Source organism: Lepeophtheirus salmonis, chromosome 14 (genome assembly GCF_016086655.4).
Source record: "Lepeophtheirus salmonis chromosome 14, UVic_Lsal_1.4, whole genome shotgun sequence".
In the NCBI taxonomy this organism is placed as follows: Eukaryota; Metazoa; Arthropoda; class Copepoda; order Siphonostomatoida; family Caligidae; genus Lepeophtheirus; species Lepeophtheirus salmonis.
The window spans coordinates 24239092-25265795 of record NC_052144.2 but is presented as its reverse complement, the minus strand read 5'-3'; the positions used below and the strand labels follow the sequence as shown (position 1 = coordinate 25265795).

Genomic DNA, 1026704 nt, shown 5'->3' with positions numbered 1-1026704 from the left:
AAGTTGAATTTATCCGCCGCCGCTTCCCTGAGCATCAAGGTTCTTCTAATATCCCAAAATACACCCTCGCCCATAGGTTGTGCAGGTGAAGTGCTGGGCCTCGAGGTAGTTTTTGACTCACCGCTATCGATTTACTCAGCACCAAAGAACCCTTCTAATATGTTATAATACACCCCGGTCCAAGGGTTGGCCATACCAAATCCGTTTTAATATGTTCATGTTTAACGTTTTAGTAAAAATGAAATACAAATCTTGTAATCCTACATAAAAACATTTATAAATTATATCAATTTTTAAACACGGCAGTGAGCTCAGAGTCTTATATTGGAATACTTGTGATTTAAAAAGTTAATGTAGATATTATTATATTAATATAAATATAGACTGGCCGTGACCATAATGATTAGAAACACATATTGAGCAAGTTTTCATTTGGGCAAGGTTTCTTTCAGCGACATTTTCATATCGTAAATATTATGAAATAAATTACGTCATTATTTGATGTCACTCACTCATTCAGTGTTCAAATTCAAATTAGAGAAGTTTGACAATATGAATAAGGTTCTTATCGGATTTCGTCTCAACTCCTTAGGCTTATTTGGTTGAGATGAATTTACAAAACATATTGAGTGGGATGGCATTTAAACACTTCGACTATGGGTCCTCTTGGTATGATCTTTAAAAAGGTTGTGCATTCTCTCATCATTTTTTGTTGTTTAAAGTTTTGACAATAAACCTTTAATTAATGAGCCTTTTTTGACTGATTCCAAACTTTATTACATGTATTTTGTTCTTTTTAGGAGAAGGCTTCACGAGTTACGATCTTTTTGGGTGCTCCTTCATGGATGTTTCCCCGTACAAAGACAAGTCTTGTAAGGACAGGTATGGACGACTTGATTATGTTTTTTCATCATACAGAGCATCAAACCTTCTTAAAGATTTTAAAGTCCTTAAATGCTACATTTCGATCACAACCCAGTGTCTACATCATTTGGTTACCCATCTGGACCCCGTAAAATCACGTTGGAAATTGAACGTGTCCCTGTTGGACTCAAAGGAGATTCGTAAGGAAATTTCTGAAATGATAGAAAAGAATAGCGTTAAATTGTCTCAACAACCTTATCACATCCTGGGATGCTCTAAGGAATATTGAAATGCAGTCAAGAAATATATTTATACAAAGAGGGATAGAAGCTGCAAAGTTATGAAAAAAATTTAAAGAGTCAAATTGAAAAAAATCGACGACAAATCCCCTAGGCGATCCCAGAAATGGAGAAAATTATTGAATATGAAAATAGGGGAGCTATGATCAGAATGAGACAGGAACTGGCCGAATTAAATTTAAAAGGGAAAACGTCCTGTAAGTATTTAGAGGACACTCTTCGTGGGAAAAGTTTTCATCCCTTAAATTATCTTCAGGTGAACTTACTGAGGATTCAATAAAAATTTCTAGGAAGCTTGCTACTTTTATCTGAAATTGTATGGTTTCCACGATTGTTTACCAAAAAAAACTGTGCAGTTTCTGTCTATATTGGAGATTGCTGAAAGAAACAAAAAGGTGGATGCCACTTCTGTCCTATACCAGGGTCCCTAAAAATGAAAGTATATTCGAAAACTTTGACTCAACTATTAATAGATAAGAAATTTTAAAGTTCGTCCGGGGCTATAACATGAATTACAAGTCTCCAGTACTATCAGGATTAACCTCGAGTTTTTTTTAAAATTTTCGACGAGAAACTGGCGCCAATGAACAAGTTTTTAGGGGCATTAGGTTACATACCAGATTTTATTAGTGATGATGATATTAAAAATTATCGTCCAATTTCTCTACTCAACACATCGTATAAGATTCTTACGGGCATACTTAACCAGAGGGTGGTTAAGATCCTTCCTCTTATTATATCCCCAGCACAGAAAGGCTTCATGAAGTCTCGGAGTCCAGAAGACATTCCTGGTCTCTTCAGGACGCTATGGATTATTAAGTGCGCACTAAAATAAAATACACTGCACTTCTGATGGATTTCGAAAGTGCCTTTGACACATTGTCTCATAAGTTCATAATAGAGCAACTTTTTAGGTTTAGCTTCCCTATTGGTTTCGTAAAAATGGTTTCAGCAATTCTGCGAAGTACTTCGTCAAAGATTGATTTACCACGAGCGAGTAGCTCCATGAAATTTTGATCGGAAGGCCAGCTCGGCAGGGTGATCTACTCACCATCCCTCTTCTTATGCTTATGAATGATTCGAGTATTGAAGGTCTAAAAATGAGAAACATGTCGTTAAAATGTTTGCTGTATGCAGGCGACCTTACTGTATTTCTTACAGGGTGTGAAAATGGCTTACTGAAATCTATTAATTCTTTCATGGAGGTGCTCCAGATTTTCTGGAAGAAGTCAGGACTTAGGATTAATCTTGGGAAGACATAAATTTTGTCGAACTTTGAAGAATTCCTGAGGCCACAACTTGGAAACTTTGCGTTCGTTACGTTAACCTCATTGAAGTTGCTTTGTCCAACTATGAGGCTAGAAGCAAGAACGAAAATAAAATAATGAATATGCTCTAAAGAAGTATCATGATTTAGAGGATCACTCCCCTTTCTAGGTACGAAGCAATGTTAGCATGGAACATTTACGTCCTTCCAAAAGTTTTTTATCTAATGAGGTACGTCCCATTCTTGGTCGAACTGTGTGATGAAGTATATATATAAGATTAGGAACGATCTAGTTTGGAAGCTTTCGAGGGCGTACATAGCAAGATAGCAAGTGCTTCACCTTCACGGCCCTAACGAGCCATTAAATTTTAACCTGAGAAGTAGAGATGAGTACGCCAAGGAGGTCGACTTATATTCAGCGAGTCAAATCCTCTGCCAGCGAGAAGTGGATTTGAAGGACTTTATACTATTATGGAGGGCTCGAAAGAGTTTCTCACAGCCTGGGGACCATGTGTCAAATGGGTCTCCGATTCCATTCTTCTTCGCTGTTAGATGTCTGAGAAAATCAGATAATTAGAAGATTCAACAGTACGAGACGTACTAACCCCGAAGTCCTCGTGAGGAGAAGAATGGAAAGGCTTGGTGTAGACTCGAATGCGAGTCCGCACATGATATGCCAAAATACTTTTTGCGACACAAAGCAAAAATGGTTTAGATATAGATTAGCAACATCGACTATCTTTACCAACAAGAGTCGAGATACTCCTGAGGAGCGAATGTGTCATTTTTGTGGAACTGTAATCGAGACTTCCTTCCACCTCTTTAATTTTTGAACTTGTATCGCCCCTGTGGTGAGAGTAGTTGTCTCCATTACAAGAAGAGGTTGAGTCCTTCCGACTGGCTTGTCTCGACGTCAGTAAATATGGAGGAGGCTCTAAAGATAGAGTTTATCCTAGGCAAAGTTCAGGATATAATATATGCGGCAAAAGTAAACGATCAACCCGTGCCAGTAGGGATTGGAAAATTAGTCAAAAGACTATAAGTGGAGCTTGACTCTTTTAATAAAAACGATGGATCCAATGCTATTAAACAATAGGGCTCTATAACCAGTTCATCTAGGAAAGAAGGAGGGAGGATATTTGCTTTTAATCTCTTTTATATGTATTTTGTATTATTATTATAATTTTACAATTATCCTTAGGAGCACGTGGGAGAAACCTTAAGAACGTTGTATTTTTATTTGATCAACTAGTTGTTGTTTTTTCACTGTTTATTTATTGTATTTTTGTAGCTAAAGATGTCTTTGGGCACTAATTTTAAACTACAATGTGTATTTATATTTTTTATTAAATGTAATTACCCAATTTATTATGATGTATTCTTATATATTATATAAGGAGGTGGGGGGTAAGACATCTTTAAAAAAAAAAGTAAACTCGGAAAAAATAAATAATACATAAATAAAAATGTCACAAGGTAACAAGCTTTGCTTAAGACCTCCTTATCTCTGGCCAAATCTTTGAGGGATCAAAATATTAAATAGATGGATGATTTATGTTATTTTTAGAAAATATTCATATAATTTTGGTCATGACAAGCAGAATAGGGCATTCAAGGGCTGAGAATAAGACATAGGTAAAGCCAGGAAAAATATAGAAAATCACTTCTAAAAAGATAAATCCAGACCTTAATGAATCGGGACCCAGATAAAAGAATCTGGTCAAAAAAATTAATACATGACTCGAATGTTGAGAGGAAATTAAGTTTCTCACAACTCGGTTCCAAGATTAATACTCTCTTAAATATAATTTAAATTTGACAAGTACATATATGGTATAATATATGGATATTGTTCCTCTGAAATGTATACATATGTGAATATTTTATAACTAATATTCATTGCTGAAAAAAATGGATCTTTTTCCATTCAAGTTTTATACTTTGTAATATCATGATTACATCTATCTAGTGTTTACAGATTAACAATAACTGATTTAAATTCCACGAATCAATGTTTACATCTCAATCAAATTGGTGCTCATTACTTCTGAAAGATGTACAGACGGCATCCTTCGGCAAAATTGCCTGATAAACAATTATAAAAGTTGTATGTACTCAGCGTTTGTGATATTTTACAGATGTCTATGAGCTATGGTTGTAGTATACCTGATGTTTCTCCCTCCAAATGTATATTATAGTCAGAGAATGTTAAGAAGAGTATTAAATTCATGGCACCCAGGCTGTTAGTTCAAAAACATATTAGATACTGCATTTTGTTATCAGCTTACAACAATTCTGCTTCCCCCTCCCCCACTTAAAAGTATTCTGAGCTTTGATTGCTTAACATTAAATTAGCTCTAAGTGAGTTGTGAATAGGTCCCGTTAATTAATAAATAATAATTCACCAGTTGGGAGGCAATAGCCAATTACCAATTTTGAACTCTCTTAATCATTAATTCTAGTTGTAATAATGGCTTCCAGACGGTGAAGAAAGGGCTAGCACCCGCTGCAGATATAGTCTTCTGTCATAGCATCCTATTGCTGGCTGACAGTGGCTTTGAGGGCCTCGGTGTTTGGATGACACAAGGTTAATAGAAATACAAGGTTAGACCATCATGTAATCGGGCTTGGTTGAATTTTCAATTTAATGTATCGTACCGACTGCTGGGCAAGATAGGCAGATTTTGACAAAACACACAACCACTCATAATCTATGACAGCACTATTGCCATAATGTTCAATTTAATGGATCGTACCGACTGCTCGGCAAGAAAAAAAGATTTTGAGAAAACTTGCAACCACTAATTCACTATGACGTCAATATTAATAAGCGTGGTGGAAGTGAAACATCAGTTGTACACGCGTTATGGTATAACCTTTTATTTGTATTAAACATGGGATGAATGACACTGCAGGCCTTCCCGTCGACATGTACCCAAAAGGTTTAGTAGAGGGGGTTGTCATCAGGGCTGGAATGGGGCCAAAAGTGTTAAAAAAAAGAGTCAATAGAACTGGAAAAACACATTTACAAGAGTCATGAAACGGGTGAGATGGGGTTCTTTCATTGCTGGTGCCGAAAGTGGCCTTTCCACCATCACATGGCCCTTTACACCCACTTTTTTTTATAGATCTCTTGACAATCTCATATGAAACTCTGAAATATCTTTTATGGGCAGTCATGGACTTGATGGAATTGATCTAGGTTGTTTTTGTAACTCCTCCTATTTTACAGAGCCCCTCTTCCTCACACTTTGGACTTGCTGACGGCGTAGACAGTGATCCAGGAGACGCCCAACTGCTTGGAATGAGCGAGTTGAAATTTGTCAATCATGCTCAAGTGTGATTTTCTCAACTTTTATCAATGCTAGAGAGCTCAGATTTGATCTGTTTTGTAACTAATTGTTTATACTTTAATATATCGAAACATGAATTAATTTCAATCACTCAAACTTTACTAATTATTAAATTATTATGTATTCATATTTTAATGGACCATCCTGTATGAATTGAACCTTTATTTGTATTTGATCAACAGACTGACATGTAAAATTTAAAAACATAGAAAAACTCTTTTAAAACGTCCTAATTCGTTGCTTAAAAAAAGAAAAAAAGAAGAATCCATTAATGATGAAAATAATAAGAAGAAAAACCCAAGCTATGACATGCTCTAGAACAAATAACCGATCTCATATAATTAAACCTATAATCGTAAATCTCTCTACAAAAAATAAAAGATTACATATAAGTAGTATTTAGAATTTACTTAGGTATTTACAACTACACATGACTATGTATGTATAATTTATATACATACAAATATTCTTTTCCCTAAAGAATTCTAAAAGGAATATAGCGAATAGAAAACTTTAGTTTTTCCGGAAGACAAATGGATTTATAATGAATGGAAGAAGAAGAAAATTTGAGTAGATAAGAAACTAAGGGTTCAACTCACAATCCTTCTGTAGTCCTTCTGGTAACCGTGAAGAGAAGCATAAACAATAGTGGACATTTTACACCACAATTCTTTTTCAATCTTAAAAAAAATACTAGTGTTTAAATAATAGTTACTTTCTATGGAAGGAAATCTCCTGATCTCTTATACAGAGATGAATATTGAAGATTCTTTTTTCAATGTATGTTTTTATTACAAATAAACTTTGAATTCAAGATCATATTTAAATTTATTAACAACAAGGAAGCCTATTAATCTATAAAGCATATCCTGATAACCCTTTCTACTTGATCTGAATATTTTTTTAAAGCCAAAAGGCATATCTGGAATGTTGAAGAATTTATTAAAAAATATGAAGGAGTCCTTCCACGCCAATATGCTCAAAATGTAACCACATATCTACGTAATGAATAATCATTTTAATCACTTAGAAGTTTTAGTAATAGATATTTTTTCATAAATTTATTTTATTTTTAATTGTTATACTTTTAAAAATGATTACATTGTGCTATGAAACAATCAAATTTTTTACTACGATAAGGAAATTATTAGACAAAAACGCCAAAATGGTCATTTCTCACTCAATATAATTTTGAAAAAGCCCATTTTACTGAGTGAGAAATCTCCAATTTCAAATATTTATGAACCGCAATGTTCCAAAATAATTGCAGCAAATCTTTAGTTATTATCTTCCAACATTTGTCTGTTTTGTAAGAATTTATAATTTTTTTGTATAAATACAAACAACAACTATATAGTGTTTTTGAAGGATACCTATATTTTCAAATAAAGGTCTGACTGTCAGATATCAAGTGATGTATTTTTACATTATTTTTATACATTCTCTCTGGAGTAAAAACATCCATTCTCATATTTATAGAAAGATCATTCGAATTCTAAGCAACATAGTTAAGGGTATAATAACAATGGTTTTATAATATGTAAACTTAAGGTTTTGTACTATATTCATACCACTTATCTCTATCTCCTGAACAAAGACCTCCAAAAGCTTTAAATCTTTATATTAGAGAAAGATCCAAAAAAACTTTAATTGCCTTCAACTTAAGAATATAAGTTTGATAGAGAAAGACAAATGTCATATTAAGAATCAAGCGCTCAAATTCTTCTAAGTTATATTTAAGTCGATATTGATACATAAAAAGTACGTATCTATATATTAAATGTGAAGGTCTGTGTTTATGTATGTGTGAATTGATCACGGCCGAACCAATGCATGGATTTTTCTGAAATTTTTTATGTAGCTTCTTATGGTAACAATTTTTTTGAGCTTCAAGACCCTGGCAACTTTTAAATAGTCGCTTTTATCACTTTACCTGTACAACCTGAGGAACGGGATATATTTTGGATATTATAAGGGTCCTTTGATAGGCAGGGAAGCGGCAATGAAATAATTTAATCTACCTAAGGGACCATCAGCCCACAAATCGTGTGCAAGGGTGTATTTTAGCATATTATAAAGGGTTCTTGGGCTTAGAAAAGGGCATCAGAGAAATTTACATTTTCTCTGGACTAGCAGTTCAACTGTACAACAGGTAGGCTGGGGTATATTCGGAGGATTCCTTGGTGTCTAGAATCGCGGTAGAGTTTAAACTGTATTTGTTATATTCGTATATACTCAAACTCATAAAAAACCAACATGAGAATAATTCTAACAAATTTATGGCCGTTATTTTTTGTTTTATTTGTTTTTCAAATTTAATTTGAATTAATAATTATTATTAAATGAGATCTCAATCAAAGGGGGTACTTATTACTGCTGAGAGATGTACAATCGGCATTCTTCGACAAAAGCACCTGACAGAATACAATAAAAGTGCGATATTTTACAGATGCCTATGGGGAATGATTGTAGAGTATCTCATTATTCTACCTTCAAAATTATATTACGAGCAAAAATTTTTGACAGGGTTAATAAGTAAATATTATCAAGGGCTTAACCTCTCACACATAAAAGTGTATCAGCTGACAATTTTACTACTCCAGTTCCCCCTTTATCAGTATTCTGAACTGTGATTGATTGCCATTGAATAGCTCTTATTCAGTTCTGAAAAATTCCCATCAATTATTAATTAATAATTCACTACTTAATGGATTTGATAATATAGAAGATCCTTTACCTGATACCGATTACTTTAATTGATTATGCTGTCATGGTTCATGTTAGATACAAGAGAAAGTCATAGTGCTTTAATTAATGAGATGTGATCTCCTCCAGCTTCGGATCGATTACGAGTACCACTCCCCCGCCTGTAATACTTCATAAGAGACAAACTCAGAAGCTCCTCCTCCAGATAATGATACATTTACATTCATGACCTTCCAAAGTACTAATTGTCGAAATATCTCGAAAAAGTCGAGATCCCTCTCTTCCGACTCCCATAATATATTTCCTATTTTAAAGTGGCAATAATTGATTTTAAGCTACTCACTGTCGTTGTCTCCAATTTCGAGATAGAAAAAGAAAATATGACGTGCATGCAAACTTATACAATATACTCGTTAATTTTAATACTTTGGAATATTACGACTAGGCTTCCACTCAAACATGAGACGGAATTGATTTCAAGGAGAACAAAAAACAAATGGTTGTTTTAACTTCAAGACAATATCTGAAAACCCAAAAATATTTCATATCATTGCAATAATTCAGATTTTGTGGAGTTCCAAAATACTGTCTAGGAGGATCCCATATCAAGCAAATAAGTTATCGAAGTTCCTCCAGGTCTAGTTTATGTTCCATCAAAACAACTCTTAACCAAGTCTGAATATAGGTAGAGGTATCTGCAAAGACTATATTGCACGAGAAGGAATATGTTCAAACAAATACTAACAAGATTTGTCAAAAAAGGATCCAAAAATTATTTTTTTTCGAAAAAATTCAAAAACAAATAGTTATTTACGAAAATTATCACAAATTTAATTTTTTTGGGAAAAAAATTCAAAAATTAAGTTTCAAATATTCAATTTAAAAAAAAAAATTCATAACAATTCACAAAAAAATTGAATTTCTTTCAAAAAGTTCAAAAAATCTATATCTATTCACAAAAATTTGAAAAATTTTTTTTTATTGAAATTTCAAATTTTAAAATTTTTTCAAAAATTTCAAAAATGCACAGCTATTAAAATTAAATTAAATTTTTGGATTTTTTTTTTAATAAAAAATTGAATTTAAAAAAAAATCCAAAAATCTATTCACAAAAAATTAAATCTTTAATTTTTGATAAAAAAAATTGTTGAATTAATTTTTTGGGATATTTAGGACTTGAGGTCCAAAAAGTTTTTATATATTGTATCTTTCCAATTTTACTGAAAATGGAAACATGAGAAAATAATCTAAATAATTTGAATAATAAAATTATTATTATTTAATAATAAATGTAGAAATTATTCATAATTTAATATGAATAAATTCGAATTTAGCCTATTAAATTCATAACAATGAAAATGTAAATAGATAAATAGACGGCTGACAATGAAAACCATGGATATTTATTTTTGTAAATGGTTTAAAAATGAATAAGAGAAAATGGATTTACCTACATAAATATATTCTACTTTTGGGGTAATGTGGAAAATATATATATTTGTATAAGCGAGCACATCTTGAGTACAAATCTGGATTATGTAATATATTCCATTATTTAACTATTTAATCATTTTTACTTCTTTTTTCATATATTTTTCCACACATAAACTAAGTGAATAAATACAAACACGGAGGTTCCATTTCAATCAAAGTGGAGTCTCTTCTGACAAGGTAAAAATAAATTTATAAAAATGATGATTATCCAGAGTGAGGCTTTCTTTAAAAAAAAATAACTAAACTAGTATTATGATTGCATTGCAGATCAAATTTTGATAAAATATATTTCGTAAATCATAATTCCTATGTACCGGATGCTCCATTGAAATCTGAACACTTACAAATTCAATAATTAAATAAGGCTGAGTGATTGAAATTAATTTATATTTCGGTATATTAAAGCATACAAAATTAGTTACAAAATATAATAATCCTGAGCCCTCTAGCTTACACATAAGTCGAGAAAAGGACACTTGAACGGGATCATTTAAATTTCCATTTGCAAACTCCAAGCAGTTGGGGCTCACTAGGACCAACGTCTACCCCGTCAGCAAGTCCAAAACGTAGGAGAGGAAGGAAGACTTTTCAAAAAGACAAAACTGGAGCCGGATGAACGAAAGAAAACAGCAAAAGCCATTCTCCTCATGTCTTTGAGGGCCCATGAAAGAGATATCAGGATTTCATACTAGATCGTCCAGAGAGCTATCAAAAAAGTTGGTGGAAAGAGCCTTGTCATTGTGGAGGTGCCACTTTTTACACCAGCAATGAAAGAAACCCATCTCCTTATTTCCAAGATTCTTTTGAGTTCTTTTGAACTCTTTTTTGATACTTTAATTTCCCCTGAAGTCCTGATTCCAACCTCTCGACTACAACTATCGTATGTATATCAAGGTGAAGGCCTGCAGTGTCCATCATTTAAACACCGAGGCCCTCAAAGCCACTGTCAGCCAGCAATTGGATTTTATAACAGAGGACTATATCCGCAGCGTGTGCCAGGCATTCCGTTGCCACTTAGAAGCTATCATTCCCGCTAAGGGCAGCACTCTTAATGATTAAGGGAGCTTAGACGCTCACCTATTTATATTTTATTGTAATTCTATTGTTAATTAATAAATTATATCTTGTTGAACTTTAAAATTCAAAGTGTTCAGATTTTAATGGACCACTTGCTATGCATTTATACCAGGTATAGAACGAGACCATATATTAAAAAATTAGAAATGAGTTGGAATGTATCTAAGTCGATCTATATGAGGATGACATTACTCCAGTGGTGGAAAGGAATTGTTTAAGACAACTGTCAAGAAGAATTTAACTAATTTTGTCATATTTTGACAATTTTTCAATTATTTCAGGACTTCAAATTAATGTTGAAAAAATATATATTGTCCCTGAAGGTCGGTTGTTTCCTTTAAATAATTTTGGTGAATGCAAAGTTTTAGATGAAGTGAAAATATTGGGAATTGAGTGAGAGAGCGATGCCCCTTTGCAAAAGTTAAGCTTCCAGTGTCGAAATTGGTGACAAACTGGTGAGCTTCAATTTTGAGTAAAACAATTGATTTGTATAATAATAAATTAATAGCAAATGTAATACCAGGCTTTCAAAAAGTTTTGGAACATGACTTTAGTTGCGTTTTAAGAGGTCACGATTAATTTTATAGACAAATTGTATTAACAAAAAAGAACAGCTGATTGTTTACCTTTTGAACGCTTTATTGATCAAGTTTCTAGGATAAATATTAACGAAAATGAAGAAAAAAAAAGAAAGAAGTGGCTCGTTTAGTCCTCGTCGAATTAAGCAATTATGATATTGTAAAGACACTGAATGTCTACAAAAACACAGTCTACAAAACAGGTCAACATCGGAGAAGACATCAGTGATTGTCATAGAAGGGGAAGGCATATCAAATTAAATCCTGAAACGGTAAAAAAAGTTTTTTTGAAAAATCCGAAAATGATGCTGACGGACTCAACGAAGAAGCGGTCGTTGATACATTCCTCGGAGTACAATTCTGTTAAAAAAGATGGTAGCAAGTCTATCCGACATATTGAACGACCCTTGCTCACTCAACAAAAAGAACAATTACGATTTGATTGGTGCAAAAAGCTTTAAAACGACCTGAGTTATCGCCGAAACCGAATTTTGTCCTTCCCGGTCAAGAAGACATTTAAAGTGGATCCCATGTACAATAGGCTAAATGATTGGGTCGTATGTTTTGAAGAAGTAACCTACCACCGTGAAGTGTATCCAAACATCCGACCTCAGCAATGATGGTTGGCATTCTTTCATCTGAAGGTCACAAAATGAACCCAATTTGGCTCCTGATTCCATACAGGTTGCCTAGCAAGGATTACATACTTATTTTGCAAACAAAAGCGCTTCCCTATGTTTCCAAGATCACATAGCAATCAAAGAAAGCCGTTTATTGCTTTAATGGGATGGTGCTCCAGCATATTCGGCAAAAATTGTGGAGGATTGTATTGCCAAAAAAAATGAAGCTCTGGCGAAGGACTTTTGCCAACACAGAGCCCCGACCTGAATCCCCTTGACTGGTGGTGAATTGAAAGCAAGGCCTGCAGTCAGCACCATAGCAGTATTGAGTCCCTAAAGTTGAGAAAGAGTGGCAATCAATCTCAAAGCACCACGTTTCAACGTGTACAAAGCGTTTGGGGGTTGTGTGGAGCGTGTGATTGAGGCCAAAGATGCTCAAATGCCTAAATAATGTTCTCTAATATGTAATAATCAAGTTTCAATCAAAAAAATCTCTGGAATTTCATTTAAATACACTAGGTGTAATGAATTGTTCAACGTTTATTATGTCCCAAAAATTTCTGACAGTCCTTTATATGTGACTACAACTATCCTTTCTTTAACTTCAAACGTGTTAAGGGAAGATGAATCATGATCAAAGCAATTGTTTGATCACATCCATCTTGATTAGTGTCCTAAATATATCTTGTAGACAATTGAGAGGAGGACAGGTTCTTTTGTCTAATATTCAGTCCAAAATTTAAATAAAGATTTATCCAAACATTATGGTTAAGTCACATTTAGAACAGAGTAATGATGTTGCTGGGTCTCTTGTTCATAATTTTTTATTATTATCCATCAAATAATATAATTGTTAATTTCTTTAGTGAAAGGGCAACTGCTCATAGCATAGAATTGTAAAGTACAATACATTCATTTGATTTTAAAAGTACAGTAAAATTTGGAAGATCCAGAAGAGTTGGAAAATATTGACATTTTCCCAAATTCCTAACACACAATGACGTTAATAAGAACTTTATCTTCAATGCTAAAAGATTTATCTTAGCCCTTTGTAGATTATCAAACTTACACCTGGTACCTTGGTGTCTTAAACTGGATTTATAATTTTTGAATCGTTAGAGATGCGAATCGTAACATCAATGAAGTATGTTAAAGCTCTAGACCAGGGATGTCCAACTTTTTAGTATAATGGGCTGCATTGCCACTAGAAATACTTTAGTGGGAATAATAACCTCGGATTAAGAATGATACAAAACTACATCTTATTATCAAATTTATAATTGTCCAACAATTTGGGAATATTACGTAATTGGTTAACTACCTATGTCTTTTTATATCATATAAATCTTTTTTTCACATAAAAAAGGCAAATTGAGATAGTATTAATAGTAAAAAGTATTCAAACATCAATACTTTTTCTGAATGATCAATTAATTAATCACGATATACTATTTATAAATAGAAGTCTTACATTAGCTTAATATAATGTCAATCACTTATAATATCTAATGTTAATGTTCAACTACTTGTTTTTACAAAATATTTACTGGAGATTGACATATTTAATTGACGTACAATCATACACTGAGAATATATATATTTAAATGATCAGAATTAAAAAGTTGTACTGACTACTAAAATAACAAAGATTAGGACAAGTATGAATTAAAGTAAAAAAGGTAGCTATTTACTACGTCATTTTAGAAAAGTTGATCAAAACGTATACAACGTTCATAGTTGATCATTTTTTTAATAGACTAACCTACCATTACTTCCTTTCAGATACATATACAAGTAGTCCCCTGAGGTATGAAGCCACATTAAAAATGAGCATTTGAGCATTATAACACTTAATAGAATATTTATAAATGGAACTTTTAAACTAACTTAAAATCATGCGATTCTCTCATAATCTCTACATGTAGAACTACGTGTTGTACAATTTTTTTTGAGTGAACGTATATATAGTTTAACTAATGGGTTTGTATGTATTTCAAAAAAATTTATTCTTGTATATAATCCGTTCATCTAGCAAATACTTATTATTTATTAAAATATTTTCTACTAAGCTATAACCATAAGTCTTTTACAAAACATGCTATGGAAAGATATCATCATTCATTAATGATACGTATGGTTGAAAATGTGTATTAATCAACTCATTCCTAAAACATTTCCTTTAGAAAGAATAACATTAAGTGCTCAAAGTTGATAATTTCATAGTGAGATGTAAATGAACAGATGCTAATAGATAGAAAAGAAGTATTAATTATTACCACTTTCGGATAAATAACAATTTTTCTTTTAGCTTGAATTATAATTCGTTTATAATATTAATTATATTCAACTTTTGGTTTAGTAACTCACTTTTTTTGTCTATGTTAGAGTTGAGGACACATGTACATCCCTCCAACCATAAACGACTAAACTAAACGAGGACTCAAGGTTAAAATATTCGAATACAAATAAGATTCTGGCTGTTAACAATAAATTTTACCAAATGTATTGACACATGTATTTCCAGCCTGATTTTTGATGATAAATGTATCAATTAGTCGAAAAAATCAGGTGATGTTATTTTTTATAATTTAGCTGTTTTTGAACCGATTTTTATTAATATGGTAAATAATAGAATACATAACTAATATTGATTGTAAACGCGAAATATTTCGCGTAGATGTGAGTATTATGTATATTTGGTTTGGTTATTAAGAACAAATATGCATGTAATTAAATTGAAAAACATTTTGATACAATCATTGCTCTAATAATTATAATATTATACTTATCGATGAACAAAAGCTTGTTTTATTAAACTTTGTCTTACGTAAGCTTCCCCATTTGTCACCGTCAATTATATTATATATTGTAACTAGGAAAGGTGACAACCTTTGACTTTTTGTTTTTAAAGTACAAAGATTGTTATTTAGGATATCTCAATCACATATACTCCACTTATTTCTCAATGAAGAATTATTATCCTTTGTCTAAAATGCAACACTTATTAAAAATTACAAAAATGTTTATATTTAAAAAAATATCAAGGGACAGATTATTTACATTATCAATCAATAAACCCGCCTTTTGCCTTTATGATCAGTTCAAGCTTGGTATGGAACTTTGCTCAGGAGTTCTTTACAAAGTTCCGTTATAGGTTAGCTCAAGCATTGATGATGACGCCCTACAATTGGTCTTTTGATGTGTATCGGACTTCCAAAAGCTTCCCCTGGATGTGCCCAAAAATACCAAAGTCCAGGGAAGAATAGTCAGGGCAGTGGAGAGGCCAAGAGTTTTGATTTTCAAGCTTGTTGTGGAATATTTTAGTCTGTGTCACACGCTTTACTCGATCCAATGGCTTCACACCCAAACAAAGAGTTCTCTTGTTGATAATAAAGTAGTTGTTTGATTAAATCTTGATTAATGCCTTAAACAGATCTTGTAGACAATTGAGAGGAGGGTATATGGGCTAAGCAATAAAAAAAAATCCTTGATTCACTTCTGGTTGCTCCCTTTATTTTTGCTCTAATTTTCTGTTGTTGACAGAAGTACATTGTACCTACCTAGATATGTATATATATTTTGAGTATGTTAAAACCCCCTAATGTCATTGGCATATATTTTCTTTGAACTTACACATAACCCATAAATCCTTCTCCATCTCTCTTTCTAACATAAATGTATATATTAGTTTTATTACTCCACTTAGGACAGGACGTAAAAACTCCTACCATTATTCTTGGACCAAGTGCAGGGGTTTTTGGAATAAAAGAACTGACATTCAAAGACTGTAAATTTGTATGCATGTACTCACATATTAAAGTTAAGATGGGCCAAAAAAAATCAAGATCATAAAATAATTGAAATTGAATTCTACCCCCATTTGGGTACTGGAAGTTTTAAAATACCAAAAATGGATTTTTGAAGAAGAGGGCTTCAAAGGACCATTAAAATTTGACTTGTTGGCAGTTTTGAATCAGTTTTTTCTGCCATACAAGGTACTAAAAAGTTTAACATGACTATTAAATTATCATCATGTATACACGTTAGATCTACATGGAATGTGATAATGCAGTTTGAAAAATGGGGATTATATTGTGTCCCTTTTTTAAGAAGCTACACGTCAGAATTAATAAATAGTATCGAATATCAGAAGTTTCTAAAGAGGATATGGAAAATAAGGTGTTAAAGGAAAATAGCCACGCTCAGCGTATATGTAAGGTTGATTCCTTCAGTGCTTTATTTAGAAACTGTCTTGCCCGGATTGGCCAATTGGGTGATCAATACTGAATAAGAGTGGCTACAGAAGTTGTTTCACTGAAGTTATATTCAGGCTCTAAAAAGGCCAAGGAGACAACTTGGGGGAGGACCAGTTCAGTTTCGTCATGTTCTGCCTTAAATATACAGGATGATTATGATTGATTTATCCTGTAATCAAGAAAAAGAATGGCTTCCTGTCATGTCTAATAATAAAATCTAGTTATACATTATGATGGGAACAGATTTATCAAATTCTCTTCTGTTTGACGTTTCTCCTTCCAGGGCTGCCTCCCAAAGAATCTTGTGGAAATCTTCAACGACCTATGACTTGCCTTTTATTGGGGACATTTTTCGTCAGTTTTAAAAAAGAAGGTGTTCTTTGGACATGTTGATAGCCCTATTAGTTTCCAGGTTTGGGTTCTTTCCAAAGAAATTTTAATAAGCTATGATATGATTAGAATACAAAAGTAAAGGGTCAAGTCTGGAGAATTGTATTAATGTCTGCTAAGGGCAGCTAAGTTATATAAATCCCCTGTAAAATAAAATAAAAAAAATCAGAAGAAACGTCTCGTATCTTTGTTAGGTCCGAAACTATTCACATCACCCTCGTATATAGGAATTACACTCAGAATTTTATCAAGATAATTTAACAATCCATAATTATAAAAAAAATATATAGAATAAACCTATATCCTACTCCAATTTTTTATATTTGTTTATAATATTTGCAACGCATTTTGTTTTTTTATTATTCAAGAGTTAAGAGGCATGAAATTTTATTTGTTCGTTTTCAAAACTCCAATTGGACCACAAAAATAGATAAAAAGAGAAACTTATGACGTAAGAAGATCCTATTTATATTCAGAAATCTTTTTTAAAATATATATTTCTTGAAAGTAGAAATTATATGTACATATGTTCAGACATAAAATGTATTTTATATTTTGTTAAATAGCTGTGAACCCCTACCTCTCTTCTAATTGAATTAGTTAAGTAAATACATCAAGCAAAAGTAAGCTATACGTATACGTACAATGTGAATATATAGAGATAGAAAACCAACCATCTGTATATATTTTATACATCCGTTGACTCTTCAAAGAAGTAGATAATATCAAGACATAATAGCATAAAAACTCCTTCTCAGCTCCATATTCCTTCATCTTTTGTTTGTCTAACTCAGTTAGGTTTGTTTTGTTATACATCCTTTTTTTATTCTATGGTAAAATTTATTGTCCATGCTCTCAAACAAAAAGGAAATAAAAATAAAACGGTGAATATATATATATATATTTGTATCAAGGAAAAAATCCATTAGTTAGATTAGATGAAATAAAAATATCAATAATTCAGAGAACTTTACAATAAAAACGTGGACAAAAGCACATCTGGTCATGATGCTTTTAAAAAAATGAGTTATTTAATAAGAGATACAAGGCCTGTTAGATTTCAAAAAAAAGAAAAAGAAATACAAGGGATATAAATTATACAAATGAATCAATTTCTCCTTTACTTTAATTTGAAATGACTTTTTCAAATTGTTGACTCGGTTTTTTCCATGGCTTTAGGCTAATTGACTTTGTATATATATATATATTTAAGTATTTAAATTTTAATACAAAAATTACGATGGAATCCTTTCTAATTAACTGATTATGTTATTCATCTATGTAAATTGATCTCGGAACCAACACGAGTACATGTTGTGTAGATATACACAGCCCTCCAATAGTGAACTAGGTGAACTATTGTACGGCCTGAAATTATAAGAATGCGTCTTATATCTTTTGAATCTACATTTTGTTGCCAATACTTTTCAGAACGCTCCTGAATAATTAGATCCGACTTTATACAATTTTTATCCATCTGGATAATGCCTTGTTCAGGATTTCTTCGTAGACAGTTTATCGAGTTAAATCGAGGTTTAGTGAATTTAATAAACCGTTAGGCAAAAAAAGTTGCTCCTTTGTTTTTCCTTTTGATTTCTTGGATTCTTTTTTTTTTAATGTGAGTACTGCAACAACACCCCAAAATTAAAATAGTAAAAAATTTATTTTGCATTGTAGTACACGCAACTTCATCAAGAACAAATAATATTTTATATAAATTTTTTGAAAAATACAAATGAAACGTCTTTATTATTAGAAACCCCAAACTCATAAAATCATATCATAAAGAAAATGACATTTTGCCGGCTAAAAATATATCAAGACGACCATAAGCTAACACGTGCACTTCATTACTTTGTTTTGAAGCTTTATAAGTTCATTATTAATTACAAAAATGAAAGGGATGCACAAAGTAGGTAAGTTTGAAAAGCCTGGATGCAGTTTAATTGACACAGAGGGAATCAATTCATATATATTAATTAAAAAATATAATTAACTCTCCTCCCCTTAAATCTAATTGTTGAATTAATAATTAAATATTGTTGATTGGTATAAAATTAATTAGCTCTAAAAATATGAACCTGATTAAAATTTTTTGGGAATATAATATCAAATAACCGTCAATTATAATATTATTAGTCAGTTAGGATTCTAGCTTCTTCATACAAATAAAATTGAATTAATGAGAAATCGATATTTGTATCTTAAATGAATTTGAAATATGATGAATTATTATTATACATATATGTATATACAGGGGTGACCATAGGTTTTAAATCTTTTTAAAATTTATATATTGAGTAATACATTGATCGTATAGAAAAAAGCTTTAACTAAATATTTTAGAAAATGTATTAAACTTTATTCAATATTTTATAAGCTATTCAATAAAAGTGCCTCTTTTATCGATTACCTCCCTTAGACGTGATTGAAATGCTTCACATGCTGCACGTACTCTAGATATGGGAAGTTTCGCCCATTCCATCTGAATTGAGGCACGGATATCTTCCAAATTTAAATATTGAAAAGTTTATACCTACGACTTGAGATAATCCTACACAAAGTAGTCGAGGGGGCTAAGATCTGGACTCGAAGGGGGCCGCATAGATTTCTCCCAAAAAGGAATATTTGCTTTAAGCCAATCTTGGTATTGGACGCTGGTATGTATTGGAGCTCCATCTTGCTGAAAGGTCACCTTAATCGTTTTAGATGAATTTGCTTTAACTTATGGAAGGACCACAGGCTCCAAAACATATGAAATGTAGTCACCCGTCTTCATACGGAGGCCCCCGGAATAAAAATCGAAGGAAGCTCATCTCCTTTACTTGAAATCCCTTCCCAAACCAAAAAGGATCGACTATTAACCTGTTTCGGAATTCTTCTTTGGTATAAGGTTACAACTTTTCGTGATGAGACCATGATTCGGTCGTTTTGACCGTTGAGTTTTTGATCCAGGTCCTTTTTCTTCTCATCCGAAAAGACATTATTTCCTCTCCACGTCCAAAGTTCTAATAAGGTTTTACTTCTTTGAATCCATTTCATCCGTGCATCTTCTGTGAGATTCTGACCGAAACGAAACTTCAGAGTAGGTTCTTATGAATAATATATTTTATCGAAGTCCTTGACACGTGGATGTCCTTAGCCATTTTTGACTTTGATCTGTTGGCATTTCTGTACATTTTTAATTAAACTTTCTGGACGTTATTCGGCTACTGAACGAATCTTGGGGGTCCACTTCTTGGTTTATTATCAACTTTTATAGTCTCTTGAATATTTTTAACGTTTGTTTTAACAGAACTGAAACTGATTGAAGGTCTCTAAATCTGATAAATTTGAGGTAATGATTTGCCAGCACGATGAAGACTTTCTACTAATTTTCTTAGACGTCGAGGGAAGGCCTAGAATCCGCTTCAGAATTAGTTCTCTGTCATAGCGTCCCTCTGACAGCGGCTTTGATTGACTCGGTACTTGGATGAGAGCCACTGCAAGCCTTCCCCTCGACATGCACAGAATAAGGTTGGCATCAGGGCTATAGGGGCATTAAGTTTGAAAAAAGAACTCAAAAGAACTATCCAAACATCACCTCCAAATAGTCTTGCTACAGAGGAGATGGGTTTCTTTCATTGCTGGTGTCAAAAGTGACCTCTCCACCTCTCGCAAGGCTCTTTCCACCCACTTTTTTTGATAGGTCTTTGAAAAGTTTAGTGTGAACCCCCGAGATCTCTTCCTTTGGCCCCATGGACTTGAGGGGATTCGCCTGAGATGTTTTCTTTAACTCCTCCAGGTCCACTTTGGCCTTTTTGAGAAAACCATTTAAGTTATTTGCAATGCACATCATAAAACTATAAATTCAGAAAATGGCTTCCTGGCATCTCGCTCAAGGACATTTTCCTTCAAATGAGAACCCCAATTATTAAATTTTTCTTAACCACTTTCTGAAATATAAGTAATTTTTATAGCATATAAACAAAATTTCTTTCTTTTTTTGACAAAAACTAACTTCAGGTACGAAAAAGCTCTTCCAGAAAATGTTTATTTAATGTTATTTTACGTTTGGAAATGATAGAGACAATGAATAAAATAAATGATGAAAATAGTCCTTAAGCTCAAAGTTAAACAATAACTGTGAGGTTCTTGTAGTCTCTAAATCTCCTAGATTTATTTGCTGTTTTTTAAGGATGACTCATGATGGTCCTCTTGCTATAAGTTCTCCTGCTTTTCGAGTAATCTCTTCCACAATTTTCATATTTTCTAGTGTTGGAACAGTATCTGCATTATATACAAACAAGGCAAGACCCACCAATTCATCAAACAGATACTATTGATGGTTCTAAATTACATTTTTACAGTAGGGGGGGGGGGATAATATTTCATGAGAATGAGTAAATTAAATTTCAGCACAACTTTTCAAATTCGAGAGGATCTTTGAGGGTCACTGAAAAAAAAAAAAAAAATCTACTAAACTCCTCCTCTCAACCCTAAAAAGTTACTTTTTCACCCATGAATGTGTATTTTTTAAATTTATTTCCTAAGTAATATGAAGAAACTCGCAAATGTCATAATCATTAAAACCTTCATTTGTTAAAGCAATAGTTATACATATAACATTTGAAGTTTAAAAAGTACGGTTCTAAGTTAATTTAAAAGGTCTCATGTCACAAAAAGGTTGATTTCTGCTATTTTGTTATTTTAATGTGTGTACTAGGGTGTTCAATTTTTAGATTGACATGTTAATTCGATCTTCTGTTGTATTTAACGAAAAAGCAATGCATGTAAAGTTTCAGTCTTCAAAGGACGTTTGAAAATAACTTTTTAACGCCGTTCTTTATTTATAAAGGGATTGAGAAGGTTGACTTTTGAAGTTATATGGCTGAATTTCAGAAAGTTGGATTTCAAAAGTTTAATTAAAGTTCGTTTTCTCAAGTGATTCATACAAATATAGTCCTTTTTTCTATTTTGAAGAAATACAAATTGTGGCCCAACGAAAAACTTCTGATGCTCAAACGATGAAAACTACTTAGCACTTAAACTAACCGTTTGTATGCTAAAAATAAGAAAAATTATAGGTGTTTTAGTATCGTCTTCCTATTTCCAGGAAGCAATATTTAGTACATGATATTACACTTACTAAAAGAATAAACTATAGGGTCATTTCCATCGATGATAGCTGAAACTTATTTATTTTAGGTGGACCCTCCCTCCACGTTTGAATTCAACCGATGGACGCCCAGTTTACCGATATCTCAGATTTGAAAGTTATTTTCAAGGTATCCACAACATTTGCAAATATATTTCTCATGACTATTCTATATGTAACTCCTTATAAATATGTACATATTTCGTCTAAAATTGGAATAGTTGATACTGTCTAGCCCCAGGTAGGTCTGGTACGAAGCATTTTTAAATGCAAGATTTTATCTGAAACGAATTAACTTTGTAATTTTTCATAAGTATTGCAAGTTTATTTCCATGGCAGGAAAAGGAGATATGTGGCCAAGGAAATTAGTAGATTTTAATATAGATATTAAATGCAATAAATACAGGATCAAATATTTAAAAGGATAAAAAAATGCAAATTTGATTTCATGGAAAATGATGTATTACCCTTCAATTAATGTTCCTAATTCTAGGGGACAAAATATATATTTGTGTATGATTTATGGGAATTCGCACAGATGCTTTTATTTTTACACATATTTAGCTTATTTTTTTATATCTTAGCAATATTTTTTTATATGAAGGTGAAGGGGGTACAGGCATATTGAAAATAACTTTCTCTTTGATTTATCGCAATGTTCTTCTTTGTTTTATTCTATGTAGTTGTAGTTCTGTTAAATGTTGAGTTTAAAAAAACATATTTTTATATCTATAGTTTGATTTGGAGCATTTTTTTAAATCAAAATGTATCATTTTTGTCCTTTATCAATCACAGACGTGGAACAAAGTCCTAATATTGCAAGTCCAAGCCGAGTCTTTGGTTTCAAGTCACCAATATTTTTATCGAGTTATCAGATTTTTTGAGCTCATTTTACTCCATATCATATATTTGCGTCGTCTGTTGTCTTTTATCGAATACAATATGAAGTCGTTATATTAAAATCAAAAGTAATGTTCACAAGCGAGCCAACCCCCAACTTATAAGTAGTAAAATATATTTTGGTACTTTCAGACTGTAATTGAGTTGTTTCCGTATAAATTGTGCTTAAAAGAGTACCCATGAAAAAAAAATTGAAATGGTTTTGAGAAAATGCGTTAAAAAGTAATTTCAAGTCCAATACTGTATGAAGCTTGGAAGTTCGACTCCAAGTCAAGTTTCCGGGAGTCCTTGATTTTACAAGTTTTTAAAATAAAGATTAGTCCTTCAGAGTTGACTTAATAAATCTATGTATTCGATAAACTTTTTTATTTATATTTTATTACTTTTGAAAAGAGGACATATTATATAATCATCCATTGACGTCATAACTTTTACAACTCATGAAGAGAGACGAAAAAAAAGAAGGACTTGTCTATTGTTAATCCTTCAGAGCCCCTCATCCTCTCTTTCTTTCTCCCCTTGCTTTCTCTTTAAAGAGAAGAGCTCTGTTCTGCTTTCTTTTCTATTATTTTCAACTGACACAAACCTGTTGAAATTTTACGTATGTGGAGATTTCATATCCAGATCCTTTTTGTGGTATTGCAAAAGTCCATTCCGGGACATGGGGCAGATGTTTTTCCAGCTTTAATGCCCAAAGTGATACCAACACGAGAGGAGTCCTATTTGTGTACACCTATTCGCTTATCAGAGGATGAGACATACTTCATCATTGGATTTAAGCCTAATGCATCCCAACATACGGCGCATCATATGTTGATCTATGGCTGTACAGAGCCTGGTTCAACTAATGAAGTATGGAACTGTGGAGAAATGTCGACGACGACTGATTCTGCCTTTGAAGCCTCTGCCTCACCCTGTGAAACAGAGCCTCAAATTATTTATGCGTGGGCAAAAGGAGCACCACAGCTGGAACTACCACCAGAAGTTGGATTTAAGTCAGCTATTTTAATCTTCCATTCTAAGGAGTGTTTCTTAATTAATCCCTCCCCGTCTTATTTAGGGTTGGAAAAGGTACAACCATCAAGTTCCTAGTTCTTCAAGTCCACTATGCTCATTTGGATATGATACTCCCATCTGGGGATGACTCTGGAGTTTATATCAAGTTCACGGATAAATATCAACCTAAGGAAGCGGGCGTTCTTCTCCTAGGAACTGGAGGATTCGCTCCAGCTCATTCCACTACTTTTTTCGAAACTTCATGTGAGGTTCGAGACGATCGAGAAATTCACCCTTTTGCGTTTAGAACCCATACTCATGGATTAGGTAAAGATACTCATTCAATTTGTGATAATCCTGGTTTGGACTTTACAATATACGATTTCCATCATTAGGAAGAATTGTATCTGGATGGAAAGTATCACCTTATCAAAACTGGACCTGGTCATTGATTGGTAAAAGGAGCCCACAGGATCCCCAAATGTTTTACTCTGTTGAAGACAAAAATTTAATCATAACTGCGGATGATATTGTTGCTGCAAGATGTACGATGGTAAGTAATGTGTTTGCGGGTGGATTCATGTTATGATGATGGTTTTTGCAATATTTTTGCTCCTTTACTAAATATTACTTTTGAAGTTTTTCTAGCAAATTTGGAGTAGGATCTTTTAATACAACTTCACATATTTTGACTTTTATTTTATAAGACGTAGAGTGAAAAAATTGGAGTATTCTATTAAAAATATGTCTTTAAAACTAATCTTAGATGAAAAGAGAAAACAAAATTGCAAAAAGCCTTAGCAAGGTAGGAATCCACCTTTTAGTTATGTTGAGATGCATTGACCAAACCAAATTACAAAAACCATCTTCCCAGGTAAATGATCGAGATTGGGAAGTTCACGTTGGAGCTACAAACGAGGATGAAATGTGTAACTTTTACATCATGTACTGGATAAAAGGCAATGGAGGTCCAGTTCGACCCAACAGCTGCTTTTCTCAAGGCCCTCCACATTGGTCATGGAGAGGATGGGAGTTTGGACCTCGATTGAAGAACATACCTGATTTAGAGGCTTCCCAGATCTAAGTTGATTTTGGTATCTACTAGTAGAATAGTGGAAATCCCAATGCAACATGTGACTTTTTTTGTAGCAAAGGAATATGAGAATGAAAAAAAAAAGAAATTAATTTAAATGAAGTATTCAAAATTAGAAAATATATAATTATAATTTTTGTTATAAAGCATTTAATCTATAAAAAAGTTGTATGAATAATTGGATATCTTTGGCAAAAAACCTCCCAAAATGATCCCTCAAAGAATGAAAAGTTAAACAGAAATGTATATATATATGGTTGTATTCTGAAATAAAACGCAGAAATCAAATATAAATTTAGTAAAAATATATATAAATTAAGGATGAAAAGGCGACACTAGGTAAAACACTGATTATAATTAAAGCAAGTTATAAATTAATATAACTATGCAATATGCATCAAATAAGAATATAACAAACTAATTCGGTATGTAGGTCATGAATACAAAAGCAAGCTAGAATGATTTTTCTCAAAATGGAGAATAATACGAAGAATTATGATTCTTACTTTGGAAGCGTCTCAAATCGTAATTAAAATTACAAAAATTCATAGTCACATAAAAAAAATAATCGATAATATTTGAAAGGCCATGTCGGTACCACATTAATTACACCTAATTAATTAATAGTAAACATTGTTGTTATATCAATTCATCCTATAAATTGAATACGAACCCTATAATTGACTGAAATAAGTCTATGAAATATTGGTCTGAATGTACAGGGCTGAACATATCAAGTGGTGCACTTAATTTAAATTTTAATTAATAGTAAATTTATTTGTCGATTGTCTTCAAACTTGGTGGAAGATAGGTTTTGTAACTCAAGATTTCTTATGTAAAGTTTGGACTCAATTAAAAACAAACCAAATGAGAACGAGTAAAATGGAGTAACAAAGGAAATATATTTTGTAACTTCTCTCACGCGGCATGTCCCCCATGGTCATAACCAAAGTGATCGGCCCAGTTTCAGTGAGACATGCCTTCATGACTGAATTAAAGTTGTGCTAAGTACTATTTTCAGATGCTTTTATAAAATTAATGCTCTAACAAAACCTCTCATTTAAATTTTATATTTTAAAAATTGAAAATAATAAAATGTGTACCCCTACATAAAATCAACCCTGTGTATATGATTTACAAAAGTTAAATTGGGCATTCTTCCTTTTCTTCATTTTTATTCAAGATTGTTTTTGTTTTAACTCACCTCATAAATGCAATATTAAATATAAGAAAACATTACTCGGCTAAAAAAACATGTTATGAGATGTTTTAAATACATTAAAACTCCATAGGATGTCATGGATAGTGATAATAAATTATCAAGCTTTTTGTGATTCAAAGGAATCGATAATCCTTATAGAATTTTTAAAGAAATTATCAATCCAAATAAGTTTGATATTTCAGTTCTTATTTCTTTTTAACTTAATTTTAAGCGTAATAATTGCAAAGCATGAAGAGTATCTATTATCTACTAATTCAGAGGTCGGCATCCCCGGCCCACAAGTGAATTTCGACCGTCCATCCATCTTATTAAAACTTTTACAGATGGAATTTTTTTAAAAGAATTATTGTTAAAGGTAGCAGAGGTTGTTTGTCCAGAAAAAAAAAAAAAAATTCTGCTGTCAGTTTGTCGTCAAGAACAGTAACAAGGCTAATTGAAGATCTGATAGCAAATGTCAGAAGTGGTTTAATAGTATTTTGAATAATCCGGAGCATCTTCCATTGCAATTGATGACTCAACAGATTTGAAGGATAATTGCCAGCTAGCAGTTTTTGTAAGAGGTGTTACAACAACATTTGATATTGTGGAAGAATTTCTTCAATTTTTTTTTAATACTAAGATAAAATATTTTTTTAAAGATATATAGTATATTAAATAAACAAATAATAACGATTCTTGAATTCGATAGGAAATATTGTCACAGTTTAGAGATCGTTTAGCTGGGAATGTATTTTCTACAAGTCCTTGAAATATTTCGTGATCGGAAGTTACGCCCTGTGCAGTTTCGCTCTGCAGAAGTTTCGCCCTCATACATATATTATAGTATAAATGTATCTTCCATATATAATTTATGGTCTTCCTTTACTTCAACTTGAAGTCCTTTGTAATTAATTATGAAATTATGGCATTTGAGTAATTAATATGAAATCATTGTTGTTTCTTATTATAATGAATTCGAACCGGGTTTTTTTTACTGGTGTGCTTAAAATGAGGGAAAAGAGGAAGAAGGAACACAAATAAATAATTTTGAATGAACATAGAAATAGTAAGTGTTGCTACAAGGAGGACTTTAATTTTAATTGTTCTTAGGTTTTTACTCAAGAAGTTGTTACACTTTTTAACATATACTGTGAGTATTTGTAATACTTTATTGCTTGTTAATAACTTCTTGGCATGAAATGTTTAAAATAAATAGGATGAGATTTGCAACGATCAGAATCCCTTTGACTTATCCCTGGTAAGAAATATAAAATATTCAATTTCTAATATTTTGAAGCTAAATCAAGGTATTTCAGCTTTTTTAGTCCTCATATCGCAAGACGGACTAAGATCAGGATCGACCGTAGCCATTATCTTCCAATGGCCATTGAATAACGTAACAGAGACGTTTTTGACTATACCGCAAGGGATTTTATATATTAATATATGGTCCTGCTTGGGGAAAACTCCATAAACCTGTCAAGGAGAGTAGGGAAAGGGTTTTTACGATGTTAACCAGAATTATTCATTCTATATACAAGTAAGACTAAGATTTTGTACTAGGACGAATAATACTTCGTTAGCGTATAAATATAAAATCGCATATTTTATATATATGTATATTTTTTTGCATAATCTTTGAAAATGACTGGATCGAAAGAGGGGGATCATGGAACCCCTCTTTCAGTATACCGATCTCCCTGAGGATAGTTATTTCTATTACAACAATCTTTTGATTGAATGGCTGTTGCTACAGGGACGACTTACATTTTACATGCTCTTGAGTCTTTTATTGCTTAAGAATACAAAAAGCGTGCGAGGAGAAAAGAAGAATTACTTATGGCATCATTGATTAAATAATATACATCTTCTTCTATCAATCATGAACGTTATCATTCCATTATTCAATATTAATATAATAATATTAGATGGGGATAGTCGATAGAGAACTGAATAAAATGCCTAAAATAACGTCGCCTTCTGTCTGGATTTCTGAAAATGGAGGCCTAGGAATTTGGAAAATACTTACCGGATGAGAAACAGATGGTTTGTCGGATTTGTCGATATAAATGTGCCTTTAGTCCCCTGTCTAGAATTACACGCCACTCATTATCCTCATCTCATAACTAGAGTATGGATATTCATCTATAAAATCAATTTAACAATGAATACATCAAGTCAGACTTTAACTCTGATTTCACAAGGATGCTTATTGTATGTAATATAACCTTATCCATTGCTAATCATCTACGTTCAAAAAATTTATGGAGAAATACAAGGGTAAACATATCCCTTCCACAGGAACCATCATTAAATTAATGGAGGATGTTGTTACTGATGTCATTTATAGAAATACATATAAAATGTTTTGAGTCATCCACACCAAATGACGCAAGTTATCAGTAAAAAGTATTTACGAATATCGAAATGGAACTCTGAATTTTGTACTATCTCACAGTAAGTATTCAATTTTTTTAAATCTAACCATAAAATATGATTCTATTTTAGCTAAACATATCAAGAATTATGATACACAACTCAGTAAAGGGCAAAAACAACTGCTTAAATGGTCACAACAACGGGGTAGTAGCTTTGGATGGTTTGCAACAAGTTTGTCTGAGACTACTTACTTCGTTTTAAGACTTGGGTATGATAATTAGGTTTTCCAATATTACATAGTCATTAAATATTACTTTTTTATCCCTTAAGGCTTAGCTATGGTTGATGGGCTCCAAGAAATGGTGTTCAGAAAACTCATAAAAGGCAAAAATAACTGTTTAAATGGTCACAGCAACGAGGGTAGTTACATTGGGTGTTGCATTATAATTAACAATTGTGTATATCCTTCATGATAATAGTATGTTGTTATATAAGCATACCTTAATAACGGGGTGAAAATATTTTTGATGCTCTTAATAAGGAGTAATATCGCCGGACATTACTACATAATTAGCTTTTGCTCTAAATCTTTAAGATGAATTTATTTCTAACATTTTTTTATTAATATATTTATTGTCTAATTTTATGATTTTGACATTTACTTTATTATTAATAATTAGTTAGATCTCATCGGTAGAGATATATCTATCCTGTGCACAATTGTATATAGCAACTTCCACATGAAGAAGAGGGGTGATTATCTTTTTGATTAAACTCCACGTCTCACTTGTGTATTGCAACCTAAAGTTATGACATATTTAACTGAATTCCGATGTTAGAACAAGAAAAAATTATCTGGATCAATCTATTATTTCAATATTCTTTATTTATAATTTATTATTATTAATAGTTATATGATTTTAATTGTTTAATTTTGTATATTTAACTTAAATGTTTAATGGTTTATTTTTTAGTATGTAGATTATATTTCATTAAAGCCTTCTTTTTTAAACTTTGAGCTTCAAATATATTTCAAATACTCTACTTTGTCGTTTCATTAGCTATTATTCTGAGAATAAGGTTCATAATGAATTACAATTTCATGGAGTGTGACGTTTTCAAATCTACTGTAACGGATAAAAACGTCGAAGTCAATTATACGTAGTATATCTTCATTAAACATTTTGCTAATAAATACATTCGTTATACCCTCAAAAATCATAATAAAGCAGGCAGATGATAATCACATCAGTATTTTAAACAATGATACCATATGTCTTTTTTCCCCCCTCCTCCTCGCACGCGTTTTTCTCTACAATATTATCAACTATACGTAGAAATTGTACTACCAGATCTGTTGTAGAGTCCGTGTGGACCAGTCCGAGTCATTGATCTGATCACTGATGGCGATTTGTTGGTTCACTAAGAAGTTTACAATGCAATTCCTGGTGCCAGATCCATTTTGCTCCTTATTGGTAGAGGTCCTTCCCGAAAAGCCTCCCATCAGCAAGCTTCTGCGCGATTTGATAAATTAAGACTTCATCTCATGATTATTTATTTGTTGATAGAGTTTATTCATCTTTTCCCTCATCAGAAGTATAATGGTTTTTAAAGAAGTCGGTTCGAACTCTTTATAAAAAAGTGCTACATTGATGTTTGATATGTTCTACTTTAAAATATATTAAAATTGAATTAAATGCTCTACTTTTACACAAATGAACGCAGAAATGATTTACAAATGACTTCAATGTGGGGAGGATAGACTCATTTAGATCTTATATTATATTATAATACATTTATCCTATGATATATGTATGAGGGGAAACTTCCCAGGGCAGAACTTCCAAGGGCGAAACTGCCCGGGGCGTAACATCCTAGAACCGAAATATTTGACTGTCTTAACTTTTAGCTCGAGGGTGGCATTTTCATCACAAAAGAAAAATATTCTTGGATGCTGTAGAAAAACAGATACAGTACACATGTGATTAATTCCCTCTTCAATTGCCATAGTTAATGTTAAAGCCTTATGAGACCCCATTATGAGTACCATCACCTCTTGAGCATCCATAACTGTTCCATCACCCACTGTCAATGCCTGTTTGAGAACGCTCTCCATATTTCCTCCCAAGAAACGGGAGTTAGCCAGAATAGTATCCTCTTCAAGTGTTTTGACTCTGATCCTTTGATCCTTAATACTAAGGAAGAATCAGGTTCATTAAAAGCAATGCGCCCATCTGGCCAAATACCACCAATAAATAAATAACTGCACCCTACTTTTTTATTATTTTCTTCATAGATATCACATTCTTTTTCCAAATCCTCGGCGTTTCCATTGAGTAGGTGAACGCTGTGATGCACAATATCAATATGTATAAAAAGGGTATCTTGCATGTAACTATGATAGCTCTTTGGATGATCCTTGTGTAAATTTATGTACTCATCCATGTTGAAAGTTACAACGTCTTTGAAGGACACTTGTCCATCCTGGTGGCATTTTACTAATCTTTTTTACATTCTGAGAGGGGTTCCACCAGTTGGTAGTCCAAGGCAAAATGGCGCTCTTGAGTAGGATTATGATCTCAAATACGTCTAACCACAAGCTTGGCGGCCCATTCTCCGACATCCTTATCATTTGGAAGGATTAAAAGTCTCATTATTGTCTCAGGCAAACTTCTGCAATTGTAAACAATTTACAAGAATTTGTTCAATTGATTTCTATGAAAGACACTAGCACTGGAGTATATATTTTCGATACATAATGAAATAGATTACCAACATGAATCTGGATTTAACAAAGCTTTCTGGAATAATGAAAAATGGAGCATCAGCAATGGTTGGAGAAAAAAAAAGTATTTTCATTATTCATCAAGCAGCGTTTTGTGCAAAATAACTGAATTTAAAAGACATCATGACTGGTGGGGTCGTAAAAGTAGTGAATTTTATATTGTGAAGAGGACTGAATCATTGTCAATTTCAAGAATTTTTAAAACAAAGCGAAGCAGAGTGTAGCACCCTAAAATATTTTACAAATGTTGATGGTTATCCCCGGGAAAATGCTCGTACGAGTAAATGAATTGAGATAAAAGTTTATATGTGTTTAGCAAGGAATGAACCAAATATTTTTCACTTTCAAGATACACAGTGCCTAGGCAAATTAGCTTTTTTTAGTAGACATCACGACCCACAATAGCACTTTGGATCTCGAACTTCAAGGAAAGAAAAAGATTGCATTTGTAATATCTTGGTGATCTTATTACTGCTTTTGAGAGAAAACTTAAACTTTGTGAATCACATCTCCAAGAAGGACACTACTCTCATTTCCCCAAGTCTCCAAAATCACAAAGAGTGATATAATCACAGACATCTTATTGAGCTCTATTAATGATTTGAAAAAAGAGTTTTCCTCTCCTTTTTTTTTGACTGACTTTTGCAATTATAAAATTCTATTTAAATTATTTGGTACTCCTTACGAAACAAATGTGGTGCAAGTGCCAGAAAAATACAATTTTGGAATTAATTGACTTACTATGATATAATGAATCTTTGAAATAGAAATTTCATTTCAAATCCATTAGTTACTTTTACAAGAAATAAACATTACCAACTGGAAATAATAAACATATTATGAATAACGCAAAACTGATGATGTCTTTGATTGGAAGCACATATGTTTGTTAACAATTTCCTTTCAAAATGAAGTACACTTAAAGTAATTTGAGAACAAGATTGTGTGACGACCACCTAAATGAAGTTTTGTTCCTGTATTTGACAAATATTTCACCTGATATAGAAAAAAATATCACAAAATAAGCAGAAACAAGTGTCTCATTAAATATTTAGTATTTCTCCTACTTTCCTTTTATTTTTAGTACAATATAGATTTTTCTTTTAAATGGTGTTTATATTTCATTTCTTTATTATAATTCCTCTAGTAAAAAATAAGTGTATTGCTTAAATAAAATTATATTGAATCTTTGTATTCGCTAAGCCCCCAGTAAATCAATTATACCTTTATTCAATAACATGGTGTTCCACCATGACTCTGAAGCGAAAGCTATTTGGCCCCTACTCTCCAAAAGGTTGACGACCCCTGTTCTAGTCGATTGAGCTCTACTTGATAGGTTTTGCCTTTTAAAGTTGAGGTTTGTTCTTGTACAACTAAAGTATCCATTACTTCCTTTTGACAAGACTCGTTTTCGTCTAAAAAAAGTATTTTTACTTTATGGATTGCAAGATTAACAAATTGTTCTTGGTAATATCAGAGGGAAGCAATTCCATTGAAAGCAATATGACTATGAGTACAATTTCATTACAATTTATTCTACATTCAGAAGATGCAACTATTGAATGAAGAAGAAACATCCCATGAAATCTCAGCTCACATGTTGTTTAGGTGATTTACTGTGCCACAATGTAAGAAAAAACTTGTTCAATTTGATTAATTCTAATATATGTACCTATTGATGGAATTTATGATATCTTTAGTCTGTTCAATAACAATTCTTCTAACATCAAAATAGCATTTGTTTAGAATATAACAAGATTTCTTGAACACAAATTTCAAAGTTTAACCAGAAGTAATGCAATTGTTATGATGAGTACACGTCCTAGAAATTTTGTCATGAAGATCTATTTTAGAGTTTGTTATTTGGTTCATTTTTTTTTTTTTCAATAACTTTTATTTTCTTTTGAGATGTTTCTTCTTCATCTATGCTGATTTCTTGTCTTTTCTTCACACGTTCATCAAGTCCAGACGTATTTCACCTTTAGCCATTAAAATTTTCCCACAATAATTGCATTTACCCTGCAGTCATTTTCTATTTTATTAAAAATTATCTCTGATTTTGCTACAATTAGTAATGCACACATCCACAAAGTCCGACATTTAGTTTAGAACTGAGGGTCAAGGTGATAAAAATAATAAAATCAGCATTGTACGGGTTGAACTTGTATTTTATCACTATGTGCATAAGATTAAAGTCAGCGTGTAGAAACTTATTTTTTATTACAAATTCCGGATAGCTACAAAAATAGAGTCGATAAATTTCTTGGGAATTGCCATAAAAATATCAGGAAGGTATGGAATGGGAATATTAAAAAATAAACATAAAATCAACATTTAAACCCTGATAACTTGAAGAATGTTTTGGAGGAGAGAAAGAATAATGGTCATGAGGTTTCATTAGATCAGGTACAATCAGGTGTGACAAGAGAGGAATAAAAAAAGAATTTAAACAAGGAAATTTGGTAGAATTACTCCGATTTCAATCCCCAATTCTACTCTGAGGCCAAGAAGGACTTGCATTTATATCTCCTCAACAAATCCTCAGGGTCTTTTATGGGTACACGCGAATGTTGAATCAGGTTTAGCATATAATTGAATCTATTTAGGAAAGAATGTTCACATTTCAGAAATTAAATAATATCCCCAACCGCTAAGGAAAAGAAAATGCATCCTTCACATTACCAATTTCAAAAAATAAAATAAAAATATGGGCAAGCTAAAAAAATGCACCAGATTTTCATCACTGTCCAAATGACATCGTCGAACATAGTTTACAAATAGTTATGTTAAAAAAGGATATTTTATCCTGATTTTAAAGAAATAACTAAAGGAATTAAAATTATTCTTTAAAAACTAAACCGACTTTTTGTTTTACAAGTCATTAAAGGAATATGCTTCCCGTCAACACAAAAGCAAGCAAGAATGATTTTTCTCAAAATTGAGTGCGGAATACAATTTGTATTCTTCTACAAATGATTGCCATTTTCTATTAACAAATTATTAATAATAACCCTTTGGGGCACCAAAAATTAAGCATAAGGCCGTCAAATATGAAAGAATGATAAATTGATGGATTTTGTTTGAAAGACCATATGAGGGCCAATATATGTATATTCAATCAAATTTTTAAACTATTATTATCTTAACTTATCCCAAAATTGAGTACAAAGGCCATAATTGACTCAAATATGTCTTTAGAAAAATGGGTGGTATGTTTATATGAAGTACAAAAATAAATTGGGATCTTCTCCTCATCTTGTTTTTTTGTTCAAGATTGTTCTTATATTGATGGACCCCATATATAAGTTTCAAAATTTCAACACAGATTATACTTTTTAATTGTTTACAAATGTAATAATAGAATATACATATATGTAAATTTTAGATTTGTAAAGAAGCAGTGGGTTATTCCCAACAACACGAGCCCTAAAAAGTTGTTCAAATTTTTTGTTGGTGTCTTTTATATTGAAGTGAAGTTTTAGATATGTTGTCATCATAATTATTGCTATATGGACTATATGGACAGTACTTATAGCTGAAGTTAGAGCTTAGACTTTACGTTTGTTCACTTCCTGCTTGATGGTGAAACTGAACAGATAAATTATAAAAACAAAATTTGTTCTAAGCTGAAGTTAGAGCTTAGGAAAATTATCATAATAGATTGAAGAAAAAAAAGCAATTAGAAATATGTTTGGATACTTCTGCACACACCTGCTCTTAATAAACACATTATTTGGCTTAATTAACAATCAATTTATTTAGAAAATTCAAGGAACAACTGCAGTTGGGGCCGGTCATAAGGATTGAAAGTTCTAAGGACCTGCAGCACAAGTCCATAGATTTGACTGGACCGAATATTTTGGGACCAATACAATACTAAACTCATATCACTATAAACTATTGTGTTCATTAAATGTACATACATTATAATTTTAAAAATAGGGAGAAATAATTATGAAGAGCATTAATATTTTGCAGGTTACCAAATATATATATTTTTTTTAATTTACGCTTACATGAATTTTGACACTTTCCACATTTCTATTCATACCTATTCTTTATCTAGAGTCTCTTAGTATGAACGATATGAGCTAGAATTAAATGGGATAATCATATAATCTTTTATTTTTCTGTATCATCATAACATTCGGTGTGAGGAAATTTGATTTATCCTCATGCACTAAATATAAAAGCAAAAATAAAACGTAAATCACTCAGAACTTTTCAAGATGTAAGGCTTTTAAGCAAAAAGAAAGATATTACCTGAGCCCTCTCTTGTAAGTACAAATAAAACAAAAGTAGGGATTAGAAGGTATAAAAACAGGTAGATGCCTTATCCTTTGATAAGCCTTAAGCACAATCAAAATAAGTAAAAGTTGTTCAAGGTCTCACAAATTATAATGATTAGAGATAGTGTATTGGACAATTTGTCTGAACAATTTCCTCACGCCTCCATAGTCACTATGGAGGACATGTATGTCGACGACCTTCTTAAAGGAGCAAATAATGAAAAGAAGGTTGAGTAACTTGTTGAAGACTTAATTAAATTAAATGAACTTGGCGGTTTTGGATTTAGGAAATGGCAGACTAATTGTACAAAGACTTTGCCTCATTTGAGTGATTTTTTTTAAGAATATGGACATAAATCTTTAGCTATGAAGGAGAAACAAACTCTCAGATATGTTTGAGATCCCAAAAATGATGAGGTTCAATTGGATGTCGAAATTAATGAAGAAAATACTGTACCAACTAAACGAAATCTGTTGGCCGAGTCATCCAAATATCTTTACCCCAAATTTTTTACTCACCTGTGCTATTTATAACAAAGATTCCTTTGCAGAGGGATTGAAAAATAAAAGTGGATTGGGATTCGTCATTGCCTGAGAAAATTGTAAAGGAATGGAATGTATGGAGAAATCAGTTACATTTACTAAATGAAATATAATTTCCTAGGTGTGTTGTTGATGGGTTAGGGTATGATACTTCTGTTGAATTGTGTGTATTTTGTGATGCCTCTCAGAAGGGATAGACTACGTTGCTTTATTTACGTATTGCAAGAGAAGATGGGTCAATATTCATAAATTTCTTAACTAGTAGAACAAGGGTGAAACCTTTAAATGTCTTTAAGTCTATTCCACGAATGAAAGTAGAAGCTGTTGTCATAGCTTCAGAACTGGTTTTTCCTTTGGGTATATTACTCCCTTACAAGTAAACTCTCTACGCGGTTGGACGGACTCCATGATAGTTTTGCACTGGGTTAAATTGGACCCTTATTGATGGAAGACCTACATTCCCAATAGGGTTCAAAATATTGGGAGAGCGTTAATCCAAACTGTTGGGGAAATGTTTATGGACATGAAAATCCATCTGATATTGCTAGCCGAGGCGTACTTCCCAAAGAATTGGACGAAGGGACCCACGTGGTTATCACTGCCTTCACATTAATAGGAAACTTTTTGGGGAGTGGTAAGCCAGGATGACAGTATTGAATTAGACACAGAGCAAAAGAAGGTGGTGTTCAATACTATTTTAAGGAATGAACCGTATCGTCTCGATAAACTAATTAGGAGTGTTCCTAATTGGAATAAAATGATGAGAATTACTGCTTGGATTATACGTTTTATTTTTTGTTTTAAAGGAAAAAAAAGAACGTTTTTATTGAAGCATTGTCTTTTGAGTGAAAATAAGTATCTTCTATTTGTTTGATACGTCGTGAACAGATTTGTTATATGGGAGATATTATCAAGAAGCTCCAAGCAGATGAAAAGTTGGATATTAGATGCAAGCTTGCTTCTTTAAGCCCTTATTAGGATATGGACAACTTAATGATCAAGGTTGGTGGAAGATTGGGGATGTTGTGTTTTAATCAAATGCAGAAAAACATCTTATAGTTCTATCAAAAGAATCATTGCTTGCGTCAACGATTGTTGCTTCTGAGCATATTCGATTATTAAATGCCTGATCGCAGTGTGTTTTATCAATTATAAGGAAACAAGTATTTGATTATTCATGAGGCGAGTTAGCACAATATCAATTTCGTAAATGTATAACTTGCCAGAGAACATTGGTGAAACCGAGGGCTCAGAAAAATAAAAATTTATGTAAGGCTCCCTTTTTGAAATATGGTTACCCGGGCTGTTCATTTGAAGTTGGTTAAAAGTCTTTCAACTATGCACATCCTATTAGCATTGAGGCGATTTACTTGTAGACGAGGGATTCTACATACTATATGGTCATGGAAAAACTTCGATGGTACATTTAGAGCTATTTGCAAGTTTCAATAAAAAAATTGAGACTAGATATTAGTGTGATGCCAAGGCAATGGTTTTTGGTGGAAGGTTATACCTCCTAGAGCTCCAAATCAAGGAGTGAAACTCGTATAAAATTCACAAATACTCTTTTGAGTTGTCATTTAATACAGGTAAGTCTGAATTATGAGGAAATGGAGACAGCACTAGTACCCCCATGACCCCGCGACCCCCACAGATTGAGGCTGTTATGAACATTAGACCCCTAACTTTATGAACAGATGCTAGCGAGATAGCTATTACGCCCTCGATGATAATAACTGTTTTTAATGTGATGGACCTTCCAGAAGAATTGGTTGATATGTCGTATGCACCCCATTCGAGATGGAGAAAGTTGGGTGCTGTTTTTCAGAGAGTTAAGGATCGATAAAAGAGATAATATGTATTAGATCAGCAAAGGAGATTTAAATCGAAAATTAAATCAAGAAATCTGTCTGTTGGACATATTGTGCTTATTGCAGATGAGAATGGGTTTCATAATTGGTCTATCGTTTCTGTTCAGAAGACAATATTGGGATCGGATAGTTTGATAAGATGTGGTGAAGTAAGAACATTAGATGGAATAAGACTACATCGTCCTTATAAACTTGCATTAATTACACCACCTTTTCTGATGAAAACAATTAGTTTGTCATCAGAGGGGTGAGGGGGAGGGGTATTTTAGGGAGATAATGTATTCCCCCATTCAAAGAGGGTTGCGTTTGTTTATTTATTAATGTTCCGTGTACGCCTTCCATATTTTGTTTATAATCATCAAAGGTGAAAATCCAATCTGGAATGGGCATGATAAAGCAAAAGGAAACCGAAAATCAACATGGCAACCCAACAACTCCAACGTCAATCCCCAATTCTACTCTAAGTACAACAAGAACTTACATTTATATCTTCTCAACAAATCCTCAGGTTTACGATCTGTCTTTTATGAGCACACACGTACGTTCAATGAGGGTTTGAATATAATTGAATTTATTTAGGAAAGGATGTTCACTACTCAGGAATTAAAAATAATAATGACAACTGCTAAGGAAAATAAAATTCGTTCTTTTGACTACAATGGCTCCAAGTTATAAATATATTATATTGCAGCCGACCCAATGTGTACTCTTGGGTGTAGGGATATACAAATTTGGATAGTAAACTAATTATATTCGATAAATTACTGATAATCCGGAAATCTCAGACTAATCAGGCTCTTTTTACTCTAAGTATCATAAATTCACATAGGCAGATATGGTTTGAGCCTACCTCTAGCATTAACTACATTCAATTAATATTTAAAATTATAAAAAAAGAAGAGAAATTCGTTAGTGTATGAAAATTACTAGGAACTTAATTAAAAGAAATTAATTTAAAAAATAAGTTATTTTTTTATGACAAGGATAGAGTCTAAAACATAATCCAATTTTAAAATTGATATACTTTAAATGAATATTTGCAGGAAAAATTTACTAATTAATGTAAAAAGATAAAAAGTTTTTAATTGATACTGACTAATAGCAATTAACTACAATAACAAAAGTTATTGAATATTTTCAATTTTATATTCTTTTAATGAGTACTGGATATGTTGATCACAAGTCTTTCATAGATTTTTTTGCTATGAATTTGGTTATTGAACAGTTTAAATTTGATTTTTTGAGTATTTTTATCCTTTTTATGGATTTAATCCACATTTTGAGAACGAAAAAGTAATCATCCTGACAAATAAATGTATTCTTTGCAAAATTGTATAGTTGTTTAAAAAATGTACTTATATTTTATATCCAATAATTCAATTCTTAGAAAATGCAATTTACATTTTTTTTAAACAATCATAATTTTAAGGGGTTTTATTTGAAATATTCACAACACTTTGGTTTTTAAATTGTTTTTAGCAAAAAAAAAAAATTATTTAAAGCATGAATAATTAGAATTTAATTTGCATTTTGGTATTTAGAGGTTATGTGAAATATTATAAACTCCCGTGATAGTTAATTATTTTTTATTAAAAAGAAAATAAATAAATTTACTTGTCAATAAGTAAACAATGGAGTTTTTAAGGGGTATATTGTTATACCTTTCATTTATTAATAAAATCAAAAACAATTTAATACAAATACTCTTTTGTGAATTAAACCCGTATTATTTACGTTTCAAATTAATTCATTTTATGTAAAACAATTAAAAACCCAAGGAATTATTCAAACTAAGCCCATAAAAGTTGTGGCTTTTAACTTTTAAATTGTATTTTCTTAAGATTGAATGATATCATAGTTATGGAATTTATGCGCATATTTGAAATCCACATAATAATTATCAAGAAATGAAATAATTCTTTTGTGGGTTACAGATTTTTTTCTGACTCAAAAGTTAATTTCTACATATAAAACTCTAAAAATACATGAAATTATGTAAAATTGGTAGATTAATACTTCCATTCATTTTGTTATTTAATTGAAGGACATACAACTACATAAAATATGCATAAAAACAACATATTATGAAAGTGACAGACTAAACACAGCATTGTTCCATTGTTGTCATTTTATGAGGGAACGTAGTTTTGGAGTAGTTAATTTTCTTTGTTCAATAGTTTAAGCCCGATACTAGTAGATTGAAAAGGAATACAAGTTCATCACTTTTAAAATTTTCAATTATCATATTAGGACACGTTTATCTTCTTTTTTTTTTAAAGAAGGTTCCCTTAACCCTTTCGGGATTATAAGGTCCCTGATGATATTTTTATCCAACTTTTTGATATTTTTTTACTCAATGGGATATACAAAACAATTTTTTCATTAATTTTCAAAGATTGTATACCTAGGTTTCGAAATATTTTTGGGAACACCGGTGTCCCTATTGTCCTGAAGGGTAAAAAGATGAAAGATGTAAAGTATTTTTCATTCTTATAATTATTTCTTGAAACATACCTAAACATTTTCTTTTTTTTAAATAAAAAAAAGTAAATTTTCTATTATTATCATAAATAAATAACTATACTTTTTAAGCATGATAATCACAATAACCATTCCTTTACTTTTGTTCAGAAGCAAAAATAAAAACACCTGGCATAATTTTTTATTTTAATATGAGTTTTATTCTATATTTTTTTATTGTTGGAATTTCTACATTTCACTCTCGTCAAAAAAAATTGTTGGTAGTTTGAGTATAATAGATTGAGGAATGCATTTTCGTTGTGATGAATGACTTGTTTGTAAACTTTGCATTCGGCTTCTGTATTTAGCCAACTGATTTTGCTAAAATAATTAACAACAAAAATATCCAAGAGATAAAAAAAGCCTCAAGTCATAACAATAATAACATTTGTTACAAACTTTTTATCATTATAAAGTAATTAATAAATATTGTTACCCCTAACGTATTTACCCTCCAGGACAATAGGGGCACTCACGCCCCTTTATTTAAAACATAAAAATAAAAAATAAAAAATTACGTATGAACTTGAAATTTTTACAGTAGTTTAAATAGATATATTGCAATATAAAAAATGTAATATAATTTCTAAATTAGCAAAAACTGTCTAATTATAAATAATTTAACTTGATCGTACAAATTATCAAAATTTATCAGAACTGAAATCTGTTTAGATAAGATATTTATTTAAAAAAGATAAATATGACTATAAAGTAAGTGAAAGAACAGTTAAAGATGGTCATTTTTAAGTAAAAAAGACCATTTTTGAATGATTATAAGAAAAGTTGAAGGCAATTAAATTAGTGTCACGCCCATTTCCCTATTGTGCCGAAAGGGTTGGTCTGATGGAAGTGCAATGATAAAGGTAAAAGTAAACATTATAGTATTACAATTACTACATCTGGTCCGGGAATCGTCTTTGAAGTAAATATCATAATGTATGTATATTGTTTTCTCTAGGGGGAGCGAACCTATTCACATTATTCAAGAAAGTAATTTACCCCGAGCGCCTTCTCCATTAATCTTCGTCGCTCCATAGATGGAAAATGGGTTTGTAATTTTGTTTAACACACTCAATCATTTGCTATATTGGTTCTTAGAACATTTGCCTAAAACTCTTTTGCCAAAAGCCACTTTGTAGAATGCAATTTTGTCAAATGAACAAAACATTGCCAAATAGTGATGTAAATTGTATGGTCTTTTTGATGGCTCTTTTGTGAATTGATAATTTGAAGAATGAATTTTAAGTTCCTTAGCATTTGTCATTATTATTTCTTCATTGAGTAGTGAACTTCCTTTCCTAAATAGATTCAATTATATTCAAAAATTGATTGAACGTTCGTTTGTAGTCATAAAAGAGGGAGAGTAACTTTGAGGTTTTTGTTGCTGAGGTTTAATTGTAAGTCGTTGTTGGACTCTAAGTAGAATTGGGATCGACATCAGTTCTTGTGACTGTCGTCTTTTATTGCCTTCTCCCCTCCTCCCTTGTAACAGCTGATTGTGGCTTATCTCCACCAAAACATTTCTCAAATAGTTTGGGTTGCCATGTTGATTTTATTTTTCCTTTTTAAGAGGCTTATTATACAAACAATTTTCATCCCTTTGCCCAAAAGAAATGATCAATATATTTGTTGATTATTCATGTTGCATAATTATTGTAATCCATTAATGTTAGTTCAATTTTAAATCATAAAATGTTTAACTATTTACCTCGAATTGTAATGATTAAGTGTTGATTAAATCAATATTGTTTAACTTTATTATGAAGTTGCTTTAGCAGTCCACTTAAACTCTAATTAGAACCATTGTAAAGATTATCGCACAAATAAATCACGGTATTACCTCACTTACAAATATATATCCAGTGTATTTATTATCAGCTTAACGTTTTGTCACGTACTTAACTATATGTACCTTTTTTTTCATACTAATTTGATAATTAATATAGGTTGAGCGATTGAATTAATTCATATTTCGACATAGTAAAGTATAAACAATTAGTTACAAAGTAACTACAAACATGAGTTCTCTAGCTTACGTACAAAAGGAGAAAATGACATTTGAACGTGATTGACGAATTTCCATTACTGCACTCCATTCAGTTGGGCGTCTCTAGGACCCCACCTACTCTTTTAGCATGTCTGAAACGTTAGAAAGGAAGAACGGTTCCCTCAATAAGGCCAAACTGGACCTGGAAGAGTTAAAGAAAACAGCCCAGGCCAATTCCCTAAAGTCCATGAGGGAAAAACATTGAGACATTATCGACTCTAGACCCCTAATTAAAACAAACCCCGTACCCTATTCATTTTATCTATGGACTTTTTAAAGTCCAAAAATAGGATTCTTTCGAATGTGATCTTTTTTTAATGAAAAAAAAACAATTATTTTTTTTATCCAACCAAATTCTAGTCATTATCGTCAATAATGTAGATCCTTTAATCTCTAAAATAAAAAGAGTAATTTTTTCTCTATATTTACATGATAATCTATTTTTTGAGAGCAGGATCAAAAAATGTGGACAGAAATGTTGTTGAACTCGATTGCTTTGTCGTCCATAATCTATATTAAAAAAGGTTTCTTCAATTACTTCTTTTTTTCATTTTGAAAAAGAGCCTGAATCTGAACTACCCTTCAGAAAAATTTAAAATAAATAAATAATTTTTTATAGTTAAAAACGTTTTAAAGCTAACTAAGTTAAAAGTTGGGAGCAAAGAGGATGTCGCATTGTGCTATGATTCTTAGGTGGAAAATGAAATCATATGACCTAAGCACTCGTATATTAAAAAAATTTAAAAAACGAAAATTGACACGGTAATCCTTGAAATTTGTTGAGTATTTTATTGGAGAAAAGCTCTGCTGTCGTTATGTTTTATTATAATAGCTATTAACAGCTCTAGAATGAAGAAAATAAACGCAAATCCAACTATTTAAAAAAAAGGCTTTATTCATATTGTTGATGTCTTGTACGAAAGATTTAAAGCAATAAAAAATCTTAGGAAAAACTGTCTTACGAAAAACATAAATAAACATTCTAGTGTAAAATTAGACTACCTTACCCAGACCTAACAACAATAGGAGTATCAATTGAAACAGAAAAAGGATAAAATAATGTAACACTAGTGTAAAACTCTTCAATTTATGACGTTAATCTCTCTTCAAAAAATTATCATACCGCGGCACGATCCTTTTCAACGTAGTATAGTATCAAAGGGAATCTTAAATAAGATGAGTAATCAAATCAAGGGCATAGTTCCATACTACCTACCAAGTTTGGAACCTTTAGGGGGGAAAAGGCATATTTCGAAGGGGCTGATATTATTGCCCTCATATCTTGCCTGTACATTTTTAGCCAGCTTTGAAGAGATGAGAGCCTTGGTATTTAAAATAACAAAATGTATTGCTCGACTTTCTTGGGATGATTTTCGCAATGAGACCCCAAATAAAATTATCCTTATTATTTCCCTAATATTGTGCATTGTCATATCCATGTTCAATGACAAGAACTCTTGAAGTATTGTGACAAAAGTGCATTCAGCGAAGGAGTGTTGAACACTATTAAAGAGCCTCCCACTATCTTTGGAAGGACTATTAAAAAGTGACAACCAATGGAAATTTGAAAATGTGAAGTGGAAAAAATATCATACTTGTTTTAGGTCATATTATTTACAACTCTATTCATAGAATACTACTTTCCTTTAATCTCAACCCCTGCTAAAGCAATAATTTTAACCTTCATAGCTCTTTAACTAATGGCATAATCATAAAATAAGATTGTTGAACATTACTCAAGGAAAAGAAAAAAGCTATGAACAACCTAAGCCAAGAAATATAAATCAAATGTGCATTATTATTATTATTTTTTTAAACATCTTACGACAAAAAAACAACAACAACAATATCTCAATTTGTATTTATGTATTGCCTGTTTGAGTGTGCGTATCTTCAACAGTTCATAAATAATTCGATAAGTTTGTTTATTGATTGTTTCTCTTGTGAAGAAATTTATCTCACAAATGTGTGATGTTTCGGCGTGTTTGTTTTTTTTGCTTTATTTTTGAGTGGTCTGGCTTTTTGCTAAATTTAAAATTTCCCAATTTTTTTAGACTTTATAGTTCTGTTTTTCCTTTAGTCTAAAAAAGTGTAAACGTCGCTTTTCTTCTCCAGCATCTGAAAAATAAAAGAGTTTATATTATTTAAACATTATTGTTTCCATTTTTATTATTATGGGGGTAATCTCGGAAGAGAATTTATTCGATCAAATTCATAAGAAGATGAGCTATCCATGAATTGCAATAAGTGGCAAACAAAGTATAAAAGATGCGTCAAAGAATATCAATTTATAGTTGCTTCAGACAGGCTCTTCGATTTGTGGATGTCATTAATGCTGCAATTTTTTTGGCTGTTTCAAGGAAGATAAAATATTTGGCATGAATCCAAAAACACTCCCTTTATCACACAATTTTCTAGTTACACGATCGAGTCGATTTGAGAAATAGTGCTCTGGATCTGAAGAGGGTGTACAAGACTCTGATTCTGACAGTGAACAGTTGTGACACTATCTTAAAAATGATGATTCAAATTAGACGAGAATCAAAATTTTGAAAAATTGAAGCTCTAAACACAATAGGGAGAGTACAAAATGAGTCATAGACAGCAAGATGGCTATCATGGAAAAGTTATGGACCATGTTCCCTTTAAGTGCCCACTATAGAATAAAGCTGCTCATTTAAAGTTTAAAGTACGTAAGTCTGCAATATGGAAAAAACTTGAAAATGATTGCAAGTTCCTTTACATATACCAAAGTCACACAAAGGAATAAAGTGATTAATAGTTTACTTGCGACACAAGAACCAATCTTTGGAAATATGATCTCCAAGATTGTTAATATAAAAAATAGGGACAATATATCAGAGCTTAAATTCAAGGAACTTGACCAAAGAAGGGAAAAAAGTACTCTCTCCTCAAGACAGTTGCAAAATAACAATACCACTCTCCACTCCTCAGGCCTGTATGAGCTACGCAAAAATCTTCTTACTCTATCTGAGAAATGTTTCACGCATTGAGTTGGGTCAGGAACACTGGAGGTATTGGGATACCTATCAAATAATCCTAAATGTACTTCTGCAGTTCAGAAAGAGAGACATCTTCACACCTTCTGTGAGTGTCCAGTTATTAAACTTATTTGCTCCACTCTTGCAGAGATGATAAAGGAACACTTCGGAGACTTAGCGAACAGAAAGCTTAGATCTTAATTATTTCATTAATATAATCTCTCAATACTGAATACTTTCAAATCGCAGTCTATAACTAAATAATTTATCTTGATCAATTTAAATGGGAGGAATTCATAATTAGTTTATGCTCCCAGCTGCATGAATCATAATTAAAACTATTAAGATTTTTATATGAAAGTGTACTTTTACAAAATACCTTTGAGCGAAATTACCTTTGGTAAATTTTCTTTGAACTAAAAATTAATTTCTTGTGTTTTTACATACACATAACAATTTTTTACCTTAATCATATCATAGGTATATGTAAATATATTTTCAGATATTTAACAAAGCATAAAATAATATAATATGAAATTGTAAGGAGGATTTGCGTTAAATTGACATAGATAAGCATCTTCACCTAAAAAGAATTAAACTTTCCAACAATCAATTTATTTTATAAAACAATCACACTAAGAAAACGTTTATATCTCCGAACAATTGTTTTTAAACAAGTCATATATCACGTTAAATTTGACAATGTCAATAGCATGATCCCAGTAATCACCAACCATCCTTACATAATTTCAAAGAAAACACACAACTTTTTAGCTGCAGAGGACATAACTATTCCTCTTAAGTTTTCCATATAATTGGTTCACCACATTCCAATTTATTGGAAATAAGAGATTTGGAGCTCCTTTCTGAGCTTTTGTTTTGTAAGCAAGCCGAATACAATTGTTCTGTTTAAGGTATTAACGTTTCCCCCTCCTTATAAAGAGAAACAAATTCACGAAAGAAAGGAAACCAAAGGGCAATCGACAAAATCATGCAAATTATCGTTAAAAAACTTTCCACAATCGTTACAGAAATCATAGAAAACAATACCGTTTGTCGAATTCTGGAATGCAAGCCTAAATTTTTTGCATTCATTTTGTCTCACAATATCCACTGATGATGTAGAATCAAAATACAGGATCCCCGTACCATATAATTCTTTGTTCAGCTGCCCAAGTCTGGGAAATAGACTCCAAAAACTGTTATTACTTCTGAGCATAATCCAAGAATATATACTAAAAATAAACACAGTCGATCTCCATTCGAGATCTGGTTGATTGTATATCAGTTAAAAATTTTACTTATATTTTGCGTAAAACTCGGCTCAAGAGTAGCAGTCCACCACCAAGATGTTTTCTGAGTCTTTTAAGAGTCGGAATATAGGTCTTGTGAAAGAAACACAAGGCAATTTGCTTTATAAGTTCTTGACATCCTTACATAGGACTAAATGAATGATAAACGTATTATAAAAGTCAATGTGTAACCGAATTTGAATTAGAATCTACTTGACTTTCATACTCAATGATGTCTAATAAGGAGATCAAATTGACCGGAGTGTGGAAGTATAGAGAAACACAATTAAGATTGTTTGATGCTGCAAATAAAATATGTGAAGTATATATTAATGGAGAATAGTAGAAACGGCAGAGATGTCTAATGACTAGTCTAAATGGTTCAGTATCAAAAGGTGTTATTGCAGATACAAAGTCAAGTGGAGTCAATAAATATGGATGAAGAAGAATTAAATGCCGTAGGATATCGTGGAACAAAAACCAAGAAAGATTGTGTAGACCAATGTACAAGATGTGGCAAGAGAGGCCACTATGCAAGTGTATACAAGTCTCTAAAAGAAAACTCTATTTCGATCACCAACTCTATTTAAAAATTTGAACTGAATAAATTACCCACCGATGCATTTAATGTCCATGGAAATTACTAAAAAATATAATAGCTTCATATGACAGTGGTGCAATTGTATCTGTCGCTGGGTCAAGAGTTCAAAGTAAATATCGATTTCAACCCAATTAAAAGAGTATGTTTTAGAACAGGGTTTCCTAAACTTTTTCAGGCTAACACCCCTTTGTCTTCAATATAAACTTCTAGATCCCACCCTAAACAAATATAAGTATTCCTTCCAAAATGAAAATAATAGGATGGGTGTATTAGGGCGTTCTACCAAATATGATTGTGGAAAAACAATAAAATATATTTTCACCTTATTTCATAATACTGGATGAAGGTCAGATACTTTTTTTTAACAAACAATCTTGGAATGATATTTTGAACTTTGGACTATCTATTGTCGTTTTCTCCAATTTCAAGATAGAAAGACAAAGTATGATCTGCGAGCAAACATATACAATGTACACATCCTTCTTGATTAAAAATAATTCTTGCTCTACTTCTTGTCTACGTCTTGAAGCTATGTGCCTCTAAATAAAAAGCACCTATTTTTCACTTTAAATAAAGATAATTCGAGTTATAAGTATGATGTAGACATTTTAAAAAAGGTTTTAGAATTTTTTAACATTCAGCTTTAAAATATATAAGAATTATTTATCCCTATCTTCAACACTGAGGGCTTAAAATAACTTTGAACTAATAATTTGATTGGCCATTTGGACAGACATTTATGTGGAGACTTTACCTTATTGACTTGATTGAGATTGTAAACGCAAACACTGTCAAGATAATCGTCATAAGCTCAGTTTATATGTCATTTTAAGAAAATTTTGTACCGTGTAGATTTAAAGGTTTCATCACTGATGCCGCCTCGTATTGTCTCAAAAAAAGAGAAGATCTTCTAACAAATTTCCCAAAATTTATTCACATTCCATGTTGAATCCCCAAATGGAGTGAAAGTTTTGTAAACATTTAATTGTCAACACGTAAATATTAACAATATTTTTTAATGGTTTGTTAATATTTTGCCTCATTTCTGTTTTTTTAGATTTGGTGACAAAGTTATCCATTCATCCTTTTTTATCATTAATGTAATGAGTACACTTCCAGTAATGATGGGTTTGATGTTCTCTAATTAACTAACAATATATTTTGTCTTGCATAAATTTACAGAATATAATATACATATATATATTTATTTATACGGAAGTTTTATATCAATAATATATACAACAATCCCTCTTCCTTCATGTGTAAATAAATGAATAATTTAAGTTAAAGTTATATTCTAAGCCAACGTTTCCCAAAGTGGGCGATACTATCCCTTTTAGGGGGTAATGCAAAAGGGGGGATGGGGAGAAGGTAGAGCAAAAAAGCGGGGATAACATATAATTACATACAACAAACAAATTGATATACAAAATTTAAAAAATGTGATTACAAGGTAGCAGCAATGAATATATTGAAAATTATACATTTGATAGGATAGAAGTACGTTATATTGAGATCGTATTATTGTACTTCATAATTGATGCCTTTATATTTTATCCAGTCCTCAGTATACTTTTACTTTCTAATTCAAACACACTACTTAGAATAAATACTTACTTATACTTTAGTTACAAACGTGGAATTTCAAAAAGTAAGATCCATAAACTAAACTCCAAATTATCTACCCTAAAACATCAAGCAAGTACTTACAGGACATCCAGTAATTATGAAACTGTATGAAGATATTTTTTCCATAAATAACACTATCCAACAAAGCCACACTTATTTTTATGCACAAGAGCAGCATATGCTCAACTTAGTACAATTTGATCCCCTGATTCCAAATATGGCATTATTTTTGCTCTCATAGCCTCGTGCCCTTCAGAAAAAGACCATACATTTTTTTTTTTGCTATAGCAACTACACCTGAAGAATATTTAATAACAAATACTACTTTGTAGTTTCCTTTTAATTTAATTACCACAGTTGCTTATTTGAACAAAGTTAGAAAGGAGATATTTTATTGAAATTTATCTCAAATTTCAAGAAACAAAAATTTCAAATATGATTATTAAAAATGGTAAAAAATCATGAAAAGATAAGTCCAAGAACCATTTACTTTGATTTTTTGATTCCAATATTTCATGTAATAACTATTAATAGTTGAAAGATTTGTTTCTATTTTTTCATGAAAATACAAAAAAACAAAAAAAAACAGTTGATAGCTTCCTTATTCAAGGAGAAGAATATTATTTTTTTTTTTTTTTTTTGCTGAACCCGTCACATCATTGTTTAACTTACAATCAATAAGAAGACAGAAATATCTTTAAAAACAAATCAAGGGTATTTTTCATAAATTTCCCTAAAAACTTTCTTTCTTTCAGAATAACAATTTATTTTTAAATAAATCCTAAAGTTGAAATTTTTTGGGGAAAAAAAAGGAAAATTAAATTTCAAATATTAAATTTTTTGTAAAACCCTTTCAAGAATACAATTTGATATTGAAAACTTTTTTAAAAATCTACACCTATTCAAAAGTAATTGGATTTTTTTTGTAACACAACTTAATCTTGAGTTGAAGTTGAGTTAACTGAGGCAAATTTGAGCAACGTTATTCATATATTTATAACGATCCCAAGGACCGATGGTCTTAAAGACATGTCCGAAAGACTGACAGCCCTAAGGAACGATAAGACTGGACTGGGCCAAATAAATAAAGACCGACACAACACTAGTTTGTAGGTGATTAACTCATCCCAACCTTTGTCATGTTTACACTCTGACTATGTTGCGCTAAAATTCCACATTTTATATGCAAATTAATATAATATTGTATTGTAAAACGTATTTCAATTTCACATAATACAAACACATAAAAAACGAAGTAATTTACCTGAATTCACAAATGTCCCTTCTAACTACTGCGTTCAGTCACTTTTGAATAATTTGCAAATAGAAAACAAATTCAAACCAGATTATTTTGTCGTACATGAACAACTCCCTGGAGGGAGACAACTTGAAAAAAAAGTAAAGGAAGCGTGTAAAGATAGGTTTGATTATCTTACCACTGTCTCCCATACTGCTAAACATGATATTTCAATTACAATTCTAAAAACAAATTCAATAATCTAGACTACCAACTCAAACGTCTATGAGTTATGTTAATTGATTCCATTCACCAATGTCTAAACATGATTGGTATCATTATGCACGTGATATTATGTTACTAATTAAAATTTAAACTGTATAATATAGTAAATTGCCTTTCTTTCTACTTTTGTCCTTCTATTGTGTTCTGAACGCAGATTAATAATTATTAACTAAGCTGTAAATAATTTCGATGTAAATTAATTATGGTGTACCAACTGATGTTGGCATTTTTTCTTTTTTGCTGGAATAGTTTTGGATACAGCACACATAACATCAATGAAAGTACGAGGTGGTACATTGAAATCTAAACACTATAATTAATTAAGGTTGAGTGATTGAAATGAATTCATATTTCAATATATTAAAGCTTAAACAATTATTTACAAAAGAAAACAAACCTGAGCTCTCTAGCTTGCGTACAAGTTGAGATACATCATCCATAATGGCCCATCCAACACCAGAGAGCAATTAAAAAAAGTGGGCGAAAAGATCCTTGTGAGGGTGGAGAGGCCCTTTTGACACTAGCAATAAAATAACCCATCTCCTCTATTGCAAGACTCTTTTTATTGAGTTTTTTCTTCTTCTTCTTTTTTTTGAACTCTTTATTGACACTTTTGGCCCCCTTACAGACCTGATGCCTGCAGTGTCTTTCAGCCAAACACCGAGGACTTCAAAACCACTATCAGTTAGCACTAGGACGTCATGGTAGATGACTACATCTTTTGCGGCTTCCGTCACCTGTAAGCCATCATTTCCACCTAGGTCTCAGACACACATCTATTTATAGTATTAATTTTGTTGAAATTCTATGGTTAATTAATAAAGTATATCTTGTTCAATTTTAAAGTTCAAAGTGGTGGACCACTCGATAGTTGAAAAATAGGGTTATCTTATTGTGTACTTAAAAAATTATTGCTTTATTTTAATTCCCCCTCCATCTCAATCTGTTCTAATAGAATAAAATATGTTCGACTGAAAAAAATTATAACATATGAGTGACATTCAGTGGTGACCCTTTCCTCTCGAATTTTTGATTGATATTTTTAAACACAGATGAAACATAAAATAAAATAAAACTAAACTAATACCGAGAAGAGTGTACCATATAATGATTCGTTTTGTAAATAAAATACTTTCTAGAAAAAAAAAACAATATAAAATAATCTAATTGATGGGTTATGTTCAGTGGCCTACAGACATTATGCAAAAAGAAAAAAAAAACTATAATAATTTTGTAAAATAGGGTGGTTTGTTTTTCAACTTTTTGAAAGTTTCATTACAGCTAGTTCGGAAAAGTTAAGGACAAAAGTTATTTATTTCTTCAATGGATTTAACATTAATTCGTACAAATTAATTATGATACAGATTATTCTAACTTATAAAAACATAAGTATAGTTTTTTTTCTAAAGCTACCTTATGGAGCAAAGAGAGAGAATAACAAAAAAATCTTATTTTCACGGAAATTGACCGTTTAATTCAATTTTAACAAATAAAGCAAGAAATAAAAATCTAAGTCATCCTATTTAAAGATTATACCTACAAAAAAATGATGTAATTTGAATGCATTTCTGTTATTTTTTCTTTTTGATGTGTCAAATAAATTATGAGTGAGTTTTAAATTAAACTTAGATTTTTATTTCTTGTTTTGTGTGTTAAAATTGAATTAAATGGTCAATTTCCGTGAAAAAGTCATAAAAAGGTCACTAAGGCGATGGTAATTAATTTTATTTTTTTTCGTTGAATTTTATATGATTTAAACGTAATTACAATTTTTTATATTTATCAGTCCAATAGTTGGGTTACAATATTTCTAAATAAAAAAAAAAGAGTCATGAGCTAAATTTCAATCAACTTCAATTAACGTTATTTTGAACATATAAATATCATTTTTGTTGAAGCAGTTATAAAATATATTTTATTGTAAATTTAGTAAGCACAATTTACTGTTTTTGTAAAAAAAGCTTTAATTTGAAGTATTTAGAAAGTATTTAAGAAAACACTCTGTTTTTTCGTTCAAAATGTAAATTTTCAATAATTAAGGGCCGTTGAGCTCCCTCTAAAGATTTTTCAAAATTCTTCTAACTTTTCTTAAATGTTTTGTATACAATTAGGAACCATTTTTCAACCTAAGCCATTTACTTTTCTAAAAAAGTTGATTTTATTATCACCTAATGCCAACTTTTCCAGACTAGCCGTTGTCTAAATTTGAAAAAACGTATATTTTTCATACATACAAATTTTACTTTACTATTGAAGAAGGATCTATGACTGAAGTGCGGAAAGAAGGAAAACAAAATGACATCGATAGAGTTCCATGAATCTAAAAAATCCATGGGACGAACAAGGAGTTCTAAAGTTTTGATTTTTAAGAACCACCCTAATATTCACTCATATATTATTCAATTACAAGTATTTGACAATGCTTTACAAGCGATAATTATCTATCTTTTAACTATTTCTGCACCTACAAGAAAATGGGGAATAGAGCAGGGTAACCTTTTAAGCAATATTTAAGTACATACCATTCAATACATTTATTGATTACTTGTGAGGGTGTAATGCATTTGTTATTTTTAGCTGTAAGATAATACTTTTTACGAGTCCTTGGAGAATTAAACATTGAATTCTTTTTCATAAGTATTTTCTTTTTGCAAATGTGCATACTACAGGATGAGGGACATTTTAGAAGTACCTTCCAACATATAATAGAAAACCTATCAAAATATATATATTTGTACATATTACATCTATAAGGCATACAATTTCTTTGAATACATTACAGGGTGAGGACACAAAATTTTAAATCAGTTTTACTTCTCCATACATTTATTTTGTGCCATTTTTATGGCAAACTTTTGAAGCAAAAGTTGGTAATTTAACAATTTTCTACACTTTTTATTAAATATGTTCTTCTATATAATTATGGCTTTAATACGGATAACCCAAAACACAGCTGGGCTTTGATTAAGTCCAGGGACAAGTTGTTCCACTCCTCCTTGATCACGGCATTCAGGGCATCGATATTCGTGTGAGAAGTATTGTTCATCTTGCCCTCCAAGACGCAAAAAACACCAAAGTCCAAGGGGGTCACGTCAGGTGAGGACGAAGGATAGAAGTCTGCCAGTCAGAAGGCAGCTATGTTCTCCCTACAGAAATGATGCACCTTCTTGGACGTGTGTTCCGAGGCGACGTCTAGGGTAGACACATAGTTGTCCCAAGGAAACGTGCTCTTCAACCATGGCAAGAGATGTTATCTTGGACCTTGTGATAGACGTCCGTGTTGACTTTTTCGTTGGCATTGAAGAAGTAGGGAGGTATCTGGCTACCGTCGGACACCAAAACACCGAGCACCATGACCTTAGCTGGATATTTGGTACGTAAGATTCGCTCGACCTTAGGTCTTGATTCAGCCAAGAAGATATCATATCTCTTTTCCAGAACAGCATCCACTTTTGTCGACTGTTGCCCGAAAGATGGCGCACTCTTTGCCGTTTAGCCTGTTGTTCGGAAATTTTTGATTGCACAAAAAGATAACACACATTAAATTGTAGCTGTTTGTCAGTTCTTTCGAATAATACAAAGTACAAAATTATGAGAGTTTTAGAACTGAGGCTAGATAGCCTCGAAGAGGATTATAGTTTTTAAGTCCTCACCCTGTATAATTAATAAGTAAGTAGATACAATTGATTTATTTTGTAAGTCTGAGTAAAGTAATCAATGAAAATTTTCGAATAATAAATCACACTTTGAACTAATACCTAAGATTGCTTATCCTGAGCATTTTTAACGTGTTAGTTTTGTTGCACACAGCTATCTCAGCTGTGTTTTTATTTTATTTTTTTATAAGGTCAGTTCCTTATGGCTATCAAATAAGTAAATAAGTACTAGGAGAAGAAACTGCGTTTATTTGAAAGAGGTTTTTTTGTGGTAGACAGAAAAGGCACCTGTATATATCAATATCAATTTCACCAGCATTGGTAAATATCCTTTAATTAATGACACAATTGAATATTAACTGTCATCTCATTCTCATATGCCGGGAGTAAAATTGATTTGTCCTTTAGAAACTCGGATGGCGATTATGATGAAGAGAGTCTTCTTCCAGGTTATCAGCTGGAATGAATGTCCTGTTATGCTCAAAGTTTGGAACTCGAGTCAGGATGAATTCAATGTATCTATTAGTGTTGGGGTTCGGTCTGGAAATCCTAGACCGGTTTTTGTGGGAACGAATTAGTTCGGTCCAACAAAAAGCTCGGTTTGGTTCTGTATCATATAAAAACTCGGTTTAGATCGGTCCAAAGGGAAAGTTCGGTCTAGATCGGTCCAAAAGAAAAATTCGTTCTAGTTCGGTCCCAAAAAAATCGGTCTAGACCAATTTTACAGATAAATTGTTCACAACATGACATCATATGTTTCTTTCAAGTACAATGACCTTAAATGAAGTTTAAACAGAGATAGCTCAGATTAATTTTGATCCCGCTGTCTTTTATATGTATAAAGCATTTGTTCTAGAACTCATTGTGTACTTTTTTAGTTTTTTTTGGAAAAAAATGAATGACAGTTGATCTAAAAAAAATGGTATCTCATAGTATATGAGACCAAAAAAATTGTTCCATAAATTGAGACCGAATCAAAATCGGTCTACAAAGTGAGACCAAAAAAAATCGGTCCACGATCCGGACCGAAAAATCGGTCCAAATCGGCCAAGAAAAAATCACGTAAGACGGAACCGAAAAAAAAATTCGGTGCTGGACCGAGTCTCAACACTAGTATCTATGATGCAGAACTCAACTACTACCTACATATTCTATAAATTTCAATAGATTTACAATATACGAAATTTTTTCTTAATTAATTAGATATTATCTTAAATATTTTGGTGTCGTTTATTTTAACCATTGAAAAAAAAGCTAAATACGAATATTTTAAATAAGTGGATAGTGTAAAGTCATTCAATTAATAATAATTGTGTGATTTATAAAAATCATGAATTCATTAATATTCCAAAAAAGAATATCAAACATAATCATTTATAGTAAAATTGAGTGAAAGTTCAAAAACTACATGTATATTGCATATACGTAAGTAAAACACCGTAGAATAGTAATTAAAAATCGTTAATAAGGATGTAAATATATATTTTTATATTTTTAATTTTTATTATAACATAAATATTAATTTAACTAATATTATAGATAAAAAATGATAGATTTTACAATATAAGTATGAACTTTATGATAAAAAATCATTTAATAATTACAAGGTGAATGCTTAGTTTTATCAATAATACTTATCTATTTCTGTTTTCCCAGTATAATATGTATTTTACTATATATATTATTTAATGAAATCTATTGTATTACTAAATAAAAGAAATAATATTATTACCCGGTAATGCATAATAACCCCGTGAGAGATCATGTCAAAAATATTGTAAATTTGAATGACTACTCATTGACTGACAGCAATGATTTTTAACTATGGTGTAATAAATTCACTTACTCCCTAATACGTTTACATTTTTAAAATAGTGAGGAATAGTTAGGGATGTTAAAGTTTGTTTAAATCTTCCTGAGTGCAAATTAAAAAGAATAGTATATGTTGGCAATTTTGATGGGGGACAAATCTATTGACAGATATTTTTATAAAGACTATAGTGTTCCTTGCTTGCTAATATGTTTGAATGTTAAAAATATGGAGAAATATGACTACAAAAATTTTGTAGGTAACCAACTTTTACTTTTCTGAAAATGTATACTCATTAGAATTTTGACAATTTTCATACCCCTAAGAATAATTCATAATACCATTAATATCTTGTAAGGTAAAAACATATTACTGGAATCAACTTAAAATCTATATCGGAATGGACGTTGCTGCTTCCCAATTTTACAAGAATGGAAAGTACGATTTAAATTTCAAAAATCATGAATCCAATGAAGCCTTACTTGGCTTACTTCCAATGCACTTGGTAAAATGTACAACGGTTTAATCAAGGATTCGCCAATCATTTTCATTGAAAATCCCTACGATCAAAATGATTGGTATGGATGGACTTCATTGACATCTCAAACTGACATTCAGATTGTCGGAGATGATCTCATAGTCACTAACCCCAAGCGTATTCAAATAGCTGCTCACAATAAATCTTGCTACTGCCTCCTCTTGAAAGTAAATCAAATTAGATGAGGTGCTGAATATATTCAGGCCCACAATTTTGCCAAGAGTAACAGCTGGAGTACCCTGGTATCTCAGAGATCCAGTGAAACTGAGGATTGTTTTGTTGCTAATCTCGTCTTTGGTCTTTGCACTGGTGAAATCAAAACTGGAGCTCCAAGCAGATCAGAATGTTTATATTTATATTTTCAATTGTTCCAAATTAAAGAGGAGTTGGGATCCAACGCTGAATATATTGGAGACAAGCTCAGAAAGCCCTTTTAATTATCTAAAAGAGGGGTCGGGTAACTTTTTTTAGAGTTACCCACAAAAAAAAACTTGTAATAAAATAAGTTGAACCCAAACTAGTCAGGGCCGTCTGCAGGATAATATATATATTTTTTCTTTGGGAGGAGAGGGGGCTTTGGTTATTGATTTTTTTTTTTTTAATTTAAAAATTAAATTGTTGCATAAAATACCCGCCCGAATGACCTTTTTTTAGAAAATAACCCCTCAAAAAAAAAATCATTTGCCCATAATTTTTTTTTCTCGAAAAATAAAAAAATCCTTGATTGGGAGTGAGGGGTAGAATCCCTCTAGTCCCCTCGCTAGTGCCATGATTTTTATTTCATTTTCGCTTTTGCAAGAACAACAAGATTTTTTTTTTGCAAGATACATCACAGAACTCTTATCTTGCTCCATGTTAGAACTCTATTGGAAAGGTAAAGGCGTCATTAGAAAAATGATAAGAAATAATCATGTGGTGTCAGAAGCAAAACGTCGTAAATCGCTATTTTATGTGAATGAGAAAATTGCATATGAAGTTTAAATCGCACTTTATGAATACATTTTTATCTCTCTACAAGTCTAGTTTCAAATTAACTGAGACTTCATAAAACAATGCTCTAAACAATGTTTTGTGTATATTGTTGTGAAAGTTAATATGGATGATATTTCACTTGTTATTGGTCTAAGAATTAAGATTTGATTTTTATTCATTATAATTTATGTTTAAATGACTGTTTGAAATATATGTATATTAAATTATCAGTGTACTTGGTTGGAGAAGTGATTCCATTAAAAGTTTTGACAAATTTAATGAAATATATATAAATATGATGAATGTCGTTTTATTATAAGTGTTACTAATAGAGTCAAATGGGAAGAGTCCTGACGATCAAGGTGCGTTCATTCTACACACATATGTTAATTAAGTAAGTGGATAAACCAAAATAATGAATTTTCTATTTCTTCAATAAAATTAATTATTTTGGTTAAGCCACTTAAATTTTTTTGGTTCTGACCCAAATATATGTCTTATTTATTCAATATTCTCCACATTTCCTAGAACTGCAATGATAATAAATGTTTTTCCATTATATAAGAATTGTTTTTCTACGTTTGAAATTAGAAATATAAAAGATAAGGACTCAATATAAAATATTTATGTATTTCCTGATTCTTCAACATGCAAAAAATGTTCTTATAAAAATGAAGGGAAATCGTGCCATTAAAATTAGGAATTTGCTTTCAAATTCATTTCCATTGCATCATTGAACCTTCCTTTCAAATAAAGGAAGAAAATAAGGCCAAAAATGTGTACGTTAATTGGCAAATAATTTCTCCAACTGCTATAATTTTCAAAAGCATTCAAAAACTAAAATTGAAGATATTAGTAGGTAGAAGATGGTAGAAGAAGAGATCTGGAGAAACTTTTAGGAAAGACTAAGCCCCTCGAATTAGCTCATTGTACCGTCCACCCTGTACAGGATTGTAATTAATCAGCGGGGGTACCAATATTGTTTTTCAGTGGTAGTAATCATCGATCTTTTAATGGTGAGTCATCCATAGTCACTCGAGCCACCCCTCCTGCCCAATAAAAAACCATGACTACGACAGTGCTATGCAAGGATTTGTGGAAAATTGAGTAGGATGTAATTATATACGCAGTGAAGCACAATAATCAAGAACTCCTGTCGTATAGAGCGACGTAGCTAAGCGGCTAATCGGGAGAATATATTTTCTTGAACTCAATGTATATAGGTACCATACTTGGTTGCTTCTAAACTCTTGAACTTCAAAGACAATCCCTATATCAGATGGAGTTATTCTATTGGTATAATGTTTACTTATAGTTAATCAGTACATCTCCATAATCAAAAAAGACTTATCTTTAAAAAAAAACAACTTCTGACGTGAACTAAAACAGCGTTCTCGAGACATTCCAATTTTCAACTCCCTTTCGATTGATGAGAAATCCAAAATGTAGAAAATGTTTACAATCATTTTTTTTCAAAGTGGCTATAGAATCCCTCCCCTTATAGGCTATATTCGCTAATAGAGTTATTTGATTTGCTTATCCAGCCTGGACCTACCGTTTTTCCTCTCGTATTGTATTATCTACCTATATTTTGATTAAATTTTCAAGGTTACTTCACATTGAAATGAGTTATAAAAAAATAATTTAGTTACATTATAAAATTAAATATGATATCTATATTAATAAACCGAGCTTAGTCTATCTTTTTTTCTTTCTGTATAAATTTATTTCAGTAATACAGTCCTTTTTGGATCTAAGAAATAACAATGTAGTCATATTAATGAAATTTAGCAGGTGTCTTGCACGTGGTATTTAGCGTGTATGCAGGGTCCACTGTATATAGTGCTCTATAAAAGCACAAGAGGTGCAAGAAATCCTCACATGTATAAAGGCTAATGGGTCAATAGTGAAAGTATTCTCGGACAAGAGGATTTTCACAGTTGATTAATTCCACAACAGCCAAGCCTACCGCTGGCTTGCAGAAACAAAAGAAAAGTTCCGAGGGGTTTACCACACTAAATATCCGGTTCAACTGATGGTCCTCAGACTTGTGGTCTCTAATGGATTTAAGATGCCTCCGTTCTTTTACAAGGCTGGAGAGAAAATCGGGCAGGAGGCCTATTATAAGGTGCTTGGGTACCCCATCTAGCCATGGCTAAAGACTAATTACTCGGAGGTTCTGTGTAGATAAATTGGCTCGATTCTGATCCATAGAGAAATGCCCTCCTTGCTCACAAGATTTGATTCTACTGGACTTATCTATATGGGACACTTTGGAGTGGGAAATCAAGAGGACCTCACAACCAAATATAGACTCACTGAAGTCCTCCATGATGGCTGCATGAGACAACTTGTCAGAGGAGTTTTTCGTCAACTCCTACATGCCTGCAGGCGATGTGTAAAGGATTTGATTGATAATGAAGGTGGCCATATTGAGTGAAAAAAGTTTTGCAAAAACCTTTTGTTCATGTTTTGTTTAAATTATTTTTTTCCGTATTATTGAAAATATAAAATTATTGATGTATTTCTAAATCCATCTCTAGAGTCCACGTTTTCCTGCTCTAACCTGTAGGAAATTGTCAGATCATACTATTATTTTTCTGATATCTATTTATTAAACAAATACGTCTGAGTTTGCTAATGACTAATGAAGAGTGACTCTGATCATTTTTTATCTACTATACAAGAAACGTTTGTCTCTTAGAGTACGTCTAATAATTCTAGGCAATGCCGGGTACTACTTTTGTGTCAGTTCTTTATTTAGAACTGTAGTTCAGTCCAGTCCCACATGTCGGTTATTTAAGAAGGTAAAATCGATATCTCCTGACGTCAATCAGGGTTTTTTTTTTTTAAATATTTCGTTATAAATAAATTGTAATATTAAGTAAAACAATTAAAAGGTTTTTTTTTTTTATATTGAAAAAGTAAATATTATTTACAAGATATGTGCAATGCTTTTAATACATATATCATATATATATATATTCTTTGACTAAATAAACCCTTGACATTTCTAAGAAAAATTTCATTATTCGAAGGTCTTAAAGACCAGTCCCAAGGATTAACAGTCTTAAGGACCGGTCCTAAGACTCGACTGGGCTGAATAAATAAGTACTCACACAACACTACTCAAGAAGAAATTAGTAGATGAATATATTTTAACTTGCGTTCAATGTTTATTTTTCACATTATTATATAATGGCATGTGATAAAGTTATTATTAATGTACTAATTTTAATAAGTAATGACGAGATGCATGTAGATTAATGTTAAAAATGATACAAGATGAAGGCCATTAAAAACGAAAACACGAAAGATGAGTCTTTCTACTCAATTCACGGAGAGGAGTCTTTACCGGGAGTCACATCACCTTGGATTTTTTTAACAAATCAATTGTGACTCCAAAGAAATGCCAATCATTAATTACTATATATTTTTACATAAAAAATTATTTATTATTTATGCTAATTCTCATAGAAAAGAGGTAATTTAAATTAAAGGAAATAAAATGTATTAAAGTAACTTGTAGAAAGTATTTAAAATATCAGTAAAAATGTCCTATTTATAAAGAACTTTCACGGAAGACTTAACCTGAAACACTACTATATTGTTGTTAAAAAGGTACACGGTATAAATAAAAGATACTACAGATAAAACAACTAAAACTAACAAACTAGAATCAAGAGTCCTTCAGTAGCCCCACGAGAGTCTGAGTCTTGAACTAAAAACATGTAATAAAATAATCTAAAATTACTGATTTCAGAGTCTTAAAATAATAAAATTGTTTACCCCATAAGCTGGTTTTAGCCGGCCAACCGACATGAAATCCATGCGGTGTCCAAAATCAATTCTGAACACTCTTGCAACCCATTCCGTGACCTCGAACGGTTCCATATATGTCAGTGTTAAAGTTGGTCTTATTGACTAATTTAAAAAAACAAAAACATTTTGCTTCCTTTAACCACACCAACGCTTGTGGTTCCGGTTGAATCTTGTGGATAGAGTGTTTAATGTCCTTAAACTTCCAGAAGAAGTATAGTTACAAGAATATTAAAACTCCCTTCTTCTTCTTATCTACGTATGAAGGGGGGAAGAAGAAAAGGAAAAAGTTTTTCTTTCTCCAGTTGAAAGACGCAGTCAGCATTCTTATATTTAACACTTATGTCAATTAAATACATTTAATTCTAAACCCATTTATATATTTGAATTTTTAACCTCAAAACAATTTCTAAAACTTAGTTATAATTAATATTATCAGCGAAATTATATTTTTAAAGATAGATTAAATGTACAAGACTAGACGTTTTATGATAAATTTGACAACAATACCAATGTAATTTTATATAGAAAAGATTCCCTTTTTTTTATCAATAAATAGTTCAATTTACTCATTCCATAATTGGAATAAAGTTCGATCAATGTGATTTTATTTACCTTAAGAATTACAGAGGCCTTTTGCAGTCAGAAGGATTTGAGAACTCCACTAAAGACGACGACAGTCAAGGAGTTGTACCCAACAAATGGAACAAGCGCAAAAATGTAGTTCCCTTTTACCCTTCTTTGATCTTAGGGCAAGAAGGGCAAAAGGGAGGGCCTCCAGCCACAACTCTCCTTCCCTCACCATCTTCGACGACAGAGAAGTTTTCAATGTTTGGTGAAGTCTCTCGAAAGACCATTAGCCTGCAGATGATAAGCAGCACAAACATGATGTCCCAAATGCTTCCGACGCTCTCATGTTAATTGGCCTGAGTAAATAGAAAACAGAACACCGAACCTCAAAAACCATCCCGAGAAGAAAGTTTTAACTACTTTGTCTTCTACTGTATCTCTTATAGGGAGGACTTCTATCCACCTCGTAGCTCTATCCATCACTACAAAAGGTGGATGTATCCCCTAGACAAGGGTAGAGATCCTACTAGGTCTACATGTATGACACCGAATCTTGGAGGGCCGCATTGAAAAGGTGTCGATCCGAAATGTATGTATTGCTGCTTTGCATTTTTGACACCCCATGCAGCTCTCCGTCCATGTTTTTACATTCATTCTAAGATCAGGCCACGGAAGCTTCCCTGAATCTTCGTGTGGGGAAGTGCCTTGTCTTAAAATCCTATCTTCTTAGATCCAAAGAGGATTGATCCTTTATGACAAATTCTAAAAAAGAAAAGGAGTGGTTTGGCCTTTATGGAGCCCACGAGTCCTGATAACGAAGTATGATTTCCCAAACTTGTGAACAATCTCACAATGGAACTCTGAAATAAAAAAACAAATATTCGTGACTGCATCAAGGTCCATGATGGGTTATTTCACTCCAACGCTGAACTCAACGACTTATGATCTGATTAGATGCCGAATTCAACAACTTCGAGCTACCAACAGAAATTAGAAACTGCTCCTCTAACTGAAGGGAGTTCCCTGTCAAAAGATTTTTTTTTTTGCTGAGCTGGAGTCAAAGCATTGGACCAAAACGCTAGTAGTGTCCATGCACTACCTGCCCAATGATCAAGGGAAGCACCCATTCCTGTCAAGGATGCATCCGTTGTAAGTGATAGAGGAGTGTCTTCTTGTCGAAAAACTAAAAGAGCACATCGAAAAAGGGTATCTTTAATTGCTTGAAGGGCCCTTTGTTGCATTTCCTTCCACTGGAATTCGGCGTGTTTACGCAATAGGGGATGTAGGTCCTCGTATAGTATAAGCTGTGCATAGAACTGAACCATACCCAAAAAGGCTTGGAGTTCCCTACGCAATTTTGGAGGGTCGACCATTGAATAACCTTGACTCTACTCACTCGTGAGCTGTGCAATTACTTTCTCTCCTATGTGATGTCCTAGGAAAAATATTTGCACTTCTCAAGCAAGAGAGGGAGACCTTTTTCTTGGAGTTTAGACAATACCATGAAGAGGAGTGCCCAGTGCTCTTCCGCTGACTTGGACTCAATGATAATATCATCCAGGTACACGAAAACTCCATGCATGTTCCGGAACCAGGATTCCATAAAACGTTTGAAGGATTGAGCTGCATTTTTAATAATATTAATCGCAACTCCTTATAAAATATCTTAAATAAAACCTTTATTCATCCAATTTTCATATTGCCTTGTTTTTTTTTAATTAGCTATTCTGTTTTTCCATTTCATATTTAATGGGGATTCATATATTATGAATGAGTTGATTAATTATTTCATTCCCCATACGTATAAATATAAGATATGGAGCCCCTTTCTTCTCATCTTATTCTACAGAGTGCAACAGGGAAATTTTCCGCGATCAAGAAGCAACACCAAAACCTTAATAACTTTTTATTAGAAAAGTGAATGAAAAAACTTTAAGCAATCAATCTCGGCAAGAATTATTCAATATGGCCGCCTCTAGCCTCAATCACAGTCTCCACACGAGGTTGGACCTTGGCGTAGGTTCCCACAATATAATCGCCAGCCAATTTTTTCTTAATGCTGCCTTGAGTTCTTACACATTTCTGTGTGATGCCTTCCCAACCTTTCTCTCTATGACAATCCACACACAGAAGTCGAAGGGATTGAGATCAGGACTGGAAGAGGCCCAGAAGATCTTTTCTCAGAAGTCAGCAAAGTGCTCCTTGCAGAAGATGTGTCCTCAAGGCCGTATGGCGGGGTGCACCGTCTTGGGTCCGCACATAGTTATTCCCAGGATAGATACCCTTCAGCCAGGACAAGATTTTCCAGCTCAGGACCTTGTAGTAGGCCTCAGCCTCGATTTTCTCATCGGGCTTGAAGAAGAAGGGATCATTTTTCTTCCCATCAGATGCCACTACTCCCAAGCTTATTATTTGGGACGGATGTTTTTGTCGTGAAGGTGCCCTAGACTCCCTAGGTGATGCTGCAATAAATCTGTCATTTTTTTGGTTCAAAACCTGGTCGACTGTGAAGACTTTGCTTTTTTTATTCATATTAACTCATGTTTCGTTTAATTTCGATCAAATTATACAAGAAAATAACACATGTATCTAAACATAGCATGAAATGTTACCTGAAATCGCAAAAAATATCATTTTTATGATGCAGAAAATTTCTTTATCGCACTCTGTACATAAAAAATAAAATTTTAATGTTTATGAATGCGAGCAAAATATAAAAATAAATTTTGTTTATGAATTTAAATATTATAATGAATTATACTTTATTTTTGGATATTCATATTAATTGGGTTGATGTTGTACTAGTCCTGATTTATTTGGTCCAGTCCATTTTTAGGACTGGTCCGATCAGTCGTTGGGACCGGTCCTTTGGAATATCAGTACTAGAGCTGATTTAAGAAAATAAATAAATAAAAGTTGAGTGACTTCATCAAAGATTGAAATTTATAAGCTTTAGGACTGATATTCAGGACTGAACTGGACCGGACCGAGACTGAACTGGAGGAGAAAACAGTCTTCAGTCTTAAATAAGGACTGTCAAAATACTAATGTGGTTACACTAATATATTTTCTACGCGTAGTACTTCCAAAAGAGATGTGGGTAACCTAAAAACTCCCCGCAGTTCCTCCCAATTGCCTCCTATATTCTACCCTTAAATGCTTCAAATTGATACAGAATCATGGAGTTTCAAAAAATTCAACAATTAAACTCGATACATATCTGACTAAAAATAGAGTATCAAATCAATATTGATACTCATCCAGACCTTAGAGAAACAAATACTCTTGTGTAAATGAAAACTTATGCTTCAAATAAGTTTCATTGGCAGAAAACAACAAATTTAATAATTGAACCTGAGTCCGGATAGTTACTGAAAATTATTTAATGTTTGTCAACTTGGTCAACCTAACAATAATACTTATTATTCTTCATTCAAGAATTTTTTTAAAAATGAGAACATTTTCGAAAAATAAAAATATATTTTGCTTGGTGCAGTTACCAAAATACAGATTACTCTTTCATTATCATATTTTGAAAGAGTAATACCAATATTAATACATTCTAAAACTTATTTATTATTTTCTTTGGTTTATCCAAAATTTGACGACACTCTCTTGCGGCATCCATGAATTACTAAAATGTTCTATTGTTACAAAAAATACACTAAAGGACATGATGATATCATAGTCCATCAAAAAGAAAGTTTTAGCATTAATTCAACTCTGATTTCTTAATTACTCTTTTTATCTCATCTCCTTCAAACTTGAAGTTATTTATTAGATGAAAGAGAGTCAATATATACGTTATAATTCGAAGTATGATGATGATATACTTCGACAATATTCATAAGTATGTTGGTTCAAAATATGGGAGGTTTAAAAAAAATTATGGAAGTAAAAAATAGATTGTTTAGCTTAACACTCCATCTGTTTTGTAATGTAAATATATATCTATATTTATGAAGAAAACTTTATCTAAATGTATGTGTGAATCTTTGAACCAAATGATGGTTTTTTTGATCAAAGATATAACAATGTAGTCAATGTAGATGTTGCAGTCGTTTAATAGTCGATGAGATTTTTATAAGAGCGCATGGAAAAGGCAAGAGCAAGACAGATGTTATTACTGAATTAAGCCCCTTTTTTAATATCAGATGGTCATTGCTGTCTATTACCAGTAGTAAGTAAATAAATATCATAGTTTTACTTATTGCTCGGGTGTAGAATTTCAACGAATATTTAAAATAAAAAAAACACTAAATAAACTAAACCAAAAAAAAAAAAAAAACATCCAAAAATCACGACAAATATTAGTTAAAATTTCTTAAAACCCTTTATATATATATTTCTTTGATAACGTGAAGTCGATTGGAGGTACTGTATTCCCTCTTATGCAAAATTCAATGACTCACATCCTAATATAAAAGTTCATTGAGCGAGAGACAAAGCCGGCGGAAGCTCATAAGATGATACCTATCAACTCATCTTCCCGAATAGACTGATACAATGTTATTATTTGGCTGGCAATAACTGCTTTACTGTTAAGAAATGTACATAAATTTTAGGACCCTTGTTATAGTAGAATTTCCATTTTTCTTCTTTGAATAATCTAAAAGAACCATACCTCTGACAATATTTTCTTCCCCAATCGACAACCTTTTTAGACTGATGGGTACACAAATTTTAAGGATGCAGAGGGAACGAGAGTCTTCAAACGCATGAAGAGTGTTATAGAGTTTTTGGACAGTCCTTACAGGACCTAGCATAGTTAAGAAAATCTGTGGAGAGATTGAATAATAAATTTGCATTCAAGTATCAGATTTTTTTCCAAAATTAATATAAATATTATAGAATATGTCTTTACTTGATATTTCTATTATAAATAGGCAAATGTACAAATTGAGAATTGAGTGAACTCTTTCTTTAAATAAAAGACTAATTTGATATCAGGGCAAATAACTCCGAAACTAAATCCCTCGTGAACAACCCTCCCCCTCTCTTTACTCAAAAGCTCCTACATAAAAAAAAATATAAAATCCAAATGTATAATATACATTTTTTGCGAATAATTTGTTGAATAAATTGTTATATTGTGTTATTTGTCATTTTTAGTTTGTCTGATTGTCTACATATAACTTCTATTAAAATTTATATTTATTTTTTGATTATAAGTTATCGTTGTTTTAATTTAACTATGCTTATTTAACCGAATATCTCAAATATACATTATATCACATTAATTTATCAATTTGCTAGTAATATATTGCCATAAGTAAAGTGATACTCAGTAGTATTGAATTTCTCATCGTATAATGTACCATATTTGCGACTTTAATCTGTAGAAATGCAAGAGAGTCCAAAGTTAATAGATTAATAATATTTAAATATGAAAGTTATTTTATAATTTTCACGAAATTTCTAGAAAAAATTTAGAGAAAATCAATTACTGTTATAATGAGGAAAGCCTTCTACATTTAAAACTAATAAATAATATCTTGTTGAATTTTAAAATTCATAGTCTTCAGATTTTAATGGACCACTCTGTATCTGAAGTGTGTTTTTATATATAATGTAAAAAATATCGTTTCTCTGACGGGTTGTCACTCTCAAACGTTTGTATTCTTTTTTCCATAACTACTAAATTCTATTGTAAATATAGGAGGAGGGGGAATTGTCATTTCAATTTTTTTAGATGCATATGCACAAGTAGTTACTCTGTTTCTCACAAAGGAGGTACTTGTTATATCTGACCCAATTTTTGTATATTTCCCTCCTTTTTTTCTAAGCCTTTAGATCTATATAATTTATAATATTGTACAATATCCTGTATTTTATCCTCTCTTAGGTGATATGTTAGCTTTACATCCTCATAAAATGTATTAATTTACACTTTTCCTAGTATGTAATAGTGAGTTGATGAGATTTACTTCATATCTTAATTAGATCATCCCCTTTATTCAAAAAGAAAAAAAAATCTTATTTGAGGGAGGGGGAATAAGGAGCATTTCATCAACATTAAAGTACTTGCTAATTCATTTTGCTTAATGATAGCAATGAAATATGATTTTTATAAAGTATAACCATTTTTATTACCTATTCATAGATCTAATATCGATTTTCTATACTTCTTTATGGCTTTTTTTTATATTCATAGTTTCTTTTTAATGGCCTGTGTTCTCTCTCAAAAAAAAAAAATTAAGTTAAAACATATTTGATTCTATGTTAAACATGTATAAGGTATTGCAGATAAATTGGGAATGTTTTAAATTGCCATATCTAAGCTTTTCTTTAAATTTTGAACTAAAAATGGCTTTCAAGTGACTAATTGAATTCTTTCTTTCATAAGATACATTGTTTATAGGCTTTTAAAGGCTATGGCCATAAGATCTGATCGTTAACCAAAGCTTTTGGTTTACATGTAACACAATGGGCATCTAAAGTCATTGTGCACGTCGATAAGAAACAGTTTGTAATGGAAGCAGAAATTAATCGGCAAAATACAGGAATCATTGCTTGTGATCCGACGGAAGTTCCACTAGTTTTGAAGTCCAATAATCCGACTGGAGTCAAGATTTTTGGATCTGTGGCCAGCGATGGTTCTATTATGTTATAACATTTCATTAAGGCTGGACATAAAATCAATACAGCTGAATACATGAATATCATTCTTGATTACTATCTGTGGCGCTTCCTTCAACAGCAGGTCAAAAAACGCTGCAAAATCATTGTTAGCTCTCTGAAGGCTAGGATCACAAAAATCTCCAGGATAATCCCTGCTGATCATGTAATTTACGCTACAGTATGATTCAGGCCAAGGATTGCAAAGGTTATTGAAGGCTGAGGAGGTCACATCAAATAAGTCAAAACACACGATCACTAGCAACTACATACTTCACAATTTGTCATTAGATTTCAACAATTAATAAACATGCTATAAATATTACAATTTGCACAGAAAATATGACAATTTTTCTCTCAAGCCCCCACACTGATGATAATTTCAAATCATTTTGCTTTTGGCTCAGTAACTGGGTACCCACCTTTGGTATCATACAATAATTCTGAATTGACGAAATTTAATCATATTACCTAATTGGAATTGGATTCATTTCGGAAAATAACATTTTTTTAAACCTTTACAAAATTGACAATTACTGATTTTTAATCAAGAAATCATTTACAATTATAAAATAAAACATGTTGTTTATTTAATGATGAATATTTTGTATTAATACAATCCTCTAAAATCTCTTAATAAAAATTAATTTATAGATAAACAAAAAAATGACCGATTATTAAATATTGAAGTTCAGTGGATGGACTATAAGGGGACGCCACCTGTCAGTTATAATTTTCAAAACTGTGTAAATCAAAATTTTAAATTAGTACTGTCAATATGAAACAAAAAATATAACTTTTTGTTTATTAAAAAGGAAATTTTGTTGTCACACACTGTAAATATAATATTTGTAAAATGAATAATAAGTAGACTTAGAATTTGTGAGCAATTCTCAAACGCTCAAAAAATTGTGCCCTTTGACTTTTTGGAGGAAAAAAGGCTCATTGTGCCATTTTTTTTCTTTGCTCTTTTTTCTAAACTGTTGTGAAATTTTTATAGGAAATGTGTGTTGTAATTAGATTTCGCAACAGTTTTGATGATTCTTTGAGGATATTTTTGTAAGGAAAATCCATTTTCAAAAACTCTTCTTTATTAGGCTTTCTTTTGGAGGTAAAAATAGGTATTTAACGTAATCAGGGCTACAATTACATGATGGGATATGTTAAGGAATCCAGATTCCCACAACAACCATTTAGAGGAAGGATAAATTTGGCACAAAATAGCCTGTTTAATAATCCCCCGTTGAATGTTGCAACATAGGATTTTGCTCCAAATTGCGAAATCCTGGTCTTCCCTTTATACAAAAAGTTGCATGTATAATCAGTGGTGATGATATGCCTCCGACCATCAAGTCTCTCGAAGATCACGTCACACACTTCAGATTTGCTTCAACTACTGGTGTGGACGTAGAACGGTCTTTTAGTAGTAATAATACTGATCGAAGGCAATAATTAACGGGAAAAAATCCCTCTCAAATCCTGCTTTGTCAATATAATCTATGAATAAATTATGATCAATATAAAATAACAATGATTACTTGAATATTTCTATATTTTTTTATTTAAATAAAAATGCCTCAATTTTGTTATTTTGGGATCTCATTTTTCAAAATTATAGCATTATTTTTTTCTCATTTTGGCTCAAAAAATTGCTCCAAAACTTTAAGTCTAGTAATAAATAGCTGAGTTACGGTATGATTATATTTGGTATAAATTTATTTAATAAAAGTTGAATATATGTAATCGAAACAAACCAAGTAAATGAGAAAAAAGTGAAAAATATTTTATATAGTTAATAAATAACGAGGTTTTCCTTTCCCTTTTTTGAAAATTTTGTCTCCATGAGGAGAGACATTGACTTGCTTTTAAAAAAGGAGGAGGAAGAGTAAAATGTGTATTTGATTTTTTATTTATTCATCATTTCTCATTGATGTCTTATTGAATATTTATTACTAGATTATCTTTCATTCGTAAATAATAATTTGTAAAGGATATGGAACCAAAAGTTTTTGTATCCTGTACTTTGTATGTAAAATATTCTTAACCTTTATTTAGACAGAAAATAATTTATAAAAAATTAAAATTATCTAAAATTTTCTGGGGAAGATGCATTTATAAAAATATCATTAAACAGTATAGTTTAAAATGTCTTCACCAGATTAAGGGCTTCAAACATAAAATATTAATCTATCTAAATTAAAAACATTAGCATCTAGAATCAATAAAATACAAACATAAAATATTAATAGCAAATTTGCTTTCAAACCAACAAATAGTTCGTTTTTTGGGTTTTTTTTTTTTTTTTTTGCTCCTTCTAAAAAGTTTGAGTATCTTCTGCAAAGTTCGAAAATGTCTTGATGCGTTTGATATATATTATTTATCTAATATGAAAGCTCATGAGCAGTGCAGTAAATAATGGAAAATGAAGTACGAATACTTTTCACATTGGTATCCAACCTTGGATTTAGATTATTTTAAAAAGAAATTATTATTTCTTTTTAGACCGTGTAAGAGTTAAATAATTCTCCAATAACGGATAATCTCTTGGTGTCTTCCTCATCCATAGCTGAATAACTGAGCATTCAATATTTATCGATTAAATTAAGAGATTTTCATCTTCGTCTATTGGACATTTATTTATATTTTTGTTTTAAAATAGACCGACTTCAATATTTGTGTAAGTGGGTTTTTGTAGTTTCACTTTTTATTAAATTAGTTCTTAACTTTCATAATCAATATAAAATTAATTTTAAGGCTCGTAATTTACTAGAAAATATTACATTACTCTTCTATTCTAGATTTATGGGAGTCGAAAATTGCAACATACCATAAGTTAACGTATAACATCCTTTTAATTTGTAGAAAATATTATACTTGTCCTAAAATTAAACAATTGTCAAACGAAGTCGCATGTCATGTTTCCTAGCATCTATAATGGATTGACTCTAATTATGTATATGAACTTAGTTTTATTGCCATTTTTGAGAAAAAGGTGAACACTAATTGTGCTATAATTCATATATACAAATATTTTATAGTATCAATTACTGTTGTTTATAGATTTAGAAAAATATTTTAGAATAATTTAATATTAACTTACATTATTTTTGCTAAATTTACACGACGATAGCTTGTTTAAGCATAAAAATTACACTGCTGATACTCTTGAGTACAGAGAAATCGTATAGTTAATACTTTTTTTATAAAAATTATATGATCTTAGTCGTATACAGGGTCGTGCACTAGAATTAAAGGAAACTTTGACCTGATCCACATCCTGTATGAGTTCATCCCCACCAAGATTTTCCTTTTCATACAAAAGATTAGGCGACTAATAAGATAAATCTTTATTTTTTTTAATTTTTACTCAGGTTTTGAGATGGAGAAACAAGATAATGACAACAAGATAAACATAATGTAGTAGGAGTATTTTGCTAATTTGAAAATTTCACAATTATTTGAATGTAAATAACTCCAGAGTTAATTATGCTAGATTCATATAGTTGATGCCATTTGATCTCTTGTTATTCCACATTGGTGCAATTAGTTTAGATTAGGTAATTGGAACTAATTCTGGGACAATTTATAGAAGATTAAATTTTTTCTTTATTAAGTAAATGGTAAGGATCGTTTTTTCAACATAAATTCAAACTAATGCAAATATTGACAAGCAAGAGTTGAAAAAGGATCAAATGTCAGCAATACCAACGGTTTCAAATTGTACGACAAGGTCTAATACAGTTTTGAAATTTTGATTTGTTTTCACTAATCGTTTATTGCTTGAAAAAGTGCATCACAAAGAAGAATATTAATTTAGGCCAGAAAATACAAATGTTTTTTTTGTATTTATTCAAAACTTGTGAATATTCAAAATATCAATTAATGCTAAAACCATAATTTGACTTTGAAATCAATATTTTCAACTCTGGGAACGTTTATACAAGTTTAATATTTTTCTTTATTTATTAAAATGATCACTCCCTGGAAGAATTTAGGCCTATGAATATCATATTGACAATTTATATGCTATTATCATCTATTAAATAGAACCAAAAATTGTCATTTTGCATTTTTTTCTGGATCTGATTAAGGTTCAAATATTTCCCAACTGCGGTGCACGACCTAAATAATATTTTCTTTAAAATGTGTTCTCTATCTACTACAAAAGACAATAATCAGAATACAAAATTATAATCAAAAAATTTTGAATCAAGAAAAATAAAAACGTTTGTATTAACGTTTTCCCCCTCCAAATTAAGAGAAAAAATTCAAGTAAAAAGGAAACCAAACGGTACTCGACAAAAGCATGCAAAATATTGTTAAACATCTTTCCACAATCTTCACAGGGATCATTAAAAAATAAAACAGTCTGTCGAAATCTGGAATTGAGACGTAATTTTTTTTGTTTCGACAACTCTATACTAAGAATTCTAGAGTGTACTAGTCCAAAACTCCGGCAGTTTCAATTTTCTTACGAAATTTTGACATATCTTCTTGGATAACATCAGCATATAAAGGGGAAATTCTCATCTTTAAGTGGATGCAAATGATATCTTGAGATTTTGAAAGGGGGAATCCGATATTTTCCATGATTTAAGAGGGAGCTTAAGGTGGGTTTCAGGTCATGAGCAGTAATTATTTTACCATTTATTGCTTCCATTTCTAAGTCCCTTAGAAAGAATGCATATTCCGTACTCTATAGCACATACCTTACCAACACGTATGACTGTTTTGTGAGAAACACTCGTCAAGAAAAATAATTTTTACAACAAAGACTTATTTTAAATTTTATAAAATGTGTGTTTGTTTTTCTTCAAATCTTTAGTAAAATATTAGCTACAATGTAATTGTTTATTTTTCTTAAATTAAATTAGGGCTGGTTTTAGGACAAGAGTTTGACCTGGGGGAAAGACTTATGTCTTTCGTATTTTTTTCTCATTAATTTTCTCATTGATAGAAAATAAAATGAGGTACTCTATATGACTACATTGTGGAGTTTTTTTTCCAGAAAATACTCTCTATTGCCCATTTGAAATTATGTCCATATTTTATTTGAAAAAAATATTTCTATCTATATTGAAATTAAATTTTTTATAAAAAATCATATTTTTTTTTCTTTTTTATGGACTATTTATAGAGATTTCTTCTTAGTCTATATATTTTTTTCAATTTTTACATTATTATATCTAACGCAGGATTCTCATTCAAAAGTTAGGCTGGAACCGACCTTAATTTTGAGAAATACAATTTTGAGAAATACAATTAACACCTAAATTTTGAGAAATACAATTAACACCTAAATTTTGAGATAAACCCATTATTACTGCCTCATTTTGTATTTGTTTCTATAATAATTAAATATATATTAAAAATCATTTTATCAATTAATTTATAAACATTAACATTGGATCACTTTCGTCATCAAAATATTCCACAAACAAGCAAGTTTTTTTAAAGTAACTCAACAAGTATATAGTTTAGTAATATATTTTTTTTCGTAATTTCTGGCAAGTTTTCGTTTAACAAATCCAGATAAACATATTTTTTAAATATGGGCTCCCGTTAGTTAATCATAAATATTATGAAATTTATGTATTTTAAATTTTTATATTTAAAATAATATTTTTTTATATATAATATATTCTCTATTGAAATGTTTTTCATTATTTTTATTTGTGGCGTCGCTAAACTCTTTTCGTAGGGGCTCAAACTCTCTTAAAAGTTTCTGAAGCCTCAAAAATTTTTATTATATGTTTCTATATGTAATAAAAACAAACTAATTGAAATAAGTGATTGCATGAGGGTGTTTATATTTTTAGGTGCAAGCCTCCTCAAATGGTGAAGATGAGCAATACTCCTGCTTATCATTATCACCAAAAGTATGCCAGCTGTTTTTTATAGCCCATGGGTCTTGCTTAATTATGTTTTGTAACCCGATCTGACCTGAAAAAAAAAAAAAAGTTATAAGCAATCTAGAATTAAAGGAAACTGATTTAAATAAATAATTAAATATAGGATTTTCGGCTGGTGTAAAACCCAGAAAAGCCCCAAGAAAACATGTGATCTGAATGAAAAAAACTCAAAGTATGTATCTACTTTTTATATGGGCTTAGGGTGCTTATTTTCTGGTATTTTTATGAACAAGCTTCTTTTTTCTTTTTGGCAATAAACGTTATTTTATAGTTGTTGTTTTTTTACTTACATAAATCTACTGATGCGTTTATACTTGTATTCAAGGGTTCAATTTTATATTGTTCTCTATAGTACTTTGTTTGCGTATACACTCACAATGCTTTATGAACCTACATAGGCTTGAATGCTTTCATAACAATAAGATGTAATAAAAGCAACAAACATTAGATTAATTTGTGGTGAATATACCTAAAGAAAGAAACACTGACCCAGGCAAATATTTTTATGAGTAAGAATATCTGAATGGGTTAATGTAATGAGAAAAAAAGAGCAAGTAGAATTAGTGAAAAAGATACAGCCTCTGAATACAGGGGAAAAAAAATACTTTTCATGCTATCTTGAGTAAAGGAAATGAAATCTCCATAAATTAGAGATGTATTCAAAATAAATAGGGAAATTCAATAATCATTCTCATTTCAATGCTTCTTTTTTCATATCCTTATGTAAATTTATATAAAAGGACTTGTCAATATTTGAGTGATAAAGAGTTTTCCGATTGCAAAATGTAATATATATTCATAGTTTTTGACAATATAGTAAGTAGCATATTAAAGGTGTGGACACAAAACTTGCAATAACATGACTAAATTACAAAATGCGTGATTTTTAATAAATTTGGTCAATTTGTGATATGTACAAATAGTATATATATTAAGCTAATTTTAAATTTAATATATTCTTCGGCACAACCAATAACAGCCTTGACACGACGACGAAAAGATTCTCGATGAATGCCGTGTCCATAGTGTACAACACTACAATGATTGCAATTGGAGGCGAACTTTTACTGCTCCAACAGTTTTACCGAGTGGTCCATTAAAATCTGAAAACTTGGAATTTTAAACTTCAACAAGATATATTTTTTTAATTAGCAATAGAATTTCAACAAAATTAATACAATAAATAGATTTGTGTCTGAGCTCTCTTTATGATTGATTTTGGATATATTCCTCTGGCAGAACGTCCCAGTGCTGGACGATAATGGCTTTGAGGACCTCAGTGTTTCGTCGATGGAGACAAATGGTCTTCCACCTTCGACATCAGGGCTGTATGGGGGGGCAAAGTTATCAAAAAAGAGTTCAAAAGAACTCGAAAGACTCATTAGAAGTGGATTTCTTTCATTATAGGTCAAAAGTTGCTTCTCCATACTCACAAGGCTCTTTCCACCCACTTTTTTGATGGCTCTCTATACAGTCCTAAGCGAAACCCTGAGATCTCTTGCGTCGGCCCTCATGGACTTGAGGGGATTGGCCAAGGCTGTTTTTTTAACTCCATTTGTTGAACTTTTTCCTCCTCAACGTTTTGGACTTGTAGACTGCGGATATGAAGGTCCTGGAGACATCTAGCTTCTTAAAGTGCGCTAAAGGAAATTTGTCGATCACATTCAAGAGTCTTGACTTGTACATAAGCTAAGAGAGGCCATGTTTATGCTTTAATATATCGAAATATGATATATTATATCGCTCAACCTTAATTACTTATTCAATAATTAAGTGTTCAGATTTCAATGGATACACTCGAAGACATGGGCTAAACCAATGAGTTCTATTAAGAGCTCATTGGGTTAACCAAACCTTGTTTGTTTGTTTTTTAAATATCGCTTGGTTACCTAATTAAATGGCACAGCAAGTTTTGTGTCACCATTATTATTATTTTTTTGATCAGCTGCGTTTGTTTAGTAAACATTTTACAACTTCCTTACTCTTTATTATTGAATGGGGTTATATGTAGAAAGTTGTTGGAACCTACACATCCATAATTATTTTTTTGGGATAACAAATATTATCCTACAATATATATTTAATGTCATAATTTTTAAAAACTTTCTTGAAGTACACACCTATATAATGAATATCAGAGGGATGTTATATAGCTACTTACCTAATAGGTTTTGTGACCGTCAATATAGATGTTCCGTGTATATGTATGTATAATAATATATTAATATGAGCCATTCTGGATCAATGTTACTAGAAAAAGGTTAGGCAACAAGGCAAGCACAGCAGATTCATTAAATAAATCTCTTTCTATTTCTGGAGACGTCATTGGGGCGAGCCTTGGTTATTGACTATTCATTCTAATACATAAATTTAAAAAGTAAAAATTAAAATAAAATTTCATAGTATCATTATCATAGTAGTGGATATTTGTCAAAACCTAAGAGGCGTTTCATACCATCGATTCCTGAAAGACCTTCCAATAAGGAAGGCTTGTATTTTGGCTTCTTGAAGAATAGACAAATTCAATACTAATGAACCCAGAATTTGTGCTCAACATTTTGATCCTTTGTGTTTCATATATTGTATAAATGAACTTTGTAATTAATAAAATATAGCCTTATTTCAGAGAGTTATGAAGGTTTATTTAGAGTGATATAGCTTAATAATATAATGCATAAAAAATTATGAATGAGGGATTATCTAAATTGATAATAATTAAACTTTAAATACTAAATTGTTCAAGCCTTCTGGCTTTAGCATTAGCTTCTTGCACTCTTAAATTATAGTTGAGTGATTTAATTCTAATGAATGTTCGCACTTTAGAAAAAAACACAAGCACTTCTTCTGATGACAAAAATCCTGATTAAAAAGCTTACAGTAATTATTTTGTTTTCTTTTGGGACCATTAAACCCCCCCTTTGAGAGGTGCATTAACCAGAAAGCAAGCAATGCTTCATCACGATGTACTTGCGAGGAAATGGTACCAAGTACTGGATATTTTTCATTAAATTTTTTTGCAATATACCCAGCTACATAGCTCAGTCCTTGAACATTGCAATCCCACTTTACATTCTCAGAAATTTCAAATAATTTTGATACCTGACATGATTTTATAAGCTCAAAATCATTCAAAATTTCCTATGAATCAATCTGGGACTTCAGCTCATCCATATGTTCATCGATGGACTCTGGCGTTATCCCAACACTTTCAAATATCTTGGCAGTAAAACAAGGACCATTATCATTTTCTTCTTCCATTTTTACTGAAGAACATAAAACTGTGCGTGTTTTCCAACTAATAAATTTTTTATCCTTGATTGAACTTCGACTGGTGCTGGATGGGAATTATCAACGGATATACCACGAATTCTGAAAAATAGTTAAACCTCCATTATTACTTATTATTAGTATTAAAAATTAAGTTATTTCATACAAAATAATTAATTAAATAGAGGAAAATTGAGTAAATTAAGAAATATTTTACTTTAAGTATGTACGTGTTAAAGTAAATTCGTCTTAAATTACCGACTAAAGAAATTCTTGATTTAATCTGGCAGTCAAAATATAATTAAGAGGACCATTTTCCACTAAGTCAGTATATAAGGATTTTAAAGATTTGATTGACATTAGTGTGCCTTTTTGCCATGGAAGATAACTATTTAAGTATCCATAACCTGACTTACTAATAATTTTTATAGAATGAATGAGAACTTCCATTTTGTCTAATACGAATTGCTGTTCTTCCCAATGTATTCCAAACCCACATGACATTTCCTTCTTATCGAATCTTCTACGGGAATTTAAAATATTGAACTAAGAGTCAAATGCAAGAATTAATTCTTCTTTTAGTTTCGCGTCTTCTTTATCAATTTTCATTAATTTAAAAGATATCGCTTTAGCAGTTGTTCTTGATAGTAATTGAGCTGCATATGAAACGCGCTTTCTAGCATTTCCCTTGCAATTTAAATGAATGTCACTGAGTTTATGTGCTATCTTAAAATAATTGCCATCTTGAATTGGAACTTTTTTAAATCCGACTTCTCAAGCTTAGCTGAACGTGTGCCATCCCTTGAAAATGTAAAAAATCCTTTATCTAGCAGATGATCACGAGCTCTCTTCAATAAATGGTATTAATACATTACATTTCTCATGTTTCTTAGTCTTCAGATACCTGTTTTCCTTACGCAAATTTGAAATATCATTTTCTGCTTTTAAAAGTATTTTCTTAAGGTAATCATTTTCTGTTATATATATTGAATGAGGCTGTATAATGTTACACTGAATGCTGGTATCATTAGGAGATACTTCTTTTGAATTATCTAGGGTAGCTTTTTGATTCAAATCTTCAGACTCTGGTGTCTTATTTGACAGAATGATATAATCCATAAGTCCCAGGACCTCATTTTTCCTTATTCCATCGGCAACTCTGTTAACTCTATCTTTTTTTTGGGTTTATATAGTCTTTTTGGACAGGTTGGAATAACATTAGGTTCCAAAAAAGGTTTTAGTTTGAGTTCTCAAAAGTTCATTCCTCAAGTTTCTTTTGAAACACAAAGGATCAAAATGATGAGCACAAATTCTGGCTTCATCAGTATTGAATTCGTCTTTTCTTCGACAAGCTAAAATCCAAGCCTTCCTTCTTGCAAGGTATTTCGGGAATCAGTGGTATGAAACGCCTCTTGGATTATGACAAATAGCCACTGAAGAGACTCTTGTAGTTTTACTTTTAGTTACCTAATTAAATTAAATATATAAATAATCTTAATAATTTATTCAATTTAAAAACTTACTTGGGGTATTATATTTAGTAAAATATCGGTTATGAAATATCGAGCTACTATGATAATAACAACTATTATTTAAATTTTTACTTTTTAAATTTATGTAGTAGAATGAATAGCCAATAACTAAGGCTCGTCCCAATGACGTCACCAGAAATAAAAAGAGAGGAGATTTATTTAATAAATCCCCTGTGCTTGCCCAGCCATTCTCTTGTTGCCTAACCTTGTTCTAGTAACATTGTTCTGGATTCTCCTCATGTAAAATAAAGTGTCTCATAATAAATATGTCTCATTATCCTCATATATCATATGGCACATTCGATAATCCAGAACCAACCTTAGGGAATATAATTGAAGAACTTAAAAGTAAGAAGTTTGACTTTATAAAATCAACCTCACTTATAAACCAAATGGATCAACTTTCCATTAAGAAAAGACTTGGGAATCTTTCTTAACCCCTTTACCTCTTACTTGCTAGAAAAGAATCACCACAAAAGAGGCATCAGGATGTGTCCAAGTAATCAAAAACCGATCGCTCACATAAAGGAGACAGCATATATTATTTTGTGGAGCTACAGAGCACTAAAAGAAATATACAAAAAAGTAGCAGATAATGTGGCGAATAATTTTGGAGTACATATTGGCATACTTAACTGGAAACCAAGAAGGGAAAAAACACTGGAAATCAAATACGCGAAACGATCATCAAACGACACCATCTAAAAAGATATATTACGAATCGTGTATATGTCAATCAAACTAGTAAAAAAAAAAATGGCCCGAATTTTATCATTTTAATAGTTTTTATTGATGTTATTTATATCCGTATTTTACATTATGTGAACATGTTGTTCTAATGAAGTCATTTTAACCTAACCTTCGTTTTGTTTATATATATCCTTATGACACCAATATTATGTTTTATGGAAGATTATAATTGAACGCCTAAAAGTATGAATAAAATCTAGCCTTTTGGCCAAGAAAAAAAGTTATAAAATAAATGTTTAGACAATATCAATTAGTTAAAATAATAGTGTTCCTATAAGTCAGTGGTTCCCAACCTATGGGTCGTGACCCCGAACGGGGTCTCTAATCAATTTTGAACCGAGCGTCAATATTATATAAAACACGGTAAAAAATGAAGACAGTTAAATGAATAAATTTATTAAATAAAATGAAGACAGTTATATAAATTCATACAATGAAAATAAATTTAACAGTTCCTTAAGTCACTCAACACAACGTTTGAGACGGTTTGTTTTGGTTGTGCCACCGCTGTCGCTCCTCCCATCAGGTTGTTGTCGCACTTGCAGTGACACGTTGTTGGCTTTATTCGAGTGATTCTTAACCCTTTAGAAATGAGTGTAAGAAAGAGAAGATACAGCGATGATTTCTTGAAGTGGGGATTCAATGACATATTTAATACAGGTGTGGAAAGACCACACCGTGAAGTATGTTTGGAAGTTCTTGCCCATGAATCTATGAAACCAGCTAAACTTCAAAGACATCTCGAAACTAAGCACCCCGCTTTGAAAGATAAAAGTATTGATTTTTTTAAAGCAAAAGTCGATGGCATCAAAAGTCGCCGCCTTGATAGCAGTGGATTATTTCAAAACAAAAATTTAGCCGCAATTGAAGCTTCAAACACAGCTGCATTAAAACTAACACAAGCTAAAAAACCAAACACATTAGCTGAGAATCTAATTTTTCCATGCACCAAAGATATTCTGCGTCTCATGATCGGTCCTGAAGCAGTAACTAAATTATCGCCTCTATCCGTGTCAAACAATACAGTAACACGAAGGATAACAGATATGTCCGAGGATATTTTATGACAAATTATTCAAGAATTAAAAGAAACTCCTACTGGGCTGTTCAGCATACAACTTGATGAAACTACTAATGTGACAAACTTTGCACAACTTCTTGTGTATGTTCATTATTATAAAAATAAAAAAAAATAAAGGAAGATCTCTTTTTTTTTGTAAGCCTCTGCAAATGTTAACTACAGCTGCTGATATTTTTGATTTAATTGATGATTTCTTCGAAGAACATTCAATCGAATGGGTGAAATTGTGTGGAGTTTGTACTGAGGGGACACCTGCAATGCTCGGTTCGGTTGTAAGTCTGGCCTCCAAGCGTTAGTTAAAAAGGTGAGTGCAGAAGTAATTGAGACTCACTGCATGATTCATCGACAAGTTTTAGCTACCAAGACGTAGCCTGAACCATTCAAAGAAAAGTGCTTAACCGAGTGATTAAATCCGCAAATGTCGTTAAATCAAGGTCACTTGCAACACGGCTCTTCAGAATTTTATATGAAGATTTGTGTTCAACCCATGAAGTACTATTGTTTTACACAGAGGTAAGGTGGCTCTCGAAAGGAAAGGCGTTGAAGAGATTTTTTGAATTGAGAGGAGAGCTGCAAATATTTCTTGATTCTCAAAATGCAACCGAATATGAATCATTGTTTACGGATTAATTTACGTTGTGCAAATTGGCATACATGGTCGATATTTTTGCGATATTTAATAGTATTCATACAGGATTACAGGGTAAAGATAATACAATAATATCTTTTTCTTAAAATATATCGTCTTTCAAAATGAAATAGGAACTCTGGGCCAACAAAATTAATCAAAAGAAATTATACTTGTTCCCGACACTTGCACAACTTGTTGAAGAAGCGGCAAATGAAATGGACATCGAAGCCTTGTATGGGTTGATACAAGAATATTTGAAAAATCTTACTTTTCAAATAAGAAAATATTTTCCTGAAGAATGTTCCAAATGTTTCCCCCTTACAATCAACCCTTTTAATGCCAGTGTATCTGATGTCCCTGAAGCAGCAGAGGAAGAGCTCATCAACTTAAAAACAGATTTGAAGCTAAATCATGGTTTGGTGAACTGCAATTACAAGATTTTTGGGCAAATCCAGTAATATCAGAAATCGCAATAAGGAATTTATTGCCGTTCCCAACAACTTACTTATGTGAAACAGCATTCTCCCAACTTCTCATCCTTAAAAACAAGTACCGAAATAAATTATATGTGGAAGACGACTTGAGGTGTGCTATATCGACAACAGAGCCCAGGATGGAATTGCTAGCTGGCTAAAAAACTACAATACCAGCCGTTTCATTAAGGTCAGTTCATAAATATACTTTACATAACGGTGTGAAATTTGTTTGTTCGAATAATTTGGAATTAATTAATGTTTTGTAGGAGCTTTGAAATTTTTCATGAATAAGTTTTAAATTAATCATATATTTACGGAATGTACAGTTACTTCACGAATAAATCGCAATATATGACAGTTTGTTATAGAAAAAATAAATGTGTATAAGATATTTTAAGGATTGGGGTCGCTTCCTGATTGCTTCTTCTAATATGGGTCACTATATTTGAAAAATTCCTCAAAATTTACATTTTATTGGTAATAATTTTTACTTTGATCGCGCTCCGATATGCTCAAAAAGATTAAATTATAGTTATTTTGGAATGGAGGAGCCAAAAAATAAAAGCTTTTTGTTTAAGAACCTCACATGATATCGCTCAGGATTAGTATATTTTTTGTGTCATAAATTTCGGACGTAGTTTTTACACATATTGAAAATAACTATTTTACAAATATTTATCCAATTGTTAAGGACTATGGCGCAGGCCTGCACTGATAGAATACATATGAGCTGGGGATTTTCACTCGACCACTCAGGATTAGATTGATCTGAATTTATGTGTTAGGAACAGTCTTCCCCTCCGAGGATCATGTATTCTTCCCCTATATTTTTTCACTCTAGTTTCCAATTGTGGAAATTATTAGGTATAACTTTGTATGATACAACATCTTTAAATAAATGGGGGATGGACGTTGTTTTCTTCTATTAGTTTTTTTTACAAAGCGATGGAGAGTTGCCTATTGCAGCAAAATAAAACTCTCCCTGAATGATAATTTTGCTTACTCAATATACTTATCATTTATAAATTGAAAGTTGTATTTGAAAAGAAAAGTAACCATGATTTTTTTAAATAAATATACAACGTATGTTGCGCCCATAACAACATACTGTCACACCACTTTGCCGATAATATATTTTTTAGTTTTCCCCATTAATATTTATGAGGGAAGACTAATTAAAAATTAGAGCAAAAATGTTAAGAATTGGACTTGATTGGCAGGCTTTTGATTAAATAAATATCTGATAAAAGCTAGAGTACCTAGATATAACTTTTTTTATTCGCAGGGTTTTTTTTGTAGGAAGATTTTGTCCTTGGGGGATATTGTAGAACTGTGTATCCTTTTACCATAGCCAAATTTTTCTAAGAAAAAGACTTCTATTAATAAGCTAAGATAAGTATTAATTTATAATGATTTATTTTATTTACTTATAACATTAATCAGAACATGGATTTGATTTCTTAATGCATGTGCATGTCTAATTAATCCATTAATTTGATTAATTAGCTTGATTAAGCAATGTCAAGACGTGATTAATTTTATTCATGTTTGGTGAACAAATCAAGTGGATTAAAAAGTGTATTTTTATATAAACACTTCTATATCTACATATATTGAATAAATATTGAAGTCATTTCATACAGAAGAATGGGAAAAGAGAGAGGAAATATTTTTACAAAATTGAATTTATTTCCAAGAGCATTCAATTCTTACTCACTAAGATAAAAAGCCGAGTTAGATTAGATGTATATGAAAAACGATCTAAAATATAAGAGTCAAAATGAAAATTAACAATATTGATGACCTGTCACATTCCAGACCGCAATATGTACCGCAAGATAATATTAGAAATAAAAAGATTTAACAGAAAAACATTTGGAACACATTGAAATAAAAGATGCAATTGTCAAAAATATTAAGCTAAATCTATTCCCTGACCCGTTTGGCTTTACTTTCGAATTTAAAAAAAAATTCGTTGGCCTCTTGACTCCTTTTCTACTCTCTTTTTTATGAGAGCCTCTTGGGTTTTTTCCTATATTTGCATTGAACGGACAAATCGTCCTGATATCAAAAGCTAACAAGGGTCTGGATACCTGAAAGTTAACCATGCAAGACTCTATATTATATAAATAATATATGATTGTTCTTCTAAGATAAACTAAGGAAAGTTTTACATTCATTGCTTATTGCTCTACAATTTCTATTAGAGATATATTTAAATTATTCTACTCTACAACGCGATTTTTAAGGTTATTTTTTATGCAAACTGAATAAAAATTAAACTAGGGTAATTGGTACTCCCACATTTATTAGGAGGCACTTCCTGAAGTGCATGGAATAATTAAAGCTTTAGAAATAATAATAAGACAAAAACTCCATCTCCACCGAAAGTAAAGTACATCGTTACATTTTGTGAATTTATGTCTTTTCATGATGTTGTTAATATTTGAATACCAGAGGGACCCCCGCAACTCGAATTGGACTTGATTCCATATTTTGGAGAATTACCACTCAACAAGATCTCACAATCAAAGACTCAAGACTTGACTTGGACTTGATAGCATAGAGACTCGAAAGTTAGTTTATACTGAACTTACAAAAAGCCTAAACTCTATGGAACTTATATTATAATTATGGACTTAAATTGTGCTCAAAAGAAATTTGATCAAAATATTCCAGGAATTGGGCTAACATTATAAGGACTTTACTTTCGACTATGACTCAAGGAGTGTCTATTTGAGTAACATTTGTTTCCAAATCGTCTAAACTATTTAGACTCATAATATTTGCAAACAATTGTATCTTCCAGGATCGTATGTTTTGCCTTAAAATAATATCCTGTATTACAAGAAAAAAAATATCTAATGTAAGTCGCATTTATCCTCTTTTCCAGGATTATAAGATACTAATATTCTTATTTAATCTCTGATAAATATTGTAATTATAACCAAATTCCAATAAATCAGATTGTTTTGGCCCTGGATTTGAAATTATTTCCATTGAATTTACAAAAATTATAATTTAAAATGTGTAGTTTTTCAAAACATGTATGTATTTGTATTCATTTATAGCCATTATATGCCTCTATAATATAATTTTAGGTGTCCGAGTTCATTTCATTAATAATTTTAGTCTTCCATTATATACGAATAAATAGTTGTAAATAAAGTTTTGTAATATTTGATGAATTGTTATTAACTTAAAAAAAGGGATCCTAATCATGTATAAATTTTCCCTAATGGCAAATTTGGAGTTTCAAAAAATGATTTTTGTCCTCCAAATATCTTACAAATGAATAGTTGATACGTAATCTGGTATAATGTATTCTTTTTTTACACAAATTTACTGACTTTGCACATCCAGACTGTTAGGAAACCTGCATAAATTAATTGCAGTATATATTGGTTGAAATTGAGGATCGCATTTTTGAAAGATTGGGAGTATTAAAAGTACATAGTCTTATAATTTGAAATAAATAATTTATCAATCTTATAGATTAAGATAAACTTTTATTTTAGATAATACGATATTTATTATAATACACTTTATTATATTCTATATTAAATTGATTTAGTTGTTTGCTTGAAAAAGATAATTGTTCAATAATTGATATTAATAAACTAAAGTATTTTGGTTCTATTTTGACAGTAAATAGTGGTGACGTTTGGTTTCGATTTACAAAATTAAATACAATGGAGTTGAATGTAAATATAAGGAATATTAATTCAAAATGTTCCAACTTTTTTTATAGAACTAAATTGATTTAGACTAAATATACAATAAAACTATTTATTTACATCTCAAAATAAATAAAATTATTCACAAATTTAATAATAATAAAAAAATCAATATTTGCTTTATTAACAACTATAATTAATTATAAAACATAAATATAAACAAATACGAGGTGTGTTCAAAAATTAAGAGAACTTTTCAAATTTTGCGGCCTAGGTACATTTGGTATGCTCTTTTTTTCTTTTCTTTTTTTGATGTTGGTATACTCGCGACAAAAATATATTTACTGTTTCAGCCATATAATATAGTTATTTTGTTTGTGAGAGGCCTAACGGTTCAAAGTATATTGTGTATTCGTATTGCATTTTGCTATTCAAAAACATAAAGGAAAGAATTTGGATCAAATTTTATGTAAAAAATAAAAGAAAGTGCTCCAAAACACTTGATATGTTGACAATGGCATATTGTGAAACTATTCTGAGTAAAAAAAAATGTTTACATGTGGTAACATCTTCCAAGATGGCAGGGAAGATACCAATGACTCGCTTTGGACGCCCCAGCACGTCCAGAACAGATAAAAACGTTGAAGAATTGACGAAAATTGTTTTTGAAAACCGTCGAATCACTATCAGAGAAGTTGCTGAGGACATTGACAAAATCGGTTCGTTAGTGTGATAAAATTTTTAGAACGTTTTGGGTATGAAACGAGTGTCCGCGAAGTTTGTTTGAAAATAGCTTAATTTTGAGCAAAATAATTGTTGGATATTTTAAGCAAAAACAACATCACAATTCACCATATTCATTGGATTTGACCCAATGTGAAATTTTCTTGGCCCCAAAACTGAAGAGACATATGAAAGGATATTGATTTGCAATGATTCTGTAGGTAAAGCCTGCATCGATTCTTCAGAATTCAAGGCTATGCAGAAAAGTTATTATGAGAAGTGTTTCAGGGATTGGAAAAAACGTTGGTACAAGTGTAGTGTATCTGAGGGAGATTACTTAGAAGGGGCGAATATAAATAAAGATGAAGAAGTAAATATTGTTTCCTAAGAAAATAAAAAGGCCCTTTACTTTTTGAACAAACATTACACTTTTATAATGGGTTCTTATTTTTGAATGCAGGTGGTAGACAACAAAAAACCTTCAAACAAGAATAATCTTCTAATTGCTTTTATACAGACTGAGAACGTTAGAAATAAGATTGTTCCTGTTCAGCCTCATCAAACATATATATTAGACATTCCTAATCTTAAATTCTCAATACCAAAAAGATTAACATTATTAAGATAAATAAAATGAGTTTTTCCCAATTGTATTGACGTTTAAGGAATTGATTTAGTTTCAAAAAAGTCCATAATTAATAGTGTAACAGATTCATTATCATTTTTGGCGTATTTAATCCTCGAATAATAATCTCTACGTTCAGTTTGGACATGATGCAAGTGTTCCTTAATACTGTCATTGATATTAAATATCCGATCAACCAAAGGGTTAGTTTGTATAATGGGTTATTAGATAGATTTCTAGTCAATTTATAATGTTTATATTTGAACCCATTCTTTAAATAATGATTATATAGTCTTTGAACTGTAGATTTCCCATTAGCTCAAAGGAAAAAAAAAGTTTTCAGACAAACTCTTGATACACTAACTTGGAATTTAATTCAGAGCAGCAAAATGTCCAAACACATAGCCTTCATGAATCAATGGAAAAATGGAAGACATTTATAAGGCTTGATCTTGCCCAAAACAAACGTCCTCGTAGCTAAACCAAGGAGTTTTATTTCCATAAGTATCCAGAGGTCCAAGAAGACAAGAATAACAATTTTCTAGGAATCTTTGAATTACTTGTCCTTCTATTTTTTTAGTATTATCATTTTAATTTTCAGTTATATTTATGCACGCCTCCCAATATAGCTTTCTGAAGGGTAAGCTTATGGAAAACATTCCCTTCTCTGTATAGTCCTTCCTAGAAGAATCGAGTATTCCCACAGTAATTGCTCTAGATTTTGTCAGAACCTTTGATACACTATCTCATGAATTCATCAATCGTAAGCTATATCAGCAAGGATTAGGCGATTGTATTATTGAAATGGTCACAGTAATATTAGCGGGTTCCCGTACCGTTGTGAGGTATATAAATCATGTGACATTTTTGAGAATAGAAGTTGAGTAAAATAGGGGACCCTGTATCTACATTACTGTTCAAGATAGGAATTAACAGGTTCCTTCAAGATAAGTATTGATCAGAATGACCAAATCGTTGGTTTGTTGGTGAATCCAGTACATCCAACATACCAACGACTTAACTTTGTTCTTGGTTGGGAGCAATTTCGAAACAAAAAAGTCAATTGGAAGAAATAGGAACCTACTCAAAAAGTATTCTTTAACTTCCGGATTATATATTAATCCAGGAAAAACAGAGATTTTGTGGAATCATAGAAAAAGGATTGCCAATTTTCTGTAACACAACAAACATCAAACTTTTTGAAATATGGGTGGGGTGGGGGATGGTTGCCGAAATAATTATGAGGAAATGATAAGGAAATTTAATCAAGAAACATCTTTCTTTACAAATTTCAACCTGAAAATATGGGACTAAATAGCTGGCTGGAACTTTTAGGTGGTCCCAAACGTGGTTCATCTTCCTATATATATCCGCTTTAAAGAGTTCATTTCTCAAATTGAAAAACGGAAGGGATATCTCATATGATAGGCTTAAACGTCCACTGAATAATAGAAGACTGTCTGGGATGGGCGTCTCAGAAATATGAAAGGTTCTAAACTTTTATTTGGTGAGAAATATGAAGAATAGCGAAAAACCCTGGGATTTTATTTCCAATGACTTCCTGAAAGAGGGAAAAGTTCTTACATATGGGTTACCCTTATGCTAGTTTTTAAAATGATCATGAGAATCTTGCTTTAAATTCTAACCCTTTCGGCACAATAAGGACATGAGCGTCCCAACAATTTAATTGGGTATAACATTATATTATAAGCATTTAAAAACGATATTTTTTACTTTAATATGACCACCTATTTCTGTTCTGAAACAAGCATCTTATTTAAACTGTTTTTAGTTTTGTTAATTTCTGAAAACTTGTCCAATCAATTTAAATTATAAATACTAATTTAAAAGTTTTATTACATTTTTTATATTGCATTATATCTATTTATTCTACTGTAAAAATTTTGAGTTCAACGTTTTTTTTTATTATTACTTTTATTTTTTAAACAAAAGGACGTGGGTGTCCCTATTGTCCTGAACGGTAACATACGTTCGGGGTAACCATAGTTATTAATTACGTTATACTTTTCTTTGTCTTTTGAAAAGTAGTAAAAATTTGTCATATTAACAATATATCATATTAGTATAGTCAAACAAAAGTTCACTATTATTGTTTACTATTAATTTTTTTTGCATATACTAAATTGGAAACTAAAATTTGCAAGGACATTAGGCTCATAAAAAGTATGCTTAATAAATTACGTAAATTCCAAATAACGAATATCTAGCAGCAATGTAATGTTTTACACAATTTATAATTTTAATAATAGTGGAAATTGAAGTTAAATAAATAGTTTATTTGCATTTCGTTCAAATGTAATCTCTCCGTATTTTTATAATAATAAATGTTTTGATGGATATTTCTATATAAATATAATTAAATAAAAAGCAAATGCTTCTATTTCAAGCATAATAAATCATAAAACTATTTTATTACTAGGATGTTTTTTATAAACCATATATATATAAAAAAAACTATGTCAAGATTCTAGGACAATTTACAAAAAGTACATATCTTTGCAAAAATGTTAAGCAAATAGATATATCTACAATTGAGTACTATAATTCATGTAACATTACTAAGTATTTATGACTTCCACTCATGTCGCTCTGATTTGAAAAGAATAAATCCTTAGTTATTTGCATCGAATTGAAATTATTGAGGAATATGTTTCAATGGTTCCTCAAGTCCTAACCTTAATTTGTGAGATTATAGTTGTACTAACTAAATTTCATCCTGTTTGATGGAAGGACCTCCAGGTGTTAGTATCCTCCGATCGTTTTCAGTCAAGCAATATCAAACTTACCTATTTATTTATTGATTGAAAATTCATATGTAATTATGACATACTTTTCTTATTTTATAATAGTAAATACTAACCTTTTCAAATACCTTTTTTTCGCATAAAGTACTAATGGAACAAGAATGCCTCTCCCTACAGCTCTCCTAAAGTTAATCCCCTGGTATTTTTAACGGAGCATGGCTAAGATAGACATTTATAGGTAAATAGCATGAAATTTATAATGGACGTGTGCACCAAGATCCCAAGGGAGGACTTCGTGAATGCCTGTCTCAGTGATTGGTCCCGCTGGGAGGACATCGTGGCTGATAAAAATAATTTAGTTAGTTATTTCTTAACAATCCATATTGATAAATATCCTAAGACATTTTCAAGGTTTATCATTTTTTTTAACGGTAGATATGTAAAGTTTTGTAAAATGATTAAGACCCCGTCCATAGCGATCACACTTTTGTACATCTATAAAAAAAATATTGTGTGAGTGCTTTAGTAAATGTTTCAATTTGTGATAGTTATAATAAATTTTATTGAATCTAAATTTAACTGACAAAGACAATAATTCGGTGAACTTTTCTTTAAAGGCTAATATTCTCAATGGTGACAAAAAAAAACCCAAAAATTTCTAAAATTGCAAAGAAAAAATTTAATTTATTAAAATACCTCCAATCACTCAACATATCAAACATGGGTAAAGACAAAAATAAGACATAACAACATTTGAAATCATCTTTTTTTTTCTCCCCACCCCCTTAGTTTTACATTTTAAGAGTTAATCATATTTAATTGAAAGAATACTCAAAATTAAACAAGATTAATTCTGTTACATTTTCTGTCTAGTAATACCTGTTACGTTATTCCAATTCCAATATCTTAGCAGGATTTAAAAATACAAGTTAATGACTATTGCAGTGAATTATTTTTTTTGTTTAAATCGACTAACAATTTAATAGCAGCAATTTGAGTCCTATTCCTGAATGTATATACAGCTTATATTGTAAATATTATTCTTCAACAAATATGGAATGTTAATTGAAATACAAATGTAATTATCTATGTATTGCATGTAGTACAAAATACTTACACAGTTGATACAAAACCTATGGTTCCATAATCAAAAAGTGATTTTTTAATATCTTTATTTAAATAGCAAATATTTCCTAATAATTATTGTACATAAAACTTTATATTGAAGTTGCATTTGAATAAATACAAACTAGTTTAAAATTCCTTCATCAAAATAAGGCTTACAAATATAAATAATGATAGATTCAATTTATAAACATTAGTTTCTAAACGGTACAAGAACCAAATACCCATAAAATATTAACTGAATACAAATCAAATTAAACAAAACAATAAGAGATTTTTCAATTTTATTCCAATACCAGTAAACACAGAAATAAATAAGTAACATTCAAACAAGCCACTATAAGCACTCAAAATATGTGAAGGAAATTATTTTTTGGATAACAACTAACTCGATTGTAATTTGGATTTAAAAAAAAAAATATTATTAACAAGTTTCAAAAATAGTTTCTTATAAAAAATAATTTTGGTTTCTTAATGTCAATGTTGTATATACACCACATTAATAAACTTCATTGTCGAAACAATTATTTTGTAATGAGAATACTAAACTGGTATGATGAAATCAATAAATTTATATACAAAATGCATCATTTTGTGGCACTTTTTCTTACAAATTGAAAATTGTCGTTTGATGAAAAAAATTGAATAAAAATTAAAAAATGATAGATTTTTCAGTGAAACAAATAAATTTATCTGTCAAATATATATTTAAACGAATTTCTAGACAAATTTCTAAAAACCTTTATTTATCAAAATGTCCAATATCTCCTTTGACATCTATTTTTTTGCAGCTGAAAAAAATTAATGTGCAATTTTCCCACATTTTTTATTTAACCTAAGACTGTTTTCGATTTATATCTCAAATCCCTATTAAGTCTGCTTCAGCTCCAAAAAACAATTTTAATGTTCCGCGCGAAGAATAAGCCTCCCTTCTATGACCCCCTCCTCCTACCCCCAAAAATAGGTACCCTCGTCTTAGCCTTACCAGATTCAAAAGAGGCATCGATGCAAAGTTTCAGCTTACTAGTTACAACGGTGTAGACACCCATAAAAGAAACAAAGACACTCACAGTATGTATATGTTGCAGTCCGTTAATATGCAAAATAATTAGTTTATGAGCATAAAATCTGAACAAGGCCGTGAATGTGCAAAATAACTTGGTAAGGTGCATAATAACTGAACAAGATCATTAATGTGATATAAAACTGAAAAATATCTTTAATGTGCAAAATCATTGAAATAATAAATTTCAGATTATCTTCCGAGAACCTTTCCAGAGACACCCATTGTTACTCGGCCCATCTGATATGCAAAATGTTGACAAGGCTTGATTTACAGTAAGCATCCTTAGTCAATTCATGTATTACAATCAGGGAAGCAATCCACTGTATCCCCGGCCCACGGGTCGTCTTGCGTACCAGGGCAAACAACAAACAGTTTGGAATCCACCACCATTTCATATAATATAATCAGAGACGACATCCACTATATCTCTTGTAGAGATGCAAGTCCACGGGTTGTTTTGTATGCCAACGCGACTAGTAAATGGTTTGGTTGTCTTGCTTGCCAGCAAGACAACAAACGGGTTGGAATCCACTGCCAATTAATGTAATATCATGAGAGAGGCCATCCAGTATAGCCCCAGATGATATACAAGCCCACGGATTATGTTGCATGCCAACACGACTAACAAACGGGTTGGAACCCACTGCCAACTCATGTAATATCATAAGAGACGCCCTCCACTATAGCACCAGTTGATATCTCATTTAAATGATTTCGGACGTTAATGATCTTTTTAAGTTATCATGCGCATTAACAGCCTTGTTCAGTTATTATACACATTAACTAGTTATTTTGCATATTACCATATTTCTTACTGCAACATATATACTATATATATATATATAGATTAGTTTGATTTTTTTAAGTTCAAATATAGATACGCACATATGAAAGCATTTGGGATAAATGAAACTTTTTTATTACTATTTTTTTAAAATAAAATAAACAAACTCGGAAATGAAAAAAATTTATTATATATTAATTTTCCTGATCAAAGTTACATTATAACATTTAATCAAACATAAATTATCAAGAACTATTCACAAAAAAAAAAAAAAGTTAACGAACACCCAAATATGATACCAAGTATTTTTTTCATTGTCTACTGCCCATAGAAACCACAAAATATATTTGCTGACATGTACATTAATTAACAAACGTATAATTTATTCATAGACACATACACAATCCGATAAAAAAAATTTATATAATCTAAACGTCCTTATTTTTATTGTTTCTGGCAACTTTTCAGCTAAAAAGGAAAAGAAAAAGACCCAAATTAATTGGTAGTTAGCTAATTCAAGGAGTACGTTGTTTATATGAAGCGAGCGTTATTTTTCCTCTCTTGCATGTTTGGGCCAAAATTATATGTTGCAAAGTTGTATTATTTACATAAAATAACTCAAAAAAATAGTAGTAGGTCATAATATACTTTATTGAACAATTTTCTCTAAATATTTAAATAATTCTATAATAATAATTATTATTTTAATTTATTTTGTAAAATTTTCGTCTTGAACTTGATTTTCTTTTCTTAGTTTTATGAATTGCCCTATTATATCCATTATTAATTTTTTTCAATAAAAATATTAAACATAGTACCAGAAATTTTTGAAATAAAACAGTCTAAATCATTGTCACAAATATTACACATAAATTTAATATTATCAAAAAACTCACAGTTTTCATGTAATTTCAAATAGTTTCTACCATAGATACAAATATATTCTTTTGATTAGCGCAATATTTTTGAATTCAAAAATATTGCACTGGCGTCAGTATTTTGTGTAATTGCTTCATATGGATACCAGGAAACGATATAAAAAAAAAAAAAATAGAACCTAAAGGATATATAAGCCCTCCTCGATTATTGTGATAGTTGCTCTACCGCTCCTTCGATATGGTTGATGTCTTGATAAATAAGAAGGGCAGTTTTGGAACCAACAAGGAATGACGTCATCTTTTAATCTTCTGAATTTTGAACCTTTTCGCTTCTTTATTCGGAAACTATTAACTATCAGAATCGTGGAGGTTATAAGCAGCCATCGTCTTGAAAAACGTCCTCAAAGTGTTGAGTGCCCGGGATATTTTTTTATGAAACTTTGTACATCACTTTTACTCCAACAAACGTCCTCACAATTTTCCCACTGGCTTGCCCTTCTTGCACATTCTGTCAAGAAATTGATAGGACTCTCTGATCATTCTTTACATAGTCTGCATGAGTCCTCATAGACTAATCCCATTTTTTAATATGCGTTTTCATTGGAATGTGGCCAGAAACAAAGCTCACAAATTTTTTGAGAGATTTTCTAGTATGAAATTGTAATTTCCATCCATGATTAGGACTTGTAAAGAACCGTTTCGTTTGACCGCATTTTGGATCAATCTGCCATTCCTGCTATTTGGCGGTTACTAATTTATACCTCCAACGTTGTCTGCAGAACTTCTATATGTGATTGATAAGTCATTTGGCACCCCACTTTAGCCAGGGATCCACAAATTCGTTTCTAGTGTTGTCGTCATTTTATACGTATGGGTCGTTTTGAAATTCCAATCTCTTCCAAAAGACATAATTATTATTCTCTGAAGGACCCTCTTTTCCTATCCAAATAGTAATAGTTGTCATACTGTTAATGTGAAAAATGACAGGGGACTTAAAGTATTAATCCATATCATTTAGGTCACGTATTGCTTGATAAATACCTTCCAACTCAGCCTGAAAAACAGTATTAAACTAGCTAAGATTTCCGTATCTGTCGAATAAACATTCGCCTCATATGAAAATGTGTCATCCATGAAAACATTCAGATCCAAAAGTGTCTCATTTTGCTCATATTCAAACGAAGGCAGAAAATAAGCTCTAAAAAATATATTTTCTATGCGGACACTAAATTTGCTGAGGCATATTCTTAATTATTTTTGGAGTATTTCTACCGCTCCTTTAGATCTGGAGTGGGGCATCATCCGTAGTTCTTAGTCTTCCCCTAAGTGAATTCATTTTTATGCTTAAATGGAGTGGTTCCATTAAGAACATATCATCCATGGCTTTTGTAGAAGAATACTTATTTGCTCGACACATCAAAAGACATACAAGCTTATTAATTCTCCCGATTCTTTGGATAAAAAGGTCTACCTCAATAACTCGGGGTGCCCATATTCCTGCTTCATAACAAATAATAGGTTCCAGGCAGGCATTCCGAATTCATTGAATATAATAAGGCCGTAAGCCCTACTTTTGTCCAATCAAAACCCTGACGGGAAATATAACTTTTTTGGCTTATTGTATAATATATTCAACAAGGGCCACCCATCTAACTCTAAAGTCTATAATAACTCCAAGATATTTGCATTTCTCTACCCATTCTATTGTTCTCACAAAACAAGGCTATTGACAAATGGAATTAGCAGATAAAGTAAGACATATGACTTGTTCTATGACTCCTCGGGGTAGATATGTTTTTAATAGAGCGCCAATGGGTTTTGTTGCGACTGGAGATGCATATTGCTTACGTGGAGATGAAATTTAGGATAATTTACCAGACACATTTAGAGTGGTCGATGATGTTTTAATAGTATCAAGGGATTTAGAAGATCCCGTTTGTAAACCAAGAAGGATTTTTGAAAAATACCGAGAAGAAAATTACTTTATATCCTGAAAAATTTATATTTATACTACCTAAAGTAAAATTTCTTTAAATATTACGTATCTAAAGAAGGCACGGAAGTTGATCCTGATAAATTGTGTGCAATAAGTAAATTTCCGAATCCAAAAAATAGGAGGGATCTTAGGAGTTTCTTGGATTTAGTGAATCAACTAAGTCCATTTTCATCAAAGATAAGTGAATCAGCGGGACCTATAAGATAATTATCATCAAACGTGGAATTTAAATGGACTTCTAACCATACCTTATCCATGGATAAATTGAAAGAAATGTTGACTTCACCACCCGTATTAGCACCATTCGATCCGAAATTAGAAACACACGTCGAGGCAGATGCATAAAAAATAAATGGTTTAGGATATGATTTAAGTCAAAAGCATTAAGAGGCATGGAAGTTAATATAATGTGCGATTTTTGTTAAGTGCAGAGACAAGATATGCCATGATCGAATTGGAGTGGGGATTTTGTGGGTAATTAAGAAGTGCCATATATTTTTGGCTGGATTACCTACATTTACAGTTATAACTGATCATAAACCTCTTATCCCTATTTTAAATAGTTACACTAGATATGGTTGAAAATACGAGATTGATCCGTTATAAATTTAAATTATCTATGTATCAATTTAGGGCAGAATGGAGGAAAGGAAAAGATTATGAAATCCCAGGCGCATTATCAAGGGTACCTGTGTCATTTCCAGAAGTTAATGCAAATATTGAAGAAGAAGTTCGTTATCATATAGACGAAGTAATACGGATTGTATTGATTAGAATGAGCCAATCAGAAGAAGAACAGAAAATAATTGATCCATTAGTAGAAAATATTCTTGGGGAGTCTTTAAAAGACCAAGAGTATATCGACCTAGTAAATGCAATTGAAAATAATGTCATTAGAGATGGAGTGAAACATTACATGAAAATTTTACCTGAATTGAGCCCTGAAGGAGGCCTTGTTTTATATAATAATCGTTTGATAATTCCAAAAGGTAAACGGAAAGAGATTTTGGAAAAGCTTTATTATTCACATCAAGGAATAGAATGGACAAAGAGACAAAACGGTTTATTGGCCGAGAATGAATATGGAAATTCAAGAAATGGTAGTTATGTAGGAAAGGTTACCATCTTTACCAAAGGAATCACTTTTGTGTGATCGGAATCCAATAAGACCGTTCAAAATTGTATCTGCTGACCTGTTTGAGAGTAAAGGTAAATATTATATTGTTTATGGTGGTAGACTTTTCGGTTACCCATATATAGAAGAATTTAAGAGAGTTCCTAATTCTAAAGATGTAATTGTAGTGGTGAGGAAGCTATTTTCGGAGACTGGAATTCCCACCATGTTGAGGATGGATCAAGGTACACACTTTAATTCTAAAGCATTTAAGGAGTTTTTGAAGAGATGGAGCATAACATGGGGACAATCATCTCCTCATTATCCTCAAAGTAACGGCCACACTGAAAGCATATTCAAGTCAATGAAGGCACTATTAGAAAAAGTAAATGGAAATTATGGGTGAGAAGAGTTTTTTCTTGGCTTACTTGAGTTTAGAAATACCCCGAAGATTGATGGAAAATCACCTAATGAAATGATATTTAGTCATCAAGTATGATCTAGCATGCCACAACATTGGAGAAGTTATGATACAACGGTCCGGACTTAATCAGTGGATGAGGAGAGACGTCGAGAAAAAGGAAATCAATTATTACAATTTAAATACAAGAGACTTAACTGAGTTAGATGTGGGAACTAATTTAATTGAACAATGTAGATGTAGGTCAAGTTCTAGAAAAAGGAGTCAATAGAAGCTATCGCGTCCGATTAGAGTCCTGGAAAATATTGTGGAGAAACTGGAGATTTTTGAGAGTGAAATATGGAGTCCGTGAACCTAAGAATATGATCGACATTCATAAATGCAAAGAATTACGAAGATCGCTGAGAGTTGAAAAGAATTCGAAGTAAGAAGGTAGGGCTTTAGTAGTTTTGGAAACGAGTTAGAACGTTGCTCTCTCTAGCACTAAGTACACGGCCAGGAGAATCAGTATTCAGTATTATTTAGAGTGTTATAACTTATAATGTAGTTTGTAAATAATATAATAATCAGTCGTCACCATTATTGGATTCTTCTAAATATAACAACCCTCACAAGGATCTTTCCACCGACTTTTCATAGTTCTCTGGATAGTCTGGTGTGAAACCTCGAGGTCTTTTACAGTGGAGGAGGATCATGGATTGGAGTGGATGGGCTGCGCTGTATTCTTTAACTCCTGCAGGTCCTGTTTGCCCTTTTTCCTCTTCAGGGTACGTTTCAGACTTGCTGACGTGTAAGACGGGAATCTTGGTGATGCCCAACTGCTTGGAGTGCGGGAATAAAAATTCGTTGATTACGTTCAGGTGTCATTTTTTCGACTTGTACGTAAGCTAAAGAACTGAGGTTTTTTTGTAGCTAATTGTTAATGCTTTAATGTATCAAAATAGGAATACATTTCAATCACTCTACCTTAATGAATTATTTTATTATTTAGTTGTCAGCTTTATATGGACCACCCGGTGTCTTATTTCTTAATGAAAATCAGTTATTACATCCGCCAACAAAGTACAAGGAAGTTATCATTTTGCCTCTGTTTGTTTGTTTGTCTGCTGTTAACCAGGATTATGGCATAATTTACGGATCAATTTTGATCTAATTTGGTATGAAGATTATTCGTGATCGCAGAAAGAGAACATTACATTTTGAGAGGTAAGAGTAGCACAAAACGTTACAAATATATTATTGTCCATAACTTTTGAAGATATTGAGGTACAGAGGTCAAATTAGTGTCATTATCCAGGTTTAACTTAATGTCACAAAAAAAAAAAAAAAAATCTAGTGTAAATGACCTGGCCGGAGGTATTACAATAAGTGTATTTTTTAAGAGATTTCACAAATAGTAAAGTAATTAAAATCAGGACATCATTTGGAGGGTTCAATCTCTCTTTGAAGTTTTGTAAAAATTTACTTTTTCACAAATTGCAACAGTATATCTAAAATAATAAGGAAATTAATTTGGAAAAGTATTTGATTATTTAAAAAATAAGATACAAAGGATAGAAAAATAAATAAGCTTAGAAAAGGTTTTAATCTACGAAAAAGAAAAAAAACACCCTAAAGATTAGAAAACTAGTTATTTTTATAGTCCTATAAAACCTCAAAAATTTTATTTATTTTATTTAAGTGTAAGAGATACACGACGGATTGATGTCTATGCAGCAGCATATTACTAAAATAATACCTTGATAACTATTGGCAGCTTCTAACTATAAGGGATGGATTTTTCAAGTCGAAGAATGATTTAACACTGTGCAATGTAGATATTTTGTTGCTAAGAGAACAACTCTAGTTTGCAATTTACTTAAAATAAGAACAATATTTTTTTATTTAAACCGATATGATGTTGCTCATATCTAGATAAGAATGTACCTACTTACATATATTTATAGTTGAACAAATTTATAAAAAAAATATATAAATATTTCTCAATATAGGTATACTCTTACATGTCATTACACATCTAATATTGACAGATATGTGTAATGTACATATTTATGTATGGGTATACAAGTATATGAAGGTATGTTTGCACTGAAAAGTAACTATGTACATTGTATACCTATTTGTAATTTACTTAGTTTATGCCATCTACTTATTATACTCAAATAAAAATCAATATATAACGAAGTTAAATTATAGATCTTTGAGCAATAAATATTTATTTCATTTGATCTCTACGAAATAGAAAACACTCAAATAAATTACGCAATAAATCAAATATTGCTCGTCTTCCACTTTTCTTCTTCGTTTTTTTCCCTACAACCATATCCATATAATTTTTTAGGTATGTAGTATTATACCTAATCATAAATATACGTTTTTGGATATGTTTGTACATACTCAAGAATGTATGCTATAGTTAAGAACCTTTATTATATTTGATTCCTTATTCTATTAAGGTTCATAATAATGGCTAATAAAAATAATTTATCGATAGAAATGAACGATAATTCGTCAAAGAATGCAAATGTAATTCACACTCATTTCTGATAAATATCATTCTAGCTTGCTTTTGGGCTGACGGGCCACATGTATATATTATACATCCATATGTTAAGTGACATTTATTCTAAGGATCCAAATTGTATTTATTTACATACTAACTATACATATTTAAATCATATTACCACCACAGTTTCGGATAGGCATTACCCACCACCCCCACCCCCTCCTGCAAACCCATCCTATGTATATGGTGCCTCATTGGACATACAAATGTTTATAAATGCTGTTTTTGAGGATATGGGGTAGTTTTAGGATAAAAATATAAATGAAACGCACGATTGAATACTCTTATGGACCACCTGATAGTATTAAATACAGATATTAAGTCTTTCTTTTATTTATTTTTAAAACGATTTAATGAAGTTAAATCAATATTTTTGTGGAAATTTGTCCATTTTAAGCCTTCAACATGGCGTCTCCTTCAATTAAGATGCAATTTATGACGTTAGTGAGATCATTTTGTTCTTTCAACATCCTTAGTATGTTGCGTTACTTTTTATTTCTTTTTCACAATACCTCGATTGAAAAGGGGGAAAAAAAAGAAAAAAAAAAAGGTGTTATAATCGATAATATCGTATTTAAGAATGAACCAGTAAAAAAAACGAGATGATATAAAAATGCAGATAAATGAGGAATTTATGTTGAAAATACAACTATTTTGTTAAATTTCAAAACAACCCATAAAAGCATTATAGAGCCAATACGTAGCTTTCTAGAGACCATTAAAATACCATCCTCTATCACTTATGAAATAGAATATAAGATGAAAAATTACTATTTATAAAAAATAAATAAACTGTAAATTATTCTTTTAATATTACTTAGTAGGGTTCATTTGTTGAATTCGAATATATTTTTAAAAGTTGTTATGGACTTGAATTGATTAAGGATAGGTAAGTAAATCTTTATAGTATGAAAATTACTCCATATGACAAAAGTATGGTTTTTGATGTCAACACACATAAATCTAAGGATATGAATATTGGCTAAATTGAGAAAATGAGTTATACGAGTGCATTCACAACGTTGTAAATCTGCTTTTGTCCTTGTTTTTGTGAGAAGTTGGGAATATAGTAGGAACATAATATTAATGATACTAATTATAAGTATTACTGGGTTCTTTTGATATGAAGTGTAATCCACATATGAGGACAAAAGGTTCAGGATACAAGTCAGAAACATCTTGATTTTGCTAATTGACAGCTTTGTGCCATAATTAAGACTTTTCTGGATTTTGTTTAGGAAAAGATGAGAATTGAACATATTCCCAGCCATGGCCTGATAGACTACCAACATCCCAACAACATCTACTACTTTGATACTTTCCTTTCAAACTGTAGTGCTCACATTTCATTATCGTTTTTAACTCATAATTATCAATTATTATTATTCACCATTGTTTTTAGTTTGACCTGTGTGTTATTTCCAAGTTACTAGCGCAGCCCATCCACTAAAAATCCATGCCAGACGTTAAGAAATCCCTATTTGACTTGCATTGTAATCCTGGAGCCGGATCTATTTCTTCATTCTTTTCCCGCCTACACACCTGTTTATTGTTCGGAAGGGAAAAAAAAAAAAAAGAAAATTATATCTGATGAAATTTGAGACATTTGAAAAGGAGGACTTACAATGGAATTTGACTTCACTCAATATCTCTACGATAGTGGGTCTACATATAATGCGTGTCAGTTGTCGATATCTACTTTATTCAGTCATCCATTTCATCCATACTCCTCCTCATTTACTCTGTATTTCGGTGCATCAGAAATCCATATTTTCGCTATTAAAATGAAGGACATTCATCTCCCGGATTAGGTTCACATCTAACAACCTTATCATTGCTCTTTTATTTCAAAAATTGGAGTCCTCAGTCCCTCTTTTCGGGATTTGTATCAAGAATCTACATTTTAGTTCTTGATACGACAATATCTTCATTCTCTTGAATAAATTCAAAAATATGGAGGGTGCTCCAGCTCGCAGCAAATCATATAATGCTAAGTCTCAAATACTAAAGAGGATGACTCTCCAATAGTGGACTGCAGTAAAGAACAAAGAAGACTGTCTTATTTCACTCAAAACCATTAGGGAAACTAAATGGAAGGCTTATTCTGTGATAACTTTTTAGCCTTGACATCATCAATTCTATCATTAATCCAAGACCAAATACAGTCAATGTATATTTATTTGAATTACTAATTTGTATTGACTGTCATTTGTTAGGATGGCTATCAATTATCATAAGCCTTCTTTATCAAATAGAAGATACTAGATAGAGAATCCTTTGCGAATATGCGGATTTGAATTTAAGGAATTTTTTTGTTTCTTTGTCACTCTCGGTACTAAAGAACAAGTCATTGTGATAAAGTGGAACATAATTACTTATATTGATCATAAATAATTAATTACAAACATTCTTTCAGTCTCATTCCACTCTTAACATATAATGAGTGTCTTAAGTGATAAGGAGACATAAATAAACAAAAACACCTACTATATACAAGGATTACTTGAAGCAAACAATTTTTAGGATTAAATGGTCTTCAAAACTTTCCAAATATGTATTGTTATATAATGGTTTCAATGAAACTCAAGTATCTTGAAACAAATAACTTTTTTTAAATAGAACCGACAACAAATTTAAGATTCTGAATTTCATTTAGCAATTGGACCATGCAATATTGATTTTTCTCTTGTCTTATGTATATTGCTGTTGTTTTCATTGATTCAATTTTTCCACTAAAATTTAAATGCAACTTTGGTGGTGTAGTCTTTATAATTATGATAGTCCTTGAAGGAGTGTCATCAGCTATAGCTCTATAAAACTTTCCATCAATAAACTTGATGCGTCCAGAAGAACATCCCTCATCACTGATAATTGTAACTCTTCTATGTTCTGAAGGAAGAGACTTAAGGGATGTGCTTATAGAATAGGATATTTTCTATTTATATATAAACTCCAAAAAATTTTATAAGCATAGAATGCATGGCATACAACAAGAACTATCGAGTACAATTCTTCTATATATGTGGATAGGGACCACTGTTTTCCCATAGCGTACATGTTACTTAAAACTACATTAAGTATCTTTTATGTTTTGTTTTTGATATAATTTTCAACTGTTCAAATATATTTAGAATTGTTGTACATTACTAAGCTTTAATTCAATTATGTTTCCGAAATAACAAAGAGTTTCAATTTTCTCAGATTGACATGAATGCTTGAATTGGTCTTCGCTACTAGTTGGGTCATGATGTCATAATATTAACTTTAAATTACCAAATATTTGAAGAGATTGATAAATTTGAGGCACCGCTCCAATAATAAAGCAAAAAAGCAGACTATCTCTGTTTGTTATAAGATGAGTATCAGACGGCAAAAATCTACAATTGATTATTTAACAATATATATCTGATAAGAATTTTATTTTATTTATTTCAAAATAAGTTACTTCTTCTAAAAGTTGACGATTCTTTTGATTTTGAAATCTGTAGAGATTACAGGAAAAAATATTAACAGTCCAAAATGACCCATGAAAGATTGTATTAGCTTTACCTTACTAATTTTTTTAAACAGTAATTGTCGTAGCTAGACTGGTTTTGAGTAGTTTTACTTAAACAATCTTAAATATGGATGGAGATCTGCATCTTTCTTTAAGATACGGCAGGAGAATAGCTGGTATTTTTACTATGAGAGCCTCAATTTGTTCGTTCAAATTTTTAGTCTTCTTGTATATAGTGTTTCAAACATATCGTAACTTTTTATACTTTCCTAATCTTTCGTATAAGTATAATATTTTTTATGATATCTTGGTATAGCCTTGTTAAAGTATGCAGGAGAGTTTCATTTGACATTAAATATTATCATCCTTTACATGCCCGGAGAAACCTAATCTACACTTCGGAGAACAAAATGTAGCGGGCATTGTCGTCAATTATTAGGTATACTGAATTCCAATCCAATAATAATTATATACAAACTTTTAATTCATTTAAGAGCCTATTCTTCTTTTACACTAGTAGCTATTAGCTAGAAAGTATTAATATTTTTAGTAGGGAGCAAATATCAGTTGTGAATCGCCCTTTTCAAATGTCCCATTTCAAATTGTGTGTAAGCACTTCAGTGAACCACCCTTTAATTATTTTTTTTGTTAGTAAAGTTTGCATAGAGGATATTAATATGTACTTTATAAATATTTTTTTTGATAAATTATTATTTTATATTATACTAGGACGTACCCGTATGATATATTTTATTTTGAATTATTTTATTATGCACATACTTAGACAAACTCGCTAATACTCCTCCTAATTCCGTTTTTTAATTTGTATTTAATATGTCCCATTTTAGTTTTTTTTTTTTTTTAATTTTTTAGTGCATTTTCGAAACTAGAACACAGACCTTAAAAATTTTTTGAGACACGGGGAATCGATCTTTTTTTATGAAAATAATCAACTTATTAGCCCAGGAATTTGGTTTGACCCAAATGAAACGTATCCTTTGGTACGTAACTCAGAATTCTGAACAACTTTTATTTTATGTCTTAAGGCCTGTATCTGTCCCCGTTTTTGAAATAAATACACTGGTTATGCTGTTTTTTTAGCGAACATACATACAACCATAATATATTAGATATTATTATATGTTCGTTCATGGATTACTTAACACTTACATAAATTATTCCCTTTTAGAATAACGCAACCTCTACTATAACAATTAATTTATTAGTATTTATTTATTTCTAGTAGGGATAATCAAAGCCTATTAAAGTTGACTTATATTTAGTGTTATAAAATTAGTTTGAAAGAAATTCTTTTTTTGATTCAATATGTTAATTATTTTAAACCCTCGAGGAAAAGCTTATTAGGATCGACAAAATTCAAAAATTAAGTATAACAATCAAACTGTTGATAAAATTGATTCTAAAATATCAAATTAATCTGTATTTGCAAGGCTATTTAAATAAATATGCTTTAAAATCAATAATAATTACATTATGCAGGTTTAAAAAATATAATATTATAGCCGCTTTGGAAAAGAGCCAAGTCTGGATCAAAGCAAAATTTTCTTTCCTCTCAAAGAAATACTTTAATCTAGATTTATTTATACAATTTGATATATAAAGAATAAATTCATTACAAATTACAGAAAATATCTTTCCTATCATTTCAACAATTACATAATAATTACAATTTATAGAAATTTACACATTATACTAAACACATCTCAAATTCAATGGCTTCAACATTCCACAATTATCACATTTGTCATACAAAAACATTTATTCATCAATATTTGAAACATAATAAATGGTGATTCATCCAGATAATCAAATTCATTTAAGAAAATCATAGAATGAAGATTCAAAATCAGTCACTTTTATTCAGGACTATAATCATCCTTCATCTAGACATTCATTCATTATGTCTCGATTTCATATATCCATTAACTCATGCATCCTTATTTCAAGCTCCATAAACCCAAGATGACTCGTTGCAGACCCGTAGTGAGTAAAGGATTCTAAGAGGTGGACTTTCGACGGTATCTTTGAAGCAGACCCTCACAAAATAAAATCCTTGCGGCCAGTACTTCACATGTACTTCTTCATAGATGAACACCGATCCCGAATTTTGGATCCTACTCTCAAGATTTTATTTCAACTTTTGAACTATGTGGACTTTTCTTATAAGATCAATTCAAAAATATATTACATCCATGAAATATTGTCGTGGCCTTATCTCAAATTGACAGTAGAGCGTTTTTGGGGAAGTTAAGACTTTCGTGTATACAATGCACACTTTTTCTGAAGACCAAGAGGCTAACAAAGACAAAATAAGGTCATATTTGGAATCAAGGGATCAAACTCTATTCAACTGAGCATATACCATGTTTTTTAGTATTTTTGCTGTTGGACAGTGTAATTAAGTTTGCCGGACTGAACCGCAACTATAAACCCATTTTGTAATTTCAATCAGAAACACAATTTTTTAACACTTTCACTTATTAGAGATAAAAACTGATTTGTTTATTTCTTCTATTTTTCTAGAGATGATTCCAAGTTCATCAAGAGACGTTCTTCTATAATAAAATTTTAAATATGAATAAAGAACTGTCACTATTGCAGTTAGTATGAAATAGGTAAAATCCTTTCAGTTTCTTCATGATATCTGTTCTTATCTGAGGTTTAATAAAAAGTATTCACCTCATATACAAAAATATTCTAGAACGGAATAATGTCAGGGGAAAAATGGCAAGAAAAAAAAAGGAAAAGTTTCTAAATGGAAATAAGGGCAAGATTCTTTTAAACTGATATAATATCTATCACCAATATAATATATAATAAGAGAAAAGAAAAATAAACAAGCACGACAGTGGTTCCCAATGGAAGGAGTGCTAATTACTTAATTCTCCGTTATTAATTACAATATCATTAGACATGATGGACTATTCATATTGGACAAGACTCTTGGATTGACGGACAAGCATTTGCAAAATACTAGGGAAGAGCAGCGATTTCCACTTCGTTATGACCCAAGATGTGTCAGAAGAAGAGATGGTTGGCTGTGGAGTGACAAACCACTAAGAGGATTCGGGCAGGTTGTCAAAGGTCGAGTTGGAGAGTGCGAGGAAAAATGTAAAGCTCAGTACTTTTGGAGCAATCTGAAATTGCAATAGAACGATGGTCTTCGTCTCTTGTCCAAAGAGAACGAAACGGCAGTTCCATCCTTCACATTGGTTGTTAGTTCTCGGGCAGTCAGTGATAGTGGCACGATGGACGTTCCAGAGTGCAGGAGGAAATAAATCACTTTGCTCGTTACCCCGCTCCGAATGATGTCAGAGGTGTATTGCGGCATATTCCTCCGCGCTTTCCTCCCGCATTCTGGAACGTCCATCGTGCAACTATTTCTGACTGCCCGAGAACTAACAACCAGTGTGAAGGATGGAACTTCCGTTTCTTTCATCTCGTTGGACACCACCACCCATCAATTTGGAAATCCATACAGGTATTTCAAAAGGAAGAATCGACAGTTTCCAATACCCTTGTTCAAGAAGCGATTGGTCAACTTCCTAAAAAAAAAAAAAACCCGTAAAAGGATATACATTGAGCAACAGCAGAGGCTGGGCATAAGACTATATCTCAGTTCCTGTCAGGTGTTGGTTACGATATCCGATTTGATGTCTAAAACAAGGGAAGGCTTTCTTAATAAAAATTCCAATAAAAGTACAATTAATTAAGTTTATGTTCAAGTGTATTTTGTTTATTAATAAAGTGGTTTCATTATCCTGTATCTTGTGTTGAACTCGAGATATTTTTTTTTTTTTTTGGGTGAAAAGTGATGGAAAACAACACTCTTTCCTTAGACCTTTTTAAGTTATTCATCATTCTATGAATATAATAGAAATTTATTCCATATTTTATTTTTTTTAAAAGCCCTACTAAAAAAATATGCATCTTTAAAGATTTTTGTTTAATTTTTTATTTCTTGAGTGATCTTATATTTTATGGGGCTGTACATGCCAACACATAACAAAATTATCTTATTGTATACGATTTCAATATCTTATAATGACCCCGACATAAATAATCCTATATTTGAAATATTTAAATTCCAAGCTTTTCTTAAACATCCCCTCATAGTTTCAACTCTTGAATCTATTCAATTGTTATATATGGATTGATAAGAAGGAAGGAGTCGACTCTTCTCTTTTGAGGCTTAGCTTAGTTTGGTATTCTTCTTCGGATAAAGTTTCAATCTGCCATCATTCCCATAGAAATTGAAATTCAAGCATCTCATTTTGAGGATTCGGATTCTTTCTTTTTACTAATTCTTAGAGAACATGGAAGTATTTCTGTCTTTAATTAATGAAGATCGATCTAAGCATTTGAAAAACACTTCTAAATTAAAAATGTGTCGCTTCATTTATCCAATTGTATGTGTGTATTATATTTGATATGTTTCAACATTAAAATAATAACTAATATATCATATTCATGCTGTGATAATCCTAAGTAAACATATTTATTTTATGATTTTTTTATTGATTTTTTCCCATGGAATAAAATCTAAATTACTTGAAAGTTACGCATTTTTTAAACATCCATAAGCCAAAAATAACGATTGAAATTACTAATTTGATGATAAATATGTTATTCATAAAACGAACTTTTTAAGGACCTTTGAAAAAATATTAGTGTATTTATGATCACCAGAAGTGGAATAATACCCACCATTATCAAAAGAAATAAAAAAGATTGTATTTCTCTGTAATTGAAAGCTAGTTAAATAGAAACAACAGTTTCACAAATGCCAAACTTTTAAAATAAAATATAGTTTTAATTTAAGGCATCTGAAATCTTTGAGGATCTGAAACCTTCCTATAAAGTTGGCTCTAAATGTACGTACCTAAATTAACCAAATTAGATAATTACATGAGTGCCGAATACATTTTTTAGCGCCTTTTCATTGTCATAAAATATGTATTTACATTTATTCAATATATAAATTAATTGATGGAATTAAACATTGACAAAGGAATTTACATTAATATTTGTTTTACAAGTGAGTGAAGTTGGAGCTGGACTCTCATTCTAAATTGAAATGAATGGATACATAGAGTAATAATATTCATATTCTCTGATAAATATCACTGAAGACCATTATTATTTATTACAAACGTAGTTACATAGTCAAATGTCATTGTATCATACTAGAAAAATACACTTAAAACTTCGTTGAGAGAGACTATAACTCACTTTTTATGGTTCTCATACTTGGCTTGATACATTGGAAGTATGAATTCACAGTCCTAGATAAACAACTTCAGCAAACGTGAACGATGAATTTATCGATGAAATCATTGAACTTCAGCAGAGCCAGCTTCAACGGCAACTTTTCAGAACAACAACACTGTCAACGTTTTGGAGTCAGGAAATCGTACCATAGCCTCTAATTATAAGGAAAGACCTGGATATACTCATACCGTTTGTAACAAGATATTTTTTTTTTTTGAGAAATCCTTTTCGAGGATGGTGGACATAAAAACAAAGAAAATAAACAGACTCTGTTGCGAACACAAATGAGAGTGGCCCTTGCCAAGGTGAAACCACACATTTCTGAACTTGTGTCTGAAAGGGAACAGCAAAAGACGCATTAATTTGCAACTAATATTCAATGATTTAGTTTTTTCGTGAAGTTCATGTTTTGTTGGTCTTGTTCTTTGAAAATAGTGGTTCATTTTGTGCACTCATAAAATATATACCTATGTTCTTTGAAGAAGTCATATTTTATTTTTCCAATTATGAAGGGGTTCGGTGAATGCACTGATGGAGCTTGAAGGGTTCAGTACCTCCAATAAGGTTAAGAACTACTATTCTAGAATATGTAAGTTAATTATTATGATAAGTTTAGTATTTTTTATACAAACTATAACGTCGTATTTGAAAATGACGCGTAAAGGAAATCATAGTAGACGAAGAATACTCTGAGTACTTATTTCAAATCTATCTTACTCAATTTTTTTATTATATATGAAAAGGATTTTTTTTTAAATAAACCCTTTTAATATATTTCACTTTAAGATTAGATTATCTTTTTTGCATAATTGTAATATTATTTTCTTGTATAAAAATGAATTAATCAATTTGACTCCAAATGAAATTATTGGCTTGTAATGGTTATATGCATTACATAAAGGGGAAATTATATTATGTCGTTTTTAAATATATCCAAGGAAGAATTGATTTCCTTAGTAAATTCAGGAAATAATTTTCAATTATCTGATGACACTGACGATGAATCTTGTATACTCATAGAACTTCATGATGATGTGTTTAGTGATGAAAAGTAATATTAGAAGAAACGGAACACTTGTGCAAGACTTAAAATTATTTATGAAAGGAGATGCTAAGAATTTCAAGCATCATTTACCAACAAAATCTTTAATAAATAAATCGATAATAAAAATAATCACTTTGTGTTATTTTTACGTTTTTATTTATAAGAAAAATATATAAAATAATATAAAATGTATCTCTTTCCGATTTTCATATTGGTGTTAGAAAAATTGTTCAAAAATAAGAAATTGAGGTTAGTGTATAATATTTCGAACATATTTTATCTTTTCTGGAAAAAATGACCAAATATAAGAAACAATCACATCGATAGATGGGAGTAGACAATTTTTGCACTGCGGTCCGTGCACCTAGATGTTTATCTTTAGTTTAATTGTACCGGGGGCAATTTTGATCCTTAGATATTAAAATATATAAAAATTATTATTCAAAAATGGTTAAATTTTAGTTTAATATCTTTTTTAGCATTCAGTCGTGTGTTTTATTTATACTTTTTGTCCAAAAACTATTCAAAATCATTATAAAAGGCATTTTTGAAAAACTTTAAGGCCAATGAGGCAGAATATAGTACATATTTATATCGTAAAAAATTATTTTTGAGCTTTTTTTCATCTCAAAAGATGGGACAAAATGCGGAAACATATCAAAATTCAAAAAAATGTATTTTTGAATATATCTAATGCTACGTGCTCGATAATTTGGTTTCATGAATGATTTTTATATATGAGTATATTATGGAAAAGAAACAACTCATTCATTACATATAATTACTTTTCTACCTCTTCTCAATTTGTTGCTAGGTTATGTACCTTTCATTTTTTGAGAATTGGTTGTCCAATTTTTATCTATTTAAAATCAAATGACAAAGAAGCAATTGATACTTTAAGAGCAAATCTTTTAAAATGGTGTCCTTTGAAATCACTTATACAATTCAAGAAGCAAGAAAATGGATTATTCAACTACAGAACTGATAAAATGGTTTATTAAAAAAAAATATTTTTATATAATTATAAATATACACTTACGAACAATGATGCCGAATGGAGTCATATTTAAAAATATAAACATAAAAAAAATTAATTTGATTTCATTTAGAAACCCCAAAAGACTCGATCTTAAAATAGAAAGTTCTTTAAACAGCATTTTAATAATTCGGCCACTAAAGGGTTAATATTACAAACCCTTTTTTTTTTGCGACAAACAAATCTTCATAAATGTTATACTTAGTGTCAATGTATAATTTATTAACTTTTATGTTCTATTGATGACCTTTAAAACGCTTTGTAATCTCCCATGAATATTTTTTTGATTGATGTCAATACATAAAACAGAATGACGTATTCAAAATATATCTCCTGGAAAATAAATAAAAATAATATTAATCCTATATTTCACCCTTAATATCAATATATTGGTATTAATAGGATTATTGAATTGAGTCTACAAAAGGATTTTTTTTCAAGTTTTAATCAGTATATTTTTTAAGAGCTGTTTAAATTAAAATGTATATAATTCTATTTTATTTATAAAAAAGATTTATAGGGTTAGTAGATACTATGTAATTTTACTACAATCGTTTGGTGTTTTTTTTTTTTGTATATCTTTTATTTCAAGTCGTTTATTATAAATAGATTTGTTAAGACGTTGATGAGGCAATAGAAGGGGGAAATCGACAAACAATAATCTCTGAAATTCTTCTGAATTAATTAGAAAAATTATATTCTATTGGAAAGAGAGATGTATAAATTAAACTTTTTATATCTCTACAACGTGATAAACTTTTCAACTAGTGATGCCGTTCTCAGGACTCGTATTGTTCTTGAGATTGTTTGCAAAATTCGTTTCTGATATTCATCAAATAACTTTTTATTAAATTGACAGAATGCATTTTGGACAATGATAATAAGCCCCCTTACTTATTAAGAACGTAAGTACTTATATATTTAGTAATATTGAACTTTTTCCTCTAAATATAATTTTGTTAAATATGATGTACTTAATTGATTTAATGAAATCAATTCAATATTGCTTGTAAAATAGGTCTCTTTTGTAAGTGAAACTATACTTGTTTTTGCTTTAAATAAAATATTTTCAATTACATCAAATTATTTTTCTTACAAAACCATAAATATATGATAAACTTTTAGCCTTCAAATTAAATTTTATCAGAGTTAAAACTTTTAAACTTTTGCCATCAATTGGCTGTTTTTCTTGTTGTTTACTGATTTTCTCCTTCTCAAAAGTTGTTTCAAATCTATAAAAAGAAAAATCAAATTTAAAATTTTCAAAAACTAACAGGAGATTCGTAATACTACAATTGAATATGGAATTTAAAATAATTTAGGAAAAGTTAAATTTTGATGACTTATGTTATTAAAATCAAAACATGTTCTATGCATATATCATTCTGGAGACTGTGCTGTTAAAACAAGTTTTTAATTCTATCTAAGGAAGCCTTATAAAGAAAACTACAGTAAACTTAGTCGACGAGGTGGCTCCAACGTCTTGGATTCCTTGCAAAGGAAAATGTTATCGAGGGGTAGATAAAACTCTTCCGAAGCCCCTTCATAAGTCAAAAGGAGAAAATGGTTCTGCTACAGGATGGCGACCTCTTCATTATTCCTCATAAATCTTGAAAGAGATAAAAATTGCTCCTTTGTGGCTCAGAGAAGAAAACCTCTTCATTTATTTAACGAATGTCTGTAAGCAAGCCATCTGGTATGGATGATCATAGGGATCTTGGAGGCTTCTTCTCAATAACCGATTTTGGAAAGTGATTAGATGATGGTCTTATCACCTTCCTATAAAAACTTAAACAAAATCGAAGTAATCAATTCATTATCTTCCCCACACATTCAAATAAGAACATCTTTCCCACAAATCTCGATATGTTGGCAGGAAGAAAAAAAAAATCATCTTTTGGAGAAGTTTGGGAAAAGGGAACCTTTGTTTTGTCCACTGATAGAATCAATGATCAACCTGTAAAAATATGAATCCAATAGTGTTATAATAACAAAACTAATAAGCTCAATCAGCAATTTTGATCGGTATTGAAATTAAAGGCATATTAAAGTCTCTCCAGTCAAGAAGAACGTAGTACTTAGGGGGACTATTTAATGAAATAAAAAAGCCGGTCAACAAATCATAATAAATTTGTCAAAAATAAAAGTTCTCTAATCTCAACAGTTGCTACCTATAATAAATATTATTACTAGGAATATCCTTTTCTACAGCTTCAATGTTGTACAATATATAAGTTATAGTAAAGAAAAACTAAATAATCTTTATTATCAGTTTTAAGACAAATCGTTTAATTAACTTAATTTGATCTAATATATATAGATGGATAACATTTTGGTAGAGATAATTTTAAAAATAGGGTAAGGTGTCAAAATTGTTTTGTTTTTTAAATGATTAAACATGCTCAAAAGTTTTTTTTTGATGAATGAAGGAGTTAGAAAAAAGCTTCAAAAATATAAATAGCAATAGGCTATTTATATTTTTTAAGATATAGTTTACTTTTTTGAATTTATTTGTATACCCAGAATCCCTTTTTTTCTACAACTCTAATCATTAAATATGATTCCCACATCAAAAAAGGGTCAAATCCATTAATTTGTCTCAAATTTGATACTATGAAATTATAACATTCTTACATTCAAGCTCAACTTATACCTTGAATGCAATGGGTTAATAAAGTTATCCTACGTTTATAAATATTTCAGTATTTATTTATCAACTTTGACAAATTTCAATGAAAAATATTCCTTAACATTAAAAAAAAGGAGTTGTTTAGTTTTCGGGAAACTATTCAATCACCTGCACCAAAATTAAACAATATAAATTGTAGGTGGGATAGCAAAACGTGATATTGATATTTTTTTTTTTTTTGCAAAAAACTTGTCTATATGTTTTGTTAACATGGTTATTTTTTTGCCTATTATTGAAAATATAAAATTATTTATGTATTTCGAAATCCATCTCTCGGGTCCCCATTTTGGTGCTCTACCCTGTATACATTAGAATGTACTGTAATGACAAAAGTTGGAAATGGGAAAAAAATCATTTGGAATTCTTATTATTTACCATAAAAATAAAAATGTATTTGATGTACGATTTTCCCTCCCCTTCCCCCTAATCTACTAAATATTTAAAATTTTGCCTTACCAAATATTTTAAAACTATTTGACAGTCTGCTTTTTTGCACAAAAATAACCTTTTATTTGTGTACTTGTCAAATTACGATAACCACCAATCATAGCTCATTATATTTGAATACTATTGAATCTTCCGGGATCCTATAAGTTTGACTTAAAATAATATCCTGCAATACAAGAAGAAAATATCTTATGTAATCTGCATTTATCCTCTCTTCCAGGATTAAAACATAATATTCTTATCTTATCTTTGATGAAATTGGAAAGGGGAAAAACTAAAAACCTATTAAAACTTTCTTACCCACAATTATCACGTTGAATTTTAAGACACAGAATTACTCAGTAGTTCATGATGTTAGAGAGATGCTACTTAATTGATCCTCTCTTACATGTTTCCTCTAGATATTTTGCAATAAGATTACATAGACTGAGAAACTTATAAATCAAAAGGTACACCAGTTCAGCCTCATCAAACAAATATATATTGGAGGTTCCTAATCCTTAATTCTTAATAGCAAAAAGATTAACTTTATAAAGAGAAATACATTGATTTTATTTTTCAATTGTATTGACGTGTAAGGAATTGATTTAGCTCAAGAAAAATCCATAATTAATAGTGAAGACGACTCTCGATGTTTTTTTTTTTGTATTCAACCCTTGAATTGCAATATCAACGTTCATTTTGGACATGGTGCAAGTGTTCCTTAATACTTTCATCGATATTCTATGTCCAATCAACTGAAGGGTTAGTTTGTAGAGATTCTTTGAATAACAAGGCAAATTATTGAGAATGATCATAACAAATATGACAAACTTCGCTGCACAGTCCCATTATACGTAATTTGGGACACGTACTTTTCTAATGACGCATGTACGTTGAACGACTGCAATATTTATCGCATTGTTGATCAAAACATGATTGTTTCTATTTATTATATACATACAATTCTAAAGACTTGGGGAAACCTATGCTCGTCATAGTTTTGGTTTTCTATAAAAAAGTTAAAGAGTATATTTTTGTTGTTGTTTTCGTAGAAAAATATTTTGGTGACATTTGATCCCCGCTCCCTGTACAATTCTAAAGACTTGGGAAACGTATGCTTTGAGATAATTAGGATATGTAACTCTTCCTGGTACTAACAACTCTCCGTCCACTAATTTGGAATTTAATCTTTTGATCTTCCTTATCCAGGGTAACAAAATGTCCTAACGCATAGGCTTCATGACTCAATGGAGAAATTGAAGACATTTCCAAGCATGATATTGCCTATAAAAAACGTCTTCGTGGCTAAAACAATTAGTTTTATTTCCAAAGGTCCCAGAAAACAAGAACAACCATTTTTAAGGAACCCTTTAATTCCTTATCCTTCTTCCACATCCACAGTGCGAAATGTTACATTTCCATGTTCTCAGAGACATTGATAACATATAAAGATGAAAACGGGGATCTTATGATAATATTAATATAACTAATCAACAGAATGATGGCGTTCAAGAATTGAGGAATATTATAAAGTAAGAACTATATTTGAGATAAGCCAATTAAGAAACTTATCATCCAAACGTCAATATGAATTATTTCCTATAGTACAATTGCATCCTTTGTCATATTTGAGAGGTTATATCGGCTTCACTGATGCATTAAACTTGATTAAATATCCATTTAAATTAAACCAAAGATTCTCAGCTAACATGTCCTGTTTTTGTGAATTTTTGAGGAAAATTTATAAAATTCATCCTTACAAAAATATCCTTTTCTGTCTTATGAAACAAAAATAGCTAGAAATATAAAAATCACCTTTTTTTCCCTATTATTTCTTTTACACTATCATTTCTTGTTATCATCACACATATTTGAATGAATTTAGTTAATTATATCGTTTAAAAACGTATTCACAAACAGCCTAAATGATATGATGCTTAAATATACTAATTTGTAAAATAGGGGGCAAATTCATAGAAACTACTGAAAGTGAATTATTTTAAATAAGTACTGAGACTCGGTCCACCACCGATTTTTTTTATCAGTTCGGACTTAAGTGATTTTTTATGGATCGATGTGGACCAATTTTTTCGGTCCGGATTTTTTCGGTCTTACTTTATGGACCTTTTTTTCAATTTGCCCTACGGACAGAAAAAGAAAACCAAACCATGCTAAGCTTCATTAGAGAGTAGAATCGACTTCTACCCTGGATGAGAACTGGAAATCGATCTATCCATTTATATCAATGAATATATTCAAGGGTTGAAACTATAAAAGGGTCCATTTACTTTCAGATTCAGATAAAATGCTATGTTTGTGACATATAAAATAAAGATATATTAATTATACACTATTATAATATTAAATTATAACCATATAATTTAAATATATAGCAGTTTGAAAATTGCCAAGGCCTAAGATTCATTAAGACCGGAAGAAGTGGATTTCTATGTTCTCCAAGAGTTATGATCAAAGGGTTATGGAGGGAATCGGAGGAAACTAGTTATAACTTAATTATCGAATCCTGAATTCCATATTCCACGAGAGAAGAAGGGATAAAAATTCATACAAGCTATCTCTGTTTAAACTTCGTATGACGTCATTGTACTTGAAAATACATATGATGTCATATTAAAAACAATTTATCTGTAGAATCGGTCTAGACCAATTTTTTTGGACCGATCTAGACCGAATTTTTTAAAATATAACAATTTCAGACCCGTTTAGAATTTTCAGACTAAATCCCAACACTAATTCCAGATAGTTTAAGATATTCATGCATTTTCAAAAAATGGAACCTACAATCACTCATATTTATTAATGAAAACAAATGGAAACTATGCATTAATGGATTAAATATAAACGGAGTGGAGTGCAATCGGTCCAAAGTTTATTTTATCTTTTCAATCTTTCAAAATCTAAGTTTTTCTTTTGATCACTGTACCTCCCGAGTTCGTTGTATTGATCCATCAAAGTCTCAAAGTTACATTTACCTACACTTTTGAATTAGTTTTGATTTTGACTTACCCAAATGTAGGTTTCGATACGTCAAAGACTTTTCCATAACCAAAGTATTGTCTTTTCTTTAACACAACACTATTTGAAACCTTATAAAATCTAGTAGCAGGTGTGAAATGTTTGTTTATCTATTATTTACGATTTTATGTGTGGCTTTTTTGATGTTAGAGATAAATTAATTAGTTGATAACAAATTTTTGGCTAATGGAAAAGAAGATTTTATGAGTTCTTTTTTTAACAAATGTTTGTACATGGTATGAGAAAAAAATATTATTTCTTTTAGTTAATAATGTAATATATTATTAATTATTGAAATATATATTAATGTATGTACATAAATGTGAGGGGCATTCACTAAATTATTGCTTTATTAATATATAGTATATAATTTTTATTTTATGGAGTATTAATCCAAATGGGATCTAGTGACGCATAATTGGCACAAGTATTTTATTTTTTCTAGAATGTTTGCACATTTTATGTTGTGTTAAGTAGGAGAAATATGATATTAACAGATAAAGTAATGTATGTTTATTGTCAAAAGAAACTAACCAAAATGTCTCAGAAATCTTTAAAAATACTGGGACACATAAATATATAATAGCTAACCTAAATACATAAACTTTTTTTTATAAAATGATTACCATAAAATACTAAAAAAATCACAATCCTCATATGATGATCCTGTGTGTTCCAGAATCAATTGTCAATAAAGTATTGGGTAAAACAGTATTCTTCCGTAGAACCAGGTAAAATATTATGAAAGAAATTAAATAGAGTGAAATAGCTCAATGGAAAATCTACAGGGAACTTACATATGTTTGATTTATCCTGTAATCCAGAAAAATAATGGCGTTCCTTCAATAATGATATTAAAATCCATTCATATTTTCTGATTTGAACAGATTAATCAAATTCTCTTCTGTTTGACATTTCTCCTTCCTGGGCTACCTCACATAGAATTTTATGGAAATCTTCTACGATATATGACTCGGCTTCAACTATTGACATTATTTGTCAGTTTTCAAAAAATAAAGTTTTCTTTGGAGCTCTTGATAGCTCAATAAGTCTCTAGGTTGATACTTTTTCCAAAGAAAATTTAACGATCCATAATGTGATTAAAATACAAGAAGGAGGGGTTATGTTTGGATAATTTTAGATTTCTAGAGGTAAGGGCACCTAAGAGTTAGTCTTCTTTGGAGCTCTTTATGACTTGCTGCAAATATTGGAAAATGGAGTACTTCACTTTTTTTCAAGGGGATAAGAAATTTAAGGCTCTGTTCCAAATTTCGACAGGCTGTACTTATTTCAACTTTAGATCAATGATAACTTTGATTTACAATCTATTCATTTATATATAAATATAATTTGATAAATATAAACGATGTTTTATTAAGGACTATAACATTTTTATTAACTTGACTAAAAGTTTTTTTCTCTCAAATAGATGTAGATTTAAATATATTGTTAATCATAAAAAAAAACTTGTATGAATCTTGACATATCATTATGAAATATTATACTAGTAGTGATACAATATATTTTTTAAATATATCTCCTAATTCATCGATACAAAATACGCACGAAAAAAGTTATTTGGTTTATAGAAGCCAGAAAGGAACTTTCCATTTCTTAGAGTAGTTAATTACTAAATTTATTGGGAGATAGAAAAAAATTCTTTTTCTTTATTGTTGATGTATAATTAGATAAAGTTTCTGTTGAGTTTTCTTGGGTCTGTGGAAATTCTATTAAATTTTTCTACAGTTTTGCTAATAAAACATAATATATTTTGAGAAGAGTGAAGCTTTTTTTTCACCATATTGCTTTTGAATTTTTCTTTATAATCCTTTAAATAAGCCTGTTAGTTGAAATGGGAAATGAATAGATCCCAAAAATATAAGGTATTTCCTTACATGATGTTACAGTTGTTATATCATTTTTTTAATTATTTCATCCATTTTTCAAGTGATAATACCAGTTATTAAGCTAATAATTCATGTATGGATAAAAGACATCTAGAAAATATAGAATCTTATAATAAAATTATCATAACAAAATGTGTTTCAGTTTTCAACAGGACATAATGTTGTTATTCTTGTAGTAAAAACATTAAATTCTTGTTTGTAGTATGAATATTTCTTTGAAATATCGTTAGTGCTCTGCTTAGAGCATGTCCACCGTAAACTTCCACAAGCATTTGATGGGCTTGGGAAGCGTTTTTCTTCCATTGGTAACAGAAAATCAATGAAGTCCTTACATCATAGTCTGTAGGCACAAAATTAGACAATTTTACGAGAGAAAAAAGTGCGTTGTTGAATGAAACTATACAAAGAATGAATTACTTTTTTTTGGACACATGTCAAAATAAGCATTTATATTTTTGGGCCGGTTTATAATGTCGAACTGGCGACACTTATGGACCAATAGCCGAAAGTCTTATTTCATAGGTGCATATAATGGTATTTTTAATATATACAGGTTGGGGGGGGGGAACAGAACGTGGACTGTTTATTAATACTAATTTTTTCATTACTATGAAAAGGTTAAGGGATTATTTTTTAATATTCAGTTTCCGCCGTTCTTTTTACATAAACAAACTATTCTAATCATTTAGTCATTTGATTATCATGAGCAAGTAACAAGAAAAAATGTAGCACATCTCCGATCTCCTAAAGGCTGGAGTTGATATGTTGAAGATTACGGAAATTGTTATATGGTCTAAGAGCTTGGTTTTTAAGCTGAATTTAAAAAGTGATAGAAAGTTCTTGTTAATTTTGGTTAAAAGATGATCCCATTAAGTCGATGAATCACCTCGCCAACGATTTCTCTGTGGCTCCTAGAACCATAAGGAAGGCTATAAGACACAACTTAGGATTATTTTACTTCACAAGGATCTCATTCCATCTTCTGACAGAGGCCTATGAAGGCCATGAGGCTAGAGAGGTGCAAGGAAATCCTCACATGTGGGGAAATGGGTCAATTGTTAAAAAATTTGGAACAACAAGATTTTCACAGTTAATCAATTCCACAACCACCGGAAATACTGCTGGCTCGAGGAAACTAAGGGGTTTACCACACCAAATATCCGCCTCCAAAAAATGTTCCTCGGCGTTTAGGCCTCTGATTGAAAGATATTAGTTCATTTTCATGGCTGGACGGAAAATTAAGTGCTGAGATACACCATCTTGCCATGGGTGAAGATTAACTACTCGAAAGGTAACTAGGTGTGGACTCATGACAGTTCCCCCTCTCAAACGTCTGCCAATGTCAAAAGTAATTGCTTAATTCTGGTCCAAAGAGATATGGCCCCCTTCCTCGCGAGATTTGAACCCACTGAACTTTTCTAAATGAGGCACTTTGGAGAAGGAAATCAAATCCAATTGAAAATATAAAGTTACTGATGTATTTCTAAATCCGTCCCTCGCGCCCACTTTTTGTTGTCCTACACTTTATATTTTTGAATGTCATATAATTTCTTATGGTTTGTCAATATGTACTAAGTAATAGATTACATTCTTGAATTTTTTAATTTTTTGGACTAATTAAACTTTAAAAAGAGTCTGTTTCCTAGACTAGGGATATAAACGTTGCTTGATTTGCTTGAAAAAAGCAAGAACGTCCATCATCGATAAGTAAAGATTGTTATTTTGGTTATTAGTCCACTCATTTTTATGTAATATTGCTCACAATTTTTAATATGATGGAAAGTTATTTAAAAAAATATATATATATATAAAATCTAGAAAATTTCAACTATCGTTGAATAAATTCGAACCAGTTATTAGGTTTTAGATTATATTCAAAATGTATAATCTATTTTATTGTTCAAGTTAATTTAATATTTATATGCTTATTATCAATTTTATATTTAATTCTAAATCGCATATTTTAAAAAACCGTACAAATATGAAAAATTTGTCGACAAAAGCAAAAAAAAAAACCAACACATATCTTTTATAAGATGATAACAATCAATTTTATACTAAAACACTGATTAATGCCAATTATGGATGATGTTTAATAGTATATTCATCAGAAAATATCTAGTTTTATACTTATTTATTGGAAAGTAAAACTGTGATTAAACAAGATTATTTAAAAGAAAATTGATTAGAATTATCAACAACCATGTATAAAAAATAAAATTAAAAATTAAAATCCGTTAACTAATGTCATAAGTCACAGTTTATATTTAAAAAAATATAATATGGAGTAACTAATCAGAGTGTATCTCTTCTTTTTTTCAACAAATCCCTCCTATTTTGTTCAACTCATATAGGAACTAAAAATTCTGCATAATTATTCCAGGTCTTTAGAATAACATGGCTAAGAAAAATGTGTATATTCTTCCTTTTTACATAAATAACACATTGTTTCAGGGGGATTTTTCAATTTGCTCTTATTAAATTTATTCAAAAATTTCTAGTTTAGCATAATAGATAACTGTCTTACTCATTACTGGCTTAAATAAAACGAAATGCACCTATGAATTAAAGCTTAAATATAGGCGTATAGATTTAGTATTTCCACAATTCTGATTTGTTTATAAGGTAATTTATATAAATGATATCCTATTATGATATTTGTATTATACTAATAATTTGTTAAGAATAATTTTAGGATTTTAAACGTGCTATTAATTCAATTTCTTTTTGATGTAGTTCTCATTCCTAAGCAGTATGTACAAATATTATTATTATTATTGACAGTATCTAATTTTACATAATATTAGTGATCTATAAATAATTTTACCATTTTAAGGTTGTACAGGGTGATCAAGCTATCGGAACCGCGATAATGATTATTTTTTTGTTTACAATTTTCTCTCCAACCAGTTATCAAATTAAAAATTTGATACCCAGATTATGAAAGCTTGAAAGATTCTGATTCGATTTTTGTTTTAATACCCAATAGGCTTACCTTAATTAATAATTATGGCAAACATAAACAAACAAACTTTCTAACTGAATATAACACAATCCCTACACATATCTCATATGGGCTAGAGAAAAAACAATAATAAGAAAAATGATTACCAAAAATCACAGGTTTTTTTTTTTTTTTTTTTTGTATATATAAGCACATAAAAGTCCGAAATAACGACAATTGTCGAAAAAATTGGCTATAACGTCGAGTTTTTTCTTCATTACACCTTCCAAATTTGTTGGTATGGGTTTCTTATTCCATCTGCAAGAATATATTATAACCTACACTTTACTAATGATGGCCTCCACCTTAAAAACCTTGAGAAGATTTAGGCCACTACTCAATCAGTTTTTGACGTTGGGACTGGTTTTTTTTTTTCCTTTTAATTTTACTTCACACATTCTTACCAAAGGATTCACCCTATTACACTCGTAGCAAATATGTGCTACCATTTCTATTTTCTCGCCACAGAATGTGCAATTCATACTCTCATCCTCGTTATTCGTATAAATTGATAAAGTAGCGATTCTGTAGCGTTGCCATTTTTGCATTGATGAAGTAAAAGGGTTTTTAAATAGCGTTTTTGTATCGAAGTCAACCCTCAGGATAGTAGTTCAGCTCTTATTCGTTTATTTGATTGACTCCAAAGCTATGAGAAAACGAGTTAGGTGGTCCAAAACGCTTAGTTCCTTTGTAATTGAGGGCAAGTGAAGTAGTCCTCTTGTGAGTTATATAGTTTGAAAGGTCAACTCCTCGTTTATTCTAAAGCCTGAGTTCTCTAGCTGTGGTAATATTGAGGAGTGAATAGTATTCATTCCTTCTTTCCAGTCTTGGGTTGTAGTTCACTAGTTCTTTATGGCCTAGGGGCTTGCTAACTTGTAAAAAGGATTTTGACATTTCCAGTACTAACTAAGTGTATGTGTCACTTTAAAAAGATCTAAGGCCCTTTGAATATGTTTTCCTTGAAGGGGACTAACACCTCAACTGCTTTGATAATTGTGCTTAACATTTTATCCCCGTTTTCGTCGAATACTTCATTAATTAGCTTGTAGTCTTTAATTCCGGCTACTACTTCTCTTTCCTTTTTATGTTTGCCATTACATTTAGTTTTGAAACAATTTCCTATAGTATCTAACCTTTCAATTGTTTCATGAACATTTCTGATCTCGTGTGTGTGTAGATGTTCTTTATAAGTTCACGCACCGTTGAACCTAGGGGACTGAAATTTGCATGGGTTCCTCTTTTAAGCTCAGACTTGCTAAGACGAAGGTGCCGCTTTTTTTTTTGGGGGCTTATGCTGTGCCCAAAACACAAAAATCGTTTTTGCAGCTCATGGAGACTAAATATGGGTTTGAGTTATTTATCAAAAAGAGATTGGCGTTTCAAACAACAACTATACGAATAACTACGTTTTCTAAATTTATTCAAAATCAAAAAGTTATAGGCATAAAAAGAAATTGATGAAATTACAATTTCGTTTATTTCAGGTGCAAAAAATTAACTTCCAATTGAATATGAGATTAGTAAATAGTATAAAGTTTGTAGAAATTTGTCTGGAGATTGGCTTGCATATAAATTTGCCAAATAAAAATTGATGTTTAACTGAAATATCTGTCATTTTCTGAATAATTTTTCATTTTTTCTCTCTTATTCCTCCTATTTTTTTTTTTTTTTTATAAAACGTCAACTTTCAATATTTTTGAAAGAAATGCCACAAAACGATACATTTTGGACATAAAATTTGAGACTCTATTTTTAAGTAAAATATTTTCAATTTTCGGAACATTTTGTTACATAATTTTTGCAATATTTACAAAAAATCACCAGTTATCGAGGGTTATTTTTCGACAACATTATTCTTCATAACTTTTTTGTTTTTGCAAGTAACGAAAAAAATATTGGTAAGTTTGTGTTTTTTTTTTAATTAATTATTAACTATTTTTTGCAAAATTAATGCATTTTTTTTTGTAAAATTTTTTTGCAATTTACTTCGCAAATTTCGATTTGGGAATTTTTTGAAGTAAATAAAAAATGTACTTCTCATCTAGAAATTTTTTTAGATGCATATATGTTGGGATCTTATTTCAAGTTTATAACGTATTATTTTTTTATATTCATAATAATACTACTAAGGTGACAATAATAGGAACTAATAAGATTTTTTTTTTTGGGGGGGGGAAGGGGATTTGGAAGTTGCTATGATGAGACGTTGCAAATTACCTTACTTAACCACATTGATATAGTCTGAAAAATCCAAGAAATATAAAATTAGAGTTATCAGGATCTTTTTCGACAACAACGAAACATTAATATTATAATTATTAGTGAATAGAAGTATTTTCTGAATATATTTTTTAATTTTCTCAGTTAATTTGACCATTTTCAATGTGATTTCCCTATCCATTTTGATACATCTGGGTAAAATAGATTGACTTTTGGGATATCTTCAAGATCCGTTAGTGATTCTTAATCCTCCATTGTGATCTTGAAAAAAACAAAAAAAAAAACCACACTCACTCACGTTATCTGATTTTCTTGTTGCCCTTTTGGGTTTTTTCACTACTTTTTACTATATTCGATTTTATTATAGCAAATGTCAACTCTGCGTCTTTCTTCAACACCTCTATAACGATTCCGAAAGCGCGAGCAGGACTTCGCCGTATGGTCCATTGACAAATCCCGGAATTGCTTCTGGTAATTTAGTCCTTTGGTCTACAGCAGCTTCGGTAGCTTTGTGGTTTGACTGTACCCCACACACACAAAAAAAAAAAAAATCCATCACATTGAGATCTGCCGAGTTAAAAGGCAAAAACTCCGGTAAGATGATATCGTCATCAAAATTGTCCATGAGTCATGAGTACTATGAAACTCAACCTGCATTACTGTTGCCTCAAAATCATTTTTAGAGGCCTCAAATTCCCTCTTAACCTTGCGAACCAACAACTCACTAAGTCCCAGGGTTCGAGCAATTGCTATTTTGTCGCTCCCGGCGCAGATTCCAAGGATAGCTTTGTGCCTTTTCCAAATTTTTGGGACAACAAATTTGTCAATTGATTAAAAAATTTTCCCCACATGCTGCAGGTTTGAAAATTATATATCACCAAATTTAGCTGCTTAAGTACCCTCGTTTGCCCAAGGGAGTACGCTAAAAAAGGTGGCATATATATCCTGTGCATCCTGTATTTCAGTTATGACTACTTGGATAAAATGTCAGACACTCTGATTATATCTACTTACAGATTGAATAACAGTCAAGGTATCTTATTCATCCTTCTAGATTTTAAGTATAACATAATAATAGGAATTCCCCTTTATACACATAATCAAGTACTTTTATTTCTATTCAGTATTACATATTTACTACGAAGAGCAACAAGATACATTAAACTGTATAACTATAATCTGAAGATGTGAATTTGTAAATGAAGCAACAAACGGACAAAAAATCATTCATTAGTTTACTACAAGTAATAAAGTCAGAACAGTTGAATCCGTATCATGGAAGAGACAGAGTTAAATCAAAGATAAATGGTGTGGGAGAATGATATTGTAAGAATAAGGTTGAAAACATAATTTCATGAAAATTATGATATCAGATTGATGATGACCTTCATTAAACTTCATTCACTGGAAGATCTCATTAACGAATAGTTAAATAGAAGATATCTTTGTACATATATCTATATACTATAGGCGAATGATGTACATTATTAATGGTTGCTCTATTTTCAATCACTACTTCTATCGAACTAACAGTGACTACTAAAGTTTTCTTCTTAGGGAAACTACAAATTTTCTATAAAATATAATAATAAAATAATATTTACATACAATAAAAATGACAGTTTCGTTATTACTCCTCAAATAAGTATCTATTGTATTCAAAAATAAAAGTACTACTACATATTGACACTTTATTTTTGCAAATGTCATATATACTTATTATATAAATATAGTTTTTTACTCTACATAAAACATTTTCTTATAGATTTTCGATTCCTTGTAAAATTGACACTCTAAATATTAAAATCAATAATTAAAAAAGCAAAATAGAAACCTTTTTAGAAACATTTCAAAATAAAGTTATAAATAGTCTATTATTATAGAACGCACATTTATCTGAATTAATTTCAGTATCCAATTTTCATTCATTATTGATTTTGTAAGTAGGGAGGTTCTTAATGAATGAAAATGAGCAAATTAAATTTTAGGCCCACTTATCGGATGCAAAATGATTTTTTAAGCACTTTGAAAAAAAAAATCCAGCAAAAACCCCATTTCATATTACAATATATTAAACTCTGACTGATTGAGTCTATACTTTTCTTTTAAAAGAAGAAATATTTACCATTGGAAGTGAATTGCTCAATATTAACAATTTCATATAATATAACAACTTTGGGCATGATTCAGAATGGTTGATCAGTTCCAGTTGATTTGTATATCTTTCAACTTCTAGGAGAAAGATAATAATACAAAAAGAAAAAAAAGATACTTCCTATGTCGATCACCATCATGGACCTTTGAAATTGTATTTTTTTGATGCTCTCATTATTTTGTCTAAGAAATTATTTAATACATTTCTGAGCTTTTTTTGGTTAGATATGATCAATTTTCTGATCTTATCAAAATCTTCAAATCCAAAGACATATATTATCTGTTGATGGAATCATTCGGTTAGCTTGAGTAGAGCTAATTACTTATACAATTATGTTTTAATTAATTGAAAGACTGGCTGGGAAATATCTAGGATATCTCAAGGATTTATTGCTTTCAAATCAAGACAAACTTACTGTATTTAAGGTAATAAGTTTTTGTCTCAAACATTATTGGATGAAGCTAATCGGAGGACAGTAGAGTGGTTCTTCAAAATGAAAAATAAGGATTATATTCCAATGTATAACTTGAGAAAATGAACTTTAATGAAGCTTCTGAAATTCAACCACAAAAATGTATATAAGATAAAAACTTCCAAAGTTGAGCAACATAGCTTTAAAATTAAAATTTCTGAATCCCTTTACAAATAGTGAATGTTGTTAAAAATAGTCATTTTCATAATGGCTATAGAAGTAAAAAAAAAAAGACGCCATTGAAGACTGATACTTTATAAACATAATTTTCTCGTTAAAATATAACAGGACATTGAATTAACAAGTCACACTAAAAATTGGATACCCCAGTACACACGCTAAAATACAAATTCAGAAGAAGTTGACCTTTTTGTCAGCTTTGATCCTTTTTATATACTAAAAACTGTACTTTATATATTTAAAATGTTATATAACTATTGGATTATGTATAAAAAGGCTTTAATTATGACGACATTCGCAAGTGTCTTCTTATTACTTTGAAAAAATATAAAAAAAATACACATTCCTTCCTGAAAAAGTAAGTTTGTGGGGTAAGGGGAGGTGTAAGTCCGCAATCTTTTTTTAAACACCACCCCTATTGTAAGTATTCAGATTTCAATGGACCACCCTGTATAACTTTCCAACCAATCATTGTGTTGCTCTCCTTTTTTTATTAGCATACACACCATAAACTACTTTATACCTAGATAATATTTTTCAATAATTATAGGCGTTTTAGAAAATAAAAAGAACATTCTTCAAATTATCAGCCAGAAAAATATCTTGCATGTGTCAAAGTCATATTTTATGCAATTCTAGTAAAAGTAACTTAAATTTTCCCCTACTCATGATTTTGGAGCCGAAAGTAATGCCTAGGCCTATAAGTTTTACTAAACTCCTTTTGTAATTGAATGCCCTCACATACAATCTCTAAAAAACCAAGGTTAATAGAAATACAAGGTTAGACCATCATGTACTCGGGCTTGCTAGAATTTTTAATCTGATATATTGTACCAAAATCCACATTGTTTCAACAATTCTCACTAATAGTAGAAATTATACAAGTATTTATTAAATTTTTTCTAAAAACTAGGTTAATGAAAATACAAAATATGTTTATTTATTTTTTTAAGATTGAATAACAAATATGTATCCAATTCAAATATTTCTTCTTGCATCAATAGACTAATGATACTGGCGATATGTCAATTAATTAACAGGCATTTGGAATTGTTTTTATAAAATAATGATCCTACTTGAGTCATAAAGTTTACCTCAGAAATGTTTCTAACTGTTCTAAACAATTATTACCTGTAATGGGTTAATGGTTCTACCTTAAAAGTATCTTTATTGCAGTTTATAATTGAGGCAAAAAACATTTATTAACTATATTTTTATTTTTTGTTTAATCATCATATCTTTTAATGAATTCTTATATATTATTTTTGTAAGGAGATAGAATGGAGAATCTTAAAGCAGCTTTTTTTATCTTTGTAAAAGTAATTTAAGCAAGATATCATGTTTTTATCTTTATATAACTGTATCATTTTTCATTATAATATACATATATGTCCTCAGTTATTTTTTTTTTTTTGATTAAAGTATTAAATGAACTATAAAAAATCAACTTTAAAAAGTCGACAATCTTCTTTAAAGTTCGAACTCGCCCGAAATATTTATTAAAAAAAAATGATTCAAATCTAATAATCAAAAATAGTAACATTTGAATCATGTGAAAATTTTAGTATAACTCAAGACAATACTAAAAACTACAGGTGACCCTTTCTTATTCAAAGAAATGTTGATGTATATGAAAGGAGAAACTGCATTTTATCTCAGATAAACACGGAATTCAAAAATTTGAACTCAACCGACCATCTAAATTTTGAGACAAATCTAACCTTAATATTTGTTTAATTATATTAAGTTGATCTTATCTAGTTGTACACAATTTTTGTTATTATTATTTTATTTTAATATTGCTTTAATGGGTTAGATGGAGTTGGACTGATAAAGTATAAGTAAACATTACAGTATTACATTCACTCAATCTAAACTAGGATTTTTTTTGGTAAAATCCATAAACATAAAGTATGTTTCTTTCTCTAGGAATCACCTGGGCGTGAAAGTACACACATTGAGTTCAAGAAAATAACTTCTCCCAAGCGTTTCTTCATGAGCTACGGCGATTCCATATTATTTTTAATTTTAAATATGATAATTAAAACTTGAGGTTTTGCGAGGACATTCATTTTACAAAATCATCTGAAAATAGTGGTGGGCACAACTTTTATTCATTGTGTGAGCCCTCATTTCTAATATTTGCCTCAACCAAAAAAAATTGGTGAGAAATCACATCAGACAAGGCGTTGCATTTCCTGTGTTGGGAGGGGAGTTTTTGTGGATAAAAAGAAGATGGGAAAAGCGTGTACTACCTGTGCGTATAGTAGGGGCAGGAAAAAAATCGTGCACAGACACATTGCCGGAATCCTTTTTGCAAAAAAAAACCATTTTGCCGAATGACCACTTTGCCGAATGCCAGTTCACCGAATGTCCACTTTGGCTAATTATATAATAAATATATTTGTTGATGATTCATCCTCCAATACTATGGAACTATGATTCCCATTCATGCTACTCCAAAATTAAAAGATAGTATGTTTAATTCTTTGTCCCAAATTGCAATAATTAAGTGTTTATAAATTGATTGCCTTAATTATGAGGATACTTCAAAAGTTGGTTCGAACTTCAATTGTAACCGTTTTATCAAAAATCATGGCAAAAACCCAATAAATAAATAAGTGATTTAGAAAGAGGAAATATGTTTAAAGAAGAGAGGGAGTTGAGTGTGGATTAAGAGATATATCAACTAAAGAGATATTCCTATTTCCAGTCTAGTTTATAATGCTAAATCCAACATTTCCCCCTTTTTAATCATTATAGTCTATCTGAACTGACTCACTTCACATATATCTTTATAAAGTATTCACATATATTATGGTAAACAGCTTACGAAATAAAAACATTACTCTTTTATTGGTTAATTATTTTTACTGCTCCTTAGTCCAGGGCCTCTCAAACTGTTGGAGAACCCCAAAAAAGTGTTGAGCATCCCTAGGGGAAGGGATATTAAATATTCAAAATTGTTATTCATTTAAGTACTTAGTTATTCTAAACGAAATTCAGTATTATTTCTCTACATTTCTAGAGAACCAATAGCTGTTGAAACTACATTATTCCAACAAATAATATATTTACATAATATATTTAACATAAATAATGCATAACAATGAATAAATCTTAAAACGTATGAAAATTCCAAGCTATGTTTCAAATATTCCATCTTTTCGTCTGGATTATAATTAAGAGTAATGTTGTAGATCCTTCTATTTATACTTGAATATTTTTTGGATATCGGCATTATTTAACTCCTGGCACACTTTTTTCTGCATGCTAAGCTCTCTTCCTCCTTAAGAGCGTCTATTACTTTCCATATGTTGGGATGAATACTACTAACAGAGCTTTTTAAAGCTTTTTGAAATCCTTTTACACTATTATTCGTTCAAATCGTCAAAGCTTGAGTCCTTTCGCACATATTCCAAATTTCAATAGGAAATTATTGTTGTACTCACCGTCGGGGTTCTCTTCAACTTTGTTCTTCAATATGTTTTCAAAGTAAGAAACATCTTGAGGTATATCATCGTCGTTGGGGAGTTTTATAAACCTATCAATTACATTGATAACTGGGAGGAATTCTAAGGCTGTAAAGTAATTGACTTTATTATTAAAATTTGAATCGGTAAGGTATCTAACTTTTAAGTCCACATCCACAAGATGCCGATACAAATTTTTGGCCTTATGAAAAAGAAAACAAGTGATGTTAGAAGTCGGGGAAAGTTTCCCTGAATGCATTTAATATTGTCTTTTCAAAATCAACCATTCATGTTTGTGGACTCAATATTGGTTGTATGTTTATGGACATTTGTATCTTGTTATTGAAAAAAATTAATTGTATAAATAGCTGAATAAATAGAAAATCTATAATTTTTTAGTTATTTTTGTATGCCGTCAATAATTACTTCATGAGTTTTTACTTGCAAAACTTATTCCTCTAATTAAAAATTTAAAAAATCACATGGTCATTTTTTATATCGTGATGGATATATTTAACATTCTTTTATAACTAAGAAAAGTTAAAAATAGTTAAATACCAGTTATAAATAAGAATCTGAATCAAAAATTAAACATTATTTTCCTGATGTCAGTTTCAGAAAAAACACCCAATTCTCTGATTCTGATTAATGATCCCATCACTACTATGAATGATTAAGAAGTTATGAGGGTCTAAAAAAAGTTAGTTTTCATCATTTTTCAGCCTAAAATGGAATTATGTTGAGTTCAAACCCAGATACAGCATCATCAAAAACATTTTTATAATCGTAAGAAACCCTTATACATCAGTTTTATTCAGCGTACATCAATTTGGTGATTGTTTTTGGTGGTAAGAAATGACTCTGAACGATATAAGTCCCAAGTTACAATAATATCCCAAAAAAAATCGGAAACCCGATGATCCAAATAAAAACTGAGATCAGTTTTGGGTACTGCACTCACTCAATTATATTTTTGGGTTTATTTCATTACTAGAAATTTTTTCTATCAATTATATTTTAAATGTTTCATATGAAAATTAATAGTTCAACAAAAAAAAAAAACCTTTTTAAACGGCAAATCTTTTTAACTTCACTTTTATTTCATATTAATATATGTCTTTGAATCTGACAGGTGATAATACTGTTGCATAGTGTATTTCGATGAAGTTTTTTTTACAGTAATAGTAATTGTGATTTATTACCAATCTTATACGATACTACATATATTAACTTTTTCTAATAAATTAATTATTGTAATCAATTCTCATACTCATAGAAAGAAGTTAATTTACTAGAAATTAAATTAAAACAATTAAAAAAAAAAACCAATTGGTAAAATATGTATTATATACAATATTTCATAATATCAATTCAAATGTTGTGTTTAGCAGAATTTATGTAGAAGTTACTATTAAAAATTATGATATTTTTTTTATCAAAGGAATTATCGCTGCAAAATTTATTTATGTAGTGTCTTTAATTGGTGTTACTTTTAAAAGGTTAAAGTCCAAAAAAGTAATATTTATACTAATAATGTATTTCAATTCATAAAAAGATTAATTTTATAACAAAGAAAAAAAATATATAATAAGCACGGAATCACAGTTAATTTATTTCAATAAACATGTTTAAAGTTTTGTTTTTCTTTGTTTTGAAGTTTTCCCTCGGTAAACTTTCTGCTTGTAAAAACAATGTGGTATTTTGGCGAGAAGTTTATTCCTTTATTATTCTCAACTTAAGTCTATCTTTATTTTCGACGGCAAATTATGAGAGCATTCGCATCAGTATACATAAAATGATACTTTCTAACCAAGTTTAACTCTGATGAAGGTGATATTAGATATTTTCTCTATTGTGAGCTTTAAACAACAGTGAAATCAAATATATGTTGATTGAAAAAGAAAAATTTCTCAAATAAAGGAAAAGAATAGTCATCTATAAATTTATTTATGAAAGGACCACGGCACCGTGCCAAAATATACACATACCTTAGTATTATATATCCTAATATTATAGTATATTTTATTCATTTATTTCAAAGCAAATATTTGGAAAAAAAATACATTATTTTTCCCATTGTCCTAATATTACAAAAATGAAAATTGACATATTAAAATGATGATTGTATTATCATATCCATAATATTTAGGATTGAATTGTTAGATCAAGGAAAACAAATGTTATGTATAGATAAGTACGATCTTGCTAATTCAATGCGGAACAATATCTTGATGTCGTAATGATATTGCCATATGTACCTACGTTAATGTGTAGCGGAGAGGAAAAGAAGAAATATGTAGCTCTTATCTCCTCCGTTAGAGGACACTGGAATAGTCAATATTATTATATTCTAAAAGAAAGAAGACATAAAGTAATCTTCATATTCATGTACTATGTTAAGTTTCGATTGACACACTACGATCAGTGGTGAAATCAATGAGATGTGTGACTTCATTATAATATTTGACAATTGTAGTTATGCCCATTTCTGAAATGTCCACACGATACGTGTGCAAAACAGTCCCCGAAAAGAAAATTCCCCTTGCCAATATAATAAGTTGTGATCACCTGTGACTAAAAAAGAAAGTAAATACATATACCTCTATTTCTAAAAGAAGATTAGAAATACTCCAAACTTAACCAAGTCAAATACACACCTAATTATTCAGTTACTAATCAACATAATCCCGCATTTATATGGTACCCGTGCACTAACCTATCATGCCTACAAGTAACTCTAGCTTCCAAGCTTAAATAGATAATATTTTTTAGCTCTCAACCTTCACATTAGTGATGTCCAAATTATGCAAATAAGATTGGTTTACATTTTTTTTTAAGTTCCTACCTGTATTTGCATTTTTAGGTAGAAAATGTGTATTAGTACAATCGTTCATAACGTTAAGGAGTTTATTCTGCAAATGCCTGACAACAAGAAGGGGCCCATCGATGAGTCCAAGAAGCTTATTGAGAATTACTCTCTTGCCCAAGACCTCGTTTTACAAAGTCAAATTTCAAGGTCGTAAAGGAGAACGTCCCTTAGCTCCAAATAAGATTGCCTCCTTTCTTTCATTAACAATGTCCGTGAGAGCCTGAACATCCCAAGTTTGCTCACAAGCTGAATTCTCTAGAATATCACAGCAATCGAGAATATGAGTAATATTTGTTAAGTGCTCTCTGGTGAGAATGTGTCTGGTGTGAAGGAAAAACCCCAACATCATATCAAGCTTCAACTGCACCCCCATGACAGTCGTGGACTGTGAAAGAGGCTTTAGAATTTTCAAGGACCTTCTCACTAACAGAGGACCACCTCAGAGATCAGTGGAATAAGGGCTTATAAGAATACAAAAATTATAATTTGATATAAATATTTCAAACAAAAACAAACCCTTTTTTTCTGGATTTATTTGCATATCTGGTCTTTTTCTGCTTTTTTATTTGGATTTTGGTTTTTTTTTCCTGCCTTTTTATTTGCGGAGCACCAATTCTATGCATTATTTTGATATAATTACATTTCTCCTACTCCGACTTCAACACTATGCATACGCCTTCTATGGAAATATCCACAATAAATGAAAGACAGAATAGAACCTGGGAAACTATAAATACAACTATTCCCCACCGAAGATCCACTTGGACTTATTGACATATATTTTTTAGGTAATAATTCCTTACACATACAAATCTCATAATTTTGAATGGTATCTACTACATAAATTATGTTGAAGAGGAAATTTGAATTGATATTATCAATAATTTTGATATGTTTTTCCAAATTCTTTTTTTTAAGTAAATAAACTCTTTTGTATCAGTATCAACATAGATAATAATTAATCATCAAGACATTAACTTTTATTCTATAAATACAGCGTACAAAAATGATCAAGCAGGGCCACACAGAGTTGGAGGGTATGTACTAAATTAAAACGAACTAATAAGCCTTAAGTTTGTTTGGACAGATAATTTATTGTGACATCACAGGAAACACTTTATACTTAATAGTAGTCCTTACAACAAACTAAATTGCCTTAAATTTATATTACTTTTGATAAGTATAATGTAAGGATGTTTATGTAAGAAGGAGGAACATGTTTATAATCTTTTCTTTCTTTCTTTTAGTGGCAACTGAGTTAACAGATTGACTTGCTATGAAAAAATAGACATAGGGTGTTATATACATTAAAGGTTAACTTTCACTTTCAATTATACATTCACTTAAGCTAACATCTTTTATAATATTTATCAATATGGAAGACAAATACATCAAATTTATGCTTAAAAAAGTGTCTGAAAGAAATAATATAGATGAAATCAGAAAGAAATAAACATCAATCTTACCGTCAAACCTATTTTTGTGGGATATAATGATTACCTAGATTTATAAGAATTAAAGAAGAAGGTTTCTTGCTGTTCCGAGAATTATAAATGATACCCCTAAAATATGTATAACATGACTGTGAACACGGGCCACTTCGAAACTGCTCACATTAAACAAGTTAATACCCACAAATGACTTGCAATCATTTACAATTATTAAATATTAAGTAGCACTGAGAAGGACAACGTTCAAACACTTTACATGATAAAAAATATCAAAAATAAAATCAAAGAAAATAAACTTGTTGTTATAGTAGCAAATGTTTAAGTTATACATATACAAATATATCCTTGGTTGCTTTTGTTTAGTTGTGATGGCCTTAAAATAATGTTTGCATTCACTCAACCGATATTAAAAGTAAATATTAACTTTCAATGAAACTGTTGTTGATTAAATCAAATATGTACTACATAATATAATTTATATTAAAATATTATTGATTTGTTATGAACTGCAAGAGAGACAATTTTCCAAAACATTTTCGCAGAATACATGGACAGTGTAAATATTGGCAGAAGGACATTAAAAAATTGAATCAATCATGTAACATAGATTTAAAAAAAAACAACCAAAAATGGAATGGTAACCTTATATAATTTAAATAATTTTTGAAAGGATAACACTTTAGCTTTCATGACGTTTCATTAAATTAACAATTAATAGTTATGAGAGGAAAGAAATACACACAAATCCCACTCCGTAATTAGCAAGAATATTGGTAGAAATTACTCCGATATCGATCCTCTATTTTTCTCTGAGACAAGGAATTATACTTATTACTCTGCAACCAATCGTAAGTGTGCACACGCGCACTTAGTTACGTTATATGAAAAATTTCAGAGTCTATACATAATCCTTCTCAGTTGGCCTGAAGATGAATATGGCAGACTTACAATATACAATACAACAAAATCACACATTTTGAAGCACCAAAAAGGGTCATACCTTTAAGATGAATATATTGGGAAAGTTTAAACGTATTTCATTTGATAGCTGAAAGTCTGAACTTTAATTAAAAAAAAAAGAATACTCAACAACCTTCTATATCTTTTGTAAGTTTGAGATAATGCTATCACGATATTTAAAGGATAAAGCTTATTTTTGAATTTATCTTACAAGAAAAGTCCATATGTTTGTATGCAATAGCTTAGAAGTAAAGAAAATTGGAGGTAAAAGGAGCAAAGAGAGAGAGAGAGAGAGAAAGTAGGCAGTAGAACCTAAAAAGTGAGAAATGAAATCCCTCTTCAGAGTAGGTTCCCGCATTCGGTATCGGTGCTCATCAATGGAGAAGTCTGCATATGCAGGAAGTAATCCCTGGGAACGAAATATCTTCTAAAATTCCCCTGGAAACTACGTTTTGGTTTTGTGAGGATCTTCTATAAGGACTCGCTTGAATGTCCGTCTTTTGGAATCCCTCACTCACTACGTGTCTTCAATGAGTCATTTTGTGTCTATGGATCTGGAAATAAGGATGCATGAGCATTATAACTCAAATTAGTTCATTTTAGAGTCAATGATAAATCTATTTTCTTAGTTTAATTTTGGATCCGTGTTTGTTGGATGGAGGTGTACTGGGGAAATTGTAACGTAATTTTTTTTTTTTCATATAACATTAGTAACAAATCATGAAAGTTTGTTGTTCAAAACAAAAAACATACTATGCCAAAATAATAATTATAAAATTAAAAAAACATAAATTTGTTAATATAAAAATTTGAAATATTAAATGTTTAATTTAAATGTGGATACTGCCACAGAAGGAGGAAAAGATAAAAGAAAACCCTGAAAATAAGTAACGCAGTATCATTAAGATAATCACCAAATTAAGGTACAATGAATAAAACTGATTTTTAAGGGTTTTTCATAATTATAAAAGGTTTTTATTGTTTCTATGTCTTGTTCTGAAGTCGAGGTATTTCCATTTTTAGGCTGAAAAATTGATGGAAAATGATGTAGTTTTTGAGTGTTCTGGGGTTGTACAAGCAGAGATGTAATAATCTATTAATAATGTAACCTGTAATAAATAAAAATAATTAATATAAATATCTCAATAAGACAATATCAATATTATACCACTCTTCATAAAAGTACAAATAAAGTAATTACTAATTATATTTGAAATATTGAAGATCCCAACTCATCGGGAATGGATCTCTTTATTGTTGTAATCCAAGAATCGTCTTCCCAATAAAGAAGTAGACTCTGCTCTTTTATGAAACTTGGTATTCTTCCTCGTATGAATTTTCATCCCGTCGTCCCCTGTGTGAAATGGTCAACATTATTAAGAGAATGTTGCATAGTTGCTTGTAGACCCTCATAAAAAATAGGAACACTCAAAAAATCTAAATCAAACCAAGCTCCTTGACTATAACATGTAATATTTTTATATAGTATAAGCTATGATATTCAGGGTATTTGAAGGCCTTAAAAATGTTAATTTAAAATACAAACAATGTTAAATAAGCCTTAAGGTAGCAAATGAGAATGTCCTCACGTTTATAAACTAAACGTGTAGAAAATTGTGAACAAATTAGTTCAATAGCTTTATCATAAAATGAAATTACTTTCATAATTGCTGAATGATTGACTAAGAAACCATAAATGGTGTATAAATATGTCAAATTAAGTATGTATGTATATATTTTTATATGAAAGAATCATTATCATGAAAGGAATCAACTATGAACACCCAATAATTTGCCATCTCATAGCAAATATATCAACATTTGATCTTTCAAAATGGGAGCAACATGAATGGGGATATTATATTGCTTCGTAATTTACCAGGGATAAAAAAAAGTATTATTACTTTTTTCTTCGAAATTGTTGAGGACAAAGTATACTAAATCTGCATAAAAATTGGCGAATTAAAAAGTCATAAGGGTTTTTTACATTAATTTTGAGAATAAAATTAACTTAGTCAGGATTATTCGATTTATATCATATATGCGCCGTTATGTTAGATAACTTTAGTCCGTTTTAAAGGCAATTTTTTATAATTCAATGATTGAAGAAGTCTTCGTCCCTATTGGTACAAAACTTGACCAGTTCATTTTTACAAGCCTCTCTTGATGTCAGTTTGCACAATTTCTAGAATCTTACAAATGCTTGAAAAGGTAATAATAGTTTGGTGCCAAGGGTGCGATATAACTTCCCATTCAAGCTCTCTAAACTTCTGGCGCGTCGTTAAAGATGGTATTGCCTGGCATTGTCCTGCCTCAATCTTGTCATTTATGGACAATATAAGTCCGAATTAAGGGTTTTGTCCGATCGGAGCTGCGCATAGTGGATAATCCCTTTCCAATCCCTCCAAATACAAAACATAACCTTCTTGTCCGTTAATTTGGGTTTGGTAATCGTTTGAGCCGCTTCACTGTTCTTTGAACACGATCTTTGTCGGTCGTTGTTCTCAAATGTGAGCCATTTTTGCTCGCCAGTCACTATACGCTTCAAAAATGTATCGAATTCATTGCGTTTCAGCAAAGAGTCGCAAACATCAATTCGATCCAAAAGGTTATTTTGCGATAATTCGGATGGCACTCAAATGTCTAGCTTTTTCTTAAGACTAACCCTATGTAAATGGTTCCAAACGTTTTCCTGGCTATATTTCAGTTTCAGGGAAAAGTATAACTCCTCTCATGCCGGTCCAACTCGACGATTTCCATTATATTACCAATATTTTCGATGATTGGCCTACCAAAGTGTGCGTCTATATTACAAGAACGGAATCGTTAGAACCGCCGTTTTTGATACTGTATTGGATCCATAAAAAGAAAAAAAGGCCGCCTTTTCACCTTGGTTATAGTGATAAAGAAAAATATATCGATTTTTTTTCCTTCTAATTTGGAACCCTTGTAACACACTACTGGCTTTACCAAACACAAAACTATAAAAAAAACCTTTTTAAGTGAAAGTTTAACCTTTAAGCATACTTAAAGCTTTCTTAATCCAATTTATTTATCGTGAGAGAAATCTCACTAAACACATCTAGTGAAAAACGCTTAGATTTTACTTAACCTAATATGTAATCCTTTCGTATTGTCCCTATCTACTCTAAAGTAAACAAAATAACTACAACATGAGTGCCATTTGTTTCATGTGATATTCAAGTAAATTGGATTCAACGCATAAAATACAGGCTATTTAATTAATTATAAATAAATTTAAGCATAGGAACTTGTGCCTTTAAATAGGTAGGTTTCTACATAGGTATATTATGAATGGTTATCAATTTACATGAAAAAAAAAATGAAATTAACTATTAATTAAAGCCAGTTCCACCTGACGCTTTTAGTCAAATTAAACATTCTACATCAATACTTACTTTTTTTTGTGAGACTGGAGAAAAGAAAAGACATGCATTTAGGATTACTCAAATTCATGTATATGTACAAACAAACAAATCATTTTTAAGCCTCTTTGCACATTGCTTTTATTTGTGGTTAGTGAACTGGGTGAAAAATAAACCGTTTCTATTACTGGACAAACAGTTGAACGATGTTAATCATTATGTCATTCAAATTTTGTATCATTTTTCTAACTATTCTATTCATTTTGCAAGAATTAATATTAGTTAAAATGCTAAAAACATTTGTATGAATACCAAACCTGGAGAAAAAATATAATGCTTATTTTAAAATAGTCTTAACAACATGAGTTTAGGGTTTTAAAAAAAAATATTTTTTTGTATTATTATATTAAAACTTTAAACTTTTATTAATGATAAAAAATTATAGAAAAAGTTTTAATGAAATTGTGTGCAATATGTATAATAATAGCTTTTACAACTTCACTCCTGCATTAAAAAAAAAAATCCAAGAAATCTAAATGAAAAACAAGGGAACTACTTTTAAGCAAGACAGTTTATTAAATTAATAAATGCATAAATATACGAATATATCCTAAACAAGGCATAAAGATACATTATCGTATAAAATCAAATTTAATGTTACGGTACTGGAAATAAATTGCAGATTCAACCTCATAGAAAAAAATTCTGCGTCATAGGTTTTTTTTCATAAATACCTGAAGGGAAGGGCAATATATTACCCTGTACGGACGAGCTTGTGTGTTTCATAAAATTCCTTATTAGCTTCAACAGAAAAACGGCTACAGTATAGGATACTTTTCGATAGTTTGGAAGTAAGGACGAAATGTGAAACACAATCATGGCTATTGTTGTACCAAGAACGAGACGAGTGAATTCGAGACGCTCTGTCCAATATATAACGCCATCGACAAACTTTTAAAAGAGACATTTTTTGTATAACTTGAAGAAAGATTCTTTCTTAACTTTTTACTCTTGAAAAAAGTAGAAGATTATTAACGCAGCTATTACAAAGGCTCATCATATTTTGTTTGCAAGACGTGATTACTCGGATTATAATATCTTAGGTGATTTATCCGTTCTGAAACTTCACCTACATGTTTTAAAACAGATAGTTCTTTTATTAACAAAACATATAATTCCTTTTTTTTGACAAGTTTTTGCATTATACATGAATTTTTGTTTATTATATCACTTTGATTAATTTTAATTGTTTTTTTATTTAAGTAAGCATAAATATATTGGTTTCAATCATTCATTGGTTCTCACACTTAAATTATAATATAGAAAGGCCTTGTTGGCCACGGGAAAAAATGTAGATACATTGTAATTAGACAACTTTTTAAAGATATAAGGGGGTATCTGTCCCAGTTCACTATCAGAGGGTGAATAGAATTATCATTGCAGACACAGAATCTATGAGTTCTTCTTATTTCATATAGTACTCCTTCTATATAATTAGTTCATGACGTTAAATCAATGGCATTTGGAACCTCACTTAATTTCTCATAATATTTAATATGAATATTTCTAAAGCTTCAATTCATAATATTTATTTAGTTTGCAAAATATTGTTCCAAGAATTAAGTCAGTTCAAGAATGCAACGGAAAAAGTGCAGGAATTTACCCTATTAAGACCAAAGTGTATATTGTTCTCATTGTTATTAAAATAGGTATAAATATTGAAAATCTCAGTAAATATTTAATTTATTTGAACTTTTGCTATTGCCAACGATGCTTATCTTGATCTAGATAATACATTATTTTAGATATAAAGTACTTTTCATGAAAATATTTGTAGCTACAGGGTTCCTGAGATAAATCCGGACAAAATTCAAGAGTGTAATTCTAGAGAGAGATGTAAGCAATAAAACAACAATGATTTATTTTGACATTTATGTATTATTTTATTCAATGTGACTTCCCTAAACGGTAATCACTTTCTCGGTCCTGAAGCTCGTGCAGGTATTCTCGACATCTGCAGCCAAGATCATCGCCCCCTCCTTCTTCATGGTTGCCTTCAGGCTGTCCACGTTGTTGTGGTGCTTTTACCAGATCTCCTTCTCCAACTTTCCATAGAAGAAGTATCCAACGGATTACAATCGGGAGAGTTAGAGGGCCAAGTCTTGGGGGCAGAAATCGTAAAAGGTAGATGAACTCTTGGCTGACCATGGACATGTTGCCCCACGTAGGGCTCGGGGACGTTTGCCTGCACCCACGGAAGCACAGTTGACCTCCAGCACTCCAACTAAAAAGTAGAATTTACCTTTTCTCCCTTCTTGAAGAAGAATGGTGGCATGACCTTCCCTGTGTTGGTGATGAAACGCAAGACCATGATGAAGCTGTAGTTCTTGAACTTGTACACATAGGGGACATTATCCTTGGACGTGGATATCCATCTGTCATTTTGAGAGTTCCTTTTGCGTTCAATAGTGAATACTTTCTCATCTGAGAAAATGATGTTATGACCTGCATTGGACGTCTTGAGCCCAGGAGCAGAGTCTTGTAGTGTGACGACCTGACCTCCTTCTTTTTCTCAGTCAACAGATGATATATATTATACACAAGACTGCATCTTTTTAATTGAGACACTCGGATGTGAACTCTATGCAAGGATACTAGTGTTATTATCAATTGAATTTTGTCCGGATTTATCTAGGCAACCCTGTATATCCATAAGAGGAAGTTCAAAAATGGCGTGCCTCCCATTTTGAACTTTATGTAACTAAATTTTTTAATGTAATTGTATCTCATACAGTACATTAAAAGAATAGCAAGAAAATATGTGTACACATTTTGAGACTTGTAAATCTTTTTTTTCTTTTAAAAGTATCATCTCCATATAAGGAAGTCTTTTTTTTAAATATTGTTATTTGGACAAGAATGAAAGAGTCTCCTTTTTATTTATTTTTCTGCCATACTTTTTTTATGTTAATACTTAGTTGTTAAGTCATAATCAGAGAGTGTATGTACAAATTTTGAGACTTATAGATTCATTTCATGTCTCAAAAATTATCAGTTAAATAGAGAGAGGTGTTCCAATTGGGAATTTTTTTCAAAGTTTCGGGATTAAATGGATATACACCAATTTATATTATATATATTTGTATTTTCAAATGTCAAATGCAAGTTTGTATAATATACGTACCCCAATATTTATATCAATGCTAACTCATACAACAAATTTGCTATGCATGAATTAAGAAAATTATGTGAAAAGGAAAACTTATTGAATTATGATAAAAATATATTATTATCGTTGCCACATATGTATATGCATATCTTCAATCTTGACAATAAAAAAAAATCGTTTTTTTGATAAAAAGATAGAACATTGTATAGTTTATTAAATTAATTATTTTTAATTTGACAAGCATACATAAATTCAATATTTGTATTGCTAAAAAAATATATTTGAAAGGAGCTAACAAATTGATTTGTCGATCAATCAAATATTGCAAAATAAAAAATAAATTAGTATATTACGCCCTTTGATAATAGAATCACTTTTTAACACCAAATTATTACCTAACAGTGGATATACACTCCCAGAGACGAAAATGTCCTCGTTAAGTCTTGTTTGAATCATATTTTACTCCACTTTTTATTTAAATTCTTAATTTTTCATCTACTAGTGCGTCTAATTTACATTTTTGAGTGATGGTACTTGATCAATTTCCATGCTACTAACGAATTCTGGAATGAATTATGTAAACTTAAAAGAATTTTTTTACCGTATTCTTAATATTTAGCTATCCGAACGACAAATATGAAAAAAATTGAATATTTATTTTTCTAATAGATCAATTAGACTATGAAACAAAAGTCAAGTCTTGGAACACCCACCTGATAAAACCATATGTATTAATGTTATTATGCCATAAAATAAGACAAAAATGATCTTGAAATTTTTAAATTGCGGTAGGCTTGGTTTTTAAAGCATTTTATAGAAATCCCGTCTTTAGAGTATAATTTCGATTCAAACCCATATTTTGAAATGAAATAACTATGCTCAAAGATAAAAATTAGATGTAATGTTAATTCATAAATACATTCTAGCATTCGAAAGATCAAGTATTGATGAAGTTATCTTAAATACAGGTTTCATAAAACGGGACTAATAATATAATAATGTTTGTTGTGGGTCCTTAATTCGGATTTATATTTTTTGTCGATGCCCATATGTAGGTCGGTGATACGAAAAACCATTAATTTTTTTAATTTTACTTGCTTTGTATTTTTTTATAAAAATGGTTCAAATTATATTTCATTTAAAAAAAAAAAGAAGACATTTATGTTGACTTTTATTTCATACTAAACCATCTATTTTTGGATGATCTTCTTTTTATAAGTTCCTTGTCAGCTACTCAAGCTTCCGTGTTATCATATCAGAGTTTGAGAACTACTGAGTTCGAGTATAACTTTCATCTTTAATTTTTTTGCCATCTTTTTTGTTCTGATAGTAAATTTTATATTTACCATCTGAAGCAACTCTCTTTAAATTATTATGATATGTATTACACAAAAGCATTCTAGCCATATAATACTTAAGGAACGCATTTAGTAGAGTCGGAGGAAGAAAATATACTTATTGTGATACTGAATTAAAGCTTTTGTTAACAACAGCCGCCTAATGTATTATTTTGAGGGGAGAAAATGAATTACTACTATTAAGAAGAGAACTTTCTACATTTGGAATAATAATAGTGTAGAAAAATATTGTAAAAATATATATGAACATTTTTTTATAATGTATTATTTTAAATAAATAACAACTAAAAGAGAACTCTTTTCACAGAAAGACTTGGTAACACATCGATGACCTATTTAAGAGGAAAAAGAGTGATACCATTAACCGTTTTTCCTTTTCTACCATAAAAAAAGTTATTTTTCTTTATGTTTTGCCCATCCTTAAATGTATGATCATAGATTTAAAAATATGGTTAGACGACATTTTTGGAATTTTTTTTCACGTTCTAAATTAGTGTGTCGAAGCTTTTTGTAGCACTTTAATTATTTTACCTAAGCTGTATATTCAAGAACACGTCTGCCTCATAATTCTAAGTTTTTCTTTCTCCATTATTATGATCTTCCAAGCTCAAAAATTCTCCTGAAGCTATGTGATTTTTGTTTTTGTTTGTAAGAGTAAAAATGACATCATAAAATAAATTTCAAAGCACTTTAAAAAATTGAGAAAATAAATTCAATTCCATGTATATCGTATACTAATTAATAACTCTCTTACAATCTCCAATCTTTGGGTGATTTTAAGATGAGTTTTATATATGTATCTACATAAAATGATTTCATATTTATGTTATTTGCATAAATTTATAATTTTGAGTATACAGATGACAATATAATTATTTGAATACAAACTTAAGAATCACACAAACACTAAGGACAATTCAAATCCTTTATACTCTTCCAGAACTCAAATTAGTTGTAAAACGGTTATGTGGTAGAATTAATTTCAGCAATGAGCTATCTTTTTTATGATGGGATTGGTACAAATCTTGGAGCCTTAAAGCTTTTAGCATAGAGAGGATAATAAGGTATTAAAATTATATGTGTGATCAGAGTTTTGGGTAGCAACCAAGATATTGTGAGAAACATTTATCCAGCATACTTCGGAGCATAGCAATAATTTTCTATATTTATATATGCATTACAGACGTGTAGGAACCAAGGGCAAACTTAGGGCTCCCCGAAAGTAGGTATCCCGTACTATTTTTTTTTTTTTTTTACTACCAAATTAAAAAAGATATAATAAGTAAAAGGTAACATGTAACACTTAAGTTTTATTAATATATACAAGGGGTAAGCAACCTTTGAGACATTTGACTTCAACATTTCTAATCAGTGAGTGTGTCACTATCAACAATAATGGTAAAAAACACACACAAACTGCAGGAATATGTTCTAATTTGGAATTTTATTTTGCATGGATTTTGTGCCTAACAAATGTAACTATTATGATTATTTTTGTATTACTACTTATATCTTAGCCATACATTCTAACATTACACTACAATTTGTATTGCTATTATTATTGTAGGCCTAGGCATATATATCAAAACAAACAGGCTCATCATTTTATATCAACAAGCAACAGCTTAACAGTCTGAGCTGAGGCTATATCCCACAATTAATCTTGCCTGCCAGTCAGTGTGATCCCTGCCCTTGCTTTTCTTGGCTGAGCTTTCTTATTTGGGTTCATAGTTTGACACTTTCAATTGTAAACATGACTCGTAATTGTCAGTCGTCAAACGGCTGCGGATAGGCCTGAGCACACTTTCAATGTTCGAAAACATCTGTTCACACAAGTAAGTGTGATTCAAACACTGAGAGGAGGGTCAATGCTATGTTCTCTTGACAGCCGAACTTTGCTGGAGCAGACACCCAGCATTGCAGGCTCCGTGCTGTTATACAGGGATCGATTCCAATTGCTTTTGGAGCTCTGCTAACTCTGTTAACAACAGTGATGAGCTCTTCAGCTCTATAAACTGTATTTCCACGTCCTGTACACCCATCCAGTCGATCAGAGCTGCGTCCAGGTTCTTTCCATCAAATCTATCAAGCTTGATGAAGAATGAAAATATCGGACCGTACTGTCTGAAATCCCCAAAGCGGGCCGTGAACTCCGCCTCTGACTCACGCACACATTCGGTTATTTCAGCTGGTCCAACATGGTTCGAGCCAGTGAATATGCCTCAGCGTGCCAGCAGGGCACGTGTGCTGACCACTGATATATACAAATAATGGCAGGAATGTAATATATTCACAAAGGTCCATATTTTGTTGACTTGAGACTTTACTTGACTTTAAACAATTTTTAACAAGTTTTCTCTCTATCATTTCGATATTTCAGAGTATTTTAAACATTCTTTATGCTAATTATCTGTTGGACAAAAGTACGACGTTATTATATAACATTTGAAATAAGTAACATACGATTAAATGCTATATTTAATTCTAAGTACTTTAATTAGACGTATACATAAAATGTCGTCTAAAAACAACATTACATTTCAAATGAAATATTCCTGAAATAATACTTGTATTTAATCAACAAAAGTATCTTATTTTATATTTCTTTTTTAATAGAGCTATTCCTCAAAAACGTCATCAACTTTTTTGTGCATTGAATACTTAAAAATAAATTCAGAAATTTTAAATCTCAAAATAAGATTTTTACAATATTCATAAGATCTTCATTAAGGAGATAAAAAAATAAAAAACATTACCATAAGGCAGTACTTCAAAAGAGTAGAATACAAACTAGAGGTGAATTTATAATTTATAAATTCAGGATTTTCAATGAAATAGCTTTGAATAGAGGAAGATTGTGGAACCCAAGATGGTGAACCCTCACACACATCGGGCAAATACCAGAAGTTCTGCCCTGACAATATGGCTGGGTTTTTGCCCAAGGACATGAACCCATCATCTTTGCCGGATTTGAACCCATTGGACGTTCTGGATGCCATTGTGGAGGAATGTAAAAACTTGTGCGAGAAGTTCATCATAAACTCCAGCAAGGCTTTCCTCCGCCGTGTGGAGGCTGTGATTGCTGCTAAGGGCGGCCATATTGAGTGAACATGTTCACAAAGGTTGTGTCTCAAAGTTTTGTTTAAAAAAAATCAAAATTATTGACATTTTTCTAAAATCAGTCATTCAGTCCACGTTTTGTTTCCGAACCCTGCCAATATATATATATAATACAAATACTGTGACGATCCCATATATATATTTAAGTCATTTTTGATATTCCCATATTTTGATATTGTTTACCTTTTTTCTATTCACTCGTTCATTTTCTGAAAAAAGTTTCCGTTTGTCGTTCATTTTGGAAGTGTAAAAAAAGAAAATAATGAAGGAATAAAGTTTTGTGGAAAAGATAAAAACTATTGGTCCAACAAATTGGCTGCAAATCCAGTAAAGTTAGAGGTTGTGAATATAAATGTACTAGAGAAAGTACTTAGTATTGGTCGGAGTTATTCCACCTCCATGAACTTTTTTTTTTTTAAAGTTAGATATGTACGAGTACTCCCCTTTTTAAATTTTTTAATGAAATACTAGGGCACTAGTTACACACGCTCGTTGCCATACCTCATATAAAGTCACATTCATATTTTTTTAAACTTTATATATGTGTTCCAGTAACACAAAAGCAAGCTAGAATGGATTTTCTCAAAATTGAGTGGGATATTCATTCACAAATTATTGTTCACGTTTTAAATATATATACTTTACTTTTCTTTCTAATATGATGAGCTGGCCTGTATGATATTAATCCCTGATAATATGGCATTTCTGTAAACATAAATGATTATAGTTAACAAAGAGGAAACTTTTCTGTAACTTTACTTTTTAAGAGATTCGGGCTGCCTTGCTTAAAACAAATCAGTCTTTTACTCAGTCTGTTAAATATGATTGGAAGTAAAGGAACAAAACTAATCTATGACACTATTTAATAATTTTGAGACCTAATTTGTTACGCCCTACTGCAGTCCTACCATCACTGCACTGTTGATACTTAATTTTAATTGGGGGTACTAAAAAATTACTACATAACATTTATAAGTGTCATCTGTTTGATTTTACACTACATTTATCATCGTTTCTTAAATAAAAGTCTTTATAAGTATTTACTAATACAAATAAGAAATGAATTGGTGTTCAGAAAGTGGAACTCTAATCTAACCTAGAAGAAAGATTTCATATACAAAAATTCCATAGCCCAGATAATTGCAAATGGTTACAAAGTAATTAATCATTGTACACACAAAATTAGATCCATAATTTTTCAATATATATTTATTTTATTTTAGGGACCCTGAAAAAATAATTATTATGTAACCATAATCAATAAAATTTTTTTTAAAAAGAATGACAAAATGAACGCCTTTCATTTTTTCGTTCCGTCTCCAAGCTTGGACATCTCACATAAATTACAAATTAGTTCAAAAATTATTTTGAGCCAAGTATTTATCGATCATGTAATATTAAGAATTATCCTTAGAAATACTTCAGTATGTTTGTATTCATATTTTAAATTTATCTATTTAAAAACAAGTTATTCAAAATTACTACAAGTGGAACAACAAGTCTGAAACATAACACTCTCTATATCAGATTAAAAAAATACAAATACTCAATCTTTCACACTTTATCCCAATTTAAAAATAAATATCTGTATAAATTTAAAAACATCAGCAAACAAATTTCTTTTTGAATTTAAAATACCCATTATTTAAATGCAAATAAAATTTGTGTTACTTAAAAAATAAATAAAATTTGTTAAAAATAAAATAAAAAATGGGACACAATGAGAAAGGAAAAAATGGATCTACCTCTGCACACAATAGCAACACGCTAACTCTCGAGGAACACTATAGGGAATTAAGGGGGATGAAGACCTCGATAAATTCATAACGATCATGGTATGGATTGCAAGGTAGAAGTGCTTCTCGGGGAACGAGTCCACGGACTTTGCTATTGACTTTCTGGGGGCCCAAGAGCCCTATCAAAACACTAAGAGATGAGGAAAATGATTGCACAAATGAGTGGAAGGGGATGGAAGATTAGTTATTGTTATACTTCCCAGAAGTATCTATCAAGAACTTTAACCCCTGCGATTATGACAAACGTTCAGAGGAGTCATACCTAGAATGTTCTAGGAGGATATTAAAATTAATAGTGACACACCCAGAGGTAATAGTTTGCACTAAACGGGACGTGTACACCTGATAATTTAATAATACTAGCAAACTTAGTCTGGGATATATTGAAAGATTATACGATTGCGAAGTTCCCTAAACATATGCGAGATTCTGCTGGAAAAAAAGATCACTGAAATATACTTTTCACTTAATCTCAATTGGGATGATACTTCATTGATTAATATCCATGATTAGAATAACGCCACTGAACTTTTTATCACAATTAAATATTCAAAATGAATGAAAAATATATGAAACTTATTGAATGTAAAAATAAAAATATGTTTAAATAAAATCAAATGAACCTTAGAAATTAAGGAAATAATAAATAAAAGATAATATTTTTAATAGTTTAATTGACAGTTTTCATTGTCCCAAATTATAAATTGGTAAAATAGAGGGTCTTATTTGTCATAAATGAACAAATAAAGTATATTTAGTAATTATATATTTCACATTTGGTATCAAATAATTAGATTTGAGTAATAAAAATGAAGGGAAAAATTAAAATAACTACGCGTAATATGCGGTACCAAAAGATAATATTTATTTATTGAAATCATGTTTGGAACTTAAATACTCATAACATGAGGCAAGTTAGAGGACGGTTGTCAAAAATACTTTGACAAAATATGTTTTATCTACAATACTTAATAAAATAGAAATCTTATAACTGGATTCAAATGGATCATTTTCAAGAAACAACATCAAAATTTCTTTTTTTTCGACATTTTACATATTTTCAAAAAGCGGCATGAAGGACCATTTTTTTGTACATTTAATGGTTATTTGCTTGTTTAGAGGAATAAAATGCAGAATAAAAAATATCTTGCGAAACCAAATTCCCAACTTTTGTCATGAGTGTACACCCTAAAAGTCTTCATACTCAAATCAACAAATAAATAATTATTTAGATGAAATATACTAAAAAAATATTATGAAAACTCGATACAAATATTTAAGAATTTTGACTAGTAAACAAATACTTTCTTCTATCTCTGTTAATAAGTCAAGTGACAATGTATAGTTAAAAAAGTATTTGATAAGTATGTAAAGAAAAATTTACACAGTAAAAACTTTTTTAAGAGTTTGTGATTTTTTAAAAATTGAACGAAAAACTTTATTTAACCCTTTACCATCGATTGAAACAAATATTCTTCATAGCTTTAGTTGGATTGAGTTAGACGTGTCAAATTTTAACATAACAACCCTTTATATGTCGGCTATTGTTTGAATCTATTTAAAGGATACACTTTCAAACGCCTAATAACAGCTCAATATTCGTGTTTCTCCATTTTCACAAAAACACTCATATCACCTGACTCAAACGATTGTTATATAACAACTGTGCGTCCAAAATGGCTGAAAATTTGTTGAATAACTGTCAATAGATGCTAAAAGGAAGTGATTTACTTTATTTACTAGTGCTGCCATCTACACGTACAGGTCAATTAACTTTTCAGAGCACCCTGATATTACTCATTTAATTATCATTCCTTGTGACAATTTAAATTATATAGACTTTTATTTGATATTTTTAATATTCAATTTGAACTTGTACAAGCAAATTATACAACATCCTCATTTTATCATTTCTAGTAATTATATACTATCTCGGGATACATTTGTTTCCGGATGAACTTTCCTTGTTATAAACTTTTCTTGGGATGAAGTCGTCTTTTGGGTGAAAAAAGGGGAGTAAACTTTTCTCTGACCTTTTAATTATGTATTGTACAGTACATTTAAAAAGTGTGTTTTTCATAACAATATCTTTTCCCTCTAGTGATTATAGTTAATTTAATTTCCATAAATTAATGCAACTTTATTAATTTAATTAAGATATAAGACAAAGGTTTTTATGGAACAAAATTACTACGAATGAAACAATTTACCCTATCTAAGTAATTAATTATAGCAATATTTGTATCATTCTCTAAAAGCAAATGCCGTTTATTTAAGTAAGTATTGTATACCGGTATGAATTGAAAGTTGTAAGATATTTTTGTCCTCAAAACAGAGATGTTTACATAAGTGTACACTTAAGGTGATTTAAGTTTCTCATGAGTATGACTAGATTTTTTTTTGTTTTTGTTTGTTCCAGTCAAAAATATTTAAGTCATCTTAATCAAGTCTATAGGAGTGGAGGGTCAAAAAGAGCAATTAACAATTAAGCAAATTATAGTTGTAATTTATATATTGAGACAATTATTTTAAATTTAATTTATTTTAAACGTAGGAATTTTTAAAAAATCATAATTTTGTCTTTTATAAAAATTTTTTTTATTAAAGATAACTTTTTAAAGAATTAAAAAAAAAGTCATTAAAGGAATGCCTTGTAGTGAAAACAAGGTGATGAAAAAAAATTCCAGTCTAAATTTATTAATAATTTTCAGAAAAATTGATGTTATTTCATAAAAATGCATCATCCCCTATGCCTTTGATCAAGTGGCAAAAGTGCTTGATGACATAATATTAGCCTATCTATAAAGGGAGTAGAAGAAATAAAGAAATACTGCAAAATATAACATTAAAAAACGTACAAAAAATAAGACTTTTATTATTAGAAAATGAACAACTGTTGGTAATTATGTTTTTTAAGAAGGCAGCTGGTTTTTAATTCGGGTTTTTTATTCAGTAATACCACATGTAATGCTCCCTCCTTTTTCTCGAGCTCTCTTGAAAATCCAGCTCCTGGCTGAAGGTATAATCACAAATGATCAAATGCCCATTCAAAATTATGAGGGTTATTTATTTTCGGGGAAGTATTTTGATTCTTTTTAATCATGTATGATCTAATATAATTATTCATTTCATCAAATAAATGATTGGTGTTGTTTATTACAATACAATCATTTACATATATATCAAAAAATAATCCAGATATAAGTGATGAAAATAGTTCTGGAAATGCATGAATTTTTAAGCATGCAAGGGTTACAATTCTTCTTCAAGAGGGATATGTTATCTAAGCCCTCCTCCAAAATATTTAATATATTTGCGGATACCCTTGTCACTGAAGCTAAAAATGTTTTGTGTTGGTAAGGGGGTATTTTGGTTAAATAAATATTGTTTTAGTACTACATCACCAAAAAAAAAAGGTGGGAAATCCCTTCTATATATAATGTAGAAGGAAAGGAAGTGCGGCCTCTATGTGCTTCATATTTGGAGAGGTTTTCTATACTTTTGGCAAATTACAGATAAATAAATACAGGAAAAATTTGTCATTTGTAAATAAGTTGGCAATTTTGTCTGATGTCTAAGGGTAATCATATTTAAACTTGTTCCTCTACACCATGATAGTCGATACAAACCGCTACTGGTACTATGATTCAAATTGTTATTAAATTCAAGAAAATTATGGTTTAAAAAAAAATATTATTGTGTCAATACAGTTTTTTCTTATGTTCAATTGAGCAGACACATCTGTTTGCTCAATTTATATATTCTTTTATTCTCATTTATCCCTGTATCCTTTTTACAATTAGATGTACAACATACTGTACATATGTTTTGGGTAAAGGTGCATACAATTGATTTTCGAATATAACCGTAATTTGATGGTAAAAAGAATCCAAAGAACTACATACCATCAGGATTTATGAGTTACATTTGGTATGAATTTTTTTTTTTGTAAAATTCTACGAAACGGACTTCTCAAATTACACTGAAAAAATCATTGACCATAGAAAAAAATCCTGTTAAAGGGATAAAAATGAGATAGTTTAATAGTTTTTAATTCAATCACCAATCCTTAATTTACTGTAATATTCATTAACAAAATAAAAAAATGCAATTTGAGGTCTGGTGTAAAAATAAACGTTATTTTCAAATTTCTAAACCAATTTTCAAATTTAATTGAAGCACATATCCACTACGTTTCTATTGTTAGTTTTTTATTGTTGCTATATTAGAAATAGCAGAGTATACCAAAATATCTATCTTCATCTATCAAAAAAAAAAATAAAAAAAATGATTGAGTTTGTCAACATAAGTTGTAGATATATGTACCAACATAATCCAAAAATAAATTCAGGAGTGAAGAGAATTTTTTTCGAAATAGGAAAATATTAGTTTTATTTAATTAGAGTGTAATATTCGACTTTGGTATGATTTAACATTCATCATAGAACTTAATTTATTCCGTTAGAATGTATACCCAATTATCGATCCGGTATAGTCATTATATCGTGATTGGGTCCATGTATTGCGTTCGATTGTCGTTCTTTTTTCCAGAAATGTGAGATCTAGAACGATATAAATACCCTCTGGGTATGAAAATACAATACGGGGATCAAGAGTTATCTTAAATAGGAGTAAAAATCCTCTTAAGGGGTGGGAGGTTTTTCTATTTGCCTTTGTGTAGAAGTGCGAGTAAGGCATTGATAAAAGATGGAGAATGTATTTGGAGTTTCCAGCCTTTTGTCAACTAGAATGACGACATCTGGGTAGAAAATAATTTTGATTTAATTTAAGATTTTTACTGTTTTGCCAATAGAAGATATTGAGCTAACTTTAAATGTAATTTGTGAACTAATGTTAAGAAACAATCGTTTAAACAAATTTAATTTAAAAAATAAATTAAATACATACGAGTTTATTAAAGCTGTTGTAAAGGGAATGTCTTCAATTTGGAGTAAAGATTGTCTTATTTGTCGTAGGAGCTTTTAACACCCATAAAGCTCCTACGTAGGCTCCCTTTCTGACCATGGTATAATCGTATGTGTAAGTTAATAAAGATCAAAGTATTTAATTGTAAACTACACTTATTAAACTCTATATTATAACCGTCTTGTACAACAAATAGAATAAGACTAAAGAAGAGGAAGTGAAAGAGGTACTACTTCTATACTTGCATATTAACTTGATCATTCCAACCATGACGTATTCAAAGTGCAAATGCTCGTGGGGAGCAATTCAGGGACTGACTTAGGTTTCTTGGGTAGAGTTGATTGTTGCATATCGCTAGTGTGGTCTGTTTTATTGTCCTTGTATCTTTCAGGGAATCCATGCTCTTTTTTACTATTATCCTGTGATGGAACTGGGGCTACCTTCTTCTCTTGAGAAGAATAGAGTCTGTTTAGTATGTTTGTGCAGGAATTATAAGTTTTCTAAGCTCTGAGTTCCCTTTTCATTACTAGAGCATAGTCTCATGTAGGTGTGACTATCTTCTGACATTAAAATATTGGGAGAGCTAGAATCATAACGATTATGATATTCAAAAAGTAAAATGTTTTGAGCTTCCCCGGACACAGTTAGCGAAGAGGGGCATACTTTATCAGCAAATGGCTTTTTAGGAGAAACATTGAAATTCTGGGGTTGAGTTGGTAGTCTCTTGTCCGTGGCAGAATCAATTTTATTTCCTTAATAATTTTCGGGGAATCTACGCTCAAAGGGACAGGGATACTCTGGCTGATTTTCCAGCTGTTCCTGAGTTCTGATTTAATATTTTATTCTTTATCAAACTTGATCCACATCTCATTAAAATAACCACACATTTAATTGTCAAGATTAATAACTTTACGGAACAACGTCTACCATGTACCTCGGGGGAATACCTATTATATTTGATGACGGCAAGCAAAGTAGAATACCTTTATCTCCAGTTTTTCTAAAATTACATTCTCTGCATCTTTATTAATAACCTCTGGTTCATCCTGTAATACAAAATACTATGACTAGAATGTAGTCAGTGATAGTCCATATTTTTAACATTAAGTTGTAGAGTTCCAGTGGAACTTTTTACAAAAAAAAACAAAAAAACACCTAGAAGTTTCACTTCTTCATACTGTGGAGTATTAGAGACAAGTACTGAAAAAAATTAACTTGGTAAAGGACATCCAAGTTTGTGAAAAAAATTTGGCAAATTATTTTAGAAGTAATTTATTTAGCACTGGCACAAGTTATGTCGAGGAAATAAAAAAATTGTATGTTTTGCAATCAAAATAGTAGAATATACCAACATCAAGTTTTGAGTAGTTTGACTGAAAACAAAGACATAATATTTGAAGAATTTTTGAAATATGTAGTTCAACAAAAAAGCACATGTTGCGGCTATATTCATGGTTAAAAAAAGTTTTTTGTTTATTTATTTGTTTAGACCTTGGAAAATAAAAGTAATATCAGTTTAGATATGTTTAAAGAAAATATCAAATTGGAAAAGGTTTACCCAGTTATGTATAAGTAATATGGCCGATTTTTTAGGAATAAATCTTGAAAAAAATACACACAAGCTGACGTATATGATTAGAGTCAATGGTCAATATAATTCATAATTGATTAAAGGAGAAGCTGATTAGACTAAACAAGAAAATGTATGGACTATCAAGGACCAGGGCTCTGTTTTTCGTTGACAAGGATTTGTTACATTGGAAAGCTGTTTAAAACATTATCATGAAATATAAAAAATTAGCGCTTTGTATTTGAATTATGTTAGAAGAAAAAAAAAGTTTGACAATCCATAACTATGAAAAAGAAAAGAAAAGTTGTTTAATAGATAGATTTGTGTCAATTTGGTGGTATATTCAAATTACTCGAAAAAGTTGGGATACCCGATTTTTTATAAATTGCATTGTGCCTCTATTTTGGTATATGAAACATCATTCCTCCCCAAGAAGTATTACTTCTTGATATAATCTATTGCATCATATTACCATATATGAGATAGCGACTTTTGATATTATACCGAGGGGCCCATTAAATTCTGAACACTTTAAATTTTAAACTTCAACAAGATATAATTAATAATAGAATTTCAACAAAAATTAATACAATAAATATAATTGCGTTTGAGCTCTCTTAATAATTAATGTAGCCAACCTTAGCCGCAATGATGGCTTCCAGGAGGTAGTGGAAGTTCTGGCAAAAGTGTGGAAAGAACTCAAAATACTCATTCAAAACACACTCAAAAGAGTTTTGCATCGGAGGAGATGGTTTTTTTTTATATTGCTGGTTTCAAAAGTGGCCTTTCAAAACTGACAAGGCTCTATTCAACCACCTTTTAATAGTTCTCTGAAGAGTCGTTCAAGTGTCATTTTCTCGACTTGTATGTAAGCTAGAGAGCTCAAATTTGTTTTATTTCGTAACTAATTGTTAAAGCTTTAATATATCGAAATATGAATTAATTTCAATCACTGAATAATCTTAATTTATTATTGAATAAGTAAGTGTGCAGATTTCATTAGACCACACAGTAATAGATCATAATTAATTTATAGTGTTATTAATTAGATAATTATATGACCTGATATGTGTACTTCTCGAAAAGTAATAACTTGAAGTGGATTTACATAAAGATGTCTTTCGGATCTCAAATAAACTTTACAGTAGATTTACATTCATGGCATTGCATTTTCATTGTTGATGGGAAATAAAAAATAGTGTTTACGTAATTAAAAGTAACAGATTTGGTATCATGAGTTTATTTTGAAAGGAATCATTGACCAGTTGCACCTGACGCATAGTCATGATCTCAGTCAAGGCTCGAAGAAACTTTACTAATCTAAAGAATCGAATGCTTCAAAAGGAAGCACATAAAAAGGTGTTTATTATGTCATTTGGTAAAATCTCAGAGGTCAAATTATAAGAGCTAGAAAGAAGCATGCAGCGAAATTAAATGTGCCAAAATACCTAAAATGTTCCAATCTTTATTAAAATAGACGAGAAAAAACATATATTGCTTAAAACTCTGTATATACCTAATTTATTCTACTTCTCTGGAATGTTTTATATTTAAAAACATATACAAATAAGGCAATGACCACAAAATCTCTTACTTAATTAATAATTTATTTTTAACCTACGCTTTCATAAAGGGTACATAAATTTTTATCAGCTATTTCAGAATAAAAATTAGAAGCTAAGTTTAAAAAAATTATATTTCTTTTATTAGAATACAAAAATACTAAATGTAAGCTCATTGTAAACATGATTACAATTATAGAGGCAAAAAACTCTACTCATTTATGAGGTCCAGTATTTTTCCTTGAATGAATTTTCATCCTGCCGTTCCTTGTGAAATACGGAATCCCGTATTTTCCTTCGATTCACTCTTAGTCCTAACTCTTGGAAAACATATAAGTCCACTTTTTCCGGTCTGAATAATTGAAGAATGCTCGTTGTACTTAGCAACTGTCAAATTGAAAGTACATTTAATTATTATATTTGTCTCTCTTGGAATGTTTCAATTGTTTAAATGTGTTGTTTTTCATATATTTCGGGTTTATCGTAATAACTTCAAATTGTAATTAACATATGTTATTTTATATTTCCCATCCATGTAGTAATACTTGTACTTGAATCTGAAAGTGAATGGGGATTGCATCATAGTCTCAACCCTTCAATATATTCATTCTGAAATATAGATGAATAGATTTCGACTCAAGGAAGAAATTTACTCTACTCTTGTATGAAGCTTATCTTGGTTTGATTCTCTTCTTAGGATAAATTTAAATCCCATCATGATCACATTTATATATTAAAAATCAACTGTCTCTTGTTGAGGATAAAGTATCCAGGATTTCTTCTTTTGTTCTAATTTTTAAAGAACATACAAGTCTTCCCTCTTTAATGAATGAAGATTGATTGATGCAAATAAAAATTATAACCAAATTGAAAATTAGTCCCTCCATTTACTTTAATCTTTTTGTGTGTTATTTTAATTATATGCATAATGCTCATATATAATATTCATTATTATATTTACATATGCCTCATCTAGTGTCTTCAAGAGGGGGTATGACTTGTCATTTACGAAATCGACATATCCATTTTATCTCTACTTGATAATTTTATTTTTTTAAACTAGTCTGAATCGGGTTCAACATAATTCTATATTTTATATACCTAGAAAAAATAATTTTTTATACTAATAGGTGGAATTGATTAATTATATTGATTAGCTATGATATTTCTTATAATTATGAATGTTTATGAATAAGTTATATGAATCAGAAGAAGAATGTCGTTTTTTATTAATTTTTTAGCCTAAATAAGGAAAAATATCTAGTTGAGAACATGATATTAATTCAATTAAATACTTTTATAATAAGAAAAAGTCACATTTAAAATAGTTTTATTAATCACTCTGAAGGATTATAGTCCTGAATTACTATAACTCCATATATGTCAGAATTCCCAAGACGGAAAGAAAAGCTGAGATCAGTTTTGAATTCTGCACTCAAAGATAAATTCCATTATTGGTGTCCATTCATTTGAACAAAATTTGGGTTCTATAATATGGGATTTTTTGATTAATTTCTAGGCCCCTTTTGGTTTTCTTCAAATATCAAAAGTCCATTACAATTATCTGTACTTGAAAATAAAATGATTTCCTAGTTTACTAAAAAAAGAAACCGAAAATTAACGTGGTCACCACGACAATTTGAGGTTTTATTAAATAAGTTGAAGCAGCTATGAGGTGAGAGAAAAAAACAACCAAATCCTTCCCCGTAATGTATCTTCGTCCGCCAGATAAAACCCATATTTTTATTGTTATTTAAGCCATAGTACACGAAAATGACGATTAAAATTTTCAATTATGGTAGGTATACAGCTTATTTTTAAATCACGTTTTTAACTATAATTTCGATACATACCTATATTTCGAAATGAAATACTTATATAGAATAAAATTAAAGGAAGTAACAATTGATAAAAAAAGATAATAGGTAAAATCATACAAAAATCAAGTAAAATGAACGGTCTTATTGAGAATTTGAGATTTTTTGAATGAATTGGAATTTGTTGAATTCAAAATATCCTTTTTGAGCTTGCAAAATGGCGGGTCCTTCAATTATGATACAATTTATGAAATCAGTGGAAATTTTATATAATTTACCTCACCGCCTTTTTTTTTAAAAGAAATGAACCTATTTCCTCTACTCCTTTTTTATACAAAAAGTCCTGTGATTACATTTATAATCGAATATGAATCATAAAATATTAATGATAAGTGTTGTAGAAGAATACATTTTTACCCTGAGTTAATTAGGTTTCAAGTCCATTTCTCGAGTTGTTGTTGGTTACATATTTTTTTATTTATGTATGCCAAAGTTACATTATAAGTATATTATTTGTTCTGAAATATTAAATTATGGATTATAAGGAATATATGTATTTACAAGATATATTGAAAAGGATTTTATGTGCATATATTTTCTAATGTGCCATTAATCATTTTCGCTTTGAATAAATAGATGAAAATGTATTTTAATAAAAAGGAAAATGAATTTTGAAGGAGAATAATTGTTAGTTTTTGTACATTTAGGTATGGAGGGGGGGGGGTACATATGGGGATTAATATAATTTTATATACGAGTATAGGACAGCAATTTTATCAGTAATTATAATCAAGAGTTTGTGTAATGTTCTATTTGGCGCAGTACATCGGAATGCCTAAGTTACAAGGTTTAATTTTGACTAACTTGTTATTGTAACATATTTCTGATTACCTATTGAACTCGTTCAGCAAGACCTTTAGAACTTTTCGTTTGTCATTATTCTTAATTTTGGTTTAATCAAAAAAAAAAATTGCAATATGACTCTTTTCTCAAACATCAAAATTTGAGATATTGTAATTTTGTTTTATAACTAAACCAGTGGCAACAAGTCTTGCAATGTTTTTTTTCTTTCTTCTTATTTTACATACTCAACAATGAAGTATAATATCATATATGTAGAATGCTAAGTGTAGATTAAGATGATTGAGTTGTCCCCAAAATTAGAAATCCTTGTCATAATCAATGGAACCTAATCTGGTACTGCAACAAGATAAGTAGAACACAAATACAAAATCTTAGGAAATTTGATACTTGAAGAAAAAATGTTTGAATGCCATTAATCATTTTCGCTTTGAATAAATAGATGAAAATGTATTTTAATAAAAAGGAAATGTTATTTTCATTGATTTTTTGTCATTATAATTCCTTCATGTCGAAATATGGCACTGAATCGTATTTATACCCTAAAAACGTTAACTTTAAAGGCAAATCTTTTGAGGTAGAAAATTTTAATGGTCATATTTGTGTTCTACAGCTTAAATAATAGTAATTAATGTGGTTTTTAGCCTGCGGGCGCTCCATGACCTTCATTTTGTTGTATAGTGTTATCCTTTTAATTTAATATAAATTTAAATTAAGATTGTCAATATTGTATTTTTATTCTAACAAGAGAAATAACCACATAAAGATTTTGCAGCCCTTCCCTATTAATAAATCATCGACAAAATCAGATGGCTCTTTCTATAGTACTACAATAACGTCAGTTCAACACATATACCGAAAGAATTACTTGTACAATGTACATGCGTCAAATTTTACTGCCTATTGCGTAAGTATTCATTTTTTTTATTTCGGATAAGTATTACTGATTGATGAATTTGCATTCACAAGGTATGCTTTGTTCACTAGTAGCATTAGATATACCCTTTGATTATGCTAGAATATATATAGGCTCACTGGTTACGTAATGAACTCATGTTAAATTATTTAACTCCCGCTTCCCTGAGCATCAAAGAAACATCCTCATATCCCAAAATACACACTGGCTCTCAGGTTGTACAGAGAAGTACCAGGACAAAATACAATTTAACATCTATTTGTTCATTAAAACCATTGGGGCATATAAAATAGCTATCATGGACGCCAAAGTGAGAAGGAAAAGAGAATATTTGAAGTAATATGCGTAACCATGTCCATAAATCAAATGGTTTAATGTTTTGTTCTTATTTTAAAAAATGTATACGTCACACAAACCAAATTTAGTAAATTTCAATATTCAGCTTGTACTTCTGCAGCAAAAATATAGCTGATTTTTGGCCTGCCTCCAGTCCTTACCTTAAACCCCTGGACTTTGCAGTTTGTGCGTCTTGGAGAAGATTCAACATAACCTCATTTAAAGAGAGAAGATACCTCCAAAATTTGTCTTGATATTTCGATACTTATTTCGGCAGGTATCTTGTTTCTATGAAATAGGTTATTTTGAACAGCAGAAAGTAACAGTAACTAGGTTTATACTTTTTTTTATAAACTCACACAATTAGATAATTTTGGGTGGTATTTGCTTCAAATGCATATTATAGTTACTCAAATGCTTCATGTTTTTTAACTCTAAACAACATTTTGTTATACAAAAAATTGTTTTTTCACTTAACATTTTCTTCTAATTCCAATATATCCGAAACCCCTGAGGCCAATACCCTAACTTTTTCAGTTTTGATGTACGCAGAAAAAAATGTTCAATTGCTAGCAGCCATTCGAGGCTGAAATTACTCCGATGTCAATAAATAGAAATGAAAATTCCAATTAGATTTTTCTATGTTATATATCTTTGATTATTTAATTAACAAATGCATTTTAAAATTCAATTTTGTACTATTTTAGACATAAGGTTTAAATCTGTTGAACTTAAACTTGTACAACAATTTGAAAAGTGGTAGAGAGAAGCTTTGTTTTTCAAAAATACTACCAATATTCTTAAATTTCATACTAACGTTCCTTGTTTGAAAGTGGTTTAACAATTAAAAAATTGTCATTACCCCTGATAAAATTATAAATATAATGTATTTACCAATAGTTTCTAAATAATCATTAACAGATGACAACATGAAAATAAGTACAAATGACCAGCTAGCATTAAAGATCTCAAGGGAAAGAGTGGACGGTCTTTATTTTTTATTGTGGTCTTTATTGAGATGTTTAATTTTTAACTTTTTATTTGGTCTCGATTTTGATGTTCTTAAGAGGAATTCACATGATCCTTCAAGGGGTTCTGTAGGATTTTTGTTTATATAAAAACTTGACAGAAATGATTTAGTTGCAGTATAAAAATTAACAAGGATATGAATTATTTTGAGGACAAATGTATATATTTATATGCATGTGGAAAACACTGGAATATATATGAGTGAACATTCCTCACAAAATATCGGTGTTAAAATCATAATTATTAAAAACAACTCAGATCCATTAAAAAGACAAGATATGCTAAATTTTAACCATAGTTTTGCACAGAATCCGGACTACCGCTACAATATTTTTATGTATTGGAACATTCACTTATCTTTGCATGTTATAAAATTTATACTTACATAAGTTATAAATTTATCAAGGTTTGAGATTTTTAACTTATTTTATGTTGTATGGAGTACATTTGAATTATTTCACTTCTTCAGCTGTGAATTTTACTTGGATAAACTATTGAAAAAAGGGGACAAAGAAGTCAATTTAGAAGAAAATTTTATAAAAGCTTTTGAAAGTTTGTTTATTCTTCAAAATCTATGAAAATCATTCAGTGAGGAGAACAATTAGCACAAGAGCCTATACATATTGTATCTCTCTCCTAATCTCCGAAAGCTTTTTTGTTAAAAAAATAGAATAGTGCGTTGTTTTTTTTATAAATTTATGTTGTAAAATTGGATTTAAGCATTCCAAAATGTGTCTTAAAGAATTTTACGTCTAACAATACACATTAAAATGTTTTTGGATAGTGTATACATCTATCGTCACAACTCCCGTAAATTGAAGTCTAAGGATCCCTAAGTGGATCATGGATCTAGAAGAATATAAACTACGACTAAAAAATAGACTCAGGATATCTTACGACGCAGTTCTATTCTGAAGAGGTATTTAATGGAGACAAAATCAATTAAATTTTAATGGTTCTGTAAACATTTTTTATTTTATTGTGTTGGTTCAGTCAAGTCTGTGTTCTTCAAAAAATATAGTCATTAAGTTTCTTTATTTTACAACTTTGTATAACAAATAAGGAACTAAAAAGTTAAACTAACCCCGTAAACACTATTTCTACCTTCGAGCAGTCGAATACCAAAACATGTCCCTTCAAACGTTAATTTTTCAGTTTAAGTTTCAAATTTGTAACAAGTACTTTGTGTGTTTGCGTTAGAAATGAAATTGATCACATGACCAGAAAAAGTTCCTTAATTAAAAAATTTATCAAGTAACTTCACAATTATTTTCACCTGTTTCGGCAAATAAAAAAAAATAAAAAAAACTGTCATCATTTTTTTAATCTGGATCAATAAATTCTTCAAGTTTTCGAATTTTGTCTTGTTCAGAGATCCTTATAGTCCTGGTCCACTTACATCAATGTCAAGCGGGCCAGACTGTGGCCAAACCATAATAGACTGCCAGGAATGTGTTGCTGTGTGGGATTGCTATTATGAGCTGCTCCCTAATGGTAGATATAAAGTGAATATTTTCCATCTTTGTATATACTAACATATTAAGACAAACCTATCATAATATTCGATTATATTCCCATGTGGTGTTATGCATTTTTTAAGAGAGGCATTTCATTTGGCGTAGATTACCATCGAAGTGCCTAATAAGAGGAAAAGTAGACGTAAATGGGCTTATTTTTCACACCCAAGTGTAAAAGAGTATATAACATAGGCGTACAACTTTGGTTATAATAAAGAAAACCATTCACTGCATAAGCGAGGGAAAGGATAAAGATTTCAGACAGTTCATCTGACCTGTTGCCTTACACAATGCAACCTGGGTGTCTAAGCTGCTTTATGCTATAAAAATCGATCTGCTCAGTTCAAGAATTACTTAAGTATTTGTGACTTGAGAGTAATAGAAACTTAATCGCTTTGTAGGCTTGTTTATTTTTGTTTTCATTTCTTGGTGGTTTAAGCTCCACTTCCTTCAGCAAGACATTTGAATGATCTCATAATTTCAATAACTTGATCAGTTATATAAAAATCTATAAACTGAACTGAAGAACTCGAACCATTAGCATTATTTTTGATCAAGTTAGAAATGACAACATAACATAAATGGCAATGCAATTATTCACTTGAGAAGTGTTTAAAAATTGACAAATGGTCTACAAATTTAATATACAGGGTGTCCACGATAAATTGGAACTACTTTAAACTTCATCCAGATCCATAATGTGGATATTCGGGGTTAAATCATACTAATATAAAAGGTTGCGTGAAGAATACACTATAACTTCTACCACAATTGTTTTGACAACAAACAATAGTCATCATGGAACAAGCAAGGAGAGACGCCATCCTCGAATTGGCTGGCGCGGGACACAAGCCCTCTGCTATCTACAAGCTTCTTAACTATCCCAAAACCACGGTGTACTGGGTCTTCAATGCCTGGGAGGTTGAGGGGAAGGTCTGCCGCAAGGCCCACAACATGAGAAGTTACCGAATCCGCACTCCCGCTTCCTTGAAGGCCTCCGGAAGTCCATCAAGGGTTCGCCGGGGACTTTCTTGTCCAGGTTGGCCAAGAACCGTGGAGTGAGCAAGCAGCTGGTCTCCAAGGCTGTGAATGAGGACCTCGGGTACAGGTCATACCGAATGGCCAAACAACACATCCTCACGGCATCCATGAATGCCACCAGGCTCACTAACGGTAAGCGTCTCCTCAATGACCTGAAGAGCCATGGAGGAAGAATCATCTTCTTCTCCAACGAGAAGAACTGGACTGTCGACAGAACCTACAACGTCCAGAATGACAGGTGGCTGGCCAAGGAGAGAGAAGAGGTGCCTGCGGTCTTCACCACAAAGTTCCTGGCCTCCGTGATGACCCTGGGTGTCATCTGCAGCACCGGTGAGGTGATGCCTCCTTTCTTCTTCAATCCCAAGGAAAGTGTTAACGCGATAAGGTACTGCGAAGTCATGGAGGAGTTAGTCATCCCCTGGATGAAGGATACGGCCGCTGGGAGGGAGTTCATATTCCAACAAGACTCAGCGCCCGTACACATCGCTATGAGGACCACTAACCTCTTCAACTCCCACGTCATCACTTTCTGGGATCGCAACACCTTGCCCTCCAACTCACCCGGCCTCAATCCGTGTGATTACTACTGGTAGGGGAAGTTGGAGAGGGAAGTGTGCAAGGTCAGCCACAAGAGCATCGCGGCCCTGAAGGGCTCCATTACGAGGGAGTGGAATGCTGTCGATTCCGCGGAAGTCATCAGGGCATGCAAATCCTTTAGGGGCATGATGGAGAAGATGGTGGCTACAGAGGGAGGACATGTTGAATAAATTTATTGCTTAATATCATGTTTAACTTTTTCATATTAACAAATACATTCCAAATTCCATTTTTATTAAGCAGGTTGAATTTTAAGATAGTTCCAATTTATCGTGTATGTAAAGTTGTTTCCAATTTAATTATATTTATAAATTTATATAAAGATGAAAACACTGTCCAACAGAAAAACAAAAACAATATATGCTCTATTTAATAGAATTCAATCTCTTGATTCCAAATATGGCCTTATTTTTTCTCTCATAGCCTCGTGGCTTTCAGAAAAAGGCCATACATTTTTTTGTTATTTTGATTATTTTTAAGGTTCAAAGCAGTTTTAATTGACAACGATATAGTGTTTTTGGAGAGGCTCTTTTAAAAAAAATTAAAGATCATACTTTCAGTTATCAAATACAATAATTTTTAGACTTCTTGTATCAATTCGTCTTGAAGCTATGAGCCTTTGAAAAAATGCACTTATATTCCACTTTAAACAAAGATAATTCGAGTTAAAAGTAGGATGCAGACATTTTAAAAATGGTTTAAGAATTTTTTAACATTCGGTTTAAAAATATAAAAATATAATTTATCCCTATCCTCAACAATGAGGGCTTAAAACTGCTTTGAACCTTAAAAATAACAAAAAATATATGGCCTTATTCTAAAAACCACGAGGCTATGAGAGAACAAATAAGGCGATACTTGGAATCAGGGGATCAAATTGTACTAAGTTAAGCATACGTTGTTCTAGTGCATAAAAAAAAGTGTGATTTTGTTGGATAGTGTAATTAGTAAAAATGAAAATAACTAAAGACGAAATACTATTATTATTTTTCTTCTTCCTTTCTCAACTGAAGTTTTATAATGCTTTCCTAATTTAATAGACAGTCTAGGCGCGATCACATATTGCTTGATTTAAGGAAGTGACCAAAAAATTAGTGAACAAGATAATATATTTTTGATTGCATAAATATGTTACTCTTCAACATGTTTTTTTTTCATTTATAAAACCCAGAATGAAAAAGTTTTTATTTATACACTTTTAGAAATTGCTATTTGCTAGAGGAAAACGTTGTTGTATATATAAATGACAGTAATACATTAAAGGGCAATGATTCAATTTTTTAATGACTTCTTTTTTGAGCTGGAATATTTCATAAATTTAAAAAAATACTTCTTATTTCTTTGAATCTACATTTATAGCAAATTTTTAATATGCACTTGAAAATTAAATACTATTATAGGTAATCCTTTTTCTATTTTCTTAATGCTTTATGAAGAATTCATTTTTAAGTTTAACGATTTTTGATTTTTTTTTCAAGTTTCACTTATTTAATTTACTATTTTGCTTGTAAGCGTTCAATTGTATTTCTTTTTGATATATTGGATTCTACCATTTTTATCGTTTATATTATTAAAAAAATAATTTAAATCTTGTTAAAGTCCCAAACTCATGCTGTACAGATTATTTTAAAATAAGGAGATTCTCTTTGTCTTGTATTTATACAAATATTTTTGACATTTTAATTCATGTTTCCGATTGTAAAATTTATTGATATGATACAATTTTTAATGACCTAATTATTACAATCGTAAAAATATTTTTAATGTAATTAGAAGCTTTTTATTTTTGACCCAGTCACTAATCTCGCCATAAAAATGATATTTCTGCCTCCAGAACCCCTTGTACACATTGGCAACATAGTTATTTTTCATAATCCTCCACTGCTGGTTAACGGAGGTCTTCAAGGCATCATTATTCGGATGGCAGATCGCAAGGCAATTAGCTTATTATTAAAATTCCAGTTAAAGGAAATTGAACATAAAAAGTAGTGGACACTTAACTCGAGCATCATGGACGATCCCAAAGTTGATAAAGGAATTGTAAACGTAATTCTAGACGTATCCCTAATACTGCTATATGAAGGGAATGCGTTTCTACTTGTGCAATCAATGTTACATAGAATAAAAGTTTTGTGCAGAAGAAGAGGATTGTTGGGTTATAAAAATGTGGAATAGAGAGGAACCCTGGTATATTATTCTCAGTGACTTCCTGAAAAAGAGACAAGTCTTTCTTATGGGTAACCCCTATGCTAGTTTTAAAAATGTTCTTAGGAATCTTGCATATACTCCAAACGAATGCGGTATCTGTGTAAAGTGTGCAAAGATGTTACTACGAAGTTTGAGTTGTCCCTCGGTTGGGAATTGCTCATACCGAGAACGCTTAAATTTCGCGGAAGTGGGAACCGTCTCCACCGATATTGCTGCGGACGTTCGATGGTCAACCCCTCTAATTGATAAAATGGCTGAACAGTAATTTAAATCAAGGTTATGCCATTTTAAGGGAGTCGAAAGGCCTCTGGTGCAGTTCAAGATAAAATCCTCGATAGTTTCTACGTCAGAGATCAGAAGATGTTTCAAAAAATCAACTATAGCTCCTTTTTGTGACTATTTGGAAAGGAGAAACATCAACAAAGGAACATATAACAGCATCAAAGTAACAAAAAGAAAATACTTGACATCTTCTGAGAAATGGTTCAAATACCGATTACTCTCAGGAACGTTGGAGGTTGGGGCAAAAAAATTTAATTACCAGAGAAGATTTTGCCCGTTTTGTAATGAAGCAAGAGAGACGACTAACCATCTCTTCTGGAGCTGCAGGCTTTTAAGTGTAACATATGAGCGGACCTCATTTGGATTTCTAGATATTTTTGGAGTTTCCAAATTGAAGGCGTTTTTTCTCCAGTTGATGCCAAAATCCCCAATATCATCACAGAGGCCAATATTTGGTCTTGTTGACTGTCCTGATGCTGTTGTCAACCTTGCCAAAGTATACCAATCGATCACTTTGCATGTTGTAGACAGGGTCAACGGTAAAGATCATAACATCAATGAAAAAAATTATCCGGTTACTGTTGTGCTTCAGATCATTCAAAAGTTGTTGACGGAGCTGAATACAGAATTCCTTTTTATGTTGGGACAGGAAGTGCCTCTCAATTCTTCTAAGCAACATTCCAGCCGTTTGGATGGCCTTGACCGCACTAGACCGATGCACCTTTTTCTTCTTGGTGTACTCTGACATCTTTATCATTAGTTTGACATTAAGGCCCCCATGAGGATTTTAGGGTTCAATTTGGTGGGTCTTCCACTCTTGGGGTAGTCCTTAAGGTTGTACCCATTAGCCAAACGATTTCCAACCGGACATACTGTGGCTTTGCTGACATTTAAGGGCTTCATGATGTCTGAGGTGGTACTCCCGGGGCAGATTAAATTCCTTATGATGGCTCTTCTTGCCTCTATCGCGGCATATACATAAGTTCTCATTACAAAAAGGTACATTAAACAAATGCTTAGAATCTAAGATATTCAAAAATAACCTGAACTTTAAGATTTAATCAATAACACCTATTCAAAACTTTATTTTTAGAAGTTCTCATTACTTTTTCTACACCTGGTATGGCTGCAGAATATGCCAACCAAATCTTGAGGCCTTGAAGGACTCGCAATGGGTAGTGGTATGCAATATTAGAGGCTTACATCAGTGCACCCGTAGCAAATTCCTGCGCCACCTGTAAGCCGTTACTGCTCTCTCTGGTAATCATTTTTAAGATTAACTTTCCATAATATTATTATTTTAAATTATAATTATAAAATTATTTTAGAGTTGAAACGTATAAAGAATTATACAGGATTGTTTAACTTGTGCATTTTAGTCATTAAATTTTTAAATGACTTGGTATATAAACATGAAGTGTTACTTTTTGACGCGACAAACTCAAACTAACTACGAGTAATTGAAACCAAAACCAAATGTGCTACAACTTCCTCAGTTTCCTCTTTTTATTAATATGTAAGGAGGCGAGATAATATAATGATGGCTTTACAAATAAATATCTTTGATACGGTTATTTAAAAAAAAATCGTTGTGTAAGACGGCTTTTTGGTTCGATTTGACGTTTCATAAAGAATAACTAGTTTACAAATTTTTGGGATGGATACATCACCAATAATTATTAAAAAGCACTTACTTATTAAGTATATATTAAATAACCACTCTAAAGAAGTATCAAATATTACATTAATAAAAAAAAAAAAAATAAAACATAAATTTTATCTTTGAAATAAATCTTTAGTGTTAAAAAAGTATTAAATAACTATTATATTCAATGATGAATGAAAAAAAATGTTATAGAAATATATATTTTAAAGATTGAATAGATAAAACTATCTGGATTTTTTTTTTTTTGTTTGGATGCATTTTTGAAGGATTTCGTAACTTTTTAATATGTATATATTCTTTTACAAATGAATTCATGTAAAAGTTTTTGAATTTAGTTTACTTTTGAATTAAACTTTATTCCCTTTAAATATATGATATTTTGGGAAAATAACAGATTAATGTTTTTAGAAAAGAAAATTATCATGTAATTGAAAAAGGCATGCATTTAATATACATAAAACAGTGATTCTGAAAATTAATAAATCAAAATTTCTAAATAGATTCATTATTAAAAACTTAATCTTTGTCAGAATATTATACAAAAAGCTAGTAAAATTTTCTAACAATAATTTTACTTTTTGGAGTAGTCTTTAAAAATGTAAAACAAAACATATCCATCTCAATAATTCTCGTATTATAGGTGTAAAACCCTTGGTGTAGAATTCCTGTTGTGTACTTGAAAGCCACACTGAGATTTATTATATAGTTATATCAGAATATATACTATAAATATGTTATTACCTTATTTGTACATTCTTCATAAATACATAAATTAACTGTTTCATTTGATCGGATCCGATATTTTTCTGCAATTATAATACTACTTTTTCAACTTGAACAGATCCCCAACCCATGGAAAGGTTTTTTTTCTTCTTTATTTCGCCCCTTTTTCAGTTAGTAACAACCTTCAAAATACAAATGTCAATATTTCATGACAATCTGCTATTAAATTTGTTAGTTAGTGAAATTAGTGTGACGCTACTTTTATTTTGTCCAAAACAATGGGTCAAAAACAATTTCATGTTTTAATTTAAAATTGCTTTTGAATTGTAAAAAATAATGTTAAAAATAAACAATGGCTTGAAAAGTGTTCCTTGGACTCCATTCCATTAAGTATATAAAAAAACAATAAAAAGTAAAATAAAAATAAATAATAATAATTTAAGAAAGGCCAATTCAGAACGAAATGTGCATAATTACGATTCAGAGCCATATATTGACGAGAAATTACTATATATTCATATAAAAACAATTTTTGTACGAAAAATAAATTATTTTTTGAATTATATTCAATACATTTATTACAAAATTCTCTAATCATACAAAAATTAAGTAAAATGAAAGATCATATTAAAAAAAAAAATTAATTTTGATTGATTTTTTTTTCAGGTTAACTTTTAGTTTTCTTTTATAATATATATTTCATAAATAAGCGATAAAGACATAGTGTAAAAATTTTTCAAATTTATTATACATAAGAAAATGAATAGTTAAAAGAAAAAAATCAATCAAAATTCAATTTTTTTGACGGAAAATTGTTTTAAATTAAGGTTTATTCTTTAATTTTAACTGTAATATAAACTAATTGAAAAATATATCCAAAACATAATAGCTTTTAAGCATGATTTTTCTACTTACTTAATTTTTTATTATTATTAAAGACTTTTTAAATGATCTACATATATGCAAGATAAATTAATAATATTTTATATTTCGAATAGTCAAATGGTTTTTTTTAATATTGTTATATCCTTTAATTTTCATACATTTTGACTTCAAAATATGACTTTGCATCAAAATTATACTATAAAAATATGATTTTTTAATTTACCAATTCTAACCTCCATACATGGGCCTGTCCTTCAGTTTATGTTGGAATTAATGACGGCAGTGAAAATGTTTTACTTTATCAGGGTTCAATTTTTTTTGGTGACAGTTTCACATTGAAGGGCATAATAAAATTTGAAAATGAGTAATTTAGGAACGCTGATGGAATAATGATAGATGATGAGCTGGAGATTTCAGACTGTTTCAATCCGTGCTTTGCATCAATATGTCAATGTTGCCCATTCTCTCCCTGAAACACTAAAATACAACACTGTGCAGTCCGACATCTCTCTACACGTGTTTTTCACTGAGAGTGAGGATTTCAAAGAATTATTCGAACTTCATTCGTCCTCATCTCCTACATCTGATGTCATATGTCCCTACGTTCAAACAAAAAATTGCTCACTCCCTGTCTTTTTCTTCAACAATGAAATTTGAGTAAAAAAGTCTGAGCTATCATGTTCCAATGGACGGAAAATTGCATACATCATTCCAATTTAAAAAAAAAGGGATAAACTAAAACTATCGTCTGATATCCCTAACTATTCATGTCAGGGAAGCTAATGGAAAGACTTATTAATAAAAGTGATTGATGATGTCTGGAAACAAATGGTTTATTATGCAATTCTCAATATACTTTTGGAAAATACATATTATGTAACAAATGTATTATCGTTTTAGTACGTCGTTAAAAAGAGAGTTGATTTGGTTATGGTATGTGTGGTCTTTTTTTTTATTTAAGCAGAGCGTTCGACAAGGTTCCTCTGCAGAAACTTCTATTTAAACTTAATGGAGTAGTGATTAGAAGGCGTTTCTTGTTGTGGATTAAGCTATGGCTGCAACACTGGACTCAAAGAATCGTAATAGGCTCTCCAGTTACTTCCTTTGTTTCTCTGGGGAGTGTATTGTCCTTACTATTTTGGCAATCTATATTAACGATTAAGCTCTTACCCTTCAAAATGTCGAATATCTCTATGCCGATGACACCAAGATAATCTCTTTTAATGAAGACTAAGCCAGTGAAGTGTGTTCATTTCATTTCATGGAGCAAAATTTGGAAGCAAACTATCAATTTAGAAAAAAGCTGTGCAGTTTTGTTCAGAAGAAACCCCCTATTTTTCAACAAACTCAAAATAGTACATCAATAAATTGGCTTCGGAATCTTGATATCTTGTGAATTATAATTCTCAAAGCACATACAAAAAGTAATCAAGACACCTAACAAAGTATAAGGAGTCATCAAAAATAATTTCAAAATACCCTCCCCAGATACTTTGACCAAGTTCTATTACCTATCTTGATGTATGGATCCGAACTGTGGAACCTTACACAATCTTACCTAATCAATACAATTGAGAAAGTTCCGAGGAAATTTGTACGACTAATGTACAATTGGGACTACAGCGAAGAGAATCTCAGAAAGGTTGGTCTAATAACCCTATATGCTCTTAGGACTACTAGGCACATTTTAAAATTTCATTGTTTATATCATGGAATGTTTTGTGTCAACATGCCTGATTGGATCTCAAATAATGGTAATTCTACCTACATGACTAGAAGAGCTCTTCAATGTCCAATTGAGCCTCCGAAAATCAATGAATGCTCAACTGAGCAGAACTTTTTCTTTAGGGTATTGAAATAGTCTTCCCCTGCATATTAGAAATTGAAAAGTGTTTGATAGACTTTATTAAAAATATATTTTAGAAAATTATTCTATTATTTTATAGATTGTTTTCCATATTTTATTCAGTTTTAAAATTTTTATAAGCTGAATTTATACAGATTTATTTCTATACTTTCCAATTCTATAATAAATTTTACTAGTCATTCAATTAGTTGAAAAAAATAAAAATAAGACTAATTCAGTTGCAATAAATGGAGTTGGAATATGAATGTCTTTGTTCTAAAAATTTTTGGCCTCCATAGAAATATTTTTATTATCTTATTAAATTGAGTAATTTCAAATTCAGCACTTTTGTTTATCAATGGTATTCGTATTTGATGTAATTCAAAGGAATTTGTTAATTAGTTGGTCGTATGATTTTTTTCTCTTTGAAAGGTTAGATTCTAATTTAGTCACATTAAAAAATTCGACCTCATAATTTTCAAAATCAAGCAAAACGGCAAAAAAAAAAAATAAAAAAAAATGGCACATTGAAGTAATTACATTTTTGAGTAAAATTTTATTTTTCAAAAAACTAAAATTCCTTCTCCAAATCACTTTTCAATCGAGGATTTTTGCGTATTTTATGTACCTTAATATATTTTTGTTTTATATATTGGAATGTGCTTCCAAAATGTACATACAATTCAACTATATCCTCACTAAACCTCTTAAACCCTATGAAAAGAGGAAACTCTGATTTAAAGCCATATGTGTATATATATTATTATATGAATAGCATTCAATTTAAGCCACTACAACAATATGATACATATGCTCTTCATAAATTAATATCATTATTTATTATGTCAATGATATCCTTGTTCGAAAAAGCAGTAAAGAAAAACATATTTTAACGTATGGTACCCTGTAAGCCTAAAAGAATACAAGAAAAAATTACAGAATTATATAGCTATATACATATGAGCATGTTCGTATATTCCTTCATCGATGTTTGTTATAAGAAAATTCGAAATAATACGAGTATTATAACAATATGAATGCAAGAAAAGTCATAAAAATAGATTTATGATAAAAGAAAAACACATTTGCTTCAAAACCTTATAAAAATACATGTTAGAGAACATTATCTATACACATGATATTGATGTGTAAGTACATATATTTCAATTAAGATATACATACTTATCAAAAGCGAGATCATTTTAGAGAAGCTATAGCTCATAAATATGTACATAAAAAAATTATTTGAAAGTTTTTCACCGAGTAGTTGCATTGTATCTAAATTGAACATAATTTGTCGTAATTGGACTAATTATGTATATAATGGCATTTACTAAGGATTTTTTCTAGGAAAAAAAAAGTACTACACTCTTTGGATTAACTCTAGCTACACACGCTCATTACACCTTATCTAAAGTCAAATTTATTATTTATAAAATTATATATATCTTCTTTTTTTATGATGAACTTTAGCTACACACGGTTGTTATTAAAAAATTGTTCGATTTGATTGTTTTTTGTTAAAAAAAATACTGTAAAAATTATATAGATACATACAAACTTTGTTTTCTTAAAATAAATATGTATACATGAATATAATTATTTTATTCTCCTTCTATTAATGTGTTTTTTATTTGAAAAAAAAGTGATAACTTGAGGGAGAAGATATCTACAGATCGATATTACTTTTAGTCAGTAAAATAAGATTATAAATAGATACAGTAACAATTTTAAACGACTCAAAGGAAGAAGATTTGTATCTCGTGTAAAATAAAACGGGCATTGGACCCAGATCTGAAGTACCGGGTACGGTATAGGTAAACTTGTGCTATCCAAGAAGATCAGAGATCAAAGGCTTGAACCAGTTTAGAGTTCCCGAACTTTTACTGGTAATAAAAAAGATCCAAGCGATTTTCCATATCTTAAAAAGGTTGTAGTATTGCTTAATACTTAATCCTAGTTATAAAAAGAAGATTTTATCAATATTGAATATACATTTTATTTATCTTGACGACGTAATCTCAAGCATTGTTACTTTTTTGTATCACACAACTTTTTCCACAAAAAAATAAAACAAAAAAAAAAGCAAAAAATAGGCCTAAAAATTATTTGGAAGTTAGCCCATTTTTTTACAGTTTAAAAGGAGCTAATTTTAACTTAGCTATTCAACGTTCAGAATACTGATTAGTAGAAAAGAAGCAAAATAAATCAACAGATAATTACAGAAAACACACTATATTTTTGTGTTACCATGGAAATAGTGTTCTCACAAACACAAAAATGCTCACTGTATTAAGTTGTCAACAGTTGAAATTTCAAACTCATTTTTCTCTAATCAGTGTTCTTAACATTAATTGGTAGGTTCTTATTAAGCTGTTAATATTTATCGACTATTATTCAATAATATTTTCATAGCAGAAAGAGTTGTCCAACTACCAACTGAGTATAATTTTTCTCTATTTTTTTCAGAGGAGAGTTTGCGATATAAAATAAAGGTAATGACGTGTCCAATGTTATTATAACAATAATTATATTAATGAATAATAATTATGTTGTAATATTCATAACATTGGATTGTGTATTGTTTCGGCATGAGTATTCATTAAAAATGTAAGCTGAATCACCTATTTAATAGTTCTGAACTTTGGGTGAAAAATATCAGTCTAATTTTGGTTGCAGATCTTGATGGAAAAGTTCGGGTTCCCCAAATTTACCCGAGTATTTAGTTCTAAAGATCCAAACTGATCTGGATGTAAGAGAATGTGGATGAGTCCTATCTTTAATTTTGTCTGAATGAGAAATTTTATCAATCTGAATATAACAATTCCAGCATCGTTTTTAAAATATTGCATGGGTAATCAGAGTATCATCCATCACACAATCAGTCTGTGTGATCAGTCTCTTCCTAACCAAGACAAGCCATTAAAAAACGTAATAATTTGACCGGATTCGTAAATGTCAATTGCTGCTATTCTAAATCCATTTACTAAAAGTGATACAGTTAAGAAGTGCAAAGAAATATTAAACATTGGAAAATATGAAATAAATATACACATACATCGATTGGTGCATAGGCCATTCAGATATTTCAAGAAACGAATTTGTAGACTATCTTACAAAGAGTGGTACTGAAAGTCAAAATCGTTTTTTGTGTTGGAGTGCCTCCTTACTACATTAAGAAGGCTGTGGTTGACTTCTTCTTCTAAATTTGGTGCAACAGATACAGGGAAAATCAAAGAATGAAACATACACAATACATGTTGTAGAAACCAAAAAAAAAAAAACAATGTCAAACTTTTGGTTCAAAACATGAACTTACTTCCTCCAGCCTAAAAAGGTCATTGGCAAGTTTTGGAAAAATACAATATTTCCAAGGAAGAACCACAAACGGTAGACCACCTTATTAACAGATGTACATCGCTCTCATATGAGAGATACTAAGCCATGGAAGAGGAGATGAAGATCTTCGTATTCTTAAATTTATTAAATGTACAAAAATGAAACAAATTATTGATAATAACTATAAATTCATTAGGACTGAAGATCAATTTCTGCTCTAGTAGCAGATATACCCCCCTTTGAGTGGTAGTGTTCTTTGCTGTATGTATGCATAGTGTTGTAATGTATGCATATTTGTACTTTTTTATAATGGTATGTATGTATAACGGTAAACAGCTATAAATTCTTAACTAACTAAGAACGGAGTCTCAGACACACAACAATCTAAATCCATTTACTAAATAATTTTACAAAAATGCATTTGAGCCATTTGTATAGTAAATTTATATTAAGTATCGGTTCTCTCCATAAAATAAGGTTTTCAAGAGAAATTAAGTGAAGATAAATAGATATACCAACTGTTGTTAAAATATCTCGCTAGTTCAATTCTCAAGTAGATTAAAATTAATATATATTTACATAATAAAATAAAGGATTTTGGGGGATTTATCTATAGAAGAAACTTACTGAAAATGTGCATCTTTAAATAGATATAGAATGACCATTTGTTTGTATAAAATAAACAATTGCATGAATTTACAATAAAACATCTTTCAATAAGAAATAGTATCTTTTCCATGTTCCATTACTATGGATATATAAATATTATGTATCTTTATTTGTTTTTCTAAAATAAAGGGTCGTAAATAAATGGGAAGTTTTACACATTCACCTAAAATTACTTTTGTAAACAATTTAAATATATATGTTCAATATAATTTTAGAAACAAGGAAGTACAAATTTCAGGCGTAGGGAGACTAGGGAATCATGGGCATAATCCCATATAGTCATATAGAAATAATTGAACTTTTTGGATCTATATATTTAGGACTGTTTTCTAGTATTTTCTAAAATTAACAAACCGTATTCAGAATGAGGTCTCAAAAAATAAAATGTTCTTTGAGGATGTCTAGCGTCAGTTCTAAAAGTTTAACAATTTTGTGCTCAACTCTTTCATTTGAAAGAGCTGACAAAAAGCTGCAAATTGATGTATATTTTGGTTTTGTGGGATCAAAAATCACCTAGCAACAAGCAAAACGGAAGACATTGTGTGATCTCCTCCATGTACAAGCCGATCTCGGACAAGAAGATCTTGACTGGACAGAAGAAATGATAGTTTCTTTGCTGAATCTGGAGCTCAGGTCGAGGAAACCTTCAGAACCAAACATCAAGGTCAGGTCATGGTCCTAGACGTCGGGGCGTCCGACCGCAGCAAGATTCCTCTCCATTTCTTCAATGGCAATGAGAAAGCCTACACGGACGTCTACCTCAAGGTCTTCAGGTACCATGTATTGCCGTGGTTGAAGAACACGTTCCCCATGAACAACTATGTGTTTAACCAAGACGGCGCCCTGGTCATACACCACCATGAAGTTGCAGTATTTCTGCAGGGAGGCCATGGCTGGCTTCTGGCCGGCGTACTTCGGGACTTTGTCCTTACCCGAAGTGAACCCCTAGGAATTCGTTGTTTCATGCGTCTAAGAAGGCAAAACAAATCAGACTTCTTACCCAGTTGTCGATACCCTGAAGACCGTCATCACGGAAGAGTGGAAAAGAGTGTCCTTGGACTTTGTTAAGGCCTACAGTATTTGTCCCCATATTGAAGCTATCATTCAGAATGGAGAGGGACATGTACAATAAAAAGTGTAGAAAACTGTTAAATTACCAACTTTTATTTCAAATGTTTACCATAAAAATGGCACAAAATAAAAATATGAAGAAGTGAAAAAGGCTTTTAAAATTTTCTAATTTTTGAGTCCTCACCCTGTGTGAACTCTATAGGAAATGTGAACATCAAAGATTCAGTGTGAAATTAAAAAAAAAAAAAGGCTAAAAAGTTCCCATCCTTGAGCGATGAAAAGGAATAATTTATGAATATATACATAAAATAATAGATGTGCTATAAAGAAGTCTATCTATATGTTGTTTTTTCCATTGATATTTAACTCCTGGGCCATTAAAACAGTACTTAAATGATGGTCGGACTCGACGATTTCCATTATTTTACTTTTAAATCTTAAGGTAAATAAAAGCACTTAGATCTAACTTTATTTCAATTATGGAATGAATGGAATTATTTATTGATAAAAAAGGTATCTATGTTCCATAAAATTACATTGGTATTGTTATCAAATTTATCATTAAAAAATATAATTTCACAAATAATATTAATTATAAGTAGGTTTGTATATGTTGTTCTGAGGTTAAAAATTTAAATATATAAATGGTTTTATAATAAAATGTAATTACTTGACAACAGTGCTAAATGTAAGAATACATTTCAACGGGAAAAAAGAAACAATTTTTCCTTTTTCATATGTAGGTAAGAAGAAGAAGAAGGAAGTCTTAATATTCTTGTGACTACATATTCACATTTTGACAATTAGCCTGCCAGAACGTGAGCATCTTTGACATCCAAATTACCAAAACAGAAGCAACAAACCGAGATTACCATTAAAATTGATTATTACAGTATCAAGACCATAAATACTATTCACATTTTGAGCTGGGTAGCTTGTGTTTTTGCTTTTATTAAAGTGAAACTATAAACTATGATGTATTTTATTTTTGGTGTTGTTCATCCTTGACGCACACTCTAACAATACTGAGTCAAACAATTAGAAAACTCCCTAAGAAGTTTTTTAGGGCAAAATTTTTATGTTGTTGGGGTATCTCCGTACCACCGTCAAGAGGTTTTGTGAATCCTGGGATCAATTGAGTTTCAAGAAGGAAGAAAAATAACGCTTGTCAATTACCAGCTTTTGCAACTCTATTTATATATCTCATAACAATTATATGAAATAGATGAAAAGGATGGTACATTTAGAATACTACTAATTTGTTCCCTCTATGCAAAATCTGAATTTGAACAACAATAAATTAAGTATATTTTGAATACTACTAAGGTTTTACTCTACCTATGGTCACGAAATTATCAAAGATATTATGGCCAACTATATGAAAAGGTTATTCAATTCTGAATTAGATATTCGAAACCCCATTAAAGGTGTTTTTCCAAACATAGCGACATAGTTTGTAATTTTCCTCATTAATATTGCAGGACCACTTATCTTACAAGAATTTTAATTTTAGAAATTGTAGATTTGTTTATATAGAGCACAAGGATGGTATGGCTGGTCTGACCCTGTCATTTCAAAAAATATATATTTCATTTTTTTTAAGAAGAATATAGCTTAAATAATTGGCAAACTTTGGTCAATTTCTGATTATTCTTAACCTTTCTAAATAATTATTGTTCAATTTATTTAAGTAACAAAAAAAGTTAATTTATTCTATTTTATGTGGTTGTACAAAATATAAATATAAATTTTTTATTATTTTTCTATATATTTAAAAAGATGAGAGTCCATAAAGGATTTTAATAAAAGTAAGCAAAGTTTCAAATTTTCTAGTAATAAAGAGAAATTGCATAAATATGTTACCCTAATTTTGTGCATGTTGTATTTTTTGCACAAACCACGTAATTTTACGCAAGTTTACAGTTTCATTTTGAAGAAAAAATAATATTCTTAATTACTAAAAGTATTCGTAATACTTTTTTTAAACGACTCATTTTTCTAAGATGGCTCCTTAAAAAACAAAGAAATAAAACAAGCTAAAAATTGTTCATTATGTTTTTATTAAAAAAAACCCATAACATTGCAATAAATTGTAAACATGATATTTAAAGAATAGGGTGAAAAGTCTTTGGCTCAACAAAGAAAAAAACTTCTTTTTGTATTCAAAATTGGCTTTATTCATCAATATCATCCTCATCAAGAGCAACAATATAATTCCAGCACCTCTCCAACATTTCAATGCCATTTTTAAAACACTTTTTATTTTGCTTCAGAAAAGTCGTCATTTTCATGCTATATACCTCTTGAGTTAAATTCCAATTAAAGCAATAATTTAATTTCCCTTAAGGCCTAAAAATTTACTAAATGTAAATAAAAAACGATGCAATATACATATATACTCGTATATACAGGGTCGACAAGGTAAATCCAGAATAACTTTAACGGCTAATTATGAGACTTCTATAGGTTACGTGATAAAAATTTTAATACTTGCAAAAAGGTAAATGTGCTAGCTATCGAATTTAATAATAAGGTTTTTTGAGTATCTCGTCGTTAAAGCATTCAAAAAGTCAGGAGAATTTCCATCATTGAAACTCGCCGTGTGGGAAATTCTGCTCAGGAGATAATTTTCTTCTTCAAATATCCAAAATCAACAGTTTATGATGTTACTAAGGCCGTTGATTAGAAGGGAAAGACTGAGAGAGCAGTTCATTCAACAAGATCTGATAAAATTCAGACTTATAGGTTCATAGCTGGCTTGAAACGGTCAATTGGCACTCATCCAAGCAATCTAATTGCTAAGCTGCCCAGGGACCGTAACGTGAGCAAAGTGACTATCAAAAATTATATCAGGATTGACCTGGATTACTTGTCGAGGGAAAAAGCCTGAAAGAATCTGCTAACAGAGTACAATCAAGCAGACACAGTCAGCAAAGGTAAAATTCTTATTAACCCAATCAAGAACAAAGGTGGTTAAGTGCGTTTTTATTTGGACAAAAAAATTTTCACCATTGACGCCATCTATATCCGTAGAAACGATAGATGGATCTGTTGGGACCTTGATGAGGGCCAAACAGTCATGAAAACAAAGAATCCGGCTTTGGGTTATGGTCCTGGCGTCCATCAGCACGGAAGGACAATTTATGCCCCCCCACTTTTTCCAAAAGGGGCAGAAGGTGACCAAGGAGGTCTAAAAGGACGTGAACATTCCATGGATGAATGAAGTCACTGATGGGAAGCCATATACATTCCAGGTAGACTCAGCACCTACTGATAAGGCCAAGATTGTCCAAGAGTCATTAGGGCAAAATGAGGCTTTTTAGCGTCTATTCTATTGGCCAGCCAACATCCCAGACTTCAATCCATTTGATTTTTACTTGTGGAGCAGGGTGGAGATGATCGCCTGCAAGAATAATCATACTTCAATTGTGGCTTTGAAGGCCTCCATTTTCAACACAATGAAGGAACTGAATCCACGCGTGGTAGCAAGGGCACTCAAGACATTCATGCGCCGTATAGAGAACGAAGGTTTGCATTATGAATAATCATTTTACATTTGATGCGGCGTTTAAATGAATAAAAAAATAGTCTTTCCATCTCTTATACAAGTAAATTATCATATTTAAATTATCATATTTATCATAATTAGACGTTAAAGTTATTTTGGATTTACCTTGTCTACCCTATATATTAGTGTTGAGAGTTAGTCAGAGAGCATTTTTTTTTGGTCGGTCTTAACTCCTTTTTTTTAGAACGAATTTGGACCAATGTTTTGTTCCTGAGCACGATCATAGGGCGTAGTGAAAAATTTAATCATTTTCAAATTATGCACTAATGTGTTCGAACTCAATATAGAGGGTGACAATTAAATATTGTTAGTCTCCAATTTCCCACTCTTTGTCATTTACTGCTTAATCTGTTTTCGTTAATCCAAAATGGTAGAAATAAATTGTTCTTGCAGTACTGTTTACAATACATTCTCTTTAACAAATTATTTGAAAAAGTTGTGTCAATTGTTGCAAGTTGCTGCTGAAAAAAGTAAAAATTTCCTTCCATATTTACATCTTCCATATCTATATCTCCACCTTTTGAGATCAGGGTAGCTTCTGTAACTAAGTTACTTGGTGGTTCGACCCAGCTAGCTGTTGTTAGGAACTTGGGGTTAGTAAAATGTCCGTTCAAAGATGGTGGGCCCCTCAAGCGAGAAGAGAGCAAGGAAGACAAGCCAATTTCAGGTAGTCCCCCTTCAATTTCACCAATTGCCAAGCAAGTCGTCTCATTGAGTCTTCGGAAAAGACGCCAATACACGAGAAAACTAGTGGTTAGCCTGAATGCAAAGGCTTACAAGAAATCTGTTGATGCTAAGGCCTACATGTAGGCTTCCAAGCCCCTGTTGACAGATCAAATGAAGAAAAAGAGGATTGCCAAGGGTAAGCCTGGATGGAATTTGGATGACTGGAAACGTTTTGTTTGGTCAGATGAAAGTTTTTTTTCAAATCATGTGCTCAAAAAAGTGCCAAAACGATCGTGTATGGGCAAAGAATAAGGATGATGTTCCGTACGTTCAAAATGTGAAGCACCCTATAAAAATCATGGCTCGGGGAGCTGTTGGGGCTCTGGGAGTAACTGATCTTGATGTACTGGACTGCAAGAAGAAGATTGGAAGTTTCTACTATCAGACCAAGGTTCTTGAGAAGTTTGTTCTCCCTTCCATGACTCGTTTGAGCTCCAGGGGAACCATTCTGACCTGAAAAATTGGAGCACTTAATTTCAATTTTTACGCAAAATTTGATGCAAATTCTTTGGTCCATGTTTTTGAATAGCAAAAAATCACCGTATATGCAAAATACTTCTAACTGATATACTTCTCACTAACAAAATAAACATATTATATAGCTAAAAAACATACAAAAATTAAAAAATTGACCACCCTAAATGTTCCTTTCCTGCAAATTTTGAAAAGTCATATTACTTTTAGAACACAACTTGTATACAGATTTTTTTCCCGGTTATGCCTATATTTTAAATGAGACAAATTTATTTTTGTAATACCGATACAGACCAAATTTTTCTTTGAGCCGGAGCTTAAACGAACTTCTTGAAAGAACCAAATGCGTTTTGTCATAACGGTCTCACACCGGTCCACAATTTTCAGACCGAAATCTAACACGAGTAAATATGTAAAATACAATACACATTAATACTTATGCACTTTTGCTTAATACTTTAACCTTTTTACAACATCTTATGTGTGTATGAAGGAAAAGGATTAGTTTTTTTATGTGATGTCTTTATTGTGAGGCTATGAACCACAATGAGAATGTCTGTCAAACAAATCAAACTATGCACTTTATACAAATGTAACAGCATTCATAACTTTAAGCCACGACATAGTCGTTTGTATTTTTCTCTAAATATTATGTATGTATTGTAAAACAAAAATCGGGGGCTCTAAAAACCGTTACATTAAGTTGACATCAACTTAAATATGAAGATTTAACAATACATTTTAGAATGAAATACAAAAAAAAAAATGACATTCTAGCTGTTATATTTAAAGATCTTTTAAAATCAGTTTTACATCTTACTCAATACGGATTTTTGAAAGGAATGCTAATGTAAAGTATACCTTATATTTTACAAACTTTAGAGTCTAACAATAATGTTGTTTTGAAAAAAGTTTTTGATTCCTTGTCACATAAATTTAATATACACACTTTTTATAAGAAAACATTTATGATTTCATTAGCAAAATGGATGGTGCTACTTTGGCTAGATCTCAGGCTATTGTGGAATATGGAAATCAAAGTACAGCCTTTGATAATAGATGTGGAGTTAAACAAGGATATCCATGCTTAGATGTACTTTTTATTTATTGTATTGATAACTTCATTAAATGATTTGACATGAATTATGGCATAGTTGGTTTCTCTAGTCTTCATACCCACCCAAAGTACCTTTGTAATACAGAAGATTTAACAATGATCTTCTCAGGAAGTCCACTCCTAAAATTAAATCTCTGGAGTATCCAATAACTTTTTTTACAGAATTTTAATTAAATTCAGGTCTCAAGAACAACCCAGAGAAAACTGAAATACAGTGTGATCATCGGAACAGCATCGTCCAATTTTAAAAGTTTTAAGAACATAAAAATATTAAGATTCTGGATTAGAGGTAGCTGTGTTTAAAAGATCCTGGAGGACATTCTACCAAAATTTAAAAAAATACGTCAATTTTTTTCATCTTTAATGTTGAATTTTGGGGTCAGAATAAAAGTAGTTCATCTTGTTCGTGTAACGCCATTCGACAAAAAAGTTTCGGAGTAGGCTTTGGAATGATCTTTTCTTATGGTCAATAAAAAGAAAACAATTTATCAACAAGGACCTCATAATTTTCGCAAGTATAGTAGTTTATCAGTTTTGGATTTCAGTGACTTAGGGGAATATATCAATTAGTTTTGGATCCAAAATGCATGGATGGAAGAAGAATTATTGAGTGTCTATCTTGCAATAAGTTCTGGTGGTAAATACTCTGAACAACTTTACTTCTGACTTAAAAAAGTTATACAGAACCTATCTTAGTACTCAGGGAAGATGAAGAAAATCATGTATTGTGCTGATAACAACATTCAACGCTTTGAAAGGACTTTAGTTTGGGAATTTCATACCAACAAAGTAATTAGTTTAACATAATTTTGCAACAGCTGGACTAGATTTTGTTGCTGAAACTATTCATTCAATGTTGTACATTAACAGGATGGATTTAAGCCTTACAAAAGTATTTTTGGATTGTATAAGCATGTTACAAGGCCTATCATTCTCTTTTGAATGCGTTTGGTAACAATTTCAACTTTGGTCCTTTTATCAATTATTTGAAGTGAAGAAACTTTCATCTTCGGACAGCTTTTGCTATTAAAACTGTAAAAAAACGTTATTCTGTCCTTCTAGGACATGTGGTTAAAATATTGCAACTCTCCGGCACACACAAAGTGAGGTCGTAGTTTTTTTCCGGATAAAAATATCAAATCTTGCTTTGACCCCACCGAAGATGAGTGTATTGATCATTTATTATATGATTGTAAATCTTTAAAGGCTTTTTATGAACAATAATTTTAAATTTTGTATATTCAAAAAAGCGAAGTTATTCCTTTTTTCGTTGGAAAGCAAGACAATATAATCAATACAAAACCAAAAAATATATTGTACGCAAATAATGTTTTCTCCTATTTTAGCATCTCAGATATTGTATCAATAGCCAAGTTTCAAATAATAATTTTAAAGAAAACAACTTAATTATTTACTCTAATAGTATGTTTTAGTTGTTTTTTTGTTATTTTATATTATTATTTCTAGTATCAGTTTATTTTATGTCTTATCATTCATTTTATTGATTGCTTCTTTTATTTAATGAAATAAATATATGCCTTAGGAAAAAGACAACAAAAAAAAACACATTGTCATCCTTACCTCATTTGACTTAAACGTTTTACCAAAATGTTTAATGATATCGACTGTGTCAAAATATAAAATTATTGTATGAAGCTAGAGCTAAATATGATAAGTTTTATCATATTTTACCTCTCCCCTTTTTTTATTTTTTTTTAGCTGACAAACTGAAGATTGTGTTTTCTCTTTCTAAGCTATTATTATTATTTAATTCCTGAGGAGTGAACTTCCTTTTCTGATAAATATATTTCTACAATTAAATGCAAAACCGGATTGAATATTTGTGATTGCTCATAAAAGACGTAGAGTAATCTAGAGGATTTGAAGGGAGTTATAATTTTAAGTCCTTGTTGGATTCAGATTAGAATTGAGGATCGACCTTGTTTATTTCCTTTTCTCCCTCTTTATAACTGATCTAATGAAACTTAATTATAGCTAAGGTACTCATGTTTTATGCAAAAAATTATTCGAATACTTCACTCATTTTCGTTTTTTCTAACACTCCCCAAAAGATACAGATTTTCAAAACTAATTATAGAAATTGGAATACTAAAATTTCAACCTAAAGATCTGATTATTTTATGGCTGTTGAATGGATATATTGGAAGAAAGAAGTATGCATTTGCAACGATATATTTATTTATTGGATACCTTCAAACCTTCCATGCTATGATTGTAAATTTATGCTAAGTAGTTATTTAGTTTTAAATAATAGCTATAAAAAAACCAAGAAAAAAAAAATATTATGTTCTATATGTTATTAGATTTCCAAAAAAATACCAATATCCTACCACAAGAATTCTGAATTTTTGATGAACTTTGGAGCTTCAGAAGGTTTGTGATAAATTATCCATAGATGGCTATAAAGTAGGTCCTAGAAAGCGGGTATTCTTTTTTCTAGTTGGTAATTTGAATGTAATTTTATATTTTCAAAATTTTTATCATTATTATTTAATTATTGGAAACAAAATATGCTAGTATAAAGTAATAACTATTATTCCACGTGTTCACGAAGGATGGACAATAATTATAAGGATTCTCTCAGAAGAATTTAAGATCGAAATTCAAGTAATTCTAATCTGTTGACTTTTCTATTTAGTATACAGACTAGGATTTAAGTTAACTTCCTTCTTCTCACGGTTGCTTGTATTTGATCTAATAAAATTTCATGAAAGCTAAGCAAGACATAATCTATGAGTCACTAGTTGTCGTCCATGTTTGTTTTAATTCTGTTATTTTTTTCATAAATAATCAAAATGCAATAGCTCTATACATTTTCTCACACTTAATAACTTGTGTAATATTGATCTAACAAAACTTAAAAGACTGCAATTCTATCAATCCAGACCTGATTAATTTTGTCAGCCCTAAGATCGTTCCTTTAGTCTTTGAGGGTAACTACAACAAGTTGAAGTTTCTTTAGTTTAAAAGAAAAGGTGTGAGCTAGAACGTAATAATATTCAAATACCATTCCTTTTACTTATTATTCATTCTTTTCTTCGTTTGATGCTCTCCAACCCTAGCTAGAAGTGAAGTGGCTTGTACCGTACTACGGAAGGACAGACTCATCGGTCCTTAGGACTGATGACATATGAGAAAGACCTGACCGATAAAAAAAACATTGAAGGAGGGGTGAGATGTGTTGAAAATGCAGTCCTACAAGACTAGCTATACACCCTAAATATCGACTATCAAAAGAGAAAGAAAATATTTGAAAAACACATGGTAGCTAGCCTTTTGTATTTTTCTTATTGCCAATGTTTGATGATATTTTATAGAGTGGTTATTAATTATATTATTCATTGAATTGTTAATCACCGATTATAAAATTACACAAATTAATTTTTAACGAAGGTCCTTGATTTAAAACAATTATTTTTTAAATCAAAATCCTATGTAATACATGTGTAAAGTTTATAATATGTATATTTAGTTTCCTACTAGAGTCAACTTATTAAAATTAATATATACAGTTGAAAGGAAAACAACACGGTCAATGTTATTTCAACAAAGTCAGGCAACAAGAAAACCACAGGGCAAAAACAGCATATTTATTAATTAACGCTCTCCCTCTTTCTATATCTGATGATCCTTCTATTACCTAAAAAATAAACAATGTAGCTTTAAAGTTATTATAGAAACGGTTGGTGGACATTACAGACATTTAACCTAATTCAACCTTATAATGATGAATTTATTTAATTTGAATATATCTAGTATTAAATAACTCCTTATTAAATATCCCTTTTAAATCCTTCATGTATTTTGGTACATTGGTATATTTTACTAAAGTATTGCTAAGGGATATTATGTATCAATACGTCTACATACAAAATTAGGTAAATATAATTATATATATTTGTAGTTATCAACTGAAGCACTAGTTGACACTTTCCCAGATCAATATAATTTAGCATATTATTTAAATTTCCAAAAACATGATCGTTACTCCAATCCTGATTGCAATTTTTTTTTTCAAATAATATTTCTATTTTGAAGTTAATTACTTCTTGCGACTAGTCTCATGAAAAGTATCTTTATTTTGTAATTCAATATGATCTTTGAATTCAAACGTGTACATTAACATATCTAAATTTGCTTCCTTTTATTTAGTCTTCCATATTTTTTTTTTTATCTTTTATGAATTACCAGATTTTTTTCCCATTAATTCCAAACTTTGTGGCTTTATCAATTATCATACATATTTTAATTTCTACAAATTATTTTAAAATATTAATATTATTTTATTAAGATGATATAAAGGAAAGAAACTCTTTGATTTAGAGCTGATAACTTTCATATCTCGAATGTGTATTTATTTTGGGTTGTGGGATAAAGATCTTTATTGTTACTTTGATGTAGAAAAAGAAGATTTTTTTCTTTAAAATATCATCAATATTAGAGATAGTTAGATAATCTTTATGTTTACATTTGGTTTTATCCTCAGGGGTGTTGAGTAATTCAAACCATTGCTACTTTATTGTATCAAAATAACAGGCATTACATATTAAGACTTTAGTAGATTATCCAAAATATGTATAAGTTTATTATAGTACGTATAAAATTATATACACATCCATTTCAATGAAGATTTTTATAGAATTTATATTATATCCACAAGAGGTAAATATATGAGATTTTCAATGCGCAATATTTCTATCTTCCTAATGCTTTATATGAATTCATTTCGAACAAACTAAGAAAAGGACTAATAGTTTGATAATCATAAAAGGGAGAGAAGCGAGATCTTTTTATTCGGAAACAAAATATATAATTGTGAAATTTAATCAAACTTACTGAAAAGGATAACATGAAAGCATTTTGAAAGGACGAGATTTCTAAAAAAAAAGAGTCTATTTTATGCACAAATACTTAAGTTGTTATATATATATATATTTCTGGCCTTTTTTATGAAAGAACAAATATTTACTAACGAAAAAGTATATATTGGGCTTCAAAATATTCTCGATGAAGATAAATACACTTTTGCATACGTTTGAACCAGTTTTCGAAGCATTTTTTCTATTCTGATTGAGGTAACTCCCAGACATAGTTATTAAATCCATCAGTGGCTTCTTCTGACGATAAAAACAGGGCTATAAGGGATGACCCATCAAAATATTTGTTTGAGCCAATGTGTGATCACTTGCATTGGCATGATGAAAATTATTTCCCTATGCTTTTGATTTTTTTCGGATTTCTTGGAAAACTTCCGGTAGATAAAGGGTCGTATACCATTAAAAAATTAACTTTTTTAAGTTGTTCCAATGTCATTTAAGCTACGTGACCTATCAAACCGAAAAAAAAAATCATTTGCTTTGATGTTTTTCTTGTATAAACAACTTTTGTTGGATAGTGGTCATTTTGAAATACCCATACATTCGATTGCTATTTTGTTTCAGGCTGATCTGCATATTTTGTCACTTGTGTTAATATTACAGAGAGCTTTTGATGCACTTCTAACAAAGTTTTTCTGAATTTTCTGCCAGCAATAGCCACTAGCTTTCTTTTAATCTTTTGCCAGAATACGTACGTGTAATCTAACTCTAACAAATCTGCTTTATATGCAATATCCTATAAATACTGGATACTGATCCCAAAAAGATATTCAATCTTCTGGTAAGTCACATGATGATGATCTTTTTCATTAGCTAATTGATGTATTCTGACACAACACCCAATTTTGAACGACCTTCACATATTTCTTTGTTATTCCTTATACCAATTTTTTATTGTACTGTAGGGTGGTATATGATCGTCATATAAGAAGTTAAGTTCATCGATCCACTGTTGCCTTGATAACCCACGTCGTCAAAAAAAATTAAAAACAATAGTACGGATATGTTACCGAGTAAAATCCATTTTTTTACTGGAACGAATATTTCAAATTATTATAAAATGCTCAAATAACATGTAAATAACAAAACGTTTTTATAAAGTTGAAACTACCAAGCTATCAATTAGGTACAACAGATGGATCTTACAATTTATATTTTCTTCTTTGAGGGCAGAAATAAAAGTAGCAATCTACGTACTGTTAGATTAAAACAAATGTATAAACTACAATTGTATCAATTTATTTTAATAAATCTTTTATATTGCTAGTTATACAATATAATACATTTAATTGAGAACAATACAATTTTCTTATATTAAATCATCACAAATTAGCATTTTTTGACAAAACAATAGAACAAATTTTGCTGATTTATTTATTTAGTAAAATTATTGTTACTACTTAAAAAGAATGTTTGAAAAAGGCTTATTATTCATTATAGATTCTCAGAACAAGAAAATACCAATTTAGTTTTATGTTAAACTATAATGTATAATTTATGAATTTGCAACGTAAACAAATTACTTGAAAATAAATTGTTAATCACGGAAAAATATATAATTTGACGAAGATATATTATTTAAATTATAGTTATTATTTTAAAGACATAAATTATATGTTTGCTACTACTCTGAAAAACCACCATCAAGTAAAAGTATATTTTGTAGCTTTTCCTTCTATCTTATTGTAGAATTTTTTAAATTTTGTATCTTAACAAATTGGTATCTATTGTTTCAATAAATAACAAAGTAAGTAACATTTTAAAGACGTAGACGGAGAATTGTAACTAATTATTTATCTCGAATATCTAGAAATAAATATTATATAGCTTTAACTGTGACTGCATTACTTATTATTGACTTCTCAAAAGCACTTTTCTGTATGGCCTTGAGCTCTTCCAGCGAAGCAGTATTTATCTCCTCAATCGTTGCAAATCTCCTTCCTTTCATAGATCTCTTCAGTTTTGGAAACAATAAAAAGTTACATAGGGGAAAATCAGGTGGATATGGGGGCTGAGGCAGGATTGTGATGTTATTTTGGGCCAAAAATCAAAATTGAGTAGTTTAGGAACAAACATTGCTGACACTCGTCTCCTGCCCAAAACGTTCGAAAAAATATATGGTAATAGCTATCCAATGTGGCAATATCTTCCACAACTTCTCTGAGAGTGATTCGATATTTTTCAAAAACAATTTTCTTCACTGCTTGTATATTTTCATCTTTTGTTGACTGACTTGTGCGTCCATAGGGAGGCTCGTCATTTTCATCGCCTGGACCATCTTGGAGGAATTTGTATCCCTTGTAAACATTTTCACCGTGTGCCATTCTCAACATTTCGAGTGTTTTGGAGCACTTAATTTCATTTTTACATCAAATTAATGCAATTTATTGATCCATGTTTTCAAGTGTAAAAAATCGCGGAACACGGATAATTCTTCGAACCGCTATAGTTTTCACAAAAAACTAAAAAAATTACATGGCTGAAAATGTAAATATATGCTTGTTGCAAGGCACTAACATAAAAAAGAGGAGCATACCAAATATAAGTTTGCTGAAAAATTTAAAAATCACCTTTCTTTTTGGAAACATTTCGAATTATTTTTTTTCTTTATATGGGCTTTATTTAACAAAAATATATAACAAACAAACATAATATCATGGAAAAAATAAAATATAGAGAGAATACGAGAATAAAACTCATAAATAAATATTCTAGTTTAAAAAAATTCCACCTCAATTAAAGCCCACCTCCCAGTTGTACTCCTTTGGAACATAAGACACCAAAAAATATGCAATCATTGATATAGGTAAAACAAACACATATTTATTAAAATTACTTTCAAAATACAGATACAACCGAGTAACATATACAACTTTAAACAAAAAAAGAACCAAAGAACAATCATAATAATAATATCAAAATATGATGCTCCTCTCATGCTTTCCTGAATCTATCTATTATAGTCTTTAGTTTATGATGATATCTAACCGACAAAGAAGGAAAATATCGAACCAAATCCGAGACTAAATCCCAATCTAAGGAATTTCCCATAGGAATACGCAAGTAAAAAGTAGCATATCATGCTGCAGATGCAATAATTATCTTCTTAATATCCCCTAATCGTGGTTCATTACTAGATGTAAGTCGAATTGCTATAAGAGCTTTATAACTTATTAATGCATAAGTTACCGCACGAATTTCTGGCCTGGAATTTCTTTGTATATAAACCCCGAACAAAATATGGGCTTTCATATGGTTTGAAGACAAACCCTCCAAACCCAACAACTTAGTAATATGCGTTAATAAATACAGCAGCTCCGATATCGCTTGACACTCCACGAAAGCATGTAAGACTGAATTGTATATCCTCCCACAATCCTTGCAAGGTGTACAGAAGAAAATACATCCTGTTGAAACATAATTGTATAATTTGCTTGCATTGTGTTTTGATGGACTAACCATTGTCATTGTTATGAAGTTCTACAGAACTCAATTTGAGGAGCCTCAAAATGAATGAATGGCGACTCCACGTGCAGAGCTCTTCTTTATCTTTCAAGCTTGTTTCTTTGAATGCCTCACACGAGTGTTTTTTCTGTCTAGAATGACTAAGTTCTCAGAACAGTTTTCCATTTTTAAAATGGCGGAAAGTGAGATATATAAAAATCGCTTGAACATGAATGATAACGCCATATGAAAAAGAAAGCATTATCTCATTTTAAAGAAACATATCAATAAAAAAAAAAAAAAAAACAATATCAATTTTAATTCGTTTTGATACTTTTTATTTTTAATAGAAGTGGGTTGTATGAAGGGTCATTTTAACAATTTAAAATTCAGATCAGTTTTTTTTAGTTTCCAAATGGACAATCTAGATATATTATGGAAAAAAAAATGAAATCGACCTTATGAGCAAGGTAAGTTCGCCTATTTTAGGCGACGTCATCCCTTTTTTTACACTTGACACATAATTATCAATATGTCAGCTTCTATAATGGGTAAATACACAATATTAAAACTTTTTTTGTTGTATTTTTAGAGGTAGAATGCTTAAATTATATTTTAGGACAACAATTTGGCAAAAAGGTATAATTTAGTGGCCAATTTTGAGGCATATTTTGTTATAAAAGTTACCAGTATTTTATTAATATATGATCCTAATCTGCTAGAATCTTGATAACTGTAATATTTGTTAATCATGAACATGATTAATATTAAATCTAACCCAGTTTCCATTATTAATATCCTTAACACTAAACAAATAAATTATGCTGTGAGTCCCATAAATGATTCAATCCAATCAAAACCCTATATACCACCGAAGTTGATCACAAATATACCACGTTATTGCAACAATGTCATTTTGAGAAAAGGTAATAAAGTCATGTTACCACTTCAATGGCTTCTGGTTTTTCTGCAGCTGTAGAATCCCAACTTTTCAGCTTACACATTACCTCTGTTGCTTCAGAAATACCATCCGAAATGGTAATGAGGTATATCTCATTGGGTTTTTGGTGACTTTGTTGACCTTATACAGTCAAGATGTTGCTATCATATCCTTGGATGAGTTAATCGTTGGTGCTGGAGGTCTTACCTAATAAACTATTTAAAAAAAAAAAAAGCATTATTAAAAATTCAATTAATTACCTCATGTCCTGAAGTTACTGGACCAACATGATCTTTCATTTTTCTAACATGATATCAACAAATCCTTGGATATTTTCTTAATCTTGATGTTTTTGGTGCATTCAGTCTCTCTATGATCAAATGTCTTCATTATTGCCATGTCACTCTTCTCATTTAGTTCTGCAGTAGGAGAGGTTAACATGAAAAAAAAACACGATTAGATTTAAATTAGATTACAATTTCGGAAGATATGTGCACAATACTGTCTGTTTGAAATTTCAACAAAGTTAATGAATTACTTTGTAAAGTTATATATGAAAATGGTTAGTGTGCTACTATATTGAAATTATTCTCCAAGAATATTCTGTATCCAATAAAAAAAAATATATTTCTGGTGTATATTCTCTAAGAGATCCTTGAAATATGAGAAACAGTCGCGTACAGTCCAAGACTGGTAATCAAATTGAGTGAATTGCTTGTCTTTGAAGTAAAAAACCCGAATTCCTTTCTCCTCTAAAAGTTGATCAAACACATTTGACAATGATACTGGTTTTCAATTTTGTATATTTTATGACAATATTAGAATTTATACCAAAGAATTCTAAATTTGATTGTACGAGGATTTGAGCTTTTGAAAAAATTTGGTCTTTGAGTCTGTCAAATTTTCGTATCTACATCGTTTAGCGGTATATTTTCTCTGAGATGAGTGTGATGAAAAATAAGTATCGAACTAGACTGACACATGATCACTTATATTAAACATGTAGTAAGGATTGCCACAACCTGTCTGGATGCAAATTCACGAGAAAATTATAGTAATTAGAGTAATAATATGTATTAATAAAAATATTCAGACATCTATGAATTTTATTACTTAACATAAAAAAATCCACAGATATAACCAGATTCACAACTAAATTTTACAAGCATTTTCCACAATTAACCTTATACCTTCGAAAACAATTCATCAGTGTGTTTTTTTGGCCCAAGAATCTCAAACAATCGAAAGAGGGGACATATAATTTTAATACCAAAAAAAGGAAAGGACCAGACAAATATTAAAAATTGGAGGTCATTTACACTCCTCGAAACTGAGTATCAAATTTATTCGGTTTGTATAACAGAAAGATTAAATCCGATTTTAATTAACAAGCTTCCAAAAACAAAGTTCGAGTTCCGTCCTGGTCATCAAATAGAAGGAAGATGTTGCCTAGATTTTGACAGAGCGTACGATACAGTTGAGCGTTTGGGACGCCTCCAAGTAATTCATAACTTCTTTTATCAGTATTGGTGTGACCGATGTAAAAAAGATCAAAGTATGATCACATACTATGCTTAATAAGCCGAAGTCAAAGTGTATCAAACTTGGAAGACTAAAAATGAGAATCATTGTACAAGCCTACACTGGACATGCCCCTTTTCTAGCCCACCTAAGCAAGTGGAAGGACATAAGCAAAACGTGCAATGTCTGTATGGAAGAATTTCAATGTACAGACCATCTCATCAATAGATACCCTGCCCTATCTTACGAGAGATATCAAGCCTTGAATGAGGAAAACGAAAAAAAATCGTATTTTAAAATTTATGAAATGTAAAAAAAATAAAAGATATTATTGAACAAAATTTTAATGTAAACTAGGTTTTAGAATCTGCTGTGGTAGCACAAATACCCCGTTGTGTAGTATTTATGTATGACAAGTAGTAATAAATATTTAACTAACTAACAGTTGAGCATTCCTTCAATATTGATGAATTAATAAGAATTAATTTCCCTTCGGTCTTCTGAGCGGCTTTGAAACACTTGGAGAACGAATAGGAATCGATCATTGATATTAAAAAGAGTCCGAATATCAGGCTACAGCAGTGTGTGAGACAAGAGGATCCTGCAAGTCTAATGCTGAGATTAGAGGTGCAAACATTGGGGAGGAAAAGTAGCGAACTTGTTTTTTGCAGATGATGTAATTATAATTCTTAGTGGTTGCAACATTGACTCTCAAGCTTCTTGCCTGGGAGAAGCGTTGGAAATATTATGAGAAATATCTGGTTTAAGGGTGAATGTATCTAAATATCAGATGCTTACGAATATGACAACGATTCCTCAAAATGTATGTTCCTTCAATTTAGTGTAAGAAGCAACAATCCTGGGAAATACCATCTCCATCAAAAACGATACGGTAAAGTCCCAAAGGAATATAAACAACAACATTAGGAAATACATTGATGAGGCGTTAATTTATAGACTCAACCTTCTTGAGAGAATAAAATGTTAGAATCATGTCCTAATTCCCAAAGTAAACCACATCCTGAGATGTACACCATATGAAGTGACATTATGTCGTACTTGGAGGAAGAAAAGAATTGATTTCGTTCGGCTCCTAAAAACTGTTGGGACGAGCTGTTTCTTCACTCCCATGATCCATGAAGGGTTGGGAATGCTTGACTTAAAATTACAGTGGCATCTCGTTTTATTATCTTGGGAGAGGAGGGTCCAATATGTAGGGTTCCCATAGAAGAGGGCGATTCTAGAAGCTGAAGGTAAAAATAATATAGATTGATTACAGTGGTCGCCTATGAGGAAAATGAATAGCGTTCCGATTTAATCGCTAGCTTTTGACTTAGGGTCCCCAGCCAAAGGAAAGGAACTGATTACCATTTATCTACCTGAAAAAATGAAAAATAATTTGGGGTTTGTCAAAGTGGAATAATACTTTAAAGCTAGAGGAGTTCCTCCTCTATTGGTGATGCTGAAAAATCAACTCCAACAATACACATTCAATCGACTTGGGAAGACGACACAGACTAATTTAAGGAGGCTGTGAAGGAAACAGAAAGAGAACATGACTTCATTAAGCGTGTTTGGGATCCTATCCTCACACCAAAGAAGATGTACTTGAAAAATGGTATCTCGTCTCGGGTCTTTTTCACATAAGGGCTAATCAAGGACGAGTAGACAATCTGCAAGGGATCTAATATAAGAAAAACTATATCGCATAATTTCAGGAAATGCTGCTCTCTGAAGTATATACAATAAGCCAGGTTCTTGAGTACAAATTGGGTAGGAAGCCATCACACCACAAACTCCTGTATGGCATGTGGGAGCTAGCGATCTCGAGCAAGTGGTCTCGAAGATTGTAACTAAATTGAAGCGTTTATTATCTATAGCACAATCTCATAGAGTTTATCCAAGGAGGAGTTTAGCTCCTCTGGCTGCTCTAAACGACTTTGTTTGGACAAAGTTGTCGACGGGAGAGAAGAAGATAGAGTGAGAGGAAGAGAATAATTAATAGAAATCATCTTTACTTTTATGAAGGCTAGGTTTCTAGTTGCATTGGATGATAAATTTCGACTTGTAAAAAGCAAACTTGTACCAATTTCAGGCTGTACTACTCAAAAAAACATTTCTAAAATGTGTGTAGAAGAGTAGAAATATAATCAAAGCTTACCAGTTCAAATTTAATGCATTGTTATACAAAAAGACGCAAAGGACATATATCAAATTATAGATGTTCATAACTATAGACATACTAACCTTTATATAACTTAATTTGAATTATTTTATGTGAAAATCCTTGAAACAATCAGGATAGAGTCCAACGTTGCATTGTTGACAATAATATTTACTTATTTTGAGACATTTTGCACATCGCCCCTGATTTTCTTTGACAATCCAGTGGCCTATTTTTTCATAGCAAATATCAAAATTTACTTTTTGTTTTGTGTGTTGAAAACATAATAATGATCCTTAGTGATTTGAATCTTTTATAGTATACTTCAACTATTTCTCTCCTAAATCCTGGAAAATCTACTTTTTTTGTCTTTTGTCTAGGGGCTGCAAACAGTGTAGTAGATAAGCACTATTGACCAATGCATCTACACAAAATCTGTAAAGAGGCCACCATCACTTTTTTGTTCGTAGATTAATCATATACTTGTTCAAATTTTGGTCGAATTTGTCAACTCTCCCCATATATTTATTTTAAGCTGAAATTGTGTTAGGCTGTTCTATGTTGAATCTACCTCCTTTTTCTTTGATGTACCGACGTGCCATTTTTAGGGGGTTCCTTTCCATATAATGTTGAAGCAACAGTAACGACATTATTATCTCTCCATCCAACAAGAATGACGTTAGACTTTCTTTCGTTTACTACAAAAGAACTTCCTCTAACTCTTTTTCTTCAAATCATCGACTGTGATCAAGGGTGTATTGCGAATTCTGTTAGGTCGAGTTGTTACAACTTTAACTATTTCAGAAGTTATCCATTACTACATGGTAGTTCGATTGGGAAATTTTTGCCAACTGAGACATAAGTTTCATCACAACAGATCCTCCAAGTCCAATATATATGTTAAAATAACTGTCTCTTCCTGCATACAGGCAAAATTGTATGACGTAACCAATTGGTGTCACTGCAACACATAATTTATATCCCAATTTGAATTGTTTGTTTTGGATGTACTGTTTACAGCTATGACAGCCATAATAAGGTATCATTGATTCATCTATACTTAAAAAGATCAGTAACAATTGAATTCCTCACATCAGAACAGATTTCCCGATACGTATGTAGATCGTCTAGGGCATGGAACATATCCACTGAGAAGCAATACGGTAATAAATGATTTCAACTAATCAGGCTCAATTCTAAAATTGTGATTTCCTTTTTGAGCAGCATATCTATTGAATTCCTTGCAAATATGCTCAACTATATCATCTGTCATGACCAATTAAAATAATGTAGTTGGAGAATCACGAGCATTTCGAGAAGGAGCAGGATGGGGCCATGAGTTTAAAGTTATTTCATTTTGTATGTCGCGTTGCGGCCACTCATTTACATCAAATCCTTTATCTATTTTCTTCTTTTTTGCCTTGAGTTCAAGGGTACACATGGCTTTTTTTTTGGGGGGGATAACCTTTCCGTTTTATGAGAAAATCTTCATTACCTAAGTTCTCCTCATCTTGTTCTTCGTCATCACAAATGGCTCCCTTCTTATAATCTTTCACCCAGAGAGACGCTTGTGCCAAGAGTTGATTACTTCATAGGTTGTTTATGTTTGGATCCTCTTTGTCACCCGAATCAATATCACTGTTACTATTATTGGTTGCTATTGGTGGCTGGATGAAGATATTACTCACCCTTACAGCTATGACCACATTTTGTTTTTATGTTCGATATCGAAATCTCATTCTTCAAGTTCATCCAAATATTCAAGAACCTCAGACAAATTTAGGTTTTTATTTGTCCATAATAATAAGAATGTGATGAAAACAAATGCTGTAATATACTCGTAAGTAATAGAGCTATTTTAATGATGAATGAGAATCAATTTCATAAAAAATAAAAAAGAGATTAAATACATCCTACTATTATGACCACAAAGTACTTTCCCACGACTTTTTTCCTCTAAAACTTCACTATGAACGTAGACATAAAAATTAAATTATGAATAAAACCCTGTTACCACTCTTGTTACCACTTTCAACTTCAACTGACGCTCAAAAACATCGAATTTTTGAGCTTATACTGTTTGTATTTAGAAAATTTATTTTTTCAAGAGACAATATAGATAATAATTAATAATTTATATGAGTTTTTATATTGAAAATTAACATTTATCATATTTCAAAAATCAATTGAGCTTGGTAAAAAGAATTTTTCGTTTCCAATAAACATTTGTAAATATCAATTACAGAATATTAGACTTTTTAGATCAAAAAACACATTTATTGGGATTTGAATATCATATAATTACATATCAATCTGACATTTAAAGTTATATGTATTAAAAAAGTACGCATAAAACCGATAAAAAGGATGTCAATTTAAACTGACAGTGGGAAGATATGGGTTAATATCTTGAAGCTGTAAGTCGAAGCCCGATACTCTTAAATTGATAAAGGGATCTGATGTATCATTTAGAAATTTTTTATGAGGAGACAACAAAGATACAAGCTAAAAATGACATTGAGTGTAAAAATTATGAAAAAGCTCAAAAACTGTGTGATGAAAAAGACAAGTTACCAATTTAAAAAAGTACCAAAAAGACTTATGTTTTTAGAAAAGTTGAAAGTAGAAGGCAATTTTTTCACAAAAAATGATACAATAGATGTTTACAGAAAATATAGTGAAAAAGCTAAAAAAAAGAAGCAAAATAAATTAAAAATAGAAGATTCGTTTGCAAGAGAATCTTTGATATTCTTTTCTAAAATTGACCCCCTCTTCAGAATACAAGTGACTATCCCCCTAGTACACTTTTTACTCAGGCACGGCTAAAATGTATTCCTTGTTGTGGAGTACCTTCTTAGAAATTTGAAGGTAGTATGTTTATTAAGTAATATTTTCTTGGAAAATATGCACTTTTGGACAAAGTTTTGCATTTGTTTCGATCTTATGTTATAAATAAATGTAAAATAGTGCCCCCTTTACGAGGTATAACATAACATGACGCGTTAGTTTTTATAGGGGGAAACTATATGGAGTGGGGACCCAAAAATTCTTGGGGCATGACCAAATTGCAAAATATGTAATTTTTATAGAATCAAGGAAAGGCATTTTAAAAAAATAAAAAAATGTGATATGTTTAAAATGTCGACTATATGACCAGTACATTGGGACTTTTTTATCTCACTAGGTAGCCGCCATGAAGGTACTGTAGATGCACTTTACGTGAATGATCGAACCATTTCAGTGGGTTGCCTATTTTTGTTCGTGGTCCTGTTAGGCAGGCACGTTCCATTACGTAAAGGAATTAGTCCACATAAAACTTCCATGGTTCCCGTTGGCGTCAACTGCATGGCCCTGATGATTCCTAAAAGACCTAGTCTTTATATTTTGCGAAGTTCAGTTTTCATTGAATGGCTAGATTGGAGTTATTCTGTGAAAATAATCGCTCCATAACTAACTACTGATCTAGCATAAGTTTCATAAATCCATCTAGAATTGAGTAGGCTGAGCCCCCAGGCCAGGCCCATGAATGCCTTCTAGGAAACAGGCTTCTCTTCGCCTTTGCCATGACATATTTTAGATGTTCATTCCACTTTAATTCATCATCTATGACGAGCCTAAAGTACTTGAAGGTTTTAACCCTCTGTATCTCATTCCTGTTCATTTAAAGGGTATAATTGTAACCTTTTCTTCTTTTGGTAAATAACATACACTTAGTTTTGTTACAACTGAAAATAGTTTATCTGCTTTCAACCCATCGTGAGAGCTTATCAAAAGCTCCTGCATCAATTATGTTTGTGTTTGACGATCATCCCCTCTAGCTCATAGTGCCCGGTAATCCACATATGTAATCTTATATATTGGTATTTTTATCAGATCAACTGCTTCTTCAAAAGAAAGTTTCAAGGCTAATGTGGAGATGATCCCAAATTGTGGACATTCTTTAGTTGGTATTGCTGATGCGCTCTCGCCACCAAGCTTGGCAAAAATAAAAGTTTTAAAATAAATTGTTTTTTTAAAAGATTACTATAACAGCGAGTTGTTGCTCGTACCTTCATTAGCCTGAATATGTCTTTAGGACCTTCAAGTGTCCTTATGGTTGAAATTGGGGTGGGAGAGTGTAATGAAAAAATGTCATCCAAAGCATTTACTATCCTGTGCAAATTTTTATTTTTAGCAATTTGAAGATAAAATATCTAAGTCTAATTTAACTTAGTTTCCTCATTAATTACTGAGAGTAAAACTGAGGATTTCTTGTGGCGTGTATATAAGTAATTTTTGTACACATAATATAATCGAGTTTCTACATTCGAGTAATTCCGGTTTATATCCATTAGAGTATCCATTGTCTACTTATTGTAAAAATTACCATCAAATGTTTGCTATAATTTTTAATGAGATTTCAGTATATATCAATTTAAAAGACCTGTAATAGTATTTAAATAAATTGTTAGCATATCACAAGCAAATGATTTGAATGATATATGTATACTAAATTTTGTAACTATATTTATTTTTTCCTTAAATAATAATAAAAAAGATAACTTGGATTCTCTAAGCTTTAATGACCTTTTTTTGAGAATGAATAAAAATAAAGGTGCAATGAAAATTCAATAAGAGCTATTTTTATTATAAAAAATTACATTGAGGGTCATTTGAGTGTAGTTAAAAATGCAAATAGATCTGTGTACTACTAAAAAGAAATATATCACTATATAGGAAATTGTCTTTGATTTATTTATAAATATAAAGTATTGTATTCAAGGTCCAGATCTTTTAATCATGATTCAAATTAACTCCTAGAGAAGAATGAAGATTACGGGACAAATGTGATTTTATTATAGGAATATATTTAAAAGTTTGGATCAATGTATTTGAGGCTCCAGACTCTCCTTACAATGAACTTAATTTAACGAAATTATTAATAAAAAGCTCGATTATGTTTTTTACCCAAAGGGCAGATGCTGATCTCTCTAAAAGATAATAAAAGAGAACAATTATTTAAGTTCAAAACTTTCGACAAACTTTGTCAAAGACAAGAAAATTATTTTTTTTTAATTGGGGAAGACCTTTATTGATTTTTAGAAGCTCATACGGCATCATGGAAAAATAGAGATGATTTTATGCAGACATAAGGACCAATGGTGTCCTTCCGCCTATACAGAAATTAAGTAGATTAATAATGAGGCGGAATATATTTTTACCATCTGTTTATGAACATCTTTTTTTTACGTCGTCAGTGAACTAAGTTAAAATGTTACATTCAATATTAAGTTTGTCAATTTTCTAACTATTTCATACATATTACACTTGTAAATATCAATTAAACTAATTAAATATAATTAGTTTTTTATATTAATTATAATAAGAAGATTAAATTTCTAATTATTACTGTAAAAACAATATAATTTTATTTTTGCTGAAAATCTCTAAAAATATAATTTTTTTAACGAATTTTAGGTTCAAAAAATGTTTTAATTAATTTTAATGAAGTTGAGTCTGATATTTTAAATAACCGTTAATATTACATTAGTAGCACGGCATTTATCTTAAATGAAAGAAAAGGTAATAGGAAATTCACTTCACCTATATGAAAAATAGTAAGATGTACGAGTAGTTCGTCAAAAAAAATACATTTTTACTACAACAAAGAATTGCAATAATTTTAAAGAATGTTTAAGGGGTAAATTAAAAAGTTCGTTGATAAATTCTATTTTAAACAGATTTGAAGCAATTTTATCAATTTTGGGATTTAAAAAATCCCAGTTTACTTACGAAGGGACAAAAATAGTTTAAAAGAATTGACAATTGTCAAATGAATAAAAGAAAAAAAACTATAATAAAAATACAAAAGCCTTATTTACATAATTGTTTAATGTTAAAATAATTTATTAATATGAAATCTGTATGAAAATAAAATTTACTGTTAATCAAAAAATTAGCTTTAATAATTAGAAAAAGAAAAAGGTGAGGAAAAAAACACAACTTATAAGCATTGTTTCTCTAATAAAAGTTTATTAATGATACAAAGTTCTAAAAAGAAGAGAAAAAATAGAAAAAGTTATTTTATTTTTTTACCTCAAACAGTGTCAAAAAGAAATAACAATTTCATTGGCTAATTTTTCTAAGCTTTATACAAGTTTAGAAGCACTAAATTTCCCCTCCGAGTGAAAAAGAGTTAATAAGCTAAAATCCTTTTACTATAATTTTTTTGTGTGTGTATTTTATATTATTTATATGCATATCTTATGTATATATTTCATGAATATAATTGAATTTAAGATAGTGTGCTATATTGTCATATTTTTAATAGAGTATTATTTGTTTTTAAATTGTCTTTGTATTCTTATTCAAATAATTTTAATTAGCTCCTACTTAATTTTCAATTTATGATTTGTTAAGACAAAACAATTTTTTTTTTAATGTTTATCTATATTTAAAATGAACGTATTTGATATATATAATTCAAATCCTTTGAGTTTGATACACTAACAAACAAACGGATATGCAAGAGGCTATATTTTGTTGAAATAATATTACCATTCTTTTAGAAGGATAAATACTGATTGTTCATAAAATTTCATAACGAATGCTTGATAGAAATTTTATTCCGTCAAAAGTTTATCAATATAACAAAAAAGCTATAGTCAAATATATGTGGATGATAATAAAACAAAATTATGTATTTTTCTATAAAAATGTAAAATTCTAAAACTTTGGGACCATTGACTTTTATTTATTCATGTAAATGTTTCCAAGATTGTCAGTATTGAAACTTTAACTGCTCATTTTTTTTAAATGTCACAGTAAACAGATATCACTATATTATCAAGATTTTCATCTAGGATAATTTCTTTAAAGTATATTAAAATGCCTATGCACCATTTGTCAGCTGATGGATAACAAAGTACTAATGAACACATTACATATATTTTTCAATCATGTGATATGTGTATGTTAAGTAATTACATTTTACGCATGAATTTCCTGTATTAATATACACGTAAGATCTTTATAAAAAGATTATCACTTATCACTCTAACAGGTAACAGATAAAAAACTTAACATAGTATTGTTGATTATGTTAAGTTTTTGAATACTATGAAATAGAAAAAGAGGAGTTTTCTTATTATTATTTTTAAGTTTTTTCCAACTAGCAAGAATGAACTAACTACCAAGAAACTCTAAAGCATCATATTCTACTGATTTCATAATTGCTATTCACAAATATATTTTATATTGCCAGACAACACTAGTCAATATTGTTCTATATTTTAGAAGCGAAAATTAGCTAACTGCAATGTTCTACTAATCTATTGATAAGGGGGGAAGGGGGCTACTATTTTGCAAAGTTTGATTTTGTCAGCTGGAGCCCATAAAAATATAGACTGAAGTTTGGTTTTGTTTCAAAAATGTAACTTTTTTTTTTGATTGATCAACATTAGCCCCTGGATATGCCCTCCGAAGTTTTGCAGCTTCTCAAATCTATTTCAAATACAGTTGATTTCTGGGGTTATACTTTCCTTTTGATATATTTCCCTGTCTCAAACCAACGGTGTCTGCAGGATTAAGGTTGTGGGGGGAGGGAGTCTACAGACTCGCCAACCAACTCCCTGAGACGCCATGCAACCCCTTAATTACCTTTAGCTATTATATGGAAATAGTCAAATCACTGTTTGAGAAAATTGAATTTGTCTTAACAGATCAGACCGCTCACAAATTTAATGTGGATTATTTGGTTGATAATTGTTTAATCTCTGCACACAACCCAGTTCACTTTTTTTGCAATATTCACCCGACTTTTATGCTTAATCGCTTGGTAGAAGTTAAACATATTCCAATTTATTTTACAATATGACAACATCAAGTGTCGGGGAATAAGCCTTAGAATGTTTGACTTGCTTAATGAACCTAGTCTCGTGATCAAATAGCTTGGAAAGTAAGATCCTTTATCGTTTAAAAAATCTATATTATCAGTTTTAAACAAATATAATTATGACAATATTTTATTTCCATAGCTAAATGTACTAGTTTACAACAACATTTTTAGTAAACTGTATCATCTCTTCTATTTTAGTAAAGCAAAATTTATCTGAATGTGAGCATATGAGTATACAAGGGCTGCCCATTACTTACTGTTGGTTTTGCAAATTGACATAGCCTTGGTGATTACTAGGATTGATCTGCCTTTTTTGGTGATATAATTCAAAAGCAGGAACCAAGATGAACTTTTTTATATCTCAAATAGATCTCAAGTTTAGTGAGTCAAAGCCTAAGGGGAAGTTATGCACCGGGGCACGTTAATTGAGTTTTTTAAGATCAAAATAAATGATATAGTGATAGATTGGATGTACCAATACAAATACTTTGGTGTTATAATTGATCCACAACCGGGAAAGGAGTCTTTTTTGTTTTATCATATCTTCAAAAAAAAACAAAAAAAAAACATTTATATTTTTATAAATAATTGTTTATGCTTTAATATATCCAAATATGAATTAATTTCAAGCATTTATTCTTCATTAATATATATTTTGTAATTTTTCACATTTCAATGGAACATCCGGTAGTTTGAAAATATAAAGTATTCTGTGTCAACATTTTTTGGTTATATTTATTTTTGACAGCAAAAGCACGTTCCTCACTACTTCAACGCATGTTAGTGACTGATTATATTTCCAAGAAAACTTTAGAAATTCTCTTCTAGAATAAAAACAAACCTACACCGTTACTACTTATACACCCTGATATTATAAAAAAGGAAGATATATAGCTGCAACCTGTACTTTGTCAGTGCAAATCCCTTCGAACAATTAAAGAAACATTAAAAAAATGAGTTATAGGTTTTTTAAAAACTCTGAATTTGAAATTAGAATATGAAAATTTATATTTCATTAAAAAAAAAAAAACACAATCTAGACATAATGTAAGTAACTTTATGTTTTATGTTTTTATTTTTGATCATTATCTGATATGCAAGGCTGGTTTTAAGAGGAATATAATGGGGCAGTGCCAAATGTAATTGTTTTACATATAAAAATGAATACTAAAAATAAATTTTTAAAAAACCTATAAAAAGTTGTTGTTTCATAAGTTAAATAAAAAATCGTTATTCAATGAAATATGAACCTCATTTACAAAAATCGAAAGATAAATCATTCATCTTTGGTCAGGGCACACTAAAACTAAGACTTAGTTAATTTTAAAGTGAGTCCTCATAGGTCGTGTTGTGCGTGTCCTTATTTATTCAGTCCAGCACAGTCTTACTACTAATCCTATCAGTTGTTGGGACAATTCCTTAAAACTGTCGGTCTTTTGGACTCTCAGTGCGGGAACTGATTTAAAAAAGAAGAAATTAAGTTGAGTGGCGTTATCGAAGACCAAACTTTATCCGTTTAAGGACTGAAATGGACCTGACTGAGACTAAACTGGATGAGACTGCATTCTTTTTTTCTAAATAAGGATTGATATAAAAAAAAAATCTCCAAAATGTAGGCTTTTAAGCGAAAAGTAAATTTAAAAAGGCATCACTTCAACAAGTAAACACAAAAAAAATGACCAAGTAGGGCCTCAATTTTTATAAAACGGTAGCAGCTATAAAATAGTATGGAGTTACTTCTTCCCTCTGATCCTCCATAAGAGAATAATTAAGAATTTCAATATAAAATTCGACCTTTCATCCACTTTGAATATCCTTCAAAGTGCTCATTGTCTGATTTAATGGAAATTTTTCCCCAACTACATCAATAATATGAAATTCACGTTTTGTCCTTAACATTAAAGGGGTGCAATAATTAAATTTCAACTATCTGCAGTTCTCCAATTTTGTAATGAAAAAGGGAAAAATTTGACGTGTGGTAAAAATTGTAGATCTTTGTACGGATCAAGTAAAGAATTTGATGACTTCAGATACAGAATGTTTTAGGATTTGTGGCACAAGTATGATTATGTGATTCTTTCATTATCACTACATCAGACCATTTTACTTTTATGTGACATATATTCAAGTTCATTATTCATTAATGTCATACGTAATTTTTTATTCAACTCTTGATTTGAAATAGTTTTTAAAAACAAAGACATAAATATTTTTAGAAAAATGTTATGCTAATAAAATATGTTTCAACAGCCTATCTTTAAATTAGATATAATTATATTAAATGAAAAGATAATCAATAGATGTTTTGATATAAGGTAAAATAAATCATCGAAATGTTCTTGGGGCACAATTGATCGACAGACAAACCGAACTGCAGCACCAAAGACGAACTTATCAGACGGTCCAAGAAGGAATTCCAGTATTTGCCAAGGTAATATGTAGCAAAGGTCTGCTCACGCTTTCGGCCAAGTGTAGAGACTTTAATAAAGTGACTGGAAGCGATTTTATTGAATGAAATAAAACAGAATCAGTCAAGTTTTTAGAATAGGGTATTACTTTTTTCCATTTAGTAGATGGTTGTAGAAAAAATTGAATTTGAAAAAAAAAATCTTTTTGTGGCACAAATAGTTTGGGCACCCTGTATAATCGATAGCGTACATATATAGTAGTATGGACTCAATTATTGCTATCGAATTAGTAATTATTTTTATCCTATCAAATGTAGTTATTGATACTTTCTAATTTGAATTTTTTGAGTGGTTTGCAATTAATTTATGTTTCAGATAACTTTTAACAAAGAAAAAAGAATCAATAATCTGGAAAATTTATATATTTATTCTTTAATTTTATAGATTTCAAAAAATTATTTAAATTTGATAAGGTATCATTCAATTTTGAAATAAAAAAAATCAGTATGCAAATCTTTTTTTATTATTTTTTTTGTTCGGAGATGATTACGCCTCAAGTCTTTATCGTTTTTAAGTTAAGGAGATTCGTTTGAAGTTTAATTTTTAAAGTATAACTGGTCTTTCATTTATAAAATATTATTTGCTTCTTTATGTTCCTAAGGTATATTGTTTGGATTTGTAACTTTGAGGCAGAAATAGCAAACCAACATCTAGAAGATAAAGTATTATGTTGTTAATTTCTGTAATTCAAATTTACTATACCAATGGGCACATTAAAATCCCAACACTTTGAATTTTAAATTTCAACAAGATATAATTGATTAACTAACAATAGAGTTTCAACAAAATTAATATTATAATTTGATGTAAGTCTCAACTCTTAATCGTTAATATAGCCGCTCTAAGTAGCATTGATGGCTTCCAGGTGGCAGTGGAAGGCCTGGCACCTTCTAGCAGTATAGTCCTCTCTCATAGCGTCCCAGTTCTAGTTGACAGTGGTATTGAAGGCCTTGGTATTTAGATTAGAGACATTGCAGGACTTCCCCTCGACGTGCAACCAAAAGGTGTAGTCGTGGGCGTTGGCTTCAGGGCTTTAAAGGCCCAAAATTGGCCTCTCTACTCCCAAAAAGCTCTTTCTACCCACTATTTTTATATCTCTCTGGTCAGTCTGGTGGAAACCCCAATATCTCTTGCAAGGGCCATCATGGAGTTGAGGGTATTAGCCTAGGCTGTTTTCTTTAACTCTTCCTGGACCAATTTGGCATTTTTGACAGAGTCCTTCTTCCTCTCCACAGTTTTGAATATCCTGGAGACGCCCAACTGCTTGAAGTGTGCAAATGGAAATTCGTCAATCCCGTTGCACTGTCATTTTTTCGACTTGTATGCCAGGGGTAGAGCTCGTGTTTGGTTGTGTCTTAATACTTCTAAATTAGTCTTAATAGTCCTTCTAAATTAGCTAATTCAATCTTAAATCCCCAGTAATTAAAAAAATAATCCATTTTTGTGTTCAGTGGTAAAAAAATAATGATATTATTAATTTTATTTTCTTGAAAAGTACAGCTTTGCCCAAAAAGTATGCAACCTAGCTAAAATATAAATAATGTCGTCGATATTACACCAATAAATTACTTAAATTTAAAAATTGTTTTGACAGTATTTAAAATACATAAATATATTTGCACAAAAAAAGGAGTAAAAACAAAAAAAAAGTTTTTACAAAAAAAGGAGAATTAGATTATGTCTTTACTTAAAATCTATTATAATTTATATTTATTCAAGTTCCAATGTAAAAAAAATATATATATCCTTTTAAAAATAAATTAAAAACAGTATACCTCAAAGTTTTAAATATTTCCATTAGACTCTCCCTTTTTCGGTTAAATATTTTTTTCCACGGATAAAAGAACCTTATCTATTATATTAAGCAATAAATATTTAGAGGCGGGAATGTTAATCTAATTCTTATATGTTTCACATACAAAATATAAGTAGCAGTGTGTTATTTATTGATTAGATGTAACTAATCAAATTCACTTTTTAGTATTGAAATTCTGAACTTTTCTTGCCCGCTATAATAATATTGATTACTTTTTCAAATTAATTGAAGAATTTAATTAATTGTATTTAATTTTGAAGCATTTTCACAATATTTTACATTGCCCATATATTAAATATTATATATGAAGAAAAATAATGTTAAACTGAAATAATCAATCAAATCGATTTTTTTTATTCGACAAATCTTTTCAAGTTGCAATTTAAGGTTTATTGTGTAGTTCTACCTACTATATAAAGCAATTGAAAAACGAGTGAAAAAATATTAATCTCAAAATAAGATCCTTTACTTGATTTTTGTATGGTTAGACACATTTTGTAGAAATTCTCTTTCGATAACTGGAATGTTTTTTATCAATTGTTATTACTTTAATTTTCATATATATTTATGGGATTTTAAAAAAAAGCTTCAGAGGTCAAACTTACGACAATTGAAAAGTTAAAAGATCCTATTCGTTTTCCATGGTTTAAATAATAAGGATAAATATGAATTTTAGCTAGCGAGCGAGAGTTTCAAAAACTGAATTTTGTTGTAAGATGTTATAAGAAAAATGACAAAGATATATACATATAAATATATATGATTGAAAATTTCTTCTGGCTTTTAATGTTCCCTATATACAGAAGGAAAAAATGAAATTGACTGAATTAAAATTATATTTTGTGATAGCTCTGAATCCATAGAAGTATCAAAAATCAAAATTATACAAACTCTCCTTTGTTAAATGAATTAACCAAATTTCTTGTATTATACCTAAAGGAACTTAGAAACGTATCAAACCAAAAGCAAATATTAGAAAGTTATATTCAGTGAAACTACTACTTTTTTATGTCCTTTTTCTTATAAAATGATATAGGTAAATAAATTTAAATGTTTGAAAAAAAAACCAAAAAAAAAACAACTTTAAGTTTTATCTGCGAGAGATTTAAAAAGAAAAACAAAATAGAAAAATTATTCTAAGAAGGAAATTTATTTGGTCGTGCTTTTTATAGCGAAACTCCATATCAGGAGTTTTTTTAATGTCGATGCTTTAAACTTTACCGTTAAATTAATAATAAGTAGTTACATCAGGAAATAGTGAGTCGATTTATTCTCTTGCGCCGAGTGACCTATAATGTCATACTCATTCTCACGAACGGTACTTAATTAAAGGGCAACGACTTGGTGAGCCTCTTGGACTGATGATTGTGGTTGATACTCATAACTAAAGAGTATCAAAATCATTTTCTCAAGGATTATTAGAGAAAAAGACTGGAGTCAGATGTTGTTTCAGTCTGAGAATTCCTTCGACTCCCTAGTTCATTATTATTTTAGGTAAAAAATATAACCTACATCTTGTCGTGAAATGTTTCTTCCAAATATGAGTAAAATAACCCAAGGATTTAATTTAACTCCTTCGAAGAAATAATTAAAGTCTGGCTTGGATTTTAATTGTCTACTATTTCTCTGGTTCGATTTTACATCTACCAACATTCCGTAATAGTATGAAAAAATAATTTTTTTAACATGAGACTGTCGAGTAAACTATTTTACCATTTCTTGGAAATAGTTCTTAGTGCCCTTGCAATCCAAGGACAATAGCCGAGATGAATGGATTTTAAATGACATAATTCAAGCTCACTCTACTAATCTTTTCGATCTCTTTAATGTGTGGCTTAGTTTGTAGCCACAAATGAGTCTCAGTGCTACTCCAAATCCTGGAAGTGCTCCTTTAGACTAGAACACCTAGTTTATGCCTTATAAGCACATAATATGAATTGTTACTACTACATTGAAATAGATTTCATCAGATATGTGGAAAATAATTTATCCAGCAAGGAGCTACGAATAATAGATCCCAAATAACCTTTATCAAAATTTTAACCCCCATTTAATCCACTTGTTTCGTATTTAATTTTGATTTTTTGTTCTAATTGGGAATTATATCCTATTTAGTGAGAAGATCATGTTTACGAATCATGCCTATTTTCACTTTATTATTGTTCGATACAATGTTGTGAAATATTAATTTTATAAAAAAATAAAATGTATTTTGTTAATTTGTGCCTAATGTTATAAATTATATTTATGAAGAAGTTGTAAATGTTCTTTTAATGAAATTATAATAATAATTATATACTTTTTTTATTATCCAAAAATGCTTTCTGATGTATTGTTGTATTTTTAAATATGTGAAATAAATATCAAATAGTAAGTAGTTTTTATTTAAAAAAAATATTATATCAAATATCCAATCAATATTCCTAGGGAGCAAAAGAACAAATAATAAGGGTTTCTTCTTGGTAATAGAATATATCAAAGATTTCAGACTTTATCACGATGCCTTCATGATTTATGAGGCCTGGGAATAACGACTTAATAAGATCTCTTGTTGAATTCTATTCTACGTTTCAAGAAATCTCTAGTCTCTCTTTGATGGTGAGGGCATATAATTTAATAGTCGTTATATTTCATAGTCAATATAATAGCAATGAATTGAAAATATTTTGTTTTTGATTGAATTGTTTAAATGATATGGTCGCATTTCATGAGCTATTATAGAATAAGGTTTCTATTTCTAATTTGATTCATGCAACTCATCTGAGACATAAGTTTTTTTCGTTCTTCACCACGAGGAATCATATAAGGAAATAGAAGTAATCCTCTTTGGTATTGATTCATATGCTTCAACTACAATGTCGAAGAACCTCAATGGGTTTGAATGTGTCACCCCTCTAGTAAAAGAGCAGAAAAGAGAAGAGGGACTTGAGATTTGAATTCCGTGCAATGGATACGTTCGAAAGTTTTCGGAGTTGTTGGATGAAAAGGAGTGTGGACCTATTTCAGAAGGCAAATGTCTTCGACTTTATTACCTGAAATATTAATTCCTTGAATCCCAAAACACTGAGTAGATGACGAAGATGATTGAAGTTTCTTATGAAATGAGGTCATTAGTATTGTTCTGATCTGAATATAAATTATTAAAACCTCCCTGAAAGAATCACACATAAAATAAAATCGATAAATAAAACATTGAGCCTGACTGAAAAAATCTTCGATATGAAAGGTGGAAACTGTATATCTCTTGTAATAGGTCACGAGCAAAATTACTATTACATATTATCCGTAAGGTTATGTGACTCACTGTCGCTTGGGTGCTGGTGTCAAATAAGATTATATCAACTTTTGTGTGGCCCCACTGGATGAATAAGTTAATAGTTATTAATTATTATAAGTTTCACTTATTACATTTATAGTTAATAGTTATACAAGAAATTTGCAATTTTGCAAATTTCAATATTGTGCTATTCGTAACTTAGAAGTTATTATAATTTATAATTATGCCTTCGTCTTCTGTTGTTTCTGAGTGCTCGAGGGGAGGATCATTGCAATTCTCTTCAAATGAAAGTATGTGTCTAAAATGGCGGATAGCTTTGAGATGAGAAGAGATTAATTTTTCAATATGGAGCCATCACCATACTCTCCGTAATGTTAAAAACACTTCAAGCCAGAATATTTCCAAGTGACAAGGCAAATTCTAGCTTACTTGGGAGAAAAATCATATCGGCATTTGAAACGAAATGTAGTCCCATCCCCTTTTCCTTGGTCAAAAGTAAGAAAAATTGGTTCCAAAACTGAGGCAAAGTGACGAATAGATGAATTCGATCAAATCCATTTCAATCCAAATTGTAATCAATAACAACTAGAGACAGACATGAGACATTTTTTATTTCTTCACAAGAGTAGATTCTTGAAACTAACTACTTGGGTTGTCCAACTCACCTATGGAAGAACGTCAAGGAATACTTTAAATTTAATTATCACTTTTACAACATCACTTTCATAACGTCTCAAATTCATTATACAATTGCCAGAAATTTGGGTTATCTAGTTTTGAAAAATCATGTGTCCAGATCTTGATAAGTAATTACAAGAATCATGTAAATAATTTATTTTGATTTTTTTGGCAAGTATTCAAGTCATAAAAGAAAAAGATAAAGGGTTCAATTATAGAATAAAAATAGTCCAAACTGTAGTTACGTATGGAACAAGCTATAAATATTTCTACTCTTTTAGGATTAATATTTTTGTTCTATACAAATTTCTATAGGAAGTCAAAACAATTGAATTTACATAAACATCCAAGTGGAAAAAATACTAATCTTAATCGGGTTTCAATTAAGATAAATTAAATATTTTTGATACAGCACAAAAACATTATTTTTAAGCAGAAGCTTAATCTAAAATATGTCTATTATAAGTACCAAATTTATAAAGTACATTTACCAAATAGTACATTTTCGCAAGCAAAATATCTTCAATTAAGTGCTAAACTATGTTATTTGGTTTGAAATGTATTATAAAGTTTACGTTTAAAGGATATATAACTACTTTATTGAACTAAGAGATGATACAGTTTACTATAAATTTGTTCTACACTGGTATATGTAGCTATAAAATAAAATAGTGTTATCATTTAATTTTTGAAACGTTAATAGTATAGATTGCACTCCATTGCAGTTAATAGTCTATGTAGCGTGGGATTGTTACTGAAGAATATTGACGTTTGGGGAGAAAAATGTATATCAAATTTTTTATCTATTTTTATTCCCAAAAAGTGTTTAAGTCATTTGTATATTTTGACACTTGAAATACTTTTGACAATGGGTTAAACATATTTATATTACACTATAAAACAAAAATTCCAACCTGTGAACAGCTACCGGATAAAACCCACATATGTTATTGGCTTCAATAACAAAAATCAATATGGGCTTTAGCCGATGGACAAAAATACTATTGCATAGTTTTTTTACATTTATCTAAGACATACAAAGCCAGTCGATTTAGCAAGTTATTTTTAATAATGAATTTATATATAAAATATTTTAGCTTATTATTAACGTAGCATAAATGTCTATTTATGTTGACTAAAATTTGTTTTTTTTTACTAGATTTCTCTAGGAACAAACCCTCATGATATATTGAAAATATATGATAAAATTGAAATAAAATCATCACATAGAAGAATAACTCAATCACGAAAGGGACTTCATGTGAGTATATTTACAAGTAATGTAGTATAAATCAAAAGAAATACAAAAAAAAAAAAATAGTAATAATATATAGCAGTTCAACCAAGAATAATCACATATATTGGTGTCAATAAATCATATACATAGAGACAAAATTTTAACTCTCGTACTATATTAAGTTATGGAGTTTTATATTTTTTCTGTGTTGTTCTTTTATATATTGATATCAGTGTACAGGAAATGAGGATTGATCATTTGAAACAACCGAGTCTTGACCAAAGCTATATATATATATATTAAAAAAAAAAAAAAGGACATCTGGCATACATTTGTTATTCCAATAAGACAGTCACAGTATTAAAAATGAGTGAAATAAATGTCTAATTTATAATAACAATAAAAAAAACAATCTCTATACGTATGACTTTAAAACGAAATTCATGTAAAACAGTTTTTGCTACATTTCTGTGGAGTGTAATTTCTTCTAAATTGGACCTTGCAATCATGTTTTGCAATAGATTTGGATCCAATTCTGAACAGAAAAGCCATGTCGTAAGAACCATTTTTTTCTGCTTGGTTGAGCCCTCTCCTTAGAGACTGAGTGAGTCTTTTACACATTATCGTCCCTATTACATCAAGTTGTTTGCAGTCACGAAAAACATGGGCAAGTTTTTTTTTTGTTGCACTCTTTGCACGGCGTCTCTTTGTATATGTAGTACACTCAAAAAGTCACCTGGTTTCTCAAGTAAGACTGTTTACGAGTAAGATACAGATGGAAGAATGACTTCACATATTATTTTTAGTACATTCTATGGCTCACTCCTCAATGGTTTCTTAGCGGAAGTGGTTTTTCTCTTGGCTTGAAGACTCTTAGGGATGAATTCTGTTGCACACGCACAACTGGATGACTCATTTTATCTTTCGTAATAACATCATTTATGATGATAAGACTCAGCTCCTCTCTGATCTTATTGACAAGACCTATTTTGAACTCATTGTTTCAAAATAATGAGAATTTCAAGTCAGAGTCCCGAATCCGGGAAGTCAGACACTTGGATAAGTATATTTATGTTAATCTGGATGAACACTAGGCTTAAAAGATAAAAAAAACACTCTAATATTCTGCAAAGTGGTCAATATACTAAAGTATATGAACAATATACCTAAGCAATATAGTTTTGATTTTCATAAAAATGGAAGGTTAAAAAACAAACATCAAAACTAAACATTTTCCTTTCGATAATTTTTTTGTAAAGTTATCTTAAAACATTACGCAAGAATAATTAATTCCCTCTTTACTTTATTCTCTTCTTCATTGTCACTTATTCCGTCAACTGCCCCTCTTTCTCATTAATGTGAAACATTCTTATTGCTGTTTCCATGAAAGCTTCTCTGCCAACATATTATGAGCTTCTTCTAGTAGAAGACGATATCAATGAGCATGATAAACCCTTGCCAAGAATAGTGGCGCCATACTATGTCCTTCACCACTCTTAACATGTATAAAATCATTTGGCAAAAGTAAAAAAACATGAAATGAAAACTCTCAGTCTCATTCTTACACCGACAATTTCTGCCGAACAGATCTTCTCATTAGCTACAATTTGTCAAATAATTTTTTTGTTCTAAATTCAGGGAAATGCTCTTAAACTTTGGATTTCACTTTGTCAGCCATATCAAGGAAGAACTGTTAAAAATCACAAAAACTAATTTGAAATGTGTTCGTTTATCAGACTTGAGGGTTATAACGAAAAGTTATTATACTTAATATATCTTAAATAAAATAGTCCAACTTGAAGAAAAACATATTTAATTTAGCATTGGAAAAATGTTAAGTGACTACAACTAATAACCAAGAAAATAAATGCAATTACATAGATAGACTTGACACATCTAACGGATATTATGAAATAGAACTTACTATGAAGTAAAAATGTATCTACTAAATATTATTTTAGTTGTTTCTGGAGAAAAGAGAAGTTCGATGAATTTGTGCACTATCCATGCAAATTCCATTAGTTTCCAAACATAGATTATTCGTAAATAAATACGGACTATTCGGCCCCACACTAACAGGAGTCTTATTTTTTTTAAATTAATAATAGTTCCGATGGGATAATATAATTTCAGTGGCCTACACAGCTAATAAATGAGAAAAATAAAGGGTTAAAAATACCCCCAAGTTTCCAAAGATAAAAAAAAGTAAACAAAAACGGAATATACTTCGCCAGACTGAAAGGAGCCTTAATAAACTTTCATGAATTTATCATGAAATATTTCTTTTTCATAATAGAAAAAAAGAAGGAAGGGCTCGGGAATTGCACTAAATTTAGACAAGACCGAGTCTACGGCCTGCATGACATTTAACAATATTAAGAATTATAAGAAAATAAATTTGAAGATTTTATAATAGAAATTGTTTTAAAGCTGTTTTCAAAATATCTAATTTATTTTTATTATAAAAATAATAAAATTGAAAACCTTACACGAAGGTTATCAAATATATCGGCTGGAAACATGAAATATAAACACTTGTATTATATTGATTAGAGAAGGTCTGTGTGAGAAAATTAGAACCGTCTGTAATTGTGAAGGGAACCATGTATCTCAAGTACTTACCGCATTTAAAATTATTTTATAGCGGACAAAAAATGTAAATGCACCGAGATTCAAGGCTTAGGGCAACAGTTCTTCTTTTTGTGAGTTAATCTCCAACAGATGAGTCAAGGCTGACGAGATTGACTTATAGAACTACATTAAGAATAGGCCATCTAACAACAAAACCTTGGAGATGATATAAGCCATAACATTGTGGGACTCCCTGAGGGTTACAGGCTCACGGCAGGCAAATACATCACCGTTTTCAAGCTCCCCTTGGTCCAAGTGAATTTCCCTGACGGCAATGTAGTTTTCAGCAAGATGGGCCCCCACTCACGTAGCCAAAATGACTCAGATCTTCTTATCTATCAACATCGATTTCTGAGACAAGATAATATGGCCAGCATACAGTCCAGATGTTAATCTACTCGACTTTTCTTTATGGTCGCACATTGAAAAGTTGACCTGTAACATCTGTCACTCAAACGTTGAAGCCATGAAGGCCTCCATTGAGGAATAGTGGTCTGCCATGGATCCAAACTTCATTCACAATGTTTGCAACTCTTTTCACAAGAGTTTTGTCGCCGTCTGTGAGGCCAATGGCGGCTGAATAGAAAAAATAGATTTGACATTGCCTATGTATAAGAAAAAGATTAATAAAATTATTCTTAATCATTTCGTTTCTTAAATCCGTGAATTCCTCATCCAATCCTGTTGTATTCTCCAAGAGAGGACTGTGTCCTCTGTTGAAGGATCTGATTATTATCATACAAAAGCTTCCAAACTCTATCAACAGGATTTTTCTCACTCATACTCCTCACGACTCGACTGTTATTAATCCTTTCTTGTAGGTATCTCCTCTTTATCTAAATTATTCTCATTCATTCGTATAAACATTTGTACAAATGTTTATTTATATGTATAATTAAAAAATGGCAGACTATTTATTTTTCCAAGTGTGTAAGTTTCAGGTTAACACCCTGTATGCCCAACCGTTTGGACCCTGGGGGATATATTTAAACTATTTAAAAAAAAAATTCTATTTTAAATTCGCATATCCGAATGTGTCTTTTTAATTATTCATTATTTTATAAATTCCAAACCTACAATGTTTTGACTTGGCCTAATTAAAATCAATAGGATTGCTCCTTATTTGTGAAAAAAACAACTATGGAATTAGGATTATATGTCCAAAAAAAATGAATTTATATTCAGATCCTCTCAAATAAATATTCCATATAAATACTAAAATATTTAATTTGTGTAGAAATATATGTGTGAAATTATAACCTAATCAAGTTGGACTGTAAGAATGTGTACTCAAAAAAGTATTTTTTTCCAAGTTTAAAAAAATACTGACTCGTATCTCGACTTGATCTCAATGTATTTTTTTTTTAGTAGAACATTGAATTAAGTGACTTTAGGATAATACAAATAAGTGTGAGTTATTAACAACAACTGTCTGATGAGTTGACATGGATCTATTCAGTCAGGGCGTTATGACTCAAATTAAAATCATACATGTAGTGCATCACAATAAAAACAATCTTGAACAAAAATCAAGAAAATGAGAAAAATCCCTTATTTTTACTTTATATTTAAATGTTGCAACTCTTATACTAAAAATTGTACAAGTTCCATCCAAAAAATGAGTGGAATAATATTAAATGCAAGATTTACAGCACTTAGCATAAGGATAATGTAATAACTAAATGTTCCATGGATGATCGAAATACATATTAATAGTATCATTTTCGGACTATAAAATGGGATCACTACAAAACGGAAACAAAGTCATTGGAGATGCATATTTTTACAATAAATCCTTTTTAAATTTTATATTAAATATTTTTTAATAATATAAGCAATGATATTCTTGGGCACTATTCATTATGAATAAGTTATAAGGATCTATAGAAGAGTCTCGGTTTTCATCATTTCTCAGCCTGAAAATAGAAATATATAGAGTTCAGAACAAAATATAGAATCAATAAGTTCATTTTTTAATGATAAAAAAACACTTTTAGATAGGTTTTATTATTCCTACTTTAAATTGGGGTATTGTTTCATGGGTAAAAAATTACTATGAACGATAATAGTCCAGAATTACTATAACCCTTTAACCCCCGGCTCGACCATTTGGTATAGGACAATTTGAGTCTCTTTATTCTTCGATTTATGCATAGAAATATATTTTTTTATTTCAATGCAGAAAAAATCATGCACGTTCTTTAGAATACACTACTACTATGAATCAACATCAGAACGGTTTGGCAGAGGGGAAAAAAACAAACCCTGTACGGTCTATAAAAAAAAAACATATGTGGATTTTTCAGAATTCAGATAACATAGGGAAAAACTGAGATGAGTTTTGGATTCTGCGCGAATAGAGAAATTTGAATATTGTCTTCAATTCATTTTTACAAAATTTCCCCCCTTAATTGTTCCCCTGCGTTATTTAGTGCTTACAGATTTGTAGTTATAAGCATTAATATATATATTAATAGGTAATAATTAGAATGCCAATTTTTGTAATTAACTAATAAATTTTAAGACGGAGAGATTAAAACTTGTACAATTTGGTTATATAAGTTGTAACTTGTACACCACATCATATTATAGATACAGGCCAATATTTCATTAACATATTTGAGAAAATTATAGACATTGTATTCAAATTTGTGGAATGAGTTAATTCTCCAAGGTTTGTAGCGATAGTTTAGAACCTTTATTTGATTTGTGATACTTCATTTGATTTCCATATGTGTTCTGTTCAAATCATTCTTTTATTTGTTTTTTGTTTAATTTAAGTGCAGTTCGTGGTATTTCCAAAGTGTTAAGAAGAACACAATAATTGTAGATATCAATTGATGCTTATTTGTGGAAGATTACAAATGTAATCCAAACTCTATTATGAGAAAAATCATTCAAGAAATATTTGTTTGAACTAGTCACATTTTTTCCTTGGTTTACCAAACTAAAATATAAAAAAATTTGCTTTTTACAACTTGAATAGTTTAAGAAATAAGAGTTAAAAAAAATATTTACCAAATCTTTTAAGTGTCAAAATATGTCTGTAAAGCTTTTTTTTATGGAAAAACCTTTTTAAATCTAATGGAAATGTATTTTTTTTATATTGTGGTCTGAATTTCTGAAAGGTGGATTAAGTCGATGTGGTAACAGTTATTTTTCTGTTTTATATGCCAGAAAGTTTTATTGGAAGAACATTTTATTGGTAAATTAATTCTTTAAAATGAAGAATTTTCATTGTCATAATTATTTATGAAAACATATTTCATAGATGCATATCTTATATTTTTTAAATTTAAATAAATATATTTAGAAAAATATTTAAGCAATTTTATTATTCAGCTCGTCTTCTTAAAATTAGGATAAATTAGTTAATTTCTTCCACTTGAAAACATAACTAAATTTCTATATTTTATTAAAAAGCTCTTTGTCGTAGTTTGAATTTGTAATTATACATTCAAATGATAAGGAAATACATTCATTTATTCATAAAATGATATAGGTCCCTCAAATCAAACATGCTAGTTTTCTAGATGAAGCCCTCTATAAAAATGAAGGATAATCAATCATATGTATAAATAATTTAAGATAAACAGGTTGATAATAAAGAACAATAGAATATTCTTTTCGAGAAGAAAAGGATATTCCTAAATTGTGACACCGAACGTTAAAATATTGACAACAAAGGAACACAAATCCTCAGTGCACTTTCTGTTAAACTTTCTATCTTTTTTACCAAACAACCTTTGTTATGATTTACCCAAGCTAGACGCCAGTTTCGGCTTAAAGGTATAAACCGAGAGGAAACAATGTATGACTACGTCTACTTATCATTGGACGATCTAATAGGTTTTTAAGTGGTACCCCTGATAGAAAATGCTCCGAAAGGCCAATATTCTACAATTAAAGGTTATCTTCTTGACATAAATAACCCTTCAGACAGCGAGAAATTCGAGGCTTTTCGTAATATTGGAGAATTGGGCGAGTGTACACCATCGGGATTAGTGGACGAAATTAGAAATATCCGGAATTAAACGATTTTTTTTAAGCCAGAGTGTATTACTTTATAGCACTCCGTTTCCAATCCGACTATAACTAGAGTAGTCTGATTTCACAGATCCATATAAACTAAGACATGTCGTAGATCGTTTGTATACATAGTGGAAAATACAACTAACGACATCTTCCTATACAGTGAGTTCTATAAGTGAGACTGACAAAGTACTTGGAAAATCCCTAAACACTCTGGAAACTCCCTGTCAAAGATTCCCTCCTTTCCGCTTACTTACAATTTAAGATAAAAAATCTTGGAAATACTTCCTTCTCGATACAGGCGCAGAAATCAGTGTGATTCCTGCTACTAAGTCAATGTATAAAAATACCATCCTTCTTTCTGAAAGGGCACTAACGGTTCCTCCATTCCAGCATACAAACATGTTCACCTAACACTTTACATAAACAATTGTGCTTTCCCTTGGACATTAATTATCAAAGTAAAAGTATCTCAATCTCTCGTTGGAGCAGACACTCTATATGCTTTTGACCTCCTCCACAAAGTTTATAAATTCTTTCTAGTTAACCCGATGCTGCAAGTTGTACTTAAAATAGCCAAAATTGATTTTCACAATAAAATGATCAATGATCAAGTGATATATTATACTTGAAAATCCAAATTGGGGCAAATATAAATTAATTCATCAAATAAAGGTTCTTAACTCTACTGAAAATCTTTGGTATTAAAGATCATTCCATAAATTTGATTCCGAAGACTATAATTTACTAAATTATATTTATGAATTATTTGTTGTATCCATAAAATACGAGTATATAAAGTAATAAAAATGTATTTGGACTTCCTCCTTTTCTTAATTTTGGTATAAGATACTTTTTATGGTTACCCACTAGTTGTTTACGTTATAGTAGGGTAGAAAAAAAAGTTTTTATAGATATAAAAACGAAATTTTTGAATTATGTCTGGCTTTTCCTTATTGGATTTCAAATTTAGAACGACGAAGGAATCATTTGTATGCTAAGGACGTCGGACGCTCAGTGTTTCAGTTATGCATTCCCTAATTATTGAGGAGGGGGCACCTGTTTATAAAGTAATCAATAATTACTTTAACATGTAATTCTCATTATTAATACGAACAGTTACGGTAGTTTCCAATAGAGGTAAGAAGAAGTGGCGCATTGTGAAACGTCCTGAGGCGTCATCAAACTCAGGATGCGTGTATAAACTAATGTAAAATAGTGGCATAGTAGATCATACTATGTACAAATCTATAGGGTGTTCGTGCATTCACTTTGCTTTACGATTCAAGTTGACGTGACTACATTTTTTAGGTACATCTTGAGTTTGATGAAGCTTCAAAACGATTCACACCGCAACACTTTTCCTGACGTCGTATTGTAAACCAACCTTAATACTGAAGATTTTTTGGTAAATGCATAACTGAAACACTGAGCGTCCGACGTCCTTAGCATACAAATGATTCCTTCGTCGTTCTAAATTTGAAATCCAATCAGGAAAATCCAGACATAATTCAAAAATTTCGTTTTTATATCTATAAAAACTTTTTTTCTACCCTACTATAACGTAAATAACTAGTGGGTAAACATAAAAAGTATCTTATACCAAAATTAAGAAAAGCACAAAGTCCTAATATTTTTTTTTTACTTTGTATAGTCGTATATTATGGATACAACCAATAATAACAGATTTGGAAAATAAAAAACCCTGTTCAGGTTTCAACTACAAAAATTCTCGCGATTGTATAACGTAATATTTTTACAACTACACCTATGTCGTGTTTTGCTTAATCCCCGCTCATATATGATGTCATAAACTACATATATGTGAAAAATGAATGAATGAAGGTGGAAAGATAAAATCATAAAGGATCAAATTTAATTTTTTTTTTTTCAAAACTTGAATTTAAGCATGTCTGATTTTAAGTGAACAAATTAATGAATTTATATTTAAGTTTATCAAATATGTTCACACTTAGAATTTAAAAAAGATGAAATAACGTTTATTTTTTAAAATTATTTTGTGAAAAACTATTCAAAATGTAATAAATTTAAGTAGTAGACAAAATGACTGGTAAATTATTAAGGTATTCATATTATTTGGGACTGTTGGAGGGTTATAAGATATTACTTTAATGTTTTTCCACCTTTTTTAATGTTTTATACCAAATCTAAAGGATATTTTTGATTGTTTCAGGAAATATCATATGGCGTTTTGTTTAAAAAAGAGGTTTTGTGATTTAAGAAAGGTTACATAATTAATTACAAAAGTCAACAAATATGAAAATTGTTGCAGCGATGGTAAAGAGGAAGATAATAAAGATTTATGACGGTGGCGAGGAGGGAGCTCCAAGAGAAAGCCTCGAATGATTCCATGTATTTGTGTAGTGTATGTGTAGTCAAAGGTGTTGGCATCAGGACTGTAGAGGGGGCAAAAGTATAAAAAAGGAGTTTCAATTAACTCGAAAGAGTCTTGGAACGGATGAGATGTGTTTCTTTTATTGCTTGTGTCAAAAGTGGCCTCTCCATCCTCAAAAGACTCTTACCGCCCACTATTGGATAGCTCTCTGGACTGTCTGGTGTGAAACTCCGAGATCTCTTGCATGGGCCCTCCTGGAATTGAGCAGATTGGCCTTGGCTGTTTTCTTTGATAACTCGTGGTTCAGTTTGGTCTTTTTGACAAAACCTTTCTTCCTCTCCAACATTTTGGACTTGCTGATGACGTAGAAATTGGTTCTGGAGACGCTCAACTCCTTCGAGTGTACGAATATAAATTTTTAAATCAATTTCAGGTGTTATTTATCGACTTGTACGTAAAATAAAAGGGGGGAGATTTGTTTTGTATTGTAACTTATTGTTTATTTATTTATTCGGACCAGCGACAATAAAGGACGACTTATTTTATAAAATATAAAAATTATCGTTCTTAGTGATGAATTTATAATACAAATATTAACATATGCAGGACAAAAACATAAAAAAACGTGACAGTGCAGAGGAAAAAAACAAAACAAGTGTCACATAAAAAAAAAATTTACTAAAAATCGTTTGAGGTACCCCGATTTCCCTGGCGAAAGCAAAAAGGTATTTTGTTCTAAAGAATAATAGATCTATCTGTAAAGAAACTATACTTAAAAATGTCAATCTTTCGTTTTGGTAGGTAGATGGTGTTTTGAGTGGAGAGTCTTGTTTTGCGGAACAGATAGTCTTTATTTAGTATCCAGGTTGGGGTTAATCTTTTTGCTTAAAATTTGGTATAGTGTAATCATATCTTTAATTGTATGTCTATGAGACAAAGTGATGAGGCCGAGTCTTTTTATTTTGTTTTTGTAGTTCTCGTTATCTCCCAATGAAAGAAAAAACGACACAAACCTGGCTTGCACCTTTTCTAAGGAATCAATCAAGTACTTTTCTTTTTTTTTAGTAAAATCGGGAGGACATAAAGTTCATATAGTTATGCCATAAACAAAGGGTCACGAGTTTTGAAGCTTCTTTTAATAATTCCCAGGTTTACGATTAGCCTTCTTTATAATGTATTGAATATGACTCTTAAATTTCAAATCACGAGAGATGATGGTTCCTAAGTCCAAGTAATAATCTGCCACCTTATGACTTGGGTGGATGAACTCTTTTTTGGAGAAAGGAAGCAGGACACATTTATTAATATTTATTGGCATACTTCAAGTTACACTCCAGGTAATAAATTTGGTATAGACATCGTCGACAGAGTTTAAATCAGAACAAATAATCTTCGTATCCTCCACGTATTTATTTATTTGTTTTGTTTCGACTAGTGGCTAAAAAAATCCGATATTGTCGACTCATGATAAAGCATAATAAAACAATAGGATAAAGTATAATAAAACAATATGCTAACATCTAATGAAATAATATGGTAAAATGAAATGTTTTAATGTGGTGTGAAGTTTAAGTAGATGTGGATTAAAATTCTCATAAAACCGTAAAGTGAAGACTTTCTTCTCACTTCTTCGGGGAGACTGTTCCATATCCATATAGTTCGATTAAAAAAGCTATGTTGGAGATAATTAGTATTTGCCGATGGCTGAACTAAGTCAAAATTGGAAGACGACCTAGTGTTGTACACCTTACTACATACTTAGGGCTTGATATTACAATGTGTAAGTCGATTAATAACTTTAAACATCATCACCACGTCCTGAAACTTACTCTTCTTTTCAAGCAACAAGAACCCGACTAGATGTAGAATATATCGCCGCATACCATCTTAATAAAGCGTTTCTGTACATTTTCAGGAGCTTCGATTTCCTTTCTATACATTGGATTCCACAACTGAGAAGCGTAGTTTAAAATAGGCATAACATTTGCTTCATAAAACTTCTTCAACAGCTTCATATTTCTGGTTTAAAAACTCCTTTTCATAAGCCCAAGCACTCTGCTTTTCCAACAATATCATAAATGTGAGTGCTGAGTTTTATATTAGAAGATGTCATCCATCCAAGATCAACAGAGCGCCCTGAAATATCATAAAAGCTCTTTTCAAGATTTACAGGAATTCTGTAAGGGTCGGTCTACCTCAGAAATTCTCTGAGGAGGTCATGTTTGCCCTCCTCTTCAGAGTGGTAAACAAGCTTTGTGTCGTAAGCATGTATATTTTGGATCTGAGGTTGTCACATAGGTCCTTAATATAGACCGAAAAGAGGGTAGGTCCAAGGACACTACCCTGACGTACCGAGGATGGGACACCTATTGAAGTTAGTTGATCCAATGCCGTTTATCAGAGCTCGCTATTCTCAATTTCTGACCCAAGATGAAATCCACTGCAATAGTTCACCTCCAATCCCAATGCAATATAGTTTGTGTTCGAGCCCACCATGCAGCACCAATTTGTCAGTGAGTTTATGTTTTAATATATCAAAATATAAATTAATTTCAATTATTCAACCTACATTAATTATTAAATAAGTAAATATGATACGCATCATTGAACAAATTGTGCACTTTTTTGCAAGAATATTTTATATCTGTGTCTAAAAATTTTGGAGAAAATAATATTGATTTTTGTACACGCATAAATATCTATATTATTATCACACAACAGATATTATATACAAATACAGACATCCCCCACTCCCCTTTCTTCTCTGTCATTCATCGTTAGGGTAGATCCATAATAATAACTCATACAAAAATATTATAAACCACGATAATAATTTCCAAAATATGTTTCTAACCCAGAAACTAATGAAAGACCATCCAAAAAAAAAAATAGAGACAAAAAGTACCACATCACTCAATGAGTCCCCGGTATAACACATACCCATATGCAACATGATTGACATACTCACGTTTTTTTTTTTAAATTTGTACTAATCTTCAATCAGTATGTGTCAAAATTTCATTTCATTCTCATTGTTAGTTTAGAGATGATAGTCGTTTTATAACCGCAGTTTTGTAATTTTCAAGAGAATTGAATTTTGTCTGTTGATTAAATACTATTTAATACTGTAATATTAAATATTGCAAAAGACAGTCAGTGGATTGATAAGCATTATGGGAGCTGTAGACTAGGAAAATCAATTATCAATGACTGGTGTGTCTTAAAAGTACCGAGAATACTCTGGTCACCAAAGTCTTGTGTTGCTTCGTAAATCATAACCATGGCAACAAAATTGTATAAAAAAAACTGTAACATGAAGTTACAGGGAACAGCTAACACCGTGAAAATGTGAAAAGCCTTTATAATTTTATTTGAAAATTTGGGCATGCGTAACCTGACTTAAAAATGGGTGCTGTTTTTTGCTTTTTGGAGCTGTTCTCAGAATATAAAATGATGTATTGCATAGTTATAGAACAATGGATCATAATACTTTGTATGTGGTAATGTAATAAAAATATATAACTGATATCTTAGGCTAAGTCTTTAGTACTTTTCATCAAAAGTACATTTCTCTTGCTCTTCTTTTAATATAAAAGCTGCAACACGATACGCATTCTCTTTTAATTGATTATATGGATAAAATACATACATCAAATATTTGATGATAATCCGTAAGGACATTCTGGTTCTTATGTACACAAATATAATATGAGAAATGAATTAGTCTTAGAGCTTTGCCAATGGAAGTTGTCTTGACTAATGTGTTTATACAATATTCTCTACTCTTGTTGGCTCTAATCGTCTTACCAGATAATGTTTCAGATTAGCTTTACTCATTCTTCATAAGGAGAAAATCTATCCCTTCAAATGGTATTATTAGTATATATATTATATATTTATAAAGTAATAATCATCTCATGGGATTTCTGATTGTTACTGTTGCTTTTAGGTGGCTGTCATTTTATTGTTTGGAATTAAGTTTCCGGTAGAAAAAGTTTTGTTTCTCCGCTATGGTTAGTTTATTAATGTATGCACAGAGTGGTCCAGATAAATTGGGAAAATCTTTCAATATTTTTATTACTATTTCGAAGTTCCATTTAATAAGATCCAACTTTTTTAAATAACTTTGTTCACAAAGCACCGGAAGCTTTGGCAGACCCAGGCTATCTCGTACATTTGCCGGTGTTCTGGTTTTGCACTTTTAATTTACATTTACTGGATGGATGGAGTAGCCCAAGGAAGAAATTACACCTTCTATTTATCTGGACCACCCTGCACAATCAAACTTATATGAATGTTAGGGTATTTGGTGTACAAGACGTCGCCAGAAAAAGTTTATAAATCAAAAATCAACTTTAAACAAGTAGGAAAGTTGAGAAAAGTTTTAATATGTGACATTTATAACAGATGATTTTTCTCAAGCATAAAAAAACAAAGGTTAACAAATTTACGTCATAATTCTACAATGTAGTGACAGTTATTTTGGGACAAAATTGAATCCTTTTTGTCAACTTTTGTTTGAGAAATTGGCTAAAGTCTGACTTTGATGAATACTTGTGAAAGTAATTTTATTAAGGAACCTTGTTTTTGTGTTTGAAAATATGGCGAAATAGATTTTTGCGTTATTTTTTTTTTTTTTTTTTCATGTTTTCAATAAAGTTTTTTTAAAACCTCATTATTTGAGATTAAAATCAATCTTCCAAAAAAACAAAAAACGAAAGGATAAAAGTGGAGACAATAATACTTACTATTTTTAGAATTTCTTTGGAAAACAAGTTCCCCATTTCTCTTTCAATAGTAGGTGATTATTAGGGACTATAATTCCCCAGGAAAGTGTCCATAAGCAAGATTTCAGAATCCCATCTCTCAGTTTATTAATGCAAGGAAATATATACTGTAAAATTAAAGTAATCTAATTTAAGTTTTAAGAAGAGAATATACATCTTAAACGGATCGTGATAGATCCAAAAATAGTTAATACTTCTCCAAATCCAAACATGTATTAAATGCAAATGTCTGTGTGTGTGTTGGAGAGGGGGGGGGGAGTTCTGGAATTACGGCCAAAAAAATGGATAAATTTTTCTGAAAATTTTTATATAGGTTCTGTACAACTCAAGTGATAGCTCTGGTAAAACTTTTTTGCCCTTCAAGGGCATGGCGGTCTTAAAATATAATTATTTTAAAAATGATATTTTGACTAACAAATGACTATTTCATTTGAAACAAAAAATAAACATCGTGAAATTTTAAGAATGATTCTTACTACATATTGGTATGCATCTTTTCATGCTTTTTAAAAAGTAGATTTAGAGAAGAGATAAATAAATAAAGGATTTTTGACAAAAATAAGAAAGTTGAGCTAATGATAGTTTAACTTGAATATTTTTTTTCTTTTCGTCAACTTATAATCCTTTAAAAAAAAAAAAAGAGTTGAGAATTAATTTTAATATTGAAATGTCCGGACAATGCTAGACAAAACTACTCCATCTTCATATAAAAAAAGGGTGCAAAGATACATACTAGCATCAACATGCTCCGAGAATAATTCTTGAAATTTTACAGTTTTTGTTTTATATTAAGCCAAGCTCACGCATACAAGACGTCTCCAAACGATGGCCTACCGATTTTGCCATTCCAGAAATCTTGACCATCGAAATTTTCAATGTATTTATATTTGTCTTAGGGCAGTGTACCGATGGTCCTGCAAGAGTCGCATGAGTGTCTTGCTACACCCCCTTCATCATCGCACGACGTGTCACTGACTAGCAAAAATATGTCCTGCGATAGTTGCACATCCATTGCGGCACTTGTGGGTGACCATCGTACGCAAGTCCCGCGACTTAGCGATTCTGTTGCAACACCCTTCACGACGACAAAATGTCGTGAGACGGATCGAATTTTTTTGAACGCTTCAAAAAATCATTAGGCCTTGCAACCTCCAAAAATCGTTTGTAAATCGTACAACAATCGCACAACATTTGTGACAACCTCCGATTTTTCCATTTTTTTGCGTTGCAACGCCGCCCACTTAAGGCAAAATCGGCTATGTGTGATCGCCGCTTTATGCAGAAGAATTCCAAATTTATTTTAGATTCTTTATCTCCCGTGCAAAGAGACAAACCTACTCTGGTTTTAATTAATTATTCATTTATTGTTTTGTTCAAGGTGTTTTACGGTGCTTCATGTATAGTTAATGCATTTTCTTGACATAAATTATTAAATAACTTATGTTTTGTGAATTTTCAATATGTTACCAACATTTTAATAATAAATTACGTATACTAAACTTATACTTATATTTTTAAATAATTAATTACACATTTATGAAAAACATTTTAAGTATCAAACACCAAGAAATCCTTGGGAAAGAGGATCCAAAAATCCAGAGAAATAAACCTTTCTGATTATTATCTAACATGAGCTTGAACTGAAATAAGACCAAAGCCTTTTTTACTGATGTCCAAATCATGTTGTTCCTTGATAACATTGGTTCTTAGTAAGGACACTTTAAGTCAACCTTGGTTTACGAAAACTGACATGCAACGATTTATGATCATTGCTTTCCATAATACTGCATGAGTCTATAAACTGTTTTCATAGACGTTATTGAACCATGTTGAAAACAAAGATTGGTTTACGATTTGTGTAAAAGTTATTGAGCTGGACCACAATTGCTATCTGGTTTCTCTGTTTCATTCTATGAGTAAGGATGATATTTTTAGAGAGTATGAGGAGAAAGCTGATACTATTATTGAATTAGGATTCTTATTAACATCAATTGCCTGTTATAAGACCTTAGGCGAAGAAATGAATTACTGTTACACGCTGTCTACATTTAAAATAGCATAAGTGCAAGAAAAATATTTAAGTTTATATTTAAGCGTATATATTTATTTACATATCTGAAAGATAAGCGGGATTTATTCATTACAAAAGATAAATCTTAATACCACGACTACCTACTTACGAATGGTCCAAAAAACTGTTGTCATTTTTTTTTTATATAACTTGACTGTGTTTCTTCGAATTAAAAACACATTTCTAGACATATTTGAAGATATTGTTATTGTACAAAATATACAAATTTTTATTTTGTAGCTTTAAAAATGAACAGAATTGAGCTGTCGTAAACATAGAAATAAGGATGGTATTGTTATAAAATTTGTTGTTTTATTTTGCTCTAAAATGACTGGTTTTAGAGTAATGACACCATACAAAAAATGCTCTTTAATGGAAAATACCAGAAGACAAATATTGTACCCCTATATGTGAGTAAAAAAGTGATTTCAAATGTGTTTATGTTAGTATTTTTTTATACTTCAAAATTGTGAAAAAACTATTTACTACGTATAAACCCCAACATGATTCACTGATATACAAGTTTTATAAGGTATTTGCTCATATTCTATGACCATTGTTTCTTGGACTACCCGTGGGATTAAATGATATTTCCTCTCATGAAAAAAAATAAATAAATTATATTTTGAGGACACAATGCAATACGGTTAATAATGATAGAGTTTTGTTTTCTTCTATGCTTCATATTTGTGTTTAGTTTGATATTAAATGGGTTTATGTTGGGCCATTAAACATTTTCATCTTCAATATCAGGTCCAAATGTGAGAAAGTAGTTGAGTTTTTCGATAAAAAGAAATAATATAATCTCTAAATCTCACTCTTACAAAGAAAAGGAAAAAAATAATAAAATGTATGATTGCCTCATTCAAAGAGTTTATCGCGTTAATTATGATTGTAAATACAATTATTTTTTCGTCACTGGTCCATTACTTTTTTTATATTTTTATAAGTTTGAGGCAAAATTTAACAGAAATACAATTTAAAAAATGTCTTATTTATTTCGAAACTTAATATTTATTTCAAAAGATTGGACATGTATAATATGGAACCAATCATTTGTGTGATTTTTTTTTTCATTTTGTAAGGGGTTTTACATGTGGATGAAAATCACATTAGTATTCTATTATTGAATAAAAGGAACCCCACCTTATATAATATATTATTCTTTATTGATATATATTGATCACTTGAGTGTAATTATCTCTGTATATCTGAAATGCTTAGAAAAATAAGTTACTTAAAAATTAAGTTTAGTTCTATTTACCTATTTAAAAATGAGTTTTGCAAGACTTTTCTTTCATATTCATAATTTATTGTCAGATAGTTTTTTTATATTTTGAGTTCTAGGAAAAATCATTTTTAAATACGATTGAATTTATTTTTTCAAACTGTCCACATTTATAAAGCTTAGTATTGTTAATTAAAATATAACAATAATGTCATTTATAAAATATTTTAGTTGGAAAATTGGTATTGGAACTTTATATAAATATTTAGACATCGAGAAAAAATTAACTCCTATTTAAAAATAGTATTAGCAACATGAGTTTAAGGTTTTTCACAGGATTTCATATGTTATTCTTATAGTTAAAAAAATAATTTTTAATTTTGATACAAAGTTCTATCAAATATTTATTACTTTAAGCTAATTTTCGGACATAAAATTAGTACCCATCTGTTTTTGATGAGGCTGTCTGTATTATATAAAATAAAAGCCATAATAAAATAATTTTGAAAAATGTAAAAACCCTCCTGACTTCCGAAATTGCAAGGCACAACCTTATTTCTTACATTAAAATGAAGAAGAAGAATCTAAAGAAAAACAAAAAAGAAACGACTTTTAAACAAAATAGTTATTTAAATTCGCTAAATCTGCTTTAAAAATTACTAAACATGCGAATAGTTTTTAAACTTTGCTTTATCATGAAGAATAAAGAATTGCATATAATCATATTCAAGATGTCAAAATAATACAAACAGTATAAGCGATAAAAAGTAGAGTCAAAGGAATAAAAAGCATGCTTGTACAGGGTGTTCCAGATAAATTGGGAAACTCTTTAAAGCCTTATAACAAACAAGGTAAATGGGGTAGAACCATATTTTTCCATTATTTGAAAGTTACATTTAATGGCATTCAATTATTTGTAATGAAATCTGTCTTCATTAATAAACCTCGTGCGGATAATGCTTTGCCATTGTGCGTGTAATGGACTTTTCAGGGCCTCCACAGGCGAATGATACATAGTATGAGACCCATGCTCTACCCTTCTCCAGTTCACTTATTTCAATATACAAAATAAATAAGTTAAATACAAAAATATTGCCCTAATATACTATATATTAAACTATCACATTTTTAAATGGATTGATAATATTTATTATACATTCAATTAAAACCAAGTTCTTGAGATCACTATTTACATATATATATATATACATTAAAAAACATTCATAAATATTTTTAGGGTTTTTTGACATTGATTAATAGGTTTATTGCAATTTACATTTAATAACAATAAAAGCACAAATATATTCCACTTAATATTTGCACTTCTTCCTTTTTTTTTTTTAGTATCATGTTCTTTCTATTATATATTTATTTGAAATTCAAATAAATCAAATTAAGAATTAAGTGTTCATTTTCTAATTAATCATTCAATAATTATAATAAAAAAGACAAAAAGTTCCTTTTCTCCCCCTTTAATTGATTATGATTAAACGTTATAAAGTGATGTAACTGTTGGTATAGGGTCTCATAAAATATCTTGTGACTATTTCATTGGCGATAAAACAATGAATAAAGAACAAATTCCTATAATTGGAAGTAAAAAGAGCCATCAACACTCAAACCCATATATAAATATACTATAGTAAATTGAAAAATTAAATCTGTCACGTAAATGTTTGGCTGTTAGTATTGTTAAATATTAAATATGCTATAGAACTTGAAAAGTGTTATTTAAAACCGTACAGATTTCTTACTATTTTGTTAGGTTGAAACTTATACCGATGTTAATGAAGAAATATATGTATATTTTTTGAAATAAGAGTCTACTGTTCAAATTCTGGAACATTGACAGTAAGAAGGGATTCAAAGCAGGGGACATGCATCTCAAAATAAAGGATCAACGCTCATAACCTTTGGCTCAAAGTGGTTTAGGAATGATGCATACACCTGAGCCTAATATCTTTGATGTAAGTTCCCAAAGTTGTCATGCTCCACCTTATTTAGTACTGACATTAGGTCTGAAAGGAACCAGGACTAATCTCTCTATATCGGAGGCTGATAAAATGGAGTACACAGAAAATATTTACCATTGACTTCATTTCAATATTAAGGCAAATAATCGTAAGAAAATTGAGATGAATGGATTTGAAGTGAGAAAAATATCTGATTACAAAAGAAAAAATTTCAATTAAAAACATTTGTAATCTATCCTATTTGGAATTAGCAGATGATATTGAAGACTTGGTTTCCTTGTAGATGCCGATATGATGTAGAGGATCTTAATTATAGATTCACTTTGCATTGGAAACATTGGTGAAACCTATGCCAGAAGAAATAAATTGGGAGGGATAGTCAGAAAAAACATTGAAAATAAGTAATACCGGGCGGTCCGTTGAAATCTGAACACTTACTAATTCAATAATTAATTTAGGTTGAGTGATTGAAATTAATTCATATTTTGATATATTAAAGCATAAACAATAAATTACAAAAAATAAGATAGAACTTGAGCTCTGAAACTTACGTAGAAGTCGAAAAAAGGACACTTAAACGTAATCGACGAATTTCCATTCGTGTACTCCAAGCAATTGGGCGTCTCCAGGACCACCGTCTACGCCGTCAGCAAGTCCGGAACGGTGAAGAGGAAGAAGGGGTCTGCCAAATAGGCCAAACTGGAGCAGGAGGAGTCAAAGAAAACAGCTCAGACCAATACCAGCAATTCTGTGAGAGCCTATGCAAGAGATCCCTGGTTTTCAAACCAGACTTTCCCTTGATATAAAAAGTATGTGAAAAGAGCCTTGTGAGGGTGGAGAGGCCACTTATGACACTATTAATGAAATAAAGCCATCTCTTCCGTTGCAAGACATTTTTGAATTAATCTTTTTAAACTCTTTTTTGAAACTTTTTGATCCCCCCCTACACCCCTGATGCCAACCCCCTCAATAGCACTTTTTTGGGTACATATCAAGGAGAAGGCCTATAATGTTCTTCATCGGATGCCAGGCCCTCCACGGCCGCCTGAAAGCGATCATTGGCGCTAATAGCGGTTACATTAATAATTAAAAGAGCTCAGATATACATACATATATTTATAGAATTAATTTTGTTGAAATTCTATACTTAATTAAAAAATTATGTCTTATTGAAGTTTAAAATTCAAAGTGTTGAGATTTTAACGGACCACTCAGTATAAATAACATTCTATTTTGCATCAAATATCTATTGATAAAATAGCTCCAGATATAAGTCAATTTTGGAAAGTAGAAGAATATAGCTTTGAAACAAAAAAATGGATGTTCTTTGAGCGAACAAAAGATCTTAATAACATTTTCTTTCATCTACAAAAAGGTTTTAGAACAGAATAATATATATGTCTTTAGCAATAAAATGAAATGATTTTTTTGAGGATGAAGGGGGAGCTTGGCTATAAGTAAATTTAATTATGCTGAATCAAAGTTTAGTCCAAATTTCACAGTTGATTAAAAAAATTTTAATGAAGACTTGTGATCTTTGACCTTATTGAAGAAGATACATAGTGACATTCAGAACGAATTATTGTTTTATTTACTACATCATGGCGAAGTAAAACAACCACTAACTAAGTATGTGGTCCGTCAACAAAAAGCAAGCTATAAGGATTTTTCTCATAATTTACTATTTAGTTTTCGATGAATTATTGTAAATTTCTATTACTAAACTATTCTTGTTAATTCTTTGGAGACGTTGCTTATTGCACTTAAAGTATCCAAAATGGATTGTCACAATAAATGATAAATAGATATATTTCATTGAAAAGGTTGTATCAGGACAAATGTAAGTTTCTAAAATCAAATAAGGGCTCTAAACTTGTATACGAAGCCTATAATTGACTCAATTATGTCTATGAAATATTAGACTGTATTTATATATGGTTGTTAAAAAATATATTATGACTTAATATTCCTTTTAATTGGTCAACATTGAGAACTTTCTAAATTGGACAAATAATATATTTGACATAGATCTAAAGTTGTAATTGAATTTAATTGACATACTTTTTAGATGGTGCTTTTATAAGGTTGTTATTGTTGCATATATTGAAAAATGTATTGTCAGGTATTTTTTCAAAACAAGGATTTTCCTCAATTTTTATGGAGAACGAATAAAGAATCAGAGAATATTGTTTTTGTTAACACAAGTATTTGGAATTGCATGTTCAGCAAATTCTACAATCTGGCAGTGTAATGGAATACTAAATGCTATAAAAAAGATCATCAAATTGCAACAAAAGCTATGGTAGAAGATTTGTATTTAAATTGGCTACTTAATTATTTTTTATCTCATCAATTTCTTAGAATAAGGAAAAAATGAGGATATTATACTAATTCAGACGAATATCTCCGATACAAAATCTAATATTTTTTGTTATGCGTCGTGCCAAAGATGTACATTAAGTAGTCATGTTGTTTTTGCAAATTCAAACTAAATAAAAAGTGCAGGTTAAGTTTTTAACTCTTCTTTACTCGAGTAAAACCTCTATAGAAATTAGTACCTCAAAAATAATATATTAGCTGCTAAAAATGATGGAATTTTTTTTGCATATCATGCCTATTCGTATAAAAAATCCGTTTGCTCAGATCGACTGAATGATTGTATGGCACTGAATTAATTCTAACTCCATTTGGTAAAGGATTTTTATTGGGAATAATGTTGAGTTTATTCAAGAAATAATAAGATAATTTACCAGTCCTTGAAAATGGAGGCATTCATGTGAAATAAGTTTTCGTGAACCAAATTGGTTGAGTAAAAAGTATAAATTTCGACCAAATATTTTTTGTTTGGTAGATGAAGTTTAGAAGGGTAATTCAGTTGATGTGTAGAGGAATGTTTTCTCATCATTTGTTGGAGATATGATAACATTATTGATTGCTTATTACAAAGATTTTTATGACGGTCTAAATTGAAAAAAATTATGTGTTGTATGTTGAAATACCTATAGTGGGTAGTATATTAAAAAAAAATCGAAAATGCACTCTAAAGGAATTTGAAAACGCAGGGAAATTTATTTTTACAACATCAACAAAGTAGGTATATGGCATCTGAAATGGAAGATTAGAAAAATATACCTTCACCAAAAGATCCTTTAGTATCTTTAAATCCTTACTGCAATTGAGTCAAAAACCTATTACAAGGAGAAGAAAAACATTGTTATATCAATTATGTGACTGAAAAGGCCTAATATCCTATCTTAATCATGGGTAGCAATACTAATGATTAATTTCAAGCATTTAAGACTGCTCCATGCCTGATCAAATAGCATATTGGCTGCACTTCACAACGTTTTTGGACTATTCATCCTAGAACAGTGTAACAACTAAATTCGACAATTGTTTCAAATGACAAAAATACTTGCTATACCTCAATCTCAAATATGGAAAGGTTTGTCCATTTCTAGAGCAGATATTGGTGTGCCCCATTTTTTCAAACTTCAGATGAATACTCTGTCTATTCAAGGTTTATTATAAAATAGATCAAAAGCTTCTACTAAAGATATATGTCTCTTTCCCAAAGTTATATGTAGTGACAATGGGAAGAATTTTGTGGCTACTTTGAGAATTATGCAGAAGTTTTTACAAAACGATAAGTACTTTTTTTCGAAACGAGCTACAGAACAGGGGTTCGAATGGAAATTTAGTGAACCATGAGCACTTAACCAGGGTTGAGCTTGAGAATCTATGCTTAAGTTAACATATACTTTATTTAATCGACAATTTTGATGAGCACGCTTGAGCCCCAATCAGATAAATACAGCTTTAATATAGATTAAAAATTCTATAAACAGCAAACCACTAACTAGATTATCTACTAATGTAAAATAATTTTTTTTTCAATCGGATTTAATGTGATGGATTTCCAAGATAAGATGGTTGAAGATAGTGCATGTCATGAATCTTGATTGAGGATGTGAAACACATTTTCGAAAAGAATAAGGGATCTTTGGAAGAAATAATACATTTTGCTCTTCAGAAGAAAGTCAAATGATAGACAATGAAGGAAAATCTCGCCATTGATGATAATGTTGTGGTTTTAGATTAAAGTCAAGTACAGGAACAGCCAAAATGATAAATTATAGATGTGTTTCCCCAAAGAAGATAACGTGGTTATAAGGAAGAATGTCTAAAAGTGCTTTTTCTTAACGCCCTGTTTTAATAATTGCCAAAATAGTCAAATAAAAACTTATTGGTGTTTTATGGTAGAGAGGACAGATTTCTGAACTAAGTATTTAATATTCCTTATTTTCCAATATATTGTTTTGTCCTTGATATGAAAAGTTAATTATTGTTGTTAATAGTACGGCTATGGTTGTTCTTGCATGTATATTTTTATCAATGCCTTTTCGTTTGTAGCAGAATGAACAGTTCATGTTTTGCTGCCCAGTTCTGTACATCACAGTTTGTAAGCCTAAGGCCTCAATACCAAGATTTGTTTCATACTTTTCTCTAGACTATAATGAATAATCATTTTTTTTGTACAAATTAATTAATATTACAGACTTCCATTTCTACCTTTTTTTTTTTTTTTCATTGATGTTTCTCTTATAAAAATAATTAATTGAAGTAAACAGTCATAGTTTAGTAGAGCTTGACTCATAGATACCTTCCTTTTCTCTGAAGATTATGATTTTTAAAGCAACGACTATGATCTACAGCTTGAATTGCAGAAACAATATTCTTAGCAGTTTTTAAAAACCATAAGGTATATAGTAATATACAATTAAATTACCATACTTTTTTACATTTATTTCATAAACTATTGGTTCTCCGATTTGAATATCTTTTGTATTGATGATAATGTTAATATATAGTGGGATAATTTATGTCAGTATAAAACACTTAAAATAGTTGTAGAACTATTATACTTAAAAAGAAGAGAAAAAAATATAATTAATGTATATGGACTTCAAAGACAATTCCTAAGTTAGATGGAGAAAATGTAATACTAAAATGTTTAGTTAAACTTAATAAATGCAACTATATTCAACCAATTGAAATAATATTTTCAAATAGTTATTAACTTTAACTGAAAACTTTAAATATTTTAAGACATGGAATTTCGAGCAAAAACTTGAGACTTTAATCAATACTTTATATATACCTTTTTTTTTTTTTTGAATCTACAGTTTACATAAATTTTACTAAAAGGACATCATCCCACCTCCGTTAATTTGATAATTATAACTTCTGAAGCAAAGATACCATTTGTACAATTTTTATGTTGAAATGCAGTCGTGGTAGAATTTGCATGATATCAACAATCTTCCTTAGTCAACTTTTTTTTCTAAGGTGACATAAATAAAGTAAGAGTTATTATAATACTAGGCAATCTAACGGAAATAACTACTTTAGATTAATTAAACATGATATTATTAATAGGTAAAATTGTATTTAGTTAATATTTTATTGTATTGATATTAAAAAGCACTTTTTAAACACTTGACCCCCACCTATATTCTCTAAGTCGTTTTAACGAACAGAATAAAGACAACTTGGATATAAAAAGGGACAAAAGGCTATATTTTTTGTATAATGGTTATAATTTTGCACCATTTCCAAAATTAAAATATATTATCGCTATTAATGATTAAAGTAATGCAGTTGACTATGCGAATAAATTATATTATAAAGTGTAAAACCATTTAATAAATGACAAATCAAATATTATAAAAAAATGAGTCAAGTCAGCATTGAATTGTTTGACTTAAAAGAATTACCCTATATATATTATATAATTATGATCATGACAAGATTATAATTTATATACATGTTATGCCTTTTTTATTAAATGCCGACATAAGATGTTGGCTAACTCTTTAATTATATAACTTGTTTTCCTACTTCATAAAGAGTGTTAATAATATTCTTGCTTTATAAAAATACTCATCTTGTTATACTGTCGTCTCCTCAAATTTTTTTTTATTAGTACCTCAAAGTTTTGTTTATATATAATATGGTGTCAAGAAGGTAAACTATTATCCATATAACATACATAAGTATAATATATATATATGAGTTTAGGTATTTTGTTAAAAATTTTATTTTAGTTCATGTCAACACTGCGGTGAACATATCATATGATTTAGCGTTGGAGCACCAAGGTATTAATGACTTGTATAAACAATAATTTATTATATAAGCTTTTCGATTGAAAATAAAATTATCTGGATTATAATAACAATCAAGCACAAGACAAGGTGGATATAATAGGAAACATTTTGACTCGTCTAGACCGGTAACACTGGCGCTAGTCTTGAATAAGATGATAGAAAACACAATAAACATGTAACTAAAACTTAGGGTCACTTTCTAAGAAAATAAAGCGTGTTTTAGTAATGTGTGTCACTGTCCCGTTTCCGAAAAGATAGGCTAGCTCGGTTTTGGAGACTTGCTAAACTTGACATGATAATCAGTACTCTATAGCAAAGAAGTTGATATCAATAAAATTTATATAATGATACATAAGACAGTGTTTTTTTATTTTTGATCAATATCGTTTGTTATTTTTTTTACTAAACATATTGTAAATCCTAGGCAAACCACTCATTTAGGTGCAGTTGGCCTTTTTCAGGCAACAATTAATGAAAATGTAGAGGAAAAGCTATTGAGGTATCCAAACTTTCAGTTTCTCTATGATGAACCACCAAAAACTAGTAGTACAAAGCTTTGAAGACAAGCCTTGGGCAGGTCAACATGAAAAGCTGAACAGAATGGAAAAAATTATCACTGCAAAGTCTAAAGGAAAATGTCTTCAATCCTTGTGTAAACTTTTATAACGGTTCACAGGCAAATAATATATAGTCATTAAAGATACAAAATATCATTATTTAAAAAAAAAAGAATGTTTTCATACCTTCAAGAAACAGAAAGAGCAGAGACTAACGGAGAAACAGAGCAAGATTAAAGTTCTGCTTTGAGGTAAGGAAACTGAAAGTGGAAGACTGGAAACGTTTCTTGTGCACATAAAAGAGGCAATAAGTTCTCTTACGCCTCAAATGTGGAGCTGTACAAGATAAAATTTTCCATCAATAGAAGTGATGAAACCTCCACCAAAGATCATGGTGTCGGGAATGATGTCAAACCAAGGCCTCTCTGAGTTGCATTTCGTGTATAAAATAGCAGAAAGAATCTCCAACTTGGCAAAAAAAAAAAAATCAGAAGCATGGGAATAGCAATTGTTCAATAGGATAATGCAAGAACTCATACGTCTAAACTATACACAAAATGTATTGAAAGTAATTTGTTCACCCTCTGGGGTTGGGATGTATGTTCAGACAATTCACATGAACTGTCACTGATCGAAAATGAGAGAGAAAAAAAATAAAAAATATGACGCTTTGCAAAAAATTAAGTACGAAAAGGTTGTAAATTTTTATTTTCATCATGTCCTATCGTATAAAATAATGTATTTGTCTCAAAGGCACCAAGACCAATTTTTGAAAGTAATAAAACAGATAAGTAAATTTATTATATTTAATTTTCTAGTGAAGCACCTTTTATATACTTCTACATAAATATGTATTTAAGATCTAGTGTTTGAGTAATAAAAACCTAATAGTACATGTTTTTATATTGGCATTTAAAAAACTCTCAATAAAGACTAATATACTTCTGCAACGAAGATAGTGATTACATTGAGCTTATGAACTCTGCAGTTGTACTCGATAAAATAAGACAAAAAACTATTTGAAGGACCATATTTTAATTCAAATAGTGTTTTGTTCACGCCTATACCAAGCTCAGATTTAGCCGAAGAAGAAGTAGTTGAGCAAATCACAACAAACAAGAAAAACCGAGACAATGTTTGAAAGAAAGCCAAACAGTACAAAAGCAAGAACAACATCTGGTTCATACTGGTTCTGGTTTCATCTACTTTTTGTGGAAAAGTATAATGCCCTCAGCTGATCAGAACTGAGGTAGTACACCCTCATAGACATTTATTATATAATGAAGACAAAACTCACTCTCGGAACCTTGTTTTCCTCCTGACAATTACTTGTCAATGGGGAGGATGCTCGAATGGCTTTTTGAAATTAACAAAGATTTACCATATTTTCCTTTCACCTGATTTCATTACTTGACTCTTGTATTATCCTAAGCAGCTGACTGTATATACTATTAACTCAAAAAAGTATAACATTTGATACTTATTTTTATGTAATTTATATAAGTCAAGTACATCTATTGATTGTATGTAATATCTATTAAAAAATAAATATTACATTCTCCATAACAATTTCTAAAAAATTAATCCGCCCATAATAATTTACTGTTGACAATTAGAAAATGCAAAAAAGAAAAAAAAGCTTCCATATTTTATAAAAATAAATTATTTCCCCTTGTTATTAGAGTAGATTAAAGAGCTCGATGTGAGGAGTTTATGAGTGACGCTCTTCCTTTCTCTCTTCGATAGTTATGAAATCAGCCATACACTCTATTTACTTTTCAGGTACTCCATTTTTCCAAAAGGAAAGGAAACCTAGTGGATCGACAAAGGAACTCTTGAAGAACTAAATCAACAGACTTGTGGGTTTATGAGTGATCTGACACTTTTATTTCCCATTCCCATTGGTCACCTACTTCGTGGAAAGACCTCAAGAGGCTATGGGCTGTGCGGATACTTCTATCCAATGTGGAGAGACTCTGAGTTGAACAGGTATCCCCTCATAGAAAATCTTAGTGGCTGAGTGGGTATAAAATACTTTATAAAACTCGATTTATTCAAAGCGTGCCATAAAATTCTAGTGAAGTTCAAAAGACTGGTATTATTAATTCCATGGGCGGCCTCTTAGAGCATATTCAAAAATTGTTTGGGCTAACAAATGCAGCCCTGTCGTTTCACGGTTTCTATTTTTCTATGCTACTTTGGATATATTTTAAGTATTTACAGTGTTGTCGAAGCTTCAATCAACTACATCCTGGCTTTTGGAGGGAAAGTGTGGAGGACTTAACCTGGCTTGAACTTGCTTGGTCATAACATATTATCCATCGGTTCTCGGTTCTTCTTCACTAAATCATGGACCCAGGGATATTTGTAATGACAAAAGAATAAAGCCAGAGCTTATACTAGACCCTCATAATCAAAGCTTTTTGACCAAAACTCTAGTCGATATAGTTCAATCCATATTGACATTTTGAAATCGTTTCTTCTTCCTAAATGTTTCCTATTTTAACTAATAGTTCTTGACAGAGCATCTAATTAATAATTGACAGTTCTTTGTTGTTTTGGTGTCTACATTTAGTAGACATTTAGTTCATTCTGACTCGGGAGCAGAATTTATGGAACATTATGATATCCCTTGGGACAACTCCTTGTAGCTTACAATTTAGTCACAACTTTCTACCATCTGGAATCGAATATAATCGTTAAATGTTTCGATCAAACTTTTTCTTGGATAGAGGTCTCATTTTAAGAACTTAATTGCCTCCCATCCTGATGAAATGCTTTTGTTTCATGCATCACGTGTTGGGGTGGGCTCCAAGACTTATCTTGTCGTTAGCAGGATCTCAAGATAGTTCTAACAATAGGTACCTATCTGAAATACTCATGGGCATAAAGCATGCACCCTTTTGAATCCTCCCAATGCATCTTTGGAGAGTGGAGTCTGCAATCACATCCCTGTGGCAAACTTTTTACGTATTTATTAAAAACTAGCCGATTCAGCCTAATTTGTTACTAACCTACCTTGGATCCTTCCATGTTATATCTAAGCAGAGTCAGATTTTCAAATTGGATATGAGGCACCGACCATTGCACAGACTCAGTTTCAATCGGTCGTTTTTCAATAGCATATGAAATCTAAGACAACCTCTCAAATTTTATAACAAGTAACGTAGCACTTTTTTGCTATAATCTGCATCTAATGGTCTTATACGTACATATTTTATTATAGTCTTGGAGTTCTACTTATTTTTTTATCATTATTGATGTGTTGACATTATCCTTATTTTCTCATTTTTGTACATACTATATTTAATGACTCATTTACGTTTTGGGATATTATATTATTTTATTGTAATCCCTGAAACTCTGATCATAGGGCGAGTATTGTAGGATTTAGTGTTTGAGTTATCAAAAACTAATAGTTCATGTTTCTATACTAGTGAATAAAATAATTATCAATAAAGTTATTATAGTTTAAACTGTCTCGAGTAAAGTTCCTTCATGTATATAATCACTGAACTGTTTAACGAAATAATTAAATTATGAAAGCAGAAACTTAAATATTTTGTTATATATAATAAGTGCACTTTTACTTAAGAATTGGATTACTGAGCATTGCAGTGTATTTGTCCATCCAGGGATTAACCACGTCCAAGTGGACCTCTTTTTTCAGCCTCTGCTTGGGCTTGAAGAAGTAAGGTTAAATGATGTAACTCTCACTTCTTATGAAACCCAGGACCATCTCAGTGTCTGTGTTCTTCATCATGAACACCATAGGGGCTTCAGAAGGTTCTTTGCATATACTTCTGTTATTCTGACTCCTTCTCTTTTTACCATCAGTGACGTGCACGGAAAACTGCCCTGGCGAAAATTGCTGGTGGAAGAATGGCAAGGAGAAAATTGCCTGTATTTTTATCAAACTTCATGATGAATAACAGCACATTATAAATTCACTCAATATTATATATGACAAATATCTAAACATATTTGTTTGTTCCATCCCCCAAGGGAGTACCTCCAAGTGTGAGTAATATTATTGTAATAGAATTTCATTGCATTTTTTGAAATTAAATCCAATCTTCTAATAAATAGATTGAGAGGATTGGTAAGGGGGGGATGATAGCTTATGAGTCATTACCAAAAGTGATTTCCTTTGAATGGTGTTTAATATTTTCCCTGCACTTTTCTTTGCAGTGATTGCATGTCCTCATACTAGACACAAATAGGAGATGATAGGTATAATTATAGCTTCATACAACCAGAGAAACTTGTTTGAGGTCAGTCCCTATTTTTGTCCTAGGATTGCCTTGGCCATATTCCATATACGACAACACTTGGAGGCTACTTTTTTTTTTTTTTTTTTTTTTCAAATGTTCTGTCCAAGTAAGTCCTTGATCAAGAGTAACACTTAGGTGCTTTATATGTGTGGTATATTTCATCACTTTGGCATCCATTTTTAATTGTGAAAAGTATTCTGATCTAAATTTACCAGTTTTATAAAAGACTAGAGCGCTTGATTTTGATGGGTTAGAGGAAAGATCATTTTCTTTTCCCCTCATTCAATAGCAGTATTGATTGCCCTTTTCATTACATTGATAAAGGTGTGGGCATGTTTTCCACTAATTAAAAGGAGAATGTCGTCTAAGTAGCCAACGACCTTGATTGCTCCTTTTTTAAATTTATTAAGTAAGGTATCCAAAATCAAATTCCGAACGACCGGCGATAGAAAACCCCCTTGAGGGTTCCCATGGGTTAGATTTACACTAACTTCTTCTCCTCTAAGCTATGCTGTGACCATTCAAGGACATAGTAGATTTATATACAAGGATCTGATACACTCTGGAATACCAAGTTTTTCCATTGCTGCATCAGATGAATAAAATTGTTTATAATCAAATGAACTTGTGCATTCAAAACTGACAGCAAGTGTGGGTTGTTGTTGATAGATGGATTTTTCAATGGTATGGGTCACATGTGAAAGGGCCGTCTCAAAGTTGGAAAGAGTTATTGGTCTGAAGGATATTGTCAGGTTGTAATCTTTTTACCTGGTTTTGGTAGAAAACTTACTTTCATTGTTTTCTCAGTGATGAGGATGGTTTTATAAAGTTCTGAGATTTAGGCAACGATGCTATCTCAAGTTGTTGTAGTACAACTGGTTACAGTTCATGACGTCCCGAGCTTTTGGACGGATTCTCTGACCTTGTTGTTATCTAAGAAGCTTATGTTAAACCATTTACTTCCATGGATGTTCTAGAAGAGTTATTGAGTCTACATTGCAGTAAATGAGTTTCTATGAGTATTTTAGTGATTCGGCAGGTGATTGTGCGTAACCCTGATGAGTTTTAAGAACACTAATAGAGCCGTACGTCATTTTTCCTAAGCGCTGAACTATAAAAATTCTTTGCAATAAGGTATTCATCTCTGTGGGAACTAGGATGACTCTTTGGTTCAATTTTTCTGGCAAGGTGTTTGGTTCACTAGGGAAATGATTCGCTTTGATACTTTTTTTTTTGGACACCCAATATATAATATTGATAGCCTTGTTAAGCTATTCAGCGCACTCATCTATTACATTTGGGTTTGAATCTACAGCCGAGAATTATGTTAATTCTATGTGGTGCCTGAAGATGTTCCAGCTAGATTTTCTACCCTTTCTTGATTGGTCTGCAATTGACATGTATTTGCTGAAGCAAAAAACTATACATCTATGGTCAGCCATTGATGGTCTAATATCTATGGGCCACCCTGTTATCTCTAATTTGTTCAAGGCATGTGGATTCACGATTGTGATGCCGATGGTTGAACTGGGTCGTTCCCTTCGTTTATAAAAGTGAGATTGTTCTTCAATGATGTTTTCCAGAAACTCTTCTCTGGTGTCAGTTTCTCTACTAACCCACATTTGATTTTGGGTATTTGAGTCCATAGCTAAGAGAAGTGTTTTTGTTTTTGATCATAATGCTTAATGAGACGTACCAATACTTAATTCTCAATAGCAAATAATTGGTTAAATTAAGCAACAGACATTATTGTTATTATTCCATATATTTTCAAAAATATCGTGGAATTATCTTTGTCTGAAAATTCTAGAGCAAACCATGCTTACAAATGATTAGCAGACCCTTAACAAGCCCTCGGATGGGACGCAGGGGAGTAGTGGATTGTAAAATCCACTACAAGCGAGACTTTTCCTTGTGCCATTCCTGAGCTAATATACTAGCAACTAATTATTACTATTTCTATGTGGTTTTTTGTAGCTTGATCCATCTTCTGCTGCACTTTCCAAGAACTAGTCTATTTTGGATTGCTTTTTTGAACTCTTCCCAGTTGGGTTTTTAACTTCCGTTGTTGGCGTCTTTGGGTGGCGATTGACTTTTTCCGTACTTGGCTTGAACTGTTGCCTGTTCTCTGGGTCCATCATCTTCGTTTAGAGCCTTAGTTCCTCCACAATTGGCATCAGTGGATCCATCAACATCCACTGATTGGTTGCAACCACTATCAATATCAATTTCTTAACTCACTTCAGTATTATCTTTGTATTAGCAGGAGTATAATCTTTTATGTTGTTGTCACAAATTGTTTTTGATTTATTATCATCTACTTGATTTGGTTTTGTGGTGTCCCACTCTAATTTTTCTTCCTCTTGTTGGATAATGGGTGCTTGTCTTGGGTCTTTCCTGCTGAAACTATTCTGATAATGAAGTCTATCAATTACAGGGCTTCAAATTCCAGTGGATGTACACATATGTAGATTACCTTACTAAAGTTAGTAATTTCAGATTTTACAAGTTCCACCTTACCTTTAATTTGATGAATATTGCACTGGTGTGCTTTAATGCGTACAAGAACATATTCTCCAATGTTACCAATTACCCCAAAAACGAATCCCGTGAGTTATTTTTCTCTTTACTGAATTCCCACATGCGCACAAATAGTAGTCCATCGGATTCAGATTTACTGAAGATAGAGCCCAAATTTCCTTTGATCAAAATCCCCCTTTACTCGAATTTTCTTTTTTAAAGTTGGATTGAGTGGATTTCGATGTTTGTCATGGAGTGTATCTTGTGTCCATAATCAGTTCCTATCCCCATAGGAGTTGTTGAGCACAAGAAAAATATTGTAGACAAAATTAATTTTGTATTAGATGCTATCCATTTCACCATGGGGATTTGACTGTTTTCCATAATTTATTATTACAATTACTGTCCCAATCATGGTTGATTGAGAATATTTTGACTTTCCCCTACATCTAACATATTGTGCCACATACTTTGGATTCGTTGGGGATATACTTGGTAGTATTATAGTTGTCTGTAGTAAATATTTTATATAGGTATAAGATGAAAAGTAAATAATCTACTCGTACACTTTTTCCATCGGCAAACATTTTAATATAACTTTGACATTTATTAACATAAAATAAGAATCAAGGCAAATTATTAAAGCTCTTGAGTCAAAAATACATTCTTTTTTATTTTATTGTAAATAAATGAAAAAATAGGTAAGTTATCGTTGTTTCCAAAATTGTCTAAGTGATTTACTGCAACAGTTTATAATGTATTTAATACAAGCTGACTGTTTAAAGAAAGTACGAACTTAAATATATTCATACAACTTTTAAACCTTGAATGGTAAAACTTTAATATTTCGAAAAGGGATATATATAATTAATCAAAGTGATTAATAATAGTTAAATGTTAAAACAATGAGTTATGTTACATATTTTTCAAAATTATGCATGTTTTAAATTTATCAAATGACTAAATCAAGTTGGTTAAATATCCTAAATTATGTTTATACTTAAAGAGAGGATTTAAAATACTGGGTGAAAAATAAAATCTTACAAATTTTATACATCAAAACTTTGAGGTTGTAAATCAATTACATATTTTGTAAATTCATCGACTTATTTAGTATTTATTTAATATCAGGTGTTAGCAAACTTTTATATTTTATTAAATTGATCTTAAAATTGCATCAGTGTGGGACTCAAAACTCTAGGTCACAACATTATTTTGTGTGGGTCACACTCATGTTAAGTTTTCAAAGCAAATCGTAGTGACCATCCAGACAGTTTATAATCTTTTTCTTTTTCAAATTCCAATAGGATAGTAGTTAGTGTTGTGTTGGTACAGCCAAGTCCAGTCTTAAGGTCGTTCCTATCGGTCCTTGGGACAGGTCCTTAACTATTTGTCCTTGGAATTTTTCATAAACATGTCGATGGTTTATTAAATATAAATAAGATACTTGAAATATGTATATAAAGATTATGGCACATATCTTTCAAAAAATATGACTTTTTTCATTATAATATTTAACATGTTATATTATTAATTAGTTTAATATATAATAAATAAATAATTAAAAAAATGGAAAAACACACTCATTGAGGTCACGAGGGATTGATTTTACCTTCTTTAAGGACCAACAAACAAGAATGGACTAAAAGGGACCAGACAGGACTGCGGTCCTTGGTCCTAAACAACGACTGACACAACACTAATGATTCTCCTACCCACACACGGACTAAATCATCCAACCATTTATGTAAACAAAACATCAATTAATGGGACTAGTAAAGTGGCCACACAATAGCACAGAAGCTAATCCAGAGGCGTCTGACGCATTATATTTAGAGGGGGGGCGGATTGGTTTTGGATTTTTTTATTTATTAAATTTTTTTTCACAAAAAATATTTTAAATTTTAAGTTTTTTGAAAAAAAGTATCTATAAAAAGTTTTTCGAAAAAAATTTCAAAAGTTCACATCTATTTGCAAAAAATTAATATTTTTGATAAAAATATCAAAAATCCATAGCAATTCTTCAAAAATTAAATCTTTCTGAAAAAATTTCAAATAATACATTTTGGAATTTTTTTTTTTTAGAAATCCCAGTGGTTCACAAAAAATTCAAATATTAAATATTTTGGAGAAAACCTACAAAAATCCATAGCTATTCTAAGAAAATTGAATTTTTTGATAAAAAAATTGAAACATTCAAATTTTCAATAAAAAAAATTAAAACATTCAAATGGAATACAATCTCTATACCCCATCCCCTTTTTTTATCTTATTGATTATTTCTTCCGGTTGTATTTTGTAAAGAGGGTATGTAGAGAACATCTTGAAGGCAGTTGTTGATCAGGAGGGGGTTAAAATGGATTCAGATCATGCCAATCAGTCCTGTGATTATTTTTGTAATCGTATTACGACCATAGCAATGGTGACAAAGTTGTACAAAAGAATAACTGAAGATAGTTTTGTGGTAAGTAATATTTTTGTCATTTATGTTATTTGTTAGAAATATATGAAACATTCAAGATAAATGTGCAAATTTTTAGTTTAACCCTGTACATCAATTTTTAATTTAAAATATATTTATCTACAAAAATAAAGGATATTTATAAAAAGGAAACAAAGATTTAGAGCAAGGTCATAAACATATTAAAAGAAAGGGTTTTTATCAACACTGAAAATCGGAATGAAAAAAGTATTCCATAAAATATTATAGACACCAAGGGAATTAAAATTTATATAACCGCCTGTCATTCGCCTTTCAGCACGAGTTTTTACCCTAGATACTCGTATATGAACTTAATGGTGTCAAATAAGAATTATATACACTTTTAAGGTGGTAAAATAATATTTTCCGTAAATTATAAAATTGGTCCCGAAATCTTAAGCTTTAAATGACCTTTGTAAAGCAGACGTGGTAGGAGAAAACAAATTTGAAAGTTCATTTTTCTTTTACCCTTAATTTATAGCATTGATTCAGATAGTCCACGAGCATGCCACGAAAGATTTTACCTCATAAGGTACAGAAGATTTGAGCCCCTGATTTACTTATGTGGCCTAGAACATTACATTTTTATTTGTCAGCCTGACCCCCCTTGCTGCAGGGTCTACCTCCAGACGCTTTATTTAAACCAAAAGGAAATGGGACATAACATTATATTTATGAGAAGGAGTGATGTTAACCGTTTGTCCTCTTTTTTTATTTAAAATAAACTTTGTAGTTAAGTGATTTTTAAGGAAAGTGATAGTTTTGCTGAAGGGTCCATCAAGAGCAGAAGAGTTCGCAGATTGGGAAAAATTATACTTGTGAGAGTGATGTTGAAGGTGATAAGTTAGATCAAATGGAAATAAGAAAGAATATACTTGTATGACTGAAGAAAATGACGTAGGAAACTCAATCAGAAAATAGATCCATTACAAGTTAACTATAAAGCTAGTTATTTAAAAAAGTTAAATCCAGAGCCAGATCATAAAAATCCGTTTTGGAGTAAAATTTTACATTGAATGGAACGATGATAATGGAATTTCTGGAGAGGGATTTTCTCCTGGCATTCTCCATTATGAAAAGTTATTTTATGGTTTGGGAATTCAAGATTATGATATCAACCGCATTAATGACTATAAAAGTGCATAGGATTTATAATACTTAGTATGCAAATCCAAATAAATGTTCTCTTAAAGCTCAACAGCTTCAAAGATCTACAAAATACTGATCAAGGAATATCATTCAGTGTGAGAGGACTAAAAAGAATGATGATGTTACAGGAAACTGTCGAAATAACCGTTAAAAATAGATTCGAGGTTGATGTTGTTAAACTGAAGGAAATCATTAAAATATAACGATCACTTTGAGGGAAAGTAGGAGAGATACACCACACATAAGATAAGCTCAGGCCTTTAAAATTATATTGTCCAAAACCAACCACATAATTATCCCAGTTACAGGAAAAAAAGTGGGATTAGTTTTCAAATTGCAATGTTTTAAATTTCTTGAATTTGGACATAAAAGAAGTAATTGAAAGGTGGAGAAAAGTACTTCGTACGATGAGTTTGAGGAAAACTTAAGAAAAAAATTATAACTGCGGGTATGGAAAGAAAGTAATATGACCAGTACTGTGGATGGGTATGCCCCTGTCTCTGAGGAAGATGAACCGGAGTGCACTGACGAGAATGTTGATGAGATCTCAATAAATTCAGAAAGGTCTTAATGTAGAGAGTAATGCTGCACAAACACATTCAGATCTACAGGATATGCTGTCTGAAAGAAACGAAATTGGTATGAATGATGGAGAAGATATTGAGCAGGAACAAGAAGAAGTATGTATTTGATTCCACATCTTAGGCTGCAAATACCATTTGCCTCAGAGATGACTGGAGAATTGTATTGAAAAAACGGAAAGAAGTACTGAAGAAGCCTACGCCTAGTCCTACAACCCTGAATAAGAAGATTCCAAGAAGGACTTCAAATTCCGGGGGAAAAGTCGGAGGAGCAGAGATCAAAGGAAAATGACAATACTAAAGATGTAACAGAGATTAGAGAGATGAATAATCCAGGGAACCTGATACTGATCTATAAATAAATTATGAACGATTTTAAATTTTACTCATACTCACTAACTAACCCTAAAATGCCGTATCTCACCACTTTTAATGTGAACTCCATCGCAATTCCTGTCATTAATAAAGACTGACAATAGTGGGAACTCAATATTTTAGGACAAAAGACAATTCTTTAGTCATTCTACAGTCGAAAAAAAGATATTAGGAACTATTTCTCTGACGTAATCTGAAAATATTCATATCTGAAAGACAGTATTAATACAATGGGGGACCTCAATTTAAGCAGAGAGGAATGTGAGGAATAGGGATAAGAAAGAAGACTTCGAATAAGAATACAATCACGAGCAGACTAGACTATATTCTCGATTCATCGAAGATAATAGGGAAATTACACGAATTCTGAACATTTCCAACCCACGTATCAGACCACTCCTCTGTATTTGCATCCTTCACTGCACTATCAATACCCAAGAAATCCCTCTAGAAATTAAATACATGACTCTTTGACTCGGTTGAAACCTGCCAAAAAGTTAAAATAAAAGTAAAATACTTTTCAGATGCAATGGAGGAAGGAATTTATTCCCCCTTTTACACGTTAGAAAAGCTCAAGTCTAAATGTAAGACTTTTTACATAGGTTTGGCCAAAGAGTAAGCATGTAAAAACTGATGGAAACGTAGGAAATTCTGAAACATTTAGGTGCCGAGTCGGTTGTTGAAGTTAACGAATCATTCATAAAGATAATAGAATACAAAACATGTGAGTGTTAGTTAGATGTAAGTCAAAACTTGTGGGAGAAAATATAAATTGCAGGAATTCGAAGGGTGTCGATAAAGTTTATAAAACACTGTGTAACTGAAAATGTAGTAAGATTGGGATTTTTATAATGTCCTGATAAAGCGTGATGAACATATTGTTTTAATTAAGGGGGAGAAAGAGTTGTACTTTTTGGAGGGTTTGACATAATTTTCTCAGACATAAATTTGTTGTCTGTCTTTGTTGTCATGTTCTTATAGAGGAGGAAAAAGATAATTTTTAAGGTTCTTCGGGGTACTTGGGGGAGTCTGACCTCAAGTTTACGATCGATTTTTTATGATGTCCTGGCATAGAACTATACATTTGGGTAAGTTTTTTCTATTTACCTTATGTTTCAAATAAACCATAAATTCATCGTTTCTTTGGGATTTTTTTTTTTTTTTTTTTTTTGGGGGGGAAGGGTATAGAAATTTTTTGTCAGTTTTTGTTTTTTATGATCCAAGTTTTGTCCATGTAGCTTTTAGTTCAAATAAACTGTGTGAAGGCTATTTTTAGCGGCCTTGGTGGCCAAAGGGATGCCAAACTGCATAAAAAATGTAGTAAGCTTAAAGGTCGTCATATTGGGAAGTAAATAAAGTTTTCACCCAAAAACATTTAGGTTATTTCATGTTTTGTTTTATTTAAACAACCACCAATTTTTGGATTATTTAATTATTGGATTTATAATTTTTTGACTTGTTAGTAATTTTTTTGGCTTTATTATGCAGTTGATTTTGTAAGTAAAAACTCATGAAGTAACTATTGACGGCATACAAATATAGATAAATAATTGTAGATTTTTTATTTATTCAGCTATTTATAAAATTAAATTTTTTCATGAATACAGTACAAAAGTCCATAACCATATATAGTTTTTAAATCTTTTAATAATCAGTAAATTAATTCATGAAACATACTTTTGAGCGTTTTTATAGTAATTTGTAAAAATTATTTTTTTTGTCTTTTCTCTTTATCATATTTTTCTGGGATTCGTTTGTTTTTGATGTTGTATATATTATGTATGTTTGATATTAATGTTTGAGCAGAGATCAATAGTCCAGATTTGTCAGATTGTACAAAAGGGGCCACATTATTAACTGAATTTTTTTTTGAAAAACTTTCTGGAACAGTCAAAGATGCAGGATGTATTATTACGGCTTCTACCCTTTTAAGATTATACATTCAAAAAATCCATCAGTGGAGGTTAAAAGACTTGTTATAATGATTTTAAATGTCTGTGGTCCTTCATATAAAGATTCCTTCACATGAAACACGGATTGAACAATTTTTATTTTTAATAAATCAAGCAAACCAGCATCTCAGCTCTGAAGAAAGAAATGAAAAAATCGGTTTTATTTAATACAAATTTCTGCTTTGCATATCCAGAAAATGTCCCTATACGTGCCTTGTTTGATTCAAACCAGTTGACATCATCTTAGAAGATCGTAAAAAAAGACGAAAAGGTCATGTCAAAAAAAAATTCCTAAAAAAGAATTTATAAATAGGCGTCTAACTAGTTACATAGATCTAATAAATTTGAATACTTGACATCTTCTAATATTTGAAACAACAAAAAATGAATTTTTAAAATGTGCACAAGATGAAAATTTAGCTCTACCGATATTCCGTGTGATTTTCAAAACTTTGAAAGATATATAGGATCAACAACGAAGGAATCCTAGAAAGCATATGATAAAGAGAGAAGACACAAAAATATAATTGTTATAAATCACTCAACATCAAAATAGAATATAAATTTTCATAAGTCTGATTTCATGAATTAATTTACTCATTATTCAAAGATTTAAAAACTATGTGTATTTATTGCCAATTGTATCTTGTTCTTGAAAAAAATTATTGGATAAATAGCTGAATAATTAGAGAATCCATAATTATTTAATTATATTTGTATGCCGTCAATAGTTACTTCATTAGTTTTTACTTAAAAACCGACTACATAATAAAGTCAAAAAAACTACTAACAAATTAAAAAAAAATATATATATAAAATAAGTTTTTCTTTTATTACGCATTAATCATAATAAGATTTTTTTTGTTTTTAATTTGACCTCATTTTGAAAAACTTCCGAAACGCTGTAACTTTGATTGGATGGAGGGTAACGGTTTTTGATGGCACAGAAAAAATAATTTAGGAAGTCATTACCAACACCTAAACACATCTCATATTTCATGATAATTTTGAATTTGGTCAACTTTCAAAAATAGGGAAGACTCTACTTTGCAAACACCTAAAAAAAACATGATTAGAGTTCAAATGCATGGCTCTTAGTATTGACCTATGTTTACGATGGATAGTATGCCCACTTAAAGGTTACTGATGTTTGGTTCTGTTATGAAGGCTATTTGAGATTGGCTGAGTTTTAACCCATTACTTCCCGAGTGTAGAAATCGTTTGAATTTTTAGATGTAATTTTGTAAAGTAGCTTTGATTAGTACGTATATTAATATTCAAATTCATTTTTTCATTCAAAGTGTCACTTGTGCTGTTGGTGGGCACGTAAATATATGCACGCTTGGGAAGATCTCCTACAAAAATATTTATACTTATAGGTTAAAATGAGGGTATGATAATAAATAGGGTTATGACTAATTTTGGATTTTTTTTTCCAAGTTAGCTTTATTACGATAAATATAATAACAAAATATTGAGTATGGTAATATTTTTCAAAACAATTAGCACACAAACCCACGTCTAACTTTTGCATCTATGTATGTATCTTGACGAACATACATTTCGTTTATTTGTTTTGACAATTTGATGCCCTACATTATCGTAAAGTACATAAAAAATATTCGTTTTATGCTATAAGCTTGGCAAAATGATAATGTGGATATTTTCACCACGATTGCTTACCTAGAATTTTGTACAATCTCGTGTAAAACCAATTTTTAAAATATTTTGATTCTTCTTTGAATTTCAAATTATACTATTATTTCTATAAGAAAGCCATGCTTGAATAACTTTCACATTTCAAAACCAATACCATAGTGTTTTTTTGAAGAAATAAGGCTGATTTACTTCCTGATTTGTTCTTCGTACTCTGGAATATTGATTGCACTTTTCAATTAGATCTTTTTTAATAAAATTGTTTTCAATATAAACTGCTCTGCACGTCCTTTCAAACAATGATTACTTTATCATTATCTCTAAAAGTGCACTTCGCTTCCTTTCTTTTCATTTTCATTGATTCCCTTTTTGATGGGATGGGAATTGAGTCTATTGGATCTAACAGTACCTAGTAATCTCAAGTTGTCCATGAAGTCAAAACTAATATAAAGGTTATCCATGATCTTCTTACAACCTTTGAATATTTGTTCTTTTTTAATTAGTTCATAAACAAATCCCTCCTTTGTCCCAATTCATAACAATTTTATTGTGTTTTGCTCCTTCATAATTAATGCAATGAAGAAGCTCGCCGGAAGATGAAGCTAAAACTTCAGTCTTATACCCAAATAGTGTTGACTTTGATATGGCGTATTTTTTCATACTGTGGGGTCGAACTTACTTGACCATTGATTCATCCACACAAATATATTCAGAGGTTTCTACATATTTTTTCCGTTTATGGTTTCAAAGAGCATTGAAACTTTCCAAAAGGGATCGTAGAGATTCGGATAGTTGTTGTTGGCAAAATGTGTTATAGAAGAATTTTGAATTTTATATGGTTGAATTTTACTTTGGATTGCGATATTTGGACAGGGACTGTTTTCTCATAACATTTTTAATTCGTTTTAGCTTTCGAATATCAGTTGAAAGATTGTTTCTCGTTCTATTTGTCTACAAATTGAATAAATAACATCTGATATACATTTATACATGTACTTGTAATTTTTTTTTTTTACATACATGGGTTTAGTTTAATCTAAATTGGGCTTTTCATTTTCGTTTAAGTCATCTTGATGATGAGTACAAAGCTCAGTAGCGGAGTTAAAACAATCCTTTTCCAAGACAATTGGGATCTTCTTCAATTGTTTCTCCGTTATCCCTATTTTCATCGGTTTGCTCATAAAGATCTTCGAGTGGAATTACATAAACACATGTAGATTTATCTGGAGGATCCTCCTCCAAAAGCGAAAGAATTTGTTGACGATTGAAATTTTAATTTCTATAATTATTAGGTATCAATGTTAATTCATTGATGTTATGGTTTCTTTAGATAAACTTCAAAATCAAAACGTTTGCAAACGTAGGTAGGAAAAATAACATATTCATGAGCTTCATTCCCAAACGTACATATATGTATGTGCTAAATTTAGACATTATTTAATAATAATTGTTATATAATAAAACTGTAGCAAAAATAATTCAAGTATTAGGCACATATCAATACCTAATTTTAAAACATTAAAATCAATAATAAGGTGTATCCCTTTTCTTTTTAAAGCTTAGAATGTTCGACCTTGCTCCAGAAAGATCCATAATGCAAAGATTTAGAAACTATGGACCACTTATTGCTCACAAAAAAACAGACAAAAAGTAATATTTTTTGTTGAGGTGGTCATCATGTTTACTTACAATTAAAGAGCCTGATGCTAAAAACATAATTTAAAAAAAAGTTAATTTTAACGTACATAAATGTACGTGTAGGAAGTAATGGGTTAATTTAGAGTTAGTTGCTTTGGAGTGTTGATATAAATGAAGCTAATCATTTTGTTGTCTTTTGTTTGGGTTTATCCAATAATAGGGGTTCGGCAGCCATTATAACTTTTTGAAGAAATAGCTGAATTTTTTCCAAAGTCTTTCACACCTGCTGCTTGATTTAGCAGATCTTCTCCTGGTTCATCTGGCATCCTGTGGTCCTCAGTAGTAGTTTCACTAACACAGCCAGTTTCTTTGGGCTTTGGAGTATCTTTACAATTATTTTTATTAGTACCGGCATCGAGATATAATATTACCATTTTCCTCTGTGCAACTACTTTCACTATCATAAAAAATGGTAGTTTTTTTGTGTTGATTCGACTTATCGATACGGAGCTCACAATTTAGATCTTGGTCTATCACCTTTTCCACAGATTCCTCACTTTCTTAAGTTAGGGGGGGCGTTCCGAGGGTCCTGAAGGCGTACATTTCCTGGGGAAGCAACTTTTATGTGTTATTTTAGATTTAGTCAGTTCGATCTTACCTCTAACACAAAAGGATTTACTTTGATATTCAATGATTTGAGCAAGTATCTCATCACCAATGTTTCATGCGGCAACCTTCATATTTAGGTAACAGTTTTGTGGAAGATTCTGTGGTGGATAAGGGATGGATATAGTCTGTGTCCAGTATTTTTATTCTACTCAACAAAGGAGATGTGATTTTTCTAACAAAGGTGATTTCTGTGGCCTCTTTGGCAATTTCTGCATAAAGAAATTTACGCTTTGGCTTCGATTGCAGAACCTTTTGTTTCTCAGCAGACTCTTGCTTTGAGTTTTGAGGCCTTTTGGATGGAGGAGTTTCGTTCGAATGACCCTACCTCTCTCGTTTATTACTTCGAGGGCCTTGATTTTTAGTTACCCTCACTTGTTGTATGTGATTGTCTCCTATTTCAGGTTGACGTCATTTTCATTTGGCTGTGGTATATTGCTTTGCTTTGGTATGTTATTATTATACTTTTCACTTTCCTCCATTATTAAAAGGTGAGTGACAAAGGGGCATGAATGTTCTGCTCAATTAGAGAGTCTGCTTCTTATTACAAGAAAGGCCCCTATTATATTCCAGAGGAAAAAGAAAAGAAAAGTGACCTAGCTAGATCAATGTATTGGTGGATGAAGATCTTGAAGTCCAATGCTGGTTCAGAAAAGGAAGAATGTGCAAAATGACACTTTTTATTTTTATAAAAATTTTAAAATGAACTTTAACCCCATTTAAAAGGAATTAAACTCCAAGACACATCCGTAACGTGTTGATAGTATATACGTAGGAAGTTAAATTTTCATAAATAAGTTTCTAAATTGCCTTTAATTTTTATGAAAACTTTAAACCATGGGTAAACTGACAAGAATGGGTAAAATAATGAGAAAATATAAGAAAAATTAATAACAAACAATAAATCTCATACATTATTACCATGTATGACTCGATTTAATGGAAGAAATGTAATTTCATTTATTCCTTTCAAATAAATCATTTATCCCTAAACTCTATTTTATTATAGAATATAAATATTTATTATTAAGCCTAATTGAAAAAAAATATATATATATTTTTATCTGTGACTAATCACAGAGGTTGGGATTGGGATTGAGTCCGTGTTTAAAGACTTGAGTTCAAATTCACAGACTGAAGAACATAATCGACTTGATACTATTGCTTTCAAAAATTATCATAAGTGATTTAATTTATGGAGTGGAAACAATGTAGAAACTCTTCAAAGTAGCTTTTATTGGAGATACCTTAAATTCAGTATAAAAAATTAGTAAAATTTTAATATACTCCTCCAGAACTGTCTGTTGTCTATTATTTTCGATTTATTATAACTACTTCATACTAAACTTCAGGAGTGGCATAAGACTTAAATCAATCCAAGATTATTAAGGACTTTTATTTTATAAAAGTATTTTAAGACTTTACAGGACATTTGACTAAAGATTTGAATCGAGACTTGATCAAAATTTCTTAGATCTCTATTTTGACTTAAAATATACTACTATTGACTATATGTGCCATACTTATGAAATAGTCAGTTTTATCATTGATAAAGTTGAATAGCTTTAAATGAATTGGGTATGTGCATTTTTTAAGGAATATGTTTTGCACAATAAAAACAGTAACGCTATCATATAGCTAAAGTCTAAAATAAAACTTTCTGATTCTATTGGAGTGGCCCAACTCCTTTTTATATATTTTTTTGAACCTTTTTGTTTGCTTATTTTTGTGAATATTTTTTTGGCGTAATGATGCGGATTGTACTGGTTTCAAAACTAATTTAATATATTACTGCTTATCCCGGTACCACTATTAGCCTGGTATACAGAACAACGCTAGTGTGGTCCATAAATTTATCAGGGGGTAGAGCCAATATATAGTATTGCAATATCTTATGTAGTGTGGATTCCATCAGTTTCATTTTATTATATTATGTACCATGTTAAAATGAATATGTACATAATCATTTTAACTCCCTGTTAGTCAACCGATTTAAAGAAACAACAACTTCATATTCAATTAATCATCAATACTCTTTACGAATATGCTCCATAATATTCATGAAATCGGATTGCAGAAGGGTCCATTAAAATCTAAACACTTTGAACTTTTAAACTTCAACAAAAAATAGTTAATTAATTAACTCTAGAATTTTAATAAAATTAATACTATAAATAGATGTGCGTCTGAGCTCTTTTAATCATTAATGTAACCTTCCATTAGCGGCAATGATGGTTTTCAGGCGGGGTGGAAGGCCTGGTACCTATTGCAGATGTCGTACTCTGTCATCGCGTCCCATCGCCGACTGACCATGGCTTTTAGGGCCTCGGTGTTTGGATGACGGATACTGCAGCCCTAGCCCTCGGCATACACTTAATAGTTGTATTTGAAGGGCTTTAGGGGCTCCAAAAGTGTCAAAAAACAATTGCCCTTCTTCCTCTCCATCGGTGGTCCCCGAGAAGCACAACTGTTTGGAGTGCGCAAATGGAAAATCGTCGATCATGTTCAAGTGTCAGTGTCTTGACTTTTACGTAGGCTAGAGAGCTCAGTTTTGTTATGTAACTAATTATGTATGGTTTAATACATTAAAATTCCAATTTTATTTCAATAACTCAGACTTAATTAATTATTGAATTAGTATGTGCTCATATTTCAAAGGACTAGCGGTATACATATTTTATTATTTATTTATCTTGGTAATTCCTTGTGTAGGATTTTACACGAATATTTAACAATTTATAATCGAGGTTTAGTGTATTCAATTAACTGTTTTGCATAAAAGTATTTGATTGTTTTTCCTTTTTATTTCTGGAATTCCTTCTTTTTAATTTTTATGTAAGGATTGAGGCTTACAACCATAACTATACAACTATAATATTGTAGTTATTATTTTATATAAAACATACAACTTTAACAAGAATGGGTGGGTACTTATTCGAGGATAACAAATTATATCTTGATGAAACAACAAACTCATTTTATGGAGATTATTTGGAAATAAAAATTTAGTTTTTCTCGATGTTTGATATTCAAACAAGTGTTTTTAGTATTTTAATTGATATTTACGAGTGCAAAATAAAACGAATAGTTATAAAATCATATCATATTTTTGTTACGTAATTATTATAATCGTGAAACGGTTTATAATTAAATTTAATACTTTTTTTTTAGCCAGTTTACTAACTACGTTATGATAAAGATGTTCACAAATGGAGGGTTAAGAACCTTTTAATAGCCCTTCTATTTTCTTGCAAATAACCTTTCAATGAATGATATACTATTTAGGGTATATATCTACTTTTTGGTCAGTAAAAACGTAAGTAAAAGATTTAATTTTATCAAAACTTTGTACCTACTTATCATTTTAATTTAAGGAACAGGCGTACTAACTTTCTGTCCAAAGTAATCATTTTTTCTTCATTATTTTTTAACATAGAGGAACTCTTGTAAAAACTTACTCATATAAAGACATTTCTTCAAATACAATTCATTATTTATTTATCTCGATAAAAACATACAGAAAAGAGTTATATATTCCGGGAGGGTTGAAGGAAAAAAATAATTAAATTTCTTAATAAGTTAATGAAATATTGCAAAATTAGGATTGGTCCTATGTATGAGACTACATGTGTTAATGCCACATTAATTGGTTCTTTATTTGTGCCATATACTCCTGTTCATAAGAAAGCAATCATATTTAAAAAAAAAAATCAAATATTTTAACTTTTGTAATGACATAAAAAAAGTAATAAAAAACGAGATCAATTTGGTTTTAGAAGATCTAGCAAATTTAACAGACACTTAATTTGACGATAACAACGACGTCTTTGGTCATCTAGATAAGGAAAAATCCATCCTTATCTTGATTCAGATGAAGAAATTGAAGCAATAAACCTTCTTTTAGAGGATATTACATTGAAAGTACCTCAAAAATTTAATTTTACAACAAATCTGTTTTTTAAGACAAGTCTTTGTAATGTAATTTGGAAAGAAAAATTCCATTCAAAGGCTTTATTGTCGTTCAAAATATAATACCGCTTAATATTCTTTTTATACTTTTTTTTTTCGATGCGCATATTGATCTTCTTGTAAATTGTACAGTTGCGAAATTAACTGCGGTTTAGTGATTGAAATAGATTTAAGCAACTTAAGTAAATATATTGGAACTTGCATATTATTTTTCTACAAATATTTATTCACCAAATACTATAGACTAATGGAACAAAAGTATTGACATTTAAATTATTCAAGAAACCATGTTACTCAACAAATTTGAAAAAAAAATAGGTGATATTTTCTTTTTTCTGATATCTTAAATTATAAATCTAAAGAATGTATTGTACAAAAAACACCCAGTAATTAATATTATCATGAAAAAATTAAAAATTTCTTCACTGTTAATAATGCGTATTTGTTCAGAAAGAAGTTTGTTTGACCAAATCTAGATTTTTGTAAAACAATATCTACGTTTTAAGTAAACATGTTTGAATTTCAATTGTATAGACAGAATGATAGAAATTTATCACTAAATATTGATAAAAATTATAGAAAATAATATGCAATAATGTATAAAGTGAATTTATACTTTAAATATATTTACTGTAGCATTGGGGTACCGAAATAATATCAGAAAACATTTGTGGAGCTACATAATTGTTTGTTAAATTTGTTTTATAGAATTGTTAGAATTATCTAATCAAACATAAATGCAAGAATACAAAAAAACAACTAAACGTTCTGTACAACAATAAATCCATTTTGGTAGAAAAATTATAAAAATTCAAATCTTCAAATTTTGAAAAGGTTTGAGAAATTTTCTACTGATGGCCAAATCTTCGCGTAGTGAACTCTATTGAGTTCCTTCTATATGTGTAAATATTCTGAAAATTACTCAAAGAGATTTAAAATTGTATTTGTTGTCTAATATTTTTTGTTCTCCAAAAAAGTTTATTTTTTTAACAAACTTTATAATGCAAAATATATACTGACCTATCAATCAGTAGTAACAAATACAAACTCTGGCATGTAGTTTTATTTCTTAACAATTATCTACTTAAAATTTAAAGTAAAACATTTCATTGTGTCAGTTAATTTCAAAGAATATTTCAAATACTAAAAATAATACCTTGAATGCTTTTAAAATAACTGTATAAAAATCAGAGCTGTTATCATCGGGATAAGGGGCTAAACAACTCGGTCATTTTTCAAAAGTAGTATTTAGCGGCTTATTAATGGTAAATCATCCATATTTACTACAGAAAGTCCTACAATAACAATATCATTATATAAATTGATAGATTGAGTATTTAAGTTATCGATAAAAATAACTAATGTAAATCGTACATACATATATCATTAGCATATAAGTCATTCGACGTTATTTTAGGTTTTTTAAAAAAGATTTTTGCGTGTTTCCCAATTTTTTACGCATCATCACTGAAACACAAATCTTTTTTTTTTTTTATAATTAAACAAAATAGACAATATCAACTATTGTATATATAAAATCATAATACAATGATTTAATCTACTTTTTATAACACATTGATATCAAATGAACTTTATTACATCTTTAAATTTCCCAAGATGATAGGTAAACTCTGATAATTTGCTGAAATCCTGTGAATTAATAGCGAAATAAAATCTCAATAATAATCCCAAATGTGTCTGAATCCAATATTGCTATCATGAAAATAAGGCTGGGGTTGAGCCTGAGGTTTTCATTCAATATTAGAACGATGGGTAATCTATCAAGAACGATGAAGACTTTGTTAATTCAAAGACAAAAAAAATATTGTTTATGAGGTTTGGTTATACGTAACCACTGGGTTTCAATCTTATTGACGAAAAACCCCATAGAAAAAAGACTTATAGAAACTAGTCCTACCGAAATGTTCCCTCTTTTGTCAATATCTATGTCATAAAAAAAATCTTAATCATAGAATGATTCAATCTAAATACTTAAAATTAAATGTAACTTTGGAGGGTAATGATTGAGCTACAAACTACAAATCGGTGTCACTTGAAGTAATTAATGTGATCTGAAATTCAAGACGGTGTTTTTTTTTTTTTTTTTTTTTTTTGAGGCTTTGTTTCAAACATCGATCTCCAATACTAATTTTTTAGACTTCCGCTAAAAACTTCAACAAAATTGAACTAATCAATTCAATGTTCTATTTATTTTCAACTCCGCACATTCAAATAAGACCATGATTCCTACAGTCCTCGATAAATTGAACTTCATCTTAGAAGTTGTGGGAAAAAGGAATCCTTGTTTTCTCTAAGGAAAGACACAGTAATCAACCTGTTTCATAGTCCTTGCCCCTTCTTACGGACTGAAATATTAGTTAGTTTTTTATAACTATTATCTGCAACTAAACAAGTACCCATCATATTGTTTGTTTTTTATTTTAAAGAAACGATGTTCATTCGTGTGTTTTAAGCTATTTTGTTTTGTTATGTTCAAAAGTACCATGCCGTCAGAAAGTATTGGAATATGACTTCAATTGTGTTTTAAGAGTTTTGTTTAATTTTATACAAAAGTCGCCTAAACAAAAATGAACGGCTGGTTGTTTACTTTTTGAACGCTATATTTACCTAATCTCTAGAATAAATATTAACGAAAACGGAGCAAAAAAGCAAGAAGTGTCTCATTTAGTACGTGCTGGATTTAGTGATTCTGATATTGTAAAGACTGAAGAATATATCTGAAGAACCACCAATTGGAGGGTCAAGACAAAGGTCAACAATGCTAAAGACATCTGTAGTTGTCATATCAGTGGAAAGCCGATCAAATTAAAGCCTGAAACGGCTAAAAAAGCTTTATGAATAATCATAAAGATGACGATGACGGACTTGGCAAAAAAGCGGTCGGTTGGCCGTTCCACGGAAGTCAATTCCGCCAAAAATACTAGAGACAGGTCTCTTCCACATATTGAACGACCTTTGCTCAGTCAAAAACAACAATTACGATTTGATCGGTTCAAAAAGCTTTACAATGACCTGAGGTATCACAGAAACCAAATTTTAATTTTCTAAAATGAAGTTCTGGCCGAATGACATATGGCCATCGCAGAGCCCCGACCAGAATCCCCTTGATTACAACGTCTGGTGGCAAATTGGAAATGAGGCCTTTGGACAACGTCACGGTAGAATTGAGTCCCTAAAGCAATCAGTTGAGAAAGAGGGGCAATCAGTTTCGAAGCACTACATTGTCAACTTGCGAAAAGCGTCCTGGGTTGCATAGAGCTTGTGATTGAGGCTGAAGGTGCTCTTTTTCATAAGTAATGTTCTGTAATAAGTAATAAACAAGTTCCAATAAAAAAAAAAAAATTATCTTAAACTCATTTAAAGCCGCTAGGTTTAATTCATTGTTCAACGTTCATTATGTTCCGGAACTTTCTGACGGTCCGATATGTCATTAAAGAAGTGGTGAAAAAAATGTTATACAAAATATTTGAAATAATTCTTAAACTAAAAATATAACATTCAAATCCAGTTCTAATTTTTTTGAAAGTGTTAGAGAAATTGGGGACTGTTGCATGTAGCAGGATAAATTTAACTCTTTGAACAAATTTGTTTATTTCTTCCTTGATACAAAAATAACGACTTGGCACAAGTTAAATTAAAAAAACCAATTTTTTTTTCTAAAACGAATAATTTCAAATTTAAAAAAGAAAATGTCACATTTACCCCTGGCCTTTACCTTTTTGCTGTAAAACTTTATCTTGATAATGAAATATTCAATATTAACTGGAAAGTCAACGTTTTATGGATATAACATATATATATTTCAACAAATTTGTATTCTTCAACTAATTTTCTTCCATTTCTTTTAATAAATTATTTTTAGGCTTACAGAAGCCCTGTTATTCCTAGTTATAGATTGATAAAATTTACTGTTAAAATAAAAAAAACTTAGGGTGTCCCTGATTTAATATTATTTTGCCATTTTATGCTATATTGAACATAAATTACGATATGAAAAAAAACATCATTTATTTTTTTACTTTTATTTAGGACAATTTTTGATAACGTAATTATACTAATATCTTTGCTACTAGGATTTAATATTGAAGAGAGTGTTTGAGCCACTAATCTTCAATGAAATACCTAATTTGTTAATCTTTATTTGAGAAACTCATCCTTTTAATATAATTTGAGGTTTGTAGTCGATATTAAAGATTAAGAACCTCTTTTGACTATTGTTTACTTTGACTCACAACTTGAAAAACTAAAAATAATACTAAAGTATTGACTGTTTTCGTCCCTCTTTTCCTAATACCTTCCAATGAATCCTTATACTTCATCATTTGCCCTAATGTTTGATTCCTTAATTTTAAGCAAGTAATAAGTATTTCTTGAAGGAGCTGTGAGGATGTTTCTGCATTCATAATTTCCTTGATGTCCTCCTCAATTTTGTATCATTCGTTATATTAGATTTTTATTTGTGATGTAAAGTTTTTTTTTTGCACTCCTGTATGATATAAATTACAAGTAACTGCCAACATTAAGAAAGGAATGAATTAAAAAAACAACAACAACATAGAGGTAGAAAACAAATGGGACGGTCCAGAAGTTGATTTTTGAGATCCTTCATTTCAAGAAGCGAATGGAGATACTTAAGATCGTATTGGGGAAAAACCCTTTTCCTAATCATCCCTTTGATGTGATCTGTTCTTTACTATAAACTTAAATTAAATTTTTATTACTTTCGAGTCATTGATCTTTGCTTAATCAAAGAAAAATAATATGGAATATAGTTTATGATTATTGAGCTTTTAGATTTACCTATTTATGCAGAGTACTCAAAGTAATTTAATGAACATTTGCAATAGGGATAAAACATTTGGAGATTTTGGTTTGATGTCCATAACTTTCATCTCAATGTGTTATACACAGGTTTTAATTTATCAATGTATAATCCATTTTTTTTAAATAAAAAAACATCAGGATCAAGATAACAGTGATTCAACAATTTATTAATGTTTTTAAAGATGAATTTTTTTCACAACTGTTTTAATTATTTGTTTATGCAAAATGTATGCCCACTATATTTATTTAAATATCGATAATATAAGAAACCCCCAATACAATTGAAACATCTTTCTTCAAATCTTGATGATGATGAGGTAGGACGAGGACTTGAGGAAGGAAGCTGATTGAATTATGGAGTGCTTGAGGTAAGAAACAGATTTAAGGTTGATAGAGGACTCGAGGTAAGAAACGGATTCAAGATTGAAGGAGAGTATAAGGTATTAAGATAACTTGAGGTAAAAAAGATTGATGCAGGTAGAGTGCTTGAAGAGTGCTCCATAAGTCCTGTAATAAATCTTTTTCTCACAATTGATCAGAGTAGCTATATTTCTGTTTTGATATTATTCACTTTCTTCTCTTAAAATACCTTCTTCACATAAATAATTTTCAGGAATCAAAATTGTTAATTCCTTAGATGAAATGATATTCTTTATTAGGCTTAACAATTAAATTTTTTCACTCTTAGACCACTCATTCATTCTTACAATTCCAGGATGATCAGATGAAACATGAATCGGGATATTCTTTTATCTTAAAAAGTATTCAGATATTTTTTTTCCAATTGAACCATTTTACTCCATCTAGTTTTGCACACATAACATATATGGCAAATGTCACTCCGCCTTCTCATGGTTCCTATTTGTGGGCATGCTGTCTTCCACTACTTTATAAGTTTATTTTTGAACAATGTCTTTCATACCCAAAATCCTGGGATTATTGAACATATTTCTAGTATAGCATGCATTTACTCCAATCACTTTGAAAACCAACAGCTTTGAAGTCTGAATGATAACATAACCTTCCAGGATTAAAAACGCCAAGCTCATCATGAGGTTTTCAATTAATATCTTGATATTTTCCCGTCATTTGATGGATTCTCAATAGATCTATCTGTCCTCAAACTAAGGTCATTTTCCAGAGAATGAGTATGTAAACAACCCAGGGTATATTTGGACAGTCCCATCAAGAAAGAAAAAGTGATTTGTCACACATGCTTGAGATGCTTTACTTCAATAATGAGCTTCATTCTCTCATCTTTTTCGTCCATTAAAGAAAAATGTCATAGCCCACACATTTCTAGAGAATCCATGTAAATTGTCCCCCACTTTCAAGGAATGATCCCTACTAAATGTAACTTCTTGGAGAGAAAACCAATTGGAGCATGGCCCTCTCTTTTTACAGGATTATTTGGCCTTAATTTACAATTACATTTCATTTCGCAAATAGTTTCAACATAATTTATAAGTTATAATGTTTGGAAATTATCTTAATAATAATAATGTTGTCTAATCGTTTAATGGTGCATAGTGCAGAAGTAAGTCATAATGTTAATTAATAATAAGGTTCTTCTTAGAATAAAGCTAGACCGGATCAACTCGCTTTATTTTTATGACCACATCGTTTTAATCAATATTAACAAATATCTATGAATATGACCAATTATATTCAAAGGGTCATAGTGAGGTCAATTAGAGTCACATTAATTAGTGGAACGCTCTAAATTATTCTGGATTATAATATCCCATCCCTCAATTTTGAACATAAATCCCATATTTGGCTGTTAATATTTATCTAGTAAATAAATATAAAGGGAATTTCTCAATAACTTGATTTTTACTCAAGCGTCATTTCTAGTTGACTCACCACATTTGAAGTCGCCGCCAATTCTATCGTTACTCCTTGTGACTTGTGTGGCCCATAATATAAAATGTAAATTTGTGTCTTTCCTGCCTAAATGGGTGTACGTTATTCTTTACACTTTTTATCAATTTTTCAAGCAATGAAAAAATGGATTTCAACATGATATCATAATATTTTAAACCATAATTTTAATTTTAATGTTTCTTTGCAAAGAAATTGGTCTCTTCTGAAATAAAATATCACTTTTTCTATAAAAAATATCTTTATTTCATGTTAATATTCCTTTTCTTTTTAAAAACATCATCCTTTAAAGTTCAATGTTAGTTTCCAAAATAGGTTTCCACTTCAAATTCATAGTCACCATTTGTATGTTTGAAGAATTTTGTGACATAGAAGGGTGAGAAAGTATGAATTCGGGTTCGTGTCTAGTCTATTGATTGAGACATGAGAACCTTGAAATAATTGGTGTGTCAGTCTTATTTATTTGTTAAAGTCCAGTTTTAAGACCAGTCTTTGGAATTTTCACTAAAAAATGTCCATGTTGTATTAAGCCAAATAAGATATATGTGATTTAAAAAAATATTTTAGGAAAAAATATGTATATTTTTATAAATAATGAAATATAAAACGATAAATATATTTTTACATAGTTCATTAATAAATTCTATTATATAATAGACTAAGAAAAAAAGAAAAGAAAAAAACCCTCAAGAACGTGACGAAAGACCAATTTGACTTTTTTTAAGGAATGACAATTAAGATTGGACTAGGCCACCGTCTTTGGTCAAAAAAAAAGAACTGACACAACACTACTTGAAATAGAAAGTACTTTTATTTAGTAAGAAGTGAGATATTAAAGATGTGAAAACTTAGTAACTGAGAGATAAACAAGTAAAATATTTTGTCTGACTGAACAAATGGTTCTTTTCTTGACTAATTTATGACGATAAGGAGTGTGAATAAACAATACTAATGTAGATTAAATTAATACTTTGAACTAGTATAATACAACAAATGAAAATTGTACTTTTATAAAAAAAAAGTAATCAAATGTTTATTTTCTTGACAAGATAATATAAAAGACAAGACGGAATTTATTGAGCATTATAAATATGAAATGACATGAGACAAACTGAAAAATTGCTCACAAAATATATATTCTGGATAATCCCATTTTGTTTCAATTTATAGTACATACAATTGAAAATTTGTTTTTATTTACTTTTAAGCCACTTTTTTGTTAAGAATATAGAGTTTTATTGTATTTTATGCCGTATATTCCATAACGATTCCTTCATTATTGGACCTCCATATACTTATAACTCAGAAGATGATTTCTTTTCTAAATAACAACACACAAATACATAGATAAAAGTTATAATAATAGTACTAAATAAAAGAGAGGTTGAAACCAAGCGGAATAAAAGTACTCGATATCATTTCTCCTTTATATATTCTCTACATCTAACAATATTCCCCCTCGTCATTAGAAAGGAGGGACTTCCAAAGGGGGGAGAATGGAAAAAAACGCGAAGGAAAATCAGTTGAGTTTCATACGGTTTATAATTAACTTGTTTCATTCTCGTTTATACTCAGTTTATCAAATTTATAGCAAGAATAATAGAATAATAAGAAGATTATAGACTCCGTATAATTATTCAATTAATTTTGTTTTCAATAGGTAAGTGTTTTTGGGTTTCTGTTTTAAATGTTGACCTTATCCTCTTTAATGAAATTTATATAAATATAATTCAATCCTAATTAGTCGTAAAAAATAAGGAAAAATCATTTGAATTAAGAATTAAGTAAATAGTGTAACAAAAATTGATCATAATAATTTATGTAAATCCTCAACAAAATAGACAACATTTATTAGAAAATTATATATTAACAAATAATATAGCTGGTATTTATAATCTCTTAATTTATTAATCGTGTCTACTTAAAGTCTTAATTGTCTCGAGTAAGTACCAGAAAAAAATAAATCATATATTTGTCAAAGTTTGTGATGTACAATTTTTTATGGATGTGAATTAAAAACAATTTTAGAACCGAGCAAATAAATTATAATTCATTTAAAGTTTACGAAAAGAACAAAAACTTTTTGTTTCTTGTTACAATTATTTATATATATATAATTATAAATAAATGATTTAAATACATAAAGGAATATTATTTATAAATTGGGGAAATCAACGAAAATCAATTAAAAGTTAGACATAAAACGTTGGACTGTTTTTTTTTTTTTTTAAATAAGAATTTTAATTACATATTTAAAAAAAAATTATATGAATCTATTAATTAAGTTTAGAGTTTTGCATCACATTTTTTTGTAGATTAGCTGGCCAAATATTTTTGTTTTTGGAATGATAGACAATCTGATATCGTTTGATAACAAATACATAATAAAACTTTAATTTTTGAAATTGTTATTGTCTATATAATTTTGAAAATACTGAGTCGAATACTTTTATAAAACTAACCTGGAAATTATTCATATTAACTATTTTGGTCATTTTTGTATAAAAATTCAATTAAATTTCGCAAAATTTATGCGAAAATCTAAGTTTAAGAAATTTTATTTCTATGAAAACAAAAGATTGTATTTCATTTTTGACTACTACTTTCCAAATTATAATTAAAGTTGGGTTTCTTCATTTTGTATGTAAATATATTCATTTTCCTAATTGTGTTTTGAAATATAATTCTATTTTTATGAACATGGATTTATATCCAATAAGTATTCAACCGAAATAACTTTTTATTTTCATATCCTTTAATCTTAACTCTTTTTCGACCGACCAAAGTATTTGATTTTTCCATTTAATTCCTTGCTTGAAGAAAAATTTCTTGTTTCCAACCTTTTTAAAATAGAATATTGTTTTCAATGGTAATAATTCCGAATCGAAGCTTTTTTATAGATATTTGATTGATATGTTTTTGAAATAAAATAGACAGTTAAAAAGTAAATCTTCTTTTTAGATCGCCCGTTTTTTCAGTATTTCAACAATGAAAAGGGAATTTTCTTTTCTTAAGCTGTTGTCATGATTTCTTAATTCTAGGAACTAGCTTCGTAAAAGATGGGGCCAGAAAATAACAAGAAATAACTCTTCTTTGCTAATGAAGAAGTGTCTACATATGAGAAACTAATTAAACTTGACATTTTGTAAATGGGAAAAAATTAAATATATAGAAAAATACTCAAACTTACAAGTAATGATTATTTATGGTACATAACATTAACAGTTATGCTACAAGAATTTTAAAAAAAAGGTTCAAAAAAATATCGAAACATAAAATGGATAAATTCAAATATAATTTGTGAGGGTAATTGAAAATTTATATTCAAAACAATATGGATAATTTGATTGGTGACTTATGATAAATCGCAAAAGATGTGAAATTAATAACGCAGACGTTTGCTGCTATGACTATATTAGTAAAATTTATTGCTTCCACAATGTCTTTGCAGAAGACAACAATATCATTGAACGCCACATAAATGTTGAAGAAATAAAATTTTCCCAATAACGTTAAAATATAGCATTTGGCTCCTCCGGATTTGCCCATGAATTTTATAACAAATTCAAACTTATAAGCTCCAAATTTTGATTTGTTTTTATGAAAAGGATAATTCATCTGGCTTCTTCTTTAGTTCTTCATCTGATTGAAATATTGTTTTAATTCTAAACCCCAATTAATATTTAAATATCTGGATAAATTGAGTCCATAACAGCGCAAAAATATATAATTTTCTTGTTACGTTCTTGCAAATAGATTTTAACAGCATCGACAATCAAAAAGTGAATGCCCTGCTTACTAAACCACAATATATTTTGTATGCCATAAGGTCAAGGAAAGAGACAGACACTGGGGAATTGTAAATATTAAAAAGCTGGACGCGAGTGTTTTAAAATATTCATAATTGTATATTTTTATAGGGTGTTCATTATGACACAATCGAAAATGGTTTGTTTATTATTGTTTTTTGTGTTTTGTTCTTTATTTTTTCTAGTTTGTTTATTAAAATTTGAAAATATATCAATGTTAAATAAAAACCAAGTGAAAAAAAAAAAAAAAAAATATTTGTTTGTTGTCATAAAAGACAGAGACTAAGCTGAGGATTTGTTGCAGAGTAATTTTTAGCAATTTCTTTGTTTATTTCCTTCTTTTCCTCCCCCTAGTCACAACAGCTGATCTAATAAAATCTCATGACAACTAAGCTACTCTCATCCAAAATATTATTTAAATGGTCCAGATTACCATGTTGATTTTTGTTTTCTTAATTTTTAATATGTGCAAGAGACTCCCAATTAGATGAACTGTATATGCCTATCTTATATAAAATACAACTAGGACTTAAAGATATATTCATTTAATAGACGGTAATGTTTTATTCATAAATTTTCTTCATCTTATATAAAAAACTATTCGTTTTTATTCTTTTAAAATTTATATGTTGATGTTTCCAATATGACGGAAATCAACAATGCTGTCGTCATGTTAAATTTATTTAACTATAATAATAACTTTCACATAAATAAGTGAACACAGTTCCCTTAAGCATTAATATAATAATTTGATTTCTTATATTTTTTTCATTTTCTAAACAACGAAAAAGATAGTTTTGTTTAGATTTAAGAAATGTTTTACTTTTTCACCATAAGACTTGTGTTTACTTTTCAAAAAGCTAACCTGAGACTAGTCCATTTATAACAATTTTTTTGTAATTTTGAGCTGCTATTGGCTAAAAATAGACATTTGGGTAAAAAACGATGACTGACAAAATTTTGAAAAAGATTTAAAGGTAAAACAACACTCTTAAATGTTTGAAAATTGACTTTTTTTTCGAAAATTTTGTCGTCTTCCTTTGATATCTTCCATCCACCAGCAGATATGATAAACTGTATATCATAAATATTGTATAAATGTAAATTATCTATAAAAAACAAATTAATTACTATGTACTTCAATTAATTTTTGGGATTTTAAACGAAATAGAAGTGAAACTTATTTTTACCCTAGTATTCAGAGCTTGCATTATCAATTTAAATTTTTAAGATGAAATAGCCATCTACCATATCTTTATGGAGAAAAATACACACTATTATCAGAACAACTTTCATTAAGGGTTTTTTATTAGCTCCTTTTGTTACAGTAAGTCATCCAATTTCTTTAAAAAATACGAAAATAATTTTTATAAAATCTTCAATTTTTTTTTTTTTTAAATGAAACAAAAATTGAGAAAATTAAATATTTTAAAAAAGAAAAGGAGCTTTGTTAATTTTGAATGAGTTTCAAACTGTCTTCTCTAATTTATGTTTTTTTTTTTAAATTAGGAAATATCTTTCGATGGTCCTGAACAGTAGTTCAGGACTATCGAAAGATGTTATATCAACTGTTTCTGCTCTTCATCATTAGTAATTAAGAAATTTGATTCTTTTATGAGAGCAACTCCCCTTTCAGCCGAGTCAATAGTATTTGTTAAGTTTTTAATGATTTAATATGCCTCATTATTTCTAGAATGCTATGTGTCAGGGTCAGCTTGAAGGAAATTTATCAGAATTTTTATTGAAATATGTTTTGCAAATGAGAGTATCCCAATATATTTTTAGTTTACATTTATTCGTTTTGGAATATTTTATGTATTAATGGACCTTTCTGTATTTACAATTGTCTCAGCCATAGTTCATTTTTCATGAGATAATACTTTTGGGCAAAAAAATAGCAAGGCTATATTTTGTATCTTTAAATACGAAAGATGCCTTTGATATATATATATTTATTTTTTTATTTTTTTGAGCTTTTGAAGTTGCTGGATGTGCATTTTCAAAAAATTTGAGTTTAACATAAATTCAAGATCTTGGAAAGGAGAAGGTTTAACATCAAGAGCTGTGAACCAAGCTAGACATCTATTTTTACAATAAAAATAGTAATATTACGAATTCCAGCAATTTCATTGGCAGTGAGTTTGAATTGATCTTAAATATATAAATCTTGATAGAGTACAATGGCTTACTCACCCACCGAGCATGGTACATAGCTCCTGGTTCAATAATACGTATACCTCGAGGAGGATTACCTCCAACAAAATGATAACGTCTTCTAACAAACTTTTTATAATCGTTTCTTACTTGAAAAAATTGAAGTTTCATCTTCACAACGTTAAATATGTTATTTTTCATATCGAAAAATTACTTTTAAATTATTGGTCATAACCGATTAGTTTTTTTTTTAAATCTTTTATTTTGTTTAAATATAACTATAAATACAAAATGAAATAGTTTTACGATTAACAGGACATATGCAAAATTACTTTTAAAATCAATGTCATACTTATTTTTTTATAAACCAATACCAACCTTAAATGAACGATCAATGTCCGTCTCTTAATATTATGTAGTTTTATTTTAAAGACTTGACTGTTTAAGTAAAGAATAAAGATAAATAATGCAGACTCTGAGTAATAATTGGGAAGGACTCAAAAATCAGAAAATTTTAAAAGCTGTTTGAACTTCTACATATTTTTATTTTGTGCTATTTTTATGCCAAACTTTTGAAACAAAAGTTAGTAATTCTACAATTTTCTACACTTTTTGTTTAGTTTGTTCCTCTATATTCTGAATGATAGCTTCAATAGGGGGACAAATAGAATCACAGATCACCTTGATATAATCCGAGGACTAGTTGTTCCACTCCTCTGTGATCACAGCTTTCAGAGCATCGACATTCGGGTGAGAAGTCGTGTTTGTCTTTTTTCCAAGATGCAGAAAAAAACAAAGTCCTCTTTCACGTCAGGGGAGCAAGAAGACAAGGACTCTGCTGACCAAAAGACAGTCATTTTCTTCTTGCAGAAATATTACACAATATTGTCTGTGGTAAAGACATATTTGTCCCTGGGGAACGTGCTTTTCAACCATGACACGGTAAATGAAGATCTTGTAGTAGACGTCCGTGTTGACTTTCTTGTTGCCCTTGAATAAGTAGGAAGGCATCTTGCTAGTGTCGGATGCCAAGACGCCGAGGACCATGATCTGAGCTGGATGTTTGGGGCTGAAGACTAACTCAACCTGAACTTTTGATTCAGCCAAGAAGCAATCCTTTTTCATGTTCAGAACATTGTCCACTGTGAAGATCTTCTTGTCGGAGTAAATCTGTTGCATGGAGGAGATTGCACACTCTCTGCCGTTTTCCTTGTAGCTCGGACATTTTTGATTTTTAGAACTGAGGCTAGATGGCCTCAAAAGGTATTCTAATTTTTGAGTCCCCATCCTGAATTGTAAAAAAATATCTTTCAATTATATTCCTTTTAAAATCAAAGAAACTAATTTAAGAACAAAATAATATATATATTTTTTAAAGATAAATTACTGATAAAAATGTTATAAAATAAATTTTATACTGATTTCTTTTTGTTGGAAGATAATAAAAGAAAAACACAAAATTATTGAAAAAATGTTAATTTTCAACATTTTAAGGTTGTTGAGCAACCTTTAAAATTTTTCAAATTTCGTCATAATCGTTTTTTACGCAAATGTCTATTTTTAGCCTTTGACAGCGCAACATTTTTGAAAAGGTTCAAAATGGACCAGTCTTCCGTAGATATACTTTTATATATAAATCCAAAAACATATAAATGTTTTCCTTAATTTCTTGGAATCAACATAAGCAAGTAATACAAATAATTCCTTATTGTATTTACCAAAATATCGACAAAGCAAAAAAAAAAAAATAAAGTCTTTCTCGAACTTACTTAATTTTACTCTATGAAAAAACTGAGTAAAGTAAAAATGCACTTTAAGAAAATAGTATGTATTCATTACTGTATTGTCAAATTGGCTAATTATTTTTCTATTGATACAAAAACCTACCTATGCCATTAATCCTTGTAATTAAAAACATAAAAAAAAATACTTTTCATGACTTTATGCGTTGTTTTTCCCCGAGTAAATGCCTCGAAAAACAGAATTATTTTGTTTCCAAGTCATCAATCAAATGATCTAGGTGTTTTTTTATTATTTTTTTAACATAATGTATATTGCCTTTACCCTTAAAAGAAAATGGATAAATATTCTTTTTGAAGCTCAGAAATAACTCTTGGATTTTGTACTTACACATATTCTCACAATTTTTTATGTTTTCCCTAATAAAAAGTATCGATAATGGAAACGCAATAGAAAAACAACTCAAACTACAAATACAATTTGTTAGATTTTGTACTACGCATACTTACATGTAGTAAAAATGAAACATATCCCAAGGCTACACAATATTGTAGGAATTTCAAAGCAATTGTTTTGATACATAACTAGTAAATTGTCAACAATTTTATAGGTAGAAGTTTTTTTTTATTTATTCTTGAGTGAAAGTACGATACCAAACTTTATTAAAGTGTGTGCCACGGCATATTGGGATGCTCCAATGTTTCTTTCAGAGGTTCTGCCAAAAAAAAAAATAGGTATTTTGTGGTATAATAAAAAAAAATATTTAAAATCATATACGAAATGTGTTTTTAAAGTAATGAGACTTTTCAAATTTTGCAGGCAACCTGAATTTGGAATATTCGATTTTTTTAATATAAGTACACTTGTTACAAACATAAACTCAATTTTTCAGCTGTATAATATATTTAGCTTGTTTGTGGGAGGTATAACGATCAGAAGTATTTTCCGTGTACGGCAATATTTTTTTGCTATTGAAAAACATCAAAGAATTTGTATCAGATTTTGTGTAAAAAATGAAATATAGTGCTCCAAAACTTTTGAAATATTGAGAGTTCTGAGTAAAAAAATGCTCACAAGCTGTACAAACTCTTCCAAGATGTTTAGGAAGATGCCAATTACAATGCTCGCTCTGGTACGTCAACAACAGATGAAAACGTTGAAGCAATGAAGGAATTTGTTTTTGAAAACCGTCAAATCACTATCAGAGAAGTTTCTGAGGATATTGTCATATCAATTGGCTTATGCCATAAAATTTGTTCGACCGTTTTGGGCATCATACGAGTGTCAGCAAAGTTTTTCCAAACCTGCTTTATTTTGACATACAGAATAGTTGTATTAGCATCGCTCACAATCTGTTGACAGACGTTTTTTGGACAAAACAAACCACAATCATACCTCAGCCATTATATTACTTTTTCTTTAAGATTGAGATCTGCAACGATTGAGGAGATAAAAAGAGCATCGCTAGAAGAGTTCAAGGCTATACTGAAAAGTGTATATGAAGAAGTGTGCTGCAGATTGTAAAAAGCGTTGGCACAATTGTATTATCTGAGGGGGATTTGAAAGGAACAACATAAATATTGATGAATAAATATTTATTTTCCACTCTAAAAATATAATGTCACTTTACTTTTTGAGTACACCTCGTATTTGAATACAAAAATATACTTTTTCAACTTACAATAAAGGATAAAATTTTAAATTCATTTTAAATAAATATATATTTAAAATTAATCGCAAAAATCCGTCTAAAGTATTCATTGTCAATAATATTTTTGTATTAATTAACTGCGAAAATACATTTGATCACAAAATGAGCAAGGAACACGAAATAATATCACGGATCGTTTTCTAAAAAAAAAAAAAAACGAACAAAAACGGGACATGATTGTATATGAAATGGGCCACAACATTTATTTAAGTTATGCAGGTCTTGCTGTTGGGTTATTGTGTTCTTGTACTGCTTGCAGGTTCAACCAAGATTATAAAGCACCTAGTGAAAACCAAAGTTTTTTAAGGTCAAAGTAATAATTATTCTTATTTGCAGTTTGTAATACTGGATGGTCTATCGTAATTAGAACAATTACTCATTCAATAATTAATGAAGTTGATTGAGTACAATTATTTCATATTTTAAAGCACAAACAATTGGTTACAAAACAAAACCAGTTGGAGCTCTCTAGCTTACGTATAAGTCGAGAAAATGACACTTGAACGTGATCAACGAATTCCATTCGTGTACTCCAAGAAGTTGGGTGTCTCCAGGACCACCGTCTACAATGTCAGCAAGTCTGTAACGTTGGAGAGGAAGAAAAACTCTGTCAAAAAGGCATAACTGGATCATGAGGAGTTTAAGAAAACAGCCCAGGGTAATCTTTCTAAGTCCATGAGGGCACATGCAAAAGATCTCGGCATTTCACTTTAGACTGCGCAGAGAGAGATCAAGAAGTGGGTGAAAAGAGCCTTGTTAGGGTAGTAAATTTTGACACCAGGAATAAAAGAAACCGATCATCTTCGTAGTAAAACTCTTTTGAATGTGTATTTTGAGTTCTTTTGAACTCTTAATGGCATTTTTGGCTCCCTATAGCCCTGATATCAACCCCCACGACTACATATTTTTGGTGCATGTCAAGCGGAAGGCCCGAATTGGGGTAATAATAGTTTACTAAACAGGTTAGAACATTAATCTCTCTAGCACTAGGTACTGGAGAAGGGAATCATTATTAATATGGGATTAACCATGACGTTGTTTATTTAATGTATAGATGAATTATTAGTTAATGATATTATATATTATAATTGTGTAAAGAAGATAAAAATCAGTCGTTACAACTTTGGATTATTAACTAAACATACCCATCATCCAAATACCGAGGCCTTTAAAACCCCTATCAGCCGACGCTGAGACACCATGACGTAGGACTACATCCTCAGACACACATCATTCTATGTTATTAATAATCTTCAACTTATATTAATAATTAATAAATGACATATATCTTATTGGAGTTTAAAATTATAAGTGCTCAGATTTTAATGAATCACTCGATATGCAAGACATACGAAAAGACTTGCATTTAAGCTATGTGATTTCATTTTTTATCATATTTTAAACTGGAATACCTTGAGATTTTATGCCCTAATTAAAAATAGTTCAAAATGTTGCCCTAGAAAGCCCTTTTGAGACAAGATGATATTTTTCATCCTCCTTAAAGTCAATTTTGGAAGTCCCAAATTATATGAACTGGTTGTATTAAAAATTTCAAAAGAAAAAGTTTTCTTCAGATTTTGCCAAGAGATTCTTCACTACTGAAAAGTCAAATTACGGTGTCACAGTGATTTGACAATGTCAGAATACAATTTTGACTTTTTTATAAATATTTATTGGAAGAAAGACTTGAGAGTCAAGTTTATGCAATTTATAATTCTTAATAATAAAAAAAAGTCGTTTTGAACATATATTTTAAATATTGAGTAGTTTTGTGTAACTTACAGATTTTTCAAATAATTCCACTCGAAATGAACAACTGAGATAAAAAGTTGTAAATTTCAAATACTATGTGTTATAGAGTTTTGATTTTTAAGATTGTCAAAGACTACATTAACACGAAAAAAAAAAAAAAATGAAGACTAAATGACAATGTTCATATAGTTTTACACTTGAATAAAAAAGTATTAACTGCTATATTTTCTCTGTTTTCAAGTGTAAATACGACTTGAACTGATGCAATTATAAAATAATTTTCAGCATATGGAAAATTTTATATTTTGATCTAATAAGTGACCCATATAAAAACCCATTGGCGTTAATTTTTCTTAAGTAAGTGCTAATCAATGCATTGTGGAAAAGTCAAAAATAGGAATTATTGATAGAAGTAATATTTTATAATTTGTTCGTGTCCTAATTACTAGGGCTGTAACAGTACCTGTATTGTATCATGATACGATATATAAGTATTGAACAATATTTTTATGATATATCGATACTTTACAAGCCAAATTTATCTACAAAGATTGTAAATTAAAGTGTCTTATGATACAATGCCCAATGATTTCTTATCGTATGAATTTAATTATCCTCTGTTGATATAATTTTGATAGTAGATTAATAATGAATAAAGATAATTGGCCCTGCGGTCATATAAACTAACTGGAAATGTATTGCATCAAATTGGGATTAATGTGGAAGTTGAAAAAAGGTTAGAACTGTGGTTCAAGACATTTAATTTGTGATGATTTGAATGGATTATTCCTACAGAGCATTCATAAATTTACATCAGTTTCCACTTATCGTTCCGTTTTCTTGGAATTCATATTTTCCCATTTGGATATCCCTGCAAGTCGGAATACCCCTTTTCATTTTCTCTTCAACTTCCACACAGCCTTGTGCCTCTCTCGGTGGATCTCATTTCCTTACATGCAAGGATCCTTCATGATGCAGATGCCCCTTGGCATCAAAGTCTCTGATAATTACTGCTCACATCTCGAATCATTGCTCAAGAATATTACAAAAATTGGATTTTCACAAAAGTTAATTAATTAAAGATAATCCATAAATGTTTTCCATAAGATTTTATTGAAGAAAAATAGTTAAAATATAACAAATAATAATAAAATTGTTTCAGTATTGATTAGAAAAATAATTAATAAATAAATTATAGCGTTAGCTTCCCTACTTATCATTTTTTCATTATTGTATTTTTTTTATCTTCTTGATTCCTATTTTCTATATATCAAAAAATTGACTGCGAATGCTGTATAATGTTTCAAGGTGTGAGAGGTTTTTATGGAGTCCCATTTCTAATTATTCTAAGTCCTATCCCTTATACTATTTTTGCGAAGGTTAGTTTGCTTTTTACGGATTCTTAGTAATCATGCACCGCGTTAATGAAAAATTAATAACCAACATAGAAAAATGTTCCCACTCTGATAAAAAATATAACATTGATTTGAAATAATTTATCTTTTATTTATGATATTGTTGAGCAGATGGATTTGTATAGGAGGGCTGTGTAACTTTTTCCCTTTCGTTTACATTCCTCCTGAATTATTAACATTTCCAGAAATGAATAGTAATTTCGGAGAAGAGCTCTCTTTATATCGAAACATTCCTCATTCTCAAGCCTTTCAGCCTTCATTACTGAGATAATATAATCCGGCACACATGAACAGGGGACAATCATACATGAAGGAATTTGCTCTTACTATCCTATCATTAGCCTATTATCGCTTTTATTACCTAAAAAATAAGATTTATTAATAATTAATCAGGTTTTTTTTAAAATAGATATCCAGTATCTACTTAATAATGGCTTAAAAAACGCCCTCTTGTTTTTAAATGTACTCTGAAATCCGAAAAATTTCAAAAAATTCCCCATGGAGCTTTCAATAGTTAATAGATAGGAGATTCATTGATCCCTTATATTATTGAATTAGTCTCAGACAATTCGCAATTATTGGTTCTTCGCTTTTTTACATATGGTCCAGTTTGAGTATTTTATCCAGACTTTTAATAGATGTCGATACAAAAGCGTCTATAGAATTTTAATCAAAAGGGTGTGTCATCAGAAATATAAAAAATAAAGAGTAAAGCAGGTGTGTAATGATTTATTAATAGTCAGATTATTTGTGACCTACGGTCTCATGTAAATTATTTGATTTTCTATTATAAATATAATCGAAACTATTGTTGTAATGTATTGTTGATAATACAAATTAACTTATTAATAATGGAGTAATTAGCGTGTTCCTCAACTATAGCTGGTCAATAAATAATGACGTCACATAAAAATGATATATGTTGTTACTTATTTTCAATAACTCCTTATAATAACCGATTTTAATTTGTATTTCTATGAATATCAATACCTATATATAGCAATGTTAAAAATGTTGTTGGGGTGGAATTTATTTCATTCTCTACGGGAGAGAAGAAATTTATAAGTAATACTCAAGTAATAGGAATATTGTTAGGTATAAAAGTGTCATTTTTTAATGTATTATATTTTTTAAAATTTGTTAACATGCTTAACTATTTCAACTACTATAGTTTGACATAATTTCATGAATCTGAGATGAACCATTTATGACATATTGTAAGTCAAAAAATCATACTATAGAAATAAAGTAGGGAAGAAAATGAAATAGTAATTTCTGTCGAAAATTTCAGATTACTATATTGCTTTTGATTAATTTTAGGAAATTGTGGCATACCTGAAATCAGAAGAAAAGGCAACATCAAATAACGTTTTTATTGCCTTCAAATATGATATAAATACCTTTTGACATCCTTACTAATCAATTTTTTTACATTAATCTGTGAATATTTTATTTAAATTATGATAAAATAAATGAAAATGACCTTTAGATTGCCAGTAAATATATATTTGTTGAATAATGAATGATAAACTTTTGTTTACCTTCTTTCTTTTTTTCTTACAATGTTAATAACTACCTCAGGAACAATGAGAGCTTCTTATTTTTCCTCTTTCAGTAAGTAAAATTCAGAAATGTAAAATTTGATAATGAATTGAAAATATTGATAAAAAATGTTACTTTTATAATTGTTAATGGGAGTAGGTCAAAAGATGTTTATTTTCTTACATGTAAAATAATATATATTCTTCAGACTTCTTTTATTAAACATATGCAAATTGATATTATTCTCATTTTCGAAGGTATAAACCAGAGATTCCCAATTTTTTATACCATAGACAACTTGTTGATTTTTTGTTTTTAGTATGCTTTCTATTAAATTTTTTTTAAATTGTTAACTTTAAATGTTTTTTTGCAAATTACACAGTGATTATGTCTATCATAGTGTTTTTTTTTATATTGTAAAATTGAAAAAAAAAAAAAAAATGAAAAGAAAAAGAATTTTAATATTAAAAAAAAAAGTCCAATTACATTTTACATTAAAATAAAATCAATGATAAAATAGAAATATATAAAGATTTCATCATAAATGGGATCAGTAAGTTGGATGTTTTTTTAATAATTTGGGATTAAACCAGACATATTTGTAGTCAAATATTGACAAACACATTTTATGAATTGTAATGATTACTTATTTTTCGTAAGAACATAAGTATATGCGGTAAAAACCCTTCCACGATTTATGAAGATAAAAAAGTTATCAATATCTTTGCTGCAATTGTCCATAAAGCAGAATAAATTAGATGGATTTAATTTTGAAGTCAAACTGCTGATATCCCTCTCTGAGCTGAACTCTAAGTTATTTTTCACAACATATTTTGAACAGTTCTTCTTTTATCAGGACATTTGTTTCTTCGATTTCATCTTATGGGTGAATAATCCATGATAGTATGTCTAAAGTTTACATATTTAGCCTTCATCAATTAGTTTTTCCAAGAATGGTCACCACATAGCACATCACAAATTAAATACTTTTATTTAGCGTTATCAATATGTACACATTACTAATCAGAATATTAATATAGGTATTATTACCAAAATTTAAGTTATGTATAATTTCAAACCCTGTTAAAATATGAAGACCCCAAATCTGTATTTTGCTAACCTAGAATTCTGACAACTCTATATTGATCTTCATGAAACAACTATGGGAACTAGTGGTCTAAACTAACTATACATAAATTAGTTGGATTTTAGAAATTGCCTATATCTACCTATAAAGCCAAGGAACACCTTTATCTCTTCGTTTCATTCTTTTTGATATCAATGTTTTTTGCTATGCTATCAAATACACTTACTAATAGTTACACTTATGACGATAATATGTGATACATGTGGATTAAGAATAACATTTTTGAAATACAGGTATGCCATCAATTCAATGCATAAAGGATATATATGTTTGTGCTTTAAAAATTGATAACATTTTCAAAAGTAGTTATAAATATATTATTATATTTAAAAAATAAAATATATAGTAGCTTTCATTTTGTACCACTTTAAATGTTATAACATTTATCTCTGGGAAGCTAATTTGGAAACAAGGATATTATATCTTGAATTTTCTTGTGTATTGAAAACCGTTTACAACAAGGTTATTCATTACTTTTGGCACAGGCATAGCCAAGGTCCAAGATAAAAGTAATTTTTATATTAAGTTAATTTCTGCCTTGGAGAATGGGAATAATATCTTTTTCCATAATTCTGAAGAAATAAGTAACATTTGATGAGGTCTAATCTTTTCCTTGTAATATTACGAAAGATTTTTTTTTGTGTTTTTACCATACCTTTCTCCAAATGGTTAATTTTTCCAGTGAAAATAAGCCCAAAAACCAAAAAAAAAGAGAAAATAGCTAATTAATTGAATAAAAAAATGAATGTATTTATAATGGGTTATTTTCAATTATACATTAAAAACATTTTTGTATAAAACACAGAATAGCACGAATATTTTATAATAGGATACAAAATTTAAAAAAATTAGTAGATCTAATACTAAATTATAATATCTATCCTAAGGAGTCACCGACGTACATTGTTACATATATTTTGAAATATACTTCTATAATATAAAAAATAAATTATTTGTAATATCTAATTTAAAATAATTTCAGTGTTTATAACAAATGTAATGTTTTCAACGTTATCGATGGATTAAAGAAAGATAGAGAATAGAAAAAAAAAAGTAAACAATTATTTACATATTAAAAAATTCCCATTTAGTGAGTTATTGTGAAAATTTTATATTACATTTGAATGGTAAATATGAAAGTTAACCCTCTTTCGAAAAAATGAAGATGGTATTGCCTGTTTTTTTATATCGGGAACGGATTTGTAGATTTTGCAAAAAATTTGGAATCAATTTCAAGACTGTTGCCATATTAAAAATAGTTTTAGGGCTACTGGAAACTTTAAAATAGGTAGGAAGAATGATTTTCCTACTAAAATAGCCATAAAATTCTGTTTTCAAAATTGAAAATATATATGTTAACTGAAACTTAATAATCATCATTGTATAAAAAAAGATAATGCCTATAAAGCTCATTTATCAGTAGTATCTCTTATCAACTTTCGTAATTATGTAGAGAGGATACTGATAACTGAATTTTATGGGCATTTGAGTTGTAATAGTATTTGTAAGATAAACATATATCAGCGGAATTTGTCTAATTATTTTGGTAGAGCCATAAATTTATATTATGTTACCATTATGAGGCATATGTTTAATGTTGATATTCTTAGTAATGAAAATGAGGTGTATATTTTAGCTCAACTGAGTTGGCAAACTGAAGAGGGAATTTTTTTTTCCTATGCTGTTGTCATTGTTATTTAGTTCCTGAGGAAGGGAACTTCTTTTTTCTACTACATACAAGGAATCATTGATATAAACGAACCCGGATTGAACATTTGCATATGCTCATAAAACTCTGAGGATTTGTTGTAAAGTTGTAATTTTAAGTCTTTGTAGGACTTAAAAATTGAATTAAAAAGTAGAATTGAGGATGGATTTTTGAATAATTGTGTTTTATGTTCTTGTTTATTTCCATCACAGACGTTTGTAACTGATCTAATAAAACGTCATGACCGCTCTCATCCAAAATATTCTTCATATTGTATGAATTATCAGTTAGATTTTAGGTTTCTATTTATAACATCCACAAAATACTCCCAATAAGCATAAATAATTATACATTTCGCTAATTATTACTATGTTCAGTATTATATTGAAGAAATGTTTCTCACTAGGTAGTTAACAGATTACTTTTAGCTAGGTTGTAGGGAGCTGATCAAAAATATTGATATAATATCTTATGATCACAAAATCATATATCCCTGTATTATATATTTCATGATATGAAATTAATACAAGATTTGTAAGGATCATGTCATAGAAAGATATCTCATATATTCTCTCCGACAACTGTATTGATATTAATTTTGAATCTTACAGTGTCTAAGGATTTGTATTTATGTGATTCTTAAGTTTATATTTAAATACCTAATTATAGTTCATTTTATATATATATATATATAAGCTAATAACTTAAATTTTAGGCTCAAATCACCTAAAAAGTCCAAAAAAGACCAATGGATAAGGGATAGTAATAATGGGATTTCCTCTTCTGCTACCTAAAAAAAGTATCTCACTTAAATAGAGTAAAATAATAATTACCATAATACGAAATGATAATTGTTCCAATAACTCACGCGATATGGAAAACAAAAGAAAAAATAATTATTGATTTGCTAATATTACATTAAATGTTAATATGTACAATAAACTATAATTATATATCGAATCTTAAATCTTTTTTGTTCTTTTTACCAACTTTAACGAATGAATAAATGACAACAAAAAAACACAATGTTTGCATATATTTGGATCCTCAACACAAGGCTGACCCATTTAAAAAAATTAAAAAAATGACAAAAACTCAGTTATATTTATACTTCTATTAAATAATATTAGCAAAATTTTGACGTTAATTATTAAATATATATATATTTTATCGGGCTAACACTTTTTCATAAAATTGTAATTTAAGAATGATTGGTTCAGTAAATTATTTGCATTAGCTATGAAAAATCAATTCGAACTTTTTTATCTTTTTTGTTACTAGGAAATATTTTATACAGAATAAATTATGTTTAACTAATATATTAGCTCTGATAGTTTGAAGAATATTTGGAAGATGAGCAGCTTAGTTGTCGTGACGTTCAATTAAATTAGCAGTTAGCAACTATGAAATGAATTAAATCAACACAAGTCCCACTCTGTATTTACATTTACATTACATATTGATAGAGGTGGGAATTGATCTGAAGTCGATCCTCAATTCTACTGTGAGTCACACAAGGAGTTACACTTATAACTCTCCAACAAATCCATTTTTAATTAGTATATAATAAATTAGTGTTTGATTTTAGTATTGTTCGAACTTGAAATTTTCTTTTAAAATCAATCAAATGGATAGTAAATTACTCAAGACACTCTTTTCTTGTTTGCGTTGACGCATTATTAAGGAAATATCATAATCCAAAAGTAGAAAGTGTTAAAAACTCGATAAAAGCCGAATTTAACAATTATCCCATCACAAACTCGACTTGACACATAATTCAAAAACTCTAGATCGAAAATTTTAACTCCAATACAACACTAATAATTATACTCCTATATAAAATGTTTCCTAACATTTTTTTGTTTGCATTCTACACACATCTCCCAACTTTCTTTATCCTCTAATTTATCTCGTGAACTCCCCCAAAGAAAACACAAAAAAATTTGTTAAAAGACAATTGCAAGCATTCATATATAAGTATTATTCTTGTAAATGCAGTGAAGCAGAATAACATATACTTATATATGTAGTTCTTTTAACTACCTTCAAAAGAGAGATTAATAAAACAAAAATAAGTCCCTTTCTTCTAGCTACTTTCATAAGATTCTGACCATAGGAAGTGGTCAATCTGATCCGTTCGTATAATCTTTTTTTTATTAAAGAAATAAAAGGAAGTGGAGATATCATTTTCAATCAATGACTTTACAAACGAAACGCCATACATACACAAAGAGCTTTCATATCCCTTTACGGCTCTTCAAAAAAAAAAAAGAAAAAAAAAAAAGAAGAAGATCTGTAGACGAAACACAAGTTTTATATTGAATTATATATATATTCACAACTTTATTGTAATGTTCTGTATACATACAATACAATATGTATATATACATACTACAGAAAGATATGAGACAATTAGATTATCATGGATTTAGTAGAAATATATATAAATATTCACCTTTATTACCTAGTTTACAAAAACCCAAATCCACATATTTTGTACATGAAATACATTTGCCAATAAACCGTTTTATCAGGATAATATTTGTAGACGGCACATAATTAGAAAGGATCTTGGGGTTTGAGTCAAATATGAGTGATGTTTGAATATATTCGTCGTGTCAACATAAAAAACAAAATGGTACAAAAATGTATCTTGATGAACGTAAATAAATTCAATTCCCTTTAAATTAAAGATAAAATTCATGTCTTTATTGATAAATATACATTTATATTGAGATTATACCTATTATTTATTAGTTTTTCCACAAATTGGGTTTTATTGTAACCGTCAAATGTTGTGAATGTACTTGTAGATAGATAAAATTGTAAGAGTGGGTTAAGAGCTTAGAAAGGAAATAAGTTTGAATTATAAATTTAAAAGATAAAAAAATGATTAGATATTTATTCTTTTCTATGAGTTAAATTACTATGTACGTTAAACATTAGTTCGACTGGAACACTGACAGATGAGTGGCGCTACAAGAATTAAATTATACACATGATATTACCTGTCGAACAATTAGTTTGTGGGATATAGTAGAGTGGGGAAAGCAACTTTTTTTATTATTACAAACAATGAATAAAAAATAATTTCGTGTGTTAATGAAGTATTGATTTTTGATGAAGAAAATACTGTTGAAGATTAGGTTTGGCTTCAATAACATGATTTAAACTCCTTACTCACAAAATCAACTGCTGAAAAATTGTTTCATAAATTTAGACAAGGCAAAATGAGAGTCAAAGGCAATGCAGGTATTGAATATCCGAAAGAGGGAGTTAAAATACCACAACAAATTTTTTGATGATCCTAAAGTGAAGTTAATCAACATAGCTGAGACTATATACATTTATTTGAAAGGAACGTCTAGGACATATTGTGTATTCTGATATGGACAAGCAAAAGAAGTGTGCAAAGTGAAAGCCAATCAAGCTTACATTTACGATCGATCAAAAGTAACAATATATTTATGATTCAAAGCAATTTTTAGCAAAATTCAACGGTAATGAATACAATATTTAATACGACTTGGGATGAAACATTGTTGAATTACTACACTCCGCATTCCAATCGATAGTCAGTCGAGTTAACTGCAAGTGTTGAAAAACGTATCATTCACCTGGCAATGTTATAACATCAGCATTCTAAAATACAGAAGTCATAATGTGTTTTAACCTTGTAGATATGATAAATATATTTCAGTCCAGAGTATGTGTGCAGAAAGTATTTTAATTAATTAATTTGGTGCTAGTATACGTGCAAGTTAAAGTGCTAAATATACATATTATATATATAAATTAACAGTACTTGGACAATTTCAACTAACTTCTAGGTACTGAGGTTTAGTTTCACCCATTCGACTTAAATTTAAACTAGAATAGAATAATACCACTTTATATAAGTGGTCTTATATTTCAGCTCAAATTTACTTTAAGTTGAGTTGGTGCAATCGGGCTCATACTACAATTTCATAAATAATATTTACTATTATTTGAATAATTTAATTTACATCAAAACAATCAAATATAAACTACATTATTAGAAAAATATTGTTTTTTCAAAAAATTGTTTATCGGAGTTAAAATCAGTTTGTATAGAATATCTTGGGAAAAAGTTGTCAAAAATGATTTTCTTTTCCCATCAGACATCAACTTCATAGTATATGCACAACTGTTATATCAATTCTTTGGCTATTGTTTTTTATGATATTCGAGAAAGAAGACCTATTTCAACTTGACTATAAACAATTTGGGTAGTATATATCCCAGTAAAATGGTAAATTACTCAATCTCACTTATTATTAATTGCCAATTAACGTATTATTATTTTTCTTTATCAATTTTTCGGTATGATGAAATTCGATTAGTATTTGGATCAATCATTATTTTGTAATTTGATGCTAACTTAGCTATATTTATGAATTTATATTACATATATAAAGGGTTGATTTTATCTAGTGGTTCACAAATTATTTTTTTCAATTTTTCACCTGAACATTTTAAACGAGAGGTCTTGTAGGAACATTAATTTCACTAAGTCATCTGAAAATACTGCTTGTCACAATTTTCATTCATTATGTGAGTCCTCCTCATCCACTAAACGAGCCTTAAATCCTTCGCAAACCATTACTATGTAGTCAGACTCGGGCTATTCAACTTGGATGAGCGGGATTTTTCCTTTTTCTTCTTTCCTTTCCTTCTCTTGCCTCTAGCTTCCATCCCATTCCATGAATAGTGATGAACTTCCATTGTATTATGGACCTTTAAAAAGAAGCGAAAAATCTACATGGCAACCCGGAAAATGTTAAGAATGTTTTGGAGAAGGTCAGCTACAATTAGGTACGTCAAGGAAAGAGAGAGAGAAATAAATAAAAAAAAGTCAATTTGCTAGATTTACTCCAATTTGGTCCCCAATTCTACTCTGAGTCCAACAAGGATTTACAATTATAACTCTGCAACAAATCCTGAGGGTTACACTCCGTCTTTTATGTGTACATAAGAATATTCAATCTGGTTTTGAATATAATTGAATCTATGGGAGAAAGGAAGTTTACTACTCAGGTATTAAATAATAATGGCAACTGCGAAGGAAAAGAAAAGTCATTCTTAAGATTACCAATTCAAAAAAAAAAAAAAAAAAAAAAAACAGACGAGCTAAAAATTCACAAGATTTACATCTTGAACCATTCAAATCGATAATTTTAAATTTAAAACATCAAATTTCCTTTTTTTCGACATTTTACAGATTTTCAAATCAGAACGTGTCCATGAGGGATCATGTTTTTGTTTGATCGTTATTTTTTCGTTTAGGCGAATAAAATACAAAAATAAAAAATACCGGTGGTAACAAATTTCCAATTTCTGTCATTTTGGTAAAGTTTATTATATATATATATAAGCTATCTGTGTTTTGAAAAGTTTTTATTTTTTGAAAGACAATTTTCTCTCCAACCAGTTATTGCAAATTGATCCCCTTACAAATACTGGAATTCCTTCTCGATCCGACTAATAAATTAGTCTTAGGTGTTGCTGGAAATTTGGTTAGTTTGTCGTTTGTTCGCACACCCCGCAAAAAACATCGATCAATTTCAGATTCGGCGAGTTTCGAGGCCAAAATGAAGAAGTCATCAAAATTTTCATGGAGTCATTTGATATTTTTTTTTAAAGATGTGGCAGGAACACGAGTCCTTCTCCCACATGTTAGGGCTCCCATTATCCACCATGATGATCCCAGGCTTCGCCTTTGTCTCTAGCACGTCCAGGTAGACACATGTTGTCACTCCCGGTGTAGATTTAAGTAGGGCTCCGTGCCTTTTGCAAATATTTGGGATATGGAATTCGTAAATTGATTTTATTTTTTTCCAACTGGTGCAAGTTTGAACGAGCTATCTAACAAAAAAATTAGTAACCTAAGTCCCTGCATTTGTCCGAGAGAGAGCACCAACAGTCTCAACATATGTATATAGCTTGTGCACCCTGTATATATACATGTAGTGAGTACCTCAATATTATATATTTTGTAACGTAGTTTGAGAATATTATTTTACTTTATGTATTATACAAATATTTTTAAAGACTTAAAAAAAATATAAAAAATATCTCAAAGTTGATCGATAGACGCACACCTTCTTACAAACCGTAATCGAAGGAAAATCATGGCACAACTAAAGTACATAGGTAGTAAAGAAATTAGAAATTTTAAACAATTTTCATAAATATATTAAATTTATTCTAGTGCCAGTAACTTTTACTTTGATTATATCTTAGAAGTAAAAAACAAACATATTAGACTCACAATATACATATTCTTTGTGAATTTATTTTTATAATATTAAGGACATTATTACTTTTTCAAGACAATAAAGTTTAAGCGAGTAATTTTCTGATGTAAGGATATTTCTTTGTCGTCAAAAATTATATTGAATTAAATATATTGTGAATGAAACTATATAAATATGTGGTACTGTCTATATACTTTCATATATACATATAAAGTCAGATTTTAAATTTATCTGAAATTATTCAAAAAATCATAACCTATTTCCTATTTATTTAAATTTTTATTCTTTAGGATATCTGTCATATTTAAAAACAAAAAAGCATATAAATGTAGAAATAATGAATAGACCCACTTTAAAAGGACCATAAATACTTAAACCATTTCATACTTGTTTTTTGTTTTATTTTTTTTGAAAATATAATTTAATATTTAAATTGAAAATCATAGAAACTTCATTAATTAGTTTTACAAGCATTTAAATTGAATATAATTTGTACTAGTTATGTGGTTTTAAAAAGAACGGCCATTGTCTCAAATCCTTAAAAATTTTGGTCTCTGTACCAAGACCAAAGCAATTGGATTAAAAATTTTCAGGGATATATGGGTCCAAAACTTTGACGTTCTGTCCGGTCAAGTCGCAAATATTAGGAATATTTTCGAATATCAAATCAAGTCATTATATATGAGCCAATGACGTCATCATCAATATATTGTCTACAATAAAAAATACTTTAATTAGATATAAATTAATATTAATTATAAGCTTTTACACTTAAATGTACTTCAAATTCTACTGAACTGATTTAATGGCACATTAATTTAACATCTGAATAAACTATTCACTTTGAGGTCACACAACCTAACTATTATAACCATTATTGTTTTGATTCAATGAATTATTTTATTTTATTGGGTAGGTGAGACATAGTAAACTATAGATAAAAAAAGGTTTATTAAGAGATACTCTTCTCAAATACAGGCAAATTATTACGCACTACGAAGGAACTGGCAATATAGGTAAAAAATACTCCTTTTAAAAAAACTTGGTATCCTTCTATTTGATTTATTAATAGGTCCTTCCTCCATACACACTAATAAATGAAATATTGAATTTAAAGTTAGATTTGAGAGGAGAAGAAGGATATCTTATATCAAAAATTAGCTCTTTCTTCGAAAAAAATTGAATAATGTTTTAATATTGCTTTTGGAGCACACCAAAATAAATGAAGTTTTCGGACAAAAAATTTCACCTTTCCACAGCTCCATGATGAGTTACTTAAATCACAAATGATAATTTTCAATATACAATAGGATAAGTCTCCGTATTTATTATTCATCACAAAAATTAATTATTCTCCTTTACAATTGTTATTTATTGCAAGAATTATTTATTTGGAAGGCTCTATTATCGAGGTTGTGTATTTAGTGTCTATCCACATGTTAAGTAATATATGCTTTAATATTAGTAAAAATGATATATTTTGTAAGTTGTTCTACAATTTATTTAAGACGTCTTTTAATAATGGAGAACTTTAACGTCCATGGACAGGTTCAATTTTAGGTTTTTTATGTACTAATAAAAACCAAAATATTTTCCCGTAGTAAAATAAACTATTTTTTCCCTAGGTATCGATCCATCAAAGTCTTGGTCTCGGGTAAGATGCTCTTGATTATAAAATAAAAATAATTTATAAAATAAAAAACATAATATTTAAGCTAATGCAGTTGGTTCCTCATGTTTAAGCGGCATAAATATGTAGATTAATTATTGCCCCACTGAATTAATAACTACTGATGTACAAAAAGAAATGTTTATTGCAATAATATTCTTATATAAATTATTTATTTATTGATATCTGCATTATATATATACTTATATATTTTTGCAATACCAAAAAAACACGCATTCAAGTAAGAAAAACTAATGTTTGTCCCAGTTTTTATGTACTCTTATCTATAAATTATATAAGTAAAAGATAATTAATGACAATATGTTAAATCTTATCTCAAATTGTTTGCAAAAAACAAAAAACTAATTTAATAAAGGCTCTAATTACAATGCACACTCAATACGTCAGAACGAAAATTATATCTAGATATATAGATACTGTAAGTCCCCGTATAACGCACTTTCAAACACTACGGATTCCGTATAATACTTATAATATGGTACATTCTCGTCGCAACGCGTTTTTTTTAATAATATGTTAAGCAAAAAGATCGAAACGCTTTATTGATTTATTTTGAAAATTAACATAGTTAGGATTATCCGATTTAGATGGTTCGAAACGCTTTTCTGGCTAATTTTCATTTCTTTGGCAATGGAGTGAGTACTCATATCCCGTTCCAGCTTGGCGATTTCCATTATTTTATTGACATTTTCTACCTCCATATTACTAGAACGTACCGTTGTAACCGTTACTTTGCTTTTGCATTCAATATTGTATTGTGTCCATAAAAAGCACTTCTTTTTTTTTTGGGCCGCCTGCTCCGACTTTTTATTTTGGTTGTAGTTATTCTAAAGAATATATCGAACTTTCAACTTTTTTACTTCAATTTTGGAACGTTGTCACAAACAACGGCTTCACAAAACACAAAACTGTAATGAACTAATTTTAAGTGTACGCTTAACCTTAGAGCAGCATACTTTAAGCTTTTTTAAATTCAATTTACTCATTGTGAGATATAGTTCACTAAGATATCTAGGAAAAGTGCAAAAAACTTTTTACTTAGCATAATATAATGATATGAAATTATAAAAAAAATATGCTGAGGTAAAAAAGTTTTTTTGTAGTTGCATAATAGAATTGTATAATTTTGCATTGCAGAGGCGATGATTTGATGTCTAAACTGAAAAGTTTTGGTTAACTTATTTATTATACAAACATGCAGTTAAAAAGGTTAATGAATAAATATTTGTTAAGTTCCGATTATTAAAAGGTAGTATTGAAAATATTTAAAAAAAAGTTTTTAGATTAAAAATCAAGTTAATGCCTTAATAATATTAAAGTTTATAATTATTTTACAAGTATCGTGTATATCAAGCATTATTTTAAATAATTTATGATTAATAAAATGTAAAATTATAAAAACAATCAAAGGGAAAATAGTAGAAAGTGGACTTTAGAAAAACAATTTCTACTATTTTACGGGTTTTGTTTTTAAAAGTTCCGTACAACACAGATTTTTCTTGTGCACAAAAACTGCGGTATCCCCTGACAATTGACTTAAATAACCATAAATAGAAAATGTTATTTGTTTTTTTATGTGTTACATATGTCTTTTTAAACTTTTCATTAGATACTTACTATATTGAAAAAAAAACCAAGAGAAATAATTTGGTTTGAAAAAGTCATAATACCCTTAAATATTTCACTCCAGTTTGTATTTAAATAATAAATCACCATTTAACTTTTTGAATTAATTGAAAAAAAAAACTGTCTATGCTTTCAAAAAGTGTTGTAAAATTCATTAGGATTTCGTCTTTGTCAATATAATCATTCAAGATGTTCAAATATTTTATAAAGTAAGTATACGACGTAAAATACTTTTTATTTTATTTTATAGTAAGTTTATTTAATTTTATTAAAATATTAATGCATTTTTATCCATGGCTTGAATTTCTTTATATGTTCACTCCACTAATTGGTAGTCAAAAATTTATTCTGTCAATTAATAATATTATTGAAGTTTTTTCAATCAGTCAAAATGTATGATTGAGACTTTTGAAGTGTTTGCTACAAATTTGTATTTTTGTAAACAACTGAATAATTTCATCCACAATTTGCTTCTCTATAATTAAAATATATATTTGGATCTTTCAAAACTGTTCGGAAGAGGTAAAATAATAATATTGTACTCTCTAAAATGTATTTTATAGCTAAAAATGTGTAAAATCCTAGTGAGCATGAATGAAAAAAAACCAGTTTGGCATATTTGATTGATGATATATCTGCTGAAAGAGACCACTTTAAAAATGATCGTGCCCCTTCTTCTCTTGTACGTTTGAACTTTCAAAAATGGGAGAAATCATTCTACAAAAGCATGAATATCCTGCATGTTTCTTATATATACTTTATAAATAAATTCAATTTTACGAGGATTTTTACATCCTTAGTTATAGTTATCAAATATAAGAATTACCAGATAGAACATTAAATGTAATAATAAGAGTAATAAAAAAATATTTTATATTCTCTTTAGGATAAGCTAACAATGAACACAAAAGTGATTACTCAACTTTAAAATTTAAGCGAAATAAGATATTAAAACAGCAAATTGTTTTTTTTAGTCAAATGATTCCTTTACAATATTTCAAATTAGAAATAGTATTTTTAAATTAGAGTCACGCAGTTTTTTCGTACTTTTTTATGATGATATTTAGAATACTGGAAGTAAGTAAAAAAACAAAAAAAATCAGGATTGAACTTGTCTTATCTGGTTCCAACTTATAAGGCAAATATGTTCAATGGATTGTGTTTCATATGCACGTCCATTAATATGGAGATAATTTAGTTTTAACCCCTGTCTACTGTAAATTTTGGTGAGTAGTTTAAATTTGACTATTGCTTGTTTAATAATACTATACTCAAATACTAATAACCAAAACTACTTCTATCAAAAAAGTTCGTATATTTTTTGAGTTACAATCTATAATTTTAATATTAGCGTTGTGGTGTGATTTTATACACATGCTACTTCAGGAATTAAAATGTTTGAACCAAAAACCAAACATTTCTTTACGATAATCATACCAGTAACATATTAAAAATTCATCAACATCGGTTAACGTATAAAAGTAGTTAATTTTTTTGATTTATGGTTATGTAAAGGGTAGCACTTTTAAACGTTTTCAATTTTATCTGGCGGCTCATTTCATAACCCCACAAACCGATTTTAATACACGTACACAGTAAAAGTAATTCCAGTACTCTTCTATTAAATAATTAGAATTGACAGTGAAGGGATGTCGTATAGCTTGTGAAAAATTATTCACTTATACTTAATGTGTATATGGTGGATACTCGACCACTCCTAGAGAAGGAAGTAAAAGTTTATTGCGTATATAAAGTTTTGGACTAAGTGGCATAGAGTATGTGCAATAGTATAATGTTTTTTTATGTATTGCTTGAGTTAAGTTGTGGTAATCTTCCACTCTGTATAAAAAACATAAATGTACACATAGAGTTTGTTATATAATAGCGAAAACTGTCGCTATTCCTTGGTGAAACTGTAAGTGCTTACTTGAGTGTCTTTAAGAAGTGCTAAGTGCTGACCCAAGTTATTAATTAGTGATTTTTATCATTTAAGTAGTGAAATTAGGACTTTTTTCCTTCCTCAGAAAGAGGATTCATTCATTTTTTTTCTTCAATTTCTCTCTTTCTACTTTAAGCTTTTAACACCTGAGAATCTTTAATAACCCTTTTATCCTTATACGAGGATAAAAAAGATCAACAATTTCAAAGTAGAAAGCAAAAAAAAGTTAAAAATATCGGCATTTAATACCTTTAAAAGAGTAAATGAGAATACAATAAATGAATTGATTTCCATGTTTGTCGACATGGAGAATTCCTTTCCTGAACCAAATTCGGATGATTTAAAAGATAAAAGAGTTAGATAACTTCAAATTATGTGTTTGAGTAAATTGTGACCGGTGTCATATACCTCAAATTATGTTAAGTTAATTTTAGATTTTCTAGGGTGCGTCAACAATGTCAAAGATATTTTACATTTGGTCACGATCGTCCTAATTGCACTGGAAAAAGAGTACAGATCTTCGAATATGAGTCTGTTCTCAACGTAAAAGTTAGAAATAGTTTGAAAATCAATTCTGATTCAAATTCACATTGCTTCTCTCCAAAACCATCTAGACGAGTCGATGAATATAATAATAAAGTTCCATACATTAATACAAACGAAACTCCTGAAGAACTCAACCAAAAATATTCTGAAAAAACAAAAACAAAAAAGATTATTTCAAAAACTATTAAAGTAACTATCTTTAGCTAACATAAATGTACTAAGTATATGTTGGGTTGAAAAGCATTTCCTGAATGAAATGTATGTTTATAATCATTTAATTTATATAATTTGTATTAAAAGTATCCTAACTTATCAAGTCGAACTTGAATCCAAAAGCTTTATTCCGATGTCTAGAAGGAAATCTCATAAAATGACAAGACAAATATTCAAGTGCTCTTTTTGACATCATTGGTGTAAACGTCCCTAAGAACGATGATTCAGTCTTCTTCGAAGATTGATTGATACCAATCATTTCAAGCAGACCTATAATCCTGGTTGGAGATTTCAACTTTAAGCTCAATGTGTGTAGATATTTTAAACAAATTTTGTAAATGAATCTTCCCGTGTTACTAGAGCAATAAAGGCTATAAATGCCTTCGTTTGGATTCTTCTATTTTTCGAAGATCTATGAGCGGATTTATTCATACCTTCTATACAAAAGACAAACATTCTATAAAAATATCTTTGTGTATTGATTTGTTCTTGATAAGGATTCTCCAAAGAATTTTTTTTACAATGTCGTTGAACTACATTAATCTGATCTTACACGTATTTGCTTCGAAATATTCCCAAAACTAAGAGAAACAAAAAATAAATGCCAATGGAAAGTCATTTAACATTGTTAAATGACCCTGACAACCATTGAGGAAATTATTCATATTATCCAGAGTACATATAACTCTACTGATCCACACACGAATATATTGACACTAGTAAAAGGCATGAACTTAAAAATCAAAAACCTATAAACCCTCTATGACCCAAATTATGTTAGAATTAAATTTTTAATTTTTTCTTGCATATATGAAGTATATTCTGTATAATTAACCCATATTTAGCATAAAAATAAAATATTTTAATATAAACGTGTATTTAATTGATATGTCCCAAATTTGGTACAACAGGCACTCAAATAGGTATGATAATAAGGTCAAATATGTCACATGGGGCATACAAACGCAAAATGTCATAAAATGTATTTATTAGTAAATAATACTTAAAATAATGACTACATTAACCCATGACTCATGGGATTCATAGCACAAAATTGTTTGAGAGGATGAGGAGCAATCAAAATACATGCACACCTATTAATTTTTAGATGTAACTGAAATACCACGCTTATTTTTGCGCAATAAACAGTTTCTGAGTTGTTCCAAACGTGTACTTTACTGGTATTATAAGTTTCTAACAGATGTATTCATATTATTTGCTATATAAGTAGTTTTCCAAATGTGCCAAATTTGGACCATTGGTTCATAAAGGGTTGAGAAGAAAGGAGCTCTGAAAGGCAGAAAAATCCAACGTGAGATTTCTGGACTCGAGGGAATCATGAAGAGTGAATCAAGCCCGATAAATAAAGATATATGTAAAACTAAACTGTTGGACAAATATACTTTTCAAATTGATCCCAATTCAGAATGGAAGCTATTGTTGACTTATCTAATTCACAGCTCCGATGTCTTGAAGAGGATAAAAGAAAGAACAAAACTAAAAATTATTACGGTGAAATAGATGATAATCGAAAATACGTCTGCCAAGAAATTAACAAATATTTTACCCAAATTAACAAATCATTGGATTATATTATCAACGCTATGTGTGCAAGGTGCAGAAATGATGGACAGTATTATTGTGAGGAATGGAGATGCGCATCTGAAAAATCGGTTCCGGTTTCTGTGAATGATATTGCTTCTTTAAAGTAGCATCATACGGAAAAAGAAATCCAGGATGCAATAAATACGAATATAAAATTTAATAGTTCACACGGTAATCTGGTTTTACTTTTGAATTTTATAAAATAAATGATAAATTTTTTAATGCCCATTGTTATTTTTTTATTTAAACTTTCCGCATTTCACCTCAGTAGGACGCATTATTCTCATTCCTAACCAAATATCCAGGATTTTTTTTTTAAATTTACGCCCTTTGACTATGGAAAACTGCCTATAAAAAATAATTTCATGCGTTTTAATCAAAAAGTTGTATAAAGTTTTGAAGCAGATATAAAATCCAGTCCAATATGGGGTTTATGAAAAACAAATTAATGGACAACATTCATTTTACGTTGCAAACCTGTTTAGAATCCTGCAACAATGTTTCTCTAATGATTGTTGATTTTTCTAAAGCTTTTTTTACAGTATAAACTCTCTCAAAAATTCATAATTGGAACATTATTTAAAATAGGATCGTTGATAATATCGCCAGGATGTCTGGAGCTCATCTAGTCAAATAAGAAACAATAGTTCAGTATGCAAACGAATCAACTATATTTGATATTGTATTATTGTGAGGAATATAGATGTGCTCCTGAAAAATTTAGGACTTATTGAAGAAGTATGGGCACGATAGAAAATCTCAAATGATTTATTTTGGTTTAGGAATGATTGTGTTTAAAAAATTAAGAAGAAATCTTCAGAATGGTTAAGCGGGCTTGTAGTGTATTTTTTTTTTTTTCTACTTCAACATTCAATCTTACACCCTTGAAAAAAATTCAGGGTTGGAACACGTTTAAAATTCTAATTGATTCATCTGATACGAGTAACTCCCTGTGATGAAGAAATTACCCTGAAGAGGTCTTAGAAGGATTCTAAAAATGTTGTCTACTTACTCAGAAAGGATGCAAAGACTAATAGGGGGAGGTTCTTTGACATTTTGTACTATTTTGAAAAGTCTCTTATGTGTGAATTTTCTACCATAGGATCTCTCAGTGATATGAAGATCCGGACGGGTGGAGTCAATTTTGCTGGCAAAACAACAAATTCAAAAAAGCTCATAAAAAAATGGCCTTCGAACGATACAAATTACCTTTGAGGAGTTATGTACTAGTTTCAAGACTTGAATTACCATTACGTCTTCGATTATATTTACTGAGTACGTCAGATCTTAGCAAATCTAATCAAAACCCTTTTTGAAATACTTGGAGAGAAAGGCAATGAATTACCCTGTAAGGAAGAGCTTGACTTTCTAAAAAATCTTACCATATTCATCACAAAAAATGCCTATAGTATTAAATACTTTCTGGTACTTTAAAATTTAAGATTTCGTTTTTTTTACTGAGATAAACGACAATGTAGCTCTTTTTTAGACCTAAAACTGAACGACCGATCTTTTTCCTTTTAAATGCTAGACACTCCGGCGGACTTTTGAAGGAGCATTTTGATTTTAAAACTTGAAGAAACAAGTTTTCTTAGCCTTTAATCTGCAAAAAAGGATATTATTATTAATGGAGATATTTTAAAAGGTCATCAAAAAAAATATACCTCCTCCGATTATTCCGGTTTTTTATTCATTGTAAAACTTCGGATACATATTGAAGACGGATTGTGGTTTGATAAACAAACTCTAACATTTATTATTTTTGACAAACTTGTATTATATTTTTGTGTGATATATAAACTTTTGTTTATTTTAAAGGTAAAGCTCATCAGGATAATTGTCTTTCTCGTTGTCTGTTTTGGACGAACAGTCGAGGTTGGTTTGTACTTGGGATTCATCTAGATACCCCTCCACTTGCTCCTGTCCCAGAAGAACTAGGACTCGTCCTGTACAAACAGGCGGGACTCCAAAAACTACTTCCTGTTGTCCTGGAAGAACTTAGTCAGAGCCATACAGCACTTCACTCGCTCATCCTTTTTTGCCTGAGAGAGAGAATGGTGAACCCGCCTTCTGAGGTGGTATTTGAAGGGGATATTGTCTGTTAAGATTCTTTTTTTTTTCTTAGCCATAAGGATTGCAATTTCATTTAACATTTAACAATTCAAAATCACAATAGGTTTCATAAACAAATCAAAATCACAATAGGTTTCGAAAACAATTAAAATCATGAGTTAAAAAAAACCTAGTTAGATAAATCAAGATTATTATAAAACGTTTAAAATAACAATGGTGAAGGACTAAAAATCAAGATAATTTGGTTAAAGCATTTTAGTACAATTTAACAATGGGTATAATTCCAGCAATATTATTTTCTTTGACAGTTCGTAATATATAGATAACATATTGTGCCTTGGCTATAATTGCATCGATTTTTTCGTAGTTCGAAATAGATAAAAAGTTTCGTTTATGTGGTAGGCATTTAAAATTTTCTACTAAGAGTTTTTGAATTATAAGTGTAAGCTAAGAAATTACAATCCCACAGAAAAGGGTCGGTATTTTCAGTTGTTGTGTCATAGAAGAAACAATTAGATCTGCTGTCTTCTTTAATGTATTTGCCAACTCTATATTTGAACCACTTCTTGGGCGGTGTCGACAATTTATTTTTATTGCATTAATACTTTGTTTGGGAAGTCCTTTCAATATCCCGACGACTTCGATAAGAGATAAAAGGAGTAAGAGTTTTGCTGTATGAATATTTTCTTAGTCTTGCAGTAGTGAGCATGTTTATTTTAATTCTAAAAGGAAATACGAGTGTATTTATTCCTAAAACTGATTCATAAATTAAAAAACAATTTTGTTTACCAAAGAATTCAACGCGGGGACATCAGCTGCAATTTCCGAATCACGATTTGATGTACATTTCTTGTTAAATGAGTCTTTATAGGCATCTCCCACTGCAAGGAAAAGTTAACTTTTTTAAATACATTCACTTATCCATCACAAAAGTCTTTGATTCTGGGCAAGAACTGTCCAAGCTTTAAAAGTGTTTTGAAAGGCTATGCTGGTGAATTTTGGGATAACTCTTCTCTTTTGTCAAATATACTATAATCAATATCATTATTCAAATTTATTAATATTAATATGTGGGATGTTAAGACATCCTAACATAAAAGTTGACATCAGTAGTTGTTACAAAAGGCATTATAAGGCTCTGCGAACAAATTGAATACTTTTTAAGTATTATATTTTATTCATGTAAACTCGTAATTTTAAATATTATTGGGTAAAACAATATTGAATTTTGTAGATCAGGGATGATATATATTTATAAATTATTACCGAAAGAGGCATATTACATACATAGTAAGACATATTCTATGGGTTCTTTTATATTTATCGTTTGGATACATAAATAATAAGAACACATAAAAAATATTATTTGAAACTTTGATATAATTCCAAAAGTATTAAAGTAACTCTTGCATAAATTGGATACTTAGATATATTATACATTAGGATTTAAATCTAAAGTGAGGAAAAAGTAAGAATATATTTTTCCTTTTGTGGTGTATACTCACCTAAAGGCAGAATATAAATATTAAATGACGTCATGAGGAATGTTGTAGACCTTAAAAGGCGATTTTAAACCATGCATTAAAAGATTAAAAAAATATAGGTATGTTGATAACCCATGCACATTTGTAAGAAAACACCATTCTTATTTGCATTTTGTGTTTTGTTTTTTTACTCTTGTTTTTTAAACCCTAAAAACTTTGAATATTCTTGTGATATGTAAGCTTATAGGTCAAACAATTGTAGTAGGTATTAGAAAATTGTTTGGTCAGAAGGGTGACTATCAAAAGTACAAAGGGGAGGACTAAAAACTTTGTAATTATTTTTTTACGCAACAAAATATGCATGATTTAATGGTTTACCAAGGTAAATATAGGTTTCATTTGACAAAAAAGTAAATAAATCATTATATCCTATGTTATTTCCTCTAGTTATTATGTAAACAGCCAAAGTTATTAATATTTTGATGACTTATTAAGACAAACCCGTCAGTTCAATTACACAAATATTAATCAATAACAAGTCATACTACAGTGTTCATTTATACTTAATCAGTGAAATCCCATCTGACCCATTAAAGGAACAATTAACAAAATTTTAATAGCATATTTATCAATTTACAAAGTATTTTGTACAAACTATGTTCTTTCCCCGAAAATTGAAATCTTTATTAGAATAAAATCGACAATAAATTCATCATTATATGTATTTCAATTATTCACTTGTAGATTGTGTGAGTATCAAGTACGATTGATGTTTTTTTCTAACTGAAGATGCAATTAAAAATATGGACAGGGTTTTTTTTTTATGTTTTCACGAACAAAGTTATACAACTATCATCTGAGTATGCCTAAAAACTTAAACTTCTAAGAATTGATTTCTTAGGTCATCAGAATACTAGGAAAGATGTAAAAATATTCGGAACATGTGGTATATAACAATGCTTCCAACATAAAGACGAATTCAAAAATAATTTGTTATGAATATGATATATTTAAAAATGAGGTTACAACTAGGTTGCAGCCGACGTATAAAACGAAAAAATATATAAATAATATTAAGGTATCATTAACGTTCATATTATTCTTTGTGGGTTCAACAATAATTTATCCCAAAGCGTTTTAATATAACCTATAAAAAATCAACAGATGTCAAATACAAAATGCATAATAAATACATTTTTTTGTTCATAAGAACATTCTTACATTTATAGATGTGATAGAAAATTTTTAAAATTGATTTGTAATAGCCACACCATTTAATTATCAACTACATTTTACCACAAAAAAAAAAAAAAGTATTTGTTATCCACCATCAAATTATACGGATCTATAGGTTGTAGAAAATATAACCTAAAACGAGAGCAAAAACTTTTTGAAGTTGCAATTACCACAGTATTGTTATATGTTCCAAAGCTTTTATCATTTTTCTTTCATTTTTAAGAAGGTAACATCTATGGATAATATGTTTGTACTCATGAATGGCAGAGAGAAATCGAGGGTACTGATTGACTCAAAGTAGAATCGACGACTATGTCTATGTCCTTGATTGATACAAAGTGGTATTTGTGTGTTTTCCCTTCCTCACTCTCTCATTAAAGTATATAAGTTTATAAGTAATCTAATTGAGCGTCATCGCAGCTAAACTGCTCTACTACCAAACGTTCTTCAAATTGTCAAAGTTAACAGTTAGTTTTCTTTTCGCAACGGAATTATATGTAACATTTTATATTTTCTGATGTCAAGTCACAAAAAAGAGTCCATTTATTTTTATCTTTTCCAATTCCTTTGAACTTCAAAGTCATATACATACATATATAGTTGAATAAAACCTCTCCCGAGCGTTTTCTTTCCTTTTAGAGGCAAGGACGGGCCTAATTCACAGCACAAATTAATTAGTGGACTGTAATTCCAATTTTATTAAAGGCGACCACATGCCACCTTCAAAGACACACAACGACCCAGTAATATATATATAGGAGCGTAACTCGCGCGTGTACATTATAAGAAAAAATGACAACAACAATCAAAAGGAGGCATATTAAAAAAAGGAATATAAATGATACAGGGAAACACCAATATAACGAACCCATTGTTACGACTTTGCTATCCAATGGTAAAAGCATGATTCTTTTTTCTTTTTTTTTTACAAATCCATAGACTCAAGAAAAGAGAAAAAATGACTGATGTCCTTAAAATCAATAAAAATCCAAAATTCTTATTAAATAAAGCCCTTGTCAGATTTTAAAGCCCATATATAATAATTTAGGGAGAATATTGGGGGAATGAGTAACTATCTTTTGTGGATTTTTTTTTTCATCTTCCTTTTAAAATCCTTCGAACATTTCATGTTCTTAAATATTGATTTCATATGTCATATATAAAGTATAACTTTCAATAAGAAATTTTGACATATTTTCAATATGTCAGAATTTAATATTTATCTATTTATGTACATATAATGTAAACATAATAGTACTTATACATATATTTTCAGACCTGCTTTGGATGATGAGTAGGATGAAAGATAACATGTCATTTAGTTTTAATCATATATGAAGATAGATGGGAAATCATGGATTCTACACAAGCTTACAATATGAATAAAAACTAAATATAGGTCGATTTTAATCTAAAAATAATTCTGACAAGGCATTTTATTAAATTTTCTCTATTGGTAGTTTCCTTTTTACCACAACTTGTGTTACAAAGTTGATTTTTGGAGTGCACAGTTTATTTTGAAAACTAAATCTCATATAAATTTTCAAGTAGAATCTTTTTGAAGGTGTGGAGAGCTAAAAGCAAAAAATCTTGAACGAAATCAAAGGACAGGAGAAATGTTTCTTTTTTTTTCATAAAATATTTTCTTTGTATTACAATTTCTTGAGATGAGTCGAAGTATGAAATAATATTTTTAACGTTTAGCACATTTCATTTGTGATACTTTGTTTAGCTCCTATATCCGTTTGGAAGTTTAAACAATCATTTTTTTATTGGGGTTGTTCATTTTATATGCGCAAATAACATAAGAAATAAATGAAGGAAAAAGGATAATTAAAAAAACAAAAAACATTTAGTTTATAATTATCCCTTTCCTAAAAAAACAACTTACCTAATCATTATACACATATTACAAAGCAAAAACAAATTAAACATAATCGAACATCATACAGAATTTGAAAGAAACGTAGAAGCATACTACAAGAACCAAAATAATAGCAAATAAATAAAACCTAAAAAACAGTTCACCATTGAAAGTACTAATAGTCTTCAGGGTAATCTTTTTAAAAGCTTTTGTTTGACCGTACAATCAACTATAAAGAGTCCAAATATTTTAATACTTAATAACATCAGCACGACCGATTTCTTATTTTTTAATGTGACAATGAATTTTTTCTATATAAAGAAGTAATCATTAAAATTTGTTGATATAAATTGACATTAACTCACATTAAAAAAAATGAGAAGTCTATTTTAGGTTGTTTTGTGTTAACAAACCAAAGATTTCTTTCATCAAGTGTACTTGTTTGCTTTGAATCAAAACCATATTTCCATCATTAACTCTTAAAATTTGGAAAGTATACATTTCCATATAAAAGATGAGCTAATACTTTATTTTATTTACATTTAATCTATTTTCTCAAGTTCAGAATGAAATAAATTAATATTGATTTTTTAAACACCAGGAATTTTTTTTAAATAGTTTTGTTGGATATTACTTTTGCTTACATTTTTTCATTATGCTTCAAAATGAGCATTAATCTTGAATATGCAGTAGAAAAATCAAAAAACTTTATTTTAATTTTTGTATTACTCGACATAAAAGAAAACACAAAATAATTTTGAAGCCCCTAGCATAAGAATGTTGTAAAATAGTAATAACATTTTGTATATATTACATATCAATGTTCTTAATACATAATTATATAAACATTTATTTGATTATATTTTTGCGTATACTCAGGAAGCCATATATTTTTACAGTTGTTGGCAACCCCAGGGATGCAAGGGGATTGACTTGACCAGTCAACAAATTATTAATAATTTATTGATTCCTAACCGTTGTTTGAGTATTCAAAATAAGGTTCTTTTTTTTAGTTGACAATGTGGATGTAGATCAACAAAATATATTTTTATTAAAGATGAGCTTTTTTGTCTAATTGAAACTTTGACATAAAAAAATATTTATTTATATATTGTATAATTATAACGTGCTAAATATAAAGAAAGCTCTGATGAACTCATTCTAAGTTTTTGAGTTAATAAATAGGCAAAGTTAAATGCTTTAACACAAGGATGACAGACATAAATCTTAAAAATCAATGGGAGAGGGGATTTTGCCTTATTTGTTGTAGAAAATATTTAAACTTTGATGTCAAAAGTAGTTTTATGAATAATTTTGTATGAGTGTTGCTTACTTGTAGAAATTATATTCTTTTTTTGGGCGGTGTAGCTCTAATAGAAACTCTTTAATTGAAAAAGAAAAAAAAACTATATAAAAAATATTTTTTGGTCTCCAGTTCCCTTCTGCTAGAAAAATAAACAGATATTCTCTGCATAAGCCTTGTTTTTTTTTATCTTTCTGTACTTGAACCAATATAAAAAAGAATCCCTCAAACTACTCCCCACACTACAGATAAAATATTCAAGCTCAAAAAATAATAAATATTTTTGTATTGAGTGATTCGAAAATTGTTATTTGGGCTGCATGTGGCTTTCTAATTCAATGGTTCATTTATAATTACCCATATTGTTTTTGTTAGAGGCGATAAAAAACTGTATCAACAAAATATGAGGCCTTTAAAACAATTTTTGCCAAACTACATTGACAACCAATACGTTTCCGGATTGAAAACTAATGTTTATTTCATTATATATCTAACTCTAAAGTCATATTACTTTTCATACTTAACATATAATTTCAACAACTGTTGGCCACAATGAAATTTTTTGAAAGTGTGGTAAGCTTACTAAAACGAAAAAAAAAAAAAATCTTTCCAAAGTTTTCCCTTTGTTTTATTATTGAGAAGAAGAAGCGGAGAAATACATAACATTTTTTTCTGTCGAACTCAATATTTTTTCAGGAAGTGGACGTTTTTTCCCCTTAGAACTGTTATTAAAATTTATTTTGGTTTCACATTGAACAATATGGAAATTTCTCTGACTATTTAGATGCACTCAAAAGGGATGGAAGTTTGAATCTATAACTTTAAACATCTATAATCCTTATAAAATAGTTTACTTCCACTAAAATAAAGACATTTTTATACAAAAACTATTTATTTAACATAATTTTCTCATCTTTATGCAGCGGAATTCCTTAGTACAGAGAATTAAAAACGGGACACGCTTAAGCTATTCTGGATTTACCCACGAATACAATTTTTTCCCCTCTCCAAATTTTCAATTCTGTTCTGTAATGAGATAATTGGGAAGTTTCTGAAATATACATCGACCATATCGAGAAAGTCTGTAGAATCCTAAAGAGATGTAGAAACAACAAATTAACATTAAATTTATCGTAATTTGTATTTGCAGAAAATAAATTAAAATATTATGATTATATTCTATCCAAAAAGAATTGAAATGCATCCAAGAAAATGGAACGCTATTAAATATTTTGTATAGCCATCAACTATATAGAAATTATCTATATTTACTTCTATAACAGATCATAAACCCCTTATTCCGATTTTAAACTGTTACACAATAGATTTAGTAGAAAATGCAAGATTGAGCTAGCAAAAACATAAATGATCTATATATCAGTTTAGGACAGATATGAGGAAAAGAAATAATCATGAGATCCCGGACGCACTATCAAAGGCTCCTGTGTCATCTCCAGAAATAATATTAAAGAAGAAGTTGGTCATAATAGAGATGAAGTCATAAGGATTGCAATAATTAGAATGAGTCAATCGGAAGAAGAAGAGCAAATAATTGATCCATTAGTGAAAAATATTCGAGAAGAGTCATTAAGAGATCAAGAATAAATGCCCTTGAGAAAATATAATAGGGGATGGAGTAAAAACTTACAAAAAAATTAACTGAAGGAGGCCTCGTGTTATATAGAAATCGATCTGTAATTCCAAAAAGTAAACGGAAAGGGATTATGGAAAAGCTTCATTATTAACATCAAGGAATATAAAACAAAAAAGAGAAAAGCCAGACAAACAGTTTATTGGTCGAAAATGAATATAGAAATCCAAGACGTTGTACAGTCATTTAGGAAATGTATAAAAATGTCACCATATCTGTAAGTTGATCGACTTTCCTAAATGCGAAGAATTACAAAGTTGTAGATATTTCAAAAGAATTTGAAAAGAAGTTTATGTATTTGCCGCGTGCGGTCATCAATCTTCAGTGCTCAAAGAAAGAAATTTTTTAATGTGGTTTAAGTGCTTTTATTTTGAATTTCTTTTGTGACAGTGTGTTCATAAGGACTCATTTCATCTGTTTCGGATCTTGTCCTATTATCTTATTATTAAATAAAAAGGTAATTAGGATCCATAGGATCCATTGCGTCATTTCATACGTCTTCAAAAAGGTGAGAGAAAAAGTTCTTTTAATTGATCTATACTATAAAGAATCACGCTAAGAATGTCAGGGCGCCCGCCTGATATACCACCTGAAGGGGAAGGGGACGCCTGTCATACTTTATTGAAGAGCTGTGAGAGAAGGAAATAATTTGAAGGATAATGAAAAGAAGACTATTGACTGGGAAGGAAGATATAAATGGGAGGTATTTGTTGTTCTATTTGAAGATGATGCAGATAAACCCTTTCGTTTAGAAGGATTAAAATACATTGATGTTTATGTTATGGCGATGCTCTTTGGATTCAAAGATTACGATTTTGCCAGCGAATCTGAAATTTGTGTTAAATCAAGCCGGATTTTTTACAACATTTCCAATTGGTATAAGAGGAAGGCTTGAAGACCTTAAGAAAGTGCACTCTTATAGAGTTAAAAACATGGAGGGAACCTTTGTAAATGTAAATATCAAATTAAAAGGAATTGACAAAATTAATGTTAGTACAAAAAGAAGGGCTATCATCACAATCTTTAACGCCTTTGAAAGGGTTGATGAAGCTAAAGGAGTGGAATGGTTTAAAAACTTGGAAAAGTAATAGAGCATTACCCAAAGAAGAATCCAGCCAATGAAGAAGCTGAGCGCAAATTCAAAGATTATAAAGACGTATGGAGAGACAATGATTACGTTGTAGAAATTATTACTGACCCTGCTATCATACCACATATAGTTCCATTGCAAGGATGCCTTGTTAAGTTGAAATTTAAAGGAGCTAAATTGCAGTGTCAAAACTGTTTTGGTCTTGGGCATACAAAACATGGCTGTAACAACGCCAAGTTAAATGTTCAAGAGTATACTAATGTGCTAAAACAAGCTATTGTTAAGTTCATTACCTATTCCAGATGAAGAAATTCCTCAAGAGAAGATTATTTCTGAGGCAACAGTTGTATTAGAATCAAGAGAAGACTCATCATGTCTCGAAGAAGTAGTACAAACGTATATTGAAAACTCTGATTAGGTCCATGAAATGACATGCGAGGAAGATATAAGTGGAGAAATCGAGGAAGGCCCTAAAAAAGGATCTATTTGTGTAGAAAACCGTCCTTTAATTGAGGAAAATAAAATGGTTCCCTCTGAGGTACCAAAAATAATATGCGAGGAGGATAATAGTGGAGAAACCAAGGAGGACCCTAAAAAGGATAAACTTATGAAGAAAAGGGTCCTTTACTTAATGAAAATAACATTGTTCCCTCTGAGATAATGTTAGAGAATATTGCTTCCATTGACTCCTCCTCAGCGAATATAATTGAAGAAATTATAGCACATTCGTGTGTTCAAAAGGAAGACAGAAGAAAAAATTCAGAGGAAAATAATAAGGACTCATTAACCATTGCATGCAACCCAAAAAAAAAAAAAAAAAAAACCGCAACTAAATAGGGTTTGGTTTCAAAAAGATCTACAAAATTAATTTTTCCTTATTTTCATAAAAAATAATAACGTATTTTAAAAAGATAACCAAAATCGATGATTTCTTCAAGCTCCCTATTTCTAGGAATCAAAGTATTAATATGGGAATCGGTAAAATACTGTCACCAAAAATAGGGGGGAAAGAGATCGACATTCTCTTATGAAAAGTCTACTCAAGGGAAAACCGGATATTATCTGCCTCCAAGATGTGAGGTTCCCTACTTCCAAGTCTTAATCACTCAAGTGCCAGTTTTGTATTCCTAAAAACTATCACCATTTTTTCACAGGAGATGGGGAACATCGGGGAATACTTACTTTGGTCTCCAAGGCCATCAATAATCCCAAGTGCGTAGATGAATTCTCTAGTGGGGGTGGGGGGGGATGGAATAAAATATTTATTTCAACAGTAAGTGGGGGTTTTTCTATTTAGTCAAAGCATATGGATCGAATATCAAATGCTTTGCCTTCTTTCAGACAATCATTAACGTCTGCAAGAATGACTTTTTATCCTCTCCTGTTAATTGGCGATCTTAAGGTAGATCTATATAAATCAAATTTTCGGTAACCTAATCTTCAAATATTGACCAAACTTATCCTGGAACTTGACTTATGTTATATCATTAGATTTTCTAACCCATGGTATAGTGTGTCTTGGAGAAGTGGGAAGAAGTCCTCACGGATCGATTTAGCTCTTGCTTCTTCTTGTATCCGGTCAAAAACAACCAATGCACTCTACCGCCCTCATCATGGATCTCATCATAAAATGATTGAAATGGATATTCAACAATATCATTCAAGGAAACGTTTTAAGACCCCAAGGTGGGTAATGATAGATAACATTTTTATCATTGAACTAAAGTCAAATTTGACTCATCGTTTTAACTTTACTTTTAATCCAGCAAAAATAGCTAATGTGTTGACCTCTACTGTTAAATTCACAACAATACGATTTATTAGAAGAAAAAGGAAGAGAGCTGGATAATTTGAAAAGGATCTTGAAGATGTTTTGAATAACGGATCTCTCTTTTTACGCTCAATTATAGCAGATACTGGCAATTTATATCGTACTTCGGAGATTGTTGAGATGGAGTTTAAGGAAAAAATTGTTTCAGAAACAAACGCTTCTAAAAGATTAAAAAAATTGTTCCCAAAAGGCCGATCAACTATCTTAATCAAGAAAATCATTGACGAGGCCCAAACTATCACTGACACACAGGAAATTTTGAAACTATTTCATAGGCGCTTCCAAAAGCTTGTTTGGGGTGAAAGAGCGAATTTTCCTCGTTCTAAGTTAGGAAAACATTCAATCTTCACAAAAAATGTTATATCAAGTTACATAACAAAGCATTTTAAGGATGGAAAAGTTTCTGGTCCAGATGCCATTGGTGGGAAGATTTTTACCCAATGTGTAGATGAGGTTGTTCCCTATTTAGTTGAACTGGGGAAGTGTATAGAAATTCGGAGAAAGCTTCCACAATCCATAACAAGAGGCCGGATAGTTATGATCCCAAAAAAGGGGGTGGCTACCGATATCAACAATTGGACACCAATCACGGTGCTTAATGAGAGCTATCGCATTCTTTCAGGTGTTCTTGCCAGTAGAATAGAACCCATTTTGAACTCCAAACTTGGCAAAGAACAAAAATGCTTCCTAATAGGCAGGAAAATTTCAGACATTTCAAGAAATATACAGTCTGCTGTGGAAATTATAAGTAAAAAAGGAAGTTTTGGTGCAATTATAGCTGTAGACTTTAGCAAAGCAGTTGATTCTGTCCTACACAATTATATTTTCAATGCAGTTAAAGGACTTCTTCCAAAAGAATAATTTAATCCTATTGTAGCGCTTCTATTCAATGGAACATCAACTATTTCGATAGGGAGGGAGAAAGCGACCCAATTACCTTAAGAAAGAGCTGCCGTCAAGGTTGTCCTTCAGTCCCCCTATTAATCGTCGCTGCACTAATAGATCTTGGAGATTCCATTTGAAAGAAATTCAAGGGGTTTGGGGTTTATTTTGGGACCTCAAGACATATAATTGATATGTATGCCGACGACGTCTCATTGATATTAGAAGCTAACTCTGAGACTCAATTAACTAGACGAACTGAAGTAATTCTGAACTATTTCAAGAAGTATGAAATGAGGTACGCTTTGAAAATCAACTATAAAAAGACGGTTGTTCTTCCTATTGGTAAATAGAACCCAAGTAAGGCTATTCAAATAGCCAGCTGTTCAATTAAGGACATAGTGGAGATATTGGGAATGGTATGGGATTCAAAAGGTGCCTCTTAATCAAACTGGACATTCCTAAAAAAGTATGTGTGTTCTTCCATTTACCAATGGAGAAGTTTCAATCTTGAAAAGAAGATTGACCTATATAATTTCTTAATTATTCCTAATATCCTATATAAGGCAATATCTATTCCCCTAGCTTGCTGAGAGAGCAATTGAAGAAGGAGACTCCTGGCTTAATATGTTTTTTGTACGATCTATTTACCCTCAATCAAACGACCTAGATGTCGTATGGGTGGAGAAATATCTCTGCTCTCAAGAATACTACCTAAAGTCTATCAAAAAGTTCTAATTGACCTTTCAAGTTATCCAGAGACTGAGTGGTAAGCTACTGTTTCCTCACACCCGATGTACTCATGGGTTATGCTGGGAATAGATTTTATAAATGATCACTTGGTGGAATTATCTCTATCTTTAGTGGTAGTACATAGGATTATTAGGAAAGGTACACCATCATTTTCATCCACTTCCACCATTGATGTGGTGCGACAGAATTCTAAAAAGAATTTCTATTTTAAAAACTTCGTGGAACCAAAACAGTTAGGATGGTTAGCCTTATCGAGGGGCATTATCTCCTTTCACGATTTGAGCAACGACTCAATGTTCAATTGTGGGAAAAATTATTATCCGCTAAAGAGAGCTGCAGACAATCACATGATGCCCATTCCATGGCATTTAAGAATGTCTGTTGCATTAAATTAGAAGGAGGAAGCTGACAAAATTTGCGACAAGTTTTGAAAAATATTGAACCTGCCCATGTCGTGGAAGAAGAGAATCATGGGTTCGATTTTAAAAGTAAAAGATGGAAAGCGATTCACTTCGCAACTTGAAATATCGTCAGGATGTATATTCTTCAATGCTCCTTGCAAGGACTGTGGACAATTGTTTAATATAGTTATTCATGCTTTTGCTGACTGTCCTTCACTACATACACTGAGAAAATTCATTTTGCTTAACATAGCAGGAATAAGTGATAAATTCATGACTGCTATTATTTTATTCGAGCTCACTTCAAATATGTCGAGTGCCCCTATAAAAACTCGTGCCATAGAGGTGGCTCTCTCGAGCTGTAAAAGTGGGATAGCAGAGAAGCTGACAGAAGGCGTTCTTATCCAAAATGAAGAATTTAGAGCTATTTTTATTTCAACTGCTGCAAGATACTTAGTCTTTGCCATTAAAATTCCAGATTCTTCTAATCTAACGTGGAAGTACACGGGAGATTTGATACGCTACTACCCATATGGTTCGAAAGACAATATGAACGTTTATTCGCCATCTAATACACATTCACAGACGGCTTAAAAAGTTTAGTGTATCCAATGCTTAATTGCTGTCTTTTTGTCTCCATCTTACGTTTTTTTTAGTTTTATGATTTTGATAATTTTTATTCATTTGTTTTCTACCTGATCAATTTACTTATTTTATTGAAGATTTTTATTAAATGTGATAAACTACTACAGAGTATTTTAATTATCGTTTGACTCACCGTGCTAATTAACTGTTGTAATGACTTTAGTTTAGGGCTTTAATTGTAAACTAAAACGTGTATTTCTATATGTTTTTATATATGTAACTTCTCTAAACGAATAAAGTCTTCATGTGAAAGAAAAAAAAAAGAACAAAAGAATTTGAACTAATGGGAGAGATGGTGTTGATATCAAGTAGAGATATCAATATGTATGTATATAAATATAACGTAGGCTGTGAATATATATTAGTTATCCAAAAAAAGAAATCAGTCTGCTCTAAGTGCTTAATATATATTCATTACATATAATTGAAACATAACACAGATATAATGGAATACAAACTTATCTCTGTTTGGTTTGGATTATCATAAATGTATATGTGTGTATTTATTAAATAGATTATATACATTTTCTAACATTATTAAAAAACTTCAAATAATGGCTTTCACATTTAAAATGACTAGAGATGTGTGAACTAACTAAATTGTGGCCATCTCTACAGTTTAGCCAGATTGCTATTAGAAAAATTCCGTTACAAGTAGCAAGTAAAGTGTCAAAAAGTCGATTTATTGTAACATTATATGAATTTATTTATTCGGCTAAATCTGAAAATATCGTCCTAATAAAATAATAATTTTATAAAAAAGTACTGATAAATTACTTAACATTATAATTTAAAAACTATTTCTTACCATTATTAATTCCTACAAAATAAACAAATGCTTTGGATTTTTACATAAAACTCTTTACTTAAAATTTGTCAAATAAATGTTACGAGCAATGTGGAAAATCAAGCATTATGCAAAATTCCCGGCAATGAACAGAATTCCCGTTGGAGCGGGCAATGTCAAAAATTCCCGGGCAATACATATAATTTTCAATACAGTTGTCAATGGTCATTTTAACTTAATTTTAGATAGTCTGGTGAAATGATTTAGATAATTTGATAGTTAAACAATTCATTCCTAGGCATTTTGATTATGATACAATTTCATTGCAAGCAATTTGATACCCTAGTTTATTTTAATAAAAAATTTATATTGTATTCACTCAATCAAACTATTGCATAATAAGAAAGTATCAAAAGATACTCAATTATATTTTGCAAAATATACCTTGGACAAAAGGTTGTGCAAGTGGATAGCTGGTCCCTGAAGGGTGATCAAAATCTATCGCCACCACTATTTTAAGTATCAAGGACCCCTTCTAATATCCTATGATTTACCTCAACCCACGGGTTGTACAAGTGATCCCCTGGTCCAAAAGGGGGATCATTACCCAATGCCACCTCATCCCTGAGCATCACAGACCCCTTTTAATATCCTATTATACAATCCCACCCACGGGTTGTGCAAAAAACAAAAAACAAAAAAACACAAGGTCCAAAAAGGAGATCAACACACACACACTGCTTCCCTGAGTATTAATATCCTATAAGACTCACCAGACCATGGGTTGTGCAAGTAAACTGTTGGTCAAAAAGGTGGGTCATTGGCCACCACCATCGCTTCATTGAGCATTAAGGACCCCGTCGAATAGTCTATAACAGACCTCGACCCATGGTTCATGCAAGGGAACATCTGCATATAAAGTACAGTGGGTCAAGGTCAAAGTTCCAAGTATCAACCGTGGTAAAACAGATCCCCACTTCGTCTTGGCTGTTGTGATTAATGTAGCAGAGAATAGATAAAATAGATTAGAGACAAAAAATGATGTCTTGAAATAGCTGAATGTATGAAAGCAGTTTGAGTCTTGCAAGGAGTCATTCCTCAGTGTTGATCCCTGCCCTAGAGGGAACTATATTGTAAAATTTATTTAATAAAATGTTCCCGAAATTGAAAGTACAGTTCTGTACTGATAGAAAATTAAATTTTATGTACAAAATGTATCACATTGTGCCATTTCTTTTTAAAGATTGAAAATTGGCATTTGATGAAAAAAAAAAAAAAATTGTCCAATGAGTAGCTCGAATATTATAAAATAGGATCAACAAATCCAATGTACATTTTTATTTGATTTTTAATTATTGTTGTAGTCATCCTGATATACTTACATTTTATCACATTCATTCAAATTGCTCACATTTTTGGCTTAGATTTTAGTATTAAAAACAACTGAACCCTCCAGTTGCAGAGGAGCCGCATGGCGGTCATAAAACACAACCAAAGTTACACATACCTAAACAGAGCCCACTAAGTAAAATACAAAAAAAAAAGTTGAATCCCTTGTGTTGTGAGAATAAAGAAGGTTCTTGATGATCAATGAAGTGGTGGTGGTCATTTAATGACCTAAATTCACTTGCACAAACCATGGGCTGGGGGTATTTTATAGGATATTGAAAGGGGTCCTTGACGCTCAAGGAAGCGGTGGCATTGGGTAATTATACACCTCTTAAACTAGCGGGTCTTTTGCACATCCCGAGGTGAAGTGTATTATGGGGTAGTAAAATACATCCTTGATGCTCAAGAAAGTGCTGAGTTTTGGAACAGGGGTTCACATACACCACGTGTGGACCGAGGTGAACAATAAAATATTAGAAAGGGGTCCTTGATATTCAAAATAAGGGCGGCGACGGATTTTGATGCAACTGCAAAACTTTTTAGCCGGGAATATTTTGGCAAATTAAATGTAGTCTCTTGGGACAATTTCTTATTATACTATAGTTTTATTGTCTGAATAAAATTTAAATTTCAATAAGAATGAAGTAGATCAAGGATGTCTAGCCTTTTAATATAATTGACTGCACTGCCACTTTGAAATATTATAATGGTCCGCAGAACCTTTTTAGTTAAATTTCTTGAAAAATGGCTATATAAAATAAAAACAATATATTTTAATTTTATACCAAATATAAAAAAAGACAAATATATTTTTTGAAGCCCAAACTGCTTAGAAAAGCTTAACTGGCAACCCTGTTAGAGTCTAAAAAAATAAGAGATACAGGCAAATGTTTGTACGTATTATGAGCGTTTTATGCGTTTTGATGATATTGCAACAATTTTGATATAAAATACTACTTGAAGTGATAGTGGCTAGTAGACTCCATCTAAACATATGGCAGCCCACAATATTGCCTGCGATCTACAAGTTGGGCATCCCTGCACTAGAGTATCAAATTGATTGCAATAAAATTGTATCTTAATCAAATCCTAAATGATCAAATTGCTTGCAATGAATAGTTTAGTATTCAAATTACACATATTTGTTTTGCCTGAAAATGTAAATGCAGTTAAAATTATTATTGACAACTCTATTGGAAAGTTTATAGATTGCCCGGACATTTTTCATATTACCCGCTCTAATGGGATTTTACAAAATGCCCGATTTTCTATATTGCCCGTAACATATATATTTCAAATATTTATTTTAGTTGACAATGAATAATACTAATGTATTGCTTAAATTAGTGGTCATACGATGATATTATTTTTGTTGCAGATAACATGAAAATAGTAATTCATTATTTTATAACAAAAAATCGATTAATTATAGATCAATCATGAAAAACATCAACTGATATTTCAGGGTATCAAGTTAATATGGATAATTATAAATTAGTATGAATAAATAGGAGAAATCTACCAATTTGGAAAAATTTATTTATGCCTCTACGTAAGCAGAAACTTTCAAAATAAGATATTATAATTAAAAATTATTGTTAAAACTTTTTTTTTTCATATATGTGATCTGTCAACATCAAAACAACCAAATATATTTATTCTCAAAATTGAGTGTGGATTACAATTGTATTATCCTCAATTTATATGAAAAAATCATTTGCATTATCCCTCTGATGGTGCCTCAAATTGTACTCAACGTAGTCGAAATAGATTGCCCTTCTAAAATTGTAAGAATTGGAAATATTTTATTGAAAACGCCATTAGGATCAATGTAAGGTTTAAGAACTAAAATTTTGGTTAACTCATCCCAAAAGTCTTCATACAAAGACTAAAACTGATTCAAGTATATACATATATGAAATATTGGCCTGTATGAATGTTTGAATGAGGCAAAATAATAAATTTGGATTTTCCCCTTTTCTAGATTTTTGTTCAAGATTGTTTTGATGTTGACGTACAAGATATGTTTAATGTACATATTAAAAGAAAAGTTGTATTTGTACTATTAAATCATAAAAGGAGTAAAATTCTTGTACATATATACATACAACTACTTAAGATTTACATAATTTAGAAACACAAATATTCCTTTTCAAACATCCCTATCAAAAAAACATATATATATTTTCCTATTTATTTTTCTCCAGGTTCATAAATCATTTGAACTCTAAATAAAAGCCTGGATTTTACAAAATAAGTAAAAAAAATTGGGAGGAAAAGTTATGTTATGGTTGAGTGGAAATTTTTTATACAATGGCTATAACTTGCTTTTTCATTTTGTAGTCACTTTATTCTGGGTGGACATTCTGGAAAATATAGTTAAACAACAATAGTTATACATTTAGTTGTTTGAAATTTTAGCAATACACAGAAGTGAACATGCACATTAAAAACTAGATGCAACTATTAAGAAACAAGACTTAAATTAATTACCTAAATAAGAACAAAATCTAAAAACTGTTTTAACTCTTGTTGTTTCTATAGAAGTGTTTTGTAATATAACTATGGCGTCTCAAGGAATATAGTACTCTGTAGAAAAAAATGAATATATATTTGGCCTATGTATTTGTTTCTTTTGAAGAGTGGATGTGTTTCCTTGAGTGTTGAAAAAAGTGACGTAAACCATTTCAAATAGTAATTTTTATATCGTTTTGATCATTTTATCGTCTTAAAAAAGTATTTAGAATCCAAAATTTTATCTCTTTAGTGGAGTTAAAACTTCAAATCCATCCCGAGAGGATCGTAAGTAACGTTTTTTCTCACTTATGTCTATATTTCTCCCACTCTCAAAAGAGAGTATTTTACACTGTTTGTGAGTAAGTCTATAGATAGATTGTGTACTACTGACGAAAATCATTTGTATAGTGTGGATATTAAATAAAAGAAAACGAAACTTAACATGGGAACCCTAACAATTTGAAAAATATTATGAAGGGGATAAGCGACAATCAACTGCTCAATTCTACTCCAAGTCTAACTAGGACTTATTTTTATAACCATGCAGGAAATCTGCCATGTTACTCTCTGTCTTATGTGAGCTTAAGGACTGGATATATAAATTCACTGGGTTAGAAACTCCAAATTTGGACCCTTTTAAGGTTTTAAGGTTAACAGGGACATTTGTGCGTGTATAGGACCTTTAAATAATTTCTCATTAATGTCTGCAGAGGAAAGGTTCATATATAGAAAACTAACGGGAACTCTTGAAGTGGGCGTTACATTTAATAGAGGCACGCGAGGGGAGTCCCTTTTATACGAAATATAAGAGAGGATATAGATTTTTTTCAGGGATTTTTCGATATTTAATAATGCTTAAATATAAGTTAAAATTTCACCGGAGAATTCCTTCAACTCGAGAAGGATGATTTTTTAATCTTTTTTAATGGCATGATCAATCCATTTTTTTTTTTTTGCAAAAACTCAGTACGTGTTATATATATGATAAGAATACAATAGAAAATTGGCACTAATGGATTAGTAAATATTGAAAACATTATTTTATTGTTATTTCATTTTAGATTATTTTATGAATGATTATAACAATTGTTATTATGCCGTAACTTTGGAGCTTTTATTTTGTTTTTTAACTACCTATCTACAGTTTTCAATTTTTAAAAAGCTATAGTAACATGATGTATTTTGAAATAAAATTAATACCACAAATAAGGACCCAAAAAATAGTATATTCTTTATAAGACTATTTATTGACTGTACATCTTTTATATGGGGATAGAAACTTCTTGTTTTGCTCTGTATAAACTATACACCTCAAAGTTTTGGCTATAATCTATCCCTATATGACATAAATATTTTTTTAATGAATAAGTTTTGACAATTTTTGCAAAAAAAAAACCCACTTAATTTACAGATGGCTAGGTACTTTAGCAGAAAAAAAGTAGTTTAAGTCGAGTAAAATGCCCAAGGTAGTCAAGTTAGTGCATCAGGTACTTATTAGTTAATATGACTCAGATAAACAGAAAATATAACTTAAAAATGTACATATATTAGATCATCAAACACTAACAATGATTCAATAAAATTGTTTGGTGATTGTAGGATATATATATTTTTTTGTATCTCTCAATGATAATAAATCAAAGCGAATAAATTCCTTTAGCATATTGTTAATCATTACAGAAAACCAAACTGCACTTCTGCCCTTAAAAATTTTGTCCATTTAGGCTCTTTTTGTTAATATTAACAAAATTTAAACTATTTATTTTATCATTACTTAAAGTATAAGCTTTCTTGTCTAGAAATGTATAAGTTCAATAGACATAATTAATGATGAGGTCAATAGTTCAATTTTTGGAATAGTTTCTTGGGGTGGAAATTATGCTTATAAATAATATTAGGATATAATTATTATTATCAGAATAGTGTTTTTTTTTATTTTCAAAGCTGTTATGATTAGTTTTTAATCCTTAAAGAGTGAACTTATGTGTATAAAGTAATCACGAATACATAAAAGACGAAAATTAACTCTGATTATTTGTTGTGGAGCCATAAATATCAGTCCTGGTTAGACTCAGAGAAGAATTGAGGATAAACATCAAAGTAATTTTTCCTATATTATTGTAAGAAAGGTTTGTGGTCATTTTATTCATGTCATAGTTGTTCCAAGCTAATTTAATGGAACGTCACGACAATTAAGCTGTTCTTTTCTCAAATTGTCTGTGTAACAACATTAATTTTCAAGGTTTTCTTAGCATATTGGCAAATCACATATGTTTAACTATTGTAAATAGCCTAGTGTCACTTTAGGCAATTTTTGGCTTTACTATTTATATTTATTTTATAAATGAAATATGACCTTCCTTCTATACATTTGTATACATATATAATAGAGTTAGAAAATTGTTGTATGTCTTCTATATTTTTTTTTTTAAATACGTGTATTTATTTTTTCTCTATTTTTCAAAAACAAAAGGGATTTCAATAAAATGAGATATTCGACATTAAAAAGTTAGTACATTTTTTATCAATTAAGTCTTATCGTGATACATCACAGTGAATATTTTATGTATTTAGATTATATTTAAATGACCATAAAAAATATATATAATACACTTTATTGCAATAGGAACTCTAAAAATGATTTCTTTTTTGTAATGATACCTAAATTAAGTTAATTCTTATCCCTTTACTGTAAAATAAAATATATCTCAAAAATATGTAGAGATTTAATTTTTTTTGACTTGACAGATGATTTTAGCTAATACATATATTAATACTAGCAAATATAAAATTTAGCTATTTATTATATACCTAATTGAGAAACATCTAAAATAAATTTATTCGGGCAATTAGGATCTGGATAAGCTAGATTTACAATTTAACTCCTTCAGCGTGGCCATTTTTAAATAATTGTCTAGTTATAGTATCATATTGTACTTTATTGATTATGGATGTAACTTTGTGATTAAAAGTAGTTTCTAAGATAAATGAAACCTTTTAGCGTTTTTCTTTATCAGAACAAAAAACAAAACAAAACATGAGCTTCCTCACTGAAGATATTTTGTATTGGAAGGTTATTTCAATAATAAATTTGGATAGTTGGCAATCGTTGATCAAGTTTATATCACTCAATGATTAAATGTATTCTAATGAAGTTTCTAAATGTCCATGGAAGACAAGAAATATGGCGTTCTTTTTTCCTTATCGGGAACAAATGAAGCGTCACTAAAGAAACCCCGTTTATAATAGTCCCCATAACCTGGAAGTCCTCTAGAAATTAGGTTATAGTACATACTTCCCGCCTCGAGCATGGCTCCTAATAATTGTCAAAAAATAAGTAAGCTCAACGTAGAGCTTGGGAGAATTAATAATCTTGAGCTCAATGTTAGCACCGCAGTCGTTCATAGAGAAGGACATGTACATTATGTAAATGGACTTCAAAGCAGATTCCTAGGTCAGATGGAGTCAACGTAAAGTTATAATAATTTCTTTTACTTAATCAGTACAACTCCCTTTGTCCAATTAAAGGAACATGGAATAACACATAAAACATCAAATAAGCAAGGGCCTTCTAACACCTATGCCTTTATATTGATACTTACTTGTGAGAACCACTATGAAGGGATCTGTGCTATGATGCGAAATATGATGGTCCCTAACATTTAAATTATAATTTTAGACAGTTTGTAAGGAGAAATCCTAAATGAAGAATACATCAAAATCAGTTTATTAAGATTTGAATAACTATGCTATGAGATGTGATTTAGAACTTAAGGGGAGAAGGGCATTTTCCAAACAATATAATCATTCCCATAATTAGAGGCACCGATGAAAGAACTGTTACTTAGGTGACTTTTCATTAGAGAATCATTACTTCTTGTGGGTGGTAACATTGCCTGAGGGAGATGCCAATTAAAATATGTCATCATAGAAAACATCCTACAAATTCTCATACTGATGATTTGAATTTATAATATCTCTTAATTGACAAACTACAAACCTTCCTCTTCATTGTCCTCCAATTCATCATCATTTAATATAAATATATTTATATCGCAAACAGAAGAGGCAAAGGGGGGAACAAGCAATGATTGACTCTAAAAAAAATTCTGATCATATTTGTAATTATATTTTGTAACACTTAAAATGATATTTGCAATTTTCAAAACATTTTATAACATAATTTTTGAATTATTTGTAAAAAGAAACTAGTTAGCGAGGGATATTTTTTCGAGAACAATATTCTTCATTACTTTTTTGATTTTAAAAGTACGAAAAAAAAGACTTGTTAGGATTCTTTACAATGTGAATAAATGCTGTTGACTATTCGTATACAAAATTAGTGGAAAAATATTTTTTTTGCAAATTTCAATTTGACAATTTTTCGACAAAAATGAAAGATGGACTTATCATCTACAAGATTTTTAACATGCATATATGTTGGTTTTTATTTGAATTTTATATTATTTTTATTTATAAAATCAACAGAATTCATGTATATTATTTATTAATTGCCTGCACCGAAGGGTTCTAAACGTCCAGAATAAATAACATAGACCACACACATAGTCAATGTGATTTCCCGTTCTCTTCTTGGCCCGAACAATACCGAGTAATCCTCTTCTAGTATATTATGTATATTAAAAAAAGGAAACTGAAGAAAGTAATAATAAAAATAGGGAAACTCAACTTCTTATCTGTTTCATATATGTATTAGATTTTCATTATTATTTTTCTGTCATGTTTTCTTCTCAAGTGTTCTTAAAAATATTAGATAAAAATGATCCATTCTGATGTTTCAAAAGAATAAATCAATAGATATTAAAAAATAATAATAATAATTCTTTCAAATAGAGACGCTATATTTCAAAAGATTTTTCTTATGTAAGTGTTTTATTTAGGAAAGAATTATTAAAGTTTTTTATTTTTATTTAGAAAGATACTCGTAAAAATAATTTGTTTGGAGCATTAATATCATTTTTTTTTTTTTTCAAAAATTTAATTCCACATTTCATATATTTAAATTAGAGTCCAGCTTATTGAAAGCAATACGATTTTTTATACGCTCCAGTGTGTTTCTTATTAAATAATTATTTGTTTTACTTATTTCTCTGTTCCCTTCATTTTTTTTTTTTTTTGTGCATTATTCAATTATAAGATCAGTTCTATTATATAAAGTTTAATTATAAACTATGCCAAATTTTAATATTTAATAATTATAATGAGAGATTTTTTTGTGGAATAAGTCCTTATCTACTATAACATGGTCAATTTATGTTTTATAATTCAGTACGTTCCAGATAATCTTTGATAATAGAGTTCCAACCTTTCCCGATTTTCGCGGGATCATATAAGGGGGCTTATTCTATACATACAAGAGAAAAGTTATTTTTTGGAGCTCAAGGAGAATAAATAAGGGGTTGAGTTATATACCAAAAAGTGATTGACGTCATAAAAAACAACTATACGAATAATTACATTTTTTAAATTTATTCCCAATTAAAAATGTATGGGCAAAAAAAAAAAAAATCGGTAAAAATGGCACTTTCGTGTTTTTTTGTGCAAATTTTTTTTCCAAGGGGATATTGTATTTGTAAAAGAAATACAGTTTGTAGAAATTTGTCTGCAAATTCGTTTGCATAATAATTTGACACATAAAAATTAGTTCTTAATCTACTTAAATCTAAGTTAAAATAATAATTATTTAACTAATGTAATTTCCGTAAAATATATATACTGAGTTAATTTTTCTAGTGATATCTTAACAAAAAGGTAAATAATGTTTTTGTGTGTAATTCTTCGGATTATTGGTAAAGATGGAATAACCACATTGTCATCATGTTAATCAGTTTGAAAGTAATTGAAACCCAAGATTTTGTTAATAAAATATTCCTAATCTATATCAATAGTTTGTTGTAACCTCCCGTTTACACCTTAAACCAAGCTTCTCACTTAGTAGACGAATTTTTATGAGCTATTATTTTGGTTTGGGATCACAGATACGATCAAATTTGACAAGGTAAACATAGATTGAAAACCAGCTGCGCAACACAAATGTAACTACCATAGCTTTACACTACAAAAAGTCTATTTAGTTTCACTACCTACTTATTATTGGTTTCTTTAAGGAAGTCTATCTTTCTTCTATTGTACATAGAATACTAAAAATAGAAATTTTTTGTTTCTATTATAAATATCTATTAATCTTTGTAACAAAATCTGCTTAACAAATTTACGTTTTGTAATAAGAAAAATAGTTTTTTCATCTCATATGACGTGAAGATCAATTTCCTATATACAACTATGTATATGTATCAAAAATATTTATGTTCTATTTTGGGTAATAAATTAAAGCAGTTTACAGTCTTTTTTTATAAAGGTGCTAAGGGAATCGAACGAGATTTTTGACTTCGAGAGAAAAAAAGATGGAATGTTGTTGGTGTTCGTTTGCTCGTTCCTTCATTTTTTATCCGTATATACATAATCTATTTGATGAGAGATATATGTGCACTATATATAAATGGTAAATAAAAGGTTTTTTTTATAGTTGAGAATTGTTTATTAAATGTTTGGGCCCTTGTTTTTTGTATTTGATATTTATATATTTTCTTTGAGATTAGTAATTGTATAAAAAAAGATTATTAGAAGAAAATACATGATATAACTTTTTTACCTCTTTGTTTTCACATTTCTCTTTGTTTATTTTTTGTCAGCCATTTCCGTAGCCAGGGACAACACAACCGTTGACAATTAAGGCTGTAGTTCTACATTACAAAAAAATTAGAGAAAAAAACAACTTAATATTTCTAGGTGTTGAATTTTTCACTTTCTATGGATCATCATTGCAAAAAGCAATAAAAAGCTACACACCGTTATTACAAAAATGTTATTTCGCAAAAAAAAAAAAAAATAATACTTTTGCCCTCAAAATCAGTTTTTATTTAAGTTTTGAAAGAATAAAAGTTGTCGGAGATTATTGATTTATTTCACCATAATTGTCCTTATATTCGATAGACAATTCTTATGGAAATTTTGTAGTTGAAGCTTGTTAGATGTTCAAGAAAGAGGGCATTTGTGCCCGATATCCCTTGTTTGTTACAATAATATAAATTTGGTCTGTTTTGAATAATTATGATAAGATTGAGATCTCCAGTTCAATATGCTAAGCTGCTAATACTCTAACAATGGAATAAATAAACATTCATCTGTTGATAGAAATGTGATATATTCATAAATATTATTTGATTATTGGAAGATTGAAATCAAAAAAATGATTAATTTTGGAATATCTTCTTCTTTTTCATGACAATTGTATCCATATAAAATAAGATAAATAGTAGTAATTTGATCATTCTCAGCCAATTATGTTCTTAAATAGTAGGGAAATTTTCAGCTAAATAAAATATATCTAGGGCTATTTTATAACTTCAGCTAAAAAAATCGATTATATTTCCTTCTTCACAGCAAGTTTTTACTTTTTTTCCAAATGGTCTGGATTTTTGTGTAGCGAGAAATGCTTAAAAAATGCCTATAGTAAGTGTTTTTATGTTGGTGGGTTGAAGAACTTCTGAAAAAGCTTTCAAAATAAAATTTTAAGGAGAAGAAGTGAGTTCAAGATATACAAGATTGTAAAATAAAAAGGCCATTGGGGGTATCATTCCAAGCATTCTTAAAAATGTTCCAAAACTCCTTTTTACTTGTGTGGGCATTTTTACCTTTTACCAAACTTTTTTGTTTAGGTTTTCCCACTCTAGCTTTATTGGGTTCAAATCAGGAGATTGAGTAGGTCATTTCATAATAGATCAGATGTGAGAGGCTTCTTTTTTTCCAGGAAGTATTTGCAGAGCTTGGATGTATGTTTCGGGTTTATACATGTTTTAAAACGGATAGTCTTTTATATACAAACTCTAACATGTAGTATTTTTGAAATGGTTTTATTAATTTTTTCGTGATAGATACATTTGTTCATTCTATCCCCTTGATTCAATTTAATGGTCTCTTTTTTTTTTTTGTTAGTGAACGTATGTATATATGTGTCTATTAATATAGTAATTTCATTTTCATTTTACTATTAAATTGAAATATAAATAAGCCTTGTTGCCCAAGGAAAAAAAAAATGAAGCAGTAGAAAACTGTTGTGTGATATATATCCTGCTCGAAAATATTTTTTAACTCATCTATTCTTTACGGTCTAAAAAATGTAATATATTTTTAACCATCAAATATATTATTTAAAAAAAACATTTTTAATTTGTTCACTTATTCTGATTGTATCAATTATCATATAAAAGAACATAATATCGGTGTCATTAAACCCCCTCAGATAAGTACTGGCCTATAGATTTGAATAAAAATAAAGGAGGGTTTAACAAATCAAAGAGCCTATACTTTTGTAAAGGGCTCTATCATAATATATTTAAATGAATATACGTTTTTAGGCATATGACTAAAAAATGGTACCCTCCAACTAATTTATTTTAGAAAATTTTAGAATCCTTTCTACTCTGTATCAGACTATAGGAACTATTCAAAGTCTGGCACATCTTTTCAGTTAATACAAGGCGCTTGTATCGCAGCAAAAACCTCAAAAACTTTAAACGATAATTATGAGTGAAAATATTATGAATTGTGAAAAATACTATTTCAAGGCAAAGCTTATATTACAGGAAAATGATTTCACCGAGTTATTTTTTTGATATATAGATAGAAATTCCAACTTCCTCTTTGTGCTTGAAGCCTGTCAAGTTTTTCTTCGATTGAGGGCGCTCTATTCAACCACAAATAAAAACACAAATGCATTATATTTACTTTCGAAAACCAGACAAATTGCTGTATTGTTTTGAAAAAAATGCAGTACATATATTTGATATTCCTCTTGTGAGGACTTTGTTTTCTTCTATTTTTTTTTTAGTCTTAATAACTGGAAATAACTGTAAAAAGTTATGTTTTTACGAGGTTTGACTATATATGAAATTAAACAGAATATATATAATAACAGGAAAAATATATTAATTAAGAGTTAAAACTGTGAGTTATTTATTTAAATATTATAAATAAATTATTTTTATCTTCTACAAAATATTTGCAACAAAATTCTATGCACTTTATTTGTATAATTAATGGGATAATTATACAAAAAAAAATCTTTAAATAATAACATTCATGAATATCCAATCAAGGTTGCCTTTAAAAGGTGCCAAATACATTCCTTGTTAAAAGAAAAGTATTCTAAGATTACGATTAAAAAATTCTTTAGATAATTTATGCCAACCAATTTCTTATGCTTTTCCTTAGTATAAAAAAAGTTGCCCACAGCTAAAAGCTTCATATATACATAAAGAACACATTTATGTCGTTGATTATTTTTTTAAGGAACAAAAAAAACCTTGAGGGTTTGAAATGTTACTCTTTAAAAAAAGAAAAGTAGAATATTGTAAACGTATTATTTAAGAAGGACAAAAATAATATTCTTTATTAAAAACTACTGTCAAATATTATTACTTTCAACATGGAGCTTTTTTCTTTCTTTTTATGAATCATAAAGCTTCAAAAAGCCTTGATAAAGGCTACTTCTTGAAATAACCCTCTATCTTGTTTGTAATGTTGAGTGACAGAAAAGAAAAAGATCTAAAAAGCATAATGTGTCCTCATTTTTTGTAAAGATATTTTGACTCCTAAAATGTTGTTTTTTATCTATTAAATGGATTTTTTTTTAAATATGTATATACTATTAGATATATAAAAAAATTCTTGTAGATTCATTTTTCTAGAAATCAAGCATTTTGAAGGATGAACGAACCGTCATTTTATTTTATTTTAGAGATAACAATTTATCTCTTAAAACAAAAGTTTAATCTAATTTTAAATGGAATCCATTCTATGAGTTTTCTTTATAGTTACTTGCCCAACTATGCTTTAAAGCATGTAATATTTTTTCCCTAACAACCTTAAACAATGTTTCTCTCAAGCGAAAATCCTTATTTTTTCCTTATTGAGTATATCACATCTAAGTATTGATTAAATACGTGCGAGTGTGCTCATAAAAAGGGGAGAGTAACACTTGCACGTATTTACTCAATACTTAGATGTGATTTACTCAATAAGGAAAAAATAAGGATTGGAACAGTGCTTTAGTTGTTTTTTTTTATACAATAAAAGTTATTTTTTTCTTAACAATTCACCTGAACCTGTTAAAGTTTATAGGATAAGCCACAATTTCGATGTAATTTGTTTTCTCCTTTTGGAATTTTGGTAATCCTTCTTAATATTAATCCATTTAGTACTCAAGATGTAAAGTTTCATCATTGAGAAATAAGTATTTAAGATCAGTATTACTTTATTGATAAATAAGTTATTTATTATGGTAGTATAAAATTTGAGGCAAACGTCTTATTAAACATAAAGCTCAGGTAGAATAATAAAAAGTTAGATAAAGTACATTAGATAGGGATTCCTTGGTTTAAAAATAAGTTTGAACTATTTAATTTGTACCTTACTCATTGGTGTTTTTTTTACATCAGCTAAGTTAATTAAGTTGATTGAATGATTGGCGAAAAAAAATGTCCAAAAAAGAAGAGAAAAAACAAACACTCTTTTGGAATGTTTTTTTCCCTCGTTAATACTGTGATTGTCCTCTCGTTTCTAACCGTTCTATCTTCTCTAATGCATGTTTTAACTGCTCACATTTAGATTAGACCATATTCCCAAGTTGTGGTCTCTCTGATGAAATATTTTATAAACTCTGGTGAAATATTTACGTTATTAATAAATTTGGGTCCTTAAGAATACAAGAATATGAAACAATGACATAAATAAGTTACTCAGGAGTAACAATGAATCCTTTTTAAAAGTCTACTTGCTTAATTAGTATTGCTACTGCTGCTAAATATGCAAGGTTTTTATTAATAGTTCCTGAAATGATGGGAGTTACTTAGAAAATGGCAACGGATATAATAAAAGACTGCCAGTCATCTTTTCATTAGCATTTTAAAGCTGTGAAATACACTTCAATGTGTTATTGGACTTTTAAATCTCGTTAAGATATGTAGTGTTCTTCTTTGGACTAATTAGATTAATTGTTTTAGTGACACAAACTCGACTTATATATAGGTCAAGTTTAAGTTAGCCTAAATTCAATTTTATCATTATTTCATACTTTATGGTTAAGTTTAGTTGGTTAAACCACTGCTAAGTATTTAAAACTTCTCTTTTTAACATATTATAATTTGATACGGTACATTTTTATAATTATATAAATTTATGGTAATACAGGTTCCCAAGAAAATAGTACTTTTAAACGAGAATATTTATATGTATATTTTCTTTAAGCGTAATTATTCATCTATTTATATATACATTTAGTTTTATTTCAAAATGTTTACACCACAGTTTTTTTCAAATTTCAAAGTGACTACCAGTTGTTCTTGTCACTGGCCAAAGCCACTGGGGATACAAATTTGGCCTCAATAGAGGTAAGTGAAAATTGGTTATCCGAGTTTCTTGCCAATAGGGACAAGGTCTTCTAGGAAAAGTCCATTATGAAGTTGGATTCTTGTAGGCAACAAATCATCGAAAAAACCGAGGCATACTTGGTTTAAATCGGATGATTACAACATTTCTTATAAAGCATTGTCTCAACTCTTATATTGGTCTATATTCGTTCATTGGTGATGTCAACGAATCACGAACCTGGTTTTGAAATTTTATTTTCTTTAGCAATCGTTTTACATAAGCATATAATATTTTTTTACATTGTTAGTTTAATAAATTTGTGTCAATATTAACAATTCATCTGTTTTAGTATTCTGTGGTTTTCTTTCCATACTTACTTATTTGATCGAAAGATTATATCCATGGTTTGGATTATTAATCATATATCAGGTTCGGGGAAAAGTAATTTCGTTTTTCCCGCCCCCTTTTTTTAACTAAGTATACTTTGTTCATTATTGGTCATATTAGATCATACGACAAGGTATTGTAAAGGTGTGAGTATATATTAAAAACACTAATTGGACAGTATTTTTCTTGCCACAATCTTTGATGACGCAACAGAAGCTCTGGGAGCTTGGATGATACATTGTATGCATCCACCCTACATTCCAAACCTGGGACCAAGTGACTACCACCTGTTCCTGTCTATGGGCAAATGCACTTGGGTTACAAATTTAGTCTAAAAAAGAGACCTGTGGAAATTGTTTGTCCGGGTTTTTTTTCCAATAGGAACAAGGGTTTTTACAAAAATGACATTATGGTTTGGATTCTTATAGGTAACAAGTTATCAAATAAAACGAGGCATACTTGGCTTAAATTGGATGATTGTAACACTTTTTATAAACCATTGAAATAAAGCAAAAGATATGAAATTACTTTTTCTCAAACATATTATTTATATGTTAATTTTTTTTTATCGAATATAAATCTACAAATTAATTTAGATTACATCAAAAAAAATTAAAGAACTACTGATTTATAAAAGGCACAAACTTTCATTAGTCGTTGAATCATAAATCAAAAAATATTTGGTATGGATAAATATATTATGGTTTGACAATTAATAATCATATAAAGTCATACGTTGATTAGTAGTAGAGAGTCGTTAATTTAATCTACTGAGTGTTTGTGATATTAAGACTTGTCTAAACTAATGCCTGTTCTAAAAAGATATAATCTATTGAAATCTCTGCAAAGTTTGTAAAACCTTCTTAAAAAAATACATTTGTTAACAAAGAAAATACAATAGATGAAATCTTGAGTGAAGGGTAAACGGTAAATTTATGTTAGGCCAACATAAAATGTCCATTTCTAAATTTATATATTTTGAAATATATAATTTGAAAATAAAAAATTAGGAAATATATCTTACCCTTGAATTTATTTCATATAATACATACACTTTTATAATTAGAGTGCTGAAAGTACATCCACGTTTATAAAATTAGTTTCTGAGATTGCTTAGCAGTAAATAACGAAAGGCGAATCAAATGTATTTTTAATTAATTATTACATTTTTGGAATAATATTTTCTCTGCTTTTAACAAAATTAATAAAATGTACGAGATATTAATTTTTTTATCTGGGGCACAAGGTTGGTATATCAAATATAAAGAACAACGAATCTATTTATTATTTTATATATGAATTTTACATTTGATTATTTAAACATAGTTAAATGTGTAATATTTTAACATATATGAGGCTTCGATATAGAAACTAATTTATGTATTGCTCTTAACTCTGGAATTGAAATAGATTGCTTTTGTGAAAAAGCTGATTGGATCTTATTTGAACTTGAGGACGTCTATTATATATTTATGTAAACAAACATAATTTGAGCAACATTTAGGATGCTATATATTAAATATAAGTATTTGACACGACCAAATGTTGTCTACACATCACTTTTCTATAGGCATGTACTTCCACAGAAATTTTTTCCTTTGGACATTAGCCCAAAATGAATATGCTTTTTACGTCAAGTCACAATGAATATGCTTTTTACGTCAAGTCACAATGAATAGACAGTAGCATCAAACTGAAGGTTTATTAGTACAAACCATACTGTTTAGTTCCGTTGTTCGTTCATTGGTGATGTCAGTGACAATCTTCAAATAATAACAGTATGATTTAGCGACATATTTATTTTAACAGTTCATAAATCTTTATTTGACATATATAGGTCAACATAGTTTTAATCAGTTTTAATATTATTTGAATAATCCCGTAGTTTTTGCAAAATAAATCTCGCGTTGTTGTTGTATAATTCATCAAAGCAGTATTTATATTCAAATAAAAGCTTCGTTTTTAGAACGGATTTTTGAATATTTACAATACCCTTTGATGGAAGTGCAAATCTTAGATGATCCCTAAATTTGAATTTTGTTGTACACTTTTTCAATTATTTGCATTTTTCAATTTTCGAGATTACAGGAATGCTTTTTAAAATTGTCCTATTTTTTCAAAGCCTTGTATTGCATAAAATAACTGTCTGAGAGGTTATGTTTTTAATTATAATTTTTTCCAAAAATACATGTTAACAAAATTTTGAATTTTCATAGCAACATATAATTTTTGCAAAAAATGTAAAAATATTAAAGAGAACAGACTATAACTCTATTACAAGCTGGGCACACTTCCTAGTCAATCCAGAAGATTCTGTAGATTAATCAGAAAACTGTTTACAGGTGCAAAAAGCAATTTGAGGAAGTAATTGAGTCTGATAGGAGGACAGGAAGTATAATAACCACAACTATGAGAATTCCAAGGTTGATCAAGGCTGTCCGTCTAAAAATTTGGTGAAATCCACGAATATTTAATCAAAAGCTGACCAAGGATCACAATGTAAGCAGATCCTCTATGAACAACATTGTTAAAGATGACATTGGGGTCAAAAATTACAAAACTCAGTATTGTCATTGTTTGTCAAAGGGAACCATTACAAAGGGAAAGGATAGAAACAAAGTTTTGCTCAACGGGCATGCAGTACATAGAAGTTGAAATTGATTTATTGTGACGAAAAGTTATGTACTGTACGTTGGAAATTCAACAAGAAAAATGACAGAGTCTTTGGCAAAGACATATGAGAACATTGATTCCAGCCAAAAATTTGCCTACAAAAGTGCAAAGTCAATAATGGTTTGGGGCGCTGTGGCTTCAAATGCTGCAAAACCTACTATATCCCGGATTCCTGATGTGGTAAAATTAATCAAAATTTTATTTAGGCTATTTGAAGACAAAAGTGAAGCCCTGGATTGACACTACATTTCCACGTCGTTTGCTTCACTCAGGATTCAGCTCAAGCATATGGTGCCCACGTAGTTCACTGGTGTAAAAACTAATTGTAACATTTTGGAAAAAAGTCTATGTTGTCTTCCTCTTCATCTGATTTAAATTCCCTGGAAATTTCCATTTAGTGAATGTTGGAGAGGGAGGTCAATGCTTATCCTTCAAGAAATAAGGATTCTCTTATGACAACCCTTGAGAACAAAGGGAGCCAAGTTTAAGATGATGTAGTAGGTGCTAGCTGTAATGCAGTTTGGAAGAGACTGGTTGCTGTAAAAAAAGACCAAAGGGGTCCAAATTGAATAAATTTATATTTTTAATGGTTAAATTAAATGTTTCAAAAGATTTCAATAAAATTGGACTTGAAGTTTTTGATTTAGAGCCAATTATTTATGTGGCAATTTTAAAAAGCCACCCTGTACACTTTTTTAAAGGTAAATATTCACCAGAGTTGGGAACTTGTACTTGAGTTGCAATTGAGTCTTATTAAACAGCTAATTCAGACGGTAATCAGAGTTCTTGAAGGTAAAATATTCAACTTTGAATAACAAGACTCAAAGCTTGAGATTCACAGAAATATCCTTCATCTTAATTTATTAATACGATTTGCTAATATAATGATAGCAATTATGTTCTCATCACAAAGGAACATGACCTTCATTGGACGTCCAAGTGAGACATGAGTGTTTAAATACCCATAGATATTTCTGCCATCTTGCATTTATTATTGTCTATTTTTAATTTGTAAATTGATTTGTTTATTACGACAATATGTGAGCCATCTTCCAGATATTGATAATTGTTTGGTATTTTTGATTTGATTATGCCTTATCATTAAACATACATTTATAATCATGCAATTTTAATAGTATGTTCAACATAGTAACAAAGATAATTACAATATACGTACACACACAATCACTTCCTCAAATGTTAATTTATCTAGAACCACCACGAGAATATGAGCTCAAAAATGTGCCAAAACGTCAATTTGACGTCCCAATTAGTATATACACTTATATTTAATAAATAAATTTAAGTATCGTATATTTATAATTGATTATAGTAAAGGTATTGAGTAAATAAAATGACCTCAAGTTGCTTCAGGGTAGTTGCATTTATTATATCATAAATTTAGAACTTACATTGTCTAAAAACTTAAGCATTATGTTAAACTAACAAAAATATAAAAGTAATAAAATTTCAGCTACCTTCAATTGGTTTAATGATACATTAATTTGAAAGGAAATACAGGCGTCATTTTGATTATCATGAGATTTTAAATGTAGGGTAGTCTTTTCTTAACACATTAATAAATTGTACTATACAAATATTAACATGACTATAATAGCAAAAAATATTGATATAGAGTTGTGTTTAAGGGAGGCAAAAAATTATTACTTTGTAAAATTATCGTCCTATCAGTTGTGTTTAGGATTTATTGTCAATAAAAACTAGCTGATAAAATTAAGCAGAGTAATTTTTGACGTTCTCACTCACTAAAGCATCCAGATGTTTTTTTCCTGGAACTGTTATTATTATTTTTTCATACTTAAAGTATAAAGTGTAGCCCCGAGTGTATATGCTCATTACTAACGGAGAGGGGTGTTGATGAGCTATTGGACTCAGAAAGAGCAGATTCATAAATGCATATGTCCTCGCTGGTTACGTGTTTCCTTTCTCAAATAGCTGATTGTAGCCAATCTGATGAAACGTCATGACAGCAGCTAGCCTACTCTCCTCCAAATATTATTCAAAATCTCAGAGTTTGCTATGTTGATTTTCGTTGTTTTTTAAGTTACATATTAAATATGATTACATTTTACAACTCTAATAATGATGCCTATGGTTTTTAATATTGACTAAATTTTTTAGGAGTAAAATATGAATATTCGTATTAATTATTCTTCTCTATGGGATTTTTATGCTCACTGCAATTTACTGAGTGGTACATTAAAATCTGAACTCGTTTAGTTTTAAACTTCAATAAGATACTATTTATTAATTAACAATATAATTTCAAAAAAAATAATAGTATAAAAAGATGTATTTCTTAATCATTTATTTTGCCACTGTTATCGGCATAACAATGGCTTCAATACGGCAGCAGAAGGCATGGAACCTGTTAAAGATATAGTCTTCTGGTATGGTGTCCCAGTGCTTGCTGACAGTGGGTTTGGGGGCCTCGGTATTTGGATAACAGAAACTGTAGGCCTTCCCTGGACCTGCAACCAATAGATGGAGTCTAGGGGATTAGAATTAGGGCTATAGGGGTACCAAAAGTGTCAAAAAAGAGTTGAAAAGAGTCCTCTACACCCTTACCAGGCTCTTTCCACCTACTTTTGGATATTTTTCTGGACTTGCATGGGCTCTGATTTTTTCTGGACTTCCATTCTTTTACTCATCCGGATCTATTAGAACCTTTTTGACAGACTCTTTCTTTTTCTCCAAGGTTTTGGACTTGCTCTCCCCTGAAGGGTCTTGGAGACATATGAGTGCTTGGAGTGCACCAATGGAACTTCGTCAATCATGTTCATGTCTCTTTTTTCGACTTGTACGTAAGCTAAAGAGCTCAAGTTTGTTCTGTTTTGTGATTGATAGTTTATACCTGTCCAATATGTCGAAATATGAATTAATTTGAATCACTCAACCTGAATTAGTTTATGAGTAGTAAGTGTTCAGATTTCCATGTACCGCCCAGTACACAATGTTCACATCCCTATGACTAATCAGATCTGACGTGATAATTCTTATGTACAACTTGGATTCGACTAGCACTTAAATCTAAGTGAATTGTAACTTACTTTAGAGTCAACTCTGACAGGCGTCAAAGTTGTCTTGTGAACAGATCTATTGTATACAATACCAATTGATAAAAAGATGGTCCATTTAACCCTGTTATCTTTATCTAGTTATAAAGAAACTTGCGCATTTATGAAAATATATGTATATGAAATCTTTATGAAAAATATATCTTTATTATTTTACGAATAAACGGTTTATCAAAAGTGACAGTTACCTACATAATATTATAAAAATAATTAAACAACAATACGAATCTATTACAGTCATTAGTGTATAATTATCTCCTTCCATTACTTTTTGTGACATATTCGATCCTCTTAAATAGGATCAATGCATAGATATTTATGCATATAATTGCTTATGTAAATGAACCAACCATAGGAGGGAATTCAATTATAAGTATGGGGTTTAAATACCCATTATATGTTCAACATTTATAACCACAATAATTTATCGTTTCTTAATTTAATTTTTAGCAAATGTATTACAGCTATTTGGTACGTTTAAGAAAATACGGGCTCAAAACATAGTTATATGTATATATATTTTAGAAACAAAAAAGAACAATGCTGTAGTTCAATTCATTTTTTTGTGGAATGCCTTCAATAAAATTGAGTGACATAGCATTGTGGACTCAAGTCTATCATGATAGTAATGTTAGCTTCAAAACGAGTCTTTTTGGACCTCACTTCCCCCCAAAATTGCAACTATGAAGAATGTTTTCCTAACTTTACCAAATATCAGGAAAACTATCGCTGTGAAAAAGGACAGTGTCTTAGAGACAAGAAAAGTCATTAAAATAACTTTTTTTTTGTAAAATCCAAATGCAAAATTTTCATAGGGTTTTTCAACACCCCCAAATCAAAAGGTTATAATTTGAACATTTATATTATTAAGTCACCAAAAAAAACAAGAAAAAAAACTATAAATTCCCAAATTTAGTTGTAAAAAATTTACTATTATTTATAAATGGATGGAGTCAAAATCGACCTAATTCATTATGAAGTTCAATAAATGGAGACATGATCTTTGTTTTTTTCTCCTGATTAAGGATTGATTAGTTAAATATACAAGAACAGGGTACATCGAATCCATATATATACAAAGAAGTAAATTAAGTGTAGAAATCTAGTAGATATAAATCTTTGATAATCATAATTAATGGTATTCTATCATGCTCGTTTATGTGATATATCAAAATAAAAAACTATCTTAATAAAAAAATTTGAATAAAATAAAATCCTTCTAAATTTTTTTACAAACAGGCCAATATTGTAATGATATATTTTAGACAAATATGGATATTGTATTCAAATTTGTAGACAAGTGAAAATACCTCAGAATTTTAGCTTCATTTAATTTAGCACACTTATTAGGGTGATGAATTGCATTTTATACATAACAAATTTAAAATTAATTTAGTAACCGAATGTATTATGAAATACATTAAAATTTAAAGATAGAATTATTTATAAAATTTCTAATTCTTTTGACAATGCTTGCCTCTAGCCAAATACCTACTTATTTAATATTGTAACCCCTTTGATACCTCAAATAATCTCAGATATGTTTACTATCACTTCAATAATAAGATGAACACATGTAAACCCTATTAGAAACAGATGTAACGTAGCCGGTAGCAACACACATGTAGCCGTTGTGAGTCCTAAAATCGATATGTTTCAAAATAATTTAAATGTTTGTAAAGTATATTTTACAAAAATTAATGAAAGATGTTGTAGTCTGTACTGGTATCTGTGTTAGAAGATGTGGCGTCAAAAACATGTCCAACAATAGATTAATTGCAGTCCCATTTCTCAAGGAATAAAAGAAAATCATCCTAGCTTGCCATAGTTTTGATAGACTACATATACATTACTGTTCGATGGAATAAATTTTGTTTAACTTAACAAGATCATGCATTTTCAAAATAAATGTACTTGCTTCGAGGCCCAAATAAGTTATTGGCATTTCTATTGTCAGCTCTTTGTATCTTACAATCAACTAAGTAATGGGGAAAGTTAGGAATGGGGTCCTTTACAACTTCCTTCATTTTACAAAGGCTGTATATTAGGTTGGGTCGGCCGTAATTTTCAGTTTTACGAATATCAAAAAACGGAATGTTTATTGACTCTATTTTTTGCGTAGATTTCTAATATGCTATGTTCAAAAAGATGGTATCAACCCCAAGTTACATTAATTTCACTTTAAAAATTAGAGAAGGTGCGTTTTTTTTTCTTCTAAATTTTCTAGTCCTGTATTTCTGTATGTAATTTATATTTATTAATATTGTATATGTATTGTCCTTTATGTGAAGAATTCAAATATGAAGAAATTTTAGTTGTTAATTATTTTAAGCTAGTTATTTATACATTTAAAAATAAATATATATTTTATTACTATTTTGTTTGGAAAATACTTAGAAACATTTTTCTTTCATTTATTAATCTTATAATGCATACCCGTTGATACTTTATTTTAGTAGATTGTTCATTTAGATCCTAAATATCTTATAAGTGAAAATAAATATGACAATCCAAAATCATATTAAATTCAAAAAAAAAAAAAAAATGAATCAAATAATGAAAATATTTAAACTACTAACTTTAAATAGAGGTCTTGCTTGGGGTCATTCATTCTTTGACATTTGTCTCCTTCTCAGTCTTAATTGCTCATTATCTCTTTTCTTTGAGAAAGACTGTGAAGAAACTGCTAAGACCATTTTAAAAACTCTCACAACATTGTGTATGACATGGCTATTAAATACTTACATTTAAATATTCAAAAGTTGTTAAGGAGAAGGTATGAGGTAGCTCTGACACTCCTTCTGACAAGGTGATCAAGTAAATGAGGCTAGAGGCCCCACAGTTTAAACCAAGTATTTTTTTTATCCTGACAGATAAGCTATCTGGTTGACCTTTTAGTTCACGCTCCCCGTTGATCTCCGGGATTTTTTTACCCTATGATTATCTCCTTTTGGTCATCAGAGCAAACCAGAGCTTGTAGGTTAATTTTACTTTGAGCTTATGAAGCAAATCTATTCATTGTTGACATCTCCAGTTATCTATCACACCTCTTTTTTTGGGACTTAAAACAATTAAGTTGAAATATAACGTACCTTGGCCCTTTTATCCAACAGTGCTTCACCTTAGTATTGAACTTATATGGATAATACACACCAATTATAGAACTCAACAATGAGTCTCAAATTTGTGAATATTAAGAGTCTGTTAGTAGTGGTGAGATAGCAGCTGAGGTAAACAGGCTTGATCTTCAAGGAATTCATCTTTTCAAGAAACACTCTTTCTCTAATAGCATACACTATCATAGTAGTGCTGATCTGTAGACAAATCTTGAATAGCCTCATCACATAGTTGGAGTAGAGGTTACACAATAGTGATTCTGGGAAAGCTGATATCCAAGCCTGTAAACGAGTCTAGCAGTTTTTCTATTTTTCTAGATATATGGATGAGTGGAAATTTTAAAAGTCAACGAAACCTCAAAAGCTCAACTTTTTATATTATTAATAAAACCATGACTGTTTAAATACAAACTTTGCAATATGTGCATAGAACAAGTAATTACTTCTAAGCTAAATAACGGCACTACAGTTTCTTGCTAGATAATACCCATGAACGACTGTTCACTTCCCATTACTTCAATCCCCCCATTAGTCAAGTCGATTCTTCCATCAAAGAGAATACAAGAGATCAGCCCCTCCTCGCTACACGTCTCTCATCTTTTTTATCAACTTCTCATTCGCTCTTATGTTTGTAAATGATTATTCTTGGGTGATCCTCTCTAATGACTCCAGTGTCAACAAGTGCAGCAGTTGCTATTACTGTTGTTGATCTAAGCCGATTACCATAACTTATACTAGCTAGGGGTATGTTTGAAATTACTTTATAATTTCTACGTACATTTGGTGATGCCCCAGAATTACGAACATAATCATGTACCAATTCAGTATTCTCTTCTTCCATCCCTTTGTCCTCCGCCGATATAAATTTTTTGCTGCTCATTTCAGACACTTTCTTTAATCTTTCCAGAAAATATTTAAAAGCTAAAATAAACTACCAAATTGGTTCAATTATGACTATTATATCTAAAACAAGTAGAGCATCCTCAAATCTTAAACTTACTTAACTTAATGTTAAGTTATTATTAAAACTTCTTTATATTTGACATTTTCACATAAAAGAAAATCAATATTCATTTTGTAAATATGAGTAACTATGAATTACGTAAAGAAAGGCTGTAATGGAAAATATAGAAAAAAAGAAATTTAGGCGAAAAAACACATTACAAAACACAACCGATTTTTAATTTTGAAAAAAAATGAACGACCCGGCTTATTGTATATATTTTTCAAGTATCCACAAGTAAGGACGTTATTTTCAATAAGTAAGATATTTTTAAATGGGTGAAGGAAATTAGCTTTTAAAAAAAAGTATTGGTAAAACTGTATCCAACGTAGAACAGGAAATATAAAGTTTTGCAGAGAAAAAATTGTTATTATAACCATAGTAGTTAGAGTTTTATATCTAAAAATTTACATGTATATACATAAACAAGGAATTTAAAAATCTAGAAGCAATAGTGAAAATGATTTCATTTTTGTATCGATGTAAAATAAAATATAAGCATTTTGTCACAATTTTTTTTTACAAAAAAGCAAAAATTGTGTAAACTTTTAATCATGAGTTAACTTATGCAAATTTAAAAAAACTCCTCAAGGCCGTTTTTTACATTGATGATGAAATGTACTCTAACATTGTTCTAAGTACAAAAAATTTAAATACAACTCTATCTTTATTAAAACTTTCAAAAACTTTTCTGTCATTCTAAATTTTTTGTTGTGTATATACTGATGCCTTAAATTATTTTCATTAAGAACAGAATCCCATTTGTTTTGTTTAGCAAAAAGAATGGATGATTATGTAATTTTTAAAAAAACAATGTCATTTGTTAATTTAAATATAAGCACAAATAGATACACTTCATAAAGTATTTTTTTTTGTCTAAGTGTATTTTTCAATTATTTAATTAATTCAATTATCTTTGAAATATTTACTTTTAGACCTTTGTTAGTTAACATACTTTTTATAACGGGGTTACATAAAATAAAATATGTTTATTTACATTGTCAAGCAGTTGAAAGATTATAATGATTATATCATTTTAATATTTTATTAACTATTCCATCCATTTAGAACTTGTAAATATCAATTAAAATGCTAAAAATATACATGAAGGAAAAATAAATTGAGTTTGGGGTTTCACCAAGATTTAAATATTATTCTTATAGTAAAAGGCTTACATTTTTATTATTAATAAAAATTCATAGGAAATATTCATTACTTTATGCAAATTTTAGAATCAAATCAGTTTTTGAATAGGTTTCGTATTTCCTATAAAATAATAGCTTCAGTATTATATTTGTGTGGGAACTATTGTAGGCCTCAGTTCATTGAAAAATAAGAATTAAAAAAATGTGAACAAATACAAAAGGAAGGACCTATGATAATAACTGATTAATTAATTAACTAAACCTCCACAATAAATTGCTGAATGTCAAAAAAATGTTAAACAAGTCATTATTTAAATATATATGGAATGGTGTATAATCTTATATCATTTATCAGGAGCATATTGAAATGAATTGCTGATTTAAAAGAATAAATAACACATATTAAAATTTTGAGGTATATAACATGTCAGTTTACTAACAGATGGTAAATAAGCTCATGATAATTGCTCAGAAACTAAAATAGATGTTCGAAAAATATGTTAAATATTCATAGAAAAATTGTAAATCATAATGAGTACAAAAATGTATATCTTTATATTGTCGGAAATTTATTTTCCCTTATGAAATAAAGATTAATCAAACCTTTAGACATCTGTATCTAATTGTATTCAGACTATGTCATATCACTTTAAAAAGTATTAGTAACCACAACCCTTCCAGTACTAAAATCAAATTTCAAAATATTATTAATTCATCTTCTTAATATTTTGTTTATTCGATTCAAAAATAGAATGCCTTGTGTCTTAAAAGACAATCATTTGAAAGTGTTATAATTCAAAAATTAGGCTCAGAACCGTTATACTCTCAAAAAATGATATAATTTGCTTTACAAGACCAGTTTTTGCCTCATTTAAATATTTGTATAAATTGATTTATTCCATAGGTCTTTGATAGTGAGAAGTTTGTTTTTTAAATTTGGAAACAGAGCCTAAGTTTTTGTCGCAGAAAAAACTTTCTGTGATTACTCCATGATATTTTTTTTAGATCCCGTATGAATATTTTAAGGAGCCAGAAGTAGTGTTTTCTTATTAAAAATACAAAGGCTGTTTGGTAATCCAAGTTAAATTTTTATTGTTTTATAAATTCGCTAACCAAAATATATTATTCTTAAATGAGCGATTTCACATAGTCTCATCATTTTAAAAGTCAATCACCTAAAAAAATGAATAAAACACCATCTTTTTAGGGAAAATTAACCTTATTTTCTGTTACAAATTGTAGTATATTTTCCATTTTGAAATCTATTGGAAACGGTTTCCTTCATATTTTCTTTAAAATTTGGTGATTGTTTTGCATAACTAAATCTTCAAAATGTCTTTACTCTAGGTTCATAATGTAATTTGTTTTGTCTTTCTGGATTTCTCTTCATTAACATCATTACACACTTATTTTATTTTAAATTAATTAAAAAAATTAAATTTTTTAGTACAAGGTGGACAAAGTAAATCTGAAATAACTTTAACGTCTAATTATGAGTATTGGAGATATTTTGTGATAAAATATTTAATATTTGTACCCAGACTAAATGTATTAGGCGTCGAATTTAATAATAGACTTTTTGAGTATCTTGTCGGTCAGGCATGGAAATAGTCAGGAGAATTTCCTTCTTCAAATATCCTATATCAACAGTTTATGAAGTGATTAAGGCCTTTGATGAGGAGGGAAAGACTGCGAGAGCAGCTCATTCAACAAGATCTTATAAAATCCAAACTAAAAGGCTCATAACTGGCTTGAAACAATCAATTGACATTCATCAAGACACACCAATTGGTAGGTTGGCCAAAGACTGCAACGTGAGTAAAGAAATAATCAGAAATGCCCTCAGGATTGATATGCATATCTTGCTTAGGGCCAAAGCCTCAAAGCATCTGCTAACAGAGCAGAATAAGGTCGACAGAATGAGCAAAGGCAAAATTCTTATTAACCAAATGAAGAGAAAAGTGGTTACGTGCGGTTTTTTTCGGGCGAGAAAATCTTCACCATTTACGTCAAGCAGAATCTTAAAAACGATACCCTGATGAGGTCCAACCAGTCATGAAAACAAAGAATACGGCTTCAGTTATGGTCATGGCGGTCATCAGCACGTAGGAATAAGTTATGCCCTCCCACTTCTTTCAAAAGGACAAGAAGGTGACCAAGGAGATCTACAAAGACGTTCTCAAGGACATGGGCATCCCATGGATGAATGAAGTTACTAATAGGAACCCATATATACTCCAAAAAGACTTATCACCTGCTCATAAGGCCAAGATTGCCCAAGAGCTCTTAGTACAAAATGTGCCAGATCTTGGACCTCCATTTTATTGGCCAGCCAAAAGACCGGACCGAAATTCTTGTGGTGTTTACCTGTGGGGTAGGGTAGAGAGGATCACCTGGAATAATAATTATGCCTCAGTTGAAGCCTTGAAGACCTCCATCGTCAATACAATGAAGGACATGAATCTGGACGAGGTAGCAAAGACATGCAAGACATTCAGCTGCCGTGTACAGATTGGGATCGAGAACGAAGGCTTTCATTATGAATAATCATTATTTTAAATTTAATATGGCTTTCAAATATATAAAAAGTTATTTTTTTCTATCTCTTATACAAGTCTCATAATTAGCCGTTTAAGTTATTCCAGATTTACCACCTTTATTTACCGTTTTGCCAAATTTTTTTATATTTAAATATTACATATATGTTTTGGGTAAGTTCTTTGAATCATAAAACTTCTGAAATTGATTTGATAAGAAATTTTAAGTATTTCCTTGTGATTCTGTTTTTTTTTTTTTTTTTTACTTTTTCTGTAATTGGTATTTAATGTAATTTTATTTTAGAAAGTATTTATTAGTAAAATTCAAATAGTAGTGAATGATACATCTTTGACTTATTTTTAAATATATTTTTGTTAAAAGGATGTTCTTTTATGGTGTCTAATAAACTTTTTATAATCCAACAAATAAATTATACAATATTTCGAGAAAAAAAAACAAAATAAAACTAGGTAAACAAATTTGCAAACAAGACAAAAAGTATTAATTATTACTCTTTTATTATAACTTACATTTATAAAATTCCAGTGCAAAAAAAAATAATTAAATATCGAAAAAGTTTCTAAAAAATGTTTCTATTTTGTAGAAACATACGTAGGTTTACATTTTTTTTTTTTTTGCTATTGTACGTTTTACCATATATTATATTCATTTATTTTACTGAATACTTTCACAAAACATATAATAAGTTGTATTGATTATGTTTTCGCAATAATCTGATTTAAACACTCCTACCAATTTAGTTACTATTTTACATATGAAAATTAGGTAATTGTAGACATGACAATCAATGATACAAGAGCTTTTTTTTACTTATTAACTCCGCTAATGAAGTTATGTTTTCCCTCTGTCTGTCAGTTTTTGTTATTACTAAGATTACTTCATAAGTTAAAGACCTATTTTTATCAAACATGGTACGAATATTATCTATGGTCACCAAAAGAGGTTATTTAATATTGAGAGGTCAAGGTAAACTACAAAATGCATCATGGACCATAACATAGGAACCGATTAAGGGCAAAGATTTTGCTCCTGAGTGTCTATTCTAGTTGGTAGTTTGTTTTAATAGCCGAGAATAGTGATGCTATCTTACATTTATTAGCAGCTTGTATGCCTGCTTATTTTTTTGTTACGATAACTTAGTACAATTGCGCCATTTTCCACAAATTGATGTGTGTTTTTTTTTTTTTTTAATCTTTCATTCCCTTAAGTGATATTTTGATAATATAGTAATATTGGTCAAACGTCAACTGGGAAGAGAAAATTTTAACCCATTCAAATAGACGTGCAAAAAAAAAAAACCCTTAATACTATTATTTTTTTCCACATTCTATATTTTTTTAATTTATCATATTTTGGTTATTTCAGGTTTTTTTTTACAGATTTAAAATAATTTACGAACCTATAATGAACTTGAATGGGCACTCATTAGAGTGCAATCCTCCTCTTAAAATAAAATGGAGTTATGGATCTAAATTTCTTCTAAAATTCCGATCGATTATGCATTTTTTAATTTTTGTGTTATCTTGACCTCTCAAAATTTAATGGCCTCTTATTTGACCATATATAATCTTCGTACGTAGTTTGATAAAAATTAATCTGTAACTTTTTTCGTAATCAAAAACAAACAAACAGGCGCAAAAAATAGCCTCTCTTCAAATTCGTAATGGAGGTAATAACAATATGTGGTTTGTCAAACAAAAAGCAAGCGAGTATGATTTTTCTCAAAATTGAGTGTGGATTACATTGATATTCTTCCACGAATTATAAGCGAGTTTAAATTAAATAAACTTTGGGTGCGTCAAAAATTGCACTTAAAGTGCCAAAAAATGATTGTTTTGGGACAATCTAACTCATTAAAATATCTTAAAATTTAAGAATTTATTATGACAAAGAATAACAAACGATTTTTTGCCAAAAGAAATTGACGTCATAGGAAAGAAACAAACACAAAACTTAATATAAAAGTTTGAACAAGTTAGTGAAGTAATTTGCAAATTAGTGTGATAGGTTTTGTGAGAACTGGGGTTTAGGTTAAGTTGAGTTCCTTAAAAGGTTTGCCGCTAATTTTCTAGGCAAAGTATGAATGAGTTATTGTGCTGTGTTATAAGATAAAATTTTAGTAACTAAAAAAGGAAGAATAATATAGTCTCATAGATTTAGAGTGTTTCTAGACATGTGCACGCTTCACACATACTGTGATAGTAATGAACAGAAACCCAATGATAGGCTTATAAAAGTTAAGAACTGAGATTGATTTACAAATAGGAATTAGGGAGTCTGTAACAGATTCCAGTAGTAAGAGACCGATGAGAAGGTGCCCTTTTATAAATAAGAATCATGCAGAGATGAGTAAGGGTGGAAGGGATAGTAGGTATCGTGTCCTAATATAAGAAAAATTAAAGGTAAATAATAATAAAAACGAGTTGAATATTAGTAGGGGGACAACAATAGCAGGTAGTTTTAGTAAGAGAGTGTTTTTAATTATACTGGATTAAGTAGGTAAAAGATAATCTAATGATGATATTCAATTTTTACTTTAATTATGGCGTGACCCTCTTTTAATTTTAAGGAGTGATACGATATTTTATATAAATATACAATATATCTCTTTTTAATAAATTAAAGGCTCTTAACTATAGGTGAAAGTTTGGGCTTAAATCATCCTATATTTTTGAATACAATGCCTATCATTGACTCAAATTTGTTTATAAAAAACAGGCCTCTTTGTATTATATATGAGTAAAAAAATAAATATGGATTTTCTCCTTATCTTGATTTTTGTTTAAGATAACGTACACCATATGTAGATTGAAAAAAAAAAAAAAATGCAAATATTGATATTAATAATACTGTAGTAATACATACGGTTATACTAATTGTGAAGGATAAAAGCCATTAACAAATTTTATAGATTTAAAAAAAAAGTATTTTCGTAGGAATCCAACGTTTGGATTTTTTTCTTTAAAAAAAAAGAGTATTTTATTTCAAATATAGCAAAAACTGATGATATATAACGAAATATGTATACAAAACTAAATAAAAATCTAATGTAAAACTAAAATAATGAAAGCTTCCTTTTTTTTTTCATTTATGCAAAATATTTATTTGTTAACTAAGGGCTATTTATTCAAATTTCTATTATAACTTAAGGTACAAAATAATAATCTGAGTTACATTTTAGATGACTAGTTTCTTAAATTATCCTCTATTTGTTTCTACAAAATACGATGACCTTAAAGTTTTCTTAATTTTAATTTTAAGAGTAATTTGCAATTTATCCAGACGATGAATTAAACTTTTTATTTATAGAAACAATTACAAATAAGTAGAAAGAAAATAAAATATGTCATTCAGTCTGATTTTTTCTTTGATTTCTTGATGTCTCACCATTAATATATTGAAAATTGCCATCAGAGTCTAAAAACTATTAATAGTAAACGTAAATAAAATTTCAAAATGGTAACAATTTACAATCACAACTCTAGAGAACTTGACATTTTAATTGCTCAACAAACATCCGTTCTTAAAAAACCATTAATATATAGTTTGTTAAAACATATGGTTTTTCGTTATGTACAATAATGTGCAAATATTTTGCTACATCCAAAGCTGTCACTAATATTAAATTTATATTGGATATGCTTTTTGCATACACTTACGGACAAAGAAATCTACTTATACTTTTAATTTTTATTTATCCATACAAGCAAAAATTATGCCCCAGTTTAAATTTATTTCTAAATAAAACTATTCTTAAGAAAAGTTAAAAAGTTATTTTGTATAAAATTCGAAAAATCGCAAAACACCGATATTGCAGTACTTCTTTTTAAGCAATATTTTTAGTTGTTTAATCTTTCTTTCAAAATACATTAATAATTTTTGCTATAAACAAGTTTTATGACTCTGGTTCATTAACTTTTATTCTGTGTAAGCATTGAATTACAAAATCTATATATATTTTTAAGAAAAATTGAAAGATATTTAAAAAAACTAAAAACAATATTTTTATTACTACCGCCTTAAGATATTTAAACCCCTCAGATTTTAGATCAAGTAGCCACTCAGTTATAAGATATTAAGCGCACACTAATAAGTGAGACCTCCACAGGCATACATACTTTGCTTAATTATTAAAGATAGTTTTTGTAAAATTTAATTTTAATTTAAGTTGTTCATTTGAAGTGATATCATGTGTTAGGACGTTTTTTATGCTTGAAAAAATTTTAAATTGTTAAAAACACACAAATTAGTATCATATATACAACTCTATAATAAAAAAAGTCTTAACTTCTATCAGTTAAGCCACACACAAACATATTCAAATTATCTCTTAATACTATAATTATGTCAAGGACGTTATTTTATTTATTAGTATAGGAAATCTCTTTAATACAACAGGAAGGATCACTTATAAGTTCAAAATTGACAATATAATCAGAAAAAATAATCTCAAGAAATTTGATACATCAAAAATGTTACCGAAATTGCATTAAAAAAAAACATCAGTTTAGCTCCACCGGACTATTTTTGGTAAGGATAATATTAACCAGAGATTGAATAATAAAAAAATTTCAAATGATTTAAATATGCATGGAGTTAAAATTTTATTATACAGATATTGCAACAAATATTCAAATTTCAAAAAGCAATATAAGTTTAATTTTTCTTTTATGACGATAAAACATAATTTTTTTGTATATACAGTTTTAAATATCATATCAGATAATTGAAATCCCCCACTGCCCATAAACTGAATAATTTGAAATCCAGTATTTTAATACAGGGTTATTTTTTCTTTAAATAACTTTTTATTAAAGGATTTTATAAGAATAACTATTTTCTAGAAATAGATGCCAAATTAAATAAATAATATATTTATGACGATAATTCTTAATGAGTTATTAATAGAATCATTTATAATTGGCGTCTGTGATTAGATCTGAAGAATGTTGATTTTTTTTAAATTTATCTAGTTACAATTACTCGATCTGAACAAATTACACTTATTAAAAATTCTCGCATAACACTAAATTATATGACAGCAATTTAATTTTTCTTGGATCATTATGTGCGGAGATATTTGTGTTCACATAATTTTGTAAATTTCAACTTATGAAAATTAATGGAAAAAATCGTTTTGTTGAAGAAATTAACTGATTTTCATCAATCGCACCAACAAAAGCTCAAAAGATCCATTGAAAATAGTTTAAAGTTATAAAATATTCTGTCAGTCCATTTTTCATGGTATATTTGTGACGGCAAATCACAAATGAGGAGGAAAGTAAGGCAAACTTACTTTCTTCACTACTCTAACTGATGATAGCAACTTACTTTATTTCTAAGAAAATATTAAAATTTCATATCCAAAATGAAATCACACTTATCTTGCAACTAAATCTACAGCATGATTACAATACATTATTATAAAGGAAGTTATTTTGCTATATCTTGTATATGGTTAGGTATCAAATACTTAGTACAGGATGAGGACTCAAAAATTAGAAAATTTAAAAGCCATTTTTACTTCTACATATTTTTATTTTGTGATATTTTTATGGCAAAATTTTGAAGCAAAAGTTGGTAATTAACTAATTTTCTACACTTTTTATTAATTATACCCCCTCCATTCAGAATGATGGCTTCAATGCGTAGACGAACTGAAGCACAGCCGACAATGGGGAAGTCCGAGGACAAATTGTTCCACTCCTCCTTGATCAAGGCCTTCAGGGTATCGAAATTCGGGTGATAAGTCTTGTTCATCTTTCCTTCTAATACACACCCAACAGTGAAGTCCAGGGGGTTCACTTCGGGTGAGGACGAAGTCAATAAATCTGCCAGCCAGAAGACAGCCACGTTCTCGCTGCAGAAATGCTTTTTTGGATGTGTGTGCTCTTCCACCATGACAAGATATGGTACAGGAGGACCTTTTAGTAGACGTCCGTGTTAACTTTCTTGTTGGCCTTGTAGAAGTAAGGAGGTATCTTATTTCTGTCGCCGACGCCAAGGAACATAACCTGAGCTGAATGTTTGGTCCTGAAGTTTCACTTGACATGAGCTATTGATTCAGCCAAGAAGTACTCATTTCTCTTGTTCAAAACAGCGCCCACTGTGAAGATTTTATTGTCGGAGAAAGACTTCTGTGCAGAGGATATCACACAACCTCTATACGTTTGCTTGTTGCTCAGACATTTTGATTGTACAAAACAAAACAAGCATCAAATTCTTGCTTTTTGTCAGTTCTTTCAAATGGTGGATTTTAACTTTCCAGTCCTCACTCTTTAGCCTTTAAAAATAACTATTTTTATGGGTTTTAAAAAATGACACATTAAAAAATTATCCCTCAATTATTCAGGAGAACATCGAGACAACCTTATTTTTTTAGATAACATTCAACCATTTAAAGATAAAGATTAAACTTTTTTTATTCTTACATTTGTCATTATAAGTGACGTCAATTTTAGTCCTAATTGTAGAAAGCCAGACATTTTACATAAATTTATCATGAAATCTCTTCTCTTCTTAACACTTCTTATTAAAATTCAATTTGCAGAGTAGTTAGTTGATTAAAAGAACTCTTTAAGGTATTATTTTAATTTAAAAATATCATTGTTTTACAAATTGTTTGATTAAATAAATTAGTATAATTTGATGGATGATTAAGAAATCTGTTATTACGTCCTTATATTAGCAAAAAGTACTTCCTTATATATAATAAAAATAATTAAGACTAGATTTGATCGATTTATTTTATATTATATATCGTGTGCGTGTTTAAGTGATAACTATAGAAAATATGTTAAACAAAATCAAAGTCTTTTGTCATAAAATTGTAACAATGAATGGACAATGGAGACAAAATGAGCTAATTTTGGAATGTATTGAAGGCCTTGTGTGGTTTTTTTAGAGGGTGACAATTATTAATGTCAAATTTGATTAAATCTTTGAAAAAAAATGAATTTGTTTTTAAATTTTTGGAAAATATTATATAATATTTAGTTGTTGGAGACATTTTGAAAAAAAATAAAATATCAGCGTTATTTGAAAAAAAGAAATTTTTTTTCTGGCATAATTTCAAATACAGAAAATTGATAAAATTTTATAATAGTATCATCAGCAAGAAATAGTTGACAAAATACCCTATCCTTTCGACAAATTTGAGAAGCTTTTAGTCAGAGCATTGTAGCGGTTAGTCTGGATTTGTTCCCTTTTTTTTGTACCCATTTTTAGAGAGCAATAAAATCTTTTGGAACCCTACTGTAGATGCAAATATATTCAATTATAATCATTTAGACCAATGTGACTTAAAAAAAAAATCTCTTTCCATCCAAAATATACATTAATGTAATTTGTCAAAACAATTTAATAACAATATTCCTTTATTTTACATTTTAACAACTTGATAAATGTGACAACCAACAAGAAATATTATGATATATAAATAAATATGTATATAACTACGTTCTCTTATCTCTTTAATGGTTAGATAACATTTTTATTTTTTTACAATATGATACATTTGTATATTTATTAATACAAGTTTTTAGTTTCTAGACAATCTATTAAAAAAAATTCTTAATAAACATGATTTAAACTTATAGCAATATCATATGCAATTAAATATAAATTATGACTTGTAATTTAGATAATACTTATTTAGATAAAATATAATTTTAACTCTTAGTAAAGATCGGATGAGACATTACGGAAATAAGTTCATTGAAGGTCGAGGTAGCAAATTAAATAAATTGTTAAAGTCTTACATATTTCTAAGGAATGACAATCTTTTTATCTTTCATTTAACTAATGAATGTTTTGAAGAAGTTTTTTCTTTTTCTTTTAGATGGGAGTATGTAGGTGATATCCTGACATAGGTTTCAAAATATTTATTTTATTAATTAGTAGTGGTAGTACCGGAATTGTTTTGAGTAGTTAGGCGTCAGCTAAAATATAAATTTTGTTTTAATACTACAGAAGATAACTCCACAAGAAATCCTGGTTGTTACTCTCCATGTTCCATGAGCAAATAACTACTTAATACTTATATCCAATCATATGTTTTCTGTCTTCAAGAATAAAAGAATAATATTAAGAGTTTGAGAAAAAAAACATTTAAATAATGGGATATGAATATCATGAATACTTTATTAGCCTATTGAGCACTCACAAAATTCCTTTGAACATAGCTGCCATAATGTTTAATTAAAATCTTATTGCAGGATATGAGAATTAAAGTGCTTGACTATTTGGAGTTCAAATTCAATCTGAAAATATTTAGTTCTCTTATGGAATATAAGAACTATATATATATATATACACTTGATTCGAAGAAATAATCAATGCAGATGTTATGACGCCAAAATGTATGTGCTATCAAACATATATATATATGTATATAGAAAACGGGAAATGGAAGTAAAAGATACTCTTGTTATTGAAATATGAGTATTATTTTAGGAATACTCAATTTGAAATGTAATGTTGATTAGACCATTTCCAATGCATACGTCAAACTATAATGCCTACGATTAAATATAGCATTTAATCGTATGTTGCATATTTCAAATGTCATTTAATAATGTTGTATTTTCTTTCAGCACTTGACATATACGCACATGAATTATAATATACATAAGAGGCCAAAAACAAAAAGAAACAGTGCTCTTGTTATACAAGCACACGCCTGCAATATTTCTCAAATAGGACTATGCTAATATTTCTGATGTCAAAAATATTTAAATTATATACATCAGGGAACATTATTTACAGTGCACCCAGTATAAATATTCATTGCTATATTTATAGGGCTGCAAAAGTTCATAATTATGACTAGATTGTTATTTTTTAGCCCAAATTATGTTTATAATATACATCGTGGAGCACCATGCAGGTTGGTCCAGATAAATTGGGAAACACCTTTAAAGACGTTTAATGAACAAAAAAGAAGGGGTAGAACCTTTATTTTATTATTATTTGAAAGCTACTTTTAGTGACGTTTACCTGTTTATAATGAGGCCCGCCTACCTTGATAACCTCGGCCACACCGCGCCAAAAGCTCTTTCAGACCCTGGCGACTTTGCGCGGATCTAGTCTTACTACAATACTGGTTCTGGTATTGTACTTTTAATTTACATTCCCTGGATAGATGGAGTAGTCCTAGGAAGAATTGACACCTTCCAATAAAACATTGGACTCACACACAAGGCCAGAATAGTGCAGGATGTCATTTCCACAAAATGTTCTATCTTATTAAGCCCAAATTTTGGCAGCCCAGATCTGAACCCATGTGATTTATATATATGAAGGAGAGTTAAGCATGAGGCCTGTTCCAAGTATCATTAGTTTGTGGAAGCCTTGAAGAAGTCCATTACCAGTACGATTGTAAAGCTATATCTGGACGGGGTTGATCTGGCCTGCCAAAGCTTCCAGTGCCATTTGGCCGATGTTATCGAGAAAGGTGGATTTCATTTTATTAAATCAAATATCATTAAATGTTGCTTTCAGATAATAAAAATATATGGTTCTAACCTATCTAGTTTGTTCATTATAAGCCTTTAAAGATTTTCCCAATTTATCTGGACTACCCTTTATGCAGTTCACCCGGTGACTCGTCTTCATATGTATATACTTACAGACATACATACTTTACTTTTTTAAGTAGATAGTACATTATAAATTAAATGTATTTTTTAAATTGAAATTTAGATTTTAATTTACAAAATTGCTCATATATCTCATTACATATAAATTAAATTCATTTTTAATAATATTATTTTCTAATATATTCTTTTAGCATGATATAATATTTTTAACATTTAGCCTCCAATTTATATATCAACTTGTGACAAAGGTTGTAGAACCCGACATCCTCACCGAATAAGTTATATTCCAAAAAGGAGTTGTTCTTGGCAAATGTTATCTATGTTTGAAAAATGAAGACGAAATTCAGTGTGTAAAGTAGTAGGGTAAAAAGAAGATTTACATGAGTTTCTACCCTAATGCGTGCAACTTGACAAACCTAGAGGGGAAAGTATGTAAAGAAATTGATGTCTTCTGTTTTTATTTGCCGCTTCTCTAAAAAGAAGATCAATAATTAAAAGGAAATAAATCAAAACAAAAGCACGTGAACTTAGAGACTCTTAAAATCTGTATCATCCCAAATGTAAGGTTAGGTAGCAGCCTTTATGGTTTTTTTTTTTTCTGAATTGAAATTAAATATGCTATAAAAAAATAGGATGCCACAGAATGGTGAAGGAGCACTCCTTTAGTACCTGAAGCAGGGCCATAAGCCAACTTGAGGCCGAGAAAAGGCAAGTTGACGCTCGAAACCTTAGCGTTTTGGTCCGAACAATTTGAAGTTGATAGAACTTTTTGCCTCAAGAACAAGGGTGGACGTTTAAGGGAAAAAAACTTTCACGTTTTGAAAAAATAAACATCACCAAACGTTTTGAAAAAAGGCCATTCCTTGAGGAAATTAGTGACGAAGTTGACGTCAAATGGTCTTCCAGTGTTAAACGAGACTTTCTATAAGCACATAAAACGAATTGCTGAAGGTCTTGCCGCAGAGGCCAAAATTATTCTATGTTGAGACCATACTCAAGAAGTGTATCAACACTGCGATGCAAAGCAGCCGAGAAAACAGAAAACGGACTTGACTTCGATAGAAAATCTATGACCAAAATTGTCCAAAATAAGATCAACAAATCATCGCCTGCAACCAATGAAGAAACTCTCGTACAAAATGTAAAATTTGCCTGTTAGCAAATTTCAGTTGAGACTTTAAATAATTTAATTACTTGTTTGCCCGAATGCATTCAATATATATGCACCTTATATTGGAAAATAAAATTATGGCACAATGCTAAATTTGTTTAGCATTTATGTGTGTTTGAAAAAAAGGACATCAGTTTTTTGACAAATTGTAAAATATATATATGAAGTATATAAAAAATTTCGTTTTTTTTGGAATTGTGGGTTGAAAATACAAGGTTTGAAAAGCAGATAAACCATATTTCTCTATTACACAGATATTGATGTGAAATATCTTGTAAGGAATTATTTTTAATTACAGTAAATTTAGAATTTGCAGTAATTTTGGGAAGTTTCAAATTTCAAAACTGTGTTACATTGTATGGTACGATTTAAAACCATTCGTATCCATGGTGTGTGTTTTTTTGTGTATGTATCACTTCTTTTACATAGTGATTATGTAATAAAAAAAATCAATGAAGAACCTTGCTGTTTTTTTGAATTTTTCATATAATAAAAAATGAAAACTCGTTAATGATCCTTCCGCAGGCTCACCTACGGAAACCTTGTTACGAATTTTACTTCCTCTAAATATAGCTTTTATTATCGAAGAGTATTAACGTAAGGAGATGAAGGAATAATGATGAATTATTAAGTTTTTAGTTTTAAAAGTTATGATTTGGAAATGAGTAATTGTTGGCTTTGAAAATTTAGGATATGTATAATATGCATATGGCATGTAATATCTCTAAAATCCTTATGATTAATTAACATGGCTCCTATTCAATTAGATATAATTTTTTTTGTTGTAATTACATATTAAGCTAAAATAAATAATATGAAGATATAGTAGAATTCGAATTTTTCGGATCTTATTTCACAACGAGGACAATTGAGCATTCATAGTAGTCATATTATGAAACTAATTAACAAATATATCAAATGATCTGATTTTTTTTTACCAACTTAGTAATATTTTGATTAAATATACATAATTTAAAAAAATATCAAATTTAGTCGTGTTTTGATTAATTAAACATTTTTAGATGCAAATATAATTATTAAAATATCCATATCAGTAAAATAAGGAAAAAAATCCCTCAAAATAATGGTTTATATTAAAAAATAATTATTTACATTTATTAACTAGTTACTAAATTCACCTTTACATATAATATACAGTGTCCATTCATTTGAGCAACATTAATTTTAGTAAGGGTTATCTTAGCAACATTTATTTAAATGATTATTTATTTAGTGGAGCTTCTTTTCAGTGACATTTTCATTTATTCAACATTATTAGATAAACTACGGTATTATTAAACAAAATGGCTCAGCAGAGCGGTGTTCAAAATCACTCTCTGAAATAAATGTTGCTCAAATATACATACTAATTATTATTATTATGGTTTTTCAGTTTTCTTGTTGAATAAAACGGATTTAACTTCATTCATATTGTCAATAGACTAATCAGTCATAAAAAGTTATTATTACTCGGAAATATATTCATTTATAGGCGTACATTTATTTTGGATAAATTAACTTCAGCGAGTGTCATCTTAGCAAGACTCATATGAGGGAGTATTTATTTTCTTTACAGGTTCGTTTATTTCAGGGACATTTTCATATAGCAAACCAAGATTAGTTATAGACTGTAGGGACTATTTATACTTTATTTTGTACTTTAAGAATGCTGAATATTTATTTACTCCACGTAGCTAACAGAGGAATAAAGGAGCACCCAAAAACATCATTCTCAACTCCCCTGAAACCTTTTACTAAAAATTAAAAAAAATACATATAATTTTGAACAAATTCAAAAATGGGTTATGAATCAAAGATTTACTATCATAACATTTGACAACAAAAACGATCAGAGAGTGTATATCCTCTTTTAAAGATCCTATTCCTCATGTAAATATCGATATAAGTTTTTGTACGCCTTCCCACTCATTAAGTTTTGTAAATTTATTCATCCACAGAAGCATTCATAGTTGAAACGAAATCTTTAAAAGCTTCAGTTGGTCCTACTAGATTTATTTTATTTTATTTTAAATGCAACTCTTGTTTTTTATGACGTTAAATAATGATATGATTTATTTTTTTATTGTTTACTATATGAAAATGTTGCTGAAAAGAATCTCACTGAAATAAATGTTGCTGAGATGACATTCTGTGAAATGAACGTTGCTCAAATGAATAAACATGATATACATATACAAATATTGTCCATCTCCACTAACGAAGGTAATAAAATCAACTTAGATACCTTCAATTATTATATATTTTGAGTCATGGTAATTTGTATAGGATTTCTAAAACTCATTACTTCATTTATATATATCTGATAACATTTGAAAGTACTACATATGTTGTTTTTTTTTCAAATTTAAAACTCAATTTGTCATTATTGCATTGCATTTGGGTTCGAAAACAACATCAAAATTTAATTGATCTAGATCTAGAGGATGTACCTACACACTGTCAACCCATCAAATATTTTTCTCATTTTGAAATCATTTTGTTGATTGTTATAGTCAAAAAATGCGTAAAACCTAAGTCCATATACGAGTCTTTACATTTTTGAAACTAAAAACCAGTATTTTTCGATTACATATTCCTCAATGTCAAGTTCATTTAACTATAATTCCAAGCTTATATTTATAACCACAACAAATATTTTAGTACTTAGATAGAATAGTTATTCCAAGGGATCAGAGTAGAGATTCATTTATAGGAAATATACTCTTAATTCCAAATTTTTGAGTATCCAGATCAAACCTTTTGATTTTAATGGGGGTATGACTAAACAATTGAACTATGAAATACAATTGCTTTTTATATTTTTTATTTATAATATTATACTTTAATACATGGCAGATGTACTCTGACTGCCATGAAAATATTTATAAACTTCTTGCTCAACCTTTCTATTTGCAATTGACTTTTATTTAACTATTTATAAAAATATTTGTAAACATAATTTTATAAAAAAATTTTAATACATGTATCGACCACAAAAAAACAAAATACTTTGGTTGTTTTCACGGACTGTTTAGTTTATAAACAGTTTTATTATTGGCAACTACCCATTGAATCTTACAATAAATATATATTATGCACAAATATTTCGTTATTTTGAATCAAAATAAATTCCTATTTTTGCACGAGAGAATTTAAATCAAAATAAATATTGCTTTTTAAATTAGACCCTTTAAAAAGCAAATAATAATATTGAAAATAATTTATTACTATTTATAAAGGACTTGCCGAGGCTTCTTTGACTTAGTCCTAGATAAATACAAACTTTTTTGTCCTATAAATTTTTTTACAAAGTCTTAATACATTATTGATTGATATACGATATCTGAGGTACTATAAACCTTTATTAATGATGAATATAATTAAATTATGTACATACATTAGTCCTCTACAAAAAAATGTTCTTTCTGCTTTAAATTACAAAATTTGAGTTATGAGAGCTATGTTTGTTCATTTTCAATTTATTCTCAACAGTATGTATAAAACTACATTGCTCATATTATAACTGTAATAATTTCGTATTTAGAAAATAATTTATTTCTAATTAAAACATTTGTATATATTTTATAGAAACCTTTTATGATTCCGCCTCCTTTAAAACAATTATAAAAATGTCCAGATGGGACATATTTATTCTGAAGCACATACATTAAATACTATAAAATATAATTATTTGATACGTTATTTCGAATACAATAATTTCCTACAGAAAATTTCCATTAATATTAATACTCAACTAGACACTTTAGAAGAAAAAATCTACTCCTGAAATTAAAAAGTAAATAATTTTTACTTCAATTGAGTCATTTATGAGTAACATAAATCCACCAAAATCTTAATTTATAATTTTTTTTACAAACATTTTTTTCTATTTTCTCTTGATTACATCGTTAAAATTATAAAAAACTTTTTTGGAGTTTTCCTACAATTTCAAAATAACAAGATTTTTTTTTTTTAAATTTATACATTTAATCTTAAAAATTACCAAAAATTTAGTATTTAAAATTAATAAAACCAAAAATTTGGTACATAAAAACCAATAAAACATTGCATGATTATCATGTTAATCTAGTTAGATAGTAATGTTTATCAGAATAATAATTTAGAGCAAAATATATTTACTTTTAATATATTAACCATATTATCTGAATAATTGTGTTAAAATAAAATATTTGTATACCAAATTAAGTCAACAAAACTTAGAAAAATATACATTAAAATATTTCAAAGATCAACTAAAATCTATAAAAGGAGAAAAATGTTTCAAAAGTTAAAATCGAAAATAGTCAAAAACTAAATTTTGAATTAAAAAAACAAATTAAAAATAATATTTTCACTTTTTCTATATTTTTATTCGTATCATTAAAGAACATCTAATTAATAGTATAATTAATCATAAAATATAATTAACTAAAAACTTGATTAAATTGTAATAGATGGTTATTCCATGCATGTTGTATGCATATTTGATAATTTCGACGTACATTTGATTCGTAAAATAAAAGGGCTTTCAAACTTAGTAAGGTGATAAAATGTGGTTCGTACAGTAATACTATAGTGTCAACTCACACTAAATATATTATGTATAAAGATTGATAAAATAATCGCTCTTAAAATTTTTATTATTATACTTATATTACTCACTCATAATAATTTATCCAAAAAATCACACTGTTGAAACAGTTTAATTTGGCAGTTAATCAATTATAAACAATCCATCATTTCAATATTTTTTATGGTAACTGCTTGTATAGATATATTTATAAGTTTTTCATATTTACAAATGTTTTAATAGTATTATGTAGAATAAGGCGTGTCGTTATTTTTGTTTAGGGGGGTAACACTCCTTTTAGAAATTGATAAAGGAGTAGTGTTATAAAATTGATCAATACTGTTAAAAAAGATTATGCAAAACTTCAATTTCTTCTTCTTTTTTTTTTTTTTTAATTTCTTATGTTTAAAAGATTCCTATAATATATAAATTTATTTGTGTAACAAGCAGAATCAAGAATAATAAAGGTTTAAGCCCAAACATATTAGAAAAAAAAAAAATTCTCTTTTTTTTTTAGTGTAATACCCGTATTTTTACGAACGAGCAGTATTTTATTACTTTTAAACAACAATTAGTTTTAATGGGGCCCTTGTCCAATGCCTCGCACTTTTACGTAAAAATATAGGAGCTCTGGATTTTATATTAATGTAAGGTCCCACTAATGTAAAAAAAAAAACCCAGCCCCGACGACAGCTCTATTCATGATAATCAAGCCAAATAAACTTATTCGTACGTTTTTGGCATTATGAATATTAACAATAGCTTATCTATGTAAGATATAATTTCTTTAATTCCAATAACCTATCAATATATCCGATTTATATAATAAATAAATAAATATTTAAATTAACGATGAGTTAATACCCTATATACTTGTTAGTCATATTAGAAATTAAGGATACATGTTCTTCAATTTTTTTTTTATAAAATAAAAATTCTTAAAATATTATTTATTTTTACTTTCTTCTGATACTTCAAATATATATTTTTTTAAAACTTTGTCTTAACCTTGCTATACTTAGAGAAGTATATAAAAATATGATAATTCTATATCAAGTATGATTAAAACACACATAACAAAAAATGAACAAGTCAAATCAGATTTTTCAAATTTGATGTAAGAGAGAAATTTTTTGTATCGAATATTCTAAAAATTAGGGACAATCTACGGGTGACAATAACAAAACCAATCCAAGAGGAGGAGAAATTGTAACTATTCCTATGTTCTTCATGTTGTCCCATCTATTATATTATAAAAAATGTTTATAAATTGAAAACTAAAGGTGTTTATAAAAATGAAAAATCCTGCAAATGGAATATTAGAAATGAGTTTTTAAAAGTATAAAAAATGTTATTTTCTATTTATTTAAAAACTATACAAATATATAATTCATAAAGTATTTTTTATAAAATATAACAAATTTTTGGTTTTTGGTACTTTGTCTTCAACTATTTTCCCTCAGAATTTTTGTTTTAAACCATTTTCCCTTTGAGCATCTTGCCTCATGGATAAATGAGGTTCATACATTGATATATTATATTTTAGCTTGAAATGTATGTTCCGTTTGAGTTTGATAACAAATGTGATGTTTATAAGAATAAAACGCATTGAATATTTGTTTTTGTGGGAATGAGATGGAATTATGCTTTTACATCATATTATGCATGTTCATCCATCCATAAGTCTTTTTTAGTATTTTTCTATGATGTCCGTCATATTTAAAGGTATTTATTTAATAACGGATAAGTGATTATCATTTATTCCATTTGAACCTACTATTGTAGAGAAGAATTAAAAAATATATTTTGAAACTTTGATATTTAATTGCAGAATTTATAATTAACTTAAATCGTTTCTGAAGTTACTTCCCAAAAAATTGGATTCAAGATATATATATATATATATAATACACTAAAAATTGAAATAGAATATGGAGTAAAAATATTACAGAAATATGATATTTTAGTATGTTGGTTGAATATAAACCACCGGGAAGTAAGGAAAGGACTTTAAATTGTGGACAAAGAATTGAAACTCAATACCAAATATTTTCCTTTCCCGATGAATGTACCTGTAGCAATCGTTACAATCATTATTTTATTCAAATAGCGTATGAAGTGATAAATATCCCTCCAATACCCCCGAAACAATTTTGAAAAAGGTATTTAACAAATATTTTGCTTAAAAGGAAAAAAATGAGGACTAATTTTGTAGGATGCAAATAAAAATGTATAATTGTATTTTTTTCTTCTCTTTCTCAGTATCGTATGGTGTAATATATATATAGGCCTTTGGAAGCATTTCTAAATAAATATTTCGTTAAGATAAGGAAACACCAAAATCTACATTAAAGAAGGAAGCTGTTCTAAAAAAAAAAAAGATCCATATCCACATAAAAATGACAACTTTCTTCTTTCTGTCTTTGGGGCAATCATAGCCTTAAGGTATATGAATATAAAAAGTATTCAATCTAACGATAAAAGTAATAGTGGAATTAGCTAAATATACATATCTAGTGTAATTACCGTGAAGGAAAAAGTAAATAAGGTATTAAGTTTTTTAAGTGAAATGAAGTCAATCAAATTATTTTGTCTTTTGTTTTAATATATATGTAGGGCGTGAGTGATTGAAATTAATTCATACTTCGATATATGAAAGCATAAGCAATTAGTTACATAACGTAACAAACTTGGGCTCTCTAGCTTACGTGCAAGTCGAGAAAAGGACTCTTGAACGTGATTGATGAATTTCCATTCGCACACTCCAAGCAGTTGGGCATCTCCTAGACCCCACCATCAACGTCTTCAACAAGTCTCCAAAACTTTTGAGTAGTAGACAGGCTCTGTCAAAAAGGGCAAACTGGATCCTGAAAAGTTAAACAAAACAGCCAAGACCAATCCCCTCAACCCCATGTGAACTAATGCAAGATATATCGGGGTTTCACTCCAGACTGTTCTGAAATCTATTAAAAAGTTGTTGGAACCAGCCTTGTGATGGTGGATAGGCCACTTTTGACACCAATAATGAAAGATACACATAACTTTCTTTGCAACACACTTTTAATGATTCCTTTAAGTTCTTTTGAACTCTTTTTGAGACTTTTGGCCAACCTATAGCCCTGAATCCAATTCCCTCGACGATACCTTTTAGTTTATGTCGAGGGTAAAGCCTGTAGTTACGGCCATCCAAACACTGAGGACCTTAAATCCACTATCGGATAGGACATCTTTACATAGAATTACACCCGGAGTGGGTGCAGGTCTTCTTCCGCCACCTGGAAGCCATCATTGCCGCTATGGTTGGCTACAATTGTGATTAAGAGAGCTCAAAACTTTAAATTTAAAGTTAAGGGAGGGAAGTCCGCGGGGTCCTATCAAAATATATTTATTTTTCATGAATTTCCATTGTCAAGACGCAACTTCCCCAATGGTAAAATCTTTGTTTTTGTTTTAAAATCTCCATTTTTGTTTGGACGATACCCATTTATATACAGTGCTCCTAGGCAAATCGTACCATTTTTGTAATAAAACTAAAATCAACTTCATTAATGACAATATGGCAATAGTATCACGAGTATTTTTGTATTATAATCATAGCTTCTAATATGAACAAGGACTTCTGAAAATGTCCTCCTTCTGAGACCATCACGGCCTCTAGTCTGGTCCTAATACAAAGTATCAGTCTCAATTGAATTTGAAATAAAGGACGTAATTTACTCATTAGTTAAGTCAATCTATATTTGGAGATGATTATATTAACAAAGCACATTGTGATTAAAGACTTTGGCCTTTACAGACGTAAATGTGACACTTTACGCGTTTTTAAACAATTAATATTTCATATTTAATGACCAATTATTAAAATATAAAATTGTCTATAGGGCATAACTCAATTTAAATCATCTCTATTTTATTACAATGACATATTATATACCTTATATTTTAATTATTTACTCTTACTTAAATTTAATGCAAAAATGAGAAAAAGTTGTGTTTTATTTTAAATTATAACTGACATTTTGAAAAGTCTAATGCTCATCTGCATTAATCAAGCAACTTTTTTATGTCTCTTTGTCTATAGATTATTCATTTTCGTTTGTGCATTTAATATTTTATCTGCGGGACTACTCTATCTAAGCAATAACATTTTTCTGAACGCTATAAAAAGTATAATTACTAAATAAACAGCTTCCCTTTTTTTATATATCAATAAAAATCTTAAACTATTTATAATTGTTTACTGAAAGTCCGTTGCTTGAATTTTATTTATACATTACGAGTTAATAAGCAATATATTTTAGCATTTCATCATGTTGTCATTTACGCCATAAAGTGGATAAATTGTTGAACAATATATAATTATATAAACTCATTCAATGTTATAACAGAATTTATTAATGTAACTCCAAAAACAAAGTTCATAATGGAATATATTCATTTTATTTTTACTGTCAATTTTTCTGGGTGCTATGAAACTATTAAACTCTTTGGCATTTTTTTCTCTTACATAATGGAAATGACAAAAATAGACTCATACTTAGCACAATTACTCACAAACTAATAGAAAAAATTGTCTTAAAATATTGACAGTTATCTTTTGAAGGTTGTTTCTAACTGAAAACGAGGTAAATTTAAAAAAATAACACATCTACCGGGCGTGCAGAATTATTTACCGATTTTTGTTCAGAACATATGGCGGACAATAATGACATTTGAATGACTTGAGAAACAATTTATTCATATATTTTTAGAATAATAAAATAGTTTGTGATCAAATTTAATCAATGTAGCCACCATTTGACTCCATGACACTGGTCAGGCGACGTCTGAAGCTTCCACAGACTTGCTGGATGTAATCTGCGTCCATGGAGAACCAGGCCTGGTTGACAGCAGCCTTTAAGGCATTTATGTTCTTGTGTCGTTTTTTGCAGGCCTTGGTCTCCACGTGCGCCTAGATAGGGAAGTCTAGTGGGTTCAGATCTGGGCTCTGAGGGGGCCAGTTGTCCTTGGCTAAAAGTTAATTTTGTCCTTGAGCCACTCCTGAGCTTTCTTGGAAGCGTGGGAGGGTGCTCCATCTTGTTGAAAAACCCAAGGAGAGTTGCCGACTATGGATTTGATCCACGGAAGGACCTTGGACGCCAGAATCTTCACATAATCCTCCGCTGTTAATCTGCGCCAGTGGGGAACCATACCGGCTTCATGGTCTTCCCGTTGGATCTCCAAACATCTCAAAAGCTCACAACACGGTCATTTTGCCTGTTGAAAACAGGATCGACCGTAAAAGTTTTCTCATCTGAAAAAATGATGATGCGTCCAGATGAGCTCTTGATATCATTCAAGATTTTCTTGGCACGCTCAAGTCTGACTTCTCGCTGACGTTCAGTTAGCAGAGGGCGTTCAGTACGCCTCAGGGACTTTCTTCCAGCCCTTTTCAATGCCCTTGAAACAGTTGATGTCGTCGTTCTCATCTTTCTGCCCATGTCGGCAATGGACCTGTTGGGAGTCCTTTTGAACACTGCTTTTACTTCCCTTGTTGAGACAGTGGGCTTCCTACCAGCCCCAGGGGAATGCTTGAGATCACCCCCAGCCTCCAAGCGCTTGGAAACATTGTAAATTGTCTTCAACGAGGCCCCAACCTGTCCCTTAATGTTGTTATGAGGCACTCCCGCTCGGAGGAGAGCTGCAATTTCGATCCTCTTTGTTTCCTGATTGGACATGGTCTCACGTGTGGAAGTTGTTACGCTCTCACAGGAAGGATTTTTGTTTATTTTAACAGTAAAAATACGAAACAATCAGATTGGTTGCCACAAAACCTCTTAAAAAGTATATTTACATCATCGGTAAATAATTTTACACGGCCTGGTATGTGTGAAGCCCGGTTTTTTACGCCATGTGCTACATAATTATTTTACTTGTAAAAATAAAGGAAGTATCATGTTTTTAATTTTGTCTATATGTATACTATATATTTTGAACAATTTGTAATTAAAAGAAACATGAAGAAATTAATCATCCAAATCATTTCAACTTGAAATGTTTTTGATTAATGGATCAATCAATAGTTGTACTTGTTTTTGTAAAGAACTCGGAGGAAGAGAAAAGCAAAACTAATATTGTTTCTTTCAACAAAGAGTAGAAGTTAAATTGCGCATAAAATGTTTAAGGAGGGGGGAGATAAATAAATAAATTGTAATACAAAAAAAAAAAAAAGAATGTCATAATCAGGCGATATGTTGTGATTAATACTAATGTGAGGTGAAGCAGATAGGGAAGGGGAGAAGCTCTTATTTTAGATTGTAAAGGGGTAAAACACTTACATATTTCTAAAAATTTCTTATTACAAAGCATATATATAAAGTCTTATAATTTATGGATTGTCAACACAAAAGCATGATAGAATGATTTATCTCAAAACTAAGTATGGATTACTATTTTATTCTTCAACTAATTATCGTTCATTGCTTTAAACATATTATTCAAATCAACTAAGTGACATGTTTCAATTACCTATATGTAATGAATTTATCTCAAGGTCTTAGCGCAGACTGATCTCTTTATTATATCGTTTTATATATATTTATATATAACAACATATTTTATTTTTACATATTGAGCAACTCCAGGTGCGTTTGCAGCTGAATGGGCTGTAGTCCCAAATAAAAGATTTTTTCTTTTTATTAGAAAATTTAAAATTTGAAGTTTTTTTTCATTAATTTTTAAATAAAAATAAATTTTTTAATTCTTTTTTCTAAAAAGTTTTATTTTATAATTTTTTTCCCAAAATTAATTTTGGCAAGATAACAATGAATTTATTAACATTTTTATGGAAAAATGTTAATAAATTTAGTTTAAATACTAATAATGTATACGAGTACATATAAATATATTAATAAAAATACATGGTAATATTTTTCCGTTTACAGGATCGTAACCTTATAGGAATTCAATTTTATATTTTTTTAAAAGTGATTTAAAAAAAAATATTATTTAGGTATTTATGAATAAAAAACTGTAAACCGAAATATTTATCAAATATTAGTTTTTATCAGAAAATTCAAAATATCCAACTTTTATAATTTGGGGCATCAAACAAAATTGGAATGAAGTTTTGTCTACTTTTAGGAAGAGTCGTCAATCTATATACACTGGTATTTTAACTTTTTTATTTCTCTTTTTAGAGGAAAGTTTGCGATGTGTAATAAAAATATAAATTTTATATTAACTCATTAAAATGTAAAATGAATACAACTACCAATTTATAGTGTTGGACCAATTAAATCACAGTGGACTCTTTGAGAAATAGTCTCTACGATAAAAATAAAATGGACTATTCATAATGATCTCAGTGGTATAAAAAAATAATGCATAAGATAAATCTACTTAAAGCTATTGATTTTCTATTTTTTATAAATTATCTTGTAAATGGGATATTTTTATCTTGAAATAAATGAAATGCATAATCAAATTATGTTACTATTGAGAAAGTATATGGTATATATATATATATAGCTTAAAGGGAAATTTAATTTCTATAAAAAATACCTCCTTGAATTGTTATTCAATAAATGAATAAAATACAAAAGTTGTATTTTTTTCCCGTTCACAAACTTTATAGCTTTTTGAAATTTATTTTAAGGCCTTGTATGTATATTGTAAGATAATTTTTTTATATGTATTGACATAAAGTATTAGTGTTTATTACACTATCCTGTTGTCAGGTTAATATTTGTTCCAATACATAATGACCTTTTTTGTTGGAAACAATAAAAAAACTAACTTTGACAAACTTTTTTTATATACTGGTACACTTACTTCATCTGACTTAAGAATTGTCTTTAAAGTCTTTAAACAATAAGAATATTTCCTTTCCTAGGATACACCAAGACGTGAATCTCCGTACATTGAGTACAAGAAAATGATTTATCCGGACTGAGTTACCCATTAAACTACGCCTTTCCCTAACCTATGGGCTTTTCAAGCCATTTGGTAATTTTTAGTCAAAATAGCTCTCTTATACAAAAAAAAGATTTTTGTTAAAACATTTTATAGAATTCTATTCATCAGTTATAAATATTGTACATACTGTTTTTACTAATTTATAAAGTCTAATAATTACTCAATAATTGTCGATTTTTTTTGTTTATCAAAAATAATGTTTCACCTTTTTGTTCCATAACTATCAGTTGTTCATCTAGGTTTAGATTTTAATATTTTATGTTTTATAAAGAAGGGGGGAAAAACTTCGAAACTCGAAAAGCTCCAACCTTACCAAAAATGGCCTGCAGTAGAAAAAGTCTATATGGGGGGGGTATTAATCCAAAAACAAAAAAGTTTAATGTAATATAAAACACAATTAATTTAATTTAATTGACAAGCATAATACTTTTATAATTAAACAATATTGTACATACAGTCTTGCATTTTAAAGTGGAAATAAATTAATGGGTTCATTGTTTATAAATAAACAATTTACAAGATATACACATTTTTATATTAAACATAACTTTACAGTTAATGGCAAGTGTGAAAATAAATATCAGATATAAATTTATTCAAAAGTTAGAATTAATACTCTGCGATTTATTCAAATGTAATAGCTTAGAAATTGTGTACTATTCGACTTAATTTCATAAATGAATCTTTTAAATGATTTTTAACTCATTTTTAAACCATTACCAAAATATATAAGTAAAAGTGATTATAGTATTATAATATTACTTGAACAATTATTGATTCCTGGAAAATACATTGATTACAATATTCAACAAATTTAGGTCCGGGAAAGCACATTTACTATTCTCATATAATACGTACAACACCGAAATGACTATTAAAACCTACAACAAACGCTGGCCTATCATCTCTTTTAAACAAAAAATAAATTACTAATTCAAATTCAAAGCCATACTTTGATGTCAAATAACTATACAGATAAAAATCAAAATTAAAAACAATGGAAATTTTAAAAATTACAATATATTTCTTGTTCAAATCATAAGTTTAATGATTAATAATTTTAAACCGTGTAGAAACTTGATATTTACACAGACACGATTTTTGGGGTCACCAATTTGCTAATGTGGGTGTTCATATTTAGGGAGTTCACGAAACTATACATAAACGAAATTTGATACTTTTATAAAATTATTTAAATTTTTATTTTTCTGGGATGTGCTACATGGCTGCCTTTTTTGGTAAAATTGATTTAATGAAGCAGAAATTGAAAAATTGGGATTTCCCCAAATTCCCAGCTTATCATAGACACACGTACAAGACAATAATGACGTTTTGATCCACGTTCAACAATTCAAAACCCCTCATGTTTTAACTTTCAATATTCTCATACCAGTGACGTATTACTAGAAATGTGAAAATAAATCCACGCAGAATATCCTAAAAATGAAATTATTCGGAGAGGCTTCATGTGAGCTGGTATACTGTTTGGTTTTTCAAAATATTTGGGAATGACTAAGTTGTTATAATTTTGGTGTTTTATTCTACAGTAGCTTTTTTTTATTTGTTTGAGTGGATCGCTACAACAAGGAAGTGAAAACTCATTCCTCATAAAATGTGTATATTGTGTTATATTTTCATATGGGAATATTAAAATTCATGCATGATTTCAAACTCCTATTAAACTTCAAAACATATAATATGATAAATAACACTGGGGAACAATTAGGGGGAGGGGGATTTTGTACAAATGAATTCAAGACAATAATCGAGTTTATCTATGAGTGGAGAGTCCGTAATTGATCTTCATACATCTGAATTCTGAAATATTTGGGATTATAGTAATTTGGAAATTTTAGCATCAGAGTCATTTTACCCTTAAACAATGTCCAAATTAAAAGTAGGAGCAATACAACTTATGTAAAAGCGTTGTTATGAGAAACAAATTTTATATTGATTCTATATCTTGTTCTAAACTTGATATATTTCCATTTTTAGGCTGAAAAATGATGAAAAATGACACTCGTCTGTAGACCCTTATAACTTATTCATAATACATAGTAATGAGAAATATCATACTTAAATTATAGAAAAATATTCCTTATATCACTTAAAAAATATGTATCTTCAATGATTTCTGTTGTATTTTGTAGTGATCCTACTTTTATGGGAGTGTACTAGAAAATAGTCAACATTATCATCATATTTTTCCCGTATTGAATTTCAATTTCATGACGTCACGCTCTTTTAAGGAAAATCGAGACAATTGAAGGAAGATTCTTCTACCTTCATCATCTATCCCAAGGGATGTTTGAATTTTGATTCCGAATTCCATGAAGGATGACAGGAGGAGAATTTATCCGAAAAAAACTACGAGGCATTCAAGATTTCAGGAACACTTTCAAAAAGACTTGATCTTATTTCTTTAGCTGTCTCAACAGCAGGAATAACTATTTTTTTGCAGAGTTTCTCTAGCTCTATTTGCCTTTCTCTTTCTGGAGGGGGGAGTATGTTCGATGAAAGGGTAATTATTTTCAGTATGTGGTTCCTGCTTTATCGTTGATTTTATTTCTTTTTCAGTAATTATTACTTGAATCCGTTCCTTCAAGCTTAGATTTTCATCATCCTAATCGGAATATTCTTCATCAATTTCATCTACAAATTCCGTAAACAGTCAGTGTTTTCCTTTAAAAAAAAACAATAAGTTCCAATAAATCAATGGCGAGAGGTTAATTTTTTAACTATCGAATTTCAAAATGAAGTAAAAATTCGAGCGACAGATTAATAGTGGTTAATTAATCAACCTATCGCCTGGAATGTTTTATTTTGGGAATTGTTTTAATGAAAAAAATGACTCTGAACGATAATAGTCCATAGTTACTATAATCCCAGATATTGCAGAATTAAGAAGACGGAGAGAAAAACTGAGATCAGTCTTGGATTCTGTTCCACTAGATAAATTCCATAATTAGCTTGAATTGATTTCTACAAAACGAGTGTTCACGGTGTAATATATAATTTATTTTTTAAAAGTAATGTGTCCTTTATGATAATTAAGCAAGAATGGCAATACCTTTAAAATAAAAAGTAAATCAATATCTGAAAATTGTCAAAATCCTCAGAAGGTTTCATTTAACAAAAGTATTTTGATAACTTGTAAAATGTGTCTTTTCTGAATAATTATTCCTCCCTATTTTAAAGATTCAAAGGTATTTGCGAGTATAGAGCATTTTATTTTATAGTGTGATTTTTATCAGCAGATATGTCGTCCCTCAAGTTTACCAACCAATACTTTTTTTTTACTTGTGATAACTTTTATAAGTTTAGCTTTTGATGTGATCGATGCTTAAATGAAAGTTTTCTTTTTCACTTCTCTATTTAGCACTCATATCGTTATGTAAATATAGACAGAAATGAAGTAAGCAAATACCCTATAGATTAGAAATAAGATCACAAAAGCTTTTAAAAGTGTTTGAATATTGATAAACTTTACAAAACCTCTTATTTGTTGAAAGACAATCAAAATACGGGGAAAAAATTGAAAGTCTTTTAATAAAGAGTTTCTTGCAATTTGTTTCTCTTTGTTTAAAAAAAAAGGTGAAAGTCTTTCATCTTAGCAAGTCAATATTTATTATTCGATGGATAATAGTGCAACAAAATGAAGTTATTTTTGGCCATTTTTTCTTTACCTTTTTAGGTAAAGGTAAAAGAAAGATATTGAATGTAGATTATTATGTGTTGAATCATAAAGAAATATCTGATAACTTTATTTCACATTAATCGAATTTTGTACCCCAAATATATGATAGATACGATGTACTTTTCTTGTTCCAGGATAAATGGAAACTGCAATAAAAAACTTGCAGCATCTGCCTAACTTTACATTCCCGCAAAAAACCATTTATGTACATAAACACACATATACTTATACGCAACAGATGTATATAAATCATGTCATACTTTTAAGATTATGCATATGCTACATACATATGCCTTGCATGAGCTGTTTGTCTATATAAAATGTATTTTACATGCATAAGTAGGTATATCTACATACTTTTTAAAGTCATAAGCATATGAATATTTCAAGTCATATTTTTTTATCTGCTTAATAACTCTCTTCTTCATTTTTAAGTACTTACATACATACGAGGTATGTATGTATATGAGCAAGCATTTTCACCATAGTAAGAAAAATAAATAATTTTTGGGGGTTTTAATGGTTCTTTTTTGAATATTATGTTGTAAATTGGATAGTGTGGTTAAAGGGTTAGAAAGGTCGTTAAAAGGTATTGACTAAAGTTTATATTAACATGTTTGTATTAACTTAATAGTTCTGTCATACAAGGATGGCCCATTAAAATCTGAATACTTACTAATTCAATAATTAATTAAGGTTGAAAAATAGAAATTAAATCATATTTCGATACGTTAAGGCATACACAATTAGTCACAAAAGAAAACAACCCTGAGCTCTTTAACATACGTAGAAGTTGAGAAAATAAAACTTGAACGGGATTGACAGATTTCCATTCACGCACTTCAAGCATTTGGGCATCTCAAAGACTCCAAACTATGTCGTCAGCAACTCCGAAACGTTAGAAAGGAAGAAGGGCTCTATCAAAAAAGCCAAACTGGACCCTAAGAAGTTAAAGAAAATAGCCGATGCCAATCTCCTCAAGTCCATGAGGGACCATACAACAGATCCCGAGGATTCACGCCATACTGTCCGGGGACCTGTTAAAAACTGTGCTGAACGAACCTTGTGATGATAAAGAAGCCACTTTTTACAAAGGCAATGAAAGAATCCCATTTTCCCCTTTGCAAGACTCTTTGAATGAGCTTTGATTGAGTCTCTAAAATTCTTTTTTTATACTTTTGGCCCCGTACAGCTCTGATGCCCACCCCATCGACTACACCTTCTGAGTGCATGTCGAGGGGAAAGCTTAAAGTGCCCATCATCAAAAAACACAGACCCTGAAAGGTACTATCAGCTAGCACTGGGAGCCCATTACAGTAGACGGCATCCCCAGCGGGGGCTAGTCCTTCTGCCACCACTTGGAAGCAATGAATACCGCTAAAGGCACCTACATTAATTATTAAAAGAGCTCAGACATATTTTTATTTATAGTACGAGTTTTGTTTAAATTCTTTAGGAAATAACATCAAAATTGAATATTATATACCGTTATATACTTCGTCAGTCAGTCATGGGAAAACATCCCTAATAAAAGAAGAAGAAAGTGTTATTTTTTTTTCAGAACAACACACTGTGTCATAAGTTATCAAAATAATGGCAAAACTAAATTAATTGAACTTCGTATTGTTTCTACATCCACCTAACTCTCCAGATTTGGATCCTAGCGACTACTGGCTGTTCTCAGACCAAAAAAAAAAAAAAAAAAAAAATAGCTCACACGTAAGAAATTTCGCTCCAATTAAGAGGTTATTGCATAAACTTTTAGGCAAAAGATAAAGCATTTTATAAAAGTTGCTTTCAAATATGAAAGTTGCGCTGGAATGACTTTATTGCACATGATGGAGATTTTGTTGAATAAAGCCAATTTTTGTCGCAAATAAGCGTGTTTTCTTAGATAAGCCAAGAGCTTTTCAACCCATATGTTATGCTATGTACAAATTGCAATGTTTCTACATGTAGGAAAAGTGTTTTTATTTATTGTTTCATTATACATTCGTCTTGACACTACTTCGTCTTCAGTACCCTCCATACAACCATTTGGAACAAAATCAGACTCATTATTTAAAATAGTTAACTCAAGTTTTATATTATAAGAGAAAAAAATGCAAAAAAATTTATAGTTTCATAGCACCCAGAAAAATTGACAGTAAAAATAAAATGAATATATTCCATTATGAACTTTGATTTTGGAGTTACATTAATAAGTTTTGATATAATATTGAATGAGTTTATATAATTATATATTGTTCAACAATTTATCCACTTTATGACGTAAATGACAGCATGATGAGATGCTAAAATATCTTGCTTATTAACTCGTAATGTATAAATAATATTCAAGCAATGGACTTTTAGTAAACAGTTATAAATAGTTATCAAAATTTCAATTATAATTTAAAATAAAACACGACTTTTTCTCATTATTTGATTAAATTTAAGCAAGAGTAAATAATTAAATAAATAGATTGTTTGCATATTTGAGTTTAAGTATTATCAATATATGTAAAGTAGTAAAAGGCTACTACATTTAATAAAAATTACCTTTTAAATACTGATTATTCTATTAAAATAAGTAAAAAGTTAAGATAAATATATATTGAATTTGAGTCAGACGGTTATAATTTTGTTCTCATTATATATAAAAAGATAAGCATTAAAAAATATGTATGTAACTCGTAAATCTTTTTGCCTATATTTATTTTTAAAATATAGGAGTGTTTTTTGGGTAAATATATTTTCTTTTCTTGTAATGTTCATTACTATTAATGTTATCTATGTCTTCTTAAGTAATGGTGTCTTATAAACCCTCATTACCTGTTGTAAAGATGTCCATTGTACCTACATTTATCTTTCTCATCATGATTCATAACTTACTAGAAATCACATAACTCCAACAAATTTCAACTTTATTATTATTTTTTTATATTTTCTAAAACTATTTTAAGTTTTAACAAAAAAAATAATATAAATTATTTTTTACGTTATGTCTTCATTCTGGAAGTTGTACATCTCATAAGATACGTAAAATACCAAAGTTTATACCAAAGAATAAAAACATTAGTTCCTGTACTTACAATATTTAAAAAAAAAATTAATTCAAGCATTCGATAAAGTTACATTCTAAACTTATTGAAAATGTAAATTTTTTTCAAATATATATCTATAAAATGTCTCCGACTTTAACACTCGGAACCGGTGGTAGAATTTTACTTTGAGAGTCTATCATTATTTATTTTAAACCTCCCGTTGGACAATTTTATTTTTTCTGACACTCATGAACTTTTCTTAATTAATTTTTTTGAAATAAAATAATGTATTTTTGATCTTTTTAGATTCCTTTTTGATATTATGTTTATTGCCGTACTTTAAAAAGTAAAATTTTATCTATTTTTGAATAAGCCCTTCTTGAAAAATAAATTTTTATTTTTTTCAAATAACCTTCGTTCCAATATCCCTACGTAAAGAATCAGAAATTTCGAACTAATTTCCCATTTTTTAGGCTCTACTATCCCCCCAGCCCTTTAGCAATAGCCTTCCCAGATTTAACTACTACTTAAATTCATATACAGGGTCATTCAGGTAAATCCGGATCATCTTTGACTACATCCTAAAAAATAAACAGAGCATTTAACTCGGTCATTTTAATTTTGAAGTGAGAGACAGAGCGTTAGCTTTAAGCTAATTGAGCAACTTTTAATTAAAAACAAGTATCCACGATAGAAGATACCAGTATGAATACCATCATCGAATTGGCTTACGCGGGACACAGCCCAGTGTGCATCAAAAAGATGCACGGATATCCAAAGAGCACAGTCTATGACGTCCAAAACCGCTGGAAGGAATGGGGCATATAAGAGAAAAGCCCCCAAGTCCTGGAGTGATAAAAAAGGAAGTTTCAGATTCCTTGTAGGCCTGAAAGGGCTTGTGAAGGAATTTTCTTGGACTCTGATTGACGTTGTTACTAAAAAGCGCCAAGTAAGCCATGCAACAGTCTTCAGACCTATAAATACTGCCCTGAGGATAAGGTCATATCGTTTCTACAAAAGACATATGCTTACAGACAAATTGAATGCCAATTGGGATGCCTATTGAAGATAATTGCTGAACGTTTATAATTCCCATAGTAACTGATGTTCGGATGAGAAACAATGGAGTGTCAACATACCCCACATCATCCAGAAAGACAAATGGTTGGTCATAGAGAAATTTAATGTCCCTCACGTCTTTAAAAGGCCTCCATCATCAAGTAATGGGACAAATCCTCTACCATGGACCTTGTATAGTTCTCAAAGTCTTTAATATCCTCGTATCGAGCGAATGATTGGTGCAGATGGTAAACAAATTGAATAAATGTTTTCTTTTGTATTATTATAACTTTTAAATAAAACTTCAAATCTATAATTGATTCCCATATTGATCCAGATGGAGATAAATGTGTTCTGGATTTAGCTCAACGATCATGTATGTATATAGATTCTAGTGAAAACTTTTTTTTACAATATACTTATTCAAAAATAAAATTCTTAAATCATGGATGTTTGACCATTCAACCAACCAAGTTGTTTTGAAACCAAAAAGTATTGTTCTCTTATTTTCACAAAGGATTTATGTTTTAATAATAAAAATACAATCATCAACACAATTTGAAAAAAAGGACAAATATAATCAAATAATTACTGTAACACAACAAAAACATGACATCATCAAATACATAAGACCTGCTTCAAATTGTTATTATGTTTTCATTCATAAAATTTATTTATTTTTATAATTAAGTTTTTGTTTAAAGATATACTTACATCATAGAAAGAAATGTTTTATAGTAATGCATTACTTATTAGAATTAAAGTATTTTTTGGTTAGACATAACAATATCTTGAATAAAAGGAAAAGTTATTGAGTTAAGAGTGGTTTGAAATAGAGTACTCTGGGGAAATAGTTGACAAAAAAAAAAAAAAAAATGAGAAACCAAAAAGTTTTCAGTTTCTCTCGATAAAAAAGAATAGTTGTTAAACTATGAATGCATTGGAAAGACCCTGCACAGGATGATAAATTGACGTACAGTAAAATAAATAAATATGTGCGTTGTATATAATTACATTCCAACATGCCCTTTATGGATCGACCTTGCTTAATGAAAAGGTGCACGCTAGAAATAATTCCTTTGAGTTTACTATGCGAGTGTTCGATACTCGGCGCACTCCTAGAGAAGGAAATGTACATACATTATCAGAAGTGTATAAAATATGCCCTAAAGAACAAGCGCTGTTTGTTCTACTTGGTAGTTTGAATTATGCTACGTAGCTTTTATCATTATTTTATCATTCTTTAAGACAAAATATCCAAGTATAAATTAATAACTAATAGATTTGCTCATGAAAGACCGAGATTAACAATGAGAATTGTCCGGGAGCTATAAGTGTAAGTTTTGTTGGACTTCGAGTAGAATTCAGCATCGACATAGGAGTAGTTCCAGCTTTGATGTACATGTTCATGAGGAGTGGGATTTGTATTTATTTCCAATTCGTCTCAGAGCTGATTGGAGATGATATAATACAACATCATGACAGCTAAGCCCTTCTCCCTCCAAACATTCTTCAAATTGTCAGGAATACCATGTTAATTTTCGGTTTATTAAATTATGTATATACACTACAAAAATAACTCCTAGGTCAAATGCAGTAATTGTAATGCAGTAATGGTAACTTATACTTAATCAAATATTAGAGTGAAGGCAAAAAAAAAACGGATGAGGAGTAGGAGGAAGATTCAAAAGTTTATTTTTGTATATAAAGGGGTTTTCAACAGGAACGCTCACATTTTACGTTGATAGGTTTCGAAAACGACGTCATATTTGTTATTGTTTCTTTGACAGCTGTGCTCAAAAATAATTCTACTTTTATCATGGAGCAGTACACACTTGAGCAACGCTTGCAAATTATTAAAATTTATTACAAAAATGGTGAGTCTTTGATCCAAACTTTAAGAGCGTTAACTCCAATTTATGGTCAACGTAATGGACATACAAAATCAATAATTCAACGTTTGGTGAAAGAAATTGAGTCCACATACACGCTACATAATGTTCCTGTGCCAGTGAGACAAAGAAATGCACAAAGTGTAAAAAAATATTGCTGCCGCAAGCGCATCAATTCAAGATGTCCCAAATTTGTCTCTTACGCGCCGTTCTCAATCGTTGGGCATCTCTGTGACATCGTTGTGGGGAATTTTGCGAAAAAATCTTCGCCTACACTCGTATAAGATCAAGTTGACACAAGAACTGAAGCTGCTTGAACACTTCAAAACGTCGGGAATTCTTAAAATGGGCTGAAGGAAAATTCGAAAATGATCCTGATTTTCAACGATCTTTAGCGATGAGGTACATTTTTGGCTCAATGGCTTTGTTAACAAGCAAAATTGGGCCGAATAAAACCCACGCGTGATTTATGACGTGCCATTACATCCCCAAAAAATTACCGTTTGGTGGGGATTGCATGCTGGCGGTGTCATTTAGGCCGTACTTTTTCGTCGACGATGACAATCGCCACGTTACTGTGAATGGAAATAACCGATTTTTTTGGGCTGAATTGGAAGATATGGACTTGGACGATATGTGCCACTTTACACACAGCAAATGTTACAATCGATTTATTGAAGAGTAAGTTTGGTGAGCGTCTTATCTCCAGAAATAGACCAGTCAATTAGCTGCCTCGCTCGTGCGGTTTAACGCCTCTAGACTATTTTCTTTAGGGGTCACGTGAAAGCCTTGGTCTACACCAATAACTCGTCGACGTTAAAAGAGCTCAGAACAAATATTCAACGCGAAATTGCTGCAGTTTCAGCCAATTTATGCGGAAAAGTAGTCGAAAACTGGGTTCAACGATTGGACTTCGTAAAACGTGCAAGTGGTGGTCATTCAAACGACATCGAATTTTATTCATAAATTAACTTGATTTTATTTTAACGGCAAATAAAGAAATCGTCGATATCTCAAACCGTTTTCGTTTTATTTAAAAAAAAGTGTGAGCGCTGTTAATGAAAAACCCTTTATAAGGTAGTGCTTCTTTATTATATGAAATGTCTGAAAATGAATTTGAAAAAAATAGCGATTTAAACTTCAAATAACATACCAACATATATAAATCTGTCTGGATTAGAAGTCCATCTCTTCTTCTGATCAAAAATTTGCCAAATCGAATTCTTAAAAAAAATGCAAAAAATTGTTTGCACTAATTTTGCCAAAAAGTAGTTAATATAATTTATTAGCATTGTAAAGGGAAACACAAGCCTAACATGTTTTCGTACTTGCCAAAACAAATAGATATGACAAATAATGTCAAGGACAAAATAACTCTCGATAACTTGCTCATTTTTGCAAATATTGAAAAAATTATCTAATAAAATGGTCTAAAATTTGAAAATACTATATTTTAATGTTCAAATCAATAATTTAATGTCCAAAATGTACCATTTTGTGGTTTCTTTGCAAAAATTAAAAATTGGAAAAATTATTCGAAAATGTGAGATACATATTTTAGTTAAACATTAATTTCTATTTGAAAAATTAAATGCAAAATATTTTCAGACACAGTTCTACAAACTTTATTTTCTCAAATCAAATATTTTATTTTTTTCTTGCATCTTTCTGGACCTGACTAAAAACGAATGTGCAATTTCCACTGATTTCTTACTTTGCCCATTACTTTTTGATTTTGAATAAATTTAGAACACGTTTTTTTAGTATAGTTGTTTTTTAAGACGTCAGTCATTCTTTCTTTATTAATTTAGCACCTTATTTAGTCTCCTTGACCTCTATAAAACAACTTTTTTGTTTTAAGTGTAGAACAAATAGAGAAAATCAGCACTCCCAACTTAACCTGACCATGCTCAAAAGAGGGACATATATAAAGTTTCAGAATCTTAGGCCAAACAGTGTGGGCACCTATAAAGACACATATACATTGAATTTTATACATAATCGTAGATGTAATATCTTTACATATTCTTACACAAGGAATCTAAGATAAATATAGATTTATTTTTAATCCACATTCCAACATTTTTTTATAAATTGTTAATTTGTCATTTTGAAAAAGTTCAAAAATGTGAACAATCTACAGTTTACGATTTTAAGACAATCAAAAAAGAGAAAATCATGATGTCACCTCCTAGATTTGATCCACTCTTTCCCTATACTATTTCAACTGAACTAATATGATAAAATCATGTTCAACAATGATCTAAATAGTACCAATAAATGGTTCTCCAGATACACCAGACTATTTCAATCCAATTATAAATATTGATTGGCATATAATATAGTTGTTGATATAATTATTGAGCCAAAAAACGAACAAATTAATATGTTTTGTATAAATATGTTTCTTGTTTATGCCTCTTACAATATGAGATACTTCCAGAATGATGACCTAACATGAAAACACCCTATAATAAGCTTCATCATTTCTTTTTCTACGTGCTGAAATATACACTAATTTTGAGACCCTTTTATTAAGTGTGTTTAATAGATTATCATTAGCATTTATAGGATAAAAAAGTCGGACTACTGACTATTCATAGATGAAAGAATGAGTCATCTTGATTATTTATAATAAAGCTATGATCTCACTTCTTGCCCATTTATTTATTATTTTTATATCTTTCCCCTCTCACCGATTTCCCTTTTGGATACATAAATCTTGTGTCACGTTGATTATTGTCGGACTAAATTTAATCCGACTAGTCAAGGAAATTAATTAAGATATCATTTTATTCAATTCTCTTTTTTGTGGAATACAATAATAATTGTCTAGATATATAGGTTTTATTTTCACCTAAGTAATCCTTCTCAAAATAAATTATAAATTACAGTATGAAAACAAAATTGATAGCAAAGTAATTTAATTTTAACTAATTTTGCATATATATACTGAGTATTTTTATGAAAATAACCAGTTAAAATATTTCATAGCTAATAACAAAGTTATTAAATTATATTTTATATTCATTATTTAAATTAGATTTATATTCTTTATTTAAATTAGTTTTATATTTCATTGTTTTTTGACCTTTTCAAACTGGCTGAATCATACTCAAATAGTCGAAAGAATAATCAAAGTTATATCTGGAGCATGAAATGAAATAGTCGGATATAGCGCTTGAAATTGATACGTTTGGAAAAGATTCACGTCAAGGAAAATGTTGCCACGACTTTGTACCATAGGAGATTTCAATATAAACAAGAAATAATTAAAGTATTTTGTGTGTAAATATTATTTATTATAGCTTCAACGAAAATAACGAAGTGTCAGAGATTGAGATATAATTCATTTGTTTGTTTAAGCAAGAATGTATTATTATATGTAAAGTTATACTATAAAGTGTAATTAATATAAAACATTAATTGTGATGTTGCACAATAGAAAAGCGTAATATAGACAGAATAACCACAAAACACCACATTCTAATTATATAAACATAATTTATCCAAACAAATAATATTTGATAAGCATTTCTCCAAAATAGCAATCAAAATTTCAAAAATTCATCTTCAAAATTAACTTCACTGGCTTTGAGATTTCATTGTGATATGTTTATTAAATAAAAATTAATTAATCTATCAAATTTAGGTCATCAGACCTCCTGACATTTTTGCGTAAGCACTTTATATATATTTACTATTAAAGGAGTTCAAGGGAAATTGAAACACACCGTTTTTCTCGAATAAAAGACTAGGTAGACTCTTAATGAACATTGAAGATGTCTAACTTGATGTTTACTCCAGAGTAGAAATATCTAAAAGATTAATAACTTTTTCATCAGGTATTCTAAGAACGTTTGAGTAATGAACATGTATTTTATTGTAAGAATTATTTTTGTTAGGTTGCTTGTAATTTTTTGGGGCAATTTAATGGACTTTTATTTTTCTTTTAAAACTATTTCCTTTTTGAGATAGATACAATTTTATCAAGGTTGATAGGAAAGAAACAGATAAAACAAAGGATTCAGAAGTCATTTTTTTATATAATTTAACTTTTTTTATTACATTCAAAATTATTGTTTTCCGGTAAATTTCATATATTACTTTTGCAACAAAAAACATACAAGTTGGAGTGGATAAAACTCTATCCTAGGATTAAAATTTGCACTTCCAAAAGGTATTTTCCTTTTTTAAGAAAATTGATTGAAACCTTCGTTATTTACATTCAAATCCTAAAGCAAGTACTTCACTAAAATGTTTAGCCACCCAATATTAATACAGATACTTTACGAATATAAAACTTAATATTGCAATTAAAATACAAATAAAATAAATTGCCTTTTAAGCATAATTAAATTTGGATCAATCAAACTGTTTCTAAAATATTACAATAGGTCAAATAATAAACTTAATTATATTTAATTTCTGAAGAGTTTCACATAACCTTACATTGTCTGATTATTAAATATTATTTTAAAGTGAAACTCAAAAAATCAATAAAATGAGCTTTTTTTACAGCAACTTTTTCAAACTGTTATAAAAGGTGGTTTTTTTTTTTTTTGCTTTTGCTATACATAATGTACAACAATTTAAAAAATATATTTGCTTCCAAATAAGTCCCTTCATTTTTCATAATTTTTGAATGACTAGACACATTTTGTAGGAATTCTATTTAATAGAGTTTTTATTAAAAAAACTTCAGTCAGATGCTGAAATATTGTTAATCAATTGTTACTATCTCTTATTTCCATTTTTATAGTTAATCTAAAAATGGAAATGAGAGATAATTTAAAAAAAGAATTCATTGCGCTTCAAAGATTTAATGGTAATTTTCGTGTTCTATGGCTCAAATAACAATGTTAAATGTGGGTTTTGGAGGGTAGGAAAAAATGCTGTTATAATAGTCGTTTCTATTTTAGTCGACACGACAGTTGAAGCAAATCTCGGACAATTGAGCAAAAAACACAATACTTTCAACTGTCCGTTGTCTCCCTATATATATATATAGGTACATATAATCCTTATCCATCTAAATAAATAGTCTTCTAACATCACGATTTAAATTGATTTTTTACTTTGATTATGAGTAATGACATTAAATAAAAGGATAAAATTTGGTGTAGATCAATATGCTAATAATGTTCACAGCTCATTTAGTACATAATGTAAAAACCTACTCTACTATAAAGTTATTTATCCTTTTATAAAATTTGGGGTTATATATAAACATATATAAATTATTTGAATACCATAAGAATATGTGATGTGGAAGGTTAAATGTTGATAAATTAAAAAAAATGTTTCAAAAGTAAGTGTCACATTTGTGACATAAACTTGTAATTATAAAATATGATATAATTATAATTTTAAATGAAACTTTTATGATCTGATAACTTGGCATTAATTTATGGATTAAGGCCTTCGTTATATTACAAAAGTAAATATAACTAAAATAAGTCAAGTAATTGCTTAGGAGATCATGCATTTTTAGGTATAAGTTGGATGCTTTAAAACCTCATTCATGGTTTTCATGTCAGTGACGTTCTATGCTTGTTTTTGATCTATATATTTACTCTTTTCGACCTTATAATAAGATCATTAGTTAAAAATGAGAAAAATGTGATGTATGTTATGAATGAAATGACAAATAATGAAATTGAAAACATAAAATATCAAAGTATTGGAATGCCTAGTCATTTTAGTAATTACTTAATTGTTTCAATAAACAATCTCCTAAAGTTATATTGTTTCATCAATATAATTCATAATTTGTCAATATTAGCGATTACAATCAAAACAAAGACAGCTTATTTAAAGTTTTTAAGAGGTTCATCAAGTCATAAGAATGGACGTAATATCAATTTATAAAAGAATCAACCGAACTTGAGTGAAACATAAAGTCACAGTATCAGCCATGACAATGAAGTGATCAGTATCCGAACAAACTATTCAAAGAGCTGTGAAAAATCTTATAATTAAGTCCGTAGCTCTAGGAATCAAGCTCCTTTTCACTGATATCGTGAAAGCCCGACATTTTGAACGGAAAAGTAATCTCTTATCTTGGATGAAAAAAACAAACAAACACACTTAATGATATTGAGCGTTATTGAAGAAAAACATTACTGTGGATGGCCATATCAACTGCTAAAATTACCAATATATTGCTAGTTCTAAAGCTGAAGTTATGGCTCTACAAAAAAAAAAAATCTAGCCTCTTCCATGGAGCTCCAGGTGATATTCATGCAGGGAAATGCAATGCCTCTACACTTTTTTAACCACAAGATAAAGGTGAATTTCTGGATGAAGGATAAGGCTCAGGGGAAGGCATTCCTCCTTCAACATGATTAAACACGTTATCATTCAGCCAAGATGACGAAGTTTTTTGTTTTTGAAAGATCCCTTGACAATTATGAAAACATGACTTAAATGAAACATTATTAATATACAGTCACAGTAAGGACTTCACATTTACGAGTTAGTATGACAATCCAATGAGCCCTTGAATGTACTTATCCTATGACATTTTTTAATGTACACAAAAAACTTCAAACATATCCTATTGTAACCCATGGATACAACAAATTATGAGTATCTTTGACAAAAATGAAGTATAACCATTGTGGGTATTCTTATCTGATTTTGAAGAGAAAAAAAACAAAGAGAATGCCCTAACATTAGGTAAGCTGAATCATAACAAAAAATTGTTTTCTGGATTGCAATTCTTCACCACAAATGGAATTAATTATAGATTAATTTCTGAAAATTATTAAATAATATTTCCATAATTAAGAAAATGGTCGAATTCCAAACTTATTTTGAGTCATTTTTTTTAGACAAACAGCCTTTTACACCAAAAACTACTTCTCAGAGTACACTCCAGCAGTATAGATGATTATTTCAAACTTAAATATTTTATCGTCTCGACGAAATAATATATAGATGAGACAAAATTCAACTAAAAAACGACAAGACAAATTTAACTAAACTTTATTAACACCATAATGTATCTACCGGATAGATTATGGAAAATACCTGGTAATAAAATAAGTTTTTTTCAACTTTTGTTGTACATTGCATTTAAAGCTAAAAAAAAGTATTATTTTTTTAATTTGCACATTTAAAAAAATAATAATAATGCAAAACAAATTATGCACTATCCATAATGTAAATAAATAAATATTTTTAGAAACGTCAAAAATCATATTTTGAAATTTAATGATTAAAATAATATTATGTCAATACTTTTATTGAATTCATTTTTTTTTAAATTTAACAAGTAAAATAAATAAACTATTTTGATGTACATATTTAGGAGGGGGAAAAAAAAATATTTTGTAGAAAATCATTATTTGATGACTTTATCTACCTACAAATCACATTTTACAGACTTATTATCAAAAAGTTGTAATATTTTTCATATTTGCAAATGGAACATAACCTTGTCTTACTTTTGTAAAAAAAATTATAAAATTTTATTTGTGTCAAGTTTCGTTTATTTTCTTTTTCTTGTCAATTTTAATTGAATAAAGGGAATAAAAATCATTAAGTAATGTGGCCTGAATTGGTATGTCCATTGATTTTGAACTCATCTATATATGTGCATAGACTTTGTTTGAACAAGAATTAAGCTAATGAACTAAACACTATAAATATGTAACTGAACAGTTTGATATTTTACTTTTTTTGAATTTCGATAACGGGTACTGTGATCAAGTTGTCATAAGGTATTAAAATGACATATGCAAAATTACATTGGCCTACGTCATCTTTAGGTCGCACACCTCGATCAAATTTTGAAAAAAGATACTTATTTATAGCAACAAGACATTTTTTAGTCCTTTTCACGAAATAGTTTTGATATACATTTTCATATCCTATAAAAATATTAAAACAATTTTTATTTTCTACAATTGTCTAATTGAGCCAAAAAGGATAAAAAAGTTGGAAAACTTTGATTTGCGTATATAGCGCGCAAATTTTTTTTAAATTTTTAGAAAGTAAACATTAAATTTTTCTAATGTTATTTTATCTTTATGCTCCATTGGGTAGCTGTAGAAAAAAACTAAAGAAATATTTTTTAAAGGTTAGAATAATGTATATCATCATTGATTAATGTAAAATAAGGAATAATGCTCAATTTTAATCTTAAATGACGATGTAAATAACTTTTGTTTCCTTTCATACTTTGAACTAGATGTGCTATCTAAAGATGACATTGTAAGGTAATTAAATTTTGCATGGAATATTTTCTTACCCCATGAAAAAAAAAATCGTACTCACAGTAAATGAAATTCGTAAAAAATTGAATAACAAACGTGCATTAGTTATAATTATATTTATAATTACAGCAACAATTAATTATTTCTTATATTTTTTTAGGAAATTTTTGTTTTTCGTTTACCAAAAACACATACTCTTACAAATAATAGCATCAAACGGTATGTATAAATTAATTATTAATAAGAAGTATGTTTAATATAGTTTTTTAAGTTTTAAAACCTGACATATAGCCTAGATATTGTATGTATATAAAGCAAAAAATAAAAAAAAGCTTAGACAAGATGAAATATTTACATAAAAAGGTACATACATACCTTTATTAAGTCAGGAATGCTAAAAATTTGGGTTTTTCTTTTTCTAACTTCAAATACAAAATGTTTTTTTATCGAAAAAGTATTTTATTTATATATGAATGTATAAAAAATCCTTTTAAAAAACTTTGGAAAGGAAAAACAATATTTATTTTTGCATTATTTTGTGCTGTTTTAATTATCAAGAAATCTGGTTTTTATAGAAAATAAAAAGTAATGGGTTTTTTAATTATGTGATTAATTGATTGTACTCAAAGATTCAAATAAAAAGAAAAATGCTCAAATTGAAGAAATTATTGAGTTTTGAGAGCTTCAAAGATAAATTAATAGTACATGTGCAAACTAAAATATATATATTATCCGCATGGTGGTGTGATAGTCTGAGGCTTGGAAGTACTATATAATTTTTTCCCAGCTTGATGTTGAAAAAGATGGGGCATTATTAGAAATTTTTCCACTGCAGTCTCTATGTGAATACAATGCACATATTTTTTTATACATAATATTATTATGCAGGGAGTTCTATAACTTTGCCCTAAGACAGTGCCACTCTCTGTCACTTCGTTTATAAACGAATATAAGAAAATAAAGCTCGTCCCTCATTAAAAACAGTCTTTTTCATGTATAAGGTTGGCTTTTTACGGATCCTGTTCTCCAAAATAGATCATACTCCAAAATCAATCATTTAAATAGAGAATAGATGGTGGCTAAAAGTTGTTGTTCAAAAGCTAGGAAAATGAGTGTCACGGCCTTTATATTGGACGTGATAGAAGGAGCATCATCTTGTTGAATGGTATAAATATTTTCACCTAATTGGGAATTAGCCCAGAGCTAGACACCTTAATCCAAAGTTGTTTCTCACATAATTAATATTTTTAATTTTGAGCCCCAAAAGCCCAAAGATAATGACTGCCTTAAAAGAATGTCAAATTATGCACTATACCATCACTAAACTCAGATTTTTCTTGAAAAATCATATCCTCTTTTGTTCATAATCCGATCATTTTGTGATTTGAATATGACTCCACAGATAATTTTACCCTCCCGAAAAACAATAATCGGAGATATACCAGACTTCAACAGACTGAGGGTTATTGCTTCTCTTGACTCTTTTTTTTTTTTTTTGCGTAGATAAATTATGAGCATAAAATGTCTGAAGCAAACATTGTTAAAATTGATCAATTATTTATTAGAAAAAAATTTACAATGATATCTCTAAATTTAAATGAGTTATGTAAGTTTAATTTTAATTTTTACATTATTTAGGGTACACCCTATATATATAAAAATCAAACAATTCTCTGAAGAAATGAATCCCATTTTTATATTAAACTCTTCTTCTAATAGATTGAATGTGATATGATTGTATAACTTCGTATTTTCGTATTTACATGCTAAGTTTTCTTAAAAGGAAATTTAATGAAAACCCATGTTTATGTACCGTAATTGTATGTACCGTAATCAATACAAACTCAACTTAAATTTGGATTAGAAAGTTTTAACGTTCCTGTTTTTAGCTGATTGAAGTTTAAGTTGTTCTATTGTACAATCGGACCATAGTGTCTTTCTTGTAAGAAACCACTTTAAAAAAATATCAACAAAGCAATTGACATTTTTTAAATTCTTTATATCTAATCTTTGAAAGGAATGAGACTTTAGCAAAGAGCAAAAAGAAGGTAGGATTAAAAGTTAAGTAACTCTTTGTTAAAATCAGTAGCTTGTTTGATATTAACTTTGAGGATAAACAAACTAAAAAAAAATTAATATATTCTTATATAATTTATTGATTAGTTAATTATTTCGTGGCAATTTTTGTTTAAAATTAACGGAATTAAAAAAACTTAACTAATTTAAAATTCATGCAGGACATCAAATCTAATAGGATCAATTTCGGCTCTCCAGCATATTTATTCATGGCAATATTTGCGTTCAAAGAATTTTTCAAATTTCAAATTGTGAAAATGAGTTTTAAAAAAAAGAAGTTTTTAAGTAGATTAAGTAATAAAACAATTCACTTATTTTAATAAATTGTAAAATAAAAACTCATAAGTAAAATTGTAATTAGTTTAATTTTATAAAATAATATATCAAACTATTTGTTGGTAATATTTATTTTCCACGGCAAACACACATTAATTACTACTCCAACGCATAATAGCTTTAGAACTTTAGAATCTCACCTCTAGAATTAAAAATCTTCACTTTGCAAAAAAAAAAAGTTATGTTGTCGCCCTTATAGTAGAATTTGATTCCCTTTTTCCAAATATTGTCTTAGTTTTTTTTTAATTATGCTCTTGGCCTTCAAAAAAATACTATAAAGTTTTTGGAATCGAGTGGTCGAGTAAAATGTGAACACAATTAATATTAAAATTTATTAATTAAAATAGAATTCCAACAAAATTAATACTATAAATTGATGTGTGTCTGAGCTCTCTCAATCATTGATGAAGCCTCACTTAGCCGTAATTATGGGTTTCAGAGGTCGGCGGAAGGCCTGCCATCTGCTAGAGATGTAGTTCTCTGTCATGGACTCCCTGTTCCGGCTGAATTTGGAATTTAGGGCCTAGATGTTTTGATTCTAGTGTCTGCAGGCCTTACCATCTACATGCACCCAAAAGGTGTAGTGGAGAGGGTTGGCATTAGAGCTGGAGGATGGCCATAAGTGTCAAAAAGAGAATAAAAGACTAATTCAAAATAGTCCTACTATGGAGGCTTCTTTCATTGTTGGTTTCAAAAGTGGCATCTTAACCCTCACAAGGGGCATTCCACCAACTTTTTTTATAGGTCTCTGGACAGTCTGGTGGGAAACCCTGATATATCTTACATGGGCCTTCATGGACTTGAGGGGATTAGACTTGGCTATTTTTTTAACTTCTCCTGGTCCATTTTGGCATTATTAACAGAGCCCTTCTTCTCTCGAACGGTTTGGACTTGCTGACGGCGTAGATTGTGGTCCTGGAGAAGTCCAACTGATTGGAGTGCACGAATGGAAATTCGTCGATCACGTTCAAGTGTCATTTTCCCCCTTGTACGTTAGCTAAACAGCTCAGGTTTGTTTTGTTATGTAACTAATTCTGTATGCTTTAATACATTGAAATAATATTTCATTTCAATCACTCAACCTTAATTAATTTTTGAGTTGGTAAATGTTCAAATTACAATTTACCACCCAGTATTACTGTCTGTTTCTAAGATTCAAAGATTTTTCAAGCGTTTGGTGTTGTCAATAGGGATAAATGATAAAAATAAATAATTAAAAGCCTAATTTTTGAAGACTTAAACTATTTTTATAATGTCTTTTTCATATTTTGATACTAGTTATCTCTGTTTAAATGTAAAATTGATGTGTTTTTTTCTTAGGGTTATAGCTTCAAGAACAACAAAACCAGAAAGTGCAAAATTATTTCATTTGATAGCAGAAGGTCTGAAATTTTAAATGTATAAAAATAATTTCTTCAAAAATGCTCTATCCCTTTGTTAGATTGAGATCCGGCCATCACAATATTTTAAGGGTTAAGTTCCTTTTTTAATTTATCTAATAATATAGTCCAATTATAAGTAGTTTGTAGCATGAAAACGAAAGAGCGAGAGTTGAGAGGGTACAAGTAAAATAAAGTAATTTACTCTTGGGATTAAAATTCCGAATCAGCAATTGTTTTTTTATCATTGAAACTCTATGTAAAAAATACCACTACCATCGAACAATGAAGGATAAAATTAATGACTCAACTGCTACTAGAATTGGATTGGAAAGATGAAGGATCCGTTCCGATGATGCCATTTGATATAAGTCAGGAACATCCAATAACTTCTATTTAATAATATCTCACAACCAAAGAAATTCATACATCCTGAATGTATTTGGATTAAAACACCAGGAGAATAAATTTGAGTTAACTCTTTATTTAAACAAAGGATTATGAACTCACAAAGAAGATTCGTCAAAGACTTCGGACTCCAAAGGCTCAAACTGAAACACTATAATATATATTCTAATATTGAGATAAAATTGTAGTTAAGGTTATAACTAATTAAAGAAATACCTGCATAAGTAAATAAAACCTTACATTATATTTGACTCTTTCACCACAAATATAATACTAAATTCATCGTTTCCTCTAATTAATAATATTTGTTTATTTTTTTCTATTAAAAATAAATTATATTTGATTAAATTCATTTTATTTTTTAATTAAAAATAAGTTACATTTTAATAAATCCGCATCTTTATTCGCAATAAAAAAATAAATACATCCAATTTAAAAAAAATATTGCTTCAAGTTAGTAGGCATACAGATGAAAGGCTTTAATACATTATTTAATTAAGGAGACTTGAGTTCTAAAGATAAATACATATACTTTATACATTTACTATCTACAAATAAATATTAAGAAAATGTCTCAAATAATTTTTAAAACCATTGAGAACAACATTTTGTCATTGAAACAAATATATATTAATTGGTTTAAGAAATAATGACTATTTGAAATCCTAAAAATGCATCCAGATTATCTCGCATTGAAGGATGTAATTAAATGGAGAGTTCTATAGACAATAAGTTTTGATTCCAGCATCTCTCCTCACACTCAAGTAGTACATAACTACTTGATCTGGTATTACAATGTGTTTGTTAATAAATCTTTTACTTATTAACCAGATGTGGTTAATAAATAGAGATGTTTACCAAAAAAAAGTGACTGAATACTGGCCTTACCAAATTTATCCTTTTCGATCTGCAGAGATGGAATTTAATGTTTTGAATAATTTTGTATGGAAAGTTGGATTATATGAAAAAAAGATATAATTTCATAGTGATTATGTACAAATATGCATCCTTCAATTTTTCTTTTGATTATAATCATGGCTTTTGTCTGCTTGCAGATCATTACGATACCCGACGGCCAAAAAAATTCCACATAATTACAAAATTATCCTTGAAACAAAAAGTTAAAAATTTAGACTCATGCTTTAATTTTGGGATAGTTACATATCTATTAACACATCTTTTGTGAGCAACATTGTGTAAAGGTTTTGACTTGTGAAGATGCCATGGCCCAATTGGAGTCCCTCCATGTTTGCCACCATTAGAAAGACCGTGGAGATTGAGTAATTCATAATTCCATTTAGAATACACTGATTTCATTTTTTTTTTTTTAATAAAAATACTTATACTCATATTTTATAAAAAAATCGCACATGTGCAAAAAGAACTAAGAAAACATTATTGCAAAATCTAAATAATGGCGCCCAAGATGGATGATTTTAGCAATTTTTTTATTAGAAATTTAGCCTATTTATATTCATTAAATTTGTATATTAATAGATGTATCATTTTGTTTTAACTATACCATTCATTTTGCAAAATAAAATAAAAAATGGCTATTTTCAATATTCTTAACAAGAGGAGTTTTGGATCAACAAGATATAGTTTGTTAATTGAAATGTGAATACTTAAATTTTACTTTTTGATATGATTTTAAAAATATGCATCATTTTAATGAAGTTTGTGTTTTACAGTAATAGTTACAATTTTACATTTTTTTGTTACCCTTATACTTCTAAGTTCTCTCATTAAAAAATAAAAGAATAATCCATGAAATCAAAAGAAAAAACAACTTTTTAAGGAAATCATTAATAATAATCACTAAACCTCTATTAAGAATTGCAAAATGTATGAATAAAGCTTGAACAAGGTATAATCGAAATAAATATTTGTATATTATGAAATTGACTATTTTAGAAACATACTGAAAAGTATTGGTCATAAAATTTACATTAAAAGAAATAAGAAGCGGTGTGTATAATAGCCCAGTTCACCATCAGAAAGTTTATAACCTTGTGATAAAATTTTAAATTAATGATTGTTCACTTGACGGTCATGGATTCAATTACAAAAATCAAAACTTTGAAGTTTAAGGATGTGGATTTGTATATTTCTTAAATGCAGATACTCTAGAGATGCAAATACGTGTAGTCATTACATTATTACTTGTGTAAAAAAAGCCATCTCTCTTTCTACATTTAACAATAATCCTGAAAATGAGAAATCATTCGATGAATATATTTTGAAAACTTTTTAACACTTTATCAAATTGAATAGGTTCTTATATGTTTTACATACTTACAAAATGTTTGTACAATATATTTAGGCAGATAATAGTTGTATGTTCTATACAAATAAGCAAATCAAATATAATTTTTATTGTTGTAAATATAAATGAAGCTTTCTTCTATTTCAAATACTCATATTTTAAAGTACATTTTTAAAAAATATTTAATGAGATGAAAAAAAATCCAATATATTTACTTGTTTATGAGAATTTATAAGAATTACTACTATAAAAAAATAAAAATATGGACGTGTTCATTCATAGAATCAAAAACTGTCAAAAGGATAACAATATTAACAATTAAAAAAAAATATTGTATTACCCCCCTCCCCCACCTCCATTATCTTTTTAGAATCCACGAAAGTATAAAACTTTATATGTATGGTTTTCTAACCCTATGCACATATAAGAAAATTTTGAGGGAACATTCAACAACTTTTTTTATTCTCTAACAACTTTTTTGATTTCTTAGAAGAAAATACTTATTATTAATAATAATTCGTTAATATGTTGTTGTACATAATCTATAGAAAGTAAAATTGGGCTAATATTTACATTATTTATACTCCTTTTTCTCTTTTTCTGTTGTAAATTTTAGCTATATAATTTAGTGTTGTCAAAAGAGAAGGATTCTTTGCGTGTGAGAAAATTGCACAAATAATTATTTCAAGATGATCCATAACCCGATAATCAAAAATAAAGGGGCGTTTTGATTGTGTCATAGAGCAATCGACTGATAATTTAGTGTTTCAAAGTCTATACAATAAGTAGGAATGGGATTTTAGTTAAAAAAATCAACGGTTGTATGATTGAAAAATGAAAAATGGTTTATCTTATTTTGTTCCTTTTGGAAATTGTCTTCATGCTTTGTTAGATCGCCTGTGTAAAAATATCTCCCTAAAAATACAAATTAAATAATTATCAATTTCTTTTTTTTATAAATAATGATAAAAATCATTTTTAAATATATTTGTAATATTTTACCTGCAGAAATTATATTTGATAAGTATTACGTTATCAAAAAAGTATCATCCCTACTGATAAGATCCATCATAAACCTACGCCTTCAGCATTAGCAATTTCCTTTTCAGCTTTTCTAATAGGTCGTTGTCAAGCAAGGGGTACATAAAGAGATATTTTATCTCATTCTAAGCACGAAAAGAAAATCTGATTCAACCATAAAGGATAAAATGGCTCTCACCTTGTTACATCGGACTTCTGGAGCATAAAATAGAGCAGAATGCTTATGGATATATTTTTCAAAATCTCGAAAAATATATGTTAAATATAAATGTGTTTTATCGCAAGAGTAACTTTATTTGAAAATGCCTACACTGGACACTTTGCACGTACAAATAAAATGACTGGTTTCAGAATATAGGAGTGAAAAACAATAGTTGGATTGCTCAAATTTTTCATCAAAATATTTCCTTCTATGTAAAAATTTAAAGACTTCAAGCAATTGTTACGAGGGGGGGAGAAAATTGAAGCTTTTTGACAAAAATATACAACGTCAGACATCCTAATAAAGCATAAATAAACACGGCAAAGCTATTTGTGTCGTGTAATATCCCTTTAAATGTCCTGCATCATCCCGATTTCTCCAAGTATATTAAAAAATAAACTGGAAAGGCCACTCCAGGTCGATGGGTCGTTAACAACATGGTTAAGGAAGTATGCCAAGGAGTTTTGAATCGAATAAAAGAAGAAGTGGAAGAAAATGATATTTTTGTTGCACTGGATGAGACAAAAAATGATCAAGGGAGGTCAGTTATGGCAAATAGGATAGCGCTTTAGACGGACATTCTTGTGGGAGACCTTATCTTATTGATCTGATCGATATTGAGATTGCAAACACAAACAATGTAAGGAACATCATCATAAGCTCAGTTTATAAGTTATTGGGAGAAGATTTTTTCCTGTGTATACTTAAAGATTTCATCACTGATACCGCCTCGTATTGTCTCAAAGAAGGAGAAGATCTTCGAACGAACTTCCAAGAATTGATTCACATTACTTTTGTTGCTCATGGATTACATACGGTTGCAGATATAGTTCAACCAAATTTCATCTAACGAACAAACTTATTTCCAATGTGAAGAAGATATTTTTGAATTTTCGAAGAGGAAAGCGAGTATTTACTGCTTCATACGGAATTCCCCTCAATTCCATAACAATATAGAGATCTTGGTTAAAAGCAGTAGAGTACTAATACCATCACTTTGATGTCTTCAGATAACATTTAAACAGCCGAAATGAATATTTAGCAGCAACCAGAAAGCACAAAAAGTAATTGATAATGATTATATACGAGAAGAAATCGTATTTATACAGGATTTTTTTGTCAAATACCTTTGGCAATAACTACGCAAGAGGAAAAATTGCCTTTTCTTACCAGCTTGACCATTTTAAAAAATCTGACTCAAGATTTGAAGGAAGAGCCGTTCAAGACCAAGTTAAAAGAAATGCTTAAAAAGAACCCTGGTTACACAAAACAAAAAGAACTCTCAACAAGTGACAACCTTGTATACAAAAATATTGTCAATTTTGATGCTGAGAGAGTCTTTAGTATGATGAATATCATCAATGCGAAAAGGAGGTCCAAACTAAGTACTAAGAAATTTAGGGAATTGTTGATCACCACATGGAATGAATGTTTTGTTAACATTTAATTGTCAACACGTAAATTATGAGAATATTTTATAAATATTTGTTACCTTATTGCCTCATTTCTATTCTTTAGATTTCAAGCAAAAATTATCTATTCATTATTTATGGTCACTAACCCTATATGGACCATTGTCCTTTCATAAATACGCCAACAAAATCGTTCATATAACTTATATTTATAGTCTAATGTTTATTTATCCCTAAAAAAATTGCTCAAAAGATGCTATACCACAATTAAAAATATAATTTGGTATAATAATATAGCTTGAAGTACAATTTAGAACAAAAATACATCAGACTATTTACATTTTTAAATTCAACTCCAACAAAGAATTAAAAGAAAACCACATGTCTTTATAAGGCTTAGAAAGAATGATTACACTCCCTGTAATGATGGGTTTGATGTTACCTAATTAACTAACAATATATTTTGTCTTGCATAAATTCACAGAACATAAAATACATTTGTACATAGTTATTTATACGGAAGTTATATATTAATAATATACAACAATCCCTCTTCCTTCAAGTGTAAATAATTTAATATACTTAAAGTTATCTTCTAAACGATACACTTTTTATTGGGCTGGTATCGATATATCCTTTGAACTTTTGATCCAGAGACAGATACAATTGTCATATTACATTTCTAAAGTAATTTCCATGGACATTCAATACAAAGATGGATAATTTATTCAGTTTCATTTTTCTAAAGAGTAGATGAGCGAAATAGAGTTTTCTTTTAGACACCTTCATTATCAAGCATAGAGGCTTCTCTGACCACATCTTGTGCATTATAAGATTTTGCAGGGAAAACTTTCCTATTCTTGTGAGAAAATTGGAAAACACACTGTCTACACAATCTTTCTTCGCTTTTGTTCCACGATCTCCTACGGATTTGAATTCTTCTTCTTCGATATATATTGACTCCTCTTGACTTTTTATTTGCATTAACACCCTTTGATACTAAATTATTTAGAATATTTTGATAATTTTTTCTCGTTTCTACTATTCTTCATTAATATATACTTCATATATTTTATTCGCAGTATCAAACAATCTTATTGTGCTTTTCTATGCTTTGAACTCCGGTCAATTTGTTCTCCTTATTATACATAACCATTGAACGTTCTTTCAAATAGGAGTTATACTTTTATCTCAGGTCTAACAATGATTTGATATGCTTTTTAAGCACTACCAACTGTGCGATGTAATGATGAGTTTAATTTTCTCTTATTATATTTGGTCATACGGATACTAAAGAAATTGTGTGTGAGCTTTGAAGTGTTCAAGATGTATCATATTCCATATTTGCACTACATTACGAATGCAAACTTATAAGTGGAATTGATATCTGTGATAAAGACTATTTATTAGTGAATCGTGCATTATAAGCATTAATGACAATAAATGGCTTTTCAAGGGAATGTATAATAGACATTTATATATATTAATAATATACAAGACGTCCTCAGGAGGATCTCTATTTTAGGGGCTACCACACTACCATTTCATCATATGATACTCCACTTCTTCCTCGTGAAATATAAGTATTTTGACCAAATTTAAGACTGTTTCTCCATAGACTTATATTGTTGTGACAGAGTTGTTTTTATAAAAATGGTGTTATCCCCACGTATTGATGAACATCTACAGCCTCATGCCAAAAATTAATACATTTTGTATTTATTACAATTTATCATATCCACCTAGTATATTTATATTCACAAGCTAATTTTTGATATTATGACAATTAATACTATTTATATCAAACAATAAATTATAAATAACATTAAGATATTTTCTTGATAATTTTACTTTTGATAGAATAGTACCAAGTTAGAGTTAAATTTTGGTGAAGGAAAGCTTTAAAATATGACCGAAATGTAAAAAATGTATCTCTCATATATTCCGGGACTGTGGAACACTACGGGACATTATAGAGAATGTGAAGAAGGGTGTAGGGGAGAAAATAGGAAGAAACCCTGATCTTCTATACGGCTTCAAAGGAATCAATGAGGAAATATGTTAGGTGTCGAAGATTATATGCAAGCTCCAGACTCTTATCTTCACCAAAAATAACGGAGGTGGCTCTTGGGGAGTTTCAATTAACACTAATAAAGCTGGACTTTTAATTCCTTTTATTGCAACGGGAATGGTGTGGCCGATATTTTTGGTTTTATGTTGTATATCACTTTATTTGTTTAGATTTTTTTAACACTATATGTGCTAGTAATTATCTTCACTACAAACAAATACCTATTCTTCTTTTTTTTTCTTCCATCCAACTTAGCTACCTGTAGTTATTTAGTTAACCACTACAGTACATGGTTCTATTTAGCAAGTAGGAACAAGGATCTGGATTTTATTGGTTAATTATTGTTGTGTTTTTATTTTAATGTTACTGATTGCCTTGGGGGCGGAGGAGAGGTGAGGGGAGAAAAATAGGGATGTTAATTAATTATTACGAGTAACTCATTAGTCATACTCAACTCTGAATCATAGCTCGTTCATTTAAATTATTTATATTTGACCTTTAGGTCATCCCTAAAAATTTGTGAAGATTGATTGTAATGAGGAAAAAAGAAGACAAATGTTAACAATATCTTTGTATACTTACACACATATTATTGTATTTTTTTAGAAAATTTAGTTTTAATTCAATACATAAAAAGTGGTATTTAGAAACAAAGTTGTGTTGATAAAAAAAATGTAAACTAAAGTCAGTCATTATTATCAACAAGAGTTTAAAATTTTACCCCTATCGAATTAAGTTAATGTGGTATCAAAAATAGAAATCAGGTTTTTACTGAAGTTCAACATATGCTAGAACGAGAAAGTTGAGAAGATGGGGTCAGACGGGATTGAAGGATTCATATTTTTGGGAATATCCGAAATGAAAACAATAACATTGAACAATTATACTGAGAGGCTGCCGACCTATCTCATAAAGAAAAGCTTAAAATGAATACAATTGATGGCTTGTCTAAATCAAGATAACAATGTTTTATCCTTTTAAACAAAAGAATAAAAATATATCAAATTTAACAAAAACAGGAGATAGGACTGAAGTTAATTATAGTATCTTTACAATTGCATTGATTGTACATTATTAAATACATGTGCAAGATGTAGTGTTCAAAATTCATTGAAAGTCAACAGAACATCAAGGAAATAAAAAATGCAATAAACTATCAAGAAAAGCTAAATAAGGTAGAAGAACTATCTGGCTTAACTTTTGAATTTGATAATAAATACGTGAATCAAATAGTTTCCATTTTTGAAAGATTTTATGATCTGGATAATTCCATAACATTATACTAACAGGAACATTGTTTTGATTTAACAAAAAAAAAAAAAAATTATCCAAATTATCTTAAAAATCTGGGTCCACTCACAATGCAGAACTCTTTTTAAAATACGTTTTCTTATGTTCTTGCCAACAGATGGGTTTAAATAAAAAATGGTTTTGGTCAAAAATAAAATAATGGACTCTACCTCACATGTATATTATACAGAGTCTGTATAGAAAAGGTTTTGTTGATTATATTATCTGTATTGGGGGTGTTACTTTACTGAGAACCCGTAGGTTGATTCATTGTGAAAATAAAGAAAGTTGCTTTTTAACTAAAGATGTGTTCTGCAATACTCTATATCCTATGATTTGGCCACTTTAATATATGATATTTATGAAAATGAGAACATTATAGGTTTGAAATCTTTTACTTTTAAAGGCTTAAATTGTTACTTGCACACCACTACGAACAATGTAAGTGGATTATTAGTGTTTTTTCTACTATGAAAGCATTCTCTAAGAGAACTAATCCATAAATAAATACAGAAGAAACAGAGGTTCGAATTCCTCTCTGCACTCTGTTGAAGAAATAATTCTCCATTTTTAAGACATCACCCGAAATAAAGTTCCTGGGCTCATAGGTTGAGGAGAATAACATTGAAATTTCAAAAATATATTGTATCTAAACTAAGGAAGGGCACTATTTTTTCAAATCCTTCCCCTAAATATGTGGGATAAAATAATAGGTTGGAATACATATGTAAATATATCCAAAGGTAAATCCATCTTTTACGTGTAACTTTTTTTGATACATATACTTTGGGCTGTATTTTGGAAGTTTATAGCTCCATTTTTGTAATGGATTTATGATGTATTTTTAACGATAAAAAAAAACTTATCGCTTAATCTACTTCATAAATCCAGTAAATATGGTTGCCTTCCAATCATTGATATTTAGTGTGTTTGGAGGGCCCTTAATCTTTGTTGGATCGGACAACTTTGGCGCAATAGTCATTTATGGAGTGATCAACTAAGACAACTTCTAAAGTAACGTCGTACTGAGTATTCAATGGAACCTTGTGGTGGACTGGAAAAGATTCTGAAGTTGTTATGTCAGTATTCTTTAAGAAGATTTTTTTTTATATGAAGGCTCGAAATAAGTTATATCTAGTTAGATCTAAGCTTCATAAGGATGATTTTTCAATATTTCCTTAACGGGAAGAAAATTGAAAATACATGCTAATTTAGTAAAACCCAAAACGTTATATATACCATGAGAATACATGGGGAGGTTAACACTAATGGATTAGTAACTATTGCAAAGCATTATATTCGTGTTTCATTATGTATTTATTTAAAATTATTCAATGAACTATTTTTGCAACGAATGTTATGATCCCGTAACCTCCGAGCTTTTGTTTTATTTTTTATATGTATATCTTTCATTGTCATTTTTTACATAGTTAAAGTTGTTTAGTGTCATGATATATTTTGAAATGAAATGAATGCCACAAATAAAGGCCAAGAAAACCAAAAACAAATAATGCATTTATATAATATTCAATATAAAAGTTTTTCCGTGAAAATAAAATTACCAATCAAATTAATGATTATAAAGACCATAATTCTTTTATAAAACAATATCCCTTTTCTTTCTTGTCTCACAAAAAGTTTCTCTTATGTCTAAAAGGTCTCCCTGCAAAAAACTATTGATATTACTATTTTGTTTAATCAATTTGACAGCAATACTCTATTAAAGAAGAAACACCTTAATGAAATTACTTTTATTATAGTAAGTACCAAGGACCATATGAAGCAATACATATGTGTATTTATGTGTCCTTCCTATATACAACTATTCATTAAATGTCTAATAAATTTACTTTTATTTAAAAAAAAAAAAAAGATGTTCAATAAGAATGACTATAAATTAATTAATATATAATTCACAAATTAAATGATTCATTCATAAATGATTTTGTTATTTTTATTCAAATTTTTTTCTTAAATAACTATATAAAGAAGCGATTAATTAGTTGATTTAATTGCCAAGAAATTGATTGATACAAAAGTAAGAAAGTATTCTTTATATGTTGATTATACCTCGTAGTTAGTCCAAATATATATTATGTAAAGGTTTTTAGAGGGGTATTAAATAACTTATTTAAATTGTTGGATGATTTTTCTCAAAAAAAAAAAAAAAAACTTTATTCAAGACATTTGTCAACTCAGGATTATAGAAAATAAACTATTTTCTATAAATTTTTTAAAATAGACTAAATGATTTATATAACGAAAAGTTGTCTCTTACAGAAAGTTGTAACGATTCATTTAAAAAAAGTTACATGTAGTAATCTATAATTGTAAGATAATATCTGAACTGTAAATGTTTCAATAACATTCAATATCCACATATTTTTGGAGAATAACTAAAAAAATAACTACAATTGAGCTATTAATTAATTAGAATGACTGACTTTGTACATTGTAGGTCTAGAAAATTTACTTTACTTGAATGATAATTTTTAGCTCAAAATTACAAATTATAATTAGCAAGAATTATGTACAGTTTACATCAATCGAATAATACTGCAAAAAAAAAGAAGCCAAATTCTGTTTTCAAGTTCATTATTTTAGCAATAACAACTTCATTTAAGAAATAACATGGAAATTACTAATATATTCATCACACCTCACTAAAGGATCAAGAAACATAATTTTTAAAAAATATCAAAGTTTTGGTATACGTGTTCATAGCTAATAACATTAATTAACTTATAAATTGTTTTCAGATCAAAAAAGTTAATATTTAAATTTGACAACTTTAAAATATCTCCAATATTTTAATTTATCATAACTTTTATCATCACAATAGAAAAAAAACTCTTACAATTGGAACTCATATACATTAAACAAGTTATTTAAAAGTAAATAAAGGGAAATTTACTTCCCGCTTATGCATTAAATATGTATATAAAAAAAGTATGATATCATTAATACTTTATTTATGCAAATCAGTCAGAACTTTCAATAAATCATTCATAAATATATGATTCAATCAATTGAAACTATCAAATATAATTTTTCCTTTCAAAGATTTTTTTATATTTTGAACAATGGGTGTAAAATAATAGCAATTGGTAAGAATTACAAATAAATCAAGTCCATTAATTTATTTTAATTACGATAGTAATCAACGTGGTAGTCACGAATCTATAATTGTATTTTTCTTTTCAAATCTGGAGGCCGTAGTTCCTCTTCCTGGTCATGCCAGAGCAATTAAGGAATTTGGTCTTTACATGAAGGCATACTTCAGGGGGTTGATGGACTTTCCTGCCTTTTCCTGGATAGTGCTTTATGTCCTCCCTAACCTTAAACAGTATTTATACATTGTAAATTGTCTTCCTCAAGAAACCAATCTGCTCCCAGATGGCCACTTGGGGCAATCCTGGACGGCTGATCCCTGCAATATCACTCCTCTTCCCCTACTATGTGATCATGGTGGCTACTAGAACAATATTTTACCTACAAATCCATCCGATGAGTCGAGACACGTTATTCCAGAAAGCACATTGAGACACTTTGAATTTCAAACTTCAAAAAGATATAATTTATTAATTAACTATAGAATTTAAACAAAATTACTACTGTAAATGTATGTATTTGAGCTCTTTTAATCATTAATGTAGTCGCCCTTAGAGGCATTGATGGGTTCCATGCAGCCACACAAAGCCTGTCGCCCGAAGCTGATGTAGTCGTTTGTTATGGCGTCTCAATGCTGGCTAATAGTTGCCTTGAGGGTATATGGGCTTGGATGAAGGATACGAAAGGCCTTCCCATCGACATTTACCTAAACTGTGTAGTCGAAGGGGTCAGTATCAGGACTTTATGGGGCCAAAAGCGTCAACAAATAATTCAAAAGACTTATTCTAAACTCACCCAAAAGAGTCTCGCAACGCAGAAGATGGGCTTCTTTTATTGCTAGTGTCAAAAGTGACATCTCCACCCTCACAAGGCTCTTTCCACCTACAAAAAACAACTACAAAACTATTAAATTTTGTAAAATTAGTAAATTAATCTCGAGTAATTTCTTCCCTATATGGAACATTTAAAAATATAGAGATGATGTTATGCTCTATCATGACAGTTACAGTCTTTGATAAGATGTTTTGTGATGAAAAGCAAAATAAAAGCACATATATATTGATAAAAAAGGTTTAAATAGTGAAATGATATACTTTAAAAAATTTAAAGTCATTTTCATGGTAATTGAGATAAGATAAAGCGTTGCTGATAGGGCAAATAAACAAAAAACACATATATAAAAAAAGACCCAAGTTAGGAATCTAATATTTAATGAAATAGATGAAAATACCATTACAAACTCTTTATGTGTGTTTTGAGGTTAACAACGAAACAAAAAAAAGGTTTTTAAAAAAATGTGTAAATATATATATATATTTTAAAACGTTTTGTCATTTATTATAACATTTTTTCATAAAGAACAAAATGTATGTGTCAACTCTGGAATATAAAGATAAAGAAAATAATTGATTTTTGGTTATATTGTTTCAAAATGAAATTGTGAAAGAAGAGTTTGAAGTGAAATAAAATTTTTAATGTTATTAATTTCAGGCGTACTGTTATCTTTCCTATGTGTCCATGAAACTATAATTTCCTTTCACACACACTGGGGAACTTATCCATCTAATGGTCTGCCAATTTTTTAAATTACAAATACTATAAGAAAATGGTGAAAACTATTTTCAATATCTAGAAACTTTGTTACTTTTTTCATCTATTAATTTATTTTCCGATGAAAGTTCATCAGATTCAATGATCCATAGATTGTATACCGTGTAAATTGAAACAACATTGTTCAAGTTAGGATTTTGTACATTCCATTATGCTTAACATAGCTATTTAATCAGTCAATTTCATTACCAATTCTATTTATTTTTCATAATACTATATTCAAAAATAAGAGTTTTTTATACTGTACTTACATGTAAATCTACCTTTGAATTTTTTTTAATAAGACAGAGAACTTATCACTTATGACTAATTTTTATCAAAAAGGTAAAAAGTTCCAATTCCTATACACTATTTTATAGAATTTCACTCCGTGCAATATTATTATCACTTATACCCCATCAACTTTTTAGTTAAAATGTTTGATTCTATTTATAACTTAATAGCTTCATTTACGAGTATATAGTTAAAATATTTTCATTGAACATATATTTTATAGTAAAATATGATGAATGTACAAGAAATGCTATATAAATGAAATTATGATTTCATGTAAATCACAACATTAGTTCTATCATAATTCCATCACTTTACTTCTTTATAATTTTTTTAAAGATTTAAAAGTGTTGAAACAATAGATGACTAAAGTTTTAATAAATCAAAAGATACTAACCTTGAAAAATTAAATGTCAAATGCTAACGGTATGGTTAACTTTTTTTTCATTAAAAAAATCAAAAGTTATTTGACACATTTTCAATAAGATAATTACTGGTACAATCGCTCTTACACACACAAAAAAGTTCAATTAATGAGTGTATTGACTTTAATGTATTTTTAAGTCAAATGAACTAGTCGTAAATATAAAATGTCTACTAATATTGTTGCAAGTCAATCTGACCAATATGTGCTGCTATCTGTTTTGTCCAATCCAAATTTGATTTAATTTCAGGACAATTGACAAAGATATTTAAGAATGTTTATTTTTCAAATCAACAATCATAAATTACTTTGAGTTTCAAGACCTATAAAATATACCGGGCCATCTGTTATTATTTACTTATCTATATTATATTAACTTTGAGAGGTTCAAAGTTATTCTTTTAAAATTTTCCTATGATAAATTTTTTAGAACACATAATTATCTGTGGATTGCTAAGAAAAACATTGTCCTAGTCGCCACCATGAGTACCGAGTAGGAAAAGAGGATTGAGAAAGCAGCGCTCCTCTGCGCTGAATTGACCAAGTAGGTGATCGGGAAGAAGACTGGGCCTTGAGTAAAACGCTTTACCATTTCTCCATGCAGGGAATACATTATAAACTCTCTGTTTACATATGTGTTCAACAATATTGCTCATAGAAAAATTGTCAAGAAATGACGCTTAACCTCTCAAAACATGCATAATAATGATGAGTAAATAATAACAGTTTGCCCAGTCTTAATCTCTTACTTAGTCAAAGTAATGTAAAAACCGGACCATAGGTTCAAACTCCAAGCCAGTTTTTGTTTTTAAACCATTTTTTTTAAAGTTAATTAATTTGGGTTTTTTTGGGGGTGAATTCAAAATGGTAAATAATATATTATATATTAATTTTGAGACAACACAGTGCATTTTCACATTTGAATTGCGTCAGCATTAAAACAATTTAATTACAAAAAATCGAGAGAAGTTATTCACATGACCTTGTATTCTGGTGTCTACTAACGGTAATTTAAGCACGATACGTGTAGATAAATTAATTTAAGGCTTAATTATTTGAGTAGGGCTACGCTGTTCCCTACAATAAGAAATAAAGAGAAAATCCCAAATTTTTTTTGAAATTCGTAGATACATGCAGTTTCATATTTCATAGATATATTCAAATATCCAAGAATTTTAGCTATAGTTTAGAATTTTAATTTGATTTGTGATACTTAATTTGACACTGATAGAATCGCCATAGCTCAATTACAACGCGCTTGGGAGAGATTAGTCAACTGAACTCAATGTGTGTTCGATCCCAGGTGATTCCTAAAGAAAGAAATATATAATACTTTATGGATGTACATGGATTTGGCAAAAAGATTCCTAGGTTAGATGGAATAATTGTAATATTTTATGTTTACTTATACTTAATTAGTGCAACTCCATCTAACCAATTAAAGGAACATTAAAAAAAAAAAATGAAATAACATTTTTCAAGTAAAATCCATCAATTTTTCATTTACTTATTAAGACTGATTTTGACTACCTTAAGTCTAATTTGCAGAGTTTCTTGAGGGTTGATAAAAATTGAAAAAGTCCACTTTTTAAAGTAACTATTAACATTTTGATGCATGCGTTAATCATACTTTCTTTAAAAATTATTGAATGACTGAAAAGATATCAAAAGACAAGTATCAAATATCATATGTAAAACAATATCTTATTAATAGTTGAACTAATAAATAATAAAATTATAATAAATGTACTCGACTCAAATAGTGAGTTGACTTTCAAATTTGAAAAAAACTAAATTAAATATTGAATGACTACTGGAAAATAAAATAAATAGCTTAAGGGGCTCAAAATTTTGAAAATGGCCTATTGTTTCTTTCACAACCATTGTGATAACTGTTCACATTTCATCCTGTTTTGTGTTATAACTTTTAAAAGATGACTTATTTTACTCTATGAAATATTGTGGTTATTTTTGGTGGAAAAAAAAAATTATTGTGAACTATAGTGCTAAACTGTCGGGGAAAAAAATTGTAAGTTTTAATTTTTTTGCGACCAATGTTTTAATGTTTTCCCTTTAAAATATCAAGACTTTTTGTTTCATTTTTTTTATTTTGTAAAATTATTATTATTTTTAAAGTAATATTTAGTTCTTTTTGAAAACATAACATATAAAAATATTTAGAGGTAGTCCAACGGCTTTAAAAATTGATAATATTGATTAATATATTTTTCTTTTCAATTTTGGTCTAGTTTTTTCTTATTTTTCATTTCAAATAATATTTTCTTTTTGGTTGCCAAACTGACTTTATAATCAAACTGAGCCAATTCAACAGCCTATTGAGATTACTACCATCAATGCTTAAAACCATTTAAAATGCTTTTCTTGAATTTCAACTATTGATTTTGACATAGTTATGTAGTGATTTCATCTAATCCAAATTACTAAATGGAGATTTTGAGACTGTAGGAGCAGATAACTATGCCTTTAAACATATTTGTATATTGTATATAAAAATATGCTTTAATGCTTGTTTCTATTTAAAAATTAATTTAAACTACAAAATAAATAACCAAATTTTTTATCTATGCAATACATTAGACAATCAACATTTTGGAGTACTGTACCACCTAGAAACATTATAACAACTTCAAAATATTATTTATCTCTTGGAAGATTTTGATTAAAGATGTTCGTTGACAAAAATTACTATTTCTTGTCGTATGTCTTCAGTGTCAAATGCCAAATCACTATTGACAATTCCAGGGTCATAATTTGTTGCGTCTATTGTTTACCACCTTTTGGTAATATTTTAAATAGTAGAGGGTTTTTATAGAGGCCCAAAGCATCCATAAAAACTAACCGAATTAATTACTCCAAAATATGATTGCTGAATGCAAATGGTAGGCATTTTTTCTAATAAAACACAAGTCACAACTTTTCAACCAGTTTTTGAGGTAGTTGTATCAAAACATATGCCTTTATTATTGTCGGTTAATCCATAATCATAAACTACTTCTAAAAATGCAAAAACTTGTGATTCACTTGTTCAAGATAGAGGCTGGGGAACACAAAGGAATTAAGAACATCTTTTTACATAATTTATTATTGGGAGGCAATCCATCATATCTCTACCAATTAGAATCGGCATCATTTTGTCATCTTAAGAAAGTAACAAAGGAACGTTATATTGAAATTTTTTGTTATTATCACTTAATTTCTTTGGCCTATGAGAGCGGTCTGAAAGGCTTCCAACCTGGATGCAAAGATTGCAGTCCTCGTAAATAAAAGCTATTCACATCTTTTTAACATTTGTTCACAATTATTCACCAATGTTTCAGAGATTTTGGACGCTCTGTTGTTATGTAAGAGTCGTTTGAGTGAGTTAACGTGATTTTTTTTTGTGTGAACATGAACAAAATCAATAATCATCGAACTGTCATTAAATATTTTTTGATTGAAATGGCTGAAACTTTCATTATTAATCTGTTATCAAATACTAAATAGATGTCACTAGCTTCTATTTACGAGTGCTACCATCTTCACTTTGAGGTCAGACACCTATCAGATTTCCCTTGTATGTTCTCTTTCCTTACTGCGAATAGCACTTTGCTTAAGAGAAACTCATTCACGTTTTGCGACCATACTCTTAACTGACAATATAAAACAGCACTCCTATACCTATGTATATGTTCAAATTATGTCTGTGGTAACTTAATTGTATTGTACGGAAACTTCAAAGTATTGCAATATAAACATTTATCAACAATTTTGAATAATGATCATAATACGAGGATACCGATTGGATTTAAATAGTGTACAAAAGTTATACAGATGTGCAATTTAGAAATTATGCTTCTTAACGGGCGCTCTGAAATTCGGATACAAAATCGATGGATTCCAAATTATGAATCGATAAATCTTAAGAAAAGCATCTCTTGTAGGAGTGAAGTATAAAAACATTGTACGCAACACGTTTTATATCCATTATTTTTCTTTTCAACTATTTTGCATTGTAGATCATATTATTATTACTTTTTATCAAAACAACATAAATATATATATATATATTTAAATGTTCCTTTAAGTGGTTAGATGGAGTTGCACTGATTATGTATAAGTAAACATTATAGTATTACAATTACTCCATCTAATCTAGGAATCTTATTTGGTGAAATCAATCTACATATAGTAAATTTCTTTTTCTAGGAATCACCACGGCGCGAACGTACATATTTCTTTGATTAAATTAAGCACTTATTTACAGCAAATATAGATGATAAAATGCTGTATTGTGAATTGTTTTCAAAACTTTGAGGTCGTTGTGATATATCTAAACATTGTTGAATTTCATTCATATTTTCAATTTTTAACATTTCAATAAAAAGAACAATAAGAAACCCCCTAATACACATGTACTTATTTATTTACGAGTTAGAATAACGGAGTACAAAAGCATTTAATTAAAGTTTTTTTGTGTGGGGAGTCAAGGGATATTATTATTCCTTAGAATGCTTATTTTGTTTTAGAAAGAATTCTCATTTGAAAAAATCAACAAGGCAAACTCTTTTGTTCTCATAATGAAACTTTATTATGCATTTGCATTTTACTTTGTAAAAAAAGTAATTTAGAGGCTCATAAATATATATCAGATAAGAACATTGCAAAAATATGCCAATACTTTTTTGCATCAATTTTTATAAGAAAAATGAGTTGAGTTGAAATTGTGAAGGATATTTTGCATAATGTCATTAGGTTAGGATATTTTTTTCCCAAAATGCATATATTCTTTAAGTTTGTAGGTATATTAATTACTTAAGACTTTTCTCATATATAGAATGACATCTATAGTCATTTACCTAAATGAAAGATCTTTTTGCTATAGTCAAAATTGTGCAATGTTGAGTTTAAGGAAATTTAATATCGAATGCATTCGTACGTTAATAATTTCATTATATAAAAATCTTACATATTTTTTATCGATACTTTTAATATAATATTATAAAAAAGAGTATGCATACATTTTTATTTGTATATAGGCAAAAAAAATTCCTAGAAATAATAAGATGGTCAATATACCTATATAAATGTATACAGAGTGCAACAGGAATGAAACAAGGCAAAGGGTTTTGGATCTTCTCGACGCGGATGTTGATCCAAAAAGAATTTCAAAGATTGTCAGGGTGACCCGTGAGGACAGTCTGGAGCGTCAGGGTGGCAAAAGAGAAAGGGAAAGGAGTCAAAAGGAAGGCAGGAAGTGGAGAAAATGGTTTGAAGTGAGATGAAACATTTATCAAGTCCCTGATGCCAAAGATCAAGGAATATCCAACAACATCATTGCGTTGCTTAACAGACGAGTTCAACGTGGACTAGATCACAAGCAGGAGGCTTGTTCATGATGACTTTGGCCTTAGAACATTTCATAGGACTCCAATATATCTCCTAACCGACAAGATGAGGGCCTTAAGGCTTGAATGATGCAAAAAAGTCCTTAATTACTTTAAGAGTAATCCGTCGACTGTAAAGATCTTTTCACAAAAGAAGATCTTGACAGGCGACCAGGTTTTGAACCACAGTAATAGCAAATTTATAGCTAATCATCTGAGGAAGTCTAGGGTACCTTCAGGACAAAACATCCGTCTAAACAATGCACTTGGGAGTCCTGAAGGTACCCTAGACTTCCTCAGATGATCTGCTATAAATCTGCTATTACTGTGGTTCAAAACCTGGTCGACTGTCAAGATCTTCTTTTTTTACAATTTCAATCAAAAAATCGGGATTGAGGCCTACAACAAGGCCCTGAGGTAAAAAAATCTTGACCTGGCTGAAGGCTAACTATCCTCAGAACAATTATGTGTGGACCCAAGACGGTGCTCTCAGCCATACGACCTTAAAGTCACAGAACTTCTGCAGGGAACACTTTGCTGACTTCTGGGACCAGACCTTCTGGCCCTTCTTACAGTGCTGATCACAATCCCTTCGTCTTTAGTGTGTGGAGCGTCATAGAGAGCAAGGTTGGGAAGAGTTCACACAGAAATGTGCAAGAGCTCAAGGGCCAGCCTCAAGAAACAATGAGCCAACATGTCCTCCGATTATATTGTGGCAACCTGCGCCAAGTTCCTACCTCGTGGTGATGCTTTGATGGAAGCTGGAGGCAGCCATACGGAATAAGTCTGGCGAAGAGTGATTGCTAAAAGTTTTTCCAATAAGATTCTTCATTATACTTTTATAATAAAAAGTTATTTCGATTTTGGTTTTACTTCTTCAATGTAGAAAATTTCCCTGGCGCACTCTGTACGACGAGGAATCAACAAAAAATAGTATTCCTGTTCTTTTGGAAACGTTACTTCGTTTATCTTTCAAAATGAATAAATTATGAAATAGCCATGACATATCTAGTGAGATGGGTGAAAGGAAAGCTGACAACAAAATACAAAATCTGACTCTCTATGGCATTGTTTGAAAAGAATAAGGATCTGGTTATTCGTTTGCTATTAGATAAAAAGAACACAAATAATTTGTATTATATTTGCCGCAAAAATATATAAATTGGCAGCAATATTAATTTGTTTATAAATGGAACTAAAAAGATTTGTGATAAAATATTGACTTGTTGACTAGTGTTATTTATTAGACTATTTAAATCTTATACGAATCTTTAAAAATGGACATTGAACTAACTTTCAATAAAAGATTAATATTTTTTTTTGTCCAAAATTAACACAATATGTTTATAGTGGGAAAAAGTTACTTTAGATAAAGCAATGCCATTATTTTCAACTTTTTGTACCTATATTAAAATGCAGTAACAATTTCAAATATTAAAAAACAACTCTAGTGAAAGCAAACTTAAGTATAATATTTGGTTTTTATTTATAACATCTCTAAGTAGCACTCAAAATATTTGTAAAAAGACGTTTTGAAAAAGTAGATGTAATGCACTTTTTGTATCTTAAAAGGTACTTACACACAGTCTACGTGATTCTCAAGACCATTAAGGAGTTAAACTAAAAGAAAAAAGAACGAAAAATGTACGGGTATTTAGCCTCTTTACCAAAAATCAAATGAAAGTAAGAAATCATGTGTAGAATTGAAATAATGCATTTCTATTATTGAGTAAAAAGAAAAATTTGCTAAAAAGGAAGGATAAGCAGTCGAGATTATTTTTATTTTCACTAAAACAAACGTACATATTTTTATTGTTAACTGTATAAAGCGACTCAAACTCGGAGAAACACGAATATCAAAGTTTTAAAAAGTCCTCTGAAACCTCGTTGACTTTGAAAATGATACACGATTGATGAGTTAAAATATATTTTATTATTTTAAAAGAAGTAGTTAAATATTTTTATGTAAGTTTAAATAATAGTAGATGATATTTTAGGACACAATTTATAATAAATGAATTTGAAATAGAACAATTAATTGTTGTTTAATTGAATAGGATCACCCTCAGAATTGATCACAAATTGTAAACTGGAAATAAAGCCTTTATTAAATCTTTCTTGTTTAAGTGGGGCATGTTCCAGCTTCAGGAATTTCAAGTAGCTATGCGATGTTTGTTTACTTCCCTTCTCAGCTCAGACCACAACTAGAAATCACACGGCTTAAGGTCAGGGGATTAGGAAGACCACTCATCAGCTTTGATAACAACGCGAAACAGGCTGTCGAGGTAATACAGAACAGTTTTGGAAATATCACAAGGTACTGAGTCTTCAATCCACATGAACGTTGTATGTGGAGGGTATGTGGTTTCTACCAATGGAATCACAACATCCTTAATATTGTCTAAGTACACAAAGGAGGTCAACTTTAGACCGTTGTCAAAAATGTGAGCCCGACATGATATTCCCGTCATTAGTGATGTAGCCAAAGACCATTATCTTGGACGGGAACTTGGTCTTCATCCCAGGTGGAACATTATCTCTGTTCTCTGAGAAGCCAGTGGTCATTCTTTGCATGTTAGGAAGCGTCAAAGGGGAAGTTTGGCCTATCACTGAAGAGCTTTAGGATGCCTACATTTGATTTAGTAATTTGGGCGAGTTTCTATCCTCTTTGCTACCTGACGTAGGACTTCAATACAAAGTCGTCCTCGATTACTCTGGCCACCTTCCTCCTACTGATAGACCTTTTCCAAGCTTGAGCAGCCTTTGAGATGCCAGGATTTGCTTTGATGGACCTCTTAATCCCAGGCAAGAAGTGGCCAGTCCACTTTTTGAAACCCCCATGAGGAATGGGGAAGCTTCTTACCCACCTTCAGTTGTTTGCAGACGTCATAAACTATATTCCTAGCATATTTTTGATTTCATTTTTACTTTAGCATCGTTACCGGCTTCAAACAATTCTACAATGACTTTACGTTTGTCATCTTGCTGCTTCATATTGAAACTGTACATATTAAATAAGTTAATTAAAGTTGTCGTCTATGGACAGTATTTTCAGTTAAAGTTAGTACTGAGCAAGATAAATGCACTATATTAATAAAAAAAAAAAACAATTGTAGAAATTTCCGGATACTTCTGCCCATCTCTGTACATACAAGCCAACCATAATTTTTTCCTTTTGATTGGCTAGCTTATTGCAGTATTTTATTTAATAAAACAATTTAGTATATATATATTTTTTCTGAAAGATGTTAATAAAACCATAAAAAAAACGAATTCGATGTTAAATGTACATTTTTGAAAAACACTTGACTGAAAAAAAGACTCTCAATATATGCATACATAAATATATGTAAAGAACGTTGAATATTTTAATCCTTTGAGGTTTTAAATAAATCTGGAAAAAATTCCACACTTGTCCCAAACCATGAATAAAATATAAACTACAGATCGATTGAGATGTCAAAGATTAAGAGTTTTTATAGCTACAATACATTTATGCAAATACCATAAATTCTTTATATAAACTTTTATATTTATGCTGTAGATTAGTTTTATGTAGACTCTACCAATGATTACTTGCATTCAAATTTCAATTGTGTCGACTTCATTTTTATAACTAAATATCAATTGTTTTGAAATATGTGACACATACCCTATCAGATTATACAATCAAATCAAATTTAACTTATTTACAGCGACAAATTAAACTAATAGATTTTTCTCAAACAGTTATAAAATATATTGTTATAACTATTATGATAATAATAATAATTCCCCACTCGTCATAAGATGCAATTTTTAATAAATACCAAAAATATTAGTAAGAGTCTGCAATTTCTACCCCAGCCAATACACCAATTCCATTCATTATTCTCCAATCTTTCAAAACCAACCTCTAGAAAGAGTAACATCTACAACAAATAAAAAAATATTGATCCCATAGCCAAAAATTAAGTCATTTTGCATCAATTTCAAAAAATAAATAACATCGAAAGAATAAATGGACAATATACTTATTTCCAACAACTTTCTATTTGAGCTTAAAACGATGAGTAATTTATAAGAGCCCTTAACACAGGATTTTTATTTTAAACTCAGTATGACTTTAAAACCAAAATATTTTTGTTTCATTTATTTTGGCCTGGGGGAATAAATTTTATTGTAACCTAAAGTTACCATATTTTATATGAATAAAGAAGAACGAGAACCAACCAGTCTCCCTGTTAGTTAAGTTGTACATTTAATATGATTTTCAATATAAATTTATTGAATAGATTATAATTATGTTGAAATATAGCTTTTTTTTGCTGCACAAAAAAAAATTTGAAAACATAAAGTAGTCAGTGTAACGTACTTATGAGTGAAAAATATTAGAAACTAATAAATGAAAAGTAAATGTGTGTGGATAATTCATGTTTTCTATTTATTTATTTGTTACTATTCTAATTTATTGATTTAGGTCGGTTCAACTACTGGTGATGCGACGCTAATGTGGATTTCATACTTTAAATATATATTCCAAATTTCATTAGAGTGAGATTAGAACAAATCAAAATACTAAATACTCACATACGATAATTTTTAATTGCTTAAATACTAAATATTTTTTTATAAACGTAATTTAACTCGTAGATTCAAGGATAAACGGTGACCTAATTTTAAATCATTATCATCATTAAAAATTCATTTTGTAATGAACAAATTTAGGGATTCTCTAGGATTACATTGATTAAGTTAGTTTTTATTAGGAAATTCACACTCATTTCATAAGTACTTTAATAGGATTATCATTTCCCAAAAGCTTTAAACAGTTTATAAGCCTTTTGAATTTATGATAATTAAATAAAACACAAAAGATCTTAATTTATGATATAAGATGAAAGTTTAAAAAATGGTATTATTTAGTTTTAAATGAAGTAGTATATATTACATTAAAACACAGATACTTATTGGGTGGCAAATGAAGTTGATTCCAACCGACCATTATATCATCAATCAAAAGAAATATCTTAATAAAAAAGAAGGCAAAACTTATTAATTTATGTATATCTCATATCAAATGGATTTTCCTTTCAATTGACATATTATACATACAGGATAGCAGAAACACATTAAATCTACCTAAATCCACCCTTTATGCCAAGGAATGGATATCATTAGAATGAATCAACCATTTTATTTAATATCATATCATTTTTATTCACTATTCAGCAACTTTCTTTTATGGTAGGTTGAATTGTGAGGACCATCCCAACAAAAGTAGTGCTCGGGATCTAAAATACGATTAAACAAAAACTAACTTGCTTCATTTATTATTATTTGATTGTATTGACATTTTTCTTTTCTTTTGTGGTGTTCTCACTATGAGGAAGTGAAATCGATAGGAATTTTAGAGTGAGTGTCATATATTTTTCGATGTTATGATTTCCAGTGGTCCATTCTTAATTTGATATGTGTATGTTCTTTTTATAATTATGAGTGATTCTCATTTTTTTGTTGAAAAACCAAAGAAATATTAAATTTTGTACTTATAAAATTATCTCTATAAAAATATAAGTACTCATGATGTTGGAATAATTTGTTAATCATATTGTTTTATAATATTTTTGATATTTTATTCTGTATTAATTTATTTTCTGAACAAATAAAATATTCCTAAATATACATAACTTCTCTAAAAAACTCTTTAATATAGATAAAAATGATGAAAAAGTGAAATTAGATATGTATATTTTTACAGAGTTTTGACAAAGAATAAATAAATGTCTGAACGTGATTTTTTTCAATATGCTGGAACTCTATTTATATAATCCTTTTCTTCCTTGGCTTCAAATCTACCAACAATAATATGAGTAAAAAAGTATGTGTGAATGATTTAAAAATAGGTGGAGTTTTATCTAGTTGTTTTATTCTACAATGAAATGTTCGTACTGGGACAAAAAAATTTGCGAATATATAAATATACAAAATTTCAATATGAGAAGAAAAAGAACAGGAGAATAAATACATTTAGGATAAATTATATCAAAAATAAGATCTTGGATATACATGATCTTTTAACGTAATTGAACCAAGGAAATGTGCTATCAATGATATTCAAAAAGCATGTTTATAAATATATATTCCATATGTCTAACAACCATATGTGAGTTATTAAATGATTTTTGTAGGAAAATAGAAGATTTAGCTAACCCAAAAATTAAAATTAATATCTATAGTTCATATTGAAAAATTACAATCGCTGTCCTATGGCTTTTTTTCATTGACGTCAAATATTGTATTTTAAATAAAAATTAACCCACTTTTGAAATTATATCCCTCAATTGCCGAAGTCCAAGATAGACACACGGAAATATGGATGCCAAATATATAAAATTTAAATGCATTTTGTACCATTTAAAAAAAAAAGAAGTAATGTTTCTCCAATAAATATTCAAAACACAGGGCAATATTCTTTTGAATCATAATTTGATAATATCAAACAAAAAATCACTGCATGAATAATTATTGTTACTAGATTTATCAATAAAACAAAACTCAAAATTTAGTTTTGATAGTTCCTTGCTCTCTAATTTTTTGTAAATCTTAATTGGTTTATTATATACATAGATATATTATTAGTTTATTGTCTAAACGTTTTGAAAATAATTTTTTCTCTTATATTATTATCATTATTTTTTATTTTTGTTAACACATATTACATCAGTCAAAAATTATAAAAGTGTGTAATCCAAAACAGAAAACATACAACGTCCAAATGATAACGCTAAAAATGAAAACACAAATAAGTCAATTGAAAAATTTGAAAATAACAAGAATGAAGGTGGAAAAGAAAAACCGGTAGATAACTAATCAGTTTAAGAAGTGAGATTCTCGAGCGAGTTTTGACAAGTAAACGTTAATAAACACTCTGTAATAGTATATTCATAATGTCTATAATATGATTACTATTTGCCTTCGATGAAAATACTTTTTTCATGGGTGTGTTTAAACTCTACTTTTATTGCCTTTTTGTTTAAGAATGTATGTGTTCTTTTTTTGGTAATAAATAATTGATTGTATACATATTTACAGTGCTTATAATCTACTTCTATATAATAAATGGGTTACTAGTAAAATTAAAATAATTTTCTCATTTGTCTATATAAGAAAAATTGCACATGTTTCATTTTACACTCTATACCTTGGTTTCAGTACATAATTTGAGCTGTGTATGAACTATTTTGGTAGTTGCTAGTTGAAAAGTGAATTCCAAAGGTGGTATAATTGTTCTTTAATTTTTGAGGAGATAATATCATACTATGACGTAACTATATGTACTCATGAATTACGGAGGGTAATACTGAGGACTTGTTGGTAAATTATATGTGTACATTCTTTTTAGACATATTGAGTATAGACCAAAATAGTAATACCTAACTTTGTTCTTGCTAGATACAGAGTACGATTTTTGTATCCATCCTTACTGTCATAGATTTTTATAGCTAATTGAAATAAAATTTACAATGCGCCAAAAATTATTCGTATTATCAGTGTTAATTTTACCTTTCTTTTCTTTTTACATACCGACTATGTGTAAAACTTACATCTCTATACATACATATATATTTATACCTTCTAAAAAATATGTAGATTATCTATAGAGGTGCCCAGAAGTATTTACACTACACTTTAAAGTTTCATAATTTTATATATTTCTTTATTAAGCATAGTTTTTTTACAATAATAATTTGTAGCAGCTATTTGAGGACATTTTGTTACTCGATGTGCCCACCATTTGATTCAATTACAGAGTACAGGCGGCGATGGAAGGTGAAAAGGTGGTCATGTTTTGTTTAATGAAGCACTTTAGGGAAACAATACTGTTATGGGGAGTCTCTTTGACCTTGCTCTTCAGCTCAGACCACAAATAGTAGTCACAGGGGCTGCAATCTGGTCTGTTAGAAGGTCACTCGTCCGGCTTGACGACTCTGTCAAAATGCTTTTCCAAGAATGCAATTACAATAGTACTTTTTTTTTTTTGCCTCAGTCAAAAAATAGTTCCATAATCGTGAAAAACAAAGTCTTTGTTGCAATCCACGCAGGACGAGACAACGATCAAACTGATTAAATATGAATAATTTGAATCCCTGTATTAGGGAATTTGCAGCTGGGAGGCCGTTCGTTTGGCAAAAAAACTCTGCTTCATACCATACCACAATGAAAACTGTAGAACTGGTAGTTATTATCATATTTTTTTGGACATTATTGGACCCCATTTTTGGTCTTCAATATCACCGGATCTCAACCCCATGGACTTTTTTCTGTATGCCGCATTTGAGCGACACACCAACATAACCTTCTTCAGTCCGATCTGTTGTCTACAATCTCGGAAGAATTTCAGAATCTGCCAACGGAGACTGTCAAAAAGACTTGCACCCCTTTCCAAAGTCGATTCAATACCTTTTTTGTCGATTATATTGAGCAATCATAAAAAAATAGTGAGGTCTCATTTGGCATTGTTTTTTTTTGTTAAAATTGGATCATTTGTTTAACTGAAAATCTATTTTTTTTAAACGTTGTTTATTAAATAGACGCTCTATCTACTTTGTAGATAGCGAGTGGATAAACTCACATAGATATTGGACAAAAACGAGCAAATTTCTATAAACCAATATTAGGGAATCAAATATTGACTTCAAAGGTGTAAATAACTAAATTGTTAATTTATTTATTCATATTTTTCCAAGATAGGTTAATTAAAAATTTTGATATAACATTAAATATTCTGTAACAAATTTCAAAAAGTTTATTATTTTCAGTTACCTAATGATTTAATAATGAAGAAAAAAAACATAATAAATGACTTAATTCCTAGATTACACATAGTTCTTTATTATTTAAGTCAAGATTTTATTTAAAACTATCTGACATATTTTTTTTTTTTTTAATTGTTCTCATTTCTTCTTCGAAGAAAAAAAATTGACTTTTTTTGTTCATTTCTCTGAGAGCCTCAAATAAAGTTAGAATCCTTTTTCACTTAATACTCACAAACTTCCGTACCAATGTAAAAATAATCACTTACATCGAAGATATCGTTTTCTTCCAACACAAAAATAAATAAATAGAAAATGAAATATTCGAACTAATAATCAAATCATAGGACAAACTTGTTCGATTTAATCTAATGTATTTAAAATGCAGCATTAGTTAAATTATACAATCAGTACGGAACAAAATTAATTAGTTTAAAAATAAAAGTAAAAGAGCATTAAAAAGTTAGGAAAGTGGAATAAAATGCATTATTATTTTAAACAAAATAATACACTTAATTTGATCCAATAAAGGTATATACAATAGGGTGATGCAGTTTCCCCCAAAATTAAAATCCTTGTCAGAATCAGCGGAACCTAATTTGGTACTGCATCTAGATAAGTAGAACCCAAACACGATATTTTAGCAAATTTGGGTAACCTCTAGCACAGTTGCAATATAAAAATACGTATTGAACAAAAAGAAATTTTACGTTTTTTAAAAACATGTTTAAAAACAAAATATTATTATGAACAAAAAAGAAATTGATGTGGCATATTTTTTTTGGGTGAGTCTAATTTTGTTGATTGTAAATTAATCGGTCCTAGAAATTTCAATATAATAGACATTATTAAACTTCAGTATAGAAAATTTAAAAAAAGAACACCATTCTCCTTTATTTTTTATCCTTTTAATATCATATAAATTTCGAATGTTAATAATTGTATTTACATTCTTACAAGAAAAATAACCATATTTAGAGTGATGCAGTTCCCCCCTCCCCCCCAAACAACAACAACATAAAACATCGTTAAAATCAGATGGCCCTTTTTATATAGTACTGCAATACTGTCAGTTGAACACATATATAGACACAGTTACAAGTATATGCGTCACATTTTACACCATAGTGCGTAAGTTATTCATTGTTTTGTTTGAAGTAGGAATTACTGATTGATGAATTTGCATTCACAGGGCATGCTTTGTTCATTAGTAGAATTGGTAAATATTTGAGTGTTGGGTTAAACTAGTCTTTAACGTAAGTCATTATTATGTTGTGATATAAAAGATAGATCTCAATTATCCATTTCTGGACGGTAAGAGGAGAGAAGATATCCTTCAGCTTTGCAAGACGTTGCCCACAGATATTTCTAATGGATGGGATTGTAAGGAACTGGTAATGCTGTTAGTTCTCAACATAAGTGAGGGAAAGGATAAAGGTTTCGACAGATTATCTGACCTGGTGCCTTATACAAAGCAAGGTGGATGTCGAAGCTTCTTTATGCTATAAAGATCGATCTGCTCAGCAAAAATATAGTTCAAGAAGGGGACTGGATTAGTGGCAGGACAACAGAAGAAACTCAATTGCAGTTTTTTAGTTTTGGTTGAGTGTTTTGGTGATTTACAACTCCACTTCCTTCAAGAGAACCTTTGAATGATCTCATACCAGTCAATAACTTGATCAGTTATATGAAGATCCATAATACTTCTGCAGATGCATCAATCATGGCATTCTCGGCACATTTGTGGTACCTAATAGAAGAGCTCTTACCAATAACATCATTTTTGATCAAATTAGAAATTCCATCAAAACAAACATGGTATCGAAATTACTTATTTTTGAACAGAAACTCTTCAGCAAGAGGCATGACTCAAGATATTACCTTCCAAAACAAAGAAACAGAAAGCAAGAAAAAAGTAGATGGTGATTAAAAATTGATAGATGATCAATGTATTTCTTGTGTGAAGTACTTACTAGTTTAATTATTATAATAAATTTATATTATTATGTGATGAGGATAATTAGTAAAAAAGAAAATAACTAATAAGGAAAAACTATTAATATTTTTTTCTTCTTTTCTCAGCTGAAGTTTAATAATGTCTTCTTTATTTAATTAACTGTCTAGGAAGAATCAGTTATTACTTGATACAATCAAGGGAAGTGAAGTGACAAAAAAAATTATAGAACAAAATAATATTGATTTGATTATGAAAATATTTTTTTTTTTCTTGTTTTTTATAAAACCTATAATAAAAAAGTTTTATTTCATAAACGTTTAGACATTACAAATGTACTAGAGGTAAACGTTAACCAAATGTTGTATTTCTAATTACCTAACTGCAGTACAGAAATTATGGTCTGCTGATTTTGATAATGTTGAGGTAATTGCATCACCCTAATATTCACTCATAGTTAAACATTTCTTAATTATATATATATATATATACCTATGAAATTACTAGTATTTAAAAATTCTACATTTTTATATTTTATACCTTATCATAAATTCACCTCCTTTTTAAAAGCTATAATTTAGCATATAAACAACCCTTCATATATTTTACATTGTCTAACTATACTCATGATGATTAAATGGTTCAATGTATATCTGGACTTTGACTAAAACAATGATATATTTATGTACAATAAATCAAATGAGAGAACCTTCAATTCCATAAATAGAATGAATAATCAAAAAACACATATTATCTCAATTGGTAATGGTTGAAATATGCTAAATTTTTAAATTATAAGTTATATTGTATAATTAAATTTTTTTTTAAATTATATTCGACTCTTAGGAGGCATGTCCACCTTAGAGGAAGAATCTGAGCCTCCCTACACAAGAGAGTGCTCCACTGAATTAAAGGATAACCCACTACAAACTTTTGAGGAGGATGCCACAATAGACGAAACTTTAAATAAATAAAAAAACCAAGGTAATTTGTCCTTTATTCGAAAATTAGATGGCTCTCTATCCCTGAGTACGATAAAATCCTTGAATGTGGCTGAAATCACCATCAACAAACTGTGATTGCCTTACTATAATATTTCAAATCTCAGTTCCAATACGGGACCAAGCAGAGCCATTATAGGGATATCAAACTCTTTAGACACTAATTTAAAGTTCAGTAGCCTTATTGTACCTTTAACATAGAAACATAAATCAACTAAACAAGATATTTTGGTGGACATTATTGGATTCAAAAGTATAAAACCATCACGAATTATAGCACTAAGATGTCTGGGTAAAGAAATCCTTACTTCCCTTGAAAATTATAAAGAAAAATTAAAATTGATTTGATCGATGCGATCTGAAATTCACCAAAAAGTCTTCAAGAGCATTCAGATTTTAAGAACAAGGATACAGGAGCCGGTAGCTTTCTGTTTGAAGGCATTTGGGGATCCTAAAAAAATTCCACTTGTCTACCTTTTAGGAATGACTTCATTACATTATAGTTTAACATAGGGGAAAAACAACACTCCCATTGCTTCAAGTTTGGTTACACATTCTCTAGATGGGAGAACAATAAAACATATATTAAAGATTATCAAGAAATCCTCAAAAATGCAAGTGTCCATAAAAAGACACTTCATTAAGGAGATTAATTAAAAGGAGGATCCGGAAATTTCACAAAGGAAGGGAAAGAAGAAAACTCGAAGAAAGAGGGTGAAAAAAAGTTATGTCCAAGGAGACAGACGACTCCAACCACCCAGGAAAAGCTGGAGGAAATTATAAAAAGGAAACCAATCCTTAAGTAAATCATCAAGTTTTAAGTAAAGTAGCTGAACCAGGTGTTACGGAAACCCTAAACGTTCCCTCCAAAGAAGCCATGTATACCATTATGAAGGTTAAAACCAATACTAATGAGAAAAATAGAGTTTAGTAATGAGTAATAGAAACCAAATTTGCTATAGACAATTGACAAGAAGAGTCACATTTACCTTTAAAATTGACAGAAAATTATTCAATTGAAATGGGTGATCAAATTTTTTTAAATTAATTACCTTGTGAACTACCACGTAATGCCGCACACTCATAAACACCAATGTGGAAAAGGATAAACAAAACCTATTAGTCATGAAATGAAAGCACTCGATTCGAAATTCCATAGAAATATTCATGAATACATATCAAACATTGCATCAAACATCCCATTCTAGTAATAAGGTTAAAAAAAACACAATAGAAGAAAGAAAATCACATTGAATTTTTTTCCCCCAGTTTTATTTTTTGATTAATTAAGTTATGAGTTTAAACATCTGTCTTTAGATGTTGTTAAATACTATACAATACAAGGGTCTAATCACGGGTGTTAGAAAATACTAGGACGGGCCAAATTATTTTTTCAGTAGATTTTTTTTTGGTTTATTAATGGTGAGTTATCCATAGTCAACCAAAGTTACAAAATTAAATATAATTAAGTCCATTATTTGATCAATTGTAATAAGTCATTGATATTTTAGAGAGCAAGAGGATTACCCAAAATTTCAATATTGATTTGGTAATATAATCCGACTTAATTATATTCATTTTTGGAACTTTATTAAGCGCATCTTCCAATCTTATATTGCGATTGCATTAAATAATCAATAGGATAGTAAGAAAACCAAACTTTTTAAATTCTGTGATATAAGATCTACTCAGACTTTTTTTGCTATAATAGAAAGCATTTGAATTTTTTTTTTTAAAGCCAGCATATTTTTAGAATTTTATGGAAAAGGAATAACGATTTAAAAGGTTTTTTTTGTTAACTCCTATAACTGATTAGTTATATTTGGAACACATATATTTCATTTTTCTTTGTTTTCTAAAAGTCCATGCCTTTACCTGAGATCTATGTACATATTTGTTCCAACATATCCGTTTATGTTTATTCAGTCTAAAACTTTAATATAGGTACGTATATTTACATTTTCGTATTGCTTTGTACACGAAATGAACAAGTTAAAACAACGTCATGCAATCAGCAAAGAAATGGTTTGTTTATATTCACTCATTTTGGATTATGTTACTTTTTTTATTGTTTGTAAAGTAAAGGCAATTTAAAAGACAAAGTAAACACTTTTTCATTACTTAATTTTAAAATTTTCTACTCTATTTTGTTAAAAGTTATTTTTTATGCTTAAATTATTAAAAAAAACTTGGTAGTTGGTAGTTTATTGATAAAATAACATTAAAGAAAATTTGAACATTAATTAAATTATTTTGAAAAAAGTACTCTAAATTTGCAATATTTTTATAATTTTATAGAATGTCTATTTAAATCAATTTGTTTATATTTTTGGGGATGAACAATTTGGATTACTCATCTTCAATTTTTTAGAAACTAGTAGGCACAAATTAATTATTATGAAATATTCCATCTAATATTTTACATTATTGAATTCCCAAATGTAAAATACATTCTTAAAAAAAGCATTCAATTAGTTTACTCATGCTTATAAACACCAACTAAGATCAAAAAAGTTTAACACTGGTAAATTACGTATAGTGTGATTACTCAAAAATTAAAATCATTTTCGACGCTGACAAGCCTCAGTTCTAGAAGTCTGACAAATTGGTAAGATATGCCATTCAAAAGAACTGACAAGAAGCTACAATTTGATTTTTGCTTTGTTTTTGTGCAATCAAAAAAGTCCGAGCAACTAGCAAAGTGGCAGAGCGTGTGCGATATCCTCTGCGCACAAGTCAACAAGTAGACGCTGTTCTGAACAGGAGAAATGATCGCTTCTTGCCTGAATCAAGACCTCATGTCAAGGAAACCTTCAGAATCATGAACCCAGATCAGGTCCGGGGTCTAGTCGTCGTTGCATCCGATGGCAGCAAGATGTATCCCTACTTCTGCATGGCCTACGAGAAAGTAACAGAGACGTATACTTTAAGGTCCTCAGGTACCATGTTTTGCTATTGCTGAAGAGCATTTTCCTCATGGACAACAATGAGTTTACCAAATATGGCGCCCAGCAGACAACGTCCAAGAAGGTGCAGCATTTCTGCAGAGAGAACATGTCTGTCTTCTGTCTGCCAGGTTTTTGGCATTCGTCCTCACCCGACGTGAACCCCCTAGAATCCCTGTTATGGTTTGTCTTGAAAGGCATTATGAACAAGACTTATCACCCGAATGTTAGTACCCTGAAGGTCTTGATCAATGAGGAGTATAACAACTTGTCGTCAGACTTCATCAAGGCCAATTGTGCTTCCGTTCATCCCCATATTGAAGCTATCATTAAGGATGGAGGGGATATGTTGGTTAAAATGTATAGAAAATTGTTAAATTCCTATTTTTGCTTCATGGTTTGCCATAAAAATACCACAAAAAAAAATATGGAGAAGTGAAAATGGCTTTTAAATTTTTTAAATTTTGAGTCCTACCCCTATATAACTTCCCAAAATTAGGGTGGCTAAACGTCCAGGTGTAGTATTTGATTTAAAATTTGAAGAAAAGCTCAATTTTTCAATTGAATATAAGAATAATATAATTAAAGATCTTATTTTTTTCAAATATGTCGTTATATTATGTTAGTTTAAACAAAAAGAGCATTGCACTAAGGTTCTTGAAAGGGTTAACTTTGTTGCAAAAGTGGGTGGAAATAACTGTAGACCTTTTGTTGTATGCTTAAAAATTAAGTAAGTAGTTTTTGGCTTTCTCAAGTTTTTTCATTCTTATAAAACTCAAGAATGAGGTAATAATAAATGAAATGCATCATCTTAAAATATAGGATAATTGAAATATAAACCAGATGATGTTGAAGTAATTAATATCTATTATTTTTTTTCAGGTAAGAGGAAACAAGAACCTCATGACAAAATAGTATAAAATTTCAAAAGAGCGGATTAAATAAATAGGTATATCTATTTTCAAAGCATTTGCATCTAAGATATAAAGAAATAAATATCTTTTTAAAGCATGTAAAATAGAAAATTTTATTATCTTCCAGGGCTAGGTATGTGGAGAATAAGAATTTTACTATCCTCATTGTCCAATTCCGTTTCATAAATCATTCTACCTACTTCCTAGGTATATATTTGACAAATTTATCCTTTTTTTTTTGCTTTATTTGATTCATTAAGATCTTTTTTGAGTAGAGGTAAGGCAATATCTAGATATTGATTAAAGCTTTAGTCCTAATCAAATAAATAGCACTGAAAAAATGTGCCTTCCTATGTACTGACATAGTTCCAGGTTTGAGCTCGTGTACTCTTTTTATATACATTTATTCACACGTTCATTTTTGAAGAAAAAAAAATATGTTCAGACGTGCATTTCTTTCCGTTCATATTGTTAAACAGAGTGACGAACATGTTATTAATTCCTGTCCAAATTTAGTTGCCTATGTTAAGCTAAATTTATACAAAAAGGGATCACTATCGCAACTTAATTTGAACTATGGGTTTCTGGTAGAATATGAATTTAGAGAACAATAAAAAGGAAGTGAAGAAATAAACTCTCTTCAAATATTGTTCATTTTATTGTATTCAAGCACTAAGTCGTTCAAAATAAACGGAGAATACGAACTATATCCAAGTATCCATGGTACATACTTGTAGATATGTAATGTTCTATCCTAATTAAATTATAAGAAAACAATAACTTTAGCTCTTTTTTTTTGTAGAAGAAATTAATCTTCAATACATTATCTTTTTATAGTTATCAAAAGCTAATATTCTGATGGATATCACTGCTTAACATAACATCACATACATAGCGCTAGAAAATTATGTCTTACAGTCATTTTGCCTCATTTATATGTCACTTTTATCAATTAATGAGATTTATGCGCAGGGTTTTTATCTTCCTTTTATTGGTCAGATGAAGTTGCAATGATTAAGCATAGATTAACATTGTAGTATAACATTTACTCCCTCTAACCTAAGAATTGTCTTTGAAGTCCATATGCACTAAGTGTTGTTTTCTTCTCTAGGAACAACTTAGACGCAAACCTACGCATATACAGTTCATGATAATTATTTGTCCCAAGAGCCGTTGTCCATTGAGTTAACTCGTTTTTGTTTATTTTATGTTTAAAATTCGTATTCCATTGGAATTTTTTTAACAAAAATATGTTATGTGTGTTACAAAAAAACGCTTAAAATAGTTTTTTTTTCTTTTAGAAAAGTGATAGAATCAGACCCAAAATTTACATGCATACACTATGTAATCAATTTGAACGAAGGACAAAATCGGTAATAACATTAGTTTAATAAGAAAAAAATATATATACAAATACGGTAACGATTTGAATGGAAGAAGTGCAAATCACTTCTCCATTTAGTATTTATCATTAGACATGATGAACTATTCTTATAAGGAAAAACTCATGGAATGACAATAAGAATAATATGAGAAAGGAGCATAATTCCATGACTAATCCAACATAAAACAAATATTTAATGCATTTTATATAAATAAGTATTATATATTTTGATTTTAAAAATTCAGAGGGAACATTAATTTCAACCAAAAATAAGCAATAACGACGCATAAACTTTATTTATTTATATATTAAGGCAAAATATCCTGGAGGCAGCAAAATGTTCTTACATACATAACACAAAAAGTTTTTTACATCATTCTTATCTTATACATTGCCTACAAACATTTCAATACTCCACACGATCATCTAAATACTGAGTTTTTGAAAGATATTTTATTCATACACATTTAATTCTTATCATTAACACTTTCTTTCCCAATGATGCCATATGGCATCATCAACTTCAAATTCGATTTTTGGCGTATTGAATATTCGGATGGGTATTGTTTGCATTCTCTTAGGTAGATGACATTGCAATAGTGACATTTTGCATCAATTTTGTTGTAAGGGGTGTGCTATGCTTCTTTCATAGCTGATCACTTGCATATGAAGTGATCTTGAGGGACACTGCTCTGCTTACAACCGCATATAACTAACAAGGTATACATAATATTTGTATATTTATTTATTATAATTGAATGTAAACATCTTATATGTGTTACTAGAAATTAAAGGGTTGCTCCAAATATCAATCTTCTGTGGTCTAGATTTTTTTTAAAGTAGCATGACTCCATATGGCATCAATGGGATTTTATAATGATTTTCAGTAAAATCCTATTTTTTACAATAGTTATGGGAATTCTTTTAAAACTAGTTATAAATCTTCATAAATTTGCTTTTATCACTAATTCCTTGTATTTTTTGCCACATAATCGATCTGGACAACTGATAAGTTTTCTTCATCTAAACAATCATGACAATATAAAACCCAGAGAAGATTACCACTATAATAAACTTATCAAAGTTAGACCATTCATTGACTCTCTCAACAATAAATTTGGTAAATTGAACAAGAAGAACGTAATTCAGTGGACGAAATGATGATACACTTCTAGGAACTTCACTTATTGAAGCAAAATATGAGAAATAAACCTCATCAATTCAATTTTTTTGCTAGATGTTGTACAAGTGGTATCCTATATTACTTTGAAGTATATGTAGGAAAATTAACCGCAGTGTCTCATAGTACGCAGTTGGAGATAGATGGAGCTATTGTCACAAGGCTGGTTAGTAAACTTCCAAAGAATCAAAACTTCCAGCTTTACACTGATAATTGGTTCTAATCTCACATTATACTCTGTGCTCTTAAAGAGATTGAAATTTATGGTACATGGACAGTAAGAAGTAATGGATTACCTGGCTGTAGTTTGGAAAGTGATGCTATGCTAAAGAAAGATGGTAGAAGAAGCTGTGACAAAAAACAATATACCGTCATCGAATGCTATGGCAATAAGCCTGTAACTGTTGCATCCGCTTATGTGGGTAATAATCAAGGATCTACTGTTAAACTATGGTCAGTAGCTGAAAAAAAAGCATAAAGGTGTTCCTGTCCTTGCAATCGTGAAAGAATGCAATAAGAACATGGGTGGTGTTCACCTGAATGAAATGCTTGTGGCTGTGTACAGAATAAAAATAGGTGTGAAAAGATTATATTTCTGAATATTATACCATTTTGTGGATACAGCAAAAATCAATTCTTGGCTACTGTACTTCATGAAATTCCAAAAATGGAATAATCTTTCCATATGTATATTGTACATCAATATAACACTTTCTACAAAGGGAATTAAAATAAATTTACTATTTTACATTTGAATTATATTATTTGGAACTAAACTAATGTTTTATTTTGCCTTTCAATTTTGCCATAGAATTTTCCCCATGGTGCCACTTGGAATCACTACCATTTCCTTTGATATGTTCCTAATGATGTCATATGGAATCCTTCTTTTTTTTGTGCTCTAAACTAAAAATTTAATTTTGAAATGTTCTTATATGTGTTCTATTATGACATTCCAATAAGATTTCGTTGTTATTTTTTTTTTTCACTAACAAATTTATTTGGGAAAGAAAGGGTTAAAATGCTGAACAAAAACCTATAACATAATATTTCAAAAAACTACTAACTAAATGGAATGTTAATTTGTACATTAAAAAATAGTACAAATATGAATCAACTTGTGGCTAAATAACTGTAAAAACTCCAACGCAAAGAAAATATAAATTAGCTATCTACTAGCATATAGACAAACCAACATGTTAGCCATGACTCACTTATATTTTCTACATGTCCCTTTTCAGAGCTCTATACAGAAATAGTCTGGATTTGAATAGTTGTCATAATATAGTGTTAATTTGTCAAATGGAACTAAATGTATCTTTGAACGAAGAAATTTTTATGACAATGATTAAACGAAAACTGATGTAATGAAGTTTTTCATATTGTTTGATCTTATTTGTACAATGAGGTTTAAGGAGCTTCTTGTAATATACTAATAATCTGCTGGAGTCATTTTATATTAAAACTATTTTCTTGTTCAGGGAGAACACCTGTTTAACCTAATGTTACTTCCCCGAGAATCCTTACTGATAATGACCAATTAGTTAAATCTCAACTATAAAAATAAATATAAATATTTAATACATTCATTTTTATTTGATACAAAAGGGTCAAAATTTCTTCCAATGAATTGAAGCCAAGATTCTTTAAATGCAAAGTACAAAACTTATATATATATTTTTTAATTTTCTGGATTGTCGGGTTTCATAAGAATGTGAGATTATAGTAATTCTGTACTATTATCGTTCAAAGTCAATTTTCACCATTAAGACAATTACAAGTACAATGAATAAAAACTGTTGAAAAGGGGTTTTTTATGATTATAAAAGTGCTATTATTGTTTCTATATCTTGTTCTAAACATGATATATTTCCATTTTTAGACTAAAAAAACCGATATTTTTATTTAGACACTTATAACATATTCATCATTTAAAGTGATATTTAATATGGTGGCTTATATTATGGAAAAATATTTCATTTGTTTAAAAAAAAAGAACTATTAAAATATATGCATGTCCAAGGATTTTTGTTCGAATTTGTAGATTCTGAGTGATCCTATTTTTTATGTAGGTACACCAAATATATACAACATTATGATAATATTGCTTACAGTTTCAATGTCATCATAATGACGTCATACGCGTATTAAATAATATCACAATTTTGTGATAGTTATAAATTATATTTGCAATATTATAATTCCCTACTCGTTTGAAAAGAACGCTCCGTTTGTCCTTAAATATCAAAATTCAGATGGGGCTGTAATTTTCAGGGTCTGTCCGTGGTTCAACACTTACTCCTTGTCTTTTAAATCCTCAAAATATTGGATTTTTTCCATACAGCTATTTTTAAAGCATTCTGCAATTCAAATAGTGTAGTTTTTTTTGGACATTATCTTATTTCTATGAGGTTTTTTTTCGTTTTTTGAAATAGATACTATAAAAATTGTGTATTAATTTATTCAAATATAAATGTATATACATATATTTTTATACCGTTAATAGCATTTTTGGCAATCTGCAAATTACATAATGATTATAACATTATTATTACAATGAAAGTAAAGCTTTCAGAATAAAGAATGTGAATAAGGGGATTTAGTACCCGATATCAAGATATAAATGTACATTAAAAATGAACTGAAAGAAAATTATACACTGTGGTTAAAAGATAAGACTTTATGCTCGGATATCTATCAATATAACAAATATGTTATTTATAAAATTGTAAGTATAAGTTTATCAAATCAATGTATCTTCCTCATGTGATTTTGTAATCTTTTTACTGACCTCACAAATCACAAGATGCAGCATAAGCCGAAATAACATAGTCTTGAGAACCTAGAATTAATGTATTTAATAAATTAATTGAGCAAATTTCCGAAAAGAATCGGAAGAAACTTCATAAAATGACTTATTTAGTCAAAGTCAATTTCTATAAAAAATGGACCTAAAACTTGTATAAAATACTCTTTAATACCAAATAAAAACAGTTATACTTTAATTATTAAAAAAAAATAACAAGTAATTGCCGAAGAATCCCAATGAAATTGATAATTTGTTTAAATTAATTTTGCTTTGGATTGATTAGGAACAAAAAAAAGTAAAATAATTCATTCGGGAAAACTATTTCAACTTTTCTAATTTAATATGATTAGGAACTGATGTATTTAGGGATATATTTTTGATGGACAGTAAAGTGTTTAGTAATTTTATATGTATGCTTCACTTTGTAAACTTCCAAATACATGTTAGTGTTTCATAGTTTTTGTAATATTTTTACTCATTGTAGCCGAGACTCTGAAATCTGGTCCAAATATGATAAGAATTCTCTCTATTATATATATTTTTGTCCAGTATAATTCCTTTAAAAGTCTTAAATATATATATATGTATACATACCCACTAATGGGTCTAATAAAATTTAGTAAAATAAAAAAGTTTGCTGGAAAAAAATTAAATATGAAACTCAAAAATGTTGTCTTAATTTGATCAAACTTGATAGTAACTTAAAATATTCAAATGGTTTAAACAAAAATACAAAATTAATATAAATAAAGCAAGAATTATATAGATAGTTGTCGAAAAGTTATTTTTTAATGTAATAAAAAACAATGTAACAACGAGTGAGCGCAGCTAATAGTTATTTTTTATATTTAAATTAAATAATAATGAGCGAAAAAATATTCAAAAATAAACAAAAGCTGTTTAGTAAAGCTCAGCGCGTCATACTAAAAAAATAAATAAAGGGACAGTAAATATAAAATCAAAGCAAAATGAATTGAATCCTAATGACTCCAAGTAAAGAGCAGTATTTTATTAAGTCTCAATCATTTTACAAATATTATCATAAAATGAAAAAAAAAAAAAAATCCTCATGCTGTCCTCCAAACTATTTTTAAACCAACCCCTATGGGATATGAAAAACTTATGTTTACAAATATAAATTTAAAAGTATTTAATATCTAAAAGTTATTAAAATAGCTTTATTTATGGGATAATGAGCATCTTTAGTAAACAACACAAATTCAAAGGAATTGTGTTTCGTTGGGATAACCTAGTTTTAATATTAAAGTATTGAAGCACCCCGTTATCTCTGAAAAAATGAGTTTTTATTCTAATAAAAATTTATAGTTTAGGCCATCAACCTGGTCGAGATCAGCAATGCGGACGTTTCATGGAAATGCTCAATATAAAATACTAATGTATGTATTATAGCATATACATGTTGTAACAATGAAATCCGGCGCTTCCGATTTTCAGATTTTTCCAGGATATATCATAGACAATTCAGCAATTTTTTTTTTACTGTGAAATATACATATAAATATGTTACTTAGTAGTCACAACACCGCCATGGATTCAAGAACAGAAGATTTCAAACAATATTACATGTTCAGAGAAGCATAACCTTTTACCCTGGTACAAAGATCTGTATACTAGCATTGCTGAGTTCTCATATAAAACTGATATCAACAGTATAACGTTTGCAAAAAGACTGTGCCCCCGGCCACTCCTCAAAATCTGCTCAGAATTGGTTCATTTTGTCTGCAAAAACTTGGAGTCGAAGGTCAAAAGATAAATTCACACCAACAATACAGTATGTCCAAAATTAATGGTGGTTTTTAAAAAAATCATGAAAAACCTATACAACTGACTTTTTTGGCAAAAAACTTTATTTACTTCCCAATAACAATTAAAGTCGGATGAGTTAGGAGGTTGAATAACCTTGGATCCCCAGTTGTAGCAGCGCTCTAGGAACCTTTAAGCTTAATACATTTTTTATGCGTTTTGGCATCCCTTCATACAGATTATTCAAAGTATCTGGAGAAATTTTCTCCCAAGCTTTTGTCAGTTTTTTTTAATTCATCCTCTGAAGTTGCTGGCGTATTTTCATTGAGCTCCCTCATGACCAAGGCTCACAAATTTTCAATGGGAGACAAATCAGAACGGTTGGCAGGAATCCAAGTTGTCTGAACACCACTTTTGTGCATTTTTGGAGTGGTTAGCAGGGGCACAATCCTGCTGGAAAAAGGCTCTCGAATTAAAATGAGATCCAGTTTCTTCAGTACGATACAAAACGGAATCAGACACTAGCTGAGAATCTCTGATACGTAGTACTCGGCCGTCACAGTTTGGTTTCGTGGAATCAGGTGTAGATCTGACATAGCCTGGTGGCTGATAACGGCCCAAGCATGAATTTTCACAGGAAGTTTCACAGTTGGAGTGGGTTGCACATCTCCCTTATCTCTTGCCCAAACCGGATCTGTTTGGGGATTTGGGGTATGAAATATTTCATTTCGACTTTCATCACTCACATATCCAGTCATCTGCAGTCCAGTGTTTCCACTCACGGCCGAATTGAAGCCTGGCCTTCCTTTGGTTTTCTGAAAGTTTGAGGTACAGACGAGGTTTGTATGGCAATGCATTCAAAGAGTGCCTAATGTAGTTGTGGAGAGATGACTTTGGATATTGGATAGCCCTTTGAAGTCAGTCCTGCCACAAGTTTCCATGTGGATTTCCTCTTTTTTGGTCAAAGATTTTGAAATCACCAGTTTGGGAACTTTGCTAATTTTTTTCTTCCTTCCTCGACCCTTCTGATTTGCAAGGGTTTGTCCATCCTTCCTTATCTTACACCAATTATCAATGATCCTGAGAAGAATCTACAGCCTTTGGTCTCCAAAGTGTGCGTTCTCACCATATTGGATATTGAATTTCAACTAACATCCTGTGGTGTATTCTGAGCCCTTTTCTACTAATTGTATTATGCAATCATAGAAAATTATTGGATCAGAAAAAATCAATATTGCCTAATGATTGCCAAATTTCTTTTTATTCTGACCAAAAATATTTTTTTTAAACTATAAAACGGATATTTTTAATCCCACCATAAATTTTTGGAAATACTATATATCACCGATCAGCTTAATTGACCTGGAATGCAAGAATTGAGATTGGTTTATTGTTTTCAGGGCCTACACATGGTTCAAGACCTGAATTGAGGTTGTTATTGAGCCCAACGAAGGCTTGTTTAGAAGAAAATTTATTACAAATGATTATATTCCTTTTTTTTAAATAAATTATAAACAATGGCCACTTTATATTAACTTAAAGTAGATTAATCAAAAGCTCCTCCATTGCGTTTTTATACCCTGTATCTATACTTCCAAAAAATTATAATATTTATTTTTGGACATAGTTAAATTACTAAGTCGTTTCTTTTTTTTTTTTTTTTTTTTTTTTTTTTTTTGTAAAAATGAATAATATTAATATATTAAAAAAGAAGCCTACATATAGACTTGTGACTTCGATAGTTTATATACGGATATGTGTGTACAATATAGAAATGAGAGAATGTTTATTTGTTAGGCACATAGATAGATAGGAGTTTAAAACTACTGAAGCACAAAATTATATAATTAGCCATATATATATATATATATATGTATAGAAAATCAAATACAAACATAAGTATACAGCATCTAGGATAAAGATGTACAAATGTGTGCTCATCTTTACAAAAAAAAAAAACTTGATTGAATTTCTAGATCAAATTAATTAAATTCTCTTCATTTGGGGGAGAATTACAAATTTAATTATAAGCCTTTTTATAAAACCAATATATATTTATAAAATATACTTAACTAAAATTTGTTAAGAAAAGTAATTTTTTTAATAATTGTGGGATTTATTATGGTAAAAAGCATTTTAACATAATGAAATGCATGGGCTTTTCTTACTTATAGAATTATGCAAAATATATTTGCACTAATACTTAGCTTAAAGTGATAAAAATGTAATAGAAAAAGAGTGTTGAATAAAGGGACTATTATCATTATTGTTATATAACCTCTTCTTGAAAATGTCTGATGCAAAAATTAAACGGTAATGAAACACATTACATGGCTTCGGTAGACCCATTAATGAGAAAACATTTTTAAGATTTATGGACGATGTTATTAGCTGTTAGCTAATGCTAAGCTTTATAACAAAAGACCATTTAGAAATATTATTTCCGAGGTATATATTGAGAAAAATATTTTGCGACTCCACATATAAACTATTTTAAATGATGTAGGCCCGACACTGACTATTTGAAATTGGAATTGACTTCAAGTAAACAACCCCAGTTCTATACTACGGGATCATTCCATATCCAAACGGCCAACAAGTTAATGTTTCACTCAATCAACTAAGAATTTGTTGAAAATAACGTAACTTGTAGATTTTTAAATGCAAAATCATGCTTCATTTTTTTGCAATAAACTGATTGGTTCCTCACTCCTTGTTTTTCCTTTATCTACATATACAGGATAGATCTTATCTAATGGTACACATTTTATTTTTTTTCAATTTTTCAAGAGTAAAATTTAAGTGATAGGTTTTGTGAGAAAATTTATTGTACAAAATCATCTGAAAATAGTGGTCTGTAAAACTTTTATTCAATATGTAAGCCCTCAGCTGTAATAATTACCTGAATACGAGTCCTAAATCCATTGAAGACCTTGACTATGTAGTCAAACTCGAGCTTGGTACACTTCTTCTTGATGGAAGCCTCTAGAGACTCGACTATCCAGTGAGGAGAAGCACATGCCCTCTTCTCCAGAAATGTCTAGATAAAGTAGTACTAAGGGTTCGCGTATGAAAGAAAAGGCGGCTCCATGTTGAAGTCCCAAAATTCTAGAAAGTGGTCAACCAGGAAGGCCTGAGTCTAAGCGGGGTGATGACACGCAGCTCTGTTTTGAGTGAACCCAAAGTTTTCCTCGAACTTTTTTCTGTACCAAAGTAGCACTTTTCTGTTTTATCCAGAAGTTTGACGTAAGCATTTACATCGAGCTGCTCCTTCATTCTCACACAAAAAAAGGGGAGGGCAGACTCCATAACGTCCAAGAATATGGATCCAGCTGGATGTTTTGGCATGAAAAATTTTCTTATTGAAGCTGATACATTGTCCGGATGTTTGGTTGGGATATAGCGGCTGTTCTGTTTATTCACATTGAAAAAAAATTCATCAGATTAGAAAAAAATATTACCCTAATTTTTGTTGGCCTCGAGAAAATTTAGAATCTTCTTTACTCTTTCAAACTGTCTCTTTTAGTTCTTTTCAATGATAAGTTGTCGCGTTGTCCTCATAGAGAGGTGGGAAATGATTAAATTTTATGAGGAATGTATGTGCACGCAAGCGTATTACATTTTTTACTCGTCAACGGAGACTCTAAAAGTCTAAAACCAGTCAATTCTTCTTTGTTTTGTACTGAACAGTCTATGTTTTAATAAGCGACTGTTAAAAGCAGGTTAATCTATGAACCTACGTTGTACGTAATGGTTTCCCTAGCCCCTTTTTTGGGGGTGGGGCTTGAGCTCCTTGTCTTTGGTGTTATCACACATAGAATCCAAAATTATCCAACAGATCAGACTGAAATTTAGCAAATAGACGTATAAAATAACCAAATATGTTCCAATGATGTCTTTATGGACCTCTCAGGTCGTAAAAAGCCTCTTTTGAACAAAAAACCCGCTCATTTTCCTTCTATTTATCTATATGTATCTCCTTCTCTTTTCTTCTACTTCATTAACTTTCGACATACTTCTCTCTGTCTCTTGCCTTCTTTCTTTAATCCTTGTTTTTAATCCCCTCTATTCGTCCGTGCAGCACGGGCACCTTCTGCATATATATATATATTAAATAGCTTTAATTATATTAGTAATTATTGTTGATAATTTTTGGGGATGAACCCCCAAAATGAGGAAAATTAGCAACATACCTGGTAGTAGTTATATAATAATTTGTATAAGGACTGGCTGAGAATGGCTGAAACACGCTTAATAGAGCTTTTCATGTTTTGAAATTATTGCATAGGATCTAAATAGGGCCGCTTAGTGCATGAGACACTTAAATAGGGCAACCATTGGCCAAGGTATATCATATGTATAATTTACTTTTATATACATATGTCAAAAAATACTTTTCCTCAGTATTTATTACAATCGCATTCACAAAAGTTAAAAAAAAATAATAACGGAATTGTAATACCTTCTTAATAGCATACATATGTAAATAACAATTGTACATTGAATCTTATAATTTATTCAAAGGATATCATTTGTATATTGTAGACCAAGATGAATTCATTAAGATATTCCTCCCTCCCTCCCCTTCCAAATATTGGATTTACGGAGGATCAAAAATGAAAAAATTTTTTTTCATTTATATGTGGCTCTTGAGGGTAAAGTATTCCAAATATTTCCAATTTCATTTTGGCCTATATTTTACATTTAAATAAGGAAAATTGTAAATATATCTCCATTTTCATAGATATTTATTAAAATTTCTGTTCATGGTTATGGAACCCTTTTTTTTATGGTAATGTATGATAAAAATCTACTTTACTAGTCGGTTTTGTAGTATGATATCATACTTTTTAAGAGAAAAAACCCTAAAGTTAAAAATATAAAGTTATATACCGAAATGACTTTAAAAATAAATTGCAAATAACTTTTTGGGGGCAAAAATAAATCTATATTCAAATGAATTTGCTGTCTTTTTGTTGACTTACACTCATTTTCAACTTGCTTGAACACCTATTTATATTCTTTAACATTATTAAAATATTATATAATTATAATTACAAAAGCAAAAACTAATGTTTTTGTATACAAAAAATGTCAAGAACTGTATACACTGTACATTAGACTGTCCTGTTTCTAGATTAATATTTTTTCTAGTGCAACTATATCTTTTTTGATTAGAGAAAATCAAAAAAATTACCTTGAGAAAGTTTGAAGGTAAACAGTTTTTATGTTTTATCGAATAGTTGTTGAACAAAAACGAAAAACGTTATCTATTATAAAAAAGATAAACTGCTAATCATTGAGCACGTCTTAGGTTATTTATGCCAAGGTCCATTAAAATCTGAATACTTTGAATTTTAAATTTTAACAAGATATAATCTATTAATAACAATAGAAATTCAACATAATTAATATATAAATAGGTAAGTGTCTGAGCTCTCTTTATTATTCATGAAGCTGCCCTTAACGGCAATGATGGCTTCCAAACAGTACCGGAAGGCCTCACACCCTCTGCAGATGCAGTCCTATGTTATTGTGTTCCAATGATGGCTGACTGTGTCTTTGAGATCCTGCATGTTTGAATGAGAGACAATGCTGGCCTCCCCCTAGATATGCACCCAAAAGTTGTACTCGAGGGGTTTCACATCAGGGATGAAGGGAGGCCAAAAGTGTCAAACAAGTGTTCAAAGGAACTCATATAAAAGAGACTTGAAGGGAGGAGATTGTTTTCTTTCATTAGATAGCTCTCTAGGCAATATGATGTGAAAACCCCAGATCTCTTATGGACTTGAGGGCACTGGCCTGTGCAGTTTTCTTTAACTCCTCCAGGTCTGCTTTGACCTTTTTGACATAGCCTTTTACTACGTTTTTGACTTACTCACGGCTAAGATAGTGGTCCCAGAAACATCCAACTGCTTGGAGGGGTTGAATGGAAATTTGTCAATTACGTTCAATGGTAATTTTGGTTTTGATTGGTTTAGCTTTATTACTAATTGCTTATGCTTTAATCTATCGAAATATGAATTAATTTGAACGACTCAAACTTAATTAATTATTGAATTAGTGGGTATTCAGATTTCAATGGTCTACCTAGTATACTTAAGAAAAATGTGCTTATTATTTTTTTTTCTGATAAAGAAATTAACAAAATATATAAAAATACAATTTTTGATTCAAAGTGCCACGTTTGGAAGATTACAAAAGGCCTAAAAGTTTCAAATTTCCGACCAAAAATACTTTTTTTTTTTTGCTTTTAATTAAAATTGGATGTATCACACCTAAAAGAACTAAGAAGCCGCAAAATTTGCTAAAGCTTAGGTTTTGAACGTCCAAATAAGAGGAGATAAATAAATATTAACCTGAAAATAAGACACTCAACTCTTCATATACAGGGTCTAACAAATAAATCAGGGAAAGTTTCACTTTATCCATGTGAATAACGTGTGCATTGCATTCGAGTTAACGGGAATTAAGAAAGGTTAAAAGTCTTTCCAACCATACGGTTCTGATTTTGCTGAGAAAATTTCAAAAACAGCCAAAGAAAAGATGCAAAAGTGACTATTACAGAATTAGCTCAATCTAGGGCGATCATCTACTCTACTGAGTACACTTATACGATCTTCTCTAGCGCCTGAATGACGCAGCTGACAATACTACGAGGCTCCAAAAACTCCAAAGCGATAATTTAAGGACCCTCACATTCCTCGACGGCCTGAATAAGTCAATTAAGGTTAATCTAACGAAGCCCATATCGAGGTCGGCCTAGGACCGCTCTGTGTGCAATATGACGGTGGATAGAACAGTCAAGAACATGAGGGGCACGTTCTATGTCGAAGGCCTGCTTACCTCCTCTGCCACCAAAGTAAAAAGCGCCTTGAACGCTTCATTCATATTTTGAGACTGTTGTAGTTTGGCCAAATTTTTCTTCTTAGATTTTTCTGAAGCAAAAATTTTTTTTTCGTCGACACTCACGCCAACTGGTAGAATGTAATAGTCCTTTGTGTGGCGTATCTTGATCCATTCATGCACTTCAGAGCATCATATATGGCTGTTCTGGGTACCCGGTGAAGCCGATTATAGCCCTAGCTCGAGCTATTTTGGCAATTGTCGTTTCATGGTTGTTGTTGATATTTTTGTGGCAAAATTGGAACCAAGTGGGTGCTAATACTATCTGCCTATATTTTATGACTATTATTCGTTATTCATCATCCTAAAGTTTATATTTTCCCGGGTTTATCTTTCAGTACCGGTGCATTGTAGTGATATAGTCCTGAAGATCATTTTTTTTCTCGAAACCAATACTTTTTTTAAAACATTGGTCTCAACATCTCAAGTTTTGGGTTCGTTGTCAGGACTAAAAGACCAAACAAACTTATTTAAATTCTGCAATGTTTAAAATGATAGATGCATTATTTTTATCAACTCTTAATGGATTGACCTTACCTTAGTTACATGAAAGGTTGTTTTGAACACAAGATTAGTGTATACTGCATGTATTATTCTTTTTTAATACTACATATGAAGAATATACCCTCTATTTGACAACAAAAATAATATCAAAACTATATATTGCCAAAAATGTTTTTCTTAAAAATATATATCGTTTATTTTTTTAAATTAGAAAGTATTGAGGGTATTAAATAAAATAATAGACTTTTATTTGATTTTTGCTTATGTCATCATTTTCAAAGTGTCACTTCATAAATGATATATATATATACTAGTATATATATATATATATAAATAATCAATTATTCTTGCATGAAAAGGCTTTATTAGTCGTGTTTTTTTTAATTTGTAAAGAAAATGTAATTTTCTTTACTCATTATAAATCACCTGATAGGGACTTCCTCATAACAAATCGTATTTTTCCTTTATTTCTTAGCATAAATAAAGTATTGGTTACTATACTTGGAAGCTAATCAAAAAGAAAATAAGCTTTTTGTAGTAAGGAAAAAAAAAGTATATTACAGTATTAAAATTCAAGTGCAGTTTTTTTTTTTTTTTTTTTTGCATATTGCGTTTGCGTTGATTGTTTGAAATCAAAAATTTTGAGTTTATGGTAAAAATTAAGAATTATTTTTTATTCGTCGTAACTTACAGATTATTACTAAATCAAATATTTCTTAAATTGGATTTGTATTTTTTTCAAAAAACGCTTGGTTTTAGCAATTTTGAGATGCCGCAATACACTTCTAACACTGTACATTTATAAACAACAAATGTTCTTCTTTCATCCATACAGTGATTAATTATATATTTATAATGCATCCATAAAGTATTTGAAAAACTCTTACATAGAGTATGGTATGACGTTACAGAATTACAGGTTGCATTTCAATTCCAATTCACAATTACAAAAAAAAATGACCTTTTTACTTACAAATACTTTCAAGAATTTTTATAAAATATATCAATTTCTAACCAAAACCTCAGAAATCACATTTTTTAAAATACAAATATTTTTCTTTGAAATAAAAAAGCCATATTTTTGTTGACAGATTTATACATCTAATTTCAGAGAGTCAGAAAGCTTAGAACACATGTTAATCTAATAAGTTATAAGATTAAATATTGTAGGGGGTATTATTCATGTTGTACTAGAATAGTTTTTCCCTGCGTTGGCTTGGCCATTAGGAATATTAAAATTAATTAAGAACACTTTTGTTTAATATTAAACACAAAATAAAGTGCGTACAGTTTTTAGAGTTATTCTCACTGTATCCTGGTGTTGCCATGTATCTTTGCACCCACCTAATATTCCACAATTCAGCTTTCAAGTTTTTCAAGTGAAGTACTGGGCCTCAAGGCAGTTTAAAAGCACTTCTCCTGCATTTCTAAGCACCAAAAACACCTCTACCCACGTGTTGTACATATGAGCTGCCGGTCTCTGAGAGAAATGAAATTCTTCCACTGCCGCTTCCCTGAACATCAAAGAACCCTTGTCATATCCAAAATAAACCCCGGCCTCAGGTTGTACAGGTGACGTCCTAAAAAAATTTACGACCAGCAGGGCTTGAAGGATAAAAAAATTATACGAGCACCGTTTTTGGAGCTTCAAGAACGTACATGAAAAATTTCAGTAAAAATCCATTGACGTGTTTGGGTGGGATTGAAGGACAACAAACACACAAACATATCCATTTGATATATAGATAAGATGAAATAATTTAGATACAAATGGAAAAACTGAATGACAGTATATTATTCCTATGTGATTAAGATGTTGGACTCTTATCGTTTCTTTTTGTGTGTTTATTTAACGATTTTTGAAGTGTTTTACAGGTAAGTAAATATGTTTATTCAGAAAGGAAAGCAAAAGTAGACTAAAGCACTTGAAGGATGTCAATTGTCGGAAAAAGTTCTTCAACAATCCTTAATATGTCCTCAAGTATTGAACAACCTATGGGAACAAGAAGTAATTGTGTCAATGAACCACAAAGAGTTCGTTTTTTGTTCCATTTAACCATATTAATAAATATTCCACTTGCATTGTAAGTGTGGAACATAATAAAGATACAAAATAGAAACTCATGACATGATTATAAGGTCTTTGATTTTATTAGACAATATGAAACTCTATTATGTTGGTTGTTTATTAGCAGCATGAAACAATGCCTCATGTTGTAGCATGTTCTATCTCTAAAACATCACTTCACTGTATTTTGTCATTATTTGTACGAACACAATCATTTTTGTTTAACAATATACAGCTTCAGACAATGACATATACCTTTTATATGATAATGAGTAAAAATCTCATTAATCAAGTCATTTGTATTACAATTTTATTTGATATGAGGCCCCTGTGAATTCTTTTCTCACAATATAAAGTATCGTGAAAAAAAAAGAAGCATAAAATGTTATGAAATATAATTTACTATATATTTTTTTTCTTTCTTTTGGTGATACAACAGAAGTACATGGGAGGATACGACGCTAGGTGGAAAAGACCTCTATTTTTGAGGACACAATGAAGAAATCAATAGCAAAACAAAGAAAAATGTCTTGCTTCCATGAAACTTTTAAAACTTTTTAAGCCTTTTCTAGAGAATCACGATACTTCATTGAATGGTCAGCATATTTCAATTACTTCCCAAAATGAAATGATGGAAAGCAATGCCAAATAAACTATAGGCGTAATATTGAATGCAATTAAAACATCCCAATTTTATGCAATAATGTTAGATGAAGTAGGATATGATAATTCTTAACATTTAACCATATGTGTCTGATATTTTTTTGATGTTTTTGTAGAGAAAAGCTTCTTAGCTCTTATAGAAGTGTAATCATTTGATACAAAGTGTATTGAAAATGAGTAACACCGGCAAATAGAAAAATATAATGTTGAAAGTCTAATATTTGTGGCACAAGCAATTTGAGAGTACTGTAGTGATGAGTGGGTCTCTTGGAGGTGTGCATGCACATTTTAGAAAATATTATTCGGAGACCGTCTTTGTCAATTATTACGACTATAAACTGAGCTTATTACTCTGTCATGATAGCAAAGCTATTTAGCCGCCATTGATCATTTTAATGCCTTGGAATGCATGCATTCTTTTTCTCAAAATCTCTTAAATATTATCACAAATTTGTGGATATCCAATAAAAGTTAGGATTAAGAAGGTTTGAAACTTGTACAGATTTCAAACACACTCAATAAAGCTGATTTTGATACATTGCCAGTTATTTTAAAATGTTTATCGTATATTTGATCCCCAATTGATCATGGTATTTGAAGCAAACTAAGCAAGTTTCCAACTATTGATTCTCTAATTATGTTCAAGTTGATTCTTTTTACAACCAAAGGGGTTGAAAGCCATAAGCTTACCATAAGAAACCATAAGCTTATACAGAAGGAAACTTAAGATCTAGAACAAACATTTATCTCAAAAGATGCAGTATGTGACATATAAAAGGGAAAACGAGGGGAAGAATTTTTTTTTAGAGCTCTACAAAAAGACTCGAAATCTATGCCAGATTTTCAGTATTAAAGACAATGGTACAAAGGCTAGGAAGAAGCAGTGTATAATGGAAGAATATGTTTCAGAAACATATTTAGACATTATTACAGAATCGACCTAAACTAAAGCATTTAAGGACGCTATCCTTTTCCTTTGCCTAAATAAAACGATGATGGCACTCAAAAAAAGACTTTGTAGTCTACATATAGGATTATTAAAAGGTAATAAAGCCTGTAGTAATGCAAGTGATTTTTTTAATGAAATTTACTCGACGGAAATGCCAATCCCTATACCGTAGGTTTAAGAATAGAGAAGCTACTCGTAGCAAAAATCTTTTTCATTCGAAAGTCTGAAAACAAATCTATTTCAAAAAATAAGATAGAAATATACAATTTGATTGATTTAGAAATGTTTCCCACTCTGAAAAAAATTATCCAAGTATTTCTAACTGCACCTGTAAGTAGTCGGTCCTGCAAAAGTACATTCGTCGTTTTAAGTAGGCTACATTTATGGCTTTGACAATCGATCAATTAAACACGAATTAACATCCTTCCTGTCATGTATTGTACATAGAAAGAGATGGACTTAATCATTTGGAGACAAATAAAGTGATTGATAGATTTTCCAGATTAAAAACCAGAGACATTCTTGGACATTTCAACCATACAGTGTTTAGTTTTTTAATTCAACTTTTTTATGGAAAACATGTTTTATATAAATTTATTTTAAAAATAAACCTACTTAATAAAGAATGTATATAAGGGTGATGATAGTTTTATGGTTGAACCTCCCCCCTAATGATGAAAGCTAACAACATACCCCTAATGGAGATTATGTATTGAATATTTAAAAACTTCATCTTGACGAATTAAACTAATTAACTACAAGGGTTGTAAGAATAAAGCTTTCCATTTATTATGATAATGAATAGTTTCAAATAAATTGAGGGGTGTACCAAAGGGAACAAGTGCATGGAAAATAAACAAAAAGTAATAAATAAAGCAGGAGATAAAAGCAAAAACAATAAAAAAAATAATCAAACAGGTCAAGCCTGCTTATCAAGAATAGCAGTAAGTATAAAAACATGTTCAAAACTAAATCATTTTTTAGCAAAATTAGCTTGAGATTTTAACAAAATTTAATAACTTATTATTATAGTTAAACGATTATAATTAGAAATTTTATAAGAATTTATATTAGACAATAATTAAAGTAAAAAAATAGTGATTATTTCTTTCGTTGAGGTTCTGAGTGGCGTATAAAATATCAGTTTATATTACATATGTACTAAGTAGCCCAAATCGTGAATTGAAACAGTATTATTTGAGAAAAGCCAACTGTTCCAATTTTCTGGGTTCTACACTGGGTTTTAAATAAGACTTCCTATTGGAATTTTGTCTCACAACGTTTCCTTTCCATAAAATCATTTGAATTGCCACTAAAGATGGAGACAATTTCTCCAAATTATTATTTATATGAAACAATCGATTGAGCCAGCTTGATAATAATCCGATGATATTGTTTGCCAACCAAGGAATAGCTCTTGCAGCTATTCCCCCTAGAGTAGATTGCTGAATTAATATATTTATCCAGAAACATCAAGTTCGAAAAAGAGGCACTGTTTTTGTCCCATCCAATCCCAAGAATCACAGCACAATCTGCAATTTGAGAATCTTTATAGGGATTCCATTTACCAATAGGAAGAGTTGTGGTTTTTTTATTGTAGATTTTTAAACTGGATGCCCCTTCATACTTTTTGAAGTAGCCCATTACATTATCAATCCATTTAGTTATTTGTATTTCAGAATTAGCCTCTATCATTAATGTGACATAATCTGTGTACATAATAATGACATGTTTTGAGTTCCCAAAATCTACTCCAAAACCCATTAATTTCTTTAAAATAAAACCCTCAAGATTGTTTAGCGCAGCAACGAATAGTAAAGGTGCTGAAGGACAGCTTTTCCGATAATTTTTTTTATGAAAGATATAGGAAAACTTTTCCTATCACTTTCATAAAGATAACTGATGTTCTATTGAAGAGAAGAGCTTTGACAGGATTAAAATATTTATAATGAAGGAGTTTTTTACTGCTTTCATGATATGACCATGTAGAATTGAATCAAATGCCACGCTGACGTCAACAGCAATTATAACTCCAAAATTTTCCCTTTTCTGTACAATCTCAATGGTAGTTTGTACATTTCTTGAAATGTCAGAAATTTTTCTTACCTTGAGAAAGCCTTTTTGATCCCTTACTATTTTGGAATTTAAAATTAGTTCAATTTTAGTTCCAAGAACACCAGAAAGAATTCTGTATTTCATATTGAACACTGTAATCGTTCTCTAATGATTAATGTCCATTGCCACACCTTTCTTAGGGATAAGAGCAATCCGGCATTTGCTAAATTATTTTGAAAGTTTCTCAAGGATTTCAATGAACTTTCCCAGTTGGACCAAGTATGAAACTCCTTCATCAATGCATTGGATAAAAATCCTTCCACCCATGCTATCGGGTTCAGACGCTTTATTACCACTAAAATGCTTTGTTATGTATTTGGAAATACGATTTTCCGTAAAAATCGCATGTGTTCCTGATTAAGATCGAGGAAAATTAGCTCTATCACCACAAACAAGCCTTTGGAAGCGCGTATGGAAGAGTTTTAAAATTTCTTGTGGGTAAGTGATTCTTAGGGCACTTTCAATAATTTTCTTGATTACAGTCGTCGATCAATCTTTTTGGACCAAATTTTTAAGTATTTTTGATGGGTTAGTTTACAAAATGTTTTTTATTTTTTTATTTTTGTATACGAAATATGTTTGCAGTATCATTTGTAATTGTGCATAAAATAGAGAACCATTATCTAAAACATCTTCAAACTCCTTTTCGAACATTGATTTTTCCTCTTTTTTTAAAATTATATTGTAAGGTGGTAGATCTAACCGTGTAAAAAATAAATCAGCGATCTTTTTTGGACTGAAAGAAGGGTTAAAATTATAAATAAAATGTGTTTGTAGTATTTTGATAAAATTATCGTCAGCCATTGCCCATTTGAGTAATCTAAACTTTTTCTTTTTCCGACTATGTTCAATATCGACGTCGATCATTTTATGATTCGATTGAAGATGAGGGCGTTAGCCTACCTTTTTTATCTTCTTGAATTATCAAGAGGAATCAAGCGCCAAATCGATCCGTGATGATTTTTTCTACTTCTCCAGGGCATAGTGTCTTCTGGACTAAGAATTCTGATGACATCATGTAACCTTAGCTCTATAATGAGTTTAGACAGAACTTGAAGATTTGGGTAGTGAGCCTTGAGTTATACATATCTACATTCAGATCACCAATTATCAAGAGAGGCTAAATATCGTTTTTGCTCGTGTTGATAATGGCCTAAAAGAAGGCAGAACACGTACCATTAGGTCCATCAACAATTAATAAATAAAATTCCCCATTTATTGTTGGGATGAATATTATATGCCAGTCACTTCAGCTTGATAATTTCTTTACACACTTGGGATTATCGATTGACTTCGAGACTATAGAACTCCCCCCCCCTCTCCCCCCTGACGTCTCCTGTTTACTATGAAGAAGTAATTGTAAACCAGTAAATTGTGAACCAGATGTAGAATAAGGGGACTTTATGTCTTAAGGGCAAATACCATCTGCCCTTTCTTAGAGCAGGCTTTTCATCTATGAATTTCTGTAATGTTTATTTTTCCACCTCTCGTATTTAGTGAAATTATTTTATTTACTCCTATATTCATTTTCTGATCTGTAGAAATCGACCATTTGTAAAAATCATCTATTCATGATTGATATTTAAAAGGCAATATCAAAATATAAATATAAAAACTAAATTATAAAGAAAAACCCCATATTTTTAGAATTTTATTTGGTCCTTTCTGCTGTGAAAGACCCGAATTTGTAGACGATCTTTTAGAAACCGAACCTGACCTTGTCCTTGAAAGTAGAATGATTTATTTATCGGTTTAGCAGCGTGTTTTTTGACTTGCAATAATTAAAAGTGGAACTCTCGTCTTTTGCAGAAGACTTTACCACTTTGTCCTCTGTTTGTACACAAAATGACTCATCACCTATCTCAACTGTGTTTGCTGAGGAGGAGTCAAGGGCATCAGTTGCTATTTTTTTCAGTTTACATATCTTCATGATTTGATCGTCTATTAAGGTCCACATCAATATCGTCAATAATATTTTCTACTCCAGTCTTGTGAAGGATTTTATCAGAAGTTTTAATAGCTGATCAAACTACATTGAGGATAAATGATTGAATCTCACATGATTCTGTCGTATCAACAGTGACAGAGATACTTGATTCTTGAAGAACTTCTTTCTATAATCAAATAGATGGATTTGACGGAGAGTCAGTTTCTCTACTATCATTAAAAATAATTGAGCAATAGTTTGCCTTAATATGTTGGCATATTCCTGGATATTCAATCTGGAATTATTACAAACATGTTTTGTATGTCCAAGACCAAGGAAATTTTGAATAGAATCCAACTTGATTCATTCCAAACTTTCACTTCCGTTATTTCATGTTCTTATAAACTGAACACAATAGTTATATAGTATATATCAACATGTTTAAGTCCTACAACACATAAAGACTTATATTCAGTATCTTCAAACATGATGACAAAGATCTCTCATTTAAACCATTTGTCCCAGTCAAGAGTTTTCATTTCATTAATCTTCCAGCCCCTTCCTTTTTTTACTGCTCTCGAATAAACTATCATTTTTCCCTCCCTTCTGTCTGGGCAGGTGGTTTATCAAGCGGGAGCTCAGCCATCCTGGATATTTAATCAAAAAAGATCAATAGACCGAACTTCTTTCTCACATTTAAGATGACTTATGATGAGATAAAATTTATCAAATCTGTGTATCTAGACAGAAAATAATATCTGAACGATGTCCTCAAGATCTCGAAAAAGACCAAATGAGTCCTTAGAAACACACTTACACACAACAAATAATGTAAAAATAACTTAACACCACTTAAATAAAAATATTTCACACAGCTATGAAGTGTAGATAACAACACACAGTAGATATATAAAAATAACCCATTAATTATCATGAACATAGGATTTAAATCAGTATAAAACAACTTTTAATTCATTGATTTTTACACAAACATAATGATTTTATGAAACAAAAAAAACAATTTGAAAGAACACTATCCCTTTTATTCCATATAGTAATACATTTACTATTGCAAAAAAATTGAATCTATATTATTTAGGGCAATAAAAATCAAGAGAGAAAATAATTACTTTAATATTCAGAAAATTGGCAGATGGGGTTTTTATATTTGCTTTTACTACATCCATAAAATGTTATATTTCATTTATTTTACTATATTTTCTTCAGTTTAATTTTATTCAAACAAAAATTGGTCTTTTTTATTGGACTGAATGTGTAGTCTGTAAGTTAAACAACTTGAAGAAAAAATGATTATTGTTCTGCTAATGTAATCTCATCAAATTGGTCAAAATGGACCATTGCTTAAAATAAAATAAAATAAAAATTGGCAATTGGAATTTTTGTTTATTTTACATAATACTATCTATATTTACTTGTAAAATTTTATTTAACAAAAACGAATTAAATTTAAAACCCAATAATTATGCGAAGCATTATTAAATAAAAAGCCCTCCGAAAAAAAAATTATTTTTTTTATCACAAAAGACTAACATAACATTTTTCCCAACTTAAGTAGTTCTGTAGCTTTTGAAAACGTTCGTGGTTTGTAAGGTAGACCTCAAAATGCAAGGTTTTATATTTAATTGTTTGGACCTTTTATTATAAAATTTTCCTATACAGAATATTTTAAACTTTTTACTTATACTTAATGGTGCCCTTTGCTTTTAGTGTTTTGTCGTATATTAAGGAATTAACTGGAAAAAATCCATTTTCCAATTTTTTCAAATAACATAAAGTTAAAATACCAACCATGTTTGTAATCATAAATAAATTTTATTCGTATACCAATACCTTCAATAATTTAATAGTTTCAACATTCAATCATGTTTAACCTCAATCACCTTATTCAATATTTATTGTATTACAAAGTATTGTAAAGTTTTACTTTACATACAATTATGTTTTGCAATGGGAAATTATTAACTGGAATATGCAAAGTGAAGATAGCTTCTGTCAGAGGGACATCAATATCAAGAGGGGTTATATACCCCCTCCATAACGTTTTTAACCAACATGTAAGGAGTGAATGGTATATATGTTGATTGGAGAGTTATCCGCCTTTCTCCAAATTAATAGTAAAAAAGTTGGAAAATTTTATAAATACAATATACAATATTGGTACGTTTAGATCCATAGTTTAGTTCTTAATTAAATCTTTACATACATGGTCAAATTATATAAAGGGAATTCAGTCATTTCCATTTGCTATTAATCATACCAAAAGAGTCATATAACATCTACATAAGTAAAAAGGTTATTTTGTGTCTATCAAAGATTTTATCTCAAGGGGGGTGTACTTGGAAAGTTTTGACTTAATAGGTTTTGTCAACGTTTTTTTTTCTTTTTGTTCTAGAACGTTTTGTTCGATATTTATATAGAGAGAGTGTTGACTGTATTTGGACAATTTACGAGTCATAAGTTATAATGGTATTTTTTTTTTATCATCTCTTTAAATTTAATCTGATACTTTTATTATCAACGTATTTTTTTATGAGACATCATGGAAATATCTCTCCTTTATCATTGACTCATTAATCCAATTGTCCAATAAGGATATTTTTTTATCTTATTGCCACGAAACTTTTATACGTAACGATCAAGATGACTACTTTTAAAAAGTGTTTAATTCTAATGGAACAAATGAATATATAAAAATATATTATTTCAGCTATTGAGAGTCTATATATCAAAATTTTGTCAACCTGTGTTTTGTGAAACAGTAGCATTGTGATAAACTACCTTGGATGTGACATAAATTGGTTTACATTTAGAAACATAAAGAAACTGATTAAAAACTCTGTTTGTTTTTTTATTCTGAAGTTTTTTTACAACTAATTTAATATGTTGTAACTCCAAAAAGTTAAAAAAATACTTATTAAAAGGGTAACTTCAAAAATCTTGAACGTGGAAATGTTTCAATAGAGTTACTTCTTATATTTCAATTCCATGATTAAACTGAATCTTCTATAACATATTTTTTGGATTGAAGTTAATCTTCCATTACTTATTCTTTAAACGCTAATACAATAACTTTCTTTGTGTTTTTCGTCATAACAACACAAAAAATGATATCATGACCATACTTAAAATGATTTTTTTTCAACAATGTTTTTACTCCACTTAATGATTATAAAAAAGAAAATATTCAATAGATAAAACAAGGAAATTTGTTATATCAAAATATTAATACATTTATTAATTTTAAATTAATTTGCCTTTTTATTACCTCCTTATTAATATTAAATTATTTCTAAATTATAAACCTTTATAAAAGAAATATTTGTATTTAAAACAATAATATTTAAAACTTAATACTACTCATAAAAGCATTATAACAACTACTTCCTTTGTACTTCTTATATATATTTACATATAATTACCCTGAGGGTCCTTTATATTAAAGTGCGTTCGATGGAATATATTTATTCATTTGTCGGTGTAATTCGACAATGAGTCTTGTGCTTCGCGAATCCTCGGGTTTATAGCATTATAACTAGCGGAAGTTAATATCGAGATAGTTTTCATATTTTTCCTTGTCATTGTCCCTATTTTCTGTCAGCTGTTGAGCAATACATACATTATAATTACATACAGTAGTACTAATTACATTTTCCTCATTTGAACTCGAATTCTCGTTATTCAGAATACAGGATAACATTAACAGCAATGTGTTTGGAATGAAGTTATATAAATTCTAAGATAATTTTTAGAGCTGGACAGCAAACGGAAAGTGAAAAATATTATATATTTGTCCACAGTCTTTACAATATATTTATACAATAAAATTTATAATCTATGAAATATCTGAAATTATGATGTGAACATCCAGCCATCATAAATTCCTTTCGAGGGACACATAATTCCCCATGTTTGAGGAAGACCTAAGTTCCATAACAAACGCTTAAGATATGCATAAGTAGATTTCGAAAATTCATAATTAAATTTCATATGTAAAGGAGAAGAAGGAAGGTGACGCTTTGCTGATTTCTGTAATGGGTAGTATAATATTTTAGTTTTAATAATCGAGTTGTAGTCCAAATTATTTAATGTATGTAAGAACGTCGTCGTTAATGAAAATAGTTTTCATCTCTATCAGGTGGGTTGATAGGTTTCTAAAGATTGGCGGCTTCTTGTTTGTATTTTGACAGATGAAATATAATTTTGCTATTCAAATCACAAAGAGGCGATTAAGTGAATATAATTTTTTGTGCAGCCACTCAGTCCATGGAAAGCCTTGCCACTGCATCATTGAAAAAATCTGTACCAAACATATATATGTTAGATACTGATGAATCTCTTCCATTTCAAATTATGCCCGTAAGATATCTTGATATACTTTTAGTGAACTATTTGAGAGTAGTACTGTGCCTCTTCCTGCCGGAACTGATGTTGCTTCAAGGTAGGGGCAAATCTCTTATCGAATAAGGTGTTGAAACAACTTTCTTCTTCCAATAAGATAAATTAGCCTAGTAAAGCTGCGCCCCATACATGATTTGAGAAATAAATTTGAGATTTTTTAAGTCTATTCTTTCATAAAAATAATATTTTCTCAACTGTTGACACCAATTGTGGGATTTAGAGTTTAGCTTCACAAAATGAAAAAGAAAAGGTTGATTTATCTCCCATTCTATTACCAATACATTTATGTACTCATCCACTTTGCATACTCTTATTATAAAGAATATTTGCAGGGCACCCCTGAAGAATAGGGAGAATGGAACTTTTTTCCAAATTGATTTTTATCCCGGAAAATAAAGAAAATTGATAAAAATAGGAAAGTAGAATCTTTATTATTTTCATTAATTTCACTTTACCATCAATGTAAGGTCATCTTCATAAATATCAATAAAATGTCTTTAACTTCCATGGGAATCACCAAATCTTCCATATTACGGAATAAATTATTTAGAACAGTCAAATACTTCTAATGACAAATAAATGTCTGATTACCAATTTCGGGGATTAGAGAAATCCTACTTCGAGTAATATCTAAAGAAAGCTACCTCTTCTTTTTCATCTCAAATCCTAATCTAAGTAAGGATTTGAGAAATATACTCAGAACATAGTTAAATATTTTTCTTTTTATATTTCAGGTTAAGAAGCCTTTTAATCTGTGCAAAACATTTTAGTTTGGTCAATTATATTATCGTATGTAACATAGTACAAGATGTCAATTTGTTTGTTATTGAACATCTACTCCTAACAGCAGACTAACAATGATCATGAAAAACTTTGGTAATTGATTTCGAATTTCATGATAGACAATTCTTTTCGGATGATTTTTTTAAAATCTTCTATAAAGATTTCTATCGTCTTCCAATTTCCTTTTCATCTCATCTCATGTATTATTCATAGTTTACAAAGTTAGATTAGGGACCAATTCGTTATTTCACCTCCGTCTTCCTACAATTACTTAAATCTTTTCTCGTTCTCCATGATAAAATTATGAATACTGTCTGAAATAGTTTTATTGACAACTTTGAACAATATTTTATTTTTAATTGTACTAAATAAATAAGTCCTAAAATTCTAAGGCCATCATTTTATTGTCGGAAAAGTGTTTGATTGGTAAATGATCTTTTAGTATGAGAGCATATGCATGAATATATCAAAACAAGATAGATCCCTTGTTATTGCATCTTATTCCTCCAAAAAAAACCTATTGTTATAATAATTTTTTATTACGTAAACAAAATCTATTTCATCAATTATTTTTATGAACATAGCATTATTAAGATTTACATATGGTATTTGATCAATATCATCATTGAGGCTTATATTAAAATTGAAGGAAATAAATTATTAATAATTGAGGGAAAGAAGTAAAATTAATTTACATTAGGCCCAAAAGCGTTTCAACTATTCAATTCAAAAACATTTAATGATATTTTGATTTTGAAAAAAAAAGACTTCTTCTCACAAGAGTTTTCAAATAACGTGGAACAGTAATGAGGTTTAAAAATATTAATATTTGAGCAAGTAATACATTATTGATTTCTAATAGGCGTATTTGTTTTTATTAAGTCAAGAATTAACAGAGACTTTACAAAAAGAGGTTATACAGTTTAAATTATTTATTACCTAAATGTTTGGTAGAAGGAAAAAAAGTTTGCTTCCTTTATTTCCTTTACACTTTTATGTATTAAGGATATTTTTAATTGGGTAAATACATAATGTTCTTCCACGTATAGTTGAGCTTTAAAATAATTTTATTAATCATTAGTTGATGCTTGAAGTTCTTCAATCAAGAGAGGCGTAAATATTTGCAACCAGAAAAATAACTTTTCTTGTTATATATTTGTGTACATAATTATATTATATACATGTATAAAAACCTATATATTTGCAAGATGTCAATTTGATAAATGTTTCTTCCCTGGTAGGAGAAAAATAATTGCAAATTTCAAGGGGAAAAAATACAACAAAAAGATCGTTAACTTTTCCCACAACAGAATAAATATATGTTTTTCCCCAAATTTTACAAATAATAATACTTCATTATTAGCATTGTTTTTTTGTTAATTTTTTTTTCAACACTTGAACTGTTTGTCTGTGTATTTGTTCATTTTAGTGCAAGAAAAAAATAAAATTTAGGATAAAAAAAATATGAAATACTTTTTTGATTTAACTATGTTAAAGTATAATATGTTCGTACTATACTTTATTAATAAGAAGTTTATTAAAAGATATGTGCCTTGGTTATATTACATATCTGATATATCTTATTTGTTTTAAAAAAACCATCGGCCTTTTTATGAAAAGTTCCCTGAACTAACAGTTAAGGACAGGTCCCATAAACCGACAGTCATAAGGACCGATAGTACTGGTCCTAACATTGGACCAGACCATATAAATAAGGACCAACACAACATTATTGTAAGGAATAAAATATTAAAGTATACCTATATGTTTTGGAGAAAGGACCTCAAGAACTTAATATTAGTTAATATAGATGGTTTTTTTTAAATAGCAAGATTTTTCCCCAGAGAAAATTATAAGTTGGATTTATTTTAAATTAAATATTTTGTATTAAATGTACATTGTATATACATAAACTGACAATAATCTAGGAGTAACATTATCCTATATTCCAATGCTTAATTGTATCTTGCCCTTAGCATTTCAATTATAGATAAATTTTCTGTAACACTTCTCAATATTCTTATTCATTACTTTTTCGGTTTGAGGTTATTTAGGTATACTAAGAACTCTAAGGAGGGTTCAAAAAATCTTTCCATATTTTATTAATTATCTTACAGGCTTTGCGTGGATTGATCCTCTTTTGAGCTCTATACAATGCTGAAAGAGGGAACTTTTTTTACTAATAATTAAACAAACCTATTTTTAACTCAGGTAATATGTATATCAAACTTGGCTTTAAAATATATGTATGCATATTTAGTGCACAAAAAGTAATTCATTATATAACATTTTAAGCAGATATCTACATTTTGATTTAAAATCTAAAAAAAAGAAATAGTCTTAGTAATTTTTTTTTTTCATCATGATTAATTATCACTAAAAAAATATAGTATTTTTTGATAAATTAATTTTTATATACATATTAATTAAGTAATATACTATGGCATATATTTTTCCAACTTTTGATTCTAAACTCCTTATTAGACAACCGGGCCGTGCAAAATTATTTACCGATTTTTGTTCAGAACATATCGCGGACAATACTGACATTTGAATGACTTTAGAAACAATTTATTCATATATTTTTAGAATAATAAAATAGTTTGCGATCAAATTTAATCCATGTAGCCACCATTTGACTCAATGACACTGGTCAGGCGACGTCTGAAGCTGCCACATGACTTGGTGGATGTAATCGGCGTCCATGGAGGCCCAGGCCTTGTTGACAGCAGCCTTTAAGGCATTTATGTTCTTTTTGCCACAAAACCTCTTAAAAAGTATATTTACATCATCGGTAAATAATTTTTCACGGCCCGGTATTACATTTATGGTGATATTTTATTTTATTTACACCACAAGGTTTATTTGTGTATATTGATAAAAAAGGAATGTTGGCAGAGTTTTAACTTTTAAAAACTAATTTTCAGATATCTCAATCCATTTCAATGAAGTTTTTGGTAAAAAAAAATCAGTTGTTATTATGTAATAAGGTGAAAATCCTATAAATTTTTTGGAATTAGGAGTCTTTACGGTCTCAAATTTTTTCTTGTGGTCAAAAAATAACATTCACAATTTAAAGTATTTTTTAAAAATATTTAAAGGAAACAGAATGTTTATTCGTTACTTCTTGGTTTCTTAAGTAATTTTCCTAAATATATCAATCAAAATGTTTCACTGAGATCCCCCCTAACGAACTTACAGATTTGCAAAAAGATCCAATTCATTTAACAAGAACCTTAGTTTATTCAAAAATAAACTCTTTTTAAGGTCATTTATATTTATGCATTACAGTTTGTTTTATGAATATCAAATTTATTTGCATAAAATTGCTATAAAATATGTTCGATAAATTTTTAGTTTTATTTGTTGCAAACTATAATCATTGTTGAAAAAAGAATTTACCTATATATTTATTCGTTACTTCTTGGTTTCTTAAGTAATTTTCCTAAATAAATCAATCAAAACGTTTCACTGAGATCCCCTAACGAACTAACAGATTTGCAAAAAGATCCAATTAATTTAACAATAACTGTTTTGAACAGAAAAAACAAAATTATCACAAAAAATTATAAAATATATATTCAATAACAATTTTATGTAAATAAATTTGACATATATTTTTTTAAACGCTGGTATTTTTTAAAACTTTAAGGGCGTGGACCTATCCTTATATATTTATTTCAACGGTTCAAAATTTACAAATTAAATTTTAAGACGTAAAAAAATATTTTGATACCTTAAAACCATCCATTTCGATATTTAAAATTAAAATCCACCCTATTATACAACCAATGTTATGATATTACACTTGGAAAAAAATGTGAATATTTTCATCCCAATACGCTTATCGGAAAATCTTTTTGTTCAAAAACAAAATAAGATATCACCTTAAAAACAGTTATAAATAAGACAAAACATAGAAATAGAATATTAATTAAGAAGCTTATATACTTGTAAAATTACAACACTTTTACGATACGGATAATTTTATTTTTTTGATTCCACAGTATTATAATCAATACTATTTTCATAGGCCAACCGACAAAATATTTGTACTTTTATCAATTACACAAATAAGCAAAATTAAGTTTCATACTTAGTCCTATTAGTACTTGAAGCTTTAATCACGAATCTGTAACTCTTTTTATTTTTGTTTTTTTTGGTGTCAATTCTTGTCTTCAAAATAAATAAAAAATCTATTATTCACATACAAATAAACTTATTCTTTACAAACTTTTATATCGATTTTAAATATGGATATATTTCCAATCCTGAAAAAATGAATATTGTTTTTACATAATTCAAAGAATTATGTCTTTACCTACCGGGAATAATAATTGTTAAGCATTTTTGATGTATTTTGATAAGTTTTAGTTAACAATGATTATAGGATTGGGCATGTATGAAATTATTTATCTCTTGAGTTAGTTATGGGACAAATATTTTTGTACTTTTGCTATTTAAAAAAAATAAAAACTGTTTGATTTTTAAATTAATACAAATATGTCTTTAAAATGATCTTCTTCAAATGTTGATGTGTGAAGTCATTTAAAATTATGTACGTAAGTTATCATCATGGTCATTTCTGCAAAAATATATATACTTTATGTATATGGGCTTTACACAAGATTCCTGGATTAGATGGAGTAAATTTAATACGACAATGTTTAGTTATACTTAATCAATGCAATTTTATCTAACCAATCTTAAGGAACATTAAATAAAAATATTATTCTGCAGAAGGAGCAAAATATTTTACGGAAAATGGTACAGTTTAATGTACATATTATATTTGTAGAATACTATCATTTGATTATAGTTGTTGTTTTTGTAAATAAATGTACAAGTTTTTTTTGTCTTCTAATATTCTTTCAACATGGAAGAGTGATATATGTACAACGTAAATAAAAATATTTCCCCTTTTTACACAAAGGTTGAGGTTTTGTTATTTTTGTATATAATATATATACAGGTATTATACTTACTCTTAGCTATGTTATGCTTATATAGCACAAAAGTAGTTGCAAAAATAGAAAAACAAGAGTCTAAAACATATAAAATCTATTCGTATTTTGTTCGTCCACATGTATAAATTTAAATCATATTTTGACGTGATATTTTTTTTAAATTACTTTCCTGTCAATTTTTTTATTAACTTATTTACAAACTACAAAAAATAATATTTAAGTTCCTCTGTTCTATAATTTTTATAATTATTTAAATATAATAATCAGAGTCCATTTTTTTTTTTCTTAAAAGATCATTCTTTAATGTAAAAATAACTATTTTTAAATTTAAAAAACGCCATGTTAAATATATTCTTTTAACCAGTATCAATTTATTCTGGTGCTCAATTAATGACAATACAAGGACATTAAAAGTATCTAAGTAGATAGAAAAATATGAAGAATATATAAATTTTCCAAGAACAATAAAACGACACAAAAAAAAAGAAACAAAATAAGTAAAAACTCTAGCTCATTAAAATTTTTAAATAATTTCTTGCAATGTTTAAAATACATGCACCAATTTCCATTTTCTTTGCTTTGATTGCATGCACACAGTACTGTAATTTTATAACTACTTCATGTAGGTGTACGTTATTTTTTGATATTAGAACAAAAAATCCTGTCGCTTTATTGGCCTTCAAAAAACCACTTTTTTATATACTATATATATATATGAGTTCAATGAAATTCAATATAATAATTTATAATCATGGTGAAATCTCTGTTTAATAACCAACATCATATAAAAAAATATTACCCAATACTAATTATCCGATTTTAATAAAAACCAATGCCTAATTAAAGCTGACATAAAAATATATATAATTAATTTAATCGTCTTTGGCGTTAAAACAACCTCGATTAAGCCTCAGAAACGGAACCATGTCTTGATCATAGTCTTTTTAGACAGATTCTGAGGTAGGAAGCCAAAAACTAGGTACAACAATGTCAAAGAAAAAAAATATATACTTAAACTAAGTCATCATTTTCTTTCCAGTGTGGCATTGAAAAGAATTATATTCACTTAATGACTCTTGGAGTTCCTTCCTGACTCTATAGAGAAAGGACTTAAGATCCAAGTTTAAGAAGTTTCCAATCTCAACATTGTTATGTTCGCCACGGATCGCAACAAAGACACTTTGCCTTTTCCACGAAAGTGGAAAGATACTTAGTTGATTAATGCCATTTTTTTAAATGCCACCTAATTCTCCTTGTTAAAAAAAACAAAAAACGTCGTACCTGTACATGTGTCAAAGGTTGTTGCTATACAACGGCTGCACTGTGTATTTATAATAAAACGTACATATACAATAACTACAAAAAATGTTTTTGTAGTTATTGTCACTGTTATTTAAATTGAACTTTTTTAATTTAATTAAAAGAAAATTTGTAGTAATTAGTTATAAGTTAGTAGTATAAATGCATTCACTTATCTATGAGTCAAACTTTCTTGAGAAAAATAAATAAATTAATTAAGAAGATTTCAAACCTATTGTTGAATGCAGAGTTGCAGGCAAAATTGTAAACAATGCCCATTTATTCGAGTGTTCATTCATAAATTGTAGGCGTATTAAGATCTATGTTTTTGTATGTGTGCTTCAATTACATTTATAAGATGTATTACCAACACATAAATGTATTATTGTACATACATTTAATGATTATTTTTATTACTATCACAAAGGTAAATAATAAATATACCTATATTTATAATTGGAGCCCTCGAGGCTCAAATCATATTCAAATGTTAGTTTCGTTCTACAAATTCTTTAATATTTTAAAAAGAATGTATTTTCGTTCTTTTTGTGAGATTTATTATATCTATTAAAATAACTATTCTTTCTTTTTTGTTTCTAATTACATAAATCTTAATGTTACAAAATTATTTTTTAGTGTTTCCATATGATAGATTTATTAAATTTCATATGCTCAATTAAAATGTATGCACATTATTTTAGATACATGAATAAATTTACATTTTGATTAATATATCACTTTTTACAACACTCGAATGCTTTCAAGCAGTTTGTTGCATCAATATAAATCCCTTCCATTTAAATGTCCTCATTTTGTTGTAAAAACCAGGGTTATCATAATTTTAAATGACAAAAACATCAAGATTGGAAGAAAATCCGTTTAAAGACATATTTCTATTAATTTAAAAATATTTTTTTTTAAATAGCATAAATCAAATATTTTATCTCATAACTAGCTCAACAGAAAAATAATTTCATAAATTCACAATTCCTATGTGAAGCCTTAAATTATAGTTAACTAAAACTAATTAAAATACATCCAAATGAAAAAAAAATATGATTCCCAGTAGGAAAAGAAACTGCTCTTTGAATGATGTCAAAAAATGATATTCATTTTTTCAGCATTGGAAATATATCCATATAAAAGTTTGTAGAGAATAAGTTTAATTGTATGTGAATAACATATCTTTTTTAATTTTCAAGACTACATAAAATACAATTTTTATATGAGACATATTTTTTTCGTATAAAGGAGAGAGTTTGATGAACAAGTAAATAAATCTATTTTAGAAAGTCAATGACGATCAAATTATGGTGAGCTTTGGATATCTTAATTAAATTATGAATAGAGATGTATCGATACCAAAATTTCATCCAATTCTTAAACCACCTTTATGTACAATCCCAATACCTATTCCTTATTTTCTGTCAGGGAATTCCAAAAACACATAACAAAAGGATTTACTTTTTTTTAAATTAATATTAATTAATACTTTTTATTAATTTGGGATAGGTAAGAAATTATACAGGGTGTCCACGATAAATTGGAACTATCTTAAAATTCAATCCGCTTGATAAAAATGGAATTTGGAGTGTATTTGTTAATATGAAAAAGTTAGACATGATATTAAACAATAAATTTATTCAACATGTCCTCCCTCAACAGCCACCATCTTCTCCATCCTGCCTCTAAAGGATTTGCATGCCCTGATGACTTCCGCGGAATCGGCAACATTCAACTCCCTCGTAATGGAGCCCTTCAGGGCCGCGATGCTCTTGTGGCTGACCTTGCACACCTCCCTCTCCAACTTCCCCTACCAGTAGTAATCACACGGATTGAGGCCGGGTGAGTTGGAGGGCCAGTTGTTGCGATCCCAAAAAGTGATGTCGTGGGAGTTGAAGAGGTTAGTGGTCCTCATGGCGATGTGTGCGGGCGCTGAGTCTCGTTGGAATATGAACTCCCTCCCAGCGGCTGTATCCTTCATCCAGTGGATGACTAACTCCTCCATGACTTTGCAGTACCTTATCGCGTTAACCCTTTCCTTGGGATTGAAGAAGACAGGAGGCATCACCTCACCGGTGCTGCAGATGACACCCAGGGTAATCACGGAGGCCGGGAACTTTGTGGTGAAGACCGCAGGGACCTCTTCTCTCTCCTTGGCAAGCCACCTGTCATTCTGGATGTTTTAGCTTCTGTTGACAGTCCAGTTATTCTCGTCGGAGAAGAAGATGATTTTCCTCCATGGCTCTTCAGGTCATTGAGGAGACGCTTACCGTTGGTGAGCCTGGTGGCCTTCATGGATGCCGTGAGGATGTGTTGTTTGGCCATTCGGTATGACCTGTACCCGAGAACCTCATTCACAGCCTTGGAGACCAGCTGCATGCTCACTCTACGGTTCTTGGCCAACCTGGACAAGGAAGTCCCCGACGAAGCCTTGATGGACTTCCGGAGGCCTTCAAGGAAGCTGGGAGTGCGGATTCGGTCACTTCTCATGTTGTGGGCTTTGCGGCAGACGTTTGCCTCAACCTCCCAGGCATTGAATACCCGGTACACCGTGGTCTTGGGGTAGTTAAGAAGCTTGTATATAGCAGAGGGTTTGTGTCCCACGCGAGCCAATTCGAGGATGGCGTCTCTCCTTGCTTGTTCCATGATGACTATTGTTTGTTGTCAAAACAATTGTGATGGAAGTTATAGTGTATTGCTCACGCAACCTTTCATATTTGTATGATTTAACCCCAAATATCCACAAAATGGATCTGGATGAAGTTTAAAGTAGTTCCAATTTATCGTGGACACCCTGTACATATCATAATAATGATCATAACTAATTGTAAATAATTTGAAACTTAAACTTAAAAAGTAATTCCTCTACGTACTCAGAAGTCAATTTATTCCTTGTTGGTTCTTTTAGACAGGACAAGGACTAAAAAATTAGAATCCTCTTCGAGGCCGTCTAGCCCCAGTTCTAAAAATCGGACTATTTTATATTTTGCGCCATTCAAACCAATTATCAAAAAGCTACAATTTAATTTTTGTTTTGTTTTTGTACAATCAAAAATGTACAAGCAACAAACAAAAGGGCAGAGGGTATGGTGATCTCCTCCATTAACAAGATTTACTCCAAAAGGAAGATCTTCACAGTAGACGCTTTTTTAACAGGGGAAATAATTGCTTCTTGGCTGAAGCAAGAACTCAGGTCGAGGGAAACTTGAGAACCAAACATACAGCTCAGGTCATGGTCCAGGCGTTGTGGCGTCCAACGGTAGGAAGATGCCTCCCTACTTCTTGTAGGCCATCGAGAAAGTCAACACGGACGTCTACGTCAATGTCCTCAAGTACCATATCTTGCTATGGTTGAATAGCACGTTATCCAGGTACAACTATGTGTTTACCCAAGACGATGTCCTGGTAAATACGTCCAAGAAGTTGCAACATCTCTACAGGGAGAATATGGTTTCCCTTTGACCGGCAGTCTTCTTGCCTTTGTCCTCACCATCGGGAACACACTGGACTAAACGATTTGGTACGTCTTGGAGGGAAAGACTAACAAGACTTATCACCCCAATGTCGATGCCACGAAGGCCGAGATCACAGAGGTGTAGAATAACTTATTTTTGGACTTCATCAAGCCCAGCCGTACTTATGTTCGTCCCGTATTGAAGCCATCATTCAGAATGGAGGGGAACATATTGAATAAAAAATGTAGAAAATTAGTTAATTACTAATTTTTCCTTCAAAAGTTTCTCATAAAAATGGCACAAAAAAAAATGTGGAAGTAAAAATGGCTTTTAAAATTTTCTAATTTTCGAGACCTCACCCTTTATTGCTTGCACTACTGAATAGTGTTTCACTTTTAATTGATGAAGATGGATAAGTATTTACAGTAAGTATTTTTAGCACTTCTTTGTTTATGTGAAATATGTCCTATATAAGTCACAATTGTTAACCTAAAGTATACTGAATAATAAATACTAATCTATATAAATTTAACCAAAATTCAATTTTATCGAAAAATTTGTAAATTTACATACAATTTGCGCTTCTAAAAATAAAAAACGATATTTTTTATGTCCGTATGGATATACAAAAGCTTTTGCCTGGGATAATAGACGACTGGTTCTTGCTCAGATTTGGTAAAGCTAGATTATGATGTAGGGTTCTCAATTTTTTTTTGAAATTGTGAGATAATTGAAGATTCTATATCAATATACTACATAAAAACATAGAAAAACTTTTTGCAGAGAGGAAAATTGTCTGAATCTCACGCCAAATGCGTGAGAATTGACAAACTTGATATTCGAACCTACTATCATAATATATTTGTTTATTTTTTTACACATAACTGACCAACTTAGCGAGTCATTCTTTGAAAGTCACACAAATATATTGAAAGCCATATATACTGGGACTCAAGTTTTAATTTATCTTTACGTAAGATGTGTCCTTTCGAATGATTTTCATTCATAATTGAATATTATGATGCATCTTTGAAATGCTGTAATGTTATCGTCATCGTTAGTCGGTATTGACTTTGCATACCGTTTATATGATACTTTCACGCCAAAATATAGATCATATATTTATTTTAATAGCTTTAATGGGCATCTTTCAAAAAAAATTAAGGGCGTTTCAGTCTTTTCCAACTTAAAATAACAATAATAAACGATATTTCCGGCCTAGGACATGTTATGGCCAAATTTTGTTATTCAGGTCTATTATTATTACACTTCTGATATTTTAAAATAAAAATGGAGGGAAAATATTTTCTGGGGTCCTTTCCCAATAAATTAAGTTACTCTTTGATCATTTTTTTTATCCTTTATTGTTCAACAATATAATAAAATTAGAAAACAATATTTATTTTTTTACTAGATAATGTATATGAATCTAAAGATATTGGTAGAATGAGCAGTATTGAGCGGATTCTTTTAATTAAGAATTCCAATTTTTGCCAATTGAAATGTATTGGGAGACTTCCATTTTTGTTAATGTATCATATTTAAAACTTTATGCTAAAAAATATGTACTCACTTATGGAAATATTAAGTAGGAAGCTTAACAAATTTGTATTTACTTTACATTGTGTTTTTATGTAACTACATTTTCTTCTAAGTAATTTCTTGATTTTTCTTTTAGTATGAAACAGGCTACTATATTTCATTTAATTTACTGCTTTAGAAGTTAACTGTAGGTACTTAAATACTAAAATATATTTCTTCATCCAGTTTTAATTATATAATGTCTGGAGTTTCTCAGTTATTTATTAAGTAAATTTAGAAATACAAAAAAAGTAAGTTTGTCTGTAATTAAATTAGATAACTTTGATAAATTATATACTGTCATTTAACTAACTCTGGCAACGAAGTTATCTTTTTTCTTGGGTTGGTTTGTAGGAAAGTATGATAACAAAAAAAGTAAGAGATCGATTTTAGGAAAACTATATAGGAAGATTGTATATGTTGACAGTAAGAGGTATTACATTTTTAGAGGTCAAGATTACCCAAGACTTTTCTTTAAAAGCAGGATGGTGGAAAAAATTTCAAATCCATTTTTCTGAAACTCTGTTGAAAAGTTATATATGGATGTGCCCGGTAGACGGTTTAGAGGATAAGGTGAAAAAAATTGTAAAAAATGCATAATCGACCAAAAATTTTGTACATTTTGTAGATGAAGACCTTGTCTTAGAGTCGTTTTTTGAGATTCAAAATTGATATCATTGTGTATGTCTGGAAGTTATTCAGTGTCATTGTAACTCTAAAAATTGTCCTGCTACTCTCTGCGTATTAAAGACTAGGAGTAGCCTCCCCACAATATTTTCAGTAATCCAATATAAGCTTGAAGCCCAATCTTATCAAGGGTAGTTCAATCCTCGTCATATCTAGTAATATCTTCCAAATTAGTCATTTTCAATATGATTTGTTCAAAATTTGTACTGAGGAATACACAAAATTTTGTAAGGATGTCCTTAGAATGGACTATGGCATATATTTTGTGTCAAGGAGTAATTGTTTTGATGTAAAGATTATAATTATTTACCTTGTTTCTATTTTTGTCTAATAACGACAATTTAATATTACCCTTCTTTGTAAAGAAAATAATGTCTTCTTCATATGAGGATGAGTCAAGTATTCATCTTTATCTGAAACATCCTCTTTAAACTCAGGATCTCGTGATTGTCCTTCATTGAGGATCCTTTTGCAAGTTAGTTTTGAGTAGAGTTCATGTACAAACATATTGCGTTTCAAATATATTTTTGCTCTAAATCTACTGATTCTACAATAAGAGTACTCTTATTCTCATTCTAAAATAATCATATTTGGTTTCTACAAGGATTTCCTACATATAGAAAAGATTTTCTTAAATTATTTACAAAATAAAATATCCTTTATATTCATATTTTTTAGAAACCTTGCTTATAATTTGTAGTTTGTATTTTCAAAACTTGTTATCATTATACTTTCATTCTTGAGGGAAGATCGTGTAAGTATAAAGCAATCACAAGTTGAAGATTCCGTCCTTCCTTAAAAATCCAACATGATCCTACAAAAACAAAAGTTATGGAGATGTCCTGATCATGCTATAAAAGCATGACTGCAGAGAAGTTGGCAGTAGAGGAGCCTATCAGAGTAAAAAAATCGGATTTATTCTTAATGCAGCCGCAGCCCGATATTCTACCTTCTACTTAAGGATTCCAAGGGTGTATCAGTCATCATAGAACTATGCTGCAGACATATAAAAATAATAAAGACTTAAAATTCTTGCACGTTTAATGCACAATTCTAAAAAATTTAAAAAGTATTCCTGATCTACAGAATAATTATTGCTTTATCCATTTATTTTAATGTTATGTAACTACTGCTAATTATTTTTATGAAGATTTTACCTATTTTTTGTTGCTTTGTTTTGTTTATATATTTATATTCAAATTTTAAAGCAGAAACGTTTTGTTGAAAATGAATTGATTACTAATATCATATTTTTGAACCTTACCATTATACCCTTATGTATGACATATGATTATATGTACGACTATCATTATAAACAAGCACATATATATTTTTTTAAATAATCTTTCCTACTGAGACATAAAAAAAAAATACAATTTCATTTTACTCCCTACATATTCCTATTGTATAGAACTTCTTTCCAGGTCATTCTTTTCAATTTACTATAATTTAGTTTTTCTAAAATTAACTGATGAATAATGAGATATAGTTTAAAATTAAAATTATTTTCTTATAAACTAAAAATGTAATATTCTAGGCCAAAGAGTAGGTCATTTTGGAATATTTTACAATTAATTTGTTTATATTAGAATAGCTTCTCAAAGCATTTTTGACCCTATCATGTATAGATTTGCTAGTTTAATTTTTATTTATAAGTATCTTTGTATATCTTAATATCCATAATAGACCTAAAAATTAATTGTGTAATTTTTGAAAAAAAATTGAAAAAAGTAATGGTTCACTAAAATACATCAGACAAGTTATTTTCTTGTCGTTTTCTAATTAGATCAATATTTAGTTATATATTTAAAATATTTATTGATAAAATCGTATAACTGGGTCACTGCTCCATTTTTTAATGTGGGCATACACCATAAAATTGTTTCTTTTAAATATACATTTAAAAAAAAAATATTTTTTAACTGTAAAGGCTCATAACCTTTTACCCTGTTGCATGCCCCCCTGTAAAGATATATTGTAATATTGTATTCATGGATTAGTTATACAAAAAATGATGTTCACTACAATGGATAGATGAAAATCGATATTTGTAATAAATTAATTTCAAAAATTGAGATATTTTAAAACTAATTATAAACTTATTTAGTTGTAAGCTCTAATCTTTTTCTTACGTGCATCTTATTTTGTTAGTTGGCTACGGGGATAGTGAGTATTATTTTATTATTTTGTGTGTATTATTATTATTTGAAGAAAAAACAGCTAGCTATGTTTGTATCTACTCATAAAATAAACATTTTAAAGGTGACGATTTGGTAGGGATGTAAGTCCTTGTTGAACTTAGAGTAAAGAATTCAGGATCATAATCGTAGTAGTTCTTGCATTTGTCCTTGTTAGATTCGGTGGGGGATTTTTGTTTATTTCCTTCCTCTTATAGTTTCAAGTAAATAATATTATAAATTATCATGATAGCTTTTCTCTCAAACATTTTGCCCATTGATAGGGTAACCCAAATATTTTTCGGCTTTGTAATTTTTAAATGACAAAAGTGCGTTGAATTTACAAGTCTAAAAATAGCTATTATACAGTACATAACCCATTGATCTAATAATATACTGGGTTTGTTTGTAAATTACTGATATATTAATCAGATATCCTTTAAATACATCAAAGAAAATGTTAATTCAATAAATGTGTTTGAAAAAAATTTGATTTCTATTATATGTATATTTGGAATATCAAATACATTAGTGAAAGAAAGTATTTAATCCTTTGTCAATTTTGTACGTTTACCCGGAGACGAAGAAAATAAAGTTTTTTTAATTTTACTTGGTAGATTTATATTAACAGTAACAATATGGAGGAAGAAAAATGCTGTGTATAACCACAAGAGTACCTTACATACTGTCAAGGGTGGGGGTGGAAATATATGGTTTTGGGTGTGTTTTTCTGCTAAGGAGAAAGACTTCACTGCTTTCAAGGGAAAATGAGCTGGGACATATACTAAGAAATCTTTGACCAAATTTTAATTTCTTCAGAGAAGAGTTTGCTTGACAATTTAGAAAAAAAATCAAAACCTAATCGTTATTATTTAAAAGATTATTATCTATGCAACAATAAAATGACAATATTTTGCTTTTAACTCAAAAGGGACAGTTTTTTGATGAATATGTTTACTTTTTCAGGTTTGTAAATAGGAAAGATCTAATAGAAGCCCCTCCATCTAAAATGCAACACTTTTTTAAATGGTGCGCCTTTTTCCCATTTGTTATATTTCAATGTTCACCCTAATAATGTATTGCAAACGATTTTCTAAAGAAACGTTCACAAAAAAAAAAAAAAAAAAAATCAACAGAGAAATAAGTGTGTCATAACCAAAACCTAGAGCAATGTAGAGTTGCAATTCTAATGCTATCAACTTCTGAAAAATAACTATAAGAAATATCTAATGTGCTGTGCTGTAACCGCTTTACTATGTACCAGGGTACTGCGAGAGGCTCTCCAAAAGTTTGCGCAAGGTCCAAATAAAGGCCAAGTAGGTCAAAAGAATTGTTTGAGAGGATTATAGATTCCAATTAAGGCAGTAAAGGCAAAGTGACCACCCTCATTGCTCTTGCTAATGAATTTGACAGCAGCCAAAAAAACAAGTAAATGCGATATGGGTCAATTGTATGACAATATTAAAGCTGTTAAGAATTACCAATACATATTTTAAACTAATTTATAATCTGGGAATATTTTTCTTTTGATGGAAATATCATTCGCGAACACTCTGTACAAGTATATCTTAAATAAATAGTCTAGAACTATTAAATATACCACACAAAATTCATGTCCAAAATGATGGGTACATGTTTTCATGATGTATGTTACTTATTATGACAAAAAGATACAGTCCCACGTCCTATTTTACAACATTTTAGTAGGCCATTTCCCTAATCATCAAATTAACCACTCAGACATGATTTCCATTAGCTTATATTATTTATTTCCATATTACACTTTGGAGATTTACGATTAATCAATAGGATTTTTTTTAACAGGTTGCTTTGATTTTGGTCTTAACAACAAGACATATATCGATAACTATATAATTAATAATGAGTATCATATACCTTTATCTCTTTTTATTTTCCATATTTACTTTTAAAATATTATATCATCAGATCTTTACTCATAATACAAAATATAGGTATATGTGTGTGCAAGGAAAATATTGAAATAAAAATAAACCTACTCAGCAAAAAAAAACAAAAAAAAACGATGATTCATCCAGTTCCAACAGTTTAAGAATGTTAACTACACTAAGAATAATTACCTACTCAGAAATATAAATCAAATTATGAGTAATTACATCCATACCTAAATATAATATATAGGTATGAAAGTATGTTAGTATACAATGTTATTTAGGTTTTGATATACATATATACCCATGCATAATATGTTGAGTAAATTACATACACAGTGCAGATAAATTTGATTGCCAAAAAGAGTCATTTATCAAGGAGCGTCTCAATATTATGACACTCGTTTGGAAAATGTAATGGGAGAAACACAAAAGAATATTTTTTTCAATAATTTATAGATGTAGGAGTTCGACTTGTTTATTCATCATAGTACCTTGTATTCTATATTTCTTTTTATTTTCGTATAAAGGAATGATCATTTTCACTGAGTTAAAAAAAAAAAAAATCTTAACATTGGTGACCCTGACGTGATATAATGCCTGATGTATCCCATTCTGATGGTCAAGACCAAAATCAAAAGATGAACTGCATAGATTTTTGGGCATGGCACAATATTGCTCTCAGTTCATCGAAAGATTTGCTCAATGGACAGTTCATTTGTACCCCCTGTTAAAGAAGAATGTATAGTTTAATTGGAATACAGAACATGAACACACCTTTCAATGTATTAAAAAAAGTTTGTCTAAAAGTACTCAACTTGCATTCAGAGATAGTCTTTAACCCTGACGACTGATGCATCTGATACAGGGATAGGATCTGTTGTCGAGCAAAAGGTAAATGGACACTGGCAACCTTTAGCTTTTTGGTCTCGGGCATGTGATAAAGTGTTAGAGCAAGCATCACACATTTTCCATGGGCTTTGGATGGACAAGTTTTTAAAGTTTTCATGGACCACAAACCTTTAGTCACTACAATTGCCATTTCCGATCCTCTTGGGCACCAAGACAGTTCTGTTCTTTTGCATTCATAGCAGAATTCAAAGAAACGTTAAGGGGGATTTTATTTTTTTATACTTGGCCTAATTTTCGAGTGGACGTCAGAAACTTCACTAGAGAGTGTTTCGCGTGTCAGAAAACCAAACCTTTCAGGACATCAAAACCAGCGTCGTCTTTCGATCCTCTATTTGAAAGACTTTTCTTTATTCACGTAAACATAATCGGTCCATACCCACTAATTCAGGGCCAGTGCTATGCCCTAACTATTATGGATCGTTTCACAAGGTGGACAGAAGTGATACCTATTCCAGATATAATCTCCAAGACAATAGTCAATAATTTTTTGAGTGGTTGGATTTCGAGGTTTGTACTTTGGAGTTCCAGAAACCATTGTGTCTGACCAGGAACACAGTTCACAAGCTCATTATGGATGGGTGTATGTAGGACACTTGGGATTACAAGCAAGAACACAACCTCGTATCATCCAGAGTCCAACGGACTTATAGAACTTTTCCACAGACCATTTAAGACCGGGCTAGTAGCACAAATGCTGAAAGAAAAATAAGACTGGATCAATGCACTACCTGTAGTTTTATGGAGATTGAGGAACTCCGTACCAATAGACTTGGGTTCTAAATATTCACCTTTTCAATTACTCACAGGCCGCTCAGGATCCATGGCCTTTAATTTCTTTAACCGTCCACCTTTACTTCTGGCAACCTCGACGTCGAAATATTTTCTTTAAAAATATTGAGAAAATAACACACGTTCCTCAAAAACAATTTAATAAAGGAACCATTAACAAACAATTCAATAAAACGAATTCGTTTTTGTTAAAATAAACCTATGAAATAGTCTCTTTCTCCAACTTTATTGGGCCCGTTTAAGGTGATTGAGTGGCACGATCGTTACTATAAATTGGACTTTGGATCAAGAACTGACAATGTCTAAATGGATAGACTTCGACCTACATTTAGAGTTCCAAGTATCCTTCCAGCGTGTCCGACTATAAGAAACACAAGATCTACAACTTGAGAATGATCTATTTGTTTATTAATCAATGTTTTTATGATGCCTTTTATTGTGTATTACTAACTAGACGATCACTTTACTCACTTTATCGTCTACAGGGAGTAGTGTAGTAGTTCGACTTGTTTAGATGATATTAATTATTCATCATAGTACCTTGTATTCTATTTTCCTTTTTATTTTCGTATAAAGGAATAATCATTTTCACTGAGTTAAAGTAAAGATATTTAAATCTATTTATAATAGATATTTAATACATAAGCCTAATCACTTGAATGGCTGTTGAAAAAAGTGTTCAGTGGATAATTCTTGGAATTTTCATTAATAGTTTGATTTATTAAAATCTTAAGTTCATAGTATTTTTTTCCGTTATTATTTCTTACTTAAATATGTTGGATGAAACCTAATTTTTGATATTTACTATTTAAATCAAGTTATTAATTTAATAAATCTGGCTTCTTTGATTAATAAAAATTTTATAATTGTTTGTTATATACACATAAATCTCTTGATTTGTTAAACAAAGTCATAATTTTATTAATATAAATTAAATACTTATCGAATAAATAATTTTATTATTCCCCGCTTACAAATTATAAACTATTCTTCAGACTATTTTGGACACTTTTGGGATACTGTTTATCAAACAGTAAATAAGGACAGTTTAAATGGTTTTTTGCCTGACGGATTCTTTAGACACAGCATAAATATTGTAAAGTATTTTTACTTATATTGGTTCAGGAATATTTTGTATTTGATTAATCCTTCTTTAGTTAACATCAGTTTTTTACCTAGTTAAAAGTTATTTTTTTAGTAAATTTGAATACATGTTACACAGATGGAATTTGCTGAAAATTCCACTATTTAAATTTGTTATAATTTCCTAAATATCAACAATTTCCTCCAATTCGAAATCGTAAATATCCAGCAAAATTATTTAAATTTTAAACTTGTATGAGTTAATGACAAGGAGAAAAAATACTTATTTCATAAAAATTAATATATACCTCATTTGATAAGGACATCGACAATTTATAATTTATAAATATTATTATGCTTGAAACATTATAATTGGTTGGGGAAAGTGTAATTTGGTATTTTTTGCTTTGTAAGTTGTGTTACAATCATCTGATTTCAGCCAAGTTGATTCTATTTTGTTTGATAATTTGTTGCCAAAAAAAAAATTTCGTAGATGCCCTTGTCCCTATTGCTAAAAACTCAGACAACCAATTTTCACAAGCCTATTTAGAGGCCTAGTTTATCTCCAAGCGCGATGTCCGTAGACAGGAACAGGTGGCCACATAATGCCAGGTCCGGACTATAGGAATTGATGTATAAGAACTTCCCTTCTGAGCTCCAGGAGTAGCTGACATGGTATCAAAGATGTATGTGGCATGGTGTAGCCTTGATAATTTCTTATTGTATCCTATTCAACAATGCCGGCTGCTTCTGTTCGATCATTAGCTTCAAACGGTAGATTTGCTCAAAGTAAAGGGCAGAATTGAGAGGAGAAAGATTTCTCGTACCTTTGTTGTGTAACACGAACCAAATCTTTTTGGAGGCTGTAGAGGAATTTCAGGTATTAAAAATGATATATATATACTGTTCGAAAAACATTTGTAGTATACACTTACACCTTTATAACAGCTTATCGTATGATCCTATGTGATCAATAATGAACAAGATAGTCCAAGTTAAAAACAAGGGGGATTACTAAATCTATTTTTCATCAACTTAATAACTTCACATTTAATAAAATCTTAATTAAAATATTTATTAATTTTAATTAATTTGAGTTACGAAAATTTTACCATTAATTTTAATTAGGTTTAGTGTGGTGTATATAATGACATGAAATAAGAAAAGCAAAAGAACTACATAAAAGCAAACCTTGAATAAAAATTTCCGTGCATAAATTTTATTGTAAACAGATTAAAAACAATTTTATGAAATTTGGGATTCAGAAAATCCCAGTTCATTAAGCACAGGCTAAGTAGCACACACTCTTTCTTTAGATTATAAGACAAAAGCCATCTTGTAGACAATAATCTCGGTAGGACTAGTCCAAAACAAAATCTTCCAAGAAATAAAGACTATGTACAAAAAAAAAAAATGCCCACAAACAAATATTTATCCAATCTTTTAATATTAATACTTAATTTTTTTCCAGCTCTTGCGAAACATAAATAATGGTGATTGAACATTGAGACTTACAAATCTTAAATACAATCAAAAACGAATAAAATACAATAGTTAATTCAATTTGTTTTATTAGGGACTTTGAATTAAACAATTCTGACTTATAAACTTTCTTTTCTCAGGAGAAAGGTTGTCTTAGAATTTTATGTACATGGGGAATATGTCAACAAGAGATTTTTTCCACCATAAAATTTTATTCGGACAAGCACACATATATTTTTTATAATCTGCAGTGATTATTATTTATTTTTTTAGCAATTTTTTTTTTCAATTGAACATCTTCCTGCTACAATAAATGCCTTCGTACTTTACTATTGTGATTTTTTTCAATTACTAACTATTGTAAATCCGCTTGTAGAAGGAAATAAAGCTGATAAATCCATAGCTAAATAATTAGATTGGAATTGTTAATGTTTTGGAGGCACCCTAGTCCGAACTATTAAAAAGAGACCAGCCCAAGAGTAAATAACACTGAAGCAACTGAAAACTTCAGAGAGCTAATGATATATTTTATACAGAGAATTATGAGTTCACAACAAATTTTAACACAGATTCAATTTGAAATATGCCAGAAAAATAAAAATAATATTTTTTTTTTTTCAATATTGATAAAGGGTTTTCACTTTTTGTATAATTTGTTTTCATTTTTTAATAAATAATTGGTAAAACTTTTTGTAATTCTCATATTCTTATTAAATTTTGATGTAATACATAACGTCATATGTACAATGCCTAGAATAAATTTATTTGTAAAATTGTTAAAAAATATCACTGAGTAAAATAATTATTAATCAAAAAAAATATCATGTTAATAGAGTATATTAAACAAAATAATTTTTTATTTTTTTGTATATTAATTAAGAAATAGTAATCATTTATAAGTTTAATATTTTTACCATTTCTTGAATATGAATTTATTTTTCCTCAATTTACTTCATATTCTACAATCTAATTGGTTAATCTATTGTTGTTATTTTGTATAATTATGAGGTCAAATCAATTATTTCTTCATAATTAACCTTAATAAAATATCATGTTGAATATGAATTACATTAATCATTGACAAGTTGTGTCTTATTTTTGCAAGAAAATAAATTCATAATAAAATTTAGACATTCATATAAAAAACGGATTGTGAATACATTTTGCATTTGACAATTACTTGTTATAATAAATTATTAGAAAAAAATGTTCAAACAAAGTTTTTCATAATCATTTATATTTATAGCTAACTAACTTCAAAAACTAACAAAATTTCAAATGAATATTATTGTGATAAAACTAGAATATGTATGTATATCATCACAACCTCTCTACCTTTATCGATATTTGTTTAGCTTTATTTATGTTTAATAAAGTAATCAAGAAAATGTTGAATACAGTCTATGGTTCATGTTATATTCAATTGTTTGTGTCATATATAAAAAGTTTATTTACATATTTATAACATAAAACAAATATGCATTTTTAAATTATTCATGCATTGTGCGGTTAAATTAGGAAAAAATGGAAGGAAGTTTTCAAAATCTAATTATAATTATGAAAAACAAAACTATTAGTGTTTTTTCCTTAGAATATTACATTTATAGGAAATAACTTATTTGATTGAATGAACGAATATATATAATATAAAAGTTTATTTTCCATTAATATCCATAACTATTTTCCTCCGTATTTTCAAACTCTTAAAGAATAATAGGATACTTTAAATTTAAAGCTAGACCTACCTCAGCTGTTAATCTAACGATATTTAATATAAATTGACTTATTATTACCCGGGAGAACACTCATTTTGTTCAAATGAATTCAAGCCAAAAATGAAAATTATCTTTGAGTGAAGAATCCAAAACGGGCTTTTCTCTCAGTCATCTGAATTTAGAGTCATATTATACCTTTAAAACAATCCTTAAATTACAAGATGGATTAATAAAACTTATGAAAAAGTTTTTTATTGAATCTGTATCTTATACCTTGATGCAAAATATAGTTCCATTTTTAGGCTAAAAAATGACAAAAAACTACAATTCTCTATAGACCCTTATAACTTATACCTAATACGTAGTGATGAGGAATATTATACAGTGTATTCAAAAATTTATGGTGGTTTTTTAAAAAAAATCATGAAATAGCCTAAACAAGTGAATCTTTTTTGGCGAAAAATATTATTTACTTCCCAATAAAACGACCTTTAATCTTAATACAATTTTTATGCGTTTTGGCATCCCTTCATACAGATTATTCAAAGTATCTGGATAAATTTTGTCCCAAGCTGATGTCAATTTTTATTTAATTCACCTCTGAAGTTGCTGGCGCATTTTCGTTGAGTTCCCTCTGGACCAAGGGTCACAAATTTTCAATGGGAGACAAATGAAGACTGTTGGCAGGAATCCAAATTGTCTGAACACCACTTTTGTGCCTTTTTGGAGTGGCGAGCAGGTGCACCATCCTGCCGGAAAACAGTTCTTGATGTGTCAGACAACATTTTCCTCTTCAAATGAGGTCCAGTTTCTTCAGTATGATACAAAACGGAATCAGAGACTTGCTGAGAATCTCTGTAAATATATAGAAAATATCGAAATGAAAATAACAGTAAAATTTGATTAAATAAGCATTAATAAAAAAAAGTATGTTTCAGGGTGGGGATGAAAATTAAAAAAAATATTTTTTTCTAGAATGCTCAAAACATGCATTTGTATCCTAAAATTGGGCTAAAATTGAATTTTATTTTAACATCCTTCCCTGTTGTTATGAGAAATTTAGGAAGTGGTGGCGATAAAATGTATTTTATATAAAGTTTTTTAGAATTTTATAAAATTTGAGATAACTAATATCCCATTTCATTAAAATTGTTATTTTTTTTTCCAATAACGAACTTTTTTTTTTTTTTTTTTTTTTTTTTTTTAAATACAAACATACGAATTTATGTTTATCACATTAAAAAAAGCAAAATAAAAAAAACAACTCTAATTTATTATCGAAATGGAACTAAGTAATGCTATATCCTCATAATTCATGGTCGTTTAAAAGTCTTGTTAGAATGTTATACATACATATTTTTCTACATATTTCTTGTATTTCCTCCTAACATTTGTTCTTAATCTACAATCTAATTCTACCTTTATTTTGTCATAAAATGCATCTGTTTCAGTTCTCAAAACTTTTTTAATAAGTAGGCAAAACTCATCATGGGAAAGGAATAAAAATAGAAGTGTTTATGCATAAAGAAGGAACACTTATGTCATCATCCAATGATGAGAGGTGGAAGGATTAATCAAAGGGTTATGTCACAGTATTTTTTATTTATTTTGTAGAAATATTCTCATTTTTCTTCATGAAAAGTCTTTTTTCATTCATAAGAATGAATTTGATTGAAGTTTGACATGAATTTATTGATGATATTAAATTTATGAAATGAAGCCTTTTTCATAAAATTTTCTAAATATTAATATATATACAATTTCATGGTCTAATTGTAAGACTAATCTCAAGCAGAGCTTTTGGAAGCTGTAAAGAAAAATGTTATCTATATCTATGATGCTGTTTCGGACTATATGTAAGCTTCTCTATGAGAAAGGATTTGATTTTTTTTGGGGGGGGTTAAGCGTCAAGCTGTACCAAGCCTCTAAACTAGGTCAATGAAATTAAAGAATAGAGAATTTATACTGAGAACATTTGGGTGGCCAATGAATATTTCAGAATACTAAAGCTACCAGAAACTTAGATTTAAACAACACTAATATCTACCTGAGGAATCTTGAATGGTCGTAAATTAACCTCTCAACTACAATGCAGATTACATTTATTTTTATGAACCATGGTAAGATTATGGGAAGTTGTAACAACTCGGTCAACTACGCATATGAAAGTCCTAGAAACCACACGCTATACATGGGTAGTTTTTCTTTTTTGTGTTTGCTATGAGAAGGAGTTCGCCCGCACACAAAAAAACACATTACTTTGGACTTCTAAGCTTCAAAGCATATTACGAAAACTTTTTTTTTATTTGAACTATTTCAGTAGTTGCCTCGTTGCTTTAAGTATCAAAATGTGGACAGCTTTGGGATTTAGCCAGAGATATAGTAAAATACTCTCTGAACCGGTACCTCATTTCAAAAATAAATAAACTATTGATGTTATTTTAAGATCTTTCTGAAGATTTATAGCAGTATCAAAAATTTTATTTCTGTATTTTTTATTTTAAATTTTTCAATCTTTGTACATATGAAAAAATGTTTTTTTATAATTGCTAGGGGTTTTTTCATTACTGTTAAGTGAATGCTTCATACTTTTTAGAATTTTCTAAAATCAAAACATAATAAGTGAATGAAAGATTTGGTATCTCTGGTAATCTAATTTTAAACTAAATGATAAAATGAAAACAAAAAATATTGGGAAACTATCATTTGCAAAATTTGTTTAAAATCACCCCAAACTTTTTTAAATGTTTGAGCATAACGAACATTTCCTTCAAGTTGACCATGAAACTTGTAATTTCATATATGACGGGCGTGTTCAATCATTAACAACTTCATACGTGTTAATGATTTGGCAGAAAAAGGGTTTGTTCTCATAAAATAATTCAACTCCTGGATTACTAATGATGAAGAGTAGAAACAATATTAATTACATGTAGTTCATCGAATGAGATTTTCCGACTTAAAAAAAAAAAGTATATTAAGTAGAGAAGAATGTTAAAAATTGTTTCAATATTAACGACATTCCTTTTATTTAAACAATATTTAATTTTATTAATTTTTTGTTGCATTTAAAAAAAAAAAAGATTATTTAAGAAAATATATTTTTGATATTTTTAAAGAAATTTGATGACTTCTGTAACGAAAGGAGCATAAAAAAGCTTATAATGAAAATTAAAGTCGTTCTTTTGCTATTTTTTATTTTTTACCATACAGATTTGGCAATATTACTGTTTGATTAAAGAATATAGATAGATAATGAGTTATAGGGTAAAAAATAATCTTCACTCTTATTCTCTTTTAAATCAAAGAAATTAATTTTGGGAGGGTAATGTTTATTAAAGGTATAAAATACATTTGATCATATCTGCTTGTTTTAAGAAGATATGAAAATTGAAAGACAATTTTTTGAAATTTTCCAAGGTGTTTTTGATCTATGTTGTTGTTGTTTTTTTCAATAAAAACTTGGTATTTCAAGGAAAAATATAGTATAAGATATTTTTCCAGTAAGGAGCAGAATAGGAATCTAATTGACTTTAAAAACACTAAACCTAGTAACTATATGCTATCAGTGTTCAAATACTGAACAAAAAACTTTTAACAGTAGGAAGTATTTGTATAAGTTAACCTAGATAACATTTCTATACTAAAAGAAAAGAGAAATATCTAGTAATTATTTTCTAACTAATGGCTAAATAATGCCGACAAAATATTTAATTGGCAATAAATATGAATATAGAAAAATTGATTAATCGTCACATTCGGAGCTAAATTGCACATTACCAAGTGCATCAAATTAGAAAGCAATGAATTCAAAATATAGAATGGGTCTAAATTCATTTTTGAGCATATTAATCAGTCTGTGAAAGTAATATTTAGATATTTTCCCCCAAAGGTTAAAATAATATATTACTTTTGGTATCAATTTCATACCAAAGTTATTTTCCTACATTATATATTAATAGTATTGTATAATTGAAATAAGAATTTGATTTAATCCAAAATATATATATAACTTGATTTATGATCCTTTCATAAAACATTTCAGCATTTAAGGTACAGATACTTTACCTATAATAAATTTGAGTTAGAAAAAATTATCCTTATTTTATACATTTCCCTGATTTTATATACTAACAATACCTCAATGAATGTGTCATGTAGACCCTTCAATCTCGTTCTAGCTGCTTTTTGACTTCCAAAACTAATATCTCACTGAATATTTAACCGATTAAAAATTATTTTTAAAAACAATATTTCTATTTTGTGTTTTTTTCTTGTCCTATGGTTTGAATGGAACAAGGCACGTTTAAGGATATTTTCTTGATGTACAAATCAGTCTTAAATCAGACTTATTTTTACCTTCAGAGTTGAGATGCTGGTTTGCTTCATTTATTGAAATAAAAATTGCTTGTATCTATATTTGTTGTGAGATAACCTTTTATAGGAAGGAAAGTGGGACTATAGACATTTAAGATCATTATAAAAAGTCTTTGAGTACTCCATTGGTGGATCTTTGAATGTATAATCCTCAAAAGGTACAATCAGTGACAATTAATCCATCTTGTACTGTTCCAGGATCCTTTTGAAGAAAAATTTCAGGTACATACACTGAACCTTTTGTACAATCTGACATATCTGGATTAATTACTGTCGATCTCTGCTCAAACATTTATACAAATATTCATCTATGTCTGGTACACTTCCTTTATACCCACAAATGTAATATTGTCTATTGTAAAATAAAAATTTGAGACCTCAAACAGATTTGACTTTTTTGTTTCAAATTTTATAGTATCCAAATATATTTTTTAAAAGTCAGTTCATTCATATGAAGTAAACAAATAAAAAAAACAAAGGAGACCAGAAAAAAAATGATCAAGAGAAAAGTCACAAAATTTTTATTGTTACAATTCACTAAAGATCAAAATTGAATAAAAACTTTAAAAGTCATATTTCATGAAATAACTTACTGAGTATTCAAAGATTTAAAAACTATGTAATTTTATGCACATTTTTATCTTGTTCTTGAAAATATTTCTAAATATAAATTGCTCAGTAAATAGAAAATCCATAATGATTTATCAATATTTGTATGCCGTCAAAAGTTACTTCCTGAGTTTTAATTTACAAAGCCGACTACATAATAAAGTCAAAAAAATTACTAACAAATTCAAAGAAATTATAAAATATTTTTTTCTTTTCATATGCCTTAATTAAATCAAGATTTTTTCTTTTTTTAATTTGATTTCATTTTGAAGTACTTCCGGTACACTGGAACTTTGACCGGATGGAGGGTAACGGCTGATGGCACATATATATTTTTTTTGGAGGTCATTACCAACACCTAAACACATCTCGTGATCCATGATAATTTTGAATTTGGTCAACTTTATAAAAAAATGAACACTCTAATATATATAAATATACATATAGTGTTTGTTTTGTTTTTGAAATTCGATCTAGTAGAGTTTATTTTTTAATATTCCAGTTGGAATATTTTAATAAGAAAACAGAACAAAATCATAAATAAACCTTTTTTCTTTTTCATTTCGTTCCTCAAATATGCAAATTTTATTTCCAACTATGATATGATTTTCTCATATTCATCGAGGACAAAGATAATTACAATCTATGAGTTTCAGCATTCCTAAATGGTTTTTTGGGGACGTATAGTATGTTATGTTAATCTAGGAACTGGTAGTTGAATAATATAATTCAACGTATTACGATTACAATTTTCCTACAAGATACCTACATACAAGGGTGGGCGTGTCAAGAGGATAATAAGTTAGTTGATATTATTCTCTTGAATATTAAAATATGCTAACTAGGTAACTATATTTATGTCTACATACTATGTTTATGTTAAAATAACCGCCTTCAAAATTTATTTTATTATGATTTTTTGTTTTGTGATAGTGTTGAGACTCGGCTTCATATCGATTTTTTTTCGATGCAATCTTAAATGATAAATGATTTTGACCAATATTTGGATCGAAAATCAGTCTCAGACCACTGTTTGAAATTTACTAATTTCTTAACCTGTTAAATGAAAATGTTAAAAGTCTTACATTTCAATTAGTATTTGTTAAACTTCACATTGTATAATGAAAGTGATTTGTTTAAACCGATGTCATCAACAATTCATAAGCCCTCCATTACTTTCCTGAAGATTTCAGAAAACTCATTCAAAAAAGTGCTTGTTTTATGGTCCACAAACTATTTTTTACTCATTTTTCATGGAAGTTCCTTATTTATCTTCATCATTTTATTGATATTTTTTAATTTTGGTCAATTGCAAATATTTAAGTAGTTATAAAAAAATTTATGTTATAAACAATAGGTTTTTCCTGACTGAGGTTTTGTGAAAAAGTCGTAGAAAGTATTGAATTATAGCTAGAGATTAGATCATTGTAGACAACAAGGATAAATTATGTTTCAAATATATTATTAACTCAAAATATACTAATTTTTCAAACTTAGTGCTCTTACTTTTGCACTTAATTTTTAAAAGAAGATTTATTTTAGTTGCTTTTTATTTCAAACCCTAAGACGACACAATCTTGATCAAACTTATTTTAAGAACCAGATTAGATTAGGACAAAAAAACCGATTATAACTCTATTTGACCGATTCATAATTAATATAGACATAACTTCAACACAAATAATTGCACTTCCATATTTACTTATATTTAGCTACACACAAGCTTTTTAGGATGTACAGCAAATACAATTAAACTTCTCCACAAAATTAAAGATAAAAACTTATCATCTTATATAAATACATATGTGTTCATCAAAAATTAACTTATTTCAGAGTCAGATAATATTACCAACTCATGGCAAAAATCTTTTACTTATCTGTAAATTCTAATATTTAATTTCTAAAACCATTCCATACAGTAATTCCAAAAACTAGGCTTTTATGGTTAAATGACGTTATTTTTTTACAAGTATGTTTTAGACTTGAGATAGTTATTAAGGTTAAAAATAAACTCATTTTAAACAATGCTTTTTTCAAAGATGAGTTTACGTTATATTATCCATGATATCAGAAAAGCACTTTCAGAAATAAATTTGATGTGAAAAAAATCATCTTCAGAATTGGTTAAAATAAATATTGTGCACTATGTATTGTGTAAAAACATTTATTTACTGATGAAATCTCAAGGAAATGATATACTTTCAAACTTCAAGTGTGGAACGATACCCAATTTTTACAAATCATTTCCTTGCTGATGCTTCTTTCCTATTCCACTTACTTCTGATAAATAGGGTTTTTTTAAAGAAAGAGATGTTTCGGTAGGCAGCTCTAATATTTTTTTTTTCTTCGAAATCACTGATAAATTTTTCTCCTAGAAACATAAATTCGTTGCAAGAAAAAACTGAATGTTTCTTTGAATTTTTTTTATTTTTAATGGCATCAAACTACTCGGAAGTTAGAAGCAATTTATATAACCACAATCACACTAGTTTTAAATTAGATTGAACCAAAATGGCAATACAAGCTTCATAATCTACCCTATAAATTGTATCTCCAGGAGTAATCTCCAGGAGGAGAAAAAAAATTCAAATCCAATCAATATTTTTCTTAAACTATACCTTTTTTTTATTGGCAAATAAAAATCAATTATTCACGCCTTTGGTTTTAAACAAATGAAAACTAAAACTTAATTCTTCCACGAACAAAACCCTTAAAAAGGATCAAATTTTGAAATTTACATTATATTTTCTCATAATTGGATGGCCCTACATTGAATACTCAACCTCCATTTGAAATATACATAATATTATGCAGAAAAGGTTACTTCCATTTGAATAACTGATTATTATTGTATGACATTTATATAAGTACTTGTACAATTAAGGTAGTGATTCTCTTCAATAAAACTTTGAGACTACACTTTATCAAGTATTTAAGAATCTTAGAAACTAGCTATAACTAAATTATTTCTCTACACAGATAAATTTTGCATTAATACTCCTGCGGTACTTGAAACCCCCAGTTTCTTTTTAAATATGTTTTTATCATAATTTTTTGCCTTATAAATATTTGAAAAAAAATTGTATATGATCGATTAGAAAAAATGTTTGGATTACTTATCATTAAACAAGTATACTTTGATCTGGAATATACTGTAATTTATTTTTTAAATAGTTTTAATTTGTTATTTTGTGTTACAGTGCTTAAAAATCCAAAAAAAGTTTTCATAATTGGATTTTTTAAAAGTAAATAGAGATTTATGGTAATTATTGAGAAAGTCTGTGTTATAATTGAAAAAAACTTTTTTCATAATATATTGACTCTTTAATTTAATTCCTGTATATCTTTAACACAATAAATAAAAGTGAAAACTATGTATGTTAAACATAAGTCGGAAATATTCTATTTATAAACTATTTAAAAAAAATGTTTTTCGTCAAATTAAGCGTCTCAAACTCTCAAGAAGTTATATTTTGTAATAAAAAGTTTTATTTTCTATTTTTCGTTTTGCACAAAAATTCCAAAACTTTTTTTTTTTGCTAATTTGTTGTTGGAAAAAAAAAACCACATTACCAAAAATAATTAGAATCGATTCTGTGTCATTAAAGCAATACATTATTTTCTTCTAAAACAATTGCCAAAAACAACATAATGAGTTCAGAATTCCATATGATACTTATAATTGTATTGAGTCAACAAAAAAAAACAATATTGGATAAATATGACTAAAATTAGAAATTTCTAGTTATATTTTTTTTACTTCATAATTATACATATATCAATATTTGATAGACATATCTTGGTGAATTTATAATTGACAAAATGTTAGTGTAAGTCTTGCGCCTTGATTTGATTTATCTGATTCATTTCATATTTTTGTTTTTATTCAAATGATGCATTAAAAACAAAACATCTTTTTTGAGTACGCCCCATAGCATTTCTTAAATATTTATTACGTCTTATCCAGATATGAAGAGCCAACAATTATGCCAATTTATGGAGCGGGCTATGACTCACAAGCTCATTGCTTGTATTAAATGCGTTATTTTTCAATATATTTAACTTAATGATGAGATGTGAGTCCAATTTGATACAAAATGTGGGGGTAAGAATAAGTAGTATCTGTGTTTATAACTGTATAATTTTCAAGAGCAACTACTCTAGCAGATTGTTCAAAATAGGTTATAAATACATGATGTGTACGGGGACTTTTGAATACTAAAACCGGTAAATGAGAGTAATTATTTTTTAAATCCACTTGACTTTTCTTTTCTTTTTTTTTTTTTATTCATTATTAATCATTTAAAATAATTTATGCCTGACAATATACTTGTAAAATATAATCTTAACCGGGTATTTAATTTATTTTTAATGTTGTATATTTTCAACAATCGGAACATGACCATTATTTATTCAACAACATTTTTAATTGCAAGCTTGTATATCAAGTAGTAGCCACAAAAAATTGAAATCCAAGTATGAAATCAAATACTTACCTTTGCATAAAAGGGAGCTCTATACAAAATTATACACTTTGATATTATAAATATATAAGGATAGTATGCACAAACTCATCTACAACTACAAAGGCACTTGTTTACCTCAATACATAGTTGTTGTTTTTCATATTATTATCATAATATTAAAAAAAACGCAATATTACGAGAATACTATACAGCACTATAATGGTAAGAATATTTCCAAAAACCGCGTTATGCTAAATTTGCGGTATTTGAAACTTTGTTTTGCAGAGACCTTCTGTAGATATAGACGATAACTAGTGGAAAAATTAAGTATTCAAACTATTATGTTTGTGGAAAATTCAAAACTGGCTTGATTTTGTGCTCAAAAGGCTTCATGCCTCCGTTGTCCCGAAATATCCTTGTTTTTTCATTTATTTATTTTGATTTTTCAGACACTTTTTGGTTGAATGAATATGAGAGAGGGTACATGCTATTTTCGAATCCTGGTTATATTTGTCTCTATTCCTGTTCTTTCGGGTAAGTACACAATTGCACTTATTTTTCTCTTAAAACTTTTTTCATTATATTTATATTTTACCAAAAGTTATTTTTTTAATATATGTATTTAGTTGATCAAAATGGTATATATGTATTAAAACGATTTTTATGAATGAATGATTATTAGTTTCGTATTAACTTTTTTTCCCTTCTGGCTTAAAATACGAGTATATGCTTTGAAAATCAAACAAACTTTTAATGATATATCATTTGGAATATCAGTTAGTTATTTAATATATAATTTGATTTACTCGAAGCTTACTTTACCAATGTGTACCTATTTTAAATGTATTAAATTAATTATAAATACAAAGTGGTCCATTAAAATCAAAACACTTACTAATTCAATAACTTATTAATATTGAGTAATTGAAATTAATTCATATTTTGATATATTAAATCATAAACAATTACTTACATGATAAAACAATCTTGAGCTCTTTAGCTTACGAAAAAGTTTTATCTTTTTGAAGTTTAGAATTGAAAGAGTTTGATTTCAATAGACCACTCGGTTAAAAAGTCAACAGAAATGTGACTTAAAAATAATAGCTACTTAGTAAAACAGCAAATCAGATTGATAAAACGAAGAAAAAAAAATTATATAGCCTTTGATATACCCTTTCATCAAAATATTTTCTTATAATATTAATATACAACAACTTCGTAAACAAACACGAATATCCATAAAAAGCATTTTTTTAACAATTATTTATATATCTGCTCCAGAAGAACCTGTTATTTTATAATTCCGAAAATAATTATAAGAGTTATTATGTTAGGAGACATCTCCACATTGTTTGCTTTTAACCGATAAAAGGGTGGGTGTGCTTTGCAGTATTGTACTAAATTTTTTTGAACATATTTAATAATTTAGCTATTAAAAAAGATGAACAATCTTTTACAAGTTTTTTTTAAATTCCCTAAACTGAATTTTTCTCAATAGTAGAAAATCGCAATGCCCATCAAAATACATTTAATCTTTATATCTGTTAAAAACTAACTAAAAATGAAAAATTGCAAAAATGATCAACATACGTTCTGACCAGGTGTACCAAAAAAAGTAATTTGAGAATTGAATTCAGGATAAGAAAATAATGGTTTCTTTTCTATAAGTGTTGTATATTATCGGGCTTGCAAGCATTCCACTATATTGGCATTTCGTTCAATTTTATCAATGAGTACCAGATAGTCGTCAAGGAGAAGTTAAAGTCAAACTACCCAAAGGGAAACTATGTGTTTCAGTAGAACTCCCTCTCAACAAAAAAGCTAAGAATTAATTATTTTTTGTGGCTGAATGATGAGCCTTGGCTACGTTATTCAGACTCATTGATCTGGTCAAGTTCATATGTTTCAGTCAAGGTTAAGTAATAGAAAATGTCATGTTCGATAACAGCCTTCAAAAAGTTTCCTATCAGCATCCCCCCACCCTTAAGCCACTGCCACAAAATAGGTCTCCTAAGTATTTGTCTTTGCTTTATCGGCCCTTTAAATCATACTAAAAAAGTATATAAAGTTTAATTTCTATAACTTTTTGTAAGTATTATTTAAACGAAACTAAAATCTAATTTTTAGCGTTCAACCTTTAAAAAAAATCCGTTACGTTTGTTGAACGCACGTTCCATGGAACGCTGTTTAATTTTGAGTCTTTTCACAAACCTGTATATAATCATGTATACAACAGTACTCTGACCAGCCCAGTTAATTTGTATTGCAGATATATTCCATCGATCCTATTTAGACAGAAGGTTTTACATTTTTTCTTCAATTTAATAAGCTCTTTCTTTTGAAATGTTATTTTTTTAATGAAAAATGAATCGATAAGTCTCAAAATTTTCACAGGTATTATCTGACTATTTGTAAACCATTAAATATTAACATGCAAAAAGGTGTCCCTAAAAATATTACCGAAAAAACCCTTTTAATTGTTGTCCAACTAAAAAGAAATTTGATAAAACTTCCCTAATTTCGAAATGACATTTAAAAAAAAAATAGATTTACGAGTCTCAAAATTTGTACATATATTTCCTGGTTATTCTCTCATATATCGTATTATATAAAAAACCACTATGTCTGAAAGAAAAAAGTCAAAAATGTCGTTACACCACGTTCAAAATGTGAGGCGCAATTTTGTTCTTGGTCCTATGAATATAGCTACAAATACTTATCTTAAAAGTACTTCATATCTAAAAAATAGTATAATAAGCTATTATGTCAATCATCATGAGCGTCCTTGGTAATAACAAAAAGTTCAAATAAATTAAATATTTATGGAAATATTACAAGTTTAAACTTATATAAATAGCCATATAGAAAAATCTACACTTCGTTCTTAATGGAATTAAAGACAGACAGGGTTATGTAATAACTTTTTAAACTTATTGTATGTAAATGTTAGATTTTAGTAATAAATGATCCCAAAATAAAAAACTTCACTTCAGGAAATTTTGAAATGATCTAATCCAAAAATGCATTGTCAAATCCTGACTAGGAAAAGTATTATATTAAAATATTTATATATATATTGTATATTGGCAGAAAATTTAAAGAATATCATTTATACATTACTCTATAAAAAAGTCAATATTTAATCATTTTAATGATTAAATAAATTAAAATATATCGTTACTCTTTTATTAAGTATAAGTAAGTGATGGATAGTATAATAATTGACTTCTCAACAAATATTTTAGTTGATTTATATTATCCAAATATTTTAATATATTTAATTAAATAAATATATAGTGATACATCATTATTATGTATTAATTATACTGACGTAACACAAAAACATTTTTCTAAATGTTTTGGGATTGAGTTAATTTTTTATACCTTAAATGACCAATAATAATAAGCTTTAAATTACAATTAAAATTGGAGATTTTTCAATGAGATGTTACTTATTATCTAGTTTAGCAAATATTCTCCAATATTTTTTCAATAACATTTGCTATTGTGTGAGAAAAACAAATATTTGTTTATTGTTGTTTTAGAACTATCAACTATTTTTCCCAAATAAACATGCAACTTTTGTTTTTACAAAAACCACTATTTCTTAAAGAAAATGAAATTTGATAAAAATAAATTTTTCTTATTTGAGTTTTTTAAACATTTAGATAAAATAAAAACTTAAAAAAGTTAGAAAATTAAATTAACTTTTTTTTTAAAATATAATATCAGCAGACGTTGAATGTATTCTGTGGACCATAGCTCCCAAAAATGATCATAATGATCATATACTTATAACGACCCTTCTAGTCTATATCCTTGCCCAAAAAGAGTCAACCATCGCCAAATTCGAATGTCACGAAACTTCCAATACACAAAACTACATAATCGGGTGAAGGAAGAAGAAATAAATAATTTAGCACTTTTTTTGTGAAAACAGTTCCTATGGTAATCTTTAGTCATCAAATTAATTACTACTAAAACAATAAGGAGGTTCTTTTCCGGGGAACATCCGGATATATCGATCTGAGTCCACTCATAGTTCAATTTAGCTCATATGGGCATTGCCTTATCCATCGTGTTCAGAAACCTTTTCTCTTTAGAAAAGATTATTGCCCCTTGCACTATAGATATTATTTCATTTAATGGCGGTATCAGTTATTTTGCAGATGTCCTTTAACGTCCAAATATGTTTCTTCATCATTCCTTGGTTCACATACACATTCGTCCTTCTATATCTTTTATGGAATCGTTGTATACTTCTTTAATAACTGAGGATACATTTAATCAAGATAAGTATTACTGGAATGAAATGTAGAGTGAGAAACAAAGAGACTTTTAATCCTTCAACTGCATCTCTTCCATTGAAACTCCTTCCAATGTCTACTCTATTTCGGTTACTAATATTCTTAGAAAACTCTTTAATTGCTTCAAGTCCTTAAATGTCATTGATATACATAACAAACAAACAACTCAAATATATGACACTTGAGTCAATTTATATGGCTGTATTATTGCTGCAATTCTAGACACTCCATCTTTTCTTTCAATGCCATTATTATTTGTGAGTCCCTTCTATCATTAGAAAAAAGTAGATGACAGTCCTTGTACATAAATTTAATGGGGTCCTCTTTTCTAGGTATCTTATCAGCAAAGCCGTAAAACATATTCAACTCTCCTATTACCTACATATATACATAAATAGTTCATGAAGTCTCTTACGTGATGAATATGTTAATAAATTATTGGCGATCTTATAACTTTATTAAAGTGTTATTGGAAAAAAGGATTTCTTTTAACATATTTTTAAAGGTAGTGAGTAGCGAGTCATTATCTGAATTACTAAATGACTTGTCATTATATTTAAATATCCCTCGATCGTGGGGATTTAGGATCTCCACACCAATATTTAATGAATAAATTACGGATTACACTAAATACTTATAATGTAGCAAAACTGTATATAAGAACAACTATTTCGGTACTCATTGACACTTAATAATAGATTATATTCCTTGACAATTGTAAATCAAATTAATATGACGTTAACAACTAAAATTATTTTGTTATTTATGAATTGTAAATAATGGTGCAATACAAATAGGTATGTATTTATTTATGTGCTTCATTGATTTAAGTTAGACTTTTATTTTGTCATAATTGTTCAGCCTTAAAATATATTGGATAATTGATTAATTTACAAACAAATTTTGTTGTGAGTTAAAATTTGAAATTCAACTCTAAATTGGTTTTCTAGGCTTTTGGAGTCAAGGTCAAATTTGTCAAAAAAGTTAAAAATTCAAAAGATCATATCTCCTAAACTATTGATCCAAATGTAAAAAAATTTCCCAGAAGTTAGTTTCTACCTACAAACATCAATTTTGTCAAGTTTCATCAAAGTCGGAGAAGGTGGAATTACAAATTATGTTGTTTTTTTTCGGTGATTTAAGATAGAATGACCCTTAATGTTCATGTAAACAAATTGTATATTACTTATCTTCGTAGCTATAAATCAACGGTTTTTCGATTGCAGTGATCTTATTATATATATATATCTTGATAAAATGGTCATACTCAATCTATTCAAGAATCTTTACCAATAATTATAAAGGATATGTGTTTCTAAAAAATTTTATTCCTTAAAACATGCTAAAAAATTACTAGGTTAAAATGACCCATAAAAAAATCTTTGTACAAAAGTTATTTTTGGATAAAATTATATTTTATAAAGTGATTATTTTTTAACTTTGCTTAAGCTTGAGGTCTTATTAAGGACAGTAAAAAAACGATTTCTCACAAATATCAATAGAATGTATTTTTTTGTAAATTAAATTTGAAAGTTTTGTTCCCTAAGACGACACATTGGTTAAAACAAAAGAATATTCCAAAAAATTAATAACTATATCAATAGTTTCATATAATGTTTGAAAAAAAAATCAGGCAAGAAATCTTTAAATTGTTAAAGAATATTCTAACAAATTAATTACAATATCAATAGTTTCATATAATGTTTGAAGAAAAAAAAATCAGGCAAGAAATCTTTAACTTGTTTTGAATTTATTTAATTGATTAAGAATATACATTACAAGGATTTTCAAAATACAGGTCTTAAAGTGTAAAAAGTTTGTCAAAAATTTCCCCCCTTAAAGATAAGATAAATGGATTCTCAAATTGTTAATACATACAAAGCTTTGAAATATCTTGTAAGGAAAAAAGGTCATTGTTGGACTTTTTGTAATGAGAGAATGAAAAACACTCTATATATTTTTTTGAACAGTCACAGCTTAACCCTAGATAAAAACGAGTCTTTTGTTATGTTAAAATAATTATTTTTAATAATGAAAATGTGTTCAATACATTCTACTCTATTAAATGTCAATTGTTATTACGTGACAGCCAAACATTTAATCGATCATTTCCTTATATAGCCATATTTTAATACTGCAAAAGCACTGCATTCTACTCCTGGAATAATTAGCAATTTATTGATTATATCATGTTTTTTACAATTTTAAATAACTCATTCGTATACTCATAAATTTGGTCCCTTTGACTTTGCTATGGACGAAAATACTCGCCGTAATATTTACACTTTTTAAGAGTAAAACGAGTGTTTTCCCCATACAAAATAAGAGCAAGAATACATACGTGCATTTAAACAAAGGAATACGGGTTTCCCTTTGGCTTAATGGAAAGAACATGTTAAAAAACTTCGGCTGTGCACGTGTTAATAAATAGTTTTTGTATTATGTAAATGAAGTAGTTTCAAAAAAATACATGCAGAAAAGAAGGTAAAAATATGCATATGAAATAATGAAAGTTATTATTATGCATACTACATGAACTAAATAATACCGCATTGTTCCTATGTTTTGTAATATATTTTTTTATAAGTTTATAATATACACATAAAAAGAGGTATTCCTTATATTATACCGTCTCAAAGTTTCATTATACTAATTTAAATTTACAAATCAGTTTATTGATATTTATTGACTACATAATAGCTAAGTAAATTAATATTCTGTAGCCTCTTCCCATTTCTTTCAAAAATACATTATTCTGTGTAAGTAATTGTTTATAATAGAAAGTAGCAAAGCTAGAGGAAAGACCGTCGTACTTTGTACCAAAAATAGGGATCTACAAATAATTTATACATATGTTTACAAAAAAAAAAAAAAATTTAATTACCTATGCAGTAAATTTTTCATCTTTTGGAAGGCCCTAACATCCAAAATTTGGGAGTGGTCTCCTTCTATCTAGATGAACTCCCTGAATTTTAAATTTCAGCAATATATAATATATTAATTAGCAATAGAAATCAAATAAAATTAATACCATAAATAGATGTGTATGTCTGAGCACTCTCATCTATTTAATGTAGTCGTCTTTAATTGCAATGATGGCTTTCAGGTGGATGTGGAAGGACTGGCACCCGCTGCAGACATATTCCTTTTCCATGGCGTCCCAGTGCTGGTTGATGGTGATAAAGGGCACTGCAAACCTTCCTCTTGACATGCATCTATAAAGTGTAGTCAAGGGGGTTGACATCAAGGCTGTAGGGCACCAAAAGTGTCAAACATATATCAAAAGAATTAAAAAGATTCACCCGAAAAGTGTCCTTTGACGGAGGAGATAGGTTTTTTTCATAGGTTGTTTAAAAAGTGGACTTTCCAACCTCACAAGGCCCTTTTCCACTTTTTTTAATAACTATTTGTACGGTCTGGTGGGAAACCCTGAGATATCCTGCGTGTTCCCTCAGGAACTTGAGGGGTTTGGCCTGGACTGTGTTCTTTAACTCCTCCTGGTCCAAATTGGCCTTTTTACGGAGCCCTTCTTCCTCTTCAACATTTCGGATTTGCTGACGGCGTAGACAGTGGTCCTGGAGACCCCCAACTTCTTGGAGTTGGCGAATAGAAATTCTTCGATCACGTTTAAGTGTCATTTTCTTTGTCTTGTATTGTACCAAATTGCTTATGCTTAAATTATCGAAATATGAATTAATTTCAAATACTTAACCTTCTTTCACAATTGAATTAGTGAGTGCTCAGATTTCAATTAACCACCTGGTATCAAATGTTGGGATGTATGTACAGGGTGCGACTTCTATTTAACAACAAACACAGGGTTTGTTATATGGATTTTCTGATAAACTTATCATTTCATTTCTAAAAAAAAATGCTAAAGGAATACTGAATTAAAAACCCTGTATTATTATTTACTATAATTGCCTTTGGTATCAATAAATACCTTAACTCATCCTCGAAAACGGGGTCAGGTCTTGATGACAGTCTCTTTTTGTAGATTCCGTAATTCATCTAGGATTCTGAACACCAGCATGAATTTTGTGTTGTAAAAAGATCCTTTCGTGTTTTGCTGAAATTGACCACACAATGAAGTCCATGAAATAGAATTTTGGTGAGCTTGGATGCCAAACAATGGGTCGTCCAACAAAGTAAAAAAAAATAATAACAATCAGGTTAACGTTTTTTTTGTTTTGTTTCTTGCAGTCTAGCATTTAGCAGAGCAATAATCACTCCAGACTCTTCCAAGTCCTTCCAGACTCTCTATAGAACGAACCTCTCAAGATTTAACAAGTTCGTCATTTCAAAACTATCATGTTCACTTTTCCTTTCCCACGATTGTACTATAAATACTTCATTGATCGATACTATTTTTTTTTAACTGACACAAAACATTTCTGGCTATCCGCAAAAACAAAAAACAATGTCTTACCTGCGTATTTACAGCTGTTACAGGCGCTAGTACCCGTAGTTAAACAATGGGAGCACGTTGTATATATTAAGTCAAAAAAATATTTGGCATTTGCTCCATTTCTTGATTTTTGTTCAAGATACACCATAAATTAATATACCACTTGTGAATATCAAAGATCATACTTTAAAAACGATGATTCAAGTTTTTAGTCATTTCTTGTGAATTGTTTTTTTATCATTATTAAAACCTCTAATATATGTAAAAACAAAGTACACATAAACAATTTATTATTTTGAAATATAGTTTTATTCATTGTTTGGTTGTTTTAAGTCAAAAATCTTTTAATTTTCTTCTCTTGATTTTGCAATTTATTGTAGAGTAAATTTCTATCGAGATGCCACTCATTTTACATAAATAAATGCTTTCAGTATTAAATATTTTCTTTTGTTTTTTTACCAAAACTTATTTGGTTTATATATAATACAGAGCATACAAAAATAAATCAATTTGAGCAGCTGCGTATCATGTAAATAAATAAATTTTCACTTCTTACCCTGGTGTATAATTTTAACTAATATTATAAAAATAAATCTTTTAAAAAAAAAATTCTAAAACTAAAACAAAAACAACTTTACAATAATGACAAATGTTTTCATGATTCACATCCTGATTTGATAATTTTTATTGCAAGAGAGACATAGCAAATAAAAGCTGCCAAGATGATACCTCTTAACTCGTCTTCCCGAATAGACTGATATGTTTTTCGATTACCTCGGAATTATATTATTCTTCTTTGAAATTCCAAAAACAATCAGAACTTTGACAAATTTTTATTTCCCATTCGTCAAACAAATTAGATTGAAGGATACAAAATATTTCAGATGGAGTTTCATTTATTAAGTATAGGTAAAGAGTATAGTATTATATTTACTCCATCCGAACTAAGAAATGTCTTTTAATTCCAGTTACATAAAGTGTGTTTCCTTCACTAAGAACGACTGAGACGTAAACCTACGCACGTTGAGTTCAAGAGAAGAACTTATCTCAATCGCATTGCCCATTGAGCTAATTCGTTTAATTAGATACAAAATATTTAAGAATGGAGATAGCGGACAATTGAAAAACCCATGAAGAGTATTGTTGTACAGCTTTCCACTGTCCTTTTGGTTCTTAACATATTTAATACGATCAGTGAAGATTTCTATGTGCAGGTTAAACTTTTTATCATTGTTATCTCTACTATGCAGCTCCCAGAGTCCATTCACAGCTGTTTATGGGATCCATATTAACACAGGCATAGCATTAGATATATAATTGTAATTTGAAGAAATTAATATTTGGAAATCTTATTCTACCATTGTTAGATCATAAATTGTTCAAATATTTCGTATGATTGCATGATTTTCTAAAATTTCTAAAGAGTAACTTTGTATTTATACTTTTCGAACTATATCAATTATTGAGTCATATCGTAAATCAGGGGCTAAATTTCTTGAAGACTCCACAAAATTTTGATGTAAATTTTCAGGAAAATACGAGATAGTTGTATGGGATTTAGGCCTAATCATGACCTTAACATAAATCTTATAAAAAAACACTGGATCCTCTTCTAAAATAGAGATTTCAGCTAGTTGCAGGCTTTTTGTGGCCCTTATTGAAATGTAGGGTATCACCAATGTTCTATAGATGTCAACCGTTTTATGAAGGTTTCATCTTTTCCAGAAATAAATTTTTAATTTTTGCTCAAGTGAAATTCTGTAAGGAAAGGGTTTTTTTGGGTATTTATAAATCAATAAATATATTGATTTATATTTTCCCCAAATTGCTTTAATCATTCAACCATCTTGGTCTCATTTACTCTTTTGAAAGAATTGATTAGTGTCATAATCAATTTCTTCTTTTATCAGCATTAACCTTTAATTTTTTTCAATTTCAAAAGATTGAACAGTCCATATTTTCATTGTCCATGGGCTTTTAGGTAATTAATTCGACCCTAAACGTCTATAAGGAATCTAGTCGTATAACATAGTTTACATTTATCCACAGGAAAAATGAGATTAATAATAAGATCAATTAGGAATTGCAACAAATACGTGGTATATCAACATAAAATAGTGTCGAACAAAAATGAAGAAAAGTAAAACCTTATTGTATCACTTTACTTCTAAATACTTTATAAATAGACTTGGATCAAATTTATAATTTTTGATATTTAAATTAAGTAGTTTATATTTCAATTTATACAAAAGAGAAATTTTCTTTGTACAAATTTGAGCTAAAGATGGGATTTAATTAAATATGTATATCTCAGGAACGGTGAATTTAGCTAACTGAAATATCTATATTCTTAAAAAATATAAATATATTATTGTACTCAAAGTTATTCCATTTTCAGTGACTTTTTGCTCCTATTTTCTTCAATTTGATAGGGAATACCCCATATATGCTAGTATATTATGAAAATCAGTTATTTATCTTAAATAATCTAATTTTCTACATAATGGGGAGTCCATTGAAATATGAAATCTGACTAATTCATTAAGCTTGAATGATTGGGATTAATTTATATTAAAGCATAAACGAATAGTAACAAATCAAAACAAACATAAGCTTACTAGCTTACGTACAAGTAGAGAAATGAAACTTGAACGTGATCGACGAATTTCCATTTGCACACTCCAACCAGTTGAATGTTTCTAGGTTCACCGCCACCTTCCTTTTCAAGTCTGAAACATTGGATAGAAAGAAAGGTGCTTTCAAAAATGGTCAAACTAGACCAGAAAGAGTTAAAGAAAACAGGACAGGCCTCAAATTCATGGGCCCATGCAAGAGATCCAAGGTGTTCGCACCAGACTGTCCAGACAGCTCTAAAAAAAAGATGGCGGAAAGAGCATTGTGAGGGTGGAGAGGCCACTTTTCAAACCAGCAAAGAAACTAATCCCCTCCGTTGCAAGACAATTTTGAATTAGTCTGTTGAACTGATTTTTGACCCTTTTGGCCCCTTCAACACTTATGCCAACCCCTCTGACTACACCCATTAGGTGCATGTCCAGGGGAAAAACCTGCAGTGTCCTTCAACCAAACACCGAGATCCTAAATGGGACAGTCAGCCAGCACTGGGACTATATCGGCAGCGGGTACCAGGTTCTGCAAACGTCTGGAAGCCATCATTCTCCCTAATGATGGCTGTATTAATTATTAAGAGTCTCAAACACACGTATAGTATTCATATTTTTGAGATACTGTTGTTAATAAATAAATTATATCTTGTTGAATTTATTGTTCAAAGTGGTCGTATTTTAAAGTACATCTTGGTATTACAAAAAAAGTTTTCAAACAATTTATAAAAATTTACCAAAAAAGTTATTGCGGTTTAATTTATTAAGGTAATAATATAATTCTTTTTTTGTGAAAGTATTGAATGTAACGAATAATATGTGAAATATATGCATACTTATTATAGGCTAATAAAATGGATTTTTTTCTTAAAAGATGTATGATTATTGAACTATATTCAATATACTTATACACGCTTTATAAACATGTTATTGCAAAATAAAATGCGACTACATATTTAAAATCTTTTAATGCTCTATACATAGAGTTATAGTTGGCTATTTGTTGCTAAATAAAAAGGTCTTAAATATGCAAATATATATTTTAAGATGATATAAAAAAGTTTGATATGAAAAACTATATTTTTATTTTTATTTCTAGGTTCAAATCATGGACACAATTAATGTTATTTTCTAATGACCCTTATAAACTAAATAATCATAAATTATACTGAATTTTCTACCAGTTTTTCAAAATATTCCTCGTAGATTTGGTCACCTCAAATCGGCTGAGTTTGTATTAAAAATTTAAAAAATATTTATTCACTATTGATAATATTTAAACCCTTAAATAATGGTTTTTAATATTGTAAAATAACCAACATTGTACATATGTGTCCGATTATCCAAGTTATTGAAATTAAATTTGTCCAAATGATCATATGTAATTACATTTTTGGGGTTTATAATAACATCAACTCCTGAATCTTGAAGGAGGCTCCATTAAGGAATTATATTATTAATTGACTTGATTAAGTGAAATATCCTTTCTCTTGCATACAAAATCTTGATATTTTCTAAAAGTCTTTGAAAAATAATATTGATTCAGTTTAAGAACATCTAGTGAGTAAAAATTAAGATGTACGTACGTTTATATTATTACTTGATTTTTTTTAAATCTAAAATGATCAGATTGTTGCTTTAATTTAGCTAAAAATGAAGAATTTAGAAGTAAGGAAATTTGTTCTTTCCAAACCCTTTTGTAAAGGCCATATTTCATTTTTTTTCTAATCGTAAAATAGTTATTAAAAATAAAATAAATAATTGAGTTAAATCAAATTAATGTCTAAGGAATTAAAATATTTTTTTTTGAATAAATTATTATGTTATTAAAAATATAATAAATCGTTTCATTCCTTAAGACATTCATTAGACGAATGTTATAATTAAATTTCCTTTTTCATTTCAAAGCTAATATAATCTAAAAAATAGCTGATCACAAAGTTAGAAGAGAATAAAAGAGTGTCTGCTCAATTTTTAGATTATTCCTTTGTAAATCCCTACTTCATGATATATTTTTATAGATAATTTAGTTATAACTCATGAAAGATTTTCTACGATGAAAATAACAACTAATTGCTACAACTGAAAAAAAAAAAAAAATAATTAAGGTTTTAATTTAATTGCTCTAGTCTAAACAGCTATATAAAAAACTTTTATGTTCAAACTTGATATGCTCAAATAAAAATCATAGAACCAAAAATGAGAAGACACTTAAAACTTTTTTACTTTAAAGAGATATAAAAAAACTTATGAAATTTTTTTAAGGACTGCGCTAGGAGTCATAAAATAAGTGTGCGTGTATATTTACAGTTAAAATGTTACATCTAATACAATCTTATTTTATTCATTATTAATTATTAAAAGTTTTGATTATATCATTATTTGGCAATTTTACAAAATATTTATTATAAAATAATGTATCTCATTTTGTGAATAAAGTTTTTTACTACGTTATGGTTCTATTTCATGTTAGAAAGTATCAAGAAAACACTTTTTTTTTAATTTAAGTACAATTTTTGGAATGGTATTGTCACTTTGGATGTGAAAAAGTTGCATTTGGGTTTCAAAATATGCCATTTTCAGATGTATTGTAATAAATTAAAATATGTTTCAAATATTGTAATTTTATAGTTGCATTGGTATTATAATCTGGGGGATAAAATATAGTTTTTTTCAATAATATAATATGTCTGACAAACGTTCAAAGTATATTCTCTTTCAAATGACGTTAAGTAATCAATAAGATTTGAGCAACTTTTCTTTTTTTATATTTTATAAATTAAGAGCTTATTTTCTTGATCCAGTAGATGAAGAAAATGTTTGTGCCTAATCCCTCTCCAGATACTTAAGATTTTGAAACAAAATTGCAGTAATTGGTATGTAAGAATGAGGTCAAAATATTTGGGCTATACCTTCAAAATTATGACAGTAAAAGACATTAAAGTTTTTAAATGTCTTAAGGGATCCATAATGCTAAATTTTTTACTCTGCTATCAATAAATAAAATATACCTGAATCCAAATTTTAATATTTAAAGATTATAAAATTTAATATTTAAAGATTATAAAATTTAATATTTAAAAATTATAAAATTTAATAGTTAAAGATTACAAAATTTAATATTTAAATTATATATTGGGCATTATTTTAAAAGAAATGAAATTTTATGATCCATAAAATTTCATTTCTTTTAAAATTTTCTTTAACTAGTAAAATGGAGTTGTACCGATTGAGTATAAGTAAATAGGTACTACATTTACTCATTTGCCCGAGGAATTTTCTTTGAGCTCAATAAATGTAATGTATATTCTTTTCTAGGTATGATCGTGAACCGAACCTGGGCACATTAAATACATTTTCATACATTTTTGCATTTTCAATAACGAATGTTAATTACTCAAGTGTTTCACGCAACCTTGCCATTAAATTGAAGGCTGATTTACTTGATCCAACAAGCGTTGCATCTCAGACACCGAAAATTTAAAAAAAAAATCAATATTGCTTTTTGTTGGTAGATTTATACCTAAACAACCATAAAAACATAATATCAGGCTCATGTTTAAAAAATGAGAAGATATAACACGTCCGTAGAAGGCCTCTTTTGATCTAAATTTCACTTTTTTTACATACTAAAACTACCAGTACCATATCAAAATTGGTTTAAGATACCTAATATTTTGAAATAGCTTGTGTTTTATTCTCTAGCAGAAAAGGCACTAGTAGAATAAAACAATCTTACCTTAAAAACGAGGCATGCTGGTATATCAGTACAATAAGGCAGACCGAAAGGCACAAAGATAGGAAATCATATGTGGCTGGTTATACTTCAATTTTATGTTTGAAAATCAACATATACCAAATTTAAGAGAGATGGTAAACATTTTTAGCTGCTAACAAGGAATAAAAAAATTGGCCAATCCTAGGTGCCCATTTTTAGATTTCTGATTTTTTTTTTATCTTATGTTTTTCTTAGTTAATGGTATTTTTTTACTAATTTTATTGAGAAATAAACTTATAGAACGTTGTATTGTTAATTAATGAGTTATTTTCTAGACTCTTTATTCATTGTATAGATTTTAGGTGTACTTTTGCATCAATACATTATTTGGGCACTAATTTTAAACTATAATGTTTATTTCTTTTTTTTAGGAAATGCAATTACCCAATTTCTTATGATATATTTAAATATATATTGTAAAAAAAAGGTATTTAAATATTAAATTTTCTCATTATTTCAATCATGGATTACTTAACATCTGGATAAACTATTTATTTTAAAAATGACACAACATCTCTATGATAACTACAATTACTTTCATTCAATAATTTGCATAGAAAGTGATTATTGTTCTAAGAGTGAAATGCCTTCAACTTTTATGGTTCCCTGTTGCCACACTGGTAAAGCATCTGGTCAAAACCTCAAAAATAATGAAATGATAACTTCTTTACATGAATTTCCAACATCCAACATAAAAATTAGCTAAACTAATTTATTAGATAATGATAAAATATACTTTTTATTTATTCCAGTAATATCTGATGAGTCTTTATATAGAATTATAATTGTTTATTCTGTTAGTCTGTTGATAGTTCTAAAAGAAGTTGTTTGATCCTTAAATTTTAAACATGAAGATTTTGAAACAAAAATTAAATGGATAAATGGCGTATCTTAAGGAAAAATGGCATACCTTCTTTAGGTTTAAAAACAGAAGGGGCAATTAAACAAAATACTATAATCATGTCAACACCTGCGGGGATGTGTAAATGGAAAAGCGACTTATTTAATCGCTCATAGTTAAGGGTGCAAAAGATTTTGGGAGAAGATGGCATATATAATTTGTCGGAGCTCAAACAAAAAGGAAATACATATAAATTGTGTCCCTAAGAAAATATAAGTAGATTAGATGGAAGATGAAGCTTCTACATTTATTTTCAGAATGAGATATTTGTGAAAAAATATAACTCATTCAAAATATTATTATGCTTTACATGTCCTCAATGGCTTTATTTTAAGTTTTTTGACTAAGTTATTATGTTTTGTCCTACATCTAGCCCAATATTTCCCATGTCAGTAAATCCGGCCATTTTTTACTTTTTTGTCCATAATATACAAAAAAAAAAAAACAATATTACGATCAAAACTTTGTATTAGTACAAAATGAAAAAATAAGAGAAATGTCTGTTCAATCTAACAAAATAAAATTCAACATTCAAGCAAAAATAATGAAGTTAAAATCTATGAACTGATTTACCATTAGGTATCAATATTATAATAAATTTGATCATGAACTCCTCATCACTGATGTCGAAAAATAAATGAAATATCAACTCAACGATTGCTTGTATCAAAATATTGAAAATATGTACTAGTAAAGGTTCCTAGGTTCTTAATTCATAATATAAGCATAATTTCCTGAGATTAAAGGTATATATTTAAGCAAATATCCTTTATGTATATATGTACACTTTAAAGGTCAGGACGAGGCATCCTTAGATAATAAATTCTTTGAAAATGAACCACAAACATATATTCATCATAGAAATCAAATCAGAAACACTTTTAATCAATTAGAAAAGAGAGATAAAATCAATTTGACTATAGGTGAAAGATGAAGTACTTAAGATAAAATCAAGTTCATCGAGAGACGCTATTCTCAATGTCATATATTCCCTCAAAAATACTTCCTTCGATTAGGTTTATTAAGAGGCACTTCCTCCATGCTCCAATTCTGAACAAAAAAAAGAATTTTTTTTGACAGAATTGAATGATAATAAACTTGATAATTGCTTTCTGAGTACTTTTTCAAGTTACCCCACAGAAAAATCCAAAATATTTCACCAGACAATCTACAATTTCATGATAAATTATTTTGATCAAAAATGAGGGTTGTCAATGGACGAGGGGATAAATTCCTGTCTCTGCGTTAATGATTAATCACTTTGTAACAAGAATTAATTCTTCTCTTTACAATTGTTATTTAATGGAAGAATGATTCACTATTCCTTTTTATTTCACCTATAAGAGGTTGCGTGGCTAGTGTTTGGACACCTGTTTAGTAATTTATATTTTAATATACCACACTTTTTACGATATATTGCACAAAAAATTCGAAAAAATCAAGTTTAATTATTACTAAATTATTAAATGTTTCATTGGTATCTGGCTTATAAGAATATAAAAAGGATAAATCAATTACTTTTTGTCTTCTTTTTTTTGACGTATCGCCTTCAAAATATGTCTAAGCTCCGTAATTTCAACCAATGGGAAATATTTTTTATAATAAATAAATATTTATAAATATGTTAATCTATTCTATTCTCTGGAGTATAACCTTGTACTCCTATTTGAGAATCAGTTATATGGACAACTTAACCTGGATTTACAAATGTTTATAAAACTTAAAATAAAAGTGTGAAAATGAAGCCGATCTTATGTCACTTGTTTCATTCCTTGTAATGTTGTTTTTAAAGGCATTTGATATATAATTATAGTTTTTTTAATATATATTTCTTGGGTATACCCAAGTTATGACTTAGTTAACTATCAAGAATTGAGTACAAATAAAAAAAATATATCAAACTCGTCATATAATATCGAGGAGTATTTTTTTAATGACATTGTTTTTAATAATTGTAAAATTGCATATCTTGGTTTGAGTTCAAAAGTGACTATGATACTCTTTAATAATTGAAGTATTGTACTTAGCAAAATAGTTTTGTAAATATGTATTTTTTTTTTAACAAGAAAGAATTGATTATATATAGGTATTATATTTGTTAGTAATAGAATATATGTATCTATATGTTATTGGAATTAAAAAAACTTCAAAATAAAGTGTCACATACAAAAATGAGTTATTGATATTCTTCATATTGACAAAAAGGTACAAACAATATGTTTACTTGGATTGATTCTAACGAAAATGGTTATCATCAAAGCTGTTTTTATCAGTACGTGGTACCCAAAATAAAAGATAAAATTATATCCGCAAATATATTTTTGATAAAAATGTGAGGCATTGGGCAAGTCCCCTGTACCCCATCTCCCTCCAGCTGTATTAATTGTTGTCGAAAAGCAAAACAATGCTAAATATTTACAGAAATACGACTATTTACATCAAGTCAGAAAATATTCGTTTTCGAATTAACTCAGAGTTAAAACTTATCACTCTAGATTTTTTAATAATATTTTATAGAAATCTACTTATAGACATGGTACAAAATAACCCAAAAAATATTACAAATCTATTTGTTTCCAATATTTTCTGATATAATAAAAGTCATCATTTTAGTAAAATTAAAACATACAAAAATTCAATCAAGTGTCAGCGGATAAAAATATTAACGTAGTGTTTTTCAACAGTTGGTATCAATTTTATATTAGCAACCATTTATTGATTACCCAAAAAGTTGTTTTACCCCTCCCTTGAGAAAAAAAATAGCCCTTCTATGTATAAATACACAAATATTTAATCCATTTTTTCAAAAATTTTATAAGATAATTCAATCTTTTTTATTAATATTTACAATTCTTACCAAAAACTAAAGACATCCATCACTAAATATATTTAATGCAAAGTTGTTATTTTTTTTAATGACAAATTATCATATGATAATTGATCGTACATATATAAAATATATATGAAATAAACAAATACTAGCGTGGAAAAATAAAAATAAATGATTGAAAGAGATTGGACATGTTTTACATATCAATAAATTGTTTTTGCTTAGAGAGATATGATTTTGATTAATTAAACGGATTTTGGCTAGAAGTTAAATTAATTATACATAAGTAATTGGTTTAAAATAAAGATTTTTTTTAAAGACGTCAAATTAACTAAAATCCATCCAAAAATTAATAGTAATGTGTTCGTTTGGTATTTCAAAGTCGATATAATGAGAAAAAATTGAATAAGATTCTTTTTACTTTGTTGATGAGAGAATTCATGTAAATAATGTAATTTAGTATCATTACTCATTACTTTACTTTTAATATAACGCAACTCTCTGTTATCACCATTACTGTTTTGATTCAATAATTTATTTTTTTATATTATCATTAAGTTATACATCAAAATATAATTTGTATAAACAGTGATTATTCTTCATAGACGTTAAATATGCCTTCAATTTGCATGGTTCCTTGTTATAACACTGGTAAAGCATCTGTTGTAAAGCTCAAAAATAAGAAAATAAAAACATCCAGCATCAAGCATGGAAATTCTAAAAAAAGGGAAATTAGCATTACCATTTATTTCACACCTGGTAAAGAATATAATTATTCTTGCAATATCTGATAAGTATTTGTATACAATAATTATTGTTAATATAGATGGTAAATCTGTGTATAGTTTAAAAAGTTGTTTGCCGTTTTCATTTCAAAAATGAAAATTTGAAACATAAACTAGAGATGCACAAATTGATAACTAAAAAGACGTATCTTAAAAAAAATGCTATATTCTCTTTATGATGAAAACTGAAGTGACAATTAGACAAAGGACTCGTAAAATCTCAATGGCTTTGGTTAGGCGTAAATGGAAAAGTGATGAAATATCATAAACCGTGCAAAAGTTTTTAAGAGAAGAGGACATTTTTGTTCCTATGTCATACAAAAATAAGACCTATATTGTGTACTTACAAAAATAAGAGTAGATTAGATGGAAGATAAAACTTACATTAAGCTACAGAATGAGATATTTGTGGAAGAATAATATGCGTTCAAAATATTATTATGTTATCTATGTGCTCAACGCTTTTTTTTTTTTTTTTTTTTTTTTTTTTGTCAATCTCTTGAACAAGTTATTATGTCTTGCCCTACGTCTTGCCAAATTTTTTCAATGGTCTGTATATAAGCTTTTTTTTTCTTTCATTTTGTCCATAATTTCCAATATTTTTTCCAATATTATGATGAAAAACTTTGTATTAGTACAAAATAAAAAAATAAGAGAAACGTTTGTCTAATCTAGAACAATAAAAACTCATTATCCAAGCGAAAAATAGTAAAGTTAATAACTATGAACTGAACTACTTGCATATTAAAGGAATTTAAAAAAATGATTAAGGCCAATTGTACAAAGTTTTATAATCCCCCCCCCAATCTAACATGGCGTTAGAAATCATAGCTATTTAAAGTGTCTGCAAGAAAGCCAAATTGTTGGTCCCCCGCTGTCTAATTTGTTGCTTAAACGCTTCCTTCGATTAGATTGTAAACCGTCGGAAGATGTTCTGAAAAAATCAAAAAAAATATATGACAATCCTGTCATGGATTCAAAAGAAAAGTGGTTCCGCTTTTTTGTGGCTACTTCAACCCTATTTACAGATAAATTGAGAGTCGAAGATACAGAGAGACGTCAAGACATCTGTTTTGGGATTGCCCAAAAGTGGATAACATTGTGTACATAAACACTGAGTTTTTGAGGAAATCCTACAATTAATAAATAAAGTTTGGGGATTGGCTGGTAATGTCACCACCTAAACATTGATTTCACTTCAAAATAGAATGCTTAATAACAAAGGAAGAACTCTTGCATACCTACTAGTCTGGACAGACTTCTCTTGAGATCCCACAAAGTTCTGGAGAACTTTCATATGAATAGAATTGGAATTGTCTTGAAGTTTTGTTTTCGAATTAAAAAGTTTAGCGGATTTTCGAAAGATGTTATTATATTTTTTCGTTGACCCATGCTTCTTTTTTTTGTTTGAGCAATACATAACAAATGATTGTCACTATTGTGATATTAATTAATTAGTATTATTTTTTGATGAAGTTGCTACGTATTTTTTGGAATCTGTAGATATATGAAATTAATCAACAGAGAATAAAGTAAATATGTAATTTAAAAAAGACAACAAGGCATTGGGCAGATGGGATTGGAGGAAAGATATTTACGACATACAGGGAAGAGATTGTCCTGTACCTTTATAAAATGGGGAACTTTAGGGAAAAGAAGGGATATCTGCCAGAACCTATTACTAAAGGACAAATTGTTCTGATCCCCAATAAGGGAGATGGATTAAACCTTAATAAGTTGAAACCTATTACTGTACTAAATGATGCATCGAGAATACTTTCAAAATCATTCAATTCCCTTTTTCCCTCTCACATTTTGAGATCAATTAAAAAACTACTCACAAACCGATTTTTTACCCCGGTGAGAGCACTGCTAGCTATGGGATAATCGACAATAACTCAAAACCGACATGAAAAAATATCTATATATATATTATTCGGTTTTACTTTTGGAAATATTAAACATCTATAAGATCTTTATACTGATGATGTGATTGTGATGATAGAACGAACTCAGAAATTCAATTACAAAAAAGAATGAAAATTGTAGTATCTTATTTTACAATGTTCGAAAAAAAATTAGGATTGAATCAATCAAAGACTAATATTTGCCCGATTGCCTCATGGCATCCATGTGTTCTGTTTCCTTTCTCCAAAAAAGAGTTCATCTGCCCAAGACTTAAGGTGGTAGATAATAACTCAGACTTAGCAATTTACATCTCTTTTGATATGAAATTTAGGAGGCATATACAATAGGGTGCCCCGTGAATTATTTTTTTAATTTTTTTTTTGACAAAGAGGCATCAGAATTTGCGTAATTTTACACAAATTAGAAAATAGTAAATAATAAGAAATTGTGTATCATTTGGAGGGCTCTACCGCTCTTCACAGATTTAAACCGCATGTTTAAAATAATACAAACATGAATTTTGAGGGTTTTGAGCTATGAAAAACATAAAATTTAAACGTGAAATTTCGTAAATAGTTTTTTTTTTTAAAGTAATATATTGTTCTTTTTGTCGTGGATTATAGATTTACTTTGATTATACTATTTTTCTATATTTTGGATCATTGATTGTGATAACAAAATAACTCTCAAAATTGATTTTTTGTATTATTTTAGACTTACAGTTTAAATCTGTGAAGATGTAAATTTTTAAAAAACTTTGAAGAGAGGTAGAGCCTTCCAAATGATGCATAACTTTTTTTTATTTACTATTTTCTAATTTTTGTAAAATTAAACAAATTTTGATACCTCTTGTGTTTGTATAGCTCAAACAAATACATTAAAGGACACCCTAATATACACTAAATTATAATAAGGCCAATCGAAACTACATAATTATTAACATAAGCTTCAAAACTCAGGACCATTCGTTTATGGTAAAACTTTATCAGCTTTATGTCCTCCCAATTTTAATGTATGGATCTAAGTTTTGAGTCCTTCACGAAACTCAAGTCATCTGAAAAGGTACAAGCCAGGTTTGTGCCATTTTTTCCGTCATTGGTGATAACGGGATCTATGAATGCAAAATCAAAAACTAGGCTTCATAGCTTTGTCCCATATACGTGCTTTTAAAGATTCTAATTACACTCCACCGAATTTTAATCAAAAATATTAACCTACTTCCTCCACCATGGATACTCAATAAAGACTACATATCTCTTCCAGAAAACGAGATGCTCAATTCTCAAAGCACACCAAAACCAAAGATTGGCATCTATAAGCATAGTTTCTTTTACAGATCAACAAGTCTTTGGAATACAATAACTTTTTGCTTTCGCCAGGGAAGTGACGGTGACCCCAGGCCATTTTTAGTTAATCCTTTTATTGCAAAGTATCTGAATACTAGGAACAGATCTTATAAATGGATGTATCGAAGACTTTTCCCCTTGGCTTGCTACAGTACAAAGAGTTCTTTAGAAAGCGACTCTAATTTACCATGAGGGAACTACTCATTGCAAAAAAACAACAACTAGATATTTGATTTTTCAAAATCCTGACAACAGGAATTTAAATCATATATGAAACCTTTATATATGAATTTACATGACCCTGTAATTTTTGGAATGGGATGCTCTCTAAAATATCAGATATCAATACATTATATTTTGTATTCACTCTGGGGTTTTTTTTTTACCGGGCAGTTTACTTTTCCTCTCATTAGACATGTCAAGTTACAAAATGTGCTCGTTCCTTGGCATTTGAAAATGAATTTTTCTATTTTAAAAGAAGACACTGCATTCTCAATGTGTGATGAATGAATCAGGGAATTAAATATGATAGTAATTGTATGGATAAGATTATTTCATCGACTTCCCAAAGAGCTAATGAAGAAAATTCACAGTTCCACTTCAAATAGCCACATGTTGAGACATGTTTTTCAGCTCTCCATGTAAAAATTGTGGTAAATTATTCAACACCATTAGACACGCTTTTTCTAAATGTCCTGATTTACATACGAGGTGAGTTCAAAAAGTAAGTTGACTTTGTATTTTTAGGGGGAAAATATTAATTTATGCATCAATATCATATCGTGCCCTTCAAGGTAATCCCCTCAGATACAATACACTTGCGCGAACGCTTTTTCCAATCCTGGAAGCACTGTTCATATCCCATTTTCGGTATGGCTTTTCAGCGATACAGTCCTTATACTCAATCGTTGCAAATATATGTTGTTTCATAAGTCTCTTCAGTTTTGCCAATATTTATACTTATATCTGCAAAATATTTATGTGCTTATGCTACTGAAGGATTTGAGATTTTTGATTAAGTCTTTTTTTTCCCTTAAGCTTAGGCCTTTATAGTTGCACTTTTTTATTCAAAGCCAATCTATTTTTATCTTCAGCATTGTATATTGAATTTTGATCACATTTAATCAAGCAGTTACTTTGAAAATAATAATGATTTTTTAACTAAATTCCTTCATTTTGTTTCATAGTTTTTAATATTATGTAAAATATAATAGATTTTCTTAATTTCAATCGTATTATTATTTATTTTGACAAAGATTAGAACAATAATTTGATTGGTACATTTATTAATTTCCTTTGTTAAGCTAGACTTAGCTTTAACGGTGAATAATATTTGAATAACATAAAAAGCGGTACATATTTCTTTGTAATGAAATAAAATCATGCAATATCAAACAAATTAAACCTGTGATATGTATGACGCTAACAGATCAATCGTACATAGTCTGAAAATATATGACTTGATTAAGAGAGATAAAACAATCTTTCCTTGTATAGAAGATTTGCTTCAACAGATGAAATATATTTTGTTATAATATATGTATGTATATATTGAAAACTGTACATAACAATTGAGTATATGAAAAAAGCATTTATGTAGAAATATGTATTAGGGAAAGATCAAACGAATATATTAAAAATACATACAAATATATATGGAAATATCATATTGAGGTGAACATATTCTAAAAACTTGTCCTCTAAAATCTTACCAAGTAAGAACCTAAAAAGAAAGATAGTTTAAATTTACATTTTTCCTTGTAGAATATTTTTATTAACTTATTCAGGTCTTTTTTTTAAATTGTATTTCTCTACTATTGAATCCCTTAACTTGGTCTACTTTTGTACACTGCATGCACGTTCTTGAACAATTTTCCATATGTTTTAACTGTTTGTAATGCATTTATTTAAGTAATAGTACATACACTGAATAAACAATTAATTCAAAGCCTTTTTCCCTACTAAAATACAGTTTATGTATTATTCTGCTCAATTAAATGAAAATACTTTTGTACATGAATATAAAAAAATTGAGACCCTATGTGATTTGAGCTGAAAGTGTACTAAACATGTTCCCTAGGGTTTTTAAAACTATTACATTTTATTTTATGATTCATGGAGACTTATAAACTAGTTTTTTTTTTTTAACGAATATTAATCTCCTTATCAATTCATTTTGTAACAAGTATGTTTTATCACTTTGTTCAAATCTCTGTTTTCAACAATTATAAAAGAAGTGGATCGATCACAACCCAAAAAAATAAATTAGAAAGGGAGCCGCAGCTAATCAACTTGATCAGATCGATCCGAGTCCTCATAAAAGATGTATTTTATCTAGTCTTGAGCAAAGTGAGTGATAATGTATACATCAATTTATTCAATTGGTTCATTGATACCAATAATATAATATGGGATAACTACAGATGGACAATTTATAGTTTTATATCGCCCAAACATCGATTTTATTGTTAGAGTGGTTGACACCTCAGGGAAGTACACAAACTATGAATTGAGAGAAAATAAGGTTGACTATACCTAATGGTCAATTCAAATCTGAATACTTACTAATTATATAATGATTGAAGGTTGATTGATTGAAATTAACTCATATTTCGATATATTAAAGCATAAACCATTAGTTGTATAACCAAGCAAACCTAAGCTCTGTTGCTTATGTACAAGTCGATAAATGAACCTTGAACGTGAATTTCCAGCTTGTACTCCAAGTAGTTGAGCGCCTTAAGGACTACTGTCTAGGCTGTTGGCAATTTCAAACCTTGGAGAGAAATAAGGTATCTTCAAAAAGGACAAACTGGACAAGTAAGGGTTAAAGAAAACACCCACGCCAATCCCCTCAAGTTCATGAGGAAGAGTCTTATGAGGGTAGAGATACACCATTTTTTACACCTTCGATGACAGAAACCCATTTCCTCTTTTGCAAGACTTTTTTGAATGAGTCTTTTTAACTCTTTTTGGACACTTTTGCCCCCTATAGCAAAGATGCCAACCCCTTCGGCTTTACCTTTTTGTTACATCTCAAGGGAAAGGCCTGCAGTGTCTATCATCTAAACACCAATGCCCTCAAAGCCACTACCATCCAGTATTGGAACGCAATGACAGAGGAATACATCTGCAGCGAGTTTTAAGTCTTTTGCCACCGCCTGGAAACTATAATACATTTAAAGGCGGCCCCATGAATGATTAAAGGGGATCAGACATACATCTATTACTCGTATTAATTTTGTCGAAATTCTATTATCAATTAATAAATTATATTTGGTGGTAGTTTAAAATTCAAAGTGTTCAGATTTTAGTGGACCACTTTGTATATTTAAAATAACTCGGAGTTATATTCAAGTCCATTTTTTTAATCAGAGCCATCATGCAACAAGTATAAGTCCATATAGTTTGAAGCACGAGTCTAACCTTGTGTACAACAGTCGGTAAGCAAATATTAAGTAAAATATATATTGGAAAATGAATGGTTAATTTTGAAAGTAGTCGAGTTAGATTCGATACAAAATTTGAGAGTCCTTTGCTTTAGAAATACAAATTATCGACTATGAATAAATTATTAACCATTTACCTAATATGTTCAATACAATTTACTTTTATATCCATTTTAGCACATAAATAACGAAGTTCTTACGTAAAAGTAGATATCTTCGTTAAAAATTAAAACTTCAGCGCAAGAACAACATCTCACGTTATTAAAATTTACAACAAAATACATATGTAAAACCAAAACTAAATTAAGTAAATACGACATAAACAATGATGCTAAAATAATTGATAAAAAAATTTTAACTTACAAAAATTGGAAATATAGATTTTCTTAAAATTATTTTTAGAGCCTCTAAACGATTTTAATATTTAAATACATTTGATGCAATGATGTTACTGCGTGTATTTTTTTCATAAAATTCAATGTTTATTAAATTGATATTAATTGACTGTATACTTTAGAGTGATTGATAAAAAATAAAATAATAATCAAATAAATAAAACTTCCGAAATAAAACATTGCAAACTGTTTTCCATCTCAAATACATATTAATTTATTGTTTCTATTCATGTAAGGGCAGAAATAAACAATGAGTTCAAATTTCTACAAAGCAGTATCTTTTGTGAAGAAAGTTACCCCATCCTTAAAAAAACAAATATTCCAAAATTCCCATTCATAATTGATATTACATATTTTCCCCCAAAATTTATATGTAAACAAATGGACAGTAGAAGGAACTAATATACAACATATGAAGAAGCAAATAAACATATCATTAATTTCTAATTAGTAACTAACATACACATAAAAAAATTCAGAAATAATCATTGTATTCTGTAATTAAATATACATCTATGTAAAAGTATAATATACTATTCTCATTCTCCGGGGTTCCCTCTTCAATCCCTCTATATTAAGAAGTGGTAAATGAGTTTATGTACGTAGATTAATCAATTTCTATTTGAGTGTATTACTCTTCGGAATAATTATTTATCTATTGTGGAATGAGGAGAATGTTTATCTTCTATGAACACTTTTTTTTAAGATTGTAATAACATGTTGCAACAAAAAGAGGGGAGAAAATACAATGTAAAACTATGACACTCTATATATATTAACCACTAGCTGAATTCAACAAATTTATTCGTTTAATATTAGATAAGCACAATAAATTTTGGAGAACTATTTTATTTAAATGTCAATAAATAAATTAACTCTGTAAATTAAGTTTTAAAAAAAAAATTAAACATGCCAAACCCTAATGCTTAAGCTTTATTTCATGATAAAACTTAATTTTGATTTATTTTTCTTGCATTTCTTACGTGGCATGTATTAATCAATTTCTATAAAATTGATTAATATACTCTTATAATATAAGGAATTGTTAATGAACCCTTGCAAGTTTAGGCTACAATCTTTTGTTATATGGCAAAAGTGTATGTATAAAATATATAGAATATAGCAAATAATGACTCGAAGACGCCTCAAGTAATCCTTGGTTAATTAAGTAAAAATTAAGCCCAAGACATAGTCCCAAAGGGGTTATAAACCAAAAAAGATCCATTGGAGTATATACGTTCTCCAAAAGATAAATGTCTATAAATTAAATTTCTTCATATAGGTTTTAGGAGCTTTTCCAAAGCGGTGCTCTCAGGGAATGTACATGGTTTCAAAAAATATTTTATTATATTGAAATGATGTTTTGGTAACTAAGTTTAGTCATTACATTTTTGAGATATACAGTTTTAAATGGACTAAATATTTTAGCCCTCTGTTAGTGAACAGGAGTAAAACGTTAGCCCCCTCCCCAAAAAAAAAACAAAAAAACAACAACATAACATTAATACATGATACAAAGTCGACATAAGTCAAAATTATGTAAATTATTGAAATTTGTTCAACTTCTATTTTACAATTGTATATATAAATTAAAATGTGAAAAATACTTAAAGGAGTTCAAGGCATACAGAAAAAATACATTTTTATAATAATTATCAATAAAATTCTTCTGGAGTCTCAACAAAATCTAATTTGTTATGATTATAGTTAACACATTCAATGCCATTTTTTATTTAAGAAATGTTCAATACATACTCATCATTTTGAATAAGATTTGATTTAATATAAAAAAACAAATAAAATATATCATTTGTAAAGCGTACACTTAATGTTAAATAGAAAAAAAAATAGAGTTACAAAATTGAGTTACAAATGAATCAAACCATCGCATCGACGGGACACTAGAGTGCCGTATTCTTAGTCCTTCGTCCTGGTATGATTTTTCATTATATTTAATATATTTTTAAATAATTAGAAATGTCTAAAATTTATAAAAAAACATTTTATCAAAGGACTTTATATTCGTCATATTTCATTTTTTGGAATTCGATAAAATAACATTCTAACTATAATATGCTATTCATGGTTCAATAATTTAAATATTTTATTAATTTTTTAATATTTGTATTGTATAAGGAGTTTGTTGAAAATTTTGCCCTGTTTTGATGAAAAATGCAAATGTTATGGCAGTTTAAAATTGTTGGGACACAGGTGACCTTCTGGGTTTGAAGGGGAATTTTTTTCTCTTTTTATTAGATTTTAAAATTTGTTCAGGATGAGACATGTATCTTTGGTTTTTGTGCTTTTGGATTATTCATATTAAAGTACTCTTTATTTGTAGACATAGTAGCAAGTAATACATAGCAACATTTTTATAAATACTATGTTATTGAATGTAGAGTTGTCCATAAAAAAAAAAAAAAAAAAGAATTTGATATTTTACCTTTTTTACAGAGCTATTACTAAGCAAATTTATAACATTTTTGATGAAGTAGACAGTGTTGATGAAAAATATATTGTCAATTTATTACATGAATCAAATCTTAAGTTATAGGTGATGAATAGATTACCACAGTAACAAATGGAAAAGATGATTCATTGACTTCTGAAGCCAACATTCCCGTCGTTATTATGATACTTTGAAATTTTCAATCTGATGATAATTTCAAAGATGATTACAGTAATAAAACATATAAATTAAGACCACTGATAGGTTATCTGAACGGAAGGTTCACAAAATTTTTGTCCTACAGTTGTTAAGCTAGACAACAAAGGCATAGGGGAGTGAATCTCATAAATGCAAGAAATTTTTTCATACCACTAAGATTCAGTCATCAACACAATTTTATCTAAGAATTTTCTTTGATATTCTAGATATAGTATGCTATATCGTTTATAACATTAAATATCCAAATAAATTATCGCTTCTTTACTTCAAAGTTGTAATTGGCAAGAGTCTAATTAAATATTATGAAGGGCGTAAGAGGGCAACCCAATCGTTTAGATCAAGAAAAAGAAAAAATGTATCTTTTATAATGGAAAATCATAGTGGACATTTACTGAAGTTTGATCAAAAAAGAAAAAAATGTGCTCATTGTGCAAGAAAAAATATATAAAATCGAACTTTGGCCATTTGTATGGTTTTTAATCTTGCTTTATATGAGATAGAAATTGCTTCATTATGTTTCACATGTAAAGTAGTTATTATATTAATTTTAATCAATTTTTCATAGTAGAACTATTACTTAATTGATTATATATAAAAAGTATATCAAAATAATTAAAAAATGTTTAGAATTCATTTTTATAACGTAACTTTAGTATTTTGTTTATTCATAATAAAAAATTACCATTCACAACCAGAGGGACACCAGTGTCCCTCTGGCAATTCTGGCAAACCTATTGAAGTTTTAAAAAAATTAATTTTCTAATTAGTTCTTATATGATCAAATAGATCAAGAAATAACCATAATTATCTTTGATTTTCTTTTCCAATCCTTGTGGGTGTTAATGGGGTAAAAATTGCAAAATATGCGATTACTTTCAAAATTTACTAACGACGGATTAAGTGATATTATGGAGTGAAAATTGGAAGAAGAAGAAAAAGTAGTAGGCAATCTAAAATATATATGTATCATAAAAAATAGATAATTTGTTTATCTCGCGACTGTCACACGTCAAAATGTTTTGAAGTACAGGACTAATTATTTTCTACAAACTTTTAATATTATTAACTTTAATTCTCTAATATTTTAATAAGAAGATGTTCTTCTTTTCTTTTGTTTTAATATGTAGCTATTTATTCTTTTAAACATAATATTTGAAACATAACAGTTGATAAAAATTTTGTACTATGTTATACACTTAAGAAAAAAGCATAACATAAATAAAAGCAATCATTATTATTCAATATATGAAAAGTTGAGTTTTCCGTATTATCATTATTTTCCCGTCTTACCGTTTTTGCAAATATGTACAATGTACATATGTTTGGCGATAACAGAAAAGTAAGTTGGTTTTTTTTATTAAACAGAGAAAAATGCATTATGAGTTTTTTACTTCAATGAAAAACCGAAGAGGATTTTTTAAAGAGTCAAATCCAATATTAAACCACTGAAAAGCTGTCTAATAAGTTATCAATATGATAAATATTTGTTTTAATTTTTACATGAACTTATTATAATCAAGTTCAGTCAATTTGATAGTGCGGTATTTGAACTTTAAATCGAATTTTGATATCATCATTATAACCAATTTCAGTTGCTGAGGTATGTTCTTAACCAGCTAATAATCCCTTACTTGTTTTCTTTATTATCAAAACGTGAATACTTATGCTCTCTTCTTTAAAAATCATTTTCACTTCATGACATCTCAGTATCTTTTATGATCAGTGTTACCAAATAACCAATTTTTATAAGGTTCGAATAACCTTAAAAACCACAGTTCCTTAGGACTTAATCCCTTTTTAAATTAATATATAATTATAGTACTCATATCAATGGATATGTTTATCATACTGTTGCAGTATTTAGAAAAAATATCCCAGCTTGCTTTTATGTTATCGCCACACAATAATACAAAAAGAATTGCAAATGAATACTTTTGATTTGTTATTAAATCATTAAATTTAAGAAAATGTGCTGCATTCAAATATTATCTATTAACTTAAACATTTTAAATGTCTATTATTAACCCCGTCCTTGTTCTTGTCCTCAAATGACCTTGGTGGTCATTTTTTTTTTTTTGTAAAATTAGCTACTACTTTTTTTATTAGACACAATTTTTTCTGATTTATTTTATAAAACTAGACTATAAAGTTGTTTTTTCTTCAAAAAAGGTTATCAAGGCTAAGTTCATCCAAATTTGTATTTTTTGTTGTTGTTGTTTTAAGTAAAAAAACGTATTTGCGAATTTTGGTTTTTATCAATAGCCGCTCATTGGCTGTGATACGCAGATGAACAGACAGATAGGCAAAAAAGATAAATTTAATATTAATATTTTATCATTGTTTAAGATACATAAAAAATGATTTATCATAAAGATTTTTTTAAATCTTTTGATATTAGTTAAACTTAACTGATTTTTTTAATTTTACTAACAAGCTGTAGTATGCGGATGATATTAAAACAAGATTACGTTTTCTTCCATAAATCATTGGAAAATTTCAAAACTTAAGGGCCGTTGAGCTACCTCTAAATATTCATAGAAATTGTTTAATACAGTTGAAGCACCCACAAATGTCTATCAACGAAATAATCTAGTTCCGACGTTGTAATGATTGAGCCCATAGTCCGAATGCAGTATAATATACAGATAACTTTCGTGATGAATATGTTCCTTAGGAAATGTGAAGTGCTCCCAATGTTTACTTTAATCCTTCATTAGTGAACTGGGATTTTCTGTACCACAAATTATAAAATTAATACCAATCAATTAAAATTAATTTTAACGCTAGAATTTTTATTTTGCTTCGAAACATCATAAAGAATAAATACAACTCTTTGTTAAGGTAAAAATGTATTTTCTTTGAATTATTCGCAAATTTTGCAATTTTGAGAAAAGTTTTATGAAATTGACATAATTTGTTTGCTTTTAAGTAGGTATTTCTGCTTTGTCTATTAGCGATTTTTTTTCAATTAGATGTATTCGTGTTACTATAAATGTAATACGAACTGATATGATGTATATCAAATTCCACATCATTAAAGGTAGTGAGTATGTTTTTAGTAGCAAAAATGAATAAAAAGTCATTAATATTTCCCATAATTTTTTAAATTAAATAAAATTATAATTTTATTACTATAATAATCACAAGTTATATCTTATGGCTATAAAATCTAATGTTGTTAAGATTAATTAGTGTTGATAATTTGAATCTTTGTCAATTGTGTGTCATGTGATAAAATTTGCTTAATATTGGCTTATTAACAAGGCCGAAAAAGGATATTAAATAACGGAGGGTTAAAAAAATTATAAAGTGGAAATAGAAATTTTTTTGAGGTATTTTTATATGGAATATCTTCCACTATGTCTTAAATATGGCATTTTTTATATGGAATATCTTCCACTATGTCTTAAATATGGCATTTTTTATCTGTAATGTCAGTTAAAACTATTTTATAGCATTAGATTTTATGTGTAATATTTATTGGATATTAAATTAAACATTCTTTCTTCTAAATAAGGTTCATAACTAGCGAATAAATATAAGTAATATATGGAAATAGATTTAAAAAATGTTGAGAATCACAAATTCCATTTAATTCTAAAATTAAACAAAAATATCTATATATTCAAAAATTAATAAAAAAAGATTTAAGAATGCTTGTTTTTCATAAGAAATTGAATTAATTTTGAAAAAATTACACTCAAAATGTAAATTCAGAAAATGAGTCACATGTCAGTTCATGTTCTTAATGCACTGTAGATAATACATCACGGATAAGTAGTTATTCCTTGATAGTACTTCCGAAGCCTAAACAAACTAGGTATTTAAGTGTATCAAGTAACTCATTCTTTTTTATCAAAGGTTCTAAAGCATAGAATAATTCTACTAATCTTTATTAGAAGGATATATATATTTGTAGTACTTAATACCTACATTATATAAGATACTCTTGCAATTATCTGTAAGGTCTATAAACACACAAATTGTAGAAAAAGTATTTAACCAAATATTATTAATGGTGGTATAAATTTTATTGCTACCAATATTGAAAAAATAATAAAATAACCATTAAAGATGTTTAAACTAAAAGTGTTGGAAAATGTATTCAAAAGTTATCTGATAAAAAAATAAATGAAAATAAAGTTTAATTTTTTACATGTTCTTTTACAAAAATGAATCGAGATAAGATATTCTCTTTGTTGAAATATGTAAATCCGAAAAGGTTTAACATAATGTTTTTGCACAAAATAAACCCAACTTTATTGAAGAAAAAATTGTTGCATGACACATCAAGAATTGCTCCAGTAAGTCACTCACAAAAAGCATCAGAATGATATTCAAACGACTTGCATTCCTTTTGGTGCAAAGGAACATACCCCGCTTGTAGTAACTTATATTTAACTAAAAGTATATGAGCTTTAATACATATGAAGGCCAATGTAAATTTGGTTGTGACATCTGAAAATCAAATAAAGAGGGAATTGAAAAAAAAAATTGTATAATCGGTATAAACGGATGACAAAACGATTTTAAAGATGTATTAAGGTAAAAAGTTGTCATAATGAGACATTTAAACGTATTTCCTTAAAAAAACAAAATAGTCATTTTACATAGTTTTTTAAAAACTACGAATAATTTATTGACATCTTACTTAATAAAATAAAGTTGCACTCCTAGGTAATTATAGTAACATTAACTCTTGCTTCCTTCAGTCTAAAAGGATGTTCCGTTAAGGGAATTAGTGAATTTTATTAAGTGACCATGAGATAAAATTTGAGTATTCAGTGAGTTGAAACAATATTAATGACTTGAGCGAAATATTTGTTTTTTTCCAAAAAACCTTGCTAATTGTTGGAAAAAGTCTTAAAAAGGTAACATTGATTCAACTTAAGAACCATCTAGTGAGTAAAAAATAATTAATCTCCCTGGTTAATCAAATCTTTTTTTTTTTTTGTTAAGCTGTTATTATTGTTATTTTATTCTTGAGGAGAGAACCTCTAAGTATTGAGTGAGTGTAATAGTGCTCATAAAAAACGAAGAGTAACGCCAATGATTTATCTTCCATATTATTAAAGCAAAATGTATATGCTTGTCGACGCCTAATAACTCCGGGCAATGCAGGTTACTACCACTAGTACTTTAATAATAATTCAACTTCTGCTTGGCTTAATCGAGTGAATTGTTGTCGTACTTATTTCACATATTGCTAATATGCCAATTTTGTAATTGAGATATGTAATAATACAAGTCATAGGTAACTTGTAAATATATTTTTAGAACTGTGTTCACACAATTTGAGCACTCTAACACTACTCAAGTAAATTTTTAACAATCATGTTAGACCTATTCTCAACTTCAACATTTAAAACATTGGTTGACCTCATTTAAGAACAGTCATTTTTTGGTAAGATTTTTTCATAACCTGCTAGAACTATATACGATGCATTAATCCACCATATTATATTAATACACCATACCTCCTTTTAATACATCTACCATAAGTAAATCAAAATATATCATCCAAAAATATGCACGTATAAATTAGTTTTTATACTTAAAATACATATTTACAAAATATTTATGCCTATTGCTTTGTGCAATTCATATTGTAACAAGAAAATTAAAAAATAGCTACAATTAATGTATTTTTTTGGATACATTTACTAAAATTTAGAACATAAGTAGAGTCAAACCCCTAGCTATTAAATTTATATTGGCAATGTATCGTTTTTGTAATAATTACCCCTGTAGCTAGTATATTCATGGTTAACACGTTCTCTTAAATATGCACTATTCATTCCAACATGGGATCCAATTATAATTAGTATGATTAACTTTCTGCAGATAAATCATGAGCTTATAAATAAAATGCATGTACAAACATACAGGGTGAGTCTGATAATCATTTTATATCTTTTAAAAGTATAAATATTCATAACAATGTAATCATTAATTACTTAAACAAATTTTAGCCATATAAATTCTTTGAGCCACAAGTTTTGAGCACATCTCATATCAAATTCAGAAAAATGATTAAAAAACATAACATTCATCATTATACTTTGTCTATTCCAATTAACTACACAGCTATGTGATTATATTAATTGTTAAAATATTTTGTTAACCCTACATTATATCCATTTCAAAACCAAAAGCTAATACTTTCCTATGCCGTTTAGCCACTTCAACATTACTTTAAAATATTTTAGCAATATAGGCATACCTTTATTTGCACCAATAGCCAAGTGGAGTACTTATTAATAATAAGTTTTATATTTGTGAATTCATAATCTAAAATAGTAGTTGAGGGAACAAAAATATTTTTGTAGACAGTATAAATAAATAAATTATTATTAAAATAAATATATTATATATATAAGTATAATGATGAATGTTTTGTTTTTTAATCATTTTTCTGAATTTGATATGAGATGTGCTCAAAACTTGTGGCTCAAAGAATTTATATGGTATATACATAATCTTTACATCTCCCTTTTTTATATTCAATGTCCTTGGAGTAGATGAAAATTATAAAAAATAGAAAAAGTTTATGAACCCTAAATAATTAATTATATAACTTTTTAATCAATCAGAAAACTAATGAAGTACTATCCCCAAAAATTGGATACAGAAAATAAAATGTTAATTTCATACAGATAAGATATTGCATCGTTCAATGGCTTCATTGAATATAGAGGCTTCTGTGTTTCAAGCAGAGATTTTCGCCCTAACATAAGGTGTAGAAGCTCTTTTCAAGTACAAAAAAAAACACGTAACAATATAATAATCAGATAATAATTTGCTGCAATCTTTAATCCGCTTATTACTAGTAAAGATGGTTTAAAATTTAAAGAAACCATCAAAAGGAATGAGTGAGAAAAATATACATCTAGAATGTTGAAAAGGAGATTTTGACATTACCATCTTGCGAAGGGGGGTACTGAGACCTAAAGCCAGTTTATTATTGGGATGCCTCCAAACTACACAAAGAAGGTAATTCATGACTTCTTTTATCAATATTGGTATGACCGATATTAAAAAAATCAAAGTATGAAACATACACATACTATTTGTACTTTTCGTAGTTTCAAATTTATAAAATGTAAAAAAATAAAAAATATTATTGAACAAAATTTTAATGTAAACTAGGTTTTAGAATCTGCTGTAGTAAAACAAGTACTAAGTTGTGAGGTCGTGGTCCTTGCCTTATATTTGTACAATTTATTTGATGTTTAATAAATATTTAACTAAGATATTACATGGATATTTCATAACTTGCCGTTGATAAACACCACAGAAAAGTAATTGACGCTTAAACACCGATGCTGAATGTATCAACACATAGTCAATAGTCTTTATTGTTTGTATCTAACAACAAGTGTTCGGGGGGAAGTGAGAAGATAAATTCAATTGGTTTACATTAGATAGTGTTAGAAACATAAGATTTTGTATTTTTTAGAAAGTTCAAGCTCGTTTAAAAATTATTATTTTGAGTACGCATGAAATAAGGACATCAGATAAGAGAAAATACACGATATTTTACAGTTTTCTTCAATAAAGGCTACAACGCAAGCCAGGTGGCGGAAAATGAGGATAATATTTATAGCCTGATACCGGTATATCCAATAACACACAATTTTGTTTCGTCAATTCTGTTTTTGTAATTTTGATCTCAAAGATGCACCACACTCTACAAGGTAATAATGGTTTGTCGAAATAAGGAAAAAATAATGTAAATCGTCGAATCCGACCGTCATATAAGCACTGTTTTGATTAATGCTAGTGGGGTATAAATTTAACAAAATATCCATTAAAAATAATGGGTTTTTTTATGACACCTAATATATGTATGTGTATATATATTTATATTAATAATTATATTACGGTATTTATAGTTTTTTGGGCTAAAGCCTTCTCCTCTCAAAAAAAAAGATTAAAAAAAATTGAAGAAAGTTAGCAACGACCTTCAGTTATGTTTATAGTAATGAGTCAATGAAGTCATTCTTCCCCACAATCTTACCAATCTCACTATTAGGTATTCAATATGTGGGAGTATTCAGCACTTAGCAAAATTTATTTCAAGTTCATTTCATAGGTCATTGTTCAGAGCACTGAAAACATTTCATCATACAAAGTAGACAAACACACGGATTAAAGTTTATATCCAGTCTGAAATATCAAGTCAGACTCGAACACGAAAAAATGAAACAAAGTCTGAACTAATACATTTTATTTGGGTAACCAGCCCCAACAAATTTGCTCAACCAGCATGACTAAACTCATACATTATTCGAATTTATTTGGGTTGACTCGAGTTGTAAATCAATACATTTACATAGTTAGCTTCAGCGATAAGACGCTTAAAAAAGTGGAAATGAGTATTAATCATTGTTGTTTGACTTGCTGATACCTACATAATCCACTTTTTATTCACTTACATATAGTGGTTGTTAATGTGAATAACCGTTAATAATATAAAAACTTTTTTTTATTGACTCTCTTTTTAATGAGGTTAACACAAATTTTGCCCCATATTATATTGAATCTTGAATAAACTGTCCATTTAAATCTGAAGACTTACTAATCTATTAATTAATGAAGGTAACATGATTAAAATTAATGAATATATCCATATATCAAAGCATAAGCAATTAGTAACAAAACACATCAAACTTGAACTCTCTAGCTTACGTACCTACAAGCATAGAAAATGAGACTTTAACGTGATCAAGCAAGCCACCGGGCTTCTTCAGGACCCACGTCTACGCCATCAGCAAGCCCAAACTGTTGAAGAAGAAGGGTTCTGTCAAAAAGGTCAAGCTAGAACCGTGGATTTAAAGAAAACAGGTCAGGCCAATCTCCTCAAGTCCATGATGGTCCAAGCAAGAGATCTTGGTGTTTCAGAGCAGACTGTCTAGAGAGCTGTTTCATCTCCACTGTCCTTCCTCCGCAGCCTGGTAGCCATCATCGCTGCTAACTACGGCTATACTAATGATTAAGAGAGCTCAGAGACACATCTATTTCTAGTATTAATTTTGTTGAAATTCCATTGTTAACTAATAAATTATATCTTGTTGATGTTTAAAATTCAAAGTGTTTAGATTTAAGTGTTCCACATTAGTATCTATCTAGTAGATTCATGATGGATTTGCACAATAATTTGTTTTATGGTGTATTTCTTCGGAAACTAATTTTTCTTACAATTTGATCAAAAATGTACACCTATTGTTTACTTCTTCAAATGTCTTATTTTCATATATATAAAAGTATAAAAAGGGTTTTGATTAGTCCAGTGAGACAATTTCTATATATATATAGTAGTTTAGTTCTAATTCCTTTTATGTACATATGTATTTTTATTGGTTGAGTTCTCATTATTTTTTAAACAACAGAACATTCAAAGTATACAATATACATAATATAAAATTAAAAATAGTAAACGTACATAATTAATTTAAATGATGCACTCATATAAACAAACTGCACTTGTCATGTGTGTGTTTTTTTCTTTTGTGCGTGGGGCATTATATTTAAAAGAAACAATTAGGTATATCAAATATTTCTTTGTGGCACTTTTTCAATACAATTTCAATGCAGAAATTGTATTTAATTAATATGCATGTAACAACAAAGCCTCAATGCATTTTAAAAAAACTATATCATTTATCGATATTTGTGCCTACATATTACCTTAAATATCCTTGATTTATCAAACATTTCTCAAACTATTCAGGCTTAATTTCAAGTCTCTACTTTCAATTATTTAAAACTGGCTTATTTTCTTTTGTAAGAACATTGGCAGCCAGGTAAATCTACTAGGTTTGAAAGTTGGAAAAAATACAAATAACTTTCTTGTGATAGTCCATAAATGAGGATATGTGACCCTTGTTTAAACTGCAACTTAATTTCTGCGTTACAGCTTATTCTGATTTTTTTTTTTTCTATTTCATCGTGTTGGTTTATCAACCATAGTCAAAACACCGTTTAACCAAGTTTTAAAATCTGCATCATCAACATTTGAATGATGGATGTAGACCAAAACGTCATCATCCTTGGTGTGTATCTGTGGGAAGGAGAAAACAAGGAGTTTTCTCCTTCATCAAATCAATTTTACCATGAAAGGCTGGCACATCATATATAAAATAGAAATTTTTATAATTTGATTAAATGTTATTAATATTTATGCATAAATATGTAGAATATAAATATAACAATAATATATAAGTAAGTTGTTGAAAAATAAGAATGCCTTTGTCTTTTTTAATTTTTCGTCAACATAGAGTTAGAAAATAAATTTTAGTTTTGAAAACGATATAATTTTAATCATTTTTCAATGACTATCATTATCAATATAAAAAATAACACATCACCATATAATTTATAAATTTATTACTCAACAACCACTTAAATGCAATCCAACTGACCACTCCGTCGTTTTACATAGTGTTCATTTCATAAGGAAATTATGATTAAATAATAAATCACTATTCCCAATGAGCTAATTAATTAAGATACATATATCTAGATACTATATAAAAGCGAATGCAAACTTTTCTCTTCTTTTCAATTAATCAAAAAAAAAAAAGTTGCAATATTTATCAGTGTTCATATATCATTTTCTGATTAAAGCTTTCTTCAATGTGTGCACTATCTAGGTATTTGTGTATTTGCAGTATGTGTTTTATATGTATAAATACATATATTATAAAAAAATAAAATATGTCTGACTTGTATAAAACAAATATTTAAAAATATACTAACTATTAGTACGGAAATTATCAAATTATGTTCTCATTATACAGTAGCCAATAGTTTTATTCTATTTTTACAATAATTTACAAATATTTGCATTTGTAGAAAAGAATCAATGAATTGACAACTTAATTAAGTACATTTATTATTATTATTCATATTCTTGAAAAAAAAATGTTATTTGTAAAATGTCAATTTCCAATCATTTATATTCGTACGTTGTATGCGCCCTATTCAATGTCATATTTTCCGTATCTATTTATCTCTCAATTTTTCTTCTTTCAAAAAGAAAAAGAAAAGAAATATATTTATCAGTTGATAATAGTAATTTTTTTAGTATACAGTAGGGGGTATCACGGGAGCACAAAATTGAATTATCACGCATTCTGATCCCTCAAAAGTTGCGAATGGTAAATAGAAATCCGTGTATCCGTATCTTTGGTTATATCCATAAACCTTACAGGAAGCCTCTGAAACTAGTTTCACTGCCCTTGAAATGATTTGATTCATAGTTTATTTTATTAGGAGTTATGAATTGCTATGGGAGTCATATTAATTTTTTTGCATTCAAGACTTTGTTCAATGCAAATTTACGAACTTCTGAATCTTCATCTACCAACACTGCTAACAATATATTTTCATGATGAGCCAAGAAATAATTTCGGGATAAAATTTTTTGTACAATAGCGGGCAGATACTTGATAGTGAAATTGCAAGCTGAAAATGCTTCAAACATCGTAGCAATTCGTTTGACATTTAATTGCAAACCACATTGGAGTGTAATAATTTAAGATAAATGCTACCAATTTTAAGAAGTTTTTGCTCGGCTTTTTATTTGATATATAATATCACAAAATGCAATTAGCTTGGGTAAGACATCTAGCCTCGTGCTCGTGTTCCTGGTGATTTAAGAGGTAAGTGGGAACCAGGAGGAATTTTTCCGACTGAATTGCTAAAACATTGTCGTAAAGGTAGCGTTGTTCATTACTAAAATCTGCCCAAATATCTTCATTATTTTTTTTAAATTTTCCTACAACAGACCTGAAATTGACGACTAACTTTTTTGTAAATCTTCATTTACTGATTTTGCAATTGAGCCACTATAAATACTAGGTCTTTCCTGACCACTATCAATTTATTTGAATGCCTCCTTCAACGTCAATTCATTCATGTGAAGTTGACACACCAGCCATTGAAGGCGTCTTTAGAGGGAAAGTTCAAGCCTCCTTACAATGCCAGACCAACATTCCCACATTTGTGTTGCAACCATCACATATGATAGCAACTATGGATTCTAAGCTTTCATGATCTTCTAGAACCGATAGTATTTTTTGGTAGGAGGCTGCCATTGCTTCTCTCTTGATGTTCAACAATTTTTTCCATTTTGGTAAGGTCGATCTTGACATCAAAACCAATGCATTTGATTTTAATTGATTCTTCTTTTGAAGATTTTGCATGAATTTTCCTGTATTTCTGTCTTTTCCTTTTAACTTTTTGCCTATCTAGTATATTTGAAGGCGCAATTAATTTCATGTCTTCTAAAAGAGAATTACATAAAGCAGCTACTGCTGTAATTGACAACCGAAATCTGTCCGCCATTATTGCAAGATTAGGGTAACTCCCCTTATAATGGTCAGATTTTTAGAATTGCCTCACAGATTCTTCTTCTAACTCCAAGTTCTCATCAGCATTTTCAGGCATAGGGAAATCTTCCACATCTGAAAAATTCGTTAAGGACTGATTAAAAGAATTTTGGTCATTAGCCGTTTCTCTTCGTTATTTTCACGCTCAATTTGGCATTCTCTCCCGCTGTGCCACTCTTGAAGGGGGATCTTTCTTTGGCACTTGCATTTGTCTCTTGGAATTTTATTATCGTATCGTTGACATGAAGCGATAACAAACATTTCCTCACATTCATTAACGAATTTTTGACCGAAGGGTTATCAGTTTTCAACCCATTTTTAGAAATCCTGTCAACTTTTTTGTCTATTTTTTGAATTTTACCAGCATCAAAGTTTTTGTTCATTGCAGGAATGCTGAATTGCTCCCATATTGACAAAACTAAATCAGTAGTTGTTAAATAAGCCTCTCTTCTAAACGATTTACCTGAACGACTTTGATTTAAGTCTTGCTTTACAATTAAAACGGATTTATAAACATCCTCTATTAATGGGAGAATTTCAGGTTTAGGCTGACCAAAAAGGAAATGCATAGTTAAACTTCTTGTAGCCATTGTTGCTTCTGTTTGAATACTACTTTGTGAAAAATCACTTGCATTGCATTTATAATTAAGTACTCTTTAACAATGGTTCGATTTGAAGTTGTTTTATAAAAGAAACATGTTAATAAGTCTATTTTTCTAAATACAACGAGGTAATAATATAGAATGGTAAATTTTGATTTTTTTTGTTCCAAATTTACTATGTACTTTACAAATATTTAGCATTTATGCTATCCATACATTATTATATACTAACTTATATAGAATAAAAAAAATAATATATTGGCAGAATTTTCTCCTTTCATAAGTAAAATTTATCTTTTTCGTCTATTTTTGCTATAAATCCGAGGGCGCGTAACGTTTATCTCGCTGTAGAAGTAAGGGATTTAACTTGAGCAATAAATTAAATATGGTGCAATATCATTTTTTAGAGTACATAAAGCTTTTTTTATAATTAAGAAAAAAAAAGTTTATTTCATAATTTTTTTTTACTTTCTTACAGAAACCTTTCCGAACAAAAAGGGGAGGGGGGTTAAAATTTTTCTCCGGTATTTTTTTATTAGTAAAACGGATTTTTATTTACCATTCGCAACTTTTGAGGGACCAGAATGTGTGATAGCTCAATTTTGTCCTCCCATGATACCCCCTTGTATACAGATACCAAAGTATTGACACATCTAAAACTGTACTATATCAAATTTGTATTAATACAAGTACTTGAAATGCTATTATGCTATAAAAAAATAGCCAAAGGATGATCTAACCCTCTTTCCACCCCAAAAAAAGTCACAAAATTTATAAGCTAAATCTTTCCCCCTCCCTACTTTTAAAAAAAACCTTGGGACACCCCTAGATAATAATTAATTCAACTTCTTATAGTTCTAGTTAAACTATTTTGTAAACTGCGCGCTTCTTTGAACTAAACTCATTTTCTTCTAATTTTTACCCCTTAATGACTCCTTAGTTAGTTACCTTAGATTTTATACACCCAAAAACAATAAACTACATTTTAGTATGCTTATAAACCTGATTGTCATTATAAAATTTATCTTGTGGTTGCTGTGATAGTATCTTTTAAAATAAATTATTCTTTTATTTTGCTATTTAAAATCAAAGTTTGCTAAGTTTCTTTCGTTAGCAACTTCATTAAAAACTTATTCACTAACGAAGGGTTAAGAAAATGTAATTAGAGGACAACTAATCTACTTTTAGGGTATTAATAACTAGTGAGTAGCAGGATAATGTACACCCTAAAAAAACTTTAGAGCAATTATTACGTACCTCCAAGAACCTTAATTGACTAATTAATTTAAATAAATGAAATTACCCGAATAAAATGAAAAAAAATCAGGTATAAATATTTTATAACTGGAGATAGGAATTGTTTAAGAGTGCGAGAAAAAGACAGGAGCGAAAAATATAGTATTATTGTACTAAGACCCTTGTTAATATCAGATGACTATTATATGATTTTGGGGTGATAGAATGAATTATTAGCATAAAAAACAGAACATTTGAAATATCACTAGTCCTGTGAAAATCTTATAATTATATTTAAATTCAAAAATAATTATTTATGATGTCTTTTTAAATCAATTTACACCAAATATAGGCGAGAATTCTTTTTTTAGATCTAGATATTAACACCTCATGGCTTATTAAATATTGCCCCCAAAGAGCACGCGCATCACCCGTTTTTCCTTCTCTAATCGCTATAAGGAGTTTTTCTCCTTATTTACTTATAACAAATCTTTTTGTTAACTGTCGATATTAAATTAATCTTTTTGATTATAACTATTCAAATTTATTAACATTGAATTAGCTGTTATTAAGCTGCAAACAGTAGTATTACTAGGATTCAAGCTTCAGGTACAGCTTTTTTTTGTATTGTAATGTTTCTACTTTAACTATTTTGGAAGAGCCTACAAAAATATCCAAAGGTTAAAATAATCCTTATGTAAATTATTGAAAATTGGAAAACTAGCAACTGATTTGAAGTATTTTTTTCTTTATATAGTTCAAATGGAAAGGTTGCAAGATACAAAAAAAAAAAGATTATATGAGAAGAATGCTCAGTATTTCTTTTTATTTTATAAAATGCTTATATAAAAATTTGATTGTGTTTTAATTTCTAGTAATAATGAAGTTTTTTAATTCCAAAAAAATTTGTTTAAATTAAAAAAAACAAGAATGTATTTACAAAATACTTCCTTAATAGATAAAAAAAAACTTGCGAAGGTCAAACCTTATTTTTTTCCCTTTCATTTCTCCCTTTAAGGAAATGTTATTTATTTAAAGAGAAAAAATAAGCTAGGTTTATGTATGTACATTGTACAAACATGTGTCCATAAAAAATCAATTACCTGGGGGATTGAACCTACCTGTCGGCCTGTCATCATAATCAATTGCATATAATAATTATATTTTAACCAATATGAACGCTTACATTATATTTACTCATAATAAATATTGATGGTTTTATATTACAACTATTAAATATTTCATGTTGAAAATCAACTTTATTGTTCATACATGTATATAACCCTATAATACTTATCTTATACATAAATGAGGTGACCTAGTTAGACTTTGTATAATATAGGTATATTTGAAAGAATATATGCATATGATAAAATCAAGGGTAAGGGAATTTATGGGGATATTTATTATGATAATAACAAAATCAAGTAAAAAGGGGGGGGGGGGAGGTACCTTAGAAACCAAAAAATTAATATGTGAATGTTCTTCTACTCACAAAGTACAATAATTTTTTTGTCGTCATTTAGTTGTGAACATCCAACAACAAAAACATCTTATACTAATTACAACCATAGCCATTTTGGAGAGGGAATTCTTATTTTTAAGACTATGTTTTAAAATCTAGTCATTAAATATAAAAAACCATATTATATTATAGAAAGTTTGATAAAATAGTCAAAATATAACATAATTACAAAATATACATATTTAAACAACATTACCAAAACTCTAATAACGTCATATATTAACCAGTGGATTATACCTATATGTTCTTCTTACACGCTACATGGTGACCTGCTGAACTGGACACATCTTTTGGATACTAAAAATTTCAATTTTTTCAGTAAGAATATATCTTCTTTGAATGATAACTCAAGGAAGGTTGAATGTCTTATCACAAAGTTTAGTGATCAAGTCAATGACGAAGAGTAGTGACAGGATCTAGTTCAGTATTTCCAACTCTGTGATCAAACATAAGAAATCTCATATATTTGTTGTGACGAGGGAATGACAGGAATATGAGACTTTAGTATTAAAAGTACAGACTCCTTAAAATATCTCGCCCATGCCCTCCACATGAAAACGCTTTAATGCCTCTGTCATGTGTTTATCTTTAAAAAAATTTATAGAATAACTTTATCATGCTAAGATGTAGAGTAAAAAAATTAATCACTTTAGTGGTTATTCACACTCATTTTTAAAATTATTATGGTTTACAGAGATCAATTTTATTTTTGGAGACTTGATATGAAAAGGAGAAAAAGTAGAGGGCTTAATGGATCCCCTTACCTCACACCTCTTTCCAATCTTATTTTCGGCACATCCTTTATATCTATAGTCGACTCAGCACAACATAATTTATTAATCACTGCATAGCAAAAAGCCTCAGGAAAGTTTTTCCTTGCGACTTTTTCCATGATGAAGCAATACTCTGTTGAGTGGAAAGTCTTCTCGAAATACAACATATAATTGTTTTTAACCTGCCTCACTATTGATCGCAAAGACATGGTTAACTCCTCCATTTGGCGTCTGGAACGAAACCAAATTTGGATGTGATGAATATTTTTTTCCAAAATTCGTTTTATTCTTTCAAATGGACAGGCAGAATAAATTTTGTTTTAATCAGTTTCCAATTTTTACACTTCTTTTATACCTTCCTACTTCGGATGCAGTATGATCAACATGCATTTTTACTCACAGGGCCTTTTCCGAAGAAATCATCATTGTAAAGTTCCGTCAAGAACCCAACTAGTTCTGGGAAATGTCTATAAAACTCTGCTGTAAATCATGAGGCACCAGGGCCTTTATCAGTATTGAGCTATTTTTTCTTTTTTTTTTTTAACTTCCAGATTTCTGATGGCGTAAAAATCTTTCGGTCCTCATCTAAAAAGTATCATTCAAAAGCTAAAATTTATTTTCCTGTGTTCATATGGGATGTAAATTGATCATGATAAAACTTTTCAATATATTCAAATTTCTCCTTTATATTTAGATCGCCAATATTCAATATCTTGATCTCACTTATAAGATCATAAAAATTTGTTTTCACCATATTTTTTAGAAGATTTTAATTTCAAGAAATTATACATTTTTTTTAATTTCTTGCTCGTACTTGTGCTTCTTGGGTAATTAAATCCGGTTAGCCTCTCTATTTCAAAAAAAAAAAATCACTATTTTCGTGGTTATTCAAATCTAATCCTTAAATTTGATATAATTTCAGAGACTTTTTAAAACTCAAGGCACCAAAATACATATACATACCCCTTAAATTGATCTGGAATATTTTTTAATTAATTGTGATTATAATTTGACTTTTTATGTTGGTATGCTGAAAAACCCCCAAAGAATTACACGTAACGACTTGAAGGAAAAGGGAGGATTAAATGAACAATAGTCCAAAAGTTGGAGAAAATGATACTTTTGCAAGATAGTATATAATTTTGGGTCATTTTTTTGAAGGTTAAACGATGCAATAAAGATATCATTGTGGTAATGTTAGAATAACTCACAAATTTAAGAAACCAGAAACAGTTGATGAGAAAATTATGTGCCCTAAATACCTCTAATTATTTTGATTTTTTTTTTGTGAAAAAAGAAGATTAATATTCTCGTGAAAGCAATATTGATTTTTCAAGATAAATGGTTGGAACCCTCATGGCTCAATTATTCGTAATTATATTGCTCTGCTCTCAAGTAAACATTTTAGACATTAGTTATTTTCATTTACCATAAAACTTTGGGATTCTATTCATTTCATGAAAACATCAGCTATTGATCAAAATATTTTTGGATTAATGAACTATTTACAATATTACCAAGTTTAGTGTTAAGTGTCATGAGCGTTGAGTCAATTCCAAGTCATTCTAACACTACGTCATTTTACGTGAATGTATATACAACCAAAAAGGGGGAGGATTAAAACCTCCCTTTTTGAACATACATACCATATGTATGTATGTTTATTTAATATTTGTAATATTTAGTAAAAAATGTTTTTAACATACTATTGATTGACAACTAAAATTTGTATTTGGCTTTGAGAGGTAAGTACAAATTTAGCCTTAGAAGGAATAAAAATATTATATAAACATGTATACTTTTGTTTTGTTTTAAAGACCTTATGTCTTTTGTATAATTATAAATACGTCACCTTATCGATTAAATAGGCCTCTTTCAAGAAATCAAAACAAAGAAGAAAAAACACATTATGAATTAAAATATCTTGAAATCCAACACAACAAATAGTTGTCTAGAGGAATATTTAAAAAATATTATGTACTTATTTCTACATTTTAGATAGTTTTTAATATTGTTTAGACTATAATTTATAAATTCGAGATATGAGTCGACTGATATTCCAATATACGATAAGATATCAAATTAATTGTTATGGAATTTTTCATTCACTAGCCATATGTAACCCACCGCTAGTAAACGGGGATATTATATACCCAATGTAAAATGTTTTTACTTCTTTGTATCTACATTTTATCGCCAATACTCTTCAATAATATCATGAAAAATTAAAACTGATGATTTGCAATTCTTTTTTTATTTTGATAGTCTTTTGTTAAGGACTTATTTGTATATTTAGCAATTTTTCATCAAAGTTTAAGTAATGTATTGAAGTTTTTTCTGAAAACTAGTTCCCTTGTTTTTCCTTTTGATTATGGACTGAAACGCACAAAGGTAGCTACAAAATTATATTATTGTAGGTATTATTTTACATAATACACGCAACCTAATAAGCAACTAATGGGTACTATTTGATTCAAAAAATTGGTGAGAAGTAATGGTTATTTAATATAATTTTTTATCAAAAATAAAAATTTAATGTTTTTACTATAAACAATGTATATCTTGTTGAAACAACAAATCCATATTGTGAAGGGTATTTTAAAATAAGGATTTATTTTTTCTCAATGTCCAATATTTATACAATTATTTTTGTCATTTTATTTTTATATATGTGTAAAATGGATGGAATAGTTAAAAAAATTAAATAATGCAATTATTATGAACTGTTTATCAAGTAAATAAATACGCTCTATTTTTTGGAGTTTGTTTTTACACACTTCACTAATAGCGTTATAGTTAGGATGTTCACTAACAAAGGGTTAAAACGTTATACAAAGTTTATTCGAATTTACTGAAATAGCCCATAATTTAATTAATAATATTCATTTTTAATTTAATCCATATAATACAACTAGCGATAATACTCAGCATAGCCCAGAGTTATTAGGGGGGCCAAACAGACAAATTTTGCCTAAGAAATATAAAAGAAAATAAGTACCCATGAAATCATCAGTGTTACACAACGTTTTTTTTTTAAACCCACTCATACGTAGTAACTCCATACATAGATATTCTCCCCTCAAAAATAAAATAACATTAATAACCCATAAAAAATAATATTACGTTAGGATTGATGAGCCAGGAAGTACTTTAGCCTATGATATTTCATTATTTTGACTATATTGTTATTTCTTAACTGAAAAATATGCATACGAGGTATGTTTAGAAAGTAAGGCAACTTTTTTTTTTTTTTTTTGAGAAAAATTTATATTTTAATTCATCAATGTGAAAAATATATCTTTCAAAATAATTCCCCTCAAATACAGTACACTTAGGTTAAGGCTTCTTTAAATCCTGGAAGTACTTTTCGGTATAGCTCTTCATGCAGTGCAGTCTTTATCTCCTCAATCGATACAAATCTCAGTCCTATCATAGTTTTCTTAAGTTTTGGGAACAAGAAAAAGTCACCTGGGCCAAATACAGTAAAAATGGTGACTGAGGCTTGATTGTGTTGTTGTTTTTTGCCAAAAAAAAAAAATGCGAGGGTATTTTTGTCAAAATGTTGCAGTTTTGGATCAAACTTAGCAAGCACTCGTTATTACGCCGAAAATGTTCAAAAAAATTTATAGCAATAGCCGATCGATATGTCAATATCCTCAGCAACCTCTCCAATAGTAATTTGACGTTTTCCAAAACAAACTTTTTCACGGAGTCAACGTTTTTCTCTATTGTTGACGTGTTTGGGGGTCCAGCGCTAGGATCGTTATTGGCATCTCCCCCGCTATCTTGGAAAAGTTTGTATCACTTTTAAACTTCTTTTTTTTTACTCGGAACAGTTTCACCGTATCCCAATGTCAACATTTCAAATGTTTTGGAGCACTTAATTTTATTTTTTACACAAATTTAATGCAAATTATTTAATCCATGTTTTTCAATTTTCAAAATATCCCCGAACACGCAAAATACTTCTAAACGTTATGCATTTCACAAACAGGCTATACGTATTATATAGCTGAAACAGTAAATATATGTTCGTGACGAGTGTACTAACATAAAATAATCAACCATACCAAATGTACCTTGTCCACGAAATTGGAGAAATCTTCTTACTTTTTTTTTGGAGCTGTGATATACGCTCGATGCTACAGGCCAAACACTTAAGATATTTAGTAATATGACTGAATTTTTATTTTTAGATCAAAAATATTTATATGATATTCATTAGAGATCACTGTATAGAGTGCATACAAAAATGTGTATGATTAATATGACTAAATTGCTATATTACAGTTTATTCAATGTACCCCTGCAGAAACACTTGACATTTCATCTAAAATGTCTGTGAGATTTAATTAATATGACTGCATTGTTATTTCTTTGATCAAAAATGACTGTTTTCCATTCAAACATACAGATAAACTTTATTTTATAATTTAGATATACAATAAGAAATTTTTTACCTAACATAATTTTGTTAAAAAGTTATGATGAAATGTCTTCAAAGCTATACTGACTATATACTGAGAATTTTTTTAATTATCAGTAGTTTATATATATATATGAATTTTTGAAGAGTAAATGAACTTTTTTGCAGAGTTTATTAAGAATAATTGAACTAGTTATTTTTTTAATAAATTAATAACCTATCTAAACTTATTTAACTCATTTTTTTTTATCGGAAGAGTAATCATATAAATTGTGAAATGATATGTACTGTATTTTTGATACTTTCGAATTAAAAAATTTCTACTCTAAAATAATTTATCTGTATTTGGTAAACTTTTGTGAACATCAACATTCTTTTTTTTTTATCCTTCTATTCACCCTTGAACTTAAGATAACTTTTCAGTTATTTCTTTTGAGAAAATTGCTTTGACTAACAAACTCCAGTCTAGGAATGAATTAAACTTCTATTTCGAGGTATTACTGTAAATTATTTAAGATATGTGGCATTATATAAGTTATACGTCAAATTAAAAAAAAAAGGTGTTAGTTAAATAACATTTTTTACTCCATCAGAGTCAATCCGAGGGGAATATTATTTCTCTGGTTGGGATTGCCAATTAATTATTAATAAAAGAAAAACGAACAAATGTGAGGTGATATTATACCCCTTTTGTCAAGTTTTATCTTTTCTTAAACATTTGTTCATCTTGTTACCTTAAGTACTTCTTTTTTAATGGTTTATTCTTATGGATACATATTCACTATAATGTCTTTCATTAATAATTTTAATTATTTCAAATTTTGTGCGAGAAATATTTATATGAAATCATTTTGTAAAATCCCTCGGATATTTATTTGTACTTGTAAATTTGGAAGGGCTAATAAATTTTAATGTAAAATTAAGATCAAGAAATGATTGTAAACGGATATCCCTTTGTATCCATATAATCTGTAACAAAGAAGAAGTTATAAACTGAAAGCTCTTTTTAAAAGATTTGAAAGTATATTAATGTTTGTAGAGGCTCTTTTTTTTAAATAAATATTAGTAATAATAACTAATCCGGGTATCCTAAACAAATATTTTCTTTTCTGATTCAAACATAAATTTGACTAAAAATGTCGCTAATTTCTCTATAGAAAATCATGTTTGGTTGTAAGTAACCCTTTTGAGATTTCATCAAACTATAGTCCCTAAACTTTATCTACGTAGTCTAATGTATATATTGTATGTACACACAATATATATATGAAAAAATACGTAAAAAATAAGAAAATAAATATATTTCTACATTTCACAAAAAAAATTCTTAGGTTTTATTCTATTAAAGTACATAGATAAAATATTTTATTCATTTTTTCTTTTGGGTTAGACATAAAGAGGCTTCTCTGAAGAGCAGTGAAAAAATAGAAATTAAATCTCTTACAAAACAAATAATAAAAAGTATATCCTACGTTGAAATATTTTGAAAAGATTTTCATTTTATTAAACTCATATTTCACTCAAATATGGCAAGTATTTATGTATACCTACTTTATTTTAGATACAGAGAAAAGAAGATTGTGAGTTTATTCAGAACGTTAAAAGGAGCTTTTTATTTTACAGAATGCCCCTTTGTGGTAATAATTTATACTAATGTACATATCAAGAGTGTCACTGAATAAAAGACGGTAAAAGGAAGAATGTTATAATTAAAAACCTTTTTTCTTTTTTTTCAATATATTTTATAAATATTTATTTGGTTATCTTGAATACAATCCCACAAAAAGTGCCTAATCATATAAAAATCAAGTAAAATTAAGTGTTTTAGTTATAAGCTAATATTTTATTTGCATATTTTTTCTATTTTTTCAATTATAACTAAAACTAAAGAATACTAATTGAAAGAAGTAATTAATATTTTAGAAAGAGGAAAAGTTCAGAAATTGGATATAAATAAGTTAATTAGATCACTTACATTAAATCAATAATTGCCAAACAAATACATTCTGATTAATTATTATGAAGGGCGTAAGAGGATAGCCAATCGTCTAGACCAACAAAAAGTAAAGATGTATTCGTTATAACGAACAATCATAGTGGACATTTTCTGGATTTTAAAAAAAAAAAAAAGATGTGCTTACTATGCAAGCAAGGAATATAGAAAATCGAACTTTGGTCATTTGTATGGCTTGTAATCTTGATTTATGCTTGGTAAGAGATTAAAATTATGGCATTACGTTTCACATGTAAAGCAGTGATTATATTAATAGTAATTATTTTTTCATAGTAGATTTATTACTTGTTTTAATCAGAAATAAAAGTTATGTAAAAATAATCAATAAATATTAAGAATTTGACTCCAAAGTGTAACTTTAGCATTTTGTTTAAATATAATAAAAAATTACCCTTCACACCCAGAGGGGCATCAGTGTCCCATCAAATTCTGGCCAAACTATTAAAGTTATTAAATAAATTAATTCTAATTAGTTCTAATATGATTGACTATAATTATCTTTGATTTTCTTTTCAATTCCTTGTGGGTCTGAAAGGGTTAAAGAAAAACGAGTAGTTATAATAAAAAAATGGTAAGGAAAGAGAATGTGATTCTAAATTTAATTTATAAAACTAGAATTCTGCAGCTCAAAACAAACCAAAAAAGTAAAGAAAAATTGATTATCATTTGAATTAATGACCAAATAAATAAAAAATGTCCAATCCAGAGGACCTACAAGTATGGATCGATCCTTCGTGTCATTAATATTAACCATTGCTTTAAAAATATAATTTTCGCTAATTTCCTCATCAATTGTCCAATCTTAACTTTACACTTGAACTTAAATGGGTTATGGAAGTGGGATATTAAATATGAAACAAGCAACTTAGTTACATTAGAAGTAGAAACAGAAATAGTTGAATTGTCATTCAATATTTTGCTTGAATATATGCAATGAACAATTATATTGTTACATCGGCGTGCTGCATGTCTAAAGATCAAAAACATTTTTTTATGTGATTTGTGAAATGACAAAGTCCACATGTACTGTTTTGAAAGTGGCAAACGTCATCATCTCCATTTTTGAGGATCAAGGATAATGAATGAAAGTTTTTAGTCATTTATGAAAAAAAAAACTCAAGATGAAACAGCTCGAAGTTTGTTTTTGAGAACTTGACGCACAACCAATGGCCGCTTTTTTACTAATGTATGTACATAAATATAGTTATTTAGCTGTGGTTTGATAAAATACTTTTTATGACACTATTGATATTATGAATTATTCCACGTGCCCTGTCAAAAGAAAATCTTTGTTGTCGTTAATTTTTCGCGCAATGCTAATGTGATATTGAATTTATTAAAGAAGACAAATAGAATTATCAGATTATTATATATCCTATTTTGACAAATGTGTTTTTTTTATTTCTTGCTTTCTAAGGTTTTTTCACAAATGCATCCATCATTAATTCATGAAGCTAGAAAAAAAATGTTTTTTCTTTAATCAATCATATTAAATATATTTGCGCATCCGTCAATGTTGAAATAATATTAAACTTAATTTGCTTCAAGACAATGCAACTTTTCCATTAACAAAATCATAGTACAGCATTGATGTTTACTTTTTGAAAACATGAAAATCGACAAAGAATCATATTGATTTGATTCATTCATAATTGAGTAATAACATGGTGAACGGAATTTTCACTTACTCTATCACTAATCAAAAAATAACATAACTCAATCAATTTTAAAGATATTTATTGGATCTAATATTTAATTTGTAGATTCATTAAAGTTAAAACAATATTAAAAAATGGAAAACCTGCTAACTTCTATAACCTCTTTAAAGATGCCCCTGAAGTGAATTAATGGCCTTTAGAGATCCATTATGCTCAAATCCTGTTTTATATATGCGATTAGACTTCTCTTAATGGAATGATGTTGTGATTGAGTATATGGATTTTGACAAAGTAACTAATTAAATTAAGACTGTAGCTATTAGGAAGCCATAAATCTTTGGTAACAAGATTTTAGACATTTGAGACATATCATCGGAATTTTTTACAGATTGCCAGGCCTTATTTTAGCATGAGCTCGGCCTGTAGCAAAAATATACATATGTGCAGGTCCTTTTTTAGTTAAGACCTAATATTTTTATGGTTTTTCTAATAAATTATGTCTATATATCATTTCATGAATTTTTTTTACCGTATAATGTTTCCTTTAATTTTTAAAATGACTTTTTTTATGGTAATTTTATAAAAATTTATTCTTTTCATATATTATATGTTTATATTTTTAGAATATTATATACGCCCACTCCCCTGAAATCAGCCCTACATATGGCATCTTATAATATTTTGGAAATTTATCTTTTTTATACCGGCTCTTACTGTTGTTTCATCATATCTCAAACCCTTCCTCCCTCATTGACCATAATTACTGGACCCATGGTCTCATCCAACATATTTTGTGTGTGATAATATACTGTCCTCAGTCCAATACTTAAAGTTTTAGCAAATATTGGTATTATCTAAATATATCTTGCTGTTAAACAGGGTTTTGTAATGGCCCATCTTATTTTCTTATTCACAGAAATTAAATCATTTGACTGGGTGGGCCATTGAAATCTACACACTTACTAAGGCAATTAGAAATTAAGGTTGAGTGATTGAAATTAATTAAAATTTATAAGTGTATATTATGTTTAAGTCGAGAAAATGACACTTAAACGTGATCGAACAATTTCCATTCAGCCACTCACAGGCTGTTGGGCGTCTCCAGGACCACTTTCTACGCCGTTAACAAGTCCAAAACGTAAGCAACGTGGAAGAGATTTGTCAAAAAGGTCAAACTGGACCCGGAAAAGGGATAGACAACAGCCCAGGCCAATCCCCTCAAGTCCATGACGGCCAAAACAAGATATTTCGGTTTTTCACACCAGATAGTCCAGAGAGTTATCAAAAAGTGGGTAGACATAGCCTTGTGATGGTGGACAGGCTACTTTTGTTACTAGCCATGAAAAAACCTATCTCCTCCGTTGCAAGTCTCTTTCGAGTTATTTTGTACTCTTTTTGGACACTGTTGACCACCCCTCCCTACAGCCCTGATGCCATCCCCCTCCACTACGCCTTTTTGGGTGGATTCGAGGGGAAGGCCTGCAGTATCCGTCATACAAACACTGAGGCCCTGAAAGTCACTATCAGTCAGCACTGGAACCCAATTACAAAGGAAGAAATCCCCGGCCTCTGGAAGTCATCCTTGCCGCAAAGGGTGGTTACATAAATTGTTAAATTCTGTTGTTAATTAATAAATTATATCATGTTGAAGTATAATATGTGTTCAGATTTTAATGGAACGTTTGGAATGTCCTCTTACAACTCAAAAAGCAGGCTCCTAGAACACTTAGCTATGTCCATAATCCTAATCACATCAGCTTTAGCATCTTGGAGATCAAAGAGGCACTGTCATTTTGCTTCTCATGATAAAATAAACATTAATTAATAGTCCACGTTATGGTGTCCTACCCTGTACATACTCCAAATTTTTGGAAAAACTCTGATAATATTTTTTTTGTGTTCAGCGTTTGTCTTGAATCTCTTTTATTGATAAATGTAGCAATTACAAATTAAATATCAAAATTACAATGTTTTTGGTTCAAAAAATTGTTCCATTAAGTAAGTATCATAAATAAAAAATTTCATTTCAAGGTGGGCTCCCAAATTGACAAACATCACGATAAATTATTAAACGTGTCTCTTAAATCTGATTTTACGTTTTATTTAAATTTATCTCTAGTCTATAATTATTTAATTATAACTACAAAAAATTATGAAATACCAACAACAAATGATATGAATAAATATAAATATGTACAACCTTTATTCCATTAATAACACATGTCCCCCGATGTTTATTATAATTGTGTTTACCTAGGTAATATATTATAAATGGAACAACTCCAATATTTATCACATTCATCCCCTTCTCGTTAATATCTTAAATAATCTGCAGATCTTCGATTTCTTTTTGATATTCTAAACACCTGAATATATGTTTACTCAGATTCCGTACTTCTATTTTTTTTCATTTACCACTTGAGATCTTCCAATATCTTTTGTTTGTATTTAATCAATTCATGAATCTAATTTTTCTGTAGAATCATAGAAAGATTTATCGAACTTTGGCCATGCGGTGCTAAATACTTTCAAGAGACAGTTTTGATATCCCCTTCCGGAAGAAGTAAAATAAGATACTCTGGGTTTGTAGAGATGAGATCTACTTTGTCAAAGAAAGGTTCTTACTTACTTTGACGCATATGTCTCTTCATATAAAGTTTCCCTGGTCTAGTAACCTAGACGGAATTGTTGAGCCTATTGCTGAGAGCCTTTCATTAAAAAAAATATTTAATGTGGTGTATGTAATACAGAACGTATTGAATGGAAAACATCTGTATTACTTAATCCTTACAACTTTGACTTAACCCTCAAGTCATTAACATAAGGGAAACACTTTTCCAATTGATACCATTGTATCTTTCAACTTGTAAGAATGATAAGGAGTTGTTCTACTTATCGCAATTCATTTTATTGTAAAAATTGCTTAACTCTTTAGACATGAGCGATATTCCATGGTCACTTTGAATGCATAATGGCATTCCAAACAGTGAAAATAATTCGCCAAAATTAATTAATGTAGATAATATCATGTATCAACATGGAAATACAAACAGGAAGGGTGAATATTCATCTATGATTATCAAAAATTTGTATTATTCTTGAGTGTTTTGTCTTGAACATAAAGGAGACGGTTCTTGATCAGTGATTACCAAAAAGTGTTTAACTATCACGAAATGAAACCACTTACGCATAGTTATAGGCGATATCCGATATTATAGGCTTATATTTCTATAGATGAATGTCTTATTTCATTTTTATATAAAGTTGGTGAAAAGTGCTAGCGGTCTATTTTTTTTTATTTAAAGCTGCTCTGTAATGTTTTCTGAAACGGCAGTATTCAATAACGGACGTAATCCATCGGGATCCATCTGAATATATTGTTTTTCTATTCAACATCCTAAAAGATTTATTTTTGAAATATCATATGTACAGTTCGTGCAGTGCTAAATACTTTATAGAAACAGTTTTTCTATCACTAGAAATATGTACAACAGCGTAAAATATTAAAAATATATTTATGAAATGGCAAAGGACCAAATCTATCGATTATATGACATTACGACCTGTTTAATATTGAAACGACCCTATTCAAAATATGTTTCAAATAATTATGAATCTTCAAACTTTAACTTTTCAAAAAATCATGTTTGTAGGTTAAAAAAATGCCAGAATAAATCAAATTTGGAAAGCACAATAGTTACTAACGTATCTAATTTCATTTCAATGTTAATGGGTAAAAATTACACACATTAATATTTAAGCATACAATTTTAATTAAACGAAATACCATATTTACATCACTATCTCAACATTTAAGATTTATAATTTTGTCAATTGTTAAAATAAAAAATTGTTATTTTTTGACGTATTAGCTATGATTTTATGTAAATCTTTATAATAAAATAAACAATGGAGGATTTTTTTTGTAACTTTTTAAAAACTTAAAAAGAGTATAAAAATATTATATTTTTAATAGAAATAAAAATTTAGTATAAGTTTTGAAATAAATTAAACAAATTATTGGAATTTTTCGTGGTAAATACAACAAATAATTAATCTTATAAGTCTTGGTCAAATGAAAAAAAATATTTTTGGCTTATGTATCCAATCTATTAGAAAAACTGAAAATCATTTTATACTTGAAATGTGAACAATTGGTTAGACATTTATGAGTACTTAAATATATTTCCAGGTTCACTTCTTGAGGACAAAAAAAATGCACAAGAGTTCCAAGAGGATATCAAAATAGATACATCATACTCTATGCAAAAACATTGGAACTTTTGGAAAAAAAACTTAGCTCTTCCATACATTTCTAATGAAACAAAGAGTCTTGTCCTTGGTACTCTAGGACAAACTACTTATTTAAACTGCATCGTGGGAAACATTGGGGATCGAGAGGTAAGAGCTATATACAAGTAACTATATTTTGGGATATTTGTAATTATCAAACTTTTACAGAAATTTGTTTTTTCTTTTTTGGGCTGAAAGAAACTTTTTTCAAGTGAAAAACGTTTCATAGAAGTAGTTTAACGAAAAAAAAAAAAGATTTTTGGAACTTTCTTTTTTTCTAATTAATAATTACCTATTAAGCATGGGTTTTTTTTCTGCAAAAGTATTCCAAAATCTTCTCAAACTTACCAACAGGGTTGTTTCATATGTAAAAATTTAATATATTTTAGTTTCAAACATTATATTAAAAGATTGTTGTTTTTGGTATGTTGCATATGTGTAACAAAAAGCATTTAAGGGTTAAAAAACAGGTTTTAAATAATTTGTGTATATAGATTTAAGTTCAATTCAATTGAACCCACATCCCCAATCTATTTTTGTGGTCGTTGATTCTTTCATAGAACTGTTTCCATAAACTAGAAATAAGTTATCTTGTACAGTAACACTGCAAAGTTTGTCTTTGTGTACTTAAGCTATTGGCTATTTATAATAACGTCGACTCTTACTTCCTTCAAACTAATACCAAATTCCAAAACAAGGAAATTATTGCATTTTATAATATAATCATGAAATACAATTTGACTGAATTGAGTTGTTCTTTTGCAAATAATTTTGTTATTTAATGTAAAAAAGTTTATAAAAAGTAATATGGATTCAACATTAGAGCCATCCAACGAATAAAAAAATAACCTACATATATCCGTCTGTATTAAATCAGCATAGCCATTTTCGATCCAAGGAACAATAATATAGTCATATTAATGAAATTTTACTTGTAGCAAGTATTTAGAAAATAATAGTACATTACGTAAAAAAAAAAATAGTTTAAACTTAGGAACAAGTATGTATAGGTAAAATTCAGGCAAGTGACACTCTAGAGGCTTAATTACTCACTGGATCATGACCTTATATTAGATATATTTCTTAAAATGTTTGTGCATAGGTCGAACTATTAATTACTTCGGGCAGCGCCAAGTACTACCGCTAAGATAATATTTAATATCATGAACCTAAAACCTTGAGCGTACAGTGGTACTTAGGCGATTCATCAATTCTTGTCATTGTTGATTAAGTTGTCAAATTTGTCAAAATAACTACAAATTGTAATCTTGGAAGGTATTTTGTTTGTTTTTCTTTTGTTTAAGGGATTGGAAGGCTTTTATAGATTCAAGACTCTTGTTTTAGATGATTTGTAATATTTTTGTTAACTTTAATTTAACATCAATTAGGAACCCACGCAACATTAGTAATCATACTAGGTTACAAAAATAATTGTTCAATTTAGTTCAATTACTCATATCTTAAGGATTTTTTTTTTGTTATTATTTTCTTATAATATTTGTATCTGTAAATATAAACAAACTTTCTTTTAAGTAACTCAGTTGTTTTGTTAAAATAATTAAAATTATGATTATATAACGAAAATGCATATTTTTAAATAAACTTTATTTATTTGTCTTTAAGCACTCATGTAATGTCATAAATAAGTAATTTCTTTTTTCTTCAAGTATCCTTTCTTTAAAAAGAAGGAAAATTCTCAACTGTAAATCAAAACACTTAAATGAAATGGAACGGTAAATGTTAAACTCATCATAATAAGATTATTGAATTATTCATAGAAAATACATAAATTTTAAGCCTTGATTTAGAAACTACAAATATTTTTTATCCGTGTGTATTTTATTGTTCATTGCGTGTTCTTGCTCCTTCTGGTACGATATTTACTCATATATTTTTTTCATAATAACATAAGTTTTTTTTTGTTTTTTTCTCAAAAATTAAATGAGTAATTCTGAGTTGCTTATTGTTTTGGCTTTTTTTATCGGGGTTTTGTGAAAAAGAATAGTAACTATTTGCTTATTATTGATCTGAGAAAATGAAAAGGGAATTAAGATAGATATGTAAAAAATATGACCTACACCACTTGCAATAATTTTTGGATTTGTAGGGATGTAAATATTCTTTTAATTTCCGTAAGCGTAGAAAAACTACACCTAACAAAATATTATTACAAATATTTTAAATTTGAGATACAACATAACTATTTGCTGATAGGTTTTATTATAAGCTATTGACATCCTTGCTTGTTGACACATTATAGTTTAAAAAATTCAGTAGAATAGTTAATCAACACATCTTGTTTTGACCAAGATATGATTTTTTTTAAATTATGGCCACCGCAATATAGCCAATATTCACATACCTGGCAATCGGAGCAGTGTTTTCAATTTTTCAAAGATGTTACTTATTATAAGTTTTTAATGTTGAGGAGAGTGACTACTTGTACTCGTTATTATGAAAAATTAAGAGTAACAATATTTTTGTCTGGAGTTATAAATGTAAGTTTAATTTAAAAACGACATCAAAGTAATTCCTGCGTATGTCCTTTTTAGATTCTGAATTGCTTTTTATTTTATTTTCTTCCTCTCATAGATGCCTACATATAACCTAACAAAAACATCTTAACAGTTAGGCTGTTCTTCTCTCACAAATTTAGGGTTATTATGTCATGTTTCGGTTCATTTTCTTTTAACATACCACCAAAAAAAAGTAATTTCGTATTTACTATACATTTATTCAACTATATATATATTTTTCGTTATTGGTCACATCAGATCATACGATGAATTGTTGTAAAGTTGTAACTATAAACTACAAACGATTTTGTACAATATTACGCTTGACCTGTTCCGTCGTGAATTATTGTGCGTCGAGTATGGAGGTTTCAAAGAAATAAATTCACCATATTTTACATTTTTTAGTATCTGAATGGGAAAAACTCGTCTAAAACGACCAAGAAAATTTGCTTTGCTTCTGGGACCAGTATTCTTTCGGTTCGTTGTGCACAGCTGTTGTTCGAAAGATTTTTTTTCCCCAGCACAATTCTTTCTCTTATATGAAGAACTCGACCTTTTGAAGCTGGCAAATGATCAGAAGTGGCCAGTATTGGCGAATAAGAGACAACAAGACATCATCATGACAACGCCAGGATGTACACATCTTTGATGACTTGACAGTAGCTCTGGAAGATCGGATAAGAAGTTTTTGGGCATCCAGTCTACAGTCCATACCTGGCATCAAGTGAATACTATCAATTATTCTTAATGGCCAACGCGCTTTGGGTTACAAATTTGGCCTCAAAAGAGGCCTGTGAAAATTGGTTGTCCAAGTTTTCTGCCAATAAGCATAAGCATTTCTACGAATAGGGAAGGTATTATGAAGTTGGATTCTCTTGGCAACAAGTAAAAAAAAGAAAAGAAAAGGGCTTACTTGGCTTCATTTGGATGATTCTAATACTCCTTATACAGCATTGCAAATAATCGAAAGATACGATATATCTTTTTCCCCAACCTGTCATAAGCTAATAAGGCTATAATCACCGCTTAATATGTGGCAATTGTTACACGCAATTACAAAAGAATTTTCGCTCCATTTCATTCTGCAACAATACATTAAACTTATTGACTCAAAAAATAAATCAACAACAGGCAAAGTATGGTTGTTCCTCATTACTGATTAAAGTATGCATTTCATAAATAACAGAGTGTTCTGGTGTTACACCCCTAATTTACTGAGAAATTAAAAAATTATATCTTTAAGAAAAAAATCCCATAGAAACATATTCCAATGTTTATTATATTTACATTTATACGTATCCTATTAAACATGCAATAGTTTATTTAGACATATGATATCCCTTTTTCTCAATCTCACATTTGCACAAAAGGATAACAGCATTATTTTATTAACTATATATGATTTTATGATACACTTTTGTAGTCATTCTTTATTGGTTGATAAAATTCTTCACTGTACATTCATAAAATAAAATAATGGTCAAATGTGGGGAATTTTGGCAAGGAAAGATATGATTTTTTCTAAAGGTGTCTTTAGGTTAAAAGTGATTTAGGATATAGCAGAAAGAGATGTCACATGGGCTAAGTTGGCTTTTCAAAATACCGAGCAAGTTTTTACGGGCTAGAACTTTCGTGGAATAAAACCTATTAGTGATGTATTAGTTTTGACTTATACATTTATTTAAAAAAGCAAGTAAAATTTCATTACAAATACCCTTTTAGCTGACAAAAACATGAAGATAGAGACACTTATTAGGGGTTTATTTTTTTATGTTTACAAAAATAAATGCCACAGAGTCCAGTTAAACAGTTCAATAATACCGGAATGGATTAAGGAATAAATGCGTGCACGCACACTGCTACGTTAATCCTGTCACGAATTGGAATATGGAGAATGTAATGAACATGATATTTACAATTGACATACAAATACATCACAAATCAAAATTCATTGAAATGTTATTTCTTCATCTGTAAGACCTCGTAACTCAGTTACACGCCCTATGTTTCGTTTCTGAGTAGAAATACTATCAATGACTCTACATCCTAAATTATCCTAAAAATAATTTATACAAACATGTAAAAAATCAGCTTATTTTTTAAGAAACAAAATGTGTTTAATGACGTCACACTCTACTGTCAAAAGGACGTGCATTATGTAAAGCGTTAGTAGATATATAGATCTATATAGAAGAATTAATAATGCAACCCCTTGTCGCTAATGTCTTCTGTGTACTTAACGCTACAAAATAAATTATTTTTATCCACAATAAGTGAAAATTGGATTATCATTGATTTTGCTACTCAAAATAAGGTTTAATCAAATGTCTGAAAAAAAAGTTGACAACATTATTGATTTTTTGTACAAAAATCTGTAATATGCATAATTATAGTATAAATTTTGCGGTGTAAGTTTTTAATGTAAAAAAAGAGAAAGGGATGTTAAAACTTTTTCAACCAAAAAATTATAATTGTGAAATTAAGACATCAATATTGTTTTACTTCTTTTTAAATTTAAATTTGACAGTAAAAGTCAAGAATTAATTAAAACTTTGCTCTTATACTCTGAAGAAATATAGCTTTTTTTTCCTTTCTAAGAAGAGGCATTTTTTCATATGAAAGGAAATACATACAAAGAAATTCTGCTTTACAGATAGCACTCTGTTTCTTTGTTCTCCAGAAAAAGTTTATTTATTTTCTTTTTTTGTAGTTCTTACCATAATTATGCCATGAACATTAGAACTACAACGTAAAATAAATGTATATAATCAAGGTGTAAAAATAAAGATTTTATATTAACTGTCTAAGCATTAATACATGAAAACATTGTCTTAGAATGAATACTATAACAATTATTTAAGATTATATATTTTGCTGTCATAGTTCCAGGAAGAGGGATTACGAGATAAACCTAGCAAAAGGAAAAGGAATCTATATTTACTTTAATTCGAAGAATAATACTCTAACAAAAAATATAAATTTACTAGAAAAATATTTCTTTCATATAACAGAATCTCAAATTACAAGCAACTATCAAAAATTGTTGTCTGATTTCATTACATAATCTTTTTTTTTTTTCTTACTGATATATAGGTTTATATATTTGATACGTGTAATTTTCCAATGCAGTATAAGTCCAAAGAGTTTGCTAAATAGGTACGAGTCCCATCTCATGTCTCTGTAAGTTAATCCTAGTAAACTCTAAATTATTTTCTAAATAAATATGCATTCTCGATTAATTCTGCAAAGAAAAGGGGAAATCCTTTTTTATTAAAATTTTTTTCTTTCAAAATTTATTATGTCAAATACAGAACAAAAAACCTATAGCAGATTTTGGCACCTCTTTTTACATGTTTTTGCATTTTTAAAACATTTTTTCCCCAATCCCTAGTTGTCATAGTCTACAACATGGCTTCTCAGCCTGGGGAACATGTACACCTAGGGTTACACTTAAGGTTTCAGTAAAATATAAAAAGAAAATATGTTTTTCATTTTTATTTTTCCAATGTAACATATATATCATATAAATATATAACAGTTCGTTAAATATTGATTTTAAAAGTCAGACTCTGCAGAGCAATATCAAAATTAATCCTCCAATTGATAAACTACAAATCAAAAACAAAGTTAGGGATCTAATTAAAACGATTAAAATATCAATTATCTCCGTTGATTTTATGTTATATTGTATTAAGTATTTCATATAGATAGCTAATTAGTCTTGAGGAGAAAAAAGATATTAATCGTTATAATACACAAAAGAATAATAAAAATTGAATGGTTATATTTTATTTTTTTATTTTTTTTTATTTAATTTAGAGGTACGTAGTTATGTATCAAAATAGTAAAGGATACAAGGCAAGATAAAGTTTTGTGAGCCTGGATCTAAACAATAAAGTCTTAATTTGATTTATGATACTTTTTTCTTAAATTGTAGTTGGTATTTTTGTGCTAACTTTGAATCATCTTAAGTGATTACGTATATTTGTAGAATGTAGAATATTTACTAATTCTAAAGTAAAGTACCTTCAAAATCCGTACTTTAAGCATGCCCTTAAGTGTAATTAGAATATCTTATCTATTTAATACGATAAATTTTTATGATGAAACTATATAAAAATAAATTTGATTCCTTATAAAAGAAATACATAATTCTCTAATCCAGAACGAATAAATTAATCACTTCTCATATTAAATCCTTATTTTTTATAAATATTTTGATTTGTTACTAATTATTTCTTCTTTTCTTTTTTTAAAATGAAATTGCCTTGAAATGCAAGCGACTCAATGTCAATTAGATAATGTATATTTTTTTTAAATTGATAAAGATGTGGAAATTTTATTTTGGATGTTTACCTTTACTAAGCATAATACTCGTTCCCATCCTCTTTATAATTGTTAATATTTAGAACTGTGTCAAGTTGAGTCTTTTTTTAAGGATTTGTACTGCAACTTTAATATTTTGAAAGCTTTATGAATATTCAGTGTATTTCTCATTTGATTTCAAAATGGCAATATTGTCAGTTTCATAGTTTAAATTTTTTTTTTATAACATGTTTGTCTTTTGGTATCAAAGACTTACTCTAAACAGTATTATTGTGTCAATAGATATTTTTACTTATTACAATTTACAAGTAATAAATGTGTAATTAAATTTGTGAAAACAAAAAATAATGGCAAAACATTAATAAGTAACAATTTTAACAAAATAAATTATACTGAAATCGAGTTTAAACAACCAAGTTAAAAATTTAAAAAAATTAACTATCTTTAGTTGAATAGAATCTGTAAACCATCGATTATATTCTACTCTTATACCAGCAAAAACCAATTCAATTTTATATATTTTTTTACCAATGCAATAGAATATTTCAAAGCAATCTAGTAAATAATATTTTTTAATTACAGGACATTAAAAGTTGAATATAAATCAACTGGAACCAATTAATCATTCTGAATGATGCTCAAAGTGTTATATTTTATGAAATTGTTAATATTGAGTGATTTACTTGCAATGATAAATATGGCTTTCTTTAAAGAAAAACATAGGCTGAATAAGTTAGAATTCATTATGTTGTACTATGGAATGGAGTTTCTGACCATACCTATGTAAATTGTACACCTTCACTCATTATTAATCTGGATCCCATCAATGAAATAAATTTATATATAGCTATGTCAATCCCAAAATATCATAAATATACATTAGAAATATTAAAAATACTCGTTATAATATTGGCATGTTTGATGCCCTTCAGTAATATTGAATTATTTTCTACAAAATTTATATTTCATTTCTTCTTTTAGTTCATAAACAGTTTCCCTTATTAACCGTTGTCCAACTATGTGCACATTTAATTTTGGCACTCCGCATAAAAGTAATTTTTATTACTTTAGAAACAAGCCTTAAAATATAGGAATAATACTCAAACGATCAGAAACACTGTACTGACCTTCAAATAAGTATCTCAAGCAATTCATTGAACTACAATTTTATTTCTTCAAAAATTGAAAAATATTGATCATATTCCTATGTATCACTTAAGAAAAGGAACTTTAATCAAACCTTTCAAATGCAGCAACATTTTTTTTTAAATTTGAAACTTCGGAAATATAGCAACACTACTTTAAAATTGAAACTTCTGAATCTCTTTACCAGTAAAGAATTGGCTGTAGAGGTAATAAAACTCCCATTGAAGACTGAAACTTTAAAGATATAATTTTTTCATAAAACTACAATAGAAGTTTGAATTAACAAACAACTTTAAATTGGGACATCTTACTTCACATGCTAAAATAATTGGAAAAAAATGACATTTTTTTTGCCTTCTACTTTTTATATGACCCTAAAACTATACTCTATAAACTTAAAATATTATATTACTATTGCTTTAAGTACAAAAGGGCTTTAATGATCATGTCATTTGCGAGTTTTTACTTATTACTTTGAAAATAGAATTAAAAAACATGTGTTAGCGGCGGATTTTTTTTCACCCCACAAAAATACTATTAAGATATGTAGTCACTAGAAAACATGGGCTTAAATTGAATTTTTTTCATTTTCATAAATTAACACCATCCCCCACCTTAATATCAGCGATTGGCAAATTTTTTACCTTGTGCACCACTAGAAGAAATATCAAGATCACTATTATTTAAGAATTTAAGGAGTATGCAAAATTTTGGATGATCTTTTAAAAAAAAAGACTTATTTGTTAAATTTTTTTTTCAAAACTATATTTGTGGTTGACTTTTTTTATGAAACTCCCTATTTAAGCCTCTGTGTACCACTGAAGAGAATTGAGTGCATTACAGTTTGAGAACCACTGTTCTATACCAATGCAAATAAAAAATTAGTAACTCTTTGGTTTGATAAAACACTATCAAAATTTACGATTTAACCACTATATCTATTATTTTTAAATTGAATAATATTAAATATATATATAATTTATTAGGTGTCATGGCTAAGGACAAGAGATCTTCGTATTCTTACGATCGGAAAAATTCGTTACACCGAAGATCCACGCTTCCAACCCCTTCATACGGAAGGAAATGACTTATGGGCTTTGAAAATACGAAATGCGAGTTTTGAAGATCAGGGTATTTATGAATGCCAGGTTTCATATCACGGAGATACAGAGAAGAAACTAAAATGGCCGGTTCGGCTTAGGATTTTAGGTACGAAACTATAATTATGTATATTGTATACCTATAACCTACCTATAATGAGAACTCAAATATGAGCAATTTAGTTTATAAAAATGTAAAATATATGGTTAGTTTCTTTTCATGTAACATGTTACTTTAAGTGTTCAATAACTGTGTAGAAAATTATTATTGAGTGCCTCATATTTCGAAGAGATAATTATTACTTTCATATTAACACACTTGTATACCAATTAGCTCAATAAATATCTATATATATATTTATGTAGTAGAAACGTTCATTCATAGGAACTACTATATTTTGCTTTCATTTAGACATGGGCCATATCAAGCGTATTCAAGGTCATATTTTTCTTTCCTCAAATTTATATTTCCATTTTTTAGTTATTGCTAGGTATGCTGAACTTTGTAGCAGTGTATACCCATAGTTTACTATTCTAAAGAAAATAAATTAGACCTTATTACTTATAAATTTGCAATTCTTGAGACTACTATCAGATATAGGAATCTATATTTATTTTAAAATAAGGTTAAGTCAATTATAAAGGATTACGAAAAATTATCAATTTTCTTTCTTTTTTTGACAAATTATTTAGTAATTTATTATTTTTCAAAACTTATAGATTCTCATGCTGTTATTCCTGGGAATCAAGAGCGACATGTCAAGGCAAGGAGTCGTCTCCTTCTCCGATGCTTTATAGAGAAAAGCTCCGGGCCTCCCAGTTTTATTTATTGGTATCATAATGGAAATGTGATGAATTACTCGGATCGTCAAGGAGTCACAATCCGTACATTATCTGAGAGTGAGTCAACCCTACCATCGCCCTCGCTAAGATCTTCTTCTTCCGCATCAAGAAAGAGGAATTTGAAAAGAAAGAGAAATAATCATCCAGCATCTGTTTTAACTATAAATAGAGTTACGGCCAAGGACTCTGGCAACTATACATGTTCCCCGTCAAATGCCAAAAATCATACAGTACAAGTCCACATTGTTCAAGGTGATATAAGGGTTTTTATACACTTTTAAATGATCTCCCAACTCATTCAAATTTTCTTACAATTTCAGTACAATTGGCAATGCAAAGAGAAACAGGCTCTAAACTTACACCAATCAAAGCAGTCGAACATGCCACGGACAACACTTCCTCAAGTTATTCAACAAGAAAAATAGACCTATCTTTGGCATTATATGTACATTTGATATATGTCACACTTTTGTTAACATAAATATTTTTCCTGAAAGATTTTATATACATAAATAATATATTGATATAATATTTGAATTGAAAGGTCTCGTGTTATATATGAAGAATATAAACAAAAAAACTGTATTTGTAAGTATAATATCAACAATCTATTTGAGGGAGTAAAAAGGAATTTTTATAGGATAAAAAAACGAATAAATCAGTTAAATATTTACAAGTTGAGATTGTGTTATCATAGTGTCTACCCAGACTTACTTACAGAAAATGAATGATCCTCATCAAAAATAAAAACAAAATTTTAAGTAGAAGAACAAGGGTTTTAGTTGAACAGCTGTAAAAGATATATCTCTCAGTTAAGACGTTGCAAAGGTATATAATGGAAGGGATTGACAAAATTTAAGTTTTACAAAAGTAAAATCTACAGTGCTTCAATTATTATCCGAAACAATAGCAGTTATACTAGAAGTCAGGGGCGTTGCTAGCTTCCGTCATTGAGAGGTAGGCCCAAAAATTATCAATATCGTTATATAATTACTTATGTAAATGGATATTTTACATATAAAACTTCTTACATCTAAATGCTACTGATAGTAGAGATAAGTTAATTAATTAACCGCCTACTAAAGAGTTAGGGGTATTTTTAGAATTAATCTAAAATATAATTTTCCTATTTAACTCATAAATAGATATCCTAAAAAAATTCTACATTCCCTAAATAATTATTGCCTTTCATGGGTTAAAATACATTTTTAAGCCACTAAATTATTGTTTCTTTGCTTCGTCATGTGTGTAGTTATTATGTAATGTTTAGATGTACGCAGTTTTAAAGTCATATTGAGTAAGGGATACTCTATACATGGAATTTATATACTTTTTTTTTCTTCTTTTTTGACCAACTCATAGATATTTTTTGAACCATACAATTAGTAAATAATTATTAAATAAAAAAGAAAATTGAAGTAAAACATTCGAACAATGAATCAATATTTTTTTTTCAAATGATATCAAATAAATGAATGAACCCAAGAAATAATTTTATTTCTTAAGAAATTGATTACTTATTCTTTTAATTCAATTTCCTGTTTCATTTCTTAAATATTCTACTTTACAAAGTAGATTTTAGCTGATCTAGTGCTAACCTGATACCGTTGTCAAAAATGTGATCCGACATGACATTGCCGTCACACGTCATCAACCCAAGCACCCATTATCTTGGACGGGAACTTGATCTTAATCACAAGAGGAACATTAAGAAAGAGTTCTTCTCATTTGGATTTTCTGGTTTGTAGGCAGCGTCCAAGGTGAAGTTTGACTCATCTAGTTGAATAGATTCATGATGCTTGTACTTGATTTACAAATTTGGCGGAGTTTTTTGCCTCTAGGTACCTGATGTCCTTCATCTTCGTAGTAGCAGGTGATGCCTTCCCCTGATGTAGGACGTCAAACCAAAGTCATCCTTGATGTCTGGATACTTTTGCCTACTCCTGTATACCGGGTATAGAGTATTTTTGGTAGACACACTTATATATTTATGTTTCACCCATTATCAATACCCAAATTTGTTGGAAAATTTGCCTTATTCCTTATTTAGACCGTGAAATATGCTACTTCAATTTCCCATACTTAAAGTATGTAAATGTATTTCTATCAAAATATCAATTTCCTCTCAAAAATTGACATCAAAATAAATGAGCCATGTAGAAAAAAATAAAAATGTAGTTGATTAGGTATATTAAATAGTAAAAAAAGAGTTCAAAGTAATATATATGAATATGAAAAATTTAATGAAGGTAGAAGACTGATAAAGTTTGATTTTATTTTATTTTATACCGAAGGTACAAAAAAGTTATTCTTTAGTATATCTACATATATTTATCAATACGAAAAAGATTGATGAACTGGAAAAAATAACAAACAAAAATAAGTCAATATTTGTCTTTATTGACTTATTTCTTTTAATATGAAAAAATACACAAGGTAATTTTGTTTTTCTATTAGTGTTTCTTAAAAATAATGTAGTATCTTTTATGGAATGAAATATTTGAATAAACTGGTTAAAAACTTTCTCAAAAACCTTTATTTTTTTATTCATTTAATAAATGTAGATTATATTGGTCCATTTTTTACAAAGAAGCAATTTCTTTAAAAATTTAAATTATAAACAATTTAAATTTTTAATCTTTTTCTAAATAAATATGAATTGCATGTAATTAAAATAAGTTCCTTATAATTTACACTTTATCAAAAAGTAAGTTAGAATGTAATCTCAATCTATTAGCGTGTTGCCTACAAATTGTAGAAAAATATGAGACCGGTGAATTTATTTCCTGTCTTTTCATTCCTAGTACCTTCATTCCCATTAAATTCATTCCCTGTAAAATTTATGCCCCGACATTTCATTTCCACTTTGAAGGGAAATATTTAGGGAGGTCATACACTTGATGTTTCTAAACTAGTTCGTAGTTTTTGTATAGGGCTGTTAAGGGAGTATCAGCTTGATCCTACGAATTATGATGATTGTGGTCAGATTTTATTCATAGCTGAGATTGAAGCAGGGGAGATTAAGTGATCCTGGAGAAGGGGGTGAGGGGCTAAGCAACTTCCTTATTGGTTACGTGGATTTGAATTATCTAAAGGGAAGATAAAGTAGGATTACGAAATGGAGGATTGTGGATTGATGAGAAGGAGTAGGAGTCAGTAATTATAGACGATGAAGAAGAAGAGGAGTAATGACTGGATTTAATTATATTTCCCAAAGTATAAATAACATCCACTGATCGGAATTCCATTCCTACTCCCTATTACAGATAAATCATGATGTCACTTCTAATCCTTAAACACCACAAATCATTAATATCCATTTCCGATCCATCACTAGTCATCACTCACATCCAGCCCTCCCTCTATAGCCCTACAAAAAACTACTTACTAGTTTAGAAACATAAACTCTATGATGCTACTAAAATTCCCATTTCAAAGTGGGAATGAAATGTCCGGGTATGAATTTTACAAGGGATGAATTTTACTGGGAATGAAATTACTAGGAATAAAAAGACCGAGAATGAATTTACTCGGAATAGAATAACATAGTACCATAAAAATGATCACTCCCTTAAAGCGACATATATATTAGGAAAATATGTTGTTGACCTGTTTATTCTTGAACTACATATCATAAATGACGAAATGCATAGGTATTTTAAAAAGACAGTCTTTTTGGGCGGTGAAGGATTTAAACTAAGTGTATAACATTTTGACAATAGGGGAAATGCTTTTATAATCAAAAATTAAGTTATACTGGACATAATTTATCATATTATAAGTAAACACATAGTAAAGTCCCCAGAACCTCCAAAAAAAGTTGAAGCTAGTGATATTTTGAAGAATAATATTGAGACGTATTTCCGCTCACTACATCCATTCATGTAGATTTACTCGCATGTATCCTTGTACTAAATATATAGCTCTGATAAGCATATTATCAAAATATATTCAAAGTACTTTAAATCTCTTATTTAATATTCCTAATTAATTAAAAACTTCCTTGAAGATCTTACATATCCTGAAATAGTGTAAACTTTTAATCAAATTAAAACTCATCCATGCTTTCTGAAAGGAGAACTTCAAAAACAATCTGTATGTAGTGAGAGGGGGAAAAGCTTCAATTTGATAAATGAATTAAGGGGTTGAAAGTATATGCGTAGATAATAGATATTCAGAATTTAAATATAAATATGTTAAAACAAAATAATTCTTATTTAAAATGAAGAAATAAATTACTTCAGAAAAATAATGAAATGAAAATTGACTTTGAATTTATAAAGTTTTTACACGTCTTACTTGAGTTGTTATATCTTTTAGGAAATACAAAAGATATGTAATTAAAAGTTTTTTAATAATAAGGGACCATGAAGCCATTCATAAGAAGTTTGATAAATAAATACTTTTTTTCCCCGTCTTTGTATTAAAAGAGAGACAAGTATTGACCGTTTCAACTGTCCCTAATGACTTGTTCCTCAAGAAATAAAGTTAATAAAGGAAATTTAAATGTGAGACAATATAATGACTTTTAGTTAGATGTTGCAAATGATTAAGTTAGTCTCATGATAAAACGATGCTATTATTCTCAGTGATGCAGAAGACATTACTTATTGTGAGGAATCTCTAGATCTGATGACTATTGAGGAAGAAATAACTCTACTACGACAACAACAATAACAACAAGAGAATCTGGAACAAGTGAAACCAAGACTCAAAGGACGGACAGTCCTTTATCTGTTTCTTGGTCTGATGAGTTTGAAAAATAAAATTTTATGCCAGTATACAATACATAATGTTTTCATTTTTGTACCATCCATAAAATCTATTTATCCTATTAATAATCTTTAATTAATTATTATTATTATTGCTAGTTCAATCAAATGCCTATTTCTTATTTACAGTGCTTTGTGAGAAAACTTAAGGTTATCTTATTATATTTTCCCTTTTCTGAGTGAATTACTTATCACTTTCAGTTATCACTCGGCTAGATATCAGAATCAATGATTTGTCCGTATGTAAAAATAAAAGAAACCGAAAGTGAACGTAATAATCCTGACAATTTAAAAAATGTTTGGAAGGAGAGCAGCTTTGCTAGCATTACGTTTAATTAGGTCAGCTACAAGCGGCTGTGATAGGAAAGGAAATAAATACAAATCCCGATCCGTATATAGCAAGGACATCTAGCCTGGAACTGATGTCAATCTTAAATTCCACTCCGAGTTCAGAAAGGACACATGATTATAACTCCGGACAAACCCCCCTTGTTCCCCTCCGTCTTTCAAAAAAGCACACGCAGTAGTTATTACTTTATATATGGATATTCTGTCTTCAAGATTCAAATAAATATGATAATAGCCTCTTGAGATTGCCAACTAGAAAAAAGCCGCTCCCGCTTTTTAGGAAATATTAATACACCTTTGAGTATTCTGTACATGCACACTCTTTTTTTTTTTTTTTTTTTTTTTGTGCCCAGTAATTTTGTACTAAGTGCATTTTACCTTAAAACCATTTTGTATCAAGGATATTTCGCCTAAATATATATATATAAATAAAGTTTTTACGTCGTTATTACTTATTTTTGTTTAAAAACAAAAAAATGCAATAACATCCATTAAATGTTGTATTTTTTTCTGTTGGAATTATGATTTTGCCTCATATTATGCTAATTTGTCAATCCATGAGTATTTTCCGTACGAATAATCTAACATGTCCAATAAAAATTACAATTATACAAGTGATTTGCAATTCTTTGTTTCGAATCGTTGCCGTGTTTATTATTATTTTTATATTAAACTAGTTGTATAATTATCTTTTCTCTTGTTCGAATTCATTACATAGTGAAGTATTGTTGGTGCAGGCATTGAAATTTTGGGGGATGATTCCATCATTTTTTCAAAAGAAAACAACCATTTAATGCGTTTTTTAGTAATACAAAGAATATATTTGGATTAGAAAATTCCAAAGGAACATCAATTTTAACCAAAAATTAAAAAAATTACCGTTTATTTATATTTTAAGACGAAATATCCTTGACAAAAAATGGCTTGAAGGCGAAACGGTCAAGCAAAATGTCCTGAGGAAAAAAAAATTATGGAAAAATTACCGAGTGCCCTTTCTTTTACCCATAGAATTAAAATTAAATAATTTTTACTAATTTTTCAACTTATTTTTTTTTGCTAGCAGGAGTATCTGGCATTGCTCTGAATTATTTGTTAAACTACAATGCAAAATTTTTGACCATCCTTGTTGCACAAATTGATTTCATGATCAATTGGATAAATTTCACTTTTATATATTCATTAATAATTGTTTCTGCGTTTTTATTTAATAATATTATTAAAAGTTATCATAATTTATTTTTAAATGTTTAAAATAAAATTCTACAAATTTATTAAAAATTGAAAACACTGATACTAAAGGACTTTTTTTTTAAAAGTATTTTTGTATTTTATTGAGATATATAAACCCTTTATACAATCAACTCTTTGACCATAACTTTTTGGTTAAATATATAACGCTGAGTTTTAGCTACCCACGCTCGTTCCTAAGTTGTTATGCTTAGATCAAGTAGTCACACAGTTTTAAGAAATTAAGCACAAACTAAGAAATAAGTCCTCCACATAGACATAGACAAACTTTGTTTTATTAATATAAATTATCAGAATAACAATTAATCAATATAGTTGTTTCTTTATTCTCTTAGACATTAATTACATTGTTATTTTAATTAAACTTTTTCTTTCTTTTTAAAAACTTATTCAACTAATAGGAAGATGGAAAATAATTCTAAATAGGTCCAATAAAAAGTGTACATTCCATAGATGGAGTATTCCTTGGATTGAGTTATGGAGTTACTAGAGCAAATATGTGACATAGATGTTTTGTTGATTTTAAATATTAAAAATTGAACTTTAGAAGTTTCTCCCATTAATCATTGGCCTTTAATTGAGATAAGTCAATGAAAGTTGGAAAAATGATTTGTATTAACATTTAAGATACTATAAAAGACGGTACCGATAAACCTACCAATTATAAATAGTTGAAGAATGATCGAAAATCGGTCAAAGTTATTATTTGTATTAACGATATTTTATTCAATCAAAATAAACAACACTTTTTCCTATTAAAAGAAAATGGAAAATTAAGAGTTATGGATTTCATCACTTAAGTATTTCACAAGTCGGAATGTGCATTTTGTAGAGTGCAAGGAGAAAGTAAGAGCGTTCATTCGGTTCTTTGTTATTATCAGCTGCTTGTTGTAGGACTTTGGAGGTAGAAAATGTGTTACTGCTATAGAAAGGAGAACCTCTGCACTTAAACTAACATTAGTGCAGTTTTTAGCAAACAGTTTGTTTGGATTTGTTGTTAGAGCTTGTTAGACTGAAGGATTCATCAGTCAATACAAATTCAAAAAAAGTTGTTAATACAAAGGTAATCTATTAAAAAATGAACAAAAAAGAATTTAAGAATAATTTGCTTTTACCTTTCAAATAATAAAGCTGTTATTTTTCTCGATATTTTGCTCATGCTTATCAATAGAATATTAATGATGCCAAGGAGTGTATCTGGAGTGGGGGGTAAGGAAAGCTCACACTAGTTGTCATAACAACAACAAAAAATGAAGAAGTACGATGGAAAGTTTAAATCTTAAATATTAATTTGTGGTATCACTTTAATTATGTTATGCTTAATAAATGCATAATTTATTTTCTATATATACGTTATAATATATAAATAAGCTTATGTATATTAGTTTATTAGATTATTGGAAATATATATTTTTGGTTAAATAAAGTTTTTGTTTTAAGAATACCAATAAATATAATGATTATTTATCGATAATCCTGTAATATTTTTTTTTTTGAGCGTAATCCAGAAATGGGTTTGTTACAATTCCAATATTGACGTCTATGAGGTTTCTGTTGAATATGAATGGAGTTTAATTCATCAGTAAGAAATTTTTCAAGTATATTCGAGCTGTCACTCCAGGCTCAAACTTTGAATGATTCATTGTTATTTGTATATGTAAACAACTTGTTAATTAAAAATCCGATATTTGTTTTGAAACTCCCAATTATATTGACTTTTTCTAATGTACACGTTGAGTTGTAAAAAATGTTGTATTACAGAGTTGAGTTCAAGGAAATAAACAAAATAACAGTTGTTTCTAGTAGTTTGATCCTATAAAGCTCATATAGTCGGAAAAAACTCAGAGGTAATAAAGATGCCACCAATACTTGACCTATTGTGTTGTATATTGAAGACCTTAACAATATCATTCTTATTTTTTTTTTCATATTTTATGGGGAAAATAAAATTTTCAAATCAAACGGCATATATTGTGAAGCAGTTGCAATAAGTATGCATCTTAACTCCATAATAACAATTTGTTAGTTTAAGGTAAAATTTTTTACAATGTAAGACTTCGAGTTGAAAATGCCAAACCCGATTGTTTTTGCCTTCACCGAAGAATATTTCTTACTTAGTAATAGCCAATTGATAATCTGTTCATGAGATCTTCTAAATTTTATGAAACAAATTTTATACACATGTAATAATCCAATCATCTCGTAGGACTCCTGGAAAACTGGAAAAAGAGGATAAAATTTCCTTAAGATGAATAAAGGATAGTAAAAAGTTTACTGTTCAATTACAATCTCAAAATAATTAAATTTTGTATGACCTACAAAGATGGTGGTAAAGTATTTTTATGACACTCTACATGCGTTCATGGGTTGTCCCGCTTTATGTATTTTAAAATGCTTGGTAATGTTAAATATACAAGGATGACAACATGATAACACTAATATTACCGAGTGTATTGTTTTGTCAGGCATTTCAAAAAATAAAAGATTAGTCTCAATGAAAACCAAGGCTTCAGATTTTGCTTTTAGTACCTTTAAATCCTTAAGAGCAAGCAGAATAACAAAAAATGATATGCTTCATCATTAGGAGTTGAGAGCAATTGTTATTGCTGTAGAAGTAAGATATTTTAAAAATTTAGGATTTTTTCCCAGTTGGTTTCCTTTCAAGATTATTTTCTGTAATTGCAGTTTTTAATGTTCTGTGTTGTCTCTTCCCCATCCAATTTTATTGTAGATGATAAATAGTTGAATGAACCTTGTTCAAATCTTTGAAAGTGTCTTTGATATGTTTCTGATCCAAATTGTGAAACCTAGGTCTGGAAGGGATTCACTCTGTCTCATTAATGTCTACCAACATATTATTTTGTTACTTATTTATTTAAGTAACATTCTATTATAAAACTGAATCATTAAAAAAAAGGAAAAATATCCTCAATGAAGTGCCGGTTTTACCTTATTTAAAGACCAACAAGTGGGACCGTACTGGACTGGACCGTGGTCCTCAGTCCTTAATAAGGACCAATACAACATAATTTATACAACTTGAAACACTTAAGTATATCAGAAAATATAAAGAAATTAAATACTCAAAGAAATGAATTAAATTTACACCTAATATTATTTCAATCTTGAAATTCGTTGGAAAAACTTCTCTGCTCTTCAACAGAACTTAATATTTGGTGTGCCCTCTAGGTTTTCAACATAACTACACATATATGATCCTTCATTCAGTGCTTTTTTCCTCCCTCTGGATTTTAATCCTAGCCAAGGGAGTGTGGTATCTCTCCAAAGTGATCCGCTTCAACTCATCATGTTTGCGGTTAGGCAAATTACAACTATTGTATGCTCCTAGACTCGTGTTTTTCAAATATTTAATCTTCTTTTCTAATATGATCTCATATAACTATAATTCTATGATATTTGAGACTCTGTCAAAATTTATATTACAATTATAATTAAATATAATATGATCTATAATTATGGAGCTTTGTATCAAAAGAACTCTCGATGACTATAAATTATTCACAATGAAGTGAAACAAATCAGTTTTACCATTTTTATTCCGATATTAAAGCTGTCTATCTACCATAGTGTTCTTTATTATTAATTATTATCTCATCATCACTTCTAGAAGTCTTTATGGATAGGTATTCATGATATAATTGTATTATCATTCTATAATTATAAGTGTCACAAGTTATCCCAGTTATTGAGAAAAGGGTTCATTAGTTCAGGAACTTATGTTTTATTTGGATCCAGATGTAAAGAAGTAATTCATAGAATGCATAAAGTTCTACGGAGAAGTGCTCCGCTCTTCAATAAATAAAGGACCAACAATTTAGATTCAGAGTTATCTTGTACCTATTTCCTTAGTCTTCTTTGTAATATTATTTTCATCAACATACAAATTACTCCTTAATTAATTGATATATCTACATTGTACATATATATTCTAATTATCATTATTCTGTATGTATTTATATTATTTGAAAGAAAACTTTATTTATGCTACATATTATGTTGTAGAACTTTTCAATAAATATTTACTTGGTATATTTGACTTTTATTGTTGTTTATCAATTCAAGGAACTTTAAATATGAAAGTCCAAAATTAGTCAAAAAAATTATTTTGATATTTAAATTTAGAATATATATATTGACAAAGAATTTGTCTGAAACAACAAAGTAACAATCTCAATTTGCTCCAAGGCATCTTTTATCAACTTGAACGAAAGGAGAAACCAGAGCTACATTCAAATACACAAGTTCCGACATCAAATTGAATTTGTTTCTTTAGCATACATATTTGCTTAGTTTTGATAATCTTGAGGATTTTTTAAAATAATTTAGATGTGAAATCAAATGTGGGGACTTGAGCTCAAGTTTATATTTTCAAGACTTGTGACTCGACTTCATTACACAATAAACTTGACATTGACGCAAAAGCTAAGAAGACTCAATACTCGATTTGTACTCGAAAGTCATTTCAATTATATAAGATAGTGTTAATTTAATTTTCGAGGACTCAACTCGATGAAAATAAAAAAGACCTTGGACTTGTGTGCAAAGGCTTGAGACTCGACTTGGACTTGCAGCATAACGACTTCTTCTCACTATTGCCTAATTCACGTGATGTAATAAAGAAAACTTTATTGCCCATATGCATCACTTTCCTTTTTCTTTAAACACACTCGACTATCTTAAGCCTTTACAAAAAAAAGAGACGGACATTGTCCATTTGGCAATGAGGTATAGCTCTACTTTGTCTCTTACCCCACCAAAAATAGACATATTTTTTAAATTGTTCCTCTATAAAAATACATTGATCTGGAATATCTTGTTAATTTTTCTTTTTAAAAAACATTTTTTAATATAACGATCTGAATATCCTCCTATTCCAATCAAAGAATAAGATCAAAAAATGCTTAATAATAAGGTTTCGTTACACTAAAATGTAAATCTTAATATAATTTTAATTTTTTTCCTTTAAATCTGCAGAATTAATTATTTATTTACAGATAATACTGTTTGAGTAATGTTTAATCACTGATGGAAAAGTAAAAATTCAAGTCTTGTAAATTTAGATTTTACAAATTTACTGCGCCTACTCTGTATGAAATAATAATTTCTTAAGCTTGAAAAATATTTTTTTTTTTTTGTAATTACTTTAATGCTTATTTAATTATATGTAAATGACACGAGGAACAAAAGCCACTTAAATTAATTAACCCTTGTTTACTAATGCACTAACTATCTTGAAGGGCCATAAAACCTGATTTTTTTTTTTTAATGCATTTTTAGTGAAACGTACAATACTTTTCCAAACTTATAATACGCATTTGCATAATCCATTGTTTCTATTAAAAACCTTGAAGCCCACGGTAGTTTTTGAGCATACATAGAATGAATGAACTATTAAGAATTTAAACACTTTGCGAATATTTCTGATAAATTTAATTTAAATTACACCTTTTATTTATAATTAAAATATTTCACCATAGAACCGACGATGCGGAAATTTGTATTATAAATACATAAATAAAAAGAAATCAATCCAACAGTTTTTGTGTTTACACATACACAGTTTATAAACAAAAAAGTCTTGTTTATTTTTGCAAACATTGTATCTGAAGTAAGACCCAGTATACAATCAAAATGATGTCAGCTGACGTTTGCTTGCTTGAGGTTATTTGATCTAGAAATGTAGAAGAGAGATGTCAAAGGCAACGAGTCGTATCCAAATTCGTCCTTCTGAAATAGCAAAGATTTTTGGCATTTCTGACCGATCAATTTGAATAATCCGAGCTGATTAATAGGCTGTTAAATATCCAGATGGTATACTCAGAAGATGATAGGAGTCAGGAGGATCAAATACAAATACAATACGATCCAACATTCTCAATGTACTCAACGGGGAAATAGTTAAAATTACGCCTCAGGCAGAAGCTTCAAACATTTTTTCGAGACATGTTTTGCCAAATACGATGGACAATTTGAATGTTGAATATTTAATATTGCATTTTTGGATAACTTGAATAAAAATCTGTCCTACCGTTTCCAGTTTACCCGTAATTACGCTCAGAAATTATTAAGCACAACTTTTTTTATATAAACCCCATATATAAATTTGTACATGCATGAAGAAAATCTACTCTCAAACTTATTTTTATCGATGTTTATTCATATCATGTAGATATAACTAATAAACTTAAAATAATATTGGACTTTATGTTTCATCTCCTTTGAGGCTTTTTTGATAAAGAAACATTATCATATAATTTAATTTAAGTCCATATTTTCTGCTTTTCAGTGTATCACTCAATCTTTCCTACAAAAAATAGGTGGAAAAGTCTTAAAATCAAGAAATAATCTGTTACTTAGTACATAATTACACAAGTCAACATAAAAATATTCTAAATTGCATATTTGACGGTATTTTTAGTCATAACGTGTTGATCTTGAAGGCAAACTTTTGATTTTTGTGTATTAAATGCGATGTGGAGATTTTTAACATAAATTTCTTATTATTTTAAACTTTGACATACTAAGTGATAAGATATTCAAAAATGTGCAAACCTAAAGCAAATAAAATTATTTGCTTTAGGTTTAATTATACTATTAAATATGTGTTTGTATTTAATGTCAAATCCAGAAAAAAATGTGTTAAAACGAAAAACAAAAAAAAAGATTATCTATTATTATGAGGGATTGATTGTTTAGAAAAAAAAATAATGAAAACGACACTCTTATTAAGACACCTTACTACTTATTTTTCCATCATATTATAATGAATAAACTATCTTATACTCGTAGAATTAGATTCCATATTTTATTTAAAAAAAGATTTATTCTAAAAATATGCATATCTCCAAAGATTCTTGTTCGGTTGTGTATGTTTGAAGTATTTTTATGAGGGTTTACAAGCAAACAAGGCACATTATTTTAATATTACTTATGATTTCAATATCTTATAACGACGTCACACCTTGTAATAAATAATAATTACTACTATATTTTAAAGGACAAGGCAACATAACTTACATGTGTGGCAATCAGGCTTCTGAATTAATAGAACTAAAAAGCTTCCAAGGCCAATATTCTTCTTTTTTTCAGGAAATTTATGGGATATTTGTAGTCTTTTAATCGTCAATCGGAGTAGTGATAAAGATGTTTAATAATACTCCTTGTTCTTAACTTATGATAAATACTCACTTATATATTTCTTACCATTAATGAAAAAGGAATAGTTCATTCGAATATGAGGATATTTTGAACGTTTAATTGACTCAAATGGCAATTTGTTTTGAAATCTGGAAGCACATTCACTTGTAATATTTATTGTCACTCATACTCGTATATATATGTTACTCATGTCGTAATCCATAATCATAACTCATGTGCATTAGCTGTTTAGGTATGGGACGTGATGGGAGTCAGCGTCTTGAATGCATGAATTGCACTGCATATTTGGGCAATTATATTCTTGCATCGGTAAAACTGAAGGAAGATCTGTAAAAACTGCATGGAAATGGGAAATAAACAACACAAAACTTGCTGAATTCAAGGAGAACAGAGCCAGATTTGATGAAAAGACTACTTTGCCTATTTTTGGCTTTGTACCCATCGACACACCAATCCTTTCATTTGACACTATCAGCAGTAGAATAAGCAATATGAGCAAGAACAGATTGATTCAAGTAGTTGTAGATGTGATTTCAAGCCCTGCAAAATTCAGCGTCCAACTCGATGATACCACTGACATTGTGTGCGCTTTATAAAATAAGACATGATAAAGGCAGATTTTTTTAGTTTGTAAGCCTCTTACAACAACCAAGGTGAATAAACATGTAGATTACTTCTTTAGAGACAACAATCTTTCATAGAATATAGTTTCTGCAGTTTTTTTCAGACAGAGCTCTAACCCCGCTGGAACAACACTTTGGTTTTGGAGCTCTAGTAAAATCCAATACACCACATATCATCGTTACCCACTTTATTTTGCCAACGAATGCATTTCAGAATAAAGTGGATAACGAAAATGTTGTATTCCATTTTACTAGAGCTCCAAAATCAAAGTGTTGTTCCAGCGGGGCAAAGAGCTCTGTCTGAAAAAAACTGCAGCACTATATTCTATGAAAATTGTTGTCTCTAAATAAGTAACTACATGCGAAATAGTGCTTGAAGAGCATCTTCAAAAACTGAAAAAAATGGGCTTTATCATGTCTTAGGTTTTTGTACCATTGTAACATTCTGTGGAAATCGAAGGAAATGTGCACAATTGTGTTTTTTCCATACATGCTTTCAAGCAGTATACTTCGAAAACTAGTTGAATCACTTTGTTACATGGCAGATATTCCGATGCTCTCAATCATTTCATTCGACAAATGCAGGGTGGTGGAGTCAACATCATTCAAGCAGAAGATTACCTGGAGGCATGCAAACAGAGCTATCTTTATTGAAACGACGAACAGATAAGAATAACTTTGCAAACTTTACCTTGTTGAACAACTTTTTAATAATATCGAAGATGTGGCTGGAATTGGAGACATTTCTGTACCTCGAGAGCTGAAGCAAGCAATTTCCATGCACTAAGAATAGCCAGCAAAGTCTTTGTAGGTCTACCACGGGGCCATATCCAGCATGGGTCAGACAGCCTTTCACGTTAGTGCTGCGACAAGAGACGTGGACGATGAATATTTCGATGAAATCATTGAACTTCAGCTGAGCCAGCTTCAACAGCAACTCTTACGAACGACAATACTGTCAACGTTTTGGCGTCAGCAAATCGTACCATACCCATCTATTGCAAGGAAAGCCCTGGAGATATTCATACCGTTTGTAACAACATTTCTTTGTGATAAATCCTTTACGAGGATGTTCGAAATAAAAAAGAAAAAATTGCGAAAAATATTTGAAATTAGCACTTGCTAAGGCGAAGTCACACATTTCTGGACTTGTGTCTGAAATCCAACAGCAAAAGACACATTTATTTGTATCAAATATTTGTTGAGATATGTTTTGAGTGAAATTCATCTTTTGTTTGTTTTGTTCTTTGAGCTCAGTACATTTGATTGCAACTCATGCATGGGTCATTTTGTGCAGTAATAAAATATATACCTATGTTCTGAAGAAATCCTATTTTATTTTTACCATCACGAAGAGGTTCGGTGAATCTACTGATGAAGCTTGCAGGATTCAGTACCTCCAATAAGATTAAGAACCACTGATCTAGAGGGACCGTCAGTCCCCTTTTTTCGAAAAAATCCTCTTTTTACATTCTGTCCAGAGCTTCCAGAGCCTTTTGCTGTTTTAATATCCTATAGATTCCTCCAATATCTCCATGATAGTTGGTTATTATCTACGTCTTCTAATTCTAGCCTATGATCATTAGAATATCTCTAAGTCCTAGTCACTTTCTTTTATCATCTAGGAAGGCAAATTATCAATTTTTCAAAAGCATGCTACTTATAAAAGCTACTAAAAGTATGATAATTATAATTTATTTTTTAAATTATGGAATATTTATCTATGTGTTAAACATAGATATGTTTTTTACGATAAAAGAAGCCATTATTATATAAGAGTATCAAGAAAGGTGAGGATTTGCACTCAAGACTCGTGAGTCTATATTTGTAGGTTTGCAACTCTATTTGATCACAAAATCAAAAACTCAAGATTTGGATTTTAGAATTGTAAGATTTTTGTTTCAACTCGTATTTGAAAAAAAATGCAAGAACTACAACTTGACTCAATTAAAATATTCAAAAACTTGACATTCGACTTGGACTTGCAGTATATCAATATTACATTAGATTGGGAAAAAGTAATTTCGTATTTCGCGTCCTTTTTTTTAATAAAAATATCTTATTCATCATTGGGCACATAGGATCATACGGTATAGTGTTGTAAAAATGTGAGTGTATACTACAAACGCTTTTGGACAGTATTGTGCTTGGTTAGTTCAGTCGGTCGTAAATTATCGTGCTTCCGTATGGAGGTATCAAAGGAATATATTAGCCATATACTATATATTTACTACCTCAAAGGGAAAAAAGTGTCGAAAGCAGACCAAGAAAATTTGCAATGTATACGGGCCAATATTCTTTCGGTTCTTGTTGCACAGCAGTGGCTCGAGCGATTCTTTCTAGCCCAATTATTCCCTTTACAGTAAGCAAATCGACCGTTAGAAGCTGGTGATCGAGCAGAAACCACCTAGATGGTTGAATAGGAGATAATAATACATCATCAAGACAGCACCAGGCCGCACACATATTTAATGACGCGCCAGAAGCTCCGATGGGAAGCTCTTATGCATCCAGCCTACATTCCAGACCTGGCATAAAGTGATTACCACCTTCTCCTGTTTATTGACAACAAGCTTTGGGGTACAAATTTGCCCTCAATAGAAGTCTGTGAAAATTGGTAGACTGAGTTGTTTGCCAATAGGAAGAATGGTTTCAACCAAATGGGAATTTTGAAGTTAGATTCTCATTGGCAACAAGTTATCAAAGAGAACAGGGGATACTTGGCTTAATTCGGATAATTGTAACACTTCTTATAAAACATTGAAATAAAGCGAAAACTACGAAATTACTTTTTTCCCCACCTATTATATTAAAAAAAAGATGTGACAAATTTATAACTATTCTATAAATATATTTTTTTTTATGAAGTAGTATATGTATATTTAGATTTTGATAAAATATGAGAAACATATGTAGTGATAAAGATATGCACCTGAACATATTCAAACATGTACTCCATGTATTTCTTGTTAAATAACACCTTAGCAGAGCGTTTTCACTGACATCATAAATCGTATCATAATTAAAGGGAATTTGCCTATTTGTCTAATATTTTTACTTATAAAATGGAAGATTTTCCAATAAATCTTGATTAAACTTAATCTTATTACTTTAAGAATAAAATACCCCTTCATCGAAGACTTCTTGATGACACTGATAAATACTGTTATTTGAGATCCTTCAAAGTAATATTTAGTAAAATTTATAGATTTTTACAATTGTTATTCTTTTTGATAGGGGGACAATGCCTTTATTGCTTTTTGAAGGCCAGAGTTTTCCAAGAAAAATATTCCATTTCAAAATTGTTACGTCGAGGATAAGTAAACACAAAACATTGAAAAATATCTAGAACGACCAAGAAAATAAAAGAGAGACGTGGAGGAAATCATATATATCTTTAGTGCATGTTGCAACTTATATAAGCTAATCGTACAAATTTCTTTTCTTTTTTTTAATCACAACATTATTCATAATAATTACCAACCATTAACTGATAACATAATTTTCTTTTGAAATTACATACTTATTATTTATTTATATTTTAAGAATTATTGCATTAATGTATAATAATTATTCATTCAAATCTTTGGTTGAAACTTGTACAATTTCCAAATAAAAGTTACAATTTGTACAAAATTATATGAAGTACACAACATATATATGGAAGTATATTGTAGAAGAATAAACATGTCACACTTTCTTGACATTGACGTTTACATCAGGATAGTTATAGTAAAAGTTATATGGAGAGTTTTTATAACTTTTATAACAAACTTCTTAGCGGGAGGACCATTGAAATCTGAACACTTACTGATTAAAAAATTCATAATGGTTGAGTGATTAAAATTAATTCATATTTCGATATATTAAAAAATAAACAATTAGTTAAAAAAAACAGAGCTCTTTAGTTTAAGTTAAACTTGAGAAAATTAGGCTTGAACGTGATCGACAAATTTCCATTTGCACACTCCAAGCAGTTGATTGTCTCTAGGGTCACCGTCTACACCGTCAGCAAGTCCAAACGTTGGAGAGGAGGAAGGGATCTGTTAAAAAGACCAAATTGGACCCAGAGGAGTTAAAGAAAACAGTCCAAGTCCATCCCCTTAAGTATATGAGGGCCCATGCAAGACATCTCCAGATTTCAGACCACATTGTCCAGATATCTATCCAAAAAGTGATTGGAAAGACCCCTGTGAGGGTGGAGAGGCCACTTTTGAGACCAAAAATAAAAAAAGACCATCACATCCGTTGCAAGACTCTTTTGTACCAGTTTTAAATGAGTCTTTTGAACTCTTTTTTGTCACTTTTGCCTCCTCCTCCCCGACATACCTTATGTCTGCAGTGTCAGTCATCCTAATACCAATGCCTTCCAACCCCCTTTCAGCAAGGACTGGAACGCTATGAGAGAGGACTATATCTGCAGGCCTTCAGCTTCCACCTGGAAGCCATCATTGCCGCCAAGCGGCAAAATTAATTATTAAGAGAGCTCAGGCACATATCTATTTATAGTATTAATTTTGTTAAAATTATTTGGTAAATTAATAAATTATATTTATTTATATTGTTGAGCTTTACAATTTAAATGGTTGATGAGATTTTAATGTACCGCCCGGTAAATAATAATGATAAAATATTAAAAGAAGAGGGGGGGGGAGTTCTATCAGATCAAGGAATTTAAAATACACTAAAGATACTCATTTATTTATAAAATTATTAATATTTTATTGTATACTAAATCTTCAAGTACTCTAAATATGGGTTTCCCAAAGTGGGTCTTACTTGTCCTCCTGGGGACACTGCTTTGATACCGAGGGCGGTAATGCAAAAAGGGGGGATGGGGGCGAATTGACAATAAAGTGGTGATTACATATTTGTACGAAAACAAATGAATTGATTTACTAAATTGAAAAAAAAGTGACTATGGAGACTGTTTGATGTACAATAATGGCTACTAGAGCACCCTCTGTCCAATCAATTTGCAAAAACTCACAAGATCTCAAATTGTAAAAACAAAAAAAAAAGTTGGAATTTCTGTTCAATAATTCAAATTATTCTGTCGCAGTCGAATAAATAAAATATAGGAAATATTATCACACTAAAATCAATTCATTTCTAAAACACTGAAGAGTCATTAGAGGAAGAATTTATTTTAATTGAAAACACATTGAGCCAAGTTCAAGAAATCATATCTTGATTTTTAGTTACAATAAAATCTTTAACTTCTATTTGTATTATGGAACAAGGTGAGGAGATTTTTTTTTTCAGCCTCATATTTGGTATTAAGAGTTTTCCATCTAGAAGCTTTGCTTCTTCCCATTCAAAGAAACAAACTTAAAACTAACGAATGGTGATCTACGTTTTCTTCTTGTAATGAGAAATGGTATTTCAATATCTCTATGAAATGTAACATCAGTATTATTATTTGAATTAAGTAATTCAATTTTGTCTTTATCTTTTGAACATAAAAGCATATCTGATAAGATATGTTCAATCTGACTTGACAATAAATTCATAGTTAACAACTCCACACGAGCAAGTATGAAATCCAAATCAGACCTTAAGACCGTCATTATTAGAACTGTTTCAAAAAGAAAAAATACAGTTGTATGATGGCATCAAGCACCGAACCATATAAGTTGTTAGGGCTGATATTCCAGAGGCGAAATTCCAAAATTTTCTTTAGGAATACAGTCAGTCGTTATGATACGTTGGAATAATAAGGAGCGTACGTATACTGACGTATATTGCCAAAAAATTGCATGACAAGATATTCCATAACAATCAACTAATTTTACTTGAGTTCTTATTTTTGCAAGTTTTGAAAATCAGTTAATTGCTTCCATTTCTAATATACAAAAATGATTTTTTTCATTCAATTTTCTAATTTAAAATTAAAAACCTTCATTTGTTCGATTTGACCAAATCAAACAATTCGAATCAAATTTATTCTGGAAAAATCAAAATTTATAAAATCGTTGTTGAATCACCAATTACTATTTATTTTATCAATTAATGGTCCACAATTATAAATAAATTAAGTTGCTGATTGAATTATAAAAAAATTTCATTTATATTTTATATCTGCTGTTTCAATGTGTAATTAAAGGGCTACACTTGCAGTGTTATTATAAAAATAATAACCATATTTTTAATGTAGGTACAAAGTTTATGAAACAGTTTGCATTTATTTGATTTTCAAATAAATTACCAGGCAAAAAATATACTATTTAGTAAACATTTATGAATTTGCCAAATTAGTTACATATTATATTATTAATATTTTTTTCACTCTAAAAATCAATATAAGGGTATATTGCAGATTCAAATAATTTTAAAACTTAAAATAAAGTATTATCTTATCTAATTCAATAATAAAATATGGGTTTGTATAATACTTACTGACTTCCTCGCATGACGTTAAAATGTATCTATTCAAAACAGTAATATATTTATATACAAAATTGGGTATAATAATGAATATCTAAATTCAAAGACGGAATTTACACACTTACAAAAATTAGTAATGCCAATTTTCAATAGTGAACCAAAAGACAAAAGGTTTTTTTTTAAATTTCTATTGTATTTCTTTTATATATTAAAGTAAATAAATTTTATTCAATAATTATAACATTTTATTTATTATTTTGATAACACGACCTTTATATTAATTTGACAATGCAGGTTTCTTTTATAGTGTAAAGATTTTGTCAGACCATTGAGATCTAGATTAAATGGCTTCCACTGTATGCTTAAAAATCATTTAGCAGGATTTCACATAAATTGATGTTTTGAATTATTCTCACTTCCCGTATAGTGAGGTATATTCCCCTAATATAAAGTTATTTTATATTATTGTAATAAGTTATAAAAAAAAAATATTGTGGTCAACAATATTTTTTGATAAGATTGTTGAGTTCATTCAAGGAATGCCTATATATTTATATAAAAGAAGTGTATTATTTTACATAAGGGAGAGGAAAAAGTGTCCCGTAAATATTTTATGAGATACCTAGACGTATAACGTTTAGTATTGCATATTATACAAATTTGCAATTAAAAAGGTTGCTGAATGAATATGGGTTAATTTCTGATTATTAAATTTTGCAACATTGAAATGAACGGATTAAAAATCAATTAAATCAATGATTAAGATTGAATTTTACAATTGTTTAATAAGTATTTTGTATGGCATACATTATTTTATTTTATAAATAATGAATAAAAAAAATTTATTGTCCAAATCATACTTTAAAAAATGGAAAGGAAAAATAATAAAAAGTGTTCTTTGAAAATAATTGCTCCTATTTACGGGTTTTTGTAATATACATTTCCCTGTAAACGCGGATTTTTCTGATCTCAAAAAAGCAAAAACGTGGTACCTCCTGTACTTATATCTTCTTAAATCTAAAGTTTACGATATTGGCGATTGATTAATTAATCCGAGATTTTTTATAATAATTTTCAAATCTCATTTTATTTCTTTACAAAACTACTTATTTTATTTGTTATTTCCTTGTCCAAATAATTCTTGGTTTTAATGAGTTAATATAATGGATGGAAATAAATATTTGATTATCAATACTACGCTGACATAGAGTTGTAAAAAATCCCCATATATTTTTTTAGAGGGCAATCTAAGGAGTGATTATTTCCTTTCCACAGCTGTTAGCATTATTCTATAATTTCTAAGGAGAGAACATCTAAGTTTAAAGTAACCCCTTGCGTGTATTCTCATGAATGATTAAGAGTAACACTAAGGTTATGTTTTGAAGGAAAAAAAACATGGAAATTAAAATTTTAAAAAATTGTTTGATTTTTCAAAGTTGTTATCATTTTTGCTGAAGATAGAATGCCTAAATGCAAAGTAATCACTAATACAAGAAAGTCAAAGAATAACAGATAAGATTTTGGGGAATTAATAAGAGTCAGTCCTTGTTGGATTCAGTGCATTGACATCGGAGTAATAGTCCCGAATTAATAGCCCTAGATAGCTCAAAGATTAATTTTATACTTGACTTCAATTCATTGTTGAAATTTTTGTTTTCCCCAGAGTTATTTTTTTAACTGGTAAGTCCCTTTTTGTATTTAAGAACTCTTTACTAGAGGCTTACAAAACATGTTATAGAAAGCGGGAGCGTTTTTTTCTAGTTTGTAATCTCAACAGGGATTATTATCTTCCATTAAATCTTTCAATCTTGAAGAAAAAACATATAATTATCATGTACTTGAAGGACAAAGTATGCAGGTTGTCTCGGTAGTTATAATCTTAAGTCCTTGTTGGACTCCGAATAGAATTGAAAAATAATTCCAGCATCTAAGTCTTTCCTACATGTATACGGAATGGAATTTGTATTTAAATGCATCCTCTTATAGCCGTTCTAGTTAATATAATATATTTAAAAAAACATTATTCAAATTGCCAGGGTTATCTTGTAAATGTTCTTTTTATTTTTTTAACAAATAACAACAGAGTAGTATATTTATTACAACTCTTATTATACATCTTCCCCAAAGATAATTAATATAACTCTTTGTAGTATTAACCTAATCCTCACCTCTCTTCTGGATTTAAGAAAGGAGTGGCATCCTAAATTATTTACATACATATATACTTAGGCGATATGAACAGCTTTTACATCTTTATATTTTTAGAACTAAACCATGGAAAATAAAAAGGTTTTCTGGAAATGTTGAGATTTTATAAATAAATGAAAGGAAATACATGCAAATATTTGTATATCTCCAGAAATTAGGTCAATTTTTGGTGGGGCAACGGGACAAGTAGAACTATGGCTCATTGTGCAATGGACTCTTCCTATTGCCCGTACCGTTTTTCGTGGAGTCTTTAAGGCAAAAGAGTAGAGATGCAATAAAGAAAGGATGGTTTCTTTGATCTATCAACCGGTTGGCTAATTTTTACTCTGTCTTATCATTTGATTGGCGTACAAAATCAAAGACTGGATAGAAAATTAAATATGAAGATCTGTTTGAGAAAAAAAAAGGAGGGGATAGAAAATTAAATAAAGATCCATGCGAGGCAATGGTGGGCAAATATCTTTATACTGCAAGTTCGAGTCGAGTCTCAAGTCTTTGCTTACGAATTTAAGTTGTTGAATACTTTTATCGAGTCCAGCTCTAGTCCTGAAAAATAAAAGATACTTTATAAGAATACATGAAGTTATATCCAGCAAAATAATTGAAATGACCTTCGAATCCAAGGTGAGTAGTGAATTTTAACTTTTGAGTCCAAGTAACGATTTGATTTTTTTATTGTGTGATCAAGCCATGTATCAAGTCTAGAAAATAGAGAATTGAGTCAAAGTGTCTGGTTTGAGTTGTACAGTATTAAAAAAATCCATAAGACTTTCAAATATGAGGAAAACTAAATGCAATGAATCAAATTAAATTTGATATCGGAGCATGAAAACTTGAACTTTTTGGTTTTTCATTTAGTTGAAGAGGTTGAAGGGATACCTTGGAGTAGCTTGAGATTGCATTCTGATGTTTCAGAGGTTTCTATTTGCCTGTATATATTTTAAACTTTTAATATCGAAAGAAATGTTATTTTGGAACTGGTATATCTATGTATAAAGAATCTTGAGTAGAACAATAATTCATCATGTTTAATGAACAAAAATTGAACTACCGATTGTTGTGGAAGAAGTGGGGGTATAATTTTGACCGCATCTGCTAGATATGTGGTCTTATCGCTGAAAATTCCAAACATAGGATCGTATATATGGTCGACAGTATCAGAAGTGATCAAGTTTATTCCATCTATGGGTTCCAACAAAGGAAGAGTTTTTAGCAGAATTATCAAGAATTTTATGAAAAAACTTGAAATAGTATCATATTTTATTGTTTTAATTTTATGTATTGCACATAATTTGGATATCTTAGTTCGTTTTAGTGACTTTGTTCTGGATATATATTTATAGTAGGTATGGTTCAACTGCGGGCACTCAATTTAAACTACAATGTTTTTTATGTATCTGTACGTAATTGCCCTGGACTTTATGATTATTATATTTATACTATCCTTTTTGGTTATATATATATATATAAAGGAACCGAATAATAAGGAAAAAAATTGAACTATTTTATATTTTCCTAGATATTTAAATCATTACATATTGAATATAGTTCTACATGTAATTCTTGTAATTTTTGGATGATAAAATAAATAACCCCACTAAAAGTTAAATGTACCTTGTAATTTTTTTTTTTTTAAACTGTTATCATTTAAATTCTTATTGTCACTCTCAATCTTAGGTTAAAAAATAGTCTTATCAATTTCTAATCAAATATCTGAAGAACTGTTGGAATCCTCATTATCACATTCCTGATGCACTTCATCTTCTTAAATTATGAAATTGTATGCATAGTATAGAAATCAAAAATAAAGAACGGTTCAACCCTTGCTAATATTATAATATCAAAACAAGTGATCGAAACACCTTCAATAATTTTAATTGTAATCAACTACAACCCATGGATTCTAAAATAAATAATTAAATTTCTAACGGAATGAAAATAAAAAATATACTAGTTAAATAAATAAAATTCAATGAATTTCAATATAAAAGAATAAATTTAAAAGTACCATCTGGATATCATCATATATGCATTAAATATTCACATTCCATGAAGAAAAATATAATCGTAAAATTGATAAGAAGTATGATTCAAGAGTAAAAATTCAAAATTACTTAGAAATTTACAATAAATGTTTAAAACATCTATAGGTGATTCCATTGTAGAAGAAATCACAGGGCTCTGTTAAACATAGTATTTAAATTTCTGTAAATTATATGAAGATAAATTATGGATAGATTTTGGCGTTTGTTGTAGTTGCCTTTTTTAGCTAGAAAACAGTTATTCCTCAATAAAATTATCGTAACTAACCCTCCCTCCCCCCATCATTATTATAAATATTCATATCAATGATAATGATGGGGGGTTAATTATGGTGATAGACTTTTGTGAAAAGAGATGTTGGTCACTTTCCTGAAATGCTCCTCAAAATTACTGTCATGCAAAAAACACTATTTAAGTTGATCATTCGTCACTAAGAGACAAAGAGTAATTCATAAATGGGCTATATTCATATCCTCTTGAAAGATCTTGATCCAAAATAAAATGAGCTCATCCCTTTTTTTTTTCAGTCAGTCAGTCCTAGAGACAGTAAAGAGTTAAACTTCTTTGACATTACCATTTAAATGATATGAGCTGTATGCATTAATTGAGATAAGAGCCTGTCGAAACTCATCTAGCAATCGTTCCGAAGAAACAGAAAAAGCGAGGCAAGGATATTAAATTAAAAACACTTGATGTATGTATAAAAAGAGCGAGTTTTGAATATCTACTATAATATAGTATTATGGTTGAAAAAAGCTACATGCTAAAAATCATAGTGTATTTATTCCAAAAACGGTGACTGACACATACTTTAATTACAAAATAAAACTTGTGTAGAAATCTTAGTTATTTACCAAATACCTTGTTTGGTACTGATCCGACCAAATTTCTTGGCTTTTGAGGGAAAGTTTGCTTTTTTCGCAAATAAGTAGATGTTTTTTGATAAAACAAGACCGATTCCCCGAGTCTCAAAGTTTTTTAAGGAATGGGTTGAAAATTTGAAAATGCACCAAAAAATAATTTAAAATTTGACAAACGGAAAAAAGGGAGCACTTAACATATATTGAATACGAATTTAAAAAGGGAATGAGGAAGAGAAATAGCGAGTTAGTCTAAGTATGTAACTTCATTATGGTTGAAGAAGGAACATATTTCTAATTATTATGTGTTCCATCAACAAGTTTGCTCTCAATTCTTGAGTTATTTAATACATTTATAAAATAATTCGAAATAAAATATATAACTTCCTAGAATTTAAATGGAAAAATATTATTATTTTTCGATTAAGAAGTTTCATAATTAATTTTGTGTGTAAATTCAATTGGGCATTGTTTACTTGTTAGTAATTTACTTACGCATCCAAGGATAGTTAGTCATAATACGTGTATTGTAGTCTATTAATGATACTTTTCTATGTTTTCTAGTTTGCTTATGCCCTATTGCTTTCTACCTACAACATTATATTATCTGATGATAACAATATACTACGCCAACAGCGAGAGTTGACTTGAGGGGATCTCAGTTCCAATACATGGATTTTACACCCGTGTCTCAATTCCTTAATAATTGATTAAGGTTCAGCTACTGATGTATGTTTAATACAACCTGGAAGACAACGTAATGCAATCTTACCAATTTCGAACTGTGTATATTATTGATCAAGGAAGTAATAGAAGGACTCATTTTGTTGGTTCATATATATGTAGGTAGGTAGCTGCTACACTCTTTATGATCTACTTGTTATTATAAAATGTATTGATGTAAATTGTTTGTATTTTATAGCTGGCTCATTTTTTTGGGGGAAAGGGGAGGGAATTGGTAAACTGATGAATACATTTTCTTTAGTTGTTGTCATTACTTCCTTTTCTACTACATTCAATTATATTTATAACCTGACTGAATATTCGTGTGTGCTCATAAATACGGAGAGTAACCTTGAAAATTTGTTGCAGAGTTGTAATTGATTGTCCATGTTGGACTCAGAGTAGAATTGAGGATTGACATAAGCGTAAATCGTTGTTTATTTCCTCACAGTGGATTGTAGCTGATCTAATGAAACGTCAGGACAGCTTTAGATGCTCTCCTCCAAAACATTCTACAAATTCTGTTATGTGGATTTTTGCTTCTTTTTTTTTTTTTAAGATGCCCAAAATACACAGAATTTTCATCACTAAATATATTTTTGTTCCTTTTCACATTTTTCCTCGTATATAATTAAACCTTTGTTTATTATGAACTAGCGGTTATACCCGGCATTACCCTGAGTTATTAGGTTTCGACGATCAGACACGTTTTGCTATATTAATACTATACTTTATTAATATGAAAGATAAGAGATACTGTTTGTTTTTCAAGAGAATACTCACACGTAGTTACTCAAAATATATGTATTATCTCCACCAAAGAACGAGAGAATAATGATAAGAACTTGAAAAATTTATTTCACGGACGTAGTGATGTTCTTAATTATGCGTTTTGACTGCATATCTGTTTAATTTATGTTATTAGTATTATTATTTACCAAAATTGTATATGAAATCAAGTTTTAAAAGGAGAATATATACTTATACAATAAATTCAGTGAACCCACTTTAAGGTGTTAAATACACCTTCAAAAATGACTTACTGTTAGGTAGGACGTATTGCAGACACCAAAAGAATTTGCCCATGGCCCTCTTCTTCTATTGTCCAGAAAGGTTTATGTATGAGGTAAAAAAAATTCTTGGGAAATAATCTGGTGTTTTTTTTTGTTATAAATAAGAAAGTTTTACCTATTTAAAAAAATGACTGTGTATTCTGTAATATAATCCTAAAACAAACATTGTCACTTTTAGACCACGATAAACGTAGTGTGTATCTGTATTTAGTAAGAAAATAGACAAAAAAAGATATAAATCACTTCAAATATGCTAAAAGTTAGCAAATATGTTATTTTTAATTACATAAGTAGTTAAGGCGGGTTACCACGTCTATACTGCATGTAGATGTATACGTATTAATATATTTGATATAGGGAAAAGAGTTGCTCTCCAGGAGACTTCTTTTAATCAACTAACAAGATTTAATATATACCATATATACATATACAATTTAGGTTATACCTAAATTATAAAAGTTGAGAATTCGGCACTGCAAGATATTTTTATTTTGTATTGTAATCCTCTTAATAAGAAAATAATCCTCAAACGTCCAAAATAAATGTCCTTCATGGAAGCGTTTTGATTTAAAAATATATATGTAAAGCGTCGAAAAAAATGAAATTTTTAAGTTGTGACTTTAAAATATGTATTTTAATCAAGTAACAGGATTTTTATTTAGTTAACTATTATAGATGAAACATATATTTTTCAACAACTTTCTCTAATTTTGTATTTTTATGAGTTTAATAGATAGACTTCGTAGTCCAAAATTATAAATTTGTCTCATAAGGCATGAATGAACAATGAAGTATATTAGATAATAATATATTATACACTTGATATAAAACAAACAAGATTTGAGTAGTAAAAATGAAGATAAACAAGAAAATAAATGCACGTATATGCACTATCAAAAGATAATATTTCTTTATTGGCAGCATGTTTGGAACTAAAATACTCATATTATACTCTAAAGAAAATTGTTAAAAAAATATATGTTTTATCTATAATACTTAAAAAAATATAAATCCTATTACTTGATTTCAATCGATAATTTTAAGAAAACAACATCAAAATTTGATTTTTTCCCCGACATTTTAAAGATATTCAAATCATTCCCAACTTTTGTCATAATGGTACAGTCTAATATACATACATTGTACATGTACCTGCACGATAGATGTGGTAACCCGCCTTTAGAAATAAATTTATTAAAAGTTTGAGTACTTTGTACACCCAAATACCACAGTCACAATTCACTTTGTATGTATCTATATTATTTTAATTACTTTGTAAACTGTATTCAGATATTAATTATTATATACAAATCTACAGGGTAGGAATTTTATTTTATGGAGAATTTAAGATTAATGTATATTATCATTTATTTCCCTATCTAAATTCAGCTATTCATAAATATTTTGTTTGTGCTTTACAAGGTGCAAAGTGAAGTGAATCGACAAACCAACCACCTCCAGAATCAACCCTCCAACCTGGCCCAGAACCTGACATAGCCCTTGAAGAGAAACTCCTTGTCTATGTTTGATACTACCTCGAAAATGGAAATTTGCAAGGTGAAAACAGTGTTATGTGCACATTTATTAAATTATCTCTCTCCAAGAAACATTGTAGTCCAAGGGGTAAAGATGCAGGTGGCTAGAAGGCCTACAGAAGTCTGAAGTGCGTTTTTTTTATTTGCACAAAACGATCATTAGTCTTCCTTGAAGGTGTTCCTTACCTATCAGACTCCTTGAAAGCATTGACAACATCGTAAACAATTGATTTTAGAAGCTTTGTAACCTCAATAATATCCTTTGGCTTGTCCCCAGCACCGAGGAGTACAATAATAGCCGCCCAGCGTTGATATTTGGAGGACATCTCAAGGATTTTGTATTTTTTTATCATACAATTTTTTTAGCTAAATATAATTAACACAATTTCATGAACATAGATCTCAAGATTACCAAGAGATTCATGTTTAAACTTGTTCTGAATTTAAAATCCCCACACAGTTTCCAATCATAATATTTATTTTGCATTAACTTCAATACCATATAAAAAGAATTCTAACAAAATAAGATTAATCAATGAATAATAAAACAACATGGAAGAGAAGGGTGCTGAGAGAGATCACAAAGAGATCTAAATGAAGGGGAGAAAAGAAAAGAGAAAAGGAGATATAAGTATGTAATTTTTATTTATAAGTAGTCAGTGTGTGTATTATAATATCTTATCTTATAATTCACGGTGTCTACCATAGATTTTGAATGACACTGATATTTCATGTATTCTAATTACTCATTCTTTACTTTTATAAGTTGTTCATCAGTCCAATATTACAAGATTAGAGGAATTGAGATTATCTTATTGGGCCAATCTATGAAATTCATTAAATTTTTTAATAGATAGTTCAATACAAATTTAATAACTTAGGAGTTTTCATCTACCAAAGCTACTCTCAATATGTTTTCATGACGAGGAAAGATCCTGATCAATATCTCCGATTTTTTTTTTTCATCAAGTAAAAAAGAAGAACATTTTATGATAAAAAAGTTATAAACGGTGATTGGTTGAATTATAATTATACTAACAACTAATAATTTAAAACAATTCTCAATAAACTATTGAGCAATAATTCTATAGTTAGAAAGAATTGGCTAATTGGTTTTTATAGATCTGAAAAATCACTTGGATCTTATTTTTTTTTTTTTCATTTGTAAAATTTCGAGCACACAAAGCCAGTTAGGGTCTTGGATCCTTTGGACTCTTACAGTCTTTCTTATACCGTAACCGGATACGGATCCACGAACCATTTTTCACTTTGTGCTCAAGGTAAATATATAACATGTATACTTCAATTACCTTGCACAGATGTGAGGTAAAGATTGTTTGAACAAATACTTAAGTTTGCTCCTTAATGTACTCTCTTCTAGATCTTTGTACAGTAAAAAATAGTTCTATGTTTGAGATTTTATGTGCTTTTAGTCAAACTTTTGCTTTAAAGCCTTTAAAAAAATGGTAAAAAACTCTTTTGAGCCTAGCTCTACGAATAAAATTATACGTTTTTTAGTTACAAAAAAGATATCATAAAACATTATATCATGGTTATAATCCTTAACACACATCTGCATTTTCTTATACCAAGTACAAATATCTATGAATTTATCCTTTGATAAATGTAATATTATGTATAGACTTGAAAAAATTTGGGCATACTATTCAAAACATATGAATTGATTGATTTTTTTTTTTTCTGAATTTTAATATGTGCATGTCATGTGCTACAACGAAAAATGAACAAAAAAAATTAATTGTTGCCTATATCTTTCTGATTTTCTAACAAATAACTAACGACGTATTTTATCTCAGAAATTTTTTGAAGAACTACATACTATATAAAATAATAATATTATTCAAGTAAATACTATTATTCGATTTTTTCTTTGATCAGTAACAAAAAAAGAAAAGATCATGAGATTTATTTATCAAATCTATACCTATTTTTAGACTCTCATCTGTTCGTCTGTATTTTTGAGACATATAGAATCTAAAACAATTGAAAAATTTTAACTGATTTGTAATATTATATTTAGTTATTCGTGGGAAAACAATTTTTTTACAAAAAAAAAACAACTCTCTTTATAAAATTATCCCTGATCCCTCTATGTAAACTTTGATAGAGAGTGGACGTGATATTTAGTTCTCCGTGAAGTAATAATAGTTTAATCTGGATATAAGTAATATTCTAATAGTATTCTGATATCATAAGATTCAGTGTTCTTCAAAGATTATATTAAGATCGTCTATTTTAATTTTTTAAGCGAATAAATAAGGATTGTATTGATGCAAAAAATGATAGGAATAGATTAGATGAAGAGAGAGGCTCTTCATCGCAAGCCTCACACACTATTCGTCTGAGAGAAGACGTCAAGAGGTTTTTCAGAAGGGTTCTCCGATCTGTAAGCCCCAGAACTCTAGAAATATTTACAAAAGATCTACCAGTCCTGGAGAAGATTCATTTCAGAAGAGATCAAAGGAGAATAGTTTATCTTAGGCTTGTGAACGGAACGCAAAATTGAACGGCGTTCCATGGAACGTGCGTTCAATGAACGGAACATTATTTATTTTTTTAACGCGTTGGGAAATATAAGTTAGGCTTTTATGAAGCCAAAGGACAAATAGTTTTAGTTCCTAGAGGATTAGACGAATTTAATAGAATTAGAAGCACTTAAATTCTTAGACTAAATGAGTCAAATATCTCAAAATTGCCCCCCCTCTTACTCTAGAGGAACACACTGGTTTACGTCAATTTATCCGTTATAAACCTCTATGGGGAAATTATTCGAGAGTATGATGTTTGTGGTAATCCAGTTCCCTTGATTATAAAAAATTATTCGTGAATAATCACGGTATTACATCTAATACGAGAAGGAACTCGGACAAGATAATATAATTAATCATTTCAGAAGCCTCCGTAACCGGCATATAGATATAAATACCTCTTAAGTATATGTCAGTTAGAAAGTCAAGATTATAGAGATATATGTAACGAAATTACTGAACTGGGAGATTTTGCTAACACAGAGAACATCACAAAAGTTATACAAAATGAATCTGATAGGCTAAATTAATGTCTGAAGATCCAAAATCCTTGGAAGATGCTAGAAGATATATGTATCATGGACTTGGAAACGGTAAAAATGGTACTAGACGACTCAAAACTTATTCAACAGAAATGGATTATTACATCAATGCTAATAAAAGGACGAAATTCAAAAATCGTAAATTGGGACAAAATCCAGACAGAAAACATCAAATTTCACTAAGAATTACAACAAAATCCATGTTACTTTTGCAGCGGAAATTAGCACAAACGTTGTGAATGTCCATCCTTTAATCAAATATGCAAATTTTGTGGAATCAAAGGTCATTTTGCATCAAAATGTTTGAAATAAAATAAACCTGCCTACTCTATAAATATTTCAACGACTGATTTAGTAGAGAGTATTAAGGACAAAACACGTATTCAAGTTTTGATTAAGCTCGACGGAAACATCTTTATAACTAAAACTTTAGTATTCCCAGATACTGCCTCTGATATTTATGTGATAGGTAAGAAAATATTTTAACTGAAAAAAAGAAGAATTGGATTAAAAAGTCATATAATTTAAAGCTAAGCATATAGAAAGACATAAATTCAGTGTGTGGTCAAAATTTAGATCAATGTAGAGCATGTTATGCAAGTATCTGTGTTTACACATCAAAAACCTTTTCTTCTGATTGTTCTTTGTCAAAATGTGAATGGTTTTTACGTTAACCATAAAATATGTAAAAAACTAAATATTATGCATGATAATTTCCCTCATCCTATGTCCAAACGTGTTAATTTTTTTTCAAAGAATGCCAACCCCTCATCAGAAAACGAAGTTTGGTCAGAAAAACATGCCTAGTTCAGGACTCTTCTTTCACAAACAGATAATCCAGAACTATTCAAGTTAGTAGAAAATAAACTACGGTTACTATACAATGGTTTTTTGATGAAACTAAGGAATCGAAACCTATGAAAGGTGAACATGAACATTGGGGATGCAAGTAAAATGACACTGAATTCCGATGCCAAAAGAAAATTATTCAAAAGGTTGGAGGTATTCTCACTCAATGGTGTCACCCGATAGTCATTGTTCCCATGTTAAATGGGGATATTAGATTTTGTGTGGATCTAAAAAAACTCCATTTCCAAATATTGCGTACATCATAACCCCATGCTTAAGCTATTTCTGAATATAGTAATGTAGATTGATATTTTACTAAAATAGCTTTAGTTAAACCAACTATCTAGAACTCTTCTTCATCTCTACAAACATTATTAAACAAATGTTGATATTCTTTTACATCAAATGCATTTGAATAAACTTATCATTTGACTGGATAGGGATATGTATGTTCGATGAACTGAATATATTCTATCTTTTTTTATAATTTAAATATTGACTATCTTTCAATATATTTTCACCAAAAGTAATAGGATAATGAAAGTGTTTCAAGCAGACATGGTGTTATTTGATATAGTGTAGTGAATACAGTCGGGATTTGATTACAAGATATATTTATTTTCGAGTAACGAAATTTTTTTGAGTTTTCTTTTCTAAATCAACAGGCATTAATAAAATAAGAAGTAGATGGCGTTGTTTCAGTACAATTTACTTGTCTGACTGAATTTATTAGTTAATAGTTTTTCCAAATCCAATCAATAACAGTAAAGGCAAATAGAACGACTACTGGTGTATAATATCAAAACTCGACGTCATGAAGGAGTGTGGAATATAACCGAGTAGCGTATATTAACTTACTTTATGATGATAATTGTTTGAAGCTTTAGGTAGATGAAGAATAATTGCTTATTTCATTTATACTTTTTAATAGTTTACTATATCCTGTCCATGTTCCATAGTATAATGCTTTATTTATTTTTTTATTTTTTATTATTATATACATTTACTTTCTTAATAACCAAAATAAAAAAACAATTCATAATCGAAATTAATTTAAAACGATAAAATCGTCCTCCCTCAATATATTATTATTAAAAAGAGGGAGAGGGAAAGAAAGTGAAAAGGGGAGTGCCGACCCAGCAGTTTACAATATGGTGAAGCACGCGCGCACAAATTCTTTCTATTAGTACTTGCGCTTAGCTCATCTTTCTCTCTCTCTGTGTAATTACTAATTATTATAGTTGATAATATTGTAGAGAAAAACGCGTGCAAGTAGGAGGGGGGGAAAAAGACATATGGTATCATTGTTTAAAATACTGATGTGATTATCATCTGCCTGCTTTATTATGATTTTTGAGGGTATAACGAATGTATTTATTAGCAAAATGTTTAATGAAGATATACTACGTATAATTTACTTCGATGTTTTTTATCTGTTACAGTAGATTTGAAAAAGTCACACTCCATGAAATTGTAATTCATTATGAACCTTATTCTCAGAATAATAACTAATGAAACGACAAAGTAGAGTATTTGAAATATATTTGAAGCTCAAAGTTTAAAAAAGAAGGCTTTAATTAAATATAATCTACATACTAAAAAATAAACCATTAAACATTTAAGTTAAATATACAAAATTAAACAATTAAAATCATATAACTATTAATAATAATAAATTATAAATACAGAATATTGAAATAATAGATTGATCCAGATAATTTTTTCTTGTTCTAACATCGGAATTCAGTTAAATATGTCATAACTTTAGGTTGCAATACACAAGCGAGACGTGGAGTTTAATCAAAAAGATAATCCCTCTTCTTCACGTGGAAGTTGCTATATACAATTGTGCACAGGATAGATATATCTCTACTGATGAGATCTAACTAATTATTAATAATAAAGTAAATGTCAAAATCATAAAATTAGACAATAAATATATTAATAAAAAAATGTTAGAAATAAATTCATCGTAAAGATTTAGAGCAAAAGCTAATTATGTAGTAATGTCCGGCGATATTACTCCCTATTAAGAGCATCAAAAAAGATTTTCCACCGTTATTTAGGTATGCTTATATAACAACATACTATTATCATGAAGGATATACACAATTGTTAATTATAATGCAACACCCAATGTAACTACCCTCGTTGTTGTGACCATTTAAACAGTTGTTTTTGCCTTTTATGAGTTTTCTGAACACCATTTCTTGGAGCCCATCAACCATAGCTAACCCTTAAGTGATAAAAAAGTAATATTTATTGACTATGTAATATTGGAAAACCTAATTATCATACCCAACTCTTAAAGCGAAGTAAGTAGTCTCAGACAAACTAGTTGCAAACCATCCAAAGCTACTACCCCGTTGTTGTGACCATTTAAGCAGTTGTTTTTGCCCTTTACTGAGTTGTGTATCATAATTCTTGATATGTTTAGCTAAAATAGAACCATATTTTATGGTTAGATTGAAAAAAAAATTGAATACTTACTGTTAGATAGTACAAAATTCAGAGTTTCATTTCGAAATTAGTAAATACTTTGTACTTTTTACTGATAACTTGATCGTCATTTGGTGTGGATGACTCAAAATATTTTTATATGTATTTCTATAAATGACATCAGTACCAACATCCTCCATTAATCTAATGATGGTTCCTTGGGAAGGGATAGGTTTACCCGTGTATTTTCTCCATAAACTTTTCGAACGTAGATGATTAGCAATGGATAAGGGTATATTACATGTAATAAGCATCTTTGTGAGATCAAAGTTAAAGTCTGACTTGATGTATTCATCGTTCACTTGATTTTATAGATGAATCTTGTTATGAGATGAGGATATTGAGTGGCGTGTAATTCTAGACAGGGGACTAAAGGCACATTTATATCGACAAATCCGACAAACCATCTGTTTCTCATCCGGTAAGTATTTTCCAAATTCCTAGGCCTCCATTTTCAGAAATCCAGACAGAAGGCGACGTTATTTTTTGCATTTTATTCAGTTCTCTATCGACTATCCCCATCTAATATTATTATATTAATATTGAATAATAAAGGCGGGAATGATAACGTTCATGATTGATAGAAGAAGATGTATATTATTTAATCAATGATGCCATAAGTATTTCTTCTCTTCTCCTCGCACGCTTTTCTATTCTTACCAAAATTATCACCCTTACTAATTATTAATTATTCATTTTCTCTTCTTCACCTTTGGTGGTGGTATGTTAGACAGTATGCGTTGTTACGAAGCTAGATTATTAACGCATTTAAATTTTGGAGCTGAGGAGGCCGCCCTCCCTCCCCATCAATCTTCTCTCCTCTCGGCCAACCTTGTCAATTTGAACTCATTTAGTGCAGCCAAAGCTAAACGACTCGTGGGAAGAACATCATGGTACTGTGCTACAGACAACAAACACTGCAATTTGATTACAACTTTCGAGGCCACTCGCTGAGATCGCTGGCTCCCCCAAAACCATACAAAAGTTCGTGGTTAGATGGCTCCCTACCCAATTTGGACTCCACACCCTGCCTAATTTCTTGTTTTATATACTTCAGGGCGCTGCATTCTCTGAAATTATGTGTTATTGTCTTTTTTTTTTTTTACAACATTCCTTGCAGATTGCCCTGTCGATTACTTCTGTGAAAAAGACCCCAGACGAGATACGGTATTTCAAGTAATTTTGTTTTGGTGTAAGGATAGGATCCCAAACACGCTTGATGAAGTCTTGAACTCTTTTTGTTTCACTTGCAGCCTCTTTAAATTTATTCTATGAGGTCTTGCCAAGAGATGTTGTCCCTAATAGTCGATGTGGCCACTTTGAAGGGGTCCCCGCCTTTTTTCCTCTTTGAATTAAATGAGTATTGTTGGAGTTGATTCTTCAGTATAACCAATAGAGGATGAATCCCTCTTGCATTTAACATTTAACACATCTTCAACTGTCACTAACCCCAAATTATTTTTAATTTTTTCAGGTAGATATATGGTAATCAGCTCATTTCCTTCGATTGGGACCCTAAACCTATAGTTACCCAGAATTCTCTTCGGGATTCAATCGGAACGCTATTCATTTCTCTCATTGGCGACCACTGTAAACGATCTGGATACTTTTTACCTTCAGTTTCTAGTATCGCCCTCTTCCACAGGAACCCTACATGTGGGGCCCTCCTCCTCCAAGGTAATAAAATCAGATGCCATTGTAATTTTAAGTCAAGCATTCCCAAGCTTCCACGTTTCTTGGTAGTGAACAAAAGACTCGTCCCAACCGTTTTTGGGAGGCGAACGAAATCAATTCCTTTCTTCCTCAAAGTATGGCACAATGTATCATGATATGGTGTACATCTCAGGATGTGGTTTACTCTTGGAATTACCACTTGATTCCAACCTTTTATTCTCTCAACAAGTGTGAGTTTATGTTTTAAAATTTCATCAATAGATTTGCTAATAATGCTATCTATCTTCCTTAGGTTTTTTACATTATCGTTTTTAATAGAGATTGTATTCCCCAGGATTGTTGCTTCTTCCACTAGATTGAAGGAACAATAGATTTTGAGGAATCGTTGTCATATTCGTAAGCATCTGAGATTTAGATGTATTTACCCTTAAACCAGACCTTTCTCCGAATATTTCAACACTTCTCCCAGCCTCGGCGCTTGGGAGTCAATATTGCAACCACTAAGAATTACAGTTCCATCATCTGCATAAAACAGGTTCGTCACTTTTTCCCTCCAATATTTGCACCTCTAGTCTCGGCATCTAACATTTTTTGTAGGCGAGCAACAGCTAAAAGAAAAAGCATCGGACTCACAGGATCCCCTTGTCTCACACCATGCTGTAGCCTTACTGTCGGACTCTTTTTAATATCAATGATTGATTCTGATTCATTTACCAAGTTTTTCACATTTAAAAAAATTTTAATTTGTATATTATTACAATACCATTGAATAAACAAGTTGAGAAATTTCACTGAGGATTTATATACCGAGTAGTCCATTAAAATCTGAACATTTTGAATTTTAAACTTCAACAAGATATTATTTAATATTTAGTAATAGAATTTCAACAAAATTAATGGTATAAATATATGTCTGTCTGAGCTCTCTTAATCGTTAGTGTAGCTGCCGTTAGCGGCAATGATGGCTTCCAGGTGGGAGTGGAAGCCCTGACTCCGGATCCAGTTAGACTGACAGAACCTGAACTTCTTCTTCAAAGTTTTGGACATGCCATGGTGTAGACGGTGGTACTGGAGACTATTTGGAGTGCGCAAATAGAAATTTGTCGACAACGTTTTCTTGACTCGTAATTTATAAAAATCCGTTTGAGGCTTCAATTTCTTATATATATAAAAAATAAATTTCAATTCATTTTCAGAATTTTTAATTTTGCTATTTTCTTTCAATGTAACTAGAGAGCTCAAATTTGATTCTGTTTTTTGTAACTAATTGTTCATGCATTAATATATGGAAATAGAAATTAATTTCAATAGCTAAAAATTCAGTAATTATTGAATTAGTAATTGTTCATATTTCAATGGATCACTTGGTTATATATTCCTGAATAACCTCAATAAAATAAATGGTTTATGAAATTTTCCATATAGTTTAAATTAGATAGAAACTTAAAAATCTAACATTTTAGTTGTCTTTGACTTCAATTTTAGTAGTAACTTGAATCTGTATTTTTTTTCTTGCTCTTTGAATTGTAAGTTGAGAAAATTTCAGCGAGAGAGACCGACAGAATAATCTTTATTATAAAGCCTTGCTAAATTTCTCAATGGACGAACTTAAATAGTTATTTTTTAATATCGAAATTAATTTTAACTTAGCTTAAACTTAACTATTTTTAAAAAAACCTCGAAATTAACTTTAACATAAAATTAATTTTTTTATAACTAGTTGAATTTAATTTCGATTTCTATGAAAATTAACTTTTTTAAAAAGATAAGTTAACTTGTCCATCACTGGTAACATTATAACCTCCTTTTTATAACGCGGCTACTAGGCTGTAGAAGGTTCTAACAAAAATGATCTGACAGAATGTGGAATAAAGTTTAACTAATTGTAACTTAGTTCTTAAGTTTTTATTGGTGCAATTTATAAAAATCCGTTTGAGGCTTCAATTTCTTATATATATAAAAAATAAATTTCAATTCATGTTCAGAATTTTAATTTTGCAATTTTCTTTTCAAAGCAAATTACTCAACGGAAATGAATGTTAGACTGATAAAATTAGCTTAATCAGTTCCGATATTATGCGAACACTCTAAATTGGTGCATTTTTGGGACCTAATTTATTCCGAAAACCCCATTACTTTGAGGACCCTTGCTGAATCACCAAAAATTAATTATTTAATCTAGTAGTCATCCACTTCTATAAAATGAGATATATTGTTAATGTAAATCTACACCTTTTTGTAAAACAAAATATATCCCTCTGAACCTTTGAATGAAAATTTATTCAAAGTGTAACAAAAAACGAAAAAATCACAGGGTATTAAAACACCGAAGTTCAGTGTATTGGCAATATGACGTATCATCTCTCTGACATGATTCTCAAATTAGTGAAACACAAAATTCTAAATATGTATAATCATTATTCATCAAAAATAAAACTTTTTTAATTATTATTTTATTGCCTTTTGGGAAAATGAAGTCATGTCGTCACACCCCGTAATTTATGCAACTTCTTAAAGAATTCAAATATAATAGATTTTTAAAAATAAAATATATTCGCAAAAGTAACATATATAGTTGAGAAATTTCATTATTGTATTTTTTGACATAAAGGCAACTATAGAAAGAAATGCAAACACATAAAGATTTTACATAGCGTAATCAAATGTAGATGTATTGATTAATTTTTTAATGAATTGCTTTCGGCAATTGGTCCACTTACAAAAGAAAATAAAAGTGATTTTTTACTTTAGATGAAATATGTTCTTGATAAGGCATTTAATAACTAAAGTTGTTGTTTTTTGCTTCGTACTTGCAGATCAAAAAATTGAGGCAAATAGTTAGAATTGTATAATATTATGTTCTTACTAGCCTGTAAAAATATAAGTTGGCAATGTAAATAATATTTTTATTTTCCTAAGCATTATTTTTTCATTCTTATGGATCAAACATGTATTTATAAAATAATCACTACTGCGTAGATACGAATATTAAATTTTAATATATCCTTACTAAATACATAGTGAGATTTGTTTTTATTTCCTTAATCTCATTGCTACTCTCATCTAACCTAAAGAAACGTCATGAAAGAGAAAGCTGATCTTCTTCCAAACATCCTTAAAATTGTCAGAATTGCCACGTTCATTTTCGTAATATTTTTTTAAACATACCGACTTTAATTTACAACACTTATATTCTATTAATTTCCAGGATTACCTAAGGTTATTGGCAATGATGAAAATACAATGTACAATGGGTATGTTAAAAAAAGAATTATGGAAAGACCAAGCGTAATACCGTGGGAAAAGGGTTTTTAGTATACACTCATACCTTTACAATGCTTTAGCGTATAATCCGATGTGACAAATAATGAACAAGATGTGCTCAATTTAAAAAATTGGGGTGGGAAATGCGAAATTACTTTTTCCTCAAAATAATATATATATGCAAACTAATGTTTCAAAATACACTGATAACTACTTTTGAACATTAATTTGGTATCCATTGCAAGCATTTTTGTGTTAAATGTCACAACAAAAAATGTTTTTCATTTAATATATTTAAAGATAAATTGATAAAAAACAAAAGATTACTTTTATTAGAAATTACGGATATATTTTGTATCATATAAGGTCCTGGCATATTTTGGATATCATTTATTTTATGATTAATTTGGCACTCTTTCAAAAGATTGGGACATTTCTAGAGAAGTCCAGATGCAATTTATCAAAAAGGTATTTTATGACCAAAATCTTCATATATGGATAGAAAATGTTAAATTTGCAGGTCCAATCCAGGAACAAAAGTTGTGATGTACTTTTTAAAATTGGTAAGGTTGAGTGGGAGTTAACGTGTGTATTTTTGCATTTGGGAGCTTCTTTTACGAAATTGGATTAGGTTTTCAAATATTTCCGTGTTATCATAACATGTCTTAGCCACCAATTTCACCAAAAATGCATTCATTTGTTATAGAATAATAATCTAGAAAATTTCAATTTAAGTAAACAAGTCGTGTACACCCATTTAACCTCATGGATGGGATAAACAAGAAATTAAATTCCTGTGCTTTGATAAACGGACCATAAGTAAGTATAACTTATTACTTCGTTTATCTATCAAAAATAATAAATTATGAAATAGCCATGACTAATGATGAAACTCCAGTGTAAAATGGGCATGTTAAAATACCCGAAAATCAACATGGTAACCCTGACAATTTAAAAAATGTTTTGGTGGAGAGAAAGAATAATACTCATGACGTTTCATTAGATCAGCTACAATCAGCTGTGACATTGGAGGAAGGAGAAAGGGATATAAAAATGGGAATTGGCTAAAATTACTCCGATTTCTATACCAATTCTATTCTGAGTCCAAAAAGGACATATAATTAAAGCTCCGCAACAAATCCTCAGGGTTACTTTTATGAGCACACACGAATTTTCAATCAGGTTATAAATGAATCTATTTAGGAAAAGATGTTCACTACTCAGGAGTTAAATAATAAGGACAACTGCTAATGAAAAAAAAAATCATTCTTCAGATTACCAATTACAAAAAAACGGACCAGCTAAAAAAATACACCGGGTTTTCATCACTGATTATTAGAAATATAAGGTTATACCATCATGTAATCAGGATTGATATAATTTTCATTTGGATACACTCTACCGACTGCTGGGCCAGACAGACAGAGTTTGACGTCATAAAGTATTACAACTTATAAAACGCAAATTGAAAAAAGCCCAAAATTAAGAACTTGAACTACGTTACAGGCCGAGAAAGAGAAGTTTGGTATCGTTGGAGTATGATACTATAGTTAATTTACATTTTTTGTACTGTAATATATTATGTAATTATCATTATTACGTTAATACATATTCGTTATTCGTAAAAAGTATAATGGATTCGTGCAATAAAACTGTTAGTTGTACAATTGCCATTTGTGATTCTCCTAATAATGCAATTTATCATAATTTTCCAACGGATCCAACAATGAGAAATAAATGTGAAAGTGCTTGTCATCAAAAGGACCCTATAATTTGTGAGAATCCATTTGAGGAAAATAATTATAAAATGTGAGTTGTTGGGAATACTTTTAAAAAGAAAATTGAAAGAAGATACTATCCCTTCTAGTTCCATAGGTCTCATATCTGGAGAAGAATTTGAGCAAGCTTCAAGGAAAAATAAGAGAATTGAGATCGGGGACCATTTTGAAGAAGGTTCTAATCAAATATATTTGGAAACATTTGACAAAACATCCCAAACCAATGTAAAATCAACTCAAACACCTGTATTAGAAAATGTTAATGTATCTAATCAAACATCTGTATTCTGGGTTATAAAAATTAATAGAATAATTAATATATACAAAAGATTAAAATTAAAGATACACTCATTCAAAAACTAGACTCACATAGAAAGCAAGAATGCACATCGACACGAAAAAGTGAAAATCGGAAAATATAATCATAAGTAACACTCCTACGTAAGCTTTATTAATTTTAATTTTAATTTGGTGATTGTTTTAGCTCTATAACATGACTTTGAACGATAATATTCCCGAATTACTACAATCCCAGATATTTCCAAATTCAGATGACTGAGATAAAAACTGAGATCTGTTTTAGATTCTGCGCTCATAGATAAATTATCTTATTGTCTTCAATTCATTGGTACTAAATGGTTCACCTGTGTAATCACTATATGTACATGCTTATGTAACATTTTATGAAAATGACCCATTTTTTCATGCTGGGAGCGACCAATTTACTTGATATTTTGTTAGATTCAATTCCACACATTTGTCATCCTAACACATGACAGTCAATACAAATAAATAATAATGGATTACAGTATATATGGATTAAGTATATTTCGTCTTGAATAGTATGACAGAATTCATGATGACAAGGCTAAAGAGTTAACACAGAATAAGTCTTCAATTTCATTTTCCTAATGGATTTGTGTGGAATCAGACAGTATTTTTCGTTCCTCGCTGTAGTACACTATGGCTTAGTGATCCTCTCCAGAAAATGAGACTTAGCTTCATATGCTTCACAGCGACGTGGAAGATCCTCAATGGGTTTGATTGTCTTTAATAGAATTAAGACCTTGTCAAATTGTAGAATCTGGAATGTAAATTGTTCCTTCTTTAATATGAAAATGTAAACAAAACACGCCACAAGTCATACTCAATGACGTCACTATTAAAGAGCGTAGTGGAAGTCAAACATCAGTCGTAAACGTGCTATGGTATAACCTTGTATTTCTATTAGCCTCGGGTTTACCAAATCAATTTTTGGGGTTTTTTTTCTAGCATACCAGCAAAAGAGATTAGACTCGATCAGGACTAGTGGTCAAAGTGAACTGTTAGTGAAGATTTAATTTATCAGAATCTATCATATCATATATTTATTCAAAATATAATCATTTATATGAGGAATTCAAGTCTAATTTCATTTTAACACGTTAAAATTTTTTATTCAATGCAAATAAAAAAATCACAATGTGAAGTTTGATATATTTATTAAAGAATACCATTAAAAACGACACCATTGATTACATCCAATATACTTAAATAATCTTCATTTTATAAGTTTTGGGCATAAACGGGTTAGAAGTGGACACGAGCCTAAAACTTAAAGGAAGTGAAGATATTATTGAATATGAATGATATTTTAAAATTGGAATTGATGATTTTTTTTTTTTTTGCAAAAACCCTCCATTGCATTTAAATATTTAATTATTCAATACTATTAATCCTTTTAGCTGTATTTTAATTATCTGTTTTCCTTCATCTGGAAATATCAATATTTGTCCCCTCAAATAGGAAAATGGATAATGGAAATTAAAAAAGCTATTGAGTAAATAAAGTATTGGATATAAAATCTTGCCTTTTAACTATCCTATTTTTTTAAAGATAGTTAATTGAGAATATAGCAATTTATATTTTTATTTGCTCTATATTTTGCCATTGGAAGAAGTTATCTGGCTGGTTTTGAGCCTTTCACCTTTATTCACGTTCTTCAGGATCTCTCTTGAGGCCTTATGAATTGATTGTATTTTGTAATGGGTAAAAAAAAATGGTTGCCCACCAGGGCATTCAGTTTTATTCAACAGTTTTCTAATACAGATTATATTAATATAATAATGTAGCAAATAAAATATACAACAGAGCTCATTTTGACCAACATTGATAATCATGTATTACAATGCAGATTTACCTTTCAATCACCAAAAACCTTCAATAACTGCATGACAATAAGATAATAATTAACAAATAATCCATTTAAAGTCCTAAAATACAATCCTAATGTAGATAAAGTACCACCAAAGTTATCGTTATCGTCTCTTGTAGAGGGTAATTTTTATATTATTTGCCGCCCCTTTGTAATTATAGCGTCGATTTTTCTGTCGATTGATGTTGATAAAAAATCATTTTTTGAAAGTTGGAGGGTAAATCCCTCTTCAATGATGATTTTTACGTCACTGTAGATTTAATTCAATCTGCTGCATTCCCACAGGATGTGATCGGTTGTTTCTTTTGTCAAACCGCAGAAAACGAAATCTGCTCACCATTTCCCCATCCGTTTCAAGAGTACCCGAAAGTACTCGGTACTTAAACCATTTCTCCGGAAATGGTTTGATACTTATTTTTAATGGCTTTGACGCTTTGCTGTGGAGTTCTTGGGATTTTGTGACGGCTTTAATAATCAATGAAAACATTAAGTGTAGGTTGGGTTAGACTACTTCTTAGGTACCAGGTGGAGAAAGGACTGATATTGATTTTAAAAGGAAGTATTGGTAGCTGTACTGATAAAACATTTCCTAAGACTGACCTATAGAAGGAAAAAGCCATCTGATTTACAAGAGAGTTTGACTCTTAAATCTGTATCTACTTTCAGGGTAAAATCTCGAGTAAAATTGTAGCTAATGCAATTTTTCAGGTGCATTTCCAATCCCGAGGAGACTTCAAGTTTTTTTATTACTTCCTTTGGATAGGCCCGAATATGAGTGTATTTTAATTGAAAAATGTTCAATTAGGCACTCCAAAAGTGTTTTGTGTCCCACAATTTCCTGATCCAGTAAGAGTTGAGGTGTTTCCAAAAATTAGCAAATAATGTCACGTTTAAGCCTCCATATTTTATTGGATTATGGATTCTTTGAGTTGATTTATTTTTCTTCTTTAAGATTTTAAGAATATAATCTTTTATTACATTAATCTCAGAAGCTATATTCGGACAGAAAGGAGATATTCATAATTTTTAATTGTAGATTTGTAATGGTTTATAATAATTGTTGGGTCTTGGGTGGCTTTTTTGTCAAATTGGTGTTTTAGGAGTTAAGAATCTTTTGGTTTTTGCAAAAAATTAGAAATCTTCCAAATAATACTTTTTATCTTTAAACCAATAATAATTTATCGTTAAGACACATTATTTTAAACGTCATGTTAGATATGAAAGGTCATAAAAATTGTCAACCCGTTGCGACTTTTTATCACGTGTGGACTTGAGTGTGCACATTTAAGATGGCCTGATATTTTTCTGCACTAATGGAGCTTGAGGTGAGTATTACTAAAATAGGATGTTTGAAAAGTTGAAGTCAACATTAGATCATTTTGTAAACTATTTCGTCATTTGAAAATTAGATAATTTCGTCCAAAATTGGTTATTTTCAAAGGGCTAATGAAGGATCAATTTCAAAGATGTCATTTGAATTTATTTCCTTAAATGATAGAATAGATTATAATCTGATGAAGAACAATATCTGGTAAGTACTTCAAACTGTAATAAGTATAATGTTAGAAATCCCCATTCATAATACATATAATACACGGAGCTCTAAACACGATTGTGTTTCACTTTCCTGGATGACCATAAATTTAATAAACTTCACCCTGTGCAATTTTATAGATATTTGAGTTTGGTTTGATAGGAGAGGTGATGAAAATTATTGTCTTGGAGTCATAAATAACGATGCAACTTATTTTTGGGAAGATAACAAACATGGGAGAAGGGATCATAATTATGTGGGGGGGGGAACCAAGAAAATGAAGTGGATATGAGTTTGCAAAGGATGGCAACCTAACTTCAGCTATTCAATTCCTCTGCCAGGGGGAAGTAGGCTTAAAGGACTTTATACTAACGTCGAGGGCTTGAAGAAGTTTAAAACAGCCTACAATGGGCATTTGTCAACCGGGCCTCCAATTCCATTTTTCTTTGCTTGTAGCTTTCTAAAAAATGAGAAAATTATAAGAACCGTATACGGCCGTCAACAATGTACAAACTATGAGGTCTTTGTGAGGAAAAGAATGGAGAACCTTGATCTAGACTGCAACGCTTCGGGTGTGATTCCGCAAGTAATTTTCCAAAATCCTTATAGTGATGCAAAACAAAAATGGGTGTTGTATAGATTGGCAACTTCGTCGATCTATAACAACAAGAGCTGATATACCGCTAAGGAGCGGATGTACCATTTTTATGGAGCAGACATCGAGACTTCCTTTCACCTTTTTTATTTTTGCTATTGTATCGCCCTGTGGTGAGAGTAGTTGAGGCTGAGATCTGGAGGTATTATAAGGGGAGATTTTAGTCCTCTGACTGACTGGTCTCGACGTCTGCAAATATGGAGGAGGCTTTCAAGATAGAGTTTATCATAGTCAAAGTTCAGATGCTGCAAAAGTCAACGCTCAATCCGTGCCGGTCATCTAGTTATCTAACTACCCCTAATAACTCCGGACAATGCCGAGTACTACCCTTAGTTTCTAATAATCCCTTTATTAATAATAGAGTTTGAACTAAGAAGGAGTGAAAATTTGTAAAAAGAGTGCTTATATAGCTTAACTCTTTTAAAAATGATGGATCCTGTGTTGACAAACAATATGGATCTATAGCCAGTTTATCGTATCTGGGAACGAAGGAGGGAAGATCTCTGCTTATATCTAAAAAAAAAAATTTTATATGTGAACTACCTTTGCTTGAACTTTTAGATTGATACCATAATTAAGTTTTGTGGATATAATTATTTTGTCATTAAATTAAACACTTGAATATAATGTGATGAAATCACATTATCATATAAAATTCTATGATCTCCTTAAATAGTTTTATAATCTTGAAGAAATTTGGGAAAATACACATCTCAAATTTTTGTATTCAAAATTGATGGATTTGATATTTTCTGTCTTCAAAATGAGATTCCACAGGCTTAGAACCTACTTTTTAATTATCAAGATACAGGAGGAAAGACAAATCTACTTTAACATGACAGTGAAACCGTTATTAATAAAATCTATAGACAGTTAAGATAAGTAGTAAAACTAAATAAATTCTTCAATCCTTTTGAAATGTACAGAACCTGGAAGTGTTTCATTATCCATTTTTATTCATAAATCATTCAAGTACTCATGATTATCCTTAGGGAAAAAGCTTGACTAATAGCTGCATTTTCATTTGATATCCATGCGGATGATGGGGTTTTTGACCTTGATCTTTTAAATGTATGGGTCAACAGATATTTATGATTTTTTTTTAAATACACACATAACTACTGAAGGCTTAAAATAAGGCTTATCAAGTTTTTTATCTTGTTAAGTGTATTTCCAAAACTATCACCGTTTGTCAACACTATGGCTCACGAAATCCAATTTCCTTAAAGTAGAGTGAACACACTCTTGAATACTTAAAAGGTGTCTAGATTTATTTTGATTGTCGTGGAGTTGCTCATAAGTAGACACTTTTTGAGGATTCATATTGATGGAGTGGTTGCCCAGTTCCCCAAAATATTCAGAATTGCACTTAAGAATACAACATGTGTGGAGAATGATGATTTTTGAAAAACAGAGGATTTAAATTTGAAATAAAAAGAAATCTGTAATAAATGAAACTAATACCTCTATCATGAAAATAAAATAAAAATATATCCCATGTTATAAAAATCAAAAACAAAAACTTATTTTTTTAATTGAGTTAAAAATAGGGAAATGATTCCTCTATATCATTTTTTAATGAAAAATTAAAACTTCAGCTTAGATGTTGTCATATAGTTATATGTTAACAATTATGACTAATATATTTGTATAACCTAAGTTAATATACATACAATCAAAGCAAATTATTACATAGAAGGGGCCTGTATGATTATTATTTTTTGTAAGGGAGGGGATAGGAAATAAATTTGGGGTTTATTTCATCGCAGGATCCATATTTTTATGACGTAATGGTTTTAATACTATTGTAGTATTCTGATACTGACAGGGAGTATTTTGGACATGTTAACAAAAAACTGAAAATCAACATGATAACCCTGACAATTCGAAGAATGTTTTGGAGGAGAGCTGCTTAACTGTGTAGACGTTTGATTATATATGCTACAATCAGCTATGACAAGGGAGGAGAGGGGAAAGGAAATAGATAAGGACATGTTCAAGTATTACTCCGATTTCGATCCTCAATTCTATTTTGAGTCCTGCAAGTACTTACAATTATAACCTTGTAACATATTCTTAGGGTTACTCTCCGTTTTATATGAGGACACACAAGTGTTCAATCCAGTTTTCTCTATAATTGTATCTAGTAGAAAAGGAAGTTCACTCCTCAGGAATTAAATAATAATGACAACAGCTTAGGAAAAGAAAGTTCACTCCTCAGTTTGGCAACTAAAAAAAAGGTGGGATTTAAAAAATACACGCGATTTTCATCATTAGTTATACAAATCAACAAGGATATCTATATACTTATGACTCTATGAATAATTTAATTTGAAAGAGAGCTTTCCAAAAGGAAAAGGGCGAAACTATGAATGTTTCTATGATTGTAATAATTCTATGCATATATATAACACATTATGTACATTCATATATTTTATTTAATTCTTGATTTATTCAAAACAAACTGCATGAATAGTCGATATGATCGTCATTAAGACGCTGACAGAGACAAATGATTTATGAGTAGGTACATAATATCTTTGTGACTATGTAAATGCAACAAAATTTTAACTTTGGTTGTGTGTCATGTTATTAATGGTTTTTTTATGTATATTTGTTTTTTGGTCGAATTAAACAAAAATTATAATTTATTTTGTTGTTTACAGGGGTCGTCAGAAGTATCTGGACAAATTTCTAATGTTTTTTCGTTAATCTAGTTCGTTTATCTTGCTAACCTCTACCTTCACTTGAAAGTATGTCCATATACACTATCTTTTATTTCAATCTGTTCAGTTTTACCATGAAGCAGCAAGAGGACAAAACTTGAAATCAAAATTTCTCAAATTGTTTGAGGCGTTAACGATACTAAGGGAATTATAAAACTCACAAAATATGCCAAAAGCACAGTCTATGACGTCTGCAAGAGACTAAAGGCGAGTAAGGGGCTTTTTTGTTCCTCTAATGGTTCACACAAAACAAACAAAAAACGGACTGCACACTTCATGGCTGTCCTTAAGAGGTACATCAACGCAAGTCCTTGCATCTCTATGGCTGGTCATACTCAGAGGAAGTATATCAGTAGGAGGACCGTGGCCAGGGCAATCAATGACGACCTTGGCTTGAAATCCTACATCAGGAGAAGGTGCCACCTTCTTACCACGAAGATAAAGGACGTCAGGTTGTAAAAAGGCAAAAACTTTGCCAAATTTTTGAATCGAATTCAGGGATCATAAAGCTATTGCACAATGAGTCAAACTTCACCTTAGACGCAGCCTATAACCAAAAAATGATCGCTAGCAGGCAAAGGACAGAGTTAATGTTCCTCCTGTGATGAAGACCAAGTTCTTGTGCAAGATAATGGTGTTTGCCTTGATTACCATTGTCAAGGAATGTCATGCCGGCTAAAAGTTTTGACAACGCTCCCAAGTTGATATCTTCAGTGCACTCAGATCTTCTTAAGAATGTTATGATGCCATGGCTGGAAGCCACATATACTCCAGATACAAGGTTTCTGAAGATCCAAGACTCAGGGCCTTGTCTAAATGGTTATCATAGTTAACTAGTTTTAAGCAAAGTAGTTAATTAAATTCACTAAAGCATTTTTAATATTTATATATAATTGTATATAACCAGATTTAATGTGTTAGGAACATACTGAAAAGTATTGAAGATAAAATGTAGATTCAAAAAAATAAGAAGCATTTAAAAAAATGGTGGTATGTATAAAATCCTAATTTACTAACAGTGGGTAAAAATATGTTATTTCACAATTATAGTTAATTTTTACATAGTTTATCCAACAAATTAACATATACATTTGTAATTATTATTTTTTTTCTAATTATCCTACTGTTCTTCACTCTAATCAATTCATAGCAAAAATAAATTTCAAAATTTATTCATTTCTTTGGATTTTCAATACTGATTGATTAGTTTTAATTCATTTGCCATTGTTTTTATTAGGGATCTAGGAGAATTCAGTACAAGTGTTATTTTTTTAAAGCCATTAAAAATGACGTAATAATAACATTTCTTGGAAATTTGTTCATTTCATTTAGTAAAATATCAACTATGATGCAATTTGTGACGTCAGTAAACACGCTCTATTACAGATTCATTTTTCAACTCGGAGAAAATAATTATATATAAAGTTAAACATAGAATAAAAATAATAAAGAAATATATCTAGTTTTGAAAAAGTTTCCAAATCGCTTAGGGATCACATATTGAATAAAGGTTGTGCTAAGCACTATTTTCAGATGATTTTGTATTAAAATGTCCTCTCAAAACCTCTTGTTTAATTTTTAATCTTGAAAAATTGAGAAAATACCATGTGTACCACTTGATAAGATCAACCCTTTATAATTAGATCTTTGTGAATTTGGATGACATCAACAGTAGGTAATTCTAATTTTATGAACTGCAACTATTAACATTTGGTTGCTTTATTTTGTTTTTGTGTGTTTGAATTTTTCCAAAAAGATAATTTGATTGTCTTTGGTAACAATTTATAAAGTTTACTCCGTAATGTTTGTATGTGAGTAATTCCACGAAAAATTATCTCGAATAAATTGATTTAATTCTAAATTTTGTGTGTGGTACAAGTGATAATATTCCTACTCAAAAATGAATTTCAGAATCTTTAACTCAATCCTACTGTATGTTTTGAGGTCCGAAAGATGAAAAAATTAGCATTTTGAAACATTTTTGATAAATCAAAGAAGATAATATATTGTGAATAAAAATAATCATCAGGTATGTTCGATAAAAACTTATTTTTTTTATTCACAGTGTAAAATGCATGCTAATTTCTTCACTTGTGGTTGGTGAGTTGAATTGAATGACATATTTCTGAGTAGCTCCTCTATCAATGATGCTACATACCAATTTCAAATCAAATCTGTTTCATTGTGAAAATTTATAGTGGAATGATCCATAGATAACTACTATATAGAAACAGCGATTTTAGTCAAAAAAGTTAGCCTGTCAGTAATTTATGTTTATTATATGTGGAAATTTATATATATATATTTTATTTTTTTATTCTATTGGATCATATTGATTAAAAAAATTTGAATGTTGAAAAAAAATAAAATAAAAAAATGTTAAAACATATATAAATTTTAGAAGCAATTATTTACAATTTTTATTTATTATATCCATGTTGAATTATTTTATATTTGAATCAGTATATATCTATAACGAACCTAAACTATAAATATCCCTTTTAATTTTATTTAATAAAAAAGCAATTTATATTAATTAAGCAATGTTTGTGGTGGACTCATTTTTAAGTGTGCCCTTAATATCTTAAAACTACGTGACTGATTGATCAAATAAATAAAGAGGGAGCAATGACCGTGTGTAGGTAAAGCTAATTGCGTCATATATATATTAACATTTAAAATACCTCATGATTTGTTGGTTGTTAAAGAATTGTTAGTATAAATGGTTAAAATATCTTAATACAAGACGAAATTACTAAAAATATTGTTTAAAAAAAGTATTTTCATATTTGTGTTTGCAATTTAGATTTTATTTTTTTAGTATTATATATATATATTTATTTCTTTTGACTTTCTGTAAAGTAATGATAATTTTAAAGTATAAGATGTAATAAATAGAATTATATTATTTTGAATGGATTTTTTTTGTCCTTAGAATCAAGAGAGTTGGACTCGACAATCTTTATTATTTTATCAGATCTTCTAGAGCTCATCAAACTTTTTACATCAACACAACCAAAATTGTGCATAATTGGTTGTTAAAAGAATAAAGACAATAAGTACTATTAACATTTTCAGCTCGCGTTTGGCAAATATGATCTTTGCTGGTGTCCATCTTTGACGCCCAGTCTAACAATACTGAGTGAAACAATCACAAAACTATCTAAGAAGTTTTATAGTACGAAATTTTATTTTTCTAATGGGAGATACACATTACTAAAGCCATCTTTTTGAAAAATAATGTATTTATTTTTACTACATCTCTTATATATTTAAATTAAAAATCTATTTATTATTTATTGGTATATAAAAATTGACATTTTTCCAAAGCGGGTAATAAAGGCGCTGATTTTTTTTGTTTTATTGATTAACTGGCATAGGGTTACCCAGCGTTGCTCGGAAAAGGAGGAAACAGGGCATCACATCGACAATGGTCAAAACAATTGAAAAATTATTCAGAAAATAATTCTATTATATACTAAAAAGTATAATATGAATGTTTCGTTGTTGTCGAGAAAGATCCAGATAATTATAATTCTCATACTGTGAATATAACGATGGAGCGGAAAATTGAGTATATTTTAAATAAGATATATTAATCACACTATATCAAATGAGAATTTTTTTTTAATTTTTGTCAAAAAATGGCCAAAACGAAATTTTTAAAGAAAATTGCTAATACTTTTTGGCAAACAAATAGTTAATATCATTTATTGGCATTGTAAAGAGAAACACAAATTTACCAATATTTTTTCCGTCCTTGTAAAATCTAAATAGTTATGAGAAATAATGTTTCCGTAAAAATAACACGAGATAACTGTAATGTTAGAGTCTACAATTTTATTTAAAAAATGCATTGTTTTCTTGTATTTCTTCTTAAAAATTCTAAATTGATGTTTGATGAAAAAAGAGACAAAAAAGATAAAAATTGAAAACAATTATTATTCAGAAAATGGCAGATATTTCAGTTAAATATCAATGCTTATCTGTCAAATTTATTTGTAAACGAATTTCCAGACAAATTTCTACAAACTTTGTTTAATTTACGAATCCAATATTCCATTGGAAGTTCATTTTTTTGCACCTGAAAAGCTAGAAATAGTAATTTTCTCAAATTTCTTTTTTTGTGAATAACTTTTTTGATTTTGAATAAATTTAGAATACGTACTTATCCGTATAGCTATTTTTTGACACGCCAATCACTTTTTGATTTATAATTCAACCCACCATCTAGTCTCATTGAGCTGCAAAAAACGTTATTGTGTTTCGCATGTTACGTAAGGGCCCCTTAGATAACCACTCCCCCACCCCCAAAAAAAAAAAAATGCCAGCCACGTTTTAGCCTGAGCAGGTTCAAAAGAGGCACTTATGCAACGTTTCAGCCTCCTAAGTTTAACGGTGTGGGCCCGCACAAAAGAACACACACAAACTATATTCATTACTAGTTATAAAATTATTATAAAAAAATAAACATAAAAATTGCTAATTTGCGGGACATTATATTAAAAAATATAATATATTATCATAGTGGATGCATTAGAGTTTCTGTTATCAACATCCCTTATAATATAACATATATCGAGCGCGGAAAATTCCTCTGGGAAAAATTGTCCATATTTTGTTCAAACTTTATGATGAATAATAACACTTTATATATTGAACTAACATAGCCATTAAGATTTTAAATGTGAGACATGCACCTTGTTGATTCGGTTCATGACCCTTGGTTTTTAAGACTATCAAGACTTCCACACTTAACCCGAGGGCTTGAAACCTTTTTTTTTTTTTTTTTTTTTTGTATTAGAGTGGTTCCTTGGATGTATGTGATTCTTTGGCGGTGGTTTTTAAGGATCCTTTGGTACCTTCAAATACCCTGCACAACCCGAGGGAGGGGCATTATTTTTTTATATTAGAGGGTTTCCTTGGAGATATGTGATGCTTTGGTAGTGGTTTTAGCTATCCCACACTACCCCCCGGAACCCCGGCCAATCCGAGGGCTTGGAACTATTTTTTGATATTAGAGGGATTTCTTGGAGGTATGTGATGCTTTGGCAGTGGTTTTCAACTACTCCACGCTACACCCTCGAAACAGACCAACCCGAGGGCTTAGAACTAGTTTGTGGTATTAGAGGGGTTCCTTGGATGTATTGGATAGATTGGCAGTAGTTTTTAACAATCTCACACTACACCCGGGATACTGGCTAAAGGGCTAAAGAATTCAAACATATTTTAAGAGGGACTAAGCTATTTATTCCCTCCTCCTCCTCCTATATTGCAATAATATTATTCACACTTGAACGGTACTCCCTTGAGCGATGGAAAAAACAACTATGTTCAGATATTGCTCATAAATAATACTAAGCGAATTTATAATGTGTCATTATTCATCATGAAATTTGAACAAAATACTCGCAATTTTCCTCCATAGCATCTTCCACGGGCAATTTTCTCCAGTGTAGTTTTCCTAGTACCAACAAATACATATATGTTATTTTGTCTCTAAAAATAATTTTTATATTACGTAGTGATGAAAAAAAATATTTTTGAACAGTTTCGGCCCTAAAAAGTCATTTTTTAAGCTCTAACGCAATGCTGAGTTAAGAATCACATTTTTTAAATTATAAATATTATATGTAATTAATCAAACCATCAAAATAAAGTTTGTTAAAAATCTCTTTGAAGACTTAATCATGATATATTACTGCACATAATAGTTAATTAATTATAAATCAAACACGAGGCAAATTTTAAATATAAGCTTAAAAAAAGAGTTAAACAACTTGCAAATGGGGTTTCATAAGACTCTTGTTGTTCTATAGGTCGTTTTGTGTCAAATGAATTTGAAATATTTATTTATGACTATTTTGACATTAATTTGTGAGTAGTTTTAAAATTGAAAACACGAGTTAACTCAATATTTTTAGTCAGTTTGATTTTATTCACTTAATTTCGTCAAATATTATTATTTGGTTCAAAATCACATAACAAAATTCAATTGAGTCGATAACTAGTATACCAATTAAGATACATGATTAAAATATTTTTTATATAATTACTCTCTCTCTCTCTCTGTTTCCCTTTCGAGAACCTTGTTCCATCCATTTTCTGATTACCTAAAGCCTTCATTAATAAATGTTTGTGTTGGAATCTTTATGACCCCCACTTATTTATTATCGAACTGCTGCAGAGACACAAAGCACTTCCAACCCCTTTTTTAACTTCAGGAAACAAAACAAAAAAGAAGTCCACTATAGTAAAGTTTAAACTACATATACTAGCAATTATTTGGATACATCTATTTGAACATATTTAGTGCTGTGATGAAAAAACTATTGGAACCAATCTTGTACATTGCTTTAGCAACCAAAATATTCACAAAAATAAGAAAATACTACACTTTGATAAGTGATAACTCTCTTTTCTGAACGTTGGACACAATTTTTATAATTTGCTTTATGAGTAAGTTTTGTTTTCCATATCACCCAATCATGATTGTCTTAATTTCAGAAGATTTCCTTGATTCCATGGACAAAGCAGCAAAAAAATGTCATTGCAAAAAACTAATGAGGTAGGTAAGTGTTGCAAATAAACTTTGATAGTCTATATAAGGGCGTTTAAATCTGAGAACTTTATCCTTTATATGAAGTGAAACTTATTGATCTTGCTAAGATGTATCAATACCTTTAAAAATTCAAACTACCGAACTCATATATATATAGAGATATTTGGAAGTATATATATTAAACTTTAATGCTCTCGTATTTTGTTTTCTGATTCTTTAACACGATATCTTATCTCATATACATTGGACGATATGGAACATCAAATAAATTCAAAAGTTTATTTTTGTTGAAACACACACTAAAAAGAGGTAACAAAATTTGGATTCCTGCCAAAACTATACATTGTATATACAAACTTAGTTGAATTAAGAAGTTAACTTAATAGTAGAAAACCCTTGCAAAACAAAAAATTAGCGAATCATTTAGCCCATTTTGTTAAAGTTTGTAAAAGTAGCTCAGCATAAGCCTAATGAAGTATAGAAGTTCCCCAATTTTGAAACAATTCGCTCATCTCCAAAAACAACTCAACTCTTCATTAAACGTCTTAGTTAAGGGCTTAACTAAAAACATTCCAACATTTCTTCCTATAAACTGAAGGATTTTTCATATGGAATTTGCAAATGACATCAAGCAATGTTTCATTTGCTTTAATTTTGGACATGGAAAGATTAAATGTAATCAACAGCTGAAAGTTTATAAATATTACGCAAGATGGATTTTAAAAGGACTCAAAACTAATGAAAATAATCCATTTACGGAAAGTATCACCAATGAAGACATAGTCAATGAAAAGACTGAAGACAAAAATAATGAATAAAAAGGAATTGAAACTGGAAACGAGACTATCAGCAGTGCATGTGAAGAGAATGTTGAGACCAACAACACAAATATAGCCTTAGTGACGAACCGGCGGCATCATGAAAAAATCAAAGTTGAGGAAGACTCTGTAACTGAGGGGGGGACGCAACAACAAAGTGAAAGGGAGAATAAAGCAAAGTAACGAGGAAGATAAAAAAATTACAATCCAGGATAATATTGAGTTTAGTAGTATTAATCAGGACAATACAAAAAAACAAGCAAAACTAGGAGAAAAAAAAAAGACCGAAGGTGTAAAGGAAGTCAAAAAGAAGAAGCATGGTATATTGGATGAGGTTGTTAAACTTTTAAATCAAATTAAAAAATCCACAAAAGATTCGAAGAACAACCTATCTATGGGGCCCTATGTCTTAAATATTGATACAATGCAGGAAATGACTGAACTTTCTATGGAGTCTGTGAAAAAAAAAAGAAGATAAATGAAGGAGCAAATATTACGGATTTTTAATGTTAATTTAATTTTTGTAGATATCAAAGTTAGGAAACCATAGATGAAACTCTACCGGCTGATACTGGATTAAGTTTTGGTGTGGTGGGTTGTGTCTAGGAGGTAAACAAACTAGTTTCCAAAAAGCATCCAACTTTTTAATGCCTTGAAGCCCTTGTCACTATTAGTAAAAAACTCGGGCAACCAATTTTGACAGACCTCTATTCAAAATGTTAAATTTGTATCCCGAAGTGCGTTGGCCATAGACAGAAACATGGTATAGTCACTAGGTGCCTGATACCAGCTGTAGGGTGGATGCATAAGAACTTCCTATCTGAGCTTCCGTATTTTCTTGATGATGTCTTGTTGTATCCTATTCACTAATGCTGGTGGCTTCTGTTCGATTGCCAACTTGGTCGAATTATTTATAGTAGAGAGCAGATTGAGCAGAAATAAAATTATCGAATCACTATTGTGCAACACAACCCGAAAGAGTATCGAGTTTTCTTTTTGAAGTAGTAAAAATGTAAAATATGGCGAATTTCAACCTGTAAGATCTCCATACTCGACGCACGACAAATCAATACTGAAAAGACAAAGCGTAATACCGTGGGAAAAGCGTTTTTAGTATACACTCATACCTTTACAACGCTGTATCGTATAATCAAATAATGAACAAGATGTGCTCAATTAAAAAATTGGGGTGGGAAATACGAAATTACTTTTTCCTCAACATAATATATATGTATATGCAAACTAATGTTTCAAAATACACTGATAACTACTTTTGAACTTTAATTTGGAATCCATTGCAAGCATTTTTGTGTTAAATGTCACAACAAAAAAAAAAAAAATTCATTTAATATATTTAAAGATAAATTAATAATATACAAAATATTACATTTATTAGAAATTACGGATATATTTTGTATCATATAAGGTCATGGCATTTTTTGGATATCATTTCTTTTATGATTAATTTGGCACCTTTTAGAAAGATTGTGACATTTTTAGAGAAGTCCCGATCAAATTTATCAAAAAGGTATCTTTTGTATAAAATCTTCATATATGGATAGAAAATGTTAAATTTGCAGGTCAAATCCAGGAACAAAAAGACAAAAGTTGTGATGTACTTTTTAAAATTGGTAAGGTTGAGTGGGAGTTAATGTGTGTATTTTTTGCATTTGGGAGCTTCTTTTACGAAATTGGATTAGGTTTTCAAATATTTCCGTGTTATCATAACATGTCTTAGCTACCAATTTCACCTAAAAGGCATTCATTTGTTATCGAATAATAATCTGGTAAATTTCAATTTAAGATAACAAGTCGTGCGCACCCATTTGACCTCATGGATGGGATAAACAAGAAACTAAATTCCTGTGCTTTCATAAACTGACCTTAAGTAAGTATAACGTATTACTTAGTTTATCTATCAAAAATAATAAATTATGAAATAGCCATGACTAATGATGAAACTCCAGTGTAAAATGGGCATGTTAAAATACCCGAAAATCAACATGGTAACCCTGACAATTTGAAAAATGTTTTTAAGGAGAGAAAGAATAATAATCATGGCGTTTTATTAGATCAGCTACAATCAGCTGTGACAAGAGAGGAAGGAGAAAAGAATAAAAAAAAGATATTTGATAGAATTATTACTCCGATGTTGATGCCCAATTCTACTTTGAGTCCAAAAAGGACTTACAATTATAACTCTGCAACAAATCCTCAGAGTTACGCTCCGTCATTTATGAACACACAAAAATGTCCCATAAGGTTTTGAATATAATTAAATCTATTTAGGAAAGTATGTTCACTATTCAGGAACTAAATAATAATGACAATTGCTAAGGAAAAGAAAATTCATTCTTAAGACTACCAATTCCAAAAAAACGGGGTAGCTAAAAAATACAGCGGATTTTTATCAATGACCATGACTTGTCAAGTAAGATGAGGGAATCGACAGCTGACAACATATTATGTAGGGTAATTTTTGTGTTAATGGGGTAAAATAATATACAGTATTAACTTTTTATACGAGTTTAATTCATTCCTTAACAGAGTTCGTAACTCAAAACAATTTATCCCCAAAAAGATAACTTAAAAAATTATGTTTGAAGTAGCTCACATATTCTTTTACTAACTCTTAAGAAGTTCGTATCTTAATACAATGGGATCATGTTAACTATGTAGAATCTAAAATTAAATTACTGTATCTCTGTTTCGACCTTTTCCGAAGCAGATAGGAAATTTGCTGTTGACTGAGAATTTTATCTATTGGAGTCCCTATATGCCAAACTGCAAATAAAATCTCTTTTTCGTCTCTTTTTACCCCTTTTTCTATAATTACACCAAAATTGAGCCTTCAGGAAATGAAATTTAATTTAAAAAATCATATTTGATTATGGTGAAATGTAATACTAAAGAGGTAGACATATAAGCACATATTATATCAACACGTTCATTTAAATTACATAGCTTCAGGTATTCAATTTTAAATTATTTGCAATGAGTAGATGAAGATTGAATTTCTTAAATTGAACTTGCATACATATATATTTCAAAATGTTACATCAATTTCAAAGTAAATTATTATAAATAAATTACCATGCAACAGCATTTTGGCCCGCAGGCTGAAACCCACATTTATCATATTTATTTAAGCTACATAACACAAAAATGAGTAAATCACAATTAAAAATTTCAACCTTAAAAGGTTTGCCTTTGTTGAAGAAAAAATAAAAAATGAGAAAAATCAACAACACACTATATTATTCTTAATAAAATTTAAGAGGATTTCCGTATATTCATAAAACTCGATTGAATCGATATAAAAAAAAGAAGCTATAAAGACCTATCCCTCTGTTCCTAATAAGATTTATCAGTCCTAGTAACGGACTTAATTGGCCTTTTGTGGTATCTACAACATCTAAAATGACGCAGTAACTAGCTACATAATTTCAGTTGGGAAATTTTCATCATAACCTCTTTGAATGAGACAAGATACCTAAAGTTTGAAGTAGGTGGTGTGTGGCTAGAACTTATTATTATAAGCTTTAACCATCATTGATTATTTTCTTCCTTTTTATATTCTTCTATCCTAGATAGGAGTGTAGAAAATAAAAAGATACCTTGTAACCTTTGACTGAAAACCCGATTAATTGGTCCTTAGGACCCTTGAATGTTAAAAAGGATAGAACCAATAAAAAAGACTTAAAGAGAGGGGGGCTGCTAGGATTTATGACAAATACAACACTAGATACAATTAATTCCCTCCAAATTCCCCACCCGCCCAAAAAAAAATGTTTGTTTATAACATTTGATACTTTAGATTGTTTCTGTTTAGTTGAGGTCCTGTTTACTTGTGCATTTTTTTTAAATCGCAAACCAAGCCCCCCCGAAATAAAATTATGCAGACAACTCTCAAACTCATTTATAAAAATAAGTTTTAAATATGCACAGCATATTTCAGAAATTTTTAATTTCTTATTATAGTTAAAAAATTTATATTAAACCTAAATATGTATTCCTCTCTTACAAGATAGAATCTAAAATATGAAAAAAAAAAAAAAGAGTACTTCATGAGTCGAATTTTAGCCTTCGAGTTTACAACATACAATAAAATATCTTCTCAAATTGTGAACCCCAAATAGAACAGTTTAGCAGAGGCAATATCTTATGTAACTTTATTATTGAGTCGCTATTAAAAAGGTTCCTCACTCTCTAGATCTATATACCCGAATGGAAACGCCAAGAAAAAAAAACACTTCAGAATATAAACTAAATTAACAAAAAAATAACTGTGAAGCTTACTTCCTACACTCGCAAAATGGAGCTTAGAAGCACAAAAAAAATAATTGTATGGATTTTGTGTCTATTAATAGATTTTTCGAATAGAAAAAGAGAAGAAAATTCTTCAAAAAGTCACTCTATGTTTAAAACAACAAAAGGTCCAAAAAGTATGACTACATCTTAACGACCGACGATATTTTTTTTACTAGTTTATTATATACTTCAGTACGTTTTATGTGTAGATATTTAAGAAAACCTATTTTTAATGAGATTGGATTGATACATATTACATATGGCATCAGGATTGTCCACAATTTCACAATACAAATCTGTTCACAAAAAAATTAATTTTGTGGAAAAAATTTTCAAACATTAAATTTTATGTAAGAAAATTGCAACAGTACATGGCTATTCAAAAGAAGGAAAAAAAAGGAAAAAATATTTTAAATATAAAATTTTTTGTAAAAAAATATCAAAAATCCATAACTATTCTTAAAAAGTGAAATTTTATGGAAAAAAATTCTTAAATCCGTAGCTGTTCACAAAAAATTAAATTATGAGGGAAAAAAATTTGAGATATTGAATTTTTTGGAGAAAAATTTCAAAAATCCATAGCTATTCACAGAAAATTTAATTTTTTTCAAAAAAATTGAAAACTTAAATTTCAAATGTTAAGTTTTGAAAAAAAAATTGCAACATTGAATTAAATTTCAAATATTAAATTTTTAGAAAATAAATTTGAAACATTAAATTACATTTGAAAATAAATGAAATAATATTCTAGTAAAAAGCTAAAATTCCTTAATGTTGGGGGGGGTTACATCCCCTCTAGCCTACTTTGCAGACTCTACTGAGTATATATCCATATTTTACTTACATATATATTCGTAGCTTCAACCAAATATTAATCAAAACACATACTCTTATAGCGTATCACAAAGCAAGTTTGATTTATTGTATAATAACTTTGAGTGATGGGACGATTAACAAAAATCCCCATCCCAATTCTGATTTGTTAATATTTTAAATAATAGCTAAAAAATACAATATTACTATAAATTTCTAAGAATTACAATTGATAAAATAAATCGCCTTCCTTTATTTAATACAAATAATATTTATTGTAAAGTGCCGGGAGCTGAACAAAATAACACTCGAGGAAAAGTTAAAAACATAAAAAAATACGTAGGGAGCTGTTGATCTGTAAGAATTGTTGAGAAAACAATGCAAGATATAGGTCCCAAAACTTTTGCTTAAAGTATCTAAGAAGTGTAAAAACAGAAACGGAACTTTTTTGTAAAATGAGCTTTACTCATTACTCGCTTGAATACTCGTTACTGTCCTATATAATTGTTACTCACCCTAACACTTTTGCTCACTAATAAACTTGTCAGACAAAAAAAAATCATAGTTTTTCAGGAATTATTGAAACTTGTAATTTAAAAATTGTTTTGTAATTTATTTTCCAAGAATAACTTAAAAATTAGTTTAACTTATTTGAATCATGTTTATCAGCGTAATTCAACAGTTATTAAAGTCTACTCATCAATATTTTACTTTAGTCTGGTTATAACTTATAACCAATATGTTTTTAGTGGTACTGATGCTTTTTAATATAAATGCACATGATAATGTGTAGAAAGATAAAAGTTTTTAGACGGTTTTTATTTATTTTAAAGAGGGAAAATTGATTTAAAAATATATATTTATAGAAAACGAATGCAAATTACAATTTTAACAAGTTGTAACTATACTATTTAAACAAAGAAGGTAATAATACTTGCTAAAATAATACTCCAGTATTGAAATGCTGCAAGTACTAAAGGAATGGGGATTATGTTTGAGCTTCAATCTTATTGGGATATGCCCAATAAATTAGTAGATAGTAAATTAAAAATGAAATTTGACCATTCAGAATAGCGGCCCCTCCCTCATACATTTAGAAATATTTATTTATCAAATATCATTCATCTATATTAATGCAGACAATTTTGTCGTATGTTTATTAGTCTGAGGAGGACTTTTGAGTGTGTGCTTAATTATCTACGTAATTCCATGCAATGCCGATTTTCCTGCAAGTCTAAAATACTAAACAAATATTACTTTTCAAACGAACTGGCATTAAGAGTACACTTTGCTCAAAAGTCAACAAGTTTATAAATAGTGGTGTTGCCTATGGGAAAACATAAATTCTAAATTTCACAGAGAAAGTCCTGGAAGATTTACATGTTATACTGTGTTCGAAAAAGAAAAACAGAGAATCCTAAGCAATAAATAATAATACATAAGAATTGGAATCGTTAATTAAATATTATTTTCTCAATGACGATTCTGATTAACATCACTAATAATTTTGATTTTTCTACACCAAAAAATGTCTATGTATATTGTATAAAACTTAAGGTTTAAATATTTTTGAATTGCTGTATTGTTGATGTATCAATATTAAATATATATTATAAAATTTAGATATAATATATGTAACTAAACGTACATTAAATTCATAAATCCCTAAAATGAGTATTTGCCCGTGTTTTGAGACATGGTTGGAGTTGAAATTTGAACAAAGAGTGGATCGTGCTTTATTAATTTACGTACAATTATTACTAACTTTATTTTTCTAAATACATTAAATCATACATAAAAGATTAGCAGTTCGAAAAACGACTGTGGTAATAGAATGCCTTGAGCGTAAAAACAATATCAGATTGTTCACTTATCTTATATAGAGAATTTTGTACACTTAAGCCAATCAACGTTCAGTTAAAAGCACTATATAAAATATGTAGGGAGCTGTTGATCTTTGGGAATTGTTGAGAAATCAATGCAAGAGATAGGTTCCAAAATTTTTGTTTAAAGTATGTATTAAGTGTAAAAACAGCAACGGAACTTTATTGTAAAATGAGAAACACTCAACCTTTCATTCATTTTGTAATAGAGTATTCTTAAAGTAATAGAATTAGGGTACTTTTACTTTGCATGCCTTTTGAGCCCAATCTAAGAAACAAATGGATATGTGCCAATGTCAACCTCAGCATGAAAAAATTAAGTTGCCATATTAATAACAAAACCTACTTAAAATGTATCAATTTGAAGTACAAAATACATCTGATCACAATATTCATGCAAATACATGTTTTTCTCACTAAAATGATTAGAGGCAATACTGTAAAAATCAGTGAACAAAATAGTATGACTTTCTGAATGGCCAGTATGGGGGGGAAAAAAAATCATAAATAACCTTACTTTTCATCAGGAAGGGCTTTTGTGTCAATATGTAAATCTGTTATGTACTTTGAGTCTTTCTATTGGCTGGTGGAACGTGCTGTTATGATGTCAGTTTATGGAACAACTCATGTAACGCCCATAACGTGTTTTAGGAAAAGTTGTCATAAAACATGGATTTTGAAAGCAATTTCAACCAAACTTTCCAAGCAAAGCTAACTTTATAAAGATGATATATTAGAAACAAATGTCATCTTGGTCTTATTTTTTATTAAAATTTGTGAGCGTTACGGACGTTACTTGTCCACAAAGCTATAATTATATAAACATCCCCACATGAGGCAGATCCACATTTTTAGTGACGGCGCTGCCTACCAGTTAAAGAACAAATATATGTTTTTGGCATCAAGTTTCCATAAGATGTTCCCCAACCTCATTGGTGAGTAGCACTTTTTTTGCCTGGAGGGCAAGTGGGAATTCGTGCCCACCTTTCTTGGCACACAAGGAGTGCATCATGTCGAGGCTGTGTCATGGGGACAGATCCAACACACAGGGTGTAATTTACTTCTCAGGCATAATTCTTGCACACTTTTCTCTCTTCAACCACCAGAACCACAAAAAGACGACACAGAAACCGAAATTCCGTTCCTCCGAAAAAATTAGGTGTTGTTGGTTCCATTAATTTTAATTTTCATACTTAAAATATGATTTAATATTTTCAATATTTCTTTAATATTATTTTAATATGCTTTAAGGCCAAGTTTTTTAGCTTGTAAAAAAAGAGTTAAAAATCAACAAATAACAGTAATTAATAAATCCCTGATTGAGAGTCTGATAATGTGTGTGGATATATGTATTTGGTTGATAGTTGTGTGGATGATAGAACTGTGTGATTCTGCAGGAAAGTGTAAAAATATAGGCTGTGCACAGTCCCTTACCAGCAGCTCTCTTTATAACTTTTTTCACCAACTGAACAGTCCACAGTTCGCAGTTTCCAACAGAGGGCTGCGTTTTCTTTGTTTGGCTGACAAGCAATATTTCTAAACTTAGCAATATAACTAAACAAGAGTCGGCCCTCCAGACTTGTTTGACCATTTAAATGGGCCACTGAAGTTAAATATATTTTGGGTTAAGTTTATGATTGTGTTTTTTGCCTATTTCAGACGTGTAACATCCATAACCCAAAAATGTAACATCCGACGGCAATATTTTGTCATTATTTCTTTAACAGAAAAAAAAAAGATTTTCTAAATACGACTTTTGGGTACCTCAAACCCTTCCCTAGAAGATGATATTTAACATTGATAGTCTTTGAAAGATACATTCCCATAGTTTTTATTATGTGTTCAGTTAGTCCAAAAAGCTTGTCCAATTCCCTCACATGGGTAACTCTGAGAACCCTTCTCTCAAAATTCAAAAGTTCCAAATATTTCATATTGCAGGCTTATCTTTATACCAAAATGTCTAACTAAAATATGTATGTATATTCAATTTTTTAATTCAAATCAATAGCTTATTAATGTTAAGCTTAGTAGCCGAATCTCAGATTGCAACGTCCATAACGCAGGAATTACCCATATCAAATATTTACAATGTGTATAAAAAGCTAACTAAAAAATATGTAATCGTTTCAAGTATACTTAAAGCACCATATATTTGTATTTATTCTTACTCAAGGCTTGATTAAAGCAGTACCTCGGTAATTGTACGACTTGTACATGTCAAACAATTCAATATCCGTCTAAAAAATGAAGTCCTAATTTTCTTCTAACAACGAATTGTGAATGATTTAACAGTAAGGTTGTATCAGACTTTGAAAAAAGTCCCAAATTTCAAGGAACTCTGTTTAATGCATTATTGTCATTTAGATCACAATAAGTGACTATAGTTTATTAATGGAATAAAAAGGGATTCAATTGAATTTAAACTTTTAGCATCTTCCATTCTTATAACTTTTTTGACATTATATTTAATTAAGGTTTAAATTATTTAACCATCGAATACTTCCCAAGGAAGTACTTGCATTAGAATTTGAATGGAAGGGCGAATAAAACCTATTTAAAATATATGTTTTTGTTGCACTAAAATAAAAAATATATTTAGTTTGTGAATATAGGAGCATTTTATTAGTAATTTTAGTTTTTTTATTTCATAAAAGCAATTTTTGTAACTTTAAACACCTCTATTTTCGTGGCAAAATTTATTTAAGACTAAGTGTTATTGTTAAAATAATTATGTATATAGAAAAATGATGCTCATAAAGTAAATTAAAAAATATTAATTCTAGTAAAGTTGTTTTATGTTATTTTACAAAAAACTTTCCTCAAGTATGTTGCCATAATATCAAAATTGCTGGTCAAATAGTCTTTATAATTTGTAAATTCTATTTATGTTTCAATTCAGCTCCTTTTGTTTCGTTATACTTTTTTTTTGTTCAAGGTTTATTTGTTCATTTTTATTATATCTTTGTGTACATTGAAACGCAAAATACATCACTAGTCATATACATAATAATAAAACTATGTTTTCTTTAACTTCTCTTGCACAATACAAATATTTTGTTTCGGAATATTGTAAAGTTTCGGTCATTTTCTTGGGCATAACTGCAAGTTTGATCAGTATTTTCTTAGTTTTTCAAATAAAATAAATGTTTGATCAGTATTTTCTTAGTTTTTCAAATAAAATAAATGTTTGAATCAGAGATTATATGCGAATTTCAAAAATAAGTTTTTGTGGCTATAATCTCTTCATTAGAAATAAATTCCGTAAATAAGTCGTTTACAAAATTACCAATATTTTATTCAAAACCGGAAGCAAATGGTTGTCAAGACTCTCACCCTCTCATATATGGCCGTTAACCTGACTGCAAGATCTGTAAGATCCAAGAGCAATGATTTGTATGTGTTCATTTTCATGGATCAATGGTGATTGGGTCACAACGTTACGGATCGGTGGTTTTTGAGTTATATATACATAAGGGTTCTAAGTTATAATTTATATTCATTATTATTTGTGTATTATTTCCTTGTATATTTAAAAAATATATAAAACATTGCCAAATCATGTTTTCCTCTTCTCCCTTCTTCTTCCTACATATAATAAGAAATATGTCACAAAATGTTTAATTATAGCAAAGTACTTACATTCTATGAGGGTGGAAGTGAGTAGAGAGGGGAAAGTTCAAGTGAAAGCATCTTCATTGGGAAGAGGGGAGGAAATATATAGAAAATTGAATCAACCCCAAAAAAAAAAGTATCATACTTTTAAAAGAAAAAAAATAATAATTATTTCATTAGATACTCAACAGTCGCAAAGAAACTTCATTCTCTTAACTAATCTATTTTCAAAATGGTGAGATAAAATTATTAAATATTATTAATTGATCCTTGCCAATTTTTATTAATTATTGTTCCATAGATGGAAATCACGATGGAGGATTTTGAACATTGGCTCTCTGGTGTAGAAGAAAGATTCCAAAGTATGCAGAAAAAACCTTTAACTCGAGTAGAAGCTTGTCAATTTCTATCTAATACTAAAGTAAACAGTGTTTTATAAAATCCTAATCTATGTAAATCATTAAACAAATTATTTAAAACTTCTGTATGTATGTAGTTAAAGAAAGATTTGCACCACGCCCGCAGGATTATATTTTGAGGGGGGCTTGGTTTTTGAATTTTTTTTTTAAATTCGATGAATCAAATTTTTTGGAAAAAAATTTCAAAATTTTTATTTCAAATATTAATTTTTTTGGAAAAAAATATCAAAAATCTACAACTACTCACAAAAAATTAAATTTTTTGGAAAAAAAATCAAATTTTAACTTTCTAGTAAAAAGTAAAAATTACTTAATTTAGGGAGGACTACTGCAGACGTCCCTGATTTGAATAACTTATTATTCATCAAGTGAGTTTAATTTACGAAAATGACCATGTTCTTTAGGGTCTCAAAGAGGAAGTCAATAATCAAGATTTGCCTACGGATGTTGACTCGAATGACTCAAGAATTGCCTACGTAATTGGTCGCTATAATAAGATAATATCCGACTTGGCAGAGAACTATGCCAAGGCTGAAACTCTATGTATCTGTTGGAACAAATTGGATTCTGATATGGCTGAGCTGACCACTGCTCTCAAGTAATATATTAAACAACAAATTGTATTGAGATAATTGATTTAATTCATGAGTTATGTTATAGTAGCGGAGGTGCTGAAAAGCTAACAATGGAGCGCTTGGAATCATCTTTGGCTCAACTAAAGGAAATGTTTGCAGAGAGAACTTCCATTTTAGCAAATCTAACCAAGCCTGAGGCAGACTCTTCCGTATCTCGTTAATGAGGGATCTCAATATAGTAATTACCTTAGCATTTTGTATGAAGTAACCACATTTTCAGTTGTTATTTTTTTTACACTGCCTTTTTATACTCTAATTTAATAATTGTACATAATATCTTATTGAAAGATTAATACAGTAATGATAACACATTTATTTTTGTATCTGACACTTAATTTCAAAGACCTTTACGTATTTATTTTTTACCAACAAACAAAATCCTTTTTATAACAAAGGATTTGAATAACTCGTTTTGATCAGCAAATTAAAACAAAATATTACAAGAACAAAAAAATATAAAAACAAATATTTAACAAGGATATATAAAAAGATTGGGCTTATTATAAGAATGCATACATTTAGTTCTCGTAAAATATATATATATAAAAATCACGCAACTTTGCTTTGAAAAAACTGAAAAATTAATGTGTTTTACATGATTCCAAATATATAGATAGACATGGAAAACTCATAAAAGATCTAATAAAAATAACTAAAGCTCTGGAAGAGTATCGTTCTTTTGACGAATAAAAAACATGACATCTTCTAATTTGGCTTCAACATCTCGTAGCCATCTTCCCCCCTTAAAAAAGTTACCACCGTTGAAACCACTCTTCCAAATGGCCTTTTTCCCACTTCCTGTAGGTAAATAAATGTCTCTTTTTCTTTTACCTTCTTCGAGGACAGGGGCAACCAATATCTATGTATAAGATAAAGTTGAATATTTATTTCATATCACATTTTATAATATCAAACATTTTTCATACCGAATCTCCAATCATAAATTGATCGTCTATAGTTAAGGCAACACTATCATTTGGATTCAACATCCAAAGAGGACGGATAACCGGCAATGATGTCTGCATCGCACCATTAGAGAACGTAAGTAAGCATGGATTGACGATATCCTTGCGTATGCTTTTCAGCTTTTTTGCCACTTTTGAGATCTGAAATACAAATTATCATAGCTCAAAAGAAACAAATATGTAAATTAAAGTTACCTTTGTTAATGGATAGAGAGTCGGAGGCTGAAGGAAGTGTAGCATGGGTAAAAATGTATTCAGCTGCCACCATCTGACATATAGTTCAAATTGTACCAGTATACCTGGATCTGATGGCACTCCACCAACGGGGCCAGGATTAACAAACGGATAATCAACGACACTCAAATGTAATACCTTTGGAATAATGGTTTGTAAATTGGACCAATTGGACTTAGGCGTACTTAAAAAGACAAAAGCCGGAGCCTTTGGACGTCTGTAATGTAAATATGATCCGATATGTTTATTTGTGTATTTAATTTTATTGATATGTACTTACTTTGAGGAAGCACCACTAACTCCAATCACTGGAACTTGGTCCATTACATGCTTTGTGAAGTGTTCTCCATACAGATCCGGATTGTCTAATGGAACAGAAAACTAAAGACAATGAAAAAGAAAAAAGTTAGTTTAGAGGTTGAGAAATAAAACAAATTTCGTTGAAACTTCTCACGTTAAAATACGTCGGAACATGGAAAGTATTCCCAATATCTAAATAGAACAATGCCTCGTTATTCAAGGTCTTGCTTAGTTTTTCTAAGCGAGTTTGTAACCATTGCACAGTCATATTGTTCGTTATATCCAAAAATGCCGTACTTGGAATGTTCTAAATGTAAATAATATAAATAAGTTCAAATAATTATTATCCATTGCAATCCACTTACATCAAACCACGTGAGAGCAGGAACATTTTTTGGAGAGTTGCGCTCTTTAACAAATATTTCCTTTTGAACTCCCACTCGAAAGTTTTTTGACTCAGTGCTTACATATGGATTCACAGTTAGAACAAGCTGAAAGCCACTATCTTTAATAATTTGTAAAGTTTTTTTTATATCTGGAAAGGCTTTGTTATTGAATTCAAAGTCTCCCATATATTTTTGCCATCGATGATCAAGGAGTAAGTATCCCCTATCGTTGTCATTTTGAAACTTTCGACGTCCAAGTACTTCTTCGATGTATTTTTCAAGTAGATCATGCGATACGGGGAATCCTTCATTTTTAGAGTTGAGTTGCCAGATGGGCTTCTCTAAAAGATGTTGAAGTGTATCTAAGTCCTTTTGACTGTGACCCTCCCAAAATGACTCAGGAAGAAGTTTGGAATGAACAGTTTTAATGTCCTGTTCTACACAAATCGTGTAGTTCAATCGAGGCAAATTAAATCGATGATAGTAGTAAGCAAAGTTATCAAATCTAAGGATTAAATAATCGAATGAGAAGAATGGAAACGACATAACCCTAGAAAATAATTACCTTGCTTGAATACAAAATTTACTTTCGTTCATAGAAACAAAGAGTGGAGTGTGATCCTCAATGGTCAGAGAAAAGCCTTTACTATTAAGAAAATACTTTTTAATCACGTTTCCCCATTCTGTATTGTCCTATTCAAAAATATGTACAATCAAAAATAATACAACTATAATCAAATTACCTCATCGCCAGTCACAAAAGGAGAATTACGTATCTGTCCTTTATCCAATGGCCATGCAGCGCCAGCTGTCTCTCCTCCACCGTACCAATGACCATGATCCTTTCCAACAGGGAAACAATCAATTGGACTGACGTCTTCATGAAGTGACTGCCAATGTAAACTATAACAATTCATTCCTTCTTTTAAAAGAGACTTTTTCATTTCGAGTCGGGCCTGATTTTTCCATTCAATGCAGATGTTATCCTCTTTCTTTGGGGATAACTCTTCATTCTTGAGCGGAGAATCTGTTAAATTAAAACTCAAGGATCCTTTTTTCGTATTTTGAGTATTTTTACAGGGATAGGGGTGCACCCCTTGAGTAAACTGGCCTCCAAGCTCAGCTTCAACTGTTAATGCATTTTCTGCATTGAATATAAAAATTCTACCAAGGGACTCTTCCAATTTTACCCGACCAAATAAGCGCATCTATAAGAGATAGGAAAAAAACTTAGAAATTTGAAAATAATAATTATAATTTCAGCTGAGTATTTGGTGTAGGGTCATTCCACACTAAGCGAAAAAAAACAAAAAATAACTCATATCTCAGAATTGGCTATTTCGGTATAAAAATATGAAAGTTTAAAATCATTTGGTGCATCAGTCCAAGAAATACGATCGTTTAAATTTAGGAAAATGAAATCTACTTTCTTCAAAAAATGGAAGCGAAATTTAAATCAGCTTTACTTGCATTTTTTACGCAAAAATGTTCAAAATTTGAATGTAAGTTAAATTCAAAAAAATGTAAATTTTGTGCATGTTAAATTATGTTAGTAGACTTACGAAATGTATACAAAAAGTTAGATGCTTTTTCAAATTTCGCAGGCAAGAACCTATATGTATTTACTATTGCAGCTACATATATAATACATTTGATTAGTTTGTGAGAGACATATATGTTAGAACTGCTTAATTTTGATACAAGAATGATCGCATTTTTTGGCCAAAAACAACAAAATCATCCCTCAATGCCCATATTCACCAGATTGGGCCCCATGTGACTTTTTCTTGTTCCCAAAACTGAAGAGATCTATCATAGGACAGAGATTTGAAATGATTGAGAAGATTAAGACTGCATCGCTGGAAGAGCTTAAGGCTATACCGAATAGCGCTCATGAAAAGAGCTTCAAGAATGGAAAAATCGTTGACACAAGTGTATTTTATCTGAGGGGGACTTTTTTGAAGGGGACAACATAAATATTGATGATTAAATAAATATTTTTTTCTAAAAAAATAAAAAGTACCATAACTTTTTGAACACACCTCATATAAGATTTAGGAAAAAGAAATCCATTATTTTTAACTGATTTTTTTATTTATTAATATTTATCTCCTGAGCAATCAAAACAGTGCTTATATTACGCTCAGACTCGACGATTGCTATTATTTTATCCATTTTTGTCTACCATTGGCCTTTGACATCAAAGTTACCGAAACGAAACCGTGACAACCTACTATAGTATCAGGACCATAAGTACTATTTTCAGTTTCCTGGCTGCAATTTCCACATTATCATAGAAAAACTGTAAAATATGGTTTATGTTCTTTTTGCTGGTATTCATCTTTGTATACGCTCAAAAAAAACTGAGTCAAATAACCACAAAACTGTCTATGAAGTTTTTTTTAGCACGAAGTGTTAACTTTTTAACACCATCCATCGTAAACCGATCGCACTTATGCAACACGTGATACACTTTACCAAAGCCTTTTAATTGAAAAATAATGGATTTTTTACTTCACTTATTATAATCCCGCAAAAAGTGCCAAAAGTAACTTACAATACAATTGTTTTAAGGCCAATATTAGGCATATGCCGGAACAGGATGAAAATAATCATTATAATTTTGTTAACCATATAATTATTACTAAATTACACTATGGTTAAAAATCAGATTGAGAATCCAACTGGTAGGGGTTTTATTCAAAATTTAGCTTTAGTCATTGCGCCTTCCTCCATCGTGAATAAATACATTTTTATTTAAATATCTTAAAATTGCCTAATATTTTAACAACATATTTAAAATATATATACTTAATACTTGTAAAATTTTCAAGTTAATTGGTTCATTAAATTCAAAAATATGGACTTATAAATTTGGTAATGTTAAATAAAACATATATTAAAAATAAAAATTGTATGTCAAATATTATTAATGAAATACCAAAAATGATGTTTCTTTCATTATAAAATAGGAATTTTATTTAAGCTTGAATAAGTGTCTAATATGTTGAATTTACAAACAATTTTTTTACTATAGTGAAGTAAAGTATATTTAATTTACAAAAAATGTAATTTTCATTTCTTGCTTTACTCTACCACATGACTAAATTGGCATTAAAAATGTATTAGAAAAATACTACAAACTATTTATAATTGGATAAAAACTGAGCGACTTAATGATATTAAAATGAGGGCCTAGTCAAATTTTGTAATCTTTATTGGGGAAAATATATTTGATTTTGCTCAATTTAGAGGCACATAAAATTTGACACTGATCATGATTGGCTAATTGTGATATTAGTACTCCCTTATTGGTCATTCATATTGGGGAAGCCATCTTAATTGTTTTTTTTAAATAGTAAATGTAACAACAGAGCATGTTATTAATTCCTTACTTATTGTTGGAAAGAATAATTATTAATTTATATTTCGGAGCTTGACAAAATAAGCAACATATACTTTTCGCATGGTATTCTACTTTTACAAGTCATTGCAAAAAAACATATTTCATCAAGAAATCTATTTGCACATATGTTTATTATTTGTTCAGTATCAAATGATGGTATATTCTTCAAAATAATACATTGCTCTAATGATTTATGACTTCCACGATTAAAATTCTTTAAAGACTGATCCAACAATGTTATACAATGAATATAATATTTGTACATAAAAAGTTTCTATTAGTGAGTTACTCAATGTCAACATGTGTGTAATTTATCAATTAAAATCAAATAGACAGCGCATGAAAATGTATATATACATATGTAATCGAATAATTGCTCATTAATTTCATAAATTGAACATAAAAAATTCTTACCTCACCAACGTGTCTATAATGAGTAACATGTGCAGTTCCAACAAAGAGCACAATGAGAAGGAATAAAACAGTCACAAAAATTTGAAGCTTAATGACTTCCGACTTTCTGATGGGAATGACAGCATGGTTCACTCTATCCATTGCATTGGAGACAAGGGATGTGACTGAGGTATAGCGTTTGAGTGAGGAAAGACTCAGAGTATCGAACTTTTCCGTACTAATGGAGGCTCCTGCTGTGTAGGCTCTAGGTCGAGGTGCAATATAAGGAATGTCTTCTTTTTCTAAGGATATGGCGGTCTGCTCTTGGAGAGGCTCCTTTTCCTCTTCCGTTCCACTAGAACGAGAAATTATTATTGAAGAAAATTATAACCTGAATCAAGGTTAATAGAAATACAAGGTTAGACCATCATGTAATCGGGCTTGCTAGAATTTTCAATCTGATGTATTGTACCGACTACTGGGCAATACAGGCAGGTTTTGATAAAACACGCAACCACTCATAGTCTATGACGTCACTATTGCTAGAATTTTCAATTTAATCTATTTGATCTATTTACTATTTAATCCACTGCTGATTTTGACAAAACACGCAACCACTCATTTACTATGACGTCAATATTAAAAGCGTGGTGGAAGTCAAATATCAGTCGTACACGCGTTATAACATAACCTTGTATTTCTATTAACATTGAATCTGAATGAACTTTGATAAAATTATAGTCAATTTATGATGACGTATGTTGTTTTTTTGTTTATAAATGATTGACAAAGGTTTATGAAGAGTTTTGGTATTAAATGATGCATGAACTATGATCAATTATGCATAAAATATGTACTATTGGTAGGAAAAATAAAAGATAACAAGAATTAACATGGTAAACCTGACAATTTGAAGAATGCATGGAAGGGGGCAGCTGATCTGTCATGACATTTATATATTAGATCAGCTACAAGCAAATGCGAGAGGTAGGAAATACCCTTTCCACAAATATAGAGATCTTATAGGCTGGAATTAGTCCGATCCTATTCTTAATTCTAATCCAAATCGAAGAGGGACATACATACACTTATAACTTCCAGTCGAACCCCCATTGTTACTCTTAGTCTTTCATGAACACAAGGACTAGTTAATACTTTATACTTAGATATTTTTGCTTGAAGAATTTTAGAATAGTGACAACAGTTTAGAAAAAGCTTTTTCTTGTTGCTCTTTCTAGGACATATTTTATACACCTCTGATTATGATCTGGGTTAGTCTCTAAACCAAGACAGTTTACAATCAACATTTTTGAGTTTCATGCGTGAATAATAGATTATTGATTAAATATTCAAATAAGATATCCATCAAAATCTTTATATTTTGTTATAAAATATATCTGAAGTCTTGCATTAAGTACTTCATTACCAAGATTTATAATAAAATTATTAGATCCTACACTCCCCTTCCTGAACAAAGACAATTCCACACATTAAAAAATGAACATATACAATAATATAACTTCAATCTTTTTTATCCACTCTCAACCTCAATTATGAAAAGGAAGAAAAAAAAACACCTTCTGTATTGTTCTTGTTACTAACAATTAGTTTTATTAAGAAAATAGGGATCAATTATTATATACATTATATTGATTATCTTATCAATAACTGAGTATTAAATGACACGAATTCTAAACGAAGGCCCTCGATTTATAAGAAGTTAGTATAAAAATACATATCCTATGTGATACCCTTTTTGAGTTCATAATGCGTAGAGTCGGCTGAATTTAATCTAACAAACTGATCCAACACATGAAAATTAATGTACCTAAAGAGTTCAAAAGAATATACAGAGCATATTTGTTTACTTCATACAACTAATCGTGTATCTCCTCATAAAAAATATCAAAAATTAAGAGGTTCAAAATATACATGCTCCTACAAGAATTTATATTAGTTAGTTCATCAAGTATATGGATACTTTTATTCTTCTTTACAATCATAAGGGATTCTTTCTAGAGCGGTTTTAACCGATATTTCGATTTAAAACTCTGTTTGAAACCAGATACTAAATTTTTCTACATAAAAAAGTCATAAAACAATTTTCTTTCTAAAAAAATACTTATTTTTTTTGTGGGTTCGATATTCAAAACAATTTTATAACTTTCGTACCAGTCTAGAATTTTCAGACCCAAATCCTACACAAAATTGCCATGCTTGATCTTTTAAATCACACATATGTGAAGTAAACTGAAATCCTTAGAATAAATACCACAGCATATTAAATTTGTTTTAAAAAGGATATTGCTTGATAAATGCATCCTTTTAAAACATGATAATAACATTGTTGCAAAGGGGAAAAATTATGTATATTATTGAAGTATTACTTAAACTTCTTTTAGGTATGTTTGTTTTTTATATTCACAGATAGGTTAAAATTCATTTTATATTAGAGTTTATACGGATTTCAAGTCAATAATGAAAATATTTATGCATATTTTTGGCTTAAGTTTCGATAACATATGTATGATGGTCAAAACAACCTTATCCGAGATCAATAGAAAAATATGATTAGTGTGGGGTTTTTTTTTTCTTTCTTTCTTTTTTGAAGCGAGGATCTTTAGAATAGTGATGGTTTCAGCTTGATCCTGACACCGAAAAAAAAAAAAAAATATTTAGACTAAGAATTTGAGAGGTTGACATTGAAACTTTTAAAAATTTAGTCTCATGATTCACATCACCCCTCACAGGAGTGCCAGAGGCAATTTTAAAGTTAAGGGGTAGATTCATAAAAAGGACAACAAAATGGTTGAAGTCAATGGCCCCTGAGGTCCCTCTATTATGACGTCCATTTTCTTGCATCAATAGGAATACGTTAGAATTTCAGGAATATTTTGATTTAAGTATAATTTGATTTAAGTAACACGATGGATGAAATTAAGTTATATATATGCCTAATCACGAATAAGTAAAAGTGAGATTAGATTATATTTACTTAGGTGATTTAATCCCCCCCCCCAATATACAGATACATCTAACCAGATCCCATATAGAATTGATTATTTCATACTTTTATGTATTTCGCAACATTTCTTCCAAAAAGAAAAAGAAACAGAAAAAGGCCCAAAACTAGTTGGGAGCTAGATAATTTTTCTTGATTGTGAATAAGGTGTGCGCGTCTTAAACTGAACACTCCGTTAAATTTGACACCATGCACATATTCGTGATTTTATTGAGTTGAAACCGGTTTATACTTCGAGGCAAGGGTCTTGACTAGTTATAATCAAAACTCCTGCAGAATCTAAATAGCAACAGTGAAACAACAGCCGATAATATGAAGAGACGTCGAGTCGCAATTTTGGAACTTTCTGCGTGTGGAAAAACTCCCACTGAAATTGCCAAGGCTCTGAAATGCAGCTGCATCACCGTTTACAGCGTGGTAGACAAAGGAACTCCTGAGGCGACCACAAGATCTAAGTCAAGGCCTCGATGGTTGGACGAAATATTTGCTTGGAGGACCACGAGAGGCTTAACTCCGAGACGTACTGCCAATACTTGAAGGACAAAGTGTTCCCTTGGGCCAGGCTACTTACGGGGATAGGTGGTGGTGGCAGCAGGACGGTGCCAGCCGCCACACTAGCAACTTTACCCAAGAGTTCCTTCAGATCGAGACTCCAGCCTTCTTCGATCGGAATTCTTTGCCGCCTCACTCGCATAATTGTTTTCCGCTTGACTTTGCAGTGTTTGTGCGTTCAAAGGAGATGCTGTGGGGAGTCCAATACAAGTCCATGGACCAGCTGCCCTCAAGAATGCCTTATCCAACCATGACCAGAGCTTCATCGCCAAGTTATGCAGCAAGTTCCGGTCCAGCCTGGAGCTGGTAGTGGAGAACATGGGCCTCCATATTGATTAGACATATGTCTAAGACTCTCATCTTTCATGTTAAATAAATTAATTTGTCGACCACTTTAAAAATTACAGAAACTATTTTTCAAAATTTCAGAATGTTCAGTTTTAGACGCGCACACATGAAAAAGTTAATCATTGTTACGAAAATCGGACCTTTTTAAAGTTTTGATTATATATATTCAAACCTCTTATTTCCGCCTTCATAGTTTTAAAAACAATAACGCCATACGGAGAAAAAATTCTGAGTGTATCATGCTTTTTTTTAAATGATTGCTTGTTTTTTTATCATTCTTGTTTGTTTTGACATTTTTATACCATTAAGAAAAGGTTTCTGTATCTATTTCTTAGTCGGTTTTTATATTCTAATAGTGTTTGTGAAGCTTTTTGTTTATGAGTTTGTGATAGCTGTATTGTTTTAGATTTTTAGGTCTTTAGAAGTAGGAGCCGCAGAAGTCCGCAGGATTATATATATATATTTTTGGGAGGGGGCTTGGTTTTTAAATTTTTTTGCAAAAATTTAAATTTTTGACCCATAGCATAGTAATTAAAAATTTCATATTTTATATCATCATTATTTTTTCTTCCAAATTGATATATTTTTTTTTTCACGTCAATCATTTTTCAAAAAAATCTTTGATTGGGCGGGGGCCATAGACCCACCAGCCCACTGCGGATGTCCGTTTGAAGGAAATTAATTTTTAACTATAATGTTTTTTTTATTTAGCTTACCCTAAAAAATATGGATACAAACGAATATTTGTATTGAAAGTTACCAAATACATCTACTAGGCGAAATAATGTTTGTCAGCATAAAATGAAAATTAAATTATTACAAACTCGTTTATGAAGCCTACGAAAAGAGGGAAATGCTAAATGTAAAGACAACATAGCATTTTTTGTAGCGAACGTGTTCCTGTGAACAATTCCGGGTTAGATTTAACGTTTACATATACCCAATCAGTGCAACTCCATCTCAACAATTAAAGGAACATTTAAAAAAAAACTTGTTTGGTAAAATAGCCTAACTACCAATAAATTTTGGGGATTTGTTTTTGTTTCTTTGTTAAAGAAATTTGAAGGATATATATAGTTTTGGACGTGTGAGATATCTTTTGTATGTAAAAAAACAGTTTCTTTGTTAAAAATGAAGTTTCGCTTTCATTTAAATGTATATTGACTAATTCAAAACCCTAATAAGGATCAATCAATGTAGAAAATCTGTCAGAACTGACAAAAAAATACAATGTAATGTTATGTAATTTGGGTATTGTCGTGTTCAATCTTAGAAATATCGTTGTTAATACTCAAAAACTAGTCACAAAACTAAACTTTTTACGCTCTAGAAGCATTTTCTCCAGACTCAAATTGCCTTATTTTTCAACTATTCCCTAGAAGCAAGCTAATAATATAAATAATAATAAAAAACTTGGGATTCCTTAAATATTTATGTTAGTATTGCAAATTTGATTAGACTCGACCTTGTTAGAAATCAAAACTCTGTTTATTTTTAGTAATAAAATTAATAATTTCTTCTTTATTGTATCTTCCAGTTTTTAATTAAATACAATGTTATTAATGCTAAATAATACGAAAACAGTTAAAAACAACAATCATTTATTCGCAAAAAGAAGTTTATATCGTTGCTAGAGTCGTAAAAAATATGACCATAGACAAGTGTTTTTATTTTCCAATGATAAATCATTGGTAACATATTCTTGAAGAGAAAATATCAAAAGTATAAATTAATCAATAGTGTGTGATAGACGAAGAATAACCAGGGGCCTCCGCAGGATTATATTTTTAGGGGCTTAGGTTTAGTTGTTTTTTTTTTTAACCAAAACTTATTTTTTTTTTTTTGGCAAAACATTTCAAAATTCCAAAAATTAAATTTTTGAAAAAAATTTCAAAATTCTTAGCTATTGACAAAAAATTTCTAATATTAAATTTTAAAAAAAAAAATTAAATTTTCTTATAAAAAGGAAATTTTGCTTAATTTGAGGAGGACTACAGCCCTTCCAGGCCACCCCCAGCGGACGCCCCTGGTAACCCTTAGTGTTTTTTTGGGGAGTATAAATCTCAGTCCCTATTGGACTCAGATTAGATCTGAGGATGGACATCGGAATAATTCCTGTCTATATCCTAGCTAGATACAGAGTTGGATATGCGTTTATTCTCTTTATCATACAGCTACTCGTAGCTAATCTAATTACACATCATGACATCTAAGCTGTTCTCTTTCCAAATATTCTTCAAAATGTCAAAAATAACATGTTTTTTTAGCATACCAGCCAGTCATAATTTCTACAGCTCATATAATTGTCATACAGACATCATTGAGCTTTATTTAATGAGGATATGTCCCATTTATAAGCCTCAAAAAGAATGTGAGACAACTATACTTGAATCAACTTCTATTAAACATAATCACAAGAAAGAGGCATTTGTTTGTAAAAGATAAATTCTAGGAAAAATTTTTATAAAGAAAGGATTATTCTTTCTTTCATTATCGCTTATTCAACATGCATTTGTAAATTACTGCTACATAGGCACCAAAAGGAAATGATAGCATCAATGATAAGTAAAGTGACGGATATTGTTATTAAATAAGGTGGTATAGAACGTAAAATGTTTAACTTGTATAAAATCATAGCATGTACAAAAGTCCATAGATCAAACTATGTTGTTAATTCGAACTCAAATTGGGGGAAGGGGTGGATAATAAGCCTACAGGTTATTTGTACCTTTTTTAACATGCCAATAATTAGATGTAGATTACAATCAAAAATCCTCGATTGTTTTATGGATGTTCAAAGGTATGTACGAGTACCTATGCTTCAAATATTTTGCGGTGAAATACAGTGCGGTATATCTAAAGGCCATACAACATTGACTAAGCATAATTATAATTTATTCATGCAATTAGGTACATGACTCGTGTTGAAAATAATCTCATTATACATCAAGGTTATTGTGTCATGTGTCTTAAAGTAAATTAGATCATTTGAGAATAGAGGAGATTAAGGTAATGGAGCAAATGTTTCAATAGTCTTCTCTGTTTGTATTTTAGAGATAAAAGATTGGGCCTACACTTTAGAACAGTTCCAGGACAGTCCAACCGGTTTTTTTCATTGGTAGTGTTTTTGTCAATCTTATGAGAAACGTACTAAAGAGATTTGGGGACATTGGTGTATTTTGTTCTGGGGAAATGTTACCCAACAATAAGAGAGTGCTTAGTAAATGATTATGTTAAAAAAGTAAGGTAAAGGAGCAAAAAAAGGATAATTTTGCTCCTTTATTTTACTTTTAAAACCGGAATTTTCATCATCATTTTTTGGGAGAGAGGCAATTTGTGTTTATTAATAAATGTCGCGTACAAGCTGGGATATTGTACAAATTGCAATAAAATACAAAGAATTTTCCTTACTTTTGGTGAGTATGATAAAATTATAAATATTCCTTTATTATTGAATAATGATCATATTTGTCTAAAGTAATCACAAGTGCGAGAAACACAGAGAATGTGTCGTAGAGTTGTATGTATAAGTGCCTGTTGGACGTAGAGTAGCTTGATGATCCACATTGGGACAATAGATATAGAGTAGGATTTGTGTATAATTCCTACATATCATAGCTAATGAAACGCTATGACAGCCAAGCAGTTTTCCTCCAAAACATCATTCAAATTGTCAAAATTATCATGTGACTTTCATACTAAAATACTGACAGAGTAATTTTTGACTTATCTGATATAAGATATTAATAGAAAAATGTCACTTTGGCACATTTGAGACATTATTTATTGTCAATAAATAATAAATACGAATTGATCAAAATTAAGTTCAAACATTTATTAATAGTAAGTAATCAAAATAGTTGGTATTATGATAAATTAATACAATATCATACATGGTGCGGCGTAAAAATATTTACACTTTCAATCTAGAACTTTATCAAGATGTATTTCAGCAACCAGTTGTAATAGGGTATTTCACTAAAATAAAAATAACTAATATGACGTCTTGACTACCCTCATTATCGATGTAGCCCCCCCTTGGCAGCAATGATGGTTTCCCGATAACCATGGAAGGCCTAGTACCTATTGCAGATGTAGTCCTCAGACATGGCATGCCAGTGCTGGATGACGGTGTCCTTGAGGTTGTTGATATTTGGGTGACGGACGGTGCAGGCCTTGGACTCAATCTGCACCCAAAAAGTGAAGTCCAATGGGTTTGCATCTGGTGATTAGGGGGCCACATCTTCTTTGGCAAGAAAGGCAAGTTGTCCTCCACCCACTTCTGGGCCTTTATGGACGAGTGTACAGGAGCACCATCCTGCTGGAACACCACGTTTATGTCCGGGTAGTTGGTGTGGACCAATGGTAACAACTTCTCTTCCTTTGTTTTTTTTTGCTAGTGTCCAAAAAAAACCTTGATTTATGTAGCAAAAACGATGTGTAAAGATTTTTTCGCCGCACCCAGTACATTCAAATTTAAATTGAACAATTTAAAACTTCTACAAAATAATTAATCTTACACAACTGATACGTGTATTAATGTTGGATTGACTCTTGAAATAAAATTATTTTAAAATGAATATGATATTCCCTGACTTGTACATAGAAAATTCATTTCCAGAGATGTAAATTCTAAGTATTTACTCGCACGTAAAGTTTTAGTAATTGCAATGTTTTCAAAAATAGTATTACTATCCTTCATTCTTGATCAGAAACCATCTAAGTATAAAGTAACCACTTGTGTGTGTACTCGTGAATGACACAGAGAGCATCATTGATCATTTGTTGTGTAAGTATAAGTCCTTGTTAGACTCAGAGTAGAATTATGGATCGACATCAAAGTACTTATCGATAATAAATATTATCTATGTCCTTGTTAAAAACGGCGTGGAATTAGTATTTATTCCTTTCATATCCAAGGGAGTCCGCATAATTATATACATATATATTGCTTGGTTTTTGGAATTTAAAAAAAATTAGAAAATCCAAAGCTAACCAAAAAAAATTAAAATTTTCTAAAAAATTTCATTAGTTTAATTTCAAATATTGATTTTTTTGAAAAAAAAATTCAAAAATCCACAGCTATTTATGAAAAATTAAATTTCTTGGAAAAATATTTCAAAAAAAACCCTTGATCTCTTAGCAGCTTGTAGCTTATCTAATATCGTTTGTAGACACCGTCAGTGCATAACATTGATAACTCTGTTCATTTCTTTAACTTGCGTAAAAGTTGAAACTTATCAAGTTACAAGAACTTTGAAAATGAATTATCATGAATACGTCACAAAAAGATGTAAATTAATTGAGCTCTAAAAACAAGTAACAAAATTATTCATCTAATGTTTGTATCTCGAGATATGGTGCACAGATGTTTTTCCCCCTCAATTAATTCCACTTTTCCTTAATGCCAAATTGATTCAATAAAGATATCCCTCTAGATTCACAATCTCTCAATAGATATTATATAAGCAACGTGAACAATTTTAATCTTAAAAACATTGAATAATGAATAAATGACTAACAAACGCTTCACATACTTCAATTTATATTTTAAATATATGGATGATACATTTTTCACTTACAATACTAAGAAAAAGTCAGACAGTCTTTAGTCTAGAAAATACTTCAGACCTTGTAAAAAATATTTAGTCGTCTCGGAATGGAGAGATAATATTTTTTTTAAAAAACAACAATTTTTAATATATCGTAATATATTCTGGGCAACGACAAATTACCAAACTACTTAATCTTATATAATAAAAATATATATTGTGTGTAGGAAAGACGTGCCATATTTAATAATATGTAAGTAGTTTTATTTATAAAAAAATAATATTACGAATATTGCTGGGGGTACCCGTGTTGAAGGGATAGATAGAGGGAAACAGTAAGAAAGAATGAAGGTAGAAGAAAAGAAACAGAGGGAGGGATGTAGAAAGAGACAGAGTGAAGGAGAGAAAAATAGAAAGAGAGAAGGAAAATAAGGTTTTACTTTGTTCAAAAACAGCCTCTTAATTAACTCGGAGGACCAAACAAAATAACATAGGAACATCCTTTGTTATTTTATACATTTACTTGCTAAATTTCAGACTGATTTTTTCTTATTTTTTTTACTCTAAGTGTGATAAGAGCAAAAAAAAAATATATATAAGATAATGTACAATTAAGAGCATGGGCCTTGATTCCAATAAATTGCGTTGTTTATGCCTCCAAAATGGTCCAATTTCAAAGTTATTTCATTTTTTTATTTTTGCTTTTTTTTAATGTTCCTTAAATTGGTCGGATGGAGTTGCACTGATTAGGTATGAGACATATTAAAGTATTACATTTACTCCATCTGATCTAGGAGTTGTCTTTGAAGTCCAAATACGATAAATATATTTCTTCTTCTAAAACGAACGAGTACAGAACTTACACACATTAAGCTCAAGAGAATAACTTCTCCCAAGCGTGTTGTCCATTGAACTACGTTGTTCCATTAATGACGTTACGTTATAATTCTTTAAAAAAATCAGATTATAAATAGGAGATTACGTGTCTACAGAATATTAGGACTATGAAAAACGATTAGAACAGTATTGAGTAATAAAACAACAAGACCTAATTCAATCCGAATTTGATCGGATTGATCCAAAATGAGTTACACTTTAATACGGTTTTTCATTTCTAGACTCTTTCTATAAACATGTTAAATGATGTTCACGACTTACCGAAAAATAATTTAAATTTAACTTATCAAAGTTCAGAATGAAGTTAATGATGTTTTGGGTTAATTGTATCCTTTTTGTCAGCTGTCGATGTTCTACATTTCTTACCCTGATTAGTATTCTGAATATTGACAGATTGAAAACGAATTAGCTATATTTATACTCTGACAAATGATCTCTATTCATAATTCTATGAAGAATAAGTCCCTCTATGAAGAAAAATTAGTAAATAATATCTGATTTTGAGTCTGTTTTTCTTTCACTTTTCGGCAAGAAATTTTTGAGAGAAGCAATGAATATTGCTATGTTAATTAAATACATCCCAAAGTTGCCTCAATTACATAGAAACGATATTTTGTTGTCAACTATCCAAGTTTTTGCTTCTTTTCTCCTAATCAGTATTTTTAACGTTCATTGCTTTAATTTAAATTAGTTTTTGTTAAGCTGTGAACAATTATTAAATTATAATTCCATAGTTAGGAAGAATAGACTAACTAAGAGCTGATTTTGGTCCTTTTTCCGTCTGTTTTAGGGAAATGATACGAGATACAATAATGGTAACAACGTGAGTTGTGAAAATAAGAAATATTATTTGTGGCACTTGACTGACGTTTTGAGTCTAGGACACGTCGTTATCTTTATTGTATCACTCAACCTTTCCTTCCCAAATAAACAAAAAAAAAGGCCCGAAATCATTTGGTAGTTAGCCAAATCAGTCAATCTTACCAACTGGCTCTTAAGTATCCTAGACTATCACCGTCATATATATTATTTCTTCAGCATTTTTAAAGTATATTTTTTAATATTTAAATCAATATTGTATTATTTGTTATATTATTATAGTATTGCTTGGTAATATTTTATTAAAAACGTAGCTCTTAATTTGTATTACAATATGATAGCCAACATTTATTCATATAAATAATAAGATGGCCATTATATATACATATAATATAAACGACGAAGGATCAACAAATAATTGTTTTCCTGTTCTTTTACAAACGGAGCATAAGTACAAAATTACTTATTACTTTGTGTATTTATGAAAAAGAATACATTATGAAATAGCCATGACGTATCGAGCGAGAGGAGCCAATCGACAGCTGAGAACAAAATACATAGGATATTTTTTTGTTAGCGAGATAACGCCGTGAAGAGTATTCCAGTATCCACGAAAATATTACTCCGACGTTTTAAGGTACTTAGGTATATATTTAAAACATGAAAAAACTGATATCCAATTATTTCATGAAATGTCTTCATTTTTTTTTAATTTGTATGTATATTGAAAAGAAGTGGGGATTTCCCAGAAAAATCTACATCAATTAAATCTCGAGAGTGAGTATTTCCTCACTAACACTATATCCATTACAAAGAAATAGCAATTTATTTTCGATTAACCGATAGATTGATCTTTCATGGGGACTTAATATCAAGGACAAATAGCAAAAATAAATGTCATTTCATCAATTATGCGGGAAAAAGATGAAGGGTATTGCCTCCCTCTTGATAAAGAAGATAAAAACCGTACAAACATTAGTTGATAATAATATGTATTCATTATCGAGACAAAACGGGTTTCACTTATCAAAATAACTTAATTTCATACCACAAATATGCATACAAATATTTCAGAAGGTTTATTTTTAGATACTCGTTGACTTCTAATTTATCGTCAGATTGCAAAAAAAGGGTTTAATAAATATATAAAAAATGCCTATTATATGTAATTTTCAATGCAATTACATTGAAGAATGTTTTAATCAATAACAAACCTATTAATTTCTAGATACCAGTTACACGTTCTCAAATATTTCCCGACATTTAAATATCATTTTTCATAAATAAAAAAGAAAAAAGTTTTAAATAATTATATGTACAATCAGGGAATACTAAATGGTGTTTAGGATTCCGTGGTATAATCTATAAGATATATAGTTCTTTATTAACAGAGTGCAAAAGAATACCTTGGTGTGTAGTAGTATTATTATACTATGATTTAAGACAATTATTTTGTAGAAAAAACTAAGATTATAAATGCCTGGGGTAAAGCAAAAATATTTCACTTTAATTTTTTGGTGGCCTTTTTTAGGAATAACTTACCAAAAGATAACTTCATATTCCATTTTAAACATTTTTCTAAAGCATTGCGTGTTTTGGTAGTTTTGATAGACTATGAAGCATTTTTGAAGTAGAATAGTTAAAGTAATTAATACTTATTTACCAAAAGATTTAGAATAGAGTTCTTTCAGTAAATCATTTTTATAAACTTATATATCCAATAAATAAGCTAAACTTGAAATGAGTAAACATTCCAAAATCAAATTTAGCAAATGAGGTACTATTTTTGCTAAGAGTTTTTGTCTAGTTTTCCAGGCAAAAAAATAATTTAAAAAAAAGAAAAATTTAGGGATGTCGCAATCCCAAAATTTAAACATTTAATCTAGTCATGCTCTAAGTTATAATAACATTTCCAGTTCAGACGCAAAATTTGTCGTCTACAAAAAAATTAAAAATACCGTCATCATAGATATATCAACCAGTGACGTCATCGTCAATCAATATTCATCATTTTTTATGAGTATAATTTTTAGGCATTATTGATGTAATAAGATACTTTAATTCTTGATGAAACTAACTCAAACTGAATAACTTTACTATAATATTAGAAAAAAGGATGCCTTTTAGAGACTGCTACAAAATTTAGAAAGGAGATGGAACCAATTATAAATACTATTGAAGAGCCGATATAACTTTAGTAAAATAAGACTAATTATTTAATTAAGTTTGAACTTCCTCGTATAACCAACATTAATTAAAATCACAATATTAAACTCAAATTGTCTGTTAAAATAAATGTATTATAAGTCTAAATTAGGAAAAAAAATATTACTTTTAGACAGAAAAAGGATACTGAAATAGAGTAATATTAAAAAATGTTTCCTATAGTGTGTATTTTTTGCATGAAAATCAATATAATTTTTTTTGCAAGATTACTCATCAAGTTAACTAAGAGCAACTTTTGAGAATTTTTAATATGTTGTGTAATAATGATTTGTTTTGTAATAATAAAGTTAGAAACTCATAGATGAAATTCTACCAGCTTATACTAGATTAAATTCCGATGTGAAGGGGTATATCTAGGAACTTAACAAACAAACAATGGTTTTGATAGAAATCCAAAAGTTTATTCACACCTCTGTTTAGGTGGTTCAAAAAATATAATTTTTTGAACTATTAGATATGGTTACATACTTATATATATAACCGTTTTGAATGAGTTCATAACGCTTTCGATCTAAGTAAGCTAACTTTTTTTTTTAACCTAGTCCTACAAAAATATTCTACTGGATTTTAGTGGGATATAAATAAATTTATAGAATAATAAAAAGTTATCAAAAATAGAGTAATTCTATTTTTGCTTTGATTTCCATCAAATTGGAAGAAATGAACACAAAATTAATTACGGTTAGAACTGTATGTTAAATGCAAGTCACTTTTTTTAGTAATTATTGCTGCAGTAAAGATTATTATCAAAAAAATAACTATTCACACAGCAAGTCAAGTTATTATTGTATTAAACTACAAATGCATGTAGTTTTTATTTCGCTACAATTGCCTTCTAGAGTATCAAAAATATTGTGGTTTGTTTGAGATGAGACAAGTAAAAAAAATTAATCGATTTATTCTTATTTTGTTTAATTGTTTAAATTTTTTAATTTAAATAGAATTAAATATATATTTGAATCATTCAGATTTAATCCCTTAAGACATATTAAGCCTGGCTTGCAAGCTGTATGTATGCTAAGTTGTATTTATTAGCCAATTGTAGTTTTAAATATAGGTAGATATTCCTTGGTTCAAATAGTTTTTCATAAATTTAACTCACCTCCTTCAAACATTTCTCTCCCTTGTCTTTTTTTATACTGTTTTAAATAACTACACTTCAAATCAAACATGATTTTTGGCCAAAGTAGAAACCTGAAGAATTTTTTGAAAATAAATTTCCATGATCCTTAATACCTACTAATCCAAGATCTTTAAAATAAATCTAATTATATCTAATTATTATCAAATTTAAAAATGCAACATCATGGAAAGTCTAGTTATTTAGTCATCAAAGAGCTTTTTAATTTCTAATACAAATTTGATACTTTTTAACTCTTGCTACGCAGATAGTCGCAACATTTGATGAGCCCTATTTAAATGTAATTTATGAAAAAATTACTCAATGGTATCATCTATAAATCCATCTTAAAAATGGAAAACATATGGAGCTATGTTTTCTTAAATTTTGGCGGGTCTAATTCAAAGCAAATCTGAGCGAAAAGTGTTGTAATGAACTCCGATCTTCCCCTATTTTAGATTTTTGCATATGACTCCTGGAAAAATATTAATTGAATTCATTTCTAAATAGACTCTCAAATAAACCCTACGCTAGGATCTTCAATTATAACTTCAAAAAAGATTAAATAACATTGTCACTTCAATAAAATTTATCAATGACAAAAATGATTTAGAAATCTTGTCAATTGAATATGTCAAAATTATAAATGAGTTCTTGATTTACTTTCTCAGATAGAGTAGAACCTCGGTACTCGGCCATAATTCCTTCTAAAATTCTTGTCAAGAACGAATTGATATGCGAACCAAAAAATATAGGAACAACACATTCTTTTGTAGATACCTGCCTATGATTAGAGCTAATAGAATAAGCACAAATAGTTCTGAAATTTCATACAACGAGACAATTAATAAAATAATTTGTTTTATTGGAATTCTGTATAATTAAACTCAAGATTTATAGAAGAACTGAAGTATAATTATACCTTATTAGTCAAATAAAATACTAGAATAAATACTTGAATTCCAGACAACATTAAATTTCGAACACTTTACTTCAAAATTAATTATTTCCAGTAAAGTATCTTATCTAAATTAATGATAACCTGGCTCAATATTCATGAGTGGGAACATTTGTAAACCGTCCCTTTTGAAAATTCCTGCCCTTTCAAATTGATCTTATTTCTATTTTTCTATCCTTCAATTTGCCACCCCTACCTTAAATGATACTGAACAGTTGAAAATATATTTAAAGACTTACTCTTCCTTGGTTATGGTTGAACCATCCTTGGGAGATCGAGATTCTTTGGTCACACCGTCCAGCTCATCATTTGTCTTCTCATCATCCGGACTTGGTTCTTCTTCCGGGATATCGTCTTCTTCATCATCTTCCTCTTCTCGAGAACTAGGAGCCTGAGTTGAAAGAAATGAAACTAATTTAAAACTCATGTTTGTAAGAGCCACAAACTCTTGATTGTTTTTGTTTTTTTTAAGCACTTCTTTTGATAAATATATTAATAAACTTGATTTTTTTATTGTACGAGTAGGGAGTCAACCTTTTCGTTAATGACACTCAATCTTCGTTTCAAATAGTACATGATGTTTGTCTACTATGGACGGTGGTGGGTCACTCGGTGTGAGAGTTTTAGAAAGAGAGAGAGGTATTCGCGGATTTTGGGGAATTACCTTCTCAACCGTTGCTTCTTCTTCTTTTATTTTTTTTGGGGGATTTCAAAGAGGATCACTTAAAAAAAAGTTTTTTTAATTCAAATATACTGAGCACAAAACTTCAATCTATATACTGACCGTAATATTATTATTATTTTCTTTCTAAAACAAAACACACATACACAAAAGTACGTTTGAACAAAGTACGCGCGGCTCACCGTGTGTCTTTCAACACTTTTGTCCGAGGTAGAAGAACTTTTACAAGGATTAATCAAAATATAAGGAATATAAAAAACAAACAAATTCAATAGGAATTTGTTAAAAGCCAGGATTTCGAATTATAATTAGATTTGACATATTTCTATACAATTGATACAACTTTAAAGTATATTCACATGGAACTCCCTGAAACGTACTTCAATGTTCAATCGACTCTAATACACTACTCCTCACACACATCCTCGCCCTCGGAGTGTGTTCAATGTTCATCATCCCAACAAAAATACATTACATAAAATAAGTATTACAATATCTAAAGATATAGAGTAAATTTAATAACAAAAGAGATTATTTTCCTCAGTAACATTAGAAACATATTCAAGGCAAGAGAAAACGTACTAAATACCAAAAGATAGCCTGTGAAATATTCATTTTCTATGTATGTAGAGAAGTCTCCCACAGATATCTGTATATGGACAATATAAACTCTATCAATCCATCATTTTTTTTTTGTAGCTTCTTCAAAATACTTGGAGATTATTTGTGTCAAATAAAAATTGCATAAGTGATTTTAATGGTTTTTTTACTATGTAGTTCCATATTTACAAGTATTATATCTTAAATATTATGATTTATTGTGTCAAGACTTAAAATTGTGCTATTGCCATGGATTTATAATGGTAGAGAATCTTTATATTTTTATAGCTCTTTATATATCCTTTGGCGCTCTGAAAGGAACATTATATTAGGATGATTAGTTAAAAATCAACAAAAAATGAACATGCCATCATTTTGTTCATGTGTTTTGAGAGTCAATAGTAATATGACGTTTAAAAAAAAACACAAGTCAAGGATTTAAATATAATTATCCGATTACTCCTTGTGAATAAACTGCTTTGATTCTCCAAATAATTAATCATGTTTAACCTTCTCAACTTTATTCAGTGTACAAAAGAGTAGAGATGTCATATTAGATATCGAACGATTCTTATTATGATATAATATTTTAATTTAATTTCACAAAAAGCTGACACATGGGCGGATCAATGTCAGTTTTACTGGAAGGGTGGAGATTTTACTTGTATTATAAGTCTATCTTCAATTAAAGACTGGACCTTTCGAGAAATTATAAGAATAACCTACAACGTTTTACTACTTAATATGAAAATTTACTATAAAAAATTGAACAGTTCTCGATAGGTTTTTTCTTAGTCTATTAATACATGAGTATTAATTTGTCAACTGTTTATTATTCTCTGTTGGACAGAGTGATGATATTGAGTAATTAGCAAAGAATAAATCCTTTAGTATTGGGTTATCTCTGTAAAGAAAAAACTAAGTTTAGCGATTAAAAAAGGTAGTTGCTTGTACGCTTTCTTCTTTTTTGATGAATATTTAAAAGGTTGTGGTGGTGATACCATCTCTGAAGTAACTATCTTGGGTATAAAAGGTTCTACTCTTTAATGCAGTAATTAATTTCATCCCCCCTCTCGATAAAAAAATTTACAATAATATAACAGGTAGCTGATATTAACAAGGGTCTTAATTCAGTAATACCTTAAGACTCGCTCCCAGCTTCTCCTCTTGCTCTAGCAAAAATACCATATCGTGTCATTAGTAACTTACTACATAATAATTTTTGACCTGTCTTATTTCTATTTTTAAGTGAAAAGTTGAGAAATACGATGAAAATGTTCAGGTAAAAAACACTCATTTTATATTTCATATGGAATTACTAAATGTGTTAATTTGAAAATTATCAAAAAGAGGCTTTAAAATGACATTTACTTTTAGAGATGAAAGACATATCTATTGTTAATTTTACGTAAGCTATATGTCCGAAGGACGAAACAATAATCTATTTGAAGAATAATGAAAAAATTACTTGATCCACATCACTCTAATTAGGCTAACATTTTCTTTATAATATAATGTAAAACGAATTGATAAACATCATTTTGAAAGAAAAGTCAGGGAATCTTTAAAAAGATTAAGAATTTTTAAGTATCACCTCTAATAATTTTCCTAAAATGAGTATTTAGTATTTAAAGAAGATAGCGTTAGTTCATTTTTTTAACGTTGATATTTTTAAATGTATCCTCTTAAAAAAACAGAAAGAAAAAAAAGGGCATAAATCATTTTGTAATAGATAGCAAATTCATTCCGACTTTTGAACAATTCGTTATTTAATAGTAGTGGTTTTCACGAATTAATATGAGTTGGTTCGAGTTCAACCAATCTCCGTTAAGAACACTAATAAGAGCAGGACCATCGGGAGTGAGGACGCAAAGGGGGGGGCATTTGCTCCTCTAATATTTGAAATTTTATAGGATAAAAATTTTACTATCTCTCTCTCCTTGGTTTTTGCAAAAAAAAAAATATATATATGCTCTAAAAAAATGATAACATGATCCACAACCAATCCTTCATTTGGTGGATTAACTAGAGAATAAAAATATTTTTGTTATTATTAACTTTAAAAAATGTACTCCCCAATTATGACGTAATTTAAATATGACCAATGACAATGGGGAAAGATATGGGATAACTCTGTGTAGATAAATACACCAATTATTTTAATATATTTTTAAAGATTCAGAGCGGTATTACAATTAGAGGCATCACTAGTCCTCATTAGTTTTGCTTTCCCTAGAATTTAGACAAAAATCTATACAAAAGTAGTCAAATTTGTCTTTTGAAATCAATCTTATTTAGCTCGAATCCTATTCGCTCCTAGAGAAAAAATAAACATATGTTATATATATGAACTTCAATAAATTTCTTGGTCATATGGTTTAAGTTGTAATACAACAATCGGTAAAACTTATACCTGTATGTAAGGTATTTCAATAGTTATGCAACTCAAATTCATTGCCAAATTGGGTAACAAGTTTAAAAATAAAAAGATACGTGATATATTCCTAGATATCAGATATCTTCAGGAAAAAAATAGACTTAAATATACATAAATATGGTTGAAAACTTATTCTTTTAAACTGCGGGATTTTCTTAAGTAATATAACAACTATGAATAAATCCTTTAGTATTTGGCTTAAGAATGATTTATTTTTAAATTGTGACTCTCCTTGACCCGAGTACATTTTTTGAAATATACTTATCTTAATTTTTTTGTGAAATAATTTGTAAAGAAATTTAATTGTGTAGCTAAACTTTTTATTTAACGGAAAACCCTTGAATGAAGAATTTAGTTTGTGAAAAGAGAAAAAGTAATTCCTAAAAAATGTGTGCCTTTTTTTCATCCTGACGTGGGTTTTACCAAATGAAACTAAACATTGGAAAAAATAAAAAAAAATTTAATATGGCAAAAGATAGACTGCGTGAGCCCCTGTAGTCACGGCTCTTCTCCGTTTACCTTAGAATTTGGAGTGTCCATTCATGTTCATATAATCTGTACTATCTCAAATAAATGTTATGACACAGTGACAGGACCTGAATGACCAAATTAGTCGATTTGTTGAATTAATTATTGATATTTTATCATTGATATCATTAGTAAACCCTTTAAGGTTTAGATTACATATACATGTATATAAATATTGTTTTTCACAAAAAAAAAAAAAAAAAAAAAAAACCCGTTTTATGAAGAAAAAAAAGATAAATATTATATGTTATTCAAAATTAAGTTGCACTACAAGACGCGAATATCCATATTTTACATAATTTTTGGTATAAATATATACACTATACGTACGTAGCAAGAAATATGTTGTGTTTCAACACAAAATCAAAACTGAACAGAGAAATGAAATTCTTAATTTCGTATTTTACTTCATAGATATAAAGGCCACACTATTTCATTTACGGTAAACTATGGGATTTATACTCAACTAGGTGTGATACATTTAGTTATACAATAAATTTACCAATAGTTAGATTATATAGACCGTATTTTGCTACAAGATGACCTATCAACATTTAAATCTATAACATTACTTTTCTATAAAGGTGACCACCCATTTTTTGGAGATTGTAGGGACTAATCTTGAAAATTGTAGATTATTCCAGTCTCTTTTTTAAAGAAAAATCGTCCTTGCTTGTTTTTGTACAAGGGCCTAATATACAGTATCTACAATCAATGTATGTATTTTACTATAAAATGTTTTACAAGTGATAAAATGATCGTTTTTTATGTACAATCAGGAGCGTTTGTAGGTGGGTGGGCTGAAGGGGGTGTAGCCCTACACAATTTTTTTAGGAATTTTTGCTTTTACTAGATTTGTTTTTCGTTATTTGGCCATATTGTGCAGCAGAACAAAAAATATAACATTTGCAACTTTTTTTCCTAAAAATTAAATTTTTTTGCAATATTTTTCAAAAAAATTCCAAAAACAAAGGCCCCCCAAAAAAAAAAAAAAAAAACACCCTAACAATAAGTATACAATTAAGACGACGATAAAAACATGTCGAGATGACATATTTGCAAACATTAAAAAATATGGAGTTGCTTCAACCCCGTTTTGAATAGGTAGAAATGTTGGGTAGGGCTATTCTATTTTAAGACCAATTGAAGAGATATATATAATTTCACCTTATTTTTATTTTTTTGCAAATATGGATGTATAATTGCTACAGGTTGTTGTTGAGGGCATTTCATTCTACATTTTGTAACTCGCAAAAGATCATTCAATCTGTGAATGATGACGGGATTATTATATATCTTATAACTATGTAGGAACCGAAGTCCAGTGAGAAGTTTATATAAATACATCTATCTACATTCTGTTTGATTGATGGATTCAGAAAATCTATCTAGTAAACACAGTTGATTTACTCATGTTCAATCATCTATAGTTATTATCATTCCTTCATTTTAGGTGCTACTAGCCTCTTTTAACTCCGAGGAAGGCTAGTCACAGCATTTCATAATCAAAGGGACGAATTAGTACCGTGAAGGGGTTGGTGGATTTATCATATATTCCACATAAATCTAGGTCTTATTTAAGAGAACAAGGAAGTATCCATCAGAGCGCAGTGTCCTCTTTAACTTCCCTCGAGTGATTCACTACTGAACTAAATGGCATCTCTTATATTTAGATATGTTAAACGATTACAAAAAAAAAAAAAAATCCGATTTGAAGCCAATGGCAATAATTATTTGATCTAGCCTTTTCTTTTGATTACAGTGAGGCCAATATTTTCTATATTTATTCGACAGGGACGGAGTAATTCGAATTTTTGGACAGAAATTAATACTTCATTCTCTCCGCTTATTTAATTCTAAAGTATGACTTTTTGAAATACAATATTACATATATGGATCCTATCAGCTTCATGAAATTTCGTCTAATGGTAGTTAAAATATTTAAGTATGAGGGAAAATTTTATAAAATGAAATACTCTAAAAAATGAAATAAATTTTTATATAAAACTTCCCTCTCTTTCAAAAGGAGAAAATATTTTAATTGCCCTCTATGCTGTTAACATAATTATGTAAGGTCAAAATAGACTTTATATACAAAGGTTACCAAATTCCTTTTTCTTTTGTAAAGTAACGAATGGAATTTACGTCAACTTACACAAATACCAACTTCTGCAACAAATATTTTTGAAAGAATTAGACTGCTTGACCATTTTTTTACATATTTTTTTACAAATAGTCAAGTGTCAGTGTCAAAAGTTTCCGACTTCAACTTAAAAATGGCAGCACTCGTACATAAAAACTAGTCACATCCATCTAGACTCTGTTGAAAGTTACTCACCAAAATTTCATCTATTGTTGTTATGTAATAATCTTTTGAGTGAGTTGAATAATATTTTTTTTTGTGTGAAAATGGACACAAACGAGTATCGAGGGCCCATTAAATATTTTTTTATTTTTGGAAAGTGTAACCTATGAATAGATTTAAACAATAGCAGACATATAAAGTCTTTTGTTAAAATTTGATGTTTCTAAGAAATCCAACTCGTAGAAATTAAGGCAAAAAACAAAAATGGGAACATCGCTGTGAGAAGTATATAGAGTTAGAAGGAGACGATGTTAAGAAATAAAATTAAAAATTCAGAAAAATGTCTGGTATCTTTGTTAGGTCGGAAACTTTTCATACCACCCTCGTATTCCCTAGAGATTGAATTCCTTCTACCAACTACCTATTAACAATGTTGATGAAATTAATGAAGCCATAGCCTTGTGTTTTTTCATAGAGGCTCGAAAACTAAAAGTATCTTTTACCTTAAATAATTTTACTCTTTGAAATAGTCAACTATACGATGTTAGTATAAACGTTTTTCCGTTTATATGTACCTAGAGATTTTAGGTCAAAAAAGTACGTAATGCAGGGCAGGTTTTTTTTTTTTTTTTTTTAAATAATAAAAAGAGAATGCTTAAGGCATTTCTCTACATTTTAACACATATTTATCTATTATAAATTCATATAACGCGCTTAGTACGATAATTTTGTGGAATCATATAATATTTTTATATTATAAAAAATGGTATGGTTTTTTTTTTTACAAGAGGGGGTTTGTTGTTCAAATATCCATGATGAAGCACCAAAAAGAGATGCTTAAAATAGTGTTATAATCAAATTAATATCCTTACCTGAGTTTTTAGTTTGTCAATGGTATTAAAATCCTCATCATCATTTGGAGGAGTGATCTCGAAGACAATCTCTTGTGCACATTTTCTTAATTTCTTTCTCTTTCGAGAGTTTTTAAACATATTGATAGTGGTAGTGAATCTATGTACAACTGATTAAGTATCCAAATTCACTTGATAAAGTTACATCAAATGTTTTAATGTTTTTTTTTATTATTATTGCTTTTATATGATGTGATATTGAATAGGAAAATCGTTTCACATATTACATTTAAAAAAGTAAAGATTTAAAGATTATTTTTCAAAGCTTGAAATGAAAGAATGAGCAAACTTGTTTGTTTAAAAATGGATGTCAAGCACTGGAGACTATATCACTGAGTCAAGCTGTTTTATCAACAAAAATGTTTGTCCATCCATTAATTTATATATCACCACACTCTTTGAAGCCCATTGTTGTGCATACTCAATCAATAATACTTACTGAGAAACAAACACACTATAGATTCAAACTCGTAAGTCTTAATTTGCGGAAATATGTAAATTGCCTCATCAAATACAAAACAAATATACACTGAAGTTCACTTTGAAAAATACAAACAATAATAAATAATGAACGAATTGACTTTATTTTTTGGAGAAAATAAAATAATAAATGAAGGTGTAGTTTTATGTTTGAGTTTATTTTGTTTTGTGTTCATCCAATAATAATTTAGCATTGTTGTTGTTCTTTCTGTAAGAAATGTACATTTACAAGCTAGCTTCTCCAGCTATATTCAGTATAACAACAATTTCCACCGTTAAAATAATTCAATTAGAAAGGTCAATAAGACATTTGAACGTAGTCAGCCTATTAGCCCTCTTTTTTTACAGAGACAACTTCAATATATTTCACAAAAAAATTGGGGAAAAAAACCCACCTGAACAATGAAACTTGTCAAATAATAATATTAGAATAGAATTATGTCAACTTTCAACAAGGAATATAAAATATCCATTATATTAATAGAATATTTACAATTCTTAAGTTTTTCCTCTTGTCTCAAAAATTTCAATCGCAAATGAACGTCTATGCAAATATGCATAGTTTGGGACATCCCCAAGTGTTATATTTACACAAAATATATAGATTATAACTACCCAAATAAAATGCAGTAAAATGCATAATCAGCTCTGGAATAAAAGGATTAAATAATAATTAAAAATTGTATACTGTTATTGTATAATTTACCTATAAATATTGTTGTATTAACGGAGCTGTTTGTGCATTGATTTGCCCTTTCGTGTTATATACACGGAACTTTTTGTTAAATAATAGTCACAAAACCTTACACTTACGATTTTATATATTATAGAAAATTAAAACTCACTGGTAGTATTGCAAGCATATCCGAGTCTATAATTGAGGAAGATTGTTGGAATGATGTATATTGGGAATATGGATTTATTTTGAGAGATATTGGATGGTTCATAACGCTCTCTTTTCTTGGAATTCTTACAACCTAAAAAAGTAAGTAGTTTCATTTCAGCATTTAGATCTTTTTTATTTCTCTAGATTTGATTTTTTTAAATTAAAAAAAAATTAACATTCAACCTCTAATCCACTTGAAAAAATCACATTTTCATTTTCTAAAGAAAAAAAATTGGACTTTGTACAATAATTCTTCTAGTTTAAAAAAATACATTTTCTAGTTAATTATTGAAGTGATATAGGCTCAAATGAAATGAAAATAAAGCTGTATATATTAATATTAATAAATATTTTAAAGAGTTCTAATAAACACTGTAAGAACATCGACTAAATTACGTAATCTATAGTTATTTTTGAAAATAAATTTAGAGTGGGGAAAAAATTTTATTTTCGTAAATTAAAGAAATTAATAAGCTGTTGTTTTTAACAATTTACATTGCAACATCTCTCAACCCTTACTCCAACAAGCCAACAAATGATTGCATCACGATTATTATATCGGATCCGATATTGTCCTTTAGGGTATTGCCTTTCACCAACCCTCCTGGGAACAAAAAATATACTCTGGGGGCTAGATTGAGAGATGAAGTGATGAAAAAATGCAAAAATATTTCCCAGAGAAAGAAATACATAGGGGTGACAAGGGATTTGCCAAGGGCAGTTTGGCAAAGCAAGGAAGTAGTAGATTAAAATTTTCAGTCTGCGGGAATTAAATGAATATACTTTCCACCGTTGGGATTACAGATATAAATCAACGAACTTCATATTCTATATTTGTTCATCAATTATATTTATATACTTTTACTAAAATGTTAAAATATTGTGTGTTTACAGTTGCTCCTATCTTGACAAGGGTTCGTCATCTGGAAGTAGTTTCCATAGGTTTTATAGAGATCCAGGTAAATCTTAGATTGAATCTAACCCACAATTCAATTTCAAGTTTCATTTTCTTGAATAATAATAGTCAATAGAGATTCGAGACGAATGGATAAAATTCGTTCATCGTAAGGACTTCAAGCGTCTTTGCATCATCTCTAATCACTTTGCCAGAGGGCCATTAAAGGGCCCAAGAATATAAAAATAATCTTAAGGAAATTAAAGTACAACGCTTTTCTTATCAAATTTATTGAAATCTCTAATAAGATTTAGCAATATGGAATTCAAAGAAATCAAATTATACAAGGCAAGGTAACTGAAACAAATAATAAATATGAAATCACTAAGAAAGAAAAGTCATGACTCTCTTTTTGGGATGATGATGATGTTTAAATTTTTCGGATTTAGAAGAAATTAAGAAGATTGTCTTTTACTGTTCTGGGTAAAACTTCTCGTTGAATTTTGTAGGAAAACAAATACTTCAATTGTAACAATATTTTATAGCAAGATAAGCATATTGAGTTCCATGACGAATTACGGATCCGACAATGATCTACCTGGCAAAAGACGAATAAAGAAATTGTCCGGATAAACTCTTGAATAAATAGTTGATTTCTGATATCTTTAAAATATATGACAATTAAATATATAAATATTTCATTATAGATGATTGATTGATCATGTATTTCAGTTACATTCTGTTCCTTACTCAAACTTGTATTATTCATTAACATAAATACTAAAGTCGCTGTTAAAATACAGCAAGAGTAGAGAAGATGTTCTTCTTGACTTAATACAAATAAATCCTTAGATTACCAAAACATTTTTAACAGAATATCCTTCATTTGAATGAAATATCCTGTGTCGTAGTCGAATCCATTTTTCCCGAGTTTAAGTTATTTTCAAGATTATCAGACTACTTTAAGTTACAATGCCTTCGTTTCTTCTTGCTATTTTGTCCAGTTGATTTTGATTAATCATATAGTATCCAACTTCATAGCAATGCATGGAGACGATTATATCACTTTACAGACTAAATTAAGCATATATCACATTACATATATCATCAATTACAAACCAGAAAAACTGACTTAAATGTCTGTTATAACGATACGAGGCAATAATTATCTGCTGATTTACTTAATATACATACAAACATCTATTCGCATACAAATTGACCTCTTAGATGTCCTTAGCACATATTTTTTCCAAGTCGAACTTATCATACTTCTGAGTACAATTCATCAAGCTCCGAAGCCTGAGGAAGATTATAGAGTCTGCTCAGCACATTTCTTGACCTCAGATTATGTTGCTACGCCTGGATTAGAGAGGAAGCACTTGATCTATCAGGCTGAGAAACAGATGGGGTTACAATCTTACACCAAGGCTAGTCACAGCTGCTTTTAGAAAGTTGCTTGTATATGCTGGAAAGAATGTCCCAAGTAGTGCGGCTGCAAATTGTGTTGCTCAAGATAATACAGTTGAACTGAAACGCCATTTTTGCGCAGTTCAGGATTGCAAAATGTGTGTTCAGCTACTTTTGCTGATAGTGCTGACTACTACTGCAAGGCTCTTCAGAATGCATTGAAATGCTGTGATTACAAACAAGCTTTGAAACATTCGGAAGATGATCCTTGCCCCAAGCGTTCCCTGATTTTAATGAAAAATTGTTACGAAGATGAAACAAAGGGACTGCTTTATCCGTCTGGATCATTATGTGAGCTGCTTTATCACACAGAAGAAACACTAAGGTCAAAAGAAGTATCTACACTTCACAAATACGCAATTGAGAAATTGACGTATCTCTGCTTACTCACCTTGGAAACAGCATCTTTACTTCTATCAATGTTCAGCATTGATTAAGCACTGCCATAGGCACTGACACCCATTACACCTGCTCCAACATCTTATATTGAAGAAATACTTGTCCCTGCGACCGAAGAATGCTATTTTTTTATTACTTAAGTAGTCTTTCTAACCCTTACTTATTTACTGGTTCCTTTATGTACCTTTATATATTAGAATAAACTAACTCGTAATCAGTTCAAGATGGGAATCTAATGTAGAAGCATTGTCTATAATCCTTGATTCAGTATTCCCGTGTTTCCCTTTGGAAATCCCTCATTCTCCTTCGTGTGTCACTCGCGTGCCTGGTGCCTTTTTAGGCCTACCCCTTTCGACGACGAAAATTTTTATTAATAAGTGGCTCTTATATAGGCAAATAGTAAATACACATCAAATAAGATACTCAAAGACAAACGTAGCAAGCAAGAAACTTTGGTGGTAACTTCATTCATCGTTGGAGAATATTTCGAGCTTTGTAAATCTTTGATAACATTTGAATGTATAATAAGTATTGCTTTGATATAAGATGAAATTCCTTTGTATTGCTTAATTATTTAAGTATTGGTGTAGCATTGTTCTATTGGTTTAAGTCCAATTCTAATATAGTTATATTTGATACACGACGACTATTAGCATAAATGTCCTTTAATAATAAATTATGGATCTTTTTTGGCCATACCAGGGTCATTCAAGTTTCATTATTTCAGGATTTGATTTTAAACTATGCATGATTGTATGTATAGAAATGACTAAAAAAGCCTCACTGTATTCATGTATTGAAGGGCATTCAGAAGTCTCGAACTTTAAATGTATTAAATTATTTAACGTAAGACGATTCGTAACTTATTATAATAACTTGCCTTACTAACATATAACTTTTAGGCCACCAAAACAACGTAACCTCCTTGTTTACTATTAGGACAAATTTATCGATGTAAAAACAATTCTTTTGTCCCTCTCTCCTCTCTCTAAGTATATTACTCAAACTTTTGAGCATAAAGGAACCAGTAAATAAGTAAGGGTTAGAAAGACTACTTAAGTAATAAAAAAAAATAGCATTCTTCGGTCGCAGGGACAATTATTTCTTCAATATAAGATGTTGGAGCAGGTGTAATGGGTTTCAGTGCCTATGGCAGTGCTTAAACAATGCTGAACATTGATAGAAGTAAAGATGCTGTTTCCAAGGTGAGTAAGCAGAGATACGTCAATTTCTCAATTGCGTATTTGTGAAGTATAGATACTTCTTTTGACCTTAGTGTTTCTTCTGTGTGATAAAGCAGCTCACATAATGATCCACTTTATCTATGTATTTCTGTCTCCATGATATTACCTAATATTTTATATTAAACGGAGAAGTAACGAGCAAAACCAGAGGGAACAACAAATTATCTCCGTTTTATTTAAAGGTCATAAAAATGCATAAAAAATATTAACTTTTTGAAAAAAAAAAAAGGAAATTTTAAAAATGTCATAAGTATTCAAAAATTCAGTTAATAATATATATAAATGCAATTTGAAAGGTATTTTACAGTTGTTACTTGATTCAGATTCCTACCCGAATATATATTTTTATTTACCAAAGCTATCGTCCTTATTATATTATTCTTTTTTATCCTCCCTACACAATCACAACATCTATGGGGCCCGAAGTAAAGTAGTGTTGTCAAAGATTAAGGAATAACTTGTGGGAAAGGATATCTTCACTTAGACGAAACTAAAGGTAGATACGGACTGTGGTAAAATAGCTAAAAATTTACTAACCAAATGTTGGTTTTAATTTACTCGATTGAGTACAGTATGTAATTCGCAATAGTTAACCAAAATAGACTGTACACTTTCCAACCAGGTAACAACAATTAATCTTTATTCATCATAGAATAAACACGTTCAGTATTTTATTCTATACGATGAGGTTGTGTGATGGTTGTAGAATCTAATTATGCTCATTCTCTGACGCTTAAATAGAGGATTCACACATAGGCAGTTAGATAGGTAGGCTTTAAGGATTTTCTAGACGATCTTCAGGGAGATCTTTTGGGATGAGTGGCTTAGTAAGATGTTGTATAAAATCTTCCACTATAGATTCCCAGTATAAGTGTGGGTAAATTTCGCTTCCAAGGATAGAAACCTTTCTTCATTAGAACTATCTTTTTTTCTTTTCAGCAACTCCAAAATTTTATTGAAGCTAGACTGTGGAATAAAACATTATTTTTTACACCACTCGGTAGACGCTGTATACTTCTATTCGTTATCTAGTTAGAAAATTAGATTACATGTGCACTTTAGGTTGATGAATTTTCAATCCATCGTTAGATTAGAGAGGAACGAAAGAACAGGGATATTTATAGCTGAGGTTCCAGTACAGATGGGCAAAGGATTTTATGTTTCAATATAAATTCAAGTTAGTAATAGATACAGTAAATAGTCATGAACGAGATATCCATGTTAATAAGAACTAAAAAAATACACAATCAATAAAAAACCACATGTAAATTAAAATTGCCAATTTTCGATATATTGCTACAATTATTTTATATTATCATCGGACCTAATTCATTTTACATCTTTTACATAGTAGGTGCATTCTTCATGGGAAGATCCTCCCCTATGGTGATACATCTGTGAAGGGAGGATCTTCTCATAAATGAATCTAAAACAAAAAAACAAATACCAAGTTTATAGCAAACAAGTTAAAAAGAAGGAATACAAATTCAAGCATAATTTTGATACTTTATTTAATTTAATTTATTATTAAATAAATCTGAGGTAAACTCTAATAACTTAATAACGCCCAAACTCAATAAAGGCATCTTCTACAGCCTCCTCTTGAAGGTTCCATCAATATTTGCCCCTTATAGTCCGGGATGCATTTGCCCTCCGTTCCGTCTTAAGAAAAGGTGCATTCTCTTTGCAGATCAGTATTGAGCTGTCCCAACTCCGAATTAACCTCATAAGTTTCCATCAATTTCTCCACCTCCGAATTGAAGTTTGAAGCCTCGTCAGAGAGAAAAAAAAAATTCAATTCATCCTCCTTAAGGACCTCCTGGTTGATTTTAGAATAAAACTTCTACAAGACATGGAAACAGGAATATTAAAGTAGGTATCATTCAGCAGTGGACTGTAAGACCACACAGTACTTTTAGGGATCAGTTGACTAGCAGAGTTTTTCTCTAAAATTAGAAATTACTCTTGATATGGTCAAAAAGCTCATCTACTCCCTTGAAGGACAAGTTGTTGAGCTGTCAATGCAGACCATTATCTGGAGTACAAAAAAAGTAAATTCTGAATTCTAAATTTATTAAATAAGGGCAACCTATCAACACTGCAGTCATGGATCGTAGTTTCGTCTAAGACAAGAAGATTATCATTTCCTACAAGTTCTTCCTTAATCTTTGCCAACACTACTTTACTTTTGGACTCCATAGAATTTGTGATGTGAGTAGCGAGAAAAAATGGCTTTGCCAGTATAAAGTTCCATGAATTAATAAGATCAATATGTAGTGGGTCATTGCAGAAAATATGCATCTTATTCATATCTGATCTCGTAATATTCATAATATTTATTTAAAACAGGTTAGAATTATTAATAAAAAAAGTAATATTAGAGCCTTAAAATAAATACTCTAACAAAAATTAAACAACCTATAATATATGCATTATATTCTATACATATGCAAATATTTTTTTATTTATCTTATAGTAAGGATGACTACAAGTAATAAAATTAATTAAGTTTTTATTTCTAAATTGAACAGCATTTTTATTAAAATTCTAAACAAACTTCGGTAATATCTATCACAATTATTCATTTAAACAATTTGGGTCGTCTTTTTGTGTGGCTTGATGATGCCGATGGAATTATTCTTTCCTATATAATACTGAATCCGATTCTTGGTAATAATAATTTTGTAATTAGAAGCTGATATGATTTCAATATTTAGGGGACATAGCAGTTTAAAATTTTACACTCTAAAATGATTAACTATTAAACGAAATCAGTAACTAATGCCGAAAAAAGAAGATATACATAAATGCTTAAACATTTTAAATATTCAATAATAAATTTAGAGATTAAGCAAAGTCGATCTTTGATACATGGTTATTTAAACCTATTCCAATCCAATTTTGGTTATAGAGAAACACTCATCTTATGTAATAGGACATTATGTCATCTTCACAATATCAGAACAATACTGTCAAATAGTTAATAGTTTGTCTGAATTTTGTCAAAAATAAAAAAAATCAATTAAACATCCAATCATTTTTCTAAGAGTGTTAATGAGACTGGATGTGAATCGAGGGGGGTCATGTAACCGATGCAGAGAAGTTGGTATCTGAAGTTAAAATATTAACTTATGTAGAATAAAGAAAGTATTCTGAAGATTCCATTATTTTTGAATAAAAATAGTATTAGATCTTGACTTTCCAAGCTCTGCTTGTCACTTTTCTTACAGCTTTGTGATGTTCTAAATCATTGGAGTGTCATGCAAGGACCTTATCTTACTTTTATACATTTCCAACAGGCTAAAGCGATCTAAACATAGGAGAGAGAAAAATGGAAAAGTAATTCTAAAGCAAACACACATTCTGGATATTATTGACCTACAAATGTTACAAACGAATCCCAACTACTCCGGGGGGGGGAGATTTCTCTGAGGTAACATCCTTGTTGAGAGGAAAATGTGGCGATTCTCCACTCTTCCTAGTGGAATAGAATGACTGAATGTTTATTTAATTTGAGTTCGTGATCCCAAGTTGTTATTACTTATTTCAATGTAACCAATAATGAGAGGATTTTTATTAGAATAGATTCGAATTACACTTAACTTATTACCAGAGCAATACCAAGAAATGCAAAAAAAGTATAAGTGGGTTTTTAACTCTCAGAAGAAGTAAGAGGAGTCACGCCTACACTTCTTCTTATTAAGTATTATTCATTTTTTCTATTGTCTTCCCCCCTTCATTTTACTACATAAAAATTGAAAGGTTGCTTTAAATCAAGGTAAAAAGTAAGTAAAAATTATTGCATACATATCTTTTTACATACATACATGTATAATACATATTAACATGTAAATTGACCAATCTGTCTAATTTTCCACAGATTAGCACTTGCTTTCTTCAATTTGAGCTTTTTATTAAGGTTATTTACTCTAATACTTGTTCCTGTTTTCACAAAGGATTTGATGACTTCTTTAGGCTAGTTAGGATATAATTCAACTAGATGATTATACACCCTTTCAAATACGTTTGGGTTTTAGTCAATTGTGTCTTCCTGGTTAGAATGAAAAGCATTGAAATGTTTTTCAAAATGATGACAAAATTTTAAAAACTCACACGAGAGGATCGTAAGGCCTCCCTTAGAGACTAATTCAATCCTAAGGCAAGACGTTTTTTTATAAAATCCGAAGTCACATGTCTTTTCCCCTAAATTTGGATAAAAGGTCTTTAATTTTTTATTTGCCAAAAATCCTGCAATATAAGCCAGATCTTAATAATTATTGGAAACTTGAGATGATTCTTCTGTATCTGTTTTAATTACTTTTTCGGTTTCAAGAGCTTCAAGAAGCCCAAAATCTTTAATCCTAGGAAATATGATTCAATTGCATCTTCATCATGCTCATTTTCTTGTATATTTGACGAAAAGAAGTGACTCGTTATTGATTTAGTAACTATTTCGCCATCATCCTCATCATTTAACTCCTCTTCAACAGCTGGATTTCTTGAGAAAAGTTCATGATTTTTTCCTATGAAAATTACTTTTAGTCTTCTGAGGGCTTCCACTGGGGATGGATGAGGATTGTTTCCTGTGATGGTACGAATCCGTGGGAATACATTCTCCATATAATTTTGATTTAGATAAGTGGTTAAAATGAATTTCATTCTATTATCCTTATTACTTTGAAATAATGATTTTGTTGAACGAATGGAGATTAAATTTCCCTTTTGAAATGGAAGCTGAAAAATTTTCCCCATCACTTTCATGAACAAAACTAACCATTCCATTTCATTCAAAGCATGCATCTGTTCTTCCAAATGTATACCAAACCCACAAGAAAGTTTTTTTTGCTGTATGATCTACTAGGATTCGTACAGTCAAACCAATCATTAACTATTTCAATGATTCTAAACTGAGATTCTTTCTTGTGCCCATAGATGAATAAAAATGCTTTGAACATTGTGTTATATAAAAGCTGCACCGCAGTTCTAACAACGAGTTAGAACTTGCATTTCCATTACATTTAAGACGGGATTCTTTAGTCACTTTGAAAATTATCTTCAACTCACCACAATCTTGTTCAAGAAGGTCTTGGAAGTCTTTGAAAATGTATCAATGAAATAATAAATGATTTCGAAATAAATTGAGCAAATGAGGACAGTCAGAGAAGGCATAAATTTGGCGTTTTTTATCGATAGGATTTTCAAATGAAATTTAGTCCGGAGAGAGCTGTAACTGGGAGATTAATGATTTTTTACCTAAAGCAAAAGCAATGGCTTTGATTAAAATTCCAGCTTGTTCAAGCCTTTCAATGATGGAGAAAAACAATTTCTTTTTCATATGTGTGTCGAATTTCACATATATTGATTGCTTCTACCCATGAAAAAGCCTTCTGACCATTGCAATCTGCTTTTTTTTCCCAAGGTCCAAATATTTGCTTAAGTTTAGAGGAAATTTCAAATGTCCTTCTAACTTTTATCTCAAAGAAACAAAGAACCATCATACGCTCTTGATACTCTTCTGAAATACTACTTTTTTTAGAGATAATTTTGATGCTAACTTCTATGAAGCCAGGTTCACACTTTAAATCTTGTAAAAAAAATTATTGAGTCTGGCGACTAGACAATGAAAGAAGTTTCAAAGGCTTTAGAACTAACGCTTCATAATGAGGGCAGTGGTTACATCCTCTTTTGAGTATCCTCGCTTGAAATTATTTAAGGTATCTATAATTATTCTTACTTGGATTTTGGAGTGGTTCTTTTCTAGGTTGGTCCTTACTAAATTTTGTTTAAACTTCTTTGAGTTTAGTAACTTGTACTTGGCAAAAAAAGGTTTTTTTGCAATTTTTTTATTTGCGCTCCCAAAACAAAGGCCCATTTGTTACCTCACACTGGAACCCTTTTTCGAATTTGTAAACGTGAATCTAAGTGCTTTGCGTCTTGGTCAAAGGCACTAATTGGGACTCAGTGATCCCGCTAAAAATTACCATGAGCCCTTCATTATCAGTCTCTTTTTTCGAGTCGATACTGGCTTCCTGGACCTTACTTGCTTCCAATAGTTGTTTTACAAGCTTTTTCCTTTCGCGAGTTTCCTTACGAATATCTTTGGAGGATTTGGGTTCATCTGAACTGGGAGAAGCAAAGGGAATATGGAATGAGGCATCATTTTTTAATTTAGTCCTGGCCTTTAAGTCAAGAAGCTCAGCCTGGAGATTCAGCTCAACATCATTGGATGTTAAATGTCAATCACAAATTTTAGCATTCTTAATATTATTTGTATCTTTTCTCCTGCAAACTGAGATCCAAAGACGCTGGAGCATCAAATTTTTCTGAGAAAATGCAAAATACTGAGCATCCCGTTGTTTGGGACAGCATGGCATCCACAAGAACGCTTTGAAACTCAAGATGATACCAGTTTTGCTTGATAGATCCAAATTAGTGCACTTCACTTCAATGAAATTATCTTAATTGCTGCAACAGTGACATCACTACGACAGCTGAGTCAGCTAACACTAACCAGACTGTCTTGTAAGATCCTTGTAGCCTCACCTTTATATATAGTCGCCTTGCTTTAAATGCCACAAAAATGGATCAGGGAAAAACTGTACACAACAAAAGAGAAGAAGCTCAAAGAAGACCGACTTTAGCGAATTAAGAACTTCACTAGTAGACCATTGGTGCATGAGCATCTCTTGCTATCCGGACTACATGCAGATGAATACAAAAGCACACCGGTTCCAAAACACGACTTGTTTTTAAAATGGATTAGTCATTGTTTTCAGTAGTGAAATACTATACTTATAGCTTCAGGATTCCGATCGTTACTGTTAAGTTTAAGGTGATGGGATGGAAGTGCTGTGCCCTGGATGTCTTCAAGGTTATGGCGGCACCCCCAATAATCCTAAAATCTTCTGCTATAGTTTTCCTGGTTTCAATGTGCCTCATAATCTGGATCTTGAATCCAAATGGGAAAGGGCTGTTCAAAAACAGAAAGTGGATCTCAAAGTGAATTCAAAAATATAGACAATTACTAAAAATTCAAGACTTTTAACGAAACCGGATTATATTACCCATTCCGTAGACCAAAGACAGGGCAGTGGTCGTCAATTTAATCAGCAACTGGAACTAAGGTAGGTCTCTCATGGGTACAAGCTCAAAAACAGGTTCTAGCTTTGGGTAAAATCTAAGTTACTTTAAAATGAAAATATAGAACTAATTTCAGGATTGACATACTTATGTACTTAATTGAATTAATTAAATTTTCAGCAGACTAAAAAAAGATGCTGTTCCTTCAGTGTGGCCAAACTTTCTGCTCTACCTCTCTTCTCCTACTCCTCTTCCTAGACCCATCTGAGCATCCACTAGTGACCTACAACTCCAGCGCGAAAACGAGTGTCAGGAAGCCTTGGAGCTCAAAATGTTTGGGGAAAAAGAGGCGCTAACTGTTAGCGAACTTTATGATAAGTTGCTAATTGAAACATTACCGTCGGGATTTATACTAATCAAATACCCCAAATTGATCCTTGTTAAGCTGTAAGCGACTGAAGGGTTTGATATTAAGGATAGCCACGAAATCCAAGAAAACCGCGAGACGTCCATGATTAGTGACAGGAAATAAATGGCAGAGGAAAAAAAGAACAAAGAATCAGGCTGTGTGATATTATACCCAAAACAAGTAGCTCCAAATATTATTATAACTTATTATTGCTGACTATTCTTATAAATAAAGTCCTTAATTTTATAAGAAAACATAAGTATCAACATTGATCATATTTAATATCTTACCTTATCCTCATTGGAAAATTTGATGGATGGAGATCTCTCAATGGTTCTCTTCCGTCCTGTAGGAGTAGTAGGAGGTGACGGTGATCCTATGGTTGGAGGAGACTCTGTAGTGGAGGATGATTCACTAAAATCCCACTCCATTGATCCGAATGAGTTTTGTTTTGTTCGCCTTTAAATATATTGGAGAATGAAATAGTATCATTTTTAAACACAAACTTCAATATGTTTATTTGTATAATATATAACTATTAATATATTTTTTCCTCGATTGCTCCTTTTTACATCAACGTGCATATTTGCAAATAAATGGGGCATTCATGTAACATGAATCATGTTCTTTAAAAAAAAATATATACTATACTTATTAATGAAGAAGTCAAAATTTGAAGTAATCCTAATTGATCGATACGATGTAATTGCTGCTAAAATAGAGCATTAAACGCAGCAAAGTCTAGCTAAGCTTTTTGAAATAATCTCTATCATCTTTAATCAAGGCAAAATATTTCAAGACATCCGTAACAAACGAATACAAAAGTGCAATCTATTAATCATTCATGTTTTTAATAAAGATTTTCTTGCCTATTTAAAAAGTAACTTTTCTTCATACCTAAATCAATTTTGTACGTATTGTTAGTCAAGAAATGCTAAAATAAGCATATTATTCCATATTGTGTAGTTAAACACCTCCACAAACTTGTATACAAAGTATTTCTTATCATATATTTTGGAATATAACACATATGGCCATGGATGTTATTTTTACTTAAGTAATTTCCTTTAAGATCATATCCTGCTATTAGATCTACCTGTTTGCATTATAAAATCTTTATTTATATGTATGCCCTAAATTTAAACTTTCAAGTTTTCCTTATATTAGAGAGAAAAATAAATAAATTTTGTAAAGGGATTTAAGAAACCTCGCCTTAGCAAAATTTGACAAAACCTCAGAAGCCATATAAAAAAAAGACAGTAAAAATTTTCTGAAAAAAATTTGAAAAATTCAAAGTTATTCTGAAAAAATTAAATTTTTTCTAAAAAAAATATAGAAATTAAGTGTCAAAAATAAAATTTTTTTCGGAAAAAAAAACTTAAAAAATCCATAACCCCTTACAGAAAATAAAAAATTTCAAAAAGCCATAGCTAATCACAGAAAATTAAATTTTTCAGAAAACCAATTTGAAAACTTAAACTTTTTGGAAAACAAATTCAAAAATGAAATTTTGAATATTAAATTCATAAATAATTAATTTTTTTTGGAAAAAAATTTCAAAAATCCACATTATTCACAAAAAAAGTTATATTTTTGGACAACAAATTCAAATTAACGTAGGACAATAATAACACCCAACCTACACGAAAAAAATTCATTATTAATTGTTAAGGGGAAACATATATAATTTACAAAAAATATATAGGAATTATCAACTTTTTGCCTCGTATTGACCTTCTGAACTGTCAATATCCCTTCTATATTAAATAAAACGCAATTTTATTAGAACAAGGTTTTATTAAATAATTATATCTCTGTATAGTGACGTCAAGAGGGGCATTTGTTTGGGTAAATGCAAGGTGGTGGATAATAACGATGTTTCGCTCACGACTTTTATAATTTGACAGAAGTAAGCCTATTTTAATGACGTAATAAATGTGCGGAAGGACTATACCCTTGTAGGTATGCATAATAAAAAAATAAGTGAGCACCAATCTACGTTTATGAATATAATACGTTAGACAACTATTAGTTGCCTTGTAGTTGTAACTTAACAATTGCACCTAATTATTAATCATTTGTGAATATTTTTCAATTTTCTTTAGATAGGGAATTAACACCATTATCTTAATATTGGTATAGTTTTATAATAAAAACACAATCATTATTGCGAAAAATATATTATGCATATATTAAAAATAAGTGGATATTATTTTTTCTAAACATGAAATGCTCATGTGAAAAAAATAAACTTACTCATAGATCTTAATTTTTTATTTATGTTAATATAGAGATTTTTATAATAGGTAATTTTTTATAGGAGTGATGTATGTGGATTTTTTAGCATAGAGGCAAATTCATACTGCACACCAAAATTTATTTAAACTGAAATTTCCTTTTTTAAAAGAAAAATGACTTTTTTATATTTTAGAAATAGACAGGATCAGATCCAAGTGGGAGATAATTATTTAAAATTATAAGAGGTTTGGACCAAATATCAACACTAATAGCTTCCTAGAATCATATTTGCAACTTTTATAGCATATCGTTAAAGAATTGTTTGGTGCGTTAATTAATCACGTACATAATTTACACTATATGATTTTATGAGTTATTAAAACTTTAGTCTACAAAAACATTCTAGTAAGTGAGAAGACAAAGATCCTAAATGAACCTAATTAGTTGTGATGGGACGATTAATCAGAATCGGAAATTGGAGAATTGGGTGTCTTTCCAGGAATTGGAATCGGGGAAATTATGTTTAATTTGCGATTCTGATGATTATTTATTACTGGTGTTTAACTATTTATTACTTTTCTAATATATTAAAAAAATTATTAAATATATTCGTCAAGATAAAAAAAAACCTGCATTTGAATTTATTACTAGAGTCTTATAATTTTATAAATATTGTAATAAAATAATTTATTATAATAAATGCTTGAAAACTGAGAAGAAACAAATTGAACACAAACTAAACGCTAACAAATGTATTCTAAATTCCATGAGAAATTGGTTTTTTTTAGGGGAATTAGTTTTGTAAAGGGATGGAGGAAACCTTGTCATTGCAAAATTTAACAAAAGCTCATTCCCAATAAAAACTTTGGATTCTCTGTTTTTCTTTTTTGATCCCAATATAGCATGTAAATCTTCCAATAGTAACTTCCCTTCTCTGCGAAATTTAGAATTTATGTTATCACAAAGGCAACAATATGTAGATTAGAATGCAATGTGTACTCTTAACCCCAGTTTGTTTGAAAAGTAATCTTTCCTTGATTTTTTTTAGATTAGCGAGAGTAATCGATATTGCATGGAAATACGCAGTTAATTAACCACACACTGAAAAGTCGTTTGACATACTTGTCAAAATTAATATATATTAATGATTATTAATAAATGAATATTTACGGGACCTTGTGTCTTTGGAATGGTAGGCACTCACAAAAAATCAGTTAACAATACAAGATATTGGTGTTCACTTTATTTTCTTTTTTTAACAAGAAGTTTACTTTCCCTCTCATTATGTAGACATACTAAGCTACACAATGTGCCCGTTCCTTGGCATTTGAAAATGAATTTTTCTAATTCAGAAGAGGACTCTACATTGTCAAGGTGTGATGGCTGGATTAGGGAATTAAATCTATCTAGTTATTGGATGCATAGGATTATGGCTCTTACTTCCCAAATAGCTGATGGAAGAAAATTCACAGCTCAATTTCAAATAGCCACAAGAATTTGGTTTTTAAGGACTACTTGTAAGGATTGTGGTAAATCATTAAACACTATAAGAAAAGTTTTTTCAGAATGTCCACAATTACATATTCCGAGATCATTTATTAGTTTAAGTCTGAGAGGTCTAGAAGACAATTACGTTAATATAATCACGACGATAATTCTATTCGGCGTGTCATAAAAAAAAAAAAATCCTAAAGCTAGGTCGATAGGGAATGTTTTATTAAATGTTAAGAGCTACCCAGCAAAGAATATAACTGTAGGAGATCATGTGGTTGCAGGAGATATTCGTGCTATTTTAATTTTGGGGTTGCACGATATGGAACGTTTGAATTGAAAACCCCTAGGACAATTGAGGGTGCTTGAGCCTCGGATATCATTGGATATTATAGGAGTATTTGATATTTGTAAGCCTTAATCGGGTGAAAAAAATTTAAACTTTAAGGTTTGATTATATTTTAGTATCTTCACCTAAGAATTTTAGATAATTCTAATTTTATAAATTATTGGTTGTCTAAAAAAAGGTTAAAAAAATGTTAATTTACTGGTTCAAATTTTAATACGTATTCGGGTTTGATAAATATTCATTTTTTTAATCAATTTTCCCTCTTTAAGGATGAATATGTATAAAATAAATATTAACCGTCTAAAAACTTTTATATTTCTATATATCATCCTATGTATTCATATTAATAATCATCAGTACCACTTTAAACATATTGATTATAAACAATTATGAAAATCCAGTGTAGAATGAGGATATTTTAAAAAAAGAAACCGAAAATCCCCTTGGTAACCCTGACAATTTGAACTATGTTTTGGAGGAGCGAAAAAATAATCCTCATTAGATCAGCTAAAATCAGCTGTGACAAGAGAGGAAGGAGAAAAGGATATAAACAAGGACATTTGCTATAATTACTCCAATGTCGATCCCCAATTCTATTCTGAGTCCAAAAGGACTTACAATTATAACTCTACAACAAATCTTTTATGAGCACACACGAATGTTAAATCAGGTTTTTAATATATTTGAATCTATTTAGGAAAGAATTTTCACTTTTCAGAAATTAATTACAAATTAACAGGCCAGCTAAAAAACACACCGGATTCACATCATAGGTTATAAGTTATAACCAGACTATATTAAAATATTGATTTATAGACTATATAAACTATTGTGTTGAATTACGGTAATGACCATGATTCATATAAGTTAAACTAATTTTATAAGCTAATCTTGGAAAATGAGTTACGAAATATATTTATTATTAAAGCAAAGTTTGTGTGTATCTTTGTAAAGGGGAAGTAAATTTATTAAATAACTAGCAAGGGGTTACCCAGCGTAGTTCGAGCAAAGGAGGGGCGGGAAATAATTCTTTTTAATGTTTAGAACTCTTTGATGCAGGTGAGCCTTTTAATAGTGCGCCTGTATATAATAAGAAATGTATATTTATGAATTTTTTTATTCAAAAATTGACAAAAGAAAATTTGCAAAAACTATTTTTCACTAATTAAGAAAAAAACTACTATACTGCATTAATTTTACAAAAAATAGTAAATTGCCAATTTTTGTATTGTAAAGAGGAATCCAAACCTTTCAACTTTTTTTTTCGTACTTACAAAACAAAAAAAAGTTATGAAGAATAATGTCATCGAAAAAATAGCCCTCGATAACTCGCTCAATTCTGCAAAAATTATGTAATAAATTGTTCCAGAATTTGAAAATATCATACATTAAATTAGAAATCATTAAATTTTTTGTCCAAAATGAAAAAAAAAAATGTATTTTGTGTCATTTATTCTTAAAAATTGAAAATTTACGTTTGATGAAAAAATAGAGGAAAAAAATCAAAAAATCTTCAGAAATGGACGAATATTTAAAATAAAAATTTATTTTTATGTATCAAATTTATATACATTCGAATCTCTGAACCAATTTTTACAAAATGTTTGTTATCTACAAATCTAATAATCCATTGGAAATTAATTTTTCTGCACAGCTAAAAAAATAAATGCAACTGCAATATTCACCATTTTCTTTTTTTTTTCCATAACTTTTTTGATTTCGAATAAATTTAGAAAACGTCACATTTTGATTTATATTTACTCAACCCGCTATTTAGTCTCCTTCAGCTCCTAAAAACAATTTTTGTGTTTTGGGTTTAGAAATAGCTCCCCATGTGTTCTGCTGATGGTACGGTTAAATTATAGTAACAATTAGCCAAAATTCTCTTGCTGAGGACATTCAGTAGTGAGAATAATGGAACCCCTACTTATGTTGACTGGATGTACGGGGACCCTTCCTTTATGGTAACTGCATTTTCAAATGCTGCTTGCATAATCTATGATGTTGAAACAGGGAAGCCCCTAATTAAAATAGATACGCAGTGACATGATGTTGGAGCAATAAGGCGAGTTGTTTGTCATCCTACACTTCCAATGACCGTAACAGCTCACGATAATCGATATATTTGTTTTTTTGATAATAACATATATGGTCTCCCCCAAAAAAAAAAAATACATCCCCATCTTAGGTTAAAAAAAAAGTACTTATGCAAAGTTTTAGCCTCCTAGGTCCAATAGTATGGTCACCTGGCCATAAAGGACAAAGATACTAATATATGAGGCTTATTATGTAGTGGGACACATTTTAACATTAAACGGGCTGCAATGCGGCCCACAGATCACGGGTTGGACATCCCTGCTTCCAGTTATTAAAAAAAGGTATACATTTTTTTATTGCAGGTAAAATATATAAACCCTAATGCAGGACAGTCTAATGCATTTATTATTCACTTTTTGTTACAAGTATCATATGAAAGTTGCATAATATATAGTTCCTTGAAAGATCTGATATGAATCCTTTTTTTTTTTTTTTTCATTTAGCATAAAGCTTTTACGTATATGCATTAGATTAAAATAAAAAAACTAAAAATATTATTAAGGTTCTTAACCATACGTTAATGAAAATCTTTTTTGTTTTCATAAATGTTAATTAAAATTCTGAAAATCCTTACTTGAGTTCAAGATAAGCTGAAAAAATACATTATTCTTTAAAGTGAATCTTAACATTATTTTTGGAGTATCAACAAGATCTAATTTGTGATATATATTTTTTTTCAGATTAGAATATAACTTAGCCATATTATAATACAGTATCGAATAATATACTATGTAGATTTTAATATTACAAAAAATATATATAGTTCATTTTGAAAAGGGTGAAGAAGTTATGTGACGGTTATATTCTGGGAGTACATTAGGAATATATAGGAGTTGGTATGATTGACTTATTTTGCTAACTACCAGAGGATTTCAAGCCTTTTTTCTGTTCAACCTATTCGGAAGAAATGTTGCATGATAGAATAAAGGTAACGACGTGTACAAATCACTACATAAAGCCTAACAAAGTGAAATTTAAATACATCATACAAGTTATCATTTACAAAAATATTGTGACAACTACTGGATTTTTTTGGGCGTGTGAAATATAATTACCACTCCAGTACTATAGTACTCTCTGCATTAATGATACAATTTATAAAAAAAAATTATCTCTTTCTCCCCTTCTCTCTATTTTCCATTTGTGATGATTAAAATACAACATTATAAATTCATTTTGATAAAAAATTTATATAAAATATTAATTACTTTGAACAAATCTCAAGGACTAAAAGTGTAGTAATTAATTTTAATGATATTCAGTGTGATATATAGAATAACAGCTGTTACTACATCAGTAGCAACACGTGTACCTTAAACTGAAAAATAGGTAATAGGAAAAACAAAAGAACGACTTCATCAAATTCACAAAATTTCCATTAAAAATTGCAACAATTTTACAAATTCAATAAATCCCAGAAATATATATTCTTAAAACCACAAAAAAATTGAAATTGTTCTTAAGAATGTTTCAGGAGTAATACAAAAAAGTTATGGCAATAAAATTTTCAACAGATTTGAAGTAACTTGGATGTACAGAAAATCCCAGTTCAATAACAAATTTTTAAGTACTCTGACGTGTTATATTTATATCCATAAAGAAATATATATTTGTGGTTATTCACCCTCCCAGGAAAAATAACTAAATAAATGCATGACTGACATACGCAAATGAAAACAATTTAATAATATTGCAATACCGGCGGTAGAGTGGAAGATAGGTACAAATGGTGTTCTTGCTTACTCATGGAATGAATATTTGAAGGGGTGCCCAGTTATAAAAAAGAAGAACTAATAAATACAATAATATTAGAACAAGTATTGAGATTTATTTTCTACAAAAAACACAATAATAAATCTCTTTATAATATCCAGTGTGTATCACATTTTTGCCCCGCATTCAATTTAATTTCTCAATTTAGAATATACTTAACGTGTTCAATTTTTATGGGAGGCCACATCTTTAATTACTGAGCTTTTAAAAAATTCTGAAATTAATTATCCAGGTTTCAAACAATGCTTTAAGCCATTAACCCTAAATGGTTCTAGGCAAAGAGTGGCTTAAAATTAGAAGCTTTTACATGTTCCTCCAGCTGACACCCAGCCAGCTTGGGAGGGGGGAGTGAAAGAGTGAGCCTCCCTTCTAGTGAAAAGAGAAGAATAAGGGTGACTACGTTAGAAACATATTCTTCCCTGTTTTTAGATTGAATTGTTTATTTTTCCCTTGACCGCTCTTTCCTTAGAGTCCTCTAATTTACCCTATTTGAGGACTATGAAAAATGGAGACAAAACTGAAGTGGGAGATGGCGTAATTTAAAAAGAAAGAGATGCATAAAATATGTCCAAGAATGCAGGAGCGACTTTTTCTATTCGGCAGTCTGAAACTGTTGTCATTGTTATTTAATTATAAGAAAGAACAATAAGAATAATTCTAAGTATAGAGTAACAAATAATGCAGGTGCTCATGAAAGACTGAGCGTAACAATGAGGGTGTGCTTGGTAGTCATAAGTGTAAGTCTTTGATGTACTCGGAGTAGAAATTTAAGATTGATATTGGAGTTATTATAGTCTATACAGAGTGTCCACGATAAATTGGAACTATCTTAAAATTCAACCTGATTGATAAAAATGGAATTTGGAGTGTATTTGTTAATATGAAAAAGTTAGACATGATATTAAACAATAAATTTATTCAACATGTCCTACCTCAGCAGCCACCATCTTCTCGATCCTGCCCCTTTAAGGATTTGCATGCCTGGATGACTTCCACGGAATCGATAGCATTCCATTCCCTCGTAATGGAGCCCGAGAACTTTGTGGTGAAGACCGCAGGGACCTCTTCTCTCTCCTTGGCAAGCCACCTGTCATTCTGGACGTTGTAGCTTCTGTCGACAGTCCAGTTCTTCTCGTCGGAGAAGAAGATGATTCTTCCTCCATGGCTCTTCAGGTCATTGAGGAGACGCTTACCGTTGGTGAGCCTGGTGGCCTTCATGGATGCCGTGAGGATGTGTTGTTTGGCCATTGGGTATGCACTGTACCCGAGGTCTCATTCACAGCCTTGGAGACCAGCTGCTTGCTCACTCCACTGTTCTTGGGCAACCTGGACAAAGAAGTGCCCGACAAAGCCTTGATGGACTTCCTGAGGCCTTCAAGGAAGCGGGGAGTGCGGATTCGTTCACTTCACATGTTGTGGGCCTTACAGCAGACCTTCCCCTCAGCCTCCTAGGCATTGAAGACCCGGTACACAGTGGTCTTGGGGTAGTTAAGAAGCTTGTAGATAGCAGAGGGCTTGTATCCCGCGCGAGCCAATTCGAGGATAGCGTCTCTCCTTGCTCGTTCCATGATGACTATTGTTTGTTGTCAAAACCATTGTGGTGGAAGTTATAGTGTATTGTTCGCGATTCTATTTTAGCTAAAATATGAAGAATTATGATACACAACTCATTCAATGGCAAGAACAACTGCTTAAATGGTCACAACAACGGGGGTAGCAGCTTTGGATGGTTCGCAACTAGTTTTTCTGACACTAGTTACTTCACTGAAAGACTTGGGCATGATCATAGGTTTTCCAATATTACATAGTCAATAAACATTACTTTTTTATCACTTAAGGATTAGCTCTGGTTGATAAGCTCCAAGAAATGGTGTTCCGAAAACTCATAAATGGCAAAAACAACTGCTTAAATAGTAACAACAACTGGGGTAGTTGCATTGGGTGTAGCATTATAATTAGCAATTGTGTGTATCCTTCATCATAATAGTATGTTGTTAAACAATCATAAATAACGGGGGGGGGGGAAATCTTTTTTGATGCTCTTAATAAGGAATGATATCGCAGGACATTACTGCATAATTAGCTATTGCTCTAAATCTTTTTGATTAAACTCCACCTCTGGCTTGTGTTTTGCAACCTAAAGTTATGACATATTTAACTGAATTCTGATGTCAGAACAAGAAAATATTATTTGGATCAATCCATTATTTCAATATTCTGTATTTATAATTTATTGTTATTATTAGTTATATGATTCCAATTGCTTAATTTTGTATATTTAACATAAATGTAAGATGGTATATTTTTTATGATGTATATTATATTTAATTAAAGCCTTCTTTTTTAAACTTGGAACTTCAAATATATTTCGAAATACTCTACTTTCTCGTTTCATTAGTTATTTTTCTCGGAATATGGTTCATAATGAATTACAATTTTTTTGAAGTGTGACGTTTTCAAATCTACTGTAACAGATAAAAAACGTCTAAGTCAATTATACGTAATTATGCGTACTCATGCTGTTTGACGATGCGTATGTCATGTTCGTTGAGGCGTACCTGCCAATCCTCGGCAAGTGATAGGTTATGAGCAGGGAGTCTTGATTCATTGGTCTTCCAAAGACAATTTGGGATGGTGACAGTGAGACATGTCAAAGTGGTGTGTTTTTCAATTCGAGTAGCCCCTCCTAAAAGGCTTCAAATGCTGTGTTCTCAGTTTTAAAGTGCAGAGCCTTAATGGACTTAACGGTGGATTCTGCTTGTCCATTAGATCGAGGGAAGTGTGGTTATGATAGTCTTTGTGCAATGCCCCTAGGAGAAAGAAGTTGTGTGTTTCTGCTGCTGTGAAGGTGGCGATGTGGTGGAGGAGGCTGCTGATAATGGACTTAGATGTTGGTCTAGACTGAATTTTTTGGACGAGAAAAAAGTTGGAGTATCGGTCGACTAGTGCCAAATAGTATTTGCCTCTGACTTAAAAAAAATTGGTTGCAATCTCCTGGAAAACATCTTTAGGGGTAGGGTCCGATTTCAGAGGCATTTCTTAGGCATTCTTCACAAGCTTCGATGAGGTTGCGTATATCTGCTGTAACTCCAGACCAAAAAATAGTTTGACGATCCCGTTTCAGTGTCTTCTCTTTCTCCGGATGACTGGAGTGTAGTCGTTGGAGGATTTGGTCCCGTTTCAATCGTGGGATGATGATTCTATCACCGAAGAGGATGGGATCGTCTTTAATCGTGAGATGGGGAAGAATCTTTGCGTATGGCTCTAGCACAGGATTGATATTTTGTTTATTAATTTTTTCTAAAATGTTGTCTATTAAAAGGCGGTAGATGAGATCGTTCCGAAATGCTTGAGCAATTTCTTCCAAGATTGGATCACGTGCAATGCACTCGAGGGTAATGGGATCACACTCGATTTGAGATATACCTGAGCTGTTCAGAGGGTCTAGGAGATTTGCTTTTATTGTGTGGATTAATCCATACATATCCTGTCTGTAGTCATTGGTGGGTTTGTCAGCAGGAGAGTGCGTGAGCCATACGATTGTTCTTGCCTGTTTTCCAAACTGTTTTGAGTCGTTAGGGATCAAATAACTATTGAGCCTCTGAATTCTTGTGTTGTCTACGACGTCAAGTGTTTTTTTGTTGATGATCGTGACGAGAAGCTAGTGGTCTATAATGACCGTAAATTCTAGTAGCTCGAAAAGATATCTATAGCATTTACACAATGCCCAGACAGCAGCGAACAACTCTAGCTCAACCAGGGCATAGCGTGCCTCTGTCTCCGTGACAAAGCGGCTACTACACTCAATAAGTTTACAGACATCTTGTTTGTCTTTTTGAAGTAATATATTCCCGAGGCGAGGTCGTTGGCCCTGCTTGCGTCCGTTTGAATCATTGTGTCCGGTTTAGGAGCAAACGTTGTTGGTTTCACAAAAAGTTAATTTTGTTCTTAAAAAAATTCAAAATCCATAGCTTTTCCTACAAAATTATGTTTTTTTTTTGAAAAAAAAATTCAGTAACCCACAGCTTTTCATAAAAAAGTCAAATATTTGGAAAAAAATAAAATATTAAATTTTTTAAGAAAAAAAATAAAAAATCTACAACTATTCACAATAAATAAAATTTTTGGAAACAATTTTCCAATTGTAAATTTATTCGAAATAAATTTCAAGATTTATAACTATTCCCGCAAAGTTTAATTTTTGAAAAAAAAAAAAATTGAAGGATAAAATTAATTTTCAAATATTAAATTTTTTAGTAAAAAGGAAACAGTTTCTTAATTGGGGGGAGGGTGCTGATACAGTCTCTCCAGCCTCCCCCCTTATTGCGGACCCTTTTCGATTATCATGTTAATTTTTGGGTTATTCATACTGTCAAGACATGTTTCATACATCACTATGTAGTGTGTATAGTTTTGTTTGATAATAATTTTTAAAAATAATATAAAAAACTCTATCCTTTATATTCTACAAAATTCAATATTGTTTTTTCCAATAATATTTAAGATTATGAATTCACTAGTATAAAGTATATTTGTACAAACATTTAGTTTGTTTACTGATTTTCATAGTATCATGTGTAACAAGAAGTAAGAGAAAATAAAATTATTCATTGGTAGAATGCTTATTTTAATGTTGAGGTGTTTAAACACTCCATCTAAGTAAAAAAAAAGTTATAACAATGATATTCTAACTTTAATATCTCGGTCACTTCTCATATAAAACATGTATAAATTAAACACAATAAGAATAATTTATACAAAATTTTATTTATTACTAATTGCAAGATTTTTTATATAAGCAATAAGGTTTTTACACATTAAGTTGCATACATTACCCCTTTAAACGAGTCCTTGAAAGCTTAAGAATAGCTAGATGCATTTCTTTATTTAGACTTACATACATACACTATTCACATAATAAAAAATTCATTAGGATAGTTTAAAATAATGGCTTGAAGTTATTTAACAATTAAATAATTATATTTAATTAAAAATCCTTGTAAATTATAATATATGTTTTATGTATGTATATATAACCTATTTGACATTGACACTAATATTTTAATGAGTGTTCTTTATTAGTTATGTGATATTTTGTTTCTTAACAGGTACAATCTTACTTAATGAGTTTTTACTGTATTGTTTGTTATTGTAGAAATTTTGTACATCTTAACATATGCATAGATGTGTATAAAATAAGTCCTGGAAAGCAAGAGTGTATGTTGTCTAGTTGGGAATCTGAACAAGGGTCTTATATTTTTCAAAGCTCCTATCATTATTATTTAATTCTTGAAGACAGAACATCTCGGTAGAAATTAATTACTAGTACGTGTGCTAATGAAAGGGAGCATTTGATCCTTGTTGTACTCGAAGTAGAATTAAAGATTGACATTGGATTAATTTTACCCTAAATGTCTTTGCTATGTAGACCGTAAGGTTTGTGGGTGGTTTTTTTTCTTTCTCTTGCAGCTGCTTGCAGCTGATCTAAAAAAACAGCTAAGCAACTCTGCTCCAAAGAATAGTAAAATTGTCAGGATTACTACAACAATTTTCGGTTTATTTTGTTTTGACATACCGGCAGGATATATTTTATCAATAATATCTAAGCAAGAGAGAATTAGAAATGTCACGAAACCTCTAAAAATACACTACTTCATCTTGTGAAGGAGGAAGAAATAAAATGATTTTGCACTTTTTTGTGAAAACAGTTATTAAGATAAACTTTAGTCATTAAATTAATTACTTATAAGACAATAAGGATGGTTTGGATGCATCTTTTTCACAGAATATCCGAATATATGGATTTGAGTCAACTCATAGTTCCATTCAATTCCTATGTGTTTATGACATTGGGGTATCCATCATGTTAAGGGATTTCATCTCTTCAGAAAAGAGCCTTACTCGATGGCTATCATTCATTTAATCCTTTAACGTTCAAATCTGTTACTATATAATACATTGATTAAAATACCCATCCGTCCCTCTATATATTGTATGGAAACTTTGTATACATCTATAATAACGGATGATATGTTTAATCAAGAGGAATAATACTAAAATGAAATGTACAGTAAGGAACAAAAAGACTTATCATCCTTCATCTGCATCTCTTCCATGGAAACTTATTCCAAAGTCTCTTTTCTTTTTCTTTTTTTTATCAATGCAAATTTCTTTTTTATTTTATTTACTTATTTTTGGATGTATGTATAGATCACAGTAGAGATTGAAATCCAGTAGAATCATTGATTCTCCTAGGAGAATCAAAGATTCATTATCCTATGAATGATGATGATTGTTGTAACTTGTAGGATTCAATTCATAGCTAAACTTAAAGCAAGGGAGAGTAAGTGGTCCTGGATAAGGGAGTGAGGGGCCCGAGTAATTAGCTTAATTGTTTACGTAGATTTTAATTGTGAAAAGAGCAAGAAAAGAAAGAGAAAAGAGGATTATTAAAATGATGATTGTCGATGGATGAAAAGAAGTAGGAGGGAGTAGTAATACAAATAGACGATGAAGAGGATCACTAATGAAGGGATTTACTTATATATCGCAAGGTATAAATAATAACGACGGATTCCATTTCTACTCACTATTGCAGATTTATCATGATGTCATTTCTAATCCATAAACACCATAATTCATTTGTATCCGTCCCCCATCCATCACTAATCATCACTCATCTAAATTGCCGAATGGCCACTCCCAAGCCCCCTCTACAGCCCTACACAAAAACTACTAACTAGTGTAGAAACATTAAACGTATGACGTCATTAAATATCCTTCTTCAAACTGGGAATAAAATGTCAAGGAATTAATTTTACGTGGAATGAATTACATGGAATGAAATACCCGGTCACGGTTCCATAGAGAGTTTTTATATTTTATACTTGGTGTCATATTTTCGAAAATACGCAACCTTTTAAATATTTATTGCTACAATCTCCCTGAATAAAATTGTAATTTGTCCTAGAAGATAATAGGATTTTAATCTCTACTAGTAGAATTATTGATTCTCCGAGGACAAATCATGATCATAATATTTTCTACGACAGATTACGATCATGATCTCTATTAGGAGAATCAACGATTCTACTAGATTTCAATCTTTACTGTGACATATACATCGTGTAATGTGGATGAATAAAGACCTTGGGGAAAAAATAATCATAATCTTTTTCATCTCCTAATATTCTTAAAAAAACTCTTCCATCCTCACTTCCAATTCCATTATTAATTGTGAGTCTCTCCAGCCATAGGGGAAAGAAAGTAAAAGACGATCCCAGAGCATGATATTTTTATCAGCAATGCCGCAAAATATATTCTTATTACCTACATATGTATATTAAGGTGACAATAAAATGAATGTTTTTGGAAAAGTAAATGGCTTAGGTCAAAAAATGGTATCTAATGATATGACACGATTCTTGTTAGTTCCGAAACTGTCCTTCTGATTTATCAAGACATCAACCAGATCGAAGGAGCGGCAGAGCAACTACTCAAGCACTTTTCCAAGAAGAGTATTGTTAATATTTTAAATGTTTTTCAAAATTCATATTCCCAATTGAGGTAGATAATTTTTAGATATACATTATTTGTTAATATGTATGCACTTTATCTTCTAGTCGAACAGAAAATATGGGCCAACAGTTTCTTGAATTGGATAACGTTACTTCTAGAAATTAAGGCTCAATATCCCTTTAGATAATCGTCCTACTAATATATCAATCGCAGATATTGAAAATGGACTCCTATTTGCCAGATTTCATTTTGATAAAGCATCAATTAGAAATATTTCACGACATAACATTCATCATGTCCCATATAAATTTTGGATTCCCTCTCAGTAAAGTGCATCATATAATGAGCAAGAAATTGACTATCCAATCCATGTCTCAAGTACTAAATATCTTAGCTCATTCGAACAGCTACATAGTTGAAGAAGAAAAGAACATGGACAAGTTTGCTCATTTCAAATTCATTTTAATTGCACTCAAAAGGGAGGCAGAATTTATTAACATGCGATGAAAGAGGGACAAGGCCTTAGATATTTGGTTGAATTGTTACAAGCAACTTCAAATGTAAGGAATTCTTACAATGCCACATGTGTCCCATTTCATGAGAGTTTCTGGAGCGGTCACTGTCAGCACTGGCATTAATGATACAACCATTAAATACCTGAAATGTAGAAGTAAAAATTTGAATCCAATACAAACAAATGTATATCCATTAATTGACGAAATTCACATAGCAAAGCAAATGGACTATAGTAATGGTAAATTAAATGGATTGAATGAAGATTTTGTGCACTCGAAAGTTTTCTTAATATTTATGATTAAAAGTCCGTCTGGGAAGTATGAGGACGTTCTGAGCTTAAATCCTGTGACCAAACTCAACAGCAAAATATTAAAACAATATTATAATCTTGTTCTACAAGCTGTACATAAAGCTAGATTCCGAGTAAGTGTACACTTGTCGACAACTACAGTGAAAACTGCAAATTTGTATTCGAAGAATTACTTTCCGGTTCCCCATAGAGCTATTACATTCACTCTTCAGAAGAAGAATCCTGGAGAATTTTTCCTATTTTTGATTCAACCAATAATTTTAAAAACTTATACAATAATTTTGTGAATAGAAGAATTTTGGAATGTCCTAAATTCCGTGGAATTGAAATTGGATCTCCAAAGTTTGAACATCTTGAGTCTCTATACAACATTGAAATCGGAAAATCAATTAAATATGCTCACAAATTGACTGATAAAGTGCTCCATTCAAATGCAATCGAAAAAACTAATGTCAAGTTAGCTGATTCTCTCTTTCATCATAGCGCTATTGATGCCCTGGAGATGTACTCTAAAATAATCTCAATTTCCTTGAAACAATCCCTTTTCTAAAGTTGATTCGTAATTATTGGAACATATTGAATGTGAGATCACCCATCACTGCCTGTAGGAAAAGGGATAACCTTCAAAATACTATACAAAGTATGGAATATGAACAAATCAAATTTTTGAAAGATTTTGAAGATTAAATTAAGAGGTGGGAGTTGAGTAAAAAACCAGGACTTTCGAGGGAAACTTTCATTGCTGTGAAACACTCAACTTTCACTACTATAGAGCTTACTCAGAAACTTCTTCAAACCTATGGTTTTCACTTTGTCATTTTAGGTGTTATTTAAAGTTACTTCAGTGAAGCAAGATTTAAAAGATATAGACAGTTGTCTGGTGCAAATTGGGGGTCTGTGAAGAGATGCTTGGAAGGGGGAAAAAATATTCGAGTCAAATTCTCTAAAAATGAAAATAAGTGATATTAAGGAAGTGTTGGTTAAAGAAGAGGCAACCCATAATAAGAAAAATTTAGTAAAGCTTCTGTCAATTTAGGGTGCTGATAGGTTAATGGAATGTGATTGTGATGAACTTGATTCAAATTTATTATTTTTTATAAGTGGGTATGTAGCTTGAAACCTCAAGAAATCTCTGTTATGCAACTGTTGTCAATCCAAATTTTGTTCACTTAAAGATTTTCCAGTATTAATTTTGAAGAAGGATTTATGGATGATGAGTCTCAAACAGTCAAAGATTATTTCATGAATATGATATATCGAGGAGGCCTTGGATATCCTTCAGATTCTATTTATTTAATTTGTATCGTTTCCTGGAATCTATATGCAATAATGACATAAAATACAGACGCCAGAGCAATATTTTTAAACTGTGCTAAAAAAAAAGATATATTTGTATCTATGATATAAATTATTTATCTTGAAAACTGTGAGTTTTTTGATAATATTTAATTTATATGTAATATTTGCAACAATAATTTTGACTGTTGTATTACCAAAATGTCTGGCACTATGTTTAATATTTTTATGAAAAAACTTTAAAAATGAATATAATATCGTGATTCATAAAACTAAAAAAAGAAAACCATATGCCTTAAACAAGAATAGTTCAACACAAAAAATAACAAAATTCAATTAAAATAATAATAATTATTATTGAATTATTAAATTGACTTGGAGAAAATTGTTCAATAAAGTATAATATGACTCACTACTATTTTTTTGAGTTATTCTATGTAAATAATACAACTTGACTACATATGATTTTGACTCAAACATGCAAGAGGGAAAATCTAACGCTCCCTCCATATAAATAACGTACTCCTTGTTTGAGCTTGCTAAATTTACAATAAAATATATTTCATAATTATTTTCAAAAAAATAATGTTTTTTTTCTCTTTTAAATGAAAGTTCTTTCATATTGTGGCCTAGACTTTTAGCTGCTTCTAATAATATAAAAACTGATTTTCGGAGGTTCGATCAAGGCCAGGTAAAAAATCAGAAGTAATAAAGTGTTTTTTCTTCTTCTGCTATCTTTTGGAGTATACTTTGGTATTTCATCTTCACTTTCGTCATCTATAATTCGATTAGTTTGTTCATCAGAAGTATAAGCTTCAGAGATTAATGAAGAAGATTATATGATTAAGTTCCGCCTTGCTTCCTCAATTGTTTTCTTTTTAAAGGCTGTTCTTTTGCTGCAAGACTTTAATCAACTCCAAGCATGGACCCTTTTTGTCCTTTTTCTCGCTGGACTAAGAGGAAGTATTTGTTTTCTTGCAATACGGAGGTAGAAGTCATTATTTCTTTGATTCATCATCAAGAAAAAAGAATAAAAATGTATCCAAATGATATATTTTTTGAAGGTACTATCTTCGACAAAGATGTACTAGATTTTTATTGCTGTTTTTATGTCTTAAAATTAAATCAAAAAGGTCACTTTCTGTGAAGGGGCCATAAGAAAGGTCATTAAGGTCATATTAATTATAAATTTAATTTTTCCGTTGAATTTAATGTAAATTAAATGTAATTGCAAATTTTCATATTTTTCTGTCCTATATTTGGCTTGCAATATGCTAAAGAAATAAAAAAAAAGGTCATGAGCTAAACTTCAATCAACTTCAATTGACGTTATTTTGAGCATACTTCATGAGAACTCTTACGTGATTCATATGCTAATAATTTATCGATGATCTTATAACTTAAGTAGAATTACAATTGTAAAATATGAATTTCGTTTAACATATTTTAAACATCAGTGAGTTGGAAGTCATTTTTTGAATTACTAAATGACTTGTTGGACCTCCAAAAAGTCATAAAAGTTTACAACTGGGCATTATCTTCCACGCGGACACACAATGAAGTAGGCGTGGTTTAACCACTTCATCTTGTTTATGAAGGTCCTAATTTTGTAATTGAGCAGACGCAGCTTTTCGACAATTTTAGACCTTTTCAAGGACATTTCGTCTCCAGCCTCTCCAGTTTCTGAATGAATTCGGATGTCGGGCACTGGCTGAACAATGCAACATCCCTAGAACACGTTCAGGAAAGACTGCTGTTGGAAACCTAACCGGCAAATTATTACAAGGGCACTACAAGTTAAAGTTATTTTTAACTTGTGCCCAAACTGATTGTAAGTCTTAATATAATTTGTAGCAAAAAAAGATTAAATAGAAATAATGCATGTACTACTCAAGAGTGTTAAGCTTTTAAAAAACTTAAAAACTAACTTTTTCAATTATAAAAGCATTATAATTGTAATTGGGTACAGTTTACAATCTTACTCTGACGTCATAGTTAATCTTTCTATCTCGAAATTGTGTACAGCGTTGAGGATTCAATGCCTGAAATTAAAAACAATGATCGCAACACATATTTTATTATTTTCAATCCAGAATGGCATTGGTGCAAAATCCCGGAGGAGGACAACAAGACATATTATTTCTGAACAGAGCAAGTTCAGATAGTTGTTGGAAAGAGGAAAAAAGATTCTAAATTTTCTCACGGCCAACAAAAATGTGGTTAAAGTTTTGCTCTTTTTTGATAAAAAAAATGTAAACTGTTGATGCCAATGTGAATAGGCAAAACAGCCGCTACATCACAACTGAACATCCAGACAATGTGTCAGCTTCAGTGAGACATGTCTTCAGAAAAAAAAGTCTAGCCGGAACCATGGTATTGTGCGTTGCAGAGTCTACTTTCCCATTTTGGTGGAGAGGAAATGATGCTACATCAAACTTCTAGATAATAAGTGCTACCTTGGCCCAGAAAAAAGTCCGGGGACAACTTTCACAATTTCAGACGGAGTACTATATCATCTCACTCCTAAGCCCAGGCCTTCCTGATAGACGATTTTTCGCACTTTTAGGACCTCAACATGTGGCTCCCTTCCCCTGCAGATGTAAATCCCTTGGATTACTATATCTAGTCGTGTTTGTAGGAAAGGGCGTGGACTACTCCTCACAAGAATGGCAAGTATCTAGAGGCTTCCATGGAGAAGGAGTGGACTTAGCTCAAGTATGACTTATAATCAAGGTCTGCAAGGGATTTATGCATCGTATTGAGACAATTATTAGAGCTGAGGACTCTCCTAAGTAATTAAGGTTGTGGAAAACACTTTTTTCTGATGACTTTGTTAAATAAACGTTTAAAATTTACGTGTATCATTAGATTAGATCAACCCTATATATTATTGGAGTTGGAGGAGTGGGATCTAGGCTCTTTCGAGTTATTTGGCAATTAGCACTTGAGAGGATCTGAAATAAGATTGAAGTTCTTATTTTTGTGGAAGAAGATGTGAGTATGTTTCTTATGTTGTATCAGTTAGGGGGAAGGGGACTCAGTATCAGTCTGCGTACTGAAAATGAGGCCCAAGGTAGAGGGTATCACTTCTCATTGGCTCGTACTCCTCATGTAATGTATCGCGACTCTTATTTACGTTTATCATCAATCATGACGATATAATTACTTTCAGTAATACCAAGTAGCTGTAATGTGATAATATCCCAATGTATTCTGGTATTTTTGTTCTTGAACATCAATGAAGTCTTATGTTATTATAAATAATTATTTTTATAGTTTTTCGTCAATAATCATATCCTCTGTTCCTTATTCGTCATTATTGAATTTCAGTTTTTCACATTGAAGCCTCAACACTGTCCACAATTTCAAGAAACAAGGATAAGCTATGACGTCTGGGCAAGATTTTAAAATTTAACATAAACTTACAGATTCAATTCGTTCTTAGCACAGGCACATACTTTACGTTTCAAATAGCCTGGATACAAGTATTCTGGTAAATTTGTATACAAAGACAACTATACTAACTGTTTGGAGTAATACAGTATATTTTATTCATACTTGACATAGTAGTAGTTGTAATAATTATATGGATAATTATGTATAAGTATGATAACTTTGTTAAATATAAATTATAAATCAATCGTTCTTGAATAAATTTATCATCCAAAATAATGAGTCAACATGAAAGACGAATAAAAATTATTTAACATTATGATGCAAATGGAGTAATCCATGCTACGAGTCTAAACTACAAGTAACTCAATTTTAAATCGTATTGAAATGTTTAAGTCAAAAACCATTGCTGTTGTTCACTCGTAATATCTGGATAACACAATCTTTGTCAAAAAATTGTGTTTGTCAAATACTCAACATGACCAATGAGTATAGTGAGGATACCCGCCAGCTTGTAGTTCATTGCTATAATCAAGGTATCAGCTACAAAGACATTTCCATCAATTTTTCTATCCCCAAAACCTCTGTCCAAAGTATCATCACCAAATTCAAAAGAACTGGTCATATCAAGAATCTTCCTCGGCATGGTAGGGAGTGCATGTTGAGCTCAACACAAGTGATATATGCAGTCTGAGAAGTTGCCAAGAATCCAACGACAACTCTCAAATCCATCCCCCAAGGGTTGAAAGTAACAAGAACTTTTGTTCCAGTAAGAAAATGACCCAAAGAACGCATTGAAAAAAGTTCAAAAATGGCTCAATATGCATAAGGTTAGGGTCATAAACTGGCCAGCCCAAAATCCTGACCTTAACCCTTTTGAGAATCTATTAATTACAATGAAAAAAACATTGTGTAAAAGACATACAAAAATCTAAAGGACCTTTGAAGATTCTGTCAAAAAGAGAGGGCTAAAATTGATTCCAGTGTTTGCCTCAATTTGGTAAGGACTTATCACAAGCATATTCACTATTTGAAGATATCCAGATGCCGTGTCAAAAAGTATTAAGTGATTTTGCTATTTAGGTATGAATACTCATGGAACGCCAAAAAAGATATTTTGTTAATTCAATTCAAAAAATGAATAATTATTATAATTTTTTTTTGGTAAGAGTAGTTTTTGATTGAGGAGGGATATTCTAAATGAGTTCGTAGATCCAACATAAACATCTAATTATGGTTTTTTGGGATTTTTGTGAGGGTACGAATAATTTTGGGCTCGACTGTATATGTTATGGACAATGTGGAAAATCGGGCATTATGTAAGATGCTTGAAAGAGAAGACATTTTGCAAATTTTCCGGGCATTATATAAAATACTTACTATACTGGGCTATTGGGAAAATATTCAACAGACCAAATCCACAGGTTGTTAAGTCAACAACAAGGCATCATGTATGATAAAAATAACCGCCGCTAATTTAATTTTTATTTTAAAAAAACGGCAAAAAAACCATATTGCGTACATTACAAATTTTCGAAGCACTCTAATCTACGTATGAAATCTTCACGGACCTGTTGTTCAGTTTAGATATTTATAATGACCCTTTACGGGGTTTACTTAGGGTCTTGGTTATCTTTATAATAGCATGTGTCCCCACCGTTGCCTTTTTTTGACTTATGACTTTGAGAATTTATTTTGAATATTTGGAATGGTTCTTCAGCAAGTATAAATTGGGTGGCGGTTCTCTGTACCATTCTATGTGGTTCAGCCGATTAATTTAGAATCCATTGGTCTGAGATTCATTTAAAATATTGATAATGGACTTTTTAAGGGTCTGAATAACGATCATACTCACCGATGCCTTTTAGAACATGTTGTCCTGAGGTTAATGGAAGATATTTAGAAAGGTTCCTAAACGGGCTTATATACAGCAGCAGTTGACCTTATTATGTTTTTCAACCCTGCTTTAACAACCTGGGGGCTCAGGTTTTATATAGGATTATTATATTGTTCCGTTAACATATTAACAGTGAGCAACATATCAAACTATGGTGCTCCCCCGATGCCCTTTACAACCTGTGGGACTGTGGCTTAGAATTTTTAGAACGGGTCTTCAATGGGTCTGCATATAACAGCAAATATCTGTGTTATGTTTTAGTGCCCTGCAGTCTACAACCCTTTCATTTAGGATAATTAGGATGGACAGTAAGCAGTTATACATTTGGTAGTGGTTTCTTATATCATGATTTGCTAACATATATTTTTTGAATTACCCAATAGAACGGACATTTTACATAATGTCCGGATAAATTGTCCGCTCTTTCGGGCATTTTAACATATAAACACAAGTCAAAAGGATTTACAAGGAATCGCCAAATATTCATATTATTTAAAACATATTTAGAAGATGACCCTCATTACCTTGAACTCTTTTTCTCATAAAACTTTACTAACAATGATAATTTAATGAGAAATGCTTCTACTGACTTTGTATTTATAAATTCTATGTGACCTTATTAAATGACGATAAGGTTGTTGTATTTAATTAATTTCTTTTTTCATATATACATATGTATAATATAGTTCAAACATACATTTTTATTTGGATTGAAACATGAAATGTATATTTGATTTGAATAGTAGTATTTCTGTATTTCATCAGACTAAGTTGATATATTTGACGCTGATAAAGTTTTGCTAAGAAATTAACTAAAATCTGAAGAGCAATCGACTTAAATGGTGTTGCTTTTTTCATATTTTAAATAACTTAAAAACAAAACTACAAATCTAGAATTTCAATGAGATGGGATTTATTTTCTGAAATATCAACTTTTAAAAAAAAATAAAAATTTCATGATTAAAAAATAAATAATCGTCAATGTAAAAGGTTCGAACTATGTAAAATGGAATTTAAAAGAATATTGGTGTCAAATATGACACCTCAGACATTCGAGAGTTAAAAGAAATATGCACTAAAAGAGGCGTCCGCAAGGGGTGGGCTGGAAGAGCTGTAGTCCCCCCCCCCCAATTAAGTTATTTTTGAATTTTACTAGAAAGTTTAACATTTGAAATTTAATTAAACTTCTCAAAAAAGATTTGAAAATTTTTGATTCTTTGAGAATAGCTATGGACTTTTGAAATTTTTCTCGAAAAACATGATATTTAAAAGTTAATTTTTTAAATAATTTATCACAAAAATTTTATTATTTGAAAACAGCTGTGCATGTTTGCAATTTTTTCCCCAAAAATTTTATTTTTGTGAACAGCTCAGGAATTTTGAACTTTTTTTTCAAAAAATTGTGAATAACTGAGGATTAGTGAGGAAAAATTCAAAAAATATTAATTTTTGAGAATAGCAATGAATTTTTCCAATTTTTCGAAAAAATTTAATATTGTAAATTTATTTTTTTTAATTTAATATTGTAAATTTTTTTCTAAAAAATTTCATTTTTAATTTTTTTTAGAAAAATAATTTTGGATTGTTTTAAATAAAATCCATTCCCCACCCCCCCCCCAAAAAAAAAAAAAAAAAAAAATTCTGCAGATGCCCCTGATTAAACAATTTTATTTTTCATATCCCTTGAATTTGCTGCATGGCTCCACTTATGATTTATGAAATAAACTCATGAGAGGAAAAACATATAACTACCGGTAGTTGCATAAATACGCGGACTATTTGTGGCAAATAATTAAATGTGTAATAAAATTTGTATGACGTATTTTTTGAGAATTATATAATAGAAAATTTATTCTGGTAAAATTTAATATAATTACTGAATATAACCACCATCAGCTGCTATGACACCCTCCAAGCGCCCGCGGAAGGCCTTGCACACATTGATGATGTAATAGTCTTCCATGGCTGCCCATTGTTCATTGACGCTGGCCTTCAATGAGTCCAAACTCGGGTTGCGGGTAGCACAGGCCTTCTTCTCAATTTGCCACCACACACTGTAGTCAAGGGGATTGAGGTGACCAAATGTTTTTGTTCCAAATTGGCATGTTGGCAGCGAGCCAATCCTGAGTCATTCCAGAAGTATGGGCAGGTCTTTCAGATCTTTTCCCTCCTTGACAAGCTACTGGACCTTATACACAGTAGTCCTGGATAGTCCAGTGTCCTTGATTATCTCCTTGACAGACCTACCGGTACGGAAGAGAGTGGCAACCATATGACGTTTGGCCTCGTCATTCATCGTAAACGACTTTGTTTGATGCGAGTAAGAAAAACAAAAACAAAGCCAAAAGATTTACTGAGTTACTTGTACTTGATTTTTTTTATTTCTGCTCACGGAACCTCGAGATATATGCGAGTAAAAATTAGTCCGCGTATTTATGCAACTACCGGTATAGTAACAATCAAAAAAGAAGAGAATATGTATCCCCTTTAGTATAAATAAATCAGCTAATTCTTCCCCAAATGTGGTACTGTTATTCATTTACTTCTAGGAATTTGCTTACAGCTTAACAAGATGTAAATCGAGTACAAGGGATCAATATTTAAAACAATTATTACATATCCTTATTACCCCTTTATCGTATATCGCAACCTTTCCTACAAAAAGATAGAGAATAAAGTCTAAAAATCAGTTTCGGGTCGTCAGTAACATTATATCTTTGGGACGGCTTGGTTTTGGAATTTATTGAAAAAAATCCAAAAATTAAAATTTTTTTGGAAAAAATTCAAATATTTAATTGTTTCTAAAGATACAGAGTTATTCACAAAAAAGATTTTTAGAACAAAAATTTAAAAATCCACAGCTATTCACAAAAGATTAAATTTCTTGGAAAAAATATTAAATATTTTGGGAAAAAATTTCAAAATTAATAGCTTTTCTAAAAAAAAATTCAAAAATCTACAGTTATTCTCAAAAAATAGAAAAATTAAATTAAATATTCCTCTTGATAATAAGAGCTTATTCAAATTCAAAAAATCAACGTTCAGAACACTATTAAGGGGGAAAGATAGAAAAAAATTGCCAGGTAACAATAAAATACATTGATATTTTTTATGTTACTAAAATGTCTGTAAAATCGACAACTGACAAGAAAAAAAAGATAGAAACTGTAGATATTTTGAAGATATTATTACCATTGTGTAAGTGTGAATTTCCATTCACAGTTTGGTATAATTGGGCAACAATAGATTTAATATGTCATTCTGTGCAATTAATTCAGTTAAGAAAAGGGGCTAGTGGCAGTCACAAAGAGTCCAAAATGTATATTCACGGAGTAAATAGGAAATGAGCAAACTAAAAAAAAATCAATTTACCCATGGTGGCGGAAATTTACTAAGCTGTAGTAATAAACAAATATAAGTAAACAAACTACTAGCAAGCAATAATAGACGTAAGACTATTCTCTACTACATCAATTAACAACTAATAAGTAAACAACGCTTATTGTTTTCTTTATAATGAAAAATGAACTTCATATTGTTTAAAGACAACTAAAACACCATCAATTCCCTAAGTGTTGTACACACCTAATCTACTTTAGGATACATAGAGACAAGGTATATCAGTAATAATTTGTTCAACCATGCTAGCCAGATCTGACAAAAGAAGATAAATAAGTGGAGTGCGTTAAGTGTCTGATAGCTAAGTGGGGAATGTGTGCAAAGAAATGACTAAGTATTGTGATTAGAAAAGGAAAAACAGTTGATGCGTGTTCTCTTTCTTCTTTTTTGTTCATTATTTACTTAATCTCGTGTATGTTAACATCTCCCTCTGAAAGAAGAATTATCCCTTATCTTTGGTGTCAATCAAGGTTAATAAAAATACAAGGTTATACTATAACGAGTGTATGACTGATGTTTGACTTACATCACGTTTTTTGACGTCATAGTAGATGAGTGGTTGTATGTTTTGTCAAAATCTGTTTTTCTTTCCCAGCAGTCGGTACGATATATTAAATTGAAAATTCTAGCAATAGTCACGTCATAGACTATGAGTGGTTGCTTGTTTTGTCAAAAATCTGACTGTCTTGCCCGCCCAGGAGTCGCTACAATACGTCAGATTGAAAATTCTTGCAAGCCCGATTACATGAAGGCCTAACCTTGTATTTCTATTAACCTTGGTATAAATTAATTTAAAAATGCGTAATAAAACAAATATAAATGAATTTAAATACAATTATCCTTGCACTAATGTTATTTCAAATGTAGAGGCTTCTCCAAAATCATTTAATAGGTAGCTGATATTAACACAGGTCTTAATTAATGTCTATCATATGTTTCGCTCTCCCCTTTTCCTCGTCTTCTTACAAAAACACACCTTTACCATTTGCCTATCAATATCGGACAATCAACGGACTCGATAGGCAAAATATAGTGCTCCTTCTTTTATATTTGTAAAATTTAAATATTTTGATAAAGCTAAACCTTAATAATACTAAAATGTTAATAAATTATTATTCTTGCATGTTTTTGATATGTTTTTTTCTTTTAAATGATAATTTTTTATTCACTTTTCTTTTTATTTAATTTGACTTTTATTAATAGCTGAATGAAAATCAACTGAACACCCAAAATTGAACATATTATGAATTTATAAGACAAGCAGTAAAAAGGGGGCATATCTTGGGAGAAAAGATAACACAACTGTAATGTTTGGATGGATGTTTATAATATGAGTCAGTTATAAGTTAATTCATTCCATCTTATTAGGGCTTCATAAATATCTATTATATTCTACCTGTAGCTATTTAATTTTTTCTTTCCAAAAGAAATGTTTACATAACAATAAAAGAAATAACTCTTTATTGTTCTGAAATTTTGAACTCAATTGAATATATTTGTTGGTTTAGATAAATGAATTAATAATTTGATATTAAGTAGTCTTGATTCTGCGTCAAAGTGTTGTCCCGCACAAAACATATCTAAAGCTATGTTATTTCATGTATATAACACAGGGAATGTTACATAAACTTGCTATAGCAACTTGTTCATTCTTGGTGATATATGACAACATAAACAATGTTATTTGTTGGAAAAATATATACAATAATGTGTTTATTTTGTATTGTATATGAAAGATTTGTAAGTTAATCGGACATGATATCGGTGCAAAATTATAGAGGAGGACAACAAGACATCTTATCTCTGAAAAGAACAAACTGAGACAATTGGAAAGAAGAAAGAAGATTTTAAATTTTCTCAGGCCCAACAAAAATTTCGGCAAAGTTTTACTCTTTTCTGATGATTTTTTTTACCGTGATGCCACTTTGAATAAGCAGAACAGCCGCTACATCACAACCAAATATCCAGACAATGACTCAGTCATTGATATATAAGTGATATATTCAGAACCCTTCCATTTTTGTGAAGAGGAAGAAGTGGCTCAATGCAGATGCTTACATCAAGTTTCTGGATTAAAAAGTACTACCTTGGGCCCCAGAAAAGTTTGGGGACAACTTTGTTTTTAGTCCAAAGGGAGCTCCGTGTCATTGCACCACTAAGACACAGGCCTTCCTGAGAGATACATTTTGGGACCTCAATATGTGGCCCCTCCTCTCCAGACGCGAACCCCTTGGACTACTATATATAAGCGCGTCTGAAGGAGAGGGTGTGTGCTACTCCTCATAGGAATGTCCAGCCTCTAGAGGCTTCCATAAAGAAGGAGAGGACCTAGTTCGAGTCTAACTACATAGTCAAAGTATTCAAGAGATTTAACCCTCATATTGAGATAGTTATTAGAGATGAGGCCTCAGATATTGAATAAAGTTGTGCCGAGCACTATTTTCGGATAATTTGTGAAATAAATGTCCTCACAAAACTTCTTGTTTAAATTTTACTCTTGAAAGATTGAAAATAATCAAATGTGTAGTGTGTATCACTGGATATTATCATCCATGTATGTATTGATTGCTGATGTGGCTAAACCGGAGATTTTAAACAAACTTAAAGACTTTTTATGATAAATGATGCCATATGTAAATGCTAATAACATATGAAATTGATGGTCAACTACTTTAATTTACATTGACTGTCCAGATTAAGGTTTATGAAGGAAATGGTGCTGTGGTCATATCTGAATAAATAATACATATATTTTTTAGTTAGTAATATATTAATAATATAATTGTAAACTTTGACCGATTATTCTCAAACTCCCTGTATTCATTGAACTAATTCTTTGGCTCGCTGATATCAGTCGAACCCTACTACATAATATATTGTCAATACATATTATTGAAATCAGCATTGTCTTAGATAGTATAGTAATTATTATCTAATCAGTAGATATAAAAATTTAATGTTACTTCAAATATGTCTAACTATTAAAAATATTGGAAGGAAATGTATGTAGGAAAAAGTATAGTTTGTTTTGATGTATATTATGAAATGATTTAAAAAAGAAGTTTTTTTTAGATCGCTTAACAATAAAGGAATGAATTTTCTTACCCATTTGCTTTTAAGGAATTTTTCCAACTAGTACGCCTTAAATCCATGTTCATTCTTCCACAATGATGTCTTTATCAAAAAATTAACTCCATATAAATTCTTTATTCACTTTAAAGTTATCCAAAAAAAAAAAAGAATTCTTCTGCTCAATGATGAAGCACGCGTAGCACTGGGTCTTGTACATATACTGATATTGATCCTCACTCTATCTGTAAAATATATATGCAATAAAAGATAAAAGTTGCCTCTCTACTAATATATTGAATACAAACTAATGTTGTTATATTTTGATGATGAGAGTGACAAAATATAAAAGATGCAACTTTGTTTTTATTTTTAAAATGAAAGATATGCATGAAAAACAGTGATTGCCACAATCTAAAATAAGTTTATCTCAATTCACTCTTGAAAATTGATTCTAAGAACTGTTATGAGGTCAAAACAAAGTCATAAATATTAAAGGGAACGACGCTTAATTAATTAAATATATTAATAATATTGGATCGTATTGAAAATGAAGAAGGAAAATTAAAAATATTGCTTCTCAATACTTATTCATGGCTGTAGTGTAGTACTAAAAAATTATTTAAGTTCGGACTTGTGGTCCAATACTATTCCCAAATCGAATGATTTTTTATGGATTCCGTCTTGTCTATATACATCTGATCTTGGCTAATAACTATTACGGACTCATTTTCAAATCGGATTGCATAGGGCTCAACTCCCCATCTGGGTAGGGATGGACAGAACTTTAACTTCAAATTAATTTTTAATAACTTTTGTAAAATGATTTTCTTTACAAATAAATTATTCAAATTAAAGTGAAGGATGCGCATTATTAGTTAGGGCCGGTCTTGGTCCTAGTAATAAATAATATACGCTAATGCTAAGGGTACTTACCCCCAAAAAGTATCCAATTAATGTAGAAGGAGTGCAAAAGTGACTTAAGACTTTCTCCTAACCATATGGCAGAACAAATTTAGATTCAACATGATCTCATCGAGTCCAAGTTCATATGTTTTCAAGACCAAATTAGGTTTGATTATATATGATACTATACTAAGACGAATCTGATTTGTAAAAATAACTCGAGTCCGATGAAGATTCGGACTAGGAAAATGTACAGCTCATTACATCAAAAATATATTTCAATTGTATATTGATATTTAAAAATATTAATTAGCAATTGAAATAAATAAAGTTATGTTCATTATATGCAAAATGTGAAGTAATTCCACTGTTTTAGACGTACATAATACAAAAAAACAAGTATGTGCATATTGCTCAAGCTATGTAAATATTCACATGTAAGAATAAGCTCCTAAAAATGAATAAACACCATCATTGAAATTGATAAATGTCTTTTAAATTTGCATTTGGAATAGATTATGATTTTTCAAATAATATTTTTTGGAGCATTACTGTTAAATAGTGATATTCTGAGTAATTGGTTTTTTTAATTAAATTATATTGTTATAAAAATTAAATCAGACGTCTTCGATTACATGTAACAGAGAAATATCCTAAAAGAAAAGTTTCATGAATATATTTAACTTTTGGAACCCAGACGGTTACATATGCATTGTTATGTTATGATTTAATTAAACTTAAGTATCTTAACACGAATACTTTATTGAAATAGAACTGATTTATCCATAGTCAAACAGTTCCCATATTGACTCTTTGTGGATTTGACACTAGAAGAAAACATCGCACCCAATAGCATTACCGTTGTGTTTGAAAAAAATGTTGGCCATCCAATTTCCGAGGATTTCCTTGACAAGGTTTTTAGACTTAGCTAGAACAAAGGCACTCACATTTCGAAAGTTTGTTTAAAATTAAATAATGGGCCTTAAAATATATATATATAATTTCCGTCTCTATTTTTTAACGAATGAAATGAGCAGTTTTTCGCACGTTACTTGGAACTTTTCTTTTTATGCTACTTTTCTTTGCAATATTAATATACTTTAGTCTAATGAATGTACGAGTGCGAATAAATTTTTTGCTTCATATTCTTCCTCAGGATACTTTTCCACAATTATGCTCATGAGTCGATCCATCGCATAGGGTTCGGTATCAAAAAAATTCCCATGAAACTTAATGAAATTTTACTCTATTTTTTGCAAAATTCCAAAAAAGATTCCGATGGTTGAAGCAGTCCCCCTCTTGACAATGTTTTAAGCCATGGACTTAGAGAAATTTGGATGCTGGAACTATTATATCCGAAAGTGGGAAATTTTTGATTTAACGATTTGGCCACATATCCAGCAACATAAATAAGTCCTTCATCTTCACAGATTTTAGGAAGATGTATATCATTAGATGGTTGCTCTTTTGTATTTATTTTCATTATTATTTATTTATAAATTATATCATCAATGTCTTCATAAAATTCTATGTTATCTTCTGAATCTGCTTCGCTCAAAATACGACCTAAAAGGAGATGCAGAATTAATATATATACATAATATGGTGATACCATAATCTGTAATTTGTTGAAACATAGAAACAAAACATTGGTCTCGTTCAGCATTAGGATGAGACTGTGTTCGTCCAATATATCTTATTCTTGAAAAAAAGTTTGCAATACAATCTTGATTTAAGCGAGATGTCAATTTATATGGAAGGCCAATTTCATTATTTATGTATTGATATAATGATATCAAAGATTTTTAAGAAATACTTATGCCCTTTTGGTAGGGCTTCAAAGCAGATGACTTAGGAAACACCACTTCATCATTTTTATTTCTCTTAATTTGCTTCATTGTTCCAATCACATTTATCATGCTTTGGAGAATATTCTTTTGTATATCCAAATTTACTCCATAGGCACATCCAAAGTCTTTTTTTTATATATTGGTCGTGGCTTCATCTCATCAAAGCTCAAGACAGCTAAATTTCCATTTGGAGTTTCGTTGGATTTAATTTGTTGAGCGATAATTTTAATAATATTTGATTGTATTCCAGGAGCTTTTATAAAATTTCGAATCCACCGTTTGAGGGCTGTTACACTAGGAAGCGGAAGTAGACCACTAGATAGAATGTAACGGTAGGCTTTTGAGGAAAAAGACTTCAGTATCATTCCTTTAACAAAATCCTCCTAATTCCATTTTCCAAACCTCTTTCTACTGATAATGAGTTTACATTGAGATTTATTAAATCTCTTTTCCAGTTCTCCTTTCATCGCGTCCTTAAAATTAGATTTGGATTTTAAATCTGTGTAAATCTGCATTATGTTTCCTTAGTGACTCGAGTTCTAATATGAGTGGATCTTTTCTGGTATTAGAAGCCCTACTAATTTGTATAATCTGGAATACACATTCTTGATTAGATCTTTTCTAATACAAGTGTTTGAGTTGATTTTACGTTGGGGTCCGGCTATTTGTCTAATGTCTCCAAATAAATTTCATTAGAGTCTTCTTCAAAATGGTCCACTATCTTAATTCATTTCGTTTTCCTTGGAGCATGCTCAAATCCTTCTCCAGGTATGATACCATTTTCGTTTAATTTTCTTTTAAAAAGTAGTCCCACCAATTCACATTTTCAATCCCTTTTAAAGCATTTTTCTCAAAATGATTCTCCCAAATTCTAGGGTATTTTCCTAAGGGGTCCTTTCGACGACGAGCACTTTCCCATTTTGTCCTCCTTGAGGGATCCAGTACAGAATGTTTTTTTTTCGGTTCGGTCTAAAGTGATTTTTTCTAGACCGATTTGGACCGATTTTTCGGTCCAGACCGCGGTCTCAGATCGTGGACCGATTGTTTTTCGTTCTCATATATTATGAAAGAACTTTTTTTTTTGTAGACCAACTGTCATTCATTTTTTTTTTTTTTTTTAATCTCAAAAGTACATGTCTCATAAGTTCTAAAACCAAATACTATATACATATAAGAGACAGCGGGATCAAAATTAATACGAGCTATCTCTGTTGAAACTTGGTATAACGTCATTGTACTTGAAAAAACATATGATTTCATGTTATAAACAATTTATCTGTAAAATCGGACTAGACCTATTTTTTGGGAACGAACTGATTTTTCCATTGTACCGATCAAGACCGAATTTTTATATAATTTTATTTTTTGTTGGACCACACTATTTCAGTCCAACAAAAAATTATAACGGTCCCAGACTGGTTTAGGATTTCCAGACTGAAACCAAACACTAGTGAACACATTATACTTTTTCAGAATGGATAATAGGTATTATTATCGTAATAATAATAATCAATTAGTAATAATATATATATATATTGTAAAATGTAAGTCAGATATAATATCATACTCCAAGGATACCAAACTTCTCTCTCTTGGCCCACAACGTAGTCCCAGTTCTCAATTTTGGTCTTTTGTGAATTTGTATTGGGTACACTTTTTATTCTCAATTACGTCAAAATCTCCCTCTTTTGCCCAGCAGTCGGTACGATACATCAAATTGAAAATGTTAGTAAGCCCGATTACATGATAGTCTAACCTTATATTTCTATTAACCTTGCCTACAGGTATATTAATAACTAATTTTTTTTTAAATGTTTCAATCAATTTAGAATGTTCATAACATCGAGTAAAGTCAAGCTTGGAAAAATAATGAGTATCAGTCAAACCAGCGAATAATTCATGCGGGTAAGGCAACGGATACAGTTCCTTATTAATTATAGGTGAGACAGTATAAGTAAAATCAGCACATTACAATATAGTTACGATGGGTGAGGCCCATTCCGAAGTATGTACCTTCTCAAAAGTACCACGACAAACCATATCCTTAATTTTATCGTTAACAACATCACACAGAACTACAGGTACATGGCGAGCATGAGTATATCGAGGACGTGCATCCTCACAAATATGAACTGTAACTTTGGTGTATTTAATGTTTGACCCGGAGTTTCTTCGAAAATTCACTGTTGAGAACATCGATTTCGCTATGCTTCGCCTTAATTTTTTTGTGAATAGTGTTGGATTTTTGAAATCTTTTTCAAAAATATATCAAAAACGAAGCCTCCTCCTTAAAAAAAAAAATAGAAATAGGGTTAGCAATCTCATGCACCTTCACTCTTTTGTCATTCATCACCATATCTTGGATTTTATGAATGATTTCTGGAATAGTAACCTCAACAAGGCGTCTAAAACGTTCACTTCTGAAAGCATTATTTAACTACATTAGACCAGCAATTATTTATCTCTTTTAGTCGAGTTTTGAATCTAAAAACGCGTATGGACTTTTATAACATATTTATAATTCCTTTAGTCCTATATAAGATATGAGCTCTACCGTTATTGGCAGATTTGGCAATCAAAGAGGAGAGCAAATTGATTTTGTGTCTCTGTCACTGCAGCTGTACAAAGAATTATAAGGCACAGAGATCCTGTCGTTGATTATACATCAACAATGTATTATGTGAGACAAAATGAATGCAAAATATATTTTTTCAACGGTATAGAAAATACTAAAGATTTAGAAATGGAAGCAATACATAGTTATATAATTTCTCTTCCACAAACCCCACCACAAACTCCCTGTTAAATAATGGAAAATATGGATTTCTTCTAACAAAATCTGCAAGACATCATTTACATCTAGGGTCCTATCACTTAAAGATGAGGATTTCTCCTTCATGTGCTGAGGTATCGGACTAGATAAATCAAAAGTTCGAAATAGTGTAATGTTTTCTACAATCTTTGCAAAGATTGTGGAAAGTTTTTTGACAATATTTTGCATGCTTTTGTCAAGTACTGTATGGTTTCCTTTTTACTTGAATTTGTTTCTCTTAGTGTGGAGGGGGAAACATTCATACATGAAAGGCAACAATTTTGTTCGGCTTACCAACAAAGAAAAGACGAAAAAGCTCTGAAAATTGGGCAATATATTTTGCTCTTTTGAGTGTCAAAGCTCTTATTACCAATAAATTGGAATGTGGTGAACCAAGTCTTAGAGAAAACTAAAGAGTAATAGTTTTGTCCTCTGCAGCTAGAATACTAAAGATTGGTGTTGATTCCTGGTATCATGCTATTGACATTGTCAAATACAAACTTTTAGATTCAACTAGATATATGATTAGCTTAAAAAGAATTGTTCGGAGGTATGAACATCTTCATGAAGGAAGATCAATAGATTGGTTATTATGTTTTGAGTTGTATAGTGTGTGATTGTTTGTCTTGGCCAGGAGGTCTAATTTTAAGTTATAATACTTATTACCTCTTAGCAATTTATACATTCTGTTATTTAATGTTTTATATATATTTATGTATACAAGTATTTCAACATGTATAATATGAATAAAGACAATTTAAAAAAAATAATAGTAATAATTTATTGATTTATTAATTATTGTGCTATATAATAGTTAATAAAAAAAAACCACACAAAAAAAAAATATTATATTAAAATGTACTTCAATGATAAAACTTAATTTCCTTATTAATATTATTTAAAACCAAAACCTGAATGACATGAATCAGCCCTGCTGGTATTTACGTACAAAATATCGTAGGGGACAAGGTTGTAAGACCGATATTTTTCCTTAAAAAATGAATAAATTTCCTTTTTACATCATACTAAGATAATAACAAGAAATTTGAGTAGAATAATGAGTTGCAAGAAGCGTTAAGTTGGGGTTGAGTTTAGGGAAAGAAAGAAAAATAACAGTTGGTATTCCTACCTTGATAAACCAATCAGGTATCGTTAGAGTGACAACTTGTTCAATTATCCTTCTTTATCCTTGAAGTACGCTTTCTTAGACCACTTAAAGCGTTCCGTCTTTAACTTCCTCCTCAGGGAATAGGTATTCAAATACTAGTAATTGGGCATTAGCAAACTAAAAAAAAAAAAAATCAGTCACAAGGTGGTGTGACAGTCTGTAGCTAAGTAGCGCAGCATAAATTTTTTACAACGCCCTTTATGTGAGTAACATTCCTATATTTTATATTGAATAATATTCTCATTAAGGAAGTTGTATTATCTTACTGCAAGAGGGTGACACTCTCAGTCCCTTTGTTTTCAAACTAATACTCATGCCTATTGCTGGATTGGTCCTAGGATTGATGTCCGTATCAGTCTTCTTTTTCCCCACCAGTTCAGTCTTTTTTTATCGGTCCCATCTTTTTTACCATTCAAGGGTCCTAAGGACCGATACATTGGGATTTCAGTCCTACTGTCCTAGCTATCTTTTTACTTTCTTCAATCCTAACTAGAATGAAAGAATGTAAGAACGTAGAAAATAAACAATGATAGCTAGAACGTATAATAATACATTCTAGTCACCCACCTCCCACTTTTAACTTCAGGTATCTTGTTTCTTTGAAAGAGACAAAGGATTTATCATGAAACTTCAACAATTGAAATGTCGTAGTTAGTAGTTATTTCAACTGTTGTAGTTTCCATAAAAGACCGATAAAGGCCGGTCCTAATACTGACAAATTATATCAGGACTGAACTGATATGACTAGAGTGTCTTTTAATTTTTCTAGACAGATCCATCACTACTCATGACCTATTGTTTATAACATTGTCCATAAAAAGCAAGTCATGGAATGAAACACAGGATCCAGATACTTTCTTCCCTCAAAAATCTTGCATTCGAAGTATTGTAACATACATTTACTTAACAGTTATCTGGAAACAACCATAATTCTTGTATATAATTAACTTAAATAAGATTTCATAAGTTTACATGTGATGCTAAAATCAACTTTTTGAACGAATATTACTAAGCCGTACATTAACTTTACTTTTTTCACAGGCTAATATAAAGTTTGCCTATGATCCAAATTAGTTAAATGGTTTTTTTCAATTGAGTATACAATGGAGATAATCATGGCTATGGTCGGAAACTTGCTTACACTCTTTATTTTTGTAGTCTGCAGTTCCATCATATAACTTCTTGACCTTTGTTGCCACATGAAACATGGCAGGTATGCGTTACGGCTTTTCTCCAGAAAAAATAAACAAAACAATTCCATTTATCAATGTTGAAACTTTTAGACTAATAATTAGTCAATCAACATTTTTTCTTTATTAAAAAAAAAAAAAAAATACGTACTATCTTTACTTTGAAGTGTTTCGAGACACCCAGTATATAAGATCAATCATTTTGATATCACACATCTTTCCTAAATGCCACATAGTTCCTCTTTCCAAATTGATGACAAATATTTTCTCATGGCTCATGGTACTAATGAAAAAAGATCATTACTGCTTCTTGAATTCTGTACTTTTATTATTCATAGATTAACAAGAAATAAGCTACAGTAGTCTCATTCATAGCTTAACAAGAAATAAGTTACAGTAGATAAAATACATAAATATTCATCAATTGAACACTTCATAAATTATGTATATATTACTATATATATAGGATATTGTGCATTTCACAAAAAATAGACTCATTAATCAAAATCAATGAATTAAGAAACCCATAACAAAGAATAAATATATTTTAATAGGTTGAATGAATCTTTTCGTCAAATAATATCCTCCAAATAGAACAAATGTATTTAAGATTTCTTTAAAAATGGTCATATTTAAAATATTAAGCTTTTTAGAAGAGGCTTAAGTATTTCATTGTAAAGAAGCATTTTAACTTGCCACTACTTCTACTTTTCTACCAATATCATTAAAATATATAGACTCAGACGAGTATTACACGGTAGAAAATGTAGTAACCTACCTTTAGAGAATATAAATCAACAGCTGAAAAAAATAAAGTCTATCTGCATAATTGGGTCGAATATCTAAAAATACATATATGCGAATATTGAAGCAAATAACAACATTTAAAATTCGTGGATGTGAGTGTAGTTTCGAATATTTTAACATCATACCTGACATACTTAGGTATTACCATGTGTTTTACGTCATATATGTACATTAGTACAGATGATTTTCTGAAATACAAGTACCTATCTGTTGGTTCCTAACAACTCATGATATATTTACTAAAAATACTACCGTTAATATCAGTGGCAACTGAAATTCATCTCAAGCTATATAATATATAATTATCAGTTACATTATTATCAAGTAACAGTCTTAGATGACTCTAGGAAAGGAAAATCAAAAAGTAGCATGCAGAGATCAATGAGTAATCATTCATTTCAACTACAATCTCGTTTTAATCTTTATTTATATAATTACATAATACATCAAAGATCCTAGTAATTTAAGAGTCCGTCTACAAGGTAACGTTTGTTGAGTAACACGGAAGATATGTTTCTCTTGTGGACTTGTAGGTTGCCTAACTGTCTCACCTAAAAACTTTTTTAAAAACGGATTTTATGAAATAACGATGTTTACGTGCTATTGTCTAGATATTGTAAATGGAGCATTTCCAAACAATCGTGATGTATCTCACCAAAGTCGATATTTCTAGGAGCTTAGATAATTATTTGTAGTTTTATGTAAATTGTAGTGTTACTTCGTTGAATTTCCCAACTTTTCTCCTAAAAAGAAACAGAAAAAACGCCCAAAATCAGTTAGTATTTGGCAAATTCTTCCAAACTATGAATCATTAATTTGTTGGTACTTGTTAACAGCTTATTAAGAGAAACTTCGAATTCAACAATTCAACTTTCAAGACACTAATAAGGGAAAAGGAAATAGAAAAATGGACATCTGAAAGCAAATATAGCATAAATTCTAATGTCGGATAGGTAACGCCGGATCCGATTTTTGTATACGCAGCCTTTATGCACGGGATAAACTTTGTTGCTGCAGTATTGTCAAGTTTTCATGGGGAATACGAGTAATTACGATATATACTCGTTACTTGCTGAAATACTCGAGACCCTTTTTACTCAATGATAAACTCCTGAGTCAACAAATCCTATTTTGAAAAAATATTGAAAACTTGTCTGTTATTAAATCTTTTTTGAAATTTATGTGCCCCAGAGTAACTTAAAAATGGATTTAACTTATTTAAATCCTTACCCATATACGTCATTCAACAGTATACATAATAAATACATCAATCTTATCTTTTAACATAGATGGGTTAACACTTAACACTAAAATATTTTAGAGCCATTATTTATCAGTAGTACCCAGCATTGAACAGAGTAATTAGGCATCGACTAACAAACAAACTTTCCTAAAATAAAAATTCCTCCCAAAAAAAAAAAAAAACTCATTGTTGCTATCAGTTTTTGTTGAGCATATCGTACCCAAAACTATCCAATACTTAGATTTTCTCTCTCCTCAAGAATGAAAGAAGAATAATAATAGCTTAAGAAAAAAAATAATGTGACATGATGAGGAAGGGAGTACCTAACCTATATTGATTATATCTTTTTTTTTATAGTCGCTAGAGGGTTCTTAAGTTGAATGAATTAAAAACTTTTTCATATAGACTCAACAGATTTTTTTTTTTTTTTTTTTTTTTTTTTTTTTTTTTTTTTTTTTCAAAAGAATAAAATAAAAAGTCAAGTTGTTTCAACACACTGAATACTCAAATTGTATCTCTATACGGATTACATCGGATTTTTTAGTCGCTAGATGGCTCTTAAGTTGAATGAATGTTACTTCTTTTTTTTTTTTTGCCACATGGCGCAACTTTATTCATTACTAAAATAAATTAAAGGCTTAGCACATCGCATAAAAAATAACGTTTTAAGCTTTAAAAAAAGAACAATGGTAAAAACAAGAAAATTATCAAACTAAAAATAAAGATGAAAAAAAAATTGGCAAAAATAAGAAAATTATCAAACTAAGAATAAAGATAAAAAATAAAGAGAAGAATAATTAAAAATTATATAATGTTATTGGCATAGTCTTCATTTACCGGAAGAACTAGTCCATATTTTTAATTACTTTGATATCTAAATTAATAATGGGATGACGTCTGTAAGGTTTCAGTCCTTCTAAGCCCTTTTTGCATAAATCAATTGTTGTGTTTTTTTTTTAATAATGGCGTTGACCTTGTTTTTCTCTTTCCCACAATAGTGTCCTAAAAATGTATCTCTACCAGTTGTTGCAGTCCATATGAGATCCGCTCATAAGTTACACTAAAAAGCCTGCAGCTCCAAAAGAGATGGTCAGTAGACTCTCTTGCTTCATTACTAAAACGGGAAATACTACTCTGGTCATTAAAGAATTTTGCCCCAACCTCCAAAGTTCCTGAGAGTAATCGATATTTGAACCATTTCTAATGAAAAACTTTCCTACGACAATAGGTTTTTTGTTTTGTTTATTTGTATAAGAATAGATGCCTCACTCAATTTCGTCAAGTTGTTTCAACACACTGAAAACTCAAATTTTATCACATGATCACATAATGAAATGCTTTATTATTGTAAAATATTATTGTAAGTAGTGTAATGTAGAACAGAAGAATACAGTCACGTCCAAGTCAGTCCTAAAAAGCTATAAAGTTATGTCCTTGATGACGTCAATCAACTTTATTTCTTTTTTATATAATCGGTTCAACTACTGATAGTCCGAAGAATCGGGAGGTAGGACCGGTCCTATTACTGGTCCGAATAAATAAGGACTGACACAACACTAATTATTATTTAAGATTTAATACTATGCATTATTATCTAAATATTACATCATTCCTAAACATTTGTCAAACAAAAAAGTTATATGAGTAACTCATAAATTATATTAAAAAAATTATATATTCATATGGAATAAACTAGTATTGTGTCGACTCGACTTACATTATGAGTCGATTTTCAAATTAAAAATAAAATGAGTCGACTTCATATTTTATTGAGTTGGTTTCATTTTTATCAGTAAACATCATCAAATGTTTTGAGTTTTGTGGCGCCGTTGTCCCTTAGGGATTTTCTATGTGAGGGTTTTCAAACAAACAGACTAAAAAAATTGTATGTCAATTTTTTATATTGCTCGATCTCACTTTACAAAAAAGATATTACCTCTTTAATGCTGATAAAGGAAATGCCAAAATAATCAATGGGCTCAGTGTATTTGTCGTGAGTCAACTGGAAATGACGCTTGAGTAAAAATCATGTTATTGAGAAATTCCCCTTTTATTTATTAACTTAATTAATATTGACGGCCAAATAGTTTATAGACATATTTATTTCATTATGGGATTTATGTTCCAATTTGAGGAATGGGATGAGATACTCTAGAATATTAGCTATCATTTAGAGCCTTCCATTAATGAATGTGACTCTAATTGGCCCGTTATGACATTTTGAATATAATTGGCCATATTCATAGCCTTAGATATTTGTTAAAATTTATTAAAACGAAGTTTTCATTAAAATAAAACGAGATGATCCGATCAAGCTTTATTCGGCAATATTATCTCTTGCATTGTTCTTTATAACTGTTATACACTATTATACGTTCAGACGCCGTTATTAGTCCAAAGGCTATAAATTATATCCGACAACATTTATTCCGCCTCCTTTGTCGATATTCGATCTTCCATCATGACGTGACACTTCGTTGTGTGGACGAAGAAGAGGAAAAGATGGTTCGTAATTTTTAATAAATGGGATGGAATTATAAATTTAAACCTCAAGAATCCCGTGGAAAGAGAAGTTCATGCTTTAAATGATTTTACCCAGTATAAGTAACATTTTGTAGAGATCAGTCCTTGGAATTGGGGACAATTTCCAAAGATTCTCTCGAAATGTATGTTCTTGGACATTTGTCTTCAATGGATGAAAAAGACGAAAAAATGAAGCTCTCTATATTAAAGGGAATAATGTGTGCCAAATCACTTTTTCTGGACTTTTTAATGAAAATGTCCAAAAGTCCCCTTGGTTGTTTACATACTCATTATCTAGAAAATGGTCTTACTTTGAGGACACATAGATCTATTGAGCAATCATTTCAATATATATATATATATATTCATGAGTGACGGGAAGGTATCAAGATATATGAATGAGGATGGTATTTTTATTCTTAGAAGGTTATCTTCTCTTTCGAACTTTAAGACTGTTCGTTTTCCAAGTAAATATATCATATACCAGAAATATGTTCAATCATGCCAGGAGTTGGCTATGAAAGATAGTGTAAAAATACATTTATATAGCATTGGAAGGCCACATGTCCACATTTAGGAATTATATGAAAGCAGAGTGACATTTGTCATAAAATATGTCAAAATCATTCAAAACTTTAGCTTCCTTGTTTAAAGAGTCCATCTTAAATAATCCTTTAGACAATTAGACATTAAACGTTGATAGTTCCATTAAAAACATTTGGAATGTGTTCAAACGTAAAGAAAAGACGACAAAACTTGAGTCAGTTATGCTAAATATAATAGGAATGAAGTGTAATTGTTGACAATGGACTTCTTGGAGGCACAGTCCATTCCATACTCATTTATTCAAAGAGGAAATACTCATTTCCTATCTTTATATAAAATCAATTTATTTGTTGTTGAAGATGAAGGAGCAGGAACATATGGCATGTAAATGTTTGATTGTAAAAATGAAGTAGTTGTCTAATAGTAGGAATTTAAATCGTAAAGGCTATTAAAAAATTGTCTTTCATCTATGAAATTAACTATTTATTTCGATTCCTGAAAGTTATTTATGTGAATAAGCCCTTCTAACGGAAGAAAGGAAATGATATCTTGAAATAAACATACCTCCTCTGTTCAATTGTAACAACCAGAGTGAAAAAAATTATGAAGGGACTAATGGAGCACTCTTCAAGTCATCTACCTACACCAATCATTCAATCTGTTTTCTACTCAAGCCTCTCCTTCAACCTGGAATCTGTCTCCTAACTCGAGCATTAATCCTATTTAAAGTTAATTGCCTACCTTAAATCATTTTTCTAAATCCAGTCTCCTTTTTACTCCAAGCTCTCTCCCCACTTTTAATATGTTTCCTAACTCAAACTAGTATGTTGACATTATTGAAACCTTGTTCCTGGCAAGTTTCGCTTGAAGATGCTGTATTTTTGCAAAAAAGATTTATTTGCCGCTACTAAATTGATACAATTAGAGCATGGTACGTATGTAAAAACTTAATTCTTTTGGGCTTCTTGTATAAAATCAGATAAGAAGGGGTTTTGGGCTTCGTGATCAGGAGAATCTTCCTTATTTGATGTCCTTGTGTTTTGGCATACGAATGTTCTAACATTAAAACTCTTTGTTTCTTTTGAAGTTCTTCTGCGTCTCTGTTTCGGTGAAACGGAAGCTTTCGTTTGTTTTTATTTTAACATGTTCAAATAAAGTAGGAATGGCATTATGTACCAAACGCCACCGTCCTTTTGAAGACTTCTACAGAAACATTGATTCTTGAAAGTGAGCCTAAAGCAAATAATTTTTGTATGAATAATTATAATATGGAGCCTAGAGAGATCATTATAAAACAACCCATTAATTTAATTTTCACATCCCTGACATAGTAAAAATGTTGATTATATTACTTGGCAAACTCTTGAGTCTTTGGTGGGAGTCCAATTCGCACGTTTGATAGCATGATCCACAACTTCCTACGATTGATGTCTCTTGAAAAATTAAAACATTTTCTTGGGGGATAAGCCAGGAAACTTTTTAGTCAAAGTTGATCTAATATTAGAATACACTGCACTACACGTTACCATTATGAACAATATATTGTAATTAATAATTATTGCCTAATTAAAACAAAAATAGTTAACTTAAGCTCACAAAGTAGTACATAAATTGAATTCAAACCCTTTAAAATTGCCTGATGGCAGCTGAAACTTTTAAGCCAATCAGCAAAGAGAAGAAAAAAACATGCTCTTCTACCGATCGACAGGGTTGTTGGAATCATTGAAAAAGAACGAATTTGATTGGTTGAAAGAGATAATATAAAAGAAAAAGGAAATAAACACGTTGATATGATTGCATCTTCTAAACAACTTTTCCTCAGTATTGTAGTAATCATCAACTATGAAAGTTCCATTTACTTCACTCTCACGTGCATCATCCTCATGCCGAAGAAAAAGAGCCTTTTTTTCACTGGTTTCTAACAACGGATGTACTGATGTGTGGAATTATGATTTTGAAAATAAAAGTATATCTTGCCGTTTTTGCAGTTTTTCGTACCAATCTCGTTTGTTATGGCAAGTAACCCGCCATTCCAAAACCTCCCATCACATCAACAACTTAAAAGTCTTCAATAAACACAAGATTCAAGGAGACAAAGGAGAATTAAACGGTTCATCATTCAATTTGGACGAAGCAGAATTATTTGTGTCGTGTAACATCCCTTTAAATGTTCTGGATCATCCCAATTTCTCCAAGTTAATTGAAAAATATACTGGAAAAACTTCTCTAGGTCGATGGGGGGTTAACAACTTGGTTTGGGAAGAATGTCAAGGAGTTTTGAATAGAATAAAAGAAAAGGTGGAAGAAAAGGATATTTTCGTTGCACTGTATGAGACAAGAGATTATCAAGGGAGGTCAATGACTGCAATTTTGATTGGCCCTTTGGACGGACATTTCTGTGGGAGACCTTACCTTATTGACTTGATTGATCTTGAAATCGCAAATGCAAACAATGTAAAGAACATCGTCGTAAGCTCAGTTTATAAGTTATTGGGAGAAGATTTTGTCCCGTGTAGACTTAAAGTTTTTATCACTGATGCCGCTTCGTATTGTCTCAAAGCAAGAGAAGTTCTTCTAAAAAAAATTCCTGGAATTGATTCACATTACATGTATTGTTCATCGATTACATAAAGTTGCATATATGGTTCAACAAAAGTTTCCTCTAACGAACGAACTTATTTTCAATGTGTGTTTTAAATTCTTGAAGAAGAAAGAGAGTATTAACTGCTTCGTACGAAATTCCCCTCCCTCCATCACCAATTATAACAAGATGGGGATCTTGGTTAAAAGCAGTGGAGTACTATAAACGTTACTTTGACGTCTTCAAAGAATATTTAAACAGCCTTGATGAAGATTTGGCAGCAACCAGAAGAGCACAAGAAGTAATTAATAATGATTCCTTATGAGAAGAAGTCATATTTATACAGGAAAGCTTTCGTCAAATACCTTTGGCAATAACTGCGCTTGAGGAAAGATTACCTCTTCTTGCCAGCCTATCCATAGTAGAAAATCTGACTCAAGATTTGAAGGAAGAGCCATTCAAGACCAAGTTAAAAGAAATACTTCAAAAGAATCCTGGCTACACAAAACTAAAGGAACTCTCAACAAGTGAAAACCTTGTATACAAAAATACTCCAATTGTCAATTGTGATGCTGAGAGTCTTTAGTATGATGAATATCATCAATACGAAAAGGAGGTCCAAAATAAATACTAAGAAATTGAGGGAATTGTTGATCACCTAATAGAATGAATGGTTTTGTTATCATTTAATTATCAGCACGTAACTATTAACAATATTTCTTTAATAATTTGTTACTTTATTGCCTCATTTCTATTCTTTAGATTTCGTGCCAAAATTATCTATTCATCCTTTATGATCAGTGGTCCCTAAGAAGTTATGAGTACACTTCCTGTAATGATTGGTTTGATGTTCTCTAACTAACAAAATATTTTGTCTCGCATAAATTTACAGAATATTATATACATTTATAAAGTTATAAATAGGGAAGTTATATATTAAGAATATACAACAATCTCTCTTGCTTCATGTGTAAATAAATAAATAATTTAAATTCAATATATATTCGAAACGATACTCTTTTAATTTGGTTGGAATCGATATTTACTTTGAACACTTGGTCCAGCGACAGATACAATTGAACCACTCTCATATGTAGCTATTATATTTTCGAAGTAATTTCCATGTATGTACATTCAATGCATCGATGGGTAATTTATTCAGTTCAAATTTTTGAATAGAGTTGATGATCGAAATAGAGTATTCTTTTAGACAGCTGCATACTCTTGCATAGTGGCCTCTCTTACCACATCTTCCGCATTCGACGCTTTTTGCATGGTAAACTTTCCCATTCTTATGAGGAAATTGGAAACCACACTGTCTACATAATCTTTCTTGTCTCTTGTTCCACGATCTCCTACAGCTTTGACTTTTTCGATATATATTGAATCCACATGACTGTATTTGCGTTAAGATCCTTTCATACTAAATCATTTGGACTCTTTTGATTATTCTTTTCCGTTTCTACCATTCTCCATTAATATATACTTCACATATTTTATTTGCATCATCAAATAATCTTAATTGGGCTTCTCAATCAATACTTACATACTCCCGTCAATTTGTGAGACGTCATCCTTGAATGTTCTTTCAAAAAGAAGTTAAATACTTGTATCTCAGGTCTAACCATGATTAGATCCACCTTGTATGTTGATATTCGTAACCAAAGTTTTATATTATGACAATTAATATTTAATACTATTTGTATCATATAATAAATTTTAAGACATTTTCTTGATAATATTATTTTGATTAAATAGTACCAAGTAAAGCTATATTTTGGTGAAGGAAAGCTTCTATATGTAGCAAGCTTTCAGATAAGTTGTAATGTTAAAAAAATCATAGTTGATATATCTTTATAAGTATATTCGAAATTACCCATCGGCCATCAAGTATGATTTATGAATAAAGGTGGTTTGTTTATGTCCGAAAGAAACAGAGGAACCAGATAGTTGAAGTTGTATTTGCGAGCGCGTTTGTGCAAAACACGATTTCCACAACCCTACTGATCGTCCACTCTTTCCCTTGAGTCCTTTAGTTAGTTCGTCTTGGATGAACAATTATGAGAATTCAATCTGTTGAATAATTTTTCATGTGGTAATATGAAGGGGAGATTGTATTAACTAGTTAATTCGTCTTGAGTTGTTGCAATTCAAATAAAAACTTATTGCTGCCATTGAAATGAACACTTATGAGCATGCTATTGAACCATTGGATATTATAAAGTGTACAAATTTTAGTGTTTTTATGTAATTGGTGCATGCATTAAGCGATCTTTACTTTAGGCAAGTTAAGAGAAAATTAGTATATTGGCATGGAGCTGAACAGGGTTTAATTTACAAAGATTATTATAATAAACTTTTTATTTGTGATAAAAAACATCAGCAAAAAAATCAAAAAAATTGTTAATCATAAATTTGGTTTAGCTACATACTGAGAGGATTGTTACGTAGCTACCTGCTGATTGTTTACCGATACTGATTATTTGGTATCTTTGTAATTTGTTGGGTTTTCTTCATAGCATGCGTAACTGTAGGAGTATCGCCGTACATAATACCTTTTTAGGAGTAATTAGGAGATAATAACCTTTTTTTTTTCATCAAACCCACGAGCCTACCATAAAAAAATTGGGTTCATGATTTTTTTAATTATTGTTCTGGAATAAATAAGATACTTTTCCATTCGATTCAATTAGAAAAACATAAGTTATGATTAACATTATTTATTTGAATTTTTACATTATTTGACCACCAGCACGTCGCCTCCAAATGTGTCCCCACCCCACTGTGGCCTCTACGAACCTCAAATGATATAAAGGGGATAAGTTCGTCAATAGAAATATCCAAATTAGATGTTTCATTGAAGATTAGCCGCTCAAACACTCTCATCGTTATTTAATCCTAGCATCCACTTGTGAAGATAATTCAAAAATTATCGGAAATTAAAGTATTTAAATAAATTTAAATTTTTTAATTATCTTGATTTATGTTTTTTAAAGGAAAAATCAGGGACTCCAATTTTTTATTTTATTGTTTAAACCGAGTTTGTTAGTATATTTTGGGTACTTCCTTAAACACGAATCCTCATTGGCGAGTTTTACACGAGGATTATCACTAAAGATTTCCAATAGATAAATAAACATTCTTAATTGGTTCGAATGAAGCCGATTTCTTCTTTTGTGGGTACAAAACTTTTTGAATCAGTAGAAAATCAACTCAGCATCGTTTTACTAACGTTATCGTGTACAAGAGATTTAAGTATAATTTGGAATTATAATTCTTAATTTATAGCTTTTAACTTGATTGGATAATAATGGATATTACTATTCTCCGTAGGCGGTCTGTATTTAATGATATATTTAAATATATATAACGGAATGACATGATCAATTTCTGTGTATTGTATAGTTATGATTAAGAAGGTTCCAAACACAAAGATATGTTTTGTTTTTGATTTGATTAAAATCGGATTTCAGTTTCATGTAAAGATCATCAACAATTTTATTGGAAAGATCATTAAATAAGTCCTCTTTTGCATGTATCAAACTTTATTATTATAAAGTATACAAGAGTCAAACAACTATTGTATTAATGTCCTTTATAATATCTTGATTTGTGCTTATTCAAAGTTCATGCTGTTCAATTGCAAATATTCATACAAACGCGTCAGTAAGTATGTAAGTAATTGTATACAATATGTCTGCAAATACAGTTATGCAAAGACCATTAAATTAAAAATTAATTTTTTTGGAAAATAAATCTGAAAATAAACTTTTTTGGAAAAAAAAATTGAAAAATTTAATTTCTAATAATAAATTTCATAGAAAAATTTAATTTTTTGAAAAAATTTCAAATATCAAATAGAAAAATAAAATTCAAACCCCATAGACATTACAGAATTTATTTTCTTGAGGAAAATTTCAAATATTATTTATTTATTTTCAAAAATTTACTTCTTCATATTATGGAAGAAATTATATTAAAAAACAAATAAAGTAATTCAATTGCATTTATCCAAATGTAGACAACGTGGGGGTTGAGTAGGAAGGAGGAATTCCTTTCTTTTTACTATGTGCATATGTCCTCGTAGGTTATTTTGTTAGGAATCAAAAGATAAATTATTAAGAAGATTTTTTATTTTAAAGGAGAAAATAAGAATATCATTTTTGTAGAAGCAGCATAAAAAGATCCTGAAAAAACTTTTAATGAGAACTTATTCCGTAAAATTAACTTTTTTCCCCAGATACTGTTCCTTAAATTATATTTGTAATATTATTTTTCGAATAATTCATTGGGAGCCCGCTGTTGAGGACTAAATTTTAACACTAATCATAGATTATTAATCCCTTTTCCTTCTAGTCCAAGAATCTACCACATAAGTACAGAAGGTTTGACCCCCTGAAATTCCTTACGTCACCAAGAATATTGACCTCCTGAAATTAGCATCTAGGGTTTTTTGAACCATAAGGTACATGGACAAAACTTGCATCAATGTATAGTCCTGTTGTTTCTTGATGAGGTTGATAAGACACAAAGTATTAATAACAAGGAATCCAGGAACGACCGAGAGAAACAAGGTGAAGATGTGGAGGAATATTACTACGATAGATTTAATAGTAACACATGACATATATTATCTTAGTACATAATATAAACTACTCTACATACATAAGTGATATCAGCAGTGTTGCCAGATGGGCTTAAGCAAAATCAGCTAGATCTACTTCTAAAATTGCTTAAAAATCAGCTAGATGTACTTCTAAAATTGCCTAAAAATCAGTTAGATGTACTTCTAAAATTGGCAAAAAACCAGCTATGGAGATAGAGAGGAAATTTTCAACTTCATATCCTAAGTACAATTTAGAGGCAAGATATTCTTCCAGATTAAAGGTGAAATGATCAATCTGATACGGATTGGTAGGAAGTATAACTCTATTATCCATATTTTCAACCAAAAGAGTCAGGTCTTCAAGTAATTTGGTAGGATCACAAAAATCTTGTTGACTCTTTTGACATCATTCGTACAGATTTCAAAAATAACAAATAACCATGATTATATTTATCCCAATATAAAGAGCAGAGCATTTCCGATGTGCAATACCTTTCGGTTGATTTGGCATAACTAAAATTACTTTTTTGCCCCAACCAAGGGTCTCACACTTTTTGTAAAGCAGAAGCTATAGATAACCAACTTGTCTGGCTAGTTAACACAATTTTCAGAGGTTCATGACCATTATTTATTAGTTCAAGTAAATTAATGTAGACCTTCTGTCTTGAGGAAGATCTAGCAAAACGGTTGTAGGTTTTGCTAACCAGGAATTCTAGATTCCTGGTCACTGTATCAGAACTTACATGCGAAATAGCCTATTGTGCTGAATGACATACACAAAGAATATGCATTAATGCAGAAACGTCTTCTTTTGGTTATTTGTAGACCAAAAATCGGCAAAACTATTGTAAAAAACAGCTGGAATTTCCATCCATCAGCTAATTGATATTTTTCCAGCAGGAAAAGTCAAAAATCAGCTAGATCTAGCTGGAAATCAGGTAGGCTAGCAACACTGGATGTCTGGCTATGTATACCATAAGAACAAAACAGTACTTGACAATTTACATATAGATCATATTAAATAATAATAAGAAGAAGAATGGGAGAAGAAGATAAAGTGTATATACAATATAAATCCTATGTCGGGAAATCATAAAAAACCAGGACTGACAAGAAATTTTCATGGGAAAATTCAGGTCAGACCCCTAAAGTTGCCCCAAAATCTTGAATTTAAGGTTTATTTCACTCCATAAAGTACAAAGACAAAATTTGCATTAATGTATAGCACTATGTCAGGAGATCATAAAAAAAACAAAAAGAGTTTTAATTTAGTATAACAATCCGGCTCCAACTTCAATAACTTGTAAAACAAATATTAATATAAATTCAAATGTCAATGTATAATTATATTAATTAGTTTATTTACGGAATAAATGTAATACTATAGATATAAAATAAAATTTGGTTATTTACTGTACGTATGGTTGGGGCCAAATCAAAGTTTCAGTACCTCAAAGATTTCAGGTGCCTTATATTTCTCTTAACTGTATTGTAAGTTAATATTGAAACATATCGAACATGATACACACAAAAATTTGGATAAATGGATCGACACCTCATTAATTTTGATTTGCTTTTCATTTGCTTAGTTCGATCTTATTATTATCACTCCTAACTAAAACGACTCTCAAGGTTAGGTCAACAGCGATTTTCAATAATTACTGAAAACTTACTAGTATTACTAGGATGTCAGTGAGATTCCAAAAACGTGGAATATGATTATAGAGAATAAATATATTTAGAAGGCATAGGAGACGGATGTACAAGGAGAGAGGGCAGTTGTTTTCTCAATTTAGGTAATTCTGCAAATGTAATATTTAATCTAACAGAAAATAATTGTATTTCAATAAAAAATGTAAAGTACTATTTATTACGAGAAAATTTTGCTCAGGCTTAAATAACCTATTGCAAATGACTTTATCCATGATAAAATGGAAAACTATTTTCTGGTCCTTACCTGAAACTGAAACAAATCCTTTAGAAGATACAAAGTTTGTCCAAATAATTATTATTAAACGACTATTTAATTTGTAAATAAAAGGGAAAATCTATAGTTCATTATACTTCATTGGTGAAGTAGTCTGTATAGATATATATATATTATCTAATTATGCATGCGTAAAGTATTATAATATCCTTTATCAATAACATAGCAAAAGATATACCATAATAAATTAAGGATTTATTAGGAAGTCTAATTGATATATTCAATTTTAATAAATTAATCATTATGAGTTGGCATATGATTAAATACGAGTATTGTACAGTAACCTCTTCTTCGGTAATATATTTTTCCTTTTTTCCCCCCTACATTTGCCCAGGCTAATGACGTCAGCAGAAAGGAAAAAAGTTAATTAATAAATCTGTTGTATTTCATTAATATTTTTTTTTTTTTTTTTGCAATTGATATAACTATTGCCTCTATCCTTAGTCTCTTATATTGACTAATGACTTCTTTTAGAGGGAGATGTTAATACAACCACGATTATTAAATAATGAACAAAAAAAGGAGAAAGAGCACTCGCCTGAAGTATTTTTCCTTTTCTAATCGCTATACTTCTTTTTATTATTACACACATCCCCTCTTTACTAATGATCAAAGGCTTAAACCAAGTAGCAAAACGATGCCCCACGTGATTAATAGCTGAAAAATGTCTTGGTACACAGAAACTTTTTGAAGATATAATTAGGAGTTAAGATATAATCTAATATATTTTACTTTATAGAAAATGCTCATTCGAGGTCTAGAAGACGGATTTAGCTTAAGTAGACAAATTTTTAATGATATGTAGTTTTGTTAACCCACTAATTTGTGTATTGCAGTTTAAAGATGATGATGTTTATTCAGCGTTATTTTTTTATATATTATTAATACATATTTTACAATGAAACTATGGAGTCTAAATCAAGTCTCGAGTCCAAGTTCCCAGCTCTGATAATAATTTACCATTTTATTTTAAATGATACACTTATTATTATACTATTAATTATTATAATAACAATTAATATATTGTAAATGTATAATTAAAAACTCTTTTTCTCTTTGGTGGAATATTCAAAAAAGGAAAAATCAAAGAATAAAATAATTTATTATTTCCCACAGCAATTTTAGAGCGACATCTTGCGAAAAAATGTCAAAACGCTGCCCCACTGTATCTCCTCAAGCTAACGGTCGCGTTTCGTTACTTTATTTTAATGATTTACTAATAAAATGATAACAGATTTAATATTATTTTATATACAAAGTACATACATACGTTATATGATTATTTATGTACATTGCGCCTCTGCTGTATTTTACTACAAATTATTATTGAACAAAGTGATCCATGTGTCATTGATAGCTTATTAGGGTATAAATACACATACTCAGTTATGTATATTATGATTGTAAGAAAGATATCAGCCATTGACGTCATCATCAATATATATTGGCTATATGGGAGATGTATTTTTAGAAAGATCAAATAATTTTATGATTCTGAATTTATTCAGCGGAATGTATAATGTCCCCCCTTCCCCGGTATATAAAAAGTAAAAGAAACCGAAAATGAATGTAATACCCCTGACAATTTGAAGAATATTTGGAATTAGAGCAGTTAAACTGTCATAATTTTTCCTTAAATTAGCTGTGAGTACCCCTTAGAGTGTTGGAAAGGGAGTAAAAACAATCCCACTCCCTACATAGGAAGAATATAGGCGAGAATATATATCATTTATTTAATTTTGAGTCCAACGAAGGACTTAAACAAATAATCAATGTTACTCTGTTTTTTTCATAAGCACACGCAAATGTTCAATCCGACTCCGTAGCTATCAATAGTTTGTAGGTAGAAATGGTTAACCTATAGTCATTTCGTGTTAATCTATTATCTTACTTTGTGATTATCAAGGATGAAAATCTTGTAAAATATTCAAACCAGATGAAAAAAATACAACTTTAAACTCTTTTAAAAAATACTGAAATATAAATAAAAACATAGTCAGTAGTTACAGGTTACTTATTTGTATTTATATATGAGTTGATTAATGATTATCATATGTTTTCATCTCATGAATGAAAAAATAATTATGACATCTTTTTTTATAGCAAGATTTCCAAGCACTAAAAGCCGATCCTGCTTTTTAGGACATAATATAAATATATAAAAAACCTCCACTCATACATATACTCTAAGGTCGTATTTATTAATACATGTGTTAGTTACTAATATAATTCTCATAAAGGGCCTAATCAAATACATGTTGTCAAAAGTATAATTTTAATTTTTTCAATGAGAAGGTTTGAATTACAGTGAACTTTTTGTCACTGCATTTCATAGGTTTGTATCTTGCAACCTTTCCTTCAAGAAGAAAAGAAAAGAAAACGTCCAGAAATTTATTAATCAATTCTTCCCAAATAAGAAACTATTTGAGAATTTTTAACAGCTTATTCCAGTTCAACTAGTCAACGTTCAGAACACTGATAAGGGGAAAAGATGCTAAAAAATCGGCGTAAATCTTTACGTTATTGAGGTAACACCGTATTGAGAAAACATTACGACGTACAAGATTTTTTAAAGAATATTAAGAAATAAATTAAATGAACTGGAGCAACGCAATAATTCGTGAGCACTCCTTACAAAAAGAGAATCAAATATTAAATCGTCATAATACGAATAATTAGAGGACTTAAATACATAATTGATTAACAAAATCACCAAATATGAATTAGTAATACTGCATCTTTTTTGTAAAAACTTTTCACACATTGACCGTTTCTTTTATACATATTAGTGATGGGACAATTAATCGGAGAATTGGATGCTGTTTTATTATCGTGCGCAATTTCGTTGTAATTGATATTAAATTCATACGATAAAACTATTGAATGATGAAGAAACATGCCAGGATAGAACCCTTCTAATATGCTATAATACACTCTGGCCCACAGGTTGTGTAGGTGAACTGCTGGGCCCCAATGTAAGTTAAATTTAAACGCCTCCACTTCCCTGGGCATCAAGCAACCCTTCTAATATCCCCAAATACACCCGGCTCTCAGGTTGTAGAGGTGAAGTGCTGGTCTCAAAGGCAGTATAAACTCCAACACTGTCGCGTTTCTTAGCATCAAGGAACCCTTCAATATGCTATAGAACATCCCATCCCACGGGTTGTCAAAGACCAAATCCGATTGATATCTTCATGCTCAAGGTTTTAATAAAAACAAAGGAAAATATAGTAAAGCTCTTGAGTAGTCCTACATAAAAACATTGATAGATCAATTAAACAAACAACTTTAGTCCAGTGAGCTCAGAGTCTTACATTCAAATACTTTCGATTTAAAAAATTATGTAAATATTATTACATTATGGGGCTGGGGTGTATTTTGTGATATTAAAAGAGTTCTTTGATGGTCAGGGAAACGGCGGTAGATAAATTTAACTTGTTTCACACCCCTGCAGTAGACCTACACAAACTGTGGGGCAGGGCGTATTATAGCATATTAGAAAGATTCCTTTGTGCTAAGAAACGTGGCATTTTACCAGACACCTTTAAAATATTAAAGAATAAGAATCGGGAATTTTTACTAGTATCGGTGGTGGCAGGATATAGTGCGTTCGAATTAAAGATCCGTTGGACGGTTGAGGGTGCTTGGGACTGGGCCGTGGATATCATTCATCAAACGCATCAAGACATTTTCGAACTTTGCAGAAAATACTCAAACTTTTTAGAGAGAGCAAAAAACAAAACAAAAAATAAACGAGCTATTTGTTAGCGTAAAAGCAAATTTGCTATTAATGTTATATGTTTGTATTTTATTGATTTTAAATACATATATTAATAGATTAGATATATGAGTATTTTATATTTGTATCCCTTAATCTGGTCAAGAAATTTTAAATTACATTGTTGTAAATGCATCTTTACCGGGAAATTTTAGATAATTATAATTTTTATAAATTATTTGCTGTCTATATAAAGGTGTATAAAAAAAAGAATTGTATAGGAAATTTATACTAAAATTGCACTGGAATGGGCATAGGGATTTTTTTCAGTGTTTTTTCATCCCTAATACTTACTATGTCCACATAAATTGCAGTTTACATACAAGGAATATATATACCAGGCATAACTAAAAATATTTAATCTTATAAAAAAGGTATTACGAAGTTGACCTGTTTTTTATTCAAATTTCTCAGAAATGAATTGGAACTGAGACATATAAGAATATATACTGTAAAAAAATAAAGTCCAAAGTCAAAGAAATAAAGTCAAAGATGTCCAAAGAACGCGACAAAAGAATCTGAATGACTATGTCCTGAACAATAGAAAAACAGGTTATATATCTTGCAGCAGGATGATGCCCAGCTTATAGCTCAAAAGTGGCCAATAATTTATTTGAGGACAATGAGCCTTTTTGGAGGATAAAAAGATTTAACAAAAGTTTATGTGACACTGTCTTCTGGTCGCAATTTGAGAGGAAAACCTATAGATGTCCCCACCAAAACATTTACTCCATGAAGAGTACAATCAATGAGCAATTAGTTATGATTTTCCAAGCCTATAGACTGTCTGTCCTGCCTGGAGACTTAATTTAGTGAAATTTATTCATTATTGTCTTATTTTCAAAAATTATGTACATGTACATAAATTATCCATTTCAATGGATTTATTTTTAGGGCTTGTTGTTTTGATGGAGTCAAAGCGTATAACACTGTATATATATATTTTTCAATAATTTATAGTCATGAATTCAAATAGATGCTGTGCATTGATCGGCCAAGACAATCTTGTGGTTAATTTTGTTTTTGTTATGATTTCAAAATCATGGATACTATAAATTTGGGATTTACTTTTATAGCAATTAGACAAACCTTTAATAACGACCGGTAGATCGTTAATCACAGGTATCCTTTGTTCTTCGGATAAAAGAGTGACTAATCATTTACGACCTAAATGCATTTAGCTAGTATCAATCGGTGCCATTAACTTTGTGACCTTCTACATTCACTCCTACTATCCATAACTTACCTACATATAAAACAAATATTTATTCGAAAGTATGGTTTTCTTGTTGTTGAATTTATGATTTTCTGTTATTATTTAACTAAATATATCCCAAGTTAAACAAATACGATTACCTCCATGTATGAGGAAAAACTAAGGGTGAAATATATGTTTTTTTATTTATAATATTTAGTTAATACTTTTTATAAGTTAATAAGGTGTGTCCATTATTTAAGTTTGTTTATTTCATAAATACCTTTTTCATAACTAGGCATATCCATTTTCATACATTACTCTAAGATTTAGTATTTTACAAATTAATATTTAATGTGCAATAACCACTTCTTCTTTTTTTTCTCTCTTTCATGGTTAGCCAACTTTGCAAATAAGTATTTATTCATGTTATCTAAATGTATGGTCCATCAGCAGACCTGGTGCGACACAGTCTAAATTGTTGAATAAAAATACTATATTAAAAAAAAAAATAGGGATCTGGAAATGGTATATTTTATTCATTTTTTTAGGTTAAAATTTGTACACAGTATTCATAAAAAACACGTAAGCTTAAACCCGTTTACATTTTTCTGTTTATCTGTTATTATATGAAAAAAAAACGTTTAGGCGCCCATGCGTTAATTTCTGTCTGTTCAGCATAAATGATATCATTCAATCCCTTTTTCAATGAGAGGTACAAGGGTGGTTCCAGGAGTACTCAACCCAACAAAGAAAACACAACAAAAAAGATATTTATTTTTCAATAATTTTGTGTACATTCTAATACAGTGATTTTTTTAACAACTAGCGTCATTTCTTTGTCAGGCTGGGTATTTTCGGGATCGGCATTGTATACAAATTTCTTCCTGAATAATTACCTTGAGAATTAATGGAATTTGTAATTACTTTTATAGTAATTAATAATACATTTAGCCCCCTAGTGGACTAAAAAGTATTATTGAGACCAATTAGATTTGGAAACAAATTGATAATGTTGTTGTTGTTTTATTACCTGGTTTTAACTTTGTCTTTAGAGAAAAATAAAATAAGAGCAAAGAAACAAAGGACTAAATGAATTACGTTCAAATATTTTTTTCTGTTAATTATTTAATTTTTCCCCGTTTCGGCACTCATTTTAATTTTCCCTTCCGAGCATGGAAATATGTAGATATTTTGAATGTCATGGATATAATGTAATTTTTAAATCTTGAATAACAAATTTTGAATGCAAGCATGGAGGGAGTACTAGAACCATTCTAGTAATTTAGATTTTTATTACTAGTTAGAGACACAATTTTCCCAATGAGCCAACGACGTTAGAAGAGCTCAGGGAAAGTATTTAACGCAAAATGTCTGCAATATCGGTCAATTTAGTGGGAAAAGTGGTGGAAAATTGGGTTCAACAATGAGAAACTGTAAATGTGCTCGTGGTGGTCATGCTAGAGAAATCAATTTTCATACATAAATGTATATATTTATAATTTGTAATGAAAAAATAAATATGGCAAAATCTTTAACCGTTTGTGTTTTATTTAAAAAAAATTGAGGCACTCTTAATTAAAACCCTTAGTATATATTTATTTTACTATACATCTTAAAGCAATAAGTCTATCAAAAAGATGTTTTTTATATAACTTTAAATAGAATCATAACAAAAATTAGGAAATGGAGTTACTTTTTTAATTAGTAACCCTCCAAACCACATAATTGAAGTGATCCCTTGATTGTACATATGAATATATAAGTCTCCCTTTGGTATTTAACTCCATCATGATTAATTGGCAATTGTATTGTTACAATATATTCAGCAATATTAATGATGAAATCAACTTTTCCGTCATCTTAGAGTGTTTAGTCCATTTAAAAAAACTAAATAATATAGCTAATTGACAATTTTATGAATATCCCTTTGAAGCCAAAATCAATTGTTTAATTACTTAAAAATACTACTTATTTAAGTGTCAATATAAATCACATACATTCTTTCAAGGAATGATCCCAATTTTGTAACTTACTCTTGATAAGTAAGGATATTGTTAGTTTGGCGTATTTTTATTTAGTTATTTTTACACAGATATAGACGTCATTTCAAAAATATTATATTTTTCAACTACACTTTTACATAGGAAAGAGTAGATTTTCTAACACAGCTTTTGCTCTGTTATTAGTCATTTTATTGATTGTGTTCTATAATTATAACTATGACATTTTATTAATTTGTCATTCTATATAGAGGTAGAATAGGGCCTTAGAAGTCATTATTAGAATACGTTATCATATGAATTGTAGTTTTAAATTAGATTTTTTTTAGTCTCGGATTTCGTAAAATGATCTAAGATAATTAAGGAAAACACAATTATTATGTTTAAGACATATTCTGTTTTTTAATAGATATTAACGAATCTATTCGATTTAAATTATTACCTTCTTTAAGCACAAAAACTATATTCAAATATTGATCCTCGTTATTCCTAGTAAGTCTCTTCAATCAATATGAAAATATTGTAATTATATTTAAATTCATATATCTTTATTTAATTATCCACTTGGACGTACCTGTATTATATATTTTGTTTCAAATTATTTTATTAATAATTTGAATAGCTAGAGCATTTAGTGAAACTTCAATTCGATAGATAACATATGAAGTTCTTCCATTTTTTGGTAATTAAAATTAGAAACATGTTCCTCCTTTAACAATAACGAATATACATGACTAACTCGGTAATCCTCTTCCTCATTCCTTTTTTTAAAATTTCGTATTCATTGTACGTTTTTCCTTTTTCTTTTATAAGAAATAATTCGGTTTTTCTTTTTTTTTTTCGATGTATTTTTGAATCGACAATTCATAGCTAAAATAATGGAGAAATCAACGTATTAACGAAAAAACAAACTTGTCCCCCAGATCCAAGGAATTTAATCCTATCAAAAGGAAGCATAGCCCTAGCTACGTAACTTTTATTTTATGTCTAAAGTCTATATCGGTCTCCTTTTTTTCAAATAAATAACCTATGCTTTTTTATCAAGGGACGTACGACTATAATATTATATTATAGTTTTTGAGAACTTCCACATATTATGTTATGTGTATAGTTGATAATATTGTAGAGAAAAACGCGTGTAAGGAGAAGGGGAAAAAAGACATATGGTATCATTGTTTAAAATACTGATGTGATTATCATCTGCCTGCTTTATTATGATTTTTGAGGGTATAACGAATGTATTTATTAGCAAAATGTTTAATGAAGATATACTACGTATAATTGACTTAGACGTTTTTTATCCGTTACAGTAGATTTGAAAACGTCACACTCCATGAAATTGTAATTCATTATGAACCTTATTCTCAGAATAATAGCTAATGAAACGACAAAGTAGAGTATTTGAAATATATTTGAAGCTCAAAGTTTAAAAAAGAAGGCTTTAATTAAATATAATCTACATACTAAAAATAAACCATTAAACATTTAAGTTAAATGTACAAAATTAAACAATTAAAATCATATAACTATTAATAATAATAAATTATAAATACAGAATATTGAAATAATAGATTGATGCAGATAATTTTTCTTGTTCTAACATCGGAATTCAGTTAAATATGTCATAACTTTAGGTTATTATTATTTATTTTTATTTGGGGGAGGGTCCCGGTTTTCGATAATTTGATGGAAAAAATTCCAAATATTAAATTTGTTCAAAAAAAATTTCAAATATCTACAGCTATTCCCAAAAAAAAAATCAAAAATCCATGGCTTTTCTCAAAAAAAAAAAAAATATCCTTAATTTGGGACGGTGAGCTGCAGCCCCTCCACCCCACACCCCTATTCCACAATAAGAACTGGATACACCCAAAAGTATTGGAAAGTTATCCTTTTTTTTTCCCCAACCGTTAGATTATTCTTTATATAATAGTGGGGGCATGGCTATAGGAACAGAGGGTGGGGCTATTATACTAAATAATAGATCATTAATTAAGGAAAATCTCACAAAGTAATAGTAAAATATTAATTAGTAGCAATTACTTTATTGAAACAAATATAAAGGATGAACACTACTTTATATTTTAAATTTTGAACAATACTCTTCCTTATCTTTTATTAGAAAAATTATAGGATCAATCTATTCTGGGATCCAATGATGAGGGTTTTCATAAATCATGATGTAAATAAGAATTAAAAAATATTTTGATAGTTACAATTAAAGCGAATTTGCGCACTGAGACTTGGTATAAAATTATTAAGAGATAAATATCATCAGTACTTTTGATGAAATTAGATCTAATAAACCTGGATTTTGTATTAATATGTTCTAAGTTGGGTGTTTTTATTTATGAATTAAAATAGAGGGGGGTTCATTGATATATTTTCAACGCAAATCGTCATCTCTTTTTTATTGATATTCCTTTGGCATACATTACAATAACTCCTCAAAAGAAGTTGTTTTGAACTTTTAAGGCAACGTCACATTTCTCCTTTAATTTGTAGCTTAAAGGACGGGGCAAAGAGGAAGAAGTGAGTGTGAGTGAGACATATGGTATTACTGAGTTAAAACTTTTGTTAATATCAGGTGTCTGTTATATGATTTTGGGGAGAGAAAATTAATTACCGCTATAAAGAGGAGAATTTAAAATAGCATTAGTGTATGTAAAATATCATAAATATATTGAAATTCATATATATTTATTTTAACATGCATTTTTTAATCAATTTATAACAAAGAAAAGCGACAATTCTTCTTTCAAATCAAAATATTAACTCACTCACGACTTGTTAATTAATAAGCAAAAAGAAGAAAAAACACACTCATCAAAAAGATCCCTTGTTTAATGATGAGTAAATTGCTTAAACTATGCAGAAATGAGAATTTTTTTCTGTGCGCAAATGAGTATTTTGCATGAATAAATTTTTGTAGTATTGACTAGTGTGAGCCTGCCCGTTCCAAGGACACATGGGGGATGATAATGAAAGTGGGATTTGATGTCAATAAACTAACTTACATACACCTGAAAAATTATTGAACTTACAATCATACAATGTTCATACAATCCAATACGAATTAACTGGCTAGTGCAGTCTCCCCTTCATGTTACTACCTGAATAATTATTGAACAGATTGAATTCTCATAAGAGTTCATCCAAGACGAATTAACTGGCTAATACAATTTTCCCTTCACTTCTTATTTTTAATAGTAGATAGAGCTAGAAGAAAATTAAAACTGTTGCTAGGCAGCAAAAACGGAGGAGGAGGAAGATAGATATGTTTCTTTTTGATATATAATATCTGTGGTTCATAAAAATGTACCAAAGGAATACTTCAAACGAAATTCCATATAAAAATACACCATTTTATAACTTTTGAATACGACATATTTAAATATAAACAATGGATGATTTTAGATTTCATTAATGGCCTATATGTAAAGAGGACTGTTTAATTCGTTGTGAATTTAATTTAGGGACATCAATCATCTTACTTTAAGACCCTTCAAGTATTTTCGTTAAGTAATTTTTTTTTTTCGTTCATGTTTGTTTCTGATATGTATTAAAATATCCACGTACATGCTATTTCGTCATTTCTCATTACCTATGTGAGACGTTAGATAAAGTTAGTAGCAATCATATTTTTGATATTTTAAAAATACTTTTACAAAATATAATGCCTTACAAATCTATCTATATGTATTAATATACCAGAATATACGTGTCTATAATCTTTATTTGGTAATGTGTGGACTATACATACTTACACTCAGCCATACTAACATATGTTTGTAATTACCTAGATATTGAAAGGTTTATTTCACTATGTAAAAATGAGATTTTATATTTAGGAGTTAGCAATTAATATAAACTCCTATAATAGTGTTGCGACAGTCCTAAAAATTATCAAGTTCGGTCTTTAATGACGCCTATCAAATTAATTTATCATAATATTAATCGGTTCTAGTACTCATAGTCTTAAGGATCAGTACCAGGGCTGATAGGAACGGTATTAATCTTGTACTGGATCGAATAAATAAGGACTGACTGAACACTAGTCCTATATATCTGTATATATTATTAATATTTCTTTCTCAAGGGAGTTCAGGCTATCCTAGTTTTTTGGAAAAAAATTCTAAAAATTTAATTTTAAGAAAAAAAAAAATCAACAATTAAACACATATAATATGTATTAAAATAATCAATATATTAAAAATTATTTTTAATTAACCTATTTAAATATTTATTTTTGATATCTATGACTTTATCTCCCGTATTTAAGGATATATCTGAAAATCACTTCCCAGACATTATTTATAGAATCATTTACATACTCCTTCAAAAATTTATCCCTAATTCATCGTATAAAATAACCTACTTAAACTCAATGCTTGCCTATTTTTTGTCACGGGATTAAGTATAAATATTTATTGAAGCTTATATGTCATGCCTAAGGCAAAACAATTCATTTAAAATGTTTTTATTTTGATATTAAATTTTTGATAATTTATAGAACTCTATAGAACTTTCCGATTCGAACTTGAAAGTTGAATTGACCAACAACCTCTTCAAACAATCATAACATTACTTTGGTCTTCTATCATTTACTAACTATACTTCTCAATAAAAGTGATAGATAAGGATGGGGTAAAGGGGGCGGAGAAGGGGGGTTAGATGACTCGGGGATTAAAGAGCTAGGGGGTAAAACGACGGGAACCTTCCTGTGGGGGATAAACAGTGTGTGGGGGGTAGTTGTTCTAGGATTAAATGTCCTGTTTCCGAATTATAAAAACTTTAATTAAGTTCGAAGTAAAAATAATTGAAAAATATTACTTCATTCTTTGATATTTCATTCATTGACATATATGAGGTGCATATGTGCAGCTAATAAAGAAGTTATTTGCCCCCTAATAAAAATGATGATTGTTCTCCATAATTTCAATATAAGTCTTCTGGAACTATTAAGATTTCTCAGTATCTTGGAAAATCATTGACTTAAAATCCTAAATAAGTTAATATAATTGTTTTTATTACAGTTTAAAATTTATAAAAAAGGAATAGAAAAATGTAGTGTAAAGAAATATTCTGCCCCTATTAAAATAATATTAATTAGTAATCAATTGCAAATCCTTTTTGGGACAGCATAGTATCAAGTCTCTTTTGGTATTGAAGCACCAGATTGGCAAATGTATTCACAAAAAGTTTGGACTATTTCTCATTGACAAATATTTTCAATTCATTTAAATTGTTGGGACTCCTAGGATGGACACGCAGCATCAATTATATCCACAAGTTTAAGATCTGGATTATGTGCTGGCCGGTCCATTACCATAACACTATAGTCTTGGAACCACTTTGTCGCAATATTGGCCTTATGTTTTAGATCATTTTCTTGCTGAATAACCAATGTGGTAAGTTTAATTGCACTCTCTTTTAGATTGTTGGCTATAATATCAATATAATTCTCCTTTTTCATGGTCCCATCTACTCGAACGAGGTTGTCATGGCCGTTGGTAGAGAAGCATAGCATAATGCTAACACCTCCATGCTCTTTGGTTTAAATGATTCATTCTTTTTTAAGCTAACAAATGCTATGTCACGATGACCAAACAATTTAAGTTTGATCTCATATGACTAAAGAATCAATTTCCAAAAGTCAACATCCTTATCTATGTCTCTTTGTCATATTTCAAGTGAGCCTTGACATGTTTGGTTCTCAATAATGGTTCCTCTTAATCCATTTTTGCAGGAGGTCCGCTTCAATATATTCCAAATTTAGATTAATAATAAATTAGGAAAATATAAATATAAGTTTTGTCATTGAAAAAATAAAATATATTTCTTAAAATTGTATTGACATGTAAACCCTCCTATTTTTGTAAAATGATTTTAGATGTCTTGCTGGATTATTGTTGATATCCCTTACTATCTTGCGTTCTAGTGCTGGGGAAATCTTGGACATGCAAATTTAAAAAATAAGATCTACCTTAATTGCAGAACTACCTCTAAATATTTTTCAAAAGATTTATTAGTCTTTTGTGCTGTGTCAGTTCTTATTTATTCGTCTAGTCTTAGGACCGTTCTTTTCAGTTCTTGGGAAAGGTCCTGAATCCTTTGTTAGTGAACTGGGATTTTCTTTAGGCCAAAATTTATAATAAAAAAAATTCTCAATCACAAGCTCTTATTTTATAAATATTTAGATGTACAAAAATAAAAATAAATAAATAAAAGGAAATTTGTGTTTGTATAAAAAAAAACATCATTTAACATAATATTTAAAAAAATTGATTTCCCTCTAAAATACCTAAAAACTCAAAACGATCAAATAATCAAACTAATTAATATGTCGTTTCCGATAATCGCATATACATAATCAAATACTGTTACCCAATGTACTTACCAAAAAAAGAAAAACCCAGAAAAAAAACTTAAATAAATTAAACAGGAAAATAAATATCCAACTAAATCTTTGCTCAAAATCTAAAATATACTTGGAATTAAGTTATATAAAAATCTTTTACAATTTTCAAGAGTGGACAAGAAACAAAAACGTGTTAGATATTGTTATATATTCTTCCACAGTCTTTACAATATAACGAAAAACTAATAAACGTATTTTATATCTGAAATTGTGAGGGGAACTTCCGACCGTCATTGATACCTTTCAGAGAACGCATAATCCTCTTCTCCCATGTTTGAGGAAGATCTAATCTCCTTATATATTCTTTAGTGATAAGACACGTAACGGGAGATTTCAAAACTTCTGAATTAAATTTAAGATACCAAGGAGTATGTGAAGATGATTTGCTGATCTTCTCTTGAGGATAGTAGAACCTTCCAGTATTGAGGATCGATTTGTGATCAATATCATGGAATGTCGTCCTCGTTGATGGTAACCGTTTCTAGCTCTCTCGGTTGTTTAAGAATGACTTCTTGATCATATTGTACTATCGGAATCAAAAACAGGGGATTTACTCCATATAATTTTTTTGTGCAACTGCCCAGTCCCTGGAGTGCAATGCCACTTTGGGTTTGAAGGTTTGGATGTAATATCCGTAAATAAATTTTTGGTAAAATATTTGAAGCAGTACTAGTCCTCCTCCTATTTGAGATCGAGGTCTCTTCAGGACAGGGACGTATCTTTTATCAAATAATCTATTCAGCCAACCTTTCTCTTCGTTAAGAGCCTCTCGCATACCCATGGTAGAACTGTGGCTGCATAAATCATTCAAGTAATTAATTTGAAGTTGTATAGGTTTACTCTCTTTTTCAAGTTAAATCCTCTTAAGGCCTGACACCACATGTCGACTTGAGAGTTTAGCTTAACAAAGTATGATAAAGTAGGTTGATTTATCTCCCATTTTATTTCTAAAATCTTTACGCTTTCAACTACTTTACATACTTCAATCATTATGGGAAGCCCCTGCATCATCTACCAATAGGTAAAATGAAAGTCTTTTCGGCATTGATTTTCATCCCTGAAAATAGAGAAAATTTATCAAAATAGGAGAGTAAAATATCAGTTCTTTTCATAACCTGTCGGTCCGAATTTCCCTCTACCATCATCTGCATAAAGATCTATCAAATGATTTGTACTTCCTATAGAAATAACAAAACCTGCATATTTTAGCATAAGTGTACAACTAAATTGTTCACAACCCTTAACGGAGATACGGAACATCCTGGTCTACAGATTTTTCCTAAGACTATATGGTTACTCTGTAACCCATCAATCCCTATATAATCACTATTAATTCCGTTAAATAGGAGAGCATGGCTTGGATTAGAAAGCCTTCTAGGAAGGTATTTCTTTACAGCACGTAGGATAAACTTTTGACTTAGAGAGTAAAAAGCTTTGCTGAAGTCAATCACAATGATTGCTCCAAATTTTTTTCTCATTTTAACGGAATTAATAGTTGTCTAAATATTTCGTGAAATATCGGCAATATGTCGTTATTTAAAAATAAAACCTTTTTGTTCTGAACCCAACTTTTTGGAAAGTATAGGCTCCATTTGTTTAGCTAAAACCCCTGCTAAATTTCTGTATGATTAAAAAAAGTAAATAATTTTGTTATTTGTTTATGTAATTCCTTTATACATAATATTAATAAGGAATTGGTATCGGAATCGTTCCAAAAGATGGTATCGGTACATCCCTAGTTAAAAGTAATTAATATTTTATAGAATTTTTTATCATAAATTAAATATTTATGTTATAAAAATAAGGTTCACAAAATATATCCAATATTGTTAAGATTAATTTTAAAAAAATAATATATTTTTTTCCCTTGTCTTGAACTGCAGCAAATATTTTGGAGTATTTTAGTTTGATACTTACGAGTGCAAAACGGATCAAAAATAATACAAAAAAATATAGCCTTCTTTTGAGTCAATGACGACTGTAGTATGTAGTATGATTCCCTACAATTTTTAATTAATGTTTAACCTAGTTCATTAACTACTTAAAAAAGGATGATCAATAAAGGAGGACTAAGACTCTCAGTACTAGAACTAATTAAACAATAAGAAATAAAGTTGAGTGAGGTAATAAAAAAATCAGCTTTATAAATTTCAGCACTAATATGTAGGACTGATCTGGACCGGGCCGAGACTGAACTGGACGGGAGTGCAGTCTTCAGTCCTAAATAAGCAACACTAGTTAGAATGTCCTTGTCTTTCAAAAAGTAAAAATTTGTAAAAAAGTACTTTCTCTGATATATTTTTATAGAAAGTACACAACACAAACAAGAAATTGAATGTTTCACCTAAGTTATCTCCTAAAAAAATTCTTCTCCAATGTCGATTAAACCATTATACGAATTACTTTAATGAAAATTTACTAATGTGTATTCGCGATTTGTATCATGATATTTATTGATACACTGTATCATTTATACCTATATGTGCAGGGGCGTCCGCAGGAATATTAGGGAGGGGCTTGATTTTTAAATTTTTGCTCCACAGTATAATTTGATTGAGCTACCCTTTTTTTAGAAAATAAATTCTAAAAAAAAAAATTTCTCACAAGTTTTCTACTCATAATTTTTTCTTCCACAACAATAATTTTAAGAAAATCCCCCCTTGTAGACGCCCCTGATGTGTGGTACTCCAACATAAAACTAATCAAGTGTATTAGTGCAATTAATTTGTGTAATGTTAATAATTTTAATATATATTATAAGAGACTTGATAGATATATAATATGTAATATCCTTTCAATGTTATAAAAAAATCGTATTATAAAATCATTAAAGAATACTTGATCACAACCTTGAGCCTTCTGACACGTAGCCAATCGATATATATAATTCGTCTAAACTTAGAAAATACCTTAATTAATCAATGGTGCTGTGAGTGTAGCTTTAATTAAAATGGAGAGTGTGTAGGTTAATTGCTTGGACAAAGAGTGTATCATTTGCTGAGTGTGATTTAATTGAGAAATCATATAAATATCTACATGATATATAACATCAGTATCACATTATCTGTGTATTCCATTTGAACAATCATGAGATTCTTTGCCATCTTCTCCATCATCTTTGCCGTTCTCGTCACCATGGCATTGGCCAGGAAGGTCGATGTTGGACCCGATAATCCAAGTAAAAAATGCGATCCCAAGGATGTGAAACCATGCCCTGATGGACATCATTGTGGACAAATGGGACCCACATACACTTGCATCTTGGAGGAGATCGTTTAAACAAGTTTACTAAGTTAACATTCGATTAAGTCCTACTAATTGTTTAATGAGAATAAAAAATTTAAAGTAAACTTATAATTTTTTATTGTTTTTCATTTATATATTGTCTAAAAAATATATGTACATTCATTTTGATGTGAAGGGTAACCAATCATATTCTATGACGTCACTATATAAAAGATTGGTAGAAGTCAAACATCAATAATACACGCACATATTTCTATTAACCTTGGTGTGACCGTTATTTTTACTACTAGATTGCTTGTTTACTAAGCTCAAGGTTTCTATAAAATCTTGGAGATGAATGCTTAGTTAGTTTGTTCATTTACAATTTGGATATGAGAGTTTTTTACTTCATTGTTCGTTTACTAGAGTCAGGATATCCTGTCATGAATATTTGGATAGTTCCCTCATGTCCTATTAATACAGTTTGATCGACCCAAGGACTGATTTACTAATCAGTCTCCCCCCTCCCTTTTTGTTCCGATCTTTTTAACCATTCATCCATCCTAAGGAGCTTTGGGTCGGTCGTACAGTCGTTGCTATCATTTTATTTTCTTCACTCCTCCTAAGATTAAGTAATATATAAACAAACAAAAAGAATGTATGATAGCTAGAACGTATAATAATCAAGAACTGTTCGTTGCAGTAGAAAACCTTCTACTTTAAACTTAAGGTATATTTTTCCTTTGACAGAGTTATGCTTAAAGCTTAAATGACGTAGTTAATAACTACTCAGTTGTTGTAGCTACCATAAAGCAACAATAAGAACTCGTCCTAGGACAGACAAATTACATTCGGACTGGATTAATAGGACTGCCGTCTTTTTAGTTTTTTAGACGGATCCAACACTACTTATTATCCTCCATTATAAGCTTCCGCCGTGATAAATTAAAAGATCCACTATTTATAAAACGGTCTATATAAATCCTTGTGGAACTACTAAATCTCAAGGTATTGTATATAGAATATGCTACACTCTACTAGTTAATTCCTTCTTGGATAGAGACCAGATTTTTATTGTATTATGTGCTTAGTTACTCTATTTCTATAAATATACATATGATCAACAAAATTTCTTAAAAATGGATATGAGTCATACGTTCCGGAGTAAAAAATGTATTTGGGGCGGATTTGAAGCCTTCTTCAAATAAAATATAAATGTATTCTTGTTGGCTGAATGTTGAATTTTCGAAAGTGAATTAAATCTTGTTAAGTTGTTAACATATACGTATGATTAAATTTAAATTATTCAAACAGTTAATAAAATCACAGTATCGGCTAACCATGACAGTACTTTTTTCCCCTTTTTTAAACTATTGATGAAAAAGTTGAGGGATTCAATAAGGACCTGATCGTAATTGGATTACTTTATTAAAAATGATATGGGCCATGTTATTCAAGGTGACTCGATACGACTTACTTGTCTTTGTTAAAAGGATCAGGTGTACAAGTAATTACGTTTAATTTTCATACGAGCTATAAAAAACGTTAATTGGACTGAATATTATATTATTTATGTTTCAATATTGAAACATAAAAAGTGTTTTCATTTATGTATATAAATATAACAAAAAAAATTATTACTCATACCTGAGTAGAAAGGTTGATTGAATATTATATACACACATTCCTATTTATCATAATTATTTAGGAGCTGAGTTATGACTAGAGATGGGATTTTTGTTAGAACGAAAGGAGAAGGCGAGAGTGATACATACAGTACTACTGAATTAAGACCTTAGTTAATATCAGCTACCTGTTTTATGATTTTGGGCGAGAAAATGAATTACTGGCATTAAGGGGAGTCCCCTCTACATTTCAAGTAGCATTAATGATAGAAAATACTTTAATTAATTAAATAGATATTTATTTTATTAAACATTTTTAAATCAATTTACATCAACGTTAGACGAGAATTCTTCTTTTAAAGGAAGCCATCGCCTCAACCGTTTTTCCTTTTATAAGCGCAACATTATTTTTTTTTCTATACACAGATCCATTCTTTAGTTATGAGTAAGGGTGATAATTTTGGTAAGAATAGAAAAGCGTGCGAGGAGAAGTCAAAAAAAATAATTATGGCATCATTGATTAAATAATATACATCTTCTTCTATCAATCAAGAACGTCATCATTCCCGCCTTTATTATTCAATATTAATATAATATTAGATGGTGATAGTCGATAGAGAACTGAATAAAATGCATAAAATAACGTCGCCTTCTGTCTGGATTTCTGAAAATGGAGGCCCAGGAATTTGGGAATTACTTACCAGATGAGAAACAGATGGTTTGTCGGATTTGTCGAAATAAATGTGCCTTTGGTCTTCTATCTAGAATTACACGCCACTCATTATTCTCATCTCATATCAAGAGAATGGATATTCATATAAAAAATCAAGTTAATGATGAATACATCAAGTCAGACTTTAACTCTGATCTCACAAAGATGCTTATTGCATGTAATATAACCTTATCAATTGCTTATCATCTATGTTCAAAAAATTTATGGAGAAATACACGAGTAAACCTATCCCTTCCCGAGGAGCCATCATTAAATTAATGGAGGATGTTGGTACTGATGTCATTTATAGAAATACATATAAAAATGTTTTGAGTCGTCCACACCAAATGACGATCAAGTTATCAGTAAAAAGTATAAAATATTTACTAATTTCGAAATGGAACTCTGAATTTTGTACTTTCTAACAGTAAATATTAAATTTTTTAGAATCTAACCCGAAAATACGATTCTATTTTAGCTACATATATATAGAATTATGATACACAACACATTCAATGGCAAACACTTTTTTGAGATGATAATCACATCAGTATTTATCAGTTGCCTGCTTTATTATGATTTTTGAGGGTATAACGAAAGTATTTATTAGCAAAATGTTCAATGAAGATATATTACGTATAATTGACTTATAAGGTTGTTATCCGTCACAGTAGATCAGAAATTGTCACACTTTATGAAATTGTAATTCATTATTAATCATATTCTCAGAAAAATAACTGATAAAACGACAAAGTAAGAGTATTTCGAAATATATTTGAAGTTCCAAGTTTAAAATTGAAGGCTTAAATTAAATATAATCTACATACCAAAAAATTAACCATCATACATTGAAGTTAAATATACAAAATTAAACAATTAGAATCATATAACTAATAAGAACGATAAATTATAAATACAGAATATTGAAATAATAGATTGATTCAAATTATATTTTCTTGCCCAAATTATCACCCATGACTATATATTATATTTAAGGCTGATAATTTTGGTAAGATTACAAAAGTGTGCAAGGAGAAGAGAAGAAATACTTATGGCATCATTGATTAAATAATATACATCTTCTTCTATCAAGAACGTTATCATTCCCACCTTCATTATTCAATATTAATATAATATTAGATACTGATAGTAGATAGAGAACTGAATAAAATGCCTAAAATAACGTCGCCTTCTGTCTGGATTTCTGAAAATGGAGGCACAGGAATTTGGAATATACTTACCAGATGAGAAACAGATGGTTTGTCGGATTTGTCGATATAAATGTGCCTTTAGTCCCCAGTCTAGAATTCAACGCCATTCATTATCCTAATCTCATAACAAGAGTATGAATATTCATCTATAAAATCATGTTAACGATGAATACATAAAGTCAGACTTTAACTCTAATCTCACAAAGATGCTTATTGCATGTAATATAACCTTATCCATTGCTAATTATCCTACGTTCAAAAAATTTATGGAGAAATATACGGGTAAATTCTTCCCTTCCCGAAGAACCATCATTAATTAATGGAGGATATTATAAATAATGTCATTTATAGAAATACCCCCATTTTCAATTGTGAAGTTAAGATAATTTTCAGCAGGTTTAGAGTCATACATACCAAATTACGAAATGGAACTCTGAATTGTGTACCATCTAACAGTAAGTATTCATTTTTTTAAATCTTATCATAAAATATGATTCTATTTTAGTTAAAATTATCAAGAATTATAATACACTCATTAAATTGTAAAAACAAGTGCTTAAATGGTCACAATAACGGGAGTAGTAGCTTTGGGTGGTTCGCAACTAGTTTGTATGACACTAGTTTCTTCACTTAAAGACTTGGGTATGATAATTAGGTTTTCCAATATTACATAGTCAATAAATATTACTTTTTTATCACTTAATGATTAGCTATGGTTGATAAGCCCCAACAATTGGTGTTCAGAAAACTCATAAATGGCAAAAACAACTGCTTAAATGGTCACAACAACGGGATTAGTTGCATTGGCCGTAGCATTATAATTAGCAATTGTGTATATATGTTGTTATATAAGCATAAATAACGGGGAAAATATCTTTTTTGATGCTCTTAATAAGGATTAATATCGCCGGACATTACTACATAATTAGCTTTTGCACTAAATCTTTACGATAGATTTAATTCTAACATTTTTTTATTAGTATATTTATTGTCTAATTTTATGATTTTGACATTTGCTTTATTATTAATAATTAGTTAGATTTTATCGGTAGAAATATATCTATCCTGTGCACAATTGTATACAGCAACTTCCACATTAGGACAAAGCGTGATTATCTTTTTGATTAAACTCCACGTCTCGCTTGTGTTTTGTAACCTAAAGTTATGACATATTTAACTGAATTCCAAAGTGAGAACAAGAAAATATTATTTGGATCAATCAATTATTTTAATATTCTGTATTTACAATTTATTGTTATTATTAGTTATATGATTCTAATTGTTTAATTTTGTATATTTAACATAAATGTATGATGGTTTATTTTTTAGTATGTAGATAATATTTAATTTAGGGCTTCTTTTTAAACTTGGAACTTCAAATATATATTTCGAAATACTCTACTTTTTCGTTTCATTAGTTATTATTCTGAGAATAAAGTTCATAATGAATTACAATTTCATGGAGTGTGACGTTATAAAATCTAATGTAACGGATAAAAACCGTCTAAGTCAATTATACGTAGTATATCTTTATTAAACATTTTGCTAATGAATACTTTCGTTATACCCTCAAAAATCATAATAAAGCAGGCAGCTGATAATCACATCAGTATTTTAAACAATGATACCATAAGTTTCACCCCCCCCTTCTCCTTGCACGCGTTTTTCTATACAGAATTGTCAACTTTAGTTATGAGTAAGGGTGATAATTTTGTTAAGATTACAAAAGTGTGCAAGGAGAAGAGAAGAAATACTTATGACATCATTGATTAAATAATATACATCTTCTTCTATCAATCAGGAACGTTATCATTCCCGCCTTTATTATTCAATATTAATATAATAGTAGATGGTGATAGTCGATAGAGAACTGAATAAAATGCCTAAAATAACGTCGCCTTCTGTCTGGGTTTATGAAAATGGAGGCCCACGAATTTGGAAAATACTTACCGCATGAGAAACAGATGGTTTGTAGGATTTGTCGATATAAATTTCATGTAGTGTGACGTTATAAAATCTACTGTAACGGATAAAGAACGTCTAAGTCAATTATACGTAGTATATCTTTATTATACATTTTGCTAATAAATACCCTCAAAAATCATAATAAATGACACCATATGTATTTTTTCCTCCCTTCTCCTTGCACGCGTTTTTCTCTACAATATTATTAACTTTAGCTATGAGTAAAGTTGATAATATTGTAGAGAAAAACGCGTGCAATTAATAAAGATATACTACGTATAATTGACTTAGACGTTTTTTATCCGTTACATTAGATTTTATAACGTCCCACTCCATGAAATTGTAATTCATTATGAACTTTATTCTCAGAATAATAGCTAATGAAAAGAAAAAGTAGAGTATTTCGAAATATATTTGAAGTTTCAAGTTTAAAAAAGAAGGCCTTAATTAAATATAATCTACATAATAAAAAATATACCATCATACATTTATGTTAAATATACAAACTTAAACAATTGGAATCATATAACTAATAACAATAACTTATATATACAGAATATTGAAATAATAGATTGATCCAAATAATATTTTCTTGTTCTGACACCGGAATCCAGTTAAATATGTCATAACTTTAGGTTGCAAAACACAAGCGAGACGTGGAGTTTAATCAAAAAGATAATCACCCCTCTTCTTTATGTGGAAGTTGCTATATACAATTGTGCACAGGATAGATATATTTCTACCGATGAAATCTAACTAATTATTAATAATAAAGCAAATGTCAAAATCATAAAATTAGACAATAAATAGACCAATAAAAAAAATGTTAGAAATAAATCCATCTTAATGATTTAGAGCAAAAGCTAATTATGTAGTAATGTCCGGCGATATCAAGAGCATCAAAAAAAATATTTTCCCCGTTATTTATGCTTATATAACAACATACTATTATCATGAAGGATATACACAATTGCTAATTATAATGCAACACCCAATGTAACTACACCTGTTGTAACCATTTAAGCAGTTGTTTTTGCCTTTTATCAGTTTTCTGAACACCATTTCTTGGAGCCTATCAACCATAGCTAAGCCTTAAGTGATAAAAAAGTAATATTTATTGCCTATATAATATTGGTAAACCTAATTATCATACCCAAGTCTTTAAGTGAAGAAACTAGTGTCATACAAACTTGTTGCTAACCATCCAAAGCTACTACTCCCGTTGTTGTGACCATTTAAGCACTTTTTTTTTTGCCATTGAATGAGTTGTGTATAATAATTCTTGATAATTTTGGCTAAAATATAATCATATTTTAGGGTTAGATTTAAAAAAAAATGGAATACTTAATGTTAGATAGTACAAAACTCAGAGTTCCATTTCGAATTTAGTAAATATTTTATACTTTTTACTGATAACTTGATCATCATTTGGTGTGGATGACTCAAAACATTTTTATATGTATCTCTATGAATGACATCAGTACCAACATCCTCCATTAATTTAATGATGTTTCCTCGGGAAGGGATAGGTTTACCCGTGTATTTCTCCATAAATTTTTCGAACGTAGATGATTAGCAATGGATAAGGTTATATTACATGCAATAAGCATCTTTGTGAGATCAGAGTTTATGTCTGACTTAATGTATTCATCATTAATTTGATTTTTTAGATGAATATCCATGCTCTTGATATGAGATGAGGATAATGAATGACGTTGAATTCTAGACAGGTGACTAAAGGCACATTTATATCGACAAATCCTACAAACCATCTGTTTCTCATCCGGTAAGTATTTTTCAAATTCCTGGGCATCCATTTTCATAAATCCAGACAGAAGGCGACGTTATTTTAGGCATTTTATTCAGTTCTCTATCGACTATCACCATCTCATATAATATTAATATTGAATAATAAAGGCGGGAATGATAATGTTCTTGATTGATAGAAGAAGATGTATTTTATTTAATCAATGATCCCATGCGTATTTATTTATTTCTCCTCGCACGCCTTTCTATTCTTACCAAAATTATCACCCTTAGTTATGATTTATGAATAGACCTGAGTAGACTAGCGAGCCCGAAGAGAGGGAGAGAGCAGGATATATTGTACAATTGATAAATAGTTAAAGTTAATTAACTGTCGATAAAATAAAAAATACTACTTAAAAAAACAATAAATTATTATTAAAAATATTAATTATAAATTTTAATAAAAATAATATGCAGAGAATCAACAAATTTAAAATGATATAATATAGAAGGTATTAATATAAAATAAAACAATTAGATTCAAAAAATTATAAGCAACAAATATACGTTATACATATATACAAAATGAAATGATACATTTTTATACATAAAAGAATATACTTATCAGCAGAATAAAATATGCATGGTAGACAAAACTGTCGAGAAAAGAAAGACGTACGTTATGTTTAAGAGTTTTTAGACTTAAAGTGGAATCATCCAGTACTTGTTTTCCATTTACAAAAGAGCCACACAAGTAATAATGAAATCAAGGGTAATGCTTGAAGTGTGGAGGTTATATATAATTATATAACCTGAACACTTCAAGCATTACTATAATATATGATATTATATGATTTTACATCAAAAACTCCACCTTATAAAAGAAACTGACATCAATCTGATATATATGAATTATTTCAGCGTTATCAAGGAAACTGAAGGATTCTTTTAATTGAAATAGCTTTCTTAGAGGAAGAGACGAAACAGAGTTAACATAGGAAGAAAATGACTACAGAATTTCTAATGAAGGAGCAGTGGATGGAGGATAAGAACTCTTTATGTTGCTCATTGGGTCTTTCAGTCAAGTTTTCAGTCTTTCTATAAAACTCATTAGTTCTTATAGAAGTACACAATGATTAAGTAGATGATTTTTAGCAATTTATGTAATTTTGAACACAAAAGCAATGATTCACGAGGTCAAAAATCACTATCACAGACATTGATGGGAATGGGGAAATTCAGGAGCGTCCACAGGGGGTGGGATGGAGGGGATGTACCCCCCTCATAAAAAAATAATTTAGGAATTTAGCTTTCTACCGGAAAATTAAATATTTGAACTTTTTTTCTGAAAATTTAATTTTTTATGAACAGCTGCAAATTTTTGTATTTTTTCCCAAAAAATTAATATTTGAAATATATATTAGAGATTTTTTTCAAAAAAAGTTAATTTTTCAGCTTTATCGATCTTGGTTCCGGTCTTCGGTCTCGGTTCTTTTTTATAAATGCTTAAAAGGCACTTAAAATAAGGGACGTTGCTAGAAAATTCGGGTCCAGGAAATGATGTGAAATGCAAAAAGGGCCGCAGCTACTTTACGCGCAGAATGTGTAGTGCGACTAATTCCTAGAAGGGGTATCCAAAACTAAAGTTGCTTAAGACAACAGTTTTCAAGTTGGTGGCTGTGAGGGGAGGCTAAGGGGGGGGGGATGCAGGAAGATGGAGAATTCAGGATTGCTTTCTGTCTACACATACATAGTACACATGTTTCGTATAAAGGGGCCTCAGCGGAAAATGTATTAATGTAATGGGCCTTGGCATAGTTAAGTTTGGGAACCCCTGGTTTAATCAATATTATAGTTATTATATTATAGGGCCCCTACAAGCTTAGTAGCGGACCTGGTTCCATAATCTACCCAACCCCTTCCCTCCTTTATTTACACCGAGTGATGCCTAAAACTACTTCCCAGATCCATAAGAAGCCCTTTGCTATTTGGAACTCAGATACAACTGTATCCCCCCTAGGGACATACAGTCATGAGCATATGTATTGTCATTCCATATATTTTTTTGGTTTTTGTCTTTCCTATGATATTTTAATACTCAAAGTTATATATTTGGCCCGAAATCATTACTGCTAATTATAAATACTAACTAAAAATACTAAATCATGTTTTTTAGATAGCTTTTCGTCAAGATTCAGTAGCTTATTTGGATACAGGTATGTGCACAAGCATTGGTACCCTCAAAAGTTTCGGTTTCTTTCATGGTTAGTTCTTGATATTTGTTCTGTTTGCTTTTTTTCATCCAAGTGTAGAATATCACTTTTTAATATGTTTTTACTCAAACAAAACATCAGGAGAGTCGAGAGGTTCTTTAATCTCAGTACTTTAAATCCTCCCTTGAGGATCTTTTTAGATGTGACGAACTACCCTTAGTATTTTCTAGTATGACCAAGACCAAAGAACATTGTGCTCAGGTGAGAGAGAAGATGGTTCCATTTTTTAAGCGAGGCAGTGAATATCAATCGATTTCCAAGAAATTGGATTGTCCTATATCGACTGTTCGCAATATAATCAAGAAATGTGGATAAGTTTGTAGTCGTAAAAGAACGGGCAGGCCATCAAAATTATCTATTCACATACAAAGAAAACTGGTCAGGGAAGCCAAAATTATATACTTAGTATTATTAGTGAAATGTATAAAAATTGATGGAAATTAATGGAGGCCATGAAATTTGGAGCTACCTACCACATGAAAACAAAATTCCTTTGGATGGCCGTTTTTGGATAGTAATTATCTAATCAACATGATAGACATAAAAGTTGCTAATACTAATACATAATATTGCGAATTTTAGCGCACAGAGAGTTTAACTAAATCTTGGCATGGACTTGGTTGAAAATGAGTTAAAAGTTTTCATCACAGATGGACTGTTATATTAAAATTTCTAAGTAATATTTTTAGTAAAAGTTAATTGCTTTTTTAGTTGTGTTTTTTTTGGTTTTTACTTACCCATATTTCTTTATCTTAATATCACAAATATCTACAATAATATAATATTATATTTGCATGTATGTATGTCTCTTAATAAAACACATAACCAGGGTATTTATTTCAAAAACAAAATTCCTGGGCCTTGGTGGACAAGTATATTTTTTGTACGTATAAATTGATTTTTTTCATTTTTTTTGAGGTTATGGGTTGTTGATTCGAAAATTCACCAAAAAAATTAAAAGATCCAAAAACGAATTTGTATTGTACAAAGCAAAAGAGATAATGTATATTAAATACGAATTAAAAAAGGAATTAGGAAGAGGGTTAACGAGTTTGTTTAAGTATGTGTATAAAAAAAAAATTCAAAATAAAATATATAATACAGGTACGGCCTAATAATTTAGTATATTAATTTACAAGTAACAGAGGGGAACAATTATAAAGTCAAAATTTCTACCAATGAAAGCAAGTCAAAAATTTACTTTTCAGTGTAAAATCCAAAACTGATGTCAGTTTTTATCTGGATTGTCAAGCTTCAGAAAAATCCGAGATTGTAGGATTTCGGGACTATTATCCTTCAGAGTCATTTATCACCAGTAAGAAAATTACCAAATTGAAATACGATGAATAAAACTTGATGTAAAAGGATTGTTAATGATTCTAAGTTTTTTTATTGATTCGGAATCTTGTTCTGAACTTGACATATTTCCATATTTAGCCTGGAAATTATGAAAAATGACACTTTTTTTTACCTCTGTAAGTTATGCATCCTTCATAGTTATAAATAATATCATAGCCATATTATGGGAAAACATTCCATGTTGTATTTAAAAAAAATAATTACTTAAAAAATATGCATATCCAAGGATTTTGGTTCGATTTTGAATTTTTTGAGGGGGCCAATTTTTTATAGGGGTATATTAGCAAATAGAAAATATTATATTAATATTGTTTACGATTTCAATGTTATGATAATGACATTTTACACTGTAATAAATAATAATAATCAATTTCAGAATAAAAATGTTAATCAAGTATTCACTAATTATATTTGAAATGTTAAATTCCCTACTCATCGTAAATTGATCTCTTTATTGATATGATCCAAGAATCTCCTTCCCAAGGAAGGAGTCTACTCAACTGTTTTATTAAGCTGGGTAGTTTTCCTCGGATGAATTCCTCCCTTGTGGAATACGAAGTTCTGAATAATTTATTATATGAACAGCAATAAAGCAGAGTGACTTGAGTTCAATCAAGATTTGTCTCCCAGCGACTACTGCCTTTTCGCAGATCTAAAGGAAATGTTTGACAGTAAGAAATTTCGCTTCAATGAAGGGGTTAATACTGAAACTGAGTACTATTTTCAGCCAAAAGATAAAGCGTTTTATAAAAGTGGAATTTCAGTGTTAGAGCGTTGCTGGAACGATTGAGTTGCACTTGATAGAGATTATATTGATGAATAAAACAATTTTCCGCGAAAAAAGTGTTTTCTTTGTTAAGCCCGGAACTTTTCACGGGATATTTGATTTTTTTCATCTAAATGGAACAATACACTTGTTTTTTATACATTAAAAACTGATTATATAATATATATATATATATTGTTATTATTAATTCTAATAATGATGACGTCATTAGGGGTACCCTAAGAATTATTTCTTAGTTCCACACATATTACACACGAAATCTCTATAGATGTAGTGACTGTAAAAAGCAGGGTACCTGATCCTGTTTTTCAAATGAAGGAAATACGGGCAAGGGGTCTCGCTGGATGATTTGGATCAGCAGGGGGAAATGACTGTAGCGGAGTCGATTCCCCCAGCTGATCCAAAAAATTGTATGAAAAAAATAAAATCACCAGGGCTATTATTGGACTTGCCATTTGAATCTAAAAATAAATTTGTGTATAAGCTATTTCCTATCTTGGAAGCCCTTACCAAGATATTTCGCACTTACTTGTAGGTTTGATTCCAAAGTTTAAGAGTGAAGGTGTTGTTACTATGATACTAAAGAAGGACAGAAAAAAACTAAATATAACAAATTATAGACCGATAACGCTTATTAATACCTTATAGCAATTATAACAGGAATAATCAGCAATGGAAAAGTCCAGGTACTCTCCTCTATTATACCAGAATTACAAAAGGGCTTTATGACAGAAAAAAAACCAGGAGAGATACCAAGATGGTTTTATTTTTTCTGTTATTGAAGTTCTCCAGCACATCAACTTTTTCTTGTATTCTCAATAACCAAGGAAGATGGAGCGATTGGCATTAACCCAAACTTAGAGAGAGTGAAAGAATCTATCTGCAGTATTACGATGTTGTATGATAAGCAACATATAAATATCTTGGATGGGGTAAAAATATGGAATGTGGTCGCAATACCCCGAGTAGTCAACTTACTTAGGTGTACTCTTTATTCAGAAAAAAAATAAAGACAAGGTACAAATCATATAGGCAAAATTTATATGGGGTTCAATGCGAGGTTATCTTTCAAATATGTGAAAGAAAGCCATTGAAAGATAAATTGTGGGTATCCTAGACGATTTGGTACGTAAATGTTTCCTTCGTTTAGGTTGTAAACTATCAGAATATGTTCTCACAAAGTTTAAAAAAAATAGTTTGGAACGGTTTCATGAACTCAACAGAAAAGTGGTTTCGCTACAGAATGGCTACTTCAACCCTTCTTACGAATAAATTGAGAGTTGAAGATACAGAGAGATTCTAGAGACTTTTAGAAATTTGTGCTACGATTGTCCAAAAGTAATTCAGTTAGTGCATATGAACACTAAGTTTCTGAAATACTGCTGTGAAACATTGCATAGCAGATATTTACTATGCTCAGTTCTAGGTTGGCTCAATCAATAATGATGATGGCCTTGAATAGGCCATCGTAGTGTATATTGGACTCCTAAAAGGTTCCAATTGAGATGCCAAAAGATACCAAAGTCTGGGGGAGTCGCGGCTGTGGGGAAGCCAAGAGTCTTGTTTTCAAACTTGTTGAGGTGGACTTTGCGCACGGTCACGCGTTTTACTCAATACAAAGGGTTCAAATCCTTACGAGGAGTTTAGGCTCAAGTCTTGTTTCATCAAGCGTCGTATGGTGGTCTAACTGCTGTAAAGTTCAGGAGCAAGGCCATTGAGACTGACCTTGCCTTTTCTGCCTTCATTGGTAACTTTAACTGCCTCCACAAATACTTTTGTTCTATTTGTCCTTGAACTGGAGCCTGTGGAAGTTTTTGGTTTGCATCTCGCGGTTATCCGGTACACAGTAGTGCAGTTACAGGCCAGTACTTTAGAGATAACTATGGTTATTTTCCAGGATAGCTTCAAAATTGTAGCTCTGGATTGCTCCATGTCTTTGGTTATCACGCTCTTAATTCTTTGTCGACTTTGCTTATGTTTTGGTAACAGCTTCTTAGACAATTGTTTACAATAAGTTATTAGGGGTAACCATCGAAATATAACAAACACGGCAAAGGCGCACCATTTAAAAAAAGTTTTGCATTTTAGACGAAGGGTTCTATATTAATAGTTATTTATTGTAAAAATTAATGCGATAAAATAATATATAAAAAGCTTTTGGATATGAAGTTATATATAGCAATAGAAATCTATATTCAATTTCGTAATGAAAAAATTGCATTTTTGAAACACTTATGAAGACTTTTTTTAAAGTGTATTGACGTATTTTTCTATTCAAACTATTGATTTGAAGATCTTATTTAATTTAATAAGTCGTCTATTGTTCTTCCTATTACCTTGAAATTGATACTGAGGACATACTCTGTGCCCAAAGAGAAAGTGTAGCAAGTCGTTCTTTAAAAATATTTTTTCTAGATAACATTACTGTATTATTATAATGATTCATATTTGACTATTACTCTAAAGAAATGTTCGATACCTTTTGTAGAATATGTACGCTACCAAAATGGGCATATCCTGATTTTTAAAACTTTAATCGTCAATATCTTAAAACAATTACGTTCCACTTCTTATATAAATTGTATTTATTATCAATACTTTTGTATAATTTGAGAATGCGAAGAAAGTTAACCACTAAACAAAAGGATTGTTTTAACCATCGCTCCACTGGAAAATAAATAAATTGTAAATTGATGGTTTCCTTGTAATCTATTAATTGAGTAGTTCACCCACACATCTTCATACAGACGTAGAATTAATTTAGGGATCTCTCTTTTTTATAGCATACATATGATAACATCCAATCCTTTGAAAATATTGTTTTCCACTTAAAGGTATAAGAAGAGTCAAAAGGTTAATCTTGTTGTGTATACTATGTACTTATTTATCCATTACACCAATACCTTAAAGAATATCAAAATTAATTGCAAAAAGAAAACTTACAATGCAGATAAAAGTAGAAAAAAGCTATGATTCTCACTCATACAAAATGAAAACACATCATCCATCCTCTTGTTATTTTTTTTTTAAATTAGAAACAATTTCAATTCGACCTTGTTGGTTTGAAGACGCGTTGTGGAAGGATTTTTTACAAACTCACAATATACTACTCTTTTTTCAGTATTCAAAAAGAGTTGAACCCGGAAAGTACTTCAAATAGTGTACATTGTTTGCAAAAAAAAATTATCCTCCCAAAAAAACATGGTTTATACATCATGACAACATGGTTTAAACTCTTTGTGTTTCTCTTAAATATTCCCTACTTAGTCATGGGAATGAACTGTTATATCTGTAGTCGCACTGTAGAGTGTCGTAATCGATCCTATAAGGATGCACTCGAGTCTATTCAAAGAGAAGAGTACATTGAAGGTGGAAACGATGCTCCTATGAGAAGAACAGAGGTGATTGGAAATCACAATAAATACGACTTGAGGTATGTTAAACGCTTTAACGCTTGCATTTCATTAATCGAGTTTGTTTATTTGGGAGTTGCTCATTATTGAAGGTAAATTATATATACTTGCTCCACACTCTAGGCTTAAATGCACCCATAATAAATAATCCAATCTGTGATTGCAGTGATATTAATCTAATCCTTGTAAGAGATCATTACATGCATCGCTCTAAAAGGCAGTCAGGGAATGTGTCCATGCCAACAGCCATGACTACTACCACGGTATGATTATAATTAACACTTTCGTTAAATAATTAAGTATTGTTAATCATTTGTACAAATGAAATACTTTGCTTTTGCTTTAATTTCTAGGTCAATGATGGAGATTTAATATCTTCTAATATAGTCGAAATTGCTTTTTATCAATTTGGAATAATTGCAGGAACAGGTTTTCTTGGTGCTTTATTTTTAACAGATACACTGCCAAGTTACCCCTTACCAGGGGGAAGTAGGAGGCGGGTTTTCTCCAACTGGTGTATTAAATGAGCAACAGCGCCAAGCACTCTCACTAACACCTCCAAATAGGAAACCCCTTGCAGTATTCCCCCCCTTCTCTACCCCAAGAACATTTCCTGCAAGGGCTGTAATATTTCGGGAAAAGGCTGGATTAGACAACCAAAATGAGAATCCTGCTTCCTTTCCGAGTATTCAATGGTTGAGAGAAAACTTTGCTATTTTTAGGCGTAGGTCTCCCAAACTCTTCAAATGCATTAATTTAGACACGGACCTTGTCGGTTTTCGCATTCAATACAATTATACTTGCTTTGAAAACTCCATCAATGACTGCACGTCCACAAACTTATTGAATGGATCCGAGACAATCTTCGATAATATCCTTCGGAACAGACAAAGTGGAGAGGACTTTTGTTCCAGCATTGAAAATGAATGTAGATTGTTTTCAATGGGAGGTAGAGTTCAAGATTGCACAAATGCTTTATAAAAATTGATCTCAAATACACTTGATCCATTTGCTTATGTACAAACCCTACAAAAATATACTCCCTACAAAAGTACTTTGAAATCCTAAATGAGTTCCGATCGGTTTTAAGTCTTTGCATCTATTTTTTTTTCCCTTACAAACAAGACATTTTAGCTCACTTCTAAATGAAGAACTAAGTTGGACGCAGCATAATTATAGAGTGAAAAGACAGGAACTGACGACGCCAATACCAGCTACTGTGCTTCCAACAAATATGACAGTAACAACTCGGATGCCCCTTCATACTAATTCATCAAAAGTAAGTGATAAAGTATATTCTGAATTAGTATACGGATATGTGTCACATATTCTGTCAATATTTCTTCAATTTCAGAAAACCATTATCACAAATAACCCAGTTAGAGATGCCATTTATGGCGGAGGAATCCTAGCTGCTGGAGCATTTGTGAGTATACTATCTATTACAGATGCTCTACCTAATTTTCCATTGCCAAGTGAATCTGGTGGTGGAGTTTCTCCAAATCAAGTCACGACAGATCTTCAGAGAGAAGCTCTTGAGCTTACACCCATAAACACAATCCCGTTGGCTGTATTCCCACCATTTCGAACGATGAGAACATTTCCAGCAGTTGCTGTTATTTTCAAAGAAACTACAACGTCAAACTCTCCACGCTTTCTTTCATTGCAATGGTTTCGCTCCTTACTCCCAATCTTTCGACGTAGATCCCCAGGATTTTTTTCATCCATTAATCTAGAAGACGAATTGGTAGGGTACGCTGTAAAGTATAATTATACATGCCTTGGGATTGATGAATTCACGTGTATAATACCTGTCAATCCTTTCAAAGCCAAGAAAAGACAAGGATTAGAGGATTTTTGTACACGGAGTAGTCCAATTTGTAGGAATATTTTGAATACTACTGACTGCGTATCAGTTTATCAAGATTTGGATGATTTTATTTAATTGAATTTATATTATCTTTTATTTTTTTCCAAAAAGAGATATAAAATAAACACTGAGTTTTGGAATTACGTCATTACTCTTAAAAGCTATCGAGCTATAACTATATATATGTTTGTTGTATTGTGTGTCCAGTTGTTATTTTATCTTAAAATCATGTTGAATATTAAACAAATTTAAACTTCAATTCAAAAGGAGTGCATAATATTACTGCATATTTAAGATTTAGACTCATTTTCAACGTACAGACTAAAATAAAAACAAAGTATTCAATAAAACTATAAAACAAAGATCTAATTTTTTTTTAAAGTTCTAAATACATATATATTTATCTGTAAGTGATAAAATTACTTACAGTGGCAATTTTTGGAGGGTTTATTATTTTCTAATTTTTAGCCATAATGTGAGAAAGAAAAAAACCGTAATTTCAGATTTAAAAAATAAGAGATTTTGAAAAACTCCTTTAGGCTATTAAAGATTTATTTTCACATTCTTAATCTCAAAATATTAAAATAACCTGATGATAAAATAAATTGTGGTAAGTTTTAACTATGAAATTAAGGTACTTTTTGAAATTATTCATTGGATTAATCAAATTCTATTATAGTATTTTCTCATAATTAATATAAAGTATTTTATCCTCGGATTATGTTATTTCTTATTCAACAAAAGTTATATTAAATCTGTAAAATCTATTTGTTGATCAGATGTGGAAAAAAATCATTTTCGTGTTGCTCAACATAAAACCAAATTTAAAATCAAAGTCCGAGTATTATTTTGTTAATAGTAGGTAACTAAACAAGATACAATTCAAGTAATTCACTGCTAAAAAAAATTGTGCACTTTTGGCACTCCTACGAAATTAAATGAATCCCTTTTCTAAAATTGATGAGATTGAGCGTTTTTATCATCGGCAATAACTTATTTTATCTAATAAAGTTGTCAAAGAACAAAAATGGGTACAACTTTTTAGTACAAAAATATTTTGAAATTTCGCCTTAAATGACTAAGTACGTCGTTGCCCTCATATAACGTAAACTTTTGTACAAAAAGAAACGGACAAAGGCCCAAAATTAGTAAGTGGTTAGCCAATTCTTCTCGATTACGGAATAATTATTCATTGTTGGGAATTGATATAAAAATAAATAGAATTCAATCAATCAACGTACAAAACACTGATAAGTATGCATTTTTGTATTAGTGAGCTATCATATTTGACAGCAATGTTTATTTAACGTATTTAAAATTTATTTTAGGACAAATGACCTTTTTTCTTTAAACTTACATTACATACAGGGTAGTTTAGGTTAATCTGGGCCATTCTATAAGAGAAGCAAGTAGAGGTTTGAAATTTTATTTACAAGTTCTAATAAAACAAAACAAAAAAATAATGCAATTATCTCCCTCATCCTCTCCAATCATTCAATCGATATGAAGCCTAAAGGATTTGCAGCCCTTCAAGGAGTCGATGCTGTTGTGTGAATTCGCGGAGACATTCCTCTCTAACCCTTCCTAAAAGAAGTAATCCATGGGATTCATATCGAAAGAGTTAGAGGGGCAGATCTGGGGATCCCAAAATGGCACCTTCTCTTCCTTTAACAAGTTTTGAGTCTTGCAGCCCTGTGAGAGGTGATCGAGTCTTGTTGAAAGAGGAACTCCATACCATTGGCCTCACCTTTCATCCAAGGTATAACATGGTCAGACAGGAGTTACAAGTAACTCTCGATCCACACCCTCTGTTTTGGCTCAAAGCAGATGGGGGGATGGGGGAATAACACTGCTGTTGCTCCCAATGTCCCCAAGGATCATTATACTCGACAGAAACTTTGTTTTGAAGACATGGGGGACATTCCCCCTCTGTACCAACTATTTGTCATTCTGGATGTTGTGGGATCTGTCGACAGTCTCCATTGTTTCTCATCTGATTAAGAGATGATTCGGTTACCATGGTACTTCAAATCGTTTAGCAATGTTCTTCCGTGGGCAGCTCGGGTAGCCTTCATTTTGACTGTAAATATATGTCCTTTGTAGAGGCAGTATAACTCCATCCTCAGCCCTGGAGACTGTTGTAAGTCTATTTGGCACATTTTGGCAAGAACGTTAATTAGAATCCCAGGAGATGCCTTTACAGACCGTTTCAGGCCTACGAGAAATCTGGGAGTGCACTTTTTATCACTTCAGGACTTTTTGGCCTTTCTCTTATATGCCATTCGGCCTTCCAGAAGTTATACACGTCATAGACTGTGCTCTTTGGATACCCGAGTATCTTCTTTATGTACGATGGGCTGTCCCCTACGCAAGCCAATCCGATGATAGTGCTTCTCCGGATCTCTTACATTGTAAATACTTGTTTTAAATTAAAAGTTGCGAAGCCAACTTAAAGCTAATGCTCAATCTCTCACTTTAAAATTGAAATTCCGAGTTAAATGCTTCCTTTTTTGTTCAGGATGTAGTTAAAGATGGTTTGGATTTACCTGAACAACTTTGTAGACTTCAACATATCTATATTTGTAGTGGCTCTGTAGCCTAATTAGTATAAAAAAAGATACATAATTTAAATAAAATTGTATCTTAATTATTTTTACAACCTGAAGCTGGTTGTATATTTTTAAATAACCAATGTAATGGTCATTCTCAATAGCCTTGAATTTCCACAGCACTTTCTAGCTTTGTATTATTATTCAGCGAGTTGTATTTTTTTTTTTCCCACAAGACACCGCCACTCTCTTTCGCTTTGTAACGATCATGCCCATTCTGCAAGCATTGATCTAACGAATTGAAATATGAATAGTCATTTATTCCACTGAGTTATTATAAAATAAGAAATACTTTGATTTTTCTTGACAGAGGATATTTAGCACATGTTGTTCCTCAGAAGATAAGATATATCCCTCTCTCCACACCCTCGCAATATGTATGATAATGGGCGCAACAAACACGTTTATTGAGTATAAAAGAAATAATTTTGTCACATAGGTTCTTGGAAGTTAAATTCAATATTAATAAATGTAACGATTTACGGTAATAGAGCTAAATCCAGGCTTCATCTATATATTTCTAAGAGTATTCAAATAAAATAGTGTAAATCAATTTGCAATTGTCCAATCAATTAGTAAAGGAATATCTGTTTAAGTATTTACATTATATTTGAAGTATTATATATATGTATATCCAGGAAAGAATTTACTTAAAGTAGGAGATTACATTACGAGGATTGAACATCAGAGTTTCAATGAAGGATTTTTGGGTGAAGAATGACAAATTTATTTGTTCCTCACTGTATTTTCATTTGTCTTCCGTTCTATAATAAAGGGATAGAATGATTTGATTCAATAACTATTAATATGCAATAGCAGAATAGAATATGTATTGCAGACAAAACTATCGAGAAAAGAAATGTACAACGTACATTATCTTTAAGAGTCTAGAATCATCGTCCACTTGTTTTCCAATCGCAAAAGAGACTCACAAGTGTTAAAGAAAGCACTAATCAGTAATAAAGTGTCCAGGTGATATAATTATCCATATAGAGCATACATCTCAAACTCCACCTTATAAATTGAAATCAATGTGATTGAGACGAGCTATTTATGAATTATATATATCAAGAACACTGATCAAGGAAATAGTTTTCTTAGAGTAGGAGAAGATGCAGAGTTGACTTAAGGAGAAAAAGACTTAAGAACTTAAATAAAAAATCAGTGGATGGAGGATGAGAGCTCTCTCGGTTCCTCACTGGATCTTCAATTAATAATTATGATAAACACGAGACTGGGGTAGATATTTTTAATACAAATAATCAGTTGTTGACCTAAATTTCAGCTATTTAGCGCTTGGTAAAAGAAGCTTGCTAATTTTTCAGAACTGCCCGAATTGCTCTTCTTGTTCTTTATACATATCATTTGTCTTCCACCTACTAAAAGTGTCAGCGATCATCAAAAACTTTCAACGGATAGTTAAACGGGAAGTCGAGAAAAAGCACAACAGTACAACTACCAGCCAAAAGTCATGAGTAACACTAGATAACAACCTTAGCTAAAGATAAATCTGTTTTACCATTAAGTCACTCCTACAATATAGTTTGAGCTAAGCCCTCTGGATCTTTATATTTTATGTATCTATGTATTGTATGTGTATTTATAAAAAAAACAGGACCTCTCCTGGAAAAAATTGCAAATTCTGTCAATGTTCTACACATTACACTAGCAGAAATTTTTTATATTAATGATTCACAGTTCACAAAGTGTTTCATTTTGCCGAACCCGGTTTTTTCATGTATTTGAAAAACGGTGCATTGATAACCAGTAGGATCTGCTTTTTGACATGAACAAAGATACAATGTAATTTCCTTTCAGTTGATTTCATTAATTTTCATAAATTGACTCTTGTATGATTAAAAGTAGCTGACTCCACGTATTACGAACAAAAAAGGCTATTCCATACGATTTGGATTTTGATATGAATTCCTATATCAGGGACTTTTGTTTAGAATTCGTTTCATTTTATACACAGTCATTGATAAGATTATCAATTTAATATATCTAATAGTTAATAACAAATATTTAAATAATAATTGACCATTGGCGATCAGTCCGTTTGAGAGTTGGACCGTCAACAATCTGAATGTTGATACCTTTAACACAAACCCAAAAATCTAAAACAACTGTCGATTTTTCTACTTTTTATCACTATTCTGAACGTTGATTGGTTGAATTTGAATAAGCATTTTACCTTATCTACAAATAAATGAAGAAATATTCCAAAGCTGAGATTGTTTGTCTATCAAATAAATTTGTACCTTATTTTCTTAGGAGAAAAGGTTTAGAGATCCAATAGGGCACGATCAAACTAAAAAATATATTTTATCCACTAGGGGTGTGAATCACTGTCGCATTGGCTAATATAAGTATGGATTGCTTAAGGTACCTGGTATCGCTTAAGATTACGTTAATTGTTGTGTGACGCCGATGTATTCTTTAGCTATTAATAAATAATGACTAATAACTTATAAGATTTATAGTAATAGTTATATTACTTATTATTAATAATATTTCATCTTTACAAATTGCAATATTGCGATATTTGTAAATTGTAAGTTTGTTATTATTATAATTTATACATATGTAAATAAAATTAAAGGACTTTTATCAACAAGTGACTCAACTTCGTCTGAAGTCATTCTCTAGCTGGTAGCTAGTATTCTTTGGCCAGAGAATCATAATTATTATTTATGGAGGTTTATAATTTATCCCCAATGTGGCGCTACTCAATGGTAATGTGTTTACAAACAAATATAAATAAACAACGCACATGTCCTATTAAAATAACGACGGGATGTACTTAGGGTCGTAAGACTGGAATCAGAGCATAGTATTCTAAAACAACTAGAACTGCGTCTTAAAATAAGGTTCTTTTTTTTACATACAGAGATTATTAATATTCTTGTAACAAAAAAAAAGTAAAGCGTTGTTCAGGAGAATACTCTTTTTACCCTTCATTGCATGAATTTTAATTTCTAGGTGAAACTATTTTAATTTTTAAATTCAAATAACTTCATATTTGATCCGTTATGTTAATGAGGAAAATTTACTTCTAAGAAATGAAAATATACAAGGTCTTTGATTATGATATACTGATACGTAGTTTTGCCAAAATTTGGCATATCCTATATATTGGACATCATGCATTGAAGGGTTAATTGTAACAAGAAGTTTAAGTTCTTTAAACCATCCTTCATCAGGGTATACAAGACTTCTTCCCCAGGATGCTGCATTTCAATGGATATTGAATTAATATTTCACAGGTTTCGAATGAAAGACCCATAGAAGGTAGCCAAATGGAGGAGAACCGTATTAAGCGATATCATACAAGGGACTAGATACTAACAAAAACTTCAGGACTCAGCAGTCTACATTTCAACGCAAAATATTTAGTGCTTTTGTAGAAGAAATAGTTAAATCTTTTCCAATATCCTGTGAAATATCATCAATAACTGACACATTTGATCGCAGTTTTTCTAATTATATTCCTACAATTAGTATCAAATGTTTCAACGTTGTGATGAATAATTTTGTGTTCTTTACAAATGATCAAGTAAGACCCATTATCAGTACAACAGAAGAAACATTGTTAATCTTCATTCAACTTAACAGATCCATCAAATTAAATTTCTACTATTTTATCATAAAAAATAATTATTCTTTAAGAATATTGATTCAATTAAAGTACATTTGAATAATAATAAAATTAATATAAATAATTGTTGTAATTCGTTTGAATATAAGAATAAATGATTAACCCTTTATTAGTTAACGGGGATATTATGCATCCCAATATTAACAAAAGGCTTCACTTTCCTTTGAACCTATATTTTATTACCAATTCTTTTCGGCGGTTGCTCCTGCAACATGGAATCACATTATATGAAATTATTTATTTCCCTTTAATTTCTCAGATTCTTCAATTTTCAATGAGAGGTCTGAGGCCAGGAACGTCCGTTGGATTATATTTACATACAAGGTGGGGACTCAAAATTAGAAAATTTTAAAAGCCGTATTTCCGTTTATATATTTTTATTTTGTGACATTTTTTGGCAAACTTTTGAAGCACAAGTTGAAGCAGAAGCTAATTTCTCCAGTTTAGAACAGCGTCCAGTACGAAGATCTTTTTGTCGGAGATCGACTTGTATGCGGAAGTGATCGCGCACACGCGGCCGTTTTGATTGTTGCTTTAACATTTTTGATAGCACAAAAACAAAAGAAACATTAAATTGTAGATTTTTGCCAGTTTTTTCAAATGGCGCAAAGTACAAAATTGTCAAACTTTTAAAACTGAGGCTAGACGGCCTCGAAGAGGGTTCTAATTTTTGAGTCTTTACTCCGCTGCATAATTTAATCGATTGACCTTTTTTTAGAATATAATTCCTAAATGGACCACGTTTTTTGTTTTTCACTAAAATATTTTTTTCTAAAAAAATACATTATTTGGGGGCGGGGTCGGCTACAGCTCCTTCATAAGTCTAGGGAAAATATTATAATTATGTTTAAATTCATGTATATTTATTTTATTATCCGTTTTTAAATCCATTTAGACCAAAGATAGATTAGAATTCTTCTTTTAGAGGCAGATGTTAACACACACGCGACTTATTAAATAATGAACAAAAGAGGAAGAAAGACCACACGCATAAACTGTTTTTCCGTTTTTAATTGCTATACTTAGTTTTTTCTTTGCACATATTCCTTCTTTACTCATCACATCATTCTATTATTATTTTTTTTTTTTTTGTTTCTCGAAATCTTATTATTATTCTTTTACTCTTGAGGAGGGAACACGATATATATAGGGATTTAAGTATTGAGGAGTTATATGTGAGTGTGCCCTGAAAAACGGAGACTAACACTAAGGACTTCTTGAGGAGTTATCTTCTATATTAAATCAAAAATTGTGTTGTAGCCAACGCCTAACTACTCCAGGCAATGCCAGGTTCTACCGCTAATTTGATAATAAGGATATGATTGTTGCTTAACAAATAATAATTCGATTTAAACAAATCAACATTCAGAAAACTAAAATGTTTTTAGAGTAGACCAATCGACTCTTAATAAAAAATGCACATGAGTTGTGACTTTGTGAAGATCCTATTGTGATATAGAAGGGTTATTGTTTATAAGTAATAAAACTATGCTTTTTAGTAAAAGTAGTCTAAGTATTTTTGGTCTACGAAACTCCGAAGATTGCAAATTACTGCTCTATAATTAGAGCCTCTTTACGCCATATCTTCGTAAAAATCGACAACAGTTATTGTTCAATCTTAGTATCGCAAAATTTCATTGAACAAAATACCCCTAACATAAATTTTTAGATACCTATAGGTACCATCTGATAAGGCTTCAAGCAATAAACTTCCTCTAAGTTTATAGGTAGATGATACATGATCCTGGGATTCCAACTATATAAAAAAATACTTTTGTTTTCCGTAAAATTGGCACTTGTGAAAATATATATGAGGTAGCTAGCAATTGAGATAAAAGAAGTAGTCAAATTACTGCAAATATCCATGAATGACCAAAGAAAAAAGAAACATATCTTTAAAAAATCGAACTAAGGATCTAAAAGTGATTTTACAATACATAACTATAACTAATCGTAACACTGTTGTAAATTGCTTGAAGTATGACATTCCGTTATATGTATTGCAACATTTTAGTAAATAAATAATTAAATAGAGAATAAACGCACTTTAAATCTTATTTCCAGTATCTTTGAATCTTATTTCCAGTATCTTTATATATCTTTGTAGCTTATTACATGTTTCGTCTAGGGAATAGAAGTTTTGAAGTCGTTTTCTCCAACATTCGCGGGAACAAATGTCGAATATGTTTAGTCCAACTATAACATGGAATTAGAATTTAAATCAATAAATGACAGCAGCATTTAAGAACAGTATTACCTTTCAACACTTGCTGCATATCGTTTGAACATTCCCATGGTTGAAGCTCTCTTGCAATCGTGATAAGAACAACTTGACTCTCCAGTTGTTTCGTTTACCTAATGAGTAAACTATACATATCAAACTTATTGGAAACTAAGACAAACAATAATAGTACCTGAATAGCTTTATATAATGTCATATCAACAGGTAGAGCAAATGCCTTGAATAGTTCAGTTCTCCAAAAAAATATTTTGTTAGGTATTCCAGATAATTTGGGATCAATATACTAGAAATAGTTATTATAGGTAAATATGTACTCTAAGAACATAAAATTGCCAAAAAGGTAAATCAAATTTACTTCTTGAACCCAACAATGATTAGGATCGGAAATTTGCTTATAATAATTGTTACTCAATCCATCAGTGTTTCCTTGTTCCCAGGCACTATTAAAGGGAGCTCCAGCTTTGCCCAACGTGTGCATCCCCATAATTGCTACAACTTGGTTTGGTTTGAAACTATAAGAAAATATTTTTTTTTTTTGAAAAGAAATGCTCTACATATCTATTCTATTACTTGAATGTATCCTTAAACCATGGCATTAAAACGGAGGAATTTTGCAGAGGAGATGGAATAAATGTATTCTCCTCATGACTTGGACTCGTAGGACAGTCTTTTCTACCATATCGAAAGCGAATGTTGATTTGTGGAGTTTTACAGCTATGAAGGAAAAATAAATACAAATAGGTAAACAACACTAGGATTCTACTTTGACCAACCTTTGATCAGAGCATCTATTATTGTTATTCTCAATAGCAATCTGGATGGCAGCTTTAGAAGCAAGAGCCCACAGATCCGCTCGACTCAATATACTTTTATAATTTTCATATGTTGGCTCAAGAGCATCAACTATTTTCTTAAGTCCACGATTGGAAATTAAGTCAAAGTTTAAACATGCGTCACAACCATCCACACAATCATGGAAAACCAATCTAACAATCCCTGGCACCAAGAATTTAACCTAAGAAACAATTATTTTGTTTATTTTAATGTGTGAATTAATTAAAATAAAACAACAGAGTTTCTTACACCATCCTTTTCTGTGGAGTTTACCAATGCCATCAAGTTTTTTAATATTCCATCAACCGTGGATTGTTTCATCCTTGTATTGGCCAAGGATTGGCCACAAAAGAGGAGCAGCAACGAATATATTGCAATCATGTTTATGCTTTGAACGATTTTCTTAGTGAATGTTGTCTTCTAAGCTATTAAACTGATATTGATTCTTCTTCATTAAAGTACTCCTAATATCAATTTTACTTGCGCATCAATTACTATACATAGGTGTATTTAGATGAATGTGTTATTGAATAAAAGTCGTAAATCCCACAAATTATAAATGTATTCCCATAGTAAATGGAGGAATTTTGTCACAACTTGTTGTTTAGAAGTCTTCTAGATTACAATCAGAAATTGATCCGTAATTTAAAATCAAAAGCCAAAATGTTGCTTGTACAATGTTACAAGGTGTACAAATACATTTGATATAACACGATCCATTGCTTTGTCTGTGAACTTAACCTCAGGAATGCTCATGCATGTAAAGTCATTCCAGTGGTAGCTAATATTTTTAACTTAATAATGAATATAAACAATACACAACTTTATATTAAATTCCTAAAATTTATATTTTTTTCATTTTCGGAGACAAGCTAGCCAAATCATTAACCTAACTGGCTGAAGCTGTAATAACTCAAAGGATCATGTCATGTCAATTCGAGATTATTATGACTGTTTAACTGTGGATATTGATGTAGAGGTTTTTTTTTATCAGGTGTGATCTAATGGGATATATCATTTCATCAATGGATATAATTAATCTTCAGGGGCGTACACAAGATTATACTTTTTTAAAGGGGGGTAGACTAACTGATTAAAGAAAAACTACAGAAATCCTTTGAAAAATTTGTCTTTCCTATTTTCTTATTCAACCCCCCTCCTGCACACACCCCTGAATCACAGATATTTTATTAGAATCATTTATACATATATTAATAAATAATCCAGATATTAGTGATATTTAGAGATAAGGCAATGCCTAGTCATAAGTTGAAGCTTTTCCTCAAATTTCAACTATAAAAATATCCCTACGAGTACTTATATGAAGAAATAAACATGTTTTTATGTTTCATTATTTCTTATTCCCATTGTGGAAGATCCGGTTCAAATATAGCAAGGATACTTACTTTTTGTCATAAGCTGATATTAAAAGTAAGCTGTTGAACGTCCAACACGTCGTGATAACTTATGAGAGGCACTAGTATTGAGGAAAAACCTTATAAGATTTTAAACAATAATTATGACTGAAAACATTATGGAATGTAAAAAATTCAAGCTCAAAGCAAAGTTTATATTATAAGAAAATGATGGCACGGATTAATTTGAATTTTTTTCTTTCTGTTAGTGTTTACAATTTGAGATCATTTGAGGTTGTGATTGGATGGAAGGCACCATAGGTGCCATTCTTGTACAGTAAACAGTTTGTAACAGTATCAAACTATTGAGACTCTTCGAATCTACTACATAAAATTATGTATCATCCATACCACTAGGATGAAACACATAGATATTTAAGTACCCCTAGACCCTTATTGTTCCAGAACAACATATTTTCCATAAATCAAATTATTCATTCACAAATGGAGTTTGGCAAGTAAATACAAACGAAAAAAGTCAAGAAAGGACAACTTCAAACCAATTTTTGATAGGTTTAAATACTATGTTCTCCTTATCAACAACAGCCTCGACAGGCAAAAAAACAGATTGGTTGCTCTTGACGATGAAGTTCGTGTCCATGGTTCATTTTTTGGCCAAAAACTTTTTAATAGGTAATTTCTTATATAGAATTAATGATTATTAAGCAAATAAAAATACAAATTTCTTACGTGTGACCTTTCAGTGTTGCAAACGTACTGCCACATAGAAAAGTACTTAAATCATGATGTTTTTGAAAAACTACTAATTTAATTTCAAAAGTGTGGTATTGGATAATAATTTCTTTATGTTATAAACATTAGCAAAAATTGAAAAATTTAGATTTTAAAAATCTTTGATTTGACCGATTTAAAAAAACAAAAACATTTTCCACAAAATAAACAAGAATTTTAATTTCAAAAAATTTCTAAATTCTAAATTTTGCAAAACCCAAGTGGGGATTATAGAGTTACAGAGTTTTGTTTAGTAAATAATTATTGAAATTTTATTGAATTTCAATATAAATTTATATAAAGTAAAAGGTAAGAATTTTATTAATGTATAACTCCTTACATAAAGTTAAATACTCTATAACGCTGTTGAACTATCAAAAGATAATTATTTTGGTATTTACAGATAACCCGAAACTGTCTATTAAATGTAGATAAGTTTGAAATATGTAGACATTAATCTTAAACTCAGTTCGAAATCAAACTATTGTTCGGTTCTGTGCCGGTACCTATATTCGAATTTACTATCAGACCAATCTAAACAGAAGATGAACCAGATTCAGGAGAGTCCGCAGGGGGTGACCCAGACGGGCTGTAGTTCCCCTCTCCAAATTAAGGTATTTTTGCTTGTTAGTAGAAAATGTAATATTTGAAATTTAATTTAACTTTCCAATTTTTTTTCCAAAAGTTTTGTGAATAGTTCTGAATGTGTGAATTTTTTTAGAAAAATGTAGTTTTTAGTTATTTTTATTGTTTGAGAACAGGTGTGGATTTTGGGAAAAAAAAATTCCAAAAATTTAATTTTCGAATAAATTTTCGAAAAAAATTAACTTTTTAAGAAGAGCTATGGATTTTATTTTTTCACCAAAAATTCCCAAAAAAACACCCCCCACACACACAACAACAACAACAGCATGTAATCCTGCGAACGCCCCCCTCGGATTTGTTAAAATTGTCATAAGGATCTCAGAGTGGTGCAGCCTTTTCAGACCGACGCCCAAAACCACTAGATGAGTATCGTATATATATTACATAAAATATTATGTTTTATTGTTAAAATAACAATAAATAAATTGTTCAAATAAACTATCAAATACAAAGTAAGAATAATTAATATACTGCATGCTATATGAACACCTGATAAATTGATAAATGTAGAATACCTAAAACATATGAATCCAGAAACTACGTATGACTTTTCAAAGTGCCAGATGTATGTATGTTTTTAATGGGATTTAGAAGAAGAGTAAAAAAGGGATTAGATCATTGTTATTCATTGTGTATTAGCCGGAGAATGAATGGACAGAGTGAATGTTTTCCATTGAGTCCTTGATAAAAAGAACAATGTCACAGATCTAATAGCTTTTGTCCCCATGGAGGTCCTATATTCTTCTTTTCATAGATAAATAGTAAATAGTCATCAATATCAAAATAAATTAGAAGATTTAATTTGAAAGAGGTCAAAGGTTAGGATTAATGTTTATTTGTTCAGTTTTTTTATTAAACATATTGGTGAAAAATTTATGATAATGTAGATATACATGTCTAAATTTGAGAGGTGTAGCACCTAGACTTTAAGTTCAATATTAAATAAAATGGGCCAAAAATTTCATATAATTTTTTTTGTGTATGGGTTAAACTGCAAACCAAAGCTAATTTAATTTAGTGTCATGAGTACGAATATGTGTCACTTCACGTGAAATGTCCCATGATCATATTTTAACAAAAGGAACAATCCCGAGATACTAAAAAGCTACGTCGCTGTTACTAAAAGTCATTTAAGGGAGATGCCCCACCCAGGGGCGTCTGGAAGAGTTTTTTTTTGGGGGGTGAGAGGCTTGTTTTTTTAAATTAAAATTTTCTGAAAAAATATACAAAATCCATAGCTATTCCCATAAAATTATATTCTTGGAAAATTAGATATTTGGGGGGAGGCTACGCCCCTTCCAGTCCACCAACTGCAGACGCCCCTTTCACCCCCTAAAAATTAGAATAGATTATTGAATGAATTTTATAATATTTGATCTCATAAAATATATACATATACATAACTTATATAATTTCTAGAATGATAGTATTATCACATTATACCGTAAACTACATAAAATGTGATCCATCAACACGCAAACAAGCTGACTTTATTATCTCAAAATTAACTCTGGATTACATTTGTATTATTCAACTAATTATCGTCGATTTTTATCAACGAATTATCCTGAAGAATCCTTTGGAAATATGGTAATTTGCAATCAAAGTACCAATAATTCAGAGCCACAATAAAAGAATTAGAAATTGATAGATTTTATTTGAGCTTGCCCCATATCGTGGCCAAATTAAACCTCATAAGTTATATATATACATTATCCGAACCATAAACACAATTGCGTTTTCGCCGTTATCCAAGAAAAACTGAAAAATATGGTTTTATTTTCTCTTTGCTTGTGTCCATCTTTGACGCACGCTCAAACAATCAGAAAATTGTTTAAAAATATTTTTAGATATTAGAAAATCTTATCTTTCTAATGCCATCTATTATAAATGGATTGGACTTATACAAGACACAATTAAATTACTGACAGGTCAGAAGATAACACGTTTAATGTTTCAGACGGGAGGAAAAATACATTTGGTGATGGAAAAATTGCATAAAATATGTATACTTCAGGCGGGTGCAAAATCGGGTGTTATAAAATGACTTGATGTTGCAAGATACTTTGACATAGAATGACTCTATATTCAGCGTTAAGGATTCTTGTATTAGTGTGGTCATTGACAAATGAAACTATTTAACAATGAGGAACATTAATGTAAAACTTAAGAATATTAATTGCATATTTGGAATTTTTTTTAAAGCTTCTATATTCTATATTGATTAAAAAAAGGTAACCCTGTATACCTGTCACCATGAGGAGGCATAACTGGAATGAGGCATACACAATACCTTTTCCACGTGAGGCGGGGATGAGACACACCAAAAATTAATCCACATTTACTTGTTACCTTGCAAGGTCATCTTATTACCCCAGAAACCTCTTTGCACTGGGACAATGGACAGTTTGGCCTAAATCATAAGCCCAAGAATAACAGTGGTAGCTATTTTGGAACATTTTAATCCAAGTCCGACATTGAAGTATTTCCTTACTTGAAACAGTATTTATAGAGTATGAAAGATTATTGTTAGAGTCCTACTGATTTTGATTTTTGTGGGAAGATATCAATTATCTGTAAGTTAAAAACCTATTGATTGATCACCTGATATTTATTTATTCGAGTCAATTTTGTGGATCCTTGTAAAAATAATCAAAGAGGACTCCAAGCATGTTCATTTTTTTACAATTGTATATTCTTTTATCACCAATGTAAAGCAAATCATTTTCTACCAAGGTTTTTGAGAAATTATATCTTTGAATTTTTCTTTTGAGAGTTTGAAAACTGTGAACTCAGTTTTTCGTTTTTTATTTCTTTATTTTGAGAAATTGGATTTTGTTTATCTGAGAAATAAAATATCGGTAATAATATGCAACTTCAAACGATTGCCAATTAATCAAAGCTCCTTTTGAATGCCTCATCGATGTATCGACCAAACCTTAACTTTAACATTTGGAAGATCCTTTTAAAAAAATTGAGGTGAAGTATTAAAGCTCGTTCTGAGTCTCATCCCAAACTCAATTCTTATCAGTCTTGTTCTACTTACTGGTAGTCTCTTAATGTATATTTATCCATAATGTACATATGTATGGGACATTGGACATTTACATCAAAAATCAAAAATATTATGTTGTAATTGCTTCAATATGTCATTTAGAAACAACCGGGACTTTGACAATAACAAGGCAATAAAGTAAAATACTATTTTTGTGTTTTACTGATTTTTCTAAGCGCCTGATCATACATTTCGATTAAAATTTCTCTTTTCTAATACAATATCTTTTATACTTTTTTTTTTTTTTTTGCATACATCAATTTGAGCAAAGTTATTTTCAGGGAGTTTCATCATGTGGACCTTCTTTTAAACGAGTAAATTTCAACGACATTTTCTTATGATTTATTTCAAAAGATGAATGACGTCATTATTAGACCAAAAAAAAAGAACAAAATTATCCATGAATCAAAGGTTTACGTTCATACCATTCAAAAAGAGAATGATGAAAATAATATGCATCCTTTTTTCAAGTTCCACAGAAACCCATCAATCGAAATGTTTGAACGCCAACACACTCAATGAGTTTTTCAAATCTTCTCTTCACAGGAACTTACAGAGTGATACAAAATCTGACAAAAGCCTCAGTTGTTCCTGCTAGACTTTTCTCATTTAATTTTTATGTCATGGCGTAGCTATACATTTGTAATTCCGTTCTACCCTAGCTATTTTAGAAACAGACACCAAAACTGTACAATAAGAATCTGGTCACCCTGAATCTCACCCTCTACGACAAGTGTTCCTTCTCTTACATAATCTTCTTTCTGTTTCTACCCTTTAAGAGTCAGGACGTATAAATATAAATAGACAATAGTTAAATTAAAATTTAATACACATGAGTAAAAAATCCGTAGAAATAACGACGCAAGACAAGCTATCGTCCTTCTATACATCCTGCATTAGCGACTCACTACCACCTTCAGTGAAGACGTTGGCCATGCACGGGGCGACCCACTCAAAATCTAACGCAAAATTATCATCTTTTATGGATGAATTTTATAAATTAACGGAGTCTGTTGATTCACAATTACCAATTCCGATGGTAAATCCGCAATTAAGTGCCTGGATGTAGTGCCACAATTATTACTCTAAATGAAATACACAAGAATTTCAGATTGTCTTCAAGACCCGTTATAGGGGCCTATGAGGAGATAAGTGACATTTCTAGAACGTTAATTGCGATCCCTAACTCTGCCGATCTTTTGGACGAAGTAGTAAGCAAGGAAAGAAACCAATTTTTTTTTTGGAAGCCAGGGCCATTGATTAAAGGAATGGGAGAATTTTCATGTTTCCTTCATGGAACCCTTCAGTTTTGTGGAAGGGTATGTTTTTTACTGGGTGCAATGCCTTAAAAAAGAATAGCAAAACACATTAAGAACGCTAGAAGGATACTTTTAGTCTCTTCCTTTAAAGAGCCTTTAAAACATCCATCCTGGAGGAGGAATCATAAGACTCGGCTCCAAGCATTCTTATATTTCGTCCTTCATCAATCAAGATGATGTTGGATAATGTTCGGAATGATATGGAGGAGTTCAGGGTATCCAAATATACCCTTTGGGTATATAACGACTAACAGGCCTTCGAACCCTAACCCTTCCTTAAGGTCAACAATCCGTCTAAGAATTTTATGGGACCTACAAGAGGTCATGCAATGTGCCTTCAAGAGAAGGATACAGAAGTACACCTCCTTGAGTTATATTTTTTGATTTTGAGACTTTAGATAAAGCAATTTAAATACTTTTAAATTTGGGGGTTAACTACTTTTCTGATTTAAAAATAAATTTATATTTAATATTTTGAATATGATTATAAATCACAATTTTTATCTAAAGAATTTTCTCATTCCTATGGGGGAGGCAAACCTCCTGTATACTTTTAGGCTAAACAAGCAATGGATAACGAAGTTGCATAATTGTTGTTTTCTGGAGCCAAAGGAGATAGTTACGGTAAGTAATTAGTCTCCTTTCTTCATTCTTCAGGATAACTCTCGATGGAGAGTAACGAGAAATCTCAACACCTTTAATAAGTTTATTCTAAATTTAAATTAGAATCAGTTGATTCATTATGATTTTGGCTAAACCAAGATTCCCTTTTTTTTTTTTGTTTTTTATGCTCTTTAGATCTCTTGATACATATTATTTTTTTAAATATTTTTTCTTGACCACCGTCGTTTTTTCAACTTTCGATGGAGAAATAATATAGTTTCCCTGGAAAATTTGTTTACTTAGAAAACAAAGGAAAAAAAATTGAAGAATAGGATTTTGACTTTTTTTTTTTTTTTTTTGCCCAAATTTGAAAAAAATATGTATTAAATGGTTTGTTTTATGAAGCCCTTTTACACGAAATTTAATTTAATAGGTTCTGTGGCCCATTAGAACATTTCATTTGGCAGTACAGCCCATTTTATTGAAAGGTTGGATATCAAAAAAAATTATGTTGTGATCACGGCCACCTTACCCGAAACAAAACAAAATCAAAATTGCGAGGGATCAAGGCCAAGATATATTTTTTTCACATTGATCTTGAGAACGAGACAAAAATCTTTGAGGGGCGAAATGAATATAGGGCAAGATTGATGTTAAAAACTGTGTACTACGCTTTTACATTATTTATAATAATGATTATATATTTAATCAGATGGTTGTCCTTCGAAAATGGTGTTCTACACTAGATGTTTTCATGATGTCGATATTTTCGTACCGGTTCAAGGTTATTATCGATATTTCGATTTTTTCATCAGCTACAATAAGAAAAATGTCGTGAAGGGAAATAGAGCATTTTTACTGACGTCAAACATTGAATCATAATTGAAGGTAATGAAATCATGGGGCACATCGTTGATATTTTTATTAAATAAAATGGAATAAATCTTTATTAAACTTCATTTAATGAAGTTTTAAAAAAATTAGCACCTATAATGTCAAATACTTGATACAACAGAAAAGATGTGATATTCCAATTAAGTGAATTATTAAGTGCTAAAAATCCCTATCAAATGGCGAAATTTTTACAATTGCCGAATCATTAATAAAAATACCAAACACTTTGAATTTTAATCTTCAACAAGATATAATTTAATATTTAACAATAGAAACTCAACAAAAAAATTGTATTATAAATATGTGTGTGTCTGAGTTCTCTTAATCATCAAAAGGTATAGTCGAGAGGGTTAGAATCCGGGCTGCATTGGGGTCAAAAGTGTGAAAAAAGAACTCAAAATCTTCATTCAAAAGAGTCTTGCAACGGAGAATATGGGTTTCTTTCATTGCTGATGACAAAAGCGGACTCACAACCCTCAAAATACTATTTCCATCTACTTTTTTATAGCTCTCTGTACAATATGGTGTAAACCCCGAGATCTCTTGCAAGAGCCTTCATGGACTTGAAAGAATTGACATAGTCTGTTTTCTTTAACTCCTCCTTATACGCTTTGGCCTTTTTGACATAGCCTTTCTTCTTCTCCAGCGTTTCAGAATTGTTAACGGCGTGGACGGTGGTCCTGGAGATACCCAACTGCTTGGCGTGCGATAATAAAAATTTATCGATCACATGCATGTGTCATTTTCTCAGCTTGTCTGTAAGCTAGAGAGCTCACGTTTGTATTGTTTTATAACTAATTGCTTATGCTTTAATAAATCGAAATATAAATTCATTTCATCGCTCAACTTTCATTCATTATTGAATTAGTATGTCTTCAGATTTCAATGTTTGGGACGATCAAGGTAGAATGATAAAATTCAAAGTATCCGTCACTGTTGAATAATTGTAGGAAATATTGGCATCACTGAAGTGTCCAATCAAATATAGTTAACTATTGTATTCAAATCTAAAAAAAAAAAACAATTCTTTAGCATATACATATAATAGTAAACAGTCCTTAAAATATCAGTGTTTTTCAAGAGAATCTCTGCCATAGCTTGGTAAAGGGCATGATTCGAGATCTAGTTTGTGGTACAAAAACTGCACATTGTTGTTTTTACTATCCAAGGATTTCAGAGTAATTTATTGTTCAATTTGATGAACAGTATGTTTAGACTGTATTGAAGTATTTGGAAACAATTTACTTGACTCTAACTCTTCCAGCACTTCTGTAGGTTCCAATCTTTTAATACAGACTAAAAATTTTTTTGTAAATAATAACTTTATGTATTTTTAATTATTTTTCATAACTCATAATCATTTTCATTAATTTCATAAGTCAATCTCATTCTTTCCTTTTTTAATTGGAGGAAAATAATTAACAGCATTCGCGACAATTACAGTAATTTTATCAACTTTATTTATCATTCATGGAGCTCTATATAGTTCAATGTTTTAAAAAAATGAGAAAACTCTTTCCTCATGAATCTACGGTGTTGATCTTTTTTAGTGGTTCACATTTTATTATTTTCAATTTTGCTATAGGAAAATTTAAGCGAGAGGTTTTGTCAGCACATTTATTTAATAAAAATCATCTGAAAAAAAGGGTTAGGTACAATTTTTATTCAATATGTGAGCTCTCAACTCTAGTAATTGCCTCAATTCGAGACTTAAACCCCTTCCAGACCTTGACAATGTAGTCTGACTCGATCTTGGTCCACACTTTCTTGATGGAAGCCTCTAGAGACTGAACACTCTCCTCCAGATGTGGCTTGATAGAGTAGTACAAGGGGTTCACGTCTGGAGAGAAGGGCCGCCACATGCTGTGGTCCAAAAGTAAGGAAAGTTGTCTCTCAGGAAGGCCTGGGTCTTAGCGGTGTGATGACACGGAGCTCCGTCTTGAGTGAAAACGAACTTGTCTCCAAAACTTTTATCTGACCCAAGATAGAACCTTCTTATTAAGAAGTTCGATGTAAGCATCTACATTGAGCCACTCCTTCCTCTCTGCAAAAATTTGAGGGCACACACGTTGCCTGTGCTGGCCACAGTTTTGTTTTCAAGGCATGTGTTACTGAGAAATTGTCTGGATGCTCGGTTGTGACGTAGCAGCTGTTTTACTTATTCACAGTGGCATCAACGTTGAAAACTTTTTCATCAGAAAATAGAAAAACTTTGCCAAACTTTTGCTGGCCTTGAGAAAATTTAGAATATTCTTTGCTCTTTCCAACTATATCAACTAGCTCTGTTCAGAGATAGATGACATGTTGTCCCCCTCCGTGATTTTGCACCAATGTCATTCCAGATTGAAAATAATAAAATGTGTAGCACTAGATAAGATAAACCCTGTATATTGTAGCAAGCATTATTTTCTTGTGATATAAACTTTGCTTTGAGCTTGGATTTTTCAAATTTCATTATGTTTTATTTCATAACTATCTTTTCATATTCTGTGAGTTTAGCCACGATACTACGGCCTTGTATCAGCTGGCAAGATATGTTGTAGTTTAGAAGTCGTTTTAACTTTTATATATATCAGTACCCCGAAACTACTATACCAAAAAAACAATAGAATGTACCATAAAAAGATATTCCTTTAATAAGACTTAAAAGTTTATACCAAGTATTTCGGAACTGAAACATTAATTTTGAACAATAACAATTTCATTGAATAATAAATAAAAAATTCTAGGTTAAACAACAAGACATTGATTGAGATATTATGTTGATTATGTTCCTATCTACTTAAATTACGGATAGTTGTTGATCAATTCTAAAAAAAAAGTTGAATGTTCTATTTTCATCTGAGTAATACAATAGTAAAATGTAAGCAGTTGTCAAAGAGTGTTTATGAGCTTTTACGTTGTTTTGAACATAAATTAGTATAAAATTGTAAGTCATGGGACAAAAATATTCACTTGACTTTTAAGAATGGCCAGAGTTAATCTTCTCAAAGCTTGTATTTTATTGAATTATTTATCCATTGCTATTGGAGCCACTTTGCATCAGAAAACTGTTAGTCATGCATTGAATGAGTTAGTGGAACTTATTAATTCTACACAATCTGCTGAAGGAATTAAAATTTTGGTTCCATCCGTTATTCGGCTTGTTTTTCATGATTGTGTGGATGGATGTGACGCATGTTTCAATCCAGATCTTCCAGCAAATAGGAATTTGAATAACCCTGCAGACGCCTTGGAGCCTTTGTATCAAAGTTATAAGACAAAAATGAGCAGAGCCGACTTCTGGGTCCTTGCTTCAAAAGCTGCCTTCAATGTTGGAGTCGCTATCAACAATCACCGATGCAACACAAAAGAGTGTGAAATTAGTTCATAATTGATCGTAAAAGATAATAGTAATGTTTCTCATTTACTTTTGTAGTTGTAAAACACCTGATATTGATATAAGATTCCGTTTTGGTCGCACTGACTGCTCTACAAGTCCGTATCATAATAATAATACCTTTTTCCCATCACCTCTAGCCAATTCGTCCGTCATATTTCCATGGTTTAAAAAACTTTTCAAGTAAGTCATTTTAATGAATTATAATTAATTAGGAGTGCGTGTATTTGGCATTGCTTGAATTGATTTCTTAAACTATAAGACACAGTTTTTCGACGTTTTTGTTCCCCACTTCATGGTAGAGTCATTCTGAAACATTTTACTTGTTTATCTCAATCAATAATTATACACAAGTTTACATTTAAACATTAATTTAAAAATCAAAATTACTTTATAAAAAATAGCTTCACACACGCTCGTTGATAAACTTTATTATTTAGATCAAGTAGTCACACAGTATAAAGATACTATGTGCTCTTTCAAAGATGGCAGATAAATAAACTTTGCTTTATTAATATAGAAACGATTGTATATTCTATTAATTATTTAAACAAATTGCCTAGCTTCAACCCTAATAACGTTGTGGCCATCATGGGAATGCATACTCTAGGAAAGGCAGGACATCCTTTTAATGGGACGTGGGAACTTGGAAATCCTGATGGTATTAGTAACTCTTACTACAAACACATCGCAGATCCTAATCATTGCTGGGTTCAAGAGGTAAAGACTCTTTGCAATTTTTATTATGTACAGAAAAATACTAACTAAAAATATTGTCCGAGGTATTTATTAAATATGATTTAAAAAGTTTGCACCCGTATTACATAATATATTAAATTTAAAACTACTGATTTAGAATTTCAATGCATGGTCACATGCAGCATCCAGAATAAAATAGAAAGAAAACCCTGTTTTTTTATTAGAAACATTTTTAAATTAAATTTTATTTCCTAATTTCTGAAATACCAACTTTTCAAAAATATTTTATAATTTGATCAAAAGCTCATAACTATTTTTACAAACAGAATGATCTCATTTACTATAAACAAAACACTGCATAGTCCCCCATTTACAAAAATAGTCACTTAATAATGAAGAGCGTTTATGCAAAAATATTCTATATCTTTGTTGGATTCATAAAAGTTCAACAAATGAATCATATATGGAGTCAATAAACAACTTACTTGGAAGAAATTATTCTCCTGAACTCAATGTGAGTAGGTGCGATACTACTTACTCGCTCCTAGAAAAGGAAATATAGATGATGCATATCAACTTCAAAGACTATTCCTAGGTCAGGTCTATAATAAAATGTTTAATCAATCATGGCAACTCCTTCTGACCAATTTAAGAAACATTTAAAAAAATTAACCATGAACCATATAATTTTTATTTTTTTAAACCAATAAATATATTACTTTATTTAAGATAAATATATTAAATACAGACGGTAATAACAATTTTGTATTAAAATCAAGAGAATAATGTACAAACACATTTCCTTATAGTATGACGTCAATCTTTGATTTTAAACTTCAAAGACTCATATGTGAAAATATTAAAAGAAAGAAAACTGCCGGCAAAGCAGAACAATTTATGATAAATATTTCGTGTAAGAAATAGGCCCACATGTTGTATTCTCTTCTCTGAAAATGATACTTTCTCATTGGACGGCACTTTAGCCATGCATTGGGATCCTTAAGTTGTTATTTATAATTTTATATACGGAAGCAATTTTTTGATTTTATCAGACCACTACAAATTTGTTTTATTTAGTATGTATCGCCACAGTTGTCTGGCTCATCACATAAAATAGTTTTTTGGAGGACGGAAAAATTTAAAGGATTTGCCCTCCCAGTGGACATGAGTCTCTACAAAGCATTACAAGTAATTAAACTAATAAAATTGTTTCCCACGTTCTCCTTTTTATAATAATCGTTAAATTGTCTAGGTCAATCAAACAACAGGAGAGTCAAGCTGCACCTATCACGACTGCAAGAGAGCAAGGACAATGGGGATGTTTAATCGCTATGCCTCAAGCACTTCTAAGTAAGCGTTGTTTGATGGCGTATCCACTTACTTGAGTGAGGTTACTTTCAACGAGTGTCATCTTAGCAACAGCTATATGATTGAGGATTTGTTTGGGCGAGCTTATTTTCAGTGAAGTTAATTTAAACGACCTTTTCACCCAATAAACATTACAGGATGAATTGGGTATTACTCGCCAGAGCGGTGTTTATAATCAAATGGAGCAGTCTAGCAGTAGCAACTGATGCTTTTGTAAGATTTCAAATCAACTCTTATCAGTTTCAATGAACGACAAAATTTAAAAAAACTCCTGGAGTGTCAAAACATTTGGGTGTATGTGTCTTTGTGGATCTTGGAAAGAGAATGTATATTCTTCTATAATTATTTTTGTGAATGTTAAGCACGTAAACCTTTGATTCATGGGTCATTTTGTTCTTTTTTTTTTCTAATATTGAAATCACTCATATTTTATATAAATTACATGACAATGTCGCAGAAATTCACATAGCGTAAAAGAAGGTCACCCAAATAATTCATCAATCAAATAAATGTCGCTAAGGTTACACTCATGGAAAATAACCTTGCAAAAAACAATATAGGGCATATGATATGCATTTCTAGATAAAACAAGTATTTACACTGGTATATTTATGAATTATTAACTTATTTTCAGTTGGGCAAGGCATATCCGAAGCCTTTTTCCTCGGATCATTGAAAAACCAATCAAAAACTTGGATGGCCAAGCCGAGCAAAGTTATGTCTTGAACTTTAATAACATCAAAATGATATATTGATTACACTACATTTGAACTATATACTTATATATATGATTTTCGACTATATTTAAATACATTTATAAGATGTTAATACAATGACTTCTCGATAAGTGACATAATCCATTATTCCGTGAACTTCTCCCATGGGTGAAAAAACTGATAATCATGTGAGTTAAATAAATGGAAATGGTCAATATACTCCTATTCATTTATCCTAAATACTTGTTTTGTGTCGATCCTAATTTGGGCATGTAGTTTAATCCCTTTTATCCGTCAGAAAAATCTGAAAATCGGTCCTTCATCATAAGCCTATGGTGACAGAATGACAGAACTAAAATATAAATAAAATAGACTCGTATAAAGTTAATTTGAGGGGTTGTGTCCTAGCGGTCTTGCGGTTCTTGTTTTTATTTTTCGCAACTTGGGGTAGTATGCACTCTACGTATAACGTAGCTGCAGCCCTGTTTGTATAGAATATCATTTCTTGAGCCTGAATTTTCTAGCGACCCCCAAAGTTTTAAGTCCCTGTTACCAAATTGATCCTGTATAAAGAAGAACCGAGACTAATCAAGTTGAACCAAGACCGAAACCGTTGAAATAAAAGAAACGAGACTTGGATCGATGGAACTGCAGAGCTTAACCGGGCACAACCTTGTTAATTTTTTTAATTCGTCAGATCCAAGGTTAATAGAAATACAAGGTTATACCTTAACGCATGTACGACTGATGTTCGACTTCTACATAGCTTTTTAATAGTAACGTCATAGAATATGATTGGCTGCATGTTTTGTCAAAGTCTGTCTGTCTTACCGAGCAGTCAGTTCGATACATCAAATTGAAAATTCTAGTAAGCCCCCCGATTACATGATGTTCTAATCTTGTATTTATATTAACCTTGATTAGATCTATATACCCTATGAATCCCGTTCTTAGGATTCTCTTTTATAAAAAAAAAACATATTTTCCTTTTTATTAGAATATTCCATACTCTGAATATTGAACACAAACTGTTTTGTGCAAAAAATACTCCAAAATAGTGGAAGTATCCTTCATTGCCCTGTATTTTTATGAGTCGACGAACCAACAAACTATGCTTAATAATATAAATAGTTAGAATCCAACAAATACTCAGTTTTACACTTCGTTTTTCATGATCACACTCACATATTGTTACTCAATACTTTGATCCAGGGTTGCCAGATTGGTTTATGCAAGGATTACTTCTCTTCTGGTAGTCCTTGTTTTCAGCAAAATTGGCTATAGGTACTTCTAAAATCGGCAGTTTCAACAAGAAACTCTTAAAAAATAGGCTAAATATATTTAATGGTTCATAGTTAGAGGGATTTTAATTTTATAGGACTCCTTAATATATAATTTTTTAAAGTTTCCGTGGGAAAATTGCAGCTGCTTCGTGAAAATATTTTATTATTACTTAACAATATTGGAAAATTTGTGAGGCTGTCTACAAAAGAAAAAAATACCTTTAAACCAATGTTCCTGAAAGTGCAAGAGCGTCCGTAAGATTTTTTTTTTTTTTTTTTTTTTTTGAAGGAATGATCTTTTTTAGAAAAGACGAATTGATTTTTTTTTATTGGAAAAATTTGAGATTTAAATTTGTCTAGACAAAACGAGAATTTTATCTCAGCTCTGTAAGCTTATTTGGAGGGATGAATTTACAAAAAATATTGAGTGGGATGGTATTCAAACACTTTGATCAATGGGTCTTCTTGGAGTAGGATCTTTAAAAAAGGATGTGCATTCTTCCATATTTTTGTTGACCATTGTTATGATAGTAAACTATTAATTCATAAGCCATTTTTGACTTGATTCAAACCTATATTACTTGTATTTTTCTTCTTTTGAGGAGAAGGTTCTACGAGAGTTGGTACGGATCTTTTTGGCTGTTCTTCCATCACTGTGCTAGCTTCATTGAATTTAGAAATATTCATCATTTTTGAAGGACAAAATAAACTATAGATTCTCCCTATTATTAATGTGAAATGATTAAACTTTTGGATTCTTCTCATTAAGAATATGGATCGGAAACATGAGAAAATTTGGATTTTTTTTTAATAATTTAGTAATTTTTTGAAAAATCTTGATTATTCATCCATGATTTTTTAATTATGGTGCCAAATGAGGATTTTCTTTAATTAACTATTATGTTGATTGGTTTAATAGAAGTTATGAATTATGGAATAAAATAAATTGTCAAACTTATTTTGAATTAGATATAAAAAATTGTTTTAACCCTAAAATGTTTTTATTGACTAATTGACTATTTAAAGCGAGGGCTGATGCAACATCAATATCATACGAATATTTACTCACACTTAACAACGTGGTTGTTTTAGTTTGACACATACAAACCAAACCCCTATTTGATATAATATTCAAGAAGAATGTTTCGTGGTGAATTTTTACTTGGATATATGTATATCGCAGCATATTAGTATTAGTTAAAACTTGTATTTATAATACTTTTACCAATCTATCATCTTGTATGTACCCATCTTTACCTTTTTAGTATGTACAGGGAGCTCACCAATAATACATATTTTATTCATTTAATCCTCCATCCTTCCATTTATTTATTTCCGCGTAGCCCCCTCCCCTTTGTTTGAGATGACTCAAAATATATATATATATTTTTTTTTTTTTTTTGGGGGGTCAAAGGAACTGACTGTGATATAATTTGTTGAAAGACCATTTCTTGTAAGCCATTTTCCTTATTGATGGTTTTGAGAAGCATCCTACGTGAAGGGTTCTGCCACTGCAAATCCATATGCCAAGACTCGAAGGAGTTATTTTTTCTAGGCAGGTTTGTACCAGTTCATCCTTTTTCAGTTCAATCGTTCATTTTTTACCTTCCGTTCGCCGTTCATTTTTTATTTTTTTTTCGTTCATTCTTGAATTTTTATTTATTCATTTAATATTTATCTAGTATTTAAAGTCAAAACTAAAAAAACACCTTTTTATTTCGTAATATGTAAAAATGAGCCTCAATGACGTAGCTTACTAAACACAAAACAGGCAATCCCAGGGGTCTTAAAATGATACTCTCAATCTTCAATCTTTATAAAAGGGTGCCCAATTTTTTAATTTTTAATTTTATTATTATTAGCCTCAAAATAAAGGCAGTACTTTTATTCAAGGCAACCTCCAATTTATCTTCAACGGCCTCCCTCCTTTAAAAAATAGCAGAAAAACGACATATTTTTTTGAGTTACCTTATTTACTTGAAAGGTGTACCAACGGCATAGACGATTTTGACAAATGCTTAGTTTGCTGTTCATTAAGGGGTGCCATAATGGGTGCGAAGAAAAAAAAGTGACCCCGAACCTAACCCAATCTTCGGCCTGAGCTCAATTTTTCCAAAATTATAGTTGGGCCAAGTTGCACCCATAAAACCATGGTCTGGTTGGTCTTTAATTGTCAGGCCCAGTCGAGTTTTTCTTTTCTTGTTGATTTTTTTTTTTGGAGAGGCCTCTGATTGGTTTTTAATTGCTTTGCATGCACGGAAGTATAGAAGTGTTTTGGGGAAATTAATGGAAATGCTGGAAATTTCTACTTAAATAGAGGAAATCAAATTATTGTCAGTTATATTTAATGTAGATAAATTCTTAATATTTCACCCAATCTATGTTTTTTTTTTTGTTTTTTCAATCCATTGCTTCGTTTCATTGCACCATTTGCTGGAAAATAATTAATATCAAGATAGCCTTCAAAATTAACAATAGGGTATATTGGATCAAATAAAAATTATTATGGACTTCATAACATTTATTTATCTAGTATCTTGGAAAGTTTCCTTTCAATCTGTTCATGAAACGTACATCTATTTCAACCCAACATTAGTACCAGGCACACCGGAAGCAGTTTTGGAGGGGGGGGCAAAGACCTTAGGGGGATCACGATATCTTTTGGTGAGGGCTCTAACCCAAATGCACTTGCCTTAGAACAAGCTCAAGTTATACAACATGCATTCATATACAAGGGCACATACACACGTGCGCGTGCAAAATTTATATAAAATAAATACCTGAAATTATTACATTGAATATGCACCCAATTGAAGTGTTGTTGGGAATTGTATAATATATTATTATCCCTACAATATAGTTTTATATTATAACTATCAAAATGGAAATTGCTTTCTAAAATATCACTTTCTGAAACGATTGAAAAAAACGCTGGAACTTTTTAAACTTTCGATCTACACTAGAACATTTCAACTTTCTTTATGACAGAAAATGCGTTTCTTTGTTTTGTGTCAACGCGTGAAATGAACTCATTGGCCACATCTTCATTGGCAATAAAGTATAGCCATAGGCTCTCTCGGTTGTTTCGGTTCTTCTTGCCCATGTTTTTGTGTGAAGTCTAACGATTGTTGCCAAACTTTATCAAAAATTCATCCCTACGTATGATTTACAGTTTTCCAAGAGCTTCTTGGGAAATTTTAAGTCCTTGCCCTACCGAAGCATCTGGTGACTGAATTGATTCGCTGAACCTCTCGCTTACTTCGAAAACGGTGATAATCATGAAATGACAAAAAGTGAATTCAAAGATGGTAGAAACTTCTAAAAATCTACTTGCTCTAGATTGTGTGTCTCTGTCTATGACGATGTCTTCTATTGTAATCAAGGCTTCCTTAACTGTTGGCAGCTGCTCTTTGATCTTGCTCAGAGCCTTCTGTTTCACAGGGACACGTATCGGGCAGAGAAGCATAATGAGTCTACGGACAGCCAAGAGCTTCTGCCATAGTCTTAACTATGGAAAATCTCTTTTGGTAATCTTTAAGGAAGTGTATCTTTCCGTCACTGTTGTGAGGAAGTTTCTAAGCTTGGGAACATCCTTGATAATATCTTTCACAACAAGATTAACTGAATGCATGTAGCAGTGAATGGGATGGCATACATTGTGTTAAGAATTTCTTCTTGTATTTGATTAAATGTCTTAGAGGCCTTCCTTTCGAGCCATCTATCCTAGCTTTTGACTCCTGCATCCCGAACTTAAAGTAATGATATGAAATTAATGTTCTGATCACTGTGTCCTCAGATAGCTTTTCCTTGCTTCGCTCTGTACTTCAACATAATTATTATTGTTAGTAGATACTGGGTGTTTTTTTTACTTTCTTCTTGCACAATGGTGGCTAGTCTTCTTCCAACATTTTCACCCTGCCAGAGTTTGCTGCTCAACTTGTAGATCAACAGGCAATGGCCTTCACTCTTTTTGTGGTTCAGGAATTTTTTGGTAGCATTTTTGCAACTTCTGAAAACATTTTTGATTAAGTTTTTTTTTTTACATTTGCCTCTGCAGGGAACATTTCACAGTTTAGCTTGTCGGGAAGTATAGCAGAATGCAATACAATTTCTGTTATATTGGAGCCATTGGAAGGTATTATACAATTATTTTCGAAATTGGCGTCAGTGTTGATCTTTTTTGAATTCACGAGTTGGCTTTTATGTTTTCTGCATTTAACTCATTATTTAATTTCTTTTGTTCCATGTATGTATTTATATTTAAATCAAAAACTTTAATTATGTATGTTTTCTACTATTTAATATATTGTTTGAATGAAATAAAATAAATTGAATTGTCATAGAAAATAATCGTGTGGGCAAAACACAGCCCTGTGGCTTATCATGCTCTGTACTGATAGGCTATAAAATCTTTAAAAAAACATTCCAACATTTCGAATGTTAATACCATGTTCTTTTAGCCTTATACCTCTGCAAGCTATACACCCGTCGTATACAAACTGGTATAATTTGCGCGCGTAGCGTGCATCAAAATTTTAAAGTTAATGTTTAAATTACATTTAAAAAGTCTTAACTTATAAATTATATATTTGTTTTGTGTGTGAGACTTTTTTCGGGGGGATTTTGGATTGGGTGTGCGGCTAGCCCCCTTGCCTTCCACTACCGGCGCCTATGATTAGCACCTTTAATCTTTATTACTGCACAATATGAAAGTACTTTGTCTGAATTTTTCAACTCTTTTTACAATAATTCTTATTTATTTTCTGGAGAGCATGGGGAAATATTCGTATACTTGAATTTCCTACACCAAAATCTGTGATCTAAACATCAAGGGAATTAAATGAAATTTTCAGGAATTACAGAGTACAGTATTGTGGAAAAGTTGATATTTTTAAATACCTGTATATAAAAATATCTTCCCACGCTCTCCAGACAATTAATGATAGATTTTGAAAAAAAAGGAGAGGTTAAAAATTAATACAAAGCACTTTCATATTGCGCAGTAATAAAGATTGAAGATACTAATGTCGGATTAAAATGTATTTTTTTCACATAAACAGGTTTAATAAAAACTTTATAAAATACTCAATTAATAAATGAATTAACGTCCATTATACCCTTTATTTGATCCATTATAGTTTAATTGTGGTTTTTGAAGGCTATCTTGAGATGACTTATTTTCTAGTGAATGGTGCAACTAAACAAAGCAACGTATTAAAAAAATACAAATAAACTATATATTTTAGACATCATCAAAGATAATAATTATAATTATACCCATGATCAAGAAAAAAAGATGTAGTAATCTTCGGAAAAAATAGTGTAAAAGCTACCTCTTATGGACAATAAGAAAATTAACCACCCCGTTCACATTATTTTCCCGTTCATCGTTCATATTTTTTTCGTTTGTCGCTCATTCGTTCAAAAAATGAACGGAAAGAGTGAACACCGTTCGTTTTTCCGTTTAATGTCCAAGCCTGAGTTCTAGGTAAAACTTCTTCCGTTCATATTCCATAAAGCAGGGCGATATCATGTCTCTTTTCTTGTTCTTCCCATATGTCTACTGATATATTATAATCATCTTCAAAATAATCGGCAATGACTCTGATATCCTCAGAAAATGTTTCTCTGAGGATCTTAAAAGCATTTATAATTCTATCAGGAGGTAGGAATGAGCTCCGGATTTATATATGTATTAACATATTAATGAACGGTGAATAAAAGGTAAATATATGCTAATTTATAAAGGTTACATTCAAATCTATATCATTTTTGTAAAGAAAACATACCCATCCAATGAGGCAAATTTCATTGGTTATTCGTATCATAGTAAATAATACTTAATAGAAAATTTTCAAATGTAGTGTTTATTAGCAAAATACAAAGAGCTTTGGATAGGGACTATCTATAGATGATTTGGTCAGAAAATCAGAATTGAGAACTACTAAATCCCACCTTCTTTGCCTTGAGTGTCCACACTTTGCCAAGAGTCCTTTAAAAGAAATGATCGGAGCTCAAGGATATCCTTTTTTATAGATCCTAATCCAAGAAGGCCCATCGATCGAAGTGTTTGAATGCCATCCCACTCAATATGTCTTGTAAATTCATCCCTCCAAATAAGCTTACAGAGTTGAGACGAACTTCTCCAATTTGATGGGTGTGTGTGTGTATTGGCTTGAGTTATTTATTTATTAAAAATGAACTTCCAATGGAATATGAGACTACTAAATTGAATAAAGTTTGTAGAAATTTGTCTGGAGATTCGTTTGCATATAAATTTACTAAATAAAAATTAATGTTTAACTGAAATATCTGTCCTTTTATTAATAATTTTTCCGTTTTTTCTCTCTTTTTTTTCAAGACGATGCTTTTTAAGCAAAAAAATGCAGGAGCAAAAACAACTGCAAAGTATTTCCAATTTCCAGAACATTTTATTACATAATTTTTGCAATATTTGTAAACATGAACCTGTTATCGAGTGTTATTTTTTCGACAACATTATTTTTCATGACTTTTTTATTTTTGCAAGGCTAAAAAAATTAATATTTGTAGTTTTGTGTTTCTTTTACAATTCCAATTTGCAAATTTTTGGAAGTAAACAAAAATGGACTTCTCATCTAGAAATTTTTTTGATGCATATATGTTGGTATGTTATTTGAAGCAATATAACACAATATTTTTTTTTATTCTAGCGGTTCAAGTGCCGCTAGAACCGGAACCGATCATGTTGAACCAAGACCGCAGTATATTGCTTATGGGTCTCGGCTCTTGTGTTTTTTGTTCATATAAAGAAAATAAAATATATTTTATAAAAAATAAATTAGCTTTAATTAATAATTTAAGTCAATTTTCCGAGTTTTTTTTTCTTTTTGTAGGCATTTGCAGCATTTTCCAATGATTAATTTTCGTTGCCAGGGTGATACAGTTTTATTTTTGTTTCAAATAGCTTAGGGCTTCTTATGGATCTAGAAAAGTGGTTTTATGCACCAGACGGTGTAAATAAAGAGGGGACCCGGTGGGTAGATTATGAATCCAGCTACGCTACTAAGCTTATCGAGGCCCTATAATATTTCCTAATCCAGGGCTTCCCAAACTTAACTATGCCAAGGCCCCCTTTATACGAAATGTGTTTACAATGTATGTATAGACTGAAAGCAATCCTCAATTCTCCATCTTTCTGCGCCCACTCCCTCCTTAGCCTCACCTCGCGGCCCCACTTTGAAAATTATTGCAACCTTAGTTTCGGGGCCTCTGCTAAAACTTGGGGCACTACGCACTCTGCGTGTAAGGTAGATGTAGGTCTGTTTGTATCTAATATCAGATCCAAATTTTCTAGCAATGCCCCTTGTTTTAAGTGCCTGTTACCAAACTGAGCCTGTATAAGAAACCGAGAAGGAAACCCTTAAAGTGAAAGAACTGAGACCGATAGAACCACTGAACCTGAACCAGGTACAATCTTCCTTGGTTTTTTTATCCAAAATAATACATTATGATTGAAATAACCATGCGTATCATGCGAGAGAAGGGAATATACCTCTGACAACAAAATACGTAGGGTATCTGTTAGCGCGGTAACGCCGTGGCGTATGAGATATTAGGTTGTATTTATATAGTTATATGATTATGATGTTTAAAAAATTGGACATTCATTCTTTTATTGACTTATGTTCAAGATTGTTTTTGTGTTCACTCGTCACATATTTCCTTTACTGTACACGTGACTATTTTTTTTTTTTTTTGTAAACTACTGGCTGAGAAGTTACTCGAAAGGGCCAAACTTGTTTTTTATAGAATATTTAATAAATAAGCAGTGTAAGGTTGCGTTAATAAATATAATTAGATGGATTAAATTTTAATAAATAATTAATATTTAAGAGGATCATTTATGTTTCATATCCATTGTATTTTATTACTATTTGTTGATTAGATGTAAGTCATCTAAACGACTTATTTATATTTAATTTCGGAAATTTTCACACAACCTTTTTTATTGTTTTTTTATAAAATATTCCATTAAAAAATATATAACTGTAAAAAGCAATCAAAATGCTTTAGGGCGACTACGTCACAGCAATAACAAGATTTTATAAGTCTGTGTTAGGAATAGTAGTCTTCCTTGTTTTTAGATAGAATTGTTTATTTTTCGCTTAACCGCTCTTTCCCTAGAGTCCTTTTACTTAAGCTATATAACAATAAAAAGCTTAGGATGGTATATTCAAAAGTGAAAATCCAGTGTGAAATGGGCTTGTTAAAAAAACCCGAAAATCAACATGGTAACTCTAACAATTTGAAGAATGTTTTGGAGGAGAAAAAGAATAATGCTCACGACGTTTCATTATATCAGCTATGACAAGACAGGAATCAATATAAACAAGGGCATTTGCTAAAATTACTCTGATGTCGATTCTCAATCCTATTCTGAGTCCAATAAGGGTTTACAATTATAACTCCGCAACAAATCCTCAGGGTTATGCTCCATCTTTTATGAGCACGCAGGAACATTCAAACAGGGTTTGAATATAATTGAATCTATTTAGGAAAGGATATTCAGTGTTCCCTACGAAGGAAATAAATAATAATGACAACTGCTAAGAAAAATAAAATTCCTTCTTTATACTACCAATTGCAAATTAAGGGACCAGCCAAAAAAACTCATGAGATTTAAATCATTGATTATATGCTTAAGCAAGGGGTATAACGTACTCCTTGACTTAAAAGATAATTTATATAATTTGATTGTTCAAGTGATTAGATTTTATTTTCAACTTTACAATTGTATCCTCGTACGCTTAAAAATGTGCTCATATCTTGAGAATACTTGTTTTTTTAAATCAAAACTAAATATTCTTTATATCTTTGCAATGATGTAATGACTAAAATATAAAAATTTCAACAATTCAATTTGATTATTTGAGATTTCAAATCCAATAACATGACAATCGGAACAATATTTAATGAACTCGATAAACCTGATAATATATTAATCCTATTTTAATTTTTTTACTAACATAAAATTTCCGAGCAAATAGTGAAATTTCTAAGAATGTTTTCCAATCAGCCTACGTATAATGCATATATTGTAAAGTCATAATATATATTCGTAATGCATATTCTACTCCTTATTGTGTCTTAAAACCTAACTTATTTTTTTATTTGTAGATACATCTTAGATAATTTAATACTTTACCTATTTTAAGTAGTAAATTAATATTTCATCAGTAAAATTAGGTATACAATATCAAACGAGCCGAGATTTCACGGGAATGAACATAAAACATCGGACATTATTTCACATAATATACACAAAATAGATATCCTGAAGACCTTCCCTAATTTACGAAGATAAACCTCCTAAATATTAATTCAATTGTCAAATCATAGAATTATATTTACAGATTGAAAGACTATTATTTAATTTCATATTATCACTTTTTTTAGTACAAATCGTCGCAATGTTTTAAATTTATTAGACATTTGGTCAAATAAACTCGAAGATGCTTGTTCCTTAGTTCTGGTTTCATAATTAAAGGTAGAAGGCTCTTTCAACGGATACAAGGAATTTGAATATTTTTTAAGGGATATTGGGATTACCCTTGGTTCAAATGAATATCTGAAGGGGAAATCATAGCTGAGCTTCAAAGGATACATTTTGAATGGAGATTTTATAGGAAGTGGTCGATGTGAGAAATCTATTTTTTTGTTGAGTGGAGATACCTTCGAAGCCCTGAAATGTGATATATTAAATCTAATAGGCTTGAGTGGATAGACTGTAAAATCATTTGGCTTCAGAGATCGAGGAACAGATTTCTTGGTCACATTGGAGGACGACTTTTTAACCTTTTTAACTAGAGTCTCCTCTTCGTATGCTTTTGGAAGAGGTTTTACACTGGGGTGATTTGAGATAACGTGTTTTTTATAAGTCGTAAGATTTTTAAATCCCTCCTTGGAATCACACCATTGACAATGATAAGGCAGCCTTTTGTGAACAGTAACCACATGAGATTTGACATTCAAATTATTAGGGTCTTTAAACAAACAAAATGGACACTTAAATAAAATTTGAACTGGAGATGAGTTATCCTTTGCCGAGAATTTTGAGGAGTATAGAGAATGAAGAGGATCATTCCTACCGATGAAACAACGACTCCATATTCCCTCTAAAGAAAGGGTATTTAAGATACCTATCTTATTCAAGTTCATTTGGCACAACGTCGTCTGAAAATAAAATTGAATAAGCAATTCATATAATGTAATGATAGTTAATTAATTATATATAGTAAGGAAAATAATTTATTTTAAGGATCTGAATATTTGTAACAATTAAAAACAGTCATTAAACGATATAATATGTACTAATATGGAAATATATAACCAATAAATTTACGATAGGCAACAATAAAATGTGATATCGAGGAGAAATGAAGTTCATTGTAACTAAAATTGTCAAAGGCTTTTAATTAGAAATGACTATGAGGAAGAAGTTCCATTAAACGTACACACGCGCAATACATACAATGACAAAGGAGTCTCATTGTGAAGCAATGTTCGACTTTAAAATACATTTTTCTCCAATTATTTACTGGGTGAGGAATTAGCAGATGACTTTTTCGAATTCATATACGAGTTACTGAAATAATTCACAATTTTAAGCCCATTTTGGACGGCTTGAAATTTCCGAAGGGACTTCGGGGAAAACGTTTGTCAACTGCCACCACTTATTCTTTCCTTCAAAGGTTCTTTCAAACTTCCAGTGGATTTTGTAGGTGATTCCGTGTTTAACTTTGAAGAAGTCAGAGGTGTGCTCGAACTGGATCCATTATCTTGTTGTAAACTTAAAGATGACTGTTTTTTACGAGGTGAATTTAGAGGGGAATGAAGGGAAAATTTGGATTCAGAGAGTGTTTTGGATTTAAGAGGTAATTTTTGTGTCATGTTTTGATTATAATCTTGAATCATGAGTAGTGCATTTTCCAAGCATAGAAGAGCAGATTGGGATGTGGATTTTAGTATGAGGAAATCCTTATCAAAGGAGCGGGGGGACTTTTCTATGTCTTTGACTACTTCTTTATGGTTTACATTGCATTGATGGAGAATGTCATGAGCGGAGCCGAGGGCATCTAGAACAGTCAAACTCAGATTTTGAAGAGCTTCATTGGGTTCACCATTATGGCGGAGATGTGATTTGGATCCAGGGGGAGTGGGAGGTAAATATTCCCGAATCGGTGGTGAAGCGGAATTGACAGCTAGTACAATAATTATGTATTAATATCAATACATACAAAGGATTTCAAATCAAGGATGGGAAAACAAAGCTAATGAATACCTGTTAAGGCCTTGTCATGACTTTGAGCGACGCTCCTCAATTTATCCACCCAAATTTGACGTTCTTTGACGTTGGAGGCACGCAATTTAAATGTTTCTCCCGATGCAAAGTCCACGGAAAAAGCCGTGGAATCCTCTTGAGATGGAACCACAAATGCACCTGCCAAGTGCCCAGAGCCCCTCACAGGACGACTCACATCATACTTGTCCTCCGCACTTGTGTAATAGCTCAAGGTTCCCGTCTCTGGATCGAGGATCATCCAACGGTACTGCCAGCCTTTCACCAGGTTCGTGAACTTGTTCAACTGACCCTCGAACGCCCGCCTCTCGGGGCACAATACAGATACCTCTGCTGACGACACGCTGCTCATCCTGCAATCACTTCCTTCTACACTAGTATTACTAATTACTCTGGACTGTCTGCATACACTTAATTAGAGCAGAGAAGAGCTGCAACGAGACACTCAGTAAGGACAACCCGATTGACAATTGAATTGGGAATTAGTTACTCAATACTTATCACGTAACCTCTTACAACGTCAGAGGGAGCTTCCCTCTCGCCATGTCCAATAAATAGCTAGATGACTATTCTAATTAGCTCCCCCCTTGTTTCGAATTGAATTAATTAGAATAATAATTATTAATTAATATATTTTTATATAATATAGTGTGTACAATTTGCATTGTCTGTACATGTTGCAACCCATAAATAACATGAATAATTTTAAATGAAGGATTTACAGTACTTGAGATGAAGAAAATGCAATAACTGAATGTTTTATGGATGATCTATATATTGTAATATAATTTTCGACTATTCTAATAAAAAATTACTAGAACATTAGTATACTTTGGAACATAATAAAGTTCAAATGCCCACTTTTATACTACACATAAATACATAATAACCATGTAATTTTGATTGATCTAAACTATTCACGGATACTAAACTAGCATTTCATTTAGATCTATTAAAATAACTATCGGCATTTAAAATTTATAATGTGCCACATTATTTTTAATAGAATAGCTGAAAATTATAACCCGGAATATTCAACTATCCCATTATTTTCATCCCAGTAACTGTAAATCCTTCATTTATAATGATTCATCTCATTTTTTGTCTGCAACTTACAAACAAATTTCAAATTTATAAACATACAACTTGTATTATATTCATTATGTCCCAAAATTATTACATTCATTAGGTAAACTATGACAATTGGTGAAATAGGTATGTCATTGACGAAATGGTCTCATAATTGAGTATAGCCTATAGGACATTTATATAAAACTTTATTACTTTTTGGTGTTATTATCATTGATATTTATTGTTATCAGTGCCTTATGACACTTATGAAGTTATGAGTCATAACTTATGACTTATGAGTTATGATTTAGGAAAAGGAGTGTCTGGACATTCTACAGCTAAAACGTCAGCTGATTCAGTAAGTGCATATCTCTAAAACCCTAGTTTAAAAGAATCGATGTCATTGCTTATTAATAAGAATAATTTTTCTTTGTGAAAATGCCTACTTGTGCTGCTTTTGGATGCCGGAATAAGCATGTTTCAGGCAAAGATATATATTTCCAAAATATTTACACCAAAATAAGGCTTGGTTACGTGTTCTGAGGTGGAAGAACTAGGAACCGAAATACTATATATTTTTAGGTAAAATTTCAAAGTTTCCCTCCTAATGAACGCCATTGTTCTTTAACATTCGATGAAATGGCCATAAAATCTGGTTTTGTATTCGATGAAAATCAATAAAAGAATATTCATCAATTGATACAAACGATGTTCTCACAACTCATGCTTTGTGCTTCATGTTGAAAGGTATTCAAACTAGTTTGAAACAAGTCGTAGCATTCCATTTTAGTGGACACTCATTCGACCCAAAAAAAATTACTTCCATAATTAAGGAAATTATCAATTCAGCTTCAACCATTGGTCTGAAAGTTGGTTTGATAACCAGTGATATGGGTCCTTCAAATCAGGCGATATAGATGAACATCGGAATAGTGCTAAAGAAATGCAATATCATTAACACTTTTTCTAGTCCTCTCTCATCCCATAAACTAATATGTTTCATAGCAGATATCCCACATTTGATTAAGAGCCTACGAAATCACTTAATGAGAGGACATGCGATTACCATACTAGCACATTTTGTAAAGAACTACAATATTTTTTCTAAGGGTGTGGACATGGAAGCCTTTCTATCTTTAATTGCATATCAAGATAAAGTATCATATAAACTTCATCCAAAATTGTCAAAGAAGTCTATTAAGTATGGACAATTTCAAAGAATAAAAGTGAACCTTGCCTCTCACCTTCTCAGCCAACAAACGGCAGCGGCAATTCGAGTGTTCGTTTCTACTGGATGTAAGATAATAAATATCTTACGACAGTTTTATGATCAAGTAGCCCTACTTGATCATAAAACCATGATTTGTTTTGACCTCACCACTTCCAGAAGACCCGCTGTTACTCTCAGTATGCGTTTAATGTCAAAATATAAAGGGATTTCCTTTATTCCTTCCGAGATCTTTTTGAGAATTTACACATTAATGACAATAATGGATGGAAGCCAATCCAAAGCCGCATAATTTTAAGTACATCATCTCTGATAACATTGCACCATCATTTTTTTTCGATTTATAAATTTGACTTTTGTTGTGTAGCTGCTTTACTGAAGACTGTGTTGAGAATTTGTTCTCCTCTATAAGAGCAAAAACTCCTACACCAACTATAAAAGAGTTTAAAAATTATCTGAAGCTAGTGACTTTGTCACAGTACATCTCGGGGAAAGATACTGAGAGCTATCAATTTGATGATTCCGTGTTCCTCACTGATTTGGAGGAAATATCTCAACAGTTTCCTAAAAAAGTGGAAGATAACTATAACCAAAAAATTGCTATTTATTTGCCTCAATTCGAATTCCTCGAAAAATGGGCTTTAACTCAATAGGGAGGTTATTGTAATTTGCAGAACATCAAGTCTTAAATGTTTTAAGTATTATACAAATGACTATAATAATCGTTCTTCTTTAAAAGTCTTTTTTGGAAAACTCTTTAATTTATTGTAGTGATTCTTCAATTTTCATTGTTTGTATATTAGAAAGCTATCTTCGTCAATCCTGACATATCTTTCCAATGAATGTATTACTTCTTGTCAACCTGAAGCATTGGGTAAAATTGTAAAAAAATATTGTATTTGTAAGCTACACATTTATTGTAAAGATAAAAACATAAAATTTTAAGGTGCCTCAGATGTCTTAGTGGCAAGTAATGCGAGCAAAAGCTTAAAAGTGAGACAAATTGTTTTTTAATTTGTAAATCCTCTGTTTATTCGAATATTATTTTCTATGAATATATTTAATTTCGTAAATAATTAAGTATTTGATTCAGTTATACTTTATTCATTTATATAAGCTTGGGGTATTACGTTATTAGTTCGTATTTTCTTGTTAGATGGCGTACATGATACCCAGACTATCCTTTTATAAGGCACTGTAAATATTTATTTAAAAACAATAGTTGACGGAAAAGGTGGAGTTGCCACCAGAGACGGGCTCATATTAATTTTAATATCATCTGTGATGTGAAGTTAAAACAAATAATTAATATTTTAGATTACATTCCAATTTACGATGAGTTACTTTGTTATAAATTAAAAATAAAATAATAAATGTTCTAAAACGTTGACATGAAAATATCTCCAGGAATTCATAATACAAAAATATAAGAACCTGTGTCGGTCTTCCCTAGTTATCCCCCATGTTTTATTTTCTTAAAAATGTGACGTGCCATTCAGGTAAAAGAGGTTTTTTTCAATGACGTCATAAGTCTAGTTGTTGGTAAAAGAGCGAGAGGTAAATTGATAATTATGAATATTGATGACCTTGAGATTCACAACATGTTTGTAATAAGTATCATATAATTTAATAGTAACAAATATAAATGTCAGTGATTGCATAAAATAATCAAAGATTTTGTGGATTTAATCAATTTTAACAATAAAATACTTCAATTTCTGTTGAGAAGCTCTTATTTGAATTATATTATTTGATTTTTAATCTATGTCATGAATGCGATTTCAAATCTAGTGAGTTACATTAACTCATGTATCTGTTCCAAAAAGACACTTGAGATCAACGGAAGACCTTTTACTGTACTGGATCACTTGGCTGATGGGTAAGGAAGGACTCGTCCAATGACTCTTATTGTTTTTAACTATATATATTTATTTGTTGTTATAGAGGTTTCTCACAAATTGATTTGGTGGAAAATCAGGAAACGCGTCAGACATTTGCTCTTAAAACCATAGAATGTCATTCCAAAGAGGATGAAGAAGCTGCATTCCAAGAGATTGAATATTACAAACAGTTGGATCATGACAATCTCGTTCGATTAAGAACAAGTTGCCAAAAAGGAGAACTGAGGGAGGACACCTTGGATACGTCCAAGGTCCTTCTACTCTTTACCTATTATCCCAGAGGCTCACTCAATGAAGAATTGACAAGAAGAGCAGAGAGCAGAGGTACTCTCCAAGGACTTGAGTATGTTTCACAAAAACAAACAAAAAGTTGGATTTGATAATCCTTTATATTGATAAATTTCGTGGATTTGTGATGCCCAAGTTATTAACAATGTGTCTGTGGCAGGGCTAAAACCATTCCATATTTTGAGTAAATTTTCGACTAAAGACTTGAAAATAGATAGCAATATCAGAAGAATCGGTTAAATGGTTTGAATCTCTAATTGATAGTGTTTGTCTATCTCTTTATAGAACGGAAATTTGAATATGGGATATATTAGTAAATCGTTAAATCATAGCGGGATTCTGGAACAAGGATGATGCCCAAGTACATTTAAATGTAATTAAGTCGCGTAAAAGTACTTCATTGAAGAATATATTTGCTTATTATTTGGTTTCAATCCCATTTGATGAGTTAGTCTATTTTTATAGGAAGTAAATTACTGGAAGTTAGCTTGTAAAGAAGAGAATTTATCGGCTGAAATGGAATCTAACTAATTTGTCAGATTGAAGCCGCTTTTGATCTTTTAACTAATCAGTAGCAATTGTAGATATCCTAAGCGACGCAACTAGATATTACGCTCAGAGTCTAAAGGCTCCCTATATCAACATTTATTACTTACAAGCACATATTACAATTTATGAGAATAATGACTGTTTAATCTTTAAACCAAGCACCAATACTCGTGTTTCATGAATACTAAATTATAGGACTTAATTACAAGTATTAATGTACTTTTCTCCCACCCTCTTGGTTGGGCTGTTTTCTTTAAATTTTCCGGATCCGGATTTTGACAGAGCCCTTCTACCTCTCTAACCGTTTGGTATTTTGCTGACAGCGTAGACGGTTTTCCTGAAGACTCCCAACTACTAGGAGTGTGCGTATGGAAATTCGGCGATCACATTCAAGTGTAATTTTCTCGAAATATGAATTAATTTCAATCACTCAACATCAATTAATTATTGAATGGAGTAAGTGTTCATATTTCAATAGACCACCTGTTAGAATTGGATTTTATTCTAGCCTCCTTTGGTAGAAAATTAATCGTAAATATCGATTTTTCATTTTTCTATAATTGTCTCAGTCCTAGTCTGTTTGATATTTATTATTCTACGAGTCTTATTTTATTTTAAAAAAAGTTAGGCAAATATTTATCCCATAATCTTGCTTAATATGGCTTAAAAAATATAATGTATTTTGAAATGTTTATTATTGTGTATATTTAGGCAATGAAATTTGAAAAGAATGAAAATATGTCAGACTGCAGCTTTGTGTTTCGAACAGTGGTATATCTCTGGAACCAATTATTTGTAATTTTTGGGATTATTGTCGACTTACAATTCTGATGGCAGTCATTTATAACATGATATATTTGTCCTCCATACTTTTAAGTTCGATCAATAAACATTGTCGGACAGTTACGTAAAAGAATGTGGAAACTACTTTGATAAATTATAAAATTATCAAACTTGAATACCAAGTGAAAAAAATCGTTTTTAATTTATTGAAATTTCCATCACTTAAATTTCACGTCTTACTTTTTTATATTTTGATCTCTTGATATAAACATGTTTTTATATTAAGGTAATGTAATTTTATACGTAGACATTCTTAATCCCTTGTCTCTCTTTGGAGAATTATTCTGTACATAGTATATCTTGGATATATATTAATTTCAATACAAAAATTAAATAACCAATACTTGAATCACGTCGAACCATACTCAAGTCCTTACTCTTTCTACCTATGAAGACTTCTTTCCTCAAATCGTTATACTCAATCTTTTCGATCAAATATGCGAAGGACTGGCTGCTTTGCATGCTGCTTCTCCATATCCATTAGCTCATCGGGATCTTAAACCGCACAATATTTTACTTACCAATGACTTTTCACCCATCATCATTGACTTGGGTAGGTTGTGTTTGAGAGTATGTGTAGGTATTTTATGAGAAAAATACATTTATTTAAAAAAACAGGATCGACATCAAAGGCCAGAGTTAAAATTTCAAGTTCATATGAGGCTAAAGACATTCAAGATACAGCGGCGAAAAGGAGTTCTATGACTTATCGTAGTCCAGAACTCTTTCAAGTGGACGTCAATAGTGAACTTGATGAACGAACGGATATTTGGGTTAGTTTTAATTTATATTTATTAGTATGGATCGGATGTAAATCGATATTTTTCTGATATTTTAATCATGTTGGATGATTTATAGATCCATATGGTTAAGTGACCAAGCGTTTTTCTTTTTCCCAGACATATCCTGAAAAGGGAATTTTCTTTGTAAATTCATGAAGTGTCCTGTTTTATGAAAGACAAACAGCGCATGCAAAAAATTGACTTAAATAGAAAGTAAATTGAAAATAAATAAAGACAATAGACGAAAATATTTGTTAAAAAATCTAAAATTCAAGATACAAAATATTTAAAAAAATACTAATCGTTCATATACTGATCAGTAAACAATTTATTTTAAACTACTTTTATATCCGATGAAACCCCTGTATTTTTATCGAAATATTCAGAATTCATATAGAGCTACATTCATAAAGTATATTTTTAAATTTCAGTCCCTAGGCTGCCTCCTATTTGCCTTATGCTTTTTTAAATCTCCTTTTGATGTTGTTTATGAACGTGGAGACAGCGTGGCTCTTGCTGTTCAGAGTTCGTCCAATGTACATTTCCCCAACGACTCGCCTTATTCCAAGGAAATACATGAACTAATAGAATGGATGCTTACATTGGATATCAGCAAAAGACCGTATCTGGATGAAGTAATGAAGAGAATGGATGTTATACGGGATGACATGTTGTGAATTTTTCTTTGACTAAATATTTTTATTGTGCTGTTTTATGTAATAATTTATATATTATGACAAACATATTTTTTAATCAATATGGACTTTAGTCCTTGATATGTTTCTTACAATTACATATTTTTTTTTGAGTTTTTGTACTTAATACAAACTTTCCCACTTATGTTGAAAGAGTTACAATCTCCTCTTATTATTTAAAAAATGTTTCATTTCACCATTACCAAATTAGTTGCATTTTTTGTTGATTCTCTACACATATTTTTTATAGAACTACTAATTTATATTTTATAATGGGACCTCCTACCTTGTTCTGTTTTACCATGAATCTTTAACATCACTTACAGCATATACTACCCCAAGCGCATCTACAAATGTAAATTCACTTTTAGTTCTATTTTATGCTATACTCTTGACGTTCTTGTAAAAGATATTTCTTTAAATATTTCTCCCTGACGCATATGACAAAAAGTATGTACTCTTATGATGCATGTATCTTACTCTTTTTTGGCGTGGATATCTATCCCCCCCAAAAAATTACATCAATATTGATTTTCATAATTACTTATAAAAACTTCAATTTTCAAGCTTCTCACTTCAAAGTTTAGGTTATATTCGATCGCTATATAGCCAAGATTTTTATACGAAATATTTTTTCACAGAAGTACCAAAAGTATAACATAAACAACAAACCTAATTCATAAATAATATATAGACAACTTGGCGGTTGTGAAATAAAAAAGTAGCTTATGTTCTGTGCAGTTTCTCAAAGAAAATGAGCTCAATCCATCCTACCGTTTTTGAGTATATAGAATTATACACTCCAAAAATGCCTTATAGGCGCCGTGGCGCTTCGAGCGAGAAAAAAAATCAAAACCTTATCATATATAAGACTACAGACTGAACAATTTTAATTTTATGATAGAACCCTTTATCATGCTCTATTGAATCCCTACATAAAAAAAAACTTAGTGACCTCATTTTTCAGGTTAAGTACTTCAAATTTCAGGCAAGTGACCAATGTTAAAAAAACAACCTTTTTTTATAAAATAACTTTATACATAAATCCCAAATTTGGGCTGGGAAAATTGTATCTCAAGAACGCCCCAAAGACACTCTACTCTGGCTTTTGGAATAGAACAAAATTAACTGAAATTCAACAAAATTTTCTAAGAATATCACGTACCAAAAATTAGCTCAATCCAAAAGGTTGTTTTGTTGTCTATAATATACTATACAGTAGAGTGTGTGGTATGAAACCAACTTAAACCAAACTAAAATTTGAACTGATCACGATATGAATTTAGGTATTAGTTCCCGGGAGCATTATTTGATTGGAAGTCCCTGTAGTATCCCCTGGAATATTTTGCCAAGTTAGCCAGATTTAATGAGATACTACCGGTATCTTAAAAATCAACATCCGAATGGAGCAAGAATATCAAGAAAAGAACATCTTTAAATTATTGAAAGAATTGCCTCTAATCATTCCTTCTAACGACACCAAATACTTGAAGCAAAAAGTTGCTATATCTGTCAATAAGAAGCTCAAAGCAGAACCAAGCCCCTGCACCTTGGCCAGTAAAACATAAATATGGAGATATCACATTAGACGAACCAATTAAGGTGGCCAAAGAATACATAAGATTACTAAAACGCCCACCGATCCGGATCAAAAGAATACTAAGATCCACAAGTGGAATCTTGGACGGTCGTAAATTTACAGATCACAGCAGGATGTATCTCCTTCTATGAACCGTTTAAAGACTGTGGGAAAATGTATAACTCGGTCATCCACCCATTTGCTGAGTGCCCCCGTCTGGAAATACTTAGACTATTTGTATCTGTAAATATGAAGGGTCTTATAAATACAAAAGTCAAGTTATCTATGGACCATTATTCTTTTTTGGATTATCCGTGAGAAGTAATTCCCCTCCAAAAACTAAGGCACTATAATATGGACTTTTAAATTCCAAGGCATATATTGCCAAAAAACTGACTTTGAGAGAGCCGATCAGAGTAGAAGATATTAGAAGCATTTTAATAGATGCAACAGCAAGATAAGTTGCTTTTAATATCAAAATACCAAGAGTCTATGGAAAGTTATGGGACTTTGCCTTTGACATAGTGAGGATCATAAGCAGAACGTCAACTGAAAAATTTAAACAATATAGAGAATATTTTTAGAAAGCATCATCATCTCTCAAATAAGCTATAGCTGCAGAAATTTTTATTACTGTAATTTTTATTATAACTTTTAATATTTTCTTAGTATTCGTGTCCATTCTTTCAATATTTTTGTTAATTTTTTTCATCTTTTATTTTACTTCCAATATTGTTAAATGAACGCTTTATTTTTTATAATTCCTCTCAGGACCATTGAGAATTGGTGTAAGAAAGGAAGGATGGACAAACCCTTGCAAATCAGAAGGGTCGGGGAAGGAAGAAAAAAATTAGCAAAGTTCCCAAACTGGTGATTTCAAAATCCTTGACCAAAAAGAGGCAATCCACAAGGAAACTTGCAGCAAGATTGACTTCAAAGGGCTATCCAATATCCATGGATGAATTATAAAAAACTAACAAAAGCTTGGGAAAAAATTTCTCCAGATACTTTGAATAGTCTGTATGAAGGGATGCCAAAACGCATAAAATGTATTAAGATTAAAGGTCGTCATATTGGAAAGTAAATAAAGTTTTTCATGAAAAAAAAATCACTTTTTTAGGTCATTTCAGGATTTTTTTTTTTAAACCACCATCAATTTTTGGACATAAAATGAATACTAATATACCGAATAGGTTTAATTCTTCCTTTTCTTTAAAAAGTTATGTTTTTCCCTTAAACGTACAATACATAGTACTGCTAGAAGCTGCATTAATGAAAAGAGAAAAGTGATGGATGATTTTAACGATAATTTGGAACATACCTTCAACATGGATTCACTTTTTCAACGAAGTATAACTTCTGAGTTTCCTCATTCCTTCCGGATTGAGGAAATCGCCGAGTTAGAAATGAGGACTGAAATAGACAATGAAAATAATCCTTTTCGAAGGATTAAAAGCCTTACCAACAAAAATAATCACTCAGCCTCAGTAATAAGAAGATTGGAGTATCGGGGTAAAACTTTAGAAAAAACAAGAGCACATTGCTGAGGCATTTCGTAAAACCTTCCAGAAGTTAGTTGGTGGGATCAGAAGTAATTTCCCTATAAGGAAAAGGACCTCTATCTTCTCTAACGAGATATTATCTGAATATATTAGGAAAAACTTTAAAGACAACAAGGCCTCTGGTCCAGATGGGATTGGTGGAAAGATATTTACGACATGCAGAGAAGAGATCGTCCCGTATTTATGTAAAATGGGAAACTTTATGGAAAAGAAGGGATATCTGCCAGAAGCTATAACTATAGGACGAGTTGTTTTAACCCCCAAAAGGGAGATGGCTTAAGCCTTGCCAATTAGAGGCTAATCACTGCACTAAACGAAACATAAATAATACTTTCAGGAGTTATAACAAGTCAAATTGAGCCTATTTTTAAAACGAAGAAACACATAAGACATTTCCCCCAATATTCAGACAGAGATTGAAGCAGTGAATAGAAAAGCGTTTTGGAGCTAATATTGCAATAGATTTTTCGAAAGCATTCCATTCCCTTTGTCATTCTCACATTTTGAGATCGGTGAAAAAACTAATACCTAGCCTTTTTTTAAAACTCTGTCAGGGCGTAGCTAGCTACGGGATCATCGACAGTAACGGTTGGAAGTAAAGAGATCAGTTCAATATACTTTTGTAAAATTTGTCGGCAGGGTTGTCCTTCGGCCCCATGCTCTTTGTAGCTGTAATAGAAGAGTTAAGAACTGCCATCACAAAAATATCTAGGATTTAGCGTCAGTTTTGGAAATATTAAACATCTTATAGATCTTTATGCCGATGATGTGACTGTGATTATAGTAGCAAACTCGGAAACTCAATTACAAAGAAGAATAGAAATTGTCTTATTTTATTTTACAACGTTCGAAAAGAAGTCTGGATTGAAAATCAATTAATCAAAGACTGCAAGTCTCCCGATTGGCTTATGGCATCCGGCAAAAGGTTTGAAAATCTCAAATTGTTCTTATAAAGAAATGATAACTGTTTTGGGCATTACATGGGTGAGTTCTGGTCCCTCAGAATTAAATTGTCCGGAACTAAAAATGAGAATTAATGATTTTATCAAATGTTGTCGCAATTTTAAGATTAAAAAAAGAATAAATCTTTATAACACTTTTGTCATTCCAAATGTTTTGTATAAGGCTAACTCATTACCAATATTGGTGAAGGATACCATATTGGTGGATTTTTTTTTGTTGGAGAATCGTTTACATCGGAATTACTTTTCAGCATTAAAGAAACCAAGAAATCAATTAGGTGGTGGGTGGAAATCTTTTGGGGACATAATCAATAAAATTTATTCGAAAGTTTTGGTTGATATAACGAATATAACGACGACTTTTCCCCTTCACTTTCTGCAACAAAAAGGGTTCTTTGAAAGCGACTTCCATTTGCAATTGTGGAACGACTGGGGATATTATTCATAAGAAGTATGGAAAGAAACATTTTTTCAAGAATTTACGGAATATTTTTCAAGAATTTACTGTTTCTTTGGGATTGTAGGCCTTTCTGGAAAATAAATTGTTGTCATTAATAGCTGAATTTGGAAGTTTTAATTCGATCGGAGCAATTGAAAGATGATTTCCGATCATTAATGAGTCTCAAAAGAACAAGTTGAACAGGTATCAAAAGTACTTCATGGAAATTTGTTTCATTGTTGAAAATTGACCAAATTGGGTTACCAGCTTATTTGTAAAAAAAAAAAAAACCCCATCCAGGTTCGGTTCACAATACAAAATGGATTACTACAGCATAAACTCTTTTGAGGATTTACATCCAAATAAGAAATACAATAGTTATTTAAAGTTAGCAGACTTATTTGCTATCCCAAAAGGTTTTCTAACCGAACCTTCATTATTAACCTTTGACATAAGGAATGAACAACTTCTGAACTGTGTGGAAGGAGACAATTTGGATCTACCCGATATCCCTTTTCCTTTACAATATGTGGAAATATTTGTTGCAACGACTACTCAGGAAGCCAGAGTAACAGCTGATGAACTGAAAATACACCAATAATTGCTAATGGTTCATGATACAAGATCAAAATTATCTAAGAATTTTCAAAAGTCAGACTTTACAATCTTAGCTCAAGATGAGTAAATCCTTACTCTAGTTAATTTATTTACACTGTGGCATTTATTTCAATTAGAACTAACTATTGAATTTATTTATGTTAAAACTGTCAGAATTTTATAACAGAACATACAATTTATATCCTAATCGTCCACTTATTGTTTTGTTTATTGACAAAATAACAACAGAAGGAAAGAAAAAATAAATTAATAAAAAATGGTCACAACGCTCATTACTACTTGTATATTTGCTAGGATACATGCCATTCATAAATGAATGGACTAAATTAATTTGTTTTTTAAATACACACTATCATACATTAAGGGATATCATGGGAACCAAAAAAATGAGCTATCACGGGTTTAGGCATCTCAAAAGTTGACACATGCAATTACAAATCCTTGTATTAAAATGAATTAAATCGGGACTTGACCTGATCCCACCCCTCTCCTCTTTTGTTTCTATTTGGAAATATTTTATTAAAAAATAAAATAATCACTTATGAAAAGGAAAAAATTCAGAGAATGTGCTATTTTTTGTTCTACAAAAAGTTGCGAATGTATTTTTATGAAAAGTTAGTGCACTTTGTATCCCTCCGAAGATCCCACCCACAACATACTTTGTATATAAGTAGATTATTTAGTAGTCTTTGTAGTCTACTCGGTATGCATTTACATGTATTAATTAGTTTATATTTATCTGGTTATATTTTACATTAACTTCAACGGTATATGAAAAGATTTCTAGCAAAATAAGAATAATTTGCAAATATATATAATATTGCCTTAATCTATAAGGATTATTATTTCTACATCCATGATATATATTATATATCAAACTTTATACTGATAACTTTTATTTTAAATTTTCTTAGCTTTGTTCTTGATTTTAAGTTGACAGAAGCCTCTGAATCAAGTTTCACTTCCCTTTTCACAGATTAGGAATACTTGCCTAATTTAAAAAGATCAACTTCTACTTTCATAAAGTATTCATGAAATCAATATTGCAACATTAGAGGAACTGAAATTATTGTCTTGGACCAACCAATCATATTCATAAAATGATTTGTTTCATAGTAAATTTCATTACAAGGCTATGTGGTTCAAAATACATTTTTGCTTTAAAGACTTGGTTCAATGCAACTTTACGAACTGCAGAACCTTCATCTTACAAAGTTACTAACAATATGTTTTCATGGTGAGCAAAGAATGAATTTCTACTTAGTGCTTTTCGTATCATCGTATCCTGATCAAAATCTCAGCTAAAAATTATTCCAAACATCAACGCAATTAGGTTGAAATTTACTTCCAAACCACATTATAGCGTAATAGCTTAGGATAAAACCTGCTATTTTCAAGAGATTTTTGCATGATTTAATATCTGATATAAAATATCGTAAACTTCTAGTAGCTTTGGTCAATCATTTGGCCTCGTGCAAGGTTTTCAGATAACTTAAAATGCAAAGAGGAACTAGGAAGAATGTTGATCGAATTTCTAACGCAATGTTGTAAAAATAGTATTGGTCTTTAGTTAAATCAGCCAAAATATATTCACTCAATTGTTTTACTTTTCCTGCAACATCCTAGAAATAAACGATTGATGTAAATAAAAAACTAAATATAGGTATTGGAAAAGGAAAAACGGTTGTTGCGTGTACTCTTTCTTCTTTTTTATCCATTATTTAATAAGTAGTGCGTGTATTAACATCTCCTTCTTTAATAAGAATTATCGACATATTTTTAAGTCCACATTTATGGATTTTCCTATTGGGTCCTTATAAATACTTTTTCCTTGCTGCTTACCATCTATTTGCCTGAATACCTCCTTCAATGTAAATTATTCATATGTACATAGTTGATACACCAACCATTGAAGGGAAAGTTCAAGCCTCCTAACTATTTCAGACCAAATTCTTACATTGCTATTGTAACCATTACATCACATAGGATAGGATAGCAACTATTGATTATAAGCTTACATGAGCTTCTAGCATAAATAGTACTTCTCTCAAATTAACGTCTGTATCTTTGTGAAACATGATCAATTTATTCAGTTTGAATGGTTAAATTAATGGAAGACTTACATAAAATTTGTTTGTACAAACATGATGGCAGCTACGTTGCTCTTTTCCCAAACATTCTTAAAATTGTTAGGGTGGCCACGTTTATTTTATTTTTATTTTTACATAGCGGCAGGACATGCATCACATAAAATACATCATCAATCAGTAGAACAACAAATCTCTATTTTACACTTCTGTTCCTATAGTTATGATTGATTGGTCATTGTACCAGTCATATATAAATATAAATGATATTTGAAATTTATCAAGAACATTGAAATCCAAATGTTTTAAGAGCACATAAATCATATACCAAAAAGTATATGATTGTAAATGTTATTTGTTTCATTATAAATAACCATTGATTACTTGGTGATGAATTGATAATTAATTGTTATCATTATTGAAATATTATCTAGGTTACAGTTTATAGATTTTTTTTTCTTGGAAGCTCAATATCTGTGGTACTGATAAGTATAATAGTAATATATGGGGATGCAAATTTTGTCTAAATTGGAATGAGTTATAATTGAACGACAACATACTTGCTTGCAGAGATTGCAATAAATTATAATGCTCCTAACTCACTGATAAGTTGGAATGTTCAAATAGGGAAGAATGATTAACAAGAGTATTCATGTTCATAATCCTACCAACATATACCTTTTTTTTAAACTTACGCTTTCCATAATTTAGACAATATTCCCATCCCTAATGATATGCGATATTAGACATGGCTGCAAGACCAATTTTGAAGATCTAGATCTCCACACTTTAAAATAATGATTTTGCATTGGTCTCAGTGTCAAAATTAGTGGGAGATGGCTTCTAGTAATGAGGGATGGCAAATTAGGAAAAAATGAAGAAATATACGAAGTTTTATTTTAAAATTGCGTATGAAAAAGGAATCCCCCCATGTTAGAACTGATACTAGCATAATAATTATTCAAAAGGGGCTAATTTTTGGTCTTGCATATGATTGTCTTGACTACAACACTAATATTTAACAAAAAAAAATTCATGATAATATTCTAATTTAAATTGAAACTTTTCATCCTATACTTTTATTTACTCCAATTTGCAATATAAAACAAGACATTTCATGAATTTACGAAAAAAAAGGTCCTTGAGTAAGATATAAAAAAAGAGGCCTTTCACTATCATTATCTCAACCATTTCTCTAAAAGTAGAAAGAATAAAAGGCCCGAAATTAGTTGGATAGAGGTTGATGTGGACATGTTTCATAAGTAGATATTGCATATCTGTCAACTATCCATTTCTTCACTAGAAGAACATTCGATTTAACGGCTTCAAAGGGCAACGACCTTGGTTTCCCTGGAGGCACTGTGCACCTCAAACAGACACTTTCGACACATTTTTTACGATTTTCCTTCACCATCATAGCGTTTACTGGACTTGGAAATGACCTGTCAATGACCTTCAACTGCATTAATAAATTAATTGGTAAGTATAGACTCTGTACTTGTGGACTTGCGTAGACTATTGCTCCACTGTTTCTACTCTTATCTTTACTTTCTATAATAAGTGAAGTAAAACAACACCATCAATATTAATTTTTTCCCCATTCATTGCCATAGCTTGATCTTGAACTTTTATATGGTCTTACAGTTGTAACCCGGGTTTGAAAAAATCTTCACTTCCTCAAAGGCAAATGCTATTGAATGGATCATCACTGGATCAATTTTAGGATCTTTGTTTGATATATCTTTGTAGTCCATTTTATGGGTTGATAAATCTACTTGTACTCTCGGTTGCACCATGGGTTTTTTATTTATCCATATTTCGTTCCTGAATACGAGGTGGGCTTTTGATGCCTGAAAAGTAGAAATATCCCATCTTGGAGCCTATTCTTTATTATTTTGGTTTTCTGAAATTCCCGACACCTCTTACTTATTTTGGTTCTTAATTTTGCGCCAACATTCTAGGCACTCTTTATGAAGTTTCTTGTTATAACCCTTATAGCCATCAGTAAAGAATTTAAAGACCTTTCTGCAATGTGTGCATTTTCCGTACTTGTAACTTCCTTCAATTTTTGATTTATCCTGGACCGCAGTTTGAAAGTAGAAACTGCAGTAGTGGCTGCTCCTAGCAATTTTGGCTCTTTCTCTAGATTCAATAATTTGGGTAAACTCTAATTAACTTATCTTATCAATTTCTGGTATAGTGACAATCTCTCTTAATATTTCTCGATCATTAATTCCAGTAAATAATATTATTCGAACTATCACTTCTGTAAAATCAACGTTCCTATGGCATTTGCACTTTGTTGAGAAGTAACAGCTAGCCACCTTGCTTCAAACTCTTAACATGAACACTTTTTTTGGTTATCCATGTAATCGTTTCATAGTAAATAAATCTGTTTGTTTTACACAGGGAATTTCTGGTATGACTGCCATGGATTTAATAGCTGACAGGACAACATTTTCATTTTCTTCCAAAAAATTTGACTAGTTTTCAACAAATCATTTCCCAGTGCAACCTCACAGCATTGAAACAATTGGTCTACTCCTTCCTGACTTTCAACTTTCGAAATTCTTGTAAACTAATCCCATCTAGCCAGAAAACTATTCCAACCAACTTCTGTCGTTTCAAAATCTATTTTTGCATCTCTCACAAGGCGGTGGATTAGAATTACGACCCGGTTCTAAATCTCATAAAAGCGGTTTATGATTACTCAAACTATAAATATTGAATAGAGCAATCGCCACTGCCTCTAAGTCGCTCTTAGTAACTTCATCACAATCTGGGAACGGGCAATTGATAAATGTTGGTGCTTTAGGAATTATGTTGAATCTGTTGAGGTCCACGAGCACATACACTCGATTAATTAAATGTAATCATGATTAAAAATCCCCTTGAACAACCAATATATTTCAAGATGATTACATGCTAAAAGAGATCAATCTAAAAAAAAAAAAATAATAATCAATAAACTTACCGTCATTTCACGAGTTATCATTTCACTAATTTTGTGTGTTGTACAAAATAACTGAATCTGATTTTGTTATATACAGAAACTGAACTTTATCTTCAATTAAATCAACAATTTTTTTTGTACGTACTCAATAGATATCTAATTTTTGTTTGAGGTCTGACAAATTTGCAATGTCATCTTCTCTCAAAAAACTTTTGCACCCTTAATTCTATTTCATCACTTTTCCGTTTAAGCCTCACTTCAGCCATTGACATTATACTTGTACTTTGTTAAATTGTTACTTCTGTCTATAATCCTAAAGATCGTATAGTACTTTTTCTTAAGATAAGTCTTTTTAGTTTTCTATTTATCCATTTAGTTTTTGTTTCGAAATCTTCATGTTTAGAATGAAAAGAGCAAACAACTTTTTAGAGCTATCAACGGATTTACCATCTATATAAATAATGATACGCAGTATTTTCATTATAAACAAGTCAACTTCACTTATGGGGTAAGGTATGGCATTATATAGACAAAGGGGATAGATATAGGCCGACATGCAGAATATCCGGAATTTTTTTTTACTAGCTAAAGGCTAGCGTGGCTGTCAAGCCCTGAGTATAAAAATGATCAACAGTGGATTATGCTCTCAAAATAAAGTTATATTGGTTGGGGGAAAAGTAACTTCGTATTTCCCGCCCGTTTTCTAAATTAATTATATCTTGTTCATTATTGGTCAGATCGAGTCATACGATAAAGTTTTGTAAAGGTGTTAGTGTATACTACAAACATTTTTCACCAGTATTGTACTTGGGTGGTTAAGTCGTGAATTATCGTGCCTCGAGTATGGAGGTCTCGAAGGAAGAAATTGACCATAGTTTACTGGCCCGTAAACATAGCAAATTTTCTTGATCGCTTTCGACGCATTTTTACTACCTGAATAGGAAAAACGCGTCGAAAGCGACCAAGAAAATTTGCTATGTTTACGGCCCAGTATTCTTTCGGTTCGTGTTGCTCAACAGTAGTTCAAACAATTTTTTCACCGCTCAATTCAGCCCTTTACTGTGAAAAGCTCGAACGTATGAAGGTGGCGATCGAAGAGAAGTGGCCAGCATTGGTATGTACGAGACAACAAGACAACATCAGGCTGCACACATCTTTGCTGACGCTCCAGAATCTCTGGAGTGCGAACGATTGTAACACTTCTTACAAAGAATTGAATTTCCTTTTTCTTCGCAATTGTCATTTTTATTTAGTTCCTGAGTAGTAGCTTCTTTCCTAAATATATTATATTATAATATATTCAAACATTTTTTGTGTGCTAATACAAGATAGAGAGTTACCTTGAGTATTTGTTGCTGAGTTATATTTGTAAGTCCTTGTTTGAATAAGAGTAGAATTGAGGATCGACATCGTAGTGATTCTTACCAATGTCCTTGTTTATTTCCTTCTCCCCCTCCTCCCTTATCACTGGTGATTGTAGCTGATCTCCTCCAAAACATTCTTCAAATTTTCAGGGTTACTATGTTGATTTTCGGTTTCTATTTTTTTTTAACATTTTTTATATATAAACACAATTCATCACATTTTTGGAAAAAAATTGAAATATTATATTTAAAAAAAAAAAGTAAATCGTCCTGAGTTCGGGACGGGGGACTACAACCCTCCAGCCTACCCTTTGCGGACGGCCCTGTACATCTCACCATAAAAGCATGCTGGGATATTAAAAAAATTATAAAAAGGATTTTTCTTGTTCTTGCTATTTTACTTCTTAAGAGTGGATTATTTTATTTTTTTACAAGCCATTAACCACCTTTTTGTCAGTAAAATATTTTCTGTTGATATGGTGTTATTATATTCAGATTTTGAGCTTTTTCAGGGTACTCCTCATTTAAAATTTAGGGGTTAAAAGTCTGATATATTTATATATAATAATAATCATGAGATATCTATTTCTATGTTTAATATTCTAAATTCACATGCAATGAAACAGATAAAAACCCAACTTCTACGGTAAAATATACCAGTACAAAAAAGCTTTATTTTTTATTTTTAAATAAAAAATAAACACTTTACGGGAAAATAATAAATGTACTAACTTTTGTAATGTATTTTTTTAGTATTAAATGTTCTATTTTTTTTTTTACTAAAACTTAATATTCATCTTTAAATTATACATATAAAACAAACAACATAACTATAAACATATTAAGAAAATAAAAAAAATGTTAGTAATAATAGAAAAAAATATATATAGAATTGTTAAAATTCTCTTTGATAAATAAGTTCCTATAAAAAATAACTTTTTTGTGAAGGTTAATAGAAGTACAAAATTAGAACATCATGTAATGGGACTTGCTATAATTTTCAATTTGATGTATTGTTCCAACTTCTAGGCAAGACAGACATATTTTGACAAAACACGCCACCAATCCTATTCTATAACGTCACTATTGTTAGATTTTCCATTTGATGTGTTGCACGAACTGCTGGGCAAGACAGACAGATTTTGAAAAAGCATACAACCAATCTTTTTCCTTGACGACAATATTTAATAGCGTGGTGGAAGTCAAACATCTGTCGTACACGCGTTATTGTATAACCTTGTATTTCTATTAACCTTTACTTTTTATCAAATTGATTGACTAGATGGAGCCAATTAAATATTTAAATCATTTTGATAAAAATTTAAAAGTGCCGAACTCCTCGAAAGCTAATTTGCAACAACGTTGTTCAAAATAGAGTTATAAATAGTGTATAAATTTAATACATTTATTAAATTAAATATTAGTAATTCTTTCCAAAAAATTTAATATTTTTTGAATAGCTGTGGATTTATGGAATTTTTTTTTCCCATAAAATGTAATATTTGAAATTATTTGTGAATAGCCGTAGATTTTTAAAATTTTTCCAAAGATTTAATAATTGAAATTTTTTTCCAAAAAAATAATGTTTCAAATTGTTTTTCTATAAATATTAATTGTTCAAAAAAAATACTAAGCCTTGACATTAAATCGTATTTTCAATTTCCGGAACTTGCTATAACAAACTTTTGCAATATTTGCAAAAACGAACAAGTTATCGAGGGTTATTTTTTCAACGACATTATTTTCCATTACTTTTTAGTTATGCAAGTACGATTATTTTTTTTGTATTAGTGTGTTTCTCTTTACAATTCCTATTTGCTATTTAATACTTTTTTTTTTGAAAAATTAGAGCAAAACAGTTTTTTGCAATGTTCTTCGCAAATTTGGAAAAAAATTACCAAAATAAAGGATGGACTTTTTATTTAGAAGCATTGGTATGTTATTTGAGTTTATAACACTTTTTTAAAAATTCATAATAATACATTTCATATAATATACATGTGCTATAATATAATGCATTTTAATAATACCCTAACGCTCACCCACATTGAAGGCGTCCAAACATTATGAAGAAAATAGTATTGCCCATTGTCAATGTGATTTTCCCCTCACTCCTTTTACACTCCAACATTTACAATGGTATCCTTAATAAGGGGATCATATTTTGGTTTCTAAATAAGAGGATACTTGGTTTAAGGAAGGGCTTATTTTTTTGAATACTTTTATGAGTAAGTATTATTGATTTTCACTCTTTACAAGTTTTTGTTGGGTTGGAAGGGTTAAGAGAGCTCAGAAATTTGATGGCTGGTTTAAAAAAAAAAGGCAATTTTCATTTTTTGAGTAGCACTGCATGAATAGATTCCAATATCATTTTTAGATGAATATAGGTTTTTTTTCTTGTTTTTTTTTCAGTACCACTAATAAAAGTATCAGTATACCAAATAATACTAATATACAGGGCCGTTGCTACCTTTCATCATTAATCAGCACCGGTATATAATTACTTATATAAATAGGTTTATTTTATACATATACTAGCCGAGAGTGCACGGGTTGCATGGCTTAACAGAAGGAAATAGAAACAAAGAATGAAGGTAGAAGAAGAGAGAGAGATGTAGCAATATACAGAAGGAGAAGGGAAGAAATAGTGATAAGGAGAGAGATATAGAAGGAAAAATTGATTTTATTCTGCTCAAAAGCAGGGGGTTAATGACCTCAGCAGCCCAAGAAAATGTCATAGGAACATACTTAGTTATTTTATACGTCTTTTTGCTCAATTTCAGACTGATCTATTTCGACAATTTGGAACTCCATGTGTGATAACACCAAAAATAGACATATAAATATAGGTATATAATATTTCATTTAAAATTTGTGGGGGGGGGGGGCTTCAGAAACTTTTAGGGGGTTCAATTTTATTTTTAAGGGTATCTTTACCCCGTTTTAATTATTCAAAATGGATTGAAATCAACAGAAAGACCAAAAATAATCAAAAATTTGATATTGAAAGTACTGGAACATTATGCAAAAAAAAACAATTTCTAATTAATTATTAGGTCTTAACTAATTAATGTAAAGTAGGAAGATTTCTTGGTACACATAACAACTAATTTAGTGTCATCAAAATGAGAAATACTGCGGTAACAAAATGTTTTTATAAGTGCATAAATATTTTATTATTATATAATAATGGTACAATGCTTTATATATGATTAAAAACACGTTTTATTGCAAGGGAGTAACGATAGAAAAAATCTTTTCATCATAACTATAACTTCGGTATATTTCCTTAATAATTGAAAAAAATGCTGAACAAGTTTTCCTCATCTTAATTAGTAGTCATTTTTAGTGTCATTTTTTACCAAACCTTATTGACCATATTTTTGACCTTAAATGTTCAAAAGATTTATCCTCTGACTTAGATTTATAAATATATCAGAGCCAATATTTCAATGGTAATAAAAATTGTTTAATAAAAATTAGAAAAGAAAAAAATGGTTAGTATGTATATATTTGTCATTAGAAAACAAGAAAACAAATGGAAGATGATTCTAGACTCTTAAAGATAATTTTTTTTTACTTTTATCGATATTTTTGTTTGCATAGTATATTCAATTCTGCTAATTAGTATGTTTTATTCTCCGTTAAATATCTCATTTAATTTTGTATATGTATAATCAAGGAATACATGAATATATCATTTTTCATTTGTCTGATTTTCTGATTATAACTTCTATTAAAATTTGTAGTAAATATTTTTAATATTAGTTTATCGTTTTTTAAGTTGTGTTTTTTCCACTACCACGGGAAAGTGATACTAAATACTTTTTCATTTCTCATCTTATAAAATATCATATCTACAACTTTAAGGAAAGAAATTGAAGAGCTCTCAATTTTAATGGATATATAATACAGAAATATAAAAGTTTTTAATGAGCTTCACCCAGTAAATCAAATATTCTTTATACTGAAAATATTTACCGTTTTTCTATAAAATCTCCTCTTGGTATTTGATATATTTTTATAGCAGAAACACGTCATATTCTATCCTCCAAAATCATAACATAATCGGTAGCTGATTTTTAAAAATAAACATTAATTAATAGTACCTAGTGATGTGCTACGAGCTGAATTTTGCTGCTCGAGTTTTTCCGAGCATATAAAAAAATACTCGAGGAATTACGAGCTATACTCATTACTCGCTTGAATACTCAATACTTCCTGGAATACTCCTTACTCGATGGAATACTCGTTATTCGTTTCAATATTCATTCCCCTCATGAGTATTAACCAATGATGTCCCCGGTTCAGGTTCAGTGGTTCTATTGGTCTCGGTCTCGGTTCTTTCATTTCAACGGTTTCAGTCTCGGTTCAGCTTTATCGGTCTCTGTTCTTTTTATACAGGCTCAGTTTGGTAATAAGAACTTAAAACAAGGGACGTCACTAGAAAATTCAGGCCCAGGAAATTATATTATATACAAACAGGGCCGCAGCTTCCTTATACGCAGAGTGTAATACCCAAGTTCCAGCAAGGGCATTGAAAACTTAGGCTGCTTAAGACTATGGTTTTCAAAGTGGAGCGGTGAGGGGTGGCTAGGAAGGGGATGCAGGAAAATGGAGAATTCAGAATTGTTTCTAGTCTGCACATATATAGTACACATGTTTCGTATAAAGGGGGCCTTAACTAAAAATGTATTAGTGGAGAAGGCATTGGCATAGTAAAGTTGGGAAACCCTGGCTTAAGAAATATTATAGTTATTATATTATATGGCCCCGACAAGCTTAGTATTGGACCATAACCCCTTTCCTCTTAAATTTACACCGTTTGGTCCCTAAAACCACTTTTCCAGATCTGTAAGAAGGGCTTATCAATTTTGAGCTCAAATACAACTTTATCACCCTGTCGACGTAAAAAAAAATCATTATAAAATGCTGCAATTACAAAAAAAATAAAAATTAGAAAAGAAAAAAAAAAAAAAAAAAAAAAAAAAAAAAAATAAACACTTATTGATTAAAGTTTATTTATTTTTTATAATATATATTGTATTTTCTTTGTATATTCTATATAGGAACAGAAGCTCAAGAACCGAGACCGATAGGCAATATATTGCCATCTTGGTTTGACTTTGTCGGTTCTGGTTCTAGCAGTTCAAGAAACAGAACCGCTTGAACCGCTAGACTGATAAAGACACAATCTTGGTATTAAACCTTGGTTGCCTAACTGATAATTTTGGGGTGATAAAGACAAAAAATTATTAATTGAGGGGGACTTTAGTCCCTCCAACACATCCCTTGCGGACATCCCCATAACTAACTAACACTTATTGCTCGTTAACAAATTCGTCAGTCAAAAAATCCTATTTTATAGGGGTTTATTTAAAATTTGTCTTTAAAAAATTAATTTTCCCTTCTCTAATTATTAATAATAAGATTCACATGCTTAACCAGCTCGAATGAAGCAGCTTTCTTCCTCTTTTGGATACGAACTTTTGAATCCGAATAAAAAGTAAATTTGGAGGATTTACATACTTTAATATTCTCAAAAAAGAAAATGGGGAGAAACATAATTTTTGAGGAGTTACGAATAAATACTCGCTTTTTTATATACACGACCCGTGTTTTTGGTGTCTTTTTTTGTTTATATCATAAACATCACAACATTAATAGTAGCATATGTATCGTTTTCGCTCTTTCTCCGTATTCGCCAATATTCCCAGCTCTACCTACTAAATAATCAAGAAAAAATGAAGAAAAGAAACCGCAATAACCGTTTTTCTTTTTCTAATTTTTGAATGAAGTTTTTTATTACAACCATATCAAACTGAACTTATCATTGCCATTGCCATTGCCTTGAAAAAATAAGGAACTTTACACAATGGATAATGAATATGAAATACTATTTCATCTCTTTAGTCTATTGTCATGATTATTTCAAAAATAAATAAATAATAACAATCCAATTTACATAAGTATGTTGTGGATAAAGTAGAAGGATATATTTTCGAATCGTTTTTGAGGAGAATTAATTTAAAAATATGCGTATGTTGTAATCACTCGTACTATTAATCTATTTACTTCTAAATAATGGCAAGTCAAAAAATGGTAATTATTTTAACCAAAGGTACGTAGGACACATTAAAGAATTAATATTCGATCCGATCCAATATCTTACAAATGATTAAATTGTACTCGTATCCCTGAAAGCATTTGCTTTGTTTTTTGTTACAATTTGTTATTTTCAATTGCCAGTAGATTCATATCCCGAAAAATCAAACGATCGAATTTATTATTAACTTTTCAGTGACGTTTTTTTATCAAGCCCTGGAATTTTACTATTCCTTTTGAAGTTGTAATAATTTAAGAACATTTTGCTCATTAATCTTTTTCCAGAACTTATTGGTAAATATTTTATTTCATAGATAAGGTGTGTTAAAAACGTATTTAATTTTTTTTGTTCTTTTAATTAATCAGATGGAGTTGCACTGAATCAAAGTAAACATTTTAGTACCGAGTTATCCATTAAAATCTGAACACTTTGAAATTTAAACTTCACCAAGTTTATACTTTATGAATTAACAATATGATTTAACAATAATAATAATACTAATTTAAGTAAATGTGTGTCTGAGCTCTCTTAATCATTGATGTAGCCACCTTGGCTTGCAGGTCGCGGTAAAATGCCTGACACACGCTGTGGATGTAGTTCTCTGTCAGGGTGTCCCATGGCGGATTGTGGTTTTTAGGGCCTCTATGATTGGATGACGGACACTACAGACCTTATTGACATGCACCTAAAAGGTATAGTCGAGAAGATTAGAATCATGTCTGTATGGGGGTCAAAAGTATCAAAAAAGAGTTCAAAAGAACTCAAAATTTTCATTCAAAAGAGTCTTGCAAAGGAGGATATGGGTTTTTTTCATTGCTGATGTCAAAAGTGGCCTCACAATCTTCACAAGACCCTTTTCCTCCACTTTTTATAGCTCTCTGCACAGTCTGGTGTGAAACACTGAGATCTCTTGCATGGGCTGTCATGGACTTAAAAAGATTGGACTGGGCTGTTTTCTCAGAGTCCAATTTGGCCTTTTTGACAGAATAATTCCAACATTTCAGGCTTACTTATGGAGTAAAAGGTGGTGCTGGAGATGCCCAACTGCTTGGGTTGTGCGAATGGAAATTCGTCGACCACGTTCAAGCATCATTTTCTTGACTTGTACGTAATCTAGAGTGTTCAGGTTTGTCTTGTTTTATAACTAATTGTCTATGAATTAATTTCAAATCTTCAACTTTCATTAATTTTGGAATTAGCAAGAGTTCAGATTTCAATGGACCATCCGGTATTAGAATTACTCCATCTGACATAGTAATTGTCTTTATGTCCATATACACTAAGTATATTTCCTTATCTAGGAGTGACAGAGTGTCAAAGCTACATACATTGCGTTTTGGAGAATAAATTATCCTGAGTGCATTGTCCATTGAGCTTTTTGTCATTCCAGTATTCAGGATTTTGAGCGATCAGGGAAAAAAGTGTAATCCGATCAGAAAGTCACTGCAATATAGTGATATAATGATCAGGGCCATTTGCGATCCGATCAATTTAATTGCGATCATATTCTAGTATACTTGAAAGTACGACATTGTATCTTTGAAATACCTTCTTGGGCCTCCGGTAGGCCAAGATAATATCCAGACCTTCAAAGTCATAAACCAGGTATTTTTCAACTTTCTGCTTGACCGTATCCATCTTTTTGAGACATTTGGCAAATAAATTACTCTTCAGTACTTGCAGTGGCAAAAATTCCTATTTATAAATATCGGCCGACATGATATAAGGATGGAGAACAAGTCAAACCCAAGGTTATACAGTTCGGGACGAAAATACAGACCGAGACCAGGACAAGTATTTGTAGTTCGAGACCGAGTGTAATAGACTCAATACCAAGACAAATACTCTTATGGGTTGAAAATAGAATATATATATTTTTTTCAATCCTCTCTTTTTTTCATCATATAAAATATCGAAGCAAATATCAAAATTTCTTATACTTTTTTCGGATACCGACATAATGTAAACATTGGAAATTCTACACCAATATATTGGTTTTTTTAATTGATGTATTAGCTTACATTTATTTCCGATATAACACGATATATTAGTACTACAGGGACGACAAGTGTAAGAAAATTTTAAATATCATCATGTCAATACAGAGTTTTATAACCTTGGGTTTATGGATCCATTAAAGATCCATGGATGGAAAAAAGGGGTGGGGTGAAGGTTGATGACAAGTTTAAATGATGAGGAGTGTCCATTGAAGTTTTATTATAGTTTGGATATTTCATAGTACATCTCTTTTAGTATATTTTGAAATAGTTGAATTTACGAGTACAATGGGATTATAATACAAATTCAGCTACATCATAAAGTAAAATTTTACTTGCAGGCTCCATATCTACGAAATGATTTGTGGATTCGCCTGTCAATTGGTTTATGGAGAAATTTCATTTCTGTGAGAACATATCCTTAATATGTTTGTTTTTTTCTTTTTGGGCAAATTTAAACAAAAGGGATCTTTTTTATTTAACGCAACATTAATACAACTTGTGTAGCATCCAAATACAGTAGCTGATTTATGTAAAACAATTTGTTTATCAATGATTGCAGTTTCACTTTCTGTCAAGAATATAGAGAAATATTTTAGTTAAGCATAATATTCCTTATTGAAAACTGCCAAGTAATGTTGAGTTCTCCTTCGAGGCTCCAGGTACACACTATCATGTTACTTCCGGTGTGAATTCATTTATTAATTACCTTATGTTTTTCAAAGAAATGTTGACCAAACGGGACATAACCAAGAGAAAATTGTTTAAAAAATTCATCAGATATTTCATACCAATGTTTTAACCCGATTTCTGGTACCTTCATAGAGACATGTCATATACATAATTTAGGTTCTGTAGGGTCACTTTTTGGAAACGGTATTCAACTTGAATGGAAAAAATATCTACATCAAACAATTTGCAGCATTTTGTAGTACCGGATTCATGGAAATGTCTTATTCAATGAAAAAAATAGATTTTTAGAAGTTGATCAAAAAATTTAATCGAATAGAAAAGCTTACAAAAACATAAAAGATAAGATAGTGAAGTTATCACCAGACTTAAGGTTAGAGATGGCATGGAAAAAGTGGAGCCAAACGTCATTTTGAAGTACCCATTCACTGATACACGTCAAAAATGGCTGAGGTACAGACTACAAACATCCTGTATTTTTACAAACAAGACCTCATTTCATTTATTCTACGAATGTGTAAAAATTACCCTGATCTTTAAGATGCTGGAGGAAGAGATCTAAATAAACTTTGATGTAAGATTGAGTCCCTCGGAATGTCTCATTGTAACGTCCTCACGTTATAAGGATAGGTGGAAGATTGAGGGGTTCATATCCAAAGTACAAAGTATAATAGATGCCGTGAAACACAATATCCAAGAACACCCTTGGTGGCTCAATCATTACGTCTATCAAGCATTTATAATCCTCAACTCCCTCTCCATCGATGGGAAATACTAAATAAGTCATACTCAATATGAAAATGGGTGTTTACAACGCTTATTTGTCAGATTGGCTCGAGATCCTCTCTTCTTAATCTGATTTACTTATACAGACAGTGAAGTAAATGCGTTGATTTTGTATTCAAAATTATATTCCTGATTGAAAATTTGTGTGTGCTCATAAAAAAGGAGCGTAACCCTGAGGATTTGTTGCAGACTTTTAATTGTAAGTCGTTTTTGGACTCAGAGTAGAATTGGGAATGGGCATCGGAGTAATTCTAGCAAATGTCCTTGTTTATATACTTTTCTCATTCTTTCCTTTACACAGCTGATTATAGCTGATTTAATGAAATGTCATGAACATTATTCTTTCTTCAAATTGTCAGGGTAACCATTTTGATTTTTGGTTTCTTCTTTTTTAAAGATGTCTATTGTACAAGGAATTTCATCACTACTCTAGGATTAGTTACTAAATAATAAGGTAATGCTATAACTAAAGACAGTAAAGCAAGACAACATTTCTATTCAGTAGTAGATGGACATTGACAAGTATTGGGCCAAGCAGCAAAATCATCAGAAAAATACACAATGAGTACCATTAGTAATAATCTCTTCAAGATAAAAAATGATTGCTAGATTGTTTTATTATAAATTTTTAAATAAAAAAAAAAATTATAATATGGTAATAAGTCTCTTAACGGTCATTTCTCATTTTGTAGTTTGTAGGTCTACAAATACTGCTTAAAACCTATAATACAGCTTCAATTATGTAGCTGTATAATAATAATATCTATTAACTTTATGGATAGAAACATTAAGTGAATGTAAGAAGTACGTGATAAATGTAAAAGGCGAATAATATCAAAAAAAAAATATATGTTTTTTTTCTAAAAATTCCTAATACTTTAGTTTAACCAAAAAGTATGTAGAGCATAAAGGTTTTAAAAATTTGATACCATCGCCATCTTTTTAGTCTTCATAAATGATTAAATTTCACAAATATTACTACACACGATATTCAAAAAAGGATTAATTTACAAATGTCCTCTAATTAGGCCCATGAACTTATTCTATCTCCATAAAAATTCAAACATAGTTATTTTTTATTAAAAATAATAATATTATGAAGTTTCTTGTAAGTGGAGTGACATGAATGAAAATTGAAACAGTTTATTTATTTTGACCCCAAACTGGTCAAAATGTAGGGCTCTTATCTGCTTATTCCGAATAATACAGCTTAAGTTGTTTAATTATTATTATTATTTTTAAAGAGAATAAAATCTCGCAAAATTACATATAATTATCATTGATACCTCAAAATTAAGGAAATAACAAGATTTTTTACTTCCTTCCCATCAAATATATGTATATGTCTTTAAATAATAGAAATTAATGAAGGTTAAATGAGTAGTAAACATGGGGTTTACCATATTTAAGTACCTATGTTGGCATTCAGTGAAGCCATCTATATAATTACCTACAAATTTATAATGACACTATTAGCTACCATCACTTTTGGCCAAAAAAGAAGCAAAACACAATTTCGTTCATTCGTTTATTTTTTTTTTCAAGGAAGTATTTTTTCCTTCTTATAGAAGCATCATTTAGTTTATAAAAACAATAACCGTATATAGGAATTATTCAAGTTCATACAGTTGGTTCCCTTTCTAACGATCTAGCAAGAGAATTTCAAGTTTAATTCGTTAGAAACGTATCTAAGTTAAAAAACTATTATTATTTTAGCAACAAAGTGACTGTTTACTAATGAGTTCTTTCTTCTTTTAAATACTTCCTGGATGAAAATGAGAGGAAAATAATTCAGAGTACATTGATTGGTCAAAACCTTAAACAAAATTATTAATTTTCTTACATCACCTTTAAAATTACCTTAAAATGAAGTGTTGTGTCAGACCTTTTTTAAGATTGAAGACTGCAGTCCTGTTCAGTTCAGTCTCAATCCAGTCCAGTTCAGTCTCCGTCCAGTCCAGTTTAGGACTGAATATCCATCCTTAACTTATAAAATTAGATCTTGGATGATGTCACTCAACTTTGTTTCTTCTTTTTTTCAGTTTTACTGACAGTCCGAAGGACCAACATCCTAAGGAACAGTCCCCAGCACTGATGGGACCGAAGAAATAAGGACCTACACAACACTATTTAAATGTATGTAAATCCGAGTTAGGGGTAAGTCAAGAGACTTGCACTTCACGCTCGAGAAACTATAATTCTGGGGTTTGGAGGGCATTCACATGATCTGTGCATTGTTGCTGGAATTCCTAATTATTTCACAAATTTGAAGTTTCGTTTCAATTTATGACGGAATGTTTGTAGTAGTGCTCGAACGATTTGGGAGATTTTTTTTTTATGAATCGGTCGGTTTAAAAAAATAAAATGAAGCTTTATTTTCTTTAAATATATTGATAATTATAGAATCTAAAGAGGTAACTTTAAATTCACATATTTTCTCTCACAAATAAACAAAATAACAAAATTTTGGCATAAATAAAATGAGAAAATAGACTTGGAACGAGATACTTCAATACACATCGCACTCGGGAGAAATTATTCTTTTGAAATCAATGTACGTAGGTTCGTAATCCGGTCATTCCTAGAGAAGAAAATATACTTCATGCATATTAGCTTCAAAGAAGATTCCTGGTTCAGATGGAGTAAATGTAATACTATAGTGTTTACTTATACTTAAATAGTGAAATCCATTTGGCCAATTAAATGAACAAAAAAGAAATAGAAAGAAGAATAAGGTTGGCCTTCTCTGTATATTTATAATGAATTAAGAAATGCTATCATATCTACACTCTGTATACAAGGTGGTACAATAATGTATAATCCAATTTCGAATTATCATGAGACTCCTATTAATATTACTTTTTATACCACTGTGATTTTTAAACAAAAATAATTTGGGAGCATAAAAATAAATTGAATGACAATTTTAACTCTTTTTTATTAGAGAATATAACCATGTATTTGGTTGTGTTCAAGAAACAAAAATAAGGACTTAAACTTAAAAAAATCTGGCAAAAATATATTTCTTAAGTTGATCAACCGTCCTCATTTCTCCAATTTAATTTAATATCCAGTCCAGGGACTTTTTTTATAAATTCAAGAAATAATTGTTTTTATGGGAGACAAATGATGCATGTTAAAAATATACTTAAATAGAAATAAATTTTGTATTCAATGAGTCAAGATACCCAATAATTTTAGATATAGTTTAAAATCTTAATTTGATTTATGATACTTTTATTGGACCCAATGTAGTTTTTCAAATAAAGTCCTATTGATTTCTCCTTCTTTTAATATAACCGTCAATTCTATCGACTTTAAGTACAATTTCCAGCGACTTTAAATGGTCAATAAGAATAATTTGTTGATATAAATGGATTATCATTCGTTATAGAACACAAATGTAATCTAAATTCAATTTTGAGAAAAATCATTCTAGTTTACTTTTGTGTTGACAGACCAGATATAATCTTCTCTAAGAGTCAATTGAACATATGGACATTGAGTTGGTGTCACTCAATAAAAGGTTTGTGGTTCAAAAACTGCACAACCTTATGTCTACTACCCCAGGGTTTCACAAAAATTTATTGTTGAATTTGATGAACATTATATTTAAACAGTATTTAAGAAATTTGAATCTATTTTTTCACTGTAATTTTTCCTGCACTTGTGTATTTACCAATCTTTTAGAAATAGTAATTACATTTATCAAAGTATTATTAATCCTTGTCATAAAGCTTTAAAATTAATTCCATTGTCACTGTAAGATATATTCTTTCCTCTTCTTATAAAATGAAAAAATGAATGTGACTATGAAATTATTAAATCAGATTATGCGTTACGACAAATAATGAAAAAACTTTATATAAACTTATTAAAATATTACTGAATTTTTGAAAGGATTTATTGAAAGGTTATAAACTTATTTCGCTCTGCTGGAATAATTCAAGTGAAGTAAATGGTTTATAACTTCTTCTATATTATTTAAATATATTGTTTATCAAATGATACACTAAATTGTTTTGAAATCCTTGGACAGTAGATATCAAGTTTTTTTTACCAGAAATTAGCATAGTTAATTGCATTTGTATAGAATAAGGATGTCTCTTTTTAATGTACCGCAAATAAATCTCAAAGAAAAACCTATTGAACATTGTAAATATGGTTAGCTGCAATGAGAACATAGTTTTTCCTTTTTGTTCAAGATCTTGGATCATACTCTGGCTATTTAATACTTAAGGGTGATAATTTTGGTAAGAATAGAAAAGCGTGCGAGGAGAAAAGAATAAATACGCATGGCCTCATTGATTAAATAATATACATCTTCTTCTATCAAGAACGTTAGCATTCCCGCCTATATTATTCAATATTAATATAATATTAGATGCTGATAGTCGATAGAGAACTGAATAAAATGCCTAAAATAACTTCGCCTTCTGTCTGGATTTATGAAAATGGAGGCCCAGAAATTTGGAAAATACTTACCGGATGAGAAACAGATAGCTTTTCGATATAAATGTGCCTTTAGTCCCCTGTCTAGAATTACACGCCACTCATTATCCTCATCTCACATCAAGTGCATGGATATTCATCTAAAAAATCAAGTTAATGATGAATACATCAAGTCAGACTTTAACTCTGATCTCAATAAGATGCTTATTACATGTAATATATCCTTATCCATTGTTAATCATCCTACGTTCAAAAAAAATTATGGAGAAATACACGGGTAAACACATCCATTCCCGAGGAACCATCATTAAATTAATGGAGGATGTTAGTAATTATGTCATTTATAGAAATACCTCCATTGTAAATTGTGAAGTTGAGATAATTTTCAGCATGTCTTGAGTCATCTACACCAAATTATGATCAAGTTATCAGTAAAAAGTATAAAATATTTACTAATTTCGAAATGGAACTCTAAATTTTGTACTATCTAACAGTAAGTATTCAATTTTTTTTAAATCTAACCATAAAATATGATTCTATTTTAGCTAGGCATATCAAGAATTATGATACACAACTAATTAAATGGCAAAAACAACTGCTTAAACGGTCACAGCAACGGGGGTAGTAGCTTTGGATGGTTTGCAACTAGTTTGTCCGACACTAGTTACTTCACTTAAGGCTTAGCTATGGTTGATAAGCTCCAAGAAATAGTGTTCAAAAAACTCTATTTAGACAAAAACTACTGCTTAAATGGTCACAACAACATGAACATGTGTTCAATTATTCAAGATGTTAAGCAGCTTCAATATGAAAATATAACAAGATAGAATAATCAGCTTAAAATGAGTAAATCCCGTCCTCTCCATTTCGAGCCATAAGTTTTATCCTTTGCAAGAAATTTCTAAACTGACTTGAACCTGTAATTTACTTTTTATAAAAGTAGACTAACTCATAAAATGGGATTGAGACGAAACAATAAGTAGATATGTTCTTCATAGTGATTGCTTTTGTACTTATTTACTTTGCAGGTATTTGTAAATTACTTAAATACCGCAAAAAATAAACTTAATAATTGTACTTAAAGTTTCAATGATTTACTTGTACTTGACTTACGGACACTTAAATGTATTTGGTCCCATCCCAGCTGTACAGCTTTATTTTAAAAATAAATATGTCAACAATGAACAAACCTTTATCAAAATTCACATATTTAACTTAATAAATCAAGCCTCAAATAAAATTACTCACCACAAAGGTAAATAGGATTTTGTGTTTTATGAAGAGATATGTCTTATTCGATAAAATAAATACCAATGTTAGTATTCATTTAAATAAACATTTATTTTTATAAAATACATTAATCTTTTCATATGGTTATTAAATAGGCATGATAAGGAAATTATAATATATTATGTCCTATTCATTCGTAAACTTCTATTTATTTTTGCCTGGTTCAACTGTCATCCCATAATATATATTAATTTGAATGAAAAAATGTATTTTATTATAGGAACATTGATAAAATCGATTCAATTTCTGAAAGTCTAAAGATGTGAGTCCAATAAAGCTCCCTCCAATTCGATTCGAAGTTGGGAACTTTGGGGTCATTGTTGGTTCTCCATTTTTGGAGTAACTACATAAAAATACGTCATTTTTGTTTGTTTTTTTCATTGAAAGGAAGTTTAGTATACTTGAAGTTGCTTTACTTACGCGAATGCTGTGTAGTGCATTACAGATTTATAGTCGTATGGTAAACCAAAGGTAAGGGTTTCAAAACCATTATAGCACTCTACAAATGGTTTGAGCCTATAGAAGAGATGTGTTTTACACTCGGGCATTTCTTCATAAGGAAATTTTCCTCTTGCAAACTGATAATAGGCTCTTGGATTTGACTCAATATTATTCCAGTTGATTTGAATATAATTATCTCTGTCAGGTCTATTTTGTTCATGCATAAAGCCCAGGACATGAAGAATTTCGTGAGATATGGCCCTTAAAGACTTTAAAAGGATTTAGTAAGAACTTTAATTGATAAGACACTTACCATACAACCGGGTCTTTTTAAGTAAATAGTTGTAGTCCCTCTGAAAGGGTGATATCCAATCCCTGTGGTCGAGCATCCCTTAATTCCGATTTGAAAAAAAACAGAGTTCCAATCATACCACTGTTTGGGTCTAAATCGTATGCAGGATTGTGATTCGATTTGACGAAGTGTGTTGTCTATGTTTTGTGCCTCTTCCTTTGTAAAAAAGGAAGAAATGTGGTAAGGAATCACACCATTGGGCCATGTTTGAGGTACTTGATCCCCTCTAAATGAGACTGAGTTAAAGGTAAAAAGGAAAGATCCTTAGACGGTACTTCTGATGAGAATGTCTTACCAAAACTTTGTGAAGCTCCATACAAATTAAACAAGAAAATCAGTTTTATTATCCACATTGTCCTTTGAGTAAAACTATGCCATTTCGTCGTCTGGTAAGTATATAAATCTTACAACTTTATTTAAAACAACACTTCTCATAAGAGCGCTTCAATCATAGTAAAAAAAATATTCTTTGAGAGTTTCTAAGAGGGATTCAAAGCTACATATCTTATACGGAAGTAAATTTCCTATTATTCCACGACATAATATGCAACTACTATTTTGAGGATCCACATAATATGCAACTTTTATTTTGAGGATCCACATAAAGTATTTAAGGTCTGCATATTACTTGCATTTCCTTATTGCATACTTATGTATGCACATGTATGTAGATCCCATTTACAGTCCTCATGATTTATGTTAGTGGTCAAAATCTTCATCGAAATAATGGAGGATTTCATCACATGTGTAATATTTCAACATTTTATTAATTGATTTTAAGGAATTGTTTAAAAGGTAATGTTTGACATTTGTATTTTAGGATCATTTTTTTCCCAAAATTGGATAACGAAGCGTAACAATAAATTATTTCTTATATATATTATGTCAAGAAAATGATGTCCTCTTTTTTAATTCGACTCTTGGAAATCAACCTTTATGCATTATTTTCTTAATTGAAATTTACATATGACTTTTAAAGAATGTGATATCACAGAATGGTGAAGGAGCACTCCTTAAGCACCCGAAGAGGGCCGAAAGCCAACTTGAGGCTGGAAAAAGGCAGGTTGAGGTCACTCGGGACCTTGGTGTTTCGGTCCGAACCATTCCAAGGTGGTATAACTGTCATTTTTCTGGGGAGAGCCTCGAGAACAAGGGTGAACATAGAAGGAAGAAAAAAACTTCATACTATGTGGAGACCATACTCAAGAAATATATCATCACTGCGATTCAAAGGAGCCGAGAATACGGATCGGTTCTGACGCGGAATATGTTATGAGACATGTCAAGAGTCATTGTCCAGCTAGCCAGAGGTCCTTTTCATAGCTTTCACAGGGGTCAAGTTAACTTGGACTCATTTCGGGCAGGGGAATATGGAACATGGCCTACCAACAGTTGGGACTTGCCTTTGATAGAAAATTTATGAACCATTGTCCAAAATAAGATCGATAAATTATTGCCTGCAACCTATGAAGAAACTCTCGTCTAAAAGGTTAAATTTGCCTGGTCGTAAATTTCAGATGAGACTTTAGATAATTTAATAGCTTGTATACCCGAACTTATTAAAAAATTTATAAAACTTACGGGGTGGATATATTTGGAAATGAAATTATGTCAAAGTGCTAAATTTACTTTTATTTATGTGTGTTTGAAGAGGACATCAATTTTTTCACATACTGTATATAGCCAGAGACATTTTATAAAATTAAAACATTGTTTTGGCACATTATATTTGTTGTTAAATTGGAGATATATTCAATTACACTCCTTAATAGTGTAAACATAGCTTTGATCAAAAACACTGCATTATCCCAATAATATCACAATGTACTATTTTATTAACAACTCTTGTTCCTTATTCGTGTTTTGACTCAAAATAGCTTTTGTTAAGCTATTAATCAAATGGTTTGAGGCTTTTATTTTTATTTTCATAGGAAAGTTAATATGTCGTTACCTTGATTGTGTATTGCAAACTTTCCTCCGAAAATTAAAATAAAAAAGGCCCAAAATCAAGTTACCAGTTTTTTTAACTATCGAGTTACTATTCAATAATTGTAAGAAATTGTTCACGACGTAACAAGAGATCAATTTAATTCAACCAATCAACGATCAGAACACTACATATAGATATACATATAGACTACATAATAGAAAAGATATGTAGTTAAAACAACAGTTGACAAAAAATACAGAGTAAATTTTTGTATTTGTGAGGATTAGTGTGGTAAAAAAATACTATAAAGATCACAATTTGAACTTTGCCTACTCTTATAAAGTTGTATTACTAAAGAGGGGATCTGTATAATAAAAACTAAAACTACCGATTAGAAAATAAAAAATCGTAGTTGCATGTGTTTTTTAGTTCATTATTTAATTGATTATCGTGCTGTTAACTTCTCCCTTTGAAGTAAGCATTCGCACCTATTTTTGGTGTTAATTGTTTAAAATTCCATAATAAAATAAATAGTTATGAATTTAAATTTAATTTTAATATTTTCTCTGCACTAATGCTATTTCAATGTAGAAAGTTCTTTTCTTTATTGCAGAAATACATTTATTCCCCAAAATCAGGTAGGTGGTATTAACAAGGTTCTCAATTCTGTAGTACCATATGTCTCACTTTCCCTTTCTCCTCGCGCTCTTACAAAAATTCCATCTCTATGTGTTACATTCAAAGAAGGGATATATATGTATAAAGAAAAAACTAAATATAGCGATTAGAAAAGGAAAAACGGTTGATAATAGTGTTGAGACTCGGTCCAGAACCGAATTTTTTTTTTTGGTTCGGTCTTAAGTGATTTTTTTAGACCTAATTGGATCTATTTTTTTCGGTCTCACTTTGTAGACAGATTATTTTGGTCTCACATTGTAGACCGATTTGGATTAGGTCTCACTTTATGGAGCGATTTTTGTAACTATTTTTTTCTTTCTAGATCAACTGTCATTCATTTTTTTCAAAAAAATCTCCAAAGTACACGATAAGTTTTAGAATAAATACTGTATACATATAAGAGGCCGCATGATCAAAATTAAACTGAACTATCTCTGTTTAAACTTACTATAACGGCATTGTACTTGAAAGAACATATGACTTTATGTTATAAACAATTTATCTGTTTAATCGGTATAGACCGATTTTTTTGGGACCGAACTAGACCAAATTTTTCCATTTGGACCATCTAGACCGAACTTTTCCTTTGGACTGATTTAGACCGAATTTTTATATGAGACCGGGTATAACGTTGGACCGAACTAATTCGGTCCAGTAAAAAATATAGCAGTCTCGGGCCGGTCTAAGATTTCCAAACCGAACCCCAACACTAGTTGATACGTGTATTCTTTCTTCTCTTTGTTTCTTATTTAATAAGTCTTGAGGGTGGCTTGATTTAAATTGATTTAAAAATTAATAATAAAATAAATATATAAGATTTTAAATATAATTATGATATTTTCCCAGTTCTAATGATATTTTAAATGTCGAAGGTTCTCCTCTTTACACCTGTAATTCATTTTCTCCCCCAAATTCATATTACGAGTTGTTGATATTACATAGCAAGGCTCTAAAATTAATAATACCATATGTCTCGCTCCCGCCTTCTCATCGCACTTTTGCACAAATTTCATCTTTAATTACATTATACACAGTCAACATAGACATGAAATTTCATCATTTAAATTTGTAATACTTTTTCACTATTTCACTCATTTTTCCCTCGTAAATATTTTTATGAGTTCAATGCATGGATAAATCTTAATTTTAAACTAATTAATTTCAACAACATTATTTTGTTATTATCATAATTAAAAATATTAATTGTATTTTTTAAAGGGATTTGAAAAAAAAGTCTCAGAGGGTTAAATCAAGATTATAATAATTCGTAGTCCTTGATAATAAAGAATATTATTGCAATAGTTTATATCCACTAATATTACAAAGAAGTCAAGGTTATGTGAGTATTAGAGACTCATAGCAATTTTGTTCATATATGAATCAAGTTTTTATTCACCAATGATTGATAATTATGTAAAGGAATGGGAATATTGGCTAAATTAAGGTGAGTGTAAAATCCAGTTTGTCAAAAAATATGGTCACTTTGAGAGACGTTACATTTGCTGACAGATATCACTATCAGTTACTAGTACTCCTTGCACTCTGATCAAGTATTTACCTTAATTGGATCATGTTTTAGTAAACCTACATAACTAAATAATGAACCCAATTTAGTCAAGATAAAATGTAAAATGTATTAAAATGTGAACGAAGTCAAATTTAAGATAGAAGCTGATATTGTTAGTGAAGGAGTTAATAAAAAGTTAGATTTTTTTTCCGAATATTCTTACTTTTATGAAATATATTTTATTAAAATTGATTCTGAAGATCTACTTTTTAAAAGTGATACATACTACACTTCCTTTTTTTCCTAATTGCAAAAATTAAAGGCTCCATATCTCGGGAACTACTAATCTGATAGCAAAAAAAAAAAAGATTTGGATTTTGCAGCTACAAATCAATCTAGATGAATACCAAATTTCATCAAATACTCAGATGGTCGATTGAAAAATTGTCTTTTTTTGTTTGTTTTGATATGGAATAATCCTTATATATATATATAGGCTATATTACAATGACTTGCCTGTAAATGAATGAATATGAAATATCAACTAAATATTTAATTTTATACACTTTATAATGACAGCAAAATTGTTCAAATAGTATTTATTACAAAATATCTGCATTAGGAGAAAAAATGTTGCATGTTCTTTCGTGGATAGAAAATTGAATATCCTAAAAAAATCTATAAATTTATAAAGTTTATTTTACAAGAAAATGATCCCAAGGAGTAATTTGAATTTTTTGACAAAATTCGACTTCCTCTACATGTTTAGAATTTGAGTAATTGTCAAGTTTTGACCAAATAGAGGGCGCCATAGTAGCAATTCTTGTAAATAAAAGATTATATCTTATAGCCAGGCATACAACAGTTGACTTGATATTACGCAATAATAGCGCCCTCAAGCAATCTTTCCTTATCTACGGTGATGCAAATCTGTTGCATTTTTTAGCTCATCCGTTTTTTTGGAGTTGGCCATCCAAAAGCTGCCCCAAAATATTCTTCAAATTGTCAGGGTTACCATGTTGATTTTTGGTTTATATTTTGAAATGCCCAAAATGTTACCGATTAACGTCACTGCTTCTTAATTACTTATATATATAAGTAATTAATAAACATAACTTTTTTAGTTTACTTGCAACATGATTAATAATTTTCCTTCTTTGCGTTTATTATCTCTCTTTTATCAAATTGGAAGTTGTTACAATATTGCTCCCATCCCTCGATATGTTAGTCATTTCCACATAAAGTAAATTTTATGATGTAAAGGTCAAATTTGAAAAAGGAACTTCCGTCTTTCCTTACATAATATATCCAATGTACATCAATTTTATATTCATCTCATTATTACATGTAATTTAATTGTACAGAAAAAGTTGGAGGAATTAAAATGAAGTTTAACATGGCGTGTCGTGATGATTAGAATTTGAAGACTCTGCTATTTACTAAGGAGTATGTAAATTTTGATATTCAAACTTTAACCATTCTTCTATTCAAAATACGAAGGTACTGTGACCATAATAGCTATGAATTTATTGAACAAATTGACAGCGAGAAAGAAAATGAGGAAACTATTAATTTATTTTCAAGATTTTCATTAAGGTCCGGTAGCATCAAATCTTTAAGCCAAGTGACGAAACGCCCCTCCTAGCTTGAATTAAAGCATTAAAAGGACGTAACAAAACGCAGCCGTTAGCTCGAGGAGATACAATGGTGCAGTGTTTTAACATCTTTTCGCAAGGTGTCACTTTTTATATGACGTCAATCAGTAATAAAGAGGGATGAAAACCGCCTACCACTCTAAAATTGCTGTGGGGAAAGAAGAAATTATTTTATTTCTGAATTTTCCTGCTTTGAAAATCCCAGCAAGGAGAAGAGTAGTTGAATTTTTGAATAGCTATAGATTTTGGAATTTTTTTTCTAAAAATTTTGAAATTTTATTTTTCCAGCAAAATTTAATTTATTGTAAATGTCCTAAGATTTTTGAATTTTTCTGTGATCAGGAACTTGAAAAAAAAAAATATTTGAATTTTTTTTCAAAAAATATAATGATGTTTTTTTATTTTTGGATTTTTTATATTTGAAAAAAAATCCAAAAAACAAGCTCTGCAAAAAATGTAATCTTGCACACGAAGCAGAAATATCCACAGTTGGGAGTCAATATATTGTATACTTTTGTGTTTGCAAAGTAACGATATCACTCCGATAAGTAGTGCTAGAACAAACTAAAAAAAAACCAAATCATAGATCACACAGGCGAAATTTGGGTACGATTTTATGTATAAATATGTAGACATTTAAATATTTTTTACATATCGGGAATGACTTTATCTTCACATCTTCACTCTGACCATATCTTTTACACATGTACAAGCAACTGTTAAATACAAAAAAATTCCTACCCAAAATATTTTAACACCATCACTTTGGTGCCCCCGCAGATCCAGTACCCCTATGTTCCAAATTTAGTATATACCCCCATCTTTCAACACTGAATGGTATAATAATTTCTTCACCGCATCAACAGTTCAAATATTTAGCCCGTCAATACTAAAACAAGCTAGAATGATTTTTCTCAAAATGAAGTGTGGATTTCATTTGTATTCTTCGATGAATTATCGTCAATTTCGACAGGGAAATTATTCTTATTTACCCTATGGGGTTGCTGTAAGTTGTACTTAAAGAAGCCAAAATTGATCTTCACAATCAAAGAATGATAATATCGGGGATGATAGAAGTCTCTTAAATCAAATATAGTTTCTAATCTATAATTAAAGTTCTGGGGTGTATTTAAATTTATTTACAAAGCCTATAATGGACTTAAATATTGGGTAGTATAATTAAATAAATTAAGATATTCTGTTTCTCTTTATCTTTGTTCAAGATTGTTTTCATGTTAACACAATATATATGTTGTTGTGAGATCTTCTTTAGCAAAACAGGTTTAATTAATTGGGAAAAAATTGAGGGAATTAAATTAGATTTTTATTCATGTATTGCCGGGTATATACATATATAATAGAAAGAGAATTAAAAAATATATATAAATGTATGAAAAAGGATGTAATTAGTTATAAAAAAAGAACTATTATCTATTGTCAATATGTTTTTAATATTTTTACGGATCAAGTAAAAATCTTATGATGACCTTGAAATAAGGTGATCTAGGTTTGGAATGTACAATTCAGGAAATCGATAAATCAATGAAGCCTACAACACAATATGGACTGTACCTATAGCAACTTCTTGGATTAAGATTATCTTTGTTTGCAAATATTTTTTAAAGTTTTTTGCTCTGAGTAGTTGTAATGATGGATTTTATGTTTGAGAAATATTTGCCCCCTATTAAAATAATCATAACAACAAATAATAATATTAATTAATAATCAATTGCAAATCCTTTTAGGCAAACACCTCGTCAAGTCTCTTTTTGTTAATTTTTTGGGACTCCTAGAATGGACACATAACTTCAACTCTATCCACAAGTTTTCAATTGGGTTAAGATCTGGATTCCGTGCTGGTCAGTCTAGGAGCTTAAACCTATTGTCTTGGAGCCACATTGTCGCACTATTGGGCTTATGTTTTAGATCATTGTCTTGCTGGAATAACCAATGTGGACCAAGTTTAAATTTAATTGCACTGTCTTTTAGATTCTTGGCTATAATATCAATGCGATTCTCCTTTTTCATGGTCCCATGTACTCGAACGAGGTTGAAAGGGCAATTGGCAGAGAAGCATCATTATAGCATAATTCTACCACCTACATTCTTTATAATGAACATGGGGTTCTTTGGCTTAAATGTTTCATTCTTTTTATGCTAATCAAATGCTACATCACGATCAAGGTTAATAGAAGTAGAAGGTTATACCGTAACGCGTTTACAAATGATGTTTGACTTCCACCACGGTTTTAATATTGACATCATAGTATATGAGTGGTAGGTATTTTTGTCAAAATCTGTTTTTTCTGCCCAGCAGTTAGTACGATACATTAAATTGAAAATTATAAAATAGAGACGTCATAGACTATGAGTGGTTGCGTGTTTTGTCAAAATCTACCTGTCTTGCCTAGCAGTCGGCACAATACATCAAATTAAAAATTCTAGAAGGTACGACCACATGATGGTTTAACTTTGATCACGATGACCAAACAAATCAAGTTTGTTCTTCTCTAACAAAGAATCGATTTCCAAAAGTCAACATCCCTGTCTACGTGTTCTTTGGCATATTTCAAGTAAGCCTTGATATGTCTGGCACTCAATAATGTTGTCTTGCTTGTCCGACAATTTTGGTGTAAGGTGCCCTTCAAAGTTGTTAGACTGACTGTGACATTTTAACCTTCCAATTCTTGTAGAATGAATAAATATGTTTTGGTAGGATTATTGGTGATATCCCTTACTATCTTGCGTTTTAGTTTTGGGGAAATCTTGGACTTGCAACCAGGGCCTTTTCCTGTTAACAACTGAGAAATGAACTTCATTCTTGGCAATGATGCTTCAGGCAGAGCTTCTGGGGACATTAAATGCACTTGTAACCCTACCCAGACTTGTGGATCAAAACTATCCTTGTCCTAAAATCCAAACTAAATTCCTTGGGCATTCCCATAACCTAAGTAGCCTGTGATTAGAGTGATATTATCTGCCTATAACTCTCTTCCTCTTTAGTGAAGTTTCTATAGAACCTTTAAGAGTAATCATAAAGAAGGATTTATTTTACTTTTTTAACTTTATGTTTAAGGGGGGGGGGGGACAAATAATTTTGAACACCATTCTTCGGAAAAAAGTTAAATATTTAATTAAACCCCAAAAGCTTTAAGAGGGCGAATAATTTCGTTCTTAACTGTTCATTTATATAATAATAATTTATTCGGAAGTTATATATTAATAATATACAGCAACCTCTCTTCCTTTAAGCGTAAATAAATAAGTTATGTTAAATTTATAATTTATATTCGAAATGATACTCTTATCATGGGGTTGGCATCGAGATTTATTTCTCTATTAGGTATATTTGGAGTCAGCTCTTTGGTTTTTTCACTTTGGCTGGCAACTCTTAAGAACCGTTTATTCCTCCAATATAATTTTCCGTCTTCCATATTGTTGTATATAATTCCCTAACAGTAAAAACACTAATTAATATTTTTGACTTGTCACCTTTTTTTAAAAATAATAATATAAAATACAGAGAGTGATAAAACTAGTAAAGGCAGTATCTTAATCACCATGGATAAAATACCTAATACATAATAATAGATGTCCTTTATACGTTCCCACACCGTTGAACCTAGGGAGCTGAAATTTTGCATGGGTCCCTCTTTTGAGCTCGGACGTGCTAAAACGGGGGGGGGGGGGTAATATAGGGACCTTATGCTATCCTCAAACCCCAAAAACCGTTTTTTGCAGCTCATGGAGACTAGATAGGGGTTTGAGATATTTATTTAAAAGAGATTGGCATTTTAAACTACAACTATACGAATAACTACGTTTTATAAATTTATTTTAAATCAAAAAAGTTATGAGCAAAAAAAGAAATCGCTGAAAATTGCAATTTCGTTTATTTCAGGTGCAAAAAATTGAAAATCCAATAGAATATGGGATTAGTAAAAAGAATAAAGTCTCTAGAAATTTGTCTGGAGATTGGTTTGCATATAAATTTGCCAAATAAAAATTGATGTTTAACTGAAATATCTGTCATTTTCTGAATAATTTGTCAATTGTTTTCATTTTTTCTCTCTTTTTCCCTCCATTTTTTTATCCAACGTTAATTTTCAATATTTTTAAAAGAAATACCATAAAACGATACATTTTGGACTTAAAATTTGAGACTATGACTCTTCAATGAAAAATTTTCAATTTCCAGAACATTTAGTACATAATTTTTGCAATATTTGCAAAAATAACCCAGTTATCGAGGGTTATTTTTTGGACAACATTATTCTTCATAACTTTTTTGTTTTTAGAAGTACGAAAAAAATATTGGTAGGTTTGTGTTTCTTTTACAATTCCAATAAATGATATTAACTATTTTTTTGCAAAATTAGTACAAAAAAAAGGTTTTTGAAATTTACTTTGCAAAATTTCGATTTGGGAATTTTTTGAAGTAAATAGAAAATGGATTTCTCATCTACACAATTTTTTGGATGCATTTATGTTGGTATGTTATTTTCATAATAATAATACTAAGGTTAAAAGAGGCAATAATAAGAGTATTTTTTTTTTCGGGGGGGGAGAGTTGCTATGATGAGACGTTGTAGATTACCTTACTTAACCGGATTGATATAGTCTGAAGAATCCTAGAGAAGTAGAATTTGAGTTATCAGGATCTTCTTCGACAACAACGAAACATTCATAATATAATTATTACTATATGTATAGAAGTATTTTCTGAATATTTTTTTATTTTTCTCAATTAATTTGACCATTTTCAATCTGATTTCCCTCTCCCTCCTTTACCCGAGCAACGCCGGAGAATCCTTAGCAAGTAATTCATAATTTAAATTATTTATTTTTTATAAAATAGTTGCTAATATTTTCTTATTATCTTTATTAAAGAATTTAATTTTTTTAAATAAGTATAAAGTATACATATAATTAAATGTGGCCAATTATCAAGAAATGTGTTGCAAAATTTCATGAATACTAGCAATTTTGCTAGCTCGAACATTGTTCCTCATTCCTCCTTCCTCTGTTCGTTTCTTTCGAGAAATTTTTGCGAACATCTTAACCCGAACTTTGCAATATTTTCTAATAATTTTGTATGATCACAGGAATATGTGTCGCATATTCACCTGTGTGCTCTGGAAGGGTATCCTGCCCATTAGACAGTCTAGCCATTGATCATAGTCTTTAGACTTTTTGATGACCATTTCATCCATCAATAGTACACAATTTTTGTCTTTTTCGCTGAAGGTCTTTATTTTAAACGTCAAAAACTCAAAAACATCATTCAAAATTCCGCTTTTAAATTAAATGTCTTCAGTTTTCCTGCACAGTGTCCTGAGCGAGGGTAAAGGAAATCCTTGATCAAGAAGAGATTCATACCCTGACGGACCACAAGCAAATCTGAAAAGTGTAATAAACCATTAAAAATCCATAAGAAAGGACATAGCTTCAAAATAAGGCATAAAAGAATCGTATTCATTCTATTTATTTGTTTACAATAATTTAGTGTTTTTTTAAATGTTGGGCTTCACCAATTGATTCTAGAGTTTTTTCCTTTCTTGGACAAACATCTTAATTGATCGTTATTCAAGAACCCTTCACTATAGGTTTGCGACAATACTGAGCCTAAAACAATAAATAGGATAAAAGTAATATACTACTGTATCATTTACAGATACCACATTTTTTGATATCTTTTTACGGCTTTTTTTATTTAACATTATTGAAGCCTTGTTCTTGGAAAGTTTCGCTTGAAGATTCTGTATTTTTGCAGATAAAGATTGATCTGCTGCTACTAAATTGATACAATTAGAGCATATTGTGGTACGTATGTTAAAACTTCAATCTCAGGGGCTTATTGTATAAAAATGTCTGATAAGAATGGGTTTTGAGCTTCGTGATCGGGGTAATCTTCCTTATTTGATGTCCTTGTGTTTTGAATGTTCCAACATTAGAATTCCTTGCTTCCTTTGAAGTTCTTCAGCGTCTCTGTTTCGGTGAAACGGAAGCTTTCGTTTGTTTTTATTTTAACAAGTTCAAATAAAGTAGGAATTGCATTATGTACCAAACGTCACCGTCCTCCTGAAGACTTCTGCAGAAACATTGATTCTTGAAAGTGAGCCTAAAGCAAATAATTTTTGTATGTATAATTATAATGAGGAGCCCAGTGACATCATTATAAAACAACCCATTAATTTAATTTTAACATCCCTCACATAGTAAAAAATTATGATTATATTAGTTGGCAAACTCTTTAGTCTTTGGTGGGAGTCCAATTCAAACTTTTGATGGTATTGACCCACAACTTTGTACGATTGATGTCTTTTGGAAAATTAAACATTTTCTTTGGGGATAAACCAGGAAACTTTTTGGTCAAAGTTGATCTATTATTACAATAAACTGCACTACACGTTACCATTATGAAAAATATATTGTAATTAATAAGTATCGCCTAATTGAAACAAAAATAATTAAATTACGCTCACAAATTAGTACATAAATTGAATTCAAAACCTTTAAAATTGCCCTGATGGCAGCTGACAATTTTAAGACAATCATCAAAGAGAAGAAAAAAAACCCTGCTCCTCTCTAACTAATTGTCCGCTCTTTCCCTTGAGTCCTTTACTAAGCAATTATAATACAGTATCCAATATATACAGATATACCACGTTGGTATGATTGACTTATTTGGCTAACTACCAGATTATTTCGGGCCTTTTTCTGTTTCTTTTTGGAGAAAAGGTTGCGTGATACAATAAAGGTAACGTCGTCATGTATAAAATACATTACACTTATAAATTTTAAGTGTTGTATCTTCGTGAAATTACTTTTCCAAATTTGTCTCATAACTTTGTAATTGTGTTTTTTTACCCAGACTCGACTTCCTATTACTAATTCCAATAAATTATTAGAATGGATGTCGTAACATGGTTTTAAGTTCATACGTATAACTTATAATGTCTTCTTACTATAGTTTAAAGGTTTCTTCATAGTTCTTTTATGTGTAGGGAACTTTGATTGAAAATTTTGACCATGAACTATTTGATTAGGTGAGTATTCGATCTGTCACTTTGTATTTTTATACTTAAATAATTCATGACTGAATTTTTAGTTCTACAATTACATTTATCGAGGAGATTCTTCGTATTTTTTATACAGTTATCAAATATTGATCTATTCTTTTAATGGACAAAGGAAATCAGTTTGTAAAATTCCGAACTTGATGCTAGCGCTTTGTGAGATGAATAACTCGTTTTGAGGGATTTTATTTACCACGTAAACTATCTCTTTATTAAAACAATTTCCCAGTTTTAATTTCAAATCAAAACATCTTGTATATCTAATTTATATCCATTAACCCGTATGATTTTAGTTTAAAGTGTTGATCTTTGATATCCGATATTTATATCCTTTAATACCCTAGTTCCAGCAATAGATACCATTGCACCACTGTCAAAAGTAGCTAGTATATTTTTGAAGTAATTTCTATGGACATTCTACTCATCGATGAATGCTTATTTGTCAAAAAGATGATTCCGAACTTTAACGGATAAAATGTTTTATATAAACTTCATTTTTTGTAATCACCTGGCAGAAAAATCCCAGGTTGAAACACTTAACCTAAGCAAGTTTTTTTAATCAAAACTTTTTTATTTCAGTTCAAAAAAAAATTATTGGCAAAATAAGAAATCCATAAAAATTGGACTATACTTTTTTTTTTCAGGCTCAAAAAAATGTATTTCCAATGAAATATTGGATTCGTAGATTAAATAAAGTTTGTAGAAATTTGTCTAAAAATTAGTTTTGCTTATAAATTTAAAACATAAAAATTAATGTTTAAATGGAATTCGTCATTTTTTAAGAAGAAATGTCACAAAACGATGCATTTTAGACATAAAATTTGAGGCTCAATCAATATAGTATTTTCAATATCCGGAACATGTTTTTAAACATATTTTTGCAATATTTGCAAAATGAACCAGTTATCGAGTGTTATTTTTTCGACAACATTATTGTTCATAACTTTTTTGTTTTTGCAAGTACGAAAAAAATATTAATAGGTTTGTGTTTCTTTCACAATTGCAATAAATGCAAAATTAGTACAAACAAAGTTTTTTGCGATTTTCTTCCTGAATTTCGATTTAGCAATTTTTTGACAAACATTAAAATTGGATTATCATCTAAACAACTTTTTTCATGCATATATGTTGGGATTTTATTTGAAGTTTATAACATTTTTTTTCTCATGATAATACAAACATAATAACGCTCGACCGCACCGAAGGGGTTAAAAATGAAGAAGAAATAATATTGACCATTATCAAAGGTGAAAATCCAGTGTGGAATGAGCATGTTAAAAAAAGAAACCGAAAATCAAAATCGTAATCCTAACGATTTGAAGAATATTTTGAAGGAGAGAAATAATAATCCTCATGACGTTACATTAGATCAGCTAGAATCAGTTTTGACATGAGGAAAAAAGGATATAAACAATGTCATTTGCTAGAATTACTCCGATGTCGATGCCCAATTCTACTCTAAGTCCAACAAGGACTTACAATTATTACTCCGAAACAAATCCGTTTATGAGCACACACGAACGTTCAAACAGGTTTTGAATCTATTTAGGAAAGGATATTTAGCACCTTGGGATTAAATAATAATAACAACTACTAAGGAAAATTAAATTCGTTCTTTATACTTCCAATTACAAATTAACGGGTCAGCTAAAACACAATCAAGATTTACATCATTTACCATTGCCAATGTGATTTTCCGCTCCCTATTTGGCCGAATGCAACGACGGACAGACCTTTACTAATACTTTATAAAGTCAACTAGGTTTTGCCATTTTATTTTTAACCATAAAAATTCCCTTCCCCCTAAATGATGTTAAGTGGTAAAAATAATGAATTATGATTTATGACGTATCGGGTGAGACAAGGGAATCGATAGCTTTTAACAAAATATATAGAGTATTTTTGTGTTAACGTCCGCTCAGTATACGAATTGCTTTTTTATCCGTTCTTAACCTCGACTTCTCATAGAACATAAAGTCAAAGGTAAAGGTCAAAACAATGATACAAGATCTTCTGTTGATTAGGCACCCTTTGATAACATTTTTTGATGCGTCATGTCACTCTGTTTAAGTTATAATTTGTGTTGTCAATATTTATTAGTGATATGTTATCATATTTAATCATTCGATTATAATTTTTTTATGAAGCTGACACATTTTTTTAATGTTCTCAGATTTAAAAGCATATATAGAGATTAAATATAATTTATTTCACAGTAAATGTCTTCTTATCTCTCTGCGTTTTCTTGTAAAGATTAAAAAGACAGCCACATTTAATCCTGTGGAACAACTTATCTGCAATATACAAAGTAAATCATCTGACTAAACTTCAAACACCACTAATTTCCTTTAATTGGTTAGATGGAGTTACACTGATTAAGTATAAGTAAACATTATTGTATTACAATTACTCCAACTAAATAAGGAATCTTGTGTAAAGGCGCGAACCTACGTACATTGAGTTCAAGAGAATAATTTCTCCCAAGCGCGTTGTCCATGAGCTACAGCTATTTAATTTCATCTCATTTTATCGTCGAACAAGAATCATAGGATAGTCAAGTAGTAATAAAAAATATAACACCCGAAAAATTGGTGCTAATAATTTGAAACTAAAAAATCACTCTACAATTTTTTGAAATAGTAAAAGTTTGAAATTTTGATATAGATTTTACGGGGAAAAGCAATACACAAGACTTATTTAAAGCTAGAAATTTATTAACCATTCCAGGGATGTCTGCAGGATTATATTTTTGGGAAGACTTGGTTTTTGGATTTTTTTGGGAAAAAAATTTGAAAAATTAATTTTTTTTTGAAATAAATTCAAAAATTAAATTTCAATTATTAAATTTTTCGGAAAAAATGTCAGATACTAAATTTCAAATATTAAATTTTTTGCAAAAAAAACTTTATAAATCTATAACTATTCTAGTTTTTTTAAATCTACTTTTAGATTTAGATAAATGTAAAATTTAATTTAGAATAAATTTTTGGATAAAATTTTAATAATTAGGAATATCAAATTTTTGGAGAAAAATTTTAATAATTAGGAATATCAAATTTTTGGAGAAAAATTTAAAAAATCCATTTGTATTTAGAGAAAATACAACTTTTTGGAAATAAATTTCAAATATTAAATTTTCTAGTAAAAAGTTGATGATTTGGGGAGAGGGCTACAGACCCTTCAGCCCACCCCCTGCGGACGCCTATGTATTTAGTTCTAATTCAATGTCCATATGCCAAATTAGAAAGATTATCCATAGGATTATTGAAGGAGAAGACTGGAAAGATAATCGAAGAAGGTAATAATTAAGATTCGGGTCGAACAGTTTATTTGGGACTTGGAGGAGTATATCAAATGTTTGAGAATTTTCAGAAAACCATCAGTTCATAATAATATCCAGATGTCTCCAAACTGATTTGGATTAGTAAAGCTCTCTATCCGTTGGATACCCCGACTTCTTATTCAATTGCATATTGTATTTAACAGAAATATTTAAAATATAGTGGGTAATAACAATTTTTTTAAATATGACATATCGACACTTCCTTATAGTATGACATCACACTTTCGATTGAAGGTTTTTTTTATAGATTACGTAATGACGTCTCTTGAATATTTTGTTTATCAGTCATTGTGAACACAATTTTGTAAGTGCAATAATGTGTATTTCAGTCGATCGATTATATTTTAAATTTTGGTATTCGATGGAAAAAATCCTAAAGTTAACCTTATCAGATCCGTATTTTACCAGAGACGTCTAGACTTCTTTTTTTTTAAATAAGAACTTTAAAAAGTCGATTTTAAATGTATTAGAGCTATTAAAAGAAGAAGAAAAAAATTACACAGAATTGTAAATTCAATCATAAAGAATAGTTAGCTGAAAAAAAGAAATTAAAGCTCTTAAAATTCGAACAGTAATTAGCCTATAAAAAATAGGTACATATTGTGGGTCCATCTATGTTTGTAACCTTCCTATAGAAGTTAATGGAGTACTCTTGACTTGTCTCTGCTATTTATTTGTGTTCATAGTGTAGGTAGGTCACAAACCTAGGGGGCGACACAAGAAAATTGTCATACTTACTTTTAGAGGTTTTTCTTGTTCTTTCAACAACAAAAAATATATATGAATTTCTTCTATCGGAAATTACTCTGCATAGTTTAAGTTGTTTTTTTCCAGCTAAGTATCTTTCATGAACCGAGTTACAAGTTAGTGTAAATTATTTTTTTGTTTCAATAGCTCTAATACATTCAAAGCCGAAGTTTTTATTATTTTTTTTAAAGTTAATTTTCGTAAACTTCCGAATATCTCCGGTAAAGTACGTGTATGAGCCAGTATACTATACGCTTATACGCAATATCAACTACCAAAAATTTCATTTTCGACTTAGAAAAAGTACAATCACTCAGTTCTTATCCAGCAAATAGAAGTCATTTTGGTGTCAACAAAATTCTACGCTCAAAATACATCGTAGAACCTATTTAAAGTCCTTGATTCAGTTATTTTTCATTATTTGTAACCTAACTAAATAGTGTTATTTCTTTCTTTGAGTTCAGCATAATTTAGCTTTAAAGTCAAAGTTGAGTCACAAGTCTCGAATAATATCTACCCACTCTAGTGATAATAAATTTGCCAATTAATACATTGGAACTTCAAAGGCTCTAATCATGGGGTAGAGAGTTGAACTTTCAACATTATCCGCCTCTTCTAATACCCTTAATATGAAGTTTTAATATATCTAATCAAATAGGATATATCAATTTTATGAAACTACATATGTCATCATTTTGAAACTTTCCATTACCAATATGCCTTTGATATTTCTTGAGAAGATTTAGTATAATTCTATTTGACTTTTGTGATGTTAAAATAATACATCTATTAAAAAATTAGATATAATTAACCCATATAAATATTCATTTTTGATATACATGACTCTATTTCACCGTATTTAAGGAGTTATCCAAAAATTCCTTCGTAGACATTTATTATAACATCATGTACATACTCCTTTAAAAATTGATCCCTCAATTCATCTTATAAAATAAACTACTAAAACTCAATGTTTACCCATTTTTGTCATGGTCTTAAGAAAAAATATTTATTGAAGTTTACATGTAGTGCCTATGATGAAACAATCAGGTTAAGTATCTATTTTAGTTAAAAAAGTTTTTATTTTAGTATTAAAATTTTGTTGACTAATAGAACTCATAATTACTTTCTGATTCGAACATGAAAGTTGGATTGCCCAACAACCTCTCCAATCAACTATCCCATAAAGGAATTTTTGCAAATTGCCGTTTTGGAAGAAAAAACAAACAATAGAGAAACATTTTTTTTTTCAAGGTTTAGTTTTCTAAAAAAAGGTCATTCGATCAAGTTATGCAACAAAGCAAAATTTTTAAATTTTTTCAAAAAATTTAAAATATCAAGCATCCCCCCACACCAAAAAAAATATACATCTATATATATGGTATATAATCCTGGGGATGTCCCTTTGAGTTATTAACCATTTTTGAAATTATTTATGAAGGTTTCAAAGAATGGTTTTTACGCATTCTTACTATTTATTAACCATCCAGGAATGAATATGAAAAATGAAGATGGAAGGGGAGTGAGAAATGTCTTATTTTGTAGAAATAACACTAGTCAACAAAATGTTACTTTTATCAAAATACTTTTAAACTCCATATTCTATTTTTAATAGTACTTGCCGTGCGCTAATAACGAATCTCTAATTCGTTTTCTCTTAGTAACTATTTTTCAAGAATTTCCGATTTTTGAGTATTTTTACCGTTTTTAAAGGTTAGAGGCAAATTTGGAGTAATCAACAGTTAGTCTACTCAAATTCCATGTGTCTGGGGTACAATTTGGGAGATTAGTTGGATTATTTTATTGTCACCTATCAACAGATGGGAAAACTACAAATTGGATCCTTAAATGGATCAGACTCACCTGCAGGTGGGACAGATCGGTAGGGAAATCACTAATGGTGTATTTGTCTTTATTCCAGTTCAGTCTTTGGACCGATCCTTATGATTATCGGTCTTTGAAACCAGATTTTCGATATCTCATTCCTTGGGACAGATCCTTAACTGTCGGACCTTGGAATTTTTCCCTAAAAAATTCCATGGTTTATCAAGCCAAATAAGATTTATGAGACATTAAGAGCCTATCTTACAAAAAATATTCTATTTTTTTTTTTTCATTATAGTGCAATAAAAAAGAACAAACGGTTACATATGATTCATATTATTAATCAGTTATATATTTTATTCTATTGTATAATTGAATAATTAAAAGAAGTAAAATCACCGTCAATGATGTCACGAGGGGATTTATCTTTTATCTTCTTTAAGGACCTACAAATGTTGACAATGTTTAAAAAAATAAATGGAAGATCAACATGGTGATCCTTACAACTTGAATAATGTTTTGGAAGAGAGCGACTTACCTGTCATGACGTTTCATTAGATCAGTTACAATCAGCTGTGACATGCGTCGAGGGGGGGAATAAACAAGGACATTGGCAAGAACTACTCGGATCTCTATCCTCAATTCTACTATGAGTTAAACAAGGACTTACAATTATAACTCCGCAACAAGGTTCCTCAAGGTTACTCTCCGTCTTTTATGAGCACACATGAATCTTCTATCAGGTTATAAATATAATTGAATGTTGTAGAAATGTAAGTTGACTACTCATGAATTAAAATATAAAAATAGCAGCTTAGGTAAAGATAATTCTTTTTGTAGTTTGCCAATTCCAAAAAAACGGGCGAGCTGAAAAAAACACCGTATTATAATTACTAACTATAAATGATAATTTATAGATAATTGGGGGCAATTTTTCTGCCAGCAATCTTCCGTACGCAGTCTGAAATATTAAAATATCATCTTCTTACTTTGTTCATTTTTCTTCAATATTGCTTTTCCGTTGACGCACCATATATTATTTATATATAAACGTTTTAAAAACATCAAACATTATAATACATACATATATCCATTTCCTCAAAGGGTGTCAATTTTGATACTGATAACGACTCTCTATATATTCCTCCTGTACATTTTTAATTTAAGTTAAATTTACTTTTTTGTTTCTTTATTCCATTTGATTTAATTGACAAGTTTAATTTGTTGATCTTTCTTTAGAAACCTTTTTGACATAGAATGTTAAAAAATTGAACTATTATATGTAAATACTTTGTCTTTTTCAGATACTCAAATATATCACTGGAAATCGGAGATCCGCAATCTACAAATCCAACAAAATTGTGGTAAAGGAAAAAATGATATCCGAAGAGGGAAAATCTATGGTGGAACCATTGCTTCTCCAGGAGAATTCCCTTGGATGGTTTTAGTGATTAAAATATCTATGATAAGTGATTTTCAACAATTTTTCATGTGTGTCAATTCAATTTTTATTTGAATGTTTGACATATTTTTTCTAATACCAGGACTAAAATCCCTCACACAAAATCTCACTCTGGGAATAATCCTTCATTCCCTCTAGACAAAATGCTCCGAGTTAGATCTTTTTTTGATCATCGGTATTTTGTATTTTAGGGGATTTTTTCCTGAAAGAGTTTTGTCCACCGAGAAGTTTGGTCCTATTATTTTTACATAATTCGGATCTTGAAATTGAAACTTAATCCATTTATGTACTTCAAATAAGAATTGAAATTTTATAAAATTATTTAATCAGGTAAAAAATCAGAGTCCATAGCTTGCAGTGGTCAGATTTTAACGGAAAAGTTTGTCATTACGGCTGGACATTGCGTGAACAAAGCAATACAAATGTTAGGTAAGTGGTTTTGAACAAATCTCAAATATACAAATACATAAAATAATCTTTTAGAATTCATATCTAATTCTAGTAATACTTGAAGCACTAATCACGAATCTGTAATTCTCTTTTTAGCATCAAGTCTTATTTTAGAGCGTTTTTTAATAAATTTTGTTATAGTACTTTTACTATTTTAATCTGTTAAATCCAACATCCGTGTTTATATTTCATTTGGGATACACAGAGGTTTTTAAATTGTGTGAGGGGGGATTTGAGGTCTTTTCGTCATAAACCTTGTAAATTTTTGGAGGCATTAAGCTAATCTGAGGGCGTCTATCCCCGTCCCAAATTGCCAACAGTTCCCATGTACAGAGTGCGACAGGAAAATTTTCTGCGATCAAGAAACAAAACCAAAACCTTAATAACTTTTTGTTACAAAAGTATAATGGATAAAAGTTATTGGAAAAACTTTTAACAATCAATCTAGGCAAGAACTATTCAATATGGCCACCTCCTGCCTATATTGCAGCTCCCTCACAAGGTCGGAACTTGGCGCATGTTGATGAAACATTACATTTTGATGGTAGCCTTGAGCTCCTACAATTTCTGTGTGATGTCTTCCCAACCTTGATCTCTAAGACGATCCACACACTGAAGTCGAGGGAATTGAGATCAGGACTGGAAGAGGGCCAGAAGGTATTGTCCCAGAAGTCAGCAAAGTGCTCCTTCCAGAAGTTATGTGTCTTCAAGGCTTTAGAGCTTTCAAAACTTGGTTGACTCTGAAGATATTCTTGTCTTTGAAGATCTTCACAGTCGACAGATGACTTTTCAAGTAATTAAGGACTTTTTTGCATCTCCCAAACCTTAAGGCATTCATCCTATCAGTGAGGAGATGTCTTGAAGTCCTGAAAAGCTCTTGCGGTTGACGTCATCATGAAATGCCTCTTGTTGATCTTAAACAGTTTTTAAAATATTTTTTCATTACACTTATTATTATGAGTGGAGATGTTAAAATTGTCAAAATTAAGGCGAGTGTTAAAATCATTTTTATGAAAATGCCATAAAAATATAAGTTTGAGGGACAACATATCTGCTGAACTAAATCACTATAAACTATAGTACTCCTTGTTCGCTAATACATTTGAGCTTTCAAAATAACGAAGAATTATTAATCAATGCATTAATATCTTGTAGGTTATCCACATATACTTTTTTTATTCATTTAGGCTTGTGAGGATTTTGACCATTTTCAGATCTTCTTTAATTATGGCTTTTATCAATCTACAGGGTTGATCTTATTCAGTGGTACACATTTTATTATTTTCAATTTTTCAAGAGTAAAATTTGAAAGAAAGGTTTTTTGAGGACATTTATTTAGCAAAATCATCATAAAAGTGCTCAGCACATCTTTTAGTCAATATGTGAGCCCTCAGCTCTAATAATTGCCTCAATACGAGGCCTAAATCCCTTGCAGACCTTGACTATGTAGTCAGACTCGAGCTTGGTACACTCCTTCTTGATGGAGGCCTCTAGAGTGTAGAAACTCATGTGAGGAGTAGCACACACCATCTCCTCCAGACACATCTAGATAGAGTAGTCTAAACGTCTGGAGAAAAGGGCGGCTACATGCTGGATTTTTGGTTCTGACGAAATTTCTCACTGAAGCTGAGGCATTGTCTGGATATTCGGTTATGATGTAGTGGCTGTTCTGCTTATTCACAGTGTCATCAACAGTGAAAATATTTTCATCAGAAAATAGAAAAACTTGGCCGAATTTTTGCTAGCCTTGAAAAAATTTAGAATCTTCTTTGCTCTTTCCAACCATCTCAGCTTGCTTTGTTGAGAATAATATGTCTTGTTGTCTCTCTCCGTGATTTTGCACCAATGTCATTCCGGATTGAAAATAATACAATTTGTACCGCTAGATAAAATCGCGCCGCTAAGACTCAGGTCTTCCTGAGATACAACTTCCCGAACTTTGGGGATCTCAACCGAACTGAGGGCCACCCTCCTCTTCAGAAAACAAAGCTTTGGACTACGCTATGTAGGTGCTTCTGGAGGAGAGGATATGTGCTACTCCTCAGACTCCTCACAGGAGTGCCCAGTCTCTGGAGTATTCTATTATGAAGGAGTGGACCAAACTATAGCCTCACTACATAGTCAAGGTGTGCTAGGAATTTTAGGACTCGTATTGAGACTAATTATTAGAGCTGAGGGCTCATTTATTGAATAAAAGTTATACTAAGTATTATTTTTAGATGATTTTGTTAAATAAATGTCCTCACAAAAGCTTTTGTTGAAATTTTACCCTTGAAAATTGAAAATATTAAAATGTGTACCACTAGGTAAGATTAACCCTGTATAAAAACTATAGGAGGAAAATTGCTTCGTTTGTTCAAATGACCCCTTTGAACTAAGTGCTACATTATCTCAAATTTATCCTCCATTTTGAATTTTTATACAATTATATCAAGTGATAGTAAAATAATCAATAAATCAATGTATATAAATTGCATAAAAATGAGAAAGTGGCTAAATAGTGATCCTTCAAAAAATTAATTTTACTCCTCAAAAAAAAGTTGTGTAAATTTTGTGGCTGTAGCTATTTTCATGATGAAAAAAGGGCTCGTTTCAAGCGTCATGTTTTGCATCAAAACCCCATTTTTCCTATTTTTTATTTTATCTACTCCGAGCTGTAATACTTGACTGACTACTAGGACTTGAAAAAAGTGGAGTACAGTCGAAGTCGAATACAGCTCTGGGCATATCTTATACTGTCTATCTATATTCTATACCATACATTTTAGAACATGTAAAATATAATTGTGTCTCATCTGAGCAATTTTGAAATGCCCAAATATGGTATTTTTATTCTATAGCAGTTAATTTTGACTTCAACTTATTATATTCACAAGTTTGATGCATTTTCTAATAATATTTCATCTTAATTAATAGGAAAACTTTTATTCATTTCAGTCATTACTGGATATTTGGATCTTAGGGAAATACTTGACAGGAGCCATGTTCACAAGGTGAAAAAAATATATATTCATAGTGATTATAAGGAATGGTCCCTCCTCCAATCTATTGTGGCTGAGAATGACATCTCCATTTTGGAGCTGTTTTCTCCTTTAAAACTATCAGGTGAATAACAATTTCAAAAACTTTTTGTAGAACTATATTTGCAATATTAGAAACTTTTTTGAAAAGTAGATCCGGAAATTGGTGTGGCGTGTTTGCCCATTCCGAATGAGAATGTCTCAAGTATAAACTTTAGTAAGCTTTATTTTATTAGATGATTCATCAACTATTGATCAAATTTTATTTGTTTAGGGATGGGAAAGGACTTTGTGACGATTCTAGGGTATGGAACGACGAATAATGGAGCTAGATGTGAGTATCAAACCTAATCTATTGCCACTCATTCATTTATAAGCACATTATGTAGTCTAATGTAAACCTGTTGAAATATTATTGGAATATATTTTAGTAAAATATTTTTATTTGGTCATAGTTTTTGGGACTTATAAGTCTATACAATACAGTTTTGTCTCATATGGAGATATTAGGCGTTGGCTAAAAAAATTTGCTTTAATATAATAAAAGACAAGTCATCCACGAATGTTCAGTGTTACTCCGTTTTTTATGACCAAACTCACACGTAGCTACTCCAGAGTTTTATCAATTCATATATGTTCTCTCCTCAAGAATGAAATAATAATTATATAATAATATAATGAGCCAGGAAGTACTTTAGTCTCTTTAGCATTCACTGGCTATACTTTACCTGCACACACTCGTTGATAAACCTAATTACATTTCACATTCAGTATTTTGTACTTTCAATACTATATAAATACAATGACATTGTTATTTCAAAGATCAAAAATACCTCAGGGAGCACTATAGGTATAGTTGACAGGATTGTAATTAAAAAAAACTACTTTTGAAAATAAGAAAGGAAAAACAGTAGCCGCGTGTGCCTTTTTTTTTTTTTTTTTTTTTTTTTTTGTATATTATATAATAGGTCGTTTTTGGTGTTAACTTCTCTCTCTGGAGTAAGCATTATGGCCAATCTTTGGGATAAATTGTTTGAAAAATACATTATAAAATAAATATATACGAATTCAAATACAATTTCAAAAAATCCGAGTACTAAAATTATTAAAATGTACAACATTCTCCTCTTAGTAGCAGTAATTCCTTTTCTCCCCCACCCCAATCATATAGTAGGCAGTTGGGTCTTAATTCAGTAGTACCATATGTCTCGCTCTCGTGTTCTCGTCGGGCTCATTTTTTTAATTACAAACATGTCACCCCTAACTGTAGGTATACAGTACCGGTAATTTCGCCACCTACATTTTTTCCGCTAGTAATTTTGCATCGACGAGATTTTGCTGTATGACATATTTTATAATAATAATGATAAAATAAATTAAAAATAATAGTCAAAAAGGAATAGCCAATAAGTTCTAATACTATTTGGAGGAGCATAAACTTCAATCATGCAACCTGTTGTAGTAAAATTATCTTATCACTTCTTTAAATTCCTACTTGTCAACTCATATGAACTTAATAGCATAATATTTCTGGTTGTTGCAATTTTATATCAACATCACGTAGTATTCTGAGCAGCACTTTAATTTTCGGATAATATTTGAAATCCAAAGAATGTATACAAATCGAAATCAAAGAAGAACAGAACTGACTATAAAATACATTAATCCTAAGTCAATCATATTGTTATTTTTTTCCTTTTTTTTCTTTCTCTGGCTATATAATTAATCTGATGGAGATTAAAGTTCGAACCAATAATATAAAAGCATAAAAAGGCAGCGAATATATCATGCGGAAAAATCTCCTCGGATTAAAAATGTAGGCGGCAAAATTACCAAGAGAAAAAAGTTTCACCGGAAAATTACCCAGACCACTTGTGCACCATCTATAAACGTTGCAAGTTACATGCTTAAATTGTTATTTCTTTGGTAAAAAAATGCTTATTTTCATTCATCTTTCAAGATCTTTAATGTTTTTTTCGAATTTCTTATCTAAACGTTCATACAGAGAAACTTTACTTTATAATATATATTTATAAATATTAGTGGAGAGATAATGATTACTTCTATGAGCAACATTACAGCTTTGTATATATTATTTTGAAGAGAATTTATAGTCAATTCCAGAAATTTATGTATACTTTGCAATTTATATCTGCAGCTTGTTGTCTACGATATGCCAAGGATCTTCGATCGATGGGTTGGAGAAACTGTAAGAAACGTTTGTTTAGAGATTTCCACTTCTCTTCCGTTGTAAGTTACTTCAAAACATTTCCCTGGATTTTGTCGATTTCGTGGTTTTAATCATTGTAATATTTCAGATTAAATATTTGACAGACAAAACCATGAATTCAAACTCTGTTTGCTCCATTGGCAATGAAAAACATAAGGCAACGTCTTGTATTGTAAGAATTTAACTATTACTTATGTATTTACGGTAAAGATAAAAGTGATTTGATTTGTTACATAAAAAAGGGTGATAGTGGAGGTGGAATGTACTTTTTAGAAGATGACAGATATGTTCTTATGGGAGTGACTTCTTATGGAAAGGTATCTCATGCCATGTGTGATTATCAATCACCTTTTGTAAGTGCGAATATCAGAGTGTATATTGATTGGATATTGAAGATTATTCACGGAGATAATTTTGAAATACAAGAGTAAAATAAAAGTTTTCTAAAGTTCAACATAAATTAAAACTAACGTCTAATTTTATTTCCACTATTGATTTAACATAGAATTCATGCCCAATGTATATATGTAATATGTAAATGTCCTCAAAATAAAATAAATGGCAGTACAAGGAAAATAGAGGGACCAATTATATGCATATATGCATGAAAATCGATTTCTTTAGCGTGACCATCACGAGTAAGTTTAAAGAAGGTCACTACTTTTTCTAATAGATTTTACCGATATTGCAGCAATTTTTCGTTCGATATTTTCTCTGAACTCTTCTAACGTTGCCGGTGTATTGGTGTAGTACGCCAATCTTTTTTTTACTTCGGGCCTGATATATGATAGCACAGGCCGCATAATCATTTTGTTTTGTAACTTGTTAGAGTGACAGATTCATTTTCAGCAAACTTTCTCGTGAAGAAGTTTCTTTGAGTTTCTAAACAACATTTCATGGACTCATAATTCTCAGAGTATAATGTTCTAGAAAACTTTTGGTAGTTGTTTTGCTTCATTGGGACGACGAAGCACATATCTTTGCTACATATTAAGTAAGTAGCTTTCTTGTCCTTTGTTTCCATAAAGAAATATTTCACTCCACGCTATTCTTGGAAAACACGCCACTTGGTATCCACTTTTCAAATTTTTAGTAGCCATAATCAAGAGTGAAGGAAAAGGTATCTGAAAATGAAAGAACAGGAAAGATATATAATTGTGGAATACCCAAACGGAGATGGAGAAAATGAATGTAGCCCCTGCTTGTGCTACATGGGCACATAATATATATTTCTTGAAATGCATAAAAAAAAGACAAAGAAACTCTATATTTATTTAAAAGATAATACGTCTAAAATACACTACAACAATAGTCAATGTAAATCACGTCAATATCTTTTAGTTTTCCCAACAACATATTCCAATTTAAATTTTATCACAAAGTTTTTCTAATTCCATACGTTTTATAAAGCAAATTCAAGTATCGTCGGCGGGATAGATGAACTGACGTCGAGAGCCGTAGTTTGGTGACCCCTGGCGTAGACAAATGACTTCACGTGCCCCTAAAGAAAATAATTTAAAGGGGTTAAATTGCACGATCCAGGCGGCCAATCAAATTGTCCATTTCACAAAATAACGGGCTCACTAAATTTGTTTTCCTATAAATCGATTGTAACGTTTGCTATATGAAAAATAGCACCGTCTTGTTAAAACCGCATGTTAGCTAAATTCATATCTTGCAATTGGGCCCCAAAAAAAAATTAGTTTTTATGGTGCGATAGCAATTTCTATTTACATTAACGTGGCGATTATCATCATCAAGGAAAAAATATGGACCAATGATCCCTCCAGCATAAAGTCCACACCAAACAGTAATTTATTGAGGATGCAATTATGTCTTGTCACGCATTTGATGCCTGACCAATAATGCATATTTTGTTTATTAGTAAAGCCATTGATCCAAAAATTAGCTTCATCACTTTTTATGATTTTGCGATGAAAATCAGTTATTTTTTATGACGGTTATTTTGATAATAAATTTGGATAATTTGCAATCGTCGATCAAGTGTAAATTGCTTCATGATCAAATATATACTAGTGAAGTTTTTAAATGTCAAGTGAAGAAAATAAATAAGGTGTCAGTTTTTCCCAAACAGAAAAAAAAGTTGAAGCGTCTTTAACGAAAAACCCTTTATAATAACTATGCACATTTTCACGACAAGGAAAGTTAATAATGAAGTCTTACCGAATCAACCAAATTTTGTCAAAATGAATGGAACATATACAATACACTATAAGTTAGTTAATATAACTTAGAGCTTTGGCCGATTATCAAGTAAATATATTGATGATGATGATGTCTATAGATGCCCACTTGGGAACCCTGACAATTTGAAGAATCTTTAGCTGTCAACTTCATACCATTAGGCTCTTGTAAATCAAAATACTCTACGCATAAAAAATATATCCCGTATGGAGACGGCATTATTTACACATGGCTTCCCATGTAAAAGCTGAACCAGACCGTTATTAGTTACATTATGGTATATTGTGGTCAAATTTATGTGGGATAAGTTTTCAAATCAAAATTATCATAATAAAATAAATTAACATAACTTGGAACTTTTTCATCATATTTTCAATTTCATTTTACTCCAATTTAGGTTAGTCAGCCTCCATATTTACCATGCACAGAAAATTGTCCGTAGAATTTTTTTGAAGGAATACTGCCAGTCATTTATCATAAATTTCAGGTTGGATGGTACATTAATATATTAACATGAATTATTTCCTACATCAATATATAAACAAAGATTATTTCGTTTTAAAACTATCTAACATCACAATTGCTTTTGTGGTTAATTTGAAAACGGTTGGTAACCATAAAAAATCAACTTGGTAATCGACCCAGTTGGGCATTAATTCAAAGTTATATAAAAATATTATTTTATAACAAAAGAAATACAAAAATTTAGCAAAAATTTACACAAAAATGTAATTCTCCAAATAAACATCCCTTTATAAGACTTTTTATTCAGCTTACGTATAATATTTTTGATTCAACATTACCAAATTTGGACGTCCATATGTTGAAATTTAATGAACAAAATAGCTTAAAATTTCTAAAACTATTAATTCTACATAAATATTATTAAAAATAGGCTAATTTTGATATATTTAAATATAAAATTTATCTCTTTATGAACATCCAATAACTAGAATTTTTTTTTTTATATAAAATAAGGACTCCTTAAAAAGGAGCTTGAAAATCCTACCGGTGTACCACTTGAATTCTCAAACAATTTTTTCTCTTCAGTTAGGTATTTATTCCATTTAATATAATAAATCAAATAACAAATCATTAAATTGATAGAATAAAGAAAATTTGTTATAAATTTTTCTATTTGAGTTTAAATTAATTATGTTACAAACACTTATAGAAACTTATATAAAAGCAAATTATTTTACTCACTAATATAATATTTTTAAAACTTAATGTAATTTACAAAAAAACAACTCAAATGAATTAGAAAAGAAAAAGACAAATCAATCAGTAGTTTCTTTCTTATAATTCTTATATAAGTGAATAATAAACCTAAAAGTACTTTCATACCCAAATGATATCGATGGAAAATAATTAACCGATTTAGCTATAATATTCTTCTATAACTTGTTACAACCAAGCTTGTGAGGACTTAGGCCTCTCTCAATAACCAAGGATAATGAAATTAATGGACTGTATTACTTACTCTACAATAAAACACTAGACAATAATTACAGATGTGTTTCGGTACAGAGTTTATATTTCGAATGAATAATATAATAAAAGATCAGACAAAAACCGCCTTTCTTTTTGACGTAAAAACATTTGAATATAATCAGGGTTGCCAATAGATGGTTATATGACCAGATATTCAAAAGACTCAGATTCCAACAGAAAATGAGGGGTTCGTCAGAATACGACATTTTCTGTCTCTGTGTCGTTGCATATCCTACTCAATTTCGACTGGAATTGATAGACCCCCAGGTTGTAAGGCTTAGATATTTCCAGGAAGTCTCACTAAGTGGGCAAAGTGTAAGTTCAGAGAAACAATGCGTTAATGTCTGTAACAACTACCTTGTATTGCCAAACTATGCTCCAGATAACTTTATAATTTGTGGGGGGTCTAAGTACTTTCTTTTCACAACATTATTAGGGTCTTTAGTAACAAAAAAAAATGAAATAAAAAAAATTGGTCTATGTTTATCCTGTACTCGTAGCTCGGGTTTGGAATAGGCAGACAAGTTGTAAGGTTGTCCGACTCCCGTGACAGTTTTACCATAAGATGTTTTTTAAATTTATTAAGTAATTGTTTTACTTTATCTTTCCATGCATGGATTGAGATGTTTAATGGTCACCTTTTTTTTTTTTTTTTTTCTTTTTGGAGTATCAGCAACATCTCTCTCTGATGTCTCTTCTGAATTATAAAGAACTGGTTCTCCAGACATGGTAGCTGTTTTCCCAGGAATTACTTTATCCTCTTTGACTTCCTCTTTGCGGCAGTGTCGATCTCGAACAGGAGATTGGCACTTCTGAGTCGATTGCACACACAACTCATGGGACCGTCAACGTCTGGTCTAGATTTCAAGCACGTCCACATTGATTGGTCAATTTAGATTCCACCAGTTCTTTTTCAGCAACTTTAGACTCTAATACAGCAATTTGTCTAATTGAGTGCAAAAAATTACTTCCAGTTGTTTAGCTTAGTGTTGCTGAATTGAGAACGTGTAACAGGTATTTATGGACTTCAGTAATCCTTGCTTACTTCCATGAACTTTTCTCTAATCATTCACGTTTTAGGATTACTGTATCATCCTTTTTGGTTGAGTTGGCTTAAGACTTAAATTATTTTTTGCTAATACTTAATTCATTGAAATATTCTTGTCTCCATCTTGTCCAAAAACCTTTCATAAATTTTTCCTTGACAACTACATGTTACCGTAGAGTAACGTGGACAAGATTGATTCATTTGGAGTATTTATCATACCATTTTGGCCATCAGGAATCGGGAGGTTTGGAGTAATAGCTGAAGGTGATATGGATCAGAAACTCCCAATTATTATTTATGATACTTGTTATTTCTATAATTAAAATTTCTAAAAGAAATCCTTATGGAATTCCTTTTTTTAAATTTTTATTCGTATGGATATAAACATTTTTGGTATATCTATTTTTGCAATAAACTTGGGTATTTTTGAATGTAAAGTTAATTGTACAATTTGTGGTAATAAAAAAATGTAGTTTGGTGATAACTTATTTCTTGCGTTGAAATTCTTCCTACAATTCCGTTATTTAAGTCATTTTAAGTATCACTTACTAATGACAGATTTTCTGATTGAACTTCAGTCAGAACCTTTTTCCACATAGCTAATGCTCTGTTATAATTATTACTCATTTGATGACCTTTAGCATTAAGATCTTTCCATGGCTGTAAGTGATTTATCATCAGGTTCATGCAGACTTATCTCCTCGTTTTCTTCCTATAAAAATTTGTTTTTTTAATTATAAAATTATACAACATGTGATGGTAAAACTGTTGTGGGAGTAATTACCATAAAGTTTTAAGGAGTTGAGCACAACCATTAAACAACTTAGTGATAACGCTAGATCAACGTTATTTGAATGTTGTTTATAACCAACAAACAACTATGAGATAACGTTCGATCAACGTATTTAATAGTTGTTTTTAACCATTTGATAACGTTAATACAACGCTTAGACAACTTTCCAACACAACCATGCATTAAGCATGGAGCAACCAAAATTAAAGTTTACACGACGTTCAGACAACTTAAGGCTTACGTTAATACAACGTAATATCAACGTTAAATTGTTGTTTGAGAAGGGCTCATAATAAAACCAGACGCGTTGATATTTGAAATTTGCAGGACTCATTATAAAACCAGGCGTGGTGGTATTTGAAGCTTGATTGACTCATTGTAACACGGCACATATTCAATTGGGATTTTGAGTATATTGAAAGAATAAACCAACGTAAGGGGCTCATTGTAACAACTCAACCAATCGATCAGACTTCATTGAGTATATTAGAAGAAGGGATTGTAGTAAGGTATTTGAATCTTATTATAGTGCTCATTATAAAACCATACGCGGGGACATTGAAACTTAAAGAGCTCATTATGTACTAATATATTTTTTAAATTATATTGAGAGTTGTGTTAAACACAAACGGTTTAATATAAGTTATTGAACGACATTTTGAAAGTAATCTATCTATTCAATTCAAATTCGTCAATAAGATAAAAAATATTAATTATTAAAATTGTTTTGTTTGAAAGCTGAAATAATAATTCAAACTTATATATTTCTTTATATGTTATAGAAAAATAATTAAAACCAAAATAATGGATGAAGGAAATCATTCAACCCCGAGATATCTTGAAAGTCCTGAACCTTAAGATATATTTCAAGAACATATCTTCACCAATTTAACCTCGGAGAAAGAAATATCCATCGAAAAGATATTTAAACTCTCCGTCCATTATGGAAAAAAGAGGTAGAAAAATAGAATCCTCAAATGGATGAGAAGAATATACAAATAAAAGTCTAGATTTAAATCAAATACCATAAAATCTCCAAAACAAGAAATAAATAAACAATCTAACGCGATATCGATTGTTGATTCTAAGCCTTGGAAATTATTCCAAGAATCTACTACCATTAATTCAACCCCGAAGGAAGAAGCAGCTATCAATGAAGAGATCAAAATTTAATTTAAACATACATTTATATAATAAGTTTTGTGATTTGTAGAACACATAATCTCTACACAAGTATGAAATATCCAAAAGCCCTGAAAATAACTACAAAACAATTTATTATGTTCGTTGAAGAAAAGGGATTTATTTTAACTTATCATTACAAAATGGAATAGGGCATTACTATAAAAGGAATTGTGGTCTTTGTCATTGCCATCATGTTCCAAGAGATCATTCCATTTTGAATGTGTTCTAGAAACCATACTACTAAAAAAATTTAAGATTAATAAGATTTAGATAAAAAAAAATCTATGTATAATCAGTTTAGCGAAAATAAATATTTAATGTTAAAAAGTAACTCCACAAATAATGTAAAAACAGCTCCTTCTAATTCACAATTTAATTAATGTTAAAAATAATTACTTTTCTTTCTAACCACACCAATTAAGTATTTCAAACTCTATTATGTGTTATTTATTGAACCTATTTAACAAAAAGTCGTCAAGGTAAGACCACTACTTTACTCTTCTTCTAATACCTCTCTTATAAAACAAAAGACTATTAAAAAGGTGGGTCTTAATGATCCTCCCAAAAATTCTGTGAATTAACGTTGCAGATAAATGATTAAACTGCTACAACAGGAAAAATGTATGTTATGATTCATTTAATGAGGTTATCTAACAAATATTTAACTGAACTTATGACAACTCTTACAATTAATGAAGCTGGAGAACCACTTCAACCAGTACTTATCAATCCAAAGGACTTCACTTCAATGAAATTATCTGAACTGCCGCAACAGTGACGTCACTACGTCAGTTGAGTCAGCTAACGGCAACCAGACTGCCTCAGAATATACTTGTTGCCTCACCTTTATATATAGTTACCTTGGAGGGAGTGCATTCATTGTTTTAAATAACGAGGGAATAAGTGATTGCCCTCATTATTTTAGATAGCGATAAAATAGCTCAATTTTTGCTCATTTATATACCTTTGTATCACTTTGTCTGTTTTTACATCTTATGAGATAACATCAAAAAATTTGTGAGATGAAGAATCATTTTAAAGATTGCAAGAATAGACGGTTGAAGTTATATCTTAAGATCAGTTAAAAAATTTTGTGACGAACTAGTACTTTCGGTTGACGAGTTTGACCCTCATGTAGCTTGCAACTTTAGAAAGAATCAGATATTGGTTCCCCCAGAGACAGCGCCAGCTCCTTGCTTTGCGGAGATATCGTTGGAAGATAAATGTTTATTTTCCTTATATTTTTTATGTAGTAAATTGACATAAGATCTCAAAATCTCACGCAAGCATAAGTTCAAAAACTTGAGAAGCCTTCGTTCAAGCTCAAGCTAATTATAAGGATTAACTAGATGATAGCACACAAAATCTCGCAAATATATGTCCACTAAGACCGTGGTTCCCAAACTTTTGGTGCCCAAGGCACACTAAAGTCAAATTGATATTTCTTCAGTCACATATTTACCTTATTAAACCAATCATTTGGATTATTATATGCTATTGCAAATAATGTATGATTGTCAAAATAATTTGTTTTCGGAATCGAAAAAAGGGTCACTATGACTATTAATATGTAAAGACGCATAATGTACATTGTAAATATATTTTGAAATATGAATACCTTAAGAATCAAGTAAAGATATTTGATCTAGTAAAGGGGGAAAATCATTTTTAAAGCGTTACATTGAAGCATTTTTGAACCTACTGCTGTATAATTATTTTATTATTTCTAAACATAATGTATTTATTAAGCAACATATATATTCTAGTTAATTAGATATAATTTATGCACTTTTTCTCCTTGAAAAAAAGTATGTATCTAAGAAATCACATATATTCATGTACTAAAACTAATATTAAATTTTAAGGGGCATTCGCAGGGGAGAGGCCCTCCCCCAAATCAAGGAATTTTTGAAAAAATGTCTGATAAATAAAAATCAGACCGGAAGTTTCAGGCCTGGCAAAATGGGATTCAAACGGCTGGCTTTATGGATTGGGCCTAAACCGAATCCCCCTTTGAATTAAAGCAATAAAATAAAGTATACAAAAAGTGACCGTTTGTTTGAGGAGAAACAATGATCCAGCGTTTTACTATTTTTTACAAGATGTCGCTTTTCGTATGACATCTCTCAGTTGATTTTCTTAAGTACTGACGTAGATAATTAATTACGTGTAAAAATATAATCTTTTTTTCTTCGTATTTCTTTGTAGCCTTCATAAAAATGTAAATTTTATCCGGATTTGTATATTGTCTACGCAATTTACTTTTAATAGAATGATTTGGAACATTCGTAACCACGTTTAAGGACCTAGATATTTTGGTTGCGTTAAATGAGAGATGAAGAGATTGCTTCAGTATCCCTATTCCAAGATGAGTAGTTCAAAACATCATCTATATTATTAGAGGCCCCAGTTCCTTCGTATCTCCTTGGATAAATGAATTATATCCGCCGTGTTTCCTTGATGTGGTCTACTCGCCACAATTATCTGACATATATATTCTTATTCTTTGTTTCCATTACCAAATCTTCCCATGGAATATGATTAGTGGTGTACTCGAAGTTTCTCTTACAGACTACATATAAATAATTTTCAAGCGAAATTTGACCAAAAATACACTATTATACCAGTACCTTGGGATACATAATGTGACTGAAGTAGAAATAAATTAAAATTTCCAATTGTCGATATATTATACAAATTATTTATTTATTATCATTGGAGACTAATGAATTTTACATCTTGTTCATAGTATGCGGTTTCTTCATGAGACAACCCTTTCTAATGGCGATACATGTGTGATGTGAGTATCTTCCCATAAATGAGTCTGATTAAACAGATCCAGTAATAATTTGTGTTTGTTCTAAGTTTGTCTTTAGTGAGCCATAAAACTAATAAGTACATTACGAATGAGAAAGTTGATGAATCTTAAAGTATAACAAAAACTAAGAGTAAATTATTTTTGATACAGTGTAACTCATTCTTAGTACGAAAAGCTAAACAGTCTGAGGCATACTTCAATTTGATATCCCCAAAAATAAAGTTAAAAGTTATATTCATCTCAAAAGATACAAGTCAACCCATGATATATTTCTCCTTAAGCTCAAGGTTCAATTTCCGCCTTTTGAACCTCGAATGAGCATCTTCTAAAATGTGAAATCTAAAAAGTAAATAACTAAACAGTCTTTCTATCCGAAAAGAAAGTAATTTCTGTCCACCAATACACAGACACACACTAAAATAAATTTCTGAAGATGTTGATCTTTTCTGTTACCTTTAATATGACATTAAAACAATACTTAACCAATAGAATAATATAAAGCTATTTCTTTAAGTATAAAAGGGCATTGATGGTCACAAAATTCACGAGTTTTTTCTGATTACTTTGAAAATAGGTTAAAAAACAGGGTTGAAAAAGAAATTTTCGGGTTAAGAGTTTGTGGGGGAAGATTGGTGGTGGATTTTCACTTTTTTTTGACCAAAATATGCAGTCATTAGAAAAGTTGGGCTAACATTGAATTATCTCATTTTTATAAAATTAACAGTTTTTTTCAAACTTCAGAATAGTAATATTTAAAGTTTTAAACCCACTTAATCAATCTTAGAATATCAATAGACCCCCTCATCCCCTTTTGGGTGAGATACACTGGATTAGAACCTTTAAAATACAAGACAAAATTAAATAATGAATCTAATTTAAGAACACTAATTAAAAACGTGTAGTATTAAAATAAACAACTTTTTGTATAACAAGAAATTCAAGGTATTGATAGAGATTCCCATTAACATATGATTGATATATGTATTATTTAGATTTCCCTACATTCATTTAAATATATTTAATGATGAATGTACGAAATGAAAATGGAACATTTCAACTATTGAAATTGATTAGATTGTAGAATAAAGTATTTAGAATTGATCAAAGAGTGCACCCACACGGGATGTGGGTGGTTTACCATGTTTTCATCTTTTTCAATTTATGGAGCAAGTAAAATTTAATTTAAAATTTATGAGAGTGCTTTTTTTTTAAACTTTTACAAATATCACAAAAAATGTCATTTTGATGTTGAAAACTGTCATTTTCAGACAGAGTGATTATTTCATCTGAATAATGCATTATGCAGATGCCGACATTTGTTTGAAAATAAGTGATCAATATCGGGATAGTGTTGGGTTGCCTGCGTTTTAGTCTTTTTTCTCTCTCCTCCGCCTTACTCCCCTCTTTCAGTCTTTTTTCAAACCGGTCCAATTTTTTCTACCATTTAACAGTCCATTGAGTTGGTCCTTCGGTCTTATCTAGGACTGGAGAAAATAATGAATGATCGCTAGAGTATTATATCGCTAGTTAGACGCTTAATCAATGTCCTTGTCATAGACACTATGGTCCATCTTAATTTTTAGTGTTCCTTAATTGGTCAGATGGAGTTACACTGGCTAAGTATAAGTAAACGTTATAGTATTACATTTACTTCATCTGATCTAGGAATCTTCTTTGAACTCCATATACATGGAAGTATATTTCCTCTTCTAGGAACGACCTGGCAAGAAACTACGCACATTGACTTAAAGAGAAAAAAATCACCCGAGTGCGTTGTCCATTGAGCTACGTCGTTCCATAACTATAGTCCTTTTTTATGTTCGGAAATATTGATGAAATTTCAAACCCCTGAAAGGAAGAAGTTTTAGAAGACCAATAAAGTTATGTTATAGAACTAAAAAAATTAATCCAGACTGGACGACTAGACCATCCATCACTATATCGATATAGGTCTGGAGATCAATTTTTAATTGTTCTTGTATCGGTTTCATTCCATTTAAGTGTTGATTTCATAGACAAAATCATAGCAGTATAATATTTTGTTACGATTGGTATCGAATTATTTATCAACCCCAGACTGAATTCCCTGAATGGACATAGTTGAACGGACAATGCACTCGGCAGAAATTATTTTCTTGAACTCAGTATACGTAGATTCGAATTCTAGAAATATATTTTATTTATTTTATTGGGATTTCAAAGACAGATCCTAAGTCAAATGAAGTAATTGTAATACTATAATATTACTTATTCTTAATCAGTGAAACTCCATCTGACCAATTGAAGGAACATTAAAAGAAATCCTCTCTATTTCTTATGAATGATTAATTTGAGATACAATAAAAGATATAGGTTTAAAATAATACACAAAAAAATACTTTTATACGGCACTTTGACGTAACTTCAACGTTATAGAGGAGGATTAGTGATTAATTTTTTTTGTATTTTGGGCCTGTTAAAAAAACCGAAAATCAACATGGTAACCCTTACAATGTGATTGATAGCAAACTAATATAAAAAATTATACTGCAATATAGGAACCACCTTGGGTCCTGTTCATATAGTTGAATTTACAAGGGTACTAATTACTAACACTGTTCAATAGCCAAAAATTCGCAGAATAAAAATAGTTTAATTAATTCTCCTGATTCCAAATATGACCTTATATTTTCTGTATTACCCTCAGGGTATTCAGAAAAAAGCTATTAAATGGTTTTTTAAATATGTTTCAAAGTCTAATGTTAAAAGATTCCAAAAACAGTTTTTAAAATGAATTTCTTATGTTTAAAACTCGAGTTATCTTACTTAAAGCTGAAAACGGGGTTTTTTTTATTTCAGAGGTTCATTGCTCCAAGAAAAATATATCTAGAAGGTGTAAAGATATCTCTATCAAGATGAAACCCTAAACTATAATTTAAAAAGGTATCCATTCAAAAACTCTCTATATGGTTGTAAGACCATCACAATATTTCAAGAATATAACATGGATTTGATGAAGGTTTTGGAGGAGATCAGCTACAATCAGCTTAGATAAGGGAGAAAGGCTGAAGGAAAAAACAAGGGTATGGGCAGGAATTACTCCAATATCGATCCCTAACTCTACTTTGAGTCCAACAAGGACTTACAATTATAACTCTGCAACAAATCTTCAAGTTTACCACCTTCTTTCTTTTATGAGCACACATAAATGTTCAATCAGGTTTTGAATATAATTGAATGTAGTATAAAGAAGATTTAAAAAAATCATTTTCAGATTACCGATAAAAATTTTTTTTAAAACTACGATCTAAAAAATACCCACGATTTCCATATCTAAAGATGATCATCTTGTAGACATACACAACTAACTTTAGTGAAAATAAAAACACCATGTATTTGAATATCATAATTGTACTGGCCAACATCTTCTTTGTTGTATCCCTCATCCAAATATAAAGAAATAATAATAAGTTATTATATCGTTAAAAACTTGCATTTAGTGTGGCTAATAAATTAGCACTTACCTTCTGTGACTGTAAGTTGTGCGACTATCCTGCTCTTCTAAGTTTCCATTCCATCTGGAAGAAAATTGATTATAAAATTTAACATTTCCAAATTCCTTCAAGTCATCAGCAGTCATGAAGTTAGTCACATCTATCTAGCATATATTGATCGCTACTCATCAAAGTTTCAGTTCTTATGTAACAGTCGTTTTCGTGAGTTGATTGAGTGTGTTTTTTTTTTAAATGGACAAAATCGAGTATCAAGCTGTCATTAAATATTTGTTTTTTTAAAGTATATTCTTTAAATAGATTCACACAATAGCAGACATGTAAAGGATTTTTCTATAAAAATTTGATTCGTCTAAGTCAATCCAACCCAAGAGAAATTGAGTCAAAAACAAAAAGTGTCTTGTGAACAATTATTTTACAGAGAAAAATGACAAGTACTAAATATTTGGACGGGTTACAGAGATGAGAGCATCTTGAAAAAGTGCAAGGAGATGATTATCTTGAAAAATAAAAATTCAGAAAAAATGTGTTGTATGTTTGTTAAATGGGAAACTTTTCAGACCACTCTCATACATTCGACTATTTAAATCTAATGCATGGATGTTTTTCAATAAAAATAGGACAAATAGTTAACAAATGGCCTTATCAACTTATGTTATGTTATTGAAGTAATTACTCAGTTCTTCTACCCCATTTGTAGTGGGCTTGATTGTGCTTTCGCTACCAGGTTTCGAGTATTACATTTATATGTCTTTTGTACCATTTTCTTTCTCTTCTCTTCTTCTTATGGTCCTTAAATAATTAATTGAATAAATTGATCCTACAAGATAAATTCAATAAGGAGCTGTATTCTTAAAATATTGTGATGGTCTGACAATATATAGCAGGTTTTTTGAGTGAAGGCTTTTTTAAATTATAATTAAGACTTTCAGCTATCAAATGAGATACATTAACACTCATTGGATTTATTCTTCTTGAAGCTAAAAGCCTTTTAAATAAAAACCCCACATTATTTAACTTTAAAGAAAGATAACAAAGTTCTTCACATGATAAATACATTTTAAAAATTGTTTTGGAATTTTTTAACATTAAGCTTTGAAATATATTCCTATAACTTATACAGGGTGAGGACTCAGAAATTAGAAAATTTGTGTAAATCCGTACGACGTCTAGGGGGGGTGGAGTGGAGGAACTGTAGCCCTCTTTAGATCAAGGAATTTTTGTCTTTATCACGGGAAAAGTTTTTAATAGGAAAGTAGTGGGAAAATTTTTGAAAGGATTTTCTTTCTCAAAAGTTCATTTGATCAAATTCATCCCTGGCCAAAAAATTATAACTTTAAAATGTTTGCAACGAAAATTTAGCACCCCCTCTCTCCCCCCTCTCCAAAAAAAAAAAACTCATATGGACGCCACTGATCTCTCTAAAGAAGAGTGTAATCCCGAATCCAGGATAGGTGCTCATCAACAGACGCGTCTGCATATGAAAATGCAACTACTCTTGTACTATGAGTAGTAAATAGTAGAAATGAGGATCGATATGGGAGACATTCTTGCAATGTCTTTGTTTATTTCCTTCTCCCCCTCCTCCCTTGTAGCTGATGTAATGAAACGTCATAACAGATGCTCCTCTCCTCCAAAACATTTTTAAATTATCAGACACAGTGTTATCTCGCTAACACAAAAATACCCTATGTATTTTGTTGTCAGCTGTCGATTCCATCTTCTCCCTTGATACGTCATGGCTATTTCCAAATGTAAAAATCCAGTATGGAATGGGAATGAAAAAAAAAAAAGAAACCGAAAATCAACTTGGTAACCCTAACAAATACATATTTTGGATGAGAGAAAGAAAAATATTCATAACATTTCTAATAAAACGTCATGATAGCTAAATTGCTCTTCTCCAAAACATTCTCAAATTGTCAGGGTTGCCAGGTGTAATGACCAAAATACACATGATTTACTTCACTACTTTAAAAGCCTCTCCCTTAGAAGACTTTGAAGATTTATTTTAAACCAAAAATTTCAAATCTACTTTTTTAGAAAATTAATTATTTAATTAAATCATTCATAGTGTAAGTACTTAGTTTCAAGCTTAAAACTAGGGAGTAAAATGTCAAAAGGTTCTTGTTAGGCAGGGAAGATTGTTAGAGGAAAGATATATGAAAATTGCTCTCATTCGGATAATTTATATTAATGATATTTTATACAAAATCGTTTGCGGATTACAAAATTTGTTTCTGAGAAAAAGTTAATCTTATCTTAACTTTGCTCTTATCTGTGTGTATATTAAATTTTAAATCGAAATGGAAGGAATTCAAAATATTGTATATGTTAGAATAATTAATGTTTGAGTTTAATCATAGATATTAACTGAAGTATCTCTTTAAAAAATCTCATCTTCTTTTACCCAAGTGATCATAAGAACCATTCATTAAAATTTGCAGTTGTTTTTGTTGTTTTTTTGGCATAAGAGGGATTCTAAGAGGGACTTAGTCATATTATAGTACTCAAATAAATAAACATAACATCCTCATAATAAAAAAAAGCTTGTGGGTTTATAAACAGGGCTAAAATTGAAGTCAATTTTGAAAATATGATTCATTTAGTCTTTTTCTTTATTTGTGATCATCAGGACTGGTCATAACATTCCATGACCAAGGGGTCGAAAAAGTATTGTAGGGGTAATGATTTAACATATTCACTACGTAATTACTTATGCTAAAATATTGTGATGTTTCAATATTTACAATGTTTAATAGATTGGCATTCATTAATACTTTTAGAATGATGCCTAATTTTAGGAAGTATCATATTGATCTCACTTGGGAGTATTCAAAATAATTATTTGGACACCCTTTCAAAAAATACCTCTTTTGAAAAAATATATAACATGCTTAGGTGTATTTGATGGTGTGTATATGTAATCCAGTACTCCCACTATATATTTATATTCCAAAAATGTCATGTGTTGATAATATTGAGGTTGATCTTCCAATTTGTGTCGGTCCGTGATTATATTAGGGCCTAGCAAGGTTAACAGAAATACAAGGTTAGACCATCATATAATCGGGCTTACTAGAATTTTCAATCTCATATATTTTACCGACTGCTGGGCAAAATAGGCAAGTTTTGACAAAACGCGCAACCACTCATAGTCTATGAAGTCACGATTGTTAGAATTTTCAATTTAATGTATCTAATTGACTGTTGGGCAAGAAAAACAGATTTTGACAAAACATGCAACCACTCATCTACTATGTATGACGTCAATATTAAAAGCGTGGTGGAAGTCAAACATCAGTCGTAGACATGTTATTGTATAACCTTGTATTTCTATTAACATTGGGGACTAGGAAATGATATTCGATACAAACAGGACCGCAACTACCTTATACGCAGAGTTTGTAGTCGCCCAAGCTGGCGCAGGGGCCCTGAAAACTCGTAATAAGGAGGCCTCAGTTTAAAATGTATAAGTGTAGAGAAAGCATGGTATAGGGAAGTTTGGGAACCCCTGGCTTTAGAAATATTATAGTTATCCTATTATAGGGTCCCAACAAGCTTATTTGCGGACCTAGATCCATAATCTACCCCAAAAAGCCTTTAGCTATTTGGAACTAAGATACAACTGTATCACCTGTTAATGTAAAATATAATTGGAAATCACTGTAATTGCAAAAAAAAAAAAAACTAAGGAAATTCTCTACTTGATTAAAGATAATTTTTATATTCTATATAGGAACAAAAGAACAAGAACCGATACCGATAAGCAATATATCTGGTCTCGGTTCGAATTTGTCGGTTTCGGTTCTAGCAGTTCAAGCGGTTCCGGATCTTGAACTGTTAGAGCCGCAAGACCGCTAAGGGCACAACCTTGATCATATGCGTTAACATGTCCCACGTAGTTACCTTTATTGTATCACGCAATCTTTCCTCCGTACAGAAAATATGCCAGAAATCATCTGGTAGTTAGAAAAATAAATCAATCATACCAACTGCTATTTATTTCTCATGTACTCTACGACTATCACTGTCAACAAAAAAATTTCTTCACGGTTTTTAAAATGAATTATATATACCCCCATATATTTCGTAATGTTAAAATCTTACATAGTATTTTATGGGATACTGTATTATATTTTTGCTTAGCAATATTTTATTAAAAGTGTAGTTCTACATAATTATTTGTGTATGACAGCAAAAATTTATTCATAGAGATAATAAAATGGACAATATATATATTATATATACGACGAGGAATCAACAAGAAATTGTATTCCTGTTCTTTTGAAAACGGAGCAAAAGTAGAGAATAACTTAATACTTATTTTATTGATAAAAAGAATAAATTATGAAATACCCATGAGTAATGACGTATCAAGCGAGACGAGGGAATCGACAGCTGACAAAAAATACATTTATAAGGTATTTTATTTTTAGCGATTTAACGCCATGATCCCTCTAAAACAAGAATTTTCACCTATCTTTGGTGTAAATTAATTTAAAAATATATAATAAAACATAGACAGGCTTGAAAATTGAACAGAGTTCACACTTTCCGTTCTTTTTTGATGAATTAACGGTAAAAAAATGAAAGGTGTTCATTTTTATTATTTCTAATGACTATTTTTTCCAAAGATTACTACCTTTTTTTTCCATGATTATGGGCATAATTAGTATTATCTTAGAGGGTTCCTAAAATAAAATAAATAAATATTGAAAAATTATGGATCTAATTTTGTGTGTACAATTATCAATTGATTAATTTCAATGAAATATCTCACAGGACACCATTTGCAAACCACTGGATTATGGAATGGTCGTGTATGAAATTCTAGGCTATTTTAGAGTGCAATTTTCTACACACCCATTCATTTTTTTGTTTTTTTATAAGACAAGATTGTGAATGTAGTATAAATGAAATACATTCATGGGGATACATGTAAATGTGCGATTGGTGATTATGTACTATCAGGACTGTGATGTTAGCACAAAATAGGGCGTAATAAATAAAGTACTTCCGATCTTTTTTCATTGCTTCTAAAGTCTGAACTAAAGTTTATACACATAAACAGTTAAAATAAGGACTTCAGCTATGGACATAACCAACCAGTTACAAAAAAAAAAGACGCCAAATAAATAATTATTCGCTACAGTTTTCTATTTAGATTACTAATGACTTAAAAAGTTATACTACCGATAAGTAAAGACGACATTACTCGTAAACCAACAGCTGATCCGTCTGCTATTGGTGTCAAAATGTTTAGCGCGTCATAGGTTTTAATTATTGTTTACCAGTTGTAGCAATAGCATCACTCTAAGGGCCCAAGAAAAGCCAATATGTTCAATGAGAGAGATCGAAGGTGCAATTCAGATTAAGCGTAGTGATCATATGAAATTAAGTAATTTTGACATCGCTGGCATTCTGAAAATGCCAGTTAGAACTGTGAGCAGTCTTAGGAAGCAACTGGCGGAGTCGTCGAGCCCGATGGACATTGTTGAGAGGAAGACTAAGGGTGAGAAGAGCACCAGGAACGTCCGGGAGGTCGACTTCATTAAGAAGGTCCAGGATGTCATCGACGAGGACCCACAGCGGTATCAAAATGATACTCTAACATTAACAGTAAAGGAAGACGATATATAGCTACTCTTAGTAACAGTTATACTCTTTGACTTCACTATTGAAAAGCGTGGTGGAAGTCAAACATCACTCAAACAGTGTTATGGTATAACCTTGAGATTGACGAAATTTTTCTTGTATCCCAAACATTCTTCTAACTGTCAGGGTTACCACGTTAATTTTCGGTTTCTTTTTTTTACTACGGACTGCACATATTTTATACAGCATTAACTAAACGGATGCTCCATTTTGATTTTTGATATAACACACACGCTCGATGCAACATTATTATTTCTTGGATCAAACATCTAATCCGTGTCAGGAAAAAATGGAGAGGTGACCAAGTGGAAAAAATAGCAATTTTAAAAAAATTTAAACAATAACTATCACCAATATAATATATAGGTATTAAGATTAAAGAAAAATAAATAAACATAACAAAATTTGTTCAACACTAATGTAATTATCCAATTTGGTGAATTACGGTGCGTATGGTTGGTCGAACTCTATGAGAAGGTTTCAGGCCCATAAAAATTTCAGGTACCTTATATGTCTCAACATAAGTTATTGTTTGTTAGTCAGTCCATGATTCTTATCCAATATGAATAATAGATCATGTCTGATAAGTTGATAAAGGCGACTGAATTGATTAGCACTTCTTCCATTCGAACTGATGTCGTGTTTGTTAATTTTTATTTTATCTGATTATGTTGTTGATAAGTATAAAAGTTAAAAAGAATTTGACCATTTTTTCCAGTTTGTCACTAATCCTTTTTTTTCCTTGCCATTTTTTCCTCTCCCATTTTCCCTACAAATATCTACTCAGTACCAGAATACACTCAAAAATGATGCACCAAGACAAACTTTGCTTTATTAATATAGAAGATATAGATATTTACATAATAAAGTGAAGGAGAACAACTGTTGACGTGAACATATGTGTAAAGAGGGGATGTTTGTAAAGAAAAAACTAAGTTTACCGATTAGAAAAAGAAAAACGGCTGATGCGTGTGCTCTTTCTTCTTTTTTGTTTATTATTTACAATTTATGTAAAAATGCGTAATAAAATAATTATATATGAATTTAAACATAATTATAATATTTTCCTTGTACTAATGCTATTTTAAATGTAGAAGATTATCCTCTTTATAGCAGTAATTCATTTTCTCCCACCAAAATCATAAAACAAGGAGCTGATATTAACTGATTAACTGATATAACTCCTGTGCTTTCCTCGCACTCTTACAAAAAAAAAAACAGCGTCCCCAAGCAATCTATACTTATCGATGGTCAACTTTCTCTCAAAAGAAAAATTCTACTCCCGGCCCTGAAAGAGCGCAATATGTTGTTGTTCAAAAATTAAAATTGCTAGATTCAAGTGGATTGACTTTAATCATGAATGTTGTGATAATACAAAATATGTTCATGTCAGTAAAAATTTCTTTATAAATAAATGATGTTAAGTGATTGTATTAATATTATAGATATCAATGATTGAATAAATACTTTGTTGCTTGACTTCAATCTTATTCTAATACATCTCTAAATAACATAATACCTACATGTATCACGATGTTATCTCGCTAGCACAAAATTAAAATTAGTCTTCTCATTTTTTGGTTACAATTTGTACAATTTGCTTGTACAAGTTAAAACTTGCACATTAATATATTTATAAATATTGGCCATCGTATTATTTCTACGAAGAAATTGTTGGTTTTCATATACAAATATAAAAGTATAGCTCCACTTTTAATGAAATATTACCTAGCCATATTAATTATTATAATACATTATCGAATAAAATACTATGTAGGATTTTAATTTTAGGAAATACGTAAATATGTAATTCATTTTAAAAATTGTGGGGAAATAATATGACAATGATAGTCTGGGAGTACCTAAGAGATAAATAGCAGTTGGTGTGATTGACTTATTAGCTAACTAGTAACTAATACCCATAGACAACTACTATATATATTCTCTATGCTAATAACTGATTTTGGGATCGTTTTCTGTTTCTTTTCGGAGGAAAGGTTGCGTGGTACAATTAAAGAAACGACGTGATATTATGTTATCATCAAGGCATTAAAAATCAATGTATTAATTGTGTTTATTGTATGTATATCTATGCAAGAGTATAATTTTTTTTTTTTTTTTTGTACATTGCACACGTGTCATCAAGATAAGAATCACATACTTTTATAGAAACGAATAGAACAATCGTAATACAACATTTATATATACAGAATATGTCAATAGTATTTAATCAATCAAAATTTTCATCCCACAAAAAGAATATAGATTATATTATCTAAAAATACAAATTGCGAAAATAACAATTGTACAGCAAGAAATCAAACCCAACAGTTTTCACTCGCCAAATTCACCAATGTTTGCATATTGTGTTGTGTACAGCAATTCCACATTTAGTACAGATTTGAAAAAGATTATTCGGCTAAATCTTTTTTTTTTCTTTAATGTTCCTTCAATTGGTCAGATGGAGTTGTACTGACCAAGTATAAATAAACATTGAAGTATTACATTTACTCCATCTGACCTAGGAATCTTCTTTGCAGTCCATATACATGAAGTATATTTCCTACTGTAGGAACGACCGGGGCTCTAACTTATGCACATTGAGTACAAGAGAATAATTTTTAACGGGCAAATTATCCATTGAGCTACATTGTTCCATCGACAAATTCTTGTCTGGTACAAAAAGAAAATAATTGTTAAATTTTTAAATTTTTTTTTTTTTCAAATTTGTCTTCCCTAAAAACAAAGAAGTAATTGTCAATTCTTGTATACAGTATAATGTATATCTACAGTCTCGTATATTATCAGTGAAACCAATTAACCTGTGATAACTATATTTTTATTTCTAAAATGTATTTTATTTTAGGGAAGGGAGTCTTTATATATTTTTGAGCATTAAAGAATAAAATATTAATAGATTTGATATATTTGTTGAAAATATATTTTGTATCTTGTTTTATATATATATTAAGAAATAAACGATTTTTAATCTTTGTTAATTTATTCATGATTTGATTTTTTTACAATAAATATTCAACTATTTGTCCACTCTATATAGTGTTGTGTTAGTCCTTATTAATTTAGTCCAGTCCTAAATAAAGATCAGCAGAAAACTAGATATAACACTGAACAAAATTTAGGGGAATGATATCAAATTCCCCTAGCAAGATATAAAACGAGGAGAATTCTGTGAAAAAGTGGGTGTTTAGTCATCCAAAATTAACCGAACTGTTTGAGTTTATAAGAATGTGGTTTCGATATGATTCTTAAACAGAGGGGAGGGGATTATTCAAGGCCGTCATTTCATAAATGCAATACATCTTAGGGGGGGGGCATGCCCCCCTATCCCCTTTTAAGTAAACCTAGGTATATAATCTATATTTGACTATGATTTATATTAACATTGTATGTTAGGGCTCTGATGGATTCCAAATCATGAGAAAATTTTCATCAAGAATTGTCTCAGCCCTATTTCAAAGACACAAGTGACACTCTAATTCTTAGAAGTGTGTGTTGTGACAACCAGGATTTCAACACTAAATACAAACAGTATTATTAATGAATATATCAACTAAATGTAATATTCAAGGATCATGTCACATCTTGATAGAGGAACATAAGTTTGCTTTTAACGAAGAAATTAGCATAAATAATAAACTGTTTATGAAGAAGAGACATCATAATAAATAAAATAATTCCCATTACTATGTCATAAACCTATTTACTTATAACATTGTACGAAGGACGTCACTCTAAAAGTACAAGTGTACGATGATAATTCATTAGCTAGTTTTCTCGAGAATCGAAAATACTGGCTGGTAATCCCTATTTTTCAAAATTTTCCGCTTATACTTATAATATTAAGGACTAAAATTTATACAAACATAAAAATAATTCAGTTCAAAAATGTGAAATCGACGTAGCTCAATGTACAACGCGCTCCGCGAAAATTATTCGCTTGAACTCAATGTGCATAGATTTGGACCCAGGTGATTCCTAGAGAAAGAAATATTCTCTATGAATATGGATTTCAAATAAGATTCCTAAGTCAGATGGAATAAATGTAATACTATAATGTTTACTTATGCTTAATCATCGCAACTCCATCCGACCAATTAAAGGAACATTCAAAAAAAAAAAAAAGTGCCCAAATGTTGTTCGACTTAACAAACAAATTGAACTACAATTTTTAGATGGAATAATTAATTGCTAGTTGTTTGATTATAAATATGTTAAGATGACCAAAATTCATCTTTCCCCCACCGGAGATGTCCCCTTTTTACATCCTGTAAAATAATTTTTTAAAGATGCATGAAATGATAAAAGACAAATAGTACATGCTGAAAATTGACTTAAATAGAAAGTAAATTCAAATTAAAAAAAAAAAGCCCCTAAATACTTGTTTTTAAAAAATCCAAAATTTCAAGGTTCAAAATATCTTAGGTAAAAAAATATAGTTAATATTTTTCATAATAACTTTACAAAAAGAATAATTAACCCAATATTCTTCAATTTATTCATTTCAAAAATAGTAATACTAACAAAGGCCAATTTTAGGAGGGCATTCCTGGAAATTTTGTCTGCCTTAGTCTTGATAATAAGGCCTGCAAAGGGTAAATTTCTAAAATTAAATTACGAAATATTCCTGAAAAACATTTAAAGTATCATTAATAATGTATTTTCTAAAAAAAAATAGGTAATTTGAAAAAATAAAAAATATTATTTTCAGTGAAAAAAATACGTCATTGAATCACTAACAAAATTAACAAATAAAATGATTTGAAATTTTTCTAAATTTCTATATTAAAAACAAAATGGGAATTTACCATACAAATTTTGAAAAAGAAAGGCAATTATCTTTGCGCTAGATCCCGCTCTCAATAAAGCCGGACTCCCTTGTTCGTCAAAACCCGACATTAATTTTGATAAGACGTGTCCTCTTTTTTGGAAATTAAATATGGTCATCCTAAATTATGTTACATAATTTAATCCATGGGCTTATTTAACCTTTATCATGTTTTAAAATAAATCCATACTTTTTTAAACTTCTTAACAGAATCAAACTCTATCATTATTCCTCACAATGCATACTTGAATAACCCCAATGCCTAAAATATGTGAGTCATAGTGGAGGCGTGTTGCTTCATCAAGTTATCCTACGCCTAAAAATTAGAGTCTATGTACCTAAAATTCGTCATTCATGGAAGTATAATCCTGAAAACAACTAATTCAATGCGTTGTTTTCTCATTGTATGTATTTGTTTTCTTCCTTTAAAAATAAAGTAACCGCAGGACTATGGAAGAAGCAATCTATTCATTTTTTAGATATACGCTATTTTTAAGTCGCTCCGTTGCTACAAATTGCATTCCACATTCATTATAGAAAATTATATAAAGAAGAAAAAAAAATCACTGATGAGTCATGAAAAACGGCTCCACACATTTTTTAAAGCCGAGGAGTAATCAAATATTATTAAATAATAATAATAATGCAAAAGAAGACAGCTTGTTGAGTGTAATCGTGACATAGAGATTATGATATTTGAAAAGTAGAGTGATTGGATTGGAGAAGAAGTATGTTGTTGCGCAAGAGTTCCCTCAAATTCCAAATGCGCATTGTATGATTTTCTTTTTCGCTCTCTCTCTCTCTCTCTTCCTGAGCTGCTGGTAAAGGAATAAAGAATTTCTATTTTTTTTACGGACTACTACTACTTCTTGCTTTGAAGAAAAGGAGTATGTTAACTAGAGAATCTGAGAAAAAGAGGGCGTGATGAATGACTAAATTAGGACGGATCCGAGATCCGAACATCCATTCAAAAAACATTGTTCCTACCATTAACCATTCAAGTTCTATCAATAATGACGTGATTCTCCTCACTTCTTATTCTGAGGACTCATTTCAACATCAATAACTCCGAACTCGGCTCCAAATCAATCCTACTCAAGTTATTCCCCTTTTTCCGCTTCCAAACTTGGGTAAGATAGGAAGTTATTTGCATATGATACTAGAGCACCGCGCCGCGCCCCTCCCTTGAGGCACCGCTGCTACCCGTTGTGGAGAATTGGAGGGTGAATCCCATTTCAGTTGGAATCCAATTGCTTTTACTTGTTTAGCACTTTGGGATTTCTAGAATTTAAAATGGAATTGTGACTATTGATTAAATAGGAGGATTTCTAATTGTGTATTGTGTAGTAACTGAATTCCCGATTCTCGTCTTTTGTTTTCAGTGTTGGAATGATGGAAGTAGTGAATGGGGGTATCCCTCAAGGGAACTACGACGCCTCCTCCTCCCCAGGAGCCTATACCAACGGATCCTCACATCTCGAAACAGCCTCTAACTCTGCAAGCCCCGGCTCTTTTTCCAACCGCTCTTCGACCTCTTCTCTCAACAATGTGTCAGGCATTGGAGTAAGTACCTCATTCTCATATCCCCTCCCTTGACTCACTCACTCACTCACTCTCTCTTGCCCCCCTCCAGCACCATCATTCTCTTAAAAAGTCGTCGAAGAAGGTGAGCATCTGTGACAAAGCCTTTCCCGTACTCAAACGAGACAAAAGTAATCTTACCGTGGGCAGTATTGCTGCCTCAAATAGAACTTCCCTCATCCAAGTCCAAGGAGAGCGTCAAGCACGGAAAGTTCGCTTTTTCATTAATGGCGATAAGTTCTTCAAGGGAGCCATCATACCTATTAGCTCTGAAAAGTTTCGTACTTTTGATAAGCTCCTAGAGCATCTGACACGGATCATGTGCAATCAAGTGACTCTTCCTAATGGGGTTCGTTATATCTTTAATTTTGAGGGAAAGATATTGGAAAGACTCGAGGATTTGGGGCATGGTGGTAATTATCTCTGTTCCTCCAACAATGTCTATAAAAAAATGGAATATTTGAAGATTGTGAGGGACAATAATGAGAACAATTGGAAAGGCATCATGAAAAGAGAGACCTACTACATAGGAATAAGTCAAATTAAGTTAAAAAGGGATCAGTATAAACTAAGTGGACATTCAAAGTCCTTTGGACAAAGTAATAAGAGCTTAAATGAAACTTCTGAGAAATGTCTGATTAAACCTAAAATCATTGCCGTTCTTCGTTCTGGTCTTAGACCTCGAAGGGCTGTTAGAGTCTTGCTCAATTCAAGAAATACGAAAAGCTTTACTAATATCCTTGCAGATCTGACCAACACTGTCAAATTGGATTCTGGTGCTGTGAGGAAGATCTTCACTCTAAGTGGTAAGAGTCAGATATTGATTTTCCATGTGCATTGACTCATTAAGGGTCTTTTTTTTTTGTCTTGTAAATTTTTTATGTAATATTATAATTTGTTTTAAGGGGGGCAATAATGCATGAAACCTTTCTATTCAACGTAGTTGATCATAAAATTATCTCTAAATCATAAATTTAAAAAAAGCTCAATTACAACGGTTATTTAGTAGGCAAGATTTGATATGTTTGCTTCGAGTTCTTTAAATGTATCTAGGTAATTAGCAATACTCTTATAGCAATGACTAAATCTAAAAAATATATATTTTTATGATACTTTTTTTATTATTATATTTCATATATCATTATAATTAAAATTTCAAATATCTTTTTTTTTCTTTTTTTTTTTTGCATATGCAATAACTATCCTTATATGTACAATCATGTACTTATCTAATAGTCATTAATATTAGCTTCTCTTTTTTTTTCATTTTATGTACAATTCAGGAAAACCTGTTGTTAATGTTCAAGATTTTAATGAATCCGAAGTCTTCATAGCTTACGGTGTGGATAAATGCGATAAAGATGACTTCGACTTGGATGCTATTGAATTTCGCGGGGTACAAGCAATTTTAAAGAGTCCTGATTTGGATGCAAAATATGCTAAATATTCTACTTCAAGCCCAAAGACCTCACGTAAAAAGTTTCTGAATAGCCGCCTTCCTGTTAAAACCTCGCATTTGCGGAAAAGTGCTGGTAAAAATCGACAAGGCTCTCAAGAAACAATGGTACTTCCTCCCCCTCCTCCCAAGTCTGAAGTCGAAATTAAATATGACATTGGTGAGAAAATTGGGGATGGAAACTTTGCAGTGGTTAAGAAATGTACTTCTCGAAAGACAGGAAAGTGCTATGCTCTCAAAGTCATTGATAAAGGAAAATGCCAAGGAAAGGAGCATATGATAGAATCTGAGATAACTATTCTCAACGTAGTGAGCCATACCAACATTATCGAATTACTGGAAGTATTTGATACTCCAGATGAAAGGTATCTTGTGACTGAGTATGTGAGCGGGGGTGACTTATTTGATGCAATTACTTTGGACACAAAGTATTCAGAAGACGAATCACGAATTATGGTTAATGACTTAACATCCGCTCTCAAATACCTACATGATAAAATGATTGTTCATCGAGATATAAAACCTGAAAACTTGTTAGTTTTCGATCGATCAGACGGGTGTAAATCTCTTAAGATTGGAGACTTTGGCCTTGCACAAGCGGTCAACGAACCCTTATTTATTGTGTGCGGAACACCGACATATGTGGCTCCTGAAATCCTTGCTGAGACAGGATATGGAGTAAAAGTGGATATTTGGGCTACGGGCGTCATAATGTACATTCTTTTATGTGGATTCCCTCCTTTTTCATCCAGTACAAATAACCAAGAAGAATTATTCGATCAGATTTTGAGTGGACTCTTTGAATTTAACTCTCCTAATTGGGACGACATATCCTTTCCCGCAAAAGAACTGATTTCCTGGATGCTACAAATTGATCCTCTTCAAAGATATTCTGCATATGAAATTCTTCAACACAAATGGATGCTCTCTACGCCAAGTCATCAACATCCACATAAGAACAATGCGTTTAACTATAATAAATTTTAGATTTAATTCATAAGACTCTAGGAATAAGAAGAAAAACATACAGTGTAACACTCTAATAACACATAAGTTTATTCATTATTGCACATGTTATATATAATTATATAATTGTTTTCTAGAGCAGAGGTCCTATTTTTTTTAATTTTATTTTTTTCAAAATATTAGTGGATCTTTTGAAGTTAGAAATGTTAGTACATATTATATATATATATATATATTTTTAAAAAATAATAATGCTATTTTAGCATAATATCTGTTTATTTTCATATTTTTATTTAATTAAACCAACTTGCAGACTAAAAGAATGATAAAAAGATTTATACATACGTAAATGGGTGTACATTTCTATATAAAGTCTTCGCTTTAATTATTAGTTCATTATAATTACTACTACTATAATCTATAATTATATCCACATAATTACTATTATAATTTGAAGATTCTTAAAAATAGAGTTACTAAATATAATACATATATATATTTTTTTTTTTTGTGCCCTCGTAGATATTGGAACATATTTTTCTACGCAGATATTACTACTATTGTTCCCCCCCCCCCTTATTTGATTGGAATATACACACACATTTATATTTAGAAAAATTTCTTCAAATGTTTATTGAAACTATATTTTTTTATCTATCAAAGAAATTACATAAAAATATTGTTAATACTTAATCTAAGTAAAATATTACTTTGTAAAAAAATTCGCTTTCTCATGAATTTTTTCAATATAAAAAGGAAATTATTTTATTGAATAACAACACGGAACGATTTGTTCAATATAACTTTAAAAAAATCACGATACGCGTTTTTTTATTTATATACTTCTTATATTTAATTATGCATCAATTTATTAGTGGGTGGTCATTATTGAATGGGTTAAAAGTTGTTTGCAGGTTGTTAAAGTGAATATCGTGGTCTGTTAATATCAGAAACATTATTTGAAACTAGAATTAACAAGAATAAAAAAATTCCAAATTAATTTTTTTACATTAGTAATAACATAAACGACCCAATAATTCTGTCCATTATGGAATTTGTATTCAAATGTGTAGGTTGAATTGAAGTATCTAGAAATATTGCTTTAGGTTAGAGCCTTCATATAATTTATTATACTTTTTTAGCTTCGATATTATGGCCTTTCAAAAGTAATTAATCTACTTACAGTTAAACTTGGATACAACATACCCTACTGCAACGGACAAAATACGCTACACCAAAATTTTGTCTGCTTGATACCACCAGAGTATAAGCAAATGATTATCAGCTTTAACGAACATCCTCTACCCTCTATTATTTTATTAGATCGAGGTTTAACTGTAGGTATATTGTTTTTCACTAATTGGGACTAGGCGCCCTTTAAATGCAAGTTGCGACGCCTCTGAAGGATTAATCATAATAATTTATTGATATAAATGTAATATAATCAGTAGTTAAATGATGCAAATGTAATTGCATGTAATTTAGCTACTAAAAACTTCAAATTGGATAATACTTTAATATATGATAAACATAATATATTAATTAGTTTCAAAAGGATACAATATTGAATTTCCTTTGTGGTGAATTTATAAACATAAAAATCGATAAAAATTGTATTTATTTAATTATTAATTATTAGATATCTGCTTAAAGGAAATAATACACTTCAGTATACTTTTGAGAGCAAATAAACTAATATTTTTCTTAAACTTATTTTTAAAAGTTAAATTAGTGAAAATATATTTTTTTACTTCTTAGCATAGAACAATTTTTTTTTATATTACCATTTTTAGGAGCATTAGCAATTTAGCTAATAAAGTCCAAATGTTATAAGTAATAACATGACGGTATTAAACTCTATTTTACGTTGAACCCTTAATTTTATTGCACGCGCAAACATGAATTCAAATACGCGTGCAACATGGGTCTATTGAAAAAAAAACAATGCAACGTGTTTGGTAAGATAATAAGTAATAACAAATAAATATAAGTTACTTTGTGGACGTTATCTTTATTGTGTTTTGTAATTCCAATCATGCCCACTAAGTGCTGTGCTCCAGGGTGTAGAACGGGCTATGACAACGAGCCACAACAGTCTGGTGTTACGATCCATCTGTAGCAAAACAAAGAGAAACCCCAGACTTGATACCACCTGGCTGAGAGCCATTCCAAGAGAGACAGATCTGAAGAAAACAGATTAGGCACCATACACAAGTACAAAGCTGTGTTCCCTGCATTTCATCTGTGAGTCTAAAAGAAGTCAGACCCTTGGCAAGTCTCTAAAGAAGAGGTAAGACAGCTGCTCACTTTTGATGCGTTCTATACAGATTGCCGTTTTCACGATTGATAATTTGTAAAAAATGTTGGGAAGATAGTATGCTTATAACTGTCTTCTTTTACAGGTACCTCAAACCAGATGTAGTACCATCCCTATGGCCAAACTGCCCCAACTACCTCTCAACTCCTAAAGCGTCATCAAGGCCAACTCAAGGTGTGACCAGGTCATGCAGGGATCAACAGTTCAATGACCTACAACAGCATCTAGAATTTGAACTCTTTATTGAGGAGTCAGTCCTCTCTATGGAAGAACTTGGTGACAAATTGTCCAAGGAGACACTCCAACAGACTTCATCCTCGTCACAAAACCAAGTGTTGCCCTTTTGAAGCTATCCCATGATGAGAAATTGGGTCCCCAAGTAGTAGCCAGTATCCATTTTGAGACAGATATGTCATTCAAAATGTACCACTCTGGTGTGTTGATTGACAAAAAGGCAGTGTCACACATCCCCTCAGAAGGCAAGTTCAACACTGTGATCCAAGCCATCAATTTGGCTTCCTTTCATGGAGTGGCAAAACAGTAAAGCACCTGGCCTCACAGCAGAAACTTTCCAAGCAAAAATCAAACATCAGACCTGGCAGAGGATCTTTTCCTAGATTTTCCCAACTCCTCGGCATGTTCCAGTCTGATTGAAGTTTGAAGACAACTAAGTGAATGTATTTACCGTATCACCAGGAGACAGATCCTGGAAGCAAGGAAAAAGATTCGTATTCTGAGTGTTGTCAAATTCTCAGGCAAATAAGATATTTGTTAATAGTTAATAGCTTCTTTATTTAGGTATTACTTATTTTTAAAATATAATAATATCATTACACTATTTTACTTTTTAAATTTTCAGGTATGACTACTTCAGAAATTAAAGCTCTGCTGGATGAAGATCTTGTAAAATCTGAGCTCATTTTGACTAACTACCAACCAGATGACATCCAGGAACCAGCTTCAAGGGAGAGAGTAATGCTTTCTACTTTGTTGCCAGGTATATTGGTTTTTCTTTGAAGAAGATCAGCTGTACATCATGCCAAGAGTTAATGGTCATCAGAGACACACCTCCGGACTCAATAACCTTCGATAGCCCAACCAATCAGCATGTAGACCTGAAAGAGTTCATCGACATAATGAGCAGAGGGGGATTGTCGACTCCATCCGACCTTCTCTACCTCTCCTGTCTTTATGCTCACTTCATGTTATCTTACATCACAGCTACTCCTGAAGAGAAAGACAGTTTACTTGGCACCCCAAATCCTAGAGCTTCATTTGTTGCCACATTCATAGACAGGATGCAGGACAGTTTAAACTCTGACATTATCGCCGTTGTGGGAGTAAAGTGCGAGGAAGGACACTCCTGGTCAGCTTTTATTCATAGAATTTCCTTTGCTTTGTTTAGTGTCATGGGTAAAAATTTAAGTGCTAAGCTTAATGATTACATCCGATTTTAACAAAAAAGATAATGGCAGCTAAGAATTCAGAAGCTATTAGAAATAAAGCTAATTTTCAATCAAAATCTTCTGACGGACCAACTTTGTACTTTTTGATAGTACCTTTTCTTTTTTATATGTTTTTAATTTTTATTTTGATTAAAGTACTAATAAAATACAACTTCTATTAGAAATATATAGCCTCATTTTTATTATTTAGATGATTTTCCCTAGCAAAATACTTTTAAAAACTTTTTATTTTGTAGCAAAACACTTAAGAGAGACATTCCATATAGAATAAACAAAGCCTCATGTTAGAAACGCGTGAGCGCAGTGTCCTGTCCTGCTTACAGGAGTCCTTGATTTACCAAAGCTGTCATCATTATTCTCATATTCCTTCTACCCTCACTAAGCCTTTTCAAAAACAATGGAGTCTAAAAGTAAATTAGTGTTGTGAGAGATTAAGGAAGAACTTGTGGTAAAGTATATCTTACCTTAGACGAGACTACATGTAAGTACAGACATTACTTATTTATCCATGGACTCGGAGCATCAGGAATTGTACTCGGAACGAGAAAACCCCAGAGCTGAGGACTCAGGAAAAGAAAGACCCGGAGCATGAGAACTCGGACTTAACCAAAATAATGAAAAGGTGGACTCAAAAACACCTCAGAGTATTGGATCTTTACTCTTTTCTTTAATTATATCTAGAATGAGTAATTAATAATATTAATTAAATATGAAGAGGATCTAAATGAAAATGCAAAATAATTAATAATTAATAGGAATTATGAGTATAGGTAGATATGAGTATATTATTAAAAGTATATCTTAATATTTGGTTTCTGATATTGGTTATACTCTGTAGATTTACTGATGATAACCTCGACTAAAATTGTAGCGGTCTTAATTATCAGTACACATTTAAGTTTAATATTTTTCTTGCCTTAGATGAGACTACAAGCAAGGGCATCTGATGTCATTGGACTACAAGTAGATTCAGACATTACTTATTTTCCCATGTACTCGGAGTATGAGGACTCAGACTTTAACTGAACACTGAAAAGGTGGACTCAAATACAGCTCTTAATATTGGATTTAATGGATCTTTACTCTTTTTTTTACAATGATATTTAGTATTTACCATTAAGAATGAGTAATTGATAATTATTTATGAAATATAAAGAGGATCTAATGTGAAGATGCAAAATAACTATTGAAAATTATGAATACAGGTAGATATAACTAGAGTACTATATCTTAATATTTGGTTTAATCTATTGATTGTAGATTGTATTGATAAAAACCTCTACGAAAACGTGTAGTAGCGGCCTTATTCATCAGTATACATTTAGGTTGAGCCTACAAATTTCCTTTTGACGAGGGTTTTATATGCCCTGAATGGATAACGTTATCATAGTTGATTAATTGATTGAATCACTGTTTTTATCCGTACCATTTAGACTGAATTGAAGTGTTCGGCGTTGTAATCATTTTTTTTTTTTTTATCATCAGAATTAAGAAACTAAATTTTTACTTCAGAAATATCGTAGTTTCGTCTAAGATAATAAGATAATTATTTCTTAATCTTTGACAACAATACTTTACTTTGGGACTCCATTTAATTTGTGATGGGTAGCGAAAGGAATGACTTTACTAGTATAAAATTACATGAATTTTACAAGATTTGGATGACTGTCAATATTGAGTGGGACATTGCAGGAGACAAGGAATTAAAAATAATAATTATATATACAGTATGTCCAAAAATTGATGGTGGTATTAAAAATATCCGTTTTATAGTTTAAAAAAAAATATTTTTGGTGGGAATAAAATGAAATTTGGCTGATACAACATTAGGCAATATTGAGTTTTTCTGGTGTAATAATTTTCGATGATTGCACTATATATCAGTATAAAAGGGCTCAGAAAACACCACAAGATGTTAATTGAAATTCATTATCTGAAATTGTGAAAGAGCACTCTTTGGAGACCAGAGCCAAGGCTGTTGGCATGATAGAGGGTGGATCAAGGCAGAGAGACGTGCTCAAAGGTTAAAGATTCCTCTCAAGACCATTGAGAATTGGTGTAAGAAAAGGAAGGATGGGCAAACCCTTGCAAATCAGAAGGGTCGAGGAAGGAAGAAAAAAAATTAGCTAAGTTCCCAAACTGTTGACTTCAAAATCTTTGACCAAAAAGAGGCAATCCACAAGGAAACTTGCAGCGAGATTGACTTCAAATATCCGAGTCATCTGTTCACAACCACCTGAGGCACTCTTTGAATGATTTGCCACACAATCCTCGTCAGCAACCCAAACTTTCAGAAAACCAAAGGAAGCCCCGGCTTCAATTCTGTCGTGAGCGGAAACACTGGACTGCAGATGACTGACTGGAAATGTATCCTCTTCAGTAATGAAAGTCCATTTGAGTTATTTCTAGACCCCTATTCCCAAACAGATTGGGTTTGGGCAAGAGATAAGGTAGATGTGGAAACCACTCCAACTTTGAAAATTCCGGTTTGGGCCGTTATCAGCCACCAGGCAGTGTCAGATCTTCACCTGGTTCCACGAAACCAAACTGTGGCGGCCGAGTACTACGCAACAGAGATCCTCAGCAAGTCTCTGATGTCAACTTTGTCTCGCACTGAAGAAACTGGACCTCCTTTGAAGAGGAAAAAGTTGTCTGACACATCAAGAGCCATTTTCCAACAGGATTATGCCCCTGTTCACCACTCCAAAAAGTCAAAAAGTGGTGTTCAGATAACTTGGATTCTTTCTGGGACAAAGGCACATGGCCTGCTAACAGTCTTGATTGGTCTCCCATTGAAAATTTCTGAGCCTTGGTCCAGAGGGAAAATGAAATGAAAATGAAAATGCGCCAGCAACTTCAGAAGATTAATTTAAAAAAAAAAAAAAAAAAAGTGACAATAGCTTTGGAAAAAATTTCCCAAGATACTTTTATTAATCTGTATGAAGGGATGCCAAAACGCATAAAAATGTAGTAAGCTTAAAGGTAGTCAGTCATATTGGGAAGTAAATAAAGTTTTTCGCCAAAAAAAATCAATTGTTTAGGTTATTTCATGATTTTCTTTAAAAAACCCCCATCAATTTTTGGACGTACTGTATTTAAGTTATATAATAAAATTGAACAAAACGTAATGACAATTGAGTTGCTCTTCTCCAACATTCTTCAAATTATCAAGGTTACCACGATAATTTTTGGTTTCTTTTTTAGCATACCAGTGGATAGCATTTTGAACATCTTTGCTAATAAGCAGTGATCTAAATCCGGTGATTTTTTTAGCTGGCCCGGTTTTTTTTTTGGAATTTGTAGTCTGAAGAATGATTTTTCTGTTCCTTAGCAGTTGTCATTATTATTTAATTCCTGAGTAGTGAACATACTTTCCTAAATAGATTCAATTATATTCAAAACCTGATTAAACATTCGTGTATGCACATAAAAGACGTTGCCTTGAGGATTTGTTGTGGAGTTATAATTGTAAGTCCTTTTTGGAATCAGAGTAGAATTGAGGATCGTCATCGGAGTAATTCTAGCAAATTTTCTTGTTTATATCCTTCCTCCCTTGTCACAGCTGATAGTAGCTCATCTCAAGGTGACTATATATAAGGTGTGTCGATAAGAAATTTCTTTGCTTTTGTTTACAATTGTAATGACTATTTTGATGACGTCACAGAGGAGTCAATTGAGGAGGAAATTCAAAATTTACATAAATAATTGTATTAATACATCATATATCATCACATATTTTATTTTGTTATAAGACAATTTTATTAGTGTAAATTTTTACCCCCGACAATTACGGGGCTAAAACTAATTTAAAAAATTAGAGTAAAAGTTGTTTTGATAAATAAAAAATATATTTAAGAACATAAATTTTCAAATAAATATAGTATAGCGAAGAAATTAATAATATATTGTGAATAAGTGGATATTATGCAATAAATATGAAATTGCGATGTGAAAAACATAAACTTACAATAACATCTTAATTTGTCATTTATCTTGAATATAATAGAAATAAAGTTTAATGTAATTATCTTGCTAAAATAACCGAATATGATGCCTTGGATAAACCTCTTCTGCCTTGTGATTTTGACTCTTCTCTCGAGAGAGATATATATTTTAATAATCAAGTTTTCTAAAACATCTCTACTTTTATGTAGCATGGAATAGTTAGTAAAACAAACCAATAATTAATAGTTATTTTAATAATAATATGAATGATTTTGAAGTCTACTCGCCTGACAAGAATCTCAATAACAAAATAGCATTTGCAAGTCCAAAATAAAAACAAATGAATAAAATAATCGTAATATAATTTTGATCTTGTCGACTAGGGAAGGGGGGGGTGAAAAATAACGATATCGTATTAACTTAAGAGTAATTTAAGTTAAATTAACTCACCCAACCTTGGTTAAGTTAAAATTAATTTCGATATTAAAAAATAACTATTTAAATTATTCCATTGAGATATTTATCAATGCTTTATAATAAAGATTATTCTATCGGTCTCTCTGGCTGAAATTTTCTCCACTTCCAATTGAACAATCAATACAAAAATACAGATTCAAGTTACTACTAAAATGGAAGTCCAAGATAAGCTATAATTTTAGATTTTTGAGCTTCTATATAATTTTAAACTATATGTAAGATTATAAAAATATTGGAGATAATATAAAAACGACATTTTCTACGACACTGAGAAAAAATCATTTTTATCAATTTGATGTGACCCAGTTGAAAAGTTGAATCAAACAGATATTGTTGACACATTGTTTAAATAAATCTTACAAACGGTTACTTAAAGACAGTTTTTTAGTATTTCAACTTAGAATAAGAAAATAAATTTAACTTTAACTAATTAACTTAATACTACAGTTACGCATGCTATGAAGACAACCCAACAAATTACAAAGATACCAAATAATCAGTAACGGTAAACAATCAGCAGATAGCTACGTAACAATCCTCTCAGTATGTAGCTAAACCAAATTTATGAATAATAATTTTTTTGATTTTTTTGTAGATGTTTTTTATCAAAAATAAAAAGTGTATTATAATAATCTTTGTAAATTAAACCCTGTTCAGCTCCAAGTCAATAAAGTAATCTTCTCCTAACTTGACTAAAGTAAAGATCGCTTAATACATGCACCAACTACATAAAAACACTAAAATTACTTTACTTCCAAACAAATTTGTACACTTTATAATATCTAATACTTCAATAGAATGCTCATAATTGTTCATTTCAATGGCAGTAATAAGTGTTTATTTGAATTGCAACAACTCAAGACGAATTAACTAGTTAATGCAATCTCCCCTTCATGTTACTACCTGAAAAATTATTGAACAGATTGAATTCTCATAATTGTTTATCCAAGACGAATTAACTTAAGGACTCAAGGGAAAGAGTGGACGATCACTCAATACTCATTTAATTTAGCTTGTATTTGATTATCGTCTATTACCGAAACTGATTTGCGAGTCCTTTCAACCTCACACTGAACATCTGTCCAGTTAATACTTCGACTCTACAGCTCTTTGGACGGGAAAAACATTTTCAGTTATATACGTCTCGAGTGTGACATGCCCTATAATCTGCTGGGACAGTTGTCAACTTATGATCAATATACTGTGAGACAAGGTGGGTCAGTCCAATGTTATTAGAACAAGGTTAGGCAACAAGAGAATGGATGGGCAGGCACAGCAGATTTATTGAATAAATTTCTCTCTCTTTCTATTTCTGAGGACGTCAATGGGACGAGCCTTGGTTATAGGCTATTCATTCTACTACAAAAAGACTATGTAAGCCCAAAAAAAGATAGTTAACAAAGTTGACGATGGAAGAAGGCAAATGATGTTCTGGGACTTATGGATTATATCATTCTGTCAAATCAAGATACCAGAGTCTGAAGATTTGAATCAAAAAGCTGCCCTTGATAATTCAAAAGAAGTATCTCTTAATGATACCGGCATTCAGTCTAACATTATACAGCCTAATTCAATATATATATCAGAAAATGATTACCTTAAGAAAATACTTATGAAAGCAGAAAATGATATTTCAAATTTGCGTAAGGAAAACAGGTATCTGAAGACTAAGAAACATGAGATATCTATTGTAAAAAAATACATGGTAGCAAGCTGGGCCCCTCAATGATAAAACTTATATTATCAGATAAGAATACCAAGTTCAATCGAGGTTATAAAAGGGATGAAATTATATCTGCTCTTATTTTAAGATGCATGAGCTTCAAAACTTTTGAATATCTGAGGAAAAATAATTCTTTAGCTCTACCAAGCCGACAAACTCTAGATAAATGGCTTCAACGATTTGACTGCTCGTTTGGATTTCAATATGACAATATTAGACCCTTGAAAGAGATACCCCTGATTTCTGAAGATAATGAAAAATTAGCTATCTTAGCCTTTGATGAGATGGATATCAAGAAAAGATATGAAATGGATATGAAGAAACAGCAAATAGTTGGTGCTTGCAAAAAATTGCAAATGGTAATTATGCGCGGTTTAGTCAGTCACTGGAAGCAGCCAATCTTCTTTGATCTTGATAAGACCATGGCAAAGGACTTACTTTTTTATAATAAATGAAATGGAGAAGCATGGGTTTAGTATTCGAGGAATCACGATGGACATGGGAAATATATCTCTAATATCTCAACTGTCATTAAATGAAAAAAGTTACTCGTTTGTAAATCCATATTACCCCTCACGCAATGTTTATTTCCCAATTCATGCCATTTATTGAAGAGAACTCGTGATCATTTGCTAGATAAAGGATTTGTTATATTTTCAAGGGATGGAACACGTTCAGCTGAGCTTAAGAAGTCGGATTTAAAAAAACTTTTAATTCAAGATGGCAGTGAGCTTAAGATAGCATATAAACTCAGTGACATTCATTTAAATTGCAAGGGAAATGCTAGACTGTGCGTTTCACATCCAGCTCAATTACTATCTAGAAGAACTGCTAAAGCGATATCTTTTACATTAATGAAAATTGATAAAGAAGACGCGCAACTAAAAGAAGAATTAATTCTTGCATTTGACTCTTGGTTCGATGTTATAAATTCCCGTAGAACATTCGATAGGAAGAAAATGTTATGTGGGTTTGGAATACATTGGGAAGAACAGCGATACGTATTAGACAAAATGGAAGTTCTCATTCATTCTATGAAAATTATAAATAAGTCGGGTGATGGATATTTAAAGAGTTATCTTCCATGGCTAAAAGGCATACTAATGTCAATCAAATCTTTAAAATCCTTATATACTGACTTAGTAGAAAATGGTATTCTTTATATTTTGACTGGCAGATTAAATCAAGATTATGTGGAGAATTTCTTTTGTCTGTAATTTATGACGAATTTACCCTAACACGTATATACTTAAAGTAAAATATTTCTTAATTTACTCAATTTTTCTCTATTTAATTAATTATTTTTATAAAATAACTATAACTTAATTTTTAATACTAATAATAAGTAATAATGGAAGTTTAACTGTTTTTCAGAATTCGTGGTATATCCGGTGATAATTCCCATCCAGGACCAGTCGAAGTTCAATCAAGGATAAAAATTTTATTTCTTGGAAAAAACACACAGTTTTAAAAATGGAAGAAGGAAATGATAATGGTCCTTGTTTTAATTCCAAGATATTTGAAAGTGTTGGGATAACGCCGGAGTCCATCGATGAACATATGGATGAGCTGAACCTCAGATTGATTCATAGAAAATTTCAAATGATTTTGAACTTATAAAAGCATGTCAGGTATCAAAATCATTTGAAATTCCTGAGAATGCAGAGTGGGATTGCAATGTTCAAGGACTGAGGTATGTAGCAAGATATATTGCAAGAAAATTTAATGAAAAATATCCAGCACTTGGTACTATTTACTCGCAAGTACATCGGGATTGCTTTCTCCCTGGTTAATGCACCTCTCAAAGGGTGGTTTAATAATCCCAGAAGATTTAAAAAAAAAATTATTTCAGCTTTTTCATGAGGATTTTTGTCATTTTCATAATAACCTGGATCGTAACCCCAATGTCATCCCCCGATTTGGCTCATATTTAACACAAAAGTGTGGGAAAATATTTCTTGAAGAAGTGCTTGTGTTTTTTTCTTAAGTGCGAACATTTATTAGAATTAAATCACTCAATTATAATTTAAGAGTGCAAGAAGCTAAGGCTAAAGCCAGGAGGCTAAAACAAATTGCACAATTAAGTATTTAAAGTTTAATTATTATCAATTTAGATAATCACTCATTCATAATTTTTTATGCATTATATTAATAAGCTATATCAATCTAAATAAACCTTAATAACTCTCCGAAATAACGCTATATTTTATTAATTACAAAGTTCATTTATACAATATATCAAACACAAAGGGTCAAAATGATGAGTACAAATTCTGGCATCATCAGTATTGAAATTTTTCTTCGAGAAGCCAAAATCCAAGCCTTCCTTCTTGCAAGGTCTTTCGGGAATCGGTGGTATGAAACGCCTCTTAGGTTTTGACAAATATCCCCTACTATGATAATATTTAAATGTTTACTTTTTAAATTTATGTAGTAGAATGAATAGCCAATAACCAAGGCTAGTGCCAATGACGTCACCAGAAATAGAAAAGAGAGAAATTTATTTAATAGATCTTCTCTGCCTCCCCAGCCATTCTCTTGTTGCCTAACCTTGTTCTTGTAACATTGGGTCATCATTTTTTTTTAACCTTGCCATCGGGGTCAAGGCGATAAATAAAAGCGCTCCCTAGCTTAATAAAACATCATATAGTCAGCTGTTTCTGTCTACATATGTCTTTTTTCCCCTCCTCCTCGCACGCTTTTTTTCTCTACAATATTATCAACTATACCAATAACCAAGGCTAGTGCCAATGACGTCACCAGAAATAGAAAGAGAGAGAAATTTATTTAATAGATCTTCTCTGCCTCCCCAGCCATTCTCTTGTTGCAGAACAAACCTTGTTCTTGTAACATTGGGTCATCATTTTTTTAATTGCCAGGGGTCAAGGCGATAAATAAAAGCGCTCCCTAGCTTAATAAAACATCTTATAGTCAGCTGTTTCTGTCTACAGGTGCATTTATCAAGGATGGCGATATAACTGGAATAGTGTAGTACTTCCAGTGTAGTACCAGTAGAAGAAAATATCCCTTCTTCTCTTCAACAGTTGACTATTACGTGAGTTCTACTTAAATTCAAGCGGCATCCATTTGGATTCTTTGAAAGATACATTATTTAATCATTAAGGTGATTAATTGAGAATACCAAACGCCTGTGTTGTACCTGGTTGTGTTGTGGGTCTACCGAGGAAGAAAATCCCGCCTCACGTTTCAACACACCGGCTCCCCGCGAATCCCATTCGAAGACAAAAGTTTATTCATGCCATCAAAAAAGTTCGAAACAATTAGGATTATCAAGAAATTCAAAAAAAGTTATAGTTGTATGCTCGTTTCATTTTCACCCTATGATTTCACTTATGAGGGTTTGGATAGGAATCCTAGTAGAAAGAAAAAGAAAATCCGTGATGGGAAAGTGAAGAAGCCTCGCTTAAAAGAAGATGTTGTTCCTTGCATTTAGCCCAACTTACCCAGTTATCTATCCACTCCTTCAACATCAAGACGATCATCTACGGCCCCTTCAGCTTCTCGCTTTGAGAAAGAGGAAGAAATGATAGATTCAGCGTCAAAAGCTTTTTTCGAAGCTGAAAAAATCCCTCAATTTGAAACTGTCAGGTCCTTATTGAAAGGTAATTCATGAGTCTGGTTTCCATCTGTTTTTTGTTTAGAATCACTTTCACGGTTTCTTTTTCTTCATTTCAGATGGGAACATTTCTCTACACAGCGGATTTCAAGTTCTTCAAATCAAACCCAAAAATAGAGATATTCTTCCATTTTGTGAGGGTGAAAATGGACTCCCTGTGGTAGAAAGAGGAATAAAATATGAGCTTCAAAGCTTTTCTCCAAGGTTCCATTGTACCTACTCATCGTCTTAAGCACTTAGTTAAGAAAGATGGAAACCTTACAGAGACTTTGCAAATTCCAAACATTTTGTCTCTTTTAAAAAGCATACAACTAGAAAAAGAAGAATTCTTATTAAAGATGCATTGAATAACCTAGAAGAAAAAGTCTAAGTGATCATTCTTTCGGATGGCAGGGGCAAACTATTTCATCTAAATTAGACAACTTCTTCAAGCAGAAAAAACAATTTGCTTTAGAGCTTTTTCAAAATATACCAAAGTTCCAATAACCGAGTTGGACGGAATATTTGAAGACACCAATGAATTGGAATGTGAAGGAGACTTAGATTTGGTGTTTAAAATCTGTAACACCGAAATTGGGTTTGCCAAAAAAGGTACTGAAGTCAATGTTACTCTTTACTACATCGGTGGTTTCATTGCAAAGGCGGTCTCTAAAAAAAAAAGTATTGTTTCAGCTCCTAGAATCTTTTAATTTAAGAGAGTTCCTTGGATGTCAATAATATTCAAGCTACCACCGAAGAAGAAGCTTATAAAACAGTTAAAGTGAGTTGATTAATAGAGGAGAACTTATTAGCCCTTCGAATGTGCTCTTTTGTCAATTCGCTACATAAACAACTTCCTAAGTAGCATTTTGAAGAGTCGAGATTTAATCAAAAAGTTGTTCAACTCTTCATCTGCTACTGATATTTTCAATTGTGTGGTGATCCAAAGAATTAATGGCGATGAAAGTGCATTCTCACTTCTAGATAAAAAATGTGAATCTGGTTACTACTACCAGGATTTATTGAGCAAGATTTCATCCAAAATATTCAATGTCAATATCAGGAACTTTGTAAGTACAAGAAAAGATGAGTCTCAAGCGGAAAAAGGAATCAACATCATATCAACGAAAAAAAGCTGCTGAATTATCCTCTGTCTTCCGAAAAATAACTTTATTTGAATATTTTATATATTATTTGAATACATTCCACATTTTGATTAAAATTAATATTTGTTATTCTTTTTTTTCATTCATAATGTAGAATTATACCTTACGTTGTATTAAAAGGTCTCAATCTAAGGGAATATATATAAAAAAAATACTGCTCAAATACATAATATTTGGTTATTCATATATTTTTGATGATATTTCAACACTATTGACTATATTAATCTTTTTTGTTTTTGGTACTACACTTGAACAGGTAAAAAATTGGGGGCTATCTCAGTCTATAGCTACCCTTGTTAATTCACAGAATTGGGCGTGTGTATCCATAAAATTTTCATGAAAAGAGCATCTCTGTAACTATGGTAAAAGCCCCTCGCTTGCTCAACTTGTATTGGATCATGTCCTCTAGAGTTTTGAGTAACAGATTAAAGTTTCTAAAATAACGCGAGGTTTATCCGTGATAAGCTCAACTGCTTCAAATTTGCAGCCCCAACGTATGTCGATTTGCTCAAGGACACTCTAGTGAAAGATATCCTTGCGATCTGCTGAGCAAGATGTAATTTTTAAATGAGGGTAAAACTTGCTGTATACAGTATGATAGACTTCTCTGACCTTTGCATGATTCAAAAATGTATACAGGGAGTTGATTGAGGACATGATGTCAAGCAAAAGATTGGATCCTTTGATTATATTGTTTACTAAGAGGTTAATACGGTAAGCAGGTCAATGTAAGTATATTAACCAGTGAAAATATTCTGAAGGTAACAGTTCCACAACACCAGTAAATTTACCGGCCATTACACTTGCACCATCTCTTCCTAGACATACTAAAATTGAGCCCCCTGAAGATTGGATGATACAATTGATCATTTCATCTACAAATTCTTTGATTACCTGGACATTGAATTGATCTAGCTTCCGAAGGTACAAAAAGTGATGAAAACATGCCAGCGTCTTTGATCTCAGAATAAATAATCTGACGAGTATTTTGAGCAATAACTTCGATGTCATTGACGCTGGTTTTACTGGTATAGTCGATGCTTCCATTCCTGTTGAACTTTTCATGCAACTGTCTGAATGAGGATTTTATTTGCGGCTGAAAGGGGATGAAAGATATCCATTTGTCGTTTTGGAATTCATCTGTCTCATCGTGAACCCTCATGGGAACTTTGTTAGTGCAAACCAGATGATAAATTTGAATAGGCGTATAAGATATTCTCCGTTTTCATGGGTTATTTCTTCCCTTTCCTGGCTTATTCTATCAAATATGTTTTTTGCTTTTCCATCTGGTATCTTTTTTAGCTCTATTCACCTGGTATAACTAATTTTATAAGCTCAGATCTTTCATGCTAATGAAATCCTTTACTACTGTCGAGGGCATTTGACCATTTAAAGTATCCTGTTTGAGTGAATGTCAAAGCACCAGATGATGCACACGTTTTTGGAGAAAATTTTGAACAACAGTAACAAAAAGCGGCATCTTTTTCAACATCATACTCGAGCCAAGGGAATTGTTTATACCATGATATATTGAAATTCTTAGTTCTTCTTGACTTCAGATCACGTACTGGGAGCTTCAAGAGATTGGCTGTCTTGGTCCTGCAAGCGTATCATTAGGTGTCTTGGTGTGGTATTGGTAGGATGTTTTAGACTCTACGTCTACAAGACTTGTATTTCTGTCGCTTGGAACATTTATATCTTTAATCGTATTTACTTCTTGACTTTGCTTCCAACTCACTGGGACTAGGGTATGTTTGAGCGACTGCAATACAATCACCACAGGTTTGTTCTTGTTCAACAATCTGATAAAGATTAATGAATTATTTATTGGAGACCCCACAGAAAATTTGGAGTCGATAAGAAATTTTTTTATGGTTCAATTATATTTTGAAGTTGGATCAGACTCACTTTTGATGCGTATGCTTATAACTGTCCTTCTTTTACAGATACCTCAAACCAGGTGTAGTGCCATCTCTATGGCCCAACTATCTCAACTCATAAAGCTTAATCAAGGCCAACTCAAGCTGCGATTACGTTTCGTAGGGCTCAACAGTTCAATAAAATGAGTTCTGTAAAAGAACTTGTTGACAAATTGGCCAAGGAGACACTCTCATCATACTTCATCCTCATCACAAAACCAAGTGTGGCCCTTTTGAAGCTATCCCATGATGAGAAATTAGACCCCCAAGTAGTAGCTAGCATCAAGTTTGAGACAGATATGTCATTCAAAATATACCACTCTGGTGTGTTGGTTGACAAAAAGGCAGTGGTACACATCACCTCAGAAGGCAAGGTCAATGCATCAATTTGGCTTCCTTTCTCGGAGCAAAAGAAGAATTGAATCAAATAGACCTGGGAAGACAATTTTCAAGAAGTTCGATAAGTTTCTCAACTCCTCAGAGATTGAACCTAAGCAACCTTCTAAGCTCTCTTTCATTCGTGAGAAAATGGCTCTCCTCTTCACTAAACCAACAGCTAGATAATATTCACCTTGTCTTCTTTCAACCTCACTCATGTGGGAGAATGTGAGCTCAGGACTATGTGGAATATCCTAAACGTCAAGACGCCTGGAGTTGGCTACAAAAAGATAGATGAGCTTCGTGAACCAATCTCTGAGAAGAACAAACTTGACCTCTCTTTCTAGAGAGATTGTCGACTTTCTCATCGAGTGGCAAAACAGTAATACACCTGGCCTCAGAAACCTTCCTAGCAACAAAGCAGATGTTCTTTGCTGGAGCAGATCTGATAAAGTATCTTCTCCTATGTACTCCTTGGCATGTTCCAGTCTGATCCCATCGAAAGAAGCTTTGGCTGGTACAGACAACTAAGTGAAGGTATCTACTACATCAGCGTTAGACAATTCCTGGAAGCAAAGAAAAATATTCGTATTCTGAGTCTTGTCAAATTCTCAGGTAAATAAGATATTTGTTAATAGTAAGCTTCTTTATTTAGGTATTACTTATTTTTACAATATAATAATATCATAACAATATTGGATTTTTTTAAATTTTCAGGTCAGACTACTTCAGAAATTAAAGGTCTGCTGAAGGAAGACATGGTAAAAGCTGAGGTCATGGATGCTCTCTACTTAGTTGTCGGGTATATTGCTTTTTCTTTGAAGAATAAGGTCATCTGTACATCAGCCCAAGAGTTCATGGTCATCAGAGACACACCTCCGGACTCAATAACCTTCGATATCCCAACCAATCAGCATGTAGACCTGAAAGAGTTCATCGACATAATGAGCAGAGGGGGATTGTCGACTCCATCCGACCTTCTCTACCTCTCCTGTCTTTATGCTCACTTCATGTTATCTTACATCACAGCTACTCCTGAAGAGAAAGACAGTTTACTTGGCACCCCAAATCCTAGAGCTTCATTTGTTGCCACATTCATAGACAGGATGCAGGACAGTTTAAACTCTGACATTATCGCCGTTGTGGGAGTAAAGTGCAAGGAAGGACACTCCTGGTCAGCTTTTCTTCAAATAATTTCCTTTGCTTTGTTTAATGTCATGCTTAAAAATTTAAGTGCTAAACTGAATGATGACATCCGATTTTTAACAAAAAAGAGAATGGCAGCTAAGAATTCAGAAGCTAATAGAAAAAAAGCTAAATTTCAATCAAAATCTTCTGACTTGTATACTTGGACCAACTTTGTACTTTTTGAGAGTGCCTTTCTTTTTTATATGTTTTAATGTTTATTTTGATTAAAGAACTAATAAAATACCACTTCTATTAGAAATGTATAGCCTCATCTTTATTATTTTGATGATTTTTCCAAGTAAAATACTTTTAAAAACTCTTTTTTTATTGTGGGAAAACACTTGAAGCGAGACATTCCATATAGAGTAAACAAAGACCCATATTGGAAACGCGTGAGCGCAGTGTCTTGTCCTGGTTACAGGAGTTCTTAGATTGTTGAACCTCATGCAGCTCTTACAATTCAAGAGCAACGATAATTATATTTAAGTTGGCTACTCCTATATTGAATTTATCCATATTTGTTCGTGCCTTTTTTCTCTTTCTACAGAGGCGTTGCGTGGGTGATATAAGAATGAGTGAGAAGTGTTCGATAGAACGTTGTTAATGTATAAAATTGGGGTGGGGGAGGTGTGCAAAATGCATCTGGGGGGGGGGGATACGCATCCTACCTTACTTCCAAACAAAATCCGCCTATGGCTATATCATTATTCATTAATAGATACGGAGCTGGGGGTTTGTATTGATTTCCATAATCTCATAAGTTCATAACTGCACGCAACTAATTTAATTAAACGTTATGATAGCGATGCTATATTTCTTCTAAACATTCTTCAAACTGTCGGATGACCACGTTATTTTTTTTTTTTAAAGCATACTGGCAGATCATATTATTTTCATCTATGAATTTATATTATTAAAAATAATCAAAATCTACTTACAATTATTATTTTTTTAATAAAAAGTGAAACCCTTCGCAACCTTCTCTAGTACTTTTACCATGTTGTAGATGAGTGGCGTGCAACCTTTTACCTACAAAAAGCCACTAGTCACAACCAAAGGTGGTTTTTGCGTGCGGAGGTTTTAAGGCAAAGATAAATGTGCGAGACCTTTTTCTTTTTTTAAAATTACATTTAAAAAAATATTATTTCACTTATTTAGAAAATAAATTCTTTTATGACCTTTTTTTTTTTTAAAGAAAGAAATATTTTCGAGCGACCCCTAATTTTTGGTTATAATTTATACAATTACATATTTTTAAATATTTTATTTTTTGGCTAACTTTTTTTCTCGAAAAGACAAAGCCTTCTTTTATTTTATTTTGTTTATGTTAAATATAAGACATGGTTTGAGATTCGACCTCGGGTTCACTGCCAAAAATGGGGAAATATAAGCATCAAATTATTATAAGTAAATACATGTTTTCTAAGCCGAAATTTTATGCAAACTTCAAATTTAAAGTCTGAAATACAAAATATACAATGGTTTTTTTAGATATACTCATTTTTGTAAAGGTATTATATTGCTTAAGATCATTTTTTTATGATTTCAAATAGTATCCCAAAAAGGAAGAGTTGCTTAAAATACCCTGTAATGTTGAAACGGAAATAAAAATATATCTTCAGCATTTTCAAGTTCTACAAGTGAATCAATTAGTCAAATATCTGTGGTTTTGAGAACCTGTAGTTGTTCTGTGACAAATTGGACATTGATTTAGTCAATATAATGTAGCTGCTGGTCATATGATTGCACAATATCACGCGTTCCCAAATATGGATATTTTACTCAAAAATTGAGTTTCTGTTGCTTCGTAAAAAAAAAATTTAGAAGTATTAAGTAGTTTGAATCAAACTGGGCCTCATTTTCATAGAAAATTATATTCTGGGCATAATCGATTAACTTTTCAAGAATATCGCTCATTCCCTATTTTTGTTGTAGGCTCTCGTTATGCGAAATTTCGCATAAAACTTTAAATGTGTAAATCGTAAAAAAAAAATCAAAATCAAAATCTGAAATATTACACGTCAATAAAAATAGGGAGTTGGAATAAAATATTTTTATTTTTGTTTAATGGTCCGGTACAATAAATAATCTAATTTAGGTATCAATTTAAAGCTTATTAAATTTTTAAATAAAATGATATGTAAATCAATCCTGTAGTCCTTCCTATCCGTAGATATGGCTACCTAAAGCCAGGAATTTATCAAAAAGTGTGAATATTTTATTCTGTTTGTCTCTTGATACATATTTTTTAAACGGCCATTGCACAAAAATTATGGAAGGAAAAACTAAACAAACACTTTTATTTCAAAGTCCTCGCTACTACCTATCATTTGAACATAAACAATAGCTATTTTAATGTACAATGTAGATTCTATAGGTCTACAAAATTGGGATTTCCAAATTTGTCACAAATTCAAATTTTTTGTTTCAACGACATAAAATACAGGATTGAAACTTATAAAATCATAACCTACAGACATTTTTACACTATAAAATACTTATTAAACAATTGTCAATATATATTTTCTATCCTAAATATTTTTTTCACACTTTTGGCATTGAAAACGGGGTTGAATCAGAAACCATATCATAATGACTTTTTTTTAAGAAATAATATTTATTTCTATCTGTTAAAAATAATATTTTTATAAAAAAATCTTCATTGTGTGTAAATTTAAATTCTTACAAATTATATCCAGCTCGGCCCCTTTAAGCGGCTCTGGTCATAACACTGCTAATATGGAGGGCCATATAACTTTACAATTTGTTGTTATTTACTACAATTTTAAACACTATTGTTTGTTTATTTTCAGGATAAATTGCTGCATAGAAAGCTCATGAGGACTACAGATTTTACACAATGTGAATTTATCATTTTTATTGCCTAAGAGCATTTTTTTAGCATTTCAAATACTATCCCAAAAAGGAAGAGTTGCTTAAAATACCCTGTAATGTTGATATAAAATTACAATTAGGACAAATATAGCTACATAATTGTACAAAAATCATATGTATTTAATAACAGGAATTTCTCATCAACAATGATATTTTTCACCACAACAGGTTGCTTGACTAGATTTTATGCTCCTCCAGATAGTATTAGAACTAATTGGAATATCCCCAAAAAAAGTTGATCTCAGTTGTGCCAATATGATCTCTCCCCTCTAGAACAAGTATAATGATCTGTGCCGACATTATGTTGAGTTTATTTTATTCATTGTGATAATATTTCAATCATTCTTCCATTTTAGAAAGTGTTCCAATACCGTAGAAAAAAGATTGGAGTGACTCAAAAGAGTCCATATTGGATACATTGATGTTTTATGAATTTAATAAGATTAATTACTTATTTTTTACTCTTATAAAGATCAGATGGATATTAGTACGTATTGTTACTCGTTTGATTATTATAATTTATAAGTTTGGAAACGTTATTACAAGCACTGATTGGACCATTTGAACTGTTACACTTGCAGAGTTTAAGGGAATTTGTTTGAAAAACAGCGAGTTAGATGATATTTGTTTGTCATCATCAGATTTACGTAGCTTCGTAACAACCCTTCCACTTATTCAACCGGGGTTTTTAATTATAGTATTTACACATTATCATGGAGCTGATCATAGTTAAGTAGAGGCATCCACAGGATATTTTGTATTTTCAAGCGAAAAGGAATGATTTGTGGGAAAAATTGTAAATGAGAAAGCTAAAATAGGTGACAAAAAAATGTCAATTGGTCCAATGCAGGAGTGGGGCAACACTATTTTTTTTTTTTAAAGAACCCCACCCCCCTTATGTCCCGAAACACGGAATAGATGAGGAGGATGGAAGAAATGAACGATTAATTAATGAAATAGCTAGAAGTAAAAATCCACAGCTGGCTTGTTTTCCCCAGACTTTCTAAGGTGAAGAGGTTGAGTGAATCTCTTTGAACATGAACATAACAACAACGTCAACATCCATTTCATTCAACTACTAACTTAGTTAAGTTAGTAGTTAAGTTATAACTAGCAATTGATAAAAAGAGGAGTCAGTTCTGTTTGGATTCTAGAATTGTGAGATTACTGAATGAAGGGAAGATGGATGAGAAGGCTCCAGATCAGGATGAGGGTGAAGCGATCCTTGAGGCGGAGCAGATCTACGTTCTCATGAAGAAGGACTTTCGTCTTTCTCGAAATACCCGTGCCCAGTGGTATTTCAATCATTTGGATTCCGTGATCCAAGTGTCCAAGTATGAGTCGATCCATGACTTTAGCGGTGAGTTGGATGTGGTTTCCGTGGTTCCCAAGGATCCTGACTCTGACTGGGACTGGGATATTGGGCATTTGTATTCCTACCGCGTGAATTCTGGATCCATGGTGCATTTCCTGGCCCAGAGATACCGCCTCGTGTATCTCTTGGACCTGAGCCCTTCCTCTTTCGGCAGTGCAGTCTTTCCAGCCTTTAAGAAGTGCCTTCAAGCCCTGGTGCGGCCCTTTTATGTTCCTGGGAGTCAACTCCTTCTGAAGCCAGACATTTATGTGACAGTGATAGCCTGGACACCTTTTCTAACGGATTACAGTCAGCAAGTGCTAAAGCAAGGCTTTCTTCTCACCTCAGAAAATCTGGGATCCTACTTGAGCAGCATCCTTGACAAATTAAAGAAATTGGGTGTAAGAGTGAGTGGAATTGCGGCTTCAGCTCTTCAAAACATTCAGTCAGGGAGAGCTGAATCTGAAAGGATCATGGGACATCTTTTTGAGGACGAGGAACCTGTAGAGCCATGTGCAAGTATTCCAGTGGCCACTCCTGAAGCGGGGTTCATCAATATGATAAGAACGGGAATCCTTGCACTTCAGCTACTACCTAAACTTTCCTCTGGAGGTATCATCGTCGTCACAGATGGTATTTTCTCTATACCTGACATGAACATTTGTGATTCCCTTCTCAATCAGCTACGATCATCCACCATATCCCTGAGCTTTTTGCAGGTTGCAAGTGCATATCACCCTCACGCTGGTTATGGTCGAGTACCCTATGTTGAGCTTATGGAATTCTTTTCTTGTGCTACCTATGGTACTTATTTACCCAAAGTGCCTGAAGTACATCATGAGAGCTATGTGTACAACATGAACATATTTCATGAAGCTTTTCTGTGTTGGAGTTTTCGTAAGGCCCTCGAAGGTCTTAAACTATTAACTCCGCCACAAGTTATTGAGGATCGTAACATTAAAAGGAAGGGGGTTCTACACCAAGGAGTTAAAAATTCTTTATTCAAACATTCTGATGAGGAGTTTATTATAAAAAAGACACTTCTTGAAGCCACTATGCAGTGTCGACTCTCGAGTCTTTTATCTGTTCGGCTACGTGAAGGATACACTCTCAACACAGTGCATATACTCACTGATATGATTCAAGTTCAATTAACTCTTCCATGGAAAATTGGCACCTATATTCATTATACTGTTCAGTGCCCATGGCCACAGGCTCCAGGACCTCAACTTCCATTAGCAACTGTTGTAGTATATGTTGAAGGATTTTATGATACACTTCACGACATTATTTGTCGTAAGGATACCATTTATTCTTCTCATGATCGTAATAATGTGACGCGTCGTTTCTATGTTACTCTCCAGAACCTGGCTCATGTGGACAAACTATTGTGTCATATTGAATCGTTTAAAACCTCACCTGATCACTACACCGTACCAGAGAACATTAAAAAAAGTGTGCCCCTTTTTTATATGCCACCCAATTCTACGACTCCAGTATTCTATCGAGAAGAGTTTGCAAATACAGCATTTGGTTCCTTTTGGAAACCAATAAATTTCTTAGACATCAATATATGGCATAGATGGATGCATACAAACAGAATTCACATTATGCTTCAACATGATCACCCACTACCTCGTCACTTGTTCCTCGCCAATTCCAGTGGCCGATATACGTCTGTCCATTGTAGAAAAGCTGCTCTTAAATTATTTGAAATGTTAAAAGAGATTTCCACATTTGTGCTCCTTGAAAATAACTCCTATGTTCAATTTATTAAAAATGAAGAGGATTCCTCGAGTAATCTAACTTCACATCCCTCCTCTTTTTATGTGATTCGCATAACATCTAAACCTCCGTGTGTAGTCATATGGTTAGCCTTTCCATCGGGAGCTTCTGCTAATGTTCGTCACAGAGTTCATCACCAACTTTTATTGAAGATTGATGAACTTCGCATCAGGCAAAATCACTTGGATTTAATTACTCCAATCGAAGTAAAAGGAACCACTCTTCTACTTAAACCTGTAGAAAGGATTCTAGTCCGTTACAACAAGATACCATCTGACTTTTTCAATCTTTTGGAACCTGCTTACTCCAGTGGTAATCTTCATCACCAACCTTTGTTAAAGTGTGATGGCAATAACAGTACCACCAATAATAATAATAATGGAAAAAATAGTCATCCCATGTTACAACAGTCTCGTGCAACTAGCTCACATGGCACTTTCTTAGCCCTTGCTCGATACCTTCATCATAAAAGATGGATTTGGTGCATTCGAAGTAGCAATTTTGTCAATCGAAATCTGGATGGAGAAGGAAAATTTTTAGATACCTTAATTTCTGGTCAAGTTCTTGCTAGAATACTTCACACACTAGCCAAATCTCGTCTTCTTGAAGGCTTTACTTTTGCTCATTCTCATCTTGGAGTTCAAAATCTAGCATTAGAACTCCCCATGAGACACGAAACGAAAAATGTTTTTGCTAAAAAGTCATTATTCACGCAGCAATGTGTAGTTCAGTATGTAATATTCCCACCTCATACGGAATTTTACTCCAAGTAAGTTTTATTAAAAATATATATTTTTTATGCAAGTATAATTGTTTTTCTTTTTTTTACTTTACTTTATAGTGTTTCCTCAAAAAATCAGAATGATTCCATCACTACGAGAAATGATGAAAGTTCATCGGAAAAAGAGGATGAGGGTACTTCAGGAGAAATACAAATAATTACTGAAGTTTGGGTTGAACCCCAAGATGGTGTTGTTGAGGATGGTCGAGAAGAGAGACAATATCTCAACGAATTAAAATATAGAGAACTACCAGACGCCTTTTTCAAAAGAGACAAAGAAATAATAACCACACTATTATCCTTTGAACATTTGGTCTCCTCATTTGAATATCTAAATTACGAAGAAAAGGAAGGAGAGCTGGATAACAAAAAGTTTATGTCCTCATCCACATCAAATAGAGATCCATTCAGTACTGTTTCCTACATCCCCTATTCCCCGGATATAATACAGCTCCTTGGGAAATCATCCTCTGTGGAAATTTTATTATCCATGTTTATTCAGGATCTCTCTGATTCCGAATCTCAACATTTAAATGAGAAACTTTATAATAAGATATTGAGTCATATCGAAGAAAACCACGATCAAGAATATCCATTATCGGAAAACGAGGACATTGATTTCCTTCAATTAATCCTTTCAACAGACTCATATCGAAGGAAGGTTAAAGACTCGTGGATTCGTGAAGACTCTTATGCCAAATGGCGCTGCTTTGTTAAAGTCTTTCATAATAATCATATTATAATTACTTTACTTCCCGAAACCTATGAAGAATTAATGAATCTTATGCTCATTGATGATGATGATGATGATGAGGAGGAGGAAATGACGAATAAAACTGCAAGGGATCCGAATGGGCATGATAAAGAATTTTTGGATATGGAAGAAGAATTTGAAAAAAAAATTATGGTTGACCGAGGAGGGGTTGTCTTCATCAAAAAACCGATTGAAAAACAAAGTATACCCAGTCTATTATTTGACTCATCTGCTGGTTCCTCCTCATCGAATCTAATGAATAATAATAGCAATTGTGATCCAATTTACTCTTCTGTCTATACTGATAGTAATTATGATGGGGATTGCGTGAATGGACGAGTACGCATTCGTTCCTCAGGGTCGGATCGGATAAAACATCAAAGTAGTAGGGACAGAGCTGGCTCTCTGGAAGCTTTTTATGGGAATAACACGGATCCATCCATGAGACAGCGTACCTTTTCAATGGATTCTAAACGGGGTTGTTTCAAATCATCTCTTTTATTACGAGCGGGACAAAATCCCGGCCTTTCACCGAATCCCTTAAAATCATCAACATCTACACCAAAGCAAAATGATGAAAAACATGAATCGAAAAAGATTCCACCTCTTTGGGGCTCTCTTTCCCTTCCTATTTTCATGTATGATGTATCAACCAACAATTTGATCACTCGACTTTTGAAAACTAAAGATAGTCCTCAAATTGTAAGTTCATTAATCGATAACACATTTGAATTTCCAGAAAAACCCATCAAGAAAGCTGGATTTAATGAAACACCGCTTGTCGAAAGATACATACGAAATCATGCTGCTTCACTTCAGTCTGCGTATGCTAAAGCTTATGTGCATGTACTATTTGAATCTTTGCAAAATCATGAGGCAGTTCATACTTATGATGTGTTGAATGCTGTCAAGTACTGTGATAAAGAGATATTTCAATCCATTGATGCTAAGGATTTCGTGGATAGTATATGTGGTCATAATGATGAAATTGATGAAGAAAGTTATGAAAATAATGTTTATGTTGATCCCAGACCATGTCATTCGCCTAATCATTTTGCCATTAAAAAGAAGTTCTCCGATATCCTCGGCACTTATTTTCAACTAGTACCTGGTTTTAAAGACCTCTACTACTTTTATTCATCAGCGGAACAAACTCACTATCATGGAAATCGAAGAGATACAATCGCCAATGATGTTGATATTGAGGTTGCTTCCTCATTGGCAAAACACTTGGATAGTAAAAGGAGCTGTGATGTAAATCCATCTTTGTCGTTCGGAACAAAATCTCGGCCTCAAAATTCATCTCTTGGTTCTATCATGACAAACGAATCTAGCAATATCAATGAGACTCAAGATGATTTTGATGGAATATCCATAGCTTCCAACAATAATGGGTGTGTTTTTAATCCAGGAGGTATTGATCAGCCTCTTTTTATTCAAATTTTTGCCAATCATTGTAAACAGGAAATACAAGCCAATGGGCCTCCCTTAACTGAGATACCTACTTGTTGGATGGAACTCATTGGTAAGACAGATGAAGAAGGTTCATATAATCCCAAAGATTTATTTTCCATACATTTGGTTGCCATATGTCTTCAACCTCAAACCATGTGTTGTAATATCCCTGATAATAGTATGTGGGCATCATCCGTTAATTTGGACTTTGTGGGTTCTCCCCCAGCCTTAGATATTAGACAGTTTGTTATACCATTGAAGAGAGAAAATGGCGAGTCCATGAAAGTAGATGATGGAACTTTAAATATTTCTAAGTATACTGGTACTCAAAAGAAAGCCCTTGAGAATATTGTAGAAGAGATCCAATGGATGATGAGAAATGAAATAATATACTCAATGACAAAAACACACACTGTCAATGAATCTGTTCTGAAAAAAGTCACGGAGCATATCACAGTTTCTATTAATAAGCCAGGCTGTGCTGTTCAAAGGTTTCCACTATCTTTTGTTCTAAAGCCTGAGAAATCTCTCAAATCCTTTATTGCTCAATTTGAGGAAATTGATCTCTTGCAAGGATACAAGATTCTAAGGGAAGGAAACTATTATTACATAGTTCAAGAGGGTGGTGGAGATTCCATGAGCTGTGCATCCTCTGGTTCTATCAATAATACAATGAGTTGTGGCAATGTACTGGATGAGCACCAGAGATTTCAACTATCGCCCGTAAAAGAAGTTGCTTCAATCCCTAACAAAAGAAAACATTCAGAAAATAGTCATAAACCTACTTGTTGGCTTATAGTATTTATCGAAGATGATATTGTTTCCATTTACTTTCAATATCGTGAGGGACAGCTCTCAATTGTTTTACCATGGAGACAAGCTCTTGCCTCTCTTTCAGCCAATATAAAAGCTATATGTAAATCTGTTAATCAGGAAATGCTTTTGATAGATTTATTTGAATCCAGACTTTGTCATCGTCTTCTTGAATCAGATAAGAATGAGGAGTCCTCTTTCAATTGGAACGCTCATAATTATTTTTCTGTACAGCAGCAAATGCAATTACAGAAACAAGAAATGGAAACCAACAACTCAATGGCAAATATTGATCTCCGATTCAAACCAGGCTTTTTCTCTTGTTCTATTGTTTGGGAGACATATTTTTGCTTGCATCCTAGACTGAAGCATTTTGACCATCAGCTCTCTAGGGGTATTAAAGCTATAAAACTTAAATTGAGTACTTTTCAAGTTCAGAACAGACATAATATTTTTGTATATATGGATGAAAATGATAACATTTATTACATTACAATTCGAGAGGGTTCTAGTACAGGGTGCTATGAAGTGGAGGGTGATGAATCTCGCTTCATTTCACGGACTTCATCTTTCAGCTCCTGTGTTGCAAAAAATAATGGCGTTTCATCAACAGAGACAATGGATAACCTCTCCATTCTTTCTCAATCGGTGGATACTCCACAATTTAATAGTTGCACTAAGATTAATCTGAAGGTCCAGGGCCTGATTGAGCCTGGAGACGATATCAAAGTACATTTAGTTTCCACATTAGAGCAGGAGTTAAATGAACAAGTGATTGAGGTCATATCAGAAGTACTTCAAAGAAATCCGAGAAGTAAATTATCCCCCATGGACGTTTCATTTCTTCAACCATCAAATAATCCAGACCTTACATTTTCATTTTATATTCCTTCCAATACCTCTGAAAAAAGTGTATTTTCCTACCTTAAACAAAACCTAACGCATTTCCAAACAAAAATACCTTTTATAGAACCTAAGTATTCTTCCTCAAAGTCTGAGCATCATTTTAGAGATCAGGAGTCAAGTTGTACCTACATATATACTGAATGCGGTAAGATTGGTCGTCATAAAGGAATTGGAGTAATCAAGGTTGAATATCATTCAGAGGAATTCAATGAAAGTGGAATAAAATCTTCCGATAAAGGAAATAATAGTTCAAGTGAAGTATTCAAAAGTGAGGATTTTGTTAGATTTACAAATGTCTCTGAAGAGGATTCAGTCGATACGAACAGGAGCATTATTTTCAGTTTGTGGGAGAGGGGAAAGCTGAGCGTGGAAAAATTAAAGGAATCTTTAAAACAAGCCTTAACTCAAAGTCTGTGGGACTATTATATGGAGATGAAGATTTGTAAATCTAGTATTCTTATTAACGATGATAATTTAAGTCCCAATTTTATTATTACAAAGGAGTGGTTGGACTATGGAACCACACTTTGTGTTCCTTCCGTCTCCAAATTTGTTCATAAACATTCTCTCCATTATTCTTCCTTTGATCTTTTAAAAGAAATTCGAAAAATAATTCGACTTTCTACTCCTGACATTATATGCCGGATGTTTCACAACTCTGTGGAAGATGGGAGAGGCTTCATTTGTATAAGAAATGAAGAAAATGTAATGACTTCTCAAAGTGACTTTTATTTAATTGGTCAGGCAAGGAAAGTTGAAAAGAATTTGGATGAAGAAAAAGAATTAGGAACACCTAATAGTGATTCATACTATCGAAAATTTCAATCCATGCCTTACTCTCCACGCCGTGACATTATATTTATTCATGTGAGCCGTAATGAGATTTCTTTTTGGGTCTATAATGTTTCTAAAGATGTAGTTTATCAAATATCAAAATCTGTCTCGTCTCTCAGTCATTGGATGTCTGCTAGGTCCTGTTTGACTACATCTATCGTGAGTCAAAAACTTGGTATCTTTCATAATACTAAGTTTAATAGGAAGTGTCAGGAACAATCTGATAATCCGTACCTGGGATCAAAGGGCGGAATAGCATATGTGGAATTATTAGTTAACAATAAAGCAGTTCCTTCTAAAGTATCGACTTCCAATGCAGTAGAGAGTAACAAATATCAAAATAATCCTAAAAGAATAAATCGGTTCCTGAGTATTTATAGAGACACTAAACCTTCATGCCTTCTCAGTGAAAGCCCTTATGCAAATGGAAATGATCCCATGAAGCAACATGGAAGTCAAATGTTGCATATGAAGGCATCTGACAATAAGGAAATGCTCTCTAGGCTCTATTTCCTTTGGCAGAATCGTGGCGAATCCTCTGGGAATACCATAATCTTTAATAATCAAGTTCTCAAATTTTTCAAAAAGTCTGCTAGACTCGTTCATTTCTGTTTAACTCCACTTTTATTTTTACCCCATTGGAGATCTCAGGCTCATTCTACGAGACTTGATATTATCAATCCTCTAGATCTTTCAATTCATAGACGTCCTCAGGTATTCAGGTATCCATTATTGTGTATCGTGGGTCCGGAGAAAAAGTGTAATATCAAATATGTATTACTGTTTTGAAATATTGATAGTTGAAGTTTTCAAAATATTTAATCTTCCCTATCAATGTGAGTCAAAAATCTCATTTTCACTATTAAGTTGGGCATTTCCTCTGGACTCCAATATATACAATGGACATATCATTAATAATATTCTTATAACATATATTTTCAACAAATTTAGGTTGAAGAACGAAGTCATATTGGTCTCATTCAAAACTATGTTCAAGAGTACATTCAGTATCTCCATACATTAGGATTCATTGCGATTCAACGAAGAGTTAACAATGCAAATAGTGGGAATATATATAATCATAGAAAGGTGGGAAAACGGGATTTACATCAGGATTCTATTAAAAATGTCATTTCTGGTACACGCAAGAGGATGGACAAGGTACCAAGTGTTTACTTACAAAAGTCCCTTCCAGGTGGTCTTCTAATATTTGAAATAGGAGTAATTCAACCTTTCTTCTTTACAAAGCTCTATGTCATGGAGTATGATCGTCTTATATGTCATTATAATTTCCGTAGAGAATCTAATTTAGGTACGTTATATTAAGTGCTGCATACATATATTAATATTTGCTGATTTTAAGTTAATATTATTATTTTCCAGTTACTGGTCTTGGTGTAACACCGGAAGCAATAAAAGAATCATTTACTCGTAAACTTATCGATGAGTGTGATAATATCAAACATTTGATTCATCTTCATTCATTTACATATGACTATCATCTTCGAACAGCTCATAACTTTATATCTGGACGGCCCTCAAATATTTCAAAAGGCTTTCATCTCGCCTTCTTCATTGATGATTTCCTTAAATACTACAATAAGGGCCCCAATTTTGCACGTAACATGGTTCATAATGGACATATTATCATAAATACTCCTCTTGTGAAACCAAAAAAACTCTACAACTATCTTTTATCACATGAGAAGGGCTATGACTTAAAGGTTCTAAGAATGGAGCCTTTAGATGCAAAGGCTAATGAGGACTTTGAATGCGACTATCTCTTAGTTCGTCAAAGTTCGAGTCTTACATCTCAGGATCAGGATACGAATGGAACAAGTCCGTCCTCTTCTGGTTCCGGTTCTTCAATGAATATCGGAAATAATCTTCCCGGAAGCTTCGTTTCAGGGTATGATGACTATGACTTTGTTCTTCTTCTCATAAATGATGATTTCCATTCCTCTCATGAAAATCTTAACCTAAAATATTACATAATTCTCACGAGTAAGCGGGATTTGTATCCAACTTACAATGTTGATAAAACCAAAGGACAATTTCGTACTGTATTAAAGAATGAGTGTACTAAGCCATTAGGAGGAAAAAAGACGATACAGCCTCTTCAATTCAACGAGAAAGTGTCAACTATGTTGGGTTCTACTCATCTAGAGAGCAGTCCATGGAGAAAATAATGTCTTCAATGATCCTTGCAACAGAAACAATGGTAAATGATATATTTGAGCGAGCAATGGTTCACTGTAGACGAGATCAACTCTGGTCTCGTCTTCTTAACCCTTCCTCAGAGAACGGTATCGTATTTGTGGAATTCAATGAACTTCTCACACTTGTGGACATTGAGCCTTTCGAAAAAATAAATGATGAACTTGTTGCAATCGTATCCAGACCCTTAAGGTGGTTCAAATCCCTTATGAAACTCATGTCAACCCGTTATCCTGTTTCTAGATTATTTGGTGCTCCAGATGGCTCTGTTCAGCACTTAGTTATTCAAGACTCCATTCATAAATGTGTTGATTCCTGTATCCTCATCACAATGGATACTCCCAATGAAGAAACCTCTCTTAATCTCATTTTTAAAGAACAATCCGATATTGAAAGTGTGCAAAATGCAGTTGAAGATTTTGTATCCATTTGTTTATATCATATTTGGAGTGGAATTCTATGATACTGATATATATTTTGATTTTTATCAGTGCTAAAAATTTGATCGAAAAACTACACAAAAAGTACAGAATTTATTATAATTATTTTTGTTAAAAAAAAGATGTTTAAAAGATACATATATATACATTTACATACATATATATAATATTTATACATTTACATACATATATATAATATTTATACATTTACATACATATATATAATATTTATACATTTACATACATATATCTTCTAAGTTTGACTACTATTTATAAGCATGAGGGGACTTTTAGACGAAGGACAATTTGCCAAACATAAATTTCGCCGAAAGACTATTTGGGATATTTGGCCAAAAATGCATTAAATTTATTGATGCATACGATTGCTTATTTTAATTCAATTTAAAAGGATATTATGATATATAGGTATTGTTCATATGCTATAAATGTCATATAGGTAAATTATTAAGTATTCTTTTGCAGAAAAATATTTTTTATTCATTAATGAACATTATATAAGGACAACATTCATTGATTGGTATAAAAATGTTGCAGACAAAATCGTTGTGTGGTTAAATTGTCGTGTACATAATAATTGTGAGACAAAATTGTTGCGGTTAATATCATCGTGAAGGAATTTCAAAATATTATTATCGAGTGCAAACTTTATTGCAATTTATATTATATTCGGACCTTAAAATAATTGAATTATGAAGAAACTTGCCATGAAATACCCTATTTAATATCCCTCCCAACGTTTTACAGGTGAAGAGGTGGGCCCTAAAACAGTTTAAAATCCACGGCTGTCGCGTTTCTAAGCATTTATGAGCCTTTTATAATATGTTTTTATACACCCCGAAACACAGGTTGTTCAGGTGAATGGCTGGGCCGCGATGTAGGTCAAATTCAATCTTCACGGATTCTGTAAGCATTCAACAGCCCTTTTAATATACAAAAATATCCTCAGGCTGTACAGATGAATTACTGGGTCTCAAAGCAGTTTAAACTCAACCGCCACTACGTTTCGTTTCCTAGCATCCAGCACCCCTTAAAATATGCTAAAATACACCCAGACCATGGTTTGCGTAATAGAGCTCCTGTATCCGAAGTAGATTAAATTCTTCAGGCGCGGCTTTCCTGAGCATCCAGAAACCCTTCTTCTAATATCCAAAAATACATACCGGTCCTCAAGTTGTACAGGTGAAGTGCAGGATACCCCCCTCGCGTTTCTATACACTTAAGACCCCTTCTAATATGGTATGACACATCCCCGGACCACTGGTTGTGCACCATATACTTATATGCAAGCACTCTGATTTTTTTTTTTTTTGCAATTTATTTGTTATGTGTGGTGTTAAATAGAAATTTATATAGTCGTACTTATAAATATAATAGGTATGTATTATACTTGTAGTCGCTATCATTTATTGGACTAATGAAGTATTATACATATCCGATTTTCAGAGATGGATTGTGCACATCCGTGGAGTAGGGTGTATCATAGCTAAAGCTGGGCTTTTTGCTCAAATAAATTACTCTTTTGAGATTAGAAAAGGAAAACAGTTGGGAAATTTCCCTTTTTTCTTATTTATTCAATCTTTCTTGAATTATTGTTGTGGTAACATCTCCTCAAAGAATCTTAATCTATTGTTCGCCGAGTACATTTGAGTTTGTTCAATAAAATGAGTGGAATGCCGAAAAAAAATTCTCCCTACGCCTGGATTGAAATTAATAGAGCCCATGAAATTTGTAGCTACCTACCGGACGACAACAAAATATTTTGTCGAATATACCGATATAAATACTCTTACAGCCCCCCATCCAGAGTCAAACGACAGTTAATATCCTCGCCCCACATGAAGAATATGAATACAAAAGAACAACATTTGACTCATGATGATTCTGACAACTTTAACAATTACCTCTTAAAGATGCTAGTTTCCTATAATATGTCTTTCTTCAATTAGTTCGTCTAACATCAGTTTCTTCTTGTAAAGAGTTGGGTAAGTTATTATTAATGTATTTAAATATTCAAAAATTAATTAAACAAATACTTCTTCAAATTTAGGATTAGCATATAGCTAAATGTTCATAATCTCCGAAATAAGGTGTTAGAGAACTACAGTAATATGGTCAAGAACAACAGCATGAATGGTGTCAATGGGGGTCTTAGCTTCAAATGGCGTGCAAATAGTTTGTCTAACATCAGTTTCTTCGGATTAAGAATTGGGTATGCTCCATTGATTCATATTAGCGACTTTTATTAGTAAATCTATAATTTAGAAATATGGAAGTTTTTCATGATTTTCACGAAGTAAATCAGGTATTCCTGAATTTGAAAACTTAAACTACTTTTTATATTAACTCTTCTAGAGTAATATGAAATATATTCCATATTTATACCAGCATCACGTGATATTCTATCTTCCAAAACTGTGACTTTTAATCAATAGTACCATATGTCCCGCTCTCTCTTTTTACACACACTCGCGATCCCCTGGCCTATGATGAAAGTTGATAATCCTTTAGAGAAAAACGCGTGCAAGGAGAAGGGGGGAGAGAAAGACTTATGGTATCATTGTTTAAAATACTGATGTGATTATCAGCTGCCTGCTTTATTATGATTTTTGAGGGTATAACGAAAGTATTTATTAGCAAAATGTTTAATGAAGATTTACTACGAATAATTGACTTAGAAGTTTTTTATCCGTTACAGTAGATTTTAAAATTTCACACTCCATGAAATTGTAATTCATTATGAACCATATTCTCAGAATAATAACTAATGAAACGACAAAGTTGAGTATTTCAAAATATATATTTGAAGTTCTAAGTTTAAAAAGAAGCCCTAAATTAAATATAATTTACATACTAAAAAATAAACCATGATACATTTATGTTAAATATACAAAATTAAACAATTAGAATCATATAACTAATAATAACAATAAATTATGAATACAGAATATTGAAATAATAGATTGATCCAAATATGTTATAACTTTAGGTTGCAAAACACAAACCAAAGTTGGAGTTTAATCAAAAAGATAATCACCCCTTTTCTTCCTGTGGAAGTTGCTACATACAATTGACAACAGGATAGATACTCTACCAATGAGATCTAAATAATTATTAATAATAAAGTAAATGTCAAAATCATAAAATTAGACAATAAATATACTAATGAAAAAAATGTTATAATGAAATACATCATAAAGATTTAGAGCAAAAGCTAATTATGTAGTAATGTCAGGCGAGATTACTCCTTATTAAGAACATCAAATAAGATTTTTCCTCCGTTATTTATGCTTATATAACAACATACTATTATTATGAAGGATCTGCACAATTGCTAATTATAATGCTACACCCAATGTAACTACCCCCGTTGTTGTGACCATTTAAGCAGTTGTTTTTGCCTTTTATGAGTTTTCTGAACACTATTTCTTGGAGCTTATCAACCATAGCTAATCCTTAAGTGATAAAAAAGTAATATTTATTGACTATGTAATATTGGAAAACCTAATTATCATACCCAAGTCTTTAAGTGAAGTAACTAGTGTCAGACAAACTAGTTGCGAACCACCCAAAGCTACTACCCCCGTTCATGTGACCATTTAAGCAGTTGTTTTTGCCATTTAATGAGTTGTGTATCATAATTCTTGATATTTTTAGATAAAATAGAATCGTATTTCATGGTTAGATTTAAAAAAAATGAATACTTACTGTTAGATGGTATATTAACAGCATATAATACTAGAAATGATATGATTAATAGTAATAGTATATACTCTTTGACGTTATTATTAAAAAGGGTGGTGGAAGTCAAACATCAGTGGGAAAAACGGTATGGTATAACGTTGTATTTCTATTAACCTTGGGCATATAAATATTATAGGGCCCCAACAAGCTTAGACCTGGATCCATAATCTACCCCACCTCTTGATCTTTTATTTACACTGTCTGGTCCCTAAAACCACCTTTCTAGATCTATAAGAATCTTTTAGCTATTTGGAACTCGGATACAACTGTATCACCCTGGCAACGTAAAATAAACATTGGAAAACGTTGCAATTACACAAAAAGAAACTCCGAAAATTGACTTATTGATTAAAGCTAATTTGTTTTATTTATAATATGTATTTTATTTTCTTTATATAGTATATTCTAAATAAGAACAAAAGCACAAGAACTGAGACCGATAAGCAATATATTATCATTAATTAGTCACTTATACTAAATGACTCTATTAATGAGTGGACACTAACGGCAAGGTAGGTATGATTTAGTAGTTCTCAATTCTGATTGGCTTAAAATTAGAAGCTGCTGCATGTTCCTCCAGGCACCTAGCCAGTTTGAACAGGCGTCCCCCTCCCCCCTTGTGAAAAGGGAAGAATAAGGGCGACTACGCCACAACAATAACACAATATTATAGGTCGGTGTTAGGAACATAGAACTTCCTTGTTTTTAGATTGAATTGTTTATTTTTCTCTTAACCACTCTTTCGCTAAAGTTCTTTACGTGATACCAATTGATATATTATATTTATCTCTTATGTAATAAAGGGCTCAAGGGAAAAAGTGGACAGACAAAAAATAAACAACGACTTAAATATAAGAGGAAGAAATAAGCTTATCATCTCCTCATTCAGGTAAAAGACATCTTCTACCCTGTTCTACCCCAGAACATAGAAGAAAAAATGTTGTTGAATTTATTTAGAAAACCGCCCGTAGTTTTATTAGACGTTTTCGATTCTTGGAGCACTATAAATTATCATATGAACGGGTTTCAGGAATATACAATATCAACGAACAGTAATTTGTATTTTTGTAGGGGTGTCCGAAGGATTATATTTTTTTTTCTGCTCCATATTTATGTCCAATGACCTTTTTTAGTAAAAAGAAACCTTGAAAAAAATTTTCTACCTCTATTTTGCCGTTAAATTTTGTCATTCTGACGAAAAAAATTATTTAAAGATTGTTATTATTTAAATTGTTATTGACACCTTCAATCTTAAATTCAAAAATGGACCTATCCATTTCTAATCAAATGTTTGAAGAAATGTTGGAATCCTCATCATCACTTTTCTGATGCATTTCCTCTTCCTAAATTATGAAAGTGTATTATTATTCATAGTGTAGAAATCAAGAAGAACGTCAATATCATTCTCCCTAAGCTTTGTTAATATTATAATATTCAAACAAGTCATTGAATAAATTTGAAATAAGCCACAACTAATGGATTCGAAAATAAATAATTGCAATTCTAACTTAATGAATAAAAATATAGGCTAAATCAATAAGTTGAAACGGATTTCAATATATATATAAACAAATTTAAAAGGAACCTCCGGGTATCATCATAATATATGTATTTTATCAAAATTAGCCTAAAACAAATAATTTAAGTACGAAAAATAAGAATATAAAGTCCTTTAAAAAAAACATTAATTTAAATTTTTTTAAATGTTGATTATATTACTTGACAAACTCTTGAGTCGTTGGTTGGATTCCAATAAGAACGTTTGCTGTCATTGATCATAAACTTCCTTCTATTTATGTCTTTTGGAAAGGTAAACATTTTAATGAACGAAAAGACTAGATACTTTTTATCTCTAGCTCATCTATTTTGATAATACTTAGCACTAAATGACTCAAGGAGTCCGGTCCTTTAGTTAACGAACGAATCACTCATGCAACTGAATCGATCTATTACGTTCACTAAAAAGAGTTGTTCAAAAGAACGAAACATTCGCAAACGACACAGCAATAGTATATTTGTGTAATCGAGGTACAAAGTAACTTCATTATATTGTCACCTTGTCGAGGTAACGGCGTGAGAGCTTGATAAGGATCGGTCCTAGGACCTAAGACTGGACTGATATGATTGCTTTCTTTTTTATTTTGTTTATACCGATCCATCACTTCCTGCTCTCCACTACTATGGATCGAATAATTATTTTCAGAATATTTTGATTCTGATACGAACGTGTTTTATCATAATGAAATGTAAAAACATCAAAATAGAGTCACAATAAACGTATAGAATAATATATGTAAAAGCGTATCTTATTGCTTTTCTCATGTTATGTACATACATCAAAGATTAGATATGTTAATGTTCGTGGGTTTCAAATGTATCAAAGATAAAAAAAAGTGAGGATCATATAAAGTTGCTTATAAAAATGCCCAAAACAAAGAATTTTTTACAAGCATTTATATGTACTTGCATTAAACTGTGATCAATCTCTGTCTTCACTTGATTTGAATGAGCTAAATGCTCATTGAGGTAGCGTTGAAAATTATATGGGTGAAGAAATCAATCCAAATTCCATGCCTTTTTTAGTGTCATTTCAAAGTGAGGATAATGGTTTACACATATGTAGTGGGTCGATACTGAATGAAGTGAGTCATTTAAGTATAGAAGGAATTTCGATTTATTATAATTTCAGAAATCCGTTCTAACTTCGGCTGGATGTTGCCGACCATTTACTGATGCACCAACATGGATTGTGGGTGGTGTATATGATACATACACAGCCAGTGGAAAGTAACACACTTCTAGAATCGAAAAGTTCATCATTCTTCATGAATTTGGAAATGGTGGCAACAATAATGACATTTGCATTCTAAAACTCAAAACTCCACTGAAGCTCAATAAGTGAGAAAAGTTTGTGTGTATTAATCTAATTAATGCTTCATTTTCGTTTCTTTGTCCAAAATATTTATCTAAAGTCAGTTTGCCGTCTAATAATAAAACAATTATAGAACAAGCTTCAGTATATGGCTGGGAACAACCTAGGTATATCAATCACTCCTTAACTCGTCTACCTCGTTATAGAAACGCAACATTGATATCAAATGATAGCAGGATTTGAAATTAACAATCTCATATATATATATTTATAGATTATTCAAGACTTTATGTTCTTAGATCCTCAATGATGTGTGGGTCCTCTAACATAATTTGTGCTTAAATGACAAAAGAGGCCCAGTTCTTTGTTCTGATGGAAAGCAATGTGGTATTTTGTCGTTTGAAGTTGGATGTTTTCATAAAAAATATCCTGGAATTTATACCAATATATTTCCATTTCTTGGTTGGATTAATGAGAACTTATAGAGCAGAATATAATAATCCAATGCATTTGGTGAAATAAAATTTGATCTAATGATATTATTATTTTATTACTGTTTAATATGCACATTTTCTTTAAGACATATACGTATTATCATTATTTTTAATTGAATAATAAATGTAAATGCCTAATAAGTGAAGTATAATCTTTCCTCAAATTATTGTGTTTTTTTTTTAAATTTTGGCCTTGAGCTTGATTTAGACTTTTTTCGAAATCGAAATCCGTTTTTCATGAGCACCCTCACAGAAAACTACTAAATAATAATATCCAGTGATGAAAATCCTCTGATTTTTTTAGCAGACCAGTTTATTTGGAATTGGTAATCTGAAGAACTAATTTTCTTTTCCTTAACAGTTGACATTATTATTTAATTCCTGTGAAGTGACTTTTTTTTTCCTAAATAGATTTAAAATCTGATTAAACATTCGTGTGTGTCCATAAAAGACAGAACGTTACCCTCAGGATTTGTTGCAGAGTTGTAATTGTGAATCCTTGTTGGTCTCAAGAGTAGAATTGGGGATCAACATCAATGAATTTTCATCACAGCTTATATCAATTCATATGTACTCTCGCCTTAAGAATGAAAGAATTATAATAAGTGTTTGTGAAAAAAAAGGTATAATTAGTGTTGGATTGGTTCTAAAACAGATTTCCTAATCAGTCTGCCTGCTCCTTTCAATCTTTGATTTTGAAGAAAAAAAAAAAAAATGTTATGATTAGTGTAGCATGGGTCCTAGAACTGATTTCCTAATCAGTCTCTCTCTCCCCCTCCCCTTTCAGGCTTTTTTTATCGGTCCGATCGTATAATATGTAGAACGATTTTTCTTTTCCTTAACCGTTCTCATTATTATTTAATTCCTCAGTAGTGTTGGAGATCCACTTGTGTGGCAGAAAATTGCAAACCCGCTGCCGTATTACTTGTTGCTGGGATATTTTTTATAACACAAAAACAATACAAACATCAAATTATAGCTTTGAATAGCGCCATGTACAAAATTGTTACACTTTTAGAACTGAGGCTAGACGACCTCGATGACGATTCTAATTTTTGAGTAATCACCCATTACATTAATAAAAACACACAAACTTTGCTTTATGAATATAGATAAACAGTTTTTGAAGTAATGGAGAATTTTGGGAAAGTTAGACAGGCACAAGTAATTTTTAGAGACAGGAGTATACTTCATGTATATTGATTTAACACAAGATTCCTAGTTTAAGGTTATACTATAAGGCGTTTATGACTGATGTTTGACTTCCCCCACGCTTTTAATATTGCGTCAGAGTGGTGGTGTGTTTTGTCAAAATCTGTCTTTCTTACCCGGCTGATTGTCCGATACATCAAATTGAAAAATTAGCAATATTGACATCATAGACTATAACTGGTTGCGTGTTTTGTCAAAATCTGTCTTTCTTACCCAGCTGATGGTACGATACATCAAATTGAAAGCTCGATTACATGATGGTCTAACCTAGTATTTCTATTAACCTTGGATTAGATGGAGTAAATATAATACTATCTGGTGCAGAAAAGTACTGAGACCTCCCTCTAAGTAGTCATTAAAATACTCATAATTGATAAGGATGATGTTGTACATAGAAAATTTTATTTTTTAATATTTTTTATTATAACATTGCACATTAATTATGAATCTAGCCCCCATCAGCCTCAATGACGGCATCCAACAGCCTCCGGAACCCCTTGCACACAGTTAGTGGAGTTTGCAGGCCTTCTTCTCAATTTGCCACAAAGTGTAGTCCAGTGTATTGAGATCTGGGCTCTGAGGGGGTCAAAGGTTTTTGGGACCATAAGTTCATGTTGCTACCCATCCACTCTTGTACAATAGTAGCAGTATGGACTGTTAAAATACGTACGTGGCCTTGTTGGAATTCATCATGGTCTTGGTGATCTATGGGACCACATTTTCCCTCAACACCATCGTAGTAGTCGTTCGTGGGTAATCGGTATCCAACAGGAAACCAAATTGGAGGTATTTTTATTCAGTTGATGCCACAACCCCCAACATCATCACAGAGGCCGGACGTTTGGTCTTGGTGACTGTCCTAATGCTGTTGTCAGCCTTGCCAAAGCATACCACCCGATCACTTTGCTTGTTTGTAGATGGAGTTAACGGTAAAGGTATTTTCATGGGAGAAAAAATCATCCGGTTGCTGTTGTGCTTCAGATCATTCAAGAGTTTTGTGACATCGCTGTAGAGGAAGTTCTTTGAGACGTTGTGACAGGAATGGCCTCTCAATTTTTCTAAGCGACCTTCCTCTAGCCTTTCGGATGACCTTGCCCACAGTAGACTGATGCACCTTCTTCTTCTTGGCGTACTCTGAAATCTTCATCGTTGGGTTGACCTTAAAAGCCTCCATGATGTCTTCAGGCTTCACTTTTGCAGGTCTTCCACTCTTGGGGTTGCCCTTAGGGTTGTATCCATTAGCCAAACGATTTCTGACCAGACAAACGGTGGGTTTTCTAACTTTTAAGGCCTTCATGACGTCCAAGGTGGTCTTCCTGGCGGTGATTAAATTGCTTAGGATGCCTCTTCTTGTCTCCATTGCAACATATACATAATTTTTGTTTAACCAAAGGCTTAGAATCAAAGCTATTCAAAAATAATCGGAACTTTGAGATTTAATCAACAACACTTATTCAAAACCCTATTTTTAGAAGGTCTCATTACTTTTTTTTTTTTACAAACGGTGTAATGTTTACTTATACTCAATCAGTGCAACTCCATCTAACCAATTAAAATAGCATAAAAAAATAAAAACTTGTCAGTTTGATGTTTTAGACTCGTTTGCTCGGGAGTTATTAATGTAAGTAGGTTTTGGACTCGGAGTATATGTTCTTCATATATACAAAATGGGGTTTGTGTTTATTTCCTTCCTGTCATAGGAGCTTAGGAGCTTCCAGCTGATAGTATAAAATGTCATGACAGCTAAGCTACTTCCCACGCAAACATTCGTCAAAATTTTCATGATTACTAAGTTAATTTCAGCTCCTTTTATTTTTATATACCGGCAGCACATATTTTATACATCACTGTTTATGAGAATATTAAATAAAATGTACTAGAGGCATAAAGAAGGAAAACCGTAGAGGAAATCTATGAGGAAAACTAAAGGTTTAAGAAAAACTCTCTTAGAAATAAATACTCTTCTTCTATTATTTTTTAAATATAACAAAGCTAATCTAAAAACACATAATATTTTTTAAATTATCTAGTACAAGAATAATTATTCATGTTTTCAAAACTCCTTTTTACTTTATAGTATATACATAGTGAGGAAAATCCGGTTTATTTTTAGCTCGCCCTTTTTTTTTTTGGAATTGTCAATCTGATTAATAAGTTTCTTTCCTTCAGTTATAATTTTAACTCCTGAATAATGAACTTCCTTTTCTACTCTATTCAATAATATTCCAAACCTGATTGAAAACATTCGTGTGTGGTCATAAAAGACGGAGAGTTTTGAAGATTGTTGTGGAGTTATCTGGCCTTGTCCTAATTATTTCCTTCTCCCAAGGAATAATTAAACTATTTACTAGGAAAGAAAAAAAAATCGCATTCACACTAGGAGGCTGTTTCTCTCTCTTTCTGTAACTACAAAAATGATAAATGGCTAGTATGCTTTACGAACATTGATAAATAAATTTATCCAACTCATAACAATGTCTCACGATCTTAAATTAATTAATTTTTTAACTTATCCTAAATTATATTTATCCTTTAACTAAATGATTTCATTTTATACCCAGACAAATTAAACTTCATTTATGTTACTTTCGAATTCATTTAGCATTTTTTTTAAATTTATGGCTCAAGTACATTTTTTTTGACATTCTCATAAAAACAAGTTTTTATCCCTAATGTAATAATAAAAATATAATATTGGAAGTAAAATCATCTGTTAGGTCGAATGAAGTTTGGCAATGTTTTTGTTATTGTACTGATGACGGAAAATATTTTATCTTCATTATCAAATGCAAAATTCTTCATCACAACGTTGAAAAGTCTATCGACTATTTTAAGAATATAGTTAGAGAAACAGTAACCCGATTTGCAAGTTGTTGATAGTGTTTCATTTTGTGCACGATTAATCCCGATTTTTACTTATAGCCTTCCTGATCCTCCTAGGAACCACAGATAAGTTGTTGGAGATGACATTCATCGACTTAGTGGGATCCTCCATTATATTATTCTCCAAACTTAACAAGAACTTCGTTCAATTATGCCCTCCACTTTCTGACATCCTGGAGAGGTCTTCTCTATTTTTTTCATCTTGGCCAACTTAAAAACCAGCCTCCTAGCAATATACGTAATCTTCATCACATCAACTCCAGCATCTAGGAGATCTGATATGCGCTGCCTTTTTCCTTGTTGCTCGCTCATGATGAATGAAATAATTAAATGATGAGTATAGTTTGTTTATGTAAAAAGGACGGCAAAAACAGAATATCAAAAATAATCATTACATCTTTTCATAGTAATGGGGAAAATAAACATTAGTTTACAGTGCACGTTTTGTTGACCTACCCTGTAGAATTTTTTTCCAAAAAATCAATTTGTTCATCATTAAAATTACATATAAGAGATTTTGTTGGATCACAATTTTATTCCCAGGTTATTTTTTTTTCTTCAAAATTTTAATATTTTTTTAACTTCCGAGTTATGGAAGAAAATTTAATGGTGGCAATAATTTTTTTTGTATTCCTTTAATTGTTCAGATGGAGTTGCACTGATTAAGTTTAAGTATAGTATTCAAGGCCTTAGTCAGATCAAGACATCCTGAGCGCACTTCTGCTTATTTTATGAACCTGCTCTCGCTCATTTTTTAAAGGAATGAGAGCACTCCCGTTCAATTAAAAATGAGAGGCGCTCATCGTTATAGGAATACTTGAATTTGACAACTCTTTGTGATTGCAATTAATGTCCTGAAATTTATATGTATTATTTATTCCAAAATATGAAAGGAAATAAGTTTCAAAAATAAATAAAAGTTAAAGATCTAAAATTATATTTAAAGAAAAAAAAAATCCATAAAATGAATAATCCAATGTTTCAACTATTAAATATATGATTCATTGACAAAAGTTTGGTATCTATCCTTGAATAATTGTTCACCTCTAGAAAATAATCTTGATTAGATCTAACGGCAATTCTGCCAAATATTCAAATATCTTTGAATAACAATGATTTAATTTATAGAATTCACATTACTACATGCAAATAAGATAATATGATGTTCTAATGGGTATTGGTTCCCAAACAGTGTTTCTTGAGGAAATTTCAAGTGTGTTGTACTATTTTTGACATCCATAAATTATTTGCAATAGCTTATAATAATCCAAATAATCAGTTTTATTGAAATAGGGGTGTCAAGACATTTTTATTTGTCTTTTATTTGGCATGTTATTACGAAGTTTCGTGCATTATCATCTAGTTAAGCCGGGTAATTAGTTTGAACACGAACACAGGGTTCTTAAGTTTTTGAACTTATGCTTGCTTGAGATTGTTTTGATTTTATGTCCATTGACTATATAAAAGTATAAGAAAAACCTATTTTAATCTTGAAAATTCGTTAACAAAAAAAAAAAAAAAAGATTTAGCTCCTTCGTATGATGAAATTACTTTGGAAGCTAAATCTTTTTTTTTTTTTTTTTTTGTTAACGAATTTTCAATTTTTGCATCTTATGAGATAAACTAAGCAAAATGAGAGTTAAATAATCATTTTAAAGATTACCAGCTACATGAGAGGCAAACTCATTAACCGAACACAGCAGAGAGCCACAGATACAGCATAGAAAAAAATATTCTAGCTTAAATTGCGATATAACTTCAACTGTCTTTTCTGGTAATCTTTAAAATGATTATTTAACTCTCATTTTGCTTAGTTTATCTCATAAGATGCAAAAACGGAAAAAGTAATACAAATTTATACAAATGAGCAAAAATTCGAGGGATTTTATTGCTCTTCTAAGATGACGAGCATGCTTCCGGTCTCGCTTAAGAATTTTGAGCACACTCAATTGAGCACCACTCACTAATGCTTTGATAGCATTACATTTTAACCTAGAAACCTCTTCTTTGAAGTCCATATACATATTTCCTTCTCTTGGAACGACCGGCACTAACCTACACACATTGAGTTCAAGATAATAATTTTCTCACGAGCACGTTATCTATTGAACTTTATGGTTTTATTCATTTTGCCCATATTATTTGGATGTACAGTTTTTTAAATTAATTTGTGAACAAAGTTTAGGCATTTTTGATCAAAAATTACATAAATAGTCGAATTATATTTAAAAGGATTAATAAAGAATATTTTAGTTTGTCCATTCAATATAAAGTTTTTCACCATTGATCTATATATTTGTAGGATGGTATACATACTATATCAAATCTTACCTCCGTTACTATTGATGGTATTTCTTAAAATATTCTATTGAAATTTCGAGAAATTTATTAACATGAAGAAATGCTATACTGTCTTCAAAAGGTGCTTTAATACTTATGATCATAATGGTTAATATAGTTTTCGTTAATTGTTAATTTTCTGTAGCATAAATCTTTCTTCCACTATATTCCACTCTTTTACTTGTATGCACTAGTTTAGTAATAGGCACTTAAAACAAAAGGCGTCGCTACAAAAAAATTGGAGCCCAGGAAATGATATTAGATACAAATAGTGCCGTAGCTTACTTATACACGGAGTGCGTAGTGTCCTAAGCTCCAGCAGTGGCCCCGAAAACTAAGGTTGCTGAAGACAATGGTTTTCAAAGTGGGACTATGAGGGGAGGCTAGGGGGGTTAGCTCAGGAAGATGGCTGACTTAGTTATTTGGCTAACTACCAGATTTCGTGTCTTTTTTTTTTGTTTCTTTTTGGACGAAAGGTTGCGTCATACAATAAAAGTAACGACGTGTTTCATTGACATAAAATTATGCAGATAGAATATTAAAAGGTTATTAATATACCAAAAAATACAACAAATGAAAATAAGTACAAGAACTTAGACCGATAAGCAATATATTGCGGGTTCGACTTTGTCGGTTCTGCTTCTAGTAGTTCAAGAATCGGAACCGCTTGAATTCTTAGAACTGCTACACCGATAGAGGCAAAACCTTATATTTAGGCCAATAAGAGCTCAACATCTTGAAAAAGAAAGGTACCACTAACAAACAATCTCAATAGTTAGCTTTGACACAGTAGTCTAATACAGGGATGGACAACATCCATGATAAAAAGGTTCATACTTTTAGCACTATCATTGGAAGGCCACATGACCACACACTTTAAATAACTTGATATGACTGACGCTACAAATGATTATCAAAAAGAACACACAATATATTTATGTTTATTGCACCAAAATACAACTATTTTCTGCATATAAATGTATTTTTACGCGTCCTTAATAAGTAACAAAGACAAAACATTTGCTTACAACAAGTGCAGAATGGAATTTTAACTCCTTCATATAATAATGTCTATTAAAAAAAACTTAGTACAGAAAGCTCACATTCAATAATGGTTATGTTTATTAAACCTAATGAGATACCTGTGGGTTGACCTGCTGGCTCACAATGGATTGGATGTCAATGCCAATTTTCGTGGTCCCAATGAGCATCAAATGAAACAGAGTATTAGCGGTGTTTCTCTCTTTGGATTCTATGTATCTCATGTACGGGCCACATTGAGTGAGGTCAAGGGCTGTGTGCAACCCCCAGGGCTCCAGTTACCTACCCCTGGTCTAATATATAAGTGAAACCATTTATTCCCAAAATTGTTTGAGATATTCATGTTCGCTAGTCATGTTTTTTGCATTTCTCGTATAAATGTATAAACCATAGATAAGTTTTTTTTATTACAGTTTTGGTATTTTGATAGAGATACCTTTTTGAACATAAAGCTCGGGTCGAATAGTTTAGCTGCTCCTTCTCTACCAGTTGATCATATACTGAAAATACTCTGCCATTCAGAAATAACGGAACCATTCCTGTCATGTCTTCTATCTTTAGAAGATTTTTGGCCGACTCTGCCTGACCAATCCAAACGTTGGTGTCTTCAGACCCGTCCAATCTTGGCATCAAATACACTATTTGCATCCCAGCACCATTCCCATGGAGCTCACACTGTCGGAACCACACTGACCGCGTAGACGGTGGTCCTAGAGATTACCAACTGCTTGGAGTGCGCAAATGGAAATTCATCAATCACGTTGAAGTGTCATTTTGTCGATGTTTACTTAAGCTACAGAGCTGAGATTTGTTTTATTTTATAATTAATTTTTTATACTTTAATATATCCAAATATGAAGTAATTTCAATCATTCAACCTTCATTAACTTTTGAATTAGGTAGTGTTCAGATTTTAATGGACCACCTGTTATATTGCTTCTATGGTACTATTATATTATCAAAGGAGTGATACATAAATAATAATTGTTTACGGCATTATTTTATAAAAATCATATTTATAATTAAAGGATATATTTATACAAAAAATTTTAGTATTAGTTTATTTAGTTTAGTATATGGGATCTGTACCAATCATTGAGAGTTCCTTTTTCCAATTTGGTTTAACATGAGAAACCGTTCGAATGTAGTATTTATTTTCAAATCCTCTTTTTAATAGCATTGCTTTGATTTTTCTAAAAGCTTCCTAAAGGTACTTAGGTACTTTAAAGTTCCTAAAAAGCCTTCAAATCATTCCACAGGGACTTATTATTTTTTAAAATCCCACATTTGTTTGTTACAATATATATGTTTTGAAAAAAAAGAAATTCTTTCACAAATTTTTTGAAACGCATAAAATTTTAAGCTAAGTAGGCATTGGAACAAAATTACAATTTAAACATGGGTATATTCAGCTTTTTTTTTTTTTTCATTAGATATAGTTTTTAAGAATCCAAAATATAATCATGAAACTTGTTTCCTTTATGAATTTGTGAGTGAAAATAAATATGAGATTGTTTTTGTAATAGGTTGAACGTAAATATAAATATTAATTATTCTCCTTTATTTTCAATGAAACGCTATTCACCAGGACAAAAAATAATGCAATTAAAGCTTAATATTGTGAATTTAGCCTTTTAATGATAAAAGTAGATGAATACGTTTTCAAAAAACTAAATGGTCTTTAAGACAAAACTTCGTCAATTTCAGGCAATTTCAAGAGTTTTATAGATTTAGTTATAAGTTACTTCGTAACTTCAAGGCTAACTAAAATATAGACTTTTGGTAACAATATTAAGTATTGAGTAGTTACGTGTGAGGGTCCTTACGAAAAACGGAGTGTAAAACTGGTGATTTTTTTTGAGGAGTTATCTTTAATATTATTAAAGGAAAGTTTGTATTTTAGCCGACACTTTAAAACTCATGAAAATGCTGTAGCTACTGCATAGTAACATGTAAAATTATTAGAACATACTTGCCAGACTTGCAGAGAAATCTTTAAAGAAGAACTGTAGAAATAATAATCGAGCTAGTAAATGTTTGACTATAAATGAGTTTGCTGAGAATATGTCTTACATATTCTATTCTAAAACAACTGTAACCTCTAAACTAAGGATTCGATTCATTGCGTGCATTGCACTCATTCGACTATTAATTAGTGCTGTAGCCAAATTTCATACATAGTCACATACCGTCTACGATAAATTGGAACTACTTTAAACTTCATCCAGATCCATAATGTGGATATTCGGGGTTAAATCATACTAATATAAAAGGTTGCGTGAACAATACACTTTAACTTCCACCACAATTGTTTTGACAACAAACAATAGTCATCATGGAACAAGCAAGGAGAGACGCCATCATCGAATTGACTCGCACGGGACACAAGCCCTCTGCTATCTACAAGCTTCTTAACTACACCAAGACCACGGTGTACCAAGTCTTCAATGCCTGAGAGGTTGAGGGGAAGGTCTGCGGCAAGGCCCACAACATGAGAAGTGACCGAATCTGCACTCCCCCCTTCCTTGAAGGCCTCCGGAAGTCCATCAAGGCTTCGCCGGGGACTTCCTTGTCCAGGTTGGCCAAGAACCGTGGAGTGAACAAGCAGCTGGTCTCCAAGGCTGTGAATGAGGACCTCGGGTACAGGTCATACCGAATGGCCAAACAACACATCCTCATGGCATCCATGAAGGCCACCAGGCTCACCAACGGTAAGCGTCTCCTCAATGACCGAAGAGCCATGGAGGAAGAATCATCTTCTTCTCCGACGAGAAGAACTGGACTGTCGACAGAAGCTACAACGTCCAGAATAACAGGTGGCATGCCAAGAAGAGGTCCCTGCGGTCTTCACCACAAAGTTCCCGGCCTCTGTGATGACCCTGGGTGTCACCTGCAGCACCGGTGAGGTGATGCCTCCTTTCTTCTTCAATCCCAAGGAAAGGGTTAATGCGATAAGGTACTGTGAAGTCATGGAGGAGTTCGTCATCCCCTGGATGAAGGATACGGCCGCTGGGAGGGAGTTCATATTCCAACAAGACTCAGCACCCGCACACATCGCCATGAGGACCACTATCCTCTTCAACTCCCACGACATCACTTTCTGGGATCGCAACACCTGGCCCTCCAACTCACCCGACCTCCATCGGTGTGATTACTACTGGTAGGGGAAGTTGGAGAGGGAGGTGTGCAAGGTCAGCCACAAGAGCATCGCGGCCCTGAAGGGCTCCATTACGAGGGAGTGGAATGCTGTCGATTCCGCGGAAGTCATCAGGGCATGCAAATCCTTTAAGGGCAGGATAGAGAAGATGGTGGCTGCTGAGGGAGGACATGTTGAATAAATTTATTGTTTAATATCATGTCTAACTTTTTCATATTAACAAATACACTCCAAATTCCATTTCTATCAAGCAGGTTGAATTTTAAGATAGTTCCAATTTATCGTGGACACCCTGTATAAAAATTGTATTTATTACATTTGAACTTCACTAAAAATTGCTCCGTTTCATGGATGCGTTGTTTCTTTTGATCGATTGTGTGCTCGCACGGCACTCACATTGAGCACAAATCATGCAAGATATGTCTAACAAGTTCCTTTGATATTTGTAGAATATCAACTATGTCGATCAACTTATGTAAATTATACTTATGCTCTGTTTCCAAAAGGACAGAAATACCATTTCATGTTGACCCTTGCCATATTCATATGTAGTTGTCTACTTATATTTTCTATAAAGAAATTTTGACTGCTATTTTTACCTGTGTGAGCTGAAAACTTGTTCCAATATTTTTCCTATAGTTTTGTACCTTTTTTTTGTTGAAGAAAGGTTGGGAAATCCATTAAGGACAAAGAACTACCATACTAGAACTACCATAGCTGTCATTTTGACGTCTTATAATTTGGTAACTATTTTTCTGAAATGGAGGTTTAATTTCATGTTTATGTTGAAACAGTTCATAAGTTTCCAATAAAAATCTTTGCTTTTATTATTCTCTCTATGTTTCGGTATCAGTTTCAATAAATAAAATATATACAGGTTTTGCAAAAAAAAAAAAAAGATATGAAATTTTATCGTAGTTATAACTGTGGATCCATTTTTCTTTTAATATAAGGAATTGGTTTACAGTTTACCAACAACTAATTCAATTTCAACCAATTAACGTTGAGAATACTGACAAAAATGAAGAAAATTATAAAAAGCTACAATTGACAAATAAACATAAGAGTAATTGATGATATCATTGTGAAAAATGAATGGTTTTATTATCTTATATATATTATATTTTCGCTTATTCAATATTTTAAGTAATATACTTTATTGAATGCGCCCCTCAAAAAATTAAGATTTCTTTAATGTAGCTCTTTCATTTTATACATATGTAATAAATAAAAATATATATCGATAAATAATATTTACTGAGACACAGAAATCCCTTTTTGACTTAGACCCGCTCTCTACCCGCGCTTAATTCTATCAATTTAGTCATTTTTTCACTTTTTATTAATATAAAATCGCGGCTAAGTGTCTTTGACTTAGATACGCTCTTTACACGAAAATGAATCTCTTTTTTTCTCTAAAATTATAAATGTATATTAGTTCTAACTCTTATTAAAAATTTATAAATCGTCTGGTAAATGAAAAAAAAAATGAAAAAAACCTTTGATAAAAAAAAAAATTCCAAGTCAAATTCAAAAATGAAATATCTTCGAAGTCTTTGACAAAAACAAGCGAAAAAAAAAAAAAAAAAACTCATCAACATCAAAGTAAAAAAGTAAATTAATTTGTTTTATTCTTTTTACTTTGCTTTCCCTACTCAATAGAACTTTTAGTCAAAAATCCCAAACCTTTCAGCTCCACATAGTCCATAAGGGACAAAATGACAACTTTTTCTACATAATGCGATCTACTTTTATGATCATCCAAAATTATAATTGTCGAAATATCATAAAAAGTCTATAACCCCCTCTAGCGAAGTTATTTCCTTATTATTAAAAGGTTGCGATAATTTAATTTGGACTTTCCACTGTCTCCAATTTCGAGATAGAAAAATAAATTATACAGTGTACTCGAATTAAGGTTGGAACTCTAGATATCTGGAATAAAGACAACACTCTTACATTTCCCAAATGAGTCATTTTTGCTATAATTTATTTTATTGTCAAGAACAATTTTTTTAGCTTAAATTACTTTTATGATGATAGCGGTCAATACTTCGGAACTTATTCTAATTACGAAGTTACTTTCTTTCAAAATGCGTCATTTGATTTTACATATATATATGAAATTGTGATATTGAACCAAAGGTGAAAGCTTCATTATGTAAATTGTAGAAACTATTTTACATAATAATTAATAAAATATATCTAATCATGTATTATCTTCCCTTTTATTAATCTTGAAGATTAACCCTTTCCTCAATGAATTAAAAAAAGATGGGAAAAAACAAAAAACTCTGTTTTTTTTTGCAATGTTTTGAGTATAAAAACATATCCGTGCGGCAAAAAAAATATAACTTAGAAAAAAAATTACGAAATGTTACCCTCAAGCAACATTTTGAAGTTAAGGTCCATAATTGCTACAAAAATAAAATTATTTTATTTTAACATTCTATAATCATTATTCTATTTATTAAATATGTAATTTCATTTCATAAAACACATTTTTATGGTTATTCTGGTAATAAATAATTTACCTACAACTTACTAGACTGAATTATATAAAGGTTATTGAAACGGAAAGGATTGAACCAATCGTGAAACAGAGTAGATTCTGGTATTTCCGATGCTGAAAGGCATTAATATTTATCCCTACACAAATAAAACATGATCATTCTTGTAGGTCATTTTTTTAATAATAGATACTATTTTCTGAAGTGATTCTCCTGGGCACCGTTTTGAGAGAAAGGGTTCAGGCAAAAGTATTAAACAAAAGGCCCTCTCCTGCATAAATATAATTACACATCCTATTTTACCTTTCTACAGATTATATAAACCTTTAATATCGCTTTCTTATTTCCCATATGTATAGTTATGAATAATATGTAAAAAAAAAAGAAATGCTTTTTATGTAGCTGTTAAGAGTGGGCAAAGGGGGGAGTTCCCTATGGAAAAGCATACATAAAGTTTCTATAATTTTTTATACTCTTACAATGTAGTGTAAGATTTTTTAATATCAGAATTATGTGGGGCAAAATATATGAACAATAAACATTTTGTGAGGGGGTTCTATCTAAAAATTATGAACCAGTCTCAGACAGTCATGATTTTTAGTAGACTGAACTCATTCGTACCTTTAAAGGAGTACGGTGTTAAAGATAAATTGGGAAATTTTGGTCGTTTCTCTACAATACATGATCCCTTTATGGCAAAAATTTGAATGGGAAAACGCATAATTTTTTTTCTTCTTCAAATTCCCTTTTCTAAAAAAAATATTATTTGTTAAAATTCAGACTCGACGCCAAATCCAATAAAAAAAGAGTTTTATCTCTTTTAAAAGTAGTAATACAGATTAATGTAATAGTTAAAAATATTTCCTAGAACGCCCTATCCCTTTTTATTGTTAATCAATATTTAACAAATTATATTTTTAATTCTTTTATAAAATTACAATTTAGACAGAGTCTGTTTCTTAGAATTTGAATACAAACGTCTGTGATCTTCGACTAATTGGATGAGGAATTGGGGTTTTTATTCATCGGATGTTCATAAACCACTATATTCTTGGAGAAACCCCACTCATTAACAACTTTTATTAGCTCAAAAGTATCTTGAGACTCTTTATAACTTTCCACTCCATACTTTTAAATCTGCCCAAAAGAAAAAAAAAGTTTAAAAAACATTAGGCTAATATATTGATTCTGAACATGATTGAAAAACTGAGCCAATTTTAGGTTCCATAATATAGTTTCTATACGCAAGGTACAATATCTTTTTCCATTTTTTTTTCTTGACGAATACAATTTTCTAACGATATTTCATTTTTTTTTTTGTCAAATAACAACCTTTTAATACTGTCACCTAGTCCAAGTCCTGAATGGTTTTGTATACAGCATAATATCTAACCTCAAATGTTCCGGATAAAAGCTTGGCAATATTAAGTAATTTGGAAATTCCTTTCCCAAAAACCGATATGGGCAGTCTATCAAGCCTATTTTCCCCTATAAGACTAGAAGTCATTTTACCATCCCAATGTATGACATTAATTTGGTTATCTGTCCTTATTTTATTAGCTTTTGACTGTCAAAATTCTATTCATTTTCAGCGAATTGCGCCTCTATTATGAGCAAATTCATCATTTTTCTAGTTCTTGGCTTTATCCGTATATGCTAAAATAAACACAAGTTATGGAATCATCATAGCTCATGGATAGTACACTCGGGAGTTATTCTCTTGAACTTGTGAATGTGTGTACCTTCGCGACCCGACGATTTCTAGAGAAAGAAATTTACTATATGTATATTGACTTCACCAAATAAGATTCCTAGATTAGATGGAGTAATTGTAATACTATAATGTTTACTTATACTTAATCAGTGCAACTCCATCTAACCAATTAAAGGAACATTAAAAAAAAAAAACACACACATCTTTTCGATCTGATACTTAGTAATAGTAAAATAATACATTTATATTTATATTGTGAACTTGTCGTTTCCCTCGGTCTCCAATGACCTGAGAAGTTATTTTTATATAAAAACGACTTCTATTAAATGTTTCTTAATATTTATTTTTATTTAACAGAAATTGTTAACTTAGATTATAAAATTTGGTGTCATTGGTATTTCCTCCCAAATTAAGGTATTAAAAAGCTTACAAAAGTCAAGGTTCTTCAAATTTACACTCTTATACTTATCTGAGTAAACAATTTGCGCATTTGAAAATGGTTGTGTCTATTGTTTGAGCTACATCTAAATATTTTTTGAAATAGTTCAAAATTGCCTTTGACTATAAGACATGTCAAAAAAGTCATCAAAATTCTTATTTCGATGAAATATTTTGTATCTTTTGAACTTTACAATGAATATATAAACACTTGTACAATTCCTTTGATATTTTTTTAATACATAGGCTCAAAAAATGTTAACAGTTCTTATACTAACCAATAAATGTTTTACTCTAAGGGGTTCAAGAAGAAAATACTTACTAAAATTAACAGTTTCACCCATAATTACATATCTGCATCATGTTCTCGGTCATTAGAAATTATGCGCCTTAAAAGACTTAAATTTTTTCCTTCTTTCAAGTAGTACCACAAGGAATATTTATATATGAGCAAGAAATATTAATTTCGTGCAATAGGAAGGAACTCTATGCTGACATTACTAAAACAATGATCTTATAATTGTCAAGGTTTTCGTCCAAATTTATGAGGTGATCCGTTTGACACTGCACAACACCAATGTTCGTAAGGTTGACGCTAAGGTTAGAATGTACATTCAATTTATCTAGATAGTCAATCACATTTTAAATAAAGTCTTCTAAAGTTTTACTCTGGTAACTAATCCATCCATATGAGGGGTGATCCATAATTTGAACGTTACTTTCATCTCCTCCTCATCATCACTAATCAGTTTGTTTCTAAAAACTTTCGAAAATAAACAACATATGAGAAATTTTGACATGGATGCATTATAAAATAAAGAAATTTCTACTGCGAAACATCATTTCAATCAGATTACCAATAATATCCCCTATCTATACACAAACATAATTGTCTCAATTTTCTGCTTGTACTTATGACAATAAGGCATGGATTGTTGTGTCTACTGATGAAAACAACGTATATATCATGTTTTTCCAGCCTTATTTTCCCTCTTCCTCTTTGGAATTGGCCTCCTTTGACAGGATAAAAGTTTCAAGCCACAATAAATAACTTACAAACTATTTTAAGGTAGGTCCAGCTTAATAAACATGTGATATACTGTATCTTACTCATATTTTTGAAATTTGTCAACTTTTAATCAATATGAAGAATTAATGTAGATCAATTTTCTTATGTAAGCATATTTTAATCATAAAGTAAGATAAAGATATAAACTCGTATATTTCGTGAGAAAAATAACTTAACTTTGAGATCCCAGCCTGCAAGGTATAATAAACAGTCCAACTGGATTTTTGGCACATTTATACTCTTACGTATGTAAAACAAAGTTTCATTTTCAGAAAAGTTGGGCAATTTTGTTAATTCATGATCAAGTACTTGCAAGTTCATTTCAGACTATTTAAAAAAAAATAAAAAATCAATATTGAACTCATAAGAAATTCAAATATTCTACTTTTAACATCATTTTTAAAATCCTCACATTTTATAAAATGGTCAAGTACAAAATTTCAAGAGTTAAGCTCTTTTGGATCCAAAAATGTACAAAAAAACAGTAGCGTCCGGTAATAAGACATTAAAACAACGCTGAATATTTTGGTTCAAAAAGGTACTGGGACAAGTTTCTACATTTCATGAACAACTAATAATTATACTCTGAAAGTTGACGCACTTGATTTAATCATGAATTTGGCCTTGTGTGCCAAAAATCATCCAAATTAGAGAGGGTTGAGTTACATGCCCTAGTCAATTTGATATGGAATAACCTCCAAGTGATATCGCCTGTGTTTATTATTAATTTTTAATCACCTTAAAAATTTGAAATAAATATATTGTAGTAGGTTGCGCTATATATAAGTTCCGGGGAAGATTGAGTCAAATATATTGTCTATACCCCATGTTCCATATTTAAAGCAACAAATATTTAAAGTAAAATAGTTTAATAAGTGAAAGCAAATTATTTTAATACTTGTCAAATGCAAATTATTATTTAGTGAATATATATTTATTGTTATCTAAATTGAAATGATAATTTTATCAAAATAAGTATCAACTTCTGAGATTGAAATCATACAAATTCTGAACGAAGGCCCCTGATTAATATCAATTAATATTTAAATTCAAACCTTATGTAGTAAATTTTTTAAAGTGCATAATACATAAAGTCAATTGCTTTAAATCATACAGGGGACAAATTAAGAAAATTAATCAAAACAGCTGACAGGAAAATACATTGTATCTTTGTTTATTTAAAAAAAGCAAGCCATGAAAATGGCGAAAATGGAAGTCATAAGAAAACTTGTCGTTAAAATACTTTAAAATTGATTGCATTTGATTGAAAAGTTCCAAAGGATGATACCTTGACGTTCAATATGGGGTTGAATATTATACCGACAACTCTGCCAAATATATAATTATATTTATAATCGAAATTATATCTTTAAAACTTGACTTAAAAAAAGAAAAGAAAAGAGACTAAATGTTAAACTGATGTTTGTTGAAGGTTTTAATAAGATAAATACTGTCTTCATTTCTTCTGCAAAGTTTGTTTTAAATAATTTCTGCTTTAACTGTTTAGTACATTTTTTTAGAAATAGATCTGAGCATGAGGTTATAAGGACTGAGGCTCCAAAATTTGAATCTGATAATACGTAAATTGATAAAATAATACGAGTTATTTTACAAACATTATAAAAAGATGCATTTTTGAACACAAGGACATTTTCGACTTTGTCTAATGAATCATTATGCTACACTTAGACATGGAAATAGTTTTTTTATGAGAGTAATATATATATATATATATGAAACATGGGAGGAAAAGTCCTGTGCTTAACAAAGAACGCACGTTTTTTTTTCTCGTCCAAAGTTGGTTAAATTCAACAATATTATCAAGAGCAACACAATCATTTCAGCGCCGCTTCAACGTTTCAATACCACTTTTATAAAACACTTGATCTTTTACCTCAAAACAGTACTCAGTTTCAGCTATAACCTCTTCATTGGAGCAAATTTTTTACCGGAAATCATTTTTTTATAGATCTGAGTACAGCCAGTAGTCGCTGGGAGCCAAGTCTGGAGAGTAAGGTGGATGCATAACCAATTCGAAACTCAGCTCATTAATTATAATCAAAATACCATCTGTTTAGTATATATTTCTTATTTTCTTACCAAAATAAGAGTACAGTTCTCGTCTTTCACATATTTTCTTGCTGAGTTTTGTCTTTTTGTATTGTTTTGTATCTCATTTTTTAACTTTATTTAAAAAAAAATTTATCTGATTGAATATTATGTTAAAAGTTTTATTGAAGATCATAGGTACACATACAGATATATATATATACATGCATATGTAGATATTTTTCTTTTCGTTTCAAATGTGCTATGTATGAATACATATACGATGTCGACTATTATTATGGTTTTTTTTAGTTTATGTTCACATGTCGTCAAAGATTGTAATTTGGATGTCCCCATTTCAAAAGAATAATCGATAATTATTCTCACCATTGACGTGAAACATCGTCTCTTGTCAACTTCTCCTATTAGTATAAGATGCCGTTTATGGATGTTTCCTGAATAAAATTAAATATATATTTTTATTGAGGTTTTCATTTTATATGTACAAATTACAAAAGGAATAGATGAAAGAAGAATGATCATATAAAAGATAACATTAATAAACATTTTAGTTTATTATCATCCCTTTCCTCAAAAACCTACCTAATCGGCAAACACATATCACAAAGTAAAAACAATCAAATGCAATCTGTCAACATACAGAAATCCGAGGATACAAGCATATAACAAGAACTGAAACAAAAGCAAATATGAATAAAATATAATAAGTAATTCAAGTATATATTTATCTCTTAAGTTCTCAATGACTATAATTGTCATATTATTTATCCACAATTTTTAAAATGAATTAACATATACATTTATTTTCATAATATTAAAATCCAACATAGTATTTTATTCGATACTATATTATTATATTAAAAAGAAAGTGTATATATACATTTGTATATGACAGCCAAAATTTCTTCATAGAAATAATGAAATGGTCTACATATACAATGAGAGATCAACAGGAATTTGTATTCCTGTCCTTTGTGAAACGGAACATAATTATAAAACAGCTTATTACTTTCTTTATTTATGAAAAATAATCGATTATGAAATATCCATAACAAATCAAGTGAGATGAGTTAATTGTTAGCCGACAAAACAACTAGGATATTTTAGTGTTAGCTAGGTAATGCCGTGTTAATTCATAAGTTTCTGAACATAATTTATGTTCTCACAACCAAGGAACGACAAGTCACACAACCTCTTACTCCAACGTTACACTTGCCCCTGATGACATTTACTATTCATAAGACTAAGTAATGAACTAGCATGGTAACATAATAATTAAGACTTTAGAGATGTTTGGGGATTTTTATTGTATAGACCATAGATCTCGTATAGAACACATTTGAAATTTGTGAAGTAACTTGTTAACAATTGCAATTAATTTTATTTATAAATGGCGATTTTTCCCCTTAGTCCTCTTGTTGTTTTTAAAACTAATCTTCAGAATGTAAAAGCTTTTATTTTATTAATCCATGAGATTATGTATAATAAATGACTCTTCTAAATTACAGCTTGCCGAAATTAAATTGGATTTAAACATTAAACCATGAATATTTATGGAGGTTAATTATACAAATAAATATAAATTTAAATATAGGAAAATTTACTGTAATATTACTAAACTACGTTTATAATTATTTAGTACCCTAGCTACTCTTTCGATTTTAAGAGTATCAAGGTGAACTATCGAAACTAGTCAAACATTTAAAATTGTTTACAGATATAACTAAAAGGAGCACTCGGTAGGGCACAAGCCTCCGCCTATCGTAATTTTTCCTTAATTGGATTTTCCCTATATGAAGTACCTATATAAGAACACCAATTTGAGCTCTAGGTATTCCTCAATATGTTCCTTAGTGATGACTCATTATGTGTTTTTAACGTTTCTTGCTACCTTGACCTCTCAAAATTACATGGCCTCTTACCGTGACAGTATTTAATCTTCATACCACGTTAGATCAAAATCAATCTGTAACTTTTTCTGTAATCCTGGTGACAAAGTGACCAACTAACAAAAAATAAAAAAACAGAGGTCAAAACCTAACCTCCATTCTACTTCGTTGGCGGAGGTAATTAACCAAATTCTGTAGCAAATCACAGCCTTTTATACTTGGAGGAAGTAAGCAGAGATTAACTATATATAAATGGGACTCTCTCAAAGTAACAACAGCGAGGGTTAAGAGCCCCACCCTCCTTACAAATTATGTTTAGTGAAAAATTAAGACTGCTTGACTAGTTGATACAACATATCAAATAAAAGGAAAACGTGATTACTTAACTCTAAGTCTCATATTGACAAAAAGTTGACCTTGAAAGAACCAACAGATGGCATGGAATTAAAGGGTATACTTATTGTGGCTGCGTCAAGATACGTGGCTTTTGAATTGAAAATACCTAAGGACGATACATTGAAGTTACATTTAGCGCTGGATACGGTATTTTCCGGAAAACTCAATTAAATACACTAAAATTTTAAATTACATTATCAAGATAGTCAATAAACATAAAAATAGGCCAATCCTAGATACTTAGTTTGATATTTCTGACTTTTGTAGGTATTTTATGTTTTTTTTTTGTTAATCTTTTTTTTTTTAATGTTGATTTATTGTATAGATTTTTAGTGTACGTACTTTTGTAATGAAAGAGGTTAATTTTAAACTACAATGTTTATTTATATTTTTACTAAATGTAATTACCCAATTTATTATGATATATTTTTTTAAGGTTATATATATTGTAAAATAAATACCTTAAAAAAGAAAAAAAAATGTTATTAAACGTTCTTAAAATTAAATAATGAGTAATGGTTAATTAAGTATTTTATCCATTATTATAAATTAACTATTTATTAGATATTGTTCCACAAAATGATCTCTAGTTAGATAAATTAAATGTGAATGAGTTTGAATTTGAAACTAAGATAAATTTAAATAATTTTTGACATTTTTTGAGCCTTTCTTATTTATTAAAGATGATTTTATTAATTTTTTTGTACACACAAAAAGTATATTATATTAAAAATAATAAAACTGTACTTGTTTGTCAAATTCTATTTTGTACTATTGCCTTCCATTACTGTTTGGAACTTCGATCAAATTATTTCGAATCATATCTACCTATTTCCAATTCTACTAAATTTGGTAATGCCTATTGGTCATACATCATTTTAGATTAAACAGTGTACATGTGATAAGCATTTTTCATTTAAATCTATATATAGATTAATTGGTTTGAAGCAAGAGTTTACTTTTGATGAAAGTCCTCTATCAAACTTTAACTTGAAGAATTTTAAGTCATGAAGATAAATTCATATACATATACTATTCTGGGAAACCAGATTACAGTTTTACTTTTTTTCAACAAAGTTTTTTTAATGGTTAATCAAATTACACTTTAAAAGAAAGTTGAAAAAGAGTTTTTTGGCTTATAGAAATGAGTATAAGTTAGATTAATATAACTTTGAAATTTTTGTATATAATTTCATACTTCTAATAAAAATACAAAACTTTATGTTTAAATGTTTTATTAATATATGTCCACATATATTGCATTTTTAACCTTTAAAATATAAATCAATATGTATTTATAAAACAATCGAATCTTGAACTAACACAATTATGTACTCTGGAGTCCAGGATGTTTATATATATATATATTTATTCACCCTTCTTTTATATATACAAAGCAATTACGTAAATAAATTAACATTATAGTTTAAAGTTATTGCTTCATAAAGGAAAAATAAAAAGATAAAATTGTCTCTTTTATGCAACCAGTGTATTCTAGTGGGGGAGGGGGGAGGGAAGTTCAGTGTCCTTGATTTAAAATTAAAAAAACGAAATGAAATGCATTAATAATAATTTAAAAAAAAAACATCATTATTAAAACACATCCATAGAAGTTACTATATAAAAATAATTCAAACTAAAATAAATACTAGTATTCAAGAGTCCGGGTTAGAAATCCTAAAACTTCTGAGGTTTGACTTTAGTAGTTTCTTATGTTGGAGTATTACCAATGGATAGATTTTCACTTCTTTTGCCACCAGGATATAGGAAGTATCAACAGCATTGGGGATTTTCAAGGAAAAGGCGGTATATCTAGCAGCGGATGCCACAGAATTTGCTCTAAGTTCGTAAGGGTATATGCTCTCACAGAATGAAAAAAACAAACTTCTTTGGGGAAGTCTCTTAATAGCTTTAAAAATATGAGAATGATTTATAGAATCAAATGCCTTACTAAAGTCAACTCCGATAATAGCTTCATATTATTTCCCCAAAATAGTACTGACTGATTCTAATGCTGGTTGGATGTTTTGTGGAACATCGGAAATCCTCTTTTCTTCAAGAAGCCTTCCTGAGCCATTCAAATATTTTTATTTAATATGGGCTTCGTTTGCACAGCCAAACCTCCCGATAAACTTTTATAAGAGGGATTCAATACGGTTTATAGGCCTCCAGTAATTGAATTCCTATCCATCTCCTTTTATGAATCAATGATATTCTTCATTTTTTCAGAAAAATTTGCCTAGACCCAGGTTAGCAGGTTGACCTTGGCAAAGCTTTTAACCCTCTGGGAACCAGATCAGGGGCCCTTCAATGTCGTTGGAGGCAACAATGACTAGTGCTATGGATGATACTGGATGTTTGCCGGTGGTCACCATTTGAAGGTCTTCATTGATTTTCCTGAAGCTGACATAACGCTCTTTACGGTGATTATTGACGGGATAAACGTCAAAAGTCTTGTCGTCTGAGAAGGACTTTGCCTGGCGCCACACTCTTCATATTGTTGAGAAGTCCCTCGCAACGTTGAAGATAGATCAACTTCATGGTGGCTATGAAGAAGGGCCTCTCTAACCTCATTAGGGACTTTCCACCAAACTTTTTGAAAATTTAGAACACTGGCGTGTGATTGACGTTGAGATTCTTGGCATGGGCGCGCATAGACTTGGCTGCGTCCTTTTTGATGGCGTCCTTGAGGCATCTGCATTAATGATTGGCTTTTTCCGGAGCCTTCTTTCTCCTTTATGTTCTCATTGTTGTCTAGTCTTTTCTTAACATTGTAGATGGTCTTACAAACCATACACGCCAGCTTAGTTTAGCTTCTGTTGAAGTAAGATCCGCACAAAGAAGAGTTGATGGCATAGGTACATCCGTTTTCCGCATAGTGTACACATGCCTCATTAAAAATAACTCTACAAAAATTTGTTCGTATTTAATTCATGTTGTGACACCCAACCTTTCTTTCGAAAAGAAACAGAAAAAAACAAACAAAACCAACACATAGTTAGTTGTTAGTTAGCCAATTCTGAGCCAATGATTCACAAATATACTTACAATAATTATTTTATAATTATAGAAAAGTATTCACAGCTTAACCAAAGAAAGTTTGAAATAAACCAATCAACGTTCAGGGTCCTGTGTTTACTGGAATATTTGTAAGCTCACTAGCTCATTTGATTCATAATTTCAAATTATTTTGGTTTTAGATCAAAATGGGTTAAGTAATTAGGAACTTGGGGGAGTTTTATAAATTTATAGCTCTTGAAACTTAATCCCATCCATTATTGAAAAACTAATTCGATAACTGAAAAGGAATTAGGGAAATTATTATAGGGAATTATTTATATTTTCTTTATTTTTCTTATCCCTCCTCTCGCTAGTGTTGGATTCCTTCAGACAGATAAACACACACATACAAAAGAATGAATTTGCTCTTCATAATATATACTATATGACTACATACATACAATACAAGTCTTTATATATAGGTATATATTTAAAATAATTCTTTTGTTTTATAAAGTTTAATTATAGGTTTATCAAACCCCCGAATTTTAAAAGAATTTATTTTTTATTCCTGATAGGTAGCTAATTTTAAATGTATTTTTGAATACTCAATGACGGGGGCGTTGTTTGCATAATCATTTGGGGGAGAGTGTTTAGTCCCAAAAATTATATACGAGGGTGGTTTGAAAAGTTTCCGTATTGAGTATCGAGATGTCATTAAATATTTGTTCCTGAAATTGTAACTTATAAATAGGTTCAAACAATTGCAGATTATGAAGGTTTGTTGTATTTCAATTTGATAAGTCTAAGTTAATTCAACTCGGAGTAATTTAGGGTAGGGAAAAAAGTGTCTTGTGAACAATTATTTTACAGAGACAAAAGTCGATTAATATTTGGACGGATTAAAGAGAAGGTAACATTGTTAGGAGAAGAGTGTAGAGTCTTAATTCAAATAGGCTTAAAATTCTGAAAAAACGTCATGTATTTTGGTTAGGTTCGAAACATTTCAAACCCCCTCGTATTATCTAAACATTAAATTCCTTCTACCAACTGCATATAAACAGTGTTGAGGAAATGGATGAAGGAATGTACTTCAAAGTATCTTTACCACATATTGTGATGTTTCTTTTTATCCTAAATAAGTTAACTCTTTAAAAATAGTCCATTATGCGATGTTAGTATTAACGATTTTCTATGTATGTATATCTAGAGAAATTCTGTTTTTTTAAATTTTATTTTCAACATAGACTCCTTCTACACACTTTTTGCATCGATGCTCCTATCTCTGTAACTCTCATCAACTCTCTCAAACGACTATTACATAACATCTGTGTTTCCAAAATGACTGAAACTTTAGGTGAGTATCTGTTAACAGATGCTACATAAATATAAATAGCTTTTATTTACGAGTGCTGTCATCTTCTCGGTGAGATAAGAAACTTTTCAAGCCACCTTTGTATACTAGCAGAGGGGGCCTGCGTTTCCTAGAGTGAATAGAGGGGAAATGAAACAAAGAATGAAGATTGAAGAAAAGAATCACAGAGAGGTATATAGAAAGGTACAGAGAGAGAAGGAGAGAGAGAAGGAAAATTATATTTTATTTTGATCAAAAACAGGCTCTGAAGGACCTTGAAGCTCAAATAATATATCAGGAACATGTTTGCTTATTTTATACGTCTACTTGTCAAAGTTCAGACTCATCTGTTTTACCCTTTTGAATTAACAACATTTTGGCGGTAACAATAAAAAAAAACTTATAAGTATATATAGGACTTTTAAGACAAGACCTTTTATATGTTATATTAGAACTTTGATGAAATACCTAGAATTTATGTTAGTAATTCTTCATGGCGTTTTCCTTCATTGGTCACCCCGATTTTAACTGTAAAATGCCTTTTACTTGTGAAAGGACCTCCCCTGTGCGTAATTGCCTTGCAAATTTCGATGGCAGCCTTCCGACCTGCGAAGTGCACACCGTGCGATGCTCTGACATACAACTTCCAAGGTTAGACGAGGAGGATCCGGAGAACTGCGGGCAGAGGGCAGAGTTCATTTTCAAATCTGATGAGGTAAAGGAGTGTTCTTACAAGCTAAACATTGTCGTATCTGTGCTGCCTTCAAATATCCTAAGACGTGTACCTCCTGTGGATTTGACTCTTCGTATGAAAATTTCAAATTGAAAGTCTTGAAACAATAAGCATCTTTCACCAAGAATGGGTAACAAGAGTCATTGATTTTTCTCACGGACGAATAGATGTGGTCACAAGAAAGTTCTTGTCACCATTACACGCCTATTAGAGCTATCATTAGTTCTTAACCTGTTAGAGACTCTAGGTAAGGAGGTTCTGGTTAGATCTGTTCCAACTTACCACCGGCCTATGGTAAGTTCGATGATCAAGCTGGAGTTCGAAGATTTGGCTGAATATTGCAACGGTCGTAAGAATTCATCAAATTTCAATTCCGTCTCAAGTCTGACAACTCTAATACACGTACTCAATCACAAAATTCAAATCAAAAAGAAGCTACAGAGGTCTCAACGGTTTTTAATAAATAAAGTAAAGGTCTAAATATAGAGAGAAAAAAATTAGACAGTATATAAGGTATGGAGTCAAGGCAAGAACATTTTTGAAAGTAAATATTTTTGGAGGAGACTTAATATTTTTGAACCTTTTATGTTGTTGAACAGGTACAACCTATTTTGGGTGCCGATTTCCTGAGAGAGAATTTTTTTTCCATTGATTTAATAAATAAAAGATTGTTCATAATATTGGAATGTTTAAAATTTAAAAATCGTCCAACCTTTCATCTTTCTTTTGAAAAAAGTTTTATAATGAATTTGCTTATCTGTTTTCTGACGTCACTGACCATGTACCTCCAAAACACTCTGTGACGCACTCTGGCCCCCTTGTTTCGCTAAAGATTGAAGACTCAGCGGCCCTAATCTCACCTCTATTAAGAGAGATATATCTGGATTGCTCATTTCTGGAGTAATTCGTCTTTCCTCGGCTGTACATGTAGTGGAAAAACCAAAGGGAAGATTTCAAATGTGTGGAGACTACCATTGTCTTAATAGAATATCTTAACTAAAAGAATTTCGCTTGGGAGGCTCGCGTGTATTCTCCAACCTGGATCATCTACATCGATGACATTCTGGTGGCTTCCGAGTCACTCGAGGAACATCGTTCGCTACTGTTCAAAGTGTTGTCCTAACTTTAGGAAGCCAGAATTGGTCTTTCCGGGGAGAAGTGTGAATTGTGGAAACCCGTATTGAATTTCATTGGACATAGAGTGGCAACAAAGGGAATTTCCCCTTTAAATGATCGTGTAGAAGCGATAAGAGATTTTCCTCCTGCTAAGTCTCGAAAGGAGCTCCAGGCTTTTCTTGGTATGGTGCAATACTATTTCAGATTTGTTTCTAATTTTGCACAATACACAGGTAAACTTAATCTGTTGTTGCGCAAGCATGCAAAATTCTATTGGGAAGCTAAGCTTGATGTGGCCTTCCAGAAAATAAAGATTGCTCTGATGGAGCGGACTTTGTTAGCTTTTTGTGTCGAAAGTGCACGTCTAGCGCTTACAACGGACGCCTTCTTGAAAAGAATAGGTACGTCGCTCGAGCAGTTGGTTGATGGCGCGTTGGATCCGTTAGCCTTTTGGTCAAAATCCCTCACAACATAATTTTTGTTCGTTCGACTGGGAACTCCTGACTCTTAGGGAAGTATTATCCCACTTCTGCTGGTCCATAGAGGGGGTAAATTCACAATATTTACTGACCACCGCTTGAAATCGGTTTTTGGAGTTAGGAATATTTTTCCTTCGTACTAGGACGACTCTCCGTGATAAGAATCTACATCTAATAATTATATACTTTTATTTAATCCATATTTCGTTTTACCTTTTTAATTTATTCGCTTGTTCATTTTACACAGAAACTAATGGGTTGAAATTGACACAGACTCTTGGGGGAGTATTATAGGACGTTTAGGACAAGAGTAGAGTAGAGTTTATGTTATTAATTCTACTTAGCGTGTACTTTCATATATACCTATAAGATTTTAGAACTTTTTTTTGGGGGGAAAGGGAAAATAAAAATAAAATATGTTATAAAGCTATATAATAACGTAAATAATGAATGAGACTTGAGATGAGATTTAGTAGCGAGTGCGTTTAGCTAAAGCTCTGCCAGAGAGCACTATAGAGACTAAAGTACTCTTTGGCTTATACCATCAAGAAAAAATTATAACTGTTATTGTTATTCTGGAGCTATCTTCTACATTATTAAAATGACGTTTGTCTGTTCGACGACTTCTAACAACTTTGGATAATGCTTGGTACTGGCGCTTGTAAATCAATAATTTATTAATAAATAAGGGTGAAAATGCCATAAAAAAGTCCTGTTGATATATTTTTTAAACGTTTTCAATCACGATGGGAATTAACAACGAAAAACACATTTGAATCAAGAGCCGATCAAGAATAAATCTTCAATAGTAAAAAATAGAAACTTCCCCCCAAAAAAAGGAAAAATTGGAGAGATGAACTTGTCGATATTATTTTGATTTTCCTTGGTACCGTTCTTCCAAGTGGAATATCAATCAAACATCCAAGAGGAAAGAACAATACAAGAAGGATGGCCAAAGGAATATATTCGTTGAAAATATTAATATTCAGGAGTCAGTTTGAACCTACAAAAATAAAGAAGATAGATCTATGAAGAATGAATAAATTTGTATCAACAATTTTATTAAAATATTATTAGGATACAATTTTTATATCTACTCCAAGAATTGATTTATGTTAATTCAGCGATTTATATGAATAGAGTAATACTTTACTAAAATCTATTAAAAGAAAAATCTGTTTACATATATTTGAAGGAATTGATCACTCTATGCGTGTTCGGTTCTCAAGTACCTGCAACGACAAATAACATCACAGTGTATTTTTCTTTATTTCCTTTTAATATTTGTTCAATTTAAATAAATAAATTTAGTCATGGATTAGAAATTAATGATTTAGTAAATTATGATTGTGATAAATTCATCATTCAGCAAGGAAGAAACATTTATGTTTTAAAAACAGATTCTATAATAACAATTTGGATGTTTAAGAACGAATATACAATAAACATTAATCGAATAAATTTAGATTTGATCATTTTTTAAATGCTAATAACTTCATGGATTTAAAAAAATATATATCAAAGACAACTTGTTTCTCTTTTTAAGAAAAGGTACACGTCTTTTTTTTTCTCCCGCCCCCCACCTTTAAAAATCCCCTGACATAGAGAATAAGGTCAAAACTGATAAACAATGCTCCTTGGCTTGTCAACATTGGGATCAATTATTATTATGTGGGTAGTGGCGTGTTTCCACCGGAGAAGGAGTCCTTTATGTTAATCAAGATGGAAACCTCCGAATTATGTTAATCAAGATGGAAACAATGTTCTCTATTTTGAGCTTTAAATCGAATAAAACACTTAAAAAAATTTTTATTGAAATCAATAAATTAATTTGTTTTAAAATAATTCTGTTCGTATGCTTAGTCGCGTAGAGCACCTCCTGGATCATGGAAACAATGTTCTCTATTTTGAGACACTCATCATATAGAAGACAAGCCAATCCATCCGGCCGTTGACGGTAACGTTTCTTCCACGATCATCTTTGAAGTGGACCGATGCCACCAGCCCGTAGGTTAGTCAGCCCATACTCCGAAGGGATGACATACCATTTGTCCTCCACCCTCTCAACACAGGATACAACACTTTGACAAAAAGAAATACATATGGTATGATGTGTCTGTCTTCTTCTTACAGAATGAACACTTTCTATACTCTGTACTTGCTCTCTATTTATAAGGCCAAAGTGAGGATGTTGCCAACTTATAACTAAGCCACTTTTTATGAGAATTGCGGAAGGGTTTTTTCAAAATTACAAACTAGAGTGGAAGGGTGTTCTACAGGATGCCCATTGGGAATGGTTTACTAGAGACAGTTAACAGTGCAATATATGCCGGAGTTGGAGGGCCTGAACTTTTATTATCTGCTCCTTGGATCTGGAACAGTGTTTTGACCCTTAGTGAAAGTAGGAAATTGCTCAAAACGATAATATTGGAATAGAGCTGACCCGACGGACGTTATCCCTTGGTTCTTGAAATACTCATCACGACTTCATAGTCGAGTGTTAAAGTTGATGGGCTCATCCGGCGCCAAAAGTAGCAGAAACTTTAGGGTCATTTAGCTACCACTAAATATTTCCTGATAAGGGTCTAATTTTGAAGTATCAATTTTTATACGTCAAAATAAATTTTTTGAGACCTTAGAAACAATATTATTTCAACAAAAGTTTCTTTAGAACTAATCGAAGGTAAATACATAATATATTGACCATAAAAAGTTAGTTAGCACAATAAAACATCGAAGAGCAAAGCAAACTCTAAAGTATCTGTACGGTTTATTTTCCTGAAGTCTCATACCGATTGTAATAACATATCTTTATGAGTAATAATTTTCAAGGATGGTCGACATGAAAACAAAGAAAAGGAATATACTCTTTTGCGAAAACGATATGAGAATGGCCCCTGCCAAGGTGAAGACTATGCCCCTCAATTTTACAAATTTTTAATTTTTCAACTTTTACTTTTATGTAGGAATATTGTACATTCTTACATTATTCTTGTTTGGGTCAATTTGAATAAAGTGATGAACACAAAATAAGATCTCCAATGGAAGTTTAAAGCCTCTTTGATAAATATATATGTAACAAAAATATACTCGATAAAATAATAAATATTAGATCAGTGGTTCTTACCTTATTGGAAGTACTGCTTCATCAGTGCATTCATCGAACCCCTTCGTGATTTGAAAATTTAAATGATTTCTTAGGTATATATTTTATTAGTGCATAAAATGAACCATGCATTAGCTGCAACCAAAAACCACTGTTTTCAAAGAACCAAACCAACAAAACAGGAATTTCACACAAAAACATAACTTAATGAATATTTGCTTCAAATTAGTGTGTCTTTTGCTGTTGCATTTCAGGCACAAGCTCAGGAATGTGAGTCTTCACCTTGGCAGGGGCCACTCTCATATCGTTTTCGCAAAAGAGTATATTCCTTTTCTTTGTTTTCATGTCGACCATCCTTGAAAATTATTACTCACAAAGATATGTTGTTACAATTGGTATGAGTATCTTCAGGGCATTCTTTACAATAAGAGGGTATGGTACGGATTGATGACACAAAAAAGTTAACAGCGTTGTTGTTCTGAAGAGTTGCTGTTGAAGCTGGCTCTATTGAAGTTCAATGATTTCATCGAGATACTCATCATTCACGATAGATCTCGATGAGATACTTTACATGCTCTTTCTTATTAGTACATGACAATTGCTTTCTTCAGCTCTCCAGGTACAGAAATGTCTCAAATTCCATCTTCGATCTTACTAACACAGTCGTCCAGCAGAGGAAAATTTACGAAGTTATCATTCTCTTCTCGACGTTTCAATAAAGGTGCCTTTTTTTTTAATGCCTCTAGGTTTTCTTCCGCTCAAATGATGCTGACTCCACTGTGATGCATCTGTCGATTGAGATTATTGAGAGATTCGAAAATATCTACCATGTACGCCAAAGTGATAATGAACTCAAAATTTCCTAAGTAATCTGCGAGACAATGTCCGTACTCTCCTAATAACAAGGCTTATTTCACACCCATAGCAAAAACACGATTAAGCACCTTTCCCCTGAATAACCACCGAACGTTATAGTGGTACAGAATTACCTCGAATTCAGGGTCCATTTCTTTATAAAGCTCTTTGAAGATGCTGTGATTCATAACAATATTTCGCACGTAGTTCACACATTGAACAAAATTTTTTAATAATTATACCAGTTTTAGAGGCAAGATTTATTTTGCCAACGAATCCTTGTGCAGAACATAGTGCAGAACAATGATGTGTGTTCCATCAGATTTCACTAGTGCTCAAAAACCAGAGTGTCGTCCCAGCAAGGCTGGAGCTCCGTATGAACAAACTGCAGAAACCATTTTCCATGAAAGATTGTTGTCTCTGAAGAAGTCATCAACGAGTTTCATCACATCTACTGCCTTGATTGTTGTTGTAAGAGGCTTATAAACTAAAAACTCTTCCTTTATCACGTCTTCTTTCATATATCACACGAATACAACAAGCTGGCTTAGATTGGAAATTTCAGTGGTCTCATCGAGTTCTAAGGTGAATTTTGCAGGACTTGAAATCAGATCTGCAACTACTAGACCCCAGATGCCATTGATCATATCGTCGATTCGACTGCTGATTGTGGCATTTGAAAGGATTGGTTTGTCGATGGGCAAAAAGCCAAGAGCAGGGAAAGTAACCTTTTTATCAAATCTAGCTCTCTTCACCTTGAATTCAGCAAGTGTTGTTTTCTTGTATTTCCATCACCATACAATTTTAAGATGTGTTCCTTTAGTGTTGCTAGTACTAGACTAGAATTGTTCAACTAGGCAGTGCAAATTGAGGACGCTGAATCCCATCACGTTCCTTTGTAAACGTGAATCCATACTGTACAGATTTGTCAGACCACTTTTTTTTTGCTCGACATAGTTAAGAAGGGATTGAAAGATTAAAAGAAAATAACAAATGACATACAATCACTACAGCCACAATTTAACTAATGAGCGTACTAAGTTCCATGCATCACAGATATCAAACTTTAGTAATGCGACTTAATCACCTGCAGCCAATGATGGACAAGCGGAGCGTAACGTCACAATGGCTGTCTTTATTTTGTGTAACACATTTTTACAAAGCAATATTTGTAATCTAACACGGAGTAGAAACTTTTTTTAATCTCATAGCGATTGAACTGCTATCATTTTTTGATGTCAGTATCCCCCTGCGTTGATCAATGCAACGCTGTTGCGACATACTCGCACTGAAAGTAGGTCTCCCCGGTTCACAATCGCGTCAGTGGATGCTGGGTCCGAATCCCTCAGAGTGTCTCACTGAACCCTTAGGGTTCGATAGAACCCAGTTTAAGAATCACTATATTATATATTGAGTTATGTGTTATATCAATGTATGTAAGCAACATATAATTACAATAAATTACATAAAATTATAATTTTGTATTTTCTCGCCTTTTTTAAAAACTAATTATATATTATATATTGTTCATTATTGGTCTCATTAGATCATAGATTAAACTTTGTGAAGGTTGAGACAGTATAGCCCCGGCTCGGTTCTGTCGTGAATTATCGTGGGTCGAGTATGGAGGTATCCAAAGATATTAATTCACCAAATTTTACAATCTGACTACCCGAAAGCCACCTACAAAATTTGCAATGTTTATGGAGGCGATACTTTTTTAGTTCGTGTTGGACAACAATGGTTCGTTAGATTTCGTTCTGGTGTTACAAACGCAAACGCACTTACAGGTCTGTTGTCAAAAATATAATAATAATTGTAAGATCGAGATAGACCATCATATTAGCAGTGGCATTATCAACCAAGAGCCGAACATCGCTCACAATACCGTTTTGAACCATTTGTAGAAGACTAGATACAAAATAAAAAGATAAAACTCCAAACCTTACACCAAGTGGCTACCCACCTGCTCTTGTCTATGAACATCACGCTTGGGGTTACAAATTTGGCCACAGTAGAGACCTGTGTAAAAACTGTTTGTTCCAGTTTTTTGCCAATAGGTAGGAAGGCTTCTACGATTATGAGTTTGAATTCTCGTTGGCAACAAGTTATCGAACAGAAGGGAGCATACTTTGCTTAAATTGGATGATGCCAACACTTCTTATAAAGCATCGAAATAAAGCACAAAATAAGAAATTACTTTTTCACCAAACTTAATAGAAACAACAGAGTTTTGACGGGATCAAAAATTCCCAAAAGTGAACCAATCATAGTATTTTTTTTAATATTACAAACTAATCAACATTTAAAGTTATAAAACAATTTTTAACGTAAAAAAAATTCATCTAAGATATAAGAATATTACTGGCATACGTTAATTTTTTCTGACTTTTTATGTACGCACGATGGGTTTCCCCTGTTTTCCCCTTTCCTTCTTCCCCCTCCTCTCACAAAAACCCACCCAGCGTGCGCGTACGTACGTATGTAGTTGTTGTATTTGGAAGGATATGTAGAAAAATAAAAAGGAACACACACTTCAGCGGCTATAAGCAACATACATATTATTCGTATAAAATTACTATCTACTAACTACAATGTTAAAAAACACGAAAACTGAATAGATAAACATTAAGAAAAAAACCAAAAAAAAAGCCCGCACAAATCACGTCAATAACAATGTAGTCGCATTAAAGGAATTGATGGTATGTCTTTATTTGCGATAATTTAAGTTCGTTGAGAGCCACCTCCGCTATTCTTGGTGAATGGCAGACAGACACTTCTGAAGCGCGCAGCCGAGATAAGAGATGGAACTTACATATCACCTTTGACGCCAACCATAGTCCCTCGTTGGTTCCTTCAAAGCTGTATATAAGCTCGTCCGGATTAGGGGTTCTCCTATTTTCTCTCCTACAACTTTTCCAACGTTCTCTGTTATGCAAAGTCCCACAGTCCCGGAATATGTGAGAGATTGTCTTCACTTCATTGTAATCCACACAGTGCGCCCGAGCGTCATTAAAATGTCTCCCAGTAAAGAAGACACCCGACGATATCCGTTATTTGAGGTACATTGAGGATTGGATTCCAAATTGTATAGAGGTATTGATCTACTTTTTCCATCTTAACTGTTGCCCTAACAAACTTATTTCTGAAGTCATAATTTGCCAAGTTGATCCTCATCTTTCTATTGGAGAGGTTATATGGACTCCCCTTCCTCGTAAGTGGGTTGAGTGTGTATTCTCCAAGTTGATTTTGAACCATAATTATCAAGAGGTGAGTAGTCTCAGTTTTTAACTCATTGTCTATCGTTCTCAAACTAAGAGATGTCTTCACATTTTCAGGTATTTTTATTTAGATCAAAAATGAATTATGATTATTTTATAGAGGTACACAATTATTTGGATAACTCTTTCTTTTTCTTCCAGTAGTTGGCTATTTTCGCGTTGTATTAACAAAACACAAACAAATTTTATGTTTTTGTGGTTAGTTGTCAATTTTTTACTTCTCTTCCCCCTCTTGGTGTTCCAAAAGTTGATTGGTTGAACACGAATGAGTTGTTGTTAAGCCATGAACAACTTTTTGCCATTATATAAACGATAGTTTTATAATTATAGTAGAATTGTCTTACTATAATTAATATATGTGACGTCAGGAATTCTTATGTCGGCCATCTTAGGGCCCTAAACAATCAAACTTTATGAAAATAAAAACCTATTTTTTCAATCAGATTAAAGAAAAGGATGAAATGGTCGTCTTTAATCCATCCAAAAGGAAACTAATTGCAACAAATCCACCATTTTATTGGGATTTACAATAATTATTATTTAGATTAAATTTAGATAATTTTTTTTTTTTCACCAAGTATTATTTTGATAGATCGCATATCTTTTAACATAAGTAACTTGCAAAACTTAGATTTAAATACCCTGGAAAATAAGTCCGTTTTAAATTAACTTGTTTTCTTCATCATATTTTTGAAGGACATTTATGTTCCAAGAACACAATTGTAAATATTTTTTGACATGTTATGCAATGAAAAAAAAATGCAGTTAATATTTGCATATTTAGTCGAATAAGTTAATTTGCTTTTTGTCTTGCATAAATATATATATGGTATATTATTATCAATATGAGGCTTCTTATAAATGAATGAAGACGAAATTACATGTATGTATACTTGAATATTATCCCTGATAAGAAAAAAAATGGTAAAAAAGTAACTTAAAATAAAAATAATCCATTAATGATATATCAATAGACATTGTGATTTGTGTCTAGAATAAAAATATCATTCACCCTTATAATAAATTGACCATATTATTTAAAGAAATGATAGGCTTTTCTATAAAACATTTACTATATCTTGTTTACCGACTCATGAAAAAGTCTTGAGACCATGGTTGTCATAATCATTAACACTGGCTCTAAATGAGCCGAGCAGAGATTCTAAGATCCAAAAGGTTAGTTTGAGGCTCATTTTGTTCGGTTAGAAACCTCCATCTAGTCTTGAACAGTTTTGAGGTGTGAGTAGGAGCTCAGTCCTGGAGGATAAGTAGGTAGATTTACTCAACTTCTATGATGATGAGCTTATGTCTGGTTGAGACATAAGCATTGGGTATTGGTCCTACAACACTCTAAATATATCAAGAGTTGTTTCCCAAACGAATAAACCGGTCATTATGTTTATTGTAGACTGAATCCACTTTTAAGGTCTTCTCATCAAAGAATAATATGATTTGATCACCATTTTCTTCCAGATTCAAGAGTGTCAATTATGAATACCACGATGTAGACTGAGTTCTTTATGACGTTGAGTCAAAACAGGCCTATCAATCATTCTCAATGACTGAACTCCCAGTAATATCTCAATTTAAACATTCTAACTAGAATTTACGAAATTTACTTGAAATTATCAAAAATACCACTAACAAGGATACTTTTTTTTTACTTAATGATTCTAGCTCATATAAAATTTAAAAAAAATTCCTCATATAAGTTTTTTTAATAAAAGTATTAGGGGATCAAATTGACTCATTTGATCAAATTTTTTGATAGAAAGTCTTACATTGAATGTCTCTAACCTTCATAAAAATTTGTTAAAATAAGTGCATACCAGTATTTTAAAGAAGATCAACAAAATATCAGCCATAGTTAATGAATTAGGGTTAAAATTTATTTATTTTAATATAATTTTAGAAAAATCTCATTTAAGAAAGTTCTAACTCTATAAAAAAGCTATTAAGATAAAAAAATATATATATATATTTGAATAGGACGGACTAACATTCTTAGTATATTGTTTATCTATTTTAATTAAATATGCAAATTTCCATGATTAAAATAGAATTCATAAAAAAAGACTACACAAGATAAACAAGGGTTGATACTTCATATTTATAGTATTTAAATATTTTGTATTCAACCCTAAGGAGGGTTCCTAAAGGATATCCTTACAATCGTACACTCATAATCACCAGACCTTACGTTATAATTGTGTTTGTTTATCAATAAAAAAAATGTTTAAAATATTTAAAAACGCTTGCACATAATAATTTAAGTTGAAACTTGAATTTTCATCCTCAAATTATTATCTGAATGTATATCTAAAAAAATAACCCCTCTTAAATATTATTAGCAGAACAACATGGTTTTGATTAAAATTCCCTTAAAAGTTGTACAATTAAAAAGAAAACTTAGTAATTTTTACCACTATATTTTAGTTTGTATTACCATCTTCAAGCTCGGTAATAGTGGTATTAAACTTGGGAATTTTTGACGGAATTGATATGTGATTTAGATAATTCATACCCTTATTGTTCATTGGAGTGTTTTTGAATAAAAAAATTCCAAAAAAGAGTCCAACTTTCCAACTATTCATTTAGAAATGGCTTTGAGAGTCTTATATCGTCTACCACTTTTTTTAATAACAAAAAAGACTCACAAATCGAATAATAAAAGTCAGGAATTTGGAAGTGAGAATTGAATGGTACAGGATGTGTAATTGTCATTAAAGACAATATATTACAAATTCAACATTATAAATGAAACTGATATCCTTTTTTTTGAAACACCAACAAATTTGAGATATCAAGTCCTTGTTTTTTTACTGTAATTTATCAGAGGTTGTCATTGAAAGTGGTACTAAATGAAAGCTAATAAATTGTTCTAGATATTGTTGTAATACTTGTGAAAAATTTAACTAATTTGCACTATTTTTAAATTAAGTCAATAATAAGGCTAAATAAAGCCTCTTGAAGCAGGTACAACCAAAGTCCAAAATCAAATTAACTGCTCTATTAAATTAGTTTAGACCATGGAGAATGTAATAATATCCATTTACATATGTTAGATTAAAAAAAAATATTTTGAAGTATGAATGAGAAAATACACAGGCATAAATTAAATTTAGAGATTACCAAATAAGTTGTAAAAGTAACACAGAACTATGATGATCTCCAAAAAAAAAAAAAAAAAAAAAAAAAAAAAAAAAAAAAAATCGAAGGAATTGATGTCATATTGAAAATATACTGCAAATTATAATTCGACATTTTGAATGTGAAAAAAATAAAATTTTGTCGATTTGAATTATCGATATAGTTAGTTGTTATTTTTAATACTTAATAGATTTATATTTATAAGATTATTTGAAATTTATTAAATCAAACCATTATGAATATTACAGTAAATTATTTAAAACATCAATTACGCATTAATTTGAGAAGTACTCATAGTTTAAATTGACTCTAAATAACTGATAGAGTGCTTCTTTCTAGAAGTGCATTTACTATCATTTTATGGGAAATAACAACTTTCTGATTAGAGTTTCTAATTTTATGGTAACTTATTTAAATGTCACATCACATACTGTTTCTAGAATACAAATTATTTTCCAAATACGGAACTTTTGTGTAGATATAGAAAAGTTTACAAATACTTACCTGACGCATAAATAATAAGTCAGTTTTTTGGATTGATTCCTAGTCCGTATTCGCTTTCTCCAAGTATTAAATATCCATTAAAATATATTATGGCCTTATACATAATGCCCTTCTCGTAGAAGCCTTTGTCCCTATTGGCAAAAAACTCAGACAAACAGTTTACAAAGGCCTCTATTGAGGCCAAATTTATACCACTACATAAACAGGAATAAATGGTGGTCACGTGGTGCTTGGTCCGTACTGTAGGGTGGATGCATGAGAACTTCCCATCCGAGCTTCTAGCTTCTAGGGCGTCCCCTACGATGTGTGAGACCTGATGTTGTCTTGAGGATGTCCGGTTGTCTCCCATTCTTCAAACAGTTCGAGTTGTTCACAGTAAAGGACTGAATTGAGCACTATTGTGCAAACCGAATCAAAAGAATGTTGGCCCGTATACATTGCAAATTTTCTTGGTTACTTTCGACGCTTTTAAATTTTTCATATAGTACAAATGTAAAATAAGGTGAATTTCTTCCTTTGAGACCTCCATACCCGACAATTCACGGCTAAACCGTCCAAGCGCAATATTCTCCCGAAACATTTGTGGTAATCACTCACACCTTTACAACACATCATCGTACGATCCGATGTGACCAATAATGAACAATATATACTTAGTTAAAAAAGGTGGGGGGGATACGAAATGACTTTGTTCTTCAGCCTAATATATATGCATGGTACTCTATGTAGGTATATAATAGGCAGTTATAGAGTATAAAAAATAAAAGAAACTAAACATAAAGAATGTATAATATTGTTGTTGCCATAAAGTTACACTATTTTAAGCCTTTTGGTGCTTCGTTGCACATAATTTATTGCCTATGAATATACCGCATCATTTACAAAACATAAATAATAAAAACTTTTATACATTAAATGTATTTAACGTTTATTTTAATGAATTATGCATAATGCAATGACGGTATTCCTGCAGATGTAAAAACCCAAATTATTTGAGGAAAATGGGATTATTTGAAGATAAACTTAAGTTTTAACTGACAAATTAAACGTTTCTGCCGTCAATATCTTTGGAGAGGGGTTGGAGGGTTTGTTTAACCATCTTTTCAATCAAGAAGTAATTTGTACGATAGTGTATACGCCAACAGTGGGGCCACTCACTTCTTTGCAATTTATATAGTACTAATTTTTTTTTTTTTTTGAATTAACTATAGTAATACATAAATTCTATTTTGCTGGAGGACAAAAAGTCATGGTTACATTCTTATTTGAGGGAGTAAATTATTTATAAATGATCAAATAGTGACATGTATTATCAAAGTTCTATTTAATTTAATCTTTTTTTACAATTAGCAATATCCACAAATATTGAATACAATAAATTAATACTTGAAATCAAGAAAATTTATCATGTTTTGAAAACATTAAATCTTGGAAATATCCTAGATATTTTCCAACTAGTCAGCCAGCCTTTCCATTGACAAAGGACATGTCTTTGTATTTTGATGTGATCGGAAGATTGATCATACATACCAAAAATAATTTTATAAATGTATTTAATGATTTCTTAGTACAAAGCAATGGGAACATCATTAAGAGCAATTTCAAAGGTCCATTGATGTCATTCCAAGTTGAAACTATTATGAATGGAACTTTTGTTTTATGTTATCTTTCTCCTCAACATTGAGAGTTAAATATAAATTAACTCGTAAAAAAAATTCTTGGAAATCATACCTCAAGTTTTATACTTTATTTAATTGTTAATATTGAGCAATTTACTTCCCATAATAAATATGGCTTCTTTAAAAAAAAGATTATGGGCTAAATAATTCATAATCCATTGTATTGTACTACCTATAAAAAGGAGCTTCCTACCGCATATCTATGTGTATTATACACCTTCACTCATAATTTATATGAATTTTTTACACATGACAACATCAATCATAAAGTCTTCAAAATATACATTACAAATAGTTCAAATTAGTTCTCCAAACCAAGAACATTTCAACCCAATCTATTTTTATAGCGGCTGAATTTTCTTCTATCCAAGCTTTATATTAAAAAAAAAAGTCTTCTTCAGAATGCTAAACTGACATCAAAAATAACTTGTTATCCCTATAGTTTTATTTCTCCATCTTCAGTGACGTCAAGTGAAGACGATCTATGGATGTTTTTTAATCTACTCAAAAAGCAATATTGTATTTCTAATGATTGAAGCGTTTCTAAAGTTATATTTAAATAATAAAAAAATAAATTATGTTTTCTTTGATAGAGTATGATGATTTTTTTTTACAATTTAAATTTATTTAAAATTTATTCATATCCTTTGAAAATGTTTTAAAAGTTCCAAACTTCCACATAAAAAGAAAATTTTATAACTTATTTATAATTAAGTTGTTATTTTGTGAAGAGTTCATGTTACTATGTTTGATACATATACACACTAATAAGTTTTATATTTAACGTTTCCTTTGATGTGTGATTTTTTTTCTTATTTTTTTGTGATGTTCCTTTATTTGGTTAGATGGAGTTGCACTGATTAAGTATAAGTAAACATTTTAGCATTACATTTCCTCCATCTAACCTAAGAATCTTTTGGTGTGAAATCGATATAAATGAAGTAGATTTCTTTCCCTAGGAATCACCTGGGCACGAACGTACACATACTCAGTTCAAGAGAATAACTTCTCCCGAGCGCGTTGTCCAGATACTTCGGCGTATTTTTTTAAATGCATATAACTATGTTGTTTTTATCCATTCAATCATTTAAACAAAAAAATGAGATTTGACTTGCATTTTGATTTATTACATAAAATTGTTTTCATAAATGTATAACTAATTATGTTTTTAAGACAACTAGTATTGTAAAAAATATACTTTAAGTTGCATGTTAAACTTTTAGTAGTTTGCAGTATAAACAGTGAATCTCAATAAATAAAAATTTACCCTGTTGTTTTTCTTTGCTACCTATTGTTCTGCTTATATTCCCTTAATCAGTGTTCTAAGAGTTGATTTGTTGAATTTGAATAAATTTTTGTTAAACTCTGAACAATTTCCAATAATTATAATATAATAACTCAAAAGTGGAGAAAATTGGCTAACAAGCAACTGATTTGTTCTTTTTCTCTTCCTTTAAGAGGCGACAGAGTTATACGTTCAGAGTTAAATTAAGTTATATTCTTTAATTCTTGAAGAGGAAACATCTAAATATAAAGTCCCCACATGTGCATATGATGATAAAAGACTGACAGTAATAATGAGGATTTGTTGGGAGTTATAAATTTTAGTTCTTGTTGGACTCGGAGTAATATTGAGGATCGGCATTGACGTAATTTCTGCTTACGTCTTTGCTTGATACGGAGTAGGATTTATGTTGATTTTCTTTTCATATAGCTGCTTTCAAGCTAATCTAATAAAACGTCAAGACAGCTTATCTGCTCTCCTCCTAAATATGGAATAATGAATAATTTTTAAAGTCCAAATTGTATCATTTAGTTTCTTTGGAGTATTTATGGAGTATTCCATGATTACATGATTTCATCTTCATTGAGGACTTTTGAAAAATTATTCTGACATATAAAATAGAATATATGATATCTAGATTTTTATCATTCTATGTTTGCCTGGGTTTATGTTTCAGTACCGTATTTCAGTATATTTCTAACTCAAAATTGGTCTGAAATATACGAGGGTGATCTGAACCGTTTCAGACCTAACAAAGATACAATCCATTTATTTTGAATTTTTATTTTATTTGTCAACATAGTCTCCTTGTGACTCTACACAATTCTTTCAGCGATGCACCCATCTCTGCAACCCGTCCAAATAGTACTCGGCGTTTTTTTCTGCAAAGTAATTGTTGACGAATCTGATTGCCTCTTCATTTGACGAATTTTTTTGCAGTCTACTGTTTGGACTGTATTTTTGTTTTTGTTTGCCTCAAAAAAGGGAGTTTCAAAATTACTTATTTGCATAACTATCCAAAAATTGTAGTTTTTATATAATTAGATATAGTAAACTCTCCATCTGAAAAATGGCAGTTTCCTTTAGCCAGATTTAACTATATTAATCAATGTAATTGGTTTAATAAATCACTTAGTAGCACCTTGGAAATGCAAGTTATTAATATGTAAAAGAACATAACACGTATAATTTCCGTTATGTGTATAAATAAATAGGAAAATATTTGGACTCTCCTTCAATACATACATATATTGATATCCAATATTTTTGTACTAAGTTTTTTTTTTTTTGCAAAATTATCTGCTTATTTTCTCCCATATAAGAAATATGCTTATTGACTGATTTTTCTAAAAAGAATAAATAAAATTATTGGAGAAAAGGCATTTCCATTGATACAGTAACTTAATATACTTATAAATTATATGAGATATTGTAAAATATTATTATAGACTTCGTAGTCTATAACTAAGATTTTCTGTAAAGAAATTAAAGCCCAGTCTTAGAAATAATTGAGTACATAAATTTATATTTTATAATGAGTGTACAAAAAAACTGGTATGTGAAATCTAAAAGGTTCTGATTTGTGAAGTATGATAACTTTAACACTTGGTATGTTGTCTGGTAAACAAAAGTTTTGCATAGATTCTCCCTTATTTTTCCTTCAAATCCTTACTTGAATACTTTCATGGAGTTTTTTAAAACTTCCCTAGACAAAAATCTTATTACAACAACTTTGATAACATTACAGGATATTCAAAATCAATTTATGTCTATCGAAGAACACTTTGATAATTTTTAAACTTTGCGTCTCACTTATTTTTTGATTGATTCAAATTATAATACCGAGTGAGTACGTACAAAATATTTACTATGGTCAAGAATTTTATATTTTTATATCTTTCAGGTTAAATAATAGGTATGATTTCAAATAAAGTTTTTATTTTTTTTTAGTTAAAAAAAACCAAAAAACACAGCAAAATTTGAAAAATTTATGATTTAAAATTATATTCATTGTTTAATTGATGTTTTGTGGTCAAGGTCAAGGTCAATTATCATTAATTATTTTTTAATTTATTTAAATCTCGATCAGACAAATAATTTAATAACTAATAAAATATTTGAGAAAACCCGGTAACGTTATATATACATACAGGCTTCAAAAACAATTTTTTTTGTCGAAATGTTTTAAATTTTTATTTACAGGTGTCTAATATTCTTGCTATATTTACCAATTTTTAGAGTTTAAAAAGAAATTATCCTGCCATTTTTGAGGAAACCGATATTTTATGTCCAATTATCTATTTTTTTATTTGCTCAAAAAGTAAAGTTTAAGCTTCAATATACAGACAACAACTCAAAGTTTAAGAAATGTCTATAAAATAAAAACTTTGGTACTGAACTATTACTACGAGTATATATTATATAGATTCTCAAAGATGCAGTCTTTCAAATGAATAGAAAAAAAAAAGTAAAAACCTTGCTATATTGAATACGTCTTATGAAGTGTACAGTGACATTTTAGACAATTGAATGCTTTACTTTGCCCCCAAGATTTCTTGCTGTAATGTATTTTGCGGCAAGATCATTCTTCTTAATAAAATTTTTTTGTCGACACAAAGATGAAGCCTATACGTCGTTATTGTGTATTTTTTTTTGAAATCTCAATTACTTTATATAAATGCCTTGAAAATGATTATGATTTTTTGCTATAAAACAGTGGATTAGATGATCCAAAGAAGATTTGTATATTTTGGTTCCAAGGTTATTTAGAATATGTATCCACTTAGTATAAATTGGGTGTGTGATGATGAATGTTCAAGTGTTGATCGGATATATTTTACCAGCTTTTCACTATACTATCATATCCTAGGATATTTGGTTTAGTTCATAGAAAATCTGAAGCATAGAATGTAGAATTTTTCATATTTTGACTATCCTTTACGTTTATTGATTCATAAGCACTCTCAATATATAAATATACAGAATATATTTGTTAAAACACCAAAAAATACAATTTTTTAACTCTTTTCAGTATGTCCAGAAACTCGAAAATACACAAACACTTGATATTTTTCCAAAAACATTCCTTTAATTCCCAATATGTCAACTTTAAAGCTTTATAATTTTTTTGTGATGTCCCCCCCCATACATCATACATATTTTTCAAATTCACAGGTGAAATTTTTTCCCGAGTTTTTTTCAATTGATTTTTAAATCATCTTCCTATGTTGGTGGTACATTTTCATTGAGTTCCCTCTGGACTAAACCTCACAAATTTTTGATTAGAGACAAGCCAGGACTGATGTCAAGAAGCCCAATTAATCCCCAAAAATAATTCAAATTTCTTGAACAACATTTTTGTATCTCTTTTGAGTGGTGAGCTGGATCTTCATCTTGCTGGATAATTGTCTCTAATATGTCAAACAACATTCTCCTCTTAATTGGGACACATTTTCTTGGGTACTTGGCGAGTACCCAAGAAAATAGGGCTGACAATAGAGACTTATTGAGGATCTCTATCACATAAACATGGTTGTCAAATAAAATTGGGCTGTCATAGTTTGTTTTCACGGAATGAAGTGAAGGTCTGATCATACCTGATAACTACTCAAACCAGAGTTTCAAGTTGAAATTTCATAGTTTGAGTTGGTTCTACACCAAACTTTTTTCTTTCCCAAACACCGTTTTATTTGAGGATTTGGTGCATGAAATAGCTCAAATGGACTCTCATCACTAAAGAGGACACATTTCAAGTCATCCACGATCCAGTGTTTACGTTCAAAGCAGATTTGAAGTCGAGTTTTCTCAAAATTTCCGAAATTTTGAGTGTCAGAGAGAGAAGAGTTGTAGGGAAAAGCATTTGATGTTTGGCTCAAGTAGGCTTTCACAGATAAATTGGATAGTGGATCACCCATTGCAGTCAATCTTACAGCAAGTTTCCTTTTGGATGGGCTTTTTCCAGTCATAGATTTTGGAATAACCAGTTTGGTGACTCTTGTATTTTTTTTCCCTTCCTAGACAATGTTGATAAACAAGAATTTGGCCAGCCTTAAGTTTCTCCACCAATTTTCAATAGCCCTCAGAGGTATTTTTAAACTATCTGCAACGTCTCTCTAGCTTGATCCACCCTCTAATGTCCCAGCAGCCTTAGCCATTGTCTCTAAAGAATTTTCATTCACCATGTCTGATATTCAATTTCAGCTGATGATAACAAATACTTTCTCAGCACTTTTATAATTGTTTAACATTATTTTATGTCTGCATCAGACAAAAATCTAACTTTTTCCTATGAAAAAGGACATTTTTATATATTCAAATAATTAATTTTTTAACTATCACCGTTAATTTTTGGACTTACTGTATAACAGTTATCTAATAACTATTTGATGTTTGAATGTGGGTATGCATATACAATATGCTATCATTTCGGTAAATCATTTTTTTAAAGATTTAGAGCGTATTTTAGAGTCAAGAATACTGATTTATTTACACTCTCCCAAACCAAGATTGAATAGTCTTTGTCCTTAGTAAGATCATGTGTATCTTCTATAAATTCAGTAAACTCACTATTTCCGTTGTCAGAAAATGTAATACTTAAGATGAAAAAATATTAAATGTCATATAATACGAGTCGTTTGAAAAGTCCTAGAGATGGCATATTGGCGTGATATACACACCAACTTTCAGACGGATAGGTCTATTTCTTTCTGTTTGGATTCGTTTGAATCGAGGGAGTGGAGTGATTTTCAAAAAATTGACGAAAAATAATTTTATGTGTTTATTAAACATTACATTATGAAAAGCAAAACCCTTCAGGAGACTAAAAGAAAAAAGAAGCTTGATAAACTTTATAGGGACTCTGCACCTTCGATTAAAAAAGTTTATAAATGATTTCAAAATTTTCAGAGTGGCCATATGGCACAGGTGACGCTAAACATTCTGAACGCACTATTGAGTTTACTACTTCAGAGATCATTGATAAAAGTCATGATATGGTGATGGATGACAGAAGCATGAGATTGCTAGCTCTGTGGGCATCTCGAGTTGGAACCCTATTTTTATTAATTTTGTGACTGCAATTGCTGAGTTGTGAGCAGATGCATTGTCGTATTGGAAAATGACTTTTTTGTGGGCCAATCATGGGGCTTTTCTAGCAGCTCAGTTTTCAAACAGTCCAATAATGATGAAAACATGCACCTGTAATAGTTTTACCCTTTTACAGACGGTCGATGGTTTATTCCTTGCGAATTCAAAAAACAGTCGCCATAATCTTTCCGGCCAATTCCTCGTTTCAGACAAATGCCAAACAAAGAAATATACCGATCTACCTGAAAGTTGATGTGTGCTCTTCCAAGGGAACTGTCATGTTCTCGACTTGTATGTAAGCTAGAGAGCTCAGTTTTTGTTGTAACTAGTTGTTTATGTTTTAATATATCAAAATTTGAATTAATTTAGATCATTAAACCTTCATTAATTATTGAATGAGAAATTTTTCAGATTTCAATGGAACACCCAGTAAAAACCTTAAATGGGAGTTTTTATTTTATTATTTTACATATATGAACAAATTTAACCTTTCATTTCCTCTAAGTCCATAAATCTTCCACTCTAAACTTTTTTTTAAAGAGAAATATTGGTTTTATCTTCTTCTTCTTTTTTTTTTTTAAACAGATGATATGACGTTGATGTATTTAAAGTCAAAATATAAGGTCAATGAGTATTATAGTATTTTATGTGATAATTATAAATAATTTAAACTTTGTTGGATAAAACAATAGCCATCCAAGTATCCATCAGTTAAGTGGTTTGCCAAAAAATAATACATAATCTAAGGGTCTTTTTGACAATTTTTGATTAAATTTATCATGAAAAAGAGCTCAAAATACAGAGCTGGAATGATTTAAATATCTAAAATTTCATTTTTGTGCTTCCCAATAATTCCTAATCTCGCTTACCAATTTTTATTGAAATGGGGTGAAAAAATAAAATCTAATTCAAATTTAACAATACATAAGTGTATCATATAATTCACTTTTGATACTTGAAAAGGGAAATATGGACTAGAAATCAACCCAAAAACTGACGCCTTAATATTTGTGTGTCAGATTTGTAAACAGTTCCATATCTGGTCAAAAGTTCTGTATTTTGAATATGATATGTGTTTTTAAAACTGTATAAAATGTGACATTTAATAATCATTATTCCTTTTACTCTAGGGATAAGGAAATTGGCATTGAGCCCTTGGGTCAAATTATCCATAATTACAAACTCCTCAGCCCGTTAATTATATGATATTAAAGTTTTTTATTTCAGGTAAATAATTCAAAAAGTGGGACCCGCGGACTTTTCAAAACCAACTATTGGTGCACTATTGGTGATAATATTAAATATAAAGATGATTATTGAAAATAGATAAGTACAACTATCTTAAAATAAAGTAAAATATCTAAACTTTACAGTAGTTATTGTATACTAAGGGAATCCCAAGATTTTCTGGAATGCCGTCATTTAAAAATTTGTTTACGGGAAATCAGAAGTCCTTCCAACAAAAATATATCACTCATGTACTAATTAATATATTTCTTGAAGCTATTTTCAACTTAATATACAACATCCAGATGGTTTATTTCTTTATTGCTATAGTGAGGATTTCAGCATGAAAGTAACTTATTTTATAACTAATTTACAATACACTTTAGTCATCTAAGTGCATAATTAACTCTTTTGATAAGCCGGTAAGTTATTATTCAGTGATTATATATATTTATTTCATTTGTATTCATCATGTCTAATTAAGTAAAATGGATATATGTACAATGTACATATATTTGTACTCAAACTTTAAATATGGCTTACTTTAATCTTCTCAAAAAATAATTGATATAATATCAACTTTTGATTCTAATTATATTTTTTTTATTACTTTATTTATTTAGAGAAGTTACATACAAAAATATGTATATAATTAAACATTTTAGTTTATAGTTAACTCCCTTAACCAAAGTCAAACATTCTGAAAAATTCCTAAATATGATGTTAGTTAACAATCCATTTTCAACAAAAACTTCTTTCTAAAAAATTCGAAAGTAAATAAATAAACAAAATAGCTAAAAATTTCCTAAAAAAGAATGAACAATAGTTACATAATATTTAAATAAAAGGAATAAGCAATAATTATTCTGTAGATCTGGAATAGTTTTTAAATTTCATATAATTGTGCATAAAATGGCGCAAGAATTTTAAGTTTTTATCTGACAATGAGTGTTAGTAGTGAAATATGTGCCCAGCATAGTTTCAATGCAGGTATTAAAGATCTTGGGGATACCATAAGAAATAAGTTTGGTGATTTTGGAGTTGATTTTGGAACGTTGAAACATATTATTGAAATGTATGCTGACGATATCACTTTGATATTGGAGGCAAATTTCAGAAAAACAATTAAAAAGGAGGATTGAAGTTTTAATGAACTACTTCAAGAAATATGGAAGAGGTTTGGCTAGAATATTAACAAAAAGAAGTTAGTTATCCTCCCTCTGAGTAAATGGGATACCTATGATGGTCTCCAAAAAGATTTTTCAATATTTTAGAAATTAAGTGGGAAAGTAGAGGAGCCTCGTATACAAACTGGACTCATCTAATTTTTTTTTATAAATTATTCGATTAACAAATGGAAGAAATTTAATCTCCAAAAAGGAAATGACCTCTTTAATTACGAAATTGTTCCTGCGACTCTTTTTATAAGACAACGTCTATTCCATGGTTACCCGATGGGTCATTGACGAAGAAAATTGCTCGCTCAATAAGCTTTTTCATCGAAGCTACATAAATTCCATAAAATGCCTAAAATACATTTAGGAGGATTAATTTTACTCTCTACAATTACTCACAAAATTTATCAAAAGAACATAACTGACCTTTCAAGAAACTCAGAGTCGGAGTGGCTTGCATTTATTTCTACTATAATTTATTATTTATAATAAAAAGTTTTTTTTTAAAAACCTCATCAACCCAAAAATGTTGGAATGGACAGCATTATCTAAGAATATAATCACAGTTCATGATCTTGACCATAATTTTTTCTTTAATAGTGGAAAGTTTTTCTTTCCACTAAAAAGAGATGCAACCATACATCTCACTCCAATTCCGTGGCACTTAAGAATGAATTTTAACTCCAACTCTGACGAACAGGCGGATAAAATCTGCGATGTATATTTAAATTATTTTTAATCTACTTAAAACACGGAAGGAGAGGATCAAGAGTTCCATATCTAAAATCAGGGATAGAAAGCGGTTTACTGCCCAATTTCAAATATCCTCGGGTGGTCTATTTTTTAATATTCCCTCTGTTTAATACTAAATGTTCTGTGGCAAAATGTTCAATGCAGTCATGCATGTGTTTCCGAGTTATCCAGCACTCCAGATTTTGAGAAATTTTATCAGACTTAACATTTCTGGAATGACAGAAAAATTTATAATGCCTTTAATTTTATTTGGTCACTCCTTAAAAAACCAACAAAAACAAAAGTTATGGAGTTTGCCTTATCAAGCTGTAAGAGCATGATTGCAGAGAAGTTGGCAGTAGTTGAGCCTATCAGAGTCGAAGAAATCAGAGCTATTCCGATCTTAGCCAGAGCCCGATATTCAGACTTAGCCGTTAGGATTCCACATTAGATTTAAGTAAAGTCATTTTGATGCTGGATTTTAATAATAGCTAAAACATAATTAATCTTTTTATTTCCTGATTCAATGAATGTTCATCTCCGATTTAGATGATTTTTGGTGAGCTGGCTTTTTTATATCTAATAAGAGAGTGTGTGAAATATCAGGGTTCTGTGACTCACCTGGGTCGTTCTAGGCCCGCTCAAATTTGGGCCTGATGCGTTGGACCTGTGTTGTTTAAAAGATCATAATTCTGCTTATAATGACTCGATTTTGATACAAGTTACGTCAAAAGTTGCCAACTTATTTTCATCAAAAATAAAAGTTCAGGGATCTAGTGTGCCATTCAAAATGACGCCCCTGCCAAGCAGCAAACCCGGTTTTGTTTTTATTTTCGTAGAACCTATATCAATGTATGGTTTCAAACATATCCAAAATTCAGAGTGGGATCTTAATGGGATCACTTCCAAAAGAGTATTATTTAGAGTATATAGAGCTGCTTCTATACCATATTGGTATTATTCTTCTATATTTAAACTCGTATTATAAATAATATACATACTTTTTGTTGATTAATAAAATAAAATTGGATTCTTATTTAAGTATAATATAACTGAAAATTTATATATTTTATAAAATAACAATATGATTTGATCAATCATTTTCATTTTAAACTTAAATTATATACCAGATTCAACTTTTGACTCCTCTGATTCACTATATAAGCGAACCCTTAGTGATCGGTCTAATTCAGGAATAAATGAATGAAGTTTCTTTGTACCATAAATGGTTTTTGCAAAACCAAAACTTTCTTTTAAAATAGTCTTTCTTTTTCATAATCTTCTTCTGTGCAAAAATATATCTTCATATTTTTCATATTGTTCTGTGCATATTCAAATAAGTCATTCGGCTTTGTAATTTGATTTTTATAAGGACGTCGGAGGCTCCCTTTCGTAGTTTCTTTTTTAATAGTGCCACTTACACCATCTGAAGGTCCCTTGCCGTGACTTGTGGCAAAGAAATGCCACTCAGCAGACAATTGAAAGTGCTCTTGGTGGAACGTGAGGTTCAAGAAGGCTTTACAGTTTTTATATTGGCTCGCACACCCGTCGGAAAAGTAATGTATTTTTTTAATATAACTCAATGATCTACAAGTCGTCTCTGGTATAAATGTATGCCTAAAACATTGTGATGATTGTTATCGGATATAATAGTGCAAGAGTGGTGACATAGCTTACCATTATTCTTATTATAGTAAACCCAAGGGTGATGTGCTTTTTTTCCAATGAAATGCTTGATCGCATCCTGGACAATAAAAATCTATTTTTCTGAAAAGTCTCAAATTACTACAACTTCTTCCTCCGTAATTTCTTCTTTATTCTTTGTTAAGAAATTACTTTGGGCCTTTGTAATAAAGCCGTGTTTTGCTAGCTTTCAAAGACACGCTCAACAAAATCTTGTATTGGAAGTACTGTAGAAGTTAATTCACATATATCAGTGGATACTCACTGTTGAAATTGTACCTCGTCGATATTGTTGTTTTCAAATTTGTTGAGTAATATATTTTCATGATCCTCAGTACTTTTGCAGGAATCACAAGTACGAAAGTAGCATGAAGGTAATGCAGGGTTGCATACAATAGATGTAATAAGATGACAGTACGTTTGGTAAGTTGTTATTTTCCTATGGTCAAAAAATCCAATGCTCAAATTTGGGCGAATTTTGAAAATCCAATGCTCAAATTTGGGCTTATATCTTTAAATCTATGATAAAGTTATCTTAAATTGTTCAGAATTAATCGCTTTTGTATGTATTTCTTGCCAGTAGGCTCTCGTATTACAACATAATCTTTTTTACCAGGTAACACTCAACTTGAATCATCAGAACGATAAAATTTGACTACATTGTTTATTAAATCAAGTGCCAGTGGCTTGCCCTCCTTTGAATTAGTAGATGACAACATGCCTCTTTCATCGAGTAATTTCTTTGCCTGAACTGCCATTCGTTGTGAGCAATTTAAATTCTGCATCATTAATCTTATGCTTATAGTCTTGGCAAAAGTTGTTAAAATAGGAATTTTCTGTTTATTATTTGAAACTTCATAGTTTTCTTTTAGGCCTTTAATCACTTCAGGCATGCAGTATTCCTCACATAATGGAACATTCGATCTATTTTCTTCAGGAGAACCAATGACTAAGTCCAGTTTTCTTTTTACGGATTCCTGTACTTTTATTTGCTTTCATATACATCGTTTTTTGATTTATCAGCTATTTGTTGGTCAAATGGACTTTCCCCTAAAAGAGTCAGTGACTGATTTAAAGTATCCATTTCAATATTTTTCTTCAAAATTTCATCCTCAGTAAATATGTTATCAATTTCTATTGCTATTGGACATACATTGATTTCTGTTTTCTGTTGGTGATATAGGATATTCTGTTTTATAGAGTGTTTTCCTGCATCCGGTGCAAAGTCAATCACATGCTTTAATAAAGAAGAAAACTGCACTAAAAGGGGATTTGAAACATCCCGAAGATCTGTTCTGTAATATTTCTTTTTGTGTGCTTTTATAAGATCTGCACAATACTTACGAAAATCCTTTTTATTTGTAGATGCCATTTTATCAGCTGGTTATATCAATTTTAGAATGTGTCTGACTTAATAGTTTTTTTCAAAATGCAAGCATCAATTAAAGTACAATAATGCATTTCGATGTTTCAATTATTTAATGCGCAATAAAACTATGTGGGGATTTCAAGTACTTTGAGTACGTAATTTCTTTGTTATGAATACTAACTTATTGACTTTATCAATATCATAGTGTTATTTTTATTGTTAAATATATAAATTTTCAATAACCAGAGCCCCAAACTTTTATTTTTGATGTTTGAAAACATATATAGATATAGGTTCTACGAAAATTAAAACAAAACCGGGTTTGCTGCTTGGGAGGGGCGTCATTTTGAATGGCGCACTAGATCCCTGAACTTTTATTTTTGATTAAAATAAGTTAAAGTTTGTGTTCTTATGCATCTTTTGACGTAATTTGTGTTAAAATGGAGCCACTATGAGCGGAATTATGTCCTTCTAAACAATGCAGGTACAACACATGAGGCCCAACTTTGAGCATCCTAGAACGGCCCAGGTGAGTCACAGAACCCTAATATTTCACACATTCTTTTATTTAATACAGAAAAACCAGCTCACCAAAAATCATCAAAATCGGTGATGCTCATGCCGTGAGGGTGTGTACTGCCTTCAGCGGGAATCACTTTCAATATCCTGGTCCTGAAGTTCTTGCAGGAATTCTCCACATCTTCAGCCGAAATCCTCGTTCACTCCTTCTTCATGGTTGCCTCCAGGGTTTCCAAGCTGTTGTGGTGCTTTGAGTAGACCTCCCTCTCCAACTTTCGGCGGAAGAAGTAATCCAATGGAGTGCTATCGGGAGAGTTAGAGGGCCAGGGGTTGAGGTCCAGAAATCGTAAAAGTTGGTCTTAATGAACTTTTGGCTGATCTTGACCGTGTGGTGGGGTGTAGTGTCCTTTAGCCACACGTTTGGCTCAGGGACGTTTGCTTGCACCCACGGAAGCACAGTAGACCGACAGCACTACACATATATAGTAGAATTGACCTTTTCTCCCTTCTTGAAGAATAATGGTGGCATGACCTTCTCTGTGCTGGTGATGACGCCTAAGACCATGATGGAGCTGGAGTTCTTGGACTTGTACAAATAGGGGACATTTACCTTGGACATGGAGAGCCATCCGTCATTTTGAGAGTTCCTTTTCTGTTCAATAGTGAATATTTTATCAATAGAGAAAATGATGGTGTGACCTGATTGGATGTCTGAGCCAAGAGAGTAGAGTATTGCAGTGGGCCAACCTGACCTCCGACTCTTTCTCAGTCAACAGATGATATGACACAAGACTGAACCTCTTAATTGAGACACTCAGACGCGAACTCAGTGAAAGGATACCAGTGTTATTATCAATTGAATTTTGTCCATATTTATCTAGGAAACCCTGTATATTAGAGCTGGTACGGAACGTGGTTGCACAGCAGTTCGGCTCGGAAACATTTATCCCTTAGGTCCGGTACGTATATATATAATCACAAATTAAATATTTTGATATTATAAAATTTTGATCATTCTTTATTTGGTTAATATATTATACATAACAACATATATAAATAAACCGGAGGAGTTCTGTTAATTATGATTACAAAATCGAACATAAACCTATTTTCCGTCCTAAATATCTATCGCAGCTTAAATATTTAGGGAACCTCTATTAAGAATTATATTATTAGGTTCTTTTGTCTTAGTTACTTCAAAGTAATCTGTATTTTTTTTATTTTTTATTTAAGCATCATCGACCAGTATATAGTTATAGATATTGAATTTGATACTAGGTAGAGGCGAAATAATTTTTCGACAGTGATATTGTGATATGGTGAAATCAGTCTTGTATATTACCGGAAAATGTGGACAAGCTCATCTTTTTGCAAAAAAATAAATATAAATTCATGAATAATAGTATTATATAACCGATGTATATTTTATTTCAACCATTGTTTTTTTAGAGAAGTTGAGTATATTTATGAATAATTTATTTGTTCAGAAAAGTAATGATTAAAGAATAAAATATTGAAAGAACTTCAAAAACTACATTAATTATTCTATTAAAAAACATTTTACTATTATACCGTACCAAATCGCGTACCTTGAAGGTTGTATCATGATTTGTACCGAACCGTGGGTTTAACGTCCTATCCCAGCCGTATCGTATATATATTTTTCCTTGCAGGATATAATTTGAATTGTAAAGATCAATAATCAAATCATTCATAAGAAAGACTTCTTTCAGAGATAACCTCTCTTCAGCTGTTTTCGTCATTTACATCTACATATTAAGCCATTCAATGAGGTATTCATACCTCTTTACTTGTCCGAAGCAAAGTTTTAAGCCATGTTGCAAAACAATGACCACGTGATTTTTTCTTCTTCCATATTTAAGTAGGCTACAAAAATTAGCCAGAGACACGTATTATTTACTTGTTCTATTTAAAAATAATGGAATTATAGCTCATGGACAACACGCTCTGGAGAAGTTATTATCTTGAACTTAATATGTGTAGGCTTGCGACAGGCGATTCTTAGAGAAAAATATACGCTTTATGTATATGGATTTCACCTAAGATTTCTAGGTTAGATGAAGTAAATTTAACACTACAATATTTACTTATACTTAATCAGTTCAACTCCATCTAACAAATTAAAGGAACATTTAAATTCCCTAACTACAACGCCTCACTGAATTAACACTTTTAATTAAATTAAAAAGATGTAGGGGGAAAATATTGAATACGTCACGAAGATAAATGTTAAAAGTGACACTGGGGCGGGGGGGACGTTTATTTCTAGCCCTTTAAATCTACTTAAGCAAACAAGTTGTAGGTTTGAGTGTATAAAAAGCCTGGTTTGAAAGTGCAGATGCAGATGGTGGATCGACAGCTAATGAGAAAGTAAACAAAAACTCGACTTGTAGTGATAGGGATTTACCGGGTGTCCGGAAAGTCCTGACTGATTTCTAACTTCCAACTTCATTAAGATCTACAAGGACTAAAAGTAGAGATACAGAGAAATGTTTTTAATAAAAAAACTTTGCTTGGTTATAATCTATAATATGTTTTTAACAATTTGGCATTTAGCTTCCATAACAGCCACAACACGGGGACGGAAGGAGGAGCAGGTGTTCTTGATGTCAGTGGGGTCCATCTTGGCCCAGGCCTTGGTGATACTGGCCTTGAGAGCTTTGGTACTGCTGTGGCGTTTTTTGCAAGCCTGCCTCTCAATGTGTGCCCAGATGCTGAAATACAAGGGGTTCAGGTCAGGGGAGGAGGGGGCCAGAAGTCCTTTGGCCAGAATTACACATTCTCCTTCAACCACTTCTGGGTGTTCTTGGCTGTGTGTGTAGGTGCCCCATCCTGCTGGAAACACACCCTCTTTCCAGGATACTCCTTCCTGATTCATGGGACCACCTTGATGTAGTCCTCCGAGGTGAGCCTGTATCCCTCTTGGAAGAAGACTGGAGGCATGGCTTTACCATCTGAGCCAACAACTCCAATCATCATGATGCTGGCTGGGTGCTTGGTCATGGACATATATTTCTCAGATCCCACATAACCATTAAGGCTAATGTAGCAATCATTTTTGCGGTTGAAGACTGTAAAAGTTTTCTCATCGGAAAAAATGAGAATTCTGTCCCCATTGCTGTTCATGTTGTTCAAAATCTTCTTGCATCAGATGTATCTGGCCTCCATATTGGCCATGGACAACATGGGACGGGTGGTGTAGACCAAGGACTTGCCCCCAATATCCTTGACAATGTTGGCAGCAGTAGTCTTACCCATGTTGTTCTTCTTGGCAATTGTTCTGATGCTCAGAAGAGGGTTTATCAGAAGAGGGCCCTGATCTTCTTCTTAGTGGCCTTGGTGGCCTTTAAAACAGGTCTCCTACTTCGAGGCTTGTCTTCAAGGCCTTCCCCCTTGTCCAACCTCCTCTTGATCCTGCCAATGGTGCTGGCGGACATGCTGGTGGCCTCAGAGATCTCCTTGTGGCTGATTCCTGCACGAAGCAGAGCAGCTACTTCATCTTTTAGCCTCCATGTCAAAAACAATTATGAATTTCGAAATGTTATTGGAACAAAACTTGTTAATCTGAAAACGGTCTTTAACTTTTATTTACGCAACGTTTACGTAAAAAGTCTCTGAAACCTCGAAAAAAGCCATCGAAGGTATCGGTCAAGACTTTCGGGACACCCGGTATCTGAGGGAGGAGGATTTTTTAATCTCCCAAATTTTTATTTAAATCAATATGCGGATATATGTATCTTAATATATATATATACATAAATGCATATACGAAAAAATCGTCTACCATGAATTAAACATTGATTCAATATGAGTGTATACTCTAAATCCGTTTTAAGGTACATATATATACATTTACTATGTAAAAAATAATAATATATTTTTTTCTCAAAACACAAAAATGTACCAAAAAAATAATAGTGTATAATTTAAAATAATGCCCTTTTTAACCCCTCCATAAAACCTTTGAAATTAAATTTTATTGCATTAAATGTCCTTTCCATATCTAATAATAAATTGTATCATATGAAAGTAAAATAATTGCTTTAATTAAATTTTTTTTTTTTAAAACATAGTGTATATTATGTACCATGTATTTAGTTTTATCTTTTTAAACCTTTTTGAGATTTTTTCATAACAAGAATTAATTTATTTTGACTAAATACTTTTTAACACTATTTTTGTACAAAATATGTACATAACATATAATAGAAATGCAATAGAATGAATAAATTTCGGCATATATGTATTAACCATAGTAGATAATTGATTTAAGGAAGGATTATATACTTTCATGCATTAATATGAAAAAGTCATTTTCCTTGATTATAAGATCCCTTTTATAACATGGTTTTGATTAATTAAATCAAGTTATGCATCAAAGGTCCCTGGTCCCTTGATGAATAACCAAACAAATAACTGAAAACTGTTTTTGAGACTCGATTCATGATCGAGTTTTTTTTTTTTTTTTTCATGTTTGATCTTACGTGGCTTTTCTCGATGTATTTAGGCCAATATTTCGGTACAGGCCGCGGTCTCAGACAATCGAAATGTAATCGTTTTCAAATCGTGGAACAATTTTTTTTTTATTCTCAATCTATGGATCGAATAAAGTCATTGATTTATATCAATTAATATATAAATCCAAATCGCTTGTAAAACTCTTTTTCATAATTTTATAATACGTAAAATTAGCTGTTTTAAATCATACAACGGTCAACTCAACTAAACAGCAGTGTTTATTACAAAAAGCTATTTGTGAAAAAGTGGTGGATGAGAAAGAAAACATCCTATATAATTTACTTATAAGAACTCAATCGTAATTAATTATTTTACACACGCATTTATATTATTTATCTTAATTCCTTATTGTCAATGATTTTTTACAGCATAATCAATTTTCTTAGCAAATATTGAGGAAGCCAACGATTATTGCATTCTAGAAAAGAGGGGATTGGTTCTGATTTCATTAAAGAAAACACATAGATACATCTAACATACCTAGTGGTCCATTGAAATCTGAACACTTACTAATTCAATAATTTATGAAGGTTGAGTGATTTAAATTAATTCATATATCAATATATTAAAGCATAAAAAGTTAGTTAGAAAAAAAAAAAATTGGGCTCTCTAGCCTACGTACAACTCGAGAAAATGACGAATTTTCCACGAATTTCCATTCAGGCACTCATAGCTGTCGGACGTCTCCAGGAACGCCATCTACGCCGTCAGCAAGTCCGAAACGTTGGATAGAAATAAGAGGTCTGTTAAAAAAAATCGACCCAGAGAAGATAAATAAAACAGCCCAGGCCAATCCCTTCAAGTCCATGCAAGAGATCTTGGGGGTTTCTGACCAGACTATCTAGAGAGCTATCAAAAAGCGGATGGAAAGAGCCTTGTGGGTGTAGAGAGGCCACTTTTAATATCTTTAATGAAAGAAACCCATCTCCTTCGTTCCTAGACTTTTTTGAATGAATCTTTTTTGACACTTGTTCCAGCTACAGCTCTACAACCAATCAACCCTATCGACTACACCTTTCGAGTACATGTTGAGGAGAAGGCTTACAGTGCCCATCATCCAAACACCGAGGCCCTAAAAGCCACTGTCAGCCAGTACTAGGACGCTATGACAGAGGAATACATCCGCAGAGGGTGCCAGGGCTTCCACCGCTGCTGGGAGCCATCATTGTACCTAAGAGAGGCTACATTAATGATTAAGAAAGCTCAAACACACATCTATTTATGGTATTAATTATATTGTCATTTTATTTTTAATTAAAAAATTATATCTTTTTTTTAATTTCAAAATGTTCAGATTTTAATAGACCACTTGGCATCTATGTGAACTTAAAAATGTTTCTAAAAAATCAGTTTTTTTCCATTCGGCAATTAGAACCGTGATTTTTTGAAATTTTGTATTCATATATGTTGTTATCCAAGAATTTTAAAGATTCTTTTTCTTCTTTTTTACAGTTCTTGATTTATCCACTCCTACGCCTAAGTAGTAATAGCGGGAGAAAGTGTACTATAAATTCAAGTATAATCCCAATGATTTGATATTGAGTCTCAACTGTTTGCTCAAAAGTCCATGTTCTTCAATATTTTTATCAAGTTTAGTTCGAGTTCTTCTATTCCTTTTGAACTCATCTCAAGTCTATAAATATTTATCTGTTTATGCATGTTTTGAGATTTTTAATTGAGGCCGGTATAAATTAGTAATTGTAATTAATAAGAAATGTTCACAACTAAATCTCAAATGTTAAGTAGCATATCTTTATTAATTGGAAATTACTAAGATAATTTTCACAAATAAAAAATTACACTCAAGCCGCACAATTTGATGTTGAAGTCGGCATCTCATTCAATACTTGATAAAAATGAGTAAAAATATATCAGTATTGATGAATTCTTGAGGTAATTCTCATCATTTTATAAAGTTTATTTTTTGATAAATTTATTTTTCTTGAGATTATGATACTGAATATATATGATCATCGTATTTGCAATGGCTTTGACTTTAATATTTGTAATTAACAAATGTAATTAAAAAATTGCTTAAATTTACCACGAAACAAAAAAAAAAAAACTTATTTCTTGTCTATTTAAATTTTTTCAATTATAAAATTAATTGTTCTCAAATTAAATAATAACGATATTGGTATTCATCCCTCTTTAAAATATACACAGTTTAAAATAAAAATAAATGAATTTAAAGTATCTTTAATTTTATTAATAATTTTTTAAAATAATTCCATATTTAAACAGATTTTATTTACATAAAATAACTTTTGGGTACTAAATATTATTAAACATGAATAAAATATTTAAATAGAATTTACAAAAATCTAATTTACGAAAATAATTATCTTTTCTATCATTATAATTTTATTTATTTCAAGTGAATGATTCCTTTACTATAACTATAATCAGAATAGAGACTAATATTTTCAATTTATTTGATTTATTGAAATCACAATTACATTATATCAATGCAAGTTTTTCGAAATAATATTTCTCTTGAACGTGAAGAAGATTCTTCACTAGGATGGCAATGAAATCACTTTTTGTGAAAAAGTAAAAAATTGAAGGTTGAAATGCGTTCTTTTTGATAAAAAAATATGATTAACAAAGTTTGAACAATTTCTATGAATATTTAGAGCGTAGCTCAACGTCCCTAAAGGGCAATATCACTTATTAACTTAAAAAAACATATTTCTATTGTTAACCCCGTCCTTGTACTCGGCCTCAAATGACCTTGGTGGTAATTTTTTTTTGTAAAATTAGATCTTACTAGATTTCTATTACCGTATTTTTTTATTAGACACAATTTTTTGTTTTTTGCACTTTTTTTTTTTTATTGAAAAAACTAAATTTTTTGTTGTTATAAATAGCCGCTCACTGGGTGTGATACGCAGAGGAACAGACAGATAGGCAAAAAGGCTCCATTTCATTTAAATATTTTTATCATAAAAATGATAAATTAAATTTTTTAAATTTAACTAACAAGCTATACTGTCTTGTATACGGGTGATATTAAACCAAGATCACGTTTCCCCCCCAAAAAAAAAAAAAAAAAAAAATATGTAAAATTTCGAAACTTTAGGGCTGTTGAACTACCTCTAAATATTCATAGTAATTGTTCAAACATTGTGAATCTTATTTTTTTATCAAAAGGAACGCATTTGGGACAAGATCTTAAATTTTAAGAAATATTTATCAAATTACAAGGGTATGCAGTACTTTATTATTACTTAAGGATCTTAAAGTTATAATAAAAATGTTTACAATTGTAATTTTTGAGGCAGATTAAATTAAAAATCTCATTAATAATTCGGAACAGAATTTTTCTACTTACGTTTTTCTACCGACAGCTGTTTGGAAAATACATTTTTTTGAACCTTCAACTTTTTCATGAAAAGTAATTTTAATGGTACCCTATTCTTCACGCTAAACTTTTTTCTCTTAACTTAAGAACCATCTAGTGAATAAAAAATTGGATGTTTATTTGTATCTATGCTATAAGTAAGTCATTTTTGAGTGTATGTCATTGTTTTTTTATTTTCTAAAATTGTTCACATTATTCTTTCATTCTTGGGAGATAACATTTACGTATTATAAACTATAACCACGAATGTGTTTCCTCATGAATGACAGAAAGTAGAGTAACGCTAAAGAGTTATAAGTATACGGTCCTTGTAGAACTTGGAGTTGAATTGAGGATTGACAACAGAGTAATTCTTTCCTGTGTCTTTACTATATACAAAGTAGGATTCGCGTTTATTTTCTTCCTCTTACGGCTGGAAGGAGAAAAAGTCTTTTAGTATTTCCCACCGTTTTTTTAAAACGAAGTATATCTTGTTCATTATTGGTATCATCGCCCCGGGAGTTGAACATCGATCATAAAACTGTTTTAAACCATTTACAGAAAGCTGGATAAAAAAAAAGAAAATCAAACAGGAAAAGAATAGGGTTTCATCAAGACAACACCAAGCTGCACACATCTTTGATGTCGAGACGGAAGCTCTGGGAGCTTTGATGCATCCTTTTTACTGCATGAGCTTAGCAACAAGTGACTACTACCTGTTCCTGCTTATGGCCAACACACTAGAAGGTAAAAATTTGGCCTCAATAGAGGCCTGTGAAAGTTAGTTGTACGAGTTTTTTTGCCAATAAGTACAAGAGTTTCCACAAGAATGACATTATGAAGTTGGATTCTTGTTGGCAACAAGTTATCGAACAGAACAGAGCATACTTGGCTTAAATTGGATGATTGTAATACTGAAATAAAGGTAAAAATACGAAAATACTTTTTCCCTAGCATAATATATATTTTTAATCTGTCAGAGTCACCATGTCATATTTTCTACAACTCTTAGTATTATGAGAATAAATTTAAACTACAAATTTTAAAAATAAATGCATATCTAGCCACTATAAAGTTTTTTTCGTACATTAATATAATATGTATTTATAAATTCCTGGGGACGAATTTATGTGCGTAATATTTTTGTACAGAGTGCATTTTTAAATATTTTAACATGATTAATGTTAGTTTTTATGCATATATTTTAACAAATATACATTTTTATTTATAATATACGAACAGACAGAGGTATTTATTTTTATTGCTAAATGTACATTGAAACTTGATGATAAAAAGCTACAAGAGCTTTCATATATATTTCATTCATTTTCTTTAATTCATTTCCCACATTATGTGAACACCGAAATATGTCTTTCATGCAATTCTTTTGCATTCCTATATCTGTAAATATAGTCACAATATGTATTGTCCTTGTATGTAGTTTTAAAAGGTAGAATAAAGGATTCTTAATATCCTCACGAAGAAATTATCATTTTTTTCACTTTTTGAAGAGAAATCGTCAGTTCATTTTTATGTTCTTTTAATTGGTCAAGGTGGAGTTGTATCCATTATGTATAAGTAAACGCCACAGTTATAGAAGTATAAAATATAAGCTGCTGTTATGTAAAAATATAAGAAACTAAAAATGAACCTGTTAATCTTGATGATTTGAAGAATGCTTGGAAGAAAAGCTGTTTAGCTGTTATGACGTTTATATTAAATTATGTCTCAAATGTTCCTTGGGTAAGATGTCCGTTCGGTAAATTGTCCTTGCGCAAAATGTATTGTGCTATTACCAGAATTAAAATCTATTTTAAACATATTTGAAGCAATTTTATCAAATTTGTGGTGCAGAAAATCCCAGTTCCCTAACAAAGGTTTAAGAATACGTTAATTATTCGAGTACATTTTTATAAGTAAGATTAAATAAATTATAGCTTTTTTGATGTCCTTAATAACTACAAAAAGACTAATTCTTATTTGAACTACCTGTTTATATATTGATAACTATGATTGACATAAGTATGTAGACCGGTCATCAAATATTGAGGAATAATTTTTATTTGGTATTTAACATTTTTTGATAATAGAGCTATCAAGTTTTACACATTAGCCGAGTCAAACATAGATTTTCACTAGTTCCAATTAGTTATAGATTAGGATAGTTTATCGGGGTTAGTAATAATAAAGCTTTTATTACTTTAAGACAGGATTGGTCAAAGAGATAAACTTAAATACTCAACGAAGCAGTGGCTGTGGTTAATGATCCACCCCTTGAACCTGCAGATCTTTTTCACAACCTATCGGGGGTTTGAATTATAGGATAGTAAAATTGGTCTCTAATGCTCGGGGAAGTTGTAACGGTGGACAATAGTTCACTGTTTGGACAAGTGGTTAACTAGCATAACGTGTGGGCCGGGGTGTATTATAATATATTCGAAAGTGTCCTTGATACTCAGAATAATGGTGGCGATAGGTTTTGATCTACGTACAGAACCTTTTGGCCGAGTTATATTTTGCAAAATAAAATGGAGTCATTTTTGATAATTTCTTATCATACTGTCGTTTGATTGTCTGCCACTTAAAATATTTTAATGGGCCTCAGAACCTAATAAGTTAAATTTTTTGAAAAATGGCTATATAAAACAAAAAAATTTCAATCCAAATTTACTTAAATTTTAGACCAAATATAAATAAAGGCTAAATTTAATATTTGAAGACCAAAAAGCTTAAAAAAGCTAAACTGGCAACCCTGTTAGATTCTTAGAAAATATGAGATACCTTCAAATATGTTTCAATGCCTGTACGTATTATGAGCGTTCTACGTGTTTTGATGATATTACGACAATTTTGCTAAAAAATTATACTTCAAATAAGAATGACTAGTGGACCACACGTAAAAATTTGGTTTGCCGCAATGTTTCCTGCAATCCACAGCTTGAACATTTCTGCACTAGATTATCAAATTGCTTGCAGTGAAATTATATCTTAATTAAATCCTTATTGATCAAAATGGTTGGAATGCATTGTTTAACTCACAATCATTTTACCTGACAATGTAAATGAAGTTGAAATTACGATTGGCCACTCTATTGGAAATTTTATAGACTGCAAGGGCATTTTCCTAAATACCCGATTTTTCACATTGCCCGTAACATATATAGCCAAGACTGTAGTTTAGACAAAAATATTGATTTGCATCAAAAAATAGAAAAGAAAGATTTTTATATTTTTTACCAAATGGCATTTACTTATTTTAAACAATGCCTTAAATAATATATTATTTGGTTATAAGTATATTTATCTTACATTTCTCTCCATTACATTCCCGGAATTTCGAAGGTCAGTTTTTAAATAGAAAAAAGTCTGTATTTTTTGGGAATAGAAATGTTTACATAACTAAAATTTGTTTATCGTTGAGCCTATAAAAGTTAGATTCAATGCTTTTGGATTTTTGTCTGTAAATAAAAGTCTAAAAATTCTATACACAAACTAAAGCGTAATGATATTAGCTTTTGTAAGGTTAAAAGCCAGTCAAAATCCCCTCTCATCAACGATTCTGAAATATTGCCTAATCCGTCTTCTTCCATTTTGTGAACAAGAACTCTTCTAAAACAAATATGAATTGGATAATTTAAATAATAAGTATAATCTTCTTGCTACTCAATCAGTCGAAAAATACTTTTATCATTCTTTTTCACCCATTTATCGATAGGTAGTGAATTTGTAAAGAGCCTATAGTTCACCCATTATGTGTAATGGGAAATCAGAAAGCTTTCAATGCTATTTAATTTCTCCTTTTCATTTTTTATTAATCTGCCATCTTTTCCTGGAATTGTTTATAAGCATCAAGTCAGATGCGTATTTTCTTGTTCACTCTGCGTGTTTGCTCCTTAAACGTCGTAAATTCTTAATGTATTTGTATTATTCTACATTTATATATTTTATTATTTTTAATATATTCATTGGTTTGACTCTTTCTGATCCAGGTTTTGTGAATGGAAGTAATGGTTTATAATGGATGATAGAATTTAAAAAAATAATCAAAAGCGGATATATTTGAACCAATAAAGAGGCTTGAAAAAAACTCCACGTTAGAATTTGAAGGAAATGTTAAATTCAGCAAGTTTTCGTTTTTTGTAGCTTCTGAATTAAGAGATAAAAGATGTCAATCACATGATTCTCATGCCAAACAGGCAGTTCTAAAAATATGATTAAAATCCTTCAAGTGTATGTAGTGATTTAAAATTGTTTTTACTTTAATACTGTTCTTTTTGTATTAGAGTTTGCCATATCATTTCAATAGGAAACTACAATAATTAATCTCTAAAAGAAGCAATACAACGTTCTAATATCAGATCTTGTGCTCTTATTTTCCCTTATGTATTTCCCCCTTCCTGTTACTATTCAATGCTTCTTCTTTTTGAAAACTAGGTCAATATCTTTAATCTCTTTTCAGTAAGGATATTGACGACTAAGTTTAAATAGTAAGTAGTAATATATACACCTTGCAGGGTTTCAAATCAGGCATTGATATATTATCACAATTTGTTAGTATTAGGTTTGAAAAACTTAAACTGAAATAATAATTAATATTATTTGAAATAGAGTAATTAATACACTTAGGATTTTGAAGCGAATTTTTTGAAAAATGAGCACCGAGAACATCAAAATTGAGCAATTTTCATATTAAAAAAGTAAAATGAGTAATTTCCACCAAAAAAGTCAAAACGAGCAATTTTTAGAGCAATTGGACAAAATCCTAAGTCTAGTAATTCAATCCATTAGACAAGTCAACAAACATTGTTTATTTAAATTCCATATTCAATTCTAGTACTAATTGATGTGTGAATTACAAATATGAAATTCATTTTTTCGTATCAAATATGGTTTTTAAGAATTTTCAATTTGAATTTTTGAGTATTTTTAAAACTTTGATAGATTTAAATTCACTTTGAACTCGGTGTTTTTAACAGATTTCCAAATTAATAACAAAAAAATTATGGCATGCCAGAAGTTGCAAATTTAAAATTATGATATTTATATACAAAAATTTCATAAAAGTTATTTTTCTCTAGTAATACAACAAAATATATTTCTGACCTTTCATTTTGAAGAAAACAAATTTTATCCCAATGAACGACTTTGGATACTTAAATGATACGAAACACTGTACTGATCTCCAAATGAAATCAAATAAGTACTCTGTTCTAAACTTTATTGCAACTAGTATGGAAAATTTTAATACAATTAAAGATCAATCTCAGGTAGGAACTCAACATATGTGAACATTTACATACCACTTGGACACTTAGAAAGGAGGAGAGTAAGGTCTTAAATCCCTTCTTTCGTTGTTAGGAAAGAATCTTAAAGCCACATAAACCTGCACAATATACAAAGATAACATAAATGGTGTCATTAGAAATAGGCGGACAGGAAAAAGAAAAGAAAAAGGATTCACCTTTTTAAAAGAGTGACTTTTTCTAAAAAAATATCATTTTGGAATAGAAAGAAATATTTTGATTAATAGAGAAAATATTTTTTGTTTTCTAAACAAGGTCTCTACATTTTCTTTTGGTATTGTTTTGGGGGCTGGGTGGTAACAAAGCACACATTTTTCTAACTTGTGGACATAAGTCCATATAGAGGCGTGATAATATTACGTGAAACAACAACCACGTGGCTTATGAATGGCCTAAAGTTGAATTACAAAAGAACATAAAAAAGGTTAATACCAACAAATATGCGTTTATTGGCTTTTAAAAAGGAACAAATAATTGTGCCTCTCCCACAAAAGGTTTAATTTCAAATATCTCTCATCATAAATTTTATACTTTATACACATTTATCATATAACGATTACCTTAATACCTGTCATATTTTTAGTTTAAAATAAATAAATATGCTCAACACAAAAAACAACAAACGACATTTGCAATTTTTTTCATTGCTTTTGCTTCTGTTAGTTCTTTATGAGACGATAAATTATGTTTATTACTTAATAATTCATTAAAATGGAACATCTGCTCCATAATTTAAATACTAATAAAATCTGAAAAGTATAAGTTTTGCAAATATATGGATAGCTGGATGCATATTGCAAAATTAATAAATACATATATTTTTTGTATAATTATGTTTTTAGATAACATATTTGTGTGTATTATATTTGATTGGAACTTAATAATAACAGTTCATTGTATTAATTTAGATTTATAATTATATTTTTAGTTATTTTTTCACTCAAACGAAGCCCATTAAATGATATAATTATCAAAATATGTTGTTAAATAAATGAAGTACATAATCAATTAATTATAGGATTGCCATATTTGTTTTCTCAATATGGAACAAACTAACTCATTCGTAATTATATGAACACGGCAATAATTATCTATTCACTCAGTTCAACCATGCCCTTAATTTGAAAATATAAAGTTCTATCATCTATATTAATGAAGCAAAGTTTGTCTGCCTGTTTATTTGTATAAGGAAGACTCAATTTTAACGACGGTTGTGTGTAGCTAAAGACATATTAAAAAATAAAAAGGAAGGTCTATATATTTATATATAGTCTTTGTATTAAGCATTTTTTAGTGTGCAGGTTTGATTGTTGTTGGCAAATTCAGCGATGATTTTTATTTTCTCATGCTGTTATAATTATTCTGAAGGAGAAAACACCTGAGTATTTAAAAGCTACATGTAAGTCTGCTCATGAAAACAGAGAGTAGGAATGATGATTTTGTAGGGTTATTGATGTGTTGGTACTATTTTATTCGGTCCAGTCCAGTGTTAGGATCTAGCCTTAGGACTGTCAGTCCTTGAGAATGATCTTAAACTGTCAGACCTTGGAATTTTCTTAAAAATGTCGATATATATGAGTAAGGGTATTATTACATGATCCTATCAAAAAAAATTATGTGCTCTTTATAATGCTATATAAAAAGAACATATTATATTTTTTTCAATCTTATTTTATACAATTAATATCTTACTCATAAATAATGAATGATACAATATAATTTTAAAATAACAACCATTATGTATAAGAAGAAAAAAAAAAGTTACAAAGAACATTTAAAGGTCCAAAAAAGTAAGACAATATATAGTATGTTAGAAGATATTACAAAAATGGGAACTAGGACTCGAGACTCAACTCAATCAAACAATATAAGACTTGAGACTTGGCTTAGACTTGTATCTTGTATTTTCTGAGGACTGGAGCTTGACTCGGTGAAAATATTCCAGGAACTGAACTTGTGACAAAAGACTTGAAACTCGACTTGGACTTGCAGTATAAGTATTAATTTTTATTGAGTTATATAATATTATAATTAAAAAAACAAACAATAATGTCACGTGGGATCGATTTTACCTTTCTTAAGGAATAACGATCAGAATTGGCCTGGATTGGACTAAACTGCGGTCTTTAGCTCTAAATAAGTACCGACTCAACTTGAGTTGGGAAGTGATCGAATAATATAGATTTTTTTCCTTCTAACTCTTTTTTTCTAAAGTAGAGGATGAATTATTCTAGACTTTATTGTCAAATTATTCACAAACTTGAACAAATTAATTGAAAGGCATTTAGAAACTTTTACTAATGTGATACTTTAATATGTCATTTTTTATTTCGTTGTAGTTTTATATTGAGAAATTAACGATAGTATAAAATATTTTTTTAAATATATCTAGTGTAATCATATGAACACACTCTTTTTCTTTGTCAAATGATGTCCATTTTAGGGAAATATATCTTCCTTTCTAATTTACATCTATATTAGAAAAATTAAAAAGTTTCCTTCAAAATACTTTAAAAAATATTTTTTGGCGTTAATGGTCTCAAAATTTTAAACATAAGTAATTTATTTTGCTAGAAAACTAATATGATAAATTAAATTTCAAGAAAAGCTTCCATGCTAACTAATTAGCTTTAAAATTGCATAAATAAAATTAAAAAAAAACAACAAAACATGACAATTACAAATATAATTGTAATAAGAGTAATTTGTGATATTCATAAAAATGGTGACACTCACTCTGTTTGACTACGACTTCTTTGAGATGCTGGTTGAGAGATTCTAAACAATGTAGGGGTTGTTTTGTGGTCACTCTCATTATCCAAAAAAATTGTTAACATTAGATATTAGAGGTACACATTTTATTATTTTCTATTTTTCAAGTGTAAAATGTAACTGTGAGATTTTGTGAGGATATTTATTTAACAGAGTCATCTGAAATAGTGCTTGGTTTAACTTTGTTCAATATGCGAGCCCTCAGCAATAATAATTGCCTCAATACAAGAACAATATCCCTTGCAGACCATGACTATGTAGTCAAACTCGAGCATGGTCCGCTAATTCTTGATGGAAGCCTATAGAGAATGGACACCCCTTTGAGGAGTAGCACACAACCTCTCCTCCAGACGCGAGTAGATAGAGTAATCAAAGGAATTCCTGTCTGGAGAGGAGGGCGGTCACACTTTGAGGTCCCAAAAGCACGTAAAGTTATCTCTCAGGTAGGTCTGGGTCTTGAGTGAAAACAATTTTGTCCCAAAACTGTTTTCTGGCCAAAGGTATCACTTTCTTATCCAGAAGTTCGATGTAAACATCTGCATTGAGCCACTCCTTCCTCTGTTCAAAAATGGGAGGGACCACTGGATTTTTTTTTCTAAAGACATTTCTCATTGAAGCTGAGACATTGTCTGGATGTTCAGTTGTGATGTAAGGTCTGTTCTGATTATTCACAGTGCATCAACGTTGAAAAAAAAATCATCAGAAAAGAGCATAAATTTGCCCGGAACTTTTGTTGGCCTTGAGAAAATTTAGTATCTTTTTTGCTCTTTCTATTTTCTACTAATATAATTCGGGATTGAAAATAATAAAATGTGTACCAAAATATAAGATCACCCTGTACAGCTAAAGATATGTATAAAAGTTGTATAGTATTTTGAGGTTTGCAAAAAACAACAGCTCAAATCTTAATATCACTTCTACAAGCTGAGTAATGAGTAATATGTCATTAACAAAAGCCCATCAGCTAGTTTTACTCACCCTTATATGATTTTTAATTGATAACAAAGTCCTTCATACTCAAAATTATTTCAATAGAGTGTATTAAAATGACAAAAAGTTGGATTAAAAAGATATTTATTTTCTATTTCATTAAGCTAAATAAGAAAATAACCCTCCAATGTCCGGAAAAAAGGTCCTTCATGAACAGGTTTTGATTTTAAAACTCACTGTAAAATATCAGAAAAATGATTTCTTTTTCTCAACAGCAAGGTCTTTATTCATAATTATTTATATAAATATACAAATGTTAAAATCAATACATAAAATGAAAATTGCGTTTGTAAAAACATAATTTAACATTGTAATTAATATTTTTTTTCATCTTGTTCCTTTAAAATTACCCAATTGAATCAAGATATAGGGTTTTTATAAAAATAAGTTTTGTAGATTATACGTATATCTTTTATCAAAATATTAACAATATAGGTCTAATTTACCTCATTTTATGAGTACTTTTGTCCTAAAGATGTTATAAATAAATGAATATACTCTTTTGGTCCCGTGTATTACACGCGTATATTTTGATGCTTTTCTTCATTTTTACAACTCAAATCTGTTTTTTTAATCTTGACGATTTAAAAAGGTTTATAGGAACAACATAGCTGTTACGATATTTTATTAGGTTAGGTTCGAGTAGCTATGAAATAAAGGAAATAAAGACACTTTTGAGGAAATAGGAAGTGGATCCTCAATTCTGCTCTGAGTCCAACAAGTACTCAGATTACTACTACCAGGAATCTGGCACTCGTCAAAGGGTATATTTCTACATATCTAACACTGAACATTTTGTGCATATATTTATGCATAATATAATACATTATGTATATTAGGGTGTTTCTTCATTATTTTGTTAAAATTTCCGTATTATTCGGTCAAAATTCGTTCTCTTTGTGTTATGTATTGCCTTTTATATACTTTTAGCTCATGACGTAGGGATTTGTTTTAAATAGATAGTAATGTACCTTTTGTTGTACGTGTTGATATATTTTAATAGTTATGTCTATGTACATCCTTTTTAAGTATAATCCCGTATAGAATATATATTTAGTGTATGATTGTACCCCCAATCAAAAGGTCTTCTTATTGGCTTTACTCTGGTCCGTTACTTCCGTCTGTTGGTGGTGTTCGAAGAACACTACACTTTGTTAAAAAATATAATTGGCAAACTTTAAGTAACATTGATCAATGTTTAGAGGTATCTCAACGACCTCAAAGTTTTGACAATAACCATTTTTAAAAAAAGATTTATTTCTCGATTATCATGAAAACTGTTCACATTATAGCTTTTTATGTAACAAAATTTTAAAGACGATTTAATTTAGTCCAAGAAATATAAATGTTGTTCTGATAAAAAAAAAACATATAATTTTGAATTACAATGCAAAATATTTGAAGATACAACATGTTGAGCGCAATGTCTATATATTTTCCCTATAAAACATTAAGATTTTTCATGAATTTAGTATTTTCATTTTGTTGAATTATTAAATTCTTAGAGTGAAAACAAGTTATTTGCATTTAAAAATACAATTGGTAAAGCATATTTCAAACTAAGCTATGTTTGAAGGTAGTTCAACAGCTTTAAAAATTCATGATTAATAAAAAAGACTTTATATTCAATTATCATCTTTAAAAAAATTCTTTTGCTTTATGAGGTACATATTTTATTATTTTATAACTTTTTTGATATAAATATTTTTTTTAAGTCCGTGTACATCTTTTGATGCTCTTCAACGACTTGTAACAACAATTGAAGCTGTGATTTGTCAGTTGATAACGATTCACTTTATTATTTAATGAGTATCACTTCTCGTTTTGCTTTGTCATTGTTAACTTTAAAAGCATCAATTATTTCAAGGGATTTCTTATGATCATATTTACTTGACAATAATTTTATATCAACTTTTAAAAACTCTTATGGAGTTTAGCATTTGAATACTATTGTTTTTTTGGAAAACTTTTTTTTTTTTTTGAATTTTAGTCTTGTTTTTCCTTATTTTTTACTTCATGCAATAATTTCTTTTTAGATACCAAACTGACTTGACTATCAAGTAGAGTAAAACCATCAAGCTCTTCAGATAAATAACATAAATTCCCAGAAATTTTTTGATGTGTCGTTTTTAAAATAAAAACATTGGTTTTGGAAAAGTCATTACATGATTTCATGAAATCAAATAATTAAATGAAGAAACTGAGTCTGTAGGAACAGAGATCCAAGTTTTAAATATATTTGACCAACAAAGATATAAATATTCCTCAATTCTCTTTCCTCTTTAGAAGTTCATTTTAACAACTTATTTAATAACCAAATTTTTAACCCATAGATAATTTTGACAAACAATGAGCGTGGTTTATAGTACTACTAAGAAATATTATTACAAGTTCCAACAAATGTTTATAATAATCTCTTGTATGCAGAGGGTTGGCTGGAGGACCTGTAGCCTATCCCAAATTAAGCAATTTTTGCTTTTTACTAGAAAATTTAATATTGGATGCTTTTTCCCAAAAACTTTATATTTCTTTAATTGTAATATTTGATGTTTATACCGAATACTCTTTTTTTAATTCAAAATGATGATATAAGGAAAATCAGAAAGCCATTCGTTAGGAAGGGAATAAATTTCAGGTCAATTACGTAATGAATACACTATTAAGATCAGAGGGGTCCGTCAATAAATTTAGTTATGCATAGAAAGTAATTTTTTTTCTTAGACGTGATATATGCCTTCAAATTGTGTAATTTCTTATTGACACACTAATAAAACATCTATTTGAAAGGACAATGATAATAAAATAAGAATTTCCTTGCATAAATTTCAAACATCAAACATGGAAAGTCTTAATAAATGGAAATCAGCTATACTAACAAATTAGATACCTGGTAAAAAATAATGTATATTTATTTTAGTGATATCTGAGGAACGTTTATATACAATTATTATTGTTTATTAGATAATAAATCCATTGATAGCTCAAAAAAACTTATTTTTCTCTTCATTTTAAACATGAAGATTTTGAAAAATAAACTAATTAAAAAAATAGAGAACTTAAGAAAAAGTGCTGTACCATCTTTAGGATTACAGACAGAAGTGACAATTAAACAAGGGACTAGTATAATGTCAATGGTTGAGGTAGGCTTAAGCAGAAAAGTGATTCAATATAATTTAGGGGCAAATATTTTTTAGATAAGCTTATATTTCAAATTTGTCGGAGCTCAAACAAAAATTCTTTACATAAAATCAGATTCAAGTATTTTGCACGAAACACAAAATTAGTAAAATGATACATCTCTTCCTAGGATAATGAATTATTATTTTGATTTAATTACTATATTTTTATTTAATTAATGATTAATAACTAGTGTTAATTCATTTTAGATGGTCAAGTTATTGGATTTAGTGTAAGAATTCCAAGAAACTTGGAATTTAAAATGTGTAATACAACAAATAAGATTTAATCAATCAAAAAATTAATTTGGTGGTTGCAGAGCGAATGAATATATATACTCAAGTTTTAAATTAACTTGCTTTTTTGAAGATTAAGTATGAGGACGTTACGGAAAAGCTTCTGGCAAACCATTTCCGATCCAGTTCAATTAATTTTCGAACTTTAAAGCTGGCAACTCAACCCTCTAACCAGAGAATATATTCTGCAAATCTTTGACGACAGCTTTTATCTGGTACAAAATTTCACGTTCTCTTTATAAACCACTTTTAAAAATGTTATGTCTGCCAACTACATGTGTCATAAAAAAAAAAAGAAAAAAAAAGTGGGATATTGAAAGGAACAGTAAATTATTTAAGAAAAATTAAATGAGATGAATTAAGCAGATTTAACTATTTTGGATAAAGTCTACTCTTCGCAAAGAATATAGTATATGAATGGCAAAATTTATGGTTACAACGAGAATGGACTTACAAGGACTATTTAATGTCTCATGATCAATTCAATTGCTGGACATGATCATGATGTCATAGCAATGGTTCCTATATTATCATCTTCATTAATAAAAGGTTGGTTTCTTGTCCATAATATCCAATGAATTATACTACCTATATTAAGATCAAAAACTTTGTACAAAATGAAAAAAATATGAGAAACATCTTTTCATTCTGGAAAAAAAACAAAAAAACTCAACATCCTAGCAAAAAATTATGAAATTAAAATCTATCAACTGATATTTCATTAGGTATTAATATTTAAATAAAAAGGGATCATGGATTACAAAATACTGATGTTTATGATAGGATTTTCGGATAATAATAATAATTATAGGACTGAACAAAAAATTCACATATTTATTCTAACATGTTACTTTATATGTAAATTACTCTACGTCGAGAAATCAATGTAATCATGAGTTATTCCAATTAATGATTCATATTATTCATATCTAAATGTAATGTAATAGATAAATATCATGAAGTTGAAGTTGAACTTGCTATCACAATAATTTATCAAAAACATTTTGAAATGAAAGAAATATCAACTCAACTTCATTATGTACCATGTTTTAGTTTGAATAGTGGAAATAGTAACTATTTGTTGCATTAAAATAGACAAAATATGGGATAATTCATATATGAAATGTTAAATAATCCACTCTTAGGTTCTTAATCCATAATATAAGTCTAAAATTCATAAGGTTAAAGGTAAAGGACAATAAATTCTTCAAAAATGATCCAAAAATATATGTTCATCTTGGAAATCATATCAGAAACATTATTTCCCACACTTTTAATCAATTAGAAAAGGGAGAGTAAATCCAAGTACAAGAGGGGAGACAAGAATGACATAGTGTGAAGTCATCTATGGATGAAAATAGGTTCATCAAGAGACTCTCTTCTCCAATACAATATAAATATAATGAACTACGATGGAATTGTCAATCTCACAACTATGTTACGGATATTCTCTCAAAAAATGTCTTCCTTCAATTCGGTATAACAAGAGTTCCTTACTCCAAACTCAAAGAAGATCCGCAATTAAAAGTTAGATCTGAAAGGAATAAAAGGAAATTTGGCTTAAAAAATTAGCTCTTTCATACACAGAATTAAATTATTCTTGATAATTGCTTTTGGAGAATTCTTTCAAGTTTCACCTCTAAAAAATGAAATTTTCCAAAAATAATCTTTCTCCAGATGATCCACAATTCATTGCTGATTACTTCGATGGCCAATCAGGGTATTCAATGGACGATCAAATAAGTATTTACCTCCGGGTTCACATCATCCATCACTTTTTAACAAGAATTAATTCTCTTCTACAATCGTTATATGATAGAATAATTATTTACTTTAAAGGTTCTAATATCGAGGTTGTTGGGTGTTTGTATACGATCTGAGGGAGTTTTCTTAGAGTGGTCAGTTACATAAGAGGAAAACTTATCTACCAAAGACAGTAGAAAGCTACTGATACAGCATATAACAAAAGATTCTACCTTATCTTGAAGCATAAGCTCAACATACTATCTCATAAGATGCAGAAACGGAAAAAGTTAGACAAATTTATATAAATGATTGCAATTTCGAGGGAATTTTAGTGGAGCTCAATCGAGCGCCGCTCACTAATGCCTTGTATATTATTAAAAATATTATATCTTAAAGGAAAAGAGAAGACATTACACGACTGTTGCCTTGATCTCCTTTCCCTTCGGCAATATCATCTTATGTTAGTCATTCTTTTTATATCCCTACTCCTTTTTGTTATCTTTTTTTTGCTGCTCTATGTATCATGAGGTCTTATTAAGATGATAAAAAGTAAAGATTAATAAATATATTTTTTATTGTTATCATCAAATCTTGCCCTCGAAGGTAAAATACCTTTTTATTTTATTATAAATATATAAAATATGATTAATGAAGTCATTTTCGTGACCCTTCTTGAAAAGTCTTTTTTTTCTCAGGTTCTTAGTCGTCTTTTATATACAACAGGGTATAAAATTAAAATAATCAAAATTTCGTCAAGACGAGTCATTTTCTTTTCAAATATATTCTGCATAACATCTTTATTTCTGAATCCGGCTACAATTATAGAAATAATTCGATTAACAATACAACTATTGCATAATTCATTTAACTACCACTTCATGTAGTGGCATGAGAATAAGCATTCTTGAAACGATTATCTGTAGGACGATCAGTTGCGTTTTAATTTCATAGAAGATATCTCAAACTCTCTTTGTTTGTGATGTTGTGAATACATATGTATCTTCTGCAGGATAAGTAAGGGGAATAACTTGGAGAAGGAGAAGAAAAGATAGGTTTATCAAAACAAAACTCTCTCTTTGACAATCAAAATCCTCCAGGATAGATGATAAAAGAAAAAAACTTGAGGAGACCATTAAGGATCCACACCTCTTGATAAAATCTCACTTTGTACAATTATAAACAAAAATGTTATTAAAAAACACTTAACAAGTAGAATTAAAAATCAAGGGACAGAGCGCTCCCTGACATTTAAAAACTTGTACTTGATTTTCGTATACTAAATTAACTTATTTAATTATTAAATCAAACATAGACATTTATACATTAGTATATTTACATTTGAATATTTATTACATTATAAAATATAAATGTTTATGAATAAAATGACTTGGTTCATATTTTAATTGGAAATTGAAATAATTTACCAAATCTTACAGATATTTTAAAGCACTAGTTTTTTTTATAGGAGTTCATTTTCACAATAATGGTTTTAGTTAATACATTTTAACAGAAAAAAATATTTTATTTAAAGTTTACCATAAACTTTTTCTTAATTTTTTTAGAGCAAAGCTGAGTCAATAAGATAGTATGATATTTATTTATTATATTGCCCATTTTATGTTAATGACTTTCTTTTATTTTTATTAGTTAAATTTATTTTAGGTATATTATGTTCATATATATTTTTAAAGAAAAAAAATTGATATAATTCTGCAGTAGGATTGTTTTAACCCTCCGTTAGTTAACATCTTTTTGAGAACACAAAAAGTGAGCTAGGTAAAAAACTCGGGGATAATAAAGGGCTTTGTCATTAGACAAAAGCCAAATCCAATGGGTTAATATTATCAGAAGAAGTCCTACTATTTAATCCTCCAAACGATATCATCGTTTTTGTTAAATTTGACACAATGTTTTCTTGCCTGTTGACTCCCTTTCAAATCCGAACATGAAGACAATCAAATAAGGCATGAATGATAAAATAAAAAGTTCTCCCACAGTCTTTGCATAGAGGGTTGTAAAAAAATTAGATTTGCCAATATTTGAAGTTGTGTTGTGAGCTTCTTGTCATCCTTTATGTGGGGCAACGAGTCTTCGATTTCCTTTTACCAGGGTCTAGGGAAGTCTAAAAGATTCATATAATAGTCACAAAGCTTATTAACACTACTTTCTATCTGTTGCTCATTACACATTTTCAAATGCCAGGCAAACAGAAGAATATGGTATTTTATAAAACTTTCCAGAGAAAAACTAAATTTACCATTTAGTATAGGCACCAGTTCCTTACAGAACATTTTATAAAATTCAAAAGGTAAACCTGAGATCCCAGGAGACTTACAATTCTTTTTATAAGACTTGATATATAGTCAATTATTTGTTTTTCTGGGATATTGTTATGGATTCCTTCAATTTTTTCTCGAACATTGTCGGTAGTATTCAGATGTCCTAGGTTTTGAATATTCCATACCTGGACCGATGATTGCTACTTCTTACAAGAACTGCAAATTTTCTCAATATTACTCTCTTTGTACCTTTATCTTTCCATGAAGTTTTTTCTTTTTTATGTCATTTGGATCATCTTATATATTTTATTATCTATCTAGCATTTTTAAGCAAGTCATTTATTTTCGAGCTTGATGGCCCTTTTCTAGGCATTTAAAGTAACATTTTCCATTGATATTTTGATCCACTAATTTGGATTTACTTTTTTATTAGTGGACCCATATTTTCGTAATCCAGATTCATTTATGTTAATAAATGTATTATTCAAGTCTTGTAATCCTTCTGATCTTTCTCAAAGTGTTTTTTTCCTTTGTTCTATACCACCCTGCGTGAACTAGGATTCCTTTGCAAACTTATTCAATATTTTCTAACTTGTAGCTTGGTGAGTAGATTCCAACTTTTAGGTTATCTGAGATCCTCTTTTTATCTTCTTATTTGTATGAATAGAGTCTAGAAGTGACATATTCAATTTTCAGAAATATTTGTTCCTCCTTCTAGACCTTGTTTTGATAGATGCGTAAGTAGGTGAATGGTCCGAGATATAGGTTGGTAAATTCGTTAAGTTTTTCTATAATTATCGATGAGACAAGGATGTAATATAATGTACTCTTAATTATTTTCTTATTCTTTGTAAAGCTAGTAAAAACGAACTTTGGATTTGATTTCTCTTTTGAAAGACCGAGGTCGATTAGATTATATTTTCTTTTGCTCTTTCGAGATCGCCCATGACTAGTATGTTTTCCGGATTCGTTTTGGCATATGAAATAACATTGGAAAAGAATCTTCTCTGTCCTTATTTGGGCCATAAATTACAAAGACAGTTACCAGATAGCTCTATTTCAACTACTACCAAATTTCCTCCATTATCTGATGCTAGATGCTTGGGGTCCATTGTTTTTTTCACAACAAGCAGGGCCTCTCAGGAAGGATGTTTCTTGTCATTTCGGCATTAGCTAAGAAAGATGTGTGAGAATCTGCTATCAAAAAGTCCGATTTGTGAGGATATCTTAATCTTGTGTCAACTAGACCTACTTTGTCTGGAAAGGGGAATGCTTTTAAATAATTTAATATTTTTATAGTTCTAGAACGAGTTGACATGGAGATTTCGGAAAAAGAAAGCAATGAGAGCAAAGTATAAAGCGTAGGAAAAAGACAACCTCGCAGTATTTCTCTTTAATGGTTCAAGTTTTTTAATAAAAATAAGTAACGAAATCATACAGTAATGAATCTAATTGACATTTATATGATTAAATTTTAAAATATTCATTTGAATAATTTTTTTTTTTTTGTATTTTTTAATCCTCTTATTATTTGTCCTGTTTGGAAGAGTGGTCTCCCTTTGTGAAGCTAACATGAAAATGTCCATGGTTTTTTTTTCTACTGCTGATATTCTATTTGGGGATATTGTGTCATTTAAGAGCTTTCTGCGGTCCTGTTCACTTTCGCTGAGTTGGCGTTTCTGGTCATCGTTCTTCGTTGATTGGGAAAAACTATTCACTTTTTTATTTGAGTCTGGAGATCATGTTGTATCTGGGTTGGAAGATTCACTAACCGAGGAAGGACACCTTATTCTTTTATCACTCCTTGAATTTTATTTAACGAATTTGTGAGTCCATAACAGTCGAACAAACATTTTTATTCAACGTCTTCGGACCTGGGGATTCTGTAATAGAAACTGTTTTTAAGTTGTATTCTTCACTATCAGATTGCACATCGTCTATCGTACTTTCTGGTTGTAGGTCTTCGTCTGATCTCTCCATTGAGAGTTTCCCTTTATCATGACCAATGTTGGATATTCTTCCACAGTTCCCAGAAGTCGACATTTCTGTACCTCAAGGGTTTTTTCTTTAGTTGTCTGGTTCATCGAGAAGAGTATGGCCTTGCAATATTCTTTGATCGATACTTTTTCACTTTGACACCTAGAAAGTGTATGTCTTTAGCTATAGCATTTTGAACATTGACATTGACCCTTCTCAAAAACCAACTTGATTATACCTCCCCTGATCGGTAAGAGGATTGAAACATTGGATAATGTCGCTTTTATTTCCAGTAAAAGAAGTCAGGAGCCCAGTTCGTGATTGAGACTCTTAGAGGTAGGCTGCGTGCTGAGCTTAGTTTTTTCCCCAGATCGAACATAGACTATAGCGGACACCTCTTCCGTAAAGGGCTTGAGGGCTTCTACCAGTTCACTTTCTGAGGTTTGACCCCGAAATTTTAGGGTTTGCATTGTAAAATTTCTTGAAGAGTTTATTTGTAGGGCTTTATCTAAGGCCAGGATATCTATGGAGAAACTCTTTGTTTTGTTTCCTTTTGATTGTAAATAAAAGGTAGCTCTAAACTTTTGAATTTTCTAGATTATTAATGGGCTATTTCACTCCTGCAATAGCTCTACCCGACCCTATCTCTTAGCTAAGGCGAGATATGTTATAAGAAGGTATACCAAGATTGAATATAGCTAATTCAGCCACGTCATAGTCGGTCAACTCATCCTCAGTTGGGTGTGAGTAATTTTCATTATTTGAAATTTTTAATTTTAAGAAATACCAATGATCCCTACCTTTAGAGTCAGGGGAGACTAAGTCTTCAACTCTCTCGTTGTTGTATTCCCGAGACGTTGAAGGGTGTTTATTACTTCCCAGAATTATTCCTGTCGGAACCAAAGATCCCGACTTTGTGGAAACCTGGGAATCAGGTGGTATGTTTTTGACATCCTCAGACATGGGAGGACCGTGGTTGAATTTGTTGTATTATAAATAGACGGAAAGGGGTTTAATTAATTTTGAAACAGACAAGACAAAATTGACACGTCTTCTCTCTATCTTCTTCTTTACATTACATTTACTACAAATATTAATTAGTTTATCCAAATTTTGCTAATCAAATTAATACCCATCAGTTTGAATGAGGTTTGCATTAATTATTTAAGATATTAACTACAATATTATATTTTGTAGCTACCAATGAACGCCTCAGTCCTCACATAAAAAAGAAAAGAAAAGCAAGACATCTAAAGGAAAAACAAAGGTAGACATTGAAGCAAAACAGCTAATTAAATCCTCTAAACTTTGATTAAAATATTTCTTAATATACAAATAAATCCTAAACAAGGCATTATACAGATAAATAAAGAATCGCATTTAATAATATATAATCTTTCAGTAGCATACTAATTCAAAGAAATCAGAAGTATTTTTATAACTCTCTTGGGCAGTTTACGTACGCTGAGTTAATTAGGAATCTGAATTTTTTTCATATTTAAACCAAAGAAAAAAAAAGTTTTTATACGCCACAACATGCTTAATACCTCCAACATATGTAATTCTGGATATTTTAATTTTTTTTTGCTTAAGAGTAAATGCAAATTGCTCTTAAAAAAAGAAACTTTGTTTGGACTCATCCATAAAGGATTTATACAAAAATACATAATTTCAAAGTAAGAAATTGATTATATATAACTACTCAAAATACTACTTCGTTAAAGTGTGTCTTTTAATATATTTCTCATTTTTTTAAGTATTGCATTGATTCAAAAATAGAAAACTTGATGATATCATTTCAACTTTTGACAGTTTTTTTCTTGTTTTGATTAGACTTTATGGAACATTTTTATCTTACAAAATGTCATCTAAATATAAAGTTATTATTGATAAAAAAGTCAAATGTAAAGATTGTTTCATGTTGGTTTTAAAATCATTTTGAAAGGGATTTTAAAGATAAGTGAATTCAATTTCATTTTTGTATTATATATGATTAACTTTTTAACATATTTATGCAATATAAGTATGGTTTTGAATCCTAAGTATTTATCGAGAGATTCGTAAGACAATGTATATTAAATATATAAATTGATTTTTTTCAAACAAATTAATTTAATTGCTTCCTTACTATTGGAATAAAAACTTTTCTTCATAAAATTGATAAAAAGTTAACAATAATTACACACTGCTTACCTATTAGTAAAATATTGTTTTAATGACTATTTTTTTAGTTATATTTCTAATTATTACCATACATTTATTTCTAGCTTTCGGGCTAGAATGTTAATTCATCAATTCATTCCTCAAGGGAAAAGTTAACCAAGTAATCAACGTGAAAATATACCTCATCCTTCTATTACTTTCTAACAACTATGAAACATCTGCATAGAAGTGCAGTAGTAAATTGTGTTAGCAGTTCATTTCTTATAGCATAAATAAACACGGCATGTTTGCAACTTTACTTTTTTAATAAAATACATTTTCGTTATGTTTTCGGGAGAAACTTTTTTCATTGGCATACATAATCAATAAGTAAATAAATATATATATATAAAACATTGATTTTAACATTAAATATATTGCCCAACAACACAAAAGGAAGCTAGGAAGTTTTTTCACAATATTGAGTATAGATTACATTTAAATACTTAGACAAATTGTTATTTTCAAATTGTTCTTAGTAAGCCTTTAGAAATTGCAGCTCTGGAAGTAGCAAAAATTCATCATCAGAATAGAAAGTTAGAAATAGATAATTTTACTTGATAGGTAATAAGAAGGCTGATGAATTAAGTCTCATGTAACAAATGAAGGCTTTAAACTATGTAGGTATCTTAACCAATGCTGTTCCATCATTGGTCCAGTGGTTTAAGCAGTTCTGGTTCTTAAACTGTTAGAGAACCAGAACCGACAAAGTCAACCCGAGACCGCAATATATTCATTATCGGTCTCAGTTCTTGTGCTTTTGTTCCTATATAGTATATACTAAGAATAGGAAAATACAATATATTTTATAAAAAAATAACTTAGCTTTAATAAATAAGTCAATTTTCTGATTTTTTTTTGTGCAATTGCAGAGTTTTCTAATCATTTTTTTACGTCACTCGCAGGGTGATACAGTCTTATCTGAGTTAAAAATAGCTAAGGGCTTCTTACGAGTATGAATATGGAAAAGTGGTTTTAGGCACTGGATGGTGTAAATAAAAGAGGAAAAGGGGTGGGGTTGATTATGGATCCAGGTCCACTTGTTTGAGCCTTTTGATATGATAACTATATTCCTTTATAAGCCAAGGTTTCCTAACTGTACTATTCCAAGGCCTTTCTACACTAATACAATTTTTGCTGAGTCCCCTTTAAACGAAACATATCTATTATATATTGGTAGTCTGAAAGCAATCCTCCAATCTCCATCTTCCTGCCCCCACATCCCTAGTTTCCCCTCTGGTCTCTTTGTATCTAATATCATTTCCTGCCCCCGAATTTTCTAGTGACGCCCCCCCTTTTTTAAGTGTCAGTTACCAATGTGAGCCTGTATAAAAAAGAAGCGAAACAGAAGACCAGAACCGAGACCGAAACTGTTTAAATAGAAGAACCGAGACCGGTACCGATACAACCGCTAAACCTAAACAGGGCACAACCTTGGTCTTAATTCATCTCAAAAATTGGAATACAACTTCTATAATTGACTAAAGCATGAGTATGAAATATTGGACTTTATTTATATAAGTATATGAACATCATGTATATATAAATTGGGTCTCTATCCTTTTCTTAATTTTTGTTTAGGATTATTTATTTGTTAATTCACAACATATTAGATAATTCATTTTATAATAGCTAATAATAATCAGCCAAATGTTAATTCTAGACAATTTGTATTAATTAGATGAAAAAAAAAATGTAAAATTGTCTGACTATCACTTCAACATTTTATAATTTGTCCCTTGCAAGTGGAGCCTGATCTGATCAAAATTACAGGCTACTATACTCTCTAAGAAGTAAATTAAAAAATGAGGAGGGATAATCCTTGACCGATAACTTTTTTTTTCTCTGAGCTACCCAAAAAGGTACTTAAGTAGAGAATGGATTCAAACTACATCTACTATGTTGTGTTTATATAATAAAATGATCATTGTCCATTAATAGATAAAATTAATACAAAATATCATTCTGCAAAAGAACAGTCATAAATTTACTTGATATGATATGTATTGTATAGAAAAATACCTATTTATCATGATATCTTTTAAATTGCTTTAATATATGCAATCGCATATACATATTAAATATCATTATATGAACCAAATGTCTCAAATTGTTCTTTGGCGAAATGTCCTTTGGCAAATAGTTTAAAAACGATTCATCATCCTCAAAAATGAGTATAAAAGAAGATGGAAAGGGAAGTGAGAGATGTTTGTGTGTACTGAACTTGTTTTGTTAGATACTAATGTTTTACTGTATAAATAAACAATATTCAAAATTCTACTAAGTTTAATAGTCCTCTCTCCAGCCTTTATTTTAGATTCTGATATTATCCAGATCATGAACAAATGTATTGTCCTCATTTTTATAGTTTTATTTATTAGTATATTAAATTTCAATATGACATCCCTGAACCTCAATCACTGCTTCAATTTTAATCATTTTAATTCATATAGAAAGGTATCAATATTACAGAAACGGCCCTAGAGTTGATGATACGGATTTGACAGTCAAATTATGGCTTTAACATTATTATAAGTTTTGAATATACGCAATTTTAATTAAAGAAGGTTTGCGTTATTATCCAGCGTTCCCTTTTTCTCGGTATTGCACTTTAAAAAAAAAAGTATAACACAAAAACTGCAGAATTTCAAAAATGTATTAGGCCTTGTGGAACTATTTGAGACCGTTGGTATTACTAAAACTCTGTCTTATTTCAACTTTTGCATATGCTTTTATATGAATTTATGAAGTAAAAACGAATGTAACCATTTTTATTCCCTAAAGAATAATTTTAATCTTCTATAAACGGTCCTCGAGTTGGTTCCAATTACCCGATCTGGACAACTGCACCAATTGAGAATTTTTGTGCGACAGGAGAATAGATGGCACGTTCAAAAAATATTTCAAATGAACAAAAGACGACTTAATCTTTTTTTTCATCTCCAATATCTGACTAAAAATGAAAACAAACGGAAATATATTCTATGAGTCACTCTTATATGAGCAAGGGGAAAAACTCCACCGTGATATACTCTTACGGGATGTGGATGAGGTCAAAGTTTATTCCAATTTTAGTGGACGACCCTGTAGTAGGTATAATTTTTAACAACTATTAAAGGAACTTAAATGTTTATTTTGCTAAAATATCGATTTTAATATTGGGGTGACTAAAAATCCAACGAAAGTACTTCCGTTAGGATTGAAAGGGAAATAGTTGAGGTATAGTTAGATATGAAAGATCTAGAATTGAGCTTAGTTATTTTTCGAAATATATGTATGTATACGTTTTATGTGAATGATAAAACAAAGATTTGCAACATATTTATATCTAGAAAAGACAAAACGTTGAACAGATATTTCCTATGAGGATACTTCGAAACAAAAAGAAATGCAACAACGAAATGCTGAAAAAAAAAGGGATCGGGGGATATGATAAGACTGCAACCAATTAACGTATATTTACATTTTAAAACATTCACTTATTCACGTAATATTTTTATTAATTTTTTAGGAATATTGTTAGTTTGTTAATTGATTCAGTTGGAGTTATAACTGTAGTTTTTATGTATGTTGTATCGTGACTTCAAACTATCATGGAAATGATACAGATTCAAAAAGACAAACTTAAAACTTTAGTTGTGGAATAGATATATTAGAATAAAGATGTGCGTTTGTAGTAGCGGCCATATTTTCATTTATCGAACATCAGTGTTATTTCAAACAGTAATTCAATCAGCATCACCAAAAGTCAGACCTCTTTGTTCTTGCACATTCTTTGTTTAATAAATTTCTTGTGTTTCGAAATGTACTCGTAAAAATAGTTTCTTCTACCTTTTGCACGTTCGGCGACATGCCTGTTTGTTTTTTCTTTTGCCATATCGTCTTCCGACGTTGTGCCCTAGTACCATCAAAATTATAGCTACCCCAATATATTCATCTATTACAAGTTTGTCTTAGAATACTAACATCCTTCCATTATCAAAATGAAATGTAATTATAGCGTTAATTAATATAACTTAATGGAACCAGAAAAAAAAATAAAAAAACATTAAAAAATGTTCATATTGCTTAAATGTATCATATAAAAGGTTTTTCTTTTTCATTTTTTTACACGGGCCTTTTTTTTTTTTTTTACTTTTTATTAGTATCACGTAGCAATTGTTAATTATTGAAGGGTATTAAGTTACTATTTTATCATTTGTAGTAATTACATATATATCTTTACATGTTCCCCCTATACTCGTAGATTATATGAGAAAAATATAATTATGATATTCCAATATTAAATATTAATAATAAAGAAGGAAGGAAAAATATTTCACAGAGTGGGACTAAAAATATACTATGAGTAGATACTTTGACAACTCCAATTGGATTTTGAAGTGTAGTCACTTGTATTTAAAACTGTTCTCATATAATATTTGTTAGATTTAAGCCCCTCTTGAAGTCGGCTATATCATCTTTCAAAGAATATGCTGAACATATAATTGAAAATGTACTTATTTAATCTATTATAGATGCCCTTATTCTTTCTTAATTGTGGTATGGGGTACATTGATAAAATAGGGACTTATATTTTTAAAGACAAACAATTAGTTTTCCCTCTTTCTAAAAAATTAAACATCTGGGGTGCAAAATACACATTTTAACAATATATATTTTTTGATATAATCGAGAGAACGATATTAAAAAAGAGTATTTTGTTTTTTAAAGTAATAACCGTCAAGCATAAATCATTCACAAACATGTAGGGTGTCAATTTGGATAATATCTACATATTCAAAAAAGAGGGATCCCTAAGGTGTAAATCAATTGATCTTTTGACAATCTCCAAAAACGATGTAGCAATTACATTAGAATATACTTTTTAAGTAGTAAAGATATCCCTAAATTGGTGACCCCGACGTAATAATATCGAGAATGGAGATCGACAACAAAACAACACAAATCGTAAAGTAAACTTCCTAATTTTATACCAAACTACCTTTGTTATGGTTTGCCTAAGCTGAACGCCAGTTTCGGTTCATAGGTATGACAAATACAGAATATGACTATGTCTGCTTGTCCCTGGACGATAAAAGCTTCTCGAGTGTACCACTATAGAAAATCCCCCCAAAGAGGCATATTATACCATTAAAGATTGTACAAGTGTACACATTAGGCATTAGTAGACGAAATGATAAATCTCCTGAATGGAGGTTTTTTCCTTAAAGTACTGCCGTTTCCAACCTGACTCAAACTAGAGCAGGCTGATTTCACAAATCCATATAAACTGGGATCTGCCGCTGATATATCGTCTCTCAAAGTTACCATATTCTTATCAAATAAAAGGCGTGTTTTTTACGCAGACCGCAAATTCAACAATGTTCACATCCTTATTGATAACTCTCTGATCATCTGCCTATACACTGACTAACAGAGTTACAATGTTTTTTTATCATTTTGTTTTGCGAGGGCAAAGTATCACTGGTGTCTTTAGGTTGTATAACGGACATTTAAAGGCAATTTCTAATGATGACGATTGGCATCCCTTATATTTATCCACAAATGTACCTTTTACAGCATTTCAAAATCGTTATTTTTAGTTAAAATAAATATTGCCTTTCTATTTTAGCCATTTTTCTGTATGTTACTTTCATTGCATAATAAACTATAGCAACTAAAATATTATATCAATCATAAGTATGCTACATCTAATGTAATTTTCTAAGAAAAATACATATTTTACAGTTTTAACAGTTAATGAATTACTTTGATTTCTTCTTTGTATAAAATATTGTTCAATAAGAAGATGAAAATCGACTTTATTTTGAAATATATATGCATTTTTTATAACATAATTAGTTGACTATAACTTTCAATATAGCAAAGAGATGTTTTCTATTAGAGGTTTTTTCAATTTGTTTTTAAGGAGCAAGACTTTTTGAGAAAAGTATACATTTGTGGAATACTAAGTACTATTTCCTTTTTTTTTTCTTCTAAATGATAATCTGGCATTGTTCAATTAACTTTAATTCTTTTCTAAAAAAAAATATTATTTATCCTGATTTCTGCATTAAATTCGTAAAAAGGCCTATAAAGGATGCAGAATTGATTGACTTGATCAAAAATTATAAAATGAAGTATGAGTTTATCGACTCGTTGGGCCTCCCATTTGAGTTTTACCAATTAACTGCTTCTATTCTCTGATTAGCCTTTGGGGAAGATATCCCTCGTATTGAATGAATGATGGTATTCTATAACGATTCATAAAAATGAAATAGACAAATATGGTATAAATCAGTAGTTCCTGAAGTGGGGGGTCGCAACCCTGTGGGGGACGTGGTAACCAACAAAGGGGTCGCGAGATGATTTCTAAAAAAGAAGTATATAATTTGAATGTACATTACTTTGATTATCATCAAAACTCATTTAATGATGATTGTTCATATTATTATAAGTCTATTCTGGAGTATTTTAAAAATTATTTCCCAGAAGATGGCACTCCACAAAAACATAACATCACAGTTAATCATCTATTGTCTGATATAAAAGATACACTAGTCGAACTTTCATGTGACCAAAAACTAAAAATAGATTTAGATTCTAAAATACATGACGAATTCTGGATTCAATTGATGAATGAACATCCCCTGCTCGTGAGAGGTGTAGGGGGTCGCACATTGTCAAGCCACATATTTAAAGGGCGACTTCTAAAAAGTTTGGGAATCACTGATATAAATAACTAAAATAGACCAATAATTTTCTTTAACAGCAACTTTAAAATACTTTAATTAATTTAAAAAAATAATATTAATCAGGCTTCTGTCCGAAATACTTAGTAATAACCAAAAAATATTCATGATAAAATGCCTGGTCGATGATTTCCTAGAAGAATTCAATACGCCGTATTGGTATTAAAGAGTCATACTTATGACACTTCTGTTTTTCAATTGATTTAAAAAAAACAAAAAAACTGACCAATGCCTGATTGGCTGATTTAACTCCTTCTAGTATCCTATAGACACGTGAAGGCCTACTGTGTTTTGGCAAAAGGATTGTTATATTTAGGCTATTTGAGAGGTCCTATAAATTCTCCCTTTCCAACTAATATTGTAGACTAATATGGGAGCATTATATAAATGGTATATTTATGTTATATTTGCATGCAGAAATTGTATTACATTTTATGCAATATAGTAAAATATTTTCGTAATTGCAACTTCAACTTTCATACTAATCAGAAAATTAACGAATATTACACAAAATAAAGTATGTATACTAAATTAATATTAATTGTTAAACACTCAAGAGATAAACTAATCAATGATTATATAAAAGTTTCGAAGTTACACATTATTTATAAATATAATGAGTAGTCTCAAGCTGAATACAGTTAATAAAATTACATTTTAAAGCTCTTTTATAATTGGGATAATTTCGCACATAATAAAATTAATAATTGGAAATCAACCGCCTAATTTTGGCATTTTCTTAGTTTTTAAATGAAAGGTTACAAAGTAAGATTAAATTTACGACGATACATATAACAGTCATAGAGTATGTCATATTAGTGGATACATTAAGTCAGCTATCTGTTTAGTTTATAAATATTTTAGGTGGCCTACTAAAGTTATTAAACATTTTCAAAAATTATTTCAATTTCTTGTTATGTATTTGTAATAATACAAAAATCTCGTTCTTATTCATTTTTTTTGGTAAAAATTTATCAAATATTATCAATTTTTCAGTGTATACATAAGGTAACATTATTTATGATGGAAAGTACCTACATCCTCTTTCTTTCTCTCTATATATATACATGTTAGGGCAGCAAAACGTGGACTGTCAATTAATTTTTATTTTCTCATTACTATGAAAAGTTTGAGTTATTATTTTTTGATATTCTGTTTCTCCCATCCTTTTTACTTAAACAAACTTTACTAATCATTTAGTCAATTCCTCATATTGAGCGAGCAACAAGCAAAAAGGCAGAGCATCTCAGATCATATAGATGCCGGAGTTAATTTGATGAAGATTGCGGACGTTGTTAACTGTTCTAGGAGCTTGGTTTTTAAGTTGGACAAAAAAAAAAAAAAAAAAAATTAGAAATACCTCCCCAGGATTTCAGAAAGTTGAGTTCATAATTTAAAGAGGGAGACAAAGTTCGAGTAAAGTTTGGAGAAGAATATAAAGGAGGATCCCACTAAGTCGATGAATCGCCTCGCTAACAACAATGCAATGAAATCATCACATGGATCAAGGCAAACGGCTGAATTATGAAAATTTTCTCGGACAAGAAGATTTTCACAGTTGATAAATTTGACATCTACCCGGAACGACTGCTGGCTTGCAGACACAAAAGAAGAAGATCAAGGGGTTTACCCCACCAAATATCCGTCCCAAACAATGGCCCTCGGTGTTTGGGCCTATGATGGAAGGAAGATGCCTCCTTTTTTTCAAGGCTGGACAGAAAATTGGCCAGGAGGCCTACTATAAGGTGCTTACGTACACTATCTAGCCATGACTGAAGACCATGTACCCGGAGGGTAACTACGTATGGAATCAGGACGGCGCCCCCTCTCACACGTCCGCTAAGTGGCAAAAGTTCTGAGCAGATAACATGGCTCAATTCTGGTCCAAAGAGATTCCTCACCAGATTTAAACCCACTGGAATTTTCGATATCGGGAAATTGGGAGAGGGAAAACAACAGGACATCACACCCAAATGTGACTCACAGAAGTCCTCCATAGTGGCTGCATGGGAGAACTTGTCTCATAGAAACCCTTATCCCTATTGGCAAAAACTCGTACTACTAATTTTTACAGGCTTCTATTGAGTCTAAATTTCTACCACCAAGCACTTTTGTCATACATACGAACAGGTGGTAGTCACTTGGTGTCAGGTACACACTGTAGGGTAGATGCATCATCAAAGATGTGTGCGCCCTGGCTTTGTCTGTATGATATCTTGTTATCTTGTATTCGCCTATGCTGGCTGCTTCTGTTCGATCGTCATCTTCAAACGTTCGATGTTTTCACATTAGAGAGCAGAATTGAGCGATTTTTTTTGGTCAAACCGCTGTTGTGCAACACGAACCAAAAAGTAGCGGCCTTGTATACATAGCACTTTTTGTTTTTGCTTTCGACGTATTTCCCTTTCAGATAATAAAAATGTAAAATATGGCAAAATTAATCCATTGAGACTTCCTTACTCGACGCACGATAACTCAATATTTTGAACTTACCAATCACAATACTTTCCAAAAATGTTTGCAGTATACACTCACATTTTTACAACGTCTTATCGTATGATCCGAATAATGAACAAGATATAATTCATTTTTAAAAATGACGGGATATACGAAAATATATTTCCACAACTTCATATCAATAAAAATCAATAATATGTTGAAAATAAATTAATTTTCTGGAAAAAAAAAATATATATATATATAAATTTCAGAATTTTTTTTTAGGGTGTCACTTGAAGTTGCATTTAAATAATAGGTAATCATGTCCGCTCATTTGAGCAAGTGCCAAAATTAGCGACATTCATATGAGAGGGGATTTATTTGGGCAACCTTCTTTTCAGTATGGTTAATTTTGGCAAAATTTTCATTAAATAAATATTACAATATAAATTATGTTATTACTCATCAGGTTATTGTTGAAAATCAAATGGGAGAAGTCTAGCAGGAGCTACTAAGGTTCTTGTCAGATTTCGTATCACTTCCGTAAGTTTCAATGAAGGGAAGAATCAAAAAAGGTCATTGAGTCTGATGTATTTTTAACACTTCGATTGAAGGTTCTCTGTAGAGTACGACCTTGAATAAAGGATACACACTCTCCAATAATTATTATTGTGAATATTATTAATGTAAACTTTTTATTCAGAGGCCATTTTTTTCTAATAATGGCGTCATTCATTTTTAATAGGTATATACAAGATAAATGAAAATAATGACGAAAAAAACCCCTCCCAAATTAATTTTAGCTCAAATGAAACCACAAAAAATATAATATATAGATATGAACAGAGATGAATTAGGCTTAGAGTAGTTAGACAAGGATTTTCACATATCAAAATAACGTCTAAACATTACAACATAAATAAATCTTCGATCACGTGCGCAGAAAACTGCCCTGGAAAAAATTGTCAGTTAGGAAAATTGTCCGTATTTTGTTCAAACTTCATTAAGAATAATAACATTCGCTTAAAATTCGTTGTTTTTAAGTAGTATATTTTTTATGATCAAAGGGTACTAACGTTCAAGTGCGAGTAATATTATTGCAATATAGGAGGAGGAAAGGGGGAGTAAATAAATAGAAAAAACATGGTTGAATACTGGATGAATTGGCAGTGGTTTTTAAAAATCCAGGGGTGACACCTCAATTACTCAGCGCAACCTAAGATTTTGAAACTATTTTTTGGTACTAGAGGGGTTCCTTGCATGTATTGGCGGTGGTTTTTAGCAATCCCACCCTACTCCCGGGCAAATTGGAGGGTGGAGGGTATTCATCCATATTTTAAGAGGCCCTAAGCTATTTATCCCCCCCCTATTACCAATCTACTCACACACACACAATCTCTCTTTTATTTATATATATATATATATGTTTATTATTCATCATAAAGTTTGAACAAAATATAGGCAATTTTCCTAACTAGCAATTTGCCTCCATGGCAATTTTCTCCACGGCAATCTTCCACGGTCAATTTCCCCTAGGGTAGTTTTCCTAGTGCTCTTCGATTATATTATATTTAATACTTAAGAAACAGGGAATGAGGGGGGTTCTCGTACTTCTTATTTGCATAAGATATTCTACTTTTTTTTCGACCCAAGACCTGTATAAATAGAACAAATCTTTTGGTCTTAATATCAAGTTGAGTTTTGAAACAAATTGCCTGATTAAGTGATCTTATAAATTATTCATTGGTTTACAATCAAATAAAAATTGATTGGATGTCTCTATATTATTCCCACAAAAGAAGCAAAGCCTTTCTTTGATAGACCAATACTTTGATACTACCAAAAGGTTTTCAAAATTGAGAAAATATGGATGCTAAAGAATAAAATAACATTCATTAAATTTTCTAACTTATTTTGATTAATTTAACTATAAATTAATAATGCTATGCATGTTTGCATTTTATTATGTAACATTTTTAAATGTTTATTTTATTAGTCAGATGGAGTTGTACTCGCAAATTATAAATAAGCACTCTAATATTATTCAGTTACTCCATCTGACCTAGGCATCTTCTTTGAAGTCCATTTACATAATGTATACAATTATTTAATAATAAAAGGTTTAATACTTTGTTTAATCAATATTTTTTATCCACTTTTGTTATTATTTCCCTTCATAATACATATAATATGTTTTGTACTATGTATATTACTTAATGTGTCTTAGACAAAATATGTTTTTTTTTGCTATGTAAATGAAAATATTTATTATTATAAACAACATTTTTAATATTATATACATGAATAATTTAAGTGGAATTGTAATTTTTTAATGATGATTATATAAACATAGTAAAAACGAAATATACTAATGATCATTTTATAAATAAACATTATTAGCTATTTAATTGAGCATCTACTACAAATGTATATTATATACATTAATACTCATTCTACAAATCTATTTAACATTTATTTACTTTTTGGTACGATTTTTCGTTACCTATTGGCGATTGAGTTATTTATATACCTAATGAAGCTATTCATTACCCATTTGTTTATTTCCTAGTTTTTTCCCTCAATCTTTTCTTTTGTTTTTGGATAGCCGAAAAATACCATGGATGCTTTTTTTTTGTCAGAGTTATACTATACTAGCATATATATCTACCGATTATAAGTGAATTTAGTTTTAAAAAAAACAACCATATTTCATTATTCCATGCTTTTCAAATGTTTTGAAAAAAAATATATATACACTAGGGCTGTACTCTACAGTGTTGTACTGCGGTTCGACGACGTTTTTACCTTCGGCGTAGTTCGACGGTTCGTATATAATCACATATTAAATGTTTTGATGTTAAATTTTGCTTATTTTTTTTAAATTTTATGGATTTAGATAAAGATGTAAGATTTTAGTCTATAAACATCCTATTATTATATAGGAAATAGTCTACGTATTTGTTCATACAAAGAAGATATAATGGCTTAGAAATTGATAAAATACATCCCAGCTGACGAAAACTCAGTGGTATGGTGAAGGGATAATTTAAATAAATTTTCTGATATTTCCAAGTTAGCTTGTCGAAACTTTGCAACTACAGATACCTCAATCTCAAGCAAAATTATTTTTCGACAGCTGGCGATATTGTGACTCGCAATTGTTCTTCTGTATTACCGGAAAATGTAGGCGCGCTCATCTTTTTGCAATACAAGTTGTAAATTCATGAATAAAAGTTTATATAACCCGTATATATTTTATATCAAGCTCGTAACTTATGCTTTTTTTCCCAGAAAATAAATTAGTCAAGAATAAAATAGGGGAAAAAACTTGAAAAACTACATTAACTCTATTTAAAAACAGAACAATACCGTGTACTGCAGTTCGTACCGAAACGTGGGTTTAGCGTATCGTCCCAGACCTAATATACACTTATATTTATATTAATTAAAAAAATATATATATACGTATACATATGTATATAATTGTTGATCACTAAGTTATGAAACAATCCACCATTTATTCATTAGATCTGTATAGGATTATCATAAAGTAGTTTCGGATCGGTCCTGGGACTGCATTCCAAATGAGTCTTTTTTTCTTCCCCTTGAGTTCTTTTTTCTAATTGGTCGAGGGCTTTTTTAACATTCATCAGCCTTAAGGACTGATAAGTTGGTCCTTCAGGCCTAGCTATTTTTTTCACTCCCCTCTAAGATTGGAGAAAACATACACAAAAATAAGAATAAAAGATAGCTAGAACGTATATTAATAATTTATTTTACGTTCTAGTCACGCACCTCATATATTCAACTTCAGTTATTTCGTCTTTTTGAAAGAGGTTATAATGCAACTTAAAGAAGCAAATGACGTAGTTATAATAACCAATTAGAGCAGATTATAAATAAGTCCTTTAATGGGAACCAATTTCACCAACCATATAACCACGGGATTGTCTCAAGTGTGGAGGGATTCTTACTCGTATTAATGCTCCTGTTTTTAATTACAGCTTAAAAGTTAATATTATTTGGAAAATAAGAGTAAGAAATTTTTCTTTCGGAAATTAAATGATTTGTCTGTTTTCTAAACACATGCTATTAGTAACAACATTTTAACGAAGGACTATGTACACTCTTCAGATATCTTTAATGACGGGAGATTCAAGTTTCCTCATGGAAGGACTTCAGGTCTCTATAGTATAAACATGCCCACAGTATTTGAAAATAACATTACTTAGTTTGCAAGGTGAGGCGTATAGACTAGACGATCTATATAGAAGACGATTGAATTTTCCTGAATGCAATCATTCTTGAGATGGATTAATTACTCGAAAAAAATTTACAGTCAAATTGTAGATTTCCACTAATTATATTTTATTTGAGAGGCCATGTAAGGACTGTGGGAAAACATCAACGATACAATTTTTGTAGATTGCCCCATCTCAAAAAATTCAAAATCAATTTGTAAAATGATACAAAAAGGGTTTTATTTAGTCATTATAAAAAGTTTAATGAAACAAATTGTGCTTTTTGGCATTTCGCTAACAAACAAAAGAAGATATTTAGGAAACTAAAGCAATTGTTAAACTAAAAAAAAACTTTATTTCGAGTATGCTGATGTCTTATGAGCCGCTTACAATTAAAGAAATGATCCTCTAGATATTTGACCTTATGGTTGAAAATTTCAAACATAGGAGTTGATAATGGTCCACAGCAACAGAAAATATCATGTATCTTCAATTTATTGAGGGAATAGCTATTTAAAGAAATATAAATAGTTTTAGGATAAGTTTTATATTATGTATTATTTAACTTTTTGTGTTATTTTTAATTTAGACTGTTGTTTTTTATTCTAATGATTTTTTTTTGCTGGGTATAGTATATATTATTCTAATTTGGAAAACTATGTTTAAACTATAATGTTTTTTATGTATCAAATACATAATTTGACTTAATAAATATCATCTTTACTTGGTTGGCAGAAGGATATATACATACATATATTTATAGCGATTAACTAAATTTCAAAAAATAATAATAATGTGTTGTTACACAACAGAATTATCCCTAATTAGTAGAAATAGAAGAACCATTTATATTCTAGATATTTTTAAGAACTAAATTTAATTATGAGAGCATGTATTTTTATGCCAAGAAGTTATGGCAACAAAAATCGTTTTGAAAGCCATTAATAAAAGTGATCCCTCAAGGATTAACAAATCTTGTGCACAAAATGATAATAATTGATTATATGTATACATATATGACGACAAAATTATATCTAATGGGAATACATACCACAACAACTATATTTTGCAGTAGATATATAAGTTGATTAGTGTTGAAATAATTCATTTCAGTTTAAAATAAATTAAGATTAAGTTTACGCTAGTGTATATACAGCTGCATTTTGTACATGTTATTAAGAAAATAAGAAAAAACATAAATTTTATTTCTTTCGATAGCTCTTTAATTTTGATACATAAATATATATTGTATCTTTTTTTTTGTTTCAAATTATTTTTATACCACTAGTTTAATGAACCTCCAAGCATATACTAAGCATAAATTCAGAAGGGTATAATTACTTTTATTCGTTTTAAAATCAAAAGTTGGATAAATCAATTGTAATTGATGAAATGTGCCGTTTAATTATCCGAAAAATTGCTTCTCTATTACTCTGAATCTTTAAACTATTTAACTGTTAAGCTGATTTGTCATTTTGACTATGATCATATTTAAATCATACGTGTTTTGAACTTTAATTGTAAGTTAATATAAAGGTAACAAACGACGTTTGTTACCGATGAGATAGTTGTACGTCATATGGTGCTAAAAATATCCCTCTAAACTTTGGGAATGTGTAGGTCTCTACAAATTTGATGTTTTTTTCTAAATCTGAAGGATGCGTCTAAATAAGACCCAAAAGGCATCCCTTGTAATAATCTATTCTAAAAGATAAATATATCACGTGATCATCAATTTACTTTCCGTATCTAGGAATATTTAAAATTCAATGTATAAAATAATGGTAAATCCTTTTATTAAGTCTTAATTAATACAAGTGGCAAATTATTTGAAATATACTTAGGGTTTTACTGAATGAATTGAATTCGTAAACTTATGTTAATACTTTAAATTTATAATGCCATGAAGAGGGTGTTTTAAAATATAGGACGGGTTTCAAGTACCGATAACAAGGAAAATTAGTTAATCTAATATTAAAAATATATACAGCCCTAGTTTGAGCTATCTAATATTCTATAAATGTTGTTACGTACAAAAAAATTGTAATCTGAATCTGTACTATTTTTCTACATTAAACTACTTTTTGGTAATACAAAGTTACTCAAACAAAGTTGAAAGTAACATTCATAGTTTGATTTATTATAAATCCGTTTTAAAAATTTGGGAGAAGAAAATATAAGAAAAATTTTGTGGATGGAGTAAAAATATAACCTAAGCATGAAATGACTTTTTGCAGGAAAGAGAATTTCCATACCAAATTGACAAAGAAGGATCCCTCGGATGATTTGAACCTGGTTAGAGCTAAAAGTCAACAATAGCAACAGTAATATCAAGTTTAGAGCTCATTGGATTCGTTAATTCGATAAAATGACCAGAATGGCTCTATTCAAGAACAAACCTGCACCACAAATGTAAATAAAATATACCCAAAGACTTGGAAAACGATAAATTTTGTTAGAATTTAATGGTATTGTCAGAAAAAAAACTGAAGACTAGAAACCCTTAAGAATACTTTCTTTTCAATTAATATAAGGTGTAAAAAATCAACTCTGAGGATTAAAAACTAAATATTACATCATAATTTCCGTAACAATATATTCCAATACAATTTTGATTCTAAAAACACTGGAAAATTCAACAAAAATTGTTTTTTGTATGATAAGGTTTGTGCTCCATATTTATATGTCAAACCCTAAATCTTATTTCGATAGATAATGTTTTACAAGAATTAAAGCCTAGGATTAAAAAAAGAAAGTCATTTAGAATGAATAGAAAAAAAAAAAGAAAAAGAAAAAAAACATGTAAAAATAATAATAAAATGTAAACTAAAGTTATTATGTCAAAACGTCATGGAATTGATTAGTATTTAATCTTGTCAAACAATTTATAACTAACATTTCATTTTTATTATTATGTATTAACTTTGTATTTTTTTTGCGACTAAAAATAATTTTTTTGTCAATTTTAATTTTTTTATTCATTTTCAAGATTTTTGTAATACATTTAAATATTTCATTTACCAGATTTCACCAAAAGTTGAGTTAAAATTTTCTCTTTCTAATTTAATGTAATAATGTACCATTTTCTCTGCCTCTTTGAATAGCGTAAAAGAGACTGGGTAAAGTTGCTACTATGTTTATGCCATTTTATGCCAACCAGCCGAGTTTTGGAACATTTTTTGGTTACTTCACGATACATGAGTTCTTATTAGCGTGTTTTACTCTTGACACCACTAATAAAAAACAATTGACTTCAATTACATATTAATTGTGTACTTTACAATTAAAGTTAAAAAAAATACTTTGTAAAAGGTTTTCAAGTGTAAGCTATACCCATTTAATATAAAAGAATAACTGTTTTCATTCATTCAATTTAAGAAGATAATAAAATTGAATACACAACAATGAGCCATTATTTATGTAAATAAAATTTTCACTTGATTCTATCATTTTATAAGTTGATCATGTCTTTTGGAAACAAATGAGATACTTATAAAGGGATTTTTTTAGTATAACAACTTTCATCTTTTTTTTTGTGTTCACACAATAGTAAGATATAGATTTGTTGTCATTCGAAGGCATTAAATAATTACATTAAACTGATAATGTTGATAATAGCATTCTTCTTGAAATTATAGGGAACCAATCAAATACGACAATTTTTCTCGTCCTGCACATATAATATAAGTAAGTAATGGAGTGATACTAATCAGTAGGATTTTTTAGCTCGCCTGTTTTTCTGGAGTTAGCAACATGACGTGTGAATTTTCTTTTCCTAAGCTGTTATCCTTATTAGTTAATTCCCGAGGATTTAACTTCTTTTTCTACTACATATAATTATATATATAACACCTGATAGAATATTTTTGTGGGTGCATCAAAGCCCTTGGGATTTGTTGCAGAGTTATAGTTGAAATTTTTTTTTGGACTCAGAGTAGAATTGAGGATCGATATAGGAGTAATTCTTGCCAATGTCCTTGTTTATTTCCTTCCCCTCCCCTCGTCGCTTGTCACAGCTAATTGTAGCTGATCTAATGAAACGTCATGACAGCTAAGCTGCTTTCGTACAAAACATTCTGGAAACAGACCATGTTGATTTTTTATTTCTCTTTTTTTAACAAGGCTATCATTAAGGATCCCTGCCAATAGGATATGATAGCCTTTCATGTCGGATATAGACACGTTTACTTTCAATTACATGTTAATATGGCATCCTCTTATAAGCGACTAAACTTTATGATAGAAAAATCCTTGCTCCTTTTGATATTTAATGATGAAAACCATTTGTTAGATGAATTTTCTGTATGATTTCTTAGAAAACTATTCATTATTGTTTAATAGCTTTATCAACAGCTACATAGACTTTCAACGTGACGTTCCTTCCAGTTTATTCATACAATATATACACGTCAGTAAAAACACTTTAATGATTTGAATCGATGATATATCTCTTAATAGAAGATGAAGTATTAATTTTTCAATATCCTACGATTTATTTATCAACTTTATTATAGGATAGTTGTCATAAACACATTTTTCAAAATGAATATTTTCGTATTGAAATATATACTTTTTTTGGTTATATAGTCATTCAAGAGCTTCTGTTAGTTTCTTACAATACCTTTCATTTATTTATTGGCTAAGAAACTTTTTTTCTATATTCTTTGTCACTTTTTTGTCTAAAAAATAACTAGGTTTATGTGTAAATAAAAAAAATCAGTATTTTAGATTTTTTTAAATAAGTGATAATACACCTAATTTATGTCGTAACTTTTATTACCTAACAGAGTAATTAACTAATTATGTTCTACCTAGGCAAGAAAAAAATCATAAAGTTTTTGTTAAACCCACCCTTCAAAATTTGAATCATTTTAAAATTCCATAAGAAAATTAAAAGATTAAATCAGAATTTATTTTTTGAATTGGGAGTATGAACAAATATATGCAAATGAGTTGAAAGCAATTAGTGATATTGAATAAAAAACACATTAGTTTAATTGTAATTATAATGAAACTTGTTCAGGGATCTAGATCTATAATCTCACAGGCTCATTTGAAAATGTAATATAATCATAAAATTACATACATATATTGTACATAAAAGGTATTTAGGTTCTAATTCTCTCAATGATTTGAAATATATTTGAGGTGATATCATCAATACTACTAGTACCTTTCCCTTCAAATCCTAATGTAAAAACTTTCTTGCGAGTATTTAACATACCAACACGAGAAGTTTTATTTTGATAATTTAAAATATCTTTAAAAGCTTTTCATGTGTATTGATAAACAACAATTTGTAGATTTCTCTACTTTGTAACCCGTTTCTTTTTAAATAAAAATGTCTTTTTTTATATTGCAATACTAAGCAAAAATATGAACATCATATTGACAATGGTTTTTATTTCATGTTGTGGTATCTTTCAGATAAAGTAAATACTAAATATTATGTGATTTAACTTTTATCAAAAAAGTAAAATTTGATAAACCCATGACCCGTTTTTCAATGAAAAAAAGGTCCGAATTAGTTAAAAGGTTTTTAATAATTGCCTCTTATGTTAAATAATCACTTATTTCTCCTTTTACAATATATATATATATTTAAAATCTAAAGGTAATTATAATACAGTACTTACATTTTTTTAAATTTTAATAACTAATTAATTTTGAAATTAATTATGTCTATGTATCTTCTTAGTATGTGCAATTTACACAAATGAAATTTTTATTCTCCCCCTGCTCAACCCCATTATGGTACATATATATAGGGTAAAAAACTTGGAAAATGTCAAATTATTTAGTTAATTAAATCCATAAATATGAAGGTTAAAAGTTTGTCAATTGGATTAAAACATATTATGAGAATAATCAAAAGACTAAATGAACATCAAACTCATCCTTTTTTTTAGTGAAATATACAGGATAACTACAATACTAGAGATAAAATATAGACTTGATACATTTTTCGAGAATTGCCAAAAAATTATTGGGAATTAATAAAAAAAAGTTTCTCAAAATTCCCATGAATGATCGAATCGATAATTGCCAGGGATCAACGCAAGTCCAAACTATAGTAAGGGAAATTTATACAACTACACGATGAAGAAATTATCATTTATATACAAAAAATCTATGACGATTAATAAAAATAATTTTTAAATACAGTCTACGTTTATTATGATTATTTGTTTGTGGTCAAATTTTATTAATGTCCCTAATTAGTTATTTACTAAAGTATAATCTTTTTTTAAGACAAATGAATAATGAATTACATTGTATTCTTTTATTTCTACATATAAAAGGAGTTATTTATAGTGGGTAAGTTTTTAAAGAACATAGTAATTTTATTCCAAGAATAAAAAAGTAAGCGTAGTTTTGAAAAATACAAACCGTATACAAAGGCAGTTTTAAATTATCTTTTAATTCCTATCTGTATAATTAATAGTTTAAAGCTGATAAATTTGAAAGTAATATCTTATTCACACATGATTTGTCATGATTTGCTTTGGAAAGCAAGCTCGATATGGCGGATTTTTTTTTTATAGCAGACATATTTTAATGTTTTTTTTTTATAGATCCGGCTTAAGTGGGTTCCATTGTATTTTTGTTAATGTCAAATATTTAAATAGTTTTTTTGAACACACATACAAGAAATCTTACATCCTATGAGCTAATATACCTTTACAAACTTAGAGGAATTTTTATGGCATCTGCCGCTAGATATACTACCCTTTCCTTGAAAGTCCCCAATGCTCGGGACACGTCCTGGATCCCGGCGGCAAAAGAAGTGAACTTATATCTATCTCTATCACTCCAACATAAGAAGCTACTAAAGTCAATCCTCAGAAGTTTTAGAATTTCTAACCCGGACTCTTGATTGCTAGTATTTATTTTGGTTTCAATTATTTTTATATAGTAACTTTTATAGATGTGCTTTATTAAGAATGTGTTTTTTTATTATTATTGATGCACTTCATTTTTTTTAAAATCAATGACACTTAGCTTCGCTCCCTAGAACACACTGGTTTTTTTGTTTGTTTTTTTTTCATTTGGCCTTTCAAAAATTCTTATATGAAGCAATAACTTTAAACTGTAATGTTTATTTATGTAGATTTATTTACGTAATTGCTTTGAACATATAAAAGAACGGTGAATAAAAAAAAATAATAGAAAAATAAACTTTATATATATATATTTAAATTAAATTTCCCGTATTCATTTTCTGATAATTATGGCTGGACTTGTAATATGGTAAAAATAAATAATTGTTAGTCTGCTTTAATTAACTTTAACAAAGTCTTATAGTAAGAAAGTACAAGATCTTAGAAAATTAACAATTTTTCTAACCGAAAAGGATGATTTCTTATAAGTTACTGAACTTATTTTAATAGTAGGGATTCATGTTGGCGTATGACACATGGATTTGCATCTGCTCAGACGCCTGGTTGTAATATTAAGGAATTTATATAGTTTTAAGAGTTGATGCTAGCAAAAATTAAATACCTAAATTAGTTCGAAATTTTTTAACATATCAAATCTCCCAGAGTAATGTTTTGAGACAATCAATTCTGTTTCATCAATTACTAATTAAACGTTAAATTCCGTTTAAAACTGTATCTAATTTCAAAAAGTATAATTTAAATACTAAAAAAAGGATCCATTCGGATATGTTACGGGTAATATGGAAAATCGGGCATTATACAACATGAACGACAAAGTGGGCAATTTACAAAATACCCGGGTCATCTATAAAATTTACACTAGAAAGGTCAATGGTCATTTTAATTTAATTTACATCATCAGGTGAAATGACTGTGGATAATTTGATTAATAAACAATTCATTGCAATTTGATCATTAAGGATTTGAGGACGATATAATTCCATTGCAAGCAAATTGATACTCTTGTTTATTTTGAATCAAATTATTAATGTATTCACACAATCAAACTGTTATAAGATAAGAAATTGGCACGAGATACTCAATTCTATTTAGCAAATTATACAGTTGAGACGAAAACTATTCGTACCTTGATGAAAATGCCAAGAAACATAATTAGATGTTCCTGTTGGATCTACAAACTCATTTAGAATATCCTTAGTCAATCAAAAACTGCTCTTAACTCAAAAATTATAGTAATTTATTCATTTTTCGGAGTAAATAAAGAAAATATCATATTTGGCGTTTCATAAGTATTCATACCCAAAGACCAGAATGACTTAATACTTTGTAACGTGGCCTCGGGCTTTCTTCAAATATTGAGTAGACTTGGGATAAGCTCTTACTGTGTAGAGCTCAGCTTGGAATTCCTACCAAGTATGAGGAAGATTCTTGACATGGCCAGTTCTTTTGGATTTGGTGATGATGCTTTGGACAGAGGATTTTGGGATAGCAAAGTCGATGGAAATGCTTTAGTAACTATCAGATTGATTATAGCAATTGACTACAAGCTGGAGGATGTCCTCAATGTTTTTCTTGGTCCTGGTCAATTTGAGTGTTGAATTAGACTGAAGCAAGAAATTGGCTCATCACACTTTTATACATAAGAAGATAGATCAAGGAAATTCTGGATCTCCCGAGAACTTTATAGAAGTCTTTTAATATTTAAGACATCACAGAAAACAAAAAAAAAGAAAATAGGTTTCTTATTTTTCCTTTTTGAATTGTTTTCGAGGGCTAAAAAAATATTTGTTATAAGAAGTCCATATTTTTAGTAAATACATGTAATTATTATCAAAAAACATTACTAAAAAGAAAATAAAAAACAATTGGTGAAGATTTCTAATATAGATATGGCAAACATTGAACATGTACGAATAATTTTTGGCTCAATCGTACCCCGGCCAATAGGTTGAGCAGGGGGACAGCTGGACCCTAAGTGGGATCAAAACCTATTTCCACAACTATCCTGTGTATCAAGGACCACTTCCAATATATTATAATAAACTTCGGCCACGGGTTACGTAAGTGAACCGCTTGTCCACAAGGGCGATCAAAACCTATCACTGCCGCTATACTGAGTATCAAGGACCATTTATGCAATTGAACCACTGGTTCAAAAGGTGGATCATAAGCCACCGCCCAGCTTCCCTGAGCATCAATGACCCCTTTTGATATCCTATAATACAGCCCACCTGCGGGTTTTGCAAGGGAACTACATGTTCAAGAGGTGGCCACTGCTTATCTGAACATCAAGTACTCCCTTCAATATCCTATAATACACCTCAGCCCGTGGGTTGTGCAAGTGAATTGCTGGTCAAAAAGTTGGTCATTAGCCACCGTCATCGTTAAATTGATCATTTAGGACCTTCGTTATTCAAACAATTCAAGGGATTTGACTTTCTTTAGTATTACACTAAAAGGCTCTGTAAAGGTATGTGTGACTTTGGTTGTAGTTTATGACCGACATGTGGCTCCTCTGGAACCAGAGGGTTCAGGTGTTCTTAATAATAAAATGTAAGCCAAAAAGGTGAATTTGGGTATATCTGGATGACTACAACAAGAAGTAAAAGATCAAATAAAAATTAATATTATAATTGTTGATCCTATTTAATAATATTAGAACTACATCGTTGTATATTTCATAGTGATTTAAACAAAAATCTTATTTAGATATACTTTTCAACATTAAATGTAATAATTTCAAAAAATCATCTTTTTGAGCATACCCAATATTACCTAAATATTTTTGCTTAATATATCCTACACATTCACCAAATAAAGTACTCCTGCTGCATGTTGTGCTATTATAGCATTTGCTAATACAGAAGTGTCCAATTTTTTTTCTTTGCAGATGAACTTATTCAAAGGGCTTGGGGGTTGTTGTTGTTGTGCAAATGCGCCACTTAAAGCCTTGCTCATTTCCATACCATGGAAATGATGCGGTCATTTGCAACGTTACTTCCTTCTCTCTGGGAACTTCATCAACACTGAGGAATAACTCCTTACAAGGCTCAAACTGCTTTCTTACATTAAGTTGTTTTAAGACATCATTTTTTTAATATATAATATCCATTCTCTGCTAGATGGATCACAAAAGTTTTTTTTCCAACGGTCGATTCTTGGAACTTGGACTTTGATGCACTGTCCTACTTCAGTCTCCTTAAACTGCCTTGAGGAAAGTTGCATCATCCTGCTTGCTTGCTCTTCTAGCTTGTGATTAGCTCCTCTCTGTTGTACTTGGACGTCCTGAGCAGATTGCCAATTTGACCTCTTTAGGCAACTCTGGAATGTTATGAAGTGTGGCAGAAGGAACAATTTTGTTCTCCGGAATCAGATTGTTGACAGAATACCCATTTCTTGTTATCAACCGGTGTTCTCCCTTTTCCCTTGACTTCGGGTCTTTTCTGTTCTATATTTCCACATACCTCTAATAGATGCTCTTCCGTGCTTATATCACAGTCTACGGATAAATGTAAGACCTCAAGTCCGACCTTTATCGTATTGCTTGGTATGAAGTTTGTCCAATACTAGATTGAAAGTGGTGATTCTTAGAATACTGAAGAAACCACTGTCCATCTGCCAACTTACTAGTTGTGTTGATACGTTGCCACATCATAAGAATGTGTCCATTTGCACTCTCATATGATTCTTGAGATTGTGAGTGATGAAAATTTCTATGTACAAGTTCACTTGCACAACCAGTGAATCAAGTTCTATTATAGACTATTAGAAGGGGTCCTTAATGCTCAATGAAGCGGTGGCACAATTTCGACAAGTAGCTCACTTGCACAACCCACAGGCCCGGATATATTATTGGTTAATGAAAGGGGTATTTGATGCTCAGGCAGGCGGTGGGTAATGATCTACCTCTTAAACCTGTGGTTCTATTGCGCAATCTGTGGGATGGAGTGTATCATGGGATATTAGAAGGGGCCCTTGATACTCAGGATAGTGGGAAAGATAGGTTTTGATTCGCTGGTGGACATGTGGTCCATTTGCGTAACTCCGTGGGCTGTGATGTATTATAATATATTTGAAGGTGTCCATGATACTCAGAATAGTGTTGGTGATAAGTTTTGATCCAGCTTAACGACCAGCTGCCCACCTCCACAACCTGTTGGCCAAGGTATATTTTGCAAAAATAAAAATAAAAAATAAAGTCTCTTTTAACAATTTCTTATCGTACTATAGTTTGATTGTTTGAATACAATATCAAAGTCAATAAAAAAATTCTAAACAAATAATATTTCAAGGGCAAACTGCTTAAAAAAGCTAATCTGGTAACCATGTTAGAGTCTCAGCAAATAAAAGATACACGTAAAATATTTTTACGTGTTTTGATGATATTGGGACAGTATTGCTAAAAAATACTACTTAATATTAGAATGAGTAGTGTGTCACACCAAACGTTAGGCGGGCTGCAATGCAGCCTGCGATCCACTGGTCGGACATCCCTGCATTAGATTATCAAATTGCTTGTAATGAATAATTTAATGATTAAATTACTCGCAATCATTTTATCTGACAATGAAAGTAAAATGACCACTCTATTGGATATTTTATAGATTGCCCAGGCATTTTGCACATTAACTGGGTATTCTGTACATTGCCCGAGCATTTTTCAAAATGCCGATTTTCCACACTACCTATAACAGTTACACTTATGCATTCTAAAGATACAAATTTCTTAATGATATCTTTGATCCGGAAACATGTCAAGTATTCAAAATATATATACATATATTAGATTTTTATAAATTCCATTGAAGAAATTTAATAAATAATCTATGTCTCAATAATAGTCAGACACTTTAATTATATTTGAAAAAAAAGCTAATAATTTTTTTATTACTAATTTTTTATAAGTTTTTATTCATAACAGGTTATGCTACATATATAGAGGTATGACTGCATCAAAAATTCTGCCCTCTTTATATATTCAGCCTTTTCTTAACTTTTTGACACAATAACTTTACAGTCGATCTTTGACCCTTAAGTTTGTTTTATTATTTTTAACAAGTTTTCGTGTTATTTGTAATAAAAAATGCCGATATGTTCAAAAAATTACACGATAACTACATTTTGCTTATTTTTTTCTTATTTTTCTTTCGATTAACCGGAAAGTATAAATTAAAATGGACTAATTATACATATAATTAATTATGTATAAGTAACAATAAATGATTTTCAATCAAAATAGTCCAGAATTTAATTCATTAATAAAGGGCATCAATGTGACGATTTTTGGTAGTTATATGTAGAAAGTATTTGTAAAATCTAAACCTAATTTAACTATATATGAATATAGTAATTAACTAGAAAATTTAAAAAAACTTTCTAAAGGGTATTAGTTTTAGTGTTAAAAAGGATTTGGTCCAAACCTTTCCTTTATTATTTATTATATTTCAGTGTATTTTGCATTTTTAATCGTAAATAGTAGAAATACAATGTGACCTGCATTCAAAAATATTAAAAAAAACAGAAACGAGAACTAGCTTTGTCATCAAAGGGTTAGTAATACTAATAATGATAGGATGTTAGAAAGGTTTTATTTTTATTTTGGTAGCATGTGTAATTTATGTGGAAAAATCTTCATTTAAGTCAATATTCGTGCTTAAATAATGTTGAAGAGAAATTTAAAAAAAGTGGAAAGTATTTTATTTTTCTCATTTTTTGCCCTTTTTTTTACCTTGACTGATTAAATTTCAACTATGTATATATGTGGTCCATCAACACAAAAGCAAACTAGAATAATGATATTATATAACATTGATTGTAAATTATATTTATCCTCTTTGACAAGTTATTGTTAGTTAATATTCACAAATTATTCTTATTAAACCTTTTGAGCTGCTGCAAATTGCATTTAAAGTAGCCAAATGGATTTTCACAATAAAATTATGATATATCGATATATTATATTTGAAAGGCCATATGGGGCTCAACATAAGTCCATGAAATCAAATATAGATTCCAAACTATAGCTTGCATAAATTAACTCATCCTACAAATTTGAATACAATGCTTATAGTTGACTCAAATGTCTATGAATTATTGGCACATGTACTTTGTACAGGGTATTACAGAGAAATTGGGAAAATAGTTAAAAGCTTATAACGAATGACCACTCCATCCATCCAAGGAATGTAAATTAAAAGTGCAAATCCAGAACCAGTAAATATTCTCCCAATTTATCTGAACCACCCTGCATATATGTAGTAAACAAATAAATCGGAGTTTTCTCCTTTTCTTGATTAATGTTTAAGATTGTTTTTATGTTGAAGCAATTACATGTAGTTTATCTTGCTCCATGTTTATTTGATAATACCAGGTGCAGTGAAAAAATCTTTGCACCTTCAATCTAGAACTTTATCAAGATGTATTTCAGCAACTAGTTATAATAGGGTATGTCAATACAATAAAAATAACTAATATGATGTCTTGGCTACCCAAATCATCCATGGAACCTCCCTTGGCAGCAATGATGGCTTTCAGGTGGCTACAGAAGACCTTCTGGCATCTGGTGAGCAGGGGCCACATTTTCTTTGGCCTGAAAGACATGTTATCATTTGTATTCCGATAGATGATGTTGATGTGATACCCTTTTACATTCTTTGGTTTCATTTATCAATATTAATTACAACATCACTATCTGCATAGACATTTTGCATTACCGTTCTACAAAATCAAGTCTTTTTTGAGAAAGGCTTCGTTCACTAACTTGGAAGATTCATTTTGATTTATTAATAAGCAAGGAAATCAATGGACTACCTCGCACCTCGATAACTCTAATTTATTTAAGAATACAAAACGAAGCTGAGCTCCTACAGGATTAAGGAACTAATAAATTACAATTTATTGCTAAATTAAGTTTCTCATTGATTCAATGATTAAAGATTTTGTTTTCATATTGTCAAATTTATAGTTTTATCAACCAGGTAATTTAATATTATAATATACACTTTATATATGAATCAATTTGAGATTTAAATTTAAATTAAGTTAGGGGATCCATAACAATTATTTATGTTTGAAACGAAATGTTGATAATTCCACCAGATGATGAGTAGGAGTGAAGCGACTCGAAGTCTGAGAGACTCCAATCGATACTTGGACAGTTCTAATTCTGAGAGAGATTTAACTGTAAATCAAATATGTATTGAGATATCTATGGGATAAATGACATTACCTAGCCGAAGTAGATCCGTTATATTCCTTCCCGAGACGGAGTTGAATGCACGAATATAAACGTGATCCCTTTTATTAATTATTAATATGATTGATGTGATGCGTGAGGTAGTTGAATATAGCGTACGTCTCTTCCTCCTTTTCTTCTTTCTCATCAACAGCTATTTGAATGATTTTCTCTCCGGTATCTAGCTATTTATTTGCCTATTTAGTGAGGTATTTGTTATTTTATTCAATTAAAAACGCTATCCCATAATATAAATTTGTCAATTATTTGGTTCATATTATCAGACAGCTATTATTTCACAAATAAATTGACAAAAATCAGCAAATAAATAAAATACTATTGTCAAAACACTTATTGAACTCGAACATGGGAATTTTGTTCTAATATAACGAAATAGAGAGGAAATATCTTCATATTATCAGACACCATAAAATATAGAAGTGTTGAATTTTAACAACAAATAATTAGATCTTCGAACTTTTAACTTTTGTTTCTCAAAACTATACCATCAATCGATTCAAAATTTTATAGGATTATTTAAAAATGTGGGATGTTTACATAACAATCTCTTTTGATATTCTTGGTTGAAGTAGTAAAAAATTGTTGCGACTTAACCATTAAGTGTCCGACAATTTGAAACGTCCGACGATGCATATGTAGATTTAATATATTCTTAAGTATTGTTTGTAAATGTGATATGCAATTTCTTGTAATTTGGGAAGAGAATACATGATATGTAAGTGAATTTACGAAATCTATCTGTTTTCAAATAAATAAGCTTTTAAAAAAATATATTCATAAATTTAACAAAAAATATTGACTCCAAAGCAAAGAGACTTAAAGTTACAACTTTTTTATTTTATAATAATCGCCAGTACTAAATTTGATACGAGGGACAAATCTACTAAAGACATTCTTAATACTTCCCTCAGGAACCTTGTCTCGTGTACAGGTAAATGATTCTTCGAGATCATCCAAATTTGAATGAGGAATAGAATTGAACTTCCTCTCGACGTCACTCCACCAAAAATAGTAGAGGACATTGATATCAAGGGATAAGAGAGCCCACATATTTGCACTGACAAAATTTTCTACCTATCTATTCCTGATCCTTAACACTGATGCTGTTATAAGATGTTTGAAGACTCTAACGAAGCTTTTGAGGTCAATTTCTCTTTGTCATTTGAGTGGGCAACATATATAGAGAAATTGAGATGTACTAAACTTATAATGGCCACATTGTAAAAAGTCTTAAGACGCACATCTACAATCTTGTCAATATGATTTATTGCCTTTTTTGCATGTAAAATGTCCTAAATTTTTCTTTTTTCTCCTTCCTCTACTGCCATTATTAGCAATAAAAATAATACATTATAATAAAACAATTCCAGCTTTAAATAGAGATACAGTTTGACCCGTATCTACCTATAAAAGTAGAAAAAAATACTCGCAAATATTTTGTAACAAACGCTTAGACACCCTATAAAAATAAGCATAAATCGATAAAATTGAATATACTTATACTCGTATATGTTATTTTATTTAGCATTTTCTCGCCCTCTGGAGAAAAAAAATGGTCTTTAAATACTATTTGATAAGTCAAGATATGCAAATCAAGTATCCTTTAGAATATAAACGTTTTCCACTTGAAAAAGAGTAAAAAAAATGATAAGATTAAAAGTCCTTTTTCACTCTTTATAAATATAAAGAGTTCATATTTCAAATATTGAATGAGTTATCGTTCATTTTGTACCATAGGATTTCAAGTTGCTATTATACAGAAGATACATATATAATATATTCATATATGTACATTAGACTGTACCGAAATGAGAAAAGTTGGGAATTTGGTATCGTCTTATATTTTTTATTTTGCACTTTATTCCTTTAAACAAGAAAATAACCATCAAACATAAAAAAAGGTCCTTAAAGAACATGTTTTGATTTCAAAATCTGTAAAATGTCAAAAAAATGAAATTTTGATGCTGTTTCATTAAAATTATTCATTTGAATACATTTACATAATTTTTATTTTGCTAAGTATTATAGATAAAACATATTTCTTACAACAATAATTTTGCAACTTTTCTCTACCTTGCCTCATTGTATGAGTATTTTAATTCTAAACATTCTGCAAATAAATAAATATTATCTATTGGGACCACATATTACGCGTTTAAATTTTGATGTTTCGCTTTATTTTTCTCAAATCTCTTTTTTTGATGAAAAATGTGTATTATATTATTACTAAATATACTTTCATGGTTCATTTAAGCCAAAATAAGCCAAATTATTTTAACAATTTAAAATTTTTGACTAATAAAACTGTCTATTAAATTCTTAAAAATACGATATTTTATTTATTATACCTAAATTTCTTGTTTTGATTTTTTTTGTTTAAGCTTATTTTATTTTAATATTCTGTGAGTTATATATTTTTCATGTATTATAAATACTTAATCCCTTTTTTTGTATATATTTAACCTTTAAAAAGACTATGAATCAATAATTGCGTCTAATTATATTTTTGTTTCATAAATAGGGGGGAAAAATTGATCAGAAGCGTTGGTTAATACTTTTACTGCACGTTCACAACTTTGTTTTTAGCATGGTATTTTGAGTAGTCGAAGTGGCAAAGAAACAAAACTAATCAGTGAAATTTGAGGAATGACTACTGTCATAAAAGGTTCAATGAGTTGTTCCAACTCTGGATATTAATAATTAAAGTAGCATTACCCAAATCCCTTCCATCTCTTTTGTCTCTTATTTTTGATACTATGACATGTCTATCTTCATACTTAGAGCTTGATAATAAAGATTGTAGACCATACACACCTTTCTCCACAAATTCCATGACGATACTTTTTACTTCTTTTGAAAGTGCATCTATTTTTCATGTTCTGAAGTAATTGTAATTGATATAACGTATGTGATGAACCAGTTAAAATATTTAAATCTACATTAATTTTGAACCACTTTATGAAAGTAAAAAAAAACTTTGTTCTTTTATCTCCATTACCGATATGAGCCATATTAAATTTGAAACAATGACTATTTTCATTTAAGAAGTTATTCATTTGCAATTCCTAAAATAATCATTTTTGTAATGCAATACGCATAAAATTGAACATTTATGCAAAATAAAAAATATCCGGCGATACCAAATTCTCAACTTTTGTCATTACAGTCCACCCTAATGAACAATATAAAGGGTATTTCAATATTTGGCACCTTGATAAGATAATATATTTGGTTTATTCTTTTATAAATGGATGGAAAAATAGTAATCCATTTTCTATGTACACATCAAATGGCTGTAATTCTCTCTTTTTGACATATTTGGTTAATTTTTGTACTATACGTACTCTTTAAATATATATTTTGTTTAAGCTAATGGTCCAAATATATATGCATATATTATTTTTTTGAACAACATCAAAAACTTATCATTTTTTCAGATATAAATTCCTCATAAGAATTTTAATTTATGATATATTCGATGGTTACAAAAGATTACTTCGAGGGATTTTATATTATATTTTTATATTTGGTTGCATTCTCTCTTCATGACTTCAATTGATTCATTAAATATATCCATCTAGTCAACCAATTACTTACCACTTAAACTGAGTTTTACCTCGAACTATTTTTCATTAGGACATTTTGCCTTCAAGTCATTTTTCCTCAAGGATAATTCGCCTTAATATAAGTATAAATGAGGGTTAAACGTTGTTTTTGGTTAAAATGGATGTTTCCTTGGAATTTTTTAAGCAAATTATGTCTTTTGTATTAGTATAAAACGCAATAAATGACTCTTTTCTATCGGTAAAACGATGGAATAATGACCCAAACTTCAATGCATACACCAACAAAATATCACTATGTAAAGCATTTGAACCAGAGACAAAGTAGGTAATACAATTAATATAATAATAGAAACAAAAATAAATAAACACAGCAATGATTTGAATAGAATCTCCATTAGTAATTATTGTTAGATTTGATGACTAAAAATAAATAATATTGACAACTACACTTCGTTAATTTATACATTGAGGCGAAAATAGTTTAAAGCAAAATTACCGGGCACCAAGACATTGATGGATTTGATTTGAAAGGCCATATCAGGGCAATTATAAGTATGTTAGATCAAATAAAGGTTATGACTAAAGGTGTACAAATGTACCGGAATCGGTTAGGGAATTGGCTCAATACTGCTGCTTCTACCAATACATAGCATAATTAGTTATATATATTAGTAAGGATATAAAAAATAGTTTTCTAATTTTTTTAAATTTTATCATTTCATTTGGTCAAAAGGAGGTGATGATCATAGTATAGAATGACCTAGGCTTAATTCTATGGGCTCCTATATGTGGTGGCCTAAATAAAGTTATTTTTTTTTCATTTTTTCTTTTAAAATATAAGAAGTGCAATAATAAATTACCTTTATATCATAATTCAGGTTGGACATGTTTTGGTCTAAAATCATGATTATTATTGTTATTGCAGATCCGAAAATAAAAAAAATGATCTTTAAAACCTTCACCAGGTCCAAATTTGTCCTTAAGATCTTTTAATACAGCTTATGTTTTCATAAAATTTCATGATTCAGATCTACATTCAGCCACTAAAGAACCATATAGACAGTTATCAAAGTTAATAAATAGAATGCTTATGAGAGGAAGGGGAAATTTGTTGCAAAATTACTGTTGAGTAATACCCATTGGATCTTGCAAAAAAAGGAGTAATACATACTTTTCCGAAAAAAAACCCCAACTCTTAACTTTGATTCAATGTTGTGCAATTTAACTTGAATCGGTTAAAGGTCATGGGTCAAGGCTCCCATGTTCTTCACAACCTATTTTGAAGTTCAAAGAAAGTTGTATGTGAATTGAATCAAAAAGATAATATCGCCATTGAAAAATGACAACAAGTTTGTAAAAAACTAATCTTGGCAAGAACAACTGTTAATTACCACAACGTCAGAGCTCTTTTAAACCCACACAAATAAAAACATATTCTTTAATATTTTTAAAAGTGTATATTCAACATCACAAATTCTTGTATAAAGTTTCAGTTAAATTGATACAAATTAGTATTCATTATTCCATAGATCTTGATTTGATCATTTTGACTTATACTGTATGCTTCATAAGTCCTTGTACACTTTTTACTTTACTAAAAACTATGCCTAATATTAATGATAAAAAAAATATTCAATAGGAGACGAAGGATATTTCTATTATTTTTCAAAATTCTGCCCTCTGCCGCACTACAGAGTTTAAAGCAGATTCGAAACTTAGACTTTCTTGAGGGTATGTCTAGTCATGTTAGCCCATTCCTCCTCTACCTTGGGCTTCATTACCGCCACGCTGCGGTGCTAGTGGGCGTTGGTCTTCCACTCTATGGCGCTCCACACGTAGTAGTTAAGTGGATTCAGGTAGGAAGGGGAGGCTGGAAGGCCACTTCTCCTTGAACCAAAATCTGTCCGCCCTAATTTGTTGCTCAAATACTTTTGGGTGATCTTGGAAGTGTGGCACGGTGCTCCAACCTGTATCCATACCCAATTTCCAATACTGTAGTTTGCTTTGAGGGCGGGAAACACCTTCTTGGCCAATATAATTGTATATTCATTGGCTTTCCGGGTCTCTTAGCCACACCGGTGGAAACACTTTATCGGCATTGGCTGGAGTCTTCAACGTCTGATGAATTTTACCTTCCTCGGGAGAGGCGTCTTTGGGGGTGTTGGTAATGTACCGAAGTCTGTGGAGTTTCTGACTGGGTCAACTGCCAAAAAAATTTAATACCAAAAATGAAAGCTTTCCCCTATTGGATTTCTTCAATTTATTAAGGAGGATTTTCGATCGCTCTTTTGTCTGTGTAAAGCAGTAAAACCCTGAACTTTTGTGACATCCCCAGACATGAGGCCCAAATCCTCCTTAACAATACACCAGACAGCCGTTTCGTGAACCCTGAAGTCCTTGGACCTTTCACGGGCGTTGTAACGAGGTGTGCGTCTATCTTCGTCTTCACACTACTTATTAGGGTTTTTAAATTGAAATTTTAAATTATTTACAACTAATTATCATAATAATCAAGATTCTTATATATTTTTTTGGCTAACCCTAATCAGTAGATAGTAAACATAAAACTAGAAAACATTTTGTAATTTGTTAATGTATAATAAATAATTTGAATTGGCGTCGAATTAAATTTTAGTACATCACTAGTTGTAACCTATAGCTATAATTCTAGAGAACTTTAACTTGTCCCGCAATTTTATTGAGGTTTTCATTTTGTATGGACAAATTACATAAGAAATAAATGAAGGAAGAAAGATCACATAAATAAATAATTTCGTTAGTGATTATCCCTTTCCAAAAAAAACCCACCTAAACACTATACACATATTACTACTAATAAAAAAAAACCTAAATAAAACCCTTCATCATACAGAATTTAGAACACACATACAAGCATATAACTAAAACCAAAATAGGAACAAATAAAAATAATATAAGAAGCAATCAACTATTAAAAGTACAAACAGTCTCCATAGTAAGATTATTTCTTTTTAAAAGATTTGTAAGATCTTACAATCCACTTTAAAAAGTATAAATATTTTGCTGACATCGAGGTGT

The 1026704-nt window shown here is 30.2% G+C and overlaps 14 protein-coding genes, 11 long non-coding RNA genes and 2 pseudogenes across 38 annotated transcripts; 15 read left to right on the top strand and 12 right to left on the bottom strand.

Annotated features, from left to right (window-relative positions):
• Positions 1–964: 964 nt before the first annotated feature.
• On the bottom strand, positions 965–2487 carry LOC139907173 (uncharacterized). Of its 2 annotated transcripts, none has more exons than XR_011783607.1 (3): positions 2323–2487; positions 1857–2257; positions 965–1076 (listed from the first exon to the last, which is right to left on the bottom strand). It is a non-coding gene; the product is annotated as an uncharacterized lncRNA (long non-coding RNA). The 2 variants fall into 2 exon arrangements; XR_011783606.1 differs by having other exon boundaries at positions 967–1076; positions 1781–2257.
• A 20924-nt stretch (positions 2488–23411) lies between these two features.
• On the top strand, positions 23412–25324 carry LOC121129607 (peptidylglycine alpha-hydroxylating monooxygenase). Its single transcript, XM_040725333.2, has 4 exons — positions 23412–23936; positions 24002–24264; positions 24333–24490; positions 24812–25324. The coding sequence occupies exons 1-4, from the start codon at positions 23545–23547 to the stop codon at positions 25019–25021; spliced, it is 1023 nt and encodes a 340-aa protein (XP_040581267.1). The 5' UTR covers positions 23412–23544; the 3' UTR covers positions 25022–25324.
• Positions 25325–28145: 2821 nt separating this feature from the next.
• LOC139907239 (uncharacterized) lies at positions 28146–29654 on the top strand. The gene is made up of 3 exons (XR_011783686.1): positions 28146–28688; positions 28740–28878; positions 28941–29654. It is a non-coding gene; the product is annotated as an uncharacterized lncRNA (long non-coding RNA).
• Positions 29655–30411: 757 nt separating this feature from the next.
• On the bottom strand, positions 30412–31264 carry LOC121128833 (glucosamine-6-phosphate deaminase-like; annotated as a pseudogene).
• A 22684-nt stretch (positions 31265–53948) lies between these two features.
• LOC139907128 (enolase-like) lies at positions 53949–57152 on the top strand (annotated as a pseudogene).
• Positions 57153–75474: 18322 nt separating this feature from the next.
• Positions 75475–76546, bottom strand: LOC121129651 (uncharacterized). Its single transcript, XR_005868469.2, has 2 exons — positions 76040–76546; positions 75475–75709 (listed from the first exon to the last, which is right to left on the bottom strand). It is a non-coding gene; the product is annotated as an uncharacterized lncRNA (long non-coding RNA).
• A 680-nt stretch (positions 76547–77226) lies between these two features.
• LOC121129881 (uncharacterized) lies at positions 77227–79592 on the bottom strand. Its single transcript, XR_005868557.2, has 3 exons — positions 79397–79592; positions 78290–79340; positions 77227–77975 (listed from the first exon to the last, which is right to left on the bottom strand). It is a non-coding gene; the product is annotated as an uncharacterized lncRNA (long non-coding RNA).
• A 1153-nt stretch (positions 79593–80745) lies between these two features.
• On the top strand, positions 80746–81222 carry LOC139907127 (zinc finger BED domain-containing protein 5-like). The gene has a single exon (XM_071893247.1). The coding sequence runs from the start codon at positions 80746–80748 to the stop codon at positions 81220–81222; it is 477 nt and encodes a 158-aa protein (XP_071749348.1).
• Positions 81223–95667: 14445 nt separating this feature from the next.
• LOC121129632 (uncharacterized) lies at positions 95668–98005 on the bottom strand. Of its 3 annotated transcripts, none has more exons than XR_005868463.2 (6): positions 97525–98005; positions 97233–97469; positions 96912–97175; positions 96231–96847; positions 96028–96178; positions 95668–95976 (listed from the first exon to the last, which is right to left on the bottom strand). It is a non-coding gene; the product is annotated as an uncharacterized lncRNA (long non-coding RNA). The 3 variants fall into 3 exon arrangements; XR_011783548.1 differs by having other exon boundaries at positions 95668–96178; positions 97525–97641; positions 97716–98005; XR_005868462.2 differs by having other exon boundaries at positions 95668–96178; positions 97525–98004.
• A 15-nt stretch (positions 98006–98020) lies between these two features.
• Positions 98021–551691, top strand: LOC121129667 (zwei Ig domain protein zig-8). 4 transcript variants are annotated; one of them, XM_071893299.1, is made up of 10 exons: positions 98021–98399; positions 98509–98723; positions 259961–260105; positions 292369–292397; positions 385053–385111; positions 483218–483302; positions 540986–541194; positions 550061–550283; positions 550895–551269; positions 551338–551691. In XM_071893299.1, exons 6-10 carry the CDS (start codon positions 483233–483235, stop codon positions 551496–551498), a joined length of 1038 nt encoding a protein of 345 aa, XP_071749400.1. In that variant the 5' UTR covers positions 98021–98399; positions 98509–98723; positions 259961–260105; positions 292369–292397; positions 385053–385111; positions 483218–483232; the 3' UTR covers positions 551499–551691. The 4 variants fall into 4 exon arrangements, with proteins under 4 accessions (XP_071749400.1, XP_071749401.1, XP_040581328.1 ...); XM_071893300.1 differs by lacking the exons at positions 98021–98399; positions 98509–98723; positions 259961–260105 and adding an exon at positions 268660–269147; XM_040725394.2 differs by lacking the exons at positions 98021–98399; positions 98509–98723; positions 259961–260105; positions 292369–292397 and adding exons at positions 423754–423820; positions 423913–423992 and having other exon boundaries at positions 385046–385111.
• A 33790-nt stretch (positions 551692–585481) lies between these two features.
• On the bottom strand, positions 585482–588209 carry LOC139907244 (uncharacterized). The gene is made up of 2 exons (XR_011783689.1): positions 586447–588209; positions 585482–586393 (listed from the first exon to the last, which is right to left on the bottom strand). It is a non-coding gene; the product is annotated as an uncharacterized lncRNA (long non-coding RNA).
• Positions 588210–617831: 29622 nt separating this feature from the next.
• On the top strand, positions 617832–619644 carry LOC121128924 (uncharacterized). The gene is made up of 4 exons (XM_040724539.2): positions 617832–618514; positions 618581–618700; positions 619103–619296; positions 619359–619644. Exons 1-4 carry the CDS (start codon positions 618512–618514, stop codon positions 619492–619494), a joined length of 453 nt encoding a protein of 150 aa, XP_040580473.1. The 5' UTR covers positions 617832–618511; the 3' UTR covers positions 619495–619644.
• On the bottom strand, positions 619645–690520 carry LOC121128923 (myogenesis-regulating glycosidase). 6 transcript variants are annotated; one of them, XM_040724533.2, is made up of 13 exons: positions 690217–690520; positions 661125–661293; positions 649300–649431; positions 640751–640902; positions 625039–625372; positions 621962–622426; positions 621784–621911; positions 621198–621723; positions 620987–621139; positions 620813–620913; positions 620494–620749; positions 620260–620439; positions 619645–620192 (listed from the first exon to the last, which is right to left on the bottom strand). In XM_040724533.2, exons 1-13 carry the CDS (start codon positions 690267–690269, stop codon positions 619986–619988), a joined length of 2856 nt encoding a protein of 951 aa, XP_040580467.1. In that variant the 5' UTR covers positions 690270–690520; the 3' UTR covers positions 619645–619985. The 6 variants fall into 6 exon arrangements, with proteins under 6 accessions (XP_040580467.1, XP_071749659.1, XP_071749660.1 ...); XM_071893558.1 differs by lacking the exons at positions 649300–649431; positions 661125–661293; positions 690217–690520 and adding exons at positions 647936–648074; positions 648414–648628; XM_071893559.1 differs by lacking the exons at positions 649300–649431; positions 661125–661293; positions 690217–690520 and adding exons at positions 647936–648105; positions 648414–648500.
• Positions 690521–700783: 10263 nt separating this feature from the next.
• LOC139907277 (uncharacterized) lies at positions 700784–704906 on the bottom strand. The gene is made up of 3 exons (XR_011783755.1): positions 704578–704906; positions 703967–704458; positions 700784–701452 (listed from the first exon to the last, which is right to left on the bottom strand). It is a non-coding gene; the product is annotated as an uncharacterized lncRNA (long non-coding RNA).
• Positions 704907–743754: 38848 nt separating this feature from the next.
• LOC121129566 (uncharacterized) lies at positions 743755–746347 on the top strand. Its single transcript, XM_040725287.2, has 3 exons — positions 743755–744135; positions 745241–745394; positions 745470–746347. The coding sequence occupies exons 1-3, from the start codon at positions 743918–743920 to the stop codon at positions 746058–746060; spliced, it is 963 nt and encodes a 320-aa protein (XP_040581221.1). The 5' UTR covers positions 743755–743917; the 3' UTR covers positions 746061–746347.
• Positions 746348–747185: 838 nt separating this feature from the next.
• LOC121129832 (uncharacterized) lies at positions 747186–752420 on the top strand. 2 transcript variants are annotated; one of them, XR_011783487.1, is made up of 2 exons: positions 747186–749833; positions 749888–752420. It is a non-coding gene; the product is annotated as an uncharacterized lncRNA (long non-coding RNA). The 2 variants fall into 2 exon arrangements; XR_005868531.2 differs by having other exon boundaries at positions 749880–752420.
• A 1801-nt stretch (positions 752421–754221) lies between these two features.
• On the bottom strand, positions 754222–756031 carry LOC121129442 (putative ascorbate peroxidase). Its single transcript, XM_040725168.2, has 7 exons — positions 755578–756031; positions 755268–755509; positions 755065–755208; positions 754850–755006; positions 754667–754777; positions 754510–754607; positions 754222–754448 (listed from the first exon to the last, which is right to left on the bottom strand). Exons 1-7 carry the CDS (start codon positions 755707–755709, stop codon positions 754364–754366), a joined length of 969 nt encoding a protein of 322 aa, XP_040581102.1. The 5' UTR covers positions 755710–756031; the 3' UTR covers positions 754222–754363.
• A 10908-nt stretch (positions 756032–766939) lies between these two features.
• Positions 766940–770281, top strand: LOC121129785 (putative ascorbate peroxidase). The gene is given in 7 exon segments (XM_040725512.2): positions 766940–767345; positions 767410–767553; positions 767934–768090; positions 769147–769257; positions 769322–769419; positions 770072–770109; positions 770112–770281. Coding segments are annotated over 7 exon segments (993 nt in total). The 5' UTR covers positions 766940–766959; the 3' UTR covers positions 770171–770281.
• Positions 770282–781650: 11369 nt separating this feature from the next.
• Positions 781651–783279, bottom strand: LOC121129073 (oxysterol-binding protein-related protein 11). The gene is made up of 2 exons (XM_040724744.2): positions 782760–783279; positions 781651–782679 (listed from the first exon to the last, which is right to left on the bottom strand). The coding sequence occupies exons 1-2, from the start codon at positions 783127–783129 to the stop codon at positions 782138–782140; spliced, it is 912 nt and encodes a 303-aa protein (XP_040580678.1). The 5' UTR covers positions 783130–783279; the 3' UTR covers positions 781651–782137.
• An 866-nt stretch (positions 783280–784145) lies between these two features.
• LOC121129138 (serine/threonine-protein kinase 16) lies at positions 784146–790279 on the top strand. Of its 2 annotated transcripts, none has more exons than XM_040724820.2 (5): positions 784146–786955; positions 787021–787301; positions 789052–789210; positions 789276–789430; positions 789871–790279. In XM_040724820.2, the coding sequence occupies exons 1-5, from the start codon at positions 786846–786848 to the stop codon at positions 790114–790116; spliced, it is 951 nt and encodes a 316-aa protein (XP_040580754.1). In that variant the 5' UTR covers positions 784146–786845; the 3' UTR covers positions 790117–790279. The 2 variants fall into 2 exon arrangements, with proteins under 2 accessions (XP_040580754.1, XP_071749411.1); XM_071893310.1 differs by having other exon boundaries at positions 786594–786955; positions 789028–789210.
• Positions 790280–817076: 26797 nt separating this feature from the next.
• On the bottom strand, positions 817077–818245 carry LOC121128832 (zinc metalloproteinase nas-8). The gene is made up of 4 exons (XM_040724436.2): positions 818108–818245; positions 817774–818048; positions 817440–817729; positions 817077–817362 (listed from the first exon to the last, which is right to left on the bottom strand). Exons 1-4 carry the CDS (start codon positions 818163–818165, stop codon positions 817164–817166), a joined length of 822 nt encoding a protein of 273 aa, XP_040580370.1. The 5' UTR covers positions 818166–818245; the 3' UTR covers positions 817077–817163.
• A 19615-nt stretch (positions 818246–837860) lies between these two features.
• LOC121129819 (clotting factor B) lies at positions 837861–844203 on the top strand. The gene is made up of 8 exons (XM_071893433.1): positions 837861–837939; positions 838368–838466; positions 841425–841592; positions 841659–841724; positions 841782–841841; positions 843666–843757; positions 843826–843909; positions 843980–844203. The coding sequence occupies exons 2-8, from the start codon at positions 838460–838462 to the stop codon at positions 844166–844168; spliced, it is 666 nt and encodes a 221-aa protein (XP_071749534.1). The 5' UTR covers positions 837861–837939; positions 838368–838459; the 3' UTR covers positions 844169–844203.
• Positions 844204–868069: 23866 nt separating this feature from the next.
• Positions 868070–871768, top strand: LOC121129040 (serine/threonine-protein kinase DCLK2). Its single transcript, XM_040724707.2, has 4 exons — positions 868070–868405; positions 868658–868838; positions 868909–869662; positions 870140–871768. Exons 2-4 carry the CDS (start codon positions 868665–868667, stop codon positions 871297–871299), a joined length of 2088 nt encoding a protein of 695 aa, XP_040580641.1. The 5' UTR covers positions 868070–868405; positions 868658–868664; the 3' UTR covers positions 871300–871768.
• Positions 871769–884377: 12609 nt separating this feature from the next.
• On the top strand, positions 884378–886174 carry LOC121129856 (uncharacterized). Its single transcript, XR_005868540.2, has 2 exons — positions 884378–884829; positions 884903–886174. It is a non-coding gene; the product is annotated as an uncharacterized lncRNA (long non-coding RNA).
• A 3819-nt stretch (positions 886175–889993) lies between these two features.
• Positions 889994–903954, top strand: LOC121128886 (KICSTOR complex protein SZT2). The gene is given in 6 exon segments (XM_040724480.2): positions 889994–890205; positions 892287–896276; positions 896349–901764; positions 902002–902362; positions 902434–903132; positions 903135–903954. Coding segments are annotated over 5 exon segments (9798 nt in total). The 5' UTR covers positions 889994–890205; positions 892287–893550; the 3' UTR covers positions 903731–903954.
• Positions 903955–943663: 39709 nt separating this feature from the next.
• LOC121129926 (uncharacterized) lies at positions 943664–944495 on the bottom strand. Its single transcript, XR_005868570.2, has 2 exons — positions 944164–944495; positions 943664–944108 (listed from the first exon to the last, which is right to left on the bottom strand). It is a non-coding gene; the product is annotated as an uncharacterized lncRNA (long non-coding RNA).
• Positions 944496–944726: 231 nt separating this feature from the next.
• LOC121129470 (uncharacterized) lies at positions 944727–960275 on the top strand. The gene is made up of 3 exons (XR_005868436.2): positions 944727–945293; positions 945349–945467; positions 958409–960275. It is a non-coding gene; the product is annotated as an uncharacterized lncRNA (long non-coding RNA).
• Positions 960276–1026704: the final 66429 nt, after the last annotated feature.

Bases quoted from the DNA above. Each gene is read 5' to 3' on its own strand.
- LOC121129607 (XM_040725333.2), top strand. From the start codon at position 23,545: ATGTGGAGATTTCATATCCAGATCCTTTTTGTGGTATTGCAAAAGTCC. The intron at 24,265-24,332 runs GTAAAGATACTC...TTCCATCATTAG, and splicing joins AACCCATACTCATGGATTAG to GAAGAATTGTATCTGGATGG. The intron at 24,491-24,811 runs GTAAGTAATGTG...CCATCTTCCCAG, and splicing joins TTGCTGCAAGATGTACGATG to GTAAATGATCGAGATTGGGA.
- LOC139907127 (XM_071893247.1), top strand. From the start codon at position 80,746: ATGAGTGTAAGAAAGAGAAGATACAGCGATGATTTCTTGAAGTGGGGA.
- LOC121129667 (XM_071893299.1), top strand. From the start codon at position 483,233: ATGAATATGAGAGAGGGTACATGCTATTTTCGAATCCTGGTTATATTT. The intron at 541,195-550,060 runs GTAAGAGCTATA...ATAATTTATTAG, and splicing joins GAAACATTGGGGATCGAGAG to GTGTCATGGCTAAGGACAAG. The intron at 550,284-550,894 runs GTACGAAACTAT...CAAAACTTATAG, and splicing joins GGTTCGGCTTAGGATTTTAG to ATTCTCATGCTGTTATTCCT.
- LOC121128924 (XM_040724539.2), top strand. The intron at 618,701-619,102 runs GTAAACAGTGTT...CATGTTCTTTAG, and splicing joins AATTTCTATCTAATACTAAA to GGTCTCAAAGAGGAAGTCAA. The intron at 619,297-619,358 runs GTAATATATTAA...GTTATGTTATAG, and splicing joins GAGCTGACCACTGCTCTCAA to TAGCGGAGGTGCTGAAAAGC.
- LOC121128923 (XM_040724533.2), bottom strand. From the start codon at position 690,269: ATGAACATGGATTTAAGGCGTACTAGTTGGAAAAATTCCTTAAAAGCA. The intron at 640,903-649,299 runs GTGAGTTTTAAT...CTTTCAACTCAG, and splicing joins ATATGCTTGCAATACTACCA to GCTCCTAGTTCTCGAGAAGA. The intron at 625,373-640,750 runs GTAAGTCTTTAA...TTCTCGTTCTAG, and splicing joins TCAACCATAACCAAGGAAGA to TGGAACGGAAGAGGAAAAGG.
- LOC121129566 (XM_040725287.2), top strand. From the start codon at position 743,918: ATGACAACATGGTTTAAACTCTTTGTGTTTCTCTTAAATATTCCCTAC. The intron at 744,136-745,240 runs GTATGTTAAACG...CTTACAAACAAG, and splicing joins CACAATAAATACGACTTGAG to ACATTTTAGCTCACTTCTAA. The intron at 745,395-745,469 runs GTAAGTGATAAA...CTTCAATTTCAG, and splicing joins TTCATACTAATTCATCAAAA to AAAACCATTATCACAAATAA.
- LOC121129442 (XM_040725168.2), bottom strand. From the start codon at position 755,709: ATGATTGCAATATATTCGTTGCTGCTCCTCTTTTGTGGCCAATCCTTG. The intron at 755,510-755,577 runs GTAAGAAACTCT...ATTGTTTCTTAG, and splicing joins ACTCCACAGAAAAGGATGGT to GTTAAATTCTTGGTGCCAGG. The intron at 754,778-754,849 runs GTAAATTTGATT...AACTATTTCTAG, and splicing joins ATCATTGTTGGGTTCAAGAA to TATATTGATCCCAAATTATC.
- LOC121129073 (XM_040724744.2), bottom strand. From the start codon at position 783,129: ATGAGCAGCGTGTCGTCAGCAGAGGTATCTGTATTGTGCCCCGAGAGG. The intron at 782,680-782,759 runs GTATTCATTAGC...TTATTGTACTAG, and splicing joins TCATGACAAGGCCTTAACAG to CTGTCAATTCCGCTTCACCA.
- LOC121129138 (XM_071893310.1), top strand. From the start codon at position 786,846: ATGAATGCGATTTCAAATCTAGTGAGTTACATTAACTCATGTATCTGT. The intron at 789,211-789,275 runs GTAGGTTGTGTT...TTAAAAAAACAG, and splicing joins ACCCATCATCATTGACTTGG to GATCGACATCAAAGGCCAGA. The intron at 789,431-789,870 runs GTTAGTTTTAAT...TTTAAATTTCAG, and splicing joins ATGAACGAACGGATATTTGG to TCCCTAGGCTGCCTCCTATT.
- LOC121128832 (XM_040724436.2), bottom strand. From the start codon at position 818,165: ATGTGGATAATAAAACTGATTTTCTTGTTTAATTTGTATGGAGCTTCA. The intron at 818,049-818,107 runs GTAAGACATTCT...CCTTTAACTCAG, and splicing joins TGGAGCTTCACAAAGTTTTG to TCTCATTTAGAGGGGATCAA. The intron at 817,363-817,439 runs GTAAGTAAAGCA...ATTTTTATGTAG, and splicing joins ATGCACTACACAGCATTCGC to TTACTCCAAAAATGGAGAAC.
- LOC121129819 (XM_071893433.1), top strand. The intron at 841,593-841,658 runs GTGAATAACAAT...TTTTTTGAAAAG, and splicing joins TTCTCCTTTAAAACTATCAG to TAGATCCGGAAATTGGTGTG. The intron at 841,725-841,781 runs GTAAGCTTTATT...TTATTTGTTTAG, and splicing joins TGTCTCAAGTATAAACTTTA to GGATGGGAAAGGACTTTGTG.
- LOC121129040 (XM_040724707.2), top strand. From the start codon at position 868,665: ATGATGGAAGTAGTGAATGGGGGTATCCCTCAAGGGAACTACGACGCC. The intron at 868,839-868,908 runs GTAAGTACCTCA...GCCCCCCTCCAG, and splicing joins ACAATGTGTCAGGCATTGGA to CACCATCATTCTCTTAAAAA. The intron at 869,663-870,139 runs GTAAGAGTCAGA...TGTACAATTCAG, and splicing joins GAAGATCTTCACTCTAAGTG to GAAAACCTGTTGTTAATGTT.